The sequence below is a fragment of the Hyperolius riggenbachi genome, chromosome 11 (genome assembly GCF_040937935.1).
Source record: "Hyperolius riggenbachi isolate aHypRig1 chromosome 11, aHypRig1.pri, whole genome shotgun sequence".
Classification (NCBI taxonomy): Eukaryota; Metazoa; Chordata; class Amphibia; order Anura; family Hyperoliidae; genus Hyperolius; species Hyperolius riggenbachi.
In genome coordinates this window covers 146,170,469-147,323,901 of record NC_090656.1, presented here as the reverse complement: position 1 = coordinate 147,323,901, position 1,153,433 = coordinate 146,170,469, and the positions used below count along the sequence as shown (strand labels likewise).

General features: G+C 46.6%; 1 protein-coding gene across 9 annotated transcripts; it reads right to left on the bottom strand.

Annotated features, from left to right (window-relative positions):
* Nucleotides 1-251,515: 251,515 nt before the first annotated feature.
* Nucleotides 251,516-968,156, bottom strand: KCNK4 (potassium two pore domain channel subfamily K member 4). Of its 9 annotated transcripts, none has more exons than XM_068261285.1 (7): nt 968,098-968,156; nt 966,564-966,883; nt 851,754-851,871; nt 707,995-708,155; nt 523,311-523,395; nt 407,157-407,296; nt 251,516-252,234 (listed from the first exon to the last, which is right to left on the bottom strand). In XM_068261285.1, the coding sequence occupies exons 1-7, from the start codon at nt 968,120-968,122 to the stop codon at nt 251,752-251,754; spliced, it is 1,332 nt and encodes a 443-aa protein (XP_068117386.1). In that variant the 5' UTR covers nt 968,123-968,156; the 3' UTR covers nt 251,516-251,751. The 9 variants fall into 9 exon arrangements, with proteins under 9 accessions (XP_068117386.1, XP_068117383.1, XP_068117384.1 ...); XM_068261282.1 differs by having other exon boundaries at nt 251,518-252,234; nt 523,311-523,497; XM_068261283.1 differs by lacking the exon at nt 968,098-968,156 and adding an exon at nt 967,773-967,815 and having other exon boundaries at nt 251,518-252,234; nt 523,311-523,497.
* Between the last annotated feature and the right edge of the window lie 185,277 nt (nt 968,157-1,153,433).

Below are 1,153,433 nucleotides of genomic sequence, written 5' to 3'. Positions count from 1 at the left end.
ATCATGCCCTTGAAGCTGTTTGTCTCCACCACTCGATATGGCAGCATTTCGCAGGCCAGAAGCTTGGCTATGCTGGCTGTTAGTGCCACGGCCCGGGGGTCATTTGCTGGCAATTTCCTCTTGCACTCAAGCATCTCCGAGACAGACAACTGAACCGTAGGGCTGCACACTGAACGGCTGTTGGTTGTTGTGTTTGATGACTCGGAGACCTCAAGAGCACTATTCCGGAAAGTGACAGTGTCAGCGTCGTCTGATGTTTGTGAATGTTGTTGTGAACCACGCAATGGCTGGGCTACTGCTGCTGCTCAGGAGGGTCTGGTGGTGAGTCTGGTGACCCCAAGGGAGGCAGTGTTGCTGCTGGTACCCTGTCCTGGCGGCCACAGAGTGGGATGTTTGGATACCATGTGGCGGGTCATGCTGGTGGTGGAGAGGTTGTTAATATGTTTCCCCCTGCTCAGGCGGGTCTTGCACACCTTGCAAATCACCATGGTACCATCCTCACTGCAGTCTTCAAAGAAAGGCCAGACTTTGGAGCACCTGCCTTGCTGGCGATTTCTGTTTGCGCATCTTTTTTGTCTCACTTGAACTTCCACGCTTGTGGTGCCTGAAATTTCGCGCCGCCTACCTTGTGGCACAAGTCGAACTCGTGCAGCAGTGGGTTCTTCAACAGACTCATCTGTGCTGCTGCTACGACGGCGATGTTCTCCTTCACATACAAAATCTGGGTCTCTGTCAACATTGTCCATACCCTCCTCCTCCTCTTCCATCTCCTCAAACTCGTCATATGTGATTGTGGGCCGCCGCCGTGGAGTAGAGCTCCCCACAACAACCTCTGCGCAGCACACTCCAACGTCGTCTTCAAGATCTTCTCGGCCGACCTCCTGCAATTGAAACCCCTCCTGCCCAACTTGCTCTGGGATTTTGGTTTCCAAGTCCTCCTTGGACTCGCCTTGCATTTCAGTGCGCGGTGCATTTCCCACAGTCAATGGTTGTGAACCCGGGCACAAAATTTCTGGCAGTTCCATTGACCTTTGAAAGGTGGAAGTTTGTTGGGCTGGGAATAGCTCCTGCGAATACCCCATTGTGTCCTGAGGAAATTCATCGGACTGGTTATTTGGCAGTTGTGTGCATGGTGTCGCTGCCGGTTGTGTCTGCTTTGTGCCCACTGGCTCCTTGTAACTGGCTAAGGACTCGGACCTCGTGCGTGATGTGCTGGTGCTGCTTAACCCACTGCTGAACGCTTGAGAGGTCATCCAATTAATTATCTGGTCCTGTTCTTTTGGATTTGTGAGGGTTGATTTCCTGGACAACATGGGCGGTATTTAGTGGGTTTTCTTCGGTGCTCCACTGTGGCCTGTACGTGAACCGTCAGGGGGAACACCTCTTCCCTTGCCCCTCCCTCTTTCACAGGATTTCTTCTTCATTTCACTTATCCGTAAAAGTACACGCTGACTGGCAGCAGTACAGTGGCAGTACAGAAATGCTATACAGTGGCGGGTGAGCGGTGTACTACTATTCCCAGCAGCGACACAGAGCACAATGCTATACAGTGGTGGGTGAGCGGTGTACTACTGTTCCCAGAAGAGACACAGAGTGGCAGTAAACACAATGCTATATAGTGTGGCTGAGCGGTGTACTACTATTCCCAGCAGACACACAGAGTGGCAGTAAACTCAATGCTATATAGTGTGGGCGAGTGGTGTACTACTATTCCCAGCAGCGACACAGAGCACAATGCTATACAGGGTGAGCGGTGTACTACTGTTCCCAGCAGACACACAGATTGGCAGTAAACACAATGCTATATATTGTGGCTGAGCGGTGTACTACTGTTCCCAGCAGACACACAGAGTGGCAGTAAACACAATGCTATATAGTGTGTCTGAGTGGTGTACTACTATTCCCAGCAGACACACAGAGTGGCAGTAAATACAATGCTATATAGTGTGGGTGAGCGGTGTACTACTATTCCCAGCAGCGACACAGAGCACAATGCTATACAGGGTGAGCGGTGTACTACTGTTCCCAGCAGAGAGACACAGAGTGGCAGTAAACACAATGCTATATAGTGTGGCTGAGCGGTGTACTACTATTCCCAGCAGCGACACAATGACCGGGGGTCCCTGGCTAGCCTGGCTGGAGAGAGAACTACCCTGCCTGCCTACCCAAAGCTAAACCCACAGACAAATGTCGGAGAAATGACGTGGATCGGGTATTTATTTACCCGAACCACGTGACCCGTTCGGCCAATCAGAGCGCGTTCGGGTCCGAACCACGTGACACGTTCGGCCAATTACAGCGCTAGCCGAACGTTCGGGGAACATTCGGCCATGCGCTCTTAGTTCGGCCATATGGCCATCAGGTGTTCGGCCGAACTCGAACATCACCCGAACAGGGTGATGTTCTGCAGAACCCGAACAGTGGCGAACACTGTTCGCCCAACACTAATCATACCATCAATTTTTTTGTTCTAACAGTCTTGGAGGGATCTATCCAATGTGGGTTAGTGTCAGACCAATAGCGGTGGTTTTGTTTCTTAACTTAACCATTCACATAAAATGGTGTATCCATATAAATGGCCAAATTAAGGGTATCCATATAAATGGCCCACAATGTACTATTTTTTCAGGAAATGAAAAAACAAAAACACTGTCCTGCACCCACACATATCCCAGCTGATTCAGAGGAAGGCAAAACAAAATCTTATCTTGCATTCTTGTAAGACCCTCCTGATGTTGTAATTAAGGTATCTGAATGACATATATTTATACTGTATATGCAAAAAAAAATGTCTCTGTATTTCCTTTAGTTACAGATTGCCCAGCAAGCTCATGGTGAACCAGAATTCCTAAAGTGTGTAAGGGACTAAAAAGGACCAAAAAGCCCTCTTACTAAAATGCTATACAAAACCACAATATGCTGAATAGAGATGGCCCGAACCTCCGATTTTCGGTTCGCGAACCATGAACGCGAACTTCCGCAAACGTTTGCGAACATCTGAACTTCCGCAAACCACAATAGACTTCAATGTGGAGACGAACTTTAAAAACTAGAAACATTTATGCTGGCCACAAAAGTGATGGAAAAGATGTTTCAAGGGGTCTAACACCTGAAGGGGGGTATGGCGGAGTGGGATACACGCCAAAACTTCCCGGGGAAAAAAAAATCAGGATTTGACGCATAGCAGCGGTTTAAGGGCAGAAATCACATTTTATTATTTTAAAACATCTTGCATGTGTATACATCAATCAGGGAGTGTAATTAGCGTACTGCTTCACACTGACAGACCAAACTCACTGTGTAACAAACAGCTGCTTGTGTAGTGACGGCTGTGCTGGACTGGTGCGCACCATGGCCAGAGTGCAGGCGATGGCGGTTTTCAAGCCCATATGGTCGGGCTGAGGTAGCTGAATGACAGAACAACAGTGACTGAGTGTTCAGCTGATAGAATTTGGTCTGTCCACAATGAAGCAACGACCTTATTATCTATCTTCTTGGGTCAGGTGTGCCCCCCAACCCCAACACACTCATATAGCCGGCGGTCTTTGCTTGAGCTTCATTGTGATACGCAAGCCCCTTCACTGTGGCAAAGTAACGATCACGAAGGGGAATTGCCTGCGCACCCAGTAGTCCAGGGGTTCATCGCTGCCCACAGTGTCTACATCCACACTTAAGGCCAGGTAGTCGGCTACCTGCCGGTCGAGGCGTTGGTGGAGGGTGGATCCAGAAGCGCTAAGGCGAGGCATTGGACTAAAGAATGTCCGCATGTCCGACATCACCATGAGATCGCTAGAGCGTCCTGTCCTTGCCTGCGTGGACATGGGAGAAGGTTTACTGGCAGTGGTACCTTTATTCCGTTGTGCTGTGACATCACCCTTAAATGCACTGTAAACCATAGTTGCCAGCTTGTTCTGCATGTGCAGCATTTTTTCTTCCTTTAGGTGAGTTGGTAACATGTCCGCCACTTTGTGCCCATACCAAAGGTCTAGTAGCGTGGCCACCCAGTAGGAGCTGTACCCCTTGAGTTTTTTTATACGGGGTCCCTCAACAGGCTGGACAGCATGAAAGATGCCATCTGCACAAAGTTGGATCCAGACATACTATCCAACTCCTCTTGCTCTACCTAAGTGATGTCAGGTAAGTTCTCCTCCTCCCCCCAGCCACGAACAATACCACGGGAGTGTTGAGCAGCACAAGCCCCGTGGGATGCCTGCTGCGGTTGTTCTTCTGCTGCCTTCTCCTTCTCCTAATAAAAAACACCTTACTTATCATCTGACTCCTCTTCCCCACACAACTCTTCCTCATCCTCCTTCCCCCTCTGTGCTGCCACAGGTGTTGAGGAAACAACTCTTCCTCCTGTAACTGTTCCTGTTCATGCTCATCCACAGCTTGATCAACCACTCTATGCACGGCACGCTCCAGGAAGAAGGCATATGGGATCAAGTCACTGATGGTTCAGTAAGCCAGCACCTATTTCAGTAGGAGACCTTTGGCAAGTCTCCCTAACACTGCTACTGCACACGCACACAGACAGGACCTTTATGCGGGGAGGAGGCGCGCCAGCTGACCGGCCGGTCGGCTGACGTCAGAGGAGACACTCGCTGCTCCTCATTGGCTGAGAGGAGTAGGCATGACGGAGGGGTCTCCTCTGCATCATAAGCCAAGCTGAATCACTCGCAACTGACCTACTGACATTTAAATCCCTGAATAATCTAGGCCCTGGATACATGAAAGATATGTTACAGCTGCGTAGCAATCCCCGCATTCTCAGATTCACAGGCTCTAATAATCTAGTCATACCCAGAGTCCACTTAGAAACTTTTGGTCCCAGAGCCTTCTGTCATGCTGCCCCTACGTTTTGGAACTCTTTACCTCAACAGATCAGGACAGCCCCATCCCTGGACGTGTTTAAATCCAGACTGAAAACCCACCTGTTCAGTCTGGCATTTGCAGAAATGTAACTTTTGTTGTGTGAATACTTCATCCTACTAATTACTGAATCTGAGAGAGCCTAAGCGCTTTGAGTCCTATGGGAGAAAAGCGCTATAGAAATGTTATTGTATTGTATTGTATTGTATTGTAACTTGTCTGCTGTTGCGAATACTTGGGGCTCGATTCACAAAGCGGTGCAAAGTGTTAGCACCGTGGTGAAAAGGCCCTTATCACGCCTACAACTCACTTTAGGCATGATAAAGGAGGCCTCGCGCGCAAAGTTTGGGCGTACCGGCGTGCGCGCGAACCGCACCTCGCTCCGCGCGCAAACGCGGCGCTCCGCGCGATGCAGCTGTTTCCGCGTGAACATGTCTACGATCGCGCGTACTACGTCGACATCACGCGAAGTGAACTTAGAAATAAAATAACATCTGTTTTAGCGTTGACTTCGCGCGTTCGGCGGTGCGCGCGCGCCATTGCTACTACGCGCGCGCGCGCCATTGCTACTACGCGCGATGGGAAGTAGGCGCCGCGCATGCCTAATCAATTAATGATGTTAATACAATAATGTAGTTAACATCTAACAGGTGTTTTTGGCCTTTATAAGTTTGGCTTATGAGGAGAGGATTCAGTGAGGATTCATTTTGTGATTGAGCAAGTAAGTGCTTTTTGATGTTGTGCCTTCCATTTTTTTTCAAGGTGAACCCAAACATATTTGTTTGTGTCAATGTGAATGAATGTGTCTTTTTATGATGATTTGCAGTGAGTTGACTCTAAGTTATACAGGTTCTGGGGCTATTTGCACAGAATCATTGCCTTAATTGCATCTACCTAGCCACAAAACCTGTATAATTCATATGTGTCAGTAATGAAAGGGATGAGTTGCCAACACTGGAATGAATGTGTCTTTTTATGATGATTTGCAGTGAGTTGACTCTAAGTTATACAGGTTCTGGGGCTATTTGCACAGAATCATTGCCTTAACTGCATCTACCTAGCCACAAAACCTGTATAATTCATATGTGTCAGTAATGAAAGGGATGAGTTGCCAACACTGGAATGAATGTGTCTTTTTATGATGATTTGCAGTGAGTTGACTCTAAGTTATACAGGTTCTGGGGCTATTTGCACAGAATCATTGCCTTAACTGCATCTACCTAGCCACAAAACCTGTATAATTCATATGTGTCAGTAATGAAAGGGATGAGTTGCCAACACTGGAATGAATGTGTCTTTTTATGATGATTTGCAGTGAGTTGACTCTAAGTTATACAGGTTCTGGGGCTATTTGCACAGAATCATTGCCTTAACTGCATCTACCTAGCCACAAAACCTGTATAATTCATATGTGTCAGTAATGAAAGGGATGAGTTGCCAACACTGGAATGAATGTGTCTTTTTATGATGATTTGCAGTGAGTTGACTATGATGTCCTGAGGGGTCCCTCTGCTCATGGGCCCCTGCTAGTGTGAATGCCTTGAGCCTTGGTAGGTCAAAAATGTCCTGTATGTGCAGTGTTACTTAGTACAAAGTTGTTATTGTTATTTCCTTTCCAATTGCATTTGCAGATGGAGCCTTATGCTAGTTGGTTGAGCGAGGCTCGGGCTGTTGACCGCATGAGCCGCTATAATCTGCGCAGGAGACGGATTCCACGTCTCATCCCGGAACGCATTGATGTTGCGTTGTTTTCAGACAGAGAACTGTTGAGGCTGACAAGGCTGAACAGGGCAGCCTTTGATGAGCTGTATGCTCGTTTGGAGACCTATCTCAGGCCATTAACATCTCGAAGTCATGCTGTGAGTGGGCAAACTAAGTTGTTTGCCTGCCTGCAGTTCCTGGCCAATGGGAGCTTTCAACGGCTGGGTGGCTTTGCCTGTGGGGTGTCCCAGTCCACCATGAGCAGGATTATATCCCAGTTCCTGATAGGCATGCGGCGGATAAGCAGAGAGTTTATCCACTTTCCTCGGTCCCGTGCCCAATGGGATGCAGTCAAAGTGGCATTTTACCATCTTGCCCAAATGCCCAATGTCATCGGGGCCATTGACTGCACCCATGTTGCACTTGTTCCTCCAAGTGCTGATGAATACATGTATCGGAACCGGAAGCTTGGCCATTCGTTGAATGTCCAAGTAGTGTGTGGCCCTGACATGGAAATATTCTCTGTTGTCGCTAAATTCCCTGGTTCGTGTCATGATGCCCATATTTTGCGTGAATCTGCCCTTTTTAATTTTTTTCATGCGTTTTATCGTGAAGGCGGCTGGTTGCTTGGTAAGTTGATCCTTTTTTGTTTTAATATTTTGGGGAGTTTTGCATTTGTCAGATATATATCGGTATGTCTAATGTTGCCCTACTAATTTGTTTGCTTTGTATTATATTCAAGGTGATGCAGGATATCCTTGCCTGCCCTGGCTTCTGACACCTCTTGGCCATCCAAGCAATAATGCGGAAGAGGCCTATAACAGAGCACATGTGCGTACCCGTTCTGTTATAGAGCGTTGTTTTGGGCACTTAAAAACGCGTTTCCGCTGCATTGACAACAGTGGAGGTGCGTTGTTATACAAACCACAGAAGGTCATTGACATTATAGTGGCCTGCTGTGTGTTACATAACATTTGCATTAAGCAAAACCTCCCTGGCTACAGGCTTCCACACACACCCTTATCAGTGCAATCCGATGACTTTGAGGACGAGGAGCCAGATGAGGAGGAGGAGCCAGATGAGGCTGGCAATGTAGTGCGTGGAAGAGTCATTGTAGAGTTTTTTGAGTGATTTTTTTTTTTTTTGGTTTGTTTTTTTTTTGGCTCCCTTTGTTGCAGCGTAGAGTAAATATTTGGCATATCAATATTACGCTGGACATAGGCTTGCAATGCTGTTGTCCATGTATATTGTGGCCTACACGTGTATTTGTCACAAATTACTGCATAATGTATGTCATTTGCACACTGCATGCCATTGCATGTGTCCATTGGGCAGTGTCAGGTGATGTCTACCTGTATTGGAATGACCGCCACTAGCGTTGCGCTCCCTGGCCGCAGCCGATCCACATACAAATCACGCACGCCGCAATAGACGCCCCCAAAATCATTTATGTGGCCAAATGGATTGCCAGGTGCCTTTTGCACAAACTATTAGCACCAGAATAAATCACAGTGATCGCACAGTTGGACACTGTCCAACTGTGTGATCACTGGGGTTGAATCTGCTCGCAATAGTTATTGCAAAAGGCAGCTGCCAATGCATTTTGCGGCACAAAAAATGTCGTTGCAGGCTGCACTTTTACTACAACGTGCAGACTTACATGTAATGCAACGTGGCCAGTGTGAACAGGCCACGTGTTACATTGTTGGGCCTTACTTACAGGTTGCCCTAACGTGCGCCAGTAACGTCCCTGGGTGCAAGCAGCCTAAATGGGCCCTAAGTAGCTAATTATTAGCTCTGTATGTTTACCTTTAAAGTGAACCTCCGGACAAAAAATCTACTCCTCAGCACTGAAAAGGGCTGGTGTTTCCTTACCAGTTTCACACCATCAGAACATTGTTTATCTTATCCAAGCCTCATTTTTAGCTGCACAGAAGAAAACTGGCCGGGCTATTTTCCCCTAATTCTGCGCAAAGCATGATGGGATTTCAGATGTGGTTTATCTCGTTCTGCTGTTTTGGTGAAATGTTTATTTTTTTTTTTACTTTTAAAATTTGACATTTGCAGCCTAGCGTGTGCAACTGGGAGGGGTGATCAGGACACAGGACAGTTGGAACTGTGTCTCCTGCGCCTTGTCACCTCCTTTCCAAAAAAAAGATGGGGGCCCCCATGACAAAGATGGCAGCCCCCATGAATCACAAACATTTGCCTGTTATTGTAAAACAGGGTGGCTAAAAATTTCTATTACCCATCTATTCTAATTAACTTAACTAATGTAACTGAATGACAGTCTGTTTGTTTAGGCTGAAGGTCCCCTTTAATTTTTACTTCAGCCTCTCCTGTGTTGTGTGCAATATGCGCATATAGCGCAGAGTCCTATGCGCGTATAGCGCAGAGTGGTATGCGCGCACGCCGCGGGGCACCGTGTGCGCGCGGCGTTCAGTGACATGTGCATAGCGCGCTACGTGGTACGCGCGCGTTGGCGCCCTTAGGAAACAGGAAGTGCAGGAAGTGACTCATCTGGTGAGAGGGAAGCAGACAGTTCAGACATCATGGTCCAGCACTTCACCAGGCGTGAGCGAGTTTATTTGGCCACCGTAAGTATCTGAGTTTGTGCCTGTGTATTACATGTATCTGTTGTCTTGCCTGTATGTATATATGTCTGTATGTAGTTGTTTGTTGTTTTGTTTCTTCATGACTGTATATCAGGGTGTGGTTCCAACCTGGCTCTATCACAGACTGTTGTTTTTGTAAATGTTGCCATGTCTCTAGATCTGATTGATGATATTGACTGTCTGCATTCTACATTTTGATCAGTGTCAATTTCAGCCGCATGTTTGTTCTGACAGTATTATAAATGTGTTGGTTTATGAAGTTGTCATGTGCTAATGCTTGAAAATGTCTTGTGCTGTTATGTGGCATTGGTGAAGCAGAAGCTTCTTTTAATAATGTTATTTGTAGTACTTAAAGGGCCAGTGCCCAGTATATTTTTGGGATGGAAAAGTGTTGTATTGTATGGCTAATTATGTGGCAGTGGCTAATGTTTTGTCCTTTGTGAAATGGTTTGTTCCCATGAGTGATGTTACCCCTTGAGCACCAGAGCATTTTTCACCTTTCTGTGCTACTTCCATTCAATTGTTTTGACCGTTACCTTTACTTTTCACAATGAAATGAACGCAATATTTTTTATTCCCACACAAAATAGGGTTTTGTGAGGTGTGACATTCTGGCAATTTTTTTTTTTTTTTTTTCATATGTTGTAATGGGGAATTTGCCCAAAATGTGTGTCCAAATAGTTTGGCCCTCATTAGGCCAAATATAGTAGTTCAAACAAACATGGTACTGTATTTAAAGGGACTCCAAGCAGTGCATAAAGTATGGAAAGATGAATATCATGTAAAGCTCTCTTTCTTCTCGTTCAAATTAAATATACACCGCCGCCCTATGCCTTTTCAGTTTTGCTATGTTCAGGATTGTAATAGCCGCATCAAAAATGTGGGTTGCAAATATGGAGACAACTAAAAGGCGTAGAATGACAAATTTGGTGTGGTCTGAAAGCGGAGAAATATAGCTTTTCAATCATGACCATCTTGCCTTAGTGATCTTGTATTACACAGGGCGACATTTTTCCTAAGTCAACAGCTCCATTCAGCCACAAATGTCGCCGTGTGTAATCCAATTTTAGTATGGAAAGATGGCTTTAATTGTAAAGTAATTTTGTAACTCTTTCTGCCGACACCTCAATCGACATTCGACGCCTTTTAGTTTTCTCGATCTTCGCAACCAAAATGTGGCCCGCGCACATTACTATAGCAAAACTACTCAACACTAAAAGGTGTATGGCGCTGGTTTATATATCATTGCAAACAGGAGAAAGAGAGCTTTCAAATTAGCTGCATCTTTCCATAGGCTATGCCCTGTTCGGATTCCCTTTAAAGACCCGGAAATGTAGGTGCACATTTGTCCCGCCTAGAAACCAATGATATTTGGGTCTTGATCTCCTTTTTTTATCCAAATATTTGCAGTGCTAATTAAGGACAATGTTTTCCCATTTGGCCTCCATCCATCATTCCAAGTGCATAGTTTGGAAAGTAACAGTGTTATACCCTCTTGACAGAACATTTTTCCACATTCAATCCCTAAGATAATTTATTGTTGTCTTTGGTCATATGAAATTATAACATTTGAGGAACTGTGGCCGGGAATTATGGAATGTTTGTGTGGGCCAAAAAACAAAGTGGTATGTGAAAATTGCTTTCGGGTGTGGTTGGACTATTTGCCCACAAGATGTCCACAGTAACTTTTGATTGATGCGCCCTGCAAGCGTTCTTAAGTACGCTTTCAGGAAGTAGTACGATGCTGATCCCAAATTTGTAAGGTCACAATAATTGCACTGCTTCTCATAGAAGCAGCGCATCTTTGCAAGGGAGACATCAACGACCGGTCATAGTTTAGCCCGTTCATTGATCTCCAGCTCACCAGGCAGTGTGCATGTGAGCGTTCCCATGAGCGCCTGGGACTGCGGGAAGTAGGGATTTGGCCAGCCCTGTTAGTGAAAGGAGAGAAAAATGGCAGCTAAATACATACACTGGGGGAGGGGGGGGGAGTGGTTAATTAGCTACTGACCTTGTTGATGCAGGAATGCAATGTAGCTGGGTATTTGGCACACACTCTAAGGCTGTGTCACCAACTTGCAGAAACATTTGTCAATGCCACACACAACACAATTTCAACACCATGGTATGTGGAGTTGCTGAAGGCAAGGGTTTCTAACACATTACATTAATACTCATGCCCCTGTAGCGACCTTTAGAGGAATGTATGTGTGTGTGAGAAGGGCTTGAGGCCACTTAGGCTATTAAGTCACTGAGGGCACCACCACCACAAACCTATTCTCCCTTGGTGTCCTGTGTTGTTAATGATGTTTGTGACTAGTAGCCTGATCGTAGTAATACTGTGGCGACAGATCACTCTACCCTCCTTGTACAGATGACTTGGGTGGGATTTGTGACGTGTTATTTAGGCAGTAATAGTTTGTATGTAATGGTTTTGGGCGCTGGTAATGGCACGCTAGCAGCAGCCAACAGAATTCATTATCTTGGTTACTGTATCACTGGCAAGCTGACACTGAGAAAAGGTCCTCAATCAAATATGAGGAATTGGTTGTGTGTGGGTAATGTTTGGGTAACTTAAACAAACTTTGACTATTTTGTTAAACCGACGGGGTGACATTGTAGGAAATGTATGTATTAACTTCACCTATTAACGTTATTTGCATTAGCCAACATAAAGATCCCCAAACTCTCAGGTCAAACATGTGTAATGTACAGTGTGTAGCATACACACAACAATGCTGTGTTTGTTCTCATTCTGTGTTTGAAAAATTTGTTGTTTGTTAAGTGGCTCACTCATTTCAGACTCACACAGCAAGTGCGAGTTGCCTCACTGCAACCAGCAAATTAATATTAACTACTTACTATCCAGATAATGAGTTATAATACAATACATTCAATTAGAGTGAACAACAATCCAATCAGTGTCAGTACAGACTCAGGAGTGAGTCACCCACTTAAAATACCACATATGTCACTCTTTCAGACACAGAAAGTGAAAAGGAACACAGCATAGTTGGTTATGTGTGTGCTACCCACTGTACATACACATGTCTATCTCAGCTATACTTTCATTTGAAATGTGAATTTAATCCCAATCTTGTTTCTCTTACAGACCCTCCTCCGTACCAACTATGATGGCATGACGGACATGTATGAGAAGAGGCGGGTGATGGTGGAGCTGCAGCGTGAGCTCCGCCAGAACTTCCAGGGCCACCACAGCATTCCCCAGATCCAACGGAGGTGGTCCGACATGAAGCGTCGGGAGCGGAGCTTCGTCCGAGAGGTCCGCCGGGAGCATGTTCCTGGTAAGTAATATATATGAGCGATCAGCATTATGATGGATGGCCGCTGGTAATATAAATATGTAATTTACCGGTCCATATGTAATTAGTGTGTGTGCCCTGTTTTTTTGTGTGTTTATGTGGGTCAACTTGTGGGCCAAAGGAACCTCAATGCATATTGCATGGGGAGGTTTTATGTGGGCTCATTACCTACAGCACAGGAACGAGCATGCATCTCTTAGCATTAAAGTGATGTTGAAACCTATGTTTGATAGACTGTTGTGTAAGAAATGGTCAATCTTCGTTATAGGCCAAGCAGATCCCTTCATGCCTTTGACCTGGGCCGTAGCAATAGGGGGTGCAGCGGGAGCAACCGCATCGGGGCCCTTGGGCCAGAGGGGCCCCGAAGGGCCCACCCTCAACTACAGTATTAGCTCTGTATTGGTCCTGTGATCATAATAATCACTTCTATAGATACTTTGAATAGTAGTAATCATTAATGAACTGATCCCCATCCCCTTCTTGCACCTCAGACACTGTAGTTGCCATTGGCAGGTTTTGGTGCGCCGTATCAATTGTTATGTATAGAGTGCTTGGGGGGCCCCATTGTAAAACTTGCATCGGGGCCCACAGCTCCTTAGCGAGGCCACTGCCAAGGACACACCATTGCATGTAACCATTAAATAGCACTACAGATATAGCAGCGAGTGTTTGTGCGATTGGCCATACACCAGTACTACAGGTGTGTTCTCTGCAGCATCATTCTCAAACCATAACTTGCTTTGTGGGAAGATACAAATTATTTCACACACATCCATGTGCATTGATAAAGCAAACTAACAGGGAGAAACATTATAGGCGAGGTTTGATTGATGGCTGATTATTGTATTTGGCCCCACTGATGATTAAATATTTTGCAGACACTCAAACCAGTTCAAAATAATGTAAGGGAAATGGCTACGTAATTCATTTAATCAAGTTGCCTTATACGACATAGATTCTGCACAATGTCATAGTACATTTGGTAAGCATTGTGTAATGTTACATCTAGTTAGCAATATACTTCTTTACACAATCAAGAGGTGTACGAATTGTGTGGTGTTAAACAGTGCTGATCACCCTTAAGTGGATTAAACACTTAAGGACCAGTTGCCACAGGACCCTTAATGATCCAAGAACGGACCTACAGGATGATGGAATCCTTAATAATAGCTGTACATATCTGGCACATGTCTGCTTTGAGACCTACTATTCGTGGGGGGGGGGGGGGGGGGGAGGAGCATTCTGTATGGCTGTATTGCTGGCTCCTTACTATATAATGGCTGGGAACCCTTAGCCAAGAAACAAAAAAGTTACCACCTTTCATGTTGCATGGCCCTTAAGTAGGTATGTTTTTATTTTGGTCTGTATAGATGCAGAAATGCCACCCCGCCGACACCGCGGGGATCCCAGCAATGACGACAACTCGGACGAGGCTCCTGACCAGCCACCTCCGGGGGATGTGGGGGAAGAAGGTGGGCCAGCCCAAGACCCACCTGAAGTTGGGCCACCAGATCTGGAGGCCGAAGGCCTGGGAGCCCAACCGGATGTGGCTGTGGCCCCGGAAGGCCCCCCAGCACCAGCTGCAGCTCCACAGCCTAGCCGAAGACGCCGCAGTAAGTTTACCCATTATTATTACTTCCTGCCAGTTGTCATGCATATTGTTTTTAAGCTAACTTTGGTTTTGTGGTTTTTTTTTTAAGGACGTTTGGAATTGGCAGCCATTGCCAGGCAATTGGCCCAGCTGGCTGCAACGTTGCAGGGGGCCGTGTCCGACTCGGACTGATGTAAATAGTTTTGTTTTAAAAATTTGTTCCGTTCATCTGCTGTATATAGTTTCTTATTGTGTGTATCTAGTTTTGTATTGTGTGTGTGTGTATATATTTGTATATATTTTGATATTGTGTGTGTATATATTTGTATATTGTGTGTGTGTGTATATACTGTGTGTGTATATATTTGTATATATTGGTATATATTTGTATATAGTGTGTATATAGTTTTATATTTTTGCCTCTTCGGCTTTTGATGTTGTTTTAATGGCAAATTGTAAAATATATCTTTCTAATTCTACACTTGTGGTCAGCATTGTGTTGTTGTTCTATAGTTGCTCCAACTTAGGCTTCCTTCACTACACATGATCAGGAGATTCTGGTTACATTACTGGCCTCATTCTCTTTATCCAAACACCTCATGCTGGATACACACGCTGCGTTTGCGCACTCCTTTTTCCTCATTGGCCATGTTTGCAAAAAACCAATTGACGGGAAAATGGAGTGCGCAAACGCACCGTGTGTATCCAGCATAATGCACAGTTCAAACTCCCTCGCCACACGGGCCACCAACAGTGCATGTATTCTCAGGCAACATACATTAAAGTGAGACTGATTTTAATTTACATCCATTTCACTGTTTGTGGGCCTTCAGGCCAATGCTTTCTGCAGTGTGTGGTCAACTTGTTATACATAACCTATTGGCATGGTCACAGTACCAAGCGCCCAACTACAATGATGGCTGAGAACTTCACACTCAGACAGCATTATAATATTCCAATAGTCAATGTGTAAGTAAGGACATAGTGAATGTTCTCAAAACATTTGGGGGACAAAAAGTCGCCCTACACAATGTCAACTAATCTATTGGTGGCCATACCTCAGTATGAATTGTTTGGTTTCAACAAAGTACTCTTCAAAGGACAGTAATGTATGAACCTAATAAGATGCATGTTTTTTAAAGATTAACACTCTTAATAAGGTATACCCCCAAAAGAAACAAAATGGAACTGCTATGTGTGGCCCCAAAAATTATTTATTCAAAATTTGGTTGAGCAAAGCATTCTGGCGTTCAGATATTTCATTTTGCCTTTCCATGGCTTCAGCCATTCTGGCTTGAGTGAGGTTTTGACGCTCAACACCATCAGCCAACCGCCCCAAGATTGCATTTTGGCATTCCGCAAGCCGAGCCCTCCGGCTCAGAATTAAGTTCTGGCGATCAAGACCCTCGGCCAAACGCAGGTGGATCGCCTCTTGGCCCACTCCAGCATTGGCCAGTCTCTGCACATTTCCCCCCATGTCCGTAGCAGTACGATTGAAGGTGACAAAGTCCTGGTGGAAGCGGGCCATGTGTTCCTCCATGAGTCGCCGATAGTCCTGTTGGGCCTGCAGAAACTGCCGGGAATGCCACCGGTCGTTATTATAGTCGGCCCGCGTGTAATTAGTGGAATGGGAGGAGGTGCCGGAGCTGGCCTGGTCAGACGTTGGTGACAGAATAGGTATAGTGGTGTTGGATTCTGCAGAGACATGAAGGTTGAGGTTTGGCCCTGGCAATTCACCCATCCCATCCGTGCCACTAGGCAGTGACATTTCATCACCTAGGAAGAGAAGACTAAATGGTTTCTAAGTCGAAGTTTGCAACAACCCAAACAACCTTTCCCAAAAAACAAGACATTACAAATACAAGAAATTAAAAAATCGGGTCAGCATGCACAGGCTCCAACACAATGACAACATCATGATTTGAGTCAGTGTGAGCTATAGTTGAAAATGAACAGAAAACAAATCCAAACCATCACTTTTGCCTTTACATACTGTCACAATGGCCCGCAATGTTTAATACAAAGAAATATGTTTCCTGACCCGAAAGTTAATGTACTGCATAACATTGCAAAGCGTGTGATGCGGCTTTAAAGGAAAACCAGATTGAGAGGGATATGGACTAATATGGATGTTTCCTTGAAAACAATAACAGTTGCTTAACAGTGCTGATGATGTATTTGCCTGTCTTCATGGTCAAATGAGATGTCTCAAATCCTTGATAACTTTGACCACAGCACATGATCGACATGCTTCTTCAGGGGCAGTTGCACTAAATATTAGGGACACACAAACAGCTAAGTCATGCAACTTATTTAGTTCCAAAGGAAATGCTATTGACTTTTGAAGGCCACTAAACTAGAGTGCCGGTTATATACAGCTGCATCCCTGAGTGTGATGGAATATGCTGTGAAATCAGTGCCCAAACACTGCCTACACCATTGTTGTAGTCAAATCTTTACTTTCAATCAATACATGCATAACATTTCAAAAATTGACGGGGCCTTTGGGAGTGGCTCTATAGTGGCACTCAAATGGATGACAGTAGCAGCAAAACATTCCCGGCTACTGACAGCACAAGTCACCCTGTGTCCCCCCCTCCCCCCCACAGCTTTTTGTGCAGCACTTGACTGCTGCTTCATATAACTTCCTGGCACGGCACAAACTTGACACACTACACCACCCTCTGTTTAAAAGTAAAGCACCAATAAGTGCAGATGGAGGCCAGCGCAGAGAAGAAGCAACAGGGACAGAGGGGGACTACCGCTCAGCAGAGCTGGTAATGTATGAGTGGTGTGTGTGGAAACCACAAGGCATTGGCAGCATCTCCACAGATATTGCTCATTTTCATACTGAAATACAATCACATTCTGTTGGCAGTGAAGCCAGCCATACAATCCCTGTATCATCAAATGTTTGCCCTGAGTGATCTGTTGGTTGGATGTGCTCTCAAAAATACCAGTATATGCCAGCTGTTCCTTTTGGCACCCTTTAATGTACGGTTTGCAGACTCAGGTACATGGTACTATTATCTTCACCTTGATTGATTGGAGACATCGACATACATATATACTGCTTCAATGTAACCACCATGGAGGCTGGCCATGGACTCTACAGTGAGAAGCACATACAGACAAAATACACATATCTAATTTGTATGTGCTTCTCACTGTAAAGTACATGGACAGCCTCCATGGTGGTTACATGGAACCAGTCTTGCCAAAACATTACCGTGGGGGGGGGGGGAAACCACCTGTGGTGTATCAAGGCTTTGGATCCTATTAACCGTTTCCCCCCCTCCTCCGTCCCATGGTGGTGGACACTATCCTCCTCAACCAACTGCTATTGACCTCGGAACCTAGCACACGCAACCACATGCACAGTACGGGTCCTCTTGACAGAAATTGACTACAATAGGCATTCGCCATGCAGCAACTGTAATGCTCAGACACAAGTGGCCAGCATACTACAGTGTGAAGCACGGAAAATGCCTATTCACAACAATCACAATTATAATCGTCACTAAAGTGCCCCCACTGGAGGGGCAAAAGGGTAACATTGCCCAAATAAACAAATGGTCAGCTCTGGGTTCCCTGCCCTGCACCACCAACGACAGAGGAAAAGGTGGAAAGCCTCTGAAGGCTGTTGAGGCTTCACACACCCAAGGTCAGTACCAATGCATTGCTGAAACTTAATAGTGAATGTTGTCTGTTTATTTCACCATACCAACAACATATCTTACACAAAATCAAACGCCATGTAGAGGATTAATGTTTGCATTCAGAGATTCCTTCTTTCAATGTGAATTACAACATCTAACCTCCAATGGCAGCATTCCTATTGGTCAAAATTGATAGTCCCTGCAAAATGCCATGCCATGTAGGTGTGGTTGGACATGGAGCATTGTAGATCATACAAGAAAAAGAATGGAGTCAGGCACTAGCAAATCCTTAACAAAGGCGTATATGCTCATGTGCACTCACTACCTCACCAACCCATGTGTCACTTGCCATTCAAGAGCCATTGAAAGGTCCTTTGTGGCAGATTAGCTGCATGCTTTGAGATGTATTGACTGGGAACATTACCCACACACCTCTCCACCGGCCACATGCTACACTGTCACAGTGTTTTCACAAGGAAGATATGTTAGCCAGCAAATCCCTCTTCATATCCTTTTGCCTCAAGGACATATACTAACACATAAAACTCACCAGCACTTGCTGCTCCATGGGAAGGCTCCTGTTGTTGCCATGAGTCAGACTGCAGGCCCTCATCCACACTCGACCCAGAAATCACATGAGCTACACAAAAAGGAGCACACATAGAAAGGTTAGGACACTAGGCAACACAGCCAGCTCCTCGGCTGCCTTGTTCAACAGCAGTTTCTACATACACAGGAAACTCACCAGCACTTGCTGCTCCATAGGAAGCCTCCTCTTGTTGCCATGAGTCAGACTGCAGGCCCTCATCCACACTCGACCCAGAAATCACATGAGCTACACAAAAAGGAGCACACATAGACAGGTTAGGACACTAGGCAACACAGCCAGCTCCTCGGCTGCCTTGTTCAACAGCAGTTTCTACATACACAGGAAACTCACCAGCACTTGCTGCTCCATAGGAAGCCTCCTCTTGTTGCCATGAGTCAGACTGCAGGCCCTCATCCACACTCGACCCAGAAATCACATGAGCTACACAAAAAGGAGCACACATAGAAAGGTTAGGACACTAGGCAACACAGCCAGCTCCTCGGCTGCCTTGTTCAACAGCAGTTTCGACATACACAGGAAACTCACCAGCACTTGCTGCTCCATGGGAAGGCTCCTGTTGTTGCCATGAGTCAGACTGCAGGCCCTCATCCACACTCGACCCAGAAATCACATGAGCTACACAAAAAGGAGCACACATAGAAAGGTTAGGACACTAGGCAACACAGCCAGCTCCTCGGCTGCCTTGTTCAACAGCAGTTTCGACATACACAGGAAACTCACCAGCACTTGCTCCTGCCGGAGATAAGTCCACAGATTGGAGGGTCAGCATAACCACTGCAGCATCACTCCCCGAGGCAGCAGCAGAGCAAACAACAGCTACACCAAAGGAAGAGGAACACAAAGGTTAGGACACTAGGCAACACAGGCTGCTCCTCCACTGCCTTGTTCAACAGCAGTTTCTCCATACACAGGAAACTCACCAGCACTTAGTTGTGGCGGAGGTAAGCCAACAGATTGGCCAGGCACGAAAGACAGTCCAGCATCTGTCCCCGAGGCAGCAGCAGCAGCAGAGCGAACAACAGCTACACCAAAGGAAGAGGAACACAAAGGTTAGGACACTAGGCAACACAGGCTGCTCCTCCACTGCCTTCTTCAACAGCAGTTTCTCCATACACAGGAAACTCACCAGCACTTAGTTGTGGCGGAGGTAAGCCAACAGATTGGCCAGGCACGAAAGACAGTCCAGCATCTGTCCCCGAGGCAGCAGCAGCAGCAGCAGCAGCAGAGCGAACAACAGCTACACCAAAGGAAGAGGAACACAAAGGTTAGGACACTAGGCAACACAGGCTGCTCCTCCACTGCCTTCTTCAACAGCAGTTTCTCCATATACAGGAAACTCACCAGCACTTAGTTGTGGCGGAGGTAAGCCAACAGATTGGCCAGGCACGAAAGACAGTCCAGCATCTGTCCCCGAGGCAGCAGCAGCAGCAGCAGCAGCAGAGCGAACAACAGCTACACCAAAGGAAGAGGAACACAAAGGTTAGGACACTAGGCAACACAGGCTGCTCCTCCACTGCCTTCTTCAACAGCAGTTTCTCCATACACAGGAAACTCACCAGCACTTAGTTGTGGCGGAGGTAAGCCAACAGATTGGCCAGGCACGAAAGACAGTCCAGCATCTGTCCCCGAGGTAGCAGCAGCAGCAGCAGCAGAGCGAACAACAGCTACACCAAAGGAAGAGGAACACAAAGGTTAGGACACTAGGCAACACAGGCTGCTCCTCCACTGGCTTCTTCAACAGCAGTTTCTACATACACAGGAAACTCACCAGGATTTTGGGCAGAAGGTGATGGGCCCTCTACTGATTGTGGGATGCTAGCTGACACTCCAGCATGAGCCTGAAGGCCAGACCCACCTTCACCTACAATTTGGACAGAGAGAAAAAAAGCATTATAAATGTCATAAGCATACTCAAACACGTGTTCACTTTCCAAGAAAACAGCATCATGAATTACCCTCATCCGAAGCTGCGGAGGTTGGCGCGTCAGCATCGTACCCACCCCGGATGCCATGCAGGGCCTCAGTCATCAAATGTGGCTCAACCACCTGCTCATAATCCAGTAACGTCAGGGATGCGGGGGGACCACCACCGGTACCAAGGCTATGTTGAACAAACAAAAAACAACAACAAATAATTAGACCACTACAACTAAACAGTCTGCAGTATCCTGATAATCCTGTGTGTGTGACTGGGATCCAGTGGCAAACATTCAACATGCACTTCACATGCTAGTATTTTAACCCGACACATACTGCATGCACCTTTGTAATGTCGAATTCACACACTACTGCAGCCTTTAATGTGTGTACACACGTCAGTTCAAAGTGTGGGCCACATGAAAGCTCACAGACCAATATTACCCCCTTCCATGTAGTATGAGAGACATACCTTCAGAGTCTAGACTATGGAGCTGAACTCCACCTCACATACAATACTTAGAAAGAGGATGGACACAAAGATGCTGGACACATGCAACAGATCAGTATGTGGCCAAATTCAGTTGATGCAAAATACATTCAAAGACTATGATATCTGCCGATTTCACACACACACGTTCTTTAATGGGCCATCATGTGCAGATCACACAATTGTATGCAGATGTGCATATACAACCTGGTTGATTGGAACTGCAGATAATTGTCCCTCAACAAGGTGTCTCTGAGATGTGCAGATATCAATTTGAAATGCATTTAGCAGCAACGGATAGCAGGAAGTGATATTTAGATGCTAATTATGTTTCTAATGTGTCCTACATCTTTGTGTGCATCATCTTGCAAAGATTTTGTAATGATGGGTAGTTCAGCTACATAGATGAGACCGTGTTGAGTATGGCCCTAATACTACATGGAAGGTCTTAAAATTGCGAGGAGAAATGTCATTTGAAAAAGACTTTGATCTGACATGTGTAGGCACCTTTACTGTTCTGCAGGAGTCATCATAAAATGGCTGCGCAAAGGACTCCTTGTTACCTGAAAACAAAATGGAGCATAGCATTGCTTGTTATGTTCTGAAAGGTAAAAGTGTTGTTGCAACGTTTGGGATACATTCATGTTTGCTACATACCATAAGCAAACAGAGATGTCTGTCCACTTCTACAATACAACTGTAATCAAATTAGAATAACAAACACAATACCAGGGGTTATGTGGGCCCGTGGTTTAGGCCTATGTTTCCCAAACTTACAGTGACTAAAGCATGATATGCAGCCATTTTGTGCTATTGTAATCACAACACTTGTGGCAGCCTCAATATCCCTGTAGCTTCACTGGGTTTGAGGTAATCCAAAACAATGTCAATCACTCAGTGTACAGGGTCACTTTAAAAACGAGAAGTCATCAACTGAGAGTGATTTGTTGAATGCCATTTGTAAGACCAAGTAAAAACACAAACCAGCACACCTGCCCTGCTGATGCATATGTATGAATTAGTTATACTGTTCCAACACACAAACACATAAAGGTACACCAAATTAGTCACACAAATCCATGCACTCATGCATGCTTGCTCAGGGCCTGTGTCCAAGGACCATAGGCAAATTATCAACAGCACAAGCAGCCAAGTGGGATTGCATGAAACCTTACACATATGTCCGCCTACACATCTTGAACAATCAATTAGCGGTTTGACACATCCAACATACGGAAGTGCGGATTCAGGAAGAGCTGAGAGTTGTGCCTTGTACCAATTCATACATTACAGACTGGCCTTATATACATATGTAACTATCACAACACCAACACCAACAGCCATGCAGACACTAAACACAACTATATGACATATCATCAAAACTGGATGCATGATCTGGGAATATCCCATTACCTGTCCCCAAACCTTTACCCACTCACCAAACTTCCTCACAAAAATACAAAGGACTACCATTGACGTGGAGAAAATAGGCCAATGCAGCCCAATTTATTGAACAATATTTTAATATAAAACAATTCTTAATAACCTAAGAAGTATAAACCTTGCAGGACAAGGAACCCCGGAAGCTAACAAACGTAGGTAATGCAACTATATATATAACCGGCCCCCAGCCGCAAACTCCGGCTCAGGGACAGCTGCATACCCTTACTAACCTCTTTCAGATGACGGATACCCTGAGAAATTCACCCGCGTGAATTCCTCCAATAATTAACCACCGTCCTCCGGGCTCCCTGCCCCGCCAGCTGCAATGACAACCAACTAAAACTTTCTAACTAAGGGAGGGTGGGAGGGAACTTTCTCCTGTGATCTCCTCTCGTTCTGGCTCCTCCCCTTCCGCTGACACCCTTCCTGTCCTCAGCCACTGCTGTCCGACCCGCCTTCCCTCTGACTCAGGTCGCCTGGCCAAGCCCACCCAGAAATTAACCCCTTCCTTTCCTGACAGAAGGTCTATCCCTATCATGGGAGGCCTTCCTCAGCTCCTGCTCTCGCCTATCCAGGCCCTTCTTGATCTGGGAATATCCCATTACCTGTCCCCAAACCTTTACCCACTCACCAAACTTCCTCACAAAAATACAAAGGACTACCATTGACGTGGAGAAAATAGGCCAATGCAGCCCAATTTATTGAACAATATTTTAATATAAAACAATTCTTAATAACCTAAGAAGTATAAACCTTGCAGGACAAGGAACCCCGGAAGCTAACAAACGTAGGTAATGCAACTATATATATAACCGGCCCCCAGCCGCAAACTCCGGCTCAGGGACAGCTGCATACCCTTACTAACCTCTTTCAGATGACGGATACCCTGAGAAATTCACCCGCGTGAATTCCTCCAATAATTAACCACCGTCCTCCGGGCTCCCTGCCCCGCCACCACAAACAAGGGAGAAACCTCACCCTTGTGCAGCCCACAAACGGAGCCCCCGCTGAATACCACCCTCTAAAGCCAGGGACCACAAATCTGTACCTATGGCGTTGAGGTGTACTCCATCACGCCTCAGAAACAAATCTAAATCCTCCTCTAAATCTTCGTGTCTCACTGCCACCCCCCCATTCCTAACCACAAACCGGGACACCTCCCTGTTCAGCTTCTTGCGAGCTCGATTAATTTTGTCAACGGACCGAGCCAACCTCCAATGGCTTCTGCCAATAATCTCAGACCACACTATAATTGTTCGTGGGAAAGTCGACCGCATCCTCATGAAATCACATTTTATATCTTGTATAATCTGCCTCGTAGTCCTTGAGGCCAGATCATTCCCACCGACATGGAGAACCAGTACCTCAGGGGCCCTGTCCAGGGCCACGAATCTCTGCAGTTCTGGCAATACCTTGGCCCATTGCATGCCTGGAATTCCGATCCACCGGACAGTTGCAGTCGCTCTCGGGATACCCAACTGCCGGCCGTCCGGCCGCACAGCGGCTCTGCGTGCACCCCATGCGACATATGAGTGGCCGAAAATCCAAACCAAGATTGGAGGAGCTGGGTTATCTGAAATAAACAAAAACTGAACAACTAACATAATACCTAACACTAGTTTACCTCCCCTTCGCTGACCCATCATACCAACTGTGGCCTGACGTACAACTGGAATCTAGCTGATTCCCATCTTCCTATGCTCTTAATCTGATCATCTCGAAGCCCCCATCTGGCCGCCTCCGTGGCCGCTCCTATCCTAAATGAGTGCGATGCAAACTCGGCCGCAACAAGGCCCAAGCTGCTCAATGTTTTCCTAAACACCGCCACAAACTGGTATTTTGTCAATGGCACCCCATCTGCGTGACACAGCCATGAACCACCCGTCCGGGGGCGCACCCTCAAAAACTGACCCACCACCGCCACTGGACAACCCACTGATCCTTCCACGGGGAACAACGTGATCTTCCGGCCCCCGCCTAACTGATCTGTCTTTGATCTACGCAACTGCACCTCCACTCCTGTCTCCGACCATGCCACATCCCCTTCCAAGAAGCCACCTACCCCTCTTTTATTGGGGCTCACTAATTCACTCACCCTGAAAGCCCCGAAAAATGCCAATACAAAAGCAGCACTAAATAACAAAACCTCGTATGGGGAACTACATATCTCTCCCAGCTTCCCCAAAATTGAAATCAACAGGCCAAATGTAACTGGGCGCCTAGTATCCTTGGGGGCTACTACTTGTCTCCTCAAACCTCTCAATGCCATGCGAACTCTGAAATCTTTAGTAACATCAGTTAAACCCTGAACTTTGAAATAAAACGATAATGCAGCCAAATTTTTTGCTATTACCCCCGGGGTGATCCCCGCAACCCCTTTTTCCGCCATGAATTTCAGCAACAAAAACAACCTTTCCTCATCTGCTTGGCAACCTCCAACTTGTCGCCACGACTCCTCCCATTGCGTCCACACCGCTGAATACGCTGCCCAGGTTGATGCTGACAATGATTGAGAAATCCAAACTCCTATTGTCCCACGGGTATCTTCCATAAGGCCGGAGGGCAGGAAGCCCCCTGCCGTTCTGCTCCCGGGACGAGGGTCCAAAATCTCTGCCATTGGAATCGAGAAAGAGCGTCAGCCACTTCATTCTCTACTCCAGGCAAATGGACTGCAAACATCAACATGTTGAATCTCAAACATCTTAACACCAACTGACGCAGTACTCTCACCACCGGAGGTGATGATGCCGTCAAAGTATTGATTGCCTGCACCACACCCATATTGTCGCAATTAAATCGGATTCTCCTATTCCTCAACAAAGGTCCCCACAGCTCAACCGCCACCAAGATAGGGAATAATTCTAACAGTATCAAATTTTTCGTCAGGCCTAACGGTTCCCATGTTTCAGGCCAGGCCTCGGCGCACCACTTACCCGAGAAGAACGCACCGAAGCCCAGAGATCCTGCGGCGTCCGTAAATAACTCCAAGTCATGGTTTGCGAGAGCTTCCTCCATCCACATAGAACGGCCATTAAAGTCAGCCAGGAATACCAACCACATACGCAAGTCCTCCTTGTGCTCTGCCACCAACCGGATCCTATGGTGCGGGGACGCAACGCCTGCTGTAGCCCTTGCCAAACGTCGGCAGAAAATACGCCCCATGGGCATAATTCTGCACGCAAAGTTCAGCTTACCGAGAAGCGACTGAAGCTCTCGCAAGGTGATCTTTTTTGAACCGAGCGTCCTGGTAATAGTGAGACGCAAGTCATCCACCTTATCACCAGGCAGCCTGCACTCCATGGCGACCGAGTCGATGACAATCCCCAAAAACTTGATTGTAGTCTGTGGGCCTTCGGTCTTTTCTTCTGCTAAGGGTATGCCAAACTGCGCACACACCTGGCGCATGGAGGCCAGCAGGTAAGCGCATTCAGCTAGAGCCTGCCCCCCGATAAAAAGAAAGTCATCCAAATAATGAATGACTGACTTTAACCCTGACACTTCTTTGACCACCCATTCTACAAACGAACTAAAGCGCTCGAAGTAAGAACAGGATATGGAGCACCCCATCGGGAGGCAGCAGTCTACGTACAGGTGTGACTCCCAAAAGCAGCCCAGCAAGCGAAAACTATCTGGATGCACAGGAAGCAACCGAAAGGCTGCTTCCACATCAGCTTTAGCCAGCAAAGCCCCTTTACCTGTCCTTTTGACCAGCCGGACTGCTGGGTCAAATGACGTATAAACAACCGATGAAGCCTCGGGATCTATACCGTCATTGACCGAAAAACCTCTCGGATGAGACAGATGATGAATCAGCCTGTACGATCCTGGGTCCTTTTTTGGGACTAAACCTAGTGGAGATACCACCAAGTCAGTAATCGGGGATTCTGAAAAAGGGCCTGCCATGCGGCCCAACTCCACCTCCTTCTGTAATTTGGCAGAAACAACCTCTGGGCGTAACATAACAGACTTTAAATTGCGATATGGCGGATGAGAACCTGGAACACCTGAACTAGGAATATGAAAACCCTCCGCAAAACCCTTACGCAGAAAATCCGCATCTGCCGCATCCGGATACCTACTTAGATATCGCTCCATCCTTTCCACCATCACTGGAGTCCTCCCTTTTGTTTGCAGCATCTGCGGAACGACCTTTGTTTTGCTTATAGCACCTGGTAAGGGCATGGCTTCCACCACAGGATGAGCATTCATGCTTGAACCTGCACGAACTTCCGAATCTGCATGCCCCCTCATTAAACTTCCAGCACACTCCTGGCTTCTTATTAGCCGGCTGCCCAGCTGACCCTGAGCTGCCGGCAGCTCCCTGAAAGGGCTGATTGCTCTTAGTCCCGGGGATCATCAACTGCATCCACATGCCTATGTCTTTCTGATCCCACCTGATCGTTGGGCGAATCGCTTTACACTGCCTAAAATGTTCATCATAGCGCAGCCATGCTGAACCTCCGTATAACCTGTGGGCCTCCGCTATACATTCCTGGTAACAAAAAAGGGACGAGCAACACTCGGGTTGCTTCTCCCCCAGTACACTGGCATATATGGAAAAAGCCTGTGACCAGTTTTGGAACGTCCGGGGAATGAGTCGGTACCTCCTACGTTCCTCCTCCTCTTTTTTACTCTCGTCGGGCTTGACCCGATCCAAGTTAAACTTACCCAATTGCAGTAACGAGAAGATCTCGATATACTCACCCTTCCAAATTTTTTCCCTAACTTCCTGTTTTAAATGCAAACCCAACGGTCCAGAAAAGCAAAGATAAACCTCCCCTTTTGCTGCGTCTGCCAGCCGCACCGTATCCATTTCCTTATCCTTTGGGGCATTCTGCGCCGGGGCAGTGACCACCGCGTTGGTAACCACATTCCCCCCAGGCTGCGTAACCCCACCAGCTGGCACTAATGCTGTGGACCCTCCCACACCCGAAGGAATCCATGCTGCCACAGGTGATTGCTCAGAGGCCACCTGGGTCCGACTAGGCCCCTGTAAGGCATCTCTGATGCCGACAAGCAGGGTATTAATGAGGGATAATGCCGATGATGAGCTGTCCCCTAAACCTGTAGTAACTGCTGACTGTGCTACAGACAGTGATCCCCCACTGCTACTCGCCCCACTAGCACTCTCCCCCCCCCCCTCACTAGCACATCACCCCTGTTATCATCATTTACAACATTTCCAACAAGGTTGCTCTCACCTGGCTGCACCGGACGTGGGTCCCGATCAGCCGACCCTCTTGGCCTTGCCGCCTCGAACCGACCACCATTTCCATCCGATCTCCCGGAAGCAGCGACCGCAGGGGAAGCGGCCCTGTTGTTACTCCTGCGCCTTTCACTTTCCAGTCGCCTCTCACCAGACCCCTCAGATTGGCGGTCCCCGTCTCGAGCCGACTGACCACGAAGTGATCCATTGCGCCCAGACCGTCCTCTGCTACCCGATGCTGTTTCCTGACGAGGTGGTGACGGAGAAGATGACCTGCCATGCCCAGCAGCCGCACTCCGTATGCTGCTATCAGAGCTACTGGACCTTGGTCTGCAAGCTTGCTTCCCCTTAGCAGCTGTCACCTTCTTCCCAGACCCCGGATTGGAGTCCTTCTTTGATCGCTTGGACTGCCTGGGTGTAGGGGCATCCGCCTCACGCTGCCGCCTCCCCTCTGCCGCCTTGTTTCCCCTAGTATCCTTCAGACCACTTCGCCTGTTTGAAGCTGCTGCTCCGCTCTGCTTGGGGTTACCTCTGCGCTGTTTGCCGCCACTAGGCCCCATACCGCTTGGGCCCGCCACCTCCTGGTCTCCTTGTGGTCGTTTACTCCCAGCTACTTTGCTCCCAGCCGCGCTATTCTTCCTTGCTGGGGGGGCTGTAGTAGCTTGTCCCGGGCTACCTCCTCTCCTCTGACCTGCGGGGGAAGCGCTGGGACTCAGCCGCTCCGGCGGCCTGGAGATGCGTGCACTGACCCGCCCGGCTTGTTCGCTGGCTGCGCCCTCCGTCCTCTCAGCAATCTGCTGTGCCACCCATTCAGGTCCTCTTGCCGCTGCCTCGCTCCTCAGCATTGCCATCAGGCTGTCCAACTCCTCCATCACGTTGCTGTAAGCAGGAGAACACACAGAGAAGCCAACTTTCTCCTGTGATCTCCTCTCGTTCTGGCTCCTCCCCTTCCGCTGACACCCTTCCTGTCCTCAGCCACTGCTGTCCGACCCGCCTTCCCTCTGACTCAGGTCGCCTGGCCAAGCCCACCCAGAAATTAACCCCTTCCTTTCCTGACAGAAGGTCTATCCCTATCATGGGAGGCCTTCCTCAGCTCCTGCTCTCGCCTATCCAGGCTCTTCTTGCTGGTGCAGGCAGTCAAACAGCAAACATTTCCACAATACAATTGCAAATTCACACTGCAAAATACCATTAACTTCGTTATCCATCTTGACATGTGTGGCTTACAATTGCATGTCGTATAAAAGGGAACTGCTAAAGGGCTGAATCGGAGTGGGGTGGGTCACCACACTTAGGTCCTTTTTCCACTACCCTGCAATTTGCTTGTGATTGTAAATGGCAATTGTAAGCCAATCGCTATTGCATTTAATTGTGAAAAACAGCCCTTTCCAATCGCTATCGCATTTAATTGTGAAAAACAGCCCTTGCAAATTGCTGCTGCTGTTTCCATTTGTTTAATGTACCATTAAACAAATGGAAACTGCAGCAGCAATTTGCAAGGGCTGTTTTTAAAAATTAAATGCGATAGCGATTGGCTTTCAATTGTCAGTATGCGATTGCAAGTGACCTACTCTACTCATTAGAGTACAGCTCAATGGCATACCAAATGCGGCAGGCCACCAATTGTGCTTTTACCAACATTGCATGTCAAGCGGATGGCACTTGTGGACCTTTTCCGCTAGCGCATTTGCGCTAGCTGAAGTGCCAAATGGAAAAGCGCTACTGATTGTACAATCACTAGGGTTTGCAAAATAACATATGAATGGCGGTAGGTTATTTCCACTACCGTGGTTTGCTTTTGCAGCAAACGCACTAGCGCCATGGATCCAAATTTCCCTCCATTTTGCTAGGCACTACAGCATAACATCGGGAACGCAATGGCCTGAACTTTCTATAACATTTGAGATACAGCAATCGCTAGCGTTCAGCGTGAACGCTAGCGATTGCTAGTGGAGAAGGGTCCTAATTAATTGCTGCTGCAGTTTCCATTTGCTGCATGTACCTTGCCTTTTGCCAAAAAAATGCACAGTGCAGGCGAGTGGCAAAAGGGCCTTTGTGTGAGCCAATAGCGATGCGATGTTGTTAACCGTGCAATGGTCATCCTGCAACGTTTAGTATGCGATAGAGCTGTATGCAATTGCGATGTACTATAATGAGGATAGTAGCTCAAACACAATAGCATACTGTACATTGAAAAGCAATTGCAATTTGGATTTGCAAGGCCATTTCATCCTGCAAATACGCACAAAAAGTCTGTTCAGCAAATCTAACACTCAGAAAAATAACCACTTGGGAGCTGGTTGACACAATTTAGGGATAGAGAAGCTGGGCTCATTCACACTTATAATGGCAAAATGCCGCACATTATCGGTAGCCTTTCGCAGGAGTGCTTTGGCGCCCATTCAGACAAAAACATCACTTAACACGGTTTATGACCAATCGCAATTAGCATTTAAACCACACTAATCACCAACGCTACTTGAGGAGCACTCATCGCCACCAAACCACAGCGTTTTTAAAAAAATGCTAATACAGCAGTGTGACCACTGCCACTCGCTACATTGGGTAGCGGATTGTGTCAAACCACTAGCTTTTTTCCGTGAGTGCAAATTGTGCAACTCATGCTGAGCAGAGATTTGGCCCTTTAAGAATGTTGGAAATCTCAAACAACTAAAGGTGCGTACACACATCAGACTATAGTCTTTGGAAAATGAAAGATCACCAATCTTAGCACCCTTCATGTAGTATGAGAGCCATACCTTGACAGTCTATTGTATGGAGCTGAACTCCCCATCAGACCAAAATCTTTGCAAGATGCTGCACACACTCAAACGATCAGTAGCTGGCAAAGATCTGCTCCTGCAAATTATCCATTCCTGCAAATTGCAAAAATAGTCAATGAGATATGCAGAACATCATACACACATGATTTCACTGACATTCATCTGCAGATCAGATCCACCAGGATGCATTTTCAGATCTGCGGAAGATTGCTTGATCTGCAGATGAATGACAGCTAAATCGTGTGTATGCTGATCTGCCAATCTCATCGACGATCATTGCAAGTTGCAGGAATGCATTTTTGCAAGAACACCTCTTTTGCAGATACTGATCTTTTGGGTGTGTACAGCATCTGTGTGTGCAGCATCTTTCAAAGTTTTTTATCTGATGTGGAGTTCTGCTCCATAGAAAACAGTGTGTAGAGTATGGCTGTCATACTACATGAAGGGTGGTAAGATTGGTCTGTGATCTTTCATTTCCCAAACACTATAGTCTGATGTGTGTATGAGCCTTAAGACTGTTCAGAAAAACACTAAACGCTAGGTGAAGCGCTACACAAAACATAACCTAAACCGATTAAAGGGAACCAGAGTCCATAGCAAAAGATTGGATACATAACTTCCAGCCCCATACACACGGATCACTCCCACAACGCCGTCCTTTGTTGGTTGGATCCGCCAGGTCCCCCAAAAGTGACTGGAGCCGGTAACGACCATCCAGGAAGTGGAGGATGGCGGCGTGGGAGCCAGTGTTGGCAATTCATCCCTTTAATTAATGACACATGAATTATGCTTGTTTTGGGGCTAGCTGGATGCAGTTAAGGCACTGATTATGTCCAACTAGCCCCTGAACCGGTATAACTTACATATGACACTAATTAAAGGGATGAGTTGCCAATACTGGTGATAGCAATCCCGGCTTATGGGCCTTTAACACCCCAAATATATCGCAAAGCTTACACTTCACACAAATTTGCACAGCTCAGATTCCCTTGAAACATATTCTAGCATTTAGTGGATGTGATAGCTGGTTTTGCTATGTGCCAGGCCGCAAAGAAAAAAAACGTGTTTATGCATTGCATTGCCCATTATACTACATTGCATTGCCCATTATACTACATATAAACGGTTAGATTGGATCAAATTTACTTTAACCATGGATGGCCAACAGCAATTACACTACGACATATTTCTTGCTTCCGTTGTGGAAGACAAATAATATACATGCCACCAATTAAATTGACCATTATTGTAGTTTAGCACAGAGTTAATTAACTAACATTGTTGTAAAAAATACACATGCTTTCAAAACTTACGCGTATTGACGCAGCTTGGTCAATTTTTTGCGAAGCCTCAGCTTTATATCGGCAAACCGCTTGCGGCATTGCTGCTCGGTCCGCTGTTGATGGTCCACAGCACACACTTCGGCGCAAATAATTCGCCAAAGGCGGTTCTTGGTAGCCACATCTGTCTTGCCAGAATTTCGCCCGTAGAGCTCATTGAAGCGCAGCACAACCTCCTCACACAGTGCCAAGTTCTCGGCCTCTGAGAAACGGATCCCCCTTCTCCGGGGCTCTTGGCTGGTGGTCTGGTGAGAGCTCCTCTGAGTGCCGGAGGTGCCAGGATGGGGGCTAGGACTGCGGTGGCGGTAACTGCCACCTCTGGGACTGGTGCGACGGGGACTGGGACTGCTGCGATGGTGACTGTCGCGACGGGGACTGCGGCTGCGGTCAGAGCCAGGCCGATCGGATCGGCCACTACGGCCATGACGAGCAGGGGTGGGCGACTGCACCTGGGAAGAAAGGCGCAAGCTTCTCCTCCTATTTGCATCCATGTCAACCCACAAAAAAGCAGCCTCCAACTAATCCTTTAATACACACACTACATAGCTCAATTGAAATCACCAATAGAATTAATTACATGTAATTGCATTTTCGCGCGAAGACGCCGAACGCGCGTACGCGAGCACGCGAGCAGGCGAGCAGGCGAGCACGCGCCGGCGAGATTTTCAAATGTCCAGGCATTGCGCGAAGAGCAGTACTTCGCGTGAAGAGCCCCGGTTCACGCGAAGCACAACACCCTTCGCGCGTGTGCAAAATAGCGCGCGAGCACACATTTTCCGCGCGAGTCCGCACATCGCGAGCCACGGCGTACGCACGTCCGCGCGCAAACGCAAGGGCGCGCGAAAACTGGGTTATCACCGCTTTGTGAATCGAGCCCTTGGTGTTAGTGCTCAGACCTTAGATAGTTCCGGTGTGCTTTGATCCGGGAGGAAACCGGAGATTACCCACAAGATAGGAATTGTTTGATAGCTTTAAAGATTATTGATTACTGTGTTATTATCTGTGCATGACTCTGGCTCGTTCTGACTACTCTTCTGCTCAGTGATTCTGTACCTCTGCCCATCTGATCTTGCTGCCGACTCTGCCTGTTTAAACCTTCCTGTCTTTGCCTTCCGATGTTTTACTGCATCTGTCTGTCTGTTGCCAACCCGATTAGTCTGACCACTCTACTCTCACCAGAGGGCCCTTGACTCTGGTGAGGGGCGCTGTACTGTTAGTACCCACCAGCTCTTCTGGTGAGGTATAGCTAAACCTGTCAGTACTACTGTTGCACCAATCACTATACTTGCTATTGCTGTCACATCAGCTGTCTGATATACCTGCATTATAGGTGATTCTGCAGATCACCATATAATCAGGTATATATCTGCATTATAGGTGATACTGCAGATCACCTAATAATCAGAACTCTGTTTCTTGCTGACACAAATCGTTACAGGCCAGCACTACTGCTGAACATGCAAACCATCCTTCTGATGTCCCTAAAAGCTAAGCACACCTCCAGAACCACTGGTATGCATTGATGTGTCAGCTTGTTATTTGTACAGAGCGACAATAATCCAACAAGCATACAGACTTTGCTTCAGACTGGTTGGTCCTCCTCAGTGCATGGCATGGATTAATGTGTTTCTATCTCATGTACTCACTCTAACCTGAATAATAATTACCTTCTGTTTTAAAGGACCACTCCAGCGAAAAAGTAAGCAGTTAAAATCAGAACTGACAGGTTTTGAACTAGTCTCAGGTTTTTTTTGTGTGTGTTTTTTTTGTTTACAAAAGCATTTCCTAAAATGGCATTTTAACTTCCAAAATAGTAAGACACCAGCCAGAATCCCCTGTGAGGAGATGGACTAGTCCAAAACCTTTTGGTTCTGTCAGATTTTAACTGCATACTTTTTTGCCGGAGTGTTCCTTTAAGAAGGAACATTTCTGTTTTGCATGCATTCTTTTGATGTTCAGTGTATATAAGCTGCTAATGTTCTAACATCTTGTACCAATGTGGTAGGTGCTTCTATGTATATTCATACAGGCCCCATCCCTGGGATGGAGGGGTTTAACTAGTTAACTACTAAGGTTTTTTTTTCCCCTTTAAGGACCAGAGCAATTTTCACCTTTCAGCGCTCCACCCTTTTATTCGCAAATAACTTTATCACTACTTATCACAGCAAGAGGATCTATATCTTGTTTTGTCTACCACCATTTAGGCTTTCTTTGTGTGGTACATTTTGCTAAGAATTATTTGAAACTAAACGCATTTTAACAGGAATAATAATGGACAAATTCATTATTTCTTAGTTTTCAGCCATCATAGTTTTAAAATAATACATACTACTGTAATTGAAACCCATGTGTAACGATCGGTGTAACACAGAGAGGGTCTGATTATTGGTGATCTGCAGTATCACCAAAAATACAGATATATACCTGATTATTGATGATCTGCAGTATCACCGATAATCAGATATATTACTAACCTCTGGACACCTGAGAGATAGGAGTGTAAACTAGGGGATGATTACATCTTTTACATGCAATTTGTATATTCCTACAGTGCCATGTAAGGACCTTATCCAGATCTTCTTCCGCTTTTTCCAGCTCTACCCATATTTTGCAATTATCTGCTGATCTCGAGTTCAAAATTCTACTTAGGTGAACACACATTACATATCTTTGTATATCTGGTAATCCCAGACCCCCCAAATCTCTACTTGCTGTTAGCCGCGTATAGGCCGTTTTTGGCCTTCTCCCTTTCCACAAAAAGCCTTGCAGTATTTTATAAATGTCTGAAAACCATTTACCAGGGATTTTGATAGGTAAACTTTGAATTATGAATAGTAATTTTGCTAAAAACATCATTTTAATTATTTCACTTCTACCTATAATGTTATAATGGGTTTTATTCCACCCTCGTAGTTTACTCCTAATATCATCCAGCAGCTTATTATGGTTATAAGAAAAAAGTTTCTTAAGATCTTTACATATTTTAATACCAAGATATTGAATACATTTTGGTTTCCAAATAAAATCACAATTTTGGCTAATCTTAATATGTGTATCAGATGAGCAGTTTGTCTAATAAAGTGGATTTTTGTGTATTCACTTTAAAATTAGAGCTCTCACTGAATTCTTTTAATACGTATCTTAGTTTCTTAATTGATGTTTGAGGATTCGTCAAAGTAAAAAGGAGATCACCTGCATATGCAAGTGATTTCAATTCAAGGCCTGTAACTTTAAGTCCTTTTATTTCTGGATCTATCTGTATTGCACGGATTAATGGTTCTAATCCCAGGTTAAACAATACCGGGGAGAGCGGACACCCTTGCCTCATGGTCGGGAAGATCCGAGAGTACCCCCCATTTACATTTACACATGCCGACTGATTAGAATAAAGCTTTGCAATTCTTTCTATAAAATCCTCCCCCAAGCCAAATTTAATGAGTGTTTTGAATAAATAATGTCTATTAATCCAATCAAAAGCCTTTTCGGCATCAATGGCTAAAATAATGGCTTCTTTTTTTTTTCTGACAAAGATGAATAAAGTTTATTGTGGAGTAAATATTGTCCTGTAAATTCCTTCCCCTCATAAAGCCCGATTGTTGTGGGCTAATCAGTTCCCCTACTACTTCCTCCAATTTGTTTATCAATATTTTGGCGCAGATCTTTGCATCAATATTATTCATTGAGATTGAGCGATAATTTGCACATTCGAGGAGTGATTTACCCTCCTTCGGGAATCAAAGAAATATAAGCTGTATTAGAGTGGATTGAAAAAGTTGTGCAATTCGTTTTATCATTGATCATCTCACAAAAGTATCCGGCAATTTCAATACTAAACACTTTATAAAATTCAACTCCGAATCCATCTAAACCAGGGCTTTTTTTGTCAGATATTTCTTTTACCGCTCTACAGAACTCGGCTTTATCAATAGGAAGTGCTAACTGGTTTCTTTGCTCTTCATTTATTTTAGGTAATATTACAATATCCGGGTAATGAGTGGTAACTTTACTGGAGGAATTTAAATTATACAGGTCACTATAATATTCTGCAAAGGATTCTTCTATTTTTTGTGCACTGAAATGTATATTACCTTTTTTATCTTTGATCATATCTATATATAGTTTTACTTTTTTTTCTGTAGTGAATTAGCTAATATTTTCCCAGGTCTATTAAGTCCTGTTTTAAATTGATTTTAGATTGATTGAAATATTTATTACATTGCCTATTCAATAGGTAGTTTAATTTTTTTTGACAGTATCTATTCTTTCTTTTGTATCATTAGTATTTTCTTGTTTATGTTTCTGTTCTAATAAAAATAATTCATCCTGCAATTTTTTACAGTTTAAATTTTGCTCTTTCCTAATACGTGCCTGGTGACTTATTAATTGCCCTCAGATCACACATTTAAAAGTATCACATAATACATATTTATGAATCTCAGGAGAGACATTTAACTGAAAAAATTCACTTATGCTCACTTTAATATCTTTCTCAGTTTCAGAATCATAAATGATGTCAGGATTTAATCTTCATGGTCGATTTTGGAGCGTTTCCTGTATCAGATTGATATTTACCATTATGGGGGCATGGTCGGAGTATGTAATACTGCCAATTTTTGCATCCATAGCATCAAGAATTTGTCTTTGAGGAAGTAAAAAAAATCAATGATCGGTAGCTTAAGGTTTCCCTATTTTATGGGCCCTATCAATTTCTATCTCTTCAGAAGTCTCTACGTTCAAGATATATCTAAATATTTCTTGTACGGTTTTCTTCAGATCTTTTTGCCGAACTGAATTTGGAATACCTTTTATGTTTATATTGTTCCTTCTTCCTCTGTTTTATTGATCATCTAACTTAGCATGTAACTCTTGAAGAATTTTAGAGAGTTTATTAATCATAGATGTAGCGGACTGGGTAGCTAAACCCAGTATTTTAACATCTCTCTCTACTGCTTCCACTCTCTCAGTCAAATTTACTATGGCGTCTTTAAAGGGACTCCGAGCTCAAATTAGAATAGAAAATGGTACTCACCTGGGGCTTTCTTTAATTGGTTTAATTGGTTTAATCTCTTCTCTTACTGTTTTTGTAACTGCAGATAGAATATCCTCTGTTAAGGAATTTTTAAGCGCCATAGTAAGATCAACCATTGTTTTTTCTTAATTCATCTCTACTGTTTTCATGTCTATTGTTTTAACATATTCCACATCTTTACTCTCCGCCCCCTCATGAGGTTCCATCAATACTATATCTCTCTTTGTGGTCCCAGATGTTTTTGGCTTGCTTTCATCTTTTTTTTTTTACTATCAGTAAAGGGGGACAGTTGCAATTTAGCTATAATCAATTCTCTAGCTTCATCAAGCCTTTTGAAATGTTTAGCTATTTCTGAAGGAGTCACAGTTCCGGCCATATTCTCATTATGCCTCTGAGGTGAGTTCATATTCCTTGATAAGCTGGTCTCCTCCAGCTCTTGCGTATGCTGGAATCCAAAACTACCCAATCCTTTTTCTATAGTTGCTGCTGGTTTGTGTCTTTGTCTTGTCGCGCTGGCCATTTATGGATTGAGTATTTTGTCTCTCTCCAATAAAATTAAATGATACCTACTGACATCAGGTATGGACCTTTAATATTTTTATCTCTAGTGTGCCACACAGTTTTTGACCTTTCTATTCTGCATAAAAAGCGTTTTGTTGCACTTTTAGCATAAATCAGACCTTCTATAGGAAACTACAGAGATTCCTATTTAACAACAAAAAGGAAAAACTTCAGAGACTTAGAATTAAGAGTGGACGCCTGAATGCACAAGCAGCAGAAAAAGAGCAACCCACAGGTGTAATGAATCTTTCCTCTTATCAGGTTACTGAAGCTGAAATGTCAGTACTCTCCAAAGTCCTGTCATTCTCCCCTGCGAGACCCATAGACAGGATTGCACTCTGTGGAGATATGGGGGAATTTTTCAGAAAGCTGCGACTCAAGGAACACTACCATGATAAGGAAGCCTGTGATACAATGGATAATGGACCAAAACGCACCAGATCTAAAAAGAAGAAAAAAAGATGGACCCCCAAAGAAGGAGAAAACCCGGCCCTGGATAAATACATCAACAAATTCAGACGCAGAATCTCTGACAGGATCCTGAGTAAAAAAAAGACACTGGCCCAGAACGTAACACCACAGGAGCGACAGGCCATCAGATCCCTTAAGGAGAATAAGGACATTATTATTAAACCAGCGCATAAAGGTGGTGCCATAGTCATAATGAACACCAGCGACTACATCCAAGAGGCACAAAGACAGTTATCCAACACCGCTCACTATGCCAAATTACAGGGGGACCCCACAAAAGGCTACAGGATGGCACTCAATAGGATGGTTAACAGATTGCCTGCAAACTCAGACCACATGTAAGGACCCTTATCCCAGAAGAGCCTAGAACAGCCTGCTTTTACATGCTTCCCAAGATCCACAAAGAGGGAAACCCAGGCAGGCCCATAATCTCAGGGAGCGGAACTCTTACAGAGAACATCTCAGGGTGGCTGGAAAACATCTTGAAACCTCTCATCTGTAAAAGACCCAGCTACATACAGGCAGGGCCGGATTTCTGGCAAGGCCACATAGGCCATGGCCTAGGGCACCAGAAATTTAGGGGCGGCTCAGTGAGGGGCAGTAAAGCTATTCTATGCAGCCATCCATATCTACAAGAACAGATGTAACCTTCAAACTCCCTGTCCTGTACTTGTGTTGTCCCTGCAAGACCTGTAAGCTCTATCATGCAGGTACACTTCAGCCTAGCTCTCATGGTGACACAATGGTTCCATCATTAATGAGATAACAAACATAACATAAAAGTTCTTAAGGAAAACATGACTTATAATCTATACGCATATTACTAAAATAGTCATCTGTGACAACTGACATCCAATGAGGGAAAGTAAGTAGAATTATCATTGGGGCACACAGAGATAACAACCAAACAGACGGTATAGTTGGCCTTGGGTGGTGAAAAGTACAAATCCGGCCCTGCATACAGGATACCACCCACCACCTGAACAACCTGCCTACCATCGTCCCAGTACCTGAGGGAACCATACTGGCCACGATGGACGTGGAGTCCCTGTACACGAACATTCCCCATGATGATGGTATTGCGGCCTGCCGTAAATATCTTCAGGGTCTGGGCATACCTGTAAAGCCTATTGCTGGACTGATCAAATTCATTCTCACTCATAATTATTTCACTTTTGGACAGGACCTCTATTTACAGCAGATGGGCGTGGCAATGGTTTCGTGATTCACACCACAGTATGCAAATCTCTTCATGGCCAAAATCGAAGAGGAACACCTCAATGCATGTGGTATAAAACCCATGGCCTGCTTCCGCTTCATTGATGATATCTTAATCATCTGGTCCGCAAGTGAGGATGATCTTCTCCAGTTCCACAGGAACGTCAATGCCTTTCATCCTACGATCAAATTGAAACTTACCTACTCTCACACAGAGATTAACTTTCTGGACACCACCATATACATCAGGGGTAACAACATACAAACCTCTGTGTATCGCAAACCTACAGACCATCCCACATACCTAAGATATGACAGTTTTCAACCCAAGCACATTAAGAACTCTATAATTTACAGTCAAGTTATAAGGTACAACCGGATTTGTTCTGACAGGATGGACAGAGACAAGCACCTGGATCGCCTTAAGAACACTTTCATTAAGGGCTGGTTCAGACGGACGTTTGGAGGCGTCGCGTTTATTGGCGTCGCGGTGGCAATGCGTTCGGGCTTTCAGCAGCGTTCGCGTTGCGTTCGGATGCGGTCGCGTTTTTTCTTCCCCTAGGGGGACATTACCCGTCACAGTTAACCGCCCTTGGAAGCAGCATGTAGCTTCCAGGGGCTCCTGGAACGCCAGTGAAAATCGGGACCTGAACGCCACGTTCGTGTAACCGCGCGTAAAAGCTTGGTACAAACGCTCCCATTCACTTGAATGGGAGCGTTTAACGCCAAGCCCTGAACGCTGGCGGTAAACGCTGCACAAGCGTCCGTCTGAACCAGCCCTAAACAAGGTTACAGTCCTCCTATGGCTGAGGCCCAAATCAGGAAAGCCAGCATCATCCCCAGGACTGAACTCCTGAAATATAAGCAAAACCAGAAAGAGGAACGCGTCCCTTTGGTTGTCACCTACAACCCACACCTGGAAATATTAAGGAGGAATGCTAAGGAACTTCATCCTATTTTACACAAGGATCACAGACTGAGAACGATATTCCCTAAACCTCCACTCTTGTCATATCGGCAAACACACTATCTAAAACAGATGATTTTTAGGAGTTCTTTGAATAGGCCTCAACAAAACGGAACATCACCCTGCCGACAAAAAATATGTGGGACCTGCAGACACATTTACTCTACTGACAGGTTAACGATACCAGGTTCACAACCTCCCCGGGCATCTTGCAGCAGGTCGCTCATCCCCTGGTAGTGTGCGCAGGAAGCGCTGCACCACAAGATTGAGCACGTGGGCCAAGCAGTGGAAGTGCTGGAGGTTTTCCTGCTGCACTGCGGCCACCAGGTTGGCCCCTTTATCGGCTGCCACATACCCCACTTCCAGGCCTCTGGGGGTCAGCCACCTCCGTTCCTGCTTCCTGAGGGCAGCCAGGATGTTGGCGGCTGTAAGCCTCTCCTTCCCCAGGGTCACCAATTTTAACAGCGCTTGGCAGTGCCGAGGCTTGGCGCTGCTGCTGCCGAGGGGGGCTTGCTTTGCGGGTGTTGAGGGAGTGGGATGAGCCTGTTGCATCCCCCCTGATCCCGTGTAGTGGCACCACTAACTGGGCTGCTGCACTCTTTTCCTCCCTCCCTTCCACCAGAGTCACCCAGTGGGCCGTAAAGGACAGGTAGCGACCTGTCCCAAATCGGCTACTCAACGAGTCCATGGTCACATGGACCCGCTCGCCCACAGAGTAGTCGAGCGAACGGGCCACGTTTTCCACCACAAACTTGTGGAGTGCTGGGATGGCGTTCCTGCTGAAATAGTGGCGACTGGGGATTTGCCACTTGGAGATGCCAAACCGGAGCAGCGTCCGCATATCACTCCCCTTCTGCACCAGGGAGTAGGGAAGGAGCTATGATGCCATGGCCCGTCCCAGCAAGCCATTTAGTTTGCGGATCTGCCTGTGGCTTGGAGGCAGAGGCTTGGTCAGACCCTGAAAGGTGTAGATCAGCAGGGTCTGACGACGATGGGATGCAGGGGAGACAGAGGAGAGAGACGACTGGCTGCCAGCCTCAATGTCTGTGTCCGGAGTAGCTGAGGTGGATAAGCGTTTGCGTGCTAGTACTGCTGCTGTGGCGGGGGATTCACAACCCTGAGGGAGGGATGATGCTGCTGCGGTGGTTACACAGCTATCCAGGCAGCATTTGGCTACAAAAAAAGCAAATATCCAATGCGTTAATTTCATTGAGGGATAATCCCAATTTTTTACCAGCCACTGAGAATAAGTGATGCCAAGTTAATAAAATCAACCCTGATATTAGGCTATGCCAGATATGGGATCTATACCACAAAAAACAAGTATTGGATAGGGAACTGGCTAATGGACAGAAAACAAAGAGTTGTGGTCAATGGATCATACTCAAAATGGGAGACTGTTAGCAGTGGGGTCCCACAGTGGTCTATACTGGGTCCAGTGCTAATCAATTTAATTATTAATGACCTAGTAGATGCAGTAGTGAGCAATGTTATTTTTGCAGATGATACAAAATTGTGCAGAATCATCAACTCTCAGGAAGATAGGGACATATTGCAACAGGATCTGGAAGATGCTATTTAGATGGTATAGAACACCCAGACAAATTGCCTCCTTCGCAACCAATGCAACTCCAATGTGATGGAAATGCAACAACGATATTGGAACCTTTCTCCATATGTTCTGGAGCTGTCCTATAGTAAATCGACTTTGGTCCAAAGTCGAGAACCACATACGTAGATCTTTCATCACTAATTTTATATTAACCCTGAAATTAGCATTGATTACAAATTGGATTCATAGATTTACCAATTAATATTCGCCCTTTAGTATGCCATATCATACTCAGTGCTATACATATGATTGTGATAAACTAGAAATCCACAGAAGAATTATCATGGGCACAACTAATAACATCCTTTAAATATAATATACAGATGGAATATAAAATCTGAACTAGACTAGGGCTCCCCAGTCAGGATTATACACTTCCAAAGCTATAAGGTCAAGAGGTGTTTCTCTCCATACACTTAAAAAACGAGCTTTGAGATCAGCATTGGCATTTAAAGCCAGTCCAGACATGCAATTATATTCCATGCTCCCAAGTTACCTGTACCTTTCATGTTACCAATTTATAAACAGCTGCAGTCATACTCTAGAAATTTGTTCCAAGTAGTTATGGTTCAATCCTGGTTTCTTTCCAGTTGATTATGTTTGATCTCAATACCTCTGTGATACTATGTCCATAAATCAATCATTTCATATGATGGTCTAACAAGGGTCTGTTCTGGCCCACTGGAGTGTTGGACTATTCTCGACACAAGCACTGCTAGCAGCAGCCGCTACCAAAAATAATAATAATTTTTCAGTTGTGTGTTACATGCCTAATTTTTCTGACTGCACTGTGGTTGCAACAACAAAACAAAAGGCATGTACATGTGTTAATTCCCCTTTGCGATCGTTACCTTGCTGCAGTGAAGGGGCTTGTGTATCCCAATGAAGCAATGACCTATATGAGGTTGTTATAATAAGGTTGTTATTTCATTGTGGACAGACCAAATTTGATCAGCTGGACAGTCACTGTTGTTCTGTCATTGAACAATCTCAGCCCAACCATATGTACTGGAAAACCGCCATCGCCTGCACTCCCACCAACGTGCGCATGCACACGACCATAACTACACAAACATTGCCGCCGAGAGGATTGACATTTTATGTCCTGAAAGTGTCAACTAATGACAATCCTCTGTGGCTTTTTGCTGCAGTGCGTTAAACAGTGAGTTTGGTCTGTCACTGTGAAGCAGTACACTACTTACACTACCTGATCAATGTATACATACGCAAGAGGTTTTAAAGCACTTTATGTCTCCAATTTAGCAATGCAATGTGATTTCTGCCCTTTAGGGATTGTAACCCTACTCTTCGTCAAATGCGTAATTTTTCGAGGGACTTTTGGCATGTATACCACTCCAGCATGCCCCCCTTTCAGGTGTTATACCCCTTGAAACAACTTTTCTATCACTTTTGTGGCCATAAATAGTCCCTGTATGTTTTAAAATTTGCCTGCCCATTGAAGTCTATGGTGGTTCGCCTGGTTGACGCGAACTCGAACTTTTGTGGAAGTTCGCGTTTGCAGTTCACGAACCCAAAATCTGAAGTTCAAGGCATCTCTATACTCAATACATTAGAGCAGTAAAAGGAGTGAACACGTGCCTGCCTGCACTACTCACAGTAAAGTAAATGCACACAGGCACAGTACAATGTCACTGACTACACTGAGTGACTACAAATAACTAGTGGTGCTCAAATACCCCTTTTCAAAATTCGAGTTAGGTCGAATTCGAATAGTAAATTATTCGAGATCAGTCGAATATTCGAGTCGAATAATTTTTACTATTCGATTCGACCTCGGAATTCGAGCTCACTATTCGAGTCGGTATTCGAGCTCATTATTCGATCTGACTATTCGAAATGGCCTTAAATAGCTTCCAACACTTGTTTTGAGGGTGAATGATGCAAGAAACCTCTTTTTTTCCAAGTAACAACAGCAAGTGATTATGTGGGGATGTTCCTTTAAAAAAAAAAAAAGTTGAAAAGAGGAGTTGTGTCCAGAAATTTGTTCAGTACTGTATATACTTCTTCTTCTTCTTCTTTATCTTCTATATCTTCTTCTTCTTCTTCTATATCTTCTTCTTCTTCTTCTTCTTCTTCTTCTATATCTTCTTCTTCTTTTATATTGTCTTCTTCTTCTTCTTCTTCTTCATCTTCTTCATCATCATCTTCTTCTTCTTCATCTTCTTTTTCTTCATCTTCTTCATCTTCTTCTTCATCTTCTTCTTCATCTTCTTCTTCATCTTCTTCATCTTCTTCATCTTCAACTTCTTCATCTTCTTCTTCTTCTTCATCTTCTTCTTCATCTTCTTCTTCATCTTCTTCTTCATCTTCTTCTTCTTCATCTTCTTCTTCATCTTCTTCTTCTTATTATTCATCTTCTTCATCTTCTTCTTCATCTTCTTCTTCATCTTCTTCATCTTCTTCATCTTCAACTTCTTCATCTTCTTCTTCTTCTTCATCTTCTTCTTCATCTTCTTCTTCATCTTCTTCTTCATCTTCTTCTTCTTCATCTTCTTCTTCATCTTCTTCATCTTCATCTTCTTCATCTTCTTCTTCTTCTTCTTCATCTTTTTCATCTTCTTCTTCATCTTCTTCATCTTCTTCATCTTCTTCATCTTCATCTTCTTCATCTTCATCATCTTCTTCTTCATCTTCATCATCTTCATCTTCATCTTCTTCTTCTTCATCTTCTTCATCTTCATCTTCTTCATCTTCTTCATCTTCATCTTCTTCATCTTCATCTTCTTCTTCTTCATCTTCTTCTTCTTCTTCATCTTCTTCTTCATCTTCATCTTCTTCTTCATCTTCTTCATCTTCTTCATCTTCTTCTTCATCTTCTTCATCTTCTTCTTCTTCTTCATCTTCTTCTATATCGTCTTCTTCTTCACTTATTTCTCTTTTCAAATTTTTTTTTTTAAAGAAATGCAGCTATTTTTGAGCGTAACAAATAGCTGGTGGCGCACGCATGTTGGAAGCGCCATTGTATGTGCTCCCTGGCAGTGGAAACACACAGACAGCAGGAGGTAAATTCAGCAGCAGGAGGAGGAGGATGAGTGTGTGGCAGCAGGCAGTCAATGAGGCAGGCAGCGTGACATAATAGCCCTGGTACCTAGCGGTGATACCAGGGCTGTAAATAAACACAGCAGGCAGGAGGTCCCAGACAGCGGTCGTGTAGCCCACATTGTGTCCAATACACAACTGGGACAACACAGTTTTCAACCCGGGCACCTCAGAAAAATTAAACCTTTTTTTTTTTTTTTTTATGGTTTTGTAGTTTTGTTTTTACAACAAATTACACAGACAGATATAGCTATTTTTTGACGTAATAGCTGGTGGCAGAGTGGCAGCAGAAGGTAAATCTGTGTACCCTGGCGTTGGGAAACACAGACAGACAGACAGCAGCAGCAGCAGCAGGAGGAATGGAGGAGTAATGTGAGCAGCTATTGTTTGACGTAATAGCTGGTGGCAGAGTGGCAGCAGAAGGTAAATCTGTGTACCCTGGCGTTGGGAAACACAGACAGACAGCAGCATCAGCAGGAGGAATGGAGGAGTAGTGTGAGTGTGGCAGCAGGCAGGCAGCGTGACATAATAGCCCTGGTACCTAGCGGTGATACCAGGCCGTAAATGAACACAACAGGAGGTCCCAGACAGCGGTCGTGCAGCCCACATCGTGTCCAATACACAACTGGGACAACACAGTTTTCAACCCGGGCACCTCAGAAAAATTAAACCTTTTTTTTTTTTTTTTTTATGGTTTTTTGGTTTTGTTTGTAAAACAAATTACACAGATATATAGCTATTGTTTGACGTAATAGCTGGTGGCAGAGTGGCAGCAGAAGGTAAATCTGTGTACCCTGGCAGTGGGAAACACAGACAGACAGCAGAAGGGCAGTACACAGCAGCCCACTGTAGGTGTAAAATGTGTGGCTGCAGGCGACGTAATAGTCAAAGTGAACCAGGCTGGCTTAGTGAGCAGGAGCCAGGAGGTGGTAAAGGGTGGTAAGGCACATTAACGATGGTTCTTAGCCAGTTCATGTCCCCCTCTCGCCGACAACAGGGGCCAGGAACTCGCCTTCCACCCACGCCTGGTTCATCTTGAGAAACGTCAGTCTGTCCACAGACTTGTGAGACAGACGTGAGCGTTTCTCGGTGACCACACCACCAGCTGCACTGAAGCAGCGCTCGGACAGCACGCTGGAAGGGGGGCAGGACAGCACTTCCAGGGCGTACTGCGCCAGCTCGCTCCAGATCTCCAGGCGCTTGACCCAATACTCCATGGGATCAACAGGGGCATCGCTGTCAAGCCCGCTGTAGGACCCCATGTAGTCAGCCACCATGCGGGTCAGGCGCTGGCTGTGACCGGTGGAGGATGCTGCTGCATGCACCTCCTCTCTAGTCACTGCTGCCGGAGCCTCTACAGTCCTGTAGAGCTCGTGGCTGAGAGACAGCAGGTCTGTGGGGCGCTTGCTGCTGGATGCAGGCACCTGCTGCTGCCTCTGTGCTGGCTGCTGGACAGTGGGGGTGGAAGGCTGGGGGAAGGCTTCCTCCAAGCGCTCAACAAGGGCCTGCTGCAAGCTCCTTATTTGTTGCGCTGGGTCTCCTCCTGCAGGCGGCAGGAACTGGCTCAACTTCCCCTTGAGGCGTGGGTCCAACATCATGCTGATCCAGATGTCCTCCCTCTGCTTCATCTGGATCACCCTGCGGTCTCTGCGCAGGCACGTCAGCATGTGCGCTGCCATTGGGAAGAGGCGGGCCACGTCTGCTGGCACATCGACGGCAGTGCTGCTGTCCTCATCCTCCTCCTCTGCCTCGTCAGCCTCATCCTCTCTCCACCCCCGCACCAACTCAGCTGCACTGTGCAGCTCCCCCTCATCAGCAGCAAGGTCAGGGACCTCCACCAAGTCCTCCTCCTCCTCCCCCTCAGAGGTGGACAGTGCAGCTGCTTGCCGCTCCTGCTGGTCCAAGGCTGCCGCTCCCTGTTCCAGCAAAGCATCGAGGGCCCTGTTCAGCAGACAAACCAGGGGCACCCACTCGCAGACCATAGCATGGTCCCTGCTCACCATGTTAGTGGCCTGCAGAAAGGGAGCCAGCACTAAGCACACCTGCTGCATGTGCCTCCAGTCATCATCGGGGACGATGGACGGGATGTTGCTGGTCTTGTCCCTTCTCTGAGCGGCGGAAACAGTGGCCAGGGCAAGGTACTGTTTGACAGCGTGCTTCTGTTCAACCAGATGCTCCAACATCGCCAGGGTGGAGTTCCAGCGAGTCGGAACGTCAAGGATCAGCCGATGGCGTGGCAGATCCAGCTCCTTTTGCACGTCTTCCAGGCTCGCACAGGCTGCAGCCGAGCGCCGGAAGTGACGCACAACGTTCCTTGCCGTTTCCAGCAGTTCGCCCATCCCCTGGTAGGTGCGCAAGAACTTCTGCACTACCAGGTTCAGCACGTGGGCAAGACAGGGGATGTGGGTCAGGTTTCCCCTGTCTATTGCGGCAACCAGATTGGCCCCATTGTCGGCCACCACCTCTCCGACTCTGAGGCCTCTGGGGGTCAGCCAAATCCTCTCCTGCTCCTGGAGTTTGGCCAACACATGGGTTGCCGTCAGCTTGGTCTTCCCAAGGCTGACCAAGTGCAGCAGCGCTTGGCAGTGGCGGGCCTTCACGCTGCTGCTGAGGCGGGGGGTTTGGCCAGGTGTGCCGGAGGATGGCAGAGGATCGGAGGAACCTGCTGCAGTTCCCCTGACCCTGCGGGGTGGCACCACCCACTGTGTTGCTGCTGCTGCTGTGCCCGCTGCTGCTCTCCCATCCTCACCCCCTTCCACCAAGCTGACCCAGTGGACAGTGAAGGACAGGTAGCGGCCTGTCCCGAAGCGGCTGCTCCAGGAGTCCATGGTGACGTGGACCCTTTCACCAACCGCGTGCTCCAGCCCTCGCTCCACATTGGCCATCACAAAGCGGTGCAGTGCAGGAATGGCCTTGCGGGAGAAAAAGTGTCTGCTGGGAAGCTGCCAGTCTGGGGCTGCGCAAGCAAGCAGCGCACGAATGTCGCTCCCCTCCTGCACGAGCGTGTACGGCAGGAGTTGGGAGCACATGGCCCGTGCCAGCAAGCCGTTCAGCTGCCGCACGCGACGGCTGCTGGGAGGCAGAGCCCTAACCACCCCCTGGAAGGACTCGCTCAAAAGGCTCTGGCGTGGCCTTTTGCTGGCACGGGAATCAGCAGACACAGCGGAGGAGGCCACTGAGGACTGGCTGCCAGAACAGGCCTCAGTGTCGGCGGCAGGAGTTGCAGAGGGGGGAGGAGCAGTGCGTTTCCGCACTCCTGCTGGTGCTGCTGGAGGAGCAGGAGGGCGGGTGGCTGCTGTTGCTGCTGCTGCTGAAGGCTGTGCAGTGATGGGTGTGGTGCCACTGCCAGCACCAGATGCCTTCAGCCTCTGGAACTCCTGATGCTGGTGGAAATGTTTCGCAGCAAGGTGGTTGATGAGCGAGCTGGTGCAGAACTTTAAGGGGTCTGCACCTCTGCTCAACTTCCGCTGACAGTGGTTGCAAGTGGCGTACTTGCTGTACACTGTGGGCATGGTGAAAAAGCGCCAGATTGGTGACAGAAACATCCCCCTACGGCATGGAAGCGCTGCTGCCTGTCTCCCTGTGGTGGTTGGGGGGGGGGGCTTGGGGGGCTTGGGTGCGGCTGGTGGTGGTACTGGCAGATGCTGCTGCTGCTGCTGAGCCTGAGACACCAGCAGGCTGTGGGACCTGCCTACTGCTGCTGCCAATGCTTGCAATGATGCGCCTCCTTGCAAGGCCCACAAGAGCATCCTCCTCCTCCTCCTCAGAGCTGCTGAGGACGACATCCCCTGGAGGTGGTGGCACCCAGTCTCTGTCTGTCACCGGGTCATCAACATCCTCCCCCTCCTGAAACATGTCCTGCTGGGATGAGGACCCCCCAAACTCCTCTCCTGATGCATGGATGGGCTGCTTGACTATCGCCACAGTCTTGCTGTCCAATCCCTCATCCCCCAAAGTGCCCATCAGCATCTCCTCCTCAAGATCGCCAACAACAGCAGACAATTTACTCATGATGCCTGGGGTCAAAAGACTGCTGAATGACAGGTTGGCGAGTGACGGTGAACTGGCCTCCTCCCCAGACCCTGCTGGGCGGCTGCTGCGAACAGGGGTGGTGGTGGTGAGGGTGGAGGCCTCAGATGCAGAGCTGATGGCGGGCTGCTCATCCTCCGTCATGAGTTGCACCACAGTGTCTGCATGCTTTTCCTCAATGGGACGTTTCCGACCCGGCTGGAGGAAAATCGGAGCAGGTGCTACACGCTGCTGCTGCTGTGTCTCTGCAGCGTGAGTTGCAGATGCTCCTGCTGGGCGGCGCCCAAGGCGTCCACGGTCAGTGGCTATGGGAGGAATGTTAGCCACTGACGCTGCTGCTGCTGCTGCGGAACTGTGCATGGTGGCGCGCCCGCGCCCGCGGCTTGCCACAATGCTGCTCCCTCTCCTCCTGATTCCCTTGCTGCCCTTCCCCTTGCCCAAACCGCGCTGGCTGCCACTTCCAGACATCTTCGATGTTTTGGGCGTATAGACAAAAGTTTTTTAAAAGGGCGGGTGAAAAGTGGGGTACTTTAATGGAGTGGGTTGGTGGGTGAGGTGACTGAGTGAGTGTCCCTAGTACAGTAAGTAAGTAGTAACAGTCAGGAAGTACAACTAGCAGTTACAATAATCAGTAGTAATCACAAATAAATTTAGTGTGTGTACACTACAGACAGTGAGTGCACGCACGCGCAAACACGCGCAGGAGCTAGCCTATGAACAGTGACTGAGTGAGTGTCCCTAGTACAGTAAGTAAGTAAGTAGTAACAGTCAGTAAGTACAACTAACTAATTACAATAATCAATCAGTTATCAGAAGGAAATAGAGTGTGTGTAGTGTGTACACAGACAGTGAGTGCGCACACGCAGGAGCTAGTAGCCTATGAACAGTGACTGAGTGTCCTAGACTCCTAGTACAGTAAGTAGTAACAGTAAGTACAACTAACTAATTACAATAATCAATCAGTTATCAGAAGGAAATAGAGTGTGTGTAGTGTGTACACAGACAGTGAGTGCACACACGCAGGAGCTAGTAGCCTATGAACAGTGACTGAGTGTCCTAGACTCCTAGTACAGTAAGTAGTAACAGTAAGTACAACTAACTAATTACAATAAGCAATCAGTTATCAGAAGGAAATAGAGTGTGTGTAGTGTGTGTACACAGACAGTGAGTGCACACACGCAGGAGCTAGTAGCCTATGAACAAACAGTGACTGAGTGTCCTAGACTCCTAGTACAGTAAGAGTAAGTAGTAACAGTAAGTACAACTAACTAATTACAATAAGCAATCAGTTATCAGAAGGAAATAGAGTGTGTGTAGTGTGTACACAGACAGTGAGTGCACACACGCAGGAGCTAGTAGCCTATGAACAGTGACTGAGTGTCCTAGACTCCTAGTACAGTAAGTAGTAACAGTAAGTACAACTAACTAATTACAATAATCAATCAGTTATCAGAAGGAAATAGAGTGTGTGTAGTGTGTACACAGACAGTGAGTGCACACACGCAGGAGCTAGTAGCCTATGAACAGTGACTGAGTGTCCTAGACTCCTAGTACAGTAAGTAGTAACAGTGAGTACAACTAACTAATTACAATATTCAATTACAATAATCAATCAGTTATCAGAACTTGGAAATAGAGTGTGTGTAGTGTGTACACAGACAGTGAGTGCACACACGCAGGAGCAGCTAGTAGCCTATGAACAGTGACAGTGAGTGTCCTAGTACAGTTACAGTATATAACTACAATACTAATACAATCAGTAGTAAAGGACAGCAGAAATACTGGTATAGAATAGAGAGAAATAAACAGAGGACAGGAGGACAGCTGCCCACACAGGCAGGCCCTGAGGCCTAAAGCTGTAAGCCTGCAGCAGCTGGCCTGTCTCTATGTAACACAAAAGCTACTAACTAAAATACAATGTCTAACTAACTAACAACAATATAGGTGTGTATAGGAGGTGTATGTGAGCAAAAACGCTAGGTAAATGACCACAATAAAGCTCTTGCTAAGCCAAAGCACAAAGGAGCAACTCTCTCTCTATGCAAGTCTCAGGCAAGGACGGAGAAACGTAACATGGCGGCCGCTATTTATAGGGTAGGGGCTGGCCAGGGTCCCCCTCTGTGATTGGCTGCCGTCAGAGGGCCTGGGAGCCCTCTGATTGGCTCTAAGGACATCAATCTGGGCTATGACGCTATTCGAGCTCGGTACCGAGCTCGAATAGCGCCGTTTGCTCGAATAGCTCGAATAGTGAATGGGCTATTCGAGTGTACGCGAATAGCCCATTCCAATAGCTACAGCTATTCGGAGCTCGAATACCGAGCTCGAATAGCTGGAAAAGAGCTCGAATATTCGAGCTACTTGAATATTCGAGCTCTGCTGAGCACCACTGCAAATAACTTCAGTAGATCAATTCACTGGCTGGTGAGTTTTAATTTTTTTTTAAACTGACAGAAAAGAAAAATAACAAAAAATGTGCAGATGGCACAAATACTCAATACAGTAAAACAGTAAAAGGAGTGTATGCGTGCCTGCCTGCACTACACACAGTAAAGTAATTGAACACTGGCACAGTATAATGTCACTGACTACACTGAGTGACAATTAACTGAAGTTGCTCACTGGCTGGCTGGATAGCTAAATATACAAGTATCAAATACAGTAATGGAGCTAAGAGCACTAAAATCATTGAACCTACCTCTGCCTGCAGCCCTACACTAAGCTATACAGCTCAGCACTCAGTACACTGTCTGTCATGACTAGTACACTGTCTAGAACTTAAAGGATACCCAAAGTGACATGTGACATGATGAGATAGACATGTGTATGTACAGTGCCTAGCACACAAATAGCTATGCTGTGTTCCTTTTTTTCTTTCTCTCCTGAAACAGTTAAATATCAGGTATGTAAGTGGCTGACTCAGTCATGACTCAGACAGGAAGTGACTACAGTATGACTCTCACTAATAAGAAATTCCCCTTTTTACCTCTTTCTTGCTCTCAGAAGCCATTTTCTGTAAGGAAAGTGTTTTATAGTTGGAATTTCTTATCAGTAAGGGTCACACTGTAGTCACTTCCTGTCTGAGTCAGGACTGAGTCAGCCACTTATATGCCTGATATTTAACTCTTTCAGGCAGAGAAAGAAAAAAAGGAACACAGTATAGTTATTTATGTGCTAGGCACTGTACATACACATGTCTATCTCATGTCACATGTCACTTCGGGTATCCTTTAAGTAAATCACAGGCTGCCTAGCTAAATACAAGTATCAAATACAGTAAGAGAGCAATGACATGCGTTAAAATGGTGGGATTTTGACAAAGATGCTCTTGCTTTGCAACAATATGGCCTGGAGATGCTCTCAGTGCCACAGTCTAATAGCAAGGAGGGAGCTGTGTAATGGCCACTGCTTTATATACTGGAGGGGAGGGCAGAGCCTCCCATCCTATGATTGGTTGGCTAGGGATTATGCTGAGGGCCCCTGATTGGCCTAGAGACGTAATTTCCCCCAGTTACGGATCCATTGTCGTGATCACGGACGTGATCATGGAAAAATCCACTTACCAATGGCCGAATCCGTGATTGAAACCTGTGATCGCTAACCGATCACGGATTCAGATCACGATGACGAATTGTGAAAGAATGTTTGTGAATCATGGCTATGCCATGATCACGAATTGTATCCAAGTACCACTGATTGTAATCACCAATTCTGTATTTTGTACCAGTGTCCATATTTGATGTATAGCATTGTCTGTATCATTATGTACCCAATGTTTGTTTTTCTTGCTTTGTACAGTGCCATTGCTATTTATTATTTATTTATTTGTTGTATTTATAAAGCGCCAACATATAACACTGCTATTTACTGCCAAAGTTGGCACACAACGTGGAAATGACAAAATTATGAGTGGATTGCACAAAATCAACTGAATTTGCACATAACAATTATGTATGGCCATAAATAAAAAAATGCACATGAAATTTTGTGCAATCGTAACTAGCATATTCCAATTATCACTAATTGTTGTATAGTTAATGCTTTTATATGGCACCAAAATGCAGGAGGCAAAACAGGCTTTATGAACCCGGAGAGGACATGTACAGCAGGGATAGAGTAAGAGGAGCACATGGACCGGTCAGCGTCCTGTATACTTGCACTCATGGTAGGCAGATCTTTTGTGCACCACCCGGTACACGTATTTGCATGTATTCAGTGTTGCTCGGATACCTCATTATCCTATTCGAGTTTGGTCGAATTCGGATAGTAAACTATCCGAATTCACTCGAAGTTCAATATTCGAGTTAATCGAATATCCGATTCGACCTCGGATATCCGACGTCACTATCCGAGTCTGTATTCGAGTAAAATATTCGAGCTGGCCTTAAATAGCTTGTAAAACTTGTATTGGAGGTCAATGATGCATGAAACCACCTTTTTTTATGAATAAAAACATCAAGTGAATATGTGGTGATGTATTAGTTATAAAAAGGTATCAAAAATAGTAAATTAACTTCATGAAAAGTGTTTGCATGAGCGTCTTCTTCTTCTTCTTCTTCTTCTTCTTCTGAGTCTTGGTTTTCCTTTCTTTTGTAATAATTTTTTTTTACTTCATTTGTGGAAATATTTTATTTTAATAACACCATAGTTATATTTGTGTTGATGGCATAATAGTTAATAGGTAGGTAGTGGCACATTGCAAGCCTCAGCGCCTTTTTCTGTGTACCCTGGCGGTGGTAAAACACAGACATCAGCAGGAGGAGGAAGTAGTTGCAACTTGCAGCTATTGTAGTGTGGTAATAGCTGCCGGTAGGAGAGTGGGTGGACAGGTGGCAGCAGAAAATAGTTCTTCTTCTGTTCTCCCTGGCAGTGGTAGCAGCACACAAACAGCAGAAGCTCAATGCAGCTACAGGAGGAGGAGTAGTGTGTGTCAGGCAGTGTGATTTGACTGACATAATAGGCCCTGGTTCCTAGCGGTGGTACCAGGGCCGTAAATACACAGCATGAGGTTCCAGACAGCGGTCGTAAAGCCCACATTGTGTCCAATACACAACTGGGACAGCACAGTTTTCAACCTGGACACCTCTAAATTAATTACATTTTTTTTTCTCAAATGGATGCAGCTATTTTTGAGCGTAATAGCTGGTGGTGCATGGGCAGCAGCACCTTGTAATGTGTTCCCTGGCAGTGGAGACACAGACAGCAGGAGGAAATACAAAAACAGGCAGCATGAGGAGGTTGAGTGTGTGGCAGACTGGCAGCAGGCAGGAGGGCAGGAGGGCAGGCAGCGAGACATAATAGGCCCTGGTTCCTAGCGGTGGTTCCAGGGCCGTAAATACACAGCATGAGGTTCCAGACAGCGGTCGTGAAGCCCACATTGTGTCCAATACACAAGTGGGACAGCACAGTTTTCAACCCGGACACTTCTAAATTAATTACAATTTTTTTTTTCTCAAAAGGATGCAGCTATTTTTGAGAGTAATAGCTGGTGGTGCATGGGCAGCAGCACCTTGTAATGTGTTCCCTGGCAGTGGAGACACAGACAGCAGGAGGAAATACAACAACAGGCAGCGTGAGGAGGTTGAGTGTGTGGTGTTATAAACTGTTCTAATCACCTTTTGCTCCGGCACCAGCAAACTCCTCAGCAAGAGTTGCAAACACGACTCATCCCAGCAAGCAGGAGATAGACTTTCTCAGTCGTCTTCAAAGTATTAGCTCTTTATTCACTACACATAGATGCAGATACAGTTCATCATATCCTAGCAAAGCAACTTCTTCTGTTTAAGTTCTTGGCGTTACAGCTCTTGACTAACCTCCTCCTGAATGTTAGTCAGTTACCTTCTTCCTAAACTACGTTACATCTTCTAGACTACCTATGTACAGCATACATCATATCAGATTACATAAAGAATGAAAATACTTAGAGGTCCCAGTCAGCATCTAGAGAGCATGAAAGTAGGAAGCAGAGCAGGAATCAGAGTGAGCTCTGACAGCACATCCGGCCCTTTAATACTGACCAGGAAAGAGTTAAATGTGACCTCATCTTAGCCATCCCCCAGACCGGACTATTGGCTTAGACCCCTTATGGTGTCATAATACACACCTACTCGATTAATATTTAATGTCACTTCTCACTTACATACAGGAATTTAAAGTGTAGAGAAACCGAGAGCCCAATATAGTGTAGTATGTTAAGCATAAATGAAGTAAAGGTTATCGTGAGAAAATTATACTCACAAACATGGGTTACCACACAGGCAACCACTGTATAGGCAGGTGAGGAGATTAGACCTGTCCTCACTCAGGGATAAGAAGTCGCTCTCTGTAGATGCGAAAGGGGGTAGATCACCCCTCCACCAGGGGTGGACACGGTATAGCAGTAGGAGAACAGAGGCGCCAGCAGGATAAAAGTGGATAAAAACTTTAAAATTTGCTGGGAGGAAGTGGTGGACTTACCTCCATAAAGCAGACATGAAAGACTGTCTGAATAGTAGTCACATTTATTAATTAGTACCCCAAAACAGTGCAACGCGTTTCGCAGGCCCAGCCCACTTCATCAGGCAATAAAAATGGGGACAAGACTGTAGACAAGAGACAGTACATTATGCTATAGTAAATTCTGCATATTTGCATATTAATATATTGCATATCATAAAGCATACCATATGAAATAAATAGCTACGTGGAGATGGCATAAAAGAGTTGGGTGTGCAAGTAGACAATAGGGGGTAGAGGCTATGGTGCTCGTGATAGTAATGGGCTATAGGGTGTTATTTTACACAGATTTGCAATGAGTGGTATTGGTAATGGAAAAGGGTATATGTCAGCAAGAGTAATGGGTAATAGAGCATTGAGAAGAGAACAGGGGGCCAGAAATCCAGGGTAAAGTGTGCAAATAAAATAACATAAAGAACTCACCAGAATTTCAGCAATAGCAGGTGTAGCGCCTCAGTGAAGTGGTGAGGACGCTCAGCTCCTTATATATACAGGTTCTTGCTAAAAGGGCCAATTAGATGTATGGGAGGTATTTGGTGGGCGGGGTTAGGGTGAGTGTCCGAGCAGCCAATGGGCTCTCGCCACCTGTGTTCAGTGAATTGGGTTTTTGGGAAGGGTGGGTGGGGTTAGGGCGGGCTTGTGAGTAGCCAATGGGCTCTCGCCACCTGTGTTCGGTGTATTGGGTAGTTGGGGGGCGGATACAGGTATCATGGTTACCAAATGTGCAGCTGAATAGTGTACTAGCTGAATAGAGTACTGGTTATGGGCACTGCCTTTGACATGGGAGACCAGGGTTCAAATCCCGGCCGGGGCATTATCTACTCATTGGTGTTTGGATGCTGTAAATGGGCAAAAGAATAAATTAGGTAAAAAAGAATATGCAAAGGTCTTTTTCAAGATTTAAATAAATATAATGATTCGATCCAGTGGGAATAAAATTAGTATATTTGACAGAGGGATTGATGTGTAAAAGTATTTAGCTGCCATCTAGTGGACCAAAAAGTTATGACCCGGTCCTAAGACACAAGCATCAATAGACATGTAAGAGCAACATAAAAATTACTAGAATAAATAGACATGTAAAAGCACCATAAAAATTAATAGAAACATAAATATAATATAAAAAATAACCAAATATGGATCAACTTAGTAGTCCTGGACAATTGTAGCAACTGGTAAAAAAGCACATAACAATCAAACCAAATTACACTTTTTGACATAAAAATATGTAGAATAATAATCAAGCCAGAGGTGTAGTTGTAAAAATGGACGGTTACATTAAAACTTATTGGGACAAATAAAATAAAATACAATAAATAAAAAGTCATGAAACAAGACAAAAAAGGGTAAAAGAGAGCGGCCAAGATAAAAGAAAAACGGTACAGGAGGTATTTTAGTAATTTTTTTCCAGAACTTCATTCAGACCCTCAGGGCAGAGGGTTCTTATAGTTTGTATCCAGAACATTTTGTTTGACGAACTTGCATCAATTGAGTCAATTAGTGTAATGTTGAAGAATTGTGGGTTGTTGGCGTGGTGAGTGCAGAAGTGCCGTGATACGCTGTGAAGGGGGAATTTTTTAGTGATGTTTCTTTTGTGTTGTCTGATTCTGCTGCGGGCCAACTGTGTAGTCCTACCCACGTACTGGAGTCGACAGGGACATGAAATGAGGTAGATGACAAATTTAGATTCGCAGGTGAGGTGTTTTTTTTATGGGATATTGAATACCGGTACTGGAGGACACAAAGAATGTGCAGGTGTTGATGAATTGACAGGCCGTGCAACGTTTTTTGTTGCAAGGGAAACAACCAGGCTCCTGTGTTTGAAGGGTGGTGGGTTGGTTTGGTATACGTAATTTGCTTGGCGCTAAGAGATTGCGGAGATTTGGTGCTCTCCTATATGTAATTGATGGTGTTGTGGGTAGTATAGGTCGTAGATAGGGGTCTTGCATAAGGATGTCCCATCGGTTTTTTAGGATATTGCGGATGGACAGATGTTGGGTATTGTAACGAGTGATGAATCTGGGGGGGTCTACTTGCACACCCAACTCTTTTATGCCATCTCCACGAAGCTATTTATTTCATATGGTATGCTTTATAATATGCAATATATTAATATGCAAATTTGCAGAATTTACTATAGCATAATGTACTGTCTCTTGTCTACAGTCTTGTCCCCATTTTTATTGCCTGATGAAGCGGGCTGGGCCTGCGAAACGCGTTGCACTGTTTTGGGGTACTAATTAATAAATGTGACTACTATTCAGACAGTCTTTCGTGTCTGCTTTATGGAGGTAAGTCCACCACTTCCTCCCAGCAAATTTTAAAGTTTTTATGTACTTTTATCCTGCTGGCGCCTCTGTTCTCCTACTGCTATACAGGAATTTGGTATTTTGTAAATATGGCCTATGTTTACTGTTCTTGTGGTGTACATGTTGAGGTCAGTGAGACCTGTGGCCTTGTCCATAGAACAGCTTCTTGGTATGTTCCAGTTCTGCTGACAGAACTGTAGATTTTCTCCATCAGAGAAAATCCCCTTAACCCTCCTGGCGGTTTAATTATTTTCGCCAGGAGGCAGCGCAGTAGTTTTTTTTTTTGTTTTTTTTAAAATCATGTAGCGAGCCCAGGCCTTCGGCGATCTCCGATCAGGAAATCCCGTTCAGAGAACGGGATTTCCTGGAGGGCTTCCCCCGTCGCCATGGCGACGGGGCGGGATGATGTCACCGACGTCGTGACGTCATTGGGAGTCCCGATCCACCCCTCGGCGCTGCCTGGCACTGATTGGCCAGGCAGCGCACGGGGTCTGGGGAGGGGCCGCGCGACAGATAGCGGCGATCAAGCGCGGGGCGACGGCAATCGGTGTGCTGATGCAGCTAGCAAAGTGCTAGCTGCGTCCAGCAAAAAAAAAATTAAGTAAATCGGCCCAGCAGGGCCTGAGAAAACCTCCTGCGCGGCTTACCCCGAACTACGTTCGGGGTTACCGCCAGGAAGGTTAAAGGGCAGGTCTGCACCCCAAGCCTTTTTGACTAACTCAGTCCAAATAACTGAGGCCTACTTAAATTATAACAATCCCCCTAAAAAGGCTTGATCCGCAGATCCCTGCTTCTGAACCCAACAGTACCTGGTTTCTTTTCTTTATGTTTCACTTTTCGATGTTCGTGCTCACACAACTTCTCTGCTCTAGGCGGTTATCCCTGGAAGAGAGGGCAAGACCTCCTGGTCTTCCTGTAACCAGGCTCTCTGGGGATGCCCTACTTCTAAGTCCCTCTATACCACATGCTCAGCATTTGCGTCACTTGCGTATCACTCACAAACTTGCATGACCACAGAAAAGTGAAACTCGTATGTTTGTTACACAACGGAGCAGTGCCAGGAGTCTTTTAAAAGAGCGCCTTTATACAATCAGCTCCATCACCTATACCCGTAACCCTGTGTATCCCTTAATTTGGAAATATTGGTTCATGAGATTGTTTATGAGGCACCAATCTCTTGACCAGGTTAATTTGTTTTACGTAATTTAACACCCAACCTCACCTGGATAATGATGCCCAGAGTTGTCATCCCCGTCACAACGACCAGTGGGTGTAGGAAGAAATCTTGAACTGCAGAGGCCCAGTCCGAGTGTCCCTGGAACATCGCCGGAAACCTTTTCCACCAGGTCAGACTGGAACTCACCTGCTCATTTTTGTGATCTACCTCGTTAACATCACCTGGATCATGGTGAAATCTTACCTCTAACTTAGTGTACTGTCTGTTTAACCGTTGTAACAAAGTGTGGTCGTATTGGGTCAAAACCTGTTCCCCTTTGTCCCATGTCGTGTTATCTTTCAGGAGGGGAACTTCCCATGAAACTTTGAACTTTAGAGTTCTCTTAACAATTTGAGAAATAACGTCATCAAACTTGGATGACTCGATCCATATGGGATCTCCGCTCACACAATATGTTCCCCTTGACAGACCCACCTTATCGGAACAATTATGAAAATGTACAATAAATGTGTCATTAGACCTCCTGTTTAAAAAAACAACCCTTCCTTCAGTCACCGGAACTATTGGTTTGGCTTCAGGGTGGATCTTTTGAATGGTAGCCTCGCATTCTGTGTTATTGAGCCAGCAGGCTTCTTCACTAAATTTGACTTGCCCCGGCAAACACAGGTACCTCTGGGAGACTTGCACGCATGAGGACAACTCTACTCGTTTCACCTCCCCGTCTAGCACCAAAAAAGGTTGACCTCTTAGGTCATGGTGTAAGACATGTGTTGAGGTGGGAACTAAGAAAGTGGCGGTGCCTAAAGAAATGTTGCACCGTTTCCATTTGTTCACCCAAACATCTCGAAGCTTCCATGCAAAAGATCCTTCTCCAGAAAAATCGATATACCTCCCCTTGTCCAATCTCAGTTGTTGTACAGGATCTTTTAGCATCTCCCTGACAAAATATGTCCCCAACTGTCCTGATTGGACCTCTTCCCCCCTTATGTCCTGAGGCACAATGTGTACCTGAGGTCGGGAAGACTGTACTCTCTGCAATCTTTCAATTAAGAGTACCTCTTCACTTACCCAACTAGCATGAGGATAAGTGGCTGCATATGGACTGTGTGGTATTGTCTCATGTTGTGACCCCTGTGGTGAGGATGTTACCTGTGTGGACCCTCCCTTGCTCGGGATTGCTCTCCCCACCCTCTTGGTCCCCTGAGACTGTGGCTGGATCTCGATTTTTACTTCTTGTTTCGAGAACCACAAACCCTCGGCTTTCCAGCCTTTAAGTGTGTATAGGTGTTTCAGAGGCACTCTCTGTTGGTAGTTCCAGAGTGTGATGTTGTCCCCTGCGTCTCTCACGTAGGAGAACTGACGCCTCCTGCTCGTTCCTCTCCAATCTGGAACCATCTCACTCTGTATAACCAAGAAAAGGTACCCCTGAACCACACACTCCAACTTTTACATGTACCCATTGTACTGCAATGTACCCTTTAACAAAACTTTGGATCGGTGCATCGATTCTGGGAGTGTGACATTCAATAGCAGATTTACACTGCCATTCAATTCATACTGCCCGCACACCTGACCCTTCAGACCTTTCACCCACATTGTGCCATGAAATTTGTCTGCACCTGGCACTTGTGCTCTTTTCCTCCATCCCTGCTTGGTCCATCTGTGCCAATCAGAGGGAGGTGTGAAAGGATTAGTACCTTTGTCACCAAACATTAACATGCTTGGGCCTTGTGTTCTCATTAACGCCTTATTATTCATGAGAATGTCCTCTCTTCGTTCTCCTAGGATGAAATGGCAGCCTAGGATCACCATCAGCACGGTACTCTTCATTATAAAAGCACCTCCTTGGGAAAGAAAAACATTAGCACTTTGCACTATGCTTTGCTCAGTCAGTTTTTTTTAGTCTCTTTCCGATCTCCGAAATCTCGTGTTTTAGTCTCTTTCCAATTTCCGAAATCTCGTGTTTTAGTCTCTTTCCAATTTCAGGAATCTTGCTGTTCTCCAAACTCAGATTGGCATCTGGAACCTTTCGCTTATCCGACTGACATCTCCATCTTTGCTGCCAGCACTGCAGCTGTCTTGATTCCATATTGCCAAACTCCTGAAATCGAAATACAAACAAATCAATTCTTATTAATGATTTGGGATTCACCCTGCGGCTTGTACTCTGTACACTTAAAATTGATCAATATATATACCGTAATTGATATCGTTGCTTTATGGTTCTCATGAACTCTGTTTGGTACTCTTTTTGGTAGATTGGAGTTAAACCTCTCTCCCCTACCTAAGTACTATCCTAAGTACTTACCTGTGTAAAATATGCTCCCGCGGACTTCCCCTTTGGAAGCTCTCACCTCATTGCAAGCTCCCTCCACATCCCCCCCTTTCTGTACATACGCAGCCGTCGTATGCACAGATTACGGATGCCACACCTGTTGCTGCTTTGCAGGTGAGCCTGCAATGCTCTTACTCATTTTCGCATTTACTTACCTAGAACTTCATTGCGATACCAGCTCTGCTAGAAGTCCTGTGTGTTGTACCCTCTGACCAATGTTTGCCGTGCTACTACCCCCATACTACAAAAAAAATGGCTGCCTCCCTGTAGGAAGGAGCACCTTGCACTTAAACTACACAGGGTGCAGGGCTAAGCATACCAGCGTTAAATGCCTGTATGCAGATCCCTGAATGCCCACTTGGTAGGTAGTCGTATGGCAAACCTGTACTGATACACTGTCACTCTGTAAATGGCAATTCTCTCATCTTTATAATTGCCCCATGAACTGCTGCCAGTTCAGTTCTTTGTGCTACACTTGGTAGGAGCTGGAAAATTTTTTTGACCAATCAGTGGACGAAAAAAACGCACAAACAGCCCCAGCCCAGCATTGACCTCTTAATCAAGCTCTGGCCCTGTCCACGACAAAAACCGGAAAAACCGTTACCGCTCTGCAGCTGCGGCGACGGATACCTGGATTGGTCACCTCCCTTTTTTTCCAACTCCGGCACCCCCTGATGCACTGTCCCCCCTTTTACTCTATTGTAAAAACATGCAAAAGAGAGAGCGCTCTGAGTGACAAATAAATAAGAGCATCCACCCTGCCAAGGACAGGTCTCACCTGTTCAGAAATGGCTGCTCGTAGGACACAGCCTCTGATAGCGTTTGTCCCTTTAGGGGCCAGGGACCAGGCTCACGATCCAGCTCCAGGCGGGGAATCCGGAGGGCCACCAGGGAGTCACGGTCTCAGTTTGGACACTTCCAGGGAGGCTGTAGGCAGGCCAAACGTTAGATCCTGGCGCACGCTCACCTTGCGAGACCAAACGGGAGTGAGCGGCGTCTATGCGATGTCAGTAGCGTACTGAGTAGTATTGTGCGGCTAGCAGATATAACCGCTGACTTGCTGCAAATAAAATAGAGAGTGGTGAGGTAGTAAGGTATAAAAGGGGGGCTTATTTATTAGTAAAAACAACGCGTTTCTCAGAGAAAACGTTCTCTGTTTCATCAGGCTAATATAAAACAAGATGGCAGCATCTGTTTTTATAGGAAATGCTAAACATTGGTTCTTTGGGATTGGCCAATCCACATTACATGGGCAGTACTATGCAAAATAGTGTGAGGTCATAAAGGTGGTGCTTATGATGTAACTTCCACTAGGTGGAGTATGTAAATAAGAAGGAGGAGTTAGAAAACTGCTCCTTTATCACAATACTATAAAGATCACTGAATAAAATAATTGAAAGTTGTATTTATAGCAGTAACATTTTTTTAAAAAGGATCTTCTTAATTTAAATTACTCGATCTTAAAGAGACTCCGTAACAAAAATTGCATCCTGTTTTTTATCATCCTACATGTTCCAAAAGCTATTCTAATGTGTTCTGGCTAACTGCAGCACTTTCTACTATGACAGTCTCTGTAATAAATCAATGTATCTTTCCCCTGTCAGACTTGTCGGCCTGTGTCTGGAAGGCTGCCAAGTTCTTCAGTGTTGTGGTTCTGCTATGAACTCACCCTTCCAGGCCTCTCTATGCACACTGCCTGTGTGTTATTTAGATAAGAGAGAAGAGAGAAGCTGCTCTAATCAGCTGGATAAATCATCCTCTGAGCTGGCTGGGCTTTCACATACTGAGGAATTACAAACAAGGGCAAAGCTGTTTGCAAGAAGAAAAGAGCAGCCTGAAACTTCAGTGCATGGGGGAAAGAAACACACAAATGATCTCTTGAGATTCAAAAGGAATGCTGTATACAGCCTGCTTATGTATGGATGTATTTTCTATGTGTGGACATACTGTACATCGACCTACTTCCTGTTTTGGTGGCCATTTTGTTTGTTTACAAACAAACTTTTTAAAACTGTTTTTAACCACTTTTAATGCGGCGAGGAGCGGCGAAATTGTGACCGAGGGGAATAGGAGATGTCCCCTAACGCACTGGTATGTTTACTTTTGAGCGATTTTAACAATACAGATTCTCTTTAAGAGGAAACTAATATTGAAATTTCCCAATAATCAGTCACCATAATGGGGGACCATTAATGGTTCCCTAGGGTATATATAGATAAAGAAAGGGAAGTGGTGTGATGTGAATTCGCGCACAATTTCACATGGTTACAAACAAAACAGGCATCATGCACACAGTTCCACATATGTATGTATATGTAGCATGTGGGTTTGCCTACCAATGGCTGTACTCCACAGCCACACATACCTGTTGTTCACAATCAAATCTTCCATTATATACTTTGTAAATAAGGAGGGGAGGGGAATAAAATAGGAACCAGAACAGTGTGATTGATTGTCATAAAATATAAAGTGTATGCATTAATATCCTATATCCCTATTAAGGAATATATGGGGCCTGACCCACAAAAGAGCGCCAACTCCCAGCACGGCCACCCCCACCCAAACCGACAACGGCCCCGCGCGCAAGCGCGAATCTCCGCGCGAAATCGGCATCGCTCCCACTCAAAAAACTCGTGCGAAAACGACACCGCCCCGCGCGAAAATCCGCAACCGCGCGAAACACAAAACCCGCGCGAAAAAGGCCACGCCAAGAGCCAGGACCCCCCCCCCCACGAACCAAGCCCACAATGTCCCAGCTAGTCTATACCTCCTAATGTATTTCCTCTAAGCATTTATGAAGGCCATCTGGTTCTAGTGTCCCCAATTTGAGTATCCAATATGATTCCCTCCTACATAAGGTGCGAAATCTTTCATGTTTATTGGCCATAGGAATTTGTTCTATAATTGTAGCTTTTAGAAGGTTATTATCAATTATTTTATTCAGTGATCTTTATAGTATTGTGATAAAGGAGCAGTTTTCTAACTCCTCCTTCTTATTTACATACTCCACCTAGTGGAAGTTACATCATTAGCACCACCTTTATGACCTCACACTATTTTGCATAGTACTGCCCATGTAATGTGGATTGGCCAATCCCAAAGAAGCAATGTTTAGCATTTCCTATAAAAAGAGATGCCGCCATCTTGTTTTATATTAGCCTGATGAAACAGAGAACGTTTTCTCTGAGAAACGCATTGTTTTTACTAATAAATAAGCCCCCCTTTTAAACCTTACTACCTCACCACTCTCTATTTTATTTGCGGCAAGTCAGCGGTTATATCTGCTAGCCGCATAATACTACTCAGTACGCTACTGACATCGCATAGACGCCGCTCACTCCCGTTTGGTCTCGCAAGGTGAGCGTGCGCCAGGATCTAATGTTTGGCCTGTCTACAGCCTCCCTGGAAGTGTCCAAACTGAGACCGTGACTCCCTGGTGGCCCTCCGGATTCCCCGCCTGGAGCTGGATTGTGAGCCTGGTCCCTGGCCCCTAAAGGGACAAACGCTATCAGAGGCTGTCCTACGAGCAGCCATTTCTGAACAGGTGAGACCTGTCCTTGGCAGGGTGGATGCTCTTATTTATTTGTCACTCAGAGCGCTCTCTCTTTTGCATGTTTTTACTTTCTCTAGTGGATACTGAGAGCTGCCTAAGGAAGATTGCCAGATCGCACCAGCAGGGAACTGTCTACATTCCCGATTTGCATTGCTTTTACTCTATTGGGAACTCATGCTGCACCACCCGTTAAGGTGCCTCACTTAAAGGAATAATCCCATAAGCAACCCCGTACAGATACTTTCCTGATCTGCGCTGCGCTTTCAAATCACACCCTGGGAAATATCGGACGTGTCTCCCTGCACCTAGCTGGGAAACACTTCCTATCCGTGACCATGCTAGTCTCGCAGCAACTGCTTGGTGCACGTATCCTGGCATTCCTTTCCCTGGACCCAGGCTCTGGGGAAATACTCCGGGATCCGAGATACTCAGTAGAATGTCTCATTATTTCTACCCCCCTTCCTTTCAGCTGCTCTGCCCGGAGCCGCGAGCACAGCCTGACGTGACGTGGATCCCCCAGCCCCTCCTCCCCCCTGCCATGACGTGTGGGGGCCATGACTCGTGGGGGCGGGGAGGCCCTCCCCAATGCTGCCATTTTGAGTCCTGGACTGCCAGCTGAGATGGCTGCTATACAATCTCCCATAGCAACCTCTTAATCCTATACACATTAGGAGAAAAAACAAAATCAAACAGAACAAACATTTTATGCCTAGTTACCTATAGCATAAGTACACAGTGCAGAAAATCAGCATTCCGCTACATACACTCTTGGATGCCTGCAAAACCTTACGTCCCAGCTGTAATCCTAACTGCTTCAGACCTTAGGATCCCCAGTGACGTGCAAATTTCTCCACAGGACAGCCGTCCGCTTATCTCAGACATAACTCAGAACTACCAGAGCATGCTGTGTAACTCTAAACCGTTACCATCCCAGATACAAACTTATTCTGAGACGAACATATATCAGCCGTAGCTGGCCGAACCACATAAACTTATGCAGACATGAAAAATAACATTTTAGCACTAACTGGGACCAGCTTGCTTTTCTCTATGCTTTTCTCTACCCAACCTCTCAACCAGCCTCTCTCTACCAGCCTCTCTCTACCATCCTCTCTCTACCAGCCTCTCCCTCCCATCGACTAGTAGACTGAAACACAGCTGGCATCACTCCAAGCTCTTCTAAACCCTACGCAGACAGCAGCAGACCTTCTCTGAAAAAGCGAGAGAGAGAAGAAAAAAAACAAAACAAACCCAGCAGAGAACACAGTTAACATCTGTCCAGCGACAGAATCCATGCCTGTGAACAGCCACCTCTCCCGGGAGGAGGAGGAAGCACGCAGCCTAACATACCAGCTGCACCTAACACAGAATACCTTCTCAACTGCAAATACAATACAGATAATGCAATATAACAACGTAAACACCATACTTGCCTGGACCCGGACGTCATATGCCTGGCAATTCATCAGCCTGTGCAACTTTCCCAGCAAAACTTCTGATTGGACCCCCTGGAACTTCTGAGCGCAATCTCTCTCTGTCCCCACACTGGCTCAGTGGATCGATCTCCTGCGGCAGTTGCGGCTGGCCTCGGAGCGTTCCAGTAACCTGTGACCCAGTTTAGGCTTTTAACTGCATGTGCACCTGCAGCGTACGTTTAACGTCCAAGAGTTTCGCCGCTGATTTCCTCGAATTGCAGCCCATGTGCTGGCTCACGCACACCACTTATCAGCTTGATAAGCTTTCTAGTCCGTGTCTACTCCGCTTGTGTCGCTGTGGAATATCTTGAAAACTTCGGCCCCTGTCTGCCTGTTTTGCTAGACAGTGAAGGGTTTTGGCACCACTGTTATAAACTGTTCTAATCACCTTTTGCTCCGGCACCAGCAAACTCCTCAGCAAGAATTGCAAACACGACTCATCCCAGCAAGCAGGAGATAGACTTTCTCAGTCGTCTTCAAAGTATAAGCTCTTTATTCACTACACATAGATACAGATACAGTTCATCATATCCTAGCAAAGCAACTTCATCTGTTTAAGTTCTTGGCGTTACAGCTCTTGACTAACCTCCTCCTGAATGTTAGTCAGTTACCTTCTTCCTAAACTACGTTACATCTTCTAGACTACCTATGTACAGCATATATCATATCAGATTACATAAAGAATGAAAATACTTAGAGGTCCCAGTCAGCATCCAGAGAGCATGAAAGTAGGAAGCAGAGCAGGAATCAGAGTGAGCTCTGACAGCTCATCCGGCCCTTTAATACTGACCAGGAAAGAGTTAAATGTGACATCATCTTAGCCATCCCCCAGACCGGACTATTGGCTTAGACTCCTCGTGGTGTCATAATACACACCTACTCGATTAATATTGAATGTCACTTCTCACTTACATACAGGAATTTGGTATTTTGTAAATATGGCCTATGTTTACTGTTCTTGTGGTGTACATGATGAGGTCAGTGAGACTTGTGGCCTTGTCCATAGAACAGCTTCTTGGTATGTTCTAGTTCTGCTGACAGAACTGTAGATTTTATTCTCTCAGAGAAAATCCCCTTAAAGGGCAGGTCTGCATCCCAAGCCTTATTGACTAACTCAGTCCAAATAACTGAGGCCTACTTAAATTATACATGTGGCAGACTGGCAGCAGGCAGGAGGGCAGGCAGCAAGACATAATAGGCCCTGGTTCCTAGCGGTGGTTCCAGGGCCGTAAATACACAGCATGAGGTTCCAGACAGCGGTCGTGAAGCCCACATTGTGTCCAATACACAATTGGGACAGCACAGTTTTCAACCCGGACACCTCTAAATTAATTACAATTTTTTTTTTCCAAAATAAATAATGCAGGGCAGGCAGCTATTTTTGAGCGTAATAGCTGGTGGCGCATGGGCAGCAGCACCTTGTAATGTGTTCCCTGGCATTGGAGACACAGACAGCAGGAGGAAATACAACAGCAGGCACCGTGAGGAGGATGAGTGTGTGTGGCAGACTGGCATTTGGCAGCAGGCAGGAGGGCAGGCAGCGAGACATAATAGGCCCTGGGTCCTAGCGGTGGTTCCAGGGCCGCAAATAAACACCATGAGGTTCCAGACAGCGGTCGTGAAGCCCACATTGTGTCCAATACACAATTGGGACAGCACAGTTTTCAACCCGGACACCTCTAAAATAATTTAATGTTTTTTTTTCAAAATAATGCAGGGCAGGCAGCTATTTTTGAGCGTAATAGCCGGTGGCGCATGGGCAGCAGCACCTTGTAATGTGTTCCCTGGCAGTGGAGACACAGACAGCAGGAAGAAATACAGCAGCAGCAGATGCAGGTCTAATGTGTGTGCGCCACTTCATGTGCCCCTCTCGCCGACAACAGGGGCCATTAATTCGCCTTCCACCCAAGCCTGGTTCATTTTGAGAAACGTCAGTCTGTCCACAGACTTGTGAGACAAACGAGATCGCTTCTCAGTGATGACTCCACCGGCTGCACTGAAGCAACGCTCTGACAGTACGCTGGAAGGGGGGCAGGAGAGCACTTCCAGGGCGTACTGCGCAAGCTCGCTCCAGATCGGCAGGTGCTTGACCCAATACTCCATGGGATCAACAGGGGCCACGTTTTCAAGCCCGCTGAAGGACCCCATGTAGTCAGCCACCAAGCGGGTCAAGCGCTGCCTGTGACTGGAGAAGGATGCTGCTGCAGGCACCTATTCTCTAGTCCTTGGCAGCTCTACACTCATGTAGAGCTCTTGGGTCAGAGACAGCAGGTCTGTGGTGCGCGTGCGCTTGCTGCTGGTGGATGTAGGCACCTGCTGCTGCCTCTGTGCTGGCTGGACAGTGGGGGTGGATGTCTGAGGGAAGGCTTCCTCCAAGCGCTCAACAAGGGACATCTGAAAATCCCTCATTTGTTGGGTACGGTCTCCTCCTGCAGGCAGGAACTGGCTGAGTTTCCCCTTCAGACGTGAGTCCAGCATCATGCAGATCCAGATGTCCTCCCTCTGCTTCATCTGGATCACCCTTGGGTCCTTGCGCAGGCACCTCAGCATGTGCGCTGCCATTGGAAAGAGTCTGGCCACGTCTGCTGGCACATCATCGGCAGCCCCAGAGCCGACAGTGCTGTCCTCCTCTTCCTCTGCCTCCTCCACCTCATCCTCTCTCCACCCCCGCACCAGTCCAGCTGCGCTCTGCTGCTCCCCCTCATCAGCAGCAAGGTCAGGGACCTGCACCAACTCCAAGCCCTCCTCCTCAGAGGTGGCCTGTGAAGCTGCCTGCAGCTCCTGCTGGTCCAAGGCTGCTGCTCCCTCTTCCAGCAGTGCATACAGGGCCCTGTCCAGCACACGCACCTAGGGGACCCACTCACACACCATTGCATGGTCCCTGCTTACCATGTTGGTGGCCTGCAGGAAGGGTGCCAGGACTGAGCACACCTGCTGCATGTGCCCCCAGTCCTCCGTGGAGATGATGGATGGGAGGTTGGTGGAGGCACGCCCAGTTGCAGTGATGGAGGCAACTGTTGCTCATGTGAGGTACTGGCTGACAGCCTGCCTCTGTTCAACCAGATGCTCCAACATCGCCAGGGTGGAGTTCCAGCGAGTTGGAACATCGATCGTGAGCCGGTGCTGTGGCAGGTGCAGCTCCTTCTGCACCTCTTCCAGGCTCGCACAACCTTCCTTGCCGCCTCAAGGAGTCGGTCCATCCCCTGGTAGGTCCACAGGAACTTTTGGACTACCAGGTTCAGGACGTGCGCCAGGCAGGTGATGTGGGTCAGGTCTCCCCTGCTGATTGCAGCAACCAGGTTTGCCCCATTGTCGGACACCACCTCTCCGACTCTGAGGCCTCTGGGGGTCAGCAAATTCCTCTCCTGCTCTCGGAGTTTGGCCAGGACATGGTTCGCCGTCAGTTTGATCTTCCCCAGGCTGACCAATTCCAGCAGTGCTTGGCAGTGGTGGGGCTTCACACTGCTGCTGAGGCGGGGGGTTTGGGCTGGTGTGCTGGAGGATGGAAGCGGATCAGAGGAACCTGCTGCAGTTCCGCTGACCGTGCATGGTGGCACCACCCACTGCGTTGTTGCTGCTGCTCTGACAGTGCCCGATGCTGATCCCCCCTCCTCACCCCCTTCCACCAAGCTGACCCAATGCGCGGTGAAGGACAGATAGCGGTCTGTCCCAAACTGGCTGCTCCACGAGTCCATGGTGACGTGGACCCGTTGACCCACCGCGTGCTCCAGCCCTCTCGCGACATTGGCCATCACAGAGCGGTGAAGTGCAGGGATGGCCGTGCGTGCGAAATAATGTCGGCTGGGGATTGGCCAATCGGGGGCTGCACACATCAGGAGCGCACGCATGTCGCCCCCTCCTGCACAAGGGAATAAGGCAGGAGTTGGGAGCACATGGCCCGTGCCAGCAAGCCGTTCAGCTGAAACACGGGACGGCAAAAACACGGGACGGCTGCTGGGAGGCAGAACCCTGACCACCCCCTGGAAGGTGTCGCTAAGAAGGCCCTGGCGACGCCTTTTGCTGGCACGGGAATCACTGGAGGGAGCAGAGGAGGCCACTGAGGACTGGCTGCCAGAACAGGCCTCAGTGTCGGCGGCAGGAGTTGCAGAGGGAGGAGGAGCAGTGCGTTGCTGACGCACTCCTGCTGGTGCTGCTGGAGGAGGTGGAGGAGGGCGGGTGGCTGCTGCCAACGGCTTCGCAGTGGTGGCGGGTCTGCCACTGCCAGCTTCCTTCAACTTCACGAACTCCTCATGCTCATGAAAGTGTTTCCCTGCAAGATGGTTGACCAGAGAGGTGGTGCCAAATGTAGAGGGCTCCTTCCCTCTGCTGAGCTGCTTGCGGCACTGGTTGCAGGTGGCATACTTGCACTCCACATATGGCAGGGTGAAAAAATTCCATATTGGGGAGGTGAAGTTGCCCCTTTGGCTGGAAGGTGCTGCTGCCGCTGGTCTCCCTGTGGTGGTAGGGGGGGGGGGGGGGGGGTTCTTGGTGCGGCTGGTGGTGGCACTGGCAGAACTCTTCTCCGGATCAGCATGCTGTGTGGCCTGCATACCACACCCACTTGTGATCCTGCCCATGCCTGCGATGCTGATCCTTCTAGCAAGGCCCACAGACACATCCTCCTCATCCTCCTCAGAGCTGATGACATCCCCACTCCCAAGACCTGGCACCCAGTCTCTGTCCTTCACCTTGTCATCATCATCCTCCCCCTCCGCAAACATATCCTGCTGAGATCCCACAAACTCCCCTTCTGCATGCATGGGCGGATGGACAGTCACCACTGTCTGACTGTCCAAAGCATCATCTCCCAAAGTGCCCATGAGCATTCCTTCCTCCTCCAATTCTGCCGCAACAGCACTCCATAACCCCACTGCGCTTGGGGATAAGAAGGTGCTGAGTGACAGGGTGCTGGTGTCGCCCGCTGGGGCTGGAGAACTGCACTCCTCCTCCTCCTCCCCAGGCAGTGCTGGTCGGCTGCTGCTGCTCTTGCGAACAGGAGTGGTGGCGGGAGTGGAGGACTCGGTTCCAGAGCTAATGGTGGCCTGCTCATCCACCATCAGTTCCACCACAGAGTCTGCATCCTTCTCCTCAATAGGACGGCTACGACCTGGCGGTGGGAGGAACATCTGTGCCACACGCTGCTGCTGCTGCTGCTCTGCAGCGTGACTCCCAGCTGTTGGGCGGCCAAGGCATCCACGGCCAGTGGCTAATGGCGGAATAACCACTGGTGCAGACGCAGAACTGCGCATGGTGGTGGTGGCGCGGCTGTCACGCCCACGACCTCTTCTCTTGGCGATGCCCTTGCTGCCCCTGCCCAAACCGCGGCTGCCAGTGCCAGACATCGTATATTTTTAATATTATACAAATGAAAAAAAAAACGTATGTATGTAAAGGCGGGTGGGACAAGTGGGGTACTTTCATGGGATGGGACTGGTGGTGGTGGGTGTGTGAGGTGACGGACAGGTGTACTCTACAGCAGAGATCGGTGTAGCGCTAACGAGAGAATGCGCAGTGCGCACACAAAGACCCTAGCTGACGCTGACTAACGGTGTCCCTATACACAGACTACAGTACAAGTCAGCAAATACACAATAGAAGTAATAGAAAAAAATAGGACGGGTGTAGCACTAACGAGAGGGTGCGGCGGACAGCGCAGACGTGCACTGCACACACAAAGACCCTAGCTGACGCTGACTGATGGTGTCCCTATACACAGACTACAGTACAAGTCAGCAAATACACAATAGAAGTAATAGAAACAATAGGACGGGTGTAGAACTAACGAGAGGGTGCGGACAGCGCAGACGTGCACTGCGCACACAAAGACCCTAGCTGACGCTGACTGACGGTGTCCCTATACACAGACTACAGTACAAGTCAGCAAATACACAATAGAGGTAATAGAAAAAAATAGGATGGGTGTAGCACTAACGAGAGGGTGCGGACAGCGCAGACGTGCACTGCGCACACAAAGACCCTAGCTGACGCTGACTGACGGTGTCCCTATACACAGACTACAGTACAGTATAGTCAGTGAATACAAAATACAAGTAAAATAAACAATAGGATGGGTGTAGCACTAACGAGAGAGTGCGGACAGCGCAAATGTGCACTGCGCACACAAAGACCCTAGCTGACGCTGACTGACGGTGTCCCTATACACAGACTACAGTACAATTCAGCGAATACACAATAGAAGTAATATAAACAATAGGACAGGTGTAGCACTAACGAGAGGGTGCGGACAGCGCAGACATGCACTGCGCACACAAAGACCCTAGGTAACGCGGTGACGGACGGTCCCTATACACAGACTAGAGTACAATACAGTACTACTAACTAAACAATAGAAGAATCTAGCTAAATAATAGAACAGGTGTGACTAGATTACAGAGAGCAGATACAGGACAGGTATAGCAGTAAAGCTGGGCCTTGCTAACTACAAAATAGTACAATAATCTATCTAACACAGTAGTACAGTAGAGTAGGACAGCTGAGAGCACAGGTAACTAGAGACTAGAGCAAAGAGCAGGGCAGGCTGCCTTGCCTAGGCACAGGGCCTAGCTGCTGGCTGCAGCTGCAGCTGCAGCAGTGACAGTCTCCCTCCCTAGTCCCTAATCACACAAACTAAACTGCCTAAAATACAATCTATCTACAATACAAAGCAATACAGTTGAATATCAAGTGTTGGAGTGTAAAAACGCTTGGTTTAGAACAATATAAATGCACTTGCACACAGACAAAAAGCACTGGAGCAAAGTCGCAAGCAGGACGAGTGAGGCAAGATGGCGTCCGTTATTTATAGAGGGGGGCTTGGCCAGGCTCCCCCTCTGTGATTGGCTGCAGTCAGAGGGCTGGGAGCCCTCTGATTCGCTTGTGAGGACTCGAGGTGACGTCAGACGTGACGCTATCCATGCTGGTGACGCTATCCGAGCTCGGATAGCTAGGATATCTCCGGATATCTGCTTGCTATCCGAGTGCGCTTGGATAGCACAGCCCGTATAGCTAATACTATTCGAGCTCTGTATTCGAGCTCGAATAGTGAAAAAAGAGCTAGGATATCTGAGTATCTCGGATATCCTAGCTCTGATGAGCACCACTGCATGTATTTTCTATTTGAAACTTTTTTATGATAGTAGTCCTTTTATTAACACTTTTCCTCCCCCTTTGCAGATTAACATTAATATTTTAGACATTACTTGCAGTATTAGATGTTAGAAAATATAGTTTTGCATCAATACAGATTTATACTCTTTGCTTACTTTCTTCACAGGTACAGATTTCTGTTGCTGAGAATTGTAATTGCACAAAGCAAACATTAGACTGAATTACTCATACATTTGTAATGTTATCACCAGTGACTCTAATTTTGTACAGGGCAAGCCTGGTTTAGATCATTTAACTGCTGTCAAGACTGACTTGTTGTTATAAAATTATAAGTTTTAAAATGCTTATGGAATTGTTTTTGGACATGCAGCATGTGCTAAGAAGTTGTAAGAACAACTAAAGTCAAAATATAAAAGTCACTGATAGGTATCTTGTGAAAAAGAGTTTTGCTTCTCACTTTTACAGTAGTAATGTGTATAAGGCCTGTGAATACATTTATATTTGTATTCATGTTTGCTTAATATAACATTAAAATATATGCACAGATAGATTTTAGGCCCTCTCCCCACATTTACGTTGCGGGAAATGCACATGCCATCACAAAGCATTTCTATGCATTTTTCCCCAATGTGTTGAGATTCTACAGTAAACCCTATGCACTTCTGATGTCCCTGTGGATTGCATCGTATTGCTGAAAACACATCTGAAAGGGGCCTTATAGAGATGATCCACTCAAAGATTATACACTTTCAAAGCAAGTCCACTGTGATTTTACTTACAGATAGCTCCGTTTCTAGGGACAGGCCAGGCAGAGCTCCACCTGAGGCACTGTGTAGAAGGGGGGGTGCAGTATTGGAGGGGGAGCCAATGGACTCAGCCGCGGGGAGGGGGGCCCAACTTCTTCCTCTTCCTAGGCCCCCCTCAGAGCTCCACCCTCTTGGTAGAGTAAGACCGTAGGAGCAACTCACCTCCCTTCCTGCTCCAACTGCCAATCACTTGCCACAGGTCTCCTCTGTCTGCATAGCCACTTATACTCTCTCTACTTCCTGATTAGCAGGAAGTAGAGAGAGTATAAACAGCTATGCAGAGAGAGGAGACCAGCGGCAAGTGCTCGGTGCTTGGAGCAAAAAGGGAGGTGAGTTGCTCCTACGGTCTTCCACTGAGTTTACTCTGCCAAGAGGGGGAGCATGGGGGGGAGGGAGAACTCAGCCCCCTCCCCCACAGCTGAGTCTTAGTGTGGTCACAGGTCCCCACTCCATCACTTATATAGGGGGGGGGCACCTATACCTAGCTAACCTATGCTGGGTTAACCTTTACCTAGCTACCTATACTGAAGGCACCTTTTACTAGCTACCTATACTGAAGGCACCTGTACCTAGCTACTTTAACTGGAGGCACCTATACCTAGCTACCTATACTGGGAGCACCTATACCTAGCTAACCTATACTGGGGGCACCTATACCTAAGTGGCAACATTTTTACTCCCTCGTCCTAGGTGCATTTTAGCCTAGAAATTGCCTTTTTTACAGATTCCCTTTAGAAAGAAAGGTTGACTGTATTGGTTTCCTAAAGGATGAGGGTGGGAACTCAATGGTGGGTGACAAAGGTAAGGCGGGGTTATTAAATGCTTTCTTTGCTTCTGTCTTCCCAAGGGAAACATTGCTGTTGCAAATTACAGATGCAGAAGAGTCTCAATCTTCCAATTGTAATATTAAATACTTAACACAGGAAGAAGTGAAGACAAGACTAAATAAATTAAAAATAGACAAGGCACCTGGCCCGGATGGCATACATCCTCGAGTCCTAAGAGAATTAAGTTCAGTTATCGATAAACCCCTTATTTTCCCATTATTTAAGTAAGGGGAAAAATCCCATCAAGAAAGGGGAAGAAATTATAGACCTGTAAGCTTAACATCAGTTGTGTGCAAACTAAATGAGTGGTTACTAAGAGATAATATAAGACTTCATAGTAGAAAATAATCTTATTTCTCAGCATCAGCATGGGTTTACTAAAGACAGGTCCTGTTTGACTAACATGCCCAGCTTTTAAAGGGTAGTGAACGCTAATGTGGACATTGGAAATACTGTAGATGTGATATAATTGGACTTTGCAAAGGCCTTCAACACTGTTCCCCACAAAAGTCTGGTGCAAAAGTTAAGGATGCAAGGACTGGGGAAGAGTCTGTGTGCATGGAGAGGGAACTGGCTGGTCAATGGATCATGTTCAAAATTGGTGACTGTTAGCAGTGGGGTCCCACAGGGGTCAGTACTGGGTCCAGTGCACTTCAATTTATTTATTAATGATCTAGTAGATGCAGTAGAAAGCAATGTTGCTATTTTTGCAAATGATACAAAATTGTGCATAATCATGAACTCACAGGAAGATAGTGACATATTGCAACAGGATCTGGATAGGATGGCTACATGGGCACATGAAATTCAATGCATTTTGGTCGTACCGATGGTCTAGCACCATACAAAATAAATGGGATACAGATGGGGACATTAAACTTGGAGAAGGACTTGGGAGTACTCATTGACAACAAGTTAAATAATCGTACTTAATTCCAAGCCGCTTGAGCAAAAGCTAATATGTTGGGATGCATTAAAAGGGAAATAAAAACTCGAGATGCTAACATAATATAGCCCCTGTCTAGTAAGGCCACATCTGGAATATGGAATTCAGTTCTGGGAACACATTATAGAAAAGATATTGCAGTTTTAGAGCAGGTGCAGTGACGAGCAATTAAATTGATACGAGGGATGGAAGGTCTCACTTACCAAGAAAGGTTAGATAAACTGGGTTTATTTAGTCTAAAGAAAAGACACCTTAGAGGGGATCTAATTAACATGTATATATACATCAGAGGGCAATATAAAAGCTTGGCAGATGAGCGTTTCATCCCTAGGCCTTCACAAAGGACTAGAGGACATGATCTGCGCATGGAGGAAAAACGTTTTAGCCATTTATTTAGGAAAGGGTTCTTTATAGCAAGAGCGACTAAGATGTGGAATGCAATGCCACAGGAAGTAGTTATGGCAAACTCTATACCTGCATTTCAAGGGGGCTTAGATGCTTTTCTTGCATTAAAAGACATCCATGGCTACAATTACTAGGTAACACCCAGTGATGTTGATCCAGGGATTTTATCTGATTGCCATCTGGAGTCAGGAAGGATTTTTTTCGCTTTTGGGGCTAATTGGACCATGCCTTGTAGGGTTTTTCATCTTCCTCTGGATCAACAGGGATATATGAAGGAGCAGGCAGGTGTTGTACTTTGTTCTCTGGTTGAACTCGATGGACGAGTGTCTTTTTTCAACCCAAGTAACTATGTAACTATTATTATTATTATTATTATTATTATTGATTTATAAAGCGCCAACATATTCCGTGGCGCTGTACAAAGTAAGAAACATACATGGGGTACATAATAATACAGACAATAGTGTACACCAATATACAAGATATTAGTGACAAAATACAAAGAATGATACAAAATACAAATTATAGAATTGGTAATGACAGTGATAAAATTAACATGATGAATAAAATGTATAATGGTTACCAAGACACAAAAGGGGGAGAGAGCCCTGCCCTTGCGAGCTTACAATCTAAAGGGAATGGGGGGGGGAACAGGAGGAGGGGTAGTATGCAGCAAATATATAGAGGCTTTGTGTTTTAGGATACCTAGTAGGAGTGCAATTTGGTCTTAGTACAAAGGGAAGTGGCCTAAGGTAGCGCATATGCTTGTCGGAACAAGTGTGTTTTTAGAGAGCGTTTAAAGATAACAAAGGTTGGCGAGTGACGGATGTGTTGTGGGAGGGCATTCCAGAGGAGGGGTGAAGCGCATGCGAAGTCTTGTAAACGGGAATGTGAGGAGTTAATTCTAGAGGAGGACAACAGAAGATCATGTGCCGATCCGAGATTGTGATTAGGTTTGTATCTGGAGATTAGTGAGGATATGTACCGGGGAGAGAGATTGTGGAGAGCTTTGTAGGTTAGGGTTAGGAGTTTGAACTGAATCCTCTGTTTAATTTGCAGCCAGTGAAGAGCTTGACAAAGAGGGTCGGCAGAGGAAGATCGACAAGAAAGATGAATGAGACGAGCAGCTGAGTTCAGTACCGACTGGAGCGGGGCCAGTTTGTTAGACGGTAGTCCACAAAGTAGTACGTTGCAGTAGTCCAGACGAGAAATTATGAGAGCAAGTATTAACATTTTAGTTGTGTCTTGAGTGAAGTTATGGGAGTGCTATTAACATTTATTGTTACTTCAGGCAGGGAGGTGGACAGAGACGGTGGAAAAATTATTAGGTCTGTTTTACTCATATTACGTTTTAGGAAGCGAGAGGACATGAAGGAGGATATAGCAGACAAGCAGTCAGGAACACGTTTAAGGAGGGAGTTAAGGTCTGGGGCAGAGAGGTACAGTTGTGTATCGTCTGCATAGAGGTGGTATTGAAACCCGAATGAGTTGATTAAATCACCAAGACCATGCATGTAGATGGAAAAGAGGAGCTGACCAAGGACAGAGCCTTGGGGAACCCCGACAGACAAAGCATGAGGAGAAGAGATCTGATCTGAGTAGGAGACTGTGAAGGACCTTCCAGAGAGGTAGGAAGACAACCATGTGAGAGAAAGGCCCTTTATTCCGACATTTGAAAGTATTTGTAGGAGTAAGGTGTGGTCGACAGTATCAAATGCTGATGACAGGTCAAGAAGGATGAGTATGGAAAATTGACCTTTGGATTTGGCTGTAAGAAGGTCATTGGCCACTTTGGTAAGGGCTGTTTCCGTGGAGTGGTTAGAGCGAAAGCCAGACTGGAACTGATCAAGTAGGGAGTTAGCAGATGAATAATGGCTTAATTCTGCATGTATATGGCATTCAAGTAGTTTGGATGCAAATGGGAGAAGTGACACTGGGCGGTAGTTGGCAAGTGTGGTAGGATCTAGAGAAGGTTTTTTAAGTAGTGGTGTCACAACAGCTTTTTTGAGTGGGGACAGAAAGATGCCAGTAGAGAGGGACAGGCTAAATAGCGTTGTTAGTGCAGGCAAGAGAGATGAGGATAGCTGTGGAATGAAATGGGAGGGAATAGGATCCAAAGAACTATGTAACGCTGTTGATGTTCAACTGTCTGCTCCAACAGGAAAAAGCCGTCAACAATTACCTGAACGAGCACGGGTCTAACACAGACCGTAGGGATCTGAAGATTTTTTTGCCGCATTACTGGAGGCTCATGCACAATGTCTGCAGACTCATGCATCCTTTTGAGGAGGTGACAAACCTGGTGAAGGCACTATCAGCAACCTGATCCCATACGCTTTCTTCCTGGAGCGCGCCCTGCGAAGAGTGTTGGATCAGGCTGTAGTGGAGTGTGACCAGGAAGAGGAAGAGCTGTGGGCACCATCACCACAACCAGAATCAGACTGGTCGTCAACACCTGATGTACTTGTGGCAATGCAGAGGAAAGAGTCATCTGAGGAAGAGGAATAAGAGGAGGAAGGTGGCTTTGAGGAGGAGGTGGAAGAAAAACCGCAGCAGGCATCCCAGGGGGCTTGTGGTCAACTTTCATTTACCCGTGGTATTGTACGTGGCTGGGGGAAGAGGAGACGTTTCATGAGCTCAGTGAGGAAGAGGATCTGGCTAGCTCAGCATCCAACCTTGTGCAAATGGGGTCTTTCATACTGACCTGTATTTTAAAGCCCCCCCCCCCCCCCCCCCCCCCCCCGTTTAAAAAAGCTCAAGGACCTTTGCTGGGTGGCAATGCTACTGGACCTCCTGGTATGAGCACAAAGTGGCGGAACTGTTACCAAATCACAATCTGTCGGAAAGGATGCACAAGTTCCACAGCAGCTTGCGAAGTATGCTCTACACTGCATTTAAGAGTGATGTCACAGCACAACGGGAAAGAGGTGCCAGGAATCCTCCTCCTCCCACGGCCACACTGACAAGGACAGGATGTGTTGGTGATGTCAAACATGTGCAGTTCTTTTTGTCCGACGTATCGCCACAGCCCTTCGGTATCTACCCTAAGAGAACGCCTCAACCGACAGGTAGTGGACTATCTGGCCTTAACTGCCGATATTGACACTCTGAGCAGGGTTGCTCGAATGTACCAAAATTCAATTCGGGTACATTCGAATTCGGGCCCGCGGAAAATTCGGATTCAGATTTGGATGCGATCGCCGAATTCAGTTTGGATTCGAATTCGGTTCGGGTTGCATAAAAAAATTCGGGAAAATTCGTGTTCGCGAATTCGGATAGGTTTTTTTTTTAAAGGGAAATCACATGTAAATAGGTCTAATATTAAAAAAAAAAAAGAAAAATGTTATGGAAAACTTTTTTTTCAGCATTTCTTGTTTATTCGTCGTCACCGTCTTCTTTTTTTTCTCTCCATCTTTTTCTTTACCATCTTCTTTTTCTGTTTTACCCTCTTTTTGTTTCTCGTCATCAATCATTCATTACTATCATCTTCATCATCTTCTTCTTCACTGGCATCTGGTTCTTTAAGTTCTTCTTCTTCTTCACCTGGTTCATATTCAATTGTTTTTTCATCTTCTTCTTCTTCACCTGGTTCTTCTTCGTCTTCTTATTCTCCTTCTTCATCATCATCATCTGGTTCTTCTTCACCTTGTTCTTCTCTTCTTCATCTTCACCTGGTTTTTCTCTTCTTCATCTTCACCTGGTTCTTCTCTTCTTCATCTTCACCTGGTTCTTCTCTTCTTCGTCTTCACCCGGTTCTTCTCTTCTTCTTCTTCACCTGGTTCTTCTCTTCTTCTTCTTCACCTGGTTCTTCTCTTCTTCTTGTTAACCTGGTTCTTCTTCATCTTCTTATTCTCGTCAACATCATCTGGTTCTTCTTCACCTGGTTCTTTTCTTCTTCACCTGGTTCTTTTCTTCTTCACCTGGTTCTTCTTCTTCTTCACCTGGTTCTTCTTCTTCTTCTTCACCTGGTTTTTCATTTTCTTCTTCTTCATCTGGTTCTTCTTTTCTTCTTCTTCGCCTGGTTCTACTTCTTCTTCATCATCTGGTTCTTCTTCTTCACCTGGTTCTTCTTCCTCTTCTACTACTTCTTCACCTGATTCTTCTTCTTCTTCTTCACATGGTTATTCTTCTTCTTCTTCACCGTCCACCACCAATATTCTTTGTTTTTTCCCATACAGAACTGTACTGTTGTAAAATGTTATCTTCAACACCAGCATAGCTATTGTAGTGGTGTAATAGCTAGTTGTGCAGAAGGGAAATCACATGTAAATAGGTCTAATATTAAAAAAAAAAAAATGTGATGGAAAACTTTTTTTTCAGCATTTCTTGTTTATTCATCGTCACCGTCTTCTTTTTTTTCTCTCCATCTTTTTCTTCACCATCTTCTTTTTCTGTTTTACCCTCTTTTTGTGTCTCATCATCAATCATTCATTACTTTCATCTTCATCATCTTCTTCTTCACTGGCATCTGGTTCTTTAAGTTCTTCTTCTTCTTCACCTGGTTCATCTTCAATTGTTTTTTCATCTTCTTCTTCTTCACCTGGTTCTTCTTCGTCTTCTTATTCTCCTTCTTCATCATCATCATCTGGTTCTTCTTCACCTTGTTCTTCTCTTCTTCTTCTTCACCTGGTTATTCTCTTTTTCTTCTTCACCTTGTTCTTCTCTTCTTCATCTTCACCTGTTTTTTCTCTTCTTCCTCTTCACCTGGTTCTTCTCTTCTTCATCTTCACCTGGTTCTTCTCTTCTTCTTCTTCACCCGGTTCTTCTCTTCTTCTTCACCTGGTTCTTCTCTTCTTCTTCACCTGGTTCTTCTCTTCTTCTTATTCACCTGGTTCTTCTCTTCTTCTTGTTAACCTGGTTCTTCTTCATCTTCTTATTCTCGTCAACATCATCTGGTTCTTCTTCACCTGGTTCTTTTCTTCTTCACCTGGTTCTTTTCTTCTTCACCTGGTTCTTCTTCTTCTTCACATGGTTATTCTTCTTCTTCTTCACCGTCCACCACCAATATTCTTTGTTTTTTCCCTTACAGAACTGTACTGTTGTAAAATGTTATCTTCAACACCAGCATAGCTATTGTAGTGGCGTAATAGCTAGTTGTGCATGGCAGCAGCGCATAATTCTGTGGACCCTGGTGGTGGGAACAGACAGGCAGGAGGATAAACTCAGCAGGAGGAGGAGGATAGGTGAATGGCAGGAGGCAATGTGTGGACCCTGGCGGTGGGAACACAGACAGGCAGGAGGATAACTATAGCAGCAGCAGCAGCAGGAGGAGGAGGAGTAGTGACGTATGGCAGCAGGCAATGTCACAGGCAAATGGTACCTAGCGTTGGTACCATGGCTGAAAAGAAACACAAAAGGGCAGGAGGAGGTTCCGAACAGCAGTCGTGCAGCCCACATTGTGCCCAATGCACAACTGGGACAGCACAGTTTTCAACCCAGACACCTCAGAATATTTTTTTTTCATACAACAGTATAGCTATTGTAGTGGCGTAATAGCTAGTGGCGCATGGCAGCAGCGCATAATTCTGTGGACCCTGGCGGTGGGAACACAGACATGCAGGAGGATAAACTCAGCAGGAGGAGGAGGAGTGGCGAATGGCAGCAGGCAATGTCGCAGGCCAATGGTACCTAGTGTTGGTACCATGGCTGAAAATAAACACCAAAGAGCAGGAGGAGGTTCCGGACAGCAGTCGTGCAGCCCACATTGTGCCCAATGCACAACTGGGACAGCACAGTTTTCAACCCAGACACCTCAGAATTTTTTTTTATACAACAGTATAGCTATTGTAGTGGCGTAATAGCCAGTGGCGCATGGCAGCAGCGCATAATTCTGTGGACCCTGGTGGTGGTAACACAGACAGGCAGGAGGATAAACTCAGCAGGAGGAGGAGGAGTGGCGAATGGCAGCAGGCAATGTATTCTGTGGACCCTGGTGGTAGGAGCACAGACAGCAGGATAACAACAGCAGCAGGAAGAGGAGTGACATGTGGCAGCAGCAGGCATGCATTGTGTGGTGAACAGCAGGTGGATGAAAATCAGCGCTTCGTTATATGTTGGCGCTGTATAAATACAATAAAAAAATAAATACACAAATAAATAAATTCATAAATTAATCAGTAAATTCATAAATATATAAATACGTCAGCAACAGCAGCAGGAAGAGGAGTGACGTGTGGCAGCAGCAGGCATGTCACGGGCCATGTTAGCAGGCGTTACTACCACAGCAAGTGAAGAAACACCAGGCCAAATTATCAGGACCCCGAGAATGAAGGTTTATGTTGTCAAAGAATGATTCCCAGGCACCTCATGTCCTCCTCTCGCCGACAGTAGGTGTCAGGAACGTGCCTTCAATCCAGGCCTGGTTGATCTTCAAAAATGTCAGTCTGTCCACTCCCTCTGTGGACAGACAAGAACGCTTCTCGGTGACCACGCCACCGGCCGCACTGAAGCACCTCTCGGACAGCACGCTGGAAGGGGGGCAAGACAGGACTTCCAGGGCGTACTGCGCCAGCTCACTCCAGATGTGCAACCACTCCATGGGGTCCACACTGCCGGTGTCAAGCCCACTGAAGGACCCCATGCCACCATCTGGGTCATGTGCTGGCTGTGGCTTTCAGAGGAGGTGGCTGCTGCACGCACCTCCTCTATCGGTTGCTCTACCATCATGTAGAACGCCTGCGTCAATGACAGCAGGTCTCCTGGGCGCCTGACGCTGCTGCTGCTGGCCACAGGCACCGGCTGCTGTGCTGGCTGGACAGGGACAGAGGGGGTGGAAGCCTAGGGGAAGGCTTCCTCCAGTCGCCGAACAAGGAGGTGCTGCAACTCGCTTGTGCGCTGCTCACATCCTCTAGCAGGCAGAAACTGAGCCCACTTCCCCCTCAGCCGTGGATCCAGGAGCATGCTGATGCAGGCGTCCTCCCTCGCTTGCATCTGCTTCACCCTGGGGTCTGTGCGCAGGCAACGCAGCATGTGCACTGCCATTGGGAACAGGGTGGTCCGTGACACAGAGACATCAGGGTCAGCGTCCTCCTCTGGCTCCTGAGCCTCTTCCTCCTCTCTCCACCCTTGCACCACTGCTGCTGCGCTCCACTGTTCTCCCTCAGCAGCGATGTCCAGCACCTCCAACTCCTCCTCTTCCTCCTCCAGGGATTCAAATTCCTGCACAGCAGTGGACTGCGCAGGCGGCTGCTGTTCCAGCTGGTTCCGGGCCTCCTCCCCCAAATCCACCAAATCGCCAAGTGCCCTGTCCAGCAGACAAACAAAGGGCACCCACTGGCAGAGGGATGCCCGCTCCTAGCTCACCAGGTTGGTTCCCTGCAGGAAGGGAGCCAACACAAAGCAGACCTGCTGCATCTGCCCCCACTGTGCGTTGGTGAGGAGCTGGAGTTTGGTGTTGCCTTCCAGAGTGGCCTCCACGATGTACCGGTTGACAGCCCTCCTCTGCTCAACCAGCCGCTCCAACATCGCCAGGGTGGAGTTCCAGCGAGTCGGCACATCAATGACAAGGTGGTGTGGTGGCAGGCCCTCGCGCTGCTGGATCTCTGCCAGCTTTGATGCAGCAGCAGCTGAGCGGCGGAAAGTGCGCACAATTTTCCGCCCCGCTTTCAATAGCTCCTCCATCCCCTGGTAGGTGCGCAGGAACTTCTGCACCACCAGGTTCAGGATGTGGGCCAAGCAGGGGATGTGGGATAAGTGTCCCCTGCTGATGGCAGCCAGCAGGTTGGCGGCATTGTCAGACACCACCAATCCGCCTCGGAGGCCTCTGGGGGTCAGCCAAGTCTTCTCCTGCTCCCTCAGGTAGCGGAACACGTTGGCTGATGTCAGACTGTTCTTCCCCAGGATCACCATCTCCAGCAGCGCTTGGCAGTGGCAGGCCTTCACGCTGCTGTTGTGTTGTCGCTTGTTGGCGGGAGCTGCTGCTTCTCCCCTGACCCCGCGTGGTGGCACCACATAGTGGGCGACTGGTGCCGCTGCTGCTGCTGCTGCTGATGCTCCCGAGGGTGGACCTGCTGCTTCCTCACTCGGGCTTTCCACCAGGCTGACCCAATGTGCCGTAAAGGACAGATAGCGTTCTGTCCCAAAACGGCTGCTCCATGAATCCATGGTTATATGGATCCGCGCACTCACAGCGTGATCGAGTGCGCGGCCCACGTTTGCCATGGCAAACCGGTGCAGTGCTGGGATCGCCGTGTGGGAGAAGTAGTGGCGGCTGGGGACTTGCCACTCCGGGATCCCAAAATGCAGCAGCGCTCTCATGTCACTCCCCTCCTGCACTAAGGAATATGGCAGGAGCTGGGAGCACATGGTTCGGGCAAGCAACCCGTTCAGCACCCGGATGCACCTGTGAGCGGGAGGCAACACCTTGGTCACACCGGGAAAGGACTCGCTGAGCAGGGTCTGGCAGCGTTTGCCTGCGCGGGAGGATGAGGAGGCCACTGTGGAGGGAGCTGATGAGGCAACTGAGGACTGCCTGCCCGGGGGGGGGGAGGGAGGAATGAGTTGCTGCTGCTGTGCTCCTGCTTCTGCTGCTGGGTGGGATGCTGCTGCTGCTGCTGCTGCTGTCCTGAAATCTGTGCAGTGGCTCTCTGGCTCTGACCACTGCCTGCGCCACTTTGCATCTGCTTCTCATACTCACAAAAATCCTCAAAATGCCTGGTCTCTAAGTGGGTCGACAGGCACGAGGTATTCGGCTTGAGGAGATCGCGACCTCTGCTGAGACTGACCTTGCAACTGTTGCAAATTGCACAGGTCGGGTCCTCTGTGCACTTAGTGAAGAACCGCCAGACTGGGGACATCAACCTGCCCTTTGAGCTTGAGGGCTGGGGCTTTTTGGTGGCCTTTGAGGTTTGTGCCTTTTTTGGTTTGGTTGGAGGTTTGCTGCGGGTGGTGGTAGCGTCTGAAGCAGCAGGCTGTGGCTCCTGCCTTCCACGTCCTGTGCTTGCCGCCTTGCTGTTGCCATGCCTCTGCGCCAGAGACACCTCCTCCTCCGATGACGAGCTGCCTTCAAGCAAGTGTGCTGGTGGTACTGGTGGTGGCACATAGGGAGGATCCAGCATGTCATCATCCCCAAACATGTCCTCTGAGCCCGCCTCAACCGCATCCAGTAGCCCAAAATCCCCTGCATCACGCCCCTCCTCATCAGCTGTTGGCAGTAGCTGCTGCAATGGCGCTGCCTCTCCTGGTGGTGCCTCGTCCTCTACCTCTGCCAGTCATTTTGCACTTATATACAAATAAACAAATGTGTAGAAAACAGCGGGAAAGGTTGTAAACTTTAATAAAGTCTGGGTTGGTGGTGACTGACTGGTGGTAAGTGTCAACAAAAAATGTAGTAGTAGTAGTAGCAGCAGCAGCAGCAGCAGCAGCAGTAGCAGTAGTAGTAGTAGTATTATCATCAGTGAGTCTCTACAGTACTAACTCGCGTGAAAGTGGGTGACAATTACGGTCAGTCACACACGGTCAGACGCAATCAATAGGGTGCGCCTGCAAATGTCAGTCACACAGCAGGTGACAACAAGGGATGCTGGCCTGCGAATGTAACAATTTACTACAGAAAAGGTAATAAATCACACAGTAACTAATGAAAAAAATTAAATGAAGGGGTGGGTGGGTGGTAGTAGTAGTGGAAGAGAGACTACCACCTACCTAGTAGTAGTACGGTTGTAGGCGCAGGTAGTAACTGTTAAACGCCTGCTGTACTAAACAATACACAATATAACTAACTGCCAGACAGTGGGTGACCAATTACAGTCGGTCGGTCACACACGGTCAGACGCAATCAATAGGGTGCGCCGGCAAATGACAGTCACAGCAGGTGACAACAAGGGATGTTGGCCTGTGAATGTAACAATTTACTACAGAAAGGTAATAAATCACATAGTAACAAATGAAAAAAATTAAATGAAGGGGTGGGTGGTGGTAGTAGTAGTGGAAGACTACCACCTACCTAGTAGTAGTACGGTTGTAGGCGCAGGTAGTAACTATTAAACTCCTGCTGTACTAAACAGTAAACAATATAACTAACTGCCAGACAGTGGGTGACAAATTACAGTCGGTCGGTCACACACGGTCAGACGCAATCAATAGGGTGGACCGGCAAATGACAGTCACAGCAGGTGACAACAAGGGATGCTGGCCTGTACACAGTCAATCAGTAACTAACTAGTATTAACTAACAGTACTGAAGCTATAAACTAACAGACTACAGCAAACAGAAGCAGTACAATTTAACTAAACTACTATAGTACACAACTAACTAGAATCCCTAACCTACCTAAGCTAGTGGTAGGCTAAGGCTGCCCTAGGCTAGCAGGCCTAGCCTGCACACAGACTAACACTAGCCTAGCACAGTATACAGTACACACTAGCTGACTACACACAATCAAATGACTATCTATCTATATAACAGTACAATGAATGTGTTTAGGAGGTGTTTACGAAGCAAAACGCTAAGTTTAGCACAGAATACACTTGATCAGACACGCAGCACACCACTGGAGATGCTCTCAGTACCAGCTCAGTCACACAAGTGCGTAGCTCCGCAAAATGGCCGCCGCCTTATATAGAGGAGGGGAGGGCCAGGCTCCCCTCCCCTGATTGGTTGCTAGCGTTGGCAGGGACTCGGCTGGAGGAATTCTGATTGGCCCACGTCACTCCTGAATCCCGAAGCCGAACCCAACGCGTCATCCGGCCGAATTCAAATGCGCACATTCGACTGCCTTTGGCTTCGGGTCCGGCGCATTCGGCTTCGACTACGCTGAAATTTACCCGAATAATTTGGGTACATTTGCATTCGGGAGTCCTGGAGAGCAAGCCTGACTCTGGGGAGAGATGAACCCCTGCACTATTGGGTGCATAGGCTTGACCTGTGGCCTGAGGTCTCACAATTTGCCATCAAACTTCTCTCTTGCCCTGCCTCAAGCATCCTGTCAGAGAGGACTTTGCAGAAGGAGGGATTGTCTCTGAGAAGAGAAGTCACCTAGGCCAAAAAGGTGTTCATTACCTCACCTTTATTAAAATAATAGCAGTTAGTTGTTATTAAAATAAATGAGGCATGGAGCCGGGAGGGCTACTGTTAGTCCCCACCCAGCATCTGTGCACGCCGCATGACTGACTGACTTCTCCACCAGCACCAACAGTGTCCAGACCAGGACTCCAGAACTCCAGGTGGATATTGAATTTTTAAAGGACAACTGAAGTGAGAGACATATGGAGGCTGCCATATTTATTTCCTTTTAGGCAATTCCAGTTGCCTGGCTGTCCTGTTGATCCCCTGCCTCTAATACTTTCAGCCATAGCCTCTGAAAAAGCATGCAGCAGATCAGGTGTTTCTGACATTACAGTGGGATGCAAAAGTTTGGGCAACGTTTTTAATCATCATGATTTTCCTGCATAAATCGTTGGTTGTTACAATAAAAAATGTCAGTTAAATATATTATATAGGAGTCGCACACAGTGATATTTGAGAAGTGAAACAAAGTTTATTGCATTTACAGAAAGTGTGCAATAATTGTTTAAATAAAATTAGGCAGGTGCATAAATTTGCTGGCCAAATACAGTCCCAGGACCCAACGCCCATTGGCGTTAAGTGGTCCTGGGCATGCCTGTAGGTAGTGGGCGGTCGGCAAGGGGTTAAATAAAATTAGGCAGGTGCATAAATGTGGGCACTGTTGTCATTTTATTGATTCCAAAATCTTTAGAACTAATTATTGGAACTCAAATTGGCATGGTAAGCTCCGTGACCCCTGACCTACATACACAGGTGAATTCAATTATGAGAGAGTATTTAAGGGGGTCAATTGTAAGTTTCCCTTCTCTTTTAAATTTCTCTGAAGAGTAGCAACATGGGGGTCTCAAAACAACTCTCAAATGACCTGAAGACAAACATTGTTCTCCATCATGGTTTAGGGGAAGGATACTGAAAGTTTTCTCAGAGATTTCAACTGTCTGTTTCCACAGTTAGGAACATATATTGCGGAAATGGAAGACCACAGGCTCAGTTCAAGTTAAAGCTCTAAGTGGCAGACCAAGAAAAATCTTGGATAGGCAAAAGTGACAAATGGAGAGAACAGTCGGAGTCAACCCACAGACCAGCACCAAAAACCTACAACATCATTTTACTGCAGATGGAGTCACTGTTAGAGTTGGGCCGAACGGTTCGCCTGCGAACGGTTCCATGCGAACTTCAGTGGTTCGCGTTCGCGTCCCGCAGGCGAACCTTTGCGGAAGTTCGGTGCGCCCCATAATGCACATGGAGGGTAAACTTTGACCCTCTACATCACAGTCAGCAGGCCCAGTGTAGCCAATTAGGCTACACTAGCCCCTGGAGCCCCACCCCCCCTTATATAAGGCAGGCAGCGGCGGCCATCACGGTCACTCGTGTGCTGCCTGCGTTAGTGAGAGTAGGGCGAGCTGCTGCAGACTGTCTCTCAGGGAAAGATTAGTTAGGCTTAACTTGTTCCTGTCTGGCTGCATACCTGTTCTGTGAACCCACCACTGCATACCTGTGCTGTGAACCCACCACTGCATACCTGTGCTGTGAACCCACCACTGCATACCTGTGCTGTGAACCCACCACTGCATACCTGTTCTGTGAACCCACCACTGCATACCTGTGCTGTGAACCCACCACTGCATACCTGTGCTGTGAACCCACCACTGCATACCTGTTCTGTGAACCCACCACTGCATACCTGTGCTGTGAACCCACCACTGCATACCTGTGCTGTGAACCCACCACTGCATACCTGTTCAGTGAACCCACCACTGCATATCTGTGCTGTGAACCCACCACTGCATACCTGTGCTGTGAACCCACCACTGCATACCTGTGCTGTGAACCCACCACTGCATACCTGTTCAGTGAACCCGCCACTGCATACCTGTTCTGTTCAGTGGACCCGCCACTGTATACCTGTTCAGTGAACCCACCACTGCATACCTGTGCTGTGAACCCACCACTGCATACCTGTTCTGTGAACCCACCACTGCATACCTGTTCAGTGAACCCACCACTGCATACCTGTTGTGTTCAGTGAACCCGCCACTGCATACCTGTTCTGTTCAGTGGACCCGCCACTGTATACCTGTTTAGTGACCCCGCCACTGCATACCTGTTGTGTTCAGTGAACCTGCCACTGCATACCTGTTCTGTGAACCCGCCACTGTATACCTGTTCTGTTCAGTGAACCCGCCACTGCATACCTGTTCTGTTCAGTGGACCCGCCACTGTATACCTGTTTGGTGACCCCGCCACTGCATACCTGTTGTGTTCAGTGAACCCGCCACTGTATACCTGTACTGTTCAGTGAACCCGCCACTGCATACCTGTTCTGTGAACCCACCACTGCATACCTGTTCAGTGAACCCACCACTGCATACCTGTTGTGTTCAGTGAACCCGCCACTGCATACCTGTTCTGTGAACCCACCACTGCATACCTGTTCAGTGAACCCACCACTGCATACCTGTTCTGTTCAGTGAACCCGCCACTGTATACCTGTTCAGTGAACCCGCCACTGCATACCTGTTGTGTTCAGTGAACCCGCCACTGTATACCTGTACTGTTCAGTGAACCCGCCACTGCATACCTGTTCTGTGAACCCACCACTGCATACCTGTTCAGTGAACCCACCACTGCATACCTGTTCTGTTCAGTGAACCCGCCACTGTATACCTGTTCAGTGAACCCGCCACTGCATACCTGTTGTGTTCAGTGAACCCACCACTGTATACCTGTACTGTTTACTGAACCCGCCACTGCATACCTGTTGTGTTCAGTGAACCTGCCACTGCATACCTGTTCTGTGAACCCGCCACTGTATACCTGTTCTGTTCAGTGAACCCACCGCATCAGTGCGCATACCTGTGCAGTTAAGTGAACCCACCTACCTACGTGAGTGCACGCAGTGTGATATACCACTCCGTGCATACCCGATATGGACAAAACAGGTAGAGGAAGAGGTAGTGCCAGAGCCAGAGGAAGGCCACCCGGCAGGTCTGCGCGAGGTCGTGTAAATGTAATTTCGTGTGGACCTGGCCCACAGTACAGTGCTTGGAAGAAGGCACGTCCCATCACGTCCCAAGATTGTCAGGACGTGGTTGAGTATTTAGCGACACAGAACACCTCATCTTGCTCAGCCACCAGCGCTACTACTAGCACCACTTCCGCTGCATTTGACACTTCGCAAGAATTATTTAGTGTTGAAATCACTGATGCACAGCCATTGTTGTTACAGCCAGATGAATTTTCACCAGCTCATATATTTGAGTTACCCGGCAACACTATGGATGTAACGTGTAAGGAGGATGAAGGACCTACTGATGGTGCATGTTTGGATTTGTCTGAGGCAAGCGAAGCTGGGCAGGATGATTACGATGATGACGATGATAGGGATCCTCTGTATGTTCCCAATAGAGGAGATGAAGAGGGGGACAGTTCAGAGGGGGAGTCAGAGAGTAGTAGGAGGAGAGAAGTTGCTGAAAGAAGCTGGGGCAGCTCTTCATCAGAAACAGCTGGTGGCAGAGTCCGGCACCATGTATCGCCACCTATGTACAGCCAGCCAACTTGCCCTTCAGCATCAGCTGCTGAGGTCCCCATAGTGCCCACATCCCAGGGTGGCTCAGCGGTGTGGACATTTTTTAATGTGTGTGCCTCAGATCGGACCAAAGCCATCTGTTCGCTCTGCCAACAAAAATTGAGCCGTGGAAAGGCCAACACTCACGTAGGGACAAGTGCCTTACGAAGGCACCTGGAGAAAAGGCACAAACAGCAATGGGATGGCCACCTGAGCAAAAGCAGCAGCAACACACAAAAGCAAAGCCACCCTCCTTCTCCTCTTCCTCCTCCATCAGGTGCATTATCGTCTTCTGCCGCTTTCTCCCTTCCACCTTCACAGGCACCCTCCTCCACTCCGCCTCTGCCCTTGAGCGGTTCCTGCTCCTCTGCCCACAGCAGCAGTCAGGTGTCCGTGAAGGAAATGTTTGAGCGGAAGAAGCCAATTTCGGCCAGTCACCCCCTTGCCCGGCGTCTGACAGCTGGCGTGGCGGAACTGTTAGCTCGCCAGCTGTTACCATACCGGCTGGTGGACTCTGAGGCCTTCCGTAAATTTGTGGCCATCGGAACACCGCAGTGGAAGATGCCAGGCCGCACTTATTTTTCGAGAAAGGCCATACCCCAACTGCACCGTGAAGTTGAGAGGCAAGTGGTGTCATCTCTTGCGAAGAGCGTTGGGTCAAGGGTACACCTGACCACGGATGCCTGGTCTGCCAAGCACGGGCAGGGCCGCTACATTAAGTACACAGCCCATTGGGTGAACCTGGTGGTGAACGATGGCAAGCAGGGCGCAGCGGACCAAATTGTGACACCTCCACGGCTTGCAGGCAGGCCTCCTGCCACCTCCTCTCCTCCTGCTACATGCTCTTCGCTGTCCTCCTCCTCCTTGGCTGAGTGGCAGTTCTCCTCTCCAGCTACACAGCCCCAGCTCCGCAGGGCCTATGCTGCATGCCAGGTAAGACGGTGTCACGCCATCTTAGACATGTCTTGCGGAGAGTCACACTGGAGCAGCTCTCCTGGCTGCTCTTAAGAAACAGGTGGATGAGTGGCTGACCCCGCACCACCTGGAGATAGCCAACGTGGTGTGCGACAACGGCAGCAATCTGCTTGCCGCTTTGCATATGGGGAAGCTGACACACATACCCTGCATGGCACATGTCATGAATCTAGTGGTTCAAAGATTTGGGGCAAAGTACCCTGGCTTAGTGAATGTCCTGAAGCAGGCCAGGAAGTTCTGTGGGCATTTGAGGCGGTCTTACACAGCCATGGCACGCTTTGCGGAAATTCAGCGCAAAAACAACATGCCGGTGAGACGCCTCATTTGCGATAGCCCGACTCGCTGGAACTCGACCCTGCTCATGTTCTCCCGCCTGCTAGAACAGAAGAAAGCCGTGACCCACTACCTCTACAACTACAGTAGAATGAAACAGTCTGGGAAGATGGGGATGTTCTGGCCCGACAACTGGACACTGATGAAAAATGCATGCAGGCTCATGCGGCCGTTTGAGGAGGTGACCAACCTGGTGAGTGAGGGCACCATCAGCGACTTAATTCCCTACGCTTACTTCTTGGAGCGTGCTGTGCGTAGAGTGGCGGATGAAGCTGTGAATGAGCGTGACCAGGAACCGTTACGGCAGGAACAGGCATGGGACCAATTTTCATCAGACCCAGCTGTTTCCTCAACACCTGCGGCAGCACAGAGGGGGGAGGAGGAGGAAGAAGAGAAGTCGTGTGCAGAAGACGAGTCAGACTCAGAGGATGATGAGCAAGGTGTTTCTTTGGGGGAGGAGGAAGAGGAGGGGACAGCGGCAGGAGAACAACCGCAGCAGGCGTCGCAAGGGGCTTGTGCTGCTCAACCTTCCCGTGGTATTGTTCGCGGCTGGGGGGAGGAGGTTGACTTACCTGACGTCACTGAGGAAGAGCAAGAGGAGATGGAGGGTACTGGATCCGACTTTGTGCAGATGTCGTCTTTTATGCTGTCCTGCCTGTTGAGGGACCCCCGTATAAAAAACCTCAAGGGGAATGAGCTGTACTGGGTGGCCACACTACTAGACCCTCGGTACAGGCACAAAGTGGCGGACCTGTTACCAACTCACCGGAAGGTGGAAAGGATGCAGCACATGCAGAACCAGCTGTCAACTATGCTTTACAATGCCTTTAAGGGTGATGTGACAGCACAACGCCAGCAAGGTACCACTGCCACTAATCCTCCTCCCGTGTCCACGCAGTCAAAGACAGGACGCTCCAGCGATCTCATGGTGATGTCGGACATGCAGACGTTCTTTAGTCCAACGCCTCGCCGTAGCCCTTCCGGATCCACCCTCCACCAACGCCTGGAACGGCAGGTAGCCGACTACCTGGCCTTAAGTGTGGATGTAGACACTGCTGTGAACAGCGATGAGGAACCCTTGAACTACTGGGTGCGCAGGCTTGACCTGTGGCCAGAGCTGTCCCAATTTGCCATCCAACTTCTCTCCTGCCCTGCCGCAAGCGTCCTGTCAGAAAGGACCTTCAGCGCAGCTGGAGGCATTGTCACAGAGAAGAGAAGTCGCCTAAGTCACAAAAGTGTTAAGTACCTCACCTTTATCAAAATGAATGAGGCATGGATCCCGGAGGGCTGCTGCCCGCCCCAAGACTAAGTCAGTCCCCGCACACACAACATCTCTGCCTGCACGCCGTGTGACTGGCTGCCTGGCCTGCCCCAAGAAGACTAAGTCGCTCCCAGTCCCTCCACACAGCATGTCTGCCTGCAGGCCGCTTGACTACCTTCTCCGCCACCACCAACAGGGTCCGGGACTCCAGGCTGATTGCTGAATTTTTTAGGCCGCTGCTAGCAGCGGCCGCTGTAATAATTTTTCTGGTGCGTGTACATGACTGCCTAATTTTTCTGGCTGCACTGCGGGCAGCTGCAACAACAAAAGAAAAGGCATGTACATGCGCCCATTCCCCTTCGTGATCATTACCTTGCCGTGGTGAAGGGGCTTGCGTATCACAATGAAGCAATGACCGGCACCTAGATGAGTGTCTCGGGGGGCACACAAAAGATAATAAGGTCGTTGCTTCATTGTGGTCAGACCAAATTTGATCAGCTGGACAGTCACTGCTCTGTCATTCAGCTACATCAGCCAGGCGACCATATGGGCTGTAAAGCCACCAAAACCTGCACTCTCGCCATGGTGCGCACCAGTCCAGCACAGCCGTCACTACACAAACAGCTGTTTGCGGTGCGTTACACGGTGAGTTTGGTGTGTCAGTGTGAAGCAGTACCTTAATTACACTACCTGATTGATGTATACACATGCAAGATGTTTTAAAGCACTTTAGGCCTGTCATTTAGCATTCAATGTGATTTCTGCCCTTAAAACGCTGCTTTGCGTCAAATCCAGATTTTTCCCGGGGACTTTTGGTATGTAGCCCACTCCGCCATGCCCCCCTCCAGGTGTTAGACCCCTTGAAACATCTTTTCCATCACTTTTGTGGCCAGCATAATTATTTTTTTTTTCAAAGTTCGCATCCCCATTGAAGTCTATTGCGGTTCGCGAACTTTAACGCGAACCGAACCTTCCGCGAAAGTTCGCGAACCAGGTTCGCGAACCTAAAATCGGAGGTTCGGGCCAACTCTAGTCACTGTGCATCATTCAACCATTCAACACACTTTACACAAGGAGATGTTGTATGCAGAGGAAGCCTTTTCTCCACCCACAGCACAAACAGAGCTGCTTGAGGTATGCTAAAGCACATTTGGACAAGCCAGCTTAATTTTGGAGTAAGGTGCCGTGAACTGCTTAAACTAAAATTTAGTTATTTGAACATAACAAGGGGCGTTATGCATGGAGGAAAAAGAACAGAGCATTACAAGAAAAACACCTGCTACCTACAGTAAAATATGGTGGTGGTTCCATCATGCTGTGGGGCTGTGTGGCCAATGCAGGGAGTGGGACTGGGAATCTTATCAAAGTTGAGGGACGCATGGATTCCACGCAGTATCAGCAGATTCTGGAGACCAATGTCCAGGAATCAGTGACAAAGCTGAAGCTGCACCAGGGCTGGATATTTCAACAAGACAACGACCCTAAACACTGCTCAAAATCCACTAAGGCATTCATGCAGAGGAACAAGTACAACGTTCTGGAATGGCCATCTCCGTCCTCAGACCTGAATATAATTGAAAATATGTGGTGTGAGTTAAAGAGAGCTGTCCATGTTCGGAAGCCATCAAACCTGAATGCACTAGAGATGTTTTCTGAAGAGGAATGGTCCAAAATACATTCAACCAGGATCCAGACTCTCATTGTAACCTACAGAAAGCGTTTAGAGGCTGTAATTTCTGCAAAAGGAGGATCTACTAAATATTGATTTAATTTCTTTTTTGTGGTGCCCAAATTTTTGCACCTGCCTAATTTTGTTTAAACAATTATTGTGCACTTTCTGTAAATCCAATAAACTTCATTTCACTTCTCAAATATCACTGTGTGTGTCTGCTATATGATGTATTTAACTGACATTTTTTATCGTAATAACCAACAATTTATACAGGCAAACCATGATGATTAACAACGTTGCACAAACTTTTGCATCCCACTGTATTTTCAGACTTTACAAGATTAGCTGCATGCTTGTTTCTGGTGTGATTCAGACATTACTGCTGCCAAATAGACCAGCAGAACTGCCAGGTACCTGGTATTATTTAATTGGAAATAAACATGGCAGCCTCCATATTCTTCTCACTTCAGTTGTCCATTAAGGCCACTGCTATAGCAGCGGCTGCTACAAAAAAATATTTTTCTGGCCTGTGGTGCTAAACTGTGGCTGCCACAAAAATAAATAAATAAAAAGGCATGTACATGATGTCAATTCCCCTATCCCCTTTATGATGGTTACCTTGCCGTGGTGAGGGGGCTCGTGTATCACAATGACGCAATGACATATATGAGTGTGTTGGAGGCACACCCAAAAGGATAAGGTTGTTGCTTCCTTGTGGACAAACCAAATTCGATCAATCGGCTGGATACATTTTGGCAAAACCTTTGGTCACCTCAGGTGATCATTCAGTAAAGCTTACTAGGCCAACACTGAGGCCACACAGCAGAACCAGTTTTTTCTGGGTCACTATACTATCATTGAGCTACCTCAGCCTGATCATAGGGGCTGAAAAACTGCCATGGCCTGCACACTCGCCAACAAGCGCACATAAGCGTGGCGACCACTAAAAAAAGATTGCGGCCGAGAGGACTAATATTAAGTCCTGAGAGTGTCAAGTATGAACAACTCTTTGCGGTTGTTTGCGGTGCGTTAAATGCCGAGTGTGGTCTGTCTGAGTTTGGTCTGTCAGTGTAAAGTGGGCATAACCCTCACATTACCACTCAGGACATTTAAAAGCAGCATGGTCAGGGCAGGTATATAACCCTCAGCTCCCCAGGGCCTATTCTACTTTACATTCCATTGCACTAATTATATATTTTTTTCTAAATAATAATTAAATTTTTGCTACATAACATTGACTTTTTTTTTCTCCAATTAAATGTGTATATGTAAACCTGCACCATCATGTGCAGAGCAAAGTCACCTCATCTCTGGTACACAGAGTTAGGGCAAGGGTCCAGCTAACCACTGATACCTGGTCTGCAAAGCATGGTCAGGGCAGGTATATTACCTGTACATTGGGTAAACTTGCTGAGTGAGTAGCTCTGCTTTGGTGATACCACTAGAGATAGCCCAAACCTCCGACTTTCGGTTCGCGAACCGCGAATGCGAACGTCCGCAAACGTTTGCGAACATGCGAACTTCCGCGAACCGCAATAGACTTCAATGGGGAGGCGAACTTTGAAAACTAGAAACATTTACGCTTGCCACAAAAGTGATGGAAAAGATGTTTCAAGGGGTCTAACTGTCAGAATTCTAGCGGTTTATTTATGCAGGAAAAGCTGTCATATGTGTATGTTTTAAGTTTTAATGTTCTATGCAAAATGTCATTGTAAACTGTAAAGTTAGAGTACTTTTTTAAAATATTACTCTGAGACATCTCAACATATTCCAGGCAATGAAACTCATAATTATTATATTATTTTGGTTTCAAGAATCTTTCAAATGTCAAGGTTAGTATGTGCTGACTGGAAACAAGTTTAAAGTCACATTACTGCAGCAATCATATATATACATTTGCTCAGTTATTACACATAAATATTATTAATCTAAATATTAATAATCAATATAGTTCTTCTAAAGAAAGAAATAATTATTGTTAAACCCTATAAATACGGGGGGGGTGGCCACGATGGAGACCAGGGAGGACGTGTGAACCTTGAGCTCCAGCTTCGACGGAGAAATAGCAGCTCAAATCAGCACAGATCAGCACAACACAAGCATGACAGAGGAGATGGAGCTTGAGACAGACCCCTCCAAGAAGCGTAAATCATACAAGCCGAAGAAGCTCACGGACTTCTTCACAGAAAAGACACAGAGGGCAGCACGAGGTTATCAAGATGGCGCTGGGAGACAGACACACGCAACAGAGCACAGCCAATATGAAGGAGAGGAGAACCAGAGAAACAACATTCCACAGTCTGGTGAGTGCTCTCCCCCGATGACCTCCCTCCCTGCAGAGATCAATCAAGCTCAGACCCCCTCTAATAGCCCAGCAAGACAGCGTCCACGCATTGAGAGCTCAGAGGAGCGTGCACAGGAGATAGGCCCAGTGCATCCAAATACATCACCCCCTACTGACATCCTGGCCTTCCCTGCATCAGAACAAGCAGCCTCCCAGACATTTATTAAAGAGGAACTGTAACGACAAAACGGCCCCTGGGGGGTACTCACCTCGGGTGGGGGAAGCCTCCGGATCCTAATGAGGCTTCCCACGCCGTCCTCCATCCGTCAGGGGTCTCGCTGTAGCCCTCCGTGCAGCGGTGACGTAATATCTACCTTCCTGGCTCCTGCGCAGGCGCTCTGACGGCTGTCGGCGCCGAAGTAGGCGGAAATACCCGATCTCCGTCGGGTCTGCTCTACTGCGCAGGCGCAAGTTTCCGGCGCCTGCGCAGTAGAGCGGACCCGACGGAGATCGGGTATTTCCGTCTATTTCCGTGCCGAAAGTCGCCACAGCGCCCCCGCTGGAGCCAGCAAAGGTAAATATTGAACTGACAGTCGGCACAGTCGCCGGCTGTTCGGAGGGCTGCGGCGAGACCCCCGTGGGACAGAGGACGGCGTGGGAAGCCTCATTAGGATCCGGAGGCTTCCCCCACCCGAGGTGAGTACCCCCCAGGGGATCTTTTTGATGTTACAGTGTCTCTTTAAGGAGATCTTGCTATCCTTCAGAGCAGATTTACTCTCCAGCTTCTCTAGCATGCAGGCTTCCTTACAACAAGAGATTGCTTCACTAGGCACAAGAGTAGATGCATCTGAATACAACATATCTGACATAGTTAAAGAGCACAATGCTATGGTAGATGTAACTGAGAAGCACACTAAAGAAATTGCCTGGCTTAAAACCAAATCATCTGATATGGAGGATCGCTCCAGGCGAAACAACATAAAACTGAGAGGCATACCAGAATCAGTTACCATTGGGGAGTTAAGAGGCTATGTCACAAAATTTGCTAAGACTGTACTGTCTGATGTGTCACCTATAGAACTGACAATCGACAGAGTACATTGCCTGCCAAAACCCTCTCATCTCCCGGATCATATTCCCAGGGATGTATTAGCTAGATTCCTCTTCTTTCAAACCAAAGATGAACTTTTAGCAGCTCTCAGGAAACCTGACCAGCTCCCAGAACCTTACTCTAAGATCCAACTGTTCAATGACCACTCCCAGGCCACACTACAGCAGCGGAGAAGTCTGCAACCATTATCCAAAGCTCTGAGAGATGCACAAATACCATACAAGTGGGGATTCCCAACTAAACTTATATTTTCCTACCGCAATAAACAACATGTGATTATCTCTCACTCAGAAGGTACAGCTCTCCTTAAGAAACTGCAAATCCGCTTCCTTGAAACTAGCAAGTGACATATTGCTAAATTTCACAACTCCATCTCCTACTTAAAACAGCGATAGATCTGTATACCACGGATATCCACCGCTGAGCACGGCCATTTTGATGACACCCATTCCTGATATAGAGAACATTATCTTCCTTGCAATATACGCTATTGCACTACACCCTAAGATGAAGTGTAGAATCGTGGACTCATATTCCACACTACTTAGTTTGTTTTATTTTATGTTTATGTGGTTATTGTTAAGTTTTTGTTCATGTATGACTTACTCTCCCATCCTCAAGATTGTAACTATTAATGCACTACTGTACTTATCTATATACTCTATAAAGGCAGCCATACACTGGTCGATGTGCCATCAGATCGACCAGCTGACAGATCCCTATCTGATCGAATCTGATCATATAGGGATCGTATGGCTGCCTTTACTGCAAACAGATTGTGAATCGATTTCAGCCTGAAACCGATCACAATCTGTTCAGCTGCTCCTGCCGCCTGTCCTCCCCCCGCGCATACATTACCTGATGCGGGCTCCCGGGCATCTTCTCCACGCTGCACCGCTCTGTTCTTGCTCCATCTCGGCGCTTCCTGTGTCACTCCGTGACCAGGAAGTTCAAATAGAGCGCCCTCTATTTGAACTTCCTGGGTCACTGCAGTGACCCAGGAAGCGCCGGGATGGAGCGGGTGCAGCGCTGAGAAGATGCGGAGACGCCCTGGAGCCCGCATCAGGTAATGTATTTTTCATCGGATCGGCCGCCGCTAGCGACGCGCACTTTACCCGCGGGCGATCGAGGGTAATTTCCCGCACGGCGCGATCGACGGACCGATCCGATTTCGGGAGGAAATCGGATCGTCGGCGGCGTTTACCGCGAACGATTGGCAGCAGATTCGATCCCAGGATCGAATCTGCTGTCGAAACGGCCGGGAATCGGGCCAGTGTATGGCCACCTTAAGGGTGATTTGCAAAGTCAATCTCTACACACTAATTATGGTCTATGGCTAACCCAGTTAATACTATTAAACTAACTTCATTCAACGCTCGTGATTTAAACTTCTCTGGTCGGATGCCCGCTCCAAACGATCTGACATTCTCTTAGTGCAAGAGACACATTTATTAAATAGTGACACAAAGTACTGCACAAACGCTAACTTTCCCCTGATTTACCACAGCACCTTTACCAAAAGGAAAAGAGGAGTCTTATTAGCATTCCGCAATAATCTCTAGTAATGACTACCTCTATAGAAATAGACAACGGAGGTAGATTCATAATTTTTGTAGGTCACATTAACAACCATCCACTAACCATTGTTGCTTTATATGCCCCCAATATAGCATAACGCCATTTCCTCCAAAAATTGATGACAAAGGTAAACAAAATCAAATCTGGCCACCTCATACTAGGAGGCGAATTCAATGCATACGTTTCAAATATAGACTCCTCCTCCAGCAGGAAATCCCTTTTACCACTCTTAGAGAAAACTTTAAGATGGAATGATCTTTTCGATCCCTGGCGAGTATCGCATACCACTGATAAAGAATATACACATTTCTCTACTGTGCACAAATCACACTTCCGAATAGACTACTTTCTGTAACGATCGGTGTCAGCACACAGAGAGAATCTGATTATTGGTGATCTGCAGTATCACCAAGAATACAGATATATACCTGATTATTGATGATCTGCAGAATCACTGATAATCCAAGTATGACTAACCTCTGGACACCTATATAGTGTGAGTGTTTGGTGCAACAGTAATGACTTTGAGTTGGACCACCCGAGGAGCAGGTGGTCTTTGGTAGTATGGGTGATACTGCCCTCTGGGAAGTGCAAAAACCTTCCAGCAGCCTGGGACCTCCAAAGGGGTGGAGCCCCAGGCTGAAAGTAGGAAGGGCCTGACTGAGTGACACCTGGAAGGTGGATGTCACTAGTAGGTCTGGAGACTATCGCTTACTGGAGAGAGATAGCTCTCAAGGTCGGGCAAGCAACAGATATCAAACAATGCCTAGTCTTGGGTGTGAGGTCCGTGGTCTCAACACCCTGGAACTAGTCTGGAGTATAATATGATGGTACACAGTATCCCTAGTCTTGGGTGTGAGGTCCGTGGTCTCGACACCCTGGAACTAGTCTGGAGTATAACACAAAGATAACACAGAGTTCCTAATCTTGGGTGTGAGGTCCGTGGTATCAACACCCTGGAACTAGTCTGAAGTATAACACAATGATAACACAGAGTTCCTAATCTTGGGTGTGAGGTCCATGGTCTCAACACCCTGAAACTAGTCTGAAGTATAACACAATGATAACACAGAAGTAATCTGGCACAGTGTGAATTCCCAGGTCCTCCTGGTTCTAACACACTGTAGGATCTGACTAAGGTCTGAGTGCTTTCACGTAAGTGTTCGCAACGGCAGACAACCTGAGACTGACCAGCAGTAACTATATATAGAGCGGCACTCTCCGACGCCACCCATCAGTGATCAACCAATAGTCACTTGCTCTGAGGTCAGCTGACCAACCTGGTCAGCTGATCCTTCCTCGGTTGTCATAAAGGTTCTGCCTCTCAGCGCGCACGCGTATTCCTCAACCTGTGTGAACTAACAGACCCAGCCACACCAGACGCACGCTGCTGCGTGCAAACCACCGCGCTGGATGCGGAATCAGCCGCCTTGCTGCCAGTGCAAGCGGCGGCTTTTCCGCGTTCTATTACAGTACCCCCCCTGAGGAGTGGACTCCGGACACTTCCCACCATGCTTTCCAGGATGCAAGTCATGGAATTCTTTCTTCAATTTCTCAGTGTGCATACGACAATCTGGCACCCACATTTTCTCCTCTATGCCATATCCCTTCCAGTGAACCAGATACTGCACGGAGTTCTGCACAAGCCGTGAGTCCAGAATCTTTTCAATCTCATACTCAGGTTGGTCATCAATCAACACAAGGGGGGGGGGAGCGGAATCCACATGCACTGCCGGCTTGAGCAAGGACACATGGAATGATCTCACACCTCGCATGCTGGTAGGGAGATCAATAGCATAAGTGACATCATTGATTTTTCTGGTCACTGGAAAAGGACCCACAAATCTAGGGCCCAGTTTGGGTGACAGTTGCTTTAGAGCCAAATGTCGTGTGGACACCCAGACTAAATCCCCTGGAGAAAATTCCCATTCTATGGAACGTCTCTTGTCAGCCTGTTTCTTCTGGTTCTGGAAAGCCCTCCCCAAATTTATTTTAACCATTCCCCAAATTTGCTTTAAGGACCTCTGCCAATTCTCCAGGGCTGGAAACGGAGTAGAAGCCACTGGCAATGGGGCAAACTTAGGTGACCTTCCTGTCGCCACCTGAAATGGGGAAAATCCTGAAGAGGAACTTTTCAGATTGTTGTGTGCAAATTCTGCAAACGGCAAAAATTTTACCCAGTCAGTTTGTGCATCTGCAACATAACATCTCACTAACTGGTCCAGGGACTAGTTGACTCTTTCGGTCTCGTCATTGGTCTGTGGGTGGTAGCCTGATGAAAAAAAAAGATCCATGTCTAACTGATGGCAGAATGCCCTCCAAAACTTAGATACAAATTGGACTCCCCGATCTGACACTATATTTTCCAGAATGCCATGCAGCCGGAAAATGTGCTGGATGAAGAGATCAGCCAATTCCTGGGCCGAGGGGAGTCCTTTCAGGGGGACAAAATGAGCCATCTTACTGAATTGATCGACTATCGCCCAAATGACCGTCATGCCCTCAGACCTGGGGAGTTCGCCCACAAAATCCATGGACAAATGGGTCCAAGGTTCACTCAGAACTGGTAAAGGCTGCAATGTTCCAACAGGTGCCGGACGGGAGGGTTTGCTCCTAGCACACGCTGCACACTCTCTTATAAACTCCTTACAGTCTGTTGCCAATGACGGCCACCAAGCACATCTAGCAAGTAGATCCTGAGTTATGGTGGCCCCAGGATGCCCAGCATTCTTGTGGGAATGAAACAGCTGCAACAGTTGTAGGCGAAAAGGCAATGGTACAAACAGGACCCCCTCAGGCTTCCCGTCTGGAACATCCTGTTGAAATGGACTCAGAGTGACAGTCCAGTCTTTCCAGGTCTCAGTGGCTGCCAGGACCACCTTCTGAGGTAGAATGGTCTCAGGGGCTGAGGGCCGTGCTGTCTCGGGCTCAAAACACCTGGATAAGGCATCAGCCTTGATGTTCTTACTACCAGGGGTATACGTGATTACAAATCTGAATCTCGAAAAAAATAACGACCACCGGGCTTTTCGGGGGCTAAGTCTCTTAGCGCCCTCAATGTACTCTAAATTTTTGTGGTCAGTGTAAACTGTAATGGTGTGTTCTGCCCCTTCTAGCCAATGTCGCCATTCCTCAAAGGCCAACTTGATGGCTAGAAGTTCCCAGTTGCCTATATCGTAGTTTTTCTCTGCAGGTGAAAACCTACGGGAAAAATAGGCACAAGGGTGGAGTTTTCCCTGCAAACCAGAACGCTGAGACAGCACAGCCCCTACCCCTACCTCTGAGGCATCAACCTCCACGATAAAGGGAAAGGTGACGTCTACATGTCTCAATATGGGTGCAGAACAGAACAATTTCTTCAGAGTGGAGAAAGCAGCATGGGCCTCTGGGGACCAGTGGTGAGTATCTGCCCCTTTCTTGGTGAGACTGGTGAGAGACGAGATCACCGTAGAGTACCCCTTTATGAACCTCCTGTAGTAGTTGGTGAACCCCAGGAATCTCTGGAGTGCCTTCAGTCCAACAGGCTGAGGCCACTCCAAGACAGCAGAAACCTTTCCAGGGTCCATAGAGAGGCCAGACGTCGAGATTATGTACCCCAGAAAGGCGATAGAGGTCACTTCGAAAATGCATTTTTCCAATTTAGCATACAGCATATTCTGTCTCAACTTCCATAGCACAAACCCAACATGTTTCCTATGTTTTGAGAGGTTGGATGAAAAAAATCAGTATATCGTCTAAGTACACCAAGACGAATCTGCCCAACACCTCGTTAATCAGCTCTTGAAAGACGGCCGGGACGTTACACAACCTGAAGGGCATCACCAGGTACTCGTAATGCCCGTCGGGTGTGTTAAAGGCCGTCTTCCATTCATCACCATCCCTGATACGCACAAGGTTGTATGCACCTCTCAAATGCAGCTTCGAGAAAATCTTAGCATTGGTGACCTGGGTAAACAAATCGTCAATTAAAGGCAAAGGATAACGATTTTTTTACTGTAATCTTATTTAAGCCCCAATAATCAATGCATGGACGGAGGCCTCCATCCTTCTTTTTCCCAAAAAAGAATCCTGCCCCTGCTGGTGACCGAGAGGGACAAATAAAACCTTTAGCTACATTTTCTCGGATGTATTCTTGCATAGCCAATTTCTCTGGCCCAGATAAATTATAGAGATAACCTCTAGGGGGCATACAACCAGACCTGAGATCGATGGGACAATCAAAAGGATGGTGAGGAGGAAGTTTATCTGTTGATTTGGGACTAAACACATCCGCGAATTCTGAATACTGGCTTGGCAAACTTCCACCTGAATCTTGGTGTTACCCAAGGTTACTTTCGCTAAACAATGATGATGACAATGGGTAGACCAGCTCGTTAGCTGACCTGAAGCCCAATTGATCTGAGGAGAGTGAAGTTGTAACCATGGCATGCCAAGAATGATTGTGGAAGTTGTCATCCGCAAAACCAGAAACTGTAGACTCTCTTTGTGTAACACCCCAACCATGACCTTTAACTCTGGGGTCTGAGACAGAGGGTATTCACTCTGCAGAGGAGAGTCGTCCTCTGCAGTGACCAGAATCCGTTGATTCAAAGGGGAAATAGGAATCCCCAATTTCTTCGCAAATTCGTAATCCATAAAATTGGCTGCTGAGCCAGAGTCTAGGAAGGCCTCAGTGGCAACTGTCTGATCTTCCCAAGATATGGAACAAGGGAGGAGCAAACGTTTATCGTCTAGAGGTAAAGTCTGCGCGCCTAGGGTATTACCTCCGACTACACCTAGGCGGCAGCGTTTCCTGACTTCTTGGGACAATTCTGCACTCTGTGACCCTCCTCTGCACAGTTTTCTGCGGTTCTGCTCCAACCGAGACAATTTTGACTGACCAATCTGCATTGCTTCCGGCGGAGGTGAAACGGGTGGAGGAGAGGCGTAGGAAACATATCTCAAATTGTTTATACTCCGAGCCTGTTTCTGGTAGCATAGACGACGATCAACCCTGACTGCTAATAAAATAGCCCCATCAATAGACTTTGGCTCAGGATGACCCAGCATTAGATCAGAGACCGCGTCTGACAACCCTGACAAAAAATAGTCCAGTAGTGCAAATGACCCCCATCTAGCTGAAACTGCCCATTTACTGAACTCAGCTGCGTAAATTTCAACCGGATCCTTGCCTTGCCGCAAAGTCTTGAGCTTCCGCTCAGCGGTAGAACCAATGTCCGGATCATCATAAATTATAGCCATAGCTTTAAAAAATTCCTCAACCAAGGTTAGAGCTTTCTGCCCTGTCTGGAGACTATATGCCCAGGTCTGGGAATCCCCTGACAACAGAGTTTTAATAAACGTAATTCTCTGTGCCACGGTTCCTGACGAATTAGCCCTCAACTCAAAGTACGATAACACTCAATTTCTAAAATTCTGAAAGTCAGATCTGTGACCAGAAAACCTTTCAGGTACAGGCATACGAAAGTCTGTACTTGGAGGAGATCGCACTGTATTCACAGCCGGCTGAAAGACTTGTACAGACCCAGACAAAGCGTTGATCTGGGTCTGATGACTGTCCAGCACTCAGGTGTAATTCTCTACCGAGGTGGTAAGTGCATCAAGACGGCTGTTAAGTGATTCCATTTGGTTTTGGTCTGCCGTTCTGTAACGATCGGTGTCAGCACACAGAGAAAATCTGATTATTGCTGATCTGCAGTATCACCAAGAATACAGATATATACCTGATTATTGATGATCTGCAGAATCACTGATAATCCAAGTATGACTAACCTCTGGACACCTATATAGTGTGAGTGTTTGGTGCAACAGTAATGACTTTGAGTTGGACCACCCGAGGAGCAGGTGGTCTTTGGCAGTATGGGCAATACTGCCCGCTGGGAAGTGCAAAAACCTTCCAGCAGCCTGGGACCTCCAAAGGGGTGGAGCCCCAGGCTGAAAGTAGGAAGGGCCTGACTGAGTGACACCTGGAAGGTGGATGTCACTAGTAGGTCTGGAGACTATCTCTTACTGGAGAGAGATAGCTCTCAAGGTCGGGCAAGCCAGGTCGGCAACAGATATCAAACAATGCCTAGTCTTGGGTGTGAGGTCCGTGGGCACAACACCCTGGAACTAGTCTGGAGTATAATATGATGGTACACAGTATCCCTAATCTTGGGTGTGAGGTCCATGGTCTCAACACCCTGGAACTAGTCTGAAGTATAACACAATGATAACACAGAGTTCCTAATCTTGGGTGTGAGGTCTGTGGTCTCAACACCCTGGAACTAGTCTGCAGTATAACACAATGATAACACAGAAGTAATCTGGCTCAGTGTGAATTCCCAGGTCCTCCTGGTTCTAACACACTGTAGGATCTGACTAAGGTCTGAGTACTTTCACGTAAGTGTTCGCAACGGCAGACAACCTGAGACTGGCCAGCAGTAACTATATATAGAGCGGCGCTATCCGACACCACCCATAAGTGATCAACCAATAGTCACTTGCTCTGAGGTCAGCTGACCAACCTGGTCAGCTGATCCCTCCTCGGTTGTCATAAAGGTTCTGCCTCTCAGCGCACGCGCGCGTATTCCTCGACCTGTGTGAACTAACTGACCCAGCCTCACCAGACGCACGCTGCTGCGTGCAAACCACCGCGCTGGAGGCGGAATCAGCCGCCTTGCTGCTAGTACACGCGGCGGCTTTTCTGCGTTCTATTACACTTTCTGACAGATAGATTTCTACTACAGGAATTGATAACCACATCCATAGATTGCATTACCTGGTCAGATCATGCCCCTATACATATGGTTATGAAAGACAACCTAAACCCACCTAAACCTAAAACCTGGAAAATGAATCATGCGATCTTAATAGATCCCAATCTTATTCCCACATACTCAAAATCAATTCAAAACTTCTTTGATATAAATTCCACTCCTGACGTCGGTGAACAAATGATATGGTCAGCTCACAAAGCTTATATGCGCGGCCTCTATATTAAATTCAGTGCAAGACAAAAAAAAGAGAGGGACAAAAAATATAATGACCTCATACAACGTATACACACATACTGTTTGGACGACGTATTTTATTACAGGCCCTCTACGGTGATAAATCCAAAAAAATCCCCTCAAGTATCTTAGAGAAACCGTGGTCAGATGAGGATCTTACTGTCCTCCAAACTCTGAATGAATTACAAGGAGATAACGTGGCTTGTCCCCAAACTGAACACACGAACGCATACGCATCCTATTTTGTCCCTAATCTGGATGAGGTAGGATTGCGTAACACTTCAAAAAAGTTTCCACCTTTTTCTCTCTTCCCTAATTTAAAAACCTTCATGGAGGTGGTGGAGAGGGATATTTCTAAACTAAGAGGTCACAAGACAGATGGTGATAATTTGGATCTGGTTGAACGCAACACACTTACAGGGCTAATGTTAAATAAAAAGTGGGTCATCAAACCCTCAGATAAGGGGGGAAACATTGTGCTCATGAAGGCGGAGCGGTATAGAGAGATGTGTCTCGATATTTTGAAAAACCAGGATTGCTATGTGAGGGTCTCCCCGTTCAGGGCTGCACGTTGCCAGGGGGAGCTGTTTGCAATCATTAAGGACGCTTTTTCTCGTTTGGTAATTGATGTAGACACAGTGACATTTCTGAAGGTACTTAATCCAATTTTGCCAACATTTTATTCACTTCCGAAGGTTCACAAAGATCTTAAAAAAAACGATTGTATCGAGTAGGGGATCCCTTAACGAACGGGCGAGCGTATATATAGACAGACATCTTCAGCCGCACGTCCGTGCATTACCATCATTTGTCCGCGATTCATCATACTTGCTGCAAATTTTGGAAAATCTTCAGCTTCCCCCTGGCATATTGCTTGTGACCCTGGACGTGGAGGCCCTCTATTCAAGCATACCACACGATCTTGGTGTGGAGGCTGTTAGGATTTTTCTTGGGGAATTGGGCATACAGGCCCATAATATGTTTTTGTTGACCCTACTTGATTTCATTTTAAGAAACAATATCTTTTTGTTTGAGTGAGCCCACTACCTCCAGGTGCAGGGGGCGGCGATGGGCACTAGTGATGGGCAAACATCCAGATGTTCGGGTTCGGGGTGGTTCGGCCGAACATGCCCCCGATGTTCGGCATGTTCGGGCCGAACCCCGAACCCAACCCGAACATGTTCCTTTTGGGGCCCCTATAGGGTCCCAGCATAAAGGGAGAGCATGCCCCGAGCGCGGGGGGGGGTCGGAAATGCCCCCCACCCCTCCCCGCTAAGCTCTCCCTTTTGCCGGTACCCTATAACGTTAAATTTGGCCCCCCAAAAGTACATGAGGAGGAGGGCAGGAAGCGGGCAGCCGGAGATGCTAGGCGCTAGTACCATCTGGTACTTCCGCCCTCTCTTGACGCACTTCCTGTTTACATTTGAAGTCGCGTCAAGAGAGCGCAGAAGTATCGCGATGACACGAATGAGGGTACGCGTCATCTACATGATGACACGTACCCTCGTACGCATCATCGCGGTACTTCTGCGCTCTCTTGACGCGACTTCAAATGTAAACAGGAAGTGCGTCAAGAGAGGGCGGAAGTACCAGATGGTACTAGCGCCTAGCATCTCCGGCTGCCCGCTTCCTGCCCTCCTCCTCATGTACTTTTGGGGGGCTTAAATTCAACGTTATAGAGTACCGGCAAAAGGGAGAGCTTAGCGGGGAGGGGTGGGGGGCAGATGGTCGGGACTGGTGTTTCACACATTATGTAAACTGCAGTACTACTCTTGTGGTATATCTGCTGCTCTGCACTTGCGGGGCCTTTTATGTGGGAAAGACCAAAAATGAATTTCGCACACGAATTTCGCAACATATTGCAAGCATTAAGAGTCCAAATTATAATAACCTTACCCCCGTGGCGAAGCACTTTAAGTCCGCTCACGATGGTAGGTTTCAACATGTGCGCTTTGTTGGTTTGGACAGGATCCATAACTCTGCAAGAGGTGGCAATATGGTGCTATGTTGGCAATACGGCTGCTTTGGTGTCTCCCGCCCCTTCCCCGGGGCCTGCGTGCGGGGGGGGAGGGGCCTGGCAGACGCGCCGGGAACGCTGTTGGGCGCGCCCGTCATGTTTGCCTGCCCCACCCCTCCGCTTGCATTGGCCCTGGTGTGGGGGCGGGAGGGGCCGTGTTCTGCGGCCAGATTGGACGGCGGCCTGCACATAGACGCAACGCAGTCCACGAAGAGACACGCCTCCTGAAGAATCCGGCAGAGTCCGGCGAAATCGATCGAGGACGCCGTCCTCCGCCATGAGGGTATCTCCCCCATGCCTCCATGCTGCCTAAACCGGGCACCTGACCCTCCATCATCACCAGAGACTCGGCTAATCTCTCCAGGCTCCTCTCCAAGAGAATACGTCAAGGCCTCACACTTGTGGATACAGTAAGAGCCCTATGGGCACAAGCCTCACCAATCAATCTCAGCAGCCATTTGTTTGCACAGAGACACTGCTAACAATGATTGCACATGAACTGTTGCCATGCATCTCCTGCACTTTTCTGTTTGATTAACTGACCAGCATCTGCTGCGCCTTCAATGCAGCATAAAATTGACATATGGTGAATTGCTGCTTGATGTGCTTCTCGCAAAGCTTTCCATGAGCTACCTTGCATGTGCTATGCTATGCTGCAATACAGGACTGTGCTTTGTTATGCTAACATATCTGCTAGCCTGATGAGACGCTGAGAACTCTGTCTGCTCCCTTGGATGCTTTTTGTGTGCATGGACTGTATATACTGGAGGATGCCATATGATATGAAGAGAGCTCTTACTTATGTTGTATGAATATTTTTGGAACCAATTTTTCAAATGGACTCTTTATAACATCTATAATTTCCGCTGGTGACATATCCAGCAGCATTTTTTCAGATCAAGCTATTTAGCCATCTTTTTGTATTTATTAGGGCTGCGCAGCCAGCATCATAGGTGCACAGGATCCAGAGGGGTATTGGTGATTAGGAGGGGGAGTGTGTCGGGGAATACCTGGGTGGGAACGTGCATGGATGGGGTGGGGGATGGGCCTACATGGTGGGAGTTTTATTCCTAAAGTTTTAAATAATAAGCAAGTTTTTGAATAAATTTTTGTATTTTGGAATAATACTTGTTTGTATTCAATCAGGTCTCACCCCTCCTTTATTATCTCATAGTTTGTACAACGTATACATGACCTTGAGAGACTCCACAGACAGATTAATGACAGTGCTACTTATAAACTATTTCTATTACGACAAGAACTCCGCGATCTACTATTGTACAAATATGAGTATAATTTACAAAGAGCTAAAACTAACTACTACTCACAAAGTAACAAGGCAGGGAAATTCCTTGCGAATATGATAAAAGCAAGACAGATTAAATCCGCAATACATGCAATTACTCACCTTAAAACCAAAGAAAAAATCATAAATCCTAAAGACATTGCAAATGCCTTTAAAGACTATTACACACAATTGTACAACCTACAAACAGACTCACAAACGGCCCAACCTTCACCTATGTCCATTGACAATTATCTATCCACTATTGACCTACCCACCCTCTCTCAATCCCAACTAACAGACCTCAACAGACCCTTTACAGAAGGAGAAGTTGAAAAGAACATTAAGTCCCTCAAAAGAAACAAAGCACCAGGACCAGACAGGTTCCTTAATGAATACTACATTTTATTCTCTAAGGAACTAACCCCAACCTTAACTAAACTATTTAACACATTTATGCTAGGCACTATCATCCCGAAGGAATATCTCGAAGCCACCATATCAGTCATTCCTAAACCAGACAAAGACCACACATGTACAACCAACTACAGACCAATATCTTTGCTCAACACTGATATTAAATTATACGCAAAAATAATAGCAAGCCGCCTTATGGAAATCACCCCTATACTATTGAAAACAGACCAAGTAGGTTTCACTAAGGGAAGGCAAGCGCCTGATGGCACCAGGCGGATGATGAATATTTTACATCACATTGAGCTCTGTCGAACGCCTTCTCTGCTCCTTACATTAGATGCCGAGAAGGCGTTCAACAGAGCCCACTGGGGTTTTTTAAGGGCAACTCTAGTTAAATTTGGCCTACATGGCCCCATACTGACAGCTATAATGGCACTATACAATAACCCATCGGCTAGAGTTAATGCCACAGGCTTCCTATCTGACGACTTTAGTATAACCAACGGTACAAGACAAGGCTGCCCGCTCTCACCAATAATATTTGTACTACTCATGGAAACCCTAGCACAAAGAATTAGACAGTCACCAAACATTCAAGGTATTACAATTGGCAAGGATCAACACATTATCAGCCTATTTGCAGATGATGTGGCTTTAGTACTTACAAACCCCTTACATTCCCTGACACACCTTACCAAAGAACTACAAGAATTTTCCAATGCTTCCTACTACAAGCTCAACCAGCACAAATCCTATGTTCTTGGCCTCAACTTGCCCCCAAATATTAAAACTGCCATCCAAAAAAAGTTTACATTTCCATGGGCAGACTTGGCTGCACAGTATCTGGGTATACAATTGACAACAAGAGCATCTGACTTATTCCAATACAACTTTATACCTCTATTGGAAAAGGTCAAAAAAGAGTGTTCGACTTTTAAAAAATTCTATCTCTCATGGTCAGGCAAGTTATCAGCCTTTAAGATGTTTTTATTACCAAAAATCCTTTACCTATTTCGCACAATCGCAATACCTATCAAAAATACATACTTTAAAGACCTCCAAAAAATTATAAATCACTTTATTTGGAATGGGAAGAAATCTCGTATATCACATTCCATCTTCCTGCCAAAGAAAATGGGTGGGATTGACCTCCCTGATATAAAAGCCTATTATTATGCATGCAATTTAGAACCTGTTAACTCATGGTGAACGAACTCTGAAGGAAAAAAATGGGTATCTATGGAAGGTAAACTGCTTAAAAATGAACTGAGAGATGTGCTCTCTAGCATAATCCTAGGACATGGACCACCTAAAACAAACTTTCTAACGATTCAATCCACATTACTAGCATGGGAGTATTACCTCAAACACCCACCACATGATAAGATCTGTGTAAAACCCAAAATTTACATATCCACAATGCAAATCCTAATTTAAGGCATTAATATTGCTGAGGTAGAAGATTCTGGGATCTCGACCTTAAATTAGCTCTATTCAAATTCACTTATCAAAACCTTCTCTGAAATACTAACTGAATACAATATTTCTACCAAGGCAAGATTCGCATGTTATAAACTAATCAGTTTTTTTAAGATCTAAGCAAATCTCCATACCAGAGATGAATAGTGGAATTGTAACTATGCTAAACACAAAAAAAGCAATACAAGGCTCCATAACAATATGGTACAACGATCTAATCGCACCTTCTGTTTCTCCTCTTAATAAATATGCACAAGTTTGGTCATATGACCTATCCTCACAAATTGACAGTTCACAAATAGTCTCTGCTATCAGATCCATTACTAAGCTTTCTAAATGCAATACCCACTGGGAACTATTTATTAAGATAATTACCAGATGGCACCTAACACCCAGGAAAATAGTGCAATTCAACCCCACCCTATCCCCAAAATGCTGGAAATGCGCTACACAGGTAGGCACATTAGTCCACATGTTTTGGGATTGTCCCTCAAGTAAAATGCTATGGTGTGCCGTAGAATCGTATATTAAGCAAACCATTGCCCCTAATTTTCTCCTTACACCACGTATGGCACTCCTACATTTAGACTACAAAGAAATAGACCCCATACACAAATCCCAGATTTGTCATCTGATATTAACTACACAATCTATGATTACTAAAAACTGGAAATCTGCTGAGCCTCTCTTATTTTCCAATCTCCTTAGCACATACAAGCAAAATATGATGATGGAAACACGCTTAAGGTCGAGACTACTAGAATTTAACAGAACACCCAGTAAAAATGCCTTTAATTAAGATTAATCAATGTAGCCATATACATGTAATTGAATGTACAGCTAAGTGTTCTCTAATCATAAAATGAGTGAGTCACCTGTTCACCTGTTTATATGTTACCTAGTTGTCATTGCTATAATCTACTAGTATGATTAGTTATAAGGTTGAAAACAACTCAGATCACCTTTGTCAGGCATGGACTCACCCCCACCGCCAGCGGTAGTGCGAACGCCGCGCTCGCGGCTGACGTCATCGGGACCCCGAACTTCCGGTCTGTCCCGGCGGCATCCTCCTCCGCTCAGCGTACCACCAGGAGCATGTCTCAGCAGGGCAGGGCAACGCGCGCACGCACGGAGCGTCACGCCCTTTATGCCCTGAGGAGGAAAATCACATGAGCAGGCTGCCGGGACAGTTGCCGCCTCCTTCCTGACATCATCGGGGGGGTGGAGTTTGCTGAAGTGACAGTCTGCATTTAAGCAGCAGACTGTCAGTATTCTGTGTCCGCTGTAGCGATCACACCTGTGTTAGCTCTCGGATCCACAGTATACTTATATATTGGTACTGCCAATATATAAGTACTGGAAGAAACATACCATTGTGATTTATCTGTGCCTTTGACCTTTTTGCTCGTTCTTGACCTTGCTCTTGCCTAATCCTCTTGTACTTTTGCCAATCTGATCTCCTGTTGCCGACCTTGCTGTACCTCTCGTTTTCGCCTCTGATCTGTGATACTGTACCTTGATATTCCGATCTCCTGTTGCCGAACCCCGGCTCGTTATTAGACTCCGTCCTAGCCTCCTGATTCTGTACCTTGCTGTATTGATACTCTGTTGCCGAATTTTGCTTGTTTCACTATCCTCCTCCAGCGGGCCCTTGCCGCTGGACGGAAGTTTGCCGCTAGCAGTGTGTCTCGCCACTGCGTAGTGCCTATTACTGTTGCACCAATCACTATACACCTTGAGTGGGCAGGGGTTAGTTTATATATCGGATTGTCGGTGAGACTGCAGCTCACCCATAATCAGATATACGTCTGTGTGCCGGTGATACTGCAGATTACCGGTAATCAGACACTCTCTGCGTCCACCTATCGTCACAGATCGTGACAGTACAGCGGACCAAAAAATGGATGCTCTGGTCCAGCAGGTTAACACTTTGACGACAGTCGTCGCTCAATTAAACCAGACCGTTAAAGATCAGCAGGTCCAGCTTAACCGACTAGCTGAGGTTGTGCAAAACCTGCAAGCACCAGTTAATCCCGCTCCTGTATTACCGGTTGAACCCAAAATGCCGTTACCCAAATTGTTTTCAGGAGAACGCTCCGATTTCCGTAATTTCCGGGATCGGTGTCAATCATATTTTCAAATGCGTCCCATTTCCTCTGGTTCTGAGTTGCAAAGGGTCACGCTCATAAAAACCCTTTTACAAGGAGACTCACAGACATGGGCCTATAGCCTACCCTTGGGTCATGAGGCTCTTACCTCTGTAGAAAATTTTTTCGAAGCCATGGCGGTCGTGTATGACGATCCAGATACTTCCGCCACAGCTGAGAGGAAACTAAAAAGACTCAAACAGGGTCAGAATTCAGTGGAAACCTATGCTGCGGAATTCCGCAAATGGTCCTTTTCTACCAGGTGGGAGGCGCAGTCTCTTTTGGATCGCTTCCTAACGGGGTTGTCTGATTCTGTGTCGGAATTAATGCTAAGTCATCCTGAACCTAGAACTTTAGATGAGGCCATAAGTCTTGCCATCAAAATAGACCGCAGAGTACGTTTTCACAGGTCTACCAGGCAGCGACCCTTCATGCGCTCACAACCTTCCACAAGTGTTACCACTTCCTCTTCTACTGAGGAGCCCATGCAGCTGGGTCACTCTAAATTATCCGAGACAGAGAAATTGAGAAGGAGAAAAGAGGGTCTGTGCTTATATTGTGGGGACAAGGGTCATATTGCCTCTGTTTGTTCCAAGAAGCCGGAAAACTTCTCCGCCTAGGGTTAGTCGGGGGTACTACCCTGGGCGAGAATTCCGTACCTCCAAAAGATAAAATCTTATTTCCCATTTCCATTTCTTGGGACAAACAAGACATTGCACTGCAGGCTTTTATTGATACGGGCGCTGCAGCCAATTTTATGGATTATAATTTAGCACTTAAATTAGGCATACCGGTGGTTCCTCTTGAGAAACGTATCATAGTCACTGCAATCGACGATTCCCCATTACAAGATAGTCAACCTGTCTCTATCACTCCTGAATTAATCTGCACCGTTGGGGTTTTACATTGTGAAAAATTACGATTTTACCTTATCAGAATGCCTTCTTGCTCGATTATATTGGGCCTTCCCTGGTTACGGTTACATTCTCCACAGATTGATTGGTCTTCTGGTCAGTTGCTGTCTTGGTCAACCTACTGTCAGAAGCACTGCATATCAAAATGCCCTCTTCGTTCCACTCAATTAACCCCTCAAGGTTTACCTCAGCCTTATAGCTCCTTCGCTGATGTGTTTTGTCCACGATCGGCCGATTCACTACCACCTCATAGGCCTTATGACTGTCCAATCGAGCTTAGACCAGGAACCATGCCCCCTAGAGGTCATCTTTATAATCTCACGGGACCCGAAAAGGTGGCCATGAGGGAGTACATTCAGGAAAACTTAGATAAGGGGTTCATTAGACCCTCTAGATCACCCGCGGGGGCAGGATTTTTCTTCGTAAAGAAAAAAGATGGGGGGCTGCGTCCCTGCATCGACTATCGAGCTCTTAATGCCATAACGATAAAGAACCGATACCCACTCCCCCTGATTGATGATCTTTTTTCTCAGGTCACAGGTGCCCAGATCTTTACTAAACTAGATCTCAGGGGAGCTTACAATCTGGTCAGAATTAGACAGGGTGACGAATGGAAGACGGCATTTAATACTCAGGATGGGCATTACGAGTACCTAGTCATGCCCTTTGGTCTGTGTAATGCCCCCGCTGTTTTCCAAGAATTAGTTAATGACATTTTTAGGGAGGTGGTAGGGAAATTTGTGGTCGTTTATTTGGACGACATTCTGATTTTTTCTCGCAATATCAGGGAACATAGATCTCAGGTCCAGTATGTATTACAAAAGTTACGGGAGAATTCATTATATGCCAAGTTGGAGAAATGTTTGTTTGAAGTCAATGAAGTCCCATTTCTTGGCTATATCATTTCCAGATCTGGGTTAGCTATGGATAGCAGTAAAGTTGTGGCAGTTTTAGACTGGCCGCAACCAGTTGATCTAAAGGCCTTACAACGTTTTCTGGGGTTTGCTAACTATTACAGGAAATTTATAAAGGGGTACTCCGCTCTGGTAGCTCCCCTCACTGACATGACTAAGAAAGGGGCTAATGTTAGCAGTTGGTCTCCCGAAGCCATTTCTGCTTTTACGAGTCTTAAAACTGCCTTTTGTTCGGCCCCCATTTTGCACCATGTCGATTCGTCCAGGCCATTCATAGTGGAGGTAGACGCATCAGAGATCGGGGTTGGGGCAGTCTTGTCACAGTACTCCGGATCACAAGGGAGACTTCACCCTTGCGCGTTTTTTTCGAAAAAATTTTCTGAGGCAGAGAGGAATTACGATATCGGGAACAGGGAGCTATTAGCCGTGAAGTTGGCTTTTGAGGAGTGGCGACACTGGCTGGAGGGGGCGGAACATGTGATTACGGTCTATACGGATCATAAGAACCTGGAATATCTGAAGGGGGCTAAGAGGTTAAATCCCAGGCAGGCACGGTGGTCTTTATTCTTTTCTAGGTTTGATTTCATCATCACGTTTAAACCTGGAAGCAAAAATATCAAGGCTGATGCTCTTTCACGATGTTTTGACATTGAATCAGTACTGCCCTCCGAACCAGATCCAATTTTATCTGAGAAAATTGTCGTAGCCAGTATAGACTCTATGAGGGATATTGCCTCTGTCCTGCTTCCCTACCAACAGGATAGTCCAGTAGGGAAACCGTCTGACCTCATGTTTGTACCGTTACAGTTCAGATTACAAATACTTCAATTCTTTCATGCTCATAAGCTAGCTGGTCACCCTGGAGTGGCTCGAACTAGAGAATTATTGTCCAGGAGCGTCTGGTGGCCTTCGTGGAGGAGTGATGTTGAGGATTTTGTTGTGTCTTGTTCAGTGTGCTCACGGAGTAAACCCTCACGTGTATCTCCGATGGGTACCCTCCAGCCGCTGCCTATACCCTCCGAGCCCTGGACTCATGTATCCATGGATTTTGTGGGGGAATTACCACCCTCGGACGGTAATACGGTGATTTGGGTCATTGTGGACCGATTCTCTAAGATGGCTCATTTTGTACCTTTGAAGAAACTTCCTTCCGCTAAAGAACTTGCAGATCTTTTCGTAATCCACATTCTTCGTCTTCACGGGGTTCCTGAGAACATAGTATCTGACAGGGGGGTACAGTTCATTTCAGAATTCTGGAGAGAATTTTGCAAGGCATTAGGGATCACCCTCTCCTTTTCATCTGGGTTTCATCCCCAAACTAATGGGCAAACGGAGAGAATGAATCAGTCCTTGGAACAATACCTCCGATGTTATGTGGCAGACAATCAAACAGAGTGGGTTCAGTACTTACCATATTCTGAATTTGCCCATAATAATCTTCGGAGTTCTTCCTCTGGGTTTTCACCTTTTCAAATTGTCAATGGAAGGTCACCAAGGTTTTCATCACTCCCTGTCAGGTCCTCACCTTTTCCTGCCCTAGAGGTCTGGCAAGAGACGCTAAGAACTCTTTGGAGGGAGGTTAATAATAATTTAAGGAAAACAGTCTCGGCCCAGAAACAACAGGCTGACCGAAGGCGTTCTCCTGAGTGGGAGTTCTCTCCCGGAGATCTTGTCTGGATCTCCACTCGGCATATCGCCTTACGACAGCCATCAGCTAAACTTGGACCTAAATTTATAGGTCCATATCCTGTAGCCAAAAGGATCAATAGGGTATCTTATCAAGTGACATTACCTCAGTCAATGCGGGGAGTAAGAACATTTCATGTGTCATTGCTGAAACCCGCAGTACAGGTGGACTCTGGTCCCCCTCCTGTGCTTGTTGACGGTGAACCTGAGTATGAGGTTGAGAGAATTCTGGATTCCCGGTTTGTTCAGAATTCTCTTCAGTATCTGGTTCATTGGAAGGGTTATGGTCCGGAGGAGAGATCCTGGGTACCAGCACATCAATTTCATGCACAGGAACTCATACGGGAATTTCATGATACAAACCCTGATAGACCCTCATTGGCGCGTTCGGAGACCACGCCTCAGGGGAGGGGTAATGTCAGGCATGGACTCACCCCCACCGCCAGCGGTAGTGCGAACGCCGCGCTCGCGGCTGACGTCATCGGGACCCCGAACTTCCGGTCTGTCCCGGCGGCATCCTCCTCCGCTCAGCGTACCACCAGGAGCATGTCTCAGCAGGGCAGGGCAACGCGCGCACGCACGGAGCGTCACGCCCTTTATGCCCTGAGGAGGAAAATCACATGAGCAGGCTGCCGGGACAGTTGCCGCCTCCTTCCTGACATCATCGGGGGGGTGGAGTTTGCTGAAGTGACAGTCTGCATTTAAGCAGCAGACTGTCAGTATTCTGTGTCCGCTGTAGCGATCACACCTGTGTTAGCTCTCGGATCCACAGTATACTTATATATTGGTACTGCCAATATATAAGTACTGGAAGAAACATACCATTGTGATTTATCTGTGCCTTTGACCTTTTTGCTCGTTCTTGACCTTGCTCTTGCCTAATCCTCTTGTACTTTTGCCAATCTGATCTCCTGTTGCCGACCTTGCTGTACCTCTCGTTTTCGCCTCTGATCTGTGATACTGTACCTTGATATTCCGATCTCCTGTTGCCGAACCCCGGCTCGTTATTAGACTCCGTCCTAGCCTCCTGATTCTGTACCTTGCTGTATTGATACTCTGTTGCCGAATTTTGCTTGTTTCACTATCCTCCTCCAGCGGGCCCTTGCCGCTGGACGGAAGTTTGCCGCTAGCAGTGTGTCTCGCCACTGCGTAGTGCCTATTACTGTTGCACCAATCACTATACACCTTGAGTGGGCAGGGGTTAGTTTATATATCGGATTGTCGGTGAGACTGCAGCTCACCCATAATCAGATATACGTCTGTGTGCCGGTGATACTGCAGATTACCGGTAATCAGACACTCTCTGCGTCCACCTATCGTCACAGATCGTGACAACCTTTAAATATCACTTCAGCCTCATTAGATTGTAAACATCTGCCTGCTAAAACGTGTCCATCATAACAATTGGTAGATCGCCTGATCACCGCTCCAATTGTCCAGTTCAGCTGGGCGCCTGGTCTAATCAACCAGCCTTATAGGTTTGTGGTTGCTCTGAGATAAGGTAAACCCGGCAATAAGCCGATATTGCACCTACTCCATCTACTCCAAATTTGCTTACTCTAGGAACGCATGTTAACTATCTCACTGCAATGTAGAATTATCCTCAACTGTAGGCTGTATGTTAACAAATGTTTTCAATTCCATTCTCTGTATTACTGCTTCTGAAAATATAATAAAAATACATTGTTGGAAAAAAATAAAATAAAAAAAAAAACCCTATAAATACATATAATTGAATTCATTATAGTTAAAAGCTGGATTCTACCAGTGATAGATGGACAGTAAAACATACTTATAAGATTGTTTTAGTTCTAGAATATTATTCACATGTTACAAGGCTGTCTCAGCTAGCTGAACACTGATAGCTGATAACACATAATGTTTTGGGAACAGGCCTCAACAAAATATAAAACAAAAAGAAGGGGTTTTCCTAATTAGTTAAGTTAGTTATGTTGCATGTATATAAGCTGTCTGTACCACCAACTTGCAAACTAACAGGATGTAAACCTGAGGAAGGCTGCAAGGCCGAAAGCTTGTTTATTCTTATTCATTTGTAGTTAGCCAATAAATGGTATCATCCTGATTTAAAACTTCTTGCTAATTAGTTAAAGATGATGAAATGCTAACATCTGCCGTTTGAAGTTATTATATTTATTCATAAGAAAGGAAAATATATAGAACATGATTTTATAATATTACATTTTAATGTGCAAATTATATCTTATGATGAATTGTTTTAAGAAGAATTATATAATAAGCTTTATATTTAAAGAACTATATTAGAAGCCCTGTATGTTTCAATAAGCCTTAAATTGCTGAAGACTCTTTACAGTGTTACAGTGTCAACCTGTCCAATCTTATGTCTGGGAAAGGACAGACATTCCAAACTAATTAGCAGAAGGACACATTATCAGAAATGCGTCATACATGATATTGTTTACTGTTTGGAAGTTCAATGTCTGGGGCAAAAAAGTCAACCAGCAGACAAGATGGCTTGTGACGTGTATTTTTAATTAACGGCGTCAAATATGACCTTTTAATCAAATGTCAAAATATCAAACACTCCAAATGACGTTAGTTCTCACAAGATAAGGTAATTAAGGAGTTTATAAACAAATCTGTTATGGTTATTTTAAATGTCAGCTATTTACAGTATTCAAAACAAAGATAGCGAGCTACGCACGGAAGTTTCAGCCAATCAGAACCTGGGATTTAGGAAAAGTTCAGATTAGGCAACCATATTGCATCCAATCACTATAAAAGTAGGAGCTGAAAGCTCATAATTTGTACTAGCCTACCAATCTCCTGAGAAGACACACGAGGCAGAAGCTACCTTCCCATACGTGGTTCTGGATGCTGAAGAAATGACAGAGAAGGGGTAATATGCTTAATGTTCTGGTGATTTACTTTATTCATTTTTCAGCATTAAGTTCTGTTAAGATGTTAGCAAGAAGTTTTTTAGAAACTAATTTTTATGCTATTTCTTTAAGAAGATTACTACAAGTTTTACACAGCTACTAGATACACAGCTATTGATACAAATGAAAATACTTTTGATCTTATTCTACATAACACAACTGTTATATTCTTTTTTGAATGTACTTAGAAGATTGATGAACGCTTGGCTATAAAGCCTTGTGGAGATGGAATACTGTTAGAAGGAAACACTACTTGGAACAGTTCATATTTTGTATATATGCTGTATGATAAGCATATACAATTTTTTATATAAAATCCTATACTGAGTGCTCTGATTCATTTCAAGGTACACCGTCAATCTATAATTTCTGTTATAGAGGGTTCAGACCACGCTATGCCAGATTTATATGATAGCAACACTTTAACCTCTTGAGGACCGCAGTGCTAAACCCCCTAGTGACCAGGCCATTTTTAGTCAAATAGGCCACTGCAGCTTTAAGGCCAAGCTGCAGGGCAGCACAACACAGCACACAAGTGATTCGTCCCCCCCTTTTTCTCTCCACCAACAGAGCTCTCTGTTGGTGGGGTCTGATCGCTCCCCCCATGTTTATTTTTTTTTCGTATAAATATTATTGTTAGTGTTTTTTAATAAAAAAACTGTTTCTTTAAATATCTTCCCTTCCTTTCCTCCCTCCCCACAGCCAGCCAATTATGGCAATCGGCTGTCATAGGCTTCTGCCTATGAGAGCCGATCGCACTCTTGTCCCCCAGGGGAACAGCCGTGTGACACGGCGGTCTCCAGTACAGCGCTGCTGCCGATCGCAGCTTTGTACATGTAAATAGACGGCGATCACACCGTCTAACAGTCTCCCGAGGGGCAATAGCTGCTCGGAGACTGAAGGCGGGGACGGAGCACCGCCCCCCAAGCAGGAGATGCGCGCGCAGCCTGCGCGCAATCTCCTGCATTAGCTGGCCCCAGGAATTTACGCCAATCGGCATTAGGCGGTCCTGGGGCTGCTGCCGCGGCCACTCCCATCGGCATGACGCAGTCGGCAGGAGGTTAAAGGCTGGTCCTTTACTGAGTTAGCAATCATGAAAAAGGCAAGAACCAGTCAGGTTTTTGACATAACACCTGGAGGGGGGCATGGCGGAGTGGGATACACGCCAAAACTCCGCGGGAAAAATCAGGATTTGACGCACAGCAGCGTTTTAAGTGCAGAAATCACATTGTATTGCTAAATTGGAGGCCTAAAGTGCTTTAACACATCTTGCATATGTATATATCAATTAGGCAGTGTAATTAGTGTACTGTTTCACACTGACAGACCAAATTCACTGTGTAACGCACCGCAAACAGCTATTTGTGTAGTGACGGCCATGCTGGACTGGTGCGCACCGTGGCCAGAGTGCAGGCGATGGCGTTTTTTTAAGCCCATATGGTCGCCGGGCTAAGGTAGCTGAATGACAGAACAACAGTGACTGAGTGTCCAGCTGATCGAATTTGGTCTGTCCACAATGGAGCAACGACCTTATTATCTATCGTCTTGGGTCAGGTGTGCCCCCCAACCCCAACACACTTTTATAGCCGTCGGTCATTGCTTCATTGTGATATGCAAGCCCCTTCACCGTGGCAAAGTAACGATCAAGAAGAGGAATTGACACATGTACATAGTTACATAGTTATTTTGGTTAAAAAAAGACATACGTCCATCGAGTTCAACCAGTACAAAGTACAGCTCCAGCCTGCTCCCTCACATGCCTTTTGTTTTGTTGTTGCAGCTGCAGTGCAGCCAGAAAAATTAAGCAGGCATGTACACGCACCAGAAAAATTATTATAGCAGCCGCTGCTAGCAGCGGCCTTAAAAATGCAGGATTCCACCTGGAGTAGTGGTGGACCCGGTTGGTGGTGGCAGTCAAGCGGCCTGCAGGCAGAGATGCTGTGTGGGGACCAACTTAGTCTTGGGGCAGGCAGCCAGTCACACGGCATGCAGGCAGAGATGCTGTGTGTGGAGACTGAATTAGTCTTTGGGTGGGCAGTAACGCTCCGGGATCCATGCCTCATTCATTTTGATAAAGGTGAGGTACTGAACACTTTTGTGACCTAGGCGACTTCTCTTCTCAGTGACAATGCCTCCAGCTGCACTGAAGGTCCTTTCTGACAGGAGTTGGATGGCAAATTGTGACAGCTCTAGCCACAGGTCAATCCAGCACACCCAGTAGTCCAATGGTTCATCGCTGCTTACAGTGTCTACATCCACACTTAAGGCCAGGTAGTCGGCTACCTGCTGGTCGAGGCGTTAGTGGAGGGTGGATCCGGATACACTAAGGCGAAGCTTTGGATTAAAGAATGTCTGCATGTCCGACATCACCATGATATCGCTGGAGCGTCCTGTCCTTGCCTGCGTGGACATGGAAGAAGGTTTACTGGCAGTGGTACCTTTATTCCGTTGTGCTGTGACATCACTCTTAAACGAACTGTAAAGCATAGTTACCAGCTTGTTCTGCATGTGCAGCATCCTTTCTGCCTTCAGGTGAGTTGGTAACATGTCCGCCACTTTGTGCCTATACTGAGGGTCTAGTAGCGTGGCCACCCAGTACAGCTCATTCCCCTTGAGTTTTTTTATATGGGGGTCCCTCAACAGGCTGGACAGCATGAAAGACGCCATCTGCCCAAAGTTGTATCCAGACGTACTATCCAACTCATCTTGCTCTACCTCAGTGATGTCAGGTAAGTTCTCCCCCTCCCCCCAGCCACGAGCAATACCACGGGAGCTTTGAGCAGCACAAGCCCCCTGCAACGCCTGCTGCGATTGTTCTTCTGCTACCTCCTCCTCAAAAAAAAACCCCACCTTCCTCATAGAGTTGAGCTGAAATTTTCGTAATTTCGCATTACTAAAATTACGCATGCGAAATTTGCGATTACGATGCGAAACTACAGTAGCGTAATTGCCATTAAAATCGTAATTGAAAATACCGTAAGCGTAATTTTCAACGCGTAATTTCGCGTTTCGTTCATGCCGTAATTTCGCATTAAACGCTACCGTAATTTCGCGTTAAACCGTAACGCTCCGTATAATATAAAAAATCCGCCGACTTTAAAGAGTAACTGTCAGGCTGCAGAAGCTAATTTAAACCTCTATTCTCCTGTGTTAAACAGTTTAGAAGGAAGCCCAAAAGCCATTAGTGAAGATAAAAATCTCAGTTACCTTTGATGTGTGCTTATCAGCAAGGCTGTTAAAACCCAAGAGGACGCAAGCCACATACTATACTGCAAAGCATTCTGGGGCCCTCCCCTCGGCTGCTAATGAGACGTTACAGCAGCTTGTAATCAGTCCAGCGCGTAGCACTGATAAATCTCCGGGCAGAGTACACTGCAGGAGTCAGCTATTGTTCCTAGCCACATGGCTCATTAATATTCACTGCACACTGTGTTTAGGGATGGTCGGAATGCCAATTTCCGATTCCGCGGTAATTCCGCATTCCGTCATGTACCGATTACCGATTCCGCTTCCCGCTACCAATTTCCGCATTCCAAGGCGGAATTTCCGCCGGAAATCGCGGAAATTCCGCCCGACTTTAACATCGATTTTCTCAAAAACTATAAGGTGTTTTTGAAAACTTTTTTTTGCATCTTGTTCAGAAGATTCTGTTTAATAAGCCCTGCAAATTTGGTGTTTCTAGGACTTACGGGGGCTTTTCTATTAACCACTAAAGTCGGCAGATTTTTACTGTAATGTAAAATGCAGAAAATAGGCAGATGCAGATTTTCTGCATTTTACATTACAGTAAAAATCCGCCGACTTTAGAGGTTAATAGCAAATCCCCCTTAAGTCCTAGAAACACCAAATTTGCAGGGTTTATTAAACCGAATCTTGTGAACAATATGCAAAAAAAAGTTTTCAAAAAAACCTTATAGTTTTTGAGAAAATCGATGTTAAAGTCGGGTGGAATTTCCGCGATTTCCGGCGGAAATTTCCGCGATTTCCGGTCGGAAATCCGCCTACGGCACTTGCATTACCGATTTCCGCATTCCGATGCGGAAATACAATTTCCGATCGGAATTTCGGAAATTGCATTTCCGCGGAATCCGAATGAGCATCCCTAACTGTGTTGTTCAAGTACGAGCTTTTCTGTGATCAGGAAGCAGGCAGGACATGACGACACATTTGACAGAAAAACATGGAGCCTGCCATGAGCTGTCAGGAGCATCTATCTCTGCATATACTATATACAAATTCTGTGAAATCCAAACGTGGACAGTGAAATGCATATGTAATGTAAGTACAGCCAATCTTTAGCTACTGATATATGTGTTTATTTTCTCTGAGACCTTATACCTAACAGCTCCTCTTTAAGGGTTAATAGCAAAGCCCCCTTAAATGCTAAGAGCCTCAAATTTGGAGAATATATTAAGGAGATCAGGAGGAATAAGAGGAAATTTTTTTTTTCAAAAAGACCTTATAGTTTTTGAGAAAATCGATGTTAAAGTTTCAAAGGAAAAATGTAAACATTTAAAAACCCGCCGACTTTAACGGTTAATAGCAAAGCCTGCTTAAAGTTTAGGAACACCAAATTCCCAGGGTATATTAAGGGGATCAGTGGGAATAAGAGGAAAAAATTTTTTTTTCAAAAAGACCTCATAGTTTTTGAGAAAATCGATTTTTAAGTTTCAAGGGCGAAAATGTCTTTTAAATGCAGAAAATGTCAGTTTTTTTTGCACAGGTAACAATAGTGTATTATTTTCGTAGATTCCCCCAAGTGGGAAGAGTTTTACTTACTTCGTTCTGAGTGTGGGAAATATTAAAAAAAACGACGTGGGGTCCCCCCTCCCAGACCTCTTTAACCCCTTGTCCCCCATGCAGGCTGGGATAGCCAGAATGCGGAGCACCGGCTGCGTGGGGCTCCGCACCCTGACTATACCAGCCCGCATGGTCCATGGATTGGGGGGTCTCGGAAGGGGAGGGGCAGCCAAGCTTTCATCTCCCCCTCCGAGCCCTTGTCCAATCCAAGGACAAGGGGCTCTTCTCCACCTCCGATGGGTGGTGGAGGTGGAGGCCGTGATTTCCTGGGGGGGAGGTTCATGGTGGAATCTGGGAGTCCCCTTTAAAAAGGGGTCCCCCAGATGCCCACCCCCCCTCCCAGGAGAAATGAGTATAGAGGTACTTGTACCCCTTACCCATTTCCTTTAAGAGTTAAAAGTAAATAAACACACAAACACTTAGAAAAAGTATTTTAATTGAACAAAAAACATAACCACGAAAAAAGTCCTTTAATATTCTTAATTAACCATTAATACTTACCTGTCCCTTTAAATAAATGATCCCTCGAAATAGCCTCGGAAATATTCTATCAGTTACAATGTAACAAAGTTATTACAATGTAACAACTTTGTTACATTGTAACTACGCCGCACCCGAAGTCACTCGCCGCTCAGCCGCCGCAGCATACACTTACGCGTCCGTGCAGGACGCTAAGTCTCCTTAATATATTCTCCAAATTTGAGGCTCTTAGCATTTAAGGGGGCTTTGCTATTAACCCTTAAAGTCGGCGGCTACCTAACATTGATACATGCGTCAATTTTTCCGCTTCGGGAGCATGACCATACGCATTAATTTCGTAATACCCCTTTGCAATGCGAAAATTACGCTTACGCGAAATTTCGCGAAATCCTTCTTCATTACGATTATGTACTTACGGCCATAAACGTAATTACACTAATTATGCGAAATTTCGCGAAATCGTAATTACTCCATTACGCTCATCTCTACTTCCTCATCATCTGACTACTCTTCCCCACATGACTCTTCTTCCTTCTCCTCCTCCTCCCCCCTCTGTGCTGCCGCAGGTGTTGAGGAAACATCTGGTTCTGATGAGAATTGATCCCACAACACTTCCTCCTGTAACTGTTCTTGTTCACGCTCAGCCACAGCTTGATCCACTACTCTACGCACGGCATGCTCCAGGAAGGAGGCATACGGGATCAAGTCGCTGACTTCACTGTGACTCACCATGTTTGTTACCTCCTCAAACGGCCGCATGAGCCTGCAGGCATTTCGCATGAGTGTCCAGTACTTCGGCCAGAACATCCCCATCTCCCAAGACTGTGTCCTTTGACTGTAGTTGCAGAGATACTGTTTGACGGCTTTCTCCTGTTGTAGCAGGCGGTCGAACATCAGCAGGGTTGAATTCCAGTGAGTGGGGCTATGGCAAATCAAGCGCCTCACCGGCAAGTTGTTTCTCCGCTGAATATTGACAAAGCGTGCCATGGCCAGGTAAGACCGCCTGAAATGCCCACACAACTTCCTGGCCTGCTTTAGGACATCCTGTAAGCCTGGGTACTTAGACACAATTCTCTGGATTACGAGATTGAGCACATGTGCCATACAGGGTACATGTGTCAACTTTCCCAAATTCAAAGCCGAAATGAGATTGCTGCCGCTGTCACACACCATGTTGCTGATTTCCAGTTGGTGCGGGGTCAGCCACTGATCCACCTGTTTTTTCAGAGCAGCCAGGAGAGCTGCTCCAGTGTGACTCTCCACTTTGAGGCAAGACATGTCTAAGATGGCATGACACCGTCATACCTGGCATGCAGCATAGGCCCTGGGGAGCTAGGGCTGTGTAGCTGGAGATGAGATCGCAGCACCAGTAGAGTTGCGCTGCCACTCAGCCAAGGAGGAGGAGGACGATGGCAAAGAGGATGTAGCAGGAGGAGTAGCAGGAGGAGAGGAGGTGTCACAACTAGGTCCGCTGCACATTCATGTACTCCCTGCTTGCCAGAGGTCACCAGGTTGACCCAATGGGCTGTGTAAGTAATGTATCTGCCCTGACCGTGCTTTGCAGACCAGGCATCCGTGGTCAGATGGACCCTTGATGCAACACAGTGTGCAAGAGATGACACCACTTGCCTTTCTACTTCTCTGTACAGTTTGGGTATCGCCTTAGAGAAATAATTGCGGCCTGGTATCTTCCACTGCGGTGTCCCAATGGCCACAAATTTTAGGAAGGCCTCACAGTCCACCAGCTGGTATAGTAACAGCTGGCAAGATAACAGTTCCACCAAGCCAGCTGTCAGACGCCGGCCAAAGGGGTGACTGGCAGACATTGGCTTCTTCCACTAAAAGATTTCCCTCATGGACACCTGGCTGTTGCTGTGGGCAGAGAAGCAGGAGCCGCTCAAGGTGAGAGGTGGAGTGGAGGAGATTGGCTGTGATTGTGAAGGTGCAAGTGAGAAAGTGGCTGAAGATGATGCACCCGATGGAGGAAGAGGAGAAGGAGGGTGGCTTTGCTTTTGTGTGCTGCTTTTGCTCAGGTGGTCTTCCCATTGCAGTTTGTGCCTTTTCTGCATGTGCCTTCATAATGCAGTTGTCCCTTTGTGGGTGTTTGCCTTTCCACAGCTCAATTTTGGTGGCAGAGAATACAGATGGCATTGCTCTGATCTTTGGCATACACACAAAAAAAATGTCCACACCGCTGAGCCACCCTGGGGTGTGGGCACTATGGTGGTGTCAGCAGCTGATGTTGAAGGGCATGTTGGCTGGCTGTCCATAGGTGGCGATACATGGCACCAGACACTGCCACCAGCTTTTTCTGATGACGAGCTCCCCCTGCTTTTTTCAGCAACTCGTCTCCTCTTACTCCTCTTTGACTCCCCCTCTGAACTGTCCCCCTGTTCATCTCCTCTATGATACGTGGCATCCGTATCATCATAATCATCATAATCATCCTCCCCAGCTTCGCTTGTATCAAACACCTCCAAAATTGCACCAACAGCAGGTACTTCATCATCATCCTCCTCACACGTTACGTCCATAGTGTCTCCTAACTCAGACATATGAGGTGGTGTAACTTGCTTAGCACCTTCATCTTTTTGTAACAATAATGGCTGTGAATCACCAAATAACTCCTGCAAAGTGTCAAATGTAGCGGATGTGGTACTTGGAGTAGCGCTGGTGGCTGCGGAAGATAAGGTGTTCTGTGTTAAATAGTCAACCACGTCCTGATGGGTGGCCTGCCTCTGGGTCTGCCTCTGCCTGTTGTTTTGTCCATATCAGGGGGGGATGAAGTAAAAGGTATGCACTGACTTGACTAATACAATGTGCAGTCACACAGGTGCAGTGAAAGGTATGCAGTGACTGGTATTACAATACAATGTGCAGCTGTCACACAGGTGCAGTTAACAGGTATGCACGGACTGGTATACTAAACAGCGCGTGGTCACTCAGGTGCAGTGAACAGGTATGCAGGGATTGGTATTACAAATGTGCAGCTGTCACACACAGGTACCATGAATAGGTGCAGTGACTGGTGGTATATTACCTTGCTTGCGGTCACGTAGGTGCACTAAACAGGTTACGTATGTAGGTATGCACTGCAGTAATTGGGATTACAAATGTGCAGTTGTCACACACATACAGGTACCGTGAACAGGTGCAATGACTGGTGGTATTAACAATGTGTGCGCTCGCGTAGGTAGGTAGGTGCGCTGAACAGTGAACAGGTGCATTGATTGGAATTACAAATGTGCAGCTGTCACACACACACACACACACACACACACACACACACACACACACACACACACACACGTACCGTAAACATGTGCAATGACTGGTGGTATTAGCAATGCGTGCACTCACGTAGGTAGGTAGATAGGTGCACTGAACAGTGAACAGGTGCAGTGATTGGGATTACAAATGTGCAGCTGTCACACACATACACAGGTACCGTGAACAGGTGCAATGACTGGTGGTATTAACAATGTGTGCACTCACATAGGTAGGTAGGTAGGTGCACTGAACAGTGAACAGGTGCAGTGATTGGGATTACAAATGTGCAGCTGCCTGTCACACACACAGGTAGTCACTGAATGTGCTGGGCCTGGCAGTGGCACAGTAGGAATTACCACCAAGGAGCCAAAGGCCAGCTGCGACTGACTGACGCCTGTATATAATGCAAGTGGGCCACACACACAAAAAAAATAGATCACAAGAACAAGATTAGCTTTCAAAAGAGCTGTTGAGGGGTACTGTGAACAGGTGCAATGACTGGTGGTATTAAAAATGTGTGCGCTCACGTAGGTAGGTAGGTAGGTACACTGAACAGTGAACAGGTGCAGTGATTGGGATTACAAATGTGCAGCTGCCTGTCACACATACACAGGTACCGTTGTAGCCTGTGTGTGTGTCACTGCTCAGACACGCACAGGCAAGTGTGCCTGGCCAGAAGCTGCAGCCTGGAAAATGCTGCTGGCAAGAGAGAGTGGACAGCCAGTATCCAAAATGGTCACCAGCTGCAGAAGAGGCGGAACCAGAGCTGTGAGGGGAAGAGAACCCGCCCCCAGGGGGAGGACATAGAGAGCCTGTGGATGACTCGGCTTGTTTTTGAGCATGCTCAGTGCGGAGTTGCAGTTGAAGGAACCGGTCTGAGGTGGCTAGAGCTGTAGTGTCACAGTTTTTTGATGGCTGTGAAGATGCTGAAGCTGTGAGGTATGAGGCACTGTGTGAGAAGCTGAGAGAAGATGGAAGCAGTGGCAGCTGACAGGAAAAGAGATAAACAGGCATAAAGAAAAGTAAAGCAGTAAGGAAAGGAGAGAGAATACTGGAGATCACACCATGATAGAGCTGACAGGAGCCTGGAGAAAGAGACAGGGAGAGACAGATAGCAACGCTGAAGAGATGATGGACTGTGTACAGCAATACAGTATATATGGCAATGGAGAGATGATGGAGTGTGTACAGCAATACAGCAAATAAGAGAATGGAGAGATGAAGGACTATGTACAGCAGTACACATACCTCCCAACTTTTTGAGATGAGAAACCGGGACACTTAAGCCACACCCCCAACCACACCCCCCGACACACCCCTAGTCTATATATATATATATATATATATATATACACACAGTGGTGTGAAAAAGTATTTGCCCCCTTCCTGTTTTCTTATTCTTTTGCATGTTTGTCACACTTAAATGTTTCTGCTCATCAAAAACCGTTAACTATTAGTTAAAGATAACATCCTTGAACACAAAATGCAGTTTTAAATGATGGTTTTTATTACCGTATTTTAAGTTGAGACGAGCCTTAATGTTCTTTTTGCTTAACAGTGGTTTGTGTCTTGGATATCTGCCATGCAGGCCGTTTTTGCCCAGTCTCTTTCTTATGGTGGAGTCGTGAACACTGACCTTAATTGAGACAAGTGAGGCCTGCAGTTCTTTAGATGTTGTCCTGGGGTCTTTTGTGGCCTCTCAGATGAGTTTTCTCTGCGCTCTTGGGCTAATTTTGGTCGACCAGCCATCACTGTTCCATGTTTTTGCCATTTGTGAATAATGGCTCTCACTGTGGTTCACTGGAGTCCAAAAGCTTTAGAAATGGCGTTATAACCTTTACCAGACTAATAGATCTCAATTACAGTCCTTTTGTTTTCATTTGTTCCTGAATTTCTTTGGATCTTGGCATGATGTCTAGCTGTTGAGGTGCTTTTGGTCTACTTCTCTGTGTCAGATATCTCCTATTTAAGTGATTTCTTGATTGAAACAGGTGTGGCAGTAATCAGGCCTGGGGGTGACTACAGAAATTGAACTCAGGTGTGATAAACCACAGTTAAGTTATTTTTTAACAAGGGGGGACAATCACTTTTTCACACAGGGCCATGTAGATTTGGAGTTTTTTTTCCTCACTAAATAATAAAAACCATCATTTAAAACTGCATTTTATGTTCAATTATGTTACCTTTGACTAATAGTTAACGGTTTTTGATGAGCAGAAACATTTAAGTGTGACAAACATGCAAAAGAATAAGAAATCAGGAAGGGGGTAAATAGTTTTTCACACCACTGTATATATATATATATATATATATATATATATATATATATATATATATATATATATATATATATATATATATATATATATATTTATTTATATATATATATTTATATATATATATTTATATATATATATATATATATATATATATATATATATATATATATATATATATATATATATATATCTGCATAAATGAATAAATGGTTATTTATTAAAAAAAATGTTGGAGAGAAGGGTGAGGGTGCCCATGGGTGTGGAGGGGAAAAAGATGATCGAGGCGGTGTGTTGTGTGGGATGCGGGTCTGGTATAAGATTGTCCCTCCCTCCCTTACTCTGCATGTGGCCCTCAGTGTCCCCCTGTATGCAGAGATAACAGCGCAGCGAAGCGGGCAGTCTTACCATTCATTCTCGCATCCCGGGTATCTATCTTGCTTCAATCTACTTCCTGTGACGTCACAGGAAGCAGGAAGCGGAGAAGACCAGAGAAGACCAGATGCCCGGTACGCGAGGAAGAATGGTAAGACTGCCCGCTCCGCTGCGCTGTTATCTCTGCATACAGGGGGACACATGTGGAGGAAGGGAGGGAGGGAAGGACAATCTTATACCAGACCCGCATCCCACACAACACACCGCATCCGCCGGCTGGCGCCTCGATCCTTTCTTCACCTCCGCTGCCTGCCGGGACACAAGGGGGGGTATCCCGGGACAGCGGGACCCCTCCCCCAACCCGTGACCATCCCGACGAAATCGGGACGGTTGGGGCCCCTGCAGTACAGCATATATGAGAATGGAGCATACAGCAAAATATAAACCGGTTACAGAAGGAAACAATAGCAGATTTACACAAGAAGGCCAGTGAAATATGTCTGACAAATTGTGTATGAACTGTTCCTAATTCAAACCGAGAGTTTGTATGTCCCTCTGAGTACAGAAGCTGGATAAAATGTAAATATGTATAAATATAAGGCCTACCTACACTCATTCTGCCGGAGCTATAGACTGTAGTATACGTTGTCAACAATTGATTGAATCTATAGAGGGATCAGCCAGCACAGAAAGTTATAAAGAAATTCAAAGATTGTCTATCTGAAAAGTAAATACATTAAACAGCTGACATCAGGCCATGTGAATCTGTGAGAGAATTAATAGAAACAATTGTTTACATGGAGTTCTTTTGGTTTGATACTGTCTTGTTGTGGATTACAATTTAGGATCGACTACAGGAAAACAGAGACTTTATTCCAGAAAGGATGGAGTGATGAGAGATGTCTTTTGAGTTAAAGTGAAGAAAAATGACTACATCTGCTTTGATCTTATCACTTCAAGATACAGTATATCTGTGAGAGAACGCGGAAAAGCCGCCACGTGTGCTGACAGCAAGGCGGCTGATACCGCGTCCGGCGCGGCGGTTTGCACGCGGAAGCGTGCGTCTGGTAATCTGAAAGAACGCGGAAAGGCCCCCGCATGTATGGACAGCAAGGCGGCTGGTTCCGCGTCCAGCACGGCGGGTTGCACGCAGCAGCGTGCATCTGGTGTGGCTGAGTCTGTTAGTGCACATAGGTTCAGGAATACGCGCGCGCGCGCTGAGAGGCAGAACTTTTATGATGGCCAAGGAGGGATCAGCTGACCACAGAGCTGGTAACCATTGGTTCATCACTTAGGGGTGGCGCCAGAGAGCGCTGCTCTATATATAGTTACCGCTGGCCACTCACAAGTTGTCTGCCGTTGCGAACACTACGTGGAAGCACTCAGACCTTAGTCAGAGCCAACAGTGTGTTTGAACCAGGAGGACCTGGGAATTCACACTGAGCCAGATTACTTGTATTGTTATCATTCTGTTATACATCAGACTAGTTCCAGGGTGTAGAGACCACAGACCTCACACCCAAGACTAGGGTACTTGTGTTATCATTCTGTTATACATCAGACTAGTTCCAGGGTGTAGAGACCATGGACCTCACACCCAAGACTAGGCATTGTTTCATATCTGTTATGACCTATTGCTTTCCTGACTATTCCTCTGCTCTCTGATTCGGTACCACGCATATCTGATATTCCGTTGCCAAACCCTGCCTGCCTTGGATACCGAATCAGTTTTCTGTCTTTGTACTTTGTCTGTCCGTGTGTTGCCGACCTGGCTTGCCCGACCTCGAGAGCTATCTCTCTCCTTAAAGAGAATCTGTATTGTTAAAATCGCACAAAAGTAAACATACCAGTGCGTTAGGGGACATCTCCTATTACCCTCTGTCACAATTTCGCCGCTCCCCGCTGCATTAAAAGTGGTTAAAAACAGTTTTTAAAAGTTTGTTGATAAACAAACAAAATGGCCACCAAAACAGGAAGTAGGTTGATGTACAGTATGTCCACACATAGAAAATACATCCATACACAAGCAGGCTGTATACAGCCTTACTTCTGAATCTCAAGAGATCACTTGTGTGTGTTTACCTTCTGTCCCCAGCTTCTCTCATGCACTGAACATTACAGGCTTCCTGCAGACAGCTCTGCCTATGTCGTTAATTCCTTAGTATGTGACAGACAAGCTCCTTTCACAGCCTCCAGAGGAGGATTTTTATCCAGCTCTCTTCTATCACTGATAAGATAGCAGAGAAGCTGCTGGCTTATGTAAATAAAACACACACTGGAGTGTGCATAGAGGAACAGTTCAACACTGAAGAACTTGGCAGCCTTCCAGACACAGGCCGACAAGTCTGACAGGGGAAAGATACATTGATTTATTACAGAGATGGTTATAGTAGAAAGAGCTGCAGCAAGCCAGATCACATTAGAATAGGTTTAGGAACTTGTAGGAAGGTAGAAAAAACGTTGTAATTTTTGTTACAGAGTCACTTTAAGAGATAGTCTCCAGATCAGTCAGTGACATTCACCTTCAGGTGTCACTCACTCTCTGGTCCTTCCTACCTTCAACCTTGACTCCACCCCTTGGAGAGTCTCAGGCTGCTGGAAGGTTTCTGTACTCTCTAAGAGCAGTATTGCCCATACTGTCTAAGATCATCTGCTCATCAGGTGCGTTACTCAAAGTCATACTGTTACACCAAACACTCACGATTATATACAGGTGTCCAGAGAATAGTACTATATCTGTATTATTGGTGATTCTGCAGATCATCCATAATCAGGTATATATCTGCATTCTTGGTGATACTGCAGATCACCAATAATCAGATTCTCTCTGCGTGCTGACACCGATCGTTACAATATCTAAAATAGAGCACTTAGATGAACTTTAGCATAGGCTGAGACTGTATAGTGTGGAAAAGTGCTCAGTAAGGGGTTACCAGCAACATTTAGTTAGATAGAGAGGAGTTTGTCTTTACTGAAAAAGAAGTTTATTCATGTGCTTTGTTACTGAACTTTATACTTACTATTTAATACTTAAACTTGATTGGTGTCCGTAAGAGTTCTTTACAGTTCAAGCATTTCAGAGGTGTTACACCGTGAACAGGTGCAATGACTGGTGGTATTAACAATACTCACGTAGGTAGGTAGGTGCACTAAACAGTGAACAGGTGCAGTGATTGGGATTACAAATGTGCAGCTGTCACACACATACACAGGTACCGTGAACAGGTGCAATGACTGGTGGTATTAACAATGTGCACTAAACAGGTTACAGGTATGCACTGCAGTAATTGGGATTACAAATGTGCAGTTGTCACACACACACAGGTACCGTGAACAGGTGCAATGACTGGTGGTATTAACAATGTGTGCGCTCGCGTAGGTAGGTAGGTGCGCTGAACAGTGAACAGGTGCATTGATTGGAATTACAAATGTGCAGCTGTCACACACACACACACACACACACACACACACACACACACACACACACACACACACACACACACACACACACACACACACACACACACACACACACACACACACACAGGTACCGTAAACATGTGCAATGACTGGTGGTATTAGCAATGCGTGCACTCACGTAGGTAGGTAGATAGGTGCACTGAACAGTGAACAGGTGCAGTGATTGGGATTACAAATGTGCAGCTGTCACACACATACACAGGTACCGTGAACAGGTGCAATGACTGGTGGTATTAACAATGTGTGCACTCACATAGGTAGGTAGGTAGGTAGGTGCACTGAACAGTGAACAGGTGCAGTGATTGGGATTACAAATGTGTAGCTGCCTGTCACACACACAGGTAGTCACTGAATGTGCTGGGCCTGGCAGTGGCACAGTAGGAATTACCACCAAGGAGCCAAAGGCCAGCTGCGACTGACTGACGCCTGTATATAATGCAAGTGGGCCACACACATAAAAAAAGAATAGATCACAAGAACAAGATTAGCTCTCAAAAGAGCTGTTGAGGGGTGCTTTTTTTTAGCAATAAGAATCAGCAAGGAGCAAGTTAACAAGCCTACAAGAGCCTAACTAAGCTTTCCCTAGAGCTCTCTCTGCAGCAGCTCTCCCTTCTCTAATTACTGCAGGCACACGAGTGAGTCCAATGCCTGACACTGCCTGCCTTTTATAAGAGGAGGGGGCTCCAGGAACGAGTGTAGCCTGATTGGCTACAATGTGCCTTCTGACTGTGATGTAGAGGGTCAAAGTTGACCCTAATGATGTAGTATAGGGGCAGACCGAACTTCCGTAAAAGTTCACGGTTTTCCGTAATCGCGAACGACCGAAGTTCGCTGGTTCCCGTTAGCAGGTAAACCGTTCGGGCCATTTCTAGATACCACTAAGAATTGCAGGCAGGTCTGCTGCCAGCTTGCCACCTGCTGACGAAACATTTTTCAAAACTATTATTGAAATATTTTAAACATAACATTAGAATTTTGTATTTTTTTATAAATAACTTTGACAGGCTAAACAAGAAAAAACAAAACAAAAAAAACTAATTTGCAATGGTGGCAGTTCAAACATACCACCACCTCTCACTTCTCATTCTTGTAAGAGTGGCAGTTCAAACACTAGATCTCCTCCAAGGACACCATGATGAGGTATCAGGTACCCTGCATGCATCCCTGCCAATGGCAAGCCTCCACTGCATGGCTCTGCATTTGGAGTTGGTGACACCACCCCCATCCCCACCATGAATGGCAGGCAGGCCTGCTGTCAGCCTGCCACCTGCTGATGTAACATTTTTCAAAAATATAATTGAAATGTTTTAAAAATAACAATGACATTTTGTATTTTTTATAAATAACTTTGTATTTAACATTTTTTTTTTATAAATAACTTTGACAAGTAGGCTGAAAAATAGGGTGTAGGCTGAGCCTGTCTGCTTCAGTTGAGCAAGCATGCAGTACCCGCATAAAGGCATTACAGACCTGCTACGTGGCTACTTAGTTGTGTTAGCATGGTAGAGTTCACAAATAGGCCTCCAAAAAAATAGGCTGTACACTTACGATGGTCTGCTTGATTCCATCATACAGTTCCATTATTAACTTCTCATCCTGGCGGTTCCTTTATATATTTCTACAAGTAACTCCCCATTAGGGATGCTCGTCGGATTCCGCGGAATGGAGATTTCTGCAATTCCGGTCGGAAATTGGCAATTCCATTCCGGTGAGCTGGAATGGAAATGCTATAGCGCTATTAGGAAATAGCAGAATTTCTATGCGGAATTCCGTTGGAATTTAAAACAGAAGCATGTAATAGCTGCATTAGCCAATCAGAAGGATCGAAAGGGGATAGACCCATCACTGAAGCTTAAAACATGATGAGTTGTGCATTAAAACAGAATTTCTGCACCAATTAGAGTCTTAACAAAAACCAGCCAATCCTACGTTAGCAACCAACTCCTAGCTACCTATCATCAGCTATCCCACCAATTTTGTATATAGGAGAGGTGTGACAGTCACAAAGCTTGTGGGTTTCAGTCTGGTGTTTTGGAGAGAGGAGAGACAGACCCATATTAGTGATCAGTTTGAGGGTGGCATCAGCAGTAGTAAGCAATCCCCCCTGGCCAGAGATGTCTTCCCTGTGTTCGCACGCAGGAAAATTTTGACAGAGCAGCAGGCGAACAGAGTTGTTGATTTAGATCAGGAACCCTCTACCCAGTCTGCAGAACTTGAAGCTAGTGGCAGCAGCACCAGTAGTGGCCAGGTTCCTCATAAAGATGTAGCGAATGGTTCCAGGCGAACTTTGGTGCTTCGCGTTCGCCTACACCAGGCGAACTTTTGCGGAAGTTCGATTCACCCAATAATGCACTATGAGGGTCAACTTTGACCCTCTGCATCACAGTCAGCAGGCACATTGTAGCCAATCAGGCTACACTAAGCCCTGGAGCCCCACGCCCCCTTATATACGGCAGCCTCCGGCGGCCATTACACTCACTCGTGCCTGCTGCAAATAGATAGACTAGGGAGAGCAGCTGCAGATTGTTATCCTAGGGAAAGATTAGTTAGGTTCTTGGCTGCTTAGCTTGCTCCTGGCTGATTATTATTGCTTTTATAGCACCCCTCAACAGCTCTTTTCAGAGCTAATCCTGTACTTTTTTTTTCTGCCTGTCAAACTGACACTTTTGTTGCATGCACAGCCTTGCTAATTTATAGTGTGTGTGCCACTGCCAGCAGCCCAGCACATTCAGTGACTACCTGTGTGTGTGACAGGGAGCTGCACATTGTACTACCCAGTACTGCATATACCCAGTACCTGTTGTGTTTACTTAACCTACCTCATCACTGCATATACCTAGCTTTCTGTTGAGTGAACCCAGCTCACTGCATCTAACTACCTGTTGTGTTGAGTGAACCCAGTTCACTGCATATACCTAGCTTTGTGTTGAGTGAACCCAGCTCACTGCATCTAACTACCTGTTGTGTTGAGTGAACCCAGCTCACTGCATATAACTACCTTTATTGTTCAGTGAACCCACTTCACTGCATCTAACTACCTTTACTGTTCAGTGAACCCACCTCACTGCATATAACTACCCTTATTGTTCAGTGAATCCACCTCACTGCATCTAACTACCTTTACTGTTCAGTGAACCCACCTCACTTCATCTAACTACCTTTATTGTTCAGTGAACCCAGCTCACTGCATCTAACTACCTGTTGTGTTGAGTGAACCCAGCTCACTGCATATAACTACCTGCTGTGTTGAGTGAACCCACCTCACTGCATATAACTACCTTTATTGTTCAGTGAACCTAGCTCACTGCATATAACTACCTTTACTGTTCAGTGAACCCACCTCACTGCATATAACTACCTTTATTGTTGAGTAAACCCACCTCACTGCATCTAACTACCTTTACTGTTCAGTGAACCCAACTCACTGCATCTAACTACCTTTATTGTTCAGTGAACCCACCTCACTGCATATAACTACCTTTATTGTTCAGTGAACCCACCTCACTGCATCTAACTATCTTTGTGTTGAGTGAACTCACCTCACTGCATATACCTAGCATCCCCCCGAGATGGACAAAATGGACAAACCGGGTAGAGGAAGAGGTAAGGCAGAGCCAGAGGAAGGCCAGCTGGCACCAGCAGGTCTGTGCAAGGTGGTGTTGCTGTGATTTTGTGCGGACCTGGCCCAAAATACAGTGTTCAGAAGAAGGCACGTGCCATCACTTCCCAAAATTGTGAGGACGTGGTTGAGTATTTAACACAGAACACCTCATCTCCTGCAGCCAGTGCCACCAGCACTAGTACAAGCACCACATCCGCTGCATTTGACACTTTGCAGGAGTTATTTGGTGGTGGTGGTGAAATCACTGATTCACAGCCACTACTGCAACAACAAGAAGAAGGCGCAGGTACACCACCTCATACGTCTGAGTTAGGTGGCGATAGTATGGACGTAACATGTGAGGAGGAGGATGATGAAGCACCTGATGTTGGTGCAGTTGTGGAGGTGTCTGAGGAAAGCAAAGCTGGGCAGGAGGATTATGATGACGATTATACGGATGCGACATATGTTCAAAATAGAGGAGATGACCAGGGGGACAGTTCAGAGAGGGAGTCAGAGAGGAGTAGGAGGAGAAGAGTCCATGATAGAAGCAAAGGGAGCTCGTCCTCAGAAACAGCTGGGGGCAGTGTCCGGCGCCATGTATCGCCAGATATGGACACCCAGCCAACATGCCCTTCAACGTCAGCTGCTGATGCCACCGTAGCGGCATCACCCCAGGGGGGCTCAGCAGTTTGGAAATTTTTTAACATGTGTGTCTCAGATCGGAGCAAAGCCATCTGTTGTCTCTGCCAGCAAAAATTGAGTTGTGAAAAGGCCAACTCTCATGTAGGGAGAAGTGTCTTACGAAGGCACCTGAAGAAAAGGCACAAACCGCTATGGCAAGAACATCTGAGGAAAAGCAGCACCCAAAAGACAAGCCACCCTCCTTCTCCTCTTCCTCCTTCAGGTGCATCGTCTTCATCCGCTTTCTTCCTTGCACCTTCACAGCCACCCTCCTCCACACCGACTCTGCCCTTGAGCGGTTCCTTCTCCTCTGCCCACAGCAGTAGCCAGGTGTCCATAAAGGAAGTATCTAAGCGTAAGAAGCAGATGTCTGCCAGTCACCCTCTTGCCCGGCGTCTGACAGCTGGCGTGGCGGAACTATTAGCTCGCCAGCTATTACCATACAAGCTGATGGAGTCAGAGGCTTTCCGTAAATTTGTTGCCAATGGGACACCGCAGTGGAAGATACCAGGCCGCAATTATTTGTCACAAAAGGCCATATCCAGTTGAGAGGCAAGTGGTGTCATCTATTGCGAAGAGCGTTGGGTCAAGGGTCCACCTGACCACGGATGCCTGGTCTGCCAAGCGCGGGCAGGGCCGTTACATTACGTATACAGCCCATTGGGTCAACCTGGTGACCGATGGCAGGAAGCAGGGAGTACGTGGCTGCGCAGCGGACCAACTTGTGACACCTCCACGGCTTGCAGGCAGGCCTCCTGCCACCTCCTCTACGCCTGCTACATCCTCTTTGCTGTCGTCATCCGCCTCCTCCTCCTTGGCTGGTGCCGCAATCTCCTCTCTGGAGGTGGTGTACCTGCGCCTTCTTCTTGTTGTTGCAGTAGTGGCTGTGAATCAGCTAGCTGGCTACACAGCCCCCGCACCCCAGGGCCTATGCTGCATGCCAGGTACGATGGTGTCACGCCGTCTTAGACATGTCTTGCCTCAAAGCGGAGAGTCACACTGGAGCAGCTCTCCTGGCTGCTCTTAACAAACAGGTGGAGCAATGGCTGACCCCGCACAAACTGGAGATCGGCAACGTGGTGTGTGACAATGGCAGCAATCTCCTTTCCGCGTTGAATTTGGGAAAGCTGACACATGTACCCTGCATGGCACATGTGCTGAATCTGGTTGTGCAAAGATTTGTGTCCAAGTACCCAGGTTTAGAGGACGTCCTGAAGCAGGCCAGGAAGTTGTGTGGGCATTTCAGGCGGTCTTACACGGCCATGGCACGCTTTGTGGACATTCAGCGTAGAAACAACTTGCCGCTGAGACGCCTGATTTGTGATAGCCCGACTCGCTGGAATTCCACCCTGCTCATGTTCTCTCGCCTGCTAGACCAGGAGAAAGCCGTCACCCAGTACCTGTATAATTACAGGAGAAGGACACAATCTGGGAAGATGGGGATGTTGTGGCCCAACAACTGGACACTGATGCAAAATGCATGCAGGATCATGCAGCCCTTTGAGGAGGTGACCAAACAGGCTGCTGTCATAAGCCTATACGCTATGCTACTATTGATAATGCTTTTAATAACTTTGTAATGCATCCTAACACTATATGCACTTAATGCACTGCACTTTTCCCTTGAGAAAGCTTCCAATTAGGAAGTGAAACATGTTGGGTTTTTCATGTATGGTGGGGGGTCTTTTGTAAACAGTTATTATCTGGTTGACAGTGGGAGGAGTATTTGACTCTTTATATTATTACCTACTGTGTCAACCTTCTATGTAGATACTAATATGACAGTAATACTAGTTTTTTAATGTAATAATAAATGTTACGTTTTATCCTTTTGTGAGGGAACTATTGTTATATGCTGGTTAATTCAGGTTCTGTGTTGCTTCCCTCCCTTCTCTAAGCTAGGTCCTTATACCATTTGACTCAGTTGTCTGCCTACACTAATTAGTTATGGGACAGCTGCTACACACTCTGCTAGGGAGATTATAATTAGCCTCTTGTGGGCTCCCACCTCCCTCCTACCCTTCTACCTATTCCCTCCTCCCTCCTACCAGAGGGAGGAGGGTCTCTTCTGCCAGGGAATTATACTATTTTAAAAACCAGTATACATCATACCATGGCTGGGAATCGAACACAGATCTCACTGTGTGGTGGGCAAGTCACCCTAACCACTGTACCACTACAGTAGTAAGTGAAGTTGGCCTAAAATTTACCATTTATGCTCAATGCAATAGAAACATTAGGTTGCTTAAAGGAGAACTGTAGTGAGAGGTATATGGAGGCTGCCATATTGATTTCCTTTTAAGCTATACCAGTTGCCTGGCAGCCCTGCTGATCTATTTGGCTGCAGTAGTGTGAATCACACCAGAAATAAGCATGCAGCTAATCTTGTCAGATCTCACAAAAATGTCAAACACCAGATCTGCTGCATGCTTGTTCAGGGTCTAGGGCTAAAAGTATTGGAGGCAGAGGATCTTCAGGATAGCCAGGTAACTGGTATTGATTAAAAGGAAATCAATATGGTAGCCTCCATATACCTTTCACTACAGTTCTCCTTTAAAGGGAACCTTAACTGAGAGTGATATGGATGTTTCCTGTAAACAATACCAGTTGCCTGACAGTCTAGCTGATCTCTGTGACTGCAATAGTGGCTGAATCACACCCTGAAACAAGCATGCAGCTAATCCAGTCTGACTTCAGTCAGAGCACCTGATCTGCATGCTTGTTCAGGGGCTCTGGCTAAAAGTATTAGAGACACAGGATCAGCAGGCGATTCAGGCAACTGGTATTATTTTAAAAGGAAAAATCCATATCCTTCTCCGTTTAGCTTTAAGGATTTGTAGCATAAAAGCCAACTCACATTGGCTGGGATTTGAACTTGGGTCTCACTGTGTGGTGGGCAAGCACCCTAACCACTGTACCAACTGAAGCTGGCCTAAAATTTACCATTTATGCTCAATACAAGAGAAAAAGTAGACAAGACAAATATCATTTGTCTGGATTAGCTGCATGCTTGTTTCAGGGTGTGATTCAGCCACTATTGCAGTCACAAAGATCAGCTGGACTGCCAGGCAACTGGTATTGTTTACAGGAAACATCCATATCACTCTCAGTTAAGGTTCCCTTTAAAGGAGAACTGTAGTGAAAGGTATATGGAGGCTACCATATTGATTTCCTTTTAAGCAATACCAGTTACCTGGCTATCCTGCAGATCCTCTGCCTCCAATACTTTTAGCCCTAGACCCTGAACAAGCATGCAGCAGATCTGGTGTTTGACATTTTTGTAAGATCTGACAAGATTAGCTGCATGCTTGTTTCTGGTGTGATTCACACTACTGCAGCCAAATAGATCAGCAGGGCTGCCAGGCAACTGGTATAGCTTAAAATGAAATCAATCTAGCAGCCTCCATATACCTCTCACTACAGTTCTCCTTTAAGCAACCTAATGTTTCTATTGCATTGAGCATAAATGGTAAATTTTAGGCCAGCTTCACTTACTACTGTAGTGGTACAGTGGTTAGGGTGACTTGCCCACCACACAGTGAGATCTGTGTTCGATTCCCAGCCATGGTATGATGTATACTGGTTTTTAAAACAGTATAATTCCCTGGCAGAAGAGACCCTCCTCCCTCTGGTAGGAGGGAGGAGGGAATAGGTAGAAGGGTAGGAGGGAGGAGGGAGGTGGGAGCCCACAAGAGGCTAATTAAAATCTCCCTAGCAGAGTTTGTATCAGCTGTCCCAAAACTAATTAGTGTAGGCAGACAACTGACTCAAATGGTATAAGGACCTAGCTTGGAGGAGGGAAGGTGGGCGGGCCTCGAGCAGTGTGTTTGGCAATAACATGTCTGCTGACAGTGATATGGAGGGTCAAAGTTTTGCTCAATAGAGCATTATGGGGCGAATCGAACTTCCGCAAAAGTTCGCCTAATGCAGGCGAACGCGAACCCCCAAAGTTCGCCTGGAACCGTTCACAGGCGAACCGTTCGTGACATCTCTAGCCGCTTTACTAATTTTTCTTGTGCGTGTACATGCCTGCCTAATTTTTCTGGCTGCACTGCAGGCGGCTGCAACAAAAAAAAAAGGCATGTACATGTGCGCATCCCTTTTCGTGATCATTACCTTGCCGCGGTGAAGGGGCTTGCATATCACAATGAAGCAATGACCGCTGGCTACTTGAGTGTCTTGGGTGGGGGTGGCACACAAAAGATAATAAGGTCATTGCTTCACTGTGGTCAGACCAAATTTGATCAGCTGGACAGTCACTGTTGTTCTATCATTGAGCTACCACAGCTCGGCGACCATATGTGCTTGAAAACCGCCACGGCCTACACTCTCGCCATGGTGCGCACCAGTCCAGCACGGCCATCCCTACGCAAACAGCTGTTTGCGGTGCATTACACAGTGAGTTTGGTGTGTCAGTGTGAAGCAGTACTCTAATTACACTCCCTGATTGATGTATACACATGCAAGATGTTTGAAAGCACTTTAGGAATGCAATTTAGCATTGAATGTGATTTCTGCCCCTAAAACGCTGCTTTGCGTCAAATCCAGATTTTTCCCCGCGACTTTGGGCATGTATCCCACTCCGCCATGCCCCCTTCAGGTGTTAGACCCCTTGAAACATGTTTTCCATCACTTTTGTGGCCAGCATAATTTGTTCTATTTTTCAAAGTTCGCCTCCCCATTGAAGTCTATTGCGGTTCGCAAACTTTTCCAGGAACCGAACCTTCCGCGGAAGTTTGCGAACGGTGTTCCTCATGACCAGAACCCGACAGCAACTGCTTCTCTTGATGAGGTTGCTTCCTCCCAGTACTCTCCTCCAGAATTAAAATACACCTATGTCAATGAGAGATATGTGCAGGATTGAAAGGAGGCATTGGAGGAGACCATGGGACCAAGGTCCCAAGAAGTGGTGGGTTCTGTGGTGACAGAAATGGCCCGTGTTTTCTTCATCCAGTAGTAATCCATCACAACTGGGAGCTTGTGTCACCACCAATCTAAATCACCACCAGTCAACTACAGAGGTGTTTCGTGGCCAGGTGGAGGGTCCAGAAGAGTCACTTATGGGTTCCAGTGATTTGGTTGAACTAGATGATGTTTTGGATGATGAAGCGGCTGATCCACTGTGGTTGCCATCTGGTGGGTTAGCTTAAAAACAAGAAGAGAATCGAGAGTCCAATATGGGCGTACGTTAAAAAGGGGCGCTGGGAAAAAAGGGCGCGGGGTTTTAAACGATAAGCATGGATAACGTTTAAAAATGTATTGTACTGTATTTCGTTTAAAATTAATGTTTTATAAAGTTATAAATCATTAAATAATGTGCATTAAATCGGCAATTGTAAAAACGTTAATCTTTCGTTTAAATAGTGAAACGTATAATAACGTTTAAAAAAAATTTACTAAGTAACCCTCCCTGTACCTACCCCTAACCCCTAGACCCCCCTGTTGATGCCTAAACCTAAGACCCCCCCTGTTGGTGCCTAACTAACCCTCCCTGTACCTACCCCTAACCCCTAGACCCCCCTGTTAGTGCCTAAACCTAAGACCCCCCTGTTGGTGCCTAAACCTAAGACCCCCCTGTTGGTGCCTAAACCTAAGACCCCCTGTTGGTGCCTAAACCTAAGACCCCCCTGTTGGTGCCTAAACCTAAGACCCCCTGTTGGTGCCTAAACCTAAGACCCCCTGGTGGTGCCTAAACCTAAGACCCCCCTGTTGGTGCATAAACCTAAGACCCCCCTGTTGGTGCCTAAACCTAAGACCCCCCTGTTGGTGCCTAAACCTAAGACCCCCCTGTTGGTGCCTAAACCTAAGACCCCCCTGTGATAAGCATTAATAACGTTTCAAAAACATATTGTGCGTTTTTTTCGTTTAAAAATAATGTAAAAAAAAAAAATTGTACTGTTTTTCGTTTAAAAATAATGTTTGAAAAAAATATTGTACTGTTTTTCGTTTAAAAATAATATTAAAAAATGTATAAATCATTAAATAATGTTTAATCATGAGAAGCAGTAATAAAACATTAAGTCTCCGGGCGCCGCTTTTAAAACGTTATTTTTCTCCGGCGCCCTTTTTTCCTATCGGGCGCCCATTAAACGATATTTATTATGGGAGTGAATGGCGGCGCCCGATTTGTCCACTAGCCTCCTGCGCCCTTTTTTACTGTTACCCAATATGGTGCAGTATTGTCAGGTAAAATGAAGAGTTCAATACAATTGTATCTACAGGATCTTCTCAAAAAATTAGCATATTGTGATAAAGTTCATTATTTTCTGTAATGTACTGATAAACATTAGACTTTCATATATTTTAGATTCATTACACTACAACTGAAGTAGTTCAAGCCTTTTGTTAATATTGATGATTTTGGCATACAGCTCATGAAAACTCAAAATTCCTATCCTATCACCTGGCCGCAATAGCAGCATAGGGGGCGATATTATGGCTGGGAACGCGGAAAATCACTCGCGTTCCCATGCCTGTCGGCCGGTGACGGCGAAACCGGAAGTCATCGCCGGCGGGTCCAGCAGCATCAGGGCGTGGCTGCGAGGGCACCGATCAGCTGCAGGGGGCTGAGGAAAGCCCCAGGTGAGTTAAACTCATTTTTGCCCCTTGACTTAAGTATCCCTTTAAGCTCATCAAGAGTGTTGGGTCTTGCGTCTCTCAACTTTCTCTTCACAATATCCCACAGATTCTCTATGGGGTTCAGGTCAGGAGAGTTGGCAGGCCAATTGAGCACAGTAATACCATGGTCAGTAAACCATTTACTAGTGGTTTTGGCACTGTGAGCAGGTGCCAGGTCATGCTGAAAAATGAAATCTTCATCTCCATAAAGCTTTTCAGCAGATGGAAGTATGAACCCACTTTTGAACCAGAAACAGCGGCAGAGGCGCCTGACCTGGGTTACAGAGAAGCAGCACTGGACTGTTGCTCAGTGGTCCAAAGTACTTTTTTTTGGATGCAAGCAACTTTTACATGTCATTTGGAAATCAAGGTGCCAGAGTCTGGAGGAAGACTGGGGACAGGGAAATGCCAAAATGCCTGAAGTCCAGTGTCAAGTACCCACAGTCAGTGATGGTCTGGGGTGCCATGTCAGCTGCTGGTGTTGGTCCACTGTGTTTTATCAAGGGCAGGGTCAATGCAGCTAGTTATCAGGAGATTTTGGAGCACTTCATGCTTCCATCTGCTGAAAAGCTTTATGGAGATGAAGATTTCATTTTTCAGCACGACCTGGCACCTGCTCACAGTGCCAAAACCACTGGTAAATGGTTTACTGACCATGGTACTACTGTGCTCAATTGGCCTGCCAACTCTCCTGACCTGAACCCCATAGAGAATCTGTGGGATATTGTGAAGAGAAAGTTGAGAGACGCAAGACCCAACACTCTGGTTGAGCTTAAGGCCGCTATCGAAGCATCCTGGGCCTCCATAACACCTAAGCAGTGCCACAGGCTGATTGCCTCCATGCCACACCGCATTGAAGCAGTCATTTCTGCAAAAGGATTCCCGACCAAGTATTGAGTGCATAACTGAACATAATTATTTGAAGGTTGACTTTTTTTGTTTTAAACACACTTTTCTTTTATTGGTCGGATGAAATATGCTAACTTTTTGAGATAAGAAATTTGGGTTTTCATGAGCTGTATGCCAAAATCATCAATAATAAAACAATAAAAGGCTTGAACTACTTCAGATGTGTGTAATGAATCTAAAATATATGAAAGTCTAATGTTTCTCAGTACATTACAGAAAATAATGAACTTTATCACAATATGCTAATGTTTTGAGAAGATCCTGTATATATACAATTGTGTTCAAAATTATTCAACCCCCACTGAAATTGAGTGTTTCGGCCAGTTTGACATTGATTTTGATCATTTCAGTCATCTTGTTTACAATTAAATCAAAGAGGCACTTGTAAGTCAGACAAATATAACATAACATTTATAATGAAATAACCACAAATGTCTTTTCTGTGCTCACATCATTATCAGTTTTATTCAACCCCCAAGTGACATTTATTCTTAGTACAACATCCTTTTCCAGTTATAACAGCTTTTAAACGTGAAGCATAGCTTGACACAAGTGTCTTGCAGCGATCTATCTTAGCCCGTTTTTCATGGGCAAAAGCCTCCAGTTCAGTCACATTCTTAGGCTTGCTCACTGCAACTGCTTTCTTTAAAGAGGAACTGTAAACAGTAAAACAAATCATCTCAGCAATGTCCAGTAAAAATTGTTAGAGTTGCGCTTGATTACTGGATCTAATGAAGCACTGCAGTCCAGACAAGAAGTAGTAACAGGAACTTGGTTTTACTTAAACTTGGATTCAGCAACATACAGCAAGATCACCTAACATGGTGTCAGGATAAAACACACTCAGCGTACACACACAGGAAGCACTGGACACACCTAAAAGAAACATAGAGAGATAACCATAGACATCACTGTAGAAGCATCAGCAGCAACGACATCTAGTGTCCAGAATATAAATTGCAGTCAGTTCTTATTTAGACTAAGCTGCAGTTCTGTTGAATTTCTCCAACACCCCTTCTCAACAGCTAAGGCTTAGTTTGTTAAATGCATCTTCTTTGTAAGCCTTGAGTGTCTTTCAGCTGTCAGAGGCTTTGTAAGGATATCTGCTGTCATATCCTCGGTTGGGCAATAAAGTAACTCAAGGAATCCCTATTCCTGAAGATCTCTGAGAAAGTGGAACTTCACATCAATGTGTTTGGTTCTTGAGTTAACTCTTTCCATTTCTGCAAGTGCAATGCATCCTTGGTTGACCTCATAGATTTGTGTTGGTCCCGATTGTGGTTGACCCAAGTCTGTTAGTAATTGTCTCACCCATATAACTTCTTGACTTGCCTGGGCTGCTGCAACATACTCTGCTTCAGTGGAGGACAGAGTAACAGAAAGCTGTTTTCTACTAGTCCAGCTGATGACGCCTCCTGACAAAAAAAAATAAGTAACCACTGGTAGATTTCCTGTCATTGGTGTCTCCTGCCCAGTCGGCGTCCACAAATCCAGTTAAGGTGCACTCATTACTTGCTGGTAACTTTAGTTTGTAACATAGAGTTCCTTTAAGATAGCGAATGATTCGCTTCACAGCATTCCAGTCCATCTGGCTTGGCTTTGAAACCTTTCTATTTAAGATTCCAACAGTTGCTGCGATGTCAGGCCTTGTAGCAGTTGTAAGGTACGACAATTTCCCTATTGTTTGCCTGTATTGCGTGTTAGTTGGTAAAAGGTTATCTTGGCTGTTCATCTCCTTTAGGTAGTTGGTTTCCATAGGAGACTTTACTGGTTTGGCATCTTCCATTCCACATGTTTGAATTATATCTTGTATTTTGTGTTTTTGGTTCAGAAGGAAGCTCTCATCTTCCTCTCTCTCAATCTGAATGCCGAGGTAATTGTTTATGTCGCCAAGATCTTTGGTCTCAAAGTGCCTATTCAGATTCTTCAGTACCTCTGCTTTTCCCCTTTCTTGCTCAAAACAAATCAGGATATCATCAACATAAATTAGCAGGTAGATACATCTGTTTGCCAATTTCTTTGTGTATAGGCAGAGGTCTGCTTTGCTCCTTTGAAAGTCCTGATGTGTAAGCACTTCGTTTATTTTTATGTTCCATGCTCTGGCTGCTTGTTTCAGGCCATATATGCTCCTATGAAGTTTGCACACTAGGTCCGGCCTTTGTTCGTGTTTGAAACCTGGTGATTGTTCCATATATATCTCTTCTGCTAACTCACCATGTAGGAAGGCGGTCTTCACATCAAAATGTCTCACTTTCATTTTCTTTTTCGCCACTACTGCTAGCAAAGTTCTTATTGTGGCATATTTGACTACTGGAGCAAATGTCATATCATAGTCATCTCCGTGTTTTTGAGAGTATCCCTTGGCTACCAGTGTCGCTTTGTATCGTTCAATCGTTCCATCTGTATTGTACTTCAATTTAAAAGTCCATTTACAACCAATGACTTTCCTTTCAGGTGGAAGTTCTGTAACTGTCCATGTTTTAGTGTCATTCATGGATCTTATCTCTTCTTCAGCAGCTTTCATCCATTTACTGGCTTCCCCTTCTGGAAGTTGAGATATTTCTTCCCAGGTTGCAGGTTCACTGACTGTGGCAGTGCTTGCCTTGTAAGACAGACGTACGGGTGCCTTACCTTTGTTTTCTCTTGTTGATCGCCTCAGTCCTGTGTCTGAATCTGCTGGTAACTGCTGTACAGGACCACTTGGACAGGTCCTGGATGGACGGTACATTTCTCCTGCCTGTATTGTTTGGTCTCAGTGAATCCTGTCTGTATCCGGAAATGAGTCCAGGATTTTTGATTAGCAACCAAGGTTGCTATCTTTGATAGCAGTTTCAGGGCTGGACTCAGGAGTGAGAAGGATGGAATGGGTGGGCCGCTCACTCCACCCGGATACAGACCAGATTTTCCTACCTGCCCAGCAGGAAGGCCGGTAATAAGTCAGGTGCAGACCTGTGCACTCTGGCTGAGTGTGTGCAGCAGTGAGCTGCAAGCCTGTGTGTGTGCTGCAAGCCTCTGTGTGTGCAGCAGGACTACACCCCTATCTGGAGTAATATTCACAGCTTTCCGTGAGGAAACAAGGCTGGACTGTGCAGAATTTCTGGACTTTCTTTACCTGTGGACTATATGTTTGCTGTGGACACTTGGATGCTCTCCTGTGGCTGAAGTAAGCCTCTCTTTCTGTGATGTTTCATGCTGATTAATGAAGCCTATTTGTTGAGCATTCAATAAATGAACTGTGTGCTTTGAACTGACCGTCTCCTGCGTGCTGGCTGTGAGTCCCAGTCCCCCTGAATATCACAACTGGTGCTCGGATGCGGGCAGCAGCACTGCAGTGGGGAAACAGTTCACATTTACGTTTAAAAAGTGACATTTAAAGGGCCAGACACTCATTATGGAAGAGTTGGTTCGGCAGCTTGCAGTGACCTCAGTACAGCTGCAGCAAAGCATGCTGGCCCAGCAGCAAGCCACAGAGGCACAGTTAACGGCCCTCAGAGAAGCTACATCCGCCCAAGCCACTGCCTTGCGGGAGTCCACAGAGGCACAGTCTAAAGCACTTGCTGAAGCTATGCAACAGCTTGCTCAAAGCCGAGAACCTGCTGCTGTTGTTCCTAGCAACCAGGCTATAATGAGGGCCAGCCATTTTTTACAAAAACTGACATCTACAGATGATGTGGAAGCTTTCCTGATGACCTTTGAAAGGACTGCAGAGCGGGAAGGTTGGCCAAAAGACAAGTGGGCTGGTCTGATTGCACCTTTTCTGACTGGGGATCCGCAAAAGGCCTACTATGACCTCTCCCCTACAGATGCGCTGAACTATGATCGGCTGAAAGCAGAGATTCTCGCCCGACTGGGAGTAACCACAGCGGTCAGAGCGCAGAGAGTGTACGGATGGAGATATCGTTCCAACCTTCCACCTCGGTCGCAGATGCATGATCTTATACAACTAGCTACGAAGTGGCTGCAGCCTGAGCTACTGACGGGACCCCAGATGGTGGAACGGTTTGTGGTTGACCGGTACTTGCGATCCCTTCCAGTTGAGCTGCAGCGGTAGGTTAGTCATGGAGACCCTAAAACCGCAGACCAACTAATCGAGATGGTTGAGAGATACACAGTCGTGGAGGATCTATTGTCGACAGCTGGCAGTCGGGGTCCAGATGCAAGTCGGAGAGCAAGATCTTCCCTGTCTGAAAGATTCACTTTGCGGAACCCTGGAACCAGCGTTGAAAAGTCAAGTGATGTGTCTTCATTGTCTCCTCGAAAGCCGCAACCAGCAGCAGCTGCCCCGCAAAGGCGAGATCCCCTTCAATGCTGGCGATGTTCTGCCTGGGGCCACACTAGGGCTCAGTGCCCACTACAGGAGGAACCTATGCAGTGTGGAGTAACACGAAGAGTGTCATTCTTTGCCCAGGAGGTCTGCATTGCTTCTCCTGGAAATGTCCAGGAGTGTTTTGAGTGCCTGGTTTATGTGAATGAGGCCCCTGCCAGGGCTTTGCTGGACTCTGGCAGTATGGTAACACTGGTACAAGCTGGGGTAATCGCAGAGGTGGAAACTGCTGGGAAACCTCTCAGAGTGGTTTGCATCCATGGAGATACTAGAGACTACCCTGTTGTGCCAGTTTCCATCACCACCTGCTGCGGAACAATCGCCCACAGCGTCGGAGTGGTAAGAAACCTGGTCTGCCAGGTAATTTTGGGGCGTGACTTTCCAATGTTTTGGGAACTGTGGAAAAGGGTACGGGAGGGATTGTCTTGTGATGTGAAAAATGACAATGTTCCCGAACTCTTACAAGTTGAGGCTGACAGGCAGCCATCTGGTCAGAGTGTCCCTGAAAATTTAAATACAAGTGTTGTAGCTGGAGATGAAAATGTTCCTGATAGTTCAGGTTGTCTAGAGATGATGGAATGTTCCCCATTACAGGTCATGCTTGGGGAAGATGATGTGGAAACATTTAATAATACGGTGGATTCTGACCTGGATGTATCAAGGGGAGAATTTAGCACCGCTCAGATGCGGGATCCCACTTTTATGAATGTTAGATCTCAGGTTTCTGTAATTGATGGTGTACCCCAGGAATCCGGAGCTGAGGGCCGGTTTCCCCATTTTTCAATTAATGGAGGCTTATTGTATCGGGTTGTCAAGGTTCGTGAGGAGATTGTGGAACAACTGTTAGTACCCCAACCATTCCGGCGCATGGTGTTAGATCTAGCTCACAATGATGCATTGGGGGGCCATTTGGGGGCTGAGAAAACGGAGGCACGTATAACTGACCGATTTTACTGGCCAGGGCTGAAAGCAGATGTCAAGAGGTATTGTGCTTCCTGTCCCACCTGCCAGTTAACTGCCCCCGTATCACATTTTCGCAGCCCTTTGGTGCCCCTGCCCATTATTGAGGTGCCTTTTGAACGTATTGCCATGGATATAGTGGGACCACTGGTAAAGTCTGCCAGGGGTCATCAATATATCCTGGTAATACTGGACTACGCTACTCGCTACCCGGAAGCGGTTCCCTTGAGAAAAACCTCGTCCAAGGCAATTGCTCGTGAGTTATTTAATATGTTTACCAGGACAGGTTTCCCTAAGGAGATCCTTACAGATCAAGGTACTCCATTTATGTCAAAGGTGATGACCGATCTATGCAGACTGTTTCAGATCAAGCAGTTGAGGACTTCTGTCTACCATCCTCAGACTGACGGTCTGGTAGAGCGGTTCAATAAAACTCTAAAGATGATGTTGAAAAAGGTGGTACAGCAAGATGGAAAGGACTGGGATTGTTTGCTTCCCGCTGTGTTGTTTGCCATTCGGGAAGTCCCACAGGCCTCCACAGGGTTCTCACCATTTGAGTTGGTGTATGGACGGAGACCTCGGGGACTGCTTGATCTGGTGAAGGAGACGTGGGAGAGTGAGACCAGCCCCCACAAAAGTGTTGTTGAGTATGTGACTCAGTTACAGGAACGGATTTCTAAAGTGATGCCTCTGGTTAAAGAACACATCTTGCATGCCCAAGAAGCACAAAGCAGGGTATATAATCGGTCAGCCCGGGTAAGAGATTTCCAGCCTGGGGACAGAGTGGTGGTACTGATACCGACTGTGGAGAGCAAATTCTTGGCCAGATGGCAGGGTCCATATGAAATAGTTGAGAAGATTGGGGATGTAAACTATAAGGTCCACCAACCTGGGAGACGAAAACCATATCAGATTTACCATGTCAATTTGTTAAAACCCTGGAAAGAGAGAGAGTCCATGTCTGCCATGGTGGGCATGAGTATAAAGTCCCAGGTCGATGTAAGTTGTGTAAAAATAGCGCCCACCCTTTCCAGATCACAGACCCAACAAACCAAAGAGTTCCTTCAGAGAAATCGGGAATTGTTTTCTGAGTTGCCTGGCCTCACTAATCTGATAGAGCATGATATTGTCACTGACCCCAGGGTAAAGGTGTTTGTAAAACCCTACCGTATTCCAGAAGCCCGTAGAAAAGCTGTTTCAGAGGAGATAAAAAGGATGTTGGAGTTGGATGTCATTGAGGAATCGCAGAGCGAATGGTCGAGTCCAATTGTATTGGTACCAAAGCCTAACGGGACTCTGCGATTCTGCAATGACTTCCGGAAACTAAATGAAGTCTCTAAATTTGATGGGTATCCTATGCCAAGAGTTGATGAGCTGATCGAAAGGTTAGGCCCTGCCCGGTATATAACCACTCTGGACTTGACAAAAGGGTACTGGCAGATTCCCCTGGCCAGAGCGGCCCGGGAAAAGACTGCATTTTCCACTCCAGAAGGTCAGTTCCAGTATAAACGAATGCCATTTGGATTACAGACTGCTCCAGCCACCTTTCAGAGAGTCATGGACAAACTGTTGCGTCCACACCAAAATTATGCGTCGGTTTATTTAGATGACATAGTTATTTTTAGCATGGATTGGGAGTCTCACCTCCCAAAATTACAGGCAGTGCTGGATTCTTTAAAAAAAGGAGGCTTCACGTTGAATCCAGAGAAGTGTGCGATCGGGATGGAGGAAGCTAAGTATCTTGGATACATCGTTGGTCGAGGGTTGGTAAAACCCCAGGTGAACAAGATAGAGGCAATTCAGAACTGGCCCCGCCCCCTCACGAAAAAACAAGTTCGGGCATTCCTGGGAATTGTGGGTTATTACCGAAGGTTTGTTCCCGATTTTTCCACTATCGCCGCTCCCCTGTCTGACCTAACGAAAGGGCGAAAACCGGTCATGATTGACTGGAATGCAGATGCAGAAAAAGCATTTTTTGAATTAAAATCTGCATTATGTCACCATCCTGTGTTGGTAGCGCCTGATTTTTCTCGGGAGTTTGTCGTTCAGACTGACGCTTCTGATGTTGGGGTTGGAGCAGTTCTGTCACAGGTGATTGAGGGAGAGGAACATCCGGTAGTTTTTCTCAGCCGAAAATTGACAGCTGCTGAGAGAAACTATGCGGTCGTGGAGAGGGAATGTCTGGCCATAAAGTGGGCGCTAGACTCTCTGCAATATTACCTTTTGGGGAGAAAATTTAGGTTGGTCTCAGATCATGCTCCTCTATCGTGGATGAGGAGAAATAAGACCACCAATGCCCGGGTCACACGATGGTTTCTCTCTCTCCAGGAATTCAATTTTGTGGTGGAACACAGGCCAGGCAAGGTACACCAGAATGCAGATGCCCTTTCCAGGGTGCATTGTTTGGGGTCTTATGGTGCCTCCACCCCCATGGGGTTGAGGCAGAGGGGGGGGATATGTACAGGACCACTTGGACAGGTCCTGGATGGACGGTACATTTCTCCTGCCTGTATTGTTTGGTCTCAGTGAATCCTGTCTGTATCCGGAAATGAGTCCAGGATTTTTGATTAGCAACCAAGGTTGCTATCTTTGATAGCAGTTTCAGGGCTGGACTCAGGAGTGAGAAGGATGGAATGGGTGGGCCGCTCACTCCACCCGGATACAGACCAGATTTTCCTACCTGCCCAGCAGGAAGGCCGGTAATAAGTCAGGTGCAGACCTGTGCACTCTGGCTGAGTGTGTGCAGCAGTGAGCTGCAAGCCTGTGTGTGTGCTGCAAGCCTCTGTGTGTGCAGCAGGACTACACCCCTATCTGGAGTAATATTCACAGCTTTCCGTGAGGAAACAAGGCTGGACTGTGCAGAATTTCTGGACTTTCTTTACCTGTGGACTATATGTTTGCTGTGGACACTTGGATGCTCTCCTGTGGCTGAAGTAAGCCTCTCTTTCTGTGATGTTTCATGCTGATTAATGAAGCCTATTTGTTGAGCATTCAATAAATGAACTGTGTGCTTTGAACTGACCGTCTCCTGCGTGCTGGCTGTGAGTCCCAGTCCCCCTGAATATCACAACTGGTGCTCGGATGCGGGCAGCAGCACTGCAGTGGGGAAACAGTTCACATTTACGTTTAAAAAGTGACATTTAAAGGGCCAGACACTCATTATGGAAGAGTTGGTTCGGCAGCTTGCAGTGACCTCAGTACAGCTGCAGCAAAGCATGCTGGCCCAGCAGCAAGCCACAGAGGCACAGTTAACGGCCCTCAGAGAAGCTACATCCGCCCAAGCCACTGCCTTGCGGGAGTCCACAGAGGCACAGTCTAAAGCACTTGCTGAAGCTATGCAACAGCTTGCTCAAAGCCGAGAACCTGCTGCTGTTGTTCCTAGCAACCAGGCTATAATGAGGGCCAGCCATTTTTTACAAAAACTGACATCTACAGATGATGTGGAAGCTTTCCTGATGACCTTTGAAAGGACTGCAGAGCGGGAAGGTTGGCCAAAAGACAAGTGGGCTGGTCTGATTGCACCTTTTCTGACTGGGGATCCGCAAAAGGCCTACTATGACCTCTCCCCTACAGATGCGCTGAACTATGATCGGCTGAAAGCAGAGATTCTCGCCCGACTGGGAGTAACCACAGCGGTCAGAGCGCAGAGAGTGTACGGATGGAGATATCGTTCCAACCTTCCACCTCGGTCGCAGATGCATGATCTTATACAACTAGCTACGAAGTGGCTGCAGCCTGAGCTACTGACGGGACCCCAGATGGTGGAACGGTTTGTGGTTGACCGGTACTTGCGATCCCTTCCAGTTGAGCTGCAGCGGTAGGTTAGTCATGGAGACCCTAAAACCGCAGACCAACTAATCGAGATGGTTGAGAGATACACAGTCGTGGAGGATCTATTGTCGACAGCTGGCAGTCGGGGTCCAGATGCAAGTCGGAGAGCAAGATCTTCCCTGTCTGAAAGATTCACTTTGCGGAACCCTGGAACCAGCGTTGAAAAGTCAAGTGATGTGTCTTCATTGTCTCCTCGAAAGCCGCAACCAGCAGCAGCTGCCCCGCAAAGGCGAGATCCCCTTCAATGCTGGCGATGTTCTGCCTGGGGCCACACTAGGGCTCAGTGCCCACTACAGGAGGAACCTATGCAGTGTGGAGTAACACGAAGAGTGTCATTCTTTGCCCAGGAGGTCTGCATTGCTTCTCCTGGAAATGTCCAGGAGTGTTTTGAGTGCCTGGTTTATGTGAATGAGGCCCCTGCCAGGGCTTTGCTGGACTCTGGCAGTATGGTAACACTGGTACAAGCTGGGGTAATCGCAGAGGTGGAAACTGCTGGGAAACCTCTCAGAGTGGTTTGCATCCATGGAGATACTAGAGACTACCCTGTTGTGCCAGTTTCCATCACCACCTGCTGCGGAACAATCGCCCACAGCGTCGGAGTGGTAAGAAACCTGGTCTGCCAGGTAATTTTGGGGCGTGACTTTCCAATGTTTTGGGAACTGTGGAAAAGGGTACGGGAGGGATTGTCTTGTGATGTGAAAAATGACAATGTTCCCGAACTCTTACAAGTTGAGGCTGACAGGCAGCTCCTATGCTCCTATGAAGTTTGCACACTAGGTCCGGCCTTTGTTCGTGTTTGAAACCTGGTGATTGTTCCATATATATCTCTTCTGCTAACTCACCATGTAGGAAGGCGGTCTTCACATCAAAATGTCTCACTTTCATTTTCTTTTTCGCCACTACTGCTAGCAAAGTTCTTATTGTGGCATATTTGACTACTGGAGCAAATGTCATATCATAGTCATCTCCGTGTTTTTGAGAGTATCCCTTGGCTACCAGTGTCGCTTTGTATCGTTCAATCGTTCCATCTGTATTGTACTTCAATTTAAAAGTCCATTTACAACCAATGACTTTCCTTTCAGGTGGAAGTTCTGTAACTGTCCATGTTTTAGTGTCATTCATGGATCTTATCTCTTCTTCAGCAGCTTTCATCCATTTACTGGCTTCCCCTTCTGGAAGTTGAGATATTTCTTCCCAGGTTGCAGGTTCACTGACTGTGGCAGTGCTTGCCTTGTAAGACAGACGTACGGGTGCCTTACCTTTGTTTTCTCTTGTTGATCGCCTCAGTCCTGTGTCTGAATCTGCTGGTAACTGCTGTACAGGACCACTTGGACAGGTCCTGGATGGACGGTACATTTCTCCTGCCTGTATTGTTTGGTCTCAGTGAATCCTGTCTGTATCCGGAAATGAGTCCAGGATTTTTGATTAGCAACCAAGGTTGCTATCTTTGATAGCAGTTTCAGGGCTGGACTCAGGAGTGAGAAGGATGGAATGGGTGGGCCGCTCACTCCACCCGGATACAGACCAGATTTTCCTACCTGCCCAGCAGGAAGGCCGGTAATAAGTCAGGTGCAGACCTGTGCACTCTGGCTGAGTGTGTGCAGCAGTGAGCTGCAAGCCTGTGTGTGTGCTGCAAGCCTCTGTGTGTGCAGCAGGACTACACCCCTATCTGGAGTAATATTCACAGCTTTCCGTGAGGAAACAAGGCTGGACTGTGCAGAATTTCTGGACTTTCTTTACCTGTGGACTATATGTTTGCTGTGGACACTTGGATGCTCTCCTGTGGCTGAAGTAAGCCTCTCTTTCTGTGATGTTTCATGCTGATTAATGAAGCCTATTTGTTGAGCATTCAATAAATGAACTGTGTGCTTTGAACTGACCGTCTCCTGCGTGCTGGCTGTGAGTCCCAGTCCCCCTGAATATCACACTGCTGTTTGGTATTGTTGTACTTTGCACTTACTTCAACTGTTTGTTCAGTACTCGTGGTGATGGGATGGTCAGTGTCAATCTTCTCTTCTGCTCTTGCATTCTCTATTGTCATGACATCATCTCTTGCATCTTCAAGAAAAGTTACACTGTTGCTAATGGTAATCTTGTCTGTTTTGGGATTTAGGATTCTGTAGCCCTTGACATTGTCACTATATCCTACAAAAACACCTTCAAATGCTCTGTTTTGTAGTTTGGTGTGTTTCTCTTCAGGAATGTAAATGAATGCTTTGCATCTAAAAACTTTTAAGTGGTTTACGCATGGTTTCGCATTGTGCCACATCTCATATGGAGTTTTCTCCACTGTTCTGGAAAAAAGTCTGTTCTGTAAATATGTGGCTGTCATTGCTGCCTCACCCCAGTATTTTTGTGGTAGTCCAGAGTCTGTCAGCATACATCTGATCATTTCAGTTAGAGTTCTATTCTTTCTTTCAGCTACCCCATTTTGCTCTGGAGTGTATGGGACTGTCTTTTGATGCTCTATTCCATTCAGCTTCATATACTCTTGTATTTTATGTCCTGTAAATTCACCTCCATTAGCAGTCCGAAGTATGAGGGGCTTTCTTTGAAACTTGTTACTGGCCTTTGTTATGTAGTCTTGTAATTTTTCAAAAACTTCACTTTTGTGTTGCATTAGGTAAGTGACTGTGTATCTTGAATAGTCATCTATAAAAGTCACTATGTATCTGTTGCCTCCAGATGTAGGTGGGTTGAGGGGACCACATACATCACTGTGAATTAGATCAAGTGTTCTTGAAGCTCTGTTCTGACTAGCTTCAGGAAGTGTTGCTCTTGTAGCTTTGGACTTTATGCAACATTCACACTTAAAGGGACTCCGAGCAGTGCAAAAACTATAGAAAGATGAATATCATCTTAAAGCTCTCTTTCTCCTCTTTCCAATGATATATAAATTGCCACCCTACGCCCTTAATTTTCACTATTTTCGCGATTGAAATTGCCGCGGCCGCAATTTCGATCACAAAAATAGAGAAAACTAAAAGGCGTAGGGCGACGATTTAGGGGTCATCAGAAAGAGGAGAAAGAGAGCTTTAAAATGATATCCATCTTTCCATAGTTACATTGTATTACACAGGGCAACTTTTTCTCAAAGTCAGCAGCTCCATTCAGCAGAAAAAGCCGCCCTGTGTAATACAATGTAACTATGGAAAGATGGATATCATTTTAAAGCTCTCTTTCTCCTCTTTCTGACGACCCCTAAATCGTCATCCTACGCCTTCTAGTTTTCTCTATTTTCGCGACTGAAATCGCAGCTGCGGCAATTTCAATCGCGAAAATAGCGAAAACTAAAAGGCGTAGGGCGGCGATTTATATATCATTGGAAAGAGGAGAAACAGAGCTTTAAAATGATATGCATCTTTCCATAGTTTCTGCACTGCTCGGAGTCCCTTTAACGGTAACTGAGCATGGGGATACTGTTAAGTCCTTTGTCAGATTCCTCTTTTGTAGTTCTTGTATGCTTTCTGGGTGTCTGTGACCTAGTCGCCTGTGCCATATGTGTATACAGTCATTGTGCTTGTGTGTACATACTCTCACCTGTTGCTTCACTGTGTTGAGGTGATACAGATGGTCGTCCAGCTTGGCATATGCTATTGTCTGCTTGCCGTTCAGGATGAAACATTTGTCATCTTGGAACTTAACAGTGAGTCCTCTGGCTGTTAAACGCTTCACAGATAAGAGTCTAGATTAGGTACATAAAGCACAACTTTCACAGGTATGGTTAAATTGTGTCCTTCATCATCAGCGCATACGACGGTCCCATGACCATATCCTTCTGTGTGTATCTTGCTTCCATCTGCGAGAGAAATAATTCCTTTGTTATTCATATCAAGTTTGGTAAAGAAACTTCTATCACTCGTCATGTGGGTGGTTGCCCCTGAGTCGATGCACCAGCCTTCACATTTATAGTTATCTGTCGCTTTAAATGTGGCGTTCCAATTTCCCTCCTTTGAATCAGAGACTGTGGTTTTGACCTTTTGTTTAGTATAATGGGGACGTTGTCTGATTTGCTCTGCTTTCCATATCGTACAGTCTTTCTTTAAGTGTCCCTTTTTGTTACAACGAAAACAGATTCTGGTCTCCTTCCTGTGTAACTGTGTGTCTGTAGCTTTAAGAGTGGTTCCGGGGTCTCTCTGTACGGAGTCATGAATTAATTCCTTCCTTCTTTCATACTCATCTATAAGCCTAGTTTTCACAAACGCTAGTGTAATGTCTGCTTCAGGCCATGTCTCCATTGCATTGATCAGTGCAGTGTATGTGTCAGGTAAACTGCACAAGAACATGGCTGCAGCATGACTGTCTGTAATATTCTCCCCGATTGATTTGAGTTGTGAAATTATTTCCAGCATTGCATTTATGTGTTCCTGCATGTTCTGCTCTTCGCTAAGCCGCATTTTATACAGTTTCCTTAACAAAAACAACTTGCTGTTTAAACTGGATCGCTCATGCAGTCCTTTTAGCACACTCCACATGCCTTTTGCTGTATCTTCCTGGCATATGTGGATAACCTGGTCATCCTCCACTAGCAAGCTGATTGTAGCCCGTGCCTGTCTGTTTTTCTTATCCCAGTCCTGATTATTATCCTGTGGTCTATCTGTGGTGGTAACCTCCCATAAATCATCTCTGGATAAAAGCATTTCCACTTTAAACTTCCATAGCTGATAATTGTCATTGTTCAGCTTGGCCACTGAGAGTTTAATATCAGCGTTTCCAGCCATTGTCTTTCTCCCCTTATGTCTTAAGCTGGCCATACACTGGCCCGATTTGCGCCCGTTTCGACAGCAGATTCGATCACTGAGATCGAATCTGCTGCCAATCGTTCACGCTACACGCCGAATTTCGATCCATTTCGTCCGATCCCGTCGATCGCGCCATGCGGAAAATAACCGTCGATCGCCCGCGGGTAAAGAGCGCATCGCTAGCGGCGTTCGAGTGCCCGACGACCGACGCAATAGAGCCCGCATAAATTACCTGCTCCGCCGGCGCGACTCCAGTCTCCCGGTCACCGCTGCTCTGTCTGCGCTCTGGTCTCCAGGTCCGGCATGCCTCACTTCTTCTAGCCCGGCAGGAAGTTTAAACAGTAGAGCGCCCTCTACTGTTTAAACTTCCTCCTGGGCTAGAAGAAGTGAGGCATGCCGGACCTGGAGACCAGAGCGCAGACAGAGCAGCGGTGACCGGGAGACTGGAGTCGCGCTGGCGGAGCAGGTAATGTATGCGGGCGGGCGGGGGCAGCAGCAGCACCACCACCACAACAGATTGTGAACGGTTTCAGGCTGAAATCGGTTCACAATCTGTTTGCAGTAAAGGCAGCCATACGATCCCTCTCTGATCAGATTCGATCAGAGAGGGATCTATCTGTTGGTCGAATCTGATGGCAAATCGACCAGTGTATGACCACCTTTACTTGTTTGCAGGAGATGTCTCTGGAAAGCTTTCTTGCGCTGATCTCTGCTCCTGGTTGCTGCTGTCCTGGGCTTCTTCTGATTGCTGCTCTGGGCCCATAACCTGTTAGAGTTGCGCTTGATTACTGGATCTAATGAAGCACTGCAGTCCAGACAAGAAGTAGTAACAGGAACTTGGTTTTACTTAAACTTGGATTCAGCAACATACAGCAAGATCACCTAACATGGTGTCAGGATAAAACACACTCAGTGTACACACGCAGGAATCACTGGACACACCTAAAAGAAACATAGAGAGATAACCATAGACATCACTGTAGAAGCATCATCAGCAGCGACATCTAGTGTCCAGAATATAAATTGCAGTCAGTTCTTATTTAGACTAAGCTGCAGTTCTGTTGAATTTCTCCAACAAAAATGCCTGGGACTAACCATTTTTACTCCTGGCAGAGTAACAATTTTTTTTTTTATTTCAGTGAAGGCTCTAACCACCTTTTTTTTTTTTTTTAACTGAATGATGTCATCTGTAGGCGCCGAATGCATGTGTGAAGAGAAGTTCAGTTAGAGAACTAGCTGAAGGACGTTAAAAGTGGTTTGTCTGTATATACAAACACAATTGAATGGTTGTTGTAAAGCAGTTTTAGTACAGTAATTGCAGCAGGGTAAATGCATGGAAAAATGGTGGTTTACTGTGATGAACGGGGAACAGAGGAGAAAGCAGAGTAAAAGCAGATCAGGTCTGTTTCTGGCGTACCTATAACATTGCCGATGGGAGATTTGGGCACAGGGTAAAGCCAATAAACGGCTTACCCTGCTCCTGCACAAGTCCCGATGTCGTAATTACTATTCCCCCCCAGGCCGCCATGGATAGCGGGGAATGATGTAATTCGGCTTACAGCTATTGCTGGCAGCCGAATTACAGTGTTTTTGCAGTGATTTGTGATCCATCATCTCACGGCACCCAGATCACTCAGTGAGCACAGCTATAGCTGCAATTCCTGTTACGGCCTATGGTGGCACCAGCTGCGCCCAGATCTCCTGCGCTATTTTTACTGCGCTCACAGTTTCTGGACTGTATCCTCGTCTTAAAGGGAATATCCGAGCAAATTGCAAAAAAAATCTACTTACCCGGGGCTTCCTCCAGCCCTTTGCAGCCGACATGTCCCACACCACAGATCCACTCTCAGCCGCTGGCTCCCGGTCCCCTCTGCTTCAGAGGTCAATCTTGCGAGATCATCCTCTACTGCGCCTGCGTGAGCACCGCTGTCAAACAAGTCCACGTTATCTGGCGTGTATTGCACAGGGGCAGTAGTTCTGCGAGGGACATGTCAGTTGCAAGGGGCTGGAGGAAGCCCTGGGTAAGTAGATTTTTTTTTACAATTTGCTCAGATATTCCCTTTAAGGCCTGGTTTATACCAGGGCTGTGGAGTCGGTGGTTTAAATAAAGTGAGGAGTTGGAGTCTGAGTCGGATGATTTTGAAACCAAATCCATAGCTTTTGTAAAAATTAGACTAAGGAGTCGAAGGAATTTTGGGTACCTGGAGTCGGAGTCAGTGGTTTCATAAAATAAGTAATCGGAAGATTTTTGTACCGACTCCACAGCCCTGGTACAGTAAAACAAAAAGTCAGTTTAGCAGACCATAACCGAATGGATCCTAAGGGCCGGTTCACACTTCAGAATCAGAATCTTTATTTCGCCAAGTGCGATCAAGTCGTACCCGGAATTGGTTGTGGTTCACATGGCAGTGGCAATAAAACAAGACAGAAAAAAGACGTTAACAGATACAATCAGTACAAAAAACAAAACAGACAAGCAGCAACACAGTTTAAATTTTCGATTGGCTCGTGAGCAAGTCATGAGTCTTGAGTCATGAGCCGCCACCCAAGTGTGGTTTTGTGGCGCTCAGGTAGTATAAGTAACAGCACTTTCACCTAGAGTCATGAACTCCTGTAAGTGCACCAGGGTGATGGCTGGGTTATATGCCTGCCCTGGCTAGTGTGCGTCGACTAGGCATGTCTCAACTAAGTGGGGCTAGAGCGCCGATCATAGGCTGGAGTTCAGCAGGATGGCTGCTTGGGGAAAGAAGGTGTCTCTGCGCCTGTTGGTCCTTGAGTGGATAGTCCTTTAGCGTCGGCCAGATGGAAGGAGCTTGAAGAAGTGGCAGCCTGGGTGGGAAGGGTCCTGGGAAATCCTGTTGGCCCTTGCCATTCTAGAGGTGTAGAGGAGGTCTAGAGGGGGCAGTGGAGAGCCAATAATCCTTTCCGCTGAGCTGATAACTCGTTGGAGCTTGAACTTATCTTTGGCGCTTGCCCCTGCATACCATACGATAATGGCGGAGCAGAGGGTAGCTTCAATAGTGGCAGTGTAAAAGCTGTGCAGTAGCTCCTGTGTCATACCAAATTTTTTCAGTTGGCGCAGGAAGAATACTCTCTGCTGGGCTTTCTTCTGGATTTTGGAGGTGTTCTGTCCCCACCTAAGGTCGCTAGTTAGGGTTGTGCCAAGGAACCTCACACTAGATACCCTGGAGGCTTCAATCTCGTTGATGAGTACAGGTTGGTGTGTGTGGGGGGGGGGGGGGTCTCCTGAAGTCCAAGATCAGTTCCACTGTTTTTGCTGCATTAAGGACGAGCTTGTTGGCCTCGCACCATCCGCAGATTCTCTTGATCTCGCTGCGATAGTCGTGTTCCCCCTCCCTGCCAATGAGCCCGATGATGGTCGTGTCGTCCGCAAATTTGATGACTTTTACGGAGTCGGCGGAGGAAGTACAGCTGTTTGTGTACAGTGAGAACAGGAGAGAACACTTGAGTGGATGCAGAATGGAAACAGTAAGCGCATCCGGGAGGTGAATGGGTACCGTCTGTTCTGCATCCACATGCAACAAATATACCAGAAGTTGTAGTTGTAGTTTTTGGTTTCATGACTTATAGATTTATCAGGTCCAATGTTTTTACTGTAGGCTATGTTCTATTAGTTAGGCTCCTTGTAGTGTTGGGCGAACACCTGGATGTTCTGGTTCACGAACGATCGCCGAACATGGCCGCGATGTTCGGGTGTTCGCGCCGAACTCCAAACATAATGGAAGTCAATGGGGACCCGAACTTTCGTGTTTTTTAAAGCCTCCTTACATGCTACATACCCCAAATTTACAGGGTATGTGCACCTTGGGAGTGGGTACAAGAGGGAAAAAAATTAGCAAAAAGAGCTTATAGTTTTTGAGAAAATCGATTTTAAAGTTTCAAAGGGAAAACTGTCTTTTAAATGCGGGAAATGTCTGTTTTCTTTGCACAGGTAACATGCTTTTTGTCGGCATGCAGTCATAAATGTAATACAGATGAGAGGTTCCATGAAAAGGGACCGGTAACGCTAACCCAGCAGCAGCACACGTGATGGAACAGGAGGAGGGCGGCGCAGGAGGAGAAGGCCACGCTTTGAGACACAACAACCCAGGCATTGCATGCGCACAAGAAGCGTGCGGATAGCAATTTGCTTTTTGTCGGTATGCAGTCATAAATGTAACACAGATGAGAGGTTCCAGGAAAAGGGACCGGTAACGCTAACCCAGCAGCAGCACACATGGTGGAACAGGAGGAGGCGCAGGAGGAGAAGGCCACGCTTTGAGACACAACAACCCAGGCCTTGCATGCGGACAAGAAGCGTGCGGATAGCAATTTGCTTTTTGTCGGCATGCAGTCATAAATGTAATACAGATAAGAGGTTCCAGGAAAAGGGACAGGTAACGCTAACCCAGCAGCAGCACACGTGATGGAACAGGAGGAGGCGCAGGAGGAAAAGGCCACGCTTTGAGACACAACAACCCAGGCCTTGCATGCGGACAAGAAGCGTGCGGATAGCAATTTGCTTTTTGTCGGCATGCAGTCACAAATGTAATACAGATAAGAGGTTCCAGGAAAAGGGACCGGTAACGCTAACCCAGCAGCAGCACACGTGATGGAACAGGAGGAGGCGCAGGAGGAGAAGGCCACGCTTTGAGACACAACAACCTAGGCCTTGCATGCGGACAAGAAGCGTGCGGATAGCAATTTGCTTTTTGTCGGCATGCAGTCATAAATGTAACACAGATGAGAGGTTCCAGGAAAAGGGACCCGTAACGCTAACCCAGCAGCAGCACACGTGATGGAACAGGAGGAGGCGCAGGAGGAGAAGGCCACGCTTTGAGACACAACAACCCAGGCCTTGCATGCGGACAAGAAGCGTGCGGATAGCAATTTGCTTTTTGTCGGCATGCAGTCATAAATGTAATACAGATGAGAGGTTCCAGGAAAAGGGACCGGTAACGCTAACCCAGCAGCAGCACACGTGATGGAACAGGAGGAGGCACAGGAGGAGAAGGCCACGCTTTGAGACACAACAACCCAGGCCTTGCATGCGGACAAGAAGCGTGCGGATAGCAATTTGCTTTTTGTCGGCATGCAGTCATAAATGTAACACAGATGAGAGGTTCCAGGAAAAGGGACCGGTAACGCTAACCCAGCAGCAGCACACGTGATGGAACAGGAGGAGGCGCAGGAGGAGAAGGCCACGCTTTGAGACACAACAACCCAGGCCTTGCATGCGGACAAGAAGCGTGCGGATAGCAATTTGCTTTTTGTCGGCATGCAGTCATAAATGTAATACAGATGAGAGGTTCCAGGAAAAGGGACCAGTAACGCTAACCCAGCAGCAGCACACGTGATGGAACAGGAGGAGGCGCAGGAGGAGAAGGCCACGCTTTGAGACACAACGACCCAGGCCTTGCATGCGGACAAGAAGCGTGCGGATAGCAATTTGCTTTTTGTCGGCATGCAGTCATAAATGTAATACAGATGAGAGGTTCAATAAACAGGGACCGGAAATGCTAACCCATCACAGATGTTCATTGTTCATGTTACTTGGTTGGGGTCCGGGAGTGTTGCGTAGTCGTTTCCAATCCAGGATTGATTCATTTTAATTTGAGTCAGACGGTCTGCATTTTCTGTGGAGAGGTGGATACGCCGATCTGTGACGATGCCTCCGGCAGCACTGAGACAGCGTTCCGACATAACGCTGGCTGCCGGGCAAGCCAGCACCTCTATTGTGTACATTGCCAGTTCATGCCAGGTGTCTAGCTTCGATACCCAATAGTTGAAGGGTGCAGATGGATTGTTCAACACAGCTACGCCATCTGACATGAAGTCCTTGACCATCTTCTCCAGGCGATCGGTGTTGGAGGTGGATCTGCACGCTTGCTGTTCTGTGGGCTGCTGCATGGGTGTCAGAAAATTTTCCCACTCCAAGGACACTGCCGATACCATTCCCTTTTGGGCACTAGCTGCGGCTTGTGTTGTTTGCTGCCCTCCTGGTCGTCCTGGGTTTGCGGAAGTCAGTCTGTCGGCGTACAACTGGCTAGAGGAGGGGGAGGATGTCAATCTCCTCTCTAAAGTGTCCACAAGGGCCTGCTGGTATTCTTCCATTTTGACCTGTCTGACTCTTTCTTCAAGCAGTTTTGGAACATTGTGTTTGTACCGTGGATCCAGAAGGGTATAAACCCAGTAATTGGTGTTGTCCAGAATGCGCACAACGTGTGGGTCGCATTCAATGCAGTCTAGCATGAATTGAGCCATGTGTGCCAGAGTCCTGCCAGAATCCTCATCATCCTCTTGTGAGCGTTGTGATAGTTGTTGTGATGCATCATAGTCGTCACCTTCTTCCTGGTCTGCTTCTGCTGACCATTCGCGCTGAATTGTGGAAGTCCAACGTGCACCGCTCTGGCCCTCGTCAGTGGTGGCATGAAATTCCTGCTCCAACTCCAGCTGTTCCTCCTCCTCTTCTTCGTCATAGCTGCTGGGGCCAGCGTTTCCTGAGGCAGATGGCCTGATGTTGGTATCATCACGCTGATCGTTTTCTCCTTCAGATTCCCCCAGTTGCATCATGACAGCTGTTTCCTTGATTTTCAACATTGATTTCTTCAGTAAACACAGCAGTGGTATGGTAATGCTGACTGAAGAGTTGTCACTGCTCACAAGCAACGTGGATTGCTCAAAAATTTTGGAGGACTTGGCAGAGGTCCAACATGTTGGCCCAATCGGATCCACAGAAGCTTGGCAGCTGTCCGGATGCGCCTCGGTACTGCGCCGTCATGTACTGGACCACTGCACTCTTTTGCTCGCAAAAGCGGGCTAGCATGTGCAGTGTAGAATTCCAGCACGTAGGGACATCACACAGCAAGCGATGGTGGGGGAGATTGAAGCGCTCCTGCATCTTGGCGAGTGCCCCCGAGGCAGTACTGGAATTTCTACAATGTTTGGCCACTCGTCGCACCTTCAACAGAAGATCGGCCTTGCCTGGGTATGTCCTCAGGAACCGCTGAACTACTAGGTTCATCACGTGCGCCAGGCAAGGGATGTGTGTCAGCTTAGCCAACCTTAAAGCGCGAGTGTTTGATGAAGACTGGGAGACGTCAAGAGCACTATTCCGGAAAGTGACAGTGTCAGCGTCGTCTGATGTTTGTGAATGTTGTTGTGAACCACGCAATGGCTGGGCTACTGCTGCTGCTGAGGAGGGTCTGGTGGTGAGTCTGGTGACCCCAAGGGAGGCAGTGTTGCTGGTACCCTGTCCTGGCGCCCACAGAGTGGGATGTTTGGATACCATGTGGCGGATCATGCTGGTGGTGGAGAGGTTGTTAATATTTTTCCCCCTGCTCAGGCAGGTCTTGCACACCTTGCAAATCACCTCACTGCAGTCTTCAAAGAAAGGCCAGACTTTGGAGCACCTGCCTTGCTGGCGATTTCTGTTTGCGCCTCTTTTGCGTCTCACTTGAACTTCCACGCTTGTGGTGCCTGAAATTTCGCGCCGCCTACCTTGTGGCACAAGGCGAACTCGTGCAGCAGTGGGTTCTTCAACAGACTCATCTGTGCTGCTACGACGGCGATGTTCTCCTTCACATACAAAATATGGGTCTCTGTCAACATTGTCCATACCCTCCTCCTCTTCCATCTCCTCAAACTCGTCATATGTGATTGTGGGCCGCCGCCGTGGAGTAGAGCTCCCCAGAACAACCTCTGCGTGGCTCACTCCAACGTCGTCTTCCAGATCTTCTCGGCCGACCTCCTGCAATTGCAACCCCTCCTGCCCAACTTGCTCTGGGATTTGGGTTTCAAAGTCCTCGGACTCGCCTTGCATTTCCCACAGTAAATGGTTGTGAATCTGGGCACAACATTTCTGGCTGTTCCATTGACCTTTGAAAGGTGGAAGTTTGTTGGGCTGGGAATAGCTCCTGCGAATACCCCATTGTGTCCTGAGGAAATTCTTCGGACTGGTAATTTGGCAGTTGTGTGCGTGGTGTCGCTGCCGGTTGTGTCAGCTTTGTGCCCACTGGCTCCTTGTAACTGGCTGAGGACTCCACGCCAGTCGTGATCACGCTTACGCGTGGATTCACGACCATTTTGACGCATTCCGCCTCGGACCCGCTAAGCCGTGAATAGATTTTCAACCATGAAAATCTGCTTCGGCTTCGCGTGAATGCGGACAGAAATCCGCATTCACACTCATGAAACCCGGCGCTGAAGTCGTGGTTAGCGAAAATGCGTCAAACTATGCGGAAGTGACACATTGCAGGCCAATCAGAGGGCCCCAGCCAGGCCCTAGCAACCAATCACAGGAGGGGAGCTATGCCCTCCCCTCCTGAATATAAAGCGGCGGCCATGATGGAAAAGCTCTGTCCTTGCTAGACTGTGGTGCTGAGAGGATTATCTCCAGGCCATTGTTGTTTGAGCAAGTGCATTTATTGTGTTAAAAACAAAGCTTTTTTTTTTTGCTAACACTGCTCTTATACTGTACACAGTTAGCTAGTCAGTGAGTGATTGCTGTAGTTAGTTGTAGTCAGTGTAGTGTAGTGGGAGTGTGGGAGTCTAGTGATTATTTAACTGTGTGTAGTGCAGGCAGGTTCAGTGCTGCAGTGTAGTCAGTGTAGTGGGAGTGGGGATTATCTGTGTGTAGTGCAGGCAGGCAGGTTAGTGCAGCTGCAGTGTTCACTTGTATATTCCAGTGACAGTTATACACTTGTACTATTTGCAGGCAGCCAGTCACACCGCCGGCGCCGCCACTCTCTGCCAGCGCTGTTCATTCATTCTGTCAGTGACCTTGTGCCGTGCCCAGTGCCCACTGCTCGCTCGCTGGCATATAAGCATCTCATTACACAGTGTGACATCCTTGTGTGCCCACTGCATCCTTCAGTGACCTAGTTGTATATCCAGTGCCCACTGCTGTGCCCACTGCATCCTTCAGTGACCTTGTACTGTGCCCACTGCATCCTTCAGTGACCTAGTTGTATATCCAGTGCCCACTGCTGTGCCGACCGCATCCTTCAGTGACCGTGTACTGTGCCCACTGCATCCTTCAGTGCTGTTGTACTGTGCCTGGTGCATCCTTCAGTGACCTTGTACTGTGCCCACTGCATCCAGTGATTCATTACTAGCAACATGTCTGGCAGGGTTTCGCGGGGTGAGAGGAAAGGGAGGTCAATTGCCTCAGCCACTTCTGGGACTGCTCCACGTCCGCCCGCATTGTCCTCCTCCTCCTGACTCAGTCGCTTCCACCAATGTACTCTGTCTGCGTTCACACTGCCCAGGTCACTGGGTGCATTTAATTTTTTGGCCAGAACTATGACGCTGTGCTGCTACTACTACCACCAGACCAGTATGTTGCCATGGTCCTTCTGATCTGTGCTGCTGAACTGACCGCCCGCATTGTCCTCCTCCTTCTGACTCAATCGCTTCCACCAATGCACTCTGTCTGCGTTATCACTGCCCGGGTCACTGGATGCATTTAATTTTTTGGCCAGCACTATGACGCTGTGCTGCTACTACTACCACCAGACCAGTATGTTGCCATGGTCCTTCTGTTCTGTGCTGCTGAACTGACCGCCCGCATTGTCCTCCTCCTCCTGACTCAATCACTTCCACCAATGCACTCTGTCTGCGTTATCACTGCCCGGGTCACCGGGTGCATTTAATTTTTTGGCCAGCACTATGATGCTGTGCTGCTACTACTACCACCAGACCAGTATGTTGCCATGGTCCTTCTGTTCTGTGCTGCTGAACTGACCGCCCGCATTGTCCTCCTCCTCCTGACTCAATCACTTCCACCAATGCACTCTGTCTGCGTTATCACTGCCCGGGTCACCGGGTGCATTTCATTTTTTGGCCAGCACTATGACGCTGTGCTGCTACTACTACCACCAGTATGTTGCCATGGTCCTTCTGTGCTACTGAACTGACCGCCCGCATTGTCCTCCTCCTCCTGACTCACTCGCTTCCACCAATGTACTCTGTCTGCGTTCACACTGCCCGGGTCACCGGGTGCATTTAATTTTTTGGCCAGCACTATGACGCTGTGCTGCTACTACTACTACCAGTATGTTGCCGTGGTCCTTCTGTGCTGCTGAACTGACCGCCCGCATAGTCCTTCTCCTGACTCAGTCGCTACCACCACTGCACTCTGCATTCACACTGCCCGTGTCCACTGACAACTCTGCTGCGATGTCATTGCTAATTGCTGCAAAAAAAAAAAAAATACAAAAACCTCTCTGGGGCCTTTTTGGCATCAGCCACTCATCCTCCTCCAGCGGTACCTTCGCCGCCAAGTGCCATTGGAACTCGCCTTCACCTCTTTGATTGCTTAACGCGTATATACCTTTTTAAAACCACTTATTACCAATTAATAGCCCCATTTAAAGTGTTGATTTCACTTTAAAATCCATTTTCTCTAGAAAAACAAAATTTTGGGGAATTTTTTATGTTGAAGTTATGTTGCCCCTTATCACCTCGATAATCCATGCAATTTGGGGGATTGTAGCATGTATGGGGGCTTTGTTATTAATGTTAAAAGAAAATCCGCCTCCGGGCGGGAATCCACGCGTGATTACGCCATTCACTGCAAAAAATCCGCGTGGTTGCGTGGACGCGGACAAAAATCCGCATGCGGCGGGGCCGAATGCGGAATTTTTTTTGCAACCACGCGGATTGCCGAATTCGTGGATGAGGCACATCCGAGCATCCCTGCTCGTGCGTGATATGCTGGTGCTGCTTAACCCACTGCTGGACGCTTGAGAGGTCATCCAATTAATTATCTGGTCCTGTTCTTTTGGATTTGTGAGGGTTGATTTCCTGGACAACATGGGCGGTATTGAGTGGGTTTTCCCAGCAGCGACACAGAGCACAATGCTATACAGTGGTGGGTGAGCGGTGTACTACTGTTCCCAGCAGCGACACAGAGCACAATGCTATACAGTGGTGGGTGAGCGGTGTACTACTGTTCCCAGCAGCGACACAGAGCACAATGCTATACAGTGGTGGGTGAGCGGTGTACTACTATTCCCAGCAGCGACACAGAGCACAATGCTATACAGTGGTGGGTGAGCGGTGTACTACTATTCCCAGCAGCGACACAGAGCACAATGCTATACAGTGGTGGGTGAGCGGTGTACTACTATTCCCAGCAGCGACACAGAGCACACTGCTATACAGTGGTGGGTGGGTGAGCGGTGTACTACTGTTCCCAGCAGCGACACAGAGCACAATGCTATACAGTGGTGGGTGAGCGGTGTACTACTGTTCCCAGCAGAGACACAGAGTGGCAGTAAACACAATGCTATACAGTGGTGGGTGAGCGGTGTACTACTATTCCCAGCAGTGACACAGAGCACAATGCTATACAGGGTGAGCGGTGTACTACTGTTCCCAGCAGAGACACAGAGTGGCAGTAAACACAATGCTATATAGTGTGGGTGAGTGGTGTACTACTGTTCCCAGCAGCGACACAATGACTGGGGGGACCCTGGCTAGCCTGGATGGAGAGAGAACTACCCTGCCTGCCTACCCAAAGCTAAACTCACAGACAAATGGCGGAGAAATGACATGGATCGGGTATTTATTTACCCGAACCACGTGACCCGTTCAGCCAATCAGAGCGCGTTCAGGTCCGAACCACGTGACCCGTTCGGCCAATAACAGCGCTAGCCGAACGTTCAGGGAACGTTCGGCCATGCGCTCTTAGTTCGGCCATATGGCCGAACAGTTTGGCCGAACACCATTAGGTGTTCGGCCGAACTCGAACATCACCCGAACAGGGTGATGTTCTGCAGAACCCGAACAGTGGCGAACACTGTTCGCCCAACACTAGTAGTGACACTCCCTCCTGAGTGTCACTCTCGGTTTGTCCTTCCTACTCTCAGCCTGACTCCTCCCCCCGGGAGAGTTCAGGTCTTTGGAAGGAATTTGTGCAGTACTGCTCTGAGGCCTAGTCCTCTAAGTATTACGGTTGCACCAAGCACTCCTACTCTACTCAGGTGTCCAGAGGTTAGCTTATATATCTGATTATCGGTGATACTGCAGATCATCAATAATCTGGTATACATCTGTATTCCCAGTGATACTGCAGATCACCGGTAATCAGATCCTCTCTGTGTTACACCGATCGTTACAGAGCGCCAGACCAAATACAAGATGGACGCAAACACTGATCGTCTGGGCCTACTTGCCGCTTCAGTGGAAAACATCAATCAAGTACTGGGCACCCACAGAACTCTTATTGATGCCCTATCAGGGTTTGTACAAACCCTCCAGACATCAGTGGATCATGTGCGATCCCCTTCTAGCTCTGACATACGTATGCCGGTACCTGAAAGGTTTTCTGGCCACAGATCTGACTTCCGAAATTTTAGGAGTAGAGTGTTGTTTTATTTTGAGTTGAGACCTCAGTCTTCAGGAACTGAGACCCAGAGGGTCACGTTTATTAAAACCTTATTATCAGGTGATTCTTAGACATGGGCATACAGTTTGCCCACCGGGGACACAGCCCTTACCTCCATAGAGGAATTTTTTAAAGCCATGGCAATAATTTACGATGACCTAGACCTTGCCTCGACCTCTGAGCGGAAGCTCAAGCTTTTGCGGCAAGGCAAAGGTCCGGTCAAAGATTATGCGGCTGAATTTCGAAGGTGGTCAGTTACAGCCAGGTGGGACACCTATGCCCTGCTAGATTGTTTTCTGTCAGGCTTATCTGATGAAGTCTCCGATCAGATGCTGAGTCAGCCCGAGCCCAAAACAGTCGATGAGGCCATTTCATCGGCCATTCGTATCGACCGCAGGCTACGCCATCAGAAACAGACCAGGGGCAGTCATCGTGTCAGGTTGACATCTTACGCTGCACCTCCCGCTGCACCCCTAGTGACTCCATCTCCTCCTGTCTCATCTTCTCCGGTCTTGCCTCCACCCGAGCCGATGCAGATTGGTCGGTCAAAACTGACCCACGTGGAACGAAGACGGAGAATGACTGAACAACTGTGTCTGTATTGCGCTGAAGGGGGGCATAGAGTACGAAACTGTCCCAATAAGCCGGGAAACGCTACCGCCTAGGAGTTGTAGGGGGTAACACCCTAGGCGCCCGACTCGTACCCTTAGAAGAAAAACGGTTGCTTTTTCCCTGTACAGTTACATGGGAAGATAAGACCGAGGCCACGGAAGCCTTTATTCATTCAGGCTCCGCGGCTAATTTTATGGATTTTGAGTTCGCTAAGAGATTGGGTATTCCGCTCACAGCGGTGGAACCACCCATTCAGGTCACGCAGTGGATGATTCTCCTCTGCAGAGGAATCATCCGCTGTCCCAGACACCAGAGGTAGGAATTACTGTGGGGGTTTTGCATTGGGAAAAATTACAGTTTTTTGTATTACACATGACTACGTCCACTATTATACTTGGCATGCCATGGCTACACCTTCATTCTCCACACATTGATTGGGCCACTGGTCAATTAATTTCCTGGTCAGATCATTGTTTTCAGCAATGTTTAGGGAAGGTGACTTTGGGCCAAACCAGGATTCAAGTGGAGGGGGTTCCTGAGCAGTAATTGGAATATTCTGACGTATTTTGTCCCAAGGCAGCAGACAAATTATCCCCACATCGCCCTTTCGACTGTCCCATCGATCTCCGTTCAGGTTGTATGCCCCCCGGGGCCATTTGTACAATTTATCTGGGCCCGAAAAATTGGCCATGCAAGATTACATCCGTGAAAATTTGGCCAAGGGTTTCATTCGCCCGTCCCGGTCGCCTGCTGGGGCAGGTTTCTTTTTTGTTAAGAAAAAAGACGGAGGCCTGCGGCCCTACATTGATTACAGGGGCCTGAATAAGATAACGGTGAAGAATCGCTATCCACTGCCCCTGATAGACGACTTATTCACACAGGTCACTAACGCTAAGATCTTTTCGAAGTTAGACTTACGGGGCGCGTACAACCTGATACGAATAAGAAAGGGCGATGAGTGGAAAACGGCCTTTAATACGCCCGACGGGCATTATGAATACCTGGTGATGCCCTTCGGGTTATGTAATGCCCCAACCGTTTTCCAGGAGCTCATCAATGAGGTCTTCAGGGAGGTGTTGGGGAGATTCGTTCTAGTATACCTAGATGATATACTTATTTTCTCCAACAACCTCTCTGAGCATAGGACCCATGTACGATTTGTGTTGGACAAACTGCGGCGGAACTCACTTTACGCTAAACTTGAGAAATGTATCTTCGAAGTAACATCTGTCACCTTTCTGGGATACATTATCTCCACCTCAGGCCTGTCTACGGACCCTGCCAAAGTTTCTGCAGTTCTGGAATGGCCTCAGCCGGTTGGGTTGAAGTCTCTTCAGCGGTTTTTAGGCTTCGCGAACTACTATAGAAGGTTCATTAAAGGGTACTCCACAGTCATTGCACCCCTCACCAGTCTCACCAAAAAAGGGGCAGATACTACTCATTGGCCTCCTGAAGCTTTACAAGCATTTTCCACCCTGAAGGATCTATTTTGCTCAGCGCCTATCCTTAGACACGTGGACACTTCATTCCACTTTGTTGTTGAGGTAGACGCCTCAGAGGTCGGGGTGGGGGCTGTGCTGTCTCAGCGGTCAGGCTTGCAGGGTCGAATGCACCCATGTGCCTACTTCTCTCGTAGGTTCTCCCCAGCAGAGAGAAACTACGATATAGGCAACAGGGAGCTCCTGGCCATTAAATTGGCTTTTGAAGAATGGCGACATTGGTTAGAGGGAGCTGAACATATGATCACGGTTTACACTGATCACAAGAACCTGGAATACATCGAGGGGGCTAAGAGGTTGAGCCCCCGTCAGGCTCGATGGCCATTATTTTTCTCTCAATTCAGATTTATTATTACTTATACTCCAGGTAGCAAGAATGTTAAGGCGGATGCTTTGTCCAGGTGCTTTGAGCCAGAGACAGCACAGCCCTCCGTCCCAGAGGCTATTGTTCCACAGAAATTGGTGCTGGCTGCAACTGAGACTTGGGAAGACTGGAGGGAGACTTTAAGTCCCTTTCAGCAGGACATCCCGGAAGGGAAGCCTGAAGGGGTTATGTTCATTCCTCTGCCTTTCCGTCTCCAGATCTTAGAGATGTTCCATGCGCACAAGAATGCTGGACATCCTGGAGCATCCAGTGTCAGGAATATACTGGGGTGCCTATGATGTAAGGATAATATTTTCATTTTCCTGTCTGCTATGTACTTCAGATGCGTATGTATGGGTCATCATCTGGCTTTGGGGAAGCTGTACTTGTCTGTGTGACAGTGTGGAATACAATTACCCTCAGTTCCTCTGAGAGCAGGGAGCTAATTAGAAGCCCTATTGTCCCATTATACAAATCAGGACAGAGTCAGGGAACTTCAAAGGCTAACAAAGGACTCTAGAATTTACATCTGACAGGCCTGCTGGGATGGGGAGGAAGCCTTAATCAATTGTCACCTGGAGTGGGGAAAAGACCTTTTTGATGATCTGAAAACTGAGACAGGAAAGGTTTTCAAGTGGTATATCACAGGAAAGGATATGACGAGCGTTATGTATGGACTAGGCCTCTGGAAATCCAATTATGACTGAGGATGTAATTAAATCCAGCTCCCCCCCCCCCCCCGTCCACACAGGCTTACAGCCTCGAGGCGAATATTTCATTATAAAAACCAGGGGACAGCTACCTCAAATCAGTCCTCTCCTGACGGTAGCGGCAGCCGATCTCCTGGCCCAAGCTAGTGGACTCCTGGTCTAACCAGAATTGTGTCCGCCCACAAAAGTCCAAGGTTCTTCTATCTGAATTCCTGTATATTGGTAAGCAAATTGCTTGGTGTGTATCTTTGTAACCTCTTATTTTTGTAACTTTTATCTTTGTAACTTTTTTATTTTTGTACATCTTTTGTATATAGGAAGTTCTGCATTGTTCCTCGTTTTTATGGAATATTAAATCATTATTTAATAAGCTTGACTTCTGCTGTGCTAAACTAACACTCATAGCCTAGAAGAGACTGAAGTGTAACCGTGTATAAGTTTCATGCCTAATTGTACGCTTGAGCAACACTACCATATGAAATTGTAATTGCATTGTGTGTGGGGGCGTTTGTCATACGTTGGCCTAAAGCGCGCAGCTGACCCAACGTACGAAAAACGCCAGTGCGAGTAGCGACAGCAGAGTGGCTAACAGTATTGTTCGGAACGACTGTTAGTGGTTTTTTTGCTTCACTACAGTGAAAGATTGCAACTGTGTGTGTGTGTGTGTGTGTGTGTGCGTGGCGTTCCCGTATTTGGCCTAAGCGCAAAGCTGACCCGAATACGAAAACGCGGATTGCGCGCTGAGGACTCGACAGCAGATTGAAAGTGTTTAGCGAACCGCTAGTGGTGACAGTGAGAGGTGTTCGGAGGGGTCCCAGCCTTGTTTTAGCTCGAATAAGGCTGCTCCCCGCTTAATCTGGTCAAACCCGCAGTCGGGAACCGTATACGCAGGCGTGCCGCGGGCCGGTTCCTGACATAATTGGTTGGCAGTGGTGGGAACGTTTAGTACATTAGTACGCAGTTTAGCTCGCTATTCTGAGTACTAAAGGCTGGAAGCTTGCTAGAAGCAACTAGCCTACAGAAGTCTACTCAGTGCAGAATCTATATACGTTTTTTTTTTCAAAGATACACACTTGGTATTTGCTTTCCCTCCCCCCCTTTTTCATTTTGCAACACGATGGCTCAGAAAGCATCCAGCTATGCAAGGCAAAACAAAGAGATACTACTCAACCTGTGTGAGCACAAAGGCATCGAGACGGTGAGCGGCCAGACTAAGGAGCAGTTAGTTCGTGCGCTCGAGGAGTATGATGAGGCAGAGCAAGCCCGTGCTTCAACGTCAGCGGATGCAGCTCATGACACGCCAGAGGAGGAATCGCTTCCGTCACAGAATGCGAGGGGAGACGATGTCCTGGATGATCCACCGAACACAGAGATGACATCTCTGGAAGCTGATCTACAGTTACTGAACTCGGCTGATCCTGAACTGCGCCTAAAGCTGATCCTACTGCACCGACAGGCAGAGGAGGGGAGAGCTGAACGGCAACACCAGGCCGAGAGGGAAAGAGTTGCACAGCGACACCAGCTGGAGCTGGCTAAACTTCAGCAGCAGAACCGGTCTGCTGGACCCGCAGAACGCGAAGGTGAGCGAGTCCACAGAATCCCCCTGGATAAGTTCCCCGCTATGGACAAGCACTCTGACATAGACACTTTCCTACAGGGATTTGAAAGGACTTGTCGGCAGTATGGGGTGCCCCGTGAGCAGTGGGCAAGATACCTCACACCAAGGCTGAGAGGCAAGGCCCTGGAGGCGTTTGTGAGTCTCCCCCAGGAGGAAGAAACAGACTTTGAGGCAATTAAGAAAGCCATTATTGCGCGATACCACCTCACGCCAGAGGTGTATCGAAAACGTTTCAGGACAGTGCAGCGAGGTCCAAATGACAGTTACCTGGATCATGCGTGCAACCTGCGCACTGCCTTCCAGCAGTGGGTAAAAGCACTTTCAGTCAAAACCTTGGATGCCCTGCAGGAGCTGATGATAAAAAACCAGTTCCTACACACCTGTCCTGTTGAGGTCCGGCTGGTTGTGCTGGATCGAGAACCAAAGACAGTGGATGAGGCTGCGGAAATGGCCGATTCCTACACCGCCCATAGAGCACCTGAGTCCCAGAGGACTACTACGCCCAGCTGGAGGGGAGAACAGAGTGCTAAACCTGTGTCACCCAGCACCCAGAGGAGGCAAGCACCGCTGTCTCCTGGATTCAGGCAACCAACCACTGACACTCGGAAATGCTTTGTATGTGACAGGGTGGGTCATATCAGCATGACTTGCCCAGAGAGGAAGAGGGAAGCCCCAAAATCCAGTGAGGCCTCAAACCCCAGTGAAGTCCCAACGGCTTTGTGTGCTACCAGGAATGCCACTGGCTATGCAGAGAATCTGCAGCTTGTCACGGTTGGGGGTATAGTTGCCACTGGGCTGAGAGACACTGGAGCAGAAGTGACTCTCATACATCCCCAGCTTGTGAACCCGGAGCAGTACATACCTGGGAAAATAATTGCTGTCAGAGGAGTTGGGGGTGTCACCCCTGCAATACCCACCGCCTTGGTCCACCTCAATTGGGGGGCCGGCAGCGGATTGAAAGAAGTTGGGGTAACTGACAAAATCCCCACCAACGTTTTGCTGGGGACTTACCTGGGACGGTTAATAGCCCGGTATGAGCCTAATCCAACCCCCGTGGAGCCCGCTTCCCCAGCAGAAGTTCAGGACTCTTGCAAGGTACTGTTTGATAATGCTGTGCAAGTGGGGAGTGCTAGTGGGCCCCCAGGGGCTATGGACTGTGTGCTAGGAGCCAGCCCTAGTGATTCTCCAGTGCCTAGGCCTGGAGTGGGACATGTTGATCCGGAGAATGCAGAAACTGATGATGTCCTTTATGACGCACGGACTATCGAGGCGATCGATGCAAGAACTGTTGATGCTACTTGTGAAGTGCTGGGTAGCACTGGGTATAATGCAGCAGATAATGTTGATGTGGAATGTAATGTTCTAAATGTCAATATGTGTAAGATGGATAATGCTGATGTCATATGTGTTGTGCTACATAATGCTGTGTGTCAGGTGGACACTCCGTCGGCTGCAGGAGTAACCAGCCGGGCTCGCTGGGTTGCAGCAGGTGGACTGTCCACTGAAGGGGCAGATGGCACCAGGCCAGATCCTTCCCCTTCAGATGGTTTCAAGACCAAAGGTGATGTGGTTTATGATATGTGTAAGGTGGGCGCCCCCTCAGCTGCAGTGGTAACCCGCAACGCTAGCGAGTCTACAGCAGAGGGACTGTCCACTGAAGCGACAAATGTTGCTGGGTCAGCAACATCCACTTCAGAACCTGGCTCTGAGGGCCCAGGAGCCTCTCCGTCTACAGCCTTCCTGGAATGTGTGACAGGCAGCACTGAGCTCTCTGGGGCTGTTCGATTTGACAGCAGCCTGGAAGAGCTCAGGGGGCTAGCCAGCAGGTCACCAGCTGGGAGGGGCGGGCTGAGAGGGTTCTGGGAAGTTGTTCCCTCAGAGCTGTCTGAAGTGAAGGAGGCAGACCGGCAGATAATCGTTCCCCAAAGGGACTGAGAGATAGCTCCTACCACTATAGAGAAAGTGCATGTAGCGACTGTTGGAACCCTTCCCCAGCTGCAGCACTGTCTCTATGATTGTGAATTCACGGTCGTCACTGACCCTCATTCCCCTGGTTGGTTACGTCAGGTTGTCAGGGGCAATGACACATTGCAGCAACCTGACCTAGCTTTCCAGTCCTGTAGCTTGGAGCTAAGGAGTTACCCCCCCCCCCCAGGCTCGGCCGTCAGTGTCGGCTTTGGCAAGACGATTCGTTAGAATCATCTGCCGGCGCCATCTGGAAGAGGGGGCGTGTCAGGAATATACTGGGGTGCTTATGATGTAAGGATAATATTTTAATTTTCCTGTCTGCTATGTACTTCAGATGCGTATGTATGGGTCATCATCTGGCTTTGCGGAAGCTGTACTTGTCTGTGTGACAGTGTGGAATACAATTACCCTCAGTTCCTCTGAGAGCAGGGAGCTAATTAGAAGCCCTATTGTCCCATTATACAAATCAGGACAGAGTCAGGGAACTTCAAAGGCTAACAAAGGACTCTAGAATTTACATCTGACAGGCCTGCTGGGATGGGGAGGAAGCCTTAATCAATTGTCACCTGGAGTTAGTGTTGGGCGAACACCTAGATGTTCGGGTTCGCGAACGTTCGCCGAACATCGCCGCGATGTTCGGTCGTTCGCGCCGAACTCCGAACATAATGGAAGTCAATGGGGACCCGAACTTTCATGCTTTGTAAAGCTTCCTTACATGCTACATACCCCAAATTTGCAGGGTATGTGCACCTTGGGAGTGGGTACAAGAGGGAAAAAAATATTTGAAAAAGAGCTTATAGTTTTTGAGAAAATTGATTGTTAAGTTTCAAAGGAAAAACTGTCTTTTAAATGTGAAAAATGTCATGTTTCTTTGCACAGGTAACATGCTTTTTGTACCCATGCAGTCATAAATGTAATACAGAGAAGAGGTTCCAGGAAAAGTGACCGGTAACGCTAACCCAGCACCAGCAGCAGCACACGTGATGGAACAGGAGGAGGAGGCGCAGGAGGAGAAGGCCACGCTTTTTGAGACACAACAACCCAGGCCTTGCATGAGGACAAGAAGCGTGCGGATAGCATGCTTTTTACCGCCATGCAGTCATAAATGTAATAAAGATGAGAGGTTCCATAAACAGGGACCGGCAACGCTAACCCAGCAGCAGCAGCAGCACACGTGATGGAACAGGAGGAGGCGCAGGAGGAGAAGGCCACGCTTTGAGACACAACAATCCAGGCCTTGCAGGAGGACAAGAAGCGTGCGGATAGCATGCTTTTTACCGCTATGCAGTCATAAATGTAATAAAGATGAGAGGTTCCATAAACAGGGACCGGCAACGCTAACCCAGCAGAAGCAGCAGCACACGTGATGGAACAGGAGGAGGCGCAGGAGGAGAAGGCCACGCTTTCAGGCGCAACTCAGGCCTTGCATGAGGACAAGAAGCGTGCGGATAGCATGCTTTGTACCGCCATGCAGTCATAAATGTAATAAAGATAAGAGGTTCAATAAACAGGGACCGGGCGGCAACGCTAACCCAGCAGCAGCAGACGTGATGGAACAGGAGGAGGCGCAGGAGGAGAAGGCCACGCTTTCATGCGCAACTCAGGCCTTGCATGAGGACAAAAAAATGTGTGCGCAAAGCAATGCAATGAGTAGTTTTCAGAACACAATGGGCTATTCGGAGGAGCTATTCCCACCCCCACAATTTTCTACCTGTGAAAGGTCAATGGAACAGCCACAAATGTTGTGCCCGGATTCACAACCTTTTTCTGTGGAAAATACACCTCGCACTGAAATGCAAGGCGAGGCCGAGGATGAACATGACGTCAACAACTCAACATGACGCAAAATGGGGGCGGAACAGAAAGCTGCTTTCAATGTTTTGAAGGCCTTAATTGCCTCCGGTGGCCAGTTAGATGCATCATTCATCACACCCAAATCCCAGAGCAATGTGTGCAGGAATTTGAATCGCAGGAGGTGTACCGAGATCATCTGGACAAGTGACCAAGTGACAAGTGACCAAGTGACAAGTGACAAAGTGAAAAGTGACAAAGTGACCAGTGACAAAGTGACAAAGTGACTGACAAAGTGACAAAGTGACAAGTGACAAAGTGACAAGTGACAAAGTGACAAAGTGACAAAATGACAAAGTGATAAAGTGACAAAGTGACCAGTGACAAAGTGACAAGTGAGAGGTTGTTCTGGGGAGCTCTACTCCACTGCACACAGTCACATATGAGGAGAGGTCTCGTCGGGACTGCTGATCCTCCTCAGCTTGCTCAAAGCCTTGAGGGTTCCTGAAGATCCTCTGCTTGGAGTTCGCCCAGGGTTCAGCTTGGCGTCGGGGTCGGCGGCGTCCTCCTCACTCCAACGTGGCAGATCTTCTGTTGAAGGGAAAAAAACAAAACATTTTTTAAAGTCCAGTACCGCTTCTGAAGGACTCACCAAGAGATGCAGGAGCGCTTCAATGTAGCGCACCATCGCTCGCTGGGAAATGTCCCTCCCTACGCGCTGGAATTCTACGCTGCACATGCTAGCATGCTTTTGCGCAGTGCTGAGGCGCATTCCAGCAGCTAGCTACCAAGCTTCTGTGGATCTGATTGGGCCACCATGTTGGATCTCTGCCAAGTCCTCCAAAATTTTGAGCAATCCACGTTGCTTGTGACTGAGCAGTGACAACTCTACAGTCAGCATTACAATACCACTGCTGTGTTTACTGAAGAAATCAATGTTGAAGATGGAAACCGCTGGCATGATCCAAGTGGGGGAATCTGAAGATGAAAACGATCAGCGTGATGATACCAACATCAGGCAACCTGCCTCAGGAAACGCTGGTCCCAGCTATGACAAAGAACAGGACGAGGAACAGCTGGAGTTGGAGCAGGAATTGGATGCCCCCACTGCCGAGGGACAGAGCGGTGCACGTTGGACTTCCACAATTTAGCGGGAATGGACAGCAGAAGAGGAAGAAAGTGATGCTGGTGACGAATATGGTGCATCACAACAATCACAACGCTCACAAGAACATGAAGACAGAGGAGTCTGGCAGGATTCTCTGGCACACATGGCTCAATTCATGCTAGACTGCATTGAACGCGGCCCGCGCATTATTCACTATTCATTATTATTCATTATTCTGGACAACACCAATTACTGGGTTTATACCCAGTTTATACAAACACAATGTTAAAAAACTGATTGAAGAAAGTGTCAGACAGGTCAAAAATGGAACAATTCCAGCAGGCCCTTGAGGATGGAGACTTTAGAGAGGAGATTGACATCCTCCTCCTTCTCTAGCCAGTTGTACGCCGACAGACTGACTTCAGCAAACCCAGGAGGACCAGGAGGGCAGCAAAGAACACAAGCTGCTGCTAGTGCCCAAAAGGGAATGGTATTGGCAGTGTCCTTGGAGTGGGAACATTTTCTGACACCCATGCAGCAGCCCACAGAACAGCAATCGGGCAGTTCCACGTCCTCCAACACCAATCGCCTGGAGAAGATGGTCAAGGACTACATGTCAGATGGCGTAGCTGTGTTGAACAATCCATCTGCAGACAGACGGTGAGTGTGACAGCACAGAAGGACCATGGCAACTCACTCATAGTACCACAGTTTGATAGTGCTGCCCAAAAAATTATATGGATCCGTGGACCCGGGCAGTACTGGGAAGTGGGAACGCAGATTTTAGTACCTAAACACACGATACAACATGTTTTCCGGGGTCGGACTCTGAGGCACATACAGATGGTCCTGATCATCATCCTCATCATACAACTCTTCTCCTGAGTCTGACCCACCCACCACCTCTGCCACCCCAACATCCCCAGACACAGACCCCTCATCGTCCTCAACATTAACTTGGGATGCTGGCCTGAGCCCGACCTCCTCCTCCACATCAGGCCCCATCATCTCCTCAATGGCAGCCCTCAATAATCGCTCTGGCGCCGGACCGATGGACACAACGTTCTCCTCCGGGGAGGGCTGCTGCTGACCACTGGCTGCTGGGCTGGATGTTATAGCTTGCGTGGGGCGTTGGCTGTTGCTGTTGTTGGGAGTGCTGCTCACAGCGGAGGTCTCTGAGGAACTCATGGTGAGCTCATATAGTGGTTGACGTTGAGTGGAGTATTACTGATCCCAGCAATATACACACTGACTGGCAGAGTACGCAATGCTATATAGTGGTTGACGGTGAGGGAAGTACTACAGATCCCAGCAATATACACAGTGACTGGCAGTACAATGGTATGGGTGGGTGAGCAGAGTACTACAGATCCCAGCAATGCTATATAGTAATGGGGTGACTGAGTGAGCGGCAGTGTACTACTGTTCCCAGCAGACACAGAGTGGCTGTAAACACAATGCTATATAGTGTGGCTGAGCGAGGTACACAGAGTGGCAGTAAACACAATGCTATATAGTGTGGCTGAGCGAGGTACACAGAGTGGCAGTAAACACAATGCTATATAGTGTGGCTGAGCGAGCGGTGTAGTACTGTTCCCAGCAGACACAGAGTGGCAGTAAACACAATGCTATATAGTGTGGCTGAGCGAGGTACACAGAGTGGCAGTAAACACAATGCTATATAGTGTGGCTGAGCGAGCGGTGTACTACTATTCCCAGCAGACACAGAGTGGCAGTAAACACAATGCTATATAGTGTGGCTGAGCGAGGTACACAGAGTGGCAGTAAATACAATGCTATATAGTGTGGCTGAGCGAGCGGTGTAGTACTGTTCCCAGCAGACACAGAGTGACAGTAAACACAATGCTATATAGTGTGGCTGAGCGAGGTACACAGAGTGGCAGTAAACACAATGCTATATAGTGTGGCTGAGCGAGCGGTGTACTACTATTCCCAGCAGACACAGAATGGCAGTAAACACAATGCTATATAGTGTGGCTGAGCGAGGTACACAGAGTGGCAGTAAACAGAATGCTATATAGTGTGGCTGAGCGAGCGGTGTACTACTATTCCCAGCAGACACAGAGTGTCAGTAAACACAATGCTATATAGTGTGGCTGAGCGAGGTACACAGAGTGGCAGTAAACACAATGCTATATAGTGTGGCTGAGCGAGCGGTGTACTACTATTCCCAGCAGACACAGAGTGGCAGTAAACACAATGCTATATAGTGTGGCTGAGCGAGGTACACAGAGTGGCAGTAAACACAATGCTATATAGTGTGGCTGAGCGAGCGGTGTACTACTATTCCCAGCAGCAACACAATGACTGGGGGGACCCTGGCTAGCGTGGCTGGAGCGCGAACTACCCTGCCTGCCTACCCAAAGCTAAACCCACAGACAAATGGCGGAGATATGACGTGGTTCGGGTATTTATTTACCCGAACCACGTAACAGTTCGGCCAATCAGAGCGTGTTCGGGTCCGAACCACGTGACCCGTTCGGCCAATCACAGCGCTAGCCGAACGTTCGGGGAACGTTCAGCCATGCGCTCTTAGTTCGGCCATGTGGCCGAACGGTTTGGCCGAACACCATCAGGTGTTCGGCCGAACTCGAACATCACCTGAACAGGGTGATGTTCTGCAGAACCCGAACAGTGGCGAACACTGTTTGCCCAACACTACCTGGAGTGGGGAAAAGACCTTTTTGATGATCTGAAAACTGAGACAGGAAAGGTTTTCAAGTGGTATATCACAGGAAAGGATATGACGAGCGTTATGTATGGACTAGGCCTCTGGAAATCCAATTATGACTGAGGATGTAATTAAATCTAGCTCCCCCCCCCCCCGTCCACAAAGGCTTACAGCCTCGAGGCGAATATTTCATTATAAAAACCAGGGGACAGCTACCTCAAATCAGTCCTCTCCTGACGGTAGCGGCAGCCGGTCTCCCGGCCCAAGCTAGTGGACTCCTGGTCTAACTAGAATTGTGTCCGTCCACAGAAATCCAAGGTTCTTCTATCTTCTGCTGTGCTAAACTAACACTCATAGCCTAGAAGAGACTGAAGTGTAACCGTGTATAAGTTTCATGCCTAATTGTACGCTTGAGCAACACTACCATATGAAATTGTAATTGCATTGTGTGTGGGGGCGTTTGTCATACGTTGGCCTAAAGCGCGCAGCTGACCCAACGTACGAAAAACGCCAGTGCGAGTAACGACAGCAGAGTGGCTAACAGTATCGTTTGGAACGACTGTCAGTGGTTTTTTTGCTTCACTACAGTGTAAGATTGCAGCTGTGTGTGTGTGTGGGTGCGTGGCGGATTGCGCGCTGAGGACTCGACAGCAGATTGAAAGTGTCTAGCGAACCGCTAGTGGTGGCAGTGAGAGGTGTTCTGAGGGGTCCCAGCCTTGTTTTAGCTCGAATAAGGCTGCTCCCCGCTTAATCTGGTCAAACCCGCAGTCGGGAACCGTATACTCAGGCGTGCCGCGGGCCGGTTCCTGACATCCAGAACACAAGATCTTGTGGCCAGGTGTGCCTGGTGGCCTTCCTTATCAGCAGATTGCAAGGAGTTTGTTAGGGAGTGTGCAATATGTGCAAAAAGCAAGCCCTCCCGGCTGGCACCTGTCGGTACCTTGCAGCCTTTGCCCACCCCGAGTGAACCGTGGACCCACTTGTCCATGGATTTTGTGGGTGAGCTTCCCAGATCTGAAGGCATGTCGGTCATTTGGGTGGTAGTCGGCCGCTTCAGCAAGATGGCCCATTTCGTGCCCTTGAAAGGACTCCCCTCGGCCCAGGAATTGGCCGACTTGTTCATCGTCCACGTTTTCCGGCTGCATGGCATTCCGGAAAACATAGTGTCAGATCGGGGAGTCCAATTCGTCTCTAGATTCTGGAGGGCATTTTGCCACCAAATGGGCATGAAGCTGTCATTCTCGTCGGGCTACCATCCACAGACCAATGGGCAGAGTGAACGGGTCAACCAGTCATTGGAGCAGTTCTTGAGATGTTACGTTGCGGAGGCGCAGAATGACTGGGTAAAATTTCTGCCCTTTGCAGAATTTGCACAGAATAATTTGAAGAGTTCTTCTTCTGGTTTTTCTCCGTTCCAGGTAGTGACAGGGAGATCGCCCAAATTCTCCCCTTTGCCAGTAGCCTCCACTCCGTTTCCAATTCTGGAGGCCTGGCAGTGGTCATTTAAAGACATTTGGTGGACGGTGAGAAGTAATTTGGAAAGGGCATTTCAGAGTCAAAAGGGTCAAGCTGACAAGAGACGTTCTTTAGAGTGGAGGTTCCAACCAGGAGACTTGGTTTGGGTGTCCACACGTCACTTGACCCTGAGACAACTCTCAGACAAGCTTGGTCCCAGGTTTGTGGGTCCATTCCCGGTAGCTAAAAAGATCAACAACGTTACTTATACCGTTGATCTTCCCGCCAGCATGCGTGGGGTAAGGTCCTTTCACGTGTCCCTGCTCAAACCAGCGGTTCATGTGGGTCCCACTCCTCCTCCTCCCGTGATGGTGGATAATCAACCTGAGTATGAAGTAGAGAAAATTTTGGACTCACGTATAGTGCAGAACGCAGTACAATATCTAGTGCACTGGAAGGGGTATGGTATTGAGGAAAGAATGTGGGTACCTGAAGGCCGCATGCATGCTGATAATTTAAAGAAGGAGTTCCACACTTTACATCCGGAAAAGCCTGGAAGGAGCTGTCCAGAGTCCACTCCTCGGGGGGGGGGGGGGGGGGAGGTACTGTGAAGAAACGCGGAAGAGCCGTCGCTATAAGTCAGCGGGAGGCGGCTCTTTCCGCGCATGGCATGGCGGAACGCAGAAAAACCGCCGCGTCTGACGCAGCGCTTAGTGCGCATGGGCCTGTTGCGAACAGTCTGACCCAGCACGGGGAGGCCACCGCCGGTGCTGATGGCGGTGCGACCAACCCCGCGCACAGGTCAGCGAGCACATTGCAAGACAGTACTGGTGTGGCTGGGACTGATAGTCCACCAAGGTTCGGAATGACGCGCGTGCGCGCAGAGAGGCAGAACTTATATGGCAGTCAGAAAAGGGTCAGCTGACCAAGTCGGTCAGCTGACAACCCTGCTTCGTTTCATTGTTCCAGCTCTTAGGGAGGGGTTGGAGAGTGTTTTAGTATATATACCGCTGGCTGTTCAGTTGCTGGTTGTCTGGCGTTGCGATCACTATGTGGTAGCACTCAGACCTGAGTCAGATCCTAAAGTGTGCCGGGACCAGCTGGAGCTGTAATCCTACACTTAGCTAGATTCTGTTGATAGTCTAAAGTACTAGTTTGATTGTGATTATCTGTTATGACCTTTTGCTTGCCTGACTATTCTTCTGAACTCTGATCCTGTACCTTGCCTTTCTGATACTCTGTTGCCGAACCCCGGCTCGCCCGAAGACTCCGCATCTGCCTCCTGATTCTGTACCTCGATATTTCTGATACCCTGTTGCCGAACCCTGCTTGCTTATTAGACACCGCATCTGCCTTCTGAATCTGTACTGTATCTGTCTGTGTGGTTACGACCTGGTTTGTCCGACCTCGAGAACCGACCGTACTGTTAGAGGCGGTTCCCAGTCCTGGTAGTGACACTCCCTCCTGAGTGTCACTCTCGGTTTGTCCTTCCTACTCTCAGCCTGACTCCTCCCCCGGGAGAGTTCAGGTCTTTGGAAGGAATTTGTGCAGTACGCTTTACTGCTCTGAGGCCTAGTCCTCTAAGTATTACGGTTGCACCAAACACTCCTACTCTACTCAGGTGTCCAGAGGTTAGCTTATATATCTGATTATCGGTGATACTGCAGATCATCAATAATCTGGTATATATCTGTATTCCCAGTGATACTGCAGATCACCGGTAATCAGATCCTCTCTGTGTTACACCGATCGTTACAAATTGTAATTAATTTAGAGGTGTCCGGGTTGAAAACTGTGCTGTCCCAATTGTGTATTGGAGACAATGTGGGCTTCACGACCGCTGTCTGGAACTTCATGCTGTTTATTTACGGCCCTGGTACCACCACTAGGAACCAGGGCCTATTATGTCCCGCTGCCTGCCCTCCTGCTGCCTGCTGCCAGTCTGCCACACACTCATCCTCCTAACGCTGCCTGCTGTTGTATTTCCTCCTGCTGTCTGTGTCTACTCTCCTCTGGCAGGGAACACATTACAAGGTGCTGCTGCCCATGCGCCATCAGCTATTACGCTCAAAAATAGCTGCATCAATTTAAAAAAAAATTGTAATTAATTTAGAGGTGTCCAGGTTGAAAACTGTGCTGTCCCAATTGTGTATTGGACACAATGTGGGCTTCACGACCGCTGTCTGGAACCTCATGCTGTTTATTTATGGCCCTGGTACCACCGCTAGGAACCAGGGCCTATTATGTCAGTCACATCACACTGCCTGACACACACTACTCCTCCTCCTGTAGCTGCATTGAGCTTCTGCTGTCTGTGTGCTGCTACCACTGCCAGGGAGAACAGAAGGAGAACTATTTTCTGCTGCCAGCCTGCAACCTGCCCGCCCACTCTCCTACCAGCTATTACCACACTACAACTTGCAACTACTTCCTCCTCCTGCTGATGTCTGTGTTTTACCACCGCCAGGGTACACAGAAAAAGATGCTGTGGCTTGCAATGTGCCACTACCTACCTATTATGCCATCAACACAAATATAACTATGGTGTTATTAAAATAAAATATTTCCACAAATGAAGTAAAAAAAAATATTACAAAAGAAAGGAAAACCAAGACACATAATATAATGATAGAGAAGAAGAGGAAGAAGAAGAAGACGATATAGAAGAAGAAGATATAGAAGAAGAAGATGAAGAAGGTATAGAAGATATAGAAGAAGAAGACAAAGAAGAAGAAGATATAGAAGAAGAAGAAGATATAGAAGAAGAAGATATAGAAGAAGAAGACAAAGAAGAAGAAGAAGAAGAAGATATAGAAGAAGAAGATGAAGAAGAAGAAGAAGAAGAAGAAGAAGAAGAAGAAGAAGAAGAAGAAGAAGAAGAAGAAGAAGAAGAAGAAGAAGAAGAAGAAGAAGAAGAAGAAGAAGAGAAGAAGAAGAAGAAGAAGAAGAAGAAGATATAGAAGAAGAAGATGAAGATATAGAAGAAGAAGAAGAAGAAGAAGAAGAAGATATAGAAGAAGAAGAAGAATATATAGAAGAAGAAGAAGAAGAAGAAGAAGAAGAAGAAGAAGAAGAAGAAGAAGATATAGAAGAAGAAGGAGGTATAGAAGAAGAAGAAGAAAAAGAAGATATAGAAGAAGAAGATATAGAAGAAGATATAGAAGAAGAAGAAGATATAGAAGAAGAAGAAGATATAGAAGAAGAAAAAGATATAGAGGAAGAAAAAGATATAGAAGAAGAAAAAGATAATTGAAGAAGATACAAGAAGTAGAGGATGAAGAAGATTCAAGTAGAAGAAGATATAGAAGAAGAAGAAGAAGAAGATATAGAAGAAGAAGAAGAAGAAGAAGAAGAAGAAGAAGAAGATATAGAAGAAGAAGAAGGTATAGAAGAAGAAGAAGAAAAAGAAGATATAGAAGAAGAAGAAGATAGGGAAGAAGAAGAAGATATAGAAGAAGAAAAAGATATAGAAGAAGAAAAAGATAATTGAAGAAGATACAAGAAGTAGAAGATTAAGAAGATTCGAGTAGAAGAAGATATAGAAGAAGAAGAAGAAGAAGATGTAGAAGAAGAAGAAGGTATAGAAGAAGAAGACGAAAAAGAAGATATAGAAGAAGAAGAAGATATAGAAGAAGAAGAAGATATAGAAGAAGAAAAAGATATAGAAGAAGAAGAAGATATAGAAGAAGAAAAAGATAATTGAAGAAGATACAAGAAGTAGAAGATGAAGAAGATTCGAGTAGAAGAAGATATAGAAGAAGAAGAAAAAGAAGAAGATATAGAAGAAGAAGATATAGAAGAAGAAGATGAAGACGACGTAAATGAAGACTTCCAACAACCATTTTGGACACACCTTCTCATGCAAACACTTTTCATGAAGTTAATTTACTATTTTTGATACCTTTTCTATAACTACTACATCACCACATAATCACTTGATGTTTTTCTTCATAAAAAAAGGTGGTTTCATGCATCATTGACCTCCAATACAAGTTTTAAAAGCTATTTAAGGCCAGCTCGAATATTTTACTCGAATACAGACTCGGATAGTGACGTCGGATATCTGAGGTCGAATCGGATATTCGATTAACTCGAATATCGAACTTCGAGTGAATTCGGATAGTTTACTATCCGAATTTGACCAAACTCAAATAGGATAATGAGGTATCTGATCAACACTGACGTTGGCTCTTATACTGATATCTAAAGAGTTAAATGTGACATTATCTGAGCAGGGAGGGATCAATAACTCATCGCCTGCTATTGGCTGATAAGAACCCATGATATCATGACAAGCACAGTCTTTACTGCGCATGCCCTGGAAAATTCTATGTTTCAGTGACCTGTCCCGTAATCTGAGAAGAACAGTTGTTTACCTTTAGGAAATATGAAAACACTTGATGTTTACAGAAAAGACTGCCTCTATGTCTGCTCATCAGAGGACAGATAAACCCCTCTGGCCTTGTATTAGCAGAAACACACTGTTCTGCAGTGATCCTAAATCCTCCTTAAAGGGAGATTTTGCTGCACATCAAGTCTTTTAACTAAGCTCAGTTAAAGTAACTGAGGCCTACAAATTCAAGCATATAATACTTAAATTCTAACAGCCCCCCTGAAAAGGCTTGATCTGCAGATCCCTTCTTCTGGTTCAGACAGTACCCATGAGTCTTTTCTTTTAATGTTTCACTTTTCGATGCTCGTGCTCACACACTTGCTCTGCTCTAGGTGGTTATCCCTGGGAGAGAGAGCAAGACCTCTTGGCCTCCTTTTAACCAGGCTCTCTGGGGATGCCCTACTTCTAGGTCCCTATTGACAAAACTTACACATTTGCGTCACATGTGTATCCCTTACAAACTTGCAAAAAAGTGAAACTTGTTTGTCTGTTAAGCAACAGAACAGTGCCAGGTGTCTTCTAAAAAACCTTGTATATCACTTAGCTTGGAAATATTGGCTTATGAGATTGTTTATCTGACACCAATCTCTTAAAGTTGACCCAAATTAAAAATACAAGATTTCAGAAATAAAATCTATTTTCTAAATCATTATAATAAATAGCAGCCTTTTTTCGGCTGCATGATGACAAATATAAAATATTTTACATTTATTGGAGGAACCCCTCCCTTCCTTTCATATTGCTGGGACAGAATTCGGCAATCTGGTGAAGTAGGTGGTGTCCAGCAAAGGAGGAATTGCTAATGGCTGCCACCTGTATAACCCTAGTTATGAAAAGAGAAGGGTGAAACGCATGCACTGAAAGGCTCATAGGCTTGAAGGAGTGTTTATTTATTTTTGTATGTGTTAGAGTGGTGCAACTAAATATTTTGAATTAAAAAATTATTTAGTTTGGGTCCGCTTCAACCATGTTAATTTGGTTGACGACTGGATCCATATGGGATCTCCGCTCCGATCTCCGCTCACACAATAAGTTCCCCTTGGAAGATCAACCTTGTCGGAAAAATTATGAAAATGTACCAAGAATGTGTCAGTATACATCATGTTTAAAAAACAAACTTTTCCTTCAGCCACCGGAGATTTTGGTTTGGCTTTAGAATGGATCTTTTGAATGGCAGCTGCGCATTCTGTGTTATTGAGCCAGCATGCTTCCTCAATAAATCTGACTTGCCCCGGCAAACACAGGTACTTCTCTGAGAATTGCCAGCATAACGACAAATCTACTTGTTTCACCTCTCCGTCTAGCACCAAAAAATGTTGACCTCTCAGGTCATGGTGTAAGACGTGTGGATGAAAAAGGTGTCCCCAGTGATACTGGAAAAACGACCTGGGTTTCTCCATCGGTAGAAACTAAGGAAGTAGCGGTGCATAGAGAATTGTCGCACTCTTTCCACCTGTTTACCCAGACATCTCGGTGCCTCCATGCAAAAGCTCCTTCCCCAGGAAAATCGATAAATCTCTCCTTGTCAAGTCTCAGTTGTAAAGGAGTTTTACCTTCTGATAAGGCTTGAGCCATTATCTTAAAATTCACTGTTAACTCGGTCTGCATAGACAGGCATGCTGTTTCCCATGCAGTACCCCTAGCATGTGCAATCATCTTCTGAAGAATTATTTGAGTGTGCCTTTAAGTGTACCCCTGAACTTTATATGTGTTGTGCGTTAATTGTTCCAAAACCAAGTTCAATTTATGTTGGGTACCCACATTCTGTTGTCCCAATGTGCTTAATTGTTGAATGACCTCTGTCATACCTTCTATGTCTACACTGTTTGCTACCCCCATTCCAGCGCCCATGCCTCCCAAGATTATATCTGCTAAATCCCAGGACCTTCTTCTGGCTACACTATTCCCTGTGGAATGTGCCCATAACATAAAAGCCTGTACCAGGATGGCAGTGACAGCCAGTGGTGCTCAAATACCCCTTTTTAAAATTCGAGTTTGGTCGAATTCGAATAGTAAATTATTCGAGGTCAGTCGAATATTCGAGTCGAATAATTTTTACTATTCGATTCGACCTCGGACTTCGAGCTCACTATTCGAGTCGGTATTCGAGCTCATTATTCGAGCTGACTATTCGAATTGGCCTTAAATAGCTTCCAACACTTGTTTTGAGGGTGAATGATGCAAGAAACATCTTTTTTTCCAAGTAACAACAGCAAGTGATTATGTGGGGATGTTCCTTTTAAAAAAAAAAGGTGAAAAGAGAAGTTGTGTCCAGAATTTTGTTCAGTACTGTATATACTTCTTCTTCTTCTTCTTCTTTATCTTCTATCTTCTTCTTCTTCTATATCTTCTTCTTCTATATCTTCTTCTATATCTTCTTCTTCTTCTATATTGTCTTCTTCTTCTTCTTCTTCTTCATCTTCTTCATCTTCTTCATCTTCTTCATCATCATCATCTTCTTCATCTTCTTCATCATCATCTTCTTCTTCTTCTTCTTCTTCTTCATCTTCTTCATCTTCTTCTTCTTCATCTTCTTCTTCTGCATCTTCTTCATCTTCTTCATCTTCTTCTTCTTCATCTTCTTCATCTTCTTCTTCATCTTCTTCATCTTCTTCTTCTTCTTCTTCTCCTTCTTCTTCTTCTTCTTCTTCTTCTTCATCTTCTTCTTCTTCATCTTCTTCATCTTCTTCTTCATTTTCTTCTTCTTCATCTTCTTCTTCTTCTTCTTCTCCTTCTCCTTCTCCTTCTTCTTCATCTTCTTCTTCTTCATCTTCTTCTTCTTCATCTTCTTCATCTTCTTCTATATCGTCTTCTTCTTCACTTATTTCTCTTTTCAATTTTTTTTTTTACAGAAATGCAGCTATTTTTGAGCGTAACAAATAGCTGGTGGCGCACGCATGTTGGAAGCGCCATTGTATGTGCAGGAGGAGGAGGATGAGTGTGTGGCAGCAGGCAGTCAATGAGGCAGGCAGCGTGACATAATAGCCCTGGTACCTAGCGGTGATACCAGGGCTGTAAATAAACACAACAGGAGGTCCCAGACAGCGGTCGTTCAGCCCACATCGTGTCCAATACACAACTGGGACAACACAGTTTTCAACCCGGGCACCTAAGAAAAATTAAACCTTTTTTTTTTTTTAATGGTTTTTTGGTTTTGTTTGTACAACCAATTACACAGATATATAGCTATTGTTTGACGTAATAGCTGGTGGCAGAGTGGCAGAAGAATGTAATTCTGTGTACCCTGGCAGTGGGAAACACAGACCGACAGCAGCAGCAGCAGGAGGAATGGAGGAGTAATGTGAGCAGCTATTGTTTGACGTAATAGCTGGTGGCAGTGTGGCAGCAGAAGGTAATTCTGTGTACCCTGGCAGTGGGAAACACAGACAGACAGCAGCAGCAGGAGGAATGGAGGAGTAGTGTGAGTGTGGCAGCAGGCAGGCAGCGTGACATAATAGCCCTGGTACCTAGCAGTGATACCAGGGCTGTAAATAAACACAACAGGAGGTCCCAGACAGCGGTCGTGCAGCCCACATCGTGTCCAATACGCAACTGGGACAACACAGTTTTCAACCCGGGCACCTCAGAAAAATTAAACCTTTTTTTTTTTTTAATGGTTTTTTGGTTTTGTTTGTACAACCAATTACACAGATATATAGCTATTGTTTGACGTAATAGCTGGTGGCAGAGTGGCAGCAGAATGTAATTCTGTGTACCCTGGCAGTGGGAAACACAGACCGACAGCAGCAGCAGCAGGAGGAATGGAGGAGTAATGTGAGCAGCTATTGTTTGACGTAATAGCTGGTGGCAGAGTGGCAGCAGAAGGTAATTCTGTGTACCCTGGCAGTGGGAAACACAGACAGACAGCAGCAGCAGGAGGAATGGAGGAGTAGTGTGAGTGTGGCAGCAGGCAGGCAGCGTGACATAATAGCCCTGGTACCTAGCGGTGATACCAGGGCTGTAAATAAACACAACAGGAGGTCCCAGACAGCGGTCGTGCAGCCCACATCGTGTCCAATACACAACTGGGACAACAGTTTTCAACCCGGGCACCTCAGAAAAATTAAACCTTTTTTTTTTTTTAATGTTTTTTTTGGTTTTGTTTGTACAACCAATTACACAGATATATAGCTATTGTTTGACGTAATAGCTGGTGGCAGAGTGGCAGCAGAATGTAATTCTGTGTACCCTGGCAGTGGGAAACACAGACCGACAGCAGCAGCAGCAGGAGGAATGGAGGAGTAATGTGAGCAGCTATTGTTTGACGTAATAGCTGGTGGCAGAGTGGCAGCAGAAGGTAATTCTGTGTACCCTGGCAGTGGGAAACACAGACAGACAGCAGCAGCAGGAGGAATGGAGGAGTAGTGTGAGTGTGGCAGCAGGCAGGCAGCGTGACATAATAGCCCTGGTACCTAGCGGTGATAACAGGGCTGTAAATAAACACAACAGGAGGTCCCAGACAGCGGTCGTGCAGCCCACATCGTGTCCAATACACAACTGGGACAACACAGTTTTCAACCCGGGCACCTCAGAAAAATTAAACTTTTTTTTTTTTTTTTTAATGTTTTTTTGGTTTTGTTTGTACAACCAATTACACAGATATATAGCTATTGTTTGACGTAATAGCTGGTGGCAGAGTGGCAGCAGAATGTAATTCTGTGTACCCTGGCAGTGGGAAACACAGACAGACAGCAGAAGGGCAGTACACAGCAGCCCACTGTAGGTGTAAAATGTGTGGCTGCAGGCGACGTAATAGTCAAACTGAACCAGGCTGGCTTAGTGAGCAGGAGCCAGGAGGTGGTAAAGGGTGGAAAGGCACATTAACGATGGTTCTTAGCCAGTTCATGTCCCCCTCTCGCCGACAACAGGGGCCAGGAACTCGCCTTCCACCCACGCCTGGTTCATCTTGAGAAACGTCAGTCTGTCCACAGACTTGTGAGACAGACGTGAGCGTTTCTCTGTGACCACGCCACCAGCTGCACTGAAGCAGCGCTCGGACAGCACGCTGGAAGGGGGGCAGGACAGCACTTCCAGGGCGTACTGCGCCAGCTCGCTCCAGATCTCCAGGTGCTTAACCCAATACTCCATGGGATCAACAGGGGCATCGCTGTCAAGCCCGCTGTAGGACCCCATGTAGTCAGCCACCATGCGGGTCAGGCGCTGGCTGTGACCGGAGGAGGATGCTGCTGCATCATGCACCTCCTCTCTAGTCACTGCTGCCGGAGCCTCTACAGTCCTGTAGAGCTCGTGGCTGAGAGACAGCAGGTCTGTGGGGCGCTTGCTGCTGGATGCAGGCACCTGCTGCTGCCTCTGTGCTGGCTGCTGGACAGTGGGGGTGGAAGGCTGGGGGAAGGCTTCCTCCAAGCGCTCAACAAGGGCCTGCTGCAAGCTCCTTATTTGTTGCGCTGGGTCTCCTCCTGCAGGCGGCAGGAACTGGCTCAACTTCCCCTTGAGGCGTGGGTCCAACATCATGCTGATCCAGATGTCCTCCCTCTGCTTCATCTGGATCACCCTGGGGTCCTTGCGCAGGCACGCCAGCATGTGCGCTGCCATTGGGAAGAGGCGGGCCACGTGTGCTGGCACATCGACGGCAGTGCTGTCCTCCTCATCCTCCTCCTCTGCCGCCTCATCCTCTCTCCACCCCCGCACCAACTCAGCTGCGCTGTGCTGATCCCCCTCATCAGCAGCAAGGTCAGGGACCTCCACCAAGTCCTCCTCCTCCTCCCCTCAGAGGTGGACTGTGCAGCTGCTTGCCGCTCCTGCTGGTCCAAGGCTGCCGCTCCCTGTTCCAGCAAAGCATCGAGGGCCCTGTTCAGCAGACAAACCAGGGGCACCCACTCGCAGACCATAGCATGGTCCCTGCTCACCATGTTAGTGGCCTGCAGAAAGGGAGCCAGCACTAAGCACACCTGCTGCATGTGCCTCCAGTCATCATCGGGGACGATGGACGGGATGTTGCTGGTCTTGTCCCTTCTCCGAGCGGCGGAAACACTGGCCAGGGCAAGGTACTGGTTGACAGCGTGCTTCTGTTCAACCAGACGCTCCAACATCGCCAGGGTGGAGTTCCAGCGAGTCGGAACGTCAAGGATCAGCCGATGGCGTGGCAGCTCCAGCTCCTTTTGCACGTCTTCCAGGCTCGCACAGGCTGCAGCCGAGCGCCGGAAGTGACACACAACGTTCCTTGCCGTTTCCAGCAGTTCGCCCATCCCCTGGTAGGTGCGCAAGAACTTTTGCACCACTAGGTTCAGCACGTGGGCAAGACAGGGGATGTGGGTCAGGTTTCCCCTGTCTATTGCGGCAACCAGATTGGCCCCATTGTCGGCCACCACCTCTCCGACTCTGAGGCCTCTGGGGGTCAGCCAAATCCTCTCCTGCTCCTGGAGTTTGGCCAACACATGGGTTGCCGTCAGCTTGGTCTTCCCAAGGCTGACCAAGTGCAGCAGCGCTTGGCAGTGGCGGGCCTTCACGCTGCTGCTGATGCGGGGGGTTTGGCCAGGTGTGCCGGAGGATGGCAGAGGATCGGCGGAACCTGCTGCAGTTCCCCTGACCCTGCGGGGGGGCACCACCCACTGTGTTGCTGCTGCTGTGCCCGCTGCTGCTCTCCCATCCTCACCCCCTTCCACCAAGCTGACCCAGTGGACAGTGAAAGACAGGTAGCGGCCTGTCCCGAAGCGGCTGCTCCAGGAGTCCATGGTGACGTGGACCCTTTCACCAACCGCGTGCTCCAGCCCTCGCTCCACATTGGCCATCACAAAGCGGTGCAGTGCAGGAATGGCCTTGCGGGCGAAGAAGTGTCTGCTGGGGAGCTGCCAGTATGGGGCTGCACAAGCAAGCAGCGCACGCATGTCGCTCCCCTCCTGCACAAGCGTGTACGGCAGGAGTTGGGAGCACATGGCCCGTGCCAGCAAGCCGTTCAGCTGCCGCACGCGACGGCTGCTGGGAGGCAGAGCCCTAACCACCCCCTGGAAGGACTCGCTCAAAAGGCTCTGGCGTGGCCTTTTGCTGGCACGGGAATCAGCAGACACAGCAGAGGAGGCCACTGAGGACTGGCTGCCAGAACAGGCCTCAGTGTCGGCGGCAGGAGTTGCAGAGGGGGGAGGAGCAGTGCGTTTCCGCACTCCTGCTGGTGCTGCTGGAGGAGCAGGAGGGCGGGTGGCTGCTGTTGCTGCTGCTGCTGAAGGCTGTGCAGTGATGGGTGTGGTGCCACTGCCAGCACCAGATGCCTTCAGCCTCTGGAACTCCTCATGCTGGTGGAAATGTTTCGCAGCAAGGTGGTTGATGAGCGAGCTGGTGCTGAACTTTAAGAGGTCTGCACCTCTGCTCAACTTCCGCTGACAGTGGTTGCAAGTGGCAGACTTGCTGTACACTGTGGGCATGGTGAAAAAACGCCAGATTGGTGACAAAAACGACCCCCTACGGCATGGAACCGCTGCTGCCTGTCTCCCTGTGGTGGTTGGGGGGGGGGGCTTGGGTGCGGCTGGTGGTGGTACTGGCAGATGCTGCTGCTGCTGCTGCTGAGCCTGAGACACCAGCAGGCTGTGGGACCTGCCTACTGCTGCCAATGCTTGCAATGATGCGCCTCCTTGCAAGGCCCACAAGCGCATCCTCCTCCTCCTCCTCAGAGCTGCTGAGGACGACATCCCCTGGAGGTGGTGGCACCCAGTCTCTTTCTGTCACCGTGTCATCATCAGCCTCCCACTCCTGAAACATGTCCTGCTGGGATGATGACCCCCCAAACTCCTCTCCTGATGCATGGATGGGCTGCTTGACTGTCGCCACAGTCTTGCTGTCCAATCCCTCATCCCCCAAAGTGCCCATCAGCATCTCCTCCTCCAAATCGCCAACAACAGCAGACAATTGACGCATCATGCCTGGGGTCAAAAGAGTGCTGAGTGACAGGTCGGCGACTGACGGTGAACTGGCCTCCTCCCCAGGCCCTGCTGGGCGGCTGCTGCGAACAGGGGTGGTGGTGGTGAGGGTGGAGGCCTCGGATGCAGAGCTGATGGCGGGCTGCTCATCCTCCGTCATCAGTTGCACCACAGTGTCTGCATCCTTTTCCTCAATGGGACGTTTCCGACCCAGCTGGAGGAAAATCGGAGCAGGTGCTACACGCTGCTGCTGCTGCTGTGTCTCTGCAGCGTGAGTTGCAGATGCTCCTGCTGGGCGGCGCCCAAGGCGTCCATGGCCAGTGGCTATGGGAGGAATGTTAGCCACTGACGCTGCTGCTGCGGAACTGTGCATGGTGGCGCGGCCGCGCCCGCGGCTTGCCACAATGCTGCTCCCTCTCCTCCTGATTCCCTTGCTGCCCTTCCCCTTGCCCAAACCGCGCTGGCTGCCACTTCCAGACATCTTCGATGTTTTGGGCGTAAACACAAAAGTTTTTGAAAAGGGCGGGTGAAAAGTGGGGTACTTTAATGGAGTGGGTTGGTGGGTGAGGTGACTGAGTGAGTGTCCCGACTCCCTAGTACAGTAAGTAAGTAGTAACAGTCAGGAAGTACAACTAGCAGTTACAATAATCAGTAGTAATAACAAGGAAATAGAGTGTGTGTACACTACAGACAGTGAGTGCACGCACGCGCAAACACGCGCAGGAGCTGGCCTATGAACAGAGAGTGAGTGAGTGTCCCTAGTACAGTAAGTAAGTAGTAACAGTCAGGAAGTACAACTAGAAGTTGCAATAATCAGTAGTAATCACAAGGAAATAGAGTGTGTGTACACTACAGACAGTGAGTGCACGCACGCGCACACACGTGCAGGAGCTAGCCTATGAACAGTGACTGAGTGAGTGTCCCTACTACAGTAAGTAAGTAGTAACTGTCAGGAAGTAGAATTTACAATAATCAATCAGTAATCAGAAGGAAATAGAGTGTGTGTACAGTACACAGACAGTGAGTGCACACACACACGCAGGAGCTAGTAGCCTATGAACAGTGACAGTGAGTGTCCTAGTACAGTTACAGTATATAACTATTCAGAAGGAAATAGAGTGTGTGTACAGTACACAGACAGTGAGTGCACGCACACGCAGGAGCTAGCCTATGAACAGTGACAGTCAGTGAGTGTCCTAGTACAGTTACAGTATATAACTATTCAGGAGGAAATAGAGTGTGTGTACAGTACACAGACAGTGAGTGAGTGCACGCACACGCAGGAGCTAGTAGCCTATGAACAGTGACAGTGAGTGTCCTAGTACAGTTACAGTATATAACTATTCAGAAGGAAATAGAGTGTGTGTACACAGACAGTGAGTGCAAGCACACGCAGGAGCTAGCCTATGAACAGTGACAGTCAGTGAGTGTCCTAGTACAGTTACAGTATATAACTATTCAGAAGGAAATAGAGTGTGTGTACAGTACACAGACAGTGAGTGCACACACACACACGCAGGAGCTAGTAGCCTATGAACAGTGACAGTGAGTGTCCTAGTACAGTTACAGTATATAACTGTTCAGAAGGAAATAGAGTGTGTGTACACAGACAGTGAGTGCAAGCACACGCAGGTGCTAGCCTATGAACAGTGACAGTCAGTGAGTGTCCTAGTACAGTTACAGTATATAACTATTCAGAAGGAAATAGAGTGTGTGTACAGTACACAGACAGTGAGTGCACACACACACGCAGGAGCTAGTAGCCTATGAACAGTGACAGTGAGTGTCCTAGTACAGTTACAGTATATAACTATTCAGAAGGAAATAGAGTGTGTGTACACAGACAGTGAGTGCAAGCACACGCAGGAGCTAGCCTATGAACAGTGACAGTCAGTGAGTGTCCTAGTACAGTTACAGTATATAACTACAATACAAAATACAATCACTAAGTAGTAAAGGACAGCAGAAATACTGTCTAATACTATCTAATACTGTCTAATACTGTCTAAATACTAATGAGAAATAAACTAACAGAGGACAGGAGGACAGCTGCCCACACAGGCAAGGCCCTGAGGCCTAAAGCTGTAAGCCTGCAGCAGCTGTCTGAGTCTCTCTCTATGTAACACAAAAGCTACTAACTAAAATACAATGTCTATCTAACTAACAACAAAATAGGTGTGTATAGGAGGTGTATGTGAGCAAAAACGCTAGGTAAATGACCACAATAGAGCTCTTGCTAAGCCAAAGCACAAAGGAGCAACTTTCTCTCTATGCAAGTCTCAGGCAAGGACGGAGAAACGGAACATGGCGGCCGCTATTTATAGGGTAGGGGCTGGCCAGGGTCCCCCTCTGTGATTGGCTGCCGTCAGAGGGCCTGGGAGCCCTCTGATTGGCTCTAAGGACATCAATCTGGGCTATGACGCTATTCGCGCTCGGTATTCGAGCTCGAATAGCGCCGTTTGCTCAAATAGCTCGAATAGTGAATGGGCTATTCGCGTTTACTCGAATAGCCCATTCGAATAGCTGCAGCTATTCGGAGCTCGAATACCGAGCTCGAATAGCTGGAAAAGAGCTCGAATATTCGAGCTACTCGAATATTCGAGCTCTGCTGAGCACCACTGGTGACAGCCTGTACCAGGGTGGCAGCGACCGTGCTGCAGTTAGAGTAGATATTAGATTTTACCCACTGTTCGTTGTTAATCTGCCAAGTGATCAATTGAAGCTGGGCCTCCATGAAAACCGGAGTCGCCCTCAGTTGATTTAGCTGAAAAGGGCCACTTTTTACAACTTGATGTGTATCACATGCCGGTAGGCGGGTTCCGGGGTAGTCACTGGCAGGGTGACTACCTGAGCTTTAGGAGTCGTGGGAACCCCCACTTTTACTGTCACGGTTCCCCTTCTCATTATGCAAGATCTATTTGGACCATTAAACTCTAGCGACTGTGGGATGCAAAAACCGTATGTCCATGGTCCTTCATCCTCCCGGACTAAGGGCGCTATTTTTAAACTCCCTCGTTTTAGTGCCATCACCCTTCCATCATAGAGAGTCTCCAGGTTGCTACCTGATGTATCCCAGGATTCTACCTCTCTACTCCAATAAGTCTCCTGATGCATTAAACGCACATCTTATGCTAACCCTTGTGGCCCTCCCCTGAAGAATACTGTTGGTACTCTTTCTTCTGGGAAATTGATTAGCATCTCAATGACAAAAGATGTTCTCAACTGTCCTGATTGGACCTTTGCCCCCCTTATGTCCTGAGGCAAAATGCTTACTTTAGGGCGGGAACAATGTACTTTCTGCAATCTTTCAATTAAGAGTACCCCCTCACTTACCCATCTGGAATGAGGATAAGTGGCTGAATATGGATTGTGTGGGATTGTCTCGTATGGTGAACCATGTAGTGAGGATGGTGTTACCTGTGTTGGCTCTCCCTTTCTCGGGACCGCTCTTCCCACCCTCTTGGTTACCTGTAAATGTGACTGGATCTCGATTTTTATTTCTTGTTCCAAGAACCGAAACCTTTCTGTTTCCCAGCCTTTACATGTGTATAGTTGTCTCAGAGACACCCTCTTCCTTGCGTTGAAAGACATCCATGGCTACAATTACTAGGTTATGCCTAATGATGTTGATCCAGGGATTTTATCTGATTGCCATCTGGAGTCGGGAAGGAATTTTTCCCATTTGGGGCTAATTGGACCATGCCTGGTGGGGTTTTTTTCGCCTTCCTCTGGATCAACAGGGGTATGTGGGGGACGGGCTGGAGTTGTACTTTGTACTGGTTGAACTCGATGGACGTATGTCTTTTTTCAGCCAAAATAACTATGTAACTCTGTTGGTTGCTCCAGAGTGGGATATTGCTCCCTGCCTCTCTCCTGGAGAGAAGTGACGCTTACTGCTCGTTCCTCTCCAAAATAGAACTAACTCACTCCGGAGAACCAAGACAAGGTAATCCTGAACAACAAGAAAAACAAAACAGCCACTAACCAGTATATGCTGCTCAAAAAACTGCAATTTATTGACACAAACATGTAGTTTTATACACACTTTTTTTGTTGAGATTGTGTCAGAATTGTCTGACACTATACAATAAAGTTGCCAATGCAAAATAAAGTGCTGCTGCTGAGTAAAGACAGCGTGGAAGAATCCCCAGGGAATAGCGTTCTCTAATTCAGATAGCCCACTTCATAAATCCATAAAAATAGACCAAGGCATAGATGTTTTTTGGTGATGCCAATAATGCTTGTCTGTGAGGAGACCTAAAGAGAAGTTAAATAAGGTCAAAACCACTCACTGTGACACAAGACTGGCGTAGCCAAATTACATAATGATCAATAATACCAAATTGGATACCTGGCAGATAGATCTTGGTGATGCCTGTGTCCTGATTCGTGAGGAGACCTATAAGGAGTGGTATAAGGAGGTCATAACCACTCACGGAGGGCATTTGCAGGCATGACCAATATGGTCAAATAATTAAACCAACGATAGGTATCGAATTAACTTAAATCCAATGGCCTTGGTCATCAATGAAACCAGATTGAATACCTGGCATGTAGATCTTGGTGATGCCTATATCCTAATCCATGAGGAGACTTATAAAGGAAATTTAAAGAGGTCATAACCACTCACAGAGGGCATTTGTAGGCATGACCAATATGATCAGACAATTAAACCGCCAATAAGTATACAAATAGTTTGAATCTGATAGCCTGGATCATATTAGGACAGAGTGGAACAACCAGATTGAATACCTGGTATGTAGATCTTGGTGATGCCTGTGTCCTAATCTGTGAGGAGACCTATAAAGGAAAGTTTAAGGAGGTCATAACCACTCACAGAGGGCATTTACAGGCATGACCAATATGATCAGACAATTAAACCGCCAATAAGTATACAAATGGCTTAAATCTGATAGCCTGGGTCATATTGAGGTAGAGTGAGACATCTTAAGGGCACCATTCCTTGATCTAATACGAGACAAAAGGATCTAAAAAGTCCTTGGTATACATAGATCGCTCATAAAGGATGATAGGTGCCACGAAAGTAATTTGAATAAAGTTACTATTCACTGGATGTATAGGAGCCAACAGTTCAATGTCCAAAGATGGGAGCCATATCCGCAGCAAAGTAACAAGCCTTCATGGAACAGCACAAGAAAGCAACCTATATCATTCCAGCCAAAGTAATTATAAGTAATCAGCCATAAATCCGCATAGTGTCTTGGTTGTTTACTCCATGCAGACAAACATTGTTATAGCACAGAGATGCATCGCTCCTTCTTTTGAAACAAAGTACACACGCCCATATTTGCAGTATTGCACAGTGACTAATGTTCAAAGTCTGGTATAATGATATAGGTATGATTACCATCACATATATTGCCATTCAAATATTGGGAAGCATCGATTAAAGCTGCGCTGTAGCAATGTCCTCGCAAACAGCCTTATTGCTCTGAAAGGCACCAAGCAACCCAGTATGTCCAGCACATAGGCTAATTGCATATAACATGTATTCCGGACTCTGGACCACGTATTGTTCCTGAAGAAAAATTGAACTTTTATCCGTGTGCTGCAAGGCAAAGTAACTGGTGACCCCGCTGAGCCCAACTAGTTGTTAGATCTCTTTTTTGTCAAAAAAGTCACATACTAAGGCACAGCTTTGCCCTAGGCTCATAGCTACATATGGCCCTCATTGGAACAGGCTCAGAGACACTTTGCAGCGTTTTTGGCCTATATTACAAAATGATGCAAACATTTCTCAAATAATAGGCCCAAGACCTTTAATTACGGCAAGACGGAATAAAAATTTAGCAGATATACTTACCCAATCTGAATATAAATCGAAAAAAACTTCATTTTTCCAGAAACGCCATGGGATGACCCAATGTAAAAAATGCTCTGTATGCCAATATGTAGATATAACAGATAAATTTACTAACTCAGTAGGAGATAGGACATACAGCATTAGAAGCTCAGTTGATTGTTTGAGCACGTTTGTTGTGTATCAGATGACTTGCCCGTGCGGGAAACACTATATAGGCAAAACTGAGAGAGAATTACGTACCAGAATACAGGAACATGTGAGATCTATTGTTGACTCTGCTAAGGAGGAAAAAAGAGATAAAACCCCAATAGCTTCCCATTTTGCAGAGTTTCACAACTCAGACCCGACAGGTTTGAAATTTAAGGCTATATATCAATTAGATCCAGGAATTAGATTTTGCAATATGAGAGCTCAATTAATTAAAAAGGAAAGTTTCTGGATATATCAATTAAAAACATTGACCCTTCATGGCCTGAATGTGGATCTGAACCTGAAAGTTTTTTTGAAGTAGAATATACACTTAACTATAGTGGGTCTAATTTTTAAATATCCCTTATGTATACTTTGCTTGGATAATCATGTTGCAGTGACTGTTCTAACCACAAGATGTCCCCAAATGACGTTTGCCAAAAAATATGTCTCTCCTCCACTAGATGGAGTATTCCAAGCCCCTTAATTATGGTGGCCTGTCTTGTATAAATACTGGGGGAGAAGGATGGCAAGCGTGATGACGTAGCACGTCCTGATGAAGCTCCGGTGGGCGGGGCGAAACGCGTAGACGTCATGCTACGCTTCTTTTCGTATGGGATGCCGCCATTTACCTGATGGGAGCCGCCGCCATCTTCCTATGAGCCAGCCTGTAAGAGTCCGCCAGCTTATCCGCTACCAGCGGCTACTAACTGCTCCTAACCGCTTGATTGCGGGAATCCGTGTTACTACACCAAGCCCGGATACCAGCTAAGATAAGTGCCAGTGTATTGCATCATGTTTAAAACTACTTTATACAGCAACGCAGCATGCAGAGGCCTGGCTTCAGTTGACTACTGTGATACCCACCACTATGTTGTCCCAACTATATGGAGATCTAACAACTAGTTGGGCTCAGCGGGGTCACCAGTTACTTTGCCTTGCAGCACACGGATAAAAGTTCCATTTTTCTTCAGGAACAATACGTGGTCCAGAGTCCGGAATACATGTTATATGCAATTAGCCTATGTGCTGGGCATACAGGGTTGCTTGGTGCCTTTCAGAGCAATAAGGCTGTTTGCGAGGACATTGCTACAGCGCAGCTTTAATCGATGCTTCCCAATATTTGAATGGCAATATATGTGATGGTAATCATACCTATATCATTATACCAGACTTTGAACATTAGTCACTGTGCAATACTGCAAATATGGGCGTGTGTACTTTGTTTCAAAAGAAGGAGCGATGCATCTCTGTGCTATAACAATGTTTATCTGCATGGAGTAAACAACCAAGACACTATGCGGATTTATGGCTGATTACTTAATATTACTTTGGCTGGAATGATATAGGTTGCTTTCTTGTGCTGTTCCATGAAGGCTTGTTACTTTGCTGCGGATATGGCTCCCATCTTTGGACATTGAACTGTTGGCTCCTATACATCCAGTGAATAGTAACTTTATTCAAATTACTTTCGTGGCACCTATCATCCTTTATGAGCGATCTATGTATACCAAGGACTTTTTAGATCCTTTTGTCTCGTATTAGATCAAGGAATGGTGCCCCTAAGATGTCCCACTCTATCTCAATATGACCCAGGCTATCAGATTTAAGCCATTTGTATACTTATTGGCGGTTTAATTGTCTGATCATATTGGTCATGCCTGTAAATGCCCTCTGTGAGTGGTTATGACCTCCTTAAACTTTCCTTTATAGGTCTCCTCACAGATTAGGACACAGGCATCACCAAGATCTACATACCAGGTATTCAATCTGGTTGTTCTACTCTGTCCTAATATGATCCAGGCTATCAGATTCAAACTATTTGTATACTTATTGGCGGTTTAATTGTCTGATCATATTGGTCATGCCTACAAATGCCCTCTGTGAGTGGTTATGACCTCTTTAAATTTCCTTTATAGGTCTCCTCATGGATTAGGATATAGGCATCACCAAGATCTACATGCCAGGTATTCAATCTGGTTTCATTGATGACCAAGGCCATTGGATTTAAGTTAATTCGATACCTATCGTTGGTTTAATTATTTGACCATATTGGTCATGTCTGCAAATGCCCTCCGTGAGTGGTTATGACCTCCTTATACCACTCCTTATAGGTCTCCTCACGAATCAGGACACAGGCATCACCAAGATCTATCTGCCAGGTATCCAATTTGGTATTATTGATCATTATGTAATTTGGCTACGCCAGTCTTGTGTCACAGTGAGTGGTTTTGACCTTATTTAACTTCTCTTTAGGTCTCCTCACAGACAAGCATTATTGGCATCACCAAAAAACGTCTATGCCTTGGTCTATTTTTATGGATTTATGAAGTGGGCTATCTGAATTAGAGAACGCTATTCCCTGGGGATTCTTCCACGCTGTCTTTACTCAGCAGCAGCACTTTATTTTGCATTGGCAACTTTATTGTATAGTGTCAGACAATTCTGACACAATCTCAACAAAAAAAGTGTGTATAAAATTACATGTTTGTGTCAATAAATTGCAGTTTTTTGAGCAGCATATACTGGTTAGTGGCTGTTTTGTTTTTCTTGATATTTTTACCAGTGCTGGTACCTGCATAAGATACACACTAGATTCTAAACCAATAACATTATTTAATCCTGAACAACACACTTCACCTTTTGCATGTACCCATTGTACTGCAATGTACCTTTTAACAAGACTTTGGATCGGTGCGTTGGTTCCGGGAGTGTGATTTTCAAGAGCAGATTTAAGCTGCCATTCACATCACACTTCCAGCACACCTGACCCTGTTTCACCAACATTGTGCCATGAAATTTGTTTCCACCTGGCACGAGTGATCTTTTCCTCCTTCCCGGTTCGGTCCAGTCGGGCCAATCAGAGGGAAGTGCAAATGGATCAGTACCTTTTTTTCCAAACATTAACCTGCTTGGGCCTTGTGTTCTCATTAACCCCTTATTGTTGATGAGAATGTCCTCTCCTCGGTCTCCTAGGACGAAATGGCATCCTAGGATCACTATCAGCACAGTACTCTTCATTATGAGAGCACCTCCTTGGGAAAGAAAAACATTAGCAATTTGCATTATGCTTTACTCTGTCAGTTTTTAGTCTCTTTCTGATCTCGGAAATCTTGCTGTTCTCCAAAACAGGATTGGCCTCTGGAAACTTTCGCTTATCCGACTGACTTGTCTGTTTCTGTCTCTGCTGCCAGCACTTCAGCTTTCTCGATTCCATATTGCCAAAACTCCTGAAACCGAAATACAAAAAAATCAATTCTTATTAATGATTTGGGTTGCGCCCTGCGGGCTTGTACTCTGTACACCTTAGATTGACCAATATACAGTGGTGTGAAAAACTATTTGCCCCCTTCCTGATTTCTTATTTTTTTGCATGTTTGTCACACCTAAATGTTTCTGCTCATCAAAAACCTTTAACTATTAGTCAAAGATGACATAATTGAACACAAAATCCAGTTTTAAATGATGGTTTTTATTATTTAGTGAGAAAAAAAAACTCCAAATCTACATGGCCCTGTGTGAAAAAGAAATTGCCCCCCTTGTTAAAAAATAACTTAACTGTGGTTTATCACACCTGAGTTCAATTTCTGTAGTCACTCCCAGGCCTGATTACTGCCACACCTGTTTCAATCAAGAAATCACTTAAATAGGAGCTATCTGACACAGAGAAGTAGACCAAAAGCACCTCAAAAGCTAGACATCATGCCAAGATCCAAAGAAATTCAGGAACAAATGAGAACAAAAGTACTGTAATTGAGATCTATCAGTCTGGTAAAGGTTATAAAGCCATTTCTAAAGCTTTGGGACTCCAGCGAACCACACTGAGAGCCATTATCCACAAATGGCAAAAACATGGAACAGTGATGAACCTCCCCAGGAGTGGCTGGCCGACCAAAATTACCCCAAGAGCGCAGAGAAAACTCATCCGAGAGGCCACAAAAGACCCCAGGACAACATCTAAAGAACTGCAGGCCTCACTTGCCTCAATTAAGGTCATTGTTCACGACTCCACCATAAGAAAGAGACTGGGCAAAAACGGTCTGCATGGCAGATATCCAAGGCGCAAACCACTTTTAAGCAAAAAGAACATTAATGCTCGTCTCAATTTTGCTAAAAAAACATCTCAATGATTGCCAAGACTTTTGGGAAAATACCTTGTGGACCGACGAGACAAAAGTTGAACTTTTTGGAAGGTGCGTGTCCCGTTACATCTGGCGTAGAAGTAACACAGCATTTCAGCAAAAGAACATCATACCAACAGTAAAATATGGTGGTGGTAGTGTGATGGTCTGGGGTTGTTTTGCTGCTTCAGGACCTGGAAGGCTTGCTGTGATAGATGGAACCATGAATTCTACTGTCTACCCAAAAATCCTGAAGGAGAATGTTCAGCCATCTGTTTGTCAACTCAAGCTGAAGCGATCTTGGGTGCTGCAGCAGGACAATGACCCAAAACACACCAGCAAATCCACCTCTGAATGGCTGAAGAAAAACAAAATGAAGACTTTGGAGTGGCCTAGTCAAAGTCCTGACCTGAATCCTATTGAGATGTTGTGGCATGACCTTAAAAAGGCGGTTCATGCTAGAAAACCCTCAAATAAAGCTGAATTACAACAATTCTGCAAAGATGAGTGGGCCAAAATTCCTCCAGAGCGCTGTAAAAGACTCGTTGCAAGTTATCGCAAACGCTTGATTGCAGTTATTGCTGCTAAGGGTGGCCCAACCAGTTATTAGGTTCAGGGGGCAATTTCTTTTTCACACAGAGCCATGTAGGTTTTGAGTTATTTTTCTCACTAAATAATAAAAATCATCATTTAAAACTGCATTTTGTGTTCAATTATGTTATCTTTGACTAATAGTTAACGGTTTTTGATGAGCAGAAACATTTAAGTGTGACAAACATGCAAAAGAATAAGAAATCAGGAAGGGGGCAAATAGTTTTTCACACCACTGTATACCATAATTGATCTCGTTTCTTTATAGTTCTCTTGAACTCTGTTTACTCTTTTTGGTAGAGTGGAGCTACACTCCTCTCCCCTACCTTATGGCACAATGTCATAAGTACTTACCTTTTTAAAGTATGCTCCCACGGACTTCATCTTTGGAAACTCTTACCTCATTGGAAACTCTTACCTCATCCCTCCCTGTACATACTCGGCCGCAGTATGTATTGAGTACGGATACCACACACTTGTTGCTGCTATCTGCAGACTGAGTTTCAGCTGAGCTTGCAATGCTCTTACTCATTTTCATTTTTACTTACCTAGAACTTCATTGATTGCAACCAGCTCTGCTAGAAATCCTGTTTGTTGTACCCTCTGACCAATGTTTGCCAATGCTACTACCTCTATACTTACCCAAAAAAATGGCTACCTCCCTGTAGGAACAGCATAGTAACCAAGCAGCTCAGGGTGACCCAAACTACTAGGAATGTATAGGGGGATAAAAGGAACCAAAAGGCCCTCCTACTAAAAAAGCAAAGCTTGGTGTAATTTGCCTTCTTAAAACAGAAGGAAATTTGCAATAATTCAGTTATAAGTGAACATGTGTGGTTACCCACAATGCACTACTACTGAATATGCAAATTATCCCTTTTCGCCCTTGTTAAGTCAAACAAGCATCAAGAACCGCTGGTGTATAGCAAGCCTATAGCTTTAAGTTTTACACAGCCATATCAAACCCACATGTAGACAGCCTTGTAACGATTGGTGTCAGCAAAACGGATTTTCTGATTATTGGTGATCTGCAGTATCACCAATAATACAGACGCTATACCTGATTATGTGGTGATCTGCAGAATCACCAATAATGCTAGTATAGCCAGACACAGGACAACCAATGTGAGATAGTGTTTGGTGCAACAGTAAGGAGGAAGAGGAGATCTCCCGAGGAGCGGGTGACTCAGACAGTACTGCAGCCAATGATCACCTGAGGAGCAGGTGATTCAGACTGTACTGCGGCCAGTGGACACCTGAGGAGCAGGGACCACTGACTGGGCTGCAAGGATGATCACCTGAGGAGCAGGCGATTAAGACTATACTGAAGCCAGTGGACACCTGAGGAGCAGGGACCACTGACTGTGCTGCAAAGGATGATCACCTGAGGAGCAGGCGATTAAGACTATACTGCAGCCAGTGGACACCCGAGGAGCAGGGACCACTGATTGTGCTGCAAAGGATGATCACCAGAGGAGCAGGCGATTAAGACTATACTGAAGCCAGTGGACACCTGAGGAGCAGGGACCACTGGCTGTGCTGCAAAGGATGATCACCTGAGGAGCAGGCGATTAAGACTATACTGCAGCCACTGGACACCTGAGGAGCAGGGACCACTGACTGTGCTGCAAAGGATGATCACCTGAGGAGCAGGCGATTAAGACTATACTGCAGCTAGCGGAAACCTGAGGAGCAGGTGTTACAGTCAGTGCTGCAAAGGTAGATCACCTGAGGAGTAGGTGAAGGCTACTACAGATCCCTCACCAGTGGCTAGACCCACTGATGAGGACAGGAAGGTCAGACAAGCAGAGTAGGCAACGTACGGACAGATAAAGTACAAAGACAGTAGGCTGATTCAGAGTTAAGTTCAGGCAGAGTCAGCAACAGGAATCAGATGGGCAGAGGTACAGAATCAACAAGCAGGAGAATAGTCAAAGGAAGCAGAAGGTCATAACAGATAATACAATGCAATTAGTACTTTAAGCTATCAACAGAATCTGGCTAAGTTTGGATCCCCAGCTCCAGCTGGTTCTATCACACTTTGGGATCTGACTAGGGTCTGAGCGCTAACACGTTAGCATTCGCAGACACGAAGCAACTGACAGACTAGTACTATAGTACTGATTCCTGCGTTCCACGTGTGGGGGTCTGGGGGTGGGTTACAGCGCTTGCCCGCACTCCTGCTTGCCGTCTGGAGCGCAGGTGATTTTATCTTCCTGCTTCCGGCTGATGGGCGGGGGGGCTGCTGGGAGCGTATGCATTTCTGCCGCTTCGGCGGTGCCTTCAAAAGGTCCTCGCTAATGTAGCGATTTGTCCACCACGCTTCCCTTGAGAAAGCTGGCCGTCTGCCAGCGAAACATGTCGGGCTTGTTCGGCGTGGACATGCTTTGCAGCTAAACGCGGAGCCCCCTGCTATCTTGCCGGATCATGCCACACCTCGCGACCAGGTCACCGCAATAGGCTCCATTAGACCCATGAGATCCACCGTCATTGAAGTGAAATCTGCATCAAAGAACACGCTTGTGAGCCAACAACGTCGCTCACCATCTGCACGGTAGCCATTTTTTGGCTGGATCCCTTACTTGTCTGATATCACAGATACCATCTTCCATATCAACTCAACACCTCAAAATACTGGGGCCAACTTTGCTGATTGTGTGGCCAGCTTTGGACCACTGAGTGACACCTATACAAGGTATTTGGTTTGTCGAGATCCGTGTGGACGTTTGATATCATCTGGTCGGTAAGACAAGATAAAATTGATGCTGTGCATGCATGGAACATTGCCTCACTGGCTCATATTGGCTAATATTGCTGCATGTGCTTTGCTTTTTTCTGGCTTGGCTGCTAATAAGACATTCACCTGAGGCATATATCCCTGTGGCCTAATATGGTGGAACTTTTTATTAACATCTTACAATTCCTTCCATAAACTAATGCTTATTGCTGCTACTAAGCTATGAGAATTTGGGGACACGCTCTTTAAACGGCCAAGCAATAACCAATTCAGCCTCTATTCGATAGTCCCCATGGACATTAAGATCTTCTGTTAGCTGGTCTGGTGTATGAGTGTGAGGGTGCCGGTTTGACCGCAGGGTGGCCACCTAGCTGTAATTATTTTTTACTTTAGTGATTTTTGGATTAATAAAGTATTTTTTGATATTTTTGTAAATTATGTGTTGATTGTTAGTTCCACTCCCCTCATTTTCTCTATCCTATTGTTTATAATTTTGGTTGGAGGAGAGGGAATTGACAAGGTAATTTGATATATATACCCAATAACAGGGCCCCCACCGATCCTCATTATAGGATATATACCCAGATTTTGTGGGTTAATTGCGATTAAAATCCAGAGGTCGGTGTACTTGGGCCTTATATTGGCTTTGAGCTATGAGCTATGCTGCAGTGGGATGCCTTGGTTTCGCAGGTTGAAAAGGAGTGCTCGCAGACACAGTCCCATAGGGATGGCCAACAACTAATTAATAGCGGATTTCGTAAATTATCAAAATTGTACGAAAGGAAGTTGCGCCTATGGTGGAATATTAGATATAATAAAATTTATCTAGATGATCATTTTTCCCCTTTTTGGCTTAGGTTTCAGATTTTTTCTCAATAGGGCTAATTTGAGTGAGGAATTTAAGATCAAATGGCAGACGAACTATGAGAATTGTGCTAAGGTTTGTATGTCATTAATGAATGAACTCGATGAATCGGAATTGACAAACATTGAGACAGAAATTGACAAGGTCACTGAATCCCTCAGAGGGTGGGTGGAGGACCCTCTGTACAAGAAACGAAATAGTGAACTTGAAACCCACATTGGGAAGTGTAACAAAAATTTGGTTATCCAGAGGGACCAAAAGGTCCCGAGGGACAGAACCGCTTACAGAATAGGGGTAGCCTATAGGTGGGGATTTACACAGTTAAATCCACGTAAACCTAGACCTAAACAGAATCCCTCTAATCCAACGGCACCCACTCCAACTGAATCAGATTCTTCAGTGAATGGTGCTGCCCCGACTGAATCCTTGAGCTCCAGCTCAGCGAATACAAGTCCTATCAGTAATAATACCAGACTTGAAAAATCGGGCCAACAATTTTCATCCAAGAGACCGATAAATCCCAAGAAAGACAAAAAGATTAAGAACCAGGAACCATGTGGGGACCATCGAGATGTGGGACAGATGGGAGAGGACAACTCAGATGGCTACCCAGCTTCTGGGGGCTCATCTGGCTCCTCCTCTGTACAGAATGTTTTTTTAGATCAGATCAGGAACCAAGGCGCGACTTCAAGAAAATAAATACAGAGAACCAGGCAGGGACCGATCTACAGGTAATTAATCTAACAGGCTCTCATTTGCCACCCCCAATTGTCTCTTTACTGTCTAAGGGCCTTGGTTTCTGCCCCTTCTACAGTGCAAATATCTTTGATTTAGTTACGGACTTGCACCTTTTTGGGAGACGAATCCTTCTCCAGTCATTGGCCACTAAAAAGAAAAAAACTATCAGCACCCCTGTGGGAGGAGTGGCGGATGGAGATGAGTGGACAGAGGAAGACATGAAAGCATTGGAGACCCTGGAAAGTCTTCAATCAGAATAATTTGACTCACAGACGTCAAGTTCTGTGACGTTTGGGATGGGCACCCCTATGGTGGTGAGCCGCCCTCCATCTTTGTTAGAACTTGGTTTACGAAATAGGTCGAAATTCTTTCCGCCCCTCTCCATGAAACCCAACCTTAAGACATTTATATCAGTGGTCGAAGGCGATTTTGCAGCTTTGAGAACTACTCGCCCAAAATCGTGCATTGAGTCAAATCTATCGAATGAGGAATGCATGGCCCCTGAGTTTCTTAGAACTCAGAGTTCATGGATTATAAAATCTTCTGACAAGGGGGGCAATGTTGTAGTGATGACGGTGCCGGCATATAGGGACATGTGCATGGACATCCTTGGAAGGCGGGAGTGCTATGTGCGGGCCTCCCCATCGAGGGCCCAGTGATGCCAAGCTACTCTGTTTCAAATTATTGATGGTGCCCTGGAACGTGGGGTCATAGATGTTCAGATTGCACAATTTTTAAAGGTCAAAGACCCGGTCTTACCGACCTTCTACGCTTTACCTAAAGTCTATAAGAAACTAGAGAGACCGCCGGGACGTCCTATCATCTCTGGCTGTGGCTCTCTGACTGAAAAAATAAGCATCTATTTGGATAAACATCTGCAAGCCCATGTTCAGGCCTTGCCCTCCTATACTAGGGACACATTACACCTTTTACAAATTTTGAATGATTTACAAGTACCGGTTAGCACAATATTGGTGCCCCTCGATGTGGAGGCCCTCTACTCTAGCATCCCGCACAAAAAGGGTGTACAGGCTGTGGAGACATTCTTGGGTGAGCTTGGGGTTCAATTTGTAGCATAATATGTTTCTGTCTTCTATCTTGGAGTTCCTCTTGACTTATAATTTTTTCGTTTTTGAGGGGACCCACTACCTCCAGGTGCAGGGGGCGGCGATGGGCACTACTTGTGCTCCGTCTTATGCCAACCTGTACCTGGGGGAGTGGGAAAGGGAAATTTTCTCCAATGAGGCTCTCTCTATGTACCTGTGCCACATATTATCTTGGCACAGGTACATAGATGACATCCTCATTTTGTGGTCAGGTACCACATCCCTCTTGAATGAATTTGTTCAGATCTTGAACATCAATGACCGTAATCTCCATTTTACCTCTGAACTTTCGGGCACCAGTATCCCCTTCCTTGATCTATTGATCTCTGTTGATAATGATGACAGGATAAGAACCTCCCTTTATAGGAAGGACACTGCCACAAATTCCCTGCTTAGGGCTGATAGTTTTCATCCCCGTCATACAGTTAGGGGCATTCCTACTGGCCATTATCTTCACGTTCGATGGAACTGTTCAAGTGAGGAGACTTTTCAGCATGAAGCAAAAGAATTGAGGTCTAGATTTAGAGCAAGGGGATACGGTGATAGATGCCTGAGAAGGGCCTATGAGCGGGCCCGGTGTAGAAGGAGGGACTCCTTGATTTGTAAACCTTTTATTCAGGAACAACTAGACAAATCTCCAAGATTTGTCACACGTTTTTGTAATGAACATTTGGAGATTTCCAATGTATTGCAACAGCATTGGTATATCTTGCAGAATGATCCCTTGATTGGTCCTCTCATGCCTCCTAGACCGGCACTGTCATTTCGAAGGGCCCCATCCCTGGGTGACATCCTAGTTAGGAGCCACTTTCAGGGTTCAAATATAGGATCACGACACTGTCGAGTGACGGGTACCTATACCTGTGGAGGTTGCTCGGTCTGCCGCTATGTGATGGTGGGGAGGGATGTCGAGCTACCGGATGGCAGACAGTGGACACTGGCACACTTTGTAAATTGTGAAACTACTTTAGTTGTTTATTTACTAACCTGCCCATGTGGGGCATTTTATGTGGGTAAAACCAAGCGGGAGTTTCGGTCCCGCATTAGTGAACATATTACCAACATTCGGGGTAAGAAGAAAAATAGAGAGAGTGGCCAGTTTGATCTGTCTGTATTGACTCCGGTGGCTCGCCATTTCAGGACCATGCATGGCGGCAGATATGATCAAATCCGTTTCATTGGCCTAGATCGGTTACACGGCACAATACGGGGTGGCAATATGGACAGCCTGCTTCTACAAAAAGAGGCTCGCTGGATCTATGAACTGGCAGCCACTGAGCCCCCAGGACTTAATGAATCATTTGGTTTTTCGCCATTCCTTCCGCTCTGAGGTCTGTGGCACTCCCCCTGTGTTTGCGTGGGGTGTCCCACTGCAGCTGTAGCTTCATGTCCTTGCTGTGCATTTATTACTCACAGCATTCTTGGGAGAAAGACTTGATATCATCCTTGTCCCTCATACATTTTTGTTTCTCTTAATGCACTCATTTTGTGCTAAGCATGGCATTCTTTGTATTGGCTATGTATATCTATACAATATGAAGATTGTTTGTTTATGGGACATCATATAAGCCATTTCAATATACCTATTTATCCCCTTTTATGCAGCGCTATCATTTGATATACGCTTGATTGGTTTTGTCTTTTTATATATAGATCACCTGTACTGAGAACCTTGTATCTTTGAACTTGATTTGCATGGGCTCCATTTTCCCTCCCTCCCCTCCTCCCCCCCCCCCCCGGGGACACAGTGTTTTTATGATTCCTACGTTCCACGTGTGGGGGTCTGGGGGTGGGTTACAGTGCTTGCCCGCCCTCCTGCTTGCCATCTGGAGCGCAGGTGATTTTGTCTTCCTGCTTCCGGCTGATGGACGGGGGGGGGGGGGGTGGCGTGGGGGCTGCTGGGAGCGTATGCAATTCTGCCGCTTTGGCGGCGCCTTCAAAAGGTCCTCGCTAATGTAGCGATTTGTCCACCACGCCTCCCTTGAGAAAGCTGGCCGTCTGCCAGCGAAACATGTCGGGCTTGTTCGGCGTGGACATGCTTTGCACCTAGACGCTGAGCCCCCTGCTATCTTGCCGGATCATGCCACACCTCGCGACCAGGTCACCGCAATAGGCTCCATTAGACCCATGAGATCCACCGTCATTGAAGTGAAACCTGCATCAAGAACACGCTTGTGAGCCAACAACGTCGCTCACCATCTGCACGGTAGCCATTTTTTGGCTGGATCCCTTACTTGTCTGATATCACAGATACCATCTTCCATATCATCTCAACACCTCAACATACTGGGGCCAACTTTGCTGATTGTGTGGCCAGCTTTGGACCACTGAGTGACACCTATACAAGGTATTTGGTTTATCGAGATCCGTGTGGACGTTTGATATCATCTGGTCGGTAAGACAAGATAAAATTGATGCTGTGCATGCATGGAACATTGCCTCACTGGCTCATATTGGCTAATATTGCTGCATGTGCTTTGCTTTTTTCTGGCTTGGCTGCTAATAAGACATTCACCTGAGGCATATATCCCTGTGGCCTAATATGGTGGAACTTTTTATTAACATCTTACAATTCCTTCCATAAACTAATGCTTATTGCTGCTACTAAGCTATGAGAATTTGGGGACACGCTCTTTAAACGGCCAAGCAATAACCAATTCAGCCTCTATTCGATAGTCCCCATGGACATTAAGATCTTCTGTTAGCTGGTCTGGTGTGTGAGTGTGAGGGCGCCGGTTTGACCGTAGGGTGGCCACCTAGCTGTAATTATATTTAACTTTAGTGATTTTGTGAGAGTGTTTTTGGATTAATAAAGTATTTTTTGATATTTTTGTAAATTATGTGTTGATTGTTAGTTCCACTCCCCTCATTTTCTCTATCCTATTGTTTATAGTACTATATATACAGAGATGCCCCGCAGCGCCGCCCCCATCACTCAGCCAATCCAAAGTACTGTTGGAGTCAGCTGACTGGGCAGATCAGCTGACTCCCCTTCTATTCAAATAAAGGTCCTGTCGCCTGGCGTGCGTAGCCCTCAATTTATGTGCAATAGAAGGACCAGGCAGAGCAGCCGCATGTAACTGCGCGGCAGAGGCCGCCGGCTGATACGCGGAGATAGCCGCCACGCCGCTTACCTCTGCGGCGGTGTCTCCGCTATCTTTTACAGTACCCCCCCCCCGAGGAGTGGATCCCGGACACTTCCTACCCGGCTTCTCAGGGTGTAACTCATGAAACTCTTTTTTTAAATCCTCAGCATGCATGCGACAGTCCGGCACCCACGTTCTCTCCTCCAGACCATACCAGTGGACCAGATATTGTACAGAATTCTGCACCAATCAAGAATCCAATATCTTCTCGATTTCATATTTAGGTTGGTCGTCAACCATCACAGGGGGGGGGGGGGAGAGGAATCCACGTGCACCGCAGGCTTCAACAGAGAAACATGGAATGATCTCACACCTCTCATGCTGGCTGGGAGATCAATCACATATGTGACATCATTAATCTTTCTGGACACAGGGTATGGGCCTACGAATCTGGGTCCTAACTTAGGTGACGGTTGTTTCAACCAGTGCTGGTCGTAATGGAAAAAGCTACGCTTACGGATCATTACACGTAATTTTACGCTATTACGCATTACGAAATTACGCTTACGGCATAGACAATCAATTTCGGTACATGTCTGTAATTACACATTGCCCTTACGCAATTACGTGTAAGAATACCGTAATTCAGGTTGTTACGTTATAGGCTTACGCGTAAATTCCTACTAGCAATTAATGCGTAAGGTCATGCTGCCAAGCGGAAAAGTTGACGCATGGATCAATGTTAGGTAGCCGCCGACTTTAAGGGTTAATAGCAAAGCCCCAGTAAGTGCTAAGAGCCTCAAATTTGGAGAATATATTAAGGAGATCAGAAGGAATAAGAGGAAAAAAATTTTTTTCAAAAAGACCTTATAGTTTTTGAGAAAATCGATGTTAAAGTTTCAAAGGAAAAATATATACATTTAAAAACCCGCCGACTTTAACGGTTAATAGCAAAGCCTGCTTAAAATTTAGAAACACCAAATTCACAGGGTATATTAAAGGGACTCCGAGCTCACAATAAAAAAGAAAGTTGAACTCACCTGGGGCTTTCTCCAGCCCAGTGCTGGTCGGGAGGTCCCACGACGGCGTCCTGGCTCCTCTCCAACACCCCGATCCGGAATGGCTGACAGGCCGCAGCCCGGGCGACACTCTCCCGAGTGTCGGGCTGCTCCTTCCGTGTATGACGCGGATGCCGTCACACGCCGGCCGCCTCGCGTCATCACGGCGGCCGGCGTGAAAGTACTGCGCATGCGCGATTAAAGCGCGCATGCGCAGTACTTTCACGCCGGCCGCCGTGATGACGCGAGGCGGCCGGCGTGTGACGGCATCCGCGTCATATGCGGAAGGAGCAGCCCGACACTCGGGAGAGTGTCGCCCGGGCTGCGGCCTGTCAGCCATTCCGGATCGGGGTGTTGGAGAGGAGCCAGGACGCCGTCGTGGGACCTCCCGACCAGCACTGGGCTGGAGAAAGCCCCAGGTGAGTTCAACTTTCTTTTTTATTGTGAGCTCGGAGTCCCTTTAAGGGGATCAGTGGGAATAAGAGGAACATTTTTTTTTTTCAAAAAGACCTTATAGTTTTTGAGAAAATCGATTTTTAAGTTTCAAGGGCAAAAATGTCTTTTAAATGCGGAAAATGTCAGTTTTTTTTGCACAGGTAACAATAGTGTTTTATTTTCATAGATTCCCCCAAGTGGGAAGAGTTTTACTTACTTCGTTCTGAGTGTGGGAAATATTGAAAAAAAAACGACGTGGGGTCCCCCCTCCCAGACTTCTTTAACCCCTTGTCCCCCATGCAGACTGGGATAGCCAGAATGCGGAGCACCGGCCGCGTGGGGCTCCGCACCCTGACTATACCAGCCTGCATGGTCCATGGATTGGGGGGTCTCGGAAGGGGAGGGGCAGCCAAGATTTCCCCTCCCCCTCCGAGCCCTTGTCCAATCCAAGGACAAGGGGCTCTTCTCCACCTCCGATGGGCGGTGGAGGTGGAGGCCGCGATTTCCTGGGGGCGGGGTTCATGGTGGCATCTGGGAGTCCCCTTTTAAAAGGGGTCCCCCAGATGCCCACCCCCCCTCCCAGGAGAAATGAGTATAGAGGTACTTGTACCCCTTACCCATTTCCTTTAAGAGTTAAAAGTAAATAAACACACAAACACATAGAAAAAGTATTTTAATTGAACAAAAAACATAACCACGAAAAAAGTCCTTTAATATTCTTAATTAACCATTAATACTTACCTGTCCCTTTAAAAGCCAGTTCCCACGCAATATCCTCGGAAATATACTAATCAGTTACAACTGATTTGAAGGAACCCCATTGGTCTGCTAAGGACCAATGGGGCTCCTTGGAGCCCAAATACAAAGATGCTTTCGAGAGCTCTGAGCTATAGCTCAGAGCTCTGTCGGGTGAAGAGACGCTAAGTCCCCGCCGGCTCCGCTGCCCTCCCCGCCTCTCCCACATGTCACCTATATACATGCTGGCACCCATAGGTGCCAGCATGTATATGGGTGACAGGTGTGGGCGGAGTGGACGGCGGGAGCCGGTGGGGACTTAGCGTGTATGCGGCGGCCGGCGGGTGAGCGGCGAGTGACGTCGGGTGCGGTGGTGTTACAAAGTAACAAAGTTATTACATTGTAATAACTTTGTTACATTGTAACTGATTAGTATATTTCCGAGGATATTGCGTGGGAACTGGCTTTTAAAGCGACAGGTAAGTATTAATGGTTAATTAAGAATATTAAAGGACTTTTTTCGTGGTTATGTTTTTTGTTCAATTAAAATACTTTTTCTATGTGTTTGTGTGTTTATTTACTTTTAACTCTTAAAGGAAATGGGTAAGGGGTACAAGTACCTCTATACTCATTTCTCCTGGGAGGGGGGGTGGGCATCTGGGGGACCCCTTTTTAAAGGGGACTCCCAGATGCCACCATGAACCCCGCCCCCAGGAAATCGCGGCCTCCACCTCCACCGCCCATCGGAGGTGGAGAAGAGCCCCTTGTCCTTGGATTGGACAAGGGCTCGGAGGGGGAGGGGAAATCTTGGCTGCCCCTCCCCTTCCGAGACCCCCCAATCCATGGACCATGCGGGCTGGTATAGTCAGGGTGCGGAGCCCCACGCGGCCGGTGCTCCGCATTCTGGCTATCCCAGTCTGCATGGGGGACAAGGGGTTAAAGAGGTCTGGGAGGGGGGACCCCACGTCGGTTTTTTTTCAATATTTCCCACACTCAGAAAGAAGTAAGTAAAACTCTTCCCACTTGGGGGAATCTATGAAAATAAAATACTATTGTTACCTGTGCAAAAAAAACTGACATTTTCTGCATTTAAAAGACATTTTTGCCCTTGAAACTTAAAAATCGATTTTCTCAAAAACTATAAGGTCTTTTTGAAAAAAAAAAATTTCCTCTTATTCCCACTGATCCCCTTAATATACCCTGTGAATTTGGTGTTTCTAAATTTTAAGCAGGCTTTGCTATTAACCGTTAAAGTCGGCGGGTTTTTAAATGTATATATTTTTCCTTTGAAACTTTAACATCGATTTTCTCAAAAACTATAAGGTCTTTTTGAAAAAAAATTTTTTCCTCTTTTTCTTCTGATCTCCTTAATATATTCTCCAAATTTGAGGCTCTTAGCACTTAAGGGGGCTTTGCTATTAACCCTTAAAGTCGGCGGCTTTTTTATATTATACGGGAGCGTAATATTACGCGATTACGGCAGACTGTGTAATTTCAATGGGAGTTTACTGTCTTACGCGTAATTTGTTACGCGTAAAAACGTAACCCACGGTCTACGCGTAATTAATTACGCGTAATACCGTAACCTTACACGTAACGCTTACGGTGCATTTGTAGTGAATTACGATGCGTAATTACGCTAATGCGTAATTTCGGCCCAGCACTGGTTTCAACACCAAATGCCGAGTAGATACACACACCATGTCCCCTGGGGAAAACTTCCACTCTACAGACCGTCTCTTATCCGCCTGTTTCTTCTGAGTCTGGAAAGCCTTTCCCAAATTCCTCTTAACTAACACCCAAATCTCCTTTAACCACCTTAGCGGTATGGACGAGCTCAGCTCGTCCATTACCGCCAGAGGGTGCCGCTCAGGCCCTGCTGGGCCGATTTACATGAAATAAAGAGCAGCACACGCAGCCGGCACTTTGCCAGCCGCGTGTGCTGCCCGATCGCCGCCGCTCTGCGGCGATCCGCCGCGAGCAGCGGCGAAAGAGGGTCCCCCCAGCCGCCTGAGCCCTGCGCAGCCGGAACAAATAGTTCCGGCCAGCGCTAAGGGCTGGATCGGAGGCGGCAGACGTCAGGACGTCGGCTGACGTCCATGACGTCACTCCGCTCGTCGCTATGGCGACGATCTAAGCAAAACAAGGAAGGCCGCTCATTGCGGCCTTCCTTGTTTATTCCGGGCGCCGGAGGCGATCAGAAGAACGCCTCCGGAGCGCCATCTAGTGGGCTTTCATGCAGCCAACTTTCAGTTGGCTGCATGAAATATTTTTTTTTTTATTTAAAAAAAACCCTCATGTAGCTGCCCTGGCGATCTTAATAGAACGCCAGGGTGGTTAATGCCCTTTGCCAATCCTCCAGGGCCAGGAATGGAGTAGATGCCACAGGTAATGGAGAAAACTTGGGAGATTTTCCCGATACCACCTGAAAAGGGGAATATCCTGAAGAGGCACTCTTCAGGTTATTATGCGCAAATTCCGCGAATGGCAGGAACTTTACCCAATCTGACTGTGCATCTGCCACATAACACCTGAGGAATTGTTCAAGGGACTGGTTAACTCTTTTGGTCTGACCATTGGTCTGTGGGTGGTAGCCTGATGAAAACAAAAGGTCCATACCTAACTGATGGCAAAAGGCTCTCCAGAATTTTGACACAAACTGGACTCCCCTATCTGACACCACATTCTCCGGAATGCCATGCAGCCGGAAAACGTGCTGAATGAAGATTTCAGCTAACTCCTGAGCCGAGGGGAGTCCTTTCAGAGGGACGAAATGAGCCATCTTACTGAACCTATCAACTACCACCCAAATGACTGTCTTGCCCTCAGACCTGGACAGTTCTCCTACAAAGTCCATAGACAAATGAGTCCAGGGTTCATTTGGCACTGGTAAGGGTTGTAATGTACCCACTGGTGCCTGACGAGAGGGCTTACTCCTAGCGCAAACTGAGCACTCTCTCACAAACTCTTTACAATTAAGTGCCAGCGAAGGCCACCATACACATCTGGTCAATAGATCCTGAGTTTGGGCAGCCCCGGGATGCCCAGCATTCTTATGGGAATGGAATAATTGTAAGAGTTGTAGGCGAAAAGGAAGTGGTACGAACATAACCCTGTCCTGTTGGTAAGGCCCCAGAGTAGTCGTCCAGTCCTCCCAAGTTTCAGTAGCTGCCAGCACCACTTTTTGAGGTAGGATGGTCTCGGGGGTTGAAGGCTGAACTGTCTCTGGCTCGAAACACCTAGATAGAGCGTCTGCTTTGACGTTCTTACTACCTGGTGTATACGTTATGATACATCTGAACCTTGAAAAGAATAGGGAGCAGCGGACCTGTCGGGGACTAAGTCTTTTGGCCCCTTCTATGTACTTCAAGTTTTTATGATCTGTATAGACTGTGATGGTATGTTCTGCCCCTTCTAGCCAATGTTGCCATTCTTCAAATGCTAACTTAATGGCCAAGAGCTCTCGATTGCCAATATCGCAGTTCCTCTCGGCAGGAGAGAACCTATGAGAAAAGAAGGCACATGGGTGTAGTTTGCCTTGCAGGCCGGAGCGCTGAGACAGTACAGCCCAAACCCCAACTTCTGATGCATCAACCTCAACAATGAAGGGGAAGGTGACATCCACATGTCTCAGAATGGGAGCAGAACAGAACAATTTTTTCAATGTGGCAAACGTGGACTGTGCCTCTGCCGACCAGTGGTAATTGTCAGCCCCCTTTCTGGTAAGATTGGTGAGGGGTGACACTACAGAGGAGAACCCCTTGATGAATTTTCTGTAGTAGTTGGCGAAACCAAGAAATCTTTGGAGTGCCTTCAATCCTACAGGTTGGGGCCACTCCAAAACAGCAGAGACTTTTTCTGGATCCATGGAGAGACCAACTTGACGTGCTTACGATGTTCTGTTAAATTGGGAGAGAAAATCAGTATGTCGTCTAGATATACTAGCACAAATTTTCCCAGCACCTCCCTGAAAACTTCATTGATTAACTCCTGGAAGACGGCAGGGGCATTACACAACCCGAAGGGCATAACCAGATACTCATAATGCCCATCGGGCGTGTTGAACGCCGTCTTCCATTCGTCACCATTTCTAATGCGTACCAGGTTGTATGCCCCTCGCAGGTCTAATTTGGAGAAGATACTGGCATTGGTCACCTGGGCAAACAAATCGTCAAACAGAGGCAACGGATAACGATTTTTTACAGTGATCTTCATTAAACCTCGTTAGTCAATACAAGGTCTAAGCCCACCGTCCTTTTTCTGTACAAAAAAGAACCCAGCCCCAGCTGGTGACCGGGAAGGACGGATGAAGCCCTTGGCCAAGTTTTCTTTAATGTATTCCTGCATCGACAGTTTCTCAGGCCCTGACAGGTTATAAAGATGACCTCTAGGGGGCATACAACCAGATCTTAATTTTATGGGACAATCGAAACTCCGGTGGGGCGGGAGTTTATCTGCAGACTTTGGACAGAATACGTCAGCGAATTCTGCGTACTGTACTGGCACCCCTTTGACCTGTACCTTGGTGGCGCAAACAGCAACTCTCTCCAAACAATGATGATGACAATGGGTTGACCAGCTCTGTAGCTGACCTGAAGCCCAGTCAATCTGAGGGGAGTGGAGTTGCAACCAGGGCATACGAAGAATAATTGTTGAGGTTGCCATTTGCAGGACAAAGAACTGTAATTTCTCTTTATGTAACACCCCTATATTACACAATAATAAGGGGGTCTGGGAAAGAGGCTGTCTACACTGTAAAGGAAAGTCATCTACCGCTGTGACCAAAATCTGCCGGTCTAAAGGGAGTAAGGGAATCCCCAATTTTTTTTCGAAATCATAGTCTATACAATTGGCTGCAGAGCCGGAGTCCACAAAGGCTTCTGTGGGTGTGGTCTGACCTTCCCAGGTAATGGAACAAGGAAGGAGAAAATGATTATTATTTAGAGGTAAAGACTGCTCGCCTAGGGTATTACCTCTGACTACACCTAGGCGGCATCGTTTCCCGACTTCTTAGGGCAATTCTGTACAATGTGACCCTCCTCAGCACAGTATAGACAGAGTGTTTCTGATCTTCTGCGATTCTTTTCCACTTGCGTCAACCTAGAGTGTCCATTTGCATCGGCTCGTCCGGAGGTGACGAGGGTGGAGAGGAGGCGTAGGAGACAGATCTTACAGCATTTCTGCCACGGGTCTGTTTCTGGTAGCGTAAGCGGCGATCTACCCGTACAGCCAAAGAAATTGCGTCGTCTATGGATTTGGGCTCAGGATGTCCTAACATCAAATCAGAGACTGCATCGGACAATCCTGACAGAAAACAGTCTAACAATGCATATGTTTCCCATCTAGCTGACACAGCCCACTTCCTAAACTCCGCAGCATAAACCTCCACCGGATTACTTCCCTGCCTGAGGGTCTTCAGTTTCCTTTCAGCAGTGGTTGCAATATCCGGATCATCATATATAATGGCCATGGCCTTAAAAAATTCCTGAACTGAGGATAACGCCTCATGCTCTGAATGAAGACTATATGCCCATGTTTGTGAATCTCCTGACAAGAGGGTCTTTGTAACGATCGCTGTCAGCACACAGAGAGAATCTGATTATTGGTGATCTGCAGTATCACCAAGAATACAGATTATACCTGATTATTGATGATCTGCAGAATCACCGATAATCCAAGTATAACTAACCTCTGGACACCTTTATAGTGAGAGTGTTTGGTGCAACAGTAATGACTTTGAGTAAGACCACCCAAGGAGCAGGTGGTCTTTGGCAGTACGGGCGATACTGCCTTTTGAGAAGTACAAAGACCTTCCAGCAGCCTGAGAACTCCAAAGAGGTGGAGTCCCGGGGTGAAGGTAGGTGGGACCTGTGAGTGAGTGACACATGAAAGGTGGATGTCACTAGCAGGTCTGGAGACTATCTCTTAAAGAGGGAGATAGCTCTCAAGGTCGGGCAAGCCAGGTCGGCAACACACAGACAGATAAGGTACAAAGGCAGAAGACTGATTTGGTATCCAAGGCAGGCAGGGTTTGGCAATAGGTAATCAAATAAACGAGGTACCGAATCAGAAAGCAGAGGGAAAGTCAGAAATGCAACAGGTCATAACAGATATCAACAAATGCCTAGTCTTGGGTGTGAGGTCCGTGGTCTCTACACCATGGAACTAGTCTGGAGTATAACAAAAATGATAACACAAAATTCCTAATCTTGGGTGTGAGGTCCGTGGTCTCGACACCCTGGAACTAGTCTGAAGTATAACAGAATGATAACACAGAGTCCCTAGTCTTGGGTGTGAGGTCCGTGGTCCCGACACCCTGGAACTAGTCTGAAGTATAACAGAATGATAACACAGAGTCCCTAGTCTTGGGTGTGAGGTCCGTGGTCTCGACACCCTGGAACTAGTCTGAAGTATAACAGAATGATAACACAAAGTCCCTAGTCTTGGGTGTGAGGTCCGTGGTCTTGACACCCTGGAACTAGTCTGAAGTATAACACAATAATAACAGAAGTAATCTGGCTCAGTGTGAATTCCCAGTACCTCCTGGTTCTAACACACTGTGGGATCTGAGTAAGGTCTGAGTGCTTCCACGTAAGTGTTCGCAATGGCAGACAACCTGAGACTGGCCAGCAGTGACTATTATAGAGCAGCACTCTCCGGCGCCACCCATCAGCGATCAACCAATAGCCACTTGCTTTGAGGTCAGCTGACCAACCTGGTCAGCTGATCCCTCCTTGTTTGTCATAAAGGTTCTGCCTCTCAGCGCGCGCGTATTCCTCAAATTGTGTGAACTAACAGACCCAGCCACACAAGACGCACGCTGCCGCGGACAAACCGCCGCGCTGGACGCGGAGATGCCCGCCCTACCGCCAGACAGCGCAGCGGCATCTCCGCCATTTAAATGTTACCCTCTGGTGCTCTGTTCCTGACAAGTTAGGCCTCAACTCAAAATAAGATAGCACACGATTCCTAAAGTTCTGAAAGTCAGATCTATGCCCTGAAAACTTCTCGGGCACGGACATGCGAAGGTCTGTGACTGGAGGGGATCGCACTGTATCAACAGACCTTTGAAGTACCTGTACTGTCCCAGACAGTTGTGTGATCTGAGTCTGTTGGGTATTAATCACCCCGATGAGATTGTTCACCGAGGTGGTCAGGACTTCAACTTGGCTGCGCAGTGCGTCCATAATGTTTGGTCTGCTGTTCTGTAACGATTGGTGTCAGCAAAACAGATTTTCTAATTATTGGTGATCTGCAGTATCACCAATAATACAGACGCTATACCTGATTATGTGGTGATCTGCAGAATCACCAATAATGCTAGTATAGCCAGACAAAGGACAACCAATGTGAGATAGTGTTTGGTGCAACAGTAAGGAGGAAGAGGAGATCTCCCGAGGAGCGGGTGACTCAGACAGTACTGCAGCCAATGATCACCTGAGGAGCAGGTGATTCAGACTGTACTGCAGCCAGTGGACACCTGAGGAGCAGGGGCCACTGACTGGGCTGCAAGGATGATCACCTGAGGAGCAGGCGTTTAAGACTATACTGAAGCCAGTGGACACCTGAGGAGCAGGGACCACTGACTGTGTTGCAAAGGATGATCACCAGAGGAGCAGGCGATTAAGACTATACTGCAGCCAGTGGACACCTGAGGATCAGGGACCACTGACTGTGCAGCAAAGGATGATCACCTGAGGAGCAGGCGATTAAGACTATACTGCAGCCAGTGGACACCTGAGGAGCAGGGACCACTGACTGTGCTGCAAAGGATGATCACCTGAGGAGCAGGCGATTAAGACTATACTGCAGTTAGCGGACACCTGAGGAGCAGGTTTTACAGACAGTGCTGCAAAGGTAGATCACCTGAGGAGTAGGTGAAGGCTACTACAGATCCCTCACCAGTGGCTAGACCCACCGGTGAGGACAGGAAGGTCAGACAAGCAGAGTAGGCAACGTACGGACAGATAAAGTACAAAGACAGTAGGCTGATTCAGAGTTAAGTTCAGGCAGAGTTGGCAACAGGAATCAGAGCAGGAGAATAGTCAAAGGAGGCAGAAGGTCATAATAGATAATACAATGCAATTAGTACTTTAAGCTATCAACAGAATCTGGCTAAGTGTGGATCCCCAGCTCCAGCTGGTTCTAGCACACTTTGGAATCTGACTAGGGTCTGAGCGCTAACACGTTAGCCTTCGCAACAGCAGACACGGAGCAACTGACAGACTAGTACTATATATACAGAGATGCCCCGCAGCGCCGCCCCCATCACTCAGCCAATCCAAAGTACCGTTGGAGTCAGCTGATTGGGCAGATCAGCTGACTCCCCTTCTATTCGTATAAAGGTCCTGTCGCCTGGCGGGCGTGCGCGTAGCCCTCAATCTATGTGCAATAGAAGGACCAGGCAGAGCAGCCGCATGTAACTGCGCGACAGAGGCCGCCAGCTGATACGCAGAGATAGCCGCCACGCCGCTTGCCTCTGCGGCGGTATCCCCGCTATCTATTACAAGCCTGTTTCGGACTTTTGGTCCTCATCAGTACCTACCAGGGATTGATAAGGCTGTATGAAATAGGGCTTGGACCAGTGCAACAAAGTAACCAAGCAGCTCAGGGTGACCCAAACTACTAGGAATGTATAGGGGGATAAAAGGAACCAAAAAGCCCTCCCTGTAGGAAGTTGCGCTTTGCACTTTAACTACACAGGGTTCAGGGCTACACATGCCAGCTTCATATGCCTGCATGAGAATCACTGAATGCCCACTAGGTAGGTAGTCCTATGGCAAACCTTCTACTGATACACTGTAACTCTGTAAATGGCAATAGAGATGGCCCGAATGGTTCGCCGGCGAACGGTTCCAGGCGAACTTCGGGTGGTTCGCCTTCGCCGGCTAAGGCGAACTTTCCCGGAAGTTTGATTCGCCCCATAATGCTCAATGAGGGTCAACTTTGACCCTCTACATCACAGTCAGCAGGCACATTGTAGCCAATCAGGCCTCACTCACTCCCCCCCCCCCCTTATATAAGGCAGGCTCCGCTGGCCATTACACTCACTTGTGTGCCTGCTATAGTGAGAGAAGGGAAAGCTGCTGCAGATTGTTTCTCCTAGGGAAAGATTAGTTAGGCTCTTGGCTTGTTAGCTTGCTCCTGGCTGAATCTTATTGCTGTAATAGCACCCCACAACAGTTCTTTTCAGAGCTAATCCTGTTCTTGTGATCTATTTTTTTTTCTTCTGTGTGTCCCACTGACACTTGTGTTGTATACACAGCCTTGATAATTTACACTGTGTTTGTGCCACTGCCAGCGGCCCAGCACATTCAGTGACTACCTGTTTGTGTGACAGGGAGCTGCACATTGTAATACCCAGTACTGCATATACCCAGTACATGTTGTGTTTAGTTAACCCACCTCATCACTGCATATACCTACCTTTGTGTTGAGTGAACCAACCTCACTGCATCTACCTAGCTGTTGTGTTGAGTGAACCCACCTCACTGCATCTACCTACCTTTTGTGTTCAGTGAACCCACCTCACTACATCTAAGTACCTTTTGCATTCAGTGAACACACCTCACTGCATATACCTAGCTGCTCTGTTACACACACACACCTCACTGCATATACCTACCTTTTGTGTTGAGTGAGCCCACCTCACTGCATATAAGTACCTTTTATGTTGAGTGAACCCACCTCACTGCATCTAACTACCTTTTGTGTTCAGTGAACCCACCTCACTGCATCTAACTACCTTTTGTGTTCAGTGAACCCACCTCACAGCATATAACTACCTACCTTTTGTGTTGAGTGACACCACCTCACTGCATATAACTACGTTTTGTGTTCAGTGAACCCACCTCACTGCATTTAACTACCTCTTGTGTTCAGTGAACCCACTTCACTGCATCTAACTACCTTTTGTGTTCAGTGAACCCACCTCACTGCATCTACCTACCTTTTGTGTTGAGTGAACCCACCTCACTGCATATAACTACCTTTTGTGTTCAGTGAACCCACCTCCTTGCATATAACTACCTTTTGTGTTCAGTAAACCCACCTCACTGCATATAACTACCTTTTGTGTTCAGTGAACCCACCTCACTGCATCTAACTACCTTTTGTGTTCAGTTAACCCATCTCAATGCATCTATCTACCTTTTGTGTTCAGTGAACCCACCTCACTGCATATAACTACCTTTTGTGTTCAGCGAACCCACCTCACTACATCTACCTACCTTTTGTGTTGAGTGAACCCACATCACTGGATCTACCTAGCTTTTGTGTTCAGTGAACCCACCTCACTGCATCTAACTACCTTTTGTGTTCAGTGAACCCACTACACTGCATATAACTACCTTTTGTGTTCAGTGAACCCACCTCACTGCATATAACTACCTTTTGTGTTCAGTGAACCCACCTCACTGCATATAACTACCTTTTGTGTTCAGTGAACCCACCTCACTGCATCTACCTACCTTTTGTGTTGAGTGAACCCACCTCGCTGCATATAACTACCTTTTGTGTTCAGTGAGCCCACCTCGCTGCATCTACCTACCTTTTGTGTTCAGTGAACCCACCTCACTGTATATAACTACATTCTGTGTTCAGTGAACCCACCTCACTGCATATAACTACATTTTGTGTTCAGTGAACCCACCTCACTGCATATACCTAGCATCCCCACGAGATGGACAAAATGGACAAACCAGGTAGAGGAAGAGGTAGAGGCAGACCCAGAGGAAGGCCACCTGGCACCAGCAGGTCTGTGCGAGGTCATGTTGATGTGATTTTGTGCGGCCCTGGTCCAAAGTACAGTGCTCATAAGAAGGCACGTGCCATCACTTCCCAAGATTGTCAGGACGTGCTTGACTATTTAACACGGAACTCCTCATCTCCCGTAGCCACCAGCGCTGCTACAAGCACCACATCTGCTGCATTTGACACTTCGCAGGAGTTATGTGGTGTGGAAATCACTGATTCACAGCCAATACCTCTACAACAAGATAAAGGCGCTAAGCAAGTTACACCACCTCATACGTCTGAGTAAGGTGACGATAGTATGGACGTAACGTGTGAGGAGGGGGATGATAAAGTACCTGGTGTTGGTGCAGTTTTGGAGGTGTCTGAGGAAAGTGAAGCTGGGCAGGAGGATTATGATGACGATTATACAGATGCCACGTATGTTTCCAATAGAGGAGGTGACCAGGGGGACAGTTCAGAGGGGGAGTCAGAGAGGAGTAGGAGGAGATGAGTCCATGAATGAAACAGAGGGAGCTCGTCCTCAGAAACAGCTGGGGGCGGTGTCCGGCGCCATGTATCGCCAGCTATGGACAGCCAGCCAACATGCCCTTCAACGTCATCTGCTGATTCCACCATAGTGCCATCACCCCAGGGGGGCTCAGCGGTTTGGAAATTTTTTAACGTGTGTGCTTCAGATCGGAGCAAAGCCATCTGTTGTCTCTGCCTCTGCCTGTTGTCTCTGCCTCACGTAGGGACATGTGCCTTACAAAGGCACCTGGAGAAAAGGCACAAACAGCTATGACAAGAACACCTGAGGAAAAAGCAGCACCCAAAAAAAAAGCCACCCTCCGCCTCCTCTTCCTCCTTCACGTGCATCATCTTCAGCCGCTTTCTCCCTTGCACCTTCACAGCCACCCTCCTCCACACTGCCTCTGCTCTTGAGCGGTTCCTTCTCCTCTGCCTACAGCAGCCAGGTGTCCGTGAAGGAAGCCTTTGAGCGGAAGAAGCCCATTTCTGTCAGTCACCCTCTTGCCCGGTGTCTGACAACTGGCGTGGCGGAACTATTAGCTCGCCAGCTATTACCATACATGCTGGTGGAGTCTGAGTCTTTCCATAAATTTGTGGCCATTGGGACACCACAGTGGAAGATACCAGGCCGCAATTATTTAAAAAAAAAAGGCCATACCCAAACTGCACCGTGCAGTTGAGAGGCAAGTGGTGTCATCTCTGGCGAAGAGCATTGGGTCAAGGGTCCACCTGACCACGGATGCCTGGTCTGCCAAGCATGGGCAGGGCCGCTACATTATGTACACAGCCCATTGGATCAACCTGGTGACCGATGGCAAGCAGGGAGTACGTGGCTGCGCGGCGGACCAACTTGTGACACCTCCACAGCTTGCAGACAGGCCTCCTGCCACCTCCTCTCCTTCTCCTCCTGCTACATCCTCTTCGCTGTCATCCTCCTCCTCCTCCTTGGCTGAGTGGCAGTTCAACTCTAGTGGTGCCATCTCCTCCTCTCCAGCTACACAGCCCCATCTCCCCACAGCCTACGCTGCATGCCAGGTATGACGGTGTCACGCCATTTTAGACATGTCTTGCCTCAAAGCGGAGAGTCACACTGGACCAGCTTGAGATCTGCAACGGGGTGTGTGACAATGGCAGCAATCTCCTTTCCGCTTTGAATTTTGGGAAAGCTGACACATGTACCCTGCATGGCACATGTGCTGAATCTGGTCGTTCAAAGATTTGTGTCAAAATACCCAGGCTTAGAGGACATCCTAAAGCAGGCCAGGAAGTTGTGTGGACTTTTCAGGCGGTCTTACAAGGCCATGGCACGCTTTGCGGACATTCAGCGGAGAAACAACTTGCCGGTGAGACGCTTGATATGCGATAGCCCTACTCGCTGGAATTTGACCCTGCTCATGTTCTCTCACCTGCTAGACCAGGAGAAAGCCGTCACCCAGTACCTGTACAATTACAGTAGAAGGACACAATCTGGGAAGATGGGGATGTTGTGGCCCAACAACTGGACACTGAAACGAAATGCATGCAGGATCATGCGGCCGTTCGAGGAGGTGACCAACCTGGTGAGTCGCGCTGAAGGCACCATCAGCGACTTGATCCCCTACGCTTACTTCCTGGAGCGTGCCGTGCGTAGAGTGGTGGATAAAGCTGTGGAGGAGCGTGAAGAACAGTTATGGCAGGAGGAGTCGTGGGAGAAATTTTCATCTGAACTAGATGTTTCCTCAACACCTGTGGCAGCACAGAGGGGGAGGAGGAGGAAGAAGAGGAGTCGTGTGGGGAAGAAGAGGAGTCAGACTCGGATGATGAGGAAGGTGTTTCTGTGGAGGAGGAAGAGGCGGCGACAGAAGAACAACCGCAGCAGCCGTCACAGGGGGCTTCTGCTGCTCCATGTTCCCGTGGTATTGTTATTGGCTGGAGGGAGGAAGAGGACTTACACAACGTCACTCAGGAAGAGCAAGAGGAGATGGATAGTACGTCTAGATCCGACTTTGTGCAGATGGCCTCTTTCATGTTGTCCAGCCTGTTGAGGGACCCCCATATAAAAAAACTCAAGGGGAATGACCTGTACTGGGTGGCCACGCTACTAAACCCTCGGTACATCATACACACCTTGTTTAACAGACATTCATCTGCAGATCAGATCCACCATGGATGGATCTGATCTGCAGATGATTGTCTGGATGGATGGATGGATTTTCAGATCTGCAGATGATTGTCTGATCTGCAGATGAATGTCAGTTAAACAAGGTGTGCATGATGATCTGCAGATCTCATAGACTATGAATGCAATTTGCAGGAACGGACCTTTGGCAGGAACAGATCTTTTGCAGATACTGATCTTTTTTGTCTGTACAGCATCTGTGTGTGAAGCATCTTGCAAAGATTTTTTTCTGATGGGGAGTTCAGCTCCATAGAAAATACTGTGAAGGTATGGCTCTTATACTACATGAAGGGTGGTAAGATTGGTCTGTGATATTTCATTTTCCAAAGACTATAGTCTGATGTGTGTATGAGCCTTTAGTCTGTCCCCACACACAGCATCTCTGCCTGCAGGCCGCTTGCCTTCTCCGTCACCACCAACAGGGTCCACGACTCTAGGCGTATTCCTGAATTTTTAAGGCCGCTGCTAGCAGCGGACGCTATACTAATTTTTCTGGTGCGTGTACATGCCTGCCTAATTTTTCTGGCTGCACTGCGGGCAGCTGCAACAAAAAAACAAAAAGGTATGTACATGTGCCCATTCCCCTTCGTGATCATTACCTTTCCGCGGTGAAGGGGCTTGCGTATCACAATGAAGCAATGACCGCCGGCTATATGAGTGTCTCGGGTGGGGATGGCACACCAAAGATAATAAGGTCGTTGCTTCATTGTGGTCAGTCCAAATTTGATGAGCTGAACAGTCACTGTTGTTCTATCATTGAGCTACCACAGCCCGGCGACCATATGGGCTTGAAAACCGCCACGGCCTGCACTCTCGCCATGTTGCGCACCAGTCCAGCATGGCCGTCACTACGTAAACAACCATTTGCGGTGCGTTACACAGTGAGTTTGGTGTGTCAGTGTGAAGCAGTACTCTAATTACACTCCCTGATTGATGTATACACATGCAAGATGTTTGAAAGCACTTTAGGCCTGCAATTTAGCATTGAATGTGATTTCTGCCCCTAAAACGCTGCTTTGCGTCAAATCCAGATTTTTCCCCGGGACTTTTGGCATGTATTCCACTCCGCCATGCCCCATTCCAGGTGTTAGACCCCTTGAAACATCTTTTCCATCACTTTTCTGGCCAGCATGAGTGTTTCCAGTTTTTAAAGTTCGCCTCCCCATTTGCGCGAACCGAACCTTCCGCGAAAGTTCACGAACTGGGTTCGGAACGTTCGCGACATCTCTAAATGGCAATTCCTTGCTTCTTTGTAATTGCCCCTTGAACTGATTTCAGTTCTGTCCTTTATGTTAAACTTGATAGGAGCTGGAGAAAATATATTTGACCAATCAGTGGACGATGAAAAACACACAAACAGCCCAGCATTGACCTCTTTGTCAATCTCTGGTCCTGTCCACAACAAAAACCAAAAAGAAACGTTTACCACTCTGCAGCCGCGGCGAAGCACACCTGGATTGGTCAACTCCTTTTTTTCCACCTCCTGTACACCCTTATGTACTGTTCCCCCCTTCCTATATTGGGAACTCATGTTGCACCACTGTTTAAGATGCATCACTTAAAGGAATAATCCCATAAGTAACCCTGTCCAGATACCACTCTGATCCGTTCTTGCAAATCATTCCCCGAGAAATATCTGACATCTATGTGTCTCCATGTACCTTGCTTGAAAACACTTCCTATGATCTCAGTAACCATGATTGTCTCATAGCAACTGCTTGTTTCACATATTCTGGCATTCTTTTTCCCCGTGCCCAGACTCTGGGAAAATAATCTGGAAGCAGATACTCAGTTGAGTGTCTTTGTCCCCTCTATGGATCCCCCGATCAGCTTCTCCGTGCAAGGTGCCCATTTGCACAGCCCTGATGTGGATCCCTGGCCCCCTCCCTCGCTGACATGACTCTAGCTTGCCAGCTTCCATGAGCATTGAGGGCGTGCCTTTTCATGGGCTCTTCCAGCACCCCCCTTTCCTCCACCTACGGAAACTTCATACGTCATGAATGTTGGGACAGCCCTTCCCTGAGCTGCTATGCTCTCGCCGCCAAAAAAAAACACACACTGGCACACACAGGGGCGTGCTGCATTCCTTTCCTTTTCACCCAGCACAAAAAAAAAAACTCTGCTATCCCGTTTAAAAAAAAACAGCAGACCTTGAAACTGAGATGGAACCCTTCAGCAAACTTCCATACCCCTGGCATAGCCATCTTTCACTCAACTGACATTCCAACATACCGCTGCAAATAACATCACATTCTCTTCTCACATTTTATGCTGCCTAAACTTCTACCATACATACTACTCATACATAAGCTGCAAACTCACGCTTGAGCTAAACCCACACTGGAGCTGAGAGCTGCTGCTGCTCTAGCCCCCCCCTCCCCAAATACTCACGGGGAGGGGGTGAGGATTTTGCATCAAAGAAAAATAACACACAGCACAGCACAGAATGCATTATAAAGAACTTGTATATTAACAAACAAACAACAACTTGCCTGAACATCCTGACATTCCTTCGAATCGAACGACAGTTCATACAGCTGTGGCAAATTTTCTCACTGATCTCTCTTCTGACCAGTGGTGCTCAGCAGAGCTCGAATATTCGAGTAGCTCGAATATTCGATCTCTTTTTCAGCTATTCGAGCTCGGTATTCGAGCTCCGAATAGCTGCAGCTATTCGAATGGGCTATTCGCGTACACTCGAATAGCCCATTCACTATTCGAGCTATTCGAGCAAACGGCGCTATTCGAGCTCGGTACCGAGCTCGAATAGCGTCATAGCCCAGATTGATGTCCTTAGAGCCAATCAGAGGGCTCCCAGGCCCTCTGACGGCAGCCAATCACAGAGGGGGACCCTGGCCAGCCCCTACCCTATAAATAGCGGCCGCCATGTTACGTTTCTCCGTCCTTGCCTGAGACTTGCATAGAGAGAGAGTTGCTCCTTTGTGCTTTGGCTTAGCAAGAGCTTTATTGTGGTCATTTACCTAGCGTTTTTGCTCACATACACCTCCTATACACACCTATATTGTTGTTAGTTAGTTAGACATTGTATTTTAGTTAGTAGCTTTTGTGTTACATAGAGACAGGCCAGCTGCTGCAGGCTTACAGCTTTAGGCCTCAGGGCCTGCCTGTGTGGGCAGCTGTCCTCCTGTCCTCTGTTTATTTCTCTCTATTCTATACCAGTATTTCTGCTGTCCTTTACTACTGATTGTATTAGTATTGTAGTTATATACTGTAACTGTACTAGGACACTCAGTCACTGTTCATAGGCTACTAGCTCCTGCGTGTGTGCACTCACTGTCTGTGTACACACTACACACACTCTATTTCCAAGTTCTGATAACTAATTGATTATTGTAATTGAATATTGTAATTAGTTAGTTGTACTCACTGTTACTACTTACTGTACTAGGAGTCTCGGACACTCAGTCACTGTTCATAGGCTACTAGCTCCTGCGTGTGTGCACTCACTGTCTGTGTACACACTACACACACTCTATTTCCTTCTGATAACTGATTGATTATTGTAATTAGTTAGTTGTACTTACTGTTACTACTTACTGTACTAGGAGTCTAGGACACTCAGTCACTGTTCATAGGCTACTAGCTCCTGCGTGTGTGCACTCACTGTCTGTGTACACACTACACACACTCTATTTCCTTCTGATAACTGATTGATTATTGTAATTAGTTAGTTGTACTTACTGTTACTACTTACTGTACTAGGAGTCTAGGACACTCAGTCACTGTTCATAGGCTACTAGCTCCTGCGTGTGTGCACTCACTGTCTGTGTACACACTACACACACTCTATTTCCTTCTGATAACTGATTGATTATTGTAATTAGTTAGTTGTACTTACTGTTACTACTTACTGTACTAGGAGTCTAGGACACTCAGTCACTGTTCATAGGCTACTAGCTCCTGCGTGTGTGCACTCACTGTCTGTGTACACACTACACACACTCTATTTCCTTCTGATAACTGATTGATTATTGTAATTAGATAGTTGTACTTACTGTTACTACTTACTGTACTAGGAGTCTAGGACACTCAGTCACTGTTCATAGGCTACTAGCTCCTGCGTGTGTGCACTCACTGTCTGTGTACACACTACACACACTCTATTTCCAAGTTCTGATAACTGATTGAGTTAGTTGTACTTACTGTTACTACTTACTGTACTAGGAGTCTAGGACACTCAGTCACTGTTCATAGGCTACTAGCTCCTGCGTGTGTGCACTCACTGTCTGTGTACACACTACACACACTCTATTTCCTTCTGATAACTGATTGATTATTGTAATTAGTTAGTTGTACTTACTGTTACTACTTACTGTACTAGGAGTCTAGGACACTCAGTCACTGTTCATAGGCTACTAGCTCCTGCGTGTGTGCACTCACTGTCTGTGTACACACTACACACACTCTATTTCCTTCTGATAACTGATTGATTATTGTAATTAGTTAGTTGTACTTACTGTTACTACTTACTGTACTAGGAGTCTAGGACACTCAGTCACTGTTCATAGGCTACTAGCTCCTGCGTGTGTGCACTCACTGTCTGTGTACACACTACACACACTCTATTTCCTTCTGATAACTGATTGATTATTGTAATTAGTTAGTTGTACTTACTGACTGTTACTACTTACTTACTTACTGTACTAGGGACACTCACTCAGTCACTGTTCATAGGCTAGCTCCTGCGCGTGTTTGCGCGTGCGTGCACTCACTGTCTGTAGTGTACACACACTAAATTTACTTGTGATTACTACTGATTATTGTAAGTTGTAACTGCTAGTTGTACTTCCTGACTGTTACTACTTACTTACTGTACTAGGGACACTCACTCAGTCACCTCACCCACCAACCCACTCCATTAAAGTACTCCACTTTTCACCCGCCCTTTTAAAAAACTTTTGTCTATACGCCCAAAACATCGAAGATGTCTGGAAGTGGCAGCCAGCGCGGTTTGGGCAAGGGGAAGGGCAGCAAGGGAATCAGGAGGAGAGGGAGCAGCATTGTGGCAAGCCGCGGGCGCAGGCGCGCCACCATGCACAGTTCCGCAGCAGCAGCGTCAGTGGCTAACATTCCTCCCATAGCCACTGGCCGTGGACGCCTTGGGCGCCGCCCAGCAGGAGCATCTGCAACTCACGCTGCAGAGACACAGCAGCAGCAGCGTGTAGCACCTGCTCCGATTTTCCTCCAGTCGGGTCGGAAACGTCCCATTGAGGAAAAGCATGCAGACACTGTGGTGCAACTCATGACGGAGGATGAGCAGCCCGCCATCAGCTCTGCATCTGAGGCCTCCACCCTCACCACCACCACCCCTGTTCGCAGCAGCCGCCCAGCAGGGTCTGGGGAGGAGGCCAGTTCACCGTCACTCGCCGACCTGTCATTCAGCAGTCTTTTGACCCCAGGCATCATGAGTAAATTGTCTGCTGTTGTTGGCGATCTTGAGGAGGAGATGCTGATGGGCACTTTGGGGGATGAGGGATTGGACAGCAAGACTGTGGCGACAGTCAAGCAGCCCATCCATGCATCAGGAGAGGAGTTTGGGGGGTCCTCTTTCCAGCAGGACATGTTTCAGGAGGGGGAGGATGTTGATGACCCGGTGACAGACAGAGACTGGGTGCCACCACCTCCAGGGGATGTCGTCCTCAGCAGCTCTGAGGAGGAGGAGGAGGAGGATGCTCTTGTGGGCCTTGCAAGGAGGCGCATCATTGCAAGCATTGGCAGCAGCAGTAGGCAGGTCCCACAGCCTGCTGGTGTCTCAGGCTCAGCAGCAGCAGCAGCAGCATCTGCCAGTACCACCACCAGCCGCACCCAAGCCTCCCAAGCCCCCCCCCCCCCCCCCAAACCACCACAGGGAGACAGGCAGCAGCGCTTCCATGCCGTAGGGGGATGTTTCTGTCACCAATCTGGCGCTTTTTCACCATGCCCACAGTGTACAGCAAGTACGCCACTTGCAACCACTGTCAGCGAAAGTTGAGCAGAGGTGCAGACCCCTTAAAGTTCTGCACCAGCTCGCTCATCAACCACCTTGCTGCGAAACATTTCCACCAGCATCAGGAGTTCCAGAGGCTGAAGGCATCTGGTGCTGGCAGTGGCACCACACCCATCACTGCACAGCCTTCAGCAGCAGCAGCAACAGCAGCCACCCGCCCTCCTGCTCCTCCAGCAGCACCAGCAGGAGTGCGGAAACGCACTGCTCCTCCCCCCTCTGCAACTCCTGCCGCCGACACTGAGGCCTGTTCTGGCAGCCAGTCCTCAGTGGCCTCCTCCGCTGTGTCTGCTGATTCCCGTGCCAGCAAAAGGCCACGCCAGAGCCTTTTGAGCGAGTCCTTCCAGGGGGTGGTTAGGGCTCTGCCTCCCAGCAGCCGTCGCGTGCGGCAGCTGAACGGCTTGCTGGCACGGGCCATGTGCTCCCAACTCCTGCCGTACACGCTCGTGCAGGAGGGGAGCGACATTCGTGCGCTGCTTGCTTGCGCAGCCCCAGACTGGCAGCTCCCCAGCAGACACTTTTTCTCCCGCAAGGCCATTCCTGCACTGCACCGCTTTGTGATGGCCAATGTGGAGCGAGGGCTGGAGCACGCGGTTGGTGAAAGGGTCCACGTCACCATGGACTCCTGGAGCAGCCGCTTCGGGACAGGCCGCTACCTGTCCTTCACTGTCCACTGGGTCAGCTTGGTGGAAGGGGGTGAGGATGGGAGAGCAGCAGCGGGCACAGCAGCAGCAGCAACACAGTGGGTGGTGCCACCCCGCAGGGTCAGGGGAACTGCAGCAGGTTCCTCCGATCCTCTGCCATCCTCCGGCACACCTGGCCAAACCCCCCGCCTCAGCAGCAGCGTGAAGGCCCGCCACTGCCAAGCGCTGCTGCACTTGGTCAGCCTTGGGAAGACCAAGCTGACGGCAACCCATGTGTTGGCCAAACTCCAGGAGCAGGAGAGGATTTGGCTGACCCCCAGGGGCCTCAGAGTCGGAGAGGTGGTGGCCGACAATGGGGCCAATCTGGTTGCCGCAATAGACAGGGGAAACCTGACCCACATCCCCTGTCTTGCCCACGTGCTGAACCTGGTGGTGCAGAAGTTCTTGCGCACCTACCAGGGGATGGGCGAACTGCTGGAAACGGCAAGGAACGTTGTGCGTCACTTCCGGCGCTCGGCTGCAGCCTGTGCGAGCCTGGAAGACGTGCAAAAGGAGCTGGATCTGCCACGCCATCGGCTGATCCTTGACGTTCCGACTCGCTGGAACTCCACCCTGGCGATGTTGGAGCGTCTGGTTGAACAGAAGCGCGCTGTCAAACAGTACCTTGAATGTAGATAGAGAGATGCACATAAGTCGGCACTGCTGTACAGATCGTGTATTTAATCTTCACAAGTGGCATACATCAGAAGAGTTCAAAATTAGAACAACAAGTGAACATACCATATTCAGGAGGCTGTGAGCTGACGGTGGGTGCAGGGCACAGAGTAGCCTTACGGCCGTTTCACGCTGGCAATGCGCTTCTACGGAGGCTGTGAAATGCAGGTGGGCTGGCCAGGTACATATACCCTTCCGTGCGGCGTGTTTCCGCTTTTCGGGGCCGCCCCTAACACTCCCTGCGAGCCTATTACGTGCTGGGACGCATCATGCGTTCCAGCACCGTCTCGGGAGGGAGATGACGCCATACAGTACGGATGGTTATGCAGGCCAAACTCGTATTAGCTGGCTGCAATACCATTGCGAGATATGTCATCCGCACCGTTGTTGGCGCCATCATGTGGCCAGAAACTAAACTGCTGCTAATGTGCAAAAGTGCATATAATCACAGTGGAATTAATATTACTAAACTAAAAATATCTATACATAGGATATTGATATAAATATATATGACAAAAGGTAAAAAGTTGCCCTGAGTATAGAGCAACATATTATAGTGTCATAGTGATGTGATAAAAATGCACATTCATAATGGGCATAGTTAGGAGGGGAAGAGTGAAATTCTGGAAGTATTAAATCAGTTATATAATCATATAAGCATATGCATATATATTATTATTCTCATTGGACAATCATTTAGTTAATAAATCGAGCTTCTGCTGTAATTAGGAACTATCCCAGGGGGTGCTGAATGGTGGACTGGGAAGGAAAGGATGGGGGAGGGGATGGTGGGAATAGGGAGTGGGGGGCGGGGAGAGGACAGGGAGGAAGGAACGGGGAAAAGGAGAGGGAAAGGGAGGAGGATGGGGACAGGGAAGGAAGAGGGGGGGGGGGAAAGGGGGGGGGGGGGGAAAGGGAGGGGGGGGAAAAAAGGAAGGTAAGGGAAGGGGGAGTGCGGCAAGGGCTTGTCTGGGCAGGACTAAGAAAGAGGGAGGTGGAGAACCACCCAACTCTCCAACCGTAGCAGGCCAGTATGATTTTTAGGGGTCTAGAAAACATGACATGTCCGTATAATCATTCAGGCCTAGTGAGCCCATAGCGTCAGTCCTCAAAATCAGGAGCACTTCTTCTCTTTTGAGTTTTTTCTCTCGATCGCCCCCTCTTCTTAGTGCAGGTATGTGTAGAATTCCTGCAAACCTCATGACTGTGGGGTCACCATTGTGTGTATCCCGAATATGTTTAATTAATCTAGGAGATCCATGTCCCGATTTAATTGAGTTGAAATGCTCCCTAAAACGTCTGGTCATTGGTCTCGTAGTTTCCCCCACGTAAAATCGGTTACATGGGCACCATATAGCATAAACGACGTATTTTGTCTGACACGTAAAAAAAGTGCTCGCTTTCCGTCGCACTGATCCTAATTGAAAACTGTTGCCGACGTTCATCTGATTACATGAGAGACAATGACCACACTTATAATTCCCATGGGGTTTGAGTTGGTCTAACCAGGTGTTTTTGTGTGGGGTATTAAATTCACTTCTACTGATGAATGAGCCCACTGTAGGGGCACGCCTGAAGGAGAAGAGGGGGCCCTCGATTACCATAGGTTTAAGCAGAGGGTCTCTTAGAAGAATGTCCCAGTTCTTGATAATTGTTGATTTAATCTGATTAGCCATTGCTGTATAGTCGAAGGATAGTGGTACTTTTCTTGACGTCATATTAGACTTTCTTTTTGCATTCGTCAGCAGCAATTTCCTGTCTTGGGAGTTCGCTTTTTTAAAAGCCTGTTGGATTAGATCCTCTTTATAACCCCTTGCCAACAGTCTTCCGCCCAGCTCCTCCGACTGCCGACGAAAATCGTCGTCGAGTGCGTTGTTGCGGCGTAGTCGAAGGAACTGGGCGTATGGAAGAGTACGGGTAACATGCTCCGGGTGGAAGCTGGTATGGTACAGCAGCGCATTGGATGCTGTTGCCTTACGAAAGCCTCTTGTGATTAGGTGACCGTCTTGAATTATCAATTCAAGATCTAGGAAAGCCATTCTATCATGCGCTATGTTGGCAGTGAAGGCCATATTTGCCTCATTGGCATTAATATAATGCATAAAATCCTCAAAGGTGGCACAAGTCCCAGACCAAAACACCAGTACATCGTCCACGTACCTGGACCACGCCCCAAGCTGACCGCGAAAGGGGTTGGTGGGGGAGTGTATATACTCCTCTTCCCACCAAGCAAGGAACAAATTAGCATAAGTACAGGAAACTGCTGTCCCCATAGCGGTACCCGATGTCTGCCAGTACCATTTCCCGTCGAATACAAAGGAATTGTGAGTTAATACAAACTCTAAACATTCACATATGAAATTTTTGAAGTTCTCATTTTTATCTGTGCGATCCAGGAACTTCCTGATCGCTGCAAGACCCAGATTATGGGGAATTCTGCTATACAGGCTCTCCACGTCGATGGCCGCAATATAGTCACCTTCATGCCATGGATAATCCTCAATTCCTTTCAGGACATCCATGGTGTCTACCAAATGGGAGGGGACCAAATTAAGTAGTGGCCTCAGGACGTGGTCCAGATACCTGGACAACCTTTCCGTGATCGACCCCATCCCAGAAACGATGGGGCGACCCGGAGGGTTGGTCTGGGACTTGTGCACCTTCGGTATATGGTACCAGATAGGTTTAATGGGAAAATTGGGAAGTAAATCACTGGCTAATTTGGGTGTTATAGTTCCCTGTTCGGCTCCTTTTCTTAAGAGGGACCTAAGCTGATTCTGGTACTTAATTGTTGGATCGGAGGATAGATGCTGGTATGTTGTGGTGTCTTGCAATTGTCTCAGGGCCTCTTCCCGATATTTATCTGCTGACATCACTACGATAGATCCTCCTTTGTCGGCCCGGCGTATCTGCAAGTCTGTGCGATTTTGTAGCCATTTAAGGGCTCTTGTTTCTTTAGCAGAAAGGTTGCGGTCAGCTTTAGGGTAGATCTCGGCTTTGAGGTCTTTCTCTACGATTTTCTGGAAAATGTCCAGGCTGGAACCTGCCTGAACAGGAAATGGTGCTAAGGATTTGCAGGGTCTAAAGCTCCCTTCCATATTGAGAGTTTCCTCTAGATTTTGTTCTTCTAGATCCTTTAATATATCCAGGTTCTGTTGATCTTGTTTAGTCCATTCAATCCCTGGGCTGAATCCCAAGGGACTGACTTTGGTGTCGCCCCAACACATGGTGTGTGGTTGCCTGATTGGTTGATCTTTTTTAAGGAACTGTAGTTTGATATTCAAGCGTCGAATATTTTTATATAGATCCACTTTAAACTTGGCGAAATCAAAATCAGTAGATAAACTGTAGTTTAATCCTTTTCCTAGTAGTTCTTCTACTCCATCAGGGAGTGGGATGTCTGAAAGATTAAGGACCTGCAGGGAATCGTTTTCTGGAGCAATGGATAAATTTAATTTCTCCTTCGTTTCTGATTCTTGGGATATCTCTTGTCCTCCCACTGCAGGTGTCTTCCCTTTCTTTTCTGTCTTGGATTTGCCTCTTCCCCTCCTCGTGCCCCGCCTAAAGGGCGAGATTGCTGCTCAAGGTTGGAGTTACCGTTCGGTTTCTCAGGACGGGTATTTTCGTTCTTCTTTTCCTCGTCACTGGAGTCCGTGTCTGTTGTCCAGTGTCCTTTCCCCTTTCTCGGGGTTCTCGGTTTGCCTGCTCTTTGCCAGGAAAAGTACTTTCTCTGCTGGTAGTCGTCTTTGTCGCGTTGAAATTTGCGCAATTTGCGTTCTTTAATTGCGTCCTGGACGACTGTTAACTTTTGATCTATTTTCTTTAGCACTTTGGAGTAGTGGGTGCGTTCCACCAGTTCCTGGTACCTGAGTTTGGTGATCTCAATTTCCTTGAGTGTTTTGACGTGTTCCTTTTTGGTTCGTTCCAGCACAATATCTTGCAGCTTAACTGCTAGTTCAAGATAGGCTGTCTTCCATTTATGAACAAACTCCTCATCGTCCTTGTACTCAGACGGCTCGACGTATCTTCTAAAGCCACGTGCCGTGATTTTATCGTCCTTATATTGTTGTAATGTTGTTAGGGTCCAAAATAGTTTAACTTCCTTTTCACTCAGCCTCACTAAGTTTGTTTCAGCAACCCTAGCACCCACCGTTTTATTTGAAGTAGATGACGTAGCTTGATTCTTAAAGAAATCCTTAATGTCACTTCTGCCACTAGCGACCGCTAGTCCCTCTGTTTCATCCGCACTATCTGTGCTTACTTCATCCGATTCAATTTGATAATCGGGATCACGACTTGCAGTAGTGGACATACTGTGTGCTCTGGCTGAGCGAGAGTAAGTGCAATGTTAGAGCGGGGAGAGGAAGGGAGAAGGCCGGCACTACAGTACACTATGCATGGAGGAGGGATCTTGGCAGTAACTGCAGCCTCTTTCCACGAAAACAGCGTGCTCTGGCTTGTAAATAGAGTCACTGGAATGTAGATAGAGAGATGCACATAAGTCGGCACTGCTGTACAGATCGTGTATTTAATCTTCACAAGTGGCATACATCAGAAGAGTTCAAAATTAGAACAACAAGTGAACATACCATATTCAGGAGGCTGTGAGCTGACGGTGGGTGCAGGGCACAGAGTAGCCTTACGGCCGTTTCACGCTGGCAATGCGCTTCTACGGAGGCTGTGAAATGCAGGTGGGCTGGCCAGGTACATATACCCTTCCGTGCGGCGTGTTTCCGCTTTTCGGGGCCGCCCCTAACACTCCCTGCGAGCCTATTACGTGCTGGGACGCATCATGCGTTCCAGCACCGTCTCGGGAGGGAGATGACGCCATACAGTACGGATGGTTATGCAGGCCAAACTCGTATTAGCTGGCTGCAATACCATTGCGAGATATGTCATCCGCACCGTTGTTGGCGCCATCATGTGGCCAGAAACTAAACTGCTGCTAATGTGCAAAAGTGCATATAATCACATTTATCACATCACTATGACACTATAATATGTTGCTCTATACTCAGGGCAACTTTTTACCTTTTGTCATATATATTTATATCAATATCCTATGTATAGATATTTTTAGTTTAGTAATATTAATTCCACTGTGATTATATGCACTTTTGCACATTAGCAGCAGTTTAGTTTCTGGCCACATGATGGCGCCAACAACGGTGCGGATGACATATCTCGCAATGGTATTGCAGCCAGCTAATACGAGTTTGGCCTGCATAACCATCCGTACTGTATGGCGTCATCTCCCTCCCGAGACGGTGCTGGAACGCATGATGCGTCCCAGCACGTAATAGGCTCGCAGGGAGTGTTAGGGGCGGCCCCGAAAAGCGGAAACACGCCGCACGGAAGGGTATATGTACCTGGCCAGCCCACCTGCATTTCACAGCCTCCGTAGAAGCGCATTGCCAGCGTGTAACGGCCGTAAGGCTACTCTGTGCCCTGCACCCACCGTCAGCTCACAGCCTCCTGAATATGGTATGTTCACTTGTTGTTCTAATTTTGAACTCTTCTGATGTATGCCACTTGTGAAGATTAAATACACGATCTGTACAGCAGTGCCGACTTATGTGCATCTCTCTATCTACATTCCAGTGACTCTATTTACAAGCCAGAGCACGCTGTTTTCGTGGAAAGAGGCTGCAGTTACTGCCAAGATCCCTCCTCCATGCATAGTGTACTGTAGTGCCGGCCTTCTCCCTTCCTCTCCCCGCTCAAACAGTACCTTGCCCTGGCCACTGTTTCCGCCGCTCAGAGAAGGGACAAGACCAGCAACATCCCGTCCATCGTCCCCGATGATGACTGGAGGCACATGCAGCAGGTGTGCTTAGTGCTGGCTCCCTTTCTGCAGGCCACTAACATGGTGAGCAGGGACCATGCTATGGTCTGCGAGTGGGTGCCCCTGGTTTGTCTGCTGAACAGGGCCCTCGATGCTTTGCTGGAACAGGGAGCGGCAGCCTTGGACCAGCAGGAGCGGCAAGCAGCTGCACAGTCCACCTCTGAGGGGGAGGAGGAGGAGGACTTGGTGGAGGTCCCTGACCTTGCTGCTGATGAGGGGGATCAGCACAGTGCAGCTGAGTTGGTGCGGGGGTGGAGAGAGGATGAGGCTGACGAGGCAGAGGAGGAGGATGAGGACAGCAGCACTGCCGTCGATGTGCCAGCAGACGTGGCCCGCCTCTTCCCAATGGCAGCGCACATGCTGACGTGCCTGCGCAGAGACCCCAGGGTGATCCAGATGAAGCAGAGGGAGGACATCTGGATCAGCATGATGTTGGACCCACGCCTCAAGGGGAAGTTGAGCCAGTTCCTGCCGCCTGCAGGAGGAGACCCAGCGCAACAAATAAGGAGCTTGCAGCAGGCCCTTGTTGAGCGCTTGGAGGAAGCCTTCCCCCAGCCTTCCACCCCCACTGTCCAGCAGCCAGCACAGAGGCAGCAGCAGGTGCCTGCATCCAGCAACAAGCGCCCCACAGACCTGCTGTCTCTCAGCCACGAGCTCTACAGGACTGTAGAGGCTCCGGCAGCAGTGACTAGAGAGGAAGTGCATGCAGCAGCATCCTCCACCGGTCACAGCCAGCGCCTGACCCGCATGGTGGCTGACTACATGGGGTCCTACAGCGGGCTTGACAGCGATGCCCCTGTTGATCCCATGGAGTATTGGGTCAAGCGCCTGGAGATCTGGAGCGAGCTGGCGCAGTACGCCCTGGAAGTGCTGTCCTGCCCCCCTTCCAGCGTGCTGTCCGAGCGCTGCTTCAGTGCAGCTGGTGGTGTGGTCACCGAGAAACGCTCACGTCTGTCTCACAAGTCTGTGGACAGACTGACGTTTCTCAAGATGAACCAGGCGTGGGTGGAAGGCGAGTTCCTGGCCCCTGTTGTCGGCGAGAGGGGGACATGAACTGGCTAAGAACCATCGTTAATGTGCCTTACCACCCTTTACCACCTCCTGGCTCCTGCTCACTAAGCCAGCCTGGTTCACTTTGACTATTACGTCGCCTGCAGCCACACATTTTACACCTACAGTGGGCTGCTGTGTACTGCCCTTCTGCTGTCTGTCTGTGTTTCCCACTGCCAGGGTACACAGATTTACCTTCTGCTGCCACTCTGCCACCAGCTATTACGTCAAACAATAGCTATATATCTGTGTAATTTGTTTTACAAACAAAACCAAAAAACCATAAAAAAAAAAAAAAGGTTTAATTTTTCTGAGGTGCCCGGGTTGAAAACTGTGTTGTCCTAGTTGTGTATTGGACACGATGTGGGCTGCACGACCGCTGTCTAGGACCTCCTGTTGTGTTCATTTACGGCCTGGTATCACCGCTAGGTACCAGGGCTATTATGTCACGCTGCCTGCCTGCTGCCACACTCACACTACTCCTCCATTCCTCCTGATGATGCTGCTGTCTGTCTGTGTTTCCCAACGCCAGGGTACACAGATTTACCTTCTGCTGCCACTCTGCCACCAGCTATTACGTCAAAAAATAGCTATATCTGTGTAATTGGTTGTAAAACCAAAACTCCAAAACCATAAAAAAAAAAAAAAGGTTTAATTTTTCTGAGGTGCCCGGGTTGAAAACTGTGTTGTCCCAGTTGTGTATTGGACACGATGTGGGCTGCACGACCGCTGTCTGGGACCTCCTGCCTGCTGTGTTTATTTACAGCCCTGGTATCACCGCTAGGTACCAGGGCTATTATGTCACGCTGCCTGCCTGCTGCCACACTCACACTACTCCTCCATTCCTCCTGCTGATGCTGCTGTCTGTCTGTGTTTCCCAACGCCAGGGTACACAGATTTACTTTCTGCTGCCACTCTGCACCAGCTATTACGTCAAACAATAGCTGCTCACATTACTCCTCCATTCCTCCTGCTGCTGCTGCTGCTGTCTGTCTGTCTGTGTTTCCCAACGCCAGGGTACACAGATTTACCTTCTGCTGCCACTCTGCCACCAGCTATTACGTCAAAAAATAGCTATATCTGTGTAATTGGTTGTAAAACCAAAACTACAAAACCATAAAAAAAAAAAGGTTTAATTTTTCTGAGGTGCCCGGGTTGAAAACTGTGTTGTCCCAGTTGTGTATTGGACACAATGTGGGCTGCACGACCGCTGTCTGGGACCCCCTGCCTGCTGTGTTTATTTACAGCCCTGGTATCACCGCTAGGTACCAGGGCTATTATGTCACGCTGCCTGCCTCATTGACTGCCTGCTGCCACACACTCATCCTCCTCCTCCTGCTGCTGAATTTACCTCCTGCTGTCTGTGTGTTTCCACTGCCAGGGAGCACATACAATGGCGCTTCCAACATGCGTGCGCCACCAGCTATTTGTTACGCTCAAAAATAGCTGCATTTCTTTAAAAAAAAAATTTGAAAAGAGAAATAAGTGAAGAAGAAGACGATATAGAAGAAGATGAAGAAGATGAAGAAGAAGAAGATGAAGATGATGAAGAAGAAGAAGATGAAGAAGAAGAAGATGAAGATGATGAAGAAGAAGAAGATGAAGATGATGAAGAAGAAGAAGATGAAGAAGATGAAGATGAAGAAGATGAAGAAGAAGAAGATGATGAAGAAGAAGATGAAGAAGACGATGAAGAAGATGAAGAAGAAGATGAAGAAGATGAAGATGAAGAAGATGAAGAAGATGAAGAAGAAGAAGATGAAGATGATGAAGAAGAAGAAGATGAAGAAGAAGATGAAGATGATGAAGAAGAAGAAGATGAAGAAGATGAAGAAGATGAAGAAGATGAAGATGATGAAGAAGATGAAGAAGAAGAAGAAGATGAAGAAGTTGAAGATGAAGTAGATGTAGAAGAAGAAGAAGAAGAAGATGAAGAAGATGAAGAAGATGAAGAAGAAGATGAAGAAGATGAAGAAGAAGATGAAGAAGAAGATGAAGAAGATGAAGAAAAAGAAGATGAAGAAGAAGAAGATGATGATGAAGAAGATGAAGAAGAAGAAGAAGAAGACAATATAAAAGAAGAAGAAGATATAGAAGAAGATATAGAAGAAGAAGATATAGAAGAAGAAGATATAGAAGAAGAAGAAGAAGAAGAAGAAGATATAGAAGATAAAGAAGAAGAAGAAGAAGTATATACAGTACTGAACAAATTTCTGGACACAACTTCTCTTTTCAACTTTTTTTTTTTAAAGGAACATCCCCACATAATCACTTGCTGTTGTTACTTGGAAAAAAAGAGGTTTCTTGCATCATTCACCCTCAAAACAAGTGTTGGAAGCTATTTAAGGCCATTTCGAATAGTCAGCTCGAATAATGAGCTCGAATACTGACTCGAATAGTGAGCTCGAATTCCGAGGTCGAATCGAATAGTAAAAATTATTCGACTCGAATATTCGACTGATCTCGAATAATTTACTATTCGAATTCGACCTAACTCGAATTTTGAAAAGGGGTATTTGAGCACCACTACTTCTGACGTCTCCTCTGGAGCTCAGAGACCCCGCACAGTGGACCCATGTGTTCCCCTCACGGCAATTTGCCTGGCCGCGCCCAGGATCGCTCCTACTCCGGATCCTGTTTTGGCAGTAACTGTGTGTACGGCACAGCTTATGACGTCCTAGAGATCCGCTGCTGTAGTATTTGAACTTCCTCCGCACTCACTTATCCCTTCTCGATAAGCTTCCAGCGTCCTCTCCGTTTTTTTTGCTGTGAAAGTCCTTGATAGACTGATATCTCTGGCCCCGGACCTTATCTTTTTCTGCGAGACAGCACTGGGTTTCGGCACCAATTATAAGAATCTATATGTTGGTTGCTAATGGCAACAACACTACGCCTTCGTTCGGCACCATATCACAGGAAGTCTTATCTGACATTTTCCAATTTTAAGCATAGGTTTCCTTTCTGATGCAGCAGAAGGAATTTTAACAAAATACTATGACACAAATATTTTAATATTTTTAAATTCTTTATGTTTGTTTTCTCTATAGCAGTCCAATAATGTTTCAAATATACAAATAAATATCAAAATAGGCTGTCTAAAGAAATGAGACGTTTCTACACAGCCATAAAACTAAGATATTAAAAAAAAAAAATCAAAACATAAGTTCATAAACTTAATTTTTTTTTTCACTGGGTTTATTTTATTGCACTGTAGGAAAGAGAGTGGCACTTTGGTAACATACATTTTTTTAAAGCTGAATTCTAAGAACAAGAACAGGTGCAATTTTTCTAACTACTCTCTCCTTTATCACGATTCCTTGGAACCATAATGCTCCGTCCATCTGTTCTCCTCTTTTTTTTGCTTTTAGACACTCTGCCTTTCTTCCCTCTTTTATCTCCTATTTCTCCTTCTCCTATTCCCATCTCATTCTGACTATCAGAGGATTCATCAATGAAAGCCATATTTTCACCCCACTCCATTGCTTGTGTTTCACCATCCTCTATTTGCAGTGCAGAGGAGAGTGAAGGTACTTGTGGAATAATGGGCATACAAGTTGGAAGCGTTTGTGGATCTTCATTTTCTTCTTCTTCTTGTTCACCCACTTTCTCACCCTCCACTTCTTCATCCTCATCTTCTGCTGAATTTCTTATAGCCCCTTTCTGATGCAGCATTCGGTCTTGAAAATTAAGGCTTATTCCACGGTGGGGAAGTTTGATATCAGCAGTCATACTTGCTGTCCAATTTGCTGCATGGGCAGTTAGGCCCCCCATCTAAAAGAGAAAGTAAATAATGTCTGCAATGAGCCTTAAAGTGTAACTGTAGGGCATAAAATAGAAAAATCAATTCTTTATTTTTATCTGGTAAACAAGTAATAAGGATGTTAACTAGGTAATCCAAAAGTTAAAATCACTATTATTTTCTTGTTGATAAATGATCATCCCTCAGTTTACCTGACTCTTATTTGGTACACACAACATTTGGTATGCAAAAAGGAAGTTGCAGGGCATGCTGGGTTTTGCTTCTCTACTTCCCCTCAGACTTAAAGGTGAACTGAAGTAAGAGGTATACGGAGGCTGCCATATTTATTTCCTTTTAATCAATACCAGTTGCCTGGCAGCCCTGCTGGTCTATTTCTCTGCAGTAGTATCTGAATAACACCAGAAACAAGCATGCAGCTAGTCTTGTCAGATCTGACTTTAAAGTCTGAAACACCTGATCTGCTGCATGCTTGTTCAGGGGCTATGGCTAATAGTATTAGAGGCAGAGGATCAGCAGGGCTGCCAGGCAACTGGTATTGCTTAAAAGGAAATAAATATGGCAGCCTCCATATACCTCTCTCTTCAGTTCCCCTTTAAAGAGAATCTGTACTCTAAAATTCTTACAATAAAAAGCATACCATTCTATTAATTATGTTCTCCTGGGCCCCTCTGTGCTGTTTCTGCCACTCCCTGCTGCAATCCTGGCTTGCAATTGCCAGTTTTAGGCAGTGTTTACAAACAAAAGACATGGCTGCTAACCAGCTTGTGATAGGCTGAAAGGAGCTCAGTCTGTGACTCACACAGAGCCTGCAGGAGATGTGGAGAGGGTGTGTATAGTTTCTATGCTATCACAAGCAGAGCAGCACATACCTGCCTGAGTGCCTGAGCCAAACAAAGCCATCATAGGAAAGAAGATTAGATTATATAACAGAGATAATACAGCCACTGTGCAACTAGGAAAGGCTGCAGTAAGACAGACCACATTAGAACAGGTATAGCAACTTATAGGATAGAAGAAATAAGGCTGAACAGTTTGTTACAGAGTCTCTTTAACTAATACGGCCTGATTGGCTGAAGCTTCTTTCCCTCCTGTTTTCCCCTCCCACACCTCTGTTCCGCTTTGATTGGCCAGTATTTCACATGCTGAGACAATGCACTTTCTATAGTGAAGGGCTGCCAATGCATATACAATTAGGCAGAGGAGAGTAAGGTAGTAAATGACATCATGTTTGGCTTCAAAATAGCCACACATAAATTGGGAAAGGATATTCTCTTTTTTTTCCCTGCCATCGTCCCCTCGCGGGGAGCGAGCAGGGAATCGGCGGAAGCAAGATCCGTCCTGTCTGATCTTATCAATTGAGCCGCATCAGCGGCTCGATTGATAAGGAGGATCGGAGCCGCATCTACGTGTGTAGATGCGGCTTTAAACCTGAGGAGATGCTCATAGCAAGGTATGTGAAAGGAGATATGATGGCAGCAGTTTGCTGTCACTGTCAGGCCAGGCACACATGATTCAGCCTAGTCTGGACAAAAGACTAAATGGGAGAGCCATTGTAATCATCTTACATAGTTACATAGTTATTTTAGTTGAAAAAAGACATACGTCCATCGAGTTCAACCAGAGAACAAAGTACAACACCAGCCTGCTCCCTCACATATCCCTGTTGATCCAGAGGAAGGCGAAAAAACCCTTACAAGGCATGGTCCAATTAGCCCCAAAAGGGAAAAATTCCTTCCCGACTCCAGATGGCAATCAGATAAAATCCCTGGATCAACATCATTAGGCATTACCTAGTAATTGTAGCCAAGGATGTCTTTCAACGCAAGGAAAGTAGGGATGGTCGGAAATTCCAATTTCCGATTCCGCGGTAAATCCGCATTCCGCCATTGCCAATTACCGATTCCGCTTTCCGCTACCAGAAATCGCGGAAATTCCGCCCGACTTTAACATCGATTTTCTCAAAAACTATAAGGTCTTTTTGAAAACTTTATGTTTCATCTTGTTCACAAGATCCTGTTTAATAAACCCTGAAAATTTGGTGTTTCTAGGACTTACGGGGGCTTTGCTATTAACCGCTAAAGTCGGCGGATTTTTACTGTAATGTAAAATGCAGAAAATCTGCATCTGCCTATTTTCTGCACTTTACATTACAGTAAAAAATCTGCCGACTTTACCGGTTAATAGCAAAGTCTGCGTAAGTCCTAGAAACACCAAATTTTCAGGGTTTATTAAACAGGATCTTGTGAACAAGATGCAAAAAAACAAAAAAAAGTTTTCAAAAAGAGCTTATAGTTTTTGAGAAAATCGATGTTAAAGTCAAGCGAAATTTCCGCGATTTCCGGCGGAAATTTCCGTGATTTCCGGCGGAAATCCGCCTATCGGCACTTGGATTACCGATTTCCGCATTCCGATGTGGAAATGCAATTTCCGATCGGAATTTCGGAAATTGCATTTCCGTGGAATCCGAATGAGCATCCCTAAAGGAAAGCATCTAAGCCCCCTTTAAATGCAGGTATAGAGTTTGCCATAACGACTTCCTGTGGCAATGCATTCCACATCTTAATCACTCTTACTGTAAAAAACCCTTTCCTAAATAAATGGCTAAAACGTTTTTCCTCCATGCACAGATCATGTCCTCTAGTCCTTTGAGAAGGCCTAGGGACAAAAAGCTCATCCGCCAAGCTATTATATTGCCCTCTGATGTATTTATACATGTTAATTAGATCTCTTCTAAGGCGTCTTTTCTCTAGACTAAATAAACCCAGTTTATCTAACCTTTCTCGGTAAGCGAGACCTTCCATCCCACGTATCAATTTTGTTGCTCGTCTCTGCACCTGCTCTAAAACTGCAATATCTTTTTTGTAATGTGGTGCCCAGAACTGAATTCCATATTCCAGATGTGGCCTTACTAGAGCGTTAAACAGGGGCAATATTATGCTAGCATCTCGAGTTTTTATTTCCCTTTTAATGCATCCCAAAATTTTGTTAGCTTTAGCTGCAGCGGCTTGGCATTGAGTACGATTATTTAACTTAACGGACAAAATTACGATTATTTAACTTGTTGTCGATGAGTATTCCTAAGTCCTTCTCCAAGTTTGATGTCCCCAACTTTATCCCATTTATTTTGCAAGCAAACAGAAGAAAGCAGGAAAGCTGGCACTGCTGCAAGTGTTCGGTTTATTATAGCATGGATAAAGTGCAGACCTGCAACATCTTGCAAAAATAGCATGGAAAAACATATACCCTGGTGAGAGGAGGCGTAGGTGGTGGTGGGTGCTGGGCACAGGATGCCTGACGGCCGTTTCGCGCTGGATAGCGTTTCTACGGAGGCTGCAACCATATTGGGCAAAGGCTTCTGGTTAAATACTGTCCAGAGCCGGCGTCTAGCGTTACTTCCGGTGGCAGCGCCGCCCATACTTCGCTTTGCGTCAACGTACTTCACAGGCGTATGTAGATCCGCATAGCGCCTGTAACGTACGCATGTCTATTGGGTACATGTGTACAGCATTATTATGCATACGGCGCATGGGTAAAAATGGTCGCATAGGGTAGGTGAAAAACTCCCCCTAGCGGCCAAACATGGGAAGGGCCCGACTCAGACAAACCCACACCTTAGGTTCAAAGGTGGGAAGAAAGAAAGAATGGGAAGGGGAAAGGGAAGGGGGACCAAGTGAGGCAGAAAAAAATTAGGATGAAAGATCAGGAGATCCTGAATAAGTGAGATAAAGTGAAACCCTTGGTGTCAGTGTGACCGAGTCGTGCTCCATAAAAATTCAAAATGTATAAGTTGAGAGCACATTATGCTATATGAAGCTAAACACAAGTGCCAATAAAAAGGGGGGGAAGGAAATAGGGAGGCAAGATTATATGGGGAAGTAAAATAGCCCACATCCCCTTGGCGGATTGCCGCCAACAGGGATGAGCATAACATGGATGATAAAAGGGAGAGGGTGGGTAAGCAACTGGTATTTGCACCGTCCTCCAAAATAGTAGCAATATAAAAGATGGTAGGTTACATAAAGAGCATTAAACATCAGGATAAACAAGACATGATATAACAGGACACCCAGGAAGGACCAGAGGTAGGGGAGGAGGGAAAGGTCTCAAGGGTCAAGGAAGCATGACAAGTCTGTATGGTCATTAAAACCTAAAGGTCCCATGGCTCCTGACAGAAGGATTAGCATTGCATCTTCTCTTTTTAATTGTTTCTCCTTGTCCCCACCTCTAGACACGGGTGGGACATGGATGATTCCTGCAAACTTCAACTTAGTAGGGTCATTCCAATGACTTTCTCGCATATGCTGGATTACCCTTGGAGAACCTTTTCCAGATTTCAGAGAGTTAAAATGTTCTCTGAAGCGTTCATTAATTGATCTCGTCGTCTCCCCTATATAGAATCTACCACAGGGGCACCATATTGTGTAAACAACAAATCGTGTTTGACATGTAAAGAAAGACCGCACGGTTCGTCGAAGTGGGCCAATATGAAATTGGCAACCCACTGTCATCTGACTACACGATTTGCACGATTTGCAATGTCCACATCTGTGGTTACCCCGGGAGCCGGCCTCACGCAGCCAATCGCTTCCACTTGCCGTTTTGAACTCGCTCCTGCTCACTAACGAGCCTATTGTGGGTGACCTTCTGAAAGAGAATAGTGGTCCTTCAGTCACTAGGGGCTTCAGCATGGGGTCTCTGGGTAGAATGTCCCAATTATTTTTGATCACTTTCTTTAGGTGGTCTGCCATGTTCGTGTAGCCGAAGGAGAAGGGAATTTTATGTTGTGTGGCAAGATTTGTTGTTTTCCTTCTTAGGAGGTCTGATCTTTTGATATGATTGCTTTTACTAAAAGCCTCTTGAATTTCTTATTCCTTGTATCCTCTAGCCAACAATCTCACCAACAGTGCCTCAGATTGTTTGCGAAAATCCGCATCGTTTGCATTATTGCGGCGTAATCTGAGGAACTCGGAGTAAGGCAGAGTCCGGGCAACGTGGGCGGGGTGAAAACTCAATTTATGCAGTAGAGCGTTACTTGCTGTGGGTTTGCGATATCCCTTAGGTATTAAACTGTTCCCACTAGCTGTCAACTCAAGGTCGAGGAAAGCAATTGTCTCTGGGTGAATGTCAGCCGTGAAGGCCATATTGACAACATTACAATTAATGTAAGATAGAAAGCTAAAAAAGGAATCACGAGTCCCGGACCAAAATACCAAGATGTCGTCCACATACCTGGACCACATCCTGAGGATCGTCCTGTATGGATTGTCCTCTGAATGTATAAAAAGTTCTTCCCACCATGCTAGGCATATGTGCAGGAAACCGCCGTCCCCATGGCGGTGCCCGCCACCTGCCAATACCATCTCCTATTAAAAAGAAAGGCATTGTGGGTCAATACAAACAGAAGGCAATCACAGATAAAGTCTTTACAGATAAAGTCTTTCCCATTTATTTTGTATGGTGCTAGACCATTGGTACGACCAAAATGCATGACTTCACATTTTTTAACATTGAATTTCATCTGCCATTTATGTGCCCATATAGCCATCCTATCCAGATTCTGTTGCAATATGACACTATCTTCCTGAGAGTTGATGATTCTGCACAATTTTGTATCATCTGCAAAAATAGCAACATTGCTCACTACTGCATCTACTAGGTCATTAATAAATAAATTGAAGAGCACTGGACCCAGTACAGACCCCTGTGGGACCACACTGCTAACAGTCTCCCATTTTGAGTACGATCCATTGACCACAACTCTTTGTTTTCTGTCCATTAGCCAGTTCCCTATCCATGCACACAGACTCTTCCCCAGTCCTTGCATCCTCAACTTTTGCACCAGACTTTTGTGAGGAACAGTGTCGAAGGCCTTTGCAAAGTCCAAGTATATCACATCTACAGCATTCCCAATATCCATATTAGCATTCACTACCTCATAAAAGCTGAGCATGTTAGCATTTTGATTTAGCATTACAGTCCCAACTTTTACTTTTTAGGATATCAATCAATTGCTACAGATGAGGACATCAAACTTGGAGAAGGACTTAAGGCTCATACACACGCTCAATAAAAATATTTTAAATACACGATTACCAAACAACTTGAAGAAGTTGGACAACTTTTCTCAAGTAAAAGATGTGCAAACAACAAGGTGTTATCACTGATAAGAAGCGACCAACGACTGATAAGACCCGTGCCTGGATTTTGACTGCTCTGAGCCTGCTGCCTGCACCAATGTCTGCCTGGATTTCGACTGATAAGACACAGCTCAAGTGAGTCCAACTGTTGGATTGACTTAAGCTGTGTCTTATCAGTCGTTGGTTGCCTCTTATCAATGATAACGTCTTGTCATTTGCACATCTTTTACTTGACAAAAGTTGCCCAACTTCTTCAAGTTATTCGTTAATTTTGCATTTAAAATAGTTTTGTTAAGTATGTGTATGAGCCTTTAGGAGTACTCATCGCAACAAGTTAAATAATCATATTCAATGCCAAGCTGCTGCAGCTAAAGCTAATTAAAATTTTGGGATGCATTAAAATGGAAATAAAAACTTGAGATGCTAGCATAATATTGTTTCTATTTAACTCTATAATAAGGGCACATCTGGAATATGGAATTCAGTTCTGGGCACCACATTACAGGAAAGATACTGCAGTTTTAGAGCAGCTGCAGAGACGAGCAACAAAATTGATACGAAGGATGGAAGGTCTCACTTACCAAGAAAGGTTAAATAAACTGGGCTTATTTAGTATGGAGAAAAGATGCCTGAGGCCTGGTGCACACCAAGAGCGGTTCTGAGCATTTTCAAAAAACTTTTACGGGCTGAAAATCGCTTGGCTAATGTATTGCAATGAGATGGTGCACACCAGAGCGGTTTGTTTTTTCCCTAACCGCAAACTTGGGTTCTGCAGCATTTTTGCTGATTTCTGAGGTGATTCTGCCTCAATGTTAAGTATAGGAAAGTAGAAAACCGCTCTGAAAAATGCTAGATCAGAGCGGTTTTCCAATCATTTTTGTTACAGAAGCTGTTCAGTTAAAGCTTTACTGTAACAAAATATAAAATCTGCTACACAAATATGTTCCAAAAACGCTAGGCATGTTTAGAAAATCTCTCTAAACATGCCTAGAATCGCTCTGAAAAACCTCTTCAAAAACCGCTAGCATTTAGGATCTAATAAACATGTAAATACAGCAGAGGGCAATATAATAGCTTGGCGGATGAGCTTTTTGTCCCTAGGATTTTACAAAGGACTAGGGGACATGATCCGCGCATGGAGGAAAAACGATTTAGCCATTTATTAAGGAAAGAATTCTTTACAGTAAGAGTGATTAACATATGGAATGCATTGCCTCAGGAAGTAGTTATGGCAAATTCTATATCTGCATTTAAAGGGTGCTTAGATGCTTTCCTTGCACTGAAAGACATCTATGGCTATAATTTCTAGGTAATGCCCAGTGGTGTTGATCCAGGGATTTTATCTGGTTGCCATCTGGAGTCAGGAAGGATTTTTTTCTGGGGCTAATTGGACCATGCCTTGTAAGGGTTTTTTGCCTTCCTCTGGATCAACAGGGATATGTGAGGGAGCAGGCTGGTGTTGTACTTTATTTTCCATCTGTACTCGATGGACGTATGTCTTTTTTCAACCCAAATAACTACGTAATTGGAACTATGCTTTAAATATTTCCCACAAGTGTGTAGCATGTTTTGTAGCAGCCTTAAGGTATTTTTGGGATGTCTGTCAATATGATCCAGCAAAACTCAACAGAATTTTTACTTTCAAAAGTGCTTAATCGAGAGTGATTAACCACTTGCCAACCGCCCACTGTACATTGGCAGCGGCAAAGTGGCATGCCCAGGACCACGTAACGCCAATTGGTGTCGGGTCCTGGCAGGGCTGCCATCAGAAATTTTGAGGCCCCTCATACATCATCAGGCCTGGGCCCCCCTCCATACACCCACCCACTGGTTTCTGTGCCCGCCCACTAGCCATCCCACCCTCGTGTCAGTGCGTGAAGTGCGCTGCGGTGAAAAATGTGCATGGCTCCGACACTGAAGAAAGCGGCATGCACAGCATGATGCGGCAAAAAGTGGGTGTGGCCATGGCATGTTGTGGGTAGAGCCAAATACTAGCAAAATACAGGTAGTCCCCGGTTAACAAATAAGATAGGGACTTGTAGGTCTGTTCTTATCCTTTATCCATTCTCTTTTGCCCCCTCTTTTCTTCCTGTGCCTCTTTTGTCCCCCTCTGTCTCACCTCAGTTTGTGCCTCTTTTGTGTCCCTCTGTGTGACCTCATGTTCCTGTCTCATGGCTTATCTCCCTGTGCCTCTTTTGTCCGCCTCTGTTCCCCCTGTGCCTCTTTTATCCCCCTATGTTACCTCTTGTCCCCTTCTGTCTCAGCTCATCCCCCTGCCCTAGCCAGGTATAGGTGCCCCCAGTATAGGTATCCAGGCATAGCTGCCCCCAGTATAGGTAGCCAGGTATAGGTTCCCCCAGTATAAGTAGCCAGCTATAGGTGGTGCCCCAGGATAGGTAGCCTGGTGTAGATACCCCCCGTATAGGTAGCCTGGTATAGCCGGTGCCCCAGTATAGGCCAGCATGATACAGGTGCCCCCAGTATACAGTGGGTTGCAAAAGTATTCGGTCCCCTTGAAGTTTTCCACATTTTGTCACATTACTGCCACAAACATGCATCAATTTTATTTGAATTCCACGTGAAAGACCAATACAAAGTGGTGCACATGTGAGAAGTTGAACGAAAATCATACATGATTCCAAACATTTTTTACAAATAAATAACTGCAAAGTGGGGTGTGCGTAATTATTATGAGTCAATGCTTTGTAGAACCACCTTTTGCTGCAATTACAGCTGCCAATCTTTTAGGGTATGTCTCTACCAGCTTTGCACATCTAGAGACTGAAAACCTTGCCCATTCTGCTTTGCAAAACAGCTCCAGCTCAGTCAGATTAGATGGACAGCATTTGTGAACAGCCGTTTTCAGATCTTGCCACAGATTCTCGATTGGATTTAGATCTGGACTTTGACTGGGCCATTCTAACACATAGATATGTTTTGTTTTAAACCATTCCATTGTTGCCCTGGCTTTATGTTTAGGGTCATTGTCCTGCTGGAAGGTGAACATCTGCCCCAGTCTCAAGTCTTTTGCAGTCTCCAAGAGGTTTTCTTCCAAGTTTGCCCTGTATTTCGCTCCATCCATCTTCCCATCAACTCTGACCAGCTTCCCTGTCCCTGCTGAAGAGATGCACTACCCGAGCATGATGCTGCCACTACCATATTTGACAGTGGGGATGGTGTGTTAAGAGTGATGTGCAGTGTTAGTTTTCCGCCACACATAGCGTTTTGCATTTTGGCCAAAAAGTTCCATTTTGGTCTCATCTGACCAGAGCACCTTCTTCTATATGGTTGCTGTGTCCCCCACATGGCTTGGGGCAAACTGCAAACGGGACTTCTTATGCTTTCTGTTAACAATGCCTTTCTTCTTGCCACTCTTCCATAGAGGCCAACTTTGTACAGTGCAAGACTAATAGTTGTCCTATGGACAGAGTCCCCCACCTGAGCTGTAGATCTCTGCAGCTCGTCCAGAGTCACCATGGGCCTCTTGATTGCATTTCTGATCAGCGCTCTCCTTGTTCGGCCTGTGAGTTTAGGTGGATGGCCTTGTCTTGGTAGGTTTACAGTTGTGCCATACTCCTTCCATTTCTGAATGATCGCTTGAACTGTGCTCAGTGGGATGTTCAAGGCTTTGGAAATCTTTTTGTAGCCTAAGCCTGCTTTAAATTTTTCAATAACTTGATCCCTGACCTGTCTTGTTTGTTCTTTGGAATTCACGGTGTTGTTGCTCCCAATATTCTCTTAGACAACCTCTGAGGCCCTCACAGAGAAGCTGTATTTGTACTGACATTAGATTACACACAGGTGCACTCTATTTAGTCATTAGCACTGATCAGGCAATGTCTATGGGCAACTGACTGCACTCAGATCAAAGGGGGCCGAATAATTATGCACACACCACTTTGCAGTTATTTATTTGTAAAAAATGTTTGGAATCATGTATGATTTTTGTTCCACTTCTCATGTGTACACCACTTTGTGTTGGTCTTTCATGTGGAATTCCAATAAAATTGATTCATGTTTGTGGCAGTAATATGACAAAATGTGGAAAACTTCAAGGGGGCCGAATACTTTTGCAACCCACTGTAGGTATTCAACTATAGATTGAGCCCCGGTATAGGTAGCCTGGTATAGTTGCCCCCAGTATAGGTAGCCTGGTATGGGTGGTGCACCAGTATAGGCTGGTCAAGTACAGGTGCCCCGGTATAGGTAGCAAGCTATAGGCACCCCAGTATAAGTAGCCAAGTATAGGTGTTGCCCCAGTATAGGTATCCAGGTACAGGTGGTGCCCTCTTTATAGTTAGCCAAGTATAGGTTGTGCCTAGTATAGGTAGCCAGGTATAGGTAGTGCCCCAGTATAGGTAGCTAGGTATAGGTGGTTCCAGCCCCAGTATAGGTAGCCTGTAGCCAGATACAGGTGGAGCCCCAGTATAGAAAGTCGGCTGTATCGGTTTCACTCATCTGCTCCCCATGTTCAAACACTGATGTCATTCTTCTCTCAGTGCTGAAATGCAGTGTGCTGGTTAGTGAACCACAGGCCCGCAGCCAGCAGGCGGCCCTTCCAGCGCTTTGCGGGGCCCAGGGCCCCCCAAATCCCTGGGCCCCTCACTGCAGTGTCAGTTGTACCCCCGTGATGGCTGCCCTGGGTCCTGGGACTCTTCCGGGCCGGGGATCGCGCGCTGTGATGCGTGCGCATCCGCCGGCAATAGGTTCCGCCCACCCAAGACGTCGCTTTAGAAGCGTATAATACGCTTTGTAATGTATACAAAGCGTATTATACAGGCTGCCTCCTGCCCTGGTGGTCCCAGTGATCGAGGGACCACCAGGGCAGGCTGCAGCCCTCCTTGTCTGCACCAAAGCACACTGATCTGCCCCCCTGCCCCCTGATCACCCACAGCACCCCTCAGACCCCCCCTGCCCACCCCCCAGACCCCTGTTTGCACCCAATCACCCCCTAATCACCCATCAATCACTCCCTGTCACTATCTGTCAACACTATTTTTGAGATTAGGACCTAAACTTCCCCCTGGGGGCTCCTGATCACCCCCCCACACCCTCAGATCCTCCCCAGACCCTCCCCCCCGACCCCCCCTGTGTACTGTATACATCTATCCTCCCCTATAATCATCCACTGATCACCTGTCAATCACCCCCTGTCACCACCTGTCACTGCTACCCATCAGATCAGACCCTAACCTGCCCCTTGCGGGAATCTGATCACCCACCCACACCCTCAGATCGCCCGCAGACCCGCCATCAGATCACCTCCCAAGTGCATTGTTTACATCTGTTCTCTCCTCTAATCACCCATCAATCACTCCCTGTCATTATAGGTCAGCGCTATTTTTTAGATTAGTCCCCTAAACCGCCCCCTGGGGGCTCCTGATCACCCCCCCCCACACACCCTCAGATCCTCCCCAGATCCCCTCCCCCTGTGTACTGTATACATCTATTCTCCCCTATAATCATCCACTGATCACCTGTCAATCACCCCCTGTCACCACCTGTCACTGCTACCCATCAGATCAGACGCTAACCTGCCCCTTGCGGGCATCTGATCACCCACCCACACCCTCAGATCGCCCGCAGACCCGCCATCAGATCACCTCCCAAGTGCATTGTTTACATCTGTTCTCTCCTCTAATCACCCATCAATCACTCCCTGTCATTATAGGTCAGCGCTATTTTTTAGATTAGTCCCCTAAACCGCCCCCTGGGGGCTCCTGATCACCCCCCCCCCCCACACCTCAGATCCTCCCCAGATACCCCCCCCCCTGTGTACTGTATACATCTATTCTCCCCTGTAAACAACTGTCAATCACCTGTCAATCACCCCCTGTCACTGCCACCCATCAGCTCAGACCCTAGCCTGCCCCTTGTGGGCACCTGATCTGCCGCCTACACCCTCAGATTGCCTGCAGTCCCACCCTCAGATTACCTCCCAAAGTGCATTGTTTACATCTGCTCTCCCCTCTAATCACCCAGTGATCACCCATCAAACACCCCGTCACCACCTGTCACTGCTACCCATCAGATCAGACCCTAACCTGCCCCTTGCGGGCACCCAATCACCCGCCACACCCTCAAATAGCCCCCCAGACCCGCTCTGATCAACTCGCCAGTGCATTGCTTGCATATATTCTCCCTTGTAATCACCTACTGATCACCTATCAATCACCCCGTCACCCCCTGTCACCACCTGTCACTGCTACCCATCAGATCAGACCCTAATCTGCCCCTTGCGGGCAACCAATCACCCGCCCACACCCTCAGATAGCCCCCCAGACCCGCTCTGATCAACTCGCCAGTGCATTGCTTGCATATATTCTCCCTTGTAATCACCTACTTTTCACCTATCAATCACCCCGTCACCCCCTGTCACCACCTGTCACTGCTACCCATCAGATCGGACCCTAATCTGCCCCTTGCAGGCAACCAATCACCCACCCACACCCTCAGATAGCCCCCCAGACCCTCTCTGATCAACTCGCCAGTGCATTGCTTGCATATATTCTCCTCTGTAGTCACCTACTGATCACCTATCAATCACTCCGTCACCCCCTGTCACCACCTGTCACTGCTACCCATCAGATTGGACCCTAATCTGCCCCTTTCGGGCACCCAATCACCCGCACACACCCTCAGATAGCCCCCCAGACCCCTCTGATCACCTCCCTAGTGCATTATTTACATCTGTTCTCCCTTCTAATCACCCATCAACCACCCATCAATCATCCTCTTTCACCACCTGTCACTGCTACCCATCATACCCATCAGATCAGACCCTCATCTGCCCCTTGCGGGCACCCAATGACCGGCCACACCCTCAGATCGCTCTCAGATACCCCCAATCACCTCCCTAGTGCATTGCTTGCATCTATTCCCCCCTCTATTCACAACCTAAGACACCCATCAATCACCTCCTGTCACCCCCTAGCACACCTACCCATCAAATCAGGCCCTAATTTGCCCAGTGTGGGCTCCTGATCACTCGGCCAAACCCTCAGATCCCCCTCAGACCCCCTTCCGATCACCTCCCCAGTGCATTGATTGCATCTATTCTCCCCTCTAATCATCCACTGAGACACCCATCAATCACCTCCTGTCACCACCTGTCACCTCCTAGCACTCCTATCCATCAGATCAGGCCCTAATCTGCCCCCCTGCGGGCTTCTCATCACCCAGCCAAACCCTCACCCGTCCCACCCCAGTGACAGAATTTTTTTTTTCTGATCACTGCTGGTACGACTTAATTGTAGCTGAGACCAACCGTTATGCCACACAATACACAACCGCCAATCCAAGAAGCTACTATGCCCAGCCTTTTCGGTGGAAGCCACTCCAAGTTTCTGAACATAACATTTTTTGGGGCCTTCTCCTTAACGTGGGTCTAGTCAAAAATCAAAAAAAGAATGTATTGCGGTCTTATTGGTCTACGCACCCAATACATCACATGCCCATGTTCTCTGCTGCCATGTCCAGGTCACGATTTGAGAACATCCTGCGCTTCCTGCACTTCAGTGCCAATACAACCTGTCATCTAAGAGGCCACCCTGCTTATGACTGGTTCCACAAAATTCGGCCACTCATAGACCACCTGTCATCAAAATTTGCAGATGCTTATACCCTTGAACAGTCATTTCGAGGCATTTGGTTTCTAGACTACTCCTCACGGTTTTGGGCCCCTTAAATGCCAAGGCCATATAGGAACCCCACAAGTGACCCTATTTTAGAAAGAAGACTCCCCAAGGTATTCCGTTAGGTGTATGATGAGTTCATAGAAGATTGTATTTTTTGTCAAAAGTTAGCAGAAATTGATTTTTTTTTCACAAAGTGTCATTTTCCACTAACTTGTGACAAAAAATAAAATCTTCTATGAACTCACCATACACCTAATGGAATACCTTGGGGTGTCTTCTTTCTAAAATTGGGTCACTTGTGGGGTTCCTATACTGCCCTGGCATTTTGGGGGCCCTAAACCGTGAGGAGTAGTCTTGAAACCAAGTGCCTCAAAATGACCTGTGAATAGGACGTTGGGCCCCTTAGCGCACCTAGGCTGCAAAAAAAGTGTCACACATGTGGTATTGCCGTACTCAGGAGAAGTAGTATAATGTGTTTTGGGGTGTATTTTTACACATACCCATGCTGGGTGGGAGAAATATCTCTGCAAATGACAATTTTTTGATTTTTTTTTTTACACACAATTGTCCATTTACAGAGATATTTCTCCCACCCAGCATGGGTATGTGTAAAAAATACACCCCAAAACACATTATACTACTTCTCCTGAGTACGGTGATACCACGTGTGACACTTTTTTGCAGCCTAGGTGCGCTAAGGGGCCCAACGTCCAATGAGTACCTTTAGGATTTCACAGGTCATTTTGAGGCAATTGGTTTCAAGACTACTCCTTACGGTTTAGGTCCCCTAAAATGCCAGGGCAGTATAGGAACCCCACAAATGACCCCATTTTAGAAAGAAGACACCCCAAGGTATTCTGTTAGGAGTATGGTGAGTTCATAGAAGATTTTATTTTTTTTGGTCACAAGTTAACGGAAATTGATTTTTATTGTTTTTTTTTCACAAACTGTCATTTTCCGCTAACTTGTGACAAAAAATAAAATCTTCTATGAACTCACCATACTACTAACGGAATACCTTGAGGTGTCTTCTTTCTAAAATGGGGTCATTTGTGGGGTTCCTATACTGCCCTGGCATTTTAGGGGCCCTAAACCGTGAGGCGTAGTCTTCTTGAGATCAAATGTCTCAAAATGACCTGTGAAATCCTAAAGGTACTCATTGGACTTTGGGCCCCTTAGCGCAGTTAGGGTGCAAAAAAGTGCCACACATGTGGTACCGCCATATTCAGGAGTAGTAGTATAATGTGTTTTGGGGTGTATTTTACATATACCCATGCTGGGTGGGAGAAATATCTCTGTAGATTTTTTAACACACACTTGTCCATTTACAGAGATATTTCTCCCACCCAGCATGGGTATGTGTAAAAATACACCACAAAACACATTATACTATTTCTCCTGAGTACGGCGATACCACATGTGTGACACTTTTTGCAGCCTAGGTGTGCTAAGGGGCCCAAAGTCCTATGAGCACCTTTAGGCTTTACAGGGGTGCTTACAATTTAGCACCCCCAAAATGCCAGGACAGTAAACACACCACACAAATGACCCCATTTTGGAAAGTAGACATCCCAAAGTATTCAGAGAGGGGCATGGTGAGTCAGTGGCAGATTTCTTTTTTGTTTGTCACAAGTTAGCAGAAATGGAAACTTTTTTTTATTTTTATTTTTTTACCACAAAGTGTCATTTTCTGCTAACTTGTGACAAAAAATAAAATCTTCTATGAACTCACCATGCATCTTAGTGAATACTTTGGGATGTCTTCTTTCCAAAATGGGGTCATTTGTGGGGTATTTATACTATCCTGGAATTATAGCACCTCATGAAACCTGACAGGTGCTCAGAACAGTCAGAGATGCTTCAAACTGGGAAAATTCACTTTTTGCACCATAGTGTGTAAACGCTATAACTTTTACCCAAACCAATAAATATACACTTATTGGATTTTTTTTTATCAAAGACATGTAGCACAATACATTTGGACAAAAATGTATATAGAAATTTTACTTTATTTGAAAAATATACTCACAGAAAGTTAAAAAAAAAATCATTTTTTTGACAAAATTCATGTCTTTTTTGATGAATATAATATAAAATAAAAATCACAGCAGCAATCAAATAGCACCAAAAGCACTTTGCAGGGAATACTGTAATTATAGCTGAGTCATAGCAGAGCCACAAGGGGGCAGGCTTGGGCTTGAAAAGACACCAGAGAAGACAGACTCAGCTATAATCTTTCCATAGCAAAGCTAGACTGAGTGCTCAGTCAGGGTTTCTTATCAATGGTGATAACAGTCAGATTAAACAGAGAACAATGAAACAAAGAGCAGATTAGTCCAACGTTGTTGTGACAGCGCTCCTCTTGCAGCCTAAAACTAAAGAAGCAGATTAGGTGTTTACTGTCATGTTCCCACTGATTTATAAGATAAAATATAAGAGGGTGCTTCATCTCTGGTTCTCTTTAAGTGGTTAAGACAAATACAATAAGCTGAATCATTGAACAAATAGGAAACCATTGTTCAGGCCATTAACAGTTTTCTGTCATAGTGATATGAGACCATATAAAAAGTAGAGATGGCCCGAACCTCCGATTTTCGGTTCGCGAACTTCCGCAAAAGTTCGGTTCGCGCGAACTTCCGCGAACCGCAATAGACTTCAATGGGAAGGCGAACTTTGAAAACTAGAAACACTTATGTTGGCCACAAAAGTGATGCAAAAAAGATGTTTCAAGGGGTCTAACATCTGAGTTTTTGCGTGGAGGAGTGGGATGGACGCCAAAAGTCCCAGGGAAAAGTCTGGATTTGACGCAATAAAGTGTTAAAGTGCTTTAACACATCTTGCATGTACAGTGGCTTGCAAAAGTATTCGGCCCCCTTGAAGTTTTCCACATTTTGTCACATTACTGCCACAAACATGAATCAATTTTATTGGAATTCCACGTGAAAGACCAATACAAAGTGGTGTACATGTGAGAAGTGGAATGAAAATCATACAGGATTCCAAACATTTTTTACAAATTAATAACTGCAAAGTGGGGTGTGTGTAATTATTCAGCCTCCTGAGTCAATACTTTGTAGAACCACCTTTTGCTGCAATTACAGCTGCTAGTCTTTTAGAGTATGTCTCTACCAGCTTTGCACATCTAGAGACTGAAATCCTGCCCATTCTTCTTGGCAAAACAGCTCCAGCTCAGTCAGATTAGATGGACAGCGTTTGTGAACAGCAGTTTTCAGATCTTGCCACAGATTCTCGATTGGATTTAGATCTGGACTTTGACTGGGCCATTCTAACACATGGATAAGTTTTGTTTTAAACCATTCCATTGCTGCCCTGCCTTTATGTGTAGGGTTGTTGTCCTGCTGGAAGGTGAACCTCCGCCCCAGTCTCACGTCTTTTGCAGACTCCAAGAGGTTTTCTTCTAAGCTTGCCCTGTATTTGGCTCCATACATCTTCCCATCAACTCTGACTAGCTTCCCTGTCCCTGCTGTAGAGAAGCACCCCCAGGGCATGATGCTGCCACCACCATATTTGACAGTGGGGATGGTTTGTTTGAGTGATGTGCAGTGTTAGTTTTCCGCCACACATAGTGTTTTGCATTTTGGCCAAAAAGTTCAGTTTTGGTATCATCTGACTAGAGCACCTTCTTCCACAAGTTTGCTGTGTCCCCCACATGTCTTGTGGCAAACTGCAAATGGGATTTCCTATGCTTTTCTGTTCACAATTGCTTTCTTCTTGCCACTCTTCCATAAAGGCCAACTTTGGGCAGTGCACGACTAATAGTTGTCCTATGGACAGATTCCCCCACCTGAGCTATAGATCTCTGCAGTTCATCCAGAGGGCCTCTTGACAGCATTTCTGATCAGTGCTCTTCTTGTTCGGCCTGTGAGTTTAGGTGGGCGGCCTTATCTTGGTTGGTTTACAGTTGTGCCATACTCCTTCCATTTCTGAATGATCGCTTGAACAGTGCTCCGTGGGATGTTCAAAGGCTTTGGAAATCTTTTTGTAGCCTAAGCCTGCTTTAAATTTCTCAATAACTTTATCCCTGACCTGTCTGGTGTGTTCTTTGGACTTCATGGTGTTGTTGCTCCCAAGATTCTCTTAGACAACCTCTGAGGCCACCACAGAGCAGCTGTATTTGTACTGACATTAGATTACACACAAGTGCACTCTATTTAGTTATTAGCACTCATCAGGCAATGTCTATGGGCAACTGACTGCACTCAGAATAAAGGGGGCTGAATAATTACGCACACCCCACTTTGCAGTTATTGATTTGTAAAAAATGTTTGGAATCGTGTATGATTTTCATTCCACTTCTCACATGTACACCACTTTGTATTAGTCTTTCACGTGAAATTCCAATAACATTGATTCATGTTTGTGGCAGTAATGTGAGAAAATGTGGAAAACTTCAAGGGGGCCAAATACTTTTGCAAGCCACTGTATATACATCAATCAAGGAGTGTAATTAGAGTATTGCTTCACACTGACACACCAAACTCACCGTGTAACGCACAGCAAACAGCTGTTGGTGTAGTGACGGACGTGCTGGACTGGTGCGCACCATGGCGAGAATGCAGGCCGTGGCGGTTTTCAAGCCCATATGGTCGCCGGGCTGTGGTAGCTCAATGATAGAACAACAGTGACTGTCCAGCTGATCAAATTTGGTCTGTCCACAATGAAGCAACAACCTTATTATCTTGGGTGTGCCCAGCCCCCCCGAGACACTCATATCGCCGTCGGTCATTGCTTCATTGTGATACGCAAGCCCCTACACCGCGGGAAGGTATTGATCACGAAGGGGAATTGGCGCGTATACATGCATTTTGTTTTTGTCGTTGCAGCTGCAGTGCAGCCAGAAAAATTAGGCAGGTATGTACACGTACCAGAAAAAGTAGTATAGCGGCCGCTGCTAGCAGCGGCCTTAAAAATTCAGGAATCCAGCTGGAGTCCTGGACCCTGTTGGTGGTGGCGGAGAAAGCAGTCAAGCAGCCTACGGGCAAAGGTGCTGTGTGGGGAGCGACTTAGTCTTGGGGCAGGCAGTCACACAGCGTGCAGGCAGAGATGCTGTGTGTGCAGACTGACTTAGCCTTGGGGCGGGCAGTAGTCCTCTGGGATCCATGCCTCATTCATTTTGATAAAGGTGAGGTACTGAACACTTTTGTGACTTAGGTGACTTCTCTTCTCAGTGACAATGCCTCCAGCTGCGCTGAAGGTCCTTTCTGACAGGACGCTTGAGGCAGGGCAAGACAGAAGTTGGATGGCAAATTGGGACAGCTCTGGCCACAGGTCAAGCCTGTGCACCCAGTAGTCCAAGGGTTCATCGCTGCTCACAGAGTCTACATCCACACTTAAGGCCAGGTAGTCAGCTACATGCTGGTCCAGGAGTCGGTGGAGGGTGGATCCGGAAGCGCTAAGGCGAGGCGTTGGACTAAAGAATGTCCGCATGTCCAACATCACCATGAGATCGCTGTAACGTCCTGTCCTTGCCTGCGTGGACATGGGAGAAGGATTACTGGCAGTGGTACCTTTATTGCATTGTGCTGTGATATCACCCTTAAACGCATTGTAAAGCATAGTTGCCAGCTTGTTCTGCAAGTGCTGCATCCTTTCTGCCTTCAGCTGAGTTGGTAACATGTCAGCCAATTTGTGCCTATACCGAGGGTCTAGTAGCATGGCCACCCAGTACAGCTCATTCCCCTTGAGTTTTTTTTATACAGGGGACCCTCAACAGGCTGGACAGCATGAAAGACGACATCTGCACAAATTTGGATCCAGACGTTCTATCCATCTCCTCTTGCTCTTCCTCAGTGACGTCAGGTAAGTCCTCCTCCTCCCTCCAGCCACGAACAATACCACGGGAACGTTGAGCAGCACAAGCCCCCTGCGATGCCTGCTGCGGTTGTTCTTCTGCCGCCTCCTCCTCCTCCAAAGACACACCTTCCTCATCATCCGAGTCGGACTCCTCCTTCCCACACGGTTCTTCCTCCTCTTCCTCCTCCCCCCTCTGTGCTGCCGCAGGTGTTGAGGAAACATCTGGTTGTGGAAACATCTGATGAGAATTGATCCCACAACGCTTCCTCCGTAACTGTTTCTGTTCACACTCCTCCACAGCTTGATCCACCACTCTACGCAAGTAAGCGTACGGGATCAAGTCGCTGATGGTGCCTTCACGGCGACTCACCAGGTTGGTCACCTCCGTAATTGGCCGCATGAGCCTTCATGCATTTCACATGAGTGTCCAGTTGTTGGGCTAGAACATCCCCATCTCCCCAGACTGTGTCCTTCTACTGTAGTTGTAGAGGTACTGGGTGACGGCTTTCTCCTGTTCTAGCAGGCGAGAGAACATAAGGAGGGACGAATTCCAGCGAGTCAAGCTATCGTAAATCAGGCATCTCACCGGGAACTTGTTTCTCCGCGGAATATTGGCAAAGCATGCCATGGCCGTGTAAGACCGCCTGAAATGCCCACACAACTTCCTGGGTTGCTTCAGGACGTCCTCTAAGCCTGGGTACTTTGACACAACTCTTTGAATGACTACATTCAGCACATGTGCCATGCAAGGTACATGTGACAGCTTTCCCAAATTCAAAGCAGAAATAAGATTGCTGCCATTGTCACACACCACGTTGCCGATCTCCAGCTGGTGCGGGGTCAGCCACTGATCCACCTGTTTGTTAAGAGCAGCCAGGAGAGCTGCCCCAGTTTGACTCTCCGCTTTGAGGCAAGACATGTATAAGATGGCGTGACACCATCGTACCGGGCATGCAGCATAGGCCCTAGAGAGCTGGGGCTGTGTAGCTGGACAGGAGATCGCAGCACCAATAGAGTTGAACTGCCACTCAGCCAAGGAGGAGGAGGATGACGACAGCGTAGAGAATGTAGCAGGAGGAGTAGGAGGTAGCAGGAGGCCTGCCTGCAAGCTGTAGATGTGTCACAAGTTGGTCTGCTGCACAGCTACGTACTCCCTGCTTGCCATCGGTCACCAGGTTGACCCAATGGGCTGTGTAAGTAATGTACCTGCCTTGACCGTGCTTGGCAGACCAGGCATCCGTGGTCAGGTGGACCCTTGACCCAACACTGTGTGCCAGAGATGATACCACTTGCCTCTCAACTTCACAGTACAGTTTGGGATTGCCTTTTTAGAGAAATAATTGCAGCCTGGTGTCTTCCACTGCGGTGTCCCAATGGCCACAAATTTATGGAAGGCCTCAGAGTCCACCAGCTGGTATGGTAACAGCTGGCGAGCTAACAGTTCCACCATGCCAGCTGTCAGACGCCAGGCAAGGGGGTGACTGGCAGAAATTGGCTTCTTCCGCTCAAAGATTTCCTTCACAGACACGTGGCTGCTGTGGGCAGAGGAGCAGGAACCGCTCAAGGTCAGAGGTGGAGTGGAGGAGGGTGGCTGTGAAGGTGCAAGGGAGAAAGCGGCTGAAGATGCTGCACCTGAAGGAGGAAGAGAAGAAGGAGGGTGGCTTTTCTTTTGTGTGCTGCTTTTCCTCTGGTGCTCTTACCATTGCAGTTTGTGCCTTTTCTCCTTGTGCCTTCGTAAGGCACTTGTCCCTACGTGAGTGTTGGACTTTCCACGGCACAATTTTTGGAGGCAGAGAGAACAGATGGCATTACTCTAATCTATGGCAGACACATTAAAAAATTTCCAAACCGCTGAGCCCCTCTAGGGTGATGCCACTATGGCGGCATCAGCAGCTGACGTTGAAGGGCATGTTGGCTGGCTGTCCATAGGTGGCGATACATTGCGCCGGACACTGCCACCAGCTGTTTCTGACGACGAGTTCCCCCTGCTTCTTTCAGGAACTCATCTCCTCCTACTCCTCTCTGACTCCCCCTCTGAACTGTCCCCCTGTTCATCTCCTTTATTGGGAACATACGTGGCATCTGTATCATCGTCATCATCATAATCATCCGGCCTAGCTTCGCTTGCCTCAGACACCTCCAAAACTGCACCAACAGCAGGTACTTCATCCTCCTTCTCCTCACACGTTACGTCCATAGTGTAGCCTAACTCAGACATATGAGGTGGTGTAACTTGCTTAGCACCTTCACCTGGTTGTAACAATGATGGCTGTGCATCAGTGATTTCCCCACCAAATAACTCCTGCGAACTGTCAAATGCAGCGGATGTGGTGCTTGTAGTAGCGCTGGAGCTGTGGAAGATGAGGTGTTCTGTGTTAAATAGTCAACCACGTCCTGACAATCTTGGGAGTTGATGGGACGTGCCTTCTTCTGAGCACTGTATTTTGGTCCAGGGCCGCACAAAATCACATCAGCACGGCCTCGCACAGACCTGCCGGGTGGCCTTCCTCTGGGTCTGCCTCTACCTCTGCCTCTACCTGTTTTGTCCATTTTGTCCATATCGGGGGGGATGAAGTGAAAGGTATGCACTGACTTGACTAATACAATGTGCAGTCACACAGGTGCAGTTAACAGGTATGCATGGAGTGGTATATCACACTTCGTGCACTTACATAGGTAGGTGGGTGCACTGTGAACAACAGGTAGGTAGATGCAGTGATGGGTATTACAATGTGCACCTGTCACACACAGACAGGTACCGGACAGGCACAGTGACACTGCGTGCGCTCACGTAGGTAGGTGGGTGCACTGAAGTGAACAACAGGTAGTAGGTATATGCAGTGATGGGTATTACAATGTGCACCTGTCACACACAGACAGGTACTGTACAGGCACAGTGACACTGCGTGCGCTCACGTAGGTAGGTGGGTGCACTGAAGTGAACAACAGGTAGTAGGTATATGCAGTGATGGGTATTACAATGTGCACCTGTCACACACAGACAGGTAGCGGATAGGCACAGTGACACTGTGTGCGCTCACGTAGGTAGGTGGGTGCACTGAAGTTAACAACAGGTAGTAGGTATATGCAGGGATGGTTATTACAATGTGCACCTGTCACACACACAGGTAGTCACTGAATGTGCTGGGCCTGGCAGGAATTACCAAGGCTGTCTATGCAACACAAGTGTCTGTGGGACACACATACAAAAAACAAAAGAGATCACAAGAACAAGATTAGCTCTCAAAAGAGCTGTTGAGGGGTGCTTTTTTTAGCTATAAGAATTAGCAAGGAGCAAGCTAACAAGCCTACAAGAGCCTAACTAAGCTTTCCCTATAAGTCTCTGCACAGCAGCTCTCCCTTCTCTAATTACTGCAGGCACACGAGTGAGTCCAATGCCTGATGCTGCCAGCCTTTTATAAGGAGGCATGGGTCTCCAGGAGGGAGTGTAGCCTGATTGGCTACAATGTGCCTGCTGACTGTGATGTAGAGGGTTAAAGTTGACCCTCATGATGCACTATGGGGGCGAACCGAACTTCTGGAAAAATTTGCGGTTCTCCGCGATCGCGAACCCCAGAAGTTCGCCGGGAACCATTCGCTGGCAAACCGTTCGGGCCATCTCTAATCAAAAGATCTAACGTCGTGACAGAATACGTTTCTCCCATATGTCACTTTACAGATTTATAATAAACATGTCAGAACAATAAAAAGATAAACATATAACAAACAGTAACCAAATGGAATGGATTACAGCGTCAAGAGTAGTTCCATGTTGCATGTTGTATGGTATGACAAGGGGGAAAACCTTATGTGGAAGTAAATACAAGCCTAGTTTAGGTACATAGCGGTTTTTCAGTTACTTTTATAGTGCGAGTGTTATATTAGAACAAGTTGTATGTGTGATATTTGGCTAGAGTGCATTGTAGGTGTTTGCCATAAGGGGAATGCAGCCATTGGGCCCAAACCAAAAAAACTCAACAGAATTTATTTTAAAGCCCGGTTCACACTTGCGTTTGCAGCCCAAACTATCAGTTGAAACGGATCTGTTGGAGTCCGTTCCGGTCTCTTTTTTGAAAGAGATAAGATACTGTATATATACCTAGGGTCTGGAAGGTGTGGAAATGCACTGTGCTCATGGTTGGAGAGAGCCTGGTGTGTGGACCTCATGGTTGGAGACAGAAGTACACAAAGGTGTGGAGGAGCACCCACTGGAATGGTTGTAGTGCCAATACCTCAGCCCCTGTGCCTCATGGGGCAATGGTAGTAGTGACAAGAAGCGGTCGGCACCACCGGTAGTAATATAGCTCTTTTATTTAAATGGCAGCAATGACAGACGCTGTTTCGAGCATGTTGGCCCTTCTTCAAATTGTATAAGCCGTGACCATAAACCACACCAACGTGCACCTTTAAATACATACCCCACGGAGGGTGGACCAATATAATCGGGCAGCCGGCACTCACCATCATCCCATGCATAACGCCATCATCCCTCTGTCGCTTATGCACACGTCACAGCCACGCGACCCCATGGACGTCACAGTGGAACGCGCCGCACTGTCATGTGGGACCCACCTCCCCGTGATGTGCAGGCATCTTTGGAGCGGCTGCAGGAGACGTAATGGCTTGAGCCCAGCATCTCCATAGCAACTAGAAAACAAGTACTAAACAAAAACTGTGTGGACACCTTCAATAAAAACACCACAACACCACTAGCCAGCGATAAACAGCTGGTCAGACTCTGGGGAAGGCAAAAATCAATCCTCAGGTGTCATAGTACTGATGCACAGGCGGAATGCCTAAATAAATAAACCATACTACTTCCATCAGAAGAACCGCAGTGCAGCTCCCAGTGATCTAAAAGCAAAGAACAAAGAATCGGGAATATGATCTTAACTTTTGTATTTAGTGTTTCTGCTGCCGTATTTCTTCTGCATGTTTTAGTTCTATGTTATTTATATTTGCTCTTTGTTTTTTGCTTTTAGATCACTGGGAGACTGACCAGCAGTTTATCGCTGGCTAGTGGTGTTGTGTTGAAGGTGTCCACACAGTTTTTGTTTAGTACTTGTTTTCTAGTTGCTATGGAGACGCTGGGCTCAAGCCATTACGTCTCCTGCAGCCACCCCAATGATGCATGAACGTCACGGGGAGTTGGTCCCACGTGACGGTGCGGGGCGTGACGTGGGCACACGCATCCCATGCGTCCATGGGGTCGCGTGGCTGTGACATATGCGAAAGCGACAGAGGGATGGCGGCATTATGCATGGGATGATGGTGAGTGCCGGCTGCCCGATTATAGCACATTATGCACAAGCTGTTTTAGAGTGTCTTGTTCCCCATCAGGTCCGCCGCTCAGCTCCACCCACGGAGTGGAGGGATTAGTCCATCCTCCGTGGGGTATGTATTTAAAGGTGCACATTGGTGTAGTTTATGGTCACGGCTTATGCAATTTGAGGAAGGGCCAACAGGCTCGAAACAGCGTCTGTCATTGCTGCCATTTAAATAAAGGAGCTATATTACTACCGGTGGTGCCGACCGCGTCTTGTCACTACTACCATTGCCCCGTGAGGCACATGGGCTGAGGTATTGGCACACCAACCATTCCAGTGGGTGCTCCTCCACACCTTTGTGTACTACTGATGATGAGCGCCTCTGGACGTGATAGCATCATGGCGACTGCAGATGATGACAACAGCATTGATACTTTCTACTATAGTAACCAACTATCTAATGAAATCCTGTCTACAGTTGACGGTGGTGTGGCTTTTTTACAAGCACCTGACCTGAAGGCCATACAAAGGGATCTTGAGAACGCCATGAAAAGGCAAGTGAACTTTGATCTACATGCCAAAACTTTGGCTGAGTATTGCCGCAATAGACATATTTCAAGGGCATTGAGGTCACACATAGCCCCGCTTTTGTTCCCTGGAGACCCAGAATTTTGTGCAGTATGGATCAAGATCTGGAACAAGGCATCATATGATGCTATGTTGCACACTATCGTCCGCATTCAACAGGAGATTCCTGTATTGGAAGAGAAATCACTCACATTGAAAAATCAAAAATAGGCTTTGCTTTATATTGAGGATTATGATAAACTGTTGGAATCTTTAAGATTGAAAAAGGCTTCCTTTGAGAAATCATTTCAGGAACAAAAATGCAACAAGTTCACACGAGATTCAACGGATTACTTATCTGGATATGTGTATTCCTGGCAAAGGTCCCTGGGCCCACATAGGGCCACTCCGAGAGGGCAGAGACCATCAAAGGGCAAGAAACCACCCACACATGATCCGACCTCCAAGGCTGACTCTGCTACGGAGGCCTCAAGTGTCACCTCTAGGGAGAATTTCCCAAAGGCCCGAGGCGCAGGCGCCGCAGGGGCAGCCGGCGGTACAGGAGGCTCCAAAGGAAAGAATCCCAGGAACCCGAGGGTTCTGCGTCAGAGGAAGTAAATGCCCAGTCTTTGGTAATTAACATTTCTTCACGTGCTTTAACGGCTGAACAGATTCAGGTCTTGGAATATGGACTCTCATATTGCCCAACCAATTTTCCTGATTTTTTTTCTTAATTGACCAGGAACTATACCGCTTTCCGTAGTCTTAGGTTGAAACAGTTATTTGCACACTTTCCATGTTCTACTAACCCGGTGGTTGAGGAGGATGGTTGTTTTACTCTTACTGGTTGTGGTCTGAGGAATCCCAGTTCCTTTATGCCCTCCAGTCACCCGGTCATTGATTCCTTTGTAACTCGTATACAAAATGATTTGAAGTTGCTAGAAGCAAGATTCAAGAAGGGAGATTTTCTAGTAGAGTGCAACCTGTCATCTGAACAAAGAGATTCTCTATGTTCTCTCAAGGACGATAAAACCATTATAGTCCGCCCAGCAGACAAGGGGGGAGCAGTTGTAATGAAGAGGATATTTTGAGACAACTAGCCGACGATTCAGTTTATGAACGTGTAGGTCAGGATCCCTTACACACCATACAGATGAGAATCAAAAGAAGAGAGTCTTGGACACTGCTCTACAAACCCGGGTTATTGATGAGGGTTTATACAAGTATCTGAGTGTTGATCATCCTTGGACTGTACACCCTTCCCAAAATCCATAAGACTTTGGATAACCCCCCCCCCCCCCCCCCCCCCAGGAGACCTATTGTGGCAGGGGTGGATTCCATATTTGTCCCTCTAGCCAAATTTATAGATAATATCCTACAACCCATTGTCAGGGCTGTTCCATCTTACTTGAGAGACACTAAAATGTTCCTTGAGAAACTGCATTCTCTAAATGTGCCTCCTATGGAGTTTTTGCTAGTAACACTGGATGTTGAGAGTCTCTGCATCTCCATCCCACATGATGGAGGTGTAGAGACCATTAATTGGTATTTGACCAGTACAGATTCAACCTTGCCACAACAGAAATTTGTGATCATGCTTCTGGAAATTGTGTTGCATTGCAATTATTTCACATATGGGGGTACATACTATCTGCAGAAACGTGGGACAGCAATGGGCTCCAATGTGGCCCCCTCCTACGCAAATCTATTTATGGGCCCATTTGAAGAGTCATTTGTTTACACCAACGGGCTCTTTCGCAAACATGTGTCCTGTTGGTGGCGCTATATAGATGATATCTTTTGCGTGTAGAGTGGGTCACTGGAGTCCTTGCATGATTTTGTGTCCCAGCTGCATTTGGTGTATCCCCATATTCGATTCACTACAAATAGTGATCCTTTTCAGATTCCATTTTTGGACACTTTGGTTAGGGTAGTTGATGGGTCATTACAGACTGACCTTTATGTCAAGTCAACTGACAGAAATTCTGTCTTACATTTCAACAGTTTCCACCCCCGTTCCACTAGGGAGAGTATTCCCCTCAGCCAATTAGCACGTGTAGAGGCTAGAGGCTATCCTATGTATTGTTTTCAGAGGAGGGAAAGAAAGACCAGGAGGAGATGGGGCAGCGTATGCCCTTCATCTCCACCTACAATGTCTGTAGTGATGCCATTGCTGGTATCATTAGATGACATTGGAGGCTCCTAAATGAGGGTCTTCCACAGATCCCAGAATTTAGATACCCCCCCATTATGTCATTCAAGAGGGCCCCCACTATACGTGATAAGCTGTTGCACGGTGGCAAAAGGCGGGGTGGGGCCGAGCGTTGTGGCATGTATCCCTGCTTGGCTTGCCACATGTGCAACAGTGTTATAAAGGGCAATAAGTTCCATCACCCCACTTTAGGAACCCCTTTTTTGTCAGAGGTTTTTTCACCTGTGATTCTACATTTGTAGTATATTTGCTCAAATGTACCTGTGGTCTTGCCTATGTTGGCATGACCACACAACGCTTAAAGGACAGGATTAGTTCCCATAAATCTACAATTAGAGAGACTACTAGCAATCAAGCTATAGCTGAGCACTTTCATACAGTGGCTTGCAAAAGTATTCGGCCCCCTTGAAGTTTTCCACATTTTCTCACATTACTGCCACAAACATGAATCATTTTTATTGGAATTCAAAATAAAAGACCAATACAAAGTGGTGTACACGTGAGAAGTAGAATGAAAATCATACATGATTCCAAACATTTTTTACAAATCAATAACTGCAAAGTGGGGTGTGCGTAACTATTCAGCCTCCTTTGGTCTGAGTGCAGTCAGTTGCCCATAGACATTGCCTGATGAGTGCTAAAGACTTATGTCAAGTCAACTGACAGAAATTCTGTCTTACATTTCAACAGTTTCCACCCCCGTTCCACTAGGGAGAGTATTCCCCTCAGCCAATTAGCACGTGTAGAGGCTAGAGGCTATCCTATGTATTGTTTTCAGAGGAGGGAAAGAAAGACCAGGAGGAGATGGGGCAGCGTATGCCCTTCATCTCCACCTACAATGTCTGTAGTGATGCCATTGCTGGTATCATTAGATGACATTGGAGGCTCCTGAGTGATGGTCTTCCACAGATCCCAGAATTTAGATACCCCCCCATTATGTCATTCAAGAGGGCCCCCACTATACGTGATAAGCTGTTGCACGGTGGCAAAAGGCGGGGTGGGGCCGAGCGTTGTGGCATGTATCCCTGCTTGGCTTGCCACATGTGCAACAGTGTTATAAAGGGCAATAAGTTCCATCACCCCACTTTAGGAACCCCTTTTTTGTCAGAGGTTTTTTCACCTGTGATTCTACATTTGTAGTATATTTGCTCAAATGTACCTGTGGTCTTGCCTATGTTGGCATGACCACACAACGCTTAAAGGACAGGATTAGTTCCCATAAATCTACAATTAGAGAGACTACTAGCAATCAAGCTATAGCTGAGCACTTTCATACAGTGGCTTGCAAAAGTATTCGGCCCCCTTGAAGTTTTCCACATTTTCTCACATTACTGCCACAAACATGAATCATTTTTATTGGAATTCAAAATAAAAGACCAATACAAAGTGGTGTACACGTGAGAAGTAGAATGAAAATCATACATGATTCCAAACATTTTTTACAAATCAATAACTGCAAAGTGGGGTGTGCGTAACTATTCAGCCTCCTTTGGTCTGAGTGCAGTCAGTTGCCCATAGACATTGCCTGATGAGTGCTAAAGACTAAATAGAGTGCACCTGTGTGTAATCTAATGTCAGTACAAATACAGCTGCTCTGTGAGGGCCTCAGAGGTTGTCTAAGAGAATATTGGGAGCAACAACACCATGAAGTTCAAAGAACACACCAGACAGGTCAGGGATAAAGTTATTGAGAAATTTAAAGCAGGCTTAGGCTACAAAAAGTTTTCCAAAGCCTTGAACATCCCAAGGAGCACTGTTCAAGCGATCATTGAGAAACGGAAGGAGTATGGCACAATTGTGAACCTACCAAGACAAGGCCCTCCACCTAAACTCCCAGGCCGAACAAGGAGAGCGCTGATCAGAAATGCAGTCAAGAGGCCCATGGTGACTCTGGATGAGCTGCAGAGATCTACAGCTCAGGTGGGGGAATCTGTCCATAGGACAACTATTAGTCGTGCACTGCACAAAGTTGGCCTTTATGGAAGAGTGGCAAGAAGAAAGTCATTGTTAACAGAAAAGCATAAGAAGTCCCTTTTGCAGTTTGCTACAAGCCATGTGGGGGACACAGCAGCGTATATCAAAAAAGGGCGCCTGGAAAAAAGGGCGCGGGGTGTAGCCGAAATTATAAGTTTGAATGCAAAACCGTATTTTTTGTTTAAGAGGTTATAAACGATAATTTAGTGCTAAATACGTTAAATAAACGGAAATGAAATGGCAAAATACCGTCTATAACAGTAAACGAATTCTGAAATGAAACGTCAAATAGCGTCTATAGCAAAAGCGATATTTACACTTGTATTAAGCATAGTACTAGAATGGTAGGTTTTACAGGTATTTTACTACAATTATACCTAACTTTAGGGTCACAGATATCTCTCCTTATCCCTATCCCTCACACCTAGACCCCCCTTTGTGTAAATACACATAATGTAATAAATTGTATATATTACATATATTGTACTATAACTATACCTAACCTTACTCTCATACAGAGCCCTCCCTGTACCTATCCCTAACCCCTAGACCCCCCTGGTGGTGCCTAAACCTAAGACTCCCCTGGTGGTGCCTAAACCTAAGACCCCCCTGTTGGTGCCTAAACCTAAGACTCCCCTGGTGGTGCCTAAACCTAAGACCCCCCTGTTGGTGCCTAAACCTAAGACCCCCCTGGTGGTGCCTAAACCTAAGACCCCCCTGTTGGTGCCTAAACCTAAGACTCCCCTGGTGGTGGCTAAACCTAAGACCCCCCTGTTGGTGCCTAAACCTAAGACTCCCCTTCTGGTGCCTAAACCTAAGACCCCCCTGGTGGTGCCTAAACCTAAGACCCCCTGGTGGTGCCTAAACCTAAGACTCCCCTGGTGGTGCCTAAAACTAACCACCCCCCTGGTGGTGTATATTGCACTGTATGTATACCTAACCCTCCCTGTACCTATCCCTAACCCCTAGACCCCCCTGGTGGTGCCTAAACCTAAGACCCCCCTGGTGGTGCCTAAACCTAAGACTCCCCTGGTGGTGCCTAAACCTAAGACCCCCCTTCTGGTGCCTAAACCTAAGACCCCCCTGGTGGTGCCTAAAACTAACCACCACCCTGGTCCTAACCCTCCCTGTACCTATCCCTAACCCCTAGACCCCCTAGTAATGCCTAAACCTAACCATCCCCACTGCACAAAACACGCTAAACACATATAAACAATAATATATTTAATCCTTAAAATACTTCACTCCAAATAACATGAATAAAATAATTTATATATTTGTAATAGAATAACTAGCCTTAAAATCACGTAGAAATCTTAAAATAACAGTAATTTGTAATAGAATAACTAGCCTTAAAATCACGTAGAAATCTTAAAATAACAGTAATATTTAAAGCGATATTTTAGTAACTGTAATCAACGCATTAGAAGTGTAAAAACAAAGTTAATACCATAAGCGATGTATTTCTAATACAATCAGCTTTAGAAACATTATTTAAGCATTATACATATGAAAACGAATTTTAAATGATAAAAGAAGTGTAAACGAAATTTTAGTTGTTATAGTTTTATAAGCGCATTTTTAAAACGAAAAAACTAGTTAAAACCCATATAAGCGAAATTTACAAACGAAAAAATAAGTATAATACAAAGTCTAAACGAACTTGTAAACGATATTTGTTATAAACTTTATCCTGTAAACGAAAACCTTTGTTAACACGATCCCTGTAACCGCTATTTCTCGTGCGCCCTTTTTTCCTGTCGGGCGCCGAATAGCCGATATTTTGCATTGCAGTCTATGGCGGCGCCCTTTTTGTCCACTATCCCTGTGCGCCCTTTTTTTACTAGTTCCGACACAGCAAACATGTAGAAGAAGGTGCTCTGGTCAGATGAGACCAAAATTGAACTTTTTGGCCAAAATGCTAAACGCTATGTGTGGCAGAAAACTAACACTGCACATCACTCTGAACACACCATCCCCACTGTCAAATATGGTGGTGGCAGCATTATGCTCTGGGGGTGCTTCTCTTCAGCAGGGACAGGGAAGCTGGTCAGAGTAGATGGGAAGATGGATGGAGCCAAATACAGGGCAATCTTGGAAGAAAACCTCTTGGAGTTTGCAAAAGACTTGAGACTGGGGCAGAGGTTCACCTTCCAGCAGGACAACGACCCTAAACATAAAGCCAGGCAACAATGGAATGGTTTAAAACAAAACATATCCATGTGTTAGAATGGCCCAGTCAAAGTCCAGATCTAAATCCAATCGAGAATCTGTGGCAAGATCTGCAAACTGCTGTTCACAAACGCTGTCCATCTAATCTGACTGAGCTGGAGCTGTTTTGCCAAGAAGAATAGGCAAGGAATTCAGTCTCTAGATGTGCAAAGCTGGTAGAGACATACCCTAAAAGACAGGCAGCTGTAATTGCAGCAAAAGGTGGTTCTACAGTATTGACTAAGTGGGCCGAATAATTACGCTCACCCCACTTTGCAGTTATTTATTTGTAAAAAATGTTTGGAATGATGTATGATTTTCGATCCACTTCTCACATGTACACCACTTTGTATTGGTCTTTCACGTGGAATTCCAATAAATTGGCCATTCTTCTTGGCAAAACAGCTCCAGCTCAGTCAGATTAGATGGACAGCGTTTGTGAACAGCAGTTTTCAGATCTTGCCACAGATTCTCAATTGGATTTAGATCTGGACTATGACTGGGCCATTCTAACACATAGATAAGTTTTGTTTTAAATTATTCCATTGTTGCCCTGGCTTTATGTTTAGGGTCATTTTCCTGCTGGAAGGTGAACCTCCGCCCCAGTCTCAAGTCTTTTGCAGTCTCCAAGAGGTTTTCTTCCAAGTTTGCCCTGTATTTGGCACCATCCATCTTCCCAGAGCCGGCCTTTGGGGGTGGCAAGTGGGGCAATCGCCCCAGGCCCCGCGCCTGAGGAGGCCCCGCACCCTCTGCAGTGCTGGGGAGAGCGGGCATAGTTGTTAAAACTTACGTGTCTTCACGGATGCTCACAGCCACCATCTATTTCCTCTCCCAGTATCTATGTATTGGTAACAGCGCCCCCTGGGATGACGTGACCGCATGTCACCACAGGAGGGCACTGTTACCAATACATAGATGCTGGGAGAGGAACTAGATGGTAGCTGTGAGCATCCGTGAAGACACGTGAGTTTTAACAACTATGCCCGCTCTCCCCAGCACTGCAGCCACCTTATCTAACCTGTACTGCGGGGCACCTACCTATCTAATCTATACTGCAGGGCTTCTACCTATATAATCTATACTGCAGGGGAGCCTACCTATATAATCTATACTGCGGGGCACCTACCTATATAATCTATACTGCGGGGCACCTACCTATCTAACCTATACTGCAGGCTGGCACCTATCTAATCTATACTGCAGGCACCTATCTAACCTATGCTGCAGGCTGGCACCTATCTAATCTATACTGCATGCACCTATCTAACCTACTGCAGGCTGGCACCTATCTAATCTATAATGCAGGCACCTTCCTATCTAATCTATACTGCAGCCACCTTCCTATCTATTCTATACTGCAGTCTGGCACCTATCTAATCTATACTGCAGGCTGGCACCTATCTAATCTATACCGCAGGCTGGCACCTATCTAATCTATACTGCAGGGCACCACCCTACCTAATCAATACTGCAGGCTGGCACCTATCCAATATATACTGTGGGGTACCTACCTAACTAATCTATACTGCAGGCACCTTCCTATCTAATCTGTACTGCAGGGCACCTACCTACCAATCTAATCTGTATTACAGGGCACCTACCTGTCTAATCTATACTGCAGGCACCTATCTAATATATACTGCGGGGCACCTATCTAATATATACTGCGGGGCACCTACCTGACTAATCTATACTGCAGGCACCTATCTAATCTATACTGCAGGGTACCTACCTACTTATCTAATATGTACTGCAGGGCACCTACCTGTCTAATCTATACTGCAGGCATCTATTTAATCTGTACTGCAGGGCACCACCTTATCTAATCTATACTGCAGGCACCTATCTAATATATACTGCGGGGTACCTACCTAACTAATCTATACTGCGGGGCACCTACCTATCTAACCTATACTGGAGGCACCTACCTATCTAACCTATACAGTGTGTGCTTCCACAACGTGTATCCACAGCATATATCTCTAGGCCCCGCATATGACACTCGCCCCAGGCCCCGCGTACTCTAAGGCCACCTCTGGTCCTTGTTACAGGGACCCAGAGCAGCAAATCAGCATATAAATCATACAGGACGCCGTCCAGCCACACGTCCGCCTCACCCGACCGGTTTCACTGTTCCAGTTTCATCAGGGGCTAAGAGACAGAGTGGCTGGATCGGCCTATTTATAAAAATCAATCTTTAACAAGGAGGAGTTCCCTGGTGAAGTCACGCCGCAAGTACGGCAGATCTTCCTGGAAAATGGCGCTGCGCTCCACACAGCGCCAGTTCCACTTCAGCTACGGTGGCTCAAAAGCGTATAGAGTCACCGGGATAGTAACTTCCACAAGGGCCAATGCGTACTTTCGTGCGCATCAACTCCCGAAATTCCCAATATTAATATTTTAACTAAAATGTATAAAATTATGGTGCTAAAAATTTAATTAGACAATCACTAGTTAAAATTTGATCGGAAATTACCCGAAAGGCAGACGAGGGTATGGACGGCGTCCTGTTCACAATATATTCATTTACAATTGATTCAGACATGCATCTGTGGAAAGGAGGCCAGCTGGGAAGACACCTGCCGCTGACCTTATTATGCTTTACTGCAGACCCTGTAATTAAGGTCTGTTTTTATCTGGTAAGCGCATCCATTTTCTATGGTGTCGTGGTGGTGGATGTATATGACTAGCGCCGAAGGTTTTATTTATACGCTACAACCTTTACCGGTGCCAAATGAACCATGGACTCACTTGTCTATGGACTTTGTAGGAGAACTCCCCAGGTCTGAGGGCAAGTCGGTCATCTGGGTGGTAGTTGATAGGTTCAGTAAAATGGCTCATTTTATCCCTCTGAAGGGACTCCCCTTGGCCAAGGAATTGGCTGATCTCTTTCTTCATCCAGCACATTTTCCGGCTGCATGGCATTCCGGAGAATGTGGTGTCAGATAGGGGAGCCCAGTTTGTGTCTAAATTCTGGAGAGCCTTTTGCCACCAGCTCAGTATGGACCTGTCATTTTTATCAGGCTACCACCCACAGACCAATGGACAGACCGAAAGAGTTAACCAGTCCTTGGAGCAATTTCTCAGGTGTTATGTGGCAGATGCGCAGTCAGATTGGGTAAAGTTCCTGCCATTTGCGGAATTTGCGCATAATAATCTGAAGAGTTCCTCTTCAGGTTTTTCTCCTTTCCAGGTGGTTTCGGGGAGATCTCCCAAATTATTTCCAATACCAGTGGCATCTTCCCCTTTTCCGGCTCTAGAGGATTGGCAAAGGGCATTGAAGGAAATTTGGGTGCTTGTAAAATGGAATCTGGGAAAAGCCTTCCAGACGCAGAAAAAACAGGCGGATAAAAGGCGGTCTGTTGAGTGGAAGTTTTCCATCACCTAAGTTAGGACCCAGATTTGTAGACCCATACCCTGTGTCCAGAAAGATTAATGACGTGACATACTGTATGTGATTGAACTCCCAGCCAGCATGAGTGTGAGATCATTTCATGTTTCTTTATTGAAGCCTGCTGTGCATGTGGATTCCTCCCCCCCCCCCCGTGATGATTGACGACCAACCTGAGTATGAGATCGAGAAGATTTTAGATTCTCGATTAGTGCAGAATTCTGTACAGTACCTGGTCCAATGGAAGGGGTATGGCCTGGAGGAGAGAACTTGGGTGCCGGATTGCCGCATGCATGCCGAGGATCTAAAGAAAGAGTTTCATGAGTTACACCCTGAAAAGCCGTGTAAGAAGTGTCCAGGGTCCACTCCTCAGGGGGGGGGGGGGGGGTACTGTAATAGATAGCGGAGACGCCGCCGCAGTGGTGAGCAGCATGGCGGCTGTCTCTGCGTCTCAGCCGGCGGCCTCTGCCGCGCAGTTACATGGTGGAGTTTTGCCTGGTCCTTCAGTTGCACATAGACTGAGGGCTACGCGCGCGCCAGGCGACGGGAACTTTATGCGAATAGAAGGGGAGTCAGCTGATCGGCCGGTCAGCTGACTCCAGCAGTGCTCCTGATTGGCTGAGTGACTGGGGTGGCGCTGTGGGGCGCTCTCAGTATATATAGGACCTGCCTGTCAGTAGTTCCTCGTCTGCTGTTGCAAATGCTACATGTTAGCACTCAGACCTTAGTCAGATCCCAAAGTGTGCTAGAACCAGCAGGAGCTGGGGATCTACACTTAGTCAGATTCTGTTGATAGCTTAAAGTACTAATTGAATTGTATTATTTGTTATGACCTTCTGCTAGCCTTGACTACTCTTCTGCTTACTGATTCGGTGCTTCTGCCTATCTGATCCTGTTGCCGACTCAGCCTGAACACTACTCTAATTTAAGCCTATCTGTCCGTTTGTTGCCGAATCTGCTTGTCTGACTCTCCTGCCCTCACCAGTGAGCCTAGTCCCTGGTGAGGGATTCTCTGTACAGTTTAATCACCTGCTCCTCAGGTGACTAGTAGCTGCAGTACAGTCTTAATCACCTGCTCCTCAGGTGACTAGTAACTACGGTACTGTCCTCATCGCCTGCTCCTCAGGTGATTAGGAGCCGCAGTACAGTCTTGATCTCCTGCCCCTCCGGTGATCACCTGCTGCAGTGCAGTCTGAATCACCCGCTCCACGGGTGTTCAGTACACATTGTATTACTGTTGCACCAAACACCTATCTTTACATCTGGTTGTCCTGTGTCTTGCTATACTCGCATTATTGGTGATTCTGCAGATCACCACATAATCAGGTAAAGCATCTGTGTTATTGGTGATACTGCAGATCACCAATAATCAGAAAATCTGTTCTTGCTGACACCAATCCTTGGTGACACTACACAGCCTACTTATAACCAGAGCTGTGTACACTACTGCTATTGTCATTGCCACATTCAATTGCAGGCATAGTAGCACCTCCGCTGCATTACTTTTCACTTGTTGCAGGCTCGGTGCTCCAATTAAAAGAAAATGACAGGCAGAGGCTGAGGCAGGCCACCCAAGTGTCCTTGAGGTCGTGCTGCTGTGATTTCCTGCATACCTGGAAGAATGCACCCCGCAACTACTTAAAACCATCACCACTAGCACCACAGCTGCTCCACTTGATATGTCAGAGGAATTATTCACACATGATGCATTTAGTGATGCACAACATTTATTGGCAGAAGATAAAGGCAATAAGGTGGATGTCATACCACGTGATATGTCACAGTCAGGTGTCAGTACACACGTTGATGTAAGGTGTGAGGAGGATGACAAGGATCTAGTGTTCATTGTCGATGCCTATTTGGAGGTGTCTGAGACAAGTAAAGCAGTGGATGATGATGATGTGTCCATTGATGTAACTTGGATGCCCGCAAGAGGACACGAAGAACAGGGGGACAGTTCAGATGGGGAGACAGGAGGAGGAGGAGATGAGTTTTTGAAACTAGCAGGGGGAGCTTGTCACAAGGAGCTAGTGGCACTGTCAGACAGCATGTATCGGCACCTGGGGTCAGCCAGTCTACACGCCCTTCAACGCCTGCTGTTGCCACCACCAGAATGCCGACATTCCAAAACTCACCAGTGTGGCATTTTTTTTGTTTGTGCTCCTCTGATACCAGCAATGCCATCTGCAACCTTTGCCAAAAGAAACTGAGTCGTGGGAAGTCCAACACCCACCTAGGGGCAAATGTTTTGTAAAGACACCTGATCGCAAAACACAAACACCAATAGGATGTAGAGATGGGCCGAACCTCCGATTTTTGGTTCCGCGGAAGGTTCGGTTCGTGCGAACTTTCGCGAACCGCAATAGACTTCAATGGGGAGGCGAACTTGGAAAACTAGAAACACTTATGCTGACCATAAAAGTGATGGGAAAGATGTTTCAAGGGGTCTAACACCTGGAGGGGGTCATGGCGTAGTGGGATAGACGGCAAAAGTCCCAGGGAAAAATCTGGATTTGACGCAAAGCAGCGTTTTATGGGCAGAAATCCCACTGAATGCTAAATTGCAGGCCTAACGTGCTTTAAAACATCTTGCATGTGTATACATCAATCAGGTAGTGTAATTAGTGTACTGCTTCACACTGACACACCAAACTCACTGTGTTACGCACCGCAACCAGCTGTTTGTGTAGTGACGGCCGTGCTGGACTACTGCACAACATGGCGAGATTGCTCTTCCTCACTCAGTGATGTCGGGTAATGTGTGACTGCCTTATCAACGTTCCATGGCATTGTTAAAAAGCTTACGTGGTTTTTTTTTTTAATTACATTTTCTACTTGCTGTGTACTTGTTCAGTACCGCTACAATGAGAATCATATGGAGGCGGGCAAGTCTGCCATTGTGACCCCGGGTAATGGCCGGGGAAGGAGGGTTTGAATCCGGTGTGGAGCCTGAGAAACAGCTACAACAGGCACACTGTGGGCAAAAGAGCAGGAACGGCTACCACACATCCAAGGAGGGCAGCAGGAAGGAATGCCCGCCCGAGGTAGTGACCAAAAATAACAATACAGGAGGACTATCGAGGTCTTGCTGTATTTGAAATGAATGTACCGTATATACTCGCAAGCAAGCCGAATTTTTGACCCCCCAAAAGTGGGCCAAAAGTTGGGGGGTCGGCTTGCTTGCGAGTCATGTGTGGGTGGGTGGGTAGGTGCTGTCCCTCCCCGCTCCCCCTGCGGCCGCCGCTGCTGCTATTACCTCAGGCGGCGCCGCTTCCTCTATCCCCGTCCTCCTCCGGTAGTAACTCATTCACAGCAGCGCGCCCCCCGCTGCTGTGATGACGCAGGAAACCATAGAGAGCGGTTCCCATAGTAACGGCATCGCGCTACAGGAAGCCGCTCTCTATGGTTTCCTCGTCATCACAGCAGCGAGAGGCGCGCTGCTGTGAATGAGTTACTACCGGAGGAGGACGGGGATAGAGGAAGCGGCGCCGCCTGAGGTAATAGCAGCAGCGGCGGCCGCAGGGGGAGCGGGGAGGGACAGCACCTACCCACCCACCCACCCATACTGGGGCACTATGCTAGCTATATGGGGCACTATACTAGCTATAATGGGGCACTATACTAGCTATACTGGGGGCACTATACTAGCTATACTGGGGGCACTATACTAGCTATACTGGGGGCACTATACTAGCTATAATGGGGCACTATACTAGCTATACTGGGCACTATACTAGCTAAACTGGGGCACTTCACTAGCTATACTGAGCACTATACTAGCTATACTGAGCACTATACTGAGCACTATACTAGCTATACTGGGGCATTTTACTAGCTATACTGAGCACTACCTACCTATACTGAGCACTATACTAGCTATACTGAGCACTATACTAGCTATACTGTGGCATTTTACTAGCTATACTGAGCACTACCTACCTATACTGAGCACTATACTAGCTAAACTGGGGCACTTCACTAGCTATAATGAGCACTATACTAGCTATACTGAGCACTATACTAGCTATAATGAGCACTATACTAGCTATACTGGGGCATTTTACTTGCTATACTGAGCACTACCTACCTATACTGGGCACTATACTAGCTATACTGGGACATACTGGGGGGATCACGCGGCCAGCGTTTCCTACCCCCGGCTTACATGAGGGTCAATCATTTTTTCCTGTTTTTTGGGGTAAAAGTGGGGGGGTCGGCTTACATGCGGGTCGGCTTGCTTGCGAGTATATACGGTACTTTAAATCCTTCAAGAAGAACCAGTTATGGCGGGCAAATATGACACCACATTCCTTTCACGAGAATCATATGGAGGCGGTGAAGTCTGCCATTTGTGACCCCGGGTAATGGTCGGGGAATGAGGGACGGAATCTGGTATGGAGCCTGAGAAACGGCTACCACTACACATCCAAGGAGGGCAGCAGGAAGGCATGCCCGCCCCGAGGTAGTGACCAAAAATAACAATACAGGACTCAGGAGGACTTTTGAGGCCCTAATTGTAATGAATAAACTTTAAATCCTTTAATGGGAATCAGTTATGGACGGCAAGTCTGCCATTGTCACCATGGGTAATGGCGGGGGAATCAAGGTTCGATTCCGGTCCAAAGTGGGAGCCTGCTGAGGCCCATGCTGTACCTGCCCTGACCGTGCTTTGCAGACCAGGCATCTGTGGTCAGATGGACCCTTGACCCAGCGGAAGACAAACCAAGTCGAAAGCATTTGCCAAGAATGTTTTATGGAGGGCAAGTTTGCCATTTTTTTCAATTGTGTGAAACTGTAGATGGTACTATAGTCTCAGTACTATGGTGACTGACCACGGGTAATGGCCGGGGAATCCGGTTTCTATTGCGTTCCGGAGTTGGAGCCTAAGAAACGGCTACCACCACACATCCAGGCAAGGAGGGCAGTAGGAAGGCATGCCCGCCCCGAGGTAGTGACCAAAAATAACAATACAGGACTCAGGAGGACTTTTGAGGCCCTAATTGTAATGAACCAACTTTAAATCCTTTAACAGGAATCAGTTATGAAGGGCAAGTCTGCCATGCATTCAAGTGCAAGTTATGTTATGCACTGACTGCCAGGTATAATACAATGTGCAGTCACAGATGCAGTGAAAGGTATGCAGTGACTGCAAATAGCCGTTTGTGTAGTGACGGCCGTGCTGGACTGGTGCGCACCATGACGAGAGTGCAGGTGACAGCGGCTTTACAGCCCATATGGTCGCCCTGCTGATGTAGCTGAATGACAGAACAGTGACTGTCCAGCTGATCAAATTTGGTCTGACCACAATGAAACAACAACCTTATTATCTTTGGTGTGCCACCCTCACCCGAGACACTCCTATAGCCGGCGGTCATTGCTTCATTGAGATACGCAAGCCCCTTCACCGCGGCAAGGTAATGATCATGAAGGGGGATGGGCACATGTACATGCCTTTTTTTTTTGCAGCCGCCCGCAGTGCAGCCAGAAAAATGAGGCGGGCATGTACACGCAGCAGAAAAATTAGTATAGCGGCCGCTGCTAGCAGTGGCCTTAAAAATTATGGAATCCGCCTGGAGTCCTGGACCCCGTTGGTGGTGGCAGAGAAGGCAGTCAAGCGGCCTGCAGGCAGAGATGCCGTGTGTGGGGACTGACTTAGTCTTCGGTCGTGCAGTAGCCCTCCGGGATCCATGCCTCATTCATTTTGATAAAGGTGAGGTACTGAACACTGTTGTGACTTAAGCGACGTCTCTTCTCAGTGACAATGCCTCCAGCTGCACTGAAGGTCCTTTCTGACAGGACGCTTGCGGCAGGGCAGGAGAGAAGTTGGATGGCAAATTGGGACAGCTCTGGCCACAGGTCAAGCCTACACACCCAGTAGACCAAGGGTTCATCGTCGCTGCTCGCAGTGTCTACATCCACACTTAAGGCCAGGTTGTCGGCTACCTGCCAGTCCAGGCGTTGGTGGAGGGTGGATCCAGAAGGGCTACGGTGAGGCGTTGGACTAAAGAATGTCCGTATGTCCGACATCACCCCGAGATCGCTGGAGCATCCTGTCCTTGCCTGCGTGGACTTGGGAGGAGGAGGATTACTGGCAGTGGTACCTTTATTGCGTTGTCCTGTCACATCACCCTTAAAAGCATCATTGGCAGCTTGTTGTGCTGCATCCTTTCCGGCTTCTGTTGAGTTGGTAACAGGTCCGCCACTTTGTGCCTGTACCGAGGGTCTAGTAGCGTGGCCACCCAGTACAGGTCATTCCCCTTGAGTTTTTTGATATGTGGGGTCCCTCAACAGGCTGGACAACATGAAAGAGGCCATCTGCACAAAGTTGGATCCAGACGTACTCTCCATCTCCTTTAGCTCTTCCTCAGTGACGTCACGCAACTCCTCTTCCTCCCCCCAGCCACGAACAATACCACGGTAACGTGGAGCAGCAGAAGCCCCCTGTGACGGCTGCTGCGGTTGTTCTTCTGCAGCCTCTTCCTCCTCCACAGAAACACCTTCCTCATCCGAGTCTGACTCCTCTCCTTCCCCACATGACTCCTCCTCTTCCTCCTCCTCCCCCCTCTGTGCTGCTGCAGGTGTCGAGGAAAATCGCTCCCACAACTCCTCCTGCCTTAACTGTTCCTGTTCACGCTCCTCCACCACTCGGCGCACGGCACGCTCCCCGGAAGTAAGCGTAGGGGATCAAGTCGCTGATGGTGCTTTCAGCGCCACTCACCAGGTTGGTCACCTCCTCAAACGGCTTCATGGTCCTGCATGCATTTCGCATCAGTGTCCAGTTGTTGGGCCACAACATCCCCATCTTCCCAGATTGTGTCTCTCTACTGTAATTATACAGGTACTGGGTGACGGCTTTCTCCTGGTCTAGCAGGCGAGAGAACATGAGCAGGGTGGAATCGCTCCACCATGGCAGATCCCCTCCTAGAATCCCTCCACTGGCTTTCTATCCAGTCCAGAATCAGATTCAAGATACTGTGTCTGACCTACGAATCTGTCCACAAAACCTGTCCAACCTACATTTCTGATCTTACTCAGAGGTACACACCTAGCCGCTCACTCCGCTCTTCCAATTAACTTCGCCTAACCGCCCCCCCCCCCCCCCCACATCACCCAGTCCCATGCACGCCTCCAGGACTTCTCAAAAGCTGCTCCAACACTATGGAACTCCCTACCTCCACCCATTAGGGCAGCCCCCTCCTTCAACATCTTCAAGAAAGCCCTCAAAACTCACCTTTTCACTCTGGCCTACTACCCCTCACAAGTGCTCTAAACCCACAGCTGAACTCTGGTCCCCTACCGTTCGTGTCCTTACCTCTCCCTCTAGATTGTAAGCCTTTGGGCAGGGTCCTCCTCCTTTTGTGTCCTACCTGACCATGCACCTCCATTACTGTGAACTCATGCTATGCATCTGAGTGAACCTAACCTGCCTAATCTCCATGCTCCATCCAGTGACTGACTAAGCATTACCTGGTACTCATACTGTGCGATCCGGTTTTTCTTGTATTCCTGTATTGTCATATTGCTGTATGTCACCCCTAAATATTGTCTGTAACCTAAATTAATGTTCAGCGCTGCGTAATATGTTGGCGCTTTATAAATACAATAAATAAATTCCAGCGAGTCGGGCTATCGCAAATCAGGCGTCTCACCGGCAAGTTGTTTCTACGCTGAATGTCCGCAAAGCGTGCCATGGCCGTGTAAGACCACCTGAAATGCCCACACAACTTCCTGGCCTGCTTCAGGACGTCCTCTAAGCCTGGGTTCTTTGACACAAATCTTTGCACGACCAGATTCAGCACATGTGCCATGCAGGGTACATGTGTCAGCTTTCCCAAATTCAATGCAGAAATGAGATTGCTGCTGTTGTCACACACCACGTTGCCGATCTCCAGCTGGTGCGGGGTCAGCCATTGCTCCACCTCTTTGTTAAGAGCATCCAGGAGAGCTGGTCCAGTGTGACTCTCCGCTTTCAGGCAAGACATGTCTAAAAAGGCGTGACACCGCCGTACCTGGCATGCAGCGTAGGTTCTGGGGAGATGGGGCTGTGTAGCTGGAGAGGAGGAGATGGCAGCACCGCTAGAGTTGAACGGTCACTCAGACAAGGAGGAGGAGGAGGATGACAGTGAAGAGAATGTAGCAGGAGGAGAATGAGAGGAGGTGGCAGGAGGCCTGCCTGCAAGCTGTGGAGGTGTCACAAGTTGGTCCGCTGCACAGTTACGTACTCCCTGCTTGCTATCGGTCACCAGGTTGACCCAAAGGGCTGTGTACGTAATGTAGCGGCCCTGCCAATGCTTGGCAGACCAGGCCTCCGTGATCCGGTGGACCCTTGACCCAACGCTCTTCGCAAGAGATGACACCACTTGCCTTTCAACTGCACGGTACAGTTTGGGTATGGCCTTTCGTGAAAAATAAGTGCGGCCTGGTATCTTCCACTGCAGTGTCCCAATGGCCACAAATTTATGGAAAGCCTCTGACTCCACCAGCTTGTATGGTAATAGCTGGCGAGCTAATAGTTCCGCCACGCCAGCTGTCAGACGCCGGGCAAGAGGGTGACTGGCAGAAATGGTCTTCTTGCGCTCAAAGACTTCCTTCACGGACACTTGGCTACTGCTGTGGGCAGAGGAGCAGGAACCGCTCAAGGGCACAGGCGGTGTGGAGGAGGGTGGCTGTGAAGGTGCAAGGGAGAAAACGGATGAAGATGATGCACCTGAAGGAGGAAGAGGAGAAGGAGTGGGCGTGTCTTTTGGGTGCTGCTTTTCCTATGGTGTTCTTCCCATTGCTTTTTGTGCCTTTTCTCCAGGTGCCTTCGTAAGGCACTTGTCCCTACATGAGTGTTGGCCTTTCCACGGCTCAATTTTTGGAGGCAGAGAGAACAGTTAGCTTTGCTCCGATCTGAGGTACACACGTTAAAAAATTTCCAAACCACTGAGCCCCCCTGGGGAGATGGCACTACGGTGGCATCAGCAGCTGACCTTTAAGGGCATGTTGGCTGGCTGTCCATAGCTGGCGATACATGGCGCCGGACACTGCCCCCAGCTGTCTGAGGATGAGCTCCCTCTGCTTCTTTCATGGACTCTTCTCCTCCTACTCCTCTCTGGCTCCCCCTCTGAACTGTCCCCCTGGTCATCCCCTCTATTGGGAACATACGTGGCATTCGTATAATCGTCGTCATGATCCTCCTGTCCAGCTTTGCTTTCCTCAGACACCTCCACAACTGCACCAACATCAGGTGCTTCATCATCCCCCTCCTCACACGTTACGTCCATACTATCACCACCTAACTCAGACGTATGAGGTGGTGTACCTGCGCCTTCATCTTGTTGTTGCAGTAGTGGCTGTGAATCAGTGATTTCACCACCACCAAATAACTCCTGCGAAGTGTCAAATGCAGTGGATGTGGTGCTTGTTGTAGCGCTGGTGGCTGCGGGAGATGAGGTGTTCTGTGTTAAATACTCAAGCACGTCCTCACAATTTTGGGAAGTGATGGCACGTGCCTTATTTTTAGCACTGTACTTTGGGCCAGGTCCGCATGAAATAACAGCAACACCACCTCGCACAGACCTGCCGGTGTCAGGTGGCCTTCCTCTGCGTCTGCCTCTACCTTTTCCTCTACCTGGTTTGTCCATTTTGTCCATCTCGGGGGGATGTAGGTATATGCAGTGAGGTATATGTAAAAAAGGGAGTTATATGTAGTGAGGTAAGTTCACTCAACACAAAGGTAGTTATATGCAGTGAGGTGAGTTCACTCAACACAAAGGTAGTTATTATATGCAGTGAGGTGAGTTCACTCAACACAAAGGTAGTTATATGCAGAGAGGTGAGTTCACTCAACAAAGATAGTTATTAGAGATGTCGCGAACCTCCGATTTTCGGTTCGCGAACCGGGTTCGCGAACTTCCGCAGAAGGTTCGGTTCGCGGAAAAATTCGCGAACCGCAATAGACTTCAATGGGGAGGCGTACTTTGAAAAATAGAAAAAATTATGCTGGCCACAAAAGTGATGGAAAAGATGTTTCAAGGGGTCTAACACCTGGAGGGGGGCATGGCGGAGTGGGATACATGACAAAAGTCCCGGTGAAAAATCTGGATGTGACGCAAAGCAGCGTTTTAAGGGCAGAAATCACATTGAATGCTAAATTGGAGGCATAAAGTGCTTTACAACATCTTGCATGTGTATACATCAAACAGGGAGTGTAATTAGAGTACTGCTTCACACTGACACACCAAACTCACTGTGTAACGCACCGCAAACAGCTGTTTGTGTAGTGACGGCCATGCTGGACTACTGCGCAACATGGCGTGATTGCTCTTCCTCACTCAGTGATGTCAGGTAATGTGTGACTTCCTTCTCAACTTTCCATGGCATTGTTAAAAAGCTTACGTTTTGTTTTTAATTTACATTTTCTACTTGCTGTGTACTTGTTCAGTACCGCTACAATGAGAATCCTGTGGAGGCGGGCAAGTCTGCCATTGTGACCCCGGGTAATGGCCGGGGAATGAGAGGTTTGAATCCGGTGTGGAGCCTGAGCAACGGCTACCACTACACATCCAAGGAGGGCAGCGGGCAGGCATGCACGCCCGCCCGCCCCGAGGTAGTGACCAAAAATAACAATACAGGAGGCGGACTTTCGAGGCCCTGCTGTGTATTTGAAATGAATGTACTTTAAATCCTTTAACGAGAACCAGTTATGGCGGGCAAAGATGACACCACATTCCTTTCACGAGAATCATATGGAGGCGGGCAAGTCTGTCATATGTGACCCCGGGTAATGGCCGGGGAATGAGGGATGGAATCCGGTGTGGAGCCTGAGAAACGGCTACCACCACACATCCAAGGAGGGCAGCAGGTAGGCATGCACGCCCGCCCCGAGGTAGTGACCAAAAATAACAATACAGGAGGCGGACTTTCGAGGCCCTGCTGTGTATTTGAAATGAATGTACTTTAAATCCTTTAACGAGAACCAGTTATGGCGGGCAAAGATGACACCACATTCCTTTCACGAGAATCATATGGAGGCGGGCAAGTCTGTCATTTGTGACCCCGGGTAATGGCCGGGAAATGAGAGATGGAATCCGGTGTGGAGCCTGAGAAACGGCTACCACTACACATCCAAGGAGGGCAGCAGGTAGGCATGCACGCCCGCCCCGAGGTAGTGATCAAAAATAACAATACAGGAGGCGGACTTTCGAGGCCCTGCTGTGTATTTGAAATGAATTAACTTTAAATCCTTTAACGGGAATCCGTTATGGAGGGCAAGTCTGCCATTGTCACCGCGGGGAATGAAGGTTGGATTGCGGCCCGAAGTGGGAGCCTGCTGAGACCCATGCTGTAGCTGCCCTGACTGTGCTTTGCAGACCAGGCATCTGTGGTCAGATGGACCCTTGAGCAAGCGGAAGACAAACCAAGTCGAAAGCATTTGCCAAGAATGTTTTACGGAGGGCAAGTTTTTTTGCCCTTTTTTTAAATTTTTTGAAAATGATAGATGGTTGTATTTTTAAATTGTTTGAAAGTTTAGATGGTTGTATTTTTAAATTGTTTGAAAGTTTAGATGGTTGTATTTTTAAATTGTTTAAAAGTGTATCCATTCTTCCTCCCCCCCAGCCACCAACAATACCATGGGAACGTGGAGCAGCAGAAGCCCCCTGTGACGGCTGCCACGGTTGTTCTCCGCTGCTTGTCTTTTGAGGGGTGCTTCTTTTTCTCAGGTGTTCTTGCCATAGCTGTTTGTGCCTTCTCTCCAGGTGCCTTCGTAAAGCACTTGTCCCTACGTGACAGTTGGCCTTTCCACGGCTCAATTTTTGCTGGCAGAGACAACAGATGGCTTTGCTCCGATCTGAGACACACACGTGAAAAAATTTCCAAACCGCTGAGCCCCCCTGGGCTGATGGCGCTACGGTGGCATCAGCAGCTGACGTTGAAGGGCATGTTGGCTGTCTGGCCATAGCTGGCGATACATGGCGCCGGACACTGCCCCCAGCTGATTCTGAGGACGAGCTCCCTCTTGTATTGCGTTCCGGAGTTGGAGCCTGATCAACGTCTACCACCACACATCCAGGCAAGGAGGGAAGCAGACAGGCATGCACGCCCGCCCCGAGGTAGTGACCAAAAATAACAATACAGGACTCAGGAGGACCTTTTGCGGCCCTAATTGAAATGAAATAACTCTAAATCCTTTAACGGGAATCCGTTATGGAGGGCAAGTCTGCCATTGTCACTGCGGGGAATGAAGGTTGGATTCCGGCCAGAAGTGGGAGCCTGCTGAGACCCATGCTGTAGCTGCCCTGACCGTGCTTTGCCGACCAGGCATCTGTGGTCAGATGGACCCTTGAGCCAGCGGAAGACAAACCAAGTCGAAAGCATTTGCCAGGAATGTTTTACGGAGGGCAAGTTTTTTTGCCCTTTTTTTAAATTTTTTGAAAATGATAGATGGTTGTATTTTTAAATTGTTTGAAAGTTTAGATGGTTGTATTTTTAAATTGTTTGAAAGTTTAGATGGTTGTATTTTTAAATTGTTTGAAAGTGTATCCATTCAAGTGCAAGTTATGCACTGACTGCCAGGTATAATGTGCAGTCACAGATGCAGTGAAAGGTATGCAGTGACTGCAAACAGCCGTTTGTGTAGTGACGGCCGTGCTGGACTGGTGCGCACCGTGACGAGAGTGCAGGTGATGGTGGCTTTTCAGCCCATATGCTTGCCCGGCTGATGTAGCTGAATGACAGAACAGTGACTTTCCAGCTGATCAAATTTGGTCTGACCACAATGAAGCAACGACCTTAATATCTTTTGTGTGCCACCCCCACCCGAGACACTCAAATAGCCGGCGGTCATTGCTTCATTGTGATGCGCAAGCCCCTTCACCGCGGCAAGGTAATGATCACGAAGGGGGATGGGCACATGTACACGCACCAGAAAAATTAGTGTAGCGGCCGCTGCTAGCAGCGGCCTTAAAAATTCAGGAATCCGCCTAGAGTCCTGGACCCTGTTGGTAGTGGCGGAGAAGGCAGTCAAGCGGCCTGCAGGCAGAGATGCTGTGTGTGGGGAGTGGACTGACTTAGTCTTCGGTCGTGCAGTAGCCCTCCGTGATCCATTCCTCATTCATTTTGATAAAGGTCAGGTACTGAACACTGTCGTGACTTAGGCGACTTCTCTTCTCAGTAACTATGCCTCCAGCTGCACTGAAGGTCCTTTCTGACAGGACGCTTGCGGCAGGGCAAGAGAGGAGTTGTATGGCAAATTGGGACAGCTCTGGCCACAGGTCAAGCCTGCGCAACCAGTAGTCCAAGGGTTCATCGTCGCTTTTCGCAGAGTCTACATCCACACTCAAGGCCAGGTAGTCGGCTACCTGCCGGTCCAGGCGTTGGTGGAGGGTGGATCCGGAAGGACTATGGCGAGGAGTTGGACTAAAGAATGTCCGCATGTCCGACATCACCCTGAGATCGCTGGAGCGTCCTGTTCTTGCCTGCGTGGACTTGGGAGGAGGAGGGTTACTGCCAGTGGTACCTTGATTGCGTTGTGCAGCCACATCACCCTTAAACGCATTGTAAAGCATCATCGACAGCTTGTTCTGCAAGTGCTGCATCCTTTCCGCCTTTTGTTGAGTTGGTAAGAGGTCCGCCACTTTGTGCCTGTACCGAGGGTCTAGTAGCGTGGCCACCCAGTACAGGTCATTCGTCTTGAGTTTTTTGATACGGGGGTCCCTCAACAGGCTGGACAACATGAAAGAGGACATCTGCACAAAGCTGGATGCAGAGGTACTCTCCATCTCCTCATGCTCTTCCTCAGTGACGGGACGCAACTCCTCTTCCTCCCCCCAGCCACGAACAATACCACGGGAACGTGGAGCAGCAGAAGCCCCCTGTGATGGCTGCCGCGGTTGTTCTCCTTCCGCCGCCTCTTCCTCCTCCACAGAAACACCTTCCTCATCATCACCATCATTAGAGTCTGACTCCTCTCCTTCCCCACACGACTCCTCTTCTTCCTCCTCCTCCCCCCTCTGTGCTGCCGCCGGTGTTGTGGAAACATCGGGTTCGTGTGTAAATGGCTCCAATGAATCCTGCTGCCCTAACTCTTCTTGTTCACGCTCCTCCACAGCTGTATCCACCACTCTACGCACGGCACGCTCCAGGAAGTAGGCGTAGGGGATCAAGTCGCTGATGGTGCCCTCATCGCGACTCACCAGTTTGGTCACCTCCTCAAAGGGCTCCATGACCCTGCATGCATTTCGCATCAGTGTCCAGTTGTTGGGCCACAACATCCCCATCCTCCCAGATTGTGTCCTTGTACTGTAATGATACAGGTAGTGGGTGACGGCTTTCTCCTGGTCTAGCAGGCGAGAGAACATCAGCAGGGTGGAATTCCAGCGAGTCGGGCTATCGCAAATCAGGCGTCTCACCGGCAAGTTGTTTCTACACTGAATCTCTGCAAAGCGTGCCATGGCCTTGTAAGAGCGCCTGAAATGCCCACACAACTTCCTGGCCTGCTTCAGGACGTCCTCTAAGCCTGGGTACTTGGACACAAATCTTTGCACGACCAGATTAAGCACATGTGCCATGCAGGGTATGTGTGTCAGCTTTCCCAAATTCAACGCAGCAATGAGATTGCTGCCGTTGTCACACACCATGTTGCCGATCTCAAGCTTGTGCGGGGTCAGCCATTGCTCCACCTGTTTGTTAAGAGCAGCCAGGAGAGCTGCTCCAGTGTGACTCTCCGCTTTCAGGCAAGACATGTCTAACACTGCATGACACCGTCGCACCTGGCATGCAGCATAGGCCCTGGGGTGCTGGGGCTGTGTAGCTGGGGAGGAGATGGCAGCACCAGCCAAGGAGGAGGAGGATGACGACAGCGAAGCGGTGATAGCAGGTGGAGAGGAGGTGGCTGGAGGCCTGCCTGCAAGCCGTGGAGATGTGACAAGTCGGTCCTCTGCGCAGCCATGTACTCCCTGCTTGCTGCCATCGGTCACCAGGTTGACCCAATGGGCTGTGTATGTAATGTAGTGGCCCTGCCCGTGCTTGGCAGACCAGGCATCCATGGTCAGGTGGACCCTTGACCCAACGCTGTGTGCCAGAGATGACACCACTTGCCTCTCAACTGCACGGTACAGTTTGGGTATGGCCTTTTGAGAAAAATAATTGCGGCCTGGTATCTTCCACTGCGGTGTACCAATGGCCACAAACTTACGGAAAGCCTCCGACTCCACCAGCTTGTATGGTAATAGCTGGCGAGCTAATAGTTCCGCCACGCCAGCTGTCAGACGCCGGGCAAGAGGGTGACTGGCAGACATTTGCTTCTTCCGCTCAAATACTTCCTTCACGGACAGCTGGGTACTGCTGTGGGCAGAGGAGAAGGAACCGCTGAAGGGAAGAGGCGGTGTGGAGGAGGGTGGCTGTGAAGGTGCAAGGGAGAAAGTGGATGAAGACGATGCACCTGAAGGAGGAAGAGGAGAAGGAGTTTGGCTTGTCTTTTGAGGAGTGCTGCTTTTACTCAGGTGTTCTTGCCATAGCTGTTTGTGCCTTCTCACCAGGTGCCTTCGTAAGGCACTTGTCCCTACGTGAGAGTTGGCCTTTCCACGGCTCAATTTTTGCTGGCAGAGACAACAGATGGCTTTGCTCCGATCTGAGACACACACGTGAAAAAATTTCCAAACCGCTGAGGCCCCCTGGGGTGATGGCGCTACGGTGGCATCAGCAGCAGCTGACGTTGAAGGGCATGTGTGCTCCCTGGCCATAGCTGGCGATACATGGCACCGGACACTGCCCCCAGCTGTTTCTGAGGACGAGCTCCCTCTGCTTCTATCATGGAGTCGTCTCCTCCTACTCCTCTCTGACTCCTCCTCTGAACTGTCCCCCTGGTCATCTCCTCTACCGGGAACATATGTGCTATCCGTATAATCGTCATCATAATCCTCCTGGCCAGCTGCGCTTTCCTCAGACACCTCCTCAAGTGCACCAACTTCAGGTGGTCCACCATCATCCCCATCCACACACGTTACGTCCATACTATCGCCACCTAACTCAGACGTATGAGGTGGTGTACCTGCGCCTTCTTGTTGTTGTTGCAGTAGTGGCTGGGAATCAGTGATTTCACCACCACCACCAAATAACTCCTGCGAAGTGTCAAATGTAGCGGATGTGGTGCTTGTTGTAGCGCTGGTGGCTGCGGGAGATGAGGTGTTCTGTGTTAAATACTCAATCACCTCCTCACGATTTTGGGAAGTGATGGCACGTGCCTTCTTCTGAGCACTGTATTTTGGGGCAGGTCCGCATGAAATCACAGCAACACCACCTCGCACAGCCACAGACCTGCCGGTGCCTGGTGGCCTTCCTCTGGGTCTGCTTCTACCTCTTCCTCTACCTGGTTTGTCCATTTTGTCCATCTCGGGGGTATGCTAGCTATATGCAGTGAGGTGGGTTCTCACTCAACACAACAGGTAGTTAGATGCAGTGAGCTGGGTTCACTCAACAGTAAAGGTACTTAAGATGCAGTGAGGTGGGTTCTCACTCAACACAACAGGTAGTTAGATGCAGTGAGGTGGCCAGGTGGGTTCACACTCAACACAACAGGTAGTTAGATGCAGTGAGCTGGGTTCACTCAACAGTAAAGGTACTTAAGATGCAGTGAGGTGGGTTCTCACTCAACACAACAGGTAGTTAGATGCAGTGAGGTGGTCAGGTGGGTTCACACTCAACACAACAGGTAATTAGATGCAGTGAGCTGGGTTCACTCAACACAAGGCTAGGTATATGCAGTGATGAGGTGGGTTAAGTAAACACAACAGGTACTGGGTAGTTAGATGCAGTGAGCTGGGTTCACTCAACAGTAAAGGTACTTAAGATGCAGTGAGGTGGGTTCTCACTCAACACAACAGGTAGTTAGATGCAGTGAGGTGGCCAGGTGGGTTCACACTCAACACAACAGGTAATTAGATGCAGTGAGCTGGGTTCACTCAACACAAGGCTAGGTATATGCAGTGATGAGGTGGGTTAAGTAAACACAACAGGTACTGGGTAGTTAGATGCAGTGAGCTGGGTTCACTCAACAGTAAAGGTACTTAAGATGCAGTGAGGTGGGTTCTCACTCAACACAACAGGTAGTTAGATGCAGTGAGGTGGCCAGGTGGGTTCACACTCAACACAACAGGTAGTTAGATGCAGTGAGCTGGGTTCACTCAACAGTAAAGGTACTTAAGATGCAGTGAGGTGGGTTCTCACTCAACACAACAGGTAGTTAGATGCAGTGAGGTGGCCAGGTGGGTTCACACTCAACACAACAGGTAGTTAGATGCAGTGAGCTGGGTTCACTCAACACCACGCTAGGTATATGCAGTGATGATGTGGGTTAAGTAAACACAACAGGTACTGGGTAGTTAGATGCAGTGAGCTGGGTTCACTCAACACAAAGCTAGGTATATGCAGTGATGAGGTGGGTTAAGTAAACACAACAGGTACTGGGGTATATGCAGTACTGGGTAGTACAATGTGCAGCTCCCTGTCACACACACAGGCAGTCAGTCACTGAATGTGCTGGGCTGCTGGCAGTGGCACACACACTATCAATTAGCAAGGCTGTGCATGCAACAAAAGTGTCAGGAAAAAAAATGTACAGGTTGAGCTCTGAAAAGAGCTGTTGCTGGGTGCTTTAAAAGCAATATTAATCAGTCGGGAACAAGCAAAGCAGCCTAGAACCTAACTAATCTGTCCCTAAGAGAAAAAGTCTGCAGCAGCTGTCCCTTTCCTCTCTCTAGCAGGCACACGAGTGACTGTAATGGCCGCCGGAGGCTGCCTTATATAAGGGGGGGGTGGGGCTCCAGGGCTTACTGTAGCCTGAATGGCTACAATGTGCCTGCTGACTGTGATGCAGAGGGTCAAAGTTGACCCTCATAGTGCATTATGGGGCGAATCGAACTTCCGGAAAAGTTCGCCTGGCGCAGGCGAACGCGAACCCCCAATGTTCGCCTGGAACCGTTCGCCGGCGAACCGTTCGGTACACCTCTAATAGTTATATGCAGAGAGGTGAGTTCACTCAACACAAAGGTAGTGTAAGAAACGAGGCAGCTGCAGCGAACAGCACCGCCACCGCAGCTGCCTCCATGCGGCCATCCTGCGTCCGTGCGGCGTCTAGGACGCCGAGGACAGAGCGTTCTCGTGTGCAGGGGGTCGCCGTAGTGCGCGGGCGCGCGCACAGACGGGACCTTTATGCGGCGAGGAAGGCTGTCAGCTGACCTGCGGGTCGGCTGACGTCAGAGGAGACCTTAGCCGCTCCTCATTGGCTCAGAGGAGTGGGCGTGCCAGTGGGGTCTCCTCTGCTTCTTAAGCCTGGAGGCTTCATTTTATCACTGTCTGTTGTCGTGAATGCTTGAGTGTTAGCGCTCAGACCTTAGGCTAGTTCCCTGGTGTTGATGCTACGGATTTTACACCAAGACTAGGAGATTGCTTACTGTTTGATCTCCTGTGTATGACTCTTAGCTATTTCCTCTGACTCTGATTCTGCCTTCTGATCCGGTACTTTCGCCTATCCGCCTACCTGTTGCTGAACCTCTGCCTGATTACCGTTTACCCTCTTGTCTCACGATTCTGTACCGATACTTACCTCTCTGTTGCCGAACCTTGCCTGTCTGACCACTCTACTTGCCATTGGGCCCTCGCCACTGGTGAAGTGTTACTGCGTCCAGCTCCGCTGGTTCATGAGCTCTGCTAGGCTATAGTTTAGCCTTAATTACCTGCTCATTAGGTACCTATCGTTTTAGTATTACGGTGTCTTGTAGGCTGCAGTATATTCTGACTCATCCGCACCTCGGGTGTTCATTTACCTGCAGTATAGTCTGAATCAAAGGTAATGGTAAAAAATCCCGCTGCACCAGATGGTAAGGTAAGGTGAAAAAATCTTTATTCTGTTACTCCATGTCAGTGTTACAAGTAAAAGCTCACGCGTATCAGAGCAGAAGATGGCTCCTTAATCAGCTATGATTAAGGAGCCATCTTCTGCTCCGATACGCGTGAGCTTTTACTTGTAACACTGACATGGAGTAACAGAATAAAGATTTTTTTTCACTTTACCCTACCATCTGGTGCAGCGGGATTTTTTACCATTACTCTTGGATCATCTGGCTTTGGATTTCCCTGCTCCCACTTGGGATATTATATGTGAGTGTAGCAGTCTCTTTTTTTCCTATGTATAGTCTGAATCACCCGCTCCCCGATTCAGACTCTTCAGTTTTGTCTCTCCAGCTTGCTGGAGGTTATACGTTAGTACACACTCAGTGTACTGTTTATACCTCACTAGCCCCTCTGGTGAGGCCTCACTAAAGCATTGAAGTACGGTTGCACCCATACACTTACACTTTATTAGGTGTCCAGAGGTTAGCCATACTTGTATTATTGGTGATTCTGCAGATCACTAATAATCAGGTATACTTCTGTATTGTTGATGATACTGCAGATCATCAATAATCAGATACTCTCTGTGTGCTGACACCGACCATTACAGATAGTTATTATATGCAGTGAGGTGAGTTCACTGAACACAAAAGGTAGTTATATGCACTGAGGTGAGTTCACTCAACACAAAGGTAGTTATATGCACTGAGGTGAGTTCACTCAACACAAAGGTAGTTATATGCAGAGAGGTGAGTTCACTCAACAAAGGTAGTTATATGCAGTGAGGTGAGTTCACTGAACACAACAGCTAGTAATATGCAGTGAGGTGAGATCACTCAACACAAAGGTAGTTATTATATGCAGTGAGGTGAGTTCACTGAACACAAAAAGGTAGTTATTATATGCAGTGAGGCGAGTTCACTCAACACAAAGGTAGTTATATGCGGAGAGGTGAGTTCACTCAACAAAGGTAGTTATATGCAGTGAGGTGAGTTCACTGAAGACAAAAGGTAGTTATATCCAGAGAGGTGAGTTCACGCAACACAACAGGTACTAGTAGTAGGTATATGCAGTACTGGGTAGTACAATGTGCAACTCCCTGTCACACACACAGGTAGTCACTGAATGTGCTGCTGCTGGCTGGGCTGCTGGCAGTGGCACACACACAGTATGAATTAGCAATGCTGTCTAAGCAACACAAGTGTCAGTTTGACACACATAAAAAAAAATACACAACAGGATTAGCTCTGAAAAGAGCTGTTGAATGAGGGGTGCTATTTAAGCAATTAGATTCTGCCAGGAGCAAGTTCACAAGCCAAGAGCCTGACTAATCTGTCCCTAGGAGAACAAGTCTGCAGCAGCTCGCCCTATTCTGACTAGCAGCAGGCACACGAGTGAGTCTAATGGCCGCCGGAGCCTGCTTTATATAAGGGGGGGTGGGTCTCCAAGGCTGAGTGTAGCCGGATTGGCTACAATGTGCCTGCTGACTGTGATGTAGAGGGTCAACAATAGAGCATTATGGGGCGAATCGAACTTCCGGGAAAGTTCGGCCCACCTCTAATGGGATGCACATGTGCATAAAAGCAGCACCCTCCTTCTCCTGGTCCAGCAGCATCTTCAGCCAAGTCAACCTCTGCTGTCCTTGCCCACTCTCAACCACCCTGCACTCCGCCGCCTCTCACCTTGAGCAGTTCCTGCTCATCTGCCCACAGCAGTCAGCTTTCTGTGAAGGAAGTTTTGGAGTGGAAGAAGCCAATGTCTCCCAGTCACCCCCTTGCCAACTGACAGCTGGCTTGTCGGAACTGCTAGCCTGCCAGTTTTTACAGGCTTGACCTGTGGCCTGAGCTCCCACAATTTGCCAGTGAACTTCCCTCTTGCCCCACTTCAAGCATCCTGTCAGAGAGGACCTTCAGCACAGCAGGAGGGATTGTCACTGAGAAGAAGCGGAGTTGATTAGGTCAGAAAAGTGTGGATTACCTCACCTTTATAAAAATGAATGAGACATGGCTCTCGGAAGGCTACTGCCTGCCCGAAGACTTTTAAGTCAGTCTCCACCCAGCATCTCTGCACGCCGCATGACTGACTGTCGGCCATGCGTTAAATGTCGAGTTTGGTCTGTCAGAGTTAGGTCTGTGTAAAGCGTGTGAACTGAGCATAACCATTACATTGCCACTCTAGACATTTTAAAGCAGCCCTTTTCCTCAAATGTGGGAATGTACTGGGATTTATGCCCTTTAGGGATTAAAACCTGACTCTGCGTCAACTCCGTAATTTTTGGTGGGACTTTTGGCATGGATCCCCCTCCAGCATGCCCCTGTTAGAGATGGCCCTAATCGTTTGCCGCTGAGTAGTACTCTCTAAAGATAGCGCACTTTGCGCTATTCAACTCGCCACCATACAGCATCATTGGGCTAACATCACAGTCAGCCGGCACATGGCAGCCAATCAGCCTGCATTCCCTCACGGACCCCTCCTGCCCCCTATAAAAAGCTGTAGAGCCCACCATGTTGTAATCTGTCTTCAGCTGAAATAGCTATAAGAAGGGAGAGACATTGCTGGAGATAGGGAAAGCATTAGTTAGGCTTGTTTATTTTGACCCTCGCTGGCTGATAGAAGTTTGATCACACCAAACAGCCCTTCTGAGGGCTACTTCCTCCTTCTGCTGTTTTTTTTTGTGTGTGCAACACTCCACAGCTCACAGGCACCCACCATTGAGCCCAATGCCCACAATAATGCTCCAGGGCAGTTTAACCACTTGAGGACCACAGTCTTTTCGCCCCTTAAGGACCAGAGCCTTTTTTTCCATTCAGACCACTGCAGCTTTCACGGTTTATTGCTCGGTCATACAACCTACCAACTAAATGAATTTTACCTCCTTTTCTTGTCACTAATACAGCTTTCTTTTGGTGCTATTTGATTGCTGCTGCGAGTTTTACTTTTTATTATATTCATCAAAAAAGACATGAATTTTGTCAAAAAAATGACTTTTTTAACTTTCTGTGCTGACATTTTTCAAATAAAGTAACATTTCCTATACATTTGAGTGCGAAAGTTATTCTGCTACATGTCTTTGATAAAAAAAAAAAATTCAGTGTATATTTATTGGATTGGGTAAAAGTTATAGCGTTTACAAACTATGGTGCAAAAAGTGAATTTTCCCAGTTTGAAGCATCTCTGACTGTTCTGAGCACCTGTCATGTTTCATGAGGTGCTAAAATTCCAGGATAGTATAAATACCCCCCAAATGACCCCATTTTGGAAAGAAGAAATCCCAAAGTATTCAGTGAGAGGCATGGTGAGTTCATAGAAGATTTTATTTTTTGTCACAAGTTTCCATTTCTTCTAACTTGCGACAAAAAAATGAAATCTGCCACAGACTCACTATGCTCCTCTCTGAATACCTTGAAGTGTCTACTTTCCAAAATGGGGTCATTTGTGGGGTGTGTTCACTGTCCTGGCATTTTGGGGGGTGCCTAATTGTAAGCACCCCTGTAAAGCCTAAAGATGCTCATAGGACTTTGGGCCCCTTAGCGCAGTTAGGCTGCAAAAAAGTGCCACACATGTGGTATTGCCGTACTCAGGAGAAGTAGTATAATGTGTTTTGGGGTGTATTTTTACACATACCCATGCTGGGTGGGAGAAATATCTCCGTAAATGACAATTTATTTATTTATTTTTTACACACAATTGTCTATTTACAGAGATATTTCTCCCACTCAGCATGGGTATGTGTAAAAATACACCACAAAACACATTATACTACTTCTCCTGAGTACGGCAATACCACATGTGTGGCACTTTTTTGCACCCTAACTGCGCTAAGGGGCCCAAAGTCCAATGAGTACCTTTAGGATTTCACAGGTCATTTTGCGACATTTGGTTTCAAGACTACTCCTCACGGTTTAGGGCCCCTAAAATGCCAGGGCAGTATAGGAACCCCACAAATGACCCCATTTTAGAAAGAAGACACCCCAAGGTATTCCGTTGGTGAGTTCATAGAAGATTTTATTTTTTGTCACAAGTTAGTGAAAAATGACACTTTGTGAAAAAAACAATACAAATCAATTTCCGCTAACTTTTAACAGAATACCTTGGGGTGTCTTTTTTCTAAAAAGGGGTCACTTGTGGGGTTCCTATACTGCCCTGGCATTTTACAGGCCCAAAACCGTGAGTAGTCTGGAAACCAAATTTCTCAAAATGACTGTTCAGGGGTATAAGCAGCTGCAAATTTTGATGACAGGTGGTCTATGAGGGGGCAAATTTTGTGGAACCGGTCATAAGCAGGGTGGCCTCTTAGATGACAGGTTGTATTGGGCCTGATCTGATGGATAGGAGTGCTAGGGGGGAGACAGGAGGTGATTGATGGGTGTCTCAGGGGGTGGTTAGAGGGGAAAATAGATGCAATCAATGCACTGGGGAGGTGATCGGAAGGGGGTCTGAGGGGGATCTGAAGGTTTGGCCGAGTGATCAGGAGCCCACACGAAGCAAATTAGGGCCAGATCTGATGGGTAGGTGTGCTAGGGGGTGACAGGTGGTGACAGGAGGTGATTGATGGGTGTCTCAAGGTGTGATTAGAGGGGGGAAATAGATGCAAGCAATGCACTGGCGAGGTGATCAGGGCTGGGGTCTGAGGGCGTTCTGAGGGTGTGGGCGGGTGATTGGGTGCCCTAGGGGCAGATAGGGGTCTAATCTGATGGGTATCAGTGACAGGGGCTGATTGATGGGTGATCAGTGGGTGATTAGATGGCAGAACAGATGTAAACAATGCACTTTGGAGGTGATCTGAGGGTAGGTCTGGGACAATCTGATGGTGTGGGTGGGTGATCAGATTGCCCACAAGGGGCAGGTTAGGGGCTGATTGATGGGTGGCAGTGACAGGGGGTGATTGATGGGTGGCAGTGACAGGGGTTGATTGATGGGTGATTGATAGGTGATTGACAGGTGATCAGTGGGTTATTACAGGGAAGAACAGATGTAAATATTGCGCTGGCGAATTGATAAGGGGGGGTCTGAGGACAATCTGAGCGTGTGGGGTGGGTGATTGGGTGCCCGCAAGGGGCAGATTAGGGTCTATTCTGATGGGTAACAGTGACAGGTGGTGATAGGGGGTGATTGATGGGTAATTAGTGGGTGTTTAGGGTAGAGAACAGATGTAAACACTGCACTTGGGAGGTGATCTGATGTCGGATCTGCGGGCGATCTATTGGTGTGGGTGGGTGATCAGATGCCCGCAAGGGGCAGGTTATCACGTCTGAAGAAGCCGATTGGGCGAAACGCGTCACGTGATCCTGCGTCACCACGCCAGTCCCCCCGTGCCTCCGCTCTCTTCCTTGCTAGCTGTTGCACCTGGACGGCGCTAAACAGCGCGGAATTCAATCGGACATCAGTGATATGTACACGGATGGCCTATAAGCTTAAGGGCTCCCCACAATGGTAGCGTGAGTACCTGTCTGCCGGCCGCCTTTTTGAACTGTACGCGTTATATGAGCGGTGCTTGACACGCTGTATACAGTGCGGCATGGCGTTCTGATCAATGGAGACACACTGCCTATATATGTCTGGTTGTTGCTTTGGCTGCGGGGTTGTACACAATTATATGTGGACGTAATGAGAGCGTATTACTACATAGTAAGAGGCGTGCTGTAGTGGCACACGGGTATTGGACAGAAGATTTGCATGTTTGGTGATTCCTACATATAGCAAAACCCTATGGAACAGCCTGTGTATCCTTAAAGGGGCCTGAAGAGGATCAAAGGATTGATTAATCTCCTAACAGCAATACCGGTATTCCCTCAGTATAGGTGCACCTATATAGATCCAGGTTTCTCCCATTGAAGGTTGCTATATAGATGAATTTTAATTGATTTTAATATGTGATGGTGAAGCTTACTAATTGAATGTCAATAAATTTGTAATTTCGTAGTACCTGGCTCCCTATGACCCTTGCTATAAGTTATACAATTTTTCCAATAGGTGAAACGGTGTTTATACTTGGTGGTTGATATCCTGCAAAAATTCTTTATTCTAGATGTAAATATTGCACTGGTGAATTGATAAGGGGGGGGTCTGAGGGCAATCTGAGCATGTAGGCGGGTGATTGGGTGCCCGCAAGGGGCAGATTAGGGTCTGATCAGATGGTTAACAGTGACAGGTGGTGATAGGGGGTGATTGATGGGTGATTGATGGGTAATTAGTGGGTGTTTAGAGTAGAGAACAGATGTAAACACTGCACTTGGGAGGTGATCTGATGTCGGATCTATTGGTGTGGGTGGGTGATCAGATTGCCCGCAAGGGGCAGGTTAGGGGCTGATTGATGGGTGGCAGTGACAGGGGGTGATTGATGGGTGATTGATGGGTGATTGACAGGTGATTGGCAGGTGATCAGGGGGGATAGATGCATACAGTACACGGAGGGGGGGGGGGGGTCTGGGGAGAATCTGAGGGGTGGGGGGGTTATCAGGAGGGAGCAGGGGGCAGTTTAGGGTTAAAAAAAAAAATAGTGTTGACAGATAGTGACAGGGAGTGATTGATGTTGATGGGTGATTAGGGGGGTGATTGGGTGCAAACAGGGGTCTGGGGGGTGGGCAGGGGGGGTCCGAGGGGTGCTATGGGCGATCAGAGGGAAGGGGGGGGCAGGATCAGTGTGCTTGGTGCAGACTAGGGTGGCTGCAGCCTGCCCTGGTGGTCCCTCGGACACTGGGACCACCAGGGCAGGATGCAGCCAGTATAATAGGCTTTGTATACATTACTAAGTACATGTGGCGATCCGGGTGCTAGTAACCCGCCGGTGCTTCCGAACGGCCGGCGGGTTACAGCGCGAGGGGGAGGAGCCAGACGCCGTCGGCTGATCGCGCCACGAATGACGCGATCGCCGCATAACCTCGCCTGCCGCCGCCTCCGCCGATGGGCGTATTGCGGTCGTTTAGGCCTAGTCTTTGCCGCCGCCCATCGGCTGGGGGCGGTCGCCAAGTGGTTAATTATCACAAACAGCCCTTCTGAGGGCTACTTCATCCTTCTACGTGTGTGTGTGCGTGCGTGTGCGTGTGTGTGTGTGTGTGCGCAACACTCCACAGCCCACAGGTATGAATGGTCAAAATTGCCAATTTTCACTTCCATGGAAAATCCACTTTCCGCCATTGGCGATTACCGATTTCCGCATTCTGATATGGATTTTCGCTGAAATTTCCGCCGAATTTAACATTGATTTTCTCAAAAAGTACAGTGTCTTTTTGGAAGATTATTTTTCCCTCTTGTTTCCACTCTTCTGCTTAACATACCCTAAAAAATTTGGTCTTTCTTGCACCTATTGGGGCTTTGCTATTAATCTCTAATGTAGGCGGCATACCGCATATCGGTAATGTGGATTTTTGCATTTTACATTTCCACTGACTTTAACATTGATTTTCTCAAAAATTACAAGGTCTTTTTGAAAGATTTTTTTCCTCTTCTTCCCACTCTTCTGCTTAACATACCCTGAAAATGTGCTTGCTACTATTTGGAGCTGAGACAGTGAAGCATTTGATGTTGATGATTATGATGATGATGATGTGGCCATGGATGCCATGGATGTCACGTGGGTGCCTTCAAGTGAAAATGAAGAAGAGGGGGAAAGTTCTGATGGGGAGACAGAGAGGAGAAGGAGATGAGTTCTTGAAACTAGCAGGCAGAGGTCGTTGCAAGGAGCTAGTGGCACTGTCAGACTGCATGTATCGGCACCTGGGGTCAGACAGCCAATACGCCCTTCAACATCTGCTGTTTCCACCACCAGAATGCCGACATTCCAAAGCTCACCAGTCTGGTATTTTTTTTAGTTTGTGTGCCTCTGATACCAGCAATGCCATCTGCAACCTCTGCCAAAAGTTGTGGGAAGTCCAACACCCACCTAGGGACAACTGTTTTGCGAAGGCACCTGATCGCAAAACACAAACAACAATAGGATGAACACTTGAGGAAAAGCAGCACACAAATGCAAAGCCACCCTCCTCCTCCTGGTCCAGCAGCAACTTCAGCCACATCAACCTCTGCTGTCCTTGCTCCCTCTCAAGCACCCTGCACTCTGCCTCCTCTCCCCTTGAACAGTTCCTGCTCATCTGCCCAGAGAAGTCAGCTTTCTGTGAAGGAAGTTTTGGAGCGGAAGAAGCCAATGTCTGCCAGTCACCCCCTTACCCGGCGTCTGACTGCTAGCTTGTCAGAACTGCTAGCCCACCAGCTTCTACCATACAAGCTGGTGGACTCTGAGGCCTTCAAGAAATTTGTCACGATTGGGACACCTCAGTGGAAGGTAGCGGGCAGAAACTACTTTTTAAAAAAGGCAATTCCCAACCTGTACGGTCAAGTGGAAACACAAGTCGTGGCATCTCTGGCGCACAGTGTTGCTGCAAGGGTCCATATGACCACTGATACCTGGTCTGCAAAACACATTCAGGGCAGGTATATCACATACACTGTGCATTGGTCAACCCGTAGATGCCTGCCAAGCATGGAATACGTGGTTGTGCTGCGGAGTTGCTGACACCACCACGACTTGCAGGCAGCACTGCTGCTACCTCCTCTTCTCCTCCTCCATCCTCTTCACTATTCTCCTCAACTGAGTCTACAACTACCATTGCCCCCCTAGGTCCCCACGGCCTATACCACCTCCCAGTGTCACGCCATCCTGGCCATGACTATCTTGCAAGCCGAGAGTCACACTGGACCAGCACTCCTGGCTGCTCTTAACAAACAGGTGGATCAGTGGCTGACCCAGCACCAACTGGAGATCGGCAACGTGGTGTGTGACAATGACAGCAATCTCATTTCAGCTTTGAATTTTTGGAAAATTGACACATGTACCCTGCGTGGCACATGTGCTGAATCTCATAATTCAGAAATTTGTGTCTAAGTACCGAGGCTTACAGGATGTCCTGAAGCAGGCCAGGAAGTTGTGTGGGCATTTCAGGCGGTGAGACGCTTGATTGTGATAGCCCGACTCGCTGGAATTCGACCCTGCTGATGTTTGACCGCCTGCTACAACAGGAGAAAGCCGTCACCCAGTATTTCTACAACTACAGTAGGAGGACACACTCTGGGGAGATGGGGATGTTCTGTCCGAAGAACTGGACACTCATACGAAATGCCTGCAGGCTCATGAGGCCGTTTGACGAGGTGACAAACCTGGTGAGTCGCAGTGAAGGCGCCATCAGCAACTTGATCCCGTATGATTTCTTCCTGGAGCGTGCGTAGAGTGGTAGAGTGGTGGATCAAGCTGTGGACGAGCGTGAACAAGAACAGGAGGAAGAGTTGTGGGATCAATTCTCATCAGAACAAGATGTTTCCTCAACACCTGCAGCAGCACGGGGGGGGGGGGAGGAGGAGGAGGAAGAGTCGTGTGGGGAAGAGGACTCAGATGAGGAAGGTGGGGTTTTTTTGGAGGAGGAGGCGGTGGCAGAAGAACAAACTCAGCAGGCGTTGCAGGGGGCTTGTGCTGCTCAACGTTCCCGTGGTATTGTTCATGGCTGGGGGGAGAAGGAGAACTTACCTGACGTCACTGAGGAAGAGCAAGAGGAGATGGATAGTACGTCTGCATCAAAATTTGTGCAGATGGCTTCTTTCTTGCTGTCCAGCCTGTTGAGGGACCCCCGTATAAAAATGAGCTGAGTGATTGAGCTGTACTGGGTGGCCATGGCCCTAGACCCTCGGTATAGGCACACAGTGGCGGAGATGTTTCAAAATCACCAGAAGGCAGAAAGGATGCAGCACTTGCAGAACAAGCTGGTAGCCTGGTGTGACAGACCCAACTCTAACTATAAACACCTGCTTACGTGAACTACAGCAATGGATGAGTGACAACTGGCTGAAACTAAATGCAGACAAAATTGAAGTCCTTCTGATCGGAGGGCAGCGCATGCCAACAAAACAACTTAACTTGCAGTCTTCACCACTGGGAATAGGAGGCACGGATCTACGCAGCTCCGATCATGGGCGCAGCCTGGGAGTTCCAATTGATGGGGATTTAAACTTCAGAACTCACATCTCTGCTGTAGTGAAATCATCCTATTTTCACCTTAAGAACATCGCAAAAATCAAGCACCTCATCCCCCCAGAGGATCTACCAACTTTAGTTTATGCCTTCATTACCTCCCGACTGGACTACTGCAATGCTCTCTACACTGGCCTTCCGAAAAAGGACTTGTACCGCCTACAGCTGATACAGAATACTGCTGCCAGACAGCTATCCAACCAACCCTGTCACTGCCACATGACGCCAGTCCTGCACTCCCTTTACTGGCTACCTATAGAATAGAGGGTCCTATTCAAGATCGGCCTACTGACATTTAAATCACTGAATAATCTGGGCCCTGGATACATGAAAGAAATGTTGCAGCTGCGTAGCAATCCCCGCATTCTCAGATCCACAGGTTCTAATAATCAAGTCATACCAAGAGTCCACTTGGAAATTTTTGGTCCCAGAGCCTTCTGTCATGTTGCCCCTACATTTTGGAACTCCTTACCTCAACAGATTAGGACAGCTCCATCCCTGGATGTGTTTAAATCCAGACTGAAAACCCACCTGTTCAGTTTGGCATTTGCAGAAATATAACCTTTGTGAAATGATCCGCTCGGCTGCCTGCGCAGGCAGGCAGCTTTTTGACCACTGTTCAGGTCTGCATTCTGCAGGTCTCTAGAAAAGAGACCTTTTGTCAGTTTTGCAGCTTGCTGCTGCTGAGGGATTTGCATACGTTTGTCATGCAAATTGCCTAGCCACATCCTTTGTAGGCTTGCTCTATATATACCATGTGATTCCACAGTACGTCGCTGGTCATAACGGTTTGTTAACACACTCCTGGAGTGTCAGCCTTCTCTGTTGGATTGTTTAAGATTAGCTTAGAGTAATTCTTGGGACTGCGCTAGGCATCCTTGTTAGGTGCAGTCAGGACTGTATTATCTGTTTGCCTTGTTCTATCTGGGAGTGTAGGCCAGAGCAGCGGTTGCTACCGGTAACTCCTTCTGTCTTGCGATTGTCCTGTCGCCGGCGGCGGTCGACAGGAAATCGTTCTGTCTGTCTGGATCGCACTCGCCCTAGCGTTAGAGGCGGTGGATTCTTGTGGTCTGTATCTTGGAGCTAACCTTAGCTACGGTCGCTTCTGGTTACTCCTTCTGTCTGTTGTGCGCTTGGGTCACACTGCTCTGACGGAAGAGCAGTGGATCTTTCTCGTATTTGGTTCACACTGGCTCTGACAGTAAGAGCAGTGGTTCCTGTGTGACTCATTCCTGTTGTTCGTTTGTATGTCTGTCTGTCTACGCCTGCTGGTGCCTGCGGTAAGGCAACCGTATAGCAAGCGTGTCTGTCTTGTGTTGGTTAGTTAGGCGTGCTTGTCTCTGTTGTGCTTAACACGCGGAGACCGTGCAGCAAACGCGTTCGCTGTTGCGAATGAGTGCGGTGTTCGCGTTTAGTTAGCGTTTGTTATTTTCCTTATCTTCTAATTGTATGATTTGCTGTGCCTTTGCTACTCTCGTGCTCTGCCTTGCTGTAGCCTTGTGTCACCTCTGGCAATCGCCTCTCTTGCGATTGCGTTCCTACTTCGTTTCTGCTGTTGTGTGTGCACCGTCGCGGCTTGGCGACTAGATTGGGGCACATACATACATTCTATCCCTGTGCTCATTCTCTTTCGCAAACGCTTCTCTTGCAATTGCGTTCTCACTTGGTTTCCTCTGTTGTGTGTCCGCCGTCGCAGGTTGGCGGCTAGATTGGTGGACATACATACATTCCTCATCTGTGCTTATTCGGTCTTGTGTCGCTGTTAGCAACCGCCATCTCTGGCGATTGCCTTCTCACTCTATCTTCCTGGTTGTGTGTTCATCGTCGCAGGGTGGCGACTAGATTGGTGGACACACATACCCTCTGTCGCTTTGATCTCTCTCTCTCTTTCAGGGCTATCTTGCCCTGCGTTTCTTCCCTTCGTGCAATTCCTGTCTGGCGTCTGTGGAACGGCAGAGGAGCTGTTCCTCTGCACTCCACAGCTCCACCTTCCAACAGGAATTTCCCTCTACAGGTGCGTTGCACCTTTTGCTGGGTTCCTTCAAATTATATGCTTGTGGAGGATTTCCGCAGTGTCAGCGCACGACCTGTGCGCTGATCACGGAGAGAATTCCACAATCGTTACACTTTGTTGTGTGAATACTTCATCCTACTACCAATTACTGAATCTGAGAGAGCCTAAGCGCTTTAAGTCCTATGGGAGAAAAGCGCTATAGAAATGTTATTGTATAGTATTGTAACTATGCTTTACAGTGCGTGGGTAATGTTACAGCACAACGGAATAAAGGTACCACTGCCAGTAATACTTCTCCCATGTCCACGTGGGCAAGGACAGGATGCTCAAGCGATCTCATGGGGATGTCGGACATGCAGACTAGAGATGTCGCGAACCTCAGATTTTCAGTTCGCGAACTTCCGCGGAAGGTTCGCTTCGCGTAAAAGTTCGCGAACCGCAATAGACTTCAATGGGGAGGCGAACTTTGAAAAATAGAAAAAAATTATGCTGGCCACAAAAGTGATGGAAAAGATGTTTCAAGGGGTCTAACACCTGGAGGGGCATGACGGAGTGGGATACATGCCAAAAGTCCCGGGGAAAAATCTGAATTTCACGCAAAGCAGCGTTTTAAGGGCAGAAATCACATTGAATGCTAAATTGCAGGCCTAAAGTGCTTTCAAACATCTTGCATGTATATACATCAATCAGGGAGTGTAATTAGAGTACTGCTTCACACTGACACATCAAACTCACCGCAAACAGCTGTTTGCGTAGTGACGGCTGTGCTGGACTGGTGCGCAACATGGCCAGAGTGCAGGCCGTGGTGGTTTTCCAGCCCATACGGTCACCGGGCTGTGGTAGCTCAATGATAGAACAACAGTTACTGTCCAGCTGATCAAATTTGGTCTGACCACAATGAAGCAATGACCTTATTATCTTTGGTGTGCCACCCCCACCCGAGACACTCATATAGCCGGTGGTCATTGCTTCATTGTGATACGCAAGCCCCTTCACCGCGGCAAGGTAATGATCACGAAGGGGGATGGGCACATGTACATGCCTTTTGTTTTTTTGTTGCAGCCGCCCGCAGTGCAGCCAGAAAAATTAGGCAGGCATGTACACGCACCAGAAAAATGAGTATAGCGGCCGCTGCTAGCAGCGGCCTTAAAAATTCAGGAATCCGCCTAGAGTCCTGGACCCTGTTGGTGGTGGCGGAGAAGGCACGTGGCCTGCAGGCACAAATGCTGTGTGTGGGGACTGACTTAGTCTTCGGTCGGGCAGTAGCCGTCCGGGATCCATGCCTCATTCATTTTGATAAAGGTGAGGTACTGAACACTGTTGTGACTTAAGCGACTTCTCATCTCAGTGACAATGCCTCCAGCTGCACTAAAGGTCCTTTCTGACAGGACACTTGCGGCAGGGCAAGAGAGAAGTTGGATGGCAAATTGGGACAGCTCTGGCCATAGGTCAAGCCTGCGCACCCAGTAGTTCAAGGGTTCATCGTCGCTGCTCGCAGTGTCTACATCCACAGTTAAGGCCAAGTAGTCGGCTACCTGCCGGTCCAGGCGTTGGTGGAGGGTGGATCCGGAACAGCTACGGTGGGACTAAAGAATGTCCGCATGTCCGACATCACCCTGAGATCACTGGAGCGTCCTGTCCTTGCCTGCGTGGACTTGGGAGGAGGAGGAGGATTACTGCCAGTGGTACCTTTATTGCATTGTGCTGTCACATCACCCTTAAACACATTGTAAATCATCATTGCCAGCTTGTTCTGCATACTTTCCGCCTTCTGTTGAGTTGGTAACAGGTCCACCACTTTGTGCCTGTACCGAGGGTCTAGTAGCGTGGCCACCCAGTACAGGTCATTCCCCTTGAGTTTTTTGATACGGGTTTCCCTCAATAGGCTGGACAACATGAAAGAGGTCATCTGCACAAAGTTGGATCCAGAAGTACTCTCCATCTCCTCTTGCTCTTCCTGAGTGAGGTCACGCAAGTCCTCTTCTTCCCCCCAGCCACGAACAATACCACGGGAATGTGGAGCAGCACAAGCCCCCTCTGACGGCTGCTGCGGTTGTTCTTCTGCCACCGCCTCTTCCTCCTCCACAGAAACACCTTCCTCATCCTCATCCTCATCCGAGTCTGACTCCTCTCCTTCCCCACATGACTCCTCTTCTTCCTCCTCCTCCCCCCTCTGTGTTGCTGTAGGTGTCGAGGAAACATCTGGTTCGGATGAAAATTGCTCCCACGACTCCTCCTGCCGTAACTGTTCTTCTTCACGCTCCTCCACAGCTTGATCCACCACTCTACGCACGGCACGCTCCAGGAAGTAAGCGTGGGGGATCAAGTCGCTGATGGTGCCTTCAGCGCGACTCACCAGGTTGGTCACCTCCTCAAACGGCTGCATGATCCTGCATGCATTTCCATCAGTGTCCAGTTCAGTGGTCAGAACATCCCCATCTTCCCAGATTGTGTCCTTCTACTGTAATTGTACAGGTACTGGGTGACGGCTTTCTCCTGGTCTAGCAGGCGAGAGAACATGAGCAAGGTGGAATTCCAGCGAGTCGGGCTATCGCAAATGAGGTGTCTCACCGGCAAGTTGTTTCTCCGCTGAATGTCCGCAAAGCGTGCCATGGCCGTGTAAGACCACCTGAAATGCCCACACAACTTCCTGGCCTGCTTCAGGACGTCCTCTAAGCCTGGGTACTTTGACATAAATCTTTGCACAACCAGATTCAGCACATGTGCCATGCAAGGTACATGTGTCAGCTTTCACAAATTCAAAGCGTAAAGGAGATTGCTGCCGTTGTCACACACCACGTTGCCGATCTCCAGCTGGTGCGGGGTCAGCCATTGCTCCACCTCTTTGTTAAGAGCATCTATGAGAGCTGGTCCAGTGTGACTCTCCGCTTTGAGGCAAGACATGTCTAAAATGGTGTGACACCGTCGTACCTGGCATGCAGCGTAGGTTCTGGGGAGATGGGGCTGTGTAGCTGGAGAGGAGGAGATGACAGCACCACTAGAGTTGAACTGCCACTCAGCCAAGGAGGAGGATGACAGCGAAGAGGATGTAGCAGGAGGAGAAGGAGAGGAGGTGGCAGGAGGCCTGCCTGCAAGACGTGGAGGTGTCCGCTGCGCAGCCACGTACTCCATGCTTGCCATTGGTCACCAGGTTGACCCAATGGGCTGTGTAGCGGCCCTGACCGTGCTTGGCAGACCAGGCCTCCGTGGTCAGGTGGATCCTTGACCCAACGCTCTTCACAAGAGATGACACCACTTGCCTCTCAACTGCACGGTACAGCTTGGGTATGGCCTTTTGTGAAAAATAATTGCAGCCTGGTATCTTCCACTGCGGTGTCCTAATGGCCACAAATTTACGGAAAGCCTCTGACTCCACCAGCTTGTATGGTAATAGCTGGCGAGCTAATAGTTCCGCCACGCCAGCTGTCAGACGCCTGGCAAGAGGGTGACTGGCAGAAATTGGCTTCTTCCACTTAAAGACTTCCTTCACGGACACCTGGCTACTGCTGTGGGCAGAGGAGCAGGAACCGCTCAAGGGCAGAGGCGGTGTGGAGGAGGGTGGTTGTGAAGGTGCAAGGGAGAAAGCGGCTGAAGATGATGCACCTGAAGGAGGAAGAGGAGAATGAGGGTGGCTTGTCTTTTGGGTGCTGCTTTTCCTCAGGTGTTCTTCCCATTGCTGTTTGTGCCTTTCCTCAAGGTGACTTCGTAAGGCACTTGTCCCTACGTGAGTGTTGGCCTTTCCACGGTTCAATTGTTGGAGGCAGAGAGAACAGATGGCTTTGCTCTGATCTGAGGTACACACATTAAAAAATTTCCAAACCACTGAGCCCCCCTGGGGTGATGGCACTATGGTGGCATCATCAGTAGCTGACGTTGAAGGGCATGTTGGCTGGCTGTCCATGGCGCCGGACACTGCCCCCAGCTGTTTCTGAGGACGAGCTCCCTCTGCTTCTTTCATGGACTCGTCTCCTCCTACTCCTCTCTGGCTCCCCCTCTGAACTGTCCCCCTGGATACCTCCTCTATTGGGAACATACGTGGCATCCGTATAATCATCATCATAATCCTCCTGCCCAGCTTCACTTTCCTCAGACACCTCCACAACTGCACCATCATCAGGTGTTTCATCATCCCCCTCCTCACACGTTACGTCCATACTATCGCCACCTAACTGTAACGATCGGTGAAGCACAGAGAGGATCTGATTACCGGTGATCTGCAGTATCACGGGGAATACAGATGTATACCAGATTATAAGTGATCTGCAGTATCACCGATAATCCGATATACCAGCTAACCTCTGTTCACCTGAGTAGAGAGTAGTGTTTGGTGTAACAGTAACACTTAGAGGACTAGGCCTCAGTGCAGCAAGGAGTACTGCACAGATTCCTTCCGCAGACCTGAGCTCTCCAAGACGGGAGGAGTCAGACTGACAGTAGGAAGGATAGTCTGAAAGTGACACTCAGGAGGAAGTGTCACTGACAGGACGGGGAACCGCCTCCAATAGTAAGGTCGGTTCTCGAGGTCGGACAAGCCAGGTCGTACACACACGGACAGATAAAGTACAAGATCAGGAGGCAAAGGCAGAGTCTAGGTACAAGCGAGGTTCGGCAACAGGGTATCAGATATATCGAGGTACAAAATCAGGAGGCAGAGGCGGAGTCTAGGAACGAGCCGGGGTTCAGCAACAGAGTATCAGAAATATCGAGGTGCAAGATCAGACAGAGTTCAGGAGGATAGTCTGGCAGGCAAAGGGTCATAACAGATAATCACAATCAAACTAGTACTTTAGCTATCAACAGAATCTAGCTAAGTGTAGGATTACAGCTCCAGCTGGTCCCGGCACACTTACGGATCTGACTACGGATCTGGGTGCTCCCACATATGTGATCGCAACGCCAGACACCAGAGGAATGACCAGCTAGTAGTATATATACACCTGTACCTCTCCAGCACCTCCCACGGTGCTGGACCAACGAGTAAAGGAGCCAGAGTCAGCTGACCAGCCTGGTCAGCTGATTACTTCTGGCTGTCATATAAACCCTGCCTGAGTGCGCGCGCGTCACTCTAAATCTAGAGGGACTACGTGTCCCAGCCACACCAGCCCCGCTCTGCGGTACCTCCGCAGCGGGGGCATGCGCACTAACCGGTTTCTCCGCGCTCCGTTGAGCCCTGCACGGAGACAGCCGCCTCATACTGAGAGGAGGTGGCTGCTTCTCCGTGTGTGGCGCCACTATGCGCGGAAAGAGCCGCCTGCCGCTGGCTCATGGCAGCGGCTCTTCCGCGTTTTCTCACAGTACCCCCCCCCCCCCCGAGGAGTGGACTCCGGACAGCGCCTTCCAGGTTTTTCTGGGTGCAAAGTGTGAAACTCCCTTTTCAACTCATCGGCATGCATGCGCGTCCCCGGTACCCATTGTCTCTCCTCAATGCCGTACCCCCTCCAATGCACAAGATATTGCACCGAGTTCTGAACAATGCGTGAGTCCAATATTTTTTCCACCTCGTACTCAGGTTGGTCCTCCACCATCACCGGAGGAGGAGGAGTAGGACCCACATGAACCGCAGGTTTGAGTAGGGACACATGAAACGACCTTACGCCCCGCATGCTGGTAGGAAGATCAATGGCGTAAGTGACATTATTAATTCTTTTGGTCACTGGGAATGGACCCACAAACTTGGGACCCAGTTTGGCAGAAGGCTGCTTCAGGGTCAAGTGACGTGTGGACACCCAGACTAAGTCCCCTGGCTGAAACTTCCATTCCACGGACCGTCTCTTGTCTGCTTGACCCTTCTGACTCTGGAACGCCTTCTGCAAGTTCCCCTTAACAACTCCCCAATTGTCCCTGAGTGACCTCTGCCAATCCTCTAGTGCTGGAAATGGAGAAGAGACAACTGGAAAAGGGGAGAATTTGGGTGACCTCCCTGTCACAATTTGGAATGGAGAGAACCCAGATGAGGAATTCTTCAAATTATTTTGTGCGAATTCCGCGAAGGGCAAAAATTTTACCCAGTCACTCTGTGCCTCTGCAACGTAACATCTTAGGAATTGCTCCAAGGACTGGTTGATACGTTCCGTCTGCCCATTAGTCTGTGGGTGGTAGCCTGACGAGAAAGACAATTTCATGCCCATTTGGTGGCAAAATGCCCTCCAGAATGCAGACACAAATTGGACTCCCCTATCCGACACAATGTCTTCCGGAATGCCATGCAGCCGGAAGACGTGAATGATGAACAACTCGGCCAGTTCCTGAGCCAAGGGGAGTCCTTTCAGGGGCACAAAATGGGCCATTTTGCTAAAACGGTCGACTACCACCCAAATGACTGACATCCCTTCAGACCTGGGCAATTCTCCCACAAAATCCATGGACAAGTGGGCAGTGGTGCTCAGCAGAGCTCGAATATTCGAGTAGCTCGAATATTCGAGCTCTTTTTCAGCTATTCGAGCTCGGTATTCGAGCTCCGAATAGCTGGAGCTATTCGAATGGGCTATTCGAGTGATCTCGAATAGCCCATTCACTATTCGCGCTATTCGTGCTAACAGCGCTATTCGAGCTCGAATACCGAGCTCGAATAGCGTCATAGCCCAGATTGATGTCCTTAGAGCCAATCAGAGGGCTCCCAGGCCCTCTGACGGCAGCCAATCACAGAGGGGGACCCTGGCCAGCCCCTACCCTATAAATAGCGGCCGCCATGTTCCGTTTCTCCGTCCTTGCCTGACTTTGCACAGAGAAAGATCTGCTCCTTTGTGCGTTGGCTTAGCAAGAGCTTTATTGTGGTCATTTACCTAGCGTTTTTGCTCACATACACCTCCTATATACACCTATATTGTTGTTAGTTAGATAGACATTGTATTTTAGTTAGTAGCTTTTGTGTTACATAGAGAGAGACAGCTGCTGCAGGCTTACAGCTTTAGGCCTCAGGGCCTGCCTGTGTGGGCAGCTGTTCTCTCCTGTCCTCTGTTTATTTCTCATCTATACCAGTATTTCTGCTGTCCTTTACTACTGATTGATTGTATTTTGTATTGTAGTTATATACTGTAACTGTACTAGGACACTCACTGTCACTGTTCATAGGCTAGCTCCTGCGTGTGCGTGCACTCACTGTCTGTGTACTGTACACACACTCTATTTCCTTCTGAATAGTTATATACTGTAACTGTACTAGGACACTCACTGTCACTGTTCATAGGCTACTAGCTCCTGCGTGTGCGTGCACTCACTGTCTGTGTACTGTAGTGTACAGTACACACACTCTATTTCCTTCTGAATAGTTATATACTGTAACTGTACTAGGACACTCACTGTCACTGTTCATAGGCTACTAGCTCCTGTGTGTGCGTGCACTCACTGTCTGTGTACTGTACACACACACTCTATTTCCTTCTGAATAGTTATATACTGTAACTGTACTAGGACACTCACTGTCACTGTTCATAGGCTACTAGCTCCTGCGTGTGCGTGCACTCACTGTCTGTGTACTGTACACACACTCTATTTCCTTCTGAATAGTTATATACTGTAACTGTACTAGGACACTCACTGTCACTGTTCATAGGCTACTAGCTCCTGCGTGTGCGTGCACTCACTGTCTGTGTACTGTACACACACTCTATTTCCTTCTGAATAGTTATATACTGTAACTGTACTAGGACACTCACTTTCACTGTTCATAGGCTACTAGCTCCTGCGTGTGCGTGCACTCACTGTCTGTGTACTGTACACACACTTTATTTCCTTCTGAATAGTTATATACTGTAACTGTACTAGGACACTCACTGTCACTGTTCATAGGCTAGCTCCTGCGTGTGCGTGCACTCACTGTCTGTGTACTGTACACACACTCTATTTCCTTCTGAATAGTTATATACTGTAACTGTACTAGGACACTCACTGTCACTGTTCATAGGCTACTAGCTCCTGCGTGTGCGTGCACTCACTGTCTGTGTACTGTAGTGTACACACACTCTATTTCCTTCTGAATAGTTATATACTGTAACTTTACTAGGACACTCACTGTCACTGTTCATAGGCTACTAGCTCCTGCGTGTGCGTGCACTCACTGTCTGTGTACTGTACACACACTCTATTTCCTTCTGAATAGTTATATACTGTAACTGTACTAGGACACTCACTGTCACTGTTCATAGGCTAGCTCCTGCGTGTGCGTGCACTCACTGTCTGTGTACTGTACACACACTTTATTTCCTTCTGAATAGTTATATACTGTAACTGTACTAGGACACTCACTGTCACTGTTCATAGGCTAGCTCCTGCGTGTGCGTGCACTCACTGTCTGTGTACTGTACACACACTCTATTTCCTTCTGATTACTGATTGATTATTGTAATTTCTAGTTGTACTTACTGTTACTACTTACTGTACTAGTAGGGACACTCAGTCACTGTTCATAGGCTAGCTCCTGCGTGTGCGTGCACTCACTCACTGTCTGTGTACACACACTCTATTTCCTTGTGATTATTACTACTGATTATTTTAACTTCTAGTTGTACTTCCTGACTGTTACTACTTACTTACTGTACTAGACACTCACTCAGTCACTGTTCATAGGCTAGCTCCTGCGCGTGTTTGCACGTGCGTGCACTCACTGTCTGTAGTGTACACACACTCTATTTCCTTGTGATTATTACTACTGATTATTGTAACTTCTAGTTGTACTTCCTGACTGTTACTACTTACTTACTGTACTAGACACTCACTCAGTCACCTCGCCCACCAACCCACTCCATTAAAGTACCCCACTTTTCACCCGCCCTTTTAAAAAACTTTTGTGTTTACGCCCAAAACATCGAAGATGTCTGGAAGTGGCAGCCAGCGCGGTTTGGGCAAGGGGAAGGGCAGCAAGGGAATCAGGAGGAGAGGGAGCAGCATTGTGGCAAGCCGCGGGCGCGGCCGCGCCACCATGCACAGTTCCGCAGCAGCAGCAGCATCGTCATAGAGGGGATCTAATTAACATGTATAAATACATCAGAGGGCAATATAATACCTTGGCGGATGAGCTTTTTGTCCCTAGGCCTTCTCAAAGGACTAGAGGACATGATCTGCGCATGGAGGAAAAATGTTTTAGCCATTTATTTAGGAAAGGGTTCTTTACAGTAAGAGTGATTAAGATGTGGAATGCATTGCCACAGGAAGTCGTTATGGCAAACTCTATACCTGCATTTAAAGGGGGCTTAGATGCTTTCCTTGCGTTGAAAGACATCCATGGCTACAATTACTAGGTAATGCCTAATGATGTTGATCCAGGGATTTTATCTGATTGCCATCTGGAGTCGGGAAGGAATTTTTCCCTTTAGGGGCTAATTGGACCATGCCTTGTAAGGGTTTTTTCGCCTTTCTCTGGATCAACAGGGATATGTGAGGGAGCAGGCTGGTGTTGTACTTTATACTGGTTGAACTCGATGGACGTATGTCTTTTTTCAACCAAAATAACTATGTAACTATGTAACATTCCTCCTATAGCCACTGGCCGTGGACGCCTTGGGCGCCGCCCAGCAGGAGCATCTGCAACTCACGCTGCAGAGACACAGCAGCAGCAGCGTGTAGCACCTGCTCCGATTTTCCTCCAGCCGGGTCGGAAACGTCCCATTGAGGAAAAGGATGCAGCCACTGTGGTGCAACTGATGACGGAGGATGAGCAGCCCGCCATCAGCTCTGCATCCGAGGCCTCCAACCTCACCACCACCACCACCACCACCCCTGTTCGCAGCAGCCGCCCAGCAGGGCCTGGGGAGGAGGCCAGTTCACCGTCACTCGCCGACCTGTCATTCAGCAGTCTTTTGACCCCAGGCATCATGAGTAAATTGTCTGCTGTTGTTGGCGATCTTGAGGAGGAGATGCTGATGGGCACTTTGGGGGAGGAGGGATTGGACAGCAAGACTGTGGCGACAGTCAAGCAGCCCATCCATGCATCAGGAGAGGAGTTTAGGGGGTCATCATCCCAGCAGGACATGTTTCAGGAGGGGGAGGATGATGATGACACGGTGACAGACAGAGACTGGGTGCCACCAGCTCCAGGGGATGTCGTCATCAGCAGCTCTGAGGAGGAGGAGGAGGATGCGCTTGTGGGCCTTGCAAGGAGGCGCATCATTGCAAGCATTGGCAGCAGTAGGCAGGTCCCCCAGCCTGCTGGTGTCTCAGGCTCAGCAGCAGCAGCAGCATCTGCCAGTACCACCACCAGCCGCACCCAAGCCCCCCCCCCCCCCAACCACAACAGGGAGACAGACAGCAGCGGTTCCATGCTGTAGGGGGTTGTTTTTGTCACCAATCTGGCGCTTTTTCACCATGCCCACAGTGTACAGCAAGTACGCCACTTGCAACCACTGTCAGCGGAAGTTGAGCAGAGGTGCAGACCCCTTAAAGTTCAGCACCAGCTCGCTCATCAACCACCTTGCTGCGAAACATTTCCACCAGCATGAGGAGTTCCAGAGGCTGAAGGCATCTGGTGCTGGCAGTGGCACCACACCCATCACTGCACAGCCTTCAGCAGCAGCAGCAGCAGCAACAGCAGCCACCCGCCCTCCTGCTCCTCCAGCAGCACCAGCAGGAGTGCGGAAACGCACTGCTCCTCCCCCCTCTGCAACTCCTGCCGCCGACACTGAGGCCTGTTCTGGCAGCCAGTCCTCAGTGGCCTCCTCTGCTGTCTCCGCTGATTCCCGTGCCAGCAAAAAGCGACGCCAGAGCCTTTTGAGCGAGTCCTTCCAGGGGGTGGTTAGGGCTCTGCCTCCCAGCAGCCATCGCGTGCGGCAGCTGAACGGCTTGCTGGCACGGACCATGTGCTCCCAACTCCTGCCGTACACGCTTGTGCAGGAGGGGAGCGACATGCGTGCGCTGCTTGCTTGTGCAGCCCCAGACTGGCAGCTCCCCAGCAGACACTTCTTCGCCCGCAAGGCCATTCCTGCACTGCACCGCTTTGTGATGGCCAATGTGGAGCGAGGGCTGGAGCACGCGGTTGGTGAAAGGGTCCATGTCACCATGGACTCCTGGAGCAGCCACTTCGGGACAGGCCGCTACCTGTCCTTCACTGTCCACTGGGTCAGCTTGGTGGAAGGGGGTGAGGATGGGAGAGCAGCAGCGGGCACAGCAGCAGCAGCAACACAGTGGGTGGTGCTCCCCCGCAGGGTCGGGGGAACTGCAGCAGGTTCCTCCGATCCTCTGCCATCCTCCGGCACACCTGGCCAAACCCCACGCCTCAGCAGCAGAGTGAAGGCCCGCCACTGCCAAGCGCTGCTGCAGTTGGTCAGCCTTGGGAAGACCAAGCTGACGGCAACCCATGTGTTGGCCAAACTCAGGAGCAGGAGAGGATTTGGCTGACCCCCATAGGCCTCAGAGTCGGAGAGGTGGTGGCCGACAATGGGGCCAATCTGGTTGCCGCAATAGACAGGGGAAACCTGACCCACATCCCCCGTCTTGCCCAAGTGCTGAACCTGGTGGTGCAGAAGTTCTTGCGCACCTACCAGGGGATGGGCGAACTGCTGGAAACGGCAAGGAACGTTGTGCGTCACTTCCGGCGCTCGGCTGCAGCCTGTGCTAGCCTGGAAGACGTGCAAAAGGAGCTGGAGCTGCCACGCCATCGGCTGATCCTTGACGTTCCGACTCGCTGGAACTCCACCCTGGCGATGTTGGAGCGTCTGGTTGAACAGAAGCACGCTGTCAACCAGTACCTTGCCCTGGCCACTGTTTCCGCCGCTCAGAGAAGGGACAAGACCAGCAACATCCCGTCCATCGTCCCTGATGATGACTGGAGGCACATGCAGCAGGTGTGCTTAGTGCTGGCTCCCTTTCTGCAGGCCACTAACATGGTGAGCAGGGACCATGCTATGGGCTGGACCAATGAGTAAAGGAGCCAGAGTCAGCTGACCAGCCTGGTCAGCTGACTACTTCTGGCTGTCATATAAACCCTGCCTTAGTGCGCACGCGCGTCACTCTAGATCTAGAGGGACTACGTGTCCCAGCCACACCAGCCCCGCTCTGCGGTACCTCCGCAGCGGGGGCATGCGCACTAACCGCCGCGTCCGACGCGCTCCGTTGAGCCCTGCACGGAGACAGCCGCCTCATACTGAGAGGAGGCGGCTGCTTCTCCGTATGTGGTGCCACTATGCGCGGAAAGAGCCGCCTGCCGCTGGCTCATGGCGGCGGCTCTTCCGCGTTTTCTCACACTAACTCAGACGTATGAGGTGTTGTAACTTGCTTAGCGCCTTAATCTTGTTGTAGCATTATTGGCTGTGAATCAGTGATTTCCACACCAAATAACTCCTGCGAAGTGTCAAATGCAGTGGATGTGGTGCTTGTAGTAGAGCTGGTGGCTGCGGGAGATGAGGTGTTCTGTGTTAAATACCCAACCACGTCCTCACACTTTTGGGAAATGATGGTACGTGACTTCTTCTGAGCACTGTACTTTGGGCCAGGTCCGCATGAAATCACATCAAAACGACCTCGCACAGACCTGCCGGTGCCAGGTGGCCTTCCTCTGGGTCTGCCTCTACCTCTTGCTCTACCTGGTTTGTCCATTTTGTCCATCTCGGGGGGATGCTAGGTATATGCAGTGAGGTGGGTTCATTGAACACAAAGGTAGTTAGATGCAGTGAGGTTTGTTCACTGGACACAAAGGTAGTTATATGCAGTGAGGTGGGTTCACTCAACACAACAGCTAGGTAGATGCAGTGAGGTGGGTTCACTGAACACAAAGGTAGTTAGATGCAGTGAGGTGGGTTCACTCAACACAACAGCTAGGTATATGCAGTGAGGTGGGTTCACTCAACACAACAGCTAGGTAGATGCAGTGAGGTGGGTTCACTGAACACAAAGGTAGTTAGATACAGTGAGGTGGGTTCACTGAATACAAAGGTAGGTATATGTAGTGAGGTAGGTTCACTGAACACAAAGGTAGTTAGATGCAGTGAGGTGGGTTAACTCAACACAACAGCTAGGTAGATGCAGTGAGGTGGGTTCACTGAACAGAAAGGTAGTTATATGCAGTGAGGTGGGTTCATTCAACACAACAGCTAGGTAGATGCAGTGAGGTGGGTTCACTGAACACAAAGGTAGTTAGATGCAGTGAGGTGGGTTCACTGAACACAATAGGTAGTTAGATGCAGTGAGGTGGGTTCACTCAACACAACAGCTAGGTATATGCAGTGAGGTGGGTTCACTGAACACTAAAGGTAGTTAGATGCAGTGAAGTGGGTTCACTGAACACAATAGGTAGTTAGATGCAGTGAGGTGGGTTCACTCAACACAACAGCTAGGTAGATGCAGTGAGGTGGGTTCACTGAACACAAAGGTAGTTAGATGCAGTGAGGTGGGTTCACTGAACACAATAGGTAGTTAGATGCAGTGAGGTGGGTTCACTGAACACAAAGGTAGGTATATGCAGTGAGGTGGGTTCACTGAACACAACAGCTAGGTAGATGCAGTGAGGTGGGTTCACTGAACACAAAGGTAGTTAGATGCAGTGAGATGGGTTCACTCAACACAACAGCTAGGTAGATGCAGTGAGGTGGGTTCACTCAACACAACAGCTAGGTAGATGCAGTGAGGTGGGTTCACTGAACACAAAGGTAGTTAGATGCAGTGAGGTGGGTTCACTGAACACAATAGGTAGTTAGATGCAGTGAGGTGGGTTCACTCAACACAAAGGTAGGTATATGCAGTGAGGTAGGTTCACTGAACACAAAGGTAGTTAGATGCAGTGAGGTGGGTTCACTCAACACAACAGCTAGGTAGATGCAGTGAGGTGGGTTCACTGAACACAAAGGTAGTTATATGCAGTGAGGTGGGTTCACTCAACACAACAGCTAGGTAGATGCAGTGAGGTGGGTTCACTGAACACAAAGGTAGTTAGATGCAGTGAGGTGGGTTCACTCAACACAACAGCTAGGTGTAACGATCGGTGTAACACAGAGAGGATCTGATTATCGGTGATCTGCAGTATCACCGAGAATACAGATATATACCCGATTATTGATGATCTGCAGTATCACTGATAATCAGATATATCTTTAACCTCTGGACACCTGAGTAAGATGAGTGTTTGGTGCAACAGTAATAATTTGAGGAGAGCACCCGTATCGAGGGTGCAAGGCAGTAAGAGATACTGCCCAAGGACAAGCTCCTTCCAATGACCTGAGTCCTCCCAAGGGGAGGAGTCAGACTGAAAGTGGGAAGGACCAGAGTGTGAGTGACACCAATGGTGGAGTGTCACTGACAGATCTGTGAACTATCTCTAAACAGAGGAGATAGTTCTCGAGGCCGGACAAGCCAGGTCGGCAACAGACAAACAGATAAGATACAGAGGAAGAGACAATACAGAGTCCTAAGGCAAGCAAGGTTTGGCAACGGAGTATCAGATATAGCGAAGTACCAAATCAGAGATCAGAAGAGAGGTCAGGAAAGCAGAAGGTCATAACAAATAATCAACAATGTCTAGTCTATAGGTGTGAGCTCCTAGATCATCAACACCCTGGAACTAGTCTGAAGAATAACAGGATGGTAATGCTAATCCCTAATCTTGTGTGCGAGCTCTGTAGTCATCAACACCCTGAAACTAGTCTGAAGTATAACAGAATGATAACACAGATTCCTAATCTTGGGTGTGAGGTCCTTGATCGTCAACACCCTGGAACTAGTCTGAAGTATAACAGAGATAACACAGATTCTAACAATAAGGTCTGAGTGCTACCACGTAGTGATCGCAACGGCAGACAACCAGAGAATGACCAGTACCCAGTATATATAGCAAAGCGCTCTCCAGCGCCTCCCCTAAGTGCTGGACCAATGGGAAGTGGTACTGCCATCAGCTGACCGGCTTGGTCAACTGACTCCCTTCTGGCTGTCATATAAGTTCTGCCTCTCAGCGCGCGCGTCCTTCTGAACCTGTGTGGACTATCAGTCCCAGCCACACCAGACATGTGATGTAAAGCACCCGCCGCGCTGGACGTGGAAACCGTCACACCGCTATCAAGGCATGCGGCGGTTTCTCCGCGTTCGGCCATACTACTAGATGTAGGCCTACGCGTGCCAACCGCCGCGTTGGACGCAGAATCAGCCGCCTTGTTCTGAGTACACGCGGCGGCTTTTCCGCGTTTTCTCACACTAGGTATATGCAGTGAGGTGGGTTCACTGAACACAATAGGTAGTTAGATGCAGTGAGGTGGGTTCACTCAACACAACAGCTAGGTAGATGCAGTGAGGTGGGTTCACTGAACACAAAGGTAGTTAGATGCAGTGAGGTGGGTTCACTGAACACAATAGGTAATTAGATGCAGTGAGGTGGGTTCACTGAACACAAAGGTAGGTATATGCAGTGAGGTGGGTTCACTGAACACAAAGGTAGTTAGATGCAGTGAGGTGAGTTCACTCAACACAACAGCTAGGTAGATGCAGTGAGGTGGGTTCACTGAACACTAAAGGTAGTTAGATGCAGTGAGGTGGGCTCACTCAATACAATAGGTAGTTAGATGAAGTGAGGTGGGTTCACTCAACACAACAGCTAGGTAGATGCAGTGAAGTGGGATCACTGAACACAAATAGGAGAACAGAGGCGCCAGCCGGATGAAAGTGGATACAAAATTTGCTGGGAGGAAGTGGTGGACTTACCTCCATAAAGCAGACACGAAAGACTGTCTGAATAGCAGCAATCACATTTATTAAATAGTACCCCAAAAAAGTGCAACGCGTTTCGCAGGCCCAGCCCGCTTTATCAGGCAATAAACGTGGGGACAGAACTGTAGACAAGAGACAGTACATTATGCTATAGTAAATTCTGCAATTACAAATTTGCATATCAATATATTGCATATCATAAAGCATACCATATGAAAAATTGCTTTGTGGAGATGGCAAAAAAGAGTTGGGTGTACAAGTAAACAATAGGGGGTAGAGGCTATGGTGCTCAGGATAGTAATGGGCTATGGGGTGTTTTTTTACACAGATTTGCAATGAGTGGTATTGGTAATGCAAAAGGGTATATGTCAGCAAGAGTAATGGGTAATAGAGCATTGATAAGAGAACAGGGGGCCAGAAATACAGGGTAAAGTGTGCAAATAAAATAACATAAAGAACTCTCCAGAATTTCGGCAATAGCAGGTGTAGCGCCTCAGTGAAGTGGGGAGGAAGCTCAACTCCTTATATATACAGGTTCTTGCTAAAAGGGCCAATTGGATGTGTGGGAGGTGTTAGGTGGGCGAGGTTAGGGTGAGTGTGCGAGCAGCCAATGGGCTCTCGCCACCTGTGTTCAGTGAGTTGGGTTTTTGGGTAGGGTGGGCGGGGTTAGGGTGGGCTTGTGAGTAGCCAATAGGCTCTCGCCACCTGTGTTCAGTGTATTGGGTAGTTGGGGGGCGGCGAGGTGGGTTCACTCAACACAATAGGTAACTAGATGCAGTGAGGTGGGTTCACTGAACACAACAGCTAGGTATATGCAGTGAGGTGGGTTCACTGAACACTAAAGGTAATTAGATGCAGTGAGGTGGGTTCACTGAACACTTAAAGGGATACTGTAGGGGGGTCAGGGGAAAATGAGTTGAACTTACCCGGGGCTTCTAACGGTTCCCCGAAGACATGCTGTGTTGGCGCAGCCACTCACCAATGCTCCGGCCCCGCCTCCGGTTCACTTCTGGAATTTCAGACTTTAAAGTCTGAAAACCACTGCGCCTGCGTTGCAGTGTCCTCGATCCCGCTGATGTCATCAAGTGCGCACAGCGCAGGCCCAGTATGGTCTGTGTCTGCGCAGTACACTCCTGGTGACATCAGCGGGAGCGAGGACACGGGCGTGCAGGCGCAGTGGTTTTCTGACTATAAAGTCAGAAATTCCAGAAGTGAACTGGAGGCGGGGCCGGAGCATTGGTGAGTGGCTGCACCAACACAGGATGTCTGCGGGGGACCATTAGAAGCCCCGGGTAAGTTCAGCTCATTTTCCCCCGACCCCCCTTCAGTATCCCTTTAACCCCCTTGGCGGTATGAAAAATACCGCCAGGGGGCAGCGCAGCAGTTTTTTTTTAAGTTTTTTTTTTTTAAATCATGTAGCGAGCCGAGGGCTCGCTACATGATAGCCGCTGCTCAGCGGCATCCCCCCAGCCCCGCCGATCGCCTCCGGCGATAGGCGATCAGGAAATCCCGTTCAAAGAACGGGATTTCCTGGAGGGCTTCCCCCGTCGCCATGGTGACGGGGAGGAATGACGTCAGCGATGTCGGGACGTCATTGGGAGACCCGATCCACCCCTTGGCGCTGCCTGGCACTCATTGGCCAGGCAGCGCAGGGGTCTGGGGGGGAGGGGGGGGCGCGCGCCGCACCGGGTAGCAGTGATCGGACGCGGCGGCGATTGGGGTGCTGGCGCAGCTAGCAAAGTGCTAGCTGCGTCCAGCAAAAAAAAAATTATGTAAATCGGCCCAGCAGGGCCTGAGCGGCACCCTCCGGCAGCTTACCCCGTGTCACACACGGGGTTACCGCTAAGGAGGTTAAGGTAGTTAGCTGCAGTGAGGTGGGTTCACTGAACACTAAAGGTAGTTAGATGAAGTGAGGTGGGTTCACTCAACACAAAAGTAGGTATATGCAGTGAGGAGGTGGGTTAACTAAACACAACAGGTACCAGTAGGTATATGAATAGCATAATATTGCCCCTGTTTAACTCTCTAGTAAGGCCACATCTGGAATATGGAATTCAGTTCTGGGCACCACATTACAAAAAAGATATTGCAGTTTTAAAACAGGTGCAGAGACGAGCAACAAAATTGATGCGTGGGATGGAAGGTCTCACTTATCGAGAAAGGTTAGATAAACTGGGTTTATTTAGTCTAGAGAAAAGACGCCTTAGAGGGGATCTACTTAACATGTATAAATACATCAGAGGGCAATATAATACCTTGGCGGATGAGCTTTTTGTCCCTAGGCCTTCTCAAAGGACTAGAGGACATGATCTGCGCATGGAGGAAAAACGTTTTAGCCATTTATTTAGGAAAGGGTTCTTTACAGTAAGAGTGATTAAGATGTGGAATGCATTGCCACAGGAAGTCGTTATGGCAAACTCTATACCTGCATTTAAAGGGGGCTTAGATGCTTTCCTTGCGTTGAAAGACATCCATGGCTACAATTACTAGGTAATGCCTAATGATGTTGATCCAGGGATTTTATCTGATTGCCATCTGGAGTCGGGAAGGAATTTTTCCCTTTAGGGGCTAATTGGACCATGCCTTGTAAGGGTTTTTTCGCCTTCCTCTGGATCAACAGGGATATGTGAGGGAGCAGGCTGGTGTTGTACTTTATACTGGTTGAACTCGATGGACGTATGTCTTTTTTCAACCAAAATAACTATGTAACTATGTAACTATGTAACTATGAAGTACTGGGTAGTACAATGTGCAGCTCCCTGTCACACACACAGGTAGTCACTAAATGTGCTGCTGGGCTGCTGGCAGTGGCACACACACCGTATGAATTAGCAATGCTGTCTATGAAACACAAGTGTCAGTTTGACACACAGAAAAAAGAAAAAAAATGATCACAAGAACAGGATTAGCTCTGAAAAGAGCTGTTGAATGAGGGGTGCTATTACAGCAATAAGATTCAGCCAGGAGCAAGCTAACAAGCCAAGAGCCTAACTAATCTTTCCCTAGGAGAAAAAATCTGCAGCAGCTCGCCCTATTTACAGGCACATGAGTGAGTGTAATGGCTGGCGAGCCTGCCTTATTAAAGGGGGGGGGGCTCCAGGGCTGAGTGTAGCCGTATTGGCTACAGTGTGCCTGCTGACTGTGATGTAGAGGGTCAAAGTTGTCCCTCATAGTGCATTATCTATCGCAAAAGTTCGCCTTCGCAGGTGAACGCGAACCACCCAAAGTTCGCCTGGAACCGTTCGCCGGTGAACCGTTCGGGACATCTCTAATGCAGACACTCTTTAGTCCAACACCTCGCCTTAGCCCTTCCGGATCCACCCTCCACCAACGCCTTGACCGGCAGGTAACGTGGATGTAAATAAAAAAGACCGAGAGCCCAATATAGTGTAGTATGTATTGGAAACTATGGATAAATGTAAGTGTGAGATGAATATACTCACAAACACGGGTTACCTTTTTGTCAACCACTGTAGATGCAGGTGAGGAGATTAGACCTGTCCTCACTCAGGATTAAGATGTCGCTCTCTGTAGATCAGAAAAGTAAGGGTAGGTCACCCCTCCACCAGGGATGGACACAGTATTATCGTAGGAGAACAGAGACGCCAGCAGGATAAAAGGTAATAGCACCTCAGAGGCGCTATTCGTGCTACTGACGAGCTACTGTTTGTCCCCTATGTTATTGCCTTATGAAGCGGGCTGTGCCTGCGAAACGCGTTGCATCTTTTGGGATACCAATAATAAATGTATTTGTTTAATTCAGACAGTATTTTGAGTCTACTTTCCGGAGGTAAGTCCACCACTGCCTCCCAGCAAATTTTTACATTTTTATTACCTTTTATCCTGCTGGCGCCTCTGTTCTCTTACGATGATTAAGTGTGGATGTAGACACTGTGAGCAGCGATGAACCCTTGGACTACTGGGTGCGCAGGCTTGACCTGTGGCCAGAGCTGTCACAATTTGCCATCCAACTTCTGTCTTGAACTGCCTCAAGCATCCTGTCAGAAAGGACCTTCAGCGCAGCTGGAGGCATTGTCACTGAGAAGAGAAGTTGCCTAAGTCACAAAAGTGTTCAGTACCTCACCTTTATCAAAATGAATGAGGCATGGATCCCGGAGGGCTACTGCCTGCCCGAAGACTAAGTCAGTCCCTCACACAGCATCTGTGCTTGCACGCCGTGTGACTGGCTGCCTGCCCCAAGACTAAGTCGCTCCCCACACAGCATCTCTGCCTGCAGGCCGCTTGACTGCCTTCTCCGCCACCACCAACCGGGTCCAGGACACCAGGCGGATTCCTGAATTTTAAAGGCCGCTGCTAGCAGCGGCCGCTATAATAATTTTTCTTGTGCGTGTACATGCCTGCCTAATTTTTCTGCCTGCACTGCAGCTGCAACAACAAAACAAAAGGCATGTGTAATGATCTCCTCTGTGAGCTCTGTTTTGTCTTCAGACACTACTGCAGCCAGACTATGTTGGCTGTTGTTTGCAGAGATTTTCTGGCATTCACAATGAATGAATTGTCCATTCGCATTTCATTGTGGTGTGATATCCTATTCTGAATTCAAGTGCTATGCTGTTTGCATGGGGATGCATGAACTTATGAGATGCAGGCTAAGTGAATGCAGATTGCTGCCCTTGTCCTTTTGCATGCTTCTCTCTGATTGGTGCCTTCATCCATTAAAGTCACTTCCTGAGTCTGCCTCCCCGCCCGACATTTTGTTAGTCTTTGGATTGCAAGTCCTGGGTCAGACTTTAGTTAGATCCTAGTGCATTGAACCCGGCAGGACCCCGCCCTATTTGCACATAACTAGAGTTATATTGTATATTATCGTGTATATTGTAATTGACCTTTTTCTTGTTCCTGACCATTCTCATTCACCAGTGGGCCCTTGCCACTGGTGAGGTTATTTCTTATTAGTTTTTTGTAAATACTTTGTGATAGCTCTCAGACCGTAGTCAGTTCCGTGTGTGGATGACCCGGGAGGAAACCGGGGAGTTCACACTTAGCTAGATTTGTTATTTTTGTTGGTTTTGTGATATATATTGGTTCATTGCCAATATATACACATACTGGCGCTTCTTTGTTATTTTCATTATTGTATTAGTGTGTTCAACTCCTGGTTGTTTGAATACTCTGCCACCAGTGGGCTCCTCCCACTGGGGCTACTGCCTTGGTGGCGTTCGCCACTTTACTGTGCATGAAACACGTGTATTTCTCACAAGAAATAAAGTATACTGACTTGTAATATCCTGTCCTGTTTTTGTATTACTCATTGCTGCATTCGCATTGAGCAATTTCTGTCTGGCATCTGTGGATGCTCTGTGAATGAATGTCTGTTTCCTCAAAGTCTGCTGTCAGTTTGACAGACATTCATCTGATCTGTGGTAGATCTGTTCCTGTTCTGTTATTATATTGCTCATCGCTGCATTCGGTTTGTGCAATTTCTGTCTGTCATCTGACGATGGTTCAGGGGATTAGTCTTGCTGTGCCCCACAGCGCCACCTGCTGGCTGGATTTGTTCCACCCCAGGTGTATTCCATTACTGGGCTCCTCTGTCTGAGCATTTGTGGGAGATCTCCTCTGTGTCAGCGTACACGTTGTGCGCTGACCGTGGAGATCGTTCCCGCAATCGTTACAGCATATGCATGTGCCAATTCCCCTCTGTGATTGTTACCTTGCCGTGGTGAAGGGGCCTGTGTATCACAATTAAGCAATGACCGACAGCTATATGAGTGTCTCGGGGGGGGGGGGGGGGGGTCGTTGCTTCATTGTGGACAGACCAAATTCGATCAGCTGGACAGTCCCTGTTCTGTCATTCAGCTACCTCAGCCCGGCGACCATATGGTCTGGAAAGCCACCATCACCTGCACTCTCGTCATGGTGCGCACCAGTGCAGCACGGCCGTCACTACACAAACACCCACGATAATAAGGTCGTTGCTTCATTGTGGACAGACCAAATTCGATCAGCTGGACAGTCCCTGTTCTGTCATTCAGCTACCTCAGCCCGGCGACCATATGGTCTGGAAAGCCACCATCACCTGCACTCTCGTCATGGTGTGCACCAGTGCAGCACGGCCGTCACTACACAAACAGCTGTTTGCAGTCACTGCATACCTTTCATTGCATCTGTAACTGCACATTGTATTATACCTGGCGGTCAGCGCATACCTTTCACTTGAATTCAGCCATTTATTTAGGAAAGGGTTCTTTACAGTAAGAGTGATTAAGATTTGGAATGCATTGCCACAGGAAGTCGTTATGGCAAACTCTATACCTGCATTTAAAGGGGGCTTAGATGCTTTCCTTGCGTTGAAAGACATCCATGGCTACAATTACTAGGTAATGCCTAATGATGTTGATCCAGGGATTTTATCTGATTGCCATCTGGAGTCGGGAAGGAATTTTTCCCTTTTGGGGCTAATTGGACCATGCCTTGTAAGGGTTTTTTCGCCTTCCTCTGGATCAACAGGGATATGTGAGGGAGCAGGCTGCTGTTGTACCTTGTACTGGTTGAACTCGATGGACGTATGTCTTTTTTCAACCAAAATAACTATGTAACTATGAATGGATGGCAAACTAGCCCTCCATAACAGATTCTCGTTGAAGGATTTAAAGTTGATTCGTCTCATATACAGCAGGGCCTCGATACCTGCATTTAAAGGGGGCTTAGAGGCTTTCCTTGCGTTGAAAACATCCATGGCTACAATTACTAGGTAATTGTAACGATCGGTGTAACACAGAGAGGATCTGATTATTGGTGATCCGCAGTATCACCAAAAATACAGATATATACCTGATTATTGATCATCTGCAGTATCACCGATAATCAGATATATTAATAACCTCTGGACACCTGAGAGATATGAGTGTTTGGTGCAACAGTAATACTTTGAGAACAATATCAGGAGGACAGGTACAAAGGCAGTAAGGAATACTGCTAGAGTATGAGTACCTTTCAGCAGCCTGAGAATCTCCCGCAGGGAGGAGTCAGACTGGGAGAGGAAAGGACCAGAGCGTGAGTGACACCAATAGGAGGATGTCACTGACTGATCTGTGAACTATCTCTGAACTGAGGAGATAGCTCTCAAGGTCAGATAAGCCAGGTCGGCAACACACGGACATACAAAGTACAAAGACAGGAGGCTGAGGTAAGGTAAGCAGGGTTAGGCAACAGAGTATCAGATATAGCGAAGTACCAAATCAGTGAACAGAAGAGTGGTCAGGAAAGCAGAAAGTCATAACAGATAATAAACAATGCCTAGTCTTGGGTGTGAGCTCCGTGATCATCAACACCCTGGAACTAGTCTGAAGTATAACAGAATGGTAACACAAGTCCTTAATCTTGGGTGTGAGATCCTTGATCATCAACACCCTGGAACTAGTCTGAAGTATAAACAGAATGATAACACAAGTCCCTAATCTTGGGTGTGAGGTCCTTGATCATCAACACCCTGGAACTAGTCTGAAGTATAACAGAATGATAACACAAGTCCCTAATCTTGGGTGTGAGGTCCTTGATCATCAACACCCTGGAACTAGTCTGAAGTATAACAGAATGATAACACAAGATTCTGACAATAAGGTCTGAGTGCTTCCACGTAGTGATCGCAACGGCAGACAACCAGCGAATGACCAGCACCCAGTATATATAGCCCAGCGGTCTCCAGCGCCTCCCCTAAGTGCTGGACCAATGGGAACTGGTTGAATCGTCAGCTGACCGGCTTGGTCAGCTGACTCCCTTCTGGCTGTCATAAAAGTTCTGCCTCTCAGCGCACGCGCGCGTCCTTCTGAACCTGTGTGGACTATCAGTCCCAGCCACACCAGACATGTCTTGCGTACCACCCACCACACTGGACGCGGAACCAGCCGCACCGCTATCAGGGCATGCGGCGGTTTCTCCGCGTTCAGCCATTCTGGCAGATGTAGGCCTACGCGTGCAAACAGCCGCGTTGGATGCGGAATCAGCCGCCTTGTTCCGAGCACACGCGGCGGCTTTTCCGCGTTTTCTCACAGTACCCCCCCGTCCTGAGGAGTGGACTCCGGACAGCTCCTACCCAGTTTCTCAGGATGTAGGGCGTGGAACTCCCTCTTTAATTCATCCGCATGCATGCGGCAATCAGGTGCCCATGTTCTTTCCTCAATGCCATAACCCTTCCAGTGAACCAAATACTGTACTGAGTTCTGTACAATACGTGAGTCTAAAATCTTTTCCACTTCATACTCAGGTTGGTCATCCACCATCACAGGGGGAGGAGGAGTGGAATCTACATGCACTGCTGGCTTAAGCAGGGATACATGGAATGATCTCACACCCCGCATACTGGCAGGAAGATCAATGGCATAAGTAACATTGTTGATTTTCCTGGTTACAGGGAAAGGACCCACGAATCTGGGTCCTAGCTTGGGTGAAGGCTGTTTTAGGGCCAAATGACGAGTGGACACCCAGACCAAGTCTCCTGGCCGGAACGTCCACTCTATGGAACGTTTCTTGTCAGCTTGTCCTTTCTGACTCTGAAAAGCCTTCTCTAGATTATTTTTCACAATTCCCCAAATGTTTTCAAATGACTTTTGCCAAGCCTCCAGAGCTGGAAACGGAGTAGAAGCTACTGGCAATGGGGAGAACCTAGGCAACCTTCCTGTTACCACCTGGAATGGAGAGAATCCAGAAGAAGAGCTTTTCAAATTATTGTGTGCAAATTCTGCAAACGGCAAGAACTTGACCCAATCAGTCTGTGCATCAGCAACATAACACCTTAAAAACTGTTCCAGAGATTGATTAATTCTCTTGGTCTGACCATTGGTCTGTGGGTGGTAGCCCGACGAAAACGAAAGTTCCATGCCCAGCTGATGACAGAATGCCCTCCAAAATTTAGAAACAAATTGGACTCCCCGATCTGACACTATATTTTTCGGAATACCGTGTAGCCGGAAGATATGCAGGATGAAAAGATCGGCCAACTCCTGGGCCGAGGGGAGTCCTTTCAGGGACACGAAATGGGCCATTTTACTGAATCTGTCGACTACCACCCAAATGACCGACATGCCCTCAGACTTCGGGAGTTCGCTCACAAAATCCATGGACAAATGGGTCCATGGTTCACTCGGGGTGGGTAAAGGCTGCAATGTTCCCACAGGTGCCTGACGGGATGGTTTACTTCTTGCACATACTGCACATTCTCTCACATACTCCTTGCAGTCAGTTGCCAATGAAGGCCACCATGCACACCTAGCAACAAGGTCCTGTGTTCTGGTGGCACCAGGATGTCCAGCATTTTTGTGGGAGTGGAACATCTGCAATATCTGGAGGCGGAATGGCAACGGTACAAACATGACCCCTTCAGGCTTTCCTTCAGGGACATCCTGCTGGAAGGGACTTAAAGTTTCAGTCCAGTTCCTCCAGGTCTCTGTGGCTGCCAACACCACTTTCTGTGGGAGAATAGTCTCTGGGTCTGAGGGCTGTGCTGTCTCTGGCTCGAAACATCTGGATAAAGCATCTGCTTTAATGTTTTTACTACGCGGGGAATACGTAATTATAAATCTGAATCTCGAGAAAAACAGTGACCACCGAGCCTGTCGGGGACTCAATCTCTTAGCCCCCTCGATGTATTCCAAATTTTTGTGATCAGTGTAAACTGTAATCGTATGTTCTGCTCCCTCTAGCCAATGACGCCATTCTTCAAAGGCCAATTTAATGGCTAGGAGCTCCCTGTTGCCTATAAAGTAGTTTTTCTCTGCGGGTGAACATCTACGAGAGAAATAGGCACACGGATGTAACCTTCCCTGCAACCCAGAACGCTGAGACAGCACAGCCCCTACCCCAACCTCTGAGGCATCTACCTCCACAATAAAGGGATAGGAGATGTCAACGTGTCTTAAAATGGGTGCAGTACAAAACAATTCCTTCAGGGTGGAGAAAGCAGCAAGAGCTTCGGAGGACCAGTGGTTAGTATCTGCCCCTTTCTTTGTGAGACTAGTGAGGGGTGCGATGACTGTGAAGTACCCCTTTATGAACCTTCTATAGTAGTTAGCGAACCCCAAGAATCTCTGGAGAGCCTTCAGACCCACGGGCTGAGGCCACTCCAGAACAGCAGAGACCTTGGCAGGGTCCATAGAAAGGCCCGAGGTAGAAATAATGTACCCCAGAAAGGTGACAGATGTTACCTCAAAAATGCATTTCTCCAACTTGGCATATAACATATTTTGTCTTAGCTTGCGCAACCCAAACCTGACATGATCCCTGTGCTCTGAGAGGTTGGCTGAGAAGATTAGTATATCATCCAAATATACCAGGACAAATTTGCCTAAAACCTCTCTGAACACCTCATTGATGAGCTCCTGAAAGACGGCCGGGGCGTTACACAACCCGAAGGGCATCACCAAGTACTCGTAATGCTCATCGGGTGTGTTAAAGGCCGTCTTCCATTCATCGCCCTCTCTGATCCGTACCAGGTTGTATGCACCCCGCAAATCCAACTTTGAGAAAATCTTAGCATTGGTGACCTGAGTAAATAAATCATCTATCAAAGGCAATGGATAGCGATTTTTTACTGTGATTTTATTCAGGCCCCGATAATCAATGCACGGCCGAAGGCCTCCGTCTTTTTTCTTTACAAAGAAGAAACCTGCAACAGCAGGTGACCGGGAAGGGAGAATGAACCCTTTAGCTAAGTTTTCACGGATATATTCCTGCATGGCCAACTTTTCGGGCCCAGATAAATTGTAGAGATGACCTCTAGGGGGGCATACAACCAGACCGGAGATCAATAGGACAATCGAAAGGGCGGTGTGGAGGAAGTTTATCGGCCGATTTAGGACAAAACACGTCTGCAAACTCAGAATACTGATCTGTCAATCCTTCCACGTGAATCTTGGTCTCACCCAAGGTTACCTTCGCTAAACAATGATGAAAATACTGGGAAGACCAACTCGTTAGCTGACCAGTGGCCCAGTTAATCTGAGGTGAGTGAAGTTGTAACCAAGGCATGCCAAGAATTATCGTGGAGGTTGTCATACGTAACACAAAAAAACCCAAATTTTCCCTATGCAACACCCCAATGGTGACCCCCACTTCTGGAGTCTGTGACAGAGGACTGTTACCCTGCAGAGGGGAATCATCTACTGCAGTAACCTGTATCTGTGGTTTTACCGGGGTGACCGGAATACCCAATTTTTTTGCAAATTCAAAATCCATAAAGTTAGCCGCTGAGCCCGAGTCAATGAAGGCTTCAGTGACTTCAGACCTATCTTCCCACGAAATAGTACAGGGAAGAAGCAAACGTTTATCATCTAGGGGTAAAAATTGCATGCCTAGGGTATTACCCCCGACTACACCTAGGCAGTAGCGTTTCCCGACTTCTTAGGGCAATTCTGTACTCTATGACCCCCCTCTGCACAATAAAGACAGAGACGCTCTGATATTCTGCGTTTCCGCTTCACTTGAGACAACTTTGACCGACCAATCTGCATTGGCTCCGGTGGAGGTGAAGCGGGTGGAGGTGGAGTCACTGGGGGTGCAGCGTGGGACACCATTCTCACATGGTTTCTACCCTGATCTCTGATAGCGCAGCCGGCGATCTATCCTGATGGCCGATGAAATGGCCTCATCGATGGACTTAGGTTCCGGCTGACTTAACATAAGATCGGAGACTTCGTCTGACAACCCTGATAAAAAACAATCTAAAAGGGCAAATGTGTCCCACCTGGCCGATACTGACCATCTCCTAAATTCAGCTGCATAATCTTCAACCAGACTCTTGCCTTGACGTAAAAGCTTGAGCTTCCGCTCAGAAGTCGAGGCAATGTCTGGATCGTCGTAAATTATAGCCATAGCTTTAAAAAATTCCTCTACAGAGGTTAGGGCCTGGTGACTGGTGGTAAGGCTATACGCCCAGGTCTGAGAATCGCCAGATAACAAGGTTTTAATAAAGGTAACCATTTGGGCCACAGTTCCTGAAGAATTAGGTCTTAACTCAAAGAATGATAACACTCTACTTCTAAAATTTCGGAAGTCAGATCTGTGACCAGAAAATTTTTCAGGTACAGGCATACGTATGTCTGTGCTAAGAGGAGATCGCACATCCTTCACAGCCGTCTGGAGGGTTTGTATAGATCCAGACAAAGCGTCCATTACCGTCTGGTGGCTGCCCAGCACTATATTGATGTTTTCCATTTACTAGGTAATTGTAACGATCGGTGTAACACAGAGAGGATCTGATTATTGGTGATCCGCAGTATCACCAAAAATACAGATATATACCTGATTATTGATCATCTGCAGTATCACCGATAATCAGATATATTAATAACCTCTGGACACCTGAGAGATATGAGTGTTTGGTGCAACAGTAATACTTTGAGAACAATATCAGGAGGACAGGTACAAAGGCAGTAAGGAATACTGCTAGAGTATGAGTACCTTTCAGCAGCCTGAGAATCTCCCGCAGGGAGGAGTCAGACTGGGAGAGGAAAGGACCAGAGCGTGAGTGACACCAATAGGAGGATGTCACTGACTGATCTGTGAACTATCTCTAAACTGAGGAGATGGCTCTCAAGGTCAGACAAGCCAGGTCGGCAACACACGGACATACAAAGACAGGAGGCTGATTCGGTAATCCTAAGGTAAGCAGGGTTAGGCAACAGAGTATCAGATATAGCGAAGTACCGAATCAGTGAACAGAAGAGTGGTCAGGAAAGCAGAAAGTCATAACAAATAATAAACAATGCCTAGTCTTGGGTGTAAGCTCCGTGATCATCAACACCCTGGAACTAGTCTGAAGTATAACAGAATGATAACACAAGTCCCTAATCTTGGGTGTGAGGTCCTTGATCATCAACACCCTGGAACTAGTCTGAAGTATAACAGAATGATAACACAAGTCCCTAATCTTGGGTGTGAGGTCCTTGATCATCAACACCCTGGAACTAGTCTGAAGTATAACAAAATGATAACACAAGAGTCTGACAATAAGGTCTGAGTGCTTCCACGTAGTGATCGCAATGGCAGGCAACCAGCGAATGACCAGCACCCAGTATATATAGCCCAGCGCTCTCCAGCGCCTCCCCTAAGTGCTGGACCAATGGGAACTGGTTGAATCATCAGCTGACCGGCTTGGTCAGCTGACTCCCTTCTGGCTGTCATAAAAGTTCTGCCTCTCAGCGCGCGCGCGCGTCCTTCTGAACCTGTGTGGACTATCAGTCCCAGCCACACCAGACATGTCTTGCGTACCACCCGTCGCGCTGGACGCGGAACCAGCCGCACCACTATCAGGGCATGCGGCGGTTTCTCCACGTTCAGCCATACTGGCAGATGTAAGCCTACTCGTGCAAACCGCTGCGGTTTGCACGAGCATACACATGACCTGTCTACCACTGGAGGAGGATGTTAGTTTCCTGTAACAGCTTGCATGCAACCTATTAAGTACTCGTCCCTCCCACTGCGAAGAAGTCGATCCTCCATGGGAGGGGCCTAACACTAACTAAATCCTAACCTATGTATATGCATAGCCTGGGTGCGGCTAATGGAGGATCGACTTCTTCGCAGTGGGAGGGACAAGTACTTAATAGGTTGCATGCAAGCTGTTACAGGAAACTAACATCCTCCTCCAGTGGTAGACAGGTCATGTGTATGCTCGGTGTGTATTATATCCCACAAGTGGGGCTTGCACTCTTTTGCAGGTAGGCACTTGCCTGTTTTTAAGTAGCGCTGTTCATTTCCTTGCTATGTACTAATTTAATTTGTTTTTGGTCAGCTGCTCCCACTTAACAGCCATGCTTTTGGTGTATATGCAGAGCTTCTGTTTGGGTTTAAGGTGCGTTTGTAGTTTCTGGGGGGGCTCAGCGCATCTCTAATTGGAGGCCATTCGGAGGCGGCCTGGTGTTGCGCTGATCCACCTTTTGCGCAATTTTCAATTTTATTTGATTAGCCGCACCCAGGCTATGCATATACATAGGTTAGGATTTAGTTGGTGTTAGGCCCCTCCCATGGAGGATCGACTTCTTCGCAGTGGGAGGGACGAGTACTTAATAGGTTGCATGCAAGCTGTTACAGGAAACTAACATCCTCCTCCAGTGGTAGACAGGTCATGTGTATGCTCGGTGTGTATTATATCCCACAAGTGGGGCTTGCACTCTTTTGTAGGTAGGCACTTGCCTGTTTTTAAGTAGCGCTGTTCATTTCCTTGCTATGTACTAATTTAATACGTTTTTGGTCAACTGCTCCCACTTAACAGCCATGCTTTTGGTGTATATGCAGAGCTTCTGTTTGGGTTCAAGGTGCGTTTGTAGTTTCTGGGGGGGCTCAGCGCATCTCTGATTGGAGGCCATTCAGAGGCGGCCTGGTGTTGCGCTGATCCACCTTTTGCACAATTTTCAACTTGAGGGGCACCTGTATTGGTGGTCCTTGGTTGCGAGATGATAGTGTCTAGCTTGACAACCTGGGATCTGTTGCTCAAGAAGTCTGTGATCCAATGGCGTAGGGTAGGATGGACCCCGAGGCCAGCCAGGTTCTCCTGGAGTATTTGGGGGCTGATGGTATTAAACGCCGAGCTGAAGTCGAGTAAGAGATCCTGGCGTAGGAGTTTGGTTTGTCAAGGTGTTCGTTGACGAGCTCCAGGCAGATGCTTATGGCGTCGTCAGTGGACCTGTTCGCTCTGTATGCAAACTGCAACGGGTCCAGCTGTGTCTCAGTGGAATGATTTAGGAGGGGCAGAACCATGCTTTCAAAAGTTTTCATGATGACAGAAGTGAGAGCCACCGGCCTGAAGTTGTTGAGGTCAGAGACACCCTGCTTTTTGGGGACAGGGATGATGGTGGACCTCTTGAAGCACGCTGGAACTTTGCCTTCCTGGATGGATTTGTTGAAGATGGAGGAGAGAATCGGGGCTAGCTGCCATGCACAGGTTTTCACACAGGCTGGTGACACTCCATCTGGCCCTGAGGCTTTCCTCGCATTCATCTTTGACAGGTGCTTCAGGATGTCGTCCTCATTTACAGCCAGGGGAGCTAGGCTTGGGAGCAAGACATCTAATTCGGGGGAGGTGGTAGGAGGTCCAGTGGGTGCTGCCTGGTTCTCAAATCTGCAATAGAATTCACTGAGGCTCTCGGCAAGCTCGGTGCTGGGGGTTGTGTGTTGATGGGGGGGGGGGGGGGGGGTTTATAGTTCGTAGCGGCTTTAAGCTCCTTCCAGACGGCACGTGAGTCTCGAGGAGAGATCCTGTTCTAGTTTTGCTGCGTAGTTCTTTTTTGTGGCTCTCAGTTCTCTGTTTAGGATGTTTTTTGCCCTCCTATAGTCTTCCTGGTTGCCAGACTTCTACGCCATCTCCTTGTTCCTCCTCAGGTGCCGTAGTTTGTTAGAGAACCACGGTTTGTCATTCGGGAAGTGCTTGCAAGTCTTGCACTGGTATACAGTGGTCCTCACAGAAGCTGATGTACGAGGATATGTTGTCCGGCCACTCGTCTAAATCGGGCACTTCCAGGGCCTTCCAGTCTGTACAGTCAAAGCAAGCTTGGAGTTGTAGTTTGGCATCATCTGACCATACTTTGCTGGATTTCCAGGCGCCTCCTATAGGTGGGTATTAGGTGGATGAGGCAGTGATTGGATGAGCCTAGTGCTGCCCACGGGACAGCCTTGTATGCGTCCCTCATGACCGTGTAACAGTGATCTAGAGTTTTGGCGTTCCTAGTAGGGCAGGTGATGTGTTGGTGGAAGCGTGGGAGCTCTTGGCGGAGGTTGGCTTTGTTAAAATCGCCCAAGATGATGAACAGAGAGTCTGGGAGGGCTGTCTCCCACTGCGTGATAGTGTCGCTGAGGACACTCAGGGCAGAACTGACGTTGGCGTCAGGTGGGATATACACGCCAACGAGAACATAGGAAGAGAACTCTCTGGGGGAGTAGGTCGGCCTGCAGTTTACAATAAGGAGTTCAAGTTCCGGGGAGCATATCTCGGCTAGTACGGGGGTGTTCGGGCACCAGGTGGAGCTGACGTAGAAGCAGATGCCGCCACCTTTCATTTTTCCCGAGAGCGAGCTGTCTCTGTCTGCCCGGATGAGGTTGTAACCTGGGAGATGCAGGGCGCTATCCGGGATACTGTCATGCAGCCACATTTCTGTGAAGCAGAAGACTGGGGTGTTGCTGCCAAGTCCTCTATTGTTGCTTAGGAGCCGCAGTTCATCTAGCTTGTTAGGGAGGGAGCAGACATTTGCGAGGAGGATCGCAGGTATGGCTGATCGCAGTCCTTTCCTCCACAGCCTCACACGGGCACCAGCCCTACAGCCTCTCTTGCGATGGCTTTCGCGGGTCCTTGACGCAGGGGGAGTGATTTTTTTGGACATGGCTCCAAACAGAGTCGAACAGGAGCCTGTCTATATGGTGCGGGGCTGCATTTGTTTCCCATTTTAGGAGCTGAGACCTGGTGTAGGTGATACGCAGGGGGTGGGGTGGCACGTGAGGCATGAGAGTGAACCTGGCTCACCGATGTCGGGGCCTAGTGTAGTAGTTGTTTAATGGCCTCCCCTACAATGCATTGCAACACAGTCCCTTTTAGCGCTGACTACTCTGGTAAACTGGCAATACAGTCTGTATGTGATTCTGCTGCAGAAAACAGTGCGACACAGATCACTTGTGGGCCCCCTTCAGCAGTACGGTGCAACGCAGTCCCATTACCCAGCCCACAGTCCATTTACCACTGGCCACTGCGCTACAGCGACAGTGCAATACAGTCCATATGTAACTCCGCAGCAGGAAACAAAAAGCGACCGTTGACATTTAGTGCCAGTGCGATACAGTCCTTTTACAGTCCATACAACAGCACAGGCCCCTTTAAAAACACAGACCCTTTACAGTGGCAGTGTGATGCAGATCATACCACTGCCGGCAGTCGGGAAGCAGGCAGCAGCGTGAAGATGGCTGCACAGGAGTGTAGATGGGTGCCACTGCAAAAAAAAAAAAAATAATGATCGAGGCGCCAGCCTAAGTGGTATGTGGGATGCGGCCATAGCATTACTACCTACCTCCCTCCCTCCTTCCTTTGAGATCTGCCCCCGTGTCCCCCGTAAGCAGAGTGCGCAGCGAGCGGAGCGGGCTGTCATCTTACCTGCGTCCATGCAGGAGTACCGATGTCCGGCTTCCCTCTGCTTCCTGTGACGTCACAGGAAGCTGGATGAAGACACGGTACTCCTGCTTGGACGCAGGTAAGATGACAGCCCGCTCCGCTCGCTGTGCACTCTGCTAACGGGGGACACAGGGGGGCAGATCTCAAGGGAAGGAGGGAGGGAGGTGGTAATGCTATGGCCACATCCCGCATACCACTTAGGCGCGGCTGGCGCCTCGATCATTTTTTTTTTTTTACTGCTGCCCACTGCCGCCCGGGACTTGGGGGGCTCATACCGTGATAGCGGGAGAGCCCCCCCAAATCATGACAGTCCCGACGAGATCGGGACGGTTGGGCCCTCTGTGTCTTGCAGTCTGTAACCCCCTCACTCCCTTACCAACACCGACATCTTCTGCAGCACATTGCAGAGTACATAGTAATGTATCTGACTGTCCTCAGAGAAGCTCACAATCTAATCCTACCATAGTCATAGTCTAATGTTCTACTATATTATTACTATGTATTTATATAGCACTGACATCTTCTGCAGCACATTACAGAGTACATAATCATGTCACTGACTGTACTCAGAGGAGCTCACAATCTAATCCTACCATTGTCATAGTCTAATGTCCTACCATATTATTATTATGTACAGTATTTATACAGCACTGACATCTTCTGCAGCACATTACAGAGTGCATAGTCATGTCACTGACTGTCCTCAGAGGAGCTCACAATCTAATCCTACCATAGTCATAGTGGTGAGGACGTGTGTCAGAGGAGCTCTTGACTTCCAGCAGAGGGTCTCCGGTGCTGTGGACTGTAGCCGACTTCCTTGCCAGTTCTTCGGGTAGGAGTGGGACTTGAGGACCCTGCTTAAGGCCTAGGCCTAACAGGGACCTTTCCTGTGCTAGCCGGCTGCTCAGGTGATGGAGCAGCCGGCTCATACCCACCCTAGCCTGGCTTACCTGGGGACAGGGCACGTGGCTGGTAGATCTGTTGCCGATGATGTCGTCGGGTGGATGACAGCTGTGAACCTCTGCAACACAGAACTTTCAAGTTTGAGATTAAACTTCATCGAGATCAAGCACAGATATGGTGCATCATGGAGTAACAAACTACTTCAAACAGACAAAAGGTTGGTGGAGATAAAACAAAAATATGAGGAACAAAAGCTGCGCCTAAAACAGCTTGAAGAAAATGGTGGGCCCCTAGCAGAGAGCCTGCAGTGCCAAAAAAGGTTCAACCCCTTAGCACCAATAGAGGGTTTGGACTGTGAAGTGGAGGAGGGAAGTAAAGGAGGAAACACCGAACAAGAGAAAATACAAGCCATTCATGCCCTGGAAAAAGATCTAAAGGCAGACGAGGACGTGATGTTTGTGAGCATGACCCCCGCTCAAAAGGTGTCTGTCGCTCATGCTGGGGTGACCGGAGGTACTGCTAGTCAAAGTGCCCCTAGGAGCTCTGGTGTGGGCGTAGAGGGTGCCAGCGGGGTGGTCAGGAGGACATCCCAGAGAATTGCCCAGAGAGAAGAGAAAAGGGCTATGGAAAGTGAGAACCTCACTCGGAAGCCTGCTGTTGGTGCAGAGGAAACTGGGGGTGCCAAGCTGCAAGGTGCCTCTGGGGACTCAGATGCCCGATGGGGAAGGTGTGGAGAGTGATAATGGAGAGTTTGTGGAAGAAACTCCAGAGGAAACCTACCTTTCTGGTGTGAAAGTTGAAAAGATGGCTGCTGACAGGGAAATTCAAGATGGCACTGATGCTGTTGGAGGACGCCAAAGGGAGGATCCTGTTGTCAAAAAAGAGTCCTGTGATGGTGGTTTTGGAGGAATCTCTGCTGGTGCGCAAGATGGAGTGCACTTCAACAGTGCGGAGCCGGTGTCTGCAGAGTTTTCCCTGCAAAATGGTGCTGGGAGGCATGAAGAACACCAAGGGGAGAATCTTTTTGGCCAACAGGAAGTTTGTAACCACCAAGTGGCCACTGGTGGAACGCAAGGCGAACTTCCTGCTGTGGACTTTGAAGGAACTCCACACGTAAAGTCATACGCATCCCCTGGTGAGAATGCGGAACTGCAGGATGGTGAGAAAAAAAATCTTTTTGTTTATGCAAATAGTGAGGGTGGGGCTATGCGTGCCTCAGATCTCACACAGCAAGAGCTACCCAGTGCTTTGGTGGAAAGTGTCTCACTTTGTAGTGAAGATGTAGGTGTGTTTGGGAAGCAGGAAGAGCTGCCACTTCAAAAAAGTGAGAAAAGTTGTAAACAGAAAAATGTTGCTATGAGTGACTGACAACCAGAGTGAGTCCATGGACACGGACAATAATGAGCTATGTAAGTCTTGTCCACCAATTAATGACTGTCCAATGCTCCCTATTGGGGAAGAAGCAGTCAACACTAGAGATGGGAAGTTCGGATCTTTTCAATGATCCGGATGATTCGAATCGGATCATTGAAGAGATCCGGATCTTTGATCCGAATCTCGGATCATTTTACTACCGGAAGCATTCGGGGGTGAAATGAACAGCAGGACAGGTCTGTGGACAGGAGAAGGGGAGGGGAGTGGACACACAGAGAAGGGGAGAAGATGGAAAGAGGGCAGGGAGTGGACAGAGAAGGGAGGAGGGACGAGCAGAGAGCAGAAATGTTTGCACACAATACCCACATGCTGAAGTCATATGCTTTACATATATTTCACCTATATGTTCATCTGTATACTTTGAATGCAAATGTCGCACAGTGAAAGAAAGCATTCCCAGAAGATAAGTGCAGCTGTTTAGTGCCGAGTGCAGGAGGATCATATTACGCTGCAATCACAGTGCCTGCAAAGTTACTGAGCTGTGCTGAGCCAAAAGCTTCCAATGTGATCACTGTGCAGCACTATGGAACAGCCAGCCTATAATGGGCAGCACATTGCAGCCAGTATGTGTGCTCTACACATATCTGGCAGTGGCACCCATGTCCCCTCTCTCATCTACCTGTCCCTGCAAGGCTGCCTCCCATCCAACAGAGCGATCCATCTCAGCTCTGCTTCCAGGACCCCGCTGCCCGCTGAGAGGGGGCGTGTCGCTCCTGGCCCCGCCCCTTTTGCGATCCGAATCACTCATTTTGATGATTCGGATGATCGACTCATAAAATAGATTCGGATCAAAGATCCGAATCGTTCATGATCCGGACAACACTAGTCAACACTAGTAATGAAGTATCCTTCTCTCATGATGTATTGGGAGAGAGAAAAAAAATTAAGCTGTCAGAAACTGCTCCCCCTGTTGGTAGAGAAAGTAAAAAAGATAACAATGTTCTTTCTTCTTCAGAAAAAAAAAACAGAAGAAAAAACATAAGGGCCACAACAAGTCTGCAAAACCTGGTAGTGGTTTGTCAGATACTGATAATATGGAAGAGGAAATTATATGTAGTCCTGATGGTGGGAGTGGGGAAGCTGGGAAAGTTGATAACGGAAAAAATGATGGTACTTCAGGTGGCCAAGGGGTATCAACTAAAAATTGTCCTGAGAAGGGACTTCCAAAAAGAATTGATGTACTACATGAGATGTTTAGGAGAAATCCCTTCAGAGAACGCAGAGAGAGGGAAAAAGGTAGACGCATGGAATATAATGAAGATGATTCAGAATCAGATAAAGAGTTTATTGAACCTCCCGAGGTGATTCCGGAAGAGGTTATAACAGAATTCTGCTCCTATGACATGATTTATAGGATTGAAAAAAATAAATTTGTCATTTTAGACGGACACTCAGACGAAGTAATGATCCACACACTAGAGTGTGGGGGAATTTCGAGAAGATTCATTCCATAGGAGCAGGAGACCCAGATTGCGGCTTACAGGCTGATTTCAGGGCAGGTGGCCAAAGGTTCATTGTCACAGGAGACAGGATCCTTTGGCATGACCAGTCTGGTAAACAGGTCTTTGGTGAATCCATAATAGGTCTGGGCAAACATGCCCCTGCTGCAATCAAAGAGGCATGTAAGGCGTATATTCCTGTACGGCTTCGTGTTCTGCAGGAAATAGAGAAAGCAGAAAATGCTAAGAAAGTTATTGCTGTAGAACCTGTTGCATCGGAGGTTCCGGAGTTGGAGAGTGTGGTTAGATGTGGAGATTTTCCCCCTCTGGGACCCTCTTCAAATCCGGCAGCTCTTGCTCCTCCCAATGCTCAGAATCAAAGGGCACAACCCTTATCTTACGCTGGAGCTACACGGAGTATGCCCAGTGGAAGGAGGGTGCCGGCCCCCCTGGAGACACAGTTGGAAGTTGGCATGCCTGGGAGGAGGAATGTTGTCTGCCTCAAGTGGGAAGGCGAGGGGGTGGTACCCAACAAAAAAGCTTTTGTGGCACTCCTCCTGGGCATGGGAATTAGACCAGTCGATATCTTTGCAATTTTGGCTCCAGGGGACCCTCCTGCTTATTATGATCTAAGTTTCGTGTCACAACATGGGCTGGACTCCTTTATGGAGGAGCGTTTAAAAGACACAGTGAATTCCAAATGGCATGGGTTCACTGTGATCCCATTATCTAGGCAATCATTGCTCAAGAAAGCCCATGTTGTGACAATGAATGAAAGCATTCCTGTTCGTGATGTTGTGGCGTGGGTCCAGCACTTTTCTGACGTAATGGGCCCTCCACAGCGAGTCGTGGATGACCTGGGGATATGGTGGGGGGAATATGAGGTGGCCATCAAGTTACGTGTTAAAGACGGGGTGGTCACCCATATTCCCAGATCATCCTTGATCGGAAAAGACCGTGTCACTGTTTTCTACCCAGGTCAGCCCAGGACTTGCAATCGCTGTGGCAGGAGGGGCCATTTCGCCAGTAGCTGTCCCAACCCAAGGTGCAATCTGTGCCAGGAATTTGGACACTCTGCTAAAGATTGCAAGACCATTAAGTGCAATTTTTGTTTTGAAATGGGTCACCCATATACGGAGTGTCCAAACTCCTGGTGGCAGTTGCCCTTGGAGTTGAGAAAAGCTGTGCTGGCCTCGATGGAAGAGGAAGATTGTGAGTCTGCCCAAGCTATTCCTGATGTTTCTGGTCAGTCAAATTCTCATGTGCCCCCTCCTACGTCAGTCTTATCCCGCCCTTCTGTGTCCTCTTCCTCTGTCCCTCGGGCCGGCGGGGCCACAGCGGAGGCTGGACCCGCGAAGCAATATCACGTCAGGGATGCAGCAGGAGGTGCCATGGGCCCTCCTTCCACTGGGCAACAGCCCAAGCCTCAAAGAGGATCTAGGGGTAGGGGCCCTAAGCCACCTGCGCCTTCCACCTCTTCTGAGGTAACCACAGACCCTTCTTCTTCCCGCCCCCACACCCGTTCCCATTCCCTTCCAAGATCCCTTCCCTCTTCCCAACCCAACCTCCAACCTGTCCCTTACCCCCTCCCACCTCTCATCAAGAAAGGCCTTTGAACTCACTCTGAGGGATCCGTTGACTCCCGGGCAGAGGATTCTCGAGCCCGGGATGATGGGGATCACTTAGAGGACAGGCTGAAATTTATGAAGAAAAAGGGAGGAAAAAAATCAGTTGACGTGCGGAGGCCGCAGGAGGTCTGACATCAGACTCTCTAACAGATTCGAAGCCTTGACCTCTGACCAAGGTGAAGGGGTAACCCTTTCTTCAGAGGAAGAGGCTATGGATATAAGTGGGCCACCTCCTGATCAAGGAGGTACTGTCTGATGTGTATATGTTCTTGGTTTTGTTAATGTTGTGGTTTTATTTTTCTTTTCTGTTTTTGTCTAGGGAAGACAAAGGGAAGCCTCAATTACTCTAATGGCTGCTCCCCCACCACTCATGTTGGCAACGATCAACGTTGCCAGCATTAAAAATCCCCAGGCTCGAAAATTGGCTTTTTCGATTCTGACCAGCTTTGATGCTGATGTTTTTTTCCTGCAGGAGACTAGACTCACCTCTGTAGCTGACATTTGGTCAGCTGAGAGGGACTGGAGGGCCGGTCCGAGCTTCTGGTCTCTTGCGGGAGAGCCTGGTAGTGGTGTGGCAGTTCTCTTTAGAACTGATATGGCAACATGCCGGCGAGTAATTGAGGTCGAGTTAGGGAGGTGTTTGGTTTTAGACGTCTGTGTGAGGGGGAAAGACCTCCGGCTCATCAACATCTATGCCCACCCCCAGTCTAGGGGGGAGAGGAAACGCCTCTTCACACAGATCAGGCCTTTCCTTTTTTGTGCCTACCCGGTAATCCTTGGTGGTTGGCTGCAGACACTATACAAAGGGGCTGAAAGTTTCATGCTCATCAATGGATGGGTCGGCCAGCCTTTTTGAGGTGAGTTCTGGGGTCCGCCAGGGTTGCCCTCTGAGTTCTCTGCTATATGTGTTTGCCATTGACCCCTTCATGAGGAGGCTAGATGGCAGCACGCTTGGTGGGGTTCCGGTGGGCGTCCCTGGTGTCTTGCCTGTGAAGGTGTTGGCGTATGCTGACGACGTTACTGTAGTGGTCTTAGGGGCAGAGGAGGCGTCGGTGGTTGCCGAAGAGATCACTCGGTACTTGTTGGCATCAGGTTCAAAGATCAATCCAGATAAATGTGAAACTTTCTGGATGGGAAAGGATGGAGAATCCTTTGAACTTCCTGGTTCCTTCCCTGTGCCTAAACCAGAAATAAAAATCCTTGGCATCAGATTCGGCCCAGGTGATTATGGCCTGCGAAATTGGGAGAGCAAACTTAATGATGTCAGCGCAAAAGTAGTACGTTGGAAGAGTTGGAGTTTAACTCTTAGAGAAAGGGTCGACTTGATCAAAATCTATCTGGTTCCAATCATGTTATACGTCAGCTACGTTGCAATTTTGCAAGCATCCCTGTATACCAGGATCAATGGCTTGTTCTTCCAGATGCTCTGGGGGAACAAGCTGAACCATGTACGCAGGAACATTACTTTCAGAACTAGGCGGGAGGGTGGCCTAGGGATGGTCAACCCGATTGTCTTTTTCTCTCTGATTTTTATTAAGCACAATGTTGGTAACATGCTTGCAGAGAGCCCGCCTAGTTGGGTTAGTATTTTTTAAGCTTGGTGTGAGCCTTTCCTTGGGAGTTGGAAGAGCGGAGCAGGGCCGGGCCGAGGCAGAGGCTGGAGAGGCTCCAGCCTCAGGGTGCAGTGTAGAAGGGGGCGCACAATTCATTCAGCTGTCATTCCCAATTGTGTTTGAAGCAGAAAGAAATAAGAAAAGGGGATACATGGCAGCGACTGCAAGCCAGATAAGTAGAGATTATGGTGTTGGGGGGGTTGGGGGCCCTGGGGCACCTCTTAGTGTAAATATAATGTAATATATCAGTGTGTGACGGCTGGGGTGGGAGGGATGGGGGGCGCACTTTGCTGTCTCAGCCTTGGGTGCTGAAGGACCTTGTCCCGCGTCTGGAGCGGAGGCCCGGTGAAAAATTTGAGAGCACGTTATGGCTATCTTCCGGCCTACGTTATGCCTTGTATGAAGAAATTATTGCAGTGGGGATTGACTGTGGAAGATATCAGATCGGTCGAGAGGAAAGCCCTCTTGGCTCGGGTGATAGATTCTTACTATCATGACACACTGGCCTTGAGGGATTGCCCAGGCACAATTTTGGAGGAGGGGTTACGAGTGCTTAACTCGCCGCGAATTCCGAATAAATTGTGGGACATTGCCTTGCTTACTTTCCAGGGCAAGCTCTATGTTGGTGGGAACATGAAGTGCAGGAGTGTGATGGAACGTGTTTGTCCTCGACAAGGATGCGGTGTCGAGGAGAGCATGGACCATTTCCTGATGTCGTATCCCTTCAATGTAGAGGTGTACAAACAGGTGGGTGGGGCCCTCAATATCCCATTTCTGGAGCATCTCAGTTATGCTGAGTGGGCATATGGAGCCTTCAACCAACGCCAGGGTTATGATTTGTGCACTTTATACATAGTCAGTTTAGTGGTTAGGCGCTGCACTTGGTTAGCACGGTGTGATTTAGCCATTAGACAGAAAAACTTGCCTGTCCAGGTGGTGGTGAGCAACATACTCGGTGAGGTTGGGCAGATTCAGTACTTGGAGAGACGTAAACTGGGAAGAGGAGCTTGGGCTCTGGCGTGGCAGAACATCAAGCCTCCTTGACCTGGTGGAGTCTCTCTTGGTGATGGGTCTTTTCTGTCTCTTACTATTCCACCATAGATTTTGATTATTTTTATACTTTTTTTTGAAGATAGGCCGCAAACACAAGGGAGTTATCCCTTTGTGTTCCTGTATATATGTGTTTGGTTGAGGTTTTTATTATTTTCCTTTTCATTTTTTTTCTTGCACCGTCCTGTAACTTTTTTTCTTAAGTTTTGTCTTGTTACTTTGTTTGTCTTCAGTCTTCAGCATTTCATTTTCAGGTCTATCCTTATGGACGTAAAAGCTCCATGGTTTACTGTATGAGTCATTTGAATGTAGTTTTATGTTGGTGGTTTTAGTTGTATGACTGTTGTAATGTAGGTGTTGTCAATTTTGATTTGGTGGTGGTCTGTGTTATCTGCGTTTTTAGGTCCTGTTAGCATGATTGTGTGTGAATGTGTACCTCCTTGACAGGTTTGCCCTATATCAGGTTATGTGTGCATCTGTATATATTGATATATTTGATATTTCTAAGAAAGGTACCCTTCTTTTTTGTTTATTTTGAGGAGTTTATGTAACGCATTCATTGATGTGCATACTTTTATTATTATTTATGTGTGTGCTAGTGCATTTTTTGATTATTTCTTAATAAAATATCACAATCTAATCCTTACCATAGTCATAGTCTAAAGCCCTACCATATTGTTATTATGTATTTATATAGCACTGACATCTTCTGCAGCACATTACAGAGTACATAGTCATGTCACTGACTGTCCTCAGAGGAGCTCACAATCTAATCCTACCATAGTCATAGTCTGATGTCCTACCATATTATTATTATGTATTTATATAGCACTGACCTCTTCTCCTGCAGCACTTTACATAATACATAATCATGTCACTGACTGTCCTCAGAGAGGCTCACAATCTAATCATATCATTCACAACCAGAGTACCTAGCGGAAACCTATGCAGGCGGGGGGGGGGGGGGGGGGGAACATACAAACTCCTTGCTGATGTTGACCTGGCTGGGATTCGAACTGGGGACCCAGAGCTGCAATGTGAGAGTGTTAACCATTAGGTATGTATACATACACACAGCATATCTGTGTCTCTGGGCCCCGCATTTGACACTCGCCCCAGGCCCCGCATACTCTAAGGCCGCCTCTGGGTGGATGACAGTGATGACGGTTCTCCACCAGGGACAGCCTCTCCGTTTTCTTCTTCAATAATTTTTTCCATCTCTTTAAGTACTTCCTCATCTAAGTTGGACATGATTCGGGACACTGGGAGTAAGGATGACCCAACTTGAGGGATATGCTACATCTAATTTCCTTGCAATCTTTCGCCAAGTGTCCCAAAGCATGGCACCGAGAACATTTTTGTTCCTTAAAAAGTAGTGTTGATCGAACACCCAGATATTCGGCCTCAGGTCGGCTCGGTCGAACATGGTCCGGATGTTCGGGATATTCGGCCAAACACCGAGTCTAATTGAAGTCAATGGGTACCCGAGCATGCCTGCTCTGCAGGCCAGAAAAAACTTGCAAAATGAGGGAAACTTCTGCAAAATGGGTTGGAAATAGTGTGTGTGTGTGTGTGTGGGGGGGGGGGGCATTTACACATAGATCTTAGGCTCAGAATAAAGGCAGGGACTCATGTTTGCAGAGCAGTGCACCAATTATATTTGACTGCCAATAAAACACATAAAACTCACAAAAAAAAGGCATACGTGTATGGGGAAAAACTACAATAAGCAAGAGTAAAATGCAATAAAGTGTGTTTTTTTATGGGCACAACTGTTCCCAGCTGACACTGGAAGTACTGTTTTTTTTCAACAATAAACAACAGTAAAATTCAATAAGCTGTGTTTTTTTTATGGGCACAACTGTTCCCAGCTGGCACTGAAAGTAATGTGTTTTTTTTCAACAATAAGCAACTGTAAAATTCAATAAACTGTTTTTTATGGGCACAACTGTTCCCAGCTGGCACTGAAAGTACTGTTTTTTTTAACCACTTAAGTCTATCTGGACGGATATATCCATCCAGATAGACTGTGCTGCTGCCGCTGAGTGAGGTGCACGCTCTCGCTGCCTGCCGTTACCCCTCCCCCCCCCCCTCCCCCCCGATCACTGAATGGGAATATAATTCCCATTAACCGATCTAAGTCCCCCGCAGAAAAAAAAGACGCTTTATAATCGAAGAGCATGGTATTTCTGCCCCCCCCCCCCCAAAATGTACAGCCTCCTTATAGTTCCGGGTAGCATGATCGCACGCTCCAGGACGTTTTTTGACTGTGGCCAAATAGTAAACTGCACCCACATATATTTTTTAATATTACATCTAAAATTAGCTGTTTACCTCCCAAACTAAAATTACCTAAATGCATTTTTTTATTAAAAAATAAATAAAAAAATTACAATTAAAAAAACAAAACTACATAAATAGTTACCTAAGGGTTTGAACTTTTTAAATATACATGTCAAGAGAGTATCTTATAAAAAATTTAAAAATTATAAGCTTGTAAATAGTGATGAACGCAAATTGAAAAAATGCAATTTATTTCTACGTGTATAGGGGAAAAACTGCACGCTGGCAACAATAAGCTAGAGTAAAATGCAATAAAGTGTGTTTTTTTTATGGGCACAACTGTTCCCAGCTGGCACTGAAAGTAATGGGTTTTTTTCAACAATAAGCAACTGTAAAATTCAATAAACTGTTTTTTAATGGGCACAACTGTTCCCAGCTGGCACTGGAAGTAATGTTTTTTTTTCAACAATAAGCAACAGTAAAATTCAATAAACTGTGTTTTTTTATGGGTACAACTGTTCCCAGCTGGCACTGAAAGTATTGTTTTTTTTAACCACTTAAGTCTATCCGGATGGATATATCCATCCAGATAGACTGTGCTGCTGCCGCTGAGTGAGGCGCACGCTCTCGCTGCCTACCGTTACCCCCCAATCACTGAATGGGAATATAATTCCCATTCACCGATCTAAGTCCCCCGCAGAAAAAAAAGACGCTTTCTAATCGGAGAGCGTGGTATTTCTGCCTCCCCCCCCCCCCCCCCCCAAAAAAAAATGTACAGCCTCCTTATAGTTCCGGGTAGCATGATCGCACGCTCCAGGACTTTTTTTGACTGTGGCCAAATAGTAAACTGCACCCACATATATTTTTTAATATTACATCTAAAATTAGCTGTTTACCTCCCAAACTAAAATTACCCAAATACATTTTTTAATTAAAAAATAAATAAAAAAAATTACAATTAAAAAAAAACCTACATAAATAGTTACCTAAGGGTTTGAACTTTTTAAATATACATGTCAAGAGAGTATCTTATAAAAAAAATTTAAAATTATAAGCTTGTAAATAGTGATGAACGCAAATTGAAAAAATGCACCTTTATTTCTAAATAAAATATCGGTGCCATAAATTGTGATAGGGACATAATTTAAAAGGTGTAATAAGCGGGACAAATCAAATACATGGGTTTTAATTACGGTAGTGTCATGCTCACCAGCAGGCATTCCGTCTGGCGAGGCTTAGCTTCGTGCAGATGAACTCCCAAAGATGCAGACACCCAGGATTTGATGCAAAGTGATGTTTTATTTACAGTGAAGGTATGTACATGAAAACGTTTCAGAGTAGATTCCAGACCGTTCAGGAACAAGCATGCAACATTATGTTCATGAAGCAACTTTGCAGGAGTATTTACCCAGACAAGATTAGTAAGTTCAAGTCCACCAGCAGGTATGTAGATATTCATCCAGAATACAGCATACAGGACATGAGCAAACACACGGGTTATAACTCCAAGGAGTCAGGCAGGACTGGAGCAAACAGACAGATTATCATTCCAAGGACTCAGGCAAGACAGGAACCAGAACTGAGGCTGCACAAGCAGGGAGGACAAACAATGCGACCGCAAAGGCTGCTGGGAAGTCTGGATCTTAAGTACTCCGCTAACAAGGCCCTCACCTTGCAGGTGTTCAGACACTCCCATGTAATCTCACTGCAGCAGGACTGAGCCAAAAGCAAAGCCAGCCCATAACTGCAGTGAGAAACAGAACTGGGAATCCTTGCACACACATATGCAATTCCATTGCAGCAATGTGCAGACAAAAACCAATGGACAGTCAGCCCATCACTGCAATGACAGGTAGAACTGAGAATCCTCACAGACTTGCATACAATTCCATTGCAGTAATGTGCAGACTGAAGCAAATGCAGAGTCAGCCCATCACTGCAATGACAGGCAGAACTGGGGATCCTAACAGGTAGCATGTATTAATTTTAAACTATAATGGCCAAAAACTGAGAAATAATGATTTTTTTCCATTTATTTCTTAATCTTCCTGTTAAAATGGATTTAGAAAAAAACAATTCTTAGCAAAATGTACTACCCAAAGAAAGCCTAATTAGTGGCGGTAAAAACAAGATATAGATCAATTCATTGCGATAAGTAGCAATAAAGTTATTGGTGAATGAATGGGAGGTGAATGTTGCTCGGATGCATACGATTTTCGACGCTGTAGGCCAAAGTGGTTAAACAATAAGCAACAGTAAAATTCAATAAACTGTGTTTTTTTATGGGCACAACTGTTCTCAGCTGGCACTGGAAGTACTGTTTTTTTTTTCAACAATAAGCAACAGTAAAATTCAATAAACTGTGTTTTTTTTATGGACACAACTGTTCCCAGCTGGCACTGAAACTAGGACCAAATATGATGGGCACTGTGGATGCTGGCAGTGTTTGCTAGCAGTGGTGAGGCAGGTGCACTGTGGCTGGCAACAAAAAAGATGGGCACTGTGGCTGGCATGGAAACAAAAACAATGGGCACAGTGGCTGCTGGCAGTGGGCTGGCAGTGCCTGCTGGCAGTAGTGAGGCAGGTGCACTGTGGCTGGCAACAAAAAAGATGGGCACTGTGGCTGCTGGCAGTGCCTGCTGGCAGTGGTGAGGCAGGTGCACTGTGGCTGGCCTGGCAACAAAAACAATGGGCACAGTGGCTGATGGCAGTGCCTGCTAGCAGTGGGCTGGCAGCGCCTGCTGGCAGTGGCGAGGCAGGTGCACTGTGGCTGATGCTGGCAGTGGGTGAGGCTGGGGCTCTGTGGCTGCTGCTGGCAGTGGTGAGGCTGGGGAACTGTGGCTGCTGCTGGCAGTGGTGGTGAGGCTGGGGTACTGTGGCTGGCCTGGCTGACAGTGCTGGCACCTAACCGCTAGCTCTGTCTCCTACCTACACCAAGCTAAATCCCCATGCGAATGGCGGAGCCAGCACGCGTTCGGGTATTTATATACCTGAACCACGTGACCCGCTCGGCCAATCACAGCTATGGTCACAGCCAGCTAGGCTGTGTGACCATAGCTGTGGAAAAAGCATCATCTCCGCTTATCGGCTGCCTGCAAAGGCGCCAATAAGCGAGGGGAGAAGACCGAACAGCGCGGCCGAGCACCATGCAGTGCTCGGCTGTGCTCGACCCGAATCCGAACAGGCAAATGTTCGGAGAATAAGATCCTGAACTCATCTATCACCTTCTTTGAAGTACTCAAGGGTACACCATAGTTTTTGATCCAGACTAACAAGTCATGCACAGGGATGGACTCGTTCGGGACTACGAACATCACCTTTTTGTCCAACGACTGTCTGGATACCACTTGGGGCAACAAACCTTTTCATTTGTCACTCATTTTCCAGGTTTTTTCATACTTTTCCCAGAAAGTATCCAGACCAGTCGGGAACAAAAAGCTGACATCGAAAAAGGTGGGGGGTTTTCAGGAGCCAAATGTGAGGAAACGCGGAAAAGCTGCCGCAAGGGCTCAGAGTGAGGCGGCTGTTTCCGCGTCTAACATGGCGGCACAACGCGAAGAAACCGCTGCAGGCCGCATGGGCAGAGCGGTGGAGTCCGCGTTGGATGCGGCGGATTGTACACATGGCAAAGCGGATGGCATTGCGGCTAGACGCGGGGAAACCGCCGCTCGCTTAGAGAGGGGGGCGGCGGTCCCCGCGCCTGAATCAGTGGTCACATTGCAAGACATGTCTGGTGTGGCTGGGACTGCTAGTCCACACAGATTCAGAGGGACGCGCGTGCGCGCTGAGAGGCAGAGCTTATATGACAGCCAGAAAAGGGTCAGCTGACCAGGCGGGTCAGCTGACATTTTCACCACCTGCCATTGGTCCAGCACTTAGGGGAGGCGCTGGAGAGCGCTTTGCTATATATACTGGGTGCTGGTCATTCTCTGGTTGTCTGCCGTTGCGATCACTACGTGGTAGCACTCAGACCTTGTCTGTATCTGTGTTCTAGCATAGTTTCCAAAGGTGTTGACATCAAGGAGCTCACACCTTAGCAATAGGAATATTGAACTGTATTATTTGTTATGACCTTCTGCCTGTCTGACCATTCCTCTGAACTCTGATTCTGTACCTCGCTATTTCTGTTACCCTGTTGCCAATCTCTGCTCGTTCCTGGACTCTGTATTGGCCTCCTGATTCTGTACTGTGCTATTCTGATACTCCGTTGGCAAACCCTGTCTGTTTACTGGATTCCGTATCTGCCTCCTGAATCTGTACCTTATCTGTCCGTGTGTTAACGACCTGGCTTGCTGACCCCGAGAACTGGCCTTACTGTTAGAGGCAGTTCACAGACCTGTCAGTGACACCCTCTCCCACGGGTGTCACTCTCGCTCTGTCCTTCCTCCCCTCAGCCTAGCTCCTCCCCCCTGGAGAGTCTAGGCCAGAGGAAGGAACATACTTCTGGAGAAGTACTCAAAGTATACTGTTGCATCTAAACACTCACTTGTTCTATCAGGTGTCCAGAGGTTAGTAGATATATCTGATTATCGGTGATACTGCAGATCACCAATAATCAGGTATATTCTGTATTCTCGGTGATACTGCAGTTCACCGGTAATCAGACCCTCTCTGTGTTACACCGATCGTTACAGAACGGCAGATCAAAAATACCAATGGACGCACACACTGATCGTCTGGGCACACTTGCCACTTCAGTGGACAACATCAATCAAGTGCTGGGTAGTCATAAGACTTTGATTGAAGCCTTGTCTGGTTCTTTACAAACCCTCCAGACAGCAGTGGATGAGGTGCGATCCCCTCCTAGCTCTGACATGCGACTGCCTGTACCTGAGAAATTTTCTGGTCACAGATCAGACTTCCAAAATTTTAGAAGTAGAGTGTTATCTTACTTTGAGTTGAAACCCCGATCTTCAGGGACTGCGGCCCAAAGGGTCTAATTTATTAAGACTTTGTTATCAGGCGATTCTCAGACGTGGGCGTACAGTTTGCCCACCGGGGATTTGGCCCTCTCTTCAGTAGATGAATTTTTTAAGCCATGGCAGTAATTTACGACGACCCAGACCTTGCCGCGACCTCTGAGCGGAAGCTCAAGCTCTTGCGTCAAGGCAAGGGTCCGGTCGAAGATTACGCAGCCGAATTTAGGAGAGGGTCAGTTTCAGCCAGGTGGGACACCTATGCCCTATTAGATTGCTTCTTATCAGGGTTGTCGGATGAGGTTTCAGATCTCATGTTAAGTCTGCCTGAACCTAAGACAGTTGATGAGGCCATTTCATCGGCCATTCGAGTCGATCGCAGACTACGCTATCAAAAACAGACTCGGGGTAGTAGTCATGTAAGAATGGTGTCCTACGCTGCACCTCCAGTAACTCCACCTCCTCCTGTCTCGCCTCCACCCGAACCAATGCAAATTGGTCGGTCGAAGCTATCCCAAGTGGAGCGAAGACGCAGGATGTCTGAGCGGCTGTGTCTTTACTGCGCAGAGGGGGGTCATAGAGTACGTAATTGTCATAACAAGCCGGGAAACGCTATCGCCTAGGAGTTGTAGGGGGTAGCACCCTAGGCACGCAGCTTTTACCTCTAGAAGATAAACGGTTACTTCTTCCCTGTACAGTCACATGGGAAGATAAAACTGAGGTTACTGAGGCTTTTGTTGATTAAGGCTCTGAAGCTAATTTTATGGATTTTGAATTTGCAAAGAAATTGGGTATTCCGTTCACCCCAGTAAAACCACCCATTCAGGTTACGGCAGTAGATGATTCCCCCCTGCAAAGTAATCATCCGCTGTCCCAGACACCAGAGGTGGAAGTCACTATAGGGGTGTTACATAAAGAGAGACTACAGTTTTTTGTGCTACACATGACCACCTCCACAGTCATCCTTGGCATGCCATGGCTGCACTTACACTCTCCACAGAATAAGTGGGCTACCGGTCAGCTAACTAGCTGGTCAACCCACTGTTTTCAGCAGTGTTTAGGGAGAGTGACACTGGGCGAGACCAGGATCCAGTTGGAGGGGGTACCAGTACAATATTCCGAGTATTCTGATGTGTTCTGTCCCAAGGCTGCAGACAAGTTACCTCCACATCGCCCCTTTGATTGCCCCATTGATCTCCGATCAGGTTGTATGCCCCCTAGGGGCCATCTTTACAATTTGTCTGGTCCAGAAAAAGTAGCCATGCAGGAATACATTCGTGAAAATTTAGCCAAGGGGTTCATTCGCCCTTCCCGGTCACCTGCTGGCGCAGGTTTCTTTTTTGTTAAGAAAAAAGACGGAAGCCTGCGGCCTTGCATTGATTACCGGGGCCTGAATAAAATCACAGTAAAGAATCGCTACCCGTTGCCCTTGATAGATGACTTGTTTACATAGCTAACCGACGCTAAGATCTTTTCAAAATTGGATTTACGGGGTGCATACAACCTGGTGCGGATCAGAAAGGGCGATGAATGGAAGACGGCCTTTAACACGCCCGACGGGCATTACGAGTACCTGGTGATGCCCTTCGAGCTGTGTAACGCCCCGGCCGTCTTTCAGGAACTGATTAATGAGGTATTCAGGGAGGTATTGGGCAGGTTTGTGTTGGTTTACCTAGATGATATACTTATTTTTCCAACAACCTCTCTGAGCACAGGACACATGTCAAGTTTGTATTGGATAAACTAAGACAAAACATGCTTTACGCTAAATTGGAGAAATGCATCTTCGAGGTAACATCTGTCACCTTTCTAGGGTACATAATTTCCACCTCGGGCCTGTCTATGGATCCTGCCAACGTCTCTGCTGTGTTGGAATGGCCTCAACCAGTGGGGTTAAAATCTCTTCAGAGATTTTTAGGCTTTGCCAATTACTATAGAAGGTTCATAAAGGGGTACTCCACTGTCATTGCACCCCTCACCAGTCTCACTAAGAAAGGGGCAGATACTACCCACTGGTCTCCAGAGGCTCTGCATGCATTCTCCACTCTGAAAGATTTGTTTTGCTCTGCACCCATCCTGAGACACGTTGACACCTCCTATCCCTTTATTGTTGAGGTGGACGCCTCAGAGGTCGGGGTAGGGGCTGTGCTGTCCCAGCGGTCAGAGTTGCAGGGTAGATTGCACCCATGTGCCTATTTTTCTTGTAGGTTCTCTCCGGCAGAGAGAAACTACGATATAGGCAACAGGGAGCTCCTGGCCATCAAATTGGCCTTTGAAGAATGGCGTCATTGGTTGGAAGGAGCAGAACATACGATTACAGTTTACACTGACCACAAGAATTTAGAGAATATTGAGGGAGCCAAGAGATTAAGCCCCCGGCAGGCTCGATGGTCATTATTTTTCTCGAATTTCAGATTTATAATTACGTACACCCCAGGGAGCAAAAACATTAAGACAGATGCCCTGTCTAGATGCTTTGAGCCAGAGACAGCACAGCCCTCCCTCCCAGAGACCATTGTCCCACAGAGACTGGTATTAGCTACAACTGAGACTTGGGAAGATTGGACAGAGACTTTAGGTCCTTTTCAGCAGGACATCCCGGAGGGGAAGCCCAAAGGGGTTATGTTTATTCCATTGCCATTTCGCCTTCAGATTTTGCAGATGTTACATTCACACAGGAATGCGGGACACCCTGGGGCCTCCAGAACACAGGACCTTGTAGCCAGATGCGCTTGGTGGCCGTCTCTGGCAGCCGATTGTAAAGAGTTTGTTAGGGAGTGTGCGGTGTGTGAGGAGTAAGCCCTCCCGACTGGCACCTGTGGGTAGATTGCAGTCCTTGCCCACCCCGAGTGAACCATGGACCCACTTATCCATGGATTTTGTGGGTGAACTCCCCAGGTCTGAGGGCATGTCGGTCATTTGGGTGGTAGTCGACCGCTTTAGTAAAATGGCCCATTTTGTGCCCTTGAAAGGACTCCCCTTGGCTCAGGAATTAGCCGATTTGTTCATCATCCACGTTTTCCGATTGCATGGTATTCAGGAAAACATCGTGTCAGATAGGGGAGTCCAATTTGTTTCCAGATTTTGGAGGGCATTCTGTCACCAAATGGGCATGGAACTGTGGTTTTTGCCAGGAGATTTAGTCTGGGTGTCCACACGTCACTTGACCTTGAAACAGCCCTCGGCTAAATTGGGGCCCAGGTATGTGGGTCCATTCCCAGTAACCAGAAAGATCAACGATGTCACTTATGCCATTGACCTCCCTGCCAGTATGCGCGGCGTAAGATCCTTTCACGTGTCCCTGCTTAAGCCAGCAGTTCATGTAGGTCCCACTCCTCCTCCTCCTGTGATGATAGATGACCAACCTGAGTACAAAGTAGAGAAGATTTTAGACTCTCGAATAGTTCAGAACTAAGTACAATATCTGGTTCATTGGAAAGGGTATGGTGTTGAGGAGAGATCATGGGTACCTGAATGTCGCATGCATGCTGACAAATTAAGAAGGGAGTTCCATGCGTTGCATCCTGAGAAGCCTGGTAGGAGCTGCCCGGAGTCCACTCCTCAGGGGGGGGTACTGTGAGGAAACGCGGAAAAGCCGCCACAAGGGCTCAGTGTGAGGCGGCTGTTTCCGCGTCTAACATGGCGGCACAACGCGAAGAGGAACCGCCGCAGGCCGCATGGGCAGAGCGGTGGAGTCCGCGTTGGATGCGGCGGATTGTACGCATGGCAAAGCGGATGGCATTGCGGCTGGACGCACGGAAACCGCCACTCGCTTAGAGAGGGGGCGGCGGTCCCCGCGCCTGAATCAGTGGTCACATTGCAAGACATGTCTGGTGTGGCTGGGACTGCTAGTCCACACAGGTTCAGAAGGATGCGCGCGCGTGCTGAGAAGCAGAGCTTATATGACAGCCAGAAAAGGGTCAGCTGACCAGGCGGGTCAGCTGACATTTTCACCACCTGCCATTGGTCCAGCACTTAGGGGAGGCGCTGGAGAGCGCTTTGCTATATATACTGGGTGCTGGTCATTCTCTGGTTGTCTGCCGTTGCGATCACTACGTGGTAGCACTCAGACCTTGTCTGTATCTGTGTTCTAGCATAGTTTCCAAAGGTGTTGACATCAAGGAGCTCACACCTTAGCAATAGGAATATTGAACTGTATTATTTGTTATGACCTTTTGCCTGTCTGACCATTCCTCTGAACTCTGATTCTGTACCTCGCTATTTCTGTTACCCTGTTGCCAATCTCTGCTCATTCCTGGACTCTGTATTGGCCTCCTGATTCTATTCTGTGCTATTCTGATACTCCGTTGCCAAACCCTGTCTGTTTACTGGATTCCGTATCTGCCTCCTGAATCTGTACCTTATCTGTCCGTGTGTTAACGACCTGGCTTGCCGACCCCGAGAACTGGCCTTACTGTTAGAGGCAGTTCACAGACCTGTCAGTGACACCCTCTCCCACGGGTGTCACTCTCGCTCTGTCCTTCCTCCCCTCAGCCTAGCTCCTCCCCCCTGGAGAGTCTAGGCCAGAGGAAGGAACATACTTCTGGAGAAGTACTCAAAGTATACTGTTGCATCTAAACACTCACTTGTTCTATCAGGTGTCCAGAGGTTAGTAGATATATCTGATTATCGGTGATACTGCAGATCACCAATAATCAGGTATATTCTGTATTCTCGGTGATACTGCAGTTCACCGGTAATCAGACCCTCTCTGTGTTACACCGATCGTTACAGAACGGCAGATCAAAAATACCAATGGACGCACACACTGATCGTCTGGGCACACTTGCCACTTCAGTGGACAACATCAATCAAGTGCTGGGTAGTCATAAGACTTTGATTGAAGCCTTGTCTGGTTCTTTACAAACCCTCCAGACAGCAGTGGATGAGGTGCGATCCCCTCCTAGCTCTGACATGCGACTGCCTGTACCTGAGAAATTTTCTGGTCACAGATCAGACTTCCAAAATTTTAGAAGTAGAGTGTTATCTTACTTTGAGTTGAAACCCCGATCTTCAGGGACTGCGGCCCAAAGGGTCTAATTTATTAAGACTTTGTTATCAGGCGATTCTCAGACGTGGGCGTACAGTTTGCCCACCGGGGATTTGGCCCTCTCTTCAGTAGATGAATTTTTTAAGCCATGGCAGTAATTTACGACGACCCAGACCTTGCCGCGACCTCTGAGCGGAAGCTCAAGCTCTTGCGTCAAGGCAAGGGTCCGGTCGAAGATTACGCAGCCGAATTTAGGAGAGGGTCAGTTTCAGCCAGGTGGGACACCTATGCCCTATTAGATTGCTTCTTATCAGGGTTGTCGGATGAGGTTTCAGATCTCATGTTAAGTCTGCCTGAACCTAAGACAGTTGATGAGGCCATTTCATCGGCCATTCGAGTCGATCGCAGACTACGCTATCAAAAACAGACTCGGGGTAGTAGTCATGTAAGAATGGTGTCCTACGCTGCACCTCCAGTAACTCCACCTCCTCCTGTCTCGCCTCCACCCGAACCAATGCAAATTGGTCGGTCGAAGCTATCCCAAGTGGAGCGAAGACGCAGGATGTCTGAGCGACTGTGTCTTTACTGCGCAGAGGGGGGTCATAGAGTACGTAATTGTCATAACAAGCCGGGAAACGCTATCGCCTAGGAGTTGTAGGGGGTAGCACCCTAGGCACGCAGCTTTTACCTCTAGAAGATAAACGGTTACTTCTTCCCTGTACAGTCACATGGGAAGATAAAACTGAGGTTACTGAGGCTTTTGTTGATTAAGGCTCTGAAGCTAATTTTATGGATTTTGAATTTGCAAAGAAATTGGGTATTCCGTTCACCCCAGTAAAACCACCCATTCAGGTTACGGCAGTAGATGATTCCCCCCTGCAAAGTAATCATCCGCTGTCCCAGACACCAGAGGTGGAAGTCACTATAGGGGTGTTACATAAAGAGAGACTACAGTTTTTTGTGCTACACATGACCACCTCCACAGTCATCCTTGGCATGCCATGGCTGCACTTACACTCTCCACAGAATAAGTGGGCTACCGGTCAGCTAACTAGCTGGTCAACCCACTGTTTTCAGCAGTGTTTAGGGAGAGTGACACTGGGCGAGACCAGGATCCAGTTGGAGGGGGTACCAGTACAATATTCCGAGTATTCTGATGTGTTCTGTCCCAAGGCTGCAGACAAGTTACCTCCACATCGCCCCTTTGATTGCCCCATTGATCTCCGATCAGGTTGTATGCCCCCTAGGGGCCATCTTTACAATTTGTCTGGTCCAGAAAAAGTAGCCATGCAGGAATACATTCGTGAAAATTTAGCCAAGGGGTTCATTCGCCCTTCCCGGTCACCTGCTGGCGCAGGTTTCTTTTTTGTTAAGAAAAAAGACGGAAGCCTGCGGCCTTGCATTGATTACCGGGGCCTGAATAAAATCACAGTAAAGAATCGCTACCCGTTGCCCTTGATAGATGACTTGTTTACATAGCTAACCGACGCTAAGATCTTTTCAAAATTGGATTTACGGGGTGCATACAACCTGGTGCGGATCAGAAAGGGCGATGAATGGAAGACGGCCTTTAACACGCCCGACGGGCATTACGAGTACCTGGTGATGCCCTTCGAGCTGTGTAACGCCCCGGCCGTCTTTCAGGAACTGATTAATGAGGTATTCAGGGAGGTATTGGGCAGGTTTGTGTTGGTTTACCTAGATGATATACTTATTTTTCCAACAACCTCTCTGAGCACAGGACACATGTCAAGTTTGTATTGGATAAACTAAGACAAAACATGCTTTACGCTAAATTGGAGAAATGCATCTTCGAGGTAACATCTGTCACCTTTCTAGGGTACATAATTTCCACCTCGGGCCTGTCTATGGATCCTGCCAACGTCTCTGCTGTGTTGGAATGGCCTCAACCAGTGGGGTTAAAATCTCTTCAGAGATTTTTAGGCTTTGCCAATTACTATAGAAGGTTCATAAAGGGGTACTCCACTGTCATTGCACCCCTCACCAGTCTCACTAAGAAAGGGGCAGATACTACCCACTGGTCTCCAGAGGCTCTGCATGCATTCTCCACTCTGAAAGATTTGTTTTGCTCTGCACCCATCCTGAGACACGTTGACACCTCCTATCCCTTTATTGTTGAGGTGGACGCCTCAGAGGTCGGGGTAGGGGCTGTGCTGTCCCAGCGGTCAGAGTTGCAGGGTAGATTGCACCCATGTGCCTATTTTTCTTGTAGGTTCTCTCCGGCAGAGAGAAACTACGATATAGGCAACAGGGAGCTCCTGGCCATCAAATTGGCCTTTGAAGAATGGCGTCATTGGTTGGAAGGAGCAGAACATACGATTACAGTTTACACTGACCACAAGAATTTAGAGAATATTGAGGGAGCCAAGAGATTAAGCCCCCGGCAGGCTCGATGGTCATTATTTTTCTCGAATTTCAGATTTATAATTACGTACACCCCAGGGAGCAAAAACATTAAGACAGATGCCCTGTCTAGATGCTTTGAGCCAGAGACAGCACAGCCCTCCCTCCCAGAGACCATTGTCCCACAGAGACTGGTATTAGCTACAACTGAGACTTGGGAAGATTGGACAGAGACTTTAGGTCCTTTTCAGCAGGACATCCCGGAGGGGAAGCCCAAAGGGGTTATGTTTATTCCATTGCCATTTCGCCTTCAGATTTTGCAGATGTTACATTCACACAGGAATGCGGGACACCCTGGGGCCTCCAGAACACAGGACCTTGTAGCCAGATGCGCTTGGTGGCCGTCTCTGGCAGCCGATTGTAAAGAGTTTGTTAGGGAGTGTGCGGTGTGTGAGGAGTAAGCCCTCCCGACTGGCACCTGTGGGTAGATTGCAGTCCTTGCCCACCCCGAGTGAACCATAGACCCACTTATCCATGGATTTTGTGGGTGAACTCCCCAGGTCTGAGGGCATGTCGGTCATTTGGGTGGTAGTCGACCGCTTTAGTAAAATGGCCCATTTTGTGCCCTTGAAAGGACTCCCCTTGGCTCAGGAATTAGCCGATTTGTTCATCATCCACGTTTTCCGATTGCATGGTATTCAGGAAAACATCGTGTCAGATAGGGGAGTCCAATTTGTTTCCAGATTTTGGAGGGCATTCTGTCACCAAATGGGCATGGAACTGTGGTTTTTGCCAGGAGATTTAGTCTGGGTGTCCACACGTCACTTGACCTTGAAACAGCCCTCGGCTAAATTGGGGCCCAGGTATGTGGGTCCATTCCCAGTAACCAGAAAGATCAACGATGTCACTTATGCCATTGACCTCCCTGCCAGTATGCGCGGCGTAAGATCCTTTCACGTGTCCCTGCTTAAGCCAGCAGTTCATGTAGGTCCCACTCCTCCTCCTCCTGTGATGATAGATGACCAACCTGAGTACAAAGTAGAGAAGATTTTAGACTCTCGAATAGTTCAGAACTAAGTACAATATCTGGTTCATTGGAAAGGGTATGGTGTTGAGGAGAGATCATGGGTACCTGAATGTCGCATGCATGCTGACAAATTAAGAAGGGAGTTCCATGCGTTGCATCCTGAGAAGCCTGGTAGGAGCTGCCCGGAGTCCACTCCTCAGGGGGGGGGTACTGTGAGGAAACGCGGAAAAGCCGCCACAAGGGCTCAGTGTGAGGCGGCTGTTTCCGCGTCTAACATGGCGGCACAACGCGAAGAGGAACCGCCGCAGGCCGCATGGGCAGAGCGGTGGAGTCCGCGTTGGATGCGGCGGATTGTACGCATGGCAAAGCGGATGGCATTGCGGCTGGACGCACGGAAACCGCCACTCGCTTAGAGAGGGGGCGGCGGTCCCCGCGCCTGAATCAGTGGTCACATTGCAAGACATGTCTGGTGTGGCTGGGACTGCTAGTCCACACAGGTTCAGAAGGATGCGCGCGCGTGCTGAGAAGCAGAGCTTATATGACAGCCAGAAAAGGGTCAGCTGACCAGGCGGGTCAGCTGACATTTTCACCACCTGCCATTGGTCCAGCACTTAGGGGAGGCGCTGGAGAGCGCTTTGCTATATATACTGGGTGCTGGTCATTCTCTGGTTGTCTGCCGTTGCGATCACTACGTGGTAGCACTCAGACCTTGTCTGTATCTGTGTTCTAGCATAGTTTCCAAAGGTGTTGACATCAAGGAGCTCACACCTTAGCAATAGGAATATTGAACTGTATTATTTGTTATGACCTTTTGCCTGTCTGACCATTCCTCTGAACTCTGATTCTGTACCTCGCTATTTCTGTTACCCTGTTGCCAATCTCTGCTCATTCCTGGACTCTGTATTGGCCTCCTGATTCTATTCTGTGCTATTCTGATACTCCGTTGCCAAACCCTGTCTGTTTACTGGATTCCGTATCTGCCTCCTGAATCTGTACCTTATCTGTCCGTGTGTTAACGACCTGGCTTGCCGACCCCGAGAACTGGCCTTACTGTTAGAGGCAGTTCACAGACCTGTCAGTGACACCCTCTCCCACGGGTGTCACTCTCGCTCTGTCCTTCCTCCCCTCAGCCTAGCTCCTCCCCCCTGGAGAGTCTAGGCCAGAGGAAGGAACATACTTCTGGAGAAGTACTCAAAGTATACTGTTGCATCTAAACACTCACTTGTTCTATCAGGTGTCCAGAGGTTAGTAGATATATCTGATTATCGGTGATACTGCAGATCACCAATAATCAGGTATATTCTGTATTCTCGGTGATACTGCAGTTCACCGGTAATCAGACCCTCTCTGTGTTACACCGATCGTTACAGAACGGCAGATCAAAAATACCAATGGACGCACACACTGATCGTCTGGGCACACTTGCCACTTCAGTGGACAACATCAATCAAGTGCTGGGTAGTCATAAGACTTTGATTGAAGCCTTGTCTGGTTCTTTACAAACCCTCCAGACAGCAGTGGATGAGGTGCGATCCCCTCCTAGCTCTGACATGCGACTGCCTGTACCTGAGAAATTTTCTGGTCACAGATCAGACTTCCAAAATTTTAGAAGTAGAGTGTTATCTTACTTTGAGTTGAAACCCCGATCTTCAGGGACTGCGGCCCAAAGGGTCTAATTTATTAAGACTTTGTTATCAGGCGATTCTCAGACGTGGGCGTACAGTTTGCCCACCGGGGATTTGGCCCTCTCTTCAGTAGATGAATTTTTTAAGCCATGGCAGTAATTTACGACGACCCAGACCTTGCCGCGACCTCTGAGCGGAAGCTCAAGCTCTTGCGTCAAGGCAAGGGTCCGGTCGAAGATTACGCAGCCGAATTTAGGAGAGGGTCAGTTTCAGCCAGGTGGGACACCTATGCCCTATTAGATTGCTTCTTATCAGGGTTGTCGGATGAGGTTTCAGATCTCATGTTAAGTCTGCCTGAACCTAAGACAGTTGATGAGGCCATTTCATCGGCCATTCGAGTCGATCGCAGACTACGCTATCAAAAACAGACTCGGGGTAGTAGTCATGTAAGAATGGTGTCCTACGCTGCACCTCCAGTAACTCCACCTCCTCCTGTCTCGCCTCCACCCGAACCAATGCAAATTGGTCGGTCGAAGCTATCCCAAGTGGAGCGAAGACGCAGGATGTCTGAGCGACTGTGTCTTTACTGCGCAGAGGGGGGTCATAGAGTACGTAATTGTCATAACAAGCCGGGAAACGCTATCGCCTAGGAGTTGTAGGGGGTAGCACCCTAGGCACGCAGCTTTTACCTCTAGAAGATAAACGGTTACTTCTTCCCTGTACAGTCACATGGGAAGATAAAACTGAGGTTACTGAGGCTTTTGTTGATTAAGGCTCTGAAGCTAATTTTATGGATTTTGAATTTGCAAAGAAATTGGGTATTCCGTTCACCCCAGTAAAACCACCCATTCAGGTTACGGCAGTAGATGATTCCCCCCTGCAAAGTAATCATCCGCTGTCCCAGACACCAGAGGTGGAAGTCACTATAGGGGTGTTACATAAAGAGAGACTACAGTTTTTTGTGCTACACATGACCACCTCCACAGTCATCCTTGGCATGCCATGGCTGCACTTACACTCTCCACAGAATAAGTGGGCTACCGGTCAGCTAACTAGCTGGTCAACCCACTGTTTTCAGCAGTGTTTAGGGAGAGTGACACTGGGCGAGACCAGGATCCAGTTGGAGGGGGTACCAGTACAATATTCCGAGTATTCTGATGTGTTCTGTCCCAAGGCTGCAGACAAGTTACCTCCACATCGCCCCTTTGATTGCCCCATTGATCTCCGATCAGGTTGTATGCCCCCTAGGGGCCATCTTTACAATTTGTCTGGTCCAGAAAAAGTAGCCATGCAGGAATACATTCGTGAAAATTTAGCCAAGGGGTTCATTCGCCCTTCCCGGTCACCTGCTGGCGCAGGTTTCTTTTTTGTTAAGAAAAAAGACGGAAGCCTGCGGCCTTGCATTGATTACCGGGGCCTGAATAAAATCACAGTAAAGAATCGCTACCCGTTGCCCTTGATAGATGACTTGTTTACATAGATAACCGACGCTAAGATCTTTTCAAAATTGGATTTACGGGGTGCATACAACCTGGTGCGGATCAGAAAGGGCGATGAATGGAAGACGGCCTTTAACACGCCCGACGGGCATTACGAGTACCTGGTGATGCCCTTCGAGCTGTGTAACGCCCCGGCCGTCTTTCAGGAACTGATTAATGAGGTATTCAGGGAGGTATTGGGCAGGTTTGTGTTGGTTTACCTAGATGATATACTTATTTTTCCAACAACCTCTCTGAGCACAGGACACATGTCAAGTTTGTATTGGATAAACTAAGACAAAACATGCTTTACGCTAAATTGGAGAAATGCATCTTCGAGGTAACATCTGTCACCTTTCTAGGGTACATAATTTCCACCTCGGGCCTGTCTATGGATCCTGCCAACGTCTCTGCTGTGTTGGAATGGCCTCAACCAGTGGGGTTAAAATCTCTTCAGAGATTTTTAGGCTTTGCCAATTACTATAGAAGGTTCATAAAGGGGTACTCCACTGTCATTGCACCCCTCACCAGTCTCACTAAGAAAGGGGCAGATACTACCCACTGGTCTCCAGAGGCTCTGCATGCATTCTCCACTCTGAAAGATTTGTTTTGCTCTGCACCCATCCTGAGACACGTTGACACCTCCTATCCCTTTATTGTTGAGGTGGACGCCTCAGAGGTCGGGGTAGGGGCTGTGCTGTCCCAGCGGTCAGAGTTGCAGGGTAGATTGCAACCATGTGCCTATTTTTCTTGTAGGTTCTCTCCGGCAGAGAGAAACTACGATATAGGCAACAGGGAGCTCCTGGCCATCAAATTGGCCTTTGAAGAATGGCGTCATTGGTTGGAAGGAGCAGAACATACGATTACAGTTTACACTGACCACAAGAATTTAGAGTATATTGAGGGAGCCAAGAGATTAAGCCCCCGGCAGGCTCGATGGTCATTATTTTTCTCGAATTTCAGATTTATAATTACGTACACCCCAGGGAGCAAAAACATTAAGACAGATGCCCTGTCTAGATGCTTTGAGCCAGAGACAGCACAGCCCTCCCTCCCAGAGACCATTGTCCCACAGAGACTGGTATTAGCTACAACTGAGACTTGGGAAGATTGGACAGAGACTTTAGGTCCTTTTCAGCAGGACATCCCGGAGGGGAAGCCCAAAGGGGTTATGTTTATTCCATTGCCATTTCGCCTTCAGATTTTGCAGATGTTACATTCACACAGGAATGCGGGACACCCTGGGGCCTCCAGAACACAGGACCTTGTAGCCAGATGCGCTTGGTGGCCGTCTCTGGCAGCCGATTGTAAAGAGTTTGTTAGGGAGTGTGCGGTGTGTGAGGAGTAAGCCCTCCCGACTGGCACCTGTGGGTAGATTGCAGTCCTTGCCCACCCCGAGTGAACCATGGACCCACTTATCCATGGATTTTGTGGGTGAACTCCCCAGGTCTGAGGGCATGTCGGTCATTTGGGTGGTAGTCGACCGCTTTAGTAAAATGGCCCATTTTGTGCCCTTGAAAGGACTCCCCTTGGCTCAGGAATTAGCCGATTTGTTCATCATCCACGTTTTCCGATTGCATGGTATTCAGGAAAACATCGTGTCAGATAGGGGAGTCCAATTTGTTTCCAGATTTTGGAGGGCATTCTGTCACCAAATGGGCATGGAACTGTGGTTTTTGCCAGGAGATTTAGTCTGGGTGTCCACACGTCACTTGACCTTGAAACAGCCCTCGGCTAAATTGGGGCCCAGGTATGTGGGTCCATTCCCAGTAACCAGAAAGATCAACGATGTCACTTATGCCATTGACCTCCCTGCCAGTATGCGCGGCGTAAGATCCTTTCACGTGTCCCTGCTTAAGCCAGCAGTTCATGTAGGTCCCACTCCTCCTCCTCCTGTGATGATAGATGACCAACCTGAGTACGAAGTAGAGAAGATTTTAGACTCTCGCATAGTTCAGAACTAAGTACAATATCTGGTTCATTGGAAAGGGTATGGTGTTGAGGAGAGATCATGGGTACCTGAATGTCGCATGCATGCTGACAAATTAAGAAGGGAGTTCCACGCGTTGCATCCTGAGAAGCCTGGTAGGAGCTGCCCGGAGTCCACTCCTCAGGGGGGGGTACTGTGAGGAAACGCGGAAAAGCCGCCACAAGGGCTCAGTGTGAGGCGGCTGTTTCCGCGTCTAACATGGCGGCACAACGCGAAGAGGAACCGCCGCAGGCCGCATGGGCAGAGCGGTGGAGTCCGCGTTGGATGCGGCGGATTGTACGCATGGCAAAGCGGATGGCATTGCGGCTGGACGCACGGAAACCGCCACTCGCTTAGAGAGGGGGTGGCGGTCCCCGCGCCTGAATCAGTGGTCACATTGCAAGACATGTCTGGTGTGGCTGGGACTGCTAGTCCACACAGGTTCAGAAGGATGCGCGCGCGTGCTGAGAAGCAGAGCTTATATGACAGCCAGAAAAGGGTCAGCTGACCAGGCGGGTCAGCTGACATTTTCACCACCTGCCATTGGTCCAGCACTTAGGGGAGGCGCTGGAGAGCGCTTTGCTATATATACTGGGTGCTGGTCATTCTCTGGTTGTCTGCCGTTGCGATCACTACGTGGTAGCACTCAGACCTTGTCTGTATCTGTGTTCTAGCATAGTTTCCAAAGGTGTTGACATCAAGGAGCTCACACCTTAGCAATAGGAATATTGAACTGTATTATTTGTTATGACCTTTTGCCTGTCTGACCATTCCTCTGAACTCTGATTCTGTACCTCGCTATTTCTGTTACCCTGTTGCCAATCTCTGCTCATTCCTGGACTCTGTATTGGCCTCCTGATTCTATTCTGTGCTATTCTGATACTCCGTTGCCAAACCCTGTCTGTTTACTGGATTCCGTATCTGCCTCCTGAATCTGTACCTTATCTGTCCGTGTGTTAACGACCTGGCTTGCCGACCCCGAGAACTGGCCTTACTGTTAGAAGCAGTTCACAGACCTGTCAGTGACACCCTCTCCCACGAGTGTCACTCTCGCTCTGTCCTTCCTCCCCTCAGCCTAGCTCCTCCCCCCTGGAGAGTCTAGGCCAGAGGAAGGAACATACTTCTGGAGAAGTACTCAAAGTATACTGTTGCATCTAAACACTCACTTGTTCTATCAGGTGTCCAGAGGTTAGTAGATATATCTGATTATCGGTGATACTGCAGATCACCAATAATCAGGTATATTCTGTATTCTCGGTGATACTGCAGTTCACCGGTAATCAGACCCTCTCTGTGTTACACCGATCGTTACACCAAAACAACATAAAAATCCACCGCCCTGAAGTCATTTGCAATAACAGCTAAATAAATGTTTTTCTTGAATAAGGTTTTCCATCATCACCCGTATAGCAAATTCTGACTAAATTTCTTCTGCTCCTTGCTGACAATCCGACTTCATCCAACTTTGTTTGGTCATTTGCACATTGTTATTCACAACCTTTTAGCATTTTGCACATTCGGCATGTTTGAAACCATTGCTATTGTTCCACCACCAGAATAACTTTGGAACTGTCCTGGAAGCTGCTGGAAACTGTGTCCATACTGCATGGGAAAAAATTATTATTAAATGCTTGCTGTTGCATAGCTGAATTTTGCACAATTTGCGACTGACAGTTATTTTCTGCAAACACTGCAGGAAATCCAGAAACTCTCATGCTACCTGCATTTTGCACAACTTCAGGCTTTGGGCTTTGCACAGTTCTCTCAATTTGCGACTGACAGTTATTTTCTGCAAACACTGCAGGAAATCCAGAAACTCTCATGCTACCTGCATTTTGCACAACTTCAAGCTTTGGGCTTTGCACACTTCTCTCATCTTGCACAACAATGTCCTCCTTTCCAGTCTTCGATTCACTCACTGGCACAACCTTATCCTTATTTTCTTTCATCTGGGAAAACCGCTGTTGATGGCTTAAGCCTTCAGAAAACATTCCACCACTTTCTTTTAATTTCTCCAACACTTTTCTTTGCACCTCAATTTGTTCTTGAAATTTTGCTAACTGTGGGTTTGTCTTAAGAAAAGCAGGTTTCAAAGACTGATCATACTTGTTTATACTTTTTTTTTTTAAGTCATACTATAGCAAGCTTAAAGTCTCTAGAGCAGTTTTGACATTCTTATGCCACTCCACTGCATTACTCATGATTCCTTCAACTGTTGAACCACTGCCCCCAGCTTGACGAGCCTCCATTATGGAGGACAGGGATGCCTTCTCTGGGCCAGGCCCCCCAGAGCCTTTCAGCCCAGGGGAGCCCAAACACCTCTACTGAAGTCCTTCTCCCCTCCTATGCACGCAACCTTGACAGGGTCCTCGATCACAGGCAGGAATCCAAGCAACTGGAACTGCTGGAGCTCAGCCGGAGAGGTCCTCTCTCCACCACAGCCACACGCACACTGACTTCTAGAGGGCGGAGTCAGCAGGCAGCATAGGCCATGGCACCTAGCGGTGGTACCACAGCACCTAAAAAAAAAAAAACAGGCCAAATTAGCAGGAGACTGAAGGTTGGTGTGCAAAAAAACATTCCCAGCCACCTCATGTCCCCTTCTCACCAACAGCAGGGGCCTGGAACGGCATGTTCCTGGTTGATTTTCAGGAAGGGGGGTCTGCCCACAGACTCTAGGGACAGACGAGATGGCTTCTCGGTGACCACGCCACCGGCCGCACTGAAGCACCTCTCAAACAGCACGCTGGAAGGGGGGCAAGCCAGGACTTCCAGGGCGTACTGCGCCAGCTCCCTCCAGATCTCCAAGCAATTGACCCAGTACTCCATGGGGTCCACAGGGACCTCAGTGTCAAGCTTAAGGACCGCATGTAGTCTACACCCATCCGGGTCAGGCGCTGGTTCGGACTTTGAGAGGAGGATGCTGCTGCAGGCACCTTCTCTCTTGGCAGCTCTACCGTCGTGTAGAGTGCCTTAGTCAGAGACATCAGGTCTCCTGGGTGCCTGCTTCTGCTGCTGGCCGCAGGCACCAGCTGCTGTGCTGGCTGAACAGGGACAGAGGGGGTGGAAGGCTGGGGGAAGGCCTCCTCCAATCTCTAAACAAGGATCAGCTGTAACTCCCTTGTTCGCTTTTCAGGGTCTCCAGCAGGCAGGAACTGACCCACTTTCTCCTTCAGCTGTGGGTCCAGGATCATGCTGATCCAGATGTCCTCCCAAGCACGAATCTGGATCACCCTGGGGTCCCTGCGCAGGCACCGAAGCATGTGCGCTGCCATGGGGAACAGGTTGGACACAGCAGAGACATCAGGGTCGTCGGCAACGCTGTCCTCTTCCTGTCCTTCTCCTCTGGCCCCTGAGCCTCTTCCTGCCCTCTCCACCACTGCAGCTGCGCTCTGCTGTTCCCCCTCAACAGCAACATCAGGGATCTCCAACTCCTCCTCCAACAACTCAAAGTCCTCCTCAGAGGTGGACTGCGCAGCCGCCTGCTCATCCAGCTGGGTCAGGGCCTCCTCTCCCTCTTCCAGCAGATCAAACAGGCCCCTGTCCAGCAGACAAATCATGGGCACCCACTCGCAGAGGAATGCTCGTTCCCGGCTCACCATGTTAGTTCCCTGCAGGAAGGGAGCCGACACCAATCAAACCTGCTGCATCTGCCCCCACTGTGCGTTGGTGAGGGCCCGGAGGTTGGTGGTGCCGGAAACATGCGCATCAACGATGTGTTGGCTGACGGCCCTCCTCTGCTTAACCAGCCACTCCAACATTCCCAGGGTGCAAGTCCAGCGAGTTGGCACATTGATGACATGCTGGTATCGTGGCAGGCCCTCATGCTGCTGCAGGTTGGCCAGGTTTGCTGAGGCACCGGCGGAAATGGTACACAATTTTTCTTGCCGCTTCCAAAAGATTGTCCATGCCCTGGTAGGTGCGCAGGAACTTCTGCACCACCAGGTTCAGGACGTGGGCCAAACAGGGGACATGGGCTGCATTGTCGGACACCACCAATCAGACTCTGAGGCCTCTTGGGGTCAGCCACCTCTGCTCCTGCTCCCTGACGTTGGCCAGAACGTTGGCTGCTGTCAGTTTGGTCTTCCCCAGGCTGACCATCTCCAGCAGTGCTTGGCAGTGGTGGGCCTTCGCGCTGCTGCTGAGGTGGGGACGCTTGGAGGCAGGTGTGCCAGAGGAGGGACCTGGATCAGAGGAGTCTGCTGCATCTCCCCTGACCCCGTGGGGTGGCACCACCAACTGGGCTGCTGCTGTGCCCGAGGATGGACCTGCTGCTGCTGCTGCTTCCTCACCCACTTCCACCAGGCTGACCCAGAGAGCCATGAAGGACAGGTAGCGGTCTGTCCCAAAATGTCTGCTCCAGGAGTCCATGGTGACATGGACCCGCTTACTCACAGTGTGATCGAGTGAATGGGCCACGTTCGTCAAAACAAACTGGTGCAGTGCTGGGATTGCCCTGCGGGAGAAGTAGTGGCGGCTTGGAATTCGCTACTCTGGAATCCCATACTACAGGAGCACTCTCATGTCACTCCCCTCCTGCACAAAGGAGTATGGCAGGAGCTGGGAGCACATGGCCCGGGCAAGCAACTCGTTCAGCGTCCAGATGCGCAAAAAAAAAAATATATATATATATATATATATATATAAAGGGTGGGAAAGGGTGTAAACTTTAATAAAGAGGGGTGGTGGTTGGTGACAAAAAATTTGAAAAGGGTTTGGTTTTTTTTAACTAGAAAGAAAACAAGTCACTCAGTCACACAACAAGTCACGAGCGATGACAGGTAGTTCACTTCACTGCATGTAAACTGTCAGTGACAGTAAATGAACTACAAGAACAACACTTAACTGAGAAAAGAGTGTCAGACAGTCAGTGACACTAAGACTGTCTATCACACTCACAAAATACAGGCAGCAGTCAGAAACAGATGCTGCCTGGCTGGAGTAGTACACACACTACACTAGTGGTAGTAGTGGACTAAATAAATGTAACACAGCAGTAGATAAGTAGCAGTGGCACAAACAAGAGTGACAGACAGTGACACTAAAAGACTGTCTGTCACAAATCAATACAGGCAGATGCAGCAGTCAGAAAATAATCAAACAGATGCTGGCCTGCCTGCTAACTAGTACATAGCCCGCAACTGCCCTGATTTCAGCGGGACTGTCCTGATTTGGGAAGCTTGATCCCTCCTCCTGCGGTAGCCTGCCTGTGTCCCGAGTTAGGGAGAAATCAGGATGGAGAGCGGCAGAGTGATTACTGAGAAGAGAGCAGAATACAGTCACCGGGGGCCCTGCTTCCAACACACACAGATGACATCACTTACAAAGCCCCGCAATGACTGCTCTGCTCTCATCTCTCCTTACAATCTTCTCACCTCGCTGTCTGTTTTCCCTCACTTCCTCTCTTGTGGGGATACTCCGATGTCCTATGCTTGTCTGTCACTTTCCATAAGTCCTGCCCTCTGACTTTCCCTCCCCCTCTCATCTAAACACTCGGCACAATCAGTGGAGGGGATGGACACAGAAGCGATCCTCAGAGCTGCTCTCCTTGTGCCATGTGGATGGCTCTGCAGCAAAGTGGGTGATCTGTTCTGAGCATCCCAGCTCCCTGCAAAAACTTTATACCAGGTGGGTGTCCTGCTAATTAATAGCCTGTGAGTCTAATGCCGGGAATACATGGGTCGACCGGCAGCTCGTTTAGCCGCCAGATCGACCCCAGCCGCGTCCCCGCTTGTGCGCGCAGATCGATTACCGCTCGCCCCCGCCGGCACTTCCTTATCAGCACTCGATTCCCTGCCATTGTCCGCCGGCGGGAATCGAGAGGGCGGGGGTCGAGCGGCTTGATCGGGCCAGCTGAATATTATCAGCTGGCCGGATCAGCTGGTCGATACACGGTACAGAAACGTACCGTGTATCCCCAGCATAAAGGTGTGGTGCCTTGTAAGGGGTTTTTACTTCTGACTTATAAACTCTTATGAACAACTACAGTAGTTCAAAAGCTGACATCAAATCATAGTTATACATACAGAACAAGTAGGACTCCTATTGCACCAGTCTGCTAAGGTGCTTGAGAGGTTTTCACCCCGAAGACTCCAAATGGAAGAAAATCCCTTGGAAGTACTGAGCATTCTCTAATAAAGCAGATCCCACTAGCAAGCCTTAAATTTCAGGAAAATTCCTATGGTCAGCTGCATGTCAAAAGTGAGGTTTGTATGATGGTGTACGCAGCGACCTTTTGGTGCATCAAAGCTGCACTCTGTGTACAGTTAAACAAGCCAGGCTTATCTTCTTTAAGAATTCTAAAATTAAACTTATGAATTTTTAGGGGTGTGCGTGGTGAGGGGTGTGGTGGGGGCGTGATGGGTGGTTGCAGGGGTGTGTCTTAAAGTGTCCCTCTTTCTCATCTCAGAAAGTTGGGAGGTATGCTAGTATGCAGCTGCTAGTATAACACTAAATCAACTAACAGTACAAATAAACTACACTACACAACAGCTAACTAATCCCTAACCTACCTACAGGAGGCTAGTAGGCTAAGGCTTCCTAGGCTAACAGGCCTAGCCTGCACACAGACCTAACACTAGCCTAGCACAGTATACAGTATATACGCTGACTGAACTATAACAATCAAATCACTATCTATCTATAAATCGGTACAATAAATGTGTTTAGAAATATGTTGATTAGCAAAAACAATCTGTAAAACAGTAGAAAAGCGCTTGCTATAAGACACATCAGCACTGGAGATGCTCTCTGTACCACAAGTCACACAGCAAGGATGAGATCCTCAAGATGGCCGCTGCTTTATATAAAGGAGGGGAGGGCCAGGCACCCCTTCTCTGATTGGTTGCTAGGGCTTCGGCTGGGGGCCTTCTGATTGGCCCAACGATGTCATCCATGGATACTGCACGTCATCCATATTCGTGATCACGGGTTAACCGAATTCAAATGCAATCACGGGTGCACTTGAATTCGGACCTGCGATTGTTATTGATCACGGGATCCGAATACCGAGCTCGTGATCGGGAAAAAGTGCTCATGATCACTAGCTGTGATCACAAGCTCGTGATGAGCACCCCTGTTTAACAGTATTGTGATCCATGTTTGGGGTAAACGTTGCTGTAGATATTTAATAATACCCTATGTTTTATACCCTGGCTGCAATATAAATATGTTGTTTTGGGACACCAACTTGTTACTGACTTTCCTCAGGAGTTTATATTCTAATCCTGCCATAGTCATAGTCTAATGTCTCTACCATAGTATATTATTGTGTATTTATATAGCACTGACATCTTCTGCAGGACTGCACAGAGTACATAGTCATGTCACTGACTGTCCTCAGAGGAACTCACAATCTAATCCTACCATAGTCATAGTCTAATGTCCTACCATAGTAATATTATGTATTTATATAGCACTGACATTTTCTGCAGCACTACAGCATACATAGTCATGACACTGACTGTCCTCAGGAGAAGCTTACAATCTAATCCTATCATAGTCATAGTCTAATGTCTCTACCATAGTATTTTTATGTATTTATATAGCTCTGACCAGTGGTGCTCGCGAATTCGAATTTACCCGATCACGGGTAGATTTTCATGGTTGCCGAAGCCGCTATGCTGCTGCTGAATTTGAATGTACCCGAATAGCGCTCTCGAATTCGGGCCGCGATCACGAATTCAGCTTCGGTATCCAGGGGATGACGTCATCGGCCAATCAGAAGGCCCCCAGCCGAGGCCCTAGCAACCAATCAGAGGAGGGGAGCCTGGCCCTTCTCTCCTCTATATAAGGCGGCGGCCATGTTGCGGAGCCCGTCCTTGCTGTGTGACTGAGCGGTACTGAGAGCATCTCCAGTGCTGCTGTGTGTCTAGCAAGTGCTTTTCAACTGTGAAACCTAGCGTTTTACCTCCTATACACATTCTTAACACATTGATTATATTGATTGTTTTAGTTCAGTCAGTGTATATACTGTACACTGTGCTAGGCTAGTGTTAGTCTGTGTGCAGGCTAAGCCTGCTAGCCTAGGTAGCCTTAGCCTACTACTAGCTTAGGTAGGTTAGGGATTATAGTTAGTTGTGTACTAGTTTACTTAATTTCTACTGTTAGTTTGTGAGTTTATTAGCTTCAGTACTGTGTTAGTTAGTGACTGTGTACAGGCCAGCATCTGTTGTGATCTCATCTGACTGTGACTGCCTGTCAGCTGTCATCTCTGCCTGACCCTATTGATTGCGTCTGTGTGTGACAGACTTTGATTGCCACCATCAGTCACACGAGTTAGTTATCGACTACTAGTCCATACTACTACAGTGACCAGATTTTTGTAGGCTCAACCTGGGACGAGGGGAATGGGGGGGCAAAAATAGGGGGAAAATGTGGTGTCTGCAGCGCGCGTGAAAAATGGGCGTGGCCACGACATTCTATGGGCGGAGCTAACGTAATGATGCAACAGCGAGGCATAAGAAAGCAGTGTTTACGCCGTGATGTGGTCAAACGTGGATTCACATCACATCATAGGTGTGCAGAAACTGTGTGACGCTATTTAATAGTATGCCATAACCCCAAAGCAGCAAACACAGACAACTATGACCATTAAATAATAAATGCAGCAATAGTTACCCCAGACACCACAAAATAAACGCAATGGGCAACATGTCAGCACAAAATAAACGCATTGCGGGCAACATGTCAGCACAAAATAAACGCATTGCGGGCAACATTTCAGCACAAAATAAACGCATTGCGGGCAACATGTCAGCATAAAATAAACGCAATGGGGGCAAACATGTCAGTACAAAATAAACGCACTGCGGGCAAACATGTCAGCACAAAATAAACGCACTGCGGGCAAACATGTCAGTACAAAATAAAGGCACTGCGGGCAAACATGTCAGTACAAAATAAACGCACTGCGGGCAAACATGTCAGTACAAGATAAACGCAATGCGGGCAAACATGTCAGTACAAAATGAACACAATTTGGGCAAACATGTCAGTACAAAATGTACACAATGTGGGCAAACACTTCACCTGCAAGAAAAAGCATTTACTCACCTGGCAGAAGACGTCCCCTCACGCAGCCGGCCTCTGGTGCCTCTGGTGTGTGCAGCTCCCCCTGGCCTGGACGATCTTCAATCTCCCGCTCAGCCTCTCACAGGCAGAGCAGGGCTACGGCAAGATGGCGTCCGGAAGCGGAGCCCTGTACTGGAGACACAAATAGTCTCCAGTACAGGGCTCCGCCTCCGGACGCCATCTTCCCGTAGCCCTGCTCTGCCTGTTCCTGCCGGAGGAGGACAATGCAGGCTGGAGCGGGGCTGCGGGGAATGAACTAGCGCAGCGTCTAGTAGACGCTGCGGCTAGTTCATTGTACGGTGGCCAGAGTCCCGAGGTCGGGACGTCCCGCTGCTAAAAGCCGGACGTTTCGCGGGACCTCATGCAGCCTGGGACAGCGCCCCCCGCAGGCGGGACGCGTCCCGGGGAAAGCGGGACGTATGGTCACCGTAATACTACACTACTACTACTACTACTACTAGGGATTATAGTTAGTTGTTATTTACCTACGTACTAGTTTACCTAATTTGTACTGTTGTTAGTCTGTGAGTTTATTAGCATCAGTAGTGTGTTAGTTACTTTACAGAGGCCAGCATCTGTTGTCATCTGTGAGTGACTACCTGTGACATCTCTGCCTGACCCTATTGATTGCGTCCATGTGTGACAGACTTTGATTGTCACACGAGTTAGTTATCGACTACTAGTCCATACTACACTACTACTACTAGGGATTATAGTTAGTTGTTATTTACCTACGTACTAGTTCGCCTAATTTGTACTGTTGTTAGCAGGGGTGTAGCTAGAAATCACTGGGCCCATAGCAAATTTTTTTCATGGCCCAACCCCAAATTCCCCCTCCCCCAACACACACACATTAACTGAAATATTACGGGAATATTGTTGTGGCCAGTTACTTACCTGGGGTTTCCTCCTGCCCCCTGAAGGCCTCCTGGTCCCACACTGTCATTCTGCTCTGCTCTATTCCCCCATTGTCCCCCTCCAACTGCCGCATGCCTGGCCCCCTTGGCCAGGGGAATTCTTCTTTTACGCAAGTAAAAAATTGCAACTGCACATGCACAGAATGGTCCCGGCAACAAGGGGAGGATTAAAGAGGTGTGCGGCCACGTAGACGGCGACTGGCTGAGTCACCCAGCTTTCAGAGCTGGACAGCGGAGGAACGGAGCAGCGTGGAATGTGGGCGAGGGAGCAGGAGGACAAGGGATGAAAGAAGCATCAGGTAAGTAAGTGGACACATTAATATTTCCTTCAAGCAATACTGAAAAGGGAAGGTGGTGGGAAGATGGGAAGATGGTGGGAAAAAGGGAAGATGGTGGCTGCCATATTTATCTCCTTTTAAACAATACCAGTTGCCTGGCAGCCCTGCTGATCCATTTGGCTCCAACAGTGTCTGAATCACACCAGAAACAAGCATGCAGCTAATGTTGTCAGATCTGACAATAATGTCAGAAACACCCGATCTGCTGCATGCTTGTTCAGGGTCTATGGCTAAAAGTATTAGAGGCAGAGGATCAGCAGGACAGCCAAGCAACTGGTATAAAGTAAATAAATATGACAGCCTCCATATACCTCTCACTTCAGTTGCCCTTGAAGTAAATAAAAAAAACAGATACTTACCTATGGAGAGGGAAGGCTCTGGGACCTATAGAGCCTCCCCGTTCCTCTTACAGTCCCCTCATTCCAGCACTGTTTGAGGCCATGGAAGTCTTCGGGAGCCTGAGTGCTCCCGAAGATGGGTGGCTCTGTACTGCGCATGCGTGAGCACGCTCTCCTGCGCACATGTGCAGTACAGAGCCATCCGTCTTCAGGAGCACTCAGGCTCCCGAAGACTTCCATGGCCTCAAACAGGGATGACAGCGCTGGAACGAGGGGATTGTATGAGGAACGGGGAGGCTCTATAGGTCCCAGAGCCTTCCCTCTCCATAGGTAAGTATCCTTTTTTTATTTTAAAACTCACTTCAGTCTTGCAACATTACACTATGCACCCGCGCGCACGCACTGCCCCTCCCCCTTCTCCTCACACATTGTAAATGGGCTTGGGGGGGTGTTCGCATAGCGCGCCGCGCCGAAAAATGGGTGTGGCCATGACATTGTATGGGCGGAGCGTAACCGTAACCTCAAAGCAGCATATATAGCCAACTATGACCATTAAATAATAAATGCAGCAACAGTTGCCCCAGACACCAGGAAATAAACGCAATTTGGGCTACATTTCAGCAGAAAATAAGCGTAATTTGGGCAACATTTCAGCAGAAAACAAACGCAATTCGGGCCACATTTCAGCAGATAATAAACGCAATTTGAGCCACATTTCGGCAGATAATAAACGCAATTTGAGCCACATTTCAGCAGATAATAAACGCAATTTGGGCGACATTTCAGCAGATAATAAATGCAATTCGGGCGACATTTCAGCAGATAATAATGCAATTCGGGCGACATTTCAGCAGATAATAAACGCAATCCGGGCGACATTTCAGCAGATAATAAACGCAATCCGGGCGACATTTCAGCAGATAATAAACTCAATTCGGGCGACATTTCAGCAGATAATAAACTCAATTCGGGCGACATTTCAGCTGATAATAAACGCAATTCGGGCGACATTTCAGCAGATAATAAACTCAATTCGGGCGACATTTCAGCAGATAATAAACTCAATTCGGGCGACATTTCAGCTGATAATAAACGCAATTTGGGCGACATTTCAGCAAAAAAAAAAAAAAGAATGTACTCACCTGACAGAAGTCTTCTCTTCCGGCTGACCTCTGGTGCGCAGCACCCCCGGAGATCTTGCTCCTCCAATCTCCCGTGCTGACAGTCATGCAGAGCAGGGCTATGGGAAGATGGCGCCCAAAACCCTGTACTGGAGACACAAATAGTCTCCAGTACAGGGCTTTGGACGCCATCTTCCTGCAGCCCTGCTCTGTACTGGGAACTGGCTGGTGCGGCATCAGCGCGGAGAACGGTGTGATGTCATGACGACGTCACGGAGCCTCCGAGGCCCCTAAAAACATGAGGCCCCAAGCGGCTGCTTGGTCTGCTTGGTGCCTGGTGGCGCCCCTGCCCACACACACACACACACACGAGTTTACAAAACACACACAAACACACACACACACACACACGAGGTTACAAAACACGATTTTGGATACGTCCATAATAAAGGATTTTGATTTTAGGACATCGTGCAGGCCTTTCATCTTTTTCTGCTTATATCTTGGAGTCGGCCGTCCTGGTCCTGGCACTGTCCTGGTTGGAGTGAGCGGTGTTGTGGTGTGTCTTTTCTTACAGAACGCACGCATGCACACACACACCCACCAAGTTACAGAACGCACACCACGCACGCACGAGCACCGCACACCACACACAAGTTACAGAACACACGCACGCAAACACACACACACACACACACACACACACACACACACACACACACACACACACACACACACTTACAGAAAGTTACACGCACACACACAGTCTCACCATGGCCCAGCTACTCACAGTGCCACTTCCTTTCATGCTGTCTTCAGATGCTGACCGGGTAGACAGGTGGGAAGGGGGCGGAGCTACACTCATAGCTGCATGGGAGGGGCGGAGCTACACGCGGGAGGGGCGGAGCCATAGCCAGCGCTGCTTTTCTGTGTTCCGGGCCAGGCCGGAACTATGAGGTTAGTGTCGGCAGTCAGAGGGATATACAGAGAGGCGGCAGGTGGAAAATAGTCCCACTTCACATGCCAGCCTCCATGCAATGCTTCAATGGGGGGGGACTGTGCAAGGGACACACTGGCAAGCCTGAATGGGCCTTGGGCCCATGATTTAAAAAAAAAAAAAAGCAATATACAAACATAGGCTGCAGGACAGACGGGTCTCCCAGTTGAGGCGAAGGGATCGGGCTCCATAGCATTGCTATGGCTGCTATAGTGATCCCTACGCCTCTGGTTGTTAGTCTGTGAGTTTATTAGCTTCAGTACTGTGTTAGTTACTTTACAGAGGGCAGCATCTGTTATCTGTAAGTGACTGCCTGTCACATCTCTGCCTGAACCTATTGATTGTGTCCGTGTGTGACAGACTTTGATTGTCACCGTTGGTCGCACGAGTTAGTTATCGAGTACTGAGTGTAGACTACACTACTGTCTGTTAGTACTACTGAAACTATTGAAAAGAAAAAAAAAACAACTTTCATTTTTTTTTTTTGTCACTCACCAGTCACCACCAGTCACCACCAACCCAGACTCTTTATTAAAGTTTACATCCTTTCCCGCCCTTTATATATATATTTTTTTTTGTTTTTCTTAATGTATTTCTATATTATTACACAATGACTGGCAGAGGTAGAGGGCGAGGCACCACCAGGAGAGGCAGCTCCATTGCAGCAGCCACTGCCAGCAGCCGCAGGTCTGTGACTGGTCTGCCGCCAGCCACTGACCGCAGAGTTGTGGAGGAGGAAGCAGAGGTGCAACAGCAGCGTGTTGCGCCCATCTTTGAGACGAGTCGTCGCCCCCGGCCCATTGCGGAGAGCCAAGCAGAGGCTGTGGTGGAAATGATGGCGGAGCAGCAAGCCACCGTTTCCAGCCAGCCCTGCATTGACAGTGAGACCAGTGCCACCCCCACCATCACTCCGGTCCGCAGCAGGTCTCCACCACCGCTTGCGGTCATGTCGACCCCAGAGACCAGCCTGTCCTCACTGAGCTTGCTCTTCACCCCAGGGACTGCGAGCGATTTCAGGGATGTGGTTGCCCAGTTTGAGGAGGAGATGACGGAGGCATGCAGGGAGGAGGAGGAGGAGTTTGAGGTGGAGGAGTTTGTTGTTGGCGCAGAACAACAACCTGATTTTGCTGAGGAGGAGGAGGAGGGGCGTGATGCAGCGGATGTTGGGGCAGAGGAGTTGGCTGAGGTGGGCTCAGAGGAAATGTTTGGGGATGATGATAATGATGCACTGGATTGTCCCTATATTCCACCACCACCACAGTTGGATGAAGGCAGCTCATCATTGGAGGAGGAGGCGCCTCTGGCAGAGAGGCCCGGCGGCAGCATGGCAGCCAGCACAGGGTGTGGAAGGCAGGAGCCACAGCCTGCTGCTTCAGCCGCCACCACCACCACCTGCACCAAAGCTCCTCCCAAAAAAAACCCAGCCCTCCAAAGGCAAAAAAAGCTCCTCAGCCCTCAAGCTTGAAGGGCAAGTTGAAATCCGCAGTCTGGCGTTACTTCACTGTGTGCGAAGACGACAAGACCTGTGCCACAGTTGTGGTGCCAGCCTGAGCAGAGGTCGCAATCTCAATAAGTTGGGTACCTAGTGCCTTCAGACCCACTTGGAGAACAAACATTTTCAGGACTACAGTGAGTTTCTGAAGCTGAAGGACAGTGGCACAGGCAGTGGTCAGAGCCAGACAGCCACTGCACAGACTTCAGCGGCATCAGCAGCAGCAGCATCCCACCCTCCTGCTCATCCAGCAGCAGCAGCAGGAGCACAGAAACTCACAAGACCTGTGCCACAGTTGTGGTGCCAGCCTGAGCAGAGGTCGCAATCTCAACAAGTTGGGTACCTCGTGCCTTCAGACCCACTTGGAGACCAAACATTTTCAGGACTACAGTGAGTTTCTGAAGCTGAAGGACAGTGGTGCAGGCAGTGGTCAGAGCCAGACAGCCACTGCACAGACTTCAGCAGCATCAGCAGCAGCAGCATCCCACCCTCCTGCTCATCCAGCAGCAGCAGCAGGAGCACAGAAACTCACTGCTCCTTCCCCCCTCCCCCCCCCCCCCCCGGGCAGCCAGTCCTCAGTGGCCTCATCATCTTCTCCCTCCACAGTCGCCTCCTCTTCCTCCCGTGCAGGCAAACGCCGCCAGACCCTTCTCAGTGAGTCATTTCCCGGTGTGACCAAGGTGCTGTCTCCCACCAACAGGCACTTCTGGGTTCTGAATGGGTTGCTTGCCCGGGCCATGTACTCCCAGCTCCTGTCGTACTCATTTGTGCAGGAGGGGAGTGACATGAGAGCGCTGCTGCAGTTTGGGATCCCGGAGTGGCAAGTCCCCAGCTGCCACTACTTCTCCCGCACGATGATCCCAGCACTCCATCGTTTCTCTATGGCAAATGTGGGTCGCTCGCTCGATCACGCCATGAGTGAGCGGATCCACATAACCATGAATTCATGGAGCAGCCATTTTGGGACAGACCGCTACCTGTCCTTCACGGCCCACTGGGTCAGCCTGGTGGAATGTGCCAGCGAGGAAGCAGCAGGTCCATCCTGGGGCACATCAGCAACAGCAGCACCAGTCGCCCACTATGTGGTGCCACCACGCGGGGTCAGGGGAGAAGCAGCAGCTCCTGCCGCCAACCAGACCCGCCTTACCAGCAGTGTGAAGGCCCGCCACTGCCAAGCGCTGCTGGAGATGGTCAGCCTTGGGAAGACCCAACTGACGGCAGCCAACGTGAGGGAGCAGGAGAAGATGTGGCTGACCCCCAGAGGCCTCAGAGTCGGATTGGTGGTGTCCGACAATGCGGCCAACCTGCTGTCTGCCATCAACAGGGGACACCTGACCCACGTCCCCTGCTTGGCCCACGTCTTGAACCTGGTGGTGCAGAAGTTCCCGCGCACCTACCAGGGGATGGACAATCTTTTGGAAGCGGCAGGAAAATTGTGCCCACTTTCTGCTGCTTAGCAGCTGCCGCAGCAAACCTGGCTGACATGCAGCAGTGCGAGGGCCTGCTACGACAGCGGCTAATCATCGATGTGCCAACTCACTGGAACTCCACCCTGGCGATGTTGGAGCGGCTGGTTGAGCAGAGGAGGGTTGTCAACCGCCACATCTTTGGGGGCACTGTCGCTAGCATCACCAAACTCCAGCTCCTCTCCAATGCACAGTGGGGGCAGATGCAGCAGGTCTGCTTGGTGTTGGTTCCCTTCCTGCAGGGAACCAACCTGGTGAGCAAGGAGCGGGCATCCCTCTGCCAATGGGTGCCCTTTGTTGGTCTGCTGGACAGGGCACTTTGTGATCTGGTGGATGTGGGAGAGGAGGCCCTGATCCAGCTGGACCAGCAGCCGCCTGTGCAGTCCACCTCTGCGCAAGATTTTGAGGTGCTGGAGGAGGAAGAGGAGTTGGAGGTCCTGGATGTTGCTTCTGAGGGGGAACAGCGTAGCGCAGCAGCAGTGGTGAGAGGGTGGAGAGAGGATGAAGAGGCTCAGGGGCCAGAGGAGGAGGAGGACAGCGTTGCGGCCATGGACTCTGATGTCTCTGCTGGATGGACCACCCTGTTCCCCATGGCAGCGCACATGCTGCGCTGCCTGTGCACAGACCCCAGGGTCAAGCAGATGCAAGCTCGGGAGGATGCCTGCATCAGCATGATCCTGGACCCACGGCTGAAGGGGAAGGTGGCTCAGTTCCTGCCTGCTGGAGACCATGAGAGGGAGGGAGTTGCAGCAGCTCCTTGTTCGGCGACTGGAAGAAGCCTTCCCCCAGCCTTCCACCCCCTCTGTCCCTGTCCAGCCAGCACAGCAGCCGGTGCCTGTGGCCAGCAGCAGTGTTCGGCACCCAGGAGACCTGCCGTCATAGACTAAGGCACTCTACATGACGGTAGAGCAGCCGAGAGAGGAGGTGCGTGCAGCAGCATCCTCCTCTCAAAGTCACAGCCAGCGCCTGACCCAGATGGTGGCCGACTACATGGGGTCCTTCAGCGGGCTTGACACCAGCAGCGAGGAGCCTGTGGACCCCTTGGAGTACTGGGTCGAGCCCTTGCAGATCTGGAGTGAGCTGGCGCAGTACGCCCTGGAAGTACTTTCTTGTCCCCCTTCCAGGCCCCTGTTGTTGGCGACAGGAGGACATGAGGTGCCTGGGAACTTTTTGTGACCACTGACATCAACCTTCAGTCCCCTGCTACTTTGGCCTGGTTTTCCTTTAAGTGCGGTGGTACCAACGTTGTGGTACCAACGTCACGCTTCCTCCTCCTCCTCGTCCTCCTCCTGCTGCTGCTGCTGTAGTTAACCTCCTGCTGTCTGTGTTCCCACCGCCAGGGTCCACAGAATTAAGCGCTGCTGCCATGCGCCACTAGCTATTACTTCACTACAATAGCTACATTTGTGTTGTAAAAAAGAAGAAAAATTCTGAGGTGTCTGGGTTGAAAACTGTGCTGTCCCAGTTGTGCATTGGGCACAATGTGGTCTGCACGACTGCTGTCCGGAACCTCCTGCTGTTGGTGTTTATTTACAGCCGTGGTATAAACGCTAGGTACCATGGCCCGTTACATTGCCTGCTGCCACACGTCACTCCTCCTCCTCTTCCTGCTGCTGCTGTAGTTAACCTCCTGCTGTCTGTGTTCCCACCGCCAGGGTCCACAGAATTATGCGCTGCTGCCATGCGCCACTAGCTATTACGCCACTACAATAGCTACATTTTGTTGTAAAATAAATAAATAAATAAAATTCTGAGTTGTCTGGGTTGAAAACTGTGCTGTCCCAGTTGTGCATTGGGCACAATGTGGGCTGCACGACTGCTGTCCGGAACCTCCTACTTGTAAGGAAACGCGGAAAATCAGCCGCCTCCACTCAGCGTGAGGCGGCTGTTTCAATGAAGAGCATGGCGGAACGCGGAAAAACCGCCGCGTCTGACGCGGCGGTTAGCACGCATGGCTCTGTTGCTGACACTTTGACCCAGCGCGGGGAGGCAGCCGCCGGTGCAGATAGCGGTGCGACCAACCCCGCGCATGGGTCAGCACAGACATTGCTAAGCAGTACTGGTGTGGCTGGGACTGATAGTCCACCTAGGTTCAGAATGACGCGCGTGCGCGCGGAGAGGCAGAACCTTTATGGCAGTCAGAGAAAGGTCAGCTGACCAGGCCGGTCAGCTGACAATCACAGCAACTATCATTGGTCCAGCACTTGAGAGAGGTGCTGGAGAGCACAGGTGTATATATACTGGGTGCTGGTCATTCTCTGGTTGTCTGTCGTTGCGATCACTACGTGGTAGCACTCAGGCCTTGTCTGTATCTGTGTTCTAGCATAGTTTCCAAAGGTGTTGACGATCACGGACCTCACACCTTAGCGTTAGGAAATTGAACTGTATTATTTCTTATGACCTTTTGCCTGCCTGACTATCCTGCTGAACTCTGATTCTGTACCTTGCTACCTCTGATATCCTGTTGCCAAACTCTGCTCGTTCCTGGACTCTGTATTTGCCTCTCGATTCTGTACCCCGCTCTTCTGATACTCCGTTGCCAGACCCTGCCTGTTAATTGGATTCTGTATCTGTCTCCTGAATCTGTACCGTATCTGTCTGTGTGTTTACGACCTGGATTGCCCGACCTCGAGAACTGGCCTTACTGTTAGAGGCAGTTCCCAGACCTGTTAGTGACATCCTCTTTCCGGTGTCACTCACGTTCTGTCCTTCCTATCCTCAGCTTTGCTCCTCCCCCGGGAGAGTCTAGGCATACGGAAGGAACCTACTTCTGTGCAGTACTCCTTACTGCTTCTGTACCTTCTCCTTAGGTGCAATACTCAAAGTATTACTGTTACACCAAAACACTCTTATCCCTCAGGTGTCCAGAGGTTAGAATATATATCTGATTATCGGTGATACTGCAGATCACCAATAATCGGGTATATGTATTCTCGGTGATACTGCAGTTCACCGGTAATCAGACCCTCTCTGTTACACTGATCGTTACACTGCTCTTGGGGTTTATTTACAGCCTTGGTACCAACGCTAAGTACCATTGGCCCCGCTACATTGCCTGCTGCCAAACGTCACTCCTTCTCCTGCTGCTGCTGCTGTATTTAACCTCCTGCTGTCGGTGTTCCTACCGCCAGGGTCCACAGAATTATGCGCTGCTACCATGCGCCACTAGCTATTACGCCACTACAATAGCTACATTTTGTTGTAAAAAAAAAATTCTGAGGTGTCTGGGTTGAAAACTGTGCTGTCCCAGTTGTGCATTGGGCACAATGTGGGCTGCATGACTGCTGTCTGGAACCTCCTGCTGTTGGTGTTTACTTACAGCCGTGGTACCAACACTAGGTACCATTGGCCTGCTGCCACAAGTCACTCCTTCTCCTCCTGCTGTCTGTGTTCCCACTGCCAGGGTCCACAGAATTATGCACTGCTGCCATGCGCCACTAGCTATTACACCACTACAATCGCTACATTTTGTTATAAAAAAAAAATTCTGAGGTGTCTGGGTTGAAAACTGTGCTGTCCCAGTTGTGCATTGGGCACAATGTGGGCTGCACGACTGCTGTCCAGAACCTCCTGCTGTTGGTGTTTATTTACAGCCGTGGTACCAATGCTAGGTACCATGGCCGTTCCATTGCCTGCTGCCACACATCACTCCTCCTTCTCTTCCTGCTGCTGCTGCTGTAGTAAACCTCCTGCTGTCTGTGTTCCCACCGCCAGGGTCCACAGAATTATGCGCTGCTGCCATGCGCCACTAGGTATTACGCCACTACAATAGCTACATTTTGTTGTAAAAAAAAAAATCGGAGGTGTCTGGGTTGAAAACTGTGCTGTCCCAGTTCTGCATTGCGCACAATGTGGGCTGCACGACTGCTGTCTGGAACCTCCTGCTGTTGGTTTTTATTTACAGCCATGGTACCAATGCTAGGTACCATTGCCCCGTTACATTGCCTGCTGCCAAACGCCATGCCTCATCCTCCTCCTACTCCTCCTCCTCCTCCTCCTGTTGCTGTTGCTGCTGTATTTAACCTCCTGCTGTCTGTGGTCCCACCGCCAGGGTCCACAGAATTATGCATTGCTGTCATGCGCCAATAGCTATTACGCCACAAATTTAGCTATGCTGTTGAAGAAAAAAATTTACAACAGTTGAGTTCTGTAAGGGAAAAAACATTGTTGGTTACAAGACGAAGAATATGAACACAAAAGAAAAAAAAAGGTGGTGGTGGTGGTGAAGAAGAAGAAGAAGAATAACTAGGAGGAGGAGGAGGAGGAGGAGGAATGCAGAAAAAAAGTTTTCCATCACATTTTTTTTTTTTTTTTTTTTTTTACATTACACCTATTTCATTGTGATTTCCCTTAAAAAAAATGGTTTGAAGGCCATCCGAATTCGTGATCACGACTATTACCCAAATTCAAGTACCTATCACTAGTCGAATTCGATGGGCGTGATCACGGCCGAATCCGATTGACTCAAATTCAAATGTACTCGAATCGAATTTCAGTACATTCGAGCACCACTGGCCCTGACATCTTCCGCTGCACTTTACTGAGTATACAGTCATGTCACTGACTGTCCTCAGAGCAGTTGACAATCTATTCCCTACCAAGGTCTAGAGTTGGGTCGAACCTCCGATTTTAGGTTCGCGAACCGGGTTCGCGAACTTCACCGGAAGGTTCGGTTCGCGTTAAAGTTCGCGAACCGCAATAGACTTCAATGGGGATGCGAACTTTGAAAAAAAAAATTTATGCTGGCCACAAAAGTGATGGAAAAGATGTTTCAAGGGGTCTAACACCTGGAGGGGGGCATGGCGGAGTGGGATACACGCCAAAAGTCCCCGGGAAAAATCTGGATTTGACGCAAAGCAGCGTTTTAAGGGCAGAAATCACACTGAATGCTAAATGACAGGCCTAAAGTGCTTTAAAACATCGTGCATGTGTATACATCAATCAGGTAGTGTAATTAGGGTACTGCTTCACACTGACACACCAAACTCACCGTGTAACGCACCGCAAACAGCTGTTTGTGTAGTGACGGCCGTGCTGGACTGGTGCGCACCATGACGAGAGTGCAGGTTTTGGTGGCTTTACAGCCCATATGGTCGCCTGGCTGATGTAGCTGAATGACAGAACAGTGACTGTCCAGCTGATCAAATTTGGTCTGACCACAATGAAGCAACGACCTTATTATCTTTTGTGTGCCCCCCGAGACACTCATCTAGGCGCCGGTCATTGCTTCATTGTGATACGCAAGCCCCTTCACCACGGCAAGGTAATGATCACGAAGGGGAATGGGCGCATGTACATGCCTTTTCTTTTGTTGTTGCAGCTGCCCGCAGTGCAGCCAGAAAAATTAGGCAGTCATGTACACGCACCAGAAAAATTATTACAGCAGCCGCTGGTAGCAGCTGCCTAAAAAATTCAGCAATCCGCCTGGAGTCCCGGACCCTGTTGGTGGTGGCGGAGAAGGTAGTCAAGCGGCCTGCAGGCAGACATGCTGTGTGGAGGGACTGGGAGCGACTTAGTCTTCTTGGGGCAGGCCAGGCAGCCAGTCACACGGCGTGCAGGCAGAGATGCTGTGTGTGCAGGGACTGACTTAGTCTTGGGGCGGGCAGCAGCTCTCCGGGATCCATGCCTCATTAATTTTGATAAAGGTGAGGTACTTAACACTTTTGTGACTTAGGCGACTTCTCTTCTCAGTGACAATGCCTCCAGCTGCGCTGAAGGTCCTTTCTGACAGGACGCTTGCGGCAGGGCAGGAGAGAAGTTGGATGGCAAATTGGGACAGCTCTGGCCACAGGTCAAGCCTGCGCACCCAGTAGTTCAAGGGTTCCTCATCGCTGTTCACAGCAGTGTCTACATCCACACTTAAGGCCAGGTAGTCGGCTACCTGCCGTTCCAGGCGTTGGTGGAGGGTGGATCCGGAAGGGCTACGGCGAGGAGTTGGACTAAAGAACGTCCGCATGTCCGACATCACCATGAGATCGCTGGAGCGTCCTGTCTTTGACTGCATGGACATGGGAGGAGGATTAGTGGCAGTGGTACCTTGCTGGTGTTGTGCTGTCACATCACCCTTAAAGGCATTGTAAAGCATAGTTGACAGCTTGTTCTGCATGTGCTGCATCCTTTCCACCTTCAGGTGAGTTGGTAACAGGTCCGCCACTTTGTGCCTGTACCGAGGGTCTAGTAGTGTGGCCACCCAGTACAGCTCATTCCCCTTGAGGTTTTTTATACGGGGGTCCCTCAACAGGCAGGACAGCATAAAAGACAACATCTGCACAAAGTCGGATCCAGTACCCTCCATCTCCTCTTGCTCTTCCTCAGTGACGTCACGTAAGTCAACCTCCTCCCCCCAGCCGCGAACAATACCACGGGAAGGTTGAGCAGCACAAGCCCCCTGCGACGCCTGCTGCGGTTGTTCTCCTGCCGCTGTCCCCTCCTCCTCCTCCTCCCCCAAAGAAACACCTTGCTCATCATCCTCTGAGTCTGACTCGTCTTCTGCACACGACTTCTCTTCTTCCTCCTCCTCCTCCCCCCTCTGTGCTGCCGCAGGTGTTGAGGAAACAGCTGGGTCTGATGAAAATTGGTCCCATGCCTGTTCCTGCCGTAACGGTTCCTGGTCACGCTCATTCGCAGCTTCATCCGCCACTCTACGCACAGCACGCTCCAAGAAGTAAGCGTAGGGAATTAAGTCGCTGATGGTGCCCTCACTGCGGCTCACCAGGTTGGTCACCTCCTCAAACGGCCGCATGAGCCTGCATGCATTTTTCATCAGTGTCCAGTTGTCGGGCCAGAACATCCCCATCTTCCCAGACTGTTTCATTCTACTGTAGTTGTAGAGGTACTGGGTGACGGCTTTCTTCTGTTCTAGCAGGCGGGAGAACATGAGCAGGGTCAAATCAGGCGTCTCACCGGCATGTTGTTTTTCCGCTGAATTTCCGCAAAGCGTGCCATGGCTGTGTAAGACCGCCTCAAATGCCCACAGAACTTCCTGGCCTGCTTCAGGACATCCGCTAAGCCAGGGTACTTTGCCACAAATCTTTGAACAACTAGATTCATGACATGTGCCATGCATGGTATGTGTGTCAGCTTCCCCATATGCAAAGCGGCAAGCAGACTGCTGCCGTTGTCGCACACCACGTTGCCTATCTCCAGGTGGTGCGGGGTCAGCCACTCATCCACCTGTTTCTTAAGAGCAGCCAGGAGAGCTGCTCCAGTGTGACTCTCCGCTTTGAGACAAGACATGTCTAAGATGGCGTGACACCGTCGTACCTGGCATGCAGCATAGGCCCTGCGGAGCTGGGGCTGTGTAGCTGGAGAGGAGAACTGTCACTCAGCCAAGGAGGAGGAGGACAGCGAAGAGCATGTAGCAGGAGGAGAGGAGGTGGCAGGAGGCCTGCCTGCAAGCCGTGGAGGTGTCACAATTTGGTCCGCTGCGCCCTGCTTGCCATCGTTCACCACAAGGTTGACCCAATGGGCTGTGTAGGTAATGTAGCGGCCCTGCCCGTGCTTGGCAGACCAGGCATCCGTGGTCAGGTGGACCCTTGACCCAACGCTCTTCGCAAGAGATGACACCACTTGCCTCTCAACTTCACGGTGCAGTTGGGGTATGGCCTTTCTCGAAAAATAAGTGCGGCCTGGCATCTTCCACTGCGGTGTTCCGATGGCCACAAATTTACGGAAGGCCTCAGAGTCCACCAGCCGGTATGGTAACAGCTGGCGAGCTAACAGTTCCGCCACGCCAGCTGTCAGACGCCGGGCAAGGGGGTGACTGGCCGAAATTGGCTTCTTCCGCTCAAACATTTCCTTCACGGACACCTGACTGCTGCTGTGGGCAGAGGAGCAGGAAGCGCTCAAGGGCAGAGGCGGAGTCTAGCAGAATGCCTGTGAAGGTGGAAGGGAGAAAGCGGCAGAAGCAGATGATGCACCTGAAGGAGGAAGAGGAGAAGGAGGGTGACTTTTCTTTTGTGTGCTGCTGCTGCTTTTGCTCAGGTGGCCATCCCATTGCTGTTTGTGCCTTTTCTCCAGGTGCCTTCGTAAAGCACTTGTCCCTACGTGAGTGTTGGCCTTTCCACGGCTCAATTTTTGTTGGCAGAGCAAACAGATGGCTTTGGTCCGATCTGAGGCACACACATTAAAAAATTTCCACACCGCTGAGCCACCCTGGGATGTGGGCACTATGGGGACCTCAGCAGCTGATGCTGAAGGGCAAGTTGGCTGGCTGTACATAGGTGGCGATACATGGTGCCGGACACTGCCACCAGCTGTTTCTGACGAAGAGCTGCCCCAGCTTCTTTCAGCAACTTCTCTCCTCCTACTACTCTCTGACTCCCCCTCTAAACTGTCCCCCTCTTCATCTCCTCTATTGGGAACATACAGAGGATCCCTATCATCGTCATCATCGTAATCATCCTGCCCAGCTTCGCTTGCCTCAGAAAAATCCAAACATGCACCATCAGTAGGTCCTTCATCCTCCTTACACGTTACATCCATAGTGTTGCCGCGTAACTCAGACATATGAGCTGGTGAAAATTCATCTGGCTGTAACAATGGCTGTGCATCAGTGATTTCAACACTAAATAATTCTTGCGAAGTGTCAAATGCAGCGGAAGTGGTGCTAGTAGTAGCGCTGGTGGCTGAGCAAGATGAGGTGTTCTGTGTCGCTAAATACTCAACCACGTCCTGATAATCTTGGGAGGTGATGGGACGTGCCTTCTTCCGAGCACTGTACTGTGGGCCAGGTCCACACGAAATTACATTTATACGACCTCGCGCAGACCTGCCGGGTGGCCTTCCTCTGGCTCTGGCACTACCTCTTCCTCTACCTGTTTTGTCCATATCGGGTATGCACGGAGTGGTATATCACACTGCGTGCACTCACGTAGGTAGGTGGGTTCACTTAACTGCACAGGTATGCACACTGATGCGGTGGGTTCACTGAACAGAACAGGTATACAGTGGCGGGTTCACTGAACAGTACAGGTATACAGTGGCGGGTTCACTGAACACAACAGGTATGCAGTGGCGGGTTCACTGAACAGAACAGGTATACAGTGGCGGGTTCACTGAACAGAACAGGTATGCAGTGGCGGGTTCACAGAACAGGTATGCAGTGGCAGGTTCACTGAACACAACAGGTATGCAGTGGCGGGTTCACTGAACAGAACAGGTATGCAGTGGCGGGTTCACAGAACAGGTATGCAGTGGCAGGTTCACTGAACCCAACAGGTATGCAGTGGCGGGTTCACTGAACAGGTATACAGTGGCGGGTCCACTGAACAGAACAGGTATGCAGTGGCAGGTTCACTGAACACAACAGGTATGCAGTGGCGGGTTCACTGAACAGAACAGGTATACAGTGGCGGGTTCACTGAACAGTACAGGTATACAGTGGCGGGTTCACTGAACACAACAGGTATGCAGTGGCGGGTTCACTGAACACAACAGGTATACAGTGGCGGGTTTACTGAACAGGTATACAGTGGCGGGTTCACTGAACAGAACAGGTATACAGTGGCGGGTTCACTGAACACAACAGGTATGCAGTGGCGGGTTCACAGAACAGGTATGCAGTGGCAGGTTCACTGAACACAACAGGTATGCAGTGGCAGGTTCACTGAACACAACAGGTATGCAGTGGGGGGTTCACTGAACACAACAGGTATGCAGTGGTGGGTTCACTGAACAGGTATGCAGTGGTGGGTTCACAGAACAGGTATGCAGTGGTGGGTTCACAGAACAGGTATGCAGTGGCAGGTTCAATGAACAGGTATGCAGTGGTGGGTTCACTGAACAGGTATGTAGTGGTGGGTTCACAGAACAGGTATGCAGTGGTGGGTTCACAGAACAGGTATGCAGTGGCAGCCTGGCAGGTTCACTGAACAGGTATGCAGTGGTGGGTTCACAGAACAGTTATGCAGTGGTGGGTTCAATGAACAGGTATGCAGTGGTGGGTTCAATGAACAGGTATGCAGTGGTGGGTTCACAGAACAGGTATGCAGCCAGGAACAAGCTAAACCTAACTAATCTTTCCCTATGAGAGACAGTCTGCAGCAGCTCGCCCTACTCTCACTAATGCAGGCACACGAGTGACCGTAATGGCCGCCGCTGCCTGCCTTATATAAGGGGGGTGGGGCTCCAGGGGCTAGTGTAGCCTAATTGGCTACACTGGGCCTGCTGACTGTGATGTAGAGGGTCAAAGTTGACCCTCCATGGTGCATTATGGGTCGAACTGAACTTCCGCAAACGTTCGCCTGCGGGACGCGAACGCGAACCACGGAAGTTCGCATGGAACCGTTCGCAGGCGAACCGTTCGGCCCAACTCTACCAAGGTCATAGTCACATATCCTACCACAGTATTATTATGTATTTATATAGCTCAGACATCTTATGAAGCACTTTATAGAGCACATAGTCATGCCACTGACTGTCCTCAGAGAGGCTCACAATCTAATCCTACCATGGTCATAGTCTAATGGTCTACCATCTTATTATTATGTACTTTTATAGCACTGACATCTTTTGCAGCACTTTACAGTGTATATAGTCATGTCACTGACTGTCCTCAGAGGAGCTCATAATCTAATCCCTACCATAGTCATAGCCTAATGTCCAACCATATTATTATAATGTATTTATAGCACTGACATCTTCTGCAGCACTTCACAGAGCACATGGTCATGTCACTGACTGTCCGCAGAGCAGCTCACAATCTAATCCCACCATAGTCAAAGCCTAATGTCCTACCATAATATTATTATTATGAATTTATATAGCACTTACATCTTCTGCAGCACTTTACAGAGTACACATGTTTCTTTCATGGGGAAACTCTTCTTTTTGGGGGGGGGGGGGGGAGGGACAAGGGAGTAAGGGGGGCCCAGTAAATTTCCCCAGTATGGGGCCCCCAAATTTCTGAAGGCAGCCCTGATCTTACTCACTGTCTGTTGGTTAGGGCAGCTTAAGGGCAAGGTGAGCGTGCGCCATATATACAGTATGATCATAGAGAGTGTTGGAGCATGTGGTGAAAGGTGGTTATCCAATAATTGATCACAGGAGACATATGTCAGGGGTTGCAGACCCTGGATGTACCCAAATTCTACAAACTATACAGTAGTATGTTGTCCCTTTCTCTCTCTCTCTCTCCTGAGGACATAATCCGGATAGTGTGGCACAACTCAAGAGAAGAGGATGGTGTATACTTACTCTGTGTGGACATTATTCACATGTGAGAAACGCCCTCTAAATTAACTGTTTGAAATGCAGAGGTTTACCGTGGACCTCGGAAAACCACAGAAATTTTAGGCCAGTCATAAAAATTTGATAGTATCCAACTCTTGTGATTGGTCTAAAATTTCTGCGCTATTTTGATTTTCGGAGAAACATTCTGCATTCTGTGATTTGGTCCAATGCTTCCTAGTTCTGTGTTTGGCCTAACATTTCCCAGTTGCTGTAAAGCGGTATTCCTAATTTCCTTGGCTAATTTCCGATTACTGCTGTGGTAAGTCACATTCTGACTATCGGTATCCTGTGGAAATGTTCCGACCATCCCTACTTTTGATAAGAATGTGCAATTTTATTTTCCTCTAGTATTCTTGGAATGTCATAGGATAGTTAAGACAGAAAAAATATAATATTACCTCTGCTCGTGTTTTCCTGGACAAAACTCTCAGCCAGTTCCCAATCATTGTCAGTATGGAAGCAAAGTAGGCAAGGCCAAGCAATATCCAGAACCACACCAGTGGCTTGTACCATGTGTGCTCCATACCAGCACTGTCTCCTGCAAACCAACAAGCAAATTAGAGGTATCCACACTCTGGAATGGCACAAACTAAAACATAATATTATCCTTTGTGAGCTGCAAATAAAGCATAATTACTAAACTGAACTGTAATTTTGGAATACCAGGCTTATGACAACATTGTAGAGAAATATCCATATTTACCTCCTCTCTTGCAGCTGGTATCCTATTAATATGTTATTAAAGTTAATGGAACAGTCACCTCAAACAGACATTTCAGTGGCTAAAGTACAAGACCTGATGCAATCCACCTTCCAACAATTACACCTTGCTGCTATCCTTAAAGGAATACTGTATGGGGTTGGGGGAAAATGAGTTGAACTTACCCGGGGCTTCTAATGATGGTCCCCTGCAGACATCCTGTGCCCGTGCAGCCACTCACCAATGTTCTGGCCCCGCCTCCGGTTCACTTCTGGAATTTCAGACTTTAAAGTCAGAAAACCACTGCGCCTGCGTGGCCGTGTCCTCGCTCCCGCTGACGTCACCAGGAGCGTACTGGGGAGGCACAGACAATACTGGGCCTGCGCAGTACGCTCTTGGTGACATCAGCGGGAGCGTGGACACGGCAACGCAGGCTCAGTGGTTTTCAGACTTTAAAGTCTGAAATTCCAGAAGTGAACCGGAAGCAGAGCTGGAGCATCGGTGAGTGGCTGCACGGGCACAAGATGTCTGCAGGGGACCATTAGAAGCCCCGGGTAAGTTCAACTCATTTTCCCCCTACCCCCCTACAGTATTCCTTTAATTGTGGGTATTCACCCTTACCCCAGTGGAAACATATTCTAAATAATGTAGTGCTAAATTAAAGGATATCCGAAGTGAAAAGAAACTTACCGTATATGCTCGAGTATAAGCGAACTTTTGGATACAAAAATTTGGCCCAAAAGTGGGGGTCTCGGCTTATACTCGAGTCCTAACATGCCCTAAGTGCCCCCCGCCATGTGCTCAGTGCAATAGTGATCCCCCCCCCCCTCTCCCCCGCCCCTGAGGGCTGCCTCCACCATATTCCAGCAGAATACTTCCGGCAAAATTGTGAGAAGTGAGGCGATGTGTAAAATTTCCCAGTGTGATGACGTGTCTCCAAACCTCCTACCTCGAGTCTCCAAACCTCCCCTGGCAGAGCGAAGCAATAGTAGTTATCGGCATTGTGTCCCCGCCGGCACACACAAACTACATGTGCAATACAGAAGAAGCTTTCACTCACCGCTCGGGATTTCCCTTGCTTGTCGCCGGCTCATGTCTATGATGCCGGCTAGTGGTGAGACGCCACTGCATAATGTCATAGACGTGAGCCGGCAACAGGCAAGCAGGGAAATCTGGACAGCGAGGAGCAGTGAGTGAAAGCTTTCGCCGTACCCCTACACTCTGCGCATGTAGAGTGTGTGTGTGCCGACAGTGACACAATGCAGATAAATACTACTGCTCCGCTCTGCCGGAGGGAGGTTTAGAGACTCAGGGAGGGGGGCGGCCACATGTCATAAATCATGCCAGGACATTTTATACATCGCCTCACGGAGATTACACTGGCATATGGCGAAAGGGAAACAGTGCAGATTAATTTCCGGATTTGTATCAGCTGTAACTATGGAGTCACTGCTGCACTCTGCTTACGGCGGGAGCACTCGGGGAGGGGGGTGTCATATTAAAGCGGACATGAACTCATGAACTCAGAACTTTACCCTCTGCTTTAAAAGATACACTACAGCATAATAACCTTTGCAGAAAAACTATTTTTGATTACAGCTGATACAAATCCGGAAATGAATCTGCACTATTTCTACTTCCTGCTTTCTTGGAAGCAGAAATATTAACATCCTGTGCTTCAAATAAGTATATCTAGAGTCAGGAGACACAGCAGAGGGATCAAATTACAACTTGTGATTAGACATAAATCAGGGGGGATTACACAGGCTAAACTCTCTAAATATATACAGGGTGCAATTCTATCAGTATTTTTTGTTATATTACAGTTCTGTATTAGGGATGGTCGCTGGCTTCCGCGGAATTACAAATTCCGTGATTCCGGCCGGAATTTGTGACGGAACAGACTTGCTATATCATTATGGCGGAATTTCCGCGGAAAAAAATAAAATTCAGCGGAATTTTATGGAATTCAAATTTTTTTTCCCACCGAACTGATTTCTGCCTAATAAGAAGAATTTCTACTCGACAGACTCCCTTCTGGAGGGAGGAAGGTCTCGTCTTCCAGGGAATTGTAGGATTTCAAAAGCCAGCTTACATACCTTGGCCAGGAATCAAACCCAGGTCTAGTGCTTGGTAGACAGCTCTCTTCACCACTATACCACCACCACATGCTGAAGCCAGTCTAGCATGTACCATTATGATATATGATATGATATCCAAGAGAAAAATGAGCTTGCTTAGGGATTTGTAGGATTTCAAAAGCCAGCTTACATACATTGGACAGGAATCGAACCCAGGCCTACCGCTCTGTAGGCTGCTATCCTAAACATTATACCACCAACACGACACACTACAATCCTACATGCTAAAGCCAGCCTAGCATGTACCATTGTGATATATCCAAGAGAAAAATGAGCTTGCTTAGGGAATTGTAGGATTTCAAAAGCCAGCTTACATACATTGGCCAGGAATCTAACCCAGGCCTACCGCTCTGTAGGCTGCTATCCTAACCATTATACACCAACACGACACACTACAATGCTACATGCTAAAGCCAGCCTAGCATGTACCATTGTGATATATCCAAGAGAAAAATTAGCTTGCTTAGGGAATTGTAGAATTTCAAAAGCCAGCTTACATACATTGGCCGGGAATCAAACCCAGGCCTACCGCTCTGTAGGCTGCTATCCTAACCATTATACCACCAACATGACACACTGCAATGCTACATGCTAAAGCCAGCCTAGCATGTACCATTGTGATATATCCAAGAGAATAATGAGCTTGCTTAGGGAATTGTAGAATTTCAAAAGCCAGCTTACATACATTGGCCGGGAATCAAACCCAGGCCTACCGCTCTGTAGGCTGCTATCCTAACCATTATACCACCAACATGACACACTGCAATGCTACATGCTAAAGCCAGCCTAGCATGTACCATTGTGATAAATCCAAGAGAAAAATGAGCTTGCTTAGAGAATCATAGGATTTCAAAAGCCAGCGTACATACCTTGACCGGGAATCGAACCCAGGTCTAGTGCTTAGTCGGCTGCTATCCTAACCATTATACCACCAACACAACACACTACAATGCTACATGCTACAGCCATCCTAGCATGTACCATTGCGATATATCTAAGAGAAAAATGAGCTTGCTTAGGGATTTGTAGGATGTCAAAAGCCAACTCACATGCATTGGCCAGGAATCAAAACCAGGCCTACTGCTCTGTAGGCTGCTATCCTAACCATTATACCACCAACACAACACACTACAATGCTACATGCTGAAGCCAGCCTAGTATGTACCATTGTGATATAACCAAGAGAAAAATGAGCTCTCTCTCTCTCTAGGACTTGATGCCATTGAACTGAATTTTCAGCTTAAAACCATCAACGGATACTGGCAGAATTTCACAGGCAATTTCGGAATTCCGCCGGATTGAAAAAGCAATTCCGTTCCGACCAAACGGAACAGAATGACCAATTTCCACCTAAAATTGCGGAAAATACAATTGCGCGGAAAGCGGTGACCATCCCTATGAGAGAGAGAGAGAGAGAGAGAGATGAATCTACATGGCTATCTGGGGTTCTCTTCAGACAACTGTTGAACACAAAAGGCAAGGCCAAAGAATGTGCACGCAGTTGCTGTTGAATGATTTTATGGGGATGTATGTGTGTCTTTTGGAGGGAAAAAGTAAGTCTGCTCCAAGAAGTTTCAGCATGTAGTGTTGGTGGTATAATGGTTAGGATAGCAGCCTACCAAGCACTAGACCTGGGTTTGATTCCAGGCCAATGTATGTAAGCTGGCTTTTGAAATCCTACAATTCCCTAAGCAAGCTAATTTTTCTCTTGGATATATCACAATGGTACATGCTAGGCTGGCTTCAGCATGTAGCATTGTAGTGTGTTGTGTTGGTGGTATAATGGTTAGGATAGCAGCCTACAGAATCAGAATCAGAATCGCATTTATTTCGCCAAGCACGACTGGGTCATGCCCGGAATTGGGCTTGGCACATGAGTACAGGGCATGTACATAGAAACATAAGAAACAGCATGGCATAGAGCCTAGTGGCATCACTACATCGAACACAGACATATACATATATATATAAGAGTTCCTAAACACAACTGAATCCAACCATAAACATTCTACTTTTACTTTCCACATCTGGCAGGTGGGTTACAAGCAGAAAGTAAAGGGTGAGGAGGGGGGGGGGGGTAGTCAACGGGGGGAGTGCATGGCAGAGTTTATTGAGTTCAGTGTAATTACAGCCGAGGGGAAGAAGCTGTTTTTGTGTCTCGTGGTCTTTGTTGCGATGGACCGATACCTCAGATACCTCCGCCCCAGGGGAAGCTGATTGAAAAACAGGTGGCCAGGATGAGAGAGATCCCTGGCGATCTTCAGTGCTCTGGAGCGTAGTCTGGTATTGTAGAGGGAGTCTAGGGCAGGGAGTGTGTTCCCGATGATCCTTTCCGCTGACCTGATGACCCTCTGTAGTTTGCATCTGTCGCCTTCGGTGGAGCCAGCGTACCAGACAAAGATGGAAGAGCAGAGGACGGATTCAATGATTGCGGTATAGAAGTTCGTCAGGAGTTTTTGTGACATGCCGAACTTCTTCAGTTGGCGGAGGAAGTAGAGCCTCTGCTGGGCTTTCCTCTGGGTGGAGACAGTGTTAGCCTTCCACTTCAGGGTGTTGGAGATGGTGGTGCCCAGGAGTCGGACACAGGGCACTTCCTCCACTGTCGTACCTTCAATGTGCAGTGGGGGTGGGGAGGAGGCATGTTTCCTAAAGTCAAAGATAATCTCCACGGTTTTTGCGTTGTTGAGGACCAGCTTGTTCTCCCTGCACCAGTCGCAAATTCTGTCCACTTGCTGGCGGTATGCCTGCTCGTCGTTGTTGGAGATCAGGCCGACTATGGTGGTGTCATCTGCAAATTTGATTACCTTGACAGAGTTTGCCGAGGATCTGCAATTGTTCGTGTACAGGGAGAACAGGAATTGCGACAAGACGCAGCCTTGTGGGGCCCCCGTGTTGATGGTCTTTGGTTGCGAGGAGGTGGAGCCCAGCGTAACCACCTGGGATCTGTTTGTAAGGAAGTCATTGATCCACAGTTGGAGTGTGGGGTGGACTCCGAGCTCGGCCAGATTCTCCTGTAGTATATGGGGGCTAATGGTGTTGAAAGCCGAGCTGAAGTCGAGAAGGAGGACCCTGGCGTATGAATTTGGTTCGTCAAGGTGGTTGTTGACAAGCTCCAGGCAGATGTTTATGGCGTCGTCGGCGTACAGGGCAGTAGGCCTGGGTTGATTCCTAACCAATGCATGTGAGTTGGCTTTTGACATCCTACAAATCCCTAAGCAAGCTCATTTTTCTCTTGGATAATTCATAATGGTACATGCTAGGCTGGCTTCAGCATGTAGTGTTGATGGTGGTATAGTGGTGAAGAGAGCTGTCTACCAAGCACTAGACCTGGGTTCGATTCCCGGCCAAGGTATGTAAGCTGGCTTTTGAAATCCTACAATTCCCTGGAAGACGAGACCCTCCTCCCTCTGGGAGCAGGGAGGAGAAAAAGGACTAAAGGAACAGTCAATAGGGTCTATGGGCTACCATATAGCATAAACAAGGTTCTATTGGCGATTATTTAAATTTTTCCGCCGGAATCCGGAATTCTGCTGAATTTCGCAAAAATCCGGCGGAATTTTCATAGCGACGGAATTCAGCGCTGGCGGAATCCGCGAATCCCGGCGGAACGGAATTCTCTCTTTCCAATCATCCCTATTCTGTATAATCATATAGCTAAGGTAATATAAAAAAACACTATGTATCTGTGTGCTCACTGTAACCACTTATATGCAATATTTCAAATATTAATAATTTTCACGTGTAAATATAACAGCTCTAGTCCATCAATTTTTCATATGTCCATGGATCGCAATATTAATCCCCAATCATATAGTGTACAGTGCAAAAACTCTCCAGCAATATTGTGCTCTCATGTGTCAGCTCCGTTCTCATATATTATAGCTGCCAGACAACAGACCGCAATAAAAGCACTTTAGATCTCCACAGTGTAGTTTCCTGTTCGCATGCATAAATCAGCTCCACCATCACCAGTGGCCTCTCACCTGATATACTGCTGCCCAAATTATAAGACAGCAAAGTGCTGTTGCTGTCTTATAATTTGGGCAGCAGTGTATCAGGTGAGAGGCCACGGGTGATGGTGGAGCTGATTTATGCATGCGAACAGGAAACTACACTGTGGACATCTAAAGTGCTTTTATTGCGGTCTGTTGTCTGGCAGCTATAATATATGAGAACGGAGCTGACACATGAGAGCACAATATTGCTGGAGATTATAAGGCTAAGGCCCCATTTACACTTAATCAGTTGGGTATGCGTTAGTACGTGTTAGTGCGGATTGGTACGCGTTTTTTCCATAGCAGTGCATTGGGAAGAAGGTTTCAGTTAAAATACGCTAAGTGTGGAAAACATGGGCATTACTTTGAATATCAGTTTTCTTTCAGTGAGGGAGTGAGGGAGTGAGTGAGGGAGTGAGTGAGTGAGGGGAGGGAGGGGAGGGAGGGAGTAAGGGAGTAAGTGAGGGAGGGAGGGAATGAGGGAGTGAGTGAGGGAGGGAGTGAGTGAGGAAGTGAGTGAGGGAGGGAAGGAGTGAGGGAGGTAGGGAGGGAAGGAAGGGAGGGAGGGAAGGAAGGGAGGGAGGGAGTGAGGGAGGGAGTGAGGGAGTGAATGAGGGAGTGAGTGAGTGAGTGAGTGAATGAGTGAGGGAGGAAGTGAGGGAGGGAGTGAGGGAGGGAGATACAGGAGACATATGTGGAGTAAGCAGCACTGAAGATGAGCTCCTGATTCTATACAACTTATACCTTGTAATGAGCAAATTGGAGGACATCACAAAAGCAAGGAGTGAGGGGAGGGAGGGAGGGAGGGAGTGAGGGAGTGAAGGAGGGAGTGAGTGAGTGAGGGAGGAAGGGAGTGAGAGAGTGAGTGAGGGAGTGAGGGAGGGAGGGAGGGAGGGAGGGAGGGAGGATGGGAGTGAGGGAGGGAGGGAGGGAGGATGGGAGTGAGGGAGGGAGGGAGGGAGTATGGGAGTAAGTGAGGGAGTAAGTGAGGGAGTAAGTGAGGGAGGGAGTGAGTAAGTGAGGGAGTAAGTGAGGGAGGGAGTGAGGGAGGGAGGAATTGAGTGAGGAAGTGAGTGAGGGAAGGAGTGAGGGAGTGAGTGAGTGAGTGAGTGAGTGAGTGAGTGAGTGAGTGAGTGAAGGAGTGAGGGAGTGAGGGAGTGAGGGAGGGAAGGAGTGAGGGAGGGAGGGAGGGAGTGAGAGAGGGAGTGAGTGAGTGAGTGAGTCAGTGAGTGAGTGAGTGAGTGAGTGAGGGAGGGAGTGAGTGAGTGAGTGAGTGAGTGAGTGAGTGAGTGAGTGAGTGAGTGAGTGAGGTAGTGAGTGAGTGAGGGAGTGAGTGAGGGAGTGAGTGAGGGAGGGAGATACGGGAGACATATGTGGAGTAAGCAGCACTGAAGATGAGCTCCTGATTCTATACAACTTATACCTTGTAATGAGCAAATTGGAGGACATCACAAAAGCAAGGAACAGACATACAGACAGAATGAAGAACTAAAGACATGGATTAACAATTTTAAACAAGGACATCCAGACAAAAGAAAAGAAACAAGCTTATGAAGTAACAACAAGCAGACTGCTAAAGAGACCCCTGCCCTGCCCTCAGAGAGATAACAGAAATCCAGAGGAACAGAACACAAGCCCTTTCCAAGGTAAGGGCTTTCTGCCATACAACTGCATAAACTGCATAAACTTGTCAATACATTATAATAGAAAGACAAAGATATAAAATAAAAAGTACTGTGATAATGGAAAGGCAAAAGCAAAGCAGCATAGACAAGACTGAAGCCTCAGAGACAACAGGCAGAGCCAGCAGGAGGTCAGAAACCTTAAAGATAACATACCCAAAAAGTACAAAGAAGGATCAAAGGAAGGCAATAAAGAGAGCAGTATGGAAAGCCAATACAGAGACTTTGTACGCAGATTATAACGAACAAGGGAGCAAAACTGATTGAAGACTGCACGGTATACAACAGACAAGATGCAGTAAACACCCAAGACACCAAAGACAGCCACAGCCAGCCAGAACCCTCCCCAAATGCTACCAACACAGCCTCACTCAGCACCCCAGAGCCCAGCGCCAGCCAGCCAGACCCCTCCCCAAAGGCTGCCAACACATGCTCACCCAACAACCCAGAGCCCAGCCACTGCCAGCCAGGCCCCTCCCCAAATGCTGCCAAGACTGCCTTGCCCAAGCCTAAACACCAAGCAAATGGCTCCTATAAACCTCACAGTCCTCACATTGTGCTGATTATAGACGCTAATGGGACATACCTGGACATAAAGAGACTCTTTCCAGGGAAGAATGTCATTAAAATCACCTGCTCAACTACTGAACAAGTAACACAGGTCATTGATGAGCCTTATTTCACTGACCCAAAACATCTCATCCTGCACACCGGCACCAATGACATTAAACAAGGTAATACCACAGACCAAGAAACTATCACAGACAAACTGTCACAAATGGTTAAAAGGGCACAGCAGAAATTCCCCAGCACAAAGATTATCCTCTCTTCCCTGCTCCCAAGAAAAGACATCCCTCACCAGACAATTAAACAAATCAATGCAGAGCTGGCCTCCAAACTCAGATCCTCACCAGACATACAACTGGCACAGCACACCACAATCACAACCCACCACCTGTACAACAACAAGCACCTTAGCAAACAAGGAGTCAGCCTCCTTGCAAAGGAGTTTAAAGACATGGTACTTACAAGACCTAAGAGACCACAAGAAAGAGCTAATCCAACAGACAAATGGCAAACTCCAATAAAGCGTTACCAAAGTGAGCGTCCACAAACAACAAATGCGGAGGAAACCGCCTGACCCACAATGGCAACACAATGGCAACACGGAGGAAGGGAGGACAGAAACACGGCGGAAATCAGGACTTTGTGTAGCACCTTATATAGTATACTGATGCGACACCCCGATAATATTATATAATATATATATATAACAATCCCTGCTCATTACAAGGTATACAGACTCAAAATGACATCACTTATTATCAGTAGCTGGAACATTCAAGGGCTGAATGCCTCAGCCTTTGGATCCAAAACAAATGATCCAGACTTTAAAAAGAGACTTGAAAACATTGATATTCAAATCCTTCTCGAGACATGGACCCGGGCAGAGGATGAATCTCTTGCACCCATGGGATACAGGGAATTTTTTGTATCTTCACAGAAAAGCAAGAACGTTAAACAGGGTCGTCGTTCAGGAGGCATACTAATATGGTACAAGGAGGAGCTTACAGAGCACATTAAAGCAATCAAACGAGGAGACAGCCACATCTGGATCAAAATAAACAACTCCATCCTCACCTCTCAGTCTGACATGTACCTGTGTGCAGCATATATCCCCCCAACAGAGTCCCCTTACTACAAGCCTGATATCTATGAGATCCTACAAAGAGAAACCAGCCACTTCCAGTCTCAGGGCAGAGTACTCATCTATGGAGACCTTAATGCCAGAACAGGCACAGAGAAGGACTATCTGACCTCTGAGGGAAACACATACATACTTGGAGGAGAGCGCTATTACCAGGAACCAATGCAGACAGCAAGAAACAGTTATGACAAGACAGTAAACAAAAGTGGGAAAGCCCTGTTGAACTTGTGCCGGAGCCTCGGCCTATACATAATGAATGGGCAAACCAGGGGTGACTCTCTTGGGAGATTCAATATGAACTCACATGTAGGCAGCAGTGTGGTAGATTATGCCGTCACAGACACAGACCCCATAACTATCAATGCCCTCATAGTCACCCAAGAAACACACTGTGAGGGATAGCGGAGACAACGTCGCCATGCGGGGTAGCATGGCGGCGGTCTCCGCTTCTCAGCAGGCGGACTCCGTCGTTCGGGTGGAGTGGCCGGCGCAGGCTGGCAGGGACACCGCCGCCGCGACTGGCGACATGGTGGCGGGTCTCACATGGTGGCAAGCGGACTTCGGCCCAAGGGCGGACGCGGACCCGGGGCCTAGCCTCTCCATTTCTCAGAGGCAGAGGGTCACATGCGCGCGCACAAGGAGGCAGGACTTTTACCTCCTACGTAGGAGGCTCAGCTGACTCTCCAGTCAGCTGACCTCAGGAGGTGTCCTGATTGGCTGGGCCTCTGGGGCGGCGCTGGGCAGCTCTCTGGCTACATATGGGGCTTGTGTGTCAGTAACATGTTGTCTGCTGTCGTGAATACACTGTTGTGTTAGCACTCAGACCTTAGCTCAGTGCCCTGGTGTTGATACTAAGGATTTCACACCTTAGTTAGGATTGTATTTTGATATTGTATCTGTGTTTTGACTTCGGCTATCCTTGACTACTCTCTCTCTCTAAGCTATTGTACCTTTGCCTATCTGATTCTTGTTGCCGACCTCTGCCTGATTACCGATTACTCTTCTGCCTTCCATTCCTGTACCGCTGCCGTCATCTCTGTTGCTGAACCCTTGCCTGTCTGACCTTTCTCCCTTCAGTGGAACGTCTCCCACTGGAGGGTTATCGCTGAGGCTTGCCTCTCCGAGACGCCTGCCCCAAGCAGACGATTACTGCTAGGGGTCGAGATTCCTCACTCTGCCTGGTTAGAGGATCTCACTCACGGGGTTCCCATTCAGAGGTAACCACACCTCTGAAGAATTGCCGTGTGTATTTCCACACTTCCGTGATATTTTACTGTCTTTATTGTGTTCTTTTGCTGGTGTCCAGAGGTTAGCAATATATCGGATTATCGGTGATACTGCAGATCATCAATTATCGGGTATATATCTGCATTCTTGGTGATACTGCAGATCGCCAATAATCAGATTCTCTCTGCGTGCTGACACCGATCGTTGCACACACCTGTCAGACCAAAACCAAATCTTGCTGTACCTGAAATCCACCGATAAACCAACTGCACAGCAGCCTCACCAGACCGGTCTCTACAAGCTGCCACCATCCTTCAAATGGCCCAAACAGTCTGCCACTGAATACACCAACATGACCAAAACTGCCAAAATCCAAGAACTTTTATAACAACCCATATGAACCAAACCAACAGGGTGTCAGCCATGCAGTGAAAGACTCCAGTAACATCCTATATACCATGGCAGTACTAGCAGGCCTCAAGCAGACCAACTTTAAGATATCCACTAATAAACAGTCCCAAAAATGGTTTGACAGTGAATGCAAGGCTCTAAGTAATTCGCTAAGGGCAGCCTCTAACCAAAGGCACAGATACCCCAACAACCAGGACCTAAGGGAAGCCCAGGAAGAACAAGGCCGCAGGTCTCCCTGACCTGGGCATGTACCACCACTAGAACAATAAACATCAGCCATGTTTTGTAAACATCCACATTCCTGCATGTAGGTCAAATGCCTCATTGATTATTAATCGAGTGGGTGGGTATTATGACACCACGAGGTGGCCCAACCAATAGTCTGGTCTAGGGGAGGGCAAATATGATGTCACATTTAACTCTTTCCTAGTCGGTATTAAAACCGAGGGGGGCGATCAGAGCTTATTCTGCTTCTGACCTTCCCACTAGATCTAAAGGCTGACTGGAACCTCTATTTTCATTCTATATGCAATCTGATATAATGTATGCTGTACATACTGTAGGTAGTCTAGTGTAACGTAGTTAGGAAGAAGGTACCTGATTGACTTCAGCAGGAGGTCTAATCAAGAGCTTGTAACGCAACATGAAGATTGGTATGGCTAGGATATGATGAATGTATCTATCTGTATTTCTGTTTCCTGAATAAACTACGTAAACATTGAAGAAGCCTGAGAAAAGTCTATCTCCTGCTTGCTGTGTGGAGAGTCAAGTGATCTCACAGTCTGTGAGACGCAACTGTAAGAAGTTAATGGTGTCGAAGCAAGGTGATATAGAACAGGTTCTAACAGTGGTGCCGAAACCCGGGCAGTCCAGGACTCAAAATGGCGGCAGTGGAGAGGGCCCGCCCCCAAGAGTCATGGCTCCCACACGTCATGGCAGGGGGGAGGAGGGGCTGGGGGATCCACGTCACATCAGGCTGTGCTCGCGGCTCCGGGCAGAGCAGCTGAAAGGGAGGGGGGTAGAAATACAGAGACATTCTACTGAGTGTCTCGGTTCTCAAAGTATTTCCCCAGAAGTTTTCCCTGGGTCCATGGAAAGGAGTGCCAGAATATGTGCACCAAGCTATTACTGTAAGACTAGCATGGTCACGGATAGGAAATGTTTCCCAGCTAGGTGCAGGGACACACGTAGCAGTGCAGATCAGGAAAGTGTCTGTACTGAGTTGCTTACGGGATTATTCCTGTAAGTGGGGCACCTTAATGGGTGGTGCAGCATGAGTTCCCAATAGAAGGAAGGGGGGACAGTGCATCAGGGGGGTGCCGGAGGTGGAAAAAAGGGAGTGGACCAATCCGGGTTTCCGTCGCCGCTGCTGCAGAGCGGTAACGTTTTTTTTCCGTTTTTTGTCGTGGACAGGGCCAGAGCTTGACTAAGAGGTCTATGCTGGGCTGGGGCTGTTTTTTTGTGCGTTTTTTTCGTCCACTGATTGGTCAAATGTTTTTTTCCAGCTCCTATCAATTGTAGCACAAAGAACAAGAACTGACAGCAGTTCATGGGGCAATTATACAAATGAAAGAATTGCCATGTACAGAGTGACAGCGTATCAGGACGGTGTTTGCCATATGACTACCTACCAAGTGGGCAGTCAGGGATCTGCATACAGGCATGTGACGCTGGTATGCTTAGCCCTGCACCCTGTGTAGTTTAAGTGCATGGTGCTCCTTCCTAGTCCTACAGGGAGGCAGACATTTTTTTTTTTGTAGTTTAGGTAGTGGCACGGCAAACATTGATCAGAGGGTACCACACACAGAACTTCTAGCAGAGCTGGTATCGCGATGAAGTTCTAGATAAGTTAATGCGGAAATGAGTAAGAGCATTGCAGGCTCACCTGCAAAGCAGCAACAGGTGTGGCATCCGTAATCTGTGCATGCGATGGCCGCGTATGTACAGATAGGGGGGGGGGGTGTGGAAGGAGCCTGCAATGAGGTGAGAGCTTCCAAAGGTGAAGCGAGCTTCCAAAGGTGAAGTCCGCGGGAGCAGATTTTAAACAGGTAAGTACTGAGGATAGTACTTAGGTAGGGGAGAGAGGTTGTAACTCCAATCTACCAATAAGAGTAAACAGAGTTCATGAGAACCATAAAGCAACGAGATCAATTACGGTATATATTGATCAATTTAAAGTGTAAAGAGTACAAGCCGCAGGGCGAATCCCAAATCATTAATAAGAATTGATTTGTTTGTATTTTGATTTCAGGAGTTGGGCAATATGGAATCGAGACGGCTGCAGTGCTGGCAGCAAAGCTGGAGATGTCTGTCGGATAAGCGAAAGGTTCCAGATGCCAATCTGAGTTTGGAGAACAGCGAGATTACTGAGATTGGAAAGAGACTAAAAAGCGAGATTCCGGAAATTGGAAAGAGTCTAAACACGAGATTCCTGAGATCGGAAAACGTCTAAAAAAACTGACTGAGCAAAGCATAGTGCAAAGTGCTAATGTTTTTCTTTCCCAAGGTGGTGCTTGTATAATGAAGAGTACCGTGCTGATGGTGATCCTAGGTTGCCATTTCGTCCTAGGAGAACGAAGAGAGGACATTCTCATGAATAATAAGGGGTTAATGAGAATACAAGGCCCAAACATGTTGATGTTGGGTGACAAAGGTACTGATCCTTTCACACCTCCCTCCGCTTGGCACAGATGGACCAAGCAGGGATGGAGGAAAAGAGCACTTGTGCCAGGGGAAAACAAATTTCATGGCACAATGTGGGTGAAAGGTCTGAAGGGTCAGGTGTGCGGGCAGTGGGAATTGAATGGCAGTGTAAATCTGCTATTGAATGCCACACTCCCAGAATCGATGCACCGATCCAAAGGTTTGTTAAAAGGTACATTGCAGTACAATGGGTACATGCAAGAGGTGGAGTGTGTGATTCAGAGGTACCTTGTGAACAAATGGAAACGGTGCAACATTCCTTTAGGCACCGCCACTTCCTTAGTTCCCACCTCAACACATGTCTTACACCAGGACCTGAGAGGTCAACCTTTTTTGGTGCTAGACGGGGAGGTGAAACGAGTAGAGTTGTCCTCATGCGGGCAATTCTCACAGAGGTACCTGTGTTTGCCGGGGCAAGTCAAATTTAGTGAAGAAGCCTGCAGGCGTAGTAACGCAGAATGCGAGGCTACCATTCAAAATATCCACCCTGAAGCCAAACCGATAGTTCCGGTGGCTGAAGGAAAGGTTTGTTTTTTTAGCATCCTGTCTAAGGACACATTCAAGGTACATGTTCATAATTGTTCCAATAAGGGGGATCTGTCAAGGGGAACATATTGGGTGAGCGGAGATCCCATATGGATCCAGTCATCCAGGTTGGATGACGTTATTTCTCAAATTGTTAAGAGAACTCTAAAGTTCAAAGTTTCACGGGAAGTTCCCATCCTGAAAGAGAACACGACATGGGACAAAGGGGAACAGGTTTTGACCCAAGACGACCACACTTTGTTACAAAGGTTAAACAAACAGTACACTAAGTTAGAGGTAAGATTTCACCATGATCCAGGTGATCTTAACGAGGTAGAACACAAAAATAATCAGGTGAGTTCCAGTCTGACCTGGTGGAAACGGTTTCTGGCAATATTCCAGGGACATTCAGACTGGGCCTCTGCAATTCAGAATTTCTTCCTACATCCACTGGTCGTAGTGATGGGGGTGGCAATCTTGGGAATCATTATACAGGTGAGTTTGTGTGTAAAATTACGCAAACAAATTAACACGGTCAAGAGATTGGTGCCTCATAAACAATCTCATGATCCAATATTTCCAAATTAAGGGATATACAGGGTTACAGGTATAGGTTTAGTAGTACCGGTGATGGAGCTGATTGTATAAAGGCGTTCTTTTAGAAGGCACCTGGCACTGCTCCGTTTTGTAACAACCAAACGAGTTTCACTTTTCTGTGGTCATGCAAGTTTGTGAGTGATATGCAAGTGACGCAAATGCTGAGTATGTGGTATAGAGGGACTTAGAAGTAGGGCCTACCCAGAGAGCCTGATTACAGGAAGACCAAGAGGTCTTGCTCTCTCTCTTCCAGGAATAACCGCCGAGAGCAGAGAAGTTGTGTGAGCACGAACATCGAAAAGTGAAACATAAAGGAAAGAAACCAGGTACGGTTAGGTTCAGAAGCTGGGATCTGCGGGTCAAGCCTTTTTAGGGGGGATTGTTATAATTTAAGTAGGCCTCAGTTATTCGGACTGAGTTAGTCAAAAAGCCATGTTTTGTAAACATCCACATTCCTGCATGTAGGTCAAATGCCTCATTGATTATTAATCGAGTGGGTGGGTATTATGACACCACGAGGTGGCCCAACCAATAGTCTGGTCTAGGGGAGGGCAAATATGATGTCACATTTAACTCTTTCCTAGTCGGTATTAAAACTGAGGGGGGCGATCAGAGCTCATTCTGCTTCTGACCTTCCCACTAGATCTAAAGGCTGACTGGAACCTCTATTTTCATTCTATATGCAATCTGATATAATGTATGCTGTACATACTGTAGGTAGTCTAGTGTAACGTAGTTAGGAAGAAGGTACCTGATTGACTTCAGCAGGAAGTCTAATCAAGAGCTTGTAACGCAACATGAAGATTGGCATGGCTAGGATATGATGAATGTATCTATCTGTATTTCTGTTTCCTGAATAAACTACGTAAACATTGAAGAAGCCTGAGAAAAGTCTATCTCCTGCTTGCTGTGTGTAGAGTTGGGCCGAACCTCCGATTTTAGGTTCGCGAACTTTCGCGGAACGTTTGGTTCGCGTTAAAGTTCGCGAACCGCAATAGACTTCAATGGGGATGCGAACTTTGAAAAAAAAAAAATTATGCTGGCCACAAAAGTGATGGAAAAGATGTTTCAAGGGGTCTAACACCTGGAGGGGGGCATGGCGGAGTGGGATACAATCCCAAAAGTCCCTGGGAAAAATCTGGATTTGACGCAAAGCAGCGTTTTAAGGGCAGAAATCACATTGAATGCTAAATGACAGGCCTAAAGTGCTTTAAAACATCTTACATGTGTATACATCAATCAGGTAGTATAATTAAGGTACTGCTTCACACTGACACACCAAACTCACCGTGTAACGCACCGCAAACAGCTGTTTGTGTAGTGACGGCCGTACTGCACTGGTGCGCACCATGGCGAGAGTGCAGGTTTTGGTGGCTTTACAGCCCATATGGTCGCCTGGCTGATGTAGCTGAATGACAGAACAGTGACTGTCCAGCTGATCAAATTTGGTCTGACCACAATGAAGCAACGACCTTATTATCTTTTGTGTGCCCCCCGAGACACTCATCTAGGCGCCGGTCATCGCTTCATTGTGATACGCAAGCCCCTTCACCACGGCAAGGTAATGATCACGAAGGGGAATGGGCGCATGTACATGCCTTTTCTTTTGTTGTTGCAGCTGCCCGCAGTGCAGCCAGAAAAATTAGGCAGTCGTGTACACGCACCAGAAAAATTATTACAGCGGCCGCTGCAAGCAGCGGCCTAAAAAATTAAGCTATCCGCCTGGAGTCCCGGACCCTGTTGGTGGTGGCGGAGAAGGTAGTCAAGCGGCCTGCAGGCAGACATGCTGTGTGGAGGGACTGGGAGCGACTTAGTCTTCTTGGGGCAGGCCAGGCAGCCAGTCACACGGCGTGCAGGCAGAGATGCTGTGTGTGCGGGGACTGACTTAGTCTTGGGGCGAGCAGCAGCCCTCCGGGATCCATGCCTCATTCATTTTGATAAAGGTGAGGTACTTAACACTTTTGTGACTTAGGCGACTTCTCTTCTCAGTGACAATGCCTCCAGCTGCGCTGAAGGTCCTTTCTGACAGGACGCTTGCGGCAGGGCAGGAGAGAAGTTGGATGGCAAATTGGGACAGCTCTGGCCACAGGTCAAGCCTGCGCACCCAGTAGTTCAAGGGTTTCTCATCGCTGTTCACAGCAGTGTCTACATCCACACTTAAGGCCAGGTAGTCGGCTACCTGCCGTTCCAGTCGTTGCTGGAGGGTGGATCCGGAAGGGCTACGGCGAGGCGTTGGACTAAAGAACGTCCGCATGTCCGACATCACCATGAGATCGCTGGAGCCTCCTGTCTTTGACTGCGTGGACACGGGAGGAGGATTAGTGGCAGTGGTACCTTGCTGGCGTTGTGCTGTCACATCACCCTTAAAGGCATTGTAAAGCATAGTTGACAGCTGGTTCTGCATGTGCTGCATCCTTTCCACCTTCAGGTGAGTTGGTAACAGGTCCACCACTTTGTGTCTGTACCGAGGGTCTAGTAGTGTGGCCACCCAGTACAGCTCATTCCCCTTGAGGTTTTTTATACGGGGGTCCCTCAACAGGCAAGACAGCATAAAAGACGACATCTGCACAAAGTCGGATCCAGTACCCTCCATCTCCTCTTGCTCTTCCTCAGTGACGTCACGTAAGTCAACCTCCTCCCCCCAGCCGCGAACAATACCACGGGAAGGTTGAGCAGCACAAGCCCCCTGCGACGCCTGCTGCGGGTGTTCTCCTGCCGCCGTCCCCTCCTCCTCCTCCTCCCCCAAAGAAACACCTTGCTCATCATCCTCTGAGTCTGACTCATCTTCTGCACACGACTTCTCTTCTTCCTCCTCCTCCCCCCTCTGTGCTGCCGCAGGTGTTGAGGAAACAGCTGGGTCTGATGAAAATTGGTCCCATGCCTGTTCCTGCCGTAACGGTTCCTGGTCACGCTCATTCGCAGCTTCATCCGCCACTCTACGCACAGCACGCTCCAAGAAGTAAGCGTAGGGAATTAAGTCGCTGATGGTGCCCTCACTGCGGCTCACCAGGTTGGTCACCTCCTCAAACGAGGAGCCTGCATGCATTTTTCATCAGTGTCCAGTTGTCGGGCCAGAACATCCCCATCTTCCCAGACTGTTTCATTCTACTGTAGTTGTAGAGGTACTGGGCGACGGCTTTCTTCTGTTCTAGCAGGCGGGAGAACATGAGCAGGGTCGAATTCCAGCGAGTCTGGCTATCGCAAATGAGGCGTCTCACCGGCATGTTGTTTTTCCGCTGAATTTCCGCAAAGCGTGCCATGGCTGTGTAAGACCGCCTCAAATGCCCACAGAACTTCCTGGCCTGCTTCAGGACATCCGCTAAGCCAGGGTACTTTGCCACAAATCTTTGAACAACTAGATTCATGACATGTGCCATGCAGGGTATGTGTGTCAGCTTCCCCATATGCAAAGCGGCAAGCAGATTGCTGCCGTTGTCGCACACCACTTTGCCTATCTCCAGGTGGTGCGGGGTCAGCCACTCATCCACCTGTTTCTTAAGAGCAGCCAGGAGAGCTGCTCCAGTGTGACTCTCCGCTTTGAGACAAGACATGTCTAAGATGGCGTGACACCGTCGTACCTGGCATGCAGCATAGGCCCTGCGGAGCTGGGGCTGTGTAGCTGGAGAGGAGAACTGCCACTCAGCCAAGGAGGAGGAGGACAGCGAAGAGCATGTAGCAGGAGGAGAGGAGGTGGCAGGAGGCCTGCCTGCAAGCCGTGGAGGTGTCACAATTTGGTCCGCTGCGCCCTGCTTGCCATCGTTCACCACCAGGTTGACCCAATGGGCTGTGTACGTAATGTAGCGGCCCTGCCCGTGCTTGGCAGACCAGGCATCCGTGGTCAGGTGTACCCTTGACCCAACGCTCTTCGCAAGAGATGACACCACTTGCCTCTCAACTTCACGGTGCAGTTGGGGTATGGCCTTTCTCGAAAAATAAGTGCGGCCTGGCATCTTCCACTGCGGTGTTCCGATGGCCACAAATTTACGGAAGGCCTCAGAGTCCACCAGCCGGTATGGTAACAGCTGGCGAGCTAACAGTTCCGCCACGCCAGCTGTCAGACGCCGGGCAAGGGGGTGACTGGCCAAAATTGGCTTCTTCCGCTCAAACATTTCCTTCACGGACACCTGACTGCTGCTGTGGGCAGAGGAGCAGGAAGCGCTCAAGGGCAGAGGCGGAGTGGAGCAGAATGCCTGTGAAGGTGGAAGGGAGAAAGCGGCAGAAGCAGATGATGCACCTGAAGGAGGAAGAGGAGAAGGAGGGTGACTTTTCTTTTGTGTGCTGCTGCTGCTTTTGCTCAGGTGGCCATTCCATTGCTGTTTGTGCCTTTTCTCCAGGTGCCTTCGTAAGGCACTTGTCCCTACGTGAGTGTTGGCCTTTCCACGGCTCAATTTTTGTTGGCAAAGCAAACAGATGGCTTTGGTCCGATCTGAGGCACACACATAAAAAAATTTCCACACTGCTGAGCCACCCTGGAATGTGGGCACTATGGGGACCTCAGCAGCTGATGCCGAAGGGCAAGTTGGCTGGCTGTACATAGGTGGCGATACATGGTGCCGGACACTGCCACCAGCTGTTTCTGACGAAGAGCTGCCCCAGCTTCTTTCAGCAACTTCTCTCCTCCTACTACTCTCTGACTCCCCCTCTGAACTGTCCCCCTCTTCATCTTCTCTATTGGGAACATACAGAGGATCCCTATCATCATCATCATCGTAATCATCCTGCCCAGCTTCGCTTGCCTCAGACAAATCCAAACATGCACCATCAGTAGGTCCTTCATCCTCCTTACACGTTACATCCATAGTGTTGCCGCGTAACTCAGACATATGAGCTGGTGAAAATTCATCTGGCTGTAACAACAATGGCTGTGCATCAGTGATTTCAACACTAAATAATTCTTGCGAAGTGTCAAATGCAGCGGAAGTGGTGCTAGTAGTAGCGCTGGTGGCTGAGCAAGATGAGGTGTTCTGTGTCGCTAAATACTCAACCACGTCCTGACAATCTTGGGAGGTGATGGGACGTGCCTTCTTCCGAGCACTGTACTGTGGGCCAGGTCCACACGAAATTACATATACACGACCTCGCGCAGACCTGCCGGGTGGCCTTCCTCTGGCTCTGGCACTACCTCTTCCTCTACCTGTTTTGTCCATATCGGGTCGGGTATGCACGGAGTGGTATATCACACTGCGTGCACTCACGTAGGTAGGTGGGTTCACTTAACTGCACAGGTATACGCACTGATGCGGTGGGTTCACTGAACAGAACAGGTATACAGTGGCGGGTTCACAGAACAGGTATGCAGTGGCGGGTTCACTGAACAGAACAGGTATGCAGTGGCGGGTTCACTGAACAGTACAGGTATACAGTGGCGGGTTCACTGAACAGTACAGGTATACAGTGGCGGGTTCACTGAACACAACAGGTATGCAGTGGCGGGTTCACTGAACAGAACAGGTATACAGTAGTGGGTCCACTGAACAGAACAGGTATACAGTGGCGGGTTCACTAAACAGAACAGGTATGCAGTGGCGGGTTCACTGAACAGTACAGGTATACAGTGGCGGGTTCACAGAACAGGTATGCAGTGGCAGGTGCACTGAACAGAACAGGTATGCAGTGGCGGGTTCACTGAACAGTACAGGTATACAGTGGCGGGTTCACTGAACACAACAGGTATGCAGTGGCGGGTTCACTGAACAGAACAGGTATGCAGTGGCGGGTTCACTGAACAGTACAGGTATACAGTGGCGGGTTCACAGAACAGGTATGCAGTGGCAGGTTCACTGAACAGAACAGGTATGCAGTGGCGGGTTCACTGAACAGTACAGGTATACAGTGGCGGGTTCACTGAACACAACAGGTATGCAGTGGCGGGTTCACTGAACAGAACAGGTATACAGTAGCGGGTCCACTGAACAGAACAGGTATACAGTGGCGGGTTCACTGAACAGAACAGGTATGCAGTGGCGGGTTCACTGAACAGAACAGGTATGCAGTGGCGGGTTCACTGAACAGTACAGGTATACAGTGGCGGGTTCACAGAACAGGTATGCAGTGGCAGGTCCACTGAACAGAACAGGTATGCAGTGGCGGGTTCACTGAACAGTACAGGTATACAGTGGCGGGTTCACTGAACACAACAGGTATGCAGTGGCGGGTTCACTGAACAGAACAGGTATGCAGTGGCGGGTTCACTGAACAGAACAGGTATGCAGTGGCGGGTTCACTGAACAGTACAGGTATACAGTGGCGGGTTCACTGAACAGTACAGGTATACAGTGGCGGGTTCACTGAACACAACAGGTATGCAGTGGCGGGTTCACTGAACAGAACAGGTATACAGTAGTGGGTCCACTGAACAGAACAGGTATACAGTGGCGGGTTCACTAAACAGAACAGGTATGCAGTGGCGGGTTCACTGAACAGTACAGGTATACAGTGGCGGGTTCACAGAACAGGTATGCAGTGGCAGGTTCACTGAACAGAACAGGTATGCAGTGGCGGGTTCACTGAACAGTACAGGTATACAGTGGCGGGTTCACTGAACACAACAGGTATGCAGTGGCGGGTTCACTGAACAGAACAGGTATGCAGTGGCGGGTTCACTAAACAGTACAGGTATACAGTGGCGGGTTCACAGAACAGGTATGCAGTGGCGGGTTCACTGAACAGAACAGGTATGCAGTGGCGGGTTCACTGAACAGTACAGGTATACAGTGGCGGGTTCACTGAACACAACAGGTATGCAGTGGCGGGTTCACTGAACAGAACAGGTATACAGTAGCGGGTCCACTGAACAGAACAGGTATACAGTGGCGGGTTCACTGAACAGAACAGGTATGCAGTGGCGGGTTCACTGAACAGAACAGGTATGCAGTGGCGGGTTCACTGAACAGTACAGGTATACAGTGGCGGGTTCACAGAACAGGTATGCAGTGGCAGGTCCACTGAACAGAACAGGTATGCAGTGGCGGGTTCACTGAACAGTACAGGTATACAGTGGCGGGTTCACTGAACACAACAGGTATGCAGTGGCGGGTTCACTGAACAGAACAGGTATGCAGTGGCGGGTTCACTGAACAGAACAGGTATGCAGTGGCGGGTTCACTGAACAGTACAGGTATACAGTGGCGGGTTCAAAGAACAGGTATGCAGTGGCAGGTTCACTGAACAGAACAGGTATGCAGTGGCGGGTTCACTGAACAGTACAGGTATACAGTGGCGGGTTCACTGAACACAACAGGTATGCAGTGGCGGGTTCACTGAACAGAACAGGTATGCAGTGGCGGGTTCACTGAACAGGTATACAGTGGCGGGTTCACTGAACAGAACAGGTATACAGTGGCAGGTTCACTGAACAGAACAGGTATGCAGTGGCGGGTTCACTGAACAGAACAGGTATACAGTAGCGGGTCCACTGAACAGAACAGGTATGCAGTGGCGGGTTCACTGAACAGTACAGGTAGTGTTGGGCGAACAGTGTTCGCCACTGTTCGGGTTCTGCAGAACATCACCCTGTTCGGGTGATGTTCGAGTTCGGCCGAACACCTCATGGTGTTCGGCCTTTTAAGTTCAGGTTCGCCCCGAACTACTGAATGGCCGCCGAACAGGGCCGAACAGGGCCCCTGTTCGGCCGAACAGGGCCCTGTTCGCCCGAACATGCCGCAATACGGCCCCCCTATGGGGTCGCAGGCATAAGGGGGGAGCATGCCCCGATCGCGGGGGGGTCGGAAATTCCCCCCACCCCCTCCGCTAGCGCTCCCCCCTCTGCCCGCTTCCCCATACAAAAGTTTAAGGCAAGTTAAATAGTACTTGGTGGCTGGCACTGGCAGTGGAGTGAGGAGGAGGAGGAGTCCGAGTAGCAGAGTGACGCGTTGAGGCCGGGCAGCGGGCAGTTCAGCGGTAGTACCCTTGTGGTACTTCCGCCCTTTCTCTGACCTCACGTCCTCTGCATACGAGGGTACGCATCACGCGTACCCTCGTATGCGTCATCACGTAGAGGACGTGAGGTCAGAGAAAGGGCGGAAGTACCACAAGGGTACTACTGCTGAACCGCCCGCTGCCCGGCCTCAACGCGTCACTCTGCTACTCGGACTCCTCCTCCTCCTCACTCCACTGCCAGTGCCAGCCACCAAGTACTATTTAACTTGCCTTAAACTTTTTTTATGGGGAAGCGGGCAGAGGGGGGAGCGCTAGCGGAGGGGGTGGGGGGAATTTCCGACCCCCCCCCCCCGCGATCGGGGCATGCTCCCCCCTTATGCCTGCGACCCCATAGGGCCCCCAAAATGGGCATGTTCGGGGGTCCCATTGACTTCCATTGAGTTCGGCGTTTGGGCCGAACATGCCGAACATCTGGCCCATGTTCGGCCTGTTCGGCCCGAACCCGAACATCCAGGTGTTCGCCCAACACTAAGTATACAGTGGCGGGTTCACTGAACAGAACAGGTATACAGTAGCGGGTCCACTGAACAGAACAGGTATGCAGTGGCGGGTTCACTGAACAGTACAGGTATACAGTGGTGGGTTCACAGAACAGGTATGCAGTGGCAGGTTCACTGAACAGAACAGGTATGCAGTGGCGGGTTCACTGAACAGGTATACAGTGGCGGGTTCACTGAACAGAACAGGTATACAGTGGCGGGTCCACTGAACAGAACAGGTATGCAGTGGCGGGTTCACAGAACAGGTATGCAGTTGCAGGTTCACTGAACACAACAGGTATGCAGTGGCGGGTTCACTGAACAGGTATACAGTGGCGGGTCCACTGAACAGAACAGGTATGCAGTGGCAGGTTCACTGAACACAACAGGTATGCAGTGGTGGGTTCACTGAACAGGTATGCAGTGGTGGGTTCACAGAACAGGTATGCAGTGGTGGGTTCACAGAACAGGTATGCAGTGGCAGGTTCACTGAACAGGTATGCAGTGGTGGGTTCACTGAACAGGTATGCAGTGGTGGGTTCACTGAACAGGTATGCAGTGGTGGGTTCACTGAATAGGTATGCAGTGGTGGGTTCACAGAACAGGTATGCAGTGGTGGGTTCACAGTACAGGTATGCAGTGGTGGGTTCACAGAACAGGTATGCAGCCAGGAACAAGCTAAGCCTAACTAATCTTTCCCTATGAGAGACAGTCTGCAGCAGCTCGCCCTACTCTCACTAATGCAGGCACACGAGTGACCGTAATGGCCGCCGCTGCCTGCCTTACATAAGGGGGGTGGGGCTCCAGGGGCTAGTGTAGCCTAATTGGCTACACTGGGCCTGCTGACTGTGATGTAGAGGGTCAAAGTTGACCCTCCATGTGCATTATGGGGCGAACCGAACTTCCGCAAAACTTCGCCTGCGGGACGCGAACGCGAACCACGGAAGTTCGCATGGAACCGTTCGCAGGCGAACCGTTCGGCCCAACTCTAGCTGTGTGGAGAGTCAAGTGATCTCACAGTCTGTGAGACGCAACTGTAAGAAGTTAATGGTGTCGAAGCAAGGTGATATAGAACAGGTTCTAACAGTGGATATTTCCACACTTCTGTGATATTTTACTGTCTTTATTGTGTTCTTTTGCTGGTGTCCAGAGGTTAGCAATATATCGGATTATCGGTGATACTGCAGATCATCAATTATCGGGTATATATCTGCATTCTTGGTGATACTGCAGATCGCCAATAATCAGATTCTCTCTGCGTGCTGACACCGATCGTTACACACAACTGTCAGACCAAAACCAAATCTTACTGTACCTGAAATCCACCGATAAACCAACCGCACAGCAGCCTCACCAGACCGGTCTCTACAAGCTGCCACCATCCTTCAAATGGTCCAAACAGTCTGCCACTGAATACACCAACATGACCAAAACTGCCAAAATCCAAGAACTTTTATAACAACCCATATGAACCAAACCAACAGGGTGTCAGCCATGCAGTGAAAGACTCCAGTAACATCCTATATACCATGGCAGTACTAGCAGGCCTCAAGCAGACCAACTTTAAGATATCCACAAATAAACAGTCCCAAAAATGGTTTGACAGTGAATGCAAGGCTCTACGTAATTCTCTAAGGGCAGCCTCTAACCAAAAGCACAGATACCCCAACAACCAGGACCTAAGGGAAGCCCAGGACCACCTACAGAGACAATACAAAGACACCCTCAGGTGGAAAAAACAAAGCCACATCTCCCACAAACTCCAACAGCTGGAGGACTCCCTCCAAGACAACTCATTCTGGGAGATCTGGAACCATATCGGTGCAAAGCCAAAAAAAAGCCCTCTTCATATCCAAAATGGCCACATCTGGCTCCACTACTTCAGGGACCTCTACAAAGACATCCCAGAAAATGCCCAAACCTTGGAACAGAAACAAATAGCCGCAAAACTGAAGGACATGGAGGAGACAATCAAGGACTTTCAAAACCCTCTGGGTACACCAATAACTGTGCAGGAAATAAGAGAAAGAACAAAGCTAATAAAATGTAAGAAGGCCAGCGGTACAGATGGCATCCTGCCAGAGTGTAACGATTGTGGAATCGTATTCGCGGTCAGCGCACCAGACGTGCGCTGACGCGGCGGATTTCCTCCACAAGCGTATATTTGAGGACACCCAGGCTAGGTGCTATGCACCCGCAGAGGGCAATTCCCTCCGGCAGATGGCGCTGTGGAGTGCAGGCGAACACAGTCGCTGCACAGCCACAGATGCCAGACGGGAATTGTACAGATCCAGGACAAGGTACGATCAGGCAGGGCTGGATAGCCCACAAGAAACTGAGCAAAGGGACAGAACCAATGTGTGTCCACCAAACTAGTCGCCACCCAGCGACGGTGAACACACAACGGCGGAAACGAAGTGGGAATGCAATCACAAGAATGGCGATTGCCGACAGAGACACAAGACTGAGCAAAACAGGGCACGAGGGTAGCAAAGGCACAGCAAATAATACAATAAGGAGATACGGAAAATAACAAACGCTAGCTAACCGCGAACACCGCACTCATTCGCAACAGTGCACGCGGTTATGCGCGGTCTCCACGTGATAAGCACAATAGAGACAAGCACGCCTAACTAACCATTAACAGACAAACATGAAACAGAGGACGCGAGCACTTGCTTAACGGTTACCTCACCGAGCCTCCAGCAAGCGTAGCAGACAAGACAGACACACGAAAACAGGGACAAGCGAGAGATAGTGTTGGGCGAACATCTAGATGTTCGGGTTCGGGCCGAACAGGCCGAACATGGCCGCGATGTTCGGGTGTTCGACCCGAACTCCGAACATAATGGAAGTCAATGGGGACCCGAACTTTTGTGGTTTGTAAAGCCTCCTTACATGCCACATACCCCAAATTTACAGGGTATGTGCACCTTGGGAGTGGGTACAAGAGGAAAAAAAAATTAGCAAAAAGAGCTTATAGTTTTTGAGAAAATCGATTTTAAAGTTTCAAAGGGAAAACTGTCTTTTAAATGCGGGAAATGTCTGTTTTCTTTGCACAGGTAACATGTTTTTTGTCGGCATGCAGTCATAAATGTAATACATATAAGAGGTTCCAGGAAAAGGGACCGGTAACGCTAACCCAGCAGCAGCACACGTGATGGAACAGGAGGAGGGTGGCGCAGGAGGAGAAGAAGGCCACGCTTTGTGAGACACAACAACCCCGGCCTTGCATGAGGGCAAGAAGCGTGCGGATAGCAGGCTTTGTACCGCCATGCAGTCATAAATGTAATAAAGATAAGTGGTTCAATAAACAGGGACCACGCGGCAACGCTAACCCAGCAGCAGCAGACGTGATGGAACAGGAGGAGGCGCAGGAGGAGAAGGCCACGCTTTGTGAGACACAACAACCCAGGCCTTGCATGAGGGCAAGAAGCGTGCGGATAGCATGCTTTGTACCGCCATGCAGTCATAAATGTAATAAAGATAAGTGGTTCAATAAACAGGGACCACGCGGCAACGCTAACCCAGCAGCAGCAGACGTGATGGAACAGGAGCAGGCGCAGGAGGAGAAGGCCACGCTTTGTGAGACACAACAACCCAGGCCTTGCATGAGGGCAAGAAGCGTGCGGATAGCATGCTTTGTACCGCCATGCAGTCATAAATGTAATAAAGATAAGTGGTTCAATAAACAGGGACCACGCGGCAACGCTAACCCAGCAGCAGCAGACGTGATGGAACAGGAGCAGGCGCAGGAGGAGAAGGCCACGCTTTGTGAGACACAACAACCCAGGCCTTGCATGAGGGCAAGAAGCGTGCGGATAGCATGCTTTGTACCGCCATGCAGTCATAAATGTAATAAAGATAAGTGGTTCAATAAACAGGGACCACGCGGCAACGCTAACCCAGCAGCAGCAGACGTGATGGAACAGGAGCAGGCGCAGGAGGAGAAGGCCACGCTTTGTGAGACACAACAACCCAGGCCTTGCATGTGGACAAAAAGCGTGCGGATATAGCAGCAATGCTTTTTGCCGCCATGCAGTCATAAATGTAATACAGATGAGAGGTTCAATAAACAGGGCCCGGAAACGCAACACCATCCCAGATGTTTATTGGTCATGTTACTTGGTTGGGGTCCTGGAGTGTTGCGTAGTCATTTCCAATCCAGGATTGATTCATTTTAATTTGAGTCAGACGGTCTGCATTTTCTGTAGAGAGGCGGATACGCCGATCTGTGACGATGCCTCCGGCAGCACTGAAACAGCGTTCCGACATAACGCTGGCTGCCGGGCAAGCCAGCACCTCTATTGCGTACATTGCCAGTTCGTGCCAGGTGTCTAGCTTCGATACCCAATAGTTGAAGGGTGCAGATGGATGGTTCGACACAGCTACGCCATCTGACATGTAGTCCTTGACCATCTTCTCCAGGCGATCGGTGTTGGAGGTGGATCTGCACGCTTGCTGTTCAGTGGGCTGCGGCTGCATGGGTGTCAGAAAATTTTCCCACTCCAAGGACACTGCCGATACCATTCCCTTTTGGGTACTAGCTGCGGCTTGCGTTGTTTGCTGCCCTCCTGGTCGTCCTGGGTTTGCGGAAGTCAGTCTGTCTGCGTACAACTGGCTAGAGGAGGGGGAGGATGTCAATCTCCTCTCTAAAGTCTCCACAAGGGCCTGCTGGTATTCTTCCATTTTGACCTGTCTGACTCTTTCTTCAAGCAGTTTTGGAACATTGTGTTTGTACCGTGGATCCAGAAGGGTATAAACCCAGTAATTGGTGTTGTCCAGAATGCGCACAATGCGTGGGTCACGTTCAATGCAGTCTAGCATGAATTGAGCCATGTGTGCCAGAGTCCTACCAGAATCCTCATCATCCTCTTGTGAGCGTTGTGATAGTTGTTGTGATGCATCATAGTCGTCACCTTCCTCCTGGTCTGCTTCTGCTGACCATTCGCGTTGAATTGTGGAAGTCCAACGTGCACCGCTCTGGCCCTCGTCAGTGGTGGCATGAAATTCCTGCTCCAACTCCAGCTGTTCCTCCTCCTCTTCTTCGTCATAGCTGCTGGGGCCAGCGTTCCCTGAGGCGGATGGCCTGATGTTGGTACCATCACGCTGATCGTTTTCTCCTTCAGATTCCCCCAGTTGCATCATGACAGCTGTTTCCTTGATTTTTAACATCGACCTCTTCAGTAAACACAGCAGTGGTATGGTAATGCTGACTGAAGAGTTGTCACTGCTCACAAGCAACGTGGATTGCTCAAAATTTTGGAGGACTTGGCAGAGGTCCAACATGTTGGCCCAATCGGATCCACAGAAGCTTGGCAGCTGGCCGGATGCGCCTCGGTACTGCGCCGTCATGTACTGGACCACTGCACTCTTCTGCTCGCAAAAGCGGGCTAGCATGTGCAGCGTAGAATTCCAGCGCGTAGGGACATCACACAGCAAGCGATGGTGGGGGAGATTGAAGCGCTCCTGCATCTTGGCGAGTGCCCCCGAAGCAGTACTGGAATTTCTACAATGTTTGGACACTCGACGCACCTTCAACAGCAGATCGGGCACGCCTGGGTATGTCCTCAGGAACCGCTGAACTACTAGGTTCATCACGTGCGCCAGGCAAGGGATGTGTGTCAGCTTAGCCAACCTTAAAGCGCGAATGAGATTACTCCCATTATCACACACAACCATGCCCGGTTTCAGGTCCAGCGGTGCCAGCCACAAATCCGTCTGTTCCTTTGTTCCCCTCCAAATTTCCTCCCCTGTGTGCTGCTTATCCCCAAGGCAGATTAGCTTCAGCAACGCTTGCTGACGCATGCCAACAGCTGTGCTGCACTGCTTCCACGATCCTACTGCTGCTGGGTTAGCGTTTCCGGATGAGGTACAGCTTTGAGATGCGTTGGAGGAGAAGGAGTCAGAGAGGTAGGTGCTGCTGTTGTTATCCAGTGGGAGGGACGGCGGTGCAGCTGTTTGTGGCGTGGGCAACACCCGTGCCGTAGCAGGTGAGGAATCGCTGCCAGGCTCCACAAGGTTCACCCAGTGCGCGGTAAGGGAGATGTATCGACCCTGGCCGAACGCACTCGTCCAGGTGTCAGTGGTGAGGTGAACCTTGCAGGCAACGGCATTCTTCAAGCTTCGGGTTATTTTGCTGACCACGTGCTCATGCAACTCAGGCACTGCAGAGCGTGCAAAGTGGTAGCGGCTGGGAACCACGTAACGTGGGATGGCCACTGACATCATGCCCTTGAAGCTGTTTGTCTCCACCAATCGATATGGCAGCATTTCGCAGGCCAGAAGCTTGGCTATGCTGGCTGTTACTGCCACGGCCCGGGGGTCATTTGCTGGCAATTTCCTCTTGCGCTCAAACATCTCCGACACAGACAACTGAACCGTAGCGCTGCACACGGAAGGGCTGTTGGTTGTTGTGTTTGATGAACACTGGGAGACCTCAAGAGCACTACTCCGGAAAGTGACAGTGTCAGCGTCGTCTGATGTTTGTGAATGTTGTGAACCACGCAATGGCTGGGCTACTGCTGCTGCTGAGGCGGGTCTGGTGAACCCAAGGGAGGCAGTGTTGTTTCTGGTACCCTGTCCTGACGCGTTTGCCCAAAGAGTGGGATGTTTGGATAGCATGTGACGGCTCATGCTGGTGGTGGAGAGGTTGTTAATATTTTTCCCCCTGCTCAGGCGGGTCTTGCACACCTTGCAAATCGCCATGGTAACATCCTCAGTGCAGTCTTCAAAGAAAGCCCAGACTTTGGAGCACCTGCCTCCTTGCTGGCGATTTCTGTTTGCTCCTCTTTTGCCTCTCACTTGAACTTCCACGCTTGTGGTGCCTGAAATTGCGCGCCGCCTACCTTGTGGCACAAGGCGAACTCGTGCAGCAGTGTGTTCTTCAACAGACTCATCTGTGCTGCTGCTACGACGGCGATGTTCTCGTTCACAAACAAAATCTGGGTCTCTGTCCACATTGTCCATACCCTCCTCTTCCATCTCCTCAAACTCGTCATATGTCATTGTGGGCCACCGCCGTGGAGTAGAGCTCCCCACAACAACCTCTGCGCAGCACACTCCAACGTCGTCTTCCAGATCTTGTCGGCCGACCTCCTGCAATTGCAACCCCTCCTGCCCAAATTGCTCTGGGATTTGGGTTTCCGAGTCCTCTTCGGACTCGCCTTGTATTTCAGTGCGCGGTGCATTTCCCACAGTTAACGGTTGTGAATCCAGGCACAACATTTCTGGCTGTTCCTCCATTGACCTTTGAAAGGTGGAAGTTTGTTGGGCTGGGAATAGCTCCTGCGAATACCCCATTGTGTCCTGAGGTAATTCATCGGACTGGTTATCTGGCAGTTGTGTGCGTGGTGTCGCTGCCGGTTGTGTCAGCTTTGTGCCCACTGGCTCCTTGTAACTGGCTGAGGACTCGGACCTCGTGCGTGATGTGCTGGTGCTGCTTAACCCACTGCTGGACGCTTGAGAGGTCATCCAAGTAATTATCTGGTCCTGTTCTTTTGGATTTGTGAGGGTTGTTGTCCTGGACAACATGGGCGGTATTGAGTGGGTTTTCTTGGGTGCTCCCCTGTGGCCTGTACGTGAACCGTCAGGGGAAACACCTCTTCCCTTGCCCCTCCCTCTTTCACCGGATTTCTTCCTCATTTCACTTATCCTTACAGTACACGCTGACTGGCAGCAGTACAGTGGCAGTACAGAAATGCTATACAGTACCACTATTCCCAGCAGCGACACAGAGCACAATGCTATACAGTGACGGGTGAGCGGTGTACCACTATTCCCAGCAGACACAGAACAGTACACAGAATGCTATATAGTGTGGCTGAACGAGCGGTGTACCACTATTCCCAGCAGACACAGAACAGTACACAGAATGCTATATAGTGTGGCTGAACGAGCAGTGTACTACTGTTCCCAGCAGACACAGAACAGTACACAGAATGCTATATAGTGTGGCTGAACGAGCGGTGTACTACTGTTCCCAGCAGACACAGAACAGTACACAGAATGCTATATAGTGTGGCTGAACGAGCGGTGTACCACTATTCCCAGCAGACACAGAACAGTACACAGAATGCTATATAGTGTGGCTGAACGAGCGGTGTACTACTGTTCCCAGCAGACACAGAACAGTACACAGAATGCTATATAGTGTGGCTGAACGAGCGGTGTACTACTGTTCCCAGCAGACACAGAACAGTACACAGAATGCTATATAGTGTGGCTGAACGAGCGGTGTACTACTGTTCCCAGCAGACACAGAACAGTACACAGAATGCTATATAGTGTGGCTGAACGAGCGGTGTACTACTGTTCCCAGCAGACACAGAACAGTACACAGAATGCTATATAGTGTGGCTGAACGAGCGGTGTACCACTATTCCCAGCAGACACAGAACAGTACACAGAATGCTATATAGTGTGGCTGAACGAGCGGTGTACTACTGTTCCCAGCAGACACAGAACAGTACACAGAATGCTATATAGTGTGGCTGAACGAGCGGTGTACCACTATTCCCAGCAGACACAGAACAGTACACAGAATGCTATATAGTGTGGCTGAACGAGCGGTGTACTACTGTTCCCAGCAGACACAGAACAGTACACAGAATGCTATATAGTGTGGCTGAACGAGCGGTGTACCACTATTCCCAGCAGACACAGAACAGTACACAGAATGCTATATAGTGTGGCTGAACGAGCGGTGTACTACTGTTCCCAGCAGACACAGAACAGTACACAGAATGCTATATAGTGTGGCTGAACGAGCGGTGTACCACTGTTCCCAGCAGACACAGAACAGTACACAGAATGCTATATAGTGTGGCTGAACGAGCGGTGTATTACTGTTCCCAGCAGACACAGAACAGTACACAGAATGCTATATAGTGTGGCTGAACGAGCGGTGTACTACTGTTCCCAGCAGACACAGAACAGTACACAGAATGCTATATAGTGTGGCTGAACGAGCGGTGTACTACTGTTCCCAGCAGACACAGAACAGTACACAGAATGCTATATAGTGTGGCTGAACGAGCGGTGTACTACTGTTCCCAGCAGACACAGAACAGTACACAGAATGCTATATAGTGTGGCTGAACGAGCGGTGTACTACTGTTCCCAGCAGACACAGAACAGTACACAGAATGCTATATAGTGTGGCTGAACGAGCGGTGTACTACTGTTCCCAGCAGACACAGAACAGTACACAGAATGCTATATAGTGTGGCTGAACGAGCGGTGTACCACTATTCCCAGCAGACACAGAACAGTACACAGAATGCTATATAGTGTGGCTGAACGAGCGGTGTACTACTGTTCCCAGCAGACACAGAACAGTACACAGAATGCTATATAGTGTGGCTGAACGAGCGGTGTACCACTATTCCCAGCAGACACAGAACAGTACACAGAATGCTATATAGTGTGGCTGAACGAGCGGTGTACTACTGTTCCCAGCAGACACAGAACAGTACACAGAATGCTATATAGTGTGGCTGAACGAGCGGTGTACTACTGTTCCCAGCAGACACAGAACAGTACACAGAATGCTATATAGTGTGGCTGAACGAGCGGTGTACTACTGTTCCCAGCAGACACAGAACAGTACACAGAATGCTATATAGTGTGGCTGAACGAGCGGTGTACTACTGTTCCCAGCAGACACAGAACAGTACACAGAATGCTATATAGTGTGGCTGAACGAGCGGTGTACTACTGTTCCCAGCAGACACAGAACAGTACACAGAATGCTATATAGTGTGGCTGAACGAGCGGTGTACTACTGTTCCCAGCAGACACAGAACAGTACACAGAATGCTATATAGTGTGGCTGAACGAGCGGTGTACTACTGTTCCCAGCAGCGACACACAATGACTGGGGGGGACCCTGGCTAGCGTGGCTGGAGCGCGAACTACCCTGCCTGCCTACCCAAAGCTAAACCCACAGACAAATGGCGGAGATATGACGTGGTTCGGGTATTTATTTACCCGAACCACGTGACAGTTCGGCCAATCAGAGCGCGTTCGGGTCCGAACCACGTGACCCGTTCGGCCAATCACAGCGCTAGCCGAACGTTCGGGGAACGTTCGGCCATGCGCTCTTAGTTCGGCCATATGGCCGAACGGTTTGGCCGAGCACCGTCAGGTGTTCGGCCGAACTCGAACATCACCCGAACAGGGTGATGTTCTGCAGAACCCGAACAGTGGCGAACACTGTTCGCCCAACACTAGCGAGAGATAGGATCCACAGCACTAGCGAAAAGTGGCTAGCACGATCCAGGTACAGAGTAGCAGAACAGAAGGATCCCCAGCGCTAGTGAAAAGTGGCTAGCGCGATCCCAGAAGACAGAACAGAAGGATCCCCAGCGCTAGCGAAAAGTAGCTAGCGCGATCCCAGGAGACAGAACAGAAGGATTCCCAGCGCTAGCGAAAAGTGGCTAGCGCGATCCCAGAAGACCGAACAGAAGGATCCCCAGCGCTAGCGAAAAGTGGCTAGCGCGATCCCAGGAGACAGAACAGAAGAGATAGCTGGTAGCAACCGCTGCACCAGCTATACTCCAAGAACAGAGATCAGAACCATTTCCTGTCGACCACCGTTGGGACAGGACAATGGCAACAGAACAAACAAACAGATAATACAACCTGACTGGGCTAGAAGGGGAGCCTAAAGCAGCCCCCAGGAATTAACTATACTAGATAGCAACGGCTGACACTCCAGCAGTGTCCATCAGGAACAGACCATGGAAGGGAAATGACCAGCAAAGCCTTCTGGGAAACATAAAGCTCTTATAGTGACAGTCATCAAAGAAGGCAGGTAGGGGATTTGCATAACGAATGTATGCAAATTCCCCAGCAAGAGAACAGACCAGAAACTTGCAATGGAAAGACAGGTCTCTGTTCCAGAGACCTGCAGCCCACAGACTAGAGGAATGGACAAACAGCTGTCTGCCTGTGCAGCCAGCTGAGCGGATCATCACAGTACCCCCCCCCCCCCCTCTAGGGATGGATTCCAGACATCCCTCAAAACTGGTATCATCACAAAACTCAAACTGAAGACTCATGAAGGTCGGGACAGCCCGACAAGGCCCAATTCCAGAGTCAGTCCATCCGAAACCGACCTCATCGGAAGCAGAAGCCACCGAAACATGCCCATCAGCACTACAAGTCTCAGCGTAACACCCATCAGGACTGTGGACACCAGAGAAGAAGCCATCGACACCCTCCAGACAATACCCACCACCTTCCAAGGAGCGTCCAAGAATACCAAACCTGCCGCAATACCTGTTCGAAGTGTCCCTTACAACACCAAAGCCATTGCTGATCGTATTCAGGGCACCAAGCAAAACCTTTCCCGGAATCTCCCAGAACGCCTTGAAGCTCCGCAGAGATCCCAAGAAGCCAGAACGCTCACCAGGCTCACATGGTGAACCACCAAGAACCCCTATGGAACCTATGATCATTCCAGACTCAAAATTAGCAGGACACCCATCAAGATCAGGACTTTCAGGGACCACTTCTGGGCATGCAAGCAGGCAGGCTATATCAGAACATGTCTCCACTGAGGAAGCATCTGAGTACGCTGGTAACCAAGGCACACTTGGGCTTTCTGGGTCACAGAGCACATCGGGGTACACTAGTACAGGAGAAACCTCAGGACATGTCGGGGAACTGCCAACCTCAGAGTCCTACACGACAAGACCAAAACCAGTACCGGGCAGAAAATCATCACGAGTAAAGGTCACAGGTACTGGTCTTTCAAAAGAAGACTCGGACTCAAATTCAGAATTTTCTGTAACTGTAATATCATCATTGACTACACATGGATGAAGCTCCACAAGAGCTGCAAAAGTAGTCAGCAAGGCAGCAATGCCTACTGAAGTGGGCAACACCTCAGAAGAACCTGGGGGGCAGGAGACATCTCCTACAAGTTCTGCACCCTTTGGGAGGAACTCAGAGATCTCCAGGACATCAGACAAGACCTCAGGAACACCATTTCCCAAGTTTTCTAAGAAGGATTCTGAACTATCCAGGTTACAGGGCAAAACTTGAACTTTATTTTGTGTGCAGGGCAGATGTCCCAGGGAAGGTTCCACCATAAACAGACTGAATTTTATCATCAGGACAGGGAATATCTAGTGAAACTAGCTCTGACTTTCTGAGTTTTGCCTCACTACAGGCAGATTCCTCCATAGCAGTCAAACCAGACTGCAATTCCAAAATAGCAGAGAAACAGGTAACAATGGTTGCAATACCTAGACGAGCCTCTAGGGTCACTGCAGGAGATTTTAAACAAGGTAATATTGACTCATCCAGAGTACTGGGTGGAGAGTCAATACTTTCTTCAGAATCAGACTCGCAAATGTCAATGCGAGTGGACATCATGCCTTCATTCATGGTACAGGGCAGGTTCAGAGAAAGCTTCTCTGGACAAGGCAAAGAAGCTTCAGCATCAGATTCGCAAAACCGAAGCGCTGTCTCACTCTTAGATTCGGCTAACAATGTCGAATCCGAGGAGTCAGAACGCAAAATTTGCGGATCCAAGATCGCTTTAGGTTGCGAAACTGACACTTCCATAGCGCAAACCTCCGCGATCTGTGGAGCAGACTGCAAGCCATCTAGGACAGAAACACTGGAGCAACTGACATCAGGCAACAGGCCTGCACAGGTGCGAATAGAATAAGACATAGATTCATTTGCAAAAGAAGTGGCGACAACAACAGGAGAAACTTTATTAGACACTTCAATAATTTTTTTAAAGTTGCATAACTTAGGAATTTTTCCCATGGCAGGCTCACAAATGGACGATCTTAGAGAACCTGAGGAAAAAAATCTGTCTTCCTTAGACACAGGACCACACAGACCTTTTGCAGCCATACGTGCGGTGGCGACATCAGACCGCACTGGTTCAACTTTCACACAAGCAACTGCTCTGAACGACTTGCACTCAGACTTCAAACGCTCAGTTGCTTTGGGAAAGGGAATGCATTCAAAACTCACTTTCTTTAAATCCAGAGGATTGGAACAATCGTCCGCTGACAATGTGTTTTTAGCAGATTGAAGCGCATGTAGTTCATCCAAAATCATTCTCCACACGTCAAACAGCGGAGTCACAAAGTCAGAGATACATTCACCAGTGTTGATTAAAGTGCACGCAGACTCAATGCACGCATACAAAACTGCTTAGTTTTTAGAAAGGTAATGATTGCAAAACGATCTCCAATCACATTCCAATTCATAGACCAGGAGCTCGATCTCCCATTTCTCAAACGGGGGCTCCCATGCACACTTAAAGGTTGAACAATCATAGTGCGCACAGTCTACAGATGGAACTGGAGCAGGAACAGAACGGGAATCTTTTACCTCTTTATTGGGATCAATTGATTGGTGTGTGTGTAATTCATCCAAAATGATCTGCCACACATACATCACCAGATCCACAACACACTCGTCACATTCATCAGAATCAATCAAAAAGTACATAGAGTCAAGACAATCGTTCAGGACATCCGCGCTTTTTGCGATATAAAAATCGCAAAAGGTTTTCCAATCAAAATCAAATTCTTCCACCAAGGCCCCGAGAAGACAGAACAGAAGGATCCCCAGCGCTAGCGAAAAGTGGCTAGCGCGATCCCAGGAGACAGAACAGAAGAGATAGCTGGTAGCAACCGCTGCACCAGCTATACTCCAAGAACAGAGATCAGAACCATTTCCTGTCGACCACCGTTGGGACAGGACAATGGCAACAGAACAAACAAACAGATAATACAACCTGACTGGGCTAGAAGGGGAGCCTAAAGCAACCCCCAGGAATTAACTATACTAGATAGCAACGGCTGACACTCCAGCAGTGTCCATCAGGAACAGACCATGGAAGGGAAATGACCAGCAAAGCCTTCTGGGAAACATAAAGCTCTTATAGTGCCAGTCATCAAAGAAGGCAGGTAGGGGATTTGCATAACGAATGTATGCAAATTCCCCAGCAAGAGAACAGACCAGAAACTTGCAATGGAAAGACAGGTCTCTGTTCCAGAGACCTGCAGCCCACAGACTAGAGGAATGGACAAACAGCTGTCTGCCTGTGCAGCCAGCTGAGCGGATCATCACACAGAGATGATCAAATACAGCCCCCCAGACATACATGTGTGTGTTTGCATGTCTGCACTATGCATGTTACAGGGCCAGAGTTAGGACACCTATGTTTACCTGGGTACTTCTACGCAGTATAGGTGACTAAGCATAAGAATGCATTCTTCTGTGAACTAAAACCCTGGCTTTTAATTTAGCTGTAGGGATAACAGTTGTGCCTGGATGAGTAAATCTGTGAATGCATTTGTTTGAACATTTGCATGTGAGAGTGCGAAGGGTTAATTGATTTTTGCTGTTTCTAGCCACACCCCCTTCAGCACCTCCCTTTCCCTAATAATTTATTTAATGTCCTAACTAGAGGCGATGTGCCTGGATATATGTATGTTTATTCCCAGACATACATGAGGCACTCACAAGACTATTCAACCTCATCCTGAGTACAGGCTCCTTTCCTCAGGCAGCACACTGGGGAAACTCTTTAACAGCATCATGAATAAAAGGATCCTATCCTTCCTCACACAGCAGGACGTACTCAGCAAAAGCCAAGCTGGGTTCATGCCAAACCACCGCACAACTGACCACATCTACACACTGCACAGCTACGTCAAGACCCATGTCCAAAGCTCACATGGCAAAATACACGCTTGCTTTGTGGATTTTAAGAAGGCGTTTGACTCGGTGTGACACCCAGGCCTTTTCCTAAAACTCTTAGAGAGTGGAATAGGGGGAAGAACCTATGATGTCATCAAGAGTTCATATACTTGGAATCAATGCAGTGTGAAAGTGGATGGGAAGAGAAGCGCGTTCTTCAAGCAGGGTCGAGGAGTCAGGCAGGGCTGCAGTCTGAGCCCAACGCTCTTCAACATATACATTAACCAACTGGCTGTAGCCTTGGAATCCTCCCCAGCACCAGGCCTCCTCCTGCATGACCGTGAGGTGAAGTTCCTGCTGTATGCAGATGACCTTGTGCCGCTCTCTCCAACAGAGAAAGGGCTACAGGATTTGCGTATAGTTAAGGGTGATGAAGGATTGCGGACATCTACCTTCCGCAAGCCAACTGCTAGGAACACCCTCCTCCACGCCACCAGCCATCACCCACAGCATCTAAAGAACGGGATCCCAACGGGACAGTTCCTGCAAATTCGCAGAAACTGTTCCAGGGAAATGGATTTTGCGAATAAGACCCTGTCGATGTATGACACGTTTCGCGATCGTGGATACCGACATGAAACATTGTGCTCGAGTGCTGAGAGAGCATTACAGGTCACCCGCAAGGATTTGCTGAGCATCGGACAAGAAAGTAGGAGGAAAGATCAAAAACGTGAGAGTGGCCAAACGAGATATGTGTCCCCTTTTAATGCAAATTGGCATAAAATGTATGAAGTATTACTCCAACACTGGTCAGTGTTATCAATTGACCCGCGGATTGGACCAATAGTGGGTGAAGTCCCACGGATGGTTGCGCGACGGGCATCCAATCTGCGGGATCAGTTGGTACACTCTGACATGGCCCCAAAAGCAACCTGGTTACAAAGCAGGATCCCAAATGGGATGCATAAGTGTGGTAATTGCTCTGTGTGTTGCCATGTGGATGTGTGTAGATTTTTTAGTACCCCTCAACGCACAAAAGAATGGGACATTCGCAGTTTCATAAACTGCAACTCAGAATGGACAGTGTATGTTATCCAATGCCCATGTCCATTAGTGAATGTGGGGATGACGACAAGAAAGTTAAAAACTGGCATTGGTGAACACCTAAGCAACATTAATTGCGGCGCAAAACCGAATGGCGAATATCGGAGTGCGCTTGCAGAACAGTTTTGCACAAAACATAATGGGTCAACAAGGGGTCTGACCTTCAAAGGCATCTTCAGATTGAGTGGAAATAGGAGAGGAGGAGATAGGGAGAAATTGAGTACTCATCGTTCCTTTAAGGGGAAACGGGTGATGATGACAATGAGTGGTGGGAGAGGGATTAAATACTCTTTTTGGGTACTTGAAAAATGGAGAAGCCTGGAACTTTGTGCTAAAAAGTTGTTAACTGGGATCCGATGTATTTATTGTGTGCCGTGCATATAACTAGATGGATGTACACTAGTAACAATCATAAAAGGTGCCTGAAAAGACTCACCAGGAAGTGCAGCAAGCATGGTGGAATGAAAGCTGTCACAGCAAGACAGCAAGCTGTCTCATTGAAGGGGAGGAGGCGGGTTTGAGCCGAAGAGGGAGTCGCGGTGGTTGGCATGGCGACTGGGGCGGGACCAGAGCCAGGCATAAGCATAACGGATGTGTATAAAGGCTTCCCTGGCCCCCCTGTCACTCATCCTGACGAACCTCGCAGTGGGCGGGTGCAATGCGTCGATGGGCGGGGTCACGTCCTGTCCTGTGTACTGAGCACCTCACTCAATGCTGACAAGTGCTGGGAGGACCGGGTGAACGCTGAATCGCCGCTCCCCGCTGATGCTTACAGCGTGGTTGAGTGCAGCGAGAGGAAACACCACTCTGGAGACTCAACCGGAACAAAGAGCTGAAGAAATAGCCCTGGGCGCCCAGGGATTGGTGAGACATTGGACTGGCAGCGCTGCTAAATGTGCAAACAAGGCTTGCTTGGCTGTTTATGTCTTTGCTTAGACTGGAACTAACTGCATTGTAATGTCGGCTTACCATCTTACTGACTTTAGCAATTGTCAAAATCCCTCTCCACCACTCTGAAGAAAATCCGGATTGTGTGGTACCGGTACCAGTGTGGATGTGATTGGGTGACAGGTTGCTTGGTCATGTGTGAGGAGCTCTCCACAGGTTGTTTTTAAGTGATTTTATGGTGTTTGGGGACCTTGTGCATTTTGGAGACTGTGCTTAATAAAGGCTAATGTTTGAATTGGGAAACCCTAGAGCAGCTGTCTTAATTTTTCTGTTATAAAGGGCTACAGGATAGCCTGGCAGTATTGGAGAGTTTCTGCACCACATGGGCACTGCTCATCATCAACCCAAAGAAGATGAAAGTGATGGTGTTCCAGAGTAAGAATGGAAATAAAAAACCCACCTCCTCATTTATATTAAATGGCTCCCCACTGGTGTCCACCAACAGCTACACCTACCTGGGGCTGGAGATGAACCAATCAGGGAGCTTTAACCCGGCAGTAAAGGCCCTAAAAGAAAAAGCCTGCAGAACACTTTATGCCATCAGAAGACAGCTTTACCACCTAAAACCATCAGTGAGAGTCTGGGTAAAGATATTCGACAGCATCATCACCCCAATCCTGCTCTACAGCAGTGAAGTATGGGGCCCGGTCACCTACCCTGACCAATCAAAATGGGACTCCAGCCCAACAGAAATCTTCCATCTAGAGTTCTGCAAGTATCTTCTCCAAGTCCATCGCAGCACCTCTAATGAGTGAGTGAGGGAGGGAGGGAGCGAGAGAGGGAGTGAGGGAGGGAGTGAGTGAGTGAGGGAGTGAGTGAGGGAGTGAGTGAGGGAAGAAGGGAGGGAGTGAGGGAGGGAGGGAGGTAGGGAGTGAGGGAGTGAATGATGGAGTGAGGGAAGAAGGGAAGGAGTAAAGAAGGGAGTGAGTGAGTGAGTGAGGGAGAGAGGGAGGGAGGTAGGGAGTGAGGGAGGGAGTGAGTGAGGGAAGAAGTGAGGGAGGGAGTGAGGGAGTGAGTGAGTGAGTGAGTGAGGGAAGAAGGGAGAAGGGAGTGAGTGAGTGAGGGAAGGAGTGAGGGAAGAAGGGAGTGAGTGAGGGAGTGAGTGAGGCAGTGAGGGAGGGAGGGAGTGAGTGAGAGAGTGAGTGAGGGAGTGAGTGAGGGAGTGAGTGAGGGAGTGAGTGAGGGAGTGAGGGAGGGAGTGAGTCAGGGAGTGAGTGAGTCAGGGAGGGAGTGAGGGAGTGAGGGAGGGAGTGAGGGAGGGCTCCTGAAAATGTCAATATCGGCAGTTAAGTCTGCTGCCTGGCAGTCAAGGCATTCTCAGAGGGTGGATCCCAAAGGGCTGTGGCCAAGCTACAGATAAAAAAAAGCTGTGCATGTCCGACACCACCAAAAAATCCGAAGAGTGTGCTGTCCTTGCCAGCGTGGCCGTGGGAGGAGGAGGATTCCGGGCACCTCTTTGCTGTTTTGCTGTGACATCACCCTTGGACCCTTGAAAGTATGTACAGCAAACTTCGCAGCGTCTTGTGGAAATTGTGCATCCTTTCCAACTTAGTTCTATTTGGTAAAAGTTCCACCACTTCGTGCTTATAATGAGGGTCCAGTAGCATTGCCACCCAGTACAGGTCCTTGTCCTTGACCTTTTTTTATACAGGGGTCCTTCAACGGGCAGGACAGCATGGAAGACGCCATTTGTACAAGGATGGATGCTGAGCTAGCCAGCCCCTCTTCCTCTTCATCACCGAGGTCACGCAAGGTCTCCTCCTCCCCTCAGCCATGTACAATGCCACGGGTACCCGAAGGTTGACCAGAAGCCCCCTGGGACACCTGCTGTGGTTGGTCTTCTACCTCCTCCTCAAAGCCACCTTCCTTCTCTGACTCCTCTTCCTCAGATGACTCCTCCCTCTGTGTTGCCGCAGGTACAGCAGATATCAACAACAAGCCTGGTTCTGGTGGTGGTGATGATTCCCACAGCTCTTCCTCTTCCTGGTTATGCTCCTCTATGGCCTGATGCAGCAGTCTTCTCAGGACACTCTCCAGGGGAGCTGGGAAAAAAGGACGCAGGCAGCTAGTGGACAAAAAGGGCGCCGCCATTCACTCCCATAATAAATAACGTTTAATGGGCGCAGAGCAGGGAAAAAAGGCGCCGGAGCTAAATAAAGTTTACAAACGCCCCCCGGAGATGTTTAATGATTTATAACTGAGCTTGTGGTGATTTACGTTTATAAAATGCACCCGTGCCGAATAACGTTTATAAAAATACTAAACATATTTATCCTATTTAACTAATTAAAACATTATTTAAAGTTTTATCCCTTACTGTTTTTAAAACATTATTCACAAAATAAAGCGATCAGTACGTAATGTAAATTGCAATATATTTTTTGGAGTCACAATTTGTAAAACATTATTATCCACATAATAAAGCGATGACTAAGGGGGGTGGTTAGGTTTAGGCATCACCAGGGGGGTCTTAGGTTTAGGCATCACCAGGGGAATCTTAGGTTTAGGCACCACCAGGGGAGTCTTAGGTTTAGGCACCACCAAGGGAGTCTTAGGTTTAGGCACCACCAGGGGGGTCTTAGGTTTAGGCACCACCAGGGGGGTCTTAGGTTTAGGCACCACCAGGGGAGTCTTAGGTTTAGGCACCACCAGGGGAGTCTTAGGTTTAGGCACCACCAGGGGAGTCTTAGGTTTAGGCACCACCAGAGGGGTCTTAGGTTTAGGCACCACCAGGGGGGTCTTAGGTTTAGGCACCACCAGGGGGGTCTTAGGTTTAGGCACCACCAGGGGGGTCTTAGGTTTAGGCACCACCAGGGGGGTCTTAGGTTTAGCCACCACCAGGGGGTCTTAGGTTTAGGCACCACCAGGGGGGTCTTAGGTTTAGGCACCACCAGGGGGGTCTTAGGTTTAGGCACCACCAGGGGGCACCACCAGGGGGGTCTTAGGTTTAGGCACCACCAGGGGGGTCTTAGGTTTAGGCACCACCAGGGGGGTCTAGGGGTTAGGCATAGGTACAGGGAGGGTTCTGTGTGAGAGTAGGGTTAGGTATAGTATCATTACAATATAAATCACCAGGGGGGTGGTTAGGGTTAGGCACCACCAGGGGGTCTTAGGTTTAGGCACCACCAGGGGGGTCTTAGGTTTAGGCACCACAAGGGGGGTCTTAGGTTTAGGCACCACCAGGGGGGTCTAGGGGTTAGGAATAGGTACAGGGAGGGTTCTGTGTGAGAGTAGGCTTAGGTATAGTTTTACTACAATTTTAGTAATATTTACTAATGTTTTACAACACTTATTACGAACGTAGTTATATTTATATCATTGTTATAAAGAATATTTTCAGATTTTATTATAAGAACAAACCATAAATGAAGGTTATTTACAATAAAATACAATTATAAAAATTAATCATATATTATCGTTATTTTAATAAACGTAATTATAAGTTTCACTTTTGAAACAGGGAAGATTAAAGTTTTCACAATTGCCGATTTAATAAACATTATTTAATGATTTATAAATTTGTTAAACATTATTTGTAAACGAAATATAGCACACTATTTTTATAAACGCTATTAATGATTAATTATTAATTAGCGTTTACACCCTGCGCCCTTTTTGCCCGGGCGCCCTTTTTGTACGTACGCCTCTCCAGGAAGAAAGCGTATGAGATCAGGCCGCTGATGGTGCCTTCACTGCGACTCACCAGGTTTGTCACCTCCTCTAACTGCTGCATGGGCCTGCAGGCATTGCGCATGAGCCTCCAGTAATGCGGCAAAAAAAATCCCCAGATCCCCACAGCCTGTCCTACCACTGTACGTGTACAGATAATCATTGTCAGATTTTCTTGTTGGAGAAGGTGGTCTAACATCAACAAGGTTGAATTCCAGTGAGTCGGGCTGTCACAAATCAAGCACCTCACTGGCAGCCTGGCAAGTTCTTTTCCCGCGGAATCACTGAAAAGTGCGCCATGGCCATGTAGGAATGCCTGAAATGGACACATACCTTCCTGGACTGCTGTAGGACCTCCTGTAAGCCTGGGTACTTACACACAAATAGTTGCATAATAAGATTCAACATATATGCCATGCAGGGCACATGTTAACTCGCTCAACTTTAATGCCGCCAACAGATTGCTTCCGTTGTCACACACAACTTTGCCGATCCCTAGTTGGTGCAGGGTCAGCCAACGGTCCACCTGTTTGTTCAGAGCGGCCAGGAGTGCTGGTTCAGTGTGACTCTTGGCTTGCAGGCAAGTCATGGCCAGGACAGCATGACACCGTCGTACCTGGGAGGTGGAATAAATCCTGGGAACTTGGGGGGGGGGGGATACAGTTGTTGTAGAGAAAGCTGCAGTAGCAGAAGAGTACTTAGCCAAGGAGGATAGCGAAGAGAATGGAGGAGGAATAGGAGGAGAAGAGGAGGTGGCAGCAGGCCTGCCTGCAAGTCGTGGTGGTGTCACCAGCTCTGTCGCACAGCCACATATTCCATGCCTCTACCAGCTTGCACGGTAAAAGCGGGTGGGCTAGCAGTCCCGACAAGCCAGCTGTCAGATGCCGGGCAAGGGGTTACTCTGAGACATTGGCTTCTTCCTCTCCAAAACTTCCTTCACAGAAAGCTTACTTCTGTGGACAGATGAGCAGGAACTGCTCAAGGTAAGAGGTGTCAGAGTGCAGGGTGGTTGAGAAGGGGCAAGGACCTCAGAGGTTGACATGGCTGAAGATGCTGCTGGACAAGGAGGAGGAGAGTGGCTTTGCATTTGTGTGCTGCTTTTATTCATGTGTGCATCCCATTGGTGTTTGTGTTTTGCGATCAGGTGCCTTCGCAAAACAGTTGTCCCTAGGTGGGTGTTGGACTTCCCATGACTCAGTTTCTTTTGGCAGAGGTTGCAGATGGCATTGCTAGTATCAGAGGCACACAAACAAAAACAAAAAAAAACCACACTGGTGAGCTTTGGAATGCCAGTATTCTGGTGGTGGCAACAGAAGGATTTTATGGCCGTGTTGGCAGGCTGACCCTAGGTGCAGATGCATGCTGTCTGACAGTGCCACTAGCTCATTGCGACGAGCTTCCCTGCTAGTTGTAATCAGTGCTGGTCGTAATGGAGAAAGCTACGCTTACGGATCATTACGCGTAATTTTACGCTATTACGCATTACGAAATTACGCTTACGGCATAGACAGTCAATTTCGGTACATGTCTATAATTACGCATAGCACTTACGCAATTACGCGTAAGTAGACCGTAATTCAAGTTATTAAGTTATAGGTTTACGCGTAAATTCCTACTAGCAATTAATGCGTAAGGTCATGCTGCCAAGCGGAAAAGTTGACGCATGGATCAATGTTAGGTAGCCGCCGACTTTAAGGGTTAATAGCAAAGCCCCCTTAAGTGCTAAGAGCCTCAAATTTGGAGAATATATTAAGGAGATCAGAAGGAATAAGAGGGAAACATTTTTTTTCAAAAAGACCTTATAGTTTTTGAGAAAATCGATGTTAAAGTTTCAAAGGAAAAATATATACATTTAAAAACCCGCCGACTTTAACGGTTAATAGAAAAGCCTGCTTAAAATTTAGGAACACCAAATTCACAGGGTATATTAACCACTTTACCTCTGCAGTGCTAAATTTCTCCGTCCCTCTGCGCACTGCTTCTCCCCCAGGGACGGAGAAAGGCGTATCTTCCTGTTTACATGCTGGGAGAGGGCGGGGCAACACGCTCGCACACTGCAGCCAGCCCGCACAGCTGTTGACTAATTGGACATTAGGAACGAGTGTTCCTAAATCCAATTAGTGTCCCCGATTGATGAATAAAGGCTGCTTCAAACAGGAGCAGTCTTCATTCATAACAAAACAGCAGGCACATTGTTTTTGTTGCCGTGTGCGCGCGATCGCGCGATCGCGCGTGCACGCACCCACCCGCACAGCCCTTGCAGTCCATTGATTGGTTATTGGGGACTGAGGTCCCAAAACCAATTAAACCACATGCCAAATAAATGAATGGAGACTGCCTCTGCTTGAGGCAGCCTTCATTCATAAGTTGTAAACAAAGGTGCAGCGCGCGATCGCGCGCCCCCGCGCCGTGCGCGCGCACGTGCACACCAGCTCCGCAGAGCTATGATTGGTTTTGGGGACCCCAGTCCCCAATAACCAATCATGCTGCCTGACAAATAAATGAATGGAGACTGCCTCTGCTTGAGGCAGCCTTCATTCATAAGTTGTAAACAAAGGTGCAGCGCGCGATCGCGCGCCCCCGCGCCGTGCGCGCGCACGTGCACACCAGCTCCGCAGAGCTATGATTGGTTTTGGGGACCCCAGTCCCCAATAACCAATCATGCTGCCTGACAAATAAATGAATGGAGACTGCCTCTGCTTGAGGCAGCCTTCATTCATAAGTTGTAAACAAAGGTGCAGCGCGCGATCGCGCGCCCCCGCGCCGTGCACGCGCACGTGCACACCAGCTCCTCAGTGCAATGATTGGTTTTGGGGACCCCAGTCCCCAATAACCAATCATGTTGCCTGATAAATAAATGAATGAAGACTGCCTCTGCTTGAGGCAGCCTTCATTCATAAACATGTCCACCATGGGTATGCGGCGATCGTGCACAGGCATGTGACCCTATGACCCTCTAGAGCACCTGGATTGGTTTTGGGGACCCCAGTCCCCATTATCCAATCACAGTGCTTTGTCAATGATTGACAGCTGCCCTTTCATTACTGTATTACATGCACACATCCCCCTAAGTTACAGATCACTGATTGGAGACTGGGAAAAGATTTTTCCCAAATCCAATCAGAGTTTCTGATGAATGATTGACGGTTGCCACAGCCAGTGGCAGCCTTCATTCATTGTGATGTATATAAACATATATACACACACACTAACTCCCCCTAAGTTACAGATCACTGATTGGATACTGGGAAAAGAGTTTCCCAAATCCAATCAGAGTTTATAATAAATGATTGACGGCTGCTACAGCCAGTGGCAGTCTTCATTCATTCTAAAGTTTACAAATAGAGACACAGTGTAGATAAAAGTAAAAAAAAATCAGATCACTCTGCTCCTGTGATCTGAGGTATTTGTTACTTTTATCACATTGCTGAGGGGAAATCTATTTTGACAGCTTTTCAGTACCAGCTTTTCAGTAGCTGATTAAGCTGATTAACCCTTCCCTTGCCACACCACTTAACCTCTCCTTTCCTCCCTTTTTTGTTAGGCATTTCAGGCCCATACATTCCTTTTTTCATACACTACTATATAGTGTATACTATACTATATCCTATACCTTTTTTACCCTACTCCTTACTAGCTAACTTCCCTTTTTATATAAAAAAAATATACCTACCTACCTGCCTGCCTAACTTAGTCATTAAGATGGCAAAGAGGCTATATACGACAGAAGAGGCCTGCGCCATTCTGCAGTATAGCGACAGCAGTGAAGAAGACCTATCTGATTCAGATGAAGAGTGGTGTCCCCAAGAAGATTCGGATTCGCTGTCAGAAAGCGACACAGATTCTGACTCCGCTGGGCCACCACCAGCTCAGCCAGCTAGGACAGAAGTGCAGGCGAGGGGCACTGATCCTGATCCAATGAACAGTGACACCGATTCTGCTGCTGAAGGGGGATCACCTCACCCAGATGAGATGACAGCACCCAGCGCAGCTACTACCAGCAATGCCAGTCAGAGAGGTCAGAGGGCTGCCAGGCCAAGTCAGAGGCAAGAGCTACCTTATGAGCTTCGCCACCCACAGTGGGCACCCTCTAATTTGGAGGCCCCTAGCATCCATCCCTTCACAGCCAGTAGTGGTATACAAGTGGCCACTGAGAACATGCAGCCACTAGATTTTTTGAGTCTGTTCATAACAGACACATTTCTGCAGTTTGTCTGTGAACAGACAAATCTTTATGCCCAGCAAAAAATAGCGGCTAATCCCACCTCACCATTTGTGGGAAAGTGGAACCCCACAAATGTTCCTGAACTGAAAATTTTTTTAGGTTTGACCCTCAATATGGGCATTACAAAAAAACCAGAGCAAAACAGGTACTGGAGCAAGGATTCAATTCACTACATGCCCATTTATTCTGCAGCAATGCCCAGACACCGTTACGAATTGATTATGAGTTGCTTGCATTTTAATGACAATGCCAATAATCTTTCCCATGATGACCCTGACCGTGACCGCCTTTTCAAAATACGGCCCCTCATTGACCACCTGAATCAAAAATTTGGAGAGCTTTACATCCCAAATCAAAAAATTGCAATTGACGAGTCCCTTGTACCTTTTCACGGAAGACTGGGAATAAAGCAGTATATCCCCTCCAAACGATCCAGATACGGGGTCAAATTATATAAATTATGCGAAAGCGGGACGGGCTTTACCTATACTTTCAGGGTATACGAAGGAAAGGACAGTGTGATTGAACCTCCTGGATGCCCTCCTTACATGGGTGCTAGTGAGCGAATTGTCCTGGATCTCATTAACCCATTACTCCACCAAGGGTATCAGCTGTATGTGGACAACTTTTATTCTAGTGTCCCACTGTTCAAATTTTTGCATACAGCTCAGACTGGGGCCTGCGGAACTGTTAGAGCTAACAGAAAGGGTCTGCCACCACAGGTCTTGAATAAAAAACTGAAAAGAGGGGAGTGTTACAGCAACCGAAACGATGAACTGCTTGCCCTAAAATACAGGGATAAAAGGGATGTTTTGCTTCTGACCAACATACATTCTGAGGCGACTACATCAGTGACGTCCCGAAGACAAGAAGTGACAAAACCTGTGGCCATTGCTGAGTACAATAAGCACATGGGGGGTGTGGACTTGGCAGATCAGATGCTTGCTCCTTACCGCATCGATAGAAAACGCAGGGCTTGGTACAAAAAAGTATCAATTTATCTAATGCAGGTGGCCCTTCACAACTCTTTTGTCATCTATAAGAGATCATCATCACGCAACAAGGCCAGGTTTTTAAAATTTCAGGAGCAAGTCATCAGAACACTCATTCACCGATCTGTACAACCTGAAAAGAACCCAGTGCAACTTGTTTCGGAGGATGTCACCAGACTCCATGAAAGGCATTTTCCTGCAGTACTCCCCCCTACTTCATCGAGGCTATATCCCCAAAAGAGATGTAAGGTTTGCCGCAAAAATGCAATTCGATCGGAAACCCGATATTACTGTGCAAAATGCCCTTCAAAACCAGCACTATGCGTTATCGGGTGTTTCGAGAGCTACCACACAGACCTGCAGTATTAGAGGTTTTTTTTTTTTTTTTTTTTCTTAATTAAGCTGGTTCACACTGCAAGAGCTTTTTTTTAACACTAGTGACTTGAAAAGCACTTGCTAATGCATTGCTATGGGTGATTTTTTTTAAATCACATTGCTCACGTGAGAACACACACACAGGATTACATTAGCTAGAGCTCTTAAAATCACAAGCAGTTTGAAAAAGCTCTTGCAGTGTGAACTAGCCTTAGGGCTGGTTTACACTGTAAGAGCTTTTTCTAAGCACTTGCGAATTTAAAAACTCTCACTTATGCAATGCTATGAGTTTGTTCTCACTTGAGCGATGTGATTTTATAAAAATCCCCCATAGCAACGCATTAGCAAGAGCTTTTCAAACCACTAGCGTTAAACTCTTGCAGTGTGAACCAGCCTTTAGGGATTTTCTTTTTCACTTTTTCAGTTCACAATTTTTTACTTAAACTTTGGCCTATACTTGGACTTCCCGGATAGCAGACAACCACAATCTGGAATCTGACCACTGGCATGGCTATCAACCACCCTCTGACGTGGCTGCTAAAGACCCTCTGACCTCTGACATGGCTGCCAAACAAACTCTGACCTCCGACATATCTGTCGAACACCCTCTGACTTCTACCATGGATGCTGTACACCCTCCGACCTCTGGTATGGATTCTAAACACACTCTGGCTTCCACATTTCTACAGCTTCTACAATGGTGAGTTTTTATTTTTATAGTCTTTGCTGTGCTCCCATGTACACTATCTGTTCATAATATTGAATATGTGTTGACTCTCATACTACATGGAGGTAGAAAAATGTGTCAGTGATTGGTCAATAATAATTGAAAGTGTGTACCAGGATTAAAAAATAGAATTACACTTTGGTGAGAAAAATAGCCCTTGCAAAAGCTGTTGGTACTACTTGTGGTTAACAGTCTGCTGTGTGCCTAAAACGTTATCTGATTTGGTATGTAGCGTATAATGTTAACCATGACAAGCGAGAGAATATAATTTAGAGTGTTTGAGGGCTGAGGCCTATGTCATGGGATATGTTTTTTTGTGCCAAAGTGAAAAAAACGGTAAAAAAATACCATTTTCAAAGTTGTGGTGCAATTTCAGCAAAACCTCATAAATCCAAATGTTACACAATAGGTATATCTGAGTAGGCCCGGGTCTCTAGTTTTCAGAATGGTGACATTTATGACCTGTATCGAATGTTCTGAGACTCCAGGGGCTTTGCTAAGAATCAATGACTGCATGACTTTTGCTGCAAAAATTGGCCTTGAAAAATCCATTGGCGCTGCTCATGGTTAACGGTGTATTGCGAGGCCAAAAAGCTATGGGATTATGTGTAGAGGGTGTCATTTTAACCGTGACAAGTGAGAGAATATAATTTGGGGTGTTTGAGGGCTGAGGCCTATGTCATGGGATATGTTTTTTTGTGCCAAAGTGAAAAAAACGGTAAAAAAATACCATTTTCAAAGTTGTGGTGCAATTTCAGCAAAACCTCATAAATCCAAATGTTACACAATAGGTATATCTGAGTAGGCCCGGGTCTCTAGTTTTCAGAATGGTGACATTTATGACCTGTATCGAATGTTCTGAGACTCCAGGGGCTTTGCTAAGAATCAATGACTGCATGACTTTTGCTGCAAAAATTGGCCTTGAAAAATCCATTGGCGCTGCTCATGGTTAACGGTGTATTGCGAGGCCAAAAAGCTATGGGATTATGTGTAGAGGGTGTCATTTTAACCGTGACAAGTGAGAGAATATAATTTGGGGTGTTTGAGGGCTGAGGCCTATGTCATGGGATATGTTTTTTTGTGCCAAAGTGAAAAAAACGGTAAAAAAATACCATTTTCAAAGTTGTGGTGCAATTTCAGCAAAACCTCATAAATCCAAATGTTACACAATAGGTATATCTGAGTAGGCCCGGGTCTCTAGTTTTCAGAATGGTGACATTTATGACCTGTATCGAATGTTCTGAGACTCCAGGGGCTTTGCTAAGAATCAATGACTGCATGACTTTTGCTGCAAAAATTGGCCTTGAAAAATCCATTGGCGCTGCTCATGGTTAACGGTGTATTGCGAGGCCAAAAAGCTATGGGATTATGTGTAGAGGGTGTCATTTTAACCGTGACAAGCGAGAGAATATAATTTGGGGTGTTTGAGGGCTGAGGCCTATGTCATGGGATATGTTTTTTTGTGCCAAAGTGAAAAAAACGGTAAAAAAATACCATTTTCAAAGTTGTGGTGCAATTTCAGCAAAACCTCATAAATCCAAATGTTACACAATAGGTATATCTGAGTAGGCCCGGGTCTCTAGTTTTCAGAATGGTGACATTTATGACCTGTATCGAATGTTCTGAGACTCCAGGGGCTTTGCTAAGAATCAATGACTGCATGACTTTTGCTGCAAAAATTGGCCTTGAAAAATCCATTGGCGCTGCTCATGGTTAACGGTGTATTGCGAGGCCAAAAAGCTATGGGATTATGTGTAGAGGGTGTCATTTTAACCGTGACAAGCGAGAGAATATAATTTGGGGTGTTTGAGGGCTGAGGCCTATGTCATGGGATATGTTTTTTTGTGCAAAAATGAAAAAAAACGGTAAAAAAATACCATTTTCAAAGTTGTGGTGCAATTTCAGCAAAACCTCATAAATCCAAATGTTACACAATAGGTATATCTGAGTAGGCCCGGGTCTCTAGTTTTCAGAATGGTGACATTTATGACCTGTATCGAATGTTCTGAGACTCCAGGGGCTTTGCTAAGAATCAATGACTGCATGACTTTTGCTGCAAAAATTGGCCTTGAAAAATCCATTGGCGCTGCTCATGGTTAACGGTGTATTGCAAGGCCAAAAAGCTATGGGATTATGTGTAGAGGGTGTCATTTTAACCGTGACAAGCGAGAGAATAGAATTTGGAGTGTTTGAGGGCTGAGGCCTATGTCATGGAATATTTTTTTTTGTGCCAAAGTGAAAAAAACCGTAAAAAAATACCATTTTCAAAGTTGTGGTGCAATTTCAGCAAAACTGCATAAATCCAAATGTTACACAATAGGTATATCTGAGTAGGCCCGGGTCTCTAGTTTTCAGAATGGTGACATTTATGACCTGTATCGAATGTTTTGATACTCCAGAGGCATTGCTAAGAATGAATGACTGTATTACTTTTGCTGCAAAAAATGGCCATGAAAAATCCATTGGCGCTGATCATGGTTAACGGTGTATTGTGAGGCCAAAAAGCTATGTGATTATGTATATAGGGTATCATTTTAACCGCGACAAGTGGGAGAATAGAATTTGGGATGTTTGAGAGCTAAGGCCTATGTCATGTGAATTTTGTTTAGCCCCAAACTGAATGAAAAGCAATAACATTTTTATTTTACTATACTGTGTACCAAAATAAAACATTTGTAAAAAAAAAAAAAAGGGACAGAATTGAAAAAATAATGCAAAAATAGTTACCTTAGAGACTCTGCTTTATAAATAGGTATGCCATGAGGGTGTATTACTGTTACGTTTGCATATAAGGGCTTGTAACTACCAATAGAGTACAATGAGAAAACAAATAACACAGAATTGAAAAAATACACCTTTATTTCAAAATAATATATTGTCGCCATACATTGTACTAGGAACATCATTTAAATGTTGGAATAACCAGGACAAAATAGCAAATAAAATGTGTGGGTTTTATCTATGGTAGCATTGTTTATTCTAAAACTATAGTGCTTTAAAATAGAGAATTTGTGTATTTTTCATTTTTTTTTTCTTTTTTCACTTTAAAATTCATAGAGAACAACATAATTACTCAAATAAAGTATTACCCCTGAAAAGCCTACTTTGTGGCGAAAAAAACAAGATATAGATAATTTACTTGTGTGAAGTAGTGTTATAGTTATTGGCAAATGAATGGGAGGAGTGCAAAATGTGAAAAATGCTCTGGTTTTTAAGGGGAAAACCCCTCAGTTGTGAAGTGGTTAAGGGGATCAGTGGGAATAAGAGGAAAAAATTTTTTTTCAAAAAGACCTTATAGTTTTTGAGAAAATCGATTTTTAAGTTTCAAGGGCGAAAATGTCTTTTAAATGCGGAAAATGTCAGTTTTTTTTGCACAGGTAACAATAGTGTTTTATTTTCATAGATTCCCCCAAGTGGGAAGAGTTTTACTTACTTCGTTCTGAGTGTGGGAAATATAAAAAAAAAAACGACGTGGGGTCCCCCCTCCCAGACCTTTTTAACCCCTTGTCCCCCATGCAGACTGGGATAGCCAGAATGCGGAGCACCGGCCGCGTGGGGCTCCGCACCCTGACTATACCAGCCCGCATGGTCCATGGATTGGGGGGTCTCGGAAGGGGAGGGGCAGCCAAGCTTTCCCCTCCCCCTCCGAGCCCTTGTCCAATCCAAGGACAAGGGGCTCTTCTCCACCTCCGATGGGCGGTGGAGGTGGAGGCCGCGATTTCCTGGGGAGGGGTTCATGGTGGCATCTGGGAGTCCCCTTTAAAAAGGGGTCCCCCAGATGCCCACCCCCCTCCCAGGAGAAATGAGTATAGAGGTACTTGTAGTACCCCTTACCCATTTCCTTTAAGAGTTAAAAGTAAATAAACACACAAACACATAGAAAAAGTATTTTAATTGAACAAAAAACATAACCACGAAAAAAGTCCTTTAATATTCTTAATTAACCATTAATACTTACCTGTCCCTTTAAAAGCCAGTTCCCACGCAATATCCTCGGAAATATACTAATCAGTTACAATGTAACAAAGTTATTACAATGTAACAACTTTGTTACATTGTAACTACGCCGCACCCGACCTCACTCACCGCCGCCGCCACCGCGTCTGTGTAAAAATCGATTTTCTCAAAAACTATAAGGTCTTTTTGAAAAAAATTTTTTCCTCTTATTCCCACTGATCCCCTTAATATACCCTGTGAATTTGGTGTTCCTAAATTTTAAGCAGGCTTTGCTATTAACCGTTAAAGTCGGCGGGTTTTTAAATGTATATATTTTTCCTTTGAAACTTTAACATCGATTTTCTCAAAAACTATAAGGTCTTTTTGAAAAAAAATTTTTCCCTCTTATTCCTTCTGATCTCCTTAATATATTCTCCAAATTTGAGGCTCTTAGCACTTAAGGGGGCTTTGCTATTAACCCTTAAAGTCGGCGGCTTTTTTATATTATACGGGAGCGTAATATTACGCGATTACGGCAGACTGTGTAATTTCAATGGGAGTTTACTGTCTTACGCGTAATTTGTTACGCGTAAAACGTAACCCTACGGTCTACGCGTAATTAATTACGCGTAATACCGTAACCTTACACGTAACGCTTACGGTGCATTTGTAGTGAATTACGATGCGTAATTACGCTAATGCGTAATTTCGGCCCAGCACTGGTTGTAATAACTCATCTCCTCCTCCTCTCTGTCTCCCCATCTGAACTGTACCCCTGTTCTTCATGTCCTCTTGCGGGCACCCACGTGACGTCCATGGACACATCATCATGGCTGGATAGTGTAATGGAGACCTGAGTTCAAATCTCAGCTCTGCCTATTCAGTAAGCCAGCACCTATTCAGTAGCAGACCTTGGGCAAGTCTCCCTAACACTGCTACTGCCTATAGAGCGCGTCCTATTGGCTGCAGCTCTGGCGCTTTGATTCTGCCAGGAGAAAAGCATGATATTAATGTTCTGTGTCTTGTCTTGTCATCATCATCATCAACTGCTTCACTTGTCTCAGACACCTCCAAATAGGAACCAACAATGGGTAGTACACTATTATCATCCACCTCACACGTTTAGTCCACGTGTGTACTGACGCCACATAGTGTGACATCTTTATCGCCTTTATTTTCTGCCAATAATGGTTGGGCATCACACAGATGTGTGAATAACTCCTCTGACATATCAAGTTGAGTAGCTATGGTGGTGGTGTCGGCTGCCGGGCGAGTGGTGGTGTTAAGTTGTTGTGGGGTGCCCAGAGCAGAGCAGGAGGAGGATAGTGCATCAAGGAGGTTCCGTGCAGAAGCTGTAGAAGATGGGGTGCGCTGTGTAAGCCAGTCAACTACGTCCTCAGAAACATGCCCTCTAAACACTGTGCATTCTTCCAGGGCCACAGGAAATCACAGCAGCACAACCTCGAGGACACTTGTCGGGTTGCCTGCCTCTTCCTGTCATTCAGTAGTGATAGTACTCTGCCAGGGCCGGGCCGAGGCATAGGCTGGAGAGGCTCTAGCCTCAGGGCGCAGTGTAGGAGGGGGCGCACAATTCATTCAGCTGTCATTCCAAATTGTGTATGAAGCAGAAAGAAATAATAAAAGGGGATACATAGCAGTGACTATACGCCAGATAACTAGATATTAAGGTGTTGGGGAGGTTGTGGGCCCTGTGGCCCTCTTAGTGTAATAGCAATCAGTGTGTGACGGCTGGGGTGGGAGGGATGTAGGGGCGCACTTTGGTGTCTCAGCCTTGGGTGCTGGAGGACCTTGTCCCTGCTCTGTACTCTGCCTATGTGCTATGTGGCACACAATTAAATATCACTAGAAGTGGGCCCAGGTGTTGGCCAGTGCCAGTGGGCTCTTTCTGTGGAGTATTAGACAGACATTGAGATATGCAACAGGTGAGGTAAAACACAAAACAGTGATAATAACAGAGGCCCTGGAGCAGTAGAAATAGTACTCTGCTTGTTTGTTATGTGGCACACAATCATATATCACTAGAAGTGGGCACAGGTGTGGGTCAGTGCTAGTGGGCTCTGTCTGTGGAGTATCAGACAGATACTGAAATATCTGTCTGAGGTCCCATTTGTCGTTTCACACGGGAGTTTATTACATGCCAAACGTTGTTCGTTGTGTATGTGTTGTGGTGTCCCTGTGGCAGATTTTATATAGGGGAGACCACAAGAGCACTCACCAGGAGGTTTCGTGAACACTTTCATTCAATTGAATCGGGCAGGGGCTCAACTCGGGTTATTACCCATATGAGGGAAGCCCTCCAAGGAGATCCTACAAAACTGACCTTTGCAGGACTGATACAAATCTCACCTCCAAGGCGTGGAGGTAATAGAGAAAAAATCCTAAAAAGAGAGGAAGCCCGGATGATACTTAGATCCAGGCCCGGCCCTAGACTTTTTGCCGCCCGAGGCAATTTTCAAAGAAATCGCCGCCGCCCCCCCCCCAAGCCGTGGGTGTGGGGGGCTGCCCGAGCTGGAGGAGACAGCGGGCAGGAAGGGGGTATTGGGCCTAGCGGCGGGGAGGGGGTTCGGACCCCCCCCTCCCTCGCCTGGGTCCCCCGTCCTCCGCTCCCCTCCAGCTTTAACAAGGTCCGTGCTGGCTGCAGTGGAGCGCACGCTGGCCTGGAACGAGGAAGAGGTGAGTAATCCCCGCCCGTTGCCTCTTACAAATAGCTGCAGCCAGCACGGACCTTGTTAAAGCTGGAGGGGAGCGGAGGACGGGGGACCCAGGCGAGGGAGGGGGGGGTCCGACCCCCCTCCCCGCCGCTAGGCCCAATACCCCCTTCCTGCCCGCTGTCCCCTCCAGCTCGGGCGGCCCCCCACACACACGGACGGGCGGGTGCCGCCCCCCCAGAAGTGCCGCCTGAGGCAAAAGTTTCACCCCGCCTCATGGGCGGGCCGGCCCTGCTTAGATCTGATGCGATGGGTCCACTTGGCATGAATGACCACACTGATCTTTCATGCTTTCTGGACCCGTAGATTTTGGACTTGTGGCCTGTTTATGTGTGCTGCTTCTTGATTTGAACAATGTAATTGTTCTATGTGTTATTCCATACCCAATAGTGGTTCGTAAAATTGTGCCCCTTCTACATGCCAATTCAACCCCTGTTTTAATATGTGAGCCACCTCTCAGGTAATAACCTGATATGACATGTAAGTTTCCACCTCCATTCATTATAGCCGCTCCAGTATTGTTGTTTTTAACTTTATACTATCACTTTACGTCAACACATTTGCCTCAGATGATGTATTTTACAACACTTAAAATTAATATGCACAATGTATGCACTTTTTTCATATTATAACGGGTCAATTGACACTATTTAGCACTTTCATATATGCAGATGTGTATAACTATTCTGTGTATACTTAATCACTTTGTACACATAATGATGTGTTTAAAACAAATTAATCTAAAAAGGTATTTATACACTAAAATTACATTTTGGCACTTACGGCTGCTATTTCTAATTTTGCCACAAGATGGCAGTAGATTCTCCTGACTTGCGGTCTGGCCTATTGTTGCAATGGTTGGAGAAATCTATATAGTGCTTCCCGTTAAGCCACCGTAGTCAGGAAGTGCCTGAAGTGCCTGAAGTCATCTGCCCCAGGCTGCTCTCGTAACTCAGCAGCCAATACGAGCCACTTGTGATGGTAGAGAGGCGGAACTTGGAGCAGCAGGATGCCGCACGCCGTCTTAGTAAATATATTTAAGTCTGCTTGTGCCAGTCTCTCTCTTGCAGCCTCCGTAGAAGCGCATAGCGCGAAACGGCCGTAAGGCTCCTCTTCCTCTGCACCCACCGCTACACATCCACGTCCACCTTTGGGTATGTGCTCTTCTCAATACTTATATGCATGTTTTTAGCAGGTTGTTTATGCTGAAGTTATAAATAAAAGTGAATGACAGCAGTGCCGGCGCTTTTCTCCTCTACCTATATAGATACTGAGATATGCAACAGTTCAAACACAATACAGTGATAATAACAGAGGCCCTGGAACAGTAGTGATAGTACTCTGCTTGTGTGTTATGTGGCACACAATTAACCTCCTGAGCGTTATGCCGCTCAGGAGGTTTTGCAACCTCAGAGTCCTCCAGTATAAATTTAACAGATCAAACACTTGAAAAAGATTTCGCTAGCTGTCCGGGGAGGCTGCGCTGATTGCTGGATAGAGGCTAGGTAATGTATTAGCGGGGGATTGGGGGGGCATCAGCAGCAATCAGGGGGGTGCCAGCCACCTGTACTAGCTAGACTAGTGCTAGTTAAAGCTTTTACAAGTGTGTGATCTGTTAAATTTATACTGGGGGACTCCTGGGGCCACACAGTGTCGGGCATACCGCTAAGAAGGTTAAATATCACTAGAAGTGGGAACAGGTGTGGGTCAGTGCCAGTGGGCTCTATCTGTGGAGAATTAGACAGACACTGAGATATACAACAGTTCAAACACTAATAATAACCTATGCCCTGGAGTACTATTGTGCTTGTGTCTAATGTGACAGACAATTATAGTAGTGGGCACAGCTCTTAGTGTGTGCCTGTGGGCTGTAAAGTGGTGGACACAAAAAAAAAAAAAACACAGCAGAAGGATGAAGTAGCTCTCAGAAGGACTGTGTGACGGATTGCGGAGAAGCCGCCGTGCGTGCTGACAGTGAGGCGGCGGTGTCCGCGCAGCAACATGCGTCTAGTTTGTCTGGACCCAGTAGTGCACACAGATGGAGAGCTACGCGCGCGCGCGCCGCAAGACAGGCTCTTTATGCCAATAGGAGAAGGGTCAGCTGATTGAGGCGGTCAGCTGATGCCAGCTCAGCAGTTGATTGGTTGATGGGAGCTGGGCGGCGCTGGAGAGCGCTTCACTATATATATCTCTTGCTGTTCAGTTGCTGGTTGTCTGGCGTTGCGAATACCTATGTGTTAGCACTCAGACCTTAGTCAGATCGTTCAGTGTGGTGGAACCAGGTGGACCTGGCAATCCACACTTAGCCAGTTTACTGTGTATCATCTGTGTTATTCTTTAGATCAGTTCCAGGGTGTAGAGACCACAGACCTCACACCCCAGACTAGGAATACTGTGTATCATCTGTGTTATTCTTTAGATCAGTTCCAGGGTGTAGAGACCACGGACCTCACACCCCAGACTAGGAATACTGTGTATCATCTGTGTTATTCCTTAGACCAGTTCCAGGGTGTAGAGACCACAGACCTCACACCCCAGACTAGGAATACTGTGTATCATCTGTGTTATTCCTTAGACCAGTTCCAGGGTGTAGAGACCACGGACCTCACACCCAGACTAGGGAACTTGTGTTATCATTCTGTTATACATCAGACTAGTTCCAGGGTGTAGAGACCACGGATCTCACACCTAGACTAGGGAACCTGTGTTATCATTCTGTTATACATTAGACTAGTTCCAGGGTGTAGAGACCACGGACCTCACACCCAGACTAGGGAACGTGTGTTATCATTCTGTTATACATCAGACTAGTTCCAGGGTGTAGAGACCACGGACCTCACACCCAGACTAGGCATTGTTTGATATCTTCATAAAACGTGGAACAAATTGGTCTATGCACTGCTCATTATAGCAATAATAGGTGAAAAAGGTTTATTACACATATAGAACTCACAGACTTGCTCTTTGAAAAGAGCCAGACACAGTATTATATTAAAATAATTTTCTGCGCATAAAGTGTTTAAAAACCACAAGGGGCCATCAATATCTGGATGTTTAGTCAGGTCTCATCTTCTTACAGGGACGGCGGTCATGCAGACTCAAAACGTCCCTGCAGTCAGACGTCTACCTCCTACCACTGCAGTCACACAGAGATAATAATGCATTCACACAGCAGCTGCTTCCCTGCTAGCAGGGACACGGTCCATGTAGCTATTGCATATATGCACAGTTGGCCGGCAAGAGGAATAATATCAGTTCATCCATTCAGCTATATTCAGCATAAGGCAAGTTTTTTAATCAGCTCAGCAGCATGGTATAAAGCAGCTTAGTAGACTATGCAACACAGAACGGTCGTTAGTTAAGCGATATACTTGCAGCTTGCAGCATTCAAGTTTCACATCTTTCATTTGTCCATAATCAGCATTAAGCAGGCTTAAAAGCTCAGCAGAGAAACATGCAGTAGCTGAGAAGACCATGCAATACAGAACACTACATGATTCAGTGATATACTTGCAGCTTCCTGTTTTGGAGAGATGGTGTTTTTTTACACTAGTCCTATTTATCTACCAGAACACTGTTTATGTGAACTGTCCCAGGGAAATTAAGAGGTCTCCCCTTGATCTAGCTTGGTCCCCTTCCTCTCTCAGGCACTCTATTTTCAGGTATAAGTATAATTATGGCCTACATGATCTCTGACGATATTAATGATGAAATTGAAGACTGTTTCGCTGCTGCATCCTCCCAAGAAGAGGATGACACTACAGTAGATATGAAATCTAAATTTAGAATACACAGAGGACTATTAGTGAAGCAGCTAAAGCGAAAATGGAATGCTTCACTGTTAGAATCCTATGAAAACATAGCAAAGAAATGAACAGCGCTACTTAAAAACAGATGAGTGCTTACCTGCAAAAGAGTGCAAGCCCCACTTATGGGATAAAATACACACTGAGCATACACATGACCTGTCTACCACTTGGAGGATGTTAGTTTCCTATAACAGCTTGCATGCAACTTGTTAAGTACTTGTCCCTCCCACTGTCGAAGAAGTCTTTCCTCCATGGGAGGGGACCTAACACTAACTAAATCCTACCTATGCATATGCATAGCCTGGGCGCGCTACCAAGTAAAATTCAAAATTGCGCAAAAAAAAAAAAATGATCCCACTTTTTTTTTTGCGCAATTTTGAATTTTACTTGGTAGCGCGCCCAGGCTATGCATATGCATAGGTAGGATTTAGTTAGTGTTAGGTCCCCTCTCATGGAGGAAAGACTTCTTCGACAGTGGGAGGGACAAGTACTTAACAAGTTGCATGCAAGCTGTTGGAGGAAACTAACATCCTCCAAGTGGTAGACAGGTCATGTGTATGCTCAGTGTGTATTTTATCCCATAAGTGGGGCTTGCACTCTTTTGCAGGTAAGCACTCATCTGTTTTTAAGTAGCGCTGTTCATTTCTTTGCTATGTTTTAATTTATTTCTGGTCAGCTGCTCCCACTTAACTGTTTTGCCTTTGGTGTATATGCAGAGCCTCTGTTTGGGTTCAAGGTGCGTTTGTAGTTTCTGGGGGGGCTCAGCGCATCTCTGAGCAGAGGCCATTCAGAGGCGGCCTGGTGATGCGCTGATCCCACTTTTTTTTTTGCGCAATTTTGAATTTTACTTGGTAGCGCGCCCAGGCTATGCATATGCATAGGTAGGATTTAGTTAGTGTTACGTCCCCTCCCATGGAGGAAAGACTTCTTCGACAGTGGGAGGGACAAGTACTTAACAAGTTGCATGCAAGCTGTTATAGGAAACTAACATCCTCCAAGTGGTAGACAGGTCATGTGTATGCTCAGTGTGTATTTTATCCCATAAGTGGAGCTTGCACTCTTTAGCAGGTAAGCACTCATCTGTTTTTAAGTAGCGCTGTTCATTTCTTTGCTATGTTTTAATTTATTTCTGGTCAGCTGCTCCCACTTAACAGTTTTGCCTTTGGTGTATATGCAGAGCCTCTGTTTGGGTTCAAGGTGCGTTTGTAGTTTCTGGGGGGGCTCAGCGCATCTCTGAGCAGAGGCCATTCAGAGGCAGCCTGGTGATGCGCTGATCCCACTTTTTTTTTTTGCGCAATTTAGAATCCTATGAAAAGGCAGGCATTGTTCCGGATGGCCTGCTAGAGAGAATTATTCCGGCAGGGAATCTCCTGATGGAAAGATTCCTGCAAAAGTGGAAAAAGAAAGCCTTTGTGTAACGATCGGTGAAGCACAGAGAGGATCTGATTACCGGTGATCTGCAGTATCACTGGGAATACAGATGTATACCAGATTATAAGTGATCTGCAGTATCACCGATAATCCGATATACCAGCTAACCTCTGTTCACCTGAATAGAGTGTAGTGTTTTGGTGTAACAGTAACAATTTGAGGACAAAGCCTCAGCGCAGTCAGGAGTACTGCACGTATTCCTTCCGCAGGCCTGGACTCTCCAAGACGGGAGGAGTCAGGCTGACAGTAGGAAGGATAGTCTGAAAGTAACCCTCTGGAGGAGGAGTCACTAACAGAACAGGGAACCGCCTCTAACAGTAAGGTCGGTTCTCGAGGTCGGACAAGCCAGGTCGTACACACACAGACAGATAAAGTACAAGATCAGGAGGCAAAGGCGGAGTCTAAGTACAGGCAGGGGTCGGCAACAGGGTATCAGATATATCGAGGCACAAGATCAGGAGGCAGAAGCAGGGTCTTAGGACGAGCCGGGGTATGGCAACAGAGTATCAGAAATATCGAGGTACAAGATCAGAGTTCAGGAGGATAGTCAGGCAGGCAAAAGGTCAAAACAGATAATCACAATCAAACTAGTACTTTAAGCTATCAACAGAATCTAGCTAAGTGTAGGATTACAGCTCCAGCTGGTCCCGGCACACTTGCGGATCTGACTACGGATCTGGGTGCTCCCACGTATGTGATCGCAACGCCAGACAACCAGCAACTGAACAGCTTGCAGTATATATACACAGGTATCCTCTCCAGCACCTCCCTAAGTGCTGGACCAATGGGGAGCGGAGCCAGAGTCAGCTGACCAGCCTGGTCAGCTGACTCACTTCTGCCTGTCATATATGCTCTGCCTCAGCGCGCGCGCGTCACTCTTAAGGCTGGTGGACTATGAGTCCCAGCCACACCAGCACTCTCCCATGCGGCGCCGCCATGCCTGATGCGGAAGCAGCCGCCCCGCTCTGAGAGCGAGCGGCTGCGCTTCCGCGCATTATTACACCTTGAGAGAGGAATGGAGGTAGTCAAAATGATTGCGGAAGAAGAAAGATTACAATTAGATGAGGTAACTGAATTGGTCTCGGCGGCGGCTCCTCCATGCGGCGCCGCCATGCCTGATGCGGAAGCAGCTGCCCCGCTCTGAGAGCAAGCGGCTGCGCTTCCGTGCATTATTACAGTACCACCCCCCCCGAGGAGTGGACTCCGGACAACTCCTACCAGGCTTCTCGGGATGTAAGGCGTGAAACTCCTTCCTTAATTTGTTTGCATGCATGCGGTTCTCAGGTACCCATTGCCTCTCCTCAATGCCATACCCTTTCCAATGCACTAAATATTGTACCGAGTTCTGTACAATGCGTGAGTCTAAAATTTTCTCCACCTCTTACTCAGGTTGGTCCTCCACCATCACCGGAGGAGGAGGAGTAAGACCCACATGAACCACAGGTTTGAGTAAGGACACGTGAAACGACCTTACGCCCCGCATTCTGGCAGGAAGATCAATGGCGTAAGTGACGTTGTTGATTCTTTTAGTCACGGAAAATGGACCCACAAATCTGTGGCCCAGTTTGGCAGATGGCTGCTTCAAGGTCAAGTGACGTGTGGACACCCAGACTAAATCCCCTGGCTGAAACTTCCATTCCACGGACCGTCTCTTGTCCGCTTGACCCTTCTGACTCTGGAACGCCTTCTGCAAGTTCCCCTTAACAATTCCCCAATTGTCCCTGAGTGACCTCTGCCAATCCTCCAGTGCTGGAAATGGAGAAGAGACAACTGGAAAAGGGAAGAATTTGGGCGACCTCCCTGTCACAATCTGGAACGGAGACAAACCAGAAGAAGAACTCTTCAAAATATTTTGTGCGAATTCCGCGAAAGGCAGAAACTTTACCTAGTCACTCTGTGCCTCCGCAACGTAAGATCTTAGGAATTGCTCCAAAGACTGATTAATTCGTTCAGTCTGCCCATTAGTCTGTGGGTGGTAGCCTGACGAGAAGGACAATTTCATGCCCATTTGGTGGCAAAATGCCCTCCAGAATCCAGACACGAATTGGACTCCCCTATCTGACACAATGTCTTCCGGAATGCCATGCAGCCGGAAGACGTGAATAATGAACAATTCGGCCAGTTCCTGAGCCGAGGGGAGTCCGTTCAGGGGCACAAAATGGGCCATTTTGCTAAAACAGTCGACTACCACCCAAATGACCGACATACCTTCAGACCTGGGCAATTCCCCCACAAAATCTATGGACAGGTGGGTCCATGGCTCACTCGGGGTGGGCAAAGGCTGCAACCTTCCTACAGGTGCCAGCCGGGAGGGTTTACTCCTGGCACACACCGTACACTCCCTGACATACTCCTTGCAATCCGTTGCCAAAGAAGGCCACCAAGCACACCTGGCAATCAGATCCTGCGTTCTGGCAGCTCCAGGATGACCAGCATTCTTATGGGCGTGAAACAGTTGCAGAACTTGTAAACAAAATGGTAGTGGGATAAACATGACCCCCTCAGGTTTTCCCTCAGGAACATCCTGCTGAAAGGGACCCAAAACCTCTGTCCAATCCTCCCAGGTCTCCGTGGCTGCTAACACTAGTCTCTGCGGGATGATGGACTCAGGAGCGGGGGGCTGTGCTGTCTCTGGTTCGAAACATCTGGAGAGGGCATCTGCCTTGATGTTTTTGCTGCCTGGAGTGTACGTGATTATAAACCTGAACCTCGTAAAAAATAAAGACCAACGGGCCTGACGGGGACTTAGTCTCTTAGCCCCCTCGATGTATTCCAAGTTCTTGTGGTCAGTGTAAACTGTGATCGTGTGTTCTGCCCCCTCTAACCAATGGCGCCATTCCTCAAACGCCAATTTAATGGCCAGAAGTTCCCGGTTGCCAATATCGTAATTTTTTTCTGCGGGTGAAAACCTACGGGAAAAGTAAGTGCACGGATGTAATCTGCTCTGCAACCCTGACCGTTGAGACAGCACCGCCCCCACCCCAACCTCCGAGGCATCAACCTCCACAATAAAGGGAAAGGACGTGTCCACATGCCTCAAAATAGGCGCTGAGCAAAACGACGTGACGTCACTTTTTCCCCGCAGCCCCGCGGGGCTGGCACTGGCAGAGCAGAGCAGGGCTACGGGAAGATGGCCGCCGCCAAAGCCCTGCTCTGGAGACTATGTCTCCAGTACAGGGCTTCGGGTGGCCATCTTCCCGTAGCCCTGCATGAATCAGCGCGGGAGATTGGAGGAGGGACCCAGGGAGGGAGCTCCGTGGGAACTGCGCGCCTGAGGAGCCGGCCGGGAGAGGAGACGGGGAGAGAAGACTTCTGCCAGTGCCAGCCTGCCAGGTGAGTAAATTCTTTTCTTTTTGCAGCCCTAATTGCGATTGATTTCTGCTGAACTGAGCCCTAATTGCGTTTGATATCTGCTGAAAATGTGGCCCTAATTGCGATTGATTTCTGCTGAACTGTGCCCTAATTGCGTTTGATATCTGCTGAAAATGTGGCCCTAATTGCGATTGATTTCTGCTGAACTGTGCCCTAATTGCGTTTGATATCTGCTGAAAATGTGGCCCTAATTGCGATTGATTTCTGCTGAACTGTGCCCTAATTGCGTTTGATATCTGCTGAAAATGTGGCCCTAATTGCGATTGATTTCTGCTGAACTGAGCCCTAATTGCGTTTGATATCTGCTGAAAATGTGGCCCTAATTGCGATTGATTTCTGCTGAACTGTGCCCTAATTGCGTTTGATATCTGCTGAAAATGTGGCCCTAATTGCGATTGATTTCTGCTGAACTGTGCCCTAATTGCATTTGATATCTGCTGAAAATGTGGCCCTAATTGCGATTGATTTCTGCTGAACTGTGCCCTAATTGCGTTTGATATCTGCTGAAAATGTGGCCCTAATTGCGATTGATTTCTGCTGAACTGTGCCCTAATTGCGTTTGATATCTGCTGAAAATGTGGCCCTAATTGCGATTGATTTCTGCTGAACTGTGCCCTAATTGCGTTTGATATCTGCTGAAAATGTGGCCCTAATTGCGATTGATTTCTGCTGAACTGTGCCCTAATTACGTTTGATTTCTGCTGAAAATGTGGCCCTAATTGCGTTTGATTTCTGCTGAACTGTGCCCTAATTACGTTTGATTTCTGCTGAAAATGTGCCCTAATTGCGTTTGATTTCGGCTGAAAATGTGCCCTAATTGCGTTTGATTTCTGCTGAAAATGTGCCCTAATTGCATTTGATTTCTGCTGAAATGTGGCCCAAATTGCGTTTTTATTTTCTGGTGTCTGGGGTAACTGTTGCTGCATTTATTATTTAATGGTCATAGTTGGCTATATTTGCTGTGCTACGGTTAAGCTTCGCCCATACAATGTCATGGCCACGCCCATCTTTCGGCGCGCTACGTGCGCCTCAATCACCCCCACATCCATTTTTTCCCCGCAAACAGCCCCTCCCCAATCCGCCCTCCTGCTCCACCCACATGTCATGGCCATGCCCACTTATGCGGGATAACCACACCCATTTTTCACCGCGGCGCGCTTCGCGTGCCACAGGATAGGGCCTCTTGCTACAGTCCGCTTGGGGCCACAAAAACCTTAGCTGCACCCCTGGCCAGAGAGTCTCTGGCAGGCTGCTCCTCTGGCTGCTTCTGTCAGTCATGAGTCGACTCATGAGTCAAAGATTGCTGGCCTAGAATCTAGGCCAGCAATCTTTGACTCATGAGTCGACTCATGGGAGCAGCCAGAGGAGCAGCCTGCCAAAGAATCTCTGCAGCGCGTGGAACCAGAGAGGGCGGAGGCAGAGAAAATCAGCGTGGAGGGAGACAGGAGGTGGGACTGGGAACACTCGGAGGAGCAGAGCAGGAGAAGGGTTGTCCATGGAGGGGTGAGTGCTAGATAAGCTCAAAACATCCTCTCTGCCCTAAAAGATAGACAACAGCATGATAACCGTTCTTAATTAACGTGGACCTGAACTCAGAACATGCTTTCTGCTCTAAAAGATCCACAACTACACAACTGCATAATGCCCTTTATTAAAGTGGACCTGAACTCAGAACTTGCTTTCTGCTCTAAAAGATCCACAACTAGACAACGGCATAATGCCCTTTATTAAAGTGGACCTGAGTTAAGTGTTGCTGCATTTATCATTTTGACAGTCATTGTTGTCTGATTGCATTTTGTGGTCTGCCGGGCCTCCACCATGTGGTCTGGAAAAAAAACAGCCCTCCATGCCCGCGAAGTTGGACAGCACACTGCTAAGGTCTTGTATATTTGGCCCCACCCATGACCACGCCCACGTGCTGTTGTGATCGTCCTCCTTTTTGGAAATCAAAATATGGTCACCCTAATACTGCAGAGCATGCTGGGAGGGTTTTTTTTCTCTGTATTGCCCTCCCTGTTCCTCCCCTTCATTTCCCTATCCCTCCCTAATTCTTTACTGCAGCCTGATTGGCTGCGTCCTCTCTCTATCTCCCCCGAACCAGGTGCCGATGTCTGCCCGACCCCCTCTCCCCCCCAGGACCAGGTGCCGGTGTCTGCCCGACCCCCCCCCCCCCCCCAGGTCCAGATGTCTGCCCTACCCCCCGAACCAGGTGCCGATGTCTGCCCTCCCCCCCCAGAACTAGGTGCCGATGTCTGCCCGACCCCCCCCCCCAGCACCAGGTGCCGATGTCTGCCCGATACCCTCTCACCCCCAGGACCAGGTGCCGATATCTTCTCACCCCAAAGAGCTGACATCGAGAGAGAGCGGGATCAGAGTACATCTACACACTTCCAGCGCCGCCACTGCAGTTTCCTCTGTCGCCGTGCATCTGTCTATCTATCCGGGCAGCACGGTGGCGTAGTGGTTAGCTCTCTCGCCTTGCAGCGCTGGGTCCCTGGTTCGAATCCCAGCCAGGGCACTATCTGCAAAGAGTTTGTATGTTCTCTCCGTGTCTGTGTGGGTTTCCTCCGGGCACTCCGGTTTCCTCCCACATTCCAAAAACATACGGATAAGCTAATTGGCTCCCCCTAAAAATTGGCCCTAGACTACAGTACTTACACTACATAATATAGATATATGGCAATGGTAGGGATTAGATTGTGAGCTCCTTTGAGGGACAGTTAGTGACAAGATATATATATATATATACACTGTACAGCGCTGCGTAATATGTTGGCGCTATATAAATACTAAATAATAATAATAATAATCTCTCCTGCTGGCATCTCTCACATGTAACTCGCTGGTACTTGCCAGCGAGTGTGAGAGACGCCAGCAGGAGAGATAGACAGATGCACGGCTACAGAGGAAACTGTGGTGGCGGAAGTGTGTAGATGTACTCTGCTCCCGCTCTCTCTCGGTGTCAGCTTTTTGGGGTGAGAAGATATCGGCACCTGGTCCTGGGGGGGAGAGGGGGTCAGGCAGACATCGGCACCTGGTTCGGGGGGTAGGGCAGACATCGGCACCTGGTCCTGGGGGGGGAGGGGGGGAAGGCAGACATCGGCACCTGGTCCTGGGGGGGAGGGGCAGACATCGGCACCTGGTCCTGGGGGAGAGGGGGGTCTGGGCAGAAATTGGCACCTGGTCCTGGGGGGAGGGGTGGTCGGGGTAGACATCGGCACCTGGTCCTGGGGGGAGGGGGAGGGGTCGGGGCAGACATTGGCACCTGGTCCTGGGGGGAGGGTGGGGAGGGCAGACATTGGCACCTGGTCCTGGGGGTGGGGGGGGGGGGTCCGGCAGACATCGGCACATGGTTTTGGGGGGGCAGGAATCCGCACCTCTCTCTGTGTGTGTGAGGGAAGACATCTGCACCTGTGTCTGCGGGGGTGGGGGTGGACGGGTGGACATCCGCACCTGACAAAGCAGCATGCCCGCAGACCCCTGAGTGACAGAGCTGGCAACATGCCACCCGGTTAGACCAGAGACTGGTGGTAGTGTCTGAGGGCTGGGAGTTGGGAGGACTAATGAATAATAAATCAGGAAGCAGGGTAAGGGAGGATATTACATCATGACTGGCTTCAGACAAGACACTCAAAGATGGAACATGCCAGGAACTGTCAGGAGCATAAACCTCTGCAAATACTATATAAGAATTCTGTGAAATACGAACGTGGACAGTGAAATGCATATGTAATGTAAGTTCAGCCAATTTTTAGCTACTGATACAGTGGGTTGCAAAAGTATTTGGCCCCCTTGAAGTTTTCCACATTTTGTCATATTACTGCCACAAACACAAAAATAACAATACAGGAGGACTTTCGAGGACTTGCTGTATTTGAAATGAATTAACTTTAAATCCTTTAACGAGAACCAGTTATGGCGGGCAAAGATGACACAACATTCCTTTCACGAGAAACATATGGAGGCGGGCAAGTGTGCAATTGTGACCCCGAGTAATGGACAGGGAATGAGGGTTTGAATCCGGTGTGGAGCCTGAGAAACGGCTACCACTACACATCCAAGGAAGGCAGCAAGCAGGCATGCCCGTCCCGAGGTAGTGACCAAAAATAACAATACAGGAGGACTTTCGAGGGCTTGCTGTATTTGAAATTAATTAACTTTAAATCCTTTAACGAAAACCAGTTATGGCGGGCAAAGATGACACCACATTCCTTTCACGAGAATCATATGGAGGCGGGCAAGTCTGCAATTGTGACCCCGGGTAATGGCCGGGGAATGAGGGTTTGAATCCGGTGTGGAGCCTGAGAAACGGCTACCACTACACATCCAAGGAGGGCAGCAGGTAGGCATGCCCGTCCCGAGGTAGTGGCTGAAAATAACAATACAGGAGGACTTTCGAGGGCTTGCTGTATTTGAAATGAATTAACTTTAAATCCTTTAACGAGAACCAGTTATGGCGGGGCAATTATATGGTTAGCAGTCCAAAAGATTTCCTTTCACGACAATCATATGAAGGGCAAGTCTGCCTCCATTGAAGTCTAAGGTATGCACAGCCTGCCAAGTGTAATACAATGTGCAGTCACAGATGCAGTGAAAGGTATGCAGTGACTGCAAACAGCCGTTTGTGTAGCGACGGCCGTGCTGGACTGGTGCATCCATGACGAGAGTGCAGGTGATGTTGGTTTTCCAGCCCATATGGTCGCCCGGCTGATGTAACTGAATGACAGAACAGTGACTGTCCAGCTGTTCAAATTTGGTCTGACCACAATGAAGCAACGACCTTATTATCTTTGGTGTGCCAACCTCCGAGACACTCATAAAGCCGGCGGTCATTGCTTCATTGTGATACGCAAGCCCCTTCACCGCGGCAAGGTAATGATCACGAAGGGGGATGGGCACATGTACAAGCCTTTTGTTTAGTTGTTGCAGCCACCCGCAGTGCAGCCAGAAAAATTAGGCAGGCATGTAGACGCCCCAGAAAAATAATTGTAGCGGCCGCTGCTAGCAGCGGCCTAAAAAATTAAGGAATCCACCTGGAGTCCTGGACCCTGTTGTTGGTGGCGGAGAAGGCAGTCAAGCGGCCGGCGGGCAGAGATGATGTGTGGGGAGCGACTTAGTCTTGAGGCAGGCAGCCAGCAGTCACACGGCATGCAGGCAGAGATGCTGTGTGTGGGGAGCGACTTAGTCTTGGGGTGGGCAGTAGCCCTCCGGGATCCATGCCTCATTCATTTTGATAAAGGTGAGGTACTGAACACTTTTGTGACTTAGGCGACTTCTCTTCTCAGTGACAATGCCTCCAGCTGCACTGAAGGTCCTTTCTGATGACAGGACGCTTGCGGCAGGGCAAGAGAGGAGTTGAATGGCAAATTGGGACAGCTCTGGCCACACGTCAAGCTTGCGCACCCAGTAGTCCAAGGGTTCATTATCGTCGCTGCTCGCAGTGTCTACATCCAAACTTAAGGCCAGGTAGTCGGCTACCTGCCGGTCCAGGCGTTGGTGGAGGGTGGATCCCAAAGGGCCACGGCGAGGCGTTGGACTAAAAAATGTCCGCATGTCCGACATCACCCCGAGATCGCTGGAGTGTCCTGTCCTTGCCTGCGTGGACTTGGGAAGAGGAGGATTACTGCCAGTGGTACCTTTATTGCGTTGTACTGTCACATCACCCTTAAACGCATTGTAAAGCATCATTGACAGCTTGTTCTGTAAGTGCTGCATCCTTTCCGCCTTGTGTTGAGTTGGTAACAGGTCTGCCACTTTGTGCCTGTACCGAGGGTCTAATAGCGTGGCCGACCAGTACAGGTCATTCCCCTTGAGTTTTTTGATACGGGGGTCCCTCAACAGGCTGGACAACATGAAAGAGGCCATCTGCACAAAGTTGGATCCAGACGTACTCTCCATCTCCTTTTGCTCTTCCTGAGTGACGTCACGCAACTCCTCTTCCTCCCCCCAGCCACGAACAATACTACGGGAACATGGAGCAGCACAAGCCCCCTGCGACGGCAGCTGTGGTTGTTCTTCTGCCGCCACCTGTTCCTCTTCCACATAAACACCTTCCTCGTCATCATCCGAGTCTGACTCCTGTTGTTCGCCACATGACTCCTCTTCTTTCTCCTCCTTCTCCCCCTTCTGTGCTGCCGCAGGTGTTGAGGAAACATCTGGTTCAGATGAAAATTACTCTCACAACTCTTCCTGCCGTAACTGTTCCTTGCCACGCTCCTCCACAGCTTTATCCACCACTCTATGCACGGCACACTCCAGGAAGTAAGCGTAGGGGATCAAGTCGCTGATGGTGCCTTCGCTGCAACTCACCAGAATGGTCACCTCATCAAACGGCTTCATGAGCCTGCATGCATTTCGCATCAGTGTCCAGTTGTTGGGCCACAACATCCCCATCTCCCCAGATTGTGTCCTTCTACTGTAATTGTACAGGTACTGGGTGACGGCTTTCTCCTGGTCTAGCAGGCAAGAGAACATGAGCAAGCTCGAATTCCAGCGAGTCGGGCTATCGCATATCAGGCGTCTCACCGGCAAGTTCTCTGCTGAATGTCCGCAAAGCGTGCCATGGCCGTGTAAGACCGCCTGAAATGCCCACACAACTTACTGGCCAGCTTCAGGATGCCCTGTAAGCCGGGTACTTTGACACAAATCTTTGAATGACCAGAATCAACACATGTGCCATGCAGGGTACATGTGTCAGCTTTCCCAAATTCAAAGCGGAAAGGAGAATGCTCCACCTCTTTGTTAAGAGCAGCCAGGAGAGCTGGTCCAGTGTGACTCTCCGCTTTGAGGCAAGACATGTCTAAGATGGAGTGACACCGTCGTACCCAGCATGCAGCGTAGGCTGTGGGGAGATGGGGCTGTGTAGTGGGTGAGGAGATGGCAGCACCACTAGAGTTGAACTGCCACTCAGCCTAGGAGGAGGAGGTGGATGACTGCGAAGAGGATGTAGCAGGAGGACAAGGAGAGGAGGTGGCAGGAGGCCTGCCTGCAAGCCGTGGAGGTGTCACAAGTTGGTCCACTGCGCAGCCACATACTCCCTGCTTGCCATCGTCCACCAGGTTGACCCAATGGGCTGTGTATGTAATGTAGCAGCGCTGCCCATGCTTGGCAGACCAGGCATCTGTGGTCAGGTGGACCCTTGACCCAACACTCTTCGCCAGAGATGACACCACTTGCCTCTCAACCTCACGGTACAGTTTGGGTATCGCCTTTCTAGAAAAATAAGTGCGGCCTGGTATCTTCCACTGCGGTGTCCCAATGGCCACAAATTTACGGAAAGCCTCTGACTCCACCAGCTTGTATGGTAATAGCTGGCGAGCTAATAGTTCCGCCATGCCAGCTGTCAGACGCTGGGCAAGGGGATGACTGGCAGAAATGGTCTTCCTCTGCTCAAAGACTTCCTTCACAGACACCTGGCTGCTGTGGGCAGAGGAGCAGGAACCGCTCAAGGACAGAGGCGGAGTGGAGGAGGGTGGCTGTGAAGGTCCAATGGAGAAAGCGGCTGAAGAAGTTGAAGCATAGAGAAGGAGGAAGAGGAGGCGGAGAGTGGCTTGTCTTTTGTGTGATTTTGCTCAGGTGTTCTTCCCATTGCCATTTGTGCCTTTTCTCCAGGTGCCTTCGTAAGGCACTTGTCCCTACATGACTGTTGGCCTTTCCACGGCTCAGTTGTTGGAGGCAGAGAGTACAGATGGCTTTGCTCCGATCTGAGGCAGACATATTAAAACATTTCCAAACCGCTGAGCCCCCCTTGGGTGATGGCACTACGGTGGCCTCAGCAGCTGACATTGAAGGGCATGTTGGCTGGCTGTCCATAGCTGGCGATACATGGCAGCGGACACTGCCACCAGCTGTTTCTGAGGACGAGCTCCCCCTGCTTCTTTCAGGAACTCGTCTCGTCCTACCCCTCTCTGACTCCCCCTCCGAACTGTCCCCCTGGTCATCTCCTCTATTGGGAACATATGTGACATCCGTATAATCGTCATCATCATAATCATCCTGCCCAGCTTTGCTTTCTTCAGACACCTCCAAAACTGCACCAACACCAGGTACTTCATCATCCCCCTCCTCACATGTTACGTCCATAGTGTCGCCACCTAACTCAGACGTATGAGGTGGTGTGACTTGCTTAGTGTGTTCATCTTCTTGTAGCAGTAGTGGCTGTGAATCAGTGATTTCCACACTAAATAAGTCCTGCAAAGTGTCAAATGCAGCGTATGTGGTGCTTGTAGTAGCGCTGGTGGCTGCGGAAGATGAGGTGTTCTGTGTTGCTAAATAGTCAACCACGCCCTGACAATCTTGGGAGGTGATGGGACGTGCCTTCTTCTGAGCACTGTACTTTGGGCCAAGGCCGCACGAAATCATATCACCACGACCTCGCACACACCTGCCCGGTGGCCTTCCTCTGGGTCTGGCTGTACCTCTTCCTCTACCTGTTTTGTCCATTTTGTCCATATCGGGGGGGATGATGTGAAAGGTATGCACTGATTTGACTAATACAATGTGCAGGCACACAGGTGCAGCAGTTGACAGGTATGCACAGAGTGGTATATCACACTGCGTCCACTTATGTAGGTAGGTGGTTTCACAGAACACAACAGTTAGATCTATGCGGTGATGTGGTGGTTTCACTAACACAACAGTTAGGTAGGTATATATACCTACCTAACTGTTGTGTTAGTGAAACCACTGCATCACCGCATAGCTCTAACTGTTGTGTTCTGTGAAACCACCTACCTACGTAAGTGGACGCAGTGTGATATACCACTCTGTATATCACACTGCGTCCACTTACATAGGTTGGTGGTTTCACAGAAAACAACAGTTATATATATATATGTGCTTATTTAAAAAAAAATGTCCATGCAACACAAGTGCTGTAATGGGTATTACACAAATCTGCAACTAACACAGGTGTCTGGTTGTGATTGCCAGAACACAAGTGAAGTGCAGTTATAATGGGTATTACACTGCTGGTGCAGTTAGTCACTGAGTGTGGTGGGCCTTGCTGGCAGTGGCTGCACACAGTATGAATTACAAAAGCTGATGCCACAACACAAGTGCAGTTATAATGGGTATTACACTGCTGGTGCAGTTAGTCACTGAATGTGGTGGGCCTTGCTGGCAGTGGCTGCAAACAGTATGAATTACAAAAGCTTTTGCCACAACACAAGTGCAGTTATAATGGGTATTAAACTGCTGGTGCAGTTAGTCACTGAATGTGGTGGGCCTTGCTGGCAGTGGCTGCAAACAGTATGAATTACAAAAGCTGTCTATAACGCAAGTGACACAGAAGAAAAAAAAAAAAAAAGAACAGGATTAGCTCTGAAAAGAGATGTTGACTTTAGGGGTGCTATTTTAGCAATAAGAATCAGTTATCAGCAAGCTAACACAAGCCTAGAGCCTAACTAATCTTTCCCTAAGAGACAATCTGCAGCAGCTTGCCCTTCTCTGACTCTAGCAGGCACACGAGTGAGTGTAATGGCCGGCGCTCCCCTCCTTATATACAGGGGGTGTGTGGCTCCAGGACCTAGTGTAGCCTGATTGGCTACAATGTGCCTGCTGACTGTGATGTAGAGGGTCAAAGTTGACCCTAATAGAGCATTATGGGGTGAATCGAACTTCCGGGAAAGTTCGCCTTCGCAGGCGAAGGCGAACCACCCTAAGTTCGCCGGGAACTGTTTGCCGGCGAACCGTTCGGCCCATCTCTAGTCATCAGGTAAGAGAAAGGGGAGGATATGGGCACCTAACAACCATTATTATGGGATGTGGAAATTTGTCTGTAAGTTAGCATAGTTCCCCATCAGGTCTGCTGGATAGAGATGTCGCGAACGGTTCGTCTGCGAACGGTTCCAGGCGAACTTTGGTGGTTCGCGTTCGCCTGCACCATGCAAACTTTTGCAGAAGTTCGATTCGCCCCATAATGCACTATGAGGGTCAACTTTGACCCTCTGCATCACAGTCAGCAGGCACATTGTAGCCATTCAGGCTACACTAAGCCCTGGAGCCCCACCCCCCTTATATAAGGCAGGCTCCGGCGGCCATTAGCCTCACTCGTGTGCCTGCTAGAGACAGACTAGGGACAGCTACTGCAGACTTGTTCTTCTAGGGACAGATTAGTTAGGTTCTTGGCTGCTTAGCTTGCTCCTGGCTGATTATTATTGCTTTTATAACACCCCTCAACAGCTCTTTTCAGAGCTCATCCTGTACTTTTTTTTTCTGTGTGTCAAACTGACACTTTTGTTGCATGCACAGCCTTGCTAATTGATAGTGTGTGTGCCACTGCCAGCAGCCCAGCACATTCAGTGACTACCTGTGTGTGTGACAGGGAGCTGCACATTGTACTACCCAGTACTACATATACCCAGTACCTGTTGTGTTTACTTAACCCACCTCATCACTGCATATACCTAGCTTTGTGTTGAGTGAACCCAGCTCACTGCATCTAACTACCTGTTGTGTTGAGTGAACCCACCTCACTGCATCTAAGTACCTTTACTGTTCAGTGAACCCAGCTCACTGCATCTAACTACCTGTTGTGTTGAGTGAACCCACCTCACTGCATCTAAGTACCTTTACTGATCAGTGAACCCAGCTCACTGCATCTAACTACCTCCTGTTGTGTTGAGTGATCCCACCTCACTGCATCTAAGTACCTTTACTGTTCAGTGAACCCAGCTCACTGCATCTAACTACCTCCTGTTGTGTTGAGTGATCCCACCTCACTGCATCTAAGTACCTTTACTGTTCAGTAAACCCACCTCATTGCATCTAACTACCTTTATGTAACGATCGGTGTCAGCACGCAGAGAGAATCTGATTATTGGTGATCTGCAGTATCACCAAGAATACAGATATATACCTGATTATTGATGATCTGCAGAATCAACGATAATACAGATATATTACTAACCTCTGGACACCTATGTATATAAGAGTGTTTGGTGTAACAGTAATACTTTGAGGAACACACCTGATGAGCAGGTGATCTTGGGCAGTATAGGCAATACTGCTTTAGGAAATACAGGAACCTTCCAGCAGCCTGAGACTCCCCAAGGGGTGGAGTCAGGCTAAGGTAGGAAGGACCAGAGAGTGAGTGACACCTGAAGGTGAATGTCACTGACAGATCTGGAGACTATTTCTTAAGGAGAGAGATAGCTCTCGAGGTCGGGCAAGCCAGGTCGGCAACACACGGACAGACAAGGTACAAAGACAGAAGGCTGATTCGGTATCCAAGTCAAGCAGGGTTTGGCAACAGAGTATCAGATGTGCAAGGTACCGAATCAGATATCAGAGGAGTAGTCAGGAAAGCAATAAGTCATAACAGATATCAAACAATGCCTAGTCTGTGTGTGAGGTCCGTGGTCTCTACACCCTGTAACTAGTCTGATGTATAACAAGTTCACTAGTCTGGGTGTGAGGTCCGTGGTCTCTACACCCTGGAACTAGTCTGATGGATAACAGAATGATAACACAAGTTCCCTAGTCTGGGTGTGAGGTCCGTGGTCTCTACACCCCGGAACTAGTCTGACAAATAACAGAATGATAATACAAGTAATCTGGCTCAGTGTGAATTCCCAGGTCCTCCTGGTTCAAACACACTGTTGGATCTGACTAAGGTCTGAGTGCTTCCACGTAGTGTTCGCAACGGCAGACAACTTGTGACTGGCCAGCAGTAACTATATATGGAGTAGTGCTCTCTGGCGCCACCCCTAAGTGATCAACCAATAGTTACCAGCTCTGGGGTCAGCTGAGCGGCTAGGTCAGCTGATCCCCCCGTGCTCACCATAAAAGTTCTGCCTCTCAGCGCGCGCATATTCCTAAGCCTGTGTGAACTAACAGATTCAGCCACACCAGACACACGCTGCTGCGTGCAAACCGCCGTGCTGGACGTGGAACCAGCCGCCTTGCTATCAATACATGTTACCAGATGCACGCTTCCGCGTGCAAACCGCCACCTTGGACGCGGAATCAGCCGCCCTGCTATCAGCACCCGCAGGGTCTTTTCCGCGTTCTCTCACACTTTACTGTTCAGTGAACCCACCTCACTGCATCTAACTACCTGTTGTGTTAAGTGAACCCACCTCACTGCATCTAAGTACCTTTACTATTCAGTGAACCCAGCTCACTGCATCTAACTACCTGTTGTGTTGAGTGAACCCACCTCACTGCATCTAAGTACCTTTACTGTTCAGTGAACCCACCTCACTGCATATAACTACCTGTTGTGTTGAGTGAACCCACCTCACTGCATCTAAGTACCTTTACTGTTCAGTGAACCCAGCTCACTGCATCTAACTACATGTTGTGTTGAGTGAACCCACCTCACTGCATCTAAATACATTTACTGTTCAGTGAACCCACTTCACTGCATCTAACTACCTGTTGTGTTGAGTGAACCCACCTCACTGCATCTAAGTACCTTTACTGTTCAGTGAACCCACCTCACTGCATCTAACTACCTTTACTGTTCAGTGAACCCAGCTCACTGCATCTAACTACCTGTTGTGTTCAGTGAACCCAGCTCACTGCATCTAAGTACCTTTACTGTTCAGTGAACCCACCTCACTGCTTCTAACTATCTTTACTGTTCAGTGAACCCACCTCACTCCATATAACTTCCTGTTGTGTTGAGTGAACCCAGCTCACTGCATATACCTAGCATCCCCCCGAGATGGACAAAATGGACAAACCAGGTAGAGGAAGTGGTAGAGGCAGACCCAGAGGAAGGCCACCAGGCACCGGCAGGTCTGTGCGAGGTGTTGTTGCTGTGATTTCGTGCGGACCTGGCCCAAAATACAGTGCTCAGAAGAAGGCATGTGCCATCACTTCCCAAGATCAGGACGTGCTTGAGTATTTAACACAGAACACCTCATCTCCTGCAGCCACCAGTGCTACAACAAGCACCACATCCGCTGCATTTGAAACTTCGCAGGAGTTATTTGGTGATGGTGGTGAAATCACTGATTTCCAGCCACTACTGCAACAACAAGAAGAAGGCGCAGGTACACCACCTCATACGTCTGAGTTAGGTGGCGATAGTATGGACGTAATGTGTGAGGAGGGGGATGATGAACCACCTGAAGTTGGTGCAGTTGAGGAGGTGTCTGAGGAAAGTGAAGCTGGGCCGGAGGATTATTATGGCGATTATACGGATGCCACGTATGTTCCCAGTAGAGGAGATGACCAGGGGGACAGTTCAGAGGGGGAGTCAGAGAGGAGTAGGAGGAGACGACTCCATGATAGAAGCAGATGGAGCTCATCCTCAGAAACAGCTGGGGGCAGTGTCCAGCGCCATGTATCGCCAGCTATGGACAGCCAGCCAACATGCCCTTCAACGTCAACTGCTGATGCCACCGTAGCGCCATCACCCCAGGGGGGCTCAGCGGTTTGGAAATTTTTTAACATGTGTGTCTCAGATCGGAGCAAAGCCATCTGTTCTCTCTGCCAGAAAAAATTGAGCCGTGGAAAGGCCAACTCTCACGTAGGGACAAGTGCCTTATGAAGGCACCTGGAGAAAAGGCACAAACAGCTATGGCAAGAACACCTGAGGAAAATCAGCACCCAAAAGACAAGCCACCCTCCTTCTCCTCTTACTCCTTCAGGTGCATCATCTTCATCCGATTTCTCCCTTGCACCTTCACAGCCACCCTCCTCCACACCGCCTCTTCCCTTGAGCGGTTTCTTCTCCTCTGCCCACAGCAGTACCCAGCTGTCCGTGAAGGAAGTATTTGAGCGTAAGAAGCAAATGTCTGCCAGTCACCCTCTTGCCCGGCGTCTGACAGCTGGCGTGGCAGAACTATTAACTCGCCAGCTATTACCATACAAGCTGGTGGAGTCGGAGGCTTTCTGTAATTTTTCACAAAAGGCCATACCCAAACTGTACTGTGCAGTTGAGAGGCAAGTGGTGTCATCTATTGCGAAGAGCATTGGGTCAAGGGTCCACCTGACCACGGATGCCTGGTCTGCCAAGCACGGGCAGGGCCGCTACATTACGTACACAGCCCATTGGGTCAACCTGGTGACCGATGGCAACAAGCAGGGAGTACGTGGCTGCGCAGCGGACTGACTTTTCACACCTCCACAGCTTGCAGGCAGGCCTCCTGAGGAAGTACCTCTCCGCCTGCTACCACCTCTTTGCTGTCGTCATCCTCCTCCTCCTCCTTGGCTGGTGCCGCGATCTCCTCTCCAGCTACACAGCCCCCGCACCCCAGGGCCTATGCTGCATGCCAGGTACGACGGTGTCACGCAGTGTTAGACATGTCTTGCCTCAAAGCAGAGAGTCACACTGGAGCAGCTCTCCTGGCTGCTCTTAACAAACAGGTGGCGCAATGGCTGACCCCGCACAAGCTTGAGATGGGCAACGTGGTGTGTGACAACGGCAGCAATCTCATTTCCGCATTGAATTTGGGAAAGCTGAAACATGTACCCTGCATGGCACATGTGCTGAATCTGGTCGTGCAAACATTTGTGTCCAAGTACCCAGGCTTAGAGGACGTCCTGAAGCAGGCCAGGAAGTTGTGTGGGCATTTCAGGCGCTCTTACACGGCCATGGCACGCTTTGCGGACATTCAGCGTAGAAACAACTTGCCGGTGAGACGCCTGATTTGCGATAGTCCAACTCGCTGGAATTCCACCCTGCTGATGTTCTCTCACCTGCTAGACCAGGAGAAAGCCGTCACCCAGTACCTGTATCATTACAGTACAAGGACACAATCTGGGAGGATGGGGATGTTGTGGCCCAACAACTGGACACTGATGCGAAATGCATGCAGGGTCATGGAGCCCTTTGAGGAGGTGACCAAACTGGTGAGTCGCGCTGAGGGCACCATCAGCAACTTGATCCCCTACGCCTACTTCCTGGAGCGTGCCCTACGTAGAGTGGTGGATAAAGCTGTGGAGGAGCATGAACAAGAACAGTTACAACAGCAGGAGTCGTGGGAGCGATTTACATCCGAACCCGATGTTTCCACAACACCTGCAGCAGCACAGAGGGGGAGGAGGAGGAGGAAGAAAAGGAGTCGTGTGGGGAAGGAGAGGAGTAAGACTCTGATGATGATGATGAGGAAGGTGTTTCTGTGGAGGAGGAAGAGGCGGCGGAAGAAGAACAACCGCAGCAGCCGTCACAGGGGGCTTCTGCTGCTCCACGTTCCCGTGGTATTGTTCGTGGCTGGGGGGAAAAAGAGGAGTTGCGTCCCATCACTGAGGAAAAGCAAGAGGAGATGGAGGGTACGTCTTCATCCAGCTTTGTGCATATGGCCTCTTTCATGTTGTCCAGCCTGTTGGAGCAGCTCTCCTGGCTGCTCTTAACAAACAGGTGGCGCAATGGCTGACCCCGCACAAGCTTGAGATGGGCAACGTGGTGTGTGACAACGGCAGCAATCTCATTTCCGCATTGAATTTGGGAAAGCTGAAACTAGACCCTACTAAACCCTTGGTACAGGTACAAAGTGGCGGACCTATTACCAACTCAACACAAGGCGGAAAGGATCCTGGCCTTGAGTGTGGCTGTAGACACTGCGAGCAGTGACGATGAACCCTTGGACTACTGGTTGCGCAGGCTTGACCTGTGACCAGAGCTGTCCCAATTTGCCATACAACTTCTCTCTTGCCCTGCCGCAAGCGTCCTGTCAGAAAGGACCTTCAGTGCAGCTGGAGGCAATGTCACTGAGAAGAGAAGTCGCCTAAGTCACGACAGTGTTCAGTACCTGACCTTTATCAAAATGAATGAGGAATGGATCACGGAGGGCTACTGCACGACCGAAGACTAAGTCAGTCCCCACACACAGCCTCTCTGCCTGCAGTCCACTTGCCTTCTCCGCCACCACCAACAGGGTCCAGGACTTTAGGCGGATTCCTGAATTTTTAAGCTACACTAATTTTTCTGGTGCGTGTACATGCCTGCCTAATTTTTCTGGCTGCACTGCGGGCGGCTGCAACAAAAAAACCAAAGATGTGCCCATCCCCCTTCGTGATCATTACCTTGCCGCGGTGAAGGGGCTTGCGTATCACAATGAAGCAATGACCGCCGGCTATTAGAGTTTCTCGGGTGGGGGTGGGACACAAAAGATAATAAGGTCGTTGCTTCATTGTGGTCAGACCAAATTTGATCAGCTGGACAGTCACTGTTGTTCTATCATTGAGCTACCACAGCCCGGCGACCATATGGGCTTGAAAACCGCCACGGCCTACACTCTCGCCACGGTGCGCACCAGTCCGGCACGGCCATCACTACGCAAACAGCTGTTTGCGGTGCGTTACACAGTGAGTTTGGTGTGTCAGTGTGAAGCAGAACTCTAATTACACTCCCTGATTGATGTATACACATGCAAGATGTTTTAAAGCACTTTAGGCCTGCAATTTAGCATTTAATGTGATTTCTGCCCTTAAAACGCTGCTTTGCGTCACATCCAGATTTTTCCCCGGGACTTTGGGCATGTATCCCACTTCGCCATGCCCTCCTCCAGGTGTTAGACCCCTTGAAACATCTTTTCCATCACTTTTGTGGCCAGCATAATTTTTTCTATTTTTCAAAGTTCGCATCCCCATTGAAGTCTATTGCGGTTCGCAAACTTTTCCGTGAACCAAACCTTCCGCGAAGGTTCGTGAACGGGGTTCACAAACCGAAAATCGGAGGTTCGCGACATCACTAATTATTAGGAGCACCATTGGTGTTTTACCCCCTTTCACCTTCAAAACTGCCTTAATTCTATGTGGCATTGATTCAACAAGGTGCTGAAAGCATTCTTTAGAAATGTTGGCCCATATTGATAGGATAGCATCTTGCAGTTGATGGAGATCTGTGGGATGTACATCCAGGGCACGAAGCTCCCGTTCCATCACATCCAAAAGATGCTCTATTGGGTTGAGATCTGGTGACTGTGGGGGCCATTTTAGTACAGTGAACTCATTGTCATGTTCAAGAAACCAATTTGAAATGATTTCGAGCTTTGTGACATGGTGCATTATCCTGCTGGAAGTAGCCATCAGAGGATGGGTACATGGTGGTCATGAAGGGATGGACATGGTCAGAAACAATGCTCAGGTAGCCCGTGGCAGTTAAATGATGCCCAATTGGCACTAAGGGGCCTAAAGTGTGCAAAGAAAACATCCCCCACATCATTACAACACCACCACCAGCCTGCACAGTGGCAACAAGGCATGATGGATCCATGTTCTCATTCTGTTTATGCCAAATTCTGACTCTATCGAGACTCATCAGACCAGGCAACATTTTTCCAGTCTTCAACAGTCCAATTTTGGTGAGCTTGTGTAAATTGTAGCCTCTTTTTCCTATTTGTAGTGGAGATGAGCGCTACCCGGTGGGGTCTTCTGCTGTTGTAGCCCATCCGTCTCAAGGTTGTGCATGTTGTTGCTTCACAAATGCTTTGCTGCATACCTCGGTTGTTACAAGTGGTTGTTTCAGTCAACATTGCTCTTCTATCAGCTTGAATCAGTCAGCCCATGCTCTTCTGGCCTCTGGCATTAACAAGGCATTTTCGCCCACAGGACTGCTGCATACTGGATGTTTTTCCCTTTTCACACCATTCTTTGTAAACCCTAGAAATGGTTGTGCGTGAAAATCCCAGTAACTGAGCAGATTGTGAAATACTCAGACCGGCCCGTCTGGCACCAACAACCATGCCACGCTCAAAATTGCTTAAATCACCTTTCTTTCCCATTCTGACATTCAGTTTAGAGTTCAGGAGATTGTCTTGACCAGGATCATAACCTAAATGCATTGAAGCAACTGCCATGTGATGATTGGTTGATTAGATAAGTGCATTCATGAGAAATTGAACAGGTGTTCCTAATAATCATTTAGGTGAGTGTATGTTATATGTCAGATTTGTCTATATTTTTCAAGTCTCTCTTTACACGAGAATCTACTGCTTGTTTTTCCAAATGCTTTGGGGAAATAAGGTGAACCGCGTTAAGAGGAATATCACTTATCGATCCAGGCAGGAGGGTGGCTTAAGCATGGTCAACCCAGTGGTTTTCTACTCCTTGTTATTTGTAAAGAAGAATTTTGGTAAGATGTATGTAGAGAAATTGACTGGATGGATGGGTATTTTCCAGTCTTGGTTTAAGCCTTTTTGTTTCCAGATGCTGCGAAGAGGGCGGTTTAATAAAAAGACAGAGGGCTAGCAATGGCTATCTCCCGACCCATGGTGCACCGTGTCTGAAAGTAATTAGGCAATGGGTATTGATGAAGGAAGATATTATCGCGACCCCTAAAAAAGTCCTGGTGGGGAGCGTTATTGAGTCCTTTTTTCAAGATCCATTGGCCCTGAAGGATTGCCCTAAGCCCAATTATGAAGGAGGGGTTGTTGTGTTCTACTAGGATTCCTAAAAAATTGAGGGATTTAGCTTGGCTTTCCTTTCATGGTAAACTCTTTGTTAGGGGAAATGTTAAGTTTATAGGGGATCAAGATCCTGGTTGTCCTCATAAGTAGTGTGGTGGTGTTGGGGAGACCATGGATCATTTCCTGTTGGACTGTTCCTTTAGGTATTCCCTTCCTTGAGCGGCTTAGTGAAGTGGAGTGGTCATATGGAGCTTTCAATAACCGGGGGTCATTTAAAGTGGACCCAGATTAAAAATACTTTTAAGATTTCAGAAATAAAATCTATTTTCTAAATTATAATAATAAATAGCAGCCTTTTTTCAGCTGCATGATGACAAATATAAAATGTTTTACATTTATTGGAGAAACCCCTCCTTTCCTTTCAAATTGTCGGGACAGAATCCGGCAAACTGGTGGATTAGATGGTGTCCAGCAAAGGAGGAATTGCTAATGGCTGCCACCTGTATAACCCCAGTTATAAAAAGAGAAGGGTGAAAAGCATGCACTGAAATGCTCATAGGCTTGAAGGAGTGTTTATTTATCTTTGGATGTGTCAGAGTGCTGCAACTAAATATTTTGAATTAAAACAATGTTTGGTTTGGGTCCGCTTTAACTGCATTAGGATTACTCCCCCCCAGTGACCAGGCCATTTTTTTACAATTCAGCACACTGCAGCTTTAACAGTTCGCTGCATGGCCATACAACTTAGCACACAAATGAATCTTGTCTCCTTTTCTTTTTTTTAATTATGCTTTTTTTCTTTTTCATTCCCCCCTCCCCCCTTCTGAGATCCAGCCCCTATGATTAGTTCAGCCTATGAGAGGGAGCCGATTGTGAGACACTTGAGGGGACAGCTAGATTAAAGTACTGTACAAAAGAAAATTACTGTTTTTTTCCTCTTAACAGCCTGCCAACTCCGATCATGGCTGGCAGGCTGTTTGCAGAGCGGAGCTCCGTAACTCAGCGGGAATGCGCATCCCCTGCTAATTTCCACCCCCAGGACTTGACACCAATTAGGGTTATGTGGTCCAGGGGGAGCCACTCCGCGGCCATCAATTGGCGATAGGCGGTCGCAGAGTGGTTAATTTGAACACCTTATTTTTAGTCAGCTCAGTCATTTGGTATTACACTGGGTGTGCCCAGTGTCAAATTTTGATCCATAAGAAAGTCCTCCCTTGCCAGGTGGTGGTGCATGACATCATGGGTGAAGTTGGGAAAATTCGGGGTCTTGAGGATGGGAGGTTGAGTCTGGAGGAACGGCGTCTGTTTAAGCAGAATATCAGACCTCTTTGAACCTCTTCCTGTCATCATTTTAATTTTTATTTCTCGCTGTCATCCCACCGCCAGGTTCCTCAGCCTACTTTGCTGCCACCAACTCCTCCCACCAGAGGTCAGTTGGTGTGTGCTGCTAAGGTTTTTGTGGCCCCAAGCGGCACCTAACTTGTTGGCCCCCACACAAAGTGTGGTGTAATGAAAAATGGGTGTGGCGATGCCATGATGTGGGCGGAGCCAACTGCATGATGCTATCATGTCATTATGGACCAAAAATCTCTAAGCAATGCCATAAAGAATAAAGTCAGATCACAGTTCTGATGGCAAAAAAGTAATACAGTTTTAGAAAGGTGGAGAGGCGCTTAGGTGGTATAGGAGTACAGATGGGGATAGTGTGGTTCTTTTCACCCGCTGCTGTTCACTGGCCAGGGGTTCCCAACCACCGCTGGTTGTGTTATAAATGGAGTCTATATAGGTATGAACAGCGCTGAGAGTAGTAGTTGGATAATATAAACTTTAATAGATTGTTATGGCCTGTATATATTCAGGATAGATTTCAAAACACAAGGTCAAATGCTAAAAATACAGAATTTAAAATCTGTAAAAAGTCTCACAGCATATAGCTAGAGTGCATATATTGCATACACGTACCCTGTGTGTGTTTAGGATTAATACTCAATCAAAAAAATCCCTATTCAAAGGTACAAAAAATATATAAAATCGCATAGCATGTAATTCAAATCCATATATTGCATACAAGTTACACATTTTTTTTGCTTAGCTGCTCCCAAGGTTTTAAATTTAGGTTAGGTCACTTGCCCGGAGGTTTGCCTCACCGTGGCGCAAGTGTCTAGTATAATATATTTTGCATGCAAACCATATTGGAAGCTAAAGTTCCTCCTAGTTTCATAAATGTTAGCACTTGTCTAGGATGCAGGGCATGCATTTTTCAGTCTGACAGAGGTGGTGTATGCCTGTGCGATTAACCATTCAATTGCAACATGTGTTTAGGGACGCGCAGTCAATCAGTTAGCATGTTCGGCTGTTAACCAAAAGGTTGGTGGTTCAAGCCCACCCAGGTACGGCCTTGCCTTTTGTGTTCAACAGTTGTCCGAAGAGAAACCCCAGATAGCCATCTACATTCATCTCTCTCATCTCTCTGGCATCGAGTCCTATGAGAGAGAGAGAGAGAGAGAGAGAGAGAGAGAGAGAGAGAGATGATTCTACATGGCTATCTGGGGTTCTCTTTGGACAACTTTTGAACACACCCTGGGTGGGCTTGAACCACCAACTTTTCGGTTAACAGCCAAACGCACCAACCAATTGCCCCACAGAGACTGTGCATGCAGCTGCTGCAACATGATTTTATGGGGATATATGTGTGTCTTTTGGAGGGAGGAAGTAAGGCTGCTCCAAGAAGTTTAACGCCACTTTTTCCTACAACGAAGCATTCACTGCGTGGCGGCAGAGTGGCGCAGCTGAAGCATGCTGGGCCCATAATCCAGAGGTCAACGGATTGAAACCATCCTCTGCTAGGTGTACTTTGTTTTTTTACACCTTGCTTTACCACATGGACCAATTGGCAGCCAATGGCCATAGCCCCTTAAGAGAAAGTGTCATTAGGGCCTTGCTGTAACATAGATTGTAGTGTAACTATTTCAACTAATGTATCCTTCTTAAACTTGAAGATTGTGTACAAATGTAAGCAGAGTGGTGCAGCAGAAGTGTACTGGCCCCATAACCCAGAGGTTGATGGATCGAAACCATCCTCTGCTAGGCATGGTTTCATTTTTGCACCTCGCTTTATTGCATGGGCAAAACGGTTTCCATAGCCCTGTAAGAGAAAGTGTAATAAAGGCCCAGCCGTAACATAGATATTAAGGTAGCCAAGACTACTCCTGGGCCTTTCTTGTAGTTGAAGAGATGAGTGAACTGTGACACCACACAAAAAAACAAAAACACAGCAAACAGAGAAGCTTCCCCATATTGGAGCATTGGATTTGGTAAAGTCTTAAGCCAATGTGTTGTAAGCCACAAGTAAACTTTAGGTTAGCAGGAATGGTTGCATGGCCACCTAGCTTTTCATCCTTCCCACCCTTGCCATGGAATCTTCCAGACTTCAAATTCAGCATGTAGTGTTGGTGGTATAGTGGTTAGCAAAGCTGCCTTCCAAGCAGTTGACCTGGGTTTGATTCCTGGTCAATGTATGTGAGCTTGCTTTTGACATCCTACAAATCCCTGGAAGACAAGACAAGAGGAGGAGGAGGAATCATCAAATTCCGTACGGAATCGCAGAAAACGGAATTCTGCGGAACACGGTGAGCATCCCTAATCAATTGATGATATTGTATCTGGTTGGAGCGAACTTCCTGGATTAGCAGGCGTTGTTAGTCATAATCTATGTCCATATTGCATTTTATGAGACCAATTGTTTTAGAATAGCACGGAATTGCACAACTAAGCGCTGCTTATATTTGATGGTGTTTTTGATTATTTTATATATATTTTCTTTGATAAGAGAACAGATAGACTTCTTCCTGGCATTGTCCTACATAGACTCCCAGTCCGACCATTCAAAAGAGGTACCAAACTCACCCTCCCAATATGTCATATAATTATGTTTAGTAGGGTTAGCCTCCCCCGGTGAAGTGCTAGATACAACTTAGTAATAGACTGAACAAGCCTCTGGGTCACCAAAGACATTGCCTCAAAAGTAGTATAAGGCGTGAGTGGGCGACCTGCAGTTCTATACTGGACACATGATCTCAATTGTAAGTAACATAAATAATCATAGTCCAATAGGCTACATTGAGTTTGAAAGGAAGTAAAATACAAGAAAACCCCTGTAGAAGGATGACATAGGTATAGTAAGCTTCCATGGGGTAGCTAGGGATATTGGACAGAAGCTCTAATGAGGTAACCACTCTTAGACCATATTTAAACTTGGTAGAGTCCCAGATCGTTTTGGTAAAATGAACAGATTGAAGATAACAAGGGCCTGGAGCACACAATTGTTTACTATACCAAATAAAAGAACCCAACATCAAAGGGAACAACGAGAGGCCTGTTCAATCTGTGTCCATTTATGCCTCAAAAATTTATCGGCCCATTTGATAACCTGCCTGAGATGTGATGCCAGATAATAGTGCCTAAAATTTGGAACAGAGAGCTCTCCTCTCAATCTATCTGTAACGATCGGTGTCAGCACACAGAGAGAATCTGATTATTGATGATCTGCATTATCATCAATAATACAGATGTATACTTGATTATGGATGATCTGCAGAATCACCAACAATACAAGTATGACTAACCTCTGGACACCTAATAAAGTGTAAGTGTTTGGTGTAACTGTAGGCTATCTCCCGTGAGGCGGGAGATACAGGCAGCTCGGCCAAGAACCACCTGAGGGGCAGGTGGCCCTGGGGTGTGCAGGGACTATCTCCTTGAGAGAGGGAATAGTGAGAACCTGGAAACCAGGGATATATGGAGATCAGATAATAGACTGTACTGTAGCCAGGGGACTCCAGGGGAAGAGGCTGCTAACAGGCCGGACTCTCTGAGGAGCGGGAGTCCTAGTTGCAACTGACACTTGGTGGAATTGTGTCACTGCTAGTACAGATAGACTGAGCACTCAAGAGGTGAGTGACAGCCTAGAAGGTCGGGCAGGCCAGGTTGGCAACACACAAGCAGATAAGGTACAGAGACAGAAGGCTGATTCGGTAACCGGGTACAGGCAGGGTTTGGCAACAGGTAGGCAGATATGCAGAGGTACCAAATCAGAAGGCAATAGAGAGGTCGACAGAGCAAATAGTCATAACAGAAATAAAGCAGAGTCCTAGTCTGAGGTGTGAGGTCCTTGGTCTCGACACCCAGGAACTGGTCTAAAGTATAACACAGCAATGACACAGTAATCCTAAGCTTGGGTGTGAGGTCCTTGGTCTCAACACCCTGGAACTGGTCTAAAGTATAACACAGCAATGATATAGTAATCCTAAGCTTGGGTGTGAGGTCCTTGGCCTCAACACCCCGGAACTGGTCTAAAGTATAACACAGTAATGACACAGTAATCCTAAGCTTGGGTGTGAGGTCCTTGGTCTCAACACCCTGGAACTGGTCTAAAGTATAACACAGCAATGACACATAATCCTAAACTTGGGAGTGAGGTCCTTGGTCTCAACACCCCGGAACTGGTCTAAAGTATAACACAAGCGTAATCTGGCTAAGTGTGAATTCCCAGGTCCACCTGGTTCTAACACACTGCGGGATCTGACTGAGGTCTGAGTGCTCACACGTAAGTATTCGCAACGGCAGAAAACCTGAGACTGACCAGCAAGATCTATATATAGTGCAGTGCTCCTCAGCGAGCGCCGCCCAGCGCCACTCAGCCAATCAATAACTGCGCTGGGATCAGCTGATCGACCTGATCAGCTGACCCCTCTCCTACTGGCATAAAGGTCCTGCCTCCCAGCGCGCGCGCGTAGCTCTCCATCTGTGTGCACTAGAAGGCCCAGGCAAACCAGAGGAATGCTGCTGTGTGGAAACCGCCGGTCTGAACGCGGAGACAGCCGCCCCGCTGCCAGACCGCGCGGCGGCACCTCCGCAATCCATTACACTATCCAATTCCATTACTGAAGCTGGGACCCTAGGTTTTTTCCCTCCCAAAATAAAGCACCGAATATACTTTTGCAACTTATTAATATCCTTTGAAGGGACTTTAACTGGGAGCATCTCAAGTAAATATAATATTCAGGGTAAAATATTCATCTTTACAGAATAAATGTTTCCAATCCAGGAAATCCCATAGGAGGAGCATCTATTAAGATCCTGTTCAATTTGTTGCAACAAAGGAGGAACATTATTTATATAGGATTTATTTATATATATTTATATAGGATGCCATAAGAATTACTAAGGTTGATGCCTAAGTACCTAATGAAATTTGTCTTCCATTTAAAATTGAATATTTCAGATCAGAATTTGGCTCCTTTTAAACATTTCTAAGGACGGGCCTCCGTTTTGTCAGGGTTAATCTCAAAGCCTGAGAACCTTTCAAAGTTACCCATGAGATGGAGCAGATTTGGCAGGAAAGTCAATGGCTGTGTTAACATCAACATAACCTCATTGGCAACCAACAAAACCTTAATATTGCCCATCACCAATATGCAAACCCTTGATATCCGGAGCCTGTCGAATTGCTTCGGCCAAGGGCTTTAATACATAGAGCGAACAAAAGAGGGGATAGCGGAAACTATTGGCGTGCACTGTTAGAAAGTGGAAAATAAGACGCCTGAGCCAGAGGAATCTTTAACCACTTGCCGACCGCCCACAGCCGATGGGCGGCGGCAAAGTGGACGCATTAAGGACCGCAATACGCACATCGGCGGCAGGTCCTTAAGGCGTGTCCGGCCAGCGATCGCGTCACTGATGACACGCGCTGCCGCCGGCAACAGGCTCTGCCCACCTGGCGTGATACCCTGCCGGCCAATTAGCAGCGCCGGCAGGGTTTGAAAGCGTCGATCTGGCCAATAGAAAAAGTATAATACACTTTGTTTACATGACAAACTGTATTATACAGGCTGCCTCCTCCTCTGATGGTCACTTCGTCGTGCGACCATGCATTGTTTACATCTATTCTCCCCTGTAATCACTAACTGATCTCCCATCGGTCACCCCCTGTGTCTGCCACCCATCAGATCAGGACTTAATCTACCCCATGCGGGCACCTAATCAACCCCCCTCACCCTCAACCCCCCCCCCCCCCCCCCCAAATCACCTACCCAGTGCATTGGATTTAATTGTGCTGTAATTGTATTTGATTGTGCTGTCATTGTATTTGATTGTGCTGACACTGTATTTGATTGTGCTGACACTGTATTTGATTGTGCTGTAATTGTATTTGATTGTGCTGACACTGTATTTGATTGTGCTGACACTGTATTTGATTGTGCTGTAATTGTATTTGATTGTCCCCTGATTGGCTTTGATTGACCCGTGATTTGAGTGCCCTGTGATTGGCTTGTGATTGCCTTTGATTACCTTGTGATTGGCTTTGATTTCTCGTGATTGGCTTTGATTGTCCCGTGATTGTTTCTGATTGCCTTTGATTCCCCACTCGCCACTACCCCCAAACCCCCCACCCCAGATCACCCCCCCCTGTCACTATCCTGGTGATCTAAAAACAGTGATCAGTGAAAACTGTCACTTTTTTTTGTATCACTAGTGTTAGCAGTCAGGCCAGTTAGCTAGGCCCCTTTGTTAGTGTCAGTTAGTGCTCAGCCCACTGCACCACAGTCACTAATTAGCGTCATCACTGTCGCTAATCAGAATTGGTACTATATGGTATCTGTAAGTGATCATTACTGATCGCAGTCAGATCTATATTAGGGTCACTAGGATCCACAAAAAAATGCAGTGTTTGCCCGATCAGGCCTGATCGTTCGCCTGCACTTGCGGTCAGCCCGCCCCACCGCAGTGACAGAATTTTTTTTCTGATCACTGCAAAAAACACTGTACACTAGCTGTGGCACTGTAAACATCAGTTTAGATTTTTTTTTTAATCAAAACTCAATGACCACAGCTTTCTAACTCTCAAATACTCCCTTTTGCTAGGTAGGTGCTCTTTTTTCTGGGTAGTCTCAGAGGAATATCCCCTAAATTTAGCAGTCCACCATGTCAAGAAAGGGGTATTCCGATGATGAGGTGTTCAGGTACATGGCCCTGTCGGATGAGGACGATTGGGACGAACCATTCGACGAATCTTCTGGGTCAGAGCTTGAACCTGAATTGAGCAGTGGCTCACTGACCGATAGCGATGACGAGGTTGAGGTCCCGGCTACAGCCAGGCGTACCACACCCCATGTTGTTGGACCGCAGGTGGCGCAGGATCAGCCTCAAGGGCAGCAGAGTGGTGCTAGTGCTGTTCTGATATTTCATGGTGAGGCAGGCACCAGCAGCACAGCATCTCCTGGACCTAGCACCAGTGCTTCCTTATACCCTGGTGAAGTGGCGAGCACCAGCATGGAAGTTGAAACTGGTGCGGTGGCACGTGCAGTAATACCCCGGTCGCAGCCACCAAGTAGACGGGCCCGTACTACCCCTAGTTTACCAGAGGTGCTGGCAAATCCCAATTGGAAATGCCCTGATTCCGTCGCACTCGTACTGCCCCTTTTCACCGCCCAGTCTGGAGTCCAGGTGGAGACAGATAATCTAGGATCGGCCCTAGACTTTTTTTATCTGTTCATCACCCAGGATCTCTTAGACTTAGTTGTGGCAGAGACCAACCGTAAAGCCACACAATTTCTAACCGCCAATCCAAATGTCTTCCTTGCCCAGCCTTTTCGGTGGAAATCAGTCCAAGTTTCTGAAAATTAAAAATTTTTTGGGCCTTCTCCTACACATGGGACTAATCAAACAGAATGTGTTGCGGTCTTATTGGTCTACGGACCCAGCATGTCATGTTCCCTTGTACTCTGCTGCCATGTCCAGGACACGATTTGAGAACATCCTGCGCTTCCTGCACTTCAATGATGATGAAACCTGTCATCAAAGTGACCACCCTGCTTTTGACCGGCTCCACAAAATTCGGCCCCTCATAGACCACCTGTCATCAAAATTTGCAGATGCTTATACCCCTGAAAAGCAAATCTGCGTAGACGTGTCCCTCATACGTTTTACCGGGCACCTTGGCATCAAACAGTACATCTCAATCAAGCGCGCCCGGTATGGGGTGAAACTGTATAAGCTCTGTGAAAGGGCCACAGGCTATACATCTTATTTTAGGGTCTATGAGGGAAAAAACTCCAAATTGGAGCCGGTCGGATGCCCTGACTACCTGGGGAGCAGTGGAAAAGTTGTGTAGGACTTGGCGTCACCCTTGTTCTAGAAGGGGTACCATCTTTATGTGGACAATTACTACTCAATTGTGGCCCTCTATCAGCACTTAAAGATAGAAGGAATCCGATGCTGTGGCACCGTGCGGCCTAGTCACTGGGGCTTCCCCCAACGGCTCATTACCACCAGACTTCAACGGGGGCAGAGGGCCGCCTTGAGTGCTGACGACCTGCTCGCTGTGAAATGAAAGGAAAAGAGGGACGTTTACTTTCTGTTTACCATTCACGCAGACACAACAGTCCAAATTCAACGGCAAACTGAGGTCATTGAAAAACCCCTTGTCGTCCACGACTATAATAGTAACATGGAAGGGGTGGACATCAATGACCAGAGGTTAGCGCCCTATTTACTTTCCCGTAAAACAAGACGCTGGTATAAAAAAGTGTCTTTTTATCTAATTCAATTGGCAGTTTACAACAGCTTTGTTCTCTACAGTAAGGCTGGGAGAACTGGATCGTTTCTTCAATTTCAGAGACAGATCATTATGGAACTCCTGTATCCAGGAGGTGCCCGGGCCCAACCCCAAGATGCAACTAGGCGGCTGCATGGAAGGCATTACGCCTATCCGATTCCGTGTACCCCAGGTCAACGCACCCGAAGAAAACGTTGTCGTGTCTGCAGCAGGGCTGTAACAAGGCGTGACACCAATGTTTATTGTCCCACCTGCCCTGACCATCCTGGCCTATGCCTAGGAGAGTGTTTTGAGAGGTACCACGAGCAGGTACACTATTAGAGATTAGGGAACTCCAGACACAGCGGTAAGCACACAAGGGTCTCTCAGTGCTATTTCATACTGCTGCGATGCGTTAGGGCAAAATGCCTAGCGAAAGTCACACTTTGCGGTCCCCCCCTACGCCGGAAGTGCTTGACTTAACGCTAGTGCATGCCTACGTTACTGCGTAGCTTCTGCGGCAATTTTGGTCCGCCCGGAAGTTATGTTAGTCTATTACTAGGCTGAATGCTACTCTTGTGGTATTCCCTGAAGGTCTGTTTTGGGCGATTCGGTGTGGCGGGCTCGACCCACCGGATATGCCAATATGCAGTGTGAAACCAAACATCTGGTTTCGAGAGACAGTAATACACAGGGCTGCCAGAAACCTGTCCTTTCACTTGGGACAAAATGCGTAATGTACTTCACCACAACTCTGTGAGATTTGTCCTCAGAAGGTGAGTTAAAAAAAAAACAACACAGGTGAGCAAAAGAGCTAATGTTTGGTTCACAATATCAAGGTTTTGTTTGAAGAAATTTATACATGTTAATGAAGTTATTGCTTTGCTGCTTGCTTGTTTTTGTTTTTTTATTTTTTTTCTCCTTTTTTCCATCCATTACCCTTCCAGGTGGACCGAGCGACCGACCAACCAGCTGCAGCATTGATGGTGCATCCTGACAGAAGCATTGCACGTCTGTCAGGCTACACAAAATTGGTGCATGCAGCGTTGCAGGACGAGATTTCTCCTTCGCAGTAAAAAAGATATGTTTGCCGAGGCATATGCGCTAAGGGGCAGTGTTGGAGTTCCTATGCTTTGGCAAGAACTTTGTATCAAAAAAGAACTCTGGCAATGATTTGTTCATCCACATCGATCGGTGTGAATGGATAAATCGGGTTTGCCAGGGCATACGAGCTGAGTGGGTGGACGTTTTTGGGTGGCAGCTCCTATGTCCTGGCAGACGCCTTCCCCTCTTTTTTTTCACGTTTTTTGGCAGATATTTTTTCATCCACATTGATTGATTGATTGATTGATTGATTGATTGTTTGACGGTCATTTTTCCTTTCAGCCCAGAGTACATTACCCGTATGCCCAATATAAGGAGTATAGCAGAAACTCCTAATACTGGCCATACATGTAATGATTGCAGAGACCCTAAAATGCCAGGCCAGAACCCACGAATGACACCATTTTGGAAAGAGGACACCCTAAAGTATTCCGTGAGGTGCATGGTGAGTTCATTCATTTTATTTTTTGTCACAAGTTAGCAGAAATTGTTGTTTTTTGTTTTTTTTCACAAAGTGTCATTTTCCGCTAACTTGTGACAAAAAATAAAATTGGTCCTTAAGGGGTAGAAAGACTGTAGTCCTTATGTGGTTAATGCCATTTACACTCCATCATAGAGTCCTTGTATAGAGGTCAAAAATTGCCTTGGAACCCAAAATGACCCAATATCTGAAATAAATAAGGCCAAGCGACCCTGGTCCGCATCCAAACTCAGAAGATGAGAAGGCCTCCGACAGGAGTTCACAACCTGTATACAATACAATACAATAACATTTGTAAAGCGCTTTTCTCCCATAGGACTCAAAGCGCATAGCTGTGTCTCAGATTAATACAGGGTTTCAGGCTGGGTTGTGTTACAGAGGAGATAGTCAGATGTTCATGAATGCCAGACTGAAAAGGTAGGTTTTCAGTTTAGACTTAAATGCTTCCAGGGATGGGGCTGTCCTTATTGGGTGTGGCAGGGAGTTCCAAAGTGTAGGGGCAGCATGACAAAAGGCTCTGTCTCCAAAGGTTTTGAGGTGGACTCTGGGGGTGACCAAGGTGTTACGTCCTTTTGATCTAAGATTGTGGGGGGTGTGATGTAGTTGCAACAAGTCCTTCAGGTATCCAGGGCCCAGATTGTGCAAGGATTTGAATGTCAGTAAGCCAATCTTAAACAGAATTCTCCATTTTATCGGTAGCCAGTGGAGAGAGCTCAGGGTTGGTGTTATGTGGCAATGGCGGTGTTGGCTCGTTAACAGCCTTGCGGCGGTATTCTGTACTAATTGCAGGCGGCGTAAGTCTTTCTTATGCAGGCCTGTGTAGAGGACGTTGCAGTAGTCTAACCTTGATGTGACGAAGGCATGAACTAGGGTTGGAAGATCCTCTGAAGGAATTAGGTGTTTAATCCTTGCAATATTCCTTAGGTGAAAGAAGGAATGTTTCACAACAGCTGAGATTTGATTCCTGAAGCTTAATTTTCCATCAATCAGTACTCCCAGGCTGCGCACACAGTCTGAGTTGTTCAGGTCTGAGCTCCCTATCCTTAGCGGTGTTGGTTGAGACTGGAGCTGCTTTGCTGTTGAGCCCTGGCCCTCGATAACAAGAACCTCAGTTTTGTCAGCATTAAGTTTTAGCCAATTATTATTCATCCACTCCTGAAGCTCAGCTAAGCATGCGTTTATTTGTGGAGTAGGGTCTGTGACATCAGGTTTGAATGACAAATATAGCTGGGTGTCATCAGCATAGCAATGATATGTCAGGCCATGTTTTTGTATGATTTCTCCAAGTGGCAGCATGTATATGGTGAACAGTAAAGGGGATAATATTGCGCCCTGAGGTACACCGTATTTTAGTGGTACAGGGTTGGAGAGGAAGGGCCCTAAGGCTACCCTTTGTGTTCTGCCAGCCAGGAAGGAGTTGAACCACCGGAGAACAATGCCATCTATGCCACAGTACTCTTGTAGCCTGTTGAGTAAGATTTCATGATTGACTGTGTCAAAAGCCGCTGAGAGGTCGAGCAAAATCAGGATGGAACATTGACCCTTGTCTCTTGCAATGAGCAGATCATTGCAAATCTGGGTGAGGGCTGTTTCACAGCTGTGTATAAGATCAATAACCTTATGGATATTATCCCCTGCTTGTCTCTGAGGTATAAAGCCTACTTAATCACAATTAATTAAAGAGGAAATCACCAATTAAGATGGTTGGCCAACAGTTTGGTGATAATTTTTAAATCGGAATTAAATAACAATATCGGTCAATAACTTTTCAGATCAAGAGCATCTTTCCCCTCTTTCAGGAGTATAGTGGGAAGTGATCTCTTCATGGAAGCTGGGATAGCTTCCCAGCTTTTTAAATAATCTCACCATATGTGGAATCAGAATGTGCTTGAAGCGCTTATAATAAGCATATGATAAACCGTCTGGGCCAGGCATCTTTCTACTGGATAATTCCGTAATGAGTAAAAATATTTCCTCCGGATCAACCTCAGTATTCAGAACAGACAACTGATTTTCAGACAGCTGGGGGAGATGTACAGGGTGGGCCATTTATATAGATACACCTTAATAAAATGGGAATGGTTGGTGATATTAACTTCCTGTTTGTGGCACATTAGTATATGTATCACGCTGATACATGATGAGGTAACGTACACGTGTACACACAAACAGTAGTAAGTAGGATGTAAGCCTGACGAAGGCTGCAAGGCCAAAAGCTTGTTTATTCTTATTCATTTTTAGTTAGCCATTAAATGGTATCATCCTGATTTAAAACTTCTTAGTAGTGCGTAAAGCGTAGTCAGGATCAGGCCGTAGTCATACACAAAGTCAGAGGTATCAAGGTATCAAGGTACAGAGTAGCAAGGCAACATCGTAGTCAATAAACAGGCAGGGTCATACACATAAGTCAGAAGTCAGTCGTATTGTAAGGATCAGGCAATAACGAAATCAGGGACAGGCCGAGTCGAACACGTGTATCAGATGGCAGTGGTACAGAAGGACAAGACAAGAGCGAGGTCAAGACGCAGGCAAAAAGACGGTACACAGATAAATATACAATCAGATGTTACTACAATATATTACGAAAATATATAATATAATTACAAATACAAGACTGACTAACTAGAGTACATATATATTGTGCGTCTACACAATATATAAATGTAGCTCAAATAGTAGCTAGCTTGGCCAAGAACCAGCGTACTGATTAGTATCAAAAATCAGAAGAGCAGAAAGGTCAGGCACTATAGTTTAATGAAACGCAAATGGCACAAACAAAACTTTTGACAGTGCATGAGTGAGTGCTGAAAATTGCAAGAATGTCCAAAGCTATACCTGGATGTTGGTTGAGGCAGCGGGTGTGGGCGCCAGTGAGGTGCACGGCCTAACGACCGTTTCGCATAGGCTTACGCCAAGCTTCTTCCGAGGTTAGTGCACAAGTGTTAAGAATGCTGGCGGAGTTAAATGCGCGTCTATCATATGACGCGCATCCGGTCCGCCGTGGAAGACCCGCCTACACTAATGCGCCAAATCGGAGGCATCCAGAATCCAGGAAACGCCTGGTGGAACGCATGGTCGCGTAGGAGCTGCGTGCAAACGTACGTTATGACGTATTGCACAGCAGCCCGCGGCGTCGTGTCAACCGGCAAATAGTGGACGTAGAGAAAGTTGCTATGGCTGCTAGAAGTCCCGCCCACAGTAAACAGAACTGTGTGGCATGGCAACGAGCCTCACTGTGCTGGTATAACTGCAGAATGAACATTAAACATGTAAAGAATGCAGAAAAGCGCAGGTGGGCATATTATAGGAGATGCCAGGTGAAGGCATCAAATACAATTGCCCATATGCATACTAAAGTCAAAATTTGGAAGCAGAGCAAATCTCACGTAACCGTACTTATTAGCACAATGACTACCACTTAAGCCTGGAAAAGGGCACGAATGAAATAGAGCGCAAAAGGAAGCGGGATAGCAAAGTGGGCGCCAAGGTGTTAGAACAAAACTTGGGAAGGTTATGTGAAAGAGAAGTGGGAGTCTTTTGGACAGTCACCACTTTAGAGAGGTACAAGGGAGAGCAATTGGTGGCCAGAGGGTTCAGAAGATACCAGGAACCATCTGAATACAGGCAAGACCCTAAATTCGTGGAAACCTGGAAGCAGGAATTTCTAGAACATTCAGCTCGGTTACAGGAAATCGTACTACACAGAAGTAAAATCGAGTTAGATCTGCTTACGAGTGCCATTTCTGAGAGCAAATTGGAATATAAGAAATTGGTGACTGAGGAGAAATTCAAGAATACAGTTGATAAAATTGATAAGAAATTAGCATCAGTTCAAGATAACATCAAAGCACGAAAGTTGCACAAGTTTCTTCGAGATAAGGAGGACTACAAATTTGGGAGAATCTTTGCTTGGGCACAATATCCAGGTTCTAAACCAAGAGGTGAGCCCTCTATACCTAGAAAGCCGAAGGGATATTGGACCACTGATTCTGATTCAAGTGAGGAAGATACTCCAAAACCAAAACCTAAACCACGCCCAAAACGCAATCCTAGAAAGCCAGCCCCTGCCAATCCAACTGATGCCCCTTTAGGCGGAGCACCAGGCGAGGAAGAAGAAGAAATAAGAGACAAAAGAGTTACTTGGGAGGACAAGACGAAGGGGAAAGGCAAAAAGAGGAAAATCTATTAGTAACGATGCCTTCAAATATTAAAACTAGTTTGGTGAACTTGACTACTGTGGAGCTGCCGGAGGGAGTGGAAAGCCTCCTTAATAAGGGGCTGAACTTTTCTTTAGTTCAACAATTCAACTACTCACAATTCAAAGTAGATCTGTACAAAGGCATCAGAAAATTAAACATTCAGCATCACTTTGGGAAGATGAAAACAGAAGAAACTGTCCCTATTAGGTCCCCCAAAACGTGTCCAATCCTTTGTAGGTACTCTGGGTTTTAGCCCAGAAGGGTCATGGAACGACAAGGAACTTGGAGAAATCACAGCTCTGAATGAACTGTTGGTGGAATCGGCTTTGGTTGATGTACCACAGCTCGACAACACCAGGTTTAAAGCATGCAGGTCTACCATGCCCTTTCCTACACAAACCGGTTCCTGTATCGACCTTTTTGAGAAACAGATAGACAGTGAGGTTAAAGCTTTAATTTACCCTAAGGAGGTCCCTAATCTCTATCCCACAGAAAATAGAGCTTTACAGGGGTTGAAAAATCGTCCAGACCTGACTGTTCGAAAAGCGGATAAAGGAGGATCCATTGTACTCCTTTCAACTGAAAAGTACAAGATGGAAGCCCTCAGACAACTGTCGGATGTTACAACTTATAGACCCCTCAAAGGAGACCCCACGGCTAGCTACCATTCTGCCTTGAGGTCTCTTCTTCGTAGAGGGGTAGACAATGGCTTTCTAACATCCACCTTAGCTAATAACCTTCTGCCCTCTTTACCGGTTAAACCCGTATGGTATTGTTTACCCAAGATTCACAAATCCCTGACCGACCCACCGGGCCGACCCATTGTGTCGGGCCTGGGGTCGGTCACGGAAAGACTCTCCAGATACCTGGACCACATCCTCCGCCCTTTGTTGATACATATTCCGTCCCATCTCAGTGACACCATTGATGTATTGGGGGGCCTTGGGTCCTCATTGTGGTGCAGAGACGACCTGCTGGTGACCATTGATGTTACAAGTCTTTATAGTAGAATCCCACACCCTGATGGCATTAGTGCTGTGAGAATGTTTTTGGACAGGGAGAACAAAGACGACTCCTACAATGATTTTATTTGTGAGTGTCTACAATTCGTTCTCACACACAATGCCTTCCTTTTTGGGGATACTTGGTACCAGCAGGTGTCGGGCACCGCAATGGGGACCCCGGCTGCTTGCACGTATGCCAACCTTTTTCTAGGAGCTTGGGAAGAAATTTACATACATTCTGATAATAATCCTTTTCGTTCAGCTTTGAGGATGTGGTCCAGGTATGTGGATGACGTCCTGGCCTTTTGGTCGGGGGGTGTCCCACTCCTTCAGGACTTCTTAGATTATCTCAATCGGAATGAAGTTAACATGCAGTTTACTATGGAGTGGTCAGAGGATAGTATTTGCTTCCTTGATCTTGAACTAGCTGTTACACAGGATGGTGTTGTGACGAGGGGTTACCGCAAGTCCACTGCTTCCAATACCATCCTACATCACAGCAGCTATCATCCTAAACATGTCACAGAATCCCTTCCTTTTGGACAGTTTCTGCGTTTACGCAGAAACAATACCAAATTGGAGGACTTCATTAAACAAGCAGAAGAACTCAAGTTGAGACTCCTTGCTCGAGGTTACAGTGAAAATAGCCTTAATGCAGCTATCAGAAAAGCAACTGATAGAGACAGGTCTGAGTTGGTGAAAAGAAAAGAACGTAAAAAATCTTCAAAAGGCCCAGGCAGGGCCGGTTTAAGCAACAATGGGGCCCCAGGGCAAAATAAACCTGGGGGGGGGGGGGCCCCAACATATACCCCAGAACAAAAATCGGCATTAGGGGACCTTTTTTGCAGCTGGTATAGTCAGGGTGTGAAGTCCCAATCGGTCGGAGCTCCACATTGTATCCCAGCCTGCATGGGGGACAAGGGGTTAAAAAGTTTCAGGAGGGGGGACCCCACATAATTTTTTTTTTTTAAATTCCCACACTTTAAACATAAAAAAAAAATTGGGAAAATAGGAAGAAATGCCAGGGATCTTCATACAGCCATATTGCGGCTGTATAGCAATCCCTGGCCAAAGCGCTGCGGCTGCGTATAGACCCCCTGGAAACCCCGTCAGGAAATTTATTGCGCTTTCGTTTGATGCATGTAAAATTACTACTAATTAAAATTAAACTACTAGGTTTGCTACTAAAAGTCACATTTACTGCATTTAAAACTATACTTTTTTCCTTCTAAACTTTAAAATCGATTTTCTCAAAAACTATAAGGTCTTTTTGAAAAATTGTTTTTTTCCTCTTAGTCCTAATGATCTCCTTAACATATCCTGGAAATTTAGGGTTTCTAGCATTTAAGGTGGATTTGCTATTAACCATTAAAGTCGGCAGGTTTTTAAATGTGTTTTTTTTTTCCTTTGAAACTTTAAAATCGATTTTCTCAAAAACTATAAGGCCGATTTGAAAATTTTTTTCCTCTTGTAGCCACTGGGGGCCTGTACAATCTCTGGGGCCCTGGGGCAGCTGCCTCCTTTGCCTTAATGGTAGCGCCAGCCCTGGGCCCAGGAGTATTCTCGTTTGAATTCTCCCCTATGGCCAATCAAATCAAGTGGACCTTTAGTAAGAACTGGTCCCTCCTGTTGGAAGATCCTATTTTGAAAGATATTCTACCACCCCAACCACTTGTAGCCTTTAAAAGGGCACCCACTATTGGTGATCTCCTGGTACATAGCGATTTTCACGAAACTCCACAGCGTACCTGGCTAAGCGATTTTGCATCTACAGGGAACCACCGCTGTGGCTTTTGTAAAGCCTGTTCCCTAATGAAGACTGGCAAATCCTTTCAACTAGGCCCAGTTCAGTGCAAAATTCCTTTTTTTGCCACGTGTAGGACCAAGTTTGTCGTATATGCCATGTGGTGTCCTTGCCAACGCTTTTATGTTGGCAAGACGACCAGAATGGTCAAAGAACGTATTTTAGAACACGTTCGCCTTCTTCCTAAAAACAAAGGTTGTCCACGAATTGTCGAGCATATGTCTACAGCTCACAATAGCAACCCCAGCCTTCTTTCTTTTGCTTGTATTGATGTTTGCAATGCCCCACGTAGGGGCGGTGATCGGAAGAAACTTTTACTTAGACAGGAAGCGCATTGGATCTTGCGCACTAACGCTATGGGAGCTTTGGGTCTCAACGACTATGTCGACCTTGCCTGCTTTTTAGATCCTTAATATTCCTGGTGTCTTGGTGTTCATCTCTGGACCGCCTGTTGTTGCCCTAACGGTTCCTACCATGGCCACTTTTCTCTTTTGTGTATATATTTAAAGTATCAATATATTTTTATATATTTTTGTATAAACTTTTGATAACCCCTTAGAGATTTTTTCTATAATTAAAGCATATGTAATTTTATACATCTTGTAGGCCATGGTGTGACCCAATGGTGCCTTAGTTCTGTGGTGCCTGTTCTTTAGACTCTCTATAACCCCACACTCTTTCTCTTGATACCATAGTGTTCCATTTCACCTCCCCTGTTTCCTTCCTTTTCCTTTCACTTTCCGACTCCTTTCTCCCCCCCCCCTTTTTCATTCCTTTTTCCCTCCTCCCCCCTATTTTCACGCCACTTTTCACTCCTTCCCTCCTGACTTTCCATTTGCCACCCTCTCCTTGGGACACTTTGCTATCCCGCTTCCTTTTGCGCTCTATTTCATTCGTGTCCTTTTCCAGGCTTAAGTGGTAGTCATTGTGCTAATAAGCACGGTTACGTGAGATTTGCTCTGCTTCCAAATTTTGACTTTAGTATGCATATGGGCAATTGTATTTGATGCCTTCACCTGGCATCTCCTATAATATGCCCACCTGCGCTTTTCTGCATTCTTTACATGTTTAATGTTCATTCTGCAGTTATACCAGCACAGTGAGGCTCGTTGCCATGCCAGGCAGTTCTGTTTACTATGGGCGGGACTTCTAGCAGCCATAGCAACTTTCCTCTACGTCCACTATTTGCCGGTTGACGCGACGTCGCGGGCTGCTGTGCAATACGTCATAACGTACGTTTGCACGCAGCTCCTACGTGACCATGAGTTCCACCAGGCATTTCCTGGATTCTGGATGCCTCTGATTTGGCGTATTAGTGTAGGCGGGTCTTCCACGGCGGACCGGATGCGCATCATATTAAAGACGCGCATTTAACTCCGCCAGCGTTCTTAACACTTGTGTACTAACCTCGGAAGAAGCTTGGAGTAAGCCTATGCGAAACGGTCGTTAGGGCGTGCACCTCACTGGTGCCCACACCCGCTGCCTCCCACCAACATCCAGGTATAGCTTTGGACATTCTTGCAATTTTCAGCACTCACTCATGCACTGTCAAGAGTTTTGTTTGTGCCATTTGCGTTTCATTAAACTATAGTGCCTGACCTTTCTGCTCTTCTGATTTTTGCAACCGATCTAGTACTTGTCATGAGCACATAGTCTATTGGATGTTGTTTTTGCCTATATCTGCAGCGTTTGCCCGAGTGCCTGCCAGCTCTCCCATATCCATTTGTACTGATTAGTATCAAGGCCAACGAGCAAGTGAATACTCTGGCCTTAAATACCCAGGAGGCAGAGCAAAAGCCCAGCCCCCAGAAATGACAGCACCTCCTGCAAAAAGGTGTCAGCTGATGACATCACCGCTGACACCCCATCAGACACGCCTCCTCAGCCTATAAAGACAGCTCTGAGCTGTGTGCGTCCTGCCAGAACCAACACGCCGACCCACATCTATAGGGGATGCCATCATTCTGATTCACGTCTACAGGTAAGCCGGGGATGCCTTTGATCAAAAAAGAAAAAGGAAGCTTCCTCCAGCTGCTCCAAACTGTCAGAGCAGCTTGCAGAGACCACACCAGGTAAGTTTGTTACAATATGTGAGGGGGGAAACTTTTCAAGATGGGTGGTGACCATGGCGGCCATTTTGAAGTCGGCCATTTTGAATCCAACTTTTGTTTTTTCAATAGGAAGAGGGTCATGTGACACATCAAACTTATTGGGAATTGCACAAGAAAAACATTGGTGTGCTTGGTTTTAACATAACTTTATTCTTTCATGAGTTATTTACAAGTTTCTGACCACTTATAACATGTGTTCAATGTGCTGCCCATTGTGTTGTATTGTCAATGCAACCCTCTTCTCCCAGTCTTCACACACTGATAGCAACACCGCAGGAGAAATGCTAGCACAGGCTTCCAGTATCCGTAGTTTCAGGTGCTGCATATCTCGTATCTTCACAGCATAGACAATTGCCTTCAGATGACCCCAAAGATAAAAGTCTAAGGGGGTCAGATCGGGAGACCTTGGGGGCCATTTAACTGGCCCACGACAACCAATCCACTTACCAGGAAACTGTTCATCTAGGAATGCTTGGACCTGACACCCATAATGTGGTGGTGCACCATCTTGCTGGAAAAACTCAGGGAACGTGCCAGCTTCACTGCATAAAGAGGGAAACACATCATCATGTAACAATTTTGAATATCCAGTGGCCTTGAGGTTTCCATTGATGAAGAATGGCCCCACTATCGTTGTACCCCATATACCACACCATACCATCATTTTTTTTGTTCAAACAGTCTTGGAGGGATCTATCCAATGTGGGTTAGTGTCAGACCAATAGCGGTGGTTTTGTTTGTTAACTTCACCATTCACATAAACGTTTGCCTCATCACTGAACAAAATCATCTGTGTAAACTGAGGGTCCTGTTCCAATTTTGTTTTGCCCATTCTGCAAATTCAGTGCACAGATCTGAGTCATCCTCATTGAGATGCTGCAGTACTTGGAGTTTGTAAGGGTGCCATTTGTGAGTAGCTAATATTTGCCGAAGGGATGTTCGACTAATGCCCCTCTCCAGTGACATGCAGCGAGTGCTATGCTGTGGGCTCTTGCTGAATGAAGCTAGGACAGCCACTGATGTTTCTTCATTAGTGACAGATTTCATGAGTCCACATTTTGGCAAATCCACCACTGAACCAGTTTCACAAAACTTAGCAAGCAGCTTGCTAACTGTAGCATGGGAGATGGTTGGTCTCGTAGGGTGTCTTGCATTGAAATCTTCTGCAATGATCCGGTTACTGCGCTCACCAAACATCAACACAATTTCTATCCACTCCTCATGTGTTAATCTAGGTGATGTGTCAATGGCTGTAAACAAAGAGAAACTTGTGAATAACTCATGAAAAAATAAAGTTACGTTAAAACCAAGCACACCATTGTTTTTCTTGTGAAATTCCCAATAAGTTTGATGTGTCACATAACCCTCTTCCTATTGAAAAAAACAAAAGTTGGATTCAAAATGGCCAACTTCAAAATGGCCACCATGGTCACCACCCATCTTGAAAAGTCTCCCCCCTTACATATATTAATGTTCCACAAACAGGAAGTTAATATCACTAGGCATTCTCATTTTATTAAGGTGTATCCATATACAGTGGGTTGCAAAAGTATTCGTCACCCTTGAAGTTTTCCACATTTTGTCACATTACTGCTAAAAAAATGCATAAATGTTATTGGAATTCCACGTGAAAGACCAATACAAAGTGGTGTACATGTGAGAAGTGGATCGAAAATCATACATCATTCCAAACATTTTTTACAAATAAATAACTGCAAAGTGGGGTGTGCGTAATTATTCGGCCCCTTGAGTCAATACTTTGTAGAACCACCTTTTGCTGCAATTACAGCTGCCAGTCTTTTAGGGTATGTCTCTACCAGCTTTGCACATCTAGACACTGAAATCCTTGCCCATTCTTCTTTGCAAAACAGAATAGAATAGAATAGAATACGCTTTATTCGCCAAGTGCGGCAGGTACTGCACCCGGAATTATTTGTGGTAACAAACGGCATTCGGCATAGTGCAATAACAACAGTAGTGTGAACAACAACAGGAGCGACAGCAGCAAGAAATAACAGCAGCAACAACAACGTAGTGCAATGACACCACGCGATAATGCAAATTGTAAACATGTGATGTTAGCGGCTAGTCATGGGGTGTGGTTCGATGCCACGGCAAGAGTTCAAACATGCAGACATGACTCCTTGCGTGGCTGGTGGAGACTGCGGGATGTCGTTGGAGAAAGCTAGTTGATGAGGAGGACTGCTTGGGGGAAAAAGGTGTTTCTGTGTCTGGTGGTTTTTGTGTAAATGGCCCTGTAGCAGCGTCCTGAGGGAAGGAGGTTAAAGAAACGGCAACCAGGGTGGGTTAAAGAAAAGGCAACCAGCTCCAGCTCAGTCAGATTAGATGGACAGAGTTTGTGAACAGCAGTTTTCAGATCTTGCCACAGATCCTCGATTGGATTTAGATCTGGACTTTGACTGGGCCATTCTAACACATAGATATGTTTTGTTTTAAACCATTCCATTGTTGCCCTGGCTTTATGTTTAGGGTCATTGTCCTGCTGGAAGGTGAACCTCCGCCCCAGTCTCAAGTCCTTTGCAGTCTCCAAGAGGTTTTCTTCCAAGTTTGCCCTGTATTTGGCTCCATCCATCTTCCCATCAACTCTGACCAGCTTCCCTGTCCCTGCTGAAGAGATGCACCCCCTGAGCATGATGCTGCCACCACCATATTTGAGAGTGGGGATGGTGTGTTCAGAGTGATGTGCAGTGTTAGTTTTCCGCCACACATAGCGTTTTGCATTTTGGCCAAAAAGTTCCTTTTTTTTTTTGTAACACTGATTTTTATCTCAGCTTATAAAAAGATCAAAACAGATTATTAGCACAATATAGTATGCAGAGAAACAAATAGTAGGTAAACTTGGTGATTACACCCAAGACATGGGTGAACTTGGAGGGGTTAAGCCCGATATTAAGGCGGAAGTCCATTTCCATAACTGTAGACTATTTCAAGACATAAAAACTGTTGGTTTCCAAGTTTGTCAAAGAGGAAGAGGTAGCAATAAGATTTGACATAATAACATTTGTACAATCATGTATGTTGGGAGTATAATCAAAGAAAAAACATTAAGCTACTATCTTCAAGAACAAAAGAAAAAAGAGAAAAGAAAAAAGGAGTCCCCAGAGTTAGTCTTATTTCTTAACCTAGAGATTGTTAAGGTAGAGAGAAAGACCATAAAGAGAGAGACAGAAGTAAAAGAAGGAAGAAAGTTTGGTCTGGTTGGTTCTCTAGTTTGTATGGCATGTATATAGGCCAAGGTGGTTAAATGTGGTGAGCCCTGTGGGTGGTCATGATGTCTGGAGGTGGCTCAGAAACTCAGTCGTTAGGGAAGTGATTATCCCATGGACCCCATATCTTGTCAAAACGTATTTCTGTATCCCTGAGGGTAGCTGTGAGTTTTTCCATTAGCTTTATCCATTTGAGTTTGACTATAACTTCAGAAAGCTCTGGGGGAGCTATTTTTTTCCAATTTGAAGAGATGGATAATCTAGCTGCGGTAAGAATACGAATGATTAGGATTCTTTCAAACTTATGAATTTTAGGGAGAGATTTGCCTAAAAGCATAATAGTGAGGTCCAGGGGGATAGTCACATCCAAGGCCTGAAGGATTAATTTTTGGATCTCCTGCCAAAAGGGGGTTAAGACAGGACATGACTAAAAAATATGCTCTAAAGATCCCGCAAGGCCACAACCTCGCCAGCAAAGGTTAGAGGATCCAGGATAGATTTGAGACAGTAATACTGGGGTTAAGTACCATCTGTGGAGATATATTAAGGTGCTGATGATATTAGGGAGTACAGAAACCTATTCTATCATTTTTATGTCTGCTGTATATCTTTCAGAGGTGGAGGTCAGCCAGTATGACTTGAAGATAGTGGCAGCTAGCTTCATGGACTAGTAATGTGATTGTGTGTGGTGTCAATAGACAGACAAAGGGAACCTCATTACCTGTTTCTGGCTGTCCAGAGGAACTGTACGCTGTGATCTTTTGTATTGATGTAGACAGCTGCCATTGTCTTCAGTGAATGGACCAGTCCCCTTCAATGGGCAAGGAAGTGGGTATTGTCTTGACCATAGGAAATGCTTTGAGTTTCTGCTAATGGGATTATCTGCCTGGCTTTTTGAACTCAGGAGACGGCCCATTGTCTCAATACACAAAGCAAGCCTAGGCAGGAAAAGTCTAACACATGTCAACTTGTGGTGAAGAAACACTATTTCACTGTGAGGAAATTAAATTATTGGAGGAAGTATTTTCATGTATGTGGGCTATAGTACATTTTTTGTGGATGTTCGATCTCTAGAAATCCAATTATGGCTGAGGATGTAATTAAAACCTAGTTCCTCCCCTCCCCAAGGAAGTTGCAGCCTCCAGGCGTAGCTCAGAGTATAAAAAGCAGAGGCAGAAGCCTAGTGACTATCTGCTCTTGGAGTTAGCGCATAGCTAGAGTTGATCTCGACTTCTGGTCGAACAAGCGGCATGCTCCTGCCGACAACGTTGAGACCTTCAAGTTGGTAACGTTTTTTTAATCCCCATTTTTATTTTACGCAAATATCCGTGTGTGCTATCTTTGTAACTCTTAATTTTGTAACTTTTTTACTTTGTCTTTTTGTAATCTTTTGTATATATTAAGTTCTGCATTGTTCTATGTTTTTCTGGAATATTAAATTATTATTTAATAAGCTTGACTTCTGCTGTACTAAACTAACACTCATAGCCTAGAAGAGACTGAAGTGTAACCGTGTATAAGTTCATGCCTAATTGTACGCTTGAGCAACACTACCGTATGAAATTGTAATTGCATTGTGTGTGGGGGGGCGTTTGCCATACGTTGGCCTAAGCGCGCAGCTGACCCAACGTACGAACAACGCCAGTGCGAGTAGCGACAGCAGAGTGGCTAACAGTATCGTTCGGAACGACTGTTAGTGGGTCTTTGCTTCACGACAGTGTAAGATTGCAACTGTGTGTGTGTGTGGGTGCGTGGCGTTCCCGTATTTGGCCTAAGCGCAAAGCTAACCCGAATACGAAAACGCGGAGTGCGCGCTGAGGACTCAACAGCAGCTGTTTAATTTCTAATTTAATGGACCTAAGGAGGGAAAAGTTTTCAGAAGTGGAGGAATTTTTAAAAAGCTCTTGGGTCTCAGAAAGTTTTTGATAGAGAGCCTGAAGTCGGTGGCTGGACTGGCGCTTTCGTTTAGTGCCCTCTGCTATTAGTAGGCCTCTGATGAAGGCTTTATGGGTCTCCCAGGCCATTCCAAAAGAACTAACAGATGGGGTGTTCTCTACAAAAATGACTGAAGGTCATCAGAGAGTTTAGAAACTAGTGTTTTGTCTTGTAGTAGTGATTCGTTAAGACGCCAAGGGTGGGCCTTGTGGGGATTGAGGGACCAGTTTAGTTCTATAGAAACCCCTTGGTGGTCGGACCAGGCAAAGGGGTGATGTTGGGAGTCTGAGAGGATTGATACTACTGGAGCGTGAGCGAAAAAATAATCTAACCTCGAATGGGAGGCGTGTGGTGGGGAGAAAAAAGTGTAGTCTATTGATTTTGGGTGGACTATTCTCCAAAGATCTAAGATGTGATGTTTTCTCATGAGGGCTCTGAACTGCCTGGAGTTCTGCTCATGTAAGGTGGGGGTATTTGATGGTCCTGTGGGGGAGGACCTATCCAGGTGAGAAGAAAAGGCTAAGTTAAAATCTCCTCCGAGGATTAGAGAACCTTCAGTCACTTTTTGAAGCTTTAGCAGGAATGAAGAGAGGAAGGTAGTTTGATTGGTATTAGGGACATAGAGACAGGCTATTGTCGTAGGCTTGCCTGCTAGTTTACCAACCAGGATTAGGTACCGTCCCTGGGAATCAGAGATGGTACGAGAAACTTGAAAGGGGGTGCCTTTTTTTTTACTAATATAGCTACTCCTGCTTTCTTGGAAGGGCCTGAGGATAGGTAAATTCCTGAGTACTGTTTACTGTATAAACGATTAGGATCAGTTTGTTTAAAATGTGTTTCCTGGATCAGAGCTATCTCTATATCTAGCCTCTTGAGATCTTTAAGAAGGGCAAACCTTTTCTGAGGGGTATTTAGCCCCTTAGCATTAATCGTAAGGCATTTAACCATTATCACTACACTAAGTCACATCGTTAGTAGTATAGAGAGACCAACCAGACATATTAGTGTATACTTCAGACCTAAAGGGGAAGAAAGATAGATCACACACAAACCAAAACAATAACAAGAACAGTTGAACAGTATCATTTAAATGAGAGCCACTAAAAGGAACGTGGCTAAATAGCCACCTGGGTGAGGCAGTCCAGAGAGAGGGGACCTGCAGGTGCAGGTAAGTCCCTAAACTGGAGTGCCTCCTGAGGAACATACTGGGTCTCCAAGAGACCACCATAAGGGAGAAGCCAAAACATAAGACCTCCTGATTATGCAGTGGTGGACGATATAGATCGGAGGGGAGATTTAGGGAACATGTGGCTATCGGGACTTTGAGAGTAAGCCATGCAAGATATGGGGTTAAGTACGGTCCCCTTCAAATGACTTAAAGGGATGGAGTAAGAAGGCAGACAGTTCCAAGTATGTGTGGGGAGTGGAAACTGTGGTGAGTCCATCTTCTTAAAAAGAGGGGCCTTTTAAATCAGGTGTAGATTGGTTCAAGTAGATTGGGCTTCCATATCATCGGAGGTATTCTGAGATGAGAGGCTGCGTAGAGGCACCTTGGTCCATTCTGATATGTGCCTGACCTTGCGTGGGGGGGGGGAAGCTTCCGGGGAGCGATGCTTGGGGGAGCTAGATTGTGTGGGAAAGCGAAGGCCCATTTGCTTGAGGAAAAGATCTGCATCGTCTATGTCAGTTAGGGTAAAGGTCAGTCCCTTTCTTGAAACGATCAGCCTGAATGGGAACCCCCATTTGTATGGTATCTTGGAATCGCGCAGGAGTTGTGTGACCGGCCGAAGGGCCCTGCGTTTGGCCAGAGTTATAAGGGAAAGGTCATTGTATATAGAAACAGAGTCCCCTTTAAAGTCTATAGCCGGAGTGTTGCGTAACGCCCTGAAGAGAGCCTCTTTAGCCTCGTAATAGTGGAGACGGATGATAATGTCTTTAGGTTTGCCCGCTGAGTTTTGCCTTTCTCCCAAAGCTCTGTGAGCCCTGTCCATTCTCCAGAGATCAATTGGCAAGTCAGGTACTATCAATTGGAAAAGTTCAAGGAGATGTGCGTTCAGGCTATCGTTAGACACTTGCATGGAGATGCCCTTTATCCGGACATTTTGCCTGCGTTCTCGGTTTTCTAAATCTTTGTGACCAGAGCGCAGGCTTTTTAAGTCAGATAGCATAACGCGTTGGTCGTCTTCCAAATCAGCCTGTTTCTGAGCCATGGAGTCTACTTTTGCTTCTAGAGCATTTGTACGATCTCCTATGTCTGTGATCTCCCTTTTCAGATCGTTAACTGCAGTCAGTATTAAGGATTGCAGGCAGGAATATAGCATTTGGTAGTGTTTCTGGAGGGTGGTTTCTAGTATGGCAGCAGTGACAGGCTCTGCGGATGGAGTCTGGGAAGGTGTACCTGATTGTGCTGGCTCGTCTGCGTGAGGCTGGGTGTAGTGGGCAAGTGGAGCGGCGCCATCTTGGGAGGAGGCCGGGCAGAGGAACTTGTCCATTGCTCCCATTGCTCCCGGTTTGTTCGGGGCCTTGTGAGCCATATCGGGCGGTGGCTGGTAGCTTCGGCAGGAGGAGCAGAGGTAAGCCGCGCTGTAGGAGCTTCCAAATGCTGCGTAGCGGCTGGGGTTATCGGCGGTGTTAGCGGAGCTCCTTCCTTATGTGGCCATCTTGGTGAAGCCCGCGCATGCGCCTTCAAAAAGTTCCATTTTAGTCTCATCTGACCAGAGCACCTTCTTCCACATGGTTGCTGTGTCCCCCACATGGCTTGTGGCAAACTGCAAATGGGACTTCTTATGCTTTCTGTTAACAATGCCTTTCTTCTTGCCACTCTTCCATAAAGGGAAACTTTGTACAGTGCATGACTAATAGTTGTCCTTTGGACAGAGTCTCCCACCTGAGCTGTAGATCTCTGCAGCTCGTCAAGAGTCACCAGGGTCCATGGGCCTTTTGACTGCATTTCTGATCAGCGTTCTCCTTGTTCGGCCTGTGAATTTAAGTGGATGGCCTTGTTTTGGTAGGTTTACAGTTGTGCCATACTCCTTCCATTTCTGAATGATCGCTTGAACAGTGCTCCATGGGATGTTCAAGGCTTTGGGAAACTTTTGTACCCTAAGTCTGCTTTAATTTTCTCAATAACTTGATCCCTGACCTGTCTTGTGTGTTCTTTGGACTTCACGGTGTTGTTGCTCCCAATATTCTCTTAGACAACCTCTGAGGCCCTCACAGAGCAGCTGTATTTGTACTGACATTAGATTACACACAAGTGCACTCTATTTAGTCATTAGCACTCATCAGGCAATGTCTATAGGCAACTGACTGCACTCAGATCAAAGGGGGCCGAATAATTATGCACACACCACTTTGCAGTTATTTATTTGTAAAAAATGTTGGGAATCATGTATGATTTTCGTTCCACTTATCATGTGTACACCACTTTGTGTTGGTCTTTCATGTGGAATTCCAATAAAATTGATTCATGTTTGTGGCAGTAATATGACAAAATGTGGAAAAGTTTAAAGGGCCGAATACTTTTGGAACCCACTGTAAATGGCCCACTCTGTATATTATCCAAAAGTACCTGGAACACATCACCCGAATTTGCACAACCAACAGATTGATATATATTATAAAGTTGAGTGTAATAAGCTTCAAACGTTTTAGCTATGTGAGAGGGATCAGATGAGACAGTGCCAGTAGAGTTTCTAAGGGAATAAACAGTCTAGCGTTATTACATTCGCCTCTCATCTTCTTAGCAAAAAGAGTATGAGCCTTATTCATGTGGTCATAATAAAGCTGCTTTGTCCAGTTTAAGGCACGTTCAGCTGCCTGTATCTCTTGAACTTTGAGTTTAGCCGCTTGCCAGTCTTTATGATTTTCTGTCGAAGGATTCAGCCTATACCGACCTTCAGGCATCTTTAACTGCTTCAGTCTCCAGTCTAGAGCTCAGGGCCTGATCATTACACTTCTTATTAGTGCCTCCCTTAATAAGGCAACCCCTAATAAAGGCTTCATGTGCATTCCAAATAGTGGATACCTGAGCCACCGAGCCCTTGTTAATAGCAAAATATTCAGTAAGATCCTTCACCAGAGAATCAACAATGATTTCATCTTCTAAAAGCGACACATTCTAATCTACTATAGGAGCTGTGTGTTTTAGAGTAAAAAAGTAAATGACCTGTCCGTTGGGTTTTTAATCCTCCAAATGTCAACCAACTGATGTAAACAAACCCACTTCCTAAGTTCGCTGGATAGGGCATCTACCTTAGCCTGTGTTACCTTCTTCAATAAAGGAGACCTATCTAAGGCAGAAGAGAAAATGAGGTTGAAATCTCCCCCAAGCAGCCAGTCAACTGTAGGAAACCACATCAATTGTTTCTGAAGTTTTTTAAGAAATGAAATTTGCTCCGTATTAGGAACATAAACAGTACCCAATAAAAGATCTGTGTCCCAATTTCCTCTGCATAAGCAAGTGATGCTTGTGTGGGTCCAATATAACCTTCCGAATATGGAATTGTAAAGATCTACAAAGCATAATAGCGACCACTGCTTTTTCGCCTAACCAAAAGCATAATAGACTGTTGGATAATCCCTAGAAACCAACTTGGGCTGGTCAGGAGCCCTAAAGTGGGTTGCCTGAACCACGACCACATCGGCCCCGAAGCCATTTGCTTTCTTTAAATAAAAGCTGGCGCTTCATGGGAGAGTTTGACCCCGTAGAGTTAATCAAAACAATTGCCACCATGAGTGAGGGTAATGAATAATCTCAAAAAATGTACTATAATGCCCAAGAAGGAGCAGTGCAGTGCATAATACACAAGGTGAACAGGCAAGTAGAACAGACACGATTAACCACTTAGCAACCCTTGCCACGCTTATCTACGCCCCTTTAAAATTCACCTGGGGCACAGGGGCGTAGATAGGCATCTCCTGTTTGTTTTCCCGCTGTGAGCGGATGCGCGGTCGCGTGCACGCGGATGTGCGGCCGCGTTCGGCACCCGCTGGTCAGCCAATCAAAGTGCTTACAAGTTTGAATGAGCACTGCCAAAGCCAATGACAGTGCTCATTCATTCAGAATGTGTGTAAACATTGAATCAGTCACTATGCTGTTACAGTTACTGAGATCACTCGTGAGAGGATCTCAGATAACTAATACAGCATTAGTGAGTGATCAGCATCAGTGAGGGTTTTTTAAAATAAATTATACCCCCATTAAGCCCATTAACCCTTGCCTCCCTGAAATGTTAAAATTGCTGTGGTTTTTAGGTGAAAAACCCTGTGGTATAGAAGTGGTTAAACATGAGGATATGTGGATCAATAACAAAGACAAAACAAAATGCTAAGGGAAAAAACAAATGTCTTAACATGATATTCACCACGTCTAGGTAACACAGACGTGGAACTGCCGTGGAAATGATATTCTATTGGGAAAAAAATTAAGATTGATTTTAAGTTTTTGAATTCCTTGGTTAACTTCCAGGGCCGGTTCTCTCATGTAGCAAGGTGAAACATTTGCATCAGTTGCAGAGATTGCAGGGGCAGCATGACTGTACTGTGTGTTTACATGTACAGCATGCAATCAGAGTAGGAGGAGAAGAGGTCATCATTGGGGAAAAGCAGCACGTTGTTCTGTGTGAGGAGACTGACGGTGAGTGAGGACAGAAACGCAGGAGAGCAGCAGTGTTTTATTTGACTACAGAAATACAAAAGCGATAGGAGTGCTCTCTGGTGCATTACTCCCTTTAATAGAGTCACTGACAATTAAAATTGCACTTACAAGATAAAAACTCTTTCAAGCATGTCACATAAATCCAAAGACAACCTTAGACCTCCATCCGACTTTCACCTAATGTAGCCAGTAGCGGGGATGGATGCTCCGTACACCGGCGGTGTCCGTCAGGGGATGGGCGGTGCCTGTGGTGGTTGCGCCAGTTACGTCATTACGTGTTTCGGTGCCCTGCGCCTTCATCAGATCAGTCGGATGGAGGTCTAAGGTTGTCTTTGGATTTATGTGACATGCTTGAAAGAGCTTTTATCTTGTAAGTGCAATTTTAATTGTCAGTGATTCTATTAAAGGGAGTAATGCACCAGAGAGCGCTCCTATTGCGTTTGTATTTCTGTAGACATCCACTTGTATTCCCACAAGTTTGAGGAGCAGCAGCATCTGGGAGCAAGGTCCCAACGCTTTTGTCCACAGGACTGTGCACAGTGGAAGATTTGTTTGTCAGTGTTTTATTTGACATGCACAGCAGAAGGGAGGAGGTGGCACTGCTGTCCAGACTGAGGAGGAATGGAGTGCCTGAGGGTGAGCAGTTTATTTGTCACAGACTCACAGCCGGTCAGTGTGTTATGGTGTTGAGCGAGTTGCAGCATGTCATGTGAGAACACTAAATGAAGCAGAGTAAATTGTCGGGTGCTGTGCGATCATTCCAAATTGGGAGGGTACAGGGGCATCCTCACATGTTTGCCTAAGGCAGCAAAAAACTCTAGATTCGGCCCGGTTAGCATCCATTTCACTTATTTAACAGCTACAAATAGAGAATTGATTTTGGATTCTATGCCTGACAGTTACTCTTTAAAGAAAACCTTAAAGTGAAAATAAGTGTAAGAGATGATTAATAGCATGTGTTGTACTATAGGTGAAGTAAACATTTTTCTTGACAACAAACAGAATACAGAATATGATGATACTGAGTACCTGCTACATAGTCTCCAAATCCAATGGTGGTAAGTGTGATAACTACAAAGTAGATGGCCTCCAAAAGAGTCCACTGTTCAATCTCCTGGAAGATCAAAGTAGGTATAAGAACGAAGAGCAGACAGCCAATGAGGATAAAGAGCACAGCCGATATAACTCGTACAATGGTAGGAGATACACGCCATTTCTGTGACAATAAAGAAACATAAGTTGAACATGTTTATAAAGGCAGACTAAATTTGTTCTTCATAAAATCAAAAGTAAGCTAAACCTGAACAGAGGGACTTCAAGATTCATCAGTTTAAAGAAAATTATTTATCTTTCAAAAGGGAAAAAAAACAAAACTGAGTGGCCACTAAATTATTGAAATAATACACAAAATATTTCCCTGTTCAAGTCGCTGCTAAATATCATTTAACCACTTCGCATCCAGACCTTGTTTTCCCCTTAAAGAGAGTCTGAAGCGAGAATAAATCTTGCTTCAGACCTCAGAGTTAGCAGGGGCATGTGTGCCCCTGCTAAACCGCCGCTATACCGCGGCTTAACGGGGGTCCCTTCACCCCCAAATCCCCTCCGTAATGCGGGGAAGCGCTTCCTGGTTGGGGCAGGGCTAACCGCCGCAGCCCTGCCCCACGCGCGTCTGTCAGCGCGTATCTTCGCCTCTCCCCCGCCCCTCTCAGTCTTCCTTCACTGAGAGGGGCGGGGGAGAGGCGGCGATGCGCCGCTGATAGACGCGACTGGAGGCAGGGCTGCAGTCGTTAGCCCTGCCTCCAGGAGCGACCAAGTCTGCGACCAAGTGTCGCAGTGGGGGGTTTGGGGGTCAAGGGACCCCCGTTTAGCGGCGCTATTGCGGCGGTTTAGCAGGGCTATGAGCTCTGAAGCGAGATTTATTCTCGCTTCAGAGTGTCTTTAAGGGTCCAATTTTGACGTTTTAGCTATGTCCCTATTTAATCAGCCATAACTTTATCCCTATTCACTACACCTAAATGATCTATGTATCGTTTTTTTCAGTACAAACTAGACTTTCATTGCCGAGTATTTTGTTCCTAGACCAAAAAAGTTTTCTATGCATTTTAATGGGAAAAAGAGGAGAAAAATGAAAAAAATCATTTTTTTGTCAGTTTTTATCATTTCCAGTTTAAAAATAAAAAGTGCCACAGGAGATAAAAACATGTCACCAGTATTATGTCCCCCAGCATAGATAGCAAAATGTGTCCCGAATATCAGCCCCCCCCTCCCCCGTATAGCCAGATGTGTCCACAATATCAGTCACCCCCAGTATAGCCCGATGTGTCCTCTGTGTTTGGCATCTCCGAGTATAGATAGACAGATGTGTCCCAAGGATTGCTGCCCCTCATTATAACCAAATGTGTCCCCAGGAATAGCGGTTCCCCATTATAGCCAGATGTGCCCTCAGGATTAGCGGGTACACCCAGAATTAGGCCCCCCCCCCCCCCCCCACCAGATCCGCCCCAGTATAAAATTCTACACTCAAAATTAGTATATTTGGCCCCTCTTATTTTATCCCCCCCCCAGCTGCATATATTACCCCCCACCAGGGGTCCACGCACCCCCATAATGGCCAGCCAGATGCCCCAGTCCCCCACCCAGGCAGCCCCCTCGGTGGCCAGATCGCTATAAAAAATGATCAGCAAGCAGCCTGACTCACCTTATCTCGTTCCAGCGATCAGCCTGCAGCCCGAGCCTCCAATCCCCGCTCTGCACGCAGCCCTGTGATGCTGAATAGTGATGACTTCATCAAGCCAGGACCCGGGCAACCGGCATTACACGGCTGAGTTCAGAGCAGGGATCGGAGGCTCAGGCTGCAGGCTGATCGCTGGAACGAGATAAGGTGAGTCAGGCTGCTTGCTGATCATCTTTTTTAGCCGATTTGGCCACCGAGGGGAGAGATGAAAGATCACCGCTGTTTGCTACAGCGGTAATCGTTCATCCGTGAGGGGGTCTCTAATTGGCTACAAGGGAACATGTTCCCTTTCACCAATTAGTATTGCAGCTGTCAGTGCCGGGAGGTGTGCTCTGAAGCGCACCTGATCGTGCACAGCAGGGCTGCAAGCTAATCAGTATATCTACGTCATGGTGGCTTGGAGGGTGCCAAAGATGACATAGATAGGCTTCTTTGGTTTACTACTTTTACTTACGTATAGTATTTAGCTCCTTGAAACTTTGTGGTGCACAGTTTTAGTATTCATAACATGCTTTAGTTGAATCTTTGCGCCTTAGAATGTAGACTCTACAGTAAGTATGTAGCAGTCTTTCCATGCCACAAAGCATTCAAAATTATTTTGCAACAAATATGCAATTCACAAAACTTTTGTAAAATTGCATTTGTAAAATATATTTGTGCACACAGTGCATGCAAATTTTAACAGCGTTTACATTTTATGTACACAAAGCGCACTCTCCTAGTATAACTTTACGTAAATAGTGTGAATCATGCTCAAAGTGGGCAAATGTAATCAAATCAAATTGTTGTCAAAACTATTTGTATAATGGACAGAGTTAACCTAGGCAAGGTGGCTACACCAAGCAAAAAAGTTTCCTTTAACCTTTGAAAAAAAAGATATTGGAATACAAACTGCATTATACTGGATGCCATTTTTCATAACACTTTTTTCATATGAAAATGTATTCCACTATATACTGTAGTTACATAGTTAGTTTGGTTAAAAAAAGACATTTGTCCATCAAGTCCAACCAGAATAATAACAGCATAAACAAAACAATGACTAAAAATTAGGCACATTTCTATCCTGAACCCTCAAATATCACTGTTGAGCCAGGAGAAGGCATAAAAATACTTGGTCCTGCACATTGTCATCGCTGCTCATTAGTATGGAGATCACTGAATAGGAACGAGTGCCTGTGTCAGTGATCACCAGCATCAACGAGATGCCTGCGATTGTTGACAAAAATGAAAGTAACACAAACATGCATTACTTACTCTGTGTACTGTTCAGTACACAGAGGAATAAACCGGGGGGGGGGGGGGGGGGGGGGGGGGCGGGGGGAATACACCCTAACACATTACATTACACTAAAATTCATCATCGTATTACACTCTCATACACAAATTTCCCATTAAAATGAACCCCTTACCACTCCTGCTCCCCCATAGTTACCAAAATAAAACATTTGCATATATTACACAAAAAAATGATATAAAAAAAAATACATGAAAAGTTACCTTTGGGACTGAACTTCTTTTAATATGTATGTCGTGAGGGTATATTACTGTTATTTTTTCAAAAATGGGCTTGTAATTATTGACGCAAAATGGAAAAAAATACACCTTTATTCCAAATAAAATATTGCCGCCTTGTACTAGGGAAATATTTGAAATGTTGTCTAAACCGGGACTAATGGGCAAATAAAATGTGCATATAATGAACATCCAGTGCTTATATCGATCAGATCAGTTGTAGAGTGTTGCCCAGTCTCCGCAGCTTTACCGGTTTCAGCATTGCGCCATCCTCAGGAGCAGAGCTTGGCACATACAGGATTCAAGTACAGAATAGGACACTCAGAATACATCAAAAGAACAGAAGAGAACACCATTTCAAATTTTAAAACTACAATGGCCGAAAACTGAGAAATAATGAATTATTACTGCGGAGTGCATAAAATGGGCTCCCCCCCCCCCCACCGTGCGACCTCCCGGGCTGGCCGCCGTTATGGTGTTAATCGGGTCCCGAGCCGTCTCATCCGCCGCTACGCCTCCTCGTCCCACACACGCTCTTGCTTCCGCATGTGGCTCCTCCCAATTGATTTCAGCACTACGCGTGACTCGTTCAGGGTGAGTCACGCGTAGTGACAAAATGAGTTATGCGGAGTGACGAAATCGTGCAAGGTCTATGTAATCCAGGCCCTCAGCAGTTGGTGAGTGTGGATCTCACAGGGTGATCTTGGTGGAGGTGTAAAGGATTTACATGCAGTATTAAGGAAGCGCTGATCTGATGCGGAAAATATATGAATAGAAGAAACAACTCATTCTTAATACAGAAGAGCATCTTTTATAGACTGTATACCTTGTGGTCACCTGGAACTTTAAGAGCCTCTTTGGGACTAGTGCATTGTTGATCACATTAATAGGACTTGATCATATTGATCAGAGACGGTATATTATAGATTTTTCCCTTATATGTGATTTAAAGTGGTAGAAGTAACTCCTAAGGAGCTCAAGCGCTGTGTTATTGGTGTACAATATACACTGTAGATCCTGTATGATACTGAATTGTTAGCACTTTGTTCTGATTACCTGTGGATACGTTTTATACGATATGGTTGCTGTGAATTGTTGTAATTTGTTGTAACCTTTACTTTACTCAATAAACAGTGTTTGCTGTAAAACAAAGTTATTGGGGAATGAAACGTAGGAGCACTGAAAGCTGAACATTGCTCTGGTCTTTAAGGGGTAAAAAAAAAACCTTAGTGGTTAACTAGTTAATGTGACTCATTCAGATAAAATCCCTGGATCAACTTCACTGGGTAGTATACAGTGGGTTGCAAAAGTATTTGGCCCCCTTGAAGTTTTCCACATTTTGTCACATTACTGCCACAAACATGCATCAATTTTATTGGAATTCCATGTGAAAGACCAATACAAAGTGGTGTACATGTGAGAAGTGGATCAAAAATCATACATCATTCCCAACATTTTTTACAAATAAATAACTGCAAAGTGGGGTGTGCGTAATTATTCGGCCCCCTGAGTCAATACTTTGTAGAACCACCTTTTGCTGCAATTACAGCTGCCAGTCTTTTAGGGTATGTCTCTACCAGCTTTGCACATCTAGGGACTGAAATCCTTGCCTATTCTTCTTTGCAAAACAGCTCCAGCTCAGTCAGATTAGATGGACAACGTTTGTGAACAGCAGTTTTCAGATCTTGCCACAGATTCTCGATTGGATTTAGATCTGGACTTTGACTGGGCCAGTCTAACACATAGATATGTTTTGTTTGAAACCATTCCATTGTTGCTCTGGCTTTATGTTTAGGGTCATTGTCCTGCTGGAAGGTGAACCTCCGCCCCAGTCTCAAGTCTTTAGCAGTCTCCAAGAGGTTTCTTCCAAGTTTGCCCTGTATTTGGTTCCATCCGTCTTCCCATCAACTCTGACCAGCTTCCCTGTCCCTGCTGAAGAGATGCACCCCCCGAGCATGATGCTGCCACCACCATATTTGTCAGTGGGGATGGTGTGTTCAGAGTGATGTGCAGTGTTAGTTTTCTGCCACACATAGCGTTTTGCATTTTGGCCAAAAAGTTCCATTTTGGTCTCATCTGACCAGAGAACCTTCTTCCACATGGTTGCTGTGTCCCCCACATGGCTTGTGGCAAACTGCAAATGGGACTTCTTATGCTTTCTGTTAACAATGCCTTTCTTCTTGCCACTCTTCCATAAAGGCCAACTTTGTACAGTGCATGACTAATAGTTGTCCTATGGACAGATTCCCCCACCTGAGCTGTAGATCTCTGCAGCTCGTCCAGAGTCACCATGGGCCTCTTGACTGCATTTCTGATCAGCGCTCTCCTTGTTCGGCCTGTGAGTTTAGGTGGATGGCCTTGTCTTGGTAGGTGTACAGTTGTGCCATACTCCTTCCATTTCTGAATAATCGCTTGAACAGTGCTTCGTGGGATGTTCAAGGCTTTGGAAATCTTTTTGTAGCCTAAGCCTGCTTTAAATTTCTCAATAACTTTATCCCTGACCTGTCTTGTGTGTTCTTTGGACTTCATGGTGTTGTTGCTCCCAATATTCTCTAAGACATTCTCTGAGGCCCTCACAGAGCAGCTATATTTGTACTGACATTAGATTACACACAGGTGCACTCTATTTAGTCAATAGCACTCATCAGGCAATGTCTATGGGCAACTGACTGCACTCAGATCAAAGGGGGCCGAATAATTATGCACACACTACTTTGCAGTTATTTATTTGTAAAAAAATGTTTGGAATCATGTATGATTTTCGTTCCACTTCTCATGTGTACACCACTTTGTGTTGATATTTTATGTGGAATTCCAATAAAATTGATTCATGTTTGTGGCAGTAATATGACAAAATGTGGAAAACTTCAAGGGGGCCGAATACTTTTGCAACCCACTGTATATAGCCGTCTTTGTTCTTCAGTGCAAAGAAAGCATCCAGACTTCCTTTAACCCTTTCCCTGCCAAGCACTTACCAGGTATGTGTTGGCAGGGAAGTGCTCAAACTGCCAACAATGTACTAGGTACGTTAATTGGCAATTTGGCCCTGGGAAGCAGCGGGGAGGGGGACCGACATCATTCCTCCCTCCAGATGGGCCCCCCTCCTCTGTCTCCCTGTATGGCTGGAGCAGAGGTGGGTGTGTAATTACTCACCCGATCCATGCTGTGTCCCATGCCAGCAGTAGAGATGTCGCGAACCTCCGATTTTCGGAAGGTTCGGTTCGCGGAAAAGTTCGTGAACCGCAATAGACTTCAATGGGGAGGCGAACTTTGAAAAATAGAAAAAATTATGCTGGCCACAAAAGTGATGGAAAAGATGTTTCAAGGGGTCTAACACCTGGAGGGGGGCATGGCGGAGTGGGATACATGCCAAAAGTCCCGGGGAAAAATCTGGATGTAACGCAAAGCAGCGTTTTAAGGGCAGAAATCACATTGAATGCTAAATTGCAGGCCTAACGTGCTTTCAAACATCTTGCATGTGTATACATCAATCAGGGAGTGTAATTAGAGTACTGCTTCACACTGACACACCAAACTCACTGTGTAACGCACCGCAAACAGCTGTTTGTGTAGTGACGGCCATGCTGGACTACTGCGCAACATGGCGAGATTGCTCTTCCTCACTCAGTGATGTCAGGTAATGTGTGACTTCCTTCTCAACTTTCCATGGCATTGTTAAAAAGCTTACGTTTTGTTTTTAAATGACATTTTCTACTTGCTGTGTACTTGTTCAGTACCGCTACAATGAGAATCCTGTGGAGGAGGGCAAGTCTGCCATTGTGACCCCGGGTAATGGCCGGGGAATGAGGGGTTTGAATCCGGTGTGGAGCCTGAGCAACGGCTACCACTACACATCCAAAGAGGGCAGCGGGCAGGCATGCACGCCCGCCCGCCCCGAGGTAGTGACCAAAAATAACAATACAGGAGTAGGACTTTCGAGGCCCTGTTGTGTATTTAAAATGAATGTACTTTAAATCCTTTAACGAGAACCAGTTATGGCGGGCAAAGATGACACCACATTCCTTTCACGAGAATCATATGGAGGCGGGCAAGTCTGCCATTTGTGACCCCGGGTAATGGCCGGGGAATGAGGGATGGAATCCGGTGTGGAGCCTGAGAAACGGCTACCACTACACATCCAAGGAGGGCAGCAGGCAGGCATGCACGCCCGCCCCGAGATAGTGACCAAAAATAACAATACAGGAGGCGGAGTTTCGAAGCCCTGCTGTGTATTTGAAATGAATTAACTTTAAATCCTTTAACGGGAATCCGTTATGGAGGGCAAGTCTGCCATTGTCACCGCAGGGAATGAAGGTTGGATTCTGGCCCGAAGTGGGAGCCTGCTGAGACCCATGCTGTAGCTGCCCTGACCGTGCTTTGCAGACCAGGCATCTGTGGTCAGATGGACCCTTGAGCCAGCGGAAGACAAACCAAGTCGAAAGCATTTGCCAAGAATGTTTTACGGAGGGCAAGTTTTTTTGCCCTTTTTTAAAAATTTTTGAAAATGATAGATGGTTGTATTTTTAAATTGTTTGAAAGTTTAGATGGTTGTATTTTTAAATTATTTGAAAGTTTAGATGGTTGTATTTTTTAAATTGTTTAAAAGTGTGTCCATTCTTCCTACCCCCAGCCACGAACAATACCATGGGAACGTGGAGCAGCAGAAGCCCCCTGTGACGGCTGCCGCGGTTGTTCTCCGCGGCATGTCTTTTGAGGGGTGCTGCTTTTCCTCAGGTGTTCTTGCCATAGCTGTTTGTGCCTTCTCTCCAGGTGCCTTCGTAAAGCACTTGTCCCTACGTGACAGTTGGCCTTTCCACTGCTCAATTTTTGCTGGCAGAGACAACAGATGACTTTGCTCCGATCTGAGACACACACGTGAAAAAATTTCCAAACCGCTGAACCCCCCTGGGGTGATGGCGCTAGGGTGGCATCAGCAGCTGACTTTGAAGGGCATGTTGGCTGGCCATAGCTGGTGATACATGGCGCCGGACACTGCCCCCAGCTGTTTCTGAGGACGAGCTCCCTCTGCTTCTATCATGGAGTCGTCTCCTCCTACTCCTCTCTGACTCCTCCTCTGAACTGTCCCCCTGGTCATCTCCTCTACTGGGAACATATGTGGTATCCGTATAATCGTCATCATAATCCTCCTGGCCAGCTGCGCTTTCCTCAGACACCTCCTCAAGTGCACCAACTTCAGGTGGTCCACCATCATCCCCATCCACACACGTTACGTCCATACTATCGCCACCTAACTCAGACGTAGGAGGTGGTGTACCTGCGCCTTCTTGTTGTTGTTGCAGTAGTGGCTGGGAATCAGTGATTTCACCACCACCACCAAAGAACTCCTGCGAAGTGTCAAATGCAGTGGATGTGGTGCTTGTTGTAGTGCTGGTGGCTGCGGGAGATGAGGTGTTCTGTGTTAAATACTCAATCACCTCCTCACGATTTTGGGAAGTGATGGCACGTGCCTTCTTCTGAGCACTGTATTTTGGGGCAGGTCCACACGAAATCACAGCAACACCACCTCGCACAGCCACAGACCTGCCGTTGCCTGGTGGCCTTCCTCTGGGTCTGCCTCTGCCTCTTCCTCTACCTGGTTTGTCCATTTTGTCCATCTCGGAGGAATGCTAGATGACTGCATGTACAACCTAACAAAGAAAAGAGTGACATTTTGAAAAAAAATTGTAGACTTTCCCTTTTTCACTCTGAAAGGATTCCTAGATTCTTATCATACAGGCTAATGACTTTATGGCCTCTAATTACTTTTACAACACAGCAGAGTGGAGATTGATGTCTTACTGTTGCTGCTTCATTGAGAGCTTGTTGTCTCATACTGAGTCCAAGATCCCGTAATAAGAGTATCAATCAGTGACATTCTGTATGTTTTGACAAAGTTTCAGTTAATACTGCTGGTTATGTTCAGCATGTCATTGTTGTTCCTCCATATAGCATGTGCTCTCATGTAGTAAAATAATATGGCTGTGTGTGTATGTACTGGGAGCAGAGCTGCAACGAGGGACTTGAGGAAGCCCCGGGTAAGTAGATCTGGGGGTAGCATAGATTCCCTGACATTTCCTTGAAGAAGTCTAAGTGTTTTTATCTTCATGGGGAAAACACATTGGTCCTCAGTTTTCCTGTGCAGAAAGCGAGGGGGGTAAGGGGCCCCATCCAAAGTTTCGCAGGGGGGGGGGAACCATCCAAAGTTTTGCAGGGGAGCCCATTGATGTCTATGTAATGATTGTGGAATTCTCTCCGTGATCAGCGCACAAGACGTGCGCTGACAATGCAGAAATCCTCCACAAGCGTATAATTTGAGGGAACCCAGCAAAAGGTGCAATGCACCTGTAGAGGGAAATTCCTGTCGGCAGGTGGAGCTGTGGAGTGCAGAGGAACAGATCCTCTGCCCTGCCACAGACGCCAGACAGGAATTGTACGAAGGGAAGAAATGCAGGGCAAGATAGCCCTGAAAGAGAGAGAGCAAAGCGACAGAGGGTATGTGTGTCCACCAATCTAGTCGCCACCCTGCGACGATGAACACACAACCATGAAGATCAGGTGAGAAGGCAATCGCAAGAGATGGCGATTGCTAACAGCGACACAAGACAGAATAAGCACAGAGGAGGAATGTATGTGTGTGCACCAATCTTTTCGCCAACCTGCGACAGTGGACACACAACAGAGGAAACCGAGTGAGAACGCAATGAAGCGATTGCGAATGAGAATGAGCAAAGCGACAGATTGTATGTGTGTGCACCAATCTAGTCGCCAACCCGCGACAGTGCATACATAACAGCAGATATGAAGTAGGAACGCAATCGCGAGAGAGGCGATTGCCAGAGGTGACACAAGGCTACAACAAGGCAGAGCATGAGAGTAGCAAGGGCACAGCAAATAATACAATGAGAAGATAAGGAAAATAACAAACGCTAACTAAACGCGAACACTGCACTCATTCGCACAGCGAACGCGTTTTACCGCGCGGTCTCCGCGTGTTAAGCACAACAGAGACAAGCACGCCTAACTAACCACCGACAGACAAACACAAAACAAAGAACGCGAGCGCTTGCTTAACGGTTACCTCACCGAGCCTCCAGCAAGCGTTCGTATCAGACAAGACAGATACACGAAAACAGGAATAAGTGAGAGATACGATCCACTGCTCTTTTCGCCAGAGCGAGTGCGATCCAAGTATAGAAACAGAGCGAGCTGGATCCACTGCTCTTTCCGCCAGAGCAGGTGCGATCCAAGTACAGCAAGAGAGTTGGAGAGCAGAAGGATCCACAGCCGCTACCGCTAGAGGCTAGTGCGATCCAAGCACGACCGACAGATGAACAGAAGGGCCTACCAGTAACAACCGCTGCTCTGGTTAGAACCCCACAGACAGATAGAACAGGCAATACAAATGATACAATCCTGACTGCTCTAGCAAGGATGCCTAGTGCAGTCCCAGGAATTACTCTAAGCTAATCTTCAAACAATAAGCATGGCTGACACTCCAGGAGTGTTTCACAGGACAAACCCTTATGACCAGCCAAGTACAGTGGGATCACATGGTATATATAGAGCAAGCCTACAAAGGATGTGGCTAGGCAATTTGCATGACAAACGTATGCAAATTCCTCAGCAGCAGCAAGCTGCAAAACTGACAAAAGGTCTCTCTTCCAGAGACCTACAGAATGCAGACCTGAATAGTGGTCAAAAAGCTGCCTGCCTGCGCAGGCAGCTGAGCGGATCATTACAGTCTAGTTACGCCCCTGATACGGGGGGATTACTTTCTGTATTATTGATCAATTGAGAAATGACTGGACAGGCCAAAACAAATATAGAGATCTGCTAAAACTGGAGAATAAGTGGATTTATCTTTTAAAAACATTGAAAACTAATGGCCTCAATGCTGACTTCTCAATTAACTGGTTTATGGATAATTCTTAATAGGTGTTGATTAACAGCATGTTTACACTTGTAATTAATTTCTGGTAATGTATATATTGTACAGGACTCCAGGGATCGGTACTGGATGGGCGATATATATCACCAGCTTTTCATGTGTGTTTTTTTTAGACAGCCCCAATGCTGGGAAATAGGGATCCAGGGTTTTGTTGGTAACCAGCAGGTTGCCAAAATCTTTTATTTCTTTTCCCAGGGCCTGGATCCTGGAATAGATGGAAGGTTGGGTGGGTCCATCTATTCCTCCCAGCAATGGGGGCTGGACAATGAAGGTTGGTGGGAGAGGTTATTAATGCACAGGTCTCACACTGGGCGTTGGCTTTTTCCTGAGTCAGTTTGTGAGCTGTGAGGATATGTGAGCTAAGGCTGGAGTCTGTGCTGTACTGCCCAGAGACCTATGGATTACAAAGACCTCTTCAGACTGGTAAAGAGTACCCATGCAAGGGTGCTGGACTGTATTGTGTATGTTGTACTGAAGAGAAACTATCTTGTTGCCTTACTGCTGAAGATAAACTGCTGTTTTGTTTGCTGGCAAGAAGCCAATGTTTTGTTTGCTGGCAGGAAGCCAGTTTTGGTTTGACAAGCAATAAATAGACTGTGTTTTTGAAACTTTACGGCTGCCTCCCTGTGGTTGCATTGATTCCCAAAACCCCCGCATATCACAAGTGGTGGAGGATGCGGGCAAGCCGTTAAAGAGAGGAAAAATTTTTTTTTTCTTTTTGAAAAACTGACATTTAAAGGGCCAGTATCATACTTGCAATGGAGGAGTTAGTGCGACAGCTGGCCTTAGCTACCGTGCAGTTGCAGCAAAGCATGGCAGTACAGCAGCAAGCAACGGAGGCACAGTTGTCAGCGCTCCGAGAGACTACTGAAGCGCAAGCAACTGCCTTGCGGAAATCCACAGAGGCTCAATCCAAGATGCTGGCCGAGGCAGTGCAGCAGCTATCTCAGGGGCGGAGTCAACCTGTTGTTGCCCCTAGTAACCAGACCTCTATCCGGGCTAGTCATTTCCTGCAAAAGCTTGCACCCTCTGATGATGTTGAGGCATTCCTAACCACTTTTGAGAGAACTGCAGAGCGGGAGCAGTGGCCTAAAGAGCAGTGGGCAGGCATCATAGCGCCTTTTCTAATTGGGGACTCACAGAAAGCCTACTTTGACCTACCACCAGAAAAGGCTAAGGAGTATGATGCCCTCAAGATAGAGATCTTAGCCCGCCTGGGCGTAACCACAGCGGTCAGACCACAGCGTGTACACAGCTGGAGGTATATTCCGGATATGCCACCTCGATCCCAAATGCATGATTTAATCCAGCTAGTGAAAAAGTGACTACAGACGGAGACCCTGACCGGACCCCAGATGGTGGAGCGCATTGTCATGGACCGATACCTGAGGTCCCTTCCTGGTGCATTGCAGCGGTGGGTCAGCCACGGGGATCCCCAGTCTGCAGATCAGCTGGTCGACATGGTGGAAAGATTCACTGTTGTGGAGGAGTTGCTGGGACCTACCAGACACCGGGACTCTCCTGCTACACGGAGGACAAAGCCATCCACCGTATATAAGGAAGGACCTCCACAGAATCCTGATCTGGGCATGCGGCCTGGAAGCCGTGAGGATCCTCAGGCATTTGTTTTACCCAGGAAAGCTGGCCCTGTGCAGTGTTGGAAGTGCCAGGCCTGGGGACATACTAGGGCTCAGTGCCCCTTGCAGGAAGTGCCAATGCAGTGTGATGCTGCTCGCCGTGTTTCTTTCTTTGCAAAGTTAGCTTGCACTGCATGTCCTGTGTATGAAGGGCAGTTTGAGTGTGCTGCATTAATTAATGACTTGCCTGTAAATGCCTTACTAGATTCGGGGAGCATGATAACTCTGGTACATGCCCGACTAGTGAGGAAAACTGAACCAGCAGGAAAGACCCTCCGGGTCATTTGCATACACGGTGACACTAGGGCATACCCCCTGGTGTCAATCTCTGTCTCCACTGCTTGTGGACGTGTGACTCATGAAGTAGGGGTGGTGCCTTCCCTAATGTATGATTTGATAATAGGGCGTGACTTTCCTTTGTTTCAGGAACTCTGGGGAATGTCCAAAAATGTCTTAAATGATGTGGGTTGTTGTGATGATGTAAACGACACTTCCCCGGTTCCTAGGCTAGACCGGCAGGAACTGTCAACCTCGAATGACGTAAGTGAGGTTGGTCAAGAGGTTGTGTTATCCTCTGAGGATGAGGAAATTTCCCCATTACAGGTGATGATTGGGGAGGAGGAGGAGGAAGCCTTCCCCAATCTCATATGTCCAGGTCTAGATGTATCTAGAGGGGCCTTTGGCACAGCTCAAATGCGGGATCCCACTTTAGTTCACGCCCGTGAACAGGTTTCTGTAGTGAATGGGGAACCACAGGAGCCTGGAGCTGAGCAGAGGTACCCCCACTTCTCTATGGATTCTGACTTGTTATATCGTGTCACTCAGGGGCGCTCAGAGGTGGTGCAACAATTACTGGTTCCTCAGCCCTACCGAAAGATAGTCCTAGAAATGGCCCACAATGAGGTATTAGGGGGACACCTAGGGGCAGAAAAGACAGAGGCAAGAATTGCTGACAGATTCTACTGGCCAAGGTTGAAGTCTGATGTTAAGAGGTATTGTGCTTCCTGCCCTACATGCCAATTAACTGCTCCGTTGTCTCACTTCCGTAACCCCTTAGTGCCACTTCCCATAATTGAGGTGCCCTTTGAGCGCATTGCGATGGACCTGGTAGGCCCCCTAGTTAAATCAGCTAGAGGTCATCAGTATATCCTAGTGGTTTTGGATTATGCCACTAGGTACCCAGAAGCAGTACCCCTGAGGAATACAGCTTCTAAAACTATTGCCCGGGAGTTATTTCATATGTTCAGCAGGACTGGGTTCCCCAAAGAAATCCTTACTGATCAGGGCACCCCTTTCATGTCTAGGTTGATGGCAGACCTCTGCAAGCTTTTCCAAATCAAACAGCTGCAGACGTCTGTCTATCACCCACAGACAGACGGATTGGTGGAGAGATTTAATAAAACCCTTAAGTCCATGTTAAAGAGGGTGGTGCAAGTGGATGGTAAGGATTGGGACTGTTTGCTACCGGCCCTGTTATTTTCTATACGAGAGGTTCCTCAAGCATCCACTGGGTTTTCACCATTCGAGTTGCTGTACGGTCGAAGACCCCGTGGATTGCTTGACATAGTAAAGAAGACTTGGGAGAATGAGATCACTCCACATAAGACTGTTGTGGAACATGTCTCCTTAATGCGTGACAGGATTGATAAAGTGATGCCCTTGGTCAGGGAGCATCTCCAGAGTGCTCAGGAGGCACAAAGGAGGGTATATAATAGGTCGGCCAGAGTTCGTCAGTTTCAAGTGGGAGACCGGGTGGCCGTCTTAATACCCACTGTGGAGAGCAAGTTCCTGGCCAAGTGGCAAGGGCCATTTGAGGTGGTAGAAAAAGTAGGTGAAGTAAACTATCGGGTGCACCAACCAGGGAAACGGAAGCCATACCAAATCTACCATGTGAACTTGTTGAAGCCTTGGAGAGATTGGGAACCAGAGCCTGCCCTGGCAAGTACAAGCTCTGAGCCCAAAGTTGGGCTGGAACACATAAAAGTGTCAGCAACGTTGTCCACTCCTCAGGTTCAACAGGTTAAAGAGTTCTTACAGAGAAATAGGGGAGTTTTCTCAGAATTGCCAGGTATTACTCATGTCATTGAACATGACATCATTACTGAGCCAGGTGTGAAGGTATGTGTCAAGCCCTACCGCATCCCAGAAGCCCGCAGGAAGGCTGTCTCGGGTGAGATAAAAAAAGATGCTGGAATTGGACATCATTGAGGAATTGCAGAGTGAGTGGTCAAGTCCAATTGTATTGGTCCCAAAGCCAAATGGAACTCTGCGATTTTGCAAAGATTTCCGAAAACTGAATGAGGTTTCAAAGTTTGATGCCTACCCCATGCCCCGGGTAGATGAACTGATAGAGAAGCTAGGTCCAGCCCGGTTCATTACCACTCTAGATTTAACAAAGGGGTATTGGCAAGTACCCCTAAACCCAGGAGCTAGGGAGAAAACCGCGTTTTCCACCCCGGATGGCCTTTTTCAGTATAAGAGGATGCCTTTTGGTTTGCATACCGCCCCAGCCACCTTTCAAAGGGCTATATAGTTACATAGTTATTTTGGTTGAAAAAAGACATACGTCCATCGAGTTCAACCAGTATAAAGTACAACACCAGCCTGCTCCCTCACATATCCCTGTTGATCCAGAGGAAGGCGAAAAAACCCTTACAAGGCATGGTCTAATTAGCCCCTAAAGGGAAAAATTCCTTCCTGACTCCAGATGGCAATCAGATAAAATCCCTGGATCAACATCATTACGCATTACCTAGTAATTGTAGCCATGGATGTCTTTCAACGCAAGGAAAGCATCTAAGCCCCCTTTAAATGCAGGTATAGAGTTTGCCATAACGACTTCCTGTGGCAATGCATTCCACATCTTAATCACTCTTACTGTAAAGAACCCTTTCCTAAATAAATGGTTAAAACGTTTTTCCTCCATGCGCAGATCATGTCCTCTAGTCCTTTGAGAAGGCCTAGGGACAAAAAGCTCATCCGCCAAGGTATTATATTGCCCTCTGATGTATTTATACATGTTAATTAGATCCCCTCTAAGGCGTCTTTTCTCTAGACTAAATAAACCTAGTTTATCTAACCTTTCTCGATAAGTGAGACCTTCCATCCCACGCATCAATTTTGTTGCTCGTCTCTGCACCTGCTCTAAAACTGCAATATCTTTTTTGTAATGTGGTGCCCAGAACTGAATTGCATATTCCAGATGTGGCCTTACTAGAGAGTTAAACAGGGGCAATATTATGCTAGCATCTCGAGTTTTTATTTCCCTTTTAATGCATCCCAAGATTTTGTTAGCTTTAGCTGCAGCTGCTTGGCATTGAGTACGATTATTTAACTTGTTGTCAATGAGTACTCCTAAGTCCTTCTCCAAGTTTGATGTCCCCAACTGTATCCCATTTATTTTGTATGGTGCTAGACCATTAGTACGTCCAAAATGCATGACCTTACATTTGTCAACATTGAATTTCATCTGCCATGTATGTGCCCATCAGCAACCAGAAGAGTGGATAGGGTGGCACTAGATGCCCTGGTAGGCAGCCCCAAGGGGGTAGCAGGGGTTAAAGACCGTGCCTCCGGAAGGGTAGGTACAATTTATGGCACAAGAAAGTATACAAATATCCGGGCACCAATCAGCAAGATAATGCACAAACTCCTTTAATCCTTCCCCAAGAATTCTGACAGACGAATTGTATGGCCTAACAGCCGTTTCACAGAGAAATCTGCTTCTTCAGAGGCAACAATAATACATATGTACTTTCTTGTGCCATAGTATGTGCCCATATAGCCATCCTATCCAGATCCTGTTGCAATATGACACTATCTTCCTGAGAGTTGATGATTCTGCACAATTTTGTATAATCTGCAAAAATAGCAACATTGCTCACTACTGCATCTACTAGGTCATTAATAAATAAATTGAAGAGCACTGGACCCAGAACAGACCCCTGTGGGACCCCACTGCTAACAGTCTCCCATTTTGAGTACGATCCATTGACCACAACTCTTTGTTTTCTGTCCATTAGCCAGTTCCCTATCCATGAACACAGACTCTTCCCCAGTCCTTGCATCCTCAACTTTTGCACCAGACTTTTGTGGGGAACAGTGTCGAAGGCCTTTGCAAAGTCCAAGTATATCACATCTACAGCATTCCCAATATCCATATTAGCATTCACTACCTCATAAAAGCTGAGCATGTTAGTCAAACAGGACCTGTCTTTAGTAAACCCATGTTGATGCTGAGAAATAAGATTATTTTCTACTATGAAGTCATGTATAGTATCTCTTAGTAACCCCTCAAATAGTTTGCATACAACTGATGTTAAACTTACAGGTCTATAATTTCCTGGATCAGATTTTTTGCCCTTCTTAAATAATGGGAAAACGTGGGCTGTACGCCAATCCACTGGGACTCTGCCAGTTGCAAGAGAGTCACAAAAGATAAGATAAAGGGGTTTATCTATAACTGAACTTAATTCCCTTAGGACCCGAGGATGCATGCCATCCGGGCCAGGTGCCTTGTCTATTTTTAATTTATTTAGTCTTGCCTTCCCTTCTTCCTGCGTTAAGTATTTAATATTACAGTTAGAAGATTGAGACTCTTCTGCCTCTGTAGTTTGCAACAGTGCTGTTTCTTTTGTGAAGACAGAAGCAAAGAAAGCATTTAATAACTCTGCCTTACCTTGGTCATCCACCATTGAGTTCCCATCCTCATCCTTTAGGAGTCCTATACAGTCAACCTTTCTTTTTTTAGAGTTAATGTACTTGTAAAACTTTTTATGGATAAATTACTTCGCCCCCATCAGAAGTACACTTCCGTCTATCTTGATGACATAGTCATTTTCAGCACAGATTGGGACTCTCACCTGCCCAGAGTACAGGCAGTCTTAGACTCCCTTAGGTCAGGGGGTTTCACTGTAAACCCCGAGAAGTGTGCCATCGGGATGGAGGAAGCTAAGTACTTGGGGTACACTGTTGGTAGGGGTTTGGTGAAGCCTCAGCTTAACAAAATTGAGGCCATACAGAGTTGGCCCCGCCCACTTACAAAGAGACAGGTAAGGGCGTTTTTAGGCCTTGTCGGGTATTACCGGCGGTTCGTACCCAACTTTGCCACTCTGGCTGCCCCTTTGACTGATTTGACAAAAGGTCGCAAATCAGTCATGGTGAAATGGAATGAAGGTGCAGAATACTCCTTCCAGAAATTAAAGTCTGCGTTATGTCAGCACTTAGTACTTGTAGCACCAGATTTTTCCCGGGAATTTGTTGTCCAGACGGACGCATCTGATGTAGGACTGGGTGCAGTCCTGTCACAGGAAATCAATGGGGAAGAACATCCCGTTGTTTTCCTTAGTCGAAAGTTGACAGCAGCGGAGAGAAATTACGCAGTCGTGGAGCGGGAATGTTTAGCCATAAAATGGGCTCTTGACTCCCTGAGGTATTTTCTGCTAGGCAGAAAATTTCGCCTCGTCTCTGATCATGCCCCTCTGACATGGATGAAAAAAAATAAACACACCAATGCCAGGGTGACCAGATGGTTCCTTGCTCTCCAGGAGTTCAGCTTCATGGTAGAACATAGACCCGGGAGACTGCATCTAAACGCTGATGCCCTCTCCCGTGTACACTGTATGGTTTCCCAAGGTGCCTCCACTTCCTCCGGGTTGAGGCAAAGGGGGGGGGATATGTACAGGACTCCAGGGATCGGTACTGGATGGGCGATATATATCACCAGCTTTTCATGTGTGTTTTTTTAGACAGCCCCAATGCTGGGAAATAGGAATCCAGGGTTTTGTTGGTAACCAGCAGGTTGCCAAAATCTTTTATTTCTTTTCCCAGGGCCTGGATCCTGGAATAGATGGAAGGTTGGGTGGGTCCATCTATTCCTCCCAGCAAGGGGGGCTGGACAATGAAGGTTGGTGGGAGAGGTTATTAATGCACAGGTCTCACACTGGGCGTTGGCTTTTTCCTGAGTCAGTTTGTGAGCTGTGAGGATATGTGAGCTAAGGCTGGAGTCTGTGCTGTACTGCCCAGAGACCTATGGATTACAAAGACCTCTTCAGACTGGTAAAGAGTACCCATGCAAGGGTGCTGGACTGTATTGTGTATGTTGTACTGAAGAGAAACTATCTTGTTGCCTTACTGCTGAAGATAAACTGCTGTTTTGTTTGCTGGCAAGAAGCCAATGTTTTGGTTTGACAAGCAATAAATAGACTGTGTTTTTGAAACTTTACGGCTGCCTCCCTGTGGTTGCATTGATTCCCAAAACCCCAGCATATCACAATATATATATATTTTTTTTTATTATTTTAGGTCTTGTTGTATTTCACTTTGAACACTAGATGGTGGTAGTGTCATTTATATGCCTTGTGGTCACGTAAGCCCAATAATCTAGTAGTATATCTCATGTATTGTATTAATAATTGTATGCATATTGTTCTTCTATAGTTCTAAATTTGGAGTTTTTAGTGATACATTTTATATGGGTGATTTATTTATGATCAGATTAGAAACATATCCTTTTTGCCCTTTCCTAAGTGTCTTGCAATATGAAAATGATATGTAAACCAAAATATCAATTCATAAATGTTTTATTTATATGGCTCATTATCTATGCTAGTATGCTGCACATTTAAGTAATTGTATGAGGCCTTAATTAATCTTTAAAATTGTTGCTGATGTTGTTGATTGATATAAGTAAGTTTCATTTATAGATACTGCGCCGCACGAGGGACTACAAGTCACATGATGCTGATGTTTACATCAGGGAGGTTGGCTGATGCAGTCATTCTGATCATCTGACCTTCCCTTAACCAATGACGATCGCTATTTTTGTATGCGCCGACAAATGGGGCTGATACTTGATGCCTTCCTTGGGAGGTCAGCTGATGCGGTGACTTCGATCAGCTGACCTCATGTAGCCTATTACCATTTAGGATGTGTTCATGCAATGACTACATTTCAAACCCCGGTCAGGTGACGCGGCTGGGCCAATCATGGGACGTCAGTGATTTTCTATGGCAGTCCCCGCAAGCACAGTGACTGGGAGGCAGCAATTACCACTAACAGGTACACTTATTATTTATTATATATACTAGCCCATCCAGCCTGTTCTCCTTATATACCTGATGACGGCGTAAGCCGAAACCTTGGTCGGGAAGGAGAACGAGCTACTCCTTTCCACCTAAAGCTGGAAGTTAGCAATTGTGTTTTTGTGCAGTTGGCATTCAGTTTAGAGGTGGTGGGGTGAGTTCCCTGGAGGTGAGAGGTCCAGGGCTTGCCCACACTTCCCTCTAGGTGTCGCATGGTGGTTTGGGGGCCCCAGCGAGTGAGAGAGACCTAGGGCCCCTGGGCTTTCATGTGGACCAGTGTTTGTGATTTTAAATTTCTTTTTTGCAGCTTCTAGGATGCGGTTGACAGGTGAGTGGTTAGGGAGGGGACCGTGTGGGAGATGTGCCTACACGGGGCGTCCCTGTAAACGATGCAATTCACGATTGCGTCCAACCGAAGCCTCCCACCTGAATGCTAATTTATGTAATTCCTGCTAGATTTGGTACAGCAGGCAAAGGGTGTATGACTGTACACCTGATTGGCTGACTGGTGTCTGCTGTCCAGATAGAGGCAGGATATTGCTCTAGCTGGAAGTTAGCAATTGTGTTTTTGTGCAGTAGGCATTCAGTTTAGAGGTGGTGGGGTGAGTTCCCTAGAGGTGAGAGGTCCAGGGCTTGCCCACACTTCCCTCTAGGTGTCGCATGGTGGTTTGGGGGCCCCAGCGAGTGAGAGAGACCTAGGGCCCCTGGGCTGTCATGTGGACCAGTGTTTGTGATTTTAAATTTCTTTTTTGCAGCTTCTAGGATGCGGTTGACAGGTGAGTGGTTAGGGAGGGGACCGTGTGGGAGATGTGCCTACACGGGGCGTCCCTGTAAATGATGCAATTCACGATTGCGTCCAACCGAAGCCTCCCACCTGAATGCTAATTTATGTAATTCCTGCTAGATTTGGTACAGCAGGCAAAGGGTGTATGACAGTACACCTGATTGGCTGACTGGCGTCTGCTGGCCAGATAGAGGCAGTATATTGCTCTAGCTGAAAGTTAGCAATTGTGTTTTTGTTCTATTAAATCCGCCAGGGTGGCGGCGCAGCACTTTTTATTTTTTTTTTTATTTTTTTTTTAAATCATGTAGCTAGCCTAGCGCTAGCTACATGATAGCCGCTTTGCAGCGGCATCCCCCCACCCCTTCCGATCACCTCCGGCAATCAGAGCAAACAGGAAATCCCGTTCAGAACAGGAATTCCTGTTTGGCTTCCCCCATTGCCATGGCGACAATCGGGATGATGTCATCAACGTCATGGCGTCTAGGGGAGTCCCGATCCACCCCATAGCGCAGCCTGGCGATGATTGGCCTGGCTACGCAAGGGGTCTTGGGGGGGCCCTCTAACGTGGCAGTTAGCAGCGAATCGGCGCGGAGCGGCAGTAATCGGCTTGCAAAGTGCTAGCTGCATGTAACAAAGCAAACCGAGTGAAAATCGGCCCACCAGGGCCTGAGCAATCCACCGAGCTCGTCCATACCGCTAAGGTGGTTAAAGTGAACCTCCAGACTAAAACTCAGCAGAACTGAAAAGGCTTAGTGTTTCTTTAACAGTTTCACAGCATCAGAACTTTGTTTTTATTATAGAAGTCTCATTTTTAGCTGCATTTTTAGCTAAGCTCCGCCCCATCAAAGAAAACTTCCCGGGCTTTTTTCCCCTGATTCTGTGCAAAGCATGATGGGATATCCTATGTTGTTATTCACATTGCCTAGCAACTGGGAGGGGTGATCAGGACAGAGGACAGTTGGAACTGTGTCTAATGCTCCCTGTCACCTTTCAACCAAAAATATGGCTGCCCTTATGAAATCATAAATCTTTGCCTGTTCTTTGAAAACAGGGTGGGTAAGAGATTATATTACCTATCTATTTTAATCAACATAACTAATGTAACTTAATTACAGTATGTTTGTTTAGGCTGAAGTTCCTCTTTAAGCATTAAGATCAAAGCTAATTTGCCGCATTCCCATGGCAAAACGAGGTATTTATTTCCCACCCCCCCCCCCCCCCTCCACTCTCCCAAAATCCCCGGGGCAAAATTCTGTGATCGCAGAAATTTGCTTCCTGGAAAAGGGAGAGCTGTGCGCAGTAGCTCTACCTCAGCTCCAGTCAATCTCCATTGGTCTCTGCCTCTCCCCGCCCCTCTCAGTCTTCTTTCAGTGGAAATTGACTGGATTAGAGGCAGAGCTATACTGCACACAGATCTGCCTCCTCCAGGCAGCAAAATCTATGATCTGGAAAGTAGTGGAATTTTGCTCTGGGATTTCAGGGGATAAATACCTTGTTCTGCTGTGGGAATGCAGCGAATCAGCTTTGATCTTACTGCTTAGGATAACTGTGCGATAAAAACAGGTAATTGAAATGGTTTCAGGCTCTCTTTAAAGAGAACCCGAGGCGGGGTTCTGAGAATAAAATCCCCATACACAGGCTGGGTCTGTCTATAGAGCCCAGCCTCTGTTGCTATATAGATCGCCCCTAAGCACCCCCAGCGCTCTGTAATCCCCCCATAAAACACAGTCGCGCTGCTGACACGCAGCTTGTCAGAGCGTGCTGTGTTTACCTCTCCTCTGTCAGTCTCGCCGCTCCCCGCCTCCTGCATCGCTCCGGTCCCCGCCCATGTACTTTCCCTCGCCGCTGATTGGAGGGAAGGGATGCGGGCGGGACTGGAGCGATGCAGGAGGCGGGGGAGCAGCCGAGACTGACAGAGGAGAGGTAAACACAGCCGCACAGCGCGGCTGGGAGTTATGGGGTATTGCAGAGTGCAGGGGGGGCTTAGGAGTGATCTATATAGCAACAGAGGCTGGGCTCTATAGGCAGACCCAGCCTCTGTATGGGGATTTCATTCCCAGAACCCCACCTCGGGTTCTCTTTAAGATGAATGAGGCATGGATCCCGGAGGGTTACTGCATGCCAGAAGACTTGTGACTCAGTCCCCACACAGCTGTCTTTCCTGTCTGCTCGCCACATGGCCACCCACACATCCAGGGCTGGGACAAGGTCTATCACCAACAGAGGCTGAGCTGCCCAAGTACGCCCCCCCACCCCCCACCCTTCATCGGCCACATCTCAGTTATTGTTCCTCTTTACAGGCTGGTGTATATAGTGAGCTGCTCCACAGGACTGCATTTGGCACGCATACAGTAGTCATCACAGTACTAGAGATCACTTGAATTCTTTTTTTGCTATGAGTTTTAGATAGCCAGGTATAGGTGCCCCCTGGTTAGGTAGCCAGGTACAGGTATAGGGGCCCCCAGTATCACTCCAGGTATAGGTTCCCCCAATATAGGAAGTCAGGTATAAGTGCCCCCAGATTTCATTCAGATACTTCATATTCTCCTACATCTTCAAAACATACTGGTACAAAAACATATAAGTCAACTGGTTTCCCCCAAACAATCCTATAGTGAAAATATTAGTCTATGACTATGGCAGGGATTAGATTGTGAGCTCCTCTGAGAACAGTCAGTGACACGACTATGTACTCTGTACAGTGCTGCAGAAGATGTCAGTGCTATATAAATACATAATAATAATATGTTAGGACATTAGACTACGACTATGGCAGGGATTAGATTGTGAGCTCCTCTGAGAACAGTCAGTGACACGACTATGTACTCCGTACAGTGCTGCAGAAGATGTCAGTGCTATATAAATACATAATAATAATAATATGTTAGGACATTACACTATGACATTGGCAGGGATTAGATAGTGAGCTCCTCTGAGGACAGTCAGTGACATGACTATGTACTCTGTAATGTGCTGCAGAAGATGTCAGTGCTATATAAATACATAATAATAATAATATGTTAGGACATTAGACTATGACTATGGCAGGGATTAGATTGTGAGCTCCTCTGAGGACAGTCAGTGACATGACTATGTACTCTCTACAGTGCTGCAGAAGATGTCAGTGCTATATAAACACATAATAGTAATATTGTAGGGTATTAGACTATGAGTATGGTAGGATTAGATTTTGAGCACCTCTGAGGACAGTCAGTGACATGACTATGTACCCTGTAAAGTGCTGCAGAAGATGTCAGTGCTATATAAATACATAATATTAATATGGTAGGACATTAGACTATAAGTATGGAAGGATTAGATTGTCAGCTCCTCTGAGGACAGTGTAACGATCGGTGTAACACAGAGAGGATCTGATCATTGGTGATCTGCAGTATCACCAAAAATACAGATATATACCTGATTATTGATGATCTGCAGTATCACCGATAATCAGATATATTACTAACCTCTGGACACCTGAGAGATATGAGTGTTTGGTGCAACAGTAATACTTTGAGAACAATATCAGGAGGACAGGTACAAAGGCAGTAAGGAATACTGCTAGAATATGAGTACCTTTCAGCAGCCTGAGAATCTCCCGCACGTAGGAGTCAGACTGGGAGAGGAAAGGACCAGAGCGTGAGTGACACCAATAGGAGGATGTCACTGACTGATCTGTGAACTATCTCTAACTGAGGAGATAGCTCTCAAGATCGGACAAGCCAGGTCGGCAACACACGGACATACAAAGTACAAAGACAGGAGACTGATTCGGTAATCCTAAGGCAAGCAGGGTTTGGCAACAGAGTATCAGATATAGCGAAGTACCGAATCAGTGAACAGAAGAGTGGTCAGGAAAGCAGAAAGTCATAACAGATAATAAACAATGCCTAGTCTTGGGTGTGAGCTCCGTGATCATCAACACCCTGGAACTAGTCTGACATATAACAGAATGATAACACAAGTCCCTAATCTTGGGTGTGAGGTCCTTGATCATCAACACCCTGGAACTAGTCTGAAGTATAACAGAATGATAACACAAGTCCCTAATCTTGGGTGTGAGGTCCTTGATCATCAACACCCTGGAACTAGTCTGAAGTATAACAGAATGATAACACAGATTCTGACAATAAGGTCTGAGTGCTTCCACGTAGTGATCGCAACGGCAGACAACAAGAGAATGACCAGCACCCAGTATATATAGCCCAGCGCTCTCCAGCGCCTCCCGTAAGTGCTGGACCAATGGGAACTGGTTGAATCGTCAGCTGACCGGCTTGGTCAGCTGACTCCCTTCTGGCTGTCATAAAAGTTGTGCCTCTCAGCGCGCGCGCGCGTCCTTCTGAACCTGTGTGGACTATCAGTCCCAGCCACACCAGACATGTCTTGCGTACCACCTGCCGCGCTGGACGCGGAACTAGCCGCACCGCTATCAGGGCATGCGGCGGTTTCTCCGCGTTCAGCCATACTGGCAGATGTAGGCCTACGCGTGCAAACCGCTGCGTTGGATGCGGAATCAGCCGCCTTGTTCTGAGCACACGCGGCGGCTTTTCCGCGTTTTCTCACAGACAGTCAGTGACATGGCTATGTACTCTGTAATGTGCTGCAGAAGATGTCAGTGATTTATAAATACACAATAATAATATGGTAGGAGATTAGATTAGGACTATGGAAGAGATTAGAAAGTGAGCTCATCAGAGGACAGTCAGTGACACGACTATGTACTTTGTAAAGTGGTGCGAGTGATGGATGCGACAAAACCCCTGGTGCTGTTCCCCCAAATTTATAAATGTGCCCCCATGTGTGCATTTATACATTACTTGTCCTGTGTTGTTTATACCACACGGTGCCCATACGTCTTCAGCTTCTTTCTGTTCCATTTGTGGCTCACATGCCACCAGCATGTAGTGTGTGACGCATGTGTGATGTCACGTTTGCTAAATGCTAGCGGTGTGTGAAGCGCAAATAGAGGAGCGGAAGACGTATGGGCACAGCACGGTGGGCAACACAGGACAGGTTGCCCACTGTGGGGTGGCAGCGGATGCAGCAGAAGCAGGGGACTCGTCTGATTCCCAAGAGATGTCATGCTAAAATCGTTGGGTAATCGGTCTGAGGTGTATGGGCACCTGACTGATCTCTCTTTAATCAGATTGGATAAGAGAGAGATTTGTCTCTTGGTGAAATCTGCCCATCATCTCTAGATGTATGGCTGCCTTTAATCTAGCATGGCAGCATTAGGACACTGCAGTGTCATTTCTGTAAGTCCAGGTCCTTATCAGTACTGGGAGTGAAGGGAGTAGGTAGAAGTACAGAAGGCTGAATGGCTTTACAGCCTGTCTCCCTCACTTCCAGAGTACAGGTACAGGATGGAAGAAGGGACGCAGCACTGCTCTCTCTCACATACACACACACCACACATACCTTTCTCCTTCCCCGTTAGAATTCCATTCTCCATCAACCAGCCATGCTTGACTGGGCGGCTTTCTGGGGGAGCAGCTGGATGACATCACTGACAGAAGTCAGCGAAGAAGAGTTAAAAAAACAAACAAAGAACTGTCTACTAATCTTAGTGTCTAAACTATGTATGACTCCTTATTAGGTGCACTCTTTCAGAACAACTGTGCAAAGAGCTTTTTATCTCCCCTCCCTTAGCTGTGTCTCGCAGGACAGTGGAAAAATAACTTTTTTTTCCTTAACTGCCTGAGGACTGGAATGTCTTTGAAAGCGCCCGATCCAGACCTGATGACCTGCTACTCAGAGGCTGCAGCCTCTCGGGCCTCTGTGTCGTCCCGGCCCTGCACACATCTGTCCTTCTCCACCACCAACAACTAGGGTCCAAACTTTTTTGGGGGGGAGTGGAAACATTTTATACAGGTTAATCCTGAATTACAAAGCCTAATTTTTCAGGCATGTGTACATGCCAAATTTTTCTGGCCTCTGGTGCTTCACAATGGCTGCAGCAAAAAAAAAGAGGCATGTACATGTCAATTCCCTGTTCGTGACATTTACATTGTCATGGTGAAGGGGATTGTGTAGCTCAATGAAGCAATGATCTATATTAGTGTGTTGGCACACCCAAGACGATAAGGTTGTTGCTTCATTGTGGACAGACTAAATTCGACTGTATAAGTTTGGGCAAAAACATTTTTTTTTATGGTCAGCCTCAGGTGATCAATAAAGCCTAGTAGGCCAACACTGGACCCACACTGCAGAATCAGTGTTTTTTTGGGTCACTTTACAGTCATTAAACTACCTCAGCTCGACCATAGGCTCTGTAAAACTGCCATCCCCTGCACTCCCGCAAACATGTGCACAAGCACGGCGACCACTACACAGCACTACACAAAAATTGCCACTGAGAGGACTAATATGTATGTCCTGAGGGTGTCCATTATTAAAAACAATGCTGTTTGTGGTTGTTTATGGCACGTTAAACAGGGAGTTTGGTCTGACAGAGGGAAGTAAGCCTAACCCTTACACTACCCAATTGACATGATCATATACACGCCCCACATTTTAAATTTTTGTATGTAAACCTCTACCATCCATCATGTGCAGAGCCATTTCACCACATCTCTTGTCAGTGTCACCAGGGCTGCAACAAACATAAAAAAATAATAATAATAATTTTGTCTATGTAAAATGTATATGCCATGACATCGTTCTGGTCTCTGCAACAGTGGCTACAACAAAAAATGTTTTCTCTAACTAAAGTACATTTTTGTATGTGTAAACCTGTACCATGTGCAGAGCAAAGTCACCGCATTTCTTATCAAAGTCACCAGGGCTGCAACAAACATTTAAAAAAAAAAAAATCTGTATGTAAAATGTATATGTCATGACATCGTTCTGGCCTATGCTACAGTGGCTGTAAAAAAAGAAAACCTGTTTTTCCAAAATAAAATAACTTTTTGTAAGTGTAAACCTGCACCAACATGTGCACAGTAAAGTCACCGCATCTCTTGTCAGCGTCACCACCACAGCTCCAATAAGCATTTAAAAAAAAAAATGTACGGTATGTAAAATGTATATGCCCAACATCGATCTGGCCCCTGCTACAGATGTTCATACACGGCCACGGCGCACCTTTCTGAGACTCAGCGGTGAAACAACATGCCAGTGAAGCGCTTAATTTTAGACAGCCAGAATCTCTGGAATTCCACGCTCATGATGTTTGAACAAGAACAAGCCATCAATGAGTATCTGTATGACCTGGGTGCTCGGACAGGCTCTGCGGAGCTGGGGAATTTTTTGCTGCGTTACTGGGCACACTTTAAACTAAAGCTCTTTGCAATTGTTTGTGGTGCGGTAAATGCAGTGTTTGGTCTGTCAATGTGAACCAAGCCGAACCGTTACACCAACAGTACATGTTTTGCAGAAAATCACAAACATGCACAGATGAGGTAATTAGTGTCTCAGCAGAGCTGATTAACTACCTCTGTGGATTTCTACAAAACATGCACTGTTGGTGGGCCTTGAAGACAGGGTTGGGAACACTGTCTTACACTACCTGATCGACATGTACACACGCCAGACTTTTTTAAAGCAGCACTTTATTCCGCCAATGTAGGAATGTAATGTAATCTCTGCCCTTTAGAGATTAAAGCACAACTCTGCGTCAATTACGTCATTTTTTGTGGGACTTTTGCCATGGATCCCCCTCTGGCATGCCACCATCTAGGTGTTAGGCCCCTTGAAACAACTTTTCCATCACTTTTGTGGCCAGAAACAGTCCCTATAGGTTTTAGAATTCCGTGAAAAATAAGAAAAAGAGAACAAACCAGTATTTACTGTTCAAGACTGCAAAATGTATTAAACAAATTCAAATACTTTCAACTATAGTATACACAATGGTGTTGGTTAATAGCCAACACTCATAGCAAAAATGCAAAGACTTGTCGACATGTGAGTAACAAAGATGAGCACAGGATCTCACTATGAATACCATGTAATACACAATATAGTAGGACGCATATGGGCATAAAAATGCCTGAACCTAATATGTTAAGTAGATTGCACAAAAAGTGCAATGTGTTGGAAGCACCCAACCATCGCTGAGGAGGTAATCCAATATATATCAAGCAAATCAAGGATTATAACCACTCACAGATGATAATAGGGTACAACCAATATGATCAACACATACAGTGGCTTGCAAAAGTATTCGGCCCCTTTGAAGTTTTCCACATTTTGTCACATTACTGCCACAAACCTGAATCAATTTTATTGGAATTCCACGTGAAAGACCAATACAAAGTGGTGTACACGTGAGAAGTGGAATGAAAATCATATATGATTCCAAACATTTTTTACAAATCAATAACTGCAAAGTGGGGTGTGCGTAATTATTCATCCCCCTTTGGTCTGAGTGCAGTCAGTTGCCCATAGACATTGCCTGATGAGTGCTAATGACTAAATAGTGTGCACCTGTGTGTAATCTAAAGTCAGTACAAATACAGCTGCTCTGTGACGGCCTCAGCGGTTGTCTAACAGAATATTGGGAGCAACAACACCATGAAGTCCAAAGAACACACCAGACAGGTCAGGGATACAGTTACTGAGAAATTTAAAGCAGGCTTAGGCTACAAAAAGAGTTCCAAAGCCTTGAACATCCCACAGAGCACTGTTCAAGCGATCATTCAGAAATGGAAGGAGTATGGCACAACTGTAAACCTACCAAGACAAGGCCCTCCACCTAAACTCACAGGCTGAACAAGGAGAGCGCTGATCAGAAATGCAGCCAAGAGGCCCATGGTGACTCTGGATGAGCTGCAGAGATCTACAGCTCAGGTGGGGGAATCTGTCCATAGGACAACTATTAGTCGTGCACTGAACAAAGTTGGCTCTTATGGAAGAGTGACAAGAAGAAAGCCATTGTTAATGGAAAAGCATAAGAAGTCCCATTTGCAGTTTGCCACAAGCCATGTGGGGGGGGGGGGGGGGCAGCAAATATGTGGAAGAAGGTTCTCTGGTCAGATGAGACCAAAATGGAACTTTTGGCCAAAATGCAAAACGCTATGTGTGGCAGAAAACTAGCACTGCACATCACTCAGAACACACCATCCCCACTGTCAAATATCTTGGTGGCAGCATCATGCTCTGGGGTGCTTCTTTTCAGCAGGGACAGGGAAGCTGGTCAAAGTTGATGGGAAGATGGATGGAGCCAAATACAGGGAAATCTTGGAAGAAAACTTCTTGGAGTCTGCAAAAGACTTGAGACTGGGGCGGAGGTTCACCTTCCAGGAGGACAACGACCCTAAACATAAAGCCAGGGCAACAATGGAATGGTTTAAAACAAAACATATCCATGTGTTAGAATGGCCCAGTCAAAGTTCAGATCTAATCCAATTGAGAATCTGTGGCAAGATCTGAAAACTGCTGTTCACAAACGCTGTCCATCTAATCTGACTGAGCTGGAGCTGTTTTGCAAAGAAGAATGGGCAAGGATTTCAGTCTCTAGATTCGCAAAGCTGGTAGAGACATACCCTAAATGACTGGCAGCTGTAATTGCAGGAAAAGGTGGTTCCACAAAATATTGACTCAGGGGGCTGAATAATTACGCACACCCCACTTTGCAGTTATTTATTTGTAAAAAAATGTTTGGAATAATGTATGATTTTCGTTCCACTTCTCACATGTACACCACTTTGTATTGGCATTTCCCGTGGAATGCCAATAAAATTGATTCATGTTTGTGGCAGTAATGTGACAAAATGTGGAAAACTTCAAGGGGGCCGAATACTTTTGCAAGCCACTGTATGCATAATATTCATAGAATATACAGGAGAAGCTACTTCTAGTAACAATGCTGCTCGACAAAGATCATGTTGAAATATAGCCTTCATGATTAACAACTAACACCAACATTGGTGCTTGAAGCCTGCTTCTATAAGTAACTATCCAGTCGTTAAATTCAGTAGTAGTGGAGGACACAACACATATTGCAAATGCTTTTGAGAAATAGTTGCTGAGTGTAAGGATCTGCACATGCAGATTCTTATCAAGACAATGCAAAAGGAAGGAATCGCATATATATGAAGATACTGAGGTCTGTACAGGTTGGATTTGAAGGTGAATGAACGTGTTTATTTACAGAAGTGCAAATTAACATATATAAACATACAAACAATTTGCATGCAATCGTACAATATGATCCCCGTGCCCCGATATCAACCTAACTAACTAATATTTACAATGAATATGCAAAGACACGGGTCACACAATATATACACAATAGCAGCACACAGGAACCAGGATCACACAATATATACAATAGTAGTGCACATGAACCCAAATCACACAATATATACAATAAAACAATATATACAGACACGTATCAGCAGAATCAGCACACAGGAGAAAAGTCGTACAGGCCAGGATCAATGATCAGAATATCAGAAGTATACAGACAGTGGGTAATAGAATAGTCAGACAAAGCAAGAGGTCAATACCGGGAGATCAATACAAATACAGGAGGCAAGGAGCTAGGAGCAAAGACGGGTGATGGTGACCAGAGCACAAGGCCTACAGCACAAAATGATCTAGCAATGTTCTTCTGCTAGAGGCAGCCTTAAATACTGCACAATAGTCAGGTGACTGTTCACAGAGTTCACAGACAGCGGAAGTTCATGTAAAGTCCATAGTGTGACACCAGCAGGAATTCAAACAGCAAGCAGCATGACATTACCCCCCTCTTTAGGAGCGGCCTCTGGACGCTCCACCAGATCTCCAACTTACACTCACCTGGGTCCCAATAATCAGGCAAAACGGTAGGCAGCAAATACCATGGCAGAGCAGGCAACAGGTGCCAATGCTGGCTGGGCAGCAAATTGAGCACCACCAGGAAGAACACTGAACTGGACACCATCGGCAGGTACAACAGCCTGGATGTCTTCAGCAGGGACAGCAGACTGGAAGTCATCAGGAGCAGGAACAACAGACTGTAAACCATCAGGAGCAGGACCAGCAGACTGGAAGTCATCAGGAGCAGGACCAGCAGACTGGAAGCCATCAGAAGCAGGAACAACAGACTGGAAGCCATCAGGAGCAGGAACAGCAGACAAAGTCTGTGATAGCTGTGCCACAGTAGAAGTCCATAATGTCCAGGTAGCAGCAGGAAAATAAGTATGTAACAACTGAACAGCAGCACAAACAGGAGGAAACTGAATGCCAGCACAAGCATGTAGTAACTGAGCATCATCAAAAGTCTTTGCAAACAGGATGCCAGCAATAGCTTGTGGGAGCAGGGTGCCTAAAAAAGTATTTAGAGAATGCATGCCAACCAAAGTTTGCATAAACTGGGGGTCAGCAGAGGACCATGAAACTGGCTGGATCCAAGGCTGAGCATCAGGAAGCTGGACGGCAGGAGGCCGGAAAGCATCCGGCAGAACATCAGGCTGGACAATGACAGCAGATGACAGCAGATTGAAAAAGCTGCAAGTAAAAATGAGGTCATAGTTATAGGCGACTTCAACTTTCCAGACATTGACTGGAGTATTGAGGCTACCCATTCTGGTAAAAGCAGTAGATTTCTGGCAGCACTACAGGACAATTACTTGACTCAAATGGTAACGGAACCAACTAGGGGGAATACGTTACTGGATCTGATAATTTCTAATAGACCAGATAATGTATCAAATGTGCAGGTTCAAGAACATTTGGGAAATAGTGATCACAACATGATAACGTTTGATCTGGTGACTGATAGGCCACGGGGCAGCGGGACCACTAAAACTATGCATTTTAGAAAAGCAAAGTTCAATCAACGTAGGCAGGCACTAAGTTTGGTGAACTGGGATAATGTACTACAAGGGGAGGACACTGAAGGGAAATGGCAAGCTTTTAAACTTATTCTCAATCAATATTGTAGTATGTATATCCCATATGGAAACAAAATGTCTAGGAATAAAAAAAGGCCTCTATGGATGTATAGAAAGGTTAGAGATAAAATGAAGCGTAAAAAGGGCAAAAAATCAGATCCAGGAAATTATAGACCTGTAAGCTTAACATCAGTTGTATGCAAACTATTTGAGGGGTTACTAAGAGATACTATACATGACTTCATAGTAGAAAATAATCTTATTTCTCAGCATCAACATGGGTTTACTAAAGACAGGTCCTGTTTGACTAACATGCTCAGCTTTTATGAGGTAGTGAACGCTAATGTGGATATTGGGAATGCTGTAGATGTGATATACTTGGACTTTGCAAAGGCCTTCAACACTGTTCCCCACAAAAGTCTGGTGCAACAGTTGAGAATGCAAGGACTGGGGAAGAGTCTGTGTGCATGGATAGGGAACTGGCTAATGGAAAGAAAACAAAGAGTTGTGGTCAATGGATCATACTTAAAATGGGAGACTGTTAGCAGTGGGGTCCCACAGGGGTCTGTACTGGGTCCAGTGCTCTTCAATTTATTTATTAATGACCTAGTAGATGCAGTAGTAAGTAATGTTGCTATTTTTGCAGATGATACAAAATTGTGCAGAATCATCAACTCATCACTCATTGTGCAGAATCATCAACTCTCAGGAAGATAATGTCATATTGCAACAGGATCTGGATAGGATGGCTATATGGGCACATACATGGCAGATGAAATTCAATGTTGAAAAATGTAAAGTCATGCATTTTGGTCCTACCAATGGTCTAGCACCATACAAAATAAATGGGATGCAGTTGGGGACATCAAACTTGGAGAAAGACTTAGGAGTACTCATCGACAACAAGTTAAATAATCGTGGAGCGAGGAAAGCGCGCACCAAACGGCGGTACAGGGGAGGGACTACAGAGACAAGCCTGCCTGCGGCCCACTACACGGGGGAGAGCCCGTTGCAAGCAAAACTCTGTGCGATTTTTAAAGTTGAGGAAATGTGAGTGCAATAAGTTTTTATATTGAATAAATGTCATATGTTTTTACGCTATGAGAGGCCTGTTTTATTGAGGTACATTGAGGATTTCAGTCACACGTAAGGAGGACTCCAATGGTGAAAGGTGATCAGGTTGCCCAGGATTTGCCAGAGAGGTGGGGGACGACCAGATAACGGTCCCAAAGGCTACATCTGACCCATCAGAGGGTCTGAGCAGATGGTGAGTCTGTCACAAAGGGTGAGGTGGAGGCTTTGTTCTATCCAAGTGTGAAGTCGTTATTTCAAGATTTCTAAAAAAGCTGCCAGCAATTAGTATTGACTTTGGACTGGTGTGTCAGAACCTTCTTGGACATTTGTGACATATATGGCATATACTAATGTGATGGTGTGAAGATCAACAATCAGATGATGATTGATATTGTGGCTTGAGAGCGCTACCTCTAGGTGTATTGAAGTTAAATAATCGTACTCAATGCCAAGCCGCTGCAGCTAAAGCTAACAAAATTTTGCATTAAAAGGGAAATAAAAACTTAAGATGCTAGCATAATATTGCCCCTGTTTAACTCTCTAGTAAGGCCACATCTGGAATATGGAATTCAGTTCTGGGCACCACATTACAAAAAAGATATTGCAGTTTTAGAGCAGGTGCAGAGACGAGCAACAAAATTGATACGTGGGATGGAAGGTCTCACTTACCAAGAGAGGGTAGATAAACTGGGTTTATTTAGTCTAGAGAAAAGACGCCTTAGAGGAGATCTAATTAACATGTATAAATACATCAGAGGGCAATATAATAGCTTGGCGGATGAGCTTTTTGTCCCTAGGCCTTCTCAAAGGACTTGAGGACATGATCTGCGCATGGAGGAAAAACATTTTAGCCATTTATTTAGGAAAGGGTTCTTTACAGTAAGAGTGATTAAGATGTGGAATGCATTGCCACAGGAAGTCGTTATGGCAAACTCTATACCTGCATTTAAACGGGGCTTAGATACTTTCCTTGCGTTAAAAGACATCCATGGCTACAATTACTAGGTAACGCCTAATGATGTTGATCCAGGGATATTATCTGATTGCCATCTGGAGTCGGGAAGGAATTTTTTTCCCTTTTGGGGCTAATTGGACCATGCCTTGTAAGGGTTTTTTCGCCTTCCTCTGGATCAACAGGGATATGTGAGGGAGCAGGCTGCTGTTGTACGTTTTTCTCTGGTTGAACTCGATGGACGTATGTCTTTTTTCAACCAAAATAACTATGTAACTATGTAACTATGTAATGACCTGGAGACCAGCAGGCAGGGAACCAAACTGCTTAGTTTCAGGCAGGACAGCGGCAGGTTGAGCAACTTCAGACAGTGAAGCAGCAGGCTGAACAGCTTCAGACAGGGAAGCAGCAGGCTGAACAGCTTCAGACAGGGAAGCAGCAGGCTGAACAGCTTCAGACAGGGAAGCAGCAGGCTGAACAACATCAGGGATCTGGACCATTGGCTGAGCACCTGGCTGGGCTGTTGGCTGAGCACCTGGCTGGGCCATTGGCTGAAATCCAAATGAAGCCTGTGCGGGTTGGAGTGAAGCCCCGCTCTGCGGGCTGGATGCCACACTCTGCGGGCTGGATGGCACACTCTGCGGGCTGGATGCCACACTCTGCGGGCTGGATGGCTGGATGCAACGCTCTGCGGGATGGATGGAACGCTCTGCAGGCTGGCACACTGTGGGAACGGCAGGCTGGCACACTGTGGGAAGGGCAGGCTGGCACACTGTGGGAACGGCAGGCTGGCACACTGTGGGAACGGCAGGCTGGCACACTGTGAGAATGGCAGGCTGGAACACTGTGGGAACGGCAGGCTGGCACACTGTGAGAATGGCAGGCTGGCACACTGTGGGAACGGCAGACTGGCAGGAACAGCAGGCTGGCAGGAATCAGCTGCAGACTGCACAGGATGAATGGAGGCTGTGGCTTTTTAAAAGAATGAATAGTTTTGAACACAATTGATCTAGGAGCCAAAGTCTTTGAAGTTACAGGATCGATAACATGAGCGTTTCTGGAAGTGGTTGCTGTAAGCAGGTTTTGGCTCGGTATCCATTATTTACCATGACCAAGGTGTAGTTCTGACAGCAGTTTGTAGTAAGGTCACTATAGATTGTTTGATGACAGCAGGTTGTGCATTCTGGTCAGGGTAAAAGTTATTGAGTGGGTTAACAGTTAGAGGAAGAGAGTGCAAATCAGAAGAAAGAAATTGGCGCCAGATGGCAATCAAAGCAAAAGCTGCTTCACACTTGCAAAGTGTTTGCTTCCACAATGATTCAGTCGCACGAATACATGCAGACACATTCTTCTACTTTCTCAGTATAAAATTCAATGAAACCTTTCCTATCCCTCTTCAAAAAATTAAACAAATGGTCAATCTGATCAGAATTAAAAATAAAGTATAATGGTTTCTTGATGGGTAATATACTTTCATGGTGTCTGACTGCTGCCGGCTGGGTGTTCTGCACTAAGTGAGATGCATTTATTGAGTTAATTAACCTTCCTTGCGGTACGCAGTTTCAGAGGCTGCGTCCGCGGGAGGATTTTTGTAATCAAATTTGATTTAAATGCTTAAGCTAACACTTAGCTAGCTAAATATGCCCCCAAGTCCCCCGGCACCGCTCTGATCCTCCCAATCGCCGCCGGCAATATTTACCCATCCGCGATCCCGCGAGAGCCGCAGCTTCACTATTTAGCTTCAGTCGTCACTATGGCGATGATCGGACATGACGTCATCGACGTCATGCGCAGTCCCAATCCTCCCCATAGCGAAGCCTGGAGCTGATTGGGAGGCTGCGTCATTGCAGGATCATTGGGGGGGTACGTATAACGGCGGTGATCAGGAAGGGGGGGGTCGGGGGGACTTGGGGGGGTATATTTAGCTAGTGAAGTGCTAGCTTAAGCATTTAAATCAAGTTTTATTTAAACAAAAATCCTCCGGGGGCCATGTGATCCTCTCCGGCGGCTTTTTACCGCCAGGGAGGTTAAAGGAGAAGAACAACAGCCTGAGCTCTGGATTTCTTTATAAGCAGAAATTAAGGCAGAAGCTGGATCATGCTTACAAAGTCCATTTGCATACAAAGATTCAACACCTTGCAAACATCTGGTCACAAATTCCTCATTCTATTTACTATAAAAATCAATAAAGCCTTTTCTGTCATCTCTTAAATACCCATAATAAGCATTAATCTGTTCAGCAGTCATATCAAAACTGGCTTGACCTTTGCAGATTCCTTGATCAGTAGAATCATTCAAAGCACTCATACATGCATCCATATGCGGTTTAACTTTAGCCGAGCAATACCTAGGTAATACTTGTTCAATTTTGTATGCGTCAAAGACTGGCTCAGAACTAAATTGTTTCTTAATTGAACTAGGCTGATTTCTTGATGGCACAGGAGGAGATTTGGAGTACAACATTCCCTCCCAGGCAGATAACAACAATGAGGTCTTCTCAATTTTGCATACTCTTTGATCAGTTAATGATTGAAGGGACTTGACACAAGCTTGCATAATATTTTTGTCTCTCTTAGAATAAAAGTCAAAGAAAGACTTCCTATCATCTTTTAATATAGTAGTCAAAACTGCAATATCAGATGGGCTAAATGGAGGATCAAGAAAAATTATCCTTGGATAATTTACTTTTCAATAACCAATGAAGGACCTGCAGCAGGTCCTGCACATCTTCTGCAGACAAGATTTTCTGTTTTACATATTTTTGCACTAAATCAATTAACTGCTGAAGATGCTTTCTGGAGTAAGCTGCAAAATAGGGAAGGAATAACTTCTGGCTTCTTCAGCGACTAAGGCATAGTAGTACACATTGTCAAAATTCAAGTTCAAACCCATGATTGCAGACAAGAGCCCTCAGTATTTATGTGATTAAAAATTTGGGTAAGGGTAGAACATTATGTAAGGATCTGCACATGCAGATTCTTATCAAGACAATGCAAGAGCAAGGAATCACATAAATGAAGATACTGAGGTCTGCACAGGTTGGATTTAGAGGTGAATGAACGTGTTTATTTATAGAAGTGCAAATTAACATATATAAACATACAAACAATTTGCATGCAATCGTATAATATGACCACCGTGCCCTGATATAACCCCAACTAACTAACTAGTATTTATAATGAATATGCAAAGACACGGGTCACACAATATATACACAATAGCAGCACACAGGAACCCAGATCACACAATATATACAATAGCAGCGCACATGAACCCAGATCACACAATATATACAATAATACAATATATACAGCAGAATCAGCACTCAGGCGAATAACCGTACAGGCCAGGATCAATGATCAGAATATCAGAAGTATACAGACAGTGGGTAATAGAATAGTCAGACAAAGCAAGAGGTCAATACCGGGAGAAAAATACCGGGAGATCAATACAAATATAGGAAGCAAGGAGCTAGGAGCAAAGACGGGTGACCAGAGCACAAGGCCTACAGCACAAAATGATCTAGCAATGTTCTTCTGCACAATGGTTAGGTGACTGTTCACAGGGTTACAAAGATGAGGTGAGACCTCTGCTGGTGGACAGCGGAAGTTCATGTAAAGTCCATAGTGTAACACCAGTAGGAATTCAAACAGCAAGCAGCATGACACTGAGAATCTATAAATATACGAGTACAGCAGTAGGTGGAGTCACTGATCAACTGTAAAGCCAAAAAAAGCTTGAGAGTATCTTGGACCATAGTAAATAAAGTCAATGTCTGTAGGTGAAAATAAGGCGGCCCATAAACCATACGTCTGTGATGGACTCCTTATAATGCACAACTGCCACAACGTATAAAACTATCAATGCCTCCAATACCTTCAAGGGGCGTGGCAGGGCATATAGATATTAAAGCAGATTATGTTATCTGGATAACCAAATGAATATATGATGCCAGAGTACACCCAGTGCAAATTGACAGCAAGGGTTCCAGAGCATATACATTGCATCCAATTAGGCACACTGCTACTTAGATCAACCACAGTTCAATACGTGCAAAACACACCACTGTGTCCACAGCCAAGCACTGCAATTGAAGGGGTCACAAAATCCCTCCAGCGAGTATTCATAGTGAGATCCTGTGCTCTTTGTTACACACATGTTGGCAATTAATTGCATTTTTGCTATGAGTGTTGGCTAATAACCAACACCATTGTGTATTCTATAGGTGAAGGTATTTGAATTTGTTCAATAAATTTTGCAGTCTTGTTCTCTTTTCTTATTTTTCATGGTCTTCTTTACTAATGCTGCTACCTGCATTACAGTGATGCTCGGATATCCCCGATCACGTATTCGAGTGATCACGATCACAAATCCGCCCACTCACGAATTGCTTGTGATTACGCTCACTGATAATAATGAATAACAGACTCGAATGCGGATACGAGTCAAATAACCGCAAGTAATCACGAATCACGACTCATAATCACAAATTGCTTTTAAACCCTGTTTGACATGAAATGATGCATGATGCATCAATTTTTTTTTAATTAAAACAATTAGGTGTGAGGGAAGGTGTATAAAGAAAAAACTTTTTTTTCAAGATATATATGTGTGTGTGTGATGATGATAGTGATAGTAATGTAATCCATGTAAGCTGTACTTCTTCTCCTTCTTCTGCTTTCTTTTTGTCACTCAGTGATGCATTAGAATGAGTAGCAGACATATTAGCTGACATATTAGCTGGTTTCAGGGAGGGACATTGAACTGGGCAGCTGTACCACAGCACTAATTCCAAGAAATAATAACAGCACAATATCCATAGCACCTAGCGGTGGTACCACGGCTGTACATATAACACAGAGAAAACAGCAGGAGGTTCCAGACAGCGGCCGTGAAGCCCACATTGTGTCCAATACACAACTGGGACCGCACAGTTTTTAACCCAGATACCTCAAAATATTTTTTACAACAATATATTGAGCTATTGTAGTGGCATAATAGCTGGTGGCATGTGGCATCAGGGCCTTATTCTGTGGACCCTGGTGGTGGGAGCACAGAGAGCAGGAGGTACAAGCAGCAGGCTGGAGGAGGAGTAATGTGTGGCAGCAGGCAATATAATAGGCCATGGCACCTAGCAGTGGTATCACTGGTGTACCTAACACAGAGAAAATAGCAGGAGGTTCCAGACAGCGGTCGTGAAGCCCACATTGTGTCCAATACACAACTGGGACAGTACAGTTTTCAACCCAGACACCTTAGAGTTTTTTTCAGTCTTGGCGTAATAGCTATCAACAGCAGTGGCGTGCGGCACCCTGGCGGTGGGAGCACAGACAGCGGGAGCAGGGGAATACAGCAGCAGCAGGAGGAGGAGGAGTAGTGTGTGCAGCAGCAGTATAACAGGCAGCAGTGGGCCATGGCACTTAGCGGTGGTACTACGGCACAATTAAACCATAACAACAGTGAGGTTCCAGGAAGCGGTGGTACAGCCGTAGTTGGAGCCTCCCCACAACTCAGACAGCACAGTTTTCATCCCAGACACCTCTAGAAAATAAAACTTTTTTACAACAATAAAGTTATTTTGTTGGCGTAATAGCTGGTGGCGCGTGGCAGCAGCGCATTAGACTGTTGAACATATTGGTGGACTCACAGTCATCAGGAGGTACATGCAGCAGCAGCAGGAAGAGGAGCGTGTGACAGCAGTATTACAGGCAGCTGTGGGCCATGGCACCTAGCAGTGGTACCACGGCACAATTCAACCATAACAGTAAGATTCCAGGAAGCGGTCGTACTGCCGCAGTTGGGGCCTCCACACTACTTGGACAGCAAGTGTTCATCCCAGACACCTCTAGAAAATTAAACATTTTTTTTACAACAATATAGCTATTTTGTTGGTGTAATAGCTGGTGGCGCATGGCAGCAGCGCATTAGACTGTTGACCCTAGTGGTGGAATCACAGTCAGCAGGAGGTACATGATGCAGCAGGAGGCAGGGCTGGATTTACCATAAGGCACTGTAGGCACGTGCCTACAGGCGCCTAAAGGTCAGAGGCGGCTCCCCTAATGTCCCCCCAATATGCACAGGGAATGTGGGGAGCGCAGTGTGACTCTTCCTGCCCCAGTCCGTTCGCTGTTCTGCCCGCTCGCTCTCCCGCCCGGTCCGTGTGATCGTGTCAGCGGCCGCATGGGAGCACAATGTAACTCATGCCTGCCCTGGCCCGCTCGCTCTCTTTCCAGCCCGCTTTCAGAGCAATTGGGTCTCAATAGCTGCAAGATTCTTGTCCGCGGCGGCCGCTGATTTGCACTTGGACTGCAGTGCACTGCACAGTGTGCGTAGGCATGGGGCGGGAGACTACTCGCTGGCCGCTAGTGTAAAAAAACTTGCGTGATGCCGGGAATCGTAGGCATGGGAAGGGGGAAGCGCGCGCTGGCCGATAGTTTACAAACTTTTCTTCTGCCGGCAACCACGTGTGGGGAAGAGAAGCAGCTGCCTTCTCCCTGGACTAATTTTAATATAATCTTACAACAATCCTACACAAGCAGATCTTACGAACAGGTGGTGGATGTATGTGCTCGGTGCCGCTGGAGACTTCCTGATCCACCAATCACGCATGGGGCACTGCTCCAGAACCACCAATCACCGCTACTCATTTTTCTGCTCCATCTGCTAATTGGACCCAATGCTCCTGCCTCCAAGACCGTGATGACCGTCCAATTAGCAGACGGAGCAGAGAAATGAGTAGCATTGATTTGCGGTTCTGGGGCAGCGCCCTGCGTGATTGGTGGATCAGAAAGTTTCCAGCGTGCAGATACATCCACCAGCTGCTCTTAAAAATCTGCTTGTGTAGAATTATTGTAGGATTACACTCCAGGCCAGGGCAGAGGATGTACACTGGGGGACATTGGGGGGAGGGCTTGTCAGAGGACGATCACCAGGGACACAGCTGGACATTGGGGTCAGAGGAATGATAAATAACGTTTTAAAGTTGCTACATATACCTAAAACATAAATATCGTTTGACCTGCACCATAATTTACTGGATCTGTATGTGCGCCATAATGTAACGCTTAAAACGGTAAACATCGTTTACCATTGATTTGAATGGCGGAGTGATAATGGTCCAGCGGAGCTGTGCTCTATTTTTTCCTGTCTCGGTCTGTGCATGTATGTCTGTGTGTGTGTGTGTGTGTGTATGTATGCATATCTGGCCACATACTGCTTGGGGGAGGAAGGTATAGCCTAGGCCTGGGACTAACTTTGTGCCCTAAGAGAGAAAGGGGGTTCGAAGGAGGTAGGCTTTATGGGGGAGGAGGGTTCTTGTCTAGGGTATTGGGTTTATAGTCCCTTGCTTCATTCCTGCCATGTCTCTGGTTATATTAAAGCCTTTGTCACTCAGGCTTCAATAAAGAGGGCACTCACAGCAGGAATAAAGCAAGAGGTACACGAGGACAGGCTGGCTGTACTTTAACAGGCAGGGGAGAGGGATACTGCCTAGGCCACAGTAAAGCTTTATTAAGCGCAGCTATCATCTAGGCCCCAGGCAGACAATGGTGTAACCATTGCCTCCACTAGTCCTGTGACTGCAGAGGTGACTGGGGATTAAGATAGCCCACCTCTCTCCCCCCATCCAAATAGCAGAACAGCGGAGAATAAATACCAACTTCAGCTCTGGGTCCTCTTGTCTCTTCTTCACTGCTGCCATTCATGCTGCTGCATTCCTCCATCGGGGTTTGAAATGCATGTCATGTGACATCGGGAGCCTATGTAGAAACATTGCTGCATGCTGAATGGCTGCAGTGAATAGGAGACCAGAGTAAGCAGACTTTGAGTAGGTATTTGTGCTCCGCCACTCTGCTGTTTGGATGGGATGGAAGAGGTGACACCCCCTCCCTTTTTTTCCACCGTAGTGCCTGGGGATTACATTATACTGACCATGCAGGGCAAACTGGGTAGCAACCACCTACTACTACTAATTGTGTGTCACCTAACTGTTATTACCTGCTTAGTACTAAATATCTACCATTCACTGTCTGCCTTGGTATTATCTGGTTGTTGTTGGAAATGTTGGCCTATACAGTATTTTGTCAATTGTGTGTGTCATTAGTAATAGCTGCATATTGCTGGTATTCTTGTCTTTGGCAATATCTGCATTACCTTGTGTGGTTTTATTTCATAAGGGATGAGGGCGCGACTGGGTGGGGTGTGGCCTATGCTAAGGGGCGGAGTTTAGGGCGCCAGAACTTCTGTGCCTATAGGCTCCTGAGCTTTAAATCCGGCCCTGGCAGGAGGAGTAGCATGTGGCAGCAGCAGTATCACAGCATGGTACCACAGCAAAAATAAGAAGAACCAGGCCTAGTTTCATTTGCAGGAGGTTGTGCTGTTGATGGTTGGTCTGCCATAGCACTATTCCCAGTTACCTCATGTCCTCCTCTCACAGGAACTCACCTTGAACCCAATATTGTGTGGACAGACAAGAGCGCTTCTTTGTGACCACGCCACTGGCCGCACTGAAGCATCTCTCCAACAGCACGCTGGAAGGGGGGGCAGGACAGGACTTCCAGGGTGTACTGCGCAAGCTCCCTCCAGATCTCCAGCCTCTTGACCCAGTACTCCATGGGTTCCACACGGGTCTCGGTGTCAAGCCCGCTGAAGGACCCCATGTAGTCTGCCACCATGCGGGTCAGACACTGGTGCTGACTAGAGGAGGATGCTGCTGCTGATGGCACCTCCTCTCTAGGCAGCTCTACCATGTAGAGTTGCCTTGTCAGACTCAGAACATCTCGGGCACCCGCTGCTGCTGGCCGCAGGCACCGGCTGCTGTGTTGGCTGCTGGACAGGAGCAGGGGGGGATTGTAAGGCTGGGGGAAGGCTTCCTCCAGTCTGCGAACAAGAGCTGCTGCAACTCCCTTGTTTGACACTCTGGGTCTCCACGCTGCATGAACTGACCCAGCTTGCCCTTCAGTCGTGGGTCCAGGATCATGCTGATCCAGATGTCCTACCTCTCCCGCATCTGGATCACCCTGGGGTCTCTGCGCAGACAGTGCAGCATGTGCACAGCCATGGGGAAGAGGACAGCCACAGCAGACACATCACTGTCGTCAACCCCTCTGAGATGACATGCCTGTCCTCCTCTTGTTGTGCCTGCTGTTGCCGAGCCTCGTCCTGCCCTCTACACCCTCACATCACTGCAGCTGCACTCTGCTGTTCCCCCTAAACAGCAAGGTTAGGGGCCTCCAACTCATCTTCCACTAACTGCAAGTCCTCCTCCTCATCAGAGGTGGGCTGTGCCTACTGATCTAGCTGGGTCAGGGCTGCCTCTCCCTCTTCCAGCAGATCAAAAATTGCTCTGTCCAGCAGGTAAACCATGGGCACCCACTCACAGAGGGCTGCCCGTTCCCGGCTCACCATGTTGGTTCCCTGCAGGAAGGGAGCCAACACCAGAAACACCTGCTGCATCTTCCCCCAATCTGCGTTCGAGATGACCTGGAGGTGTGTGGTGCAGGAGACATTTTCATCAACGATGTACCGGGTGACAGCCCTCCTCTGCTAGCACAGCCGCTCCAACATCGCCAGGGTGGAGTTCCAGTGAGTCAGTACATTAATGGTAAGCCTGTGGCGTGGCAGGCCCTCGTTTTGCTGCAGGTCAGCCAGGATCGCTGAGGCAGTGGCGGAGTGACGGAAATGGCGGACAATTTTCCACGCTCCTTCCAGCAGATCCACCATCCCTGGGTAGGTGCGCAGGAACCGCTGCACCACCAGGTTCAGGATGTTGGCCAAACAGAGGACGTGAGTCAGGTTTTCCCTGCTGATGGCAGCCAGCAGGTTGGCCCCATTGTTGGACACCACCAATCCGACTCTGAGGCCTCTGAGGGTTAGCCACCTCTGCTCCCTCAGGATGGCCAGGACATTGTTTGCTATAAACTTGTCCTCCCCCATGCTAACCATCTCCAGCAGCGCTTGGCAGTGCCGGGGCTGTTGAGGTGGGGGGTTTGGCGGGTGTGCCAGAGGAGGGAACAGGATCAGAGGAGCCTGCTGCATCTCCCTTGACCCCGTGGGGTGGCACCACCCACTGGGCTGCTGCTGTGCCGAAAGCTGCTGCTGGTGCTGATGCTTCACCCCCTTCCACCATGCTGACCCAGTGAGCCGTGAAGGACAGGTAGTGGTCTTTCCCAAAACGGCTGCTCCAAGAGTCCATGGTGAAATGGACCCGCTCGCCCACAGTGTGAGTGAGTGAACGGGCCACGTTTGCCACCACAAACTGGTGCAGTGCTGGGATTGCCGTGCGGGAGAAGTAGTGGTGGCTGAAATCACCAACTCAATAACAACAATCATTCAACAACCACTAACACTCGCAACCACAAAGCATACCAGATGACCTCCCTCCCCCCCCCCCCCCCCAATTCCATCTTCCCCTGGTTGAAACCTTTCCCCTGCACAAGTAGACCTTCCGGAATTGACACTCTTTATTAGGTGTTTAACCCTATCTATAATTTATATATATAAGAAAAATAGCATCTGTCCTGACATGTGGTGTGAATACACTTAGACATGATGCTAAAATCGACGGAAAAAGCTTAGATAGGAGAAGTCTGTTCTACTTCAATTAATAGTGTTCTTTATTTGATGTATTGGTTTATATCTCTGCGTTTGTATCTCTACCTTTGTATCTCTACTCTAGATAAGAGAATGTTTACTATTCTAACAATGGTGTCAACTAACTCCTGAACAGTGAGTTATGAAACTGAAACTTTATGTAAGGTGTTTATATATTACAAACATGACAATTTCTAGTGTATCAAACAAGTTGGCACAACTGCCGTGCATGTTATGTACTGTTATTCTTTATAAAAACCAATAAAAATTTATTGAGAAAAAAAAAGAAGTAGTGGTGGCTGGGGATTTGCCACCCCGGGATCCCATACTGCAGGACCACTCTCATGTCACTCCCCTCCAGAAAAAGGGAGTATGGCAGGAGCTGGGAGCACATGGCCCGGGCAAGCAACCCGTTCAGCATCCGGATGCGCAGGTGGCCGGGAGGCAGAGCCTTGGTCACACACGGAAAGGCGTTGGTGAGCAGGGTCTGCCGCTTCCTTGCACGGGAAGCTGAGGAGGTTGCTGTGGAGGGAGCAGAGGGGACCACTGAGGACTGGGTGGCCTCACCAGTCTCAATGTCGGTGGTAGGAGGAGGTCTGGAGGGAACAGTGTGTTCACGCGCTCCTGCTGCTGCTGCTGGATGAGCAGTAGGGTGCAATGCTGCTGCTACTGCTGCTGAGGGATGCACACCAGTTCCCTTCATCTTCTTGAACTCCTCAAACTGAGTCTTGTGCTGACTCTTCAAATGGGCCTGGAAGCTTGAGGTACCCATCCTGTAGGGATTTTTACCTCTGCTCAGAGTTGTTTTGCAGCAATTGCAGACTGCAAAACACTCTGACAGCATGGACACTTGGAAGAATTTCCAAATGGGGGATGTGAATACCGCCCTACGGGTGGAAGGGTGTGCCTGCTGCTGTCTCACGCTGCTGGTTGGAGGTCGACTGATGGTGGAGGTGGTGGCTGAAGCAGTGGGCTGTGGTTCCTGGATACCACACCATTGGCTGGCCCTGGCTGCTGTGCTGCACCTCTCTGCCACAGCTTTTTCCTTCTCCAAAGAACTGTGCTGGTGGCACGTAGGGACAGTCCAACACCTCAACATCCTCCTCCTCCTCCTCAAACTCCTCCTCCACCTCAAAAATCTCCTCTGACCCCTCAACCACCTCTTCAGCCCCAACATCCCCTGCAGTGGTGCTCATCCGGATTTCGGATGTCCGAACTACCCAGATAATCCAAACTTTTTCCACTATCCGAATTTTGAATAGCAATTCGGATATTTTTTAAAACTCGAATAGACTAACCGAACAAACTCGGATTTCCCATCTAAAATCCGAAATCCGGGCGGATAGTTATGTCAGATATCCGAGCAGAAGCCAAAATTAGGGATTATTGGAAAGTGCAATTTCCGTTCCGGGGGAAAAATCTCTCTCTCTCTTCTCTCTCTTTTTTCTCTCCTCTCTCTTTCTCCTTAGCAGGTGGGGGATGCCCTAACTGTTCATGGATCTTGTCTTCCAGGGATTTTTAGGATGTCAAAAGCAAGCTCACATACATTGGCCAGGAATTGAACCCAGGTAACTGCTTGGAAGACAGCTATGCTCACCACTATACCACCAACGCTACATGCTGAAGCCAGCCTAGCATGCACCATTGCGATATACCCAAGAGAAAAATGAGCTTGCTTATTTGCCTAATTTGCTAGATGAAAGCAGTGGGACACATGGTGATACTTCTTACAGGCTTCAATTCAAGACTTCAGAAAGATCATGTGCCACCCTGGATGATGCTGGTGTAACACACAGCAAAGGACAGCAATTTGAAGTCCAGGGCAGGGTCCAGGGCAGGTCCATGCAACCATTCCTGCTAACCTAAAGCTTACTTGTGTCTTACAACACATTGGCTTAAAGAACTTACGAGGCCAAATTAGGGAAAAAAAGTGAATTACCTGCTTAACTTTTTACGGCACGGAGGACGCCATCCGCGCCCTCTGTGCCGATCCGCCGGGTCCCACCGCTCGTCAACCCCCCGCTACGTAGCGTGGATCAGGGAGGTTGGCCCTAGAGCTGCACAGCCGCACTCGCGGCTATGCGGACTGCGCAGCCGTGGCCAAAGCGAGCGGCCATTTTAGAAGAGGGAGCTTGACCCGGCCGTGGGGTCGGGAGCCATCCCCGGGGGGCTGACGAGCGGGGGGACCCGGCGGATCAGCACGGAGGGTAAAAGGTTAAGCAGATAATTAACTTTTTTTTCCCTAATTTGGCCTCGTAAGTCCTTTAAGACTTTACCAAATCCAATGCTCCAATATGGGGAAGCTTCTCTGTTTGCTGTTGTTTTTTTTTTGTTTTTTAAGTGTGGTGTCACAGTTCACTCATCTCTTCAACTACAAGAAAGGCCCAGGAGTAGTCTTAGCTACCGTAATATCTTTGTTACGGCAAGGCCCTTATTACACTTTCTCTTACAGGGCTATGGAAACCGTTTTGCTAATGCGATAAAGCGAGGTGCAAAAATGAAATCATGCCTTGCAGAGGATGGTTTCGATCCATTGACCTCTGGATGGATGGAACATAAGAGAAAACCTGGTTGCCATGCAATGGAACCAAAAGCTGTAACGCAAATAGGACTTACTAATTGCTTCGCTGTGTAGGGATAAGCATCTGTATATCTGTATATCTGTTTACTGAATAAACTCCTGAGACTTTGAGGACGTCTAAGAAGTTCTATCTCCTATGCTGTTGCTGTGATGAGAGTTGAGTTATCACACTTCCTGTGATATGGTGCTGAACGAAGGTGTAGTGTTGTTGCCCACAGCAACCAACGTATAGATTCTTACAACCTCATCCTCCTCCTCCTCAAACTCCTCCTCCTCCCCAAAAATCTCCTCTGACCCCTCAACCACCTTTTTAGCCCCAACATCCCCTGGCTCTGGCTCCTCCACTTCTAGAGACTCCTGGCTGACAGTCCTGCCCATCTGCTGCATCTCCCCCTCAACAGCCCTCAATGTGCTCTCCGACGCTGGACTAAAGTGGAGCGAACTTTCATCCAGGGCTGTGTGGCCACTGGGGTCGTCGTGACCTCCAGTGGGAAGAGTCTGCTGCTGCTCACAGGAGTGCTGGTGACAGTGGAGGTCTGTGTGGAACTGGTGGCCTGCAGCCTCACCATCAGCTCCACGACAGATTCTGCCTGACTCCCCTGAATGGCCTGTCGACCCTGGCCAAAGATGGACGCAAAGCACTGTGCCTCTCTGCTCTCTCCCCCAGAGCTGAGCGCCCTGTGGATGTCGTCGGACCAGCCACAGTGCTACCGGCAGTGACCACGATGGCGTTACCTCTCCTGATGCCTCTGCCCCTGCCAGACATTGCACAATACACAATATTATTTATAAAGAAAAATATTTAAAATAAAAACGGAAAAGGGATACACTAGTTATTGGGGTTATTTTCTTAACCATTTACGCCACCTGGACATGATTGTCATGTCATGTATTTTTTATGGACAAATACAATGTACTACTCACTGAGTAGCTCCCTTCACCTAAGCTATGCAACTGTATACAGTATATGCACCGACTGCTCTGACTATCAAATGACAACAAGTATATAGCAATACAATATGTGTCTACAGGTGTAAAACATCAATATCACAGTAAATGAGCACTTGCAGGAAAGTGTCAAAGGAGAGTGACAGTGAGTGATACAGTAAGAGAGAGACTTGCTGACTAGTGTGTCACACACTCAAATGGCAGCAGCTGCAGAGATGCTGCAGAGATGATGCAGTGCTGACTGACACAGACTGTATGCTAGTTTAAACACTTGAGGACCGCAGTCTTTTCAACCCTTAAGGACCAGACACTTTTTTTTCCATTCAGACCACTGCAGCTTTAACGGTTTATTGCTTGGTCATACAACCTAAATGAATTTTACCTCCTTTTCTTGTCTCTAATACAGGTTTCTTTTGGTGCTATTTGATTGCTGCTGTGATTTTTAGTTTTTATTATATTCATCAAAAAAAACACAAATTTTGTCAAAAAAATGATTTTTTTAACTTTTTGTGCTGACATTTTTCAAATAAAGTAAAATTTCTATATACATTTTTGTCCAAATGTATTGTGCTACATGTCTTTAAAAAAAAAATCCAATAAGTGTATATTTATTGGTTTGGGTAAAAGTTATAGCATTTACAAACTATGGTGCCAAAAGTGAATTTTCCCATTTTGAAGCATCTGAGACTTTTCTGAGCACCTGTCATGTTTCATGAGCTGCTAGAATTCCAGGATAGTATAAACACCCCACAAATTACCCCATTTTGGAAAGAAGACATCCCAAAGTATTCACTAAGAGGCATGGTGAGTTCATAGAAGATTTTTTTTTTTGTCACAAGTTAGCGGAAAATGACACTTTGAAAAAAAAAAGAAGTTTCCATTTCTGATAACTTATGACAAAAAAAAAATGAAATCTGCCACGGACTCACCATGCCCCTCTCTGAATACTTTGGGGTGTCTACTATCCAAAATGGGGTCATTTGTGGGGTGTGTTTACTGTCCTGGCATTTTGGGGGGTGCTAAATTGTAAGCAACCCTGTAAAGCCTAAAGGTGCTCATAGGACGTTGGGCCCCTAAGCGCACCTAGGCTGCAAAAAGGGGTCACACGTGGTATCGCCGTACTCAGGAGAAGTAGTATAATGTGTTTTGTGGTGTATTTTTACACATACCTATGCTGGGTGGGAGAAATAGCTCTGTAAATGAGATTTTTTTTTATTTTTTTTACACACAATTGTCCATTTACAGAGATATTTCTCCCATCCAGCATGGGTATGTGTAAAAATACACCCCAAAACACATTATACTACTTCTCCTGAGTACGGCGGTACCACATGTGTGGCACTTGTTTGCACCCTAACTGCGCTAAGGGGCCCAAAGTCCAATGAGTACCTTTAGGATTTCACAGGTCATTTTGAGGCATTTGGTTTCTAGACTACTCCTCACACTTTAGGGCCCCTAAAATGCCAGGGCAGTATAGAAACCCCACAAATGACCCCATTTTAGAAAGAAGACAACCCAAGGTATTCTTTTAGGAGTATGGTGAGTTCATAGAATATTTTATTTTTTGTCACAAGTTAGCGGAAAATGACACTTTGTGAAAAAAACAATAAAAATCAATTTCCACTAACTTGTGACAAAAAAAATAAAATCTTCTATGAACTCACCATACTCCTAACGGAATACCTTGGGGTGTGCTCTTTCTAAAATGGGGCCATTTTTGGGGTTCCTATACTGCCCTGGCATTTTAGGGGCCCGAAACCGTGAGGAGTAGTCTTGAAACCAAATGTCTAAAAATGACCCGTGAAATCCTAAAGGTACTTATTGGACTTTGGGCCCTTTAGCGCAGTTAGGGTGCAAAAAAGTGCCACACATGTGGTACCGCCGTACTCAGGAGAAGTAGTATAATGTGTTTTGGGGTGTATTTTTACACATACCCATGCTGGGCAGGAGAAATATCTCTGTAAATGACAATTGTTTGATTTTTTTTTTACACACAATTGATCATTTACAGAGATATTTCTCCCAACCAGCATGGGTATGTGTAAAAATACACCACAAAACACATTATACTACTTCTCCCGAGTACGTCAATACCACATGTGTGGCACTTTTTTGCACTCTAACTGCGCTAAGGGGCCCAAAGTCCAATGAGTACCTTTAGGATTTCACAGGTCATTTTGAGACATTTGGTTTCAAGACTACTCCTTTAGGGCCCCTAAAATGCCAGGGCAGTATAGGAACCCCACAAATGACCCCATTTTAGAAAGAAGACACCCCAAGGTATTCTGTTAGGAGTATGGTGAGTTCATAGAAGATTTAATTTTTTGTCACAAGTTAGCGGAAATTGATTTTTATTGTTTTTTTCACAAAGTATCATTTTCCGCTAACTTGTGACAAAAAATAAAATCTTCTAGGAACTCACCATACTCCAAACAGAATACCTTGTGGTGTCTTCTTTCTAAAATGGGGTCATTTGTGGGGTTCCTATACTACCCTGGCATTTTAGGGGCCCTTAACCGTGAGGAGTAGTCTTGAAACCAAATGTCTCAAAATGACCTGTAAAATCCCATGCTGGGTGGGAGAAATATCTCTGTAAATGGACAATTGTGTGTAAAAAAAAAAATCAAAAAATTGTAATTTACAGAGATATTTCTCCCACCCAGCACGGGTATATGTAAAAATACACCACAAAACACATTATACTACTTCTCCTGAGTATGGCAATACCACATGTGAGGCACTTTTTTGCACCCTAGCTGTGCTAAGGGGACCAAAGTCCAATGAGCACCTTCAGGCTTTACAGGGGTGCTTACAATTGTGCACCCCCACCACTTGCCAGGACAGCTACCAAACCCCACAAATGACCCCATTTTGGAAAGAATACACGCCAAGGTATTCCATGAGGGGCATGGTGAGTTCATAGAAAATTTTATTTTTTTGTCACAAGTTAGCGGAAAATGACATTTTGTGAAAACAAAACAAAACAACAATTTCTGCTAACGTGTGACAAAAAATAAAATCTTCTATGAAATTACCATGCACCTCACGGAATACTTTGGGGTGTCCTCTTTCCAAAATGGCATCATTCGTGGGGTCTGTCCTGGCATTTTAGGGTCTCTGCAATCATTACATGTATGGCCAGTATTAGGAGTTTCTGCTAAACTCCTTATATTGGGCATATGGGTAATGCACTCTGGGCTGAAAGGAAAAATGATCGTCAAACAATCAATCAATCAATGTGGATGAAAAAACATCTGCCAAAAAAATGTGAAAAAAAGAGGGGAAGGCGTCTGCCAGGACATAGGAGCTGCCACCCAAAAACGTCCAAACCCACTCAGCTCGTATGCCCTGGCAAACCCGATTTATCCATTCACACCGATCGATGTGGATGAACAAATCATTGCCAGAATTCTTTTTTGATACAAAGTGCTTGCCAAAGCATAGGAACTCCAACACCACCCCTCAGCTCATATGCCTCGGCAAACGTATCTTTTTTACTGCGGAGGAGAAATCTCATCCTGTAGCGCTGCATGCACCAATTTTGTGTAACCTGACAGACGTGCAATGCTTCTGTCAGGATGCACCATCAGTGCTGCAGCTGGTTGGTTGGTCACTCGGTCCACCTGGAAGGGTAGTGGATGGAAAAAAAGAGGAAAAAAAACCCCAAAAAACAAGCAAGCAGCAAAGCAATAACTTCATTAACATTTATAAACTTCTTCAAACAAAACCTTGATATTGTGAACCAAACATTAACTTTTTTGCTCACCTGTTTTTTTTTTTGTTGTTTTTTTTTTTTAACTTACCTTCTGAGGACAAATCTCTCCTCCCCCATGGGACAATGTGCGAAGTACAAATCGCACAGAGTTGTGATGAAGTACATTATGCATTTTGTCCCAAGTGAAAGGACAGGTTTCTGGCAGCCCTGTGTATTAGGGTCTTTCGAAACCAGATGTTTGATTTCACACTGCATATTGGCATATCCGGTGGGTCGAGCCTGCCGCACCGTATCGCCCAAAACAGACCTTCAGGGAATACCACAAGAGTAGCATTCGGCCTAGTAATGAACTGTATCGCTAAAAACTAACATGACTTCCGGGCGGACCGAAATTGCCGCAGAAGCCACGCAGTAACATAGGCATGCACTAGCGTTAAGTCATGCACTTTCGGGGTAGGGGGGGGGCCGCAAAGTGTGACTTTCGCTAGGCAATTTGCCCTAGCACATCGCAGCAGTGTGAAATAGCACTGAGAGATCCTTGTGTGCCTACTGCTGTGTCTGGAGTTCCCTACTCTCTAATAGTGTACCTGCTCGTGGTACCTCTCAAAACACTCCCCTAGGCATAGGCCAGGCTGGTCAGGACAGGTGGGACAGTAAACAGTGGTGTCACACCTTATTCCAGCCCTGCTGCAGACACGACAACATTTTCTTTGGATGGGATGACCTGGGGTACTCGAAATCGGATAGGTGTAATGCCTTCCATGCAGCCGGCTAGTTGCATCTGGGGGTTGGGCCACGGCACCTCCTGGATACAGGAGTTTCCTAATGATCTGTTTCTGAAATTGAAGAAACAATCCAGTTCTCCAAGCCTTACTGTAGAGAACAAAGCTGTTGTAAACTGCCAAATGAATGAGATAAAAATACACTTTTTTATACCAGTGTCTTCTTTTCCGGGAAGCTAAATTGGGTGCTAACCTCTGGTCATTTAAGTCCACCCCTCCAATGTTAGTATTATAGTCGTGGATGACAAGGGGTTTTTCAATTACCTCAGTTGCCCGTTGAATTTGGACTGTCGTGTCTGTGTGAATGGTGGACAGAAAGTAAATGTCCCTCTTGTCCTTTCATTTCACCGCGAGCAGGTCGTCAGCACACAAGGCGGCCCTCTGCCCCCGTTGAAGTCTGGTGGTAATGAGCCGTTGGGGGAAGCCCCGGCAACTAGGCCGCACGGTGCCACAGCATCGGATTCCTTCTATTTTTAAGTGCTGATAGAGGGCCACACTTGAGTAATAATTGTCCACATAAAGATGGTACCCATTCTGGAACAAGGGTGACACCAAGTCCCACACAACCTTTCCACTGCTCCCCAGGTAGTCAGGGCATCTGACCAGCTCCAATTTTGAGTCTTTTCCCTCATAGACCCTAAAATGAGATGTATAGCCTGTGGCCCTATCACAGAGCTTATACAGTTTCACCCCATACCGGGCGCGCTTGCTTGGGATGTACTGTTTGATGCCAAGGCGCCCGGTAAAGCGTAAGAGGGACTCGTCTACGCAGATGTTCTGTCTAGGGCCGATCCTAGATTATCTGTCTCCACCTGGATTCCAGACTAGGCAGTGAAAGGGGGCAGTACGGGTGCGGCAGAATCAGGGGAATGCCAATCAGGATTTGCCAGCACCTTTGGTAAACCATGGGTAGTACGGGCCTGTCTTCTTGGTGGCTGCGACCGGGGACTTACTGCACGTGCCACCGAACCAGTTTCAACTTCCATTCTGGTGCTCACCACTTCACCAGGGTCTACGGAAGTACTGGTGCTAGGTCCAGGAGATGCTGCGCTGCTGGTGTATGCCTCACCATGAAACCTCAGACCAGCATGAGCACCACTCTGCTGCCCTTGAGGCAGATTCTGCGCCACCTGCGGTCCAGTGAGATGGGGTGTGGTACGCCTGGCTCTAGCCAGGACCTCAACCTCGTCATCGCTATCGGTCAGCGAGCCCCTGCCCTCTACAGGTTCGAACTCTGACCCAGAAGATTCGTCGAATGAGTCGCCCCAATCGTCCTCATCCGACAGGGCCATGTACCTGTACACCTCATCATCGGAATACCCCTTTCTTGCCATGGTGGACTGCTAAATTTAGGGGGTATTCCTCTGAGACTACCCAGGAAAAAGAGCACCTACCTAGCAAAAGGGAGTACTTGCAGAGCAGAAAGCTGTGGTCACTGAGTTTTGATAAAAAATAAATAAATCAAAACTGATCTTTACAGTGCCGCAGCTATTGTACCGTGTTTTTTGCAGTGAACAGAAAAAAAATTCTGTTACTGCGGTGGGGTGGGCTGAACGCAAGTGCAGGCGAACGATCAGGCCTGATCGGGCAAACACTGCGTTTTTAGTGGATCCTAGTGACCATAATATAGATCTGAATGCGATCAGTAATGATCACTTACAGATACTATATAGTACCAATGTTGATTAGCGACAGTGGTGACGCTAATTAGTGACTGTGGTGCAGTGGGCTGAGCACTAACTGACACTAACAAAAGGGCCTAGCTAACTGGCCTAACTGCTAACAGTAATGATACTAAAAAAGTGACAGTTTTCACTGATCACTGTTTTTAGATCACTAGGATAGTGACAGGGGGGTGATCTGGGGTGGGGTTGGGGGTCGTGGCGAGTGGGGAATCAGAGGCAATGAGAAACAATCACGGGACAATCAAAGCCAATCACGAGAAAACAGACAATCAAAGCCAATCACAAAGTAATCAAAGGCAATCACAGGGCAATCGCGGGAAAATCACAGGGCAATCTCAGGCCAATCACAGGGCAAACACGGGGCACTCAAATCACGGGACAATCAAAGCCAATCACGGGACAATCAAAGCCGATCACGGGACAATCAAAGCCGATCACAGGACAATCAACGCCAATCACGAGAAAACAAAGCCAATCACAGGCCAATCGCAGGGCAATCACAGCCAATCACGGGGCACTCAGATCACGGGACAACCAAAGCCAATCACGGGACAATCAAAGCCGATCACGGGACAATCAAATACAATTACAGCACAATCAAATACAATTACAGCACAATCAAATACAATGCACTGGGAAGGTGATGGGGGAAGGGGGGGGGGTCTGAGGGCGATCTGAGGGTGTGGGGGGTTGATTAGGTGCCCACACAGGGCAGATGGAGTCCTGATCTGGGTGGCAGACACAGGGGTGACCGATGGGAGATCGGGGGGCAGTTGGGGACCTAATCTAAGGGATAGCATTGACAGTTAGTGACAGGGAGTGATTGATGGGTTTTTAGGGAGGGTGCTTGGGTGCAAACTGTGGTCTGCTGGGGTGAACAGGGGGGGTTCTGAGGGCTGGGGTGGGCAATCGGGGGGTCTATGTAAGGAAATATGTGTGTGTGTGTAACAAATTACTGGGCTGCCGTCCTCTCTGAAGGTCGCACGACGAAGAGACCATTAGAGGAGGAGGCAGCCTGTATAATACACTTTGTTACATAAACAAAGTGTATTATACACTTTCTATTGGACAGATCTCGCATTTGAAACCCGCCGGCACTGCTAATTGGCCAGCAGGGTTACGGCGACAGGTGGGCGGAGCCTATTGCCAACTGCAAGTCGCGTCACTAGTGACGCGATCGCCCGCCCCATAGTGCAGAACGAGCCGCCGCCGATGGGTGTTAGGCGGTCGTTCTGCACACCACTTTGCCGCCGCCCATCGGCTGTGGGCGGTCGGCAAGTGGTTAAGTCTAACACAGTAAGTAACTGATATAATATAATCAAGGACTGTAATCACTAACCTAACAGGCGGCTACGCTACCTATAGTAGCAGGCTAGTGGGCCTGCCCTCAGTGGCCTGCACAGACCTCAGCTAAGTGACTGTATACAGTATATGCACTGACTGACTATCAAATCACAACAAGCATACAGCAATACAATATGTGTCTACAGATGTAAAACAGCAAAATCACAATAAATGAGCACTTGCAGGAGAGTGTTACAGGAGGGTGACAGTGAGTTTTACAGTAAGAGAGAGAGTGCCTGACTAGTGTGTCACACACTCAAATGGCAGCAGCTGCAGACGTGCTAGAGATAGAGATGCTGCAGTGCTGACTTTCACTGACGCTGTATGCCAGTATAAGTCTAACACTAAACTAAGACAGTAACTGCACAGTAACTGACAATAATAATCCCTAATTCCTAACCTACCTACAGGCTACTACTAGGCTACCTAGTAAGCCTAGCCTGCACACACCTCAGCTAAGCTAGCCTAGCACTGTATACAGTATATACACTCAGCTACATGGACTGACTATCACAATCAAATCACTATCTATCTATAAAGCAATACAATAAATGTGTTCAGAATGTGTCTGGATGCAAAAATGCTGGGTAAACAGTGATGAAAGCACTCGCACTGAAGATGCTCTCAGTACCACAAGTCACAAGCAAGGACGAGATCCTTAGCATGGCCGCCGCCTTATATAGCGGAGGGGAGGGCCAGGCTCCCCTCCTCTGATTGGTTGCTAGGGCCTTGACTGGGGGCCCTCTGATTGGCCCAACGACGTCATACAACGTAATTTCCATAACTACTGCACTCACGAGCCTCATGATCATGAGTAACTTGTGATCACGAGTGCAATCACGAGTGCATTCATGATCGACAATTGTGATTAAGAGCCAATCAAGATTGCCGATTACGAGCTCGTGATTGGCAAAAACGACTCGTGATCATCAATCATCAATTACTCGTGATCACGAGCTTGTGACGAGCAACCCTGCAGCATTACTACCTTACCCTATTGAGTTAAAGGGACTCCGAGCAGTGCAGAAACTATGGAAAGATGCATATCATTTTAAAGCTCTCTTTCTCCTCTTTCCAATGATATATAAACCACCACCCTATGTCTTTTAGTTTTCGCTATTTTCGTGATTGAAATTGCAGTGGCCGCGATTTCGATCGCGAAAATAGAGAAAACTAAAAGGTGTAGGGCAACGATTTAGGTGTCGTCAGAAAGAGGAGAAAGAGAGCTTTAAAATGATATCCATCAAGCCATAGTTATATTGTATTACACAGGACGACACTTTCCCCAGTGTCAGCAGCTCCATTCTGCTGAATGCAGCTGCTGACTTTGACAAAAAGTCGCCCTGTGTAATACAATATAACTATGGAAAGATGGATATCATTTTAAAGCTCTCTTTCTCCTCTTTCTGACGACACCTAAATCGTTGCCGCCTTTTAGTTTTCTCTATTTTCGCGATCGAAATCGCGGCCGCGGCAATTTCAATCGCGAAAATAGCGAAAACTAAAAGGCGTAGGGTGGCGGTTTATATATCATTGGAAAGAGGAAAAAGAGAACTTTAAAATGATGTGCATCTTTCCATAGTTTCTGCACTGCTCGGAGTCCCTTTAATTATTCAAATTACTACTGTTTGTTAGATTTTAGAATTTGCCTGCCCATTGAAGTCTATGGTGGTTTGGCCGGGTTTGTGAACCTTTGCAACAAGCTCGAGTTCGTGAACCAAAAATTTCACGAGATTTCACTGAGATAGCTTGACATCCTCACAGCAGAATCAGACAATGGAGGGAACTCATAGACGTCTTCAAAATATCTAAGTACATTTATTTAGCAATACAGGTATACAGCAGGAATGGAATGCAGGCATTCGTTTTGAAGGGTGCCTCAGCAAAGCAGGACCCATATGCAATTCCCTTTTTCACCTGAGTTTTCTCCTAGGTGATATTTTCACAACTTGTATATAAAATGCATTTTAAATATGCAGCAAGAAAGAACATACTCAAAATAATTTTAATAGCAGTTTTTCAACTACTTTTTGGTACTTTTTCAATTGCAAAATGCTGAAAAGTTATTATAAATACAAGTTTAAAAATTATCTCCTAGGAGAAAACTCAGGAGAAAAAGTTAATTGCATATGGGCCAGGAATCTGAAGTTCATCTGGTGTTTCATGGCCACTTAAACCAGTTTTAGCACCTGCTTTAGGTTCATTTTAAGAACAGTCTCTGTTACGTTACCCTAAGACCAATACAGCCTATGTACAAAGATACAGGAAGTTTTAGGGCCCATTCACACTAGGGGGAATTAGAGTCCATTTAGGGCCTTTTTCCACTAGAGGCGATTGCGATTGCTGAATCGCAAATCGTTAGGGTTTGCTAAATAACATAGGAATCGCGGTAGGTAATTTCCACTACCACGATTAGATTTTTACAAAAAACACAATCGCGCCGCGGAGCGATTATTGCCACGATTTTGCTATGCCATGCAGTGCATAGCAAAATCGCAATCAGCGGGTAAAAAAGGACTTTGCTGAATCGCAATCACTAGCATTTAGCGCAAACGCTAGCGATTGCTAGTGGAAAAGGGCCCTTACAGCTTATCGCCAAAGCGCTAGCGCTTTTTAAAGCACAAGTGCAATAGTAACTATATGGCAGTGATCTCACTGCTGCGATTGCTGCCGATAGCGTGCGTTTCCTGACTAGCAGCAATCACAAACATGTTACATGCAGCATTTTTCAGCGATTCGTGAGCGATCGCAATTAGCATGCTATAGAAGCTCTAATCGCCATTGCTCATCAAACACAGATTTGTACAGAAATTTTACAGTGATAATCGCTGTAAAATCACCTGCGCAAACCGCTAGCACTAATCGCTACCATTTTGCCTATTTCAAGTGTGAGTGGGCCCTAAGGAAGCTAGAAGAAGCTAGAAGTAGTTAGAAGTGAGCTCTGTAGCCCATAGGTGGCTGTTATATACCAGCCCCCAAAGAGTTAAATTTGACATCACCCAATGGTTGTACCATAATTGTGTCATATCTGTCAATCACTTGTAGAAGATCACGGGCAGTGCAGTTTCTAGGCTAAAATGCACCCAGGGCGAGGGTGTAAAATTGTGCCCCCCCTCAGAGCAAGGTATGGGTGCCCGCAGTATAGGTTAGCCAGGTCTAGTTGCACTTAGTATAGGTACCCCCAGTATAGGTTGCCAAGAATAGGTACCCCAGTATAGGTAGCCATGCATAGATGAGCCGGTATAGTTGCCCCTGGTATAGGTTAGCCAGGTAGGTGCCTCCAGTATAGATAGCCAGTACAGCTGCCCCCAGTATAGGTTAGATAGGCAGGTGCCCCCGGTATAAGTTAGATAGGTAGGTGCCTCCAGTACAGGTTAGCTAGGTAGGTGCCTCTAATATAGGTAGCCAGAATAGTTGCCCCCAGCATAGGTTAGATAGGTAGGTGCCCCCAGTATAGGTTAGTTAAGTAGGTGTCTCCAATATAGGTAGCCAGTATAGTTGCCACCTGTATAGGCTAGCTAGGTAGGTAGGTGCCCCAATACAGGTTAGATAAGTAAGTGCCCCCAGTATAGGTTAGATAGGTAGCTGTCCCCCAGTATAGGTTAGATAGGTAGCTGCCCCCCAGTATAGGTTAGATAGGTAGGTGCCCCTCAGTATAGGTTAGATAGGTAGGTGTCCCCAGTATAGGTTAGATTAGGTAGCTGCCCCCCAGAATAGGTTAGATTAGGTAGCTGCCCCCCAGTATAGGCTAGATTAGGTAGGTGCCCCCCAGTATAGGTTATATTAAGTAGGTGCCCCCCAGTATAGGTTAGATTAGGTAGGTGCCCTCAGTATAGGTTAGATTAGGTAGCTGCCCCCAGTATAGGCTAGATTAGGTAGCTGTCCCCCAGTATAGGTTAGATAGGTAGCTGCCCCCCAGTATAGGTTAGATTGGGTAGGTGCCCCCCTAGTATAGGTTAGATAGGTAGCTGCCCCCCAGTATAGGTTAGATTAGGTAGGTGCCCCCCAGTATAGGTTAGATTAGGTAGGTGCCCCCCTAGTATAGGTTAGATAGGTAGCTGCCCCCCAGTATAGGTTAGATAGATAGCTGCCCCCAGTATAGGCTAGATTAGGTAGGTGCCCCCAAGTATAGGTTAGATAGGTAGGTGCCCCTCAGTACAGGTTAGATAGGTAGGTGCGCCCCAGTATAGTTAGATAGGTAGCTGCCCCCCATAATGGAGGGAGAAAGAGTGTTGGAGGCTGGCACTTCCAAAAATAGAAAAGCTCTTTATTAAAGCATTAAAAACAGTGTTTTTAATGCTTCAATAAAGAGCTTTTCTATTTTTGGAAGTGCCAGCCTCCAACACTCTTTCTTGCATGGATTGGTTCTGATGGTGTGAGGATCCCCTGAGGCTTGGGCACCCTTTTCCCTGTGTACAGCGAGTGCCACTCTTTTTATCAGCATCTATACCCCATAATGGAGGGGGGAGCCAGAGCCACGGGGAGGGCAGCCCGACCTCTCCCTCCCTTCCTCTCCTCTCCCGGGCCGCCCTCCGTGCTTCCCCCTCGGAATGCAGAGTGAAGCGCAGCAGAACCGCTGTATGCAGAGAGGAGACCGGCAGCCAGTGAACGGCGATTGGAACGCAGGAAGGTGAGTTGTATACAGTGCTTCCTGCTGCGCTTCACTCTGCATTCCGAGGGGGGAGCACGGAGGGCTCCCCGCGGCTGCGTCTCCCCACTCCATTACAGCACCCCCCTCCCAACAGGGCTCAGGGTGGCGGCACGGCCCACACGGCCCTAGAAACGGGCATGATCACGGGAGCTGGCTTTTGGCTCATGTGATTACGTGACTGATAAGACATTTCTCAGCCGTGAAATACCTTCTTTCTGTGATACCCCGAAATGAGGTAATATGTCCAGGCTGAATATGTTTACCCTACAGTCAGCCAGTCTGCACATTTGAGCTGATAAGTTGCTCTATGGCAGGGGTCCACAAACATTTTGGGTCGAGGGCCGGGTCAACATACTTCAGACTGCTGGGGGGCCGGAGTATACATAAAATGATGTCTTTGCGGGCCAGAGATGCATACAGAGATGCATACCCAGGTGACAACCTGAAGTCCAATTGGACAGCAGTGTCACCTGATGTGGAATTTGATTGGAAACCAGCGGATTACTGCTTTATGGCTTCCATGTGGATGGGTGGTGCCAGCACTGCTATTCTATATGCGGACCACCAATATTTAAAGATGTAGCTGACCGCATCTATAAGTAATACATTTTGTGTGTGGGGGGAAGCGGTAAAAAAGCCTCAGGGGGCCGCATTCGGCCTGCAGGCCTTAGTTTGAGGACCACTGCTCTATGGCCTTCTGGAACACAAACATTCTGTTTCTTTAAACCCTCAGTATTATGCTTCTAGAAATGTCTCTTTGTCTTTCAAAGAAAAACTCTCTATATAAACTAAACCATGGTTCACTAACGCTAATAGGGGATTCTATGTAGCAAGAATCTGATCCATAAAATCACTTCTTTCACCCTACATCCCCAGTGTGTAAGTAACAGGCGCCAAAGCAGAAATTACAGTAGTCACTCACCAATCCAGCATCAAACGCAGTGTCCTCATCTTCCTCACTCATGCTGGTCTGCAGCAATAGATGGTTCTGGCTCCCAAAGTTATGTGACTTGGAGACGGAGTGACACTAATGCACGCAGACCGGCATGAGTGAGAAAGATAAGAGGAGGCTGCACTGGCACTGGATTGGTTAGTGACTAGGGTAGCTTCCGCTGCTGCGCTTATTACTTATACATGGGAGATGGGGGATAAAAAGAGGCGGCCCCCCTTTGGGAAGTGGTGGGGGGCTGCATCAAACCATGCTGGCCGCAGCAGCTCTAGGAGAGGAGGAGATAAAGAGGCAGCACCCCTTCCAATCCAAACCAAATGTAAGTGGGGAGCTTTAGGACTTACTCGGGAATAAGGCAAGCCCTACACTTTAATACTGTGAGTAGTCCTAAATTTATCGATTTATAGCCGAGTATTTACGATACATTTTTTAATGATGAATTGAGTCATTATCTGTTTTTTACGTGACATAAGTTGGTACATAACCTGGTTTTTTGATAGCTCGCAAATTTCTGACCACAATTCGCGCAAGACCCTACCAAATAAATTTGCAAAAGCACCTGCGATAACCAAAGACTGTCCAGTGCCTGAGGTCTATGGTGTGTAAACGTGCACTCCATACACAAAATCCACCATAGAAAACCATGGCCGTTTTCTGCAAAATAAGTGGGCTCTAGCTGTAACAGCTATCATTCATAAAAGACATTCACAAAAAAACTGCATAAGCAGTTTGTCCGAACCACCCCCTTTTACTGCGGTATGAACAGAGGCACACACTCCTGAAAAAGGAGGAAAGTGGGAAGTGCAGCCACAAGGGGGAGCAATGGACATTCTGCTGAGTCAGCTGAGTTGCAGGCGCTGTAAGGGCATTTTGCAGTGCAACGAAGCAGCACGGAGGTGATCAGCCTCAGCACCACTGTCATGTCTAGAGCAGTGGTGCATGTGCCCTCTCATGTACGTACACATGTGTGGGGGGCAGCAGAAAAATGACAGGACGTGCCTGTAGACAAACTGGATGTACAGGTACATCCAGTTTGCAGAAAGAGGTTAAAAACACCTTAAAGTGGACCAAAATTAAAAATACAAGATTTCAGAAATAAAATCTATTTTCTAAATTATAATAATAAATAGCAGCTTTTTTTCAGCTGCATGATGACAAATATAAAATATTTTACATTTATTGGAGAAACCCCTCCCTTCCTTTCATATTGCCAGGACAGAATCCGGCAAACTGGTGGAGTAGATGGTGTCCAGCACAGGAGGAATTGCTAATGGCTGCCACCTGTATAACCCTTGTTATGAAAAGAGAAGGGTGAAAAGCAGGCGCTGAAATGCTCATAGACTTGAAGGAGTGTTTATTTATCTTTGTATGTGTCAGAGTGGTGCAACTAAATATTTTGAATTAAAAAAATGTTTGGTTTGGGTCCGCTTTAACTAATTTTCACGTCATTCTGGCAAATGATGTGCCAGAAATACTAATAATAATTCCAACATTTGTACAGTATAGCGCTTTTCTCCTGTCTGAATCAAAACACTTGAGACACAGCCATTAGGGCACGCCAAGTAGGCAATGTTAGGGAGTCTCGTACAAGAACTCCTTACTGAATAGGCACTGGACTAAATAGGAAGAGCTGAGATTTGAACTTAAATAGATTTGAATTTGGTCTCTTATGTCAGAGGCAGTGCCCTAGCATTTGGCACAGAGGGGTTAATATATAGCATCAAATGACCACGTGATTTTCAGTCTGCAAAGAATCTGATTTAAAAAGTACAAACAAATTCAATTTCAGATCAATGGAAGAGCTTTCAGAGTTCAGTTAATGTATCCTTAAGCAAATATCTTTAGAGACGGTGAAAGAAGACAACCTTAACTAAAGACCAGCAAATGCCTACTCCTTCAGTCATTTTTGATCAGAAAAAAAATTCTGGGAGATGACACATGACAGATAATGGCAAATGTAAGTATCAAAATAAGAGACTATAACACTACAACTGTATTTTAAGTATATGTAACTTTTCTTATGGTAACTACCAGAGCCGGCCTTAGAGTACACGGGGCCTGGGGCGAGTGTCATATGCAAGGCCTAGAGGCTTAAGTGAAGGCCATGTACCGTACCATCACAGTCACGGGCTTGTCCACCTCTAAAGCAGTATGCCTTATTATTGTTTAGAAACTTGTTAAAGACCCCTAAGCCAACCAATACAGGAACAATTACAATACGTAATGTAATCAAACTGTACCTATCCCTAGCTCCCCAGTCAGCCTCTACCTATCCCTAGCTCCCCAGCCAGCCTCTACCTATCCCTAGCTCCCCATGAAACCTAGCACCAATCCCCAGCCAGTATGGATGCTCCAGCCTGAGCCCCCTCTAGCTCCAGTCCATGCTTGACTGACCTAAATGCCCCTGGGGCCCTCAGGCTGAGGCTCTTGCAGGTTACCTTAATCTGACATTTGGCAAGCTTTATGCCAGTGCAGAAATTTGTTACAAAAATGCAAACGGCATAGTACAATAAAGCATGCTGAAGACGAAAACCTAAGCAATAAAAGGGGGGCAATGCAAAATATAAGGTGTGTAAAACAAAATAAATAAATCTGAGTATTTGTAGATGACACACTGCTCAGAACACAAACAGCTAGACTTCTGTAGACCTTTCCTTCACCACCACCAAAATGAGCATGGTATGGTGGGCATGACATGTGGGGCCCTCTTCAGCCACCCCCAAAGGCCGCCTCTGGTAACAACCCTATCAAATAATTATTATAATAAATTGTATTATGCTTACATACCTGTGATTAACTCTTGTGTTCTCGATGGTCTCTTCCAACAAACTCTCCATATGCATGTCAATCAGTCAATTTACAGCATGGCTGCAGTGGTTGCATAGATGGAAGTGATTGCTCGCAACAACTGCTTATGCAGGGCTAGCATTTTCTCTTCACTCATCTTCGATGCAACGCTGCACCACACAGCCTATCTCCATGCAGCTCCTGATGCACGTCACATGCAAAGACAGGAGCTGCAAGGTGATAGGCTGTACAGAGCACAGCTGTACTGAAGAGAGCAGAACCTGTCCCGCCACTGGAAGCATATACAATATCATGCTCCACTGCTGGTTGGGGGATGACATTTTAAAAAATAAATATCAAGAAAAGAGAGATGTACACCAAAGTGTGTGGATGCTGGTGCATGATTCCTAGGCAGCATAAATCCAGAAATTGAAGGAGAAGTCTGCACACAGACTTGCTGGAACTTAATGCAGAAGTTTATTGTCCCATCACACACATGTAATTACATCTGATCTAAAAGGGCAGATGATCATTTCAGGACCTGTAAGGTCCCCCATCTCAAGGCATAGGGCAGAAAAAACATGTACACCATTCAAGTGCAAAACACACAATAGCCCTAGATGAGCAACCTCATACTACCCCCTGGTCAGATAAACAATCAGAAAACCATTTAATTTGTTATGCAAAACACCATCAGTATTGCATTGAGGGAGAAGATGGCTAAATGTTTGAGGAGATTTTAAACTAGGATCTGGGGAAGGCAGGATGGTAAATTCTCAATATGTGAACAAGATAAGGTAAAAATAACAGTGGAAGCGTATCATTACAGGGGTGGAGAGGGGGGTAGCCAGTAGAGGACAGTAGAGGGCGCTCTACTGTTTAAACTTCCCTCAGACAGGAAGAAGGAAAGCATGCCGGAGACCAGACCAGAGCGGAGAAGAAGAGCGGAGACCCGGGAGTCACGCCGGCGGAGCAGGTAATGTATGCGTGATGGTGGGGAGCGGCGGCAGCACCACCACCACCACCACAGATTGTGAACGGTTTCAGGCTGTTCACAATCTGTTTGCAGTAAAGGTAGCCATACACTGGTCGATTTGCCATCAGATTCGACCAACAGACAGATCCCTATCTGATCGAATCTGATCAGAGAGGGATCGTATGGCTACCTTTACTGCAAACAGATTGTGAACAGCCTGAAACCGTTCACAATCTGTGGTGGTGGTGGTGGTGCTGCCGCCGCTCCCCCCCATCACGCATACATTACCTGCTCCGCCGGCGTGACTCCCGGGTCTCCGCTCTTCTTCTCCGCTCTGGTCTGGTCTCCGGCATGCTTCCCTTCTTCCTGTCTGAGGGAAGTTTAAACAGTAGAGCGCCCTCTACTGTTTAAACTTCCTGCTGGGACAGGAAGAAGGGAAGCATGCCGGAGACCAGACCAGACCAGACCAGAGCGGAGAAGAAGAGCGGAGACCCGGGAGTCGCGCCGGCGGAGCAGGTAATGTATTGCAGCTCTATTGGGTCGGTCGTCGGGCACTCGAACGCCGCTAGCGATGCGCTCTTTACCCGCGGGCGATCGACGGTTATTTTCCGCACGGCGCGATTGACGGGATCGGACGGAATGGATCGAAAATCGACGTGTAGCACGAACGATTGGCAGCAGATTCGATCCCAGTGATCGAATCTGCTGTCGAAACGGCGGCAAATCGGGCCAGTGTATGGCCAGCTTAAGATCAGATACATCAGTCTAATTGTTTCCAGTACAGGAAGAGTTGAGAAACTCCAGTTGTTATCTCTATGCAAACAAGCCATTAAGCTCTCCGACTAAGTTAGTCGTGGAGAGGGCTGTTATCTGACTTTTATTATCTCAACTGTAAGTGAACTGTTTACTTTTTCTCTGCTAGAATAGAAGTCATTACTTCACAGACTGCTCTGAAAGAATCATTTTGAATGCTGAGTGTTGTGTAATCTGCACATATTATAGAATAATGCAATGTTAGAAAAAACACCATTTACCTGAAAATAAAAGTATGAGAATATTTTCTTTGCTGCTAATCTTCTAGAAATTATTCATAGTACACAACCAATTCATTATATCATTTTTTTTTCGCTTCAGTGTTTCTTTAAATGTATTCAAAATTGCAAATGTTGTGGTAAAAATATAAAGTGCATGGTAATCAATGCTAGGAGCCTTGCAAATACAATGGACAAACTACAGTTCCAATTGACAAAGTCTATGACATTGCAGGAATCCTTTTTTTTGTACTCAATCTTTCTTGTTTTATTTATTTTTTCTTCTGTGGCATCATGCATGCTAGAACATTGGCATGAATAGCAGATGGATTCGCTGGTATCAGAGAGAGAGAAGGCCATGGAACCTGGCAGTGGTACCACAGCAATAATGGCAAAAAATTATTATAACAGCAGCAGTGTTCTCCCCAGAGCCAAATAAGTGGGCGGACCACCCAGGTAAGATTAAACCCCGCCCGGCTGCCAACACGTGGCTGTAAATGAAGCCAGCGCTGTTCTGCTCGAGTCATCTGCGTTATAAATCACCGCCCAGCTGACAGCACGTGCCTGCAAAGAGAGAAGCCAGTGCTGTTCTCCTCTGTGTACGAGGTCTCGCAGGGCTCGTACAGTCATTGGATTGGCATGGACTGGGCAGGACTATTTACGTCGTCATCAGGCGGCTGCTGTGTTCCCAGGATCATTTAGTACAGCGGTAGGGAACCTTGGCTCTCAAGCTGTGATAAAACTACAAAACCCAGCATGCATTTAGCTTTATTAATCATGACTGTGGCTGTCAGACTCCTGCAATGCATTGTGGGACGTGTAGTTCCTTAACAGCTGGAGAGCCAAGGTTCCCTACCCCTGATTTAGTAAGTCAGGATTCTCAGGAAGCCAGGCAGTGAGTGAAGCTGCGGGTCGGCGAATGGGATTCCGAAGAGGAATGTTATGCGTGCCTGCAGCTTCTGTGTGAGTGTGTGAGAGCAGCCTCGCTGTTGTCCCGTCCCCCCCTCCCTCCCCTCCATTCTGAAACTGTTCTCTAAATGCAGGGAGATGGCTGTAAAGCCATTCAGCCAGAACTTCTCCCTACCCCCCTCCTGGCAGAACTGATAAGGACCTGGGGCTTGCAGGGATGAGACTGCAGGGTCCTGATGCTGGCATGCTAAAGTAAAGGTGCCCATACATCTGGCGATGATGGGCAGATTCGACCAAGAGAAAAATCGCTCTCTGATCAAATCTGATTAGAAAGAGATCTGTTGGGTGCCCATACACCGCAGGTCGATTCCCGATTGATTTCAGCTTGAAATCTCTCAGGAATCATCCAAACCCACTGCCTCACCCCCCTGGTGTATAAATGTACCCCTTGTGTGTGCATTTATACATTACCTATCCTGTGTCACCCACTGCATGGTGCCCATCTGTCTGCCGCTTCCTGCTCCTCCATTTGCACTTCACATGCTGCAGGCGTTTATTGCGTGGCGAGTGTGACATCACCCACGTGCTATACGCCAGCAGCGTGAGGCACAAATGGAAGAGGAAAAAGCTGAAGACAGAGGGCACTGTGCAGGGGGCAACATAGGACAGGTAATGTAGCAATTAGAGTTGGGCCGAACCTCCGATTTTAGGTTCGCGAACCTGGTTCGCGAACTTCCGCGGAAGGTTCGGTTCACGTTAAAGTTCGCGAACCGCAATAGACTTCAATGGGGATGCGAACTTTGAAAAAAAAAATAATTATGCTGGCCACAAAAGTGATGGAAAAGATGTTTCAAGGGGTCTAACACCTGGAGGGGGGCATGGCGGAGTGGGATACATGCCAAAAGTCCCCGGGAAAAATCTGGATTTGACGCAAAGCAGCGTTTTAAGGGCAGAAATCACATTGAATGCTAAATGACAGGCCTAAAGTGCTTTCAAACATCTTGCATGTGTATACATCAATCAGGTAGTGTAATTAAGGTACTGCTTCACACTGACACACCAAACTCACCGTGTAACGCACCGCAAACAGCTGTTTGTGTAGTGACGGCCGTGCTGGACTGGTGCGCACCATGGCGAGAGTGCAGGTTTTGGTGGCTTTACAGCCCATATGGTCGCCTGGCTGATGTAGCTGAATGACAGAACAGTAACTGTCCAGCTGATCAAATTTGGTCTGACCACAATGAGGCAACGACCTTATTATCGTGGGTGTGCCCCCCGAGACACTCATCTAGGCGCCGGTCATTGCTTCATTGTGATACGCAAGCCCCTTCACCACGGCAAGGTAATGATCACGAAGGGGAATGGGCGCATGTACATGCCTTTTCTTTTGTTGTTGCAGCTGCCCGCAGTGCAGCCAGAAAAATTAGGCAGTCATGTACACGCACCAGAAAAATTATTACAGCGGCCTAAAAAATTCAGCAATCCGCCTGGAGTCCCGGACCCTGTTGGTGGTGGCGGAGAAGGTAGTCAAGCGGCCTGCAGGCAGACCTGCTGTGTGGAGGGACTGGGAGCGACTTAGTCTTCTTGGGGCAGGCCAGGCAGCCAGTCACACGGCGTGCAGGCAGAGATGCTGTGTGTGCGGGGACTGACTTAGTCTTGGGGCGGGCAGCAGCCCTCCGGGATCCATGCCTCATTCATTTTGATAAAGGTGAGGTACTTAACACTTTTGTGACTTAGGCGACTTCTCTTCTCTGTGACAATGCCTCCAGCTGCGCTGAAGGTCCTTTCTGACAGGACGCTTGCGGCAGGGCAGGAGAGAAGTTGGATGGCAAATTGGGACAGCTCTGGCCACAGGTCAAGCCTGCGCACCCAGTAGTTCAAGGGTTCCTCATCGCTGTTCACAGCAGTGTCTACATCCACACTTAAGGCCAGGTAGTCGGCTACCTGCCGTTCCAGGCGTTGGTGGAGGGTGGATCCGGAAGGGCTACGGCGAGGCGTTGGACTAAAGAACGTCCGCATGTCCGACATCACCATGAGATCGCTGGAGCGTCCTGTCTTTGACTGCGTGGACACGGGAGGAGGATTAGTGGCAGTGGTACCTTGCTGGCGTTGTGCCGTCACATCACCCTTAAAGGCATTGTAAAGCATAGTTGACAGCTGGTTCTGCATGTGCTGCATCCTTTCCACCTTCCGGTGAGTTGGTAACAGGTCCGCCACTTTGTGCCTGTACCGAGGGTCTAGTAGTGTGGCCACCCAGTACAGCTCATTCCCCTTGAGGTTTTTTATACGGGGGTCCCTCAACAGGCAGGACAGCATAAAAGACGACATCTGCACAAAGTCGGATCCAGTACCCTCCATCTCCTCTTGCTCTTCCTCAGTGACGTCAGGTAAGTCAACCTCCTCCCCCCAGCCGCGAAGAATACCACGGGAAGGTTGAGCAGCACAAGCCCCTTGCGATGCCTGCTGAGGTTGTTCTCCTGCCGCTGTCCCCTCCTCCTCCTCCTCCTCCTCCCCCAAAGAAACACCTTGCTCATCATCCTCTGAGTCTGACTCATCTTCTGCACACGACTTCTCTTCTTCCTCCTCCTCCCCCCTCTGTGCTGCCGCAGGTGTTGAGGAAACAGCTGGGTCTGATGAAAATTGGTCCCATGCCTGTTCCTGCCGTAACGGTTCCTGGTCACGCTCATTCACAGCTTCATCCGCCACTCTACGCACAGCACGCTCCAAGAAGTAAGCGTAGGGAATTAAGTCGCTGATGGTGCCCTCACTGCGGCTCACCAGGTTGGTCACCTCCTCAAACGGCCGCATGAGCCTGCATGCATTTTCCATCAGTGTCCAGTTGTCGGGCCAGAACATCCCCATCTTCCCAGACTGTTTCATTCTACTGTAGTTGTAGAGGTAGTGGGTCACGGCTTTCTTCTGTTCTAGCAGGCGGGAGAACATGAGCAGGGTCGAGTTCCAGCGAGTCGGGCTATCGCAAATGAGGCGTCTCACCGGCATGTTGTTTTTGCGCTGAATTTCCGCAAAGCGTGCCATGGCTGTGTAAGACCGCCTCAAATGCCCACAGAACTTCCTGGCCTGCTTCAGGACATTCGCTAAGCCAGGGTACTTTGCCACAAATCTTTGAACCACTAGATTCATGACATGTGCCATGCAGGGTATGTGTGTCAGCTTCCCCATATGCAAAGCGGCAAGCAGATTGCTGCCGTTGTCGCACACCACGTTGCCTATCTCCAGGTGGTGCGGGGTCAGCCACTCATCCACCTGTTTCTTAAGAGCAGCCAGGAGAGCTGCTCCAGTGTGACTCTCCGCTTTGAGACAAGACATGTTTAGATGGCGTGACAGCGTCGTACCTGGCATGCAGCATAGACCCTGCGGAGCTGGGGCTGTGTAGCTGGAGAGGAGAACTGCCACTCAGCCAAGGAGGAGGAGGACAGCGAAGAGCATGTAGCAGGAGGAGAGGAGGTGGCAGGAGGCCTGCCTGCAAGCCGTGGAGGTGTCACAATTTGGTCCGCTGCGCCCTGCTTGCCATCGTTCACCACCAGGTTCACCCAATGGGCTGTGTAGGTAATGTAGCGGCCCTGCCCGTGCTTGGCAGACCAGGCATCCGTGGTCAGGTGTACCCTTGACCCAACGCTCTTCGCAAGAGATGACACCACTTGCCTCTCAACTTCACGGTGCAGTTGGGGTATGGCCTTTCTCGAAAAATAAGTGCGGCCTGGCATCTTCCACTGCGGTGTTCCGATGGCCACAAATTTACGGAAGGCCTCAGAGTCCACCAGCCGGTATGGTAACAGCTGCCGAGTTAACAGTTCCGCCACGCCAGCTGTCAGACGCCGGGCAAGGGGGTGACTAGCCGAAATTGGCTTCTTCCGCTCAAACATTTCCTTCACGGACACCTGACTGCTGCTGTGGGCAGAGGAGCAGGAACCGCTCAAGGGCAGAGGCGGAGTGGAGGAGGGTGCCTGTGAAGGTGCAAGGGAGAAAGCGGCAGAAGCAGATAATGCACCTGATGGAGGAGGAAGAGGAGAAGGAGGGTGGCTTTGCTTTTGTGTGCTGCTGCTGCTTTTGCTCAGGTGGCCATCCCATTGCTGTTTGTGCCTTTTCTCCAGGTGCCTTCGTAAGGCACTTGTCCCTACGTGAGTGTTGGCCTTTCCACGGCTCAATTTTTGTTGGCAGAGCGAACAGATGGCTTTGGTCCGATCTGAGGCACACACATTAAAAAATTTCCACACCGCTGAGCCACCCTGGGATGTGGGCACTATGGGGACCTCAGCAGCTGATGCTGAAGGGCAAGTCGGCTGGCTGTACATAGGTGGCGATACATGGTGCCGGACACTGCCACCAGCTGTTTCTGACGAAGAGCTGCCCCAGCTTCTTTCAGCAACTTCTCTCCTCCTACTACTCTCTGACTCCCCCTCTGAACTGTCCCCCTCTTCATCTCCTCTGGGAACATACAGAGGATCCTTATTATCGTCATCATCGTAATCATCCTGCCCAGCTTCGCTTGCCTCAGACAAATCCAAACATGCACCATCAGTAGGTCCTTCATCCTCCTTACACGTTACATCCATAATGTTGCCGCGTAACTCAGACATATGAGCTGGTGAAAATTCATCTGGCTGTAACAACAATGGCTGTGCATCAGTGATTTCACCACTAAATAATTCTTGCGAAGTGTCAAATGCAGCGGAAGTGGTGCTAGTAGTAGCGCTGGTGGCTGAGCAAGATGAGGTGTTCTGTGTCGCTAAATACTCAACCACGTCCTGACAATCTTGGGAGGTGATGGGACGTGCCTTCTTCCGAGCACTGTACTGTGGGCCAGGTCCACACGAAATTACATTTACACGACCTCGCGCAGACCTGCCGGGTGGCCTTCCTCTGGCTCTGGCACTACCTCTTCCTTTACCTGTTTTGTCCATATCGGGTATGCACGGAGTGGTATATCACACTGTGTGCACTCACGTAGGTAGGTGGGTTCACTTAACTGCACTGGTATGCGCACTGATGCGGTGGGTTCACTGAACAGGTATGCAGTGGCGGGTCCACTGAACAGAACAGGTATGCAGTGGCAGGTTCACTGAACACAACAGGTATGCAGTGGCGGGTTCACTGAACAGGTATACAGTGGCGGGTCCACTGAACAGAACAGGTATGCAGTGGCGGGTTCACAGCACAGGTATGCTGTGGTGGGTTCACAGCACAGGTATGCAGTGGTGGGTTCAATGAACAGGTATACAGTGGCGGGTCCACTGAACAGAACAGGTATGCAGTGGTGGGTTCACAGCACAGGTATACAGTGGCGGGTCCACTGAACAGAACAGGTATGCAGTGGCAGGTTCACTGAACACAACAGGTATGCAGTGGCGGGTTCACTGAACAGGTATACAGTGGCGGGTCCACTGAACAGAACAGGTATGCAGTGGTGGGTTCACAGCACAGGTATGCAGTGGTGGGTTCACTAAACAGAACAGGTATACAGTGGCAGGTTCACTGAACAGGTATGCAGTGGCGGGTTCACAGAACAGGTATGCTGTGGTGGGTTCACAGCACAGGTATGCAGTGGTGGGTTCAATGAACAGGTATACAGTGGCGGGTCCACTGAACAGAACAGGTATGCAGTGGTGGGTTCACAGCACAGGTATACAGTGGCGGGTCCACTGAACAGAACAGGTATGCAGTGGCAGGTTCACTGAACACAACAGGTATGCAGTGGCGGGTTCACTGAACAGGTATACAGTGGCGGGTCCACTGAACAGAACAGGTATGCAGTGGTGGGTTCACAGCACAGGTATACAGTGGCGGGTCCACTGAACAGAACAGGTATGCAGTAGCAGGTTCACTGAACACAACAGGTATGCAGTGGCGGGTTCACTGAACAGGTATACAGTGGCGGGTCCACTGAACAGAACAGGTATGCAGTGGTGGGTTCACAGCACAGGTATGCAGTGGTGGGTTCACTAAACAGAACAGGTATACAGTGGCGGGTTCACAGAACAGGTATGCAGTGGCAGGTCCACTGAACAGAACAGGTATGCAGTGGCGGGTTCACTAAACAGAACAGGTATACAGTGGTGGGTTCACAGCACAGGTATACAGTGGCGGGTCCACTGAACAGAACAGGTATGCAGTGGCAGGTTCACTGAACACAACAGGTATGCAGTGGCGGGTTCACTGAACAGGTATACAGTGGCGGGTCCACTGAACAGAACAGGTATGCAGTGGTGGGTTCACAGCACAGGTATACAGTGGCGGGTCCACTGAACAGAACAGGTATGCAGTGGCAGGTTCACTGAACACAACAGGTATGCAGTGGCGGGTTCACTGAACAGGTATACAGTGGCGGGTCCACTGAACAGAACAGGTATGCAGTGGTGGGTTCACAGCACAGGTATGCAGTGGTGGGTTCACTAAACAGAACAGGTATACAGTGGCGGGTTCACAGAACAGGTATGCAGTGGCGGGTCCACTGAACAGAACAGGTATGCAGTGGCGGGTTCACTAAACAGAACAGGTATACAGTGGCGGGTTCACAGAACAGGTATGCAGTGGCGGGTCCACTGAACAGAACAGGTATGCAGTGGCAGGTTCACTGAACACAACAGGTATGCAGTGGCGGGTTCACTGAACAGGTATACAGTGGCGGGTCCACTGAACAGAACAGGTATGCAGTGGCGGGTTCACTAAACAGAACAGGTATACAGTGGCGGGTTCACAGAACAGGTATGCAGTGGCGGGTCCACTGAACACAACAGGTATGCAGTGGCGGGTTCACTGAACAGGTATACAGTGGCGGGTCCACTGAACAGAACAGGTATGCAGTGGCGGGTTCACTAAACAGAACAAGTATGCAGTGGTGGGTTCACAGAACAGGTATGTAGTGGTGGGTTCACAGCACGGGTATGCAGTGGTGGGTTCAATGAACAGGTATACAGTGGCGGGTCCACTGAACAGAACAGGTATGCAGTGGTGGGTTCACAGCACAGGTATACAGTGGCGGGTCCACTGAACAGAACAGGTATGCAGTGGCGGGTTCACTGAACAGAACAGGTATGCAGTGGCGGGTTCACTGAACAGGTATGCAGTGGTGGGTTTACAGAACAGGTATGCAGTGGTGGGTTCACAGCACAGGTATGCAGTGGTGGGTTCAATGAACAGGTATACAGTGGCGGGTCCACTGAACAGAACAGGTATGCAGTGGTGGGTTCACAGCACAGGTATGCAGTGGTGGGTTCACAGCACAGGTATGCAGTGGTGGGTTCACAGCACAGGTATGCAGTGGTGGGTTCACAGCACAGGTATGCAGTGGTGGGTTCACAGCACAGGTATGCAGTGGTGGGTTCACAGCACAGGTATGCAGTGGTGGGTTCACAGCACAGGTATGCAGTGGTGGGTTCACAGCACAGGTATGCAGCCAGACAGGAACAAGTTAAGCCTAACTAATCTTTCCCTGAGAGACAGTCTGCAGCAGCTCGCCCTACTCTCACTAACGCAGGCAGCACACGAGTGACCGTAATGGCCGCCGCTGCCTGCCTTATATAAGGGGGGGTGGGGCTCCAGGGGCTAGTGTAGCCTAATTGGCTACACTGGGCCTGCTGACTGTGATGTAGAGGGTCAAAGTTGACCCTCCATGTGCATTATGGGGCGAACCGAACTTCCGCAAAGGTTCGCCTGCGGGACGCGAACGCGAACCACGGAAGTTCGCATGGAACCGTTCGCAGGCGAACCGTTCGGCCCAACTCTAGTAGCAATACACACGGGGCACATTTACACACTTTGTGAACAGTGCTGATATGATATCATCCCGATATGATATCTCTCACTGTTACCACGCACAACGTACCAAACATGGCAGCCCAGCATCTTGCAACATGTCTGTCATCCCAAAATAGGTTGCATCGTCGATTAGGCATGCTCTTGGCGGCACCAATTTTCATCCAATTTGCTAATAATTATCGAATTGGGTGGTTGATCAGCCGCCAAGTCGAGAAAAGTATGGCCAACTTAAGTAAACCTCAATATGTGTTTTACTGACTGAAGTTTTCGTTGACTGACAAAGTGACAGAAAGGGAAAGAAATATAGATTTTTACTTACCTGGGACCTGTAGTCCTTCAGGTCCCTCGCTGTCCTCCCAGTCTCCTTTATTATGTGTTCCTCCAAAATCTAGCAGGCTGGGCTACTGCGCATGTGCTGTACTGGCCACGTGCCTCCTCAATTGCGCATCCGTGTCCTGGAGCATTCTCTGCATGCAAATTTGAGACATTTTACAAACTGTGCATGGCCAGAACGCTGCTGGCCATGGGAACTGAATTGAGGAGGTGCGTGAGGCTGGCACAGCACATGGTGTGACAGCTGCACAACATAGTGGACCTGGGGGACATCAAGACACCTGAAGGACTACAGGGGGCTGGAAGACGCCCCAGGTAAGTAACATTTAACTGCTTTCCCTCACTTTAGGTCTTCTTTAATTACTAATTTAATCTTACCATAGTCATAGTCTAATGTCCTATGATATTATTATCATGTATTTATATAGCTCAGACATCTCCTGCAGCACTTTACAGAACACATAGTCATGTAACTGACTGTCCTCAGAGGAGCTCACAATGTAATCCTGTCATGGTTTAATATCCTACCATATTTATTATGATGCATTTATAGCACTGACATCTTCTGCCGCACTTTACAGAGTACATTGTCATGTCACTGGCTGTCCTCAGAGAAGCTCACAATCTAATCCTACCATAGTCATAGTCTAATGTCCTACCATATTATTATTATGTAGTTATATAGCACTGACATCTGCTGCAGCACTTTACAGAGTACATAGTCATGCTACTGACTTTCCTCAGAGGAGCTAACAATCTAATCCCTGCCATAGTCATAGCTCCGCCCAAGCCACGCCCACATTCAGTTGCATGGTAACACCCATTATTTTTGTGCTGGCACTTCATTCCCCCGGTTGCTCCCCACCCGGCTACTTTTTCATGCCACCAGGCTGGAAAAAAATTCTGGGGAGAACACTGAGCAGAAGGAGGAGGAATTTGCAACAGCAGATTAGGCCGTGACCCCCGGCGGTGGGAGCACAGCCATAAAAAATTCAACAACAACAACACCAGGAGGTTCCAGGCAGTGGTCGTGACTCGTGAAGCCCACATTGTATCCAACACACAACTGGGACAGCAAAGTTTTAAACCCAGACACCTTTTTTTTAACAACAGCATAGCTATTTTTTGGCATAATAGCTAGTGGCGCGTGGCAGCAGTTCCTTATTCTGTGCACCCTGGCGGTGGGAACACAGAGAGCAGGAGGTAAATGCAGCCGGACGAGGAGTAGCATGTGGCAGCAGGCAGAATAGCCTAGCGGTGATACCACAGCTGTAAATAAAGACAGCAGGAGGTTCCAGACAGTGGTCGTGAAGCCCACATTGTGTCCAAAACACAGCTGGGGTAGCACAGTTTTCAACAAAGACACCTCATTTTTAACAACAGTTATTTTTTTGACGTAATAGCTATTGGCGCTTGGCAACAGCACCTTAGGCTGTTGACCCTAGCCTAGTGGTGGAATCACAGTCAGCAGGAGGTAAATGCAGCAGGAGGAGGAGTAGCGTTCAGGGGAGGACTGGCCTGGGGGGAAGGGGGGAGATTTCCCCCCAGGCTGCCTCTCATTTAATGATTTAAGGCTGGCCGATCCACCAATCTTTTCGATAATTATTATGGAATCAGATGAAAACCTGTGCTGCCACAAGCATGCCCAATCAACGATTTGACTGATTTCGGGCGGAAATTAGTTGAATGTATTGATTTGAGATGCTGGAAAATCTCAGGTTAATGTGGTCGATCAAGTGCAGCAATCACGAACGATGAACGTGACGGAAACCCGGGCCATTGTCCCTCAAAATATATTATGTGCCCCCCGATGCCTGTACATTATACTTTACCTGTCACGCTGTCCCTCAAGTGTCCATGCTGTATTTCTGCATTGGGGCCCCACGTGACCGTCGGCATATAGCACATGGGGCGCATGTGTGACATCATTTGGGCTGGGGCTGCCATGAAAACTGGCCTCTAGTTTGTGTTTTCCGTCCAGGCCAAAAGGCCCCAGTCCTCCCCTGCTAGCGTGTGGCAGCAACAGTACAGTAGGCCATGGCACCTAGCTGTGGTACCACGGCTGTAAACACGGCCTGACATACCACTGCTGTGCTGATGACACCAAACTATATCTTTCCTTCAAGCCTGGTGTGACAGACCCAGCTCCAACTATATTCAAAACCAAAGAAAAAAGATCTCACAACGCACCATCTTTGCCAAGTGTATAAAAATATAATTTTATTAATCTATCATAATACATATAAAGACTACAAGATACGACACCATAGATTACACAAAACAGGGTAGACAAGAACAATAGTAAAAAAAAACCACAATACGGGTAGAGTGGCTGCAAAAAAATATTTATGTATACACACTGGCAATGTGGAAGCAAGCAGCAGGATCTATAATGAATAGAAATATATAATTCATATCTAACAATTGGAGAAAGGCAGGAAGACCCGACTGTCTGGATATAATAAAAAAATCCTGTACAAATAGATAGAATCACTAGCCCTAACAACCCATAATTAATATAAACATGATACGTCATAGTGTAAGAGTGAACAGAGGCGCCAGCAGGATAAAAGGTTCTAAAAGGCTTAAAATCCCTCAGGAGGTGGTGGTGGACTCGCCTTCCCGAAGCAGACAAGATACCGTCAGTTTTATGACAACAGGTTTATTAATATACTCTCTCTGACAGAGGCGCTATTCGTGACCTTGAGACTATACTGTGTACTCCTATCTGTTTATTGCCTGAGGAAGCGGGAACATACCTGTGAAACGCGTTGCACTGTTTGTTTTGGAGTATATTAATAAACCTGTTGTCATAAAACTGACGGTATCTTGTCTGCTTCGGGAAGGCGAGTCCACCACCACCTCCTGAGGGATTTTAAGCCTTTTAGAACCTTTTATCCTGCTGGCGCCTCTGTTCACTCTTACATTATCAATATCCACCTCTGGTGGAGGGGTGTTGCCCCTTATTTCCTTATCTACAGAGAGCGACTTTTAATCCTGAGTGAGGACAGATCTAATCTCCTCACCTGCCTATACAGTGGTTACCTAGGAGGTAACCCACGTTTGTGAGTATATACAGTGGTGTGAAAAACTATTTGCCCCCTTCCTGATTTCTTATTCTTTTGCATGTTTGTCACACTTAAATGTTTCTGCTCATCAAAAACCGTTAACTATTAGTCAAAGATAACATAATTGAACACAAAATGCAGTTTTAAATGGTGGTTTTTATTATTTAGTGAGAAAAAAAACTCAAAACCTACATGGCCCTGTGTGAAAAAGAAATTGCCCCCTAAACCTAATAACTGGTTGGGCCACCCTTAGCAGCAATAACTGCAATCAAGCATCTGCGATAACTTGCAACAAGTATTTTACAGCGCTCTGGAGGAATTTTGGCCCACTCATCTTTGCAGAATTGTTGTAATTCAGCATTATTTGAGGGTTTTCTAGCATGAACCACCTTTTTAAGGTCATGCCACAACATCTCAATAGGATTCAGGTCAGGGCTTTGACTAGGCCACTCCAAAGTCTTCATTTTGTTTTTCTTCAGCCACTCAGAGGTGGATTTGCTGGTGTCTTTTGGGTCATCGTCCTGCTGCAGCACCCAAGATCGCTTCAGCTTGAGTTGATGAACAGATGGCCGGACATTCTCCTTCAAGATTTTTTGGTAGACAGTAGAATTCATGGTTCCATCTATCACAGCAAGCCTTCCAGGTCCTGAAGCAGCAAAACAACCCCAGACCATCACACTACCACCACCATATTTTACTGTTGGTATGATGTTCTTTTGCTGAAATGCTGTGTTACTTCTACGACAGATTTAACAGGACACGCACCTTCCAAAAAGTTCAACTTTTCTTTCGGCGGTCCACAAGGTATTTTCCCACAAGTCTTGGCAATTATTGAGATTTTTTTTTAGCAAAATTGAGACGAGCCTTACTGTTCTTTTTGCTTAAAAGTGGTTTGCGCCTTGGATATCTGCCATGCAGGCCATTTTTGCCCAGTCTCTTTCTTATGGTGGAGTTGTGAACACTGACCTTAATTGAGGCAAGTGAGGCCTGAAGTTCTTTAGATGTTGTCCTGGGGTCTTTTGTGGCCTCTCGGATAAGTTTTCTCTGCGCTCTTGGAGTAATTTTGGTCGGCCAGCCACTCCTGGGAAGGTTCATCACTGTTCCATGTTTTTGCCATTTGAGGATAATGGCTCTTACTGTGGTTCGCTGGAGTCCCAAAGCTTTAGAAATGGCTTTATAACCTTTACCAGACGGATAGATCTCAATTACAGTACTTTTGTTCTCATTTGTTCCTGAATTTCTTTGGATCTTGGCATGATGTCTAGCTTTTGAGGTGCTTTTGGTCTACTTCTCTGTGTCAGATAGCTCCTATTTAAGTGATTTCTTGATTGAAACAGGTGTGGCAGTAATCAGGCCTGGGGGTGACTACAGAAATTGAACTCAGGTATGATAAACCACAGTTAAGTTATTTTTTAACAAGGGGGGCAATCACTTTTTCACACAGGGCCATGTAGGTTTTGAGTTTTTTTTCTTCACTAAATAATAAAAACCATCATTTAAAACTGCATTTTGTGTTCAATTATGTTATCTTTGACTAATAGTTAACGGTTTTTGATGAGCAGAAACATTTAAGTGTGACAAACATGCAAAAGAATAAGAAATCAGGAAGGGGGCAAATAGTTTTTCACACCACTGTACATTATATACTTTTCATTTCCAACCCTTTGTTTTGCATACTACACTATATTGGGCTCTCGGTATTTCTTTTGTCTTTTTCATGATACGTCATAGTGCAATAAGTAATATGAATGTCATTAAAAAAATGAATTCTATTCAGAACAAAAATAAATATAATAACACCACTGTATCAATATATACAGCCATTATACAAAAACTAATTGTGCAAAAAGTGCAAATTGCATAGTGCAAATAGTCCTAATCTATAAAGTGCAAAAAGGGGTCAGTCGTAATGTCCATACAGTACTGAGTAACAGCGCGACCACAGCAGTGAGCAATGCAAGTGCATGAGCCGCCGCCAAATTACCTGCTCGAAAGCCCCACGCCAGTGCCCAGAGTACGCCGCAGCCACCCTCGGAAACAGAGGTCTTACACGTGTGTTGCCGGCTACCCGCCGGCTTCCTCAGAGACCACACCCCCTGCATTGCTCACCCCGTACTATATACGTCATATCCCTAGACGTCATATGCGGAAAGGGGGAAGTGCTGCATTGATAGAGCGGTGCTGTGTTGCCTTAGCAACGCGGCAGACGCAATGTCAATAACAAATAGGAGACGTGAATGAGGAGGAAGCAAGCCTGGAACTATGGGGACACTATAAAAACATAGAAGTATATATTCTACTATGTAGGGATATCATATATAAAATGAAAAAGCAATAGTTCTTTTCATAAATGTAATATACTATAAGTAAGCATGAGAGTCTCGGCTGAAGATGTTGCGCCTTAGTAAATCCCACAGGTCAGATATAAAAGATACTGCCATCTTGAGGAGAAAATCTATAATGCATATAAGGAGGAAAAAAAAGCAAAAATGTATGGGGAATACATCACATTTTTGCAAGTACAGTAGATAAAAAAAAACATTCATAGATGTCAAAGAGAGGGGGGAAAGAAAGGAGGAAGAAAGTCCAGGACCTTAGTATCAAACGGGAGAAGAAAAAGGTTGGGCGGATAAGGGGAATGAGGGAAAGGAGAGAACAATAAGCAACCAGAGACATGATCATAGCTGCCTGAGAACAGATCCTACAATGATATACAAAACACAGAAAGACACCTTAGAGGGGATCTAATTAACATGTATAAATACATCAGAGGGCAATATAAAAGCTTGGCGGATGAGCTTTTTGTCCCTAGGCTAGTGTTGGGCGAACAGTGTTCGCCACTGTTCGGGTTCTGCAGAACATCACCCTGTTCGGGTGATGTTCGAGTTCGGCCGAACACCTGACGGTGCTCGGCCAAACCGTTCGGCCACATGGCCGAACTAAGAGCGCATGGCCGAACGTTCCCCGAACGTTCGGCTAGCGCTGTGATTGGCCGAACGGGTCACGTGGTTCGGGCCCGAACGCGCTCTGATTGGCCGAACGGTCACGTGGTTCAGGTTAATAAATACCCGAACCACGTCATATCTCCGCCATTTGTCTGTGGGTTTAGCTTTGGGTAGGCAGGCAGGGTAGTTCGCTCTCCAGCCACACTAGCCAGGGTCCCCCCCAGTCATTGTGTGTCGCTGCTGGGAACAGTAGTACACCGCTCGCTCAGCCACACTATATATAGCATTGTTTACTGCCACTGTGTACCTCGCTCAGCCACGCTATATATATAGCATTGTGTTTTCTGACACTCTGTGTACACGGCTTAGCCTGACTAATATAGCATTGTGTGTACTGCCACTGTGCACCTCGCTCAGCCACGCTATATATAGCATTGTGTGTACTGCCACTGTGCACCTCGCTCAGCCACGCTATATATAGCATTGTGTGTACTGCCACTGTGCACCTCGCTCAGCCACGCTATATATATAGCATTGTGTTTTCTGACACTCTGTGTACACGGCTTAGCCTGACTAATATAGCATTGTGTGTACTGCCACTGTGCATCTCGCTCAGCCACGCTATATATAGCATTGTGTGTACTGCCACTGTGCACCTCGCTCAGCCACGCTATATATAGCATTGTGTGTACTGCCACTGTGCACCTCGCTCAGCCACGCTATATATAGCATTGTGTGTACTGCCACTGTGCACCTCGCTCAGCCACGCTATATATATAGCATTGTGTTTTCTGACACTCTGTGTACACGGCTTAGCCTGACTAATATAGCATTGTGTGTACTGCCACTGTGCACCTCGCTCAGCCACGCTATATATAGCATTGTTTTCTGACACTCTGTGTACACGGCTTAGCCTGACTAATATAGCATTGTGTGTACTGCCACTGTGCACCTCGCTCAGCCACGCTATATATAGCATGGTGTTTTCTGACACTCTGTGTACACGGCTTAGCCTGACTAATATAGCATTGTGTGTACTGCCACTGTGCACCTCGCTCAGCCACGCTATATATAGCATTGTGTTTTCTGACACTCTGTGTACACGGCTTAGCCTGACTAATATAGCATTGTGTGTACTGCCACTGTGCACCTCGCTCAGCCACGCTATATATAGCATTGTGTTTACTGCCACTCTGTGTACACGGCTCAGCCAGACTATATAGCATTGTGTGTACTGCCACTCTGTGTACACCGCTCAGCCAGACTATATAGCATTGTGTGTACTGCCACTCTGTGTACACGGCTCAGCCAGACTATATAGCATTGTGTGTACTGCCACTCTGTGTACACCGCTCAGCCAGACTATATAGCATTGCGTACTCTGCCAGTCAGTGTGTATATTGCTGGGATCAGTAATACTCCACTCACCGCCAACCACTATATGAGCTCACCATGAGTTCCTCAGAGACCTCCGCTGTGAGCAGCACTCCCAACAACAGCAACAGCCAACGCCCCACGCAAGCTATAACATCCACTACAGCAGCCAATGGTCAGCAGCAGCCCTCTCCGGAGGAGAATGTTGTGTCCATCGGTCCGTCGCCAGAACGATTAATGAGGGCTGCCATTGAGGAGATGATGGGGCCTGATGTGGAGGAGGAGGTCGGGCTCAGGCCAGCATCCCAAGTTAATGTTGAGGACGATGAGGGGTCTGTGTCTGGGGATGTTGGGGTGGCAGAGGTGGTGGGTGGGTCAGACTCAGGAGAAGAGTTGTATGATGAGGATGATGATCGGGACCATCTGTATGTGCCTCAGAGTCCGACCCCGGAAAACATGTTGTATCGTGTGTTTAGGTACTAAAATCTGCGTTCCCACTTCCCAGTACTGCCCGCAGTGCCCGGGTCCACGGATCCATATAATTTTTTGGGCAGCACTATCAAACTGTGGTACTATGAGTGAGTTGCCATGGTCCTTCTGTGCTGCCTGTCACACTCACCGTCTGTCTGCAGATGGATTGTTCAACACAGCTACGCCATCTGACATGTAGTCCTGGACCTTGACCATCTTCTCTAGGCGATTGGTGTTGGAGGACGTGGAACTGCCCGATTGCTGTTCTGTGGGCTGCTGCATGGGTGTCAGAAAATGTTCCCACTCCAAGGACACTGCCAATACCATTCCCTTTTGGGCACTAGCAGCAGCTTGTGTTCTTTGCTGCCCTCCTGGTCCTCCTGGGTTTGCTGAAGTCAGTCTGTCGGCGTACAACTGGCTAGAGAAGGAGGAGGATGTCAATCTCCTCTCTAAAGTCTCCATCCTCAAGGGCCTGCTGGAATTGTTCCATTTTTGACCTGTCTGACACTTTCTTCAATCAGTTTTTTAACATTGTGTTTGTATAAACTGGGTATAAACCCAGTAATTGGTGTTGTCCAGATTCCAGAATAATGAATAATAATGAATAGTGAATAATGCGCGGGCCGCTTTCAATGCAGTCTAGCATGAATTGAGCCATGTGTGCCAGAGAGTCCTGCCAGACTCCTCTATCTTCATGTTCTTGTAAGCGTTGTGATTGTTGTGATGCACCATATTCGTCACCAGCATCACTTTCTTCCTCTTCTGCTGTCCTTTCCTGCTAAATTGTGGAAGTCCAACGTGCACCGCTCTGTCCCTCGGCAGTGGGGGCATCCAATTCCTGCTCCAACTCCAGCTGTTCCTCGTCCTGTTCTTTGTCATAGCTGGGACCAGCGTTTCCTGAGGCAGGTTGCCTGATGTTGGTATCATCACGCTGATCGTTTTCATCTTCAGAATCCCCCACTTGCATCATGCCAGCGGTTTCCATCTTCAACATTGATTTCTTCAGTAAACACAGCAGTGGTATTGTAATGCTGACTGTAGAGTTGTCACTGCTCAGTCACGCAACGCGGATTGCTCAAAATTTTGGAGGACTTGGCAGAGATCCAACATGGTGGCCCAATCAGATCCACAGAAGCTTGGTAGCTACTAGCTGCTGGAATGCGCCTCGGCACTGCGCAAAAGCGTGCTAGCATGTGCAGCGTAGAATTCCAGCGCGTAGGCAGGGACATCACCCAGCGAGTGATGGTGCGCTGGATTGAAGCGCTCCTGCATCTCTTGGTGAGTCCTTCAGAAGCGGTACTGGACTTTTAACAATGTTTTTTTTTTTTTCCTTCAACAGAAGATCTGCCACGTTGGAGTGAGGAGGACGCCGCCGACCCCGACACCAAGCTGAACCCCGGCGAACTCCAAGCAGAGGATCTTCAGGAACCCTCAAGGCTTTGAGCAAGCTGAGGAGGATCAGCAGTCCCGACGAGACCTCTCCTCATATGCGACTGAGTGCAGTGGAGCTCCCCAGAACAACCTCTCAGTTGTCACTTTGTCACTGGTCACTTTGTCACTTTGTCACTTTGTTACTTTGTCAGTTGTCACTTTGTCACTGGTCACTTTGTCACTTGTCACTTTGTCATTTTGTCACTTGGTCACTTGTCACTTTGTCACTTGTCACTTTGTCATTTTGTCACTTGTCACTTTGTCATTTTGTCACTTGTCACTTCTCACTTTGTCACTTGTCACTTTGTCATTTTGTCACTTTGTCATTTTGTCACTTTGTCACTTTGTCACTAGTCACTTTGTCACTTGGTCACTTGTCCAGATGATCTCGGTACACCTCCTGAGATTCAAATTCCTGCACACATTGCTCTGGGATTTGGGTGTGATGAATGATGCATCTAACTGGCCACCGGAGGCAATTAAGGCCTTCAAAACATTGAAAGCAGCTTTCTGTTCCGCCCCCATTTTGCGTCATGTTGAGTTGTTGACGTCATGTTCATCCTCGGCCTCGCCTTGCATTTCAGTGCGAGGTGCATTTTCCACAGAAAAAGGTTGTGAATCCGGGCACAACATTTGTGGCTGTTCCATTGACCTTTCACAGGTAGAAGATTGTGGGGGTGGGAATAGCTCCTCCGAATAGCCCATTGTGTCCTGAAAACTACTCATTGCATTGCTTTGCACACACATTTTTTTGTCCTCATGCAAGGCCTGAGTTGCACCTGAAAGCGTGGCCTTCTCCTCCTGCGCCTCCTCCTGTTCCATCACGTCTGCTGCTGCTGGGTTAGCGTTGACGCCCGGTCCCTGTTTATTGAACCTCTTATCTTTATTACATTTATGACTGCATGGCGGTAAAAAGCATGCTATCCGCACGCTTCTTGTCCTCATGCAAGGCCTGGGTTGTTGTGTCTCAAAAAGCATGGCCTTCTCCTCCTGCGCCTGCTCCTGTTCCATCACGTGTGCTGCTGCTGCTGCTGGGTTACCGTTACCGGTCCCTTTTCCTGGAACCTCTTCTCTGTATTACATTTATGACTGCATGGCGACAAAAAGCATGTTACCTGTGCAAAGAAACATGACATTTTCCACATTTAAAAGACAGTTTTTCCTTTGAAACTTTACAATCAATTTTCTCAAAAACTATAAGCTCTTTTTCAAATATTTTTTTTCCTCTTGTACCCACTCCCAAGGTGCACATACCCTGCTAATTTGGGGTATGTAGCATGTAAGGAAGCTTTACAAAGCACGAAAGTTCGGGTCCCCATTGACTTCCATTATGTTCGAAGTTCGGGTCGAACACCCGAACATCGCGGCCATGTTCGGCCTGTTCGGCCCGAACCCGAACATCTAGATGTTCACCCAACACTACCCTAGGCCTTCTCAAAGGACTAGAGGACATGATCTGCACACGGAGAAAAAAGGTTTTAGCCATTTATTTAGGAAAGGGTTCTTTACAGTAAGAGTGATTAAGATGTGGAATGCATTGCCACAGGAAGTAGTTATGGCAAATTCTATACCTGCATTTAAAGGGGGCTTAGATGCTTTCCTTGCGTTAAAAGACATCCATGGCTACAATTACTAGGTAATGCCCAGTGATGTTGATCCAGGGATTTTATCTGATTGCCAACTGGAGTAGAGATGGCCCGAACCTCCAATCTTTGATTCGCGAACCTACCGCGAAAGTTTGGTTCGCGCGAACTTTCGCGAACCGCAATAAACTTCAATGGGGAGGCGAACTTTGAAAACTAGAAAAAATTATGCTGGCCACAAAAGTGATGGAAAAGATGTTTCAAGGGGTCTAACACCTGGAGGGGGGCATGGTGGAGTGGGATACATGCCAAAAGTCCCGGGGAAAAATCTGGAAACGCAAAGCAGCGTTTTAAGGGCAGAAATCACATTGAATGCTAAATTGCAGGCCTGAAGTGTTTTAAAACATCTTGCATGTGTATATGTTACGGCCAGAACCCGAAGTTTGGCCACTTCTAGTTCTGGCCAGCCACTTTGGGTTCTGGCCGGCCAATGTGCGAAGTGGCCGCTGCGCTGCGGCCAATGTTAGAAATGGATTTATTCCTGTGACATTAATGTATCTTCTGGCCGCAGCGCAGCGGCCAAACGTATAACCACTTAGTTAATTTAATGCAATTAAGCCGGCGGCAATGTAACAATTCAAGCCGCCGGCTTTTTCTCTGCCTCTCTCTCCTTCTCCCCCTGCCTCTCTCTCCTCCTTCCCCCCGCCTCTCTCGCTCTCCTATGGGCAGCCGGCGGGGACACGAGTGTGTGTCCCCCCCCCCCCCCGGAGTCGTTCGTCGCGGCAGGGAATCCTGCCGTTCTTGCAGAGCGGGTGCTGGCAGAAGCAATGTCTGCAGCCTCCCCGCTCTGCTTTCCTGGTGCGACGAACGACTCTCGGGGACACGCGTGTCCCCCGCCGGCTGCCCATAAGAGGAGAGAGAGAGAGAGGCAGAGAAAGAGTCGGCGGCTTGAATTGTTACATTGCCGCCGGCTTAATTGCAATAAATTAACTAAGTGGTTATACGTTTGGCCGCTGCGCTGCGCCAGAAGATACATTAATGTCACAGGAATAAATGCATTTCTAACATTGGCCGCAGCGCAGCGGCCACTTCGCACATTGGTTGGCCAGAACCCGAAGTGGCTGGCCAGAACTAGAAGTGGCCAAACTTCGGGTTCTGGCCGTAACATATACATCAATCAGGGAGAGTAATTAGAGAACTGCTTCACACTGACACACCAAACTCACTGTGTAACGCACCACAAACAGCTGTTTGCGTAGTGACGGCCGTGCTGGACTGGTGCGCACCATGGTGAGAGAGCAGGCCGTGGCGGTTTTCAAGCCCATATGGTCGCCGAGCTGTGGCAGCTCAATGATAGAACAACAAGGACTGTCCAGCTGATCAAATTTGGTCTGTCCACAATGAAGCTTTGGGGTGCCACCCCCCCCCCCCCCCCCCGAGACACTCATATAGCCGGCGGTCATTGCTTCATTGTGATACGCAAGCCCCTTCACTGCGGCAAGGTAATGATCACGAAGGGGAGTGGGCACATGTACATGCCTTTTGTTTTGTTGTTGCAGCTGCAGTGCAGCCAGAAAAATTAGGCAGGCATGTACACGCACCAGAAAAATTAGTATAGCGGCCGCTGCTAGCAGAAGCCTTAAAAATTCAGGAATCCACCTGGAGTCCTGGACCCTGTTGGTGGTGGCGGAGAAGGCAAGCGGCCTGCAGGCAGAGATGTTGTGTGGCACTGGGGAGCGACTTAGTCTTGGGGCAGGCAGCCAGTCACACAGCGTGCAGGCAGAGATGCTGTGTGTGGGGACTGACTTAGTCTTCAGGCGGGCAGTAGCCCTCCGGGATCCATGCCTCATTCATTTTGATAAAGGTGAGGTACTGAACACTTTTGTGACTTTTGCAACTTTTCTTCTCAGTGACAATGTCTCCAGCTGCGCTGAAGGTCCTTTCTGACAGGACGCTTGAGGCAGGGCAAGACAGAAGTTGGATGGCAAATTGGGACAGCTCTGGCCACAGGTCAAGCCTGCGCACCCAGTAGTCCAAGGGTTCATCGCTGCTCACAGTGTCTACGGTCCAGGCATTGGTGGAGGGTGGATCCGGAAGCGCTAAGGCGAGGTGTTGGACTAAAGAATGTCCGCATGTCCGACATCACCATGAGATCGCTGGAGCGTACTGTCCTTGCCTGCGTGAACATGGGAGAAGGATTACTGGCAGGGGTACCTTTATTGCGTTGTGCTGTGACATCACCCTTGTACGCATTGTAAAGCATAATTGCCAGCTTGTTCTGCATGTGCTGCATCCTTTCTGCCTTCAGGTGAGTTGGTAACATGTCCGCCACTTTGTGCCTATACCGAGGGTCTAGTAGCGTGGCCACCCAGTACAGGTCATTCCCCTTGAGTTTTTTATACGGGGGTTCCTCAACAGGCTGGACAGCATGAAAGACGCCATCTGCACAAAGTTGGATCCAGACGTACTATCCATCTCCTCTTTCTCTTCCTCAGTGACGTCAGGTAAGTCTTCCTTCTCCTCCCAGCCACGAACAATACCACGGGAACGCTGAGCTACACAAGCCCCCTGCGACGCCTGCTGCGGTTGTTCTTCTGCCCCCGCCTCCATCTCCTCTAATGAAACACCTTCCTCATCATCCGAGTCTGACTCCTCTTCCCCACACGACTCTTGCTCCTCCTCCCCCCTCTGTGCTGCCGCAGGTGTTGAGGAAAAATCTGGTTCTGAAGAAAATTGCTCCCACAACTGTTCCTGCCATAACTGTTCCTCTTCATGCTCCTCCACAGCTTGATCCACCACTCTATGCACGGCACGCTCCAGGAAGTAAGCGTACGGGATCAAGTCGCTGATGGTGCCTTCACTGCGACTCACCAGGTTGGTCACCTCCTCAAACGGCCGCATGAGCCTGTCACAGGAGCCCTGGTGGCTCGAACGCAAAATGCCTTCCAAGCGGTTCCAGCGCACGGATCATGCGAACTGTGGTCGCAGTCAATGCGTAGAAACCATTGAGAATTGGCCGCAGATCAACCAGAAGGGAGCCTGTGGGTTACGGTAATTACAACTTTACACACTATTTCAGGGTATCTGCCACCACCACTGGTATGGGCCAGTGGACCCTACTGACTGACTGACTGATCCTGCAAATAAAACGGTTAAACACTCTATTCTGTCTAGATATCAACAATAGTAGCGTCTCTTCAGAGACCTGGGATCAGTTTCTGTGCATGGCTGAATGGCAGGGTAGCTGAATAAACAAAGGATGTTTGAACGTCGTTTATTAATGCAAGATAAATAATTAATATATACAGACAATCATTAAAATCAACAATTATTGAGATATTAATAGCGCAGTATGAAAAGAAAAGGATAAAATACTTTGGTTCATGGAAAGATGTCCGTTTGTGGGAACATCATAAAGTCCTTGGTTTCAATTTCAGCAAAATTCTTTGTTTCAGATCAGAGCCAAGTTCAGACAAGATGGCCGCCAACCATGTGTCCTCTGGCTGGCAGCAGACAGCTCTCATACAGATGGAATTTGGAGGACTGACTTGCCCGGGCAGCTCATTTACTTTTAATTGAGCTGAGTTCAGAGGCGGGCTTCCAGAGTCGGCCCCCGGGCTGGATTGTGGTAATCACATTTGGGCAGGGCCTTTCACCAGCCCCATAACCCTGACACTTTCTCTAGGCCGGCACACAAATAATAATTACATATTATCGATCCCCAGAACCCACCGATTAATATGATACCTTGGATGCGGGTGCTAGGGCGTATGGTTACCGAGGGGCCCATAACTCCTTAACCGAACAAGGTATGATTATGATTTGTATACCGAGACGTTGGTCCAATTTCAATGGATCCAAATACACTCCTCCCACCTCTGGGTGAAACTCGGTTTTCCTTTAATAAGCAGAAATCATAATTCACATGCTTCATCATTTTAACCCCTGGAGACAGTTTGTCTGGTAAGCAGGAGGAAGCCCCATTTGCTAGTCAATTCACATTGAGGTGTGAGCTGTGAGCTCATCCTGTATGAAAAGGCTCACCAAATGGTGGACAATTGACATCTGCTTGCTGCTGGGGAAGCTTCACACCTGGTATCTCTGGCCAGGAAGGCCTTGTGGGTCTTAATTAGCATCTGAGTGAGATCAGCTCGGACAACCTGAGTGAAAGCCCAGACCTTAGTCATGCTAATTAACCACACAGGTCTTTCCAGTGAGCATACTTGCTCTCATGAAAATAACTGTGCTAACACCTATGAAGACGACTGGGACCCCAGGCTGGACTGCAGATGCTCCTACACAACCAATCTAGATTCTAGCACGACCAGGCATCCGTGGTCAGGTGGACCCTTGACCCAAAGCTGTGTGCCAGAGATGACAACATTTGCCTCTCCACTTCACGGTACAGTTTGGGTATCGCCTTTTTAGAGAAATAATTGGGGCCTGGCATCTTCCACTGCGGTGTCCCAATGGCCACAAATTTACGGAAGGCCTCAGAGTCCACCAGCTTGTATGGTAACAGCTGGCGAGCTAACAGTTCCGCCACCCCAGCTGTCAGACGCCAGGCAAGGGGGTGACTGGCAGAAATTGGCTTCTTCCGCTCAAAGATTTCCTTCACAGACACCTGTCTGCTGTGGGAAGAGGAGCAGGAACCGCTCAAGGGCAGAGGCGGAGTGGAAGAGGGTGGCTGTGAAGCTGCAAGGGAGAAAGCGGCTGAAGATGATGCACCTGAAGGAGGAAGAGGAGAAGGAGGGTGGCTTTTCTTTTGTGTACTGCTTTTGCTCAGGTGCTCTTCCCATTGCAGTTTGTGCCTTTACTCCATGTGCCTTCGTAAGGCACTTGTCCCTACGTGAGTGTTGGCCTTTCCACAGCTCAATTTTTGGAGGCAGAGACAACAGATAGCATTTCTCCGATCTGAGACAGACACATCAAAACATTTCCAAACCGCTGAGCCCCCCTGGGGTGATGGCACCGCTGACGTTGAAGGGCATGTTGGCTTGCTGTACATAGGTGGCAATACATGGCGCCCGACACTGCCACCAGCTGTTTCTGACAACGAGCTCCCCCTGCTTCTTTCAGGAACTCGTCTCCTCCTACTCCTCTCTGACTCCCCCTCTAAACTGTTCCCTTGGTCATCTTGTCTCTTAGGCACCCATGTGGGATTCGTATCATCATAATCATCATAATCATCCTGCCCAGCTTCGCTTGCCTCAGACACCTCCAAAACTGCACCAACAGCAGGTACTTCATCCTCCTCCTCCTCACACATTACGTCGCCTAGTGTCGCCTAACTCACACATATAAGGTGGTTTAATTTCCTTAGCACCTTCATCTTGTTGCAGTAGTGGCTGTGAATCAGTGATTTCACCACCAAATAACTCCTGCGAAGTGTCAAATGCAGCAGATGTGGTGCTTGTAGTAGTGCTGGTGGCTGCGGAAGATGAGGTGTTCTGTGTTAAACATTCAATCACGTCCTGACAATCTTGGGAGTTGATGGCACGTGCCTTCTTCTAAGCACTGTACTTTGGACCAGGGCCGCATGAAATCACATCAACATGACCTCGCACAGCCCTGCCGGGTGGCCTTCCTCTGGGTCTGCCTCTACCTCTTCCTCTACCTGTTTTGTCCGTTTTGTCCATAGCGGGGGGATGAAGTCAAAGGTATGCACTGACTTGACTAATACAATGTGCAGTCACACAGGTGCAGTTAACAGGTATGCATGGAGTGGTATATCACACTGCGTGCACTCACGTAGGTAGGTGTATATCACACTGCGTGCACTCACGTAGGTAGGTGGGTGCACTGAACACAACAGGTAGGTATATGCAGTGATGAGGTGGGTTCACTGAACACAACAGGTAGGTATATGCAGTGATGAGGTGGCTGCACTCAACACAACAGGTAGGTATATGCAGTGATGAGGTGGGTTCACTGAACACAACAGGTAGGTATATGCAGTGATGAGGTGTGTTCACTGAACATAACAAGTAGGTATATGCAGTGATGAGGTGGGTTCACTGAATACAACTGGTAGGTATATGCAGTACTGGGTATTACAATGTGCACCTGTCACACACACAGGTAGTCACTGAATGTGCTGGGCCTGGCTGGCAGTGGCACACACACAGTATGAATTAGCAAGGCTGTCTATGCAACACAAGTGTCAATGGGACACACACAAAAAAATCCCAAGAACAAGATTAGCTCTCAAAAGAGCTGTTGTGGGGTGCTATTTTAGCAATAAGAAATCAGCAAGGAGCAAGCTAACAAGCCTACAAGAGCCTAACTAATCTTTCCCTATGAGAGAGTCTACAGCAGCTGTCCCTTCTCTAATTAGCGCAGGCACACGAGTGAGTGTAATGGCCGGCGGTGCCTGCCTTTTATAAGGGGGGGGAGTGGCTCCAGGAGGGAGTGTAGTCTGATTGGCTACAATGTGCCGGCTGACTGTGATGTAGAGGGTCAAAGTTGACCCTAATGGTGTATTATGGGGGTGAACCGAACTTCCGGAAAAGTTTGCGGTTCTCTGCGATCGCGAACCATCGGAAGTTCGCCGGGAACCGTTTGCCGGCAAACCGTTTGGCCATCTCTAATCTGGGATCGGGAAGGAATTTTTTTCCCTTTTGGGGCTAATTGGACCATGTCTTGTAAGGGTTTTTCGCCTTCTCTAGTTGAACTCGATGGAAGTATGTCTTTTTTCAACCCAAATAACTATGTTACTATGTAAGTATGATTATCAAAAGAGAGCAACAGTATCTGCAAGTTTTGTCCCCGGTTATTCCTACATTTTATGTTCTACCAAAAATCCACAAGGACTCTGTAAACCCCCCAGGCCGACCCAGGCTGGGATCGGTAGTCTGACAGAAAAGAGCTGCTCTTTCCTTGATCATTTCTTGCAGAAATATGTTTTCTCTTTGGACTCTTATGTAAAGGACTCTTTGGATATGATAACCATGCTACAAAATCTGCATTTCTCTACAGATACATACATTGTGACCCTGGATGTAGAATCATTGTATTCTAACATTGGACACAAAGAGGCAATTCAAGCCATCAAATACTTGCTGGATACCGAGTCGGTCGATAGAAGGCCCTTCAACAACTTCCTTTTGGAACTTTTATCATTTGTAGTGAGCCATAACTACTTCACATTTGCGTTGTGCGCCCTCCGTAGCCAATATTTTCCTTGGGTGGTGGGAGAGAGAACAACTATGGGGTCCTAGTTTTGAGAATTACCACAAGTATATTATTAATTGGCATCGCTACATAGATGACATCCTCTTTTTCTGGACAGGCCCTTTTGATGTTTTACAATGATTTATTAATCAACTGAACAGTAACAATCTAAACCTTCGTTTTACAAATTTACCAGCATCTAAACAGGTGGACTTTCTGGATCTAAAGATACCGCTTTTCACACATGCCCTCTTCGGGACGGGATACCGGTGGGCCAATTTTTAAGGTTAAAAAGAAACTGTTCTTGTGAAGTGGACTTTTAACAGGAGGCTGACCTGCTCCAGAAGAGGTTTCAATCCAGAGTATATTGTCACACGCCCCCTAGTGGCTGGACCGTACAATGGATTCCAATTGGTTTCAGCACACAGACCATGCAATCTGTGGTCGCAATCAGTGCGCAGAAACCGCTGGAATTTTGGCAGCAGACAGACTAGAAGGGAGCTTGTGAGTTACAGTAATACAAATTACACACTATTTCAGGGTATAACTGCCACCACTCCTGCAGAAGGGTATGAGACCTAACTGCACTGATACTAATACATGCAAATAAAACGGTTGAACACACTATTTTATCTAGCTATCAACAGTATAGCGACTTCAGAAGCTAGGGCTTGCTTTGTGCGGCTGAATAGCAAGGGTAGCTGGACAAATAAATGACTTTTTAGAAGTCTTTTATTATAAATGCAATATAAATAATTAATATATACAGAAAATCATTAAAATCAACAATTAGAGACAACAATAGTGTAGTATGAAAATAAAAATAAGGGAAGAAATAAACGGATACTTAAAGGGATACTGTAGGGGGGTCAGGGGAAAATGAGTTGAACTTACCCGGGGCTTCTAACGGTCCCCCGCAGACATCCTGTGTTGGCGCAGCCACTCACCGATGCTCCGGCCCCGCCTCCGGTTCACTTCTGGAATTTCAGACTTTAAAGTATGAAAACCACTGCGCCTGCGTTGCCGTGTCCTCGATCCCGCTGATGTCATCAAGAGCGCACAGCGCAGGCCCAGTATGGTCTGTGTCTGCGCAGTACACTCCTGGTGACATCAGCGGGAGCGAGGACACGGGCATGCAGGCGCAGTGGTTTTCTGACTTTAAAGTCAGAAATTCCAGAAGTGAACTGGAGGCGGGGCCGGAGCATCGGTGAGTGGCTGCGCCAACACAGGATGTCTGCGGGGGACCATTAGAAGCCCCGGGTAAGTTTAGCTCATTTTCCCCCGACCCCCCTACAGTATCCCTTTAAGCCAGGTGAAAATATGTCCATTCTGGGAAATCTGAGCACATGGAAAATGTCCTTTGTTTCAGTTCAGGCAAATGGCCGCCAGCCACGAGGTCCTCTGGCTGGCTGGCTTGATCAGGTGATGGTACACAGGGGAGGACTATGAGAGGAGTCCCTGGCAAGTTCTTTTGAATGACCCACATTTTTGCATTTTTCCTCAGAATATGACAGTTCATATGACATCAAACTTGATTACCATATTGTGTGTAGTTCCTGAGAGGTTAAATACTTTGTCGTGGCTTATCCCTGGCCCCCCAAGACTGGTATCAAAATGTCCATTAAAACACCACAAATCCAACGATATAACTTCCATAACCGCCCTGGGCACGGTATTCCTTAAACAGGCTAAAAATCATATACAGCATTTATTTTCTCTCCGCTTCCAATGGAGTCTAGCAGTCTGATCTCCTGCTGATTGTATCCTGCCCCTACAGGAAAATAGCAACACTTTGCCATTTGGGGCTTACTGCTGGGAAGCCTTCAGACCTAGGTGTCCCTAGTCAAATGAAGGAACTTCTTTTGAACGAGTTAATTACACACACAGGTCCTATCAGAGAGCCAACTTGTCATGAAAAGAAAGTTCTGCTAATGGATATGAAGAAAACAGACACCTCCAGGCTTGGCTGCCTGCTAAGCTCTAAACATCAGATTCTGATGTGGCACGTCAACGGCAATCGGTGCAGCAAACTGATTGCGATTGTGTTCTCTCCGTGACACCTCCCCCCGAGAATAGAGGCATCAGCCATGCATCCACAAGATGTATGGCGTTGCCGCTAATCTGGCTGTCCTTTAACCTCAGGATTGACCCAACAGGGACCGTTCTGGACAGGGCGTTTGCGCCACCGCGTTCGGATGTGGGGTCTGTCAGGACTGCTGACAACGGGCAGTAGGTTAGGTAGGTCAACAGCCAACCTACGCAAGGGCTTCTTGGTAAGTGGCTGTGGACCTAAGGGAACCCTGCAGGAATCCCTGGACCTTCTCAGCTCCTGACAGACAGCACATATCTTGCAGTATTTTGCTACATCCATGTTCATCCTGGGGCAATAAAACTGTTTTCGAATACAGGCAAGTGTCTTGCGGACCCCCAAGTACCTGGCCAGAGGGCTGTCATGTGCAGAGTGCAGCACATGCCCCCTGAATGCACTCGGTACCACAAGCCACTTGGTATTCGGATTCAGTTTACCTGTAGAGATGTACCGAACGGTTCGCCGGCGAACGGTTCCAGGCGAACAACGGGTGGTTCGCCTTCGCCGGTGAAGGCGAACTTTCCCGGAAGTTCGATTCGCCCCATAATGCTCTATGAGGGTCAACTTTGACCCTCTACATCACAGTCAGCAGGCACATTGTAGCCAATCTGGCTACACTCAGCCCTGGAGCCGCCCCCCCTTATATAAGGCAGGCTCCGGCGGCTCCATTACACTCACTCGTGTGCCTGCACATAGACAGACTAGGGCGAGCTGCTGCAGACTTTTTCTCCTAGGGACAGATTAGTCAGGCTCTTGGCTTGTTAGCGCGAACCTATCATGCCCAAAGCCTTACATAATGCTCTTGGAACGCAACATTTCCGCATAATGGACCGTGTACAAGCGTCAAAAAAATGCCGCAAATACGTATCGCCCAAAGGATCATGCGTAAAATGTCCTGCATCGCATGGAGCTACTAGAAAGTGCTCAAATCATGCGTAATGGTGGCTGCAGTAATAACCCTAGCCTTTCCATGCATCAAATGACAAGCAGGGGAAGACCCAGGGTAAACAGCCACCAATAGGCATAGGCTGGTAAAAGCCAGGCAGGACTTAGATATGGAAAATTATCTCATATCTGGCTTATTAGCCTTGATTAGTATTTGGGTACTGTAGCGTTATATTTAAAGGGCAAATGAGAAAATTAGCAAAACCGGAGAGGAAAGGGGTGGATAGAGGAATAGTGAACCCAAAGGTGTGAAGGTGACAAAGAGGAAAGAGGTGATAAGAGGGTAGAGTGGGTACACTAAGGAGAGTAGGTGTGGGAGCAGTGGACAGCACCCCAAAGGGAGGTAATTGGTTCAATCCCAAGGCGGCATCTCGATTGAAAAATATATAGTTCTATATTGAAACTTATCACAAAGCGATTCAAACTTTTTTTGCTAAATCATCAAGAGGTATAGCCATATTGGGAATGAAAGGGCAACAAGAGGTGGCCAAGAGTGGGGGCACAGGAATCCCCAGCCAGGATCACCAAATGGAGTTAAGGATCAAGAAAGCATGCGAGATCTACATAATCGTTTAGACCCAAGGGACCCATAGCGTCGGTACGTAGGATCCAAAGCGCCTCTTGTCTAAGTAAAAGTTTTTTCTTATCGCCACCTCTACGAGGGGTATTGCAAATCTCAATACAGGCAAAGGACAAAAGATTAGGGTTGATTTGATGAAAGGTCGACATATGCTCGACGATTCTTGGGCAGCCTTTATTTTTGGGAAGCAGGCGAATGTGCTCCAAGATGCGTTCTTTCACCATTCTGGTGGTTTTGCCAACGTAAAAACGTTTGCATGGACACCACAAGGCATAGACCACAAATTTAGTTCTGCATATGGCAAAGAAAGAGACGTTATGATGGATCGGACCTAAAGTATAGGACTTACCAGTTTTCATAAATTGGCAAGCTTTGCAAAAGCCACATTTGTGATTGCCTGATGAGGCAAAATCATTCAGCCAAGTGCGCTGTGGATGCTCCCGAAAGTCGCTATGTACTAGAAGATCACCAATAGTTGGTGCTCTCTTGAACGCGATTAAAGGTTGAGGGGGTAGGGAGTCTTTCATAAGCGGATCTTCCAAAAGTAGGGACCAGTTCCTACTAAAGGCCCATTTGATTGGCTGGCCATGGGAGAAAAATCAAAAGCGAAGACTCCTGTTCCCCTGGTGGACTTGACTCGCTTTTTCCTTTTTAAAAGATCAGATCTGTCTCTGTCTAGAGCTGTTTTAATCGCTAGGTCAAGATTGTTTTCATTATAACCCCGATTCAGGAGTCTCTGTTTTAGATGTTCAGCTTGGTCGAGAAAATCCTGGAGCATAGTATTGTTTCTGCGCAATCGCAGGAACTGACCATAGGGGAGGGATTCTGTTACATGTTGTGGGTGGTAGCTCCTGCAGTGCAAGATGGTATTGGAAGCGGTGGGTTTTCGATAACTCCTTGTCAATATGCCCTCCTCTGTAACGGCCAATTCCAAATCAAGAAAGCTGATACTTTCCATTGACCACTCCATTGTGAAGAGCATATTGACACCGTTGTTGTTTAAATATTCCAAAAAGCGCTGTAAGAGTGAAACATCTCCTGACCAGAAGGTCAGGATATCATCCACATACCTGGACCACATCCTCAGAGCTGAGCGAAAGGGATTATTGGAAGAATGGATGTAGATTTCTTCCCAGGCTCCTAAAAACAGGTTAGCATAAGTACAGGCTACCGGGGTCCCCATTGCCGTACCCCAGATCTGCTGGTACCAAGTGTCCCCAAACATAAAGGCATTGTGGGTGAGGATGAACTCCAAACATTCACACACAAATGCATTATAAGAGATCTCTTTGTTAGAATTCCTGTCAAGATACATCCTCACGGCACTAATACCATCAGTGTGTGGAATTCTGCTGTAAAGACTGGTAACATCAATGGTCACCAGCAGATCTCCTCTGCACCACAATGAGGACCCTAGGCCCTCCAAAACGTCAATAGTATCACTGAGGTTTGAGGGGATTTAATGCAGCAAAGGTCGGAGGATGTGATCCAGGTATCGTGATAACCTTTCCGTGACCGCCCCCAGGCCTGAAACAATTGGTCGGCCTGGGGGATCGGTCAGGGATTTGTGTATCTTCGGGAGGCAATACCAGACAGGTTTAACTGGGAAAGTAGGGATAAGGTTATTTGCCAAAGTTGAGGTCAAAAAACCTTGTTCGACTCCTCTTCTAAGAAGCGATCTCAGGGCAGAATGATAACTCACAGTGGGGTCTTTTTTGAGGGGTTTGTAAGTAGAGGTATCGGACAACTGTCTCATAGCTTCTGTTTTATTTTATATTTCTTTGTAGAGAGGATTACCACTGATCCTCCCTTGTCTGCTTTGCGGATGGTGAGGTCAGGACGATTTCTCAACCCGGGCAAAGCATTGCTTTCAATAGGAGACAGATTTGGAGTTACTGTGGGGTAGATTAAGGCCTTGATGTCATTATCTACTTGTTTTTCAAAGTGGTCAATACAGGAACCTGCTTGGGTGGGAAAAAAACATAGTAGATTTGCATGGTTTAAATTTGGTGTCTTCAGTCATTGGTACAGCAACCAATGCTGATTCAACCAGAAGTTCATTCAGAGCTGTGATTTCTTTAAGTTGTGTCTCCTTCCAAGAGCCCATAGTACTGAAACCTAGTGTTCCTACTGATTTCATATCAAGTTCTTCTGAGCTTTGTAAGGACAAAGCCTGCTCTGCCTTCATTTTTCCAAAGTCATGTTGTATATTTAATTTCCTGATTCCTTTATAGAGATCCACCTTGAAATGAGAATAATCGAACTGTTTTGTCAAGGAATAATTCAGGCCTTTGTTAAAGATAACCTTAAGTAAAAAAAAAAAATGAGATGAACTCACCTAGGGCTTCCCTCAGCCCCCTGCAGCCGATCTGTGCCCTCGCAGCTCCGCTCCAATGCCTCTGGACCCGCCGGCGACGACTTCCGGTTTCGGCGTCACCCCGCGACAGGCATGGAAACGCGAGTGATTGTTCGCGTTCCCAGCCTGTATATCGCCCCCTATGCTGCTATTGTGGCTCCTTAGCAGCATAGCAGCATAGGGGGCGATATACAGGCTGGGAACGCGAACAATCACTCTCGTTCCCATGCCTGTCGGCCGGTGACGGCGAAACCGGAAGTCGTCGCCGGCGGGTACAGAGGCATCGGAGGGGAGCTGCGAGGGCACCGATCGGCTGCAGGGGGCTGAGGGAAGCCCCAGGTAAGTTCATCTCATTTTTTTTTTTTATGGCTTTAGGTTCACTTTAAGAAGACTTTCCACCCCATCTGGTAGTTCTACAGTAGTTAAGTTCACCACACTGGTTTTGATGTTAGAAGGCATGGTTTCTAGTGGGTTACTTTTCTCTTCTTGCTTTTTCCTCTCGGTTTGTCCTCCCAAGTTACTCTTCTGCGTTTGTCTCCCTCTTCCTCGCCTGATGCGCCGCCTAAAGGGGCACCTGCAGGATTCGTTGGGGGTTTTCTCTTAGGAATATGTTTGGGGCGTGGATTGGGAACGTCTTCTCCACTCGACTCGGAATCGGTGGTCCAGTAGCCCCTTAGTTGTTGAGGTATGTTGGGTTTCCCCTTAGGTTTAGGGCCATAAAGTTGCGCCCAAGAAAAGATTCTTCCAAACTTATAGTCCTCTTTGTCGCGAAGGAATTTTTTTAACTTTCGTGCTTTGATATTATCTTGTACTGTTGCTAGCTTCTTGTCTATTTTGTCTACTGAGTTTTTAAAGTGGTCTTCAGTTACTAGCTTTCTAAACTCAGTTTTGTTCTCTGAAATAGCACTAGTAAGTAAGTTAAGTTTGATCTTGCTTCTATTTAAAACGATATCTTGTAGACGAGCTGAATGCTCCAAGAATTCTTGCTTCCAGGTTTCGATAAACTTGGGATCCTGTTTATATTCAGAAGGCTCCTGGTACCTCCTAAAACCCCTGCCCACCAATTGCTCTCCCTTATACCTCTCCAAGGTGGTGACTGTCCAAAAGTCTCCCACCTCTCTCTCACATAATCTCCTCAGATTTTGTTCCAGCACCTTGGCACCCACAGAACTGTTTGAACCGCTAGATCCACCAGTATTGGTAAAAGAAGCTGGTGAGATCTGACCTCCCTTATAATGCATTTGTGTGTGAATGTTTGGAGTTCATCCTCACCCACAATGCCTTTATGTACGGCAATGGCAATTTATGTACGGGTACGGCAATGGGGACCCCGGTAGCCTGTACTTATGCTAACCTGTTTTTAGGAGCCTGGGAAGAAATCTACATCCATTCTTCCAATAATCCCTTTCGCTCAGCTCTGAGGATGTGGTCCAGGTATGTGGATGATATCCTGACCTTCTGGCCAGGAGATATTTCACTCTTACAGCGCTTTTTGGAATATTTAAACGACAACGGTGTCAATATGCTCTTCACAATAGAGTGGTCAATGGAAAGTATCAGCTTTCTTGATTTGGAATTGGCCGTTACAGAGGAGGGCATATTGACAAGGAGTTATCGAAAACCCACCGCTTCCAATACCATCTTGCACTGCAGGAGCTACCACCTACAACATGTAACAGAATCCCTCCCCTATGGTCAGTTCCTGCGATTGCGCAGAAACAATACTATGCTCCAGGATTTTCTCGACCAAGCTGAAAATCTAAAACAGAGACTCCTGAATTGGGGTTATAATGAAAACAATCTTGACCTAGCGATTAAAACAGCTCTAGACAGAGACAGATCTGATCTTTTAAAAAGGAAATAGCGAGTCAAGTCCACCAGGGGAACAGGAACCTTCTCTTTTGATTTTTCTCCCATGGCCAGCCAAATCAAATGGGCCTTTAGTAGGAACTGGTCCCTACTTTTGGAAGATCCGCTTTTGAAAGACTCCCTACCCCCTCAACCTTTAATCGCGTTCAAGAGAGCACCAACTATTGGTGATCTTCTAGTACATAGCGACTTTCGTGAGCATCCACAGCGCACTTGGCTGAATGATTTTGCCTCATCAGGCAATCACACATGTGGCTTTTGCAAAGCTTGCCAATTTATGAAAACTGGTAAGTCCTATACTTTAGGCCCGATCCATCATAACGTCTCTTTCTTTGCCACATGCAGAACTAAATTTGTGGTCTATGCCTTGTGGTGTCCATGCAAACGTTTTTACGTTGGCAAAACCACCAGAATGGTGAAAGAACGCATCTTGGAGCACATTCGCCTGCTTCCCAAAAATAAAGGCTGCCCAAGAATCGTCGAGCATATGTCGACCTTTCATCAAAGCAACCCTAATCTTTTGTCCTTTGTCTGTATTGAGATTTGCAATACCCCTCGTAGAGGTGGCGATAAGAAAAAACTTTTACTTAGACAAGAGGCGCTTTGGATCCTACGTACCGACGCTATGGGTCCCTTGGGTCTAAACGATTATGTAGATCTCGCATGCTTCCTTGATCCTTAACTCCATTTGGTGATCCTGGCTGGGGATTCCTGTGCCCCCACTCTTGGCCACCTCTTGTTGCCCTTTCATTCCCAATATGGCTATACCTCTTGATGATTTAGCAAAAAAAGTTTGAATCGCTTTGTGATAAGTTTCAATATAGAACTATATATTTTTCAATCGAGATGCCGCCTTGGGATTGAACCAATTACCTCCCTTTGGGGTGCTGTCCACTGCTCCCACACCTACTCTCCTTAGTGTACCCACTCTACCCTCTTATCACCTCTTTCCTCTTTGTCACCTTCACACCTTTGGGTTCACTATTCCTCTATCCACCCCTTTCCTCTCCGGTTTTGCTAATTTTCTCATTTGCCCTTTAAATATAACGCTACAGTACCCAAATACTAATCAAGGCTAATAAGCCAGATATGAGATAATTTTCCATATCTAAGTCCTGCCTGGCTTTTACCAGCCTATGCCTATTGGTGGCTGTTTACCCCGGGTCTTCCCCTGCTTGTCATTTGATGCATGGAAAGGCTAGGGTTATTACTGCAGCCACCATTACGCATGATTTGAGCACTTTCTAGTAGCTCCATGCGATGCAGGACATTTTACGCATGATCCTTTGGGCGATACGTATTTGCGGCATTTTTTTGACGCTTGTACGCGGTCCATCATGTGGAAATGTTGCGTTCCAAGAGCATTGTGCAGGCTTTGGGCATGATAGGTTCGCGTGCGCTTATGTCACTTTCTGACGCGTGCAAGCGGCTTTTTCATGCGTAACCAAATGCGTTCCACCATACTCATTGGCTATAGGGCATGAGCTCTTCCCATTTCCGGAGGGGGCGTGGCCTATTACGGCGAACCGGAAGTGCCGCCAGCTGCACTTTAAAACGCTTCGCCGTCTTTCCAGCACTGTTGCACACTTCACCTTTGACAAAGCCTGGTGCAAGCCATGCAAAACGGTCATTAGGCCGTGCACCTTGTGGCACCCACCACCGCTGCCTCCCACCTGTACCCAGCCGTATATGAAGACACCATGTTGGTATGTTTGTACTGCATTGTCACTGCATATAACTACCTTTGTGTTCAGTGAACCCACCTCACTGCATATAGCTAGCTGTTGTGTTCAGTGAACCCATCTCACTGCATATAACTACCTTTGGGTTGAGTGAACTCACCTCACTGCATATAACTATCTTTAAGTTGAGTGAACCCACCTCACTGCATCTAACTACCTTTTGTAAAGGATTGCGGAGATGCCGCCACGCGGTCTGGCGGCGGGGCGGCTGTCTCCGCGTTCAGACCGGCGGTTTCCGCACAGCAGCATGTGTCTGGTTTGTCTGAGCCTTCTAGTGCACACAGGTGGAGAGCTACATGCGCGCGCGCTGGGAGGCAGGACCTTTATGCCAGGAGGAGAGGGATCAGGTTGTTCAGCTGATCCCAGCGCAGACTGTCATTGGCTGAGTGGCGCTGGGTGGCGCTGAGGAGCGCTGCACTATATATTGATCTCGCCGGTCAGTCTCAGGTTGTCTGCCGTTGCGAATACATACGTGTAAGCACTCAGACCATAGTCAGATCCCACAGTGTGTTAGAACCAGGTGGACCTGGGAATTCACACTGAGCCAGATTAAACTTGTGTCTTTACTGTGTTATATTTTAGACCAGTTCCAGGGTGTTGTGACCAAGGACCTCACACCCAAGCTTAGGGATACTGTGTCATTGCTGTGTTATACTTTAGACCAGTTCCAGGGTGTTGTGACCAAGGACTTTACACCCAAGCTTAGGGATACTGTGTCATTGCTGTGTTATACTTTAGACCAGTTCCTGGGTGTTGAGACCACGGACCTCACACTCTAGACTAGGCCTCTGCTTTATCTGTTATGACCCTTTGCTCTCTCAACCTCTCTCTTGCTTTCTGATTTGGTACCTATGCATGGTTACAACTTCACTCACCTCAGATAGACTGGGTTTCTGGTCAGCTAACGAGCTGGTCTACCCATTGTTATCATCACTGTTTAGCGAAAGTAACCGTGGGTAACACCAAGATTCAGGTTAAAGGTGTGCCAAGCCAATACGCAGAGTTTGCAGACGTGTTTTGTCCCAAATCTGCTGATAAACTTCCCCCCCACCGTACCTTCGACTGTCCCATCAATTTAAGATCTGGTTGTATGCCTCCCAGAGGTCACCTCTATAATCTATCTGGGCCTGAGAAACTGGCTATGCAGGAGTATATCAAAGAAAATTTGGCTAAGGGTTTCATCCGCTGCTCTCGTTCACCAGCAGGGGCAGGATTCTTTTTTGTGAAAAAAAAAATGGAGGCCTTTGTCCTTGCATTGATTACCGAGGTTTAAACAAGATTACAGTGAAAAATCGTTATCCTCTGCCCTTGATTGACGATTTGTTCACTCAATTTATTAACGCCAAGATCTTCTCAAAATTAGATTTAGGAGGTGCATACAACCTAGTTCGTATCAGGGATGGTGACGAATGTAAGACGGCCTTCAACACACCCGACGGGCACTACGAGTACCTGGTGATGCCCTTCGGGTTGTGTAACGCCCCGGCCGTCTTCCAGGAGTTGATTAATGAGGTGTTCAGGGAGGTGTTGGGGAAGTTTGTCCTGGTATATCTGGACAATATTCTCATCTTTTCGTCTAGTCTCTCGGAACACCGAAAGCATGTCAAGTTTGTCCTGAGGAAGTTAAGACAGAATCTGCTTTACGCTAAACTTGAGAAATGTCTGTTTGAAGTGACCTCTGTGGCCTTCCTGGGGTACATTATCTCTACGTCTGACCTCTCTATGGATCCTGGTAAGGTTTCTGCTGTCTTGGAGTGGCCTGTGGGACTGAAGGCGCTCCAAAGGTTTTTGGGCTTTGCCAACTACTACAGGAGGTTTATAAAGGGGTACTTTACCGTGGTCTCGCCCCTCACCAGTCTCACCAAAAAGGGGGCTGATACTTACCACTGGTCTGCAAAGGCACATACTGCTTTTTCCACACTGAAAAAACTGTTCTGTTCTGCACCCATATTAAGACATGTGGATGTCACCTTCCCTTTTATCGTGGAGGTGGGGGTGGGGACTGTATTGTCTCAGCGTTCGGGTTTACAGGGTAAACTCCACCCATGCACCTACTTCTCTCGAAGGCTTTCAACCGCAGAGAAAAACTACGATATAGGCAACCGGGAGCTTTTAGCCATCAAGTTAGCCTTTGAGGAATGGCGACATTGGCTAGAAGGTGCAGAACACACTATCACAGTTTATACAGATCATAAAAATTTGGAGTACATAGAGGGTGCCAAGAGACTTAGCCCCCGTCAGGCTCAGTGGTCTTTGTTCTTCTCGAGATTCAGATTTGTAATTACATATACCCCTGGTAGTAAAAACGTCAAGGCCGACGCCTTGTCCAGGTGTTTCGAGCCCGAGATGGTACAGCCCTCAGCCCCTGAGACCATTCTACCTCAGAAGGTACTTTTGGCAGCCACTGAGACCTGGAAAGATTGGACAGTCACTCTGAGCCCTTACCAACAGGATGTTCCAGAGGGGAAGCCTGACGGGGTTATGTTTGTGCCACTACCTTTCCATCTACAACTGTTACAGCTGTTCCATTCTCACAAAAATGCTGGTCATCCTGGGGCCACCAGAACTCAGGATGTGCTGGCCGGATGTGCTTAGTGGCCTACATTAGCAACAGACTGTAAGGAGTTTGTAGGAGAGTGTGCAATGTGTGCTAGAAGTAAACCTTCTCGTCAGGCTCCTGTTGGTACTTTACAACCTTTACCAGTCCCGAGTGAACCTTGGACTCACTTGTCCATGGATTTTGTGGGAGAACTCCCTAGGTCTGAGGGCAAGACGGTCATTTGGGTGGTAGTAGACAGATTCAGTAAGATGGCTCACTTTGTCCCCTTGAAAGGAATCCCCTCGGCCCAGGAATTGGCTGACCTCTTCATCCAGCACATTTTCCGGCTGCATGGCATTCTGGAGGATGTAGTGTCAGATCGGGGAGTCGAATTTGTATCTAAGTTTTGGAGAGCTTTTTGCCATCAGCTGGACATGGATCTTGCGTTCTCATCAGGCTACCACCCACAGACCAATGGCCAGACCGAGAGAGTTAACCAGTCCCTGGAACAATTTCTTAGATGTTATTTTGCAGATGCGCAATCTGACTGGGTAAAATTTTGGCCGTTTGCAGAATTTGCGCACAACAGCCTGAAGAGTTCCTCTTCAGGGTTTTCCCCATTCCAGATAGTGTTGGGAAGATCACCCAAGTTTGCCCCATTGCCAGTGGCATCTACACCATTCCCGGCCCTGGAGGATTGGCAGAGGGCCTTGAAGGAGATTTGGGGAATGGTTAAGAGAAACTTGGGGAAAGCCTTCCAGACCCAGAAAAAGCAGGCAGACAAAAGGCGGTCCGTAGAGTGAAAATTCTCTCCAGGGGACTTCGTGTGGGTGTCCACTCGGCATTTGGCCTTGAAGCAGCTGTCACCCAAACTAGGTCCTAGATTCATAGGACCTTTTCCAGTGACCAGAAAAATTAATAACGTCACTTATGCGATTGATCTCCCAGCCAGCATGCGAGGTGTGAGATCATTTCATGTGTCTCTGTTAAAGCCGGCAGTGCACGTGGATTCCTCTCCCCCCCCCTCGTGTTGGTTGATGACCAACCTGAATATGAGATTGAAAAGATTTTGGACTCTCGGTTAGTGCAGAATTCCGTGCAGTATCTGGTTCACTGGAAGGGATATGGTGTGGAGGAAAGAACTTGGGTGCCAGATTGTCGCATGCGTGCGGAAGAATTAAAAAAAGAGTTTCATGACTCACATCCTGGGAAGCCTGGTGGGAAGTGTCCGGAGTCCACTCCTCAGGGGGGGGGGTATTGTAAAGGATTGCAGAGATGGCGCCGCGCGGTCTATCGGCGGGGCGGCTGTGTCCGCGTTCAGACCGGCGGTTTCCGTACAGCAGCGTGCGTCTGCTTTGTCTGAGCCTTCTAGTGCACACAGGTGGAGAGCTAACGTGCGCGTGCGCTGGGAGGCAGGACCTTTATGCCAGGAGGAGAGAGATTAGCTGATCAGGTTGGTCAGCTGATCCCAGCGCAGACTGTCATTGGCTGAGTGGCGCTGGGTGGCGCTGAGGAGCGCTGCACTATATATAGATCTCGCCGGTTAGTCTCAGGTTGTCTGCAGTTGCGAATACATACGTTTAAGCACTCAGACCATAGTCAGATCCCACAGTGTGTTAGAACCAGGTGGACCTGGGAATTCACAATGAGCCAGATTACACTTGTGTCTTTACTGTGTTATACTTTAGACCAGTTCCAGGGTGTTGTGACCAAGGACCTCACACCCAAGCTAAGGGATACTGTGTCATTGCTGTGTTATACTTTAGACCAGTTCCAGGGTGTTGTGACCAAGGACCTCACACCCAAGCTTAGGGATACTGTGTCATTGCTGTGCTATACTTTAGACCAGTTCCAGGGTGTTGTGACCAAGGACCTCACACCCAAGCTTAGGGATACTGTGTCATTGCTGTGTTATACTTTAGACCAGTTCCTGGGTGTTGAGACCACGGACCTCACACTCTAGACTAGGCCTCTGCTTTATCTGTTATGACCCTTTGCTCTCTCGACCTCTCTCTTGCTTTCTGATTTGGTACCTATGCATATCTGCCTACCTGTTGCCAAACCCTGCCTGTACCTGGTTACCGAATCAGCCTTCTGTCTCTGTACCTTATCTGCTCGTGTGTTGCCGACCTGGCCTGGCCGACCCTGCTGGCTGTCACTCATTCCTTGAGTGTTCAGTCTGTCTGTACTACCTGTGACACTACTCTGCTAAGTGTCAGGTAGCTGCAGAGACCTCCTGCTCCTCAGAGTCCAGTCAGGGGCTCCATCCCTTTGGAGTCCTTTGGCTGCAGTATAGTCTGATTCCCAGTATTACAGGGAATCACTGACTCGCAGGTTATCTCTATCTCCCTCCTTAGGAGATATTCCATCCTCTACCAAGGGCCACCTGCTCCTCAGGTGGTCCATGCTCATTGTTATTTGCGTCTCCCGCCCCACGGGAGACAACCCACTGTTGCACCAAAACACTTACACTTTATCAGGTGTCCAGAGGTTAGTCATACTTGCATTATTGGTGATTCTACAGATCATCAATAATCAGGTATATATCTGTATTGTTGGTGATCAGTGATGCTCATCTGAGCTAGGATATCCGAGGTACTCGGATATCCTAGCTCTTTTTTCACTATTCAAGCTCGAATACCGAGCTCGAATAGTATTAGCTATCCGGGCTGTGCTATCCGAGCGCACTCGGATAGCAAGCAGCTATCCGGAGATATCCTAGCTATCCGAGCTCGGATAGCGTCACGAGCTCGGATAGCGTCACGACAGACGTCACCTCGAGTCCTCACAAGCGAATCAGAGGGCTCCTAGCCCTCTGACTGCAGCCAATCACAGAGGGGGAGCCTGGCCAAGCCCCCCTCTATAAATAGCGGACACCATCTTGCCTCACTCGTCCTGCTTGCGACTTACTGACTGATAGTACTGAGAGACTGCTCCAGTGCTTTTTGTCTGTGTGCAAGTGCATTGCTATTGTTCTGAACCAAGCGTTTTTACACTCCAACACTTGATATTCAACTGTATTGCTTTGTATTGTAGATAGATTGTATTTTAGGCAGTTTAGTTTGTGTGATTAGGGAAGGGACTAGGGAGGGAGAGAGACTGTCACTGGTGCTGCTGCAGGCCTGCAGCCAGCAGCTAGACCCTGTGCCTAGGCAAGGCAGCCTGCCCTGCTCTGTGCTCTAGTCTCTAGTTACCTTACCTGTGCTCTCACCTGTCCTACTCTACTCCTGTACTACTACTACTACTTGTGTGTTAGATAGATTTGTACTATTTTGTAGTTAGAAAGGCCCAGCTTTACTGCTATACCTGTCCTGCTGTATCTGCTCTCTGTAATCTAGTCCCACCTATTCTATTATTTAGCTAGATTCTTCTATTGTTTAGTTAGTAGTACTGTAGTGTACTGTACTCTAGTCTGTGTATAGGTACCGTCCGTCACCGCGTTACCTAGGGTCTTTGTGTGCACAGTGCACGTCTGCGCTGTCCGCACCCTCTCGTTAGTGCTACACCCGTCCTATTGTTTATATATTACTTCTATTGTGTATTCGCTGACTTGTACTGTAGTCTGTGTATAGGGACACCGTCAGTCAGCGTCAGCTAGGGTCTTTGTGTGCGTAGTGCACATCTGCGCTGTCCGCACCCTCTTGTTAGTGCTACACCCGTCCTATTTTTTTCTATTACTTCTATTGTGTATTTGCTGACTTGTACTATAGTCTGTGTATAGGGACACCGTCAGTCAGCGTCAGCTAGGGTCTTTGTGTGCACAGTGCGCACTCTCTCGTTAGCGCTACACCGATCTCTGCTGTAGAGTACACCTGTCCGTCACCTCACACACCCACCACCACCAGTCCCACCCCATTAAAGTACCCCACTTGTCCCACCCGCCTTTACATACATAAGTTTTTTTTTTCATTTGTATAATATTAAAAATATACAATGTCTGGCACTGGCAGCCGCGGTTTGGGCAGGGGCAGCAAGGGCAACATGGACATCGCCAAGAGAGGAGGTCATGGGCGTGGCAGCCGCGCCACCACCACCATGCGCAGTTCTGCGTCTGCACCAGTGGCTATTCCGCCATTAGCCACTGGCCGTGGACGCCTTGGCCGCCCAACAGATGGGAGTCACGCTGCAGAGACACAGCAGCAGCGTGTTGCCCAGATGTTCCTCCCACCGCCAGGTCGTAGCCGTCCTATTGAGGAGAAGGACGCAGACGCTGTGGTGGAACTGATGGTGGATGAGCAGGCCACCATTAGCTCTGGAACCGAGTCCTCCACCCCCGCCACCACTCCTGTTCGCAAGAGCAGCAGCAGCCGACCAGCACTGCCTGGGGAGCAGGAGGAGGAGGAGGAGTGCAGTTCTCCAGCCCCAGCGGGCGACACCAGCACTCTGTCACTCAGCACCTTGTTATCCCCAAGCGCAATGGTGTTATGGAATGCTGTTGCGCAGAATTGGCGGACAAAGGAATGCTCATGGGCACTTTGGGGGATGATGGTTTGGACAGTCAGACAGTGGTGACTGTGCATCCGCCCATGCATGCAGAAGGGGAGTTTGGGGGATCCCAGCAGGACATGTTTGCGGAGGGGGACGATGATGATGACAGGGTGAAGGACAAAGACTGGGTGCCAGGTCCTGGGAATGTCATCAGCTCTGAGGAGGAGCAGGAGGAGGATGCGTCTGTGGGCCTTGCTAGAAGGATCAGCATCGCAGGCATGGGCAGGATCACAAGTGGGCGTGGTATGCAGGCCACACAGCGTGCTGATCAGGAGACGAGTTCTGCCAGTGCCCCCACCAGCCGCACCAAGAACCCCCCCCCCCCAACCACCACAGGGAGACCAGCGGCAGCAGCACCTTCCAGCCGAAGGGGCAACTTCACCTCCCCAATATGGAATTTTTTCACCCTGCCATATTTGGAGTGCAAATATGCCACCTGCAACCAGTGCCGCAAACAGCTCAGCAGAGGGAAGAAGCCCTCTGCGTTTGGCACCACCTCTCTGGTCAACCATCTTGCAGGGAAACACTTTCACAAGCATGAGGAGTTCGTGAAGTTGAAGAAAGCTGGCAGTGGCAGTGGCAGACCCGCCACCACTGCGAAGCCATCGGCAGCAGCCACCCACCCTCCTCCACCTCCTCCAGCAGCACCAGCAGGAGTGCGTCAGCAACGCACTGCTCCTCCTCCCTCTGCAACTCCTGCCGCCGAAACTGAGGCCTGTTCTGGCAGCCATTCCTCAGTGGCCTCCTCTGCTCCCTCCACTGATTCCCGTGCCAGCAAAAGGCCTCGCCAGACCCTGCTCAGCGACACCTTCCAGGGGGTGGTCAGGGTTCTGCCTCCCAGCAGCCATCGCGTGCGTCAGCTGAAAAGCTTGCTGGCACGGGCCATGTGCTCCCAACTCCTGCCTTATTCCCTTGTGCAGGAGGGGAGCGACATGCGTGCGCTCCTGACATGTGCAGCCCCCGATTGGCCAATCCCCAGCCAACATTTTTTCTCACGCACGGCCATCCCTGCACTTCACCGCTCTGTGATGGCCAATGTCGGGGGAGGGCTGGAGCACGCGGTGGGTTAACGGGTCCACGTCACCATGGACTCGTGGAGCAGCCGGTTTGGGACAGGCCGCTATCTGTCCTTCACTGCGCATTGGGTCAGCTTGGTGGAAGGGGGTGAGGAGGGGGGAGCAGCATCGGGCACTGTCAGAGCAGCAGCACCAACAACGCAGTGGGTGGTGCCACCATGCAGGGTCAGCGGAACAGCAGCAGGTTCCTCTGATCCGCTTCCATCCTCCGGCACACCAGCCCAAACCCCCCACCTCAGCAGCATCGTGAAGCCCCGCCACTGCCAAGCGCTGTTGGAATTGGTCAGCCTGGGGAAGACCAAACTGACGGCGAACCACGTCCTGGCCGAACTCCGAGAGCAGGAGAGGAATTGGCTGACCCCCAGAGGCCTCAGAGTCGGAGAGGTGGTGTCCGACAATGGGGCAAACCTGGTTGCTGCCATCAGCAGGGGAGACCTGACCCACATCCCCTGCCTGGCGCACGTCCTGAACCTGGTAGTCCAAAAGTTCCTGCGGACCTACCAGGGGATGGACCGACTCCTTGAGGCGGCAAGTAAGGTCGTGCGTCATTTTCGGCTCTCACCTGCAGCCGTAGCGAGCCTGGAAGAGGTGCAGAAGGAGCTGCACCTGCCACAGCACCGGCTCATGATCGATGTTCCAACTCGCTGGAACTCCACCCTGACGATGTTGGAGCGTCTGGTTGAACAGAGGCAGGCTGTCAGCCAGTACCTTGCACGTGCAACAGTTGCCTCCATCACTGCAACTGGGCGTACCGCCACCAACCTCCCGTCCATCATCTCCACAGAGGACTGGGGGCACATGCAGCAGGTGTGCTCAGTCCTGGCACCCTTTCTGCAGGCCACCAACATGGTCAGCAGGGACCATGCAATGGTGTGCGAGTGAGTCCCCTTGGTGTGTGTGTTGCACAGGGCCCTGTATGCACTGGTGGAAGAGGGAGCGGCAGCCTTGGACCAGCAGGAGCTGCAGGCAGCTTCACAGGCCACTTCTGAGGAGGAGGAGGGCTTGGAGTTGGTGGAGGTCCCTGACCTTGCTGCTGATGAGGGGGAGCAGCAGAGCGCAGCTGGACTGGTGCGGGGGTGGAGAGAGGATGAGGTGGAGGAGGCAGAGGAGAACAGCAATGTCGGCTCTGTGGCTGCCGATGATGTGCCAAGAGACGTGGCCAGACTCTTCCCAATGGCAGCGTACATGCTGAGGTGCCTGCGCAAGGACCCAAGGGTGATCCAGATGAAGCAGAGGGAGGACATCTGGATCTGCATGATGCTGGACCCACGTCTGAAGGGGAAGCTTAGCCAGTTCCTGCCTGCAGGAGGAGACCGTGCGCAACAAATGAGGGATTTGCAGCTGTCCCTTCTTGAGCGCTTGGAGTAAGCCTTCCCTCAGACATCCACCCCCACTGTCCAGCCAGCACAGAGACAGCAGCAGGTGCCTGCATCCACCAGCAGCAAGCGCACGCGCACCACAGACCTGCTGTCTCTGACCCAAGAGCTCTACATGAGTGTAGAGCTGCCAAGGACTAGAGAGGAGGTGCCTGCAGCAGCATCCTTCTCCAGTCACAGGCAGGGCTTGACCCGCATGGTGGCTGACTACATGGGGTCCTTCAGCGGGCTTGACAGCGTGGCCCCTGTTGATCCCATGGAGTATTGGGTCAAGACCTTGCCGATCTGGAGCGAGCTTGCGCAGTACGCCCTGGAAGTGCTCTCCTGCCCCCCTTCCAGCGTACTGTCAGAGCGTTGCTTCAGTGCAGCCGGTGGAGTCGTCACTGAGAAGCGATCTCGTCTGTCTCACAAGTCTGTGGACAGACTGACGTTTCTCAAAATGATCCAGGCTTGGGTGGAAGGCGAATTCCTTGCCCCTGTTGTCGGCGAGAGGGGGACATGAAGTGGCGCACACACACATTACACCTGCTGCTGCTGCTGTATTTCTTCCTGCTGTCTGTGTGTCTCCACTGCCAGGGAACACATTACAAGGTGCTGCTGCCCATGCGCCACCAGCTATTACGCTCAACAAAAGCTGCATTAATTTGAAAAAAAAATTTTTTTTAATTATTTTAGAGGTGTCCGGGTTGAAAACTGTGCTGTCCCAATTGTGTATTGGACACAATGTGGGCTTCATGACCGCTGTCTGGAACCTCATGCTATGTATTTACAGCCCTGGAACCACCGCTAGGACTCAGGGCCTACTATGTCTCGCTGCCTGCCCTGCTGCCTGCTGCCAAATGTCAGTCTGCCACACACACTCATCCTCCTCACGCTGCCTGCTGTTATATTTCCTCCTGCTGTCTGTGTGTCTCCACTGCCAGGGAACACATTACAAGGTGCTGCTGCCCATGCGCCACCAGCTATTATGCTCAACAATAGCTGCATTAATTTGAAAAAAAAAATTGAAATTATTTTAGAGGTGTCCGGGTTGAAAACTGTGCTGTCCCAGTTGTGTATTGGACACACGACCGCTATCTGGAACCTCATGCTGTTTATTTACAGCCCTGGTAACACCGCTAGGAACCAGGGCCTATTATGTCAGTCACATCACACTGCCTGACACACATTACTCCTCCTCCTGTAGCTGCATTGAGCTTCTGCTGTCTGTGTGCTGCTACCACTGCCAGGGAGAACAGAAGAAAAACTATTTTCTGCTGCCACCTGCCCACCCACTCTCCTACCGAGTACCGCCTATTACCACACACTACAAATAGCTGCAAGCCTGCAACTACTTCCTCCTTCTGCTGATGTCTGTGTTTTACCACCGCCAGGGTACACAGAAAAAGGCGCTGTGGCTTGCAATGTGCCACTACCTACCTATTATGCCATCAACACAAATATAACTATGGTGTTATTAAAATAAAATATTTCCACAAATGAAGTAAAAAAAAAAATATTACAAAAGAAAGGAAAACCAAGACACATAATATAATGATAGAGAAGATGAAGAAGAAGAAGATGAAGAAGAAGAAGAAGATGATGAAGAAGAAGATATAGAAGAAGAAGAAGATAATTGAAGAAGATATAGAACAAGAAGAAAAAGAAGAAGATATAGAAGAAGAAGATGAAGAAGATTCGAGTAGAAGAAGATATAGAAGAAGAAGAAAAAGAAGAAGATATAGAAGAAGAAGATATAGAAGAAGAAGATGAAGACGACGTAAATGAAGACTGTTCCAACAACCATTTTGGACACACCTTCTCATGCAAACACTTTTCACGAAGTTAATTTACTATTTTTGATGCCTTTTTTATAACTACTACATCACCACATAATCACTTGATGTTTTTCTTCATAAAAAAGGTGGTTTCATGCATCATTGACCTCCAATACAAGTTTTACAAGCTATTTAAGGCCAGCTGGAATATTTTACTCGAATACAGACTCGGATAGTGACGTCGGATATCCGAGGTCGAATCGGATATTCGATTAAATCGGATATTGAACTTCGAGTGAATTCGGATAGTTTACTATCCGAATTCGACCAAACTCGAATAGGATAATGAGGTATCCGAGCAACACTATTGGTGATACTGCAGATCACCAATAATCAGATTCTCTCTGTGTGCTGACACCAATCGTTACACCTTTGTGTTGAGTGAACCCACCTCACTGCATATAGCTAGCTGTTGTGTTGAGTGAACCCACCTCACTGCATCTAACTACCTTTTGTGTTCAGTGAACCCACCTCACTGCATCTAACTAACTTTGTGTTGAGTGAACGCAACTCACTGCATATAACTACCTTTTGTGTTCAGTGAACCCACCTCACTACATATAGCTAGCTGTTATGTTGATTGAACCCACCCCACTGCATCTAACTACCTTTTGTGTTCAGTGAACCCATCTCACTGCATATAACTACCTTTTGTGTTCAGTGAACCCACCTCACTGCATCTAACTTTGGGTTGAGTGAACGCACCTCGCTGCATCTAACTACCTTTTGTGTTCAGTGAACCCACCTCACTGCATATAACTACCTTTGTGTTGAGTGAACTCATCTCACTGCATCTAACTACCTTTGTGTTGAGTGAACCCACCTCACTGCATATACATTGGTGTGAAAAACTATTTGCCCCCTTCCTGATTTCTTATTCTTTTGCATGTTTGTCACACTTAAATGTTTCTGCTCATCAAAAACCGTTAACTATTAGTCAAAGATAACATAATCGAACACAAAATGCAGTTTTAAATGATGGTTTTTATTATTTAGTGAGAAAAAAAACTCAAAAACCTACATGGCCCTGTGTGAAAAAGAAATTGCCCCCTGAACCTAATAACTGGTTGGGCCACCCTTAGCAGCAATAACTGCAATCAAGCATTTGCGATAACTTGCAACAAGTCTTTTACAGCGCTCTGGAGGAAATTTGGCCCACTCATCTTTGCAGAATTGTTGTAATTCAGCTTTATTTGAGGGTTTTCTAGCATGAACCGCCTTTTTAAGGTCATGCCACAACATCTCAATAGGATTCAGGTCAGGACTTTGACTAGGCCACTCCAAAGTCTTCATTTTGTTTTTCTTCAGCCATTCAGAGGTGGATTTGCTGGTGTGTTTTGGGTCATTGTCCTGCTGCAGCACCCAAGATCGCTTCAGCTTGAGTTGACAAACAGATGGCCGGACATTCTCCTTCATGATTTTTTGGTAGACAGTAGAATTCATGGTTCCATCTATCACAGCAAGCCTTCCAGGTCCTGAAGCAGCAAAACAACCCCAGACCATCACACTACCACCACCATATTTTACTGTTGGTATGATGTTCGTTTGCTTAAATGCTGTGTTACTTCTACGCCAGATGTAACGGGACACGCACCTTCCAAAAAGTTCAACTTTTGTCTCATCGGTCCACAAGGTATTTTCCCAAAAGTCTTGGCAATCATTGAGATGTTTTTTTAGCAAAATTGAGACGAGCCTTCATGTTCTTTTTGCTTAAAAGTGGATTGCGCCTTGGATATCTGCCATGCAGGCCATTTTTGCCCAGTCTCTTTCTTATGGTGGAGTCATGAACACTGACCTTAATTGAGGCAAGTGAGGCCTGCAGTTCTTTAGATGTTGTCGTGGGGTCTTTTGTGGCCTCACGGATGAGTTTTCTCTGCGCTCTTTGGGTAATTTTGGTCAGCCAGCCACTCCTGGGAAGGTTCATCACTGTTCCATGTTTTTGCCATTTGTGGATAATGGCTCTCACTGTGGTTCGCTGGATTCCCAAAGCTTTAGAAATGGCTTTATAACCTTTACCAGACTGATAGATCTCAATTACAGTACTTTTGTTCTCATTTGTTCCTGAATTTCTTTGGATCCTGGCATGATGTCTAGCTTTTGAGGTGCTTTTGGACTACTTCGCTGTGTCAGATAGCTCCTATTTAAGTGATTTCTTGATTGAAATAGGTGTGGCAGTAATCAGGCCTGGGGGTGACTACAGAAATTGAACTCAGGTGTGATAAACCACAGTTAAGTTATTTTTTTACAAGGGGGGCAATCACTTTTTCACACAGGGCCATGTAGATTTGGAGTTTTTTTTCTCACTAAATAATAAAAACCATCATTTAAAGCTGCATTTTGTGTTCAATTATGTTATCTTTGACTAATAGTTAACGGTTTTTGATGAGCAGAAACATTTAAGTGTGACAAACATGCAAAAGAATAAGAAATCAGGAAGAGGGCAAATAGTTTTTCACACCACTGTAGCTAGCTGTTGTGTTGATTGAACACACCTCACTGCATCTAACTACCTTTTGTGTCCAGTGAACCCACCTCACTGCATATAACTACCTTGGTGTTGAGTGAACCCACCTCTCTGCATCTAACTACCTTTGTGTTCAGTAAACCCACCTCACTGCATCTAACTACCTGTGTGTTGAGTGAACCCACCTCACTGCAAATAGCTAGCTGTTGTGTTGAGTGAACCCACCTCACTGCATCTAACTACCTTTTGTGTTCAGTGAACCCACCTCACTGCATATAACTACCTTTGTGTAGAGTGAACTCACCTCACTGCATATAGCTAGCTGTTGTGTTGAGTGAACCCACCTCACTGCATCTAACTACCTTTTGTGTTCAGTGAACCCACCTCACTGCATATAACTACCTTTGTGTTCAGTGAACCCACCTCACTGCATATAATTACCTTTGTGTTGAGTGAACTCACCTCACTGCATATAACTACCTTTGTGTTGAGTGAACTCACCTCACTGCATATTACCTTTGTGTTCAGTGAACCCACCTCACTGCATATAACTACCTTTGTGTTGCGTGGACTCTCCTCACTGCATATAGCTAGCTGTTGTGTTGAGCGAACCCACCTCACTGCATATAACTACCTTTGTGTTCCGTGAACCCACCTCACTGCATCTAATACCTTTTGTGTTCAGTGAACTCACCTCACTGCATACAACTACCTTTGGGTTGAGTGAACCCCCCTCACTGCATATAGCTAGCTGTTGTGTTGAGTGAACCCACCGCACTGCATCTAATACCTTTTGTGTTCGGTGAACCCACCTCACTGCATATAACTTCCTTTGTGTTGAGTGAAATCATCTCACTGCATATAACTACCTTTGTGTTCAGTGAACCCACCTCACTGCATATAACTACCTTTGGGTTAAGTGAACTCACCTCACTGCATCTAACTACCTTTGTGTTGAGTGAACACAACCTCACTGCATATACCAAGCAATCCCCCCAAGATGGACAAAATGGACAAACCAGGTAGAGGAAGAGGTAGAGGCAGACCCAGAGGAAGGCCACCTGGCACCGGCAGGTCTGTGCGAGGTGGTGTTGCTGTGATTTCGTGCGGACCTGGCCCAAAGTACAGTGCTCAGAAGAAGTCACGTGCCATCACTTCCCAAAATTGTGAGGACGTGGTTCAGTATTTAACACAGAACACCTCATCTCCCGAAGCCACCAGCGCTACAACAAGCACCACATCCACTGCATTTGACACTTCGCAGGAGTTATTTGGTGTGGAAATCACTGATTCACAGCCAATAATGCTACAACAAGATGAAGGTGCTAAGCAAGTTACAACACCTCATACGTCTGAGTTAGGTGGCGATAGTATGGACGTAACGTATGAGGAGGGGGATGATGAAGCACCTGATGTTGGTGCAGTTGTGGAGGTGTCTGAGGAAAGCGAAGCTGGGCAGGAGGATTATGATGACGTATGTTCCCAATAGAGGAGATGATCAGGGGGACAGTTCAGAGGGGGAGCCAGAGAGAAGTAGGAGGAGACGAGTCCATGAAGGAAGCAGAGGGAGCTCATCCTCAGAAACAGCTGGGGGCAGTGTCCGGCGCCATGTATCACCAGCTATGGACAGCCAGCCAACATGCCCTTCAAGGTCAGCTGCTCATGCCACCATAGTGCCATCACCCCAGGGGGGCTCAGCGGTTTGGAAATTTTTTAACGTGTGTACCTCAGATCGGAGCAAAGCCATCTGTTCTCTCTGCCTCCAAAAATTGAGCCATGGAAAGGCCAAGACTCACGTAGGGACAAGTGCCTTACGAAGGCGCCTGGAGAAAAGGCACAAACAGCAATGGGAAGGACACCGGAGGAAAAGCAGCACCCAAAAGACAAGCCACCCTCCTTCTCCTCTTCCTCCTTCAGGTGCAGCATCTTCAGCCGCTTTCTCCCTTGCACCTTCACAGCCATCCTCCTCCACATCGCCTCTGCCCTTGAGCGGTTCCTGCTCCTCTGCCCACAGCAGTAGCCAGGTGTCCGTGAAGGAAGTCTTTGAGTGGAAGAAGCCAATTTCTGCCAGTTACCTTCTAGCCCGGTGTCTGACAGCTGGCGTGGCGGAACTATTAGCTCGCCAGCTATTACCATACAAGCTGGTGGAGTCAAAGGCTTTCTGTAAATTTGTAGCCATTGGGACACCGCAGTGAAAGATACCAGGCCGCAATTATTTTTCACGAAAGGCCATACCCAAACTGTACCGTGCAGTTGAGAGGCAAGTGGTGTCATCTATTGTGAAGAGCGTTGGGTCAAGGGTCCGCCTGACCACGGATGCCTGGTCTGCCAAGCACGGGCAGGACCACTACATTACGTACACAGCCCATTGGGTCAACCTGATGACCGATGGCAAGCAGGGAGTACGTGGCTGCGCAGCGGACCAACTTGTGACACCTCCACGTCATGCAGGCAGGCCTCCTGCCACCTCCTCTCCTTCTCCCCCTGCTACATCCTCTTAGCTGCCATCCTCCTCCTCCTCCTTGGCTGAGTGGCAGTTCAACTCTAGTGGTGCTGCTCCTCCTCTCCAGCTACACAGTCCCATCTCCCCAGAGCCTACGCTGCATGCCAGGTTCGACGGTGTCACGCCATTTTAGACATGTCTTGCCTCAAAGTGGAGAGTCACACTGGACCAGCTCTCCTGGCTGCTCTTAACAAAGAGATGGAGCAATGGCTGATCCCGCACCAGCTGGAGATCAGCAACGGGGTGTGTGACAACGGCAGCAATCTCCTTTCCACTTTGAATTTGGGAAAGCTGACACATGTAGCCAGGAAGTTGTGTGGGCATTTCAGGCGGTCTTACACGGCCATGGCACGCTTTGCGGACATTTAGCGGAGAAACAACTTGCCGGTGGGACGCCTCATTTGCGATAGCCCAACTCGCTGGAATTCCACTCTGCTCATGTTCTCTCGCCTGCTAGACCAGGAGAAAGCCGTCACCCAGTACCTGTACAATTACAGTAGAAGGACACAATGCGGGAAGAGGGGGATGTTCTGGCCACCGAACTGGACACTGATGCGAAATGCATGCAGGATCATGCAGCCGTTTGAGGAGGTGACCAACCTGGTGAGTCGCGCTGAAGGCACCATTAGCGACTTGATCCCCTACGCTTACCGTATATTTCGGTGTATAAGAAGACTGGGTGTATAAGACGACCCCCCAACTTTTTCAGTTAAAATATAGAGTTTGTGATATACTCATCGTATAAGACTACTCCTCTTCCAACGTACACCAAATAAAAAAAAAAAACATATACTGGTGCTGTACTGTATGTGGTACCCAGTATATAACAGTGTATTGTCAATTAACTGGTTGGATTGGTCAACTCTCCCTGTCTCCCCGTTTATCAGAGCAGTATGGAAGAATAGATCGCGCTGTGCCCATAAAATACGCATCTTTCACGCTTATGGCCCACCCTTGTATCCTATTTACCTCCCTCTCTGCCTCTCAGATCTCACACATATGCGCCTGCGCCGCTTCACTACAGTCCTGCAGCGAGATCTGAGAGGCGGTAACAGGATAGGGCGTATCACCCGGCATCAATGATACCTGGCGTATAAGACGACCCCCAACTTTTCAGAAGATTTTCAAGGGTTAAAAAGTAGTCTTATACGCAGGAATATACAGTACTTCCTGGAGCGTGCCATGCGTAGAGTGGTGGATGAAGCTGTGGAGGAGCGTGAACAGGAACAGTTATGGCAGGAGGAGTCGTGGGAGCGATTTTCATCCGAACCAGATGTTTCCTCGACACCTGCGGCAGCACAGAGGGGGAGGAGGAGGATGAAGAGGAGGATGAAGAGGAGTCGTGTGGGGAAGGAGAGGAGTCAGACTCGGATGAGGATGGTGTTTCTGTGGAGGAGGAAGAGGCGGCGGCAGAAGAACAACCGCAGCAGCCGTCAGAGGGGGCTTGTGCTTCTCCGCATTCCCGTGGTATTGTTCGTGGCTGGGGGGAGGAAGAGGAGTTCCGTGACCTCACTCAGGAAGAGAGTACGTCTGGATCAGACTTTGTGCAGATGGCCTCTTTCATGTTGTCCAGCCTGTTGAGGGACCCCCGTATCAAAAAACTCAAGGGGAATGACCTGTACTGGGTGGCCACGCTACTAGAACCTCGGCACAGGCACAAAGTGGCGGACCTGTTACCAACTCAACAGAAGGCGGAAAGGATGCAGCACTTGCAGAACAAGCTAGCAATGATGCTTTACAATGCATTTAAGGGTGATGTGACAGTACAACGTAATAAAGGTACCACTGGCACTAATCATCCTCCTCCCAAGTCCACGCAGGCAAGGACAGGACACTCCAGCGATCTCGGGGTGATGTTGGACATGCGGACATTCTTTAGTTCAACGCCTCACCGTAGCCCTTCCGGATCCACCCTCCACCAACGCCTGGACCGGCAGGTAGCAGACTACCTGGCCTTAATTGTGGATGTAGACACTGCGAGCAGCGACGATGAACCCTTGGTCTACTGGATGCGCAGGCTTGACCTGAGGCCAGAGCTGTCCCAATTTGCCATCCAACTTCTCTCTTGCCCTGCTGCAAGCGTCCTGTCAGAAAGGATCTTCAGTGCAGCTGGAGGCATTGTCACTGAGAAGAGAAGTCGCTTAAGTCACAACAGTGTTCAGTAACTCACATTTATCAAAATGAATGAGGCATGGATCCCGGAGGGCTACTGCCCGACCGAAGACTAAGTCAGTCCCCACACACAGCATCTCTGCCTGCAGGCCGCTTGACTGCCTTCTCCGCCACCACCAACAGGGTCCAGGACTCTAGGCGGATTCCTGAATTTTTAAGGCCGCTGCTAACAGGGGCCGCTATACTAAGTTTTCTGGTGCGTGTACATGCCTGCCTAATTTTTCTGGCTGCACTACGGGCGGCTGCAACAACTAAACAAAAGGCATGTACATGTGCCCACCCCCCTTTGTGATCATTACCTTGCTGCGGTGAAGGGGCTTGCGTATCACAATGAAGCAATGACCGCCGGCTATATGAGTGTCTCGGGTGGGGGTGGCACACCAAAGATAATAAGGTCGTTGCTTCATTGTGGTCAGACCAAATTTGATCAGCTGGACTAATTACATTCCCTGATTGATGTATACACATGCAAGATGTTTGAAAGCACTTTAGGCCTGCATTTTAGCATTCAATGTGATTTCTGCCCTTAAAACGCTTTGCATCAAATCCAGACTTTTCCCCGGGACTTTTGGCAGGTATCCTACTCCGCCACCTGGGGGTCCAGGTGTTAGACCCCTTGAAACATTTTTTCCATCACTTTTCTGACCAGCATAAGTGTTTCTAGTTTTCCAAGTTCGCCTCCCCATTGAAGTCTATTGCGGTTCGAAGATCGGAGGTTCGCGACATCTCTATTTACCTGTAGTGGGCTGCACAGCCTCACTGTACAGTCTCACACTTTTTTAATATACCTTGAAAGCGGCCCCGTCTGCGAAAGGCTCAGAGGGTTGCTGCCTGAGCGCCTCCAGGCTTGGGTCACTTTTTAGGGCTGCTGTGAATGCAGCACTGTCAGTTTCAGCCAGCTGGCTCATGTCGCATGAAGTCAGCAGCTGAAAGTTCTCACTTCTGGGGTCAGCACTGAACGAAGAGTCCGGCACTGAGCCCACAACCCTTGCAGTACTTTCAGTTTCAGCCAGCTGGCTCATGTCAATGTCAGTACTGAACGCGGAGTTTGGTACTGAACCCACAACCCTTGCAGCACTCTGGGTGACTGCTACCACAGGCACAGCATTAGCATTACAATCATGGACATTTTTCACATTATTGACACATGCGTTAATGACAGTGACAGGTACAGTAACATTTTCATCACAGTTTGTACATTAATCACAGGTACCTTTGACTTATGTACTATTGAACCCAGTACCCTTGAACTGGGCACATTCAACCCACCTACCCCTGGTAATCCTCCCAGTGTGTAAAGTACCTGGTGGTGGGCGGAGAGTCCGTCTCCTTTCGTGAGTATTGAGGCGGTTGCGGAAGGTTCGTAATAGGACACAAGCTTGCCCAAATCAGTCCCCAACAATTACAGGGACCAGGAGATCATCCACAACCCCAACAACCTTTTCCTGAACCCTCACCCCCCAGTCGAGCTTCACTCTCGCTTGAGCTGTGTGTAAAAGGGTGCCCTTCACTCCAGTAAGGGCAAGGGATCGGTTGGAGCTGATGCTCTTCTTTGGAACAAGGTGTGAGTGAACTAATGTGATGTCTGCTCCGGTGTCTCGGAATCCAGTGACAATCGTGTCATTCACTCTAACAGGCTGCTGCTGGTCGGTTCGGTCGCGGATTTCCTTTCCACGGGCAAACAAAACAAGATCTGATGATCCAGGCTGTGGTTCACTGGCTGGTTACATCTGCCGTGGGCGAGGTACTGGTGGTCCTGGTGCTGGTGGTCTGACTCCGCTTAGTGTTATAATTTAAGTAGGCCTCAGTTACTTGGCCTGAGTTTTATGTAAAAGGCTTGTCCGCAGTGTATGCCTTTAAAATAAATAGAGGTTTTGTGATGCAGGCAGAGGCATCTCAGGGTCTGCGTGTAGCAGAGGATACACGCAGATACTGAGAACATGTTCCTAAAAGAAGGCCATCGGACTACTCTGACCTTAACACTACACCACAGGAACAGAAAACATTGGCCATGTTTACTAAACATCCACGTTCCTGCATATGGGTCAAATGCCTCATTGATTATTAATCAAGTAGGTGTGTATGATGACACCACGAGTGGGTCCACCAATAATCTGGTCTAGGGGGGGCGAAGATGATGTCATATTTAACCCTTTCCTAGTCGGTATAAAAGGCTGAGGGAGCTACGAGAGCTCACTTCTGCTTCTGCTTCTTCCTTCTGCACTAGCTAGCAAGGCTGACTGGGACGACTTCTAAGCATGTTCTTCCTTTCTGTAATCTGATATAATGTATGCTGTACATAGGTAGTTTAGTGTAACGTAGTTAGGAAGAAGGTACCTGATAGACTCCAGCAGGGAGTCTAATCACGAGCTTGTAATGCAACATGAAGATTGGCATGGCTAGGATATGATGTATGTATCTATCTGTATTCCTGTTTCCTGAATAAATAACGTAAACATTGAAGAAGCCTGAGAAAGTCTATATCCTGTTTGCGGTGTGGAGAGTCAAGTGATCTCACAGTCTGTGAGACGATGGTGTCGAAGCAAGGTGATTAGAACAGTTTATAACACTTAGGACAGTCAAATTTCATGTGTCAGGGCTTGCGGGCAGTAGTGACAGGTGACCCCCTCAGGTGCTGCAGGCCTGGGCGCCGCAGCTGCACTGGGTGGCCTCTGTGGTGGACGGCTCACCGGGGCAGGAGGGTCTGCCAAGGTTTTGGGCTGACCTCCTCTCCAGCTAGATGGTGCAATTCTGCGTGTGTCAGGCACTCGGGTAGTCACAAAGACCTCAGTGAGATCGGCAGCAGCAGTAGCTGACCCAGGCTTCTGCTCCAGCACAAACTGTTGTACATCAGCAAGGCAAATATTTAGAAACTGTTCTAGTACTATCAAGTCATCCAGGACATCAAGTCCACTGGCGGCATGTGGTGTGTAAACTGCTGACCACATCCAGGTTAGTGTCCGTAGGCTTTTTCTGCCAGGAACTGAACTTTTTGCGATACGCTTCTGGTGTCAGCTGATATTTAGTAATGATAGCATCTTTTATAGCCACATAATCATTGTCTTTTTCCACAGGTAACACAGCAAAAGCATCAAACGCTTTGTAGCGCAGCAAAGGTGTCAGATGTCTGGCCAACTGGTCTTGGGACAGACGATACTGATGGCATGCTTTTTCAAAGGATCGCAAAAACAAGTCAATATCAGTGTCTTTTTCAATAGTAGCAAATCTAAACTTTGCACTTACAGGTGATGTGGCTCCTTCTGCTGGGAGGCTGGGCGATGAACTCCAGCTGGCCTGGTGCACCTTTGCCATGTTCAGTTCATGCTGTTGTTGGTGCTCCTGTTCTGTAGCAGCAGCTTAACGCTCCTCTCGTGCTTTGCGTTCTGCAGCAGCAGCGGCTTGGTGTTCTTCTCACTTTTGCTCCGCCATGTACTGCAGGTACTTTTCCAGGTCAGTGTCCATCAGCTTTTGTAATGCCTGCTGCATCACCAGGTCAGCACAAATGGACAGTCCAGTATTGGCCAGTTCTGGGTGAGTACTTGGAGAAGCTCTGAGACCGGGGTCCATACTGACAGTCTCCTGCATAGTCGTTTTAGCAGGGCCCTCAGGATGCTCAACCTCTGTACGCTCAGGATCTTCAGTCTCTGGTTCCCCTCGACTTGAGTTAGATGGGCCGGTGTCCTCCTCAGTGGACACATTCAGCACCCTCATTTGCTGGCTATTCCATCTGTACAGGTCTACATTCAGGTCCGATTTTGTCTTGCGGAGGGTGTCAATGCCCCTCGACCTGGCACAGATTTTCCAGGTCTGGTAGGTTCATGTTCTTGTAATTCCCGGACATTTTCATGCCAAATAAAATAAAAACTTTTGGGTAGGGATACTGGGCTACACAGTCTCTCTGTATATATAAAAAATATATTGCATTCAGCTAGCAGCCAATGAATTGGTTCGTTTCTCGACAGGGCTAATTCGATAGCGCTATCTGAGATACATTCAGCACAACACAGATCCCAAATGCTGCCAAACACTGTCACATGCCCCATAGTGGCCGGACTGCACAATGGATTCCAATCGGTTTCAGCACACAGACTATGCAATCTGTGGTTACAATCGGTGCGCAGAAACCGCTGGAATTTTGGCAGCAGACAGACTAGAAGGGAGCTTGTGAGTTACAGTAATACAAATAACACACTATTTCAGGGTGTAACTGCCACCACTCCTACAGAAGGGTAAGAGACCTAACTACACTGATACTAATACCTGAAAATAAAACAGTTAAACACGCTCTATTTTATCTAGCTATCAACAGTAGTAGCGACTTCAGAAGCTAGGGTTCGGTTTGTGCAGGTGAATAGCAGGGGTAGCTGCACAAATAAATGACTTTTTAGAAGTCTTTTATTATAAATGCAATATAAATAATTAATATGTACGGAAAAACATTAAAATCAACAATTATAGAGATACAATAGTGCAGTATGAAAATAAAAATAAGGGAAGAAATAAACGGATACTTAAGCCAGGTGGAAATATGTCCTTGGGGGCGTGGCTTGGCACCGCTCTGTGATGGCGGCTTGCTGAACGAGCTCCTCTTGTGCCCCCACTAAAACCCGGTTTCCAGCTTCTATATCAAGCATGAAGGAAGGCAAGAAGGTTTCTGGGGACCCCAAGACCCAGGGTGACCCCTCCGCAAATCCTCCAAAACAAGTGCCTGGGATGTTCAGGAACCAGAAGAACTCTGGCACAGGCCACAATCAATCTAACATGGCGACGTCTCCTACCAGTCCGGCTGAGAACCCTTCCTCAGGCTCCGCTGGCCCACAAAAGGTTATGGAGAAGCTTAATAATATGCCTACTGTCGCAATTATGAAGGACATAGCAAAGGACATCAAAGAGACTCTATCTGCAGCCATAGCGGACCTGAGAGATTAAGTCTCTTATATACACACGCGGCTGGACACTCTAGAGAAAGAAGGGAAAGCTACCCGAACACAAGTAAGTGACCTCCAGGCTAAATCTGACCAGCATGACTTTAAATTTTCGAGTTCCAACAAAAGCTAGAAGACCTCAATAACAGAGGTTGCTGCAACAATATAAGGGTCAGGGGCCTACCGGAGTCTGTGACGCAGGAGCTTATCCTTCCTGCAATCTCCGCCATTTTCAACCAACTCCTAGAGCGTCAGAAGGACTCTCCCATAGAGATTGAGAGAGCACATCGGGCTCTTCGTCCCAAAGGTCGAGAAGGTGGTCCACCTCGAGACATAATCTGCTGCCTAAATAGCTTTTCCTTAAAAGAAGAAATTATGAAAAGGGCGAGGGAACAGGACGAGATTCACTTTAATGACTCCACAGTCCAACTTTATCAGGATCTCTCCACCATTACTTTACAAACTAGAAAAGCCCTGAAACCCCTTCTGCAAGTACTAAGAGATCGCCATAATATATCGCTGGCGCTACCCCTTCTGCCTCCAAGCCACAAAGGGCTCGACTACAGTCAACTTGAAACACCCACTGGACTTAGAATATTTCTGCAGAGCACTCAACATTTCTTCAGTGGATCTTCCTGACTGGCAACCTTTATCCACAACCGATGGTCCTCCCACCTTAACAACAATGGAGCGCCCCAGCGCGACGAGACCGCTCATTAAGTGAGCAAATTTTCCAACAACAATCTCGCAGGAGACGTCTCAGCCAAACTTCTGACCTTGGAGAACAGGAGCCCCCTGCAAACGCTGAAGGATCGGATGCAGGAGACAGCGAAAATGATCAGCCACTTACGGCTCCTGATGAACCTGAGACCTGACTCTCTCCCTTCGTAGGGGTTAACGGTAACCTTTCCATCTCATGAACACCACCAGCCTTCTTTATGCCCAGAGTCAAGACTAACTAGGTATAGATAACCTAAAGTTACGACTGTCAACCTATACTCCGCAATAGTTAATTTTAGCTCTCCACATTGAGTCCTTGGACTTTACTAACATCAGCCCCTAAACATTGATACTCCCAATGAGCGTATTTACCAACCCCCCATTCTGGAGAAACATTTATAACCCCACGCAAATAACCTTATCCCTCTTCTGTCAGCCAAACTAGGTTCAGCCTTTTACACATGACTCTGTTGTTAATGGTGTACTTTTTATCAGAATTGTTATCCTTAAATGCAGTCCACACATCAAAATCTTTTTCGCGCCAGAATAGCATGCTATGGTCTACAGGAGGCTTATAAGTGTAACGATTGGTGTAGCAACACAGACGTCTGATTATTGTGTGATCTGCAGAATCACCAATAGTGCAGACTCTATACCTGATTATGTGGTGATCTGCAGTATCACCAATAATGCAAGTATAGAAAGCTGAGGTACTGTGGTAATAGTGTTTGGTGCAACAGTAGATGAAAGGGTAGATCTCACCAGAGGAGCTGGGGAGAACTATCAGCGACATTGACAGATTAGTTTGACTAAACCTCACCAGAGGTGCTGGTGGGCACTATCTGCAAATAGTCTGTGCTAGGCCCCACCAGAGGAGCTGGAGGGTACTAGCTGAAATAGTCTGTGCTAGGCCCCACCAGTGGAGCTGGAGGGTAATAGCTGAATTAGTAACTGAGTAGCTAAGAGCCCACACCAGAGGGGCTGGTGAGTGCTATCAGCAATAGTAATCAGATAGTTTAACTAGACCTCACCAGCTCCTCTGGTGGGTACTATCAGAGCCCCTCTCCAGTGACAAGGGCTTACTGGAGGGTAGAAGGGTCAGACAGGCAAGGTTCAGCAACAGAGAGGCAGGTATAGTACAAAATCAGAAGGCAAGAGAATAGTAAAGATTCAGGCAGAGGTTCGGCAACTAGATCAGATGGGCAGAAGTACAGAAACGTTGAGCAAAAGCAGAGTCAGAGATAAGCCATACACAGAATATCAATAATACAATAAAGCAATAATCCTACTCTTGTGTGAAATCCCTGGTTTCCTCCCAGATCAAAGCACACCGGATACTAGTCTAAGGTCTGAGCGCTAACACTGACTTTTCGCAACAGCAGACAGTTTGCAAGTGAGCGGAGAAAGCTTTTGAAGCAGCGAGGAGAGCCCACAGCCGCGCCCATGCCCAAGCAGCCAATCCAGGCGCTGTAAGTCTCTCCTGACGTCAGCCGGCCAGCAGGTCAGCTGACGTGCCTTCTTCCAGCATAAAAGTCCTGTCTCCGCGCGAGACAGTGATCCTATGAGCAACAGACAGTCCCGTCCCTGGCATGCTAGACGCCGGCGGAACAGATGAGGCCTCAGAACAGGGAACAAAGGCGGCTGCAGAGACATCCTGCGTACCCGCAGCCGCCATCACAGGGGATGTTACAATAGGTTTCATTCACTCCTATCTCTTAAGTTGTTATTTTCACAATGTTAAAAACCTTATAATAGTTAATCCTTACTATGCATGTCTTATATTTTGTCTATATTAAGTGCTCATGATGTCAATATAAGATTGGTGCGTGTTCTGACAAGGAGGGGAACAGCGGTGACCAGCTTACAGTATACTAACTTAAGCGTGCATCCCGACCTGGCCTCCGCTGTTCCGAAACCCCCCACAGACTTGTGTTGCTGGATTAGCTCTCTCATCCGCAACTGCAGCCTCGGTCTTCCTAACATAGTACTTTGAAACCGTGGTTTATAAAATGGGGTAGCACTAGTACGACTTCCGAGCTCCATCTATTGAGTCACTGTCACTTCATTACCCCAAACAGTGTATTTTGTTGCACTGACCCAAAACCGGTCTAAAAACTAGGCAGTTCACCTTGTGGGCTGTCTACACCATGGTTCTTTTTTTTGTCCCCTCTTAGGGCAAAGTTGGCTTCTTCTTACTCCTCTTCTTTTCTTTTCATACCTCGAGTAGCACAATCCAGTTCATGCTACTATACTGCCTTCTTTCCTCTCTCTCACTTCTTCCTATCCTAATCCTTTTTCTCTGTCCTTTTTCCTGTGGTGGGAGGTCGGTTTTGTGGAGTGGCGATTCCTCGCAATCCATCATGCCCCCTAATATTCAATAAGCTGTTTCTTGGACAATTACTTCCCATAACGTCAATGGCCTTAAAACTCCAGAGAAAAGGTTGGCCCTATTACATCTCCTCCAAAGCCAAAAAGTTATGATTGCAATGCTCCAAGAAACACATTTTTCAAATCAATATACCCCTTATTTGCGTGGTAAAAACTACACCAGAGGCTACCACTCCACCTCTCCGGCGGGGAAAACAAGGGGTGTATCCATCTTACTACACAAATCTTGCGAACTTCAAGTGAAAAGTCACTTCGCAGATCCAGAGGGAAGATTCCTATTTCTATTAGGTACTTTAGGCAACAGCGATATTACCCTAGTTTCTGTCTATGCTCCAAACGACAAACAGGAATCATTCCTAACCTTAATCGCCAACAAGTTACTGGACTTTGCTAAAGGTATGATTATCTGGGGAGACGACCTTAACATGCCTCTGCACCCTCCCCTAGACACCTCAAATGGTAAAACTTTAATCTCAAACAAAGCAATTAAAAGAGTAAAAGAAAAGCTTATGGATCTATCATTGACTGATGTGTGGAGGGCTCTGAATCCCCAAGACAATGCTTTCACATATTATTCTGCTCCCCATGAGAAATTCTCGCGCATTGATAATTTATTTATCACACAACTAGATCTAGAATATGTCAGAAAAGCTACTATAGGCTCGATAGCCTTTTCAGATCATGCTCCTGTGTTTCTGCTAGTGGAAATCCCCTTCTTAAAAACTTCACAATTTAACTGGAGACTGAACCCTGAGCTCCTGGAGGACCCAGAGACCTCCCACACAGTATCCAAGCTAATATCAGATTATATGAAATTTAATCTATCTTGTGATGCGTCCCCTCTTGCCATTTGGGAAGCACACAAGGTCGTCATCAGAGTGAAAAAAAAGAGGAAAAAAAAGACAAAAACCTCCGTATTAACCTACTACTAAAAGAAATCTCCCAACTCGAGGCTCTCCACAAGAGTAACTCTAGTGTAGACATTCTAACTAAATTCTGAACTAAAAACAGTCCTCAACAGAAGGGCAAAAAGCACTATCCTTCAATCAGAGAAAGCTCTTTACAAGTGGGACAATGAAATAGGCACCTTCCTGGCGAGAAAACTCAAAAAGAAAAACGCTAAAAACCTGATTACCACAATCAAAAACCCTAAAGGGCCTGACCACATAACCACCCCCTCAATTGTAGAGGCTTTTCAAAATTACTATATGAACCTCTACACAGGTTCACAGGCTTGCCCTAATACAGGACTTCTTAAAACAACACGGCTTACATCCTCTAACTACTGAAATTACCACTGAACTAGATCAACCAATCAACCAGTCAGAATTCTTCACAGTTATCAAGGGTTTAAAAGCAGGGAAAAGTCCAGGCCCCGATGGTCTAACCTCCCAGTACTATAAGCTCTCCGCCTGGATCTTGGCCCTTAGCTTCACTACTGCTTTCAATAGCGTAACAGCGGGCACAAAACCCTCCCAGCAACTGCTAGAAGCTCATGTGACTGTTATCCATAAAGAGGGTAAGGACCCCCATGCATGCAATAATTATAGACTAATCTCACTCCTCAATTGTGACATTAAGATTTTTGCCCAGATTCTGGCGAACAGGATTAATCCACTAATTCACCAGGATCAGTCAGGGTTCATACCTGGTAGAGAAGGCAGAGACAACACTGCCAAGGCAGTGGGAGTCCTCCACTGGCTGTCTCGGCGTCGAGTGGAGGGCTTCTTTCTCTCCACCAACGCCGAGAAAGCCTTTGGCAGGGTGGCATGGGACTACACCCAAGCAGTCCTATCTGATCTGGGACTAGGTCCTCACTTAATGTCTTGGATAGGCCTACTTTACAGCAACCCAACAGCCAAAGTAAAGGCAAATCTCTTTCTGTCAAACTCCTTCCCAATCACAAACGGGACAAGACAGGGCTGTCCCCTGTCCCCACTAATTTATGTACTCTCCCTAGAGCCCTTTGTAAACTTAATCAGATCAAACACCAACATACACAGTATTCAAATCGCTCATAAGGAATACAAAATAGCAGCCTTTGCTGATGACATGTTATTCTTCTTATCCCAGCCGCTGATTACTCTCCCCAACTTGGTTAAGGCTCTTAAAGACTTCGGTATAATCTCTAATCTAAAAATTAACTTCGATAAATCCTGGGCTCTAAATATATCACTAAACGAATCTAATCTAAACCCATGCAAAGAGAGATTTCCCATTAAATGGGAACAAAAAGCAATTACCTATCTTGTAATCAAACTACCTGCTAAGATTGAAAACCTATTCGACCTAAACTACTCTCCCCTGAGAGACAAAATCATAAAAGAAATCACCGACTGGAGTAAGCTTAAAGGACTCTCGTGGTTCGACAAAATGTGCTCTATCAAAATGACCATTCTGCCCCAATTATTATATCTATTCCAAACTATTCCTATCCGCCTATCAGCCGAGTTCATTAAATCCCTGCAAGGACCCCTAAACAAATTTATTTGGGAACACAAAAAAATTAGAATTAGTAACAAAACCCTCTCCCTCCCAATAGACAGAGTAGGCTCTGGTCTCCCAAATCTAAAACTATACTACCTTGCCTCTTACCCAATACAAAAAGACTGGGTACGCACAGAACAAAAAAATCTGTGGAATTCAATTAGGGGGTCTCCCCTGGGTAGACACTCCATTATCCCACAAAACAAAGTCAGACCATTTTTTTATACTAGCCTCTAAATCAGCTTTCGTCACCTGCTGCAATCATTACAAAATCTCCTCTTTGTTAGGCCCTATGACCCCTGTCTTAGGAAACCCCCATTTCCCCTCGGGGAAAGACTCACCATATCTAAAAACCTGGGCTGATTCTGATCTACCCAGGGCATACCACTTCACCTCAAAAGGCAAACCTAAAAACCAAGAAGATATCAAACACCCTACATCTGACCAAACCATCCCCCTGTGGACATTTCTCCAGATCCGCCACTTTCTTAATTCTAAGCAACTTAAACAAGTAACAGCCTCCACACTAACACAATTTGATCAGAGATGTATCTCAAAAGGTGTAAAACGACACTCACTCTCCTGACTTTACAACTTGTTGCTCTACGCTCTACCGTCCCCAGAAATTTCTGCCAAAAAATACTGGAATAGGTCTTTAGCATCACCACTCTCAGACGACCAATGGAAAACAATCTACCTTAATGCTCATAAATCCACTAGATGCTTCAGAAACAAAGAACAAAATTACAAGTTTCTGACACACTGGTACAGAACCCCTGAAAAGCTCAACAAATTCTCACCTAACATCTCTAACTCCTGTTGGCGATGTGAGGGCGGACCTGGAGACTTACTCCATATAGCTTTCACCCGTCCCTTACTGGAAGGATTCTGGAGAGATGTCCACAGGATAGTTCAACAAATATCAGGGTACACAATACCATTCCTTCCAGACATCTACCTACTGCACAACTCACCAATTCCTCCAACTCAATACAAAAAATCGGTACTTCCTAACCTGATTACAACAGCTAGAGCGACTATCCCTGCACTGTGGAGAACCAAAACTATCCCTACTCTGAAACAATGGTTCCTAAGAGTAGAGAAAACAAGAGAACTGGAGGAAATGGTCCTAACTGCACACGACCAAGTTGATAAGATCTCCAAGATATGGGCGTGCTGGGGTGACTACACAGACTCCATTGAATACAAAAACATCATGTGTTGAAAGAGAGTATGAAGGTATCCTGGAGCTCTCTGTCTCCATCGATATGTCCCCAGTGTCCTGAGCCCGGTTTGCCATGATTGGCACCACTGAGATCCGCTTTGAAAGGCTGTGTGCACGGAGCGCTGCAGTTATGTGTCCAGCTCTATCCCCGGCAGGCCACGCCCCCCAACTGGTATTATTTTAAAAGGAAAAATCCAAATACTTCTTAGTTTAGGTTCCCTTTAAGCAATAGTCACCACTTGTAATATGGTATGTATATTTGTGCGCTTTACTTGCCATGTTAGAAACATAGCTAAAGCAGGTGATTACTGTATAAGGCTCATGTGAAACAGCCCTCCTGAACTGAGAAGACTTTCACCACAGAATACAAACAATGTGCAGTGTTTCCCTACAAAATACACATGATGCAGCAGTGTTTTGCCAAAATATGTATAATGTGGCAGTGATTAGGTAGTCAGATAATCCCCCTTTATTATAGGTAGCTAAATTACCCAACCCCCCCCCTTCCCCCCCCGGTATAGGTGAGCAGATGACCCGCCGTTTATAGCAGAGGTAGCCAAATGACGTCCCCCCATTACAGTATATAGATACAGTATATCCCCCTTGTGTATAGCCAGTGTATATAGCCAGATCCCCCTTTAGTATAGTCAGTGTATATAGCCAGGTCCCTCCTGTACATAGCCAGTGTATATAGCCAGATTACCCCTGTATATAGCCAGTGTATATAACCAGATCCCCCTTGTATATAGCCAGTGTATGTAGCCAGATCCCCATGTATATAGCCAGAATATATAGCCAGATCCCCCTGTATATAGCCAGATGCCCCGTATAGAGACAGATACGCTTGTATATAGCCAATGTATACAGCCAGATCCCCTTTGTATATTTGCCAGTGTATATAGCCAGATCCCCCCTGTATATAGCCAGTGTAAATAGCCAGATCCCCACTATATATAGCCAATGTACATAGCCAGAACCCCCCTGTATATAGCTAGCGTATATAGCCAGATCCCCCCTGTACATAGTCAGATCCCCCTGTATATAGTTAGATCTCCTCCTATATAGCCAGTGTATATAGCCAATTCCCTCTGTATATATCCAGCGTATATAGTCTGATTCTCCTGTATATAGCTAGATCCCCCCTGTATATAGCGAGTATATATAGCTAGATCCCCCCTGTATATAGCCAGATCTCCCTGTATATAGCCAGAACCCCCCTGTATATAGCCCCTGTAAATAGCTATATCCCCCTGTATATAGCCAGATCCCCCTGTATATAACTCCTGTCTATAGCCAGATCGCGCTTGTATATAGCCAGCCGCTTCAGTATTATATAGAGATAGAGTAAACTGGCATGGGCAAAAATAGACCACCAAGCAACAATAGAACATAGAGAAGGAGACATGTTACCTATAAATAGCTGTTTGGGCTGTTCGCTGGTGCTGATTCACTCCTTCCTCTTCTCTTCCATGTGATCCAGCCAGGGAGGGCGTGATGTGTGGGAGTGGAGTGGGATGGCCTGGCTGCTTCTCTCTTTTCATTGGCAGGGAGAGGTGCCGGGTAGTGTTGGGCGAACAGTGTTCGCCACTGTTCGGGTTCTGCAGAACATCACCCTGTTCGGGTGATGTTCGAGTTCGGCCGAACACCTGACGGTGCTCGGCCAAACCGTTCGGCCACATGGCCGAACTAAGAGCGCATGGCCGAACGTTCCCCGAACGTTCGGCTAGCGCTGTGATTGGCCGAACGGGTCACGTGGTTCGGACCCGAACGCGCTCTGATTGGCCGAACGGTCACGTGGTTCGGGTAAATAAATACCCGAACCACGTCATATCTCCGCCATTTGTCTGTGGGTTTAGCTTTGGGTAGGCAGGCAGGGTAGTTCGCGCTCCAGCCACGCTAGCCAGGGTCCCCCCTGTCATTGTGTCACTGCTGGGAACAGTAGTACACCGCTTGCTCAGCCACACTATATAGCATTCTGTTTACTGCCACTCTGTGTACCTCGCTCAGCCACACTATATAGCATTCTGTTTACTGCCACTCTGTGTCTGCTGGGAATAGTAGTACACCGCTTGCTCAGCCACACTATATAGCATTCTGTTTACTGCCACTCTGTGTACCTCGCTCAGCCACACTATATAGCATTCTGTTTACTGCCACTCTGTGTCTGCTGGGAATAGTGGTACACCGCTCGCTCAGCCACACTATATAGCATTCTGTTCACTGTTCTGTGTCTGTTTGGAATAGTGGTACACCGCTCGCTCAGCCACACTATATAGCATTCTGTTTACTGTTCTGTGTCTGCTGGGAATAGTGGTACACCGCTCGCTCAGCCACACTATATAGCATTCTGTTTACTGTTCTGTGTCTGCTGGGAATAGTGGTACACCGCTCGCTCAGCCACACTATATAGCATTCTGTTTACTGTTCTGTGTCTGCTGGGAACAGTAGTACACCGCTCGCTCAGCCAGAGTATATAGCATTGTGTTTACTGCCACTCTGTGTACACCGCTCAGCCAGACTATATACCATTGTTTACTGACACTCTGTGTACACCGCTCAGCCAGACTATATACCATTGTTTACTGACACTCTGTGTACACCGCTCAGCCAGACTATATACCATTGTTTACTGCCACTCTGATTCTGCTGGGAACAGTAGTACACCGCTCGCTCAGCCAGACTATATAGCATTGTGTTTACTGCCACTCTGTGTACACCGCTCAGCCAGACTATTTACCATTGTTTACTGACACTCTGTGTACACCGCTCAGCCAGACTATATACCATTGTTTACTGAAACTCTGTGTACACCGCTCAGCCAGACTATATACCATTGTTTACTGCCACTCTGATTCTGCTGGGAACAGTAGTACACCGCTCGCTCAGCCAGACTATATACCATTGTTTACTGACACTATATAGCAGACTATATAGCATTGTGTGTACACCGCTCAGCCAGACTATATACCATTGTTTACTGACACTCTGTGTACACCGCTCAGCCAGACTATATACCATTGTTTACTGCCACTCTGATTCTGCTGGGAACAGTAGTACACCGCTCGCTCAGCCAGACTATATACCATTGTTTACTGACACTCTGTGTACACCGCTCAGCCAGACTATATACCATTGTTTACTGCCACTCTGATTCTGCTGGGAACAGTAGTACACCGCTCGCTCAGCCAGACTATATACCATTGTTTACTGCCACTCTGATTCTGCTGGGAACAGTAGTACACCGCTCGCTCAGCCAGACTATATACCATTGTTTACTGACACTCTGTGTACACCGCTCAGCCAGACTATATACCATTGTTTACTGCCACTCTGATTCTGCTGGGAACAGTAGTACACCGCTCGCTCAGCCAGACTATATAGCATTGTGTTTACTGCCACTCTGTGTACACCGCTCAGCCACACTATATAGCATTGCGTACTCTGCCAGTCAGTGTGTATATTGCTGGGATCAGTAATACTCCACTCACCGTCAACCACTATATGAGCTCAACATGAGTTCCCCAGAGACCTCCGCTGTGAGCAGCACTCCCAACAACAGCAACAGCCAACGCCCCACGCAAGCTATAACATCCACCCCAGCAGCCAGTGGTCAGCAGCAGCCCTCCCCGGAGGAGAACGTTGTGTCCATCAGTCCGTCGCCAGAGCGATTAATGAGGGCTGCCATTGAGGAGATGATGGGGCCTGATGTGGAGGAGGAGGTCTGGCTCAGGCCAGCATCCCAAGTTAATGTTGAGGACGATGAGGGGTCTGTGTCTGGGGATGTTGGGGTGGCAGAGGTGGTGGGTGGGTCAGACTCAGGAGAAGAGTTGTATGATGAGGATGATGATCGGGACCATCTGTATGTGCCTCAGAGTCCGACCCCGGAAAACATGTTGTATCGTCTGTTTAGGTACTAAAATCTGCGTTCCCTCCCAGTAGTGTTGGGCGAACAGTGTTTGCCACTGTTTGGGTTCTGCAGAACATCACCCTGTTCGGGGTGACTATATAGCAGACTATATAGCATTGTGTTTAATGCCACTCTGTGTACACGGCTCAGCCACACTATATAGCATTGTGTTTACTTCCACTCTGTGTCTGCTGGGAACAGTAGTACACCGCTCACCCGCCACTGTATAGCATTGTGCTCTGTGTCACTGCTGACAATAGTGGTACACCGCTCACCCACCACTGTATAGCATTTCTGTACTGCCACTGTACTGCTGCCAGTCAGCGTGTACTTTAAGGATAAGTGAAATGAGGAAGAAATCCGGTGAAAGAGGGAGGGGCAAGGGAAGAGGTGTTTCCCCTGACGGTTCACGTACAGGCCACAGGGGAGCACCCAAGAAAACCCACTCAATACTGCCCATGTTGTCCAGGACAACAACCCTCACAGATCCAAAAGAACAGGACCAGATAATTACTTGGATGACCTCTCAAGCGTCCAGCAGTGGGTTAAGCAGCACCAGCACATCACGCACGAGGTCCGAGTCCTCAGCCAGTTAAAGTCTGGGCTTTCTTTGAAGACTGCACTGAGGATGTTACCATGGCGATTTGCAAGGTGTGCAAGACCCGCCTGAGCAGGGGGAAAAGTATTAACAACCTCTCCACCACCAGCATGAGCCGCCACATTCTATCCAAACATCCCACTCTGTGGGCAAACGCGGCAGGACAGGGTACCACCAGCAACACTGCCTCCCTTGGGTTCACCAGACTCACCACCAGACCCGCCTCAGCAGCAGCAGTAGCCCAGCCATTGCGTGGTTCACAACATTCACAAACATCAGACGATGCTGACACTGTCACTTTCCGGACTAGTGCTCTTGAGGTCTCCCAGTGTTCATCAAACACAACAACCAACAGCCCTTCGGTGTGCAGCGCTACGGTTGAGTTGTCTGTCTCTGAGATGTTTGAGCACAAGAGGAAATTGCCAGCAAATGACCCCCGGGCCGTGGCAGTAACAGCCAGCCAGCATAGCCAAGCTTCTGGCCTGCGAAATGCTGCCATATCGAGTGGTGGAGACAAACAGCTTCAAGGGCATGATGTCAGTGGCCATCCCACGTTACGTGGTTCCCAGCCGCTACCACTTTGCGCGCTCTGCAGTGCCTGAGTTGCATGAGCACGTGGTCAGCTAAATAACCCGAAGCTTGAAGAATGCCGTTGCCTGCAAGGTTCACCTCACCACTGACACCTGGACGAGTGCGTTCGGCCAGGGTCGATACATCTCCCTTACCGCGCACTGGGTGAACCTTGTGGAGCCTGGCAGCGATTCCTCACCTGCTACGGCGCGGGTGTTGCCCACGCCGCAAACAGCTGGATAACAACAGCAGCACCTACCTCTCTGACTCCTTCTCCTCCAACGCATCTCAAAGCTGTACCTCATCCGGAAATGCTAACCCAGCACCAGCAGCAGTAGGATCGTGGAAGCAGTGCAGCACAGCTGTTGGCATGCGTCAGCAAGCGTTGCTGAAGCTGATCTGCCTTGGGGATAAGCAGCACACAGGGGAGGAAATTTGGAGGGGAATAAAGGAACAGACGGATTTGTGGCTGGCACCGCTGGACCTGAAACCGGGCATGAAGCTAGACACCTGGCACGAACTGGCAATGTACGCAATAGAGGTGCTGGCTTGCCCGGCAGCCAGCGTTATGTCGGAACGCTGTTTCAGTGCTGCCGGAGGCATCATCACAGATCGGCGTATCCGCCTCTCCACAGAAAATGCAGACCGTCTGACTCAAATTAAAATGAATCAATCCTGGATTGGAAACGACTACGCAACACTCCTGGACCCCAACCAAGTAACATGACCGATGAACATCTGGGATGGTTTAGCGTTTCCGGTCCCTGTTTATTGAACCTCTCATCTGTATTACATTTATGACTGCATGGCGGCAAAAAGCATTGCTGCTATATCCGCACGCTTTTTGTCCTCATGCAAGGCCTGGGTTGTTGTGTCTCACAAAGCGTGGCCTTCTCCTCCTGCGCCTCCTCCTGTTCCATCACGTGTGCTGCTGCTGCTGCTGCTGGGTTACCGTTGCCGGTCCCTGTTTATGGAACCTCTTATCTTTATTACATTTATGACTACATGGCGGTACAAAGCATGCTATCCGCACGCTTTTTGTCCTCATGCAAGGCCTGGGTTGTTGTGTCTCACAAAGCGTGGCCTTCTCCTCCTGCGCCTCCTCCTGTTCCATCACGTGTGCTGCTGCTGCTGCTGCTGCTGCTGGGTTACCGTTGCCGGTCCCTGTTTATGGAACCTCTTATCTTTATTACATTTATGACTACATGGCGGTACAAAGCATGCTATCCGCACGCTTTTTGTCCTCATGCAAGGCCTGGGTTGTTGTGTCTCACAAAGCGTGGCCTTCTCCTCCTGCGCCTCCTCCTGTTCCATCACGTGTGCTGCTGCTGCTGCTGCTGCTGCTGGGTTACCGTTGCCGGTCCCTGTTTATGGAACCTCTTATCTTTATTACATTTATGACTACATGGCGGTACAAAGCATGCTATCCGCACGCTTTTTGTCCTCATGCAAGGCCTGGGTTGTTGTGTCTCACAAAGCGTGGCCTTCTCCTCCTGCGCCTCCTCCTGTTCCATCACGTGTGCTGCTGCTGCTGCTGCTGCTGGGTTAGCGTTGCCGCGTGGTCCCTGTTTATTGAACCTCTTATCTTTATTACATTTATGACTACATGGCGGTACAAAGCATGCTATCCGCACGCTTTTTGTCCTCATGCAAGGCCTGGGTTGTTGTGTCTCACAAAGCGTGGCCTTCTCCTCCTGCGCCTCCTCCTGTTCCATCACGTGTGCTGCTGCTGGGTTAGCGTTGCCGCGTGGTCCCTGTTTATTGAACCACTTATCTTTATTACATTTATGACTGCATGGTGGTACAAAGCATGCTATCCGCACGCTTCTTGTCCTCATGCAAGGCCTGGGTTGTTGTGTCTCAAAGCGTGGCCTTCTCCTCCTGCGCCACCCTCCTCCTGTTCCATCACGTGTGCTGCTGCTGGGTTAGCATTACCGGTCCCTTTTCCTGGAACCTCTTATATGTATTACATTTATGACTGCATGCCGACAAAAAGCATGTTACCTGTGCAAAGAAAACAGACATTTCCCGCATTTAAAAGACAGTTTTCCCTTTGAAACTTTAAAATCGATTTTCTCAAAAACTATAAGCTCTTTTTGCTAAATTTTTTTTCCTCTTGTACCCACTCCCAAGGTGCACATACCCTGTAAATTTGGGGTATGTAGCATGTAAGGAGGCTTTACAAACCACAAAAGTTCGGGTCCCCATTGACTTCCATTATGTTCGGAGTTCGGGTCGAACACCCGAACATCGCGGCCATGTTCGGCCTGTTCGGCCCGAACCCGAACATCTAGATGTTCGCCCAACACTAGTGCCGGGGTCAAGAAAGAAGATCTTTGATTGAAAGGTAGGAGGAAGGCGGGGTGGACAGAGATGAGAACCTGGCTTAGCTGCCCAATCCCCAATTTGGCTTTCTGCAATGATGCATGCCGCGCATGCACATAAGCATCACTAAAAATGTATGCCGATTTTAACAGGTGCTTGTGGACAAATACGGACAAGAACTATGGAATTTTGGGGGCACGTAGACGGACTGTCAGTCTAAATACGGACGCTTGTCAACCCTGCTACACTTGTATTGATACTGGTGGATAGTGGCACAGAAGTAACTATCTTACAAGTGACCCCTCCCATCACAAAGGTGAAACAATTTATGTTGAAGGTCTGGGCGGAAAGACTATACCAGCAGTTAGAACACAAGTTACTTTATGTGAGATGAGAACTCAAGGCAAATGTACTGTATTAGTGTGTAAACTGCCAGAGAATATTCTAGGGATGGATATACTTCTAGGTCGGTCAATACAGACTGAACTGGGTACCCTCACCCTAGGATATACTCAGAAAACATAGTTGGTGAGCGTGGTTAAGACTGTAGTTAGAGGTCATGCAAATTGGACACCTATCTACATTCCTTCACCTGAGAAGCCAGTCTGTCTGAAGCAGTACAGGCTGTCTGGGGGGGGGCATAAGGAGATTGAGGAGACTATCCAAGAAGTGTTAAAGGTAAGGATCTTCAGGCGTGTGGTTAGTCCATTTAATGCGCCAGTCTAACCGGTTAGGAAAAAGGTGGAAGTTAAAGGATGACATTGGACTACAGAGGTTTAACCTCCCTAACGGTATGATTATTTCTGGATTTTAGCTTTTTAAAATGTTTCAAACCCTAAAATCAGGAAAAAATCATGCCGCTAGACTGTCTGCAGCTGGACTTCGGCACTGCATTTTGACCTCTGTCCTCCAGGTGGCGCTGTAACTTTGTAATGAGGTCGATGATGACGATCTCATTTCACCAGAGTAATTCAGAGCCTCAGAGGACAGGAAGGAGAATGGCTACCAACGTCTGGATCTCCAAGGAGGTGAGTAAAAGGGCCCGCTGCGTGCTATACTCTGCATTGAGCTCCCGGCAGCTAGCCCAAGCTACACTCGGGATTATGACCACAGAGGTTAAACAAAGTTAAACCTTCTTTGAAATAAGCTGTACTAGAGATGGTCTCCCTTGTTGAGCAGATTGCAAATAAAGCAGGAGAATACCATGCAGTTTTAGACCTTGTTAATGCATTCTTCTCTATTGCCATAGATGGCATCTCAAGACCAGTTTGTTTTCACATGGGACATTCGCCAGTTCACTCCTACAGTTCTACCTCAAGGGTACATCCACTCAATGCTTTGTTATAGGCTGATTGCTAGAGATCTCAGTATGATGTACTTCAAAGTTGCAGTTTTCCCTTATATTGATGAGGTCACGATTTCTGAATATGATGTGACAGAAGTTTTACCTCTCCTGATACAGCACCTGGAGGACAGAGGCTGGGCAATCAACAGAGATAAAGTTCAAGCACCTGCCACAGAGGTAAAATTTCTAGGAAGGATGTGGACTGCTGCAATGCCCTTTATGCTGGCCTCCCCAAAAAGGACCTGCGTCGCCTGCAATTAGTGCAGAATGCTGCTGCCAGATTGCTAACAAACCAGCCTCGCCACTGTCACATTACACCGATCCCTCACTCACTGCACTGGCTACCAGTAGAATAGAGAATACTCTTCAAGATTGGACTGCTGACATTCAAATCCCTGCACATTCTGGGCCCTGGATACATGAAGGACTTGCTGAAGCTGCACCACACCTCTCACAACCTCAGATCAGCAAGTTCTATAAACTTGGTCACTCCCAGAGTGCACCTGATAAAATCTGGAGATAGAGCCTTCTGTCATGCTGCCCCTACTCTTTGGAACTCCCTGCCACACCCAGTAAAGACAGCACCATCCCTGGAGCTATTCAAATCCAGACTGAAAAGCCACCTGTTTGGCCTGGCATTTCCGGACTTATAAAATTCTTCCTCTGTACCACGATGGTCTGAGCCATGCTTATGCGCTTTGAATCCTACGGGAGAAAAGCGCTCTACAAATGTTATTTGTTGTTGTTGTTGTTGGACTGGGCCTCAACGGAAAATCCCTTAAACAGTTGCACATATTATTCAGGGACTGGCGTCTAAGACCAAAAAAGAGGAGCAGTAGTTTAGTGGGGTGGTGTGAATCTGGCAATCATTTATTCCCAACCTGGGACTGATTCTGAGGCCAATTTACAATGTGACCAGGAAAAAGATTGTTTTCACAGGGTCACAAACAGCAAAGTGCATTTGCCGCTGCTAAAGAAGCCATTTTTCAGCACCAGGATTTAGAGTCTGTGAGACAAGGGGGGCCATTTCAACATGATGTTGTAGAGAAAAATAACACAGTTTCCTGGAGTTTGGGGCTATCTAATGAAAATAAATAACAGCAGGCCATACCAATCGAGTTTTGGTCCAAACAGCTCCCAGGGGTGCAGAAACGTTACACACCTCTGGAAAAGTATTTGTTTGGGGCCTGCACAGCTCTCCAGCATGTTCTGCACATCACAGAGAGTGACCCAGTAACTGTCCATACTGTGCTGCCAATTGCAGAATGGGTGAGTGACAATGCACTGACCACTAGGGCTAAACCAAAAGTTAATGAAGTGGAATCTGCAGGAGAGATGGGTTGTTGCAGCTAGAGATGTGAGAGACATTTTAAAACAGCTGGCTGGGCTTGTCACATTCATCAGCACCCAGGGCCAGATATCTGGGAAGGCCACAAAGGCCATGGCCTGTACGATTAAAACGCAGAAGGGTGCAGGACTTAAGAGGTCACATGTCAAAGTAAATCATCTCTCCTGCTTTGCTCTGTTCTGCCTGAATTCCAGAGATCCCTATATAACGATTTGCTAGTGTATATGGGCACTAGCAGACAGACAGATAATAGACGTTCCCAGCAGGGGAAATGTCTATAGTCAGTGATAGTAAGAGGTGATACTATCACTGGTACAGATGTATAGATTGGTCAGCAAATCGGGTAGGCAACAGATCTGGCAGGTAAAGTACAAAATCGTAAGGCAAAATCAGAGTGAGTATTCAGGCAGAGGTTGGCAACAGATCAGATAGGCAAGGTACAGAATCGTTAGGCAAAAGAGTAATGATTATTCAGGCTGAGGTCTGCAACAGATCAGATTGGCAAAGGTACAGAAACGTTAGGCAAAAAGAGTAGTAAGAGGCAAGGCAGAGGTCAATAATACAATCACAATAATATGTTTATTCCTGAGCTAAGTGCGAATCCCCGGGGTCCTGCCGGTTCAAGCACACACGGATCTGACTAAGGTCTGAAGCCTTCACTGAAGTGTTAGCTAGAACAGACAATGTGGTACTGGCAGCGGAGGCCTTAAGAAGCCCAGGGTGACAAATTAGGCATGCCCCCGCACGCCCTGCAATCAGAGTGGAGAGGTGGATCCCTGCATGTCAGCTGACTGGCTGCCAGCTGACACACTTCCTGAGTGAATAAGAGGAGCGACGCTGACAGCGCGTGCGTCCACCCTCTTTCACTCCCAGGCTAGGTAGCCCAGCCGGAGCGCAGCTGACGTCACGCTGCACCAACCCGGAAGATGCTGACACGCTGCTGGCCGCTGCAGCGCTGGTGAGACCTGCAGCCTTGACACCCTACAGCTCTCTCATTCCCTGCTGTGTGTGATGACCGACAGCATCAGCTTTCACCTGATGATCCAGTCCTCTGTATGATGAGTGGGGACATTTAAGCTGCTGTGAGAAGTGACAGGGATTAGTAACAGAATTCTTGAGTTTGGTTATTTTTAATGCACACATTCACATTAACAGACAGGAATTGTCAGCTCTGTGTTTCCTCTCCTCCTCACTACTGTCAGATATTTTATTACTGGTCAGCTCTTAAAGACCTGAGACCTGTTAAATTTATGGCTTGTTTTTTTTTTTCCCCAGGGAATGAAAGCAGCATTCTCTGTGCTACAATTTAACTCTTTCTCGACTCACTTTAGTAGAGCATTGTAATGTGTTATCCATGAGTGAAACATTTTGAAACAGGATGACAACTGTATTACATTTATTTAGTTTTGTAAAATAAGCTATGTATCGTCTTCAATTGCTAACAGTATATACAACTGTGTGTTCTAATACAAACTTTGTGTGCTCTAATGTATACTGATGCAATAACAATGTCTGAAGAAGGCTCCTTAGCCAAAGGCTCACTGTTTTTCTTTTCAGTTAGCCAATAAATATTGTTTCAGAACTTCCTGCTGACTTATTTTAAGATCTGTCCTTCCTTGCCTTGCCCTAAGTGCTAAATTGTCACTGTGCAAAGGACATCTGAGCTGACACTACATCTATGCCAGCGTATGTAGTTTGGGAACCTTCTACTACTGTTTTGGATGGATTCTCTCCATTGCGCTGCCCTGTCACCTGTTTGTGGCTCTGACTGTAGTGAGTCGCACGGAGGACAAAGAAGCAGTGCATGTTCTGTCCACTCGTGCTCCTTGTAATTTCGCACTCCTGAATGGATGTGCACAGCAGCTGTGGCCAGAGTCAGTGGCGTAGCAATAGAGGGTGCGGAGGTTGCAAACGCATTGGGGCCCATGGGCCAGAGAGGCCCCAAGGGGGCCACCCTTAACCGCAGTATTAGCTCTTTATTTGGTCCTTTACTGGTAATAATCTCTTCTATAGATGCTTTAAATAGTAGTGATTATTAACAAACTGTTCCCCATCTCCTTCTTGCACCCATTCTAGTGAATGGGAACGTTTAGCATCGCACAGTTACTGGCGATTACGCAAACGCGGCGTTCCGATCCCAATTTATAGCGTCTTTTCAGCCGGCCCTAGAAGCCACATGTGGCTTCTAGGGTCACCTACCCGCCGCGTCTTCATGTCCCCTTGCGGGGACAAAAAACGCATAAGTGACAGGAAGCCGACGATTGCCGTACCGCCACCACCGATCGAGGAGTCACAGGACGACGCAGCTTCCGTCCGCCCTGATGCCGCCTGCCGTCCATGTGAACCAGCCCTAACAGTGTGGCAGATGAGATTGCCAATGTAGCTGCAGTTCTGCCTGTTGATCCTGTTTTGCTGAACTTGGCCAACTAGGCTTCAAGCAGTCTGGGCATTTGGGGCAGAAAGCGTCTTATGAGTGGGCTCAGAAGAGAGGTCTGTCTGTAACCATGGACATGATAACGACTGTAGTAGTTAACTACACTGTGTGTGCCAAGGTGCAACAGTGGCCATTGCAAAAGCATTCTACCGAAGCGATCAAAAGGGGCGAGTGGCCTGCAGACATATGGCAGATAGATTTCATCAGTCCCCTGCCCAAAGGAAGCCATGGACTGAAATATTGTTGCACTGCATCTATTCAGGACTTAATTGTTCACCTGTGCAAACGAGCAGACCAAGCAGCAACTCTTCAGATGCTCCAGAAGATAATTGTTGCTTATGGCCTACATAAAGAAATTCAGAGTGATCAAGGGGCACATTTCAACGAAAATACAGTTCAACAGTGGGAAAAAGACTCTGGATTGTACCGGCTATTCCATATCCTTTATCATCCACAAGCAGCTGGCCTGATTGAAAGATACAATGGACTGTTGAAGAATCAAATACAGAAACTTACACCCACACACAGACTGAGGGGCTGGGATCAGATTCTAACACAAGCAGTTCTGTTGTTAAATTCAAGGCCAATTGCAAAAAGAAAGCTTTTTGAGTGTTGGAGGGCAGACTTCAGAGCTTGCATGCAGGATCCAGTATTTGAATAGGATTCATCAAATGACAGGTCTGAAGTTGAAGTCTATTTAGGAATGAGAGGTAATCTGGCTGGAAGATTTGAGGTGGGTTTTCCTTGACAGCTAAACTAAGAGATGTTGGCTGGGAATCTGATTGGTTAGTTGACACTACACAGCCAGAATGGAAAGTTCAGCTAATCAACCTCAAACCTTTCAAGATAACTATGCTATGCACCACTGTAAAAAAATTGTATATTTCTTCTTCCTATTGATGTTGTCTACGAAGGTCAAAAATGGATACAGGTAGGTGGCAAGGTTATTGCTAGGGAACCAGGTAAGAAACCAGTAAGAGGATAGATTAAAGCTCAAAGTTCCACATTCTACTGTTTATGTTCCCTTGGAGGGAACTCTGCTTCTGCTTTGTGTTGATTGGTTAGCTCTAGTATTTAAACAGTGAGCGCCCCCAGTCATCGCCCGTGATAGTATTAGCTGTGGCTTGTTGCTGTGTATGCGCTCTCTTCCTGACAACAAGCAGCATGTATCTCCTGGGTCCTTAACCCTTTTTAAACCATCAATAAACAAGCATGCATTACCCACACACACTATTCACTGCAGTGAACAGGGCCGGATTTAAAGCTCAGGAGCCTATAGGCACAGAAGTTCTGGCGCCCTAAACTCCGCCCCTTAGCATAGGCCACACCCCACCCAGTCGCGCCCCCATCCCTTATGAAATAAAACCACACAAGGTAATGCAGATATTGCCAAAGACAAGTATACCAGCAATATGCAGATATTACTAATGACACACACAATTGACAAAATACTGTATAGGCCAACATTTCCAACAACAACCAGATAATACCAAGGCAGACAGTGAATGGTAGATATTTAGTACTAAGCAGGTAATAACAGTTAGGTGACACACAATTAGTAGTAGTAGGTGGTTGCTACCCAGTTTGCCCTGCATGGTCAGTGTAATGTAATCCCCAGGCACTACGGTGGGAAAAAAGGGAGGGGGTGTCACCTCTTCCATCCCATCCAAACAGCAGAGTGGCGGAGCACAAATACCTACTCAAAGTCTGCTTACTCTGGTCTCCTATTCACTGCAGCCATTCAGCATGCAGCAATGTTTCTACATAGGCTCCCGATGTCACATGACATGCATTTCAAACCCCGATGGAGGAATGCAGCAGCATGAATGGCAGCAGTGAAGAAGAGACAAGAGGACCCAGAGCTGAAGTTGGTATTTATTCTCCGCTGTTCTGCTATTTGGATGGGGGAGAGAGGTGGGCTATCTTAATCCCCAGTCACCTCTGCAGTCACAGGACTAGTGGAGGCAATGGTTACACCATTGTCTGCCTGGGGCCTAGATGATACCTGCGCTTAATAAAGCTTTACTGTGGCCTAGGCAGTATCCCTCTCCCCTGCCTGTTAAAGTACAGCCAGCCTGTCCTCGTGTACCTCTTGCTTTATTTCTGCTGTGAGTGCCCTCTTTATTGAAGCCTGAGTGACAAAGGCTTTAATATAACCAGAGACATGGCAGGAATGAAGCAAGGGACTATAAACCCAATACCCTAGACAAGAACCCCGCCCCATAAAGCCTACCTCCTTCGAAACCCCCTTTCTCTCTTAGGGCACAAAGTTAGCCCCAGGCCTAGGCTATACCTTCCTCCCCCAAGCAGTATGTGGCCAGATATGCATACACACACACACAGACATACATGCACAGACCAAGACAGGAAAAAATGGCTGGTGGATGTATCTGTACGCTGGGAATTTTCTGATCCACCAATCACGCAGGGCGCTGCCCCAGAACCGCAAATCAATGCTACTCATTTCTCTGCTCCGTCTGCTAATTGGACAGTCATCACGGTCTTGGAGGCAGGAGCATTGGGTCCAATTAGCAGATGGAGCAGAAAAATGAGTAGCGGTGATTGGTGGTTCTGGAGCAGTGCCCCATGCGTGATTGGTGGATCAGGAAGTCTCCAGCGGCACAGAGCACATACATCCACCACCTGTTCGTAAGATCTGCTTGTGTAGGATTCTTGTAGGATTATATTAAAATTAAACATGCGAGATGAGAGGGGGGGGGGAGGCAGAAGACGGTAACCGGGGGACACAGCAGAACATAAGGGGCAGGGGTCCGACGAACGATAAATAACATTTTAACGTTACTAAGTACTCCAAAAGCTATAAATATCATTTTAAAAGATTTATCGGCAGCACCGTGCACACAGAGACACACATGCACACACATCTACAGACACATGTACAGACACACATGCACACACACAGACACTCATGTACACACACAGACACCCATGTACACACACAGAAACCCATGTGCACACACAGACAAACATGTACAGACACATATGCACACCGACAGACACTCATGCACACAGACACACACAGACACACGTACCGACACACACACACACACACACACACTCACTCATGTACTGACACACACACACACACACATACCGACACACATGCACACACACACACTTACAGACACATGTACTGACACACATGCACACACACACACACATGTACAGACACACAATCAAGCAGATAGTAAGGAGAAAAATAGATACATCACTACAAACTTGTATGATATCGCTGGTGTCACTCTGTCACGACAAGCTCTCTTTCCAGCTGGGGCTGCAGCAGGACGGATGTTACAAGCCTTCTGAGTCCAGGGAGAAGGCAGCTGCTTCTCTTCCCCACACGTGGTTGCCGGCAGAAGAAAAGTTATTAAACTATCGGCCAGCGCGCGCTTCCCCCTTCCCATGCCTACGATTCCCGGCATCACGCAAGTTTTTTTACACTAGCGGCCAGCGGGTAGTCTCCCGCCCCATGCCTACGCACACTGTGCAGTGCACTGCAGTCCAAGTGCAAATCAGCGGCCGCCGCGGACAAGAATCTTGCAGCTATTGAGACCCAATTGCTCTGAAAGCGGGCTGGAAAGAGAGCGAGCGGGCCAGGGCAGGCATGAGTTACATTGTGCTCCCATGCGGCCGCTGACACGATCACACGGAGCGGGCGGGAGAGCGAGCGGGCAGAACAGCGAACGGACTGGGGCAGGAAGAGTCACACTGCGCTCCCCACATTCCCTGTGCATATTGGGGGGACATTAGGGGAGCCGCCTCTGACCTTTAGGCGCCTGTAGGCACGTGCCTACAGTGCCTAAATGGTAAATCCGGCCCTGGCAGTGAATGGACTTTAGATGGAAAGAGGAAAAACTGGGCCCAATGCAAAAACATGCGCTGAATCAAATCTTCTAAAATTAAAAAAATATTGTATATCAACAATGAAAAATGTGTTGTGCACAGCTATTAAAACAATCTCCTGTCAAAAAGCTGAAAGCAGCTGTTCCAACAATTGTAGAGGCAGAGGTATTAATCCCATATAGATATGCTGATATATAGTTATATCTACTTGCAGGGTGTATTGTAGTATTGTGTTAGGTAGGAGTTTTCGCAGGTGTTACGGGCTGGGCTATAGGTCAGTCATATGGTCGTCATACAGCCTGACCTATAGTCATTGACTAGACAAGCCTGACAACTGTTTTGTTTTCCATCCCACAGGTTGTCTGGAGTATAAACTAAACTTGAGAACGAAGAAGACTGCAGTGTCTGACGATGTGGTAATGGCCAGCAGTGGGACGGGCCACCAGGACATGACAAAGAAAAGATGTTTGGACTTTTATGGACTTCCCTAAAATACATATTTTAGCAGTAAGGACGTGCTGACCCTTCTAGATTTGGGTGGAAGGGTTGTATAAATTAATCAAAACAAACATATTCAAATTAAAAGGTAGAAATTGGGTGGAATGTGAAGCAGAGGATGTTTATTGATTTCTACCATTTAAATCTGAAATACTGTCATATTATTGTTTCCTGAGCCCATTTTAAGATGGTTGCCAGCATATGTGAACTCGTCATTTAGAAAGCAGTTTTAATTAGTTAAAATTCTGCATCGCTGGTAGGAAGTACAGCTCATCCTAGTGTAACTTCCTCCTTCTAGCAAATCACAGGGTATGGGAGAGAGTGGGACTCAGGAGGTATATAAGGATTAGCAGCCCTAGTTTTGCTCTCTTCTGCCATGAAATGCCAAGCTGTGAGGACATGAAAAGGCCTGTGCTGTGATTTGGAGCCAAGGAGATCTTTTTGCTTGACGAGAACAATGGACATTGGAATCTGAACTAATCTGGAAGGCCCGACTGAAGTTAAGTGTTACTTTTTGTTCAAATTATATATAGATAGTATAGTACATAAGTTAGAACTTTATATTTATTTATACAGAAATGTATAGGGCAGTTTAAGACACTTTTCTGTTAGTAGTAAGTAGGTAAGTAGTAGTTAGGTAAGTAGTGTCATTTATCCTTTTGAAAATATTTTGTTACTGATCTATGAGTCGTTAATTAAACGCATTACTGTGACTTAAAAACTGCTAGTTTTCTCCAAATTTCACTGCTAGCAATGAACAAAATTAAATATTACAAACCTCTGCTGAGGAATCGCAGTATAACATACTACCACAAAAAATTTTAACAAAACAGCATTAAAACTGTTAAACACAACACTTTCTTCTTCAGTGGAAAGCATCCTACTGCATCCGAAGAGGTGATAACTAGTGATGGGCCAAACTTCCGATTTTAGGTTCGCAAATCGGGTTCGCGAACTTCCGCGGAAGGTTCAGTTCGCGAAAAAGTTCACGAACCGCCATAGACTTCAATGGGGAGGCGAACTTTGAAAAATAGAAAAAATTATGCTGGCCACAAAACTGATGGAAAAGGTGTTTCAAGGGGTCTAACACCTGGAGGGGGGTATGGCAGAGTGGGATAGATGCCAAAAGTCCCGGGGGGAAATCTGGATTGAACGCAAAGCAGCGTTTTAAGGGCAGAAATCACATTGAATGCTAAATTGCAGGCCTAACGTACTTTAAAACATCTGGAGTTGGAGCCTAACAAATGGTCGGCTTCCACCACACATCCATTGCAAGGAGGGCAGCAGGCATGCCCGCCCCGAGGTAGTGACCAAAAACAACAATACAGGACTCGGGAGGCCCTGCTGTTTTCGAAATGAATTGACTTTAAATCCTTTGAATCCGTTATGGAGAGCAAGTCTGCCATTGTCACCACGGGTAATGGCCGGGGAATCAAGGTTGGATTCCGGCCTGAAGTGGGAGCCTGCTGAGACCCATGCTGTACCTGCCCTGACCGTGCTTTGCAGACCAGGCATCTGTGGTCAGATGGACCCTTGACCCAGCGGAAGACAAACCAAGTCAAAAGCATTTGTCAAGAATGTTTTATAGAGGGCAAGTTTGCCATTTTTTTCAATTGTGTGAAACTTTAGATGGTACTATAGTCTCAGTACCATGGTGACTGACCACGGGTAATGGCCGGTTTCTATTGCGTTCCGGAGTTGGAGCCTAAGAAACGGCTACCACCACACATCCAGGCAAGGAGGGCCGCAGGCAGGCATGCCCGCCCCGAGGTAGTGACCAAAAATAACAATACAGGACTCAGGAGGACTTTTTGAGGCCCTAATTGTAATGAATCAACTTTAAATCCTTTAACGGGAATCTGTTATGGAGGGCAAGTCTGATGGTGCCTTCACTGCGATTCACCAGGTTGGTCTCCGGCGAGAATCTGTTATGGAGGTCAAGTCTGCCATTGTGACCACTGACCATGGCTAATGGCGGGGGAACCCTTCCTGGTGTGATTCCGGTTCGGAGTTGTAGCCTAACAAACGGCTACCACCACACATCCAGGCAAGGAGGGCAGCAGGCAGGAATGCCCGCTCCGAGGTAGTGACCAAAAATAACAATACAGGACTCAGGAGGACTTTTTGAGGCCCTAATTGTAATGAATCAATTTTAAATCCTTTAACGGGAATCTGTTCTGGAGGGCAAGTCTGCCATGCATTCAAGTGCAAGTTATGCACTGACTGCCAGGTATAATACAATGTGCAGTCACAGATGCAGTGAAAGGTATGCAGTGACTGCAAACAGCCGTTTGTGTAGTGACGGCCGTGCTGGACTGGTGCGCACCATGACGAGAGTGCAGGTGACGGTGGCTTTACAGCCCATATGGTCGCCCGGCTGATGTAGCTGATTGACAGAACAGTGACTGTCCAGCTGATCAAATTTGGTCTGCCCACAATCAAACAAAGACCTTATTCTCTTTGGTGTGCCACCCCCACCCGAGACACTCCTATAGCCAGCGGTCATTGCTTAACCCATTCAGGTTCCGTCGTTTTCACGTGAGAAATGTTCACCTCCCATTCATTAGCCTATAACTTTATCACTACTTATCACAATGCACTGATCTATATCTTGTTTTTTCCGCCACCAATTAGGCTTTCTTTGGGGGGTACATTTTTCTAAGAGCCACTTTACTGTAAATGCATTTTAACAGGAAGAATAAGAAAAAACGGAAAAAATTCATTATTTCTCAGTTTTCAGCCATTATAGTTTTAAAATAATACATGCCTCCATAATTAAAACTCACGTATTGTATTTGCCCATATGTTCCAGTTATTACACCGTTAAAATTATGTCCCTATCACAATGTATGGCGACAATATTTTATTTGGAAATAAAGGTGCATTTTTTCCGTTTTGCATCTATCACTATTTACAAGTTTAAAATAAAAAAAATATAGAAATATTTCATCTTTACATTGATATTTAAAAAGTTTAGACCCTTAGGTAAATATTTACGTTTTTTTTTTTTATTGTTATGGTTTTTTTTTTATAGTAAACATTTTATTTGGGTAGTTTTGGGAGGTAAACAATAGATTTATAATGTAAATGTGTGTTAATTTTAAATTTTTTTTTTTTTTACAGGTGTAGTATTACTTTTTGGCCACAAGATGGCGGCCATGAGTTTGTTTACATGACGTCACTCTAAGCGTAACATACGCTTACAGTGACTCATCGGGAAGGGAACGGCCAGAAAAGGCGCAGCTTCCGAGAGAAGCTGTCGCTTTTTCAGCGGGGGAGAGGAATCAATGATCGGGCACCGTAGCCCGATACATTGATTCCCTGGCTACCGAATCCGCGGCCGGGAGTGCATAGTAAATAGGTTAATTGTGATACGCAAGCCTCTTCACCGCGGCAAGGTAATGATCACGAAGGGGGATGGGCACATGTACATGCCTTTTTTTTTTGTTGCAGCCGCCCGCAGTGCAGCCAGAAAAATTAAGAAGGCATGTACACGCACCAGAAAAATGTGTATAGTGGCCGCTGCTAGCAGCGGCCTAAAAAATTCTGGAATCCGCCTAGAGTCCTGGACCCTGTTGTTGGTGGCGGAGAAGGCAGTCAAGCGGCCTGCAGGCAGAGATGGTGTGGGGACTGACTTAGTCTTCGGTCGTGCAGTAGCCCTTCAGGATCCATGTCTCATTCATTTTGATAAGCAAGAAATTTTAAATCAGGATGATACCATTTATTGGCTAACTAAAAATGAATAAAATAAGCCAGCTTTCGGCCTTGCAGCCTTCGTCTGGCTTATATCCTGTTAGTTTGCAAACTGGTGGTACAGACAGCTTACATACATGCAACATCAAAAGGGAAAACAGATTTTATTTTTTCAAGCATAAATACATGTCATTAAGATGCCTTAATTCACACAGACCATCGACCTGGGGTTAGAGGTTGTAAGCCAAGATAATAATCCTTGTTTACTCCCTGCTCACATACCTGGGAGTTGGACTGACACAGAGGTATCGTAAATTCTTAGTTCACAAGTTCAGCTATAATGGCTGAGAAAAGTTCAAATGTCATCAGTCTCATACCAATTTTGATAAAGGTGAGGTACTGAACACTGTTGTGACTTAAATGACTTCTCTTCTCAGTGACAATGCCTCCAGCTGCACTGAAGGTCCTTTCTGAGAGGACGATTGCAGCAGGGCAAGACAGAAGTTGGATGGCAAATTGGGACAGCTCTGGCCACAGGTCAAGCCTGCGCACCCAGTAGACCAAGGGTTCATCGTCGCTGCTCGCAGTGTCTACATCCACACTCAAGGCCAGGTAGTCAGCTACCTGCTGGTCCAGGCATTGGTGGAGGGTGGATCCGGAAGGGCTACGGCGAGGCGTTGGACTAAAGAATGTCCGCATGTCCGACATCACCCCGAGATCGCTGGAGCGTCCTGTCCTTGCCTGCGTCGACTTGGGAGGAGGAGGATTACTGCCAGTGGTACCTTTATTGCGTTGTCCTGTCACATCACCCTTAACCTCCCTGGCGGTAAGCCCATGCTGAGCACGGGCTATGCCGCCGGGAGGCACCGCTCAGGCCCCGCTGGGCCGATTTGCATAATTTTTTTTTTGCTGCACGCAGCTAGCACTTTGCTAGCTGCGTGCAGTGCCCGATCGCCGCCGCTACCCGCCGATCCGCCGCTATACGCGTCGCCGCAGCCGCCCCCCCCCTAGACCCCGTGCGCTGCCTGGCCAATCAGTGCCAGGCAGCGCAGTGGGGTGGATCGGAGTCCCCTTTGACGTCACGACGTCGATGACGTCGGTGACGTCATCCCGCCCCGTCGCCATGGCGACGGGGGAAGCCCTCCAGGAGATCCCGTTCTTTGAACGGGATCTCCTGATCTCCGATCGCCGGCGGCGATCGGAGGGGCTGGGGGGATGCCGCTCAGCAGCGGTTATCATGTAGCGAGACCTCGTCTCGCTACATGAAAAAAAAAAAATTAAAAAAAAACGTATTTGCTGCCCCCTGGCGGATTTTGACAAACCGCCAGGAGGGTTAAAAGCATTGTACAGCATCATTGGCAGCTTGTTCTGCAAGTGCTGCATCCTTTCCGCCTTCTGTTGAGTTGGTAACAGGTCGGCCACTTTGTGCCTTTGCCGAGGGTCTAGTAGTGTGGCCACCCAGTACAGGTCATTCCCCTTGAGTTTTTTGATACGGGGGTCCCTCAACAGGCTGGACTACATGAAAGAGGCCATCTGCACAAAGTTGGATCCAGACGTACTATCCATCTCCTCTTGCTCTTCCTCAGTGACGTCACGCAAGTCCTCCTCCTCCCCCCAGCCATGAACAATACCACGGGAACGTGGAGCAGCAGAAGCCCCCTGTGACGGCTGCTGCGGTTGTTCTTCTGCCGCCGCCTCTTCCTCCTCCTCCACAGAAACACCTTCCTCATCCGAGTCTGACTCCTCTCCTTCCCCACACGACTCCTCATCTTCCTCCTCCTCCTCCCCCTCTGTGCTGCTGCAGGTGTCGAGGAAACATCTGGTTCGGATGAAAATCGCTCCCACGAGTCCTCCTTCGTAACTGTTCCTTTTTACGCTCCTCCACAGCTTCATCCACCACTCGACGCATGGCACGCTCCAGGAAGTAAGCGTAGGGTATCAAGTCGCTGATGGTGCCTTCAGTGCGACTCACCAGGTTGGTCACCTCCTCAAACGGCTTCATGGTCCTGCATGCATTTTGCATCAGTGTCCAGTGGTTGGGCCACAACATCCCCATCTTCCCAGATTGTGTCCTTTTACTGTAATTATACAGGTACTGGGTGACGGCTTTCTCCTGGTCTAGCAGGCGAGAGAACATGAGCAGGGTGGAATTCCAGCGGGTCGGGCTATCGCAAATCAGGCATCTCACCGGCAAATTTTTTTTTACGCTGAATGTCCCCAAAGCGTGCCATGGCCGTGTAAGACCGCCTGAAATGCCCGCACAACTTCCTGGCCTGCTTCAGGACGTCCTCTAAGCCTGGGTACTTTGTGACAAATCTTTGCACGACCAGATTCAGCACATGTGCCATGCAGGGTACATGTGTCAGCTTTCCCAAATTCAACGCGGAAATTAGATTGCTGCCGTTGTCACACACCACGTTGCCAATCTCCAGCTGGTGCGGGGTCAGCCATTGCTCCACCTCTTTGTTAAGAGCAGCCAGAAGAGCTGGTCCAGTGGGACTGTCCGCTTTGAGGCAAGACATGTCTAAGACTGCGTGACACCCAGGGCCGGATTTCTGGAAAGGCCAAAAAGGCCACGACCTAGGGCGATAAAATTAGATAAGGTAAAAAGGGCGGCATGACTTGGAGAGAGAAGAGGTCATATGTCAAAGTATATCATCTCTTCTGGTCCGGCAGCGCAGCCATCCAGCGCTCTGCTCTGCACTAATAGCTGAATTCCAGAGTTCCCCAATCCCTGCATCTCTCTCTCACTTCCTGATGTGTTAAAACAATCAGGATCGATCATAACGGTCACCTGATAATCCATTCCTTTGTATGATAGACTTACAGATCGATGTGAGAAATACCAGAGATTTACATTACAAAGCAGATAGAACTAAGTTCCGCTGAGTTTTAATGCAGGCATTCCCAAACATCAGTGAGCTCTGCAGTTTCTTCACCTCTTTTACAGCTTTGACACTGACCCCAGCAGTTGTTAATTTATCTAATCCTAATTTATGACTGTTTTTCTTTTTTTTTTCCTAGTAGCAGTGGTCGCTTCTCTTCCTTAGTTAATTCTTTCCTGACTCATTTTCTGTCCTCCAGCTCCTACCATCTATGAGACTGCAGGATAAAAATGCTGTTTTCTTCCCTTTCATTGCTAAACTGTCATTTTAAATGACACCTGAGCAGTGGTGCTCATCCAATATTTGGATATCCGAACTACCCAGATAATCTGAACTTTTTCCACTATCCGAACTTTGAATAGCAATTTGGATATTTTTTAAAATCTGAATAGCACTATCCGAGCAAACTCGGATTTCCCATCTGAGAGAGAGAGGGATTTTAAGTCCCCACATCATTAAAAAAACATGATGCTACATGCCTCATTTACCCTAAAAAACGTTTTAAAGGCAATTTAAATAAGCCTTCTTCAGACTTTGTTCCAGTATACTGCCAATATGTAAGAGCACACCACCATATGTACATTCAGCATTCAAAAGAGATGCATAGATTTTTCAGCAAATATAAATACCGTAAATGTCATTCAGATGCTTTAAAGTGGAGCTGAACTCTTGCACAGGACAGAAGGAAAACAGAGATATGTACCATGTATGTATTTCGAGAGCCTGTCTAATTCCCCCTCCTCTGTGTCACAAGTTGTAATTTGATCTCTACACTGTGAGTGTCACCTGACTGCCACAACAGCTAAGCTCATTTGAAAGCACAGGATGTTAAAAATATGTCTGCTTCCATAAAAGCAGGAAGTAGACACACTGCAGATTTATTGCAGGATTTGTATCAGCTGTAACAAAAATGTTTTTATTGAAAGGTTATGTTGTTGCGTATCTTTTAGAGCAGAGAGGAAGTTCTGAGTTCAGGTCCATTATAATTACAACAGAACATCTAAAGTGGGTCTTGATAGGATGTTTGCTACTTACCTGTTCTCTGTTTTGGATGGGCTTCTCTCCATTGCACTGCCCTGCCAGTTGCCACCTGTTGGTGGCTCCGACTGCAGCCAGTCGCACAGAGGACAAAGAAGCAGCGCATGCTCTGGCCACTCGCGCTCCCTGTAATTTCTCGCTCCTGCCCATGGCCAGTACAGTGTTATGCATTCTTGACAAGTACCGGTCATACATCAGCGTCACTTCTCAAGTATGCATGTTCAGAACACTATTGGCTGCTGTGCACATTCGGGCAGGGGTGCAAATTACAGGAATTATTTGTTGAATGGGGGGCAGAGCAGCACAACTGAGATGAGCCCATTCAAACCAATGATCGTTTGTCAGAGTGTTGGACAATTTTTTTTTTGGGGGGGGGGGGACGCGCTTGGTGACAGCAGGCCTAGGGTCCTGGAAAGTACAAATCCGGCCCTGGTGACACCATCGTACCTGGCATGCAGCGTAGGTTCTGGGGAGAAGGGGCTGTGTAGCTGGAGAGTAGGAGATGGCAGCACCGCTAGAGTTCAACTGACCCTCAGCCAAGGAGGAGGAGGAGGATGGCAGCGAAGAGGATGTAGCTGGAGGTGAAGGAGAGGAGGTGGCAGGAGGCCTGCCTGCAAGCATGGAGGTGTCACAAGTTGGTCCGCTGCGCAGCCACGTACTCCCTGCTTGCTGCCATCGGTCACCAGGTTGACCCAATGGGCTGTGTACGTAATGTAGCGGCCCTGCCCGTCCTTGGCAGACCAGGCATCCGTGGTCAGGTGGACCCTTGACCCAACGCTCTTCACAATAGATGACACCACTTGCCTCTCAACTGCACGGTACAGTTTGGGTATAACCTTTCGTGAAAAATAAGTGCGGCCTGGTATCTTCCACTGCGGTGTCCCAATGGCCACAAATTTATGGAAAGCCTCTGACTCCACCAGCTTGTATGGTAATAGCTGGCGAGCTAATAGTTCCGCCACTCCAGCTGTCAGACGCCGGGCAAGAGGGTTGTCAGAATTCTAGCGTTTTATTTATGCAGGAAAAACTGTCATATGTGTATGTATATATAAATATTAATATTCAATACATTCCTTCTAAAGAAAGAAATAATTATTGTTAAACCCTATATAATAGAATATATTACTCTGAAAGACATTTAAAAGCTGTAGTCTACCCGTGGAATATGAGAAAGTAAAACTTTTATAAGATTGTTTAACTTGTAAGCTAGACAATTGTTTACATGTTCCTTGGCTTGAAGGCCATTACAGCCAGCAAGAAAAGATAAAGCAAAATATGAAAGAGAGATAACACAATAAGGGGTTTTCCCAATTAGTTAAAGATGATTCAATGATGCCACCTGGCGGTTTCATAGTCTTATCAACATTATTAATACTGTTTGTTATTTGTTATGAAAGGCTGACCTCTGCCGGTGGACATTATATTTATTTTATAAAATAGACAAATATATAGAACATGATTTATATTATTAAGATCTAATATGCAATTATTTCTTATATGATTAATTGTTTTAAGAAGAATTATATAATAAGCTTTATATTTAAATAAGTATATTAGAAGCCCTGTATGTTTTAATAAGCCTTAAATTGCTAAAGGCTCTTACAGATCTGTGTACAGTGTTATAGGGTCAATCTGACCTGGAAAAGTACAGAGACATTCCAAAAACTAATTAGCAGAGAACACTTTAGCAGTAATGCGTCATGAATGACATTGTTTAATGTTTTTGGAAGTCCATGTCTGGGTCAAATAAGTCATATCAGCAGACAAGATGGCTGGTGACGTCCATTTTTAATTAACTACGTCACAAATGACCTGATTAGAATGTGTAAACATTGCAAACCTACGTAAATTCCCACAAGATAAGGTAATTAAGAATTTATAAACAATAATATTGTGATTTAGGTATTCAAAACATAGATAGCGTTTGACGCACGAAAGCTTTAGCCAATCAGAGCCTGGGATTCAGGGAAAGTCCAGATTAGGCAGCCATATTGCCTCCAACCCCTCTAAAAGTAGAAGCTGAAAGCTCATAGTTTGCAGAAGCCCAACAATCTCCTGAGAAGACACATGAGGCAGAAGCTACCTTCCCACACGTGGTTCTAGATGCTGAAGAGATGACAGAGAAGGGGTAATATGCTTAATATTCTGGCGATTTACTTTATTAATTTTTCAGCATTAAGTTCTGATAAGATGTTAGCAAGAAGTTTTTTAGAAGCTATTTTTTATGCCATTTCTTTAAAAAGATTACTACAAGTTTTACACAGCTACTATATACACAGCTATTGATACAGATGAGACTATTTTTGATCTTATTCTACATAACACAACTGTTATATTATTTTTGAATGTGCTTAGAAGATTGATGATCGCTTGGCTATAAAGCCCTGATAAGATGGAATACTGTTAGAAAGAAACACTAATTGGAACTGTTCATATTTTGTATATATGCTGTATGATAAGCAAATACAATTTTTTATATAAAAGCATATACTTAGTGCTCTGATTCATTTCAAAGTATACCGTCAATCTATAATTACTGTTGTAGAGGGTTCAGACCCCACTATGCCGGATTTATATGATAGCAACGCTTTAAGTGAGTTAGCAATCATCAAAAAGGCAAAAACCGCTCAGGTTTTTGACAGTTGGCGCCCAACAGTTGATGGTTATCTTGATTGTTATCTTGAAAAATACTTTCTATGGTGGAAATATAGACCATAGTTTTCTATTGCGATAAGAGAATAAAAAAGTACTTATACACATATATAGAGTTGGATATGCATATGAAGCATCTAAACATCTGAAGCAAAGAAGGAAGATATTCTTATGCTTTAAAGTCTCATAGAAGAGAATTGCTAATGAGCACACTCAGTTTATAGTATATGAAAAGACGTAGAAGAGAAAATAAATACTTTGGCCTATTGAACCTAAGAAAAGGAATAGTGCTACATGTATTTTTCTGACAAAATGAAGCAGATTATATTGGAGCAGCATACTGAAGCAGAGTATATAGCTATACATGATGAAAATGGCTACCTTAGAAGTGCACAAACCTTTTTGAGACAAGCTCAGTAAAAAGAAAAATGAGAGAGCAGTTTTTGTCAAACAAAGAACATTTTTTATATACGTAAGAGGTTCTGCTATCAAAAGAATTAACATTGTTTTTTATACTAGAGAATTGAACAGACTTTGTGATGAAAGCAAAAGCTCCATTAAATAACTTTTTGAAAGAGAGAAAAATCCTGTTTTAAAGATGTATGGCTCTTTAAATGTAGAAGACTGCAGACACAAGACAAGTTACAACAGACATAAATGAGATGTAAGAAGAAATGTTTGTTTTTATTTTTATTTTTGTATTATTTTTATGAGAACAAGAATCTTTAGTGTGTGGCTAGCACTACCAGATGCCGATACAGGAGAAGACAAGACAATCCTCACACAGGCAGCAACACAACATGCATTTAGAAATAGACTTAAAGAGATATGACACTTGATTTTTTTTTTCCCAGACTACAAAAAGATTTTTTTTCTATATGACCGCTGATCTCAGTTTTTTATATGAAAAAAAGAACGACAGTCTTTTTATACAGAAGTTAATCAACAATTATGCCTAGAAGTAAATAGAAGAAGAATGCACTAGTGAAGATTCAAGTTTTTTTTTTTGTTTTTTTTTTAATTTTTTTTATCATGAGAAGCTAAAGGAGTAATAAAGACTCAGATATAGCAGCTGCCATGTTGAGATGTAACGGATGAAAATACAGAACTGACCGTTAAACAAGAAGGTTTTTAATTTTTATAGTTCTAGCCTCAAGGGGGGAAATCTCTACTTATTTTTTTGAGGCTAGATCCTATTAAGAAGCATCAAGAGACTATTTTTGTGATTACATTATACTAAGAAGGTTTGACTACAGAAGAATTGAAAATGTTGCTATTGAAGCTTGGAAGTCTCACAAGATAATCTCCTTTGTCTGAACCAAAGAAGACTCCAAACAAGCATTCCTTGCATGCACCCAGAAGAAACCCGCTAAGATAAAGCGATGAAAGCTACATGCTAGAAGACTATGCCAAGATATCAACATGAAGACAAGCCACTGAATGAGGCTATGTTATAAGAAGCTCTGATCTGAAAACAGCTGAAGAAAAAACAATTGGAACTGGAGTAACCAGAGAAGTGTGAGGACTAAAAAGTACTTTTACTTCTTTAACAACTCCAACCACTGGTTGACGCACCAGCTGAGAGAAGATCGAGACAGCACTAAGAGAAAAGTGGGCCTGAAGGAATACAAGAAAAGAAGACCAGGCAGAAGAAGACATCAGGTTAAAAGATAAATGAGATTATCAGGTGGGTGAAGAAAGAGCATAAGAAGATGAAGATGGAGATATTCAGTTTTTACAGATAAATCTGATGAACTAAAAGAGGAAAGATTTTTGACATAGAAAATACCAGAAGATGAGTGAAAGAAGGTTTTTATGGACATTTGAAACTACAATAGATACTGATACATCATATCAAGATTTCAAGATCAAGACTAAGATGTCAAGAATAGATCACCCAGTTTTAGAAGAAGACAGCCAATGTAAAGTTTTTGAAAAAGACTTATAAATATACATAGATATTCTATTTTTGATTCCATGTATGAAGAAGATGTGGAAGATATAGATTTTTCTACCTGTGCAGCGATATACTGCCATGCTACAAATACAGAAGCAGATACATTAAAAGACTGTAAAAGAAAATAAAGATTTATGAGAAGTTACAGGAAGAAAGCCATACTACAGGAGAAACAAGGAGATAACTGTTCACAATAAAGACATACAGCAATCAAGCTGGTTCTACAGAAGACTGCACTTAACTACATTACATGTACAAGATGATTAAAGGCCTAATGTGAAGATTGAAGCCTGGATTGATGAAGATTTTTTTAAATACATGAAGGAGAAAAGAAGTTATGTACACCAAGAGACTGGAAGAAAAATCCATGCCTTAGGTAATCGACTGACGAAGTTCAAGAAGAACAGTTTCAAGATGATACTCTATTCAAGAAGTGTAACACTGAGGACAACAGTTTACTAAAGTGATGAACAGATAACAAGAGAAAATGTTTTTGTAAATGGACAAGGATTTACTTACTGATGTAAAGCTAGGAAAAAGCCATGACACACATGAAGCTACAAATGAAGACGTGTATGATATGCTATTGATGGATTTTTATGCACAGCTTAAACGTGAAAGTTTTTTATTTCAGAAGAAGAAAATGAACAGTTTTTAAAGAGAAGACATATCTTAACTTCTACAGAAAATGGATAATACTACTTTGATTTTTGAAAGACAAACTAAGATGAACTTACGAAAAGACATAAGCAAGAAGAGAATGAACCTGCTGTTATAAGTTTGAACACTAGAGCAAACTAGTAAGAATGCACTCAGCACCATATAGCATCAATAATATTTTTCTTTTTGAACCACAAGTGGGAAGGTAGTAGTGAGTTTAGTTTTTTTTTTTATGCTGAAAATTCACCAGAATGTTGCATATTACATTTTTTGTGTTTTCCCCTTCTCTCCTCTTCTTTTTATTTTTCTCATAGGTGCTGAGAACAATATCAATTATCCTCAAAAATGCCCATACAATGGGGTTTGCTGTACCTGATACATTTGATGACTACAAAAGCTGAACTTTGCAACTTACAAGGAAGACTTTAAAATAAATTGAACTTGATGCATCAACAGTATGGCCAGCGCCTGAACAAGAGTGACTGCTGGAGTTGCTCATACAGCCTTTATCCTTGAAGATGATGCCCAACCTAGCCATTCCAGTACTATCTGAAGAGTTGGAAACCAGAGTGCCCGGAGGAAACCCACACAGACACAGAGAGCACATACAAACTCCTTTCAGACCTAGCGCTGCAAGGCGAGAGCACTAACCCCTACACCATTGTGCTGTTCACATGAAGTTAAAGAAAATATTCTTCAGAAACATTCAAATATGCAATACATGGACAATTAAAAGAGAAGATCCAATTCACCAGAATAAAGGACAGTTTAACACTTGTTTGCATTCCAAGAGACATGAAAACATCCTAAATGATGAAAAGATATGTTCAGCAAGAGACTATCGTAAATCTGCACATAGCTCTGCATAGTGAATGGCAACTGTACTAAATCGCAACCCGACTGATAATGAAAACAATACAACGTTCCGTTTAATAATACAACTTGTAGATGACTGTTGTTACTCATCCTTTTCAAGTTCCAAGAAAGTATCCTGGGACAAATGAAATTGCCCTATGACTGGTTCTAGCATACAAGTTATTGCCTGATGGTGGAAAAGGAAGATGCACCATAATTAGAGGAGCACCCGCTACATGACTTGGAGAAGAGCAAGAACAGCTCAAATATCAATTAAATACCTAATCCGTATATATACAAGAGAAGTACTGAAGAAACTAAGAGAGTGAAATACCTTCAAGTGCCATGGTATGCAAAGATTGTCGTACACACTAGACGTAAAGATGCAAGATGTCTAACCATAGTCAACTCAGAAAATATAGAGTTAAATGCAAGACTATTTGATAATATTACAGATAAAAAGTTCTAAACAACCTGAACTCTCAATAATGAGCTAAAGTGGCAGACTTAACTGCTAGTAAAACATTGGACTGGTACTAGATTGCTGTAAAACGGCACAAGGGGGGATCCTATCGCGCTACCGTGAGAACTGCATGTTGTAACTTTCTACATAAGAATTACAGCGACTTGATTGAAAGCTATATGAAACATATGAGACTTGTGAAAGAAGTTTCCAGAAAAGAAAATTCTGAATGACTACTGATTCCAATACTAATGATTGATTGGTGCAGAGAACTACTTCAATCAGAGAGAAGATCTACACATGACATATCCAGGATCAAGCGTGTAACTACATTAAGTATTGCCATGAGAAGAGACTGCACTTAACAATAAAACAACCTTATATCAAACTTAATCTACAAGATAATCCATCACATTTGACTTTTTGCGGAAGTACACATGCAAGATTTACATACAAGAGTGCTGACAGTCTACAACATAAGTTTCAAGAGACTTTTAATTCAACAGTAAAGATCATGATCAATTTAAGAGAGAGAATTACTCCAAAATATTGGAAACATGAAGTGGAGATGAAGTGGAGAAGCAACTTCAACAATGAGATGTTATTATATATGTTTTATTGAGAATATATTTGAAAACAGCTACTGCTATTAGTTACCTTGCAATCTGAATTGCTAAAGAACTTTTCAATGCTTACATTTTTTATATGATATCTATATTTACATAGAAAGATTACATTATTTTATTGGGTTCTGCTGGCAAACTACACATACTTTTTTCTGCTACATACCATTTGTGAAAGAAACCTTGTGGTATAAGAAAGGTGTAATTAACTGTATTAATACATAATACTAACCCACTAACTAATTAACCTGTTGTAAGCTAACAATAAAACGTTGAATGCATTGTGCTCCAAAGAACCTAGGGGCCACATGAACGGTATAATTCCTGTTTATACATTTTTTTTATACATTTTGAACTTTAAGTTAGACCACATGTCTTAAAATGGGTGACAAATATTGCCTAGAATTTTCCTACATATCTACACAAGCTACCACTGTGATAAAAACTACAAATTCAAGGGTGAATCCATACATATGTCATATACAAAGACTATAACCATATCTAGACCAGCAAAATATGTTTATTGGAGAAGATATTAATCTTACTATTGAGTCTATTGTCAGGCAGGCAACACAGCAGACAACGCTACTTAAGGAGCAAGGTTTTGCATGAATGAAAGATTGCATTACTTTTACTTTTGATTATAGATTTTTTTTTCTGGAGAAATATAACAACAACGGAGATCACTAATCATCTGCCATAATTTTCCTGCAAGGGGGGATGTCAGAATTCTAGCGGTTTTATTTATGCAGGAAAAACTGTCATATGTGTATGTATATATAAATATTAATATTCAATACATTAGTTCTAAAGAAATAAATAATTATTGTTAAACCCTATATAATAGAATCTATTACTCTGAAAGACATTTAAAAGCTGTAGTCTACCCGTGGAAAATGAGAAGGTAAAACTTTTATAAGATTGTTTTAACTTGTAAGCTAGACAATTGTTTACATGTTCCTTGGCTTGAAGGCCATTACAGCCAGCAAGAAAAGATAAAAATTTCCCAGACAGAGAAAGTCAAAATATGAAAGAGAGATAACACAATAAGGGGTTTTCCCAATTAGTTAAAGATGATTCAATAATGCCACCTGGCGGTTTCATAGTCTTATCAACATTATTAATACTGTTTGTTATTTGTTATGAAAGGCTGACCTCTGCCGGTGGACATTATATTTATTTTATAAAATAGACAAATATATAGAACATGATTTATATTATTAAGATCTAATATGCAATTATTTCTTATATGATTAATTGTTTTAAGAAGAATTATATAATAAGCTTTATATTTAAATAAGTATATTAGAAGCCCTGTATGTTTTAATAAGCCTTAAATTGCTGAAGGCTCTTACAGATCTGTGTACAGTGTTATAGGGTCAATCTGACCTGGAAAAGTACAGAGACATTCCAAAAACTAATTAGCAGAGAACACTTTAGCAGTAATGCGTCATGAATGACATTGTTTAATGTTTTTGGAAGTCCATGTCTGGGTCAAATAAGTCATATCAGCAGACAAGATGGCTGGTGACGTCCATTTTTAATTAACTACGTCACAAATGACCTGATTAGAATGTGTAAACATTGCAAACCTACGTAAATTCCCACAAGATAAGGTAATTAAGAATTTATAAACAATAATATTGTGATTTAGGTATTCAAAACATAGATAGCGTTTGACGCACGAAAGCTTTAGCCAATCAGAGCCTGGGATTCAGGGAAAGTCCAGTTAAGGCAGCCATATTGCCTCCAACCCCTATAAAAGTAGAAGCTGAAAGCTCATACTTTGCAGAAGCCCAACAATCTCCTGAGAAGACACATGAGGCAGAAGCTACCTTCCCACACGTGGTTCTAGATGCTGAAGAGATGGCAGAGAAGGGGTAATATGCTTAATATTCTGGCGATTTACTTTATTAATTTTTCAGCATTAAGTTCTGTTAAGATGTTAGCAAGAAGTATTTTAGAAGCTATTTGTTATGCTATTTCTTTAAGAAGATTACTATAAGTTTTACACAGCTATTATATACACAGCTATTGATACAGATGAGACTATTTTTGATCTTATTCTACATAACACAACTGATAAGATGGAATACTGTTAGAAAGAAACACTAATTGGAACTGTTCATATTTTGTATATATTCTGTATGATAAGCAAATACAATTCTTTATATAAAATCATATACTTAGTGCTCTGATTCATCCCAAGGTATACCGTCAATCTATAATTACTGTTATAGAGGGTTCAGACCCAACTATGCCGGATTTATATGATAGCAACGCTTTAAGGGCTGGTCATTTACTGAGTTAGCAATCATGAAAAAGTCAGGTTTTTGACAGGGTGACTGGCAGAACTTGGCTTCTTCTGCTCAAAGACTTCCTTCACGGACACCTGGCTACTGCTGTGGGCAGAGGAGCAGGAACCGCTCAAGGGCAGAGGCGGTGTGAAGGAGGGTGGCTGTGAAGGTTCAAGGGAGAAAGCGGATGAAGACGATGCACTCGAAGGAGGAAGAGGAGAAGGAGGGTGGCTTGTCTTTTGAGGGGTGCTGCTTTTCCTCAGGTGTTCTTCCCATAGCTGTTTGTGCCTTTTCTCCAGGTGCCTTCGTAATGCACTTGTCCCTACGTGGGTGTTGTTCTTTCCACAGCTCAATTTTTGGAGGCAGAGAGAACAGATGGCTTTGCTCCTATCTGAGGTACACACGTTAAAATATTTCCAAACCGCTGAGCCCCCCTGGGGTGATGGCGCTATGGTGGCATCAACAGATGACCTTGAAGGGCATGTTGGCTGGCTGGCCATAGCTGGCGATACATGGTGCCGGACACTGCCCCCAGCTGCTTCTGAGGACGATCTCCCTCTGCTTCTTTCATGGACTCGTCTCCTCCTACTCCTCTCTGGCTCCCCCTCTGAACTGTCCCCCTGTTTATCTCCTCTATTGGGAACATACGTCCAATCCGTATAATCGTCATCATAATCCTCCTGCCCAGCTTCGCTTCCCTCAGACAACTCCACAACTGCACCAACTTCAGGTGCTTCATCATCCCCCTCCTCACACATTACGTCCATACTATCGCCACCTAACTCAGACGTATGAGGTGGGGTAACTTGCTTAGCGCCTTCATCTTGTTGTAGCATTATTGGCTGTGAATCAGTGATTTCCACACCAAATAACTCCTGTGAAGTGTCAAATGCAGCGGATGTGGTGCTTGTTTTAGCGCTGGTGGCTAGGGGAAATGAGGTGTTCTGTGTTAAATACTCAAGCACGTCCTCACAATTTTGGGAAGTGATGGCACGTGCCTTCTTCTGAGCACTGTACTTTGGGCCAGGTCCGCACGAAATCACAGCAACACCATCTTGCACAGACCTGCCAGTGCCAGGTGGCCTTCCTCTGGGTCTGCCTCTACCTCTTCCTCTACCTGATTTGTCCATTTTGTCTATCTCGGGGGGAAGCTAGGTATATGCAGTGAGGTGGGTTCACTCAACTCAAAGGTAGGTAGATGCAGTGAGGTGGGTTCACTGAACACAAAAGGTAGTTATATGCAGTCAGGTGAGTTCACTCAACCCCAAAGGTCGTTATATGCAGTGAGGTGGGTTCACTCAACCCAAAGGTAATTATATGCAGTGAGGTGGGTTCACTGAACACAAAAGGTAGTTAGATGCAGTCAGGTGAGTTCACTCAACCCAAAGGTAGGTAGATGCAGTGAGGTGGGTTCACTGAACACAAAAGGTAGATATGCAGTGAGGTGAGTTCACTCAACACAAAGGTAGTTATATGCAGTGAGGTGAGTTCACTGAACAATAAAGGTAGTTATATGCAGTGAGGTGAGTTCACTGAACACAAAAAGTAGTTATATGCAGTGAGGTGAGTTCACTTAACACAAAAGGTAGATATGCAGTGAGGTGAGTTCACTGAACACAAAAGGTAGTTATATGCAGAGAGGTGAGTTCACTGAACACACAGGTAGTTATATGCAGTGAGGTGAGTTCACTGAACAATAAAGGTAGTTATATGCAGTGAGGTGAGTTCACTGAACACAAAAGGTAGTTATTATATGCAGTGAGGAGAGTTCACTGAACACAAAAGGTAGTTATATGCAGAGAGGTGAGTTCACTCAACACAAAGGTAGTTATATGCAGTGAGGTGAGTTCACTCAACCCAAAGGTAGTTATATGCAGTGAGGTGAGTTCACTCAACACAAAAGGTAGTTATATGCAGTGAGGTGAGTTCACTCAACACAAAAGTTAGATATGCAGTGAGGTGAGTTCACTCAACACAAAGGTAGTTATATGCAGTGAGGCGAGTTCACTCAACACAAAAGGTAGTTATGTGCAGCGAGGTGGGTTCACTCAACACAAATGTAGGTGTATGCAGTGATGAGGTGGGTTAACTAAACACAAGAGGTACAAGTAGTAGGTAAATGCAGTACTGGGTAGTACAATGTGCAGCTCCCTGTCACACACACAGGTAGTCACTGAATGTGCTGCTGCTGCTGGGCTACTGGCAGTGGGACACACACAGTATGAATTAGCAATGCTGTCTAAGCAACACAAGTGCCACACACACAGGTAGTCACTGGATGTGCTGCTGCTGCTGGGCTGCTGGCAGTGGGACACACACAGTATGAATTAGCAATGCTGTCTAAGCAACACAAGTGTCAGTTTCAAACACAGGAAAAAAAATGATCACACAAGCAAGATTAGCTCTGAAAAGAGCTGTTCTGGGGTGCTATTACAGTAATAAGATTCAGCTAGGAGCAAGCTAAGAAGGCAAGAGCCTGCCTAATCTGTCCCTAGGAGAACAAGTCTGCAACAGCTGTCCCTAGTCTGTCTCTAGCAGGCACACGAGTGAGGCTAATGGCCACCGGAGCCTGCCTTATATAAGGGGGGTGGGGCTCCAGGGCTTAAAGCTGCCTGCTGACTGTGATGCACAGGGTCAAAGTTGACCCTCTTAGAGCATTATGGGGTGAATCAAACTTCCGGGAATGTTCACCTTCGCCGGCCACCACCCGAGGTTCGCCTGGAACCGTTCGCCGGAGAACCGTTCGGCCCACCTCTAGTGATAACATTATCTTTTTTCTACATTCCTTTGTCAGCTACAATTAGTATACAGCCAGCAGCATCCTGAAACTAACTGCAAACTGCACACATTGTAGAAGCAGAGAGTCATGAGAAATGATCACTAGATATAGCGTAATATACAGTATAAATACAGCAGCTATGCAAGAAAATTCAATGGCAGCTTTCATAGCAGATAAACTGTACTTTGGGAACTTGTAATTTGTAAATGGACAATAATACTTGTGCACAAAAGCAAATATGATAACTGTATGGGTAATAAAAAGTAGGAAAACATTTTTATAAAATAGTATTTCAGAGTTTAATACAGCTTTAAAATGCATTATATGCATGTGTATGCATTTGTATAAAATATGTATAAAATGTACATTTATTCCAGAGGACGCATGCGCGGCTCATCCAAGATGGCTGCTTAGGTTCCGAGCTCCGGCCCTTCGCAACTCCAATACCGCTGCCCGAAGCTTCTCTTCCGCCTCTGTAGTGCCGTGCTGAACCGGGTCCTGCACCCCGAACATACAGGCGACCTCATGGCAGCGAAGTCTGGCTCCAAACCCCCCGCTCAATCCGTCACAATGAAGCGTTTCCTCCGCACGCAGTGAAGCCAAGATGGCCCCAGCTCTGCTGAGCAAGCTGATGCAGCTCTCCCCCAGAAGAGGATCAGGAGAATCAAGACAGATGGCAAAACCTAAGAATTAAGAGAATCTCTATGTCTGTAGCACCTTACCAATTAACCTCTCATCTAACGGAATTTTTTAAATCTCTGGCACCAGATATATCTGATGAGCTTTGGCGGATGGATCATGCTCATCGCTCACTAGGTAAGAGACAAACAGCTTTTCAGAGACCTAAAGATGTAATAGTTCGCTTGCACTATTACGAGGAAAAAGAAGCCCTTCTGAAAGCTGCACACAATGCTACTCCACTTTCCTTTAAAGGGGACTAGCTCTCCATTTTTAATGATCTCTCTCTCATTACGCTAGCAAAGCGCAGAGCTCTTAAGCCTGTCACACAACTCCTGCGAGATGCTAAGATTACCTATAGATGGGGCTTTCCTTTTTGTTTAATTGTGAACCGTAATGGATCTGTTTTTACATTATCGGATACAGACGACGCCCCCATGGTTCTGAAGCAAATGAGTCTACGTCTACCTACAACTACCACCAGCCTCCATGCCCAGTCGCCCTCGGCAGTTTTGCCCCCCAGGAAGATACGTCACATCTCTCAATGGACAAAAATACCTGTACACAGCCTTACCTGCTTGTTTGCGTAATATTGGGGAGGATGATTCTGGAGTAGCAATGCTGCAGCAGGATGTGCTCCTTAGCAACCAAGGGGCAGACTGCTGCAACGAGAAAGGGAATAGGAGTGCAGCTAAGGCTAGACAGGTACAGGTGGTAGGGGATTCAATTATTAGGCGCACAGATAGGGTAATCTGTTGAAGAAACCGTGAATGCCGTACAGTCTGTTGTCTCCCGGGTGCTCGGGTTCGGCATGTAGCGGAAATAATTGACAGATTATTGGGTGGGGCTGGGGAAGACCCAGCTGTCATGGTACACATTGGCACCAATGACAAAGTTAGTGGGAGATGGAAGGTCATCAAAAATGATTTTCAGGTACTTGGAGATAAACTTAAAGCAAGGACCTCCAAGGTGGTGTTCTCTGAAATACTGCCAGTGCCGCGTGCTACATCTGAGAGACAGAGGGAGCTTAGGGAGTTAAATAAGTGGCTGAGAAATTGGTGTAGAAAGGAGGAGTTTGGGTTCCTGGAGAACTGGGCAGACTTTGCAGTCGGCTACAGGTTCTACAGTAGGGATGGGCTGCACCTTAATGGGGAGGGTGCAGCTGCATTGGGTGAGAAGATGGCTAAACGGTTGGAGGAGATTTTAAACTAGGGTCTGGGGGGAGGCGGGAGGATAAAGTCTCAATGTGTAGACAAGATAAGGTAAAAAGACAGTGAGAGCCTAACATTATGGGGGGTGGAGAGGGGGGTGGGGACAGTGTAAAGATTAAGGAGGTTAGTAAAACTTCAAGTAGCCCATTTCATGTAAACAAAATTGGTAAATGTGGTGGTAAAAATATAAAGTGCATGGTAACCAATGCTCGGAGCCTTGCAAATAAAATAGACGAACTAGCGTTCATTCTGAATGACAAGGGCTATGACATTGTGGGAATAACCGAGACATGGATGGATGAAAGCCATGACTGGATAGCTAATTTAAAAGGATACAATGTGTTTAGGAGGGATAGAACAGGGAAAAAAGGTGGAGGGGTTTGTCTCTTTGTTAAGAATTCCTTTACAGCTGTCCTCAACGATGAGATGGAGGAAGATTGCGAAGATGTGGAGTCCGTTTGGGTAAATATTGCTATGAAGCTGCAGAACTGCGATTACTACAGCAAATTAAAAAAGCTGCAAGTAAAAATGAGGTCATAGTTATGGGCGACTTCAACTTTCCAGACATTGACTGGGGTATTGAGGCTACCCATTCTGGTAAAAGCAGTAGATTTCTGGCAGCACTACAGGACAATTACTTGACTCAAATGGTAACGGAACCAACTAGGGGGAATGCATTACTGGATCTGATCATTTCTAATAGACCAGATAATGTATCAAATGTGCAGGTTCAAGAACATTTGGGAAATAGTGATCACAACATGATAACGTTTGATCTGATGACTGATAGGCCACGGGGCAGCGGGACCACTAAAACTATGAATTTTAGAAAAGCAAAGTTCTATCAAATTAGGCAGGCACTAAGTTTGGTGAACTGGGATTATGTACTACAAGGGGAGGACACTGAAGGGAAATGGCAAGTTTTTAAACTTATTCTCAATCAATATTGTAGTATGTATATCCCATATAGAAACAAAATGTCTAGGAATAAAAAAAGGCCTCTATGGATGAATAGAAAGGTTAGGGATAAAATGAAGAGGAAAAAGAATGCCTATAAGGTCCTAAAACAGGAGGGGACCGAGGCTGCACTAAGCAATTATAAGGAGTGTGTAATGAATAGCGGAGATGCCGCCGCGCGGTCTGACGGCGGGGCGGCTGTCTCCGCGTTCAGACCGGCAGTTTCCGCACAGCAACATGTGTCTGGTTTGCCTGGGCCTTCTAGTGCACATAGATGGAGAGCTACGCGCGTGCGCGCCAGAAGACAGGACCTTTATGCCAGCAGGAGAGGTATCAGCTGATCAGGACGATCAGCTGATCCCAGCGGAACTCCTGATTGGCTAAGTGACTGGGGGCGGCGCTGCCGAGCGCTGTAGTATATATAGATCTTCATTGTCAGTTGCTGGTTGTCTGCCGTTGCGAATACTTATGTGTGAGCACTCAGACCTCAGTCAGATCCTACAGTGTGTTAGAACCAGTTGGAACTGGGAATTCACACTTAGCCAGATTCCGCTCTTGATGTTTACTTTGTTATCACTGTGTTATACTTTAGATCAGTTCCAGGGTGTTGAGACCAAGGACCTCACACCCAAGCATAGGATTGCTGTGTTATTACTGTGTTATACTTTAGACCAGTTCCAGGGTGTTGAGACCAAGGACCTCACACCCAAGCATAGGATTACTGTGTCATTACTGTGTTATACTTAGACCAGTTCCAGGGTGTTGAGACTAAGGACCTCACACCCAAGCATAGGAGACTGTGTTATTCTTTAGGCTAGTTCCCGGGTGTCGAGACCAAGGACCTCACACCTCAGACTAGGATTGTGTTTGATATCTGTTATGACCTCTGGCTCTGTTGACCTCTCTCTTGCTTTCTGATTCGGTACCTCTGCCTATCTGTCTACCAGTTGCCAACATTGCCTGAACCCGGTTACCGAATCAGCCTTCTTTCTCTGTACCTTATCTGCTCATGTGTTGCCGACCTGGCCTGTCTGTCTGACACTTCTGACTGTAACTCATTCCTCGAGTGATCAGTCTGCCCGTACTACCCGTGACACCAATCCACCAGGTGTCAGTTAGCTGCAAGGACCTTCTGCTCCTCAGAGAGTCCTTCCTGCAGCCCAGCCAGTGCCCTCTACCCCATAGGAGTCCACTGGCTGCAGTACAGTCTGATTTCCAGTCCATCAGGGAATCACTGGCTGCAAGATTATCTCTATCTCCTCCGCTTAAAGAGATAGTCCCTGCACAGTCAGAGGCCACCTGCCCCTCAGGGGGTCACTGGCTGCAGTAGTATCTGTGTCTCTCGCTCCACGGGAGATAGCCTTACAGTTGCACCAAGCACTTACATTTATTAGGTGTCCAGAGGTTAGTCATACTTGTACTATTGGTGATTTTGCAGATCACCCATAATCAGGTATACATCTGTATTGTTGGTGATACTGAAGATCACCAAGAATCAGATACTCTCTGTGTGCTGACACCAATCATTACAGAACGGCAGACCCAAAAAACAAAATGGACGCACTCAACAGCCGTATTGATGGACTAACCACCTCGGTGGAGAATTTCATCAGGGTGTTGGATGGCCAACAGACCCAGATCACCGCTTTGTCTGGGTCCATACACGTCCTCCAAACGGCTGTGAATGCAGTGCGATCTCCTCCTGTTACAGACTTGCGTATGTCTGTACCCGAAAGGTTTTCTGGGAATAGATCTGACTTTCAGAACTTTAGAAATCGAGTATTGTCTTATTTTGAGTTAAGACCTAATTTATCGGGAACTGAGGCACAGAGAATTACTTTTATAAAGACCCTTTTGTCAGGGGACTCACAAACATGGGCATATAGCCTTCAGGCAGGGCATGAGGCTTTGTCATCTGTTGAGGAATTTTTTAAGGCTATGGCCATAATTTATGATGATCCGGACATTTCTTCCACCGCTGAGCGGAAGCTTAAGACTTTGCGTCAGGGTAAAGATCCGGAAGAGGTTTACGCAGCTGAATTCAGGAAGTGGGCTGTGTCAGCTAGGTGGGGGACATTTGCATTGTTAGACTGCTTTTTGTCAGGTTTATCAGATGCAGTTTCTGATTTGATGTTGGGACATCCTGAACCGAAATCTATTGATGAGGCAATCTCTTTAGCAGTACGGGTTGATCACCGTTTACGCTATCAAAAACAAACCCGGGGTAAGAATACTGTAAGATATGTCTCTTACGCCTCTCCTCCACCTGTGTCGCCTCCGCCAGATCCAATGCAAATTGGACATTCAAGATTGACACAGGTGGAAAAGAATCGCAGGAAAACAGAACAGCTCTGTTTGTACTGTGCAGAGGAGGGTCATAAGGTACAGAATTGTCCTAAAAAGTCGGGAAACACAGCCGCCTAGGTGTAGTCAGAGGTAATGCCCTAGGCGCGCAGTCATTACCTCTAAACAGTAATCGTCTGCTCCTTCCCTGCTCTATCACATGGTAGGGTCAGACTGTTCCCACTGAAGCATTTTTAGACTCTGGTCCAGAGTCTTATCGGCAGATAAACTTCCCCCTCACCGTACCTTCGACTCTCCCATCGATTTAAGATCTGGTTGTATGCCTCCAAGGGGTCACCTCTATAATCTGTCTGGGCCTGAGAAAGTGGCATGCAGGAATACATCAAAGAGAACTTGGCAAAGGGTTTCATCCGTCCCTCTCGTTCACCAGCAGTGGCAGGATTCTTCTTTGTAAAAAAAAAAGATGGAGGCCTTTGTCCCTGCATTGATTATCGAGGTTTGAACAAGATTACAGTGAAAAATCGTTATCCATTGCCCTTGATTGACGATTTGTTCACTCAGGTTACCAACGCCAAGATTTTCTCCAAACTAGATTTAAGAGGCGCATACAACCTAGTTCGAATTAGAGATGGTGACGAATGGAAGACGGCCTTCAACACACCCGGCGGGCACTACGAGTATCTGGTGATGCCCTTCGGGTTGTGTAACGCTCCGACCGTCTTCCAGGAGTTGATAAATGAGGTATTCAGGGAGGTGTTGGGGAAGTTTGTCTTAGTATATCTGGACGACATACTGATCTTCTCTTCCAGTCTGTTGGAACATCGAAGACATTTCAAGTTTGTGTTTATAAAATTAAGACAGAATTCACTTTACGCTAAACTGGAAAAATGCCTCTTTGAGGTAACCTCTGTTGCTTTCCTGGGGTACATTATCTCTACGTCTGGCCTCTCTATGGATCCGGGAAAACTCTCTGCTGTTTTGGAGTGGCCTCAGCCTGTGGGATTGAAGGCACTCCAAAGATTTTTGGGCTTTGCCAACTACTACAGGAGATTTATAAAGGGGTACTCCTCAGTGGTCTCACCTCTCACCAGTCTCACCAAGAAGGGAGCTGATACTTACCACTGGTCAGCAGAGGCACATTCTGCTTTCTCTACACTGAAAAAACTGTTCTGTTCTGCACCCATTTTAAGACATGTGGATGTGACCTTCCCCTTTATCGTGGAGGTTGATGCCTCAGAGGTGGGGGTGGGGGCTGTATTGTCTCAGCGTTCTGGTTTGCAGGGCAAACTTCACCCATGCGCTTACTTTTCTCGTAGGTTTTCACCCGCAGAGAAAAACTACTATATTGGCAATCGGGAGCTTTTAGCTATTAAATTAGCTTTTGAAGAATGGCGACATTGGCTAGAAGGTGCAGAGCATACTATCACAGTTTATACAGATCATAAAAACCTGGAGTACATCGAGGGCACCAAGAGACTTAGCCCTCGTCAAGCCCGGTGGTCTTTGTTCTTTTCAAGATTCAGATGTGTTATAACGTATACCCCAGGTAGTAAAAACATCAAAGCTGACGCCTTGTCCAGGTGTTTCGAGCCCGAGACAGTACAGCCCTCAGCCCCTGAGACCATTCTACCTCAGAGGGTAGTCCTGGCAGCTACCGAGACCTGGAAAGATTGGACAGTCACTCTGAGTCCCTACCAACAGGATGTTCCAGAGGAGAAGCCCGAGGGGGTGATGTTTGTACCACTACCTTTTCGTCTGCAACTCTTACATCTGTTTCATTCCCATAAGAATGCAGGTCATCCCGGGGCCACCAGAACTCAGGATTTGCTGGCCAGATGCGCTTGGTGGCCTACATTAGCACCAGATTGTAAGGAGTTTGTGAGAGAATGTGCAGTATGTGCTAGGAGTAAGCCTTCTCGCCAGGCACCTGTGGGTACGTTACAATCTTTACCAGTGCCAAGTGAACCATGGACTCATCTGTCCATGGATTTTGTAGGAGAACTTCCCAGGTCTGAGGGCAAGACAGTCATTTGGGTGGTAGTGGATAGATTCAGTAAGATGGCCCATTTTGTCCCATTAAAAGGACTCCCCTCGGCCCAGGAGTTGGCTGATCTCTTCATCCAGCATATTTTCCGGCTGCATGGCATTCCGGAAAATGTAGTGTGAAATCGGGGAGTCCAATTAGTGTCAAAATTTTTGAGAGCTTTTTTCCATGAGCTGGATATGGACCTTGCTACCACCCACAGACCAATGGCCAGACCGAGAGAGTTAACCAGTCTCTGGAGCAATTTCTCAGATGTTATGTCGCAGATGCTCAGTCCGATTGGGTAAAATTTGTATCATTTGCGGAATTTGCGCACAACAATCTGAAGAGTTCCTCTTCAGGATTTTCCCCATTCCAGGTAGTTTCGGGAAGATCACCCAAGTTTGCCCCGTTACCTGTAGCGTCTACACCTTTCCCAGCCTTGGAGGATTGGCAGAGAGCTTTGAGGGAGATTTGGGGAATGGTTTAGAGGAACTTGGGGAAAGCTTTCCAGACACAGAAGAAACAGGCAGATAAAAGGCGGTCTGTGGAATGGAAGTTTTCTCCTCCCACTCGGCATTTGGCCTTGAAGCAACTGTCACCCAAGCTGGGTCCTAGATTCATAGGACCATTTCCAGTGACCAGAAAGATTAATAATGTCACTTATGCGATTGATCTCCCAGCCAGCATGAGAGGTGTGAGATCATTCCATGTGTCTCTGTTGAAGCCGGCAGTGCACGTGGATTCCTCTCCCTCCCCCCCCCCCCCCCCCCTGTGTTGGTTGATAACCAACCTGAATATGAGATCGAAAAGATTCTGGACTCTCGCTTAGTGCAAAATTCTGTGCAGTATCTGGTCCGCAGGAAGGAATATGGTGTGGAGGAAAGAACTTGGGTGCCAGATTGTCGCATTCATGCGGAAGAATTAAAGAAAGAATTTTATGACTCACATCCTGGGAAGCCGGGTGGGAAGTGTCCGTTGTCCACTCCTCGGGGGGGTGTACTGTAATGAATAGCGGAGATGCCGCCACGCGGTCTGGCGGCGGGGCGGCTGTCTCCGCGTTCAGACCGCCGGTTTCCGCACAGCAACATGTGTCTGGTTTGCCTGGGCCTTCTAGTGCACATAGATGGAGAGCTATGCACGCGCGCGCCAGAAGACAGGACCTTTATGCCAGCAGGAGAGGTATCAGCTGATCAGGACGATCAGCTGATCCCAGCGGAACTCCTTATTGGCTGAGTGACTGGGGGCGGCGCTGCGGAGCGCTGTAGTATATATAGATCTTCCTTGTCAGTTGCTGGTTGTCTGCCGTTGCGAATACTTGCGTGTGAGCACTCAGACCTCAGTCAGATCCTACAGTGTGTTAGAACCAGTTGCAACTGGGAATTCACACTTAGCCAGATTCCGCTCTTGATGTTTACTTTGTTATCACTGTGTTGAGTGTGAGACCAAGGACCTCACACCCAAGTATAGGATTACTGTGTCATTACTGTGTTATACTTAGACCAGTTCCAGGGTGTTGAGACCAAGGACCTCACACCCAAGCATAGGAGACTGTGTTATTCTTTAGACTAGTTCCCGGGTGTCGAGACCAAGGACCTCACACCTCAGACTAGGATTGTGCTTGATATCTGTTATGACCTCTGGCTCTGATGACCTCTCTCTTGCTTTCTGATTCGGTACCTCTGCCTATCTGTCTACCAGTTGCCAACCTTGCCTGAACCCAGTTACCGAATCAGCCTTCTGTCTCTGTACCTTATCACCTTATCTGCTCGTGTGTTGCCGCCCTGGCCTGTCTGACATTTCACTTGGTATTGCTAGTTGATATGACGGCCCTCCCACAATAATTGAGTTGAATTACAATAAACTAGCGGAGAGGACCTAACATCAAAGCCGCACTCTTTTATGTTGCCGGGATGCAGCTTTTGATACATCCTGGCAAGGAATTTGATCAGTAACACAATCATGTTTTAAATTCATTAGCCCGGATCAGTGTTTAATGAATTGGCCCAGGACAGCCCAATGGGTATTTTAATTTGATAATGTACGGTAGTTTTGCCAAACTTTGTCTGTTTTAATATGTTTTGTGTATTTATATTCATTTACTTATATCACCTTTTACTGTATCAATATACGTATATTGCAAAGAGATTTTATTATTATTACCATTTTCACTATATTTTTTATATTTATAGACACACAAACGTGTTTTTTTATATACATGCATATATATTTGCATTAATATGTGCATATGTATTGTCTTGCCCTTTCTGTGGGGCATACAGTGCAGTGGCCAGTGCAGCCATACAAATATCCTCCTCCTTTCCCCTGGCCACACGCGCATATGAATGGAATTTGATCCTAACACCAGCAGCAGCGCTGCTCAAACTGTCTCTACGAGACACAGCACAACATTTCTCTGATGCGGCTTTGATCTCCGCCCGCGGCACACCCCCTCTCCTTCTCCTGTGTTGAGAGGTTTCCATGGCAGTGGAGAAGCTGAGTATTCAGCTCCTGATCACGAGCGCTGCCAGCCACGCCCCCTTCCCTGCCGTCACGGCAGGTCACTTCCTCCATACCAATGATTGAAGGAAGATTACCATGGTAACACCTAGCCCCAGCTCGCAGACACGCAGCCAGCGTGTCCTGAAAGTCACATCTTGATACACTGAAGCTGCAGAGCGGGCTGGAATGTCGCTATCTCTCCTGTCTCTGCCACTTCATAGTTGACACTATCAGGTAAGATATAACAGGGCTATTAGACCATTTGGGAGGTTTAAATTCGGTGGGTCAGATTTAGGTTTATCTAACTCCGCCCCCTACCATTTCACCCTTGTTAACTCCACCCAACCCAAGGAAGTCATTTCCTCAACTCCTGTTATTTAAAGGAGTGCAGTGTGCATGCAGGTACGTTAACTGACGAAGGCGTGGATACGCCGAAACGTGCCTTGACGTTACCTGCACACAGTCTCCCAGTGGAATCACCTGAAGTCCACTTACCATCTGGACCCTTGCTGCTGCTGGCCACTGCAGCCCCAGGTTTTTCTGTGTCCACAAGGGGACGTATTTCTTCTGGGCTATAAGCCACACTCAATGCCTGCTGTTCGCATGTATCTAGTAAGTGCATTTCTGTATTTGCGCAGTTTTTATTGAATTTGAAAGGTATCACACTATGGAGCGCTACTCCTGTTCTGTTTTTTGTCTCTTAGTAATAATAATTCCTAGTCTTGTGTGAAATCCCTTGTTTCCTCCCAGATCAAAGCACACCGGAACTATCTAACGTCTGAGCACTAACACCAGGGCCGGCCCTAGACTTTTTGCCGCCTGAGGCAAATTTAAAAAAAATTATTGCTGCCATAGCCCCCCCCCCCCCCCCCCCCGTGGGGGGCGCCGCTGCCGAGCTGGAGGGGTAGCGGGCAGGGCGGGGGTATTGGGCCTAGCGGCGGGGAGGGGGGTCGGACCACCCCCTCCCTCGCCTGGGTCCCCGTCCTCCGCTCCCCTCCAGCCTTAAATACATCAGAACTAGCGCAACTCGTAAGAGGTAGTGGGCGGGGAGGACTCACCTCTTCCTCGCTCGATCCAGCGTGCGCTCCACTAACGTCCCTTCCTGCAGCGCCGTCCATTTACAATACAGTGGGCGGCGTGCAGGAAGTGACGTCAGTGGAGCGCACGCTGGATCGAGCGAGGAAGAGGTGAGTCCTCCCCGCCCACTGCCTCTTACGAGTTGCGCTAGTTCTGATGTATTTAAGGCTGGAGGGGAGCGGAGGACGGGGACCCAGGCGAGGGAGGGGGGGGTCCGACCCCCCTCCCCGCCGCTAGGCCCAATACCCCCGTCCTGCCTGCTACCCCTCCAGCTGGGCGGCCGGCTCCCCGCACCCTCCGACGGGCGGATGCCGCCCCTAGAAATTTGCCGCCTGAGGCAAAAGTTTCACCCCGCCTCATGAGCGGGCCGGCCCTGACTAACACGAAGTATTCACGACAGCAGACAAATTGCAAGTGAAGCCGAAAGGCTTAAGAAGCGGAGGAGACCCCCAAGGCACGCCCACCAGCCTCGGCCAATCAGGAGCGGCGAGCGTGCCCTCTGACGTCAGCCGACCAGCTGACGCGCCTCCTCCTGGCATAGAGATCCTGCCGGTGAGCGCGTGCATGCGCTAATGTACCCCTGAGCACAGCAGAGACACGCGTCCTTGGCGTACTAGACGCCTGGGACGCGGAAAAATGAGCAGGCAGGGACCCAGCAATGACCGCGGTGGACCCACCGTCCACCGCAGCCGACATGCGACCACTCCCCACACCCGTCCTCGGCGTGCTAGACGCCCGAGGTGCAGGGAGACTGGCAGGCAGCGAACCAGAAGCAGCTGCGGTGGTACTGCTATCCACCGCAGCTGACATGTCACTATTCATTACAGATATCTGATTCTGCGATCAATTTTAATGGCCAAGGAAATGGCCTCCTCTAGTGTATGGGGTTCAGGATGACCGATCATCACCTCAGAAATTCTATCAGGCAGGCCCAATACAAACTGGTCAAGCAAAGCATAATTCTCCCAATTAGAAGCACTAGCCCACCTCCTAAACTCTGCTGCGTTATCTTCAGCAGAAGTACGTCCCTGACGGAGACTGCCCAGTTTACGTACAGCAGTAGCAGCCATATCGGTATCATCATAAATGACTGCCATGGCATCAAAGAAATCCTTGACGGATTTGAAGGCCTCGTGCTGAGGTGGCAAATGATAGGCCCAGGTCTGAGAGTCACCTTGCAAAAGTGTTTTTATTAGAGTAACTCTTTGTAGCTCAGTGCCAGAAGAAATAGGTCTCATCTCAAAATAGGACTGGCAATGATTCCTGAAATTACGGAAATTGTTTCTAAGTCCAGTAAATTTTTCAGGTAATGGCATTTTCAGTTCCACTATCATGTGTATGAGTGGAGCAGGTTGCCCTGGCTGTTGTGGTTTCAATGTGCGCACAGCTTGAGACAAATTGTCAAATTGTTGCTGTTGGTTAGTTACGGTGGCTACATCTACTGGGCACATATATACCTCTGGCTACATCTACTGGGCACATATACATCTGGCTACATCTACTGGGCACATATACCTCTGGCTACATCTACTGGGGACATATACCTCTGGCTACATCTACTGGGCACATATATACCTCTGGCTACATCTTCTGGGCACATATACATCTGGCTACATCTACTGGACACATATAACCCTGGCTACATCTACTGGGGACATATACCTCTGGCTACATCTAATGGGCACATATATACCTCTGGCTACATCTACTGGGCACATATATACCTCTGGCTACATCTACTGGGCACATATACATCTGGCTACATCTACTGGGCACATATACATCTGGCTACATCTACTGGGCACATATACCTCTGGCAACATCTACTGGGCACATATACCTTTGGCTACATATACCTCTGGCTACATCTACTGGGCACATATAGCCCTGGCTACATCTACTGGGCACATATAACCCTGGCTACATCTACTGGGCACATATAACCCTGGCTACATCTACTGGGCACATATAACCCTGGCTACATCTACTGGGCACATATAACCCTGGCTACATCTACTGGGCACATATAACCCTGGCTACATCTACTGGGCACATATAACCCTGGCTACATCTACTGGGCACATATAACCCTGGCTACATCTACTGGGCACATATAACCCTGGCTACATATACTGGGGACATATACCTCTGGCTACATATACTGGGCACATATATCTGCTGGCTACATATACTGAGGACACTGGCTGTTTGCCATTATGTGCATTTACTGGTGAAAAGCTGTCTCTTATTATGTGCATTTACTGGTGAAATGCTGTCTCTTATTATGTGCATTTACTGGTGGAAAGCTGTCTCTTATTATGTGCATTTACTGGTGAAAAGCTGTCTCTTATGTTCATTTACTGGTGAAAAGCTGTCTCTCATTACGTGCATTTACTGGTGAAAAGCTGTCTCTCATTACGTGCATTCACTGGTGAAAAGCTGTCTGTCATTACGTGCATTTACTGGTGAAAGGCGGTCTCTTATGTGCATTTACTGGTGAAAAGCAGTCTGTCATTACGTGCATTTACTGGTGAAACGCTGTCTCTCATTATGTGTATTTACTTGCCATGCCCACTTTAGTCGCCGCAAATTTCCTCGAACATGTTGCCCCCTACCCATTTGACTGCCCCCTCATATGTGCCAGTCTAGAACCGGCCCTGTACCCCTGCCTACATATACTGGGCACATATACCCCTGGCTACCTGTTCTGGGGACATCTCTCCCCCTGGCTTACCTGTTCTGGGGACATCTATACCCCTGGCCACCTATTCTGGGGACACCTATAGACCTGGGGCTACCTATTTTTGGGGAACCACTGCTGTCAGATTAAATGTATTTTGGGGAACTGCTGCCAGATTATGTGTATGTTGGGGGAATCGCTGCTGCCAGATTACATCTATTTTTTGGGAACCGCTGCCATATTATCTGTATTTTGGAAGAACCTCTGCCAGATTACGTGAATTTTTGGTGAAATGCTGTAAGATTACATGTATTTTGGGGGAAGGGGGGGAAACACTATGGCAGAGCTCAAACTTCCCTGGCAGACCTTTCACAGCAATATTAAAAACATGTATATTTGGCCCCACCCATGACCATGCCCACATTCTGTTGCGTGGCCACGCCCATTTTTTCGGCGCGCGCAGGGGGTTTTGTCAGTAAAAAAAATCTTTTGTCAGTAAATTTTTAGGTATTTGTCAGTAAAAAATAACACGAAAGGTTGGCCACACTGTCAGTCAGCTGACACGTTTCCTAAGAGTATAAGAAGCGCGACGCTGACCGCGCGTGCGCCCGCACACCCAGACTCATAGACTGTGCAACACGCGACTGGTCTCCCGCTGGATGCTTGCTGACGTCACGCACGCCGGCTCGGCTGGCTAGCAGCAGCGGCAGAGGTATGCTCCAAATTTCTGACAGTGCCCTATCCAAAACGCTATAGACAAAACATTATATACAGTATATTGTATTTATGTATGGAATACCAAAGTAAATAAAATATATCAGGATACAATAGAACACATAAGCCTGCCCACATAGCTCTAGATATCATCACCATTAAAGTGAAATGTTTCCTCTTCAGCTTGATTATAGATAACCATAATAATAAGCCAGATTCTAAACATTTCTTAGTTCTGATAACCTTCACAGTTTGAAGCCTAACTTCAGGCAATATGTATTTTTCAGAGCTACTCCACAAATTATGGTGGAAGAGGCAAAATATTTAGAAGCACTGTAGCATGAAACAGAATAGAAAGTGTGCCAACTTACCAAAAAGATCAATTCTACTTTTCCAATGCCTTTACGGAGAGAAGATCCCAAATGGTCACCAACACCTGCCAGAAGGATGCCAAAGAGTGGGATGCCAACTAATGCATAGAATATACAGAAAATTCGACCACCTTCTGTCTTCGGGGCATTATTACCAAAACCTAGAAAATATAGAGAAAAGCTTGACTAATATAAATATGGAAGAAAGTGTTTTCTATATTTTATGGGTTGCACAATTGCTTGCCTTCCAGTCCTGGGGTACTGCATTGAATTCTCAACTGAAGCAATGTCTGCTTGGAGTTTGTATATTTTATTTCTAGTTTCAGTTTATTTCAGCCATCTTGATTTCCTATTAAAATACTTGTAGGTTAGTTATGTTTAGGTATGACTGGGCCTTGTACATAGAACCAAGGCCTTTTACAAAGCACTTTTGAAAAGCTAGTGTTATATAAATTGTTCTGTTTTTGCAACAAGCATTACAGAACAACAATCTGTGTTGGTAGTGTCAGGTATTGAGTGATAAGTTTTGACAGATAATGCGTGAATGGTCATTGCAGACAGAGGATGACAGCTAGTGGCAGATAGCAAGTGATGGATAGTGCCAGAAAGTGGGTGACAAATTGTGGCAAATAGTGCATAAAGGCTAGTGGCAGATAGTGGTAATGTGTAATGAGAAGATTTTATTTTGCCAAGTGCGACAGATGTCGCACCCCGAATGGTTTGTGGTACATACTGGCATTGACAATAGTGCAAATTTACAAAACAGTGAATAACAAAATATGGAATAAAGATATATATATATATATATATATATATATATATATATATACATATATATATATATATATATACACACACAGTGATGTGAAAAACTATTTGCCCCCTTCCTGATTTCTTATTCTTTTGCATGTTTGTCACACTTAAATGTTTCTGCTCATCAAAAACCGTTAACTATTAGTCAAAGATAACATAATTGAACACAAAATGCAGTTTTAAATAATGGTTTTTATTATTTCGTGAGAAAAAAACTCCAAATCTACATGGCCCTGTGTGAAAAAGTGATTGCCCCCCTTGTTAAAAAAGTAACTTAACTCAGAATCAGAATCAGAATCACTTTATTTCGCCAAGTGCGACAGGCGCCGCACCCGGAATTATTTGTGGACACATGGCATATTGGCAATGACAAACAGTACGAATAACACTACACATAGTACAATTTATAAAGAGACATTTCAGCATGATTGGCAAGTGACAACAGTGCAAAGTAGCTCTGCGCGTAGTACAATTTATAAGGAAACATTTCAACATATTGGCAAGTGACGACAGTGCAAGTACCCTACACATAGTACGATTTATAGAGGAACATTTAACCAGAGCAAAGACACATCTAGGGGGTTGTCCCCCTATGATGCAATGGTGTATACAGTCTTATGCAAAGATGACCAAAGAATACTGGTTAGTGCACTAGTGCCCCTAGGTGCTGAAGGGGCTTAGGAGATGACATTTGGGAGAGGGTCTGAGTTTAGGAGAGTGATCGCTTGAGGGAAGAAAGTGTTCCTACGCCTGGTAGTTTTGGTGTAGATTGACCTGTAGCGGCGTCCCGAGCGTAGGGGACTGAAGAAGTGATTGCCAGGGTGGGAGGGGTCGAGTGTAATTCTATTTGCCCTGGACCTCATTCTGGATGCATGGAGAAGGTCCAAGGGTGGCAGGGGCGACCCAATGATCTTCGCAGCCACATTGATGACTCTCTGGAGTTTGAGCCTGTCCTTTGCATTTGCCCCCGAGTACCAGACGATGATGGAGGAGCAAAGGACAGATTCAATGGTCGCCGTATAAAAACTGGTCAGTAGTTCCCTGGGCATTCCAAACTTCCTCAGTTGCCTCAGGCAGAACAGTCTCTGCTGGGCCTTCTTTTGGGTTGTAGAGGTATTTTCGTCCCATCTCAAGTTCTCCGTGATGGTGGTGCCCAGGAACCGTGCGCTATGTACCCTGGTGACTTCGGTACCATCTATGATGACCGGGCTGGGCGGTGGGGCGTTCCTTCGGAAGTCCACTATCAGTTCCACCGTTTTTGCTGCATTTAGAACAAGTTTGTTGTCTGAGCACCACCTGAGAATCCGCTTGATCTCGCTGTGGTATTCCAGCTCCGATTTTTCACCCATGAGTCCTACGATGGTGGTATCATCCGCAAACTTGATGACCTTGACGGTGTCCGCAGAGGAGGTGCAGCTGTTTGTGTACAGTGAGAAGAGCATCGGTGACAGCACACACCCTTGCGGGGCGCCTGTGTTTGTGGTTCTCGCACTGGAGGAGCAGTCTCCAAGTCTCACTAGCTGTGTCCTGTTCGTAAGGAAGTCCTTGATCCAGGTGCAAAGGGTTGGGTCAACACCAAGCTGTTCCAGGTCGTCGTGCAGAATATTTGGGCAAATGGTGTTGAACGCGGAACTGAAGTCCAGGAGGAGGATCCTTGCGTAGGTCTTCGGTTTATCCAGGTGTTCAGTGATATGTGCAAGGCAGATGTTAATGGCGTCTTCCACAGACCGATTTGCCCTGTACGCAAATTGTAGAGGATCCAATAGGGTGGCAGTGTGGAGCTTCAGGTAGGAGAGAACTAGTCTCTCGAATGTCTTCATGATGATCGGGGTTAGGGCGACGGGTCTAAAGTTGTTTAGGTCCGTGACTCCTGGCTTCTTGGGGACCGGGATGATGTCAGCTCTTTTGAAACAGGAGGGAACTTTGCCCAGCTCCAGGGATCTGTTAAAGATGGGAGTGAGGACCGGGGCTAACTGGGCCGCACATGTTTTTAGACAGGATGGGGATATGCCGTCTGGGCCTGAGGCCTTCCTGGTGTTTAGCTTCAGGAGGTGCCGTAGTACGTCGGTCTCCTGGACTGTTACCTGTGTTGGGGGAGTATGGCTAACATGTAGAGGAGGGGAGGGGGGTGGATGCTTGGGTGAGGGTGTGGTCGTTTGATCTGCAGAGTGAGTGAGTTGTGCCTCGAACCTGCAATAGAATTTGTTGAGATCCTCAGCTAGTGCGGTGCTCGGACGTATGTGTTGAGAGGGGGGCTTGAAGTTGGTGGCTGCCCTTAGGCCCTTCCAGACTTCCCGGACATTGTTGGACTGGAGGTTGCGACTCAGCTTATCGGAGTAGTCTCTCTTTGCCACCTTCAGCTCTCCTGAGTTCAATTTCTGTAGTCACCCCCAGGCCTGATTACTGCCACACCTGTTTCAATCAAGAAATCACTTAAATAGGAGCTATCTGACACAGAGAAGTAGACCAAAAGCACCTCAAAAGCTAGACATCATGCCAAGATCAAAGAAATTCAGGAACAAATGAGAACAAAAGTAATTGAGATCTATCAGTCTGGTAAAGGTTATAAAGCCATTTCTAAAGCTTTGGGACTCCAGCGAACCACAGTGAGAGCCATTATCCACAAATGGCAAAAACATGGAACAGTGATGAACCTTCCCAGGAGTGGCCGGCCGACCAAAATTACCCCAAGAGCGCAGAGAAAACTCATCCGAGAGGCCACAAAAGACCCCAGGAAAACATCTAAAGAACTGCAGGCCTCACTTGCCTCAATTAAGGTCAGTGTTCACGACTCCACCATAAGAAAGAGACTGGGCAAAAACGGCCTGCATGGCAGATATCCAAGGCGCAAACCACTTTTAAGCAAAAAGAACATTAAGGCTTGTCTCAATTGTGCTAAAAAAACATTTCAATGATTGCCAAGACTTTTGGGAAAATACCTTGTGGACCGACGAGACAAAAGTTGAACTTTTTGGAAGGTACGTGTCCCATTACATCTGTTGTAGAAGTAACACAGCATTTCAGCAAAAGAACATCATACCAACAGTAAAACAGTAAAATATGGTGGTGGTAGTTTGATGGTCTGGGGTTGTTTTGCTGCTTCAGGATGTGGAAGGCTTTCTGTGATAGATGGAACCATGAATTCTACTGTCTACCAAAAAATCCTGAAGGAGAATGTCCGGCCATCTGTTCGTCAACTCAAGCTGAAGCGATCTTGGGTGCTGCAGCAGGACAATGACCCAAAACACACCAGCAAATCCACCTCTGAATGGCTGAAGAAAAACAAAATGAAGACTTTGGAGTGGCCTAGTCAAAGTCCTGACCTGAATCCTATTGAGATGTTGTGGCATGACCTTAAAAAGGCGGTTCATGCTAGAAAACCCTGAAATAAAGCTGAATTACAACAATTCTGCAAAGATGAGTGGGCCAAAATTCCTCCAGAGCGCTGTAAAAGACTCGTTGCAAGTTATCGCAAACGCTTGATTGCAGTTATTGCTGCTAAGGGTGGCCCAACCAGTTATTAGATTCAGGGGGCAATTTCTTTTTCACACAGGGCCATGTAGATTTTGAGGGTTTTTTTCACTTAAAAAATAAAAACCATCATTTAAAACTGCATTTTGTGTTCAATTATATTATCTTTGACTAATAGTTAATGGTTTTTGATGAGCAGAAACATTTAAGTGTGACAAACATGCAAAAGGATAAGAAATCAGGAAGGGGGCAAATAGTTTTTCACATCCTTGTATATAGGCACAGGTTTGAGTAATGCAGGGGTCCGGGGTACCATGCTAGTAGATTTTGCTTTGTAACAGGCTTGAGTTCGGAAGGAGCACTTCTTGGGGGGAAACATGTTCCTGTTCCTGGAGGTTTTGGTGGGAATGGTTCTGTAGCAGCAGCCTGAAAGTAGGAGGTTGAAGAAATGACTGCCAGAGTGGTGGGGATTGTACGTGATACTGTTGGCCCAAAAAGTCTAGGAAGAGGATCCTGGCATAGGTGTCAAGTCTGTCAAAATGTTTTCTGATGAACACCAGATTGATGGTGATGGCATCCTCTATGGACCTGTTAGCGCGGTATGCAAATTGAAGTGGATCTAGGAGGGCATTGGTAGAACTCTTCAGATGGGGCCAGTCTTTCAAGGATCTTCATGATGGTTGGAGTTATGGCAATGGGCCTGTAGTTGTTGAGGTCCATGACTCCCAGCTTTTTGGGGACTGTTATGATGGTGGAACTTTGCACTCTGACAGAGATTTCTGAAATATGGAAGTGAGGACAGGGGCCAGCTGGCTTGCACAGGTTCTCAAGCAAATAAAAGGTACGCCATCCAGGCCAGAGGATTTCCTGGGATTCAGCTTCCAGAGGTGTCTTAGTGTGTTGACCTCCTAAATTGCTACTAGCATTGAGAGGACACAGTTAATTATGGGAGAGGTGGAGGGGAGCGAAGCTGTAGGTATGTCACCAGGTCTCCAGGAAGGTTGGGTTGGTACTCACACCTACAATAGAACTAGTTGAGTTTTTCAGCTAAACTGAAGCTTGGGGCAGATTTTTTGGCGGGAGGGGGAGATCGAGCTTTGTGGCTGCTCTAATGCCTTTCCAGACTTCCCAGTGAGTTGTTGGACCGAAGGCTGAGACCCAGCTTGTTGGAGTAATTTCTCTAAGTTCTCATTTAAGGTTGTTCCTGGAGACTTCTTGTTCTGGTGCCTACATGAAGGAAGCAGGAAGGAGGAGTTCTAGCTGATCGCGGATCTGGTAACCCTCTCAACCGCAACAAAATGCCTAAAATTTGCCCAGAGTGGGAGAGCAGAGAGAGGGGCACAGTTCTGCAGTGGCACAGAGGTATATTTAGCGATACAACATGCCAGCAGGACATAGAGGAGTCTCGGGCAAATATGGTGGGTGACAGAGCTGCTGGGAAGGCAACACTAGTGATGATCATAGTGTGCTAATTACGATTATGAGAAATTACACGTACATTTTCACAATTACGCATTTACGTAATTACAGATTCGTAATTCAATTGACTTTGTATAATCATTGGAAATTACGCATTCATTTATGCGTAATTTTGTGTCAACTTTGGCGGTGAATAGAAAAGCGGCCATACATGCTATTGCTATCAAAATTGCTACAAATGTTAAGGAGATTGGTGTGTACAGGTCAAAAAGACAATTTTTCAAAAAAGACCTTGTAGTTTGAGAAAATTGATTTTAAAAATGCAAAGAAAAATGTTTTTTTAAACCCAGAAATATGACAGTTTAAAAACCAATTTTTTTTTGTATTTTTATAACTTATACCCACTATTCTCCTTAACATATGTGGTAATTTCGGTAGCAATGGCATGTATGGGAGCTTTGCTATTTACCATCAAAGCCGGCACAAAATTACGCATAAATTCATGCGGAATTACGATTAGGTACAATTAAGTTAGATCTTTAGATTGTAAGCTCGCAAGGGCAGGGCTCTCTCCCCCTTTTGTGTCTTGGTAATCATTATACATTTTATTCATCATGTTAATTTTATCACTGTCATTACCACTTCTGTATTTTGTATGCTGTATCATTCTTTGTATTTTGTCACTAATTATGTATCTTGTATATTGGTGTACACCATTGTCTGAATTATTATGTACCCCATGTTTGTTTCTTACTTTGTACAGCGCCACAGAATATGTTGGCGCTTTATAAATCAATAATAATAATAATAATAATAATAATTAAGTATGAAAATAATTACGCTACTAACCTGAAATTTCACATTAGGATTGTGATGTGTATTTGCGTATTACAATGTGTAATTAGAAATGGGCGTAAATTCTGCTCATCACTAGGCAACACCAGCAAGACAACAATGCAGGAAAGATGCACCTGGCCAGGAGCAGTCTGAGAATCTGAGGACAGCGATGGGGGCAGCAGGAGTAAGATCTTTGAATCAACCAGTGTTCTCCCCAAGGCTAATTAGGTGGGTGGGCCGCCCGGGTGTTTTCAAACCCCGCCCGCCTGCAATAGTCAGTGCCGAGGGTTTGATTGGCTGGCATGTCATCGGTGACTCAGCGGGGGGCAGCGTGTCTCGGCCACAAGCAGTGTGGAGTAGGGGAATGCCCACAAGTGCAGAAGCTGGAGTCCGACCTCTATCCCTCCTCCCTCTTCTCCCGCTCAACCAGCTCCTCCGGCGGTAGATTCAGCGTCACTGGCTCTGTGCTGTTTCGAAAGCTAGAGCACAAGCCAGCCGCGTGATCCACACTGTCTCCTGTCCTCTCTCTGCGATGCTGCACATACTACTTCCTGTTTTAGTGTGCGCAGCATCAGAGACAGGAGACAACGTGGATCAGGTGGCTGGCTTGTGCTCTAGCGTTCGAGACAGCGCAGAGCAAGTGATGGTGAATCTACTGCCGGAGGAGCTGGTTGAGTGGGGGAAGAGGGAGGGGGGATAGAGATCGGACTCCAGCTTCTGCACTTGTGGGCATCCGAGATACGTCCCCCCGCCGAATTGCCGATACCGCTTGAGAGAGGAGCCAGTGACGCTGTATCTACTACGGGGTGGGGGGGGGGGGTGAGGAGAGTTGCACATCCTCCCCACTAGTCCACCAGCCTGACCACCTCCACACTAGCCCACCAGCCTGACCACTAGCCCATCAGCCTGACCACCACCTTGCTAGCCGACCAGCCTGACCACCACCCCACTAGCCACCAGTCTGACCACCACCTCACTAGCCCACCAGCCTGACCACTATCCCACCAGCCTGACCACCACCTTACTAGCCCACCAGCCTGACCACTAGCCCACCAGCCTGACCACCACTCCACTAGCCCACCAGCCTAACCACCACCCCACTAGCTACCTCACTAGACACCAGCCTGACCTACCTACCCACTTACCCAACCCACCAGCCTGATGTACTTACCCACTAACCCTTCTTTTCTACCCAGCATGACCTTAGGGCCCTTTTCCACTAGCTATGATCTGCTTCAGAAAGCGGATCACAGCCGTTTTGATGAGCACTGTGATAACATGTAAATCACGGTGCTCCTTTCCCACTAGCATGCACCGTATTTTTCAGAATCACAATTGTTGGACGTTCGTGCACTGTTCCCAGCAGCTATATGGCGCAATCACGGGTAGCGTAAATTGTAGGTTGCGTGATCGCAGCGCAATTGCGATCTCACTTCCTAGTGGAAAAGGACCCTTACTTCCCCACCTGGCTACTTTTTCATGCCACCCGGCTGAAAAAAAATTCTGCGGAAAAACCTTAACAACCATTAATTACAAAAAGCTGGCAGCAGCTATGAGCAAAGCCTCGGCACCTGACATTCAAGCTACTATAGAAAAAGCTATATCCAGCTCACTAAAGGGAATCAGGAGGGATCTCAATGCAAGTACAGAGACCATCAGAGACTAAGCAGAGATTAAGTGTCTGCGAAGAAGAGTTAAACAAAGCCAATGTAATTATTGAGCAGCTTCAGCATAAAAATACTGCAGCTCATAGTGACATTGAGGACCTTGAAAATAGGTCACGCATAAATAATGTTAGGTTTGTGGGGATCCCTGAGGACATTATGCCTGCCTAGCTCCAAGCACTCTGCTTTGCCGACAAACCATCCAAGCTAGAAGTGGCAGGTCCGCTGAAAGTAGAACACGCACATCGAGTAGGCCCTCCATGCGCGAAAGGTAGAAATGCCCCCCCTCCCCATGCATTGTCATGGTGAGATATTTGGAATATGCAGATAAAGTCAGTGATGGGGAGTGTACAGGATGAGGGGTCAAAATCTGGAGATAAATGGTAGTACTGTGCGGCTATTCAATGATTTTTTGACCGGAGGTATCCCTGAAGAGGCACGCTTTTAGTCCGGTCTGCTCCTCTCTGTTCAGATTGTATATTGTATAGCACTCTCTGAGGAAGCCCTTTTTGGGTGAAATATGTGACATATTAGAGTAATTTTGTACAGCACTATGCACATTTACTGAACACCTTGTTTGTGGTTCCCCCCCCCCCTTTTCCTACCCCCTTTTTTGTGGGATGCGTTTGTGGACACGGGGCCTGTAAGCGTTTGGGTCACACTGCTTTTACCCTGCGCAGTTGGTATTCCCTGTTATCCACACGCACCCCAGTGAACCTGTTACCCACATCGTGGGATAGCTACACCCCACTTGTTTTACTCTATAAGTGGAGGGGGATCAGCCAGGGCCCCGACGGTATAGGGGTGACCTCACGTCTCGGTCTACATATACAGAGGGTTCACGGGAGACCCCCCAGATATTCTTTTGGGGGTCTTTACCAACCAATTGGTCTTTTATTTCGGAAGTATATACCACTTCGAATGTACCTATAGGGCTTGTCTTTTTAGACTACAGTGTATGATATTATTTCCCTGGTACCTGTTACTTTCGGCCAGTGTTTGTGCTCAGTTAGAGATACCAACAGGTGTGTTCAATAGTATTGGAATAGAAAAATAAATATTTTTAGGCGCAGCTGTCTAAATGCTGCTTATGATGTTCCTGAATTTTACAGTATTGCTGTCCTGCAACAAACTTACCTGGTGTTGTCTCTGGAGGCTGCTCTGACAATGTTGAGCAGCTGCAAGAAGATTCCTCTTCCTCTTTGTTCAGACGCATCCCCGGCTCCCCTGTAGATGTGAGTCAGCGTGTTGTTTCTGGCAGTCTCCCTAGGAGGACGCGCGCAGCTCAGAGCTGCCTTTATAGGTTAAGGAGGAGTGTCTGAGGTGTGTCAGCTGATTCCTGTGGTCAGCTGACACTTGCTGCAGGGATGTTGCTGATTGGTCCGATTTTCCTGGGGGCTTGGTCTGTGATCTATTCCTTCTATATAAACCCAGGGCATTCAGTTACTCGCTGTCCGTTATAGCTATCAGTATGCTGAGCGCTGGACCTTGCCTTGCTATTGTTCCTAAGTCAGCTAGTTTTTCAGAGCTATATATATATGCAGCAAGTGCCACGATTTCCCCGCGGCATTTCCATTTTGACTCCTCCCTCACAGTATCCCGGGGCAACGTTCAATTGCCACTGAGAGGAGATGCTCGCTCCTCTCCAAGGACTAGTCTTGTCCCCCTTGCAGAGCAGGATAATCTGGCCAATAGCAGCAGCAGCAGCTTCCCAACAGCCAATGCTGTTGCTGCTGTGGCCATCTAAGAAGAGGAGGGAGGGGCATTATTTAAAAAAAATCCCCGCGCTGTACTCTGCACTGAAGATGTGTGCCCTGTGCAGAGATTCATGCTTGAGGAACTGTGTGTGTAGATTGCTGCTGATATCCCCGGGGATTTGTGATAAGGACAGCCTGTGTTTATCTCCATGTGCTGTGCTGCGGACCAGGAGAAGATAAGAAGACCTGTCCAGCTGAGTGACCTGCCCCCATGCTTTTCACACACTGCTGCCGATTAGTGTTTGATTTCAGGGACGCACACTGTCTGTTACTGAATTCCAGGAGGGGGGAGGAGAGGGCTTTCAGTCAGCTGATGACATGGCTCTGCATGTCATTTCCCTGCTCTGGATTGCCCCAGTCCATACAGTGCATGACATGAAAGTATATAGAGCAATGGCACTGTGAGCCCTGACACAGTAAGAGATTCTGTAGTACCAAGGCTCACAATGCCATTGCTCTATATACTTTGTAAGTTTGCATCCTGCATTTATTTTTTAATTTTTTCTATTGTTAAATGTGATGATTTTTGTGAAAATGGGGGGAATGGACAGCAGTTTATCTTTCTCAGGTCTTCTTCCAGCCTTCTGCAGTCGTCCTACGCCCTGACCATGATGCCATGATCCTCCACTCACCCGCCTGCAGTGCCACTCTGCATAGATCCCAACTGTCCCTCTTTCGGAGGGACAGTTCCTTTTTGGGAGCCCTGTCCCTCTGTCCTCCTAATTTGTCCCCTTTTCAGGACTTTGTCCCTCTTTCTATATAAATATATATATTTCTATGCTAAAAATGTGTTTGATTGACTCTAAACTTTATTCCCATCCTTTAAATTGATATATTACTAATTTTAAAATGTTACTATTAAGGAAAATGAACCATGATAGAAAATACCAGTGTGGTTTGAATTATAAAACATCATATTTTTCTTATGAAATCTGTATGCTTTGTGTGACTAGTGGCGTGGTGGGGGCGTGACCAGGGGTGTGGCTTAAGTGTCCCTTTTTCTCACCTCAAAAAGTTGGGAGGTATGATGCAGACCCTGCCGATATATATGTACTCTAGTTAGATCTTGTATATTGTATCTCCTGATTGTTATCCTGTGTATGACCCGGCAGGCCCCTCACTATGATTAGTCTCATCCTTCCTGTACTACAGACATCTGATACTCAGTTCTGACCTCGGCCTGTTTACGACTCTCTGTCTCTGCCTTATCCTCTCTGTACTGCAGTCATCTGATACTCGTGGTAGACTTCTCTTCTTCCCCACATAGTAAATCCATCACTAAAAGTGAACTACTCTGTACAGCCAGATCCTATGATCATACGTAACCCTCTAATATGTTTCAAGGCTAACATTGCGGGATTAGTAAAATCACCCAATTACCCAATATAAACAGTTATGGACATGTAATGCCTGGGGTACTAGGTTCTTAGCAGATCTATAGAAAATCAAGAAGTCGGGGATAGCCAAAGGTCATACACGTATCAGAAACAGAGGTACCAGGAGTCAACATTTGACAGACACACCATCTTCTGTCATAATGGGGGGGGGGGTACCTAAATACTGTGTCTGACTATTGGGAGGATAGAAGTCACCCAAAACATAACCTATGAAATTGAGATAAATTTTTGCAACCCCTCATGCAAACATGTGGTTTGGTAGATTCAAGGAGGTATTCCCACCCACATGATCATGAGTTTACTTACTACTCTCCCAAACATGGTTCTTTTTCCAGAATCGATCTGTTCTTATAACACCAAACTCTAATAAATAGATTGTTCAGGGCCTCTACAGGGACTTAATTATTTCTAACCATTCTCCAATAGTCTTAGGGCTTGATTCAGAAAAGGGTGCTAAGTGTTAGCACGCCAGTGAAAAGCCACTTTGCATGTGCGAACATGCTTTGCACGTGCCAAGTAGTTAGCACATGCAAACTAATTAGCACCGTAGTTAGCACATGTAAACTACTTAGCACGGTAGTTAGCACATGTAAACTACTTAGCACCATAGTTAGCACATATAAACTACTTAGCACCCTAGTTTTTTTAAAAAAAAATCAGTGTTTATTCAACAAAGAAAAGGAACATATGACAGAATATGCAGTGTAGCAGTGCGCCTCACTGCATATCACTGTGGAAGATGAGAGGTATTGTTAACAATAATTTAATGATCATCACATAATATATAGAGCTCAGATTTAATTTAAATTTCCAAATATTCTATCTTTTACAAGATCATAATTAGCAAGACCAGGGGTATCTAACCATGGAGCTTAGCACCCTAGTTAGCATGTCCTAACTATGGTGCTAAGTAGTTTGCATGTGCTAACTACGGTGCTAAGTTTGCATGTGCTAACTGCAGTGCTAAGTAGTTTGTATGTGCTAACTACTTAGCACCCTAGTTAGCATGCCCAAAGCCTTTAGGCGTGCTAAGTGGGTTAGCACCGTTTACTGAATCGAGCCCTTAGAGTTAATGGGCAAACACCCACGAGGCACAGATATTATATTGTGCTTTCCTACAAAATTATATGGTGATGAGGATTTTGAGTAAAGTTGAAATTGTGGTGGCAAGAGTAAGTCTCAGTTAATGCCAAAAATAAATCTGAGCCATTCTTAGCATGGGTATATAATGGAAGGTGAACAGAGGCGCCAGAAGGATAAAAGTACATAACATTTTTAAAAAATTGCTGGGAGGAAGTGGTGGACTCGCCTCCATTAAAGCAGACACCAAGGACTGTAAATATATAGATATACACATTTATTGAAAATACCCCAAAGATGCAACGCGTTTCGCGGGCACAGCCCACTTCTTCAGGCAATAAGCAGGGGATAAACAACAGCAATTCAGTTATAGCAAGCAGAGCACCTCTGTACTCTGCTTGCTATAACTGCTCTGCTTGCTATAACTGAATTGCTGTTGTTTATTCCCTGCTTATTGCCTGAAGAAGTGGGCTGTGCCCGCGAAACGCGTTGCATCTTTGGGGTATTTTCAATAAATGTGTATATCTATATATTTACAGTCCTTGGTGTCTGCTTTAACGGAGGCGAGTCCACCACTTCCTCCCAGCAATTTTTTAAAAATGTTATGTACTTTTATCCTTCTGGCGCCTCTGTTCACCTACCAATATATTTGAGTCCACCCCAGGTGGAGGGGTGATCTACCCCCTTTCTTCTTTCTTCCTATCTACAGAGAGCGACTTCTTAATCCTGAGTGAGGACAGGTCTAATCTCCTCACCTGCCTAATGAGTGGTTACCTAGGTGGTAACCCGTGTTTGTGAGTATTACCATCTCACTGTTTCATTTATCCAATCAATTTTGACATACTACACCATATTGGGCTCTCGATTTCTCTTCATTCTTAGCATGGGAAACTGCAAAAGCAGTAAAACGAGGGAGAATTATTTCTTATTAGTGGTGCTCATCACGACCTCGTGATCACGGCATACCCGTGATCACGAGGTCTTTTTCCCGAATCCAACATTGTAATTGGAATCCGTGATCGTACCGTGATCACAGATTCCAATCACGGCTTCAGGAAGTGGAAGTCTGATTCTACCTGTGATCACAGCCGTGATTACCGCTCCGAATCCGTAACTGGGGGAAAAGACGTCACTGGGCCAATCAGAGGCCCCCAGCATAAGCTCTAGCTATTAATAATAGGTGGGAAGGCTCTGCCCTCCCCTCCTGTTTATAAAGAAGGGGCCATTTCAAGATTTCTATCCTTGCTAGACTCTGTGGTTCTGAGAGCATCTCCAGGCCATATTGTGCATCAGCAAGAGCGTTGTTGTTTTTTTGTGTAAAAAACACAGCGTTTTAACCCATTTTATTGCTCTCTAACTGTATTTGATACTTGTATTTAGCTAGCCAGCCAGTGATTAACTTGAGTTAGTTGTAGTCAGCAGTGGTGCTCAGCAGAGCTCGAATATTCGAGTAGCTCGAATATTCGAGCTCTTTTTCAGCTATTCGAGCTCGGTATTCGAGCTCCGAATAGCTGGAGCTATTCGAATGGGCTATCCGAGTACACTCGAATAGCCCATTCACTATTCAAGCAACCCGGCGCTATTCGAGCTCGGTACCGAGCTCGAATAGCGTCATAGCCCAGATTGATGTCCTTAGAGCCAATCAGAGGGCTCCCAGGCCCTCTGACGGCAGCCAATCACAGAGGGGGACCCTGGCCAGCCCCTACCCTATAAATAGCGGCCGCCATGTTCCGTTTCTCCGTGCTTGCCTGAGACTTGTACAGAGAGAGAGTTGCTCCTTTGTGCTTTGGCTTAGCAAGAGCTCTATTGTGGTCATTTACCTAGCGTTTTTGCTCACATACACCTCCTATACACACCTATATTGTTGTTAGTTATTTAGACATTGTATTTTAGTTAGTAGCTTGTGTGTTACATTAGAGACAGGCAGCTGCTGCAAGCTTACAGGTTTAGGCCTCAGGGGGGCCTTGCCTCTGTGGGCAGCTGTCCTCTGTTTATTTCTCTCATCTATACCAGTATTTCTGCTGTCCTTTACTAATAGTATTGTAGTTATACTGTACTAGGAGTAGGACACTCACTGACTGTCACTGTTTATAGGCTACTAGCTAGCTCCTGCGTGTGTGCACTCACTCACTGTCTGTGTGTACACACACTCTATTTCCTTCTGATTACTGATAGATTATTGTTAGTTAGTTGTACTTACTTACTACTTACTCTTACTGTACCCGTAGGGACACTCACTGTCACTGTTCATATAGGCTACTAGCTCCTGCGTGTGCGCACTGCACTCACTGTCTGAGTGTACACACACAACACACACTCTATTTCCTTCTGATCGCTGATTGATTATCGTAATTAGTTAGTTGTACTTACTGTTACTACTTACTCTTACTGTACTAGGAGTCTAGGACACTCAGTCACTGTCCATAGGCTACTAGCTCCTGCGTGCGTGCACTCACTGTCTGAGTGTACACACACCCACACTCCATGTCCTTCTGATCGCTGATTGATTATCGTAATTAGTTAGTTGTACTTACTGTTACTACTTACTCTTACTGTACTAGGAGTCTAGGACACTCAGTCACTGTCCATAGGCTACTAGCTCCTGCGTGCGTGCACTCACTGTCTGAGTGTACACACACCACCCACACTCCATTTCCTTCTGATCGCTGATTGATTATTGTAATTAGTTAGTTCTACTTACTGTTACTACTTACTCTTACTGTACTAGGAGTCTAGGACACTCAGTCACTGTGTTCATAGGCTACTAGCTCCTGCGTGCGTGCACTCACTGTCTGAGTGTACACACACCACCCACACTCCATTTCCTTCTGATCGCTGATTGATTATTGTAATTAGTTAGTTCTACTTACTGTTACTACTTACTCTTACTGTACTAGGAGTCTAGGACACTCAGTCACTGTGTTCATAGGCTACTAGCTCCTGCGTGCGTGCACTCACTGTCTGAGTGTACACACACCCACACTCCATTTCCTTCTGATCGCTGATTGATTATTGTAATTAGTTAGTTCTACTTACTGTTACTACTTACTCTTACTGTACTAGGAGTCTAGGACACTCAGTCACTGTGTTCATAGGCTACTAGCTCCTGCGTGCGTGCACTCACTGTCTGAGTGTACACACACCACCCACACTCCATTTCCTTCTGATCGCTGATTGATTATTGTAATTAGTTAGTTCTACTTACTGTTACTACTTACTCTTACTGTACTAGGAGTCTAGGACACTCAGTCACTGTGTTCATAGGCTACTAGCTCCTGCGTGCGTGCACTCACTGTCTGAGTGTACACACACCACCCACACTCCATTTCCTTCTGATCACTGATTGATTATTGTAATTAGTTAGTTCTACTTACTGTTACTACTTACTCTTACTGTACTAGGAGTCTAGGACACTCAGTCACTGTGTTCATAGGCTACTAGCTCCTGCGTGCGTGCACTCACTGTCTGAGTGTACACACACCACCCACACTCCATTTCCTTCTGATCGCTGATTGATTATTGTAATTAGTTAGTTCTACTTACTGTTACTACTTACTCTTACTGTACTAGGAGTCTAGGACACTCAGTCACTGTGTTCATAGGCTACTAGCTCCTGCGTGCGTGCACTCACTGTCTGAGTGTACACACACCACCCACACTCCATTTCCTTCTGATCGCTGATTGATTATTGTAATTAGTTAGTTCTACTTACTGTTACTACTTACTCTTACTGTACTAGGAGTCTAGGACACTCAGTCACTGTGTTCATAGGCTACTAGCTCCTGCGTGCGTGCACTCACTGTCTGAGTGTACACACACCACCCACACTCCATTTCCTTCTGATCGCTGATTGATTATTGTAATTAGTTAGTTCTACTTACTGTTACTACTTACTCTTACTGTACTAGGAGTCTAGGACACTCAGTCACTGTGTTCATAGGCTACTAGCTCCTGCGTGCGTGCACTCACTGTCTGAGTGTACACACACCACCCACACTCCATTTCCTTCTGATCGCTGATTGATTATTGTAATTAGTTAGTTCTACTTACTGTTACTACTTACTCTTACTGTACTAGGAGTCTAGGACACTCAGTCACTGTGTTCATAGGCTACTAGCTCCTGCGTGCGTGCACTCACTGTCTGAGTGTACACACACTAAATTTACTTGTGATTACTACTGATTATTGTAACTGCTAGTTGTACTTCCTGACTGTTACTACTTACTTACTGTACTAGGGGACACTCACTCAGTCACCTCACCAACCAACCCACTCCATTAAAGTACCCCACTTTTCACCCGCCCTTTTAAAAAACTTTTGTCTATACGCCCAAAACATTGAAGATGTCTGGAAGTGGCAGCCAGCGCGGTTTGGGCAAGGGGAAGGGCAGCAAGGGAATCAGGAGGAGAGGGAGCAGCATTGTGGCAAGCCGCGGCCGCGGGCGCGCCACCATGCACAGTTCCGCAGCAGCAGCGTCAGCGGCTAACATTCCTCCCATAGCCACTGGCCGTGGACGCCTTGGGCGCCGCCCAGCAGGAGCATCTGCAACTCACGCTGCAGAGACACAGCAGCAGCAGCGTGTAGCACCTGCTCCCATTTTCCTCCAGCCGGGTCGGAAACGTCCCATTGAGGAAAAGGATGCAGACACTGTGGTGCAACTCATGACGGAGGATGAGCAGCCCGCCATCAGCTCTGCATCCGAGGCCTCCACCCTCACCACCACCACCACCACCACCACCACCCCTGTTCGCAGCAGCCGCCCAGCAGGGTCTGGGGAGGAGGCCAGTTCACCGTCACTCGCCGACCTGTCATTCAGCAGTCTTTTGACCCCAGGCATCATGAGTAAATTGTCTGCTGTTGTTGGCGATCTTGAGGAGGAGATGCTGATGGGCACTTTGGGGGATGAGGGATTGGACAGCAAGACTGTGGCGACAGTCAAGCAGCCCATCCATGCATCAGGAGAGGAGTTTGGGGGGTCCTCATCCCAGCAGGACATGTTTCAGGAGGGGGAGGATGATGATGACCCGGTGACAGACAGAGACTGGGTGCCACCACCTCCAGGGGATGTCGTCCTCAGCAGCTCTGAGGAGGAGGAGGAGGATGCGCTTGTGGGCCTTGCAAGGAGGCGCATCATTGCAAGCATTGGCAGCGTCCCACAGCCTGCTGGTGTCTCAGGCTCAGCAGCAGCAGCAGCAGCATCAGCCAGTACCACCACCAGCCGCACCCAAGCCCCCCCCCCAACCACCACAGGGAGACAGGCAGCAGCGCTTCCATGCCGTAGGGGGAAGTTTCTGTCACCAATCTGGCGGTTTTTCACCATGCCCACTGTGTACAGCAAGTACGCCACTTGCAACCACTGTCAGCGGAAGTTGAGCAGAGGTGCAGACCCCTTAAAGTTCAGCACCAGCTCGCTCATAAACCACCTTGCGGCTAAACATTTCCACCAGCATGAGGAGTTCCAGAGGCTGAAGGCATCTGCTGCTGGCAGTGGCACCACACCCATCACTGCACAGCCTTCAGCAGCAGCAGCAGCAACAGCAGCCACCCGCCCTCCTGCTCCTCCAGCAGCACCAGCAGGAGTGCGGAAACGCACTGCTCCTCCCCCCTCTGCAACTCCTGCCGCCGACACTGAGGCCTGTTCTGGCAGCCAGTCCTCAGTGGCCTCCTCTGCTGTGTCTGCTGATTCCCGTGTCAGCAAAAGGCCACGCCAGAGCCTTTTGAGCGAGTCCTTCCAGGGGGTGGTTAGGGCTCTGCCTCCCAGCAGCCGTCGCGTGCGGCAGCTGAACGGCTTGCTGGCACGGGCCATGTGCTCCCAACTCCTGCCGTACACGCTCGTGCAGGAGGGGAGCGACATTCGTGCGCTGCTTGCTTGCGCAGCCCCAGACTGGCAGCTCCCCAGCAGACACTTCTTTGCCCGCAAGGCCATTCCTGCACTGCACCGCTTTGTGATGGCCAATGTGGAGCGAGGGCTGGAGCACGCGGTTGGTGAAAGGGTCCACGTCACCATGGACTCCTGGAGCAGCCGCTTCGGGACAGGCCGCTACCTGTCCTTCACTGTCCACTGGGTCAGCTTGGTGGAAGGGGGTGAGGATGGGAGAGCAGCAGCGGGCACAGCAGCAGCAGCAACACAGTGGGTGGTGCCACCCCGCAGGGTCAGGGGAACTGCAGCAGGTTCCTCCGATCCTCTGCCATCCTCCGGCACACCTGGCCAAACCCCCCGCCTTAGCAACAGCGTGAAGGCCCGCCACTGCCAAGCGCTGCTGCACTTGGTCAGCCTTGGGAAGACCAAGCTGACGGCAACCCATGTGTTGGCCAAACTCCAGGAGCAGGAGAGGATTTGGCTGACCCCCAGAGGCCTCAGAGTCGGAGAGGTGGTGGCCGACAATGGGGCCAATCTGGTTGCCGCAATAGACAGGGGAAACCTGACCCACATCCCGTCTTGCCCACGTGCTGAACCTGGTGGTGCAGAAGTTCCTGCGCACCTACCAGGGGATGAGCGAACTGCTGGAAACGGCAAGGAATGTTGTGCATCACTTCCGGCGCTCGGCTGCAGCCTGTGCGAGCCTGGAAGACGTGCAAAAGGAGCTGGATCTGCCACGCCATCGGCTGATCCTTGACGTTCCGACTCGCTGGAACTCCACCCTGGCGATGTTGGAGCGTCTGGTTGAACAGAGGCACGCTGTCAAACAGTACCTTGCCCTGGCCACTGTTTCCGCAGCTCAGAGAAGGGACAAGACCAGCAACATCCCGTCCATCGTCCCCGATGATGACTGGAGGCACATGCAGCAGGTGTGCTTAGTGCTGGCTCCCTTCCTGCAGGCCACAAACATGGTGAGCAGGGACCATGCTATGGTCTGCGAGTGGGTGCCCCTGGTTTCTCTGCTGAACAGGGCCCTCGATGCTTTGCTGGAACAGGGAGCGGCAGCCTTGGACCAGCAGGAGCGGCAACCAGCTGCGCAGTCCACCTCTGAGGGGGAGGAGGAGGAGGACTTGGTGGAGGTCCCTGACCTGGCTGCTGATGAGGGGGATCAGCACAGCGCAGCTGAGTTGGTGCGGGGGTGGAGAGAGGATGAGGCGGCAGAGGAGGAGGATGAGGACAGCACTGACGTCGATGTGCCAGCAGACGTGGCCCGCCTCTTCCCAATGGCAGCGCACATGCTGACGTGCCTGCGCAGGGACCCCAGGGTGATCCAGATGAAGCAGAGGGAGGACATCTGGATCAGCATGATGTTGGACCCACGCCTCAAGGGGAAGTTGAGCCAGTTCCTGCCGCCTGCAGGAGGAGACCCAGCGCAACAAATAAGGAGCTTGCAGCAGGCCCTTGTTGAGCGCTTGGAGGAAGCCTTCCCCCAGCCTTCCACCCCCACTGTCCAGCAGCCAGCACAGAGGCAGCAGCAGGTGCCTGCATCCAGCAGCAGCAAGCGCCCCACAGACCTGCTGTCTCTCAGCCACGAGCTCTACAGGACTGTAGAGGCTCCGGCAGCAGTGACTAGAGAGGAGATGCATGCAGCAGCATCCTCCTCCGGTCACAGCCAGCGCCTGACCCGCATGGTGGCTGACTACATGGGGTCGTACAGCGGGCTTGACAGCGATGCCCCTGTTGATCCCATGGAGTATTGGGTCAAGCGCATGGAGATCTGGAGCGAGCTGGCGCAGTACGCCCTGGAAGTGCTGTCCTGCCCCCCTTCCAGCGTGCTGTCCGAGCGCTGCTTCAGTGCAGCTGGTGGCGTGGTCACCGAGAAACGCTCACGTCTGTCTCACAAGTCTGTGGACAGACTGACGTTTCTCAAGATGAACCAGGCGTGGGTGGAAGGCGAGTTCCTGGCCCCTGTTGTCGGCGAGAGGGGGACATGAACTGGCTGCCGGAACCATCGTTAATGTGCCTTACCACCCTTTACCACCTCCTGGCTCCTGCTCACTAAGCCAGCCTGGTTCACTTTGACTATTACGTCGCCTGCAGCCACACATTTTACACCTACAGTGGGCTGCTGTGTACTGCCCTTCTGCTGTCTGTCTGTGTTTCCCACTGCCAGGGTACACAGAATTACCTTCTTCTGCTGCCACTCTGCCACCAGCTATTACGTCAAACAATAGCTATATTGGTTGCAAAACCAAAACCAAACAAACCATTAAAAAAAAAAAAAAGGTTTAATTTTTCTGAGGTGCCCGGGTTGAAAACTGTGTTGTCCCAGTTGTGTATTGGACACAATGTGGGCTGCACGACCGCTGTCTGGGACCTCCTGTTGTGTTTATTTACAGCCCTGGTATCACCGCTAGGTACCAGGGCTATTATGTCACGCTGCCTACCTGCTGCCACACTCACACTGCTCCTCCATACCTCCTCCTGCTGCTGCTGCTGCTGTCTGTCTGTGTTTCCCACTGCCAGGGTACACTACACAGATGATTTACCTTCTGCTGCCACTCTGCCACCAGCTATTACGTCAAACAATAGCTGCTCGCCTACTCCTCCATTCCTCCTGCTGCTGTTGCTGTCTGTCTGTGTTTCCTACTGCCAGGGTACACAGAATTACCTTCTGCTGCCACTCTGCCACCAGCTATTACGTCAAACAATAGCTATATTGGTTGCAAAACCAAAACCAAACAAACCATTAAAAAAAAAAAAAAGGTTTAATTTTTCTGAGGTGCCCGGGTTGAAAACTGTGTTGTCCCAGTTGTGTATTGGACACAATGTGGGCTGCACGACCGCTGTCTAGGACCTCCTGTTGTGTTTATTTACAGCCCTGGTATCACCGCTAGGTACCAGGGCTATTATGTCACGCTGCCTACCTGCTGCCACACTCACACTGCTCCTCCATACCTCCTCCTGCTGCTGCTGCTGCTGTCTGTCTGTGTTTCCCACTGCCAGGGTACACAGATGATTTACCTTCTGCTGCCACTCTGCCACCAGCTATTACGTCAAACAATAGCTGCTCACATTACTCCTCCATTCCTCCTGCTGCTGTTGCTGTCTGTCTGTGTTTCCCACTGCCAGGGTACACAGAATTACCTTCTGCTGCCACTCTGCCACCAGCTATTACGTCAAACAATAGCTATATTGGTTGCAAAACCAAAACCAAACAAACCATTAAAAAAAAAAAAAAAAAAGGTTTAATTTTTCTGAGGTGCCCGGGTTGAAAACTGTGTTGTCCCAGTTGTGTATTGGACACAATGTGGGCTGCACGACCGCTGTCTGGGACCTCCTGTTGTGTTTATTTACAGCCCTGGTATCACCGCTAGGTACCAGGGCTATTATGTCACGGCGAGCTGCCTGCCTCATTGACTGCCTGCTGCCACACACTCATCCTCCTCCTCCTGCTGCTGAATTTACCTCCTGCTGTCTTTGTGTTTCCACTGCCAGGGAGCACATACAATGGCGCTTCCAACATGCGTGCGCCCACCAGCTATTTGTTACGCTCAAAAATAGCTGCATTTCTTTAAAAAAAAAATTGAAAAGAGAAATACGTGAAGAAGAAGAAGACGATATTGAAAAAGAAGGAGAAGGAGAAGATGAAGATGAAGAAGAAGATGAAGAAGAAGAAGAAGAAGAAGAAGAAGATGAAGAAGATGAAGAAGAAGAAGAAGAAGATGAAGAAGATGAAGAAGAAGAAGAAGAAGAAGATGAAGAAGAAGAAGAAGATGAAGAAGAAGAAGATGAAGATGAAGAAGAAGAAGAAGAAGATGAAGATGAAGAAGAAGATGAAGAAGATGAAGAAGATGAAGAAGATGAAGAAGAAGAAGATGATGAAGAAGAAGAAGAAGAAGAAGAAGAAGAAGATGATGAAGAAGAAGAAGAAGAAGAAGAAGAAGAAGACAATATAGAAGAAGAAGAAGAAGATATAGAAGAAGAAGATCTAGAAGAAGAAGAAGAAAGATAAAGAAGAAGAAGAACAAGTATATACAGTAACACTACTGAACAAAATTAAGGACACAACTTCTCTTTCAACCTTTTTTTTTAAAGGAACATCCCCACATAATCACTTGCTGTTGTTACTTGGAAAAAAAGATGTTTCTTGCATCATTCACCCTCAAAACAAGTGTTGGAAGCTATTTAAGGCCAATTCGAATAGTCAGCTCGAATAGTGAGCTCGAATACCGACTCGAATAGTGAGCTCGAAGTCCGAGGTCGAATCGAATAGTAAAAATTATTCGACTCGAATATTCGACTGACCTCGAATAATTTACTATTCGAATTCGACCAAACTCGAATTTTAAAAAGGGGTATTTGAGCATCACTAGTAGTCAGTGTAGTCATCAGTGACAGTCTACTTAGTGCTGTGCAGCTTAGTGTAGGGCTGCAGGCAAGCAGGTGTTCATGGATTTTAGTGCTCTATTACTGTATTTGACACGTGTATTTAGTTAGCCAGCCAGTGATTAACCACTTCAGCCTTCAGTCATTTTTCCCCCTATGCATCCGAGAACTTTTCACCGCCCATTCATTCGCCAATAACTTTATCACTACTTCTCACAATGAATTGATCTATATCTTGTTTTTTTTCGCAACCAATTAGGCTTTCTTTGGGTGGTACATTTTGCTAAGATTTATTTTTTTGGAAATGAATTTTAAAAGGAATATTAAGAAAAAATGTATTTCTCAGTTTTTGGCCATTATAGCTTTAAAATAATACATGCTACCATAGTTAAAACCCACGTATTTGATTTGCCAATTTGTCCCGGTTATTACACCATTTAAATTATGTCCCTATCACAATGTATGGCACCAATATTTTATTTGGAAATAATGGTGCATTTTTTCAGTTTTAGCTTATAATTAAAAAAAAATAATAGTAATATACCCTCTTGACATGCACATTAAAAAAGTTCAGACCCTTAGGTAACTATTGCTTTTTTTATTGTATTTTTTTTTTATTACAATTTTATTTGGGTATTTTTGGGACAGTGTGGGAAGTAAACTGTTAATTTTAATGTAAGTGTATGTATATTTATTCTTTAAAAAAGTATGTAGATTATTTGACCACAAGATTACTATAAGACTATTTGGCCACAAGATGGCCACAGTGAACTTTTTTTTTTTGGTACTGCAAGCGCAAACAAGTACACTTACAGGAAGTGCAGAGGGGATGTAACACTTAGAAAGATTGCTGCTTCTAATAGAAGCCATTGGAATTTCTAACGGGGACTTATATCAATGAATGAGAACTGTGTTCTCATTCATTGATCTCCGGAATAACGGGCGACGGCACAGAAATGTGCGGGCGATCATCCACGGGAGCACGCATCAACCGTTTGGACGTAGCAGCTACTGGAATGCGGAATAGGCCCCGGGGAGCTGGGGGTGTGCAGTTTGAGAGGAGAGTGTAACAGAGTAGGATTCAGCCGAGGAGGAGGACGTCAGCGAAGAGGATGGAGGAGTAAAAGAAGAAGAAAAGACGTGGTGTCAGCAGGCCTGCCTGCAAGCCTTGGCGGTGTCACCACCAAGTCTGCTGCACAGCCATGTACTCCATGCTTGCCAACGGTCACCAGGTTTACCCAATATGCTGTATAAGTAATGTACCTGCCCTTACCATGTTTTGCAGACCAGGAATCTGTGGTCATATGGACCCTTGACCCAACGTTGTGTGCCAAAGATGACACCACTTGCCCTTCAACATCATGATACAGTTTGGGTATCGCCTTTTTTGAAAAATAATTGCAGCCTGGTATCTTTCACTGCGGTGTCCCAATCGCCACAAGTTTTCGAAAGGCCTCAGAGTCCACCAGCTTGTATGGTAACAGCTGGCAGGCTAAAAGTTCCGACAAGCCAGCTGTCAGACGATGGATGGGCAAGGGGGTGACTGGCAGACATTGGCTTCCTCCGCTCAAATATTTCCTTAACGGACACCTGGCTGCTGTAGGCAGAGGAGCAGGAACTGGTCAAGGTGAGACGCAGAGTGGAGGAGGGTGGCTGTGAAAGTGCAAGGGCAGCAGAGGTTAAAGCGGCTGAAGATGCTGCACCTGGAGGAGGAAGAGGAGGCGGAGGGTAGCTTTGCCTTTGTGTGCTGCTTTTCCTCATGTGCTCCCATTGGTGTTTGTGATGGGACATTAAGTGCCTTCATAAGGCGCTTGTCCCTACGTGGGTGTTGCTTTTTCCATGACACTTTGGTGGTAGATAGTACAGATGGCATCACTGTAATCTGAGGCAGAGACACAAAAAAATGCCACACTGCTGAGCTCTGGGATAACGACATTTTGGTGCTGGCGGCAGCAGCTGGCATTGAAGGGTGTGTTGGCTGGATGACCCTCGGTGGCAATACATGCCATCAGACACTTCCACGAGCTGTTTGCGATGAGCTCCCTTACATCAACTCGTCTCTTCCTCCTCTCTGTCTCCCCCTCTGAACTGTCCCCCTGTTCATCTTGTGTTCCGGGCACCCATGTGGCATCTATGCACACATCATCATCATCCATAGCATAGCTTGTATCAGACACTTCCAAAACTGCACCAACCACAGGTAGTTCATCATCATCCTCACACCTTACGTCGTCCATGTGTGTAGTGACGCCTAACTCAGACGTATGTGGTGGTGTTGGTGTAACATCCTTAGCGCCTTCATCTTGTAACAATAATGGTGGTGGCTGCCGGCTGAGTGGTAATTAGTTGTGGGGTGCCCGAATCAGAGCAGGAGGAGGAAGATATGTCACAATTCCATGCGGAAGCTGAGGAAGATGAGGTGTTCTGTGTTAAATAAACAACTATGTTCTCAGAATCTTGGGGGTTGCGGGTATGTGCCGTCTGAACACTGTGCTTTGGTCAAGGGCCACCAGCATGACCACGAACAGACCTGCGGGGTGGCCTGCCTCTGCCTGTTATTTTTTCCATATTGGGGGTATGCAGTACTACTAACAATATTCAATGGTGGTAGACAGTGTGTGTAATCACAAAGAGACACACAGTGTCAAATACAAAGCAGCTGTGTGTGTGTGTGTGTGTGTGTGTGTGTGTGTGTGTGTGTGTGTGTGTGTGTGTATCACAGTGTTGTGTACTTTAACACACACACAGAGATATCCTATAGTACTTTCAATCACAGATACAGTAGCAAGCTAAGCACAGGTTATGATAGACAGTGTGTTGGCTTGCTTGCAATATAGATAGAAGCGTATAGTAGAACTACACAGCCCAGCAATGACTGTGGCCGGCGTGTATGCAATGTGACCAGTGTCTCACACACACAAAAAAACAAATAGAATAAAATGAGCCCTCAAAAGGGCTTTTGATTTGGGGGTGCTTTCAGCAATCAGCAATAAACAGAAGCACCTAGCTAACTATCCCTGTCTCTGCAGTAATGTCTCTCCCTTCCACTCACTACAGCAGAAGCACCAAACTGAGAACATGGCCGGCACTGCTGCATTTTTATAAGGGAGGTGGGGGTCTGTGGGTGAGTGCAGCCTGAGTGGCTGCCATGTGTCTGCTTACTGTGATGTAAGGGGTCAAAACTTAGCTTAATGACGAGTATAGGGAGTGGATCGAACCACCCTATCTGTTCGCTACCCGAAGCGACGCAAACAGCTGATGTTCAGACCATCTCTGCACATTATCAACAGTCTCACTCACATAGTAACCACTGCCGCTAGCAGCATGAGCCTCCATTTCCACAGAATAGAGGACAGGGATACGTCTCTTCCATAACCCAGGCCCCCAGAGCCTTAAAGCCCAGGGGAGCCCAGACTCTCCGGAAAATCTCTTCCCCTACTCACATGCACCAAGTCCGCCTTGACAGGGCTCCTAGCTCAGTTGGAAAGATTCCACAGCTCCCTGAAAAAGGAGCCTGTAGGAGCTCAGCAGGAGCTCAGCCGGAGAGGTCCTCTCCCTAGCTCTGACTCACAGACTGACCTTTGGTGGTGAGGTGTCTGGTAGCAGCAGAGTAAGCCATGACACCTGGTGGTGGTACCACAGCTGTCATTACACACAACAATAACACCAGGACGTCCCAGGCAGCGGTCGTGAAGCTGGCATTGCGTCCAATACACAACTGGAACAGCACAGTTTTCAACCCAGACACCTCCATTTTTTGAGCAATAGCTATTTTTGAAATCAATAGCAACAGCAGTAGCATGGGGCAGCAGCATAGAGTGTGAACCCTGGGGGGAAAAACACACCAATATCTATATATATAAAATCAGATGTGTGTGTGTATGTATGTGTGTGTGTATGTGCCGCGATCACTCTAAAACGGCTTGAACGATTTGAACGAAACTTGGTATACAGATCCCTTACTAGCTGGGATGATATGTTCTGGGGGTCTCGCGTCCCCCCTGCACACCTGGGTGGAGCTAAAAACAGCAAATCAGATTTCACCCATTCATGTCAATGGAAAAGGCTGCCATTCTCTTGTAATCAAGCCAGAGACTCCACACTTGGCACAGTTGGTCACTTGGTGACCGAGGTTACAAATCCTGGAAAATTGGGCAGAGCATAAAACAGCCAATCAAATTTCAGCCATTCAATTTTAATGGGAAAATGTAAACTGCAGCCATTCTTAAGGTCCGTACACACGCCGGACTGGAGGCAACGACGGGTACGTCGTCACCTCCCGTTGGGTGGGAGTTCCAACGACACTCCGGCGTGTGTACGCACTGTCGGCGGACTGATACGGCTGTTTCTGAGCGATCCGCCGGGCGGATCGCTCAGAAACAGCCGTATCAGTCTGCAGACAGACTGTACACACGCCGGACTGTCGTTGGAACGCCCACCCAACGGGAGGTGACGACGGACCCGTCGTTGCCTCCAGTCCGGCGTGTGTACGGACCTTTAGACTGTTAATCGTGTTATAAATCACCTTTTTGTTTCGACACCAGCAACTTCTTAGAGTTGCACCTCACAGACTGTGGGATAACTTGACTCTCAACGCAGCAAGCATTATTGGAGATAGACCGTTCTCAGGCGTCTTCAAAGTACAAGGAGTTTATTTAGTAAACAGATATACAGATACAGTTCGTCACATCTTAGCAAAGCAGATTTTTGCGTTGCGTTACAACTTCGTGATTACCTTCCTACTGAAGGTAATCAGGTCCTCTTATGTCTACACTATGTTACATCACCTAGACTACCTATGTACAGCTTACATCATATCAGAACAGAAATGGATTATATAAAGGTTTAAGCCAGCAGGGACAGGTAGCAAGACAGAAAGTGCTACTCCATGCTCCTGCTGTGGGTTTTATATGAACCAGAAAGAGTTAAATGTGACCTCATCTGAGCCATCTATGATTGGTTCAGATCCCTTGTGATGTCAGGACACACACCTACTCCATTAATATTCTATAAGATATTTTGCCCTAGATACAAAGAATTTCCATGTTGAATAAACATGGCTTTGCTTACTTTTCTTGTGGTCTTATCATGCAAACAGGAAACTCAGGAGGAGTTTGCATGAGAAGTAGTAGCAGATTTGCATATGATTTGCATCTGGCGTATGCCTGTGCGATTAACAATTCAATTGCAGCATGTGTTTAGGGATGCGCAGCCTTTCCCCCCCACTTCTCCTTAACTTTGTAACTATGTAACTGTTAGGTTAGCTGCTCCCAGCCCCTCCTTCTGAGTTTCCTGTTTGCATAAGTAGTAGCAAATTTGCATATGATTTGCATCTGAATTGAATACGAAGTGTGTAGAAAGTCTATATAGGTGCTACACACTGAGCTGGTGGTCATTTCAGATGCAGCCTTAGTGGTATGCGCTGGCGTTCTCCTCGCTGTTCTACCAAATGTAAGTTACACATTTTTTTCTGCTTAGCTGCTCCCGAGGTTTTAAATTTAGGTTAGGTCACTTGCCCGGAGGTCTGCCTCACCGTGGCGCAAGTGTCTAGTATAATATACTTTGCATGCAAACCATATTGGAAGCTAAAGTACCTCCTAGTTTAATAAATGTTAGCACTTGTCTTGGATGCAGGGCATGCATTTTTCAGTCTGGCAGAGGCGGTGTATGCCTGTGCGATTAACCATTCAATTGCAGCATGTGTTTAGGGATACGCAGCCTTTCCCCCCCACCTCTCCTTAACTACTACACCTATACCCGTAACCCTGTATGTCCCTTAATTTGGAAATATTGGTTCATGAGATTGTTTATGAGGCACCAATCTCTTGACTGTGTTAAATTGTTTGCGTAATTTCACACACAAACCTCACCTGTAGAATGATGCCCAAAGTTGTCATCCCCGTCACAACGACCAGTGGGTGTAGGAAGAAATTTTGAACTGCAGAGGCCCAGTCCGAGTGTCACTGGAACATCGCCGGAAACCTTTTTCCCCAGGTCAGACTGGAACTCACCTGCTTGTATTTATGTTCTACCTTGTTAAGATTACCTGGATCATGGTGAAATCTTACCTCTAACTTAGTGTTCTGTTTGTTTAACCATTGTAACAAAGTGTGGGTTAAAACCTGTTCCCATTTGTCCCATGTCGTGTTATCTTTCAGGAGGGGAACTTCCCGTGAAACTTTGAACTTTAGCCACCGTAACTAACGGTTTGGCTTCAGGGCGGATCTTTTGAATGGTAGCCTGGCATTCTGTGTTATTGAGCCAGCAGGCTTCTTCACTGAATTTGACTTGCCCCGGCAAACACAGGTACCTCTGTGAGAATTGCCCGCATGAGGACAACTCTCCATGTTTCACCTCCCCGTGTAGCACCAAAAAATGTTGACCTCTCAGGTCATGGTGTAAGACATGTGTTGAGGTGGGAACTAAGGAAGTGGCGGTGCCTAAAGAAGTATTGCACTCTTTCCCTTTGTTCACCCAAACATCTCAAAGCTTCCATGCAAAAGATCCTTCTTCAGAAAAATCGATAAACCTCTCCTTGTCTAATCTCAGTTGTACAGGATCTTTTAGCATCTCCGACAAAATATGTCCCCAACTGTCCTGATTGGACCTCTTCCCCCCTTATGTTCTGAGGCAAAATGTGTACCTGAGGTCGGGAAGCCTGTACTCTCTGCAATCTTTCAATTAAGAGTAGTTCTTCACTTACCCAACTAACATGAGGATAAGTGGCTGCATATGGACTGTGTAATATTGTCCCCTGTTATGACCCGTGTGAGAATGGGGTTCCCTGTGTGGCTTTTCCTCCCTCGGGATCTCTTTCCCCACCCTCTTTGTCACCTGGAAATGTGGTTGGATCTCGATTTTTACTTCTTGTTTCGAGAACCACAAACCCTCAGCTTTCCAGCCTTTACGTGTGTATAGTTGTTTCAGAGACACTCTCTGTTGGTAGTTCCAGAGTGTGATGTTGTCCCCTGCGTCTCTCCTGTAGGAGAAGTGACGGTTACCGCTCGTTCCTCTCCAATCTGGAACCATCTCACTCTGGATAACCAAGACAAGGTACCCCTGAATCACACACTCCACCTTTTGCATGTACCCATTGTACTGCAATGTACCTTTTAACAAAACTTTGGATCGGTGCATCGATTCTGGTAGTGTGACATTCAAGAGCAGATTTACACTGCCGTTCAATTCAAACTTCCAGCACACCTGACCCTTCAGACCTTTCACCAACACTGTGCCATGAAATTTGTTTGCACCTGGCACTTGTGATCTATTCCTCCTTCTCTGCTTGGACCCAACGTGCCAATCAGAAGGAAGTGGAAGAGGATCAGTACCTTTGTCTCCAAACATTAACATGCTTGGGTCTTGTGTTCTCATTAACCCCTTATTGTTCATGAGAATGTCCTCTCTTCGGTCTCCTAGGACGAAATGGCAGCCTAGGATCACCATCAGCACGGTACTCTTCGTTATAAAAGCACCTCCTTGGGAAAGAAAAACATTAGCAATTTGCATTATGCTTTTGTAATGATCGCTGCTGCAGCAGGTGTTGCTGGAAGTAGTAGTGCTGCAGCTCAGGCAGTTCTGATGTCTTTCCATGCAAGCTGCATAGCTTTGTCTGTCTTTCCCTGCTGTCAGCTTGTGACTGATTATCATTCACCTGTGTGGGAATCTGCATGTCTGCTCCCATTGGATGACCTCAGTATAAAGATCTGCTTCCTGCAGGGTTTCCTTGAGTTTTCATAGCTTCAGTTTAAGCCTGTCTTGCTGTCGCTTCAGCCCTCGATCGTGTTTCTTGTTCTAATGATACTTTGCTGGTCTTTGCATCATATATTGGTTCATTGCCAATATATATGCATACCAGCACGTTTATTATTTTCCTTGTATTTGTGTTACGTTGATACATCAGTGTCGCTGATGTATACGTACACGAACTGTTTATATCCTGTGTGCAGTTAGTCAGCCTTCCAGCATGTTTTGGTAGGTTGCGCGTACCGTGACCACCCGTGCTGAGGTAGTTACCCTGCTCCTGTTACCATTTGTGGATTGCGTTCATCTCTGCGAGGAGATAACGAATCCTTCTGAATCCTGTCCTGTTACCGTTTGTGGATTGCGTTCATCTCTGCGAAGAGATAACGAATCCTTCTGAATCCTGTTCTGTTACTGTTTGTGGATTGCGTTCATCTCTGCGAAGAGATAACGAATCCTTCTGAATCCTGTTCTGTTACCGTTTGTGGATTGCGTTCATCTCTGCGAAGAGATAGCGAATCCTTCTGAGTCCTGTTCCCTGTATTACTCCAGTCCTAGTCAGCGTTCCTGCTTATGTCATATATCGGTTCATTGCCGATATATACATATGTTAGTCAGACATTACAAATAGTTTCATTGATAGCTGTAATTGTAATACGCTAGGAAAACATACTTATTGTATATTTGTCTGTGTTACGTTCATCTATCTTGATCCTGCTATTTCCTGACTATCCTGTCCTGTCTTTGTGAGGCACGCCATCGCTGCAATCGCATTGGCTGCCTCATTCCAGTCTGTCTTGTTTTGGACGCTTGCTGTCGCTAAGTAGCCGCTAGCTAGCAAGCGTTCATTCTGTCTACCTGTCCTGATCTCCTCAGTTCTGGTTTATGCGCTCAGCGCTACTTTGCGCTGAGACGTTATAACGAAAGCATTGTTTGTGGCTGTCAGATCTGCACCGGCTCTGTGCGCCACAATCTCCTATTGGAGTCAGTCCTCCCCTCCACTATACTAGGGATAGCCTGTTTCCTTGTGCTGGTGTGTGTACCTCCTCCACGCCAGCTCATGTGTTGCATGCTGACTGTGGAGAATACACCACCAAGCCTTACAGCTTTGCTCAGTTAGTTTTTTTAGTCTCTTTCTGATCTCCGAAATCTCATTTTTTAGTCTCTTTCCAATCTCAGGAATCTCGCTGTTCTCCAAACTCGGATTGGCATCTGGAGCCTTTTGCTTATCTGACTGACATCTCTGTCTCGGCTGCCAGCACCTCAGATTTCTTGCTTCCATATTGCCAAACTCCTGAAATCGAAATACAAACAAATCAATTCCTATTAATGATTTGGGTTTCGCCCTGCGGCTTGTACTCTGTACACTTTAAATTGATCAATATATACCGTAATTGATCTTGTTGCTTTATGGTTCTCATGAACTCTGTTTACTCTTTTTGGTAGATTGGAGTTAAACTTCTCTCCCCTACCTAAGTACTATCCTAAGTACTTACCTGTTTAAAATATGCTCCCACGGACTTCACCTTTGGAAGCTCTCACCTCATTGCAAGCTCTCCCCACATCCCCCCTTCTGTACATACCCGGCCGTCGTATGCACAGAGTACGGATTCCACACACCTGTTGCTACTTTGCAAGTGAGCCTGCAATGCTCTTGCTCATTTTCGCATTGATTTACCTAAACCTTCACCGATCGCAGCCCTCTCTGCTCGACGTCCTGTTTAGTGTACCCTCTGACCAATTCTTGCCGTGCTACTACCCCAGACTACAAAAAAAAATGGCTGCCTCCCTGTAGGAAGGAGCACTTTGCATTTAAACTACACAGGGTGCAGGGCTAAGCATTCCAGCGTCATATGCCTGTATGCAGATTCCTAAATGTCTACTTGGTAGGTAGTCATATGGCAAACACTGTACTGATACACTGTCACTCTGTAAATGGCAATTCCTTCATCTTTATAATTGCCCCACGAACTGCTGCCAGTTCTGTTCTTTGTGCTACACTTGGTAGGAGCTGGAAAAAAAAAATATTTGACCAATCAGTGGACGAGAAAACGCACAAACAGCCCCAGCCCAGCATTGACCTCTTTGTCAAGCTCTGGCCCTGTCCACGACAAAAAACGGAAAAAACTTTACCGCTCTGCAGCCGCGGCGACGGATACCTGGATTGGTCAACTCCCCTTTTTTTTTCCAACTCCGGCACCCCCTGATGCACTGTCCCCCCTTTTTGTCTTTTGGGAACTCATGCTGAACCACCCGTTAAGGTGCCTCACTTAAAGGAATAATCCCATAAGCAACCCATTACAGATACTTCCCTGATCTGCTCTTGCAAATCACTCCCTGGGAAATATCTGACTTCTACGTGTCTCCATGCCCCTGGCTGGGAAACACTTCCTATCTGTGACCATGCAACCTGCTTGGCTCACGTATGCGGACACTCCCTGTGCCCAGACTTCTTTTGAGGAAATCATCTGGAAGCCGAGATACTCAGTGGAATCTCTCTGTCCCCACTCTGGACTCCCCCTCCCACCAGCTGCTTCCGTGCACGGCGCCGTGTGCACAACTGTGACGTGGGACCCCCCCCAGCACATCCTCCCCCTTGCCATTGGAGCGTGCCTATCAGTGGGCGCTTCCCGCCCCCTCCCCTCCTAATACATCATGAAGGTGGGAGTGACTTTCTCAAACCTCCGACTCCATTTTGAGGCATGGCATGCCAGCCAAGACCTACACTCTGCGATCTGTGAATATAAAAAAAAACACATGACACTGAACTGAAACCAGCTCTACTAGAAGTCCTGTAAACTCCGCTGTCCACTGACAACTAACTAACTTAGCAGCCCAGAAAACATAACAAATAACACACCAACACTTAATACAGCTGGCCTCTCTAGCTTCTCTCTCTCTCTCTCCCCCCTTCCACTACTTGTAGACTTTTGCTGATAAACAAGGGAGAGAAAAAAAAACCTGAAACTGCATGCAGCTCCCACTAAAATAACACAAGAGAAAACGAAAGGAAAACAGAGATGAAAAAAAAAACACAGTCTCTGAGATAACAACGAAGGAAAAACAGCAAGAGAAACTTATGTACGCTGCTCACAATGAAACCGCAGCAGCTACCCTAAAAACCCACGGGAGGGAGAGAAAAATCCGCAGCTGCACATAACACACAAAATACAATACATCGCTGTACAACCAAATAACAAAACTTTTATACTTGCCAGGTCCTTGAGACGTTCTCCATGAATGACCGTTCGTTACAGCATTGGTCAAGTTTTGCTCACGAAGTTCTGGACCCCCTCGGGCTACTGATTCCTCTGCTCAGCAGATCGATTCTACTACGGCACTTGCCAAAGCCGCCCCCGGGAAAGCCCACGATCTGTATTTTGGCGTTAGGCGTGTGTACATCACACCTATATTATTCAGGCCACGAGCCTTCACCGCTGTAATTACTCGAACGTCATTCCGTGCGCCCGGCTTCCTCGCAGCCTGACAGCACCACTTATCTCTTCTCGATACGTTTCCAGTGAGCGTCTCAGCGTCTCCTCCGCTTGTTACTGTGAAAGTCCTGTAAAAAACTAGATAACAGACTGACATCTGCCCCGGTCCTTGCCTGCCTTTTCTGCTAGACAGCGCTGGGTTCACGGCACCACTGTTATAAATCACCTTTTTGCTTCGACACCAGCAACTTCTAAAGCTGGCCATACACTGGCCCGATTTGCCGCCGTTCGACAGCAGATTCGATCACTGGGTTGCTGCCAATCGTTCGCGCTAAACGCACCCGCCGATCCGATTTCCTCCCAAAATCGGATTGGTCCGTCGATCGCGCCGGAAATTACCGTCGATCGCCCGCGGGTAGGGAGCGCGTCGCTAGCGGCGGCCGATCCGATACAGGTATACATTACCTGATGCTGGCTCCCGGGCAGCTTCTCCGCGCCGCACCGCTCTGTTCCTGCTCCATCCCAGCATACATTAACTTCCTGTGTTACTCCAGTGACCAGGAAGTTCAAATAGAGGGCACTCTATTTGAACTTCCTGGTCACGGAGTGACACAGTGTACGCTGGGATGCGGTGCGGGATGCTGGAATGCGGTGCAGTGCGGAGAAGAGGACCTGGAGCCAGGTAGCTTCAGGTAATGTATACGGGGGGGGGGGGGGGGGTGGACAGGCGGCAGGAGCAGCTCAACAGATTGTGATTGGTTTCAGGCTGAAATCGATTCACAATCTGTTTGCAGTAAAGGCAGCCATACGATCCCTCTCTGATCAGATTCGATCAGATAGGGATCTGTCAGTTGGTCGATCTAATGGCAAATCGAACAGTGTATGGCTACCTTTAGCGTTGCGCCTGACCTCACAGACTGTGAGGTAACTTGACTCTCAACACAGCAAGCATTATTGGAGATAGACTGTTCTCAGGCGTCTTCAAAGTACAAGGAGTTTATTCAGTAAAAAGATATACAGATACAGTTCATCACATTGTCAAATATCTGATCAATATCTGCTTAAAATGATTACTAACTACCTCAAAGGGCCAGCCCCAAGGTCGTCATAACCAAAATTAGACAGTAGTGGGTGCATATCTCACTATAAACAGAATATTTATAGGTCAACAGGTTTAGCTCTAAAAGAAATATGCAACACGCTGCTGAATTTTACAAAATTGTATTGTTAAGAAAAATAGATAAAGCATATATATATACACAGGAATATACATCTCTCCAGTTGTTATCCATCATCCAAAAATACATTTTCAAAGTTCCTTTAGTGAAAAGAGTCCATTTCAATATAGCAAATATTCTGCTGTAGCTTTTATCCTTCATCCATAATTGTTGTCTCGAGATTGTACAGTGTATGGTACACACAATATAGCTTTATCCTTAAAAAATGATATATACAATAATACAATACAATAACATTTCTATAGCGCTTTTCTCCCATAGGACTCAAAGCGCTTAGGCTCTCTCAGATTCAGTAATTAGTAGGATGAAGTATTCACACAACAAAAGTTATATTTCTGCAAATATATGAAGTTATATTCTTATATAAAGAACTTAAAGTAGATATATCTTAATCAATCAAAGCTTGGTAATTGTCTCTAAGCTTGCAATTACATTTGAATAGTAATGGTTACTGAAATATACATGAAATATAGCAGAGAAAAAATTATCTAAAAACTCAAAAAACTGCTGAAGTGTGAAAATGACGAGTCTTTAACTTTTATATAGCTATTGTCAATGAATTCACCAAGAATAATTGCATATTACCTCTCTGATGTATCTTTCAGAATCACGTCTGTGAGAAGGCAGGCTTCGGCCTAGGATGTTTCAGTCAGTAAGGTTATCAGGCAATGAATACAATATACAGCCTGAAAACTCTCTTTTATAGAGATTTTCTCCCCAGAAATAATATAAGGGGATTTCCAAACAATTTTTAATATTGTACATATGATGTAATTGTTGTTTATAACATTTCTAAAACTACATACACGACTTCACTTTTTATTTTTAGATAGGGATATCTAGATGCCCCTTGTGGTTATAAGTGTAATAGCAGGCACAAGGCTTAAAGCGGATCCGAGGTGAAAAACTAACTATAAAAAGTAATTTGTCTTTATTTAGTTTAGTTAAGTTTAGATGGTTTACAGAGTAAACTATCAGCAAACAGCTTCATCAGTATATAAATATGTTTTCCTGTTATACAATGAGAGCTGCCATTTTCTGCATGTAATCATTACACAGGTAATCTTATCTTTATGTCCACACCTCAGACTGTGCAAACTCCACTCCCCTACACTCCCCTCTCCCTCCCCTTGCCTCCGAAATCCCGTGCATGCTCAGTGTGTGCTGGGGCTCTCCTGTGTGAAAGGAAGCAGGGTATTGGAACACAAACTGTGGAAGACAGGCATAACTGCAGATAACAATACAGGAATACAAGAAAAACAGATTATGCAGCACAGTATGAGTACAAGGTAATGCTTAGTCACTGGATGGAAGCATGGAGATTAGGCAAGTCGAGTTCACTCAAATGCATAGCATGGGTTCACAGTATGGAGGTGCATGATCAGGTAGGACACAAAAGGAGGAGGACCCTGCCCAAAGGTTTACAATCTAGAGGGAGAGGTAGGGACATGAAAGGTAGGGGACCAGAGTTCAGCTGCAAGTTTAAAGCACTTGTAAGGCCCCGTTCACATCTAAAATCGCAAACCGCCGGCGATTACCGCCAACGTTTTGCGGTAGTGATTTTCCTTGGATTAACGCAGAAAAATCACTGGACACGTGGCGGTTTTGACACGATCGCGATTAGCGGTGCTATGCATGCTAATCGCGATTGCTAATCGCCGGCAAACCGCTGCATGTAACACGTTTGCGGTTATCGCTAACCGCAAACGCGGTAGTGAGAACACTGCCATGTGTTACATGTTGCAGCGTTTTTTGTTTCATTTGTGGCCTCCTTAAAGTGGACCTGAACTCTTGCACAGGACAGAAGGACATCATAGAGAAATGCACCTTGTGTGTATTTAGAGAGTTTATTCTGTTTAATTTCCCCTCATCTGTGACTTATCAAAATTGTAATTTGATCTCTCCCCTGTGTCACCTGACTGCCACAGCAGATAAGCTCATTTGAAAGCACGGGATGTTAACAATTATTATTATTATTTAGCATTTATATAGCGCCGACATATTACGCAGCGCTGTACAGTGTATATATATATATATATATATCTTGTCACTAACTGTCCCTCAAGGAGCTCACAATCTAATCCCTACCATTGCCATATGTCTATATTATGTAGTGTAAGTACTGTAGTCTAGGGCCAATTTTTTTTAGGGGGAGCCAATTAACTTTTCCGTATGTTTTTGGAATGTGAGAGGAAACCGGAGTGCCCGGAGGAAACCCACGCAGACACGGAGAGAACATACAAACTCTTTGCAGATAGTGTCCTGGCTGGGATTCGAACCAGGGACCCAGCGCTGCAAGGCGAGAGAGCTAACCACTACGCCACCGTGCTGCCAACAATATGTCTGCTTCAATGTAAGAAGTAGACACTGCAGATTTGTATCAACTGTAACAAAGAAATGTTTTTCTTTAAAGGTTATTATGCTGTTGCATATCTTTTAGAGCAGAGAGCAAGTTCTGAGTTTAGGTCCGCTTTAAAGGAAACCAGAGATGTGAAATGCTAAACATTTGATACTTACCCGGGGTTCCTCCAGCCCCATAAGCTCGTCTGAGTCCCTCAACGTCCTCATGTGGTCTGCCGTTCAGCCACGGTAATTGCTTCAGTTGCGTCAGTCCGGGTGTACTGCGCATACGCTGCAAGAGGACCGCATATGCGCAGAAGACCTAGACTGGCCCGTTACTGGGGCTGATTGCGGCTGAACAGCAGACCACGGCAGGACGCCAAGGGACTCAGATGAGCTTTTGGGGCTGGGGAAAGCCCCGGGTAAGTATCAAATCTTTAGAATGTAACGTCTCTGGTACACTTCAAGGGAAAGCAAAGAGAGAGGGAGAAAGATATCTATATGGAGAGAGAGAAATATGGGGAAGATAGAAAGAGAGAGAATGGAAGTGACAGAGATAGGTGGGGAATAGAAGAAAGAATGGGGAGAGATTTGTTATTGGGAATTACACACACAAAAAGACTCCCATTCACTTTCACTGCTTCCCATACCTCCAGGTTTCTACTGTGTCTCTTTGATCTTTTCACTTGTTTTCTGGTATCCTGAGACACGTGGGCTGGAGAGGAGAGGGTGATGTTCTGACTGACAGCAACACATAATTTGTGTACATGAGGGGCAGCGGAGATAAGAGCAGCGGCACACAGAGGGTCAAAAGTTCAGGTGGAGACAGCGCTGTGCGTCTCCTGCCTAAACACAGTGTAATGTATGATACAGGCTCAGAGGAGAGCACCACGAGGAAAAGCAGCCACACGTCTTTATCCAAGGCAGCTGCTGACTCATTTACAATATACAACTACAGGCTACGTGCTGCTGCTTCCTTACACATTCTACTGGGCAACAGCAGCCAGGGGATTCTGAATCTGCCGGGAAAGGGAGGGGGAGGAACGTGCATGACAACACTGCCGTTTAAGCCTCTGTTCAGTTCAGCAAAGCTGACAGGGGATGCTGCTCACACAAGTATCGTGTGACTTCAGCAGCCCCTGTCTGGAACGCCCATGCCTCCTCCTAAGCTGGCCCCTTCGCAGAAAGACTCCTCCTCTCCACAATCAGGTCCCATGATTCAAAGCTGCATGGGACCTGACGCCGAGGCGCTGGGAGACTGGGGGGAGGCGTGGCTTTACCATTTAAAGCAAAATTAGGCATTTTAAATATTAAAAAAAAAAATAAGAATGGAGAATGCACAATAAGCAGTGTGCAAGGGGCTCATAAATGAGGAGGGCAAAAGTTCGTCTCAGATCCACTTTAAGGCCTAATTATTTATTACAATCTAAAATAAAGTGTATATTATTGATCAACTTATTAGATATGTGTGAACACTATGTGATTAACATTTTGTGTATAAAGCAGGCTTTTAATTTTAGCAGAGTATATCTTGACCGTAGATGGTTTAACTTACTAACACAAAAATTTCTACATAACGTGAACATTTCTTCAATACTATCTCATTCTTAACCTTGTAGGAATAAACAGCTCACCTCCAAAAATAACACTGAAAATTACACACTCTAATTCTGTTTCTGCTCATACTCACGAATCTTGAAATTCACTCAAATAATCTGCAACCCATTTAAACATTTGTATACTATTTGGGCAAGGGGGATGACCATTTCTCTGCATTAATATGAGATGCTGACACCCCCGGATGCAGAATCTTGCTTGCTTTGGTAGTAGTTAACTCTTAGTATATTTATTTATTTATTTATTGTATTTATAAAGCGCCAACATATTACGCAGCGCTGAACATTAATTTAGGTTACAGACAATATTTAGGGGTGACATACACCAATATGACAATACAGGAATACAAGAAAACCAGATCACACAGCACAGTATGAGTACCAGGTAATGCTTAGTCAGTCACTGGATGGAGCATGGAGATTAGGCAAGTTAGGTTCACTCAGATGCATAGCAGGGGTTCACAGTAATGGAGGTGCATGATCAGGTAGGACACAAAAGGAGGAGGACCCTGCCTAAAGGCTTACAATCTAGAGGGAGAGGTAAGGACACGAACGGTAGGGGGCCAGAGTTCAGCTGTAGGTTTAGAGTACTTGTGAGGGGTAGTAAGCCAGAGTGAAAAGGTGAGTTTTGAGGGCTTTCTTGAAGATGTTGAAAGAGGGGGCTGCCCTAATGGATGGAGGTAGGGAGTTCCATAGTGTTGGAGCAGCTCTTGAGAAGTCCTGGAGGTGTGCATGGGACTGGGTGATGCGGGGGGCGGTTAGGCGAAGTTCATTGGAAGAGCGGAGTGAGCGGCTAGGTGTGTACCTCTGAGTAAGATTGGAAATGTAGGTTGGACAGGTTTTGTGGACAGATTTGTAGGTCAGACACAGTATCTTGAATCTGATTCTGGACGGGATAGGAAGCCAGTGGAGGGATTCTAGGAGGGGATCTGCCGTGGTGGAGCGATGGGAGCAGTGGATAATTCTGGCTGCCGCATTCATGATGGACTGCAGTGGGGCTGTTCAGGTCATATGGACAGCAGGGCATTGCAGTAGTCAACGCGGGAAATTATGAAGGCATGGATGAGGAGTTTGGTGGTGGCAGAGGTCAGGAAAGGGCGAATCTTACAGATGTTACGAAGGTGGAGGTTGCAGGACTTTGTGAGGTTTTGGATGTGGGAAGTGAAGGAGAGTGCGGAGTCCAGAGTGACACCCAGACAACGGGCTTGAGAGGTAGGGCAAATTAGTATAAAGTCTAATTCCACAATGGTGCAATTTCTTCTCAGGCAAATCTTTGCTCTTTTAATGGCATAGTCAAAAGTCTCAGTCCTTGATTAATATCTTCTCCATTAGACACATTTTACTGGTCCAGATAGTCTATAGTCTTTTTCATAACATACTTGAATTTGAAGTGTGCATCACAGCGGTAGCTTTTGTAGATACGTAAGAAAGTTCACAGTCAGTAAGTTCCCATTTAAGATCAGGTGCAAAACTTTCATAGTAGCAAAGCGTTGGCAGCAATTACACATTTCATGTGGCTCCTAGATAGCTTATTTTGGAGCATGATGATTATCTTGATATCACAGAGGTTGCTGTGACTGACCTGGATAGTCTCCTTGTACTGTCGGAGCAAAATCATCATCAGTGGGAGGAGTTGATGGACCATGATATCCATTAACTAATCCAGGTGTATCGGAACCTTCATCATCCGATGATAGAGGATTGATCAGTCCAGATCTCCAAACCTCTTCTGTAGAGACAGGTATCTTTGTAGCATTATACGTGATTGGTGGAACATTAGGTTCATTGAATATCAGATGTAGCCAGTGCAGTTTCTAGGCTAAAATGCACCCAGGGCGAGGGTGTAAAAATTGCGCCCCCCCCCCCCCCCGCAGCAAGGTATAGGTGCCGGCAGTATAGGTTAGCTAGGTCTAGTTGCACTCAGTATAGATTCCCCCAGAATAGGTACCCCAGTATAGGTAGCCAGCTATAGGTCCCCCCAGTATAGGTAGCCAGGCATAGGTGAGCCAGTATAGTTGCCTCCGGTATAGGTTAGCCAGGTAGGTGCCTCCAGTATAGGTAGCCAGTATAGTTGCCTCCAGTATAGGTTAGATAGGCAGGTGTCCCCGGTATAAATTAGATAGGTAGTAGGTGCCCCCAGTACAGGTTAGCTAGGTGGGTGCCTCTAATATAGGTAGCCAAAATAGTTGCCCCCAGCATAGGTTAGATAGGTAGATGCCCCCAGTATAGGTTAGTTAGGTAGGTGCCTCCAATATAGGTAGCCAGTATAGTTGTTACCTGTATAGGCTAGCTAGGTAGGTAGGTGCCTCAGCGTGTATGCAGAGATGAGACTGTCGGCGAGAGAGCAGCGCTTGGAACCAGGGAGGTGAGTAGTTTTCTATAGCGCTTCCCTGCGCCTTACTCTGCAGTTCGAGGGGGGATCGCATGGAGGGCGGCCCGGGGAGAGGGAGGGAGAGGTCGGGCTGCCCTCCCCGTGGCTCCCCCCTCCATCATAGCGCCCCCCTCCCAGCAGCGCTCAGTGCGGCGGCACGGGCCGCACAGCAGTAGAAACGACCCTGGATGTAGCACATGATCAGGGGTCTCTAAAGTGCAGTTGTTTCCCATTTTAAGACATGTGGTGAAACTTAAAGTTCAAAATGTATAAACAGGAATTATACCATTGATGTGATGTGATGTGACTCCTGAATGCTTTTAGAGCACAATGCATTCAACATTTTATTGTTAGCTTACAACAGGTTAATTAGTTAATTGGTTAGTATTATGTATTAATACAGTTAATGACCCCTTTCTATACCACAAGGTTTCTTTCACAAATGGTATGTAGCAGAACAAAGTGTGTGTAGTTCACCAGCAGGATCTATGTAGTGATGTTGTAGTGAAGTCAACTTTCCATTTAATGTAGATGTCATACTGAGAGCTTAGACATTGAAAAGTTCTTGGAAATGCAATTTGCAATGTATCCAGTTGTAGTAAGCCGTTTTCAAATATGTTCTCCATAAACCACATTTATAACATCACATTTTTGAAGGTGCTTCTCCACTTCATGTTTCATCTTTCCAGCATTATGGAGTAATTCTTTATCTTGAATTGATCAATATCTTTACCACAGATTTTAAAGTTTTTTTTTAAACTCATAATGTAGTCTGTGAGCATCTTTATAAGTAAATCTTGGTATGTTATATGGATGTGTTTTCTTCAATGATGAAAATAATGGGATAGTTTAGTATCAATTAGTTTAATAAGAATATAGTCACTTTTCATAAACTATTTCTTTAACTAGCTAGCAGGGCTGTCTCTTTCTGATATGTCTGCTAGAACATTTGTCTGAATGTCTCTCATAATATACAGCTTATTCTTGACTTAAATGGCACTCTTCTCCAGTCTTATTCTGGGGTATTAGAGGTAGTGGTCATCTTATTGATGCAGCAGAAAAACAAATGAATGCCTATGTATATGGCCATACCAACGATGATAATACAAAGAATTGCATTTTGCATGTTTCCAATCCATCCGGAAAACCAATTAACTGGGTTGAGAAACTCCAATGATACTATTTCTGAATTTCTCTTTCTGAAGGCAGCTTTCACTTCTTCCATATGTTTCAAGTGGCCTTCTATTATTTCACTATAGTTTTGATGTATGAAGTTGCAACAAGCAGCTCCTACAATTGCACATGTTCCTCCTTGTGCTGCAGTTAAAAAGTCTAACACTAGAGTATGCTGAGCCAACATTTTAGTATGCCATTTTAACTCTTCGTTCAATATTCCAATAGTCTGAAATATTTCATCTGTAACATTATCAAATAGTCCAGCAAGTAATTCTATATTTTGCGAGTTTATTAAAGTTAGTCCACCTGTTCCAATCAGTCCAGTATACACACCCACTTTTGCATACCATGGTACTTGAAGGAGTCTTCCTTTCTTAGTTCCATCAGCACTTCTCTTGTACATATGATGATTGGAAATTTGCTCAATGCTTATCTGGTCTTTCTCGACAAACCAAGTGGCGGGTGCTATTTTAATGATTGTACACCTTCCTTTTCCACCTATAGGTAATAACTTGTACGCCGTATTTCCACAAGCCCAAAACCAGTTATATGACAGTTTGATTTGTCCCAAGATGCTTCCTTGAAATGTATAGGTGAACAGTGGTTCTCTCCAAGTTTTATTTGCAAATAAATTTTCATATTGTTTTCTTTTTTCAGTCAACTTGTAAGGTAGGCCTTTTTAGAAATAACCGGTGAACAGGTACTTGCTATGGCACAAACCCCTGAGGGGGAGCAGCTAAACCGATAAAAAGGTATACAAACAATAGGAATCAACTTCTCACTGTGCATATAAATTTATTGATCCAAATTACATAGAAACCCCTTCAAAACCAACCTCCCTCCCCCTTAAAAACATGCCAGCTTATAGAGGAGCGCTCCTTGCATTTCTCAATCCACATCCATACACCCATACATACTCTGCCCTTGGCCAGGGACCGGTTAGTTGAGTAGCTTAATTTAGCGTGTCTGCCGGGAAAACAGTCCTTAATGTGAAAAAGCCAGTCTCTTGGTACAGCATTCCCACTGCTGTGCTTATGAAACGCCGCCAAACCACATCAATTCACATAGGTATCAATTCCCTGTTAATAATCCAATACTTTTCTTGTTTGTACTGCGCTATCACAGCGTGAATGCACGCACTTGCTATTCAATCAGTGTCCATGGATTAACACGCTGCTATGCAGCACTCACCACCTCTTCATTCCTTGTAACTTCTCCACTTTTTCAAAAAGGCTTGTATCTGCGGCGTCCCGCAGTTATACGCTGCCACACAATTTTGTGTTATGAAGTCCGTGGGAGTCTTCCCTGGCCGGCCAGATGATCAGTGTAGACGGGCGAGAGGACGCTAGGTTTCCATGCTCACTCTAGGATGGCTGATGGCCACGCCTGCATACGCGTTACGCCCACTACGTCACGTGGGCTTCCTCAGTGCCAATGCTGTGGATCTAGAGAGAGGGCGTTTCCCAGCCCTTTTTATCGTCATACTACCCTCCTATTGAACAGCCTATTACATGCATAGGGGAAGAAATAGTCATTTACTTCTGCGTTTTCCAAGCGCTTGTCAGCGGTCATGTAATGTATAAATCTGACGTTCACTAGCAGTCAATATCTGAGAATCATCTTTCTCCACCGAATAGATACACTGCATTTGATCATGAGTTCATGCTGATAGGACTACTCATCTCCTATACAACTTTAATCTTTATGAAAATTAGTTGTTCTTCTTTCAAGGGACATTCATAACCACGCATTCACACTATTTGTTTTCAACTTGATGCATGTTATTCCCCATCCCCCTGCAAATAAAGTACAGTTTCATGTTTGCATTAATATCATTCTTTAAATATATACCCCCACTGTTTTCAAGTGAGCATATGACTTTGTGGCTCAAAGCAACTAGCACCGACCGGGCTACCCTCAATCAGGCAGAAATACTGCCAAATTGAAATCGGTATTTAAACCCCCAGGATATAGGGTTCCCAAAGTATAGATCCACCTACTTTCCACCTGGTAGAGTAATCTATCATAGTCTCCTCCCCTTTGGCTCTGCTTAGGCTTTACTATCCCTTTGAATCTCATCAAATTGGGATCACTATTATGAAATACAGCAAAATGTGTCCCTAGGGGGCTATCTTCCTCAGCACTCTTAATATTGGCCACATGTTCCCCTATACGTTTTTTTAGGAGTCTCCCCGTCTTGCCAATATACTTTAAGCCACATGGACATGTTATCATGTACACTACCCCTACTGTATTACAATTAATCAGGGTTTTTATCTCATACTGTTTGCCTCCCTTGGCATTTTCAAAAGTCTTAGTCTTATGTACAAGTTTGCAATAGGAACACCCACCACATGGGTACATCCCCACTGGTTTGGGGCCTAAAAAACCCCTTCCTTCCAATCCTGACCTCACTGGTCTCGAACTTACTTCAGTTCTGACCAGGGCATCCTTTAAATTTGGCGCCCTCCTTGCCGTCATTGACGGATACGGGCCTACAATCTGTGCGAGGACGGGGTCTCGTCCCATTATATGCCAGTGTTTGTTTAGAATCTCCCTTAGTTGTGGCCAATGTGACCCATACTTAGTTATTACTCGCACCTGATCATTATCATTCTTTTTTCTTACTTTTTTCAAAGTTGTTTGTCGGTTCAAATTCATGGCCCTATCTCTTGCCTTATCTAAGACCTCCTCAGGGTAACCCCGTTTCTTAAATCTATTTTCCATTTTTGTCACCTCTTCCTGAAACTCTTCTTCCTTTGAGCAGTTGCGCCTCATCCTCACCATTTGCCCATATGGGATTCCCCATTTTTGGGTTTTGGGGTGAAAGCTGTCCCCATGTAGGTAGGTGTTCCCAGCTGTTTCTTTTCTATAGACCGTGGTCTCCAATCTCCCCCCTTTTTCCCAGTTACAGTGTAGATTTACGATTGTTCCTTTTGGAGTATATCCCAAATGATGCAGGGAATCAGTAGAAATATGTTTGCTATTTCTAGGGTTCAAACATATGTATGACTGTCCTTTGTTTAATTGAACAGGGTTTTCTCTTTCAATTTTCCACCAGGAAGCATACATCCATGTTGACAATTGTAGTCCATGTATGGAGTAATTGAATTTTTCTGTAGAAAATGTCCCATAACTTGCATGTGTAGTATTTACCAATTCTTCTAGTGGTACTGGAATTGCTAGGTAAGGCATGGTTTTTGCGGATAGTGGAGTATGTGAACAGATCCAACAGTCGCTCTTGTTCAAGCACTGGGCATATTGTTGATGCATCAGGATCAATTTATTTTGAAGTTTTTCTTGTAGATTATGCATTTCCGCTTTAGTATGCAGTAGTAGCGGCAGACACAGCAAACACCATAATAGTGGCATTTTTATGGATTGTAGAGTAGGATGTTAGTTTCAGCACCTTAAAAATATAAAAAAGTAAAGAGAGGGAAAACATATAATATGCAATATTCTTGGTGACCTTCAGCAATAATTAACTACCTTCTCACATGTATTTCTGAAACAAAAATGTTATTTTTTGATGTTACTAGGTGCAAGTTGTATTTTTACTTGTTTGGTCAAGTATTCATGTTATAGCAGAAAGTTCAATCTTTCCTGGCTGGTGTCTCTTTAAGCTTTATCATAGTTCATCTGTAAAAATCAAAAGTAGTATTTATTTTCCTTCTGCAGAAAAATTATATGCTTCAAACAGTGCATCAAAAATAGCATATCACTTATGTCTTCATATGTGTGTTCATATGTCATAGCTTGTCTTAGCTTGACTTCTATCTTGTTCTTTGTAAAGTATATTAACAGAAAAAAAGAATGTCCTTTTATCTTCATTACACTCTTTATTATTAGCTTATCTGAACTCAATTCTTCCAGTGCTTCAGTGTACTTTACTTTTTTTCTCCATTGAGTATCTTTAATAGATCATTGTCCATTTAGGCTTCACTTTTCACACTAGGGCCCATATGCAATTCACTTTTACACCTGAGTTTTCACCTAGGAGATAATTTTTCACCTTATATTTAAAATAACCTTTAAAACACTTTTCAACTAAAAAGTACCAAAAAGTAAATGAAAAAGTACTATCAAAATAATGTTGAGTATTTTCTTGCTTTCTGGTGGCTTAAAATGCATTATATCGACAAGTTTAAAAATATCACCTAGGAGATAACTCAGGTGAAAAAGTTAATTGCATATGGGCCTAGGCCTTTGCTGCTTTTCACACAGAGCATATGTTGTAGTGCAGATGTCTGCGGAACCAGCTTGGTTGCTATATGTCAGTATTCTAACAGTCGTCTTCCTGTTTCAACTGTAGAAATCTCTCTTCGGTTTCTTGGTATCTGCTTCTTTTAGCTAGAGCATGTCCTTGTATCATCGCACAGATAGAAAGTTCCTGGTCTTCACAGACTTCTTTGTGTATGGGATCAAAAATAAGAACATTCATCTGTTTGTCATCTTCTCAAGATATTATGTAGGCTATCTTCTTTCATCACAGGATAATCTTCTTCAAGATCTTTATGTAGTGTCACCATCACCATATCTTCAAATCTCCATCTCAAATCTTCTCATCATCTTCTAATTTGACTGCTTTTATCTGTAAAGTCAATCACCATCTTCATATTCTAATATCTTCAGTTTGTTCACTCACCTGATAATTTACTTTATCTTAATGCCCTTCCTTTTCTTGTCTATGTTCGGTTCTTGTCTCCCAAGTGGCCTACTCCTCTCAGTGCTATCTTGATCTGTTGTCAGCCAGTGTTTCAAACCAGTGGTCAGAGTTTTTAAAAAAGTAGAAAGTCCTTTTGGCCTCACACTTCTCTTCGGTACTCCACCCAATTGTATTGATGTTCAGCTGTTTCAAATCAAATCTTCTTATAGCTTAGCCTCTTTCAGTGGCTTGTCTTCGTGTTGACATCTTTGCTTAGTCTTCTTGCATGTAGCTGTCTTCACTTGTCTTATCAAGTTTCTTCAGGCCTACATGGGATTCTTGTTTGAAGTCTTGGTGGGCCAGATAAAATAAATTATCTTGTGAGACTTCTAAATCCTGGTAGCAACCTTTTCCATTCTTCAAAAATGACAGTCTCTTTACTGATGTGTTGGATGCCTTAAAGGGGAACTGAAGTAAGAGGTATACAGAGGCTGCCATATTTATTTCCTTTTAATCAATACCAGTTGCCTGGCAGCCCTGCTGGTCTATTTCTCTGCAGTAGTATCTGAATAATACCAGAAACATGCATGCAGCTAGTCTTGTCAGATCTGACTTTAAAGTCTGAAACACCTGATCTGCTGCATGCTTGTTCATGGTCTATGGCTAATAGTATTAGAGGCAGAGGATCAGCAGGGCTGCCAGGCAACTGGTAATGCTTAAAAGGAAATAAACATGGCAGCCTCCATATACCTCTCTCTTCAGTTCCCCTTTAATGCTTCTCTGTACAATTCTAGCCTCAAAGTGTATAGAATTCCCCCCTTTGAGGGTAGAAACAACATAAAAATAAAAATCTTCTCTTATTGCTTACATTCTGAATATCTGTGTGTGATACCTAACTATCTCAGCCCTATATCTGAGTCTTTGTCACTCCTTGCTCAAAACTTTGGCTTTTTTTTTTTTAATAAAAATAAATAATGAAAAATAAATAAAATAAAAAACCTGAATCTTCATGACTGCACTTTGTACTATGTTTCTATCTTTCTATGGCATAAACTGTTCCTTATATTTGTATTTATAAAACTTGTGAAAAAGTAGAGAAAAAAAATGTTCATTTGCCGTGTTTTACTATAAAGGAGGGGGTGAGCATGCTGTGTATTAGACTTTGTTTATCAGCTCCTGCAGCTTCTCGCTGACAGTCTTTGCTTAGCTTTGTGTAGTGTTTTTTTTTTTCTGGTAGATGTTTAAACACGGAGCATTTTCATGTGGCGTTGAAATTTAACTTCTTAATGTAACGATGGTATGAACTTTATACAGCATAATGGCTTGGTGAAAAGTCAAGTAGGATTGCGTAATTTCAAGGATCAGCCTCCTTTTTTTTTTCCCCCCACTTTTAGCTGAAAATATCTTGGTCTCTCCTTCAAGCTGTGAGTTGCTGAGAGAGTTTTTTTTGTCTTCTTAGACAGTTCTGATAGTGTAGCCTTTGACACAGTAGAAGACACAGCAGAATGAACCGCTGCATTCAGTCTTGTAAAGAGTCATTGCACTATATGTCTTTGGGTTGGGGTGTGGTTGTGGGCGATGTCCCCAGGCAGTGAGAGAACCTGGGGCGCCGCCCACGCCACGCCCCTTCCCCTTTATATGGCCGGCTGCTCCCAAGGCAATGCTGCAAGCATGTTCCCATATTGCTGGGTGATTTTAAACGTAGGTTAGGGCGGGGACCCCGAGAGAAGGCTGCACGAGCCGTCCCTGCTACTGAACTGATGTCTCTCTCAATAAGACAAGGGTAAGGTCCCCTAATAAGTTAATAATGTGTAACGCATGGATTTGCTTCCATTATTTGTATTGTGAGATGCATTAGTTCTAATGCACCTGTTCTACTGTTATGAGCACAGTTGTGCCTTTAAGAGGCTAGTTAGCCCTATGCAATGTCAGGTGCATCTTGGTTAGATGCGCTACCATTTTCATTTCTTCATGTATGCACTATATGTTAGCTTGAAAAAAAACTTGGAATTTGCTTCATCTCAATATGTGTTTACTTGTCCGTTAAAAAGTACTGTACTTATCATAAAAGTGTCTTGTAAAAGAAAAACAAACAAAAACTGTTTCTCCATCTTATTGAGGGATACGGCATGTCACTGTTACTAGAATCATCTATTGCGCACAATTTTCCTTTTAGTGTCGCTAAATATAAACATTATGACGAGAACAGAGGCGCCAAAAGAATAAAGACAGTACTTAAAAGGTTTAAAAAATGCTTAGGAGGCAGTGGTGGACTTACCTCCAGCAAGCAGACACAACAAGCTGTGTATTTGGAACAAATTAAATTTATATTTATTGGTACACTCCGGGGGGTAGTCGCAACGCGTTTCGCAGGCAGAACCTGCTTCCTCAGGCAATAGTAAACGGAGTACACAACTGTGGACAAGAGGCATAATTGATGTATATTCCCAGACATATGCATAGGTAAGTATAACAGACAAAATGATGGTAATATGTACATAGGTAAGTATAACAAATAAACAGTGACCTCTATATAGGTAAGTATAGCAGGTACAGGGTGGTAAAAAATATATATGTATGTATATGTATATACTGGTATATATAGTGTTTGATGCTGCTATGGGGAAGCAGAGTGAGGTATACTGTGGAAAATTAGGAAAGTGAGGGGCCATGGCAGGGGTGGGGAACTTCATTATTTTTCAGTGCATAGACACATGTTTGTATGTATATATGTACACACATTTCGCTTTGTGAATCTGGGGGTATAAATAGTATATAGGTATTTATAGGAGGGATGGGGGGGCAAACAGCGGGGGACCATAGGTGTATGGAATGGTATATTAGGGGTATGTGATGTGTGGAGAGAGGGGGTTAATACCATTAGACTTGCTGTGGGGTGCAGAGGAGAAGGAAGAGGGAGGGGGGGTTTGACTTAGTGTGAGGGTCCATGCGGGACCAGGCCGAGGGTAGTAGGGAGAATGTTGTATAACATTATTTAAATCTGCATTGCGGTAATAGGGAGTAATAAACAAGTTTCACTTACCAGCATTGAGTCCGGGTAACACCTGGCGCCTCGTTACCATGGTGTCCCGGACCTGCTGTTTAAATATGGCAGAGTGGTGTTTCTGGACCTATCAGAGGGCGGGGGCCGGCTCCTGATTTCCCGCCTCACGGGAACAATTCCTCTATGCCCTGCGTCCAGTGCGACCATTTTTGTCGCAACTGGATGATGTGGTGGTTAAGGAATGGGCGCAGAGTCTTGCCGTCATAATCAGGGCGGCACGCTCACAACGGCGGAGGTATCCCATGTGACGTCACGCATGTGCACTGCGCATGCGCCAGATGTCATTTCGGCCATATTTGAATTGGGAAAGGCTGGCTAACGCGGCGAATCTCACTGTTATGGGGAAAAAAGGGGGTTTATGGGTGCGAGGAAAGTGAAATAAATCACTTGTGCCCAGCTTAATCCTAGTTAGTCTTGTACCGATTTGATTTATTTATTTTGATGGCCTGCTTTGGGGACCTTGTGGTTAAAATGTATCTAATAGATATAGAAGGTAGTGTTATGGTGCCATCTAGTGGGTGGTTTTAATTAACAGAATTTTTATAAAACATGTTTCTGTTTACATATAGTAAAACACAATTGTGCATCTAAAATGTATAAAAGGAATGTTATATCAATAAAATCATAACATAGAAAATCATAACACAGAAAATCCCGGGATTTTCTGTGTTATGATTTTCTATGTTATGATTTTATTGATATAACATTCCTTTTATACATTTTAGATGCACAACTGTGTTTTACTATATGTAAACAGAAACATGTTTTATAAAAATTCTGTTAATTAAAACCACCCACTAGATGGCACCATAACACTACCTTCTATATCTATTAGATACATTTTAACCACAAGGTCCCCAAAGCAGGCCATCAAAATAAATAAATCAAATCGGCACAAGACTAAATAGGATTAAGCTGGGCACAAGTGATTTATTTCACTTTCCTCGCACCCATAAACCCCCTTTTTTTCCCCATAACAGTGAAATTCGCCGCGTTAGCCAGCCTTTCCCAATTCAAATATGGCCGAAATGACATCTGGCGCATGCGCAGTGCACACGCGTGACGTCACATGGGATACCTCCGCCGTTGTGAGCGTGCCGCCCTGATAATGACGGCAAGACTCTGCGGCCATTCCCTATCCACCACATCATCCAGTTGTGACAAAAATGGTCGCACTGGACGCAGGGCATAGAAGAATTGTTCCCGTGAGGCAGGAAATCAGGAGCCGGCCCCCGCCCTCTGATAGGTCCAGAAACACCACTCTGGCATATTTAAACAGCAGGTCCGGAACACCATGGTAACGAGGTGCCAGGTGTTACCCGGACTCAATGCTGGTAAGTGAAACTTGTTTATTACTCCCTATTACCGCAATGCAGATTTAAATAATGTTATACAACATTCTCCCTACTACCCTCGGCCTGGTCCCGCATGGACCCTCACACTAAGTCAAACCCCCCCCTCCCTCTTCCTTCTCCCCCGCACCCCACAGCAAGTCTAATGGTATTAACCCCCTCTCTCCACACATCACATACCCCTAATATACCATTCCCTACACCTATGGTCCCCCGCTGTTTGCCCCCTCATCCCTCCTATAAATACCTATATACTATTTATACCCCCAGATTCACAAAGCGAAATGTGTGTACATATATACATACACACATGTGTCTATGCACTGAAAAATAATGAAGTTCCCCACCCCTGCCATGGCCCCTCACTTTCCTAATTTTCCACAGTATACCTCACTCCGCTTCCCCATAGCAGCATCAAACACTATATATACTAGTGTATACATATACATACATATATATTTTTTACCACCCTGTACCTGCTATACTTACCTATATAGAGGTCACTGTTTATTTGTTATACTTACCTATGTACATATTACCACCATTTTGTCTGTTATACTTACCTATGCATATGTCTGGGAATATACATCAATTATGCCTCTTGTCCACAGTTGTGTACTCCGTTTACTATTGCCTGAGGAAGCAGGTTCTGCCTGCGAAACGCGTTGCGACTACCCCCCGGAGTGTACCAATAAATATAAATTTAATTTGTTCCAAATACACAGCTTGTTGTGTCTGCTTGCTGGAGGTAAGTCCACCACTGCCTCCTAAGCATTTTTTAAACCTTTTAAGTACTGTTTTTATTCTTTTGGCGCCTCTGTTCTCGTCATATTGAATATCCACCCTTGGTGGAGGGGGATACCCCATCTTTTTTCCTATCCACAGAGAGCGACTTCTTATTCCTGAGTGAGGACAGGCTAATCTCCTCAACATGCTTATATAGTGGTTACCTGGAGGTAACCCATGTTTGTGAGTATATCATTGTACTCTTCTTTAATTTTCCCATTACCATAACCTACTACACTATATTGTGGCTCTCGGTTCTTCTCTTTACATAAATATAAACATTGTCCGTATATCTCTCCAATATTTCCTTTGTATTTGTGAGATCTCAACGGTATGTTGTATTTGAAAGAAAGCTGCTAGATTCATCCTGCTTGAATCTCTCATCAGAGATATATAGGGATGTTTAGATAGCTTTTTTCTTCTCAGATAAAAATAACGTCAACTGTTCTTTTTTAAAGTATTCTATAGACCGTAGCATGAGTGTGCTTGTAACAAAAAAAAATCGCCTCATTTGAGATTAAAAAGCATAAGAATTCTTCTTTCTTTGCTTCAAATTATGGCTGTAGTTACATGTTAAACCATATGTATGTATAGAAAAAAAGTTTGCTAGCTTACTTCCCGGGCTAAATTCACAATGATCTATGCTTCCATCATGTGAATATATGTAATTCCAGGGTACATGTTAACACCTCTGGGGTGCCATCTGTTAAATATCTGATCGATATCTGCTTAAAATGATTACTAACTACCTCAAAGGGCCAGCCCCAAGGTCGTCATAACCAAAATTAGACAGTAGTGGGTGCATATCTCACTATAAACAGAATATTTATAGGTCAACAGGTTTAGCTCTGAAAGAAATACGCAACACTCAGCTGCTGAATTTTATAAAATTGTATTGTTAAGAAAAATAGATAAAGCATATATATATATATATATATATATATATATATATATATATATATATATACACAGGAATATACATCTCTCCAGTTGTTGTCCATCATCCAAAAATACATTTTCAAAGTTCCTTTAGTGGAAAGAGTCCATTTCAATATAGCAAATATTCTGCTGTAGCTTTTATCCTTCATCGATAATTGTTGTCTCGAGATTGTACAGTGTATGGTACACACAATATAGCTTTATCCTTAAAAAATGATATATAAAGTTCTATTCTTATATAAAGAACTTAAAGTAGATATATCTTAATCAATCAAAGCTTGGTAATTGTCTCTAAGCTTGCAATTCCATTTGAATAGTAATGGTTACTGAAATATACATGAAATATAGCAGAGAAAAAATTATCTAAAAACTCAAAAAACTGCTGAGGTGTGAAAATGATGAGTCTTTAACTTTTATATAGCTATTGTCAATGAATTCACCAAGAATAATTGCATATTACCTCTCTGATGTATCTTTCAGAATCACGTCTGTGAGAAGGCAGGCTTCAGCCTAGGATGTTTCAGTCAGTAAGGTTATCAGGCAATGAATACAATATACAGCCTGAAAACTCTCCTTTATAGAGATTTTCTCCCCAGAAATAATATAAGGGGATTTCCAAACTATTTTTAATATTGTACATATGACGTAATTACATATACATGTAATTACAAACACGAATTCACTTTTTATTTTTAGATAGGGATATCTAGATGCCCCTTGTGGTTATAAGTGTAATAGCAGGAACAAGGCTTAAAGAGGAACTGTAACATCAAAATGTCCCCTGGGGGGTACTCACCTCGGGTGGGGGAAGCCTCAGGATCCTAATGAGGCTTCCCATGCCGTCCTCTGTCCCACGGGGGTCTCGCTGTAGCCCTCCGTACAGCGGCGACGTAAATATTTACCTTCCCGGCTCCTGCGCAGGCGCTCTGGTGGCTGTCGGCTCCGAAGTAGGCGGAAATACCCGATCGTCATCGGGTCTGCTCTACTGTGCAGGCACAAGTCTCCGGCGCCTGCGCATTAGAGCGGACCCGACGGAGATCGGGTATTTCCGTCTAGTTCCGAGCCGAAAGCAGCCACAGCGCCCCCGCTGGAGCCTGCAAAGGTAAATATTGAACTGACAGTCGGGTCTGTCGCCGGCTGTTCGGAGGGCTGCAGCGAGACCCCCGTGGGACAGAGGACGGCGTGGGAAGCCTCATTAGGATCCCGAGGCTTCCCCCACCCGAGGTGAGTACCCCCCAGGGGATCTTTTTGATGTTACAGAGTCTCTTTAAGGCCTAATTATTTAATGCAATCTGAAATAAAGTGTATATTATTGATCAGCTTATTAGATATGTGTGAACACTATGTGATTAACATTTTGCGTATAAAGCAGGCTTTTAGTTTTAGCAGAGTATATCTTGACCTTAGATGGTTAAACTTACTAACACAACAATTACTACATAACATGTGAACATTTCTTCAATACTATCTCATTCTTAACCTTGTAGGAATAAACAGCTCACCTCCAAAAATAACACTGAAAATTACACACTCTAATTCTGTTTCTGCTCATACTCACGAATCTTGAAATTCACTCAAATAATCTGCAACCCATTTAAACATTTGTATACTATTTGGGCAAGGGGGATGATCATTTCTCTGCATTAATATGAGATTCTGACAACATCTTAGCAAAGCAGATTCTTGCGTTGCGTTACAGCTTCGTGATTACTTTCCTGCAGAAGGTAATCAGGTCCTCTTATGTCTACACTATGTTACATCATCTAGACTACCTATGTACAGCATACATCATATCAAAACAGAAATGGATTATATAAAGGTTTAAGCCAGCAGGGACAGGTAGCAAGACAGAAAGTGCTACTCCATACTCCGGCTGTTGGTTTTATATGAACCAGAAAGAGTTAAATGTGACCTCATCTGAGCCATCTATGATTGGTTCAGATCCCTTGTGATGTCAGGACACACACCTACTCGATTAATATTCTATAAGATATTTTGCCCTAGATACAAAGAATTTCCATGTTGAATAAACATGGCTTTGTTTACTGTTCTTGTGGTCTCTAGAGTTGGGCCGAACCTCCGATTTTAGGTTCGCGAACCCTGTTCGCGAACTTCCGCGAAAGGTTCGGTTCGCGAAAAAGTTCGCGAACCGCCATAGACTTCAATGGGGAGGCGAACTTTCAAAGTTTTAAAAAATTCTATCAACTGGAAAAATGATAGAAAACATGTTTCAAAAGCTCTAATACCTGGAGCCCCACCTAATTGAGTGAAATACACATCACTGCTGGAGGACCCACCCACCCACCCTCCTCCAAGCAAGGTCCTTTATACCATTTGCCTACCTACACTAATTAGTTATGGGACAGCTGCTACACACTCTGCTAGGGAGATTTTAATCTCCCTCCACGCTCCTCCCTCCTACCGGAGGGAGGAGGGTCTCTTCTGCCAGGGAATTATACTATTTTAAAAACCAGTATACATCATACCATAGCTGGTACAGCATACCATAGCTGGGAATACATACATGAGTATACATCATACCATAGCTGGGGATACATACATGAGTATACATCATACCATAGCTGGGAATCGAACCCAGATCTCACTGTGTGGTGGGCACGTCACCCTAAGCACTGTACCACTACAGAAGTAAGTGAAGCTAGCCTAAAATTTAACATTTATGCTCAATGCAATAGAACCATTAGGTTGCTTAAAGGAGAACTGTAGTGAGAGGTATATGGAGGCTGCCATATTGATTTCCTTTTAAGCTATACCAGTTGCCTGGCAGCCCTGCTGATCTATTTGGCTGCAGTAGTGTGAATCACACCAGAAACAAGCATGCAGCTAATCTTGTCAGATCTTACAAAAATGTCAAACACCAGATCATACCATAGCTGGGAATCGAACCCAGATCTCACTGTGTGGTGGGCATGTCACCCTAAGCACTGTACCACTACAGAAGTAAGTGAAGCTAGCCTAAAATTTAACATTTATGCTCAATGCAATAGAACCATTAGGTTGCTTAAAGGAGAACTGTAGTGAGAGGTATATGGAGGCTGCCATATTGATTTCCTTTTAAGCTATACCAGTTGCCTGGCAGCCCTGCTGATCTATTTGGCTGCAGTAGTGTGAATCACACCAGAAACAAGCATGCAGCTAATTTTTCCTTTTAAAATAATACCAGTTGCCTGAATCGCCTGCTGATCCTGTGTCTCTAATACTTTTAGCCACAGCCCCTGAACAAGCATGCAGATCAGGTGCTCTGACTGAAGTCAGACTGGATTAGCTGCATGCTTGTTTCAGGGTGTGATTCAGCCACTATTGCAGTCACAAAGATCAGCTGGACTGCCAGGCAACTGGTATTGTTTACAGGAAACAGCCATATCACTCTCAGTTAAGGTTCCCTTTAAAGGAGAACTGTAGTGAAAGGTATATGGAGGCTACCATATTGATTTCCTTTTAAGCAATACCAGTTACCTGGCTATCCTGCAGATCCTCTGCCTCCAATACTTTTAGCCCTAGACCCTGAACAAGCATGCAGCAGATCTGGTGTTTGACATTTTTGTAAGATCTGACAAGATTAGCTGCATGCTTGTTTCTGGTGTGATTCACATTACTGCAGCCAAATAGATCAGCAGGGCTGCCAGGCAACTGGTATAGCTTAAAAGGAAATCAATATGGCAGCCTCCATATACCTCTCACTACAGTTCTCCTTTAAGCAACCTAATGGTTCTATTGCATTGAGCATAAATGTTAAATTTTAGGCTAGCTTCACTTACTTCTGTAGTGGTACAGTGCTTAGGGTGACGTGTCCACCACACAGTGAGATCTGGGTTCGATTCCCAGCTATGGTATGATGTATACTCATGTATGTATTCCCAGCTATGGTATGATGTACCAGCTATGGTATGATGTATACTGGTTTTTAAAATCGTATAATTCCCTGGCAGAAGAGACCCTCCTCCCTCCGGTAGGAGGGAATAGGTAGAAGGGTAGAAGGGGAGGTGGGAGGAGGGAGGAATTAAAATCTCCCTAGCAGAGTGTGTACCAGCTGTCCCATAATTAATTAGTGTAGGCAGACAACTGAGTCAAATGGTATAAAGGACCTAGCTTGAAGGGAGGGTGGGCGGGTTCTCTAGCACTGAAAGCAGTGTGTTTGACAATAACATGTCTGCTGACAGTGAAATGGAGGCTAAAAATTTTGCTCAATACAGCATTATGGGGCGAATCGAACTTCCGCAAAAGTTCGCCTGATGCAGGCGAACGCGAACCCCCAAAGTTCGCCTGGAACCGTTCGCAGGCGAAACGTTCGGCCCAACTCTAGTGGTCTCCATGTTGAGGTCAGTGAGACCTGTGGCCTTGCCCACAGAACAGCTTCTTGGTATGTCCTAGTTCTGCTGACAGAACTGTAGATTTTCACTCTAAGAGAAAATCCCCTTAAAGGGCAGGTCTGCACCCTAAGCCTTTTTGACTAACTCAGTCCAAATAACTGAGGCCTACTTAAATTATAACAAATAGCAAGGTTCTCAAACTTGGCACACTTAGTCACTGGGCGAATGAGATTAAGATTCTGGAAAGTGGGTGGAGCCTACAACAGCCAATTAAAATTCACCTATTGATTTTCAAGGGGAATATTTAAACTTCTGCAATTCTTACACTGTTAATAGCAGAGGCTTCAAACTTGCTACAGTCGGTCATTGGGTGACTGGGGTCCAAATTCACTAAAGGGGTGGGGCCACAAACAGCCAATCAGATTTCCTTGGTGCACAAACTGCTTCCATTCACACATTTTTGATGCCAGGAACCTGATAATTCACAAACTTGGTCATTGAGTGACTGTGTGTGAAGGTTACAAAAAGTGGGCAGAGCCAAAAACTAATTTCCCTGGGAAAATATAAACAGCAGCCATTCTTACATTGTTAATGGCAGGGTTGTCAAACTTTGCACAGTTGGTCACTGGGTGACTGGAATTAATATTCAGGAAAATGGGTGGAGCCTACAACAGCCAAACAAAATTCACCTGTTGATTTTCAAGGGGAATAATTCAATTGCTGCCATTCTTACACTGTTAATAGCAGGTGCCTGTAATGATTGGTGTTAGCAAGAACAAGTTTCTGATTATCAGGTGATCTGCAGTATCACCTATAATACAGATATATACCTGATTATATGATGATCTGCAGAATCACCAATAATACAGATATATAGATACTGATGTGTTAGCTAGCAATGCTAATATGCCACTAAGAAGTGACGTAACCTAATCACACTTTAATGCACTAAGTGTAGTGATTGGTGTAACAGTAGTACTGGCAGTATTTGCACTACCTCACCAGAGGAGCTGGTGGGCACTACCCGTACTGAACCACTCACCAGAGACCCCGGTGAGAGTAGAATGGTCAGACAGATCAGATTGGCAACAGACAGACTGGTCAGGTACAGAATCGACAGACAGAGACAGAACGAGTATCAGGCAAGGTTGGCAACAGGATCAGATGGGCAGAGGTACAAAATCAGGAGACAGAGACAGAACGGTAATCAGGCTAGGTTTGGCAACAGGATCAGATAGGCAAAGATACAGAATCACTGAGAGTAAGATTGGTCAGAACTAGCCAGAGTCATACACAGATAAGCAAGCAATAATAACAGTAGTAATAATAATTCCTAGTCTTGTGTGAAATCCCTGGTTTCCTCCCAGATCAAAGCACACCGGAACTATCTAAGGTCTGAGCGCTAACACGAAGTATTCACGACAGCAGACAATTTGCAAGTGAAGCCGAGAGGCTTAAGAAGCGGAGGAGACCCCCAAGGCACGTCCACCAGCCTCGGCCAATCAGAAGCGGGCGAGCGTGCCCTCTGACTTCAGCCAACCAGCTGGTCCTGGCATAAAGATCCTGACGGTGAGCGTGCGCGCGCTAATGTACCCCTGAGCACAGAAGAGACACGCGTCCTCTGCGTACAAGACACCTGAAATGCGGAAAAATGAGCAGGCAGGGACCCAGCAATGACCGCGGCGGACCCACCGTCCACCGCAACCGACATGCGATTGCTCCCCACACCCATCCTTGGCGTGCTAGACGCCCGAGGCGCAGGGAGACTGGCAGGCAGAGAACCAGAAGCAGCTGCGGTGGTACTGCTATCCACCGCAGCTGACATGTCACTATTCATTACAGTGCCTCAAACCTGGTACAGTTGGTCAATGGGTAACTGGGGTTCAAATTCAGAAAGGGGGTGGAGTCACAAACAGCCAATCAGATTTGTTTAATTTTAATGGGAATATAAAAATTATTGATACCAAGGACCCCAAAGGTCATAAATTTGGTAATTGGTGATTATAGGTCAAGGTTAGAAAATGTGGGTGGTGCCAACAACTACATTTTTACATAGGGAAATATACACTGCAACCATTCTTACACTGTTAATTGCAGGGTTCTCAAACTTAACAGTTGGTCACTGGGTGTCTGGGATTAATATTCAGAAAAGTAGGTGAAGCCTACAACAGCCAATCAAAATTCACCTGTTGTTTTTCAAGGGGAATATTGAAATTGCTGCCGTGTTTGCCTTGTTAATGTTATAAGCCTCAAACCTGGCACAGTTGGTCATTGAGTCACTGGGGTTCAAATCAAAAAAGGGGCCAAATTTTTTTCATTTCCCTGGGAAAATACACATTATTGATGTCAAGGACCCCAAAGCTCACAAAATTGGTCATTGAGTGACGGTGTGTCCAGGTTACAAAAAAGTGGGCGAAGCCAAAAACAAATTTTACTGGGAAAATATAAACTGCAGCCATTCTTACACGGTTAATTGCAGGGTTCTCAAACTTAACAGTTGGTCACTGGGTGTCTGGGATTAATATTCAGAAAAGTAGGTGGAGCCTACAACAGCCAATCAAAATTCACCTATTGATTTTCAAGGGGAATATTAAAATTGCTGCCATTCTTACACTGTTAATGGCAGAGGCCTCAAACCTGCTACAATCAGTCATTAAGTGACTGGGGTTCAAAATGACTAAAGGGGCAGAGCCACCAACAGCCAATCAGATTTTTTTGCTGGATAAAATGCTTCCATTCACACCATTTTGATGCCAGGAACCCGAAAGCTCAAAACTTGGTCATTGTGTGTCAAGATTACAAAAAGTGGGTGGAGTCAAAAACAAACATTTTCCCTAGGAAAATGTAAACTGCAGCCCTTCTTCACTGTTAATGGCAGGGTTCTCAAACTTTGCACAGTTGGTTACTGGGTGACTGGGATTAATATTCAGAAAAGTGGGTTGAGCCTAAAAAAGCTAATCAAAATTCACCTGTTGTTTTTCAAGGGGAATATTGAAATTGCTGCCATGCTTGCCTTGTTAATGTCATAAGCCTCAAACCTGGCACAGTTGGTCATTGAGTCACTGGGGTTCAAATCAGAAAAGGGGCGGAGCCACAGCCACATTTTTTTTTCATTTCACTGGGAAAATACAAATTATTGATGTCAAGGACCCCAAAGCTCACAAAATTGGTCATTGAGTGACTGTGTGTCAAGGTTACAAAAAAGTGGGCGAAGCCAAAAACAAATTTTACTGGGAAAATATAAACTGCAGCCATTCTTACACTGTTAATGGCAGGGTTCTCAAACTTTGCCCAGATGATCACTGGGTGACTGATTAAAATTCAAGGAAATGGGTGGAGCCTATAATAGTCAATCAAAATTCATTTGTTGATTTTCAAGGGGAATATTTAAATTGCTGCCATTTTTACACTGTTAATAGAAGATGTCTCAAACCAGCTACAGTTGGTCATTGGTTGACTGGGGTTCAAATGCTGGAGAGGGGTGGAGCCACAAACAGCCTATCTGATTTGTTTGATTTCTACATACAAATTATTGATGTCAAAGACCCCAAAGCTCACAAACTTGGTCACTGAGTATTTGTGTGTTAGGGTTTAGAAAAGTGGGCGGAGCCAACACCAATCAAATACATACCCGGGCAAGGCCGGGTCATCAGCTAGTGTACCATAAATTACAGTGGGATGCAAAAGTTTAGACAACCTTGTTAACAGTCATGATTTTCCTGTATAAATCGTTGGTTGTTACGATAAAAAATGTCAGTTAAACATATCATATAGGAGACACACACAGTGATATTTGAGAAGTGAAATTAAGTTTATTGGATTTACAGAAAGTGTGCAATAATTGTTTAAACAAAATTAGGCAGGTGCATAAATCTGGGCACCACAAAAAATAAATTAAATCAATATTTAGTAGATCCTCCTTTTGCAGAAATTACAGCCTCTAAATGCTTCCTGTAGGTTCTAATGAGAGTCTGGATTCTGGACAGACTGGAGTGAGGTAGTGAGGTAGCCAATAGCAACCGCAGCAATGACTACCTCGCAAGGACAGGACTAGGAGGACAGAGGCTGACAGAATTAATGCTTGCTAATCTAATCACTGCCTCAGTGACAGCAAGCATTCACAAAGACAAGAGTGAGGTAACCAATAGCAACAGCAGCAATGGTTACCTTGCAAGGACAGGACTATGCTAGCTAAGCACGGGTGATCACGCTAAGCCCAACCTACCGAAACATGCTAAAAACTGACTAGCTGAACACAGGATATCAATAGTTCGAGTACGTATACATCAGCAACACTGATATATCACCGTAACACGAATACAAGGAAAATAAACGCTGACTAGAATATGTATATATTGGCGATGAACCAATATATAACATAAGCAAGGAGACTAGCTAGATCTGGACTGGAGCAATACAGCTAACTAACTAGGCAATACAAACAATACAAATTCTCTGCACTAGAAGAAGTACGTATATATGTTCCCGTGGGAAGTATATAATCGTAGCTCCACAAGATAACTGAACTAGAAAGTAACAAGACAAGGAATATTATTCACAGTATCATAGGACCCAGTAACAGCTTAGACAGAGCTGAAACTATGATGGGCGAGGTCTAAAAGGGGAGGCAGACTTTTATGCTGGCATCAGCCAATGGATGCAAGCATGCAAATCTCCACACAGCTGAATGGTAATCATTCAATCCTGAGCTGGCTTGGTTACCATTTGCTAGCTGAAAGACTATCTGTACCAATGCATGCAGTCCTATGCAACAACATGCATGCAGTCCTATGCAACAACATGCATGCAGGAAATCCAGGGCTATCTGGCTGCAGTTCAGCTGTAGTAAGCCATTAGTGGAATGATTGTAAAAACATGCAAAAGAGAGAGCGCTCTGAGTGACAAATAAATAAGAGCATCCACCCTGCCAAGGACAGGTCTCACCTGTTCAGAAATGGCTGCTCGTAGGACACAGCCTCTGATAGCGTTTGTCCCTTTAGGGGCCAGGGACCAGGCTCACAATTCAGCTCCAGGCGGGGAATCCGGAGGGCCACCAGGGAGTCACGGTCTCAGTTTGGACACTTCCAGGGAGGCTGTAGGCAGGCCAAACGTTAGATCCTGGCGCACGCTCACCTTGCGAGACCAAACGGGAGTGAGCGGCGTCTATGCGATGTCAGTAGCGTACTGAGTAGTATTGTGCGGCTAGCAGATATAACCGCTGACTTGCCGCAAATAAAATAGAGAGTGGTGAGGTAGTAAGGTATAAAAGGGGGCTTATTTATTAGTAAAAACAATGCGTTTCTCAGAGAAAACGTTCTCTGTTTCATCAGGCTAATATAAAACAAGATGGCGGCATCTCTTTTTATAGGAAATGCTAAAGATTGTTTTTTTGGGATTGGCCAATCCACATTACATGGGCAGTACTATGCAAAATAGTGTGAGGTCATAAAGGTGGTGCTAATGATGTAACTTCCACTAGGTGGAGTATGTAAATAAGAAGGAGGAGTTAGAAAACTGCTCCTTTATCACAATACTATAAAGATCACTGAATGAAACAATTGAAAGTTGTATATATAGCAGTAAGGTTTTTTAGAAAGGATCTTCTTAAAGCGGACCCAAACCAAAAAATTTTTTTATTAAAAATATTTAGTTGCACCACTCTGACACCTACAAAGATAAATAAACACTCCTTCAAACCTATGATCATTTCAGTGCATGCTTTTTAACCCTTCTCTTTTTATATCTAGGGTTATACTGGGGGCAGCCATTAGCAAATTCCTCCATTGCCGGACACCATCTACTCCACCAGTTTGCCGGAAAAATCCCAGCAATTTGAAAAGAAGGAAGGGGTTCCTCCAATAAATGTAAAATATTTATATATTTGTCATCATGCAGATGAAAAAAGGCTGCTATTTATTATTATAATTTAGAAAATAGATTTTATTTCTGAAATCTTGTATTTTTAATTTGGGTCCACTTTAATTTAAATTACTCGATCTTAAGAGGAAAGTAATATTGAAATTTCCCAATAATCAGTCACCATAATGGGGGACCATTAATGGTTCCCTAGGGTATATATGGATAAAGAAAGGGAAGTGGTGTAATGTGAATTCGCTCACAATTTCACATGGTACAAACAAAACATGCATCATGCACACAGATCCACATATGTATGTATATGTAGCATGTGGGTTTGCCTACCAATGGCTGTACCCCACAGCCACACATACCTGTTGTTCACAATCAAATCTTCCATTATATACTTTGTAAATAAAGAGGGGAGGGGAATAAAATAGGAACCAGAACAGAAGGATTGATTGTCATCAAATATAAAGTGTATGCATTAATATCCTATATCCCTATTAAGGAATATATGGGGCCTGACCCACAAAAGAGCGCCAACTCCCAGCACGGCCACCCCCGCGCGAGCCCCCGCACCGCCCACGACCGCGAACCCCCACGCGAATCGACAACGGCCCCGCGCACAAAAGCGAATCCCCGGGCAAAACCGACATCGCTCCCGCGCAAAAACTCGCGTGAAAACGACACCACCCTGTGTGAAAATCCGTAACCGCGCACAACACGAAAACCCGCGTGAAAACGGCCGCGCCAAGAGCCAGCACACACCCCCCCCCCCTCCCCCCGCGAACCAAGCCAACAATGTCCCAGCTAGGGCTTGATTCACAAAGCGGTGCTAACCTACTTAGCACGTCTAAAGCCTTTAGATACGCTAACCAGGGTGCTAAGTAGGTTAGCACCGGATTTCTCAATCAGATCGCGTGCTAACTTTGCGTGCGCAAAGTTTTACGCGCGCAAAGTTTTACGCGCGCTAAGTCCTATAGGCTTTAATGGGCACTTCGCGCGGAGCGCCCTACGCTCTGTGCAGTACGCGCGTAAAGTTTTACACGCATAAAGTTTTGCGCGCGTAAAGTTTTATGCGCGAAAAGCTTGTTTAGACGTACTAAGGGGGTTTTCACAGGCGTGCTAACAGTTAGCACCGCTTTGTGAACCAAGCCCCTAGTCTATACCTCCTAATGTATTTCCTCTAAGCATTTATGAAGGCCATCTGGTTCTAGTGTCCCCAATTTGAGTATCCAATATGATTCCCTCCTACATAAGGTGCGAAATCTTTCATATTTATTGGCCATAGGAATTTGTTCTATAATTGTAGCTTTTAGAAGGTTATAATTTTTTTCCATGAACCAATAAAAAGTGATTTGAAACACTATGCTTGCTCTCCCCCTTTTTTATGTTAGATCTATGTTTATTCAGCCGAGTTGGAAATTTTTGGGAAGTCCTTCCTATGTAGAACAAATTGCAAGGACAGGTTAGTAGATAGATGACGTAGCTGCTCTGGCACGTTACACTTAAGGATCTACACACTATACAATCAAATCTTATGTAACGTGTCAGAGCACCTACGTCATCTATCTTTTCGTGTTGCGCGCGGTTACGGATTTTCGCGCGGGGCGGTGTCGTTTTCACGTGAGTTTTTGCACGGGAGCGATGTCGGTTTCGCGCGGGGATTCGCGTTGGCGCGCGGGGCCGTTGTCGTTTTGTGCGGGCGTTCGCGGTCTCACGCGGTGCGGGGGTGGCCGTGCTGGGAGTTGGCGCTCTTTTGTGGGTCAGGCCCCATATATTCCTTAATAGGGATATAGGATATTAATGCATACATTTTATATTTGATGACAATCAATCTCACTGTTCTGGTTCCTATTTTATTCCCCTCCCCTCCTTATTTACAAAGTATATAATGGAAGATTTGATTGTGAACAACAGGTATGTGTGGCTGTGGGGTACAGCCATTGGTAGGCAAACCCACATGCTACATATACATACATATGTGGATCTGTGTGCATGATGCATGTTTTGTTTGTAACCATGTAAAATTGTGAGCGAATTCACATTATACCACTTCCCTTTCTTTATCTATATATACCCTAGGGAACCATTAATGGTCCCCCATTATGGTGACTGATTATTGGGAAATTTCAATATTACTTTCCTCTTAAGATCGAGTAATTTAAATTAAGAAGATCCTTTCTAAAAAAATGTTACTGCTATATATACAACTTTCAATTGTTTCATTCAGTGATCTTTATAGTATTGTGATAAAGGAGCAGTTTTCTAACTCCTCCTTCTTATTTACATACTCCACCTAGTGGAAGTTACATCATTAGCACCACCTTTATGACCTCACACTATTTTGCATAGTACTGCTCATGTAATGTGGATTGGCCAATCCCAAAAAAACAATGTTTAGCATTTCCTATAAAAAGAGATGCCACCATCTTGTTTTATATTAGCCTGATGAAACAGAGAACGTTTTCTCTGAGAAACGCATTGTTTTTACTAATAAATAAGCCCCCCTTTTACACCTTACTACCTCACCACTCTCTATTTTATTTGCGGCAAGTCAGCGGTTATATCTGCTAGCCGCACAATACTACTCAGTACGCTACTGACATCGCATAGACGCCGCTCACTCCCGTTTGGTCTCGCAAGGTGAGCGTGCGCCAGGATCTAACGTTTGGCCTGCCTACAGCCTCCCTGGAAGTGTCCAAACTGAGACCGTGACTCCCTGGTGGCCCTCCGGATTCCCCGCCTGGAGCTGGATCGTGAGCCTGGTCCCTGGCCCCTAAAGGGACAAACGCTATCAGAGGCTGTCCTACGAGCAGCCATTTCTGAACACGTGAGACCTGTCCTTGGCAGGGTGGATGCTCTTATTTATTTGTCACTCAGAGCGCTCTCTCTTTTGCATGTTTTTACTTTCTCTAGTGGATACTGAGAGCTGCCTAAGGAGGATTGCCAGATCGCACCAACAGGGAACTGTCTACATTCCCGATTTGCATTGGTGGAATGACAGCATTCTGAGCTGCCCAGAACTGCAGAGCAATTGCAAATGACAATGGACAGAACACGCCACAGGAGGAATCCTTATATCAGTGTTTAGGGTCGTTGTCTTGTTTAAAGATCCAGCCTCGGCGCAGCTTCAGCTTTGTCACTGATTCCTGGACATTGGTCTCTGAATCTGCTGATATTGAGTGGAATCCATGCATCCCTTAACTTTGACAAGATTCCAAATCCCTGCACTGGCCACATAGCCCTACAGCATGATGACACCACCACCATATTTTATTGTAGGTAGCAGGTGTTTTTCTTGAAATGCTGTGTTGTTTTTCCTCCATGCATAATGCCCCTTGTTATGCCCGAATAACTCAATTGTCGTTTCATCAGTCCACAGCACCGTATTCCAAAAAGGAAGCTGGCATGTCCAAATGTGCTTCAGCATACCTCAAGCGGCTCTGTTTGTGTTGTGGGCAGAGAAAAAGCTTCCTCTGCATCACTCTCGCATACAACATCTCCTTGTTTAAAGTGCGATGAATGGTTGAACGATGCACAGTGACTCCACCTGCAGCAAGATGATGTTGTAGGTCTTTGGTGCTGGTCTGTGGATTGATTGACTGTTCTCACCATTCGTCACTTCTGTTTATCCAAGATTTTTCTTGGTCTGCCATTTCTAGCCTTAACTTGAACTGAGCCTGTGGTCTTCTATTTCCTCAATATGTTCCTAACTGTGGAAACAGACAGATAAAATCTCTGAGACAGCATACCATGATGGTAAACAATCTGTGTCTTCAGAGGGAAATTACAATTGACCCCTTAAATACTCTTTCTCATAATTGGATTCACCTGTGTATGTGGGTCAGGGATCACTGAGCTTACCGAGTCAATTTGAGTTCCAATAATTAGTTCTAAAGTGCTTAATACTGCGAAAACTGTCGAACTGATCATTGACTTCAGGAAGTCTGCCCACACCCCACCTCCACTTTACATCGACGGCACTGAGGTGGCCAGAGTACCCTGCGCCCGCCTCCTGGGCACCACCATTTCCAGTGGGCTCAGCTGGCGACCCAACATCATGGCCATCCAGCGGAAAGCCCAACAGAGGCTCTTTTTCCTCCGGCAACTAAAGAAGTTCGGCATGACCCAAGAGATCCTTACATGCTTCTACTCCGCCACCACCGAGTCGATCCTCTGCTCTTCCATCTTGGTCTGGTATGCTGGAGCCACCACTGATGACAGGAATAAACTACAGAGGGTCATCAGGTCGGCGTAAAAGATCATTGGTATGCCCCTACCCTCACTAGCCCTCCTATACAGCTCAAGAATGCGCACTAGGGCACTGAAGATTGCCAGCGACCCCTCTCACCCAGGTCATTGCTTCTTCAGCTCACTTCCACTAGGCCGGAGGCTACGGGCCATCCCAACCCGAACCACCAGACACAGAAACTCTTTTTTTCCCTCAGCCGTCAGCCTCCTGAACTCCCTTCACATACTGCCCCCCCCCCAGTCAACCTGCTCTCCAGACTAATTGTTCGATCTCCCCCATGCAGATTTTGGTGTACTTTTGTGCACTTTTTATGCATACTGTAATTTTTGATTTGTGTTGTATACTGTTTTTGTTCTGTTTCTCCTTTCTAGCTCTGTTAACTGCATACTTAAACCTATCTTTTGTAACTATGTTTTTTCGAGCTGCGTATGTACTGTGCCAAACCCAATTCCAGGCAGGACCCAGTCATGCTTGGCGAAATAAACGTTTCTGATTTCTGAGTAAAATGACAACAGTGCCCACATTTATGCACCTGCCTAATTTTATTTAACCACTTGCCGACCGCCCACTACCTACGGGCATGCCCAGGACCACGTAACGCCAATGGGCGTTGGGTCCTGGGACTTTATCTGGCCAGCGATCACGCGCTATGATGCACGCGCATCCGCCGGCAATAGGCTACGCCCACCTGCGACGTCAACCCGCCGGCCGTTCGGAAGCGCCAGCGGGTTGTTAACCCCTCGATCGCCGCGTTAGAAGCGTATAATACACTTTGTAATGTATACAAAGCGTATTATACAGGCTGCCTTCAGCCCTGGTGGTCCCAGTGATCGAGGGACCACCAGGGCAGGCTGCAGCCCTCCCTGTCTGCACCCAAACACACTGATCTGCCCCCCCCCCCCACCCCCTGATCGCCCACAGCAGATGCTTATACCCCTAAACAGTCATTTTGAGGCATTTGGTTTATAGACTACTCCTCACGGTTTTAGGCCCCTAAAATGCCAGGGCCGTATAAGAACCCCACAAGTGACCCCATTTTAGAAAGAAGACTCCCCAAGGTTATCCGTTAGGTGTATGATGAGTTCATAGAAGATTTTATTTTTTGTCACAAGTTAGCGGAAATTGATTTTTTTTTTTTCACAAAGTGTCATTTTCCGCTAACTTGTGACAAAAAATAAAATCTTCTATGAACTCACCATACTCCTAACGGAATACCTTGGGGTGTCTTCTTTCTAAAATGGGGTCATTTGTGGGGTTCCTATACTGCCCTGGCATTTTAGGGGCCCTAAACCGTGAGGAGTAGTCTTGAAACCAAATGTCTCAAAATGACCTGTGAAATCCTAAAGGATTTTTTACATATACTTATGCTGGGTGGGAGAAATATCTCTGTAAATGACAATGTTTTTATTTTTTTACACACAATTGTCCATTTACAGAGATATTTCTCCCACCCAGCATGGGTATGTGTAAAAATACACCACAAAACACATTATACTACTTCTCCTTAGTACGGCGATACCACATGTGTGGCACTTTTTTGCACCCTAACTGCCTTAAGGGGCCCAAAGTCCAATAAGTACCTTTAGGATTTCACAGGTCATTTTGAGACATTTGGCTTCAAGACTATTCCTCACGGTTTAGGGCCCCTAAAATTCCAGGGCAGTATAGGAACACCACAAATGACCCCTTTATAGAAAGAAGACACCCCAAGGTATTCCATTAGGAGTTTGGGGAGTTTATAGAATATTTTATTTTTTGTCACAAGTTAGCGGAAATTGATTTTTTTTGTTTTTTTTTTCACAAAGTGTCATTTTCCGCTAACTTGTGACAAAAAATAAAATCTTCTATGAACTCACCATACTCCTAACTGAATACCTTGGGGTGTCTTCTTTCTAAAATGGGGTCATTTGTGGGGTTCCTATACTGTCCTGGCATTTTTGGGGTCCTAAACCATGAGGAGTAGTCTTGAAACCAAATGTCTCAAAATGACCTGTGAAATCCTAAAGCTACTCATTGGACTTTGGGCCACTTAGCGCAATTAGGGTGCAAAAAAGTGCCACACATGAGGTATCGCTGTACTTGGGAGAAGTAGTATAATGTGTTTTGGGGTGTATTTTTACACATACCCATGCTGGGTGGGAGAAATATCTCTGTAAATGGACAATTGTGTGTAAAAAAAAAATCAAAAAAATATAATTTACAGAGATATTTCTCCCACCCAGCATGGGTATGTGTAAAAATAAACCGCAAAACACATTATACTACTTCTCCTTAGTACGGCGATACCACATCTGTGGCACTTTTTTGCACCCTAACTGCCCTAAGGGGCCCAAAGTCCAATGAGTACCTTTAGGATTTCACAGGTCATTTTGAGACATTTGGTTTCAAGACTATTTCTCACGGTTTAGGGCCTCTAAAATTCCAGGGCAGTATAAGAACACCACAAATGACCCCTTTATAGAAAGAAGACACCCCAAGGTATTCCATTAGGAGTTTGGTGAGTTCATAGAATATTTTATTTTTTGTCACAAGTTAGCGGAATTGAATTTTATTGTTTTTTTTTTCACAAAGTGTCATTTTTCACTAACTTGTGACAAAAAATAAAATCTTCTATGAACTCACCATACTCCTAACTGAATACATTGGGGTGTCTTCTTTCTAAAATGGGGTCATTTGTGGGGTTCCTATACTGTCCTGGCATTTTAGGGGCCCTAAACCATGAGGAGTAGTTTTGAAACCAAATGTCTCAAAATGACCTGTGAAATCCTAAAGGTACTCATTGGACTTTGGGCCCCTTAGCGCAGTTAGGGTGCAAAAAAGTGCCACACATGTGGTAGCGCTGTACTCGGGAGAAGTAGTATAATGTGTTTTGGGGTGTATTTTTACACATACCCATGCTGGGTGGGAGAAATCTCTCTGTAAATGGACAATTGTGTGTAAAAATAAAAAAAACAAAAATATCTAATTTACAGAGATATTTCTCCCACCCAGCATGGGTATGTGTAAAAATACACCCCAAAACACATTATACTATTTCTCCTGAGTACGGCGATACCACACATGTGACACTTTTTTGCAGCCTAGGTGCGCTAAGGGGCCCAAAGTCCTATGAGCACCTTTAGGCTTTACAGGGGTGCTTACAATTTAGCACCCCCCAAAATGCCAGGACAGTAAACACACCCCACAAATGACCCCATTTTGGAAAGTAGACATCCCAAAGTATTCAGAGAGGGGCATGGTGAGTCCGTAGCAGATTTCTTTTTTGTTTGTCACAAGTTAGCAGAAATGGAAACTTTTTTTTTATTTTTTTGTCACAAAGTGTCATTTTCCACTAACTTGTGACAAAAAATAAAATCTTCTATGAACTCACCATGCCTCTTAGTGAATACTTTGGGATGTCTTCTTTCCAAAATGGGGTCATTTGGGGGTTATTTATACTATCCTGGAAATCTAGCACCTCATGAATCCTGACAGGTGCTCAGAAAAGTCAGAGATGCTTCAAAATGGGAAAATTCACTTTTTGCACCATAGTTTTAAACGCTATAACTTTTACCCAAACCAATAAATATACACTTATTAGATTTTTTTTTTTATCAAAGACATGTAGCACAATACATTTGGACAAAAATGTATACATGAATTTAACTTTATTAAAAATGATTAAAATAATTTTTTTTGACAAAATTTATGTCTTTTTTGATGAATATAATAAAAACTAAAAATCACAGCAGCAATCAAATAGCACCAACAGAAAGCTGTACTAGGGACAAGAAAAGGAGGTAAAATTCATTTAGGTGGTAGGTTGTATGACCGAGCAATAAACCGTTAAAGGGATACTTAAGTCTGCTAAGAAAAATGACTTTTACTCACCTGGGGCTCCCCTCAGCCCCTTGCAGCTGAACGGTGCCCTCGCCGTGTCCCTACGATGCACCAGGACTCACCGCCGGCCACTTCCGGTTTGGCCGTCACCGGCCAACAGGCTGGGAACGTGGCTGATTAGCCGCGTTCCCGGCCGCAATAGCGCCCACTATAATGCTATTGCGGCCGGGAACGCGGGTAATCAGACGCGTTCCCAGCCTGTCAGCCGGTGACAGCCAAACCGGAAGTGGCCGCCGGCGAGTCCAGGCGCATCGGAGGGACACGGCGAGGGCACCATTCAGCTGCAGGGGGCTGAGGGGAGCCCCAGATGAGTAAAAGTCATTTTTTTTTGCAGACTTAACCACTTGCCGACCGCCTTAAGCCGATGGACGGCGGCGAGGGCTCGGCCCACACGACCGCAATACGCCCATCGGCGGCGGCGGCGTGGTTAAGCGCCGATCGCGTAATTCATGACGCGATCAGCAGCCGGTGACTGGCTCCGCCCCCCCGCGCTGTAATCCGCCGGCCGTTCGGAAGCGCCGGCGGGTTACTAGCACCCGGATCGCCGCATACAAAGTGTATAATACACTTTGTAATGTTTACAAAGTGTATTATACTGGCTGCCTCCTGCTCTGGTGGTCCTAGTGTCCGAGGGACCACCAGGGCAGGCTGCAGCCACCCTAGTCTGCACCAAACACACTGATCCTGCCCCCCCCCTTCCCTCTGATCGCCCACAGCACCCCTCAGACCCCCCCCCTGCCCACCCCCCAGACCCCTGTTTGCACCCAATCACCCCCCTAATCACTCATCAATCACTCCCTGTCACTATCTAAAAACGCTTTTTTTTTTAACCCTAAACTGCCCCCTGCTCCCTCCTGATCACCCCACCACCCCTCAGATTCTCCCCAGACCCCCCCCCCCCCCCCAGTGTACTGTATGCATCTATCCCCCCTGATCACCTGCCAATCACCTGTCAATCACCCATCAATCACCCATCAATCAACCCCTGTCACTGCCACCCATCAATCAGCCCCTAACCTGCCCCTTGCGGGCAATCTGATCACCCACCCACACCAATAGATCGCCCGCAGATCCGACATCAGATCACCTCCCAAGTGCAGTGTTTACATCTGTTCTCTCCTCTAAACACCCACTAATTACCCATCAATCACCCATCAATCACCACCTGTCACTGTTACCCATCAGATCAGACCCTAATCTGCCCCTTGCGGGCACCCAATCACCCGCCTACACACTCAGATTGCCCTCAGACCCCCCCCCCTATCAATTCGCCAGTGCAATATTTACATCTCTTCTTCCCTGTAATAATCCACTGATCACCTGTCAATCACCTATCAATCACCCATCAATCACCCCCTGTCACTGCCACCCATCAATCAGCCCCGAACCTGCCCCTTGCGGGCAATCTGATCACCCACACCAATAGATCGCCCGCAGATCCGATGTCAGATCACCTCCCAAGTGCAGTGTTTACATCTGTTCTCTACCCTAAACACCCACTAATTACCCATCAATCACCCCCTGTCACTGATACCCATCAGATTAGACCCTAATCTGCCCCTAGGGCACCCAATCACCCGCCCACACCCTCAGAACGCCCTTAGACCCCAGCCCTGATCACCTCGCCAGGGCATTGCTTGCATCTATTTCCCCCCTCTAATCACACCTTGAGACACCCATCAATCACCTCCTGTCACCACCTGTCACTCCCTAGCACACCTACCCATCAGATCAGGCCCTAATTTGCCCCGTGTGGGCTCTTGATCACTCGGCCAAACCCTCAGATCCCCCTTCCGATCACCTCCCCAGTGCATTGATTGTATCTATTTTCCCCTCTAACCACCCCGAGACACCCATCAATCACCTCCTGTCACCCCCCTAGCACTCCTATCCATCAGATCAGGCCCAATACAACCTGTCATCTAAGAGGCCACCCTGCTTATGACCGGTTCCACAAAATCTGCCCACTCATAGACCACCTGTCATCAAAATTTGCAGATGCTTATACCCCTGAACATTCATTTTGAGAAATTTGGTTTCCCGACTACTCACGGTTTTGGGCCCGTAAAATGCCAGGGCAGTATAGGAACCCCACAAGTGACCCCATTTTAGAAAAAAAAGACACCCCAAGGTATTTTGTTAGGTGTATGACGAGTTCATAGAAGATTTTATTTTTTGTCAAAAGTTAGCGGAAATTGATTTTTATTGTTTTTCTCACAAAGTGTCATTTTTCACTAACTTTTGACAAAAAATAAAATCTTCTATGAACTCACCATACATCTAACGGATTACCTTGGGGTGTCTTCTTTCTAAAATGGGGTCACTTGTGGGGTTCCTATACTGCCCTGGCATTTTAGGGGCCCTAAACCGTGAGGAGTAGTCTAGAAAACAAATGCCTCAAAATGACCTGTGAATAGGACGTTAGGCCCCTTAGCGCACCTAGGCTGCAAAAAAGTGTCACATGTGGTATCGCCGTACTCAGGAGAAGTAGTATAATGTGTTTTGTGGTGTATTTTTACACATGCCCATGCTGGGTGGGAGAAATCTCTCTGTAAATGGACAATTGTGTTTAAAAAAAATTAAAAATGTGTCAGATATTTCTCCCACCCAGCATGGTTATATGTAAAAATACACCACAAAACACATTATACTACTTCTCCTGAGTACGGCGGTACCACATGTGTGGCATTTTTTTGCACCCTAACTGCGCTAAGGGGCCCAAAGTCCAATGAGTACCTTTAGGATTTCAAGGGTCATTTTGCGGCATTTGGTTTCCAGACTACTCCTCACGGTTTAGGGCCCCTAAAATGCCAGGGCAGTATAGGAACCCCACAAATGACCCCATTTTAGAAAGAAGACACCCCAAGGTATTCCGTTAGGAGTATGGTGAGTTCATAGAAGATTTTATTTTTTGTCACAAGTTAGCGGAAATTGATTTGTATTTTTCTTTTTCACAAAGTGTCATTTTCCGCTAACTTGTGACAAAAAAAAAATCTTCTATGAACTCACCATGCCTCTTAGTGAATACTTTGGGATGTCTTCTTTCCAAAATGGGGTCATTTGGGGGGTATTTATACTATCCTGGAATTCTAGCACCTCATGAAACCTGACAGGTGCTCAGAAAAGTCAGAGATGCTTCAAAATGGGAAAATTCACTTTTTGCACCATAGTTTGTAAACACTATAACTTTTACCCAAACCAATAAATATACACTTATTAGATTTTTTTTTTATCAAAGACATGTAGCACAATAAATTTGGACAAAAATGTATACATGAATTTAACTTTATTAAAAATGATTAAATAAATCATTTCCACAAATGACCCCATTTTGGAAAGTAGACACTTCAAGGTATTCAGAGAGGAGCATAGTGAGTCCGTGGCAGATTTCTTTTTTTTTTTTTGTCGCAAGTTAGAAGAAATGGAAACTTTTTTTTTTTTGTCACAAAGTGTCATTTTCCGCTAACTTGTGACAAAAAATAAAATCTTCTATGAACTTACCATACCTCTCACTGAATACTTTGGGATGTCTTCTTTCCAAAATGGGGTCATTTGGGGGGTATTTATACTATCCTGGAATGTTAGCACCTCATGAAACATGACAGGGGGTCAGAATAGTCAGAGATGCTTGAAAATAGGAAAATTCACTTCTGGCACCATAGTTTGTAAACGCTATAACTTTTACCCAATCCAATAAATATACACTGAATGGTTGTTTTTTTATCAAAGACATGTAGCAGAATAACTTTCGCGCTCAAATGTATAGGAAATTTTACTTTATTTGAAAAATGTCAGCACAGAAAGTTAAAAAAGTCATTTTTTTGACAAAATTCATGTCTTTTTTGATGAATATAATAAAAACTAAAACTCGCAGCAGCAATCAAATAGCACTAAAAGAAAGCTGTATTAGTGACAAGAAAAGGAGGTAAAATTCATTTAGGTGGTAGGTTGTATGACCGAGCAATAAACCGTGAAAGCTGCAGTGGTCTGAATGGAAAAAAAGGCTCTTAAAGGGAACCTTAACTGAACAGGGGGGTAAAGAGTTTCACTTACCTGGGGCTATTACCAGCCCCCTGCAGCAGTCCTGTGCCCTCGGCGCCGCTCTGGAATCCTCTGGTCCCCCGCTGTCACTTAGTTTCGTTTTTGATAACTCACCAGTCGCCGGCCGCCATGCGTATTATTGGACGCATTCACCAATGCAATTGGCGCTATTGCGGACCGCAACGCGTACAAAAATACGCGTTGCCGCATTCCGCACGCGTAGATATGCGGCAACGCGTATTTTTGTACGCGTGGCGGTCCGCAATAGCGCTAATTGCATTGGTGAATGCGTCCAATAATACGCATGGCGGCCGGCGACTGGTGAGTCGTCAAAAACGAAACTAAGTGACAGCGGGGGACCAGAGGATTCCAGAGCGGCTCCGAGGGCACAGGACTGCTGCAGGGGGCTGCTAATAGCCCCAGGTAAGTGAAACTCTTTACCCCCCATTCAGTTAAGGTTCCCTTTAAGGGGCGAAAAGACTGTGGTCCTCAAGTGGTTAAGGTTTCCTTTAAAGCTGCTGTGGTCTGAATGGAAAAAAAGAGTCTGGTCCTTAAGGGGTTTTATGACTGCAGTCCTTAAGTGTTCCCTAAATTGACCGCACCACTCATATAAATTAATATATAATCATCTTTATTCACAAAATGGTATAAAACACTTAAAAACAATAAGGATAACCATGCATGGAAACAAACCAATATCTATATATATATAATAGAGTAAGTGCCTCAACCTTCAAGCAAGAAGAAGAAGTAGCGCCCTGCCCCCAGGGCCGGTCCAAGCAAGAAGAAGGGGCTGGTCCAAGCAAGAAGAAGAAGTAGTGTCATTTCAAACCAAGGGCAAAGAGGGATAATTTGCATATTCAGTAGCAGTGCATTGTGGGTAACCACAAATGTTCACTTATAGCTGAATTATTGCAGATTTGCTTCTGTTTTAAAGGGATACTGTAGGGGGGTCAGGGGAAAATGAGCTGAACTTACCCGGGGCTACTAATGGTACCCCAGAGACATCCTGTGTTGGCGCAGCCGCTCACCGATGCTCCGGCCCCGCCTCCAGTTCACTTCTGGAATTTGTGACTTTAAAGTCAGAAAACCACTGCGCCTGCGTTGCCGTGTCCTCGCTCCCGCTGATGTCATCAAGAGCGCACAGCGCAGGCCCAGTATGGTCTGTGTCTGCGCAGTACACTCCTGGTGACATCAGCGGGAGCGAGGACACGGCAACGCAGGCGCAGTGGTTTTCTGACTTTAAAGTCAGAAATTCCAGAAGTGAACCGGAGGCGGGGCCGGAGCATTGGGGAGTGGCTGCGCCAACACAGGATGTCTGCGGGGGACCATTAGAAGCCCCGGGTAAGTTCAGCTCATTTTCCCCCGACCCCCCTACAGTATCCCTTTAAGAAGGAAAATTACATCAAGCTTTGCTTTTTTTTAGTAGGAGGGCTTTTTGGTCTCCTTTATCCTCCTATACATTCTTAGTAGTTTGGGTCACCCTGAGCTGCTTGGTTACTCTGTTGTTCTGGTCCAAGCCCTATCTCATACAGCCTTATCAATCCCTGCTATGTACTGATGAGGACCTAATGTCTGAAATAGGCTGTGTAAAACTTGAAGCTATAGGCTTGCTTGATTTACCAAGGGTGAAAAGGAGAGATAGGAAGTTTGGATTTATTCAATGATTCGGATGATTCAAATAGGCTCATTGAAAAGATCCGGATCTTTGATCCAAATCTCAGATCATTTTACTAGGGAAGCATTTGGGGGTGAAATGATTAGCAAGACAGGACTTTCCCTGTGGTGGACAGAGAAGGGGAGATGGTGGACAGGGAGTGGACAGAGAAGGGAGGAGGGACGAGCAGAGAGCAAAAATGTTTGTTTGCACACAATACCCACATGCTGCAATCATATGCTTTACATATATTTCCCCTATATGTTCATCTGTATACTTTGAATGCAAATGTCGCACAGTGAAAGAAAGCATTCCCCAAAGCATTCCCAGAAGTGAAGTGCAGCTGTTTAGAGCAGTGCAGGAGGATCATATTGCACTGCAATCACAGTGCCTGCCCTTCTAGCCCAGCACGCTGTCTACAAAGTTACTGAGCTGTGCTTCTGAGCCAAAAATGTCCAATTTGTTCACTGTGCACAACTACGGAACAGACAGCCTATAATCAGCAGCATAGTATAGCCAGTATGTGTGCTCTACACATATCTGGCAGTGGCACCGATGTCCCCTCTCTCTGATCTACCTGTCCCTGCAAGGCTGGCTCCCCTCCAACAGAGCGATCCATCTCTGCTCTGCTTCTAGGACCCCCCTGCCTGCTAAGAGGGGGGGGCGTGCCGCTCCTGGCCCCGCCCCCTTTGCGATCCAAATCACTCATTTTGATGATTCGGATGATTCGACTCACAAAAGAGATTTGGATTCAACGATCCGAATCGTTCATGATCCGGACAACACTAGTGAAAAGGAAACATTTGCATATTTAGTAGCGGTGCATTGTGGGTAATCACAAATGTTCACTTATAGCTGAATTATAGCAGATTTTCTTTTGTTTTAAGAAGGCAAATTACACCAAGCTTTGATTTTTTTTAGTAGAAGGTCTTTTTGGTCCCTTTTATCCACCTATACATTCCGAGTGGTTTGGGTCACCCTGAGCTGCTTTGTTACTCTGTTTTACTGGTCCAAGCCCTATCTCATATAGTCATATCAATCCTTGCTATTTACTGATGAGGATAAAAAGTCTGAAACAGGCTGTCATACGTGGGTGTGATATGGCTGTGTGAAATTTAAAGCTATAGGCTTGCTATACACCAGTGGTTCTGGATGCTTGCCTGGCTTACTAATGGTGAAAAGGAATTATTTGCATATTTAGTAGCAGTGCATTGTGGGTGACCACAAATGTTCACTTATAGCTGAATTATTGCAGATTTTCTTCTGTTTTAGGAAGGCAAATTACACCAAGCTTTGATTTTTTTTTTTAGTAGGAGGTCTTTTTGGTCCCTTTTATCCCCTTATACATTCTGAGTGGTTTGGGTCACCCTGAGCTGCTTGGTTACTCTGTTGTACTGGTCCAAGCCCTATCTCATATAGCCATATCAATCCTTGCCATGTACAGATGAGGACCAAAAGTCTGAAACAGGCTGTCACATGTGGGTTTGATATGGCTGTGTAAAATTTAAAGCTATAGGCTTGCTATACACCAGTGGTTCTGGATGCTTGCTTGGCTTACTAAGGGTGAAGAGGAATTATTTGCATATTTAGTAGCAGTGCATTGTGGGTAACCACACATGTTCACTTATAGCTGAATTATTGCATATTTACTTCTGTTTTAAAAAGGCAAATTACACCAATACAGTGTGTGGCATTGCAGGAAGTGACGACAGTGGAACGCACGATGGAACACGGAAGAGGTGAGTCATCCCCGCCCGCTGCCTCTTACTAATAGTGGCGGCTGCTACTGTGCTTAAGCAGGAGGGGGAGCGCACATGGGGGACCCAGTTGAGGGGGGGGCGGAGGGGTTCAACCCCTCCCCGCCACTGTGCCCAATACCCCCTTTCTGCCCTCTACCCTCTTATGCGGCGTATGCTACGCCGCGGGTCGGCTAGTATATACATAATCAACAAATACATGTGTTTCCACACCACATACCAAGAATGATAGCACAATTCATGAATGGAAGGTAAATGAATGAAACCCACTGCCAATACAATAATATGAATGTATACCAGGAAGCCTCAGCAATACAGTGGAAAAATATCCATAAATAACAAAAACACGTGAGGTAGATTCCCAAAGAAGGAAGAAGATAGTGCAAATAAGCAATAAAGTCCATTACATTTTTTTTCAAATTGGACTTGTGGTTTTTGAGAAAATCGATTTTAAACAATTTAAAGAAAAAATGGCTTTTAAACGTGCATAAGCTGATGCAGAGGGCAGAGATGACACAGAGGGGGACACTGGAGGCACAGAGGAGGTACAGGGGACAGAGTTGGCACAGTGTTTTGACTTAAGAACAGATTCAGGTTAAGAACGAACCTACTGTCCCTATCTTGTTTGTTAACCGGGGACTACCTGTACTACATATATAATCAATGCACTAGCTGAAAATACCGGAGCAGGAAAAATTGGCGCACAGCTCCATCGGAACATTATGGCGCCGCCATTCAATTTACTGTAAAACGCTATTTAGCGTTCTGTAATTGTAACATCTTGGCGCATGGCCATTTTTAGGCTGGAAGAGGAAATTATGGCTACTTTTTTATTATTATTATTTATTGACAGAGATGCGTTGCTATCTTTTCAGTAATAAAATATTAGTTTAAAAATACTTTTATGCAGTTTTGTGCTGTAAATACCACAACTGCATAACGTATGCAAAGCTAAAAAGAAAGTGATACTCAAGTGGGAATGCAGAAGAAACATAAGAGACAAGGAGCCAGTGCCTGCAAACTGACGAAAAATAATAAATAATGTTCGTTTGCAGCCACTGACTCCTTCTCTCTTCTCTTTATTCTGTGTTCCCACTTCTTTTCTAACCTTGCATACGTTATGCATTTGGGATATTTATAGCACAAAACATAACATTATTTTAAACGTATCTTTTATCAGTTTGTAAATAGCAGTTCATCTCTATCAAATCTCTTTTATGATTTCATAAAGAGCAGTGCCTTACCACTGTGCTACAGCTGCTCTGTACTCAACTGCTCTGACAATTCTTAGTTATTCTTGCTAGCCAATATTTTACATTGCACCATCTAGCGTTTTAAAATTAGACTGCATCCACTTCAAAACGGTAAAAAGCTTTTTATAATGTTGCCATATTGGCATCGCCATTTTTTCCCGGCACCTCTTTTTGGATGTACCCAAAAATATAGATAGTTCACTGGCCTGCACTACACAAGCACAGCTAAGCTAGCCTAATTGAACTCCTATCCTAAGCTGTGCACATTATACACAGTACTACACTACACTGACTGTATAATTAACACAATTAACTCACTAGCTAACTTTAGCGAACACTACAGGAATACAATAAATGGATAGGAAATGTGTAAATTAGTAGAAAACATTTGGAGCGTATTTGGACATTCAGAAATATACGAGAAAGCTCAATATTAAAAAATATTTTCTAGGAAAAGAGGGACCTAACAATCGAGTAAATCCCCCAACCCAGCATGTACATACACATCTGAGGAATCGGTCACTCTTTAATCCGCAGGACTACAGTAAGGAGAATTCGATAGAAACTGTCAAAAGGGCCGTTCTCAATGATATGGAGAAGATACAAACAAAGAAGATACAGGGTTATATGCAGATCAAAGCACAAATCAAACAATTAGTTGACAATAAAGATCTTGTACTGAAACCAGCGGATAAGGGGGGGGGGGGGGCTAGTAGTGCTAAGCAAAGAGCAATATAGTGCAGAAATGACACGAATTGTGCAAGACCCCTCAACTTACAAACTATTGAGGGGGAATCCAACTATCAAATATAAGGAAACGCTGAAGCAAATATTATTAGAAGGGGAGAAGGAGAACATCATCACCACAGATGAGTTTAAATATCTTCTCCCCAATACACCAAGGATCCCTGTTATCTACTATAACCCCAAGATACATAAAAATCTTGAACAGCCACCTGGACGACCTATAGTCAGCGGCATAGGTTCTCTAACACAGAGACTAGGGGAATATATAGATATCTTCCTGCAACCAAGAGTAGCTGAAGTGCCAAATCTACTAAAAGACACCAAACACATACTGCAGCGCCTGGAACAACTGGATGTACAGGAGGGGGATTTTTTAGTCACAGGAGATGTAGCCTCTCTGTACACGGTCATCCCTCATGAAAAGAGTCTAGGAATTATCAGAAAAGTTATGGAAGAACATGGATCCCTGAAAGAGGCCCAAATTAAATTCATCACAAAACTCCTGGAATATTCCTTATACCATAATTATTTCTGGTATGGAGGATCATATTACGTGCAACAGACAGGATGTGCAATGGGAGCTAAATTCGCACCACGTGTAGCTAACCTATATATGGGGGAGTGGGAGAAGAGAGTACAGGGAATGGAGCAGTATGATAAGGTGGTTTTTTGGGCAAGATTCATTGATGACCTATTTTTTGTCTGGAGAGGGTCAGAGCAAGCACTGAGACAATTTTGTGAGAATCTGAATGAAGTTTGGCCAGAAATCAATATAACAGTTAACATCGATAAAGACAAAGTGGATTTTTTAGATCTACAGATTAGGAAAGAGCAAAATGTACTCACGACTAAGACACTTTAAAAGTAGGGACAGGAACGGGTACATACCCATGGGTAGCTGCCACCATGATAACTGGCTGAAGAACATTCCAATGGGACAGTTCATAAGACTCAGACGAAATTGTACCCATGTAGAGGATTATTTACAACAAAGTGAAGTTATCCTAAATAGATTCTTGGAAAAAGGATATAGTGAACAAACACTTAGAGCAGAAAGAATACGGGTGGGAAAACTCCCTAGACAACAGCTATTACAGAAGGGAGCCAGACAAAATACCAATACTAGGGAGTTTTCAATCATTCTGGATTTTAATCAACAACATAGGGATTTGGAGAGAATAATTAGTAAAAATTGGAATATCGTTCAAGCTGATGGAATATTAAAGAAGGTTTTGCCTCAGAAACCTCAGTTTATTTATAGAAGGGCCCCGACACTGAAATCTGCATTAGTATCAAGTTGTATAGAACCACCTAGGACAACAGCAACTGATATGCTTGGACAGACGGGATTTTTTCCATGTAGAAGCTGCCTAGGCTGTAGAGAAGCCATTGGAGTACGGGGACAACAGATTATATCAAGAAACACAGGAAGAATCCACAAAATCCAGCAATGCATTACCTGTAAAACGAAAGGGGTAGTATATATATTGTGGTGCCCCTGTGGATTAGAATATATAGGACGAACGACAAGAGAGCTTTTTAAACGTATTAGGGAGCATGTTAATAATATTGAAAAAGGTCTGGAAAGCCACAGTGTGTCTAACCACTTTAGAACACATCATAACAAAAATCCAAAAGGTTTGAAATTCATGGCCCTGGAGAAGTATGTGAAAAAATGGAGAGGGTCAAATCTTACTAAAGAAATTTCCAAAGCTGAGGGTAGATGGATTTTTAATTTAAAAACAATGAATCCACAGGGATTAAATATTGATTTTGACTTGAACTGTCATATTACTAATGATTGATGTAGTAATTCAATATGGTGCAGGGAGCATGTCTAGAGCACAATAGTTGGAGTAAGTGAGTTCATGGGATAAGGAGTGACAGAGGGATAGTTCAAACATAGCACTTTATAGAGTTTTTATAAATTTAGTAAGAATTTAAGCACTTATATATGTTTATGAAAGCACAATTGCACTGCAAAGCACTTTAGAATATAAATTTATGTAGAAGTGTAGCACGTAGAATACAAAGAGAGACAGACTCCTGATCACAAGGATAGCACTTATTAGTAATTTAATAACAGGAACGAAAGGATTCACAAATGTCATTACAACTTTAAGAATGACCACAAGATGGAGCACTAATAGTTTTATTAATACATGGCCCATAGTGGTACAAAAACACAGAGAAATCATACTAGGAATAACCACAAGAGGGTGTATTTAAGAGTATATCAGTAATAGGAATTATGCACATTATGGCAAAATAAATTTATGCGGTAAAGGTGATATATGTGGACAACAACAGATAGGTTTTAAAATGTTTTATGTGATTTTGTAAACAATGCCCATCCGCAAATGCGAGTAGTGCCCTCCAATCAGTAAGCGGCAGGCACTATGTATAGAGACGTCAGACGTCAGGAGGCGGAGCCCCTGATGAGTCTGGCGTGAGGACGAAACGCGCGTAGGGCGGAGCTAAGCGTCTGACGTCGTGAGGATAGCGCACGGACCGGCCGGTCAAGCAAGAGGCGCACGCAAGTAAACCCTGCGACTGAAAGAGGAGGTGGCAACGGGAGAACGTGAGTGTGACAGACACACACCCGGGAGCCAGGCAGATGTATTTGATATGCGCAGAGTGCTTCTGAAAGCGTGAGATTCTGTATTGCGCACAGAGGCACTATCAACAGTATTACGCTATATGCGTTTCTCTTTTCTTTTCTATGTTTTTATGAGTGATTTTAACAGAGAGAATAAATCAAAGTCCCTATAAGAGGCTTTTTTGCAAACTACTGAGGATCGTGGTGTTGATTGGAATAACAGAAAGCGTTGTTTCCACCCAGTAAAGAGGTGGGCTACATCTGGTGAGCAGTGTGGCATGTAGTGTGGTGGATTGGCATTTGTCACAGGTGTAAACACAGAGACACGGTGCTTGCAATAATTTAATTGTATTGCTGCTTGAACTTTATTACTCTATGTGGAGATCTTCTTTCTGCAGGAGCAAGGTTTTCTGATATGCGTAAGACCCACCTGACAATTGAGGTGGAGAGAATCTGGTGAGCATATATTTACAAGGGGTGAGGGAGATAGAGGTGATTCACCACCCGGGGAGCACAAGGCACGAGTGACCTATAGGTGGTGGAATAGTGTGAATAACAAGATTGAACAATATTGCCCTATGCGGAGTCTCTTTTATAATTACAGGAGTGGAGAGCGCGGCAGTTTAATTGAACTTAGTAGAAAACATTGTTTACAAAAGGTAAAATGCTCTTGCTTTCAGGCTGTATTTACAGTGGGACGTTGCATTTTAATGCGACGTTAAAGTCGCAATGTGTCTGCTTTAAGAGGTAACGCACTGCAAGCAGTGAGTTACCAACAAACAACATTTTTTTAATGTGACTTTAAAGTCGCACTATAAACAGCCCATAAGATCAGCATCTAATTTTGTTTCATCAGTCCACAGAACACTATCCCAAAACTTTTGTGGTAGTGTTCTGTGGACTGATGAAACAAAATTAGAACTGTTTGGGCCCATGGATCAACGCTATGTTTGGAGGAGGAACAAGGCCTATGAAGAAAAGAACACCTTGCCTACTGTGAAGCATGGCGGGGGGGCAATCATGCTTTGGGGCTGTTTTGCTTCTGCAGGTACAGGGAAGCTTCAGCGTGTGCAAGGTACCATGCATTCTCTTCAGTACCAGGAGATATTGGAAGAAAATGTGATGCAGTCCGTCACAAACCTGAGGTTTGGGAGACGTTGGACCTTTCAACAGGACAATGATCCCAAGCATACCTTCAAGTCCACTAGAGCATGGTTGCAGATTAAAGGCTGGAACATTTTGGAGTGGCCATCGCAGTCACCAGACTTAAATCCGATTGAGAACCTCTGGTGGGACTTAAAGAAAGATATCCGTAGATCGCTGCAAGACACTTGGGTCAAGCTATGTTTCAAGGTTAAAAGCTGTTATAACTGGAAAAGGATGTTGCACTAAGTACTAAGAATGAATGTCACTTGGGGGTTGAATAAAACTGATAATGATGTGAGCACATAAAAGACATTTGTGGTTATTTCATTATAAATTTTATGTTATATTTGTCTGACTCACAAGTGCCTCTGATTTAATTGTAAACAAGCTGACTGAAATGATCAAAATCAATGTCAAACTGGCCAAAACACACACACACACACACACAGGCCACCATCAGGAGGGGACAACCATCACTGGAGTCACGGGCCTGGGGCCTCCAGGGACTGCCAGGGGGCCCGCCCCCACCCCAATGCGCAGCCGGATTTCTGTACAGGCTATAAAGGGAGACTGGAGGGCTGGGGCGCCTGGCTCCCAGCAGAGCGATCCCTGTGTAACACCTGCGGGCTACGACTGCTACCCACACAGCTCTGCAGTGCATATGTTCTGCAGACTGCCCGTTGTGCACAGGAAAGGGGGAAGAGCTTCTCGGCACTCAGTGGCACTGGCACCACGTGACTACAGAGTTTTCAGCCCTGCTGTTCTCACTCACCTCCACCCCCCTCCTTCCTGCTTCAGCAGCTATCAGTGTGAGGAAGAATCTGAGGATAAAAGTAAGTTGCACAGCCGAAAAGTGCTTCAGTCTCCTGAAAACGTGTTGTATGGCTATGAAGCATGCATGTGCATACACTGACTCCTGTGACACCCACTGCCCTGCATAAATTAATCATTCTGATCAGCATATACGCTGATCAGAATGATTAATAGTGCAAGCAGTTCAGTGTACAGAAGTCAGTGATGCACACAACATGCTGGTAGCCGATGTCTAATAATAATCACGAGTAGAGACACAGGCGCTGTGCGAGCCCCGAACAATTTAGATCAAGAGATTACTTCCCAGCTGCATGCTTCCTGGTCTCTCCCCCCTTGCACTGTGTGGTCTCCTCTCCCTGCCAGGTTCTGCATCTCCAGGCAGAGGGTTATGGTGGCAAGCTTTGTCCCTGTGAAATAGGACTAGTGAGATATCTCCTCTTGCTCCATTTCCCTGCTGCCTGTCTCCCCTGTTCCTCTACCTCTTTGCATCCCCCTTTCCCCCTCTCAACTATACTAGCCCCCCCTCCCTCTACCTTTTCTATGTCCTTGTCTCTTCTTAGGTTTCCCATACTTCTCACTCTCCCCTCTCTCTGATCCTTCCCAACCATTGTCTCTCAATTAGTCACCCTAAAATAAAAAGAAAGGGGAAAAAAATAATATACTGTATGTAGAATTGATACCTTCCCCAGAGCTTTTCAATTATGTCAGCAACTGTACCTCAGATGAGCTGCTACCATAGTCATTGCCTGATGCCCTACTACTGATGTCATGCCTACCATATTATGTACTTATATAGCACTGACCTAATTCAGCAACACTTTACAGAGTACATAGTCATGTCACTGACTGTCCTCAGACCTCACAATCTACTACCACAGTCATGGTCTAATGTCCTACCATATTATTCTTTATATAGCACTGACATCTTCTGCAGCACTTTACAGAGTCATGTCACTGACTGTCCTCAGAGGAGCTAACAATATAATCTTACCATAGTCAGTCTAATGTCCTACCATATTATTATTATTATTATTATGTATATAGCACTGACGCCTTCTGCAGCACTTTACAGAATACATAGTCATTTCACTGACTATCCTCAGAGGAGCTCACAATCTACTTCTACCATAGTCATAGTCTAATGTCCTACCATATTAATATTATGTATTTATATAGCACTGACATCTTCTGCAGCACATTACAGAGTACATAGTCCTGTCACCGACTGTCCTCAGTGGAGCTCACAATCTAATCCTACCATAGGCATAGTCTAATGTACTACCATATTATTATTATGTATTTATATAGCACTGACATCTTCTGCAGCACTTTACAGAGTACATAGTCATGGCACTGACTGTCTTCAGAGGAGCTCACAACCCCCCCACCTGAGTCCCCTCCTCTCGCACTCTCCCTCCAGATATTAGATTAGTGTCAGTTGCAGCAGGCAGGGAATGACTCACCTGACTTCCACGTTCCAGATACCAGAGCGCTGCGTGCCACAGGTCTTCTGTGCCTTCAGTGCCAATCACTGTTTTTCCTGATTAGCGGAAGTACAGTGAGCAGCATTGAAGGTAGAGAAGACCTGTGGCACGCAGCTCTCTAGTATCTGGAACGTGGAAGTCAGGTGAGTCATTCCCTGCCCGCTGTCACTGCTAACTTATACTGGGGCAACTATGCTACCTATACTGGGGGCAACTATACTAGCTACCTAAACTGGTGCAAACTATACTAACTACATATACAGGGGACAACAATATTGGCTACCTATACTGGTGTCAACTATACCTGGATACCCTCTACAGGGGCACCTATACCTTGCTACCTACCTACCTATACTGAAGGTGAACATTTTTGGATGCTGTGCGATCATTCCACATCGGAGGTGGGGGGGGGGGGGGAATGGTTGGCGGGGGGCCCAAGTCTGATGATGTGTGAGGGGCCCAAAAATTTCTGATGGCGGCCCTGCACACACACACACACACACACACACACACACCCACATATATATATGTATATATACACACACACTCAATTCTTACAATAAAAAGCATACCATTCTATTCATTATGTTTTCCTGGGCCCCTCTGTGCTGTTTCTGCCACTCCCTGCTGCAATCCTGGCTTGTAATTGCCATTTTTATAAGGGTTTACAAACAAAAGACATAGCAAGTGATAAGCTGAGAAGAGCTGAGTGTGTGAGTTATACAGAGTGTGCAGGGGGCCTGGAGAGGGTGTGTATAGATTCTAGCCAATCACAAGCAGCACATCACATTCCACACATTCCAGCCTCAGCCCGACAGAGGAGAGAAGATTAGATCATATAACAGAGATAATACAGCCACTGTGCAAATAGGAAAGGCTGCAGTTAGACAGAGCACATTAGAACATGTATAGGAACTTATAGGATAGAAGAAATAAGAATGAAAATTTTGTTACAGAGTCTCTTTAAACTAATACCACACAAATAATTCAATGTTTCCATGTTTTATTGAACATCCTGAGTAAACATTCACAGCACAGGTGTAAAAAGTATGTGAACCCTTTGATTTAATAACTGATTGAACCTCCTTTGGCAGCAATAACGTCAACCAAACATTTCCTACAGTTGCAGATCATACGTGCACAGCAGTCAGGAGTAATTCTTGACGATTTCTCCTTACAGAACCATTTCAGTTCAGCAATATTCTTGGGATGTCTGGTGTAAGTCGATTTCTTGAGGTCATGCCACAGCATCTCAATCGGGCTGAGGTCAGTACTCTGACTGGGCCACTTCAGAGGGTGTATTTTCTTCTGTTTAATCCATTCTGTTGTTGTTTTACTTCTATGCTTTGGGTTGTTGTCCTGTCGCAACACCCATCTTTTGCTGAGCTTCAGCTGATGGACAGATGGCCTTAAAGGGGAACTGAAGTAAGAGATATACGGAGGCTGCCATATTTATTTCCTTTTAATCAATACCAGTTGCCTGGCAGCCCTGCTGGTCTATTTCTCTGCAGTAGTATCTGAATAACACCAGAAACAAGCATGCAGCTAGTCTTGTCAAATCTGACTTTAAAGGGAACCCGAGGTAAGAATAATACGGAGGCTGCCATATTTATTTCCTTTTAAGCAATACCAGTTGCCTGGCTATTCTGCTGGTCCTCTGCCTCTAATACTTTCAACCATAGACCGTGAACAAGCATGCAGCAGGTCGGGGGTTTCTGACAATATTGTCAGAACTGACAAGATTAGCTACATGCTTGTTTCTTGTGTAATTCAGTTCACTACTGCAGCCAAATAGATCAGCAGGACTGCCAGGCAACTAGTATTGTTTAAAAGGAAATAAATATGGCAGCCTCCAGATCACTCTCACCTCGGGTTCACTTTAAAGTCTGAAACACCTGATCTGCTGCATGCTTGTTCAGGGGCTATGGCTAATAGTATTAGAGGCAGAGGATCAGCAGGGCTGCCAGGCAACTGGTATTGCTTAAAAGGAAATCAACATGGCAGCCTCCATATACCTCTCTCCTCAGTCCCCCTTTAAGTTCTCCTGCAAAATGTCTTGATAAACTTTGGAATTCATTTTTCCTTCGATGATCGCAATCCGTCCAGGCCCTGATGCAGCAAAGCAGCCCCAAACCATGATGCCACCACCACCATACTTCACAGTTGGGATGAGCCTTTGATGTTGGTGTGCTGGGCCTCTTTTTCTGAACACATAGTGTTGTGTGTTTCTTATAAACAACTCACCTTTGGTTTCATCTGTCCACAGAATATTTTGGCAGTACTGCTGTGAAACATCCAGTTGCTTTTTTGCAAAATTTAAATGTGCAGCAATTTTTTTTTTTGGGGGGGGGGGGGGGGGGGCAGCAGTGGCTTCCTCTGTGGTATCCTCCCATGAACTCAATTCTTGTTTGGTGTTTTAAGTATCGTAGATTTGCTAACATGGATGTTAGCATATGCCAGAGACATTTGTAAGTCTTTAACTGGCACTCTAGGATTCTTCTTCACCTCATTGAGCATTCTGCGCTGTGCTCTTGCAGTCATCTTTATAGGAGGGCCACTCCTAGGGAGAGTAGCAGCTGTGCTGAACTTTCTCCATTTATAGACAATTTGTCTCACCATGAACTGAAGAACTGATGAACTGCAAGGCGTTTGGAGATACTTTTATAACCCTTTCCAGCTTTATGTAAGTCAACAATTCTTAATTGTAGGTCTTCTGAGAGCTCTTTTGTGCAATGTATTCACATCAGGCAATGCTTCTTGGGAAAAGCAAACCCCAAACTAGTGTGTGTTTCTTGTAGGGCAGGGCAGCTGTAACCAACACCTCCAATCTCATCTCATTGATTGGACTGGAGCTCACTGACACCTCACTCCAATTAGTTCTTGGAAATATTATTAGTCTAGGGGTTCTGTGAATGTTTACATGGTGTGATCAATAAAACATGGAAACATTTAATTATTTGTGTGGTATTAGTTTAAGCATATTGTTGTGACTTAGGTGTTCTTGCTACTGAACATGTGGTGTGTGTGCGTGTGTGTGTGTGTCAGAAAAATAAAGGGAGCACAAGAATAAGACAGCCTAGACCTGAATGAATGAAATATATTTATGAAATACTTAGTTCTTTACATAGTTGAATGTGGTAAAAAAAAATCAAACGGAAATTATCAATGGAAATCAAATTTATCAACCCACAGGATTTGGAGTCACTCTCAATTGAATAGGAAAAAAACATTACAGGCTGATCCAATTTTGATGTAATGTCCTTAAAACAAGACGAAATAAATCTTAGTAACGTGTATGGCCTCCACGTGCCTGTATGACCTCCCTGCAATGCCTGAGTATGCTCCTGATGAGGTTGAAGATGGTCTCCTAAGGGATCTCCTCCCAGACCTGGACTAAAGCATCCACCAACTCCTGGACAGTCTGTGGTGCAATGTGGCATAAGTGGATGGAGTGAGACATGACGTCCCAAATGTGCTTAATTAGATTCAAGTCTGGGGAACAAGTGGACCAGTCCATGGCATCAATGCCTTTGTCTTGCAGGAACTGCTGACACACTCCAGTCACATGAGAAGACATGCATTGTCTCGCATTAGGAGGAACCAGGGCCAACCTCACTAGCATATGGTTTCACAAGGGGTATGAGGACCTCATCTCGGTACCTAATGGCAGTCAGGCTACCTCTGTCGAGCACATGAAGGGCTGTGCGCCCCCCCCCCAAAAAAAAATGCCACCCCACACCATTACTAACCCAATACCAAAACCGGTCATGCTGGAGGATGTTGCAGGCAGCAGAACATTCTCCACAGCATCTCCAGACTCTGTCACGTCTGTCACATGTGCTCAGTGTGAACCTACTTTCATCTGTGAAGAATACAGGGCGCCAGTAGCAAATTTGCCAATCTTGGTGTTCTCTGGCAAGTACCAAACATCCTGCATGGTATTGGGCTGTAAGCACAACCCCCAACTGTGGACGTCAGGCCCTCATACCACCCTCATGGAGTCGGTTTCTGACCTTTTGAGCAGACACATCCACATTTGAGGCCCGCTGCAGGTCATATTGCAGGGCTCTGGCAGTGCCTCTCCTGTTCCTCCTTGCACAAAGGCGAAGGCAGCAGTCCTGTTGCTATGTTGAAACAAAGGTGTGAACACTGCTACCACCCACAAAAGCTATGATTAAGAGCTTGTAGCTCGAAACATGTCGGCAATTAGATGCATGTTCCTGTGTTCTATTTTATGGATATGTTCTAGAATAAAGATTTGAAAACCTGGACAAGTTTGGACCTTCCTCTTCTACCTGTTGCTATGTTGTTGCTCTCCTACGGCCACCTCCATGTCTCCTGATGTACTGGCCTGTGTACTGGTAGCGCCTCCATGCTCTGGACACTACGCTGACAGACACAGCAAACCTTACCACAGCTCGCATTGATGTACCATCCTGGATGAGCTGCACTACCTAAACCACTTGTGTGGGTTGTAGACTCCATCTCATGTTACCATAAGGGTGAAAGCACCGCCAGCATTCAAAAGTGACCACAAAATCATCTAGAAAGTGTTATGATGCTGGGAGCTGTTAACCGCTCCACTGCGATATGGACCACCTGTGCACAGGATCTAAGTGACCACGGGTCTTCACCAGCGTCCCCCTAGTGGAGATGATGGATTTCGCTGCCTAGTGACCACCAGGTTGCGCTCAGGGTAATCCCACAGTGGTTTGGAGAATAGGAGACACTGCCGATTGGAGTACATCAGATCAGAAGATCGAGACGTCAGTAACAAGCCTCCGGGTGCCTCTAGGAGCCAGTTTCTCAGGATATTTTTGATGAAAAAGTGGAGCAAGGTTTAAGACCAGGTTGAAAAGAAGGATGATAACCATAGTTTGCGTAGAAAGGAGACTGATTTGTGGCAGAATGGATGGTGTTATTATAGGCGAACTCTGCGGCGGCTAGCAGAGAGACCCAGTCGTCTTGTGAAGCAGAAGTGAAGCATCGGAGATATTGTTCAAGGGTCTGATTTGTTCTCTCTGTTTGACCATTGGATTGTGGATGGTAACCAGAGGTCAAGGAAATATGAATTCCCAAATTCTTAGTTCTTGCCAGAATTTAGAGGTGAATTGGACCCCACGGTCAGAGACGATATCAGAGGGTAGTCCGTGGAGTCTGACGATTTCTCTGAGAAAGACCTCAGCAGTTTCTGTAGCTGTGGGGACACCCTTGAGAGGAAGGAAATGGGCCATCTTTGTGAAACGATCCACAACCAGGGCTGTATTTAGGGTTTGGGCTGCCCTAGGCACCCTAGACCTATGACGCCCCCTTTCTATAAAAGGGCATTGGCGGTGGCGAACAATGGGCGTGGTCACAGAATACAGTGGGCATGTCCATAACATACAGTGGATGTGACCAATTAAAATTTCCTAGTAAGACTGCAACCCAACGTCGGCGGGGCTGTGTTTTTTTCCCTGGATATGGGTAAAATGTGACTCTAAAAAAAGCAAGTAGGAAATGTTCTCACCAAAAAAAAACTCATTAGCCAGTGTTCTCTTGCACAAAATAGTGGTAGGTATTAGATTGTGAACTCCTCTGAAAAAGTCAGTTACATGATTATGTTCTATGTAACATGACTATGTTCTCTGCAGTGCTGCAGAAGATGCCGGTGCTATATACAGTACACTCACCTAAAAGATTATTAGGAACATCAGTTCAATTTCTCATTAATGTAATTATCTAATCAACCAATCACATGGCAGTTGCTTCAATGCATTTAAAGGTGTGGTCCTGGTCAAGACAATCTCCTAAACTCCAAACTGAATGTCAGAATGGGAAAGAAAGGCGATTTAAGCAATTTTTAGAGTGGCATGGTTGTTGATGCCAGATGGGCTGGTCTGAGTATTTTACAATCTGCTCAGTTACTGGGATTTCCACACACAACCATTTCTAGGGTTTACAAAGAATGGTGTGAAAAGAGAAAAACATCCAGTATGCGGCAGTCCTGTGGGCGAAAATGCCTTGTGGATGCTAGAGGTCAGAGGAGAATGGGCTGACTAATTCAAGCTGATGGAAGAGCAATGTTGACTGAAATAACCACTCGTTACAACCAAGGTATGCAGCAAAGCATTTGTGAAGCCACAACACACACAACCTTGAGGCGGATGGGCTACAACAGCAGAAGACCCCACTGGATACCACTCAGCTACACTACAAATAGGAAAGAGAGGCTACAATTTGCACAAGCTCACCAAAATTGGACAGTTGAAGACTGGAAGAATGTTGCCTGGTCTGATGAGTCTCGATAGAGTCAGAATTTGGCGTAAACAGAATGAGATCATGGATCCATCATGCCTTGTTATCACTGTACAGGCTGGTGGTGGTGTAATGGTGTGGGGAATGTTTTCTTGGCACACTTTAGGCCACTTAGTGCCAATTGGGCATTGTTTCTGACCATGTCCATTCCTTCATGACCACCATGTACCCATCCTCTGATGGCTACTTCCAGCAGGATAATGCACCATGTCACAAAGCTTGAATCATTTCAAATTGGTTTCTTGAACATGACAGTGAGTTCACTGTACTAAAATGGCCCCCACAGTCACCAGATCTCAACCCAATAGAGCATCTTTGGGATGTAGTGGAATGGGAGCTTCATGCCCTGGATGTGCATCCCACAAATCTCCATCAACTGCAATATGCTATCCTATCAATTTGAGCCAACATTTTTAAAGAATACTTTCAGTTGAATCAATGTCACGTAGAATTAAGGCAGTTCTGAAAGCGAAAGGTGGTCAAACACCATATTAGTATGGTGTTCCTAATAATCCTTTAGGTGAGTGTAAATACATAATATGGTAGGACTTTAGACTTTGGCAGAATTAGATTGTGAGCTCCTCAGAGGACAGTCAGTGACATGACTACATACTTTGTGAAGTACTGCTGAAGATGGCAGTACAATATAGTACAGTAGTACAAGTATAGTATAAGTAACTAGGCCTATAGGTGTCCCCAGTATACATAGCCAGGTCTATAGGTATCCCCAGTTTAGTTAGTAGTTCTATAGGTTTCCCCAGTTTAGGTAACTAGGTCTATAGGTGTCATACTCACAATCCTGTCTAACGTACTTCTCTGTGTCGTCTGGCTCAGCATTTGGTTCGCGCGCGTGCGCGCGGGTCCAGGCGACGATTTGTATGTTTCACTGCGTCACGCCTTTCGGCATGACGCCAAGAGTATTTTCGCCTCAGACGGGAGGTCACGCATGCGTAGCAAGATGCGGCAGTTTGTACGCATATACACATGCGCAGCATTCTGATGCAACGGTTTGTACGCATGCACGCTACCGTAATGCGGACTTTTGTGCGCATGCGTAGCGTTCAAATTTGCCGCCATTTTATACTATATAAAGCCACTGGGCTAGAGCAGCACTGCTGTCTGTTTATGCAGCTTGCTAGCAGTTGTGCTTGTTACTCTGCCCACATTTCTTCTGATTGACTTCTGATACTGATCCCGGCCTGTTCCTGATTTCGTTTGCATGCCTTGACCTCTTTGCCTGTTACCCATGCTGAACAAACTCTGCCTGCCTTGACCTCTTGCCTGCTACCCGTGCTGAATGAACTCTGCCTGCCTCGATCCCGGACTGTCTGACTACGCCTCTGTTTGGCGAATTTGTACCTTGCCTGATTAACTGAACTCCATAACGCAGTGTCAACTGTTCTCTTGTGTTACCAGTGGGGCAATCCTGAGGGTCGTGACCTGTGGCTACCAGGCAGCAAAGTAGTCTATTGCCCGTTAGGGATAGCGGCCCATCAACCCTTGCGGGGTGCTCTGGTGAAGACCCAGAGCCACATAGACTCCATGCCTCAGGAAAGCCCACGCCAACCGCTGGTAGCTGAGTCAACAGGACACCATCTGTAAACGCAACAGAACAGACAGCCAAGATGGACATTGCCGGAGCTCAGTCTGATATGGACACCTTGTGTAAAATGGTATCCGAACTATGTTCGTGAGATTCAAGATAACTATGTTCGTCTACAGACTTAAGTCCAGTCTTTACCCAGTAATGTTCCTCCAGCTCCTGCTGCTAATGTGACAGTTACCACTCCTCTACCAGAACCAAAGACGCCACTTCCTGATCGTTTCACAGGAAATCGTGCTAAATTCAGAACCTTTAAAGGAGCCTGTGAATTGCTTTTCTCATTACATCCAAGAACCTATGCAAGTGAACCAGCCAAAGTAGGCACCATCATCTCTCTTCTACAAGGTGAACCCCAGGCGTGGTCACTACAGCTCCGGGAACAGAACCATCCTGCTTTGACCTCAGTTACCACTCCATTTGAGGCCCTTGCAGAGCTCTACGATGATCCTGCTCACACTGCCTCAGCCGAATCAGCTTTACAAAATCTCCGGCAGGGTCGTAGGCCTGTTGTAACGATTGTGGAACTTTCTCCGTGATCAGCGCACAACGCGTGCGCTGATACGGCGGAAATCCTCCACAAGCGTATAATTGCAGGAACCCAGCAAAAGGTGCTACGCACCCGAAGAGGGAAATTCCTGTCGGCAGATGGCGATGAGGAGTGCAGAGGAACCAATCATCTGTACCTCCACAAATGCCAGACAGGAATTGTACGAAGTGCAGAACGCAATCGCAAGAGAAGCGATTGCGAATGAGAACGAGCAAAGGGACAGGTTGTATGTGTGTGCGCCAATCTAGTCGCCACCCCACGACAGCGCACACACAACAGCAGATACGAAACAGAAACACAACTACAAGAAAGGCGATTGCCAAAAGTGACACAAGGCAGATCAGAACAGAATACGAGGATAGCAAAGGCACAGCAAATCATACAATGAGGAGATACGGAAAATAACAAACGCTAACTGAACGCGAACACCGCACTCATTCGCAACAGTGCACGCGTTCATGCGCGGTCTCCACGTGATAAGCACAATAGAGACAAGCACGCCTAACTAACCATCGACAGACAAACATGTAACAGAGGATGCGAGCGCTTGCTTAACGGTTACCTCACCGAGCCTCCAGCAAGCGTTCGTAGCAGACAAGACAGACACACGAAAACAGGGACAAGCGAGAGATAGGATCCACAGCACTAGCGAAAGTAGCTAGCGCAATCCAGGAAGACAGAACAGAAGGATCCACAGTACTAGCGCAGGATGCTAGTGCGATCCAAGTACAGAGTAGCAGAACAGAAGGATCCACAGCACTAGCGCAGGATGCTAGTGCGATCCAGGAAGGCAGAACAGAAGGATCCACAGCACTAGTGGAAAGTGGCTAGCGCGATCCAAGGAGACAGAACAGAAGGATCCACAGCGCTAGCGCAAGATGCTAGTGCGATCCAAGTGAGACAGATCAGAAGAGATAGCTGGTAGCAACCGCTGCACCAGCTATACTCCAAGAACAGAGATCAGAATGATTTTCTGTCGACCACCGCTGGGACAGGACAATCGCAACAGAACAAACAAAACAGATAAGCAATCCTAACTGCACTAGGGGAACCTGCCTAGCGCAGTTTCAGAAATTACTCTAAGCTGAACTTCAAACAACGAGTAAGGCTGACACTCCTCCAGGAGTGTTTCACAGGAAGGAATCCTTATGACCAGCCAAGCATTGTGGGAAACACATAGTACTTATAGTACACGCCTCCAATGAATGTGGCCAGGCAATTTGCATGACAAAGTATGCAAATTCCTCAGCAAGCACAAGCTGCAAAACTGACAGAAGGTCTCCTTTCCAGAGTCCTGCAGCATGCAAACCTAAACAATGGTCAAAAGGCTGCCTGCCTGCGCAGGCAGCTAAGCGGACTCTCACAGTGCTCCCCTTCTAGGGTCGAATTCCATACGACCCTCAAAACTGATATCTCCAAACCACTTTAACAGAAGACTCATGAAGGTCGAGACAGCCCGACAAGGTCCAATTCCAGAATCAGTCCACCCGAAACCGACCTCATCGGAAACAGAAGCCACCGAAACATGCCTATCAGCACTACAAGTCTCAGCGTAACACCCATCAGGACTGTGGATACCAGACAAGAAGCCATCGACACCCTCCAGACAATACCCACCACCTTCCAAGGAGCGTCCGAAAATACCAAATCTACCACAAAACCTGTTCGAAGTGTCTCTTTCAAAACAAAAGCCGCTGTTGATCGTATTCAGGGTACCAAGCAAAACTTCTCTCAGAATCTCCCAGAACGCCTTGAAGCTCCGCAGAGATTCCAAGAAGCCAGAATGCTCACCAGGCTCACATGGAGAGCTACCAAGCACCCCCATGGAACCTATGACAGTTCCAGATTCAGAATTAGCAGGACACCCATCAAGATCAGGACTTTCAGGGACCACTTCTGGGCATGCAAGCAGGCAGGCTAAATCAGAACATGTCTCCACCGAGGAAGCATCTGAGTACGCTGGTAACCGAGGCACACTTGGGCTTTCTGGGTCACAGAGCACATTGGGGTACACCAGCACAGGAGAAACCTCAGGACACGTCGGGGAACTGCTAACCTCAGAGTCCGGCACGACCAGACCAAAATTAGGACCGGGCAGAAAATCATCACGAGTAGAGGTCACAGGTACTGGTAATTCAAAAGAAGACTCGGTCTCAGGCTTAGAGATCTCAATGACTGTAATGGTATCTGACAAAAATTCATCATTGACTACCCATGACTGAAGCTCCACCAGAGCTGAAAAGGTAGCCAGCCAGGCAGCAATGCCTACGGAAGAGGGCAACACCTCAGAAGGACTTGGGGGGCAGGAGACATCTCCTACAAGTTCTGCACCCTTTGGGAGGAACTCGGAGACCTCCAGAACATCAAACAAGACCTCAGGAACATCATTTTCCAGGTTTTCTAAGAAGGATTCTGAACTATCCATGTTACAGGGCTGAACATTAAATGCCTCCTGCAGGCAGGGCAGATGTCCCAGAAATGGTTCCACCATAACCTGAGACTGAACTTCATCATAATTAGCAAGATGTACAGGAATATTTACTGGAAAACACACTGACTCCCTAACTTCATTCTCACTGTACCCATAATTCTGTGTGGCAGTCAAACTAGCTTGTAACTCCAAAACTGCAGAAAAACAGGTGAGTATAGTGGCAATACCTAGACGAGCCTCTAGGGACACTGCAGGGGATTCTAAGCAAGGCCACATTGACTCATCCAGAGTACAGGGTGCAGAATCAGCACTTCCCTCAGAGCAAGAAAGGGGCTCACAAACGTCAGTGTAAAAGGAAAACATGTTTTCATTCATGGTGCAGGGCAGGTTCACAGAAAGTGTCTCTGAACAAGGCAAAGAAGGTTCAGCATCAGATTCGCAAAACCGAAGCGCTGTCTCACTCTTAGATTCAGCTAACAATGTCGAATCCGAGGAATCAGAACGCAAAACCTGCGAATCAAAAATCACTTTAGGTTGTGAAACTGACGCTTCCATAGCGCAAACCTCCACGATCTGCGGAGCAGACTGCAAGGCATCTAGGACTGAAACACTGGAGCAACTGTCATCAGGCAACGGGCCCCTACAAGTGTGAACAGGGTGAGACAGAGACTCATTTGCAGAAGAAATAGCGACATCAACAGGATAAACTTTATTAGGCATCTTAATTTTACTTTTGACGCTGCATAGTCGAGAAATTTTGCCCATAGCAGGGTCACAGACGGAAGATCTCAAAGATCTGTTTCTAAGTGACAAAGGATCCCACACATCCTTGAGGAAACCGGCAGACTCATGCCGATCACAATCTGCAGGAACATCCGAGAAACAGGCATCAGATCGCACAGATTCAAACTGCACACTGTCAGGAGCGAATCCTTCAGGATTCGCACAGGAATCAACCACAGTGGCACACTCATTCATTTCAGATTGCACAAAGTCAAGACTCATATGCTTTACCCCAGAAAGGCAGGAACAATCATCTGACAACGATGTCTCTTTATTGGAATCAATTGGTTGGTGTGTGTGCAACTCATCCAAAAAGGTTTGCCATACATAGATCACCAGATCCACATCATCCTTGTCACATTCATCGGAATCAATCAGAAGGTACTGTGACGCCGTCGATATGACCTATCGAATGCGTCATGGAGTTACGAACGCCAGTTCTTCGCAAACCAACCAAACTGACAGTTTTTGGTTTAAATACACTTTTTTTCCCCTTCGCCAAAGGGCTGGAGAAATCTTTTCATGGTCAGTTAATTAGCCTCCTGTAAAAAGATTCTCTGCCAGCACAGGGGACCCCCTGAGGTGTTTATGACCTCATCCATCAGGTGAAGGGTAGATATCAGTTGACAGAAGCTCATAAAGTGTAGCTTTCTCCAGCCTGATCGGCCCCAGTCTCAGCATGAGATCTGACACCTCGGCTGCTCCCTGAGCTTCAAAAGACTTCTGACCTTAGGAAAACCTGCTGTGACCTCAGGAATCCCAATATTCATATGTTCTCCATATTTCCTTCATAATTCCTGGCATAGCAGACCTCTCTGGCCATGAAATCTGCACAGGTTATGGGACTCCACAGGGCGCTGGTTCTGACAGGTTTCCGGACCAATCGGACTGCCAGATCTAGCGTAAGACTGTTTTAAAATAACCCTCTAATACCCCAGGGGTCTGATCCCCCAAGTTTGGTATCAACGTTCTTGATAAATTCTGACAAACCTAAAAATGTTATTAGATTTAACATAACTTGTACGGTTTGCAGATGAGCACACTTATCATGATTCAGGTAAATTCTTGCCTCTATGAGAGGGGCAGAGACCTCCTGTTCCAAAGAGGTGTGTGATCCACGCCCCCTAACCCCTCCGTGGCTATAACCACACAGAGCCCAGAAAGCTCTGGGTCCTTTACCTTCAATCTGATGCCAAGTAACATCCTGGCAGCCCGCAAGGACACGGGCCAAAACCTCCATCTTTGAACTTTCTAACAAAGGCCTGTTGGCCACATGGCAACCGCCATTTTGGGACTTTCGCCAAAGACTTGCGATTGCCGCATGGACTACCAATAACGGTATTTGAACTGTATATAATCGGACATTCTGTTCTCTTTTCCTCTCTTCTCTCTGTCAATCAATCTGTTCTAAAATAAGCTGTGTGTATGTAGTTTAGAAATAAACTAACAATTTTATCGTTCAGTTGTGTGCCTTTTCTGGTCATCTGATTGCTGCTATAACGAATCTGCCCTCTGAAGAGTCAGTCATACTACCGCATTGTTTTATGATTTGCTTATGATTGCCGATTTGCTAGCTAGGTTGTAAATAACCGTTTCTTCCTTCTAGGATTAGCTAGTACCAGATTTCCTGTGCGAAATCGATAACTTTCGTTCCTCGATTGTAAATACAATTCGAGATTGCATCATATAGGGACCCAGCAACCTTTCTTTAATGTCACATTGCTCACAGTCTTTAAGCCGTCGGAAGTGACTATTCCCCGAACGGTGACTTGAGCGTGTTGAACGTGATTGGGCTGGCTACCGTATTATGATAGCGGGAGTTTCTTTCCTCCCTGAACTTGAGAGAGTGGTGGCAGTTTATTTACCCGATTTCCGAAATCGATATTTTTAGTTTACCGATTGTATATACAATCAGAATTGTACATGTATGGGCATCTCCAACCAATCTTAACCGTTTACTACGCACACAGTGAATTCGCCTCCAGCAGTCTCTAGTGCATGAGACCTGCATGGCAACAGTGGCCTAGTAATACGGGATTGGTGGATGTTTGTCCCATTACATATTGTCGGCAGCTGCGCGACCAATCTTTATTGTCAGTCTGTTCACCGTACTTCCTGCGTATGCTAACGGGAGCAGATTAGACGGGATTGGCACGCTCTGTCGCCTCTTTCTTCTTACCTCTGACGATCCAGCAACCGGTCTCGTTGTCCGTCTGCGCCCGTACTTCCTGCGTACGCTAACGGGAGCAGATCTCGACGGGATCGCGGGGCTGGATTGTCACAGGTACATTGAGTCTAGACAAGCATTCAAGACATCTTCGCTTTTTGCGATGTAAAAATCGCAAAAGGCTTTCTAATCAAAATCAAATTCCTCCAGCAAGGCCCCAACATCCCAGGAAGCAAATGGGGGTTTAAACAGGCCAGTATCCAGAAAATCTCCATATGGGTGGAGATCAGGAACAAGAACAGATTTTTAACTGCTGTAATATAGTGTGCGATCCTACCTATAATAGGATCCACATAAGCTTTGGATTGGGGCAACGAAACCTGAGACTGAGAAGTCTCTCTGAAATCATCACATTCAAGTGCTTTCCCTACTTCAGAGTTTACAGAACTAATTTCTTTATTTGTAGTTGCTATGGGCAATGGATTTTTCCGCTGGGAAGTCTTCCTAGATCTTTTACGTTTAGACTTAGCAGCTCTAGATGGCTGCTTTTTGGATAAAAGAGTAGATGGAACAGCTGATTGAGCTGCTGACAACAACTCATTAAGGGGGTATGGTAATTGAGGTAATCTCAGCCAATTGTGAATTAAAAAGGCCAAGAATTCCAGGGGTCTTTGACTCAGGGTGGTATGATCTAACACACAGGTGTCGAACTCCAGGCCTGGAGGGCCAGATCCATGCCAGTGTTTAGGATGGACTGAGAAAGAGAGGAATGTGTTCTACCTGATGGACCACACCTTGCCTGATTCAGACCCATCAATGAATTTGAGCTGTGTCAAAAATGTGTGAGGATCTCGGCACTCGTAGGACCAGTTTGACATCCCTGATCTAACACATCATAAGCCCACATTGACATTTCGCCCCCCAACAGAATGTAGACCATTTGGGAGGCCCAGGTAGACACTGGGGTGCATTGGAATTCAGGGTTCGCCAAAAGTTTAGTGCACTCAGACAAAAACTCGTCTGCTGACTCAGGTTCAAGATTTTTAAATCTCTTAAAGGTACTAGAGCCATACTCGACAAAATCGTACAAATCGGAAATTCCCTCTACACTGGGAATTTTGGTTGGGCTGGTCATACTGTAACGATTGTGGAACTTTCTCTGTGATCAGCGCACAACGCGTGCGCTGATACGGCGGAAATCCTCCACAAGCGTATAATTGCAGGAACCCAGCAAAAGGTGCTACGCACCCGTAGAGGGAAATTCCTGTCGGCAGATGGCGCTGAGGAGTACAGAGGAACCAATCCTCTGTACCTCCACAAATGCCAGACAGGAATTGTACGAAGCGCAGAACGCAATCGCAAGAGAAGCGATTGCGAATGAGAACGAGCAAAGGGACAGGTTGTATGTGTGTGCGCCAATCTAGTCGCCACCCCGCGACAGCGCACACACAACAGCAGATACGAAATAGAAACGCAACCGCAAGAAAGGCGATTGCCAAAAGTGACACAAGGCAGATCAGAACAGAATACGAGGATAGCAAAGGCACAGCAAATCATACAATGAGGAGATACGGAAAATAACAAACGCTAACTGAACGCGAACACCGCACTCATTCGCAACAGTGCACGCGTTCATGCGCGGTCTCCACGTGATAAGCACAATAGAGACAAGCACGCCTAACTAACCATCGACACACAAACATGTAACAGAGGACGCGAGCGCTTGCTTAACGGTTACCTCACCGAGAATCCAGCAAGCGTTTGTAGCAGACAAGACAGACACACGAAAACAGGGACAAGCAAGAGATAGGATCCACAGCACTAGCGAAAGGTGCTAGCGCGATCCAGGAAGACAGAACAGAAGGATCCACAGTACTAGCGCAGGATGCTAGTGCGATCCAGGTACAGAGTAGCAGAACAGAAGGATCCACAGCACTAGCGCTAGGCGAGTGCGATCCAGGCAGACAGAGTAGCAGAACAGAAGGATCCACAGCACTAGCGCAGGATGCTAGTGCGATCCAGGAAGGCAGAACAGAAGGATCCACAGCACTAGCGGAAAGTGGCTAGCGTGATCCAAGGAGACAGAACAGAAGGATCCACAGCGCTAGCGCAAGATGCTAGTGCAATCCAAGTGAGACAGATCAGAAGAGATAGCTGGTAGCAACCGCTGCACCAGCTATACTCCAAGAACAGAGATCAGAATGATTTCCTGTCGACCACCGCTGGGACAGGACAATCGCAACAGAATAAACAAAACAGATAAGCAATCCTAACTGCACTAGGGGAACCTGCCTAGCGCAGTTTCAGAAATTACTCTAAGCTGAACTTCAAACAAAGAGTAAGGCTGACACTCCTCCAGGAGTGTTTCACAGGAAGGAATCCTTATGACCAGCCAAGCATTGTGGGAAACACATAGTACTTATACTACACGCCTCCAATGAATGTGGCCAGGCAATTTGCATGACAACGTATGCAAATTCCTCAGCAAGCACAAGCTGCAAAACTGACAGAAAGTCTCCTTTCCAGAGTCCTGCAGCATGCAAACCTAAACAATGGTCAAAAGGCTGCCTGCCTGCGCAGGCAGCTAAGCGGACTCTCACACCTGTGGAGGAATATATACCTGAGTTTCGTCGGTGGAGTGTAGATACACAGTAGAATGATGCAGCTCTCAAGTTCCAATTTCGTTTAGGCTTGTCTGATCAACTCAAAGATGAATTAGCTCGGGTAGGCATTCCTGGAACTCTTAAAGAACTGATTCAGTTATCCACCCAGATAGACCGACGTCTGAGAGAACGCAGGCTAGAACGAGCTGGGGTCACTCGCACTTCCTGGAACCTGCCTAATTATTCAACTTCATCTTATTCATCTCCTGCCAGATCTAACGCACATGTAACTACCTCTGATGATGCTCCAGAGCCTATGCAGTTGGGCCTTACTAGAGCTCCTTTATCTACGGAAGAACGACAACATCGTAGACAAGCTAACCTATGTATGTACTGTGGTGCTTCAGGACACTTCCGTACAGGGGCGTTTCTAGGGTCCTTGAAGATCGGGGGCACCTGTGGGTAGCAGGTGGGGAGGTATATGCGGCGCAAACAGCGCGCCGTGGCAAAAAATGGGCATGGCCATGAGGTGAGTGGGCGTGACCATGGGTGGGGCCAAATGTACATGAGCTTAGCAGCGGTGTAAGCTACAGATAACGGGCCTGCCCATCGAAATATTGGATGGAGCCCCCTGTCCTTTATTCAGATAATTTACAATCAGTATAGGCATAGATCAAAAATGTATACGCACATACAATTTTGATTGGTCAATCACTGACCACCAATTTTACCACCCCCGTGCAGTAAGTGGGCCAACAGAATTAATTTTATGAACAGAGCTAAAATTGGCTAATCAAAATTATATGTGTGTACCAGGCTACTGTACATACTGAAAGTAGCAGGAATCAGCATACAATACAGCTGGTTTACAATCAGTAAAGGCACAGAGTAACACCTTACACTGTACACACTGGAGGTAGATAAGCACACAGTGCAGGCACTAGAGAACAGCGTATACTGTACATACTGTAGGCAGCAGAATTCAGCACACTGCAGCTAGCGTGCCAAAAATATGAGGATCACGTTGTGCGGCTCGCTTATCGCGCCGCACCGAAAAATGGGTGGGCCATGGACCAGAATGTAGGTGTGGTAACGGGTGGAGACAAATTTAAATGAAAATAGCAATGGTGGGACATTAGATTAGGACAGTGGTGGCGAACCTTTTGGAGGCCGAGTGCCCAAACTGCAACCCAAAAGTCACTTATCTATCGCAAAGTGGCAACAGCAATTTAAACTAAATACTGTACAAACGTTTTAACTCATACATGAACATTATGGAAAATCCAAGTTGAAAATAAACTGTGAAGATAAACCATCATCCATCCTACTCCTGAAAAATGTATTCAATTTTTTAGAACCTCCCAGTTTCATTTTCCGTTTTAAAAAGCTAAAAAAGTAGGTTTAATACTATTGTCTCATATGATAAGGATTCAGCTTTTCCCATAGTCTCGCAGTTAGCAATCATGTGACCCCCAACAAGACAAATTCAGCAATCATGAGGCCCCCGACAAGACAAATTCAGCAATCATGAGGCCCCCGACATGACAAATTCAGCAATCGTGAGGCCCCACACATGACAAATTCAGCAATCGTGAGGCCCCCGACATGACAAACTCAGCAATCGTGAGGCCCCCAACATGACAAATTCAGCAATCATGAGGCCCCCAACATGACAAATTGAGCAATCATGATGCCCCCAACAAGACAAATTAAGCAATCATGAGGCCTCCAACAAATCATGAGGCCACCAACAAGACAAATTCAGCAATCTTGAGGCCCCCAACAAATCATACGGCTCCCAACAAGACAAATTCAGCAGTCATGAGGCACATAAATAGACAGCATTTCACATAAATAGGCAGAATGCCCCCTTAATATGGTAGCCCCCCAAGTTAGGTAGTGAGTGACAGGGACCCCCAGGTTAGCTAGTGAGTGACAGGCGCCTCCAGTTAGGTAGTGAGTGACAGGCGCCTCCATTTAGGTAGTGAGTGACAGGGACCCCCGTTAGATAGTGAGTGACAGGGACCCCCGTTAGATAGTGAGTGACAGGGACCCCCGTTAGATAGTGAGTGACAGGGACCCCTGATAGTGAGTGACAGGGACCCCCGATAGATAGTGACAGGGACCCCTGTTAGATATTGACAGGGACCCCCGTTAGATAGTGACAGGGACCCCAGTTAGTGAGTGACAGAGACCCCAGTTAGTGAGTGACAGGGACCCCAGTTAGTGAGTGACAGGGACCCCAGTTAGTGAGTGACAGGGACCCCCGTTAGCTAGTGAGTGACAGGGACCCCGATAGTGAGTGACAGGGACCCCCGATAGATAGTGACAGGGACCCCCGATAGATAGTGACAGGGACCCCAGTTAGTGAGTGACAGGGACCCCAGTTAGATAGTGACAGGGACCCCAGTTAGCTAGTGAGTGACAGGGAACCCCGATAGTGAGTGACAGGGACCCCCGATAGATAGTGAGTGACAGGGACCGCCGATAGTGAGTGACAGGGACCCCCGATAGATAGTGAGTGACAGGGACCCCCGTTAGGTAGTGAGTGACAGGCGCGCCCCCTCCCTTACCTCGCAGCCAGCAGACCTCGATCAGCACCGCGGGCGACCCGGCCAGATAGAGCGGGCGCCGGACATACCACGCTGTATATGCGGAAGTGATGTCACTTCCGCATATCAGCGGTGTACGCTAGGTCCTAGCGCCCGCAGTATCTGGTCGCCCGCTGATCGAGGGCTGAAGCTCTGGCCGTGGGGGCGGCGGCCGGGGGGGCAGCGGGGCAGCCAGGAGGGGACAACAGCGGCCAGGAGGGGACAGCGGGCAGTGCCAGGCACCCCTGGGGAAGAGATCCATGGCACCCCAGGACAGATTGGGGGCACGTGCCCCCCAAAATAGGGCTAGCGACGCCCCTGCTTCCGTAACAACTGTCCTATCAGACCTATAGGTGAGGGAGAGTCTAGAGAACTTAGAGACATTCAGATTCCCCATTCATCTTCTGCTCACGTTCCTTTAATATTGTCGTTACAGGGCCAAAACGGAAAAACCAGAATTAAAGCAATCATCGACTCTGGAGCCTGTTCATGCTTCCTCGATATACAACTCGCCCAACAGTTAAAGCTTCCTACTCATCAGAAGACATTCTCTCTGCCTTTACAATCAGCTGATGGATCTACTCCTAGCTCAGGACCTGTCACCTTAGAGACTTATCCTGTTTTTATTTCCACTGAAGAAAGACACCAAGAATACTTGATCTTTGATTTAATCCCCTCTCCACTATTTCCTATCATCTTGGGAATCCCTTGGCTTCAGTCACACAATCCTTTAACCACTTGAGGACCGCCCCCAGCCGATGGGCAGCGGCAAGGGCTGGGCCCAAACGACCGCAATACACCCATCGGCGGCGGCGGCGGCATCAGGCATGGCTGTGCGGCGATAACGTCATTCGTGATGCGATCAGCCGCCTGCGACAGGCTCCGCCACCCTCGCGCTGTAACCCGCCGGCTGTTCGGAAGCGCCGGCGGGTTACTAGCTGTCTGATCGCCGCTGACAAAGTGTATAATAGGCTTTGTAATGTATACAAAGCCTATTATACAGGCTGCCTCCTGCCCTGGTGGTCCCAGTGTCCGAGGGACCACCAGGGCAGGCTGCAGCCACCCTAGTCTGCACCCAAGCACATTGATCTCCCCCCCGCCCCCTGATCGCCCACAGCACCCCTCAGACCCCCCCTGCCCACCCCCAGACCACTGTTTGCACCCAATCACCCCCCTAATCACCCATCAATCACTCCCTGTCACTATCTGTCAACGTTATTTTTTTTTATTCCCTAAACTGCCCCCTGGGGACTCATGATCACCCCCCCACCCCTCAGATTCTCCCCAGAACCCCCCCTGTGTACTGTATGCATCTATCCCCCCCTGTAATAACCCACTGATCACCTGTCAATCACCTGTCAATCCCCCATCAATCACCCCCTGTCACTGCCACCCATCAATCACCCCCTGTCACTGCCACTCATCAATCAGCCCCACACCATCAGATCGCCAGCAGACCCGCCGTCAGATCACCTCCCAAGTGCATTGTTTACATCTGTTCTCTCCTCTAAACACCCACTAATTACCCATCAATCACCCAGTATTACCACCTGTCACTGTTACCCATCAGATCAGACCCTAATCTGCCCCTTGCGGGCACCTAATCCCCCGCCCACACGCTCAGATTGCCCTCAGACCCCCCCTTATCAATTCGCCAGTGCATTATTTACATCTTTTCTTCCCTGTAATAACCCACTGATCACCTGTCAATCACCCATCAATCACCCCCTGTCACTGCCACCCATCAATCAGCCCCTAACCTGCCCCTTGCGGGCAATCTGATCACTAGGGATGGTCGGAAATGCCAATTTCCGATTCCGCGGTAAATCCACATTCCGCCATTGCCAATTACCGATTCCGCTTTCCGCTACCAATTTCCGCATTCCAATGCGGAATTTCCGCCAGAAATCGTGGAAATTCCGCCTGACTTTAACATCGATTTTCTCAAAAACTATAAGGTCTTTTTGAAAACGTTTTTGCATCTTGTTCACAGGATTCTATTTAATAAACCCTAAAAATGTGGTGTTTCTAGGACTTAGGGGGGCTTTGGTATTAACCGCTAAAGTCGGCGGATTTTTACTGTAATGTAAAATGCAGAAAATAGGCAGATGCAGATTTTCTGCATTTTACATTACAGTAAAAATCCGCCGACTTTAGCGGTTAATAGCAAAGCCTCCGTAAGTCCTAGAAACACCAAATTTACATGGTTTATTAAACTGAATCTTGTGAACAAGATGCTAAAAAAGTTTTCAAATAGACCTTATAGTTTTTGAAAAAATCGATGTTAAAGTCGGCAGAAATTTCCGCGATTTCCGGCAGAAATCCGCCTACCGCACTTGCATTACCGATTTCCGGATTCCGATGCGGAAATGCAATTTCCGATCGGAATTTCGGAAATTGCATTTCCGCGGAATCCGAATGAGCATCCCTACTGATCACCCACCCACACCATCAGATCGCCTGCAGACCCGCCGTCAGATCACCTCCCAAGTGCATTGTTTACATCTGTTCTCTCCTCTAAACACCCACTAATTACCCATCAATCACCCCCTGTCACCACCTGTCACTGCTACCCATCAGTTTAGACCCTTATCTGCCCCTAGGGCACCCAATCACCCGCCCACACCCTCAGAACGCCCTCAGACCCCAGCCCTGATCACCTCGCCAGTGCATTGCTTGCATCTATTCCCCCCTCTAATCACAGCTTGAGACACCCATCAATCACCTCCTGTCACCACCTGTCACCCCCTAGCAAACCTACCCATCATATCAGGCCCTAATTTGCCCCGTGTGGGCTCCTGATCACTCGGCCAAACCCTCAGATCCCCCTCAGACCCCCTTCCAATCACCTCCCCAGTGCATTGATTGCATCTATTTTCCCCTCTAACCACCCCCTGAGACACCCATCAATCACCTCCTGTCACCCCCCCCCTAGCACTCCTATCCATCAGATCAGGCCCAATACAACCTGTCATCTAAAAGGCCACCCTGCTTGTGACCGGTTCCACAAAATTCGCCCCCTCATAGGCCACCTGTCATCAAAATTTGCAGATGCTTATACCCCTGAACAGTCATTTTGAGACATTTGGTTTCCAGACTACTCACGGTTTTGGGCCCGTAAAATGCCAGGGCAGTATAGGAACCCCACAAGTGACCCCATTTTAGAAAAAAGACACCCCAAGGTATTCTGTTAGGTGTATGATGAGTTCATAGAAGATTTTATTTTTTGTCAAAAGTTAGCGGAAATTGATTTTTATTGTTTTCTTTCACAAAGGTTCATTTTTCACTAACTTGTGCCAAAAAATAAAATCTTCTATGAACTCACCATACACCTAATGGAATACCTTGGGGTGTCTTCTTTCTAAAATGGGGTCACTTGTGGGGTTCCTATACTGCCCTGGCATTTTAGGGGCCCTAAACCGTGAGGAGTAGTCTGGAAACCAAATGCCTCAAAATGACCTGTGAATAGGACGTTGGGCCCCTTAGCGCACCTAGGCTGCAAAAAAGTGTCACAAATGTGGTATCGCCGTACTCAGGAGAAGTAGTATAATGTGTTTTGGGGTGTATGTTTACACATACCCATGCTGGGTGGGAGAAATCTCTCTGTAAATGGACAATTGTGTGTAAAAAAATCAAAAATTTGTCATTTACAGAGATATTTTTCCCACCCAGCATGGGTATATGTAAAAATACACCACAAAACACATTATACTACTTCTTCTGAGCACGGCAGTACCACATGTGTGGCACTTTTTTGCAGCCTAACTGCGCTAAGGGGCCCAAAGTCCAATGAGTACCTTTAGGATTTCACAGGTCATTTTGAGACATTTGGGTTCAAGACTACTACTCACGGTTTAGGGCCCTTAAAATGCCAGGGCAGTATAGGAACCCCACAAGTGACCCCATTTTAGAAAGAAGACACCCCAAGGTATTCTGTTAGGTGTATGACGAGCTCATAGAAGATTTTATTTTTTGTCACAAGTTAGCGGAAAATGACACTTTGTGAAAAAAAACAATTAAAATCAATTTCCGCTAATTTGTGACAAAAAATAAAAAAAATTGTCATTTACAGAGATATTTCTCCCACCCAGCATGGGTATGTGTAAAAATAAACCCCAAAACACGTTATACTACTTCTCCTGAGTACGACAATACCACATGTGTGGCACTTTTTTGCAGCCTAACTGCGCTAAGGGGCCCTGTCACAGGAGCCCTAGTGGCTGACCGCACTTAGCCTTCTAAACGGTGCCAGCGCACAGATCGTGCGAACTCTGGTCGCAGTCAATGCGCAGGAACCGTTAAGAATTAGCCGCAGACAACCCAGAAGGGAGCCTGTGAGACACGGGTAATTACAACGTACACACGATTCCACGGTATCTGCCACCACCACTGGTATGGGCCAGTGGACCCGATTTACTGACTGACTAGTCCTGCGAATAAAACGGTTAAACACACGGTATTCTGTCTAGCCAACAACAAACAAACAGTAGCATATCTTCAGAGACCCGGGATCAGTTTTGTGTGTGCTGATAAGCAGGGTAGCGGACAGTGAATGACTTGGAGAAAGTCGTTTATTCACGCAATATAAATAATTAATATATACAGACAATTATTAAAATCAACAATTATTAAAACAGTAATAGCCAGTATAAAAAATAAAAGAAGGGTGAAAAATACTTAGTTCCTGGAAAGATGTCCTTTTTGTGGGAAAAATCAGAGTTCTGGGTTTCAATCAAAGTTCAGAGTTCAGACCAGGTGGATGCCAGCATATCCTCAAGCTGGCACCGATGAGTTCAAGATGTTTTCAGGGTGGAGGACACTGAGTTTGGCTCCTCTGCCATTCTTATGCCCCTGATTCAGTAGGAGGGAGTGAGGGCGGGCCCACACACCCCCTTAGAACATGAGATGAGTCCTCCCCTTGTCCTGGGGGACCAGAAATCATGCCTTAACCATATATGGGCTCTATCTCACAGAACCGTACAGGTCAGGGCAGATTTACTAATATTTTCAGGTCTGCCTCGATGTACCCAGCAGCCTGATACCAAACATGAGGGGTGGGACCCCTGTGGTATCATTAGGGCACTGTTGAACTGCCTAACGGGCAGTCTTTATCTCAGAAGGTTCTGACATGTTCTCAGAACCAACGCCAGACCGGGCCCTACATGCTCTGTTAGTTTGGAGGGTCTGCCAGCCTGGCAACACAGAAAATATGATACATATAGCCGTTTATGGAATATGATCTACATTTAGGATTGATAGCAGGTCATTCCCAGGCAAAGGCTCTTTGAAGTTTGGGGCAGCTAGCTAGGTGTCAGCTCCCCTGCTGGGAGGGAGCCGGAGGGTCTGGCTTTTCTCCCAACTAGATTGCTTCTGTCATGGTCTATACCTGATGGATGGGCCATCAGCACAGCTTGAAGCCAGGGACTCTCTGGGCCCAGGCTCATTAGCATATCAAAAGAGCCATCCAGCAGTTGGGCTGGTGCTATCTCTCTGCTGAGGAAAAGACTTCAGCTGCCCCTACACACTCAACCCAGATTGTATCGATTTGAAGCGCAATCGATGCAGAGAATCGAGTGCGATCGCTTTTCTTCACGGGCGGTTACAGGACGCGCCTGCGGCCCCGCAACCGTCCGTGACAGGCCCAAAGTCCAATGAGCACCTTTAGGCTTTACAGGGGTGCTTACAATTAGGCACCCCCCAAAATGCCAGGACAATAAACACACCCCACAAATGACCTCATTTTGGAAAGTAGACACTTTAAGGTATTCAGAGAGGAGCATTGTGAGTCTGTGGCAGATTTCATTTTTTTTTTGTCGCAAGTTAGCAGAAATGGAAACTTTTTTTTTTTTTGGCACAAAGTGTCATTTTCCACTAACTTGTGACAAAAAATAAAATCTTCTATGAACTCACCATGCCTCTCAGTGAATACTTTGGGATGTCTTCTTTCCAAAATGGGGTCATTTGGGGTGTATTTATACTATCCTGGAATTCTAACACCTCATGAAACATGACAGGTGGACAGAAAAGTCAGAGATGCTTCAAAATGGGAAAATTCACATTTGGCACCATAGTTTGTAAACGCTATAACTTTTACCCAAACCAATAAATATACACTGAATGGATTTTTTTTTTTTATCAAAGACATGTAGCACAATAAATTTGGACAAAAATGTATACAGAAATTTTACTTTATTTGAAAAATGTCAGCACAGAAAGTAAAAAAAAAAAATCATTTTTTTGTCAAAATTCATGTCTTTTTTGATGAACATAATAAAAATGTAAAGGATTGCAGAGATGCCGCCGCGCGGTCTGGCAGCGGGGCGGCTGTCTTCGTGTTCAGACCGGCGGTTTCCGCACAGCAGCATGCGTCTGGTTTGTCTGAGCCTTCTAGTGCACACAGATGGAGAGCTACGCGCGAGACCACTGGGAGGCAGGACCTTTATGCCAGGAGGAGAGGGATCAGCTGATCAGATTGGTCAGCTGATCCCAGAGCGGACTGTCATTGGCTGAGTGGCGTTGGGTGGCGCTGAGGAGCTCTGCACTATATATAGATTTCGTCGCTCAGTCTCAAGTTGTCTGCCGTTGTGAATACATACGTGTTAGCACTCAGACCATAGTCAGATCCCACAGTGTGTTAGAACCAGGTGGACCTGGGAATTCACACTGAGCAGATTACTCTTGTGTCATTACTGTGTTATACTTTAGACCAGTTCCAGGGTGTTGTGACCAAGGACCACACACCAAAGCTTAGGGATACTGTGTCATTACTGTGTTATACTTTAGACCAGTTCCAGGGTGTTGTGACCAAGGAAAACACACCCAAGCTTAGGGATACTGTGTCATTTATGTGTTATACTTTAGACCAGTTCCTGGGTGTTGAGACCACGGACCTCACACTCTAGACTAGGCCTGTGCTTATATGTTATGACCCTTTGCTCTCTAGACCTCTCTCTTGTCTTCTGATTCGGTACCTTTGCATATCTGCCTACCTGTTGCCAAACCCTGCCTGTACCTGGTTACTGAATCAGCCGTCTGTCTTTGTACCTTATCTGCTCGTGTGTTGCCGACCCGGCCTATATAACCCTTCTGGCTGTCACTCTCCCCTTGAGTGTCAGTCTGTCTGTACTACCTGTGACACGACCCTGCTAAGTGTCAGGAAGCTGCAGAGACCTCCTGTTGCTCAGAGAGGCCTCTCTGCAGTCCAGCCAGGGGCTCTATCCCTTTGGAGTCCTTTGGCTGCAGTAAAGTCTGATTCCCAGTATTACAGGGAATCACTGGATAGCAAGTTATCTCTATCCCCTTTCCCAGGAGATAGTCCCTGCTCTCCCAAGGGCCACCTGCTCCTCAGGTGGTCCGTGCTCTTTTGTTATCGGCGTCTCCCGCCTCACGAGAGACAGCTCACTGTTGTACCAAACACTTACACGTTATCAGGTGTCCAGAGGTTAGTCATACTTGCATTATTGGTGATTCTGCAGATCATCAATAATCGGGTATATACAGTGGTGTGAAAAACTATTTGCCCCCTTCCTGATTTCTTATTCTTTTGCATGTTTGTCACACTTAAATGTTTCTGCTCATCAAAAACCATTAACTATTAGTCAAAGATAACATAATTGAACACAAAATGCAGTTTTAAATAATGGTTTTTGATTTTTAGTGAGAAAAAAAAACTCCAAATCTACATGGCCCTGTGTGAAAAAGTGATTGCCCCCCTTGTTAAAAAATAACTTAACTGTGGTTTATCACACCTGAGTTCAATTTCTGTAGTCACCCCCAGGCCTGATTACTGCCACACCTGTTTCAATCAAGAAATCACTTAAATAGGAGCTATCTGACACGGAGAAGTAGACCAAAAGCACCTCAAAAGCTAGACATCATGCCAAGATCCAAAGAAATTCAGGAACAAATGAGAACAAAGTACTGTAATTGAGATCTATCAGTCTGGTAAAGGTTATAAAGCCATTTCTAAAGCTTTGGGACTCCAGCGAACCACAGTGAGAGCTATTATCCGCAAATGGCGAAAACATGGAACAGTGATGAACCTTCCCAGGAGTGGCTGGCCGACCAAAATTACCCCAAGAGCGCAGAGAAAACTCATCCGAGAGGCCACAAAAGACCCCAGGACAACATCTAAAGAACTGCAGGCCTCACTTGCCTCAATTAAGGTCATTGTTCATGACTCCACCATAAGAAAGAGACTGGGCAAAAACAGTCTGCATGGCAGATATCCAAGGCGCAAACCACTTTTAAGCAAAAACAACATTAAGGCTCGTCTCAATTTTGCTAAAAAAACATCCCAATGATTGGCTAGACTTTTGGGAAAATACCTTGTGGACTGACGAGACAAAAGTTGAACTTTTTGGAAGGTGCGTGTCCCGTTACATCTGGCGTAGAAGTAACACAGCATTTCAGCAAAAGAACATCATACCAACAGTAAAATATGGTGGTGGTGGTGTGATGGTCTGGGGTTGTTTTGCTGCTTCAGGACCTGGAAGGCTTGCTGTGATAGATGGAACAATGAATTCTACTGTCTACCAAAAAATCCTGAAGGAGAATGTCCGGTCATCTGTTCGTCAACTCAAGCTGAAGCGATCTTGGGTGCTGCAACAGGACAGTGGCTGAAGAAAAACAAAAAGAAGACTTTGGAGTGGCCTAGTCAAAGTCCTGACCTGAATCCTATTGAGATGTTGTGGCATGACCTTAAAAAGGCGGTTCATGCTAGAAAACTCTCAAATAAAGCTGAATTACAACAATTCTGCAAAGATGAGTGGGCCAGAATTCCTCCAGAGCGCTGTAAAAGACTCGTTGCAAGTTATCGCAAACGCTTGATTGCAGTTATTGCTGCTAAGGGTGGCCCAACCAGTTATTAGGTTCAGGGGGCAATTTCTTTTTCACACAGGGCCATGTAGGTTTTGAGTTATTTTTTGTCATGATTCTGTTGCATTGGTGTGCAATGCAAGGGAATCGCAAGGAAGATTGCTCTGTCAGTATGCAAGAAACACTGAGACTGGAATTAAAGGCATAAACATAAAGATTTATTGTAATCAGCATAAATGTTGCACATTAAGTTCATGCACAGAGTTATGCAACTAAACAGTTACACAGCTTACAATCAAACAATCAGCATTAAGATCATGCAGAGAATCAAACAAACAGGATGCATAAACAAGATTAAGTTTATGCAGAGAATCTGACCATCAGAATGCATACACAATTAGCATTAGGTTTATGCAGAGAATCATGCAGACGTCAGGCAAATAATACAAGCAATGGTGCAACTGGAAACTAACACATAAGCAGAATATATCCGGTATTGCAGATGCTATGGACCCCCTGCATATAGGATAATATGCAAAGGTATCCAAGCATAACAATAGTGTGCACACTGAACCCCAGACCTGACTACTATATACACATGAGAATCATATACATTATATACAAAGGCAGAGCATCAGAATATAATCGGCAGGCAACGGAACGTCATACATGCAGGGTCAAACCAGAGATACAACAAGATACAATCGCTTAGGCAAAGGGTTAGTCAAATACAGAAAACAGGTCAAACACGATAATTACAGATACAAAGCTGAGCAAGACAGGAAGGCTAGGACTCAGGATCAGGAACTGACTTTGATGAGCTAGCACAGGGTGGCTGTTAACCCCCTTGGCGGTATGAAAAATCCCGCCAGGGGGCAGCGCAGCAATGTTTTTTTTTTTTGTTTTTTTTTAAATCATGTAGCGAGCCCAGGGCTCGCTACATGATAGCCGCTGCTGAGCGGCATCCCCCCGCCCGCTTCGATCGCCTTCGGCGATCTCCGATCAGGAAATCCCGTTCATAGAACGGGATTTCCTGGAGGGCTTCCCCCGTCGCCATGGCGACGGGGCGGGATGACGTCACTGACGTCGGGACGTCATTGGGAGTCCCGGGCCACCCCTCGGCGCTGCCTGGCACTGATTGGCCAGGCAGCGCTGGGGTCTGGGGGGGGGGCCGCGCGCCGCAGCAAATAGCGGCGATCGGGCGGGGGCCGGCGGCGATCAGAGTGCTGGCGCAGCTAGCAAAGTGCTAGCTGCGTCTAGCAAAAAAAAAATTATGAAAATCGGCCCAGCAGGGCCTGAGCGGCACCCTCCGGCGGCTTACCCCGTGTCCAGCACGGGGTTACCGCTAAGGAGGTTAAAGCAGCTTATATAGTGTGCAAGAAAGTCAGATGACAACGTCCAGGTGATCACAGACCTGCCCTCATTAAAACTGCAATAACAGTTCTTGTGAGTGAGACCTCTGCTGGTGGCAGAGAATAGTTCAAGCAGTTTCAAACACCGAGGACACAGAGGACATCTGCTGGCGAAATGGAGGAAGTTCATCAATGGTTCAGGAGATTTGCCAGCAGATGCATTTCGTGACATTTTTCTCACTAAATAATAAAAACCAGGGGGGGGCGGTACCGGAAGCCGTCTGAGTCACACGTATGTGAGAGAGCTCCCGCTCTGAAACTAGCTACCTAACGAATCCTGCAGAGAATTCGGGCATCTGAACCCGCCGAACTGGGCTACCTGACTACCTATACCTACACTGACATCTCCTATCCCACCCGAGATGAACACTAGGCAGACGGCAATGGAAAAACTCAAAGAATTCGCTCGTGTGGACAACCAAGATGGTGCCCGCAAGATCGGGAAGGCCGCGGCGAGTCCCACTGAAGATCCCCCCAGCACCTCTGTCACATCAGAGAAGGATGCTGCACTGCCACCGAGGACATCCACTAAGCACGGTCAGTCTAAGGGCACCAAAACGGGGGACAGGAGCCAGAATAAACGTAATGCGTCAGAGCCAGACGCGGAAAACAATACGGAGTACGCTACCGGACAGTCAGCAGGGGAGGAATGGGGAACGACTGCTAAATACGGAGATGAGTTTACTAAAACAAGCGAGGGAGAACAGGAGACCCCAGAGCTTACTTTAAAACAAGTAGCAGATCAGCTACTAGGAGCCATATCAACCCTCTAGACAGATCTCACGGGGAGGCTAGAAGAGGTGAAAGTCGACATGGGCCTAATCCGCCAGGATCTGCAGAACATCAGATCCAGGGTCAACGATACAGAACGAAGAATCTCTGCACTGGAGGACTCTGTTAGTCCTTTATCAGGTAACCACAAAGCATTAGCTAAAACAGTTGAACTCTGGCGACAAAAAGGTGACGACCTGGAAAATCGCTCACGTCGCAATAACATTCGGATCATAGGCCTTCCAGAGAGAGCAGAAGGTAATGACCCGTCTGAGTTTATGGAGGACTGGCTGGTCAAGGAATTTGGCAGAGAGAATTTCTCCCGAGCGTACGCAGTGGAAAGAGCACATCGTGTACCCGCATCCTCCCTCCCCTCACCCCTTTCTTGCTAGGCTCCTGAACTGTAAGGACCGGGACAAAATTCTACAAATGGCCAGGCAGAAGCAAAACATCACTTTTGAAAATGTGTCATTGAGTATATACCCTGACTTTTCCGTTGAACTCCAAAAGATTCGAGCCTCCTTCATTGCCGTCAAGAAACTTCTGAGAGCCAAGGACTATAAATACTCCATGGCTTACCCTGCCCGTCTTAGGGTTATAGACGGGAGTAAAATCCAGTTTTTCTCCACACCAAAGGAAGCTGCGGACTGGTTGGCAACGAAAGGCACTTTGCCCAGTTCGGAATAATTACTATCGCCTGATGCTATGGATAATTTTGCCACAGAAAAGCAAAGCCCAGAATTGTTTTTCACATGCGCCTGATTAATAGACTCGAATTATAGGGTCAGTCTTTATATATCATTTGATGTAGCTGTTTGCAACTCTAGCATCCGTGTGTCTCTGATTTTGATCCATCTGGGCTAGAAATTGCCTGGGATATTATCCTAAAGGCAATTCCCCCATCTGATCTGCTGCAGGAATCTGCACTACTTCTTTTCTTTTTTTATAAGTTCCCTCATGTTGAGGAGGTGTTTATATGTTAGATATGTTATGTTGTCTGCACTGTGGGCTCGGGCGGGGTGGAGTCTCTTGATGTACCAAAATATCTCTCTTAGGCAGTCACAACGTACAGTTAGCAGGTTTTACCATGGCTGAAACATTAAGAATAATATCATGGAATGTGAGGGGGTTGGGCGCTGCACAAAAGAGGAGTGCAGTTGTATCACAAATCAAAAGCTATAGTCCCCACATAGTAATTCTTCAGGAAACTCACTTTACTAAGGACACCTGCAATAGAATGACAAAATCCTGGGTACAATGGGCAAGGCATTCCTGCCATACCTCTTTCTCGAGAGGTGTAACGGTACTGATCCATAAGCGAATAAGGTGGGAGGCACACCGGGTACTCCTGGACAGTGAAGGTAGATTTATTTTTATACATGCGGCCATTAATGGGAAACTAATTTATTATGTATTTATAACCCCCCAGGTACAACCACAGGTATATTGACTAAAGCTTTATCCTTTGCCACTATGTATCCTAATGCAACTACAATATGTGCTGGTGACCTTAATCCAATGCTTGATCCTAATTTAGACAAGATCCCATACTCTGGAGGTACTGGGGACGGCCATTTACAATCTTTCCTGACTGGCGCAGGCTGGCTGGACATTTGGAGGTTTAGAAACCCATCCACACGTGCCTATACCTGTTGCGCCTCCCATAATAATACGCTTTCCAGAATAGATTACATACTGGGCTGCCCTGGGCTGGCTACAATGATACAGAAAGTGGAATTTAAGGTGAGAGGAGTATCTGATCACTCACCTGTATACTGTGAGCTGTCCTGTGCGGGTCCTCCAAGGCAATTCAGTTATTCAATACACCCATTCTGGTTATCCCTTTTCGGCAAAAACGACAGAATCCCTGACCAATTGGCGCAGTATATTACTGCTAATAGTGCTACTGAAGATAAATTAATACTATGGGACTCTTTTAAGTCCTACCTTAGGGGATGTGTCAAATCATCTATTTCCTTTATAAAGAAGGACTCGCACAGAATAGAATTGCATCTAGTACAAAACTTAGAGCAAGCTGAAAATCTGTATGCCTCTCTCCCATCTGAAACCAACAAACAACAATGGCTTCAGGCGCAACGCATGTATAAAATCCACACTGATGAGAAATCTAAGCGAAAACTTTTCTTCACTAAGCAGCACTTCTTCGAAATGGGGAATCAATCAAGCAGTCTTTTAGCACATATGGTTAGACAAGATAGGGGGGTACAAATGTGCTACGCATCAGAGACAAGGATGGAAATTGTGTTACAGATATAACAAACATCAACGCTAGATTTCTTGACTTTTACACTAACCTGTATTCTTCCTCCCTTAGGGCACCTCAGTCTGAGATTGATGAATATTTAGCCAAAATCGAATTTCATACTTTACAACAGGATATGGTTAAACTATTAAATAACCCCATTACAATTGAGGAATTGGAAGTTGCTCTTGCAGATATGCCTAACCAGAAATCCCCAGGCCCAGATGGAATTCCCGTTGAGTTATATAAAAAATATTCGGGAGTCATACTGCCCTTCTTTAATGAAACACTTTCGTACTGTGCACAGACTAATAATTTACCAGACTCCATGAATGAGGCCACAATAGTAGTAATTTTAAAATCTGGGAAGGATCCAGAAGATTGTGCCTCATATAGGCCAATTTCACTTCTAAATTCTGACTACAAACTTCTCACAAAGGTGCTGGCTAACAGGCTTAAGAAGGTAATTCTAAATTTGGTAAATGAGGATCAAACGGGGTTTATGCCAGGACGATCAACCTCAATCAATCTCAGACGGGTACAGGTGGTTGCCCAGATGGCTAGGCAGGAGCAGAGGGATTGGGCCTTTGCCGCATTAGATGCGGCAAAGGCCTTTGACTCTATTGAATGGCCATTTCTGTTTAGGTGCCTAGAGGGATTCCAGCTGGGGGACAATTTCATAACATGGGTCAAAATGATATATAATCACCCGGTAGAAAATATCAAACTCAATAACCAGCAAACACAAACCTTCTCATTAGCCAGGGGCACACGACAAGGCTGCCCGTTGTCACCTATGTTATTCGCTCTTGCCATAGAAATTTGCTATTGTCATCCGAAACGACTCAATATACCAGGGAATAGTCATTGGGGCACTGGAAGAACGCATAGGTCTGTATGCAGACGACATGATTCTATTTTTAGATAAACTGGAAGTGTCGTTGCCAAGAGCTATCAAGCTACTTGAGGTTTTCGGGAAATACTCAGGCCTACTTATTAACTGGGACAAATCTGTCATAATGCATTTCGGAACTACCCCAATCAACACTCTCAGACTGGGGTGCCCCGGCCCCCTAGTAGAAGAATTTAAATACCTTGGGATAATTATAACAAAAAATCCATCAGATATTCTTTTAAAAAACCTGTTGCCTCTATTAGACCTAGTGAAGCTTAAATTTAAGAAGTGGTCTAAGTTACCACTCTCTGTGGCCGGACGTATAAATTTGATCAAAATGATCCTCCTCCCCAAAATATTATACATATTGGAACATGTTGCAGTTACTGTACCTGTCAAATTTTTTAAGGACCTTAATTCTTTGATGTCCCCCTTCATTTGGGGCAATACTAGGCCCAAACTTAAAGGGATACTGTAGGGGGGTCGGGGGAAAATGAGTTGAACTAACCCAGGGCTTCTAATGGTCCCCCACAGACATCCTGTGCCCGCATAGCCACTCATCGATGCTCCAGCCCCGCCTCCGGTTCACTTCTGGAATTTCAGACTTTAAAGTCTGAAAACCACAGCGCCTGCGTTGCCGTGTCCTCGCTCCTGCTGATGTCACCAGGAGCATACTGTGCAGGCCCAGTATGGTCTGGGACTGCGCAGTACGCTCCTGGTGACATCAGCGGGAGCGAGGACACAGCAACGCAGGCGCTGTGGTTTTCAGACTTTAAAGTCTGAAATACCAGAGGTGAACCAGAGGCGGGGCCGGAGCATCGGTGACTGGCTGCACGGGCACAAGACTTCTGTGGGGGACCATTAGAAGCCTCAGGTAAGTTCAACTCATTATCCCCCGACCCCCCTACAGTATCCCTTTAAATTGGCTACATTACAAAAACCGAGAGACTCAGGTGGCTTGGCACTCCCAGATTTTTATCTCTATTATCTAGCTGGACAACTAAGATATATGAAACCCTGGTTTGACGGAACTCCAATGCCTAAATCTGAATGTCACATCGCATATAGCCTGGGAAGTTGCCCTTTGTTGGGTTTTCTTGAGGCACGATCACCTGGTGGTAGGGGAGGTCTTCTAGTCCACAGACTCAGCCATAAAATCTGGGCGCAAATTAAACAGGTGGCTAAATTCTCAGACACTATTCCAGATACCCCTTTATGGTTCAATCTTGCTTTCTCAGAGCTTATTGCATCTCAGGAAGCCAGATGGTGGATAGCTAAAGGAGTGCAGTTTATTCATCAGGTATATGACGCCAACACTGTCAAAGCTTTTGAGCAGATGCAGTTGCAGTTCAACCTTCCTAGGAAAAGCTTTTATAAATATTTACAGCTACGACATGCGCTTAATACGCAATTTGCAGGAGAATGCCCATCCCTCTCTGACTTTCCGTTAATTGGCATATTTAAAACCCAGGGCCCTGCTGGCCTTACCTCAATTTTATACTCATATGCAGTAACGGCCAAAATTGGTAAGGATCCTTCCTATGACAGGTGGCGAGAGGTAATTCCAACTTTAACTAATGAGGACTGGGAGGAAGTATGGGATCTACCTTCACAAATCTCCGTTTCTGCAATTGATAGACTCATCCAAACTTATTTAATTCATCAAGTCTATCTTACCCCTAAAAGAAGGGTTAAAATGGGAAACTCTCAATCAGATTCCTGCCCCAGGTGTGGGTTATACGCAGCAGATTACCTACACATGGTGTGGAACTGTCCGCGCCTCAAAAACTACTGGAATGATATTTTCATAATAATTTCGCAGGTTATAGAGGTACAGGTGGACCCCTCCCCCCAAATTGCCCTTCTTGGTATACTAGATGAAGAAGTTTGACTAAACAAAATAGGGCCCTAATCAGGAAAACTTGCTATTTTGCCAATAAAGCCATTGTCCTACACTGGATGAACCCTAGACCACCCACTATCGCAAAATGGAAGAACCTTAAAAATGTCAACCTGTCATTGGAACAGATCACTTATAAAAATCGTGGCTGTATCAGTAAATTTTTACTTACCTGGACGCCCTGGATAGATAGTCCCCTTACTGTTGAGATGTTCACTGAGACCCACAATACTTGCTAACATCTTGTTTGTTAAAATGCAGTAACCCCTGTGACTGGATACAATACGAGAGGAGGTGCGCCCCCCCCCCCGCTCGATCATAATCCCTATACTTTATTATTCTGTCCATGTACTATACTATAAGGCCCACAGTGCAGCTAGATAGTAGACGTTGTTTTTAGCTAATGTTTATATTATATGTCATTATTATTTTCTACAGGATAGACCTGGTTACAGTGTTTGTTATACTATTTGATTATAATGGACATTATCTTACCGTGAAGACGCCTTTAACTTGGTTAATACGCAATCACAAATCTGTAAGTCTCACAAGAACTTCGGTATAAATCTACCATCTATGTCCTCTCTGTTAATTTACTCTGTACTGGCAGTTGACAATTAGTAATACATCCTGCAATCTTATTAGCTTTATATCTTCTGAAGTGGTTTTGTTATATAAATGTGATATGGAACTTTGTTCGGAACACAATGTTGTAAATCTTTTGATACATTCTTCAATAAAAAGAGTTTTAAAAAAAAAAAAAAAAAAAACCATCATTTAAAACTGCACTTTGTGTTCAATTATGTTATCTTTGACTAATAGTTAACGGTTTTTGATTAGCAGAAACATTTAAGTGTGACAAACATGCAAAAGAATAAGAAATCAGGAAGGGGGCAAATAGTTTTTCAACCCACTGTATCTGTATTGTTGGTGATACTGCAGATCACCAATAACCAGATTCTCTCTGGTTGCTGACACCCATCGTTACAAAAAACTAAAACTCGCAGCAGCAATCAAATAGCACCAAAAGAAAGCTGTATTAGTGAAAAGAAAAGAAGGTAAAATTAATTTAGGTGGTAGGTTGTATGACCGAGCAATAAACCATGAAAGCTGCAGTGGTCTGAATGGAAAAAAAGGCTCTGGTCCTTAAGGGGCGAAAAGACTGTGGTCCTCAAGTGGTTAATAAACTGGACATCCGCCTCTGTGACTTTTCATTCCAAATACTACCAACAGTTTTGCTTTTCAAAGTTTGGTCAGTTGTTATGCCTGGGTCCAGAACAAGAGTCACTCCTCCCTGTTTACTATCAAGATTACAGAGATGATAAGAAATCTGCTGAAACTTTCCCTCCCCATCGAATCTATGATTGCCCGATTCAGTTACAACCTGAAGCCAAAATTCCCTTTGGTCGAGTTTTCCCACTCTCAGAACCTGAGTCTATCATTCTTAAACAGTACATTGAAGAAAATCTTGCTAAGGGATTCATCCAACCTTCTACTTCGCCTGCTGGTGCTGGAATTTTCTTTGTAGAAAAAAAAGATGGCACACTCCGCCCTTGTATAGATTATCGTGAATTAAACAAAGTGACTATTAAAAATCGCTACCCTCTACCTCTAGTTCCAGACTTGTTTCAGAGACTACGCACAGTCAGGATATTCACCAAGCTTGATCTTAGGGGAGCTTACAATCTTATTCGTATACGCAAGGGAGACGAATGGAAAACTGCTTTTCGATCCCGTTACGGACACTGAGTATCGAGTAATGCCATTCGGCCTATGCTATGCACCAGCCACCTTCCAGCACTTTGTGAATGACATATTTTGGGATTTCATTGATGTGTTTATGGCCGTTTATCTTGATGACATCCTCATCTTCTCTTCATCCCTGAGTGAGCACCGAGTTCATGTAAAGAAAGTACTCTCTCGCCTCCGTGTTCACAATCTGTATGCAAAGTTAGAGAAGGGTGCTTTTGAACAGGCATGATCGGAATTGCAATTTCTCCGTTCCGCGGTAATTCCGCATACCGCCGATCACAAATTCCGCTTCCATTTAATTCCGGCGGTATTCTGGACCAGTTCCGCGGAATTCCGAGGTATACGTTTCGACACACTGAGTCCTGGGTTCAAATCCCAGCTATGGTATATAAGCATGCTTTTCAAAAAGTACAAATCCTTAATCATGCTACTTTTTCTATCGAATTGATCATAATGGTAGTATGCTTTATGCTAGGCCAGCTTTAGCATGTAGTGTGGTTCATGGTCTAGAGGGTAAGACAGATACCTACTACACACTGAGTCCTGGGTTCAAATCCCACCTATGGTATATAAGCTGTTTTGAAAATCTGCAATTCTGTACTGGATGATATGATGGATGAATGGATGGATGGATGGATGGATGGATGGATGGAGGAGGAGGAGGAGGAGGAGGAAGTGAGAGAGTGAGTTTTGGTGTTATTGCGGAAAATTCCGTCGGAATTATAAAATTTCCGCGGAATTCCGTTTGAGAGGTATAGGAATTCCGTTTTGACTACCGGAATCGGAATTAATCCAATTCCGGCCGGAATCACGGAATTAATAATTCCGCTGAATTTTCCGAGCATTTTGAACAGAATAACATACAGTTTCTTGGTCTACAGATTTCACCAGAAGGAGTAAAGATGGACTCTAAGAAAGTTTCCGCTATATTAGACTGGCCAGTTCCTCAGGACAGAAAGACTGTACAACACTTCATAGGCTTTGCAAACTTTTATAGACGTTTCATTTAGAACTTTTCAGCTGTGGTCTCCCCAATTACACAGTTAACCAAGATCCACCAAAAATTCTGTTGGACTCAAGAAGCTCAAGAAGGATTTTGCGAATCACCTCATCTAATGCTATGTTTATCCTGCATGCACCTGGACTAGGAAAATATGCACTGACTTCTTCCTCCCTTTTATAAATAATCTTTCCAGTCTGGCCATACCAACGAAAATGTATTGGTGCAATATGTCAATTATTATTATTTAATTGGGCGGGGATAGTTGCTGTCACCAGTTCATGCCTGTTCTTAAATATCCTGTTTTCCTTGTGTATCGGGCATGCACTGGTGGCACCCCGGCTTCGCCTCTTTTATTTTTTCTTTACCCTGGGAGTTTTCTTTTCAGCATTTAATTTGATCTGGACTCGGGGGTGTCTTAGATAGAAACCTGGGTTTTACTCTAAATCTTATCAGGGTATTGGAGTTTAGTTCTCTGGTTCTACGCCTCTACATGTTGCCGTTTAAGTTTGGGGGGAAAGCGGGGTGGGTTTGGGTGGGGAAGGGGGTTCTGGTCTGGTGTTTGTATGTTTTTATGTGTCATGACATTGTCGTTTCTTCCATCTCATTTAAGAGTGCAATACTCCATTTTGGAGACGCTTTTTTCACAACTCCATTTGATAATGGCTGATTTCAAGATTATATCTTGGAATGTTAGGGGTATGAATCATCCCATTAAAAGAAGATTAGTATTTGACCATCTTAGGAAGATCCACCCCTATATTATATGCCTACAGGAGACACATTTAACGGGCTCCCGCCTTAATACACTTAAAGAGAATCTGTATGGTTAAAATCCCACAAAAGTAAACATACCAGTGCGTTAGGGGACATCTCCTATTACCCTCTGTCACAATTTCGCCGCTACTCGCCGCATTAAAAGTGGTTAAAAACAGTTTTAAAAAGTTTGTTTATAAACAAACAAAATGGCCACCAAAACAGGAAGTAGGTTGATGTACAGTATGTCCACACATAGAAAATACATTCATACACAAGCAGGCTGTATACACCCTTCCTTTTGAATCTCAAGAGATCATTTGTGTGTTTTTCCCCCTGCAGCTATCTTCCACTGAAGTGTCAGGCTGTTTCTTCCTGCAGAGTGCAGACAGCTCTGCCTGTATGTAATTCCTCAGTATGTGAAAGCCCAGCCAGCTCAGAGGAGGATTTATCCAGCTTGTAAAAGATAAGAGAGAAGAGAGAAGCTGCCCTAATCTTAATAATACACAGGCAGTGTGCAGAGAGGGGCCTGGAGGGGGAAGATGCATCACAGAACCACAACACTGAAGAACTTGGCAGCCTTCCAGACACAGGCTGACAAGTCTGACAAGAGAGAGATAAGTTGATTTATTACAGAGACTGTCATAGTAGAAAGTGCTGCAGTAAGCCAGAACACATTAGAATAGCTTTTGGAACTTGTAGGATGATAAAAAACAGGATGCAATTTTTGTTACGGAGTCTCTTTAACCACTTGCCGACCGCCCACAGCCCATGGGCGGCGGCAAAGTGGACGCCTAAAGGACCGCAATACGCCTTCAGGCGGCGCGTCCTTTAGGCATGCCGGGGGAGCGATCGCGTCATTGATGACGCGCGCTTCCCCCGGCAACTGGCTCCGCCCACCCGCCGTAACATCCCGCCGGCCATACGGAAGCGCCGGCGGGATGTTAACCCCGCGATCGCCGCTACAAAGTGTATAATACACTTTGTAATGTATACAAAGTGTATTATACAGGCTGCCTCCTGCCCTGGTGATCCCAGTGTCCGAGGGACCACCAGGGCAGGCTGCAGCCACCCTAGTCTGCACCCAAACACACTGATCTGCCCCCCCCGCCCACTGATCGCCCACAGCACCCCTCAGACCCCCCCCTGCCCACCCCCCAGACCCCTGTTTGCACCCAATCACCCCCCTAATAACCCATCAATCACTCCCTGTCACTATCTGTCAACGCTATTTTTTTTTTATCCCCCCCCTGCCCCCTGCCCCCTCCTGATCACCCCCCCACCCCTCAGATTCTCCCCAGACCCCCCCCAGACCCCCCCCCCCCCTGTGTACTGTATGCATCTATCTTCCCTGATAACCTGTCAATCACCCGTCAATCACCCATCAATCACCCATCAATCACCCCCTGTCACTGCCACCCAACAATCAGCCCCTAACCTGCCCCTTGCGGGCAATCTGATCACCCACCCACACCAATAGATCGCCCGCAGATCCGACATCAGATCACCTCCCAAATCCATTGTTTACATCTATTCTCTCCTCTAAACACCCACTAATTACCCATCAATCACCCATCAATCACCCCCTATCACCACCTGTCACTTTTACCTATCAGATCAGACCCTAATCTGCCCCTTGCGGGCACCCAATCACCCGCCAACACGCTCAGATTGCCCTCTGACCCCCCCTTATCAATTCGCCAGTGCATTAATTACATCTGTTCTTCCCTGTAATAACCCACTGATCACCTGTCAATCACCTGCCAATCACCTATCAATCATCCCCTGTCACCCCCTGTCACTGCCACCCATCAATCAGCCCCTAACCTGCCCCTTGCGGGCAATCTGATCACCCACCCACACCATTAGATCGCCCGCAAACCCGCCGTCAGATTACCTCCCAAATGTATTGTTTACATCTGTTATCTTCTCTAAACACCCACTAATTACCCATCAATCACCCATCAATCACCCCCTATCACCACCTGTCACTGTTACCTATCAGATCAGACCCTAAGCTGCCCCTTGCGGGCACCCAATCACCCGCCCACACGCTCAGATTGCCCTCAGACCCCCCCCCCCTTATCAATTCACCAGTGCATTAATTACATCTGTCCTTCCCTGTAATAACCCACTGATCACCTGTCAATCACCTGCCAATCACCTATCACCCATCAATCACCCCCTGTCACTGCCACCCAACAATCAGCCCCTAACCCGCCCTTGCGGGCAAACTGATCACCCACCCACACCAATAGATCGCCCGCAGATCCGACATCAGATCACCACCCAAGCGCAGTGTTTCCATCTATTCTCTCCTCTAAACACCCACTAATTACCCATCAATCACCCCCTATCACCACCTGTCACTGTTACCCATCAGATCAGACCCTAATCTGCCCCTTGCGGGCACCCAATCACCCGCCTACACGCTCAGATTGCCCTCAGACCCCCCCTTATCAATTCGCCAGGGCATTATTTACATCTGTCCTTCCCTGTAATAACCCACTGATCACCTGTCAATCACCTGTCAATCACCCATCAATCACCCCCTGTCACTGCCACCCATCAATCACCCCTGTCACTGCCACCCATCAATCAGCCCCTAACCTGCCCCTTACGGGCAAACTGATCACCCACCCACACCAATAGATCGCCCACAGATCCGACATCAGATCACCACCCAAGCGCAGTGTTTCCATCTATTCTCTCCTCTAAACACCCACTAATTACCCATCAATCACCCCCTATCACCACCTGTCACTGTTACCCATCAGATCAGACCCTAATCTGCCCCTTGCGGGCACCCAATCACCCGCCTACACGCTCAGATTGCCCTCAGACCCCCCTTATCAATTCGCCAGGGCATTATTTACATCTGTCCTTCCCTGTAATAACCCACTGATCACCTGTCAATCACCTATCAATCACCCATCAATCACCCCCTGTCACTGCCACCCATCAATCACCCGCTGTCACTGCCACCCATCAATCAGCCCCTAACCTGCCCCTTGCGGGCAATCTGATCACCCACCCACACCAATAGATCGCCCGCAGATCCGACGTCCGATCACCTCCCAAGTGCAGTGTTCACATCTGTTCTCTACCCTAAACACCCACTAATTACCCATCAATCACCCCCTGTCACTGCTACCTATCAGATTAGACCCCTATCTGCCCCTAGGGCACTCAATCACCCGCCCACACCCTCAGAATGCCCTCAGACCCCAGCCCTGATCACCTCGCCAGTGCATTGCTTGCATCTATTCCCCCCTCTAATCACACCTTGAGACACCCATCAATCACCTCCTGTCACCCCCTAGCACACCTACCCATCAGATCAGGCCCTAATTTGCCCCGTGTGGGCTCCTGATCACTCGGCCAAACCCTCAGATCCCCCTCAGACCCCCTTCCGATCACCTCCCCAGTGCATTGATTGCATCTATTTTCCCCTCTAACCACCCCCTGAGACACCCATCAATCACCTCCTGTCACCCCCCTAGCACTCCTATCCATCAGATCAGGCCCAATACAACCTGTCATCTAAAAGGCCACCCTGCTTATGACCGGTTCCACAAAATTCGCCCCCTCATAGACCACCTGTCATCAAAATTTGCAGATGCTTATACCCCTGAACAGTCATTTTGAGACATTTGGTTTCCAGACTACTCACGGTTTTGGGCCCGTAAAATGCCAGGGCGGTATAGGAACCCCACAAGTGACCCCATTTTAGAAAAAAAGACACCCCAAGGTATTCTGTTAGGTGTATGACGAGTTCATAGAAGATTTTATTTTTTGTCAAAAGTTAGCGGAAATTGATTTTTATTGGGTTTTTTTCACAAAGTGTCATTTTTCACTAACTTGTGACAAAAAATAAAATCTTCTATGAACTCGCCATACACCTAACGGAATACCTTGGGGTGTCTTCTTTCTAAAATGGGGTCACTTGTGGGGTTCCTATACTGCCCTGGCATTTTAGGGGCCCTAAACCGCGAGGAGTAGTCTAGAAAACAAATGCCTCAAAATGACCCGTGAATAGGACGTTGGGCCCCTTAGCGCACCTAGGCTGCAAAAAAGTGTCACACATGTGGTACCGCCGTACTCAGGAAAAGTAGTATAATGTGTTTTGGGGTGTATTTTTACACATACCCATGCTGGGTGGGAGAAATTTCTATGTAAATGGTCAATTGTGTGTAAAACAAATCAAACAATTGTCATTTACAGAGATATTTCTCCCACTTAGCATGGGTATGTGTAAAAATACACCCCAAAACACATTATACTACTTCTCCTGAGTACGGCGGTACCACATGTGTGGCACTTTTTTACACCCTAAGTACGCTAAGGGGCCCAAAGTCCAATGAGTACCTTTAGGATTTCACAGGTCATTTTGCGACATTTGGTTTCAAGACTACTCCTCACGGTTTAGGGCCCCTAAAATGCCAGGGCAGTATAGTAACCCCACAAATGACCCCATTCTAGAAAGAAGACACCCAAAGGTATTCCGTTAGGAGTATGGTGAGTTCATAGAAGATTTTATTTTTTGTCAAAAGTTAGCGGAAAATTGATTTTTATTGTTTTTTTCACAAAGTGTCATTTTCCACTAACTTTTGACAAAAAATAAAATCTTCTATGAACTCACCATACTCCTAACGGAATACCTTGGGGTGTCTTCTTTCTAAAATGGGGTCATTTGTGGGGTTCCTATACTGAACTGGCATTTTAGGGGCCCTAAACCGTGAGGAGTAGTCTGGAAATCAAATTTCGCAAAATGACTTGTGAAATCCTAAAGGTACTCATTGGACTTTGGGCCCTTTAGCGCAGTTAGGGTGCAAAAAAGTGCCACACATGTGGTATTGCCATACTCGGGAGAAGTAGTACAATGTGTTTTGGGGTGTATTTTTACACATACCCATGCTGGGCGGGAGAAATACCTCTGTAAATGACAATCTTTTGATTTTTTTACACACAATTGTCCATTTACAGAGTTATTTCTCCCACCCAGCATGGGTATGTGTAAAAATACACCCCAAAACACATTGTACTACTTCTCCCGAGTACGGCGATACCACATGTGTGGCACTTTTTTGCACCCTAACTGCGCTAAAGGGCCCAAAGTCCAATGAGTACCTTTAGGATTTCACAGGTCATTTTGCGGAATTTGATTTCCAGACTACTCCTCACGGTTTAGGGCCCCTAAAATGCCAGGGCAGTATAGGAACCCCACAAATGACCCCATTTTAGAAAGAAGACACCTCAAGGTATTCCGTTAGGAGTATGGTGAGTTCATAGAAGATTTTATTTTTTGTCACAAGTTAGTGGAAAATGACACTTTGTGAAAAAAACAATAAAAATCAATTTTCCGCTAACTTTTGACAAAAAATAAAATCTTCTATGAACTCACCATACTCCTAACGGAATACCTTGGGGTGTCTTCTTTCTAAAATGGGGTCATTTGTGGGGTTCCTATACTGCCCTGGCATTTTAGGGGCCCTAAACCGTGAGGAGTAGTCTGGAAATCAAATTCCGCAAAATGACTTGTGAAATCCTAAAGGTACTCATTGGACTTTGGGCCCTTTAGCGCAGTTAGGGTGCAAAAAAGTGCCACACATGTGGTATCGCCGTACTCGGGAGAAGTAGTACAATGTGTTTTGGGGTGTATTTTTACACATACCCATGCTGGGTGGGAGAAATAACTCTGTAAATGGACAATTGTGTGTAAAAAAAATGAAAAAATTGTCATTTACAGAGATATTTCTCCCACCCAGCATGGGTATGTGTAAAAATACACCCCAAAACACATTCTACTACTTCTCTTGAGTACGGCAATACCACATGTGTGGCACTTTTTTGCACCCTAACTGCGCTAAGGGGCCCAAAGTCCAATGAGCACCTTTAGGCTTTACAGGGGTGCTTACAAATTAGCACCCCCCAAAATGCGAGGACAGTAAACACACCCCACAAATGACCCCATTTTGGAAAGTAGACACTTCAAGGTATTCAGAGAGGGGCATGGTGAGTCCGTGGCAGATTTCATTTTTTTTTTGTCGCAAGTTAGAAGAAATGGATTCTTTTTTTTTTTCTTTTTTTTTGTCACAAAGTGTCATTTTCCCCTTACTTGTGACAAAAAATAATATCTTCTATGAACTCACTATGCCTCTCAGTGAATACTTTGGGATGTCTTCTTTCCAAAATGGGGTCATTTGGGGGGTATTTATACTATCCTGGAATTCTAGCCCCTCATGAAACATGACAGGGGGTCAGAAAAGTCATAGATGCTTGAAAATGGCAAAATTCACTTTTTGCACCATAGTTTGTAAACGCTATAACTTTTACCCAAACCAATAAATATACACTGAATGGTTTTTTTTTTTATCAAAAACATGTTTGTCCACATTTTTCGCGCTGCATGTATACAGAAATTTTACTTTATTTGAAAATTGTCAGCACAGAAAGTTAAAAAAATCATTTTTTTGCCAAAATTCATGTCTTTTTTGATGAATATAATAAAAAGTAAAAATCGCAGGAGCAATCAAATAGCACCAAAAGAAAGCTTTATTAGTGACAAGAAAAGGAGCCAAAATTCATTTAGGTGGTAGGTTGTATGAGCGAGCAATAAACCGTGAAAGCTGCAGTGGTCTGAATGGAAAAAAAGTGGCCGGTCCTTAAGGGGTAGAAAGACTGTGGTCCTCAAGTGGTTAAGAAACCCTGGATAGGGCAAATTTACGTAGCGCAATATTCTCCTTACTCTAGGGGCTCTGCAATTTTAATCTCCAAAAATGCCCCTATTAAAGTGAACTCTGTGCATACTGACCACGTAGGTAGGTTTGTGCTTCTGCATTTTACACATGAAGGTCAATCTTATATTATTACTTCCATTTACGTCCCTCCCCCTTTCCAGGTCTCTGTACTAGATAAAATAATGTCAATTATTTATAATCTTCTCTCTAGTTCATTACTACTATGTGGTGACTTTAATAATATTACCAACCCCCGTTTAGACAGATCTTCCCCTGGTGAGCATAGAGGTCATACAGCCTTCCTAGAATGGATGCAGAAGCACTCTTTAACTGATGTCTGGAGGTGGCGTAATAAAGATAAAATAGTATTTTCCTGTTTTTCTGATACACATGGTACCATGTCTCGAATAGATTTATTGCTAGGTTTTTATGGTGCCCTTTCTAAAATAAACTCTCTGGAATACCTTTTGCATGGGATATCGGATCACACTCCTCTCCTTTGTAAGTTAAGTGGGGGCTCTGGTCTTAGTTCAGGATGCTGGAGAATGGGTCAGCTATGGCTACAAGATGAAACGGTCGTGAATCACTGCCTTACACAAATGGAAGAATACTGGCGCATAAATCCGGGTACATCTTCTGCGGGAGTAGTATGGGATGCGTCTAAGGCAGCTCTCCGTGGGCATTTTGGGCATATAAAAGGTGTTACCCTTAAGAATGATGAGGCCTACATGGAAACCACTGAAAATGCTATGAAAGTTGCCCATTCACAATTTTTGGCTTCCCCGTTACCAGAACACTATGCTTTATGGGCAAAGGCCCGTCGTGATCATGAGCTTAGGCTTTTGAACAGAGCCAAACGACGTAATGTTATCCTTTCCCAAACTTATTTCGAATTTGGTAATAAATCTAGCAAGCTACTAGCCTCAATGGTACGTGCCCACCACTCTCCTATAGCCATCTCCAAAATTATTAACTCCTCCGGCTCTATTAAAAATACATCTGATGACATCCTTAAAGCGTTTCGTTCATTTTACTCTGATTTATATCGGGCAGGACCGGAGTGTGACCCGATATCCCTCAATAATTTTCTTACTGAATGCCAACTTCCAGTGTTAGGAGATGATGAGAAAGCTCTGCTTGAAGCTCCTTTAACCTTATCCGAGGTACTAGCCACAATTAAATCCCTTAAAAAGAACAAGTCCCCCGGACCAGATGGGATTCCCTCTGAATGGTATGCTAAAAGTAAAAATGTTACTTCACACACTCTGCTTCAAGCATTTAATAATTCCCTCTCCACTGCCACTCTTCCAGATTCCATGAAAGAAGTTCACATTACCCTTCTCCTGAAGCCTGGGAAGAACCCTGAATCTTGCGATTCTTATCGTCCGATTTCATTATTAAATACAGACGTTAAAATCCCTGCCAAAATTTTAGCTGACCGACTGAAAATTGTAATTGAAAAATGAATCTCCCCAGACCAAACAGGTTTTATACCCACACGATCTACTAAATTAAATCTCCGCAGGGTATTTGCCAATTTACAATTCCCCCACTCTAACTCTGGTAGTAGAATTCTTTTGGGTTTAGACACTAACAAAGCCTTTGATACACTGTCTTGGCAATACCTTCAAATAATTCTTGAGAGGTTTGGGTTCGGACCGGGCTTCCGGAGTTGGGTACGTATCCTCTACTCAGGACCTAGAGCTCGAATTCGTGTCAATGATCAATTGTCATCCCCCTTTAATATTGAAAGAGGCACCCGACAAGGATGCCCTCTTTCTCCTTTATTGTTCGCCCTTGCCATGGAACCCCTGGCTGCTTTTATCCGAGGTGACTGTGGTATAACAGGGTGGATAATCAACAAGGTTCAGGAAAAAATTTCATTATATGCGAACGACGTCCTTTTATACCTAGATAGTCCTGGTCCCTCTCTACAAAGAGTAATGGAGATATATGAACTATTTGGGACTTTCTCTGGACTGAAAGAGTTGGTCTAAATCGATAATATTTCCGGTGGATGTAGGGTCTTGCTCCATGATTCCCTCAGATCTCCCTTTACAATTGTGCTCCTCCTTTAAATATTTAGGTATAACCATATCAAGGGAAAATGACTCCTATATAATTAATAATCTCTCTCCTGTCATTTCTGACATAAAAATAAAACTAGTCTGAATCACCTGCTCCTCAGGTAGATAGCTGCAGTATAGTCTGAGTCACCTGCTCCTCAGGTTGATAGCTGCAGTACAGTCTTAATCACCTGCTCCTCAGGTGACTAGCTATCATTATATGCTGTCTGTGTCTCCTGCCCCTCAGGGGATCACCTCTTGCAGTACAGTCTGAATCACTCGCTCCTCGAGTGATCTCGCTACATTGTCTTACTGTGCATCACCCGCTCCTCGGGTGAACCTATGATTACTCCTCTGAGTCTCCAGCTTGCTGGAATACTGATTACTGTCTTGATTAGAGATACCCCATTCACCAGCTCCTCTGGACAGTGGGTATCTCCATCTATATTTACTGTTGCACCAAACACCATCTTACATCTCTGTATCCTGTGTGCCTTGCTATACTTGTATTATTGGTGATTCTGCAGATCACCAATAATCAGAAAATCTGTTCTGGCTGACACCGATCGTTACATGCTTGTTCTGAATGCTCTGCAAAGAGTTCCACGTCTCCTAAGGGAAACGTTACCATAACCATTTTAATATTGTTATTTTGCTAGCTCTAGAAAGGATGCTGAATTAACCTTTGAATTAAACTTTTTTCCTACAGGATTTAGCTAGAGTTAGATTGCATATCCGCACACTTGTTGCGGATTGGTGGCAGCGACCCAATCTCTATAAGAGATAACAGATTGTATTAATTGTACATACAATCAAAATTGTACTGTGGATGGACTCGTCAACCAATCCAAAAGGTTACTTTGCCTGCAGTGCTGAATACCTTCAGGATTACCTCAGGATCTGAGGTTGAATTGTAAACTGCGCCAAAGGGAACAGGAATTGGAGGGTGATGTCCCGTTCATCACAGCGTTCTACCCTATTATTGCAGGGGAGCAGCACTGCTTCCCCTGCTCCCACTCTCCCTACTCTGTTACGAGCAGGGAAGAGACCAGGACCAGTGCTCTGACGTCACATGGGCACCGCTTAGTGCGATGAGGTCAGGCGCAAAACTTCTTACTTCCGCTGGTTCAACTGGGGGGACGTCACATACTGGCTCGCACAGAGACATCACGTGCATACGTGACTGCGCAATGACATCAGCGGCGCTAATCTCCTGCGAGCGCAATTGTGGAACAGCACTTTGCCTGGGACATTAAAAAGCCTACTTTACAGGTGGCGCACATACAGGTGCCCAGAACAGACTTTTTCCTGCAATAGGTAAGATTCTCCATATCTCCTTTGTGCATCAGCTATTATCTTCCCCTTCTAGATTAGACACCATTAGTTCCTATAACCTATACTTAGACCTCGATTTAGTTAGATTGCCTATCCTATGCGGACACCACAGGTGTATTGTCCATCTACACCCATTGCTGAAACTACTTGTGATGATTTGCTCAGCTGCCTGTGCATCTGGTATCCACAGTCCTGATGTGTTACGCTGAGACTTGTAGTGCTGATGGGCATGTTTCGGTGGCTTCTGTTTCCGATGAGGTCGGTTTCGGGTGGACTGACTTTGGAATTGGACTTTGTCGGGCTGTCCCGACCTTCATGAGTCTTCAGTTTGAGTCTGTTGCTAATAGCACTTTTGAGGGTCGTCTGGAATTCGACCCTGGAGGGGGGGGTACTGTGATGATTTGCTCAGCTGCCTGTGCAGGCAGGCAGCTTTTTGACCATTGTGTAAGTTTGCATGCTGCAGGACTCTGGAAAGAAGAGCTTCTGTCAGTTTTGCAGCTTCTGCTTGCTGAGGAATTTGCATGCGTTGTCATGCAAATTGCCGGGCCACATTCATTGGAGGCGTGTACTATAAGTACTATGTCTTTCCCACAATGCTTTGCTGTTCATAAGGAGTTTTCCTGTGAAACACTCTGGAGAGTATCAGTCATGCTCTTGGTTTGAAGATCAGCTTAGAGTAATTCCTGGAAACTGTGCTAGGCAGATTCCATAGTGCAGTTAGGATTGTTTATCTGTTTGTTTGTTCTGTTGCTGTTGTCCTGTCCCAGCGGTGGTCGACAGGAAATGGTTCTGATCTCTGTTCTTGGAGTATAGCTGGTGCAGCGGTTGCAACCAGCTATCTCTTCTGTTCTGTCTCCTGGGATCGCGCTAGCCACTTTTCGCTAGTGCTGTGGATCCTATCTCTCGCTTGTCCCTGTTTTCGTGTGTCTTGTCTGCTACGACCGCTTGCTGGAGGCTCGGTGAGGTAACCGTTAAGCAAGCGTTCGCGTCCTCTGTTTCATGTTTGTCTGTCGATGGTTAGTTAGGCGTGCTTGTCTCTATTGTGCTTATCACGTGGAGACCGCGCATAACCGCGTGCACTGTTGCGAATGAGTGCGGTGTTCGCGGTTAGCTAGCGTTTGTTATTTTCCGCATCTTCTCATTGTATTTGCTGTGCCTTTGCTACCCTCGTATTCTGTTCTGATCTGCCTTGTGTCACGTCTGGCGATCGCACCTCTCGCGATCGCGTTCCTATTTCATATCTGCTGTTGTGTGTGCACTGTCGCGGGGTGGCGACTAGGTTGGCGCACACACATACAACGTGTCCCTTTGCTCGTCTCATTCGCAATCGCCTCTCTTGCGATTGCGTTCTGCGCTTCGTACAATTCCTGTCTGGCATTTGTGGAGGTACAGAGGATTGGTTCCTCTGCACTCCCCAGCGCCATCTGCCGACAGGAATTTTCCCTCTACGGGTGCGTAGCACCTTTTGCTGGGTGCCTGCAAATATACGCGTGGAGGATTTCCGCCGTGTCAGCGCACGCGTTGTGCGCTGATCACAGAGAAAGTTCCACAATCGTTACAGTATGACCAGCCCAACCCAAAACCCCAGTGTAGACGGAAATTCCGATTTGTACGATTTTGTCGAGTTTGGGTCCTGTGTCTTTAAGAGCTTTAAAAGGCTTAATTCAGAGACCAAGGCGGAATTTATTTCTGAATGTGTGAGGTTTTGTCTGAATCCCACCTTTCAGATTTCTGATCCGTCCACATCGGCTCTTCTGTTTGCCTATGTGCTTTTAAAAAACGATTTGTTCACCTGGGCATATGATGTGCTAAAAACCAATTCTTGGAATGATAATCTGTGTCAGTTTCTTGCAGTGATATTCTCTCACTGGTTTAAACTGCCTGGCTTACCACCTGCTCTGATTGACTGTGTAGCTGCTGATAGGTCAGCTGATCTTTCCCTTCCATGCAAAACTTTCAGTATGACAATCAATTCAATGTGTGTTGCCACTTCAGGTTTTAAACAGCAGACATGCAAAGTGGCTAAAAAGAGAAAAACTAAAAAACGCAAGCATCAGAATAAAACACTCCCTATTGATGTTTATAATGATGTTGTTCCGTTTTCGGCTTTTTTGCCCCAATCCAAAGCTTATGTGGATCCTGCTATAGGTAGGATCGCACACTATATTAAAGCAGTTAAAAAATCTGTTCTTGTTCCTGAACTCCACCCATATGGAGATTATTTGGATACTGGCCTGTTTGAACCCCCATTTGCTTCCTGGGATGTTGGGGCCTTGCTGGAAGAATTCGATTTTGATTGGAAAGCCTTTTGCGATTTTTACATCGCAAAAAGCGAAAATGTCTTGAATGCTTGTCTCGATTCAATGTACCTTCTGATTGATTCCGATGAATGTGACAAGGATGATGTGGATTTGGTGATTTATGTGTGGCAGACGATTTTGGATGAGTTGCACACACACCAACCGATTGATTCCAATAAAGAGACATCGTTGTCAGATGATTGTTCCTGCCTTTCTGGGGTAAAGCATGTGAGTCTTGACTTTGTGCAATCTGAAATGAATGAGTGTGCCGCTGTGGTTGATTCCTGTGCGAATCCTGAAGGATTCTCTCCTGACAGTGTGCAGTTTGAATCTGTGCGATTTGATGTCTGTTTCTTGGATGTTCCTGCAGATTGTGATCGGCATGAGTCTGCCGGTTTCCTCAAGGATGTGTGGGATCCTTTTTCATTTAGAAACAGATCTTAGAGATCTTCCATCTGTGACCCTGCTATGGGGAAAGTTTCTCGACTGTGCAGCGTCAAAAGTAAAATGAATGTGCCTAATAAAGTTTATCCTGTTGATGTCGCTATTTCTTCTGCAAATGAGTCTCTGTCTCACCCTGTTCTCACCTGTAAGGGCCCGTTGCCTGGGGACAGTTGCTCCAGCGTTTCGGCCCTAGATGCCTTGCAGTCTGCTCCGCAGATCGTGGAGGTTTGCGCTATGGAAGCGTCAGTTTCACAACCTAAAGTGATTTTTGATTCGCAGGTTTTGCGTCCTGGCTCCTCAGATTTGACATTGTTGGCCGAATCTAAGAGTGAGACAGCGCTTCGGTTTTGCGAATCTGACTCTGAAACATTGTTGCTGGGTCCAGAGAGAGTTTCTCTGAGCCTGCCCTGTACCATGAATAACAATATGATGTCCAATCACACTGACATTAGTGAATCCCTTTCTTGCTCTGAGGGAAGTGCTAATTCTGCATCCTGTACTCTGGATGAGTCAATGTGGCCTTGCTTAGAATCCCATGCAGTGTCCCTAGAGGCTCGTCTGGGTATTGCCACTTTACCCACCTGTTTTTCTGCAGTTTTGGAGTTGCAAGCTAGTTTGACTGCTACGCAGAATTCTGGGTGCAGCGAGATTAAAGTTAGGGAGTCAGTGTGTGGTTCAGTGAATATTCCTGTACATTCCGCTCATGATGATGAAATTCAGTCTCAGTTTATGGTGGAACTTTCCCTGGGACATCTGCCCTGTGCACAAAATAAAGTTCCAGGTTTTGCCCTGTAACATGGATAGTACAGAATCCTTCTTAGAAAACTTGAAAAATGATGTTCCTGAGGTCTTGTTTGATGTTCTGGGGGTCTCCGAGTTCCTCCCAAAGGGTGCAGAACTTGTAGGAGATGTCTCCTGCCCCCCAAGTCCTTCTGAGGTGTTGCCCTCTTCCGTAGGCATTGCTGCCTTGCTGGCTACCTTTTCAGCTCTGGTGGAGCTTCAGTCATGTGTAGTCAATGATGATATTGCAGTCACAGAAATTTCCGAATTTGAATCCGAGTCTTCTTTTGAAAGTCCAGTGCTTGAGACCATTGCTCGTGATGATTTTCTGCCCGGTCCTGGTTTTGGTTTCCTCGTGTCGGACTGTGAGGTTGGCAGTTCCCCAACATGTCCGGAGGTTTCTCCTGTGCTGGTGTACCCCAATGTGCTCTGTGACCCAGAAAGCCCAAGTGTGCCTCAGTTACCAGCATACTCAGATGCTTCCTCGGTGGAGACATGTTCTGATTTAGCCTGCCTGCTTGCATGCCCAGAAGTGGTCCCTGAAAGTCTTGATCTTGATGGGTGTCCTCGTAATTCTGAGTCTGGAATTGTCATTGGTTCCATAGGGGTTCTTGATAGTTCTCCATGTGAGCCTGGTGATTGTTCTGCCCTCTTGGGATCTCTGTGGAGCTTCAAAAGGTTCTGGGAGATTCCGGGAGAAATTTTGCTTGGTACCCTGGATAAGATCAACAGTGGCTTTTGTGTTGTAAGGGACACTTTGAACAGGTTTTGTATGGCAGATTTGGTATTTTCGGACGCTCCTTGGAAGGTGGTGGGTATTGTCTGGAGAGTTTCGGTGGCTTCTTCTCTGGTATCCACAGTCCTGATGTGTTACGCTGAGACTTGTAGTGCTGATGGGCATGTTTCGGTGGCTTCTGTTTCCGATGAGGTCGGTTTCGGGTGGACTGACTTTGGAATTGGACTTTGTTGGGCTGTCCCGACCTTCATGAGTCTTCAGTTTGAGTCTGTTGCTAATAGCACTTTTGAGGGTCGTCTGGAATTCGACCCTGGAGGGGGGGGGGGGGTACTGTGATGATTTGCTCAGCTGCCTGTGCAGGCAGGCAGCTTTTTGACCATTGTGTAAGTTTGCATGCTGCAGGACTCTGGAAAGAAGAGCTTCTGTCAGTTTTGCAGCTTCTGCTTGCTGAGGAATTTGCATGCGTTGTCATGCAAATTGCCTGGCCACATTCATTGGAGGCGTGTACTATAAGTACTATGTATTTCCCACAATGCTTTGCTGTTCATAAGGAGTCTTCCTGTGAAACACTCTGGAGAGTGTCAGCCATGCTCTTGGTTTGAAGATCAGCTTAGAGTAATTCCTGGAAACTGTGCTAGGCAGATTCCATAGTGCAGTTAGGATTGTTTATCTGTTTGTTTGTTTGTTCTGTTGCTGTTGTCCTGTCCCAGCGGTGGTCGACAGGAAATGGTTCTGATCTCTGTTCTTGGAGTATAGCTGGTGCAGCGGTTGCTACCAGCTATCTCTTCTGTTCTGTCTCCTGGGATCGCGCTAGCCACTTTTCGCTAGCGCTGTGGATCCTTCTGTTCTGTCTCCTGGGATCGCGCTAGCCACTTTTCGCTAGTGCTGTGGATCCTTCTGTTCTGCTACTCTGTACCTGGATCGCGCTAGCCACTTTTCGCTAGTGCTGTGGATCCTATCTCTCGCTTGTCCCTGTTTTCGTGTGTCTGTCTTGTCTGCTACGACCGCTTGCTGGAGGCTTGGTGAGGTAACCGTTAAGCAAGCGTTCGCGTCCTCTGTTTCATGTTTGTCTGTCGATGGTTAGTTAGGCGTGCTTGTCTCTATTGTGCTTATCACGTGGAGACCGTGCATAACCGCGTGCACTGTTGCGAATGAGTGCGGTGTTCGCGGTTAGCTAGCGTTTGTTATTTTCCGAATCTTCTCATTGTATTATTTGCTGTGCCTTTGCTACCCTCGTATTCTGTTCTGATCTGCCTTGTATCACGTCTGGCGATCGCACCTCTCGCGATTGCGTTCCTATTTCATATCTGCTGTTGTGTGTGCGTGGTCGCGGGGTGGCGACTGGATTTGCGCACACACATACAACCTGTCCCTTTGCTCGTTCTCATTCGCAATCGCCTGTCTTGCGATTGCGTTCTGCACTTCGTACAATTCCTGTCTGGCATTTGTGGAGGTACAGAGGATTGGTTCCTCTGCACTCCCCAGCGCCATCTGCCAACAGGAATTTCCCTCTACAGGTGCGTAGCACCTTTTGCTGGGTGCCTGCAATTACACGCTTGTGGAGGATTTCCGCCGTGTCAGCGCACGCGTTGTGCGCTGATCACGGAGAAAGTTCCACAATCGTTACACTACTCCTATTGCTTATACTACAGCTCCAGCTGTCATCATTAAGGTGGCCATACATGGTACAATTTTTCATTTTTTTCGATTAGATAATTTAGTTCGATTATTCCGTTACATCGAATATAAAGATTTTTCCAGCATGTCCAATCAGATTTTTCTCGAAAAAACTGGATAATCGCTCGAATTTCTTGATAAAAAAAAAAATATTTTCAACTTTTATTCGATTGGATCATTTAGATCGAACAGGAAAATCGAACGTTTTTATTGTATCATGTATGGGCACCATTAAAGCTATACCACCTATATTACCTATACTCATTTTAGCCAACTGATTTGTATGCTGACATTAGAAGTTGAGTTTAACTAATAGCCCAAACACATATTAGTTTACTCATTTATCGAGCACTACGAGTCCGAGATTAGGTACCAGCCACCAACTACTCCCTTATATTGATAGTTGATCGACCAATGAATCACTGTTATGTTATACTATTATTATTACTACTATTATTAGCATTCTCTCAATGCCAATGTTGTGTATTATGTACAAACAATATAAGAATGAAAATGACTTTACCTCACATTAATCACCCTGTGTATACAATCTGGCAATCCCCCCACTTATAAAATGCACCATAGCAATGCAGTAATCAGCTAATCATCACAAATAATAAATGCATCATCCCCCCACCCCCCATATACAATGCAGCAATCACCCCACATATAAAATGCACTGATCTACTACCGTAGCAAATGCAGTAATCATCTCACAAAATAAATGCATTAATCACCTCCCGTATACAATGCAGCAATCAACTACCACAGCACACACATCATTTTATATGGGGATGACTGCTGAATTTTAAGTAGTAGGCATGTACTAGTGCATATGTAGTGCATTAACCCTACATAAGAAATCATTGGTGTCCTTGTGTTGGGTCATCAACCATAGATTAGCCAGGCATAGGTGTCCCCAGTATAGGTAGCTAAGCATAGCTGCCCCTAGTACAGGTAGCCAGGAATAGGTACCCCCAGTATAGGTATCCATGTCCCATGTGAATGAGCGCCTGCGTCATTCACAAAAGACACTACTTACACGTCCACGCACTGCTTCCTGTTTAGCATACTAATAGTATGCAACAGAAATGAATGCTCCAGGACATCTTGTGGCCAAATAGTAAAATTACACCTACATACAATTTCTTTAATAAAAAGTCATACATTTTAAACTAACAATTTCCCTCACACACTCCCACAGTATCCAGGTTTTTTTTTTTTGCATTAAAAAAGCAAAAATAAAAAACAAATTGTTACCTTAGGGACTGAACTTTTTTTAATATGTATGTCAAGAGGGTATATTACTGTTATTTTTTAAAGCATGAGCTTGTAAATAGTGATGGATGCAAACTTAAAAAAACTGCACCTTTATTTCCAAATACAATATTGGCACCATACATCTTACTAGGGAAATATTTTAAATGTTGCAACAGCATGTACATGTTTTTCCTGCCCTAGGCCTTGACAAAGGGGACACCACGGGCCCCAAAACAATCATCAGCCTTTTTGGTCGGATGTAAATTGGATGTATGAGTAATGGAACAATAAAACTTGCATTTTGTTCCTGCAAGACTGTGTGCAGACTGCTCCTTAGCTAAAAAGTCTTCTGCCATGTGCTGCTAAATACTCATGCAGCAAGGTTGGAATTTTTGCTCACTTTGCAACCACAAACAGTACATGTATGAAGTACAAAGAAGTTGACTTTGCGCTTACTGCATTACTATTTAGGAAGTCTAGAAAATGCATTTTGTAACATAAAAATACACATCACTTGTGAAGTACTGGAGTTGGTAGTACATTTATGGTAAGTTAAAAGTGGTATCTCCCTTTACTGCAAAAAGACACTCCCAAAACACTACAGTTAAAATTGACAAGTACCAATTGTGGTGATGACAGTTCCTGCAAAAAAGAAGCAACTTCCGATGTCCCAGCGTGAGGTAACATTGGTTCCATTTGTTGCAATATCTGCTCCAGCACTCAAGGCTTCTTTCACCTGCTAAAGAGACAAAGAGACGCTTAACTGTGCATACTACTTCTTATTCATATAGTAAATATGCGTACATATTAAAAAAAAAGGTGTAATCTGGAGGGCAGGGAAAGCCGCTAGTAGAATATTGGTAAGACTACAGTTATTCTATTAGGCAATGGGTAATACGACAATATAATGTAATTTTTACTTATAGCCTTCTGCCACAAAACCTAACCCTAGTCTCTCATTAACCTACACACCGACCCAAACCGCCACCCCAATATCGGATACCAGTGCCACCTTCACCGCCAAAAAAATCCCTCTCCAAAGATATCAGCACTTCAGGACAACAGGCTTTACCCCCCCAAAGACCAGGACATTTTTTGTAAAATAGGCCACTGCAGCTTTAAGGCCAAGCTGCAGGGCCGCACAGAAGGGCACACAAGTGATTCCCCCCCCCCTCTTTTCTCCCCACCAACAAAGCTCTCTGTTGGTAGGGTCTGATCTCATCCCCCCCCCCCCCCCCCCCCAGTGTTTGTTTGTTTGTTTTTTTATACTACAGCAGCGGCTGTCCCCAGTACAGCGCTGCTGTAGATCGCAGCACTGTACACGGTAATTAGATGGCGTTTTTCACCATCTAACGGCAAGCGCCTCTGGGCGACTGAAGGTGGAGCGAAGTTACCAAGTAGGGGATGCACGCGCAGCCTGTGCACGATCTCCTGCAAAACGAAGCCCCAGGACTTTACGCTGATTGGCGTTAGGCGGTCCTGGGGCTGCGGCCAGGCCCATCAGCATCACATGGTCGGCAAGCAGTTAATGGGTGCCGCTAATGACTAAATTACCCACTGGGCACAACTATAGCCGCAATTGACATTTTATTCTATGTGGCTGACATTTTACCGAAGCGCTACAGGAGCCTAAATTACTGGCTTTAGTAATTATTGAATTTCACCTTAAAACAGAAATCACAAATAGAATTGTGGAATCCGTAAGGTTCAGATAACATTGAGTTGGACCATCAACAGCCAAAAAGAGCAGACACCGCATTGTCTCTTCCAACGTGGCATTGTGATCTGGTTGGAGACCAGAGCTGTTGAGTTTAAACCACAGGCTTTTGTGTGAAATGTATCCGCTGGGTAGTCTAACTGAGGGTTTCAAGTCCTACTCCATAGTCATGCACTGATGAGGATCAAGCAACCCGAAATCCATGTCATGCACTGATGAGGATCAAGCAACCCGAAACAGTCTGTATGCGTGTTGAATTATTGTGGCTCTGTACGACTAACAAGCTGACACATCATGGCATTCCAGTGGTTTAGGAGGTGTGGTTAGCTTGCTGGGACAACAAAGGATGATTTGCATATTCAGCAATGATGCAACATGGGAGACCTCATATGCTTACTCCAATCTGATACCTTCTGGTTTAAGAAGGCAAACCACACTAATCTTATTAGAGATTCCATAATCTATCTCTTGATATATTGGGCATGATTCACAAAGTTTTCACCTGTTTTACCCTTATCTATGTTACATTTTTAAGCTCCCAAAGAGCAAAAATATAATTATAATTAAGGTAACAAAAGTAATATTGAATTGAAGTTAATCAGGAAAAACTTACTTTGAGTGAAAAGTTATTTTTATCAATTAGGTGATAAGTCATTTATGAGTTTTATGAATAGAGCCCATTGTGGCAAACTTTCATTTTGCTTAACATTTTAGTAAGAGGAATTTTGGTTCTTTGTAGCCCCTTACACGCTCCAACGAGTTCTGATTCACCATGAGGTTGCAGAAAGAACCGAGCCAAAAGCATTCAGACACAAAAATATAGGCTCATGTAAGGGACTTACCTCTGGGATCCAGCGACGTGGCCGACTCTGCCAAGAGCGGGTCGCGTTCAGGCACTACCGCATGACGGCTGCCATCCCCCGCTGGTGACGCGCACACTGGGGATCGCTCCGCGCATACTGGTGGGCGGATGTCTCGCTCCTCTCGGCCGCAGTATGGTCTGAGGCGGCGACAGAGGTAGTGTTAGCTGACAGGATCGTCAGCTGACACTTAGGCAGGGGTTTATCTAATAAATATAAAGGACGCTGACCCTGGCTAGGATTTAACCACTTGAGGACCACAGTCTTTCTACCCCTTAAAGTGACTCCGAGCTCATAAAAAAATGAAAGTTGTACTCACCTGGGGCTTTCTCCAGCCCAGTGCTGGTCGGGAGGTCCCACGACGGCGTCCTGGCTCTTCTCCTTCTCCCCGCTCCGGAATGGCTGACAGGCCGACGCGAAGCGGCCGGCGTGACGTAATCCGCGTCATATGCGGAAGGAGCAGCCCGACACTCTGCTGAGTGTCGCCCGGGCTGCGGCCTGTCAGCCATTCCGGAGCGGGGAGAAGGAGAAGAGCCAGGACACCGTCGTGGGACCTCCCGACCAGCACTGGGCTGGAGAAAGCCCCAGGCGAGTACAACTTTCATTTTTTTATGAGCTCGGAGTCCCTTTAAGGACCAGAGCCTTTTTTTCCATTCAGACCACTGCAGCTTTCACGGTTTATTGCTCGGTCATACAACCTACTATCTAAATTAATTTTCCCTCCTTTTCTTGTCACTAATACAGCTTTCTTTTGGTGCTATTTGATTGCTGCTGCGATTTTGTTTTTATTATATTCATCAAAAAAGACATGAAATTTGTCAAAAAAATGATTTTTTTTTTAACTTTCTATGATAAAATTTGTCAAATAAAGTAAAATTTCTGTATACATTTTTGTCCAAATTTATTGTGCTACATGTCTTTAATAAAAAAAAAAAAAAACATTCAGTGTGTATTTATTGGTTTGGGTAAAAGTTATAGCGTTTACAAACTATGGTGCAAAAAGTGAATTTTCCCATTTTGAAGCATCTCCGACTTTTCTGAGCACCTGTCATGTTTCATGAGGTGCTAAAATTCCAGGATAGTATAAATACCCCCCAAATGACCCCATTTTGGAAAGAAGACATCCCAAAGTATTCACTGAGAGGCATGGTGAGTTCATAGAAGATTTTATTTTTTTTCACAAGTTAGCGGAAAATGACACTTTGAAACAAAAATAAAACAAACAAAAAAAGTACCCGTATTTTCCGGCGTATAAGACGACTGGGCGTATAAGACGACCCCCCAACTTTTCCAGTTAAAATATGGAGTTTGGGATATACTCGCCGTATAAGACTACCCATCTTTCAACACACACCAAATTAAAATTAAAAAAATCATGTACTGGTGCTGTGTATGAACAGATACTGGTGCTGTACTGTATGTGTTACCCAGTATATAGTCACTTGACTTGTTGCATTGGTCAAATCTCCTTAAAGTGGATCCGACTGGTCAGCTCTCCTTGTCTACCTGTTTATCAGAGCGGTATGGAAGAATAGATTGCGCTCCCTCAGCAGGGAGATCTGAGAGGCGGTAACAGGATAGGGTGTATCACCCGGCATCAATGACACTCGGCGTATAAGACGACCCCCAACTTTCCAGAAGATTTTCGAGGGTTAAAAAGTAGTCTTATACGCAGGAAAATACAGTATCCATTTCTGCTAACTTGTGACAAAAAACAAGAAATCTGCCACGGACTCACCATGCCCCTCTCTGAATACCTTAAAGTGTCTACTTGAGTCCGCCAGGAGAAAAGCGCAATATAAATGTTATTTGTCTTGTCTACTTTCCAAAATGGGGTCATTTGTGCGGTGTGTTTACTGTCCTGGCATTTTGGGGGGTGCTAAATTGTAAGCACCTCTGTAAAGCCTAAAGGTGCACATAGGACGTTGGGCCCCTTAGCGCACCTAGGCTGTAAAAAGGGTTCACACATGTGGTATTGCCGTACTCAGGAGAAGTAGTATAATGTGTTTTGGGGTGTATTTTTACACATACCCATGCTGGGTGGGAGAAATATCTCTGTAAATGAGATTTTTTTTTTTTTTTTTTTACACACAATTGTCCATTTACAGAGAGATTTCTCCCATCCAGCATGGGCATGTGTAAAAATACACCCCAAAACACATTATACTACTTCTCCTGAGTATGGCGATACCACATGTGTAACACTTTTTTGTAGCCTAGGGGCTCGATTCAGTAAACCGTGCTAAGTGTTAGCACGCCTGTGAAAAGCCCTATATCATGCCTAAAGTTAGTTTAGGCATGATAAATTCACATCTAAAGACTTTAGGCGTGATAACTAGGGTGCTAACTGGGTTAGCACCCTTTACTAAATTCACATCGCGCGCACAGTCCCATGCGCAAAACTTTGCGTGCGCACCGCAAAAACAGCGCACCCGATGCGCCTATAAGGTCGCATTGGGTGCAACCTTAATGTCGCACCATGTGACGTTAAAAGTCGCACGCAATGCGACCTTATAGGCGCATCAACGCACCTGTGGGCACGCAAAGTTTTCAGTGTGGGACTTTGCGCGCGATGTAAATTTAGTAAACGGTGCTGACCCAGTTAGCACCCTAGTTATCACGCCCAAAGTCTTTAGGCATGCTAACTGGGTTAGCACCGTTTACTGAATCAAGCCCTTGGTGCGCTAAGGGGCCCAACGTTCTATGAGTACCTTTAGGATTTCACAGGTCATTTTGAGGCATTTGGTTTCTAGACTACTCCTCACGCTTTAGGGCCCCTAAAATGCCAGGGCAGTATTGGAACCCCACAAGTGACCCCATTTTAGAAATAAGACACCCCAAGGTATTCCATTAGAAGTATGGTGAGTTCATAGAAGATTTTATTTTTTTGTCACAAGTTAGCGGAAATTGATTTTTATTGTTTTTTTTTTCACAAAGTGTAATTTTCCAGTAACTTGTGACAAAAAATAAAATCTTCTATGAACTCACCATACAACTAACGGAATACCTTGGGGTGTCTTCTTTCTAAAATGGGGTCACTTGTGGGGTTCCTATATTGCCCTGGCATTTTAGGGGCCCTAAAGCGTGAGGAGTAGTCTAGAAACCAAATGCCTCAAAATGACCTGTGAATAGGATGTTGGGCCCCTTAGCGCACCTAGGCTGCAAAAAAATTGTCAGACGTGGTATCACCGTACTCAGGAGAAGTAGTATAATGTGTTTTGGGGTGTATTTTTACACATGCCCATGCTGGGTGGGAGAAATATCTCTGTAAATGGACAATTGTGTGTAAAAAAAACAAAAAATTGTCCTTTACAGAGAGATTTCTCCCACCCAGCATGGGTATGTGTAAAAATACACTCCAAAACACATTATACTACTTCTCCTGAGTACGGCGATACCACATGTGTGACACTTTTTTGCAGCTTAGGTGCGCTAAGGGGCCCAACGTCCTATTCACAGGTCATTTTGAGGCATTTGGTTTCTAGACTACTAACGGTTTAGGGCCCCTAAAATGCTAGGACAGTATAGGAACCCCACAAGTGACCCCATTTTAGAAAGAAGACACCTCAAGGTATTCTGTTAGGAGTATGGTGAGTTCATAGAAGATTTTATTTTTTGTCACAAGTTAGCGGAAATTGATTTTTATTATTTATTTTTTTTTACAAAGTGTCATTTTACACTAACTTGTGACAAAAAATAAAATCTTCTATGAACTCACCATACTCCTAACGAAATACCTTGGGGTGTCTTCTTTCTAAAATGGGGCAGATTAGGGCCTGATCAGATGGATAGGAGTGCTAGGGGGGTGACAGGAGGTGATTGATGGGTGTCTCAAGGTGTGATTAGAGGGGGGAATATATGAAAGCAATGCACTGGTGAGTTGATCAGAGGGGGTCTGGGGGGCTATCTGAGGGTGTGGGTGGGTGATTGGTTGCCCGCAAGGGGCAGATTAGGGTCTGATCTGATGGGTAGCAGTGACAGGTGGTGACAGGGGTGATTGATGGGTGATAAGTGGGTGATTAGAGGGAAGAACAGATGTAAACAATGCACTTTGGTGGTGATATGACGGTGGGTCTGCGGGCGATCTGATGGTGTGGGGGGGATCAGATGCCCGCAAGAGGCAGGTTAGGGTCTGATCAGATGGGTGGCAGTGAAAGGTGGTGACGGGATGATTGATGGGTGATTGACAAGGGAGAATAGATGTATACAGTACACAGGGTTGGGGGGGGGGGGGTCTGGGGTGGATCTGAGGGTAGGGGGAAAGGGGGTGATCAGGAGCCCCCAGAGAGCAGTTAGGGACCTAATCCAGTGTTCTCCCCAGGGCTAATTAGGTGGGCGGGCCGCCCGGCTGATTTGAAGCCCCGCCCGCCTGTTGTCATGTGCTAGCCTGGGGCTTCTTCTAGGAAACTTCACATAGGAGCGCTCCATTGCCTGGTTTCAATCAGCGCCAGCCTCGCACAGTAGCAAAGGCTGACACTACACTGCAGGAGCGCTCCTCTCTGCCTGTCAGCACAAGTGTTATGGTGAGACAGGGAGGGATTGGCTGGACGGGTTGTAAGGGGCGGGACTCCTGCTCCGATTCTTCCTACTGCTCTCCAAGTAATATTATCTGTTTTATTATGGTGCCTCTCACTCTCGTTAATGAAACCGGAGAGAGCGGTAAAGCAAAAAAACGCCCACACAGCAGCAGCTTCCAGGAGTGAGATGAGAGCCACGTGGGTCTCCGAGACAGCCTCAGAGCAGCTCACGTAGTCTTTCCTTCTCCTCCAGACTGCAGGTAAACAACATGCCTGAGTAGTTGAAAACGGCAGCTGCACGTTTAATCCAGCAGGAGGGAGACACGGAGATCAGGAGAAGTGATGCCCCTTCAGACCTCTGCATGTTTATTTATTTACTTTGGGGGCAGAGGAGACACAGCCATGCACAGCATGTTGTCTGTAAAAAGGCAGCCCCCTGTGCACTTGTCTCCTGCTGTGTGCGTTTCCCCCTGGCCCCAGCTTTGTATCGTGTCTGTAGTGCTGCCCCTCCCCCTGCACACTGGGGACACTACTGGAGCTGAACTCTTGCACAGGACAGAAGGAAAACAGAGAAATACACCCTGTATTTACACAGTTTAGCCTGTCTAATTTGATCTTTCTGTGTCACATGAATGCAGATAAGCTCATTTAAAAAGCACTGAATGTTAACATGTCTGCTTCCAAGAAAGCAGGAAGTGGACACACTGCAGATTTATTGCAGCATTTGTATCAGCTGTAACAAATGTTTTTCTTTAAAGGACAACTGAAGAGAAACGGATATGGAATCTGCCATAATTATTTACTTATAAGCAATGCCAGTTGCCTGGCTGTCCTGCTGATCCCCTGCCTCTAATAATTTTACCCTAGCCTCTGAACAAGCATGCAGCATATCAGATGTTTCTGACCATATTCTCAGATCTGAGAAGATTAGCTGCATGCTTGATTCTGGTGTGATTCAGACACTACTGCAGCCAAATAGATCAAAGGGCTGCCAGGCAACTGGTATTGTTAAAGAAGAACTAAATATGGCAGTCTCCATATTCTTCTCCTTTAAAGTTTATGCTGTTGTGCATCTTTTAGAGCAGAGAGAAAGTTCTCTGTTCAGGTCTCCTTAAAAAGGGACCTGAGCACCTTAATCTGAAACAATCTGCTAGGTACACACAATGCAATTTTCTGACAGATCTACTGTCAGATCGATTATTCCCAACATGTCCTATCTGATTTCTGCACGATTTCCTATTGAAGTGAACAGAAAATCGGAAATCAGATCAGACATGTTGAAAATTGTCGATCTGACAGTAAATCTGTCCGGAAATTGCATTGTGTGTACTTAGCAGGTACATCGGCTTGCCTCCTCATCCTCTTTTTATTCTGTAAGCAGAGTTGCATTCCCCCCTCGCACGCCACCCGGCTACTTTGTCATGCCACCCGGCTGGAAAAAATTTCTGGGGAGAACACTGCTAATCTATAAAATAGCGCTGACAGATATTGACAGGGAGTGATTGATGGGTAATTAGGGGGTGATTAGAGGCAAGAACAGATGTAACCAATGCATTTTGGTGGTGATATGACGGTGGGTCTGGGGGTGATCTGATGGTGTGGGGGTGATCAGATGCCCGCAAGAGGCAGGTTAGGGTCTGATCAGATGGGTGGCAGTGAAAGGTGGTGACGGGATGATTGATGGGTGATTGACAGGGGAGAATAGATGTATACAGTACACAGGGTTGGGGGGGGGGGTCTGGGGTGGATCTGAGTGTAGGGGGGTGATCAGGAGCCCCCAGAGGGAAGTTAGGGGCCTAATCTATAAAATAGGGCTCACAAATATTGACAGGGAGTGATTGATGGGTAATTAGGGGGTGATTAGAGGGAAGAACAGATGTAAACAATGCACTTTGGTGGTGATATGACGGTCTGAGGGTGTGGGCGGGTGTTTGGGTGCCCACAGGGGGCAGTTTAGAGTCTGATCTCTGATAGGTTGCAGTGACAGGTGGTGACAGGGGGTGATTGATGGGTGATTGACAGGTGATCATTGGGTGATTATAGGGGAGGATAGATGTATACAGTACACAGGGGGGGTTGGGGGGGTCTGGGGAGGATCTAAGGGGTGGGGGGGGGGGTTGATCAGGAGCCCCCAGGGGGCAGATTAGGACCTAATAAAAAAAATAGCGCTGACAGATAGTGATAGGGAGTGATTGATGGGTGATTAGGGGGGGTGATTGGGTGCAAACAGGGGTCTGGGGGGTGGGCAGGGGGGGTCTGAGGTGTGCTGTGGGCAATCAGAGGGCAGATCAGTGTGTTTGGGTGTGACTTAGGGTGGCTGCAGCCTGCCCTGGTGGTTCATCGATCACTGGGACCACCAGGGCAGGAGGTAGCTTGTATAATACGCTTTGTATACATTACAAAGCATAGTATACGCTTGTATGGCGGTGATCGAGGGGTTAACATCCCGCCGGCGCTTATTCCAGGCCAGCGGGATGACGTCGCGGGTTGGCAGACCCTGTTGCCAGGGGCAGCGCGCGTCACCAGTGACGCGATCGCTGCCCCTACGAGCCGAAAGGAGCCGCCGCCGTTCAGCGTATTGCGGTCCTTTCGGCGTCCACTTTGCTGTCGCCCATCAGCTGTGGGCGGTCGGCAGGTGGTTAATACTGGTCTCTCAAGTCAGAGGCGATGCCCTTAACCAGTATGCTATAGCTGACACACAGTCAGGATGTTTTGCTGCTAAGTACTGGTTATCTCTCTGTCAGCTGACAATTAAACAGGATTAATGCCTGGGTGTGATTGGCTGTTGTGTGCATGTGGACGGGCAGCACGGTGGCGTAGTGGTTAGCTCTCTCACCTTGCAGCGCTGGGTCCCTGGTTCGAATCCCAGCCAGGGCACAATCTGCAAAGAGTTTGTATGTTCTCGCCGTGTCTGCGTGGGTTTCCTCCGGGCACTCCGGTTTCCTCCCACATTCCAAAAACATACGGATACGTTAATTGGCTCCCCCTAAAAAAATTGGCCCTAGACTACAGTACTTACACTACATAATATAGACATATGGCAATGGTAGGGATTAGATTGTGAGCTCCTTTGAGGGACAGTTAGTGACAAGATATATATATACACACTGTACAGCGCTGCATAATATGTCGGCGCTATATAAATACTAATTAATAATAATAATAATAATAATAATAATGTGGCCGGCCACTGATTGGATGCTGTCAGTATTTAAACCTTGCCGTGACAGTTGCATGTTGCCCGTGATAGCTCTAGCTTGCTGGTTGCTGGTTGCTCTGTATACCTGCTCTTGTTATATTGGATTATCTGGATTTCAAACTCTGCTTGTTTACTGGACCTCCCTTGTCTGCTGCCTGTACCAACCTATTTCCTGGATTATCGTTACGACTGTTTGCTGCCTGGTTTGACCTCAAATACGTTATTTGACCTCTCTTCTGCCTAGCCCTCCTGTACTGCGAGATCTGTTTACCCGTGTAGGACCCTGGACTGTTGCTGGACTTTGCTGCTCTGTGTTCTTGTTTAGGCCTGAAAGTTTATTTGCTCACCCTGCATTCAGCTCCAATACCTTGCACACTAAAGGCCTGGGTGTAACCCGAAGTCGGGTAGGTGTTGACTTCTCACCTCTCTTTCAAGCGGGGACGCGCCACATAGGGTGAAGCGTGTGGAGGTAGATTGGGGCATTGGAGCTGATTCGTGAGTGGATATTCCTACAGGCCTGACAGCTCACTAATGAAACTCCTATATTACAGATTGCTCAGCAAGATCAAGGTGAACCAGTATTTACCAGATTATTTTGTTTTCCTTACAATAAAAGTAACAGAAGAGCTGAGAAAGTTGATGGGATAAATAATGTTACTAGCAAGGCTAACTAGAGCGGTTTTCCATCCATCATATGGGAGAGGTGGAGAGATGGGCAAGTAGACGTAACAATCACCTAGGGAGGGACCACAACCTGGACCACCTTTTTGCTAAATGACAAGTCTTGCTGTGAAAGCACATCCATTCTATAATACTTGACATAGGTTAAGGGTCTTGACTAGGTTGCCACTTGACATAGTTGATTGACTATGGCCCCTGCTCTCAGCCGATGTTGCTGACAAAGATCGAGCAGAGTGGGCTCTGATGCTTGTGGGAGTGGTCGTCTTACTGACTTCATAAGTTAATCCTATCACCTGACACATCCATCTAGCGAAAGTCTGCCTTGATGCCTGCTGACCCCTATTTTTTTCTGAAAACAATACTAACAGGTGTCTGTAATTTCTGAACTCTAGCCCTGTATAGATAGAATAACTGTGACAAGACACCTCTGTCCTCCTGTCCACCTCTGTACCATTTAGGTATGGGTGCCCCACGGCTCAATCCTTTCTCCTCTGCTATTCACCATTTACATGTTACCACTTGGAAAACTAATCTAAAACACAGCCTAACACACCACTGGTATGCTGCGGACATCCAATTATACCTTTCCTTCAAGCCTGGTGTGACAGACCCAACTCCAACTATAAACGCCTGCTTAGGCGAACTACAGCAATGAATGAGTGACAACTGGCTGAGACTAAATGCAGATAATACAGATGTCCTCATCGGAGTGCAGCGCATGACAACAAAATAACTTCACTTGCAGTCTTCATAACTGAGAATAGGAGGCACATATTTAGGCCTTGTTCACATTATAAATCGCAAGCGCGATCACAAGCGCTGAGCATTTTTGTGTGCGATTTTTAAGCCATTTCTGGCATTTTCTGAGCGTTGGGTGATTTTGTGTAAATGCTTTTCTAAGTGCTTTTGATGAGCGATTGAGATTTTCACTTCCTGACATCAGTCAGGAAGTGAACTCTTTGACCTGGAAAATAATAAATACAAGGTATTTATTCTTAAAAGCGCTCAGGAATTCACTATACAAAGCGCTTTTTCAAGCGCTTAGCGATTTCTCTTTTCCTTCCATTGAGCCAAAGCGCTCAGAAAATGGTACAGGCAGCGCTTTTGGAAGCGGATCGTAATCAAACTGCTTATATGTGAACACTCTCATAGGGAATCATTGCACAAGTGCTTTTAGGGCAATTTCGAAAATCCCCAGTGCTTAAAAAAAATATGCAAACCCTCATAGTGTGAACAAGCCCTTACACAGTTCTAATTGATGGGGATTAAACTTTAGAACTCACATTTCGGCTGGGGTGAAATCATCCTATTTTCACCTGAAGAACAAAAAAAAATTAAAAAAAATTTGAGCACCTCATCCCCCAAAAGATCTACCAACATTAGTTCATGCATTCATTACATCCCCACTGGACTATTGTAATGCTCTCTACATCGGCCTTCCATACAAGAACTCATACCACCTACAGCTTATACAGAATACTGAAAACTTTGTGACAGGGTGAACACTGCTACACCCCACTGCTCCTCTGACAGTGCACGACCTGGTCAGCAAATCCAAGAGGTAACGAAATTAGAAGAAGGGTCCGCACTTGTTCAAAGGAGCAACCTTTATTGAATGGACTTATCCATAGACAGCCAAGGCAACATTTGATAGCTTACATGTTTCGGACTATCTGTCCTTAATCATAGCTAACAACACTTTGGCTAAACGGCCATATAAGTAGGAATCTCAAAGTGTCACCACCGCCCACTGCTCCGCCCTAAAGGGGGGAGAGTAAAAGCACATGAGGCTGGCTGACCAAAGCTACTAAACAGCTAAAGGGGTGCTCTAGGTTAGCTGAACGCTGTTGGAGAAAAACTAATACTAATGAGGATTTCATTACTTACAAAAAATAGTTGAACAAGTTTAAAACCGCTCTCTCTTCTGCAAAACAATCATACTTCTCCTCCCTCATATCCTCCCACTTGCACAATCCAAAGCGCCTGTTCAGTACTTTCAACTCCCTTCTCCGTCCACCCCCTCCTCCTCCTTCTTCATGCTTATCAGCTGAAGAATTTGCAACATACTTTACAGATAAAATTGCAAAATTCCGTAGTGTGTTTTCCACGCAGACATCAAACTCCATCTCCACTCCTCTTGTTGACTGCTCTCTTTCCAGTTTCTCTCCACTCTCCGAACATTCGCTCTCTTCCCTTATCTCCAAATCCCATCTAACCACCTGTTCTTTGGATCCTATCCCATCACATCTCATTCCACAGCTATCCACATCCCTCATCCTTGCCCTAACATCGCTGTCCCTCTCCACCGGAATTTTTCCATCCTCACTTAAGAGGGCTGTTGTAACACCACTACTTAAAAAAACATCTCTAGACCCCACCGAACTTGCTAACTACCGCCCAGTGTCACTTCTTCCATTTGCATCTAAATTACTTGAACGCCACATTCATGCTGAACTAAGTAAGTATTTATCTGCAAATTCCTTGCTTGATCAGTTCCAATCTGGCTTCCGGCCAAACCACTCCACAGAAACAGCCCTCACCAAAGTAGCTAATGATCTCCTCACAGCTAAATCCAAAGGCTATTATTCCATACTCATCCTTCTAGATCTGTCATCAGCATTCAACACTGTCGACCACACTCTACTCCTACAGATCCTTTCATCTATAGGAATAAAGGACCTCTCTCTCTCCTGGATATCTTCCTACCTATCTGGAAGGTCTTTTACTCTTATTCAGATCAGGCCTCCTCTTCACATCCTCTGTCTGTAGGGGTACCTCAAGGCTCTGTCCTCGGTCCCCTCCTCTTCTCCATCTACATGCACGGTCTTGGTAACTTAATCAGCTCATTTGGTTTCCAATACCACCTATATGCAGACGATACACAACTGTACCTCTCGGCCCCAGACCTTAACTCCCTCCTCACACGGGTTCCCGACTGCCTGTCCGCTATTTCCTCTTTCATGTCCTCTCGCTTCTTAAAACTTAATATGAATAAAACTGAACTAATAGTCTCTCCACCATCCCTGTCCACCCCTTTGCCTGATATTACAATAAATGTTAACACCACATCTATAACATCAGTTCCCAAAGCACGGTGCTTAAGGGGAAATATTTGATTCTTCTCTCTCATTTACTCCTCACATTAACTCCCTAACCAGCTCCTGCCATTTCCAACTGAAAAACATAGCACGTATACGACCTTTTCTCTCCCATGACACAACCAAAATGTTAGTACATGCTCTTATTATATCTCGATTGGACTATTGCAATATATTGCTTGGTGGACTTCTAACTAACCGACTAACACCGCTCAATTCTGTACTGAACTCTGCCGCTCGACTCATTCATCTCTCCTCTCGCTCTTCCTCTGCTGACCCTCTCTCTCAAGCTCTTCACTGGCTACCAATTAATGAGAGGATTCAGTTCAAACTCTTAACCCTAACCTACAAAGCTCTCCACAATCTCTCTCCCCTGTACATCTCCTCACTAGTCTCCAGATACCAACCCAACCGCAATCTCAGATCTGCACACGAGCTTCTTCTATCCTCTTCTACAATTACCTCCTCACATTCACGTGTACAAGACTTCTCACGTGCCTCACCCCTCCTCTGGAATGCACTTCCACAACACATCCGCCACTCTCCCACCTTTGAAATCTTTAAACGCTCCCTCAAAACCCACCTTTTCCGACAAGCATATTCTCTAGCTTAGGCCATGCACCCACTAAATAACCTAATTACGCACTGCCTGTACAAATACTTTATACTTCCCCACCTCTTGTTTGCACCCCATTCCTTTAGATTGTAAGCTCGCAAGGGCAGGGCTCTCACCCTTTTGTTTCATGGAATGTTATTAATTTAATTGCTTGCACACTGTTAGACATTTATACATTTTAGTCATCGTGTTAAATCAAATTGTAATCAGCAGTGCTGTATCTTGTATCAGTGTTCAGGTTCGAGAGTCAGGCTGAGCCTGGGGAGCACCTACCACCTCCTACTCTCTCCCCACTCCATGCGTATAGCGAGCCAACTGAGGACTCACTCTCTCTGGTGGTGGGAGAGGCAGACGTTCGGCGCCTCCTGTCCAAGCTAAACGCCAGGAAATCCTCAGGCCCTGACGGCGTGTCCCCAGCCTGCCTCAAGACCTGTTCGTGGCAACTTGCTCCCATCCTCACTGCAATCTTCAATAAGTCACTGACAGAGGGCAGAGTCCCTGCGTGCTTCTAGAGGTCCACCATCATACCTGTACCTAAGAGACATGGCATCTCCGAGCTCAATAACTTCAGGCCGGTGGCCCTGACGTCTGTCATCATGAAGTCACTGGAGAGAGTGGTCTTATCCTCCCTCAAGCTATCCACCTTGCCCCTACTGGACCCACACCAGTTTGCTTACAGGGCAAACAGGTCTACCGATGATGCCCTAAACATTTGTCTAGAATACATCCTTAACCATCTCGACAGACCAGATGCGTACGCCAGAGTACTGCTATTAGACTTCAGTTCGGCATTCAACACGATATGTCCACGCATCCTTCAGGATGTCCTGGCTACACTAGGGGTCCACCCCACCCTGCGCTTATGGATCACGGACTTCCTCTCTAAGAGATCCCAAGTTGTCAGGCTGGGGAACATCTACTCGAGAGAAGCGACAACCAACACAGGGGCACCCCAGGGCTGTGTCCTGTCCCCAATGTTGTTCTCTCTACACAAATAATTGTAGATCCACAGCGGCCTCTGTCAAAGTCATAAAATTTGCTGATGACACCACCATTGTTGGTCTCGTCACCAAGGACAACATTCAGGAGTATCAGCAGCAGGTGGAAAGAATATGCCAGTGGTGCACTGAGAACAGTCTGGTGCTCAACACAGCCAAAACTGTTGAGCTAGTAATTGACTTTAGGAAGTCTGCTCCCACCCCATCTCCCATCTACATTGACGGTGCCGAGGTGGCCAGAGTGCCCTGTGCCCGCCTTCTGGGCACTACCATCTCTAGCAATCTCAGTTGGAAGGCCAATATCATGGCAACCCAGAGGAAAGCCCAGCAGAGATTGTTCTTCCTCCGCCAATTGCGGAAGTTCGGCATGGCGAAGGAGATCCTAACATGTTTCTATTCCGCCACCATTGAATCGATCCTCTGCTCCTCCATCTTGGTCTGGTATGAGGGAGCCACTGCCAGTGACAGACACAAACTACAGAGGATCATCAGTTCGGCGGAGAGGATCATCGGGAGACCTCTGCCCCCACTTGACATTCTGCACAGCACAAGACTGCGTGCCAGGGCACTGAAGATTGCAAGTGACCCCTCAAACCCAGGGCACTACTTTTTCACCCAACTTCCACTGGGCCGGAGACTTCAGGCCATCCACACTAAGACCTCCAGGCACAAGAACTCTTTCTTCCCCTCGGCCGTCAGCCTCCTGAACTCCCTTAACATTCTCCCACCCTCTACCAATGGCCTACCACCTGCAAAGTAGCGGCCGGCAATATGCACACGGAAGCTGAGCGCAGACTGTGCACAGTCTTTTTCCTTTTTTGAGTTTGATATGCTTTCTTTGAGATGTCTCTACTGTCATGTCCCTATTGTATTGTGACGCTCTCACTGCCTCTTGTCTATGTACCTATTAGAAGCTATGTATTGTGCCAAACCCAATTCCGGGCATGACCAGTCATGCTTGGCGAAATAAAATGATTCTGATTCTGAATCATTATGTATCCCTTGTTTGTTTTCCTACTATGTACAGCGCCACGGAATATGTTGGCACTTTATAAATAAATAATAATATTAATAATAATGAGGGTGGGCAGACACATGGAGATAACCCCTGAATATGCCAAATCCACTTGTGTAAAAGAATATACAGTATACAAAAATATATAAAAACACCTAGGATAAAACAAGTAACATATGAGATCCCATAAGGAATGAAGAGCAAAACCCAAACATGTTAGTTACAATTACAGAGCACATTTAAGCAGGGGATAAAACCAGCAAAGGCTTTAAAATATGAGAGGGAAAACTGGAGTGAGGTGATACATTCTCTACTCATGTAATGGCTGCCAGATCCCACTTTGCATTCAATCCATGTGGAACTTGGGTGTTCATTTGAAATATCCATAATGCTTCCCTGCGTAATAGCCTTTTATAGAGATCACCCCCCCCCCCCCCCCCCCTCTTTGATGTCAGCACCCTCTCAATCCCACAAAAGGAAAAACTAGTCATATTCCCTCCATGGGCCTCTCGGAAATGTTTTGCCACATTCGTGATGTTGGAAGTGTGCCAATTAGCACCCAAATAATGCTCCTCTATCCTCTGTCTCAAAGGCCGGGTGGTACACCCCACGTATTGGAGTGAGCATGCACCGCAAGTAATAAGATATACAACATAACTAGTGCCACAGTTACTAAACTGTTTAATCTTGAACGCCCGGCCATTTGAGACAGAGACTGCAGCCTTAGATGTCCTATGAAGGTGACAATACCTGCAAGTGGAAATACCACATCTAAAAGAACCCGCTGTAGACAGCCACGTTATCCCCGGGGCCTTTGAACAAAATAGGCTTGGAGACAAAAGCTGCCCCAAGGTGGGGACACGTCTACTTGCAAATTTCACACCATCCCCTAGAAATTGTGAGAGACCATCATCTGCTTGTAGTACCGGAAGATATTTCATCAAAATTTCATTTACCTGCATATATTCGGTGGAGTAAGATGTGACAAAAGTAGGTCTAGAGGGCTCTGGAAGGTCTGGGTGGGAAGAACTGATCAAATCTGATCTAGTTCTTCTTTTCGCCCTTGTCCTACCCCGCCTGATGCACCATCCAGGGTAACCTCTGGCTCTCAAACGGCTCTCCACAATGTCCAATTCTTGTTCCAAATTACAGCCACTGGAACAATTACGTTTGGCCCTTATAAATTCACCCTGGGGAATACCGCGGATGGTGTGAGTGGGATGGCAACTATCCGCTCTTAGGACAGTATTACCACTGCATGGTTTCCTGTAAGTGGATGTAAGAATGTTACCGTGGCTGCCATCCCCCTTTAGTATAAGATCTAAATAACTTATGGAGTCTTGACCGACCTGGTAAGTGAATTGGAGATTCAAATCGTTGCTGTTGAAATAATCCAACAGCAACTCAACCTCAGTGACATCACCCCCCAAAATCAAAAGCAGGTTGTCGATGTACCTCCCGTACCACACAACATTCTCCAGCAAACGGCAGCCTCCTCCAAAGTTTTAGCGCTCCTCCCACCACCCCATGTAAAGATTAGCCAGGGATGGTGAGAACTTAGCGCCCATAGAGGCACCTCGCCTCTGGAGGAAGAAACTGCCGTCAAACATGAAGTAATTGTGCGCCAGGAGGTACTCAAAGGCCATGAGGATGAATGTACGAACATCCACTGGATAGTCGGAGTAACTAGCAAGGTGAAAGTCCAGGGCCCGTAGTGCCAGTGAGTGAGGAATACAGGAGTATAATGACTTCACATCTACAGTAACCCATAGATAATCACCCCACCAATGAAAATCCTCCAAACTAGCCAACAAACTAGCCATCAAAGAGGGGGGGGGGGGGGTGATCTCTATAAAAAGCTATTATGCAGGGAAGCATTATGGATATTTCAAATGAACACCCGGGTTCCACATGGATTGAATGCAATGTGGGATCTGGCAGCCATTACATGAGTAGAGAATGTATCACCTCACTCCAGTTTTCCCTCTCATATTTTAAAGCCTTTGCTGGTTTTATCCCCTGCTTAAATGTGCTCTGTAATTATAACTAACATGTTTGGGTTTTGCTCTTCATTCCTTATGGGATCTCATATGTTCCTTGTTTTATCCTAGGTGTTTTTATATATTTTTGTATATTGTATATTCTTTTACACAAGTGGTTTGGCATATTCAGGGGTTATCTCCATGTGTCTGCCCACCCTCGTGTGCTTTTACTCTCCCCCCTTTAGGGCGGAGCAGTGGGCGGTGGTGACACTGAGATTCCTACTTATATGGCCGTTTAGCCAAAGTGTTGTTAGCTGTGATTAAGGACAGATAGTCCGAAACATGTAAGCTATCCAATGTTGCCTTGGCTGTCTATGGATAAGTCCATTCAATAAAGGTTGCTCCTTTGAACAAGTGCGAACCCTTCTTCTAATTTTTTATACAGAATACTGCTGCCAAACTGTTAACTAATCGTCCTCATCACTGCCACATAACAACAGACCTGCACTCCCTTCACTGGCTACCTATAAAATGGAGGATCCTATTTAAAGAAACTCTGAAGCGAGTCTAAATTCACTATTTTAACATGCACCCATGTAAAGAACTATAACCTCAGCTAAAACGCCGCCATCCCGCAGCAAAACGAGGAGTTAATACCCCCCAAATCCCCCCTGCAAAATCCACGACTTTCTTGGTCATGGATTTTGCTCTTCCAGGAGGCAGAGCTATGAGCTAAAGCTCTGCCTCCATGCGCTTCAATCGCCGCCTCTACCCCGCCCCTCTCTGTGAAGGAAGACCGAGAGGGGCGGGGAGAGGCGGCGATCAGCGGGGATTCACGCGCTGAGAGGCAGAGCTACAGGGCTTAGGAAGCGCTTCCCGGGCACCACGAAGGGGATTTGGGGGGTATTAACCCCTCGTTTTGGCGGGATAGCGGCGTTTTAGCTGGGGTTATAGTTCTTTACATGGCTGCAGGTTAAAAAAGTAAGTGTAGACTCGCTTCAGAGTTTCTTTAAGATCAGCCTACTGACAAATAACTACATAATCTGAGCCCTAAGCACATAACAGAAATGTTGCAGCTGCGTAGAAAAACCTACAATCTCAGATCCACAGGTTCTAATAATCTAGTCCTATCCAGAGTCCACCTGAAAACTTTTGGTCACAGAGCCTTCTGTCATGCAGCTCCTACAGGCCCGTATATACATCACATGAGCCTATTGGCTCAGATGTCCTGGTACCTGAGACTTTGCCTTCCATGAACCTACAAACCCCCACCTAACTGCACCGCAAGTGTGCTAGCTTTCTCAGCTGTCACTTTTCCCTTACTTCCCTTGCCTATCATAGGTAGCTACAGGTGCCCCTTAGTGTTAGGTAGCCAGAGTTATCCTCAGTATTAAGTATCTAGAGGTGCCCCAAACATTAGTTAGCTAGAGGTGCCCCCAGCTGAAGGGAGATCTGGCCAGTGGAATGCAGAGACCGGGTGAGTAACCTCTCATCAACACTAAGCTCTGAACTATGCACAGGGAGGAATACACTTGGGGAGGGGAGTGAGGCACCTTATCATCGGGCACCTGTAGGCACGTGCCTACAGTGCCTTATGGTAAATCCAGCCCTGAGCTCCTACATTATGGAACTCTCACCTCAGCAGATCAGGACAGCACCATCTCTGAATGTGTTTAAAGTACTCCTGACCTGGTTCCCTCTTCCCCCTCCTACTTTAAGATTGTTTAGTTACTGGTGCTGTGACTAGCACAAGGCACCATCCTCCCCCCTCTTGTGGCCCTTGTAGTCCCCGTTCTGCTCAGTCATAATCTTCGACTGAGCCAGAACGTTGACTATGTGCAGGGAGGAAGTGACAGTTATTCCTCTCCTCGTTTATAATTCATCCCCCTCCACCTTCCGCTATAGTTCCCCTTATGATTTACTGCACACAGCATGCAGGGGAGCTGCTCTGTGTGTAATCGTGTGGTATTTGAGGTCGGATATCCTTCCGACCTCAAATACCACAAGATCGCACACACGCAGCTCCCCTGCGCGCTGTGTGCAGTAAATCATAAGGGGAACTATAGCGGCAGGTGGAGGGGGATGAATTATAAACGAGCAGAGGGGAGGAATAACTGTCACTTCCTCCCCACACATATTTTATGTCAGAACGGGCCACTGGGGGCGCTGGAAGGGGAAGGATGGTGCTGTGTGCTAGTCACACAGCACCAGTAATAAAACATTTTAAAATGATCGAGGATGAAGTACCAGGTCAGGAGTACTTTAAATCCAGACTGAAAACCCAACTGTTCAATTTGACATTTGCAGAAATATAGTTTTATCCTCTGTGTTAATACTTAGGGCTCATTCAGACTATGCGCGCTGACGTTCGCATTTTGGCAGCACGCATAGTGTGAGACACGTAACAACATTACAAGGGCATAGGCAGCCCTTCTACCGTTCCCATCATATGCGCTGCGCAGCAGTGTGATTGTGCTTTTGCACTGCTGCATGCATTTTTGGAAATCGCAGCGCAGATCCCATTAACTGTAGTGAATGGGATCTGCAGCGCAGTGCATATTAGCGCAGGCATGCAATTGTATGTGTTGCGTTTCGATTGCACAGCCATCTGCACTGAATGACGTGAACGAGGCCTTAATCCTACTACCAATTACTGAATCTGAAAGAGCCAAAGTGCCACTTGAGCATGCTCAGTAGGCAGTAGCAGTGTTAGGGAGCATAGCCTAATGACTCCTTCCTAAATAAATGCTGGCTTACTTAACAGGAAGAGCTGAGATTTGAACCCTGGTCTGTGTCAGAGGCAGTGTCCTTAACCAGTACACGGTATGCCTAACGTGTAGACAGTGGAACTCTGCTTCCCTGGCACAGAAGTGGTCAGTGCAGAAAAATATAGAAATCCAATGAAATTTTAGGAAGATAATTAGAGTCTAATCTTAATATCACTTTATTCGGAAATGCTGTCAAAAACGGATACTTAACCAAAAGGGCCTAAAGATCTCCCAATTTTCTGACAGAATTTAAGCATGTGGAATTTCATCTCAATTCTCAAATGTAGTTTTTGTCAAAACATTAAAAACTAAAGATAGATCCCACTGGAAGAAACATTTTTGATGGTAGTAGACCTCTGGGCTGCTTAAAAAAAAAATCTGTGCAACTCCTCCTGTGCCAGATGCCTATCCAATAATATTCATAAGGCACTGACCTTTGATGGCACTAATGTAGCCTGTGTGTGTGCGTCACTGCTCAGACAAACACAGGCACTTGTGCCTGGCCAGAAGCTGCAGCCTGGAAAATGCTGCTGGCTAGAGAGTGAACATCCAAGAACCAAAATGGCCACCAGCTGCAGAAGAGGTAGTACCAGAGCTGTGAGGGGAAGAGAATCCGCCCACAGAGAGCCTGTGGATATCTCAGCTGGTTTTTTGAGCATGCTCAGTGTAGAGTGGCAGTTCAAGAAACCGTTCTGAGGCGGCTGGAGTTGTGGTGTTGCAGTTTTTTGATGGCTGTGAATATGCCGAAGCTATGAGTGTGAGAGGCTGAGAGAAGATGGAAGCAGTGGCAGCTGACAGGAAAATAGAAAAACTGACAGAAATAAAAGTAAAGCAGTAAGGAAAGGAGAGAGAATACTGGACAGATTCAGGAAGTCAGAAGGCAGATATTAAAGGACCAGTTTCACAAAAGTTTTTTTTTTTTCAAATAGATACTTGTAGTGCTGGTTTAATGTGTGTAGATGTTTACCAGCTTTTTATTTTATTTATTTTTTTTATGAGTATATGAAAAATAAACTTACTTTATTTATTCAGCCCCCCTCCCCCCCCCCCCCCCCCCCCCGTATTGGAGACGGCAAGCACAGAGGTGTTCAAGCAGCAGTTAGAATGTAGGCATACCGCTCTCACCCCTGCCGCCATCCTCAGCTCCAAAAGAGCGCTGAAACTGCCGCTCGTAGACTCAGCGGGAGCGCCTGTCATATTGACAGGTGACGTCACCGCTATGCAAATAGGAAGCCTGCGGAGGGGACCTTCTAAGTCCCGTCTAAGCAGGCTTTGCTTTTATTTTTAAAATACAACTCAAAAAATAAAAAAAAGCTGTTAAACATCTACACGCATTATACCAGCACTACGAGTATCTAAAAAAAAAAAAAAACATTAATGAAACTGGTCCTTTAAAGATCACAGATAGAGCTGACAGGAGCCTGGAGAAAGAGACAGGGAGAGACAGAGCAAAGCTGAAGAGATCAGCAATACAGCATATATGAGAATAAAGCATACAGAAAAATATAAACCTGTTACAGAAGGAAACAATAACAGATTTACCCAAGAAGGCCTGTTGAGATATGTCTGAAAAATTGTGTATGAACTGTTCCTAACTGAAGCCAAGAGTTTATATATCCCTGTCAGTACAGAAGCTGGATAAAATGTATATATGTGTATATAAGGCCTACCTACACTTATTTTGCCAGAGCCATAGACTGTTCTACATGTGGTCAACAATTGATTGAATCTATAGAAGGATCAGCCAGCACAAAAGGTTATAAAGAAATTCACAGATTGTCTATCTGAAAAGTGCTGACATCAGGCCATGTGAATCTGTGAGAGAATTAATAGAAAACATGGTTTACATGGAGTCAGGGGAGGACTGGGACCTTTTGGCCTGCGGGAAACACAAACTAGAGGCACGTCGTATATGCCAGTAGTCACGTGGAGCGCCAATGCGAAAATACAGAAAAAACACTCTAGGGACATCGTGACAGGTAAAGTACAGGCACCGGGGGTAGGGGGGATAATTACCACGTAAGGGTAATTTGGGGCTCAGGTGATCGCCGTACCCCAAATTACACCTCCCTCCGAGTTGCAACGACTCAGGGGGGAATAATATTTAACACCACCAGGGAGTTTAGTGACAGCAGGAAGAGCTGTCATTCTGTGCTCCTGGCGTCCAAATCACCCGCAACATACAAATTCTAAGGACTCAGACACACTACAAGCACTTTTATGAGCACCTTTTTTGCCATCAGAACTTTGAGAGCTTTTTAAAAAAGGCTCCTATTGACTTACATTAAAATTGTGGTAAAATCGCTCAGAAAAGCGCTTATAGTGTGTCTGCGCTCTTATGCAGAGTAGGGGAGAAACAGTGAGAAGAGAAATGCTGAAAGAGATGGAAGAAGATAGTTAAGTGACAAGTGACAAGACAATAATAGTTATAATTTGCCTCACCAGGATTGCACTTTTATTTAGCTTTCCTGTATGACAAGAAGACACTCAGCACTAGGGGAAGAGGGAAACAAAGGTAAATGAGGGAGGGCTGGTGCACAACAAGAGTGCTTCTGAGCGTTTTTCAAATCGACAGTGATTTGAAAAGCACTTGGCTAATGTTACCCTATGACAGTGCTCTCACAGCAGCATTGTGATTTTTTTTAAAATTTCAAACACATAGCATGTAGCATTTTTTGGAGCGATTCATTCAAAAAAATCGCTCTGAAAATCGTTTCACTAAATCGCACTCGCTAATTGCTAGAGTTTGCTATTGTGATTTTGCCGTGCACCAGCCCAGAGAGAGGAGGAGTGGAGAGAAATTGAAAATAGCCTGAGATGGAGCAGAGAGCTTATCTGTATTGCAGTCCCACATCACACTGAGGCTACTTGCCTGTAATAGGACTCCAGTCTCTCACACAAGTCAGAAAGCAGCCCTCCTGGAGTCTAGGGACTGTCAAAAACTTTTCAACTTGTTTAACGCCTTATCCACACATGCAGTCATTATAACAATGGGGAGAGACAAGACAGATGTTTGCCCACGGACCCTCCAGGCAAGCTCTGCATCATGCTGTGTATATTTACAAGCTTGACTGCCCTCAAATTGCACCTTTATCAGCTAGCCTAGTGTTTCACATTGCCTTACAACAACAAACCTGAATACACCAGGCACTGGACCTGCCCTAAATCACTGAATAAAAGGCGGCCTTGGGGGAGATTGCCCCCCTTCCCCCCTGGCCAGTCCGCGCCTGTATGGAGTTCTTTTGGTTTGATACTGTCTTGTGGATTACAATTTTTGAACGACTAACAGGAAAACAGAGACCAGAAAGGATGAAGTGATGGAAGTTTTCTTCTGAGTTAAAGTGAAGAAAAATTAATACATCTGCTTTGATCTTACTACTTCAAGATATATCTAAAAATAGAGCACTTAGGTGGCCTATAGCAAGGGACTGAGACTGTATAGTGTGGAGAAGTGCTCAGTAAGGTGTTACCTGCAACATTTAGTTAGGTAGAGAGGAATTTGTCTTTACTGAAAAAGAAGTTTATTCATGTGCTTTGTTACTGAACCTTTATTCTTACTATTTAATACAAATATTTATCAAAAGAACTTGATTGGTGTCCGTAAGAGTTCTTTACAGTTCAAGCATTACAGAGGTGTTACACTAAGACAGATTTTTTCAGGGCTGTGAAGTCGGTACAAAAATCTTCCGACTCCAACTCCTCAGTTTATGAAACCACGACTCCGACTCCGGGTACCCAAAATGGTTCTGACTCCGACTCCTTAGTCTAATACTTAACAGGGCTGTGGATTTTGTTCAAAAATCATCCCACTCTGACTCTGACTCCTCAGTTTATGAAATCAACTTCTCCAACTCCAACTCCGACTCCGGGTGCCCAAAATTGCCCCGACTTCGACTCCACAGAAGGGGCGCCGCGAGGCATAAAGCGAACCAAGCGGTCGCTTGGGGCCTCAAGATCGTAGGGGCCTCGGCGGCTCAGTGACGTCGGCGTGACGTCACTGTTTTCCCGCAGCCCCACGGGGCTGGCAGAGCAGAGTAGGGCAGGGCTACGGGAAGATGGCCGCCGCCGAAGCCCTGCTCTGGAAACTATGCCTCCAGTACAGGGCTTCGGGTGGCCATCTTCCCGTAGCCCTGATTCAATCAGCGCGGGAGATTGTAGGAGGGAGGGAGCTCCGTGGGAACTGCGCACCTGAGGAGCCGGCCAGGAGAGGAGACGGGGAGAGAAGACTTCTGCCAGTGCCAGGTGAGTAAATTCTTTTCTTTTTGCAGCTCTGAAAATGTGCCATAATTGTGTTTGATTTCTGCTGAACTGTGCCCTAATTGTGTTTGATTTCTGCTGAACTGTGCCCTAATTGCATTTGATTTCTGCTGAACTGTGCCCTAATTGTGTTTGATTTCTGCTGAACTGTGCCCTAATTGCGTTTGATTTCTGCTGAACTGTTCCCTAATTGTGTTTGATTTCTGCTGAAAATGTGCCCTAATTGCGTTTGATTTCTGCTGAAAATGTGCCCAAATTGCGTTTGATTTCTGCTGAACTGTGCCCTAATTGCATTTGATTTCTGCTGAAAATGTGCCATAATTGCGTTTGATTTCTGCTGAACTGTGCCCTAATTGCGTTTGATTTCTGCTGAACTGTGCCCTAATTGCATTTGATTTCTGCTAAAAATGTGCCCAAATTGCGTTTGATTTCTGCTGAAATGTGGCCCTAATTGCATTCGATTTCTGCTGAAAATGTGCCATAATTGCGTTTGATTTCTGCTGAAAATGTGCCCAAATTGCGTTTGTTTTCTGCTGAAATGTGGCCCAAATTGCGTTTCATTTCTGCTGAATTGTGGCCCAAATTGCGTTTGATTTCTGCTGAAATGTGGCCCAAATTCTGTTTGTTTTCTGTTGAAATGTTGCACAAATTGCGTTTGTTTTCTGCTGAAATGTTGCACAAATTGCATTATTATTTTCTGGTGTCTGGGGTAACTGTTGCTGCATTTATTATTTAATGGTCATAGTTGGCTATATTTGCTGTGCTACGGTTAAGCTCCGCCCATACAATGTCATGGCCAAATCCATCTGTCGGCGCCTCAATCACCCCCACATCCATTTTCCCCGCAAACAGCCCCGCCCCAATCCGCCCTCCAGCTCCACCCACATGTCATAGCCACGCCCACTTATGCAGGATAGCCACACCCATTGTTCGCCGCTGCGCACTTCGCGCGCCACAGGATAGGGCCTCTTCCTACAGTCCGCTTGGGGCCACAAAAACCTTAGCTGCACCCCTGCTCCACAGCCCTGGATTCTTCTCCATGCCCTCCTGGAAAAATTACTGGATCAATCCTAGTTCACCCTTACCTCTAGAGTGAGAGGAACACCAGAAAGACCTTTCCACACCTTTTTACAGATTTTCTGGGTTATCCATTTTTTACATTTGAGAAGAGTTTCTATCACTTTAACCGATATCCCCTTCTTTCTCAAATTCTCCCTTTTAGGGTCCAGGGTTTCAATTTGTACAATTCCAGTCTGGGATGCTGGAGTGGACCCTGCTGTAGCAAATCTGCCCTGTTGGGAAGAGAAAAGGGAGGTAAAATAGCCCCAGCAAGGTACAGTACCAAGCTGGGGATATCAAAATAATTTTCACACTCTATCTGGTCTACCTGGTCTAGAATTTACAGCAGCAAGGTCAAGAGAGGACATGCATAACAAAGGTTGAGTGTCCACAGTAGATGGATTAAGGCCAAATGGAGCCCTAAGCAAAATAGCAGATCTGGGTCCCCCCTCCCTCAAGCCACCTCATGTCCCCCTCTGTTCCCCCAGTGCCACCTCTTGTACTCTTGTCCCCACAATTTCCCCTGTGCATCCCCATGTACCCCTCTGTTCCCCCTGTGCCATCTCTTGTGCCCCTCTGTTCCACCTGTGTCCCCTCATACCTCTCCCTCACAATACTCACACAACACGGAGACACTGCCTGTCTTACCACAACATACAGAGTGTTTATATTTGAGAACAGAGGCGCCAAAAGAATAAAAACAGTATTTAAAAGTTTTTAAAAAATTGGGTGGGAGGCAGTGGTGGACTTACCTCCCGCAAGCAGACACTACACTGTGTATTCAAACAAAGGGAATATTTATTGGTATACTCCAAGGGTAGATCGCAATGCGTTTCGCAGGTCAAGCCCGCTTCATCAGGCAAATACAGGACGGAGCACACAACAGCAGTATGTCCAGGTAGCACTTGGCGCCTCAGTAGTAGTAGTAGTACTGAGGCGCCAAGTGCTACCTGGACATACTGCTGTTGTGTGCTCCGTCCTGTATTTGCCTGATGAAGCGGGCTTGACCTGCGAAACGCATTGCGATCTACCCTTGGAGTATACCAATAAATATTCCCTTTGTTTAAATACACAGTGTAGTGTCTGCTTGCGGGAGGTAAGTCCACCACTGCCTCCCACCCAATTTTTAAAAAACGTTTAAATACTGTTTTTATTCTTTTGGCGCCTCTGTTCTCAAATATAAACACGTCTTATATCCACCCTTGGTGGAGGGGGATACCCCTTCTTGTTTTCCAGTCTACAGAAAGCAACTTCTTAATCCTGAGTGAGGACAGGCTAATCTCCTCACCTGCTTATACAGTGGTTGCCTGGAGGTAACCCTGGTTTGTGAGTATCTAATTTATACTCGTTCCATTATCCAATTGCCTTAACATACTACACCATATTAGGCTCTCGGTTCTTTTTCTTTTTACAACATACAGAGACACTGCCTGTCACAAAGTCGTGCAAGTTGAACTAAGAGAAAAGCTTTGTGAAATAATCCAATCATATTTTAAGTGCTCTGAAAGTCATAACTTAGTTTTTTCTACACCTGCCTGCTGTCCTTCTCACCATCTGTGCCTTACAGATGATGACTGGGAGATCCCTGCCAGCTAGTTGCCTGGGACTGGAGATCGAGAGAGGAGATGGCTCATGCAGGGAGGGGTAACACGAGACAGTGCGGGGAAAAAACTTCCAGAAGTTGCTTGAGATGATGGAAAGCCTGCTGTGAGCCTGTTCTGGAAATGCCTGCTCTCCTCTCCTAATTCATGCTGAAGTCCAAATGCCTGGGGATGGGAGGAGAGAGGGAATACAGCGCGGGGAAAACAGCCAGAGCAGAGGAAGGCAATGACAAGACAAATAACATTTATATCGCGCTTTTCTCCTGGCGGACTCAAAGCGCCAGAGCTGCAGCCACTAGGACGCGCTCTATAGGCAGTAGCAGTGTTAGGGAGACTTGCCTAAGGTCTCCTACTGAATAGGTGCTGGCTTACTGAACAGGCAGAGCTGAGATTCGAACCCTGGTCTCCTGTGTCAGAGGCTGAGCCCTTAACCATTACACCGTCCCGCCACACAATGCAAAGCTGCAGGAAGTGAGGGCTGCTTCCATTAGAGCAGAACTCGGTTTCCTGATGTTGCCTGGAAACACAAAGCCACAGCGTCACAACTATTAATTAACTAAAGGTACAGTGACCAGATTTTTCTGGGCCCAACCTGGAACGGAGGAGTGGGGTTTAGGGATCAGGGAAGGGGGCAAGTTACATCAGTGCGGAGCGCAAAAAATGCGTATGATCATGATGTCATGTGGTTGGGGCTAAGTAATGTAATGAATAACAGTGAGGCGGCAGGTCAGAGTTTCCTCCCACAACAGTTAGGCAAAGTGACCCTAACGGTAATAAGACATAATTCTCCAAACACATAAGGAAGCAGTGTTTCCACCATGATGTGGTGAAACGGAAGATCTGCATCATGGATGTGCAGATGATAAATCAGCAGAAACTGTGTGATGCTATTAGCATACAATTTAGTAATCATGAGACAACACAACCTCCGACACATGATATGCAACAACTCCTACTTCCGATAAATGAAATGTAGAAATGTTTTTCCCTTACACATGCAATGAGGCAAACATTACTTTTGACATATGACATGCAGGACATAGGAAATGAGGCAAATATAACCTCCCACACGTTAAAGTCAGTAAGCATTACCCCCCACACATGACAAAATGCACATACACATATGAAATGCAGCAAATGTTACCTCAGACATAATTTAATTAAAAGTTTCGGCCCACTGGTTGCTGGTGGAATGGAGCTGCTGAGTGGGATGGGAGAATGACACTGGATGCGGCTGAGAGGGTAACACTGGGTGGAAGGAGGATGACATTGACTAGAAGGGTGGCACTGGGTGGGGAACAGGATGACACTAGGTGGGGAGGAGGGTGATACTGACTTGGTCGGGAGGAGAGTCCCAGTATAGGTAGCTAGGCGTAGCATAGATAGGTGCCCCAGTAAGTAGCTAGGCATAGGTAGGTGACCCAGTAGTATAGATAGCAAGGCATAGCATAGGTAGGTGCCCCAGTAGCTAGGCATAGGTAGGTGTCCCAGTAGTATAGGCAGCTAGGCATAGCATAGGTAGGTGCCCCAGTAGGTAGCTAGGCATAGGTAGGTGTCTCAGTAATATAAAAAGCTAGGCATAGGTAGGTGTCCCAGGCCAGTATAAGTAGGTAGATATAGGTAGCCAGTTGGGGAGCGGGGGTAAAAGAAGCCAGGCAGGCAGGGAGCAGGGGGTCACTCTCCCGGGAGTCATGCGCTTTTTACTTGCTTCCGGTTTCTGCAGTCCATGTGAAACGTACAACTGGAAGTATGCGACACATACCCGGCTTCAGTATTTTAGTCTGGGAGCAATTGGCGGGTGGGCAGAGCAGGTGGGGGGAGAAACTGACACGGGTATACCACGCTGTTTCTAGATTCGCAGGCTGACACCCGAGAGTCAGAAAGTGACCTGGATGTCAGCCAACGACTCTCTCCCTTACAGGAAGTGCTAGGCAAACCCAGCCAGGCATTTACAGGTAAGCCTGTTGGTGTGCATCTCGCCGTCTGCAAAGCGGACACTGGGACACACCGGACCATGAGGCCTTATGCCTCTGGTGAGTTGTCTAAGGTACAGTCAGATAAGAAAGTCGAGAGCCCGTTCAGTAACCAAGCAGACGCACCAATCAGGTTGTGCTAACCTGCTCTTTTCGCCAACCTGGTGGGGGGAGGTGTGATGAATGATACGGAAGTCGGGACAATTAGCGATTCTGTATCGTTCCGCACAGCAGAGCAGAATGACATTTTTTTTTTCTTTTTAAACGTACAACTGATGTCTTTCCCTCTCTGCTGCATGAAAGCAAACCCTTCACCCACATTTAATTAACTTATTCAAAAGGATTCCTTGCTGGCTAGTGACACCGAGGTGTGAAGGCTCTCCAGCAGTAACCAAATGGCAAGTGTTACTGCCTTTTTGAAGAGACAGGATAAACTCAGCATGAGACCAGACTGTCTGACTGTCAGAAGCAGAGCGAAAATTAATGCTGTATATGATTTTTTTTTGCCTATTTACGGAATATAGGCATGCGCAGATCATGTTCTCAAAGGATTAGAGGACATGATCTGCACATGGAGGAAAAACGTTTTAACCATTTATTTAGGAAAGGGTTCTTTACAGTAAGAGTGATTAAGATGTGGAATGCATTGCCACAGGAAGTCGTTATGGCAAACTCTATACCTGCATTTAAAGGGGGCTTAGATGCTTTCCTTGCGTTGAAAGACATCCATGGCTACAATTACTAGGTAATGCCTAATGATGTTGATCCAGGGATTTTATCTGATTGCCATCTGGAGTCGGGAAGGAATTTTTCCCTTTAGGGGCTAATTGGACCATGCCTTGTAAGGGTTTTTTCGCCTTCCTCTGGATCAACAGGGATATGTGAGGGAGCAGGCTGGTGTTGTACTTTATACTGGTTGAACTCGATGGACGTATGTCTTTTTTCAACCAAAATAACTATGTAACTATGTATCATTGGGTTTGCAGTGTCTTGCTGAATCTTTTGATACCAGTCTTGAGGGGCAAGGGGTACGCTACAACAAAGTTATTAAACTTCTTAGGAACTGGACCCTCTACCCTAATCAAGTCTGATGTCATAGGAATTGTCATAATCTGAGGAATATTAATCTGCTATCCACCCAAATATGACATGTATAGTTTATCAGTTACAGGGCTCGATTCACAAAGTGGTGCTAACCCAGTAAAAGACTTTAGGCGTGATAACCATTGCACCACGCTGGTGAAAAGCCAGTTTAGGCGTGATAAGTTTAGGCGTGATAAGTTTAGGCATGATACGTTTAGATAAGTTTGGATCGCGCGCAAAGTCCCGCGCGCAAAGCAGCGCCATTAAACTCTATGCGAAGTGCACCAGACTTTGCTAGCGCAAAACTTTTGATCAGCTGTGCACTGCGGTGCTAACCCAGTTGGTGCTTAAACTTATCTTGCCTAAACTTATCACGCCTAAACTGAGTTTAGGCGTGATAAGGTGCTTTTCACCAGGGTGCTAACTGTTAGCACCGCTTTGTGAATGAACCTACAGAGTTTTACAGTTTAAGCTCAACATTCTCCTAGGAGAAGGTGGACGGTCATTGGTGGGTAATTCAGAGGGGGCAGGCATTGCCACACCCCCAAACCAGCTTCATCAAAAGCACATTGCCAGCAGGCGGACTTCAGTCCTCCATTTTAACATAATCTGGATTACAACTCAACCTACTGCTGCTAACCAGAGGACCATGTGGTTAGCAGCCATCATGGAACTGTAACCTCAGCTTGGATTACAAAGTATACCTAAAGACCTCTGATTCTGAGACCAAGGACTTTGCATTTATTCTCCCAGAAGGAAATATCCCCCCACAGACTGCATTTCGACTAAGTAAACCTTTTCACAATTATTCCCTTTTATTTTGAGCTTTGTGTGTATATGTTAATTAGTGTATGTAAATGTGTGTAATGCATTTTTGTTATTAAACGTTTCAAAATCGTTTAGCGGTTATGACCTGTTGCTGAATATACACAATCGTACTTACTCCTACGAAAACGTTACCTTGGGTTCTAAAGTATCTTGTATTTATAACTCGTATGCTTGAAATCGGGCACAGATAAACCGGTCTGGCGCCGATCCCTGCATACAGCTAAGGGTTAACTTACAGTGTTCACAGTGTGCTAAAATATTTACAGTCCTGTGCTGTTTCACAGGTGGTGGCAAGCTTGTACGTGTGTGGTGAATCCTTTGGAGTCAGGACGTTCCTCTCGACTAGTCGGTTCATAGACTGCGAATCCACATATGGGCATCTATGCGCAAAGCGACAGCGAGACCAAGTTTCTGACTCGGAGTGATTGACCCGATCAAGGACCGGCCTGTGCGGTCTATGACATTGGTCCTATGACAGTGGCTGGAAGGTGTAATGGTTAAGGGCTCTGCCTCTAACACAGGAGACCAGGGTTCAAATCTCGGCTCTACCTGTTCAGTAAGCCAGCACCTATTCAGTAGGAGACCTTAGGCAAGTCTCCCTAACACTGCTACTGCCTATAGAGAGCGTCCTAGTGGCTGCAGCTCTGGCACTTTGAGTCCGCCAGGAGAAAAGCGCGATATAAATGTTATTTGTCTTGTCTTGTCTTGTCTAGTGAACGCACGATTGGTGGGTGAGCAGGGAAGCAAGCTGGGGGTGAGGCTGATGTGGCCAAGTGGCCGCGCCCTCCCACACATTGCAAGGTGGCGAGAGTCCTGCAGCCGGAACTTCCCGGGTGTAAAAATGGGACGCTTCCCGGGACACGTTGGAAACTGGGACTCCGAACCCGCGGGATGTCTGGTTACCATACTTAACAGGAGGCAGAACTGTAGCAGTTAAAAAAAGCACGCAGCTCCGTTCTTCCACGCCCTCCCTTCCCCTTCATGCCTGCAGCAGGACCACAGGAGGCTTGCTGGTATTACAGCCTGGTGACGAGCCAGCAGCTAGAATACCAGAGCTGGATTACATGCTGTTGGGGCCCCTAGGCCCTTGACTTAGCGCATCCTTCCACCTAGAGCTTGAGCATCTGTGAAGAAAGAAGAAACAATCTACCTTTGCATTTGTGTACAGTGATGAAGGAACTTTTCCAAAAAGGTGGTCGCAAACGGTCCAAGAACATTTCTGCGTCAATTCATCAATTCGTGAATCGCCACAGACTTCAATGGGCAGGTGAACTCTAAAACCTAGAGAGACTATTTCTGGCCACAAAACTTATTTGAAAGTGGTTTAACCTTTCTGGCGTTATGATTATTTACAGATTTAGGGTCTAAAAGCCATGCAATTTTTTCACAAGCTTTTAGATCCTAAAAACAAGAAAAAAACAAAACAAAAAAAAACCCATAACAGAAAGATCTGCTGCAGCTCCTGCACATAACTAATTTATGCCCGGAATGCTCAGATTTCCTTCACAAACCTGAGTCAGGATTACCGCTAAGGATGTTGAAGAGTCCTAACACCTGGACAGAGTGGGAAACTGGGTAGGGGTGGGGGGATGAATGGCAAAATGTTCACAATAAAACTACGTATTTTATGCAGAGTCATGTTTTAATGTCTAAAGTGCAGAAATCACATTACATTTCTAAATTTGTAGAATGAAGTGCTTTAAAATTTCCGGCATGTAAACGTCGATCAGGTAGTGTAAGTGTTGGACCCAATGCACACAGAGTCGACACAAGCAAATCATTTTTTTTTTTGTTTTAGTTGACACCTTGAGAACGTAAATCTTAGTCCTCTTGGCAGTAATATTTTTGTAGTGGTGACAGTTGTGTGGGAGTGCTTGTATGGGAGTGCATGCAATCGCATTTTTCCAGCCCCTATAGTTGGGCTAAGGAAGGTAATGGAACACTAACCAAACTATGGCAATTTGTGGCAACAGTATAAATGATTGTATTAATAGGTGTAAAGATGGGCAAAGTAAATATTATTGCTGTGTGTAGTCTTTTTTATGTTTAATTACCCTATAGGCAGTGCCCACTTAACAAACTGACGGCGACGCAAACGTGGTTTAGCTCATTATCAGATGGGGATTCCCCTTTCTTAGTGACACACTGTCAAGGTGGCCACTAATGATCCAATCTTTTTCATCCAATCTTACCATTTTTATGTAATATAAAAGGTATCTGCCTGAAGTATACATTCAGTATATTCACTCAATGTACCCTTATACTACATAGATTTGATAAAATTGGATGAAAAAGATTGGATGATTAGTGGCCACCATCATACTACCGTGCTTCCCCACATCAGAGCATGTGACCTGCCAAAATTAGTTACTCTGAGGAGTGAGAGAATACCGCTCTCGATCCTATTCTGCCCAGCAAACAAGTTTATCCTTTTCAATCTTCAAATTACCTTCAATGCATGCAGCCATCTGTGGAAACAGAGACTGCCTGCGGCTGCGCCCACCCCCCCCCACCTTCGGCTCCTGCTTCAGGTTTTTCTGAGATGACGCGGCGGCTCTACCGCCCTCCTCTGGCTCCCTTGTTTGCCGTTACATAGCAATGGCAAACATCCGGTGTCACGGCTCTTCTGAACACAAAACCCGAAGCAGGAGCTGAAGGTGGGGGTGGGCGTAGCTGCAGGCAATCTCTGTGGAGAGGTTTCCACAGATGGCTGCATGCATTGAAGGTAATTTGAAAATTGGAAAGGATAAACTTGTTTGCTGGGCAGAATAGGAGCGAGTGCGGTCCTCAGAGTAACTAATTTCGGCTGGTCACGTACTCTCCACTCTGATGTGGCGAAGCACGGTAGTATTACAGTGCGACACTAGGATTGGGGAATCCCCCTCTGCTAATGAGCTAAACCACTTTTGTGTCGCCATCAGTTTGTTAAGGGGACGCTGCCTGATGTTAAAAAGTCATTAAAAAAATAAATATCACACACATATATATATATTTACAATTTTAAAACTTTTATATCTCTAGCCTAGAGCCCTGAGAGCCTCTCATTCACTTCTATAGGCACCGCTACTGGCCTGAGGAAGTGGGCAAGCCCCATGAAATGCATTGCCTGTGCAAATAAAAATCTTTTTGTTGTTAATCTTCATTAGTACCGTTGGAGAGGTAAGCCACCACCTACCTTCTTATTTTATTGTGCTTTTAACAAAGTTTTACTAACTCTGGGCACCAGAACTGAGTTTTACCTCCCCCTCGTTTTGCTCTACGGGGTGGTTTGTATGTTTTAGTCTAAGCCACTTGCAGATCTATTCTACAATCTATTCTCCAAGTGCGATAAATTTCCATTCGGCCAACACTGGAGCGGAGACGAACTGATTCTTTCCATCCGGCCAACACTGGAGCGGAGACGAACTGATTCTCTCCACCTGCCTCAAGTGGATGGTTGCCCCTTATTGCAACCTTCCTTGGTGAGTATATTCCCTGTTGTTGATTCACTCATTCCAGAAAATAGTGACATATTGCGCTATTGGACTCCCGTTGTCTGTGTTTTTTTCCTAAGGTGATCCTTCACCTCACCCCCAACTTGACTTAACTGAGGTGACAATTATGTTTTCCAAAGACCACAAATCACAATATAGTTGTTGCTCTGCACTGTGCTGATCAGGGGCGCCTCTAGCCTTTTTGTCACTCCAGGCAAGAAAACCTGTGGCGCCCCCTCCCCCTTTCCATGCTGCCACCATGTCCATAAAATAAAAAACAGAAAACATGCATCAGAGCATGTTCAGATACCATGTTTTCACAAATAAGTTCAGACATATTTTCCCAAAATCAATGGTCTGTATCAGGTCCCCCACAGATCATCAACAGCAGATACCATGTCCCCACAGATCATCAACAGCAGATACCATGTCCCCACAGATCATCAACAGCAGATACCATGTCCCCACAGATCATCAACAGCAGATACCATGTCCCCACAGATCATCAACAGCAGATACCATGTCCCCACAGATCATCAACAGCAGATACCATGTCCCCACAGATCATCAACAGCAGATACCATGCCCCCACAGATCATCAACAGCAGATACCATGCCCCCACAGATCATCAACAGCAGATACCATGTCCCCACAGATCAACAACAGCAGATACTATGTCCCCACAGATCATCAACAGCAGATACTATGTCCCCACAGATCATCAACAGCAGACACCATGTCCCCTCAAATCAAATGCAGATAACATGTCCCTTGCAGATCAAATGTAGACACCACCACCTAGCACTCAGCCGCACACGTACCACCACCTCGCACCCAGCCGCACACATACCACAACCTAGCACCCAGCCGCACACGTACCACAACCTAGCACCCAGCCGCACACGTACCACCACCTAGCACCCAGCCGCACACGTACCACCACCTAGCACCCAGAATAGCAACAGAAAATGTGTGCATAATGCACAAACACACAAATGAGTATATGTTTATTACATGCGCCCAGACTTTCAACAGCGTTTCTGCAACGCTAGGGGTTCTGCCTAGTGTGTTCCCAGCCTGTAAGTTCAACACATCACCTTGAGAACACATCTGTCATTCATATAATGCTTAGTGATAAGGATTTAACAATACCTTTTTGAAATGCCTGCTCTGTAACAATACCTCTGGTGTGCTTCTCCTGCTGTGAGACTCAGGTCTCTACACTCACCCTGCTCAGCTGCTCTGCAGATAGATCAAGTCTCTGCTGGGCAGGCCAGGTGAATGTATGTGTCAGAGGCACACTGAATCTGTCGCCATGTAACTGAGAGAGGAAGGGGGCAGGGCGGCACATTCATCTAGCTCAGCAGGAAGCTGCTAAGTGCCGTGCACTGCCTGCAAAGTAACATGCAGCTGGTTGCTGTGCTTGTAAGGGCTGCTCACAAAGCCCCCCCAGACTGAGTGGTCGTCCAGAAACCCCCCAAATGCTGTGCCTGGGGACCGATGTCGCTCCATGCAAGCGATGCTGCTGCTTCTGGCCAGGGAGGAGGGGGGGCGGAGTTGAAGGTAGAAAATGATGAAAGCTCCACTCTACACTGGCTCTGTGTTGGGGAAGGTGTGGCCATGTAGGAGGAACGGAGCACATGTGCTTTGCTCATATTGGCCCGGGGGCAGGCCTCAGTGGGGGGGCGTGTGATTCTTCCTAACAGCAAGCAGCTGCAGCAGCCAGATTGAAGTAACGGTGTGTGAGATTGATAGGCACACCACAGAGTCCAGCGGTGGTGCACTACAGGGTTCAGCGGCGTCGCCCTTGGCAACCAATGCGCCCCAGGCAGTTGTTTGTACTGCCTGTCCTGTCAGGCGCCCCTGGTGCTGATGAACTACACATAGCAGTCTAGCAGAACAGCACAAAAAAAGTAGGATAAGCCCTAAAAAGAACTATAGGGTTCTCTAGTTTGTAAACTACTAGCGGCAGAACACCTCTCCAAAAGCTAAAGAGCACTGGACACAGAATAGCAATCTACCTAAGCTATCCCTTACTCAGCAGAGCTTTCTCCCCATTCTACCTAGTTCAGCAGTCATAGGCAGAATGCGCTCAGGCTTTTAGGGGGAAGGTGGGTTCCCAGGAGGGAGAAATACCTAATTGGCTGCCATGCATCTCCTGATTCTGGGGTGAGGGGGTCAATTTTTGGCTCCTTGTTAAGGAATGAGGGCAGATAGCATTTCATGATGTGTTCTATGTTCTTTTACATTTTTTTAAAATTAGCCCGACAGTTCGCTGGCCGACAAACTGTTAATGATCGCTGGGAACTGTTCACTGTCGACCAGTTCTGTCCATACCTATTTGTGGACAAGGCAAAAGGTAGGCATCCAGGAAACCACATTTGTCTATCACCAGGCGTTCATCCAGAAATGTTCTACTTCTGGATGAAATTCCCAGTCTGAATGGTCCACCTCAAAATTATGTAGCACAGAATAAACTTGTTTCAGGTCGACAGCATGGTTTTACTAAAGACAGGTCCTGTCTCACCAACATGCTCAGCTTTTATGAAGTGGTGAATGAAAATTTAGATCTTTGCAAAGTCCAAGTACACTACATCTATCACTTTACCAAGGCTTTTGACACTGTTCCCCACAATAGCCTGGCGCAGAAGATACAGGGACTAGGAGAAAATGTGTGTATGTGGATAGAGAATTGGTTAAGGGATAGAAGGCAAAGAGCAGTGGTAAACGGAACATATTCAAAATGGGAAACTGTTAACAGTGGGGTACCACAGGGATCAGTACTTGGTCCAGTTCTTTTCCATTTATTTATTAATGATCAAGTAGATGGAATACAGAGTAATGTGGCCATCTTATTCCTGTAACGATTGGTGTCAGCAACCAGAGAGAGAATCTGATTCTTGGCGATCTGCAGTATCCCCATGAATACAGATATACCTGATTATTGGGGATCTGCAGAATCGCCAATAATCAAATATGTCTAACATCTAGACACCTGAGTGATGTGAGTGTTTGGTGTAACAGTACAACTCTGAGCATAGACCACCAGGGACCCCGGTGGCCTGAGTGACTTGAGGAATACTCCCCTGACAGTGGGGAATATTCCTGTAGCCTGAGGACTCCCTAGAAGAGGGACCCAGGCTGGGTTGCAGGGAGCCCTGCGGCTAATATGAACAGGCTGCCCTAATTAGGTGTGAGGGCCTATTCTCTATGCCCTGGAACCAGGCTAAGGTATAACATAGAACTGACACAGTCTCCTAGTCTTTGGGTGTGAGGTCCGTAGTCACAACACCCTGGAACTGGTCTAAAGCATAACATAGAACTGACACAGTATCCTAGTCTTGGGTGTGAGGTCCGTAGTCACAACACCCTGGAACTGGTCTAAAGCATAACATAGAACTGACACAGTATCCTAGTCTTTGGGTGTGAGGTCCGTAGTCACAACACCCTGGAACTGGTCTAAAGCATAACATAGAACTGACACAGTATCCTAGTCTTGGGTGTGAGGTCCGTAGTCACAACACCCTGGAACTGGTCTAAAGCATAACATAGAATAACAATACAAGTAATCTGGCTCAGTGTGAATTCCCAGGTCCTCCTGGTTCTAACACACTGTAGGATCTGACTAAGATCTGAGTGCTTCCACATAAGTGTTCGCAATGGCAGACAACCAGCAACTGACAAGCAAGCTGTATATATAGTTGCAGGACTCTGCCGCCCCGCCCAAGCCACTCAGCCAATCAGGAGTCCAGCAGGAATCAGCTGATTGTCCTGATCAGCTGATCCATCTCGTGCTGGCATAAAGGTCCTGACTTCTGGCTCGCGCGCGTAGTTCTCCATCCAGGTGCACTAACAGACCCAGCCACACCAGACGCACGCTGCTGCGTGCAAACCGCCGCGTTGGACGCGGAAACAGCTGCCTTGCTGCCAGTACATGCGGCGGCTTTTCCGCGCTTTCTCACAGTACCCCCTCCCCTGAGGAGTGGACTCTGGACACTCTCCACCAGGTCTTTTAGAATGTGGGTCTACAATCTTTTCGGTCTCACATTCCGATTGGTCTTTTACCATTACAGGGAGGGAGGGAGGGGAATCCCCGTGCACTGCTGACTTCAACAGAGACACATGAACTGATCTTATACCTCCCACACTGGCTGAAAGATCGACAGCATAGGTGACAAAATTGACTCTCCTGATCACTGGGAATGGTCCTACGAATGTAGGACCCAGTTTGGTTGATAATCGCTTCAGAGCCCCTTGCCGAGAGGATACGTACACCATGTCCCCTGGGAAAAACTCCCACTCTACAGACTTTCTCTTACTAGTCTGATTTTTCAGAGTCCGGGGTTTTCTTGACACTGGTAAATATTGTAATGTGTACCTGGTGAAGTCTGACGAGATGTTTTACCCCCTAGAATGTCTCGCTGGCAAGGGCCCAGACTAGGCATCCAGTCCTCCGTCTCCGCAGGTGCCCTGACCACCCTTCGAGGTAGGCCGGTCTCAGGCTTGGCATCTTTAACTACAGCTTCTGCTTTAACCTGCACTGCCACTCCTCCAACCTGTATCTTGGTAGCACGAACTGCCACTCTGCCCAAACAATGCTGATGGCAATAGGGTGACCATTCCAGCAGCTGATCTGAAGCCCAGTCAATCTGTGGGGAGTGGAGTTTCAACCAGGGCACACCAAGAATAATGGCGGAGGTTGCCATGGGCATAACCAGGAACTGTAATCTCTCTTCATGTGATGCCCCTAAACAACATGACAACAAGGGGGTCTGAAAAAAAGATTGACTACTCTGCAGCAGCGAGTCATCCACTGCACTGACCAGAATCTGCTGGTTAAGTGGGGACAAAGATATCCCCAATTTTTTAACAAAATCGTAATCAATGAGGTTTACCGCAGAACCGGAGTCCACAATGGCTTCTGCGGTACATTCGACACTGTTCCCCACAAAAGTCTGGTGCAAAAGATGAGGATGCAAGGACTGGGGAAGAGTCTGTGTGCATGGATAGGGAACTGGCTAATGGACAGAAAACAAAGAGTTGTGGTCAATGGATTGTACTCAAAATGGGAGACTGTTAGCAGTGGGGTCCCACAGGGGTCTGTACTGGGTCCAGTGCTCTTCAATTTATTTATTAATGACCTAGTGGATACAGTAGTGAGCAATGTTGCTATTTTTGCAGATGATACAAAATTGTGCAGAATCATCAACTCTAAGGAAGATAGTGTTATATTGCAACAGGATCTGGATAGGATGGCTATATGGGCACATACATGGCAGATGAAATTCAATGTTGACAAATGTAAAGTCATGCATTTTGGTCGTACCAATGGTCTAACACCATACAAAATAAATGGGATACAGTTGGGGACATCAAACTTGGAGAAGGACTTAGGAGTACTCATCGACAACAAGTTAAATAATCGTACTCAATGCCAAGCCGCTGCAGCTAAAGCTAACAAAATTTTGGGATGCATTAAAAGGGAAATAAAAACTCGAGATGCTAGCATAATATTGCCCCTGTTTAACTCTCTAGTAAGGCCACATCTGGAATATGGAATTCAGTTCTGGGCACCACATTACAAAAAAGATATTGCAGTTTTAGAGCAGGTGCAGAGACGAGCAACAAAATTGATACGTGGGATGGAAGGTCTCACTTACCAAGAAAGGTTAGATAAACTGGGTTTATTTAGTCTAGAGAAAAGACGCCTTAGAGGAGATCTAATTAACATGTATAAATACATCAGAGGGCAATATAATAGCTTGGCGGATGAGCTTTTTGTCCCTAGGCCTTCTCAAAGGACTAGAGGACATGATCTGCGCATGGAGGAAAAACGTTTTAGCCATTTATTTAGGAAAGGGTTCTTTACAGTAAGAGTGATTAAGATGTGGAATGCATTGCCACAGGAAGTCGTTATGGCAAACTCTATACCTGCATTTAAAGGGGGCTTAGATGCTTTCCTTGCGTTGAATGACATCCATGGCTACAATTACTAGGTAATGCCAATGATGTTAATCCAGGGATTTTATGATCAACAGGGATATGTGAGGGAGCAGGCTGGAGTTGTACTTTGTACTGGTTGAACTCGATGGACGTATGTCTTTTTTCAACCAAAGTAACTATGTAACTATGTAACTATGTAACTAGTCTGACCCTCCCATTTAATAGAGCAGGGAAGGAGCAGACGATCATTGTTTAAAGGGAACGACTGCTTGCCTATGGTGTTGACCAACCCCAGATGGCAGCATTCTCCTGGCTCCTTATCACCATCTGGATTGCGTTTTCTTAGCCCTATGTGACTCTCTTTCTCCTGACTCAACCCTGAATACCCGATTTGCATCGGCTCGTCTGCGGGTGATGGAGATCGAGAAGAGTCCTGTAAGACAGACCTTCTAGCATCTCTACCACGAACCTGTTTCTGGTAGCGCAAATGGCGATCTATCTGCACGGCTAAGGAAATTGCCTCGTCTACAGATTTGGGCTCAGGGTGTCCAATCATCACATCATAAATTGCATCCAACAGTCCTGTCAAAAAACAATCCAAAAGTGCAAATGGCCCCCATCTCGCAGATACTGCCCATTTCCTGAACTCAGCTGCGTAGACTTCTACCGGATCCCTGCCTTGGCGCAAAGTTTTGAGCTTCTGCTCAGCAGTAGAGGCAATGTCCGGATCATCATAAATTATGGCCATAGCTTCAAAAAAATTCTCAACTGCTGCTAGGGCCTCATTCCCTGCCTGAAGACCATATGCCCAGGTCTGGGAATCCCCTGACAGCAGAGTCTTAATAAACGTAATTCTCTGTGTCTCGGTTCCCGAAGAATTAGGCCTCAACTCAAAGTATGACAACACTCTATTTCTAAAGTTCTGAAAGTCAGATCTGTGACCAGAAAACCTTTTGGGTACAGGCATACGTATGCCTGTGCTAAGAGGAGATCGCACTGAGTTTATAGCTGATTGAAGTTCCTGAATAGCCCCAAATAGCTGGCTAATCTGGGTCTGTTGGTTCAAAACTGTCCCGGAAAGATTGTTTACCGCGGCGGTCAGGACTTCATGTCTATACAGTGCGTCCATTTGGTTTGGGTCTGCCATTCTGTAACGCTTGGTGTCAGCAACCAGAGAGAGAATCTGATTCTTGGCGATCTGCAGTATCCCCAAGAATACAGATATACCTGATTGAGGATCTGCAGAATCGCCAATAATCAAATATGTCTAACCTCTAGACACCTGAGTAATGTGAGTGTTTGGTGTAACAGTATAACTCTGAGCATAGACCACCAGGGACCCCGGTGGCCTGAGTGACTTGAGGAATACTCCCCTGACAGTGGGGAATATTCCTGTAGCCTGAGGACTCCCTAGAAGAGGGACCCAGGCTGGGTTGCAGGGAGCCATGCTGCTAATATGAACAGGCTGCCCTAACTAGGTGTGAGGGCCTATTCTCTATGCCCTGGAACCAGGCTAAGGTATAACATAGAACTGATACAGTCTCCTAGTCTTTGGATGTGAGGTCCGTAGTCACAACACCCTGGAACTGGTCTAAAGCATAACATAGAACAACAATACAAGTAATCTGGCTCAGTGTGAATTCCCAGGTCCTCCTGATTCTAACACACTGTAGGATCTGACTAAGGTCTGAGTGTTTCCACATAAGTGTTGGCAGACAACCAGCAACTGACAAGCAAGCTGTATATATAGTTGCAGGACTCTGCCGCCCCGCCCAAGCCACTCAGCCAATCAGGAGTCCAGCAGGAATCAGCTGATCGTCCTTATCAGCTGATCCATCTCCTGCTGGCATAAAGGTCCTGACTTCTGGCTCGCGCGCGTAGTGGCTGGGTAGTGTACTGGTTAAGGGCTCTGCCTTTGACATGGGAGACCAGGGTTCGAATCCTGGCTAGGTCAAGTACCTATTCAGTAGGGAGTTCAAGGCAAGACTCCTTAACACTGCAGGGTGGCCTCTTGAGAGCGTCCCAGTGGCTGCAGCTCTTGAGCGCTTTGAGTCTGACAGGAGAAAAGCGCTATACAAATGTTCAGATTATTATTATTATTAGTTCTCCATCCAGGTGCACTAACAGACCCAGCCACACCAGACGCACGCTGCTGCGTGCAAACCGCCGCGTCGGACGTGGAAACAGCCGCCTTGCTGCCAGTACACGCAGCGGCTTTTCCGCGCTGTCTCACAATTCCTTTGCCAGTTGTATTTATTGCAGTCCCTTACCAGGAGGCACCTGGAGATGGCAGCCTCGGCAGCTTGCTCTGTCTTTTTATGTTTTATGGCTTTTTTTTTGTTTTTCAACATTGCCTTGTGCAACCCAACCCGGATAACCTTCACCAGTTAACAACTACTGAGCATTCGGAATTTAGCTAAATATAATCTACCCCTGGATATTGAATCTACTCTTGATCTTCTGGGGATTCTAACCAGTGGAGCTACTGTGCTGAATCAGGTTGTGAGGCTTAGAAGAGGCAAGCGCTCCGGGATTCAGACTCGCTTTTGACGCAGAGGACTGCGATTGCCACTACCTGGAATCATACTCTCTAATGTCAGTTTGATATGTAACAAACTAGATGAGCTTCAACTACTGATCAGGACAAAGAAGGACTTCCACCTCTCTGTTGCTCTTTGATTCACAGAAACTTGGCTATCTTATCTTATTCCAGACAACGCGCTCTGCAGATTAATGTATTTACACTCTACAGATCTGACCGGGACCCACTTTTTTCTGGCAAAACCAAAGGTGGAGGACTGTTTCTATATTAATGATAGCTGGTGCCCAGATGTTACAGTTATTATGAGGACATGCTCGGCTGGGCTGGAAACACTCTTCATGAACTGCAGACTCTACTATTCACCCTGTGAGTTTTCTTCATTTATTTCGGTTGCTGTGTACATCCCTCCACAAACATGTATGCAGCCTGTGCTCCAAGATCTCGCCGATGAAATCACAGAGATGGAAAGGGAGTACCCAGATTCTTTTTTTATCATACTAGGAGATTTCAACAGTGCTAACTTTTCCAAAGAACTCCCCAAATACAGGCAACACGTCACAAACCCAACTAAAGAAGGTAAGACACTTGATCACTGTTACACTACAACTAAGGACTCATATCACTCTGTTAGCACCTTGGGGAACTCGGATCATGCTGTTACACAGCTTATTCCAACATACATATAAAGACTTAACTTCCAAACCTGTAGTGGCCACAGTTAAGAAATGGACTAGCGAAGCTGTAGAAAAACTACAGAGCTGCTTTGATTTCACTGGCTGGAATATATTCAAAGAATCCACCAGCGACCTAAATGAATATACTGACGCTGTGACATTATATATTACCTTTTGCAGAGTCCTGTATCCCCACTAAAAAGTGCATCAGGTACAATAACATCACATCTTAGGAAGCTGCGCCTCGATAAAGAAAGGGCATATCGTACAGGCGATAAAGTCCTCTACAAAGTGGTGAAATACAAACTGCAGAATGCCATTACTGCTGCAAAAAAAAAGATTACGCTAAAAAAAAAAAAAAATTTCCATGGCTGACTCCTCCACAATATGGAAATCTCTACATGAAATTACCAACTACAGAAAATAACCTCCACAATCACTAGACAACCTGCAGCTTGCAAATGAGCTGAATACATTATTATTGCAGGTTTAACACTACAAACAAAAGCCAGACACACCAAGTCAATTCACATAATTTGCATCTCTGCAACAGGCGGCAAACTGAGCACTCCACCAACCAGCCAGCATCTCCACTCCCTGCAGTGCCTCAGCATCTACACAACACAGGAGGTCAGCCACAATCTGCTAACATGTCCCCAGATGTGTATGTTCTACCAATATGCCAATCAGATGTAAACAAACTTTTATTTTTTTAACTTAAAAAGTCAAGTTTATTGTGAATAGTAATAAAGGGGATGGTTACACAAAACAGGCACACTATCAAAGTAGATAATTACAGAATGCACAATGTTGATTGTTATAGATTTATTCTAAATAGTCAGAGTTTCTATACACAAATCAAGATGTATTTTATAAGTTGTAGTACTTTGTAACTTCCTACAGGATATACAGTGGCTTGCAAAAGTATTCGGCCCCCTTGAAATGTTCCACATTTTGTCACATTACTGCCACAAACATGAATCAAAGTTATTGGAATTCCACGTGAAAGACCAATACAAAGTGGTCTACACATGAGAAGTGGAACGAAAATCATACATGATTCCAAACATTTTTTTTTACAAATCAATAACTGCAAAGTGGGGTGTGCGTAATTATTGAGCCCCCTTTGGTCTGAGTGCAGTCAGTTGGCCATAGACATTGCCTAATGAGTGCTAATGACTAAATAGAGTGCACCTGTGTGTAATCTAATGTCAGTACAAATACAGCTGCTCTGTGACGGCCTCAGAGGTTGTCTAAGAGAATCTTCTAAGCAATAACACCATGAAGTCCAAAGAACACACCAGACAGGTCAGGGATAAAGTGATTGAGAAATTTAAAGCAGGCTTAGGCTACAAAAAGATTTCCAAAGCCTTGAACATCCCACGGAGCACTGTTCAAGCGATCATTCAGAAATGGAAGGAGTATGGCACAACTGTAAACCTACCAAGTCAAGGCCGTCCACCTAAACTCACAGGCCGAACAAGGAGAGTGCTAATCAGAAATGCAGTCAAGAGGCCGATGGTGACTCTGGACGAGCTGCAGAGATCTACAGCTCAGGTGGGGGAATCTGTCCGTAGGACAACTATTAGTCGTGCACTGCACTAAGTTGGCTCTTATGGAAGAGTGACAAGAAGAAAGGCATTGTTAACAGAAAAGCATAAGAAGTCCCGTTTGCATTTTGCCACAAGCCATGTGGGGGACACTGCAAACATGTGGAAGAAGGTGTTCTGGTCGGATGAGACCAAAATGGAACTTTTTGGCCAAAATGCAAAATGCTATGTGTGGCAAAAAACTAACACTGCACATCACTCAGAACACACCATCCCGACTGTCAAATATGGTGGCGGCAGCATCATGCTTTGGGGTTGCTTCTCTTCAGCAGGGACAGGGAAGCTGGTTGATGGGAAGATGGCTGGAGCCAAATCCAGGGCAATCTTGGAAGAAAACCTCTTGGAGTCTGCAAAAGACTTGAGACTGGGGCGAAGGTTCACCTTCCAGCAGGACAACGACCTGAAAACATAAAGCCAGGGCAACAATGGAATGGTTTAAATAAAAAAATATCCATGTGTTAGAATGGCCCATTCAAAGTCCAGATCTAAATCCAATCGAAAATCTGTGGCAAGATCTGAAAACTTCTGTTCACAAACTCTGTCCATCTAATCTGACTGAGCTGGAGCTGTTTTGCAAAGAACAATGGGCAAGGATTTCAGTCTCTAGATGTGCGAAGCTGGTAGAGACATACCCTAAAAGACTGGCAGCTGTAATTGCAGCAAAAGGTGGTTCTACAAAGTATTGACTCAGGGGGCCGAATAATTACGCACACCCCGCTTTACAGTTATAGAGAGGACAGCTGGTTCTCCAAGGTGACACTGGGAAGCTAAGTAGTGGTCTTTTGTATATGGTAATGCTCTGTTTTCTGTATTTTTAGCTGTCACGTAAGCTCCAGCAATGAAGTGTATAAAGCTGTGAAGGTATTCTATGACATTAGTAAAAGCACTATTAGACAATCGTGTGTGTGTCTGTGTTCTTACTTCAGGCCTGTAGAAATATGATATATGTACTAAAAGCAGTTAGTTCTTTGTATGTAATGAGATAGACTCTTTACATTCTATGTGTTAGTTAGTTCTTTGCATGTAATGAGATAGACTCTTTACATTGATCTTAAAGAGGAACTCCATTGAATGACTGCTTTTTTTAGAACAATAAAAAATATTTTATTATTTAGGGTTTATAAATAAAAAATAATCAATGCCTCATGTAATGGCTCCTTTATGGAGATTTCCTGTCAGCGTATCAGCACATCCGGGTGAATGGGCGGCAACATATTTAATATGGGCAGATAAAAAAAAATCCTGCTCTGATCCATCTGCCAATCAACTGAAAACACGCCTATAAGGCCAGTGATTGGTTGTTTTCCTCTGCTATGAAAACGTCACTTTTGAGCGTCCAAAACACATGGCCTGCGTAGGACGTGTTGTGAAGATATGTACAGGAGAAGAGAGCTATCTGTAGTGGTGATTAGTTGCCTATTCTCAGTATGACTATATAATAGACTCTACTCTTTCTTCACGTTCTTATTGTGGCAGCGGCTATGCAGGGCTAATGCAAGGGAGACACCACAGAGTGCATACTATGTGGTGATTATCCACCCCTCCCTTCTCCTTAGTATAGCTGTAGAACAGCTTCTGCTCTTTCTCCACGGGCTCCTTCTTGCAGGGCAGATGCAAGGGAGACCTGGCTGGATAAATCCTTGGTAGTAATTATCTCTCTGCACCCTCTCCCAGTATGGCGACAGAACACCCTCCTCTCTTTCTATACTTTTTACGAGGGCCACCCACTCTGACTCCACCAAGTACAGCGGCAGTGTGGTCTGCATGGCCTCCCCTCTTCCTGCATTTGTTTCTGGCGGGTGGCTGTGCAGTGCTGATGTAACGGGAGACCTAGCTGGCTGTATCATCTGTGGACGGTGATGATCTTCCCGACCCGACCTGCACCCCTCCCCTGTGGCGGCATAACAGCCTCTGCTCTTTCCCTACTTACTTCCTCTAGCAGTGGCTACGCAGGGTTGATGTAGGAGATAACATCTTTGCTCATCCTCCCAAGTACAGCGGCAGTGTGGTCTGTGAATAGTCTCCCCTCTCCCTTCAGTATGTGCTAGTTCTTGCGGGGGATGAGTGCAGGGAGAATGGATGTGGCCGGCTGCATAGTTTGTGTTCCTTACCCCTCCTCCTCCTTAGTATAGAGGCAGACTCCGCTCTGCATAGCTTCTGCTCTTTCTTTACTGTTTATAGTTATAGAAAGTGCAGGAAGAGCTGTGGCTATGCAGAGCTGAGTGAAAGTCAGGCATCTGTAAGCAGACTGGACTGTGCATTGCTTCGCTCTTCATTCAGTGTTTGTTTATGTTATACGGAGTGAAGGGCTGCAGCTATTGAAGCCTAGTCGTCTCCCTGATTTACACAAGTGTCTTGTGTTTGTGCTGATCATCTTGGGGAGGGGGTGGGGGCTGCAGTTGTAGCTGATGCTTCTTCTGGTGGAAAAGGTTCTGTTTTTGTTTTTCTAGATGGTTGTAAGTTTTGATTATTGTGAAATTTCATAAAATATACTGGATACATGTGGTTTTTTTTGTTGTTGGATGTATGACAAATATGGGACACCTGTGGCTATGTTTTGAAACCCTTATTTATTTTTGTTGATGAGCCCCCCTGTTTTCCTGGGAGATTTTTTTTTTTTTATGAGGTCCGTTTTGGTTTCATGTGTCTTACCCCTCCTTTTTTCTGTGAGCATCCTCTCTGGTTTTGTGTGAGCCCCCTTTTTTTAGATTAGCTCCGTTTTTCTTTTGTAAGACCCACTGGTTTTCTATTTGTCACCTATGTTTCCTTTGTGAGCCCCCTGTTTGTATTCCTGTGTGAGACCCCCGTTTTGTTAACTTTTGTGAAACATATTCTGGTTTGTCAGTTAGCATCACTCCCTTGGTGTCCCCATTTGTGCACCCCTTTCCTTTCTCTGTGTGAGTGGATCTTCACTTGGTTTGACTGTTTACACACCCTCCTCTCTTACTTGCCCTATATGATGTCCCCTCCTCTTTTGGTTTCCCTTTGCGGATCCCTTTTTTCCTTTCGTTTCCCTATGTTACTCTTTTGTTTGCCTTTGTGAGCACCCCCTCCCTTGGTTTCTCTCCGTGATCACTTCCCTTGTTTGACTTGTGTGATTTCACCCTGGTTTCCCTTTTTTTTGAACCACACAAACCAAAGTTTAATACACAGGATGCGATTCTACCATGAAGCTGTAAGCTCCTGAGGATAGTACGTTACAGTTCTACTTTATTTCATTTTGACAGGAACGGTTCTCTTTTTTTGTTCACAGTACTGTTGGTGCCCGCCAGTGCATGCTTGGATATTGCAATACTGTTCTCTATCATTCCATTTTTTTGACTTACTATTTGATATACATTTTTTTCTCCCTTAATTGGATCAGCATGGACACTGCTCACCCTCTTTCATTTCATGAGAGCTTTGTTGCACAGGTGGATGCTGGTTCTGAAAAAACTATCCTCCCTACTGCACAGAACTATGTTTTAAACAGGAGAATACCTTTTGTTATTCTCCCCCATAAGTGATGGCCTTTCTTTAATTGAAAGTTATGCATCGTTTGGAACGCTCTTTCATTCTGTGGAACAATGGAAGCCCTCAACTTTATATTATTAATAAAATATATATATTTATAAGCGCCAACATATTACGCAGTGTTGGACAATAAATAAGGATACATACAATATTTAGGGGTGACATACAGCAACATGACAATACAGGAATACAAGAAAGACCAGATCATGCAGCACAGTATGAGTACAAGGTAATGCTTAGTCAGTCACTGGATGGAGCATGGAGATTAGGCAAGTTAGGTTCCCTCAGATGCATAGCATGGCTGCACAGTAATGGAGGTGCAAGATCAGGTAGGACACAAGAGGAGGAGGACCCTGCCCAAAGGCTTACAATCTAGAGGGAGAGGTAAGGACACGGAAGGTAGGGGACCAGAGTTCATCTGTGGGTTTAGAGCACTTGTGAGGGGTAGTAGGCCAGAGTGAAAAGGTAAATTTTGAGGGCTTTCTTGAAGATGTTGAAGGAGGGGACTGCCCTAATGGGTGGAGGTAGGGAGTTCCATAGTGTTGGAGCAGCTCTTGAGAAGTTCTGGAGGCGTGCATGGGACTGGGTGATGCAGGGGGCGGTTAGGCGAAGTTCATTGGAAGAGCGGAGTGAGCCGCTAGGTGTGTACCTCTGAGTAAGATCGGAAATGTAGGTTGGACAGGTTTTGTGGACAGATTTGTAGGTCAGACACAGTATCTTGAATCTGATTCTGGACTGGATAGGAAGCCAGTGGAGGGATTCAAGGAGGGGATCCGCCGTGGTGGAGCGATGGGAGCAGTGGATAATTCTGGCTGTCGCATTCATGATTGACTGCAGTGGGGCTGTTCGGGTCATAGGGAGACCAGACAGCAGGGCATTGCAGTAGTCAAGGCGGGAAATTATGAGGGCATGGATGAGGAGTTTGGTGGTGGCAGAGGTCAGGAAAGGGCGAATCTTACAGATGTTACGAAGGTGGAAGTTGCACGACTTTGTGAGGTTTTGGATGTGGGGAGTGAAGGAGAGTGCAGAGTCCAGGGTGACACCCAGACAGCGGGCTTGAGAGGTAGGGTGAATGGTAGTGTGGTTAACAGTGACATGCACATCTGGGAGGTTTATGGATGTCCGGGGTGGGAAGATCATAAATTCCGTTTTGTCTAGGTTTAGTTTCAGGAACCTAGCGGACATCCAGGAGGAGATGGCTGATAGACAGGAGGAGACCTTGTCCATGGTATTGGTGAATATGTCAGGGGTGTGAAGGTAGATCTGGGTGTCATCTGCATACTGATGATAGTTAAAACTCATGGAGGAGATAACCTTGTCAATGGAGGATGTGTATAGGGCCGGGCCGAGGCATAGGCTGGAGAGGCTCCAGCCTCAGGGCGTAGTGTAGGAGGGGGAGCAAAATTCATTCAGCTGTCATTCCTAATTGTGTATGAAGCAGAAAGAAATAAGAAAAGGGGATACATAGCAGTGACTGCAAGCCAGATAACTATATATTAAGGTGTTGGGGAGGTTGTGGGCCCTGTGGCCCTCTTTGTCTAATAGAAATTCTTGTGTGACGGCTGAGGTGGGAGGGATGGAGGGGCGCACTTTGGTGTCTCAGCCTTGGATGCTGGAGGACCTTGTCCCTGCTCTGGTATAGGGTGAACAATAGGGGGCCAAGGACTGAACCGTGGGGGACTCCCACCGAAAGGTGGTTGGGGGTGGACGAGGACTCATTGAAGGCGGTCGTGAAGGGGCGGTTGGAGAGGTAGGATGAAAGCCAGGACAGGGCAAGATCGTGAATGCCCATGGACTGGAGGGACTGGAGGAGTAGAGGATGATCTACTGTGTTAAAAGCTGCTGAAAGGTCAAGGAGGAGGAGAATGGAGTATTTACCTTCAGCTTTAGCTAAGGCAAGGTCATTGACCACTTTGGTGAGAGCGGTTTTGGGTGAGTGGGCAGGCCGAAATCCAGATTGCAGTGAGTTGGCATTGAGGAACTGGGTCAGGCGTTTGTGAACCAGACGCTCAAGGAGTTTTGAGGCAAAGGGGAGGAGGGAGATAGGACTGTAGTTGGAGGGTAGCGAGGGGTCGAGGGAGGGTTTCTTGAGCAGGGGTAGTACAGTGGCCTGCTTGAAGTCTGAGGGGAAGGTGCCTGTGGATAGAGAGAGGTTGAACAGGGTAGTGAGGACTGGGGCCAATTCCGTGAAGTGAGGCTGGAGTAAATCAGAAGGGATAAACGCTCTTGGCATTCTCTTGATGAGCTTCAAGAGGTAGTCACCTGAAATGGTTTTCACTTCACAGGTGTGCAATAGGGGGGATTTCTTGCCTTATAAATGGAGTTGGGACCATCAGTTGCGATGTGGAGAAGTCAGGTGGATACACAGCTGATAGTCCTACTGAATAGACTGTTAGAATTTGTATTATGGCAAGAAAAAAGCAGCTAAGTAAAGAAATGAGTGGCCATCATTACTTTAAGAAATGAAGGTCAGTCAGTCTGAAAAATTGGGAAAACTTTGAAAGTGTCCCCAAGTGCAGTCTCAAAAACCATCAAACGCTACAAAGAAACTGGCTCACATGCGGACCGCCCCAGGGAAGGAAGACCAACAGTCACCTCTGCTGCAGAGGATAAGTTCATTCAAGTCACCAACCTCAGAAATCGCAGGCTAACAGCAGCTCAGATTAGAGACCAGGTCAATGCCACACAGAGTTCTAGCAGCAGACACCTCTCTAGAACAACTGTTAAAGGGAAGGTCCAAGCTAAAAAAAGTAGTTCTTCGCCTGCTCAGTAGAGACTCGATGACGTCACGTGCACCACGTGCCCCCCCGCCGTGGAGCGCACAGAAGCTGACCCATAAAGCCGACCTGGAGAGGTCGGCTTCTTCAGCGCTGGACACCGGGAGGGAGAGGAGCTGCTGCGAGGGCACAGATCGACTGCCAGGGGCTGGAAGACGCCCCAGGTAAGTGGAGGTTTTTTTTTTTTTTTTAGCTTGGACCTTCCCTTTAAAAGAAGACTGTGTGAATGAGGCCTTCATGGTAGAATATCTGTTAAGAAACCACTGCTAAGGACAGGCAACAAGCAGAAGAGACTTGTTTGGGCTAAAGAACACAAGGAATGGACATTAGACCAGTGGAAATCTGTGCTTTGGTCTGATTAGTCCAAATTTGAGATCTTTGGTTCCAACCACCATGTGTTTGTGGGATGCAGAAAAGGTGAACGGATGGACTCTACATGCCTGGTTCCCACCATGAAGCATGGAGAAGGTGGTGTGAAGGTGCGGGGGTGCTTTGCTGGTGACACGGTTGGGGATTTGTTCAAAATTGAAGGCATACTGAACCAGCATGGCTACCACAGCATCTTGCAGCGGCATGCTATTCCATCCGGTTTGCGTTTAGTTGGACCATCATTTATTTTTCAACAGGACAATTACCCCAAACACACCTCCAGGCTGTGTAAGGGCTATTTGACCAGGAAGGAGAGTGATGGGGTGCTGCGCCAGATGACCCGGCCTCCACAGTCACCAGACCTGAACCCAATCGAGATGGTTTGGGGTGAGCTGGACTGCAGAGTGAAGGCAAAAAAGCCAACAAGTGCTAAGCATCTCTGGGAACTCCTTCAAGACTGTTGGAAGACCATTTCAGGTGACTACCTCTTGAAGCTCATCAAGAGAATGCCAAGAGTGTGCAAAGCAGTAATCAAAGCAGAAGGTGGCTACTTTTGAAGAACCTAGAATATGACATATTTTCAGTTTTCACACTTTTTGGTTATGTAATATGGTCTGAGATATCTCTATCTATCTATATTGCACCTACACTAGGGGAACCATATTTTCCACCTTGTAAGACACACTTTTGATGTAATTTACACAAGCACTGGACTAGAGGGAGAAGTGAGGAGTCTGAGAACATCGTCGATCCCCGGGCAGAGTAGATGCAGTAAGACATGTTGGCTTGCACTACATTTAACAGGCATGGGGAGACACCGACTAGGGGGGTGGGACAAAACTGCCACACGGAGCAGAAGAGGGGACATCATACACAGGAGCAGTGACACAAAATACGGGGCTAAACAGAGCGGACACACAGAATGGAATGGGGACATTAATACACATGAGCAGAGACTATGGACAGAAAGACCACATAAGGAACGGGGGGGGGGGACATGTAATACACAGGGAGACTCAAACAGGGGGGCTGGACAGAGGCTACACAGGGGTCTGGAGGGGAGGGGCAGCCACAGAAGAAAACACCACAGGGGACACAGGCTGGACAGAGCAGCCACACAGAGGGCAGAAGGGGGGGGGGGGACCTGGAGGCATAAGGTGACACATGGGATCAAAGAGGACAGAAGGGGACACAATTTTAAGACGCTCCTGGAATATGGACACACCAGGTTCAGTATTTTTTTTACCAATGGTTTTTACCCTCTAAACCTAGGTGCATCATATTCCAGAGCATATGGTGAGCTTGGCGGCAAATACGGTACCTATCTAACCTATACTAGAGGTAACTATACTGCCTACCGACACTTGAGGCACCTACCTGGCTAACCTATACTGGGGAAAAATATACTAACTATACTGAGTGCAATTAGACCTGGCTAACCTTTAATGTGGCCACCTATACCTGGCTAAAAATGGTGGGTGGAAGAGAGAACTCACAGCGGAAGACAGAGGGTTGGAAAACAATTGAAAAATCACAGGAAAAGGTTTGATAGGAAGGTGCACCCCATAATGGAAGAGGGGAGTCAGCCGCTGGGTGGGCTACTTGACTTATGCCTCCCTTCTTCTCCCTGGAGACACCTTCCATGCTCCCGCCTTCATGGAGATTTTTTTTGAAAGAATATTTTTATTGAGTTTTAAGTGGCAACAGTGCCACTAAAGCAAAACAAATTCAACACTGTAACATTGATACAATGCAGTCCAAAAAAAAAAAATATTGCTCGGTAGGATGGGGTCCTGAAACCCCAGAAAAGGGGGGGTCTGGTCCAGTCACATGCCTTTCCAGAAAACCATAGCCTCCATGGAGATTTAGCGCAGCATAAAGCTTGGTAAGAGAAACTCACCTTTCTGCTTGATCTGATAGCTGCTGAACTCCATTTGTATAACCGCTGATACACACTCTACTTCCTCATTAACAGGTGTGTGAATCAGCGGTATGTAGACAGAGATTTTGCAGCAATTGGAGCAAGCAGGAAGGCTAGTTTCTATTACCGGGCTTCCCACTTCGCCAACTCTGCATGAAGGGGGGAGCACAGAGGGCAACTTCATGGAAAAGGAAGGGAGATAAGTCAAACCACCATTCTCTCCACCCCTCCATTATGGGGCACCTACATATCTTATCTATACTGTGGAGTTATACCTACCTGTACTGTACTGTGGGCACCTACATATCTCACCTATAGTGATGGCAACTATACTGCCTACCTATATTGGAGACACCCTCCTATTAAATCTATGCTGGGGCAAAGATACTGGCTACCAATATTAGAGGCACCTACCAGGCTAACCTATTCAGGGGCAACTATACTGGCGCCCCTATGCAAGGCTACCTATACTGGGGGGACCTATAGCTGGCTACCTATACTGGGTGCAACTAGACCTGGCTGACCTATACTGCGGGCACCTATACCTGGCTCCACAGGGGAGGGGTTCCAAAGAATGGTACACAGAGGGAAACAAAGGAAGGGAGAGGGAGCTCTCAGAGGAAAACAGACTGAGGGTTTGAAAACAAAAAAAATGTTGATGGAGATGGATAGATAGGTAATTGCCCCCCATAATGAAGGGGGAGTTAGCCTCGGGGAGGATGGTCTGACTTCTCCCTTCCTATTTCTTCCTGGGGCCGCCCTCCGTGCTCCCCCCTCTATGCAGAGTTAGGCCTCTTTTCCAAGGACAGTTAATAAGCAGTGAAATGCCTCTCAAAGTCTCACAACTGCTCACTGCTGTCTGGTAACTGTTCACTTCTGCCTAGTAACTGGTCACTGCTGTCTAACTGCTTGTTGAGCACACATCAACTGTCCGTTGAAAAAATAGAAAGCCTGGTCAGAAGAACTAACCTTCCTGCTTGCTGATGTCCGTCTGCATAACCGCAGATACACGCTCTACTTCCTGATTAACAGGAAGTAGAATTTGAGTCAGCATCTATGCAGTTGTAGAATTTGTGGCGATTGGAGCAAGCAGGAAGGCGAGTTCCTCATACGAGTTATCCCGCTGCACGAACTCTGCTTGAAGGGGGGGAACACTGAGGGTGGCCCTGGAGAGAGTAAGGCAGGGCTGTGGAGTGGGTCCAAAAATCCGCCGACTCCTCAGTTTAGGATTCCACCGACTCCGACTCCTCCTCCTCTAATTTGCATATTACAATTTTGTTGATTAAAAGTATGTAACATGAAATTCGTCTCTTAACTGCCAACGCTTAGGAATTTTACAAGACAACTGAAGTGAGAAGGATATGTAGACTACTATATTTATTCCCTTTAGACTAAAACTAGTCCTTGGTAAGAGTACTTGTAAAAGGTACAAACCGGAACAAAGAACATCTATCAGGCCCTAGGCAATGTAAGTGTGGGTACATGTAAGAGTGATGTGCAGGTGCTCTGCAGGGGAACAAGGAGATTCTTCCTCTATTACACATTATTCATGCACAATCTGAACAAGGTTTATGGGTGACAGACAACACCTCTGTGTTCAATGTGCACAACATTCTCAGTGGATTCCCTGCAGCTCTGTGGGGAGTGCATATGTAGAGTATAGTACTACTGTGTAACAAAGTAAACCTGAGACAGATGAAATTAAAGTTTTATACATACCTGGGGCTTCCTCCAGGCGCCTTCAGGATAATCAGTCCCTCGTTGTCCTCCTCCACCACCTGGATCTTCTGCTATGAGTCCAGGTACTTGAGCCAGTCGAGCGTAGTGCGCATGCACACACTCCGCCGCCGGGAGCATACTACACCTGTGCAGCACTATTTCGCAGGTGCAGAATGTTCCTGGCTGTGGGAGCAGTAAATGCTGCGCTTGACCGGTTTCACTGTGTAGGTTTCATCAGCAGCTCCTGATGAAACTTACACAGTGAAACCGGTCAAGCGCAGCGTTTATCGTTTGGTTGGATGGCGTCCTGTACATTGTGAAACGCTGCTACATATTTGGGTCCCTGTCAAATGGGCCCGTATGCGAGTACTCTTTTTTTTTTTTTCTAAATTCCATATGTTTTTATGTAAAAAATAAATTTACCTCTGGAAGATAGATACCCTTAGATCTATATGTTTTATTCATCTTTTAACTGCATATTTGTGGCGAGTCTGCTATATGGTAAGACAGTGGATACAGTGTGACATGAGCGAGGCCTAGCAGGAGGAAGACCAGCTGCAGGCCCATACAACCCATATAAAGACCCTGTAATTAAGGTCTATGGATTTCTGAATAGCATTAGTGGTGATAGTGGAGGATCTCAAGAGTCAGCGCTGAAGTGATTTGATTGGCACCTATCTAACCTATACTAGGGGCACCTACCTATTTAGCCTATTCCGGAGGTGCCTACCTATCTAACCTACACTGGTGGCACCTACCTATCTAACATATAATGTGGCCACTTATCTAACCTACACTGAGGGGTTCCTACCTATCTAAACTATATTGGTGGTAACTATACTGGCTACCTATATTGGAGGCTCACACCTATCTAACCTATACTGAGGGCATCTGCCTATCTAACGTATACTGGGTGCAACTATACTGACTACCTATACTAGAGGCACCCACCTAGCTAACCAATACAGGGGGCAATTATACTGTCTAACTATACTGGGGCACCTATGCCTGGCTACCTGTAGTGGGGGGACCTAGAGCTGACTACCTATACTAGTCACATCACGCGGAAAAAGACTGAAAGCCTGGACCCCTCTCTATCATCGGCTTCAATAGACCATACGGTATGTGTTAACCATCGCTCACCCACCAGCCTGGCTGCTGCACCCTCCCTCACCTGGCAAACGGAGTGAAAGTCGATCCGATCAACCAGTGATCAGATCTGTTTTCAAGTGTGCACCAAGCCATGTGGATTGGGTGAAGCAGAGACCAGATCCATTTGGCTTTATCCAATGTGAACCAGTTCTCAAAACGTAAACAAACGGGGTTCACACAATAACATACGGAGGGCTCAAACATGTAAACAAACGGGTACCACACTAAACAGAGGGGGCTCACACATAAAAAACAGTAAGCTGACACATGTAAAAACAAACATAGGAAGCTCACACATGAAAATAAACCTGGGTAATCAAATAGGAAAATAAGTAATGGAATCTCACACATGTAAACAAACAGGGAATCACATAGAAAAATAAAAAGATTAGGAACATACATCTACACAGAGGGACCACCTAAGAAATTAAATAGGGGGCTCAAACATGTACACAAAAACAAATATGATCACACATTGTATGTTGCAGGATATGCTATGAAGTTTCCAACTAATCAAAAATCACAACCAAGGAAAAAAAATATCACCCACAAGAAGCATCAGCTACAACTGCAGCCCCCACCCCCTCCCCAAGATGATCAGCACAAACACAAGACACTCGTGTAAATCAGGGAGACGACTAGGCTTCAATAGCTGCAGCCCTTCACTCCGTATAACATAAACAAACACTGAATGAAGAGCGAAGCAATGCACAGTCCAGTCTGCTTACAGATGCCTGACTTTCACTCAGCTCTGCATAGCCACAGCTCTTCCTGCACTTTCTATAACTATAAACAGTAAAGAAAGAGCAGAAGCTATGCAGAGCGGAGTCTGCCTCTATACTAAGGAGGAGGAGGGGTAAGGAACACAAACTATGCAGCCGGCCACATCCATTCTCCCTGCACTCATCCCCCGCAAGAACTAGCACATACTGAAGGGAGAGGGGAGACTATTCACAGACCACACTGCCGCTGTACTTGGGAGGATGAGCAAAGATGTTATCTCCTACATCAACCCTGCGTAGCCACTGCTAGAGGAAATAAGTAGGGAAAGAGCAGAGGCTGTTATGCCGCCACAGGGGAGGGGTGCAGGTCGGGTCGGGAAGATCATCACCGTCCACAGATGATACAGCCAGCTAGGTCTCCCGTTACATCAGCACTGCACAGCCACCCGCCAGAAACAAATGCAGGAAGAGGGGAGGCCATGCAGAGCAGGGGTCAGCCATCAAGGGGGAGGAAAAAAGAAAGGACCACCATGGATGCAGCTGGCCGGGAAGACGATCAGCCCTGCAAAACTTCCAATCATGCTCCACTGTCTCTAACAGTATCAGAAAGTAGAGAATGGTCGGAGGTATGCAGGGCTGATCGGAAGACCCGACCAGCTACTTCAAATAACACGTATTAAAAAAAAAATATAAGAATAATTAGCACATATGCAATAAGCTAGAGGAGCAGCCACTGCAGCCTAACATGGAAGAACGAATCTAGCATGGCACGTGCAACAGCCTGCTACATCGTCCCATGCTAGTGACGCAGCTGGGCTGAAAATTCCCAGAATGCCTCACTTCATTGAACTGTATAATTAGTACCGCGGTACTGAGCTCTCACTGTGGGAGGGGCTTCAGCATATAATCAGCTATGCTGACAAATCTGGAACAGCTAAAAGAAAAAGGAAACACTTTTTCATTTAAATATGCCTATAAGGTATGCTATGAAGCCAAGTTAAAAATGGCATTGGAGTTCCTCTTTAAGACATTCTACATGATATATTGAAGGAAAGAAAAACCAAGGTTACAATATAATGCAAAAATAAAAACAATTGGCGCGCTCAAAGGATGTATTTGGTAACATTGGATTCTACCAACTAGGTATACTTACAGTTCACAGAGCTTGACTTGCTGAACAAAGTACAGCTTTTAAAAAGAACATTATTGGTGTCAGAAAGTGTCCTAAGAAGGGAGATCTACGTGGAAAAGACCTGATAACGGGTAAGTAGTAGAGATGGCCCGAACCTCCAATTTTAGGTTCACAAACTGGGTTCGCGAACTTCCGCAAAAGTTTGCGCAAACCAAACTTTTGCGGAAGTTCGCGAACCCAGTTCGTGAACCTAAATTCTTTTGCGAACCGCAATAGACTTCAATGGGGAGGCGAACTTTGAAAACTAGAAGCACTTATGCTGGCCACAAAAGTGATGGAAAAGATGTTTCAAGGGGTCTAACATCTGAGTTTTTGCATGGATGAGTGTGATAGACGCCAAAAGTCCTGAGGAAAAATCTGGATTTGACGCAAAACATCGTTTTAAGGGCAGAAATCACGTTGAATGCTAAATTGCAGGCCTAAAGTGCTTTAAAACATCTTGCATGTGTATACATCAATCAGGGAGTGTAATTAGAGTACTGCTTCAAACTGACGCACCGCAAACAGCTGTTTGTGTAGTGATGGCCGTGCTGGACTGGTGCGCACCATGGCGAGAGTGCAGGCCGTGGCGGTTTTCAAGCCCATATGGTCGCCGGGCTGTGGTAGCTCAATGATAGAACAACAGTAACTGTCCAGCTGATCAAATTTGTTCTGTCCACAATGAAGTAAAGACCTTATTATCTTGGACGCTCATATAGCCGTCGGTCATTGCTTCATTGTGATATGCAAGCCCCTTCACTGGGAAATGGTAATGATCATGAAGGGGAATTGGCACATGTGCATGCCTTTTGTTTTGTTGTTGCAGCTGCAGTGCAGCCAAAAAAATTAGGCAGGCATGTACACGCACCAGAAAAATTATAGCGGCCGCTATATAATCCACCTGGAGTCCTGGACCCTGTTGGTGGTGGTGGAGAAGGCAGTCAACCGGCCTGCGGGCAGAGATGTTGTGTGGGGAGCGACTTAGTCTTGGGGCAGGCAGTCACACGGCGTGCAGGCAGAGATGCTGTGTGTGGGGACTGACTTAGTCTTCGGGCAGGCCTGAGCGTGCTTTGCAGACAAGGCATCCGTGGTCAGATGGACCCTTGACCCAACGCTGTGTCACCACTTGCCTTTCAACATCACGGTACAATTTAGGTATCGCCTTTTTTGAGAAAAAATTGCGGCCTGGTATCTTCCACTGAGTTGTGTGGCTTTGCTTTTGTGTGCTGCTTTTCCTCAGGTGGTCATCCCATTGCAGTTTGTGCTTTGTATTCATGTGCATTCGTAAGGTAGTTGTTGTTACGGAACAATAAACAGGTATTGCAAGGAATGACCACAGTTTGCAGAAACACTGATACTGAGACAGGAATGTGCAAAAAGGTGTTTTATTAAGAACCAAATCATGCAAATAACATACAACCATATGCAAACAGTATATACAGTGAATCTCCCGCAAACCAAACAAAACAGTGTGCACACATATAACCAAAACCCTGACTATCTATCTATCTACAAACGGCGTGCAGAAGATATATATGTACAAGCAAATATATATATATATATATATATATATATATATATATATATATCAGAATCAGCTTTATTCGCCAAGTATGCCAGAGACATACCCGGAATTGTTTTTGGAGCACATGGCATGGCGTTTATACATACATACGACCTACATACATACGGCGTAGGTGGGCTACATAAAAATTAGATAGAGAGAGAGAGATAGAGAGAGATAGAGAGAGATAGAGAGATAGAGAGAGAGAGAGAGATAGAGAGAGAGATAGAGAGAGAGATAGAGAGAGAGAGATAGAGAGAGAGAGAGGCACACAGAGCAGCCAGAGACAATGGCAGCACTGAACATGAGCTCCTGAAACTTTACCAATTTTACCTTGTAATGGGCAACTGAATGGACACAAAGGACACAGCCAAGACCAAGACATAACATGGAAACCAGAGGAGCCTATGGAAGTCTAAAGAATAAAAAGACTAAAGATTAAAAAGCAAATGCTCTGAATGGAGAAGATAACCACCTATAAAAGGATAAACAAGCTGTGTCACTCAGAGGAAAAGCAACAAGCAGCAGCAGCCAGCTCCAGCCAACCAACAAATCCTAACACCAGCAGAGAGTAACCCCAGAACTGACCAAACCTGCAGAAAACAAGGTAAGGGCATTTCTGCTGAATATTACTTATAGAAATTAGGAAAAGTTTATCAAGGGATTCACAATGGAAACCATATTAGAGCCAGCAGATGAAAAGGCAAGCCAGGATGCAGATAAGCCCAGCACATCTAGCAGCAGGAGGTCTGGCACTCGGGAGATTGTTTACTCTCCTGGCAATAAAAGCAATGATGCAAAGAAAGAAGAAAGACTGAAGCTAACTAAAAGCATGCCAGAGACCCTGTTTGCTGACTATTCCTCTAACCCTAGAGTAAGAACAAACCTGATATTTTTTACACATGACACCCAAGCTTGGCATACTGCCATCTGTGAAAAATTTGAAAAAAGCATTAAAAAAAATGGCATCACGAATGGGAGACAAATCAGAATAAAAGACAAGGAGGACCCAGAGGTTACTACACTTACAGTAACTGTATACCACAATGGCAGTGTCTTGATCCAGGGGGCAGAACGTTACTTAAATATTTTCGAAAAGAGTTATCCTGATATTGAAAGACTTGCAATTAACTTTAAAGAAAACCAGACAAACTCTGTCAACACAAACAATGGTCGTAAATCATCTGCAAGGACTGCTCCTAGAGAGAAGGCTGAAGACCAATCTCCAAAACAACAGCCCCTCTCCAGAGACCAGACACCAGGCTTCTCACACCCCTCCCTGGAGACTCTCAGAGAAAGTCTGTCCCAATTAGAAAGGGACTTCACCCTTTTCAGGGAAGAAAGGAAAAGCAGCCAAGGTGTGAAAAATGCAAATGATCAACTGAGAGAAGAAATAGCCAGGATGAAAGCTGAGCACACTGCAGCCTTGCATGATATCAACATTTCCCTACAAAAACTACAGGAGGAAAACTCACAACTTAAAGAGGAGATCAGGAAATTAAAAATATTAAAACAGCCACAAAAGTTAGAGGAGACAACAAAAAGCACAAAGGCCCCCACAAAACCTATGCCGACCAAAGACAGTGCTCCGCACATCACACAGGATACAATAATCACCCAAGAGACTAGTGACAATCACAGCCATCCAGCCCCCTCTCCAAATACTGCCAACACAGCCTCATCCAACAACCCACAGCCCAAGCCTAAACACCAAGCAAATCGCTCCTATAAACATCGCAGTCCTGACATTGTGCTGGTTATAGACTCTAATGGAAAATACCTGGACATAAGAAGACTCTTTCCAGGGATGCATGCCATCAAAATCATCACTTCAACTATTGAACAAGTAACACAGGTCATTAATGAGCCTTATTTCACCGACCCAAAACATCTCATCCTGCACACCGGCACCAATGACATTATACAAGAAAACACCACAGACCAAGAAACCATCACATACAAACTGTCACAACTGGTTAAAAGGGCACAGCAGAAATTCCCCAGCACAAAGATTATCCTCTCTTCCCTGCTCCCAAGAAGAGACATTCCTCACCAGACAATTACACAGATCAATGCAGAGCTGGCCTCCAGTCTCAGATCCTCACCAGACATACAACTGGCACAGCACACCACAATCACAACCGACCATCTGTACAACAACAAGCACCTTGACAAACAAGGAGTCAGCCGCCTAGCAAAGGAACTAAAGGACATGGTGCTAAGTAGACCCCAGAGACTCCAAGAAAGCCCCAACTCAACAATCAGACAGCAAACCACAATGTCCCAACACCAGAGAGAGAGCCCACAAGCATGGAAAACATGTAGGAAACCGCCTGCCCCACAATGGCAACACAAAGCGACAGAGGGTAGCATCATGGCGGAAATCAGAACTTTGCTTATCAATATACAAAGCAGATTGAGGTGACACCCACAACAGTGTCCACCCTCCCCCTGAAAATACTGAGTCCTATGAAAATTTCTGCTCATTACAAGGTAAACCGACTCAAAATGACATCCCTTATCATCAGTAGCTGGAACATCCAAGGGCTGAACGCCTCAGCTTTTGGATCCAAAACAAATGATCCAGACTTTAAAAAGAGACTTGAAAACATTGATATCCAAATCCTCCTGGAGACATGGACCCGGGCAGAGGATGAATCTTTCGTACCCATGGGGTACCGGGAATTCTCCATATCTGCCCAGAAAAACAGGAACATTAAACAGGGCCGCCGTTCAGGAGGCATACTAATCTGGTATAAGGAGGAGCTCACAGAGCACATCAAAGCAATCAAACGAGGAGACAGCCACATCTGGATCAAAATAAACAGCTCCATCCTCACCTCTCAGTCTGACATGTACCTGTGTGCAGCATACATCCCCCCAACAGAGTCCCCTTACTACAAACCTGACATCTATGAGGTCCTACAAAGAGAAGCCAGCCACTTCCAGTCTCAGGGCAGAGTGCTCATCTATGGAGACCTCAACGCTAGAACAGGCACAGAGAAGGACTATCTGACCTCTGAGGGAAACACATACATACTTGGAGGAGAGAGCTACTACCAGGAACCAATGCAGACAGCAAGAAACAGCTATGACAAGACAGTAAACAAAAGTGGGAAATCCCTGTTGAACCTGTGCCGGAGCCTCGGCCTATACATAATGAATGGGCGAACCAGGGGTGACTCTCTTGGGAGATTTACTATGAACTCACATGTAGGCAGCAGTGTGGTAGATTATGCTGTCACAGACACAGACCCCATAAACATCAATGCCCTCATAGTCACCCCTGAAACACACCTGTCAGACCACAACCAAATCCTGCTGTACCTGAAATCCACCGATAAACCAACCACACAGCAACCTCACCAGAACGGTCTCTACAAGCTGCCACCATCCTTCAAATGGCCCAAAGAGTCTGCCATCAAATTCACCAACATGACCAACACTGCCAAAATCCAAGAACTGCTGACAAACTTTCATACCAACCTATATGAACTGAACAAACAAGGTGTCAACCATGCAGTGAAGGACTTCAGCAACATCTTATATAACATGGCAGTACTCGCCGGCCTCAAGCAGACCAACTTTAAGAGATCCACAAATAAACAGTCCCAAAAATGGTTTGACAGTGAGTGCAAGGCTCTACGTAATTCTCTAAGGGCAGCCTCTAACCAAAAGCACAGAGACCCCAACAACCAGGACCTAAGGGAAGCCCATGACCACCTACAGAGACAATACAAAGACACCCTCAGGCGGAAAAAACAGAGCCACATCTCCCACAAACTCCAACAGCTGGAGGACTCCCTCCAAGACAACTCATTCTGGGAGACCTGGAACCACATTGGGACAAAGCCCAAGAAAAGCCCTCTCCACATCCAAAATGGCCACATCTGGCTCCACTACTTCAGGGACCTCTACAAAGACATCCCAGAAAATGCCCAAACCCCGGAACAGAAACAAATAGCCGCAAAGCTGAAGGACATGGAGGAGACAATCAAGGACTTTCAAAACCCCCTGGATACACCAATCACGATGGAGGAAATAAGAGAAAGAACAAAGCTGATAAAATGTAAGAAGGCTAGCGGTACCGATGGCATCCTGCCAGAGATGATCAAATACAGCCCCCCGGACATACATGAGGCACTCGCAAGACTTTTCAACCTTATCCTGAGTGCGGGCTCCTTTCCTCAGGCCTGGAGTGAAGGCCTCATAACACCCATCTACAAGAATGGAGACAGATATGATCCAGCAAACTACAGAGGAATCTGTGTCAGCAGTACACTGGGGAAACTGTTTAACAGCATCATCAATAAAAGGATCCTCTCCTTCATCACACAGCAGGACGTACTCAGCAAAAGCCAAGCTGGGTTCATGCCAAACCACCGCACAACCGACCACATCTACACACTGCACAGCCTTATCAAGACTCATGTCCACAGCTCACGTGGCAAAATACACGCTTGCTTTGTGGATTTTAAGAAGGCGTTTGACTCGGTGTGGCACCCAGGCCTTTTCCTAAAACTCCTAGAGAGCGGAATAGGAGGTAGAATCTATGATGTCATCAAGAGTTCATATACTGGGAACCAATGCAGTGTGAAAGTGGACGGGAAGAGAAGCGTGTTCTTCAAGCAGGGTCGAGGAGTCAGGCAGGGCTGCAGTTTGAGCCCAACGCTCTTTAACATATTTATTAACCAACTGGCTGTAGCCCTGGAATCCTCCCCAGCACCAGGCCTCCTCTTGCATGACCACGAGGTGAAGTTCCTGCTGTATGCAGATGATCTCCTGCTGCTCTCCCCAACAGAAAGGGGCCTACAGGACAGCCTGGCAGTACTGGAGAGTTTCTGCACCACATGGGCACTGCCCATCAACCCAAAGAAGACAAAAGTGATGGTGTTCCAGAGAAAAAAATCTAAAAATGCCCACCTCCTCATTTATATTAAATGGCTGCCCACTGGAGACCACAAACAGTTACACTTACCTGGGGCTGGAAATTAACCAAACTGGGAGCTTTAAACCAGCAGTAGAGGCCCTGAAGGAAAAAGCCTGCAGAACGTTTTATGCCATCAGAAGGCAACTTTACCACCTAAAACCACCGGTGAGAGTCTGGGTAAAGATATTCAACAGCATTATCACCCCAATCCTGCTCTATAGCAGTGAGGTATGGGGCCCGGTCACCTACCCTGACCAATCAAAATGGGACTCCAGCCCAACAGAAATCTTCCATCTAGAGTTCTGCAAGTATCTTCTCCAAGTCCATCGCAGCACTTCGAACTCAGCTTGCCGGGCAGAGCTAGGCAGATTCCCACTATGGCTGACTATCCAGCAGAGGGCACTCTCATATTGGGCGCATATACAGAGCAGCAACCCCAGCACTTACCACCATAAAGCCTCACTGAGCCAGGGTGGGGAGGCCATACCACGCTCTCTGAAACAAAACGTCAAGAGCCAGCCCAGCCAAGACCACCAACACAGGCTGACAAAAGCCCAAATAAAAGGAATGATAGAAAGCTGCAAGGACCGATACATAGAGGAATGGAGAAGTGACATAAAGAACTCCCAGAAACTCACTATCTACCAATCACTACAGAGGGAGTACACAATGGCCCCATATCTGGAGAGGCTACACCACCACAAAGATAGACAGGCCTTGAGCCTGTACCGTCTGAGTGCCCACAACCTGGAGATAGAGACAGGACGACACAGACAGACATGGAAGCCCAGGGAGGAGAGACTGTGCCGGCAATGTGATCAGGGGGTCCTGGAGGATGAGGCCCACTTCCTGCTACACTGCAGCAAATATACACCGTTGAGGACCGCCCATTTCCAAAGACTCTCCGCCCACATTGCAGATTTCACCTCCACAGATGAGGAGAGGAAACTCTATATCATACTGGGGGAAGAGGAAGAAACTGTGCAAATAGCTGCCAGATATGTCACGGCCTGCCACCAACTGAGAGGAACATGATAACACATGGACTGTATAACCCCATACTCCCCTCCCCTATGGACTGTATGCCTATACCCCCCTCCCCTATGGACTATATACCCCATCCCCCCCATACCATCCCGTACATCCTCCTATGGACTGTATACCCATGTCCTTCCCTTATTCCCACAATCCCCCCCCCCCCCACGTTAATGTTCTATTTTGCTTTGGCAATGCTAAATGTATTTGGTCCTGCCAATAAAGCTTTTTTGGATTTGGATTTGGATAGAGAGATAGAGAGAGAGAGAGAGATAGAGAGAGAGAGATAGAGAGAGATAGAGAGAGAGATAGAGAGAGATAGAGAGATAGATAGATAGAGAGAGATAGAGAGAGAGATAGAGAGAGATAGAGAGAGAGATAGAGAGAGAGATAGAGAGAGATAGAGAGAGAGATAGAGAGAGAGATAGATAGAGAGAGATAGAGAGATAGAGAGATAGAGAGATAGAGATAGAGAGATAGAGAGATAGATAGAGAGATAGAGATAGAGAGATAGAGAGAGAGAGAGATAGAGAGATAGAGAGAGATATATATATATATATATATATATATATATATATATATATATATATATATATATATATACATATACACACACAATAACGCGGTATCAAAGGGAGCAGGCGGAGACAGGTCAAAACGGAATAACAGAGTCAGCAACGGGTAATCAGATACATGCAAGGTACAAAGGAATAAACAGAAGCAGAGTCAGGACAAGCAAAGGGTCAGCAGCAGGTAATCAGATCACAGAGCAGGGTACAAGAAACCAGGTATCAGGAACAGATGTGACCAGAGACTCAGACCTGTAACATTGGAAGTTCTGGCAATGACTTGCAGGAAGAGGCAGACTTATATAGTCCATGTAATAGGAAGCAGCTGGTGGTAGTTGATCAGAGACACATTAAAGGCCTCTGCAGGCCATACAAAGAACTGCAAGTCCTTAGATGCAATGATAAGCCACCTGCTGGTGGATAGTGGAAGTCCAGGGCAGTCCAACTCAATACCACCACCAGCAGGCAAGAGATGATACAACAAGAATCGTAACAGTACCCCCCCCCCTCCCCCTGAAGGAGCGGCCTCAGGACGCTCCACAGTGTCTTTAGAAAATGTCCGCCAGGGTCCCACAAGTAGGCAGACAATCCACACATTGGCCAGGTGGTTCGCAGAGGCCAAGCTTGGGTGGGCAGGGAGGGAAAACACTTTGAAAACTTGATCTTTGGATCTTGTAACATAAGCTGTAGACGTCCAGGCAGGATGGCAAGTTGGAGAAAAGACTGTACAACATCAGGCAGGACCCAGAAAGCAGCAACAAATACAGGAGGCAGTAGAAGGCAAACCTGGGTGGGCAGGGAGGGAAATAATGCCAACCAAATCCAGACCAGCATCTTTTGGACAGAGAGCAATGGAGAAAACAGGATCTCAGGAAACTGGAGGATATCAGGCAAGGTATCAGGCTGGACAGGAGACTGGCAGGCATAAGGCTTGGCAGGGGACTGGACAGGATCATCAGGCTGAGCAGGAGACTGGACAGGATCATCAGGCTGAGCAGGAGACTGGACAGGATCATCAGGCTGAGCAGGAGACTGGACAGGATCATCAGGCTGAGCAGGAGACTGGACAGGATCATCAGGCTGAGCAGGAGACTGGACAGGATCATCAGGCTGAGCAGGAGACTGGACAGGATCATCAGGCTGAGCAGGAGACTGGACAGGATCATCAGGCTGAGCAGGAGACTGGACAGGATCATCAGGCTGAGCAAGAGGCTGGAGAGGATCACCAGGCTGAGCAGGAGGCTGGAGAGGATCACCAGGCTGAGCAGGAGGCTGGAGAGGATCACCAGGCTGAGCAGGAGGCTGGAGAGGATCACCAGGCTGAGCAGGAGGCTGGAGAGGATCACCAGACTGAGCAGGAAACTGGCAGGCACCAACAGGCTTGGCAGGAGACTGGCAGGCATCATCAGGCTGAGCAGGAAACTGGACAGGATCAGGCTGAACAGCAGACTGGACAGGATCACCTGGCTTGGCAGGAAACTGAGCAAGATCAGGCTGAACAGGAGACTGACAGGCACCAACAGGCTTGGCAGGAAACTGGCATGCATCATCAGGCTGAGGAGGAGACTGGACAACAGGTTGGCAGGTCTCAGGCAGAGCAGGAAACTGGCAGACATCAGGCGATGCAGCAGGCTTGGTACCAACAGGGCAGACAGCAGTCTTGGAAGCATCAGGAGCGTTGATAACAGGAGTCTCTAGTGGCTGGGCAACAGCAGAAGTCTGTGGAGGCTGAGCAGCAGCAGCAGCAGAAGTCTGTGGAGGCTGAGCAGCAGCAGCAGCAGAAGTCTGTGGAGGCTGAGCAGCAGCAGCAGCAGAAGTCTGTGGAGGCTGAGCAGCAGCAGCAGCAGAAGTCTGTGGAGGCTGAGCAGCAGCAGCAGCAGAAGTCTGTGGAGGCTGAGCAGCAGCAGCAGCAGAAGTCTGTGGAGGCTGAGCAGCAGCAGCAGCAGAAGTCTGTGGAGGCTGAGCAGCAGCAGCAGCAGAAGTCTGTGGAGGCTGAGCAGCAGCAGCAGCAGAAGTCTGTGGAGGCTGAGCAGCAGCAGCAGCAGAAGTCTGTGGAGGCTGAGCAGCAGCAGCAGAAGTCTGTGGAGGCTGAGCAGCAGCAGCAGAAGTCTGTGGAGGCTGAGCAGCAGCAGAAGTCTGTGGAGGCTGAGCAGCAGCAGAAGTCTGTGACATCTGGACAACAGCAGATTGCATAACATCAGGCGAAACAGAAGACGGGAAAACTTCAGGCAGGTTAACAGGTTGGGAAGCTTCAGACAGGGCAACAGGCTCAGTAGTTTCAGGCAAGGCAACAAACTGCATAACCTCATGGATCTGGACCCTTGGTTGAGCACTTGGCTGGGCCGTTGGCTGAGCACATGGCTGAACCGTTGGCTGAGCACTTAGCTGGACCGTTGGCTGAGACCCTGATACAGTTTGTGCGAGCTGATACTGGAACTGTGCGGGCTTGGCCTGTGCGAGCTGGAACTGAAACTGAGTGGGCAGGATACTAGATTTAGATTCTGTAGGCTGTATGCCGTTTTCTGCAGACTGGATGCAAAGCTCTGCAGACTGAGCAGGATTCTGCAGGTTGTTTTGAAGTCTCTGTAGGTTGGAAGTGAGGTTCTGCAGACTGAGCACAAGGCTCTGCAGACGGAGGCAAAGTCTCTGCAGGCTGGAGGCAAGGCTCTGCAGAAAAACACACTGCTGGACTGGATTCTGGAGCATACCAAGTCTGCAAGAGCTGTGAGAGGAAGGCAAGAGTTTGTATAACAGGTGTCACCGAAACATTAACCGGAGGCTGCACCAGACAGGAGTTGGATGGAGGCTGCACAGGAGGTAAGATGACTGGAGGCTGCACAGGAGGTAAGATGACTGGAGGCTGCACAGGAGGTAAGATGACTGGAGGCTGCACAGGAGGTAAGATGACTGGAGGCTGCACAGGAGGTAAGATGACTGGAGGCTGCACAGGAGGTGAGATGACTGGAGGCTGCACAGGAGGTGAGATGACTGGAGGCTGCACAGGAGGTGAGATGACTGGAGGCTGCACAGGAGGTGAGATGACTGGAGGCTGCACAGGAGGTGAGATGACTGGAGTAATAGAAGCCGTTGGAGAATATTTGCGTCTGGACTTGGAGACCACTCTGGAAACTGGAGCAACAGCAGGTTCTCTTGATGAGGCTGGATACTGCCAGGACCAAGGTGTGGACCTGATAGCGGTTTGCAAAGGTGCTGATTTGATATGTTTTTTAACTATGGTAGGTTCTGAGTTCTGGACACAGGAGGAGGTAGATGAAAAATGAGCAGGAGACAGAGTGGGAACGGAAAGAAAGGATTTCATTCCAAGCAGCAATCAGAGCAACAGCTGATCCGTGCTTACAAAGCTTATGTGTCAACAAAGACTCAGTTGCACGTATACTGGCGGATACAAACGCTTCACTTTTTTCAGAATACCATTCACAAAATCCTTTCATATCTCTTTTCAAAAAATCAAACAAATGGTCAATCTGATCAGAGTTAAACAAAAAATCCAAACGTTCTTTTCTGGAAGACTGACATTTAGGTACTTTAGCTGCAGAGGACTCAGGGTTCTGAACTAGATGAGAGGTAGCCAGAGGGTTAACAGGGGATTTGCATAATGACAGGATTTCAGAATATGCATCAATCAGGGCATGAGCTGACTCAGGCTTACATCTTCTTTCAGACAATAGACTCTCAACCGCACATTTACATCCAGAAACAAATGCAAAGCTTTGCTTAATGTAAAAGTCAAAAAATGCTTTTCTGTCTGTTTTCAAATAACTATGGTACATGTTAACTTGTTCGGAAGTAAAGTCAACCTGGACAGATTGGCCTCCCAGTGGTATTTAATGGTAGTTTCATCCAGGCTGTTAACTAAGTTTCTACATGTATCAATAAGGGATTTAAAATAAGTTCAATGAATTCTAAAGGGGAAGGCGATACTAGAATTCCTAAATATTTAAAGGCACTAACCCATATTAAAGATGAGGAGAGGTGCTGTCTTGTTGGAGGGAATTGGTCTACTGGTAGAATGACTGATTTAGTCCAGAATTTAGCACAGATGTTAACGAGTCACCAGGATCTCCAAGATACAACAGCATGTCATCAGCATAGAGGCCAATTTTGGCTTCAAGACCCCCTTTTATCCATCCTTGAATATCAGCTTGCGCCCGAATTTTAGAGGCCAGGGTTTAGATTGTTAAATGAAACAGTAATGGAGATAGAGGACATTGACGGGTGGCTCTATGTAATTCAAAAGAAGATGACAACCAACCATTTACCTTAATCCTTGCTTCTGGGCAGGCATATAGTAGGCAAACCCAGTCTATAAAAGAAGGACCAAATCCAAACTTGTTCAAGACCGCAAACAGAAAGTCCCATTCAATTGTATCGAATGCCTTTTCGACGTCTAGTGATACTTTCTGAAGAATGTATGAACTGTACTTGTACGAGAGAGTGCTTAGGAGGGAGCACGTAATCTGAGCCTGCTGGCCACGAGGAATGTCACTGTCAATATTGACACTACGCAGAGACTGCTGTATTTGCATTTGAAGGAGCTAACCTGTGGTAGCCGACTGAAAGCAAAGAGTCTCGCAGAGACTGTCATATCTTCTGAGTGCACTGAAGCTAGTTCACACACACACATGAAGAAAGGATCGGCCGATCCGGATCTGAGTGTGGATGTGGTGAGATTGGCGGCATGTATGAGTGAGTCCAGGAGTACTCCTTGTGTGATGAAGCCCACGTCTTGTTTTTAAGGGTTCGGGTTTTAAAGGGGTATGGTTTTTCACGTTTTTTCGATCAATAAACTTTTTGCATACAGTTTTTTGAGTGGCGGTTGTTTGGTTTGTTGACATGTACCCACATTATCATGCTGGGCTTGTAAATTTACAAATAATCGATGGAGATTAAGAGCAGGTGAGCGGTCAGGCACAAATCCAGACTGGTTCCTGTGATAAGTTGTCTCGTTACCTTATTAAGTCTTCGGGCTAGTACTTTTGCTAGAATTTTGGTATCATTCTGGAGGAGCAATATTGGGCGATATGCTTCGCATCGTGTAGGAGGTTTATCTGTTTTAAAAATAAGAGTGATAATGGTTTCTCTCATTGAATCAGGAAGTTTATTTGCGTCTAGGGAGGTTTTCAACAGCTGTAATAGTTTAGGGGCCAAGTATGATTAATGCATTTTATATAGCTCTATAGGTAATTTGTCCGATCCTGGTAACTTAGATGACGGAAAAGCAGAGATTGCATCAGTTATCTCACGTACTGTAAGAGATTCATCTAATTTAGTAGCTCGCTGCGGTGTAAGACATGGCATGTCAATATTACTCAAGTAAGCAGTGATTTCAGCATTAGTCTTATTAGTTTGTTTGGCATATAGCTCATTGTAGTAATCTACAAATCTTTGCAAAATCTTCTTAGGCGCACTACACAAGTTTCCTAGAGCGTCTTCAAAAGCTAAAACTACATTCGTTTTTTCTGTTAATATACGCTCATAATCACGTAGTTGATCCCTGTATGTAGTTTCAGTATCAAGTGTTGGACTCCTGATATATTCAATTTCAGCAGATGCTCAAATGCTGCAGTATTACTTTTAACTTTTTTAATTGCTTTACTTACAGTGGGTTGCAAAAGTATTTGGCCCCCTTGAAGTTTTCCACATTTTGTCACATTACTGCCACAAACATGTATCAATTCTATTGGAATTCCACGTGAAAGACCAATACAAAGTGGTGTGCATGTGAGAAGTGGATCAAAAATCATACATGATTCCAAACATTTTTTACAAATAATTAACTGCAAAGTGGGGTGTGCGTAATTATTGGCCCCCCTAAGTCAATACATTGTAGAAGCACCTTTTGCTGCAATTACAGCTGCCAGTCTTTTAGGGTATGTCTCTACGAGCTTTGCACATCGAGACTGAAATCCTTGCCCATTCTTCTTTGCAAAACAGCTCCAGCTCAGTCAGATTAGATGGACAGCGTTTGTGAACAGCAGTTTTCAGATCTTGCCACAGATTCTCGATTGGATTTAGATCTGGACTTTGACTGGGCCATTCTAACACATAGATATGTTTTGTTTTAAACCATTCCATTGTTGCCCTGGCTTTATGTTTAGGGTCATTGTCCTGCTGGAAGGTGAACCTCCACCCCAGTCTCAAGTCTTTTGCAGTCTCCAAGAGGTTTTCTTCCAAGTTTGCCCTGTATTTGGTTCCATCCATCTTCCCATCAACTCTGACCAGCTTCCCTGTCCCTGCTGAAGAGATGCACCCCCCGAGCATGATGCTGCCACCACATTTGACAGTGGGGATGGTGTGTTCAGAGTGATGTGCAGTGTTAGTTTTCCGCCACACATAGCGTTTTGCATTTTGGCCAAAAAGTTCCATTTTGGTCTCATCTGACCAGAGCACCTTCTTCCACATGGTTGCTGTATCCCCCACATGGCTTGTGGCAAACTGCAAACAGGACTTCTTATGCTTTTCTGTTAACAATGGCTTTCTTCTTGCCACTCTTCCATAAAGGCCAACTTTATCAGTGCATGACTAATAGTTGTCCTATGGACAGAGTCTCCCACCTGAGCTGTAGATCTCTGCAGCTCGTCCAGAGTCACCATGGGCCTCTTGACTGCATTTCTGATCAGCGCTCTCCTTGTTCGGCCTGTGAGTTTAGGTGGAAGACCTTGTCTTGGTAGGTTTACAGTTGGGCCATACTCCTTCCATTTCTGAATGATCGCTTGAACAGTGCTCCATGGGATGTTCAAGGCTTTGGAAATCTTTTTGTAGCCTAAGCCTGCTTTAAATTTCTCAATAACTTGATTCCTGACCTGTCTTGTGTGTTCTTTGGACTTCACATTATTGTTGCTCCCAATATTCTCTTAGTCAACCTCTGAGGCCCTCACAGAGCAGCTGTATTTGTACTGACATTAGATTACACAGGTGCACTGTATTTAGTCATTAGCACTCATCAGGCAATGTCTATAGGCAACTGACTGCACTCAGATCAAAGGGGGCAGACTAATTATGCACACACCACTTTGCAGTTATTTATTTGTAAAAAATGTTTCGAATGATGTATGAGTTTCGTTCCACTTTTCACGTGTACACCACTTTGTGTTGGTCTTTCATGTGGAATTCCAATAAAATTGATTCATATTTGTGGCAGTAATGTGACAAAATGTGGAAAACTTCGAGGGGGCCGAATACTTTTGCAACCCACTGGATATCTATATCTATATCTATATCTAGATAGAGAGATAGAGAGATGCAAGACACAAATCATAATATGTACATTAGCCACACCCTGGACAAGGAACATACAAACTAGCAATCGTACAACAGCAAAGATATATATACACATATATACAGATTGTAACAGCAATCTCAATACACAGTAGAATAGTCAAACAAGCCCCTATCGATAACCGGGAGATCAAGATCAGCACAGCAAGTAGCAAGAGAGTAGTTAGACAGGCAGGGATCAAAACCAGGAGATCATTATAAGTTCAAGAGACAAGGAGCTAGGAGCAAGATGTGACCAGAGCACAGGCCTAACAGCACAGAATGACCTAGCAACGTCTTTCTGCTAGCCACAATCTTAAATAGAGCAAGCTGGTCATGTGACTCCTCCAAGCGTTCACAGAGCTCTCTCTGCAGGTCAGTCCAGAAATTACAGAGTATCCAACAACAATAATAGAGACTCTTGCTGGTGGACAGCGGAAGTTCATGCCAAGTCCAAAATTCCCCACCAGCAGGATTCCAACAGCATGACAAGCGGAAAGGATAATTGGCTGTAGCTTACCTTCCCTGCAGGATCTTTACGTTAGCAGGTGCAGAAAGAGAGCAAGCAAAATTGCTTCTGACCCCTCTCACCCTGCTCACTCCATCCTCCAGCTCATGCCTTCAGGAGTAGGATTCCGGTCAATCACAACTAAAACCTCTAGACAGAGGAAAAGCTTTTTTCCTCAGCGGTAGCCATACTTAATGCAGAACCATGCTAGAGCTGCTAGGACTTGAAAGTAGTCAGCACAGAACTAAAAATGAACAAATCTCACCTTGCTTACATGCCACTATACTTACACACTGTCCTTGACTTGTGATATATATACTGTCGGTCCTTGTATTGTTATTTTTTGTGTTTGTTAAGCAACTTAAGCATCCTACCTCTCCAACCGCTCCTTCACGACCGCCTTCAATGAGTCCTCGTCCACCCACAACCACCTCTCGGTGGGAGTCCCCCAAGGTTAGGTCCTTGGCCCCCTACTGTTCACCCTATACACATCCTCCATTGGCAAGGTTATCTCCTCCATCTACCTCCAGACGCCTGACATATCCACCACTACCATGGACAAGGTCTCCTCCTGCCTATCAGCCATCTCCTCCTGGATGTCCGCTAGGTTCCTGAAACTAAATCTAGACAAAACGGAATTTATGATCTTCCCACCCCGGCCATCCACGAACCTCCCAGATGTGCATGTCACTGTTAACCACACTACCAATCGCCCTACCTCTCAAGCCTGCTGTCTGGGTGTCACCCTGGACTCCGCACTCTCCTTCACTTCCCACATCCAAAACCTCACAAAGTCCTGCAACTACCACCTTCGTAACATCTGTAAGATGCACCCTTTCCTGACCTCTGCCACCACCAAACTCTTTATCCATGCCTTCATAATTTCCCGCCTTGACTACTGCAATGCCCTGCTGTCTGGTCTCCCTATGACCCGAACAGCCCCACTGCAGTCCATCATGAATGCGGCAGCCAGAATTATCCACTGCTTCCATCGCTCCACCACGGCAGATCCCCTCCTAGAATCCCTCCACTGGCTTCCTATCCAGTCCAGAATAAGATTCAAAATACTGTGTCTGACCTACAAATCTGTCCACAAAACCTGTCCAACCTACATTTCCGATCTTATGCTACGTACACACATGCGACAACGATCGTTCGTTGAGGACGACGAACGAACTTTTAATTGATGAAAGAACGACCTAAGTAAAGTTAGTTTTAAAAGGTGTGTAACGATCTGATCGTTAGAACGAACGTTACATCACGTAAAGCAACTATTGCGCCTGCGCATAAAAATGAGAAGTCTCATGGAGAAATTGTGAAATGCGCATGTCAAGCCTAGTACGAACGACCGTTTCCAACGATGTACTACTTTTGCAAACGATCGTCGTTGGTTAAAATCCGCCGAGACAGAACTTTTTTTTTGTAGCGATTTGGCTCGTTCGTCGTTTGCCTTAATAGTCGGTGGTTCGTTTTTTGTAACGATCGTCGTTGGTAAAGATCGGGGAACGATCGTTACAAACTACTATAGTCGCATGTGTGTACGCACCTTTACTCAGAGGTACACACCTAGCCGCTAACTCCGCTCTTCCAATGAACTTTGCCTAACCTCGCCTGGAACTCCCTACCTCCACCCATTAGGGCAGCCCCCTGCTTCAACATCTTCAAGAAAGCCCTGAAAACTCACCTTTTCACTCTGGCCTATTACCCCTCACAAGTGCTCTAAACCCACATCTGAACTCTGGTCCCCTACCTTTCGTGTCCTTACCTCTCCCTCTAGATTGTAAGCCTTTGGGCAGGGTCCTCCTCCTTTTGTGTCCTACCTGATCTTGCACCTCCATTACTGTGAACCCACGCTATGCATCTGAGTGAACCTAACTTGCCTAATCTCCATGCTCCATCCAGTGACTGACTAAGCATTACCTGGTACTCATACTATGGTGTGTGACACCGGCGTACCTACCGGGGATGCGACCCCCTCAGCCGCAGGGGGGCCCGGGGCTGCTCTGGGGCCCGCTCACTGTGCGTGGGGGGGGAGCGCTGTTCTGGACCCCCCAGCAAGGTGCTCAACTGGCCGCAGCGTCTAATAGACGCTGCGCCAGTTCATTCCCCGCAGCCCCGCTCCAGCAGCCTGCATAGTCTCCGGCAGGCAGAGCAGGGCTACGGCAAGATGGCCGCCGAAGAAGCCCTACACTGGAGACTATTTGTGTCTCTAGTACAGGGCTTCGGCAGCCATCTTGCCGTAGCCCTGCACTCTGCCTGTCACTGTCAGCGCGGGAGATGTGCTGCAGGAGGACTCGGGGAGCTGCGAGCCAGATGCCGGGAGAGGAGAAGACTTCTGTCAGGTAAGTGAATAGTTTTTTTTGTAACAGGTGCATTTTTTTTTTCTAGTGTCTGCTGCCTACATTGTGATTTTCAGGTGTCTGCTGCCCACATTACGATTTTCAGGTGTCTGCTGCCCCCATTACGATTTTCAGGTGTCTGCTGCCCCCATTACGATTTTCAGGTGTCTGCTGCCCCCATTACGATTTTCAGGTGTCTGCTGCCCACATTGCGATTTTCAGGTGACTGCTGCCCACATTGCGATTTTCTGGTGACTGCTGCCCACATTGCGATTTTCAGGTGTCTGCTGCCCACATTGCGATTTTCAGGTGTCTGCTGCCCACATTGCGATTTTCTGGTGTCTGCTGCCCATATTGCGATTTTCTGGTGTCTGCTGCCCACATTACGATTTTCTGGTGTCTGCTGCCCACATTACGATTTTCTGGTGACTGCTGCCCACATTACGATTTTCTGGTGACTGCTGCCCACATTGCGATTTTCTGGTGACTGCTGCCCACATTGCGATTTTCTGGTGACTGCTGCCCACATTGCGATTTTCTGGTGACTGCTGCCCACATTGCGATTTTCTGGTGACTGCTGCCCACATTGCGATTTTCTGGTGACTGCTGCCCACATTAGGATTTTCTGGTGTGTGCTGCCCACATTATGATATTCTGGTGACTGACTGCTGCCCACATTACGATTTTCTGGCCCACATTACGATTTTCTGTTGAACACTGCCCACGTTACGATTGTCTGGTGAATGCTGTCCATGTTACAATTTTCTGGTGAACGCTGCCCACATTACGATTTTCTGGTGAACTCTGCCCACATTACGATTGTCTGGTGAATGCTGTCCACGTTACAATTTTCTGGTGACTGCTGATCACGTTACGATTTTCTGGTGACTGGTGCCCACATTATGATTTTCTGGTGAACTCTGCCCACATTACGATTTTCTGGTGAACTCTGCCCACATTATGATTTTCTAAAGGCCCACATTACGATTTTCTGGTGAACTCTGCCCACATTACGATTTTCTGGCCCACATTACGATTGTCTGGTAAAATGCTGCCCACTTTACAATTAATTTACAGTGAAACGCTGCCCCATTACGATTATTTGGCACCTATGGGGGGGGGCCCCATCCAAATATTCGCAGGGGGGCCCAGTGATTTCTAGTTACGCCCCTGGTGTGTGATCTGGTTTTCTTGTATTCCTGTATTGTCATATTGCTGTATGTCACCCCTAAATATTGTCTGTAATCTAAATTAAATATTCAGCGCTGCGTAATATGTTGGCGCTTTATAAATACAATAAATAAATAAAAAATAAATAAATAAACTGCCAAGACAAATTCCTTGTCAGTGCAAACTTACTTGGTGAAATAAAAAGATTTTGATTCTTGCAGAGAATACAAAATTAGGTAAAATTATGAACACTAAGACGGATAGTGACATATTACAAAAGGACCTTGACAAAATGGCCATATGGGGCAGTCACGTGGCAAATAAAATTTCATGTTGATAAATGGCATACAGCTGGGAACATCAGACTTGGAGAAAGACTTAGGAATACTGGTTGATAACAATCATATACCATGCCATGCAGCGGTAGCTAAAGCAAATACAATTCTGGGATGCATAAAAAGAGAAATAATATCTCGAGATGCTAGTATACTACTTACTCTGTATAAATCACTTGTGAGGCCACATCTGGAATATGGAATACAGTTTTGGGCACCAAGCTATGGAAAGGACATTGACTTTTTGGAACAGGTACAAAGACGGGCAACTAAATTAATCAGAGGGATGGAAGAGCTCACTTACCAAGAAAGGTTGGATAAACTGGGCTTATATAGCTTGGAAAAAAGGTGACGGATAACATGTATAAATGCATCAAAGGGCAATACAAAAGCTTGGCAGATTAGCTTTTTGTCCCTAGGGTTGTATGACAGACATACAGGACAGGATTTGATTTGCATATGGAGGAAAAAAGTTTTTTGCCATCTATTTAGAAAGTGGTCCTACACAGTGAGAGTGGTTAAAATCTGGAACATTGTAACTATTTTACCTGCCAGCAGCTCCAGAGACAGAGCTCTGCAGAAAAATGCTTCCAGCGGCATCCCCGGCTCTCCTGCGGTGGTGGCTGATCCTGCATGTTCCTCCACTCTCCCCAGCCGGAAGCGCGCGATTCAGAAAAGCTTTTATGCTCTGAGACGTCCTCTGAGAAATTAGTGTCAGTTGACACGCTGTCAGCTGACACTTCCTGGCTATGGGAATTATTGGTCAGCTGCTCTCTGTTCATTACTGTTATTGGCTGGTTTTCCTGAGGGCTGGCCTTTGATCTTCCCTTCCTGTATTTAAGCCCTTGGGCTGCAGTGTGTCCTCGCCCGTGATAGCGATCAGTTAGCTGGTTGTTGCGGGTCTTGCTAATTGTTATTACTTGTGCTTTAGCTAGTTTCTTGATAAATATATATGCAGTTCTGCGAATATATATTTATCCGTTAGTTGAGCCGTTTGTTATTTTTCTGAATTACTGTGTATGACCTATTGCTTCTCCTTGACCTCGTTTCTGCTTCAGCCCTTGCACTTCCAGTCATCTGATCTCCTGTGTATGACCCTTGCTAGTTCTCGATCTTGTCTCCGCCTCTGCCCTTCTGTACTTTCAGACATTTGCCTTACTGTAGAAGCTAGAAGTGATTCCTGCGCTGCCTTGACACTGGGAAGGGTGGTGGTGCTTCCAGGGGCTGCTCCAGTTACCGGGTGGTGCCAGTGATCCTGTGTAACAAAGCGAAAAAGACTGGAGCGCTCCCCTGGTGCATTAACTTTTTAATATCAAAACACGCATATACAAGTACCACTTACAGTGTGTGTGTGTGAAAGAGCGCATTAAGGCCTGCCGGCAAATCCTCTCCTTACTCCTGTGCTTGGCCGGAGCGATGGAACAGCGTGGAGCGGGGATGCAGGGGGCGGGGCCTTGTCGCGACGGAGCCGACTGACGTCACTACACGTTTCGGCGTTAACCACGCCTGACGAAGGCGTGGTTAACGACGAAACGTGTAGTGACGTCAGACTGCTCCGGCGCGATGAGGCCCCGCCCCCTGCATCCCTGCTGTTCCATCGCTCCTGCTGCTCCGGCCAAGCACAGGAGTAAGGAGAGGATTTGCCGGTAGGCCTTGATGTGCTCTTTTTCACACACACACACACTGTAAGTGTTACTTGTATATGCGTGTTTTGATAATAAAAAGTTAATGCACCAGAGGAGCGCTCCGGTCTTTTTCGATCTGCATTACTGTGTATGCCCCAGACCGGATACCGATTTACTGAATCGTGTGTCACGTAATCCAGCGGGATATTATCATGGGCCACAAAAAAAAAAAAAAAATTGTATGGAGGAGTTACAGAGACAGGTTTTGCTCCTTACAGGGGCTGTAAATCAGCTCAGACAGTGGCTGCTCAGCAGGAACAGCTTACGCAGCTGGTTAATGCGTCACCTGCTGAAACGGCTGTACCTCTTAACAAGCAACCTGCGCCTCCTCCTGCTCCTATACTCCATTCTCCCATGGAGCCTAAAATGCCCCTTCCCGAGAAATTTTTTGGGTCTCGGGCAAGTTTAAGCAATTTCATGAACAGCTGCTTGACATATTTTGAAGTGCGGCCCAGGTCTTCAGGATCTGAGTCGCAGAGAGTTTCCTTGATTAAGTCCCTACTGCAGGGGGACCCTCAGACTTGGGCCTATAGTCTACCTCCTAATCATGAAGCCTTAACTACTGTAGATAATTTCTTTAAAGCCACGTCAATCATTTACTCTGATCCTGATATAACTGACACTGCTGTGCGTAATTTAAGGGAACTTCGACAAGGTTGACGTTCCGCAGAAGATTATGCGGCCGAGTTTAGACGATGGTCAGTGTCTACCAGATGGGGGAAGCTGCACTTTTAGACCAATTCCTTTTTGGTCTTTCTGACACAGTTAATGACATTCTGGTCAGTCATCCAGACCCCGAAACCTTGGAAGGCGCCATTAAACTAGCTATTCGGATCGATAGGCGAGTCAGACACAGACATCAGGGAAAAACCTCATTGCATATTGAGGGAGTTTCCCAGTACAGCAACACTAACCCTGTTGTCACCAGCAGAAAAACTTAGGAGACCCAATGAGGGTCTAGGTTTGTATTGTGGGGAGAAGGGTCACTTTGCTCAGAACTGCCCTACAAAGAAACAGCCGGAAAACTCCAGCACCTAGGTGAGGTTGGGGAACCTCCCTTGGGCGATCTGGTTCTTCCCCTAAAACGCAAGAAAACTCTCTTCCAGTAACCTTACAGTGGAATTATAAGTCTTATTGTCAGGCCTTTATTGATTCTGGTGCAGCAGGCAATTTTATTGATATTTATTTTGCCCAAAGGTTGCATATTCCTGCCTTGTCTTTGCAAAACAAAATGTATGTTACTGCATTGATGATTCTTCTCTACAGGACAATCAACCCATCACCATTACTCCCGAGATTTCTTTGCAGGTTGGGAGTCTGCATTTTGAAAGCCTGCAATTTTATTTGCTCAAAATGCCTTCTAGTACTCTGGTTCTGGGACTCCCTTGGTTACAATTGCATGATCCCCAAATTGATTGCTGTTCAGGACAACTTACGAATTGGTCGTCTTATTGTGCAAAAAAATTGTTTAAAATTTCTCCCTGTGCAGAACATTGTTGTGAAATCTGACAAACTGCCTCTGCACTATAACAATTTTTTTGATGTTTTCTCCTCTCAGTCTGCTGACAAATTACCTCCTTTTGCATATGTAGAAAGGACCCAATCAGTAAAAAATGCGGGCTAGAGCTTTTCAATGCAAAAATATCAAAACTTTATTGACACAGACATAAAAAGAATAAAAATTCTCTGTTGGAGGTTCCTTGTGGATATATCCAATACAAAATATACAGTGCAGACATCAGCTTAATCGTAGATTTAGTGCAAATTTTGAAAGAGGCAACGACACGCTCGTTTCGGGCACAAAAGGCCCTTCATCAGGCCAAGTTGCAGAAAGCACTGTCTACAAGGAAAACATATGAATAGATACATATTAGTAACAATAAAATGCATAAAAAATATATCCAGCACCTCACAGAGACAAAGCCCCAAGAGTGAAAGATAGTGACGCCATGTGGGCACCAGGTCTCATATCGCCAGACCTCCACACTCGTCAATGGGAAAGGAAAAAGTGTTGATGTCAGTCAGAGCAACAAAGGGAGTAGAAGAAGGCATATAATCATAACCTTAGGGACTAGTGAATATCAGTCCACTATATATGCCATAGCATAAAGAGCTTCAAGATCTCAATTGATGACAAGCCCTGAGGTCTGTAAATATCGACCCCGTCACTAGAGAAAATTAAACAAATGAAAGAAAGGAAGGACATGAAAACAGAAGTACACAGGACATTTCCGCATACCTGCCAATGCTGTGGACAATGCACATTAAGGACACCAAGGAAGCACAAGCATCTGAGCCAACCAGATGTAAATTACACCTTTAATAAATATAACAGCAATGAGTACATATAGTCAAAAACAGGCAACCGTCCAAACAAGATTCTATAGAGACAAGGGAAAAATTCCCAGAATTCAATATTGGCAGGCTACCAAAATCATAATCCTAAAATATATGACATCAAGAGCGACTCATAACTTCTAAAGAGTGGGAGTGTGTAGTGTAATGGCGGCAGCCGACTTAAATGGCATCCCGGCGTCTACAAGCCTAGTCTACAAGCCAAGTCTATATATTGTTTTAACTTGCCCTGTCTATACTATTGAGCCATTTTGTCCAGCAGGGCCGCTGCTTGTTTGTCTTTCCGCAGCCTTGTTTTGATTTACACACTCCCACTCTTGCAGCTCGCCAGAATAGGTGTTTGTCAGCCATTGGGATGGTAAGTATGTTGCTCTCCTACTCCTTCATTTTACGGGCATTATTGCTAAGGATCATATTATGTTTAAACTATGTTGCATTGGCATAATGGTTCAACTTGCCCTGTCTATATTATTGGGTCATTTTGTCCAGTAGGGACAGGTTTTGTATAAACCATATAACATTGGCCTTGGGGCTTTACTAATGCGCTTTTTCTATATATTGTTTTAACTTGCCCTGTCTATACTATTGAGCCATTTTGTCCAGCAGGGCCGCTGCTTGTTTGTCTTTCCGCAGCCTTGTTTTGATTTAGAAGTTATGAGTCGCTCTTGATGTCATATATTTTAGGATTATGATTTTGGTAGCCTGCCAATATTGAATTCTGGGAATTTTTCCCTTGTCTCTATAGAATCTTGTTTGTTTGGACGGTTGCCTGTTTTTGACTATATGTACTCATTGCTGTTATATTTATTAAAGGTGTAATTTACATCTGGTTGGCTCAGATGCTTGTGCTTCCTTGGTGTCCTTAATGTGCATTGTCCACAGCATTGGCAGGTATGCGGAAATGTCCTGTGTACTTCTGTTTTCATGTCCTTCCTTTCTTTCATTTGTTTAATTTTCTCTAGTGACGGGGTCGATATTTACAGACCTCAGGGCTTGTCACCAATTGAGATCTTGAAGCTCTTTATGCTATGGCATATATAGTGGACTGATATTCACTAGTCCCTAAGGTTATGATTATATGCCTTCTTCTACTCCCTTTGTTGCTCTGACTGACAACACTTTTTCCTTTCCCATTGACGAGTGTGGAGGTCTGGCGATATGAGACCTGGTGCCCACATGGCGTCACTAGCTTTCACTCTTGGGGCTTTGTCTCTGTGAGGTGCTGGATATATTTTTTATGCATTTTATTGTTACTAATATGTATCTATTCATATGTTTTCCTTGTAGACAGTGCTTTCTGCAACTTGGCCTGATGAAGGGCCTTTTGTGCCCGAAACGAGCGTGTCGTTGCCTCTTTCAAAATTTGCACTAAATCTACGATTAAGCTGATGTCTGCACTGTATATTTTGTATTGGATATATCCACAAGGAACCTCCAACAGAGAATTTTTATTCTTTTTATGTCTGTGTCAATAAAGTTTTGATATTTTTGCATTGAAAAGCTCTAGCCCGCATTTTTTACTGATTGGGTCCTTTCTACATATGCAAAGTGTTAATAGGGGAAAGTGGATTACCCCAAAAAAGGATCATAAGGTTTTTCTTTTTCCCTTTGTGTAAAAAGACGCTACTCCCAACTATATATATGAGACAAATTACCTCCTCACAGACCCTATGACTGCCCTGTTGTCTTGTTACCCGGTACTATGCTTCCACGCGGACACTTCTCTCTGGTCCAGAACAACAGGCCATGAAGGATTATATAAAAGAGAATCTGAATAAAGGCTTTATCCTTCCTTCTTCCTCTCCCACAGGGGCAGGGTTTTTCTTTGTGGGAAAAAGGGATGGTGGGTTCCGACCATGCATTGACTACAGAAGCCTAAATAAGATTACAGTAAATAGGTATCCTTTACCTCTCATTGATGACTTGTTTGCTCAGGTGTCAGGGGCACAGATTTTTACTAAACTGTACTTGAGGGGAGCGTATAATTTGATTAGAATCCGTCAGGGAAATGAGTGGAAGACAGCCTTCAATACCCAGGATGAGCACTACGAATACCTGGTAATGCCATTTGGCCTTTGTAATGCCCCGGCTGTCTTCCAAGATTTCGTGAACGATATCTTCAGAGACTACTTAGGGAAATTTGTAGTAGTCTACTTAGACGATATTCTTAAGAGAGAACTCTTTATATGCTAAACTAGAGAAGTGTCTCTTTGAAGTCACTCAGGTTCCATTTCTTGGGTATATCATTTCTGATACAGGCTTTTCCATGGATCAGAGGAAATTGACTGCAGTCCTGGATTGGCCTCAGCCCAGGGGTCTTAAAGCACTTCAGCATTTCCTGGGGTTTGCTAACTACTACCATAAATTCATTAAGAACTTCGCGACTCTGGTTGCTCCCTTGACTGATTTAACCAAGAAGGGGGAGGATCCTTCTAACTAGCCGCCACAGGCCTGTGATGCCTTTACCACCCTTAAGACTGCCTTCTGTTCCGTTTCAATTCTGACTCATCCAGACATCCAGTTGCCAGGGCAGTATAGGAACCCCACAAATGACCCCATTTTAGAAAGAAGACACCCCAAGGTATTCCGTTAGTAGTATGGTGAGTTCATAGATTTTATTTTTTGTCACAAGTTAGTGGAAAATGACACTTTGTGAAAAAAAAAAACAATAAAAATCAATTTCCGCTAACTTTCGACAAAAAATAAAATCTTCTATGAACTCATCATACACCTAACGGATTACCTTGGGGTGTCTTCTTTCTAAAATGGGGTCACTTGTGGGGTTCCTATACTGCCCTGGCATTTTAGGGGCCCAAAACCGTGAGGAGTAGTCTGGAAACCAAATGCCTCAAAATGACTGTTCAGGGGTAGAAGCATCTGCAAATTTTGATGACAGGTGGTCTATGAGGGGCCGAATTTTGTGGAACCGGTGATAAGCAGGGTGGCCTCTTAGATGACAGGTTGTATTGGCACTGAAGTGCAGGAAGCACAGGATGTTCTCAAATCGTGACCTAAACATGGCAGCAGAGAACATGGGTATGTGATGTATTGGGTGTGTAGACCAATAAGACAGCAATACATTCTTTTTGACTAGACCCATGTTAAGGAGAAGGCCCCCAAAAATGTTTGGAAACTTGGAGTGGCTTCCACCGAAAAGGCTGGGCATAGTAGCTTCTTGGATTGGCGGTTGCGTATTGTGTGGCATAACGGTTGGTCTCAACCACAATTAAGTCGTACCAGCAGTGATCAGAGAAAAAAAAAATCTGTCACTGCGGTGGGGCGGGTGAGGGTTTGGCCGGGTGATCAGAAGCCCGCAGGGGGCAGATTAGGGCCTGATCTGATGGATAGGAGTGCTAGGGGGTGACAGGTGGTGACAGGAGGTGATTGATGGGTGTCTCAGGGTGTGAATAGAGGGGAGAACAGATGTAAATAATGCACTGGGGAGGTGATCAGAGGGGGTCTGGGGTTTGGCCGAGTGATCAGGAGCCCACACGGGGCAAATTAGGGCCTGATCTGATGGGTAGGTGTGCTGGGGGCGACAGGTGGTGACAGGAGGTGATTGATGGGTGTCTCAGGGTGTGAATAGAGGGGAAAACAGATGTAAATAATGCACTGGGGAGGTGATCAGAGGGGGTCTGGGGGACTATCTGAGGGTGTGGGCGGGTGATTGGGTGCCCGCAAGGGGCAGATTAGGGTCTGATCTGATGGGCAGCAGTGACAGGTGGTGACAGTGATTGATAGGTGATCAGTAGGTGACTACAGAGGAGAATATATGCAAGCAGTGCACTGGCAAGTTGATCAGAGGGGGTCTGGGGGACTATCTGAGGGTGTGGGCGGGCGATTGGTTGCCCGCAAGGGGCAGATTAGGGTCTGATCTGATGGGTAGCAGTGACAGGTGGTGACAGGGGGTGATGGGGTGATTGATGGGTGATCAGTAGGTGATTACAGGGGAGAATATACGCAAGCAATGCACTGGCGAGTTGATCAGAGGGGGTCTGGGGGGCTATCTGAGGGTGTGGGCTAGTGATTGGGTGCCTGCAAGGGGCAGATCAGGGTCCGATCTGATGGGTAGAAGTGACAGGTGGTGACAGGGGGTGACTGATAGGTGATCAGTAGATGATTACAGGGGAGAATATATGCACAGGGTGATTGATGGGTGATTGTTGGGTGATTAGAGGGGAGAGCAGATGTAAACAATGCACTTTCGGACTTGATCTGAGGGTGGGTCTGCGGGCAATCTGAGGGTGTGACGGGGTGATTGATAGGTGATCAGTAGGTGATTACAGAGGAGAATATATGCAAGCAATGCACTGGCAAGTTGATCAGATGGGGTCTGGGGGGCTATCTGAGGGTGTGGGCGAGTGATTGGTTGCCCACAAGGGGCAGATTAGGGTCTGATCTGATGGGTAGCAGTGACAGGGGGTGACCGGGTAATTAATAAGTGATCAGTAGGTGATTACAGAGGAGAATATATGCAAGCAATGCACTGGCGAGTTGATCAGAGGGGTCTGGAGGGGCTATCTGAGGGTGTGGGCGAGTGATTGGGTGCCCGCAAGGGGCAGATAAGGGTCTGATCTGATGGGTAGCAGTGACAGGTGGTGACAGGGGGTGATTGATAGGTGATCAGTAGGTGATTGCAGAGGAGAATATATGCAAGAAATGCACTGGCGAGTTGGTCAGAGGAGGTCTGGGGGGCTATCTGAGGGTGTGGGCGGGTGATTGGTTGCCCGTAAGGGGCAGATTAGGGTCTGATCTGATGGGTAGCAGTGACAGGTGGTGACAGGGGGTGATGGGGTGATTGATAGGTGATCAGTAGGTGATTACAGGGGAGAATATATGCACGGGGTGATTGATGGGTGATTAGAGGGGAGAGCAGATGTAAACAATGCACTTTCAGACTTGATCTGAGGGTGGGTCTGCGGGCAATCTGAGGGTGTGGGCGGGTGATCAGTTGCCCACAAGGGGCAGGTTAGGGTCTGATCTGATGGGTGGCAGTGACTGGTCGGTGACAGGAGGTGATTGATTGGGGAGAATAGATGTATACAGTACACAGAGAGGGGGGCTGGGGAGGATCTGAGGGTGTGATCAGGAGCCCCCAGGGGGCAGTTTAGGACCTATTCTAAAAAATAGCGCTGACAGATAGTGACAGGGGGTGATTGATGGGTGATTAGGGGGTGATTGGGTGCAAACAGGGGTCTGGGGGAGTGATCAGGGGGGGTCTGATGGGTGATCAGGGGGCAGAATCAGTGTGCTTGGGTGCAACCTATTGGGGCTGCCTACTGCCCTGGTGGTCCCTCGATCACTGGGACCACCAGGGCAGGAGGCAGCCTGTATAACACACTTTGTATACATTACAAAGTGTATTATACGTATTACATGCAGAAGATCAGGGGTTAACAACCCGCCGGCGCTTCCGAACGGCAGGCGGGTTGACGTCGCGGGTGGGCGGAGCCTATTGCCGGCGGATGCGCGCACATCCCAGCACGCGATCCCCGGCCAGCTACTGTCCCTTGAGCCGCCACCAATTGGCGTTACGCGATCCTGGGCGTGCCACTTTGCCGCCGCCATCTCGCGATGGGCGGTCAGCAAGTGGTTAATGAATTCCACCAGAATCATCCTAATAAGCTAGGTAGGGAGTGTCCCGAGGTCACTCCTCGAGGGGGGGGGGGTAATGTAACAATCTTACCTGCCAGCAGCTACAGCAAAGCTGCAGCCAGCTCCAGAGACAGAGCTCTGCAGAGAAATTCTTCCAGCGGCATCCCCGGCTCTCCTGCGGTGGTGGCTGATCCTGCATGTTCCTCCAGCCGGACACGCACAACTCAGAGAAGCTTTTATGCTCGGAGACGTCCTCTGAGAGATTAGTGTCAGCTGACACTTCCTGGCTATAAGAATTATTGGTCAGCTGCTCTCTGTTTATTACTGTTATTGGCTGATTTTCCTGAGGGCTGGCCTTTGATCTTCCCTTCCTGTATTTAAGCCCTTGGGCTGCAGTGTGTCCTTGCCCATGATAGCGATCAGTTAGCTGGTTGTTGCGGGTCTTGCTAATTGTTATTACTTGTGCTTTAGCCAGTTTCTTGATAAATATATATGCAGTTCTGTGAATATATATTTATCCGTTAGTTGAGCCGTTTGTTATTTTTCTGAATTACTGTGTATGACCTATTGCTTCTCCTTGACCTCGTTTCTGCTTCAGCCCTTGCACTTCCAGTCATCTGATCTCCTGTGTATGACCCTTGCTAGTTCTCGACCTTGTCTCCGTCTCTGCCCTTCTGTACTTTCAGACATTTGCCTTACTGTGTATGACCCAGGCCTGATACCGATTTACCGTATCGTATGTCACGTAATCCAGCGTGATAAACATCTTACCTTAGGAAGTAGTTATAGCAAGCTCTACATCTGCATTAAATGAGTCTTGGATGCTCCCCTTGCATTGAAGGGCATCCATGACTATAATTATTAGGCAAGTCCTGGAAGAGAGTTAATCCAGGGATTTACTGGACTGCCATCTGGAGTTGAAAAGGATTTTATCTTTTAGCCTTCTAAGCGGTAATCCAGAGTCAGGCTCGGGACGGAAAACCGCTATCACGCTGACACGTGATGAGGTAGCGTAACTTGTGCAATACACGGTAATAATGAGTAAAGCGTGGTCAGGTTCAGGCCGTAGTCGTACACAAAGTCAGAGGTATCGAGGTACAGAGTAGCTAGGCAAAATCGTAGTCAATAATCAGGCAAGGTTATACACGTAAGTCAGATGTCAGTCGTATTAGAAGGATAATCAGAAGAATAGTCAGGGACAGGCTGAGTCGAACACGAAAATCAGATGGCAGTGGTACAAAAGACAAGACAAGAGAGGTCAAGAGGCAGGCAAAAGGTCAGTACACAGGATAATATACAATAAGATGTTACTTCAATATATTATGATATGAAAATTACAATACGATAATAATCAATATAACTACAAATAACAAGGCTGACTAACTAGAGTACATATATTGTGCGTCTACACAATATATAAATGTAGCTAAAAAGATCACTAGCTAGGCCAAGAACCAGCGAACTAATTAGTATCAAGGCCAGTGAGAAACTGTCTCACTTGGCCTAATATACCCAAGTAGCCAGAACAAGATCCCTACCCCCAGGATGACAGCCCCTCCGTGAGACACGCCTTCTCAGCCTATAAAGGCTTCTCTGCTGCACGCGCGTCTGACTGGAGGGTCTGCGCGCATCTGTCACTGCCGGAGGAATGCAGGATATGCCCTCAGAAGACGTCGGAGGGATGCCGGGGATGCCCTCGGAAGAAGCCGAGGCGGAAGTCTTGCCGCCGGAGACGCAGCGGGACCTGCCGCGGGAAGGTAAGATAGTTACAACTACAGCTCAGAGCGGTAATTTCATGCCTGAGTGAGTTATATGCAGGAGCTGCTGCAGATCTCTCTGTGATATGTTTTTTTTTTCTTGTGTTTAGGGTCCAAAAGCTTGTGAAAATAATTGCATGGCTTTTAGACCCTAAATCTGAAAAAAATCATAATGCCGGTAAGGTTAAGGCTAATTGACCCAGGCCTTGTAAGGTTTTTTTTTTTTTTCCTTCCCCTGGATCAACTGGGATATGTGCAGGTTCAGGTTTTTACTTTTGTTGTTTTTTAAATTATTATTTTATTTTATTTTTTTCTGGATGGACGGATGTCTTTTTTTCAACCAAACTAACTATGTAACCTCGTGTCGCTTGCTCCCTTTACGTGAACTGCAGTGATCAACAGAAGCCTGGACTATGCCCAGGACAAAATCCCTGCACAGATGGACATCAGGTCTTGAGACCTTGTTCCTCTCTGCTTGTTGAGGTAGGCCGCTGTAGTGATCATTGTCCGAAAATATCAGAACGTGTCTTTTATCAATCAGATCCCAAAAATCAAAGAGGCTTCTCTTCATTACTAGGTGTCTGAAATTGGAAGGTTTGGTGTCAATTATTCCTGTCCACTAACCCTTAGAGCTGTAGCACCCCCCTCCCCCCGCATGAGCTAGCATCTGCATAGACTGACTAGATCGTACTGCCTCCAAGCCTTATCTGTGAGAGGTTCTGCGGATCCAACCACTAGTGTAGGCTCTTTAATCAGATCTGGGAAAAGGCATTAAAGAATCCTTGGATCCCTAGGATCTGTCCTAGCTCTCTAAAAGCTAGGACTGCAGGACCTGACTGTGGAACCAGGAAAAGATTGTGGAAAGAGCCACTAAATCTTCATCGCCCTCCTGATTAGCATCTCCTGAGCCTCCAATAATAACCTTACCTCCAACTGTAATCTCAGAATTTTTCCCTCAGTGAGAAAGGGCTTTCCTCTGACCTAATCCATCCTGTATCCTAGGACAATTATAGATTGGATCGGTTTTATAGCTGACTTCTGGTAATTTATTACCCTTACTCATCTTACTGGATTCAAGTAGTTTCTCTGACTGGAAATAAATGAGAATATTGTCTATTAGTCCCTATCAAGATGCCTCGGGCACTCAACGCCTTCATTACATTTTACATCTGAGGCGTAACATTTTCTGCATTTCACATCTGTGATAATGGTTTCTGCATTTCCAGTATGTGGGGAAGTGGTTCCTTATGTGTTTTTGTGTGTGTGTGTGGGGGGGGGGGGGGGCGCAGTTAGGGTGCAAAAAAGTGCCACACATGTGGTATCGCCGTACTCGGGAGAAGTAGTACAATGTGTTTTGGGGTGTATTTTTACACATACCCATGCTGGGTGGGAGAAATAACTCGGTAAATGGACAATTGTGTGTAAAAAAAATCAAAAGATTGTCATTTACAGAGGTATTTCTCCCACCCAGCATGGGTATGTGTAAAAATACACCCCAAAACACATTATACTACTTCTCCCGAGTACGGCGATACCACATGATTGGCACTTTTTTGCAGCCTAACTGCGCTAAGGGGCCCAAAGTCCAATGAGTACCTTTAGAATTTCACAGGTCATTTTTGTTTCAAGACTACGGTTTAGGGCCCCTAAAATGCCAGGGCAGTATAGGAACCCCACTAATGAACCCATTTTAGAAAGAAGACACCCCAAGGTATTCCGTTAGGTGTATGGCGAGTTCATAGAAGATTTTATTTTTTGTCACAAGTTAGTGAAAAATGACACTTTGAAAAAAAAAAAAAAAATCAATTTCCGCTAACTTTTGACAAAAAATAAAATCTTCTATGAACTCGTCATACACCTAACAGAATACATTGGGGTGTCTTTTTTCTAAAATGGGGTCAGTTTCTGGGGTTCCTATACCGCCCTGGCATTTTACGGGCCCAAAACCGTAAGTAGTCTGGAAACCAAATGTCTCAAAATGACTGTTCAGGGGTATAAGCATCTGCAAATTTTGACGACAGGTGGTCTATGAGGGGGCGAATTTTGTGGAACCGGTCATATGCAGGGTGGTCTTTTAGATGACAGGTTGTATTGGGCCTGATCTGATGGATAGGAGTGCTAGGGGGGTGACAGGAGGTGATTGATGGGTGTCTCAGGGGGTGGTTAGAGGGGAAAATAGATGCAATCAATGCACTGGGGAGGTGATCGGAAGGGGGTCTGAGGGGGATCTGAGGGTTTGGCCGAGTGATCAGGAGCCCACACGGGGCAAATTAGGGCCTGATCTGATGGGTAGGTGTGCTAGGGGGTGACAGGAGGTGATTGATGGGTGTCTCAAGGTGTGATTAGAGGGGGGAATAGATGCAAGCAATGCACTGGCGAGGTGATCAGGGCTGAGGTCTGAGGGCGTGGGCGGGTGATTGAGTGCCCTAGGGGCAGATAGGGGTCTAATCTGATAGGTAGCAGTGACAGGGGGTGATTGATGGGTAATTAGTGGGTGTTTAGGGTAGAGAACAGATGTAAACACTGCGCTTGGGTTATGATCTGATGTCGGATCTGCGGGCGATCTATTGGTGTGGGTGGGTGATCAGATTGCCCGCAAGGGGCAGGTTAGGGGCTGATTGATGGGTGGCAGTGACAGGGGGTGATTGATGGGTGGCAGTGACAGGGGGTGATTGATGGGTGATTGACAGGTGATCAGTGGGTTATTACAGGGAAGGACAGATGTAAATAATGCCCTGGCGAATTGATAAGGGGGGGGGTCTGAGGGCAATCTGAGCGTGTGGGCGGGGGATTGGGTGCCCGCAAGGGGCAGATTAGGGTCTGATCTGATGGGTAACAGTGACAGGTGGTGATAGGGGGTGATTGATGGGTGATTGATGGGTAATTAGTGGGTGTTTAGAGGAGAGAAAAGATGTAAACACTGCGTTTGGGTGGTGATCTGATGTCGGATCTGCGGGCGATCTATTGGTGTGGGTGGGTGATCAGATTGCCCGCAAGGGGCAGGTTAGGGGCTGATTGATGGGTGGCAGTGACAGGGGGTGATTGATGGGTGATTGACAGGTGATTGACAGGTGATCAGGGGGGATAGATGCATACAGTACACAGGGGGGGGGGTCTGGGGAGAATCTGAGGGGTGGGGGGGTGATCAGGAGGGGGCAGTGGGCAGGGGGGGAGATAAAAAAAAAATAGCGTTGACAGATAGTGACAGGGAGTGATTGATGGGTGATTAGGGGGGTGATTGTGTGCAAACAGTGGTCTGGGGGGTGGGCAGGGGGGTCCTGAGGGGTGCTGTGGGCGATCAGGGGACAGTGGGGGGGAAATCAGTGTGCTTGGGTGCAGACTAGGGTGGCTGCAGCCTGCCCTGGTGGTCCCTCGGACACTGGGACCACCAGGGCAGGAAGCAGTCTGTATAATACACTTTGTAAACATTACAAAGTGTATTATACACTTTGTATGCGGCGATCGCGGGGTTAACATCCCGCCGGCGCTTCCGTATAGCCGGCGGGATGTTGCGGCGGGCGAGCGGTGACAGGCGCGGCCGGAGGATCGCGTCACGGATGACGCGATCGCTCTGCCCATGCCCTTAGGACCGCCGCCTCTGTGGGTGAGCCGGTCCTTCAGGGCTCCACTTCCCGGCCGCCTCTGTGCGTTAGGCGGTCGGGAAGTGGTTAAAACACCGCTTGTAAGATAGACTCAGTCTCACGTCTTTGATTCTTACAATCAGTGCCTTTTGGCACTACTCTATCATGGGAGCCAGATCCTTGTGTGTTCACTTTTAGAAGGTGCTAACATGTATGGTTTAATCTGTGCTCTATTATATACCCCTTGCACTGTGAGTATTACACACTTATGGTGAGCATTATCTTAAGCTGCTATGCATCTTGGTCTATTAACACATTTGCATATTGATGGGGGATTGGCTTATTCAAACCCTGTGTCATGTGACATTAAGTATTTAAAACTTGTTACTTTGTAACCAATATTTTAGCCTGATGAAAGAGTTGAGCTCTCGGAAACGCGTTGCTGTTTATTAGAATAAATACTTTTAACTACACTACACGGCAGCCGCCTTTTATCCTTTCTACCACGCACTTGCCTGTCAGCTCACAAACTTACCTCCAGGTGCCTGCTGCTTGCTTGTGCAAGACACGCAGAGTGGAGTTTCTCTCAGCCATTACTCCTCACACAAACAGCCAGTTCCTGGCTCCAAGAGCTCCTGCAGCCTGTGGCTTACAAGTGTAAAGCATACAGAGCTGCGTGGAGTATTATAGGCACAAACCTAATCCCTCCTGCACATCCAAGACACCTCTGTGCAGACACTCCTATGCATAAATGCGGCCGCCTATAGCGGTAGGTAGCATCTGCGAGGAGTGGAATTACCTCTGATCCAGGACTGAAGTTCAGTGGACGGAGAAGCATATGTGCCAGTACATCTTGTGGAGGAAGATCGCTGGAAAGACCTGGTCCCCGGTTCTGAGTGGGACAAAAGCTCTTCAGCCGACCAACCCATATGGGCTAATCGGCAAGAATCTCAGGTGAGATTATTCCACGGTTGGCTAACCAGTTTTCTCAAATTGTCTATTGAGTGCTCTCTCCCCCCCCCCCCCCTTTTTCCCCCTTGTCCTTTACAGATATATTCCTGATTTCTTATTCTTTTTCATGTTTGTCACACTTAAAGAGGATCTGTAACATGAAAAGATCCCCTGGGGGGTACTCACCTCGGGTGGGGGAAGCCTCCGGATCCTAATGAGGCTTCCCACGCCGTCCTCCATCCATCAGGGGTCTCGCTGCAGCCCTCCGTGGAGTCCGTGCAGCGGTGACGTCAATATTTACCTTCCTGGCTCCTGCGCAGGCGCTCTGACGGCTGTCGGCTCCGAACTACACGGAAATACCCGATCGCCGTCGGATCTGCTCTACTGCGCAGGCGCAAGTTTCCTGCGCCTGCGCAGTAGAGCGGACCCGAATGAGATCGGGTATTTCCGTGTAGTTCGGAACGGAAAGCCGCCACAGCGCCCCCGCTGGAGCTAGCAAAGGTAAATATTGAACTGACAGTCGGCACAGTCGCCGGCTGTTTTCGGAGGGCTGCGGCGAGACCCCCGTGGGACAGAGGACGGCGTGGGAAGCCTCATTAGGATCCGGAGGCTTCCCCCACCCGAGGTGAGTAGCCCCCAGGGGATCTTTTTAATGTTACAGAGTCTCTTTAAATGTTTCTGCTCATCAAAAACTGTTAACTATTAATCAAAGATAACATAATTGAACACAAAATGCAGTTTTAAATGATGGTTTTTATTATTTAGTGAGAAAAAAAACTCCAAATCTACATGGCCCTGTGTGAAAAAGAAATTGGCCCCTGAACCTAATAACTGGTTGGACCACCCTTAGCAGCAATAACTGCAATCAAGCGTTTGCGATAACTTGCAACTAGTCTCAATTTCTGTAGTCACCCCCAGGCCTGATTACTGCCACACCTGTTTCAATCAAGAAATCACTTAAATAGGAGCTATTTGACACAGAGAAGTAGACCAAAAGCACCTCAAAAGCTAGACATCATGCCAAGACCCAAATAAATTCAGGAACAAATGAGAACAAAAGTAATTGAGATCTATCAGTCTGGTAAAGGTTATAAAGCCATTTCTAAAGCTTTGGGACTCCAGCGAACCACAGTGAGAGCCATTATCCACAAATGGCAAAAACATGGAACAGTGATGGACCTTCCCAGGAGTGGCCGGCCGACCAAAATTACCCCAAGAACGCAGAGAAAACTCACCCGAGAGGCCACAAAAGACCCCAGGACAACATCTAAAGAACTGCAGGCCTCACTTGCCTCAATTAAGGTCAGTGTTCACGACTCCACCATAAGAAAGAGACTGGGCAAAAACGGCCTGCATGGCAGATATCCAAGGCGCAAACCACTTTTAAGCAAAAACATTAAGGCTCGTCTCAATTTTGCTAAAAAAACATCTCAATGATTGCCAAGACTTTTGGGAAAATACCTTGTGGACCGACGAGACAAAAGTTGAACTTTTTGGAAGGTGCGTGTCCCGTTAAATCTGGCGTAGAAGTAACACAGCATTTCAGCAAAAGAACATCATACCAACAGTAAAATATGGTGGTGGTAGTGTGATGGTCTAGAGTGGTTTTGCTGCTTCAGGACCTGGAAGGCTTGCTGTGATAGATTGAACCATGAATTCTACTGTCTACCAAAACATCCTGAAGGAGAATGTCTGGCCATCTGTTCGTCAACTCAAGCTGAATCGATCTTGGGTGCTGCAGCAGGACAATGACCCAAACCACACCAGCAAATCCACCTCTGAATGGCCGAAGAAAAACATGGAGTGGCCTAGTCAAAGTCCTGACCTGAATCCTATTGAGATGTTATGGCATGACCTTAAAAAGGCGGTTCATGCTAGAAAACCCTTAAATAAAGCTGAATTACAACAATTCTGCAAAGATGAGTGGGCCAAAAATTCCTCCAGAGCACTGTAAAAGACTAGTTGCAAGTTATCGCAAACGCTTGATTGCAGTTATTGCTGCTAAGGGTGGTCCAACCAGTTATTAGGTTCAGGGGGCAATTTCTTTTTCACACAGGGCCATGTAGGTTTGGAGTTTTTTTTCTCACTAAATAATAAAAACCATCATTTAAAACTGCATTTTGTGTTCAATTATGTTATCTTTGACTAATAGTTAACGGTTTTTGACGAGCAGAAACATTTAAAGAGACACTGAAGCGAAAAAAAAATTATGATATTATGATTTGTATGTGTAGTACAGCTAAGAAATAAAACATTAAGATCAGATACATCAGTCTAATTGTTTCCAGTACAGGAAAGGTAGCCATACACTGGTCGATTTGCCATTAGATCGACCAGTTGACAGATCCCTATCTGATCGAATCTGATCAGAGAGGGATCGTATGGCTGCCTATACTGCAAACAGATTGTGAATCGATTTCAGCCCGAAACCAATCACAATCTGTTGAGCTACTCCTGCCGCCTGTCCCCCCCCCCGTATACATTACCTGATGCTGGCTCCCGGGCATCTTCTCCACGCTGCACGGCTCTGTGCCGGCTCCATCCCGGCGCTTCCTGTGTCACTCCGTGACCAGAAAGTTCAAATAGAGCGCCCTCTATTTGAACTTCCTGGTCACTGCAGTGACACAGGAAGCGCCGGGATGGAGCCGGAACAGAGCCGTGCAGCGCGGAGAAGATGCCCGGGAGCCAGCGTCAGGTAATGTATACCTGATCGGATCGGCCGCCGCTAGCGACACGCTCCCTACCCGCGGGCGATCGAGGGTAATTTCCCGCACAGCGCGATCGACGGACCGATCCGATTTTGGGAGGAAATCGGATCGGCGGGTGCGTTTACCGCAAACGATTGGCAGCAGATTCGATCCCAGGATCGAATCTGCTGTAGAAACGGCCGCGAATCGGGCCAGTGTATGGCCACCTGAAGAGTTGAGAAACTCCAGTTGTTATCTCTATGCAAACAAGCCATTAAGCTCTCCGACTAAGTTAGTCGTGGAGAGGGCTGTTATCTGACTTTTATTATCTCAACTGTAAGTGAACTGTTTACTTTTTCTCTGCTAGAGGAGAGGTCATTACTTCACAACTGCTCTGAAAGAATCATTTTGAATGCTGAGTGTTGTGTAATCTGCACATATTATAGAATCATGCAATGTTAGAAAAAACACTATATACCTGAAAATAAAAGTATGAGAATATTTTCTTTGCTGCTAATCTTCTAGAAATTATTCATAGTACACAACCAATTCATTATATCATATATTTTTTTTTCGCTTCAGTGTCTCTTTAAGTGTGACAAACATGCAAAAGAATAAGAAATCAGGAAGGGGGCAAATAGTTTTTCACATCACTGTATAATGTGTATCTTGTATCAATAACATAAAATTAATATTTTGCTCTGGCCAAACATATGTTCACAACGAATACTTTAGTTATTTATACAAACCCCACATAAAAAATAGGAACAACAGTCTGATGGCTCCTTTTGTCTCTGATTTTACAGTTGTGGTATTCCTTGTTATTGCCTGAGGAAGCGGGAATATACCTGCGGAACGCGTTGCTTTGTATTCTGGAGGATGTGAATACATTTTATTTGTTTGAAAACTGACAGTTTCATGTCTGCTTCGGGGAGGTAAGTTCACCACTGCCTCCCTAGCGGTTTACATTTTTTTTTTAGTATATTTATTCCTATTGGCGCCTCTGTTTACCTTCTGCGATTCCTGTGTCCACCCCAGGTGGAGGGGTGTTATACCCTTTTTCTTCCGATCTACAGAGAGCGACATATTAATCCTGAGTGGGGACAGGTCCTAATCTCCCTACCTGCATCTACAGTGGTTGCCTAAATGGTAACCCTGGTTTGTGAGTATTATTGTTACTCACTGTCATTTACCCTATTTTCAATACATACTACACTATATTGGGCTCGCGGTCTCTCTTCCTTTTGTACTTTGGAACCTACTACCTTTGAGACAATGTATTTTAATGCTGAAAAACAAAAAGGGAGCTATCTCTACTCTATATGCCCTTTTATTCTCTAGATCTAAGGACATTTGGTGGCCTTACATGAGAGCCTGGGAACAGGAACTGGGGCAACAATTGTCCTCCTCACAATGGTCCTCTAGTTGGGTGACCATTGCTGCCATCGTTAAATCTAATATTTTCAAACATACCACTGTTAAATTATTGTACCATTGGTATTATACCCCTGCTAAATTACATACATTTTATTACACTGTTTCAGAGGATGTGGTGCCATTGGCTCCTTATAACATATCTTTTGGGAATGCCCTATCGCCACTCAATTCTGGAAAATTTGGTAGGATTTGTTTTTTGAGATTTGTAAGGTCCATATCTTGTTGGGTCCTCCCCAGACTCTCCTGTATGTGACCAATGACTCTGTTCCAGGTGGGCGTCTAAAGTTTTATAAGAAAAAAAACACATATATCCAGGCACATCGCCTCTAGTTAGGACATTAACTAAGTTATTAAGGAAAGGGAGGTGCTGAAGGGGGTGTGGCCAGAAAACAGCAAAAATCTATTAACCCTTCGCACTCTCGCATGCAAATGTTCAAACAAACGCATTCACAGATTCACTCATCCAGGCACCACTGTTATCCCTACAGCTATGTGTCCCAGGAGAGGACGTCAGGATGTGTGCTCCTAATCCCTAGATAGGTTTGATGCAATGAATGTTTGCATGTCTGCACTATGCATGTTACAGGGCCAGAGTTAGGACACCTATGTTTACCTGGGTACTTCTGCACAGTATAGGTGACTAAGCATAAGAATGCATTCTTCTGTGAACTAAGACCCGTCTTTTAACTTAGCTGTAGGGATAACAGTGGTGCCTGGATGAGTGAATCTGTGAATGCATTTGTTTGAACATTTGCATGCGAGAGTGCGAAGGGTTAATAGATTTTTAAAGTTTTATAAGTATATGCTTTTGGCTGCCCAATGGAGCATAGCATTTAAATGGAAAACATCTAGTCTCGAAATTGAGTTAGTCAAAAGCCGATTAGATAGGATTTGTCTGATGGATTGGGTCCATTTTTTGACAATTGACAATTTAGACCTATATAACGTCATTTGGGAAGATTGGTTATCTTTTTGTGGCTCTCGTTAATTCAACTATGTTATGAGTGGAGGTTTGTTTTCCTTTTTTGGGGGGTTCCTGGGATATGGGGGTTGGGGAGGGGAGTGTGAGAGTTTTATTTTTGTTTTCTTTATTGGATGGGAAGCCTTGTTAAAGTGCTATTTAAAACTACTATACTGTTTTATGATACAATGGCTTGCAAAAGTATTCGGCCCCCTTGAAGTTTTCCACATTTTGTCACATTACTGCCATTACTGCCACAAACATGAATCAATTTTATTGGAATTCCACATGAAAGACCAATACAAAGTGTTGTACATGTAAGAAGTGGAACGAAAATCATACATGATTCCAAACATTTTTTACAGATAAATAACTGCAAAGTGGGGTGTGCATAATTATTCAGCCCCCTGAGTCAATACTATGTAGAACCACTTTTTGCTGCAATTACAGCTGCCAGTCTTTTAGGGTATGTCTCTATCAGCTTTGCACATCTAGAGACTGAAATCCTTGCCCATTCTTCTTTGCAAAACAGCTCCAGCTCAGTCAGATTAGATGGACAGCGTTTGTGAACAGCAGTTTTCAGATCTTGCCACAGATTCTCGATTGGATTTAGATCTGGACTTTGACTGGGCCATTCTAACACATGGATAGGTTTTGTTTTAACCACTTCAGCCTACAGGGTTGAGATTTTTTTTACATCTGAGCAACTTTTACCTCCCATTTATTTGCCAATAACTTTATCACTACTCATCACAATGAATTGATCTATATCTTGTTTTTTCCGCCACCAATTAGGCTTTCTGTGGGTGGTACATTTTGCTAAGAGCCACTTTACTGTAAATGCATTTTAACAGGAAGACTAAGAAAAAAACTGAAAAAAATTAATTATGTCTCAGTTTTCAGCCATTATAGTTTTAAAATACATGCCTCCATAATTAAAACTTACGTATTGCATTTGCCCATATGTCCCGGGTATTACACCGTTAAAATGATGTCCCTATCACAATGTGTGGCGACAATATTTTATTTGGAAATAAAGGTGCATTTTTTCAATTTGCGTCCATCACTATTTAGAAGTCCATAATTTAATAAATCATATTGATATACTCCTTTGACATGAATATTTAAAAAGTTTAGACCCTTAGGTAACTATTTATGAGGTTTTTTTTATTATTATTGTAATTTTTTCATTTTATTTTTTATTAAAACTTGTATGTGGGTATTTTTTGGTGTGGGAGGTAAACAGGGGATTTTACATGGGTAAAAATGTATTTATTGAATGTAAAGTGATTTTTGGTGTAGTTTACTATTTGGCCACAAGATGGCCACAGTCAAAAAGTCCTGGGAGCGATCGATCTCGCTCCCAGGAAGAAGATAGAAGCAGGGGAACTTTTTGATCTCAGAAAAGCCGCAGCCTCTGAAGAGCCGCTGTCGACTTTTCTCCGGGGGGGGGGGGGGGGGGGGTTCCGATCAGTGAAAGGGATTTATAATCCCTTTCATTGATCGCTGGGCTAACGGCCCCCAGCAGGAGCGTGCGCGACCCACGGGAGTGCGCGCAGCCTAACTGGACGAAAATTTTCGTCCAGTTAGGCTGCAGTGGTTAAACCATTGCCTTGTAGCTCTTGCTTTATGTTTAGGATCGTTGTCCTGCTGGAAGGTGAACCTCCGCCCCAGTCTCAAGTCTTTTGCAGACTCCAAGAGGTTTTCTTCCAAGATTGCCTTGTATTTGGCTCCATCCATATTCCCATCAACTCTGACCAGCTTCCCTGTCCCTGCTGAGGAGAAGCACCCCTAGAGCATGATGCTGCCACCACCATATTTGACAGTGGGGATGGTGTGTTCAGAGTGATGGGCAGTGTTAGTTTTCCGCCACACATAGCGTTTTGCATTTTGGCCAAAAAGTTCCATTTTGGTCTCATCTGACCAGAGCACCTTCTTCCACATGTTTGCTGTGTCCCCCACATGGCTTGTGGCAAACTGCAAATGGGACTTCTAATGCTTTTCTGTTAACAATGGCTTTCTTCTTGCCACTCATCCATAAAGGCCAACTTTGTGCAGTGTTCGACTAATAGTTCTTCTATGGACAGATTCCCCCACCTGAGCTGTAGATCTCTGCAGCTCGTGCAGAGTCACCATGGGCCTCTTGACTGCATCTCTGATCAGCGCTCTCCTTGTTCGGCCTGTGAGTTTAGGTGGAAGACCTTGTCTTGGTAGGTCTACAGTTGTGCCATACTCCTTCCATTTCTGAATGATCGCTTGAGAAGTGCTCCTTGGGATGGTCAAAGCTTTGGAAATCTTTTTGTAGCCTAAGGCCTCTTGCACACTGCAAGAAATTCAGATTCAGATTCCGCTTTTTAATCAGTTTTTACCTCCGATTCAGATTCAGATTTGCAGTGTGCAAGGAGCAAACTGCAGATCTGAATCTGAATCGGAAGTAAAAACAGATTAAAAAGCGGAATCTGAATCCGAATTGCTTGCAGTGTGCAAGAGGCCTAAGTCTGCTTTAAATTCCTCAATAACTTTATCCCTGACCTGTCTGGTGTGTTCTTTGGACATCATGGTGTTGTTGCTCCCAATATTCTCTTAGACAACCTCTGAGGCCGTCAGAGAGCAGCTGTATTTGTGCTGACATTAGATTACACACAGGTGCACTCTATTTAGTCATTAACACTCATCAGGCAATGTCTATGGGTAACTGACTGCACTCAAACCAAAGGAATAATTATGCACACCCCACTTTGCAGTTATTTCTTTGTAAAAAATGTTTGGAATCATATATGATTTTCATTCCACTTGTCACGTGTACACCACTTTGTATTGGTCTTTCACGTGGTATTCTAATAAAATTGATTCATGTTTGTGGCAGTAATGTGACAAAATGTGGAAAACTTCAAGAGGGCCGAATACTTTTGCAAGCCACTGTATGCTACTGTGATTCTGGTGTACTATTATTTAATAGTCTGTATTGATTAATTTTGTCATGCTTTTGTACTCAATATCTCAGTTTTGCCTGTACAATTCTCTCTTTGCACTTAAATAAAAACCCATCTTTATAATAAATAAATAAATAAATAAAAAATGAATGGCCGTTTTTAATGCAGGCACAGTTGTGAAAGGTAGCTTCCAACCCCCCACGGTGCAGCTAGGGTTGTTAACCCCAGCATGCGTGATGACGTCACTGTATCTATGAAAGGATATGCAGCCGCCAGCAGAGCCCGCCCAAGCATGAAGAGATGGAGGAGGGACAGTGTTGAACTGAGCTAACTGTGCGATTGATGCAGACAGATTCACTCAGTAGAAGAGAAAACAAGGTGTACAGTTTTCTTATTTTTATTATTTTTTTTTTGATTAGTTAATTTCATTCGATTATTTCGTTAGATCGAATATAAAGATTTTCCAACATGTCCGATCGGATTTTTATAGAAAAAAAAAAACGGAATTGTTCATTTTTTTCTTGATCAAAAAAAAAAAAAAAATTTCTACTTTCATTCAATTAGATCATTTTAGTCGAATAAACGAGGAAAATCTAATGTTTTTATTGTACCATGTATGGGTACCATAAGTGATAACAGCAGGTGGGGACTATGGTGGGGCTGTCGGACAGCCAGAATGGGACAGTGGGGTGTTTTCCAGTGGAACCAGTACCTCCATAACACCCTAACTAAAAACTTCCTGGAGCTGTCCTTGAAAATATTCATCAAAGCTACCCCAAGGCCCCGTTTACACGTAATCAGTTGGTACGCGTTTTTTTTTCTCCATAGCAGTGCATTGTGACAAAGATTTCAGTTAAAATGCATTAAGTGTGAACAGTGCCATAGGAAAACATGGGCATTACTTTCAAAATCAGTTGTGCTTTCAGTTATAACTGAGAGCAACTGATTAAGTGTAAACAAGGCCTTAGAGGAATCCTAACATTCAGTACAGAATAATAATTCCAATAACTGATAGTCTTAATTAATAGAGTCCAATCACCAGAGGTCTCAGATACACCAGCAACAGAGGGAGAACTCAACTGGGTGGAGGTGGGGGGTAAATACATGGCCAGAATAAGGCCCAGTACACACTTTCAATTATGATTGGCCAACCACTGACCAATTTTTCCACCCCCATGTAGTATAAGGATCAATAGATATTAAATGCTATGAGCAGATTGTGTAGTTAAATCCTCATAGTACATGGAGGTGGTAAAATTGGTCAGTGATTGGCCAATCATAATTGAAAGTGTGTACCAGGCTTTAGATTACTGAGTCTCACCCTGCACTCTTAAAGGGAAGGTCCAAGCAAAAAAAAAAATTAGTTTAACTTACCTGGGGCTTCTACCAGCCCCATGTAGCCATCCTGTGCCCTCGTAGTCACTCACTGCTGCTCCAGTCCCTTGCTGGCAGCTTTCTGACCTCGGAGGTCAGGGCTGCATTGCATACATTTTTACGCATTCCAGCTAGTGCAGGAACAAAAATGTATGCGTTGCACCACTAACGCGGAAAAATGTATATGTTAATGTTCCTGCACTAGCGGGAATGCGTAAAAATGTACGCAATGCGGCCCTGACCTCCGAGGTCAGAAAGCTGCCAGCGGGGGACTGGAGCAGCAGTGAGTGACTATGAGGGCACAGGATGGCTACATGGGGCTGGTAGAAGCCCCAGGTAAGTTGAACTATTTTTTTTTTTTTTGCTTGGACCTTCCCTTTAAGCACAAACGCTTGGGGAATCTCAGAACAGAGACAAATTAAGTGTAATTCATTTTTCCAATTACCAATTTACTCAGGCAGAAATAAAGGTCCTTGAAAAGGGTCTCACCTTTTCTCCAGCAAAATCATGGGAGAAATGTTAACTCTTCAGTGTTCTCCCCAGGTTGCATGAAAAAGTAGCCGGGTGGGGTGTGAGGGGGAAATGCAGGACTCTGCTTACAGCATAGGAAGAGGTTGAGGAGGCGAGCCGATAACAGTCGGGTGCTGCCCAAATGTAGCTAGGTGGAGCAACCCAGCTAAAAAGAACCTGGGGAGAACACATACAAAAATGTATGCTTGTTTTGCAGAACACTGGCTTAAAAGAAACAAACGTTTTGCAGCTTCCTCTACAACGGAAACAGAATTTGTTTTGAACGAAGTAGACAGACAATTGCTGAACAACCTTATGCAAAGCTCAAATGGACAGGGCTGTAAACTCGCACGTTGGCCAGTTAACGCTCAGCATGCTGTGTTTAAATCTGTCGGAACCAGCTGCACTGAACTCAATTTGAAAGCGAAATAGGAATATTGTTGCATCGTGTTGCAATGCGATATTGTCCATTGCGACAGAACGCAATAGACACAGTGTGAAAGGACCCTGAGTTTGGATTTACTTGCCACTCAGAGCAGTTTGTAATTGAAAGAAAAGTGCACAACAGATCACTGAAACAAAGCAGACCATAATCAGGAAACAACTTCTACTTCATCCTGCTTAATGAAAAATGGCGAGCACAAAAGAATAGGGGGGGGGGGGGGGGGACTCATGAAAGATTTATCCTGTACAGTCCACAGTGTTTCAAAAGAACAAAACAGGAGTTTTAAATAATGCAGAGCATAGGAGGGCGTGGGGTCCATAATTACAGTCTCGCTCTAATCTGCTATTAGAGAATACATTAAAAAAGGTGGTGACGTTTTTCCTTAGCTTTTTCAATCGATTTTCCATAGAAGTGAACAGAAAATTGATCGGAAATCAGATCGGACATGTTGGAAGTAATCAATCTGGTAGTAAATATGCCAGAAAATCTTATCGTGTGTATCAGGCATAACTAAGATGGTTTGCTCCCTTTCAACAGGCTTTGCTTCCAATTGTTACAAAATATAAACATTTTGGAAAGAAGTCAGATCACTGAAATTATGTAATCATATTACAAAATCTCCTGAAGTATTTTTTCATGCAGGCCTTTTACCACTTAAAGAGAACCTGTACTGAGTAAAAATATTTAAAATAAACACATGAGGTAACTTCAAATGAACATTACATAGTAACCTTGCCATCAGTTCCTCTCAGAAGCTCACCATTTTCTTCTGACAGTGATCTCTTCCAGTTCTGACAATATTTTGTCAGATCTAAAATATATCAGTTGCTGTCAGTTATAGCTGAGTGGACAACTGATGCGCCCGGTAATGTCCATGTTTCCCTATGGCTCAAGTGGGCGATGTTACAGTTTAACTGTGTGCTGACCAGAAAGCTGTTATGGGGTAATGGCCATTTTCAAAATGGAGGACGGAAAATTCCCTTGATCACAGTGAACAAACAGGACGCGGGACAGGAGAAAGACACTGAGGAGTAGACTACATGGAAGGTAAGTATGACTTGTGTATGCTTATTTTGACTTTTAATTTTCAGTTCAGGTTTTCTTTAAAGAGAACCTGAACTGAAAATAAAAAGTCAAAATAACCATACAGAAGTCATACTTACCTCCTGTGTAGTCTACTCCTCAATCTCTTTCTCCTCTCCTGCATCCAATTTGTCCACCGGGATGAATGGAATTCTCCGTCCTCCATTTTAAAAATGGACATTACCCCATAACAGCTTCCTGATCAGCACACTGTTAAGCTGTAATATCCCCCACCTGAGCCATAGGGAAGCATGGACATTACCTTGCACATTCAGTTGTAACTGAAAGCTGCTGATATAGAACTGACAGCAACTGGCATATTTCAGTTGAAAGGATCACTGTAAGAAGAAAATGGTGAGCTTCTGAGAGGGACTGACAGTGAGGTTAGTATGTAATACTAATTTGCAGCTACGTCATGTGTTTATCTTAAATAATTTTACTTGCTTCAGGTTCGCATTAAGTCTACCTGGACAACTATAGTTGTCCAGATAGACACTAATCACTACACATCCAGTGTTTCAGCGCAGGTGCTCGGCGGCATTTACGTGGAGCCAATCGCAGTGCCTGGAATTAACGGACATGACACCGATCAGGGCCCATGTCCATTCATAATAACGACAGTAAAGTATTGCGCAAAAAAAAAAATTCATTTTAACACTCCCTAGTAACCCAGGATAGTGTTGAAACAACTACAGTGTTTGTAGTGGCAAAAAAGTAAAGTTACAGTAACCATACATTTTCAACAAAAGAATATAATGAATCCCTTCCAAAGCCCCCCCCCACCCACCCACCCTCCTTTTTCAAGTTACCAAACAAACTCGGCTTTTTTTAAATATGTACTGTATATCATGAGGGTATATTACTGTTATTTTAGTTACAGAGTATCCAGCAAGCTCATGGTAAACCAGAACTCCCAGGAGCGTGTAAGAGGCACTGCAGCTTCACACAAGTGAATCCCCCCCTTTTCTGCCCACCAACAGAGCTTTCTGTTGGTGAGCTCTGATTGGTGGTGTAACGTTTATTTATTTTTTAATTTATTTGTATTTTTTTTTTTTATAAATTTATCTTTTTTTTATTTATTTATTTTTATAACTCTCTTCCCTTCCCTCCAACAGCCAATCAGGGCGATCCTCTCTCATAGGCATCAGCCTTAGAGAGGGGATCACAATCGAAGCCTCTCTAAATATATGCATGCTATGGAAAGAAACATTTTATTGCTTTTAGAGGAGTTATTAGGCAAACCAGCCCAAATGGGCTTTACTCACCTGGGGCTTTCTCCAGCCCCTTGCAGCTGACTGTCCCACGCTGACCGCTCCACTCCCCGCCGCTGTCCTGGTCTCGGCGCTCGTTATTCAGGCCGACCGCGGGGTCAGCCTTACTGTGGCGGTGCGAAGGGCAGCTGTCAATCACGGCCCCGTGGGCCGCGGCGAACTGCGCAGGCACAGAACTACTGCGCCTGCGCAGTTCACCGCGGTCCATGTGGCCATGATTGACAGCGGCACTTAGTGCAGCCGCAGTAAGGCCGACCCCGCGGTCGGCCTGAATAACGAGTGGTGAGACCAGGACAGCGGCAGGGAGCGGAGCAGTCAGCGTGGGACAGTCAGCTGCAAGGGGCTGGAGAAAGCCCCAGGTGAGTTAAGCCCATTTGGGCTAGTTTGCCTAATAACTCCTTTAATGCATTTTATTCACCTTGGGCGCTTCTGGGGACAGCCGAGTGACACGCTGTCCCCAGTACATCACTGCAGTAGAACGCAGCGCTGTACAATGTAAATAGACAGCGGTTTTGCCATCTAAAAGTCTGCTAGCGGCGATCGCCGCTGGTAGACTGATGATGGAACGAAGCTCTGTCATTTAAGCAGGGATGCGCGCGTGCGTGATCCCCTGTAAAACCCTGCCCCAGGACTTGGCAGCTTTCGGCGTTAGGCGGTAGGGATTAAATATAAAATAAAACTGTGGGATATCTAAAAAAGTCATTTTTAGAAGAAGGAGGATAGCCACAATTGTTTTTATCATCAATTTATTTTCACCTCGGATGTCTTTTAACCACTCTGCAACCGCCTAACGCCGATTGGTGGCTGCAGAGTGGCTACCACAGGACCGCCTAATGATGGAAGGTGTCAAGTCCTGGCGTAGGGGATTAGCAGAGATCGCACATGCATATGTGTGCGCATCCCCGCTGACTGACGTAGCGGAGCTCCAAGATCAGCCTGCCCAGGCTGTTAAAGTAAAAACACCCAAAACAGTTTATTTACAAATACAGCTCTGTGATCTACGGCAGTGCTGTACGGGGGACAGCTTATTAACATAGCTGCCCCCCTGAGTGGCTCACAATGAGATCCCCTTTCATAGGCTGATGCCTATGAGAGGTGAACACTGATTGGATCTCATGGGGAGGGACGGAAATAAAAAGAAAATAGACAAATTGTAAAATAAATAAGAACAACATTAAAAAAAAATGCAGCAGCAATCAGATGCTACCAACAGAAAGCTCTGTTGGTAGCAAGACAAGGACGTAAGATTCATTTGAGTGGTAACTTGTATGGCTCTGCAGCGAGCTGTTAAAGGTGCAGAGCTCTGAATTATAAATAATAGCCTGGTCACTAGGTAAGTGTAAGCCTGTGGTCCTTAAGTGGTTAACAAGCTGACATGTTGTATTCCAGTGGTGCTGAAGATGTATATAGCTTTCATGTACATCAAAGAGATTATTTACACATTCAGCAGTAATGCACTGGGAGACATCTCAGAGCTCATGCCAACCTGAATAATTGCAAATACCTTCTGATTTAAGAAGGCAAACTTCTGAAATTTTAGTAAGTAAGGGCTTTTAATTTTTGACCTAACAAAAAAAAACTCAAAAGAAAGAAATTTCCAAATAGTATATTGTCACCATACATTGTACTAGGAACAGAATTTAAAATGTTGTAACAGCAAATAAAATGGGTGGGTTTTATTTATAGTAGCATTGCTTATTTTAAAACTATAGGGCAGAGTTCCCCAACCCTGTCCTCAAGGCCCATCAACAGTGCATGTTTTGCAGGAAACCACAAGCATGCACAGGTGAGGTAATTAGTGTCTCATCAGAGCTGATTAATTACCTCTGTGGATTTCCACAAAACATGCACTGTTGGTGGGCCCTGAGGTCAGGGTTGGGGAACACTGCTAGGGGATGGAACTGGAGAAAGTTTACTTTTTCATTTTTTACCTATAAAATGCATAGAAAATAAAGTACTGTGTTTTTCGGACCACAAGATGCACTTTTTCTCCTCCAAACATGGGGGGGGGGGAGAGAAAGTCATTGCGCCTTATGGTCCGAATGCTAGGTCAGGTGCCCCTCCCCCCCCATAGTAATTAGCTGGCCCCTGTGTCCCCGTCGGTGATTATCTGCACCGTGTCCCAGCTGGTGATTCTCTGCCCCATGTCCCCGCCGATAATTATCTGCGCATGTCCACGCCGATAATTGTCTGCCTGTGTCCCATCCGTCTCTGTCTCCTTCCGTCCCCGTGTCACTCTTACTGCTAGGAGGACGCCAAAGTGCAGAGAGGAGAAACGGTAATCCTCCATACAAAAACCGCTGGGGGATCCGTGCTTGCAGCCAAAGTATCTCTCCCTTCTCTTCCGCATTGGTGACGTATACTGAAATGAAGGGAGAGATAGTTTGGCTGTGAGCATGGATTCCCTAGCAGCTTTTGCAGAGGATTACTGCTTCTCTTCTCTGCACTTCAGCAATTTTTCTAGTGGTAAGAGACACAGGGGGGCAGAATGAGACTGAGCGGAACAGGACACGGGCAGATAATTGCCAGCGGGGATACGGGCAAATCATTACCGGCGGTAAAACATACTTTTCTTCCTTGGAAACCTACATCCATTATTTAATATAATTTGTGAAGCGCAATGACATGCTTTGGCCTATAGCATGGGTTCGGAATCTGAGGCTCCCCAGCCGCAACTTAAAGGGGAACTGAAGAGAGAGGTATATGGAGGCTGCCATGTTTATTTCCTTTTAGGTAATACCAGTTGCCTGGCAGCCCTGCTGATCCTCTGCCTCTCGTACTAATAGCCCTTGAACAAGCATGCAACAGATCAGGTGTTTCAGACTTTAAAGTCAGATCTGACAAGACTTGTTGCATGCTTATTTCTGGTGTTATTCAGATACTACTGCAGAGAAATTGACCAGCAGGGCTGCCAGGCAACTGGTATTGATTAAAAGGAAATAAATATGGCAGCCTCTGTAGAGACAACTGTAGAGAAAAGAATATGGAGGCTGCCATAGTTTTTTTTTCCCTTTTAAAGAGACACTGAAGCGGAAAAAAAATTATGATATTATGATTTGTATGTGTAGTACAGCTAAGAAATAAAACGTTAAGATCAGATACATCAGTCTAATTGTTTCCAGTACAGGAAGAGTTGAGAAACTCCAGTTATCTCTATGCAAACAAGCCATTAAGCTCTCCTACTAAGTTAGTCGTGGAGAGGGCTGTTATCTGACTTTTATTATCTCAACTGTAAGTAAACTGTTTACTTTTTCTCTGCTAGAGGAGAGGTCATTACTTCACAGACTGCTCTGAAAGACTCATTTTGAATGCTGAGTGTTGTGTAATCTGCACATATTATAGAATGATGCAATGTTAGAAAAAACACTATATACCTGAAAATAAAAGTATGAGAATATTTTCTTTGCTGCTAATCTTCTAGTAATTATTCATAGTACACAACCAATTCACGATATCAATTTTTTTTTTCACTTCAGTGTCTCTTTAAAGGGAAGGTTCAGGGAGGGTGGCTAAAAAATAAAAATCAATTTCCACTTACCTGGGGCTTCCTCCAGCCCGTGGCAGGCAGGAGGTGCCCTCGCCGCCGCTCCGCAGGCTCCCGGTGGTCTCCGGTGGCCGACCCGACCTGGCCAGGCCGGCTGCCAGGTCGGGCTCTTCTGCGTTCCAAGGCCCGGCACTTCTGCGTCCCACGCCGGCGCGCTGACGTCATCGGACGTCCGCCGGGCTGTACTGCGCAGGCGCAGAACTACTGCGCCTGCGCAGTACAGCCCGGAGGACGTCCGATGACATCAGCGCGCCGACGTGGGACGCAGAAGTGCCGGGCCTTGGAACGCAGAAGAGCCCGACCTGGCAGCCGGCCTGGCCAGGTCGGGTCGGCCACCGGAGACCACCGGGAGCCTGCGGAGCAGCGGCGAGGGCACCTCCTGCCTGCCACGGGCTGGAGGAAGCCCCAGGTAAGTGGAAATTGATTTTTATTTTTTAATCACCCTCCCTGAACCTTCCCTTTAAGCAATACCAGTTGCCTGGCAGTCCTGCTGAACTAATTGGCTAGATATCATGGAGGATAAGAGCACAAAGATGCTGGCACTGCAGTTACTGTCCTCGTGGGAAGGTGGGAGGGAGCGACCCTGTCACACACAGATGAGTATGGACAATGTGAATCCTCAGCGTGCTCAGGCAGAGTAGTGTCTGTATTAAGAAGGAGGAGAAAAGCGTCGGCACTGCTGTCATTCACTTTTATTCATAACTTCAGCATAAAAAACATGCATATAAGTATTGAGAAGAGCACATACCAAAAGGTGGACATGGATGTGTAGCGGTGGGTGCAGAGGAAGAGGAGCCTTACAGCCGTTTCGCGCTATGCGCTTCTACGGAGGCTGCCGAATGAACTAAATGAACTATTTGGCTGCAGGAGTTTCTGAATCACATCAGAAACAAGCATGCAGCTAATCGTGTCAGATCTGACAATAATGTCTGTGGTGATATATTGGGGTGCTGATGATGTTAGGAATAAAGGAACATATTCTTTCATTTTTCTGCCTGTGTTCCGTGTAGGTCTGCCAGAAGGGAGCTGTTACCTTGAGTTGCTTGGAGCAAGGAAATGGGTGATTGTCTTGACCATATGAGGTGCTTTGAGTTTCTGTATGCAGTTCCTCTGAGAGTGCTAATGGGATTATCTGCCTGGCTTTTTGAACCCAGGAGACAGCCTATTGTTTCAATACACAAAGCAAGAGGACCAGAGTCTGGAGACTAACACAGGAATGTTGGAAATGTACATGACAGGCTACTGGAAATTAAATTATTAGTGGAGGTGCAAACGATAACCTGTAAATTACATCTATTGGAAAGGGGTTGGAATCTCTGCAGACTTTAAAAACGGAGACAGGAAAAAGCCTTAATCAAGTTTTCACCTGGAGTTGAAAGCCTCACTTCACAATCTTTGATGTAGAGACTTTTACCTGGAAATGGAATATGTCCGAGATTTAATTAAAACCTAGTTCCTCCCCTCCCAAAGGAAGTTGCAGCCTCCAGGCGTAGCTCAGAGTATAAAAAGCAGAGGCAGATACCTAGTAAGAATCTTCTCTTGGAGATAGCGCATAGCTAGAGATGATCTCAACTTCTGGTCGAACAAGCGGCATGCTCCTGCCCGACAACGTTGAGACCTTCAAGTTGGTAACGTTTTTTAATCCCCATTTTTATTTTTACGCAAATATCCGTGTGTGTATCTTTGTAACCTCTTATTTTTGTAACTTTTATCTTTGTAACTTTTTTACTTTGTTTTTGTACATCTTTTGTATATATTAAGTTCTGCATTGTTCCACGTTTTTTATGGAATATTAAATCGTTATTTACCGTAATAAGCTTGACTCCTGCTGTGCTAAACTAACACTCATAGCCTAGAATAGACTGAAGTGTAACCGTGTATAAGTTCATGCCTAATTGTACGCTTGAGCAACACTACCGTATGAAATTGTAATTGCATTGTGTGTATGAGGCACTTCTGCCCTCGACAGCCGAGTGGGAAGTCTAACAGTATCGTTCGGAACGACTGTTAGTGGTTTTGCTTCATTACAGCGTAAGATTGCAACTGTGTGTGTGTGCGTGGCGTTCTCGTATTCGGCCTAAGCGCAAAGCTGACCCAAATACGAAAACGCGGAGTGCATGTTGAGCACTCGACAGCTGAGTGAACGTGTCTAGCAACGCCTAGTGGTGGCAGTGGGAAGTGTTTGAGGGGTCAAAGCCTTGTTTTTAGCTTAAATAAGGCTGTTCCTCGCTTGATCAGGTCAAACCCGCAGTCGGGAACCGTATACGCAGGCGTACCGCGGGCCGGTTCCTGACAATGTCAGAAACACCTGATCGGCTGCATGCTTGTTCAGTGTCTATGGCTAAAAGTATTAAAGGCAGAGGATCAGCAGGATGGCCAGGCAACTGGTATTGTTTAAAAGGAAATAAATAGTTCAGCCTCTATATCCCTCTCATTACAGTTGTGCTTTAAGTACGGCTCTTGTATCTGGCCCACGGATGCCTGTCCCGTGCACTCCATGGACAGTTATGCAGCAGCAAGTGGAGATCATCTCTCGGCGGCTAACAGCGCACAGGTTTGCTGCTTGAAAAATGCCCAGGACTGGCTGGGCGAAGTAGTTAGGCAGGGCCATCTTTGCCCAGGAAGCCTAGAATTGGCTGGGCGAAGGCTATCGGCACTGCGCCTTCGGAGCCCGGAAGAGAAGAGCCGATTGCATGTTCTCTCCATGCTCTCTCTATGTTCTGGCCGGAGTAGTTTCATTTGTAGGTAGCTGGTTTCTATGGAATCCGGAGGTGTGTAAATGGTGGCTACAGAGATTGGATTTTTCAAGCCCTCTGTTACCCCCTTCACTGCTTCACAAGTCAGTGACGTCTATAAAGAAAAAATTACCAGTACCTGATGTCCTTGTCATCTTAACCAAAACAGAGAAAATGATGGGTGGGACTAATCCCTCTATAAAGCACACTTGCAAAAATCTCTTTCCAGCATATATGGGTCACAAGCCTCCTGTGACCCATATATGCTGGAAAGAGATTTTTGCAAGTCAGTGTAGTCACAAGCCAGTCGGGTCAGTGCTTGAGCAGTAATGCGCTGACTTATGGGATCTTTTACAATTGGACTGAGATGGCAGTGAATGGGGGAGCGGAAAGCATAAGGGCAGGTGCCCGAGGACGGCTGTCAGCATTGGGTGCAATCGTGCACCAGGAAACTATGATAGCTTTATTTGGGCTTCACAGCTTACACTTCCAGGCATTCAGCAAGCTCATTCCAGCTAATCTTGCACTAGCACACTTCATTTTGTTATTTTGCACAGGTTGTTGTATGATGGTTTTTGCTGCATTTTTTGTTTGCACTTCTCTAAGGACCCTGATTTATATGGATTCATTGATTTCTTATTGCTGATTCATAGATTGTTTGCACTGTAGCACTTTCTGAAACATATTTTGATGAATAAGTTTGTAGACCAATGATCTATAGACCCAGTTAGAGTTTGCTTTTTAACAGTTTAGAGCAGTTCAACTGAAGAAATCTGAGAGATAGATAGATAGATAGATAGATAGATAGATAGATAGATAGATAGATAGATAGATAGATAGATAGGGTTTTGCCTCTTGCACAATACTCATCTTATTAAAACAGAGCCTCATCTTCAAAAACAAAACACTTGTGATATGTATATGAAGCCAAAAGTTGGTATTAAAAAATCATTTTCTTACCAATGCAAACTTGTCCAGAGAATCTTCCTGCACACACATATTTTCGGACAGAAACACAGCTCGGTGCTTTATGAGGAGGTCCTGCTGCAGAGCCTCAAATGGCTGCTCAAGCATCTGGAAGACCACAGCACCTGTTACCAGGTATCCCAACACAAGACCAAACAAAGCCAATACAGTCTTTTTCTTCATGACGTTAATGTGGCCAACCAGCTCCTCATCAGCTCCAGCTTGGTCTCCCAGTAGCACAGAATTTTGTGAAGAACAGGACAGAGGGTACAGAAACCCAGCAGGAATTGGTCCAGCTGGAGAGTGACAGGACACTACAAAAAAAAAAAAAAAAAAACAATGTTAAAGATTTCATTTAACCAACCTTTAATCAATGACTATATGAATGCAACTTCAGGCCACTTCTAACGTGTTACTATATTAACTGCACTTCCTAAACTACAATCTACTGAATCTACGATCTAATGATCTAGGAATGGCAACTATAAATTAAGTGTCGTAGCAAAAAACACAAAAGTAGTCTGAATAAGAGGCAGGAGGAATATGCCACCTTATCAAGCACTCAGAAGATACAAATAATATGAATATACTTAAAACCACGCAGGGACCGTTATACAAAACCTCGTAAGCTTTAGACAACTGTAACTTTCTATTCACAGACAAATAACACAATTGCAAACCTTACAAACGTATATTTTCGGTGGGCGGAACGTTGGCCTGCAACTTACCAGAAGAAAAAGGCGGTATTACAGCCAGCCAACACAAGTATGTCTAAGTATATGGCGTGTTCACAGAAACGTACACTCAGACACTCAGACAGGTATACCCTCAGAAGCAGGCCCAGCAACTCAGCATCTGCTTTTCATACCCTACTGACACTGATACCCATGCTGAATCCTTCCTCCTATCCACACACTGCATGGGCGTGGAAATACGGAGAAACACAGACAGTACGCAATATACAGTACTGTATAAGCTTAGAGACGGTCACGGCACTCTATATTGATAGGTAAAACGGACTGAAAGCTGCAAGCTCTCCAGAACCACACTGGGAAAAGGGGCAGATGCAGAAATATGCTGCAATCACCCAAAATGTTTTGCATACAAATTGTAATTTTAAGTCACAAAATACAGTATAACCGTTCTCTGTAGACCTGCACCATCAGCAAATGATCATTGCAGAATCTTCAGTGGTTTGCTTACTTTGCTAGTGCAGGGTAGGGTGTAGCAGAACCCACTGCTGTTACGAACGCGGCGTATTTATTTTCACGTGCCCGATTAATAGTGCTGACCCAGACCTCCGTGGTATGTAGGACCTATTATAGGCGCGCTCATGTTTAATTATTACAGATCAGGTGAATATTAAATTAAGCCAATTCTGCTAAGTACCCAGTCATGCATTGATTGATTACTACTCTACCCAAATTTGCAGGATTTAATTTTACCCTAGGGAAATCACTGCCTAACCCTTCTCTGAGAAATCCATACAGCATCATCTAAAACGTGTACCTTGCAAAGCATCACCTACTTGCTAGAACCACACATTGCTGCATAATCACCCCACCCAGTTTGCTATAATGCAACGGAATAAACATTCCTTCTGATTGAGACCTGCAGTGTCATTCCACCACTCCCACTATACTTATTCTGTATTTGCAGTCAGTGTTAACGCTTTTCTAAATTTTCTCTCACACGAAGATTAGTGGAATCAATACAAATCAGTACACAGACATAGGCTAGAGTCGGACACAAATGGGTTTATTCAACCTCACATTTGTCATATGTACAGTGATGCCCATAATTATTCATACCCTGGCAAATTTTGACTTAAAGTGAACCAGAGATGGGATAATGAAAAAGATGTATACATTCCTGGGGCTTCCTCCAGCCCCATGCTCATGGATCGCTCCCACACCGCCATCCTCCGACGTCTGCATCTACGAGAACCGAGTCCCTACACTGCCTTCAGTGGGAGCCAGTCTAAGCGTAAGTGAAGTGCGCTGTTTGCGTATCTCTCCAGCAGCCGCTGGAGAGATACATAGAGGGCACACTTCTCCGGCGTAGCTGGCTCCGATGACGTCAGTGACGGGAGCCGGTTCTCGTAGTTGCAGACATCGGCGGACCGCGGCGTGGGAACGATCCAGGGGCTTGGGGCTGGAGGAAGCCCCAGGTATGTATAAAATCTTTTTCATTATCCCATCTCTGGTTTCCTTTAAAGTTACTTTTATTCAACCAGCAAGCCATTTTTTGATGGAAAATGACATAGGTGTCAGGAACCGGCCCGCCTGCGTATACGGTTCCCGACTGCGGGTTTGACTAGATCAAGCGGGGAGCAGCCTTATTCGAGCTACAAACAAGGCTGTGACCCCTAAAAAGCTTCTTACTGCCACCACTAGCGGTTTGCTAGACATGTCCACTCGGCTGTCGAGTGCTCAGCACGCAATCCGCGTTTTCGTATTCGGGTCAGCTTTGTGCTTTAGGCCGAATACGGGAACGCCACGCACACACACGCACAGTTGCAATCTTACACTGTAATGAAGCAAAACCACTAACAGTCGTTCCGAACGATACTGTTAGCCACTCTGCTGTCGAGCTACTCGCACTGGCGTTTTCGTACATTGGGTCAGCTGCGCGCTTTAGGCCAACGTATGACAAACGCCCCCACACACAATGCAATTACAATCTCATACGGTAGGGTTGCTCAAACGTACAATTAGGCAGGGATTTATACACAGTTGCACTTCAGTCTCTTCTAGGCTATGAGTGTTAGGTTTAGTACAGCAGAAGTCAACTTATTTAAATAACAATTTAATATTCCAGAAAAACATGGAACAATGCAGAACTTAATATATATATACAAACAATGTACAAAAACAAAGTAAAAAAGTTACAAGATTAAAGTTACAAAAATAAAGGTTACAAGATTAAGCGTTTACAAAGATACACACAAGGATTATTTGCGTAAAAATAAACGGGGGAAAAAGAGAACGTTACCAGCTTAGGTTAGAATGTTGTTTGACAGGAGGACGCCGTTTGTTCGACCAGGAGTCGAGATCGTCCCTAGCTATGCGCTACCTCCAGGAGAAGATACCTCTACCTCCAGGAGAAGATACCTGTGACTATCCTGGACCAACTTAAATAGTCCGCAGTGTCCCCTGAGGCATTTAATGTCCAGCCCCCAGGAACTAATGCAATTTCCCCGTTTGTGACATCACCGAACGCTTGTCCTAGTCTTCCTGTGATATGCGAACTTTAAAGGGTTCCTGTTTTAGCTTTTTGAAGGTTGCAAATTCAACAGGTAAGATTGAATCCTAACAGATATCAAAAGGCTTCCTCAACATTATTTCCTAGCATCAAAGTTTTCCTGTCTCCGTTTTTAAAGTCTGCAGAGATTTCCAACTCCTTCCAGCCGGCTGTCATGCAAATTTCAAACCTTCAGGTGTCAACTTCTCCTGTCCCCAAGACTCTGGTAGTCTTGCTTAGTATAATGAGGCCAACCAGCCTATTCTTCCTCAATTGGCAGCTAATTAGCAGTAGACACCTCTTCCCCTGCTGGACAATGAGGGCAGAGGTAATGTACATTTACATACAGAATTTACATGTACATACAGGCTCTCATTAACCGTTTCCTGGGGCCAGGTGGCACCTTCAAGAGCCAGACTAGCTATTAGCAGAAATAGTAGACGGAAAAATGACAGAAATATGTTCCTGTATTCCCTAACATCATCAGCACCCCAATATATCACCACAATAGGTGTCTCCCAAAAGATAATAAGATGATGTACAAGAGGCATTATTGGGGGGGGGGGGGGCATTTCTCAGCTTTTGTTTACATTTGAGCAAAAAGTGTCCAGTCCAGGTATGTTGCTACGATCCTAAGAGATTGGGCATTTTTGAGCACTCCAGCTGGAAAATGGGTGTGGCCGCACACCATAATGTGGGTGTGATCATGGGTAGAGCCTGATTTACATGAAGTCAAAAGCGGTCTAAGTAGGCCTACCCCGCAAAATGTTGGATGAAGCCCCCTCTCCATTAATACAACCCCCCCCCCCCCCCCCCCCAAAAAAAAATGCAGCATATCACATAAATAGACAGTGTCACCTAAACATAACAAGGCAGAGTTACCTGGCTTCTGTGCTGGCTGGTCTGGCTCTCTGCTGCCAGCCCCCATAACATACCCTGACCTTCTAGTGGACCGCCTCCCATGCTCCCACGGGCCTCCTATTAAGGCACCACAACTCCCAGCATGCCCCCATAGAAAAAACAGCTCTATGCATGCCCCCATAAAAGCACTACAGCATCCAGCATGGCTCCACAGCACCCAACATGCTCCCACAGAGGCACCCAGCATACCCCCTATTGATGCATCACAGCTCCCTTCATGCCCCCATAAAGGCATCACAGTGCCCAGCATGGCACCCCGGGACCCAGTATGCCTACATAGAGGCGCCACAGCGCCCAGCATACCCCTGATTGATGCACCACAACTCCCAGCATGCCCGCCATTGAAGTACCACAGCTGACTCTGCCTGGAGAACATTCTGTCACCCTAGAATAGATCAGGGGCACGTGCCACTGATCTTTGGGGCTAGCAACGCCCCTGGTCCAGTCCAAAATTATTCATACCCTTTTCAATAATCAATAGAAAAGCCTTTATTGGCTATTACAGCAATCAAATGCTTCCTATAATTGCAGACCAGCTTTTTTGCATGTCTCCACAGGTACTTTTGCTCATTCATCTGTAGCAATGAGCTCCAAATTCTTCAGGTTGGAAGGTCTTCTTGCCATCCCCCTGATATTTTGCTCTAGCCACAGATTCTCAACTGGATTCAAGTCAGGAGTCTGGCTGGGGCACTTCAAAATGTTAATGTTGTTGTCTGCTAACCATTTCTTCATCACTTTTGCTGTGTGTTTTGGGTCAATGTCATGCTGAAATGTCCACTGGTGCCCAAGGCCACATTTCTCTGCAGACTGCCTGATGTTGTCGTTTAGAATCCTCCTGTATTTCTCTTTTTTCATGGTGCCATTTACTGTGATTAGGTTCCCTGGTCCATTGGCTGAAAAACAACCCCAAAGCATTAGACCCCCAATACACCATATTTGACAGTGGGGATTATTATTATTATTTTATTTTATTTTTTTGTATTTATATAGCGCCAACATATTTCGCAGCGCTTTACAAAGCACAATAAGACGACAAGGGGAACATAGATACACTAACAAAATGTATGTAATGGATTGCGGAGATGCCGCCACGCGGTCTGGCAGCGGGCAGCTGTCTCCGCGTTCAGACCGGCGGTTTCCGCACAGCAGCATGCGTCTGGTTTGCCTGGGCCTTCTAGTGCACACAGATGGAGAGCTACTCGTATGCTGAGCTGGCTGATGAACTGCATATACTTGTTTTGGTTTGATGGAAAATGCTTCGCTGATCTAATCTCAGCACTGGTGCTGCAAATGTATGAACTGTGATCTGTGAGCTCTGACTTGCAAGCAATTAAGCCCATATTGGACTATGTGACCAGATGGAATATATCAGCAGACATTATTTTTGAGTGCACTCACATATACAGATTTTTGCTGGCTATTTAGTGCTTTGAATTTTTGTGAAGTAATCCTATTTAACCTCCCTGGCGGTAAGCCCGAACTGAGTTCGGGCTATGCCGCCGGGAGGCACCGCTCAGGCCCCGCTGGGCCGATTTGCATAATTTTTTTTGTTACACGCAGCTAGCACTTTGCTAGCTGCGTGTAACCACCGATCGCCGCCGCTACCCGCCGATCCGCCGCTATACGCGTCACCGCAGCCGCCCCCCCCCCCCAGACCCCGTGCGCTACCTGGCCAATCAGTGCCAGGCAGCGCCGTGGGGTGGATCGGATTCCCCTTTGACGTCACGATGTCGGTGACGTCGGTGACGTCATCCCACCCCGTCGCCATGGCGACGGGGGAAGCCCTCCAAGAGATCCCGTTCTTTGAACGGGATCTCTTGATCTCTGATCGCCGAAGGCGATCGGAGGGGCTGGGGGGATGCCGCTCGGCAGCGGCTATCATGTAGCGAGACATTGTCTCGCTACATGAAAAAGAAAAAAAAATTAAAAAAAACGTATTTGCTGCCCCCTGGCGGATTTTAATAAACCGCCAGGAGGTTAAAGAGACTCCGTAACAAAAATTGCATCCTGTTTTTTATCATCCTACAAGTTCCAAAAGCTATTCTAATGTGTTCTGGCTTACTGCAGCACTTTGTACTATCACAGTCTCTGTAATAAATCAACTTATCTCTCTCTTGTCAGACTTGTCAGGCCTGTGTCTGGAAGGCTGCCAAGTTCTTCAGTGTTGTGGTTCTGCTATGAACTCCCCCTTCCAGGCCCCTCTATGCACACTGCCTGTGTGTTATTTAGATTAGAGCAGCTTCTCTCTTATCTTTTACAAGCTGGACAAATCGTCCTCTGAGCTGGCTGGGCTTTCACATACTGAGGAATTACAGACAAGGCAAAGCTGTTTGCAGGAAGAAAAGAGCAGCCTGAAACTTCAGTGCATGAGAACTGCAGGGGGAAAGAAACACACGAATGATCTCTTGAGATTCAAAAGGAAGGGTGTATACAGCCTGCTTGTGTATGGATGTATTTTCTATGTGTGGACATACTGTACATCAACCTACTTCCTGTTTTGGTGGCCATTTTGTTTGTTTATAAACAAACTTTTTAAAACTGTTTTTAACCACTTTTAATGCGGCGAGGAGCGGCGAAATTGTGACAGAGGGTAATAGGAGATGTCCCCTAACGCACTGGTATGTTTACTTTTGTGTGATTTTAACAATACAGATTCTCTTTAAGACCTTGCCAATATTTGTTTAGACAGCTGGAAATGAGATCTCATTTGCACTAGGTTATGCAGTGTGATAATGTGCATTGGAGAGTTGTTTGAGTGTATGGAGTGTGGTAAGTGGAGGGGGTCTGGGGGGCTCCAAGGAACTCCATTTGATTTTAATTGCTTTTAGATTTGGGTGCTGGGGGGATTTTTGTGTACAAATAAAGCATTGCAATTTTTTCATGGATCTGATGAGCCCTCTTGTAGCTTTGTTCTCTCCTTGTTGTTTCTGAGCACTGGTGCCCAAGGCCACATTTCTCTGCAGACTGCCTGATGTTGTCGTTGAGAATCCTCCTGTATTTCTCTTTTTTCATGGTGCCATTTACTGTGAATAGGTTCCCTGGTCAATTGGCTGAAAAACAACCCTAAAGCATTAGACCCCCAATACCACCATATTTGACAGTGGGGATTTTTATTATTATTTTATTTTATTTTTTTGTATTTATATAGCGCCAACATATTTCGCAGCGCTTTACAAAGCACAATAAGACGACAAGGGGAACATAGATACACTAACAAAATGTATGTAATGGATTGCGGAGATGCCGCCACGCGGTCTGGCAGCGGGGCGGCTGTCTCCGCGTTCAGACCGGCGGTTTCCGCACAGCAGCATGCGTCTGGTTTGCCTGGGCCTTCTAGTGCACACAGATGGAGAGCTACTCGCGCGCACGCTGAATGGCAGGACCTTTGCGCCAGTAGGAGAGGGATCAGCTGATCAGGTCGATCAGCTGATCCCAGCGCAGATTGGCTGATTGGCTGAGTGGCGCTGGGCGGCGCTGAGGAGCGCTGCAGTATAAATAGATCTTGCTGGTCAGTCTCGGGTTGTCTGCCGTTGCGAATACTTACGTGTGAGCACTCAGACCTCAGTCAGATCCCACAGTGTGTTAGAACCAGGTGGACCTGGGAATTCACACTTAGCCAGATTACTGCTGTGTTATACTTTAGACCAGTTCTGGGGTGTTGAGACCAAGGACCTCACACCCAAGCTTAGGATCACTGTGTCATTACTGTGTTATACTTCAGACCAGTTCCGGGGTGTTGAGACCAAGGACCTCACACCCAAGCTTAGGATCACTGTGTCATTACTGTGTGATACTTTAGACCAGTTTCGGGGTGTTGAGACCAAGGACCTCACACCCAAGCTTAGGATCACTGTGTCATTGCTGAGTTATTCTCTAGACTAGTTCCTGGGTGTCTACAGAAGTATACACTTGGCCAGAGTTCTGGACTGGAGGATAGAATCCTCTCCTAACAAAACAGGTAAAATATGGACGTTACTGGAAAAGGAGGAAGGTAAACTTAATTTAATTTTTTCATGGATACCAAGTAATATTTATAAAGTATATTCTACCACCTACCATCCGCTGATTAGCCCCACACTAAAAACCCTTTACTGGTCTGTTCTAAAATGGCAAAAAGAAACAGGCCTCTCGCCTCTGACCACATTGAGAGACAATCCAGACTTTATTCCAGGTTTGGAGAAGTCTTGGTTTATAAAGAACAAAATAAGCAGTGAAACTCGTATTATTAACCTCAGAGGCGACCACACTTTGAAAATACCTAGCCTATTATGTAATCATGGGCAGGAAAACTCTTGGGGACTAACTCAAGCCCGAAGTTTCCTGCAAAAAGTGCACTCGAAATCTACTCAAATTAGGAAAGACCTGAATATTTTAGAAAAACACATCCTACTTAATAAAAAAATGGAAAAGGCTCTATCTAAACTAAATAGACTTAATAGCCCAGGAGAGATAGATAATTCTACCCCAACGTACTGTACAAAATGGGAAACAACTATCAATCCTACTCTCAGTTGCAAATGGCCTAAGATCTGGCGTAGTAACTGGTCTATACAGGATGCAGGACTACAACTTATCCAGTACAAGACCACTGCTAAATGGTATATTACCCTAGCACACATCCAGAGATTCACTGGCCATAGAGAAGTCTGTTGGAGATGTGGGCAGGAGGACGGGACAGAGCTGCACATGTGGTGGACATGCCCCATAGTTAAAATCTTTTGGGATGAAATAAGCCATTTTTGTAGAGAATTAGTAGGAGTTACCTTCGATCTATCTGCAGAAGAAGCTATTTTTGGATTTGCTGACACGGGTGGGTGTAAAGGTAGTATTTTAATTAAAGAAGCAGGCACCAAGGTTGCCAAAAAAATGATGGTAGATAAGTGGAAAGAATCAACCCCCCCAAGCTTGAATGAATGGGTCTGCAGAATGGACCAGCTATGTGGTGGCAGTACCTCTGTAGTTCAAGATATGAAGGAAGACAAAATGGTTTGTGGTGGATGTGAATGGGCAAGTCCGTACAGTAAGACCTGGCAAGAAATTACAGAAAGGTATATAAATAAAATATAAATACACACACATTTTGGGGATAAAGGTAGACAGAGCCTGAGGCGGGTGGATAATCTGCGGTGGAGACTGGTAACAGGATATATTGTGCTTCGGTATGTTTTTGTGTGTTTGTGAGTCTGAGTGGGAAGATTGTGGACTAAGAGTGAATGGATGAGGGTTGAATGTGCATACGTACATGCGGAAGCTAGAACCTCTGCCCATCGTCTGAAGGTTAGCAAGCTCGGACAATTGAAATAGTGCAGTCATGCTGCAGAGGGGAGGATTGGGCACTGAAAGGGTAGTTAAACGATCTATTTAGTTTGTATAGAAATTTATAAGCGCTACAAAAAAATGGAACCAAACGATGATGATAGCATTACCCAGCGATGGCGCACAGCCACTTAAGGTTGATGAGCCTCTAGCTGACAAGCTTTCTTCATGTGGTGTGCATCTACGGTAAGTTGGAAAAAGAAAAAAAAGAAAAAAAAAAAAAGACTAGTTCCTGGGTGTCGAGACCAAGGACCTCACACCTCAGACTAGGACTGTGCTTTATATCTGTTATGACCATTTGCTCTGTCGACCTCTCTCTTGCCTTCTGATTCGGTACCTCTGCATATCTGCCTACCTGTTGCCAAACCCTGCCTGTACCCAGTTACCGAATCAGCCTTCTGTCTCTGTACCTTATCTGCACGTGTGTTGCCGACCTGGCCTGCCCGACCCTCCAGGCTGTCACTCATCCCTTGAGTGCTCAGTCTATCTGTACTAGCTGTGACACTATTCCACCAAGTGTCAGTTAGCTATTAGGACTCCTGCTCCTCAGAGAGTCCGGCCTGCTAGCAGCCAGTGGCCTCTACTCCTCTGGAGTCCCCTGGCTGCAGTACAGTCTATTATCTGATCACCAAGTGTCACTGGTTGCCAGGTTCTCTCTATTCCCTCTCTCAAGGAGATAGTCCCTGCACAGCCGAGGGCCACCTGCCCCTCAGTTGGTTTCTGGCCGAGCTGCCTGTGTCTCCCGCCTCACGGGAGATAGCCTACAGTTACACCAAACACTTACACTTCATTAGGTATCCAGAGGTTAGTCATACTTGTATTATTGGTGATTCTGCAGATCATCCATAATCAAGTATACATCTGTATTATTGATGATTCTGCAGATCATCAATAATCAGATTCTCTCTGTGTGCTGACACCAATCGTTACAGAACGGCAGACCGGAAAAACAAAATGGACGCACTCAACAGCCGTCTTGATGCACTCACCACCTCGGTGGAGAATTTCATCAGGGTGTTGGACGGTCATCAGACCCAGATTACTGCTTTGTCTGGGTCCATACAGGTCCTTCAGATGGCTGTGAATGCAGTGCAATCTCCTCTAGTTACAGACTTGCGTATGTCTGTACCCGAAAGGTTTTCTGGTCATAGATCTGACTTTCAGAATTTTAAAAATCGAGTAATGTCGTTGTTAAGCTTGGAGGTGTATTCTCCACAGTCAGCATGCAACACATAAGCTGACGTGAAGGAGGTACACACACCAGTACAAGGAATCAGGATATCCCCAGTTTAGTGGAGGAGAGGACTGACTCCAATAGGAGATTGTGGTGCACAGAGCCGGTGCAGATCCGAACAGCCACAAACAACACTTTCGTAATAACGTCTCAGCGCAAAGTAGCGCTGAGCGCATAAACCAGGACTGAGGAGATCAGGACAGGTAGACAGAATGAACGCTTGCTTAACTAGCCACTACTTAGTGACAGCAAGCGTCCACAATAAAACAGACTGGAATGAGGTAGCCAATGCGTTTGCAGCGATGGCGTGCCTCACCAAGACAGGACAGGATAGTCAGGAAATAGCAGGATCAAGATAGATGAACGTAACACAGATAAATATACAATAAGCATGATTTCCTAGCGTATTACAATTACAGCTATCAATGAAACTATTTGTAACGTCTGACTAACATATGTATATATCGGCAATGAACCGATATATGACATAAGCAGGAACTCTGACTAAGACTGGAGTAATACAGGGAACAGGACTCAGAAGGATTCGCTATCTCTTCGCAGAGATGAACGCAATCCGCAAACAGGACCAGGAACAGGATAACTAGCTCAGCGTGCTGGAACGCTGACTAACGGAACACAGGATATAAACAGTTCGTGTACGTATATATCAGCGACACTGATGTATCAACGTAACACAAATACAAGGAAAATAATAAACGTGCAAGTATGCGTATATATTGGCGATGAACCAATATATGACACAAGACAAGCAAAGTAACAACTTCTAGAAACAAGAACAGAACTAGGAGGACTCGCTGACCCCTTCGCAGGAGTCAGCGCAGTCCACACGGACTAGGAACGAGGTGGGGCACGGGCAGAGTAACAGACAGGATCTGAGACTATGGTAGCCCATGAGGCATTGCAGGAAGCAGTTCTTTATACTGAGGTCATCCAATGGGAGCAGACCTGCAGATTCCCACACAAGTGAATGGTAATTAATCACAGGCTGATAGCAGGAAAAGGCAGACAATGATATGCAGCCTGCAGGAAAGGGATTGCCCCTCCATTGCAGCAGACAATGTTTGTTTACACAAAAGCATATTAAACTGTCATTAACTTCAGAGCGACTGCAGATGGAATCAGCAACTAGTTTAAGTGCAAACCAAACTATGCAAGCAAATGCATGTAATGACATTAGAACTGCTTGGTTTGCAATACCACTGCAGTCAGCAGTAAACGCTGCAGAAGCGATCATAACAGTACCCCCTCCCTTAAACGCGGCCTCTGGACGCCTATAAAAACTGACATATTTCTCCTGAACCACCCAAACCAAAAAATCAGAAGTGGGAAATCCAGCAAACTGATCTGACTGAAAATTCATGAAGGTCGGATCAGCCCGACAAAACCAAATTCCCGAATCAGTCTCACCAAAACTAGACCAATTGGAACCAGAACCTACCGAACCATGCCCGTCAGCACTACAAGCCTCAGTGTGACACCCATCAGAACCACGACTTCCAGAAAATAACCCCAAGAAATTCTCTGAGCGATACCCACCGCCTTCCAAGGACTGTCCAAAAACGCCAAAGCCTTTGCAATGCCCACCGGAACTGTCCTTACCAACACAAAACCCACTGTTGAACCAGTCCAAGGTACCAGGACAAGTTTCCTCAGAGATCTCCCAGAACACTTGGAAGCTCCAAAGAGATCCCCACAGGTCAGAACGCCCCTTAGGCTCACATGGAGAACTATCAAGAACCCCTATGGAACCCAGGGCAACTCCAGAGTCAGGGTCACAAGGACAAACATCAAGATCAGGGCTTTTAGGGACCAGAACCATCTCCGGGCATGCAGGCCAACCGGCAACATCAGAACATGTCTCCACTAGGGAAGCACGTGAGCACGCTAACACAGACACATCTGGGCACTCTGGCATACGAAGCACATCTGGGCACACCGGCACAAGAGAAACCTCTGGGCATGTCAAGGAACTGCGAACCTCAAAGTCAGTCAAGACAGGACCGAAACCAGAACTGGGCAAAAAAAATTCATCATGACTAGACTTCACAGTTACTGGATTCTCACTAAAAACTGCAGGATCAGACTTAGATGTCGCTGATTCCAGCAGGGTTATTAACAAATCATGTTCAGGGGCATTTACAAGACAGGGCAAATCTTCTGATGTATGCACTGAACTAGACAGGGTTCCCATAGCTTCTTCTGGACTAGACAGAGACTCATCAAATACACTGGATTGGAGCTCATGAAGGGCTGCAAAACAAGTCAATATTGCAGCAATCCCCACTGAACTAGGCAAAACTGAGAAACTCACTGGACAGGAAGGGGACTCTGGAACTACTGCCACACCGGGCAGAAAACCAGAATTTTCCAGGATACAGGACTGGGTTTCAGAAACACTCATTAACCCGGACTGAAATTCTGAGATTTCTACTATTTTTTCCAGCGAGTCAGAATTATCCATGTTACAGGGCAAGACTTCTGAAACATTCAGAGGACAGGGCTGGAGTTCCTCGGCTGTTACAACACTGGAGAGGGACTCAACAATATTGGTTAAATCAGACTGTGTACAGGGCAAGGTATCTAACACACTTGCTGACGAGGACAATATTTCAATGGCTTCTGCTTTGCTGGGCAGAAATTCATCAAGTTTTATTAGAGCAGACTGTAATTCCAAAACAGCTGCTAGACAAGTGAATATTACTGCAACACCAACTGAGGTAAGCAGTGCCTCAGACTCCTCTGCTAGAGGGTTTGAAGTATCCAAAGTACTGGGTGAAGCATAAGACTCTGCGACCACAGCTTCACTGGACAGGATCACTGAACAGTCCATATTGCAGGGCAAAACCATGGAAGCACCTGCTGGACAGCATAATGATTCTGTGACCTGAGTTTCATTGGAGAGATCTACTGCACAATTCATGGTACAGGGCAAATTTACTGGAACATTTTCTGAACAAGGTAATAATTCTACGATTTCAGGTTCACATAGCAGATGCTCTGAGCTATTCACGAAACTAGAGCGAGGTGTAGAGACAGGAAGATCAAGACACAAAGTTTGTGCATCTGAAGCACTATTCAATTGGAAAATTGGAAAATGCAGATGCTGGGGTTCTGAGGTTTCTAGACAGGATTGCTGGGACTCAGAAACTAATGTAGTGCATCTATTGGCATCTGCTGGATCAGACAGGAGTTGAACTTTATTAACACAGGTAAATTCTACAGAAGTGTTTGCAGAGGCAGGCAAAGATTTTCTAATGTCTGTTTCACTGAACAAAGACTCATGAGTACTGGCTAGGCTGGACTCAGAAGTCAGCAGGACCTCTGGATTCTCTGCTGAGAAATTTGTGCAGGGCAAAGTTAAGAAAGTATCAGTGGCTTCTGTTTTACTGGGAAGTAACACTGAGTTATCCATGGTACAGGGTGGAGTTACAGGAACATTCACAAGACATGGCAGGGACTCAGTAACTGGAGAAGTGGGACAGTCTCCAATTGACAGTGTGTCTTCCCTGGTATCAACTGATTGAATCGCATAAAAATCGTCCAAAATCATCTTCCACACATCGATCAATGGAGCCACAAAGTCATACCCACACACACCAGTTTTTATTAGGTTATAGGCAGACTTAATGCATGCATTCAATACTAATTCACTTTTTGCACTGTAAAACTGACAAAATGAACTTGCATCTTTCTTCCATTCATAGACCAGGGCTTCCATCTCTCCTTTCTCAAATGGAGGATCCCATGCATATTTAACAGCTGAGCATTCCGGCTGATCATAGTTTGCAAATGTGTTAGTGTCAGAAACATACATTGGGTTATTTAGCAGGTGATTGGCCGATTTCTTATTCCTAAGGATCTCCAATACCTGTAGCAAGTGTTGAACTGTAGTGTATGCAAATTTCCCTTGCTGCACGAATAAATTGATCTGTTCAATACTCTGTAATATATCTTCATAATCATATTCAGATAATTCATTTAAACAAGAACTTTTATTTTCCCTGGCTAGCAATGAAAGTTCATTAGTAGTTTCATAGGTCCATTTGACTCCCCTGAATGGTGACTGAATTTCATTATCTACTACTGGCGGAGTCTCATTACAGATCTGATGCGCAGTCGCCAAGGGCAACGACTCCGCTGATTGTAACGCTTTTCTTTTGGAGCGTTTACGTTTGGCTTTAGACCCTGCTGCCTTAGCAGAAGAAAAGTTATCAGAACAATTATCTGCTTGCTGATTATTTTTGTAGGCAGTAGAAGGAGCAGCTGATTGACAAGCTGCCAGGAGCTTATCAAAAGGGCTAGGCAAATCGGTTTTGCGCAGCCAGTTATGGATCACAAACGCTAGAAATTCCAGTGGTCTCTCTTTTAAATTGGTATGATCCAAGACATCGTAGGCCCACTGAAACAATCTTCCCTTAAATAAAACATAAACTAGCTGGGGGGCCCACGTTGAAACAGGAGTAGCCTGGAGCTCGGGATTGGCCAGGAACCTGGTACATTCAGAAAAAAACTCATTTTCTGTTTCAGAATTGAGTTTCTCAAATTTCTTAAAGGAACAGGAACCATAACAAACAGTGTCATTTTTGCTGGGAACCCTCCCCCCACAATGGGGATTGGTAATGGGGCTACCATAATGTTTAGCTTGGAGGTGTATTCTCCACAGTCAGCATGCAACACATAAGCTGACGTGAAGGAGGTACACACACTAGCACAAGGAATCAGGATATCCCCAGTTTAGTGGATGAGAGGACTGACTCCAATAGGAGATTGTGGTGCACAGAGCCGGTGCAGATCCGAACAGCCACAAACAACACTTTCGTAATAACGTCTCAGCGCAAAGTAGCGCTGAGCGCATAAACCAGGACTGAGGAGATCAGGACAGGTAGACAGAATGAACGCTTGCTTAACTAGCCACTACTTAGTGACAGCAAGCGTCCACAATAAAACAGACTGGAATGAGGTAGCCAATGTGTTTGCAGCGATGGCGTGCCTCACCAAGACAGGACAGGATAGTCAGGAAATAGCAGGATCAAGATAGATGAACGTAACACAGATAAATATACAATAAGTATGATTTCCTAGCGTATTACAATTACAGCTATCAATGAAACTATTTGTAACGTCTGACTAACATATGTATATATCGGCAATGAACCGATATATGACATAAGCAGGAACTCTGACTAAGACTGGAGTAATACAGGGAACAGGACTCAGAAGGATTCGCTATCTCTTCGCAGAGATGAACGCAATCCACAAACAGGACCAGGAACAGGTTAACTAGCTCAGCGTGCTGGAACGCTGACTAACGGTACACAGGATATAAACAGTTCGTGTACGTATATATCAGCGACACTGATGTATCAACGTAACACAAATACAAGGAAAATAATAAACGTGCAAGTATGCGTATATATTGGCGATGAACCAATATATGACACAAGACAAGCAAAGTAACAACTTCTAGAAACAAGAACAGAACTAGGAGGACTCGCTGACCCCTTCGCAGGAGTCAGCGCAGTCCACACGGACTAGGAACGAGGTGGGGCACGGGCAGAGTAACAGACAGGATCTGAGACTATGGTAGCCTATGAGGCATTGCAGGAAGCAGTTCTTTATACTGAGGTCATCCAATGGGAGCAGACCTGCAGATTCCCACACAAGTGAATGGTAATTAATCACAGGCTGATAGCAGGAAAAGGCAGACAATGATATGCAGCCTGCAGGAAAGGGATTGCCCCTCCATTGCAGCAGACAATGTTTGTTTACACAAAAGCATATTAAAATGTCATTAACTTCAGAGCGACTGCAGATGAAATCAGCAACTAGTTTAAGTGCAAACCAAACTATGCAAGCAAATGCATGTAATGACATTAGAACTGCTTGGTTTGCAATACCACTGCAGTCAGCAGTAAACGCTGCAGAAGCGATCATAACAGTCGTATTTTGAGTTAAGACCCAATTTATCAGGAACTGAGGCACAGAGAATTACGTTTATTAAGAACCTTTTGTCAGGGGATTCTCAAACATGGGCATATAGCCTTCAGGCAGGGCATGAGGCTTTGACATCAGTTGAGGAATTTTTTAAGGCCATGGCCATAATTTATGATGATCCGGACATTGCTTCTACTGCTGAGCGGAAGCTTAAGACTTTGCGTCAGGGCAAGGATCCGGTAGAAGTCTACGCAGCTGAGTTCAGGAAGTGGGCTGTGTCAGCTAGGTGGGGGACATTTGCGTTGTTAGACTGTTTTTTATCAGGGCAATCAGACGCAGTCTCTGACTTGATGTTGGGACACCCTGAACCAAAATCTATTGATGAGGCAATCTCTTTAGCAGTACGGTTTGATCACCGTTTACGCTATCAGAAACAAACCCAGGGTAAGAACACTGTAAGATATGTCTCCTACGCCTCTTCTCCACCCGTTTCACCTCCGCCAGAGCCAATGCAAATTAGACAGTCAAAATTGACACGGGTGGAAAAGAATCGCAGGAAAACAGATCAGCTCTGTTTATACTGTGCAGAGGAGGGTCAGAAGGTACAGAATTGTCCTAAAAAGTCTGGAAACACTGCCGCCTAGGTGTAGGCAGAGGTAATACCCTAGGCGCGCAGTCATTACCTCTAAACAATAATCGTCTGCTCCTTCCCTATTCTGTCACATGGGAGGGTCAGACTGTTACCACAAGCTTTCGTAGACTCTGGTTCAGCGGCTAACTTTATAGATTACGAGTTTGCAAATAATTTGGGGGTTCCCATACTTCTGTTAGACCAACAGGTTTTGGTCACTGCAGTAGATGACTCTCCTCTGCAAAGTAGACATCCCCTGTCTCGGACCCCGGAGTTGATGTTCAGTGTTGGGGTGCTACATAAAGAGAGTCTACAGTTTCTGGTCCTGCGTATGGCAACCTCCACCGTTATTCTTGGCATGCCATGGTTACAACTTCACTCCCCTCTGATAGATTGGGTTTCAGGTCAGCTAACGAGCTGGTCTACCCATTGTCATCATCACTGTTTAGCGAAAGGTAACCGTGGGTAACACCAAGATTCAGGTTAAAGGTGTGCCAACTCAATACGCAGAATTTGCTGACGTATTCTGTCCCAAATCAGCAGATAAACTTCCCCCCCACCGTACCTTCGACTGTCCCATCGATTTAAGATCTGGTTGTATGCCCCCTAGGGGTCACCTCTATAATCTATCTGAGCCTGAGAAACTGACAATGCAGGAATACATCAAAGAAAACTTGGCCAAGGGTTTCATCCGTCCCTCTCGTTCACCAGCAGGGGCAGGATTCTTTTTTGTAAAAAAAAAAAAGGATGGAGGCCTTCGTCCCTGCATTGATTATCGAGGCTTAAACAAGATTACAGTGAAAAATCGCTACCCTTTGCCCTTGATTGACGATTTGTTCACTCAAGTTACCAACGCCAAGATTTTCTCGAAACTGGATTTGAGAGGCGCATACAACCTAGTTCGAATTAGGGATGGTGTCGAATGGAAGATGGCCTTTAACACACCCGACGGGCACTACGAGTACCTGGTGATGCCCTTCGGGTTGTGTAACGCCCCGGCCGTCTTCCAGGAGTTGATTAATGAGGTATTCAGGGAGGTGTTGGGGAAGTTCGTCTTAGTATATCTGGACGATATACTGATCTTCTCGTCCAATCTCTTGGAACATCGAAAACATGTTAAGTTTGTCCTAGGGAAGTTAAGACAGAATCTGCTTTACGCTAAATTAGAGAAATGTCTTTTCGAAGTAACCTCTGTTGCCTTCTTGGGGTACATTATCTCTACATCTGGCCTCCCCATGGATCCTGGAAAGGTTTCTGCTGTCTTGGCAAAGCCCAAAGATTTTTGGGCTTTGCCAACTACTACAGGAGGTTTATAAAGGGGTACTCTTCAGTGGTCTCGCCTCTCACCAGTCTCACCAAGAAGGGGGCTGATACTTACCACTGGTCAGCAGAGGCACATTCTGCCTTCTCTACACTGAAAAAGCTGTTCTGTTCTGCACCCATATTAAGACATGTGGATGTGACCTTCCCCTTTATCGTGGAGGTTGATGCCTCAGAGGTGGGGGTTGGGGCTATATTGTCTTAGCGATCGGGTTTGCAGGGCAAACTCCACCCATGTGCCTACTTCTCTCGTAGGTTTTCACCCGCAGAGAAAAACTACGATATAGGCAACCAGGAGCTTTTAGCTATCAAGTTAGCTTTTGAGGAATGGCGACATTGGCTAGAAGGTGCAGAACATACTATCACAGTTTATACAGATCATAAAAATCTGGAGTACATAGAGGGCGCCAAGAGACTTAGCCCTCGTCAGGCCCGGTGGTCTTTGTTCTTTTCAAGATTCAGCTTTGTAATTACGTATACCCCTGGTAGTAAAAACATCAAGCCCGATGCCTTGTCCAGGTGTTTCGAGCCCGAGACAGTACAGCCCTCAGCCCCTGAGACCATTCTACCTCAGAAGGTAGTTTCGGCAGCCACTGAGACCTAGAAGGATTGGACAGTCACTCTGAGTCCTTACCAACAGGATGTTCCAGATGGGAAGCCCGATGGGGTTATGTTTGTGCCACTGCCTTTCCGTCTGCAACTCCTACATCTGTTTAATTCCCACAAAAATGCTGGTCATCCCAGGGCCACCAAAACCCAGGATTTACTGGCCAGATGTGCTTGGTGGCCTACGTTGGCAACAGATTGTAAGGAGTTTGTAAGAGAGTGTGCAGTGTGTGCTAGGAGTAAACCCTCTCGTCAGGCTCCTGTTGGTACTTTACAATCCTTACCAGTGCCAAGTGAACCATGGACTCATTTGTCCATGGATTTTGTAGGAGAACTCCCCAGGTCTGAGGGCAAAATGGTCATTTGGGTGGTAGTAGACAGATTCAGTAAGATGGCTCATTTTGTTCCATTGAAAGAACTCCCCTCGGCCCAGGAATTGGCCGATCTCTTCATCCAGCACGTTTTCCGGCTGCATGGCATTCCGGAAAATGTAGTGTCAGATCAGGGAGTCCAATTTGTATCTAAGTTTTGTAAAGCTTTTTGCCATCAGCTGGATATGGACCTTGCATTCTCATCAGGCTACCACCCACAGACCAATGGCCAGACCGAGAGAGTTAACCAGTCCCTAGAACAATTTCTCAGATGTTATGTTGCAGATGCGCAGTCCGATTGGGTAAAGTTTTTGCCGTTTGCAGAATTTGCGCACAACAACCTGAAAAGTTCCTCCTCAGGATTTTCCCCATTCCAGGTAGTGTCAGGAAGATCACCCAAGTTTGCCCCGCTGCCTGTGGCGTCTACACCATTTCCAGCCCTGGAGGATTGGCAGAGGGCTTTGAAGGAGATTTGGGGAATGGTTAAGAGGAACTTGGGGAAAGCTTTCCAGACCCAGAAAAAACAGACAGACAAAAGGCGGTCCATAGAGTGGAAGTTTTCTCCGGGGGACTTGGTATGGGTGTCCACTCGGCATTTGGCCCTGAAGCAACTGTCACCCAAACTGGGTCCTAGATTCATAGGATCATTCCCAGTGACCAGAAAAATTAATAATGTCACTTATGCGATTGATCTCCCAGCCAGCATGCGAGGTGTGAGATCATTCCATATGTCTCTGTTGAAGTCGGCAGTGCACGTGGATTCCTCCCCCCCCCCCTCCCTGTGATGGTTGATGATCAACCTGAATATGAGATTGAAAAGATTCTGGACTCTCGGTTAGTGCAGAATTCCGTGCAGTATCTGGTCCACTGGAAAGGATATGGTGTGGAGGAAAGAACTTGGGTGCCAGATTTTCACATGCATGCGGAAGAATTAAAGAAAGAATTTCATGACTCACATCCTGGGAAGCCCGGTGGGAAGTGTCTGGAGTCCACTCCTCAGGGGGGGTACTGTAATGGATTGTGGAGATGCCGCCGCGCAGTCTGGCAGCGGGGCGGCTGTCTCCGCGTTCAGTCTGGCGGTTTCCGCACAGCAGCATGCGTCTGGTTTGCCTGGGCCTTCTAGTGCACACAGATGGAGAGCTACTCGCGCGCGCGCTGGAAGGCAGGACCTTTATGCCAGTAGGAGAGGGATCAGCTGATCAGATCGATCAGCTGATCCCAGCGCAGATTGGCTGAGTGGCGCTGGGCGGTGCAGTATATATAGATCTTGCTGGTCAGTCTCGGGTTGTCTGCCGTTGCGAATACTTACGTGTGAGCACTCAGACCTCAGTCAGATCCCACAGTGTGTTAGAACCAGGTGGACCTGGGAATTCACACTTAGCCAGATTACTGCTGTGTTATACTTTAGACCAGTTCCGGGGTGTTGAGACCAAGGACCTCATACCCAAGCTTAGGATTACTGTGTCATTACTGTGTGATACTTTAGACCAGTTTCGGGGTGTTGAGACCAAGGACCTCACACCCAAGCTTAGGATTACTGTGTCATTGCTGAGTTATTCTCTAGACTAGGTCCTGGGTGTCGAGACCAAGGACCTCACACCTCAGACTAGGACTGTGCTTTATATCTGTTATGACCATTTGCTCTGTCGACCTCTCTCTTGCCTTCTGATTCGGTACCTCTGCATATCTGCCTACCTGTTGCCAAACCCTGCCTGTACCCGGTTACCGAATCAGCCTTCTGTCTCTGTACTTTATCTGCTCGTGTGTTGCCGACCTGGCCTGCCCGACCCTCCAGGCTGTCACTCATCCCTTGAGTGCTCAGTCTATCTGTACTAGCTGTGACACTATTCCACCAAGTGTCAGTTAGCTATTAGGACTCCTGCTCCTCAGAGAGTCCGGCCTGCTAGCAGCCAGTGGCCTCTACTCCTCTGAAGTCCCCTGGCTGCAGTACAGTCTATTATCTGATCACCAAGTATCACTGGTTGCCAGGTTGTCTCTATTCCCTCTGTCAAGGAGATAGTCCCTGCACAGCCAAGGGCCACCTGCCCCTCAGGTGGTTCCTGGCCGAGCTGCCTGTGTCTCCCGCCTCACGGGAGATAGCCTACAGTTACACCAAACACTTACACTTCATTAGGTATCCAGAGGTTAGTCATACTTGTATTATTGGTGATTCTGCAGATCATCCATAATCAAGTATACGTCTGTATTATTGATGATTCTGCAGATCATCAATAATCAGATTCTCTCTGTGTGCTGACACCAATGGTTACAATGTACAACAGAGATGGGGATGGGGATGGTGTTCTTTGGGTTGAAGGCTTCTCCTTTTTCATGCCAAATGAAGGAAACATCATTGTGATCAAACAATTCAATTTTTGTTTCACAGCAGACCAGTAGTCTTCTTCTTTGTCCAGATGAGCATTTGCAAAGGCCAAGCAAACTTTTGTGTGCCTTATTTGAAGAAGTGGTGTCCTCCTTGTTCTGCATCAGTGGAACCCAACAGTGTGCAGTGTCCGTTGGATTGTCTGCCTTGAGACATTGCCACCAACAGAGCCCAGATTCACCAGGGTGGCCTTGCTGGTGATCCTTGGATTCTTTATCACCTCTCTCACTATACTCCTGGCCAGCACATGTGTCAATACTGGCTACGGACCACGTGCTCTTAGATTTTCCACAGTGCAGAACATCTTGTATTTTTAATAATACTTTGCACTGTAGCCACTAGAACTGGAAAACATTTAGAATTGGCCTTGTAGCCCTTTCATAGTTACATAGTTATTTGGGTTGAAAAAAGATATACGTCCATCGAGTTCAACCAGAGAACAAAGTACAACACCAACCTGCTCCCTCACATATCCCTGTTGATCCAGAGGAAGGCGAAAAACCCTTACAAGGCGTGGTTCAATTAGCCCCAAAAGGGAAAAATTCCTTCCCGACTCCAGATGGCAATCAGATAAAATCCCTGGATCAACATCACCTAGTAATTGTAGCCATGGATGTCTTTCAACGCAAGGAAAGCATCTAAGGCCCCTTTAAAGAAAATCTGTAATGAAAAAATTCCCCTGGGGGGAACTCACCTCGGGTGGGGGAAGCCTCCGGATCCTATTGAGGCTTCCCCCGTCCTCCTCGGTCCCATGGCGGCTGCGAAAATCCTCCCAGAGCGGCGGCAATATAAATATTTACCTCTTGGCTCCAGCGCAGGCGCAGTATCTGCTCTTCCCACGGAGATAGGCTAAAGTGGACGAACTCCGTCAGGCCGCTCTACTGCGCAGGCGCAAGTCTCCTGCGCTTGTGCAGTGGAGCGGACCCGATGGAGATCGGCTATTTCCGCCTATCTCCGTCAGAAGAGCCGCTGGAGCCAGAAAAGGTAAATATTGCACAGTGCGACAAATTGTTGCCTGCGCGTTCCGGGGGCTGCAGCAAGACCGCCGTGGGACACAGGAGGATGGGCGAAGCCTCGATAGGGTCCAGAGGCTTCCCCCTACTGAGGTGAGTACCCCCAGGGGAACTTTTTTTCAGTACAGATTTTCTTTAAATGCAGGTATAGAATTGGCCATAACTACTTCCTGTGGCAATGCATTCTACATCTTAAACACTCTTACTGTAAAGAACCCTTTCATAAATAAATGGCTAAAACGTTTTTCCTCCATGCGCAGATCATGTCCTCTACTCCTTTGAGAAGGCCTAGGGACAAAAAGCTCTTCCGCCAAGCTTTTATATTGCCCTCTGATGTATTTATACATGTTAATTAGATCCCCTCTAATGCATCCCAAAATTGTATTAGCTTTAGCTGCAGCGGCTTGGCATTGAGTACGATTGTTTAACTTGTTGTCAATGAATACTCCTGTCCTTCTCCAAGTTTGATGTCCCCAACTGTATCCCATTCATTTTCTATGGTGCTAGACCATTGGTACGACCAAAATGCATGACATTACATTTTTCAACATTGAATTTCATCTGCCATTAATGTGCCCATATAGGCATCCTATCCAGATCCTGTTGCAATATGTCACTATCTTCCTGAGAGTTGATGATTCTGCACAATTTTGTATCATCTGCAATAATAGCAACATTGCTTTCTACTGCATCTACTAGGTCATTAATAAATAAATTGAAGAGTACTGGACCCAGTACAGACACAGACCCCTGTGGGACACCACTGCTAACAGTCTCCCATTTTGAGTATGATCCATTGACCATTTGTTTTCTGTCCATTAGCCAGTTCCCTATCCATGCACACAGACTCTTCCCCAGTCCTTGCATCCTCAACTTTTGCACCAGACTTTTGTGGGGAACAGTGTTGAAGGCCTTAGCAAAGTCCAAGTACTGTATATCACATCTACAGCATTCCCAATATCCACATTAGCGTTCACTACCTCATAAAAGCTGAGCATGTTAGTCAAACAGGACCTGTCTTTAGTAAACCCATGTTGATGCTGAGAAATAAGATTATTTTCTACTATGAAGTCACGGTACAATACCTTACTACCCTACTGAAGTCATGTATTGTATCTCTTAGTAACCTCTCAAATAGTTTGCATACAACTGATGTTAAGTTTACAGGTCTATAATTTCCTGGATCTGATTTTTGCCCTTCTTAAATAATGGGAAAACGTGGGCTGTACGCCAATCCACTGTGACTCGGCCAGTTGAAAGAGAGTCACAAAAATAAGATAAAGGCGTTTATCTATAACTGAACTTAATTCCCTTAGGACCTGAGGATGCATGCCATCCGGGCCAGGTGCCTTGTCTATTTTGAATTTATTTAGTCTTTCTTAACTTGTGAGCAGCCACAATGCACAGCCGCAGGTCCTCACTGAGCTCCTTTGTCTTAGCCACAACTGTCCACAAACCAGCTGCAGAGAGCTGCTGTTTTTCACTTGTTAAATTGATTAAAACACCTGTTCCCAAATTAAACAGGATAATTAGGATGCTTTAGAACAGCTTGGACTATTTGAAATGGTATAGAACTTTGGATTTTCCCACAGAATGTGACAGTTTGTGAAAGGTATGGATAATTTTGGACTGGACACTTTTTGCTCAATCTTAAATATAAACTGAGAAATGTTGTTTTTCTCCACAATAATGCCTTTTGTACGTTGTCTTATTATCTTTTGGGAGCCACCTATTATTATTATTATTATTGATATATAAAGCGCCAACATATTCCGTGGCGCTGTACAAAGTAAGAAACAAACATGGGGTACATAATAATACAGACAATGGTGTACACTAATATACAAGATACATAATTAGTGACAAAATTCAAATAATGATACAAGATACAAATTATAGAATTGGTAATGACAGTGATAAAATTAACATGATGAATAAAATGTATAATGGCTACCAAGACACAAAAGGTGGAGAGAGACCTGCCCTTGCGAGCTTAAAATCTAAAGGGAATGGGGGGGGGAAACAGGAGGAGGGGTAGTATGCAGCAAATATATAGAGGCTGTGTGTTTTAGGATACCTAGTAGGAGTGTAATTTGGTCTTAGTACAAAGGGAAGTGGCCTAAGGTAGAGCATATGCTTGTCGGAACAAGTGTGTTTTTAGAGAGCGTTTAAAGGTAACAAAGGTTGGCGAGTGACGGATGTATTGTGGGAGGGCATTCCAGAGGAGGGGTGAAGCGCGTGCGAAGTCTTGTAAACGTGAATGTGAGGAGTTAATTCTAGAGGAGGACAACAGAAGATCATGTGCCGATCTGAGATTGCGATTGGGTTTGTATCTGGATATTAGTGAGGATATGTTTGTGGAGAGCTTTGTAGGTTAGGGTTAGGAGTTTGAACTGAATCCTCTGGTTAATTTGCAGCCAGTGAAGAGCTTGACAAAGAGGGTCGGCAGAGGAAGATCCAGAAGAAAGATGAATGAGACGAGCAGCTGAGTTCAGTACTGACTGGAGCGGGGCCAGTTTGTTAGACGGTAGTCCACAAAGTAGTACGTTGCAGTAGTCCAGACGAGAAATTATGAGAGCATGTATTAACATTTTAGTTGTGTCTTGAGTGAGAAAGGGATGGATGCGAGATATGTTTTTGAGTTGGAGATGGCAGGAGCTGGTTATGGAGTGAACATGAGGAATAAAAGAGAGAGATGAGTCGAATATCACCCCCGAGCACCGAGCTTTGGGAACTGAAGTTATGGGAGTGTTATTAACATTTATTGTTACTTCAGGCAGGGAGGTGGACAGAGACGGTGGAAAAATTTTAGTTCTGTTTTACTCATATTACGTTTTAGGAAGCGAGAGGACATGAAGGAGGATATAGCAGACAAGCAGTCAGGAACACGTTTAAGGAGGGAGTTAAGGTCTGGGGCAGAGAGGTACAGTTGTGTATCGTCTGCATAGATGTGGTATTGAAACCCGAATGAGTTGATTAAATCACCAAGACCATGCATGTAGATGGAAAAGAGGAGGGGACCAAGAACAGAGCCTTGGGGAACCCCGACAGACAAAGCATAAGGAGGAGAGATCTGATCTGAGTAGGAGACTGTGAAGCACCTTCCAGAGAGGTAGGAAGATAACTATGTGAGAGCAAGGCCCTTTATTCCGACATTTGAAAGTATTTGTAGGAGTAAGGTGTGGTCGACAGTATCAAATGCTGATGACAGGTCAAGAAGGATGAGTATGGAAAATTGACCTTTGGATTTGGCTTTAAGAAGGTCATTGGCCACTTTGGTAAGGGCTGTTTCCGTGGAGTGGTTAGAGCGAAAGCCAGACTGGAACTGATCAAGTAGGGAGTTAGCAGATAAATAATGGCCTAATTCTGCATGTATATGGCGTTCAAGTATTTTGGATGCAAATGGGAGAAGTGACACAGGGCGGTAGTTGGCAAGTGTGGTAGGATCTAGAGAAGGTTTTTTAAGTAGTGGTGTCACACTCACAACAGCTTTTTTGAGTGGGGACGGAAAGAGGCCAGTAGAGAGGGACAGGTTAAATAGCATTGTTAGTGCAAGCAAGAGAGATGAGGATAGCTGCGGAATGAAATGGGAGGGAATGGGATCCAAAGAACAGGTGGTTAGATTAGCTTTGGCAATTGTAGAGTAAAGAGAGTGTTCAGAGAGTGGAGAGAAGGCAGTTAGAGAACAGTCAATGAGAGGTGTGGAGGTGGGATTTGAGGGCTGCATGGAGAATTCACTTCTGATTTTGTCAAATTTATCAGTGAAGTATGTTGCAAATTCTTCAGCTGATAAGCAAGATGAAGGAGGAGGAGGGGGAGGGGATGGAGAACGGAGTTGAAGGTGCTGAACAAGCGTTTTGGATTGTGTAAATGGGCGGATATTAGGGAAGAAAAATAGGACTTTTTTTGCCACAGAGAGTGCGTTTCTGAAGTTGTTCAAGGCAATTTTATATAAGATGAAGTCCTCACTTGTGTTACTTTTCCTCCAGCACCGTTCAGCTGCTCTAGAGCATCTTTTTAACTGTTTAGTGGTTTTGGTCATCTAGGGTTGGCGACAGACACGGTGAGGGCGGGCATTGACGAGGGGGGTGAAGTCATCCATGACTTTTGTAATGGAGCTGTTGTAGTGTATAGCAGCCGAGTCTGGGTCAGTGAAGGATTATGTGAGGAGAGGTGCAAGGGCATCAGAGACAGTTTGAATGTCTAGATTGCGATAGTTTCTTCGAGTATGTGAGCGTGCTTGTGCCAGGGTGGTAGGAAAAGAGGAGGAGAGAGAGAAGCTAAGTAGGTTATGGTCAGAGAGTGGTAGTGGATCATTAGTAAAGTCAGTAACAGAGCAGAGACAAGTGAATACAAGGTCAAGCGTATGGCCATCAGTGTGGGTTGAGGTAGAGGACCACTGACACAAGCCATAGGAGGAAGTGAGTGATAGAAGTTTTTTGGAGACAGTGTTATTGGTGTCAATAGGAATGTTAAAATCACCCATGATGATGGTAGGGATGCCAGAGGATAGGAACTGGAGAAGCCAGGCAGAGAAATGATCCAAGAAAACAGAAGCAGGGCCTGGAGGGCGGTAAATAACTACAATTTGCACCTATGTCATTTCCCATCAAAAAAATTACTTGCTGGTTGAATAAAAGTAACTTTAAGTTAAAATTTGCCAGGAGTATGAACAATTATGGGCAGCACTGTAAATGCTGCTTTTGAATCACAAGTATTGCATTAAAATACAGTTCTGGTTATGCTGGCTGTCCAGCCCAAAGCAGGCAATTTGGCCTCCTGCTAGCAGTGGAAGTTCGGGTGCCGCCATAGACTCATATTGAAATAGCGGCATTGAGGGGAAGTTTGGGCACTGGTTGTAGCCCAAATTAGCTCTCAATGCCACTATTTCAATGCGTGCCTATGTTGGCACCCCAAAAATTGTTTCTTTATGTTTTTTGTGGTGGTTAAGGTTAGGTGTGTGGGGTTGCTGGTTTAGGTTAGGTGTCAGCCTGGGTGTTTGTGTGGGGGAAGGGGGGGGGCTGTTAGGGTTAGGTGTCAGGTAATGTATTTGTACAGGGGGGTTAGGGTTAGGCTGAGTGAGAGTAGGGTTAGATTTACCTATAGTAAAACATTGGTATTTAATACCGATATTTTACTCTACAGTTTAACAGTAGAATATTGGTAAATTTACCGATATTCTACTATCCGCTTCCTTGGGTCTCAAATTTCCAGAAACCCTTTTATTATGTATGCGTCTAGCTATACACACCTCTTATTTTTTGTAGGAGTTCAGCAAGTGTTAAGTTGTGATTACATTGCAGCGTAACAAAGCCGAAAGGTTACATCACACGGTAGCATTGCAGTGACAGTATGTCTCACTGCCACAGTATATGCATGTGTTACCCACTTAATATACATCATGCTGTGTGTTGCTGCATCTAAACCTGCCCCACCACAATCATTATTATTGTTATTATTTTTTATTTATATATCGTCAACATCATCCATAAAGTTGTACGCAGTACAAAACAAATATTTGGGAATATAGCTACATGAGACATTCAAAATTGTAAAATCAGGACATGGAGCAATACACGTACAAATACATACATCATGGTTGATGTGTGGTTTAAGACATCACCAATACTGGTACATGTTCATATGACAACTTACAACAGAATAAGAAAATCTAGGAGGAGGTCCCTGTCCTTAGGATCTTACAATCTAGAGTGTATTGGGCTGGAGACAATAGGGGAGAAGACACAGCAGTTAACAGATGAGGCAGTGAGCCTCCAATGCTACCTACAGAGAATTATAGGCACGTCTGAAAAGGTGTGTTTTGAGAGCATTGAGTGTTTGAGGGTTTCCACTTTCCAGGTTCAGAGCGTGATGTACCGGCTGTCAAAGAGAGTTCCAAAAGAGAAGTGAAGCTGATGAAAAGTCCTGGATGAGAGAGTGTGGGCAAGTGACCAAGCTAGGGGACAAGAGAATCTCCTGGGAGGAGCAAAGGCTCCAGGTGGACTGGTATCTTGAGTTTAATGAGGACATGTATGGAGGTGACAGCTTATATAGAGCTTTGTTTGAAAGGGTAAGGAGTTTAAACTGGATCCTTTGGGTAATTTGTGACCAATGGAGAGATTGGCAGAGAGGATCTGCTTCAAAGGAGTGGGAGGAGAGGTGGATGAGATGGGCAGGAGGGTTCATTAGGACTCATTAGGACTGGAGAGGTGCCAGTCTGTTTTCCCGGTAGACCACAGAATAGGGTGTTACTGTAGCCAAGACAGGATATAATTAGTGGTAATCGTTTGTGGAAATCATCCAGAATGTTGACCCTCCCACTAGTGGTAGAGGTGTTACCCAGTTGTGGAAACTAAGTGACCACAGATCTTCAACAGAGTGCCCCGCAAGGGGTGATAGGTTTTGCAGCCTAGTGCCCACCAGGTCAAAACTAGGATAGCTTGTGGTTAGGAGAACAGAAACACCTCAGTATGGAGATTCCTAACGAACAGATGATACTTGGTTTGGAGCCGGGGGGAAACAAGCGTAATCAATATCCAGGCAGTAGTAAGGATAGGTGGCTGACAGATGTAATCGGTATCCAGGCCGAGATCAGGGCAGGCGGCAGATAGATATAATCGGTATCCAGGGAGGGGTCAAGGCAGGCAGCAGGCAGACATAGTCGGGGTCACAGGTGAGAAGTCAAACCAAGGGTAGCAGATCGAGGAAAGTCAGGCAGGCCGGGTCACAACAGAAAACACTGATAAGGAAGGGAGCTTGTCAGAAGCACAATGTTAGCAGACGAACCACACACTAGCTGTCAGTCGCACATTACGCCACGCAAGGGTGAATGTGCCTCCAATCACAGTATTCAACCTGTGGCTGGTGATGCCCACAATGTGACGGGAAGGATGCCAATGCAGGGACACAGGTGCATAGGTATGACAATTAGAGCATGTTCAAGCATTTAACTATTTCAGCCACCCAGACGTGAAGCTCACGTCCGGGCGGCTGCTGTGCTGCGCTCCCGCTGTTCGGCGCGCTACCGCGTGCGATCACGGGCGAGCCCCCGTGTCCCCGTGGTGTCGGCCGCTAGCCCTGGGATCAGTGAAAGGGAACATGGTTCCCGATCACCGATCCCTGTCCCCCGCAGAAAAACAGAAGCGCTCACGCATGAGGCTTCAGTTTTTCTGCCCGGAACAATTTCGGCATCCCCCTTGTACTTCCGCTTACCGAGAAGTACAAGGAGGGAAAACAAAAATGAAGGTGGCCATCTTGTGGCCAAATTGTGAAACTACAACTACACATTTTTTACATTACACTCTACACATTTTAAAACATTAAAAATGACCTGTTTATGTCCCACACGAAAATATTACCCAAATAATTTTATTTTAAAAGAAAAAAATACAATAAAAAAAAAAATAATTACCTTAGGGTCTGAACTTTTTAAATATGCATTTGAAGGGGGTATACTACAAACATTTTTTAAATTATAAGCTTGTAAATAGTGATGGACGCAACAAGGAAACAATGCACCTTTATTTCCAAATAAAATATTGGCGCCATACATTGTGATAGGGACAAAATTTAAATGGTAGAATAACCGAGACATACGGGCAAATAAAATACATAGGTGCTCATGCGAAGCAGGAATACTTTACCAAGCTCATCGGAGCACAAGCTTCCAATCCCCGGCGTCTTTTTAGCACCTTCAACTCCCTGCTTAAACCCACCCCCCCACCTTCTGTTTCCTCCCTCTCTGCCACAGATTTAGCCACCCACTTCACCAACAAAATAGTCTCCATCCGTCAGGAAATATCCAACCTTCAATCTTCACCTCCCACCTGCTCACAACCTACTCCTTCTCCACCCTATCCTCCCCTCACCTCCTTCACTCCTACTACCACTGAGGAGGTCAACCACCTACTGCAGACTTCCCATACCACTACCTCCCCCCTTGACCCTATCCCTTCTGATCTACTTCAGCCTCACTTCACGGATCTGGCCCCAGTCCTCACTACCATGTTTAACCTCTCCCTATCCACAGGCACCTTCCCCTCAGACTTCAAGCAGGCCACTGTACTGCCTCTGCTCAAGAAACCCTCCCTCGACCCCTCGCTACCCTCCAACTACCGCCCGATCTCCCTCCTCCCCTTCGCCTCAAAACTCCTTGAGCGTCTGGTTCACAAACGCCTGACCCAGTACCTCAATGCCAACTCACTACTAGACCCACTGCAATCTGGATTTCGGCCTGCCCACTCAACCGAAACGGCTCTCACCAAAGTGGTCAATGACCTTGCCTTAGCTAAAGCTGAAGGTAAATACACCATTCTCCTCCTCCTTGACCTTTCAGCAGCTTTTGATACAGTAGATCATCCCCTACTCCTCCAGTCCCTCCAATCCATGGGCATTCACGATCTCGCCCTGACCTGGCTTTCATCCTACCTCTCCAACCGCTCCTTCACGACCTCCTTCAATGAGTCCTCGTCCACCCCCAACCACCTCTCAGTGGGAGTCCCCCAAGGCTCGGTCCTTGGCCCCCTACTGTTCTCCCTATACACATCCTCCATTGGCAAGGTTATCTCCTCCATGGGTTTTAACTATCATCTGTATGCAGATGACACCCAAATCTATCTCCACACCCCTGACATATCCACCACTACCATGGACAAGGTCTCCTCCTGCCTATCTGCCATCTCCTCCTGGATGTCCGCTAGGTTCCTAAAACTAAATCTAGACAAAACGGAATTTATGATCTTCCCACCCTGGTCATCCCTGGACCTCCCAGATGTGCAGGTCACTGTTAACCACACTACTATTCACCCTACCTCTCAAGCCCGCTGTCTGGGTGTCACCCTGGACTCCGCACTCTCCTTCACTCCCCACATCCAAAACCTCACAAAGTCCTGCAACTTCCACCTTCGTAACATCTGTAAGATTCGCCCTTTCCTGACCCCTGCCACCACCAAACTCCTCATCCATGCCCTCATAATTTCCCGCCTCGACTACTGCAATGCCCTTCTGTCTGGACTCCCTAAGACCCGAATAGCCCCACTGCAGTCCATCATGAATGCGGCTGCCAGAATTATCCACTCCTCCCATCGCTCCACCAGGGCGGCTCCCCTCCGTGAATCCCTCCACTGGCTTCCTATCCAGTCCAGAATCAGATTCAAGATATTGTGTCTGACCTACAAATCCATCCACAAAACCTGTCCAACCTACATTTCTGATCTTACTCAGAGATACACACCAAGCCGCTCACTCCGCTCCTCCAATGAACTTCGCCTGACCGTCCCCCGCATCACCCAGTCCCATGCACGCCTCCAAGACTTCTCAAGAGCCGCTCCGACACTATGGAACTCCCTACCTCCACCCATTAGGGCAGCCCCCTCCTTCAACACCTTCAAGAAGGCCCTCAAAACTCACCTTTTCACTCTTGCCTACCACCCCTCACAATTGCTCTAAACCCACAGCCGAACTCTGGTCCCCTACCTCTCGTGTCCCTACCTCTCCCTCTAGATTGTAAGCCTTTGGGCAGGGTCCTCACTCCTTTTGTGTCCTACCTGATCATGCACCTCTATTACTGTGCACCCATGCTATGCATTTGAGTGAACCTAACTTGCCTAACTCCATGCTCCCATCCAGTGACTGACTAAGCATTACCTTGTACTCATACTGTGCTGTGTGATCTGGTTTTCTTGTATTCCTGTATTGTCATATTGCTGTTTGTCACCCCTAAATATTGTCTGTAACCTAAATTAATGTCCAGCGCTGCGTAATATGTTGGTGCTTTATAAATACAACAAATAAATAAATAAATAATAGGTTTTAATTATGGTAGCGTGGATTATTTTAACCTCCCCGGCATTCTATTGAGATCGCCAGGGAGGCTGCAGGAGGGGTTTTTTTTAATTAAAAAAAAACTATTTCATGCAGCCAACTGAAAGTTGGCTGCATGAAAGCCCACTAGAGGGCGCTCCGGAGGCGTTCTTCCGATCGCCTCCGGCTCCGATAATAAACAAGGAAGGCCGCAATGAGCAGCCTTCCTTGTTTGGCTTTCCTCGTCGCCATGGCGACGAGCGGAGTGACGTCATGGATGTCCTGACGTCAGCCGCCTCCGATCCAGCCCTTAGCGCTGGCCGGAACTGATTGGTCCGGCTGCGCAGGGCTCGGGCGGAAATTGATTTTAATTGTTTTTTTCACAAAGTGTCAACTTGTGACAAAAAATAAAATCTTCTATGAACTCATCATACTCCTAAGGCCCGGTTCACACTTGCGGTGGCCCTCCGGAATCGCCGTGCCGGAGCCACACCGCTTGCAGAACGGACGGAACGGACGCACGGCATAGCAATGAAAGCCTATGCGTCCGTTCACATGCATCCGTTCTGCCAAACCGGAGCCGGATCCGGGCCGGATCCGGACTCCGGCCTCCGTTCCAACATGCGCTATTTTTTCATCCGGCTCCTCCGGCAGCCGTATCCGGGGCGGAGCCGGACTGCACCATCCGGCCAATACAAACCAATGGGAACCGGAGAGCGCACAACACACTGGCTGAGAAATCCGGATGTTCTACCCCACTTCCTATGGGGATTGTTGCGGCGATATTGGATGGGGACACATGGGCAAGCATTTTGGAGTGGAGCAGCACAGCTGGATCCGGATCCGGAGATGTTGGCAGCATGTCGGAGGTGGAGGTGAGTGCTAAACAGCAGAGGGCCTGATTCCACAGGTCCCCCTTCTGCTGACCTCCCAGACCCCAACTTTTTTTTTGTTTTTAACGAACTTTTGCCAAACGGATCCGGATCGCATCCTGATGGACACCTGATGCAACCTGACCGGATCCGGATCGGATCCGGATCAGAACCGTACGGTTCCGATCCGGATCCGGTCCGGATCCGGTCAGGTCATCCGGTCCGTTTGGCAAACAACCGCTAATGTGAACCGGGCCTTACGGAATACCTTTGGGTGTCTTCTTTCTAAAATGGGGTCATTTGTGGGGTTCCTATACTGCTCTGGCATTTTAGGGGCCCTAAACCGTGAGGAGTAGTCTTGAAACCAAATGTCGCAAAATGACCTGTGAAATCCTAAAGGTACTCATTGGACTTTGGGCCCCTTAGCGCACTTAGGGTGCAAAAAAGTGCCACACATGTGGTACCGCCGTACTCAGGAGAAGTAGTATAATGTGTTTTGTGGTGTATTTTTACACATACCCATGCTGGGTGGGAGAAATATCTCTGCAAATGACAATTTTTTGATTTTTTTTTTTACACACAATTGTCCATTTACAGAGATATTTCTCCCACCCAGCATGGGTATGTGTAAAAATACACCCCAAAACACATTATACTACTTCTTCTGAGTACGGCGATACCACATGTGTGACACTTTTTTGCAACCTAGGTGTGCTAAAGGGCCTTACGTCCTATTCACAGGTCATTTTGAGGCATTTGGATTCTAGACTACTCCTCATGGTTTAGGGCCCCTAAAATGCCAGGGCAGTAGAGGAACCCCACAAGTGACCCCATTTTAGAAATAAGACACCCCAAGGTATTCTGATAGGAATATGGTGAGTTCATAGAAGATTTTATTTTTTGTCACAAGTTAGTGAAAAATGACACTTTGTGAAAAAACAATAAAAATCAATTTCCGCTAACTTTTGACAAAAAATAAAATCTTCTATGAACTCGTCATACACCTAACAGAATACCTTGGGGTGTCTTTTTTCTAAAAAGGGGTCACTTGTGGGGTTCCTATACTGCCCTGGCATTTTACGGGCCCAAAACCGTGAGTAGTCTGGAAACTAAATGTCTCAAAATGACTGTTCAGGGGTATAAGCATCTGCAAATTTTGATGACAGGTGGTCTATGAGGGGGCGAATTTTGTGGAACCGGTCATAAGCAGGGTGGCCTCTTAGATGACAGGTTGTATTGGGCCTGATCTGATGGATAGGAGTACTATGGGGGTGACAGGAGGTGATTGATGGGTGTCTCAGGGGGTGTTTAGAGGGGAAAATAGATGCAATCAATGCACTGGGGAGGTGATCGGAAAGGGGTCTGAGGGGGATCTGAGGGTTTGGCCGAGTGATCAGGAGCCCACACGGGGCAAATTAGGGCCTGATCTGATGGGTAGGTGTGCTGGGGGTGACAGGTGGTGACAGGAGGTGATTGATGGGTGTCTCAAGGTGTGATTAGAGGGGGGAATAGATGCAAGCAATGCACTGGCGAGGTGATCAGGGCTGGGGTCTGAGGGCGTTATGAGGGTGTGGGCGGGTGATTGGGTGCCCTAGGGGCAGATAGAGGTCTAATCTGATGGGTAGCAGTGACAGGTGGTGACAGGGGGTGATTGATGGGTAATTAGTGGGTGTTTAGAGGAGAGAACAGATGTAAACAATGCACTTGGGAGGTGATCTGATGGCGGGTCTGCAGGCGATCTGATGGTGTGGGTGGGTGATCAGATTGCCCGCATGGGGCAGGTTAGGGGCTGATTGATGGGTGGCAGTGACAGGGGGTGATTGATGGGTGGCAGTGACAGGGGGTGATTGATGGGTGATTGATAGGTGATTGACAGGTGATTGACAGGTGATCAGTGGGTTATTACAGAGAAGAACAGATGTAAATAATGCACATTCGCGAATTGATAAGGGGGGGTCTGAGGGCAATCTGAGCGTGTGGGCGGGTGATTGGGTGCCCGCAAGGGGCAGATTAGGGTCTAATCTGATGGGTAACAGTGACAGGTGGTGACAGGGGGTGATTGATGGTTAATTAGTGGGTGTTTAGAGGAGAGAACAGATTTAAACAATGCACTTGGGAGGTGATCTGACAGCAGGTCTGCAGGTGATCTGATGGTGTGGGTGGGTGATCAGATTGCCCGCAAGGGGCAGGTTAGGGGCTGATTGATGGGTGGCAGTGATGGGGGGTGATTGATGGGTGGCAGTGACAGGGGGTGATTGATGGGTGATTGATAGGTGATTGACAGGTGATTGACAGGTGATCAGTGGGTTATTACAGAGAAGAACAGATGTAAATAATGCACTGGTGAATTGATAAGGGGGGGTCTGAGGGCAATCTGAGCGTGTGGGCAGGTGATTGGGTGCCCGCAAGGGGCAGATTAGGGTCTAATCTGATGGGTAACAGTGACAGGTGGTGATAGGGGGTGATTGATGGGTAATTAGTGGGTGTTTTGAGGAGAGAACAGATGTTAACAATGCACTTGGGAGGTGATCTGACGTCGGGTCAGCAGGCGATCTGATGGTGTGGGTGGGTGATCAGATTCCCCGCAAGGGGCAGGTTAGGGGCTGATTGATGGGTGGCAGTGACAGGGGGTGATTGATGGGTGATTGACAGGTGATTGACAGGTGATCAGGAGGGATAGATGCATACAGTACACAGGGAGGGGGGGTCTGGGGAGAATCTGAGGGGTGGGGGGGGGAGATCAGGAGTCCACAGGGGGCAATTTAGGGAATAAAAAAAAATAGCGTTGACAGATAGTGACAGGGAGTGATTGATGGGTGATTAGGGGGGTGATTGGGTGCAAACAGTGGTCTGGGGGGTGGGCGGGGGGTGGTCTGAGGGGTGCTGTGGGCGATCAGAGGGCAGGGGGGGGGGCAGATCAGTGTGTTTGGGTGCAGACTAGGGTGGCTGCAGCCTGCCCTGGTGGTCCCTCGGACACTGGGACCACCAGGGCAGGAGGCAGCCTGTATAATACGCTTTGTATACATTACAAAGCGTATTATACGCTTCCTATGCGGCGATCGTCAGGTTAACAACCCGCCGTCGCTTGGCCGGCGGGTTGACAACGCGAGTGGGCGGAGCCTATTGCCGGAGGATGCGCACGCATGACAGCGCATGATCCCGGCCAGCAGCCACTTGAAGACTCACCGCCGATGGGTGTATTGCGGTCGTTAAGGCCCAGCCTTTGCCGCCGCCCATCGGCTGTAGGCGGGTCCTCAAGTGGTTAAACCCTTCTTGCAATAAGAATATCCCACTAACAGCGACTTCACTTTAACAGCTATGCATCATAGTCCACAGCATATTAGCATATTGACGTGGGATTTGATAATCTCCTACTCCATGTCACACCAATCAATGAAGAGTGCATTGTATGTAACCCCAACGCAATTGTAGCAATATTTTAGCCTGATGAAAGAGGGTTGAGCCCTCTGAAACGCGTTGCTTAGATACAATAAAAGTTTTACTTTTGATTCATAACCGCCGTTTCTTTCATACTTGCACACACTTGCACTGGCAAATTGCTTAACTGCTCTCGCTGTCTGTGTCCTGCTTGTGTAGGTCCCACAGACTAGTACAGAGCCTCTTCTGACAGTTACATCACCAAGGAGCATTTCAGCTCCCTGCTCCAGCCACCTGCGATCTGATTATCTAACCTCAGCAGAGTGGCGTGGAGCCAACAGCAGCTTCAGCCATCATACACACTCTTCCACCCACGATTGCCTGAAAGGGCAGCGGCCTATAGTGGCATCACAGCACTTGGCTAGGTGGAAAATATACCAGAGCAGCAACCTGCCAGTACAGCTCTGAAGGAGGCTATCGTCTGCACAACTTGTGGAGGAGGACTTCTGCAAGATTTGGTCCCCGGTCCAAGTGGGACAAAGCCTTTCTGCTGGCCACCCCATATGGGACAGTTAGCCACAGATCCAGGTGAGAATATTCCTCGGTCGGCTGGCCATTTTTATTGGATGACAACCTCAGTGCGCTCTCCCCCCACCCCTTCTTTTTCACCCATCCCCACATCCTACTGTCTACTGCAGATTATATACCACCTAGAGTGGCACCCAAGAGACCAGCACCATCTGAAGACAACTTCACAGACTTGCACAGTATTGTCAAGATCGCTCTCTCTGTCCAGCACAGGGGTTTAGGCTCCTTTCCTCTTCAATACATTGTCTTTGTAGTAGTAATGTATGTTTTGGAGGGACATCAACACAAAACAATCAACTTGTGAGTAGTAAGTGAAAAGTATAAATTGGCCTTAATAATTTGTTTAATGACGATGTGGCAATACCGTGAGGTTACTTGAGGAATAGGGTGTCCTCTAAAATTTAAATTGTTGTAAGATACTACATTACTCACTATATATGAAGTTATATTGACATTTTATGTACTGACATTTTAGCAGTTTACTTTATTATTATTATTATTATTAAGTGTTTATCTTATGGTCCTTTTACACTTAATGCATTGGTATGCATTTCTGTGCGTTAGTATGCGTTAGTACACGTTGGTATGCATTTCCATAGCAGTGCATTGGGAAAAAGCTTTCAGTTAAAACGCATATAGTGATATAGTGGGAACTGTGCAATAGAAAAACATGGACATCACTTTGAAATCTGTTTTCTTTCAGTTATAACTGAGGGCAACTGATTAAGTGTAAAAGGAGCCTTATCTTTACTTTATCTTAAAGAGGAACTTCAGCCTAAACATACATACTGTCATTAAGATACATTAGTTATGTTAATTAAAATAAATAGGTAATATAATCTCTTACCCACCCTGTTTTAAAAGAACAGGCAAAAGTTTAATTTCATGAGGGCAGCCATCTTTTTGGTTGAAAGGAGAGGTGACCGGGAGCATGAGACACAGTTCCAACTGTCCTGTGTGCTGTCCTTCTGGTGCTATGCACTCCACTGCGCGCTCTTCCAGAGACCTATATCAAACATCTCCACATAGCGTAATACTGTATGACCAATTATTTTCATATACTCCACAGTGCGGGTGCAAGTGACAAGCGTGTCCACACGTGATCCCCACTACCCTAAAAGTCAAAAGGCTCACCAGATGCAGACCACCGTGATTCAGTTGGCAATCTCACATCAGTTAATATGCATCACTCAGGACATCAGTGACCATATCCAAGTTCCAGTAAAAATTTCCTTTAATAAAAGCATATGACAAAATCATCGCGCAGCATATCAATCCAATCGTAAAAACACACTGCACCTCTCGCGCACTTAAGTAACTTACAGACTCCCTTTAAGGGTAGATTAGCGAGTCATAGCGGCAAGTCTCTCCGGCATCAGATGCATTTAGCTTTCCATCAGCCTTACGCGGCGTCCCGCTCTCCAGGCTAGCGCACCTCCGGACTTCCGCAATCCAACCCACGTGACCTACGTCAGGCGTACTGGCTCCGCCCTACGCGTTTTGTCACCAGGACTCTTCAGGGGCTAGCGTTGCCAGTACGCCAGCCGTAGGATATACTCCTCACTCTTGTCCCCGCCCTCCGCGTTACCATGCCAACCAGCCTTGCCGCCATCATACGCCGCACAGCAATATATACATGACACAGATTCCCACACCTCCCCCATAAAATTGCATTGTTAAAACTTAGTTAAACCCAGATAAAACATAACTTCCCATAGATGCAGATAACATCCAATTAATTTCCATAATAATCCACATACTATTACACACCCCATCACATTACTTCTGACCTCTATGTATCAATGCCTATGTTGCTCCTACAGCCCTCAAGTGGCCATTCCTCAAACTGCCAGTCTTCACTCATCTACAATAAAAGCAATTCAAGTCAAATTCAATGTTTAACCCTGTAGGTGCCAGGGACTTCAAATCATGGATCCATCTACCCTCCGCCCTCGAGATGTCCCTCTGTTTACTGGAGCCCCTCCATTTGGAAACCCACTTTTCAACTCCCATGAATTTCAGTAGGGAGGGATTGCTGTCATGAAACTTTTTAAATGGTTCGACACACTTTGGGATTCGAAACCCCTAGCTATGTTATAAAGGTGCTCCCCTATTCTCTTATGTAGCATCCTAGTCGTGCGGCCCACATACTCCACGCCACAAGGGCACCAGAGCACGTAGACCACCCCCACCGTGGTGCATGTGATACATTGTTTTAATCTATGTACCCGTCCAGAATTTTTGCCCACAAAATGATCACCCCTCACTGGGTTAGCTTCACTGCAACCCCTGCATTTTCTGCATGTGAAAAAAACCCTTTTGACCCAATAGGTCAGTGCCCGCTGCTCTTAGTGGTGGATCTATAAAACTTGTGACTACCTGAGACTTTAAATGAGGTGCCCTACTATAAATAAAAGAGGGTCTGCTCGGCAAATACTTACCCAGTTCTCCATCCATCTTTATTATATTCCAATGTTTGCTCACCACTCTTTCTACCTGCCTAAACTGCTGGTTGAACCCCAATTGGACCGCAAATTCATGATGATTAGTTAGGGGCCTCTGAGTGTCCCTAATCAGTTCCACCCTATCAACCCTTCCCCCCCCCCCCCCCCCCCCCCCACACACACACACACCTCAACGGCCACCTTCTCCATCTGTTTTCTCTCATACCCCTTTTCCACAAACCTAACTATCAGGAGCTTACTCTGACTGACACAATCAGATTGCAAGGTGCAATTTCTCTTGAGGCGAGTAAATTGCCCCTTAGGAATGTTTTGTAGCCATCTCTCATGGTGACAACTAGACATAGGAATGTAGCCATGCCTGTCAGTTGGCTTAAAATATGTTTTCATTACCAAGCATCCCTCCCCTTTCCATAACTCCAGATCCAAAAACTGCACCCTATCAAAGCTGATCGTACATGTGAGCTTTATCTCTTCCCACATATTATTCATCTCATTACAGAACACATCCAGTTCTTCTCTTGGCCCCCTCCAAATAAACAACAAATCATCTATAAATCGAGACCAGTGTGTAATCCTATTCTCCACATCTCTAGCCAATACCAACTCTTCCCATTTACCCATGTATAGATTAGCCACACTGGGGGCAAACTTGGCCCCCATAGCACAGCCTTGCTTTTGTACAAAGAATTCCCCATCATACCAAAAATAGTTGTGTTCCAACGAAAATTTAAGCAGCTTCATAATAAACTCAATCTGTCTATCGACTAAGGTGGCTCCCCTCATCAATGCCTTATTTACCACTTGCATCCATTTAGCATGCGGAATCACCGTATATAGGGAAGAGACATCAGCTGTTATCAGCCAATCATTGGGGCCCACTTCAATATCCGTTAATTTTCGTAATAAATGTTTTGTATCTTTTAACAAAAATGGTAATTTGACCACCTCCTCTTGTAAAAAAAAATGTCAATATATTCCCCAATGCGTTGTGTCATGGACTCCACCCCACTGACGATCGGACGCCCAGGGGGGGGGGGGGGGTTGTACCTCCTTATGCATCTTGGGGTTAAAGTAAATCACTGGAGTTCTTGGTACGTTCGGAAGTAGATACCTAACTTCTTGAGTGCTGATAATCCCCTCCCGTTCCCCTTTGAGTAAGATGTCCTTTAGAGAATTTTTATACATCACAATTGGGTTACCAGGCAATTTATTATAAGTCTGACTATCACTTTATATCCTCTCCATTTCCTCTTTATATTGTGTTTTACTCATAACCACCAACCCCCCCCCCCCCCCCCCCTTATCTGCTGGCTTCAAAACTATATATCTTTCTTCCACCAACCCTCTAATCTGTTGATCCATAATTCTTTTATCTTTACTGTGTTTTATTTCAATTGTTTCTAAATCCTTCAAAACTGCCTTCCTGAAAGTATCAATAGTGCTCGTTTTACCAGTGTCTTGAGGGTTAAAATGTGACTTATTTCTCAAACTTGTATGCTTATACTCATTCTGTGCTGCAACCCCTGTGCTTTGCACTCCCGGTCGACTTAAAAAATATTTTTTTCATATTCAGTTTCCATATATATTTATTAATATCAACATAGGTTTCGAATTTATTCAAAGATTTTTTCGGAGCATAATTGAGGCCTCTATCTAGTAGATTTAACTGTCCCTTGGTCAGATCCACCCCACTTATGTTAAAAATCCCTTTACCCTTCACTCTCTTCTTCTTTTGTTCTCTGTATCCTCCTCTATTTCCTCTTCTATTGCTCTTTTTGTTCCCCCCTCCCCCGACTAGGGTGCTACATAAGAGAATATGGGAGCACCTTTATAACATAGCTAGGGGTTTCGAATCCCATAGTGTGTTGAACCATTTTAAAAAGTTTCATGACAGCAATCCCTCCCTGCTGAAATTCATGGGAGTTGAAAAGTGGGTTTCCAAATGGAGGGGCTCCAGTAAACAGAGGGACATCTCGAGGGCGGAGGGTAGATGGATCCATGATTTGAAGTCCCTGGCACCTACAGGGTTAAACATTGAATTTGACTTGAATTGCTTCATTGTAGATGATTGAAGACTGGCAGTTTGAGGAATGGCCACTTGAGGGCAGTAGGAGCAACATAGGCATTGATACACAGAGGTCAGAAGTAATGTGATGGGGTGTGTAATAGTATGTGGATTATTATGGAAATTAATTGGATGTTATCTGCATCTATGGGAAGTTATGTCTTATCTGGGTTTAACTAAGTTTTAACAATGCAATTTTATGGGGGAGGTGTGGGAATCTGTGTCATGTATATATTGCTGTGCGGCGTATGATGGCGGCAAGGCTGGTTGGCATGGTAACACGGAGGGCAGGGACAAGAGTGAGGAGTATATCCTACGGCTGGCGTACTGGCAACGCTAGCCCCTGATGAGTCCTGGTGACGAAACGCGTAGGGCGGAGCCAGTACGCCTGACGTAGGTCACGTGGGTTGGATTGCGGAAGTCCGGAGGTGCGCTAGCCTGGAGAGCGGGACGCCGCGTAAGGCTGATGGAAAGCTAAACGCATCTGATGCCAGAGAGACTTGCCGCTATGACTCGCTAATCTACCCCTAAAGGGAGTCTGTAAGTTACCTAAGTGCACGAGAGGCGCAGTGTGTTTTTACGATTGGATTGATATGCTGCGCGATGATTTTGTCATATGCTTTTATTAAAGGAAATTTTTATTGGAACTTGGATATGGTCACTGATGTCCTGAGTGATGCATATTAACTGATGTGAGATTGCCACCTGAATCACGGTGGTCTGCATCTGGTGAGCCTTTTGACTTCTAGGGTAGTGGGGATCACGTGTGGACACGCTTGTCACTCGCACCCGCACTGTGGAGTATATGAAAATAATTGGTCATACAGTATTACGCTATGTGGAGATGTTTTATATAGGTCTCTGGAAGAGCGCGCAGTGGAGTGTATAGCACCAGAAGGACAGTCATTATTCACAGGAGGAACTACAGCGCACTTATTGGACTCTTATGTGATATATATATTGTTGTCTATGTGATTTGTGCATCTAATATAGTAGTAGGTGGTTTAGTGATAACTGGGCAGCGCAGCTTTTTTAAAAAGTTATTGTCCTGTGTGCTGATCACCCCTCCCAATTGCTAGGCAACGTGAACTACAACATAGGAAATCCCATCATGCTTTGCACAGCATCAGGGGAAAAAAGCCCGGGCAGTTTTCTTTGAAGGGTGGAGCTTAGCTAAAAATTCAGCTAAAAATGATGCTTTGGTAAGAAAAACAAAGTTCTGATGCTGTGAAACTGTTAAAGAAACCGCAAGCCTTTTCAGTTCTGCTGAGTAGATTTTTAGTCCGGAGGTTCACTTTAACATGTGTTTTTTTTTTTTTCTAATTATTTTTGAGGTATTTTGCTACAGGACAGTCTTTCTCATTACATTTTGATTTACGCAGGGGGAAGGCAACAATTGCACTCCTAGTCCATGCAACCCGTAGGGCTATTTGGCAAAGACTATGTCCACTCTACATGCCCCCTCCAAACATACAACGATTGGAGGAGATTGGTGCTGAATTTTAGGCTAAATATGATTTCTCAAACTGGATGTATAGATGGCAAACATGTCAGTCTTATAATTCCACCAGGCAGTGTCAGTGGGTATTTTAATTACCGCAATTTTTTAAATTGGTTCCTTTGTAGTGTTAGCTATGGTGGATGCTGACTGTAAGCTTGTATATATAGATGTAGGTGGCTATGGTACCAGCAGGGACTCCTATCAATCATTCTCGATTTTTTTTCAGCTTATGGAAAATAAACGTAACATTCCAGCTCCTGTCCCAAACCACAGCCTGGTACTCCTGGTCCTGACCATAAATGTTACTTTTGTGGCTTGGCACCACACATTATAAGGCTCTTCTCCTCTCATAACCTCAAGTTGATAACCTTAAGAAAGAACAACCAATCCTAGGTTAGCAACCAGCTCCTAGCTACCTATCATCAAATATCCCACCTATTTTGTATATAAGAGAGGTGTGACAGTCACGAAAGCTTGTGGGTTTCAGTCTGGTGTTGGAGAGAGGAGAGACAGACTAATATTAGTTGTTTCAACATAAAACAATACTCTTTTTAAAGACTGTATATAAACCAAAAGTTTTTTTAAAGACTGTGAGAGAGAATTAGATTGAGTCAGGGGCGTAGCAATAGGGGTTGCAGAGGTAGCGACCGCATCGGGGCCCTTAGGACAGAGGGGCCCCGAAGGGCCCTCCCTCAATTACAGTATTATCTCCCTATTGGTCCTGTGCTCATAATAATCACTTCTATAGATACTTTGAATAGTGGTAATCATTAACAAGCTGTTGCCCATCCCCTTCTTGTACCTCTGACACTGTAGTTGCCATTGGCAGGTTTTGGTGCGCTGTATCAATTGTTATGTATAGAGTGCTTGGGGGCCCCATTGTAAAACTTGCATCGGGGCCCACAGCTCCTTAGCTACGCCACTGGATTGAGTGTGAGCTGTAGTAGCTAGCTAGGTGTATTTGTGAAAGAGTGACAGTAGATTGTTAGTTTGAGTGATAGATTGTAGTGTAGTGTACTAGTAGTTGCTGTGTGAAGAGGGTTAGACAGAGCCAGCCAGGCCGCAGGCTTAGTGTTTGACAGAGTAAGAGAGGTTATTGATTAGTTGAGTGTAGTGCAAGGTTTTTTTTTGTTTTGTTTTCTAAGTTCATTTTTTTCTAAGTTCATTTATTTTTCTTTATTTTGTTTTTGATTTATTTTCTTTATTTATTTTACTTTGGTTCTGTCATTCATACCCCTTCCCCAATAAAGTTTTTGGCCCCAAAGCAATGGAGCGAGAGCAGCAGCAATTTCCTGCCACTCCTAAAAGAAAATGGAGTGATGGTGGTGTTGGTGGATCACGTCAAGTACGTGATCAGGTTGAGGGTGGCAGCAGCAGCAGGAAGCGTTTCCCCCTTGGTCAGAGACGTCTTCCCTCTGTTCATACGCAGGACAATTTTGACAGAGCAGCAGGCAAACAGAGTTGTTGATTATTTAGATCAGGAACCCTCTACCCAGTCTGAGGAACTTGAAGCTAGTGGCAGCAGCACCAGTAGTGGCCAGGTTCCTTATGACCAGAATCCGACAGCAGCTGCTTCTCTTGACGAGGTTTCTTCCTCCCAGTACTCTCCTCCAGAATTAAAGCATTGGGAGGAGGCATTGGAGGAGACCATGAAACCAAGTGTAACGATCGGTGTAACACAGAGAGGATCTGATTATTGGTGATCTGCAGTATCACCAAAATACAGATATATACCTGATTATTGATGATCTGCAGTATCACCGATAATCAGATATATTACTAACCTCTGGACACCTGAGAGATATGAGTGTTTGGTGCAACAGTAATACTTTGAGAATAATACCAGGAAGACAGGTACAAGGCAGTAAGGAATACTGCTAGAGTAAGTACCTTCCAACAGCCTGAGACTCTCCCACAGGGAGGGGTTAGACTGGGAGAGGGAAGGACCAGAGCGTGAGTGACACCAATAGAGGATGTCACTGACTGGTCTGTGAACTATCTCTAAACTGGAACTAGTCTGAGGTATAACAGAATGATAACACAGATTCCTAATCTTGGGTGTGAGGTCCTTGATCATCAACACCCGGGAACTAATCTGAAGATTAACAAAATGATAATACAGATTCTGACAATAAGGTCTGAGTGCTTCCACGTAGTGATCGCAACGGAAGACAACCAGCGAATGACCAGCACCCAGTATATATAGCCCAGTGCTCTCCAGACCAGCGCCTCCCCTAAGTGCTGGACCAATGGGAACTGGTACAATCGTCAGCTGACCGGCTTGGTCAGCTGACTCCCTTCTGGCTGTCATAAAAGTTCTGCCTCACAACGCGCGCGCGTCCTTCTGAACCTGTGTGGACTATCAGTCCCACCCACACTAGACATGTCTTGCGTACCACCCGCCGCGCTGGACGCGGAGCCAGCCGCACTGCTATCAAGGCATGCGGCGGTTTCTCCGCGTTCAGCCATACTGACAGATGTAGGCCTACGCGTGCAAACCGCCGCGTTGGACGCGGAATCAGCCGCCTTGTTCTGAGCGCACGCTCACAGTACCCCCCCCCCCCCCTGAGGAGTGGACTCCGGACAGCTCGTACCCGGTTTCTCAGGATATAGGGCGTGGAGCTCCCTCTTCAATTCATCCGCATGCATGCGGCACTCAGGTACCCATGTTCTTTCCTCAATGCCATAACCCTTCTAGTGAACCAAATACTGTACTGAGTTCTGTACAATACGTGAGTCTAAAATCTTTTCCACTTCATACTCAGGTTGATCATCCACCATCACAGGGGGAGGAGGAGTGGAATCCACCTGCACTGCTGGTTTAAGCAGGGATACATGGAATGATCTCACACCCCGCATACTGGCAGGAAGATCAATGGCATAAGTAACATTGTTGATTTTCCTGGTTACTGGGAAAGGGCCCACGAATCTGGGTCCTAGCTTGGGTGAAGGCTGTTTTAGGGCCAAATGACGAGTGGACACCCAGATCAAGTCTCCTGGCCGAAACTTCCACTCTATGGAACGTTTCTTGTCAGCTTGTCCTTTCTGACTCTGAAAAGCCTTCTCTAGATTCTTTTTCACCACTCCTCAAATGTTTTTAAATGACTTTTGCTAAGCCTCCAGAGCTGGAAATGGAGTAGAAGCTACTGGCAATGGGGAGAACCTAGGCAACCTTCCTGTTACCACCTGAAATGGAGAGAATCCAGAAGAAGAGCCTTTCAAATTATTGTGTGCGAATTCTGCAAACGGCAAGAACTTGACCCAATCAGTCTGTGCATCCGCCACATAACACCTTAAAAACTGTTCCAGAGATTTATTAATTCTCTCGGTCTGACCATTGGTCTGTGGGTGGTGGCCCGACGAAAACGACAGTTCCATGCCCAACTGATGACAGAATGCCCTTCAAAATTTAGAAACAAATTGGACTCCCCGATCTGACACTATATTTTCCGGAATACCGTGTAGCCGGAAGATATGCAGGATGAAAAGATTGGCCAACTCCTGGGCCGAGGGGAGTCCTTTCAGGGGCACGAAATGGGCCATTTTACTGAATCTGTCGACTACCACCCAAATGACCGACATGCCCTCAGACTTCAGGAGTTCGCCCACAAAATCCATGGACAAATGGGTCCATGGTTCACTCGAGGTGGGTAAAGGCTGCAATGTTCCCACAGGTGCCTGACGGGAGGGTTTACTTCTTGCACATACTGCACATTCTCTCACATACTCCTTGCAGTCAGTTGCCAATAAAGGCCACTATGCACACCCAGCAACAAGATCCTGTGTTCTGGTGGCACCAGGATGTCCAGCATTCTTGTGGGAGTGGAACATCTGCAAAATCTGGAGGCGGAATGGCAACGGTACAAACATGACCCCTTCAGGCTTTCCCTCAGGGACGTCCTGTTGGAAAGGACTTAAAGTTTCAGTCCAGTTCCTCCAGGTCTCTGTGGCTGCCAACACCACTTTCTGTGGGAGAATAGTCTCTGGGTCTGAGGGCTGTGCTGTCTCTGACTCGAAACATCTGGATAAAGCGTCTGCTTTAATGTTTTTACTACCCGGGGTATACGTGATTATAAATCTGAATCTCGAGAAAAACAGCGACCACCGAGCCTGTCGGGGACTCAATCTCTTAGCCCCCTCGATGTATTCCACATTTTTGTGATCAGTGTAAACTGTAATCGTATGTTCTGCTCCCTCTAGCCAATGACGCCATTCCTCAACGGCCAATTTATTGGCTAGGAGCTCCCTGTTGCCTATATCGTAGTTTTTCTCTGCGGGTGAAAATCTACGAGAGAAATAGGCACACGGGTGTAACCTTCCCTGCAACCCAGAATGCTGACACAGCACAGCCCCTACCCCAACCTCTGAGGCATCTACCTCCACAATAAAGGGATAGGAGATGTCAACGTGTCTTAAAATGGGTGCAGTACAAAACAATTCCTTCAGGGTGGAGAAAGCAGCAAGAGCTTCGGAGGACCAGTGGTTAGTATCTGCCCCTTTCTTTGTGAGACTGGTAAGGGGTGCGATGACTGTGGAGTACCCCTTTATGAACCTTCTATAGTAGTTAGCGAACCCCAAGAATCTCTGGAGAGCTTTCAGACCCACGGGCTGAGGCCACTCCAGAACAGCAGAGAGCTTGGCAGGGTCCATAGAAAGGCCTGAGGTAGAAATTATGTACCCCAGAAAGGTGACAGATGTTACCTCAAAAATGCATTTTCCAATTTGGCATATAACATGTTTTGTCTTAGCTTGTGCAACACAAACCTGACATGATCCCTATGCTCTGAGAGGTTGGCTAAGAAGATTAGTATATCATCCAAATATACTAGGACAAATTTGCCTAAAACCTCTCTGAACACCTCATTAATGAGTTCCTGAAAGATGGCCGGGGCGTTACACAACCCGAAGGGCATCACCAGGTACTCGTAATGCCCATCAGGTGTGTTAAAGGCCGTCTTCCATTAATCGCCCTCTCTGATCCGTACCAGGTTGTATGCACCCCTCAAATCCAATTTCGAGAAGATCTTAGCATTGGTGACCTGAGTAAATAAATCATCTATCAAAGGCAATGGATAGCGATTCTTTACTGTGATTTTATTCAGGCCCCGATAATCAATGCACGGCCGAAGGCCTCCATCTTTTTTCTTTACAAAAAAGAAACCTGCACCAGCAGGCGACCGGGAAGGGCGAATGAACCCTTTAGCTAAATTTTCACGGATGTATTCCTGCATGGCCAATTTTTCGAGCCCAGATAAATTGTAGAGATGACCTCTAGGGGGCATACAACCAGACCGAAGATCAATAGGACAATCGAAAGGGCGGTGTGGAGGAAGTTTATCGGCCGATTTAGGACAAAACACATCTGCAAACTCAGAATACTGATCTGGCAATCCTTCCACATGAATCTTGGTCTCACCCAAGGTTACCTTCGCTAAACAATGATGAAAACACTGGGAAGACCAGCTCGTTAGCTGACCAGTGGCCCAATTAATCTGAGGTGAGTGAAGTTGTAACCAAGGCATGCCAAGAATGATCGTGGAGGTTGTCATACGTAACACAAAAAAAAACAAATTTTCCCTATGCAACACCCCGATAGTGACCCCCACTTCTGGAGTCTGTGACAGAGGACTGTTACCCTGCAGAGGGGAATAATCTACTGCAGTAACCTGTATCTGTGGTTCTACCTGGGTGACCGGGATACAAAATTTTTTTGCAAATTCAAAATCCATAAAATTAGCCGCTGAGCCCGAGTCAATGAAGGCTTCAGTGACTTCAGACCTATCTTCCCATGAAATAGTACAGGGAAGAAGCAAACGTTTATCATCTAGGGGTAAAAATTGCATGCCTAGGGTATTACCCCCGACTACACCTAGGCAGTAGCGTTTCCCGACTTCTTAGGACAATTCTGCACTCTATGACCCCCCTCTGCACAATAAAGACAGAGACGCTCTGAAATTCTGCGTTTCCGCTCCACTTGAGACAACTTTGACCGACCAATCTGCATTGGCTCCGGTGGAGGTGAAGCGGATGGAAGTGGAGTCACTGGAGGAGCAGCGTGGGACACCATTCTCACATGGTTTTTGCCCCGGGTCTGTCTCTGATATCGCAGCCGGCGATCTATCCTGATGGCCGATGAAATTGCTTCATCGATGGACTTAGGTTCCGGCTGACTTAACATAAGATCGGAGACCTCGTCTGACAACCCTGATAAAAAACAATCTAAAAGGGCAAATGTGTCCCACCTGGCCGATACTGACCATCTCCTAAATTCAGCAGCATAATCTTTAACCGGACTCTTGCCTTGACGTAAAAGTTTGAGCTACTGCTCAGAAGTCGAGGCAATGTCTGGATCGTCGTAAATTATAGCCATAGCTTTAAAAAATTCCTCTACAGAGGTCAGGGCCTGGTGACTGGTGGGAAGGCTATACGCCCAGGTCTGAGAATCGCCAGATAACAAGGTTTTAATAAAGGTAACCCTTTGGGCCACAGTTCCTGAAGAATTAGGTCTTAACTCAAAGTATGATAACACTCTACTTCTAAAATTTCGGAAGTCAGATCTGTGACCAGAAAATTTTTCAGGTACAGGCATACGTATGTCTGTGCTAAGAGGAGATCGCACATCCTTCACTGCCATCTGGAGGGTTTGTAAAGATCCAGACAAAGCGTCCATTACCGTCTGGTGACTGCCCAGCACTATATTGATGTTTTCCACAGAATTGGTAAGTGTGCCCAGACGGCTGGTGAGTGCGTCCATTTGCATTTTTTGGTCTGCCGTTCTGTAACGATCGGTGTAACACAGAGAGGATCTGATTATTGGTGATCTGCAGTATCACCAAAATACAGATATATACCTGATTATTGATTATCTGCAGTATCACCGATAATCAGATATATTACTAACCTCTGGACACCTGAGAGATATGAGTGTTTGGTGCAACAGTAATACTTTGGGAATAATACCAGGAAGACAGGTACAAGGCAGTAAGGAATACTGCTAGAGTAAGTACCTTCCAACAGCCTGAGACTCTCCCGCAGGGAGGAGTCAGACTGGGAGAGGGAAGGACCAGAGTGTGAGTGACACCAATAGAGGATGTCACTGACTGGTCTGTGAACTATCTCTAAACTGGGGAGATAGCTCTCAAGGTCGGACAAGCCAGGTCGGCAACACACGGACATACACAGTACAAAGACAGGAGGCTGATTTGGAAATCCAAAGGCAAGCAGGGTTTGGCAACAGAGTATCAGATATAGCGAAGTACCAAATCAGTGAACAGAAGAGTGGTCAGGAAAGCAGAAAGTCATAACAGATAATAAACAATGCCTAGTCTTGGGTGTGAGCCCCGTGATCATCAACACCCTGGAACTAGTCTGAAGTATAACAGAATGGTAACACAAGTTCCTTAATCTTGGGTGTGAGGTCCTTGATCATCAACACCCTGGAACTAGTCTGAGGTATAACAGAATGATAACACAAGTCCCTAATCTTGGGTGTGAGGTCCTTGATCATCAACACCCTGAAACTAGTCTGAGGTATAACAGAATGATAACACAGATTCCTAATCTTGGGTGTGAGGTCCTTGATCATCAACACCCGAGAACTAATCTGAAGATTAACAGAATGATAATACAGATTCTGACAATAAGGTCTGAGTGCTTCCACGTAGTGATCGCAACGGAAGACAACCAGCGAATGACCAGCACCCAGTATATATAGCCCAACGCTCTCCAGCGCCTCCCCTAAGTGCTGGACCAATGGGAACTGGTACAATCGTCAGCTGACCGGCTTGGTCAGCTGACTCCCTTCTGGCTGTCATAAAAGTTTTGCCTCACAACGCGCACGCGCGCGTCCTTCTGAACCTGTGTGGACTAGCAGTCCCACCCACACCAGACATGTATTGCGTACCACCCGCCGCGCTGGACGCGGAGCCAGCCGCACTGCTATCAAGGCATGCGGCGGTTTCTCCGCGTTCAGCCCTACTGACAGATGTAGGCCTACGCGTGCAAACCGCCGCATTGGACGCGGAATCAGCCGCCTTGTTCTGAGTGCACGCGGTGGCTTTTCCGCGTTTTCTCACACCAAGGTCCCAAGAAGTGGTGGGTTCTGTGGTGATAAAAATGGCCCCTGTGTTTTCTTCATCCAGTAGTAATCCATCACAACTGGGAACTTATGTCACCACCAATGTACATCACCACCAGTGAACTACAGAGGTGTTTCGTGGGCGGCCAGGTGGTGGGTCCAGAAGAGTCACTTATGGGTTCCAGTGATTTGGTTGAACTGGATGATGTTTTGGATAATAAGGCGGCTGATCCACCGTGGTTGCCATCTGGTGGGTTAGGCACCAGCAGGCGTGAGCAACATGGAGAAACAGAGCAGACGGTTGGCCAGGAGCCTGCAAGTGCTTTCCCATCTGTCAGTACCCACCAGTCCAATCCTGAGCATCGACATGCTGGAACAGTTTGCACCACTCACACCACTGCTCCACGTGCATGCATGTCCCTTGCATGGAATTATTTTACTGTTCTGGAAGAGGATGAATCCAGGGAAGGCTGTTCTTTGTGCCGTAAATCAGTGAGCAGAGGCAAATCAGGCACCGAGTTCGGCACTTCAGGACTGATAGCCATCTGTACAACCACCACAGACGGGAGTTCGAATATGTAAAGAATTACAATAAGATGGGTGGAGGAAAAGCAGCAGCAACAGGCCCCTCCTCTTCTTTTTCTACTCATCCTGTCCCTATCCAATCTGCTCAGTCCCATTCTAGTTCAAATCCCTCTGCATGCCAGGCTGGAAGAGGACTCCAGACCTCGGCAAGCACCTCATCATCACCCTTGTTGGTTTCCTCTGAATCACCAGTGTTCCAGCGTCAGGCCTCTGTGCCAGAAATATTGCAGAGGAAGCGGATGCTCCCTGCAAGTGATCTTTTTGTTGTGAAAAATAATGCGCTTCTGGCAAGGCTGTTGGGCCAACAGCTGCTGCCCTACCAGTTTGTGGACTGTGCCCCCTTCCGCAGACTGATGAATAGTGTTGCTCCACAATGGCGGATCCCCAGCCGCCATTATTTTGCCAGGAATGCTATCCCTGCCTTTCACTAGCACATTGTGGAGTGTGTCAGCTGGTCTATGGATCATGATGTTGGTGGCAAGGTGCACTTCACTATGGATGGCTGGAGCAGCAGGCATGGGCAGGGAAAGTATCTACTGTAACTTTTACCGCCCATTGGGTCACCCTCAATGGTGCTGCTGAGGAGGGTGCAAGATCTGGGGCATCTCAGCTGGTGGTGCTGCCACGTGGGTTGAAGGGGAGGCCTGTTCTACTTCCCTCTGCTACTTGTTCTGTCCAAGGCCAGTCTGCCGTTGCTGAGCTTCCCAGCAAGTGGTCCCGCTCCTACACTGGTCTGCAGCACCATCAATGCCAAGCAGTGCTGAAACTTGAATCCATGGACGAGAACAGGCAAACCGGATCTGTAATCCTTGCAGCCTTACAGGATCAGATTCGGCAGTGGCTTTTCCCCCAAAAACTGGACACAGGTGTAGTGGTGTCTGATAATGCTGCCAACATGCTGGCCACCATTTCGGAAGGTGGCTACACTCACTTACCTTGCTTGGCCCACATCTTCAACCTTGTAGTCCAGACATTTCTATGCACTTTTGATGGGTTGAAGGACGCTGTGGCCGGAAAAGTGTCAGCCCACATCCGTCATGCCGCAACCGCGGCCTTGAAACTGCTGCAGCGCTGCCATAGCCTGCCGCAGCACAGGCTTATTTCTGATTGTCCGACGCGGTGAAACTCCACCCTCCACATGCTGGAGAGGTTGTGGGAGCAGCGAATGGCGGTCAGGCTATATCTGTCTCAGACATCTTACTCCAGAACAGGGCCACTGGACTACATTACTGGGGACCAGTGGCAGCTGATTGGACAGGTCTGTAAAGTGTTGGAGCCGTTTGAGCAGGCAACAAAATTGGTCAGTGAGGAGCACTGCAGCATATCAGAAGTGCTCCCTATTATCTTCATGCTGGACAAGGCTCTTGACAAAGTGCTCAGATAGGGGGAGGAAGCCCTACTGAACAGTGGTCAGTCAAGTGGGGGAGTAAGTGAGCATGCTCAAGTCCTGGATGACGAGGCAGAGCTTGTGGAAGCGGAAGAGCCCATTGTCCAAGGGTGGGAAGAAGATTCTGATGATGTGGAGCTGGAGCATGACGACAGTTCTGACAGCCAGGAAGAGGTGATTAATAGCAGACATCTCTTCCCTATGGCTGCGCATATGATCCAGTGCCTCCGTAAGGATTAAAACTCTAAAATCAAGGCTCGACATGTGGGTGGCCACCATCTTAGATCCCCGGTGCAAGAGGAAAATGTGGCAGTAAATCCCCTTTTCCAAGCAGACGCCAGGATGAGCCAAATCCGGGATGCCCTTCGTTGGGTAGAAGATTTGTTTCCTGCACCTGTATCCCGGGCCCAAGCTACCAAGCCTCATCATACTCAGCAAAGGTCTGGTGGAACTGGTATTTGTTTAAAAGGGAACATCCATTACGTTCCCTTTAACATTGTGGAAATGGTTCCGCCGGAATGCGGAATTCCGCGGAATACCGCAGGGATTCGCCGGAATGTAGCGGTTATGGAATTTTGTTACCACGGAATCCGGAATTTCCGTGATATCGGAAATCGCCTGTTCCAATCATCCCTAATTGAAACCCATACATTTTATTTGCCAATTTGTCCTGGCTATTACAACATTTAAAATTTTTCCCTAGTACAATGTATAGCGCCAATATTTTATTTGGAAATAAAGGTACTTTTTTTTCAGTTTTGCACCTGTCACTATTTACAAGCCCATAGTTTAAAATTTAACAGTAAAATAATCTCTTGACATACATATTAAAAAAGTTCAGCCCCTGAGGTAACTATTTATATATTTTTTTTAATTTGTAATATTGTAATATTTTTTTAAATGCACAAAAAAATGTGGGTGATTATGGGATGGTGTGGGTCTTTTAAAAAAAATAATTGTGTGTAGGTGTAATTTTACTATTTGGCCACAAGATGTCCTCCTGGAGTACTTTCTATTGCGTACCTAAAGTACGCTAAATAGGAAATAATGCGTGCATGGGTTCCGTCGGAAGTAAACAAATGATCGTGATATCTCTTTGATGTTCATTAATTCATCTCCCATCTAACGATCAGCGGCAATAAAAAAAGACAATAAAGATCGCTTAGTTTTCTTTAAACCTAATAAATTGGCAAGTTATATAAAATCATACACAATAAAGTGTGACTTTCTCACCCCCAGGGTCCATTTTCCACATATGGCCTTGCAAACCCCACTCTCAGTGTTGTACTGGTCCAAGCCCTATTTCATGCAGCCTTATCAATCCCTGTCATGTACTGATGAGGACCAAAAGTCCGAAACAGGCTTTCTACATGTGGGTTTGATATGGCTGTATATACCATCGGTTCTGGATGCTTGCTTGGCTTAACAAGGGTGAAAAGGGATAAATTGCATATTTAGTGGTAGTGCGTTGTGGGTAACCACAAATGTTCACTTATAACTGAATTATTGCAAATTTTCTTCTGTTTTAAGAAGGCAATTACACCAAGCTTTGCTTTTTTAGTAGGAGGGCTTTTTGGTTCCTTTTATCCCCCTATACATTCCGAGTAGTTTGGGTCACCCTGAGCTGCTTGGTTACTCTGTTGTACTGGTCCAAGCCCTATTTCATGCAGCCTTATCAATCCCTGCCATGTACTGATGAGGACCAAAAGTCCAAAACAGGCTTTCTACATGTGGGTTTGATATGGCTATGTAAAACTTAAAGCTATAGGCTTGCTATACACCAACGGTTCTGGATGCTTGCTTGGCTTAACAAGGGCGAAAAGGGATAATTTGCATATTTAGTGGTAGTGCATTGTGGGTAACCACAAATGTTCACTTATAACTGAATTATTGCAAATTTCCTTGTGTTTTAAGAAGGCAATTACACCAAGCTGTGAAATTGGGACAGGGTGATTTTTTTTTTTTTTGGGATCCTTGTTTTGGTGCCAATACTGTTTTATATTAGGGGTTCTGTGCATAGACTTGCTACTTGGGATTAAGCTTGTTGTTTTCTGCACTGGTAGCACGAACCCCTTTTAGTAGACTAACCTCGCTGAGTCAGTTACAATGGCACACTCTGCATTTAAAGCTGGCTGCCTGGATGTGGAGATCTTTCCTAAGAAGGATGATGAAGTTACTCCCAAATCACAGGAATTGAAAGGCCTAGAAAATCGATTAGAGGTTAGAAAGTATTGGACAATTGTCACTTTAAAGAAATATAAGCACGTCAAGCAAATAATGCAAGCAAAGTCACATCCCTCAACAAAGGAGAAGTGTGATACGCTCTTTAAAAAGTTTGTATTGCTTTACCTGGATTTTGTGATTGAGGAAGATGTGATTGATTATGCCGAAATTACAGCAGAAATGGAGAAAGTAAAAGTGATTATAGCAGCCTATTCTAATGAAGACCATCTCATTGAATGTTTTGAACAGAGATTGGTCCCAATACAGGAACAGATAAAGAAAGATAAAAATGAGAAGTTCATCAGAGATCGCCTAGATTATAAACAAGATAAGGTGTTCTCCTGGAAAATTGATTTTAGGAATGGAGGTAATAAAAGACCAAATAAGTACAGGAGGAAGAGGCATAACTCCAAAAACAAAGCAATCTCTGATGCCTCAGTGGGCTCATCAGGGGGCTCCCTACATTCTGGCAGAGATCCGTTTAGCTCCTCAGATTAGGGTTCCCTGTAAGAGAAGAAAGACAAGGTGGGGCAAGAGGCAGAACCAAAAGTATCCTAAAACAAGTGAATTGGAACAGGGTCCAATTGAGGAGGTCCCAACGCAATCTGAGGAAATAAAGATATACAACTTGTCAGGCCATAGTCTGGATCCAGCCTGTTTATCGCTGTTGTCTAAGGGTCTGACCTTTTGCCCGACTGCCAATTTTGATTTTGTTAATTTTGAGAAAGAACTGTTTCTTAACACCAGAAAGTTAGCTCTTCATCTTTTTTTTTGGGGGGGAGTCAAAGAACTACTACGATGTCATCCACTCCACAATGCTTATCCATTTCAACCCTGGTAGCCGACTCTTGGAGTCACTGGGATAGGACGGCCCTAGAGGATCTATGCGAATTACCCGGGGACTTTGAACATAATGTTGTGGATCTGAACCGCCAGTTGCCTGCTTGTATAGGAAATCCCTCCTCATTTAATCCGCCAACAATACCTGGAGGTTCAGTTGAACTTTTTATGAAACGTGTCCTGGAAGACGGTAGAGCACTAATATATCCTAGAAGCTATTCAAATTTATCAGAATCAGAAAAACGGGCACTACAGTCCTTGAGAAATAGACAGGATATAACAATAAGGCAGGTGGATAAGGGTGGGGGAGTGGTGATTTTGGCTACTAGACTACCAGGAAGAGTGCCTTAGAGCTTAGACAACTACTAGACAGATCCACTTATACTCCATTACCCAGAGATCCTACTTCGCAATATCAACAGGAACTTAAAAAGTTGTTGGCTACATCAGATGGAATTTTAGACAGGAAAACTGCCAATAAACTGCATCCCTTATATCCTGGAAGTCCAGTCTGGTATGCAATACCAAAGATACATAAATCAATGGAAAGACCTCCAGGGAGGCCAATAGTGTCAGCTATTGGCTCCTTAGCATAACCTTTATCTCAATGCTTAGACTTTTAGCTAAGACCTTTATTGAGATCCATTCCCTCTTTTGTTGGGGATACATTAAAAGTTTTGAATATTTTGAATGAATTTGAATGGCAATCATCCTACCAACTGGCAACTATAGATGTTGTGTCTCTGTATAGTAGAATCTGTCATGTGGATGGTTTGACAGCAATTGAAGTGTCGCTTCCTAAGATTGTACAATCGGAATCTGTGCAGTGGTTTCTGTTGGCGGGTCTGGAGTTTGTCCTCACTCGGAATGCGTTCCTGTTTGACCACCAGTGGTACCGTCAGGAGGTCGGCACGGCAATGGGGAGCCGGTTGCCCCCTCCTATGCCAGCCTCTCCATGGGCCACTGGGAGGCCAACTACATCCTTACAGTGGGGAGTGCGTTCCTGGAGAGGATCAAACTCTGGATCCGCTTTGTTGATGACATCTTGGTGATTTGGGAGGGAGATCAGAGTGAGGAGTGAGTTCCTAAAGTTTATGGAATATATTAATGAAAATGATGTGAACATGGCCTTCACCCATTCTTGGGGACAGCATAAAGTAGATTTTTTTGGATCTATGCATAGATCCCAACAGGGGTTCTCTTGTGACTAGACAATTCAGAAAGCCCACAGCAGCCGACTCTATATTGCATGCTACCAGTTATCATCCACCCACGAATGTTAGATCCCTCCCTTAAAGTCAGTTCCTGCGTCTGAGGAGGAATGCATCGACCTGGGAGGATTTTGTTGAACAATCACAGCAGCTACATGAACGACTCCTGGCGAGGGGGTATGAACAGGGGACACTTGTGAAGGCGTTTGAAAGAGCAGACAATAGAAGTAGGGAATCCTTGGTTTGCAAGAAGATTAAGAAAAAGGATAACAGTTTTTTTATGCACTTCACATATTCACCCATGTTTGAAATTATAAAAAGATCAATTAAGAACAATTGGTGGATTGTTCAGCAAGATAGAGTTAAAAATGTAAATCTCCCCTTGTATCTCCTATAAAAAGGAACCGAATTTAAAAGATCAGTTGATTAGAAGTGAGTTTATAAGTCAACAAACAGAAACTTGGTTGGAGGAGGAAAACCTTCTGGGAATTATAGATGTGGAAGTTGCTCCAGTTGTAACTTTCTGATAACAGGTAAATCTTTTCAGAGATTTGGCCAGAGTGCAGTTTAAACAATTTATTAATTGTAAGTCAAAGGGGGTTATTTATGGATTGATCTGCCCTTGTCAGAGAATCTATGTTGGTATGACAACCAAAATGATGCAGGAGTGTTATCAGCAACATTGTAGATCATTGTAATAAAAGGGATGGTTTCTCACCGTGCGCTCCTCTGTCTGCTAAAAATATACTACAAAACAAAACAAGCTATATGCCTGTCAAAACAGCAGTAACAATAGGTGCTGGATCACTAACTACCATACAGAGTGTGTATCTCAGTCAGTTGATATAGGGAACAAGGTTATAGCGCTCAACGGGATCGGTTGAAAAGGGCGCCCGAGCTGCCTGTATAAAAAGGGCGCCGCCATAGACATCAATGTTATTTCTGGAAATATGGGCTACAAGGTGTAGAAAAGGGTGCCCGAGATTTGATATAGGCTACAAGCGGGCTCCCCTTTGTAGCCCATATTTTTTCGGCTACAAGGTTTTCGGCTACAGTAGGGCGCCCCTTTGTAGCCCATATTTTTTTTCGGCTACAAGGTTTTCGGCTACAGCAAGGTGCCCCTTTGTAGCCCATATTATTGCCTTTTTTTTTGTAGCCTATGTTTTTATATGGGCTACAAGTGCTGGAAGCCGAATTATTTCATTCCCCCACTATCCATGGCGGCCTGGAGGGGGAATAGTAATTTACACATCCCGGAGTTTTTTTGTAGCCTATGTTTTTATATGGGCTACAAGTGCTGGAAGCCGAATTATTTCATTCCCCCACTATCCATGGCGGCCTGGAGGGGGAATAGTAATTTACACATCCCGGAGTTTTTTTGTAGCCAAAGTTTTTATATGGGCTACAAGCACTGTAAGCCGAATTATTTCATTCCCCCACTATCCATGGCGCCCTGGAGGGGGAATAGTAATTTACACATCCCGGAGTTTTTTTGCAGCCGAAGTTTTTATATGGGCTACACCAGGCGCCTTTTTTTTATGTAGCCGAAGTTTTTATATGGGCTACACCAGGCGCCTTTTTTTTTGTAGCCGAAGTTTTTATATGGGCTACACCAGGCGCCTTTTTTTTGTAGCCAAAGTTTATATGGGCTACACCAGGCGCCTTTTTTGTAGCCGAAGTTGCTATATATGGGCTCCACCAGGCGCCCTTTTTTACCGGCGCCCTTTTCATGTAGACCCCGCTCAACAGCTCTCGAACACGATTGCCAGCATTCATACATCAACCAATCCTTATTCTTATGATAGCACCTGGAAAAAAATTATCTTATAATCATATACGCAAAAGTCTTTTATTAGATTCCCATCTCAGGGCAACAGAGACAGTTCCATAAACAGTTCTTTCATAAAATCTTCATACACAATTTCTTCATTATAATTCCTTCAAACTATATACGCTCACCAGATCCTGTGGCCAACCAATTTCGATTGTCAGATGTGTTTGTGACACAAGGTCCTATTGTTACCAACACACCCAGTGTGCCTTCACTCGATTTCCAACAAAGCCTCTTACCTGATGTTAATACTGACCCATTTACAGACCAGCTTCAGCGCTTCTTATATTCAAATGATGGCATGTCAGTTCAAAGTTGTGCTGTGATGATTTGCTCAGCTGCCTGTGCAGGCAGGCAGCCCTTTGACCATTGTGTAGGTTTGCATGCTGCAGGACTCTGGAAAGAAGAGCTTCTGTCAGTTTTGCAGCTTGTGCTTGCAGAGGAATTTGCATACGTTGTCATGCAAATTGCCTGGCCACATTCATTGGAGGCGTGTACTATAAGTACTATGTCTTTCCCACAATGCTTGGCTGGTCATTTCCTTTCCATGGTCTGTTCCTGATGGACACTGCTGGAGTGTCAGCCATTGCTATCTAGTATAGTTAATTCCTGGGGGTTGCTTTAGGCTCCCCTTCTAGCCCAGTCAGGTTGTATTATCTGTATTGCCTGTTCTGTCTTGTCTTGCCTGTTGCCATTGTCCTGCCCCAATGGTGGTCGACAGGAAATGGTTCTGATCTCTGTTCTTGGAGTATAGCTGGTGCAGCGGTTGCTACCAGCTATCTCTTCTGTTCTGTCTTCTGGGATCGCGCTAGCTACTTTTCGCTAGCGCTGGGGATCCTTCTGTTCTGCTACTCTGTACCTGGATCTCGCTAGCCACTTTTCGCTAGTGCTGTGGATCCTATCTCTCGTTTGTCCCTGTTTTCGTGTGGCTGTCTTGTCCGCTACGCTTGCTGGAGGTTCGGTGAGGTAACCGTTAAGCAAGCGCTCGCGTCCTCTGTTTCATGTTTGTCTGTTAATGGTTAGTTAGGCGTGCTTGTCTCTATTGTCGCCTCTCGCGATCGCGTTCCTATTTCGTATCTGCTGTTGTGTGTGCGCGGTCGCGGGGTGGCGACTGGATTGGCGCACACACATACAACCTATCCCTTTGCTCAATCTCATTCGCAATCGCCTCTCTTGCGATTGCATTCTGCGCTTCGTACAATTCCTGTCTGGCACTTGTGGAGGTACAGAGGATTGGTTCCTCTGCACTCCCCAGCGCCATCTGCCGACAGGAATTTCCCTCTACAGGTGCGTAGCACCAGCGCCATCTGCCGACAGGAATTTCCCTCTACAGGTGCGTAGCATCGTTACATGTGCTATCTAAAGCTAAACAGGGCTCGACATAGTGTAACTCTCTCTTGTTTACTAATAAAAAAGTTAAAATTGTGCACTCAAAGATTCCAAAACAATATGCGCATATAAAAATCCCACTCCTGGATCAGCATCTCACTCGCTCCGTAGGCTCCGCCCTACTAGTTTTGTCATTCGACTTATCAGAGGCATGGCCTATTGGAGCTGAGAGACGCTATTTAGTCCACCAGTCACATGGTCCGCTGCTTCAGTATAGTTCATTCGCCGCTACACTGCATCATTCAGTGCGAGCGAATCTAATTGGTTGATATCGCCTTAACTACACTACCCATACTCCCTCTAATTCCCATATTCCTTACTACAAGCCCCATAACACCTTGCGTTTTCTAAAGCAGCGCTTACATTTGCTATGGACTACAGAGCCCAGCCAGCGGCATTAGAGTGGCCACAATAAAATAACAAATAATAAAATAACAACAGCATATATAATACAATAAAATTACATCATACCATCAACTTGAGTAATATTCTAATATTATACTATGCTCATACCCCACCCCTTAGCGTTGCTGGGATTCATAAAGTATTATACTATGCTCATACCCCGCCCCTTTTACTTTACTGGGATCCATATACCACGGCTCATAAAATATACCTCCACATGACAATAATCATGGTTCCTTACAATCAGCATATACACACATATCATGCAAAATTATTCCGGTTCCATCATACTGTCACTAATTTAATAATTCCATAAGCACTTCTAGGCAAACACATGCATGCCCAAATCGCGCAAAGCCATGGGTCCGTTTGTGGGTTCACACTTATACCAACTAAATGGAAATCCATAGTTGTGCAATATGCATAAGTCCACAGCATAATCCCACTTCAATCCCCAAATAGGGTATAGGGTCATTATTAGATAAGAATACTAAATAAAAAGTAAATACAAATAAAGTTAAAATTATGCCATAAATTCCTAAGCCAATATATCTAGCCCTGTTCACACTGACCTCAATCATCGGATATGAAACAATTGATGTCTAATTCAACATTCAAACCCCCCAGGGCTAGTGTTTTAAGGTTATAAATCCTTCAGGCTTCTAATTTCGATATTCCCCTAACCTTATGACAGCCCCTCCATCTATTAGTTAAGTTCTGCAGTCCACAGAACTTCATTAACCCTTCGTCACCGTCATGTTGCTCTGCAAAGTGTTTTGAGACACTATGTCCCATAACTCTATTCTTGATATTATTAATGTGCTCACCAATTCGTTTCTTAAGAGATCTCTGAGTACGTCCCACATACTGCAGCCCTCACGGGCACCATATGAGGTAAACCACATGCGTGCTGCAGCAGTGGATAGACTCCCTTATTTTAAAGCTCCTTCCCGTCTGCAGTGATATCACCTCTTGTGTCCTTATGCCTTGTGCCCTCTCACATGCCAGACACTGGCGACAAGAGTACAATCCTGTATTCCCCCATGCATTCGTTTTGTTCATTACCCTAGGTCCTGCCACATAAGTTTTCACCAAGCTTTGTTGCAGATTCTTCGCACGCCTATATATATAAATTTGGGACGTTCAGGGAGTGCTCTCCCTAAAATGGGGTCATTTTTAAGCAGGCACCAATGTTTTTTGTAAACACCTTCAATCTGTTTATATTGAAGTCCATCATAACTGCATACTCAAAAGCACTGTTACTGTCACTCTTAGTGTTCCCCTTCTGCAGAAATTCTTCCCTTTTCTTCATACCAATTTCATCTGCTACTCCTTCAAGTTGTGCGCGACTGTATCCTTTTTCTACAAATCTATGAGCATGTTAGACTGGGTGATATAATCTGCCACATTTGAGCAGTTCCTGCGTATCCTGCTGAACTGCCCTCTTGGGATGTTTTGCATCCATTTCGGATGGTGGCAATTGTATGTGGGAATATATGAAAACCTATCCGTTTTTTTTAAATACGTTTTTTGTACCCAAGCATTCATCCCTTTTCATTACCACTATATCCAAAAACTCGATTTCTTCTTTACTATACTTCATAGATAGATCAATCCCCAATGTGTTCATGTTTAACCATTGTACATATTGCTGTAAATCCTCCTCCTGTCCCTCCCAAATCCAAAACAGACATGAAGAGAAGAAGGTAGTGGGTAAAGGCATTTTTAATATTAGTGGTGTGACAATTGACCCGACTGAGCTAAAGATCCTAGATAAGGGTCTGAAATATGCTCCTGGCATGTGAGGGGGCACAAGGCATAAGGACACAAGAGGTGGTATCACTGCAGACGGGAAGGAGCTTTAAAATAAGGTAGTTTGTCCACTGCTGCAGCACGCACGTGGTTTACCTCATACAGTGGGTTGCAAAAGTATTCGGCCCCCTTGTTTTCCACATTTTGTCATATTACTGCCATAAACCTGAATCAATTTTATTGGAATTCCACATGAAAGACCAACACAAAGTGGTGTACACATGAGAAGTGGAATGAAGATCATACATGATTCCAAACATTTTTTTTACAAATAAATAACTGCAAAGTGGTGTGTGCATAATTATTCGGCCCAATTTGATCTGAGTGCAGTCAGTTGCCTATAGACATTGCCTGATGAGTGCTAATGACTAAATAGAGTGCACCTGTGTGTAATCTAATGTCAGTACAAATACAGCTGCTCTGTGAGGGCCTCAGAGGTTGTCTAAGAGAATATTGGGAGCAACAACACCGTGAAGTCCAAAGAACACACAAGACAGGTCCAAGACAGGTCAGGGATCAAGTTATTGAGAAATTTAAAACAGGCTTAGGCTACAAAAAGATTTCCAAAGCCTTGAACATCCCAAGGAGCACTGTTCAAGCGATCATTCAGAAATGGAAGGAGTATGGCACAACTGTAAACCTACCAAGACAAGGCCATCCACCTAAACTCACAGGCCGAACAAGGAGAGCGCTGATCAGAAATGCAGTCAAGAGGCCCATGGTGACTCTGGACGAGCTGCAGAGATCTACAGCTCAGGTGGGAGACTCTGTCCATAGGACAACTATTAGTCATGCACTGTACAAAGTTGACCTTTATGGAAGAGTGGCAACAAGAAAGCCATTGTTAACAGAAAAGCATAAGAAGTCTCATTTGCAGTTTGCCACAAGCCATGTGGGGGACACAGCAACCATGTGGAAGAAGGTGCTCTGGTCAGATGAGACCAAAATGGAACTTTTTGGCCAAAATGCAAAACGCTATGTGTGGCAGAAAACTAACACTGCACATCACTCTGAACACACCATCCTCACTGTCAAAAATGGTGGTGGCAGCATCATGCTCGGGGGGTGTATCTCTTCAGCAGGGACAGGGAAGCTGGTCAGAGTTGATGGGAAGTAGTGTTGGGCGAACAGTGTTCGCCACTGTTCGAGTTCTGCAGAACATCACCCTGTTCGGGTGATGTTCGAGTTCGGCCGAACACCTGACGGTGCTCGGCCAAACCGTTCGGCCGAACACCTGACGGTGCTCGGCCAAACCGTTCGGCCACATGGCCGAACTAAGAGCGCATGGCCGAACGTTCCCCGAGCGTTCGGCTAGCGCTGTGATTGGCCGAACGGGTCACGTGGTTCGGGCCCGAACGCGCTCTGATTGGCTGAACGGTCACGTGGTTCGGGTAAATAAATACCCGAACCACGTCATATCTCCGCCATTTGTCTGTGGGTTTAGCTTTGGGTAGGCAGGCAGGGTAGTTCGCTCTCCAGCCACGCTAGCCAGGGTCCCCCCCAGTCATTGTGTGTCGCTGCTGGGAACAGTAGTACACCGCTCGCTCAGCCACACTATATATAGCATTGTTTACTGCCACTGTGTACCTCGCTCAGCCACGCTATATATAGCATTGTGTTTTCTGACACTCTGTGTACACGGCTTAGCCTGGCTATATAGCATTGTGTGTACTGCCACTGTGCACCTCGCTCAGCCACGCTATATATAGCATTGTGTTTTCTGACACTCTGTGTACACGGCTTAGCCTGACTATATAGCATTGTGTGTACTGCCACTGTGCACCTCGCTCAGCCACGCTATATATAGCATTGTGTTTACTGCCACTCTGTGTACACCGCTCAGCCAGACTATATACCATTGTTTACTGACACTCTGTGTACACCGCTCAGCCAGACTATATAGCATTGTGTGTACTGCCACTGTGTACCTCGCTCAGCCACGCTATATATAGCATTGTTTACTGACACTCTGTGTACACGGCTCAGCCAGACTATATAGCATTGTGTGTACTGCCACTCTGTGTACACGGCTCAGCCAGACTATATAGCATTGTGTGTACTGCCACTCTGTGTACACCGCTCAGCCAGACTATATAGCATTGTGTGTACTGCCACTCTGTGTACACGGCTCAGCCAGACTATATAGCATTGTGTGTACTGCCACTCTGTGTACACCGCTCAGCCAGACTATATAGCATTGCGTACTCTGCCAGTCAGTGTGTATATTGCTGGGATCAGTAATACTCCACTCACCGCCAACCACTATATGAGCTCACCATGAGTTCCTCAGAGACCTCCGCTGTGAGCAGCACTCCCAACAACAGCAACAGCCAACGCCCCACGCAAGCTATAACATCCACCCCAGCAGCCAGTGGTCAGCAGCAGCCCTCTCCGGAGGAGAATGTTGTGTCCATCGGTCCGTCGCCAGAACGATTAATGAGGGCTGCCATTGAGGAGATGATGGGGCCTGATGTGGAGGAGGAGGTCGGGCTCAGGCCAGCATCCCAAGTTAATGTTGAGGACGATGAGGGGTCTGTGTCTGGGGATGTTGGGGTGGCAGAGGTGGTGGGTGGGTCAGACTCAGGAGAAGAGTTGTATGATGAGGATGATGATCGGGACCATCTGTATGTGCCTCAGAGTCCGACCCCGGAAAACATGTTGTATCGTGTGTTTAGGTACTAAAATCTGCGTTCCCACTTCCCAGTACTGCCCGCAGTGCCCGGGTCCACGGATCCATATAATTTTTTGGGCAGCACTATCAAACTGTGGTACTGTTAGGATCCTCAGTTCTGCCTGTCATTGCAGTGATGGGCTGACTGTCCATTGGTTTTTGTCTGCACATTGCTGCAATGGAATTGCATGTGTGTGTGCAAGGATTGCCAGTTCTGTTTCTCACTGCAGTTATGGGCTGGCTTTGCATTTGGCTCAGTCCTGCTGCAGTGAGATTACATGGGAGTGTCTGAACACCTGCAAGGTGAGGGCCTTGTTAGCTGAGTACTTAATGGCCCGTACTCACGGGCTGCAAAACTCGCCTGTCGCCAGCACACGTGAGCGTGTGGGCGACAGGCCGGCGACAGCTTCTCGCCAGGTCCCTCCGCGTACACATGCGGAAGAGGGACCAGCGGCAAGGCGGAAGCTGTCGCTGACGTTCCTCCTCCCCCCGCCGGAAGCTCACCGGAAGGTCTGTGAACCTCAATGGAGGTTGCTGTCGCTAGTCCGCGTACTCACGCGGACTAGTGACAGTTGCGGCGGGGGGGCAGCGGCGACTGTCGCCATGCGATTGAAAGTTTCAATCGCATGGCGACATAGCGACGGGCGACAGTTCGGGGGCGCGCGCGCGTGCGACGGCCCATACTCACGGGCGACCTGTCGCCGCAACACGCGCGCCGCGTGTTGAGGCGACAAAAGTCCCTCGTGAGTATGGGCCATAAGATCCAGACTTCCCAGCAGCCTGTGCTGTCGCATTGTTTGTCCTCCCTGCTTGTGCAGCCTCAGTTCCTGCTCCTGTCTTACCTGAATCCTAGGAATTATATCTGTCTGGTTGCTCCAGTTCTGCCTGACCTCTTGGAGTTATAGCCCGTGTGTTTGCTCTTGTCCTGTATGCTGTATTCTGGATGAATAACTACATACCTGCTGGTGGGCTTGAACTTACTAATATTGCCTGGGTAAATACTCCTGTCAAGTTGCTTCATGAACATAATGTTGCATGCCTGTTCCTGCACGGTCTGGAATCTACTTTGAATACTGTTGATGTACATACCTTCACTGTAAATAAAACATCACTTTGCATCATATCCTGCGTGTCTGCGTCTTTGGGAGTTCATCTGCACGAAGCAAAGCCTCGCCAGACGGAATGCCTGCTGGTGAGCATGACAGAATGCGACAGCCCACAACGACTCCCAGCAGATCTCAGGACAACGGAAGGTATGATTATATTCCTCAGAGAAAATTCAATAGACTTGATTCTGTGTTGTTTCTGGAGTTTTGTTCTGAACTGCAAAAGTTATTTCAAGTGCCTGCTGTTCGATTGTCACTACACACTACCTGGTCTGCATTGATTTCTCATTGCCTATTTGAGGGTGAATTGCTCGATTGGGCCCTTGAAACTTTGAACTTCTCTGACAGTTTTGTAAATGTTCCTGTGGAGTTTTTGAATTTTGCTTGTGCTGTTTGGTTAGGAAAGACAATTCCTCGTGCTACCTTTGATGAATTAATTTCTTCTGAACCTTTACAATCAGCTGCAGCCCTCATGCAAATCAGAAACCTTGTCTCTGCTAAACCTTCAAAAAGACAAAGTAAAAAATCTAAAACCAAGTCTTGTCAATCAAAGAAATCTATTAAAAGTTCAGTTGGTGCAGTGAAACTAATTCTGCAAGATGGATCTGAACCTGTGCCTGAACCCACAGTTAAAACTTCTGCTTGTCCATTTAGGGCAGACAATCCTGGGACATTCAAAAGACCTGTAAAAAAGTCTGCTAAACTCTCTCCTGTGCATAAACTGTGTATTGCATCTGATGTTATTCAGCAAACTACTGTTGTCATGCCAAGTCAATCTGCATCTACTCAGCATGTTAATGATTCTGCAACTTCTTCCTCTGCAAATCAAGTACTGGATGATCCATTGTCAGTAGCAACCACCTGTCTAAGTTATCAAAATGCTGGTTCCTCCATGTCAGAGGTAAAAACTGCTATGCATGCATCACCTTGTTCTGAATCTAACCCTGTGAAAAAAGTTTTTTCAACTCCAGCTTCTGTTGATCCATTGTCTATAGCAACAATAAGCAAAGTTTCTCAAACTGATGTTTTTGCTGCAACTGTTCCTCAAACTATTATGCATCCAGTTCAGTCTGATACTAAACTCAGTCCTGAGATGAAAAAATGTAAAACTTCAGTTTCTGCAATACGGTTGCCGTTAGCAACTGCAAACAAAAATACTTCAACTGACTTGCAGCCAGCAGCAACAGACTTTCTAACGTCTCCATTGCACCCATCACAATGTTGTCTGGATTCTGTGCTTAAGAACAGTGCTGAATCTGCAAACCCAGTGTTACCGTTGCCCTTAGCAACCACCAACCAATTGTTAAATACCGCTGTATCACAGTCTGCTAAAAAGGATCTTCAAACTGCTACTTTTTACTCATCCCAAGCTTTAGAGATTAAAAGTGTGGTAAATTCAACACCAGTAATTCCGTTGTCCATAGCAACCACCGATCAAACCTTGTTGAATAAAGATGCATCTCCACCATCATCTAAGGAAATGGACTCTGTTACTATGCATCTGCTTCATTCTGTTCCGGACTCCAGTTCTGAAGTAAAAAAACGCCTCAAGTTCTATAGCTCCGTTACATTATGCAATTCTCGTTTCAGCCGGTTTGCGCTCCACATGTTCCATGTTCTTGCTGTTCCAAGTGCTTACAGATTGAGAGGCTCTATGCATCCATGTGACCGTTTCTTTTCATGGTATAGCACTGGAACAACATATAAGTTACCTACTGGAAAACCATATAAGTTACCTACTGCTTCATCTGCCTCTAGTACCCACGTGTTGAACTCTGCAGTACAACCTTTATCTGCCAATCTGTCTACGCCAGAGACTTTGTCATCTAGTTCTGCAATTGTGGAAACCCAGCTTCTTGTTTCCCTGACTACAGACTCCCTATGTACTGCAACAGAATACCAGTCTCATGATACTTTAAGTTCTACTCTGTCTGCAGCATCACAAACTTTCTTTGCCACATCTGCCCAGTTGAACTTTGTCCAGTCGCAGTCCTGCCAGTCTGAGCTGGCCGATACTTTACAGCCTGATCAAAGTTTATGCCAAGTTTCTAATGTGAACTCTGATAAAAATGTTTCTGTGTTTAAACTTGTGTCAGTACAAGGGCCAGTTTGTACCCAGACTGTGAGCACATGTGCCAAGCCAGTGCTGCTCGTTAAGGAGAGCCAGCCAGAGCAGGCGAATGCTATGTCTAAGGGTGCAAACATAGAGCCTACACTCATGTGTAATCCTAAATTAATGTTACCCAGTTTTGAATCTGCAATTGAGCAAGGGCCAGTTTGTACCCAAACTATGAGCACATGTGCCGAGCCAGTGCTGCTCGTTAAGGAGAGCCAGCCAGAGCAGGTGGATGCCATGTATAAGGGTACAGACACAGAGCCTATACCTATGTGTAATCTTGATGCATTAATGTCGCTCAGTTTTGAATCTGTAATTGTGCCAGGGCCAGTCTGTATTAAACCCACGGCTACCAATGCCATGCCGGAGTCAGTCGATAAAGAGACAGGCTCAGTGCTGGTAGGTCACCTGCCAATGGGTACAGACACAGTGCCTGCACCTATGTTTAGCCATGAATCTGTTCTTGATGATAATGTTCTTGTTTCCCAGTCTAAGTGTGTCCCGTCCAGGGATATCGTAATTCTTGAATCTCTTGTAAACTCTGATCTGGAAGGTAAAATAGAACATGTCTCTGAGTTTCTCAAGTCTGAACCTATACCAGCTAGTACTGAGTCTGAGTGCACCAGGTGTGAGTCAGAGCCAATCCGAGGAATGATTGTGCCGGTCTCAGAATGCACTATACCAGTACATGCAGTCACTGGGCCCGTACCTGTGCATACCGTTTCTGAAGGTATCGACACTGTGTCAGTCAGTGAAGGCTGAGTTGGTATCAGCTTGTGCTACATACGAAGAGCATGGGACTTTACCTCTTGATGTTTCCAAGTTGCAGAATGAAATTGTGTCTGATGTTATGAATGGAGGAGTTTTGTGTTCCCTGTCCAGCAGCTCTTTCCTGTCCAGCAGCTCTTTCCTGTCCAGCAGCTCTTTCCTGTCCAGCAGCTCTTTCCTGTCCAGCAGCTCTTTCCTGTCCAGCAGCTCTTCCCTGTCCAGCAGCTCTTCCCAGTCCAGCACTTCACCGTCCAGTGGTCCCCAGTCTAGCAGTCCCCTCTCAGGTGGTTCTCTGTCTAGCAGTTCCCTTTCCAGCAGTTCCCAGTCCAGTGTTGAGTCAGTTATTGATTTAATGTCTACAGAATTTGTGGAAGGTGAACAATCTCTTTTTGAGTTCTCCAATTGTGACGATTTGTCTAACACTCTGTGTACTTCAGGTATCAGTCATGTCATAGCTTGCCCTGATGCCTCCGCTCCAGCATGCCCAGATGTTGCCCTTGTGTCAGCATGCCCAGTCGCTGCCTCCGGTCCAGCATGCCCAGATGTTGCCCTTGTGTCAGCATGCCCAGTCGCTGCCTCCGCTCCAGCATGCCCAGATGTTGCCCTTGTCTTAGCATGCCCAGTCGCTGCCTGCGCTCCAGCATGCCCAGTCGCTGTCTGTACTTCAACAGGCCCAGATGTTGCTCTAAAGCCAGCATGCCCAGCAGTTGCTCATGTCCCAGCATGCTCTGACACTGCTACTGTCCTGTCTTGTTCAGACACAGTTGCCATGTCTTGCGAATCAGGTTTTGAGGTCTCTTTGGGTACTTCCATAGGTCTTGGTGGACCGAATGGGATGTCTGAGGAGTACTCCATTCCACTGGGAACTCTGGATGACTCTGTGGGGTTTCTAGAGATTTCAGAGAAAGTAGGACTTGGCTCTGTAGGTCAAGTTAGCAGTGTGCATTGCTCTGAAGGTTCCGGTTCAGCTGGGCACTGCTCTGAAGGTTTCGGTTCAGCTGGGCACTGCTCTGAAGGTTTCGGTTCAGCTGGGTATCGCTCTGAAGGTTCCGGGTTAACTGGGCATCGCTCTGAAGGTTTCGGTTCAGATGGGTATTGCTCTGAAGGTTTCGGTTCAGATGGGCATCGCTCTAAAGGTTCCGGTTCTATTGGGCATAGCTTTGGCAGAAATGATCCTGATGTGATGTTTGAACGCGTGTCTGGTTCTGGGATGTTTCTGTTTGTCCTGATGTTTGGTAGGCACCCAGAGTGTGCCTTTAAAGGGGGGGGGGGTAATGTTAGGATCCTCAGTTCTGCCTGTCATTGCAGTGATGGGCTGACTGTCCATTGGTTTTTGTCTGCACATTGCTGCAATGGAATTGCATGTGTGTGTGCAAGGATTGCCAGTTCTGTTTCTCACTGCAGTTATGGGCTGGCTTTGCATTTGGCTCAGTCCTGCTGCAGTGAGATTACATGGGAGTGTCTGAACACCTGCAAGGTGAGGGCCTTGTTAGCTGAGTACTTAAGATCCAGACTTCCCAGCAGCCTGTGCTGTCACATTGTTTGTCCTCCCTGCTTGTGCAGCCTCAGTTCCTGCTCCTGTCTTACCTGAGTCCTAGGAATTATATCTGTCTGGTTGATCCAGTTCTGCCTGACCTCTTGGAGTTATAGCCCGTGTGTTTGCTCTTGTCCTGTATGCTGTATTCTGGATGAATAACTACATACCTGCTGGTGGGCTTCAACTTACTAATATTGCCTGGGTAAATATTCCTGTCAAGTTGCTTCATGAACATAATGTTGCATGCCTGTTCCTGCACGGTCTGGAATCTACTTTGAATACTGTTGATGTACATACCTTCACTGTAAATAAAACATCACTTTGCATCATATCCTGCGTGTCTGCGTCTTTGGGAGTTCATCTGCACGAAGCAAAGCCTCGCCAGACGGAATGCCTGCTGGTGAGCATGACAGGTACTATGAGTGAGTTGCCATGGTCCTTCTGTGCTGCCTGTCACACTCACCGTCTGTCTGCAGATGGATTGTTCAACACAGCTACGCCATCTGACATGTAGTCCTGGACCTTGACCATCTTCTCCAGGCGATTGGTGTTGGAGGACGTGGACCTGCCCGATTGCTGTTCTGTGGGCTGCTGCATGGGTGTCAGAAAATGTTCCCACTCCAAGGACACTGCCAATACCATTCCCTTTTCGGCACTAGCAGCAGCTTGTGTTCTTTGCTGCCCTCCTGGTCCTCCTGGGTTTGCTGAAGTCAGTCTGTCGGCGTACAACTGGCTAGAGAAGGAGGAGGATGTCAATCTCCTCTCTAAAGTCTCCATCCTCAAGGGCCTGCTGGAATTGTTCCATTTTTGACCTGTCTGACACTTTCTTCAATCAGTTTTTTAACATTGTGTTTGTATAAACTGGGTATAAACCCAGTAATTGGTGTTGTCCATATTCCAGAATAATGAATAATAATGAATAGTGAATAATGCGCGGGCCGCGTTCAATGCAGTCTAGCATGAATTGAGCCATGTGTGCCAGAGAGTCCTGCCAGACTCCTCTGTCTTCATGTTCTTGTAAGCGTTGTGATTGTTGTGATGCACCATATTCGTCACCAGCATCACTTTCTTCCTCTTCTGCTGTCCTTTCCCGCTAAATTGTGGAAGTCCAACGTGCACCGCTCTGTCCCTCGGCAGTGGGGGCATCCAATTCCTGCTCCAACTCCAGCTGTTCCTCGTCCTGTTCTTTGTCATAGCTGGGACCAGCGTTTCCTGAGGCAGGTTGCCTGATGTTGGTATCATCACGCTGATCGTTTTCATCTTCAGAATCCCCCACTTGCATTATGCCAGCGGTTTCCATCTTCAACATTGATTTCTTCAGTAAACACAGCAGTGGTATTGTAATGCTGACTGTAGAGTTGTCACTGCTCAGTCACGCAACGTGGATTGCTCAAAATTTTGGAGGACTTGGCAGAGATCCAATGGTGGCCCAATCAGATCCACAGAAGCTTGGTAGCTACTAGCTGCTGGAATGCGCCTTGGCACTGCGCAAAAGCGTGCTAGCATGTGCAGCGTAGAATTCCAGCGCGTAGGCAGGGACATCACCCAGCGAGCGATGGTGCGCTAGATTGAAGCGCTCCTGCATCTCTTGGTGAGTCCTTCAGAAGCGGTACTGGACTTTTAACAATGTTTGTTTTTTTTTCCTTCAACAGAAGATCTGCCACGTTGGAGTGAGGAGGACGCCGCCGACCCCGACACCAAGCTGAACCCCGGCGAACTCCAAGCAGAGGATCTTCAGGAACCCTCAAGGCTTTGAGCAAGCTGAGGAGGATCAGCAGTCCCGACGAGACCTCTCCTCATATGCGACTGAGTGCAGTGGAGCTCCCCAGAACAACCTCTCAGTTGTCACTTTGTCACTGGTCACTTTGTCACTTTGTCATTTTGTCACGTTGTCAGTTGTCACTTTGTCACTGGTCACTTTGTCACTTGTCACTTTGTCATTTTGTCACTTGTCACTTCTCACTTTGTCACTTGTCACTTTGTCATTTTGTCACTTGTCACTTTGTCACTTGTCACTTCTCACTTTGTCACTTGTCACTTTGTCATTTTGTCACTTGTCACTTTGTCACTTGTCACTTTGTCATTTTGTCACTTTGTCATTTTGTCACTTTGTCACTTTGTCACTGGTCACTTTGTCACTTGTCACTTGGTCACTTGTCCAGATGATCTCGGTACACCTCCTGAGATTCAAATTCCTGCACACATTGCTCTGGGATTTGGGTGTGATGAATGATGCATCTAACTGGCCACCGGAGGCAATTAAGGCCTTCAAAACATTGAAAGCAGCTTTCTGTTCCGCCCCCATTTTGCGTCATGTTGAGTTGTTGACGTCATGTTCATCCTCGGCCTCGCCTTGCATTTCAGTGCGAGGTGCATTTTCCACAGAAAAAGGTTGTGAATCCGGGCACAACATTTGTGGCTGTTCCATTGACCTTTCACAGGTAGAAGATTGTGGGGGTGGGAATAGCTCCTCCGAATAGCCCATTGTGTCCTGAAAACTACTCATTGCATTGCTTTGCGCACACATTTTTTTGTCCTCATGCAAGGCCTGAGTTGCACCTGAAAGCGTGGCCTTCTCCTCCTGCGCCTCCTCCTGTTCCATCACGTCTGCTGCTGCTGGGTTAGCGTTGACGCCCGGTCCCTGTTTATTGAACCTCTTATCTTTATTACATGTATGACTGCATGGCGGTAAAAAGCATGCTATCCGCACGCTTCTTGTCCTCATGCAAGGCCTGGGTTGTTGTGTCTCAAAAAGCATGGCCTTCTCCTCCTGTGCCTGCTCCTGTTCCATCACGTGTGCTGCTGCTGCTGGGTTAGCGTTACCGGTCCCTTTTCCTGGAACCTCTTCTCTGTATTACATTTATGACTGCATGGCGACAAAAAGCATGTTACCTGTGCAAAGAAACATGACATTTTCCACATTTAAAAGACAGTTTTTCCTTTGAAACTTTACAATCAATTTTCTCAAAAACTATAAGCTCTTTTTCAAATATTTTTTTTCGTCTTGTACCCACTCCCAAGGTGCACATACCCTGCTAATTTGGGGTATGTAGCGTGTAAGGAAGCTTTACAAAGCATGAAAGTTTGGGTCCCCATTGACTTCCATTATGTTCGGAGTTCGGCGCGAACACCCGAACATCGCGGCGATGTTCGGCGAACGTTCGCGAACCCGAACATCTAGGTGTTCGCCCAACACTAATGGGAAGATGGATGGAGCCAAATACAGGGCAAACCTGGAAGAAAACCTCTTGGAGACTGCAAAAGACTTGAGACTGGGGCGGAGGTTCACCTTCCAGCAGGACAATGACCATAAACATAAAGCCAGGGCAACAATGGAATGGTTTAAAACAAAACATATCTATGTGTTAGAATGGCCCAGTCAAAGTCCAGATCTAAATCCAATCGAGAATCTGTGGCAAGATCTGAAAACTGCTGTTCACAAACGCTGTCCATCTAATCTGACTGAGCTGGAGCTGTTTTGCAAAGAAGAATGTGCAAGGATTTCAGTCTCTAGATGTGCAAAGCTGGTAGAGACATACCCTAAAAGACTGGCAGCTGTAATTGCAGCAAAAGGTGGTTCTACAAAGTATTGACTCAGGGGGCTGAATAATTACGCACACCCCACTTTGCAGTTATTTATTTGTAAAAAATGTTTGGAATGATGTATGGTTTTCGATCCACTTCTCACATGTACACCACTTTGTATTGGTCTTTCATGTGGAATTCCAATAAAATTGATGCATGTTTGTGGCAATAATGTGACAAAATGTGGAAAACTTCAAGGGGTCCGAATACTTTTGCAACCCACTGTATGGTGCAGTATGTGGGACGTACTCAGAGATCTCTTAAGAAACGAATTGGTGAGCACATTGATAATATCAAGAATAGAGTTATGGGACATGGTGTCTCAAAACACTTTGCAGAGCAACATGATGGTGACGAAGGGTTAATGAAGTTCTGTAGACTGCAGAAGTTAACTACAAGATGGAGGAGCTGTCATAAGGTTAAGGGAATATAGAAATTAGAAACCCGATGGATTTATAACCTTAAAACGCTATCCCCGGAGGGTTTGAATGTTGCTTCAATTGTTTCATATCCGATGATTGAGGTCAGTGTGAACAGGGTTAGATATATTGGCTTATGAATTTATGGCATAATTTTAACTTTATTTTTATTAAATTTTTTATTTGTATTTAGTATTCTTATCTAATAATGACCCTATACCCTATTTGGGGATTGAAGTGGGATTATGCTGTGGACCTATGCATATTGCACAACTCTGGATTTCCATTTAGTTGGTATAAGTGTGAACCCACAAATGGACCCATGGCTTTGTGCAATTTCGGCATGCATGTGTTTGCCTAGAAATGCCTAGAGTGCCTAGTGCCTAGAAGTGCTTATGGAATTATTAAACTAGTGATAGTATGATGGAACCGGAATAATTTTGCATGATATGTGTGTATATGCTGATTGTAAGGAACCATGATTATTGTCATGTGGAGGTATATTTCATGAGCCGTGGTATATGGATCCCAGTAAAGTAAAAGGGGCGGGGTATGAGCATAGTATAATACTATATGAATCCCAGCAACGCTAAGGGGTGGGTATGAGCATAGTATAATATTAAAATATTAGGATATTACTCAAGTTGATGGCATGATGTAATTTTGTTGCATTATATATGCTGTTGTTATTTTATTATTTGTTATTTTATTGTGGCCACTCTAATGCCGCTGGCTGGGCTCTGTAGTCCATAGCAAATGTAAGCGCTGCTTTAGAAAACGCAAGGTGTTATGGGGCTTGTAGTAAGGAATATGGGAATGAGAGGGAGTATGGGTAGTGTAGTTCAGGCGATATCAACCAATTAGATTCGCTGACATTGAATGATGCAGCATAGCGGTGAATGAACTATTCTGAAGCAGCGGACTATGTGACTGGAGGGTGGACTAAATAGCGTCTCTCAGCTCCAATAGGCCATGCCCCTGATGAGTCGAATTATGAAACTAGTAGGGCGGAGCCTACGGTGCGAGTGAGATGCTGATCCAGGAGTGGGATTTTTATATGCGCATATTGTTTTGGAATCTGTGAGTGGACAATTTTAACTTTTTTATTAATAAACAAGACAGAGTTACACTATGTCGACCCCATTTTAGTTTTAGGTAGCACAACTTTGAACTGATATGCCATCATTTGAATATAAGAAGCGCTGAAGCTGGTCTGTAAATGGGTCAGCATTGACATCAGGTGAGAGGCTTTGTTGGAAATCTGGTGAAGGCACACTGGGTGTGTTGGTAACAATAGGACATCACTGGTGTCAGTGGAATCTAGTTGGTGGTGTGAGAACAAAATTATGAAACTGGGTATTGGGAAGCAACTTCGTGTGGATCAGACTGACTAGTGTCACAAACACATCTGCCGATTGAAATTGGTTGGCCACAGGATCTGGTTAATTAACATGTATAAATACATCAGAGGGCAATATAATACCTTGGCGGATGAGCTTTTTGTCCCTAGGCCTTCTCAAAGGACTAGAGGACATGATCTGCACATGGAGGAAAAACGTTTTAGTCATTTATTTAGGAAAGGGTTCTTTACAGTAAGATTGATTAAGATGTGGAATGTATTGCCACAGGAAGTCGTTATGGCAAACTCTATACCTGCATTTAAAGGGGGCTTAGATTCTTTGCTTGCGTTGAAAGACATCCATGGCTACAATTACTAAGTAATGCCCAATGATGTTGATCCAGGGATTTTATCTGATTGCCATCTGGAGTCGGGAAGGAATTTTTTCCCTTTTGGGGCTAATTGGACCATGCCTTGTAAAGGTTTCTTACCTTCCTCTGGATCAACAGTGATATGTGAGGGAGCAGGCTTTGTTCTCTGGTTGAACTCGATGGACGTATGTTTTTTTTTTTCAACCCAAATAACTATTTAACTATGTAAATATAGTTTTATGGAATTATAATGAAGAAATCGTGTATGAATATTTTATGAAGGAACTGTTTATGGAACTGTCTATGTTGCCCTGAGATGTGAATCTAATAAGAGACTTTTGCGTACATAATTATAAGATAATATATTTTTTCCAGGTGCTATCATAAGAATAAGGATTGGTTGGTGTATAAACACCGCCAATTGTGTTTGAGAGCTGTTGAGCGCTATACCCTTATTCCCTATATTGTAGATCATTGGGCAATCCTAATGCTAAAGGGTGTCCAAGGGTGATGCAACACATGAATGAATATCATGCTGTCTGGTGAGTATCTGAAATGGGAGGCTAGCTCTGTATTGATTTGTTTAATTGTCTGGTGAGGGATGTCTTTTCTTGGGAGCAGGGAATAGATGATAACATTTGTGCTCGGGAATTTCTGCTGTGCCTTTTTAACCATCACAGACAATTTGTCTGTGATGGTTTCTTGGTCTGTGGTGTTTTCTTGGAACTCCCTGTGACACCCAATCAGGACAGCTCCATCCCTGGAAGCATTTAAGTCTACACTGAAAACCTACCTCTTCAGTCTGGCATTCATGAACATCTGACTATCTCCTCTGTAACACAACCCAGCCTGCAACCCTGTATTAATCTGAGACACAACTATGCGCTTTGAGTCCTATGGGAGAAAAGTGCTTTACAAATGTTATTGTATTATTGTATTGTATTCTTGTTTAATGTAATTGGTGCCAGTGTGTAGGATGAGATGATTTGGGTCAGTGAAATAATGCTTATTAATGACCTGTGTTACTTGTTCAATTGTTGAACTGATGATTTTGATGGCATGCATCCCTGGAAAGAGTCTCCTTGTGTCCAGGTATCTCCCATTAGAGTCTATAACCAGCACAATGTCAGGACTGCAAGGTTTGTAGGAGCCATTTGCTTGGTGTTTAGGTTTGGGCTGTGGGTTGTTGGATGAGGCTGTGTTGGCAGTATTTGGGGAGGCGTCTGGATGGCTGTGACTGTCACTGGTCTCTTGGGTGATTATTGCATCCTGTGTGTTGTACGGACCGCTGTCTTTGTGGTTTTGTGGGGGCCTTTGTGCTTTTTGTTGTCTCCTCTAACTTTTGCTGTTTTAATATTTATATTTTCCTGATCTCCTCCTTAAGTTGTAAGTTTTTTTGCAGTAGTTTTTGTAGAGAAATGTTGATATCATTCAAGGCTGAAGTGTGCTCAGCTTTCATCCTGGCTATTTCTTCTCTCAGTTGCTCATTTGCATTTTTCACACCTTGGCTGCTTTTAGTTTCTTCTTCTGAAAAGAGTGAAGTCTCTTTTATAATTGGGACAGACAGTCTCTGAGAGTCTCCAGGGAGGGGTGTGAGGGGCCTGGTGCCTTCTCTTCTCTGCAGGGTGGCTGTTTCTGCTGTTTTGGAGTTTTGTCTTCAGCCTTTATCTCTGGGAACAGTCTTTGCAAATGATTTACGACCATTGTTTGTGTTGACAGAGTTTGTCTGGTTTTCTTTATTCTCTAAATTTAATTGCAAGTTTTTCAATATCAGGATAAAGCTTTTCAAATATATTTAAGTAACACTCTGCCCCCTGGATCAAGACACTGCCATTGTGGTATACAGTTACTGTAAGTGTATTTTATTATTATTATTATTTAGTATTTATATAGCGCCGACATAGTACGCAGCGCTGTACAGTGTATACATATATCTTGTCACTAGCTGTCCCTCAAAGGAGCTCACAATCTAATCCCTACCATTGCCATATGTCTATATTATGTAGTATAAGTACTGTAGTCTAGGGCCAATTTTAGGGGGAGCCAATTAACCTATCGTATGTTTTTGGAATGTGGGAGGAAACCGGAGTGCCCGGAGGAAACCCACGCAGACACGGAGAGAACATACAAACTCTTTGCAGATAGTGCCCTGGCTGGGATTCGAACCAGGGACCCAGCGCTGCAAGGCGAGAGAGCTAACCACTACGCCACCGTGCTGCCCCTGTAGTAGTGTAGTAATCTCCTTGTCTTTTATTCTGATTTGTCTCCCTTGCGTGATACAATTTTTAAAAATATTTTCTTTGAATATTTCACAAATGGCAGCGTGCCAGGCTTGGTTGTCGTGTGTAAAGAATATCAGGTTTGTTCTTACTCTAGGGTTAGAGGAATTGTCAGCAAACAGAGTCTCTGGCATACTTTTAGCTAGCTTCAGTCTTTCTTCTTTCTTTGCGGTACAGACTAACCAGCAAGCTCATGGTGAACCAGAACTCATTGGAGTGTGTAAGGGACTACAATGGTCCTAAAAGCCCCCTTACTAAAATGCTAAGAAAAACAGCAAGCTCACTCCAACCTGAATTATCGCAAATTCTTTCTGTTTTAAGAAAGCAAACTTTTGTTTTTCTTTATTTGCATCATTGCTTTTATTGCCAGGAGAGCAAACTATCTCCCGAGTGCCAGACCCCCTGCTAGATGTGCTAGACTTATCTGCATCCTGGCTTGCCTTTGGATCTGCTGGCTTCAAGGTTTCCATTGTGAATCCCTTTATAAACTTTTTCTTATTTCTATAAGTAATATTCAGCAGAAATGCCCTTAGTTTGGATGAGCATTTTCTTTTTATAAGTGGGTTATCTTCTCCATTCAGAGCATTTGCTTTTTAATCTTTAGTCTTTTTATTCTTTAGTCTTCCATAGGCTCTTCTGGTTTCCATGTTATGTCTTGGCTGTGTCCTTTCAGCTGCCTATTACAAGGTAAAATTGGTGAAGTTTCAGGATCTCATGTTCAGTGCTGTCATTCTCTCTCACACACACAGGCTGGGGACACAGACTGGGTGGGTAAGCCTTAGATGGGTGGGGAATTTGCCTTACAGCACAAGGGGAATGAGGGGTGAACCTGGAGGATTCCCCATCCATGCTGACATCTCAGTCTACAAGGAGCCTTTTGAAAACAAGACAGAAGCTGCATGATCAGACAATGGAGGAGGTAGTAAGCCCAAATTCAAGCCAGGAAATACATTTTACACAGCCAGGGCAGGGCAATATTGATAACAGACCAGGCTGTTTTACAATAATTTCTTAAAGAGATACTGGTTTCTTTTAAAAATTCTATTGCTGCTCAGACAGATATTGCCTGGCTACAAATGAAAACTACTGATGCAGAGGATAGGAACAGGAGTAACAATTTGAAGCCGCGTAGCTTAGCGGAATCTGTTAATAATGAGCAGGTCCGGGACAAAGTTCTCCAGCACTAGAGGCTGAGATTCCACAATGCCCCCCACACCCTTATATTCCAACTTTTGGAACCAGGAAAAAGGTACACTATGACCCCACCATGGCCAAACCTCAATTTATACATATACCACACCCCTCACCTATAAAGTTCCCTGGTGTCTGGTGGTCCTCCCTCCCTTCATCATCTAGCTTCCCGGGTGTCTAGTGGTTCTCCCCCTCACTCATATAGCCTTCCTAGTGTCTAATGGTTCTCTGTCCTGTGCTCCTTTAGCCTCAGTATTTGCAGCAGAGAAAGGTCACAGCAATAGCAGTGCTTATCTCACCTCCTCCGAGCGCCCAAACAATACCCGTCCATCTACTACAAATCACTGCTTGCTGTCTGAAATTAGAGATAGATGTCGGCCCCCTCTCCCTGCCCTTGCAGCCCTGCACTCAGAAGCTGGAGCCCATCCAGCCTCTGCCTCGGCCCAGCTCTGCTAATGAGAGTCTTTAAAGTATATATTAAATCTGTTTTACAAACTGTTTTTCCTACTGTGCCAGAGAAAGAACTGACTATCGACCGAGCACATCGCTTACCAAAACCTACTTTTCTATCTGATTTAGTACCCAGAGATTTTATTGTGCTTTTCCTTTTCGACCGTTTCTAACTAAAAAGACGATGTTGGCATTTGTAAAAGAAAAGGGCTCACGTTCCACTCGATACCAGCTGATCTAGATATTTACTGACTTGTCCCTAACCACCTTGCAGCAGAGACGAGTTCTCCTCCCAATCACAAAAGCACTAAGGCAGCATCAATTCTGTACAGGTGGGTGTACCCAACTTAGATCCTGGTGTCTTATAGTTGTCATAAATTCCCCATTTCTACCCTAGATGATGGTCTCATGGCACGTAAAGGACTTCCGATGTGAAATGAAAAATCTATTTTTTATTCACTTGGGGCTTCTTCTACACCTGCGTGGGCACTCGTGCCCGTACGTCCACGTCATTTGGTGCGTAGTGCGCCTGTGCAATAGTTGTGCGCAGGTGCAGTACGCACCAGATGATGTGGACGCCTGGGCAAAGGGGCAGAAGAACCAACCCCGCCGGCGGATCGCCATCATTGTGGGCAGCCATCATTGTGTACGAGGAAACCAAAGAGGACCGGGGCTGCGGCGAGGGACTGAGCGTGCTGCTCGGGGCTGGAAGAGGAGGCTCCAGGTGAGTAAAAAATAGATTTTTTAATTTCACATCTGAAGTCCTCCTCTTCAGGATCTCAATTTGCCTAAATCCTCTCAAGCTGCTTCAAAGTTTACGCAAGATTGGCTGAAAGTTACTAATGAGTATAGTGATCTGTTGCCCCATCATCTCCTTCATAGCTAGATTTTCTTCTAGGTGTCAGTATCTGAGTTTATCTGTTTGGAGAGCTGACCAGATTACCTTCAGTGTATCTTCAGGCTACTCAGCTAGCCTGAACAACCAAGTTTCTAGTTTGTATTTGTTTTTTGTTCTCCAATTTGTTTTTTGTTTAATCCACTTTCTCCATATTTCAAAAGAGACAGCAGTAAATATGCAAATCTCGGCCATTCTAATGGAAACATCCACGCCTGAAGCATGCTATTTTTGGACAGTGGCTCTTAAATTCACGTCAAATGTTAAGGGTCTAAATACTCCTTTCAAATGTAACATGCTATGGAAGGAAGCAGCTCTTGGTCACATTGATGTCTTATTTACACAGCAGGAGACCCATCTTTTGGACTATTTTGTAAAAAATCCACATTATTCTTCTACTTTAATAATTACTGCCAGAAGAATAGAGGTGTTCTAATCTCCTTTCACAAGTCCATGTCTGTGGATATCCAAGGTCGATTTTTAAGTGTTCTCTGCTTCTGCTCAACAAGCAGCTCACACTTGTCAATCTATATGCTCCCAATACAGATCAATATGTTTTTTTCAAGAGGCTTATGAAAAAAGTTTCCTCCGTAGAAAGAGGGGAAGTGACTTTAATTCTTTCCAACTTCTTCTTTGGTCTCTTCTTCCAAACTAGCTCATACAACATCTAGTCACCTTTGGGGTAGTTGGTTCATGTGGAGGGGTTAGATGATCCATGAAGGGCCTTACGTGGCTCTGAAAAGAGCTACTCCTTCTATTGTGGGATCCACTGACCCTACTCATTGATAGACATTTTTCTGCTGTCTGGGAATATGTTACAAAGAGGTTCAATAACGTGGTCATACCATGCACCAGTTACTCTTTCTCTACAATGTGGTCCAATGGTGAACTCCTTTTGGCCATCATAATCACAATCAGTTTATTTGCCGAGTACGACAGACATCGCACCCTGAATTTTTTGTGGTACACACGGCCTGAAAAGATTGGTATACAATATCAGATCAAAAGACAATTTGATAGACACAGTATAGGGTAGAGTGCGATAGAATACAATATAGTTTAGGCAGCAGAGAGGTTACAACAAAACATCATAACAAGAATTACTAACAAGCAGTGCAAGACTAGTGTGTTTTGCGAGGGCGGTGACTTGAGTTCAGCAAGCGAATGGCTTGGGGAAAGAAAGATTTAGATGTCTGGTGGTCTTGGTGGGAATGGATCTGTAGCGGCGACCCAAAGGCAGGAGGTCAAAGTAGCGACTGCCGGGGTGAGAGGGGTCGTTCCTTATTTTATTTGCTCTTGACCACAGTCTGGAGGTGTGTAAGAGATCCAGAGGTGGAAGAGGTGACCCAATGATTCTCTCTGCGGTGTCGATTACTCTCTGAACCTTCAGTCTGTCGCTCGCGGTAGCACCTGTGTACCAGACCACAATGGAGGAGCAAAGAATTGACTCGATGGTGGCAGTATAAAATGTTGTCATCAATTCCCGCGGCATCCCACATTTCCTCAGCTGCCTCAGGAAGAACAACTTCTGCTGGGCCTTCTTCTGGACCTTGGAGGTGTTCTCAGCCCACTTTAAGTCCTTGGTGATGGTGGCGCCTAGAAAGCGGACACTCGATTCCCTGGAGACGTCGGTGCCTTCAATGGAGACTGGGTCGAGTGTGGGAGGGTGCCATGAAGGCTAAATACCTCCATTCTATACTCCGAGGACAATCAAAACTATATAAAACTAACATTAGAGATTATTTTGCAGAGAATAGTGGGGAGGAAATTAGCAGGGTTACGCAGTGGTGTGCCCACAAGGCGTATGTTAGGGGTCTTCTCATTAAATTGGGATCCCAAATGAAAAAACAAAGACGAGCAAAATTTGAGGCTGCGTTGCAGAAAGTGGCAATTTTGGAAAAATTGCTTAAGAATAATCCTTAGTTGGTTGATTTTCAGTATTTCAGGCAAGAGTTACATTCACGTCTATTGCACCAATTTGAGTTTAGCATGCTTTTACTAAAATGAAATTTTACTCGCAAAGCAATAAGGCTAGCTCACGGTTAGCCCAAAAGGTTAAAACAGTAGTGATCTACATCACATATTCTATTACTAATCCCAAGGACATAGAAGACGTTTTCTAACAATTCTATCATGATTTATATCATTTGGAGCATGACACGAATACTCTTCAGCTATCTGATTCAAAAATAAGATTATTTTTAGAATCACTGAATCTTTCTTCCATGTCAGATTACCAATTGCAATCTTTAAAGAGATGCTCAATGCGATTAAATCACTTAAATGCCACAAAGCTCCAGGCCCTGTTGGCTATACCAATAAATATATTAAGATTTTCTTGGCTACATTATCTCCTCACACAAGTGTTTAATCAATCCTTGTCAGAAGGCCAAAGTCCAAAAAGAGGCTATTATAACAGTCTTACCAAAACCTGGTAAAGACACAAATAAATCCTGCTAGCTTCCAACCCATCTCCTTGCAAGCTTTATGCAAAAGTGTTAGCTTGACATTTATTAAACATTATATCTATGCTGGTGCTTAAAGATCAGGTGGGGTTCACCAAAGGGAGGTAGTCCATGGATTGTAAAAGATGAATGATCTCACTCATTCATCACCTGGGGTCCAGCCTGACGCCTTTTCTGCTTCTGTCTCTAAATGTGGAGAAGGCGTTTGATCGGGTCAATTGGTCCTTTCTATACCATACATTGGTAAAGTTTGGTTTGCAGTGATCAGTATCATGGCAAGGGATCAGTATCAAGTAAGGGATCATGGCTTTATACTCACTTCCTTCAGCCAGGATAAATGCCTCAGTGGCTGGATAGCGTACTGGTAGTGGCTGGATAGCGTACTGGTAGTGGCTGGATAGCGTACTGGTTATGGGCTCTGCCTCTGATGCGGGAGACCTGGGTCCGAATCTCAGCTCTTCCAGTTCAGTAAGCCAGCGCCTATTCAGTAGGAGATCTTGGGCAAGACTCCCTACACTGCTACTGCCTATAGAGCGCATCCTAGGGGCTGCAGCTCTGGCGCTTTGAGTCCGCCAGGAGAAAAGTGCGATATAAATGTTCTTTGTTTGTTTGTTTGTTTGTTGTATTTCTCAGAACCATTTTCAATCTCCAATAGGACTCGGCAGTCCACTATTACCCTTAACATTCACGTTGTTAATGGAGACTTTTGCCAAATTTATCTGAACTAATGTTGGAATTTAAAGGAAACATCCAAGCTAAAAAACAAACTCCACTTACCTGGGGCTTCCTCCAGCCCTTGTCAGTCGTTCTGTGCCCTCGCCGCAGCTCCGGTGGCTCCCGGTACCCTTCGCTGCAGAAGTCGACCTCGCAAGGTCGGCTTCCGGGTCGGCTTCTTGTGCGCTCCATGGAGCGGGTCACGGGGTCCGCCCGACGTCATCAGGATTGTACTGCGCAGGCGCACTAGTTCCGCGCCTGCGCAGTATAATACTGATGACGTTGGCGGGACACAGAAGAAGCCGATCCAGAACCTGACCTGTCGAGGTCGGCTTCTGCAGTGGGGAAGAGCGGGAGCCACCGGAGCTGTGGCGAGGGCACAGAACGACTTCCAGGGGCTGGAGGAAGGCCCAGGTAAGTGGAGGTTTTTTTTTTTTTGGCTTGGACCTTCACTTTAAGGGGGTCCAGATCAGTGTTGCTCATCACAACCTCATAATTACGGGACAATTTGAGCTATTACGGAGCCGGAATCGGCCGTGATCACAGATAGCGATTCCGAATGCATCTGTATTTTCATCCGCATTCGATCCATAATTCCGGCTTACGAGAAGTAATTACAAGAGCCATTATATATACAGTATAATTAGCGGTCAATAGCAAAGCCCCCGCACGTGCTAGGAACACCTAATTTGCAGGGTATGGTAAGAGGGACAGTGGGATCAAGAGGAAAAAAACTTGACAAAGATCCAAGTTTTAAGGGCAGAAATCACAGTACATTCCCACATTTGAGGAAAAGGGCTGCTTTAAAATGCCCATAGTGGTAATGTAAGGATTATGCCCGCTTCACACTGACAGAACAAACGCCGCATTTACCGAGATTGAGCGCTAACAGGTCTGTAAGGCCCTTACGTGTGTGGGCGCTACATGCGCGCTCAACTGAGGCAGACTGGTTCAGTCTACAGCTGTATTTTTTATTTTTTTTCTTGGACCTATTTGTGAAGGTTATTGTTAAAAAAAATATTTTGAAAGTTATTTATATATAGAAAAGTTATTTATAACAAATTAAAACATACACATTTATTTATAAAAAATACAAAATTTCAAGGTAATATTTATTTTTATAAAGTGGCTGAATGATGTACTGGTTAAGGGCTCTGCCTCTGACACAGGAGACCTGGGTTCAAATCTCGGCTCTGCCTGTTCAGTAAGCCAGTAATTCAGTAAGGAGCTCTTTGGGCAAGTCTCCCTAACACTGCTACTGCCTACTGAGTGCGCTCTAGTGGCTGCCTCACAAGCGCTTTGAGTCCGACAGGAGAAAAGCGCTATACACAAAAAAAAAAAAGGTATATAATTTCAATGATAATTTTCAAAAAATGTTAAGTCAGCAGGTGTCAGGCTGGCAGCAGGCCTGCCTGCCATTCATGGTGGAGGTGATGTGGTGGTGTCACCATCAACCCCAATGCAGAGTCACGCAGTGGAGGTTTGCCACCAACTGCCATTGGTGTTCAGTGGTTGGCAGGCTGGCAGCAGGCTTACCTGCCATTTGTGGTGGTGGTGCCACCAATTCCACTGCAGATGCACGCAGTGGAGGCTTGGAAGCAATGAAATGCAGGCTACCTGAAAGTCCATCATGGTGTCTGAAAAATGAAGAATGAGAAGGGAGGGTGGTGGGTGGTTTGCGTGAACTGGAACCCTCCTTTTTTTTAGTTTACCTTGTTTGACAATGTTAATTTTGAGAAATTAAAAAATACATACATATATAACATATTTGTGTTTTTCACATATTGAAAATTGAAAACTTATTTATAAAAGTCTACTTTTTTTTCCCTGAAATGTTAAGACAGCAGGTGTCAGGCTGGCAGCCAGTGGTGGGCAGATAATTTCTTCTATTCACAAGCATTTTTTCACTATTCGGCTTCGGTATTCGATGCCTTGAAAAGATTCTGGATCACGGAAATCGGCCACGGCATACCATGATTAACCACATAATATGTGGCTGCTGGCCGGGGATCGCGCTGTTATGCGCGCGCATCCTCCGGCAATAGGCTCCGCCCACCCGCGACGTCAACCCACCGGCCAATCGGAAGCGCCCGCATAGGAAGCGTATAATACGCTTTGTGATGTATACAAAGCGTATTATACAGGCTGCCTCCTGCCCTGGTGGTCCCAGTGATCGAGGGACCACCAGGGCAGGCTGCAGCCACCCTAATGTGCACACAATCACACTGATCTGCCCCCCCCCTGCCCTCTGATCGCCCACAGCACTCCTCAGACCCCCGCCTGCCCACCCCCCAGACCCATGTTTGCACCCAATCACCCTCCTTATCACCCATCAATCAATCCCTGTCACTATATGTCAGCGCTATTTTATAGGTTAGGTCCTAAACTGCCCCCTGGGGGCTCCTGATCACCCCCCCACACCCTCAGATTCTCCCCAGACCCCCCCCCCCATGTACTGTATACATCTATTCTCCCCACTAATCACCTGTCATTCACCCATCAATCACCTGTCAATCACTCATCAATCACCCCCTGTCACTAACACTGCCCCCTGAGGGCTCCTGATCACCCCCCCCCCCACACACCCTCAGATCCTCCACAGACCCCCCCCCCCCCTGTGTCCTGTATACATCTATTCTCCCCACCAATCACCTGTCAATCACCCATTAATCACCCCCTGTCACTAACACCCATCAGATCAGACCCTAACCTGCCCCTTGCAGGCACCTAATCACCCACCCGCACCCTCAGATCGCCCACAGACCGCCCTCAGATCGCCTCCGGAGTGCATTGTTTACATCTGTTCTCCCCTCTAATCACCCATCAATCACCCCGTCACTACCTGTCACTGCTACCCAAAAGATCAGACCCTAATCTGCCCCTTGCGGGCACCCAATCACCCTCCCACACCCTCAGATTGCCCTCAGACCCCCCTTATCAATTTGCCAGTGCATTGCTTGCATATGTTCTCCGCTGTAATCACCTACTGATCACCTATCAATCACCCCGTTACCCCCTGTCACCACCTGTCACTGCTACCCATCAGATTAGACCCTCATCTGCCCCTTGCGGGCACCCAATCACCCGCCCACACCCTCAGAACGCCCTCAGACCCCAGCCCTGATCACCTTGCCAGTGCATTTCTTGCATCTATTCTCCCCTCTAATCACACCCTGATCACCTATCAATCACCCCGTCACCCCCTGTCACCACCTGTCACTGCTACCCATCAGATCAGACCCTAATCTGCCCCCTGCGGGCACCCAAACACCCGCCCACACCCTCAGATCACCCTCAGACCCTGCCTGAACACCTCTCCAGTGCATTATTTACATCTGTTCTCACCTCTAATCACCCATCAATCACCCCCTGTCACTGCTACCCATCATGCCCATCAGATCAGACCCTCATCTGCCCCTTTGCGGGCACCCAATCACCCGCCCACACCCTCGGATCGCCCTCAGAACCCCCTCCCCCCCTGATCACCTCCCCAGTGCATTGCTTGCATCTATTCCCCCCTCTAATCACACCCTGAGACACCCATAAATCACCTCCTGTCACCCCCTAGCACTCCTATCCATCAGATCAGGCCCTAATCTGCCCCCTGCGGGCTTCTGATCACCCGGCCAAACCCTCACCTGCCCCACCGCAGTGACATAATTTTTTTCTTTCTGACCACTGCTGGTCTCTATGACTTAATTGTCGCTGAGACCAACCGTTATACCACACAATACGCAACCGCCAATCCAAGAAGCTACCATGCCCAGCCTTTTCGGTGGAAACCACTCCAAGTTTCCGAAACTTAACTTTTTGGGGGCTTTCTCCTTAACATGGGTCTAGTCAAAAAGAATGTATTGCAGTCTTACTGGTCTACGCACCCAATACATCACATGCCCATGTTCTCTGCTGCCATGTCCAGGTCATTATTTGAGAACATCCTGCGCTTCCTGCACTTCAGTGCCAATACAACCTGTCAATCTAAGAGGTCACCCTGCTTATGACTGGTTCCACAAAATTCAGCCCCTCATAGACCACCTGTCATCAAAATTTGCAGATGCTTATAACCCTGAACAGACATTTTAAGGCATTTGGTTTCCAGACTACTCCTCACGGTTTTGGGCCCCTTCAAATGCCAGAGCAGTATAGGAACCCCACCAAGTGACCCCATTTTAGAAAGAAGACACCTCAAGGTATTCCGTTAGGTGTATGATGAGTTCATAGAAAATTTTATTTTTTGTCACAAGTTAGTGGAAAATGACACTTTGTGCAACAAAAAAAAAAAACAATAAAAATCAATTTCCGCTAACTTGTGACAAAAAATAAAATATTCTATGAACTCACCATACTCCTAACAGAATACCTTGGGGTGTCTTCTTTCTAAAAGGGGGTCACTTGTGGGGTTCCTATACTGCCCTGGAATTGTAGGGGCCCTAAACCGTGAGGAGTAGACTAGAAACCAAATGCCTCAAAATGACCTGTGAATAGGACGTTGGGCCCCTTAGCGCACCTAGGCTGCAAAAAAGTGTCACATGTGGTATCGCCGTACTCAGGAGAAGTAGTATAATGTGTTTTGGGGTGTATTTGTACACATACCCATGCTGGGTGGGAGCAATATCTCTGTAAATGACAATTTTTTGATTTTTTTTACACACAATTGTCCATTTCCAGAGATATTTCTCCCACCCAGCATGGGTATGTGTAAAAATACACCCCAAAACACATTATACTACTTCTCCTGAGCACGGTGATACCACATGTGTGACACTTTTTTGCAGCCTAGGTGCGCTAAGGGGCCCAACGCCTTTAGGACTACTCCTCACGGGTTTAGGGCCCCTAAAATGCCAGGGCAGTATAGGAACCCCACAAGTGACCCCATTTTAGAAAGAAGACACCCCAAGGTATTCCATTAAGTGTATGGTGAGTTCATAGAAGATTTTATTTTTTGTCAAAAGTTAGCGGAAATTGATTTTTATTGTTTTTTTTTTTGTTGCACAAAGTGTCATTTTCCACTAACTTGTGACAAAAAATAAAATCTTTTATGAACTCACCATACTCCTAACGGAATACCTTGGGGTGTCTTCTTTCTAAAATGGGTTCACTTGTGGGGTTCCTATACTGCCCTGGCATTTAAGGGGCCCTAAAGCATGAGAAGTAGTCTAGAAACCAAATGCCTGAAAATGACCTGTGAAATCCTAAAGGTACTCATAGGATGTTGGGCCCCTTAGCGCACCTAGGTTGCAAAAAAGTGTCACACATGTGGTATCGCCGTACTCAGGTGAAGTAGTATAATGTGTTTTGGGGTGTATTTTTACACATACCCACGCTGGGTGGGAGAAATCTCTCTGTAAATGGACAATTGTGTGTGAAAAAAATAAAAAAAATCTCATTTACAGAGATATTCTCCCACCCAGCATGGGTATGTGTAAAACTACACCCCAAAACACATTATACTAATTCTCCTGAGTACGGCGATACCACATGTGTGACACCTTTTTGCAGCCTAGGTGCGCTAAGGGCCCCAAAGTCCTATGAGCACCTTTAGGCTTTACAGGGTGCTTACAATTTAGCACCCTCCAAAATGCTAGGACAGTAAACACACCCCACAAATTTCCCCATTTTGGAAAGTAGACACCCCAAAGTATTCAGTGAGGGGTATGGTGAGTCCGTGGCAGATTTCATTTTTTTTTGTGTCACAAGTTAGCAGAAATGGAAACTTTGTTTTTTGTCACAAAGTGTCATTTTCCGCTAACTTGTGACAACAAATAAAATCTTCTATGAACTCACCAAGCATCTTAGTGAATACTTTGGGATGTCTTCTTTCCAAAATGGGGTCATTTGGGGGGGTATTTATACTATCCTGGAATTTTAGCACCTCCTGAAACATTACAGGTGCTCAGAAAAGTCAGAGATGGTCCAAAATGGGAAAATTCACTTTTTGCACCATAGTTTGTAAACACTATAACTTTTACCCAAACCAATAAATATACACTGAATGTTTTTTTTTTTTTTTTTTTTAATCAAAGACATGTAGCACAATGAATTTGGACAAAAATGTATATAGAAATGCTACTTTATTTGAAAAATGTCAGCACAGAAAGTTAAAAAAAATAATTTTTTTGACAAAATTCATGTGTTTTTTGATGAATATAATAAAAACTAAAAATCGCAGTAGCAATCAAATAGCACCAAAATAAATTAGTGACAAGAAAAGGAGGTAAATTCATTTAGATAGGAGGTTGTATGACCGAGCAATAAACCGTTAAAGCTGCAGTGGTCTGAATCGAAAAAAAAGCTCTGGTCCTTAAGGGGCGAAAAGACTGTGGTCCTCAAGTGGTTAAGCATATTCGGAACGCATTCACGGTCGTGATCGCGGTGGGTAAAGCCGTGATTAGGTCGTGATTAGCGAAAATAGGCAGAAATGGCATCCCTGGGCCAATCATAGGCCCCCAGCCAGGCCCTAGCAACCAATCATAGGAGGGGAGGCTATGCTCTCCCCTGGTGGCCATAATGAAAAGCTCTGTCCTTGCTAAACTGTGGCACTGAGAGAATCATCTCCAGGCCATTTGTTGTTTCAGCAAGCATGTTTTGTCCTAAAAACATAGAGTTTTTACTCCTAACAGTGCTCTTATACTGTAGCATATACTTGTATACAGCTAGCTAGCCAGTGAGTGATTACTTAAGTTAGTTGTAGTCAGTGTAGTTGTCAGTGAGAGAGTGTACTGATTGCTGTGCTTAGAGCAGGCAGGTTCACTGATTCTACTGCTCTATTAGTGACTGTATATCCTTGTATTTAGCTAGCCAGTGAGTGATTAACTTCAGTTAGCTGTAGTCAGTGTCAGTGACTGTGTACTGATTGATGTGCTTAGTGCAGGCAGGTTCAACTTCACACTGATTCTACTGCTCTATTACTGTATACTTGTTAGCTAGCTAAGCCAGCCAGCCAGTGATCAACTTCAGTTTGTTGCAGTCACTGCCACTGGTCAGTCACCACTGTGCACTAATCTTTGTGCTCTTTATTATTTTACTGTATCTGACACTTGTATTCAGCTCATAGCCAGTGATCAACTTCAGTTAGTTGCAGTCACTGCCACTGGTCAGTCACTAAGTTTAGTCAGTGACATTGTACTGTTCTAGTGGTGCAGGCAGACCGCTGTCCACTAATTTTTGTGCTTTTTATTGTTTTACTGTATATCACTTGTATTCAGCTCATTAGCAAGTGATCAACTTCAGTTAGTTGCAGTCACTGTCACTGTTCAGTCACTAAGTTTAGTCAGTGACATTGCACTGTTCTAGTATTTCAGGCAGACCGCTGTACACTCATTTTTGTGCTCTGTATTATTTTGCTGTATCTGGCACTTGTATTCAGCTCATAGCCAGTGATCAACTTCAGTTAGTTAGTAAGTTTAGTCAGTGACATTCTACTGTGCTAGTAGCGTGCAGCCAGTTACTTTGCTGTGTGCATAGTGCAGTAAGACTGCTGGTCTGCCCAGCGATTTTCGTGTTCTATTACTGTATTCAGTATTTGCGCCGTTTGCGCATTTGTCTTTATTTTCTTTTTTTGAAAAAACAATAAAAGCCCCCAGTTATATTCTGTCAGGCCCCAGGCTCACACACGTATTGACTGTAAAAAGCAGCACATTTTTTTCCACCTTGAAATCTTGTGCATAGTATACAACATGTCTGGCAAGGGTCGTGGGTGTGGCAGGAGAGGGAGTGCCATTGCCTCCACCCCTTCTGGGACTAGTCCACGACCAGGGAGAGGGTGCTCAGCTGTAGGTGGTGCAGCAGAGAGGCGTCTATCTGCAGCACAGCCTGGACCGAGTCAGCCAACACCGGTGTCACCCATTTTTAGCACCTTGGCTGGACGCCGTGTGGCCGGGAAACAGAGGAGGCCAATGATGAAGCCAATGATGAGGACTGGCTGCCAGCCTCAATGTCTGTATCCTGAGTAGCCGAGGGAGCACTGGAGGTTGAACAGCTCTTGCGTGCTACTGCTGATGCGGCAGGGGATTCACTGCCCTCAGGAAGGGGTGATGCTGCTGCTGCGGTGGTAGGTCTCCTGCTCTGACCACCCCCTTTCTGGTCCTTTAGCCTCTTAAATTCTGCATAGTCATTGCAGTGGGTGCTCTTCAGGTGGGCCTGGAGGGAGGAGGTACCCATCTTTGCCAGGTTGCACCCACGGCTCAATTTTTTACTGCAGGAGTTGCAGACTGCATATGTTTTGTCCTGGCTTGACACTGTGAAGAAATTCCAGATTGGGGACGTAAATAACCAGGGGCCCCGGCCCCTAAAGCACGCAGAGGGTTCAGCAGTTGTACTTCTGGTTGGGGGTTGCGTGGTGGTGCTGCTGGTGGTGGTTAGGGATGCTCATTCGGATTCCGCGGAAATGCAATTTCCGAAATTCCGATCGGAAATTGCATTTCCGCATTGGAATCCGGAAATCGGTAATGCAAGTGCGGTAGGCGGATTTCCGCCGGCTTTAACATCGATTTTCGCAAAAACTATAAGGTCTTTTTGAAAACTTTTTTTGCATCTTGTTCACAAGATTCAGTTTAATAAACCATGGAAATTTGGTATTTCTAGGACTTACGGAGGCTTTGCTATTAACCGCTAAAGTCGGCAGATTTTTACTGTAATGTAAAATGCAGAAAATCTGCATTTGCCTATTTTCTGCATTTTACATTACAGTAAAAATCCGCTGACTTTAGTGGTTAATACCAAAGCCCCCCTAAGTCCTAGAAACACCAAATTTTCAGGGTTTATTACGGATTACACAGAATCCTGTGAACAAGATGCAAAAAAAAGTTTTCAAAAAGACCTTATAGTTTTTGAGAAAATCGATGTTAAAGTCAGGCGGAATTTCCGCGATTTCCGGCGGAAATTCCGCATTGGAATGCGGAAATTGGTAGCCCAACCTCCTGCTCCACATCAAGCCCCATCTTCTCCTCACCGGCAGCCATCAATACTCGCCCATACGCCGGTCTGAGGGAGAGAACGCTCTCATCCGGGGAGGGCTGGTGACCACTGGCTGATGGGGTGGATGTCACAAGCGTGGGGCGTTGGCTGCTGCTGCTGCTGGGAGTGCTGCTCACAGCGGAGGTCTGTGAGAAACTCATGATGGGCTGCTCCTCCGTCATCACAGCCCGGGATGTCAGCTGATCCCAGCAGGCCTTGCTGCATTCCAGCGCATGGCTCCCCGAACACTGAGGTGGCTCCGTATCTGAACAATCAGCCGGTCGATACCGATAAACACACAGTGATGCACACCTATCCAGCTGTACAAAGCCTGTGGACTGAGGAAAGCGCATGTCAGTGGTGGTGAGAGCCCGTAGTGGCAAACCTTATTGTCCTATTAATGACTGTATATAGCGGAAGTATATGCCGGGTACAGCACTGTCAATCACCCCTCTTGTGAGCTAGCACAGTTTCTATTTTGACATATGACACTGTACTGTTATCAAATCATTTGCATGATCTTGTTTTGTTGTGAATTTCCTGTATGTACTACCTTGTATTTTAACTCATTTATCTATTGTGCAGCGCTGCGTAATATGTTGGCACTTTTTAAATACAGTAAATAAGAATATTAATACAGCCTATTGAGGTTATTGAGCTGGATGTGGGATCCTATACTGGCATGTGAATTGTGACACCATTACTGATGGACTACTATCGTGATGTGGTTTAGCCATAATAGTTTGGTGGAAGCAGAACCCCCATACAGTGGTGAAGTTAAGATCTGTACTTGGTGAAATAGAGCTGGCTATGGAAACTGGACTGATAATACACAAGCCATGGTGTTGACATATAGCCTTTAGGGGAAAAGACTGCAAGTGTGTATTAGAGCCTAGACAAAGCAGTGTATACAGTTTGCAGTAGTAGGCATGAGGCACCAGTTGATGGTTGTGTGCATGTCTGTATGTATGGTCAGCTGACATCCATAACACGGTCGTGTTAATTGTAAGGGGAGATAAGGGGTTATATATGGTTGGTATTTTTGCTACAATTTTTGAATAAAGAGAGAACTGTGAAGAAGACAACTTTGGCTTTTTTTTTGTTTGTCAATTCCTGTTTGACCTGTTAGATACCATCAAGGACATTTTGTCAAGCCATCCAGTTCCAGTTTCCTTAGAGGAAGCTATCATTCTGGCTTTTAGAATTGATCGACGGGTCTGTCAAAGACGTCAAGGAAGGTCTCCTTCAGTTGCATCCACTTCATCTGTATGCCCTGTAGGGGTGCTTCATCCTCCTCCCAAGAGGAACCTATTCAAATAGGTTCTTCTAAGTTATCTGTTGCTGAAAAACTAAGGAGACACACAGAAGGATTGTGCTTATACTGTGGTGGCGCAAGTCACCTCGCTCGAGTCTGTCCAGTCAAAAGAAAGCCAGAAAACTCCAGCTCTTAGGTGGGGTCGTGGAAACCCACCTAAGCAAGCAGGTATTTCCTCCTACATATTAACAGGTTTTATTACCCATTGATATTAAGGGGGGCAAGGAAGATTATCATGGTCAAGCATTTATTGATTGTGGCGCTGCTGGTAATTTTATGGATCTGTCTTTGGCTTAAGAACTCGGTATTCCTGTTTCTGCCTTGTCTGAAAAATTATATGTAACCCCATAGATGATACACCTTTGCAGTCCGGTCAACCAATTTCTGTTATGCCAGACATTTCCATAAAGATTGGTGCACTTCATTCAGAGTTATTAAAATTATTTGTGTTAAATATTCCATCCAGTCCCATTGTATTGGGGTTGCCTTGGTTGAAACGTCACAATCCTGCTATTGATTGGCAGACAGAACAATTAGTCAGATGGTCATCTTATTGTGAGGTCCATTGCCTTAAACATGTGCATTTGGGTGCAGTCCAATTGGAAGAAAAATTGCCTTATGTACAGTATATCATGAATATGCAGATATTTTTTGTCCACATGCTGCTGACAAGTTACCTCCTCACAGGTCTTACCATTGGCCCATTGAACTTCTACCAGGTACCATGCCACCTCGTGGCCATTTGTATAATCTTTTGGGGCCTGAAAATTGGGCAATGAAGGATTATATAAAGGAAAATTTAGAGAAACGGTGAGTTCCACTTCTCCAGCAGGTGCAGGCATTTTCTTCGTTGAAAAGAAAGGTGGTGGGCTTAGACCTTGTATTGATTATCGAGGTCTCAACAAAATTAAGGTGAAAAACAGATATCCTTTACCCCTTATTGAAGATCTGTTTGCCCAGGTAGCAGGGGTTCATATCGTTACTAAGTTGGATCTCAGAGGGGTATATCATTTAATTAGGATTAGGCAAGGTGATAAATAGAAAACTGCCTTCAATACCAAAGATGGGCACTATGAGTATTTGGTAATGCCCTTTGGCCTATGCAATGCCCCAGCTGTTTTTCAGGACTTTGTAAACAATATATTTCGTGATTTTTTTGGGTCCATTCGTTGTCTATCTTGATGATATTTTAATCTTTTCCTCCTCACTGTCAGAACATTGTAAACATGTAAAACAGGTTCTTCAAAAGTTACATGAAAATTATTTATATGCTAAGTTGAAGAAATGTGAATTTAAGAAAAATGAGGTCTCCTTTCTTGGTTATGTAATGTCTGATTCTGGTTTGGCTATGGATCCAGCTAAGTTGTCAGCAGTCCTGGATTCGCCACAAACTATTGATTTGAAATCATAAATAGAGATTTTGGAGATTTGCAAATTTTTATAGAAAATTCATTAAGAATTTTTCAATCAAGGTTGCTCTATTGACTGATCTCACTAAGAAGGCTGCGGATCCTTCTAATTGGGGACCTCCAGCTCTTAAAGGGATACTTAAGTCAAACGAAAAAAATGACTTTTACTCACCTGGGGCATCCCTCAGCCCCCCGAATCTGGATGGTGCCCTTGCAGCTCCGCTCCGATCTTCCTGTCCCCACCGGCGGCTACTTCCGGGTTCGGCGACATCCACCGACAGGCTGGGAACACGACTGATTTTCCGCGTTCCCAGCCGCTATATCACCCTCTATGCTGCTATAGCGTATATATATACGCTATAGCAGCATAGAGGGGTACATAGCCTACAGTTTCACTTAACACTTATACTTCTTTAGGTGTCCAGAGGTTAGCCATACTTGTATTATTGGTGATTCTGCAGATCATCCATAATTGAGTATACATCTGTATTATTGATGATTCTGCAGATCATCAATAATCAGATTCTCTCTGTGTGCTGACACCAATCGTTACAGAACGGCAGACCAAAAACACTATGGACGCACTGTATAGACATGTTGAAGTCCTGACCACCACAGTAAACAATCTTTCCGGGGTGATTATGAACCAACAGACCCAGATCAATCAGTTATTTGGAACTATTCAGGAAATTCAATTAACTATAAATACAGTGCAATCCCCTCCAGTCACGGACATTCGTATGTCCGTACCTGAAAAGTTTTCTGGCCATAGATCTGACTTTCGGAATTTCAGAGATCGGGTACTGTCTTGTTTTGAGTTAAAGCCTACCTTGCCAGGAACTGAGTCCCAAAGGGTAACGTTTATAAAGACCCTGCTGTCGGGTGATTCCCAAACGTGGGCATATAGCCTACATGCAGAGCATGAGGCGTTGTCATCAGTTCAGGAATTTTTTAAGGCCATGGCCATTATATACGATGACCCGGATATTTCTTCCACTGCTGAAAAGAATCTCAAGATGCTCAGGCAGGGTCGTAAATCGGTTGAGGTTTACGCCGCTGAGTTTAGGAAGCGGGCTGTCTCGGCTAGATGGGGAGCATATGTTTTGTTAGACTGTTTTTTGGCAGGATTGTCTGATGCAATCCATGACGTGATGATAGGACATCCTGAGCCCAAATCTGTAGATGAGGCAATTCCTTTGGCCGTGCAGATAGATCGCCGTTTGCGCTACCAGAAACAGATTCGTGGTAGGAATGCTATAAGGTCTGTCACATGCGACTCTTCTCGACCTTCGTCACCCTCAGACGAGCCGATGCAAATCGGATATTCAGGGCTGAGTCAAGTGAAAAAGAGTCACAGAAGGCCAAGAAAACACGGCCTACATGGTGCTAAAGGGCCAGGAGAATGCTGCCGCCTGGGGTTAGTCAATACCATAGCCGAGCGGTCTTTATCTCTAAACAATGATCGTCTGCTCCTTCCCTGCTCTATTACATGGGAGGGTCAGACTACTTCCGCAGAAGCCTTTGTAGACTCCGGTTCTGCAGCGAACTTCATAGATTACGATTTCGTAAAAAATTGGGGATACCCTTGTTCCCACTAGACCAGCAGATTCTGGTCACTGCAGTGGATGACTCTCTGTTGCAGAGTAGTCAACCTCTTTTCCAAACCCCCTTGTTGTCATGTTGTTTAGGAGCGTTGCATGAAGAGAAATTACAGTTCCTGGTCCTGCCAATGGTGAACTCTACTGTTGTTCTTGGCATGCCCTGGTTACAACTTCACTCTCCGCAGATTGACTGGGCTTCAGGACAGCTACTGAAATGGTCAGCCCATTGTCATCGGCATTGTTTGGGGAGAGTTGATGTTGGTACTACCAAGATACAGGTTGGAGGAGTGGCAGTGCAGTGTGCGGATCTTTCTGACGGGTTCTATCCCTCACGGTCACCTCTTACGCATATACCAGGTAGTAAAAGTTCCAAAGCAGACGCTCTATATAGGGGTTTTAAGCCTAAGACCATTCTACCTCAGATAAAACAGGCAGATGAGAGACGGTCTGTAAAGTGGAAGTTTTCCCCAGGGGACATGGTGTGGGTGTCCACCCGGCATTCGGCCCTGAAGCAACTGTCACCCAAACTGGGTCCTAGATTCATGGGACCATTCCCAGTGACCACAAGGATTGATGATGTTACTTATGAGATTGATCTCCCAGCCAGCGTGCGAGGTGTGAGATCATTCCATGTGTCTGTTGAAGCCAGCAGTGCATGTGGATTCCTCTCCCCCCCCCCGTGTTGGTTGATGACCAACCTGAATATGAGATTGGAAAGATTCTGTACTCTTGGTTAGTGCAGAATTCCATGCAGTATCTGGTCCACTGGAAAGGATATGGTGTGGAGGAAAGAACTTGGGTGCCAGATTGTCGCATGCATGCGGAAGGATTAAAGAAAGAATTTAATGATTCACATCCTGGGAAGCCTGGTGGGAAGTGTCCGGAGTCCACTCCTCGGGGGGGGGGGGGTACTGTAATGAACAGCGGAGATGCCGTCGCGTGGTCTAGTGACGGGGCGGCTATCTCCGCGTTCAGACCAGCGGTTTCTGCGCAGCAACATGCGTCTGGCTTGGCTGGACCTTTTAGTGCACACAGATGGATAGCTACGCGTGCGCGCGCCAGGCGACAGGACATTTATACCAGCAGAAGGGGAATCAGCTGATCAGGCCGATCAGCTGATCCCAGCTGGACTCTGGATTGGCTGAGTGGATCGGGCGGAGCTGCACAGCACTGCAAGTATATATAGACCTTGCTTGTCAGTTGCTGGTTGTCTGGCGTTGCGAATACTTATGTGTAAACACTCAGAACTCAGTCAAATCCTACAGTGTGTTAGAACCAGGTGGACCTGGGAATTCACACTTAGCCAGATTACGCTACTGTGTTATACTTTAGACCAGTTCCAGGGTGTTGTGACCAAGGACCTCACACCCAAGCTTAGGGATACTGTGTCATTGCTGTGTTATACTTTAGACCAGTTCCGGGGTGTTGTGACCAAGGACCTCACACCCAAGCTTAGGGATACTGTGTCATTGCTGTGTTATACTTTAGACCAGCTCCGGGGTGTTGTGACCAAGGACCTCACACCTAAGCTTAGGGATACTGTGTCATTGCTGTGTTATACTTTAGACCAGTTCCAGGGTGTTGTGACCAAGGACCTCACACCCAAGCTTAGGGATACTGTGTCATTGCTGTGTTATACTTTAGACCAGTTCCAGGGTGTTGTGACCAAGGACCCCACACCCAAGCTTAGGGATACTGTGTCATTGCTGTGTTATACACTAGACTAGTTCCTGGGTGTCGAGACCACGGACCTCACACCCCAGACTAGGATTGTGATTTATATCTGTTATTACCATTTGCTCGGGTGTTGCCGACCTGGCCTGCCCGACCCTTCTGGCTGTCACTCATCCCTCGAGGGTTCAGTCTGTCTGTACTACCCGTGACACTATTCCACCAAGTGTCAGTTAGCTGCAAGGACCTCTTGCTCTGCAGAGTCCTTCCTGCAGTGCAGCCAGTGACCTCTATCCCATTGGAGTCCCCTGGCTGCAGTACAGTCTGATTTCCAGTTTACCAGGAAATCACTGGCTTCCAGATTATCTCTATCTCCTCTCTCAAGGAGAAAGTCCCTGCACAGCCCAGGGCCACCTGCCCCTCAGGTGGTTCCTGGCCGAGCTGCCCGTATCTCCCGCCTCACGGGAGATAGCCTACAGTTTCACTTAACACTTATACTTCTTTAGGTGTCCAGAGGTTAGCCATACTTGTATTGTTGGTGATTCTGCAGATCATTTATAATCAAGTATATATCTGTATTATTGATGATTCTGCAGATCATCAATAATCGGATTCTCTATGTGTGCTGAAACCAATCGTTACCCTTTATTAGTTTTTCAGCATTAAGTTCTGTTAAGATGTTAGCAAGAAGTTTCTTTAGAAACTATTTTTTATGCTATTTCTTTAAGAAGATTACTACAAGTTGTACACAGCTACTAGATACACAGCTATTGATACAGAAGAGACTACTTTTGATCTTATTCTACATAACACAACTGTTATATTCTTTTTTGAATGTACTTGGAAGATTGATGAACGCTTGGCTATAAAGGCCATGTTGAGATGGAATACTGTTAGAAGGAAACACGACTTAGAACTGTTCATATTTTGGATATATGCTGTATGATAAGCAAATACAATTTTTTTATATAAAATCATATACTGAGTGCTCTGATTCATTTCAAGGTATACCGGCAATCTATAATTACTGTTATAGAGAGTTCAGACCCCGCTATGCGGGATTTATATGATAGCAATTCTTTAAGGGTTGGTCCTTTACTGAGTTAGCAATCATGAAAAAGGCAAGAACCGCTCAGGTTTTTGACAGGCCGTGGCGGTTTTCAAGTCCATATGGTTGCCGGGCTGTGGTAGCTCAGTGATAAAACAACAGTGACTGTCCAGCTGATCAAATTTGGTCTGTCCACAATGAAGCAACGACCCTATTATCTTTGGTGTGCCACCCCCCGTGACACTCATATAGCCGTATAGTCATTGCTTCATTATGAGCTTAAAAATTCAGGAATCCCCCTGGAGTCCTGGACCCTGTTGGTGGCGGCGGAGAAGGCAGTCAAGCAGCCTGTGGGTAGAGATGCTGTGTGGGGAGTGACTTAGTCTTGGGGCAGGCAGCCAGTCACACGGCGTGCAGGCAGAGATGCTGTGTGTGGGGACTGACTTAGTCTTTGGGCGGGCAGTAGCCATCCGGGATCCATGCCTCATTCAATTTGATAAAGGTGAGGTACTGAACACTTTTGTGACTTAGACGACTTCTCTTCTCAGTGACAATGCCTCCAGCTTCGCTGAAGGTCCTTTCTGAAAGGACGCTTGAGGCAGGGCAAGACAGAAGTTGGATGGCAAATTGTGACAGCTCTGGCCACAGGTCAAGCCTGCACACCCAGTAGTCCAAGGGTTCATTGCTGCTCATAGTGTCTACATCCACACTTAAGGCCAGGTAGTCGGGTACCTGCCAGTCCAGGCATTGGTGGAGGGTGGATCCGAAAGGGCTAAGACGAGGTGTTGGACTAAAGAATGTCCGCATGTCCGACACCACCATGAGATCGCTGGAGCGTCCTGTCCTTGCCTGCGTGGACATGGGAGAAGGATTACTGGCAGTGGTACCTTTATTGCGTTGTGCTGTGACATCACCCTTAAACGCATTGTAAAGCATAGTTGCCAGCTTGTTCTGCATGTGCTGCATCCTTTGTGCCTCCTGGTGAGTTGGTAACATGTCCGCCACTTTGTGCCTATACTGAGGGTCTAGTAGCATGGCCACCCAGTACAGCTCATTCCCCTTGAGTTTTTTTATACGGGGGTCCCTCAACAGGCTGGACAGCATGAAAGATGCCATCTGCACAAAGTTGGATGCAGACGTACTATCCATCCCCTCTTGCTCTTCCTCAGTGATGTCAGGTAAGTCCTCCTCTTCCCCCCAGCCACGAACAATACCACAGGAACGTCAAGCAGCACAAGCCCCCTGCGATGCCTGCTGCGGTTGTTCTTCTGCCGCCGCCTCCTCCTCCAAAGAAACACCTTCCTCATCATCCGAGTCTGACTCCTCTTCCCCACAGGACTCTTCCTCCTCCTCCCCCCTCTGTGCTGCCGCAGGTGTTGAGGAAACAACTGATTCTGATAAAAATTGTTCCCACAACTGTTCCTGCCATAACTGTTCCTGTTCACGCTCCTCCACAGCTTGATTCACCACTCTACGCACGGCACGCTCCAGGAAGTAAGCGTACGGGATCAAGTAGCTGATGGTGCCTTTACTGCGACTCACCAGGTTGGTCACCTCCTCAAATGGCCACATGAGCCTGCATGCATTTTGCATCAGTGTCCAGTTGTTGGGCCAGAACATCCCCATGTCCCCAGATCGTGTCCTTTTACTGTAATTGTACAGGTACTGGGTGACGGCTTTCTCCTGTTCTAGCAGGCGAGAGAACATGAGCAGGGTCGAATTCCAGCGAGTTGGGCTATCACATATCAAGCGTCTCACCGGCAAGTTGTTTCTTTGCTGAATGTCCGCAAAGTGTGCCATGGCCGTGTAAGACCACCTGAAATGCCCACACAACTTCCTGGCCTGCTTCAGGACGTCTTCTAAGCCTGGGTACTTTGACACAAATCTTTGAATGACTAGATTGAGCACATGTGAAGGCAGGGTACATGTGTCTGCTTTCCCAAATTCAGTGCGGAAAGGAGATTGCTGCCGTTGTCACACACCACGTTGCCGATCTCCAGCTGGTGTCAGCCACTGATCCACCTGTTTGTTAAGAGCAGTCAGGAGAGCTGGTCCAGTGTGACGCTCCACTTTGAGGCAAGACATGTCTAAGATGGCGTGACACCGTCATACCTGGCATGCAGCATAGGCCCTGGGGAGATGGGGCTGTGTAGCTGGAGAGGAGATCGCAGCACCAGTAGAGTTGAACTGCCACTCAGCCAAGGAGGAGGAGGAGGAGGACATCAGTGAAGAGGATGTAGCAGGAGGTGAGGAGGTGGCAGTAGGCCTGCCTGCAAGCCGTGGAGGTGTCACAAGTTGGTCCGCTGCACAGCCACGTACTCCCTGCTTGCCATCGGTCACCAGGTTGACCCAATGGGCTGTGTAAGTTATGTACCTGCCCTGACTGTGCTTGGCAGACCAGGCATCCATGGTCAGGTGGACCCTTGACCCAATGCTGTGTGCCAGAGATGACACCACTTGCCTCTCAACTTCACGGTACAGATTGGGTATCGCCTTTTTAGAGAAATAATTGCGGCCTGGTATCTTCCACTGTGGTGTCCCAGTGGCCACAAATTTACAGAAGGCCTCAGAGTCTACCAGCTTGTATGGTAACAGCTGGCGGTTAACAGTTCCACCACACCAGCTGTCAGATGCTGGGCAAGGGGGTGACTGGCAGAAATCTTCTTCTTCCGCTCAAAGATTTCCTTCATGGATACCTGGCTGCTGTGGGCAGAGGAGCAGGACCCGCTCAAGGGCAGAGGCGGAGTGGAGGAGGGTGGCTGTGAAGCTGCAAGGGAGAAAGCGGCTGAAGATGATGCACTTGAAGGAGGAAGAGGAGAAGGAGGGTGGCTTTTCTTTTGTGTGCTGCATTTGCACAGGTTCTCTTCCCATTGCAGTTTGTGCCTTTTCTCCATGTGCCTTCGTAAGGCACTTATCTCTACGTGAGTGTTGGCCTTTCCACGGCTTAATTTTTGGAGGCAGAGAGAACAGATGGCATTGCTCCGATCTGAGGCAGACACATAAAAAAAATTCCAAACCGCTGAGCCCCCCTGGGATGATGGCACTAAGGTGGCTGACGTTGAAGGGCATGTTGGCTGGCTGAACATAGGTGGCGATACATGGCGCCGGACACTGCCACCAGCTGTTTCTGATGACGAGCTGCCCCTGCTTCTTTCAGGGACTCGTCTCTTCCTACTCCTCTCTGACTCCCCCTCTGAACTGTCCCCTTGGTCATATTGTCTCTTAGGAACCCATGTGGGATCCATATCATCATAATCATCATAATCATCCTGCCCAGCTTTGCTTGCCTCAGACACCTCCAAAAATTCACCAACAGCAGGTACTTCATCATCCTCCTCCTCACACGTTACGTCCATAGTGTCACCGCCTAACTCAGACATATGAGGTGGTGTAACTTGCTTTGCGCCTTCATCTGGTTGTAACAATAATGGCTGTGAATCAGTTAATCCCCCACCAATTAACTCCTGCGAAGTGTCAAATGCAGCAGATGTGGTGCTTGTAGTAGCGCTGGTGGCTGCGGAAGATGAGGTGTTATGTGTTAAATAGTCATCCACGTCCTGACAATCTTGGGAGTTGATGAGACGTGCCTTCTTCTGAGCAATGTACTTTGGGCCAGGGCCGCACAAAATCACATCAACACGACCACGCACCGACCTGAAGGGTGGCCTTCCTCTGGGTCTGCCTCTATCTCTGCCTCTACCTGTTTTGTCCGTTGTGTCCATATCAGGGGGGGGGGGGGTGAAGTGAAAGGTATGCACTGACTTGACTAATACAATGTGCAGTCACACAGGTGCAGTTAACAGGTATGCACAGAGTGGTATATCACACTGTGTGCACTCACGTAGGTAGGTGAGTGCACTGAACACAAGAGGTAGTTATATGCAGTGATGAGGTGGGTGCACTGAACACAACAGGTAGGTATATGCAGTGATCGGTATTACAATGTGCACCTGTCACACACAGACAGGTAGCGGACTGGCACAGTGACACTGCGTGAGCTCAACTTACGTAGGTAGGTGGGTGCACTGTGAACAACAGGTAGGTAGGTATATGCAGTGATGGGTATTACAATGTGCACCTGTCACACACAGACAGGTAGCGGACAGGCACAGTGACACTGCGTGCGCTCAACTCACGTAGGTAGGTGGGTGCACTGTGAACAACGGGTAGGTAGGTATATGCAGTAATGGGTATTACAATGTGCACTTGTCACACACAGACAGGTAGCGGACAGGCACAGTGACACTGCGTGCGCTCAACTCACGTAGGTAGGTGGGTGCACTGTGAACAACAGGTAGGTAGGTATATGCAGTGATGGGTATTACAGTGTGCACCTGTCACACACAGACAGGTAGCGGACAGGCACAGTGACACTGCGTGCGCTCAGCTTAAGTAGGTAGGTGGATGCACTGTGAACAACAGGTAGGTAGGTATATGCAGTACTGGGTATTACAATGTGCACCTGTCACACACACAGGTAGTCACTGAATGTGCTGGGCCTGGCAGTGGCACACACACAGTATGAATTATCAAGGCTGTCTATGCAACATAAGTGTCAGTGGGACACACAGAAAAAAAAAATAAAAAAAAAGATCACAAGAACAAGATTAGCTCTCAAAAGAGCTGTTGTGGGGTGCTATTTTAGCAATATGAATCAGCAAGGAGTAAGCTAAGAAGCCTACAAGAGCCTAACTAATATTTCCCTATGAGAGTCTGCAGCAGCAGCTGTCCCTTCTCTATTTACTGCAGGCACACGAGTGAGTAAAATGGCCGGCAATGCCTGCCTTTTATAAGGAGGGAGTGGCTCCAGGAGGGAGTGTAGCCTGATTGGCTACAATGTGCCTGCTGACTGTGATGTAGAGGGTCAAAGTTGACCCTAATGGTGCATTATGGGGGCGAACCAAACTTCCGGTAAAGTTTGCGGTTCTCCGCAATCGCAAAGCCCCGGAAGTTTGCCGGGAACCGTTCGCCGGCGAACCGTTCGGGCCATCTCTATCAGTCATGGTTTATACCGACCACAAAAATTTAGAATATATCGAAAATGCTAAGAGGTTAAATCCACGTCAGGCTCGCTGATCCTGGTTTTGCTCATGGTTTAATTTCATAATTACATACAAACCAGGTTGAAAAAATGTCAAGGCAGATGCTTTATCTTGTTGTTTTGAAAGACTGTTATACCCATTATACCTAATCATTGTATTGTCTCTGCTAATATCACCTTGTCTCTTGGCCTTTCTGAGAGTTTGAAGTCCTGTCAAGATGAGGCTCCTGTAGGCAAATAACCCTATAAATTATTTGTGCCTCTCAATTTTAGATTACAAGTTTTACAACAATTTCACGAGTCCAAGAGTGTGAGTCATCCAGGTGAGAAGAAAACTATTGACCTATTGAAGACCTGCTGAAGATATGTTTGGTGGCCTTCATTGAGAAGGGATGCTCAGGAATTTGTAAAAGCCTGTTCCGTTTGTGCTAGAAGTAAAACTGTACGTAGATCCCCTCAGGGATCCCTTATGTCTTTGTCTGTTCCATCTAAACCTTGGTCTCATATCTCCATGGACTTCATTGTCGATTTACCATCATCTCGGGGATATACTGTAATTTGGGTGGTTGTAGACAGATTCAGTAAAATGTCCCATTTCGTACCTTTAACAATGTTACCTACGGCTAAAGGATTAGCAACGTTATTTATTGGAAACATTTTAGATTGCATGGTATTCCAGAAAATATTGTATCTGATAGTGGAGTCCAGTTAATGTCACAATTTTGGCGTGCTTTTTGTACACAAATTAGAATTTCTTTGTCATTTTCATCTGGTTTTCATCCTGAATCTAATGGTCAAACGGAAAGGGTGAATCAGTCATTAGAACAATTTTTACGATGTTTTGTGGCCAGTCAGCAGGAAAATTGGGATGAGTCTCTGCCCTTCGCTGAATTTGCTATGAATAATTTAATTTATGCTTCTACTAAAATGTCTCCTTTTCAGGTTGTTTTTGATCAAAATCCCAAGTGTTGTTCTCTTTATGGTCCTACCTCTGATCTCCCAAATCTGGAAAATTGGTTTGCACATGTGTCTTCTGTTTGGAGACAAGACAGGTAAAAATGAATTTTGAGCTGGCAATTAAACAACAAAAATATTTTTCTGATCGCCATCATACTCTGGAACCAGTTTTTGCCCCAGGAGACTTGGTATGGGTGTCCACTGTCCACACGAAACATCCTCTTTAGACAGCCCTCACCTAAATTGGGACCCACATTTATTGGACATTATCCTGTTGTAGAACAAATCAATAAGGTAACTTATAGGGTTAAGATACCATCATCTATTCGGGGTGTGAATTCTTTTCGTGTTTCTCTTTTGAATTCTGCAGCCAAAGTTGATCAGTCCAGTCCTCCCCCTCCTTTAGAAATTGATGGTAATCCAGAGTGCGAGGTTGAAAGAATTATAGACTCTCAAATTGTTAGAAAGTCCCTTAAATTCCTCATTGTTTGGAAGGGTTATAGACCAGAGGAGAGATCTTGGGTCCCGGCCAAAAATGTTCATGCTGATGAGGCAATTAAGGAATTTTATAACAAGTTTCCAGATAAACTATGTCTAGAGAGTCCGGAGGTCATTCCTCAAGGGAGGGGTAATGTCAGGGACTTACCTTCCATGGCCTGCGATGCTGCTGCTGTCTCCTCCAGGCACTTCTGGGTTTGCGCGGTCTCCTTGCACGCACAACAACCCTGCGTCTTGCAATAGGAGGGCGCGCGCAACAGGGAAGTAAGCAGGGACGGATGCGTACGTTCAAGCGTCCGTCCTATGCATTACAGAAACATTTATTGTACACGCAGGTTATTGGGCTGTTCTGCTATTGGTTGTGTCAGCTGAAGATTAGCAGCTGACACTTAGGCAGGGCTGTATTCTGATTGGGTGCTGTGTGAGTGGCCGGCCACTGATTGGTTGAATGTTTGTATTTGAACGCTGCTGTCTCAGCAGCTCATTGCCCGTGATAGCGTTAGCTTTGGCTAGTTGCTGGGTGCTATTGTATTACTCTGCTCATTGGATTACCTGGAATTTGACCTCTGCCTCTACCTTGACCATTCTTGTTTGCTGCCTGGATTGACATCGGATTGCCTTGTCCTTGCCTTTTGCCTACTCCTTGTACCTGTTATTGGAATTGCTATTGTCTGTGTGTCTCGTTTGGCCTGGAAGTTTATTCACTTACCCTGCATTCAGCTGCTATTCCTTGCACATCAAAGGCCTGGGTGTAACCGAAAGTCAGGCAGGTGTTGTCTCTCACCTCCTGTTCAAGTGGGGACACGCCACACAAGTTGAAGACTGTGGGGATAGATTGGGGCATAGGGGCTGATTTGTGAGTGGATACTCTGATAGGCCTTGCAGGTATAAACACAGAGGACTTCCACAGAGTGTTTAATGTGTGCATTAACCACTTAAGGACCAGGGGTGTTTTGCAGGATCTGTGCTGCGTGGGCTCTCCAGCCCACAGCACAGATCGGGAATAAGGCAAGGCGACCAGACTTCCCCCCTTTTTTCCCCACCAGGGGGATGACCTGCTGGGGGGGTCTGATCGCCGCCGCTCCATGTGGCCGAGTGAGGGGGGGGGGGGGGCTCCTCAAAGCCCCCCTCCGCAGCATGATTCCTCCCTCCCTCTCCTTCCCTCCATGGGTGGCACAGGATGGTGATGCGTCCTGTGCCGCCTCTAATAGGCTTCAGCCTATCACACGGCGGCGATCCCTGGCCAATCAGAGGCCGGGGATCGCCGATCTTCTTTACGGCGCTGCTGCGCAGCAGCGCCGTATTGATGTAAACAGCTGGGATTTCTTCCCCGCGTGTTTACAATTAGCCTGCGAGCCGCAATCGGAGGCTCGCAGGCTGTTCACGGAGACACCCTCCGTGAACTGACATGGAACTCCATGTAAAACCACAAACGACCTGCCGCCGCCTATCGGCGTTAGCTGGTCGTTAAGTGGTTAAGCTCCAAGTGAACACCTGACATATCTGGCATAGCAAATTTGGCCTTATTGGCTCTTCATGAGGCAATGCTCATGCAAATATGCATTTGCTTTCGCATGCCAAATCATGCAAGGTCTAAAAACCAATACTGCAAAGCGGTTGCCCTGCGGGAATTTGTTCATGCTACATTAGCACTATCCAGGAACGCCATGGGGAGGCTTCCCAATGCCCCCATACAACCGGGGAGCCGCGGGGCACCAAGCTCTCTCACTACTCGGAGACCACAGCGGCACCCCTGAGGAGGAGGCTGGGGGTGCAGGCGACCCCTCCCCCAAGCGTGGCCAACGTTGGGGAGGGCCGTCCGCACCCGCCTCTTAATATTAAAAACAGGCACTTACCTTAACCTCCATTGCCTTCTGCTACTGAGCATGACTTGGGTGCAACACATAAAAAAGGAGTGAAGCATGGGTCACCCCAAGCTTGTGGAGCTCGGGGTTGGTTTACACGCAGCACTCCAAGGGGGGGAGGATGGGCGCAGACAGCTCATTCCAGGGCTCACACTATCTAGAACAAGTCATCCACCACCCACCTCCAAAGAGGGGATAGAAATTAAATGCTTCCACAGAGAGTTTAATGTGTGCATTAAGCACCAAGTTAAAACCTGACATATCTGGCTTAGCAAATTTGGCCTTATTGGCTATTCATGAGGCAATGCTCATGCAAATATGCATTTGCTTTCGCATGCCAAATCAGATATGTCAAGTGTTCACTTGGTGGTTAATGCACACATTAAACTCTCTGTGGAAGCATTTCATTTCTATCCCCTCTTTGGAGGTGGGTGGTGGATGGCTTGTTCTAGGTGGTGTGAGCCCTGGAATGAGCTGTCTGCGCCCGTTCTCCCCCTCCACTTGGAGTGCTGCGTGTGAGCCAACCCCGAGCTCCACAAGCTTGGGGTGACCCATGCTTCACTCCTTTCTTATGTGTTGCCCTTAAAGCGCTGCTATCATATAAATCCGGCATAGTGGGGTCTGAACCCTCTATAACAGTAATTATAGATTGACGGTATACCTTGAAATGAATCAGAGCACTCAGTATATGATTTTACATAAAAAATTGTATTTGCTTATCATACAGCATATATACAAAATATGAACAGTTCTAAGTAGTCTTTCCTTCTAACAGTATTCCATCTCAACATAGCCAAGCGTTCATCAATCTTCCAAGTACATTCAAAAAATAATATAACAGTTGTGTTATGTAGAATAAGATCAAAAGTAGTCTCTTCTGTATCAATAGCTGTGTATCTAGTAGCTGTGTAAAACTGGTAGTAATCTTCTTAAAGAAATAGCATAAAAAATAGCTTCTAAAAAACATCTTGCTAACATCTTAACAGAACTTAATGCTGAAAAATTAATAAAGTAAATCACCAGAATATTAAGCATATTACCCCTTCTCTGTCATCTCTTCAGCATCTAAAACCACTTGTGAGAAGGTAGCTTCTGCCTCATGTGTGATTGTTGGGCTTGTGCAGGTGATTGTTGGGCTTCTGCAAACTATGAGCTTTCAGCTCCTACTTTTATAGGGATAGGATGCAATATGGCTGCCTAATCTGGAATTTCCCTGGATCCCAGGTTCTGATTGGCTAAAGCTTCCGTGCGTCAATGCTTTATCATGTTTTGAATACCTAAGTCATAATATTATTGTTATAAATTCCTTAATTACCTTATCTTGTGGGAATTAACGTAGGTTTGCAATGTTTACACATTCTGATTAGGTCATTTCTGACGCAGTTAATTAAAAATGGACGTCACCAGCCATCTTGTCTGCTGGTTGACTTTTTTGCCCCAGACATTAAGACTAAACAATGTCATTCATGACGCATTTCTGATAATGTCCCCATCTGCTAATTATGTGTCTGTTCTTTCCCAGAAATAAGATTGGTCAGGTTGACACTGTAACCAGACCTATGAGAGTCTTCAGCAATTTAAGGCTTATTATTATTTTTTTTATTTATATAGCGCCAACATATTCCGCAGCGCTTTACAAAGCACAATAAGACGACAAGGGGAACATAGATACACTAACAAAATGTACAACAGAGTTCCAAGCAGCACAAATATTGTGACAAAATCAGTAAAAATTAGGAGGATGACCCTGCCCTTGCGAGCTTACAATCTAGCTTATTGAAACATACAGGGCTTCTAATATATTTATTTAAATATAAAGCTTAATATATAATTCTTCTTAAAACAATCAATCATATAAGATATAACTGCACATTAAAATTTAATAATATAAAATCATGTTCTACATATTTGCCTTTCTTATGAATAAATATAATAACTTCAACCGGCAGATGTCAGCATTTCATCATGTTTAACTAATTGGGAAAACCCCTTGTTTTATATTTTTTATAATGCCTGTTCCCAAAACATTATGTGTTATCATTTGTTGCTGTTCAGCTAGCTTAGACGTCCTTCAAGCAAGAAGAACATAAACCAGCTTATGAAAATGTTTTACTGTCTCTATGTATCACTGGCAAAATCCAGCATTAAATGTATTTCAAAGTATTAAATTATATTATAGGTTTTAACAATAATTATTTATTTCTTTGGAAGGACGGTATTGATTATTAATATTTAGATTAATAAAATGTATATGTAATAACGGATCAAATGTATATATATATATATATATATATGTCTGCTGCAGTAATGTGACTTTTAACTTCTTTTTTTTAGTCCTTACACAGTACGCTTATCTTGACCTTGACATTTGAAAGAAGCTTCTAACAAACAAGAATGTTTTAGCCTCTGTAACTAAAATAGTATAATAATTATGAGTTTCACTGCCTGGAATATGCTGATATGTCACAGAGCAATATTTTGAAAAAGTACTCTAACTTTACAGTTTACAATGAAATTTTGCATAGTACATTAAAACTTAAAACATACCCATATTACAGCTGTTCCTGCATAAATAAAACCGCTAGAATTCTGACATCCCCCCTTGCAGGAAAATGATGGCAGATGATTAGCTATCTCTGTTTGTTGTTATATTTCTCCGAAAGAAAAAAAAATCTATAATCAAAATTAAAAGTAATGCAATCTTTCGTTCATGCAAAACCTTTCTCATTAAGTAGCGTTGTCTGCTGTTTTGCCAGCCTGGCAATGGACTCAATAGTAACATTAATATCTTCTCCAATAAACATATTTTGCTGGTCTAGATATGGCTATAGTCTTTGTATATGACATATGTATGGGTTCACCCTTGAATTTGTAGTTTCTATCACTGTGGTAGCTTGTGTAGATATGTAGGAAAATTCTAGGCAATAGTTATTACCTATTTCAAGTCATGTGGTAAAACTTAAAGTTCAAATGTATAAACAGGAATTATAACGTTCATGTGGCCCCTAGGTTCTTTTAGAGCACAATACATTCAAAGTTTTATTGTTAGCTTACAACAGGTTAATTAGTTAGTTGGTTAGTATTATGTATTAACCACCCTGGCGTTCTATTAAGATCGCCAGGGCGGCTGCGGGAGGGTTTTTTTAAATAAAAAAAACTATTACATGCAGTCAACTGAAAGTTGGCTGCATGAAAGCCCACTAGAGGGCGCTCCTGAAGCGTAATTCTGATCGCCTCCAGCGATCAGAATTAACAAGGAAGGCCGCAATGAGCAGCCTTCCTTGTTTTGCTTACCTCGTCGCCATGGCGACGAGCGGAGTGACGTCATGGACGTCAGCCGACGTCCTGACGTCAGCCGCCTTCAATCCAGCCCTTAGCGCTGGCCGGAACTATTTGTTCCGGCTGAGCTGGGCTCCGCCGGCTGGGGGGACCCTCTTTCGCCGCTGCACGCAGCAGATCGCCGCACTGCGGCGGCGATCAGGTAGCACACGCGGCTGGCAAAGTGCCAGCTGCGTGTGCTTCTTTTTATTTGGCGCAAATCGGCCCAGCAGAGCCTGAGCGGCAGCCTCCGGCGGTAATGGACGAGCTGAGCTCGTCCATACCACCAGGATGGTTAATACAGTCAATTACACCTTACTTATACCTTAAGGTTTTTTTCACAAATGGTATGTAGCAGAACAAAGTATGTGTAGTTTGCCAGCAGAATCCCATAAAATAATGTCATCTTTCTATTTAAATATAAATATCATATTAACCACTTAAGGACCACAGTCTTTTCGCCCCTTAAGGACCAGAGACTTTTTTTCCATTCAGACCACTGCAGCTTTACCGGTTTATTGCTCGGTCATACAACCTACCATCTAAATTAATTTTACGTCCTTTTGTTGTCACTAATACAGCTTTCTTTTGGTGCTATTTAATTGCTGCTGTGATTTTTAGTTTTTATTATATTCATTAAAAAAGACATGAATTTTGTAAAAAAAAAAAAAGATTTTCTTTTTAGTTTCTGTGATAAAATTTGTCAAATAAAGTAAAATTTCTGTATACATTTTTGTCCAAATTTATTGTGCTACATGTCTTTGGTAAAAGTTATAGCGTTTACAAACTATGGTGGAAAAAGTTAATTTTCCCATTTTGAAGCATCTCTGACTTTCCTGAGCACCTGTCATGTTTCATGAGGTGCTAGAATTCCAGGATAGTATAAATACCCCCCAAATGACCCCATTTTGGAAAGAAGACATCCCAAAGTATTCACTAAGAGGCATGGTGAGTTCATAGAAGATTTTATTTTTTGGCACAAGTTAGCGGAAAATGACACTTTGTGACAAAAAGAAAAAAGTTTCCATTTCTGCGTGACAAAAAAAAAAATGGAATCTGCCACGGACTCACCATGCCCCTCTCTGAATACCTTGAAGTGTCTAATTTCCAAAATGGGGTGTGTTTACTGTCCTGGCATTTTGGGGGGTGCTAAATTGTAAGCACCCCTGTAAAGCCTAAAGGAGCTCATAGGACTTTGGGCCCCTTAGCACAGTTAGGCTGCAAAAAAAGTGCCACACGTGGTATTGCCGTACTCAGGAGAAGTAGTATAATGTGTTGTGAGGTGTATTTTTACACATACCCATGCTGGGTGGGAGAAATATCTCTGTAAATGACAATTTTTTGATTTTTTTTTTACACACAATTGTCCATTTACAGAGAGATTTCTCCCACCCAGCATGGGTATGTGTAAAAATACACCCCAAAACACATTATACTACTTCTCCTGAGTACGGCGATACCACATGTGTGTCACTTTTTTGCACCCTAACTGCGCTAAGGGGCCCATACCCATACCCATTCTCCCATACCCATGCTGGGTGGGAGAAATCTCTCTGTAAATGGACAATTGTGTGTAAAAAAATATCAAAAAATTGTCATTTACAGAGATATTTCTCCCTCCCAACGTGGGTATGTGTAAAAATACACTCCAAAACACATTATACTTCTGCTCCAGAGTACGGCGATACCACATGTGTGACACTTTTTAGCAGCCTAGGTGCGCTAAGGGGCCCAACGTCCTATTCACAGGTCATTTTGAGGCATTTGGTTTCTAGACTACTCCTCACGGTTTAGAGCCCCTAAAATGCCAGGGCAGTATAGGAACCCCACAAGTGACCCCATTTTAGAAAGAAGACACCCCAAGGTATTCCGTTAGGGGTATGGTGAGTTCATAGAAGATTTTATTTTTTGTCACAAGTTAGTGGAAAATGACACTTTGTGAAAAAAAGCAAAAAAAAATCAATTTCCACTAACATTTGACAAAAAATAAAATCTTCTATGAACTCGTCATACACCTAACGGAATACCTCAGGGTGTCTTCTTTCTAAAATGTGGCCACTTGTGGGGTTCCTATACTGCCCTGGCATTTTAGGGGCCCAAAACCGTGAGGAGTAGTCTGGAAACCAAATGCCTCAAAATGATTGTTCAGGGGTATAAGCATCTGCAAATTTTGATGACAGGTGGTCTATGAGGAGCAAATTTTGTGGAACCGGTCATTAACAGGGTGGCCTCTTAGATAACAGGTTGTATTGGAAGTGCAGGAAGCGCAGGATGTTCTCGAATCGTGACCTGAACATGGCAGCAGAGAACATGGGCATGTGATGTATTGGGTGCGTAGACCAATAAGACCGCAATACATTCTTTTTGACTAGATCCATGTTAAGGAGAAGGCCCCAAAAAATGTTGCATTCGGAATCTTGGAGTGGCTTCCACCGAAAAGGCTAGGCATAGTAGCTTCTTGGATTGGCGGTTGCGTATTGTGTGGCATAACGGTTGTTCTCAGCCACAATTAAGTCGAACCAGCAGTGATCAGAAAAAAAAATTCTGTCACTGCGGTAGGGCGGGTGTGGGTTTGGCCGGGTGATCAGAAGCCCGCAGGGGGCAGATTAGGACCTGATCTGATGGGTAGCAGTGACAGGGGGTGACGGGGTGATTGATGGGTGATCAGTAGGTGATTACAGGGGAGAATATATGCAAGCAATGCACTGGCGAGGTGATCAGGGCTGGGGTCTGAGGGTGTGAGCGGGTGATTGGGTGCCCAAGGGGCAGATTAGGGTGTGATCTGATGGGTAGCAGTGACAGGTGGTGACATGGGGTGATTGATGGGTGATCAGTGAGTGATTAGAGGGGAGAACAGATGTAAATATTTCACTGGGGAGGTGATAAGGGGTGGTCTGAGGGCAATCTGAGGGTGTGGGTGTTTGGGTGCCCGCAGGGGGCAGTTTAGGGTCTGATCTGATGGGTAGCAGTGACAGGGGGTGACGGAGTGATTGATAGGTGATCAGGGTGTGATTAGAGGGGAGAACAGATGCAAGCAATGCACTGGCAAGGTGATTAGGGCTGGGGTCTGAGGGCGTTCTGAGGGTGTGGGTGGGTGATTGGGTGCCCAAGGGGCAGATAAGGGTCTGATCTGATGGGTAGAAGTGACAGGTGGTGACAGGGGGTGATTGATGGGTGATCAGTGGGTGATTAGATGGGAGAACAGATGTAAACAATGCAGTTTGGAGGTGATCTGAGGGTGGGTCTGCGGGCGATCTGATGGTGTGGGTGGGTGATCTGATGGTGTGGGTGGGTGATCAGATGCCTTTAAGAGGCAGGTTAGGGTCTGATCTGATGGGTGGCAGTGACAGGTGGTAACAGTGGGTGATTGATGGGTGATTGACAGGTGATCAGTGTGTGATTACAGGGGAGAATAGATGTATACAGTACATGGGGGGGGGGAGTCTGGGGAGGATCTGAGGGGTGGAGGGTGACCAGGAGCCCCCAGGGGGCAGTTTAGGACCTAATAAAAAAAATAGCGTTGATAGATAGTGACAGAGAGTGATTGATGGGTGATTAGGGGGTGATTGGGTGCAAACAGGGGTCTGAGGGGTGGGCAGGGGGGGGGGGGTCTGATGGGTGCTGTGGGCGATCAGGGGGCAGCGGGGGCCAGATTAGAGTGTGTGTTTGCGCTCACTAGGAGGGCTGCAACCTGCCCTGGTGGTCCCTCGATTACTGGGACCACCACGGCAGGAGGCAGCCTGTATAATATGCTTTGTATACACTACAAAGCGTATTATACGCTTTACATGTGGCGATCTAGGGGTTAATAACCCGCCGGCGCTTCTGAACGGCCAGCGGGTTATTGCGCCAGGTGGGCGGAGCCTATTGCCGGCGGCCGATCGCGATCGCCGCATAACCACGCCCCCCCACAGGTCAGCAGATTGGCTGACAGCGGTCCTTTAGGCCCAGTCATTGCGTCTGCCCATCGGCTGTGGGCGGACGTTATGTGGTTAAAAATGTAAGCATTAAAAAGTTCTTTAGCGATCCAAATTGCAAGCTAGCTAGTTGCAGTAGCTGTTTTCAAATATATTCTCAATAAAACATATATATTAACATCTCATTGTTGAAGTTGCTTCTCTACTTCATGTTTCCAATATTTTGCAGTAATTCTCTCTCATTAATTGATCAGGATCTTTATCACTGATTTAAAAGTCTCTTGAAACTTATGTTGTAGCCTGTCAGCATTCTTGTGTATAAATCTTTGCATGTTTACTTTCACAAAAAGTCAAATGTGATAGATTATCTTGTAGATTAAGTTTGCTATATGGTTGTTTTCTTGTTAACCTCCTTGGTGGTAATGACGAGCTTAGCTCGTCCATTACCGCCGGAGGGCGCCGCTCAGGCCCCGCTGGGCCGATTTTCATAATTTCTTTTTAAAACACGCTGTTAGCACTTTGCTAGCTGCGTGTCTAATCTGATCGCCGCCGCCGATGCGGCGCTACCCGCCGCGATAGAGGGCCCCCCCAGACCCTGTGCGCAGCCTGGCCAATCAGTGCCAGGCAGCGCTGAGGGGTGGATCGGGACTCCCGATGACGTCGATGACGTTGATGACGTCATCACAATCGTCGGCATGGCGACGGGGGAAGCCCTAAAGGAAATCCCGTTCAGAATGGGATTTCCGGACGGGCAAATGCACCGGTGGCGATTGGAGGGGTGGGAGGGACGCCGCAGGGAGGGGGGAATCATGTAGCTAGCTCTAGGCTAGCTACATGATTTAAAAAAAAACACACAAAAAATAGTGTTGCGCCGTCACCCTGGCGATCTTAATAAAACACCAGGGTGGTTAAGCACAGTCTCTTCTCATGCCAATATTTAATGTAGTTACATGCTTGATCCTGGATATGTCATGTGTAGATCTTCTCTCTGATTGAAGTAGTTCTCCGCACTAATCATTCATTAGTATTGGAATCAGTAGTCATTCAGAATTTTCTTTTCTGGAAACTTCTTTAACAGGTATCATATGTTTTATATAACTTTCAGTCAAGAATCTGTAGTTCTTGTATACAACATGCAGTTCTCATGATAGCGCGATAGGGTCCCCCCTTGTGCCGCTTTAAAGTAATCTAGTACCAGCATGGCCGGATTCCTGGCAAGGCCACATAGGCCATGGCCTAGGGCACCAGATAAACAAGGGGCGGCCTGCAGACAGAGGGCATTATTCGCAAGTGTCCAAACAAATGAAAGGGGTCAGGATAACTGCACTATTAGTACCAGCTGGCATCTGCCTGTGCAGTGCTCAGGCAGCTGCAGTCCGTTAACCAAACGTTTATGAACAGTGTGTGACTCGCAAAAAGCCAGACCTTGTCCAATGACATAGCAGCAGCTGCAGGCAGTTACAGAAGGCCGGTTCTCACGTACTTGGTGTGGGGGATGAAAGGAACAGGGGCAGCACCAGCAAATAGTACAGAATACAGAAAGCAGCCTCTTACAGTACCCATTTCTTAATTATTGATTGGCCAGCGCTGTTTCCCTGGAGACAGCAGTGGGTACAGGACTCACTTTTACGTGTTGCTGACCCCGCCCAATGTCCAATTGTGAGCCACTTTTGACTATGTGTGTGTGGTGGACGGCTCCCACCACGCCCATCACCTGTAGATCGCTTGATTGACCAGTTCCCCCGTGTGACGTGATTGATTCACTTCACGTTGCCATGGAGACCTCGGCACTAGCCACAATAGTGGACACCAGCGGCCCAAACATTTTTGGGTGTGTGTGTGTGTGTGGAGAGAGGTGGTATGATACGGTTTTGGTTGGGGCGGCTGGTAATAGTCGGCCTTGGGCGGTAGGAAGTACAAATCCGGCCCTGAGTACCAGTCCAGTGTTTTAATAGCAGTTAAGTCTGCCACTTTAACGCATTATTGACAGTTCAGGTTGTTTAGAACATTTCATCTGTAATTGCAACGATCGGTGTAACACAGAGAGGGTCTGATTATTGGTGATCTGCAGTATCACCAAGAATACAGATATATACCTGATTATTGACGATCTGCAGTATCACCAATAATCAGATATATTACTAACCTCTGGACACCTGAGAGATATGAGTGTTTGGTGCAACAGTAATACTTTGAGAACAATATCAGGAGGACAGGTACAAAGGCAGTAAGGAATACTGCTAGAGTATGAGTACCTTTAGCAGCCTGAGAACCTCCCGCAGGGAGGAGTCAAACTGGGAGAGGAAGGACCAGAGCGTGAGTGACACCAATAGGAGGATGTCACTGACTGGTCTGTGAACTATCTCTGAACTATCGCGTTTAGTTAGCATTTGTTATTTTCCTTATCATCTCATTGTATGATTTGCTGTGCCTTTGCTACTCTCGTGCCCTGTCTTGCTTTAGCCTTGTGTCACCTCTGGCAATCGCCTTTCTCGCGATTGTGTTCCTACTTCGTATCTGCTGTTGTGTGTGCACCGTCGCGGGTTGGCGACTAGATTGGTGCACACACACACAATCTGTCCCTGTGCTCATTCTCATTTGCAATTGCTTCTCTTGCGATAGTGTTCTCATTTGGGTTCCTCTGTTGTGTGTCCACCGTCGCAGGTTGGCGACTAGATTGGTGCACACACATACATTCCTCTTCTGTGCTTATTCGGTCTTGTATCGCTGTTAGCAATCGCCATCTCTGGCGATTGCCTTCTCACCTGATCTTCATGGTTGTGTGTTTATCGTCGCAGGGTGGCGACTAGATTGGTGGACACACATACTCTCTGTCACTTTGCTCTCTCTCCTTCAGGGCTATCTTGCCCTGCGTTTCTTCCTTTCGTACGATTCCTGTCTGGTGTCTGTGGCAGGGCAGAGGATTTGTTCCTCTGCACTCCACAGCTCCACCTGCCGACAGGAATTTCCCTCTACAGGTGCGTTGCACCTTTTGCTGGGTTCTCTCAAATTATACGCTTGTGGAGGATTTCCGCAGTGTCAGCGCACGTCCTGTGCGCTGACCACGGAGAGAATTCCACAATCGTTACAATTGGTATTACAAATGTGCAGCTGTCACACACAGGTGCAGTAAACAGTTATGCAGTGACTGGTATTCTATAACACTGCGTGCTGTCACGCACATGAACAGGTATGCATGGTCGGACTGGTATTACAAATGTGCAGCTGTCACACACGGGTGCAGTGAACAGTTATGCAGTGACTGGTATTATATAACACTGCGTGCTGTCACGCACATGAACAGGTATGCACGGTCAGAGTGGTATTACAAATGTGCAGCTGTCTGTCACACACACACAGGTGCAGGGAAAAGGTAGGCATTGAATGTGCTGGGCCTTGCACAGTATAGCAATTAGCAAGGGCTGGCTGCGACACACAGGGCTGTATAATGCAGTGTCAGTCAGTGGCACACACACAAAAAAAACTTCACAAGAACATTAGCTCTGGAAAGAGCTCTTTTTGTGGTGCTTTTCAACAACAAATATCAGCTAGGAGCATGCTACAAGAGCCTAACTAAGCTTTCCCTAATCTCTGTAGCAACTCTCTCCCTTCTATCAACAACTGCAGATACACCGCGTGAGATAATGGCAGACGCAACTGCCTAATATAAGGGGGGGGGGGCTTCAGGAGGGAGTGCAGCCTGATCAGCTGTCATGTGTCTGCTGACTGTGATGTAGAGGGTCAAAGTTTAGCACAATGATGTAGTATAGGGGCGGGTTAAACTCATCATAAAGTTCACGTTTCAACGCGAACCACCGATGTTTGCACGAATAAGTATGTGGCCGAACCGTTCGGGACAGCTCTACTTTTGAGCACTTGTGAGGCACCAGCCTCTGGGTACAGTGCTGTGAGGGTGCATTACTCTCCCATTCTAGACACAGACACAGAACATGGCGGACTCAAAGCGCCAGAGCTGCAGTCACTAGGACGTGCTCTAGGGAGACTTGCCCAAGGTCTCCTACTGAATAGGTGCTGGCTTACTGAACAGGCAGAGCCGAGATTCGAACCCAGGTCTCCTGTGTCAGAGGCAGAGCCCTTAACCATTACAATATCCAGCCAACTACATGCTCAGGTGCCTGCCCGCCTCCTCTCCTCTCCATACTCGTTTGTGGTACACCATTCCAGTGGTGACAGTCTCCCCATCTTCCCATCCACATCCTATTCCTTGCTGTGGTGACCAGACCCAGGAGTCAGTGCCCACCCTCCCTGGGTCACCATTGTACAGCGCTACGGAATATGTTGGCGCTTTATAAATAAATAATAATAATAATAATAAGCTAGCGATGTGAGTGAGAAATTAATTTTGGAAATAGACTAAAGATCTAAAGAATGCTGGAGCCTCCCCCTTTGCTAGCCTGGGACTGCTGCTCCACGCCCTCTTCCGCCTCACTGCCGGGCTCCTGCTGGGGCTCAGATCATAAGCAGCCACTGGATGGTGTCGGCTCTGTCCAGGGCAACTGTAGGTGTGACAATATGCCTATTGAGTGGGGCTTCTGTGACTTGACAATGTCCCTGCTGGCCGTGCTGTGAGTATAGCCATACTCTGTTTACTTCATAACACATCTCTGTACCCCTCTACCCCTTAGCCTACTGCCTGAGGCCTACCATCCTTCCCGTGGACCTCTGGCTCTCCAGGAACTTAGGCAACTTTGTTTGCTAACGATCATGTTGAAAACTTTTCAAAACTTGCCTAACACTTGGGAACTTTGATTTCTGAAACTTCAAGCTGCCAGGCTGACTGCTTTACATCCAGTAGTTATTGAAGGAATGCACTCTTCTAGATCTGCAATTTTTTTTCATTTTTACAGTTTTCGGACCATAAGACACTCTGGACCATAAGACACACCTAGGTTTAGAGGACAAAAACCAGGGAAAAAATATTAACCCCCATGCATCCATGGTACAGGGACATCTTAGGGATCTTCTCCCCACAATTATTATGTCCCTCTTGTGTCTTTCTGTGTACCCCCATGTCCCCTCTGTGTCCTCCTTTGTCCCCCTTGTACCTATTGTGCCCCCTGTTGTGTTGTCTTCCTGTGTCCCCCTAGTACCTTTTTTGTCCCCTGTTGTGTCCTCCTGTGGATCCTGTGAATAGTGCTGCAGAGACTGCCTTCCTCCAATATACCAAGTGCTGCTGCCTACAGTCAGCGTTACTCATTCAGCCATCCACCCGCAGGCATAAGACAATATCGAGTGGCAGTGTGAGCACGATCAAGACAGCCATCCATGCCGCTCTTCTCGCTCCCGGCTTCTCAGCACTTGTTAGTGATGTAATGTATCTGTGTGACCTGAAGCGCACGTGCGCCGGTACATTTAATCACTAACCAGGAAGTGCTGAGAAGCTGGGAGTGAGTAGAGTGGCATGATTTTAAAAGTGGCTGCAGCTGGAGGGAGACGGGAGGCAGAGGACAGCATCATGCGGGCTGCAGGCTGGTGTGCACAGTGTCTTATGTCCGCGGGTGGATGGCTGCCTATGCACACATCGCCGCTCGTTGATGCCTTGTGTCAGCAGGTGGATGGCTGCCTCGATCATGCTTACACGGCTTGCTGATGACTGGTCCCGCCGCCGATACCACCTGCTCTAGGGTCACTGACAGAGAGGAGGAGGAGGGGAGCCCACTGCTGGCTGGATCGGAAGGTGCTCTGATGCGGTCCGAAAACCATATATTTGCACTATAAGGAAGGAAGAAAAAGTGCATGTTATAGTCTGAAAAATGCGGTAACCATTTCTTGTTGTTGAGCTACTTGTTTGAGAGGAATCTGAATACTTTGAATTACAGTAGCTTTAGGGTATCTTTGCAGTGACATCTACCAATTCTGCTGTGAAAAATATGGCCACCTACCTCCTCTCCTCTCTCTCCGTGCCTGTCCACCTTCCTGGCAGTGACAGTGTCCTCATCTCCCCATCCACACTACACAAAATGTGCAGCATGTAAGTTTAGGCCCTGGAAATATCCGCTAGCTGAAAATTGGTAGAATTGACAACATTCTATTATTAGGCAGTTGTGACACAAGCCCTCCCTCTGTCGATGTCTAACCCTAACAAAACCCCCCATTGATGCATAATCTTAACTGACTTCCCCTACCCCATCCACTGATGCCTAACAGACCCCAATCAATGCTTGACCCTAACTGCTCCCCCCCACCATCGCAAATCCAAAATATTCAAGCCAGGCACATGCAGAGGGGGGATCTGGGTGCCCAAGCACCCCCACTTTTTAAACGCCCAGAAAAAGGCCCCTTTGGCTGCAAAAACGAAGCCCAGCCTCCAGCCCCTTTGCTGTGGGAAGCCCCACCCACATCCATGGGAAGCTCCTCCCCATCTGGGACACTTTGGAGTAAAGAGGTGCCATACAGCAATCCTACTGTAACCATCCCCACAGCTGTGTGGGAACAGGTAAGATGGTGTCTCCCTAGACTCAACCCTAGGAAAGCCCCGGGCCCGGATGGTGTAACACCAGCATGCCTTAAATCTTGCTCACAGCAGTTGGCTTCTGTCCTCTCCTCCATCTATGCCAAGTCCCTACAGGAGGGCAGAGTCCCCAAATGCTTCAAGAGGTCCACAATCATCCCTGTCCCCAAAAAGCAAGGCATATCTGACCTGAATAACTACAGGCCTGTGGCCCTCACCTCGGTCATCATGAAGACCTTAGAAAAGGCAGTCCTATCCGAACTCAAGACCTCCACGCTACCCCGACTAGACCCGTTCCAGTTCGCGTACAGAGCAAACAGGTCCACTGACGATGCCATCAACATCTGCCTAGAGCTCATCAGTGATCACCTGGATAAACCTGACTCATACGCCAGAATCCTCCTTCTCGACTTCAGCTCGGCGTTTAATACTATCTGCCCCCGCATCCTCCAGAACAACCTGGAGGCACTTGACGTCCACACGACCCTACGCCACTGGATCACAGACTTCCTGACCAACAGATCACAAGTCGTCAAGCTGGGCAAGATCTCCTCCCAAGCAAAGTCTACCAACACAGGTGCCCCTCAGGGCTGCGTCCTGTCCCTAATTCTGTTTTCCCTCTACACCAACAACTGCAGATCCACAGCAGACTCAGTCAAGGTCGTCAAATTCGCTGACGACACCACCATCATTGGTCTCGTGTCTAAAAATGATGAGCATGACTATCGTCAACAAGTCGATAGCATTTGCCAATGGTGCAAGGAAAACAAGCTAGTCCTCAACAAAACCAAAACCGTTGAGATGGTTATTGACTTCAGGAAGCAGGCCCCCACCCCACCCCCAATCTTCATTGACGGCGCGGAGGTTGAAAAGGTATCTAGTGTCCGCCTCCTGGGAACTCAGATCTCCAGTGACCTGGGCTGGAAGACTCACACGAGCACCACACAGAGGAAGGCACAACAAAGACTCTTCTTCCTTCGTCAACTGAGGAAATTCGGAATGGAACAGGAGCTTATGTCAAACTTCTACTAGTGGTGCTCAAATACCCCTTTTCAAAATTCGAGTTAGGTCGAATTCGAATAGTAAATTATTCGAGATCAGTCGAATATTCGAGTTGAATAATTTTTACTATTCGATTCGACCTCGGAATTCGAGCTCACTATTCGAGTCGGTATTCGAGCTCATTATTCGAGCTGACTATTCGAAATGGCCTTAAATAGCTTCCAACACTTGTTTTGAGGGTGAATGATGCAAGAAACCTCTTTTTTTCCAAGTAACAACAGCAAGTGATTATGTGGGGATGTTCCTTTAGAAAAAAAAAAGTTGAAAAGAGAAGTTGTGTCCAGAAATTTGTTCAGTACTGTATATACTTCTTCTTCTTCTTCTTTATCTTCTATATCTTCTTCTTCTTCTTCTATATCTTCTTCTTCTATATCTTCTTCTTCTATATCTTCTTCTATATCTTCTTCTTTTATATTGTCTTCTTCTTCTTATTCTTCATCTTCTTCATCATCATCTTCTTCATCATCATCTTCTTCATCTTCTTTTTCTTTATCTTCTTCATCTTCTTCTTCATCTTCTTCTTCATCTTCTTCATCTTCTTCATCTTCTTCTTCTTCTTCTTCTACATCTACTTCATCTTCAACTTCTTCATCTTCTTCTTCTTCTTCATCTTCTTCATCTTCTTCATCTTCTTCATCATCATCTTCTTCTTCTTCAGCTTCTTCTTCTTCATCATCTTCATCTTCTTCTTCATCTTCTTCTTCTTCATCATCTTCATCTTCTTCTTCTTCATCTTCTTCATCTTCTTCATCTTCATCTTCTTCATCATCATCTTCTTCTTCTTCATCTTCTTTTTCTTCATCTTCTTCATCTTCTTCTTCTTCTTCTTCTACATCTACTTCATCTTCAACTTCTTCATCTTTTTCTTCTTCTTCATCTTCTTCATCTTCTTCATCTTCTTCATCTTCTTCATCTTCTTCATCTTCTTCTTCTTCTTCATCATCTTCATCATCTTCTTCATCTTCTTCTTCTTCATCATCTTCATCTTCTTCTTCTTCATCTTCTTCATCTTCTTCATCTTCTTCTTCTTCTTCTTCTTCATCTTCTTCTTCATCTTCTTCTTCTTCTTCATCATCTTCATCTTCTTCATCTTCATCTTCTTCATCTTCTTCATCTTCTTCTTCTTCATCATCTTCATCTTCTTCTTCATCTTCTTCTTCATCATCATCTTCATCTTCTTCTTCTTCATCTTCTTCTTCTTCATCATCTTCATCTTCTTCTTCTTCATCTTCTTCTATATCGTCTTCTTCTTCACTTATTTCTCTTTTCAAATTTTTTTTTTTAAAGAAATGCAGCTATTTTTGAGCGTAACAAATAGCTGGTGGCGCACGCATGTTGGAAGCGCCATTGTATGTGCTCCCTGGCAGTGGAAACACACAGACAGCAGGAGGTAAATTCAGCAGCAGGAGGAGGAGGATGAGTGTGTGGCAGCAGGCAGTCAATGAGGCAGGCAGCATGACATAATAGCCCTGGTACCTAGCGGTGATACCAGGGCTGTAAATAAACACAGCAGGCAGGAGGTCCCAGACAGCGGTCGTGCAGCCCACATTGTGTCCAATACACAACTGGGACAACACAGTTTTCAACCCGGGCACCTCAGAAAAATTAAACCTTTTTTTTTTTTTTTTATGGTTTTGTAGTTTTGGTTTTACAACCAATTACACAGATATAGCTATTTTTTGACGTAATAGCTGGTGGCAGAGTGGCAGCAGAAGGTAAATCTGTGTACCCTGGCGTTGGGAAACACAGACAGACAGACAGCAGCAGCAGGAGGAATGGAGGAGTAATGTGAGCAGCTATTGTTTGACGTAATAGCTGGTGGCAGAGTGGCAGCAGAAGGTAAATCTGTGTACCCTGGCGTTGGGAAACACAGACAGACAGCAGCATCAGCAGGAGGAATGGAGGAGTAGTGTGAGTGTGGCAGCAGGCAGGCAGCGTGACATAATAGCCCTGGTACCTAGCGGTGATACCAGGGCTGTAAATAAACACAGCAGGCAGGAGGTCCCAGACAGCAGTCGTGCAGCCCACATCGTGTCCAATACACAACTGGGACAACACAGTTTTCAACCCGGGCACCTCAGAAAAATTAAACCTTTTTTTTTTTTTATGGTTTTGTAGTTTTGGTTTTACAACCAATTACACAGATATAGCTATTTTTTGACGTAATAGCTGGTGGCAGAGTGGCAGCAGAAGGTAAATCTGTGTACCCTGGCGTTGGGAAACACAGACAGACAGACAGCAGCAGCAGCAGCAGGAGGAATGGAGGAGTAATGTGAGCAGCTATTGTTTGACGTAATAGCTGGTGGCAGAGTGGCAGCAGAAGGTAAATCTGTGTACCCTGGCGTTGGGAAACACAGACAGACAGCAGCATCAGCAGGAGGAATGGAGGAGTAGTGTGAGTGTGGCAGCAGGCAGGCAGCGTGACATAATAGCCCTGGTACCTAGCGGTGATACCAGGGCTGTAAATAAACACAGCAGGCAGGAGGTCCCAGACAGCGGTCGTGCAGCCCACATCGTGTCCAATACACAACTGGGACAACACAGTTTTCAACCCGGGCACCTCAGAAAAATTAAACCTTTTTTTTTTTTTATGGTTTTGTAGTTTTGGTTTTACAACCAATTACACAGATATAGCTATTTTTTGACGTAATAGCTGGTGGCAGAGTGGCAGCAGAAGGTAAATCTGTGTACCCTGGCGTTGGGAAACACAGACAGACAGACAGACAGCAGCAGCAGCAGCAGGAGGAATGAAGGAGTAATGTGAGCAGCTATTGTTTGACGTAATAGCTGGTGGCAGAGTGGCAGCAGAAGGTAAATCTGTGTACCCTGGCGTTGGGAAACACAGACAGACAGCAGCATCAGCAGGAGGAATGGAGGAGTAGTGTGAGTGTGGCAGCAGGCAGGCAGCGTGACATAATAGCCCTGGTACCTAGCGGTGATACCAGGGCTGTAAATAAACACAGCAGGCAGGAGGTCCCAGACAGCGGTCGTGCAGCCCACATTGTGTCCAATACACAACTGGGACAACACAGTTTTCAACCCGGGCACCTCAGAAAAATTAAACCTTTTTTTTTTTTATGGTTTTGTAGTTTTGGTTTTACAACTAATTACACAGACAGATATAGCTATTGTTTGACGTAATAGCTGGTGGCAGAGTGGCAGCAGAAGGTAAATCTGTGTACCCTGGCGTTGGGAAACACAGACAGACAGCAGCATCATCAGGAGGAATGGAGGAGTAGTGTGAGTGTGGCAGCAGGCAGGCAGCGTGACATAATAGCCCTGGTACCTAGCGGTGATACCAGGCCGTAAATGAACACAACAGGAGGTCCCAGACAGCGGTCGTGCAGCCCACATCGTGTCCAATACACAACTGGGACAACACAGTTTTCAACCCGGGCACCTCAGAAAAATTAAACCTTTTTTTTTTTTAATGGTTTTTTGGTTTTGTTTGTAAAACAAATTACACAGATATATAGCTATTGTTTGACGTAATAGCTGGTGGCAGAGTGGCAGCAGAAGGTAAATCTGTGTACCCTGGCAGTGGGAAACACAGACAGACAGCAGAAGGGCAGTACACAGCAGCCCACTGTAGGTGTAAAATGTGTGGCTGCAGGCGACGTAATAGTCAAAGTGAACCAGGCTGGCTTAGTGAGCAGGAGCCAGGAGGTGGTAAAGGGTGGTAAGGCACATTAACGATGGTTCTTAGCCAGTTCATGTCCCCCTCTCGCCGACAACAGGGGCCAGGAACTCGCCTTCCACCCACGCCTGGTTCATCTTGAGAAACGTCAGTCTGTCCACAGACTTGTGAGACAGACGTGAGCGTTTCTCGGTGACCACACCACCAGCTGCACTGAAGCAGCGCTCGGACAGCACGCTGGAAGGGGGGCAGGACAGCACTTCCAGGGCGTACTGCGCCAGCTCGCTCCAGATCTCCAGGCGCTTGACCCAATACTCCATGGGATCAACAGGGGCATCGCTGTCAAGCCCGCTGTAGGACCCCATGTAGTCAGCCACCATGCGGGTCAGGCGCTGGCTGTGACCGGTGGAGGATGCTGCTGCATGCACCTCCTCTCTAGTCACTGCTGCCGGAGCCTCTACAGTCCTGTAGAGCTCGTGGCTGAGAGACAGCAGGTCTGTGGGGCGCTTGCTGCTGGATGCAGGCACCTGCTGCTGCCTCTGTGCTGGCTGCTGGACAGTGGGGGTGGAAGGCTGGGGGAAGGCTTCCTCCAAGCGCTCAACAAGGGCCTGCTGCAAGCTCCTTATTTGTTGCGCTGGGTCTCCTCCTGCAGGCGGCAGGAACTGGCTCAACTTCCCCTTGAGGCGTGGGTCCAACATCATGCTGATCCAGATGTCCTCCCTCTGCTTCATCAGGATCACCCTGGGGTCTCTGCGCAGGCACGTCAGCATGTGCGCTGCCATTGGGAAGAGGCGGGCCACGTCTGCTGGCACATCGACGGCAGTGCTGCTGTCCTCATCCTCCTCCTCTGCCTCGTCAGCCTCATCCTCTCTCCACCCCCGCACCAACTCAGCTGCACTGTGCTGATCCCCCTCATCAGCAGCAAGGTCAGGGACCTCCACCAAGTCCTCCTCCTCCTCCCCCTCAGAGGTGGACTGTGCAGCTGCTTGCCGCTCCTGCTGGTCCAAGGCTGCCGCTCCCTGTTCCAGCAAAGCATCGAGGGCCCTGTTCAGCAGACAAACCAGGGGCACCCACTCGCAGACCATAGCATGGTCCCTGCTCACCATGTTAGTGGCCTGCAGAAAGGGAGCCAGCACTAAGCACACCTGCTGCATGTGCCTCCAGTCATCATCGGGGACGATGGACGGGATGTTGCTGGTCTTGTCCCTTCTCTGAGCGGCGGAAACAGTGGCCAGGGCAAGGTACTGTTTGACAGCGCGCTTCTGTTCAACCAGACGCTCCAACATCGCCAGGGTGGAGTTCCAGCGAGTCGGAACGTCAAGGATCAGCCGATGGCGTGGCAGATCCAGCTCCTTTTGCACGTCTTCCAGGCTCGCACAGGCTGCAGCCGAGCGCCGGAAGTGACGCACAACGTTTCTTGCCGTTTCCAGCAGTTCGCCCATCCCCTGGTAGGTGCGCAAGAACTTCTGCACCACCAGGTTCAGCACGTGGGCAAGACAGGGGATGTGGGTCAGGTTTCCCCTGTCTATTGCGGCAACCAGATTGGCCCCATTGTCGGCCACCACCTCTCCGACTCTGAGGCCTCTGGGGGTCAGCCAAATCCTCTCCTGCTCCTGGAGTTTGGCCAACACATGGGTTGCCGTCAGCTTGGTCTTCCCAAGGCTGACCAAGTGCAGCAGCGCTTGGCAGTGGCGGGCCTTCACGCTGCTGCTGAGGCGGGGGGTTTGGCCAGGTGTGCCGGAGGATGGCAGAGGATCGGAGGAACCTGCTGCAGTTCCCCTGACCCTGCGGGGTGGCACCACCCACTGTGTTGCTGCTGCTGCTGTGCCCGCTGCTGCTCTCCCATCCTCACCCCCTTCCACCAAGCTGACCCAGTGGACAGTGAAGGACAGGTAGCGGCCTGTCCCGAAGCGGCTGCTCCAGGAGTCCATGGTGACGTGGACCCTTTCACCAACCGCGTGCTCCAGCCCTCGCTCCACATTGGCCATCACAAAGCGGTGCAGTGCAGGAATGGCCTTGCGGGAGAAAAAGTGTCTGCTGGGGAGCTGCCAGTCTGGGGCTGCACAAGCAAGCAGCGCACGAATGTCGCTCCCCTCCTGCACGAGCATGTACGGCAGGAGTTGGGAGCACATGGCCCGTGCCAGCAAGCCGTTCAGCTGCCGCACGCGACGGCTGCTGGGAGGCAGAGCCCTAACCACCCCCTGGAAGGACTCGCTCAAAAGGCTCTGGCGTGGCCTTTTGCTGGCACGGGAATCAGCAGACACAGCGGAGGAGGCCACTGAGGACTGGCTGCCAGAACAGGCCTCAGTGTCGGCGGCAGGAGTTGCAGAGGGGGGAGGAGCAGTGCGTTTCCGCACTCCTGCTGGTGCTGCTGGAGGAGCAGGAGGGCGGGTGGCTGCTGTTGCTGCTGCTGCTGAAGGCTGTGCAGTGATGGGTGTGGTGCCACTGCCAGCACCAGATGCCTTCAGCCTCTGGAACTCCTGATGCTGGTGGAAATGTTTCGCAGCAAGGTGGTTGATGAGCGAGCTGGTGCAGAACTTTAAGGGGTCTGCACCTCTGCTCAACTTCCGCTGACAGTGGTTGCAAGTGGCGTACTTGCTGTACACTGTGGGCATGGTGAAAAAGCGCCAGATTGGTGACAGAAACATCCCCCTACGGCATGGAAGCGCTGCTGCCTGTCTCCCTGTGGTGGTTTGGGGGGGGGCTTGGGGGGCTTGGGTGCGGCTGGTGGTGGTACTGGCAGATGCTGCTGCTGCTGCTGCTGAGCCTGAGACACCAGCAGGCTGTGGGACCTGCCTACTGCTGCTGCCAATGCTTGCAATGATGCGCCTCCTTGCAAGGCCCACAAGAGCATCCTCCTCCTCCTCCTCAGAGCTGCTGAGGACGACATCCCCTGGAGGTGGTGGCACCCAGTCTCTGTCTGTCACCGGGTCATCAACATCCTCCCCCTCCTGAAACATGTCCTGCTGGGATGAGGACCCCCCAAACTCCTCTCCTGATGCATGGATGGGCTGCTTGACTGTCGCCACAGTCTTGCTGTCCAATCCCTCATCCCCCAAAGTGCCCATCAGCATCTCCTCCTCAAGATCGCCAACAACAGCAGACAATTTACTCATGATGCCTGGGGTCAAAAGACTGCTGAATGACAGGTCGGCGAGTGACGGTGAACTGGCCTCCTCCCCAGACCCTGCTGGGCGGCTGCTGCGAACAGGGGTGGTGGTGGTGGTGGTGAGGGTGGAGGCCTCAGATGCAGAGCTGATGGCGGGCTGCTCATCCTCCGTCATGAGTTGCACCACAGTGTCTGCATGCTTTTCCTCAATGGGACGTTTCCGACCCGGCTGGAGGAAAATCGGAGCAGGTGCTACACGCTGCTGCTGCTGTGTCTCTGCAGCGTGAGTTGCAGATGCTCCTGCTGGGCGGCGCCCAAGGCGTCCACGGCCAGTGGCTATGGGAGGAATGTTAGCCACTGACGCTGCTGCTGCTGCTGCTGCGGAACTGTGCATGGTGGCGCGCCCGCGCCCGCGGCTTGCCACAATGCTGCTCCCTCTCCTCCTGATTCCCTTGCTGCCCTTCCCCTTGCCCAAACCGCACTGGCTGCCACTTCCAGACATCTTCGATGTTTTGGGCGTATAGACAAAAGTTTTTTAAAAGGGCGGGTGAAAAGTGGGGTACTTTAATGGAGTGGGTTGGTGGGTGAGGTGACTGAGTGAGTGTCCCTAGTACAGTAAGTAAGTAGTAACAGTCAGGAAGTACAACTAGCAGTTACAACTTACAATAATCAGTAGTAATCACAAGTAAATTTAGTGTGTGTACACTACAGACAGTGAGTGCACGCACGCGCAAACACGCGCAGGAGCTAGCCTATGAACAGTGACTGAGTGAGTGTCCCTAGTACAGTAAGTAAGTAAGTAGTAACAGTCAGTAAGTACAACTAACTAATTACAATAATCAATCAGTTATCAGAAGGAAATAGAGTGTGTGTAGTGTGTACACAGACAGTGAGTGCACACACGCAGGAGCTAGTAGCCTATGAACAGTGACTGAGTGTCCTAGACTCCTAGTACAGTAAGTAGTAACAGTAAGTACAACTAACTAATTACAATAATCAATCAGTTATCAGAAGGAAATAGAGTGTGTGTAGTGTGTACACAGACAGTGAGTGCACACACGCAGGAGCTAGTAGCCTATGAACAGTGACTGAGTGTCCGAGACTCCTAGTACAGTAAGTAGTAACAGTGAGTACAACTAACTAATTACAATATTCAATTACAATAATCAATCAGTTATCAGAACTTGGAAATAGAGTGTGTGTAGTGTGTACACAGACAGTGAGTGCACACACGCAGGAGCAGCTAGTAGCCTATGAACAGTGACTGAGTGTCCTAGACTCCTAGTACAGTAAGTAGTAACAGTAAGTACAACTAACTAATTACAATAATCAATCAGTTATCAGAAGGAAATAGAGTGTGTGTAGTGTGTACACAGACAGTGAGTGCACACACGCAGGAGCTAGTAGCCTATGAACAGTGACTGAGTGTCCGAGACTCCTAGTACAGTAAGTAGTAACAGTGAGTACAACTAACTAATTACAATATTCAATTACAATAATCAATCAGTTATCAGAACTTGGAAATAGAGTGTGTGTAGTGTGTACACAGACAGTGAGTGCACACACGCAGGAGCTAGTAGCCTATGAACAGTGACTGAGTGTCCTAGACTCCTAGTACAGTAAGTAGTAACAGTAAGTACAACTAACTAATTACAATAATCAATCAGTTATCAAAAGGAAATAGAGTGTGTGTAGTGTGTACACAGACAGTGAGTGCACACACGCAGGAGCTAGTAGCCTATGAACAGTGACTGAGTGTCCTAGACTCCTAGTACAGTAAGTAGTAACAGTAAGTACAACTAACTAATTACAATAATCAATCAGTTATCAGAAGGAAATAGAGTGTGTGTAGTGTGTACACAGACAGTGAGTGCACACACGCAGGAGCTAGTAGCCTATGAACAGTGACTGAGTGTCCGAGACTCCTAGTACAGTAAGTAGTAACAGTGAGTACAACTAACTAATTACAATATTCAATTACAATAATCAATCAGTTATCAGAACTTGGAAATAGAGTGTGTGTAGTGTGTGTACACAGACAGTGAGTGCACACACGCAGGAGCAGCTAGTAGCCTATGAACAGTGACAGTGAGTGTCCTAGTACAGTTACAGTATATAACTACAATACTAATACAATCAGTAGTAAAGGACAGCAGAAATACTGGTATAGAATAGAGAGAAATAAACAGAGGACAGGAGGACAGCTGCCCACACAGGCAGGCCCTGAGGCCTAAAGCTGTAAGCCTGCAGCAGCTGTGTCTGTCTCTATGTAACACAAAAGCTACTAACTAAAATACAATGTCTAACTAACTAACAACAATATAGGTGTGTATAGGAGGTGTATGTGAGCAAAAACGCTAGGTAAATGACCACAATAAAGCTCTTGCTAAGCCAAAGCACAAAGGAGCAACTCTCTCTCTATGCAAGTCTCAGGCAAGGACGGAGAAACGTAACATGGCGGCCGCTATTTATAGGGTAGGGGCTGGCCAGGGTCCCCCTCTGTGATTGGCTGCCGTCAGAGGGCCTGGGAGCCCTCTGATTGGCTCTAAGGACATCAATCTGGGCTATGACGCTATTCGAGCTCGGTACCGAGCTCGAATAGCGCCGTTTGCTCGAATAGCTCGAATAGTGAATGGGCTATTCGAGTGTACGCGAATAGCCCATTCGAATAGCTGCAGCTATTCGGAGCTCGAATACCGAGCTCGAATAGCTGAAAAAGAGCTCGAATATTCGAGCTACTCGAATATTCGAGCTCTGCTGAGCACCACTGACTTCTACTCTGCCACTATAGAATCCGTCATCTGCACCTCTATTCTGGTGTGGTATGCTGGTTCCTCAAACAGAGACAAATACAAGCTTCAGAGGGTCATCAGGTCGGCGGAGAGTATCATCGGGAAACCACTCCCCTCGCTTGACCTCCTCTACAACTCCAGACTGCGCTCCAGAGCACAAAGGATTGCAAACGACCGCTCACACCCAGGCCACCGATACTTTAACGTGCTCCCATCCGGCAGAAGGCTACGGTCCATTTCCACCAAGACAGCTAGGCACATGAACTCCTTCTTCCCTGCTGTCGTTAAACTCTTGAATTCCATTCACTGGCTCCCCCCCCTCAGGCCGGTAGTCAGACCATAGGGGTTCGCTGTGTCCTGCCCCATTGCCCCAAATTAGTGCCTCCCTTGTTCAAGCTGCACCTACCACTGCACTATTGCTTCTTCACTGCAATACGTCATCCATTGGTTGCTGCCGCTGTCATTGCTGTTGGATGTCGTGGTTAGATGTTGATGTCATGGTTGCTATTAGATGTGTACTGTTGTTGCCTTCTCATTGTCTCTTTGTGTTTGTTTTTGCTGCTGAGTTCTCTGTCCGTGCCAAACCCAATTCCGGGCATGACCCAGTCATGCTTGGCGAAATAAACTTGATTCTGATTCTGATTCTGACAGCAGTGACCTCTCCCTCAAACTTGCACCTCCAGGGACCTCTCCCTCCACCTAAGACCCATACTGACCTCTCTCTCCCCAGCATTAGCACTGCAGTGATTTTGCCTCCCCAGCACCCAAACTGACCCCTCCCTCCTCCAGCACCCAAACTGACCCCTCCCTCCTCCAGCACCCACATTGACCTTTCCCTCCCCCAGCAGCACCCTTCCTGTCCCCAGCAGCACCCATAGTGACCTCCTCCAGCACATAACTGACCCCTCCCTCCCCCAGCACCCCAATGACTTCCCCTTCCTGCAGCACCCACACTGACCTCTACTTCTCCCAACATCCACCCACACCCCTTCCCCCATAGCTGACACCCAGTATACACACTCGCATGACACCAATACCTGCACCCAGGCCTGATATTGCACCCAGTACTCACACCTGCACACAGCCTCCACATGGCCCCCACTATCTGCACCAAGCACCCACTTAACCAGTACCCGCACCCAAAGTATCTGCATTCAAACCCCACGTGACACCAAATGCCCACCCATAGCCAGCACCAAGTACAGGCATGGTACCAAGTATTTGCACCCATGTCACACCCAGTACCTGCACCCAGCACCCCATTGTCAAATAGCTTATCGATATCTGCCTTAAATGATTATCAACTACTGAAAAGTCGTCATAGTCAATATTAGCCAGTAGTGGATGAGTAGCTCACTATAAACAGAATATTTATAGCTTAACAAGTTTCCCTCTGGAAAAAATATGCAACACTCATCTGTTGAATTTTATAAAATTATATTGATATAAAAAATAGATAAAGCATATATACAGGAATATACATCTCTCCAGTTGTTGTCCATCATCCAATATACATTTTCAAAGTTCCTTTAGTGAAACAAGTCCATATCAATATTGCAACTCTTCTGCTGTAGATTTTATCCTCCATCGATAATGGTTATCTCGAGATTGTACAGTGTATGGTGCACACAAATATAGCTTTATCCTTATCAGTAATGTAGAGTTCTATTCTTATAAAAAGAACTTTAAGTAGATATATCTTGAATAAACATAGCTGGGTAGTTGTCCCTAAGCTTGCAATTGCATTTATATAGTAATGCTAAAGGCCGCCATACACTGGTCGATTGCCACCAGATCGACCAGCAGATAGATCCCTCTGTGATTGAATCTGATCAAAGAGGGATCTATTGGCTGCCTACATTGCAAACAGATTTTGAATCAATTTCACTATGAAATCGATTCACAATCTGTGGAGCTGCCGCCGCCCCCTGCATGCATTACCTGATCCGGCCTGGACGAGTCCCCCGGTCTCCGCTGTCTCTTCTCCGCTCTGGGCTTCAGCTTCACTTTACTTCCTGTCCAAGGAAGTTTAAACAGTAGAGGGCACTCTACTGTTTAAACGTCCCCTGACAGGAAGTAAGTGAAACCAGCTGGAGCCCAGTGCGGAGAAGGGACCGCGGGGACATGCGCCAGCGGAACAGGTAATGTATTGCCGCTAGTGTCGGTCGTCAGACATTCGAACGCTGCTATCAATGCACTCCTGACCCGCCGGCATCCAAACAAAATTTTGCACATCTACGGGATCGATCAATTTCGGATGGAAATCGGTGGATTGGTCAGCATTTGCATATCGATTTCACAGCAGATTCGATCACAGTGATCGAATCTGCTGTCTATCGGTGAGAAATTGAGTAAGTGTATGGGCACTTTTACTGTTTAGTATATAAAAAAAATTATCTAAAAAACTTAAAACTGCTGAAGTTTGAAATGACAAGTAGATAATGTATATATAAGCTATTGTCATTAAATGCACCTAGAATAATGCATATTACCTCTCTTGTGTTCTAGAATCACAGTGGAAGGTAGAGTCTCAGTCAATCTCAGTAGAGTTTCAGGATCAATGATCAAATTTTAATGTAAAAACTCTAAGATGGCATCTGTTAGGGGATTTTATGGTGACACACAAAATTTAAACTTATTTTTAACTGGTACATTCTGACATTTTGTGACATTTTAAATTATGGGGTTATCTGAGCAGGTGCGAACATATATGACGCTACTTGGCCTATTAACATAAGCAGTCTACATCTTTTCTAATCAAAATTACATCAGTAACATTTCAATTAGATCTTATGACCCTAGTGGTGTCATCTTATGACATCTTTCTGGATCTGATGGATGCCAAGATATATGCGTATGTTCAAGCTTATCTTATGTTCTAAAAAATATGGGATGTTCTCTGGTACATCATTAATTAACGGGAATTTCCTGTGTGGTCACAGGTTGTCATGTCTTGTTCACATGGCTTATTGTTTTGGTTTTGTATTCATAACAAACGGCCATCTGTTTTAATACATGCTAAATTATATAGAATGCAAACTTATTTACCTAATATATAAGTCTATCAATGATCAACTCATTCATTAATAACTCTATGATCACTATACATGATTAACATATCAGCGTATAGCAGGCTTAGCTTCTGCGGTATATACAGTGGGTTGCAAAAGTATTTGTCACATTACTGCCACAACTATGCATCAATTGTATTGGAATTCCACGTGAAAGACCAATACAAAGTGGTGTACAAGTGAGAAGTGGAACGAAAATCATACATGATTCCAAACATTTTTTACAAATCAATAACTGCAAAGTGGGGTGTGCGTAATTATTCAGCACCGAGTCAATACTTTGTAGAACCACCTTTTGCTGCGATTACAGCTGCCAGTCTTTTAGGGTATGTCTCTACCAGCTTTGCACATCTAGAGACTGAAATCCTTGCCCATTCTTCTTTGCAAAACAGCTCCAGCTCAGTCAGATTAGATGGACAGCGTTTGTGAACAGCAGTTTTCAGATCTTGCCACAGATTCTCGATTGGATTTTGATATGGACTTTGACTGGGCCATTCTAACACATGGATATGTTTTGTTTGAAACCATTCCATTGTTACCCTGGCTTTATGTTTAGGGTCATTGTCCTGCTGGAAGGTGAACCTCCGCCCCAGTCTCAAGTCTTTTGCAGTCTCCAAGAGGTTTTCTTCCAAGTTTGCCCTGTATTTGGCTCCATCCATCTTCCCATCAACTCTGACCAGCTTCCCTGTCCCTGCTGAAGAAATGCACCCCCCGAGCATGATGCTGCCACCACCATATTTGACAGTGGGGATGGTGTGTTCAGAGTGATGTGCAGTGTTAGTTTTCTGCAACACATAGCGTTTCGCATTTTGGCCAAAAAGTTCCATTTTGGTCTCATCTGACCAGAGCACCTTCTTCCACATGGTTGCTTGTGTCCCCCACATGGCTTGTGGCAAACTGCAAACGGAATTTCTTATGCTTTCTGTTAACAATGCCTTTCTTCTTGCTGCTCTTCCATAAAGGCCAACTTTGTACAGTGCATGACTAATAGTTGTCCTATGGACAGAGTCTCCCACCTGAGCTGTAGATCTCTGCAGCTCGTCCAGAGTCACCATGGGCCTCTTGACTGCATTTCTGATTAACGTTCTCCTTGTTCGGCCTGTGAGTTTAGGTGGACGGCCTTGTCTTGGTAGGTTTACAGTTGTGCCATAGTCCTTCCATTTCTGAATGATCATTTGAACAGTGCTCCATGGGATGTTCAAGGCTTTGGAAATCTTTTTGTAGCCCAAGCCTGCTTTTAATTTCTCAATAACTTGATCCCTGACCTGTCTTGGACCTGTCTTGTGTGTTCTTTGGACTTCACGGTGTTGTTGCTCCCAATATTCTCTTAGACAACCTCTGAGGCCCTCACAGAGCAGCTGTATTTGTACTGACATTAGATTACACACATGTGCACTCTATTTAGTCATTAGCACTCATCAGGCAATGTCTATAGGCAACTGACTGCACTCAGATCAAAAGGGGCCGAATAATTCCGCACACCCCACTTTGCAGTTATTGATTTGTAAAAAAAATGTTTGGAATCATGTATGGTTTTCGTTCCACTTCTCACGTGTACACCACTTTGTATTGGTCTTTCATGTGAAATTCCAATAAAATTGATTCATGTTTGTGGCAGTAATGTGACAAAATGTGGAAAACTTCAAGGGGGCCGAATACTTTTGCAACCCACTGTATCTCTGATGGGCAAGCCTTGCTTAGCAGGCAATACAGCCAGAACAGACAGCTTACTGCAGAAAATGCAATTAAGGTTTACTCTAACCAACACTCTAACCCTGATTAAAGAATAACGCTGCTTTTATTCATAAGATTATGAAATTAACTCAACTAATCTGCAAAACATTTTAAACCATATATAACCAGCCTAAAGCAAGATGGAGATGATTTCTCTGCATTCATGTGAGATATTCTGACACCCGGGCAGAGCCGGGACAAGGTCCTCCAGCACCCAAGGCTGAGGCACCAAAGTCCGCCCCTCCATCCCAGCCACCCCAGCCATCACACACTGATTGCTATTAGACTAAGTGGCACCACAGGGCCCACAACCTCCCCAACACCTTAATATCTAGTCATCTGGCTTGCAGTCACTGCTATGTATCCCCTATTCTTATTTATTTCTGCTTCAAACACAATTAGGAATGACAGCTGAATGAATTCTGCGCCCCCTCCTACACTGCGCCCTGAGGCTGGAGCCTCTCCAGCCTATGCCTCGGCCCGGCCCTGCACCCGGGGTTGCAGGGAAATGATAAAATCTTGCTTGTTAACTCTTAATCTATAATCAGAATTAAAAGTTATGCAATCTTCCTTTCATGCAAATCTTTGTTCATTGAATTGCGTTGTCTATGGTGTTGTCAAATTGACAATAGATTCAGTAGTAAGATTAATATCTTCTCCAATAGACGTATTTTGCTGAGATTTGGATACAGTATAATCTTTGTATATGACATATGTATGGATTCATCCTTGAATTTGACGTTACTATCACAGTGGTAGCTTGTGTAGATAAGTAGGGACGTTCTAGGCAGTATGTTTTCCATTTCAAGTCATGTGGTAAGACTTAAAGTTCATAAAGTGTTGACAAGTATTAAACAGTTCATGTGGCCCCTAAGTTTTTTGTGGCACAATGCATTCAAAGTATTATTGTTAGCTTTCAACAGATTAATTAGTTAGTGAGTTAGTATTTATTAATAGGGATGTGTTACACCTTTCTTATACCACAAGGTTTTTCGCCAATGGTATGTAGTAGTACAAAGTGTGTGTAGTTCACTAGCAGGATCCCTTGTAGTGATGTCATCTTTCAATTTGATGTAGCTATCATATTAAGTAGGGATGGTCGGAATGCCAATTTCCGATTCCGCGGTAAATCCGCATTCCGTCATGTACCGATTACCGATTCCGCTACCAATTTCCGCATTCCAATGCGGAATTTCCACCGGAAATCGTGGAAATTCCGCCCGAATTTAACAATCGATTTTCTCAAAAACTATAAGGTCTTTTTGAAAACTTTTTTCAAAAGATTCTGTTTAATAAACCCTGAAAATTTGGTGTTTCTAGGACTTAACGGGAAGGTTCAGGGACTGGCTAAAAAAAATAAAAATCCATTTCCACTTACCTGGGGCTTCCTCCAGCCCTTGGCAGGCAGGAGGTGCCCTCGGCGCCGCTCCGCAGGCTCCCGGTGGTCTCCGGTGGCCGACCCGACCTGGCCAGGCCGGCGGCCAGGTCGGGCCTCTTCTGCGCTCCATGGTGCGTTCCACGCCGGCGCGCTGACGTCATCGGACGTCCTCCGGGCTGTACTGCGCAGGCTCAGTAGTTCTGAGCCTGCGCAGTACAACCCGGAGGACGTCCGATGACGTCAGCGCGCTGGCGTGGAACGCACCATGGAGTGCAGAAGAGGCCCGACCTGGCCGCCGGCCGGGCCAGGTCGGGTTGGCCACCGGAGACCACCGGGAGCCTGCGGAGCGGCGCCGAGGGCACCTCCTGCCTGCCACGGGCTGGAGGAAGCCCCAGGTAAGTGGTAATGGATTTTTTTTTTTTAGGTAGTCCCTGAACCTTCTCTTTAAGGGGGCTTTGCTATTAACCACTAAAGTCGGCAGACTTTTACTGTAATGTAAAATGCAGGAAATAGGCAGATGCAGATTTTCTGCATTTTACATTACAGTAAAAATCTGCCGACTTTAGCGGTTAATAGCAAAGCCCCCTTAAGTCCTAGAAACACCAAATTTTCAGGGTTTATTAAACAGAATCTTCTGAACAAGATGCAAAAAAAGTTTTCAAAAAGACCTTATAGTTTTTGAGAAAATCGATGTTAAAGTCGGGTGGAATTTCCGCGATTTCCAGCGGAAATCCGCCTACGGCGCTTCCATTACCGATTTCCGCATTCCGATGCGGAAATGCAATTTCCGATCGGAATTTCGGAAATTGCATTTCCGCAGTATCCAAATGAGCATCCCTAATATTGAGAGCTTAGGCTTTGAAAAGTTCTTGGCAACTCATATAGCAAAGTATCCATTTGTAGTGGGCCATTTTCAAATATGTTCTCCATGAACCAAATTTATTAACTTCACATAGTTCACACTTCATGTTTCATCTTCATGTTTCAAACACTTCATGTTTCAAACACTTCGTGTTTCATCTTTCCACTATTATAGAGTAATTCTTTCTCTTGAATTGATCAGGATCTTTACCACAGATTTTAAAGTTTTTTTGACAGTTTTGTAGTCGACTGTGAGCATCCTTGTCTGTCAATTTTAGTATGTTACATGAGTGTGTTTTCTCCAATGATGAAAATAATGGGATAGTTTAGGATTAATTTGATAAGAACAGAGTCACTTTTCATAAACAATTTTTTCAACTAGCTAGCAAGACTGTCTCTTTCTAATAAGGCTGTTAGTACATTTGTCTGAATGTCTCTTAAAATATTTTTTTTCTTCTGACTAAAGTAGTACTGCGCTTCAATCTACTCTGTTGTATTGGAAGCAGTTGTAATTTTATTGGTGCAGCAAAAAAAAAAAAAAACGAATGCCTATATATATGGTGATTCCAATGATGATAATGCAAAGAATTGTATTTAGTATGTTTCCAATGCATCCGGAAAACCAATTAACTGGGTTGAGAAACTCCAATGATTCTAAGTCTGAATTTCTCTAAGGCGGCTTTCACATCTTCCATATGTTTCAGGTGCCCTTCTATTATTTCACTGTAGTTTTGATGTATGAAGTTACAACAAGCAGCTCCTACAATTGCACATGTTCCTCCTTGTGCTGCAGTTAGAAAATCCAACACTTGAGTATTCTGTGCCAACATTTTAGTATGCCATTTTAACTCTTCATTCACTATTCTAATAGTTTGAAATATTTCATCAGTAACTTTGTCAAATAGTCCAGCAAGATATTCTATATTTTTTGAGGTTATTAGGGTTAGTCCTCCCAGTGGCGTACCTAGGGCATTTGACACCCGGTGCTAGGTATTGAAAGACACCCCCCCACCTTCGCGCGCCGCGGCGAAAAAATGGGCGTGGCTATGACCGGATGGGGCGGAGATAATTTAAAAGTGCACCCAAGTTTTAGTCAACCTTTCTCCAGAAAATTCCCATCATTGCGCAGCTTTTTTCCAGAAAATACACAAAATGTCAGAAGCTTTCAACATAAAATACACGTAATGCGAGAACATTTCACCAGACATTACACGTTATGTGAGCAGATTTCACAAGAAAATACATTCAATCATGTCGGCAGATTTGACCAGAAAAAAAATCATTCAATCTTGCGGTAGATTTGACCAGAACATACACAATGTCAGAACCAGATTTCACCACAAAATACACAATATCGGTAGTTAAACTGACCACAAAATACACAATGACGGTAGTTAAACTGACCACAAAATACACAATGACGGTAGTTAAACTGACCACAAAATACACAATGACGGTAGTTAAACTGACCACAAACTACACAATGTCGGCAGTTAATCTGACCACAAAATACACAATGTCGCTAGCAGATCTGACCACAAAATACACAATATCGGTAGCAGATTTGAGTGTTGGCAAGCTGATAGCCTGGTGGGTAGGTGGTGAAGGGTGAGCAGCCCGATTGCCTAGTGGGTAGGTGGGCAGCCTGCTGGGTAGCAGTGGTGGGTAGGGGGGCAGCAGTGGTGGGTAGGTGGGCAGCCTGCTGGGTAGCCTGGTGGGTAGGTGGGCAGCCTGCTGGGTAGCCTGGTGGGTAGGTGGGCAGCAGTGGTGGGTAGCATGGTGGGTAGCCTGGTGGGTAGGGGGGCAGCAGTGGTGGGTAGGTGGCCAGCCTGCTGGGTAGCCTGGTGGGTAGGTGGGCAGCCTGCTGGGTAGCAGTGGTGGGTAGGTGGGCAGCAGTGGTGGGTAGGTGGGCAGCCTGCTGGGTAGCCTGGTGGGTAGGTGGGCAGCAGTGGTGGGTAGGTGGGTAGCAGTAGTGCGTAGGTGGGCAGCAGTGGTGGGTAGCCTTGTGGGTAGGTGGGCAGCCTGCTGGGTAGCCTGGTGGGTAGGTGGGCAGCCTGCTGGGTAGCCTGGTGGGTAGGTGGGCAGCAGTGGTGGGTAGCATGGTGGGTAGCCTGGTGGGTAGGGGGGCAGCAGTGGTGGGTAGGTGGCCAGCCTGCTGGGTAGCCTGGTGGGTAGGTGGGCAGCCTGCTGGGTAGCAGTGGTGGGTAGGTGGGCAGCAGTGGTGGGTAGGTGGGCAGCCTGCTGGGTAGCCTGGTGGGTAGGTGGGCAGCAGTGGTGGGTAGGTGGGTAGCAGTAGTGCGTAGGTGGGCAGCAGTGGTGGGTAGCCTTGTGGGTAGGTGGGCAGCCTGCTGGGTAGCCTGGTGGGTAGGTGGGCAGCAGTGGTGGGTAGCAGTGGTGGGTAGGTGGGCAGCAGTGGTGGGTAGGTGGGCAGCAGTGGTGGGTAGCCTGCTGGGTAGCCTGGTGGGTAGGTGGGCAGCAGTGGTGGGCAGCAGTGGTGGGTAGGTGGGCAGCAGCGGTGGGTAGGTGGGCAGCAGTGGTGGGTAGCCTGGTGGGTAGCAGCAGTGGGTAGGTGGGCAGCAGTGGTGGGTAGGTGGGCAGCAGTGGTGGGTAGCCTGCTGGGTAGCCTGGTGGGTAGGTGGGCAGCAGTGGTGGGTAGGTGGGCAGCAGCAGTGCTTAGATGGGTAGCCTGCTGGGTAGCCTGGTGGGTAGGTGGGCAGCAGTGGTGGGTAGGTGGGCAGCCTGCTGGGTAGCCTGGTGGGTAGGTGGGCAGCCTGCTGGGTAGCAGTGGTGGGTAGGTGGGCAGCAGTGGTGGGTAGGTGGGCAGCCTGCTGGGTAGCCTGGTGGGTAGGTGGGCAGCAGTGGTGGGTAGGTGGGCAGCAGTGGTGGGTAGGTGGGTAGCAGTGGTGCGTAGGTGGGCAGCAGTGGTGGGTAGCCTGGTGGGTAGGTGGGCAGCCTGCTGGGTAGCCTGGTGGGTAGGTGGGCAGCAGTGGTGGGTAGCAGTGGTGGGTAGGTGGGCAGCAGTGGTGGGTAGGTGGGCAGCAGTGGTGGGTAGCCTGCTGGGTAGCCTGGTGGGTAGGTGGGCAGCAGTGGTGGGTAGGTGGGCAGCAGCGGTGGGTAGGTGGGCAGCAGTGGTGGGTAGCCTGGTGGGTAGGTGGGCAGCAGCGGTGGGTAGGTGGGCAGCAGTGGTGGGTAGGTGGGCAGCAGTGGTGGGTAGCCTGCTGGGTAGCCTGATGGGTAGGTGGGCAGCAGTGGTGGGTAGGTGGGCAGCAGCAGTGGGTAGGTGGGTAGCCTGCTGGGTAGCCTGGTGGGTAGGTGGGCAGCAGTGGTGGGTAGGTGGGCAGCCTGCTGGGTAGCCTGGTGGGTAGGTGGGCAGCCTGCTGGGTAGCAGTGGTGGGTAGGTGGGCAGCAGTGGTGGGTAGGTGGGCAGCCTGCTGGGTAGCCTGGTGGGTAGGTGGGCAGCAGTGGTGGGTAGGTGGGCAGCAGTGGTGGGTAGGTGGGCAGCAGTGGTGCGTAGGTGGGTAGCAGTGGTGCGTAGGTGGGCAGCAGTGGTGGGTAGCCTGGTGGGTAGGTGGGCAGCCTGCTGGGTAGCCTGGTGGGTAGGTGGGCAGCAGTGGTAGGTAGCAGTGGTGGGTAGGTGGGCAGCAGTGGTGCGTAGGTGGGTAGCAGTGGTGGGTAGGTGGGCAGCAGTGGTGGGTAGCCTGGTGGGTAGGTGGGCAGCCTGCTGGGTAGCCTGGTGGGTAGGTGGGCAGCAGTGGTGGGTAGCAGTGGTGGGTAGGTGGGCAGCAGTGGTGGGTAGGTGGGCAGCAGTGGTGGGTAGCCTGCTGGGTAGCCTGGTGGGTAGGTGGGCAGCAGTGGTGGGCAGCAGTGGTGGGTAGGTGGGCAGCAGCGGTGGGTAGGTGGGCAGCAGCGGTGGGTAGCCTGCTGGGTAGCCTGGTGGGTAGGTGGGCAGCAGCGGTGGGTAGGTGGCCAGCAGTGGTGGGTAGGTGGGCAGCAGTGGTGGGTAGCCTGCTGGGTAGCCTGGTGGGAAGGTGGGTAGCCTGCTGGGTAGCCTGCTGGGTAGGTGGGCAGCAGTGGTGGGTAGGTAGGCAGCAGCGGTGGGTAGGTGGGCAGCAGTGGTGGGTAGGTGGGGTGGGTAGGTGGCCAGCAGCGGTGGGTAGGTGGGCACTGCTGCTGGTGGGTAGCCTGGTGGGTAGGTGGGCAGCAGTGGTGGGTAGGTGGGGTGGGTAGGTGGCCAGCAGCGGTTGGTAGGTGGGCACTACTGCTGGTGGGTAGCCTGGTGGGTAGGTGGGCAGCAGCGGTGGGTAGGTGGGCAGCAGCGGTGGGTGGCCGGTGCACCTGTAAAAGAAAAAAAAAACATTCACTTACCTGCATATGAAACCTCTCTTCCGAATCCCAGGCAGCCTCTCTCTCCGCAGCTCCTCTTCTTGAATGTCCCGCGCCGTCTCCTGCTGCGTCATCAGTGCAGGGCTACGGGAAGATGGCCGCCGAAGCCCGCACTGGAGACAAAAATAGACGGCAAGATGGCGTCGGCGGCCATCTTGCCGTCTATTTTTGTCTCCAGTGCGGGCTTCGGCGGCCATCTTCCCGTAGCCCTGCTCGGGTAAACTGAGGGCGGCTATCAGCCGCCCTGTCAGTGCCCGTTGCCGGCGCCTGTGGAGGGGAAGCGCCGAAGGAGGGGACCCAGGTGAGGGAGATGTGGGGGGTATTTCCCCCCTCCCCGCCGACGCTGCCACCCCTCCTTCAGCGCTGCTTCCCCTCCTGTGTCATCAAGGCTTCTGGGGAGGCCTTGATGACACCCCCCTGGAGATGACACCCGGAGCGGAGCGCTCCTGGCCGCCCCATGGTAGGGACGCCACTGAGTCCTCCTGTTCCAATCAGTCCAGTATACACACCAACTTTTGCATACCATGGTACTTGAAGGAGTCTTCCTTTCTTAGTTCCTTCAGCACGTCTCTTGTACATGTGATGATTTGAAATTTGGTCAATGTTTATCTGTTCTTTCTCAACAAACCAAATGGCGGGTGCTATTTTAATGATTGTACACCTTCCTTTTCCACCTATAGGTAATAACTTGTACGCTGTATTTTCACAAGCCCAGAACCAGTTATATGGCAGTTTGATTTGTCCCAAGATGCTTCCTTGAAATGCATAAGTGAACAGTGGTTCTCTCCAAGTTTTATTTGCAAAGATATTTGCATAATGTTTTCCTTTTTCAGTCAACCTGTTAGTCCCCTTTCCCAGTTACAATATAGATTTAAGATGGTTCCTCTTGGGGTATATCCCAAATGATGTGATGAATCAGTAGAGATATTTTTTACAATTTTTTAGGGTTCAAATATATGTATGACTGTCCTTTATTTAGTTGAATAGTATTTTGTCTTTTAATTGTCCTCCAGGTTGTCAATTGTAGTCCATGTATGGAGTAATTGAATTTTTCTTAAGAAAATGTCCCATAACTTGCATGTGTAGTATTTACCAATTCTTCTAGCGGTACTGGAATTGCTAGGTAAGGCATGATTTTTGCCGATAGTGGAGTATGTGAACAGATCCAGTCATTCTTGTTCAAGCACTGGGCATATTGTTGATGCATAAAAATACATTTATTTTGACGTTTTCCTTGTACATTTTGCCGTTCCACTTCAGTATACAGTACTAGCAGCAGCCACAACAAACACCATAAAAGTGGTATCTTTGTGGATTGTAGAATAGGATGTTAGTTTCAGCACCTATTAAAAATATAAAAAAGTAAAGAGAGAGGCAAAACATGTATGATATGCAATATTCTTGGAGACCTTTAGCATAAAATAACTACCTTCTCACATGTGATTCTGAAACATAAATGTTATATTTTGATGTTACTTGGTGCAGGTTGTATTCTTACTAGTTTGGTAAGGTATTCAAGTTACGACAGAAAGTTCAATCTTTCCTTGCTGGTGTCTCTTTTAGCTTTATCATTGTTCATCTGTAAAAATCAAAGTAGTATTTTCTTTTTCTTCTGCAGAAAAAATTACATGCTTCAAATAGTGCCTCAAAAATAGCATATCACTTATGTCTTCATATGTGCCTTCATATGTCATGGCTTGTCTTAGCTTGACTTCTATCTTGTTCTTTGTAAAGTATATTAACAGAAAAAATAGTGTCCTTTTAATCTTCATTACTCTTTTAAACTTCATCACTCTTTATTAGTAGACTATCTGAACACCGTTCTTCCAGTGCTCCAGTGTACTTCACATTTTTTCCTTTGTGTACCTTTAAAGGATCATTGTCCATCTAGGCTTCACTTTTGTCACTAGGCTTTTGCTGCTTTTACATTCAGAGCATATGTTGTAGTGCAGACTTCTGCAGGACTTGCTTGGCTGCTGTATGTCGGTATTCTAACAGTCACCTCCCTGTTTCAACTGTTTTTTTAGCTAGAGCATGTCCATGTATCACAGCACAGGTAGATAGTTCCCTATTTTTCCACCGTCTCTGGCCACCTCTTTGCCTGAAGTAACGATAAATGTTAATAACACTCCCATAACTTCAGTTCCCAAAGCTCGGTGCTTGGGGGTAATATTCAACTCCTCTCTCTCTCTTTTCAGAATCAGAATCATTTTATTTCGCCAAGTACAACGGGGGATGTACCCGGAATTATTTTTGGCACATACAGGGTCGGTGATGGTACAGCAAAAACACAAGCAGTAATGTACATTACATTAGTAGTGACTAGTGAGTACACAGTGCATGGAACATAATACTTAGTTACATAGTTACATAGTGGAAGGTCCCGAGGAGGCATCCAGTGCTATGTGAGTGGAGCGCTACCTTCTCTGCAGCACTCAACAGCTCTGCAGCTATTTGGATGCCCCCAAGGATTCCGGGAAAAGAAGCATAGAGAGATACCGAGAATAGAAGCTTACAGGAGGACCCAGGAGAAGGAACGGGGGGGGGGGGGGTGAGGTGGGGTTAATCCGCTGCCGTATATGGCACTCAACCGCTTCTGCAGCGATACATGAATCAGATGCCCCCCCCCCCCCCCCCCCCTGTCCAACCCTGGGGAAGTGAGAGGGTTGCGAGAGAAGATGCAAGAGAAAAGAAAGGAAGAGAAAGTGAGAGAGAAAGTGAGGACAGAGCAGAGAGAGAGGAGAGAGATAGTCCCTGGGCATTGCCGCATGCTGGCTAGTGGCCTGGTCAAATGTCCCAATGGCTGTCGGAGCAGCTGATGTACAGCAATGGGGCTGCAGGCACTGTGGTGGTGGAGTGCAGGACATCAGGTACCCTGTTGACCCTGTGGTGGAGAGGCTCTGGCAGCGGTGGAGGAGAGCATGGGTCCAATGGCTGCTGGGGCAGCGTGATGCCGGTGTCCCCGATGAGTCAGTGGTTGGTGGCTGAAGGGGCAGCATGGCCAGTGACCCGATGGCTGGTGCGGCCCTCAACTAGATCCAGGAGCTGCCGTGCCCGGAGCAGTGACTCGGCTCCCATGTGCATTTGAGGGCTGGGAGCAGCAGCGTGGTACTAGCTCTGGCTTCTCTCTGGGTCTCCATGGCTGAGGCTCCACGTGGCTTGGTCGGCTGTGTGCACTGTGGGAGTCTCCGCATGGCTATAGCCGGCTGGGAGCAGCTGCACAGAAGCCTCGTGGATTGTCTCCCGGGGCTCCATGCTCCATGCTGCTGTGATCGGCGGCTCCTGCAGCAGCTGTCGCTTCCCTCCATGTGTCGTCCTCATCAGCGACTCAGCATCAGCTGATTGTGGTGGCCAGAACAGCCGAGAGCGGCGTCATCTGTGCAGGCCATGTTCTGTAGACCCTACGGCCTGCACCACGTGGACACTGACCCCTGGGTCGGCAGCTCTCCCTTGACCCAGCGGTCTCTGAGGCCTCTGTCGTAGCTGAAGGGGCTGGCTCGGGGCAGCGACAACGGTGGCAGTGCACAAGCGCCCGAACAGCTGATCGGCTATGTGAAGCTGGGCGCACCCGACCAGCAGGGTGGCCGGTAGCCTGCACGGCAACGTCCTCCGTGGCTGGAACATGTGGAGGACGGGAGCCTCTCCGCTGGGAGCCATCCATGCCGTGATGGGGTCGGCGCGGGTGGTGTCGCTGATGATCCGGGGGCAGCGGTGGCAGATCAGCAGAGTTCCACACTGCCTCTCCATGCCTGCGCACTGCGCGAACAGCTGATCCTCTCGCCGGCCCCGATCAGCTGATCCTCTCGCTGGCCTTTGTCTGCTGCAGTCCGTGGCTGATGCAGAGCCAGACCGGCAGTGCCCATGTCCTCCGCTTCCTATCTCAGCAAGAGGTAGAAACTCAGAGGTGAGTGGAGGAGAGATAGCCCTTAAAAAAGCAAAAAAGGCCGGAGCCCTGTGGCCGAGGCGTCCGAGTCCTCATCTTAACTCCATAACCAGCTCCTGCCATCTCCAACTCAAAAATATATCTCGCATCCGTCCCTTTCTAACTCAAGACACAACCAAAATGTTAATACATGCTCTTATAATTTCTCGTCTGGACTACTGCAACATACTACTTTGTGGACTACCTTCTAACAAACTGGCCCCGCTCCAGTCGGTACTGAACCCAGCTGCTCGTCTCATTCATCTTTCTTCTCGATCTTCCTCTGCTGACCTTCTCTGTCAAGCTCTTCACTGGCTGCCAATTAACCAGAGGATCCAGTTAAAAATCCTATCCCTAATCTACAAAGCTCTCCACAATCTCTCTCCCCGGTACATATCCTCACTAATTTCCAGATACAAACCCAATCGCAATCTCAGATCTGCACACGATCTTCTGTTGTCCTCCTCTAGAATCACCTCCTCACATTCATGCTTACAAGATTTTGCACGCGCTTCACCCCTTCTCTGCAATCCCCTCCCACAACACATCTGTCACTCGCCAACCTTTGTTACTTTTAAACGCTCTCTAAAAACTAATTTGTTCCGACAAGCATATGCGCTACCTTAAGCCACTTCTCTTTGTCCTAAGACCAAATTGCACTCCTACTAGGTATCCTAAAACACACTGCCTTTATATATTTTATCGTATACTACCCCTCCTCTTGTTTCCCCCCCATTCCCTTTAGAATGTAAGCTCACAAGGGTAGGGCTCTCTCCCCCTTTTGTGTCTTGGAAATCATTATACATTGTATTCATCATCTTACTTTTATCACTGTCATTACCACTTCTGTATTTTGTATTCTGTATGCTGTATCATTTTTTGTATTTTGTCACTAGTTATGTATCTTGTATATTAGTGTACACCATTGTCTGTGTTATGTACCCCATGTTTGTTTCTTACTTTGTACAGCGCCTCGGAATATGTTGGCGCTTTATAAATCAATAATAATAATAATAATCTTCACAGACTTCTTTATGTACGAAATCAAAAATAAAAAAATTCATCTATGTTTCAGTCATCTTCTCAAGATATTATGTAGGCTATCTTCTTTCATTACAAGATAATCTTCTTCAAGATCTTGATATAGTGTTGCCATCACCATGACTTTATATCTCCTTCTCAAATCTTCTCATCATTTTCTATTTTGACTGTTTTTATCTGTAAACTCAATCACCATCTTCATCTTTTTTAAGTTTGTTCACTCACCTAATAATTTACTTTATCTTAATGCCCTTCCTCTTCTTTCTATGTTCAGTTCTTGTCTCCCAAGTGGCCTACCCCTCTTAGTGCTAGCTCGATCTGTTATCAGCTGATGTTTCAAACCAGTGGTCAGAGTTGTTAAAGAAGTAAAAGTCCTTCTTAGTCCTCACACTTCTTTTCGGTACTCTATGCAATTGTCTTGATCTCAGCTGTTTCAAATCAGCATAGCCTCTTTCAATGGCTTGTTTTCATGTTGACATCTTTGCATAGTTTTCTAGCATGTAGCTGTCTTCACTTGTCTTTGCAAGTTTCTTCTCGGCCTGCATGGGATGCTTAGCAGTAGGAGAACAGAGGCGCCAGCAGGATAAAAGCGGATAAAAACTTTCAAATTTGCTGGGAGGAAGTGGTGGACTTACCTCCATAAAGCAGACATGAAAGACTGTCTAAATAGCAGCAATCACATTTATTAAATAGTACCCCAAAAAAGTGCAATGCGTTTCGCAGGCCCAGCCCGCTTCATCAGGCAATAAATATGGGGACAAAACTGTAGACAGTACATTATGCTATAGTAAATTCTGCAGTTACAAATTTGCATATCAATATATTGCATATCATAAAACATACCATATGAAAAATTGCTTTGTGGAGATGGCATAAAAGAGTTGGGTGTACAAGTAAACAATAGGGGGTAGAGGCTATGGTGCTCGTGATAGTAATGGGCTATGGGGTGTTTTTTCCACAGTTTTGCAATGAGTGGTATTGGTAATGGAAAAGGGTATGTGTCAGCAAGAGTAATGGGTAATACAGCATTAAGAAGAGAACAGGGGGCCAGAAATACAGGGTAAAGTGTGCAAATAAAATAACATAAAGAACTCACCAGAATTTCAGCAATAGCAGGTGTAGCGCCTCAGTGAAGTGGTGAGGACGCTCAGCTCCTCATATATACAGGTTCTTGCTAAAAGGGCCAATTAGATGTATGGGAGGTATTTGGTGGGCGGGGTTAGGGTGAGTGTCCGAGCAGCCAATGGGCTCTCGCCACCTGTGTTCAGTGAGTTGGGTTTTTGACAAGGGTGGGCGGGGTTAGGGTGGGCTCGTGAGTAGCCAATGGGCTCTCGCCACCTGTGTTCAGTGTATTGGGTAGTTGGGGGGGCGGATACAGGTATCATGGTGACCAAATGTGCAGCTGAATAGCATAATGCCTGAATAGAGTACTGGTTAAGGGCACTGCTTTTGACATGGTGGACCAGGGTTCAAATCCCAACCAGGGCCAATACCTACTCAGTGGTGTTTGGATGCTGTAAATGGGCAAAAGAATAAATTAAGTAAAAAAGAATATGCAAAGGTCTTTTTCAAGATTTAAATACATATAATGATGATATAATGATAAATATAATTAGCATATTTGACAGAGGGATTGATGTGTAAAAGTAATTAGCTGCCATCTAGTGGACCAAAAAGTTATGACCCGGTCCTAAGACACAAGCATAAATAGACATGTAAGAGCAATATAAAAATTAATAGAGACATATATGTAAAAAAATAAAAATAATATATATATATTTTTTTTTTAAAGAACAAGGTCATACCAATAATAAACAAATATGGATCAACTTAGTAGTCCTGGACAATTGTAGCAACGGGTAAAAAGCACATAACAATCAAACCAAATTACAATTCTTGACATAAAAATATGTAAAATAATGATCAAGCCAGAGATGTAGTTGTAAAAATGGACGGTTACACTAAAACTTATTGGGACAAATAAAATAAAATAAAAAAGTCATGAAAGAGACAAAAAAAGGGGTAAAAGAGAGCGGCCAAGATAAAAGAAAAACGGTATAGGAGGTATTTTAGTAAATTTTTTCCAGAACTTCATTCAGACCCTCAGGGGTGAGGGTTCTTATAGTTTGTATCCAGAACATTTCATATTTTTTAGGTTGTTCGAATGCGTTTGACGAACTTGCATCAATTGAGTCAATTAGTGTAATGTTGAAGAATTGTGGGTTATTGGCGTGGTGAGTGCAGAAGTGCCGTGATACGCTGTGAAGGGGGAATTTTTTAATGATGTTTCTTTTGTGTTGTCCGATTCTGCTGCGGGCCAACTGTGTAGTCCTCCCTACGTACTGGAGTCGACAGGGGCATGAAATGAGGTAGATGACAAATTTAGATTCGCAGGTAAGGTGTTTTTTTATGGGATATTGAATACCGGTACTGGAGGACACAAAGAATGTGCAGGTGTTGATAAATTGACAGGCTGTGCAATGGTTTTTGTTGCAGGAGAAACAACCAGGCTCCTGTGTTTGCAGGGTGGTGGGTTGGTTTGGTGTACGTATTTTACTTGGCGCTAAGAGATTGCGGAGATTTGGTGCTCTCCTATGGGCCGGTTCACACGGACGGCAGGCGGCGTTGGGGCGGCCAGGAAGTCGCGTCGTCCTGTGACGTCCCGTTCGGTGGCGGCGGTACAGAGATCGTCGCGATCTGCGTTTCTCGTCCCCGCAGGGGGACATGAAGCCGCGCCGGCTAGCCGACCCTGGACGTTGCATGCGGCTTCTAGGGACGGCCGAAACGATGCGTTAAATCGGGATCAGAACGCCGCGTTTATGCAATCGACGGTAATCGACGGTAACCGCGCAATGCTAAACGCTCCTATTCACTTGAATGGGAGAGTTTAGCCGATGGGTCCCGAACGCTTGACGGTAGACGCCGCCAAGCGTCCGTGTGAACCGGCCCTTAATGTAATTGATGGTGTTTTGGGTAATATAGGTCGTAGATAGAGGTCTTGCATAAGGATGTCCCATCGGTTTTTCAGGATATTGTGGATGGACAGATGTTGGGCATTGTAACGAGTGATGAATATGGGTGGGCATGTAGTATTAGTAGGTTGTTTGGTAGTGGTAGGAGAGCTGGGATGTTTGGCACTGTATCTTGCATCTTTGATCAGTTTTTTGGGGTAATGGCGGTCTGTGAATTTTTTGGGAAGGATCTCGGATTGAATGTCAAATTGTGATTGGTCCATGCAGTTCCTATGTATTCTTCTGTATTGACTGTAGGGGGTGTTAGTAATCCAAGGGTGGTGGTGAAAGCTATTGAAATGTCAAATCTCACCTCTAGAGTTAAGTGCTTCGAACTTGACACCATAGAGTCAAAACTTAAAAAACTGAACAGGGACCGTCTAGCAAGCCACGTCCTGCCCCCGCTGCGCAGCCGAAGGGCCCCAATCATCTCCACCACCACCCCCACTTATGAGTCTCAATATTCCCCCACCCACATATAGGTTCCCACCCTTCCCACCACCTCCCATTCTACTCCCCACACCAAAGGCACCAACACCATCCTTAGCACTTCCCCCACCACCTTTGCATACACCTTCAGCCTCACACACTGTTCCCCTACCACACCCCAACACCATACCCAAGCCCACTCCCTTCACGGGTGTGGCCTCTCCCCCAAACAGTTTTGATCTCACAAAAAAACCCACAGCAGCTCCAAAACCCCAACGCACTAAAACCAACAAGAAAACATCTATCACCTCAACCCCCCTGTACTGCGGCCGGCAAAAAAAACAACATAGACCAGACCTCTATCGAATTCAACTTTATACCAAATGGCCCCCCGGCAACATTGCTCAAAACCACTCAGGACACTAACATCACCAATTCAAATACCACTCCCACTATACCTGTTACAACCACCTTTGACTCACCTGTCCAAGCATCCCAGATTAGCATCTGCCACTCGGACCCCGCCTCTTCAGAATTTACAATACACCCCACCCCACAATCCCCTACCAATCAAAACCCTAATCCACCCCAGGTCAATACTACCACCAACTCACACAAACTCCAAAACTGATATAAAAATATTTTTTCAAATGACTGACAACCCCACCTCCAGCAGTGAATCAGCTAACCACACCCTTTCCCCCTCTTTTTTAGAACTTTCCTCAGCACTATCACAAAACATTCTCTCTTCCCAATTACCAAGCCCACGATCAGAGAAGGTTCTTTTCCAACTCACCAACAAAGCCAAACGACCACTACCAGACATAGAAAAATAGGAAGTAGAGGGAAAAGGAAAAAGAAACAAACTATAATCACAACACTCCCCCCCACAAACATTAGCAGATGCATTTTCAATTTATCAGACCACATTCTTAGCACCCATGAGACTACTCTCTTAGAAAAAGGGCTATCCTTTTGCCCAACTAATCAAGTCAATACATTCGAACTTTTCTCAGATCTCAATAGTTATATCCGCAAACTAACACTCAAAAGACATTATGCCATCAAAAACCTCAAACCCACTGAAGATAATGCCCTAACCTCGCTTATCATCACCAACAATGACACTCCACCCAATGTTACCATTTCTCACCCTTAAATTAGCACAGAAAAATACATTACTACTCAGTTAAAAGGGAGATCCCGCTTTTACCCAGCAGCCTCTAAGGGCTGCTACATTGAAACCTTCTACTCTTTGATTCTTAAAGACCTACAAACATTACAGGACGACCTACCCACCGCCAAATCCAATCTTAATCCTTGCGAATCCCACGCCCTCAAAAATCTACAAAAAACCATAGCCTGCTTAATAAACCTGCAGATAAGGGGGGGGGGGGGCATTGTCATACTCAATCGCGAAGACTACCTAGAGGAAGCAGCCAGGCTCCTCGACAATCCCAAACATTACAAAACCTTGACTACAGATCCAACTCCCTCTCTAAATATTACATTAAAAACCCTTATCAATAATGCCTTCCTGTCTAACATCATTACCAAAAATGAAAGAAATTTTATTATCAACGCCCAACATTTTTTACTATTTACCAAAAATACATAAAAGTTTACAAAAAACGCCCGGTAGACCCATTATCTCAGGTATCAACTCCATCACCAGCAACCTTTCCAGATTCCTGGACCAACACCTACAGCCACACGTACAGTCCCTTCCCTCCTTCCTCAAGGATTCACAACAACTCATACTACTCCTACGCTGGCATCGCTTGGCAGCCGGATTATGTCTGGCTAACATGCATTGTCACTTCCCTCTATACCAATATCCCCCATTCCTTCGGTCTTTAAGCTTTACAATATTATCTAGCCACCAACCCTTCCATGCCACCTACACAACAAACCTTCCTTCTGCAATGTGCAGAATTCATTTTAAAAAACAACATATTCACATTTAATGATAAAATTTACCATCAGACGAGTGGGACCTCGATGGGGAGCTTGTTCGCCCCCTCGTATGCTAATCTTACAATGGGGCTCCTGGAAGTACTTAAACTATCCACACATCATCCGTTTTCTGACAACATTGTATTATATAAGCGGTATATTGACGACCTAATCTTCATCTGGAAAGGCGACGCTTCACGCATTCCACATTTTGTCAGTTACCTCAACTCTAATAAAGCAGGACTCCAATTTACACACCACCACCACATTTCCTCCATTGAATTTCTCGATCTCACTTTATACATAGAATCGAATCACATTATGACAAAAACATACTTCAAACCAGTCGATGCCAACAACTACATACATTTCAATAGCTTTCACCACCACCCTTGGATTACTAACACCCCCTACAGTCAATACAGAAGAATACATAGGAACTGCACGGACCAATCACAATTTGACATTCAATCCGAGATCCTTCCCAAAAAATTCACAGACCGCCATTACCCCAAAAAACTGATCAAAGATGCAAGATACAGAGCCAAACATCCCAACCCTCCTACCACTACCAAACAACCTACTAATACTACATGCCCACCCATATTCATCACTCGTTACAATGCCCAACATCTGTCCATCCGCAATATCCTAAAAAAAGATGGGACATTCTTATGCAAGACCCTTATCTACGACCTATATTACCCACAACACCATCAATTACATATAGGAGAGCACCAAATCTCCACAATCTCTTAGAGCCAAGTAAAATACGTACACCAAACTAACCCACCACCCTGCAAACACAGGAGCCTGGTTGTTTCCCCTGCAACAAAAACCATTGCACAGCCTGTCAATTTATCAATATCTGCACATTCTTTGTGTCCTCCAGTACCGGTATTCAATATCCCATAAAAAAACAACTCACCTGCGAATCTAAATTTGTCATCTACCTCATTTCATGCCCCTGTCGACTCCAGTACGTAGGGAGGACTACACAGTTGGCCCGCAGCAGAATCGGACAACACAAAAGAAACATCACTAAAAAATTCCCCCTTCACAGCGTATCACGGCACTTCTGCACTCACCACGCCACAATTCTTCAACATTACACTAATTGACTCAATTGATGCAAGTTCATCAAACGCATTCGAACAACTTAAAAAATATGAACTGTTCTGGATACAAACTATAAGAACCCTCACCCGAGGGTCTAAATGAAGTTCTGTAAAACATTTACTAAAATACCTCCTATACCGTTTTTCTTTTATCTTGGCATCTCTCTTAAACCCCTTTTTTGTCTCTTTCATCTCTTTTTTTATTTTATTTTATTTTATTTGTTCCAATAAGTTTTAGTGTAACATCGTCCATTTTTACAACTACATCTCTGGCTTGATCATTATTTTACATATTTTTATGTCAAGAATTGTAATTTGGTTTGATTGTTATGTGCTTTTTACCCGTTGCTACAATTGTCTAGGGCTATTAAGTTGATCCATATTTGTTTATTATTGGTATGACCTTGTTCTTTAAAAAAAAAAAAAATTATTATTTTTTTTATTTTTTTATATATATATCTCTATTAATTTTTATGTTGCTCTTACATGTCTATTTATGCTTGTGTCTTAGGACCGGGTCATAACTTTTTGGTCCACTAGATGGCAGCTAATTACTTTTACACATCAATCCCTCTGTCAAATATGCTAATTATATTTATCATTATATCATTATAATATTTATTTAAATCTTGAAAAAGACCTTTGCATATTCTTTTTTACTTAATTTATTCTTTTGCCCATTTACAGCATCCAAACACCACTGAGTAGGTACTGGCCCTGGCCGGGATTTGAACCCTGGTCTCCCATTTCAAAGGCAGTGCCCTTAACCAGTACTCTATTCAGCCGGTATGCTATTCAGTTGCACATTTGGTCAAAATGATACCTGTATCTGCCCCCCAACTACCCAATACACTGAACACAGGTGGCGAGAGCCCATTGGCTACTCACAAGCCCGCCCTGACCCCGCCCACCCTTGTCAAAAACCCAACTCACTGAACACAGGTGGTGAAAGCCCATTGGCTGCTCGCACACTCGCCCTAACCCCGCCCACCTAACACCTCCCACACATCTAATTGGCCCTTTTAGCAAGAACCTGTATATAAGTTGAGCATCCTCATCACTTCACTGAGGCGCTACACCTGCTATTGCTGAAATTCTGGTGAGTTCTTTATGTTATTATATTTGCACACTTTACCCTGTATTTCTGGCCCCCTGTTCTCTTCTTAATGCTTAATGCTCTTGCTGACATATACCCTTTTCCACTACCAATACCACTCATTGCAAATCTGTGAAAAAAACACCCCATAGCCCATTACTATCATGAGCACCATAGCCTCTACCCCCTATTGTTTACTCGTACACCCAACTCTTTTATGCCATCTCCACGAAGCAATTTTTCATATGGTATGTTTTATATGCAATATATTGATATGCAAATTTGTAACTGCAGCATTTACTATAGCATAATGTACTGTCTCTTGTCTACAGTTTTGTCCCCATGTTTATTGCCTGATGAAGCGGGCTGGGCCTGCGAAATGCGTTGCACTTTTTTGGGGTACTATTTAATAAATGTGATTGCTGCTATTTAGACAGTCTTTCGTGTCTGCTTTATAGAGGTAAGTCCACCACTTCCTCCCAGCAAATGTTAAAGTTTTTATCCGCTTTTATCCTGCTGGCGCCTCTGTTCTCCTACTGCTATACCGTGTCCACCCCTGGTGGAGGGGTGATCTACCCCCTTTCGCATCTATAGAGAGCGACTTCTTATCCCTGAGTGAGGACAGGTCTAATCTCCTCACCTGCCTATACAGTGGTTGCCTGTGTGGTAACCCACGTTTGTGAGTATAATTTTCTCATGATAACCTTTACTTCATTTATGCTTAACATAGTACACTATATTGGGCTCTCGGTTTCTCTAAACTTTATCTCCCTACAAGCCTTGCTTGGCCGGTTCTACTACAGAACAAGCGAACATACACGCTGATAGTAGCCTGATTATGAATTTCATCGAGGACAGATCCGTCCACCGAGATGATCTGCTGGCCAAGTTTAAACGAACTCCGGCTATCCCCACCGAACCAGACACCAGCCTAGTAGAGATGTCGCGAACCTCCGATTTTCGGTTTGCGGAAGGTTCGATTCGCATAAAAGTTCGCGAACCGCAATAGACTTCAATGGGGAGGCGAACTTTGAAAAATAGAAAAAATTATGCTGGCCACAAAAGTGATGGAAAAGATGTTTCAAGGGGTCTAACACCTGGAGGGGGGCATGGTGGAGTGGGATACATGCCCAAAGTCCCGGGGAAAAATCTGGAATTGACGCAAAGCAGCATTTTAAGGGCAGAAATCACATTGAATGCTAAATTGCAGGCCTAACGTGCTTTCAAACATCTTGCATGGGTATACATCAATCAGGGAGTGTAATTAGAGTACTGCTTCACACTGACACACCAAACTCACTGTGTAACGCACCGCAAACAGCTGTTTGCGTAGTGACGACCGTGCTGGACTGGTGCGCACCGTGGCCAGAGTGTAGGCCGTGGCGTTTTTCAAGCCCATATGGTCGCCGGGCTGTGGTAGCTCAATGATAGAAGAACAGTGACTGTCCAGCTGATCAAATTTGGTCTGACCACAATGAAGCAACGACCTTATTATCTTTTGTGTGCCACCCCCACCCGAGACACTCAAATAGCCGGCGGTCATTGCTTCATTGTGATACGCAAGCCCCTTCACCCCGGCAAGGTAATGATCACGAAGGGGGATGGGCACATGTACATGCCTTTTGTTTTTTTGTTGCAGTGCCGCCCGCAGTGCAGCCAGAAAAATTAGGCAGGCATGTACACGCACCAGAAAAATGAGTGTAGCGGCCGCTGCTAGCAGCGGCCTTAAAAATTCAGGAATCCGCCTAGAGTCCTAGACCCTGTTGGTGGTGGCGGAGAAGGCAAGCGGCCTGCAGGCAGAGATGCTGTGTGTGGGGACTGACTTAGTCTTCGGTCGTGCAGTAGCCCTCCGGGATCCATTCCTCATTAATTTTGATAAAGGTCAGGTACTGAACACTGTTGTGACTTAGGCGACTTCTCCTCTCAGTAACTATGCCTCCAGCTGCACTGAAGGTTCTTTCTGACAGGACGCTTGCGGCAGGGCAAGAGAGAAGTTGTATGGCAAATTGGGACAGCTCTGGCCACAGGTCAAGCCTGCACAACCAGTAGTCCAAGGGTTCATCGTCGCTTTTCGCAGTGTCTACATCCACACTCAAGGCCAGGTAGTCGGCTACCTGCCGGTCCAGGCGTTGGTGGAGGGTGGATCCAGGAGGACTATGGCGAGGAGTTGGACTAAAGAACGTCCGCATGTCCGACATCACCCTGAGATCGCTGGAGCGTCCTGTCCTTGCCTGCGTGGACTGGGGAGAAAGAGGGTTACTGCCAGTGGTACCTTGATTGCGTTGTGCAGCCACATCACCCTTAAATGCATTGTAAAGCATCATCGACAGCTTGTTCTGCAAGTGCTGCATCCTTTCCGCCATCTGTTGAGTTGTTAACAGGTCTGCCACTTTGTGCCTGTAACGAGGGTCTAGTAGCGTGGCCACCCAGTACAGGTCATTCGCCTTGAATTTTTCGATACGGGGTCCCTCAACAGGCTGGACAACATGAAAGAGCACATCTGCACAAAGCTGGATGCAGACGTACTCTCCATCTCCTCTTGCTCTTCCTCAGTGACGGGACGCAACTTCTCTTCCTCCCCCCCAGCCACGAACAATACCACGGGAACGTGGAGCAGCAGAAGCCCCCTGTGACGGCTGACGTGGTTGTTCTTCTTCCGCCGCCTCCTCCACAGAAACACCTTCCTCATCATCACCATCATCAGAGTCTGACTCCTCTCTTTTCCCACACGACTCCTCTTCTTCCTCCTCCTCCTCCCCCCTCTTTGCTGCCGCAGGTGTTGTGGGAACATCGGGTTCAGGTGTAAATGGCTCCCACGACTCCTGCTGCCGTAACTCTTCTCGTTCATGCTCCTCCACAGCTGTATCAACCACTCTACGCATGGCACGCTCCAGGAATTAGGCGTAGGGGATCAAGTCGCTGATGGTGCCCTCATCGCGACTCACCAGTTTGGTCACCTCCTCAAAGGGCTCCATGACCCTGCATGCATTTCGCATCAGTGTCCAGTTGTTGGGCCACAACATCCCCATCCTCCCAGATTGTGTGCTTGTACTGTAATGATACAGGTACTGGGTGACAGCTTTCTCCTGGTCTAGCAGGCGAGAGAACATCAGCAGGGTGGAATTCCAGCGAGTCGGGCTATCGCAAATCAGGCATCTCACCGGCAAGGTGTTTCTACGCTGAATGCCTCCTGGCTCCCACACATCCTGTCCTCCGACACACATCCTGTCCTCCTGGCTCCCACACATCCTGTCCTCCGACCTCCCAACAATTATCCTCGGAGACTTTAACATTCCAATTGATGAGCCTACCACCTCTGCTGACACTCAGCTTCTCTCGCTCACCAACTCCCTTGGCCTCACTCAGCATACTAACGCCACAACCCACAGTGCTGGTAATACTTTGGACCTAATTTTCTCCAAAGCCATCGCACTTACCAACCTGGACATTACACCATTCCCCATCTCCGACCACCACCTCATCACCTTCACCCTCACTCCATCCAGCACCCTCTGTCCCCCTCCCCAAACTGGACGTTGGCAGAGAGATCTGCGCAACCTTGACCCCAATGTACTAGCCACACCCCTCCACTCTCTCTCCTCCTCCCTCCCCAGCCTAACCTGCCCCAACGAAGCGGCAGCTCATTACAACAGTAACCTCTCCGCAGTCTTAGACCATGCGGCTCCCCTGACCTTTCGTACCAACAGTCGCCCCAACCCCCAACCTTGGCACACTGCCCTCACAAAAAAACTACAAAATGAGACACGAGCTGCAGAACGCAAATGGAGGAAATCCCGCAACAACAACGATTTCCTGGGATACAAGACCAAGTTGCAGACGTACCATACTGCCCTCGCTGATAGTAAACAGATATACTTCACTCACTTGATCGCTACCCAAGCCTCCAACCCACGTCGTCTTTTTGCCACCTTCAATGCCCTACTTAACCCCACACCTTCCCCCCCCAACCTCTACCCTCTCAGCCACTGAACTATCTAACTACTTTATCAACAAAATTACAACCATCCGGAGGGATATTTCTCTCCTCCACTCTATCGCCCCCGCCTCCCCACCACATCCGACTCCTGCCTCTTTCTCCTCCCTTACCTCCTTCAATCCTGTCACGGTGGAGGAAGTCAACCAGCTACTGGCAACTTCACCTGCCACTTCCTGCCCCCTAGATCCGGTCCCATCTGATTCTCTGCGCCCACATTTTTCTGATCTGGCCCCTGTCCTCACCCATCTGTTCAACCTCTCCTTCTCCACCGGCATCTTCCCCTCCATATTCAAACAGGCCACTGTGCTTCCCCTGCTAAAGAAATCTTCACTTGACCCTGCTCTGCCATCCAACTACCGCCCAATCTCTCTCCTCCCTTTTGCCTCAAAAATTCTTGAACGCCTGGCCCACCAACGCCTGACCAACTTCCTTAACTCCAACTCCCTTCTCGATACCCTGCAATCTGGTTTTCGCACAGCCCATTCTACAGAAACCGCCCTCACCAAAGTGGTAAATGACCTTGCCCTTGCCAAAGCCGAAGGTAAATACTCCATCCTGCTCCTCCTGGACCTCTCCTCGGCATTTGACACTGTCGACCACTCCCTCCTCCTCCACTCCCTGCAGCTAATGGGCATTCAGGACCTAGCCTTAGCCTGGATCTCCTCCTACCTCTCCAACCGCTCCTTTACAACATTTTTCAATGGCTCCTCATCCTCTCCTGCACCCCTTTCAGTTGGTGTTCCTCAAGGTTCTGTCCTAGGACCCCTACTGTTCTTACTCTATACTGCCTCAATTGGCAAAATCATCTCCTACATGGGTTTCAATTACCACCTGTATGCCGACGACACCCAGATATATCTCCACACCCCAGACCTCTCCTCCTCTACCATGGACAAAGTCTCTGCCTGCCTCACATCCATTTCCTCCTGGATGGCTGCCAGGTACCTGAAGCTTAATTTGGACAAGACTGAGCTTCTAATATTCCCACCCCGCACAGCTGCACCCCTCCCAGATCTGCACGTCACTATTGAAAATACTACCATCCGCCCTACCTCCCAAGCCCGCTGTCTAGGCGTTACTCTGGACTCTGAACTTTCCTTTACCGCCCACATCCAAGGTATTGCCAGATCCTGCAACTTCCACCTCCGCAACATCTCCAAGATCCGCTCCTACCTGTCCCCTGACACCACTAAACTCCTTATCCACGCCCTTGTCCTCTCCCGCCTAGACTACTGCAATTCTCTTTTATCTGGCCTCCCCTCTAACCGTACTGACCCACTTAAATTGGTAATGAATGCGGCAGCCAGATTGATACATTCTTCTCACCGCAGCGCCTGTACAACTCCGCTCTGTAAAGCACTACACTGGCTCCCCATCAGCTTTAGAATCAATTTCAAAATCCTGTGCTTTGCCTACAAATCAGTGCACAAGACCTGCCCAACCTACATCTCTGATCTGGTCCACAGGCACATACCAGCCCGCCCCCTCCGATCCTCCAATGACCTGCGCCTAGTCGCAGCACGCATAACTTAGTCACACGCATGATTGCAGGACTTCACCAGGGCTGCCCCTACTCTCTGGAACTCTCTCCCACCAGCCGTCAGACTCGCCCCCACCTTTAATACCTTCAAACAAGCTCTCAAGACTCACCTCTTCACGCTCGCATACCCCCCTACACCAGCACCATAATATGTTCTGTTAGACCCCCTCTCAAAAGACGCACCTGTTGTCTCCACCCCACCCTTTAGATTGTAAGCCTCCGGCAGGGCCCTCCTCCCTAACGTATCCAGCTTGATTATGCAATCTTACTCACAACCACCCATCTTGTAGACTCGAACAGTCTCTATTTTGACCTATGACACTGTATTGTTATCAAATCATTTGCATGATCTTGTTTTGTTGTGAGTTTCCGTATGTTCTACCTGTATGTTAACCCATTTATCTATTGTGCAGCGCTGCGTAATATGTTGGTGCTTTATAAATACAATAAATAATAATAATAATAATAATAATGTCCGCAAAGCGTGCCATGGCCTTGTAAGAGCGCCTGAAATGCCCACACAACTTCCTGGCCTGCTTCAGGACGTCCTCTAAGCCTGGGTACTTGGACACAAATCTTTGCACGACCAGATTCAGCACATGTGCCATGCAGGGTATGTGTGTCAGCTTTCCCAAATTCAACGCAGCAATGAGATTGCTGCCGTTGTCACACACCACGTTGCCGATCTCAAGCCTGTGCGGGGTCAGCCATTGCTCCACCTGTTTGTTAAGAGCAGCCAGGAGAGCTGCTCCAGTGTGACTCTCCGCTTTCAGGGAAGACATGTCTAACACTGCATGACACCGTCGTACCTGGCATGCAGCATAGGCCCAGGGGTGCTGGGGCTGTGTAGCTGGAGAGGAGATCGCGGCACCAGCCAAGGAGGAGGAGGATGACGACAGCGAAGTGGTGGTAGCAGGTGAAGAGGAGATGGCTGGAGGCCTGCCTGCAAGCCGTGGAGGTGTGACAAGTCGGTCCGCTGCGCAGCCACGTACTCCCTGCTTGCTGCCATCGGTCACCAGGTTGACCCAATGGGCTGTGTATGTAATGTAGTGGCCCTGCCCGTGCTTGGCAGACCAGGCATCCTTGGTCAGGTGGACCCTTGACCCAACGCTGTGTGCCAAAGATGACACCACTTGCCTCTCAACTGCACGGTACAGTTTGGGTATGGCCTTTTGTGAAAAATAATTGCGGCCTGGTATCTTCCACTGCGGTGTACCAATGGCCACAAACTTACGGAAAGCCTCCGACTCCACCAGCTTGTATGGTAATAGCTGGCGAGCTAATAGTTCCGCCACGCCAGCTGTCAGACACCGGGCAAGAGGGTGACTGGCAGACATTTGCTTCTTACGCTCAAATACTTCCTTCACGGACAGCTGGTTACTGCTGTGGGCAGAGGAGAAGGAACCGCTGAAGGGAAGAGGCAGTGTGGAGAAGGGTGGCTGTGAAGGTGCAAGGGAGAAAGTGGATGAAGACGATGCACCTGAAGGAGGAAGAGGAGAAGGAGGGTGGCTTGTCTTTTGAGGGGTGCTGCTTTTCCTCATGTGTTCTTGCCATAGCTGTTTGTACCTTCTCTCCAGGTGCCTTCGTAAGGCACTTGTCCCTACGTGAGAGTTGGCCTTTCCACGGCTCAGTTTTTGCTGGCAGAGACAACAGATGGTAACAAAGGGGCCAGGGAAAGGGGAAGGAGGACAGACAATCAATTTTATTCCCAATTTTCACTTGCTATTTTCAACCCAACCGCCACAATTGTATATCAATTAATAAGCCGTGACCTGGTTAACGTGAAAAAGGTATAAATTTATTTATTGTATGTGACCCATCAAAGCATAAAATGGAGTACAAGACACAATTAAAACCAACAGCGCTGTTGTACATACATGCGTCAGGGCGCCCACCAGACTCACCACATAATGTGCTGACACACACACTTGCCACCTAGGGGCATATAGGGGGATTAGTGGTGATCCATATTCTCCCAGGTAGAATCACATTGAGCTCAGGCATTAATAAATAGATGTCGGCAGCATGCATCACACTAAGTCCTGCGCCATGCAGAAAGGCTTATAGGGTAATAAAGCAATGATGTAAGCAAGCACATACAGAGCAGTCCCGTCCCCTAAACTGCAATTATAGGACTCCTCGCATACTCACGACTCCATAGTCCTCATCAGATTCCTGGGGTAATGAAATCCCATCCTTGTATATGCGCACATCAGGGGCCCCTGTGTAGTCCACACACTTAGTCTCCTCTCTTCGGGCAAACACCTCCCAGTAATTAGGATTCCAGTCCCCGATCCATGAAGCGCACCCACACTACCGGTTGCTTTAACTATTTAAACTTCCGGGCACAGGAGCACAGAACGCCCCTGTACATCCACCGTCCAAAGAATTGTGGATCCGGTTTTCAGCTTCACATCAGGTTTATGGGTTGAGCGTGCGGGCAGGCCGGCGGGCTTGTTCGCCTTTATCATCCAACCATATCACGATCCATGTGCTGGGGGACCTGGAGAGGGACTCGTGGCAAGTCCGAGGAGCGCCTGAACGCAGTTGAGCCGACTAGTTTCGACCGGTGCTTCCGGTCTTCATCGGGGCGTGGCTTACTCACGGTGGGCTGAGACTAAGTATCCCTCTAGCTCCTCCCGTTGCACGCTAGTTGGTAAGAGTGTTGCCGACATATTTGTCCAGGCTGGAAACCCTGACTGAGCTTTCCTGTTCCGCTGCAGTATTAGCATCAGAAGGCACAACTAACTATTGGAGGTAAAAAGTGAAGCGGGTCAATTCCACAGGGACAGTGCTAAGCGCCCACTAAGAATATCCCTTCTAGAGATAGAATGTACATAGGTCCATTGCATCATTGATTCTATGAAACCTTTACAGTTTTTACCACCATAGAACCGGGTACCAGGGAAGAAGAGGGGGGGGGGGGAGGAGGGGGGAAGGGTGGGGGGAGGGCGGAATTAAGGAATGGGGGAGGGTATTGGAGGGAAGGAAAATTAAGGGGGGGGGGGGAGAATGACAAAAAGAACGGTTATAGGGGGAATAAGTATATCCTATATATTTTGTGTATAAATAACTCCTAAGGGAGAAATCCACATTTAGGCCTTGCGGATGCCTCAATCTCAATCGGTACATCCACATTGCCTCCCTTTGCAGCAACATTGCTTCTCGCGCCTTCCGCGTCGAGACTTCCAGGTTGTCAATACACATTGCCCTAAGTCCAACAATTGAGCTATTATGTACTTCCTGGAAGTGTTCTGCAATTGGTGACTTTTTTTCTCCGCTAGTGATGTTACCAAGATGCTCAAAGAGTCTAGCCTTAAATGCTCGTGTTGTCATGCCCACATAATACTTATTACATGGACAGATGATTAGATATATAATCCAGGTTGAGTTACAAGTGAAAGACAACAGATGGCTTTGCTCCGATCTGAGAAACACACGTGAAAAAATTTCCAAACGGCTGAGCCCCCCCTCGGGTGATGGCGCTACGGTGGCATCAGCAGCTGACGTTGAAGGGCATGTTGGCTGGCTGGCCATTGCTGGCGATACATGGCGCCGGACACTGCCCCCAGCTGTTTCTGAGGACGAGCTCCCTCTGCTTCTATCATGGAGTCGTCTCCTCCTACTCCTCTCTGACTCCTCCTCTGAACTGTCCCCCTGGTCATCTCCTCTACCGGGAACATATGTGGTATCCGTTATAATCGTCATCATAATCCTCCTGGCCAGCTGCGCTTTCCTCAGACACCTCCTCAACTGCACCAACTTCAGGTGGTCCATCATCCCCATCCACACACGTTACGTCCATACTATCGCCACCTAACTCAGACGTATGAGGTGGTGTACCTGCGCCTTCTTGTTGTTGTTGCAGTAGTGGCTAGGAATCAGTGATTTCACCACCACCAAATAACTCCTGCGAAGTGTCAAATGCAGCGGATGTGGTGCTTGTTGTAGCACTGGTGGCTGCGGGAGATGAGGTGTTCTGTGTAAAATACTCAAGCACCTCCTCACGATTTTGGGAAGTGATGGCACGTGCCTTCTTCTGAGCACTGTACTTTGGGCCAGGTCCGCACGAAATCACAGCAACACCACCTCGCACAGCCACAGACCTGCCGGTGCCTGGTGGCCTTCCTCTGGGTCTGCCTCTACCTCTTCCTCTACCTGGTTTGTCCATTTTGTCCATTTCAGGGGGATGCTAGGTATATGCAGTGAGGTGGGTTCACTCAACACAACAGGTAGTTAGATGCAGTGAGCTGGGTTCACTCAACACAAAGCTAGGTATATGCAGTGATGAGGTGGGTTAAGTAAACACAACAGGTACTGGGTAGTTAGATGCAGTGAGCTGGGTTCACTGAACAGTAAAGGTACTTAAGATGCAGTGAAGTGGGTTCTCACTCAACACAACAGGTAGTAAGATGAGGTGAGCTGGGTTCACTGAACAGTAAAGGTACTTAAGATGCAGTGAAGTGGGTTCTCACTCAACACAACAGGTAGTAAGATGAGGTGAGCTGGGTTCACTGAACAGTAAAGGTACTTAAGATGCAGTGAGGTGGGTTCTCACTCAACACAACAGGTAGTAAGATGCAGTGAGCTGGGTTCACTGAACAGTAAAGGTACTTAAGATGCAGTGAGGTGGGTTCCCTCAACACAAAGCTAGGTATATGCAGTGATGAGGTGGGTTAAGTAAACACAACAGGTACTGGGGTATATGCAGTGCTGGGTAGTACAATGTGCAGCTCCCTGTCACACACACAGGTAGTCACTGAATGTGCTGGGCTGCTGGCAGTGGCACACACACTATCAATTAGCAAGGCTGTGCATGCAACAAAAGTGTCAGTTTGACACACAGAAAAAAAAAATACGTACAGGATGAGCTCTGAAAAGAGCTGTTGCTGTTGATGGGTGCTTTAAAAGCAATAATAATCCGTCAGGGGCAAGCAAAGCAGCCTAGAACCTAACTAATCTGTCCCTAGGAGAAAAAGTCTGCAGCAGCTGTCCCTTTCCTCTCTCTAGCAGGCACACGAGTGAGTGTAATGGCCGCCGGACCCTGCCTTATATAAGGGGGGGGTGGGGCTCCAGGGCTTAGTGTAGCCTGAATGGCTACAATGTGCCTGCTGACTGTGATGCAGAGGGTCAAAGTTGACCCTCATAGTGCATTATGGGGCGAATCGAACTTCCGCAAAAGTTCGCCTGGTGCAGGCGAACGCGAACCCCCTAAGTTCGCCTGGAAACGTTCGCCGGCGAACCGTTCGCTACATCTCTACAGCCTAGTCAACAGTTCCCCTCCAGCCCCATTTGTCGACCTCAAACCAGTCTTCCAGAAACTGGAATCTGCACTCAAAGATGAGTTCTTCCACCTAGCAGACATTGCCATGCAGCAGACATACATTGATGAAAAGATCTCACCCGATGGGATACAAATTAAAACTCTCACGGCCTTCCCTAAGGATCTTACCTTCAGTGCAGATTGGTACATTTACCTTGAAGTCTGCACTGCTGGTATGATGGAGAGGATCAAGGCTAAAAGAAAAACCTTAATCAGTGAATTACAGCCCATCATAAATGAATGTAGGGAATTCCTACTTAACCATAAAAATAGTGATCAATATCACCCTCTTATGTCAAATCTCACCTCTAGAGTTAAGCGCTTCGAACTTGACACCATAGAGTCAAAACTTAAAAAAACTGAACAGGGACCGTCTAGCGTATGCTGAGCACTGGGAGAGGGAACGCAAGCCACGTCCTGCCCCCGATGCGCAGCCGATGGGCCCCAATCATCCACCTCCACCACCACCCCCACTTATGAGTCTCAATATTCCCCCACCCATATATAGGTTCCCACCCACCCTTCCCACCACTTTACTTATGTATAGGATGCCTTAATGCTTCTCTGTACAATTCTAGCCTCAAAATATATAGAATTCCCCCCCCCCCTTTGAGGTTAGAAACTACATACAAATAAAAATCCTCCTCCTCCTCCTCATCGTAATGGTTAAGGGCTCTGCCTCTGACGCAGGAGACCAGGGTTCGAATCTCAGCTCTGCCTGTTCAGTAAGCCAGCACTAATTCAGTAGGAGACCTTAGGCAAGTCTCCCTTACACTGCTACTGCCAATAGAGCGCGCCCTAGTGGCTGCTGCTCTGCTCTGGCGCTTTGAGTCCACAAGGAGAAAAGCGCAATATAAATGTTATTTGTCTTGTCTTGTCTTGCTTTGAGTCTGCCAGGAGAAAAGCGCAATATAAATGTTATTTGTCTTGTCTTAAGTGGCTGAATGGAGTAATGGTTAAAGGGAACCTAAACTGAGAGGGATATGGATGTTTCCTTTTAAACAATACCAGTTGCCTGACTCTCCTGCTGATCAATTTCCTGCAGTAATATCTGGATTTCACACCTGAAACAAGCATGCAGCTAATCCAGTCTGACTTCAGTCAGAGAACCTGATCTGCATGCTTGTTGAGGGGCTGTGGCCAAAAGTATTAGAAACACAGAATTAGCAGGAGAGTCAGGCAACTGGTATTATGTTAAAGGGAACCAGAGACGCCGGACATAGCAAAAGAAAAAAAGATTTCATACATACCTGGGGCTTCTTCCAGCCCCATAAGCCTGGATCGCTCCCACGCCGCCATCCTCCGCTTCCTGGATCCGCCGGTACCGGGTCCCGTCACTTCCGGCGGATGCGGCCAATTGTCCGCATCACAGGGGCTCCCAGCATACCCTTACGCGTGTGGCTGCGCAGTATGCAGCCGCACGCGTAATGGTATGCTGGGAGCCCCTGTGATGCGGACAATTGGCCGCGTGCTGACGCCGACTGGCCGAAACTACAGGACCCGGAACTGGCTGATACAGGAAGCGGAGGATGGCGGCGTGGGAGCGATCCGTGCGTATGGGGCTGGAGGAAACCCCAGGTATGTATAAAATCTTTTTCCTGGCATCTCTGGTTCCCTTAAATAGGAAAAATCCATATCCTTCTCAGTTTAGGTTCCCTTTAAGGGCTCTGCCTCTGACACAGGAGACCTGGGTTCGAATCTCGGCTCTGCCTGCTTAGTAAGCCAGCACCTATTCAGTAGGAGGCCTTGGGCAAGTCTCCCTAACATTGCTACTGCCTATAGAGCACGTCCTAGTGGCTGCAGCTCTGGCACTTTGAGTCCGCCAGGAGAAAAGCGCGATAAAAGTGTTCTGTGTTTGTTTGTTTACTTTCAAATATCTGCGTGTGATACTTAAATAGATCAGCCCTATATCTGAGTCTTCATCATTTCTTTTACAAAGCCTTGTCTTAAGAAAAAAAATAAATAAATAAAAACTTGAATTTTCATGATAGCATCTTGTATTATCTTTCTATGGCATAAACTGTTCCTCAATATTTGTATTAGTAATACATGAAAAAAAAAAAAAATCTGTGCAGATTTATTATAAGGGTGGGGGAGCAAACTCTATAAAGTGTCCGCTGATTTCTGTGTATTTTTTTTTCTGCAAGATGTTTACACAAAACTCAGAGTATATCCTCTTGCATTGGAATATTAACTACTGTTGTAGCGATACAACATATTGGCTTGGTGAAATGTCATGTAGGTTGCGTGTTTCAATGGTCATCATCCTCCCTTTTTTTTTTTTTTTTTTTTTTTCCTTTTTTCCCCCCCCCAACTTTCAGCTGAAAAATATCTGTAAAACTTGGTCTCTCCTTCGAGCTGTGAATTGCTGAAGATTGTTATGCCTTGCAGGACAGTTCTGATAATACGCACCTTCTGACACAGTAGAAACAAAGAAAAAATGAATAACAATACACTTATGAAGTCCGTGTTCCTCAAATATTTCCTCTGTATTCTGAGATATTGACGACATGTTGCATTTGAATAAAAAGCTGCTGGATTCATCCTGTTTTAATCTCTCGTGAGAGATATATAGGGATATGTAGGTAGCGCTTCACTTCTCAGATAAAAAAATAACTTCAAGTGTAATTTATTAAAAGTCTTCTTAAAGACCATTGCTTGAGTGTGCTTGTAACAAAAAAAAATCTCATGTCTGAGATTAAAAAAGCATAACAATTATTCCGTCAGATTATGGTTGCAGTTACATACCTAACCATATAAAAACTTTTGCTAGCTTATTTTCCCAGGTTAAATTCACCATGCTCTATGCTTCCATCATGTTAATATATATAATTCCAAGGAACCTGTTAACACATCTGGGGTGCCATCTGTCAAATAGCTTATCGATATCTGCCTTAAATGATTATCAACTACTTAAAGGGTCAGCCTAAAAGTCGTCATAATCAGTATTAGCCAGTAGTGGCTGCGTAGCTCATTATAAACAGAATATTTATAGCTTAACAAGTTTACCTCTGGAAAAAATACGCAACACTCATCTGTTGAATTTTAGAAAATTATATTGATATCAAAAATAGATAAAGCATATACCGTATATACTCGCATATAATCCGAGGTACCCACTTTTTCCGCAGAAACCAGGAAAAAGTGATTGACTCGCATATAAGCCCCCTCCACAGTAGCCAGATGTTCCCCCAGTACAAGTCAGCGCCCCTCCCCATAGCCAGATGTGTCCCAAGAATGATAAAGCTGTGTCCCTGGTTATTGCACCACTGACACGTTGCATGCACGCTCCACTCCACAAGCCAGGGGACACAGGTAGTCTTGAGCAGTGCACTCTGCACACCATGTTGCATGGGATGGGGAGCACAGAAACAGCAGGGAGCCAGCTGGCAAAAGCAGGACCACTAGTACATGATCCTTACGCTCCTCTGCCAGTAACAAAATCTGCTCCACCATCCGTTCTGCTCCATTGACTCTCATATAAGACGAGAGGTAACTTTTCAGCACATTTTTTGTGCTTAAAAATTAGGCTTATATGCGAGTATATACAGTATACAGGAATATACATCTCTCCAGTTGTTGTCCATCATCCAATATACATTTTCAAAGTTCCTTTAGTGAAACAAGTCCATATCAATATTGCAACTCTTCTGCTGTAGATTTTATCCTCCATCGATAATTGTTATCTCAAGATTGTACAGTGTATGGTGCACACAAACATAGCTTTATCCTTATCAATAATATGTAGAGTTCTGTTTTTATATAAAGAACTTTAAGTAGATATATCATGAGCAAACAAAGCTGGGTAGTTGTCCCTAAGCTTGCTTTTGCATTTAAATAGTAATGCTTACTATTTGGTATATAAAAAGTTATCTAAAAAACTTAAAACTGCAGAAGTTTGAAATGACAAGTAGATAACGTTTATATAACGTTTATATAAGCTATTGTCAATAAATTCACCAAGAATAATACATATGACCTCTCTTGTGTTCTAGAATCACAGTGGAAGGTAGAGTCTCTAGGCCTCAGTCGATCTCAGTAGAGTTTCAGGCTCAATGATGAAATATACCAGCCTGCCAGGACTTTTTCTTGTAAAGATTCTAAGATAGCGTCTGTTAGGGGATTTTATGGTGACATACATTCTGACATTTTGTGACATTTTAAATTATGGGGTTATCTGAGCAGGTGCGTACATATATGACGCTACTTGGCTTATTAACGTAAGCAGTCTACGTCTTTAATAATCAAAATTACATCAGTAACATTTCAATTAGATCTTATGACCCTAGTGGTGTCCTTATGACATCTTTCTGGATCTGATGGATGCCAAGATATATGCGTATGTTCAAGCTTATCTTATGTTTATTATTATTATTTATTTATTTATTGTATTTATAAAGTGCCAACATATTACGCAGCACTGGACAATAAATAGGGATACATACAATATTTAGGGGTGACATACAGCAAAATGACAATACATGAATACAAGAAAGACCAGATCATGCAGCACAGTATGAGTACAAGGTAATGCTTAGTCAGTCACTGGAGGGGAGCATGGAGATTAGGCAAGTTAGGTTCACTCAGATGCCTAGCATGGGTTCACAGTAACGGAGGTGCATGATCAGGTTGGACACAAAAGGAGGAGGACCCTGCCCAAAGGCTTACAATCTAAAGGATGTTCTAAAAATATGGGATGTTCTCTGGTACATCATTAATTAACAGGGATTTTTAAACGCCCTTGTGGTCACAGGTTGTCATGTCTTGTTCACATGGCTTATTGTTTTGGTTTTGTATTCATAACAAGCAGCCATCTGTTTTAATACATGCTAAATTATATAGAAAGCAAACTTATTTACCTAATCTATACCGTATTTTCCACCATATAAGACGCGCCGGCATATAAGAAGCAGGGCCGGATTTGTACTTTTTACCACCCAAGGCCAATTATACCGTCTGTATGGTTGTTATCTCCGTGTGCCCCAATGAGAATTCTACTTACATCATTGGATGTCATAGACAATAACTATTTCAGTAATACGCATATAAATTATAAGTTATATTTTCCTTAAGAACTTTTACGTTATGTTTGCCATCTCATTAATGATGGACCCATTGTGCCACCATGTGAGTTAGGCTGAAGTGTACCTGTAGGATAGAGCTAACAGGTCTTGCAGGGAAGACACAAGTACAGGACAGAGAGTTCAAAGGTTAAAGCTGTCCTTGTAGATAGGGATGGCTGCATGGAACAGCTTTACTGTCCCTCACTGAGCCGCCCCTAAATTTCTGGTGCCCTAGGCCATGGCCTATGTGGCCTTGCCAGAAATCCAGCCCTGATAAGAAGCACCCAGGTTTAGAGGGCAAAAATCAGGGAAACCTGGTCTGGAGCGTCCATATATCAAGAGCGTCTTGTACATGTCCTCCCCCAAATGGTGTCCTCCTATGTCCCTCATGTGTCCCCAATGGTCCTCCTGTATACCTATGGACATATGGTGTATATGTCCTCCTGTATGCCCCATGTCTCCTCCCCCTGTGTCCTCTGGTGTGTCCTCCCATGTCCTGGACTCCCCCCTGTGTCCTATGGTCGGCCACCTGTGTCCTCTTGTCAGCCCCCCAGTGTCCTCTTGTCAGCCCCCCAGTGTCCTCTTGTCAGCCCCCCAGTGTCCTCTGCTCGCCCCGTGTCCTTGCTGTGCCTGGTTTCCCCCTGCCTGCGTCTCCTCCCTCCCCATCGTGTCTCGGGCCCCCCCGTGCGGACAGCAGCAGCAGCTTACCTCCTCCATCATGCCCGCGGCGATTGAAGACATCCGGCTTTTCTGTGTGGCTTCCTCTAGTGTCGGGCTTCGGCAGTAGAGGATGCCGCATGGAGAAGCCGGATGTCTTCAATCGCCGCGGGCATGATGGAGGAGGTAAGCTGCTGCCGCTGCTTGCAAGGGGGAGGGCGGTGATCAGGACACAGGACAGTTGGAACTGTGTCTCATGCTCCCTGTCAACCTAGGTAGGGGGAGGAAGGAGACGCAGGCAGGGGGGAAGCAAGGTACAGTGGGGACAAAGGCAGGGAATCCCCGATGGCGGCGGGTCATATCGCAGGCGTTTGTAAGTCAGGGATTCCTTGCCTTTGCCGTATAAGACGCAGGGACTTTTTCTACCCACTTTATGGGGATAAAAAGTGTGTCTTATACGGAGGAAAATACGGTAAGTCTATCATTGATCAACTCATTAATTAATAACTATGATCACTATACATGATTAACATATCAGCGTATAGCAGGCTTACCTTCTGCGGTATATATCTCTGATGGGCAAACCTTGCTTAGCAGGCATTACAGCCAGGTCTGAGTAAAGTCAGAACATTTCTCCAGCACTAGCTTAATATAAAGAATAACTCTGCTTATAATCATAAACTTATGAAATGAACTCAATAAATCAGTAAAACATTTTAAAAAATAAATAACCAGCCTAAAGCAAGATGGAGATAATTTCTCTGTATTAATATGAGATTTTCTGACACCATGATATCCAGTACATGCACCCAGATCTCACATCGCACTAGGTACTTGCAATCAATATCTGCATGACACTTGATACCCACCCATAGCCAGAACCCACATGACACTCTGTACCCACACCCAGAACCGACATGGCACCCAGCATCTGCTTTCAGCACCCACATGACAACCAATACCACCTAGCCAGAAATGAGGAGGGGGGGGGGACCGTGCAGCCACCGGTGACAGGTCCGACTGACTCCACACCATTGAACGCAACCAGCGTTCCTGTGACTAAGTGTGTGTGTGTGTGTGTGTGTGTGGGGGGGGGGGGTGTCTTTTTTAAATTTTAGCACCCTCCACTTAAGGACCCTCTGCATGGCCCTGATTCAAGCTGCCTTTGCCGCTATTTACAATAAATGCATTCTGGAGATGCTTAGAGATGTGCTTACTAAATCAAGTCCTATATGTTACAGTGTGGTGAGTAAAAATGATCGGTATTCTTAATACCCCAATTTTTATATTTTTTTTTTTTCCATTCAAAAACTATTATTAATTATTTTTTATGTGTTCAATCTTTACCCAATACAATTATCAAATTAAATTATGACAATTAGTGTTTGAAAAATAAATAAAATAAATTATCATAAGCAAGGATTGAACTTCATCCCAATCTGTAGCTGATACTCCTTTTCCCATGAGAAATCTTTACCTTTTCTCGGATAGATCATCAGGTGGATCTGTATGGCTGAAATTGTAGTAAAACCAAATGTGCTGACAGTTTCCTGTCTGTGAGCCTTGTTGCATTGCGGGAAATAACCCTGTTTCCAAATGCCAAGCAGCGATGAGCGAAAATGCAAATTTTCTTTTCACCTAATTTCCGTGAAAAAAAGTACAATTTTCGTTTCGACAAGCAAAAATTCACCCGCATATTTTACGTTTTTTTTTTTTTTTTTTACCTAAGGTCTGCGATTTTCTCTGTAAATTGCAAAGCCCCCTTACCAGCTAGAATCGCCAAATTGGCAGAGTATGTTCAGGAGAACAGTAGGTATAAGGGGAAATTTTTTTCAAAAAAAACCTTATAGTTTTGGAGAAAATCAATTTTAAAGTTACGATAGGAAAAAAGTATACATTTATGTTAATTTTGTTTTTTTTTGTTAAACGCCTCAATATAGCCTAGTGATTTGAATAAAAAAATATTTTATTAAGTGCACATGTCAGTATTATTACAGTGGCAGAGGGAAGCAGCAGCTCGGTCAGAGTGATCATCACCCCATAAGTCAGGAGAAGCAGGCAGTGTACATATCCCATAAAAGGACAGTGGCGGGGGAGCAGCGGCTCGGTCAGAGTGACCATCACCCCCATAAATCAGGAGAAGCTGGCAGTGTACAAAAAAAAAAAAAACAGCGGCAGATGGGAACATCGGCTTGGCGACATTGACCATGCTTAAAGGACAACTGCAGTGAGAGGTATATGGAGGCTGCCAAATTGATTTAATTTAAAACAATACCAGTTTCCAGGCAGCTCTGCTGGTCTATTTAGCTGCAGTAGTGTCTGAATCAAACCAGAAACAAGCATGCAGATAATCTTGTCAGATCTGACAATGTCAGAAGCACCTGACTTGCTGCATGCTTGTTCAGGGTCTATGGCTAAAAGTATTAGTGGCAGAGGATCAGCAGGATAGCCAGGGAACTGGTATTGCTTAAAAGGATATAAATATGGCAGCCTCCCTATACATCTCACTACAGTTGTCTGTAGTGAGAAGAATATACAGGCTGCCATATTTATTTCCTTTGAAACAATACCAGTTGCCTGGCTATCTTGCTAATCCTCGGCCACTAATACTTTTAGCCATAGACCCTGAACAAGCATGAAGCAGGTCAGGTGTTTCTGACATTATTGTCAGATCTGACAAAATTATCTACATGCTTGTTTCTGATATAATTAAGATGCTACTGCAGCCAAATTGATCAGCAGGACTGCCAGGTAACTGGTATTGTTTAACAGGAAATAAATATGGCAGCCTCCATATACATCTCACTTCAGTTGTCCTTTAACCCACTGGGGATAACACAGGAGATTTTTATGAAGATTTCAAGGTTTCAAATATATATTTGTAAAATATAAAACATTTTAGCAGCGAAATTTGTTTCACAGCTAGTCCCTACTAGGTTTGTACTGTTCAGTAATCCAGGATTCATTTATTTTTTAATTTAATAAATGTCAGTATGTCTACAGATTTTGTCGACAACTTTGTGCGCTTGTCTATTACTACCTCTTAGGCGGCACAGAAGGGTCGCTCTGAAAGTACACTGGATGGCGGACAACTCATAACCTTGCACTATGGCACAGACACACTAAGTACACAGCAACAGTATCTCACTCACTGCTTATTTAAAAAACAAAATAAGCACAGAATAAATATTCTTAAAAAATACTTTTGTTTAGGAATAGAAGGAATATGCTGTATGCAGCCTGCTGAAGCTGCTTGTATTTTTGGAGAATGGAGATATCAAACCTCAAAAAAATTCAGCTAAAGAGAAATGCAGAATATTGTGTGCTTTGTCTTTGCACAGATGTACCGTATTTTTCGGACTATAAGACACACTTTTTCTTCCCCAAAAGTGGGAGGGAAAAGTCAGTGCGTCTTATGGTCCGAATACTAGATATTTGGCCCATCCCCACTGACTTCCTCGTCCTACCCACAACTTTAAAGAGGCACTATTAGCAAAAACATGCCCATCAAAGTAATCACATATGTAAGTAGATAAATACTTCCTCTACTTACATAACTGATGTATTGCACTGTCCTCGGTTTCCTTCAATATAATTTGATAGTACAAATAAAGGGTCATCCTTTTCATGGCAGGGGCCATCTTGATTCCTTCGGGTATATTCTTCCCCCTCCCCGCACCCCCCTCCTCCCCGCACTTATCCCCAGCACAGCGGGGAGGAAAAGCTGCAGCTGGCAAAGACTCGCCTAACAATAGATCCAAGCGCTGCAGTTCCCCCCTATACTCTCTGCACTACCACCGGCGGCAGTGCAGAGAGTATGGGGGGAACTGCAGCGCCTGGGAACATTATTCCTGGAGTCTGTGCGCTGCCTTTATCCTTCCCCAAAGTTCTGTGCGGGGAAGAAGGATAATGCGGCGGCGGCGGGCGGCAGAAGGGCAGAAGGGGGGCGCGGACATCACACTGGAGGAGGGGGGCAGAGGACAGTGAGAGGAGATAGCCTCTAGCCCCCCTCTGTGCGCTCTTACAGCGGCTACACCGCTGCAGACAAGGGGAGAGCAGGCGGCCAATCGCAGAGCAGAGCGGTGATTGACAGAGGCTTCAGCCAATCAGCCTGCCTGTCATTTCTGTTCTGCGGCTTGCGTCCTGCAGGCATGGGGAGAGAAAAACCTCCCAGGAAAAAAAGTAAGAAGGATTTTAAGTTTTTGCATTGCCTTATTACAATCCTTTTTGTGTATGTAATAGGCTAAAAGAGAGAATAGATTTAACATATTATGCCTAACAGTTACTCTTTAACAGTACGGGCAGAGGCTAAGTATTGTGATGTAAGTCACTGAGTTCTGTCTGCGGCCCCATTAAGCAGGTTTTACCTTCCTGCCCGCCGTCTACTTGCTGCCGGGAGCCGTCCGGTATCTCTCCTGTCATGGTGCGGATTGCGGGGATTGCTGACGTTGCGTGTTCTGGGAGGACTTTTCCCAAATCTTCATGACTGAATGGAGGGTCTGCTGGTCACGGTGGTTCTGCCGCTGCCTACCCAGGCTTGTTCTGTTGGCGGAGGAGGCGGTGCGGGAAGTGTCCTCCTCGAAGCGGCTGATGGGAAGCGCTGTCGGGTCCCGGGATTTCGTGCCGCTACCACCTACTCTACCGAGACAGGAGTCTCTTCTCATCACGGGGGTGGCAGCGGCGATCCCGGTAGCGCTGTGCCTTCTATTCTTCAGCTGGCGGAGGAGGCGGGGCGTGAAGTGTTCTCCCCGAAGCTGCTAATGGGAGGGGCTGCCGGGTCCCGGGCTGTCATGCGGCTGTCATGCGGCTTCCTCCTTCCCGTACGTGGGACGCGGCGGTGCTAGTAACACTGGACGGGCTTGTTTGGAAGAGCCAGGAAGGAAGAGGCGGCTGGTGCAAATAGCGTGCACGGAGGAGCTGTTTGGCCCCGGACTGCAGTGCCGCTATCCCCTCCTGCACATAGAGAGACTGTTGGAAGCCCGGAGCAGCCCGGAGCTCTGCCTATTCACCAGAGCCATACTGCTGTAGCACCATGGGAGGGCGATGGTCTACACCACCTCTGCTACATGGCTGCCTCCACCTTTCAGATCCACCATGATGACCATCCTGCGAGATTAAGTAAGCGACTACGTGAATGGGGTGGGGGGTGGCTGTAGATTGATGTAACTGGGGGGGGGGCTATTAATGTGTATTACTGTAACTGAGGTTACAGTAAAACTGAGGTTGCAGATTGATTTAACTGTACTGATCACTGTAGCTGGGGTTGGGGCCAGGGGATTATTGTCTTTGGATTATATTACTGTAAGGAGGGGATATTACGGTAACTGGGGGGTATAACTGACAAAGGAGGTATTACTATAACTAGGGGGGTGTTACTATAACTGGGGAGAAGATCTTACTGTAACTGAGAAGGAAGAGGAATTGCGCAAGTTGGGGTAGTACTGAAAATGGTGGGTATTACTGTAACTATGGAGGTATTACTGTAGTTTGGGGATAGAAGCTCCACAAGATGCCTTGCACCATGGATGTACCTAGGTTTAGTATATATATATTTTTTTCCTGGTTTTTTTCCTCTAAACCTAGGTGCGTCTTATGGTCCGGAGCGTCTTATGGTCCGAAAAATACTACTACTAATATGATATCTAGTATGTAGCTTGCAACGTGGTACAGATACGCTACAGTACACAGTCACCAGTGACATTAACAGTATATTACCCACTGCTTCTACATAAAATCCACCGAGCAGAGAAAAATAGTCTTAAAAAAGACTTTTGTTTTCGAACACAAGTATAATCCAGCCTGCTGTAGCTTGTATTTGTGGAGATTTTTAAACCACAAACACACAGTACACTGCAAATAAATGAGCAGTAGCTAGCTAAGCACTCTCTACTCCCATCAGTTCCACTAACTTCAACAGACTAACTCCACTAACTCAGACTAACACACTAACTCCAACAGATGCTGGTGTGTCAGAGAGCTAGTTTTATATTTAGGAGGCTGTCTGTTGTCTGGTTGTTGTCTGGGTCAATTGTGCTGCTAAGAATCATGGGAGGCCTAATATGGGGAGAGAAGACATTACTTCCTACCATTTTTCGCATTTTCATGCTAAGCACATTTTAAATATAGCAGTTACTTTCGAAATTTGTGCTATTTGGGCAAAAATATGGCACTTTTTCTTTAATTTGGTTATATGGGGGCGGAAAAGCAAAAATTTAAGCTAAATTTCGCAAAAAATTTGGCAAAGCAAAAATAGAATTTTTCTATGCGAAAATGACTTTGGCAAAAATTTGCAAGCAACACTGGTGCCAAGCAACCAGTATTTCCCTCTGTGCATATGCATATCTAATAAAAAAAAAAAAACCTTTTAGCCTATCTCATTGTTAGGAGGTGTGGTTATGGATAATAGTGATGTCTGTTTTTTTTCATGTCTGTCAGTAGTAAAGATGAGTAAGTGCAGGCTGATTGTGGATCAAACAATATTCACAAATTACATGGCGACTATCAATCATTTCTTGATCTCTCTTGTATTTTTTAACTTCTCACCGTGAGGCCTGCCAAACCCCTCAATTCCGTACCTCTGTATAAGTCTCAATGCCCCAATCTAACTCCACAGTCTTCACCCTATGTGGAAACATGTACCCTACTTTGGTTATACCCAGGCCTTAATGCACAAGGTATCGAGACTGATGGAGAGAAGGCAAGGAGGATCAGCAGAACACCCAGACAAGGAGGGTCAAAAACTAGCCAGGGTCATACATGGGAGGTCATAGGGTCATAGAAGGGAGGCTTGGCCAGGGGTCTGCATTCTGGCTATCCCAGCCTGCATGGGGACAAGAGGTTAAAGAGGTCTGGAAGGGGGGACCCCACACCATTTTTTTTAATATTTCCCATACTCTGAACATATATATAAAAAAAAATGCATTTACATACATGTAAATACATTATCTGTCATTTGATCACAGTAACTTTGCTACTTTTTTCCTCTAACGTTAACATCGAATTTCTCAAAAAACGATAAGGTCTTTTTTAAAAAAAGTTTCCTCTTATTCCCCCTACCTTCCGTAACATACCCTGCAAATTTGGTGTTTCTAGCATGAAAGGGGGCTTTGCTATTAACTGCTAAAATCGGTGGCCGTTGAAACATTTCCCACACTCAGAATGAGAATTTGAAAATTGATTTTCTCAAAAACTTTTTGAAAAATGAAATTTCCTCTTGCACCCACTGTCCTCCTTCACATACCGCACAAATTTGGTGTTTCTAGCAGGTAAGTGGGCTTTGCTATTAACTGCTAAAGTTAGTTGTCGTTAAAACATTTCCCACACTCAGAACGAGAACTTTAAAATTGATTTTCTCAATAAGGTTTTTTCAGAAAAATTTATTTTTCCTCTTGTACCCACAGTCCTCCATAACCTGCAAATTTGGTGTTTCTAGCACATAAGGGGGCTTTGCTATCAACCTTTTGTCTGCCATTTTAGTCTATGGAGCCTACCACAAACAGCCGGTTCGCAAACATTTGTGGTAAATTCACATTTGTGTTCACGAACCGAAAATGTAATATTTGCTACATTACTAGCGCCCGCCCACTACGTCTGCCATCACGCGCGCGCTGCCGACTGGGAAAGCCGTACTTAGTGTGCTGTGCCTGATAATCAAAAGTATGCGGGCCATTGCGGGTGCGCATGGAAGATAAGATCATAACACTCACTTTGCAATGTATTGATTTTTTTTTCCCCTTTTTGCTAAAGTTCCTGTTTAACTCAAGAATTTGACAATCTGAACATGGACCCCAAGTTATGTCTAAATATCTCACCACAGGGTTCCAGAGGTAAATACACCAAACTGGTCCTTCTCCACTCCTTACACAGAAGAAAAAAAAAAGAATTTGGCAATCTGTCCTACACCATTCAATTTTCATAAGGATTTGTCTGAAAAACCCACTAATCCCAATCAATTTTGTTGAAATCTATACATTTGTATTACACTAAAGTGCCCATATAGAATTAATTTTTTTAGCTTGATTTTTTTTTCAACCAGAGAAGTGTCATAAGTCTTCTTCCTCTCCGAGGAAGCAACGGATTTGCAGAACGCATGTGAAGTGTGGCGAGTGGCGGGTGACTGGCACTCCTAATCCTGGATAAGGTGTTCACTAATCTTTTGCTTGCACCATAATTTGATTCATTGCCACATGTGCAGACAGGCAGCATGATATATTCCATTTGACTGCACTGTGACCCTTACTATGTAATTGTGTTACCCAGTGTGTCATCGTTCATTTTGCACTGCTCATTATCTATGTGGATGTTTCACTTGTTGTGCCTTTGATTTGCTGGACTGGTTTTAATTGATTTTATTTAGAGATATGTCCCTCTATAAACTTTCGCTATTTTTGGACATTATTAGGCATTTGCATTTGCTATGGATAGGTTTTTTTTGTTTTTTTGTTGTTGTTGCTGAGGTGTATATATATATATGTGTGTATGTGTATATATATATATATATATATATATATATATATATATATATATATATATATATATATATATATATATATATATATATACATATATTTATACATCCACGGCATTATTATATTGGTCATCGATTTGTTATTGGCTCTGTCCTGTAAGTCTTTCTGCATGATCGGATAAACAGAAGACTCTAACTAATATACCATACACTTATCATTGATTTTTCCAAAATATCAAACAAAAGATCAAATAAACCTTTCAGTTTTTATATTTTTCTATCTGCTTTTTTCCAACACATCACAATTTCATTAACAAAACAAACAACAACAAAACCAGAAAAAGTGATAATTTTTTCTGGATCAAAAAAAGTTTCTTTTTGAATGTTTATACAATCGATCATTTTTATCGAACAAATGGGAAAATCGTTCAATTTGATTGTATCATGTATGGCAACCTTAACCAACATGTCAACATTTTAAGTGCAAACACAGAAACTGAATAGAAAGCTCCTAAATAAGAAATGCATTCATTCTATACAGAATAACTTGAAGAGTTGTTTCTTTATAAGTAAATCATTATGCCTCCATACTATTCTGTGCTGCTTGAATGTATAAAAGTCATTTGCTCTGCAATAATAACACCTTCTGAAAAAACTAAAATTACATAGTTACACATAGTTAGTTTGGTTGAAAAAAAGAACCCTACATCAAGTTCAACTAGAAAAAATAAATAAGTAAACATTAGGTATGGTTCTGTCCTGCACACCCACTTATCCGAATATTGCAAACATACAATCAAATGCAATCACTTTGCAGACATCTGGTGAAGGTACAAAAAGCAAATAAAGGGGAATCCCTATAATCAAGATGAAATAACAATATAAAGAAATAGAGCAGACAATAAAACTAGAGGTATAAGCAGCCATCATAAAAAAAATATTCAGAGTGGGAAGAGGTACTAAAACAGGGGATGATGAGAAAATTGGTGAAACAGAATGTGGCTCATTCTCACTGGTTTTCTTAGGCTCGGTTCTTTGCTCCTCAGGCACAGCAGTCTCTGTGATGCTCAATAATCCCAGTCTGTCACAGTTTCTGCAGACCAACAGACTTAAAGCAATGTATATAATAATGGATTGCTGAGACCAGCGTTAACTCAATTATGACTTAAATGCAGAGCATAGTTTTCTGTTGAATGATTAATCTCCATAGTATATAGAAACCTCCATTTAGTTCCATTTAATTATTAACCTGTCCAGTACTGTAATCACAAATATCACCTTTCAGAGTTTTGTGGTAACAATTTCCAAAAGTGTAGGGTTTTCTGCTGTTTTACAAAATGTGCTGCTGAGAACCTAAATGTTACTCCCTGCCTATTAGATTACCTAGTGAGAAAAATCTACACTTACTCTAAAGCTATTCCCTGGACATTGTAGAGTTAAACCCATTCCCGCTCCATCAGCATTTCAAGATAGATTATAAAAATCAACAGAGATCGATAGTCATATTATCATAAGAGTCTGTCTGGGGACAGGAAATATGGAAAGTGTATAGACATATACTTGTATTTACACATGTACAAGTACATAGACAAGCAGAAAAATCATCACTCAATACACAAATATGGAGGCAGCTTTTGCTTATCTATCCAGCTGGGTTGTGTCAGATTTCAGACATAATATAGTGAGAAACATTATTTAACCACTTCGCCACTAAGGGTTTTTTTCCCTAAAAAAAACCAGAGCAATTTTTACATTTCAGCGATGATTCCAATCATTCGGCAATAACTTAATCACTATTTATTGCACCTAAATGATATATATATATATATGCACGCACGCACGCACGCACGCACGCACGCACGCACGCACACACACACACACACACACACACACACACAGTGGGTTGTGAAAGTTTGGGCAACATTGTTAATATTCATGAATGAAAATGTCAGTTAAATATACGGTGAATCCAATTTTGAGAGAGTATTTAAAGGGGGTCAGTTGTAAGTTCCCCTTTTCTTTTAATTTTCTCTGAAGAGTAGCAACATGGGGGTCTCAAAACAACTCTCAAATGACCTGAAGACAAAGATTGTTCACCATCATGGTTTAGGGGAAAAATACAGAAAGCTGTCTCAGAGATTTCAGTTCTGTCTCCACAGTTAGGAACATATTGAGAAAATAGAAGACCACAGGATCAGTTCAAGTTAAGGCTCAAAGTGGCAGACCAAGAAAAATCTCGGATAGATAGAAGCGATGAATGGTGAGAATAGTCAGAGTTAACCCACAGACCAGCACCAAAGACCTACAACATCATCTTGCTGCAGGTGGAGTCACTGTGCATTGTTTAGCGCACTTTCCACAAGGAGATGCTGTATGTGGGAGTGATGCAGAGGAAGCCTTTTCTCTGCTCACAGCACAAACAGAGCCACTTGAGGTATGCTAAAGCACATTTGGACAAGTCAGCTTCATTTTGGAGACAAGTCAGCTTCATTTTGGAATAAGGTGCTGTGGACTGATGAAACTAAAATTGAGTTAGGCCCGGTTCACATTAGCGGTGGCCGTCCGGAATCGCCGTGCCGGAGCCGCACCGCTTGCAGAACAGACGGAACGGACGCACGGCATAGCAATGAAAGCCTATGCGTCCGTTCACATGCGTCCGTTCTGCCGGACCGGAGCCGGGCCGGATCCGGACTCCGGCCTCCGTTCCAACATGCGCTATTTTTTGATCCGGCTCCTCCGGCAGCCGTATCCGGGGCGGAGCCGGACTGCACCATCCGGCCAATACAAACCAATGGGAACCGGAGAGCGCACAACACACTGGCTGAGAAATCCGGATGTTCTACCCCACTTCCTATGCGGATTGTTGCGGCGATATTGGATGGGGACACATGGGCAAGCATTTTGGAGTGGAGCAGCACAGCTGGATCCGGATCCGGAGATGTTGGCAGCATGTCGCAGGTGGAGGTGAGTGCTAAACAGCAGAGGGCCTGATTCCACAGGTCCCCCTTCTGCTGACCTCCCAGACCCCAACATTTTTTTTGTTTTTTACGTTACTTTTGCCAAACGGATCCGGATCGCATCCTGATGAACACCTGATGCAACCTGACCGGATCCGGATCGGATCCGGATCAGAACCGTACGGTTCCGATCCGGATCCGGTCCGGATCCGGTCAGGTCATCCGGTCCGTTTGGCAGACAACCGCAAGTGTGAACCGGGCCTTATTTGGGCATAGCAAGGAACGTTATGCATGGAGGAAAAATAACACAGCATTCCAAGAAAAACACTTGCTACCTACAGTAAAATATGGTTGTGGTTCCACCATGCTATGGGGCTGTGTGGCCAGTGCAGGGACTGGGAATCTTGTCAAAGTGGAGGGACGCATGGATTCCACTCAGTATTAGCAGATTCTGGAGACCAATGTTCAGGAATCAGTGACAAAGCTGAAGCTGCGCCGGTTCTGGATCTTTCAACAAGACTAAACACTGCTCAAAATCCACTAAGGCATTCATGCAGAGGAACAATTACAACGTTTTGGAATGGCCATCTCAGTCGCCAGACCCGAATATAGTTGAAAATCTGTGGTGTGAGTTAAACAGAGCTGTCCATGCTCGGAAGCCATCAAACCTGAATGAACTAGAGATTAGAGATGGCCCGAAGGGTTCCTGGCGAACTTCCGTGGTTCGCGATCGCGGCGAACTGGGAACTTTTCCGGAAGTTCGGTTCACCCCCATAGTGCACCATTAGGGTCAACTTTGACCCTCTACATCACAGTCAGCAGGCACATTGTAGCCAATCAGGCTACACTCCCTCCTGGAGCCAC

What these genes read in the sequence shown, in the direction of transcription:
- KCNK4 (XM_068261282.1), bottom strand. Translation starts at nt 968,122, where the DNA reads ATGCAGCAATGTGTGGTTCTAGCAA. An exon ending in AAGTAGAATTGATCTTTTTG is followed by an intron (nt 523,498 to 707,994) that starts GTAAGTTGGCAC and finishes TTATTGTCACAG; the next exon opens with AAATGGCGTGTATCTCCTAC. An exon ending in CCAGGAAAACACGAGCAGAG is followed by an intron (nt 252,235 to 407,156) that starts GTAATATTATAT and finishes TTTCTCTTTTAG; the next exon opens with ATGGGGGGCCTAACTGCCCA.